General features: G+C 43.0%; 5 protein-coding genes, 1 non-coding gene and 6 pseudogenes across 16 annotated transcripts; 6 read left to right on the forward strand and 6 right to left on the reverse strand.

Annotated features, from left to right (window-relative positions):
* Nucleotides 1-204: 204 nt before the first annotated feature.
* TRAF5 (TNF receptor associated factor 5) lies at nucleotides 205-47884 on the reverse strand. Of its 3 annotated transcripts, none has more exons than XM_072733336.1 (11): nucleotides 47770-47884; nucleotides 20602-20820; nucleotides 19277-19334; nucleotides 16542-16643; nucleotides 13513-13677; nucleotides 12796-12873; nucleotides 12400-12474; nucleotides 9668-9760; nucleotides 5501-5641; nucleotides 3640-3808; nucleotides 205-2606 (listed from the first exon to the last, which is right to left on the reverse strand). In XM_072733336.1, the coding sequence occupies exons 2-11, from the start codon at nucleotides 20817-20819 to the stop codon at nucleotides 2029-2031; spliced, it is 1677 nt and encodes a 558-aa protein (XP_072589437.1). In that variant the 5' UTR covers nucleotide 20820; nucleotides 47770-47884; the 3' UTR covers nucleotides 205-2028. The 3 variants fall into 3 exon arrangements, with proteins under 3 accessions (XP_072589437.1, XP_025838093.1, XP_072589438.1); XM_025982308.2 differs by lacking the exon at nucleotides 47770-47884 and adding an exon at nucleotides 38221-38475; XM_072733337.1 differs by lacking the exon at nucleotides 19277-19334 and having other exon boundaries at nucleotides 47770-47878.
* A 10538-nt stretch (nucleotides 47885-58422) lies between these two features.
* On the reverse strand, nucleotides 58423-111936 carry RCOR3 (REST corepressor 3). 4 transcript variants are annotated; one of them, XM_072733339.1, is made up of 12 exons: nucleotides 111505-111936; nucleotides 110981-111037; nucleotides 102888-102965; nucleotides 100052-100104; nucleotides 98080-98241; nucleotides 96581-96705; nucleotides 95741-95819; nucleotides 85264-85482; nucleotides 78397-78474; nucleotides 70173-70230; nucleotides 61529-61770; nucleotides 58423-61054 (listed from the first exon to the last, which is right to left on the reverse strand). In XM_072733339.1, exons 1-12 carry the CDS (start codon nucleotides 111665-111667, stop codon nucleotides 60710-60712), a joined length of 1659 nt encoding a protein of 552 aa, XP_072589440.1. In that variant the 5' UTR covers nucleotides 111668-111936; the 3' UTR covers nucleotides 58423-60709. The 4 variants fall into 4 exon arrangements, with proteins under 4 accessions (XP_072589440.1, XP_072589439.1, XP_072589441.1 ...); XM_072733338.1 differs by having other exon boundaries at nucleotides 111502-111932; XM_072733340.1 differs by lacking the exon at nucleotides 61529-61770 and having other exon boundaries at nucleotides 111505-111918.
* Nucleotides 81970-82414, reverse strand: LOC112907170 (vesicle transport protein GOT1B pseudogene; annotated as a pseudogene).
* Nucleotides 111937-166425: 54489 nt separating the features above from the next.
* Nucleotides 166426-169261, forward strand: LOC112907172 (dnaJ homolog subfamily C member 2 pseudogene; annotated as a pseudogene).
* A 23305-nt stretch (nucleotides 169262-192566) lies between these two features.
* LOC112907174 (small ribosomal subunit protein eS4, X isoform-like) lies at nucleotides 192567-193353 on the forward strand (annotated as a pseudogene).
* Nucleotides 193354-199104: 5751 nt separating this feature from the next.
* On the forward strand, nucleotides 199105-566380 carry KCNH1 (potassium voltage-gated channel subfamily H member 1). 2 transcript variants are annotated; one of them, XM_072733343.1, is made up of 11 exons: nucleotides 199105-199346; nucleotides 226584-226707; nucleotides 230249-230355; nucleotides 243009-243137; nucleotides 250882-251000; nucleotides 285267-285740; nucleotides 350454-350883; nucleotides 457829-458028; nucleotides 463689-463941; nucleotides 481644-481840; nucleotides 560556-566380. In XM_072733343.1, exons 1-11 carry the CDS (start codon nucleotides 199268-199270, stop codon nucleotides 561387-561389), a joined length of 2946 nt encoding a protein of 981 aa, XP_072589444.1. In that variant the 5' UTR covers nucleotides 199105-199267; the 3' UTR covers nucleotides 561390-566380. The 2 variants fall into 2 exon arrangements, with proteins under 2 accessions (XP_072589444.1, XP_072589445.1); XM_072733344.1 differs by having other exon boundaries at nucleotides 285267-285659.
* Nucleotides 433620-439745, forward strand: LOC140595037 (acidic leucine-rich nuclear phosphoprotein 32 family member B pseudogene; annotated as a pseudogene).
* LOC112907145 (methyltransferase-like 26 pseudogene) lies at nucleotides 538822-542922 on the reverse strand (annotated as a pseudogene).
* A 2726-nt stretch (nucleotides 566381-569106) lies between the features above and the next one.
* Nucleotides 569107-877975, reverse strand: HHAT (hedgehog acyltransferase). 4 transcript variants are annotated; one of them, XM_072733345.1, is made up of 12 exons: nucleotides 877795-877975; nucleotides 864083-864216; nucleotides 850748-850815; nucleotides 827962-828075; nucleotides 813382-813576; nucleotides 810932-811147; nucleotides 802701-802872; nucleotides 754600-754750; nucleotides 708980-709015; nucleotides 647202-647403; nucleotides 620266-620410; nucleotides 569107-570120 (listed from the first exon to the last, which is right to left on the reverse strand). In XM_072733345.1, the coding sequence occupies exons 2-12, from the start codon at nucleotides 864171-864173 to the stop codon at nucleotides 570029-570031; spliced, it is 1482 nt and encodes a 493-aa protein (XP_072589446.1). In that variant the 5' UTR covers nucleotides 864174-864216; nucleotides 877795-877975; the 3' UTR covers nucleotides 569107-570028. The 4 variants fall into 4 exon arrangements, with proteins under 4 accessions (XP_072589446.1, XP_025838069.2, XP_025838068.2 ...); XM_025982284.2 differs by lacking the exon at nucleotides 877795-877975 and adding an exon at nucleotides 868248-868338; XM_025982283.2 differs by lacking the exon at nucleotides 877795-877975 and adding an exon at nucleotides 868238-868301.
* LOC112907177 (U5 spliceosomal RNA) lies at nucleotides 842499-842613 on the forward strand. Its single transcript, XR_003232732.1, has one exon. It is a non-coding gene; the product is annotated as a U5 spliceosomal RNA (small nuclear RNA).
* Nucleotides 859772-860116, forward strand: LOC112907134 (mitochondrial import receptor subunit TOM5 homolog; annotated as a pseudogene).
* A 71930-nt stretch (nucleotides 877976-949905) lies between the features above and the next one.
* SERTAD4 (SERTA domain containing 4) lies at nucleotides 949906-960747 on the reverse strand. Of its 2 annotated transcripts, XM_072733342.1 has the most exons (4): nucleotides 960653-960747; nucleotides 955720-955911; nucleotides 954388-954503; nucleotides 949906-952442 (listed from the first exon to the last, which is right to left on the reverse strand). In XM_072733342.1, exons 2-4 carry the CDS (start codon nucleotides 955892-955894, stop codon nucleotides 951666-951668), a joined length of 1068 nt encoding a protein of 355 aa, XP_072589443.1. In that variant the 5' UTR covers nucleotides 955895-955911; nucleotides 960653-960747; the 3' UTR covers nucleotides 949906-951665. The 2 variants fall into 2 exon arrangements, with proteins under 2 accessions (XP_072589443.1, XP_025838089.2); XM_025982304.2 differs by lacking the exon at nucleotides 960653-960747 and having other exon boundaries at nucleotides 955720-957636.
* Between the last annotated feature and the right edge of the window lie 57135 nt (nucleotides 960748-1017882).

A 1017882-nucleotide genomic window follows, 5' to 3' on the forward strand; every position in this document is an offset into this window, starting at 1 on the left:
AAATGTTTAAATATTTCTGATATAGAATAAAAATAACTGCTCAGATCATGAAAGAGGAAGAACAGTTCCACGGATGTACTTCTTTAAAGCAAAAATCACAGCTCTTATTTTTGAGAAAGGAGTGCTTTTTACTCTGGAATACCTTGTTCCGAGATCACTGTATCAATGATGAAGGGATGCTGAGCTAGTAAGCAAACCATGCCGTGAGTTAAGCTTTTTATGTAGAGAAGTTGGTTAGAACAGAAAACCAGTATTTTGATAAATTCATTTAAGAATATTTACCATACCAACTGCTTCAAACTAGTTACAACAATATGATCTTCTACTCCCAATGGGTTGAGCTGCATTAAAAACAATGAAAACAAACATGAGGAACCACCAACTCTGGCTGTGTGAGGGGAACCTATTGACCATTAGTTGGATTCACCAGCAGCTACGGTATGGTTCTTTAGTGTGTTTCCACTGGGAGCTTACTTCTTTGAATTTAAGCCTTTGGGGTGATTTCTGCAATATGAGCCTTTGGCCCTTGAAAATTTTCACAGAAGAGATTCAGAAAGTTCCGATTATGCCAGAAGCCACTGGTATAAAAATCATGTTTCTTCCATCAAATTAAAGTGTTCAGAAGTTGTAAGGTACATGGTCATCACCTGAATGAGCTGCTTTAAGTGGTCCTCAGCCCATGGCACTTTGCCCTTACACTCAAGGGAACCAGCTCAAGTGTGAGTGAACACTCAGGTGCACAACAGTGAAGGAGGGCTCAGGAAAACTGGCTATATTTTTTTTATAAGCTCAGATTTATCAACAGTCATTAGGACTCCTTTTGACTTTAGATATACGTCCTCGTATAGAGATCCACATAGATAGATGCATAAGAATACAGTCACTTCTGTTCTTCACAAAGTACAACTTCAATAAGAAAAGTCACAAGCTTATATAAATGCCCATTTTCATACCAGTTTGTGAATTCAAAAGTTCTCTCAAAAAAGAATGGGAGATCCTGCTTTCAGCAATCAGTTTGGGAGGGGAATACTTCTGATACCATAGGAATAATAATGGTGTTTTCCCTAGCTTTTAAATTTCTCTTACCCATTTATGACATTTTCTCCATCATATGCTAATTCCTGCCCATCCGCACATTAACTTACTATTATTACCAAAATACCTTTAAACTTACCAAATTGAACCTTATGAAACTGTTAATAGTTGACCTTTTCTGATGTATGAAAATAGTCTTTTCACATGGTTGAGCCTAATAAAATATGAACTTTAGTTGGATGGCTATAGCTCTCTCTATATATACACACACACATATATATATACTCTCTCTCTACACACACACACACACACACACACACACACACACACTATGCAGTACTTTCTGTTTACTTCAACGGGGAGAAGGAAAATCTCCCTACATTTCACCAGTTCTAATGCAGCCTTGCAAGACTGTACTTGCTGACTATTGGTGATGTTTAATGAAAATATTTAGAGGTGCAGTAATTTCCACAAATTTAGTATCTGACCAAATAAAGTCTGGTCCAAACTGGACACACTGTCTTTGAAAGTACATGATCCAACTATTTAATCGGGACAGCCTACCGTGAAAGATGGCTTTTGCAGGCTTATGGTTAGGTCTAGAATCAGCAGGCCAAATAATATAATGCTGAAGCATTTTCAATTCTTCCTCTGTGTCCTCAAGAACATTTTGCACAGTGCCTACCCTGAGACATTATGCCAAGCACCAGTAAAACAGATAGGACCCAGACCTTGCTTTCCAGAAACTTAACATCTTTTAAGAGATATAAAAATATAAATAATGAGAGGCTAGTCTAAGTGTCTTAAGTTTCAAACTGGGACCGAGTAAAATATAAAAAGAAGATAGCACTTGAGAAGCTTGAAACTGACTTCAAACACCAGGGGGGCAAACAGCAAAATACCAATGTATACTGAGTTCAAAGTCATCAGGCCATAGGATAATCACAGGTGTCTTCATCCACGGTTCTGGGCCCAACAAGCCAGAAACAGGGACTAGAGGTCCTCCAGGTCAGTTAAATCCACAGCCACTTTTAGGAACACGGTGTCATCTTTAATGTAGGTGTTCTTGGCATTCTCCAAAGTGGAATGAGCCACGAAGCGGGGGCAGCCAGACGCAATATTCATCTCTCCATCGGGTCTTTTAAAGCTACTGCTGCTGGGGTCGGCCTTGAAGGTCTCCATAATATGGTTCTTTTTGCCACTCTGGTCCAAAAGCATCAGGGTCACCCTCTGCCTGAATGGCCACTGCAACAGTGAGTCAAACTCCCCTCGCATCACTACAAAGTAGAGCGACAGGTGTGTCCCTTTCCCGGACCCATCCCCGTTCAGGTACGCTCTGGCACAGAGCCGGTAGCCGCAGCGGCTGGTGTAGAAGGGCTGGCTGAAGATGGACACTGTGTGCCCATCCAGGGCCTCCCTCTTCTTCATCTTATAGTCTGTCACCTTCCAGATGAGCTTTCCGTTATAGCAAGCACCTTCCAGGAGCTTAAAGCGCTCTTCATTTTTATTCAGTTGTGCTTTATGAATATTAATGTGGGCATCGTGTTTATTAGTCTCCCCTTCCAAAACAACTGCAAAGAGAAAAGATTCCATAGGCCTTAAAGTTGTCTTTTGAATTTGCCCAGAGTGGAATTTTGTTATCTGAAGAAAACCAATAAAATTCTGACATCCTAAAGATGAGCTGAATTCATTGTCCACCAATGGACCATTTATATTGTTTTTTTAAAGATTTTATTTATTTATTTGAGACAGCATGAGTAAGCACAAGCAGGGGGAGTGGCAGGGGGAGAAGCAGGCTCTCCACTGAGCAGGAAGCCGGATTTGAGGTTAGATCCCAGGACCTTGGAATCATGACCTGTGTTGAAGGCAGACGCTTAACTGACTGAGCCACCCAGGCGCCCGACCATTTGTATTATTAACTCAATGAATCTCAAGTCTTGGCAAGAGTAGCACCAAAATGTGGCCCCTGGGTGGCTCATCCTGGGATGAAGCCCTGCATCCTGTTCAGCGGGGAGTCTGCTTCTCCCCCTGCTCATGCTCTCCTGCCCACATGTGCTCTCTCTAAGATAAACAAATAAAATCTTAAAAAAAAAAAAAAAAAAGAGTAGTAACAAGAAAACCCAAATGAACTCTTGAACTGAAGCTCCCCGAAGTGTAGTGAAGACACAAAACATTTCACTAGTGTGCATTAGCATGGTGAGCCCCATTATTTAATATCTGGAATGCTTTAAACAGCCAAACCCTTTTCTATTTTTTCTGTACTTAAAACGGTGTTTCCACCACATCTCTCTCTTAGCTTTTTCATTATTTTCCACTCTCCTTAAAAACCACCACTCCCTGTTTCTGGAATCTCTTGGCCCATTTCCACACCTTGCCTGTTCCAGGCCCCGCTCATTGCCCTCCATCACTTTTCCCCCAAGTGGCCAGAATCTCATGCTGTTCTGATTCACAAATACCAGATTCAACCACTGTTTTTTTTTTTTTTTTTTTTTCAACCACTGTTTATCCTGGACGGCTGCTACTCTTTTTGGCCAGGTGTTTTGCTTGTTCCATAAACATGCAGACAGCAGAGTCACCAAAAGAGAAGCAAAATATGAGACATACCTAGTCTTTGATCATTGGTTTCTAGCAGAGTAATTTTCTGTTTCACTGTATCAATCGCTTCCACCAGAGGCCTCAGATCAAATTTATTTTGTTGCTGGTTAGCCATTTGTAATAACTGGCGCACTTGAGCTTCTAGCCAAGCCGACTTGTCAATGTGATTGGCAAGAACCTTTCAGTACGACATGGATCATAGTTTCAAAAAACAATTGTTACTATCTTAGTAATTCACTGAGAGTAAATTTTTTCAACTCAAACATTGCACATTTAATTAGTCAATTAATGAAATGAAATGAAAAATGCACGATCCGGAAGAGAAAATTCAGTGAGGATGAGAGAGAGATGAGCCACCAAATATCCTTCTCCTCCTCCCAATCCCAGCTCCTGTTCCAAATCTTTGAATTTCTCTTCATTTGACTTTTACTCCACCCTCACCTTCTCTCCATTTGGTTCTCTATCCTCATACCCATCTTTATATCTCTATTCTCCTGTTGTCTCTCCTCTTGCCTTATAACTTCCTTCTCAGAGGCTACTCTCCTGATCCACTCCTGCTCTGCTAGAAAGCACAGAATGAGCTGGAAGTGGACCCACCCGTTCCGGCCTGAGCACTACAGGTGGTACAGAAGTGCCCTGAGGCAAGGCCTAAATTTTGATTGCTCTCCTTAGATGGAAGAGATTAAATAAAACCAGACCTATATTTCTCCTCCATCCTTGCCACTCAGTACCTCTGACGAGTTTCTGTGTTAGGAAAAGATCAGAATTGAGATAGTAACATATGATGGATTTCTTTTTTTTTTCTACACACACACAGACACACACACGCAGCGTGCTAACAAAGTACGGAAATTATATGGCCTCCATTTTTCTGGGAGAGTCTACATTTCAAAAATACTACCCATGCCACATTTCTTAAAATCTTTTTCACAATAAATTTTATTTTATTTTTTTCACAATAAATTTTTTTAAAGTAAGCAAATTCAAAAAAAAAAAGAAAAAGAAATAAAGTAAGCAAATTCAGCAAGATCACATGGCACAAGGGCCATATAAAACCCAGCTGTATTTTTTTTTAATTTTTTTTTTTATTTATTTATGATAGTCACAGAGAGAGAGAGAGAGGCAGAGATACAGGCAGAGGGAGAAGCAGGCTCCATGCACCGGGAGCCCGACGTGGGACTCGATCCCGGGTCTCCAGGATCGCGCCCTGGGCCAAAGGCAGGCGCCAAACCGCTGCGCCACCCAGGGATCCCCTACAATAAATTTTATAATCACAATAAAGACTTCATTAGAAATGTGTTTATGGTTGTTTAACATTCATGATTTGCAAAGTAACTTTTGCTATATTTCAGTGTTGTTTAAAGCATCTGCTTCAGGGAATTAATAGTTTCACTTTGTTGACTGCAAAATGCAGAACTATGGATACTCTCAATGAATCCGACATCAAGGGACTAATATTGATCCAACATTAATTACAACCCTAATTGCCATAAATCATGTAAAAGTATTAGATCAATGTTACATGTACTGATCGTTAAATGTTGGGGTTCGGTAAAAGAAGATCTTCATTCTTATGAAACACATACCAAAGTGTGTAGGGGTAAAGGGCCCTAATATATACAGCTTACTCTCAAATGGTTCAGAAAGAACACCCACGCACATACAGCAACAGAGAGAGAGAGAGAGATGGGACAAAATACTGACAATGAGTGAATCTGGGTGGAGAATGCATAGGTATTTTAAAGCACTATCTTGTTCTTTTAGCTTTTGTTTACATTTGAAATTATCTCCACTTAACAAGTTGTAAGAAAAACCCTGGCCGCCAGTTGAAAGCTAAATCTTGGCTATGAGTAGAGACGCCATTTCTCACCTGGATGTTTGAGAGGAAGCTTCCATTTTTGCCAAACAGCTGTGCAAACTGCTTGAACTCCTTTTCGAATTTCTTTACAGTTTCTGCTAGCTGCTGGATTTTACTTTCTTTCTGCTCTAGGCTCTTATATAAATCAGAAATCTAGTAACAGGAATGCGAATGAGATCATTTAAATGCATGTATACACGTTAAAATAATTTAAATATAGGTCTAGGAAAATATGGTGTTTCCAGAAAAATATATACACACATATACATTTACCAGTGGGTTCCTATATAATATTTACCAGTGGGTTCCTATATAATATTTGCAGGGGTTTCCGAAAACAAAACAAAACAAAAACCAGAGCCACAGATTTCTCATCAGCCTTTTCTATACTTAACCTGCCTTATGATGGTTCAGCTAATGATAGTGGACATCACTTGACTAAATTCACTGAACTGGTTCTCTTCATTCATTCAGCACGCACTTAGTAACCACAGAGTACTGATCAGCGCACCACAACAGATGCTATCTGCACACTATCGATAGTAATAGCTGAAATTTGCTGAATGTGTCATACCCTTCTACTCATTAGCTCTTTTAATCCTCAAAGAACCCTATGAGTTGGGTATGACTATCAGCCCATTTTACAGATAAGGAGGCAGAGAGTTTAAGTAACCTGCCAGCGTACAGTTAGCTCAGCAAGTGGCACGCAAAACTTGTTATGCTCTTAGAATCTGTAACGTATTTGAAGGAAATAACCAGAAACCCTAATGTGAGCCTAGATGGCTCTTCTCTTATGATCCATACTTACCAACTTTAAATTCTAATATACAACAAAACAACTCATATCCACTTTTCATTTCATCTCATTTCATTTCAACACTTTGTTTTAGCCTTCATTACGTCTCACCTGGACTGTGACAACAGCTTCCCTACTGGTCCTACACCATCCCTCACACTCCCACCAGAACTGAAGCTCTATGGGACCTGGGATGCGGGTCCCACAGGCCACTGTAACCCCAGGAACTGGTCTGGTGCCTGGCATCAGCAGGTGTTTGATAAATATTTGTTGGATGACTGTATGAATGAATGATGCTCTTTCTTTGTCTTGTTTGCCCCTAATTCATCCTCCATGCTGTACCCAGAGTAATATGAAGACACAAATCTGGTCTTATCACGCCCCCCCCTTACTTAACCATCCTTAGTGGACTCCTTTTTACAAACCCCACTGGGCCCTACATGATCTTCCCCTGGCTACCTTTTTAGCCTCCTGGCCACTGACATCCCACGTGTGCCCTGCCCAGCAAGACCACACTTTTCTTGTCCGCTGGGACCTGCTTTCTGAGACACTTCCTCCTCTATTGAGAAACCACCACTTTCTTTCTCTCAGAAATATTTCCTCACCAGTACTACCTACCTAGGTCGTCTCTCAAGTTCCAAGACCCTCCTGACCCCACTTGAGTGTTTAACTTACCCTCATTATTCCTAAAGCTTTTGGGGGGTTGTTTGGGTCTTTTTCCTCTACTAACTTTTTGAGGCCACATCTCACTTATTTCTGCAGCCCCAAAGCCCAGCACAGTGTCTGGCACCCAAAGGGCATTTGATACATGTCATATAAATGAATATACAAATGCCTGCAACAACCATGTGATCTCTGGGCCCAGAAACTTCCATTTAGACCCTGAGAGAGCTGACTTCCCCCTACAGGGCAGACCCATCTCCCTGATGGAAAGCAAACCTTGGTGTCTCCTCTCCCCACCCTCTCCTCTCCCCTGTTCCTGTTCCGGCAGTGCCTAGCTCAGGTCATAACTACCATGTTCTTTGCCTTCTAGACTTGTAGCTTGCATCCCGACCTCTGAGTGTCTCTCGATGCCCTCTCCATCCCCACAGATACGGCCTTGGCTGAGCTTCACCATCACCTCCAGCACCACCAGCCCCCAGTACCTTGCCTACTTCACCTAATACTCAACTGCTTAGTATGTTGGCTCCAGCTAACAGCTTAAGTATATTAGCTCACGTAACCCTCACCACAACCCCATTTTATGAATGAGGAAACAGGGAAGAGAGAGGTTAAGTATCTTGTCCAAACCCATACGGAGAGTGTAGAGCCAGGTCTCGAAACCAGGCATTCTGGCTCTGGAGCTCTCACTCATCAATTGCGAGGCCCTCCTGCCACCTTGTCTAGTTAAGTACAACGTCCTTCTGCCTGGTTCCCCCGTCCTCATGCTCTTCTCTCCCTCTATCCATCTTCCATGCTGCCACCAGCTGTCTTATCTTTTTTTTAAAGATTGCATTTATTTATTTGAGAAATGGGGGAGGGACAGAAGGAGAAGGAGAAGCAGACTCCCCACTGAGCAGGGGGCCCAACGTGAGGCTCGATCCCAGGACCCTGGGATCCTGACCTGAGCCAGTCAGATGCTTAACTGACTGAGCCACCCAGGTGCCTTGCAGCTGTCTTACTTTTTAAAGCCAAACAATTAGTTGGCCACGTACTGGTCCTTGCCCACCCCTAGTGTCCAAAAGTTCACCTTATGCCACCTTGCATTTATGAAAGACCTTTGTTGGGACCTGTTTTCACTAACCAAAAGAAATCAAAGAGGAGTTTCACTTTTATGGAATGGTAACTGCTCCTTTGCTTTACACCACTTCGGCTTCTGAAAAGTTTCATAGGGTTGCTCTACTTTCCCCTAGTGGAGGGGGAAACTTGTGTTTTCCTATTTCAAAACCTCCATGAGCTCCCTTTTACTGACAAACAGTAATTCAAACTTTGGCTCTTAAATCCTTTCTGAAACAAGGGAGAATATGAATGAATAAAATTAAATAATTGAATGTATAGCATCTGCAGCTCCTTAGCTTACATGGAGGGCCACTGCAATGTGGATCGAGCATAGCAGTCTCCAGCACTCCCCTGTCACACTCAGGAGCCCCACCATCCCCAAGCCCCTGTTCCTTGAACCATTGGCCTTCCTCGTTACCTCCCTGTCTTGGCACAAGTTTTCCTTTTCTGCAACGTCCTCTTTCCACAACATTTAAGCTGACACATCTTCTCTTCCTTCAATGCAAAGCTCGAATGTGCTCCCTTGGAGAACCTTCCCCAACATCCACTGCCTCTGCACCCCAGACTGAGCCATAGCATGTTCTATAGCACAGTTAACTTCTTGATTTGCATTTTCGTGAAATCTTCAAGGGCAGAAGCTGTGTCTTCCTCCACTCAGAGCCCCTAGCAACGAACCTCATATCTAACATACAGCAGGTGTTTGTGAATGAACAAATGGATAGATGGGTGAGGTGAGTGGTACAGAAAGAACTCGGGAATCGTTACGAGGCAGTGTGCCCTCTACCAACGTTACAGTTTAATTGGTCTTCCCAATTTTCTTCAGGGTCTGCCCTTGGAACTCACACATCTCCTTTAATATGGAATCAGATGTCATAAAATAATTGGCAATAATCGCATTCAGCTCCCTCTCTTCCTGACATGCGCTTGAGAAGTCTGATCCTCTGAGATGTTCTAATAAAATAATTAACTTTCATAATAATTACTCAACAGAATCAGCATTTATTGAGGTCCATTATGAATATTCCAGGGATTATGGCAGGCATCTGTACACACAATTTGAGTCACTTGATAATCACAACTCAGTGAAATAAATACATATGTATGCATTTATCAGGCTGCAAATTTTCTCACAGGCAGGAGTTAAGACTTACAACAAAATATGTAAAACCCACAGTGCCTAGAACAGATAGTCAACTATTGTTTCAGAGTAACATTAGTCTAATTCAAAAACATCGAACACCTACTTGTCACCTGCCAGGTGCCAAATATTAACCAGAAGGTGTGTGGCTAGGCTGCAGAGAGGCAGTGTGGTATTTTGTGGGGAGCACTGGGCTGAGAATCAGGGGACATGTGTTTGAGATTAAATCCTGCCACTTACAAACATCAAAATTTCTTTGAGCTTAGTCAACTTCATCTGTGGAAGGAGAGGGTTGGACCCCAAAATCTCAAAGACACCTTCTGGTTCTAATGTTCTATAATCCTATGAATCTGCCTGGCTGCTTAGTAGAAAAACATCTACCTCCACTCGACTTGTACTGAAACAGAGGAGAATATAAAACTACCAACAATTACCAATCCCAGCAATTGTGCTGCCTCCCTTTACATTGGAAACCATGAATACTTACCTGTTCTTCTAATTGTAAGTTCTTCTCTAAAACCAGAAGCATGTGGTCCCGTAATGCTGAATGTTCATGCTCCTGCAGGCTCCCCCGTTTATCCTTCAATATGAAGACAAAAGCAAGTCAGGTTTTTTTTGAAAGGCTCCAAAAATAAGGGTGGTGGTGAGATGTTCTGCTAACGCAGAACTGTAACAACTCTGCTTACTCGTCTAAAGGCGGGTTGCAGGAAAAATAGCCCTCCCAGTCCACAAGACAATTTTAAACTTACAGTAACAGAGAATCGGGCCACTGTCAAAATTCTCAACACAGATTTCTGTGTGCTGGGAATCTAGGACTGTGGGGTAAGTGCAGTTATCATCTCTCAGCTATTCTCACATAAAATCTATCTCCTCAGTGGATTAGCTTCAGATCAATGTCAAGCCTAGGTTAGTTCTCTCTCCTACTGAGCACACATCTCCATGCTGCCTTCTATCGAAGGCCAAAGGTATACAACCTGATGGTAATTCCAGCCAATGCATATTTGTTGCCCTCAAAATCAAAGAATATGTTTGCAAGAATAAAGGGTAACTACCTTCTCTAGTAATTAAAATATTGTGCACTGAAAAAGTAAATACTATCCATTTTGCAGCCAAGATGATCACTGGTTTGATACTGAAATACTATGTACTCTTCACTGACTTTTTAAAAAGGCTTCTCACAATATAAATTATTTTTTCAAATATGTTTTTAAAATAAGATAAATATATGCTTCCCCTTTTCTCCATCACTACCCCTAATTCCCTAGTCTCACCAGAATCAGTGAAGATATATATATACATTTTTAATCACTGAGATAATAACAATATTCAATTTTGAAAAATATTCTTATTCTTTTTATCAGATGTATGATATTCCAAAATATAAATATATACAATTATATAGTCAGCACTTTAGTGATGGGCTTACAGGCTTTTAGTTTTTTGTTTTCTTTTGCTATATAAACATCTTTGAGTTTATTTGTATATGTATATGTGTAAAATAATAAACATCTTTGAGTGTACTTGTATATGTATATAATCATTGAATACTTATGAAAGAATTTTTTGAAAATAAAGACATTTTTATTTAATTTAATTTTTTTCAGTAAGCAATATGCCAAACATGGAGCTTGAGCTCCACAACCCTGACTGGGCCAGCCAAGCACCCCTCACTTTTCATAGATATAACCAAACTGCCTGCAAAAAAAAAAAAAAAAAAGGATATTATAAATTGTTTTAATCTAGTCAAATTGATGGTGAAAGTTACATTTCTTGTTATAATTTACGATTATTTAGGAGTTAGATGGAGTGTCTTTTTTTTACATCTATTAGCCAACTGAATTTTTTCTGGACTACTCATATATTCCTTTGCCTATTTTTCTCTTGAGTTGGATAAGCTATTTACATTCTTTGTATATTAAGGAAAATACCTTTTTTATCTTGTCATATGTTGGAGATAATTACCTCCAGTTTGTGGTTTGCCATTTGACTTTATTTATGGTATTTTTAGAAATCATATAAAAGTTTCAAATATTTGTGGTTAAACATCAAAATCATAACTCTGGTTTTGTGTTAGTTATCTAAGAAAGACCTTTCTTTCAAGAATAAAAAAAAAACACTCTTTCTTCTAGTATTTTTATGATTTAAAAAAAACTTATTTGAAGTAATTTTAGATGTACATAAAGTGTGAAATAACACAGTGCATGATAAATCTTAATGCCTAAAACTTTGATCCATCTGGAATCTGTTAAAATGAGGTAGGAATCAAACTTTCCTTTTCTTTTTTTTTTTTTAATTATTTATTTATGATAGTCACAGAGAGAGAGAGAGAGAGAGGCAGAGACACAGGCAGAGGGAGAATCAGGCTCCATGCACCAGGAGCCCGACGTGGGATTCGATCCCGGTTCTCCAGGATCGCGCCCTGGCCAAAGGCAGGCGCCAAACCGCTGCACCACCCAGGGATCCCCAAACTTTCCTTTTCTTTTAAATTTATTTTATACAATTTATTGAATAATATTTTTAAAGGTAAAATACACTTTAAAACATGATTTCAAATCAATTCTGTTTCAAAATACTTGGTGATAGACCAGGGCATCATAAAACCAAGATTTATAATCATCAGAAGAATAACTCCGGAAAGTCTCAAAATCTGATAGAGGCAGTGGAATCTGAATTAGAAAAACCACCATGATGGTTAATTGTATGTGTCAGCTCGGCTGGGCTACGGCACCCAGTTGTTTAGTCAAAACAAATCTAGATGTTGCTGTGAAGGTATTTTGTAGATGTGATTAACATTTACAATGAGTTGACCGAGGAAAGCAGGTTACTCCCTACATAATTTGGTAGAGCCTCATTCAACCAGCTAAAGGCCTCAAGAGCAAAGAAGGTTTCCTAAAGAAGAAGCACTTTTCCCTTTTCCCCAGGATTATAACCTAGGAGCTCCAGCCTGCTGGCCTGCCCTGCAAAGAATCCGATTCGCCAGCCCCCTCAATCACGAAAGCTAATTTCTTAAAATAAATTTCTATCTATCTCCCTGTAGGTATAGATCTCCTATTGATTCTGCGTCTCTGGAGAACCCTGACTGATAACATTGCCAGTCTTAAAGTTCCCCAAAGTGAATGTTCTTCTGCATCGTGAAGAATGGACTCAATGTAGTAAAATAAACCTGCCGAATGAATAATACAGTGGAACGTGGAGGTAGAAACAAAAGGCATTCCCTACCTTGACAGTACAGCCATAGTGCTTAAAAGGACAGTCTTGTTCAGCCTCGGGACACACTGTGAGATGTTCATCCACCTACAAAACAAAAAAGACAAAAATTCATCACCAATTCTCTCCAGTTGCCTGATAGACCTGCAGCATGCAGGGAACCCAGGGGGGCTTGGAGACAAAGGGTGGGAGCAGACAGGGAAAAGCCATGCTGAGGCCTGGCGGAGGAAGAGCTACGTAAAAACGGAGAATTCTCAGGGAAGAGGAGAGGGGACGCAGAGACGTGGTTATCGTGGGTGTTATTCAAACCTTGGGCCTCAGCCTGTGGGAGTTTATCAAACACACACCACCGTGGTTACTGAAACTTTATCTTACATAAAATCTACTAAGAGAATCATTTACAGTTACCTCAGTTCTTGGAATAATCTGCGAGCACTTGTTAGGACAAGGTACCGGGTACTCAGGACACAAGTTTTCCTCATGATTCTGAGACAGAGAAAGTATGATGAAACAGAGCCAAACCCTGCCTCCAAAGGCTCCCTTCTATGGTCTCTGGGGATCTATGTTATGTGGCTTGCCCTCTACAGGAAGGGACAGCCTAGTTCCAAGGACAAAAGATGGCTGCTTTCTTCACATCGATTCAATTCGATTTTCCAATCATTCCAAAAGAAGGTCAGAGGGCCCAGGACTCACAGAGGGCCGACTCTGGGAGTTATCAGTATGGCTCCTTCGGTACACGCAAAGGGTACCCCGTAGTCTCTTTGTCTGCCTACGTCCTCCCACTCCAGTTAGATCATAGCACCCCGAGGACACAGGATCATCACCCCCTAGTGACCCAGCACCTAGCATCGCTCCTTGCACACTCACACTTAGTGGGCCCTCAAACAATGCTTTCGCCAATGGTAAACGAGTAGAGAAGATGAGTTTTTTTTTTTTTTTTTTTTTTTTTTTTGAAGATTAGCTTTTGACAGAACTCTCAGATAATTCTTTAGACCTATTTCTGGGCAAAATAAAATCAGTCATGGCCTGATTCCTGTGACCACTTGGGTAGAATTTAGCCCCATTAAGATGATTCGCCTCTCATTCTTTCAATCTCTCTTTTTTTTTTTTTTTTTTTTTTTTTACCTGTAGATGGATTACCACCACATCTTTTTTGCAATAAAGGCATCTTTCCTCCCGGAACTGGCAAGATGTGCTCACATGTTCTTTCAAATCTTTCCGCAGGACTGGCTCCTGACAGTCCTCGTTAGAACACTGCACAGCTTGAAAGGGGCAGTGCTGGAGGTGGTCCTGCAACGGAAGAAAACAGGCCAGTGGGCCCCACTGACCAGGGCGGGAGGGGGAGCCAGCGGGAAGCCTAGAAGGTGGGGGGGCCCTGGGAGTAGCTGGGGGGACGGGGCTGCACAGACAGACCTGCGTGACCAGAGTTAGGAGGACAGGAAGACGGCTGAAGGAGGAAGCATGCTGCGTCTCTTTCAGATCATCCAGGACCCTGCTCCCATTCGCACATTAGTTCCTCAATATTGCCCTTCGGCTGGCTGAGGGATCTACCAGTTCTCCAAGGGCATTTGGGATTTCTTTTTTGCATCCCCGGTGCCAAGTCCTGATCTCTGCATGACAGGCAGCAAAAGCCAGGGCAGAGGGGGCTGAGGGAAGAGCAGGGCATGTCCCAAGTAGAGGAAGGAAGGGAAAGGGTTAAACAGAGAAAGGGGACAGAATGGGAACTGTTCCAGAAGTAGCCGAGGAAAGCAGACAGAAATAAATACAGGATCCCAGGCCACAGGGAAGCTGGGAATGGTCAGACCTGTAGTCAGAACATGTTCTTCACCAGAATATGAGACAATGATGACATGGACAGTGCTCATTCTGGTATTGTTCATGGTATAGATTTTTATTTTTTAAAAAAGATTTGAGAGAAAGAGTGCAGAATGAGAGAGAGAGGACGCGCACGTACACACACACATACACACATGAGTAGGGGAAGCAGCAGAAGAGGGAGAAGCAGACTCCCCACTGTGCAGGGAGCCCCATGTAGGGCTTGTTCCCCAGGACCCCGAGATCACGACCTGAGTCGAAGATGGACACTTAACTGGCTGAGCCACCCAGGCGCCCCCATGTATAGATTCTTAAAAGCAGGAGATATATCTTTTTGGGTTTTTTTTTTAACTGATTTTATTTATTTATTTATTTATTTATTTTTAATAATAAATTTATTTTTTATTGGTGTTCAATTTGCCAACATACAGAATAACACCCAGTGCTCATCCCGTCAAGTGCTCCCCTCAGTGCCTGTCACCCATTCACCCCCACCCCCCGCCCTCCTCCCCTTCCACCACCCCTAGTTCGTTTCCCAGAGTTAGGAGTCTTTATGTTCTGTCTCCCTTTCTGATATTTCCCACACATTTCTTCTCCCTTCCCTTCTATTCCCTTTCACTATTATTTATATTCCCCAAATGAATGAGAACATATAATGTTTGTCCTTCTCCGACTGACTCATTTCACGCAGCAGCAGGAGACATATCTTAATAAAACCTCTGGATCACTGCAAGTTTTTGTGATGCTAACAAGTCATCAAAACCCTAGTGAGTCTGTCCCCTGCGAGATCCCCTAAAACACAGCTGGTCTGTTGTTTTTGTAAATAAGGTTTTTCTGGAGAACAGCCACATCCACTTGTTTACACACTGCTGGGAGGAGGGGGGGGATGCGCTGCTTTCCCTCTGAAAGGGAAGAGCTGGGTTGAGTGGCTGATACAGAGACTGTATGGCCTGCAAAACCTAAACATTTTACTAACTGGCTTTTGGCAGAAACAGTTTGCTGATCCCGTCCTGAAGGGGAGAAGATGCAACCAGTTTTGCTGTAGGAGATAAATAAACATTTTTGCTACTCTCCTTTGCTTCTAATAATAAGAAACAAAGAGCGACTACTGAAATCCTCATTTTCTCCAAAATTCGCTGCTCCTGCTACCTCTCCACTGTCACTGAAACAGTCACCACTCATCACAATTCCGATATCTTGGAGAACCTACACCTCACCTGCAAGCCAGGGTGCAGGTAGGAGACAGGAGCGAGGGAAACACAGAAGAAACAGGTGAAAAGAAACCAGCCACTGTTCTCTAGAAGCTAATGATCTGGTCACAAAAGCTGACGGCTGGATGGTCAATTGGAGCCTCATTTCTTGCTCAGCCTTAATGACCACAAAGCTGGAAAAGATGCCCCCGCTCTAGGGCCTGACTATCAAAACACGAGAAAGTTCAGTGAACCTCCAGAAAAATCTTGGGGTTAATGAGGAAACCATATACATGTTTAGAAGCTCAGTGTCTGGGAGGTTTGGAGGCAAGGTGGAGAAAAGGCTGAATCACCTGAAATGTGCTCCAAAATGTGTGGGTAGAAGAAGAACATTTCAGCAGCCTCCAAGCCATTCTCTGGAAGCCAGAGATGCCTGCTTCTTATTCCTACACAGTGTGATCATACCTGATATGGGCCTGCTGTGGCAAAGCCCCGTTGCTCCATTTCCAGTTTGGCACCGACCAAGCTTCCTGCTTCCCCAGCAGGATGGAAGAACCAGGTAGGGCAGTTTCATGTGAAAGTAACTCCCCTTCACTCCCCCTACACACACATCGTGTGTTTGCAGCTCGTACCAATGCTTCGCCTTTAAACCACATCCTAGCTCTGTGTTGGTCTGCAATTATATGCCTCAGATCATAAACTAAGAGGCCAGGACCCATAGCTGCTGGGAAACACCCACCCACCACCCACCAATACTTTCGGGCAGAGACCCTTGCAATCGTGTCTTTCTGCAGCCTGCCCTGGCTCCCACCCTAGGGATCCCAAATACTTCACAGTTCCCCACAAATGACATGTCCTTTTGCCCCGCATGTCCCACATCTTCTCTTTTGGATCACTGACCCCTAACCCACAATTTAGGTCTAATACATATAGTATGGCCTTCATGCGTTCGATACGAAATGGACCTGTTCACGCGCACCTTAGCCCTTGGTGTGCTGTACTGCAGCCAAATATATTGCTAGACAGGAGTTCTCTGAGGGCAACCCAATGAACCCATCACGCCTAGCCCAGTAATTGTCCCATAAAGGTGTTCAATACACGTCACTGGAAAAATGGCAAAGGGAAATATTGGTTATGAGTAATACCGACCTGGTATCGTCCCAAAATAATCTTGGCATTACATCCAGGAGCATTTTTGCAATACACATATAAATTGAGGACTTCCCTTTTGCAGCAATTGTCTTTAAACACCTAAAAGAGAAACAAAATAGGTCTCCTACATGCCACAGCTTCAGAGCGATGTCAATAAACTATTACCGATTTCGTCTTCAAATATAATCTCAAAAGTCAGGTGGAAACTTCCAGACAGTGGTTGGAATGGAAACATCAGATTCAGCACCATAAAAGAAAAGGCCTTCTCAGATACAAATTTCCGACAGGCCACTAAACACACAAGTCAGGAAATTCAGTGCTCAGTGCTGTAGGCTGCAGGAGAATCTCGTGGTGCACTTGACCTCATAGGCTCAAAAGGTCAGAAGGGAGGCTGTGGATGAAGGTGACGCTTTCAGCTTCCTGTCATAGTGTAAAGTTTGTATTAGTCATCAGGTAGTGTCACTGAAGCTGTGCTGACCTGCTATTTCAGCACACACCAGGGGTTGGCAAACTTTCTCCATAAAGGGTCAGACAGTATTTTCAGCTTTGCAGGCTACTGTGCAACCTTTTCTTTTGCAACTTACTCAGCTCTGCTGTACACCATACTTAAACCAACGTACATGGCTACGTTCCAATAAAATGTTATTTACAGACACTGAAAGGTAAATTTCACGTAATTTTTGCTTGTCACAAAACATTATTCCCTTCTTGATTTTTAAAATAAGGGTCTTTTTTTTTGTTTTGAAATGGTTTAAAGACTCAACAAGAAGTTGCAAAAATAGTACAGAGTTCCTATGCACCCTTCTTTGTATTTTTTTCCAATGATTTGTAAGAAAACCATTCTTAGCTCACAGGCCATAAAAAAACAGGTGGCGGGCTGGATTTGTCCCTCCAAATCTCATGTTGTAGTACGCCAACCCCTGATCTAGTGGGTGAGGCACATACAAACACACCACTGTCCTCTGCGAGGTGTTTGCAAAACACAACACAAGAGCATAGAGAAGGAGCATGTACATCAGACCAGGTGCTCAGGGAGCTTCCTGGAGGAGGTGACGCTTGAACATCCTGTAATAGAATTGTAAAGGAAGAAAACTGAGCTTAAAAGGAAGTTTTAAGGGAGGGGTGCTCGAGTGGCTCAGTCAGCTGTGTCTGGCTTTTGATTTTGGCTCAGGTCTTGATCTCAGGCTCATGAAATCAAGCCTCATGTCGGGCTTATGCTTAGCGTGGAGCCTGCTTAAGATTCTCTCTCTGCCTCTGTTCCTCCCCCATCGCTAAAAAGAGAAGAAAAAAAACCCTACAGAAGTTTTAAGGGAGAAAATCTTCAGGTTAGATAACAGTTTCTTAGATGCAACATTAAAAGAACAAGGAACCTAAACAAACAGACAAGTAAGACCTCATCAAAACAGAAAGCTTTCATGCTTCAAAGGACACCATCAAGAGAGAGAAAAGACAACCCACAGGAGGTGCCTGGGTGGCTCAGTTGGTTAAGCGTCAGCTTTCAGCTCAGGTCATGATCCTGGGATCCTGGGATCAAGCCCTGGCTCAGGCTCTCGGCTCAGTGGGGACCTGCTTCTCCCTCTCCCTCTGCATCTCCCTGCTCCTTCTCTCTCTCTTGCTGATACACTCTCTCAAATAAATGAAATCTTAAAAAAAAAAAAAAGAACCCACAGAATGGGAAGAAAAATATTTGTAAATCATATATCTGGTAAGAGTCTTGTATCTAGACTATATAAAGAACTCTTAAAACTCAAGAATAAGAAACCAATAATACACTTAAAAATGGGCAAAGAAACTGAATAGGCATGTCTACCAGAAGATATACAAATGCACAAACACATGAAAAGATGCTCCATATCATTAATCATTAGGGAAACGCAAATCGAAACAGGTGCCCACTGGAAAGAGTATAATAAAAAAGATGGACAGTAACAGCTTTTGACAAGGATCTAAAGACATTAGAACTCTCATACCCTGCTGGTTGGAATGTAAAAGGGTGCAGCTGCTTTGGAAAACAGTCTGACAGTTCCTCAGAATGTTACACCTAGAGTTCCCATTATGACCCTAAATAGAATTATGTGACCCAGTAATCCCACTCCTAGGTGTATACCCAAGAAATACGTACACTATACAAATAAAATTTATGGCATATGAATTATATATCAATAAAGCTATTGTTAGACATAATAATGATAGAAGGAAGTTTTAGGAATTGACTAGAGGAGAAAGTGAATTCCAAGAAATAGGGTGTTTCAATTCTCCAAGCAATTCAGTGTACCTGGAGCCAGTGTAGTAAGGGGGTAAGAAGAGAGCAGAGTAAAAATTTAGGGGGTGGGGGTCAATAAAGACCCAAACGAGACTCTGAAACAGTGGTAGGAGTGGGATTTGACCTGACCCCACAGCAGAGAAGTGTGGACTCTAAGAAAGGCCCCCTCTCCCACTCTACTGCTCCAACCTCTATGTCCAATTCAATTCAGGCACTGGCTTCTCCATCACCCAGACAGCTGCTAAACAAAGGGGTGATTTTCTTTTTTCTTTTTTTTTTTTTAAAGATTTTATTTATTTATTCATGAGGGATACAGAGAGAGGCAGAGACATAGGCAGAGGGAAAGGCAGGCTCCTCACAGGGAGCCTGATGCAGGACTCGATCCCAGGACCCCAGGATCACACCCTGAGCCGAAGGCCGATGCTCAACCATGGAGCCACCCAGGCGCCCCAAGTGGTGACTTTCTTACCTCCTGAGATTTGATAACCTCCTTATCTACAGGGCAGAGTGGGACTGCATTTAATTCTCTGGAGAGAAAAATAAAAATAGAGCCAAATTAAGAGTTGACCTTAACAGCTCTTCAAGAGCAGCCCCAGGGCCCCAGCCATGCTTGACCCTTTGGAGTTACCTTCCCCACATGCACACCTCAACAGTCCAGACTCTGTCTTCCCTCCTTCTGCTCCCTCCTCCAAGAAGAGCTGTCACCTCCTCCTGCTGCTGAAATACTCCCACTCATTCCCCAGGATGCAGGTCCAACAGTAAGTCCCCCAGACAGAGTCCAATGTCCTCCGGCCGCCTTCTGCTAATCGCACTGTACCAGAACCTGTCTCCTCCACTAGACTGGAGTGTTCTAGAGGGCAGAGGCTGGGTCCTGTTCCACCCTGGACCTCTGGCTCTTCCTCTCTGTGCACGAGAGCTCAGTGTTAGCCAAGTGCCTGGAACACACAGGTGCTGAATGGACAAACCCACGAATGAATGAGAACGTGCTGTCATAACCCCCCTTCCAAGCTTGGTGGGAAATGGCTTCTTGCTGCGCTACATCAGCCCCCCAGAGCCTGCTTCCACGACTCTCCTGGGCTCCTCCTTCCGAACGGCATGACCCAGGCGCTGCCCCGGCAGCACACAGCACCCATTGCGGGTGAGGTCCCTCTCCCGACGTGATGCCACCTGTGCCTCAAGGCAAGGCAAAGTCAGAGCGACCACCACAAGGCCCCCTCTGACTGCAGGCCCTTCCCAACACAGACTCGGCACCCACGTGGGGTCTACATTTTAAGCAAAGGTGTGACCCTCAGGAGCAACGAGCAACCAGCATTCCTGGCTCAGCACACTGCACTCCTGGAGCCCACAGAACGCTGCACGTTCAGGACACTCTGATCGTTTGTATTTATTATTTTTTTAAAGTTACTTTTTTTTAAAAGATTTTATTTATTCATGAGACACAGAGAGAGAGAGGCAGAGACACAGGCAGAGGGAGAAGCAGGCTCCCTGTAGGGAGCCCGACATGGGCCTTGATCCCAGGTCTCCAGGATCACGCCCTGGGCCAAATGCGGTGCTAACCTGCTGGGCCACCCGGGCTGCCCCTCCAATCGTTTTATAAAAAGGAGGTGAAAGGCGACTGCGGGCAAGCAGTGGCGAGACATAAAAACTGAAGGTGATTTCTGGGGCTCCGGGAGAAGGGCTCTGGGGGAGCCCCTGCGCGCCTCTGTGGTTCCGTGGCCAGCCACAGCAATTCCAACAGCTGCCTGGACACCCAGGTCCCTGGGATGCCCCCCCACCGCAGGCCCCGCCCCTCACCTCAAGGACAGGATGCAGTGTTGGCAGAAGCGGTGCCCGCACCCTGTCTGGTGGGGGTTGTGAAGCACCGAGTGGCACAAGGCACATTTGTAGCGCTCTTCCAGGGGCTCCACGAACCGGTACTCCGTGTGGGGCTCAAAGTCCAAGGAGATGGAGTTGCTGGAGTTCTGGCGGATGAAACCACAGGGGACGCCTCCTTGGTCCTCGGAATAAGCCATTCTGGGGGGTGGGTAGGAAAGGAAAATTCAGTGTGCAGATACCCAAACCACCACAGCCATCAGGGGCTCTAAGGATCTGCATCCCGATTAGGGAGCATCACCCACCTGGTCATTCTGCTAGGACGTTGTAACGACCTCTGGCCACTGGAGGGCGCCCGCCCAGGGGAGTTAGTTTTGGGTGCTCGGCCAGAGGCCAGAGAAGGCTTCTAGCAAGAATTTATGAGGCTTCGGACCTTTGTCCATCAGCCTTTTACAGGATGCTAGGTAATCCTGGGAGTTTGGCCACATGCTTGGAGCAAACACAGCCACGTGTTAAGTGCATTCTAAGCAGACCCTGGTGAGGAAGTTTCCTTCCACTCAGTTGCAAGAACCGAAACAAACACTTGTTAACGTTTTCCAGAAGCAAGCACCTTGCATATCATTTCTTGCAATATAGGTACATACTTCACTGCCACCGAGCTGCATCGTTTCTCACCCAACCTAAATAAGTGCATTAAACTGTGTTCCCCTCCGATCCATTCTCCTTATTCTAGCCGGGGTAACATTTTTCAAAACACAAATGTGATTGAAGGTTACCTCCTCGCATCGTTCAGTGGCTTCCCAGGCTCTTAGGGGAGAGTCCACAGTGCCAAGAGAGCTCCAAGGCTGCATCCTATCCACCCAGCAGCATCCTGGACCTCTCCTCCCCTTGCTTTCTGCACTCGAGCAATACAGGCTTTTCATGCATCTAATACATCAAGCTGTCTCCTGCCACAGGGCCTTTGCATAAGCTATTGCCTCTACCAAGAATGCTTCCCCTCTCCCAGGCTTCTTCACCTCACATTCATGCTTCAAATTTCAAGTGTCATATCCTCAGGTAAGTCTTTATTCTCCACTCCACTTCCTCTTCCCCTGCTGAACAGCAGAACACCCACTCATGTCTATGAAGCACGTATGGCGTCCGGGGAGTGGCTGAGGGATAATGGGCCACCCAAGGAAGTGGGGGGTAGGGGAGTGACGTTTCACTCTACTATCATCCTTTCGAATTTTTGAACATGAATATATTACCTAACTCAAAAATAAACAAGTGTACAAAACCAAACACTAAACATCCACTGTTTTATCTATCATAGAACCAGGTTCTGAAATTCAGAGCAACATTTAATTTTAAATTAGACATGCATTTGTGTGAGTAGCTGATTTATATCAGTGCTCTTCAAAAACACACAGATCACATCCGGCCTTACTCATCGGTGCAGCTCTAGCCCTGAGCACTGAGCCAGACGTGGAGAACAAATCAACTACTTGTTGAATTAATATTGTTGAATGGACTCTGACAAACCTTCAACAGGACGGCCCTAACTAGTGTTGCCTTCTAACACAGTGATCCTTCAACTTTATAAGGAAGGACTTCCCCCGGGGCACCTGGGTGGCTCAGTGGTTGAGCATCTGCCTTCAGCTCAGGTTGGGATCCTGGGGTCCTTGGATCGAGTCCTGCATCAGGCTCCCTGTGGGGCACCTGCTTTTCTCTCTGCCTATGTCTCTGCTTCTCTCTATGTGTCTCTCATGATAAACAAATAAAATCTTTTTTTTAAAAAAAAAGGAAGGTCTTTCTCCATCTTTGAAGTCTGATGACAAGTCTAGACTTTCTTGCACAAACACCTGATCGCTGGACCCTTATGGACCCGCTGAACCCAGCCCTGCCTCCCCAGGAGGAATGCTCTGACTTTTGGCACAGTGCCAGCAGTGGTGCTTTGAGGGTGTCTGGCAAGTGGCTAAAGGCTGGGAGGCAATCAAGGGTGGCCCCTGGGGGTGACATCTTTCCACGTGGCGAGGGAACAGGAAGGCTTGGCCTTCAGGCTTGCTTGCTCTGGCTTGCTCTTGGGATCCCTCAAGACTGTCCTGCAGCTGATGAGGTCAACTGGGCCAGAGAGCAGCTGCGTGGCCTGACAGTGAAGGCCAGAGATGGGCGCCATCCGGCAGCCAGCCCTGCTCAAGTCAGCTGCTGGCCTCACCCAGAGCTGGAGCCAGCTCAGTCTGGGGTGTGCCCTGCGAGAATGGAGCAGAGAAAGCAACTGGCCTCTCTCAGTAAATAAGGCTGTTCTCTCAACAGAGAGAACTGTGGAGGAGCCCTGCAGAACAGGGCTTTTTGTTTTTGTTTTAATCCTGGGGTTTGAGACCAAAGCCCCACCTCTTCCTCTCTGCATATGCTTCCTGCAGAGCTTCAAGGGTGGTAGGTGAACTGTAGGAGATGTGACTGTTCCCCTTTTTACTAGGTTTACTCTTGAGATTTAACAAGTCTTAATTATGATGATGAAACTATTAAACTCCCAGAAGACAACATGGGAGAAAATCTAGATGACCTGGGGTACGGCAATAACTTATTAGAGATAACAACCAAAGGCACAAACCATAAAAGAAAGAATTCATAAACTGGACTTCATTAAAATTAAAAATTTCAGCTATGCAAAAGACATGGTCAAGAGAAGGAGAAAATAAGCCACAGAGTGGGGGAAAATATTTTCAAAAGACACATCTGATAAAGGACTGTTATTCAAAATACACCTCACCAGAGGAGACAGGCAGAGGACACACAAGCACATGAAAAGGTCCTCCACATCATATGTTGTCAGGAAAATACAAATAAGAACAACGAGATACCACGATTCACCTACTAGAATGGCCCAGATCCCCAACCCTGACGATCCCAGATACTGGTAAGGATGTGAAGGGGCAGGAGTCCTCACTCACCGTGGGTGTGGGGGGGGTGGGGGGTGGGAATACAACACGTGGGAAGCCAGCCTGGCAGTTTCTTATTAGACATTTCTTACCGTCTGGCAATCCTTCCTCGGTATTTACCCATGGGAGACCTATGTCCACATAAAACCCCGCACACAGATGTTTATAGGAGCTTTATTCATAACTGCCCAAACTTAGAAGCCACTGAGATGTCCAACAGTGGGTGAATGGATAAACTGTGGGTACATCCAGACAGTAGGATATCCTTCAGCACTAATAAGAAATGAGCTATCAAGCCACGAAAAGGCGTGGAGGGATCTGAAATGCATAGTAGTTGTGAAAGAAGCCAATCTGAAGACCCTGCATACTGTACGGTTCCAACTAGAAGACATTCTGGAAAAGACAAAATTATGGAGGCAGCCAAAAGATTAGTGGTTGCCAGGAGTCAGGATGGAGGTGAGGAGAGATGAATAGGCGGCGCACAGAGGACTTTTAGGGCAGTGAAAATACCTGGTATGACACTCTAATGGTAGGTACATGTCATTACACATTTGTCCTAAAACAACACCTTATCTGTCTAAAGACAGATCCTCCAAAACGAACTCAACTATTATCAACCACCTCTCCAGGAGTCTCATCAACCAGAAAAGAGTGACTCATCACAGAAGAAACTAGAAGGTGACACCCAGACAAACTTGGTTACAAACTATCACATCTCCCACCTAATCTACTAGGGGCCCATTTATCTCTCCTGAAAATAATTCAGTCTCCCCTAAGAGGCCTACTTCCCTCTCCCCTTCTCCCCTTTGCCTCTTAGCACGGTGTTCAAGCCTGAATCCCAAGCCACCTCAGAGAGCTACTCATTTTTCCCTGGGTATCTCCCATGCATACACGAGTTACATATGTTAATAACTTTCTGTTTGTTTTTCCTCTTGCTAATCTGTCATTTATCACAGGGGTCTCAGCGAAGAACTCAGAAGAGTAGAGGGGAAATTCTTTGTCCTCCCCTATGCAATGTAGGTTCATCAACTGGGACAAACATACCTCTCTGGAGGTGGGGGATGTTGATCGTGGCAGAGGCCGTGCATGTGTGAGGGTCTGTGGGAAATCTCTGTACCTTCTGCTCAATTCTGCTGTGAATCTAAAACCACTCTAAAAAATAAAAAAAATTGAGGACACGATTTTTGCTTATGTGGGTTATAGCATCAGTATTTACCAATTTGAGATTAACACTGAGGAGTTTAGGGGCACCTGGGTGGCACAGTTGGTTAAGCATTCTACTTTGGTTTTGGCTCAGGTCATGATCTCAGGGTTGTGGGATCACAGCGGGCTTTGTGCTCAGCATGGAGTCTGCTTGGGATTCTCTCCCTCTGCTCCTTTTGCTCATGCGCATGCTCTCTCTCTTCCTCTCTCTCAAATAAATAAATAAATCCCTTAAAAATCTGAGGGCTTTAATAAATATATTTCTTTATTGATTCATTTTAAGATAATAAGGAGCCAGGGATCCCTGGGTGGCTCAGCGGTTTAGCGCCTGCCTTTGGCCCAGGGCGTGATCCTGGAGTCCCGGGATCGAATCCCACATCGGGCTCCCTGCATGGAGCCTGCTTCTCCCTCTGCCTGTGTCTCTGCCTCTCTCTCTCTCTCTATCATGAATAAATAAATAAATAAATAAATAAATCTTTAAAAAAAGATAATAAGGAGCCAATTATATGTTAACATAAATAGCATTTTTATAAAAAAAAAAATAGCCATTTTCCAAAATGAAAAAAATGAATGAGAAGAGTAGCATCGTTTTTACATTTTCACACACCTTCTTGGGCTTAATAGAAGATAGGCAGGTTCTCGTAGCTGATACTACCGCCCCCCCCCCCCCCCCCCCCCCGCACAGAATTTGTTACAGTATCACACATCACATAACTTTCGGGAAGCACCACTGTCTGCTCAGGAAAGGAGAGCAAAAAGGGCAAAGGAGATCTTAGGAGTATTATGAAAATAGTTTGCCCATGCAGGTCCCCTGAAAGGGCTTCAGGGAAGCCAATTTGTACAATTTGCCAACTTCTGTGCCTGAACATACCTGAACTAAGTAAGAGCCTATTAGCTGCCTTCCTGGTAAGAGCTGCTCCAGCCCCCCGGCCCTCCAGCAGCACACTCTGGGAACCACTGGGCGGGGGGTTCCAGCATGCTTGTGACCCCCATGGCCTCCTTACACCGCTGAATGGCCTGCAGAGGCCTGAGGACCCGATGCTCCCTGCCCCCCAACCTTTGTGTCTAGCCCAGCTGTGGGCAGCATGCACAAGTCATCTACTGACCTTGTTCACTCTCTTATCTGCTGTCTTGCCCAGTATTTGTTTTTATGAAATTGAGTTTTTATCTCATTGGATTTTTTTTTAACAAAATAAGCACTTATGTTCTGCAACACAATATGTACTTTAGATGTTTCAGGACAGTGTTCTTGTGTATAAACTTAACTGTGATCTCTCTCTCCCAGGGCAGGATCTGTGTCTTTCCTCTGAAGCTTCTTTGGGCCCATGATGAGCCCCCCCAAATGGAATCAACTCAATATGTTCACGGACATGAGAGAGTCCCAGTAATACGACCATAAAGGCTGCTGTTTCTTGGTCGAACAAACATATTTCTCTAATTAATTGAACATTTCCAGCTAGTACTCTGACATTCCCAGGCAGCTATTTAGTGGAAATAAATGAGTTCCATTTTATTGAAATTTTTCCCCTTTGGGTATAATAGCTTATGTAACAGGAAGAGCAAAAAGAGTTCAGTTCTTGCAAATAAGAAAAGAAAGTCATCAAAATTACTACGAGAGCTTGTATTTCTCCCTACTGCAATGAACAGTGCCTTATTCCTGCCATTGATGGAACTCACAGTGAGGTCCTCTTGCGGAAAAGTTACGGACTTGAACCTAAAAAGATAAAAGAAAATCACATACAATATGCTCTTCAAGCACTCTTACTGAGTTTCTTATCAACATCATTTTTTAGCTTTTAAATTGCTGCCTCTTTTCCTTGAGAATTTTCTAGGAATTCCAAAGGAAAGCTGTGGATGTCAGGATTTAAGTTCTTTCCTGACAAATTCCTTTGGATTCATTTTTGGGGAATACATAATGAACTGTCTAACATTCTGAAGCGACAAGAGTTTAGGCTTTAGTTACAGTAAAAAGGACACCCATCTAGCAGAATTCAGTTTCAGGTTTAAAAAAGAAAGACAGGAAAAAAGAAAAAGAAAGAAAGAAAGGTAGATTGTCCGTATGTCCATACTACTTCCATAAGATCCCAAATACCTTGTTTAGATTAATGAAGATCTGGAGAACTTGGGAATGTTTTTATAAATGATTTTAAACTTTGGGCATTTTGGGGAAAGATTTATTTATTTATTTTGAGAAAGAGAGAGACAGAGCAAGCAAGATGGGGGAGGGGGAGCAGAGGGAGTGAGAATCTCAAGGAGACTCCTTTGTCAAGTGTGGAGCCTGATCCTACAACCCTGATATCATGACCCAAGCCAAAAACCAAGAGTAGGAGGTTCAGCTGACTGAGCCACCTAGGCACCCCAATCACTTTATACTTTGTAAGACATAAGCCCAGGAACTACGCTTCCAGAGTTTTCAAGATCTGATTCTTGGGAGTTATGAGTTACTGTGGATGAAACTCCTGAGTGAAAAGGCATGGTGGTGGTGGGGCGGGGGCTGGGTGGCTCAGTCGGTTAAGCATCTGCCTTGGGCTCCGATCCTGATCTCAGGGTCCTGGGATGGAGCCCCATGTCAGGCTCCCTGCTGAGCAGGGAGTCTCCTTCTCCTTCTCCCTCTACCCCTCCCTTCCCCTCCCCTCTTCTCGTGTGCTCTTTTTCTCTCTCAAGGAAAGAAAGAAAGAAAGAAAGAAAGAAAGAAAGAAAGAGAAAATGGCACAGGGCCAGAGACCTGAGCTCCATCCATCCCTGCTCTGCAGCTCACCAGCCATGTAACCCTAAACAAGACGCCCCCACACTTCCCTCATTTGTCTATCCCCGCACGGACTCAGCATGTGCATGTCCTGGACTGGGTCCCAAGACTGCAGAGATCTATGATACTACATCTGCCACAGAGGGTCCCCAAGTCACGCAGCGGCAATCAGATCCAAGAATGAGGCATTATAATGCCCTGGTTGCAAGCAGTACAAAAGAACTAAGCCCAGGTGAGGGGTAGCTAATGCTTTCCGAGGTGTCTGTGTTGACTTCCCAGAGAAGAAAACATCTCAGCTGGTCACGAAGAAAGTACCCCTTGTCCTTTCGAGATGAAAGAGATACAAGAATTTCCCCGAGAATATCACGAAAGTTCTGGAATGGTTAGTAATTAACTCTAGCTCAAGTGGAATGATGGGAACATGCCAGTCATTTGCCCGTTTGTTCTCAGATCCACTGTCTGCTCTCCTGCTCTGGTCTACATCACGAGGTGGGGTGAGGGTGGACCCCCACAAACTCTGTTTCCTGGGCTCCGTGGCTTCTGGCTGGGTTCAGCCAACAAGAGAACTGTCAAGAGACTGAAGGGTGGGCTGAAGGGAGAAGCCAGAGTATTTGTCTCCCATGGATCTCCTCCATGGCTTCCCTCACCACCAGATGGCCCCTGGCTGTGTGGCCTAGCTCCTGCCAGGCCAGCTGAGGGTAATCCCCAGCCCCTAAGCTCTAGGGGGGTGGAGGTGGGCCGCCTCCTGCCAGGACTCATCTCTGAGTTGCTTCACCCCGAATCTTCCTCTCAGCTTCCCAGCTTTGCCATCACCTGCGTAAGCCGATTTCTGTTTAAGGAATTCCTGTCAGAAACCACTAGAAAGGTCTCTGTGAGATGTAATGTGGAGAGAGGGGAGGAGCATCGCATGAAGAGCCCCGAATGAATGCCACAGTTGGAAGTTCTAAATATTGCCCCATGGTTTTGGTAGTTTTAGGGATGCTAAACATTCAGGACAGGTCCACGCAGGGAGTTTAGGGAAGAGGCTAGTACCTGGACCCCATCCAGACCGAAGGAGGATGACAGTGGCCTGAGTCAAGGCAGGGGCAGAGAGAAGCCATGTTTGTGAGGCATTTCTGAGGTAAAATGCAGAGATTTAGAAATGGGTTCAGTGCAAGGGCTGAAGGACAGGACAGTGGAGGATGAATCCGAGGTTCGTCTGGAAGACTGATAATCGATGGCACCAATGGGAGAGGATGAAGGAGAGAAGGAAAGCAGCAAGGATGTGGGTAGGGGACATATAGAGGTTGGGGGTCCCTTAGTCTTGAGCGGGTGGAGGTGGGCCAGGCAAGTGGACATCTAACATCTCTTCCAGAATAAATGATGTGGTTTCTAGGAGTGGCCACACTTGCTTTGTGGGATCAATAATTGTTTTTAAATTGCTCAGGGCATTATTATTATTATTATTATTTTTTACTTTACAAATAATTCAGATGTCATTTTAGTGATGGCATTTGACATAATAGGTTTAGATCTGTGCTAATGAAATAAGATCTGGAGAGAGAAGACATCCCAGAGAGACAGCGATGGGAAAATTCTCTGACGCCCGTATTGACGTCCGCCCTTCCCACGCACACCTGTGGCTACAGAGCAGCCCTTCCTTGCTTCCTACTTGGGATTTAACAGGTGCTGCTTCCCCCTCAGCCTTGTGTGACCCTGCACCCCTCACTAGGTCCTGGATCCCTCCTGCTAATGACTTCTAGGGTCCAGGGGCTCTTGGTAAGGGTACAGAGGGGAGGGTTTGAGAGGCTTGCAGTGTTCCCTGGGGCTCCTTTGTGAGCGAGGATCCTGAGAGCGGCAGAGTCAGGAGAGACCGCTTCGTCTGACAGGTGGGACTTACAGGGCCGGGTGACAAGTCAGGGGCACAAAGGCTGGCCAGGAGCCCCAGGATGGTCCTTGCACTGTGGGCAATGGAGGGGCAGCCCTGCACTGGCCAATGAAAGTTACCAATCATAGGCTGGGCTTCTAGAAGGCAAACTTCCCATTTCTCAGCTCCATTCAGGCCTCGCCAGAAGCATAAGGAGCCAACTCCCTGACTGACGTTCACATTCAGCAACAGGGGGGCAGGTGCTAGTAGGTTCTTCCCCAGACCCTCCCGAGAGCCCACAACTGGTTCTGGCCTGAAATCAAAGGGGGGAGGGGGACACGGTTAGTGATGAGGAGAAGTTAAAATGTTAACTCCAAGATGCAGTGACTCAAGAAGACTCTGGAATCTGTGCATGAGCTCAGCCAACCCCTCAGCATGTGCTCACCAGCTGGCCCTTGAATTCTGAGATTCTGCTCTTCTAGGGAGAACAGTTACTACCAGGAAAGAGGAGGAGGAGGAGGAGGAGGAGGAGGAGAAGGAGAAGAAGAAGAAAGAGGAGGAGGAGGAGGAGGAAGAAGAGGAAGAAGAAAGACACTCTAGGAGGTTATCCACATGGCCTGAGGGAGAAGGGACTTGCATTGAAAGTGGTCACCAGAGCCTCTGTCTGCAATGGCCCAAAGAGCTTTCCTTGGAAGACGCAACCTCTCACGACAACAGCTAGGCCTCTGCTCCAACCCTTGACCTTCTCTTCCTCTCTAACGTTTCCAGAGCTTAACACAACAACAATACGTCAATATGTGACTTCTGAGCGAAACTGGTTTTATTTTCAATAACCTTTAACCATGTAGGTTAGACAAAGAGGAAGGGCCTTGGAAAAACGCAGAAGTAACGAGGCCATTTTCTATCAGGCGTAACGTGGGAGGGAGACCATGCAAAGGCCAGGTGACACCACGACAGCCAAGACAGTAGGTGACGACAGCCTCCCGACCTGCTGCCTGTCCACGGGATGGCTGGCTTTGGCGTTGCACAGGCAAAGGTCTGGGGGTATTTTCTTCGTTCTTTCTTTTCCTTATCCTTTCCCGGGAGAGGGTTTTCTTGGATGCAGGACAAAAATGATGGGCGTAAGATTTTAATTCCTTTGAAGAGAAGTGTGATTTCTCTCCAAGCTGTCAGGAAACCCCTGGTTCCTCATTTTACTGGGAGGGCAGCAAACCATGGCTGGTGAAAAACAGGGGGTTCCGGGGCGGAAGGGCATCCCTGCCCGCCCCCCCCTCCCCCCCGCAGTGCCTGACCCACATGTACCCTGTGCCAGCTGCTTCCTCAACATCAATTGTGCTCACAGGGAAGCCTCAGAACCCAGCCTGAATCCACCTGGCTCCAAGTGATGCTGCAGCAGACCTTTCAGATTTGCTCTCTGCATTTAAACCCCCCATCCCCCCCCCAAAAAATTAGAAGGCTACTGATCTTCCCACATGAAAGCTTCCCCTGGAGGAAGCTTTGACTCCAGTCTCTCCCCTCCAGCCTCAGTGCCAATCCTTTTCCAGCCCTCCCTGCTGTCCTGGGCCAGCTCCTCGGGGAGGGGCTGTCCTCATCAGTATCCAGGTCCTCAGAGCCAGCCCCAGAGCACTGTCGGTGTTTCCTTAAATAGGGGAACTCTAGGATTACTGGGAGACCTCACTGGAAGGAGGGCCGTGAAGACACACTAGGGTAAATCTGAAGGAGGCGGGCAGATGCCAAGGGGACGATACGGAAAGATGTGAATGGCACCTACGGGTTGGAATTGGCTATAGGTCAGGATTACACTCAGTGAGGCTATGTCTAGGCTCAGAGCCAGGTAATTTACCTACATGGTCTTGATTTTTTTTTTTTTTGAAAGATTTTATTTATTCATGAGAGACACAGAGAGAGAGGCAGAGACACAGGCAGACGGAGAAGCACGCTCCCTGGGGGAGCCCAATGTGGGACTCGATCCCAGGACCCTGGGATCACACGCTGAACCAAAGGCAGATGCTCAACCACTGAGCCACCCAGTCGTCCCTACATGGTCTCGTTTCAATCCCGACAGCAACCTTATGATGTACGTATCTCCAACTTGTTGAACGAGGAAACGTGGAGAGGTCCCACAGCCAGAAAGCAGTGGGGCCCACAGGTGATAAGGAGGTGCTGGGGTCCCTCTCTGCTTCTCCAAAGCCTGCTCAGAGGCAGTGTGGTACGGTGCCCACCCCCATGGACTCTGGAATCCACCTGCCTGGGCACAAATCCTGATTATATCCCTGAAGAGCTGTATTATATCCCTGAAGAGCTCAGTCTCTACGCTTCTCAGTTTTTTTCAGCTAAAAAATACTGATAATGATAATCGTAGCTATCTCACAGAATCTCTGAAGATTAACTAAGCTAATACTATATGTCACAAGTCAGCCGGCCCTGCCACTTGCTTTTGTAAATAAAGTTCTACCAGAACACAGCCACGTTCATTTGTTTACATATCATCTATGGTTGGGGTTGGCTTTTTGTGTTTGTTGTTGTTGTTGTTGTTATTTGTTTTTTGCCACCACAGCCAATTTGAGCAGTTGTGCCACAGACCATACGGCCCAAAGCCTAAAATACTTCTTACTTGGTTCTTTACAGAACAAGTTTGCTCACCCTCCCTATGCATGAAGAGCTTCTAATGGGGGTACACAGGAAGTGCTATGAGGGCAATTATTATTATTAAGCATCTGCCCCAGAGCCCCTTCATCAATATCCTCCCACCCCAAGGATAACCTGACTGACGGTGGGGGCGGGGCACTGTATCAGGCTCTGGGAGCCAGGGAAGAACAAGAGAGAGAGGGCTCAAGCCTACTCCCGTGAGGCTTGTACAGTCTCACGGAGGAGACAAGGGAGTGACAACAAAGGAGGCCGTTACAAACCGTGACAAGTCCTCTAAAGGAAACGAACAGGGTGTGAAGGTAGAGAAACAGAAGCAGCCTCTGCAGACAGGAAGGCCTCATGGAGGGGGTGATACTTGAACAGCGAGGGGAGGATGAGAAGGAGCAAGGGTGAGGAGTAGCAGGACCGACGCTGCAGGCAGAGGGCAGCAAGGGTAGCGGCCAGTTCTGGGAAAGGCCTTGGCGTGTTTGAGAAACAGAGAGGAGGCCCGTGTTGCCTAATGTCAGGGACAAGAGGAAGGACTGGGGGAGATAGGGAAGAAGCCAGATCACATGGGCCTGGTCGCCCACAGGAAAGTCTGGGTTTGTTCTGAGATCAAAGGAACGGGAAGCAGCATGGGTATTCAGGGAGCTAATGGCAGTGTCTGCCTTGGGGCTGGAGAGACCACACCGGATGCGGCACAGAGAGCCGACGGTCAGGGCCGGGGTGCGGGGGCGCGCAGGGGAGAGCAGGCAGGACACAGTGCAGCCGTCGGGGAAGACAGCTTGGACCTGGACTAAGGTGGTGGCAGGGAAATGGAGCATCAGGTGACTGCATATGAGGCTTGGAGGCAGGGAGGACCGGAGGCTGATGCCCTGATGTCAGGATCGGGCCTCAACACCTACATGGAGGTGCTGCTGTCCACTGAGATGGGGAAGAATGAGGGCAACGAGGGGGGGAGGCTGGGAGCCATTTGGGACCATAGGGAGAGAGCCCAGGCCCTTTTCCTGAAGACACCCCTTCACGTAGGAGACCATGACCTTGGTCCCCTCTCCACCTCAGTGCAACCTCCCTAAATATTCCCCTTTAGCTTCCTGTGTCCTTTTTTTTTTTTCTCCAGATTTTATTTATTTATTCATGAAAGACACACAGAGAGAGAGGCAGAGACACAGGCAGAGGGAGGAGCAGGCTTCCGGAGGGGACCCGGATGTGGGATTCCATCCCAGGACCCCAGGATCACGCCCGGAGCCGAAGGCAGGCAGACCTCCAACCGCAGAGCCACCCAGGTGCCCCTTCCTCTGTCTTTTTCACGCTTGTATGTGTTTCCTCGCTCACTCGTTTGCTGGGAACGCACTTTGCTCTTTCTGCATCCCTATATTCCTACCCGCCATCCCTGAAGTGATGGCGATGAGTGGCAGTTCTGATCACTGAGTGGAGCCCTGGGAGCCCGCCTGCTGTCCCCTCCCCTACAGTCAGCACCCCCATTAAGGCTCGAGTCACACGACAGCCTTGTGGGTGGGCTCGGCGCTGGCCGACTCATCTTCACTCCTTATGCAGAAGTTGCACCTATTTCCATGAATTCCCCAGATACCAGCCAGCCCCTCCCCAACACTGGGTGCTGCTCCCCCTTGTCAGGGACCCTTAACTAAGCTAACTGCTCTTCCTCCCCCTACAGCTGCCTTTCTCCTCTCTCGTTCTCCTCCTTACCTCACCCGATGCCTTATTCCGAATTCAGGGTTACACCGGACTCACCCCCACCAAAAGTTCATCCACTCAGGATGTCTGGTGGCCCAGCAGTTGGGCGTCTGCCTTCCTCTCAGGGCGTGATCCCGCGGTCCCAGGATCGAGTCCCATATCAGGCTCCTTGCATGGGGCCTGCTTCTCCCTCTGACTACGTCTCTGCCTCTCTCTGTGTGTTTCTCATGAATACATAAATAAAATCTTAAAAAAAAAAAAAAAGTTCATTCACTCAATCACTTTTTGTAAATCCATCCTTTGCTGAGGGCCTGCTGTACGCAGACACTGATGGGGAAAAGAGTGATGCAGCACTGAGGGGCTGGGGGTCTTCACGCCACCCCCTGCACCCCCCCATCACACTTCCTCCCACCAGCACCCCCACGGGCCCCCTTCCCTCTCCCCCTCCCCTATCTTCCCTTCCTGGGTCCAGGTCAGTGCCTGCAGGCCTGCGTCCCCCTTAGGATCCCACAGGCACCTCCCTGCAGCCTTGCCTCCTCCCCCAGTTCTCTGTACACTGCCCTTGAATAAGCTGGGGGGCCCGAATCATCTGGGTGTTGGGGGGGAGGGGGGTGCCCTAGGGAGTTTGGAAAAGCGTATTATATTAGTTCAACGACCTAAACTGTAATCACACAAGCAGACTTGCCAATTAGCCTGCCCTAAATCACGGCCCTCCTGCCCTTTATGTGGCATTTAGTACTTCCTCCTTGAAACCCCCTGAGCCCTTGGCCGTGGGGACACTGTGCTGTGTGGTCTTCTCCCCGCTCCGACCACGCTTCTGCAGGGCTCCCTGCGGGACTCCCCTGAGCCTGGGTCAGCCTCTGTCCCTCATTCCTGCCAAACTCCCACCACTCCTCCTGGGAAAGGCCACCGCATCCCAACCAGACTTCTTTCCAAATGTAGGTGGGGGTCCCTACTTCATGGCATCCTGGGGCATCATTGCAGCCTTACAGTCTTCTCACCCTCTCCCTTCCCAACCATCCTGTCTTCTCCCATACGCAGGGAGACGAGGAGCCCAGGGGCCCGGCTGGTGGAGCCATGTGGCAGCTTGGACAAGGGGTTGAGACCAGGCTCGGAATTCAAAAGCCTTGGCCCGGGCCCACCCTCCCTGGCCTATGGGTGCTCCGGGGAAAGGGGAGAGGCCTGAGACTTCCCTAGACAGGATACAGAACAAACGTGCCAGGTGGATTCAGAAGTCTCGGCCTGACCTTTCGGTGGCTTTTAGCTACCAAAGGCCAACATCACTCTAGCCATGCCCCATCTCTCCCACAGGCTCATGCACAGCTGCCTCTGTGCTAGGGTCACAGCTCCAAAGCTGACCACAGACGTGGACACACTGCTGCCCACTGCCTCAGAGCCAGGAGAGGCTGTGGCTGGGCCACGGGTCAATGTGTGAGAGGCAGACAGAACAATCCACTCCTGACCAGCGGCGAGGCCAGCTCTGGCCCCGGGCCCAGGGAGGAAGTGGATGGGACCCGAGGTGACCCTCTCATGCCAGCTCTGTACTGTGGCAGTATACAGCCTAGAAGCTTCCTGAGGTCTGCTACTCCAGGTGTACTGCAGACGCCCAGGCCACACCTGGGTGGGCATCCTAGAGTCCCCCTCACCCAACGCTGTAGCCCCTCACACAACCCTGGACGTCGGGTTCTTGGGATCAGGACGGCAGAAGAGGGAGAGAAGGAAGGGAGCGTGTGGGGGGGGGGGGTTCCCAAGAGAAAGAGAAAGAATTTGAAAAAATGGCTTTCCCCCCCAACAACTGAGCCAGTCAACTGTGAGAGGGCTTAGGGGATCGGCTAGCCAAGGGTGTCGCAGCTTTTTAAAAACTGAAACTCATCAAACCAAATCTCACGCAGAAACATCAGTAAATAAAAATGTGTACGGGGGCACTATTTTGGTTGCAGCAAGGCCTGTTGGGTTTCCTCCGATCTACAGCCCTCCGACAACTTTTTTGGGTAATCTTAGGGGTTCCACGGTTTGATGTTTTTCAAGATAATCATAATAACACTACCACTTACACACACCAGTACTTAGCAGTTTCTATTTTTACATACAACATCGTACCCAGTCCTCACACGAACCCTGTGGCAATATTAGCATCGTCACCTCTGGGATGAAGTACCCGGGGCCCGAGCTGTCAAGCAACTTGCCCCAAATCACGCACGGATGGCACGTGGTGGAGCAGGAATGTCACTCCAGGCTTCCTGACTCCAAATCCAGTGCTCTTCACCCTGTGTCATGGCCAGAGGAAAATGTACCAACACCCCACCCGACCCCAAGACGGAGGTCTGGGTGAGAGGCAGCACAGCCGGGAGACCAGCTCCGGAGTCAGGCACCGCCGGTTCAGTCCCTTACCTGTGTCATCTCGTCCTCATCCAGAACATTGGACAATAATAGTACCTGCCTCCAAGGCTTGGAGTGAAGATCAAATGTGTTAATTCACACAGTGCCTGACACATCAATAACCACTTAATATCCACGCATGTCCACCCTTCACTCCTTAGTCAGCATTAATTCAGCACCTGCTGTATGCAGAGCCCTGTGCCTCATTCTACTGTGTGTATGTGGTGGGGGGGGGGGATCCCAAATTGCCAGACACTTCCCGTCCCCAGACAGTTCAGTCCAGGTGGGGACCATACCTATCTACAAAATACAACAACCGTATGCCCTCGAGTGTGCCCTGGAGCATGATAAAGGTGCTGGCTGGGACACCTTACCCCAGAGAAACAGACCTCTGTTTGGGGAGCCTACTTGTTGCAATATCGTAGCCCACCCTATGAGGTATTTCAGAATTGGGATCTCTTGGTATAGGTAGAAGTCGGCTTGGGTTTTTTTTTTTTTTTTTAATTTATTTATTCATGAGAGTAATAACGTGTGAGAGAGAGAGGCAGAGACCAGAAGGAAAAGCAGGCTCCATGCATGGAGCCTGACGTGGGACTCAATCCGGGGTCTCAAGAATCAGGCCCTGGGCTGAAGGCAGCGCTAAACCACTGAGCCACCTGGGCTGCCCCTAGAAGTCTGCTTGTTGAGCAAGTTTCTGGGCGGGATTCTATAGCAGGTTACCATGTGAGACGCACAGAGCTAGACCACTGGGCCAGCTCTCAGATCCCTCCTCCTCCTCCCCCTCCCTCCTCCTCCTCCCCACCAGTTGCTCCTCAAGTTTCCCCATGGCTCAGAGGCCCCAGGCTGGTGCTGGACCTCTTTTGTGTGTCTCCATTCTCATTCTCCTGGTGCGCTCACCTTGGCTCCTGCCTTAGCTGCCATCCGTGGCTGACAGCGCCCTGACGTCTATCTGCAGTCTGGACCTCTCTTCATCCCAACTGCCTGGCCCACACCTCCGTGTTCGTTCACCAGGCACCTCAACAGCAACAGCCAACCCTGCCCGACCTGCTCCTCCCACAGCCTTCCTCCACTTCAGGAAAATGGTGCCACCAATCACCCTACTGCTTGGACCAGAACTTTGGAGTCACCCTTGGCTCTGCTTACTGTGCACCCCACAACACAAATCCTCCCAGCTCTTCTTCCACACATCTCAAACTGCTGCTCCCCACTTTCAGCACAGCCACTCTGCTCTAAGCTGGCATCATCCCCCCACTGGAAACAGTGTGAATCTCTTAGCTGGCCTCCTGCCTCTGCCCTTCCCTGTACGGCCCACCCACCCCAGCAGCCAGAGCCATCCTTTTAAAAACAGAAGTCAGATATGCCACTCGTCTGCTCCAAAGGCCTCATCCCTCAGGGTTAAAGCCACTGTCCTTGGGAGTCCTACAGGGTCTGGCCTGTCCTCATTTTCCAGCACTCTCCTCCTGGTCACACATCCCAGCCACACTGGCCTCGCTTCTTCTTGACGAGTGCAAGCGCCTTTACCTGCTGTCTGTTCCCCTGATGCCTGAACGGCTTGTTCCCACCCTTCAGGTATCTGCTCAAACGCTACGTCACAAGTGAGGCCTTCACCGACCGCCCCACTTGGAAGCACAACATCCCCGACTGAGGTGTTTTCCTCCAAAGCAGCCGCCACCATCAGGCATGTTATAGGTTGACCTCTTTACTGCCTACTTCCCCGGCCAGAACACAAGCTCCGGGAGGGCAGAGGGGTTCCTTCTGTTTCCTGGGGTACCGACACTTGGAACCGTGCACATGAGAAGTACACCATAGAGGCTTACAGAAAGACTGAAGGGCTCCCTTACACTCTTCTGCAGAAAGTGGGGAAGCTTCTTTCCCACCTAGCCTGCTTCCCGGGGCCTAAACCTTCTCACCTCAACTGTTAAGTCCTGAAATCCCACCAGGTCCAGCTGGACAGGGTGGCTGCCTCAGGGAGGGGTAGTCAGCATCAGGAGGGGAGGGTCTAGCCACACAGGGCTGGCAACGCCAAGTTTGAGCCCCGCTCCTTACTCCCCCATAACGCGAACTAGCCCATGGTGAGGTGTCACGGGGGGACCCAGGTACCTGGGAAGGAGGGGAGAATGCTGAGAAGGATTTGGAAAGGTAGACAGGCCGACAATTCAATCAATTAACATGCATGAGTCCCTCACCCATGAGCCTCACAAGGTGCTAGAGAGCCGAAATCACGTTTGCCGGGGTTCCTTTTCTGGAGGCTTCATCATGCAGACAGGTAACAGAGTTTGAGGCCAGGTTTTCCTTTTCAGCTCCTTCTCTTGTTTTCAGTATCTCTTTCAAACCTTTCTCTTCTCCACAAACCTTGATCATGCCCCAGCTCCCCCCCTCCAACCCCCCTCATCAACCACTCCCCCCCTCCGCCGTCTCACCCAGAAACTTCACTTCCTACTGCACAGAAAAAAATAGAAATCTTCAGACCAGAACGACCTCCACTTCCTGCCACCAGACCTATGTGTCTCCCTGTACGGGGCCCTGCTCTGCTCTCTCCCTCCCAGGGCGTGTTAGAGGGGACCTGAATCAGGCCAACCTCTCCACCTGCCCTGAGCTCCTGCCTTCTGGGGGGCTTCCCATCCCTCGTCACTCACCCCACCATCCTCATCGCCAACCTCTCCCTGTCAGCTGGCTCCTTCCCACTGAGCTTTCACACAGGTCCCTCCAGAGATGAAAGCAAAGCTAAAAATCCTCGCTCTCACGTTTCTCGAAAGTTCGAGCTCTCTCCTTCCTCTCACGGCCCCTTCTTCATTCACCCTCACCCTCACGCAGTGGAGGGAGTGTCTCCATGGGCGGCTGTGCAACCCAGTCCTTAGCCCGCACAGGCCTGGCTCACCCCCCACCCCTTCCCCACACCACCCAAAGCAGCGATGGCTGGGTCACAAGGCCAAAGGCCCATTTTCAACCTTCATCCTACCTGGCTTCTCAGCAACATCTGACATTGTTGCCCACCAAACCCCCATCCCCCAACACACTACTCTCCCTTTAGCTTCCCTGAAACCACACTGTCCACCATCAGAGACAGCGTGTGAACTAACGACTCCCCACTCTGGGCCTCCTCTGCACCCAGACTCGCATTTGGGCTGCCTACCCGCTGCCTCCTTCTGACTGACTCGCAGGCCCTCCGAAGCCAACACATCCCAAGCTGAACCAATTTCCCCTCTCCTCAGTTGCTCTCCCCAGAGCTCCCTCTTGGTGAAGACCCACCCCTTCTCTTCCTGCGTCTCCAGTCACCTGGCCTCATGGGGCCAAGGCTTCCTTCTCCTCCCCCTCCCGCCCCCTCCCCTCACCTACCCCCCATCCTATCAGTCACGGAGGCCCCCTGAGAGGACCTGATGGGTACATTCCGTCTCCTTCTCTCCACCCCCACAACCAACACCCCGGTGCAAGCCACCACCCCTGTCACCCGGGCCACGGCGCAGCCTCCTACAAGCAGCCTCCCTCACCCACTCGCTCCTCCAGAGCATTTTTCACACAGAGCCTAACAGAGCTTCTGAAACACCGAGCTACGTCACTCACACCATCTTTTCACGGCCTCCTCATCCTCTTAACGTCCCAAAACCCTCACACATGCTGCAGCGGTCCTGCCCACATCTCCAGTGTCCTCTGCGCGCGCCCCCTCCTTCCCCACCCCTTCTTCTCCGTCCTCCCCGGTCTCCCTGCCACTCTTCATTCAAACCAGCGGCCAACCTGCCCCCCTGAGGGCCTTCACCCCTATGCTGCTCTCCCTTTGCTCAAGCTGTGGTCTCTGCTGGAAACAACCTCCCTGAGGCCCAGCCTCAGCCTCACACACGCAGCTAAGCCTTCACACGCCTCCGCAGTCAGGTTAGGTCCCCTCCTCACCTATCTATCACCACACTGTACCTCTCCTTTGTAGCACTATGATCATAATTCATTTTGTATGTATTTATCTTTATGTAATCATCTGTTCGCTATTAGTCTACACCAGCAAACAGAAAGCAGGGCCGGGGCAGTATCTTTTTCAAGGTGCTGGGCATAGAGCAGGTGCTCTGATATCTGAGTGAATTAATAGCTGCTTTGGGTGCCTACAATGTGCTAGAAGCTTCACGTGGGTTGTTCCACTTTGCACAGCCGCCCAATGAGGTATGAGCACTAGTTATAATATTCATGTGCACATTCTACCGATTAGGATTATATAAACCTGTTCAGGGTAACATGGGTGCTAAGTGCTGGCTTCACCTCCCGCTGGTCTCCTCATGGCCACTACGCTATACCTCCCTGTACTCCCACAGGCTCACTCAGTGCCTGACACATGGTAGGAGCTCAACCAAGAGGGGTAGATGGAGTACCTACTATTCACCTCCTTGGCCCTCACAGTTGCCCTTGAGGTCTACAAAGAAGAATTATAATTCCCCTCTTCCAAGTGAGAGAAGATGGGAGCCTAGGGGTTCAAAGGGTCACTCAGCAGTAGATGGCCATGCCAGGTTGGTCCTAGGTCTCCTGGCTCCTCTCTCGAGTCATTATCTCCACAGCTTGGCATAGATGGGTGGAATTCTGTAGGAAAACTCAGCAGAAAACAGGTAACATAGCAGACCTGAGACTGCCATCTTAGAAAGTTCTGCTTCCAAGGATGGCCCCTGGTTAACATCTCAGAAGACAGATTTGCGGCAGGTTCTCCTGACTGAGGAGGGTGGCTCACTGAGCCCAAACTGTTTTTCGTGGTTTGTGGTTTTTGCTAAGCATCTGTTCTTCATCTGAAAGTCTGGAATTTTGGTATACGTTAGGCAGAGGATGCCTACCTGACTGGTCCTCAATAAAAACCCAGGGCACTGAGTCTCTAATGAGCTTCCCTGCTGGACAACATGTCACATGTTGTCACAATTCAGTGCTGGAGGAATTATGTGATTCTATGTGATGTTGCTGGGTGGGGGCGTGTGGGGGAGGACTTGGAGCTTGCTCCTGGCTTCCCCTGGTCTTTGCCCCATATGCCTTTTTCCTTTGCTGATTTTGCTTTCTATCCTTCCACTGTAATGAGTCGTAGCTGTGTCCTGTATGCTGAATCCCGTGAGTCCTCGGAGACTATCATGGAACCTGGGTATGGTCTTGGGGAAGCACTCCTGACACGAGATGAATCTGAGTTTTCTTTAAGAAGGTGAGGGGCATGAACTAGTAGATTAAAGCAGGAGGCATTCTAGGCAGAGGAAACGATATGAAGAAAATTAGGAATGGATAAGTCAGCTGGAAGAGACCATTTAACACAGCCAAGCAGAGCTGACGTGGACAGAATCAAGCATTACGGCTGCGGGGTGGGAGACACGGCTGCTGGAGGAGTCACGCTTGTTTGCACGATCCAGCATCGGTGAAGTGAACCAGTTGAAGTCCCACATATGGGGATCCCTGGGTGGTTCAGCGGTTTAATACCTGCCTTTGGCCCAGGGTGTGATCCTGGAGACCCGGGATCGAGTCCCACATCAGGCTCCCTGCATGGAGCCTGCTTCTCCCTCTGCCTGTGTCTCTGCCTCTCTTTCTCTCTCTGTCTCTCTGTCTCTCACACATACATAAATAAGATCTTAAAAAAAAAAATCCCACATATGGAATCAGTGTCAAGGAAGGGTTGAAAAAAATTAGTGTCTGGCTGTCCAGAGCTAATATCCGTGGCATCGGACACTTCTCCAAAAGGTCTCCAGAAAGTGCCACAGAGCAGTGGAAGAAGCAACATCCCAAATTACTGGCTTTTCCAAACAAACCACCTCGATATGAGGCAATCAGTCCGCTCCAGAATAACCTCCTTCCCATCCATGAGGGGCAACCATTCGCTGCTTCCTTTATCCCTCTGACATGCCTCTGCCCATCGCACGATACCTCGATACCTCCGATACCTCCGCCTCTCCTTGCTCCTCAGTAGGGCTTCCTGGCACAACCCCACCCAACTGCTGAATCACTGCTTTTATTCTGCAACTACGTAGCACTTACGCCTTCGCCTTATGTTAACTTATTTGCCTTGAACCCAGGGAAGCATGGTAAATTTTCCCAGGTTGTATCATAGGTATCTGCCCAGCCTCTTCCTCAGAATCTTAATGTCAGGAAGGCAGAAGAGGGACTTTCATGACCGTTTGCCTTCACCCCACCCACTTATCCTCCAGCCTCCAGCGCCAAGGGCCCCTCTAACGGAGGGCTCAGCACGCAGCCTGGCTGTTCCAAGCCCCCAGCCCCGGGAAGGGAGCACCGAAAGGGCTCCTCCGGCTGCAGCTTTGCACCCAGTCACCTTCGCTCCACATCCTGCTCTGACTGCGTAGCTGGATCCCACAAAAGGGATGGCCCTGAGCCGGGTAATCAAGCCAGTGCCTGCATGTTGCTTTCCAAATCCATCCTAGCTCTCCTGCTGGGTCCCTGATTCACCTCTACCCAGCACTCTTTTCCCTACCCAGCTGCTCTGCCCACAGATTATTCTAGAGACTGGAATCCTGCCCCTGAAACCTACTCCCTGGGGGGCCGGGCCTCCATTATCTGCTGCTGTCTGCCCTCTTCTCTGCCCTCTGCCTGCCAAGGGCTTGTCCCAGCTTATCCCCCCCTATGGCCCACCCCGTCCCAGCTCACCTCCCCCTGTCCCCCACCCCCACCCCCCAGGCCCGCCTGGTCTAGTGAGCAAAGAGGCAGCAACAGGCTAGTTTGAATGATGGTCTGCCCAGGCACTTGGCCATTCTTTTGTTTGTCTGTTTTTAATCTAAATTCGAATGCCTTTAGGCTGGACACACATTTTCCACCTCCCCAGAGACCCCGCAACTCCCTACTGCCCTCAAACACGGGGAAGGAGAAAACCAGCTTTCCTGAGGCTCTGCGTACCTACAGGCTCATTTAGTCTTCCACCAACCTCAAGTGAGTGACATGACTATGTCTCTGCAGAAACCCTGAGGCTCAGGGAAGCAGGACAACTGGCCCCAGTCCTACAACTACAGCCAGCAAGCCCTAAATTCAGATGTGAACCCAGGCCTCCCAGCTTCCGAAAGTCCCCACTATCTCCACTACGCGCGAAGGTGGCCAGGCCAGGCAGGCCCACAGGAGGCCAGGAGAGCACGTGCGTGCTCAATTAAGGTAGGAGAGGAGAGAGGTAGAGGCAATGCGAACCCAGGGAGCAGCCCCGGTGACCAGAAGTGGCTGCGGGAGGCAGCCCAGAGGCCACTGCGGGGGAACAGTGGCGTCTACGCGGGCTAGGGAGAACCCAGAGGAAGAGACGGCTTGGCAGGAGTGCATTAAGGGGCTCCTGAAACATCATGAAGATTCTGCGTGTCAAACCGAACTGGCCAGGAAGAGAGCGGGGAGAGGGAGAGAAAGCCTTCCTTGAGAGCGTCGGGTTAGGCCTGGGGAGAGAGGGGCACAGGGCGGAGAGGCCTGGCCCGGGGACGCAGCCCGGGCTCACACTGCAGGGATGAGAAGCTCGAGGTCAAGGAAGGGAACGTCCGTGGGGACAGTGGGGCACCCTCCAAGGAGAGGGGCAACAGCTGCAGAGCAGGCTGGCGACCGAGGATTACCGGGCCCCAGAAATCCTCGGGCCACCCGAGCAGGTGTGCGGTGCTGAGTGAGGGATCCGGCGTAAGTGCAAGGGCTGGCCGCTCTTTCCAGAGGCTTCTCAGTGAGAGGGAGAGTAGAGGAGCGGCAGATGAGCGGGGTCTTCCTGTTTAACAGAGGCTGAGCCAGTGGGACAGGGAAGGGGTCAGCGCTAGGGGGACAGTGCAGGGAACCGGTCGGGGGGGGGGGTGCTGACTCAGGTGTGTAGGTGGAGAAGGTGTTCTCCTGTGGGCCAGGAGAGTACCTTATCCCTGAGAGAAAACAGACCCTGGGGGAAGCCCCACGGATGTTCTGAACCGGTGAGTAGAGAAGCCGGTGGGGCGCGTGTCCAGCCATGAGGCACGGGTCACTGCCGAAAGTGAGGTGGGCCCCCCTCCCTGCTCACATCCCCCCAGAAGGGGCACTCCCCGGGCCCCGTGATCCAATGCAAGGGGGCCCCCAGACCCTGCAGGTACGTGCAGGCGCCCCCTGCTCTTGCTACGGCCTGACCGAAGCCTGTACCCGCCACCCGCCTCCAGATAACAACGTGCAGACTCATCACTGTCGCTGCAAATGGATTTTGAATTTTTCTGTCAGGACTGATGAGTATTTTCACTTTTATTTCCTCTCTGGACCTCCAGCTCACTTCCTCACAAGACAGGGCCCGCCGGGGGCCATGTGGATCACTGGCCCTGTGACCCTCCAAATAAAGCCTTCCTCTGGCAAAGCAACAAATGCAGTGGGGCCTAACCCCGGCCTCAGTGGCGGCAGGAACCCTCCAACCCCGGGGATCACTTGTGCCCTGGGGCATGTTCCCCTCTACCCCCAGCACACACCCAGATACACACCCAGCTCTGCTGGGGTGATGACTCCTGCCCCAGAGGAACCTCAGTAAGAGCTACCATCTGGGCAGAGAAAGCCCCGCGGACACTGGTTGCCACCACTCCCCCCGACCCCCACCCCGTCTAGCAGCTCTTGAAGACCCTGGCTCAGTGACCAAGGCGTCAGGCAGCCTCTGATGAATACCTCTCTGGGTCCCTGCCGCCCCTCCTCCCCAGGATCCTGGCTTCCTCTAGCTGAAGTAACCGAGGGGCACAGGATTTAGAGTCAAAAGATTTGGGCTGGGGGTCCCGGCTGGTCCCTACATTCTGCAAGATCTTGCCATCATGTCTGAGCCCCGTTTTGCAACCAGCTCAGTGGAAGCCACGGCACCTGCCTCTCCCTTCTCTCAGGGAGGCAGTAAGAGGTTAGTCAGGTAAGAAAGGCTATTTTTGAGGAGCCCAGGGCCCTCCAGATTTCTGGGGCCTAAGCAAGTCCTGCTGGCAGCCCAGCCTCTCTAGAGCCCCACCCAGCGCACGCTCCCCAGCCTTCAGCTGCTGGCAGCTCAGGGCCCAGGGGGGACAGCTCAAAGGAGCTCCATGCAAGCATTTGTTTAGGCCTACTCTATGCCAGATTCCAGAATACAAACCAGAATAGACACGGGTCTTACCCAAGTTCACTCAGCTAGGGCAGAGCTAACAGAGCGAGCGTCTGTTTGCAAGGTGGTGGTGGTGGGGGGGGCAGTCTCCCGGAGAACCCGCTCCATGTCATTGGGAAAAGACCAGACATGCCTCATGGGCGTCCAGGCTGAGGAGGAGGTGGGCACACTTAGCTCCCTGAGAAACCAGGGTGGGGGGCCTGGAGCCGAGGAACCAGACCCTCTAGAGCCCCCGGCCTGGCCCAGCACTAGAGCCTAAAGGGTTTGTTTTATTTTTTAAGATTTTATTTATTCATGAGAGACACAGAGAGACAGAGAGAGAAAGAGGCAGAAACACAGGCAGAGGGAGAAGCAGGCTCCCTGCAAGGAGCCTAATGCAGGACTTGATCCCAGGACCCAAGGAACACATCCTGAGCCGAAGGCAGACGCTCAACCGCTGAGCCACCCAGGTGTCCCCAAAAGGTTATTTATACTCAGTGCTTCACGCTTACCATCTGGGAGATGTGGAGAATAATCCTGCTTTGGCCTGACTCACTAGGAGATCATGGAGGACAAAACGAGAACAACAATGAGAAAATGCTTTAAAAAGGAAAGAGCTTTATAAACACGGAATTATTATTTTTTTCAGGGTCCTCCACAGTGAAAGCTGAGATAATAAGGTCTGTTTGTCTAAATGCTGCCGAGCCTCTCCCGTGGCTACCCTAACGGCACTGACTCAGAGGCAGCCAGCCCCGTCGCTCTGCAAATCACCCTCACCGGAATATCCCAGCTGCTACGCTTGGTACTTCCAGTGGATGGGGCCTCCTCTCCAGACCCTGCCATCCAGGGCCAATGGGTCTCAGGTGACAGCTTGCTGACAGATGGAAACACTGCGTATCATCCTACTCCCACTGCCACAGACCTCAGCTCAGAGACCTGAAAAGGCCAGCTCCTCCACCACTGCCCCTCCGGCAGGACATCCAGAGGCTGCCTGGGGTAGGAGACTTCCTTCTGTGTCCAGGACCTGGGGAGGGAGATTCCAGGACCCTAGTGCCTACCCATTCCACGCTGTTCAACACAAAACAGTAACAAAACAAAAAACAAAACAAAACAAAACAAAACAAAAAACAAGAAAAAGGGGCAGCCTGGGTGGCTCAGGGGTTTAGCGCTGCCTTCAACCCAGGGCGTGATCCTGGAGACCAGGGATCGAGTCCCACGTCGGGCTGCCTGCTTGGAGCCTGCTTCTCCCTCTGCCTGTGTTTCTGCCTCTCTCTCTCTCTCTCTCTGTCTCATGAATAAATAAATCAAATCTTTAAAAAATAAAAAACAAAGAAGTCTACAAGGGCTGGGGACTTTCTGTTTCCATCTCACATCCATCTTTCCTGCAGCAATGCCCATCCTGTGCAAAGTGGAATAGAATGGGGGGCGTGGGAGCGTTCAGATGATAACGTTTTCACCCAAACCGTCATCCACTGTGCTAACACCCTTTCATCCGCTTCGTGAGAGGGCAGAGAGGCCAGCTGCACTCTGGATTTGAGAGGTGTCTTACCCGGCCTTTCTGGGCCTAAAACTCTCTCTCACACACACACTGAAAGACACGGTCTAGGCCCAGAAGTTCCTTCACGTCTTTTGCATTTTTGTCTTCCGGGGCCCTTTTAAAAATGCAAACCGTCCCCGGAGGAACAAACCATATTTCAGTGGCCCCAGCTCCACGGCACCTGTGCCCAATGTATATTTACTGAATTAAGCTGGTGACCAGATGCCTGTCCTCCCAGGCCAGGGGGTGGGACCCGGGGCGGGGGCGGCCGGCTGCAGGGAGCCACGCCTCCCCATCTACCTCACCGCTCGCCTCCCGCGGCCCCACCAGCCACAGCGAGATAACTGTGTTCAGGGAAAGTAAATCTGAAATAGCCAAATATGGAAACTCTGCAGGAGAGGGCAGGGGCAGCCGAGAAAGTCGGCGGCGGCAGAGCGGCCCGGGGGGGTCAGCCACAAGGGCAGGGCCCCAGCGTTCCCTTGAAGTTCTCGGAACTGCCAGACCCTGCAGGCTCAGGGGGAGGCGACCTGGTCAGGAAAGCCCAGATTCCCCCGCCTATCCGGGTGTCCCTGGGCACCTCAGTCACCTCCCCGAACCCCGGTCTCCTCCAAGAGCCCCGTGAGCTCAGCTTGGGGGGGGTGGTGCTGGGTTGGGCTGGGCTGTTTCTACACGAGCACGCTCAGCCGAGCAGTTCGTGGAGGTTTGCTCTCATTCCGACATTCCAGTTTCACCCCGGGGGGCTCTGGCTGGAGAAGTCCTGCAGGAGTGGGCGGGGGGGGCCGGGGGCCGGGGGGAGAGCCCGGGGTCTGCAGGGCGCGAACCGGGCTCGCCCGACCCCCCCCCCACCCCTCCTGCGTCCCCGGCCTGAACCTGCGGCTCCCCCGCTCGGGACCCCCAGTCCGCGTCCACACCACACCCGCTCGGAGCCCCCGCCCCGGCCCCCGCCCCGGCCCCGCCGCCCCGCGCGCACCCCCGCGCCCTCCCCGGGCCGCTCGGGGCGCAGGGACTCGCCGGACTCGGCGGGCGGGGCGGGCGGGGCGGGCGGCCAGGCCCGGGGAGGGGGCTGCGGGGCTCGTGCCGCTGCGGCGCTTTCGGTTTCAAAGCAAACGGGACCGGCCGAAAAGCGCTCCCGGGTCCCCTCACTGCGGCCTGCGCCGCGGGGCTGATCCGCGGGCGGCGACCTCCGGGACTCACGTGTGGCTCCGCGCGAGCGCTCGGGCGGCTCCAGGCGGCGGCCGGCGACCAGGCGGGGGCGAGGCTCTCAGCCCCGGGGCCCTGCGCGCCGACCCGGGCCGGGGAAGACGGAGGGCGGGCCGGGCCCCCGGGGGCGGGGCCGGGGCGGGGCCGGCGGGCGGTCGGGGCGCGGGGGCGAGGGGCGCGGGGCGAGGGGCGCGGGGGCGAGGGGCGCGGGGTGCGGGGCGAGGGGCGCGGGGGGCGGGGACGAGGGGCGCGGGGGCGAGGGGCGCGGGGCGAGGGGCGCGGGGCGAGGGGCGCGGGGGCGAGGGGCGCGGGGGGCGGGGCGAGGGGCGCGGGGGGCGGGGACGAGGGGCGCGGGGGCGAGGGGCGCGGGGGCGAGGGGCGCGGGGCGCGGGGACGAGGGGCGCGGGGACGAGGGGCGCGGGGCGCGGGGCGAGGGGCGCGGGGACGAGGGGCGCGGGGCGCGGGGCGCGGGGGGCGGGGACGAGGGGCGCGGGGGGCGGGGACGAGGGGCGCGGGGGCGAGGGGCGCGGGGCGAGGGGCGCGGGGGCGAGGGGCGAGGGGCGCGGGGACGAGGGGCGCGGGGCGAGGGGCGAGGGGCGAGGGGCGCGGGGCGAGGGGCGCGGGGACGAGGGGCGCGGGGTGCGGGGCGAGGGGCGCGGGGACGAGGGGCGCGGGGTGCGGGGCGCGGGGTGCGGGGCGCGGGGCGCGGGGACGAGGGGCGCGGGGGGCGGGGACGAGGGGCGCGGGGGCGAGGGGCGCGGGGGCGAGGGGCGCGGGGGCGAGGGGCGCGGGGCGAGGGGCGCGGGGACGAGGGGCGCGGGGTGCGGGGCGAGGGGCGCGGGGACGAGGGGCGCGGGGTGCGGGGCGCGGGGCGCGGGGACGAGGGGCGCGGGGGGCGGGGACGAGGGGCGCGGGGGCGAGGGGCGCGGGGGCGAGGGGCGCGGGGCGAGGGGCGCGGGGACGAGGGGCGAGGGGTGCGGGGCGAGGGGCGCGGGGGCGAGGGGCGCGGGGTGCGGGGCGAGGGGCGCAGAGACGAGGGGTGCGGGGCGAGGGGTGCGGGGCGAGGGGCGCGGGGCCCGGGGCGCGGGGTGCGGGGCGAGGGGCGCAGGGACGAGGGGTGCGGGACGAGGGGCGAGGGGTGCGGGACGAGGGGCGAGGGGTGCGGGGCGAGGGGCGCAGGGACGAGGGGTGCGGGGCGAGGGGCGCGGGGTGCGGGGCGAGGGGCGCAGGGACGAGGGGTGCGGGACGAGGGGCGAGGGGTGCGGGGCGAGGGGCGCAGGGACGAGGGGTGCGGGGCCCGGGGCGCGGGGTGCGGGGCGAGGGGCGAGGGGTGCGGGGCGCGGGGCGAGGTGCGCGGGGCAAAGGGGCGCGGAGTCGTGGGGCGAGGGGCAAAGGGGCGCGGGGCGCAGGGACGAGAAGCGCGGGGGGGCGGGGGGGGGCGCGGGGGTCCGGGGCGAGGTGCACAAGGGGCGCGGGGCCCGGGGCGCAGGCGGGGGGCGGGGGGAGGAGGAGGGTGGGCGCGCGGGAAGGTGCGGGGTGGGACGCCGAGAGTCAGTAACGGAGCAGCTAGAAACCCAGCCCACCCTCTCTAGAATCACAGATACTTACAAATAAAAAGCATCAGATTTTCCCCTACGCGCCCTTACCCTTCACCCCGGGACGGGACGACGGAGCTCAGCCAACCCTTTCGTGCTTTGACCCCATGAGCTCAAGGTCTGTCTCCTTCCAATCAGCGCTTGGCGATCGGGTAGCGCAGACCCGCCGGCCCTCCTCGCTGCTGGTCTAACCACCCCGTAGAGGTGTCCAGGTTGCCCTAGGACCAAGGGCTTCCCCAACACAACCTTGCCAAGTGGGCCTGGTCCTCCTCATTTCACTTAGGAGCCATCTGAGGTCCAGAGAGGTGACCTGAAGTGATGTCCCGGAACCTGGACACCCCCTACCTACAACCTGAATCCCGCTCTCCCACTCCTAAACCCAGGCTCTTGCTTACAGTCCCTGTCTCCGTGAGCATCTGCTCTGAATGCTATTTGTAGCCTATATAAATCTCTGTGAAGGTTGATGGGACATGGAGAGCATGGACTTTGGGATGAAATGGGCCAGAACCCCAATTCTAGCCTCCTCACTTTCAGCTGGGCAACGGTGGGCCCGTAATGTGAACGCCCTGAGCTTTAATTACTCATCAGCGAAAGGGGAGAATTAGTGAAATGCACAACCCAGATATGCACCGAAGCCAGGCAGGAAACAGGAGGGAGGCAGACGTTGGAGTCATGGGGAGGGGGACGGACTCGGGTGCCCTATGGAGCATGTGCAGGATCTGCAACAGCAGCCAGGCTCTGGTGCCAGCCTGTCCTTCCCACCATCTCTATTTTTCCACAAAAGCCAGAAATCCAGATTCCAACTTTTTGGGTGGTGAGCTAGATTAAACACTCCATGGAGAGATGAGGCCAGTGGGCATTGCTTTGGGGCTCTAGATCCACCCCACAATCTTGTGTGAACTAAAGGAGACCGCATTTCCATGCTCCGGACACAAAGTAGGTGCTCTATGAACCTTACTTTCCCTCCCTGTCCCTTTATACATCTTTTCTTATGGTTGCCTACTTCCTGCCCCCCCCCCCCCCCAGAAACTCAACATCTAGTATGCACATTTGCAGGTATGCTCTGGGCTCCTGGTACTGTCACTGACTGTGATTCTATGACCTGTCCCCAACTCTCTTCCCCATCAATTGAATAAAGCAAACAGTTTGTCCCTAGAATCATATCAGAGTTTTAGATACAATGAAATCAGATTCTGGGACAAATAGTGAATCTTTAATTGTGGGAAGTGGGAGCTGCATGACTTCAGGGCTAGGAATCTAGCCTGGAATTTTCGGCAGGTGTTAGTTAGAACTAAAATACATGTTTCCAGCTCCCTGTGTTGACTGCAGAATCCTGGGTAAGGTGTCTGAAAACATAGAGAAGACAGATCCTGGGAATAGACCAGTTTGATGGAAGAGACATGATCCCTTTCCTCAGAGATCTTGAAGATGGATGGGAAGGACAGGACATAAATGTACATATAAAAGCAATATTAAATACTTGCAGATGATAGCTAACATTTACTGTCTTATTATGTACCAGGTACTGTGCTCAGTGCTTTATTCATATTAGCCCATTTAATCATCAGCCCTATTTCGTAGATGTGAAAACTTATCTCTTGAACAATTTGCCCCAAATTGCAAAATTCTTGGTTTGGGAAGGGTGGGATTTCAACCTGGGAAGTCTGGTTCCGGTGCTCTTAGCCACTACACACTGTGCTCCTCAAAGAAGTGGTTCTTGTAAATCCAAACAAAACAACTTTAAGGGGATCCCTGGGTGGCACAGCGGTTTGGCGCCTGCCTTTGGCCCAGGGCGCGATCCTGGAGACCCGGGATCGAATCCCACATTGGGCTCCTGGTGCATGGAGCCTGCTTCTCCCTCTGCCTATGTCTCTGCCTCTTTCTCTCTCTCTGTGACTATCATAAATAAATAAAGATTAAAAAAAATGTTTAAAAAAAAAAAACAACTTTAAGAAGGAGAGAAATTTTAGCAATTGTAGGGTTCGGAAAATAGTTGCAATGTTATGAACAGAATCCAGTCGTCAAGCTAAATTCATCTATAAAGATAAGGGCATGCTTGGACTATATGCTCAATTTTCACCCAAAAGAAAAGGGCTAAACTTTTTATCTGTCTCTTATAAACACCCTAAGTTTACTCCCGAATTTCAAGAAGACAGGGCTCTCAGCTGTTTCATTTGGTGGATAAATTAATAGGGTCAGAGATTGCAGCCCTGGCCGACAAAGGAAAGAGTGCGCTGATGGAGAGGGGAGGGCGCCACCTACTGGAATAGCAGATGGATGTGTTACCTTCTCATGCTCCCTTCTGTGACAAGACTGATCAATATGGGCGGTTAGAGCGGGGTAAAAGGTCATACCTTCCATCACCTAGAGATCAGTGAGATCAGACAAAAAGGAAAAATATTCTTCTTGGGCCTTAGATTGCACTTTTAGCCTCCATTGTAAGTTACAATGGAAAGTCTTTGCAATGGAACCACACATGGAAAGTATGATGAAGACCTCAGGGTGCTGAGCACATAGACTGCTCACTTGCTCGCAATGTATGTCCTGCTTTGAAGCAATAAATGAATGAATACCTGTGGGTTTTCCGTATTTAAATTCTTGACCCAGCGATATGCGGACCCTTTGCTTTCATCAAATAACCAGCCCAGCTCTGCCTGTTAGTGGGCTGACCACCACCAGAAGAGAGGCAAGGAGTGCTGGAGGCAGGGAGATTCTCCCAGGACAGATGTAATTGAAAAAAAAAAAAAAACGACTCATTTTTTCCCCAAAGACTCTTTTTCCGAAGGTGTATCTATTGTCTGGAAGTACCACAGCTTATTTATCTATTCACCTAATGAAGGACATCTTGGTGGTTCCCAATTATGAATTGGAATTAATTGGCAATTATGAAATAAGGCTGCTACTAATTTGTATGCAGGTTTTTTTTATTTTTTTTATATTTATTTATGATGGTCAGAGAGAGAGAGAGAGAGAGAGAGGCAGAGACACAGGCAGAGGGAGAAGCAAGCTCCATGCACCGGGAGCCCGACGTGGGACTCAATCCCGGGTCTCCAGGATCGCGCCCTGGGCCAAAGGCAGGCGCTAAACCGCTGCACCACCCAGGAATCCCTGTATGCAGGTTTTGGTGGGTGGGATATACATCTCCATAGAGTCTGTATTTGTTCCAGAGAATTCCTCACTAAATATACATGCGTCCCCCTCCCCTTCTCTGTTCATGGTTGATTGTGTGATCATCAGCCTTTTTGTTGGAGAAATTCAATTTTTATTGTTTTAAAATAAAGTCTGCTGTCTTCACTGCATGCTTGGCTAAATGTGGATTTTGTCCATTTCGACAGTTCTGTTAATAAGATTCACACTTGCAAGTCCCGCCAGTGCTTAGAAAAAACATTTTAACATGTTAACTCAGCACAGTCACCATAGGCATTAAAAATATATTTTAAGGTTATTATCATTTAGCCTTAGGAACCATGAAGTAAGAGCATGGGTTTGATTGCCACAAACTGATTTTGTTAGACTTTGTAATAGGTCAGTAACAAGGGAACCATTTATTCACTATTTCTTTCTTTTCTTTCTTTCTTTCTTTCTTTCTTTCTTTCTTTCTTTCTTTCTTTCTTTTTCTTTCTTTCTTCCTTTCTTTTTTTAATGGTGCCTAGTGTATATGGAGAGATTTTATTTATTTTGTTAAAGATTTATTTATTTTAGAAAGAGAGAGAGAGAGCGGGGAGGGGGGACAGAGGGAGAGAAACTCAAGCAGACTCTTCGCTGAGTGAGGGGCCCAATCTCAGGACCTTGAGGTCATCACCCCGAGAGATCATGACCTGAGCTAAAATCAAGAATCGGATGCTTAACCAACTAAGCCACCCAGGAGCTTATGGAGACATTTTAAACAACAGTCTTAGAACCCTGGTTAGTCGTATCCCCTGTTTCATAGAAAACAGAACAGAAGCATTAAGAAGGAAAGGCATAAGCTCAGGAAGGGCTTATCCTGGGAAAAACTGACAAAGTTCAAATGTCTTTGACTCCAACAACACCTCCATAGTCCATGATCTTGCCCCTCTCTCCTGAGAAACTGCATACAATTCTCAGCAGGCACACCGAGGGCCTCTCATTATGGTACATCATCCTGGGGCTGCTGCATCCATTGCACACACTTTGGTTATATATTTTTCCCCTCTTTTAAACATTTTTACTGTTTGTTTTTTTTTTAAGATTTTATTTACTCATGAGAGTCAGAGACATAGGCAGAGGGAGAAGCAGGCTCCCTGCGAGGTCATCCCAGACCCCAGGATCACGACCTGAGCCAAAGGCAGGCGCTCAACCACTAAGTCACCCAGGTGCCCCTTATTAATATTTTTTACGTGCAAGATCATGCCATCCGCAAATAAAGACAATTTTTGTTCTTCCTTTCCAATCTGTATACCTTTTTCTCACCATTTTGCATTGCTAGAACATCCAGTAAAATGTTGAAGTGATGAGGACAGACACCCTTTCCTTGGTTTCAATCCTTGGGAAGAGCCTTCAGTTGAGTATGACATTACTTATGATCTTCCCGTGGATGCCCTTTATCAGGTTGAGGAAGTTCTCTTATTTTTAGTTTTCTGAGTTTTTTTTTTTTTTTTTTTTAGTCATGAACAGGTGTGGGATTTTGTCAAATGTCATTATGTGTCTATTGGCTTGATCAGATGGTCTTTTCCTTTTATTTTTTTAATATGATATGCTGCAATGATTCTCAGCAGAGGGTGACTTTCCTCCCTGGGGGACATTAGGTAATGCCTGGAGACATTTATGATTGTTAAATTGGGGCAGGGGAAGAGATTGCTACTGTCATCTTGTGGATAGAGGCTGAGGATTCTGCTATATACCCCACAAAGCATAATAAAGAATTGTCTCGTCCAAAATGTCAATAGTGCTGAGGTTGAGAAACCGTGGTTGTATTATACTAATTGATTTCTGACTGTTAAACCAAACTTGCATTCCTGGAAAAAGCACCACTGAATTATGTTCTGCAATTCTTTTTAGATGAGGCTGATATCTTCCTAAGAATTTTTGCATCTCTGTTCACTAGAGATATCAGTCTGAAGTTTTCTTATCTTCATTTGGCTTTGAGTCAGAGTAGTAATGCTTTTATGGCATGATTAGGAAAGTGTTCTTTTCTCTAGTATTTTCTGAGTTTGTGTAGATTTGGTATTATTTCTTTAAGGATTTGATAGAATTCACCAGTAAAGCTATCTGGGATAAGACTCCTGTGTGTGTGAAGATTTTAAGTTACAAATTCAGTTTCTTTACTTGACTCAGATTTTCTGTTTCTTTCTGAGACAGTTTTGGTAAGAATTTGTCCATTTCATAAACATTTCCCAATTGGCTGGCATAAATTTTTCATCATATTCCTTTACAAATTCTTTTAATTTCTATAGGTTACACAATTATGACCCCCTCTTCCTGTTTAGAGTTTGGTAACTTTTGCAGTTTTTATTCTTGATCTATCAAATTCTCTGTATAATAATTTTTCAATTTTTTTGATCTTTTTGAGAAGCAACTATTGGTTTCAGAGATTTTCCTCTATTTTCTTATCTATTTCATTTATTTTTCAACTATCTTTATTTCCTCTCTTCTGTTTGCACTTGATCTTAGCCAAAAGGCCGAGAAGCGATCCTCCTCTCTTCTGTTTGAGTTTACGCTTTCCCCTGCTAGCTTTTAAGGAAGAAAGCTTAGATGATTTAGATCTCTCTTTCTAATATATTTAAAGCTATGAATTTCCTTCTAGTCACAACTTTGCTGTATCCAATAGATTTTTATATACTGTGTTTTTACTTATTTTCAGTTCAAGGTATTTTCTAATTCCTCTTGTAACATATTTTCTGACCTATAGTTTACTTAGCAATGTGTTTAATATTTGGCATTTTTTGCAGATTTCTGTTGCTGATTTCTAATTCCATTATACTCAGAGGGTTGAATCCTTTTTCAACTTATTCAAGTTGAAGATTTGAATCCTTTTCCACTTATTAAAACTTACGGCACAGAATATGGTCTGTCTTGGAAATATTTCATGTGTATTTTGTTGTTGGGTGGAATGATCTATGAATTTCACTTAGAGGTGATCAATAGTTTCGTTCAAGTCTTCTATATTCTTATTTCTGGTTTTCATGTATCAATATTTGAGACATAGGTCATGGACTTTTATTTTATTTTTATTTATTTATTTATTTATTTATTTTATTTATTTATGATAGGCACACAGTGAGAGAGAGAGAGAGAGAGGCAGAGACATGGGCAGAGGGAGAAGCAGGCTCCATGCACTGGGAGCCCGATGTGGGATTCGATCCCGGGTTTCCAGGATCGCGCCCTGGGCCAAAGGCGGGCGCTAAACCGCTGCGCCACCCAGGGATCCCCCAAGTCATGGACTTTAATGGTGGATTTGCCTATTTATTCTTTTTTTAAAGATTTAATTTATTCATGAGACACACACACACACACACACACACACAGGCACAGACACAGGCAGAGGGAGAAGCAGGCCTCATGCAAGGAGCCTGATGTGGGACTCAATCCCCGGGGTCTCCAGAATCACATCCTGGGCCAAAGGCAGGTGTTAAACCACTGAGCCACCCAGGGATCCCCTTGCCTATTTATTCTTGCAGCTCTCACAGGGATCCTCTTGAATTGGCACCTTTACCATTATCAAATGACCATCTGTATTTTTTATAATATTCTTTGCTTTGAAATCTTTGATATCTAGTCACTCCAATTTTTTTTTAAGACTTTATTTATTTATTCATAAGAGACACACAGAGAGAGGCAGAGGGAGAAGCAGGCTCCATGCAGGAAGCCGGATGTGGGACTCAATACCAGGACTCCGGGGATCACTCCCTGAGCCAAAGGCAGATGCTCAACCACTGAGCCATCCAGGCGTCCCCTATTTTGTTAGATGGTATACATTCATCTATTGTATTAGTTTCCTATTGCTGCATAACAAGTATTACCCCTAAACTTAGCAGCTCAAAACAACACTCACTAGTTCAGTTTCTGTAGTAAGAAATCAGGGCACAGCTTGGCTGAGTTCTCTGCTTCACGGTCTCTCATAGGCTGCAAATGCAACCAGAGAATGCAATAGTGTAGTAAGCAGGAAAGAAGTCACAATCTTTTAACCTGACTACAGACGTGACATCATCACCTTTGCCATATCCCACTGGTCAGAAGCAAGTCACTACATGTGGCTCAAACACAGGGGCATGAATACCAGGAAGTAGGAATCTTTGGGGGGCTGCTCCATACCTCTGCAGCTAATCTGAGGTTATTATGGGGCACTTCTGAGAATGTTTTCCTGTGCTTTTGTTTTCATGGAGGTTCCTCAATTGTTAGTTTTTTTGTTTTATCATAAATCAGTCTCCATCTGCTGGTGGCACCTCCCCTGGCTTTCCTGCACTGCTAAGGGCTATTCCAATTTTCATTATTTGTCATCATTTCAGTAAGATTTGGAAGGGAAGAAAATAACCTAGGCTCATGATGTGAAGTACCTTGTTCAATGGAGCTGGCCAAGTGTCACCATAGTACAGGGAAGACTCTTTTATATATAAGCCAAGTGACAAGCCTCTCAGCGACTGATCGTTTTCAAACTCTTGGAAAAGCAAGAGCATATGAACAAAATTGGTCTTGGGAATAAAGACCTCTTGAAGCCAAATCCTACCAATCATGAAAGCTGTTCTGGGGGCAATAAGCTAGATAGCTCAAGAGAGAACTTCTGTTGTGATATTATTCAAGATCTCCTTAGTTATGGTAACTGTACCTGGTATGTTTAAATAAGATTAAATAATACAGAATAAAAAATTAACCTTCCTTAAAATAACCCAGGGCGGGGGCATTATATAAAGCATTCTGGGAGGCTATCCTTTATGCCATTTACATTGTGAAGACTGCTCCTAGATCTCTGTAGTTCATATTCCCAACCTTTTTTCCTTAGAGACCCTGCTCACCCAAATTCCAGTTTTAGGATTCTGAAGTGTAACTTACCACATTGCTACATGGCCTTTTAGGTATAAACTCACACATGCAGGAGGATTCCTTTTACTATTTTACTCCCAAACTATATTGCTACTAAAATTCATTGCTGCAGAACATTCCTTCCTTAAGGTAAAGTTATAATCAGATTAAGTTGGGAGGGGTTGTGACCTACTTTGTCCTAAGACAGGTTATGTGCCCCCATTAAATGCTGTCAGAAAATGAGGTCGTTTCTTACATTTTATATCAAATGTTTCCTCAAACTTGATTATCGGATTCTTACTGTATTCACTTACTCTATTAACATCTTACAAATATTTATGATGAATGCCTCTGTTAAAAAACTAACACATACATGTTAGTTTATTTTTGTGTTTTCCTATAGTCAGAATGTATTTCTCATTTATTTTGGGGAAGCAAAAGGAGAAAGACAGATCCTGCTTTGAGTTCTAAGTCAGATTATTAGTTGTTTTGAGGAGATCTTGATACCCTAGTGTTAAGTGATCAGCCATTATTAACATGTCTGAGTTAATACTTTTGAAAATAGTACAACATATTTACTAACTAAACTCAATACTTTAACCAAAAAACTTGCCAATATTCTTAATATTTTTTAAAATCACAACTGACTTTTTTTTTTGCTTATTTCCTACATCTATTTCTAAAAAGAATGTTGGCCTATATTAAGACAGAAGTTTCCATTCATCTTTATTCTACATTTTATTTTACTCACTTAGCTGTAGAATTACTGAGGAAAAGTACTGATCCAAACTTACCTTTACCTCCATCCATATTACATACTGGAATTAGAGAATATAGAAAAAATATCTTTTCATTAATATTACCAGGCGTATCAACAGTGTGATTTATTTTTAGTTATGTAATGAAAAATAGTTGGGTGTAGATTTTTCAAAAATGATAACCTTGACATTATGAAATGGTCATTAAAATATTTCTAGATTTTGCTTTCTTATAAAAAATCAATATTTAGAATTTCACAGTGAAGAGGTCCTAAATTCTTCATACAACATGAAATTATATAAAAATAGAAGACATAGACATCTTTAACTCTTTAATCCTTTGATTAAGCAGCAAGCATATCACTCTTCCAGGCCAAACACTGCTTAAACAAAAAAGAAAATTAATGACGTGCAAAATATTTACAAAATATGCAAAGCACACAATAAGACATCTCACTATATACATGTGTCATATTACTAATGAAGCTCAGATTTTTCTACTGTGTGCTCTAGTGTACGTAAATCAAATCACAGCACATCCCTCAGATACAGCATCTTGGCCCATGGCTGGGATAGAACAGATTTTTAAGTGAATCATAATATACTTAACAGCTGGACAGATGCTGGTGCTGACCAACTTGACTGACATGTCTCACACATTGTATACTGGTCTACTGACAAGAGACAAGACAATAAAAGCCATATAGTATGCACATATGCAAGACAATCTAAGTACTGTAAAAAAATGCTTTAGATACTTTCTTTTTAAGATATATAACTGCCCCCCCACCGTGGCTTTTAAAGTAAAAATAAGTATAAATTCCTGAATATTAAGAATTTTAAATCAGATTTTTATCTAGTTACAATCCAGGGGTAGGAACTATTTAAGATGATCCAGTGAGAAAGAAAAGACACACCCTGGAGGAAGTTTGTGCCAGAACTTAAGGTCCATATGAGAAGTGATCTAAACTTGAAAATTAAAACTAATCAATGAATTTAAAATCTAATAGCTCCTTAAGGCTTTAGAGCCAATAGGAGGGACTATTTTTCCAACACTGGGAATATATGACTTCTCAAAAACATAAATCAAGGGCCTTAGGTGTTGACTATTTCGTGACATAGTTCTAAATATGATGAGAATATAAATGTGCAAACATTTAGCCTTAAGTTCCACTAGTAATCTAAGTGATCTGTCCCTTTCCACAAGTCAGGATTCCAATATGAAATCACTGTATCAAAAATATTAGTAACACATTGTTGAAATACTATTACTTGTAAAATATTATTTGTAGGTGCTTAATGATTTATGTGTCAATTAAGACTTGAAATGTTTTTGCTTCTTTATAAAAAGGGGTCTGAGCATTTTAAGTTAACAGCACAACTGTGACAATATACTGATACATCTTTAGATAACACAGAACAAATTCTTAAATTTATTTTATGAAATAATGCTGATGATTTAACCCTAAACCAAACCCACAAGCACAGGTCGGCTGCAAGGAATACACAAATGTATCCAAATAGTACAATAGAGATTTATCAAGAAAACATCCTTTATATTAAATGTAGACCATATTAATAAGTATGAGGGCAATTTTAAGTCAGAACCTAAACACAAAAAGGGTATTGTAAATAAATGCTTCCATAACCACTATCTTCACGTAACTGACAAAATATAATTCTCTTCTAAACTCCCCAAATATAGGCAACTACTAGTTAAAAGCAGATAGCATTTAGAAACATTTAAAAAAAAAATCAAAATTAACTCCATTTTCAAGGAACTTAAAGACATTGTACTTCAACAAATTAAGTTCTCATTTGTATGTAAAATTATTATTCCAATCCTCTTATTACTGACAGATGACGGGTCAATGACCTTTAAGCAAGGACTTTGCACTAGGATCCTAAAGTGTATGTTAAAGGGTTAGTAGGTTCAGTACATTCTTTGTGGTTTCATATAATTGCTTTGCAATTGATTAAATTGCTTTCTTTTAAAGGAATATATTAAAAATTCCTTTAGAAAAAAAAGCAAGATTTTTTTTGAAAAAAGGGATATGTACTATAATTTCTTAAATATGCATTAAATGAACATATGTCAAAATCTGAAATGCAGGCTATTTATTCTTGCACTCCTAACATAGGAAAATGTTAAAAATTAAATTAAGGAAGAAAGAAAAAAGTCAAACATCCTTAAGAAACTTAAGGAGTTTTCACAATTCCTAAGTCAGTATTTCTGTACTAAGAGTCTTGACTATGAAGAGGCAGAAATATAAAGAATCTCAATAAAATAAATACAGTAAAAACAAAACAAAAAAACCTTGGTATATAGAATACTTAGTCTTTTTTTTTCTTTTATGAGATCATGTCACTGAACGTATACTCTAGAAAGGAGGCTAACTATAGGCTTTTTGTTGTATTAACATTTAGTTCGGTTGTATGAACCAAAAAATTTCCTAGACACCCACTTATGCTAGCCCACTGCCACAGAACTAGTTCGCAGCCTCAGTATCTAGGAGGGATTGCTCTCTCCTCTTTTGCATCAGTCTGATGAGCATTGGTATAATGATGGGGTGAAGAGTTACTGTAGATCTGTCCAATTTAATTTTAGTGCAGTGAGGACTGTGAATCTGTCTGAATTCCAATAAGTGACGGTGGCTGTTGACCACCAACCGTGGACAACACTGGTCTTGGGTTTAGACGGGGTGGCATAGAATTAGCAGGGCGAATGAGAGGTGGTGGAGGCTGATTTAAAGTTGGCCGGGGCTGGATGAACCGAGCCTGCTGCTGGAGTGGAGGAGGCTGCCGGTGAAGAGCAGGGGCAGCAGGCAGTGTTGGACGAAGAAGTGGTGGAGGCTGGTTCAGAGTGGCAATGGGGGCTGTTGGTGTTGGAGTGGATGATGGGGCAGGAGGTGATGGACCCAGAGTCCGAGGAGCCTGTGGGGTCTGTGCCTAGAGGTGAGGAAACAAAAATACATGTATGAGATGAGAGTTCCTAACGAACTTAATACAATATAGTTTGGGCTGTCACAGGAAAAACAAAACAAATCAAAACAAAACAAAAACATAACACCAGTGTTTTTTGGAAGCACAAGCTTCTTTTATTTTAAACAAAACAAAACAAAAAACCAAAAACCGAAAAAGCAACGAAGCTACCAAACAGGCATCTTTATTAGTAAACAGCTTAACACTGGAAATAAAAATAAGACTATGAAAGAACAATACACTCTCCATTCTTCTAGGATCAGAACTTAGCATGTCATTAGGACTTAGGAGTCACCACCAGAGGGGCACCACTGGGTAAGTGTATTGTCAACCTTTCATGCTCATTTAGCTAGTCCTCTGACAGATTAACCTTACAGAACACACCACACAAAATGATGATTCCTCAACTCATATTAGCTCAAATTCCATACACAAACACACCTCCTCTTCTTCATCAGTGCTCTTCCCTGATGGCACATTAGAAGCACTTTTTGTCTCCTCCCCTAAAGTAGAAGCATCACCATTAGAAGCCTGGGTTCCTTGTTCTGCTTCCCACTCCTGCAATACCTCCTCTAAGTTAAACCGACGCCTGTAGTTTACAAAGAAGTTCTTCACTTGGCCAACAGTCTTGTTGCCAATTACATCTGCAATAGCTTGAAAATCTTTACCATATTTGCGGACACCTGGAAAGCAAAGTAAATAATACACCTGTGAAGGATCAATAAGGAGAGCTGTGTGTACTAAACATCATGCACACACAAAAGATACCAGCAATGAAAATCCTTTCTCATTAACTCTGCTCATGTCTCAATTCTGAGAGAGAGACTAAGATATCAGGGTCACAGATGAAAACTATCAATTATGTCATTTCAGCGAGCCAGCCACTTGCCTTCAACTGAACAATCAGAAACTTACCATTTTTTACATACTCAGTTATTTTCTCCAATCCTCTCTTGAACTCTCAAATACAGTCCATTTATTGTAAAGCATTGAATTCTTTGTTCCATCCTCAATTCCACATTCATTTATTTCCCTAGTAGCCAGTCACCTAAATTTGAGCAACACCGTTTGTAAACAAAACTGGATGGGAATGAGCCATCTCTTTTATCCCCTCAATGGACTGAGTGAGTAGTCTTAGAGTTCCCCCATTAAGAAAAGCATTATAATTTTGGTTGTAATACCAGCTTCAACAGGATTACTTGCCTAATCTCACCAGGGTACCAATGAACAGAAATGAGATAAGAATTTAAACACAAAAAAGAATCATCATGTGATGGGCAAAAAAAGGGGAAGCTATTTTTCAGAGTTGGTTGGATTTCAACTTATCTAATAGTCCCCAGACTGTGTATGAGGAAGATTCCTAGCTGTACTTTATAGCCTAAAGAATAGGGTTACAGTAGTGACTACTGTGTAGAGTACTTGTGCTCATCATCACTACCTTAAATTTAAGAAGGACTGTGCATTCAGTTGAGAACCTAAAAGTTTGTAATGGAAACTTTACTGTAGTGAAAGATTCGATTTATGAACTTGAGACAGTTATTCATACTACAGAATTTGGAATGACTTTATATAATCAGATAGATAATAAGGTGTTCTTAAGGGAATTCTAAAAGGACGTTCACTGGCTCATTCTAGAAAGATGCGCTTAACTCAAAATATAAAAGCTATCAAAATTTTTGATTTGACTTGATAACTACTGTTTAAAATATCAGAAAACAGTAACTCATTACAGAGATGACAAAGGAGAAAGAAATGATACTTATGATAGTAAAGTCCATAATGTAACCTAAGCAACCAGAATCATGGGAATTTAAAGAAATTCAACATGTATACAATCACAGATGAGACAATAATATAAGGCTATGTTAACACTTCAGGAGAAATGCTAGATACATTCTTACAGATCCCTATTGGTATCATTTATCCAATTACCTTAAAGCACCATCATGACAAAATTCTTGTTTTTAATTTCTGCCTTTATTTTATAGAGAACTTGACTGTGAGTATCTTTTGCTTATACTCAACTAGGTAGGCTTGACTCTATCTATGGGCAGTCTTCTACCTTAAAGAAGAGCATTTTGAGCAGGAGGTTTGACATTATTAAGCTATAATGATTTTTAATACGGAGTTTGAGGTTTGTAAACTGCTCACTTGCTCTGTTCTCAAAGGGAAAGATATGTATGCCAATAAATTATGACACTTAACATTATTTATAGTATTTAGCAACATAAGTTCTCTTTAAATCCATGAGTTTATTTCCAGTTCAGACTCTGTAACTGAGTATATCTATCCTAAGGGTGACTAGGTTACAGTGAGGGTTTATTGGGCAATAGAATCTAAGGTTATTTAATATTAGGAATTATTGCTATATACTCAAGTACTTCTCTATCATTTATACTTTGGAAAATAACAACTCATTTGAGATTGCTGTACTGAAAAACAACTCCTAATTTGAAATCAGACACAGTGTTCTATCGATGTACTAATTTTTACAAGAGATATTTAATTTATATTCTAGAAATGACCAAAGCTACTGAATATGAGTTTGGAAATGAAAACTTTAAATAAATCTAAGATAATTTTCCTGTATTGTAGCAAGAAGTCACATTAAGACTAACTCTGACTTCCAAGTATGAAGAGATATTACAATCCTCAGAATACCCATTTGTTTAGCAAAATATATTCCAAAATCCACCAGGAAGTTATCCCCATGTACATTCCATTTTACAACTGTCCTCCTTTTTTTGGATCTTGTTTTATTTTCTCTTACTCAATGGACTTTACCTTGTCACCAACATTGTTGTACTTCCAGAATTATAGACCCACAAACCAAAACTACTTCCTATAGGAGCCTTAGTTTTCCCAGATACTTTGGATGTCAAGGACTTTTTCCAAGTCGCCTAGGTTCTAAGTGACCCAGATATGTTTAACTCATGTATGCCAGTTTCATATAAACTACTTTACAAAATCTTAAGGCTCAGACCATACTGCAGACTTTTATAGTCTGATTGAGGATCCCACTCATGTCCTGAGAACAAATGGGCCTTCAGGAATATTAATGCCCTCAACTTGCAGGATGGCTGGGCAGAGACTGGAATAACTAGAGCTCCTTGGCAGTCCTCTCTGGACAACAGCAGCCTCGTCCTTTTGCCCCAGAGTGTTGTGACAAATTTCATTAATTTTTTTTCTGTATACCATGATGTGAGAAAGGTTGGAAAGTACTGTCCTATGAAATATAATGCTGGGTACATAGGGTACTCAGGGAATAGGACTGATTTTTCTCCCCCACACCACAAGGGTCACATATAGCTAACTTCTTTACCACCTTCACACTTCCCATGAAGCTGGTTCAATAGCATATTTTGGTTAGAAGGTGGAATTCTTAAAGTCCATACTGTGGCTGATAACTAGTTAAATTCTAATGAAACACCAACTTAAGATTTACTAGGGCAGCTCCTTCAAAAGAATCCGCAGCTAGGCTTCTGGAAGAAAACCTAGCAGGTGTAGCAATGCAGAGCAATGAACTTTAACTTCCCAAGGTATCAGAGCCACTTTAGTTTCAATTTGTACCTAGAAGAAGGGTGGTCCATTCTTTTTTCACAATTTTATAATAAGGCCATCCGATTGCTTTATCAGCATGGGAATTAAATTGTGACTAAATCTCTCTTCCTGAAGATGTAAAAGGATTAGGTCCATCTGAACCATGGTTTTAAATTAAACTTCTCACCTTTAGGGCCAAAGGTCAGTTTTTAAAGGTTAGTAGAATAAAATTTTAGAAAATCCTGGAACAGGTATATTGTAAATTTCCCAGGAAGAGAAAAAAAAGTGTTTTCAGTCAAATTTTGAAAGTTATAGTGAAACAACCTGGCTTCCTATGCTGGCAGATGATACCTTATAATCTTTAACATACACTTTTACAGTTTTGCTTGGAAATTAATATAGAAGTATAACTCTCGTCACATTTTATAAAAGCCCACATTCTCCAAACAGTATTCTTCACTCTGCTCCACAAAAAAACATATATTCATATTTTTAAAAATTTGGCTAGTAAGACTGTAACTTCAGGGGCATTTGCAGTGTAGTGTTTCTCAACTGTGGACACAGAATTATAGGCTCTCCCCTCCTCTATCTCTCCTGAGATAGAAGGGATATCATGAATCTGCTTTTGGTATATTTAAAATGTTATTTTTAAAATCTGATCTTGGGCTACCAAAAAAGTCAAAATGTTAAGAGTAGCAAGCTGCTTCCAGGTAGTACAACTTGTGTGTGTTTGGGGGTGGTGGTGGTATTATTTCTTGCTTCTTTATAACAATATTTCTTAAGTGAGCATGTACTTAGTATATAACCAGGAAACCTATTTCTGAAATAAGAACATAGTGATATCTAGAAATCCCAGGGATGTGGTTCTTTCCTATCAATAAAATATTAATTTTAAACTCAAACCATTTGGCAACATGCATTTCTTTCTACCACCTATAAATCTTTTCAAGAATTCATAGTAAAGAAAAGATACCAACAGCAGTGGGACAGTGAATGGTGCATCTATCTAGGTGAGGTCTAAAAGTCAGAATCAATTCTCTTTCTAATATCTAGCCTTTCTCTTCTGAGTCTTGTGTTCCCATCATCCTTGTTTTAAGTTAAATCCCATCACAAAGATGCTGGAAATTTTGAATCATTAATTCTTTGAAGCAAGTGCATCAGAGGGCTGACAATTATACTTTTGGGTCTCCATTCTTGTGATACCTGTTATAATAGAAGAAACTCTCTAAAGCAAATGAGTGTCTTTTAGATGAAAAAATATGAATCTCCTGATCTCCCTTTCCTTTTGATTATTCACGTAATGGGTTACAATCTCTGTTTTAATCAAGCACCAAAACCATTCTCTCCTCCTTTAAGAAACATACTTTTTTTTTTTTTAATGTACAAGATAAAATTAGAAGAAAATTTCGAGGCTTACAACCTAAAAACAAATAAAATGTATAAACTACAGGAAGAGAAGCTAACATTTAACTGTGAAAGCATAACTGACGTGAACATAGTTCCATCATTTCCTGTTTTATAAGAAGACAGGTAATATGAAAAGGGGGAAAAAAAAACCTAAAAATTAAAGCTGATATCCTGATAAAACTGGGAAAGTTTCTTGTTGTTTACCCCAAAATAGCACTAACATTTTGGTTGCGGAGTATATTATTTTTTAGCACTAATGATTATGAAATGAATACATTTAAGGGAAGGCCTAAAATAAATACTGTATATACTAGGTTCTGCCCTTCTATACTTTAAAGAGTCAATGTTTTGTCCTATCATTTAAATGTATTATTTTTTGAAAACAGTTAAAAATTGTTCCATTTTACATGAAAAAAATACACCCAAATCTAGTTCCTTTCTTAATTCTTGCTAAATAAGAAATGCTTATCATATGAATATCAAGACTGATTTTAGGATAACTTCTAAGAGCACTACAGATTAGAAAAAATCATTTATATATATATGAAACAAGCTATAAATAGGGATATTTCCACTAACATGAACTGTGAAGACTATAATTAATCTGTTAACTAGTTTGTTGTAATAGAGAACTCAGATACTTGGGGCACCTGGGTGGCTCAGTGGCTGAGCATCTGCCTTTGGCTCAGGGTGTGATCCTGGGGTCCTGGGATCGAGTCCCACATTGGGCTCCTTGCAGGGAGCCTGCCTTTCTCTCTGCCTATGTCTCTGTCCCTTCCGCTGTGTCTCTCATGAATAAATAAAATATTGAAAGAAAGAAAGAAAGAAAGAAAGAAAGAAAGAAAGAAAGAAAGAAAGAAAGAAAGAAAGAAAAGATAGAAAAAGAAAAAAAAAAGAAAACTCAGAAACTTAAAGGCTGAAACAGATTATAGAAAGTATAGAAATACATTCTTAACAAGTACTTTTTAGAGGTTTAAATTAGCCACACTTATAATAATAACCTATCTGGGGACTCTTGAAGAATGTTAATGAAGTTATAAGATACCTAGAGCTAACATTAACAATTATAAACAGACATTCTTGTTTGGTCTGAGCAGGACTCCCTGCCCTTCCAAATAGGGGAGAAAGAAGGAAAAATAGCTTAATATTTATTTACTTATTCACCATATAAATAAATAAAATTTATTTATTTAAATAGTTATTATTTAAATGGTAGTATTTAGTTAACAACAATGTGAGTAGATAGGGAAAAAGTGGGAAATATATATTTAAGCCCTAGGAAATAATCCTAATATATGTATGTTGTTTTAAAAGTTACAACAAAAAAGTTTATTTAATAGTAGAATTATAAGTCTATGACACTATAGAGTTTATATTTCTCTCTCCAGGTCACTCTAATAGTCAACTATGAGCAAGATTTAAAAAGGCATTTAATAAATGAGTGTCAAATCAGAATATATACAAAATGTCTTAAATATAAAATGCTTTAAAACTAAAATGTTAATATCAAAACAAATGATTTATATTTTATAAAACTGAAAGTCATAATAATATATAAAGGTTTATCAAACATGAAGATTAAAGAGAAGAAAAACAAAACAATTGCCCACTAAGATGGGTACTTATGGACAGCAAACTACATGTTAAAATAAAACCTGTGGTTATGTACCTTAACCACAGAGATTCAGGTACAGGTGACATTACTATAAGATTACACTGTTTATAAGACACACATCTGAGCATTATATGAACATGTGGGCTCATTAGCAAAAATAGCACTTTTTGTTTTCCCTAAGATAACTATTTTGGACACAAAGAGCTCCATATTGTTTTATTTTATATAATGAACCCTTTTCCCCCCAAAAAGCCTAAAAAACTCAAAGTGAAACAAAAATTCCCTAGAGTTAAGATAAAGACATTAACATATTAAGAAAGTGGCTTCAAAATCCTAAGAACATGTATATTTTTGTACAAATTGCTGCATTAGTGTAATTTATTTAGGAATTACTTTTTAAATATATAAGAATATAATACTGAATATCTCAGCAGAGATGAAATGTTTGATTATATACAAATTCTTTTAATACTTATAAACTGAGATAATATCCACATATACAGCTCAAACTATACATGTAAATCTTGCCATTGCTCATTCTCTTGAATGCAGCTCTACATATTTGATCTAGCCATAAGATTCCATGGTAGTACTGCACAACAATATCAAATCTTGAATCCTCTAGAAACATTAACCCAGATTTTCCTCAAAAGTCTCTCCAGAGGGATCCCTGGGTGGCGCAGCAGTTTAGCGCCTGCCTTTGGCCCAGGGCGTGATCCTGGAGACCCAGGATCGAATCCCACGTCGGGCTCCCGGTGCATGGAGCCTGCTTCTCCATCTGCCTATGTCTCTGCCCCTCTCTCTCTCTGTGACTATCACAAATAAATAAAAACATTAAAAAAAAAAAAAAAAAAAAGTCTCTCCAGAAAATCCTTTCACTGGGATATTTTCTTATAGTAGAGTACAATTTTTAATACTAACCTTTAAGCAACTGAAATACCGGAAATCAGGGTTAAATTCTATGGGCTACCCACAAACACACACACACGCTAAGATGGATAGAAACACGGGCTTTACATCAACAAAAGCAATGTCTCCTCAAATAACTATATTAGAGCTATAAGTCATAGATCTAAATCAATAGGAAGCAGCCTCTTAAAATACTAGGTTTCTTTGTTTGTTTTTTAAGTAACACAGAGCTTGCACTCATGACCCTGAGATCTAGCAGCATGCTCTATGGAGTAGGCCAAGCCAGGCGCCCCTACCCATTTTTTTTTCCTACTCATTTTTAAATCTAAATTTTAAACAGTTTCTAATTTAAACATAGCTATTATTGAACATTATAAACTAATTAAACTTTGTTCTGACTCATTTAGAAACTTAGTTCCCCAACTATAGATGTGCTCCATGCACATACCTCACTCTGTCTCCATAGGATCAAGTGTTTATTCTGTTTATAAAATGACTGTCTTGTGCTGTACAAGCCAAAGAGAAGGCTGACATCATCCCGATGGCACCCTCCTGTGACATTTTCTAATCACACTGGCAGGGTAATTCTTACTTACTCTAGTCCAAACTGCAGTCATCTATTAACCAATCTTTAATTACATTACTCTCACATCCAAATGATACCTGCACAACCTTTTTGAGTAAAATATGTTTTCTGTGTTTGAATACTTAGAAATATTTTTTAAAGTATACTTATATGTTTTGTTTCTCTTACAGTAGTTAACCTAGATAAAAAAAGCTATTAGTATTCAACACAAAGAGGGTTCAACCACAAAAAAACAAATTGGAGACCAAATTTATAATTACACAATCAGTCCTACAGAAGTTTATCTTGAACAAAAAAGAAACAAAAAACAAAAAACTACAACACTGAATAAAAAATACACAGTTTGTCCTTCCTTAAGTAATTCAAACATGGGAAAAATCCAATTTAATAATGCTACTAATTTGCCCATGGGATTCATAATACAAAAAGTGCTCTTCCATATAATTTAACAAAGCATTCTTATAAATAGTATGTTTAAAATGCTATATATATATTTTAATGTATCTTTTAACTCTATATATATGTTTTAAAGTCAGCCTTCTAAGCATTCAGTGGCTTCATATCTCTTAAGTTACGATACACTGAAAATTAAGTATATCATTAATATTTTCAGTACCTGACATTTATCAAATAGAGAAACACTATTATACAGAGTAATTAGAAAAACCAGAAACATATAATAGTTTATGCTTTTAATGATGAGTTACCAATGACTAATATAGTAAGAATGAACCCAACTGCAGGAAAACTGAAGCAAAGGCACAGAGACCATATGACTTGTTCAAGCTTATCATCACCATCATTGTTAAGGTTGAGAATGTGCTACATGCGGTACAGGACCCAAAATGCATATAAGCTCAGTAAAGTCACATCCACAAGAACAAAACAGAATTCCTGGTTATCAGGACTTTGTGGTAAACACAAGAGCCCTTTCTTGATCCATTTCTAAAGGAAGGGAAGAACTATGGTAGTCACCTTTCATGACAAGTTAAATAATTAACAACAATAACTGCTTATCTTTAATATACCTTGCACTGCTAGAAGCTGCTCCTCTGTGGTCCAACGGGCATTAATTTTCTGATTTGACTACAAAATTAAAGAGAAGTTTCCTAATGAGGATATGAAGACAGACATTTTTCCAAAGTGCTTATTTTTGTTTAACTTTTCACCAAATCATAGACACGAGATTACTAAAACTCTGATTTATGAAGATTCTGTTTTTAAAAGAATTAAAAAATATATTCTGAGTTACCTTTTACCCACACAAAAAATATGAAAGGGAAATGTACCAATTTGGGAGAATGAACAACATTCACATTTATACTCTAGTCAGAGGCATTAAAACTGAGAAAATCTATTAGTCATCCATTTTCCAACTACAATGTTCCTATCACACATGGCAAGTATTAATTTTAGCCTAGTTTTAAACATTTAAGAGATTTATCTTTAGAGAGGATCTGTAACTTGCTCTAAAATTTTTTCTCTCCACATTTATTTATTTATTTTCTCTTCACATTTAGATTAAACCTAACCTTACTCCAACAAAACCAGTGTTATAAATTAATACAGAATTGTACATTAGGCCCAATTCCTAAAATATTTCTTAAATTTCTGAAGTAGAAAGTGACCCACTATAAGAATTGATTTTTCCCCCCAAGACCTCCCCAGATTTCTCCCACAATTTTTGTTTAAAAAAAATCCCAAGTTTAGGATTTTTACTATGGCAAAACTACAATATTAAATACATAATCAAATTTCATTAGTGTATACCCACTGATTAGTACAAGGACTTTGGCAGTCAAAGGAGAGACAGAAATTAAGTACACCAGCCTACAGAGGTTTACAGAAGAAACTGCCCAGATAAACTGGCCTGGTGTACTACATGGCTAGGCTGGACAAAATAGAAAGAAAGGCTTCCTTTGAGAACAAGTGTTTAGGCCTTATCTCACTCATGATCTTAACAATAAAAGTTTCTTCAGCACATAGAGGTTCTAGGGTATATCTACTTTCTCACCATGAGTGAAGAGTTGTAAAAAGTAAGCATTCAGAAGAAAGAATAAAACAAAAATTCAAAATTAGAAAAAAATTATTTGAGATTAAAAAAAAAAAACAAAACAAAACACAGAGTAAAAGAGGGAAAAACCTAAAGCAGAAAGCAATGATAATACCAGATGAGGAGATTAAGAAGAGATAGTAAGGCAAGGCCAGGCAGATAGTGGATAAGTCTCAAGATGAGGATACTGGCAAAGAAGCAAAAGAATATTAAAAGGTAAAGAAAAAAAAAAGAAATAAAAAGGTAAAGAAAAAGAGGGGGCTATAGGCTGTAAAGAAGCAGTAATAAAAGAAGGGTGAACCAAGGTTTAGAAAGTGAAAAAAAGGAATGAAAAAAAAAGGAGATCAACGAGAATGGAAAGGAGCTAATATGTTGAGTTGAAACCCAGCAGTCTGATGCCACCTGTACTGTGAAAAGGTAGATAAAAGAGGTCCTTGGTACCCAAGGATAATTGGTACTAGAACCTTTTTTAAAACAGGTCCACATATTTCAGAATAAACGGTAAAAAAGGGTTGACTTCAACTTCATCTGAAATATGAAACTAAAACTTACGAAATTAAAAAAATGATTAAATACACTTTAATTAAAGCTCCCATCTTTGCTGACCATACAATGGTGTAACATTCACTGGCTTTGAGAGCACAGAGTGGGTCATTTCTGTTTTGAAGACCTCAACAATTCTTTCAAGGGCCTCCCTTAATTCTTTGTTACTCAAATTCTTTTTTGAAGTTCCTCTGAGTCATCATCCTTTTCTCTTCAATGGTTAACTGCTAAATACCCATCTGTCAACAATTTTGCAAGAGATTAAAGTCATTCTCTTGTACTTTCATAGACTTGAAGAAAATCTTTTGCAAGGTTTAAAATTTCATTTTGGTTTGTGCTGTATTTGCATTACATTAGCAAGAAAGTAAGAGAGAAGGATGTTGATGAGATGGGTAGGAAAGTAACAGCTAGAGTTAATTAGGGATAGCTGGTGAGCACAGCCTAATTTTATAAGTGCTTAGTTCATTAGTGAATATTCTCTTGTATGGCAACTTGTGCTTCTCTATGAATCCTTTAGATTAATGAGCATTTGGATACAGAGATCTCCTGTAATACTACAATGCAAGTTATTCTGAGGACTAAAGTTAGAATAAATGTAAAATATATATTAAGCTATGTTTAGGACATATGTAAAAAACACTGTCACAGCACCTGAACAGAAGCTAAAGTTGATCAAGTGGTGTTTGTTAAACCTGAAAGGCAGAAACTGGAAGAAAATGTATCATTAATGGAAAAGAACAAAAAAATGAAAGTAACATGCACTATGAAAACTTATTTTGCCTTATAAGCAAATCAGGAGATAGGATAAACACAAATAGCTACTAATAAAATTAGTTCAGAGTATGCTAGGGATTCAAAGATGAGAGGAAGAAGTCACAATGACTAGAACAGAGAAGAAAGCCAGTTGGAGGGGGTGGACACTGCGGTGGGTTACAGAACAGAATAAGTTTCTGAAAGGCAAAGATGAGAACACACACCATGTATAAACAACAACAGGATCAACAATTAGGAAGAAGTGATAAATAAGCCTGGAAGTTGGTGATATTTAAAATATAGTAGGGGCCACTTTTTGGAAAGGCAGTAAATACCAAGGTTAATGAGCTCACACTAAATTTAATATGCAATAGTTTTTTGTGGGGAGGGAACAGGGGGAGAGGAGCAGGATTCTAACCAGAGGAAGATTTGAAGCCTGGACAGCTGGGTAGAGGATAGTGCTGTTTAGGACCTAAGAAGTTATGAAATGCTGAGTGGGGAGGTGTGGGAAGGCAAGACTGAGATGAGGACTGTAACTTGGGGTTCACTGACAATGAGTTTTAAGCAGGACATCCAGGTGGAGCTCAGGTTCACTTGAGGCTAAAATAGATTCATCTATGCAAACACAGCTTTTAAAGGTCTGGAAAATGTTTATGAGGGAAAACAATGGAGTCATATTCAGATGTAAGATTCTAAAATCAACCTATGAATTAAAAAAAAAAGATTTTTTTGCTTCTAATTCCAAATTACTATTGAAATGTTCCTATAAAGGTAGTCATGGAGATAGGCACATAATCTCTCAATAAGTCCACATGGCCAGGTATTCCTCCAACACCGAAATGAACCACTAGTTTTTCAGTTAATCCAAGATGAAGCCTTTGACTGAAATTTAGGGTAGCAGTGAATGAAAAAAAAACATAAATACATATTTAAATACTACAATTTCAAGAAAAGGAGACTGCTTACCCAGGAGGCATGAGGAAGCTAAAGCCTTCTAAAGATATAGTGGATTCAGAGTTCCAGCCCCTAACTGCTGACTCTACGGGAGACACTTGATAAAAAGGAATTCAGGCAGGATTGCCAGCTCTCCTCTACTTGCTATTACTAGACATACTCATATCTGTGGTTGAGTTTGTGTCATTTAAATGTATATATGACGTAATTTTAATATAGTGAAGTGATGAGTTGGTATGATGTTTCCGAAGAGAAGTGAGTTTTGAGGAGAAAAACTTGGGAGAATGCTTATATTTATGTATAGAAAGGAAAATTACTCTGAGAAAGGAACATAATTACAAAAGGCAACATCACCTCTCAAAAGTTAAAGGAAGAGAGAGATTGTCATCTCTGTCAAGGTTCAGAAGAAGGCAAGAGAAATGAATTAGAGCTATGGAATTTTTGATCAGTAGCAGTGTTAGCCTTTAAGCAGTAGCTTCAGTGAAAAATGTAGGGAAGAGGATTGAAATTGCATTGAATTATAGAATCTGTGTATGACAAAACAGAAGCAGTGGAAGAAAGGGAAGAGTGAAGAAGAAACAGGGTCAAAATTTTTTAAATACATAAGATTCCTTCCAGTTACTGATTTTTCTATTCTCTTTTAAACTTTGGTAAAGATTTGTTTAATTTACAGAAAGGACAACTAAAATATATCTAGGAATCTAAAATTGTGTAGTAGTTATGGTTAGCTAGGCAATACCATTGAGAACATTCTTCTACAGCAAACCGCAGCCTGAAATACTGTTGTCTATAAAATAATAAAATATTAATCTCAACTAAAATAATACAACATATAATAGTTATAAAACTAAAAATATGAAAAGCCCCAAAGAGCCTTCAAGAACAACCTATGACTTCCTTTGTGAATTCAGCGTCTTTACTGCATCCTTTCCCTGCTAAATTAGTCTTCACATCTTTCCCATTTTTGTCAGGAGTAGATTCATACTATCTCTGAATTGAAAGAATCAGAAAAGGGCACCATGTTAAACTTTCCATCCAATCCTGAAAATTTCATCCAACATCCATAATGAAAGGATGTCACCCACCTATGCATGAAAACATCCACAGGTGGGAAAATGCCTAGCTTCAAAAAGCACTCCTGTTTTAGCTTCTTCCTTCCTGGATTCATTAATTTCCTTTTCCCCATATACCTACCTCCAACCAAAACAGATCAAAGCATAAGCCCACAGGCTACCACTCCCCCCAACATTCTTACATACTATCAAATAGATATATTAATTTCTATTTTGCAATGTTCTTTGCCTTTATCATTTGCTGTCCACTCCTACAACTAATATCTGACCTTACCCCAAAACCCCTTTTTACCATTTATCACTCACATGCCTAGTATTTCAACAGCTGTAACACTTCCAACTTAGCCTGTATAATACTGCCAGGATAACCTTCCAAAAGTTAAAAATTCCCATTACATCCTTTCTATATCAAAGAAACTACAAGGTCTTCCCATTTGACCTAATTTCAAAGGCAAACTTCTCTTCTTAGCTCCCACAGACTTTTATACCCTGGCCCTTACCCAGTGATCTCTATCATAAAGAAGCCCCGGTTGAACTCAATTCTGTTAACATCTCTCTACACCGCGTTTACTCGTCCTCTGCATCCAAGTTGGCTTTCCAAAGTAGACAATATGCTTCATGAGAGAAAACTGTTTTACACTTCCACTAAATTCTCCATAGTAATTGGCACAGTGAGCACATGGTAAGTGCTCAGGGAATACTCGTTGACTGGTGTTCTCCCCCACTGGATTTATACATATTTTGAATGTACTGTTCAACATCAAACCAGTGTTCCTATTACTCCCTCTGCCTGCCCATTTTGTATGTGCAAAACTCCTACTCATCCTTCAAACCTCAGCTGAAACATCCCCTTTACAAAGTCTTCCCCGATTAACCTAGTGAGAATAACTACTTATTTTCCTGTAGCATTTTACTTATAAACCTATCACACAACTTTAATGTTTGTCTTATAACATCTAGACTGTTTTTCTTTTAGATAGAAAAATCCATCTCTTCCTCATTTAAATTTGTCCTCTCTTACCCACACACACTTTCCACAGTGCCTAAAACAGTGCCTTATATGAAATAAATGATTAATAAATACTTATGGGAAGAAATAGACTTTCTTCACCAAATTTTTTCCTAAGTGAAAATAACAAATACAACCAAATGAGTAAGTAAAGCATCTTAGTAAATGTTTATTTCCAGTTGAGTTACATCACTTAGTAGCTTATTATTCTAATGGTTAATGAAATTTTTATTACCTATTAAGGTAGAATTTCTATTACCTAACCAAAAGAAAAGGGGATACATTACATGATTTTTCAAGGTCTTTACTATGACTGTTAATCTAGTATTTTGAAACAGATCTATTCAGATTGTTCTTCCCTGCAAAGCAATAGAAATAATATGATAAATATAAATACATCCTGAGCATTTTCTAGGTAATAAAACCTACATACATTTTCAATTTATATGAGTTCAATAAATTAACCTCAAAGTAATATTCAAACTTCACTCTATGGATGGTAGAGTCTTAAGATTTTGGTTGTTTCGTTTTGATCATTATTTTTACAAAAACCCAAAAGATGTAATAAATGTCTGATAACCTCTAACCTCAAAACTGCCTTCAAAGGTGAGAGTCAATATATAGTTTTGCTATTAAATGAAAACTTTTGGGACGCCTGGGTGGCTCAGCAGTTAAGCGTCTGCATTTGCCTCAGGGCACGATCCTAGAGTCTGGGGATTGAGTCCCACATGGGGCTCCCTGCATGGAGCCTGCTCTTCCCTCTGCCTGTGTCTCTGCCCCCCTCTCTCTGTGTGTCTCATGAATAAATAAATAAAATCTTTAAAAAAACCAAAAAAACGAAAATGTTCAAAGGCAAGAGGGAGAATGATACAAATCTAGGACTCCAACTAGAGTCTAAGATTGTGAAATATAGCCAAAATTTCACTATTGACTAGATGTGTGACATGATCAATCCAGTTACCCTTTCTGAGGCCCAGTTTTGTCATGTAAAATAGTATTTGCTTCATCTACTTCTTGGGATTTATGTGAGCATCAAATCAAATAGCATAAAGTTATAAATGCTATTATTGCATTTTAACGTTTTACTTTATTCATACTAATGAGAGAGGCTATCCTTCAATTTTCTGAAAAAATTGAGGTTAGAATCATCATTTTCTTGAAAACTTGGTAGGCTTTTTCTGTAAAACTGTCTGGACCTGGCATTTTCTTATGAAAAACTGCTAACTGTTCCTTCATTTTATTTAATGACAATAAACCTATCAGGTTTTCTTTCTTTCTTTCTTTTAATTTTTTTTTAATTTATTTATGATAGTCACAGAGAGAGAGAGAGAGAGAGAGAGAGAGAGGCAGAGACATAGGCAGAGGGAGAAGCAGGCTCCATGCACCGGGAGCCCGACGTGGGATTCGATCCCGGGTCTCCAGAATCGCGCCCTGGGCCAAAGGCAGGCGCTAAACCGCTGCGCCACCCAGGGATCTCGGTTTTCTTTCTTTTTAAGACAATTTTGGTAAGATATATTTTCCTGTGAATTTCTAAGTTTTCTTTAAAAATTTGAACTTATTGACATAAAGTTCTTTATAGTATTCCCCTATTTTTAATATCTACTGTAATTTATTAAGTTTAGTTTTTAAGTTATAAAATTACAGACACTTAAAGCTTTTGGCTTTTATGCATTTTAATGCATAAATATGAAATTAAAATAATTTCAATATAAAATTTAAGATAATTTTTGTTACAATACTATAAAGTAGTATTCTTTGTATCACTATCTTTAAATAAGTGGAAATGTCACTAGAATGTTTGTCAGTTTATTTACCTGTGGGTTTGAAATGAGATGTCACATTAGTCTATGTATATTTCATTCTTTCCCATCACCTAACCTTATTGAAAGAGACCATTTAAAACAAAACAAAAAAACAAGAACAGTCTTATTCCTAATGATTATTCCTTTCTGATTCTAATGAGTGAGACAAAATATGGTGCATTTGTTCTGAAGTACTCTCCCCTACACTTCTGCCCCCCCCTCAAGCCCCTCACACATATTTCATTTTTAGATATTTCAGGCAACTTGTGATGGCGGGGGGGGACAGGGGGCATCCCATTAGGACCAAATAAGATTATTTGATTATTAAATACATAGAAAGGCCAGTCCAGGATATGAAGCACAGAAGAGGAGTCTTTAAAAAAAAAAAGAGAGAAATAAGAGAAAAGATTTATAATAGAGGTTTCTATTAAAAGACTTGATTGGACTTTATGGGCATTTAAGTATTCCTATAATTATCACACATATCAAATATATATTACGTTTCAGAGGAAACAGGAGAAAGACTTGAGAAAAGTTAATCTACATCTTGTTTTTCAACTTCACATTTTCAAGTAGTACAAGAATGTTATTAATTAACTCACATACTAAAATCCTAGTTGAAAATCTGAGTCACAAAAGACAAGTATATTAAAATAAAAAATTATTAAAATTGCTAAGTAAGCTCCTTTTCTTGTGTTTTTTTTTCTTGTTGTGTTACCAATTCACACAGTTAGGAAAAGGCTTTGAGCAAACATTGCTGCAGACCCAGAAATGTACTGGTTTGCTCTTCAATTACTTTCTATTTTCATGTGCCCTGGGCCTACCTGTATAGCTGTTTTTCCCTACTTACTTTGCTTGATATGAATTGCTATGGGTAGGAAAGAAATGACTTCACTTAAATCATTAGCCAAGTCTCAAAAGTCTAAATAAGAAAATAGAGACATGACAAATCACCCACACTATGCATCTTCAAAGTATTAGCACCACATGGGACCAAAATAGTAAATACTAGTTCAGAGAATAAGATTTCACATACTTAGTCACATATATTCTTCAATAACATACCTCAGGAGGTTTGAATTCTTCAATTCCACCTTCCATTTTCTGTTTAAGTGCACTGTTTACTTGCTTAGCATTCTGAACCTTTAACAAAATAAATCAGATCACATACTTAGGTAAATGTATGATTACTCAATAAATGAAAAGGATATGAGATATATACCAAAATCTTAAATTTCAGGAGGACAGACACTACATTTTATCACACTTGAGGCCATTCAACTAATATCCACATCAACTACTATATATCCACTAACCAATCAACTAATTATATATAAAACTAATATGTCTCTAATAGGCTAATAAACAGTCTACAAATCATAGTATCTGAGTATCTTTTAACAATGTCTCTTAAGACAAATGGTATATAGAGGAATTACATTCCATCAATATTTCTCATTACCATAATGTTTTGATAAAAATGATTATTCCAATAAAAATAATAATGATGAGAATGGATAATATTAGGTGTTTATTAGGTTAAGCATCATTGTTGGTGCTTCACATATAATAATTCTCACAACTATTTTGTGAAGTAAGTATAATCAGTTCTGCTATAACCTGACATATGCATTCTCCAAAATCACCCTACTAGGCAAAATTGTACAACTTATAGGGAAACAGATTCTGGGACCCAACACTGGAAAACATTGTCAATGACACATAAAACAAGATAGGAACCTCATAAAAATGATAGCAGATTTATGCACTCTAAATAATAAAGAAATTTACAAATGCTACAATAAAGATGGTACTTTACCTTGGAAAAGATCTGAGGTTGCTTATAGAAGGGTCAAATATTTGCAGCTTGTGAGTTACTGGGAGGTGGTAGAAGGAGGGTTATTTGAAATCGGATGAAAAATTTTAACACCGGATATGAATGTGTATGGTTCGTAACATACAATGAATTGAGGGAGCTGGTACACAACTGAAGTGTTTGGACATGTATTCAGCTAGGTGCCATTTTTCACTGACAAAAATCAAATATAAGCAAATGCAAAATTCACATTATACTCAAATTGCTCCCTAATATATCAGTCGTGTTGGAACAAATTCATGTTTTCAAAATAAGCATTATAGCAGAACTGACGCTACTTTTACTGTAACCATTTTACAGATGTAGAAGGCAGGGCACAGAGAAGTCAAGAAACTTTCCCTAGGCTACAGATACTGGAGGAAGAACCTGAATCTGAACTATGCCAAGTTTTTAGTATATGTGCTGTTGAAGCGAGCACCCATGCCAAGTTTTTAACTACTATTCAACTAGCAATATTATTAATCTTTACCTAGAATATTAAGGGGTATGATTTTTATTTGTTCATTTGTTTACTTTTTCTTGGTTTGCCTTTTTTTTTTTTTTCAGTATGAACAATCAAATACTTATAAAGAGATTTGTGAAATTTTTTCCTCAGAGATTTTAACACAGCTAAAATGTAAAAATCTACATTGGTTCAAATGTGGTTAGTTAGTCAGCCATACAAAGGTAAAATGTAAATTCTCAGTCTTTAAGGATTTCATAAATTAATGAGGAAATAAAGAAATATAAAGGATAAATGCTGAAACACCTAACTTATACTTGGAGGAAGAGAGAGAAGAAGAGAGCATGTGTCTAGTATTCATAGGTTAGCAGGCATGGGTAATGGAGAAAACAGGGTCAGTTTTCCAAAGGAGATGACACCTAAATTTAGTTTTAAAGGATTAACAAGGGGGCACCTGGGTGGCTCAGTGGTTGAGCATCTGCCTTTGGCTGAGGTTGTGATCCTGGGGTCCTGGGATCAAGTCCTGCATCAGGAGCCTGCTCCCTCTGCCTATGTCTCTGCCTCTCTCTATATATCTCTCATGAATAAATAAATGAAATCTTTATTTTTTTTTTATTTTTATTTTTTTAATGAAATCTTTAAAGATAAAAATAAAGGATTAACAAGAACTAAGCAGGTAGGCATGGTTGGGGCAGGAAATGCCTTTCCAGACAGAACAGCATGTAGGAAGATAGGAAAGCAGTTAGGCTGGGCCAGAACAGAGAATTTTGTTTTGTTTATTAAAAAAAAATTTTTTTTTTAAATATTTTATTTCTTTATTTGGCAGAGAGAGGAAGAAGCAGGCTTCTCACTGAACAGGAAACCCAATGCAGGGCTTGATCCCAGGACCCACCCTGGGATGACCTGAGAGGAAGGCAGACACTTAACCAACTGAGCCATCCAAGTACCCATGGAGTAGAGAATTTGAATTCTGCCTAAAGACATTTTTTTAAAAAAAGATTTTATTTATTTATTTATTTATTTGAGAGAGGGGGGTAGAGAGAGAGAAAACGTGTGTGTGCACGCAGGGAGGAGCAGAGGGAGAGGGACAAGTAGACTTGGTGCTGAGCTCGGAACTAACGTGGGCCTCAATCTCACAACCCTGAGATCATGACCTGAGCTGAAATTAAGAGTCAGATGCTTAACTGACTGAGCCACCCAGGTGCCTCAACCTAAAGAATTTTTAAGCAAGGGAGCAACATAACCATTATTTGCCTTTTAGAATGATAATTCTACTAGTAATTTGGAAAATGGGATAGAATGAAAAAATGAAAATTAATTTAACAATCCAGATGAGGACTTCAATTAAAAACAGTAGGAATGAAGTAATCATGGTGGTGGCACACAGACATATAAAAGAAATAACATGGAAGCAAAATTAAGATGTGTTTGTAAACACTTGATGGGCAGAATTAGGGAGAAGGAGGAATCATGGATAACTCTCACCACTGGTTGAGTAACTGAGTGTATGTGGTGCCAATCACTGCAACAGAGAGTGCAAAGGAAGAACAGATAACTAGAGTGGGTATAGGAGAAGTCAGTTTGGACACTGTCTATGAAATGTGTCTGGGATATAAAAGTAGTAGAATTTGTAAACCCAAGAGTGAGAACTTTTACTATGTCACACATCAAATGACTAACCAAGAAAGGAGTTTAAAGCTTTAAAGAAGATCCTTTATAATAAAAATAGGCTATAAGTAAGGTAGTAGTGTAAAGGATAAAGTAAGACTACAGATGCCTGGGCACATTTTATTCCCATGTTATTTAATTAGACTGAGCAATTAAAAAAATTTTAACCCTATGTTTCAAAAAAAAAAAAAGTCATTCATACATCAACACTGGGTTTTCCTTGGTTTTAATGCATTAAAATAACATAATCCAATCTAACTCATGTATCACTTTCAGAGACAATGCAAATGGAAATATTTTTGCCATTCTAGTGGATATTTCTAAAAAGCAAATGCCTACAGATGCTCCTGCATCTTTAAGAGAAAAAAGAGGAGAAACAGACAACCACAGTTTTCCCACACTGCAGAAAAGCAATTAAAAATCGCCTTCAAGAGTTTCAATGTGTATTGTAACACAGATTTCTCTCCTTCAGTTTGCTCACTGACTTCTTAGATTACTTGATTAGAAGACTGTTCTCACTGCTGGTTAACTGCTATTGGTACTTGGTAGGCTCTACATTTTAAAATTCTGTAAACAACATTACAAACTATTCCATGTCATTTAATTTTGTGCTGAATAGTCTTCAATGGACTTTTAAAAATAATACAGTATTTTAAATGAGTCTCCAATTCACTTGTCTTTCTACCATAATGTTGCTTTCTCCAACTTTATCTACAAATGATCTAATTCCAAATAGATTCAAGAAGAACCCAAAGACTGGGACTCTTCCTATAACACCAATGACCATATAAAAAGAAGCCCTTAAACATAATAAAGAATCCATAAATTTCAAAGATTATGCGTATCAAAGGCCAACCAACAAGGACTACAAATACACCACCCAAGAAAAACCCTGTAACTTTCATTTTAGGTTTCTGGAAGAAGAATCTGAATGTTCTTTGTAAACCAATTACAAAAGCCAAGCCAGCTACAAATCAAACATTTCCAATAGCCAGCAGTGCTTTGTCAAATAAGAAAATCACTCCAAAGGACAGGAAAGACACTCCATATTCTGTTAATCCCATTCCAATTTTCTGGGTGTCCATTAAGAAGATCATGGTTGCAGTGGTGAGGGCAGTAGAGACAGAACCTCAGGGTGCCCAGGCCATTAAGCAAAGTCAGGAGAAAAGAAGCTAGGAAGTAGACCAAGCAAGAGACACCACATCTCCTAGAAAGACACAGCCATCTCTACCTCCACTTCAAGACCACTCGAGCACCCTCCTTTTTTCAAATATATGTTCCCTTTTTAAAAATATTACAGGCAAAGCGTTTTATAAGTTCTCTAAAAAGAAGGAGTGCTGTAGTTTGAAAGACGGGAGTTGTGCACACATTCACTGTTCAACTAAAGGTCAAGCATTCAGTCAAAAACATACTACATATATTAGAGAGCCTGGTGTCCTAAAAGTCAAAGGAAAGGAATTTCAAGAAGGAAGAAGGGTTGTCAATGTCAACTATTACTGAGCAGTAAGAGATTCAAGAGAAATAAGAAGAGGGCATGAAATCTGCCAATTTGTTAATAAACTTAATGATAGTTTTTTCCAGGGGTAGAATTGGGATGCTGTGTGGGGCAGAAATTAGATTGGAAATGTAAGAAAGCAGAGGAAGCTAATATGGTAGATATTTATTCAAGAAGTTTGTTGAAGGGACACCTGGGTGGCTCAGTGGTTGAGCGTCTGCTTTTGGCTGAGGGCATGTCTCTGTGTCTCTCATGAACAAATAAATAAAATCTGAAAGAAAGAAAGAAAGAAAGAAAGAAAGAAAGAAAGAAAGAAAGAAAGAAAGAAAGAAAGAAAAGAAAAGAAAAGAAAAGAAAGAAAAAAGAAAGAGAGAGCAAGTAAGCAAGCAAGCAAGCAAGCTTGTTGGAGAATAAAAGAGAAATATAGGAGCAGTTTGGGTGAGTAACCAGGGTCAAGAAATAGAGAAATCTGAATGTTTCGGATAGAGAAAAACTACCTTGCTCCCACACTATACTGCTGCAAGATTCTTACATTTTATATATAGTGGTATAATATTAACTCTTAAGGACACAAATTGTAATACCTAAGCAAGCATGATATGCTAGGCTGAGGATGCACAGTGTAATTCCTAGAGCAACTACCAAAATGAAAAATGCAAAAAGATACAGTTGAAAAATATAAATAAGATGATGCTACATCTCTCTTTAAAACCCTTCAGTGACTTCCTAACTCATGATGAATTTTAAATTTCTTAGCATGGCCTTCTTATCAATTCCTGCCTATCCTTGCTGTAACCTGCTAAAGGCAAGCAGAACTTAACGAAGAACTTCAAGATGAATACTGATATTTTAAGAAGGTAACATGGACAACAACGTGTGGCATGGAGCTGCAGCGAATGTGGATAGCAAGGAGACTCAACAAGACAGTTATTGTCAAAGAAGAGGTTATTTGACAGAGTTATTGTCAAATAAGGAGCTGAATGAACAAAGGTAGTAGTGATGGGATTAAAAATGAGGAGACTGATTTAAAGAAAATTTCTCAGATAACCTTACACAACTAGGTTACCACTTAGGTTTGTGTGTACTGGGGGATGTAATAATGGCAAGGGATAAATCAAAGAGGATTCTCATGTTTCAACAAGGAACAGAGGAAAATAATCTTTCAGGGGTTAAGTGAGATGCCTAGCAGGGAGATAGAAATACAGCAATACAGAGCTTGAGAGGAAAAAGTCACAGGCTGAGAAGTAGATTCAGAAGTCACAGGACACCCGGGTGGCTCAACAGTTGAGCATTTATCTTTGGCTTAGGGCGTGATCCCGGGGTTCTGGGATCAAGTCCTGCATCAGGCTCCCTGTGAGGCCTGCTTCTCCCTCTGCCTGTGTCTCTGCCTCTCCCTCTGTCTCTCATGAATAAATAAAATCTTTTAAAAAAAAAGACAGAAGTCACTGCATATAATGTAAAACTGGTTGATGCATACCAAGAAAGTACAGACATAGAAGAGTAGCTAGGTCTAAGGGATAGGAAAAACCAAAAGAAACCGAGAGAGGAAAAGATGACCAAGAAAGGCCAGAGACCAAGAACAACCATTAATGAGTATTTTCTGTGTGCTAGGCACTGTTGTAAGCACTTCTCATATACTACCCTGTTTGATTCCTCCCAAGCATATTATTATCCATACTTCAAGATGAGGAAGCTAAGAAGAGTTAACTAGCTCCCCCAAAGTAATACAGGAACTAGATGATGTAGTTTGAGTTAAAATTATGTTCACTGACCCTAGATATTGACTCTTAACCATGATTAATCTGTTTATTATGATGATATATTTATAATACCACAGCAGCTACTATTGGCAATAATGATGAGGATGAAGAGAGCAGCCATTATTCCCTGTGCACTCAAAATGTGCCACACACTGCTCAACAATCTGCAAGTAACATCTCAACCACTTCCTAACAACCTGCAGGAGAAGGATGATTATTTTATCCTCAATTTCATAGATATAAAATTGAATATCAGAGAAATTCCATTATTTCCCAATATCATAGAGCTAATCGGTAGCAATACTGGGATTCAAATTTAGAATAGACAAAGGAATCTCTGAATTTGGAAACAAGGTAAATTTTAAAGAATGAAGCTTACAGAAGTGGGTGGCTGAGAAAAATCTGTAAAAAAACTCATTTACTGGGCAGCCCAGGTGGCTTGGCGGTTTAGCGCCGCATTCAGCTCAGGGTGTGATCCTGGAGACCTGTGATCGAGTCCATGTCCAGCTCCCTGGATGGAGCCTGCTTCTCCCTCTTGCCTGTGTCTCTGCCTCTGTGTGTGTGTGTCTCATGAATAAATAAATAAATAATTTTTTTAAAAACCCTTAAAAAAAAAACTCGTTTACTAAGGTTTTAAAAGTGGATAAACAGAATAGACAGAATCATTAAAAATATGATTTTTATAGAATACCTGACGTTTTAAAGAGATCAGCTCCATGTCCAGTTGCCGCAGGATGGTGTTGGCTGCATTGGGACTACAGGACACAGCTACCACATCTTCCTGGGTTAAGTACATGCCCTTAGGTGGACGGCACTTAGATCGCTGAGAATGATGGCGATGTTGTAAACTCTGATATTCTCTCCTTCCAAGTCCAATCTTGCTAGTTTGGACAGGTTGTTCAGTATTACCCTAAAATAATAAAGATACATGGTTTTCAGGCATGTATAAACTGAAGACAGTCTATAACTGGAAGCATCTGCTACACTAAGTACACCTAAAAAATACTTCTAACCAATGACATTGTGTACAAGTACACACATACCCACACACTGCGCTTATCAACTGGGGGAAAATAAGCACACAACATAATGTATCCTTGATTAATCCACTCAAAATGTTTGGTTTCTATCCCAGAGGACTACAACAAATGAAAAAATAAGTTGGACTCTAAACTATTCTTGTTTGCTTTAATATGGAATATATTTTCCCTCAGCAATAAAGAGTAAAAAAAAAAAAAGCTGTAACTTATTAAGTGCAGATTTTCAGGAAAATTAAAAAGGGGCAAATTAGGAATTATAGCAAGTGGCAGATAACACTTCATTCTCACTTCAGAGATGCCTCTAAAGATTAAAAAGGACACAGAATTATCTTAATCTTGACATTTCTAAACTCTAAATCTATCTGTGAATAAAATGTGAATTTGTATTTTGAAAGAGGTTAGGACAGTTTGAATAGTAATCACCATGAACTCTTAAGTAGGATTTCATTATTATTTGCAATATTCTTAAAGTGTGATATAAAAATACAATGTCATTCTGTTTCTGAGACAGGAATCCATTTGAAATGGTGCCCATTAGGTTGAATGGCAATCTAATTTCAACTGATTAGATTTAATGCTCCAATTCTTTAGAAAAGGAGCTCTGAGTAAAAGTCATAAAACAACTGTATAATGAAGCATAATCCACTTCACTGCTTAACACCTAACTCAAAGCAACACATGGCAAACCTGATGTTCAAAGAAATTCCTCCCAGTGTAGCACTCCTAAAATTGCCAGACCATGTATTTTTCTTTAAAACATCTTTAAAAATTTAATTCTGAAGTGGAAGTGAGAAAATTTCTGAGACCAGAAATAATGAGAAAGCAGGAATCCAAGGACCTAAGTGAGTATGCAGGAGCTGGCATTTGCCAAAGGCCCAGGCTTCAATGAACAACAGGTGTAGGTCACAGGAGACAAAGCCAGACCTTTAGAAGGATAGCTATCATTGTGCAAAGTAGAAAAAAATGCTCCTGTCCTGTTGAGAAAGAGGATGATTTTTAAAAAAGATTTTATTTATTTTAAGATTTTATTTATTTATTTGACAAGAGAGAGAACACAAGCAGAGGGAGCAGCAGGCAGAGGGAGAGGCAGAAGCTGGCCCCCCACAGAGCAGGGAGCCCAATGGGGGACTCAATCCCAGGACCCTGGGATCATGACCTGAGCCAAAGGCAGATGCTTAACCAACTGAGCCACCCAGGTGCCCAAGAAAGAAGATGATTAAAGAGAGACATGGCTATCTCATCCTTACCTGAATGCAAAGGAAGAGAAACCCCCCAAATTCTTCCCTGAGAATCTGTCATCACAGGCCTACATTAAAGCTGGTTTGGGGACTAAATTTATATGAACTGTCTGGCCTGAAAAACTCCAAATCAGAAATTTAAAGTGTCTCAGGCTTAGGGCCTTCAAACACTTAGCAAAAGCAAATGCAAAGAGTCTCTAGAAGAATGCATTTTAAATCCAGGTCTCAAAAATTTTCCACGAGTATGTTCCAAGGAAAATGAGTTCCCAACCACAAATTGCTAAACAAGTCCCATGAGTGAGAGACAGCAGAAGCAAACAATAGAATTAGATCTGCAAAGACTGCAGATACTAGAATTACTGGATAAAGAGAATACAATAAATGTGTTACATGTGCATAAAAAGATAAATGACACAATTGAAAATATGGAATATTCTTTTAGGAGTCTATCAAAACTGACCAAGCAGACATGCAAAAGAACCAAACGGAACAACTAGAAATAAAAAAAAATTATACATAAGATTAAAAACTCAGTGGATGGGTTACTTGGCAGATGAGACAGAGCTCAAAAGAACAGCAGTGACTGGGATCCCTGGGTGGCGCAGCGGTTTGGCGCCTGCCTTTGGCCCAGGGCGCAATCCTGGAGACCCGGGATCGAGTCCCACGTCCGGCTCCCGGTGCATGGAGTCTGCTTCTCCCTCTGCCTGTGTCTCTGCCTCTCTCTCTCCCTGTGTGTGACTATCATAAATAAATAAAAAATTTAAAAAAAGATTAAAAAAAAAAAACAGCAGTGACTTAGAATGTATATATGATAAAAATGACCACAATGCAGTACAGAAATATGGGAAGACAAAAAAAATGGAAAATGAGTGGTTAAGAGACATGTGAAACTCCATTAGACTTTTAAAAGCATTCCCAAAAGAAAGAATAGAGAGAATGAGGAAGACACAATATTCAAAGAGGCAACAAGTGAGAATTTTATAGAACTTAAGACATAGGATTCAAGAAGTTCAATGAATGCAAAATTAGTTTACAAAACAAAACAACAAAAACAACTCCACACTCAGGTACATTAGTTATACTCACTAAAGACAAAGAAGAGACCATAAAAGCAGAGAAAGAGAAAAGACAAACTGCCTGTAAAGGAATAATAATTAGCCCGGCAGCAGACCTCTCTGCATGCAGCAATGACAGAAATCAGAAGCAGCAGAATATCATCTTCAAATAACTGTCAACCTAGGATTCTAATACCAGCAAACCAGGGTTTCAAGAACAAGTGAGAGACATTTTGGATATACCAAAACTATTTATCAGTGACAGGCTCTCACTAAATTAACTTGTACAATATATACTTCAGGAAAAGGGGGTGATTTTTGAAGAAAGGTCTAAGATTCAAGAAAGATGAGTGAATTTTAAACATGTATGTAAACACAAATAAACAATGACTATACCTCTGAGCGATTTTAAAAAACAAGATGTAACTAAAACTGGACAAAAATACCATATAAATCAGGAGAGTAGTGACTGAAGTCAAAGCATTCTAAGGGCCAATATTAATCAGAAAGTCATTAAAACTAAACAAACAATATTAGACTTTAAGTTAAGCAAGTGGGAAAAAGGGGTGCCCAGCTGGCTCAGTCGGTTACATGTCTGCCTTCAGCTCAGGTCATGATCCCAGAGTCCTGGGATTGAACCCTGCATCGGGGTCCCTACTTAGTGGGGAGCTTGCTTCTCCCTCTGCCTCTGTCCGCATGTGTGCTCTCTGTCAAATAAATAAATAAAATCTTAAAAAATAATAATAAAAACAGGAAAAACTTCCAGGGTACACAATAAGAAGACAAATATAGAAATATTCCAACAAAAAAAAAAAAAAAAAGAAATATTCCAACTACAACTAGTAGAGAATAAAAATGGAACGGGAGATAAAGTCTTAATGCAAAAAAAAAAAAAGAGAGAGAGAGGAAAGAAAAGAAAAAAACAAGCCATTAAGGAGGGGAAAACTAGAAAAGGCAAAAATATAAGGGACTAAAGTCTCCAGGTAAATTATAAAATCCTACCTTTTCCTCCTTATAAAGACACACACTTAAATTGGGAGGTCATAGAAATGTTGAAAGAAAATAACAAAGATATGCCAGGCAAAAATTTAATAATAAAAAAAGATGGCAGTTACATCAGACAAAATGATTTTTAAAGCAGAAGACATTACAAAATATGTTAAAAAATTTTGAAACCTCGGTTTAAAATGCATTCTTCTAGAGACACATATTGATAAAAGGTTCAATTGAATAGCAAAATAAAAAGTTCTAGACTTCTATGCATCTAATAACAACAGCTTTGAAACAGAGTATCACTTCTCCATTAATTGATCAGATAAACAACAAAAACCATATCAGCAAGGCAAGCAATAAGAGAAAACAGATTTCAAATACAGAGCTGACAAGCTCTAATTAACAGACACATGCAGAATCCTGTAACTGAAAGAGTATATATTCTTCTCAAACACACATGGAAAAACATTTATGGAAATTCTGTATCCCAGGCTTGTAGGTTTTAAAACATGTTATCAAAATCCTCAACATTCCAGCAACTGAGAAGCGAGGATTTACATCCCCTCCCCTTGATTCTGGACCAACTTCAGAACTCACTTATAACCCACAGAATGCAACAGAAGTGATGTTGAATAACTTCCAAGGCTAGGCCAGAAGTGGCTGGGTAGTTTCCACTTAGTACATTCAGAATGAATGCTTTGGAGAAAACCAACCCGTGGTAAGAAGCCAGATTACTCATGGACCACCAGGCTAGAGAGGAGTGCCAGCTGACAGTTAGCATATCAACTACTACCAGTCATGTGAGTGAGCTGAAAAGCTTCAATTACCTTCCAGCTGATACTGAAACATAAAAAAAAACCTCTCTAAAATTAGGAATAAGGTAAAAATATTTGTTATCATAACTTCTTCTCAACATTATAAAGATGAATTTAATTAGTTAAGTAGGGGAAGAAATAAAAGGTATGTAAGAATGAAAAGAAATAAAACTATTATTTTCAGATAACATTAATTTCTTCACAGAAAATGCAAACTTACCTACAAATAAATTACACAAAGGTTTCTTTTATCCCTAGTATCTCCACTTTTCTTGTATATGTAGATTCAATAGAATATCTATTAGGGCTTTTTTCTTCTAGGAATGGATAAGCTTTAAGAGCAAAGGTCCAAGAACAGCCAACTACTTACTCTTTAAAAACCACCACCAAGCAGGGGGAATTAACCTAGCAGCTATCAAGATTTATTATAAAGCTACACTAATTAAGACTTTGTGGGACTGACGAGGGATATTTAACTGATGAGGAGCAGAATAGACAGTCAGGTGTATATAAAAACCTCATAGATGATAAAGCTGACATTGTAGACCAGCTGAAAGAGATGAACTCACTTCCGTATTAGAAAACAAAAATAAAAATGGATTTCTACCTCACAACATAAACAAACCTTAATCACTGAGAGATCAAGGACTTAAGTATAAAAAGCAAAATTTAAAGCTTAAATTAGAAAATATAAAAACACTGAAATTTAAATCTGTACAAGCTTCTGATGTAGCTATTCATCATAAGCATATAAAGAGAGTAAAAAGATAAACCACAAACTGCTAAAAGATATTGCAACACATTTAACTAAGGGATTAGTATCCAGAATGCATAAAGAATTCAATAAGAGAAAAAACTTTTATACATTCTGTCTTTAAGACAAAAAACAATCTTATAAGAAAGGAGGTAAAAAACAAGCAAACAAATACAAATAGCATTTTTTTAAAAGACACAATAGACAATAAACAGAATCTAATGAAATTGAGAAAACGATAGTACCATTTCATATTACCAAATTTGTAATCTATTAAAAGTCTGATTTTTAAAAAAAGCGATTATATCAAGTATTAAAAAGAAGTAGATAATAACTACTCTCATGGCCCAACAGAAGTACAACTGACCCTTGAACAATGCAGGGGATGGAGGCATTGACTTTCCCTGCAATCAAAAATCTGTTTATAACTTTTCACTCCTCAGAAACTTAATTATTACTAAAAGCCTACTGTTACCAGACACCTTACTGACAACACATATCAGCACATTTTTTGTAGCCTGTATATACTACATACTGTATTCTTATAATAAACTTAGCTACAATAAAGAAAATGTTGTGAAGAAAATCTTAAGGAAAAGAAAATAACTATGCAGTACTGTACTTACTGAAAATATCTGCACGTAAGCAGTTCAAATCTGTGTTAAGGGTCAACTTTACCAGGTAATGGCAAAGGTGAACATAGTTATAACCCTATAGTAATTCCATTCCAAACACTCCCAGTGCATTATTTACTCAATAAGTCACTGTTCCATTTTGGTGGAACAAATCTTTTGCCATACATTTCAGGAGAGTTGGTCTACCTTTCCCACCATATGCCAGTGGTGCCCTACAATCATGTAATAATGAAAAGACCCCCTCCTTAATTTCTAAATGCCTCTTATGGGGGCAATACTAAACCTACTAAACCTGAGAAGCATTATTCCAAAGGAATTCATATATAGGTGTACTCAGAGTATATTTTTATCAGTATTGTGCACAATAATAAAAAACTGGAAATGATGTCCATTGATTAGAAATGGTTGTGGCATATGCATACAATAGAATACTGTAATACAGCGATGAAAATGAACTGCAAGAAACACGTTAGACAACATGCAACAAAATGCAGGTAGCTGAAAAACATACAATAGGATTCCATTTAAATAAAGTTTGAAATGGACAAAACTCAATGACAGTTGGTCAGAAACACATACATATGTGATAAAACTATAAAAAAAATTGATACAGTTCAGGACAGGGTTCCCTTTTCAGGACAGAGGTTCTCTCTGGAGAGAAGGGTACAATTAAGGAAACATACACACAGCCCTTCTGTTTCTTAAGCTCAGAGATAAGAGAAGCTGGTTGTTTTATTCTTCTTTAAACTCTACATACTCTATGATAATACATAATTAACAATTTTTAAAAGTTCATAAAAAACCTTCTACATAATGAGTCAATAATGTGCAGAAGCAGGTATGCAAATCTGTGTTAAAGGCAATAACAGCATCATTTCTGCCTGTGTCCCTATCATTTGCGAAAGAGCAGAGGAATGAATGTAGCTGCGGACATACAGTGCCTGCCCTAGACCACCACCTGGAGGATTCCTTCTAACATTTTTTAACAGACTTTCCTCATGCTAATAGCATAAGATTACAGGCAAACAAAAGACCAAATGCATATGTATCAACTCACATAGTTGGACAGAACAGTATTACACATACATAGGTTCTCTAGATAACTAGATTCAAATCCCTAATGTCTTTCATTTGTACAGTAAATAACATGTTTATGATGTGTATTCTCATTTACTAAATAAAATACATCTGACTGAATGCTTGCTTTGCTTCCGTTTTTGCAGGTAGACAGGATTCCTGCTCTTCAAGAGCTTACCACAAATGGACAGGCAGGCAGAAGGGAGGAGACTCTAAGTAAATGAGTACCGCTCACCTCAATGAGCATTGCAATAGATTTAAAGAAAAATAAGGTGGTGGTCAATTCAAGATAAAGCACAGGAGAGATCTCATGAAGAAGTTACATCTTACAGAGCTTTGAGGAAATTTCCTAGGCAGATTTGAGAAGAAAGAGAATACCAGAAAAAAAGAACCACATAACCACAGGACAAAGGCCAGGAACTAAAAGACTTATCTAAAACACTGTTAGTAATTTGAAATATGTGGGGTGGGGTGGGGAATGCTTCACTAGAGAGCTTTGTGTTTTATCCTTATCCTACAGACAAAGCCATGGGAGGGTTGCAAGCAGTAAATTTGGTCTTAAGAAGATTGCTTTGGCAACAGGGTTAAAGAACAGACTGGAAGGGGTGGTGTGGAGTCTGAAGGCCAGAAGGGGAGACAGAAAATTCCAATAATTCAGAGAAGAGATGAAATCCTAAAAATAAGGCAGTTGCACAGAACATAAATGACAAAATTTATAGTTGAGAGAGAAAATTAAAAACAATGACAAAATAAACAGAATCGAGAAAGTATAGAATAGTATAGTATAAAATAATAATTAAGAAAAAAGTTGGGCAGCCTGGGTGGCTCTGCGGTTCAGCACCTGCCTTCAGCCTAAGGCGTGATCCTGGAGACCTGGGATCCCACATCAGGCTCCCTGTGTGGAGCCTACTTCTCCCTCTGCCTGTGTCTCTGCCTCTCTCTCTCTCTGTGTCTCTCATGAATAAATAAATAAAATCTTAAAAAAAAGTCACTAAAATTGAGACATAGCAGTTAAAAAAGTAGACAAGCATCACAGAATCACCTGAAACTAATATTGTACTATATATCAATTAACTAGAATTTAAATAAATCTGAAAAATAAACTAGGCCACTGGAGTGAAAAAAAAAATCACAGAATTGTGTTACAAAGTCAAAGAAGAGATTTTCAGGAAGAAGGGAGGGGCCAGTAACTTGAGAAGATACAGAAAGCACAAGCAGCATACAATAAACAATCAATCACTGGCTGTGGCAGTAGGTCACTATTGACCTCTGTCAGCAGTTTCGGTAAAGTGAAAACAAGAGGCTGATAAAGCCAAGTCAAGAGTGAAGTAGTAGGAAGGGGGTAGATTTCTTTCCAGACTGGTAAAGAGCCAATTACGCTTCTACACAGAAGACGTGAGCACAATTTGGGCTGCAATGAAAAGGTCAAAAATAAGGAGTAGAGAGGGATAGATGATGGGACAAGACCTAGACGCGACATGAGGGGATAGACAGGATCAAACAAGGGAAGGGATCTTTGTTACTGTGAGAGAGGCATTCAGGCAGACTTCATTCCGTTAAATGTTCCTGAGTACCATTTCATATTAATAGATTTATAACATTTTTAAAAGTCTGATCGTATCGAATATTGGCAAGCAAGTAGACAATGAGTACTACACAAAGTGCCAGGAGATAAAAGATGTACATTGTAACTCACTCCCCAATTTCAAGAAGTGTATAGCCCAGGGGGCAAAAGACAGTAATTCTAATGTTCTAAGTAGAAACACACTCAGATGGAAAGGGTAGTAGAATAGCACAGATGTTAGAAGGTATTTTCTGTGAAGTTACCTGCCAAGTTTCCAGAAGGAGTGAAGAGATGGTAGGTGATGTGCAGAAAGGGATGCATGTTCAAAATACTTGCTCAAATAATGAATAAAACAACAGTACTGTTTAATCAAGATTTACTACATACTGGGTATTGTAAGAAGTGCTTCTATACATATTACCTCTTTGATTCCCAAACAATCCTATTATTTTCATTTTACCAAGGGAAAACACTGAGGCTTAGAGGTTAAACACTGGGAGGCGTAAGGACTACACTGAGATCTGACACCATTTTTTCTAAGTAGCAGCAATTTACATGATTGTGCCATTTTCTCTTGCTGCGCCTCTTAGACCAAGAATAGCAAGCAATGGACCCAGCACTGTGGGCCTACAGGGTCAGGGAAGGTATAGCAGGATAGGGAAATGGGAAGTTAGAGAACCTGGGAAAAGAACAATTTAAGTAGTGAATCACTTTGTCTATAGCTCAGGGAACAAGATAGATTGGGGGGGGAGGGGGAAGGGATGAAGGAATCAAGTAATTTAAGAACATTCAGCAGTAATAAGAAAATCAGTAAAATAACAAATTGAGGTAGGAGTAGGATCCTTAAAATGTCATTGATGAAAGAGTTAAGATCATGACAAGGGCCAGAATGGGCCAATGGCACTGAGGAATGGGGGTCAGTAGTCACATTCTGTGTCCCAACCTGATCTCCAGATTCCACACCTGTTTATACTCAAAAGCCTTTACCCTTCAATATTTGGTCTATTTTTTACAATTATGTAATTATTTGCCTTTGTTAATGAGTATGTATATCAATTTAGTCTTTTCCTAGTGATTCTAAGTCATCATTATCATCATTTTGAGGAATGGCTTTTTATTTTAACTGCTGTCAGTGTATCGCTACTATATATCATCCCCAACTTATGATGTCCCCAGTTACAATTTTTCAACTTTACGATGGTGTGAAAGCCACAGGCAGGCACTGAACAGAAATCATACTTCGAGTTTTCTTTTCCGAGCTGGCAATATGCGATACAATGCTCTCTCATGATGCTGGGCAGTGAAAGTGAGCTGTAGCTCCCAGTCAGCCATGGGATCACGAGAACAACGGGTACACTGACAACCATTGTATACATTTACAACATTCTGTGTTTCACTTTCAGTACAGTGTTCAATTACATGAAATATTCAGCACTTGATTATAAAACAAGTTCTGTGTTAGATGATTTTGCCCAACGGTAGGCTAATGAGTACGTTTAAGGCAGATGAGGCTAAGTGATGACATTTGCTAGATCAGGCATATTGAGTTTCTGACACAATATTTTCGGTTAACAATGAGTTTATTGAGATGTAACCTGATCGTAAGTTGAGGAAGATCTGTAATTTCTAATTTGCTAAAATATGGAATAAGTGTTTTTAAGAAAAATTGGGTAACAAAACCAGAAAACTTAAATTTATACTATACTATAACTCCTACTATATCATCTGAGGGTGGTTTTATTTCTTTTCTCTGGATTAAAGACTAGAGATTGTGGCAGGGCTTTTATACTTCTGAGTAGAGGAGATAACCCAATTATTCCAACTACTGGTTAACTGGGAGTTCTAGATATTACTTTTTTCCCAAAAAACCTCTAACATTGAAATTTACTTCTTCCTACACCATTATATAAAAACATCTTTCTTAACATGAAGTACGATTCATTCTTTTTGGCATGGATTTGTAGAACAATTATAAGCACTCTAATGATCATCATTACCTCTTTCTTGGCTTCTTTTTTTGGATCATAATCACTATCATTTCCATCCATTGGGTGTGTTTCTTCCACATCATCATCACTGGGAAGAAACAAAGATTAGTAAACTTAATTCTCTTCTTTTTATTCTATTCCACGGCTCTTATCAAATTGCAATATACTTTGCTAATAATTTCACTAAATAAGAGCTGTCCTTGGGAAGATGACCTTCTATAATTTAGATTTCTGTAGCATTTAGAAACAAGTATCTTTTTGGGCATATAGACTCGTGTTAGCAAACATGTCTACTTAAAAAATAGAGACCCAGTAGGGAAGATATTTAGAAACAGTATCATTTGAGAAAGAGAACACATATATTAATTTGATATAATACTTATTATTTCATCTCTCCAGTTGTGAGAATAAAGACAAACACCAGGAAGCAAAATGATTTTATACCACCAGAAAGATACAGCTACGATAATATGGACTTCAGTTATTCAGGTAATTATACTCAGGCAATTATGGAAAGAGCATGTTCTAGAGAATCTATTCCTTAATGTATTCTAAATATATGTATTGAATATATCAATACTAAAAGGAAGCACTTGCAAGTACAATTAAACACAACTCAAATGTAACTCAATTGCAGTGTTTGCTGGCTATGATTAACTGTTAAAGATTTAAAGAAAGTCCTTACTAGTACGATTTCTGATCACTCAACTCTTCCTGTCAGAGCCAAAACATGAATGTAAGGGTAAGAAGTATGTACAATGTCTTGTGATAATTTTTTTGCCTTAGGAAATGTAAGCAATCCAATACAGTGTCTCTAACAATATAACTATATGAAGGCATCCAACTTACCTGTCACCCTGATTATGTCTATTGGCTAGTTTACGAGCCTGGCGATCCATCAAGCTGGTCCTGGATCGAGTTTTTTTCCAGGAATAGTAATATTTTACAAGGCTAGCAATTGTCTTATCTGGAAGCTTGAAAAAAAGGAGTCATGTTAATATCAGCAAGTTTAATTCGTAAACTTTGATTAATAGAAGAATAATATTTCTGATATTATTCTTTGATACTTAAAGGCATAGATGAAAAAATTTTTCATGGGTACATTTTGATGAATTATAGAATTAAAAAGTACTGTTACAGGCATAGTAACCCACCACACCTATGTCACTGACATTTCCAAATGAATATTCCTATTTGTTCTGAGAGGAGAAGGGGAGAGAAGAATGTCACAAACATGGTAACAAGCACCCAGATGTCCCTAGTACAAGTAGCATTAGATACTTATTTTTCAAGAGTTACTCTTTTCTTCCTACCTCTATAAATTAGAATTTTAAAATTGATACATAATTTACATACCAGAAAATTCACCAAAGTGTACAATTCAGTAGTTTCTAGCATATTCACTAAATTATGCAACCATCACTATTTAATTCCAGACATTTTCATAACTTCAAAACAAAATATTAGTAGTCATCACCTGGTCTTCCCTTACTCCATCCTCTGGCAACAAGTAATCTACTTTCTATCTCTATGGATTTGTCTATTCTGGACATTTCATATAAATGGGATCATACAGTATGTGACCTTTTATGTCTGGCTTTTTGTCACTTAGCATCATGTTTTCAAGAAAAGCTATTCAATTTTTGACAATGAATTTTTAAAAACATTTTGTCTTAAATCCAGGTTTTAAGATGATAAATAATACAATCAGACTTTAGCTACCAAATAAAGTCTCTGGGTATTAAAATGACTAATCATCATGCACTGATTTGTCATGCTAGCAAACAAGGACATATACTCCCAATCAAAAAGGCTCTCTTCAATTACCGAGAACACTTAGAAATATTTGCAAACATAATCTAATTTTCATCCATTGAGGTTAAAAGATTCTAATACAGCAACTTCTCAGGTTTATTCTTTTGACACAATGCTAAAAATTTAAAAACTAGAAATAGACTGTTTCTCCTTAAAAGCAACAGTGCCTCTGTACAATATTGAAATACAGAGTTTTTAAAAATTGATTTTCATATCCAAAGGAATATAAATTAAAAAATAAAATCCTAATATTAAAAATGAAACGTTTAAAAATAAAATTAAAATTTTGCTTTGTTTTCCTAGAACACATTTAATACATATATACTTAAGTCATAATGAAACATAATCTATTACAATGAAACAGCTCATAACTGTCATGCAGTAGTTATCAAAAATAGGATATATGCAAATATATAGGTATTTTAAACATCAAATATTTTAACAAATTAAATTAGACTGAAAACTTCCTTGTATGTGTTTAATAACAGCATATCTTTCAGGTATGAATTACAGTAAAACCAAAATTACCATACCATTTGCTGAATCCTGTGAAAGCTCTTCCCATGAAAACTAAAGGCTTGTTCAAACAGGACTTTATCTTCCACTGTCCACTCATCCGGAAAGGGAGTGAAATTAGGGAGATCAGCAAGGGACTTCTCAATGTTATGTTTATGCCAGAACAACATGCCAAGTGCCTTTGAAGAGAAATCATTCCCCTTTGGTTTTAATGGACTTATGTTCCATCACACTTAAGAGAGTTAAACACAAATTAGGTTAAAATCTTAAGCCTATGACTTCAACTGAAAATACACTCACAGTTTAGGGCTTTTAATCAGGGATGCCCAGGTAGTAGACCTCATTTATTTATTTCTTTTACATCAGGGCCTCAGAACAGTGAATGTTCTTATATAGCACATTTGCTGCATAATCTAGGAAAAAGTGAGCTGAGGAGAGTGACTATAATTACTAAAGCAGGTTTGTAGACTCATATCAAGACTGACCCACAATTACTCATTTGTCAGTGTGTAGAGAAAAACATGCTAAAAGAAAAAATATCCAGTAAATATTTGAATGAAACTATCAATCAAAGCACCAAACCAGAATGCTCAGTTGAAACACAGTAGAGAACTATTTAAGTTTTAACCTTTTAGAAGTACATACCATGGGCTGAACAGTTCCAAGGAATACCTCAACTGCAACCTTAATAATATTTACCACATATATTTTTTCAAAGTTTTTTTCTTTAAGATTTTATTTATTTATTCATGAGTGACACACAGAAAGAGGCAGAGACATAGGCAGAGGGAGAAGCAGACTCCCTATGGGGAGACGGAAGCAGGACTCGACCCCAGGAACCCAACCAGAGCCAAAGACAGAGGCTCAACCACTGAGCCACCCAGACATCCCTCAAAGTTCTTTATTATCAGAGTGCACACAAAAAATTATCATGAGGCATATTAATAACTTCAATGACTGTATTACCAAACTACAGGAAAGCCATTCCACAACTTTCCCTTCTATTGTTAAGTCGTAGAAGGTAGTCTTTACTACCAGATACTAAAAATCACATCTCACTTTTAAAAATGCATTTTAAAATTAAGTTCTATACTTTAGTAATACTCCTGTAAAATGAGCATGAAAATGAACATATGTGCAGTCACATTTCAAGGGATTAATGTCTCAAACAAATATTAAACAGAAAGTCAGGAATTAAAGGCTTCAAAATTCACAAAAAAAGTTAGATATTTTAGATAAGCATCTCAATTTCATAGATATGGCTTTGTATTATTTAACCATGTTACTGACTATAGCTATTTCTTAATAATGCAGATACAGATAATTCACTTATTTTCCTACTAATTCTGATAAAAATTGATCTAATCATTAGTTGAAAACAGATTTAAGATTCTCTATTTCATTTTCATTTTATGTTCTTCATTCCCTCATTACAAGGGATAATGAACCATATGTCCTATTTAGATCTTTCAAAGTTACTAAAAAAAAGCCCCTCAAAAAAATAAATTTAAAAAATTAAATTTTTAAAAAGCCCTTTCTAAATTATTTCATTCAAAATTGAAAGACTTAAATATTCCTTAAATAAAAAGTTTAACTTCTAGGTCTTTCATTTCCTATTAAAAGATCACAAAGAATTACCTGTACTCAAAAAAAAAAAAAAAAAAAAAAATTCCCTTGTTTGGTAAGCATTTGTCAGAGTAATCCTGAAGGCTTTCAGATACTTTTATAAGTCAAAGCAGAGTAAGAAACAGAGGTATTGAGAGAAATGTTCAAGCCCTTGAGATGAACAATGTTTATAAAAGCAAAATCCATAATTTTGAAAGGTCAGATTCTGCTTTTGTGGTATCTATAAAATTGGTTGAACTGCACTTTCTTAGAATAGAAACAACCAAGAAATGTTCTTTGGATTTGGTAAATAGGGAGGGGCAAGCTTTAATATTAAAATGTTTGGGGGGGGAATAAAATAAAATAAAATGTTTCTCTACATACCTGTTCCACATTGTAGCCATGTTTCTCCTTTGCAATTGCAATATATTCATCCACTGCAATGAAACAATGTTATATAATTAATTATTCTTATTTACTTTGTGTGCTCAAGTCTATGTTTTTTTAAACAAAGCAGAATAAAAACATTATATTCCAGGCCTTTCCCAGGGAAAACTTTTCATGAAATGTTACAAAAAAAGACTTTTACTTCAATGAATAGGATCAGAAGCTTCCCTGATTTAAAATTTTACTTAGGATGATTAATCTCTAAGATTACATAGCATATACTTATTAAATTCAATGATGTTAATTATTTTTGTATACAAAATAGATCAATCTGTATGTAGCCAATAGAACCTAATTACAGTGTAAAATATTAGACAATTTCTTCATTTTTTTGTTGCAATCTTTATTTGAAGAGACTTAGTTGTTTCAGAGCCCATCTCATACTAAGAGTTGGCTCAAAGCCTTTGCCTTCCCACTTCTGACTGCTGTACAAAGGATGGTTTGTCTATAGTTTTGCCAGCTATATGTAATAACAACATGTTTAAGTATGCTTTGGTAGCCCTAAATTTTCTTAAGCTCTTCCTGCAGCTATACAGAAGGTGTCTAAATATTCCATTTTCATTCATTCTACATATGTAATCAAGTCAATAGAATTATTTGGATAAGCACAGCTTCAATGATAAAGGTACTAGGTGTTCTAAGGCCTCACTGCTAAGATGTCTACCATTTCAGTCAGCAGGCCTGGTTTATGTGAAATACATGTAGTCATACTCCTGTTTGAGCCTTCTTTAAGTGTATGTATGTGTGTATATATGATATATAAAATTCTCTTTGAGCATATTTGGAGAAGCAGTGGTTAAGAATTCTGATCCCACTAGTCTACCAGGGCTTGATTCTCAGCCTTATTGCTAGTTTGACCATACACAATTAACATGACCTTTTTGTACCTTAATTTCCTCACTCTAAAAACAGTACCTTCTTCCTAGGATTAAAGGAGCTAATATATATATCAAGTGTTTGGAATAACACTTGGCAGATTTTAGGTACTTTATAGGAATCTGCTATTATTATTAATCAATTTAAGATAATTGAATATATAAAAAATGCTATTATAACAATAATGTTGCTAGGATAACTATTTTTTATGGATGTTATTATAGTTCCCTAAGACTGTAAACATTTGCAGAAAATCCAAACATTACATTTTGTTTACAGCTTAAACACACAGCACTTAAGCACAAGACAGGTCTAAATATATGCTGCTTAACAAAAATGTCCTACAGTCCTATAAATAGAAGGCTAAACAATACCAGTCAACCTGTGGTTTCCAATCTTGGCTATGTAGTAAAATCAGTGGGAGATCTTTTAAAAAGTAAGTCTGGGGCACCTGGCTGGCTCCACTGGAAGAGAGTGCAACTCTTGATCTTGGAGTCAAGAGTTTGAGCCCCAAGGAGGGCACAGAATCAGATGTTTAACCGACTTTATTTATTTAAAAATAAAATCTTTAAAAATAAATTAATTAAAATAAAGTCAGTCCAGACTCCACCCCTAAAGATTCTGATTTAATTGGTTAGAGATAGAGACCAGACATCAGCACAGTTTTTTTAAAAGTTCCCCCACATGATTCCAATGTACAGCCAAGGTTGAAAACCACTACCTGAGATCTTTGGTCTAGGATATTCTACATGGAGACCGCACAATCAGGATATGATGGCTTTCTGAATTTTGTTTTCTACTTTGTTAAATGCACCACTGTACAAAGCAGTGCTAGGAGAGCAAAAGCCAGTGATACCCCGATGCTCAGTTTATGAATGAAAACCTTTGCTTGTAATGAGAACTGAACCAGAGAAACCCGATAATCTCCTTCAGGTTTCTCAGTATACAGTCCCAGGCCAAATGTACAATTTTGTGTTTTTTGTTAAGAATGCCTCAAGGGCATGTAATTCTAGATTACCAGCTAGACCTTTTGCTGGTATTCCAAAACTCTCAAATAGGAAGAATTATCAGGTATGCAGCATAATAGTCAATTGTCAATTTTTAGTTCTCTTATTGCATCAATAAATATGCTTAGACTTACTATGCACATTATATATAGGACATCATTAATTTTCATGGAACTAAATAAACCGTCATGGGACATCTTTAAGATTTTAGTAAATATTTTTAAAAGACAAGCTTATTTTACAGCTGCAAGAATAGCTGTGCAGTGGTTTTGTTTGTCTGTTTTAACAAATTCAATGATAACTGAATGGAGGGGTGGGAATCTTAGTTTTGTTACCTGCACGTTTCCTATATCTGATGTGCCGCAAAGGATCAGGTCCGCTACATCACATTGAAGTCTAAAGCCACACCATGATTCAAGAAGTGCATGGTCAATGATCCAGAAGGTCTCCGTCCAGAAATGGAGAGCTCAAAGATGACCTGATTGATGGCTGCTGAAGTCAGTTCTTTCCCCTTTCCTCTTTAAAATGGTAATGATAGTGGGCTCTTTGAAGTTTGAAGGCATTTCTTTACAGCTCCATATACTGAGGAAAAGCCTGTGCAGATGTCTACATAGTAACTCCCTCCCCTGCTTGAGGATTTAAGCAGCAATGCCATCAGATCCTAGGTATTTTCAGTCTTCCTGGGCCTGACACAAATTGGAATGATCAACCCACTATCTTTCAAAAGGAAAAACATTCTAATATAACAACCTCCATCAAAAAAAACAAAACAAAACAAAGACAAACTGTTTTCTTATGAGAATCTAAGCAACCCAAAACAAATATAAGTTGCATTTTGAATTGGCTGATAGATCCCTACTGACACAAATATTCAATTTCAGAAAACTTACATTTGGCATCTGGGATACTGTGATACGGAGACCACACAAGCATTCCTCCATTGTCTTTATCTGTGTACTTTGTAGCACCTGGAGAAAAAAAAAAATCATTGCTTTAAATATGATGAATTTTATGTACATTTAAAATAAGTATAAACAAAGCAAGCTTTCTTTCTATTTTAGTACAGTATCTGCAAGAGGACAAAGAAAGTCAGGAAAACACAGAGAAGGAAAACAGATTTACATTAAATATACTAAATATTTCATTTACAGAATTGAAGAAAATTTCACAAACACTGAAGTTAACCCCCTTTAAATTTAAAAGAATAATTTTCTTAAGTACGTTGTATAGCTCTACTTGACAGGTAATGAACCTGGTTTAACCTTCTAAACATTATTTAGGAGTCATTAAAAGTTCTTTTAAAACTAGAAAATAGTTCAGGTATTATTTGTTTTGTCTCATATCTAAATGGGCCAAGATTATCATCATTTAAAAATAATTGTATCTGTTTTATGGATTTAATCTTACTCCTTGTCTGTAGGTTATTCCTTCTTAGCGTTAATCTCATTTATTACAGTTTAAAAAACTATGCTCTGTGTAAGAGGAAAACAAAGTAAAAAAATGTAAAAGTCAATAATGCTGTTTCTTCTTGATGTAATCTGAGTCTACCTCTAATGTAGAAGCATACCATTACATTAGTGTTGCTTATTTCTAATGTTTTCTGACTAAAAAGTCAGAAAAATCAAGCTCTATTAAAACTGCATTAAGGACAGAATGAGTGAAAGCCTGACACAGCTACCTCAGTGCCAAATACATGCCTGTGGGTTCTGTCTTTTAATTACTTGGTGGTCTTTTTCTGGATTCTTTCTAATTCCTAGGTGCATTCAAGTTAATTAAAATTATCAAGAAATGAAGCATTGTTGCCACCTACTTTAAGACTTATCTATGAATATGTCATAATTGACTTTTATGAGGTATTGATAGCTACCACCAACTAATGGCAAGAATTCCAAAATTATTCACATATTATCAGAATTCTGAGTTTAAACTGTAATCATTCATAATGTTATAAGATATTTGGAATTAAGAACATTCACTTCCAGGGGTAAAGGAACTACTAGTGTAATCCCAATCTAGAAGTTATCTATCCAGCAAAAATTTAATATAGTTCAGTCGTTTTTAATTTTTAGAGAATCATTACACTTTACTACTGCATATTCAATCAACAAATTATAGTTACAGAACGATATATTTTTAGTGAAAATATGAAGCTAAAATTGTTTAAAACTTGTAGGTTTTACTTATAAAGAAAAATTAAGGATAGAGAAATGAGAAAACAATACCAAAGTATCACAAAAACCGTAATAACAAAATGAATCTAACAGCAAGACCTACTACATTTTTTGTAACTTTAATAAAAGAGGACAAAAATAAAAGCTGAGAATTTAAGAAAATGCAAATTAGAAGTACATTATCTAAAATTAATATTCAGGGCGGCCAGGGTGGCTCAGAGGTTTAGCGCAGCCTTCAGCCCAGGGTGTGATCCTGGGGACCTGGGGACCTGGGGACGAGTCCCATGTCAGGCTTCCTGCATGGAGCCTGCTTCTGCTTCTCCCTCTGCCTGTGTCTCTGCCCCCCTCTCTCTCTCTCTCTGTTTCTCTCTCTCTCTCCGTTTCCCTCATGAATAAATAAAATCTTTAAAAAAATTTAATATTCAATGAAAACAAATGTCAAGTTCTTAAAAAACTTCAAAAATAAGATATATATTAAATTTCTAATCACATAAAATACAAACACAAAAGCAAAATTGGCTGCCACTCAATGGAAATAAAATAGACAAGCTATCCAAGTTGGTCAGAAGTCTTTATCTACTGCTATTTCTAGTGAGTATTCTAAACTTCAATGCTTCAACATGGACTAATTCTTTTTCACGATGGATTATAACAATAAGATAATTTAAATCCTACTTAATAGAATGAGGAATGCAACAAAGAAAGGTTTCCATTAACTCTCAAGTCTTAAGAGCCTATCATGCTTAATATTTAAACATATTTCCTGCATCTGATTTCTGCATTACAGAAAATCTTAATTAAAATACCTTTACAAAATGTCTCTTCTTAGACAGGCATGAACTATTTTTTTGTATTTTTCCCCATGAAGAATAACAGTTAAATTTCCCAAAAAATTCTTAGGACTATAATTAAGGGACTCATCTGATAAAAACTGACACCCAAGCTGTGAGGACTAACAGCTCTTCTAATATGGGGGTGGGGGTGGGGTAACAGGGAGAGTAATCACGTCTGGTAGCAGAGAATGCCTAATTAGACATTTCACAATGTTCTTTTGCTAATCTTGAACTAAACTCCACCATTTTCAATCATGTATGTGTCAACTAGGCCCAAGAGATGACTGATGTTCACAGGAAATGAGATATTTTAATATAATGGTTAAGAGTGTAACCATTACAGAGCCAGACTCTAAGTCTGAATCCAAACTCTGCGATTTCCTAGCTTTGTCATCTTAAGGAAATTGACCTATGTGGTCTGTGCCTCAGTTTAGTTATTTAAAAACACAGATGAGGGGGTGCCTGGGTGGCTCAGTCAGTTAAGCGGCTGACTATGGATTTCAGCTCAGATCACAATCTCAGGGTCCTGGGATTGAGCTCCTCCCTCCCCCAGCCCCCCTGTCTGGCTTCCCACTCAGTGGGGAGTCTGCTTGAGGATTTTCTCTGCTCCTTTATCCCTTCCTGCTTTATGTGCTCTAAAATAAATATTTTTTAAAAAGGGATGAGAGTACCTACTTCACAGAATCAAAAAATTATATGAATGTATGCAGAGTACCTGGCATAGAGTAAGCATTACCTAAGACATTATTTTTGCTAGTATATGCTCAGTGAAAGCAGTTATCTTTATTCTGAAAAGCTTGTCACTTTATCAAATAATAACACAAATGAATAAAACCTCATGGGTCTCTAACACAAACAGCTGATGCCTTCTTTCATCAACCCCTTGAAAATGAGACTAGATAGCTAAAATGACTTTTTGTTTTTCTAACAACTCAGATCTGACTCCTTTCCTATAAAGTAAGAGAAAGTACCTTGTATTATTAAAAACAATGTACCTCTTAGGATGCTTTGCATCCAATGAAGTCTTATCCTTTCCATTATAAAAGCTGAAGAAAAATATTTAAAGGGCAGAATCTCAATGTTTATTTTGCTTTTATGTGTAACAATATTTAACACTGTATCTCAAAACTATCTGATACACAGAAGTAACACTGAAAATCAAGCTAGTTTCACCAACAAAATAACAAGTCTCAGAAATATCCTATCTTCTGGACTGGGCTAAGTGGTTGAGCATCTGCCTTTGGCTGAGTTGGTGATCCTAGGGTCCTGGAATCGAGTCCTGCATCAGGCTCCCAACAGGGAGCATGCTTCTCCCTCTGCCTATGTCTCTGCCTCTCCCTCTGTGTCTCTCATGAATAAATAAAATCTTTTTAAAAAAATTCTATCTTCTAAATAGGTTAAAAAACAAACCAAAACCTAGATAGCAAGCTACTATCATTTTAAAAGAGTACATAGTAGCATGACAGTTCTGAAAACAAATTAAACAATTTTTAAAAGCATGAAACACTTAAAAGTTTAATCCTTTTGAAATCTTTTAGATATCCTTAACTGCAGATGGTAAAGTTCATTTATGAGACTAACTGGGGGAAAACCAACAACTAAAAAACAAAAGTATAATTTTGATAAGCTAGGATTTTACTCCAATAGCAAATTTCAAAATAAGGACAAAAATAAAAATCTATTTCTTCTTAGATTTAAGACATTTAGAATAAGGATTTTGATGGAAATCATGGGATGAATATTTTACATAAAGAACTTAAGTACTGAGTATATTAAGACACACAAAACATTTTTAAAAATTCTATTTATGAACTAGGTTCTCACATATTTAATTCACTACCTTCAAACTGGGATAAGTAAACGACTTTTCAGGGGATACATAAGCCTAAGTAAGTTTTATAGAAACCAATTTTCAGAACTTTAGCTTCCCTATGTGCTCTTTCCCAAGACAATCTGCCTGCAAACTCACCACATTCTAAGCAATATGCTCATTCTACTTCTGATCTTCTTTACAAATGTCCTTCTCTCACCACCACCCCCCAAAAAAGGCATCTTTCTCACCTCATCCCACATTTGACAGAGTACATTGCACAAAATTTTAAGACCTCCACAGTGCCAAACAAAGAGTGTCGGCAAGGCTCTCCTTTACTCAAGGCACCGCTATTAGAATTTCAATCAATTATACATTAATTGTAATAACTCAAACCAGAAGAGACTTAACACTTAGAACCTTATGTTCACAAGAATACATAATACAGTGATAGAGAAATTGAATAAGTGATCAATAAAGTACTTTCAAGCACAAAACTACAAAAGTCTGTGGGGGGGGGGGAATGCATGGAATGATTTCAAAAATAAAAAGGAAAAATGTTAACTTTCAGACTATTTGCCTATTTAGACTTTTTATAAAACAGATACTATCATATTACCCTAGTATTTGTATTTAACTGAATGCATTTAAAATAAGAATATAATGGCTATATTTCAAAATGTTAATATTTTCAATAAACTGGAGATTATATTTTTCAACTATTTAAACACAGCAACAAGTGATAGATGTCAGAAATATGCGAGAAAATATTTTTTTGAAAATTCTTTTATGGATACACAAAACATTTTGAAGACCATTGCTTTATAGACATTATTTTTCACCAAATCTTATGATACAGTTAGCATATCCCTCTCACAAATGAGAAAACAAAGGCATGGATACATCAGGTAGTTCATCAAGGTCACTATGCCACATTAGCTAAAAGGCATATGGGAAGAGGTGAAACTCTTAATCTCCACAGGAAACTGCTCCTCCTTGATATACAGTCAGGAGGCAATAAATAAAAGTTGGGAAGCGAAAAATCTGAAAAAAAAAGGCACCTAAGAAAATAATCAAATCCAGTTAGTAAATTTTTATAGAGGCGTTCTTAGCAATGATGTTAACATACACTGTTCTTAAACTTTTATTCAGTAATTCTAATTTAAATCACAATTCTTCTCACATTTTCTAAAATACTCATTTTAGTATGTCATTCTGTATTTTCTATCATCACCATCAACTCCTCCAATAAAAATATCCTACACACACACACACACACACACACACATCCTCTTTAATTTTCCTATATTTTGATCATAATAATCTTGGTATCTAAGGAATTTTTCTTCCAAATAACTTGGTTATAGGTAAATAATCTCCATGAAGGTAGACTGAATGGTTTATGAGACTAAAGAGAATGGTATGACAAAGAGAAAAGGAGAGAGGAACTGATTATTTCTTAATTTGTATCATTAATTAATAAATCTCATTTCCTTTTATCTTTTCTAAGGAAAATATGTTTAATTTTTCACCAAGTTATACTGGATTAATGTGAAGTAGAAACTTCACACAACAGCACAACACTTAGAATAAAATAGACCAGTGGCACTATACTGAAAGGCATAGAGGTTCAATATCTACCTTTTAAAAGTGTGTTAACAACTGATAATCTACAAATGCTTGACAAGATTTGCTTACAATGGCCACAGAAAAGCCCTAGGCTTAAGTGATAACTGGTTTTAGTTGTGTCCTTGGGTTCAGTATTCTGCATACTATTAAGCAAAAAATTTATAGATGAATTTTTAAAATGTGACATATACCCTTAACCTGATGAAGAGTATCAATTATGAGTAAAAATACTGAAAATATGACTTTTTTTTCAGTGATTTTTTTCCTACAAATATTCTGTTTAGGCTTAAAATAATAATTTAAAAATGATGATCAAGTAACTGGATAACCCAAATAGTGGCCATGTAAAACTACCGGAAGTGGTCTGCATTTTTAATGATTATTTTTCAAATTTTGAAATTTATTCCAGTATTTAGTCTATCATGAAATGAAAACCAAAAAACCCAAACCAAACCAAAACCAAAAAAGTGATCTAGACTAAGGCCATATATTTGTTCCAGCAAAAAGTCTGTTTTTTTAGACACAAGACCTCCTAATCAACCTGTGCATACTTGTCTATGAAATATAAACCTACCTAATGGAGCATAAAGATAAATGTTTATTAACTTAGGAAATAGCTCTGGCTATTGGATTATAATTTGTAAATCAATTTATCATTTACCAAAAAAAGCAGAGTATCCCAAATCAGAAAGGTAAAAATGTATGCAGGATCATTCCTTCTAATCAGGAAATTTAACCTTTGCTGAATAACTGCCATATGCCCAGTCATGTATTCCTGACAAGAATTCCATGAAGCATTTTTTATTTCCATTTCACAGCTAAGGAAATTAAGGATCAGGGGAGGCCGCGAACTTGGTTCAGAGCACAAAAATAAAAGAAGAGCTAGGAACTGAATTCAGCCTATCTCAAGTCAAAGTATGTCAAATGTCAAGTTAATTCCCGAAGCAGCACGATAATGTGAAGAGTGTTACTCCCCTACTAGCTACTCCAACAAAATTAGTCTCATAGATCATTTAAAATTATTTGAAGGCCACCAGCAGTACAGACACTGGATAGCTTTTGAATAAAATGTATTAACAGCTATGTCCTTTAGAAGGCAACCCACATCTAGTGAGCACCCTCACCATTGCTTTTACCTACTGAAAACAGGCTGCACGGACGATCCTTTTAACACTCATTATTTTACCCTCCCCCTTGGGACAGGAGGGGCTGCCACCTAACCCCCCCCTTTTATTTTTGCATTGCCTTAATGGGCAGGGGATGAATGATGATATCCATCTATACCCCATAATGAAGGAAAGAAGCTATCCCTCCCCGCCAAAAAAAAAAAACAAAAACAAAACAAACAAACAAAAAAAAAAAACAAGGAAGCCCTATCAATAACTAATACAGAATTCAAAAGTACGATACAATGTTATTACATGAGTTGGCAATGGGCAGAAAAACTGACCAACTGTAAGGAGGAAGGAGGGGGAGAGAAGAGGAAAAAGGGAAAAAAAAGAAAAAAAAAAAAAAAGAGCTCCTCCAAAGTCCGTGCAAAGCCTGAACTGGAGAAGGGTCTGGGGTGGGGAGAAGGAAACACGCTCCACTCCGGGAGGCTCCTGCAAGGGCGCCTCCATATGCGGAACTCTCGCCCAATCCCCGTCCAGGCTGAAATCCCGTGACCGCCAGGGAGCCTGTTTGGAGAAAAGTAGACAGGGAGCCCGCAAGCTGGGTTGGCAGAGGACGCTGGAACCTGGCTGCTCGGGGAGAAAATGTCTCCTTGGCAGCTGCAGCCACTGTCCTGTGGTCGGACTTCCTAGGGCTGGCTGCAGGGCGAGGTGTGCCTCTGGCTTCTCCCCACCCCCTTCCCCCATCCCTTTCTCTCCGCGGCTCCTACACTCCGCAGAGCTGTCGCGGCCAGGGCCACACCACCTAGCTCAAAAGAAAGAGAAAAGAAAACCCCGTGGACGCGCGGGTCGGGCAGGGCAGGGCAGGGCTCGCCCTGGGCTGGGGCCGATGACAGCAGCCCCGGCATCCGCCGCCCCTGCGGAGCGCGGGCCTCCCTCCGCTCCCGGGGGTCGGTGCTGTGCGACTGACATTTGCAGGGTTCTCGTACACGCAGCCCGCACGCCCTCCTGCAGCCTCGGCCCAGCAGCCGCTCCTTCCCCAGCCTCGGACCCCCCGAATCCGCCGAGGGCCGCCTCCCTCTGCTCCTCCCCGACCTCGCCCGGGGCTCCCGGGGGCAGAAAGGCGATGCCACCGGCGGGCAAGTGGCCTCCAAAAGGAACCATGTTAACCTTGCAATGCACACATCTGCCCACACGCCCTGTGTCACAGCCCTGCCAAGCCTGACAGCCTCCCCGCCAGATGCCTGCCCATCCCAGCCCCGCATCCCCTCCCAACCGCACCCCCGGACCCCTACACCTCGGCCGCCCCTCTACCCCTTCCACCCTAAATCATTCCCAGAAAGGGGGGTGGGGGGTGGAGGGGGGGGGGTGAGGTGGGGAGGGGAGGTGGGTTGGAAGAGACAGGATTTTTGCTTAAGCAAATATATCTACCTGGATCAAATTCAGGGATCCGAGCTTGGTATTCAGCTCCGACTCTCATCCCAACATCTGCAAAGCAATGCCAAAAAAGAAAAAAAAAAAAGAAAAGAAAAGAAAGAAAGAAAAAGAAAAGAGAAGAGAGAGAGAGAGAGAGAAAAAAAAAAGAAAGAGTAGGGAGGGGGGAAAAAAGAAAAAGGAAGAGACACTTAATAAAATATAAAAATTGCTGGAGGGAGGAAAGAAGCGGCGGGTGGATGGGAAGATATTAACTCCGGGCACTCCGGGAGATGGCAGCGGATGGGGGCGGGGAGCAGGGGGGGCGGAGGGAGGGCGGAGGATTGGAGGAGGGCGGAGGGCGGAGGGCGGAGGGACGGGGGTCGCGGGGGTGCTGCTGCACTGCACCGGGAGTTCGAGGCTACCGCAGCGCCCGGGCTCCGAGGGGAGGGCGGGCGGGAGCGCGGCGAGGGGAGGGGGCTGGGGGAGGGGAGGAGGGAGGGGGGCAGGCGGGCTGGCGGGGAGGAGTTCGAGGCTACCACCGTGCTCGTCGTCGCTGCTGCAGCCGCTCTCGGGCTCCGAGTAGTGCAGCCCGCCGTTGGTGGACGAGGCGCCGCCGCCGCCGCCCGCCGGGCTCTTGGCGCTGCCGTTGGCCGATCGGTTCTTCCCCAGTAACTCGGGCCCTTTCTCCATCATGCCGGGCATGGTAGAAGAGGGGAGGGGGAGCGGCGAGGGGAAGCGGCAGGCGTCAGGGTGAAGGGGGAGATGGCTCACGAGTGCGGGCGGGCGGGAGAGGAGCAGGAGGAGGAGGAGGAGGAGGAGGAGACGGCGGCGGCGGCGGCGGCGGAGGAGGAGGAGGAGGAGGGTGTTAATATGGAGCCGCCATAACCGCCCCGGTCCGGCGGTAGCGCAGTCGCCTCACAACAACCCGCCCCGGCCCCGCCTCTCCCCTCCCCTCCTCCCTCCGCCCGCCCCGCGCGGTCCCGGGCGCCCCTGTCGGCCGCGCCGCGCTCTACGCCGCCGCCGGTATCACTCCGCCCCGCAGGGAGGTTCCGGCCGCCGGGCGGGGAGGGGCGCGCGGGGGGGGCGCAGGGGGGAGGGGGGAGGGGCGGGGAAGCCCCGCTCGCCGGCAGCCCGGGCAACCCCGGCCGAGCTCCGACGATCGCCGCGGAGGCGCCGCCGCCGCTCCGGCCGGCTTCCTAGGGGGCGCTCGGGCGCAGGCGAGCTCGGCGGCCCGGGGACTCTTTGCCCGCTCTGGGCGGAAGGAACGCGCCCAGCCCGGGGAAGGGCCGGCGCGGCCCGAGGCGCGGGGTCCGGGCGGGGGCTGCGGGTCGCGGCGGGTCGCGGCGGGTCGCGGCCGCCTCCCTGCCCCGCGGAGAGCCTGCGGCCGCCCGGCTGCTCCGTCTCGCGCTCCTGCGCCGGCGTCGAGCGGGTGTGGCGGCCGTGCCCGCCGAGCAGCCGGGGGCCGGAGCGGGGCGCCCGCAGGGCTCGGGGCCGCTGCGCTCTGGGTTTCTGGATCCCGGAGCTGGGCCCCGACCCCCTAGAGGCACTGAGGCCGCCGAGGTGATTTCCAGGGCTCAGCGGTGCAGCTGTATTTTGCTAAAAGGTGGTTTGTTGTTTCATTAAAAAAAAAAAAAAAAAAGAAAAGAAAAAAAATTGTAAAAAAGACACCTTTCCCGTTTTCTCACCTTTGCTTTATTTGTATCCATCTTTTTCGCTTTGACTGTCTCATTAGGAAGTGGGTGCTGCCCGTGGTGAAATTAAACTACCACCGGGGCCTTGTCCAAGGCGGGGGGTGCTTACTCAGTCCGCGCTGACCCGTGGTCAGGGCTTGGAGCCGAGCTGTAGGGAGGGCGGGGTCCCCGCGCAGAGGTGAGGCGCGAGCTGCAGCCTGGCAGGGTTTCCAGCCTGGCAGGCTGTGTGCTCTGTAATGCTTTGCCGAATTGCATTAGGCAGAAGGGGTAGGGAACTGCATATTTTGTTCACCAGATTTGAGGGTGTTTGCTATGTGCCAGCCTGCCTGGCATTGGGAGCTATTTATGATTTTCTTTCTTTTCTTTCTTTTTTTTTTTTTTAAGTACTTCTTGTTTTGGCTCAGCAGTTAAGAATTGAGGACTTCTGGTGAAGATATAGTATGCAAGATGTATGCAAAGCAGTATTTGTGGTCCGTAGGTCAGGTACTCTCCAAACACTTAAAGATTGTCCTGTATGAATTCTATTAACAGGTCAATGCAGAATGGATCAAAGCAGAAAATAAGCCTGTCTGGCCAAAGCAAGACTCGACTGAAAGCAGTAACAAACTTAAAGCAGGAATGTCTCAATCAGGAATTGAGCCAAAAAAAAAAAAAAAAAAAAAAAAGCCTGGGAAGTAAATATCTGGCAGGATCCCTGTTTAAAGGGGAAAGTCTTCCGAGCAGGTACAAAACCTATTTTGTTCTGACCGTGGATGTAATTTGATCTATCAGAGCTTGATATGATTCCATTAAATCATACAAGTAAAAACCTCTTACTCTTTAGCTTCTCTCAGCAAATACAGTTTTGAATATTATTTTAATTCCCCTACAGTTTTTCTACAGTGAGAAAGTGTCCTGGCCAAATGAAATGAATAGCCATTTCCTATAACAGATACATTTTTCATTGCAAATTAATACATTGATATTTTCGTTTTTATACACGAGCTCCTAATGAACGTGATTCAGCATCTCTGGCTCTGTAATGCAAAGGCCAGACCCTGAACTAAGTGAATTCACAAAAAATAAATGTTTGCTCTGAGGCCTCCTGGCCAGCATGCTTTCTAACTCCCCAACTTTGCCATACCGTCCAGCCTCTTCTACTGAAAGAATTTCTGTGTGTAGATCAAGGATTAAAACATTGTGAAGATTTGGGGGCTTCTGTAACTTATTTCTAATTATTAGTAAAACCCTTAAAGAGGATTCACACTTTTCTTTGAGTACAATAAAGAGGACAAAACAAGGGAGAATGCATTCCACTCTTGGGAGAAGAACCTCAGAGATTGGGGGACTTTTCTTTCTGTTTTGCCCCAGAAGAAAAGGAAAACACCTGGAGCTGGCTTGGCTCTGAAGAATAATCATAGGCCTTAAGATGATTTCCCAACAGTTAATAAGAACGGCATAAAAAAAGGAAAAACCTAAAAAAAATACTTAGGGATATCTATAAGGAGTTAGAGGAAGAGAATCTAGCCAAGGAAGAAGAAAGGTTTAAGAAAGTTAATAAATAATGGCCAGTGATGCAGAATCATGAGAAGGGTTTAAGAAAAGGCCTCTGGATTTGTTACTTAGAACAGTGTTTGTTTTGTTTGACTGTTTTTATACTGTATTATTATTATTATTTTTACTATATCCACTGTAGTTTAAATTTGGAATAGATGATACATTATAAAATCAAAAGATAAAAGGAAATGCTTTACTATTGTACTGGACATCCCAGCAACAAAAAGGCAAGGAGGGCAGCCCTGGTGGCTCAGCGGTTTAGCGCCTGCCTTCAGCCCAGGGCGTGATCCTGGAGACCCAGAATGGAGTCCCACGTCAGGCTCCCTGCATGGAGGAAAAGGCAAGGAAAAAATGTATAAGGATTGGAAAGAAATACATGAATCTTTTTTTTGGAGAAAGCATGATCGTCTGTATATAAATTATAATCTATAAACCTTCAGTAGTCATAATGAATATAGCAAGCTGCTGGATACAGTCAGTATGTAAAGATCAATTATATTTTGAAATACTAGCACTAAACAATTAGAAAATGAATTTTTTAAAGTGATAAATGTGAATGTGTCAAAAATTTCAAATACCTCGTATATTAGCTTTCTACAATAGCTATCACAGATTACCATAAACTCAGTGGCTTGAAACAAACTCCTGTCATACTTCTGGAGATCGCAAGTCTGAAATCAAGGGGTCAGCTGGGCTGTGCTCCCTCCAGAGGCTTTACAGAGAATCTATTCCCTCCCCCCGCCCCTTTTTTTTTTTTAAGATTTTATTTATTTATTCATGAGACACACAGAGAGAAAGAGAGGCAGAGACACAGGCAGAGGGGGAAGCAGGCTCCATGCAGGGAGCCCGACATGGGACTCTATCCCGGGTCTCCAGGATCAGGCCCCCGGCTGAAGGCCGCACTAAACTGCGCGGAGCCACCAGGGCTGCCCTGTTCCCTCCCTTTTCTAGTTTTCTGGTGTCTGCTAGCATTCCTTGGTTTGAAGCCACATCATCACCCCAACCTCTGCCTCCACCTTCACATTGTCATCTCCTCTCTATATCATGAATTTTCCTCTTCCTCTCTATATAAAGACACTGATAGCATTAGGATCCATCTGGATAATCTAGGATTATCTCCTTGTCTCAAGAGCCTTAATCACATTTGCAAAGATACATCTTCCAAATAGGGTAACAGTTATAGGTTCCAGGAATTAGGACCTGTTATTTTGAGGGACACATGGCACCTAGGAATAAATCTTAATGAAAGGTGTATAAGAACTCTATATTATATACATATATATATACACACATATGTATATACACACATAATATAATTATAATATATATATTTGGTTGAGAGAAATTAGAGGAGACCCAAATAACTGGTCAGATACAGTATGCTCATGGATTGGAAGACTCAATATTGTAAAAGATGTCAGTCTCCCCAGTTGATCAGTAGGTTTAGTCTAATCCCTGTTAGAATCCCAGCAGATTCCCAAACTGATATTTATATGGAAATTCAGAAGATGATAAGAGAATGGTTTAGTTCAATTGGTATTTTATTTTTTTAAAGATTTTATTTGTTTATTCATGAGAACCACACAGAGAGGCAGAGGGAGAAGCAGGCTCCCTGCAGGGATCCCTATGCAAGACTCAATACCGAGACCCCCATCACACCCTGAGCCAAAGGCAGACCCTCCACCACGGAGCCACCCAGGTGTCCTGTGTTCTGTTGGTATTTTAGATGAAAATTGAATGTGGCTAAGAAATCATTTTGAATTAGTTAAGAAATTATGAGGTTTATATTATGGGACTGGTAACAGGAATACAATTGGGGACAGATGCAAATATTTAGGAGGTAAGATTAGCAAAATTTGGGGATTGGTTGAATATGGGAAGGAAAGGGGAATGGAGGAGTCTAAGCTGATGCCAGGATTTTGGCTTGAGTGGGTGGATTATGTCAACAACAGAGTTGGTGAATACTGAAGGGTTTTCAATTTGAGGAACAAGGAGAATAAATTAATTTCCATACATGTTGGGTTCTCAATAGGGAAATATCCAGCATACAGTTGGATATATAATCAAGATCAAGAGCACAGAGAGGGTGGGACGCCTGGGTGGCTCAATGGTTAAGTGCCTGCCTTAACTCAGGGCATGATCCTGGAGTCCCAGGATCGAGTCCCAGATGGGGCTCCCTGCAAGGAGCCTGCTTCTCCCTCTGCCTGTGTCTCTGCCTCTCTCTCCCCCTCTCTGTGTCGCTCATGAATAAATAAATAAAATCTTAAAAAAATAATAATAAAGTTTAAAAATAAAAAACAGTGCAGAGAGGAATTTGTTACCAATTGACCATAGCTAAAGTCATGAGACCTAAGTAGATCACTCAAGAAGAGGATGTAAAATGAGAAGTATAATGAGCTGAGAATGAAAAGCAGATGAGCACCAACATTGAAGGGCCATACAGAGAAAATAAATCCATAAAAGAGACTGAGCATAAATAGAAAAGAACTAAGGAGAGTGTAACTTCCTGAAGTCAAAAGTGTAGAGAGATCTAAGAGAAAGAGGGTTACCAGGACAGCATAGAAGTCAGTAAATTAAAGATAAGGCTACGGTATGTACGATGCTTTGGCAAGTAAGAGAACATGAATGATCTTGGAAAGACCAGTGTTCTGTTTAAAAAAGAAAAAAAAAAGATTTTATTTATATGAGAGAGCACACAAGCGCGGGGGTGGGAGGGTGGGGAATGGCAGAGGGAGACAGAGAAGCAGACATCCCTCTCCCCCCTTGCTGAGCGGGAAGCCCAATTCAGGACTTGATCCCAGGACTCTGGGATCATGACCTGAGCCAAAGACAGATGCTTAACTGAGCCACCCAGGCACCCAGAAAGACCTGTGTTACTGGGATCATGGGCCAAAAAACAAACTGCAGTGGGTTGAGAAGTGAAGTCCTTTAAGGAAATGGGAACAATATGAACCTACTCCAGAAAAGTACTCCATGGATTAAAAAAAAAAAAAAAGCCAAAAATGGAACTAAGTGTCTTAGAGTAGCTATAGGGTTAGAGGCAAGACTATGTGTATATGTAATATTTCAAAAGTTGAAGTACCAAGTGTGGTTATATCTCCCGTATTTTCAGATGAATACATACAGCTGGAACTTGATGTTACAGAAAAGAGATTTAAAGTTATTTAGGTCTGTGTATATAGTAGATGTTTAATGAACATTTGTTGAATTGAACAAAACCAACATCCAGGCCATCGCAGAATGTATGAATCTCCTTTCTAACATACACACATAAATAACTATAGCTGCCTGCACATGCTAAGAATATATCTGACAGAGTATATAAGAAACTGTTTACTGCTGGGGAGGGGGGGTGTCCCCATCTGAGATGAAAGGTGGATTTTATCTCTTATGTATTACATTCCCAATTGGTCTCTTTTGCCATGTGAATGTATTACTGTTTTGAGGAAGTAAACATTTAAATCAACAGACAAAACACAGATAAGTATAATTTTAAAAATAATGTAAAAGTTCCACCTACTCGAAGTTGAGAAGTAGAACAGAAGAAGAAAGGTGGAAAAGGTAGGGGTATTATCCTTGTTTTCCAAAAGAAAAAAAAATTTAAGTAGGGCAATAATTCACCAACTACACTAGGTACACAGGAGGATCAACAAATGTCCTAATTTATCCATATTATCCAGGCTCATATGGTTTTCTTTATGACAACACGTTTGCTAAAAATTTATTGATTTGCTTTTTGATTCTCCTTCATTATCACTTTAGAAGTGCCTGTCCCAGTAGTTTAACTCCAAAACAGTCAGTTGATGCTGTGTGTTGTGCCCCAGATTGCGAATCTGAGAAACCACCAAGGAGCCGACACCAGTGCAAACACACGAGGGTTTATTTACAAGCTCGAGCTTGGGCCCAAGTGTACCAGACACAGAGGAGCAGGGACTTGGACCCTGAGACTAAGAGGGGTAGCAGCTTTATAGGGGCCAGTGGCCAATGGGATGCACAGAAAGTTGCACAGTAATGTCGGTCCACACGCAGGTGGCCAATCGAATTACACCTTACCCTATAGTATCCATTTGAGCTGGCCTATTACTTTGGTCAGAATTGGCGCGCAGTTTTGGTGGGGACAAAGCAGGGTTACATTGTTATGAGCCAATTTCCGATTAGGGTGTGCCCAGCAGCTTGACTAGGGTGGGGCAGTGCCTTAAGCAATAAGCAGGTTATGTGGGGGTCATACAGGAGGTGGCAGGTGTAGCACAAAATGGAATCAGTCCTGCTCTGCTTGTCCAGGGGCAGGGGATTTTTGTTAAATTTCCTGGGTCCCACACTGTGCAGCATTGAGCCCCGTCTAGTGGGAAGAACCCAAACATGTTTACAACAGGGAGGAGCTCCATGTTTTTGTTTGTCTTTTTTTTTTTTTTTTTAAGAACCACTGATCCCCAAGGTGGGGTGGGGGTGGGATCATATAATCTTAAGAGCTGAAAGGACATTTAGAGGTCTGGCAGTGACCTCCCCCTCCCCCAATAGTTACCATTTCTGAAGCTTGTCATATAACCCCCATTTAAACAGATCTAGAGATAGGAGACAGCAACACAAAGTAGATCATGTTATTTTTTAAGATGTTTAAGTCTTAGAAAATCTCCTTTTTCTTTTTTTCTTTTTTCTTTTGTACCCAAAGTTCAACTACGTCTAAAAGAAACACCAAATAACTGTCTAAAACAAAAAGAAAATTGACTTTTCATGTAAAAGTTATCCAGAGGTAGGTAGTCCTGGACTGAAAAGGACAACTACGATGAAAACGATCCAGGCTCCTTTTATCTCAGTTCTCCACTGTTCCTAGAGTGTCACTTTTGCCCTTGTGATCCAAGATGGCGGTGAGAGTTCCAGTCGTCATGACCACACTCCAGGATAGAGGAAGAAAGGCTGAAGGGCACACCCTTTCTCTTTAAGGAGATTTTCTAGAAATATTGCAAACCATTTATGCTGATATATCAATGTTCAGAACTTAGTCGCATGGCCCACTAACTTCAGAGGAAGCTGAGAAATGTCCAAATGCTCCATTAAAAATCAAGGTTGCATTGCTAGGGAATGAGTGCTGAAAGGCAGCTAGCAAGCTCTGTCACACTGGTCCTTTAAATATTTGAAAAGAACAGGGGCAAGGGGCACCGGGTGGCTAAGCATCTGACTTCAGCTCAGGTCCTGACCCCAGGATCCTGAGGTCAAGCCCCACCTGGAGCCCCAGGTCTAACCCCTCCCCTCCTAAGCTAATGAATATAAATGTATTGTTATTTAATTTTACCTGGTTTATTTTAGCTTATCTGAACCTTTTGAGAACTTTTTGAATTTCAGCCTTCCTACTTAGCATATGACTTGGCTGTGGGCTTTTACACCTCTGATAAGAAGAATTCCTCTTCCAGAATTTATATTCTCAGCATTGGGTACAACCCCTTTGCATGGTAGATTCTCAATATTTGTTTAGTGAATGAATTCTGCAGTTAGAAGCAAAGGACATTTTCTTGAAGAGTTGTCTTTTTGTTAGGTGTGGTTTTTTGTTTTTGTTTTTGTTTTTAATTCTGGAATTGTTTATAAAAGCAGATTATAAAACACCCTGTCTTTTAAAATAATATAGACCTTTAGTGTCTGGGAGAGTTATGTTTTAACACATATCCTGACTTTTAAAAGGGGGGAAGGTGATTTAAGCAATTTTCTAAATTTCTGGATCATACAAATATGATTCTGTGTTGATTTACTTGGGCAAATTTTTAAAAAGGAAAAGACTAGACAGTAACAGGTTTAAAGATTACATCTTAACTCTGCCCTTATACATTAATATCCTTTCTAACTCACTTCCTTCCCTCAGTTTCACAAATTACAAAATAGAATTCATAAATCAAAATTTTATTTTAGTTGAAAAAGGCATTTAAAGAACATATTCATTAAAATCAGTCCAGGATCCAAATTCTGAGGAAATCTGAAGATTTGGGGATAAGATTAGATATGTCAGCTTCTGAAACAGAAACAAACTAACATTAAATCTGTTTGTGGAAATAATCCTAGAAAGTAACTTGAAAATGTTTACAAAGAAGTACTGCTCGTGCATTTAAGGGCTCCTAATATTCTTGCAAATTCTTGCAGTCTGGAGATAGTAATCAAAATATAATGTGTAGAATGATCTATAAACTTGGCACTTACACATTAATGACACACATATACATTCCCCAGTCACTGACATATTTTAAATATTTGGATATTAATTATTATTAAATGCATAGGTTAGAAATAAAGAACTTTTTCCAGGAAGAGACCAAGGAGATGGCACCCCAAATCTATACATTAGTCCTTCACTTAGAATAAATTTTTCCTAGAGATAACAATACAAAGAAACAGGTTTCCTGAAGAAACTATTTACTGGATATATACAGAATTTTTTAAAAAGTAACTGTTACCACCTGTACTATGTTTTGTTCCCCTTTCCCTCTGGCTACAGGGTCTCTTAGCTACATCTTGATCTAATTTCATTAGTGTTGGTTATAAGAATAATGTGTTTCTATTTAGCATGGACAAAATCTTTGGCTCTTGGGGCTTGCAAGTGGATATAGGGCCCTTATGGCTATTAAGTTTCTCTCTGTCTCTCATATGCTCATACACACATCTCATTTCTCATCTCTCAGCTCTGTTTTCTCTGGGTTTACCTTCATTATTACTGCAAGAAGCTACACCTAGAGAGAAGCTTCCTTTAAACCTTATTAAAGCTAAAAAAATAAATAAATAAAAAATAAACCTTATTAAATAACAAGGAATGAAGGAGAAACCTGGTGCTTTACTAGACCAGTGGCTTTTCAAAGCTTTTCTAACCTGATAAAGTACACATTATATTGTTATATACGATATGTCATATACTTATATACATAAATGTGTATCAGTCAGCTATTTCTGCATAATAACAACCAGAACATCTCAGGGGCATACAAAACTAAGTATTTATTTTTAAAAAATTTTTAAAAATATTTTATTTATTTATTCATGAGAGACACACACAGAGAGAGGCAGAGACACAGGCAGAGGGAGAAGCAGTCCCCATGCAGGGAGCCCAACATGGGACTTGATCCAGGTCTCAAGGATCACACCCTGGGCCGAAGGTGGCACCAAACCGCTGAGCCACCCGGGCTGCCCTGAGCATTTATTTTCACTCACTGGTGGAAAAAGTCAGCTGATCTATGCTGGATTCCCCTGGGTTTCATGGCTGATCTTGGCAGGGCTAGCTTATGTGTCTGGATAGGTTGGTGGTTAGCTGACATAGGCGTCATTTAACTCAGGAGAGGGGCCTTTTTGTCCTATTAGATTTTCAACTGACTGGACAAGGTCCACCCACATTAGAAAGAGAGCAATCTGATTAACTCACCTAGGATTTAAATGTTAACTTCATCCAAAAACACCTTCAAAGAAACACTTAAAATAATATTTGACCAAATATCTGGATACCCTATGGATTAATCAAGTTGATACATAAAATTAACCATCACAGCCTCTTTATGCTTTGCTTTCCTAGAAGAGTAGTCATCCCCAATCTACCTCTCGAGTTACTCCTTCCCCACCGACCCCCCAGGAAGAAATGCATTGTAACACTCTTATTTCTGGAAGATAGACCATATTTGTCTTGTACTTCTGTGAACAACCAGTCTGCCACTGAATACCCCCTTCGGGGTTTAATTCCTCATAGTACTGTTGTATACAAAAGTCTTATATAATTGTATATATATTTTTTCTACAAACACACATAAAGCTATTTCAAATCCCTGTGGAAAAGAATGGGATATAAATATACATACATTGTTTTTACCAACCTAAAGTTTTACATATTTAATTTTCTTATGAAGTGAAAGCTATCTTTTAAGGTCTGAAGTTGTTGGATTTTCAGAATAACAAAGTCATATCTTTTTCTTTTTCTTCCCATTTTATTAATAAACCAGAAAAGGCTGCCCTTGTTCTTAAGTTTTTTGTTTTTTTTTTTTCACAATTTCTCAGTTTGAAGGGGCAAAGTAGTCTCAGACTATATGAAATGAATCCAGAGGCTTTAAAATTCATTCTAACATTTACGCATCATAATTTTGAGATTATTTGGAACACAAAGATGCATAATACATAGTCTCTGGCTTTAAGGGGCTCATAACCATTTGAGAGAAAAAGAGACTTATCAAAAACAATTCTGGAGTTTAGAAGTTCTCTTTGTCTAGTAACATGCTCCATGATTCTCCATTTTACAGGTGGAGAAATAGATGCAAAAATCTATGACCAGTTGGGCAAATTATAATGAGTGGTATAACCCAGTAAGAGAGAAAACACCGAGGCAGCACCCACTGTTATAAATCTGTGCTTGGGTCTGAGTCTGACTCAGGAGAATCAAGCCATTGGGCAAATTGCCACCCTAGTGACTGACTTGCACCAACTCAAAATGACTTGCCATGTCTCCCAACAATCCTGTCTTTTAAAGTCAGCTCATTTTCTCATTCTTAACAAGGGCTATTTCAGATATTCTCTTTTGTTTTCATTTCTCCAATCCTACTACTTACCTCTCTTTATTTTCACAGATGATCTTTCTTCTGACCTCAACCCTCTCCCCCAAACCATAAGCCATTAAACACTCTGCCACCAAATTGTAGTCTAAGCCTCTGCCTTCTTTGCCTTCCAGAGGTCAATATAGAGATTATGGGGAAGTTCAGTTCTCCCATTTCCCTTAAACTGGTCCACTCAGTTCTCTTCTAGGCACCTGGTCAGCTGTGTGTCACTATTCTTTGTACTGCTGGTCACTGAGAGGAAACCTGGGATATGGTGATATCCTTCAGGGAAGATATGGGCCTGGGATAGACTACTACTCCAGTTTACCTAGGATCACCAGTTAGACTGTGCAAACACACATGAATCTCTTCACTGATGCTTTGGGCCAATTTAAACAGTGGAATTACAATATGAAAGAGAAAAGGCTAAAATTCTGCACCGAATGGGTTTCTTCCTGAATCCAAAGGAAAACTATGTGTAGCAAACACCATCAATATTCTACTTTATATCCCCCTGGCTTTCTTAACTTCTCTGTGAAGGTGGTTTCCACACACTGAGAGCTTCTTACCTCAAGCCCCCATGTCTCTTTCCTTTGCCTGAAGGCTCTCTCCAGCCCCACAGGAGCTTGTTCTGCTATAGGCAGGTGCAACACAAGTTTGGAGGGGGTGTTATACCAATGGGGGCAATCTTCAACCAATAAGGATTGGGTTTGGTGAATAAATGCCCCAGCTTCCTCACCACCACTGGGACAATTCTTTGGTGTTGTACATGGTTTCTCAGAATATCCTTAGTGGGATTGAACCCTAGTCACCTACTCACTGACAATGGAAAACCACTCATAACTAACCTACTCATTAACCCCACTCAATATGCATGCTTGCTGGCTTTACTCCCTTTTCTCTCTCACTTTTCCCATGTCCTCCTCTGTGCTTCTTAGAATCACTTCATAAATAAACTTTTTGCACCCAAAGCCTTGCACTCAAAGTCTGCTTTCTTTTTTTTTAAGATTTTATTTATTCATGAGAGACACACACATAGAGAGAGAGAGAGGCAAAGACACAGGCAGAGGGAGAAGCAGGTGCCTCGCAAGGAGCCCGATGTGGGACTTCATCCCAGGACTCCAGGATCATTCCCTGAGCCAAAGGCGGACACTCAACCGCTGAGCCCCCCAGGTGTTGGTGTCCCAAAGTCTGCTTTTTGAAGAAGCCCAAACTAAGATACTGAACAACTTAGGTTTTTTTAAAAAAGGAGTACCATATCTGGAATTATCCTCAGTCTCTCCACTGACTATGCAGCTTTCAGATTTGTTTCTGTATCAGATACCTCCTTTGAACCATTTCAGTGTGTCTTGGACTCACTTATCTTTTACTCCAACTACTGCTGTGGCAACCAGTTCTCTGTATATTCTTGTAGCTTCCTCTAGGTGCAATCTGGCAACACTTCATATCAGGCCCATGGAACTTGCCTTTCACTCTCCACCTGGGGTTTGTCTGTTGACTCCATAGCAAAGAACACTGTGGAAACTAACTGTAGTGCTGATACTTATGCAACTCAGGAGTACTGAGGTTCATGCTTTTGGGGGGAACCTTCGAGCAGTGGGAGATAGGATCCAACTGATAAATACTTTCCCCTTTTTGTTTCTAATTAACAGTCTGGAGATGTATTTCAAGCAACTCCTTGGCGTTCCCCTGGGTCCCACAGCCAGTCACCCACAGTAGTGTCCAACTTGGTAATGCATCTTTGTGGTGCTCTTTCATCTTTCTTGCTCCCTCACATCCCTTGATCCTGCTTCCTGGTTCACACTCCTCAGTGTACTTAAGTATACTTAAGCCTTTGTTTCAGGCTCTGTTTCCTGATAAACTAGCCTAAGATAATAACTTTCTTCTTCTCAGCTTCATTTTTAAATTCTTCCCTGTGAAAGTTTTATCAACCTTTTGGTAAACCAAGGGTTGGGATGACTTCCTGGATCCATACTTTTTGCCTCATTAGTACAATTCTGTAAATTTGCATCATTCAATCTAAAAAATGCCCTGTAGTTTTAGAGGCTGGTCAGGGATGTCAAGTAACACAGATTTTTTTCTTTCTTTTTTTCTTTTTGTTTTGGTGTATAGCTATGGGGAGATTTGACACACCTGCTCTCATAGTGGGTCCAAAATAGGTTAGGACTTCTGAGTTGGGCCCTAACTATCAATGTAAACTACACAACTGTTGCTCTACTTCTGTAACTGATGAGACAAACATGAATACACTGTTGTATTTGGCACCATCTAAAGTGGCTCCTGGTGATCTGTGCTCCTGATATTAATTCCTTTGTATAATCCCCTCCACTTGAGTGTTAGGAGGACTCAGTGACTTGGTTCTAACAAATAGAATATAGCAAAGGTGATGGGCTGTCACTTTCAAGATTATGTTAGAAAGGACTGTGACTTCCACCTTCCTCAAACATTCCCTCTGGTTCTTATTACTTGTTCAATCTGATGAAGCCACCTGCCATGTTGTGAGAGATACTCTATAGAAAAGCCCATATGGCAAGGAACTGAGGGACGCCTCTAGGCAACAGTGGGAAAAGAACTGAGGCCTTTAGTGCAATAGCCCATGAGAAGCCAAATCCTGCTGACAACCAGGTGAGTGAGCTTGGAAACACATTCTTCCTTCTGCTGATCTTTGAGATGACTACAGACGGTCTCCAACTTATGACACTTTACAATGGCTTGAAGCCATACACATACATTCAGTAGAAACTATACTTTGAATTTTGAATTTTAATATTTTCCGGGGCTAGCAATATGCAGTACGATGCCATTTCATGATGTAGGGCCGTGGCAGTGAGCCGAAGCTCTCAGTCAACCAGGCAATCATGAGGGTGGACAACCAATAAATATACTTATAACCATTCCTACCCACACAATCATGCTGTTTTTCACTGTCAGTACAGTACTCGATAAATTACATGATATATTCAACACTTTATTATAAAATAGGCTTTGTGCCAGATGACATTACCCAAGTAGGGTTCTGTAAGTATTCTGAGCACATTTAGGTAGGCTAAGCTATGATGTTTGGTAGATTGGGTGTATTAAATGCATGTTTGACTTAATGATATTTTTAATTTACAATGGATTTATTGATCCCGATGCAAGGCTCAATCCCAGGACCTGGGGATCATAACCTGAGCCAAAAGCAGATGCTTAACCAACTGAGCCACATAGGTGCCCTGCCCCATCCAACATCTTGATTGTAGCCTTGTGAGAGAACCTGATCCAGAGAACTCAGGAGCTAAGCCATGCTGTGATTCCTGATCCACATGAACTGTAAGATAATAATAATTAAATTAATAACATATTTTCCAAAGCAAACATTAATTCTCTGGGACAGTAAATCTAAAGCCATAAAGAAGAAGAGCATATTTTCTGATTATATGTGATTTGAAATGGGCTGCCTTCCACAACCCACTTGCCTTGGAATCAACTAGTTATTTTAAATTGTAGAGTATTTAGTTCCTTTTATACTTTCTCTTTGGTCTTTTAGATATAATAAAGGAGCTATAAGGGATCTTACCTTTGTTAAGTCGAGAACACTGAAATGATGGCTTAAAGTATTTTCCTTCAAAAAAGAGATGATTCCATCCTATTTTTATGGTTGCATGACCACCTCTCTCTCTTTAAAACATTTATTCAGCAAGCATTAATTGAGAAACTAACTTCTACTATGTGCATCAAGTCCTCTGTCTGGGTTGGTGTTACAAGGATTAACTAGACTTGGTCTTTAGTGAGGGAGTTTAACAAATCCACAAAGCCATTAAATACAGTAGGATAATTCTCAGTTGATTTTCAAGCACAGAATGGGAATTCTGTAAGATTTTTTTGTAGGACATGGTTTCTGATTTGAGATCTGAACAAATGGTAGATGATCAGAGGAGTAAATGGGAGGGAGTCTGTGGTAAGAAAGGAACAGTATGTGCAAAGGCTTGGAGCCTTAATAATTGAGTTATTCTACTTTTTTGGTATTTTTAATATCTCCCTTTTCATTTGGCATCTTCTTCATGGCCTTTAAACATCTTAATATTTAAAGAACCATGGAAAAGGGGGGTGCCTGAGTGGCTCAGTGGTTGAGTGTCTGCCTTTGACTCATGTGGTGATCCTAGGGTCCTGGGATCAAGTCACACATTAGGCTCCCTGTAGAAAGCCTGCTTCTCCCTCTGCCTATGTCTCTGCTCTCTCTCTCTCTCTGTCTCTCATGAATAAATAAATCTTTTTTTAAAAAAATGAAAAAGAAGATGGCAGAGTAGGAAGACCCTAAACTCATTTTGTTCCACAGATAGCAACTAGATAACACTCACATACCAGAAAATAACCTAGAAAATAACCCAAAGACAAGCAGAATAAAGTTCACAACTAAATGTAGAGAAGATGTTACATTGAAGAGGGCAGAAAGGGCAGAGACACAACTGAAAGCTAAATGGATCCGCAGGACTGTCAGTGGGAGGGAGACCATGGGCATGAAAAGGGGAGAGAAATAGACCCTTATGTGGGCAAGCCCATTACAAAGATGAACCTTCATAACACTTCGCTTTGAAAACCAGAGGGGCTGAATATTGTGAGTTCTTACAATCATCAGGACTTTAAATTTGGAATTTTAAAAATCAACTTGGCTCTGGGAGAGCTAGAAGGTCAAATGGAAACTAGTCTCCACCCTTAAAGAGACAACACAAAAAACAGCAACAGAGATACAGCATGGAAGAGGCAGTTTGAAAAATAGCCCAGTGCCTACAGGAGGGACCACGTCCCAAAGAGATAGAAATCCTTGGGAGACTTCTTCAGAAATAAAGGAGCTGGCAGGCACCATTTCCCTCCCTTGCCTACCGCCTTCCCCCCCAGCATAAACTACACAGCCACCTGCAGAAATGAGCCTGGTGCTGATACTACCTAACTCACTAACACTGTCCCTTTCCTGCGAGGTACCTCCCCCTGCACTATATTTCAGTGGACCCACCCTCTCCAGCTGAGCCTGCCTCATTTCCTGAGCTGCAGGGCCACTCCTGCAGGGGATCAGTGGACCAAACCTTGCTAACACCACTGCACTGCTATCCTGCCCAACATTCCCCTTCCCCACACATTGCAGATCTGCTCCTTCCAATACACTTTGACTGGAGCTCATCCAGGGTGGTGCCACAGGCCTGGCAATGTGCAAGCTGCCTCTTTATTGGGGGCACCACTCCTGCTGGTGACTCCTGCCCTGGAGAGAGGGGAGGATCATCACACATACCAACAGAGACACCAGCAGTGAACTGAAGGCAGACAACTAGTATGACCGCAGGCCTCACCCACCAGCGAAAGCTTTTTAGGGAACAGCACAGGGAAAGTATCCTGCAGTTTGGTGCTACTGTATCTTTGGCAAACAGCTAGTCTGACTTAACTCATACCTAAGACAGCCCTGGACTGGCCCATTAACACCACAGGACCAAATCCTGCCCACAACAGGCAGAGAGTAACTGCAGACAACTTGACTGAAGGAAAAAGTGGCTCAGCCACAATAGCAGGACACAGGCAACACACATAGGAAATAGTCTTGAAGCACTAGATTCCAGTGAATAGGGGATATTGCACTGCAGGCCATCACAGGGCGTCTTCTTAATAAGGCCATTATTTTCAAGAGCAGAAGACATACTGACTTTCCTTACACAGAGAAACAGAGAGTGAGACAAAAGGAGGAGACATGGAATATGTCCAAAATGAAAGAATAGGACAAAAATCAGAGCAAGAGACTAAAGCAAAATGGAGTTAAGTAATATGCCTGATACAGAATTTAAAATTATGATCATAAAATACTCACTGGACTCAAGAAAACAGTGGAGGACATTAGTGAGACCCTTAACAAAGAGATAAAAAAAAGAACCAATCAGAGATGAAAAACACATTAAGTGAAATTGAAAATACACTACGGGACACCTGGGTGGCTCAGCGGCTTAGCATCTGCCTTCAGCTCAGGGCATGATCCCAGGGTTCCAGGATCGAGTCTCACATTAGGCTCCCTGCATGGATCCTGCTTCTCCTTCTGCCTATGTCTCTTCCTTCTCTCTGTCCCTGATGAATAAATAAATAAAATCTTTAAAAAAAGAAAAAAATAACTAAATGGAATAAATAGTAGACTAGAGGAAGCAGAAGAACAAACCAGAGACCTGGAGTCAGAGTAATGGAAAGTAATCAAACTGAGCAGAGGAGAAAAAAATTATTAAAAATGAGAATAGACTTATAGCAATACCTAGCAATACCATCAAGTGTAATAATATTCACATTACAGGGATCCCAGGAGAAGAGAGAGAGAAAAGGTGGCAGAAAATGTATTTGAAGAAATAATAGCTGAAAAGTTCCTGATTCTGGGGAAGGAAAATCCAGATCCAGGAGGACAAAGATGCCCCAACAAAATCAACTAAAGGAGGTCCACATTGAGACACATAGTAATTAAAATGGCAAAAAGTATGATAGAGAATTTTAGAAGCAGCAAGAGAAAAGAAAACAGTTACCTATAAGGAAAACCCCATAAGGCTATCAGCCGATTTTTCAGCAGAAATGATGCAGGCCAGAAGAAAGTGGCATGAAATATTCAAAGCGCTGAAAGGAAAAAATCTGTAGTGAAGAATAATCTATCCATTAAGGCTTCATTCAGGATAGAGGGAGAGGTAAACAGTTTCCCGGACAAACAAAAGTTAAAGGAATTCATGACCTCTAAACCAGCCCTACAAGAAAGGGCAGAGGGGCTCTGAGCAGAAAGGAAAGGCCATAAGCAGAAGTAAGGAAAGTAGGAAGCATGAAAGCAGGAAAAATTAGTATACCTGTGAAAATCAGTCAAGGGACTCATAAAATAAAAGAATGTAAGGTATGACATCATATACCTAAAACATGGGGAGGAGAGACATAAAGAATGGGTTCAAACTTAAGCAGCCATCAACTTAAGATAGACTGTTGTATGCAGAATAGTAACCACAAATCAAAAACTAGTAATAGGGATCCCTGGGTGGCTCAGAGGTTTAGTGTCTGCCTTCCACCCAGGGCATGATCCTGGAGACCTGGGATCAAGTCCCGCATCAGGCTCCCTGCATGGAGCCTGATTCTCCCTCTGCCTGTGTCTCTGCCTTTCTCTCTCTCTCTCTCTCTCTCTCTCTCTCTCTCTGTGTGTGTCTCTCATGAATAAATAAATAAAATCTTAAAAAAAAAAAAACTAGTAATAGGCAAAAAATAATGAGAAAGGGATCCAAGTATATGACTAAAGAAACCCAACTAATCCTGAGAGAAAAGAGCAAGGGAAGAAAAAAACAGAGACAAACTATTAAACAATCATAAAACAAATAATGAAATGGCAATAAATACATAACTATCAATAATTATTTTGAATGTAAATGGACTAAATGCTCCAATCAAAAGACACAGGATGACAGAATGGATAAGAAACAAGACCCCCGGAGCACCTGGGTGGCTCAGTCGGGTTAGTGTCTGCTCTTGGTTTTGGCTCAGGTCATGATCTCATGGCTATGAGATTGAGCCCCGCATTGGGCTCTGTGCTCGGTGCAGAGTCTGCTTCAGATCCTCTCTCCCTCTCTGTCTCTCTCTCACTCACTCTCTCAAATACATAAACAAAATCTTTAAAACAAAAAACAAGATCCATTTACATGCTGCCTACAAGAGACACATTCCAGACCCAAAGACACATGCAGATTGAAAGTGAAGGAATGGGGGCATCTGAGTGGCTGGCAGTTGGGTGTCTGCCTCTGGCTCAGGGTGAGATCCAGGCATCTGGGATTGAGTCCCACATCGGGCTCCTTGAGGGGCACCTACTTCTCCCTCTGCCTGTGTCTCTGCCTCTCTCTTTGTGTCTCTCATGAATAAATAAATACAATCTTAAAAAAAAAAAAGAAAGTGAAGGATGATCCATTTATCATGCAAATGGATGTGAAAAGAATTGGGGTAGCAATGCTTATATCGGAGAAAATAGACTTTAACACAAAGTAATACAGGCCTACTCAAGAAGTGAGAAAAACCTCAAACAACCTAACCTTATGCCTAAAGGAGCTAGGCAAAGAACTAACAAAACCCTAACCCAGCAAAAGGCAGGAAATACTAAAGATTAGAGCAGAAATAAATGATATAGAAATGAAAAAGAAAATAAATTTAAAAAGAAACTAAAAACCACAATAGAATAGATCAATGAAACCAGGAGCTGGTTCTTTGAAAAAAATTCAACAAAATTGGTAGATTTTTAGCCAGCCTCATCAGAAGAGAAAGAAAGAGAAAGAGAGTGACAGAGGACTTAAAGAAACAAAATCAGAATTGAAAAAGGAAAAATAAAAACCAACACCACAGAAATGCAAAGGATTGTAAGAGAATATTATGAAAAATTATATACCAACAAATTGAGCAACCTAGAAGAAATGGATAAATTCCTAGAAACATATAGCCTAGAAACATATAACCTCCCAAAACTGAATCAGGAAGAAATAAAAAATTTGAACACACTGCTTACCAGCAATGAAATTGAATCAGTAATCAAAATCTTCCAACGAACAAAAGTCCAGGACCAGACAGCTTCACAGGTGAATTCTACCAAAGATTTATTTTTCATTTATTTACTTTTTAATTATTTTTAAAATTAATTAATTAATTAATTTGAGAGAAAGAGAATGAGCAGAAAGAGGGGTAGCACACTCCCTGCTGAGCATGCAGAGCCCAATGTGGGGCTTGGTCCCAGAGCCCTGAGATCGTGCCCTGAGCTGAGGTCAGATGTTTAACTGACTGAGCCACCCAGGTGCCCCTCTATCAAACATTTAAAGAAGAGTCAATACCTAATCTCGAACTATTCCAAAAATTAGAAGAGGAAGAAATACTTCCAAATTCATTCTATGAGGCCAAATTATGGAAGCAGCTCAAGTGTCCATCAATAGATGAATGGATAAAGAAGATGTGAGACATATATAATGGAATCTTACACATCTATAAAAAAATTACGAGGGATGCCTGGGTGGCTCAGTGGTTGAGTGTCTGCCTTTGGTCCAGGGCATGATTACAGCATCCTGGGATGAAGTCCCCTATCAGGTTCCCTGCAGGGTGTCTGCTTCTCCTTCTGCCTATGTCCCTGCCTCTCTCTCTGTGTCTCTCCTGAATAACTAAATAAAATATTAAAAAAAAAAAAAAACCCACAAATGAAATCCTACCATTTGAAACAACATGGGTGGAGCTAGAGAGTATAATGCTTAGGGAAGTAAGTCAGAGAAGGACAGATACTACATGATTTCACTCATACGTGGAATTTAAGAAGCAAAACAAAGGGGAAAATAATAGAGAGAGAGAGAGACAAATCAAGAAACAGACTTTTAACTATAGAGAACAAACTGATGGTTACCAAAGGGAAGGAGGGTGGTGGGATGGGTGAAATAGGGGATAGAGATTAAGGAGTGCATGTGTCAAGATGAGCACTGAATGATGAATGAAAATGTTAAATCACTATACTGTACACTTGAAACTAATATAACACTGCATATTAACTAACCAGAATAAAAACTAAAGCTTAGAAAAAATGGAAAAATTTATTTTTATTATGTTCTTCTTTTCTAACCTGTTTGGTGAACGGCTTAGTCATGATCAAATTAGATAATGCATATGGAAGCAACATGTAAGCTGCAAAATACTACACAAAAGAATTTAAGAGCTATAGTTAAAGGCATGATATTTCTTCTTCTCTTCCCCAAAAGGGAATAATCCTAAATCCTTAATAGGATTTCATTTCCAACCACATGAATTCTTGAGAATGTTTTTGGAAAATCCACTAAACTGCAGGCAGAGACAGAGTCCCATGCTTAGCCTTTACATCTAATGTGTCTGTATATTAAACCAGAACAGAGTTCCTAGGCCTTTGTCATGCTGCCCTACATCTAATAAAGATTTCTAGTTTTTAGAGAGGTGGAGTTTTCTTTGCTGATTGGCATTTTCCTCATGGTAGCATTAAGCTCAATCATGCAAACTTTCTCTGTAGCTTTTCCTTGAAAGCATCAAAAAAAATTAGCTTCAAAATTATTTTAAATAATAGAGAATATTTGGCCTTTCCCTCTCACCACCAAGAAAAATGTGGCAAGTTTTAAGTTTAGGAAAAACTACCTTTTCTTATTTATTTTTTTTGTAAGATTTTATTTATTTATTCATGAGAGACACAGAGAGGCAGAGATATAGACAGAGGGAGAAGTAGCTCCACGCGCAGAGCCTGATGTGGGACTTGATCCTGGAACTCTGGGATTGGGATTACACCCTGAGCAGATGCTCAGACGCTCAACCACTGAGCCACTCGGGCATCCCCTACCTATTCTTATTTATATCCAAATGTGAATGACTGCTTTACTCTCACCAGCAAAAATTATTTCCAGTTCTTGGTAACGCACTAGCTATAGACTTTTATTTTGTCTGATTTTTAAAGATGTTATTTATTTATTTGACACAGGCAGTAAGAGAACACAAGCAGGGGGTGCAGCAGAGGGAGAGGGAGAAGCAGGCTTCTTGCCTAGCAGGGAGCCTGATGCAGAGTTTGATTCCAGGACCCTGGGATCATGATGTGAGCTGAAGGCAGATGCTCAGCTGACTGAGCCACCCAGGTGCCACATCTATAGACTTCTAGGTAGCTTATTCATAGTTAGAACTTAAAAAGATTATGTTATACTTACTTAGTTGCTTCAAAATTCCTTTCCTATACTATATATGATGGTACAAAACTTTTAGCAACAATAAATTTTATTTTTTCTATAGGAAGCTAGGCAAAACTACCAAGGGAGTATTAAAACCACAAAATTGTTATTACTGAGAACAGTCTCTTGATATTATGTGCCAACAAAGACATTGAGTCATATTCCACATTTGTGAAAAGTCCCCCGAAGTATGGCACAGTCCTATAATCAATCTTATATGAGTAAATGTACTTTAAAATCTTGATGGATTTGGAGCACAAAAAATAATAAAACATTTTAAATGAAGGCAGGAGAAGATTTTCCTGTTTTCCCCAAATTTTTGGAGGGTAACTTTCTTGGCCAATATCAAAAATTTAGGAGGCTCTGATAATTTGTCTTAAAAAAAAAATTTGTCTTAAAATAATATTTTATAAAAAAAATTAGGCTCTTTAGAAAGGGAAATTGCTTTGAAATGCTAATTACCCCCACTCCTCCTTGGTTTCTATTGCATTTGTCATGATATTATCTTAAGACATGTTGGTAAGAGGCTGATATGGAAGGGCTGTGAAACAAGAAGAAAGTCTTCCCAACCTTGAATTAAGGTAATTTTAAGTATCAAATCTGCAGACATCCAGGGGTTGTTCAAGAACAAAGCTTCATCTGTTGCCTGTTCTTATGCATTTTAATGTACTGTACACTAAGACTCAAGAAAAAAAAAAAAGATTTAACAAGCTTCTGACTTTTGATTGAAACTCTTTTGCAAGGTTTTTCACAAAACATTTTATAACTCAGAAAGTTAGGATTTTTAAATTTTATATTATTATTATTATTTTTTAGAAGAATAAGCCAAGCTTTGAAAAGCATTCTTCTAGAAACCTAAAGCTTTGCTGATTGCTTCCAGGTTTTGATATATTTCTGTGGTTAACAGGATACCACAGTAGGGGGCATCAAAGAGATGGTAGGTTTGCACCTAGAAAATAATTCTATTTTTGTATTGAAATTGAATTTGCCTTTATAGATGGAATAAATTTACATTTCAAATAGCAAAGAAAATTCTGCAAAGGACTCCTACAACAACCAGACCCAAGTTATCTATAGTCTTCCACCTTCAGTAACTTCTTTGCCAATTATCCTGGATCTGCAGAGAAATTCTTATAAGGGCATTTTAAGCACCATGAGGAATGCGTGATTAACTTTCATAGAAAAGCAATCCAGAGTATTAGAACTATAGGTTATGTCCAAAATGCCTTTTTCTCTGAAGAGCAGGGACTGTGAGGTCATCAGGGTGAATAGAAATCTAGTAAACCAAAATGGGAGCTGCTGGGAGTGGCAGGAGATCAGGTTGAGTGAGGTGTGCCCAAAGCCCAGGTGGTACGCCATGGCCTGGTTCAGGGTGGGGTGTGCCCTTTTCTCCAATCCAGGTAAGCCAGGTGCCTGTCATCCTCAAAAAGCCTGTCAGGATTAAATTCATCTTGTCACTCATCCATGTCTTCGTTAATCAACACCTAGGTTTCTTGTCCTTGACCTGGGCTTAAACTTTACTTCCTACCTCTTTCCAAATGATTTCACTGCATTTCTAGGAACTTCTAGTCCACAGATTAAACAAACTTTCTAATTATCTCAAGCTATGACTGAGAACTCACTTTCCAAGTCTTGCCTTAACTGAAACCTGGCTCTCTCCTGGAGATACCCTCCTCTGTGGACATTTCCAATAGTGGCTATTCTTAGAGGAATAAGTGTTTCATTGAAACACCTTCTTCTTGCAAATATTTAAATGTCGCCTCTTCCCTTTCTGATTATTTTAGTATACATAGCCTGACCCTGCTCAGCACTATCTTTGAGGTTCAACCAGCCTACCAGAAGGATGTGTTCCCTCCATTCTCCTCCTCCCTTCCCCTTCTCTTCCTTCTCCTCCTCCTTCTTCTTTTCCATTCTTCTTGTTTTGCTTCTGCTTTTTCTTCTGAGTCTTCTGTTTCTTCTTCACTTTGGCTGCCAAGAGGCATGTAGTTCTTGATGAGTACATTTAATTGGTAAAGTTTTAGAAAGTTTAAATGATAAGTTTAATAGGAAAGCTTCATATTTTGATCTTCACATCTTTTCATTTTTGACGATATAAAAAGTTTTTAATATTAAACTGTGAGTATGTAGGAGAAAAGAACCAATTTTTTTAAATGTTTCTTTTTGTATGTTAATTAACTACCTTATAGATTTTTCTCTTTTTATTTTTTGGTTTATATATTATTTGCCTGGAGTTACTTAATTATTTACTTACGTACTATTCAGTGAAGCCACATAGAATAATCTTAATAATAATTTAGGCTGTCTTTTCCAAGTTTTGCTCGCTCCCTAAATTAGACTCTTTAACCCCTGTGAGTTGCCAAACTACCATGCTTATGTGATAGTTACTTAAAGAAATATTCTCAGGTCCTGTGGAGATTCTAATCAAAGCTTTCTCTGAAATCTTGTAGAAGTAATATACTTCTACTATTTTTTACTTTTGCAACACAGATGTAATGTTTTTTATAATAAGTTTGGAAAGATTCCTTGAATGGAGGCTGCCTGTTCTCACATTTTCATAGGGAAAGGTCCTGGAGCAATCAACATTCCTTTTTCAACATTCCTTTTCCATCTTTACATTAATAATACTACTCTCTTTGGAATAGATACTATCTATCTTCATTTCTGATGTCTTCATATCTTAAGGTTATTACTCTCATTCCTAAAGATTTTGGCTCCTATCTTCTCTCCCTAACACCTGCTATCATCCTAGATGCTATCCAACACCAAAGCCTCAAAGTTCTTTGATAGCTTTGATCCCATTAACCCATCCGTCCAATTTATTTAACAAGTTACTTGCCACTTGGAATGATTTCACATTTATCACAGTTGTGGGAAAGAAGGAAAGTATAGTAGACTGAAACTGTGGTGGGTCCTAATGAACCGTGCTAGTATTTACAACCCGTATATCTTCTTGCCTTGACTCTGAGCTGGCTGTGTGACCTCCATGGAGAGGCCATATTGAGGAGAATTAAGGCCCTTGGAAACAGCCCCAGCTCAGCTAATAGCTAGCACCAACTTGATGGTCATGTGAGCCTTGCTATTTTGGACCTTTTAGCACTCCAGCACCCCAGGAGACACCTGTGAAGTAGAATAACTACCTAGTCAACCTATACCTTGTGAGAAATAATAATTTGTTATGGTTTTAAGCCTCTAAGTTTTGTGAGTAATTTGTTTCGAAGCACTAGATAATGGAAACACAAAGTATTTTCTCTCCCCACATTCCTGTCCCAGGTTATACAGGAGAAACATATATGACCTCTCTTCTACTCTAGTAATTCCTAAGAGTAGCTAACATTGTTATGAAGAATTTTCCCATAGTTGATTGAATAGTGTCCCTCCCCCAAATTTGTGCCCATCCAAAAACCTCAGAATGAGACCTTATTTGGGCATAAGGTAATTAGTTAAGGATCTTGAGAGGAAATCATCTTGGATTTAGGGTAGGATCTTCCAATGACTAATATTTTTATATGAGAAAGGAGAGGAAGATTTGGACACACAGAGACACAAAAGAGACAATGTGAAGATCTGGAGACAGAGATTAGAATAATGGATCTACAAGACAAGGACTGCTAGGAACCACAAGAAGCTGAAAGAAGCAAGGGAGTTTCCCCCCTAGAAATGTTGGTATCTTGATTTTGGATTTCTATCTTTTAGTACTATGAGACAATAGATTTCTGTTGTTTTAAGCCATCCAGTTTGTGGCAATTTGTTACAGTAGGACTAGGAAATGACTACATTAACATTCTCTGTTGTATGAAATCATTGCATTAAAAAGAAATGGGTAACCACAATTCTTGGATCCATCTGTACGTGGATGGGTGCAGCAGGCCTGAGCCTCTAATCATGCACCTGTTTAGAAAAGTGGACTTAGAGTGTCTTCTGCAGACCCTGACATATCTCTGGCTCTCAGGAACTTTTTTTTCCCAAAACTACTTCAGATGATTAAGTGTATCTACCTGTCCTCTGCTAATCCAGGATCCTCTTGTCTCTTCTGCTATAAGACAGTTTGGTTTCACTGTAGTGTTTCCAGTTAGCACCAAAACCAGTAACTAAGTTATTTTTTAAAAATGTTAATGCTGCCAAGGGACATAATTATGGACAAGGGACATATGTTAAGGAACATAATTTAGGAGTTTGAGGGCAGGTTACACAGATAAATCCAACATATTTGTATTCACCCCACACTCAGCAACTTGCTTTGCCAATGAACTATGAGCTGAAGAAACATGTATCCCTTCAGTAGAAGCTTTGAGAACTACATGTGATTCATCATAATTTTTTTCCTGCTTTTGCATTCATGGAATCACATGTCAAGGTGACCTCCATTAGTACTGCTCCTTGAATGTCTATAATGAGTAAATTCCCCCTACTGTTCTATAGTAAATATGTAGTTTGAACAAGAAGTAATATTTGTTCTTTTAAATTACTGAGATTTTTAGGTTGTTCGTTGCTTTAGCATAACCCGGCCTATCCTGTCTATTTCAATACCAATATCAATAAATTCAGTGAGTATCAAATATTGTACCTTTCCTTTCTTGTTCTAACACCTTTAGAATTCATTTTCACACTTACTCTCCAGATTTCTGCACAGAATAAGACAGCAAAATCTTACAATATTATTAGGAACTGTAATCCCTCTCTTCTTGTTTTATTTTATTTTATTTTTAAAATATTTTATTTATTTACTGTGAGAGACACAAAGAGGCAGAGACACAGGCAGAGGGAGAAGCAGGCTCCATGCAGGGAGCCCGACGCGGGACCCAATCCCAGGTCTCCAGGATCATGCCCTGGACTAAAGGCGTCACTAAACCGCTGAGCCACCCGGGCTACCCCCTCTCTTCTTGTTTTAAATTTGCAATTAGCTCTCAGGGGATCCCTGGGGGTGCTAGATATTGTCTGATATGAAGCTGTTGGTATATATCAGTATTATTCCTGCACTTTTAAGCATTCCCCTATAACACAGTGGCCACAAGTCTGGAAACTGCATTTCCCAGGCTCCATTGTGGTCAGGGTTTTGGTTTTGATTCTTCCAATAAGTGTTATTCATGCTAGATTTTAGAAGGTGAAAACAGCAGAAATCATTATTGCTCAATCTTAGCAGACAGTCACGTGGTCTTCAGTGACATCAGATGTGAGATTTTGCAGTGGTTTCTAGGCTTTCTACTGAGCACCATCTGTTTCGGTGCAACAGGCTGTTGAGATCATTGGTGGCAGTTTCCTGTGATTCCTGAAACTTTCTGATTTCCAAATATGACTTTCCCTGTCCATTGCCCTCTTCAGCAGCTCCAAAAGTTTTACAAACATCTAATCTCTTTTATTAAATATTTTCCTGCCTGAAAAGCAGTGGTTTCTGTTTTCCTGACCACAGACTGAATAGACTATAGTCTGACTCTAGGGTTTTTTGTTGTTGTTGTTTTGTTTTGTTTTCTGACTCTAGTTATTACTTAGGCATAAACACCAATAAATCAGAACAGATCCTACGCTAACCAAAACAGATTCCAGTTACAAACAACCACTACAGCTTCCCTGATGGTACCAGCTGAATATTAGCTCTGGTTAAGGAATTGGAGAAATGTATATATTGGAGAAGCAAGAACATTGCTCTCCCTTTGGATAAATCTTCATGGCTTAAAGTAATAGCTTCATCTGATAGGTAAGAGGTAATGCATTGCTAGAGTGGTGTAACAAATCTATATATGATCTTTGTCCTGAGTTTCTGGCATAGTTCCTAAGACCCTTGGAATTTCCTGTGTGATAAAATGGTCTTTTGTTATGCATTAAAAGTCCTTTTGAGCACACTGGAGTTTATGCTAATGAGACAATTTAAGGTGGGGGCCCCAGAGAATCTTAGGATAGAGCTAGTCACCAGAAAGATCAAGTGATTAGAGTATTAGAACTTTCACACCCACCCGATGTCCTCTGGGAAAGAAAGGGGAAGAGCAGCTAAGAATAAAGTGCTGTAAAAAATCTTGGAGAGAGACACCTGGGTGGCTCAGCGGTTGAGTATCTGCCTTTGTCTCAGGGAGTGAACCTGGAGTCCCAGGACCGAGTCCCACATTGGGCTCCCTGCATGGAGCCTGCTTCTCTCTCTGCCTGTCTCTTTCTGTGTCTCTCATGAATAAATAAAATCTTTTTTAAAAAACCCAAAAAGCTCTTGAAGAATAAGAGTTGGTGAACTTCTGGGTTGACCTTAAATACATGGAAATGGGAGAAAGCAGAGCATCCAAACAGCAAGGAAGCTCTGCACCCTTCCCACAAACCTTGCTCTATCTATGCATCTCTTTATCTGGCTGTTCCTGGATTATATCCTTTTATTATAACTGGTAATTTAGTAAGTAAAATGTTTCTCTGAGTTCTTTGAGCCATTCTAGTAAATTAATCAAACCAAAAGCGAGGGTTGTAGGAAACTCCAATCTATAGCTGATTGGTCAGAAGTATAGGTAACAACCTGGACTTCCAATTAGCATCTGAAGTGGGGGCACTCTTGTGGAATTCAGCACTTAATCTGTAGGATCTGATTGAGTTAAATTTGTAGGACATCAATTAATTAAGAATTGGAGATTACTTGCTGTTGGAAAAAAACACATTTCAGCTAGTAAGAGCAATTTGATGGGAGTGGGAATTGAAGGTGTTCCAAATCATTTTATATATCCAATTCTAATTACTGGGTCCCAGTCTTTCTTGATCAGTGCACTTTCTTGCACACCAGACAGATAAAAAGAAGACAGTAGATTTAATGGCCCTGTAATTGATTAAATTTGGAGGTCAGACTTTGAATCTATTCTCCAGCTATCTCAATGTTGTACTATTAGAAAAGCAGTTACATTAGCAAAATCTAGAAAGTCCACAGTTTTCAGACTGTGACATAAGTAAAAAATTTGGGAATCTGAACATTTTCTTACTTTAAGCTTTCCAGGGCCATTAGAAAAGCTACTTCATGTCACAGTCCTTGAATTCGTCATAATCTTCATGTGCCCTATGGCAATAGCCATTAAAGTTGCCAATGCCTTCAAAAAGCACTTTATGCCAGATAGTTGCCATAAGTGGTAATTTAATTAGCTCTTTGGAGACTATGTTCTACAGACTATCAGGTCACATCACTTAATACTAACTAAATTTTCTACACCTTCAGTTTCATTCGTACCTTATAACTAGCCCATGTACTTCTTTTCCCTGAAGGTCTATTGCTTACAATCATGTCTTTCCAATATCTCTATCATACCCTCAGTTGCAAATTTCAGAAACTGGAAGTTCTAAGAAAAGGAATATATTGCAAATATGTCAGGTGGTTCACAACATCTCTAGATATGTTAGAGAACCAGGCTGAAGAGATTGGTACAAGGCATCCCAGACAGCTATATCCAGGACCACATTTGCCATCACTGACCACTGGGTACTTCAGCTTATACCACCACCAAACATGCATCTTGTGGTCCAAGATGACTCTTCCAGCTCATTTCATCATGTGTACATTTAGATCAGCAGGAAGGATACAAGGAAGTAGTGGGATACTCCTTTCCTTTAAGGCAAGGTCTGGAAATGGAACACATTATTTTGTTCCAATCCCATTCATCAGAATGTCACATGACCATACCCAGCTATATAAAAAACAAAACAAAACAAAACAAAGCAAAACAAAAAACCCCCTGGAAAAGTGATTTCTTTTTTTTTTTTTTAATTTTATTATTTATGATAGTCACAGAGAGAGAGAGAGAGAGAGAGAGGCAGAGACATAGGCAGAGGGAGAAGCAGGCTCCATGCACCGGGAGCCCGACGTGGGATTCGATCCCGGGTCTCCAGGATCGCGCCCTGGGCCAAAGGCAGGCGCTAAACCGCTGTGCCACCCAGGGATCCCTGGAAAAGTGATTTCGTCTAGGAAACCATAATTCCAGCTAAAAAATTTGAGTTCTTATTACTCTAGAAAGAAGGGAAGAACAGATAGCAGAGGACAATTTTCTCTACCAAGGTAACTGTGTGGAAATGAAAGTACTCAAGAAAGTATTGTAGCCAAATGAAATTTCTAAATAAAGTCTCAAGATCAAAAAGATCAAAAAGACATGAAACATAAGAAATAAAGGCTAGTATTGAATTCAATAAAGCATGTGTATAAGTCAAAAAGATGCTGGTTATATGGCTAAGAGCTGTAATGACATTGTTAAGGAAGGACTCTTTATTTTATTAATATTATTACTAATTATTATCATTTTAGGGAGAGAATGAGAGCATGGGTGCAAACGTGAGAGGGGCAGGAAGGACAGGGGGTGAGGAAGGAGAGGAAGACAGAGAATCTTAAGCAGGCTCTATGCTCAGCTCAACACAGGGCTCAATCTCACAACCCTGAGTTCATGACCTGAGCCAAAAATCAAGAGTTGGACATTTAACCAACTGAGCTACCTAACATCTCAAAAAGGACTCTTTTTAAAAAAATATTTTATTTATTTATTTATGAGAGACACACAGAGAGAGAAGCAGAGACACAGGCAGAGGGAGAAGCAAGCTCCCTGCAGGGAGCCTGATGCAGGACTCAATCCCAGGACTCCGGGATCATGCCCTTAGCCAAAGGCAGATGTTCAAACACTGAGCCACTCAGGCATCCCCAAAAAGGACTCTTTAATTAGAAAAGCTATATTCCTGAGGCATCTGGACAGTGTTATGTCAACTGCCCCCTTCCCCTGGGTGAGGAAGGGAGGACCCATGCTGAGCAAGATTGCTGCCTTCTGTTGTCACTGCTCCTCTGGTGATGTGAACTGGCTGTGCTTCATGTCCTCTGTATGCAGATGTTCAAAAGCTGGCCTTTTCATGGAACATGAGTGATTTCTTCAGGGTGCCCAAAGGAAGAGCCACAAACCACATCCCATGGCATATCCCCTGACAGCAAGATCTGGCTCAGGTTTGACTTCTTTTCCCTCCCTCATTTCTACAAAGTTGCCCCACAGCCACCTTCCCCTGGGTTCCCCTAGCCCAGAGATGAGAAAATGTGCAGAACAGATAGTTCAAGCTGACCCATTTCTGGCTATTTCCACTGATTTTATTTTGTTTTACATTTATTCTTGAAAAATAGTGTTGTCAACTCTATTTCTCCCTCACAGGTATTTTTGTTACCAGTATCATTTTAATTCTCTCTATATTTTAACTTCAACAAGATATTTTCATTGTTTAACCAATCAACATTCATTTAGTTTTAACCCATATCTTCCATTTCTTCTTTCTCTATACCTTGTGTTACTGAGCTTAAATCAGGGATCAGTGTCTTTGCCTGAGGAACTATTTCAGTGTTGCATTTGATGTAGTTCTAATGGCATTAAATTCCCCCAAATGTTTGTATGCCTGAAATTGTCTTTATTTCACCATCACTTTTGGAAGATATTTTATTTTGGGCAGGCTGGGTGGCTTAGCGGGTTAGCACTGCCTTCAGCCCAGGGTATGATCCTGAAGTCCCGGGATCGAGTCCCACATTGGGCTCCCTGCATGGAGCCTGCTTCTCCCTCTGCCTGTGTCTCTGCCTCTCTCTCCCTCTCTGTGTCTCTCATGAATAAATAAATAAAATATTTTTTTAAAAAAAGGAAGATATTTTATTTTATTTGTTTTTTTTTTAAAGATTTTATTTATTTATTTGAGAGAGAGAGAGAGAGAGAGATCACAAACAGGTGGAGAGGGGTAGAGGGAAAAGTAGACTTCCCACTGAGCAGGGAGCCAGACTCAGGACTCAATCTCAGGACCCTGAGATCATGACCAGAGCTGACGGGAGACACTTAACTGACTGAGCCACCCAAGTGCCTGGAAGATATTTTAACCAGATATCACTTTCTGGGTTGACTGATACTCTTTATCTAAATTTGAAAATTTTCTTCCATTGTCTTCTGACTTCCATATATTTTTTTGATTCCTCAAAAAGCCATCAGTTTTTATTGTTACTCTTTTAAAATTATGCATTTCTCCCTCTTCCTCTCCTTTTAAGATTTCTTCCTTTTTCTTTAAAAATTTTTTAAAGAATTTTACTCTGATGTGTCTAGGTATTATTTTCCTCATATTTGCTCTACTTGAGGTTTTAAAATTTTTTTGAATTAGTGACTTACTGTCTTTCACCAGTTTTGGAAAATACTCAGAGAGCACCTTTTCAAATACAATTTTTTTCCATTCTCTTTCTCCTCTCCTTTGGGATTGCATATGTTGGTCATTTTACTATGACCTAAAAGTCCATTTTACAATTCTCTTTATTTTTATATTTTTAAATCTGCTTTAATCTGTATAATTTCATCTGATCTATTTTACAATTCACTAATCATCTCTTCTGTTGTGTCTAATTCATTTTTAATTCTTTATTTAAGTGCTTTATTTCTGAAATTTTATTTTTAATTTCTAGGATTTCTACCTGATTTATTTTTACATGTCTTTAGGTCTCTAATAAAATTTTCCATATTTTCACCTATTTTCTGCATCATTCCCTTGATGCTTTGAATATATTAATCAAGTTATTTTTAACTTGGGTGGAGGGATGGGGTAACTGGATGCTAAGGAGGACACATGCTGAGACGAGCACTGGGTTGGCAAATTGAATTTAAATAAAATATTTTAAAAAGTTATTTTAACTTAGACTGAGAACTTCAAAACAGGAGTCATCTGAGTGTCTATTTCTCTTTTTCTTTTGTTTTTTAATCACTTGTTCCAGTACATTTTTTATTTAATGGTGGACATTGTATATGAAACTTTTAGATATTATCTTCTTCCAAAAAGGACCAAATTTTCTTCTTGCTCCCATTTAAGTACAGATTGATCATAGATCCCATCAAGTTTTGAGATGGTTGGAGGCTGGGCTTAAAGATTTGTGAGGGATGATATATTAATGCTATAGCCTTTTTTTTTTTTAAGGTTTTATTTATTTATTCATGAGAAACACAGAAAGAGGCAGGGACATAGGCAGAGGGAGAAGCAGGCTCCCTGCAGGGAGCCTGATGTGGGACTTGACCCTGGGATTACAGGAATCTCGCCCTGAGCCAAAGGCAGATGCTCAACCGCTAAGCCACCCAGGCATCCCTTGATGTAGCCTTTAAACTAGTGTATAGTCATTCAGAAATCTCTACTTGGAAAGTGACATATTGTCCAGAATTCATTCTCCATTTCAGACTCTGAACTCCTATTTTTGTCTGTTTAGCTACATATGACTGCCCAAATCTCTGTATATCCTTTAAATACCTTAACAAATTTGTGTGTGTGTATGTGTGTGTGTGTGTGTGTGTGTGTGTGTGTGTGTGTTTTGGTTTGTTTTTTGTTCACGTTTGTTTGTTTGTTTTTTACTGTTACTATTCTTTCTCCTTACCCCATTCCCCAAAGACTTAGGATTCAGAAAAATTCTTTGAGACAAAATCCCTGTGGAATGCTATACTCCTCTCTCTGTGATTCTCCTCTCTCTGAGATTCCTGGCTGCTATACTTGTCTTGAATCCTAATTCTTGCCTTCCTAGCCTCATGAGATTGGTAAAAGCTCTTGGACACTGCTTTATGCTGTGCCCCTATCTCCTAGCTAGGAAATGGCAAATTCCCTGAGAGGAATATTGGTGAAGAATATCTGGTTTATTCCAGTTTGTTTCCATCTCCTCCAGCATCTTGATTTTCCTGGCCTGGCTACTTGGCTGCTCTTCAGTATCTTCAGATAAGTGGGTTGTTTTTTTTTTTAAGATTTTATTTATTTATTCATGATAGATAGAGAGAGAGAGTGTGTGTGTGTGTGTGTGTGTGTGAGAGAGAGAGAGAGAGAGAGGCAGAGACACAGGCAGAGGGAGAAGCAGGCTCCATGCAGGAGCCCGACGTGGGACTCGATCCTGGGACTCCAGGATCATGCCCTGGGCCAAAGGCAGGCGCTTAAACCACTGAGCCACTGAGGCTGCCCTGGCTTTTTGTTTTTGTATTTTATCTAGCTTTATAGTTGTTCTTGATGTGTGTTAATTAGTAAGGGCTTCTCTTAAAAATCTTAATGTTAGGCTTAAAAGGTAAAAGTCTAAAGCCTCTGCAGCTTTTTAAAGTAAAAGAACCATAACATTTCCAGGTGCTACTTATTGGACTCTTAAGGTTTTAGTATCCTCTGATTACACCAAATGAGAGATGGCTTTCGAAGTTTTTCTTAAAGCATCTCTTCTGTTCTCTTCACTTGTGACATAATCATATAAGTGTCCATTATGTATCTATTTTTTTCCACTACATACATCCCACCAGAAGAGTCTTTGAATAGCAACAAAGCAAAAGCTGCCAAATTGATTAGTTGAGAGGGAGAAATACAACTCTTCCTTAAATAAATGATGTTGAGCAAAATTCTCACTTTTTGCTTATTGAGAATCAGGGTAGTAGTCTGCATCCGTGTGTTTTTTAAAAAATATTTTATTTATTTACTTGACATGCAGAAGGAGCAGCAGATAGAGGGAAAGGGAGAAGCAGGCTCCCCACTGAGCAGAGAGCCTGATGTGGGCTCAATCCCAGGATCCTGGGATCACTACCTGAGCTGAAAGCAGACACTTAACCAACTGAGCCACCCAGGCACCCCTACATCAGTGCATTTTTGTTCTTGAAGTAAATAACTCTCTTTGCTCCTACTTTCTTTTTTTTTAATTTTTTTTTAATTTTTTTTAATTTTTATTTATTTATGATAGTCATACAGAGAGAAAGAGTGAGGCAGAGACACAGGCGGAGGGAGAAGCAGGCTCCATGCACCGGGAGCCCGACGTGGGACTCGATCCCGGGTCTCCAGGATTGCGCCCTGGGCCAAAGGCAGGCGCCAAACCGCTGCGCCACCCAGGGATCCCTTTTTTTAAATTTTTTAAAGATTTTATTTATTTATTCATGAGAGACAGAGAGAGAGAGAGAGAGAGAGGCAGAGACACAGTCAGAGGGAGAAGCAGGCTCCATGCAGGGAGCCTGATGTAGGACCCGATCCTGGGACTCCAGGATCACGCCCTGGGCTAAAGGCAGGTGCTAAACCACTGACCACCTGGGCTTCCCTGCTCCTACTTTCTATAGCCCTCAGGTAGTAGCTTATCATAATAGTGACTTTTTGAAAAGCAATTGATATATCTCTGCATTGGCCACTAGAAAAAAAATTGTCCTAATTTTTAACACTTGTTTTTGTTGTTGTTATTTGGCATCAACATGGTTAATCATGATTCACTGACTGAATGCTTGCCTAGTTCCAGGCACTGAGCTGGCAGTGGTAAGCACACAGACACACGGTTATTCTAGTCTGTGGTCAAAACGACATGCCTCAAAGGGATGATGCAGGTAGTACTTAACGATTCTTTTTCCTGAATATTGCCAAGCTGCTGCACTGTCTTGATTCACAGTTGGGCTATCTTCTCCTTCACTGATGCTTCTGAAATTGTGTGGTTTGTAGGGCTTCCACACTGCATGCCGTTATTCTGTATTTGGTGGTGATAATGTTGTCTTCCTTCTTGTTGCATCTACCTTCTCCATGGTAACTTCTTGAAGCTGCCAGAATGATGTAACTTTTTTCCTCTTCCTTTTTTCAGCCACTCCTGCATAGTTGCCAGGGAAAACTAGATAAGTATTAAGTGTAATATTAATTTAAATAATTTCTGTTTGAATAGGGATAAAGTGCATGGCTTTAATGATATCTATTTCAAACTAGCCTCAGGCTTTTGCTGCATTTACCTTAGGTTTTTTGTTAGGCTCACAGGTGTCCTAGAATTGAGGTTCCTGGTAGTCTACCAGGTAAATAGGGTAATGTCTATGAGGAGAAAGTCTAGACAATGTTGTTGGGGAAATGTGGGGAGGGGTAAGCATTATGACCTGTTTGAGATGGTCCTAATTAAAAAAAACAGACTCTAATGTGAATGAGTAAGGGATGGTCTATAGGTATATTTAACTCATTCTTATATCTCCTGATCTTGGTTCTTAACTGGTAACTAGTGGGAAAGAAAGGCCACTCCTTGGATAAAGTTGGCTAACATTATCCCACCCATTTTTCCTCTTCAATAAGCTAGTCAGTCTATGCTCAGCTTCTCAGATTCTTACATTGTGATAGTTATGAGCTAGTTTATTCCCCAAACCAATCATTCTATTCTCTGCTTTGTGTTGCTAGACGTTGCAAATCAGTTTCTGCTTTGCCATCTACCCCCTGTAGGCTTTGACAATAATGATTCATTACATTGACAATGTCAAGTGATTGCACGTTTGGTTTCTGTTTGCAGTTTTCACATAACTTAGACCAGTACCAGTCTTACCTTAAACCCAGAGATACAACCACCTGACCAGTGTCCTTCCTCAAAGGATTAAGCATCAGCTCCGCAGGGCTCTTCCTCCAAGACTCTATGTTTTAGTAATACCAATGTCTACATTTTTGATCTTCCCCCAGTTCTAAGACTGGTACTTGCTTCCTTAGGTTATTGTCTTTATGATACCTTACCTTCTATGCTTGCCTTTTCAGCTCCCTACCCATGACCAACAATTGTTTAGATTAAATTCTTTCTGTTGAAATAATTTATGTAGTTTTTCTTTTTTGAAGTTGACCCTGACTGATATGTGGCATTTTATTTCTTTCAAAGGAGTACCATAGATTTATGACACACTAAAACTATATAGAGGATGGCCAACATTAATATTAATCAGCCCATAGTTCTTAGATTCCAGGTGAAGAAAATATGCTGTAGCAAAAGGCTGTTCAGGTAGGAACAGGGTGGTGAGTAGTCACTGATTTTTAAAACACAGAAATTTCTAGTAAGAAAATCAGTACAATGCAGAAAACTGACAAAAGCATGAGGAATGAGATATGTTACCACTCAATCAAGCTTTCTTTTTGGTTCTGGAAGATAATTGAGTGTTCCCAATGAATGAGGCTTGTGATCTCTGCTGAGGTAATCTGCAGCCTACACACATGGTAATTTTTACATAATACTTGTCATAAGGATTTTTAAGTAATTATTTAAATATTTTAAAAAATATTTATTTACCCATTTGGGCTGCTTCTTAAGGACTGGGACTATATCTGTTTTGTCCCTTTCTCTATTTCCAACTTATAGCACAATGCCTGGCAGAAAAGTACTCAAAAATTTTGTCAAACAGGAGGAAAAAAGATAATTTAAATCTAAAGATCACATGCACAGAGTATATAAGATGTCCCTTTTTTGGAAGTCACCAGCTGGTCTAGATGTCCACGACATCATTTTCCTCTAAAATTCCTCTTATTTTATTGTCAAAGGCTGTCCATCAACCAGGGATAGAATTTAGTTGGTGGATATCAGCTGTTGTCATTCTACTTCCCTTTCTAGTAAACTCACAGTGAAAGAGGACATCAAGATTTCTGGTTCAGAAAAATAATAGACCTGAAAACCTTTCTGCTAAAAACACTTAGAAATGCTGGCTAAAAGTTAACAAGCATCATTTTAAATACATTTCTGAGTTGGGTCCTGCTTTTTTCTGAGATTATCTATTCTGATATTCCCTGCTCTGTCTTTTTAAAAATGTTTAGTCCATTAACATTTAATGTAATGAGGGGCGTGGTTTGATATGTGATTTTTCATTATTTTTTTTCTGTTTGTCTCCTCTGTTTTTTGTTTTTGTTTTGTTTTGCTCTTTCTTCCCTTTCTACATCCTTCAGAATTTTGTTTTTATTTATTGGATTTTTATTTATTTATTTATATATTTTTATTTTTATTTATTTATTTTTTTTTTAATTTTTATTTATTTATGATAGTCACAGAGAGACAGAGAGAGAGGCAGAGACATAGGCAGAGGGAGAAACAGGCTCCATGCACCGGGAGCCTGATGTGGGATTCGATCCCGGGTCTCCAGGATCGTGCCCTGGGCCAAAGGCAAGCGCCAAACCACTGCGCCACCCAGGGATCCCATATTTATATATTTTTAAAGATTTTATTTATTTATTCATGATAGAGAGACAGAGAGAGAGAGAGAGAGAGAGAGAAAGAGAAAGAGAGAGAGAGAGGCAGAGACACAGGCAGAGGGAGAAGCAGGCTCCATGCAGGGAGCTCGACATGGGACTCGATCCCGGGTCTCCAGGATCACACCCTGGGCAGAAGGCAGGCGCTAAACCACTGAGCCACCCAGGGATCCCCTATTTATTGGATTTTTAGTATTATTTTCTAATTGTTTACTCCAGAGGTTATAATATACATCATTAACTTTTCAGTATATTTGGATTTACTGTTTCATTTCTCAAATGTACAAATCTTCCTTTGTATAGGTCCATTTAACCCTCTATCTGCCATTGTTTATGCTTTGTTATCATATGTATTACATGTACATTCATTATAATTTCCAAAAGCATTTCTATAATTTTTTGCTTCAAACAGTTATGTTTGTTTTAAATATAATAGGTCATCTATACTTATCCAGTATTTACCATTTCTGATGACTCTAATTCATTCCTGAAGATCTGAGCTTCTCTTTTGTGTTATTTCCCTGTTCTTTGATAAATTCCCTTCAGTATTTCTTATAGTCCACTCCTGGTAGTCATGAAATATCCTAGTTTACTATCATTTGGATAGTAAAATATCAATATCAATAGGATATTTGAGTAAGTAGTTACTAGTTTACCTTTATATAAAAACATTTTTAGTTTTCTTTCATTCCCATGAGATATTTGCTAGATATAGCATGTGGAAATGACAGTCTCATTCTTTAAGAACTTGAAAAATATCATTCACTCTTTTCTGGCCCCCATAGCTTTTGATGAAAAGTCCAAAGCCATTGAATAATTTTTCCTCTGGTATGTAACATTTCTTCTGGCTGCTTTCACTTTTTTCTCTTTATTTTTGGTTCAACAGTATATTGGTTATCTATTGCTGTGTAACAAATTATTCTAAAACTTAGCAGAAAAACAATACACATTTATTCTCTTACAATTTCTGTGGGTCAGGATTTCAGAATCTGGGCACAACAATCTGGGCTCTAGTATTGGTCTCTCATCAGTTCATTACAGTTTTCTCAGGCTTGATTGTGAAGAACATGCACATAACTCATGTGCGTGATTGTTGCCAACATTCAGTTCCTTATGGGCTGTGGCATAGCTCAGTTTCTCATGAGCTATGGGCCAGAGGTTTCCCTCAGTTCCTTGCCACAAAGTCCTCTCCAAAGAGCATTTCACAGCATGGTAATCTGCTTAATGAAAGTAAGCAAGCAAGTATGGCAGTGGAGAGAAAGAGAGAGAGAGTATACTACCTAGAGGAAAGTCACAATTTTGTCATCTAATCATGAAAGTTACCACAAATATTCTGTATTTTATTCACCAAAAAACAAGTCACAAAGTTCAGCTTGCACTCAAGGAAAGGGATTTTACAAGGGTATGAATACCATGGGGAGTTATTTGGAGCCATTCCAGAAACTGTCTACCAGTTTGACTACACCATATCCGGACAAGACCTACCATGGGGCTTGAACTCAACCCTGAGATGATGAATCACATGCTCTATGGACTGAGCCAGCCAGGAGCCCCTGTATTTATTCTTATTGGGGTTTGCTAGGCTTTGTGAATCTGTAAATACATATATTTCATCAACTTCCCAAATTTGGGAAGTTTTGTTCCCATCATTTCCTTGCATATTTTTTTCTACCTCATTCTCTCTCTTCTCTTTTTTTTTGGGACCCTGGTTGTCTGTATGTCATCCCTTTTGATATTGTCCCTCAGATTCCTAAGGTTCTGTTAATTTTTTCAACATTTTCTTTCTGTTTTTTCAGATTGAACAATTTCTATTGATCTAACTTGAGATTAACTGACTCTGATCTCAACTTTGTTTCACTATTAGATCCATCCAGGGAATTTTTTATTTCTGATATTTTATTTTTAGTTTTAAAATTCCCATTTAAACTATTTAAGTGTTGTAACTCTTATTAGAAATTTCTTGAAATTTTTAGTATAATAATAACCTCAAAAAATGGAAGTAGTCAGGCCTCTCACAACCTTTGAAAAGACAGTTTCCTAGAAGATCCTTAACAAATGTTTGCTGATTTGGATTTAATTGCAGCAAAGCTACAGAACGCATGGAGCCATAGAAAGTCCAGGAAAGGAGCAAGAAATATCAGGTATCTTTGCTGACTTGTTTTGGGAAGTCAGGCACAATGACTTCAGATAAGTTTGACTAGTAGAGTACCAAGAAAAAGGAGTGTATAATTCCCTTAACTCACGGACAAGGAAGGTTTTAAATCCGTGTGGCAGACAGATTATAAAATGGCTCCCATGATTTCTGTTAATTGGTGTTTACATCTTTGTGTAATCTCTTCCCCTTGAGAATAGACAGGGTTTGTGACTTTCTTCTAACCAGTTAAATGTGATAAAGGTGATGGAATGCCACTCCTGTGATTATGTTGTATAAGATTCCGTCTCGAAAGCCAACTCACTTTACAGGCGATTTGCTGGCTTGATGAAGGAAATGGCATAGTTGGGGAAATCTCCATGACAAGGCACCACAGGTGGCCTCCAGTCTCCAGCCAGTAAGAAGCTAGTTTTACAACCACAAAGAACTCAATTCTGCCAACAGCCCAAAATAATTTAGAAGCAGCTTTTCCTGCCTGTACATGGGAACACAGCATAGCTAACACCTTGACTTCAGCTTTGCAGAGGACCCAGCCAAGCCATCCCTAGCCTCCCGACCCACAGAAACTGTGAAATAATAAATAGGTGTTGCCTTAAGCCACTGAATTGGTGGTAATCTGTTCTGCAGCAATAGAAAATGAATACAAACTGCATTGTATAGCACAGAGTTGTGCTACCTTTTATTTTGTTGACGGTGATTTTCCTAAGTGATTTTCATATTTAATATGCTGCTTGAGTTTTAGGAAATGAAATATTTTGAGAGCAGCAATTTTATAGAGTAATCGTAGGAACAATAGGACTCTGGGGAACCCACAAGAAAAGCTTTTTTTTTTTTTTTTTTTTAAATGATCTGATGCCAGCATTTCCACTCTTATGTCCATAGACATAAAGGCTTATTCAGTGAGGATAAATGCATGTATATATATATATATATATATATATATATATATATATATATATATAATTTTATTTATTTATTCATGAGAGACACAGAGAGAGAGAGAGAAAGAGAGAGAGAGAGAGAGAGAGAGAGAGAGAGAGAGAGGCACAGACACAAGCAGAGGGAGAAGCAGGCTCCTTTCCATTCAGAGAGCCTGACATGGGACTCGATCCGGGTCCCCAGGACCACTCCCGGGACTAAAGGTGGTGCTAAGCCACTGAGCCACCCAGGCCGCCCGCATGTATATATTTTTAATTGCATTGTTGTAGTGGCAAAAGAACTAGAAACAAATTTTTAATAGCTAAATTGCTTTCCAAAAAAGCTGTTAGAATTCACATTAAAAAAAAAAATCATGTTTCCACCAGCAATATATAAGTACCCTTTTTCCTATGTCTTTTAATGGATTTCTCCTATCCATCTGTGTTAGTTTGCTAAGGTTGTCATAACAAAGTACCAGGTGGCTTAAACAACTGAAATTTATTATCTCACAGTTCTGGAGACTAGAAATCTGAAATCAAGATATTGGCAGGGTGGTTTTTTTCTGGGCCTCTCACCTGGGTTTGTGGATGAATGTCTTCCACCTATGCTCTTTCATAGTCTTCCCTCTGTGTGTTTGTATCCAAATTTTCTCCTTTTTTTTTTTTAAGATTTTATTTATTTATTCATGAGACCGAGAGAGAGAGAGAGAGAGAGAGAGAGAGAGAGAGAGAGAGAATGGCAGAGACACAGGCAGAGGGAGAAGCAGGCTCCTTGCATAGAGCCTGATGCAGGACTGATCCCGGCACTCCAGGATCACGCCCCGGGCTGCAGGCAGTGCTAAACCGCTGCGCCACCGGGGCCGCCCTATAAATTTATTATTTAAAAAAATGTTTTTCATTACCTATAAATAGTTGTATAACAGAGTTCCAAACTCTTATTGACATAGAGCAATAAGCACTTGCTTTTATAGCTAAGCTGGACTGGACCGGCAGAGGTTTTGCACAAAGTGGAATTAGTGGGAAGGTTAGGGCAGGCTTTTCTTATAGAACAGCAGAATCTCAAGAGGTCAGTAGGAGTTAGAGAAGCATCTGCAGGCCTAGGCTTGAAACAGGTGCATTGTCATTTATTGGCCAAAGAGAGCGACAAAGTAAAGGGATTGGGAAGTATACTCTACACATTGAAGTGGGGTTAGGACAGAGAGTTAACATTTCTAATCAATAATCTAGTCTATAGCAGTTGTATGCATATATACTTAGAGTTATACATTTCTATGTGTACATAAAGAGTTTTATGAAAGGATAGATCCAAAATGAATGGGTGTTATCCAAACATGGTAGAGTTTGAAATCACGTTTACTTTTTGTTCTTTTTACTTGATGTGTTTAGATTTTTTGCCATGCATGTACTTTTTGTATAATCTAGGAATAACAATACATGTATTTTATTGGGGAATAAAGTAATTTACTCAAGAGAAGGGGCTGGTAGGGAGAGGGAAGAGCAGCCTAGAGAAAGCCCTTCAGAGTCAGGCTAGCTTTATATACAGCCGCGAGTCCTTAAATAACTTAAGTAAAAACCCCTGACTTTGGAAACATTATTTTGGTCATTATGCAAAACCACTGAGTTTACTCATGTAGATACTCAGTTATAATTTGGTATATGATCATCCTAATTTAATTTAATAATTTTTTTATACTATATAAAAAAAGAAATTAAAGCAATGGTTCTCAAAAACCTAGCTGATCACTAATCAACCAGAGCACTTTTCAAATTATATAAATTTCAAAGCCTTACTGCTGACGCAGATCTATGAGGTGAGGCTTAGGAAGCATTTTCATAAAGCTCACAGATAATTTTTATGATCACTCACATTTTGAAACTCTGAGATAAGGCTAATTTTGTAGACTTTGTCCAGCGTCCTCTCTCTTACAAAGATGATGAAAAAGAAAAGAATTAAATTAATGTGGTTGCCTATGGGTCTTTCAGATGTCCTGACCATCCACATTAGCTGTTTATATTGCTCCTACATCACTAGTACAAACAACAGTTGCCATGTACTCCATGTTTCTTGATTATGTAGACTCATGTTATAAATAGCCATTAGATATGTGAACTTGATCTTACTTTGAATTTATATACCTGTTGGGGAGACTAATTTCTTTTTAAGTGAAATTTAACAGTTTCCAGAAATTCTTGATTAGACTGACTTCATTGCAGAGGGTTTTCTAATAGGATTGAAAAACCTCCATATATATAACTAGGATCATTCTTCTTTAACCTAAAAATGCAAGTTTTCCCTCAGACATCCAGATACTGGCTTAGTGAACCTGGAAATACACGCCCTAGAAAGTGTATAGAATAGTTTCCTGGGGTTTGGTTTTTTAACATGATTTGGTTCCCTTTACACCTTGTATTTAACAGCCAGGCTTTGAGGCTACTTTATTCCCCAAGTGGGCAGAGCTCAGGCCCATTGGAACTAGAGGCAGTAAGCCTATTCTTTAAATTCTCGCTAAGAAAACAGAGAAAAAAAAAAAAAGGTCCCCTGATGTCCAGAATTTGGGGTGAGGAGAGATAGAAAAGATTTAGGATGTTTGGGTATTCAGAAAGGGAAATCTTTGAGAGAAGTAGAAGAAGATCAAGGACTCTACAGGTTCTCTGACAAGTTTGTCAAGTTTATCTGAATGTGGAGAGCAAAATCAAATTGACAGGCAATTAACAACCTGGACCTGTTTTCAAAATTTCTCTTCATTACACCCAGAGGAATTTGGAATTTACAGAGATCCAAGGTAAAGTAATTTCCCTCTCATATTTCGTGTGGGTAAAATGTGCTAAGAAAAATAAATAAACCTAAACTAAATGTACAAGAATACAAATTTCTTGTTCTCTTGTTCTCTTTCCTAGCTGGAAAATTCCATCTCTCCCCAATGCATCTTAAAATTGTCACTTGCTTGATTTTGTTTTGTTTTAAGATTCTATTTATTCATGAGAGACAGAGAGAGAGAGAGAGGCAGAGACAGAGGAAGAGGGAGAAACAGGCTCCAAGGAGAGAGCCCAATGCGGGGCTCCATCCCAGGACTCCAGGATCACACCCTGAGCCAAAGGTAGAAGCGCAACCACTGAGCCACCCAGGCGTCCCTCACTTGCTTGATTTTGGATGGAGTCTTACACTCCAGGGTGTAGAAGGTAAACACAAAGTCCCTTAGGTACGAGGTATCCCAATTTTGGCCACAAATTTGACCAATTTGTCCCTCATGTCAATAATTAGGATTGCCAAGAAAAAAATATAGAACAAATAAAAAATGTGTCTAGAATTATAAATGAAATACAAGTCACTAAATTCAGATTTAGAATTTGGTTCTTTTGAAATGTGCTGACTCTGGTCTGGGGGAATGCCATCACACTGTGGGTAGTCCTCAGGCATTCCAACGTGGCCCTTTCTCTCACTCAATTTTTCCACGTGTTATTTTTCCCCTCACAGCATACCATTCACCACTATATTAAAGGTAGTGATGTCTGCAAAAAACCAAAACCAAACTTCCAGTTCTCCTAAAGATTTTCTATGTAATGCTCCAGGTAAAAACACCCCTTCCCTTTTCAAAGGGTAGAACTTAAAAACAAATGGCTATTACTTTACTTTAGATTGTTTTGGAGAATATTTTTGTGGGCTGGATTTACTCAATAGTTTTATAAAAACAGGTACACATTCCCTTCAATTTGAACTGGTAAAGTGATTTCACTTTACTTGAAGTAATAGCTAAAAAATAACTTGAAAGTTTACTTGAAGTATAGCTAAAATACACTATTGAAATTCGTTATATGGATGCAATTTGTTTTCAGATACACTGTTTTAATTTTGTTCCAGTGTCAGCCTGGGCTAACACTGTTAAATCAGTCCTGGAAATAAAAGGAATCCCAGTTAAATAAATGTTTAATATTAACTTTGGCTCGTGATACGAGAAGAATTTTTTTCTTTTAAATAAAGGAAGAGAAGATTGGGTAGTACGAGGTCAATAATTCTTAAAATATGTTAATACAACCTATCATCTGAGGATTTGAAGGGGTGCAGGGAATAGCAGAATGTTTTATTTATTTATTTATTTTTGCAGAATTTTTTAGATGGAAACTTTCCTTCTCCTTCCACGATCATTTGAACAATATGTTAAACCATATTCTAACTCTCAAGATAGTGATCCAGGTATAGATAAAAGAAGGAAAAGGAAATGGTTCTCAGTCAGAGAACCATTCTGGAATGTTTGACAGCTGTCTAAAAGTCCTGAGTTAGATGTCAGCCATCCTCACACCACTGTTCCTCAATTCAAGTATCTTGTTTCTCAAATGAACAAACGCAATTCAATGCATCTTATTTCTCAAATGAACAAATAAAGAAAGACAAAATTTAGTAGTTTGCCTTAAGAGAAGTCTAAGGAGTTTATTTTTTAAATGCTAGAGACTTAACCAAAACTTGATGAAAAGTAGCAGAGCAATTAATTGATTTTCTTGCTTTAAGAGGGCCAATGATAGTGTTGGGGATTGAATGTTTGTGTCCCTCCAAAATACCCATGTGGTGGTATTTGGAGGTGTGATCTTTGGGAGGTAATTAGGTTTAGATGAGGTCATGAAAGTGGGCCCTCATGATGGAATTAGTATCTTTATAAAAAGAGGAAGAGGGACTAGAGTTCTTTTTCTCCCCACCATATGAGGACATAGCAAGAAGACAGACATCTATAAGCCAGGCAGAAAGCTCTTGCTGGGAACTGAATCTGCTAGCACCTTGATCTTAGACTTCCCAGCTTCCAGAACTGTGAGAAATAATAAACAGTTGTTTGAAAAAAGGGGAGGGGGGTGGCTGGGTAACTCAGTTGGTTAAGTGTCTGCTTTCTGCTAAGGTCATGATCCCAGGGTCATGGGATCAAGCCCCACATCGGGCTCCTTGCTTAATGAGGAGCCTGCATCTCCCTCTCCCCCTGCCGACTTGTGCTCTCTCTCTGTTAAATAAGTAAATAAAATCTTAAAACAAAACAAAACAAAACCACCCAGTCTGTGGCATTTTGTTATATCAACCTGAGCTGACCAATTGAGTTAGGTTCAAATGGAGTAGTAGTAGTAGTAGTAGTAGTAGTAGTAGGACATGTGGGTGACTCAGATGATTGAGTACCTGACTCTTGATGTGGGCTCATGTTGTGGTCTCAAGGTTGTGAGATCAAGCCCTGTGTTGTCAGCTCTCTTTTCAAACACAGAGTCTGCTTGAAATTCTCTCTCTGCCCCTCCCCATGCTCTCTTCCTCTCTCTCTCTCAAATACATAAATACACCTTAAAAAAAAAAAAAAAAGAGTAGTAGCTGTAGAATGTAAGAGCAGTCCTAAAAGTAAGTAATGGGACATGTAGAGCATAACAAAAATAAAGGTAGATTGGAAACAAGGAGAACCAAACTTAAAATGAATGTATAGCACTTCTCTTTTTCAACCATTACCAGAGTAATTGGTCTTGGATTTCCTCTCCTATTACCTACAAAAATGACACCAGATAAAATTTATGTTTTTGAGATTTTTCTTTATTTTTGGTTTTTGGCAGTTTTAAACATTAATAATTAATTAATTAATTAATTAATTAATTAAATTCCAGTATAATTAACATACAGTGTTAGTGGGTTTTTTTTTTTTTAAGACTTTATTTATTTATTTTGAAAGAGTTGAGAATGAGAGAGAGATGGGACGCCTGGGTGGCTCAGCGGTTGAGCGTCTGCCTTCGGCTCAGATCATGATCCTGGAGTCCAGGGATCCAGTCCCATGTCGGGCTCCCTGCATGGAGCCTGCTTCTCCCTCTTCCTGTGTCTCTGCCTCTCTGTCTCTGTGTCTTTCATAAATAAATAAATTAAATCTTTAAAAAAAAAGGAAAGAATGAGAGAGAGAGAACATGTACATGTGCAGGGGGGAAGAGGCTGAGGGAGAGGAAGGAGCAGACTCCCTGCTGAGCAGGGAGCCTGATGCAACACAGGATACCAGGACCCCGGGATCATGATATGAGCCAAAGGCAGATTTTTAACCAACTGAGCCACCCAGGCACACAGCGTGAGTGGTTTTTAACAGTTTGATCCTGATGTGCTAACTAGCTGTGGTTTTCATTGCATTTATCCTGTATGGGAGTTTGTTGAGCTTATTGAATATGCAAATTAATATTTTCCAACAAAGTTTGGGAAAATTTCAGCCATCACTCATCAAATATTTTTCCTGTCCTACACCATCTTATTTTGGGACTTCAGTGACATTGCCTGATAGGTTTTAGAAAATGCTTCAATCTTTTTTCTCATTGTTCTTCATATTGAATAATTTTTTTGGCCTCTTTAAAGTTCACTGATTTTGCTTTCTGCCATATCAAATGTGAAGTTGAGTCCATGCAGTGAACTTTCCATTTCTATCATTTTACTTTTCATTCTAGAATTTATATTTGCTCTTTATTAAAAAATATTATCTATATGTCTATTGAAGTTCTGTATCTGTTTGAATATTGAGACTACTCCATCCTTTAGTTCTTTGAATGCATTTTAATTCTTTATATAGCTGCTTTGACTTCTCTTGTTTTAAAAGATTTTATTTACTTATTCATGAGAGACACAGAGAAAGATAGAAAGGCAGAGACATAGGCAGAGGAAGAAGCAGGCTCCTCACAGGGAGCCTGATGTGGGACTTGATCCATGCCCTGAGCTGAAGGCAGATGATTAACTGCTGAGCCACCCAAGCGTCCCGAAATCTTTGACTTCTATATACAACACTGAGCCCTCTTGGAATCACTATATTTTGACTTCCTTTCTCCCCGAATGTGTTATGCTTTCTTCTTTTTTTGTATGGCTAGTAATTTTTTATTGAAAACAATATTACAGATAGTGCATTGTGCCAACACTGCATATTCTTTTTTTTTTTTTTTTTTTAAGATTTATGTATTTATTTTAGAGAGAGACTGAGTGAGCAAGAGTCAGGGGAAGGGCAAAGGGAGAGAATCTCAAGCGGACTCCCCACTGAGTGTAGAGCCTGACATGGGGGCTTCATCTCATGACCCATGAGATCATGACCTGAACCGAAACCAAAAGTTGGATGCTCAACTGACTGAGCCACCCAGTCACCTGAGACTGGATATTCTGATACTCTTCTAAGGATTGTTGGTTTTTTATTTTAAACAGTTGACTTGATTGGACTAACATTGTTTTAAAACATCCCATTGGTATGTCTCATGTGATCATAAGCTAGCGGTCGGCCAGGGATATGGGCACATTTATACTCAGGATTTTTCTTTTTTAAAGATTTTATTTATTTATTCATGAAAGACACAGAGACATAGGCAGAGGGAGAAGCAGGATCAGGCTCTCCTCAGGGAGCTTGATGCAAGACTCAATCCCAGGACCCCAGGATCACAACCTCAACCACTGAGCCACCCCTAGGATTACATTGCTCTTTCAGTCTTGAACTCTGTCTCCTGTCACAGTGAATGAGTAAGGCTTTAGTTTTCTGCTTCTGGATATATGGAGTTTGGGAGACTATTTTAAGACAAAAACATCACCGACACAATTCTTACCTATTTCAGTTGTGGATTTTCAAGTGGAAACTCTCCTGTAATTTCTTTTGAATGCCTTTAAATGGTTGTTTTTAAAAAACATTTTGTCCAGATTTTGTCATTGTTATCTGTGGAAGGATTTGCTTGAATACTTCACCCTGTAAATATGGGAAACTAGACTTTCACTCTTAATTTTGAAAGATATTTTTACTGCACTTAGAGTTCTGTGCTAAAAGCTTTTTCTTGTTTCTGTTCAGCTCTTTAAGAGGTATTCATTGTGTTCTGCGCTCCTTTGTTTCTAATGAGAATTTAGCTGTCATGCTTTTCATGTTCCTCTGTATGTAATGTATCTCTTTTTCTCCAGCTTGTGTGTGTGTGTGTGTGTGTGTACTTGTTGTCAGACTAGGGGTTCACTAAGCTTCTTGAATAAATATGTGCCTAAGTACATGTATTTTTTGCAAAATGTGGAAAATTTTGAAATTTTTAGTTATTATTTCTTCAAATATATTTTCTAGTCCATTCACTCTCTTCTTTCCTTCTGTGATTCTAATTATAAACATTAAACTGCTTAATTTCTTTTTTTTAATAAAGATTTTATTTATTTGAAAGAGAGAGAACGTGAGAGAGAGAGAGAGAGAGCACAAGCAGGGGGCAGAAAGAGAGGGAAAAGCAGACTTCCCACTGAGCAGAAGCCCAATGGAGGACTCAATCCAAGGACACTGTGATCATGACCCGAGCCGAAGGCAGACACCCAATCGACTGAGCCACCCAGGCACCCCTTAACTTCTTTTAAAAACATATTATTTAAAGCAAAAATAGTGACACTTCATAGTGGGATTTATAAAATAACAATGAAATATATCACAAAAAAGTACAAAATATGGAGGGCTAGGAATGGAATTGTACAGTATACTCTCTTAATTTTATGTGTACAATATTACCCCTACTTAAACTTTAGTAAGTTAAAGGTACATATTGTAATTCCTAGAGCAACCACTAAAAATAATGCAAAGATAAAAATAAATAAATAAATAAATAAATATAATGCAAAGATGTGTTGCTGAAAAACCAATAGAAGAATTGAAATGCAATATTAAAACTTTTATGATTAAACCAAAATAAAAAAGAAAGGAGGGACAGAAGAAATAATAAATGGGACATATAGAAAACTAAAAGCAAGATTGTAAACCCAGTCCCAACAGTATCAATAATTATATTCACTGTAAATGGATTAAATACTGCAATTAGAAGAATAAGGTGGTCAGAATGGATTTAAGAAAAAAGAAAGAGATCCTTCTGTCTACAGAAGATTGAACTTTAAAAATAAACACAGTTCAAAGTAAAAGAATGAGAAAAGGTAGATCATGCAGATAATAAGCATAAGAAAGTAGTTGTTATTATATTAATATCATGCAAAAGTGACTTCAAGGAACATTGCTGGAGATAAAAGGGAACATTTTATAATGATGAAAGGATTGATTTGTCAAGAAGATATAAAATTCTTAAGTATCTATAAACCTAATAATAGAACTTCAAAATATGTGAAGCAAAACTGACAGAACAAAAGGGAGAAATAGACAAATGCACAATTTTTAACATGACTCTTTCAGTAATTAATGTAACAAGTGGATAATACAAGTAGATAAAAATCAATAGGGATATAGAAAATAGTTTAATCAACTTGACTTAATTGAAATTTACAAAATATTTCACCCAGCAACTGCAGAATATGAATTCTTTCAAAGTGAATATGGAATGGTTGCCAAGTTAGACCATATGCTAGCTCATAAAATAATTTTCTTTTTTTATTTTTTTTATTTTTTTTATAAAATAATTTTCTATAAATTTCAAAAGGTTGAAATCTTATAGACTATATTCTCAGAACATAATGAAATTATTTATTTATTTATTTATTTATTTATTTATTTATTTATTTATTACAGATTTTATGTATTTATTCATGAGACACAGAGAGAGAGAGGCAGAGGGAGAAGCAGGCTTCATGCAGGGAGCTCAATGTGGGACTCGAGCCCAGGACTCCAGGATCACGCCCTGAGCCGAAGGCAGATGCTCAACTGCTGAGCCACCCAGGTGTTCCAAACATAATGAAATTAAATTAAAAGTTAATTGCAAATAAAATACCTAAAGAAACTCCAGATATTTGGAAATTAAACAACTTATTTCTCTATAAGTCATATGTCAGAACCATCATAGAGGAAAGTAGAAAATATTTCAAACTGAATGACAATAACAAATGTATCAAAACTTATGGGGAAGTGTTTTACCTTCTTAAATGCTTATATCAGAAAATGGCGAATACTCAAACCAATGACCTCAGTTTCTACCTTAGGAAGCTAGAAAAAGAGGAGCAAATTAAAGTAAAAAAAAAAAAACACAAGGAAAAAAAAAAAAGAGCAGAAATCAGTAAAACAGAAAATATACAAACAAGAGAGAATAAGTAATAGTTAAAAGTTGGCTTTTTGAAATAAATAATAAAATTGACCAAGAAAAAAGGTGGGAAAATACAAATCACTAAAATCAGGGATGAAAAAGGGGCTATCACTATATAAGATCTTACTGATGTTAATTGGGTATGTGGGGTGATGGAAATACTCTATCATAATTGCTATTTTGTTACACGAGTATTGTACATTTGTTAAAACTCATTGAATCGTTCTCTTAAAATCTACGCATTTCACTGTAAGTAAATTTTCCCTTAATTTAAAAAAGTTAAGTCAAATGTATCACACTCTCAGTTGGCTTCTTTCTTTGCTATTGTGTATGCTTTTGTGCAAACCAGCATTTTGGTAAGACTTGAATTTATTCAACCCATTCTCTAAGTTGGAAATACAGTCTTTGACCTATTCATTTTGTAGTTACTGTAATTGTATGTTCTTATTTCCTTTCTTCTTAGATTATATGCTCTTAAAGAATAGGATTGTCTCCTCTGTACACTATGTTCTGAGGACCTCATATGGTACCATGAACTTTGTGGGTGCTTGACAAATACCTGGGTTATTTCTCAACTTTCAGCTTTTGATCATAATTAAAGCAAGCAGAGCTAACCAAGATAGGATCAAATATCAGGCATTTAAGACAGTGAATTAATGCATGCTTGTGAGTGTTTGTGTGAGTGATGGTGTGTATGTAGCTCTGTTCTACAACAGATGAAGAATAATTTGGATTCATTCCACATTAGCTATTTCTTTTCTCTTAGTTACTGAGCATGATTAAGACCTCCTTTTTTTTTTTTTTTAAGATTTCATTTATTTATTAATGAGAGGCACAGAGAGAGAAAGAGAGGCAGAGACACAGGCAGAGGGAGAAGCAGGCTCCATGCAGGGAGCCTGACGTAGATAGGACTCAATCCGGGATCTCCAGGATCAGGCCCTGAGCTGAAGGCGGCAATAAACTGCTGAGCCACCTGGGCTGTGCAAGACTTCCCATTTTTAACGGGTCTGGAAAATCATCTCAAGAATCCTACTTTGTTGTCAAAACATCTCTAACAAGGTTAAGGATTACTGTGCCTCACTTCCTTGTCAGAATCTTCATTAACAGAAATGAAATCACATAGGACACATAGGAAAAAAAAATTCCCTAAAGTCAGTTAAATTGTCAAATGTGTATACTCTTATGTGGTAAATATCAATTGCAAGAAAGTCAAATGGGAAGGACAATATCAAACATGCATTGGGGTCTTAAACCTAGGAAAATACATAAGCTTAACTTCTAAGGGTATGCCTTTGAGGGGATAAAGAAGTAGAGGGCAGGTGGGAGAAAGAAAGACGTGGAGGACAAATTAAGGGTGAGGAGAACTTATTTTTAAGGCATTAGAAGCTTGAGTTCATCAATTCAGGAGCCCTATGCTCCTTTCTTTCATCCTCAACATTTATTGTGCATGGATTGTGTAGCTCCCTCACTATTGAGACAGTCCCTGCCCTTGGGACAGTCTGGGACTTATGGAGATTCAATGGGTAATATGTACAAAGTGCCTTATATTTCTGGACACATGGGGAACTTCAATCTTACTGTGTTGGTTCACTTTATGGATTTTAGTACTCCTCGCCTTCCTCTGGCCACTCCCATTTAGATTCAAACAGAAGAGATAGGCCACGTCTTAAAACTTCATCTGTTATTTTTATACTGTACTTAAACACCCTATAAGCAGCATAGCATTACTGTCCTTATACTCCAGCAAAGGGGCCATTGCTATGCCTCAGAGGGCTCCGTTTATCACACACACAAATATAGATGCGTGGACTGAGTGTCACACATGAGAAGAGCTCAGCTGTGGCACAGCATGACCTGTAATCCTAAACAGCCCCTCTTGAGACCAACGGCATTCACCTCTTGATCCCTTGCTCCATGTCCTCAAAATAAAAAGTGACTGTGTCTGAGTGGTAATGATGATAGATTATGCCACTGCCAACATTAGAAACAAATATTTCTGAGCAGTAGAAGCACTTAGGTCAGAGAAAAAAAAATTACTTAACTCGCCAATTTCTTCCTCTCGGATGATATGAATACAATAGTGTTCGCATAATGAATTATCATTTTCCAATAATGCCTAGCATCCATTTTCTTACTTGCTTGCAACAATTGAGCATGACATCTGGGAAAGACTATAATATTAAATGATTCATATTACTCTTATGTTGATACATATGTAGGTCTAGATACAACATGTGTAGTAACCAATTCTTTATATAAAAGCTCAGATATAGGGACGCCTGGGTGGGTCAGTGGTTGAGCATCTGCCTTTGGCTCAGGTTGTGATCCCGAGGTCCAGAACTGAGTCCCACATCTGGCTCCCTGCAAGGAGAGCCTATGTCTCTGCCTCTTTCTCTATGTCTCTCATGAATAAATAAATAAAATCTTTAAAGAAAGAAAAAAAAAATAAAAGCTCAGATATAGCTATTGATTTAAGAGATGATAAAATTATTAAATTATAATGATTTTTATGATGAAATTAAAATATTTTGTAATATTTAACAATTATAATAATCTTGCATATAACAGCTTTATTACAATGTTTGAGTATGATACAAAAAGTTCATGATTTGTTTCTGAATCTAAATAATGCTTTAGAGATATTACTTTAGTTGCTGTTGTTTCAGCAAAGTTTCTCCAAATTGTAATTAGTAACAAACAAACAAAAACTTATATAGGAACTTCTCTGGTTCAAGAAAAGTCATCTAATTTGGAATGACTCAGAGTAGAAACAAACTATGTGAAAAATCTTGATTATAACCACATAATTAGTGATTTTGCTAGAATGAAAACTAGAAAAGTAAATTTCATGGACTAAATGTGATTAATGAATGTTTTGTTACTAATCAGTTATCACTGACTCATCATCAGAACACTCAAGATGTGCAGTAGTAATTAAATTCAGTTATTTTTGATAACTAGCTGCCTTTTGATCAAATAAAAACATAGTTACATACATTTAAAATTTTTTGTTATGAAAGATAATTTGTCAAGATAAGAGGATAGAACATATTTTATTGGAACATTTATTAATGTGATTTAGAGCTTCCAAATATTTCTTCTGTTAGATGGGAGTCTAGATTTGTATTATTGCAGCGGGTCATGTATCTGTTAGGGGAAGTTTCACAAAGTAGTAAATGATGAATACATTTTTGTTCATTGGTTGATATGAGATCTTCACGGGAAATAAGCATTCTCTTCGTGGTTAGAGTTCATTAATAAATAATACTTTATTTTGCAGAAAATCTTTTTCTAGCAGTTTCAAATGAAAGTTTCTGATGATTTCTTATTCTCTGGAAGAATTCTCATGTTTTAAAAGAGTATTTGAGGGCAGCCCCAGTGGCCCAGCGGTTTAGCGCCACCTTCAGCCCAGGGTGTGATCCTGGAGATTTGAGATGGAGTCCCAAGTCAGGCACCCTGCCTGGAGCCTGCTTCTCCCTCTGCTTGTGTCTCTGCCTCTCACTCTCTCTGTGTCTGTCATGAATAAATAAATAAAATCTTTAAAAAAAAAGTATTTGATAATTTTTATCAATTTTTTTCCTTTCTCCTTTCTGAAAAGCTCAGATATTAAAGTCAGACTAAGGTGGGCATTGTTGTTGTTTTTTTTTTTTTTAAGGTGGGCATTGTGAGGTGGGTGGTGTGTGGAGGGCGACTAGAGCCCTCCAAACAAATCAAGAGCATGTTGCTAGGCTCAATTTGGTGTGGGGTCAGAGCCCCAGTGGGAGGAAAAGGCAGCCTATGTTGGGGGCAGTGTAGTGTAGGGTGTTAGACCCAAGCTGGGTAGGGAGAGCATTCACATGGTGGGGAACCCTAGAGCAGTGTAGAGCCCAAATTCGGTGAAAAGAGCACCCATGTGTATAGAGAAGCCTGGCCATGAAGTTTCAGAGCCTGAACAGAATAGACATTGTCTATATATGGGAAGCATGGTGGCAATAATGGGAAATGGATTACAAACAAGGTAGGGAATGTAATTGCAAAGATAAAGATATCAAAAGAAGAGGGAGTCATGATTTCACTATCTAATGGAAAGGGAGAAAAGTAGAATGAACACTGTCATGTTAGGTTGGAATTGGTTGTATCTGCATGAACTTATGATTTCAATAAATATAATAATTTAGATTAATAAAATAAATAAATAGATATCAATGTGCAATGTGTATGTATGATGGCCTTGCAGTAGCATCCTTTTCCCACCCCAGCAGCAATGAGCACACTTTTTACCCAGGCTTCTAAATGTCATTTTCTATTAAAAAGTATCAGAGCTTTCTAGAGATGACATTCCAGGGCTCAGTCAAAACTTTTGGGACATCCTATTGAGCCAGAGAATAAGTGTCTAGGAATGAAGGACCGTGTCAAAGGGATACAGGCACAGCAAAGGAAACCATCAACAAAATGAAAAGGAAACCTACTGAATGGGAGAAAATATTTGCAAATCATGTATCTGGTAAGCAGCTAATATCCAAAATATGTAAAGAGCTCATACAGCTCAATAGCAAAAAACAATCTGATAAAAAAAAAAATGGGCAGAAGATCTGAATATACATTTCTCTAAAAAAAGACATACAGATGGCAAATATATAATGTACCCATACCTGTTGCTTAACATCACTAATTATCAGGAAAATGCAGATCAAAATCCCAATGATATCACCTCACACCTGTTAGAATGGCTATTATGAAAGAGACAGGAAATAACAAACGTTGGTAAGGATATGGAGAATAGGCAACTCTTGTATACTGTTGGTGGGAATATAAATTGGTGCAGCCACTATGGAAAACAGTATGAAGTTTCTGCAAAAAAAAAAAAAAATAAATAAATAAATAGAGCTACCATATGATCCAACAATTCCATTTCTGGGTATTTACCTAAAGAAAATGAAAACACTAACTTGAAAAGATATTCACCCCCAAATTCATGGCAGCATGAAAAGAATCTAAGTGTCCATCTATGGAAGAATGGATAAAGAAAATGTGGTGTAGCTTGGTGCCCTCGTGCTGCTCCTGCCTAGTGCTGCAGATAGCCACAGCACCACCGTCCCCCACACTCTGACCTCTGCCTCAACACCTCATCAGGTTGAACCTCTGGGAACATGGTTTGAAGCTTTTGTTAAGAGGAGAGACAGAAATGTTCCTGCCTCTTTTCAGGAACTGGAGGATAAAGAAGAGTTATCAGAAGAATCAAAAGATGAAGAATTGCAGTTAGAGAGTTTCCCTTGTTGAAAACACTTGATCTCAAAGACTGGAAGATAAAGCAATGGTTTTAAAACATCACCCAGACAAATGGAAAGCAGCTGGCAAACCAATAAAGAAAGAGATAAGGCTGACTTCACTTGCATAACTAAGGCTTATGAAATGCTATCTGATCCAGTGAAAAGATAAGCATTCCACAGTGTAGATCCTACTTTTGATAACTGGGTTCCTTCCAAAAGTGAAGCAAAGGACACTTTCTTTGATATGTTTTCACCAGTATTTGAAAGGAATTCCAGATGGTTAATTAAAAAAAATAAAATAATAATAAAATCCCTAAATTTGGTGTTATGAATTCATCATTTGAAGATATAGATGCATTTTATTTTTTCTTGTATAAATTTGATTCTTGGAGAGAGTTTTCGTTATTTTATTGAAGAAGAAAAAGCAGAATATTGCAGAGCAATAAGGGCTCAGAAGAAAAAAGAAATGAACAGAAAAAAGAGCATTAATTGATAATGCATGTAGCTGTGATCCAAGGATAAAAGAAAAAAAAAATAAGGAAGAAGAAGCCACAGGAGAAGCAGAAAAGAAAGCCAAAGCAGAAGCAAAATGGAAGGAGCAAAAAGCTAAAGAAAAACAAGGACAAGCTGAACTAGAAGCTGTCTGGTTAGCTAAAGAGAAAGAGGGGGAGAAAGATAACAAGAATTACTGACTAAGAAGGAAAAAGATATCCAGAAAAAAAGCCACTAAAAAGGAAAGGCAAAAACTTCGAAATTCATGTAAGACCCGGAATCACTTTTCTGACAATGAGGCAGAGCAGCTTATAATGATGCAAGAAGTGGAAAAAATTTGTGATTGGCTTGAACTAGGAAGCTTACAGCATTTGAAAGAAACACTCACACCATCTACTAAAGAAGTAGGAAAGTTTGCTCCAGAAAAAAAACAGAAGAAATAAATGAACAAGTTAGAACAGAGAAAGAGGAACCTGAAGCTCATATGCGACTGCATCTAAGAACGCAGACAAAGCAACTGGCAAAGTGGAAATGGTAAAAATTAGCCAAAAGTTGATACGCAATTACTAATTCATTGAACCTCTTTCCTGCTAGAAGAGATTCAGGATGGGAAGGTATTGCTAATTACATTAACCTATGTTCTTCTGGAGTTAGGAGACCTTCCAAAGATGGTAGAGTCTTCAAAAATGTGACCTTCATCCGAAAGATGAGATAGAGAAAAAGGCTTTTGATAAATATTAAAAGGAACACGGTATAGTGCCTCAAGCAGACAGTGCAACACCTTCTGAACTATTGGAGGTCTACACCCAGGTCTCACCCCTTGGACAAGAGTAGAACAGAAGCTTTTGGAACAAGCTTTGAAAACATACCCAGTAAATACACCTGAGAGATAGGAAAAACATAGCAGAGACAGTGCCTGATAGGACAAAGAACTGCATGGAACGATATAAGCATTGTTGAGATGGTAAAAGCAAAGAAAGCTACTCAAATGCAAGTGCTGAATGCAAGTAGAGCCAAGAAATGGCTTACAATTTTTGTTGTGTGTGCATTTTTATAATAAAGCTGAAAATACTGTAAAAAAAAAAGAGAGAGAAAATGTGGTGTATATATACAATGGATTATTATTCAGCCATTAAAAAAAAATACAAAGGCTTGCGGCACCTGGGGGGCTCAGTTGGTTAAAGGTCTGACTCTTGGTTTTAGCTCAGGTTGTGAACTTGGGTGGTGAGATGGAGCTGTGCCTCAGACTCTGCACTCGGTGCAGAGTCTGCTTAAGACTCTCTCTCTCTCTACCCCTCACTGCCACTCTCTGTCTCTTTTTCTTTGTCTCCTGTCAAATAAATAAGTCTTAAAAAAATAAAAGAATGAAGTCTTGTCATTTGTGACAACATGAATGGAATTTGAGGGCATTATGCTAAGTGAAGTAAGTCAGAGAAATAGAAATGATCTCACTTATGATCTCACTTATATGTGGAATCTATAAAGCCCCCACACCAAATGAAAAACCAAGCTCATGGATGCAGAGAAGAAGACATGGGCAGTTGTCAGAGGTGAGGGGTGGAGATAGGTGAAGTGGGTGAAGGAGGTCAAAAGGTACAAAAGGTACCAACCTCCAGTTATAAAATAAGTAAGTCATGGGGCTGTAATGTAGCATGGTGGCTATAGTTAATCATACTGTATTGAAATTTGCTAAGAGAGTAGATCTTAAAAGTTCTCATCACACACAATTTTCATGGTAACTATGCATGGTGATGGATGTTAAACTAGACTTATTGTGATTATTTCACAGTGTAGATGAATTTCAAATCATTATGTTGTACACCTGAAATTAACACATTGCTACATGTTAATCATACCTCAATTTTATTTATATATAAAATGTAAATAAGAAGTAATGCAGCAACAAAAGGACACAGAAGCCAGCTTGAAAGAGATCCCACTGATCAGTTTGAGTCTCAGAAAGATATTGTCTATTATCTGAGATAGTAACCCACTGAATATGATAGAAAATCATAGTCCATGCTGATATAAATTAATAAGTGAAGGATCTGATGAAGAATGGGATATTTACATTGTTTTAAAGTGCTCCCCCCAAATAAATAAAATATAGTGCCCCTAAGCAAAATATTTATTAATTATAAAGAGAAGAGCAAGCTTGCAGTGGAGAAGCTTGGCAGACACCGTGGAAATCAAATAGTTAAAGCACACATTCTCCATAAAGGAACAAATGAAAATCTGCACCACTTAAGAATGCAATAAGAAGATGGCAATATTGTTTCTGCAATATTCCTACCAAAGATACATAACCTGAATTTAATCAGGAGAAAACATCAGACAACTCTAAATGAGACATTCTATAAAATAACTGGCCTATCATTTTCAAATGTGTCAAGGCCATGAAAGTAAAAGTAAGACAGAAGGAGACTAGAAACAGGACATCTTGATGCAATGTGTAATTGGGGATTGGATCTATAAGGCACGTCATGGGACAATTGGGATCTGAGGATTAAATTGCAATGTGGTGTCAGTGTTAACTTTCGATCATGATGGTTATTTTGTGGACTGTAGGGGGATGTTCTTGTTTGTAGGAAACAAAGCATTTACAGGGTGATGGGGCATCAGGTTGGCAACTTATTCTCAAATGGTTCAGGAAGAAAACATCTTTGGATTCTTTTTTTTTTTTTTTAAAGATTTTATTTATTTATTCATGAGAGACACACACACACAGAGAGAGAGAGAGGCAGAGACATAGGCAGAGGGAGAAGCAGGCTCCATGCAGGGAGCCTGATGCGGGATTCGATCCTGGGACTCCAGGATCACGCCCTGAGCTGAAGGCAGGCGCTAAACTGCTGAACCACCCAGGGATCCCACATCTTTGGATTCCACTTGCAACTTTTCTGTAAGTTTGAGATTGTTCCAGGACTAAAATACTTATGCCAAATATAAAAATTAAAAATAATTCTTAAAATCACTAATTATAATTCTGAAAATGAAAAGAAAATAACAAATCAGAAAGAAAAGAAAAAAAGAAAAGAGCAAATCAGTTTTGGTCAACTAACCTAAAGACACTTTAAAAGAGTACAGTTTACGTAAGACATCCCAGGTTGTTTTAATGAAATGGCAGATAAAATCCAAGAAATGTTGTGCCTTGTAAGTGATATATAAGTACAAAATGCCACTTAGCAAGGGGAGAAGCCTACATCCCATATGAGTACTGAGTACTCAATACTGAAGTCTGAAGTCGACCGTTGAGTGTAGAGTATATTTTTACATTTAGAGTAGAAAAAAGCGTGTGTTTCTGCCTGCTAAGACAGAACATCACAAGTGGTTGGATTGTCAATTAGTCGATTGATAGATTCATCCTGGCTCTGTCATTTATTAGCTGTAAGACCTGGACAAGTCACTTAATCTCTCTGTGCCTCATTGTCCTCATACATAAAACAAGGATAATTATGGTGCCTATCTCATAGGTGCTCACAGGGTAAACTTTAAATGAGTTAGTATGTACAGTGCTTAGAATACTGCCTGGCACAAAACAAGTGCTACCTGAAAGTATTAGCTGTTGTTATTAATTCATTCAACAGTACGATTTGCATTTTTCAATGTTAAGGATGGTAATGCCATGGTGCAACTCCCTGCCAGGTGTTGAGAGAAACCTTCCCTGCTATGACAATTTCTTTTTTTTTCTAAAAAGGAAAATTTATGTATTTGAGAGAGAGCATGCACATGGTGGGGGAGGGGCAGAGGGATAGAGAGAAGCAGACTCCCCACTGAGCAGGGACACTAACACTGGGCTCCATCCCAGGACTCCCAGATCATGACCCGAGCCAAAGACAGATTAACTGTCTTTAACTGACTGAGTCCCTCAGGTACCCTCTATGGAAATTTCTTATATTATTCCCCTCACCCCACTCCCCACCTCGTACCCCCATCCAGCCTGTGTCCATCTGGACCCTCCTTAATAGCAGAATGTCAGTACCCACCATGGCCTGACCCCAACTTTTTACCCTAACCCTAGAACCTCCCCTTGCTGAGCTGGGAGCCCTTAGCCAGCATATCTAGAACATACCTTATATTTTCTGGTAAATGGTTCATTGCTTCCCTTCATGCCATTCTGCCATTAGGATGTTTGCCTCTTTACATCCTTGCAGAGCTAATCAAACTGTCTGGGACCACTGACTAAAAACTCCATCTTCTCCAACAGAGCTCCTCTGTTCACCTTGTTCCATTGTGAAGTCAACACATTTTCTTCAACACATCTGAAACTGAAATACTGCTTACATTTTTTATGATTTATATTTTCAATACCCATTCAATGCTTAGGCTCCAAAAGTCTGATTATGAGCAGATTGAACACTGACAGAGGAGGGCTTACATAATCTTTTTAGGATGATGCGCAAAATTTTAAGCTTTAATTATTGTTATCGATCAATAGTTAGACTTCCAGTTCTTATTTGTTTGCAAATGTTTTGGGGAATTATTTAGGCAACTCTCTTATGGTCTGTGAGTCATTTATTTATGCATTTTATTGCTGTGTCACTGTGAAGAGCAGATGGCAGTAAATATATCTCGACTTGATTTAAGGACTTGAATTTCCCCTGCATTTACAGATTGCCACTTTTAATGATGCTGTTCTCTAAAGTTGCTTGCTTGAGAGCATCTGAGGATATACGTAACAACCTGTGTGCCCTTTACCTCAGCTAGCACATATGCCTAAATTTGCACACCAGTGAATAGAATGGGAATTTCAGAGTCAGTCACAGCTGCCTTTAACACTTTGCTCTTCAAGAAAGTTCGTGATAGCTGATGAGTTTGGGCAAATTTCTTCATCGAAGAATAGTGATATTGACTGTTGCTCCCCAAAAGGCCACTGGAAAAACAAAACAAAACAAGACCTATTGATCACACAAATCTGTGTGGTTTGGATTTGCCATAAGGGTGTGAACATCATCTTGACAGTCATATCTCAGAAGGGAGAAGTCAGGGGAGGATTTATTTATAGAATTTAGATAGGCTGGAGAGCATTTCAGGTGGAGAAGTAGTTGAGGGGGTCAGAAATTATGACAGTCACTTTGGATTGGTGGGCCTGGTGAGGCAAGCATGCAGTTAATGTTGGAATTAACCCATTTTAGTTGGTTCACAGTCTTACCTTCTAGGGGCAAGCAGTTAGGTCATTTTTGTTCTTTTCAATATTGTCTAACACAGGGGCAGGAAGATATGTCCAGTTCTAAGACTGTTTAACACAGGTTTAGGAAATTTGCTGCTTTTGATTCTAAGTGATCAAATTATGTCATCAGATTGCTGTATTAAATAGAATACTGTATATAAGTGAGACTGGCACTGAATAATTGCTCATTAAAATGTTAGTTTCTTTTCTCTCCTAGTCTAGCTGCCTCCCAACTTTCCATCTCTTTTTATGTGGCGACCTCCTCTTTATATTAGCACCATCCAAATCAGTGGTATGCCATAGTAAGAGTACTAAAAAAAAGCTTATTGAATAAATAAATGAAAATCAAAAGATAAAACTTTAAAAGTCAAAATCAAAGTATTTGTGGAGTTTTAATAATGGTTTAAGCCCATGATACTGGATTTCTTCTAAGCCTTTTTTGTTGTCATACTGAATGCAACTTTCTTGTTAATTCATTAAAATTCTGGAAACTTGAAAACCTAAAAGAAAGCACTTAGATTTTGATTCCAAGTATTTAAATTATTCAACTTTATTAACTCTCACGGGAAAAAGGCTATCCAAATTAGTTAAGAGTCATTCTATAAAGATCTTCTAAAAATGCTACAACATCAGAATAAAGTGAGAGGTCTAAAGATCAGATTTTGTTTAACATTTTTTTTTCTTCTTTGAACTGGGAGTCTGCTTTTGATCACCTTTGTTAGAAAACAATTTCAGTTACTTCTGAATCCGTTTGCACCTACTTGTATTGATAAAGTGCGATAAACTGTACAATTGTAAAGGTCTGACATCCTATAATGCTGTTTTCCCACAGTGCTTACCTGCTTTCTCTTTATTCCTCTCCCTAGCTATCTCTCTGTCTCTGTCTCTGTCTCTCTCTCTCTGTCTCTCTCTCTCTCTCTTTCTCTCTCACACACACACACACACACACAGATTCCAAACCTCAGATGAGAAAGAGATTATATCAGCAGTTCTGACCACTGGAGCACCTCAGAACTTTTAAAGGTATATGTATCAGAATCCCTTTCTTTCATCAACCCCTAGGAGATCCTGACTCAGTCAAGTCTAAACTGAACACATAGGGATCTATTCTTTTTCAAAGCACCTCAGAAGATTCTGGTGATGAACCAGGTTTGGGAACCAACCCCTGAGGAATATGGCCACGAGGGCATTCACAGCTCCTGGAGTTTCGGAGGAGCCTGGCAGCTTCTGACAGTCATTCACACACAGGGTGCAATTGCTTGTTTTCCTTTCTTTGCCACCATTCTAGTTTCTGGGCAGGCATGCAGGCTGCATCTGGTTACAGGCATGCTTCGTTAGCTGCAAGGTTAATACAACTGTGACTTTGTTTTGTTTTGTTTTGCAGGGCCATCCGAGGGGCGAGATGAACAGGAAAAGGGAATTGAATACAGTGAAATTCTATTCTTCTATTAAGAGACTGGAGTCCCCTTTATTCCTTCATGTGTGCTAGGTGTAAGGAGTTGGTGTGTCAGCTGACAACCGTTCATGGAAACCTCACCAAGAAATGTCTGATTTTCTATAGAATTTAAAGCCCCAGACTGATCTATTTTAGTTTCCAGGCAGGTGCTAATTCTTATGGCTACAGCAGGCATCTCTCACTCTTTCATGTGGCGTTTGGCTAATAATAGCTACCATTTATTGGCAGCTGCTATGTTCTGAGAACAAGTTCAGCACTTTCTCTAATTTGTTTCATTTAATCCTAACAGCAACACTGAAACTTGTTCTCCTCATATTATAAAAGAAACTGAGGGCAGATTTGGGCAGATTAAATAATTTACTTGGGGTTAGATATCACCTACACTGCACAGCCAGCCCGGAGACCCAGGTTTTTTAGCTCCAAACGTGTACCCTGAAGGCATTACAGAATAGTGATTATGACTGTGGGCTCTAAGCCCTCCTGACTGGGCTCAAATGCCCACCGTTGTAAGCCTGGGCAACTTGTGGAACCTTTCTGTGCCTTGGTTTCCTCATCTGAAAATGGAGTTCTTAACCCAGTTAACAAATAGGCGAAAGATCTGGACGGATGGCAAATAAGCGTATAAAACGATGCTCAACGACATACATCATTAGGAAATTGCAAGTGAAAACAACGACATACCACCACGCCCCTATTGGAATAGCTAAAATCCAAAACATCGATAACCCCAAATACTGGGGAGGATGTGGAGCGCCAGGAACTCTCATTTATTGCTTATGGAAACGCAAAAGGGTACAGCCACTTTGGAAGACAGTTTGGTGATTTCTTATAAAGGTACACATTCTTAGCATATGGTCTAGCAACCGTACTCTTCAACGTGGACTCGAATAAGTGGAAAACTTATGTCCACACAAAAACTTGTGCATGAGTGTTTAGGGCAGCTTTATTCATAATTGCCAACACGTGGAAGCAACCAAAGATGTTCAATAATGGGCAAGTAAGCACACTGGCACATCATTACAATGGAAGAGTATTCAGCAACATGAAGAAATGAGCTATCGAACCACACAGGACGTGGGAGACCCTAAATGCATACTGCTGAGTGAAAGAAGCCATCTCGAAACATCTAGACGTTGTGTGATTCCAACCATAGCATATTCTGGAAAAGACAAACTATGAAGAAAGCAAACATAGCAGTAGTTGTCAGGGGTCCAGGGATAGGAAGAGAGGGATGAATAGGTGAAACATAGGGGAATTATGGGGCAGTGAAACTCCTCTGTATGATACTGTGATGGTGGATACGTGTCATGACACGTTTGTTAAAACTCATTTTACTTAATAGTAATGTATCAGCATTGGCTCATCTATTGCATTTTTTGTTTTTTGTTTTGTTTTTTTTTTAAAGATTTTTATTCATCCTTTTGAGAGAGAGAGAGAGAGAGAAACAAGCAGGGGGAGTGGCAGAGGGAGAGAAATAAGCAGACTCCTCGCTGAGCAGGAACCCTCACCCCTACCTCCCCCCCCTCTGCCCCAATTCGAGGCTTGATTCTTGGACCCTGGGATCCTGACCTGAGCTGAAGGCAGACACTTAACCAACTGAGCCACCAGGTGCCCCTTGGCTCATCAGTTATAAAAAGAAAAAAAAAATACTATATTAATGCAAGATGTTGGTAATAGGGAAAACTGTGTGCATGGTGAGGTGGAGGGAAGAGGGAAAACAGGGTCTATGGGAACTCCCTATGCTTTCTGCATAATTTTTCTGTGAACCTCAAATTGCTCTAAAAAATAGTCTATTAATTTAAAAAGAATATCCAAAAACAGTGTTATTGTGAGGATTAATGAGTATAAATAAACCACTTAGAAAAAATGCCTGGCACTGAGTAAATATTGATATTATTACTATTATTACTAATCTCTATCACTTCCTTGGAGGTGATCCAGACATTTGTCTGGAAGCAGCCTAAAGTTTTTGTGGGGAATTTAATGTGACCTTGGGCAGATAACATAAACCTCTGTACCTCCATTTCCTCCTCTATAAAGTGGGGGTGAAAATTGTGCCTCCTTATTAGGTTGTGAAGAATTAATGGGTCAGTGCATATTAAAGGTTCAGAACAGTGCCTCACATGAAAGTGTACACTGCATAGAGCTACTTTTACTACTGTTTCTATATGACCTCCCAGCCCTTAGTACTCCATGGAACTCTGCTCAAACCTACCACCTAATTTTTGTTTTCTTTGCTTGTCTCCGTTTTAGCACATGAACTTACTATGTTTGGCCTCAGGATGAGATGCAGCACACTGACATGCTCAATATCTGCTGAACAGATGGACGGAGATATAAAACCAAAACCTGGGCACCTCACCTGCAAGGAGACCTTCAGCCTTCAAGGTTGTGAGAACACTTGGGTTATATAGGTCTAACATGCAGTCTGAATGATGGGGAGTACACTCCTTTTCTTGGGGGGACTTCCTCCTTCACTATCTAATGCGTCTTGGGCTCTTCTTGTTATTCTAACATTTGGGCACTATTTCTACAATCTCTACCTCCCACCTTTCTTCAGATTTACTGCTCTGACTATACTGCAATGAATTTCAACTGATATCCCAGTGATCACAGGGTTCACTATGGTTGGCTTTGAAATTGGAAGGTATCCTTTCTTGTGTATCAAACTTCATCAAGTTTATAACTAAATTTCACAGTCTGATATACATTCTAGATGTCAAATAATCTTTCATCTCTTAGGGGGCAGAATTACAAATATTCCGCCAAAGTTAATTTCTTTTTCTAGAATAGTATACATATATATGTGTGTGTATGTGCATGTGCATGCGCGTGTATGTGTATGAAAAATATTTATAGTTTTATGTTTCTTATGAATTCTACAGGTATTTTTTTTTTCTACAGGTATTTAATTAAAATATATAGCCACTGAATGTTCTTAAAACAGGCTCACATTTTTATGAGTGCTTAAAAGATTGTTTAGGTACAGCTCTTCTGGAGAAAGAATGAACAAAGAGTTTTAACAACAGCCGAGAATCTGTTGCCTTCCATTTTTAGATATGATAATTGTGATAATACTAATTCATAAAAATTGGGACTAAGTTATTTCAAACTAAAAACAATCTAAGGAAAATGTACACACAAAATATGCTTGAATTCAAGTGATTTTTCTTTTCTTTTCTTTTTTTAAAAAAGATTTTATTTATTTATTTATGAGAGATGAGACACACACACACACACAGAGAGGCAGAGACAGAAGCAGGCTCCATGCAAGGAGCCCGACATGGGACTCGATTCCGGGTCCCCAGGATCAGGCCCTGGACTGAAGGCAGTGCCAAACCGCTGAGCCATCCAGGCTGCCACCAAGTGATTTTACTAATAATTGGCTGAAAACACCTATATACTTTTGACAAAAAAACTAAATCATAGTTGTTTACTGGTCTTGATTTATGGATCCTTAGAGTTCTTAAATATGAATCTTAATCTTACAAGGTGGCCTAGAGGATGCATTTGATTTATCAATGTTGATCGTGTGGAAAATTCTCAAAGGAAAGAACTCTATCTCACTAGATAGTTTATCAATAAGCCAGTGAATGCTTGACCTTTTTATTGAGTTGATCAGTTGTGTTTGTTGATTATTCCAGCTTCACAGGGAACCAAAAGGCTCACGAGACAGTATTAACATTAAGCTTTTGTCCCTTAGAAGAGAGGCACTTCACAAAAATGAAATTATTTCTGGGATACTAGAAGTTTACATTACTCTGAGTACATTGCACACAAAATGGGCTCTGTATCGTTGTGATAAGGGAGGGAGGACTCCAAAGGGTCACGTATGATGCCATTTTCAAAAAGGAGAAAAATTAAGATCCCAGGTAGTCAAGTGACTTTTCGATAGCTGACATGAAACTTGTCTTTTTGCCTGATTGACTTGCTCCCACTCTGCCTTCTATAAAGGCATAAATATCCCCTATCTTCCCTAATTTTTCATTACCATCACCAGCTGGTCTCACTGCCCTCAGGCTTAGCCCATTCTAATATATTCTTTTCATTGCAGCTGAAATGATCTTTCTAAAATGCACATCTATTCCTATGACTCTGCTCTTTAAAATCCTTCAGTGGCTTTCTGTTGCTTTTTTGATAGAGTAAACCTTTCACAGTGTTACTCAAATGTTGTCTGCTAACCCATCGCATTATTATTGCCTGACATCAGTTTGCAAATGAAGATCCTTGGGTACTACCCAGAACTCTTGAAACATGGTCTGCATTTTGACCACATCCCGAGCTACAATGCACAATACACTTTGAGAAGCACTGATGGGCTGAGTATAGGCTTGAAGTTAAGCAAGTCAGACTCCAGAACAATACAGATATGGGAACTTTCTGTGATGATGGAAATGTCCCATATCTGTACTCCTCAAAACATTTGCTGTTAACCACATGGGGCTATTGAGCGCATGAAATGTGACTAGGGCCTGAGGCAGGTCCCCTTGAGTATTCAGCAAAGTAATGGAGTGGCACATGTGTTTGAGGCAATTCAGATCGGGAAAGAACCATCTAAGAAGATCAAAGAGAAGAGTGCTTACCACTAGGAGAGCCAGGAATGGTGCTTGTTCCCTATAAATCCAGTGCTTTATACAGTGTAGCAAATATTAAGTGCTTAGCTATTATCATTGTTGGAGGTGTTGTTCAATCTTTATACTCTTAAGAAAGTTACTGTTATTAACCCTCATTTATAGATGAAAACAGAAGTGCAGAGAGGTTAAATGACTTGCCCAAGATTACACAGCCAGTAAAGGGTAGAGATGAGTCTCAAGTTGATTCTATTTGACTTCAAAGCTCATACTTTCAACCACAATGCTGATCTAACTCCAACAGGAGATTATTATTATTTTTTCCTTTGTTCTTCAGTACTGAACTAGCTCCAAGTCAACTGGATCTCAGTGTACGTTGATCCTCAAAAGTGTGTGTGGTTGATAAGAAAGATGGTCCTTCCACAAACCATTTCTGGAAAGTGTCAATACTTCCTAGGAAGCAACTCACACGTCGTTTCCCATTTTCCCCTGCGTAGCTGCTAACATGATTTCTTAAATGCTGACAATATGTGGGTAGGTCATTAGAGACTTACCTTCTCTGATAGAAACTAGAAGTATGAGACAATGAATTGGGGATCTGAACAGCTGTCTGGCCTTCTTCCCATTACTTTGTCAATCATGGCATGGCTCTCTGCCCTGGGTTTCATGAGTTTATTTTTATTATTTTTATTTTAATTTTATTTTTTATTTTTTATTTTTTTAATTTTAATTTTTATTTTTAAAGATTTATTTATTTATTTATTTATTTATTTATTTATTTATTTATTCAGAGAGAGAGAGAGAGAGAGAAAGAGAGGCAGAGACACACACAGAGAGAGAAGCAGGCTCCATGTAGGAAGCCTGATGTGGGACTCGATCCCAGGTCTCCAGGATCACACCCTGGGCTGCAGGCGGTGCTAAACCGCTGTGCCACCCGGGCTGCCCTCATGAGTTTATTTTTAATGTCGTCATGTAAAATAATTTTCCTCATTCACAAACTAAAATGCTCTGTGATTTGTAACCCTTCTCTAGTTGCCTTCCCAACCCCGAAAACACTTGCCTTGCCTTTTTTATGTCACTCCCTAACCTCTGAGCACAGCTATCTTGCCATGCAGTCACCTCAGGGGCTATCATCTCCAAAAACAAGTAGAAACTCAAGTTTTTGGTTTATATAACCCATATGTCCACTGTAGACCTATTACTCACTGAGTCCTAATTTGATCACCTCAGTCCTAGGAAATTCACTTTTCTCTCCAAGATTTCTGTGTCTTTGCATCTTTTGCATGAATACTCCTACTTCTGGGCTCAGGTTTTAGTGGGTAGTTCTTCTGCAGCAACTCAGATATGTAATTCTGCTTCTTTGTAAGTTCTAAATGCATTTAAGGACTACCCCTCACTGCCCCCTTGCCCATAGAATTTGGCTTTGAAATTAGCTGACACAAAGCTAATTTTGGAAAGATGTATATTGCTTCAGTTCAAATGACTTCATATTGAACATTAGATATTTCTTTTTTGAAATGCCTTTTAGATACTCCAATATTATTGGCTTTTTACCCTACAAGGTCTCCAACTGCACATCATAACTCTGATTCTCCTTTTACCCTCCCTGTTTAGAAGCTAAAATATATTTCTTTCTTTGCTTTAGGAAGACCACACAACCACTTTCTAAAATATTTACCATGGTGCCTGCTGACATTCACACTCTTTGATCTGTCAATAAGCCACAGTCTAAGTATTGGCTCAGAAAATTACAGTAACCTCTGTAAGAGAAATTCTGGTGCCAACTGTTAAGATAATATATTTTTTCATTTCTAGTGACCTAATTTTTGCTTACATTTCCAGCCTCATCTCCCCACTAGTACACGTGCTATTTCTGCTACCAATAGACAATGTTTCCCCTCATTTCCATGTTTTAAAAAGATGTTACAACATCTTTGGCCTGAAGTCCCTTCTACCCTCCTGTAAAAAGGGAATATATATTTTATTTTATTTTGTATTTATTAAAAAAAAAGATTTTTTTTTAATTCATGAGAGACACACAGAGACAGAGAGACAGAGACACAGGCAGAGGGAGAAGCAGGCTCCCTGCAGGGAGCCCAGTATGGGACTCTATCCCCGGTCTCCAGGATCAGGCCCTGGGCCGAAGGCAGTGCTAAACTGCTAAGCCACCCGGGGTTGCCCGGAATATATATTTTAAAGGGAAAGTCATGTCTCTTGTACAATATAAAAAAAAAATAAATCAAAGATTTTATTTAACTCACTAATTAACGTGGGAACTAATAAGATGCTACAACAGATTTAAAGGACAGCCCAGAGAGCAGAGATATAAATGGGCCATACAGGCCATCAATAATACTGAGATGAATTTGCTTCAAAAATGCAAAACTGGTTTATTCCACATTGTGGAATGGGGAGGTCAATTGAAGCTCCATCAGAAAAAAAATGCGTTTGTACATCTCTGGACAAAATTAATTTGCACTGTTCTAAATTATCTACAAATTATAGAGTTATAAGTAGTTCAAAGGCCTTGAAAGGCACAAAGACCCCTAGAACTTGTTATCTTTGGAGGATGTGGTAGACAATAATTGGTTTTCATTAAAAACATACAGTAAATTTTTTAGTGCATTTCCAAGGCTTTCAAATTTTTCTCTGTACTCTCTTCCTCTACCATCTTTTCTGTTCCTCTCTTTCCCCCCATTTCTGGCTCTCAGTGGTTGACTCATTCCTTTCTAGATGCTCTCAATCTGTGTACTTAATAACCTATCTATGGTCTGTGCAGAATTTGCATCATTAGCTTGCTAAATAGTGTTTTTTTTTTTTTAATTTTTTCTTTCTCCTTTTGAACAGAATCAGGAAACCATTCATTTGTGTACTTAAGTTTCTGGTTACTCTGATGTTTCATCTAGCTGGATTTGGAGGCTTGAACTAACTTGAACTAGCTGTATGGTTTCTTAATACATTTTTTCCCCTATACCTTAGACTTCAATTTCTCTATGATGTTGGGAGGTTGAACACAATTCAAGTATTATTCTATTATTCTTACAAAGAAGGTAAGAGCAAAAAGGACCTTGAGGAATTCCATATTTTCTGTCATTTGTTATATTTTTATGCATACATAATCTATAAATTGTGGTCTTCTGCTTTTACTGGCTCTAGGAATAAGTTTTGGTTGCCCGCAGCATTTATCACAGTTTTCAGAATTTTGAGGGAGTTGGTCTCTGGCATTTGGCTCACAGGTTAATACAACTCTTTGTCATTTCTGTATTTCTGTTCTAAATATGAACTATTTGAAAAAAAAAATATGAACTATTTGCGGAGCTGTAGTGCTCTGGTTTCTTTGTGTTCTTCTTCACTTTTCTTCCTTCTTCAGATGATAGATAATAGTACTTTTAGAACTGTATTGTAATAGTCAATACTTTATAGAGGTAAATTGTATTTTTAAAAAAGATTTTATTTATTTGACAGAGAGAGAGAGAGAGAGAGGGAGCACAAGCGGGGGGAGTGGCAGAGAGAGAGGGAGAAGAGGGCTCCCCACCAAGCAAGGAGCTCTATCCCAGAACCCTGGGATCATGACCTGAGCTGAAGGCAGACACTAATTTAGGGGTGCCACCCAGATACCCCTAGAGATAAATTGTGTTAAGGCTCCTGATAATTCATTCTAAATAGTTTTTACTGGAAGACACTTTATAAAGTGACTTATTAGGTGGCCTCAGGAGGGGCCTGTTGATGCTGAGACAGTATTTTTCAGACAGGATGGTCAATGAGTAAACAAAGTGGCATTTGAAGAGCGGAGATAAGTAGGATCCATGCTGGTGAAGAGTGAAATCTTGTGATAACGAGATCATGTATAATGTAAACAAACCAAAGCTATCCAAACAGTGTCACAATGATTCCCCAGTGACTTAAAAGCACAAATAGGAGTTATTATTCCACTGGATTTTCAATTCTGAATTTTGCTCAATGTTAATTAAGCACAGAGAGGAAAATCTTACGCTGTTTTCCTGGATACTCTGGGTGCAGTTGGACAGTCATTTGTGTGGTTGAGGCTATAAAAACTGCTGCTCACAAAGCTGTGAGGATTGAGGATCCCTGGCTTAGGTTGGAGAAGAAGACTCTGGCTGCAGTAGGCCTTGTAGTGGGTAGAAAGTCAGGCTGTGGTAGGCGAGGCCCCCCCTTACTGTGAGATCAGGCAGGCAACCAGCACCCTCAAGGCCTCTGCCCACCACTTCTCGTAAGAGACCTCTGCTATTTATATGTCTTCTTTGGAGAAATGTCTGTTCATGTCTTCTGCCCATTTCTTGACTGGATTTTTTTTGTTTGTTTTTTAGGTTTTGAGCTTGATAAATTCTTTATAGATTTTGGATACTAGCCCTTTCTCTGACATGTCATTTGCAAGTAACTTCTCCCATTCCGTAGGTTGCCTTTTAGTTTTGTTGACTATTTCCTTTGCTGTGCAAAAGCTTATTATCTTGATGAAGTCTTAATAGTTCCATTTATGCTTTTGTTTCTCTTGCCTTTGGAGATGGTCTAGCAAGATGTCCCTGCGGTTGAGGTCAGAGGTTCCTGCCTGTGTTCTTCTGTAGGATTTTGATGCATTTCTGTCTCATCCTTGGGTTTTTCATCCATTTTGAGTTAATTTTGTGTATGGTGTGAGGAAATAGTCCAGTTTCATTCATTTGCATGTGGCTGTCCCATTTTCCCAACACCATTTTTTAAAGAAACTGTCTATTTCATTGGATATTCTTTCCTGATTTGTTGAAGATTAGTTAACCACAGAGATGAGGGTCCATTTCTGGGTTCTCTATTCTGTTTCATTGATTTATGTGTCTATTTTTGTGCCCGTACCATACTGTCTTGATGATTGCAACTTTGTATTGTGGTGCCTCTGGTTTTGGTTTTCTTTTTCAACATTTCTTTAGCTATTTGGGGTCTTCTCAGTTTACACAAATTTTAGGATTGATTGTTCCAGTTCTATGAAAAATGCTGATGTATTTTGAAATGGATTGCATTGAATGTGTAGATTGCTTTGGCTAGCATAGACATTTTAATGGTATTTGTTTTTCCAATCAGACATTTTTCTCAAAGGAAACATACACAAATGGCCAACAGACACATGAAAAAATGCTCAACATCACTTGGCATCAGGAAAATACAAATCAAAACCACAATGAGATGCCACCTCACATCTGTCAGAATGACTAAAATTAACAACTCAGGAAATAACATATGTTTGTGAGGATGCAGGGAAAGAGGAACTCTCTTACACTGTTGGTGGGAATGCAAACTGGTGCAGCCACTCTGGAAAACAATATGGAGATTTCTCAAAAAGTTAAAAAAGAGAGTTATCCTACAACCCAACAATTGCACTACTAGGTATTTATCCAAAGGCTATAAATATAGTGATTCAAAGATGGCAAATGCACCCCAATGTTTATAGCAGAAATATCCATAATAGCTTAATTATGGAAAGAGCCCAGATGTCCATCAAGAGATGAATGGATAAAGAAGATGTGAGATATATTTATATCCAGCCATCAAAAAGAACGAAATCTTGCCATTTGCAATGACATGGATGGAACTAGAAGTATTGTGCTCAGCGAAATAAGTCAATCAGAGAGACACAAATTCCACATGATTTCACTCATATTTGGAATTTAAGAAAGAAAACAGATGAACATAGGGGAAGGGAAAGAAAAATAAGAGATGCAAATTGGGAGGGAAGCAAACGATGAGAGACACTGAACTCTAGGAAACTGAGGGTTGCTGGAGGGGAGATGGGTAGGGGGAAGGGATAATTGGGTGATGGGCATTGAGGAAGGAGCTTGATGTAATGAGCACTGGGTGTTATATGCAACTAATGAATCACTAAATTTTACCCTGAAACTAAAAAAAACACAAAATAAAATATAGGAGAAATAAATACACCACCAGCTCAGATGGGGGTGATTTAAAAAGAAAAAAGAGAGACCTCTGATAGTTTCTTGGAAAGTTAGTGGGGAGGGGGATTTTAGCTTCAAAGATAAATTCCTAGAATTCATGGTTTTTCTTCCTTTTCTTCGTGTGCAGTGTCTCTCCTGTCACAAGCTCCTGAGCTACAGACAGTTTGGTTGCATCAACCAGTTTTAAACAGTAAAAGGGAATGGCAGGGCATAATGTATAGCCAAAACAAACAAGCAAACAATGGTGTGCCAGACATTTTTCTCATTGCTTTACATTATTAATTTGTTTATTCCTCATCACAACTAAGTGAAGCAGATAATATATGACATTTTACAGACATGTAGATTATATAAAATTATGTATTTATTGTTCTATATTATTTAGCTTTGTAAAGCAACAATCCATTAAAAAAGGCCTCTTCCTATTTTATACAATTTATAGTTATAGCTAATCCCCAGCCTTGGTGGGTTTAGGGTGATGTGAAGGACGGGAGTCCTTGTCTCGGGTTAATTGAGTTAATTTCTGCCCTCTAGTCCAAAGTGTCTCCCTCATTCCCACCCCTTTCTCTTTTAATTTCTGAGGGACTAAATTCCACGTGTGAAGGTTGGCCATGTCCTTTTGCAGCTGGCCATACCCAGAAATATTGGTTTGGCATTTGATACCATGACTGAAATCACACTGAAGCTTCCAACTTCCTATAATTCATGCTAAACATCTTGGTCTGCTTCTTTATCAGTTGATCTATCTGTGATTTTCACCAGCAATATGGCCAAGGTAGCAGGTCCTCAGATGGCTTAGTGTGTCTTATGTTTGATGAAAATCATTGGTTGATAGTGATAATAGGACTCTTAAAAAGTTGTTTTTTTGTTTTTCGTTTTTTGGAGGGGGTGCCTGGGTGGCTCAGTCAGTTAACTGACTTTTGACCTCAGTTCAGGTCTTGATTTCAGGGTCTTGAATTCAAGCCCCGCATTGGGCTCCATGATGGGTGCAGAGCCTACTTAAAATAAGTAAGTAAGTAAGTAAGTAAGTAAGTAAATAAATAAATAAATAACTGAAATTTTTTGGGTTATTTGAAACTATACAATAGAGTAATGATGCCCAACTCTGTTTTTTATGATAACTAAGGACATTTACTGTACGCCAAAAGATTGCCAAAACCTGCCAGTGTTCCTTTAAGAATAATAAAACTTAACACTTACATAGTGCTTGCACTGTGCCAGATCCTGTTTTAATTAATTAATTAACTTTAATTTTAAAAAGATTTTATTTATTTATTCACGAGAGACATAGAGAGAGAGGCAGAGACACAGGCAGAGGGAGATGTAAGCTCCCTGCAGGGAGCCTCATGCAGGACTCGATTCCAGGACCCTGGGATCACGACCTGAGCTGAAGGCAGGTGCTCAACTGCTGAGCCACCCAGCCATCCCCAGGCGCTGTTTTAATTACTGAATGCATATTACCAAATTTTAATCTTCACAATAACCTTTGGAAGCAATTTTAGTTTGACTTGTATCTTTTCTTCTATAATTTTCTTCCAACTCTAAGTCTCATGTGGTTGCAGTAAGTAGTAGGACTTAATATCACATGCTTACCCTTGATTGCAAGGGAGGCTAACAAGGCAGGCCTTGATCTTTGCCTTGGGAGTTGGACTTCTCATGAAGAAAGTGAACACAATATGTAAATGTGTTTAAAAGATTCCAGGATAACATAAATATAAATCATGCCACTATAGAAACAGAAGAGGAAAATTAGAAATGTGACATCACAGAAGCCAAAGGAAAGTGCATTTCAAATGCCACCAAGAGGTCCAGTATTGTGAAGAGTGAAAAATATTCATTGGCTCTAAATATTTAAAAAAAATGTAGAAAATATTCATTGGAGATCACCAATGACCTTAGTGAATATCATTGCAGCAGAGTGTTGGGAGGGGAAAGAGATGGATTGGACTGAGGAGAGAATAGGACTTGAGGAAATGAAAATAATTAGTTTAGGCAATTCTTTAAAGATCAGCAGTGAAAAAGGGGAGAAATATAGGATAGCAGTTGATAGAGTAGGAAGTGGAATCAGGAATTTAAAAAAAATTCAATGTGAAGGATTTCATAAAGAGAAGATGATGAAGATATAGGATAGCAAAGGTACAATTAATAATGGTAAGCTTCTGAGAAGGAGGCCAGGGATATTCAGAGCACACTACTGTTTCAAAAGGTGGAATAGATGAGAGAATGGTAGCAATAGTAAACAAGTCTTTGTGGTAAAAAGTAAAAAGAACTCCCATAATTGACTTTGCATTTTGGGAAGTGGGGCATAAAATTGAAATTGGGAGAGTGAGAGTGTGCTGGCTGAAGGAAAAATGTTTTAAATGGTAAAGCATAGGGGATCCCTGGGTGGCTCAGCAGTTTAGCACCTGCCTTCAGCCCAGGGCATGATCCTGGAGACCTGGGATCGAGTCCCATGTCGGGCTCCCTGCGTGGAGCCTGCTGCTCTCTCTGCCTCTCTCTCTCTCTCTGTGTCTCTCATAAATAAATAAAATCTTAAAAAAAAAAAAAGGTAAAGCATAGCAAGCGAGCTGACTTGAGCGGTATACCATGACTTCCAGGTAGCATTGAGGGCTCTGGTAGGGTAGGAAATCGTGAAGGTATAAATAGCAATGCCGATCTGGCCTATCTCACAATTTCCTCCTACATGGTTTACCTGCCAAGATACAGGCACAGAGGGAACAGATAGTGTATTTACCCAGGGTTGGGTTTATGAAAAGATAGCGGGTAGAGGGGTAAGGGAGCTTAAGATGTTGGTGAGAGACTTACTAAACTGATAGACAATGTAACCTAAACTGAATAACATGGGAAGTAAACATCATGGTGGTGGTGGTGGTGGTAGTATACACTAGTAGGAAGTTCAGTGACCTGGATGTCCCAAAGATACAGAAGAATGTCTGTGGTGGACAATGGTTGAATAATCAAACTGGAAAGAGAAGTTTAGGGTCAAAAGCAGGTGTGGTAAGCAGCCTCTAAGAAACTTCACAGAGATCTCTGCCTCCTGATACTCTTGTGTAATCCCCTGCCTTTGAATGTGGGGTTAATTTGGAATAAACAGAATATGGTAGAAGTGATGGGGATGGGATGACACTTCTGAAATCAGGTCACAAAGAGACTATGGTTTCCACCTTGAGCATCCACTCTTGTGCTCTCTCACTTCCTCACTCCGAGGGTCTTTGCCCACATGGCAAAGACAGCAGGATGCTTCTGGCCAACAGCCTGTGGAATTAAATCTTGCCCAAAACCATGAGAGGGGGCTTAGAAGCAGATCCTCTGCCAGTTGAATTTCCATATTAAACTGCAGTCCTAGATAACAGCTTGATTGCAGTCTCATGAGAAACCTTGTAAGACACCCAGCTAAGCTCCCTAGATTGCTGACCCAAGTAAATGGTGAGATAATAAATATTAGCTGCTTTATGCTACTAAATTGTGAGGTAATTTGTTATGCAGCAGTGAGTAACTAAGCAGGATTATCAAAGTACTAATTAGATGCTACGGTCTTTTGTTTAAAGGAAAAATAAGATCTTTTTCATAAAAGTCATGTTAGAATGGGATTAGAGTAACATTTTGTAGGTTCCAATACCAGTGCTGAACTGGAGAAATCAAATGGAAATAAAATGCCAAAGAATCTTTTGAGAAGGCTGAAAACAACAGAAATATCTCTTTAACTTAACAGCACCCTTCTCCAAGGTCCCCTGCTGGAAAGTAATACTGACAGTTCATATATTTCCTATAATGATTATACCTGCTCTAAATCATTTTTCTTTAGCTCCACAAGGAAATAAAAGTGAGTAAAAAAAAAAAATCTATGTTTTAACATGCAAAATAAAGTATGTATTATTTTTTTTGCTAATCTTACCTAATCAGAATTTAGCTCCTTAAGGGATATTTATTGTTTCTTCACTACTGTATCCCCAGAAGGTAGAGCAATTCATGCACCTGTTTAAACTTTTGCTCCTTCAGACTGTCCACAGAATAAAATTGACTTGGCCTTGGTCTGGTTTTCCACCCTCCCACCCCCACTTTGCTTGGGTGACCACAGTGTAAAATCATTGTGCTCATTGCTTGGTTTTTAGTTCTGTCTTTGCTTTTAGTCCCTGAGCATTTATTTACATTTCACTTGATAGCTACTCACTTAAAAAGATATATATATATATATATATATATATATATATATATATATATAATCATTTATTTGTTTTATTCAATATTTTTTGATATATGTAGAAGGGTTTTAAAATTTCTAATTTGAAATATTGCCCAAATCCAAAGTCCTACTATATCCATTTCCATCTCTCTCTGTATTAAACATTTCTGTGTAATTGTGCTCCAAGTGAGATTCTTTTAAACCACCAAAAGAGGGATATTGTTTTGTTTTTATCTGATTTAAAAGTTTAATAAGCAAATTTAATCCATTTGCATTTATTGTGATTACTGATATTTTTGGGTAATATATTTTTCATGTCTACTGTATTTATTCTTTTTTTTAAAAAAGATTTTATTTATTTATTCACGAGAGACATAGAGAAAGAGGGAGAGACAGGCAGAGGGAGAAGCAGAATCCCTCTGGGGACCCCGATGTGGGACTCAATCCCAGGACCCCTGTGAGGATCATGCCCTGAGCGAAAGGCAGTTGCTCAACCACTGAGCTACCCAGATGTCCCACCATATTTATTCTTTACATCTTCCCCCCCGCCTTTTCGTGGCATATTTTAGTTTGATTGTATTTTCTTTATCCCCATTCCCATTTCCCTTTGCTGGTTTTTCTTTTTTTTTTTTAATTTATTTTTTATTGGTGTTCAATTTGCGAACATATAGAATGACACCCAGTGCTCATCCCATCAAGTGCCCCCCTCAGTGCCCGTCACCCAGTCACCCCACCCCCCGCCCACCTCCCCTTCCACCACCCCTAGTTCGTTTCCCAGAGTTAGGAGTCTCTCATGTTCTGTCTTCCTTTCTGATATTTCCCACTCATTTTTCTCCTTTCCCCTTTATTCCCTTTCACTATTTTTTATATTCCCCAAATGAATGAGACCATATAATGTTTGTCCTTCTCCGATTGACTTATTTCACTCAGCATAATACCCTCCAGTTCCATCCACGTTGAAGCAAATGGTGGGTATTTGTCGTTTCTAATGGCTGAGGAATATTCCATTGTATACATAGACCACATCTTCTTTATCCATTCATCTTTCGATGGACACGAGGCTCCTTCCACAGTTCGGCTATTGTGGACATTGCTGCTATAAACATCGGGGTGCAGGTGTCCCGGCGTTTCACTGCATCTGTATCTTTGGGGTAAATCCCCAGCAGTGCAATTGCTGGGTTGTAGGGCAGGTCTATTTTTGACTCTTTGAGGAACCTCCACACAGTTTTCCAGAGTGGCTGCACCAGTTCACATTCCCACCAGAAGTGCAAGAGGGTTCCCCTTTCTCCACATCCTCTCCAACATTTGATATTTCCTTCTTGTCTTGTTAATTTTCCCGATTCTCACTGGTGTGAGGTGGGATCTCATTGTGGTTTTGATTTGTATTTCCCTGATGGCAAGTGATGCAGAGCATTTTCTCATGTGCATGTTGGCCATGTCCATGTCTTCCTCTGTGAGATTTCTCTTCATGTCTTTTGCCCATTTCATGATTGGATTGTTTGTTTCTTTGGTGTTGAGTTTAAGAAGTTCTTTATAGATCTTGGAAACTAGCCCTTTATCTGATACGTCATTTGCAAATATCTTCTCCCATTCTGTAAGTTGTCTTTTAGTTTTGTTGACTGTTTCTTTTGCTGCGCAAAAGCTTCTTATCTTGATGAAGTCCCAATAGTTCATTTTTGCTTTTGTTTCTCTTGCTTTCATGGATGTATCTTGCAAGAAGTTACTGTAGCCAAGTTCAAAAAGGGTGTTGCCTGTGTTCTTCTCTAGGATTTTGATGGAATCTTGTCTCACATTAAGATCTTTTATCCATTTTGAGTTTATCTTTGTGTATGGTGTAAGAGAGTGGTCTAGTTTCATTCTTCTGCATGTGGATGTCCAATTTTCCCTTTGCTTGTTTTTCTAACAGACTCTAAAATTTCACAGATCCTTGCTATGTTAAAATAAGGACTTTAGAATACTTCAATTTCCAATATTCATTTCACTGTTGTCAGGTATTTCAGTGTCACTATATTGTTAACATTCTTCCAATCTATCTGTTATTGGCCTCATTATTTTTAGGAGCCAGTATTTATTGAGGTTAACTAACAGTTTTTACAAGTTTCTCTGTTTACCATTGTATCTTGTACTCTCTTTTCAGCACATTTTGTTTTCTGCTGTAGTACATTCTTAATCATTTCAGCAACTGTCTGTCAGTTTTATCCTTTCTGTATCTGAAAATGCCATTTTTATACTCCTCTTCAAATTAATAGTTCAGATGTATATGAAAATAATTCAAATATATAGAGCATTTGAAAGACCTTTACAGTGAACACCTATATCCTAACCACCTAGATTTTATAGTTATTAACATTGTGCTGTATTTGTTTTATCCTACATTCATTTATCTATTTCTCCATCTTTCTTTTTGATGCATTTCAAAATAAGTTGTAGACATCCATATACTTCACCCTTAAACACTTAAGACTGAGTATGATTAGCTGTGGTTCAATATGTGTTTAGATTTTCTTTTTTGAAATAAAATATACATGATGCATGAAACTCAAATGTATCATTTTATGAATTGTGACAAATACATGTACCTGTATATCCTATACTCTCATTAAGATGTAGGATGGTGCCATACGCCAGGAAGTTCCATCATGTCCCTTCCCAGGTAATCCCTAGAATCCCCCTTGAGAGGCAAACACTATTCTGATTTTTTTTCACCATAATTTCATCTGCTTATTCTAGAATTTTGTATGAATGAAATCATACACCATGTTCTTTTTTTGTCTAAAGCTTTTTCATTCAGCATAGTGTTTTTGAGACTCATCCATTTATCTGAAGTTTGTTTTTATTTTTGAGTAGTATTCTATTGTTTGAGTGGACTTATTCTGGTAGTGATGGACATGGGGTATTTTTAGGTTTTAACTATTATGAATGAAGCTGATGTGAACAAATCTTTTCATGGACGTATGTGGAATTTTTGGGTTGTAGGGGAGGTGAATGTTTAGTTTGATAAGAAACTGTCAAGCTAGGCAGTCCTCTTTTTGTGCCTAGAGCAGCCATGGCTCGTGATCCCAAGAAGCATCTGAAGCATGTAGCCGATTCGAAGCATTGGAAGCTGGATAAACTGGCCAGTGTGTTTGCCCTCATTCATCTACTAACCTCCCTAAGCTGAGAGAATGTCTCCCTCTCATCTTTTTCTGAGGAACAGACTTAAGTATGTCCTAACAGGAGGTGAAGTAAAGATCTGTATTGCACCATTTTATTAAGATTGATGGCAAAGTCTGAACTGATATAACCTACCCTGCTGGTTTTATGGATGTCGTCAGCATTGACAAGACTGGGGAGAATTTCCAACTGATCTATGATACCAACGGTTGCTTTGCTCCTCATCAGATTACACCTGAGGAAGTTAAGTATAAATTGTGCAAAGTGAGAAAGATCTTTGTGGGAACAAAAGAAATTCCCCATATGGTGACCCATGATGCTCACACTGTCTGCTATCCTGAGCCCCTCATTAAAGTGAATGACACCATTCAGATTGATTTGGAAACTGGAAAGATTACTGACTTCATCAAGTTTGACACCGGTAATCTGTGCATGGTGACCAGAGGTGCTTACCTGGGAAGAATTGGTGCGATCACCAATTGAGAGAGACAGCCTTGTTCTTTTGATGTAGTTCACATGAAAGATGCCAATGACAACAATGACCTTTGCCACCTGGCTCTCTCTCTGGTATTGGCAAAGGCTACAAACCATGGATTTCTCTTCCCTGTGGAAAGGGTATCCACCTCACCATTGCTGAAGAGAGAGAAGAGAGACTGGTGGCCAAACAGAGCAGTGGGTAAAATAGTCTTTAGGTGATGTGTTTGGAAATCTTTAATTAAAGATAATATAGCATGATAACAACAACAAAAAAGAAACTGCCAGCCTATTTTCCCAAGTGGCTTTTATTATTTCACATTTCCACAACGTATGAGAGTTCTGGAGGCTCTACACCCTTGCCAACATATGATATTATCCATCTTTTTAATTTTAGCCATTCCATTGGGCATATATAGGAATTCATCATGTATTCCATTGTTTCTCTCTTATTCATGTTGAGATCCCAATGGCAGTTTCATTTTCATCTCTTTGTAGCTAATCTATCCTTTCCTATGATAGTTTTTAAGATTACCTTTTCCTTTTATGTTCTGAGGTTTCACTGCAATATGTCTGGATTTGTTTGTTTTCCTTTATGCTGCCTTTTCAGTTTGAGTATTTAATTTTGGAAAACTCAATTTGGAGTAATTCATAATTATGGCTGTATGTTCACTGTTGGGGGGAATTTTTATCAGTTGGACCTTAAGGTGTACTGGTTGGTTGGTATAAGTTTTTTTTCTATGTGGGTAGTTTCTTACTGGATTCTGACAGGGTTATGTGAGATTTCTATATAAATTTCTTGGCACAGAGTTGATACACTGTGAGGGCACCTGGGAAAATTCTACCTCAAATATGTGGAATGCTTTGTCTAGAGGTTCTGATTTCTGAAGGTCAACCGTTTCTACCCATATTCTGGGCAAGCTGAGAAATAGGGCTGGTAGGTCCTAATTTTCCATGCTCTTGACTTCACCAAAAATCCAGTGCCAGTTTCCCCACTATGAAAGGAGCCCGTGTTCTTGGCTTATACCATCACACAAATACTAAAACTCCAGCCTGTAGGGTGTGTTTCCTTTCAGGTTATAAGCCTCCCCCGCCCGTTAGATTCCCACTAATGTTAGTGGTTTCCTCCCAATTTTTGACATCTGAAATTTCCCCCATTTTGCTCTTGAGCTTGGCAATCTATTAATTATGTTTAAAAACATTTTTTTCCCTGTCATTTCTATGTTTTGTGTGGAAAGGCAGTACTCATTACTCCTTAGCTCAGTCTGCCATCTTGATTGTAAGTTTCTCCTTACTCTTTAAACCCATTGTAATTTGGCTTCTTCCCCAGTACTCTATTGAAAATGTATCTACCAAGGTCTCAAATCACCAATGAATCACTAGATTCAGTGGACATTTTCCAGTGCTCACAGCATAATGCTATTATGATGGTGTCTTCATTTCTCCTACTTCAAGACTTTCTCCCTCTGGGCTTCTATAAAACTGCTTCTTGCAGTTGTCTCTGCTTCCAAACTGTTCCTTCTCAGCCTCCTCTGAAGGCTATAAATTGGTGATTTCCAATCTCTGGCTCTACCCAGATGTGTCTTTTGGGTTTTAACCTGTGTGTATCTCCCTGGCCTCTCAATATTTCTTTGCAATGTCCCACAACATCTCGACTTTTTCAAAATGGAATAAAAATATTCCTAAATCTATTTTAAGATATGAAGAAGAGTAGATAGAGTGTTATTTCTCTTGATCGTGGTCTTCAAAGGAGAAAGGTTACCTGAATGTAGAAGAGTAGTGGTTTGGATATGGTAGTGAAGAATTAGATGATTCTCACCACAGCCTCTGGCTTTTAGGTACGGAGGCCATAGCAGATGAATATCCTCCAAAGGAGGGGGATCTGTGGAATTTTGAGACCTTAGAAGAAAGCCAAGTCTCAGTTAAGAGGAGATGGAAAAATCTTCAGGGTTGAGATCAAGCTGAGCTGTAATTTATTGACAAAACGAGATTTAGAATGTACATCTGAGAGAGTAAAGTAGCTAAAAGGAGAGAAATTATAAAGAAGCAAAGCACTCACAGAGCGTTTATTGAGCTTCTCGAGGGCAAGTACCAATCATCTGCATCTTTCCATCCTTAGAATCTATCCCAGTGTCTGGTATATGCTAGTCTCTGAGCAAATGTTTGTTATGATAAAATGAGACTGTTGTAAATGGCTTTTAATTATTTTCCACGAGAGGGAGTGCAGTAACAGATCCTGTTCTCTGATGGTAAGAGGAAATGAGAAAGAAGGATATTAACTTTGGGCATTTAGAAGGACATAACCCAATTCTACAAACATTTATAAATGCCTGTTGAGTTAACCACAGTTGAATGCAACACCCACATCTGTGCATGCTTCCCACCCCCCAGTCGCATAGATTCTAATTGCGGCAGATTTTCTCCCTTCTCCCAACAGATCTGGGGTGGAGGGGGTGGGGGTGGGGGAGTTGGGGCGGGGTGGGGAGGTATCTATAATAAAGAACAGGTCCTTCCAGTGTATATGGCCCTCACAACTCTCTTCCTTTAAGTTTATTAGAAAGTAATTTTTACTAACAGAAATTAAATATAACAAATAATACACTAGTCACTGGGTTATAGGAGCTGAAATGTCTTTTGCTGCAAATTCCCCGTTTTAGATACTTCACTCTTGATGGCAGAGCAGGTAAGTTACCTCCACGTTCAAATTCTCCTACTGGTGCTAATGGTTTGGTAACCATGAGGCGTCCCTGTTCGGCCATTCTGTCTCCCAGGCTTTCTAGGACTCAAAGGTGACTCTCCCATGTTTGAGGGGTTCTTCGCTTTCTGAAATGTGTCACCTATACCTGATGGTCTTAATAAAAGGAAAAAAAGTAATTTCTGTCTTTGCATGATGCCACCCCCCCCCCCCCCCCCCCGCCACGTGTGGCATTGTCTTCCTTTGTATTTGATAGGTTTGTTGTTGTTGTTGTTGGGCATAAAGATTTTTTTCTGTTATCTCCTGGACTCTTCCCAGCCAGTCTATCTGTCCTGGTATACTCCCATCACTATCAGTCCCTCTGTGAACTCACTAATTACACCCAGCTCAATTACATTCGTTAGACCAAAGATTGGCAAAGTCCATCTTTGTTTCACGGAGCTCTCCATCCATTGTGTGAATACAGATATGAACTCATAATTGAGGGGTAAACAAAAACACTGGAAAGTACAGGAGGAGAACTGCTGAGAAGGGTAGAGGAGAGACATCGGAGTAAAAGTTTACAAGTTTTAGACTTTTTATCTTAGACTCTGTATCCTTCTTGGTACAAGTCCTAGACAGTGGTAGCCTGCTTTCTGCAGGGAGGGACAGAGGCAGCTTAATTGGAATTCTGGCCACAGTTATTTAATTGTCCCTTTAAATAAGAAGTGGCTTTTCCTGTTATATAAAAACACAGGAAAGCTCAACTGCCTTGCCAGCGCACATTGGTATATTGTGAATCCTTTACAAATGTGTTACCAAATTTTGACAAATTTGTAAGACTAGAGCTTGCTCCAACTACGATTCCTACATTTCAGTGACAGAGCTCAGAATTTTAAGCTGAGCAGATCCTGGAACTGAATGTAGAGTCGGGAACAGACGGTGTCAAGAAAGAGGTAAGAAGCATAGTGTATTGTGAGACCAGCCCCCAAAAGCCGGTATATTTACTGAACACGTGCAACCTTGGCCTGTAAATTATTCAAGGAGAATGTGGACAGAGTAGAAGAGTAGAGTCTCTTCCCACAGTCAGATAGTGTTGAGGGTTGGGCATGAGAATGTTTTGCTTCCTCTTTGAGACACGCTTTCATGGACTCGCTGTGATACACAGTCACACTGAGTAGTGATGGTGGTTAAAGATTGCTGACTTTTTAGTGTTCTTTTAGGTCCTTTAATCTCTTCAAGTGTGCTACTAAACTCTGCAGTTTTCAAAATGGTGCCCCCCTTCCACACACATACAATATTGTGCACGGTGAGAATCACTGTGGTAGTACATTTAAAATTAAAATAGAAGAGATCTCCTGGTTCTTTTTTCTTATCAGGTAAAAGGCTTTAACATCGCTCACCTCAAATGAATATCATCTGTTTCCTTTTTATCTGAGCCACAGAACATGAAAGCTCATTAAAATCCGAGAAGTTTTATGAACTCAGCTTTCCCCCATTCTCTTCTTTATCTTCCTTGCACAAGCAGGATTATGAGGTTGCTTGATGGGTTTTTAATATTGTCATGAAAAATCTCCCTGTGGGCATGTTTGTGCAGTAGATAACATAACCTTAAGAGTCTTATTCAAATGAACTTATTCAAATGAAGTGGGCAGACGCCACCGAGCCAGCTCAGCACCACATACATTTCAGATAAGTTCTTGTCAACCACCATTTGTTATCTCATTTGTAATAGAACAAAGAACCACTAGACGGAGCTAGGGCTTAAGAAATCACAGCTCGACACTGGGCGTCTGAGTGATGGGTTATCTTCTGGAAAAAGTATATCATTACTTTGATTTCAAAGCCTATGCAAGGGTTACCCAACTCGGCTAGCAGCCGCCATCTATTTGCTTTGTGCCCGCACAAGGTGATGTCCCTAACGGCCCAATTTATTTAGTCACTCATATGATGACATCTCACCTTGGTATGGCACTTTACAGTTTAGAGTGCTGCCCTTGGCATAATTATGTTTGATCTTCACAGTAACTCTGAGGCATTGCTGGGCAAGGATCGGTTCCTGTATTTTGAGACTAATAAATGGAGACGGGGTGTCTGCAATACAATAGGCCGCACCAGGGTGGTGAACCTGGACAGTTGAGGTGGTGGGTCTGTTCTTCCCTCATAAATATTTTGGTGCCGGCCATTAATCTAGCCTGGAACTAACTAGAAAACTATCACCTCCTTTTGTGGTCTCTGGCCACACCCACTGGGGGACGTCTAGTAAAAAGACAGGTAAAGAGTCCTGTGCAGGTGGAAATTGCCCAACACAAGGGAGCACGGGGAAAAGGAGCAAAAGTGAGCTCCTGCCCAGAAAACCCTTGGTGTATATGATTCTTCATATCAGAGGCAAAAGTGTGGAAGACCAGCACCTCATCCTGTGTGTAGACAGTCCTTCAAGCCAAGGTTGTGCTTATTACTGAACGTTAAGTGTTGGGGACCCCATTCCTTCACCCGCACCATTTGGCCTCAGAGGCAAGCCCACCCTTTTGATGCCTGTCAGTTTGCTCCTGTTCCCTAAGCTCACACATTGCATTGATCCTAACAGGTTGTGCTTCAGCCGAAAAAGAAGTCGTGCATATGTACAGATGTTTTCTTGGCCTTGGGTTAAAGCAGACGCTGGATCAGAGTGGAAATCAGGTCAGTCACTCAGCAAACCTGTGAAACGTCCAGAGCCTGCATCTGTCCTGCCTTGGGTTATCTTTAACGACACGAGACAGCGCTTCTGGAGCTCCGTCGCTTGGTCACTCTGCGAGTCTGACCTCTTAGGATTCAACTTCTTTACTCGGGAAAACACGGGCAGCTCTCACGGACACTCACGGACGAGGCTCGCAGCCCCCAGGGGTCCCCGAGCTCCCAGAGGCTCCGGCCTGCAGCGGAGCGCAGGAGGAGGCTTCCAGGGTCATGTGCCCCCAGGACTCGCGGTGCCCTTGTGGCAGGTGGACGCACCGCGGACGGGGCTCCGCCCCGCGAGCCGCTGCAGGGCTGTGCCAGGGGGTGGCGCTGCCGCCCCAGCCTCGGCCGCCCGCCCGCCGCTTCCCGGCCGCTGCGGGAGCCCCCCGCTCGCTCTCCCGCAGGCCGGCGGGGGGGGCCGGGGGGGCGGGGGCGGGGGGGGGCAGCGCCCGGTAGGGGGCGCCCCGGGCCAGGCGCCGCGGCTCCCTCCGCCCACCCGGAAGGGCTGCGGCGAGGCGAGCCCCGCGCGAGTGCTCCGCGAGGCGGGCGGCGGGGAGGGAGGCGCGAAGAGGGCGCGAGGGCGGCAGCCGGAGGGAGCGCCGCGCCTGGCCGCCCGGGTCCCCGCGGGGCGCATGGGGCGCCCGGAGCCGCGATCGCGCCAGGGCCCGGCGCCCAGCTCGCCGCTGGCGTGAGCAGCCGCGCCGGGACGCCCTGGACCGCGAGCCGCCGGGAGGATGACCATGGCCGGGGGCAGGAGAGGACTGGTGGCCCCGCAGAACACGTTCCTGGAGAACATCGTGCGGCGCTCCAGTGGTAAGCGGCGCCTGCGGCTTTCGGGGACCCGGGCTCTCCCTCCCGCCGCTCGGCGCCCGCGGATGCAGCGGAGCCCGCAGCTCTGCCGGGAGCCGCGGCGCGGGGCCGCCTGCCCGGGGCTGGCGAGGTGCGCAGGGCGGGGCGAGGTCCGCGCGCCCCAGCGCCCGGGGACAGCCCCTCTCGCGCCTTCCCCGTCCCCCCTCCAGACGGCGGGACCGCGGATGGGCAAAGTCCTGGGAAAAGTGATGGGGAGCCGGGCGCGGCGGGAGCGGCAGCGCGCTCCCCGCAGCACCGCCCGCCCCCCGCTAGGCTCGCGGGGCTCCCCGGCTGCACCCCGGGCGCCGCCTCTCCCCGCGGGGAGCCTGCAGCCCGGAGGCCGGCGGGGCCGGGCCCCCCCACGCCGAGGGCTGGGAAGTCCGAGGCGTGGGACGCGGGGGTCCAGGGACGCGCTGCACCTTGCCCGGGTCCACCTCTCCCCCGCCCCCCACCCATCCCACCCCTTTGGAGGTTAAGGCTCGTGAGGGGCAGAGTTTCCCGGACTTGGGTGGCAAGTGGAGCGCACAGGGGCAGAGCTGGCCGGGCGGGCGCAGGGCAAAGCTGTCACAGGTCCTCTCTCCCACACCTCAGCAGGTTCATGCCCGCACACCTTGCTCACCTCTAAATTCCCCACCTCGCCAAGCCTGTCAATCTGTCCAGCACCCAGTCACCCGGTGCTCCCCGCTCCTCTCTTTCTTTCTCTGTGGCATTAAGGTGGACAGTGCATGGCAGGGAGCGCTGGGCGGGATGCTCCCCAGGGAGCAGGGATGCCAAGGGAAGGGAGCGCTGGGCGGGATGCTCCCCAGGGAGCAGGGATGCCAAGGGAAGGGAGCGCTGGGCGGGATGCTCCCCAGGGAGCAGGGATGCCAAGGGAAGGGAGCGCTGGCGATCCCTTCTGGACCCACACGCAGCAAAGCATCCTGGCTCCAGCTCGCAGGGCAGAGAGGAGGTGGGCGTCTGGCCCCGGTCATCACGGGGCCCAAATGAACGGGGCCAAGCCTGGAGATGCTCTTTACAGGTTCCGGGACTCCTCTCCTCCCAGGAACCGAAGACACGAAGAGCTAACTTAGGAAATAGGTTTTAAAAAGGCGCAAATGTCACAGTTTCGGAGCCTTAAGGAGGAGCCCGTGTTTAAAATCATGGGCTTCTGTTTGGATTTAGTTAGGGATTCGGGGGAGGGGGGGGGGGGCGGAAGAGCGTGAGCAGTGACTTGTGCTCCCAAGAAATACTCTTTAATCGAAAAGTGATGGAAGTTGATCTTAACAACAAAAAGCTTATCAACCAGGATAGCCTATTCTTGGGTCTTATTTAAATATCTTAGAAATGATCATTTATTGTGTGTCTCTTAAGAGCACCGAAGAGTTTCTGTTTAGTCACCTTTTCCTTCAAGGTCTCTCTCACTCAAACTCACGAAGGGGGCTTTTAGAACAAGGTGACCCCATTACCTGGGGATTGGAGGGGATGAGAATTACTTGGTGAGTAGTCCCCACGAACTCTTCTGTCCTGAAGAAGCTGGAGGCGTTCATGGATTTTTAAATAAAATCACTAGTTAAGAGTTCACGTGCTGTGATTGCTGTGGTTATTGCCCTGTTAGGGGGTGTGGAGACAGTCTGGCAGATTTGGGGGATCTCAGTGACATCAATTTTCTCATGAATCTCCAGGACAATTCCTTTTTTTCTTATTATTTATTTATTTATTTAGTTATTTAGTTAGTTAGTTTTTTTTGGTGAAGAGGCAGTGTCCATTAAGTTATAAGGGAAACCTTGTGTCTCATGTGTATCATACTGTTTTTGAATGGAGAAGGAGATAACAGATCTTGCATGTAACAGTCCTAAGGTTCCCTGGGCTTGTAGGAGGACCTTAAGAAGGGTGGGGCTAGGGGTCCCTGGGTGACTCAGTGGGTTGAGTGTCTGATTGTTGATTTTGGCTCAGGCCAAAATCAGGGTCCTGGGATGGACCCTGTGTCAGGCTCCCTGCTTGTGGGGGCGGGGGTGGGAGTCTGCTTGAGAATTCTCTCTTTCCCTCTGCCCCTCCTCAGCTTGTAGTTTCTCTCTCTTTCTTTCTCCAATAAATAAACAAATCTTAAAAAGAAATAAGAGTGGTGAAACTAATGCCCCACAACCACAAAATCAATCTGGAGCTGGGAATGCAGAATAAATACTCTAGTTGATTTTCTTAGAGCCACTTCTCCTTTATAAGCATATATAGAATGTCAATAGACTAAGTAGCTGGGAATATTTTTAGCATTGGCATTTTAATTTCAGCACCAATCCCAACAGCTTGACTTCAGTTAACCAACCAACCAAATGACATCAACCACACAAACAAAACATCCTTAGGAGAGTTGGATGAAGTCTTAACATGATCTATTGTTTCAGAAGAAAGTATTCTGGTCTTGAAATGTGGGATTTAAGCTTCTCGTGATCCCTTTCATCACATTTCCTAGAGACAAACAGAAGAAAAATATGTGGACTCTTGGAAATATCACAATATCTACATGCATTGTTTTATTTTACAGTGATGGAAAAAGTCTATTTAAAAATATTGATTGTCTCCTCCTGAAATCCACCAGCCTTTTTTGGACGTGACAGTGTTTAAATAGCAGCTTACCTTTAATAGCAGTACTTTTTGGATCATCTTTATTAAGCATTTTCTCCCAGTGGTCTTATGCAGTATTGTGGTTCCTGTTTTACAGATCAGAAAACTGAGCCCTTGGAATATTAAGTGACTTATTCAAAGTGACAGGCACACATTGCCTGACACAGGAAGTCTTTGGAGGGTATCATTCATTTCCTCCTGTAGCATCATTGTTTCTCCAGCCATATAACTTAGCCTGTCTTTAAAACACACACACACACACACACACACACACACACAAAAACTACTCTCATTATATGCTTATGGATAATAAAAGTGACTTTGTCTTGGGGCATTAGAATATCTGGTGTCTGGAGTATCATGACCTGTAGGATTAGGTGCTGCATCGTCTGCCTCTGCTTCCCCATCCTTGTGTAGATGAAGAAGGTGAAGGAAGCACATTTCCTCAAATATTTAAGGGCAGAGCTGATGAGACCTGAAGTCCCTTGACCCCAGTGTCATGTTCCTTATGGTACACTATGCAGCGGCCTTCCTTGTATTACCAGTATGTTCTCTAGAGAAGCTTAATTTCCCAGGGGAGATTAAATAAAATGTTATAACAACAAGAACAACATCCATTTTGGCTAACAGCCATACTACCACATCCAAACAGAATAACAGGGCAAAGGAGAAGCTAATTCTGTTTTAAGCAAGGGCAGTATTTTCATCTTTGTCAGTGGTTTAGCTGAAGTCACTGGTGGGGTAACAGCCACTTACTTATTCATGCACCTGCTTATAGTTATAAAGTTTTAAATAACTTTTCAGAGAATATCACATTTGATCCTCATATGCCAGCAGAGGAGGTGCAGTGTCTCCATTTTAGAGTTTCAGGAGCTGAGAATCTCGGGGCGCCTGGGTGGCTCAGTTGGCGAAGCGTCTGCCTTTGGCTCAGGTCATGATCCCGGGGTCCTGGGATCGAGCCCTGCCTTGGGCTGCCTGCTCAGCGGGGTGTCTGCTTCTCCCTCTGCCTCTGCTGCTCCCCCTGGCTCCGCCCTGCGTGTCTTCTTTCCGTCTCTCTTTCTCTCTCTCAAATAAATAAATCAAAATCTTAAAAAAAAAATCCTTAGGTTAAGTAATGTACTTACAGTTAGTAAAAGGCAGTTGGAGGCACGTCAGGTACTAGTCAGCAGCTGTGACAGGTTTGTTCATTCAAAAAGGATTTATCGAGCACAGTTATTGAATGCTGAGGATATAGTGGGAATCAAGGAACCCTCCTTGCCCTCAGAAATTTGCATTCTAGTGAATCTTAGTCCAAGCATCTTGACCCTTCCCACGATGCTTTCTGGCTGTAGCTCTTATACAGGCTTGACATTGTGTTTAAAAAGATTTTTTTTTAAAAGGTATTTCTTGGTTTTGATGGGACTAAAATCTAGTTTAACTTTCTCTGATACATTCCGAATACCATTTGAAGGAGAGATTTTTTTAAAAAAGATTTTATTTACTTATTCATGAGAGAGAGAGAGAGAGAGAGGGGTAGAGACACAGGCAGAGGGAGAAGCAGGCTCCAAGCAGGGAGCCCGATGTGGGACTCGATCCCAGGTCTCCAGGATCACGCCCTAGGCCGAAGGCAGGCACTAAACCACTGAGCCACCGGGGCTGCCCTGAAGGAGGGATTTAATAATTATCTGTTTTTTTTTTTTTTTTTTTTTTTTGGAGAGTTGCGAGTAATTAGCAGGAATAATTAAGTATTCTCCAGATTTTGCTTATGGTCATGTCAGTGATCATGTCAAATCCTTCTATTGACTTTGTTACCACATAGGCAAAGCCAGCCTGTTTCTCTTTATTTTCATGATTGGAAAGTGTTATTCCAGAATATTTTTTGATGGTTGCTTAAATCTGCAGGCACTTACTGTCATGGGAAGGCTGGCAGACCTTAGTGCCAGGAAACTACAAAAATATTACCCTAAATGGTCCCATTCTAGGCAGAACATATGTTTCAGTGTTCGGAAACCTATATCAAACAATTGTAGGTGCCAGTAAGAATCCATGCACATTAGCAGGAGCGAAACATAGCACATTTTGGTACAGATTTATGTACATGTATAATTTACAGATTGCTAAATCAGCTGTGTTTTTGTATAGTGTTAAGTTGGTTCAGGTTGTTGATATAATTAGTACACAAACAGGATGAAAGCCGCGGGTAATGTTGTGTCTCCTCATAGATGTGTTGAGCCACGGTAATATTTATAAAACAGAAAACTGGTTAAAATCCATTGTTGCTCCGAAAGGGGAATAGATGGTAATCTGGATTATTACCAGCTCCACGGAGCTTGTTTTTTCCCTTGTAATATGTTCCGAGATAACCTTCAGCCAAGGCTCAGCTGTCTTGCTCTGAAAGTGTCAAAAAGTAAAATCTAGTGACTGATATTGCTCGGAGATAGGGAAGATGCAGGCCTCTGATTTAACGGGAGACAATAACATTTCCAAACTCCATGGGCTTTTTTTTTTTTTTTTTTAATCCCTCTATTTTAATCATCGATCGTGAAAGAAGAAATGCATTTGAGGAGCACTGTGGGCGAGTTGAATCTTTGCCTTCATTCTTTCTCACACCAGCTCTTCATTTATGATTGGGCTTTGTTTGGCCCTGGCTTCTCCAGCATTACCTCGAAGTGCCCCACTCCTTCTCCTTCCCTTTATTTTTGGTTAGTTAATGGCTTGTAGGCAAACACTTAAAAAAAAATATTTGTTACTTATTCAAAGGCATCACTTTCCTAATGTGAGTGTCTGCTTGATACATTTTGGGTATTTGGACCAAGGTTTGTTTTTGTTTGTTTCTTTAGGTGGCCACACCTGTAACTGGTGAGAAAGAGAAATAGAATCACAGAACCTTAGGTCCAAAGGGACATTTTCTACTATTCGTTTTCCAGTGTTCAAATGTCTCCAGAATTTCCCTCTCAGTTGTTATCCAGCCCATGCTTGAATAGTGATGGGGTGCTCACTTTTTTTTTACAAGGAATGTTCTGTTTTCAAGTAACTAGTAATTGTGAACTAGTTTCTCTTGTGTTGCCTTGTCTTGTTTTGCCTTCCCTTCTCTTCCCTCTCCTCCCCACCCCTCTTCTCCCCTTCTTTTTTCTTCTCTCCTCCTTCTCCTACTCTTTTCTTGTTGTTATTCTTTGGTCTTACCCAAATCTCTCCTCTTACAGCTACCAGCCACTCATTTGAGGTCTGGCCCATGGAACAAAACTGACCTAGTTCACTCCTTTTTCCTATCAGAAAACCTTTCTTTTTTTTTTTTTTTTTTTTTCCAGTGGTGGTTATTTGATAATAATTGTCCCGCCTTGATTCTTCTTCCTTTTTATTTTTAAAAAAATTTTTTGATTGTATAATACCACAATAGAAAGCATATAAAATAATTTTGTGTAGCTCAACACATTTGTATAAAGTGAATATGGTCCTGTCACCATCTATGCCAAGAAATAGAATCTTGCCAGCTCTCCAGAAGCGCCCCGGACCCTTCCTGATCGCAGCTCCCTTACTCTCAAAGGGAACCATCTTCTGATTTTATGGTGATCACTTTCTTGCTTCTTCCTCCTAATTTTGCCACCTTGTTTTGTATTTCTGAACACCTGCAGTTTAATTTTTTATCTGTTTTTGAGCTCCAGATGCATGGGGCCATACAGCATGTGTTCTTTTGTCAGTTGGAAATTCACCCATGTTGTCCCATGTGCTGTTGGGTCATATTTACTGTGGTGTGATGCTTTATGGCATGACCATACCACACATTTTATGTATCTTTTCTGCTGTTGATGATGGACTTGTGTCGGTTCACAAACTGGTTTCTGCACACGGAAGGCAAGGATATACCAAAGAAAGAGCCAGGCCACTCCAGATGGGTAGGTGGCAGGTTTATTTGTAAGCAAGGGAACTTACTTAGGAGGCTTGTCTTGGGCTGCCAAAAGACAAGTAGATCTCTGCACCTACTACTAGAATCTTACAAGTTGATACACAGGCCTTGACTGGGGCCAGCCATGTATTCAGTCCTCATGAAACCACCCCTGACTCTTTCACGGCTGCATGCTTGGAATGGCTCCCACTGTGGGAGCAGTGAGCAGAATGTACATTCCAAGGGCAGAGGAGGGGGTGAGGAGCCTCCGATTGCCTGGGCCCAGCTGGCAGGTCAACCAGTGGTCACATCGTCTCGGTGACCTCCTCCAGCAACATGTGAGCTGTTTTCAGTTTTTTTGCTATTCGTGCTGGTCCAGACATTCTTGTACATGTCTTTTTGGACATGTGGGGACCTATTTCTCTTGCATGTTTACCTGGGATGTGTTAACTGGTTAACTACGGTAGATGATGCCAAGCAATTGTCCCAAGGGTTTGTGTCAATTTGCCATCCCATCAGGGGTGAAGGAGAGTTCTCATCACTCCACATCCTGGCCAAAACTTGGCATTTTTTCCTTTTTTTCTCTTTAATGGGGACATTGCCCAAACAGTCTAGTAACTAATAAAATAGGGTCATTTAGAGTTCTGTTAATAGTGAGCACATGAACAAAATGAAATGAAAACAAAACTTGCTCTTGTCCTTTGGGAGGCATCAGTGTCTAGTGTGTGTTGAAATGTTCTCACAGTCTGAACTGCCTCACACACGCTGATAAATGACATGAAAGACTTGCCCAGTTAGAATTGTGTGCAAAGGGTTCATGCAGGGGTGTACACGTGCGTATGCGCGTGTGAGTGTGTGTATTTAGGAGACCCATTTTCTTAAGCTGAGAAGCACTAAACCCCAGGGATAGAGATTATGTAAGAATCAGAGCTGGAAGTGAGAAGGAAATAGGAAGTGGATGATTTATGTTTATTTTAGTGAAAGACGGAAAATGGCTGTTGGAAGGAAGGGCACAGATGAAAGAGGCCTGAAAAATAAAAAGACAAAGTAAAATGGAAAGTAAGGTCTAGCTTATGGGTTCAGCTTCACAAACACAATGGACCTCCTTTGTGCCTGATGCTGAGCCAGAGGCCGAGCAGAGCACAATGAGGGAGAATTCTGTGATATGGGGTCTGGTCGGGGGATTTATGTTGAAGACCAGCAGGCACTGTAGACCTCGAGAGATCTAAGCGATGTTGTGTTGGTTGAACACACATGACACGTATTTCCCTTATAAATGCCTTACCCCCAAATTATTCTTAGATTTTACAGCCATTTCTTTTCCTGTGAGATAGAACGTGGGATGACTAGATCCCTGAAGTCAATTTAAAGAAGATTGCAGAATGTGTGAATCTTTGTTTTGGTGGGTGGAAGTTTTCCTAAAAAAAAAAAAAAAAAAAGAAAAAAAAAAGAAAAAATCTCACTCCTCGGGGATATCTCACCACTCTGACTTCTTTGGCATGCTGTCTTGGGTTGTTCACCCATTGTGAGCTTTCAGCTGTTGACTTTAAAAATAAAACAGTCATTTATTTTACCAGCAAAAGTGGGTTGATTCAGGAATAGCAGAGAATTATAATTTGGGACAAGCAGGCTCTGGCAGAAAGGACGGGGTGTCCAACAAAGGAGGGGAACGTTTTATGGAGAAGAAGGAGGAAGTTGGGGGTGGGGGCTTGTTTTGAATAAGTGTCCATGGGAGAAAGGCAGGAATTCAGGGTGATGATGGCTTCTCGTTGGCTGAGTTGCTGAGGTGGTCAATTCTTACAGGAGATGCGCAGTGTACATCTTTCCCTCTTTGGGCCTGTAGCTGCTGCTGATTCTTTCCTGTTGAGGATTCTTCTGTTGGGGGCCTGTAGGTGATGGACAGTTCTTGACATCGCGTGGTGCTGCGTGAGAGCTCCCCTTTCTGGCCTCTCTACTCCCATTTTAGTCAGTCCCTTTACGTTTCCACGCAGCATGTTCTGGATGCTGGGATTTGTTTGGTGCTCTGTTGTCCACGCGCATGCGGTCGTGGCAAGCACACTGCGGTCTGAGCAGCTTTAGCATCTCACTTCTCATGGTCTCTGCTCCGACAGTCACGCGCTGCTGCTAATGAGCAACTACCAAAAACTCTTCCGATTGGGTGTCCGAGAGTTATGCCAATAATCAGAATGTTTGCTTCCTCATCCTAAGATTGCTCATGTTGTAAATTGAAATGACATTCTTTTGATTAGCTCTAGGTTGCATAAAACTGAGTTTGCAAATTAACTGAGTCAGTTCTTTCTTTTCCTTTTTTTTTTTTTTTTTTTTGGTTTTATTTATTTATTTGAGAGCGAGCGAGCAAGAGAGAGCATGAGTGGGAGAGGGAGAGAGAGGAGCACAGAGACACAGGGCTCGATCCCAGGACCCTGAGATCATGACCTGAGCCAAAGGCAGATGCTTAACCAACTGAGCCAATTCTATAATTATTAATGTAATTATTAACCAAGAGTGCCCCCAAACCGTCATTTCTCATATATTTTTACAAATTCTTTTTTTTTTTTTTTTACGATAGTCACACAGAGAGAGAGAGAGGCAGAGACACAGGCGGAGGGAGAAGCAGGCTCCATGCACTGGAAGCCCGACGTGGGATTCGATCCCGGGTCTCCAGGATCGTGCCCTGGGCCAAAGGCAAGAGCTAAACCGCTGTGCCGCCCAGGGATCCAATTTTTACAAAATTTTTAATTTATTTATTCATGAGAGACACAGAGAGAGGCAGAAACACAGGGAGAGGGAGAAGCAGGCTCCCTGTGGGGAGCCCAATGCAGGACTCAATCCCAGGACCCCAGGATCACACCCTGAGCCAAAGTCACACCCTCTATCTCTGAACTACCCCAGGTGTCCCTCTCATATCTTTTTAAAGGTCTTGAGGTGACATCAGGTGCTTCTGTGAAGAAGAAAGTCCTCTCCTTCCTCTCTTGTTCCTCCTTCTCTGAAAGAAACACACACAGCGTGGGCCCCCCAGTCCTCACATTCCCACCCTGGGGCCTGCGTCTGAGAGATGCTACTGTACTGGCACATTTTACTGATGCTTTGCCCCTGCTTAAGTGTGGTCTTCATTTTAGACTACACAACCGTGGCAAGGAAAATGAGTTCATTTGAGTGCTAAGTCTGTATTTACTTTATCTAAATGGATTTTTTTAAAGTTTTAATTTTGTTTCTTCTCAGCATTATTGGTATCAAATTGATCAGGATTCTATGCTGCTGTCGTGAATGTTGTGCTTTGGGTGGGTCAGGGTGCTGCCTATCTTCTCTTTGCCTCCCTAGAGCCATTCTCTTTTCTTTCTTTCTTTCTTTCTTTTTTTTTTTTTAAAGATTTTATTTATTTATTCATGAGAGAGAGAGAGAGAGATTGAGAGGGGCAGAGGGAGAAGCAGGCTCCATGCAGGGAGCCCCATTCTCTTTTCTTCTCTAACCTGCTCTGTGTCTGGGAGGCTGCCCTGTATGGGTGATGTCCACGGGCTCCCTTGCTTCCTGGCTTCTGGCTGGCTCCAGCCCTCGAGGGGCATACCCCCCACGAGATGGAGGGAGAATTTATTTACTCTGTGCTGTTTCTTCTCCCAGTTTCCTCCCTCCCTCCCTCCCTCCCTTCCTCCCTCCCTCCCTCCCTCCACCCTAGCCTAGCTGTTTTCCCTTGATTGAAGACTATACATCTAGCTCACTCTCTTCGGGTCTGAGTAGGGCTGAGTGTCCTAAAGTTTCCAAGCATTACTAACCCTGGGGGTGCTGCCTGTGGCTGAAGTTTCTCTTGGGGGTGTCCTGGGGTCACCCTGGGGGTGCTACCTGTTGCTGAAGTTTCTCTCGGGGGTGTCCCGGGAGCAGGCTGCAGCTGGCTGGTACTGCCTCTCAAGATCTGATTATGTGCATCTCTTCCCTATTCTATGTTCTGAGACTTCACCTTGGTGGCTTTACATCTGCCATGCTGGGGTATGTGCACCCCCAGAAGCTGGCAAATGGTGTATATCACCTGCCATGATTTACCAGCACGCTACTGCCGATACCTCCCCACCTGCGCCTTTGTAGATAGTTCTGTTATTTCCCACTCGTCTAACTCTGAGTGTGCCATTATTTCCCTGCCAGGACTAACTGATAGAACCAGTTACTTGTTCTCTGGATCAAGTACTTTCTCAACCTTTTGTCCAGACCAGCTGTAATCATGGGGGGCGGGAGGGGGGACCCAATGAGGGGCAGGGGTGTTTGTTCCAGGTTGTTCTTTCAACTGAATGAAAAACACCTGTGTTCTGCGTGCCACAGGCAGCTGTCCTTGCTTTTCCACTCAGTGAGGTGGTCCCCTCCAGGCTGGGGGGCTACTTTCACATTCCTTCTCCATCTTCTTTCACTGTCGTGATTTCAGAGGTGAGGAAAGACCATGAATAAATTGTGAGTTTATCAGAGACAGCGGAAGCCAGGTACTTACTCCAATCTATAAGCGCCGATTGTAATCATTGGGGACAGTCATGACCTTGGACGAAGGGCCTTTCTCACATGTGTCCCTGGCAGCCTTGCCTCTCCTGATCTTCACTGGGACCCTTATCCTGTGGGTGCTTTTGTCATTCTCATTCTACAGATGCAGACACATGGGTGTCACAGTTGGGGGACTGCTGCTTTTGAGACCCACCCCGTGTGGTTTTTTTTAACTCGAGAGGTAAATGGTTGGCTGCTAAGGTGTGTGGATGGAGGAGGGTGCATGTTGGACCGAGTGGACTTTTTCTCTATAGCCTTTCAAGTAGTTTTCTGGTTGTTCTCACGTGCCATTCTTGCCTCGGGTAGCAGCTAGCGGGTCAGTGGTTCCAAGGACCTACTGGGCCCTGTTAAACCCCCTTTTTGGCCAAATCGCTCGGAAGTTTGAAGTTGTGGTTTCCTCTGCTGCACATTTACCCACCATCCACTTTTCGTCTTTCAGAAACTGAGCTCATGCCTTCTCCTTGTTTTGGTGTATATCCCTTTTCCTTTTTCCGTCATCCTTCCAGAACGAGGAAATACTAGTGTGTGATCAATCTGCCATCTTGAAGTGATAACTGATATCTCCTGAAGACAGAGGAGGCCCTCAATTCTAGCCTTCTCCCTCTGTCAGATAAAATTACACCTCATGCTTCCCCCCCAGCGAGCGTGTCCAGGGATTGTGCTCTGGCCCGACTTCCATGGAGTGTGCCATTTTTCTCTGTTGTTCTTGACAATGACAAAACTAAAACCATTTAGTAATGAGTTTGATGTCCTTTGTTTGAGGGAAAAACAATCCATGGACTGGGGGAATGTGGTGCCTCACAAGCAGCGGAGGCTCCTCCAGGGGGATTGGGACAAGAGCGGGTTCTATATGGTGTTAGAAGGGGCGATGTGGAAACATGGCGTCGTGACTGGTTAGGACGTCAGGATTTCCTTACCAGGCCAGCAGGTCTTGTTTTCTAGGTAAGGTCGGCTAGCTAAAGGTGAGCTGAGGGTTGGGATTGGTGTGCATGAGGTGTTCCTGACAGTGAGGCGTTTCCCGTAAGTGTGAGCTGATTTAGGTTTAGATTCGTGACATAGGCCGGGCCACTGGGGCGGCCACCATTTCGTGAATCCCAGAGAACGAATTAGCTGTCACTCTCTGCCCTAACTTCCCAATCCCTGCCTTCCAGCTGTCTCTAGGTGCGCCTTCGCTTTGAATTTCCTGCTTTTCTTCTCTTTCTCTCTCTCCCTCTGGCTCCTGGTCTCCATCTGTTTCCTCAGGCTCTCCTGCATGCTCTTCCCATGGGCTCATGTTCTCTGCTTACTCGCTCTCTAGGTCTTGCTATGGGTCTCTTGGTCTTGGGTGCCCATTCTCCAGCTCTGCCTCGTGCTCTTGTACTCCTTGTTGGCCATCCCTCCTCCTCCCGTGCTCCTTGTCCTTCCATTCCCTCCCCCTCACATCTCTCCGTCTGTCTTCCTGTCCATCTCTGCCTCCTGCTGCCCGCCGTGGATTGTCTCTGTGGCTCTCTGCCTTTTGTCTGTACCCCTGTCCGTCTGTGTTGCTGTTTGCCACTTGTCTCCATCACTATCTGCCTGTCATCTCTATCTGTTTGTTGTCTCTCTTTGTAGTCTCTGCCTCCACCTTTCCTTCGTTTGTCCATCTCTTTTCATCCAGTTCTCCCTTCACCTGCCTCAATAGATGCTCTTGCATGGATCCATCAGATGGCCTTATTTCTCTCCCAAGACCTCCTTTCTCCACTTACTCAGCAGCATGCACAAGCTCAGCTCTACAGACCTCTTGGTCCTAGCATCTTGGTTTTTGTTCTGAGAGAATCTAATTGGCCCAGCTCTAACTATGAGTTGTTGGCTGGTTGTTTGTTCCTGGCCCAGTCTGCTGTGACTGGGGCCTGGATGGGCCGTCGGGAGGGCAAGGAGTTATGTGATATGTAGACTATGGCAGGTACAACTAGACAGGGAGGTGGGTAGAACTTTCAAGCAGACAGATGTATCCCCTGCACTCCTGCCATGCCTGGGACAAAGTAGTTACTCAAATATTTGTTATTTTGAACTGAGCTGCTCTGAGATTCTTTCCATCCACCTTGGTGCTATACTCTAGCCTCACTGAGCCATTTACCCAGAAAGTTGTGAAGTAACATAGGAGAGGGACACCTGTGTGGCATCTGTGGTTGAGCGTCTGTCTTCTTCTCAGGTCATGATCCTAGGGTCCTGGGATGGAGTCCTGCATCAGGCTCCCCACAGGGAGCCTGTTTCTCCATCTGCCTATGTCTCTGCCTCTCTCTGTGTCTCTCATAAATAAATAAAATATTAAAAAAATAACACAGGAGACAAATGTAAAACGAATTAAAAAAATTTTTTCCTAGCACTATTTAATAGTCTATACTGCTTAGTGAGTCACCTTTTTTTTTTTTTTTTTTACTTCCAGGAATGAAATTTTTGCATGTTATTATTCAATGATGGTCAGAGAGTTTTTTTTTAAATAAATTTATTTTTTATTGGTGTTCTATTTGCCAACATATAGAATAACACCCAGTGCTCATCCCATCAAGTGCCCACCTCAGTGCCTATCACCCAGTTACCCCCACCCCCCGCCCACCTCCCCTTCCACCACCCCTTCCACCACCCCTAGTTCATTTCCCAGAGTTAGGAGTCTCTCATGTTCTATCTCCCTTTCTGATATTTCCCACTCATTTTTTCTCCTTTCCCATTTATTCCCTTTCACTATTTTTTTATATCCCCCAAATGAATGAGACCATATAATGTTTGTCCTTCTCTGACTGACTTATTTCACTCAGCATAGTACCCTCCAGTTCCATCCACGTCGAAGCAAATGGTGAGTATTTGTCATTTCTAATGGCTGAGTAATATTCCATTGTATATGGTTAGAGAGTTTTGTTCAAAAATATGTATATATGTGCATTAAGAAATGATTATGACTCTAAAAATGAGAATAAAACACTTGATTAATCTATCGCACCACTTGTTAGCAACTGATGACACCAAGTATTTCTTTTTTTTTTTTTTTTTTTGACACCAAGTATTTCTTCACAGTAATTCAACATGTCACTGACCTCTTATTTATTAAGTAAACTATCACTGAATCATAGAAAGTCTACATTTCTAAGTTTCGTGTGTTTTTGTTCCCTTCCATAGTGCTGATTCATCTGTTTTGTTTTATTTTATATAAAATTCTGATTCATCTGTTTTGTTTTATTTTATATAAAATTAAAAAAAATTTTTATTTAAATTCAATTAATTAACATTTAATGTATTATTGGTTTCAGAGGTAGAATTTAGTGATTCATCGGTCCTGTGTAACACTCAGTTCTCATTACATCACGTGCCCTCCTTAATGCCCATCACCCAGTTAGTTACCTGCCCTCCAGCGACCCTCAGTTTCCTATGATTAAGAGTCTCTTATGGGGGATGCCTGGGTGACTCAGCAGTTGAGTGTCTGCCTTTGGCTCAGGGACCCCAGGATAGAGTCCCACACTGGGCTCCCTGTGAGGAGCCTGCCTTTCCCTCTGCCTCTCTCTCTGCCTCTCTCTCTGTGTCTCTCATGAATAAATAAAATCTTAAAAAAAAAAGTCTCTAACGGTTTGTCTCCCTCTCTGTTTCATCTTGTTTTATTTTTTCCTCTCTTCCCCTATGGTCTTCTGTTTTGTTTCTTAAATTCCCCATATAAGTGAGATCTAATGATAATTGTCTTTCTCTGATTGACTTCTTTCACTTAGCTTAATATCCTATAGTTCCATTCACTGTTTTTATTGTTTTAAAATCCTTTAATTTGATGTTGAATGAAGGTGGAGGTCATGCTAATGAAACTATGTATTTAAGGGTAACTACCCAGTAAACAGTGTTTGAGTTTGCTCTTGAAATTGAAGGCTCTCTTTCCATTGTAATTTACTGACTTAATCAAAACGTATTTATTTAGGATATTAAAATTAGAGGCAAAGCAAGTGATTATGGAATCTCTTGGGAGGATTATCAGATCTCTTGCCAGGATTGGGCCCGTGACAATTTAGAAGAGTCATTTTCATGGAATTTTATTGTTGAAAAACAATCAAGACACAACATGACTTCTGCCGATCTTAAGATTTTAGATGTTTTATTTAGGTGCATTGTACTGACTGGGCTCCTGGTTTCTCTCATCCCATCCTCTCCATTCTTCCAAATTTTGTCAAATCTCGATTTTTTTTCCCTAAAGATTGATTTCTAGCATGGATTTTATGTAGGTTTGGGCAAGTTGAATTATTGTTTTCTTGTCTTTGTCTAGTGCTTATGTATGTACTTCTTGTTTTCGTCGTTTATCTCAGTGATGTTTTTTCTATTGTTTCCCTATTGTTTTAAAATAAAGGAAAAGATAATTTTAGTCAAACTTGCTTTTTGTAGGTTTGATATCCTTAGTAATCTGTCAGAGTGAAAATATCCCAAAGGTGTGTTCCCTTCCAAGAAAATATTTCTAGTTCTTAGAAGCATGTTGTGAAATACATATTGTTGTCTTCTAACTAATTAGTGTGCACGGGGAATAATACATTTGCATGAATTGCTTGCTGGATGTAGCTTTTATCTCTGTGATGGCCCACACTGAGTCACTTGCCAAGTCATTGCTTTGGTTAATCTCTCCTTTGTTGTTTGTGGTCATTACGATGTAAAGGAATTTTCTAATAATTTCTTTTTAGAATATCTCTGTGACATGGTAGGTTGGAATGATTTTGACCCATCTCACTTTCTGTGGTGTGACTTGGCTCATGCCCCACCAGCTGAAGAAACTTTACATGCTGAGGTGGGGGAGTCTTTCCAATTTTAAGAGAGTGTTTAATTCTACAAACCGGAGGAAAACTGTGTGGGCTGAGGAAGGTTGAATTTGGGAAGTCTTACATTTCATTGGATGCACTCTTACAGCTGAAGACATTCAGAGGGTAAAAAGGCATCAGAGGGAGGCAGTAGAATCTATCTAATTTGCATCAAAGACCTGGAGGCATAGGGAACTTTCAGATGAGAGCCAATGAATAAATCATGGCAAGGGCAGCCAAGTTGAACCTACATATTTTACTGAATAATCGAGGAGGGACTTGATCAGTTCAGAGAATATGAATTTGAAGGCAGGCTTGGTGCTTAAGAATGGGCCACTGGCTGATTGGAAGTTATACATGCTACCTGCAAAAGCTACATGTACGGGGCTGCTTGGGTGGCTCAGTTGGTTAAGCATCCGACTCTTGATTTCAACTCAGGTCATGATCTCAGGGTCGTGGGATTAAGCCCTGTATCGGGCTCTAGGCTCAGCATGGAATCTTCTGGTCCCTCTCTATCTGTTCTCCCCTCCGTGTTCTTTTTCTCAAATAAATAAATAAATAAATAAATAAATAAATAAATAAATATCTGAAAAAAAAAAAAGCCATATGTATAGTCAAGAGCATATGTCTTATTTGGATTTTACAGATTCCAAAGACACATTTGGGCATTTTCTGTATACATAAACTGACCCACCAATATGTAATTTATTTTGACTGCAGACTCCTTTGACAACATGGTACACTTTTACATTAATATGGCATATCATATCATGTGTCCAAATCCAGACAGTTCCACTGAGCAAAAGCCAGGTATGCCATGGTTCGCCTGGAGTGTATCACTTCCCACTGAGTTAAGTTTAGAAGGTGTTTCTGCTCTTTTTAAAGTGACCTAGATTCTACGGAGTCTAGCATTTAGGGAAGTGACATTTTAGAGTTATGACTGGTTGATTACTCCTCAAGGGTGGGTAGTTGTAGATTGCAGAGGCATCATCTGATTTGTTCTTTGTTTTGAATCTAGTTATTTAGAGAGTCAGATTTTGTTGTTACCAGAAGTATAGAAAACTTCTAGTTCACTTCTACCGAGACCCACAGAGCTAAAAGAACATACCCACACAGCTCATTAGACCCAACTTGTTGTCCCCATGGCAGTTCTTTTGGATGGTGCTCTGGGGACCCTAGGGATTGCTGGGGACGGGTGGATTAATAGGGTCTCTCTTACCCCTTATTCTCCCATTGGTTTCCATTGTTGACTAGATTCCTTGGTACTTCTCCGTAGAATCTCATGGCCTCTATCTGACCAGGTACCCTCTGCTTGTAGAATGTCCATGTGGTATATCCAGTAGTATAGCTCCAGGCTTACCAGGAAGCTCAGGGCTCCCAAGGGTGCAGAAGTAGACACTTCCAGACCTTCAGTGCTTAGGCCTGGGATTGGCATAGCATCCATTCTTCTGCCATCTGTTGGTCAGACAAATCACAGAGCCACCCAGATTCCCAGAGAGGAAACTAAACAGAGCATGAGTGTGAGGCACAGTTTATTGGGAGCTACCAGTGTAATCTGTTTATAGTGATGCTTTGGGCCAGCTCTCATAGGCATGGGCCTGAGACATGTGAAGGGCTGGTCTCTACTAAAAATATATTTTTTTCAAAGAGAAGATAGAAAGTAAAAAGGACTTAAAGCACCAAAAGTGTTCTGGAGGGGATCATATTGCTTCTTCCTTTGTAGGTATTTTATGAAGACTCTCACCAGTGCGAAGAGGCAGGAAAACAGATGACCTCTGAATACCCTTTGGGATCTTGGAGCTTTGATCCATGTTAATGTGTTGGAGCCTGTTTAACCTTGATCCCTCCAGGTTTTTACTGAAGTGAAGCCTGAAGGAGCCACTTGAAAGTCAAAATACAGTATCAGCTTTATTACTGTTAAACGAGATTGGACAACATGCAGTACCACCTGTCTCCCTCTTCAAGACTAGACTTTGACTTCTAGACCATAAGTCACTGACCTACTCCTAGACCAAGAAGCTGGAGGTGACAGGGCAGAGAGCTGGCAGGACTGTCCCAGTGGGTTCTTTTCTTTTTTCTTTCTTTCTTTCTTTCTTTCTTTCTTTCTTTCTTTCTTTCTTTCTTTCTTTTTTTAAGATTTTATTTATTTATTCATGAGAGACACACACACAGAGAGAGAGAGAGACAGAGGCACAGACACAGGCAGAGGGAGAAGCAGGCTCCATGCAGGGAGCCTGACGTGGGACTCGATCGTGGGTCTCCAGGATCATGCCCTGGGCCGAAGGCAGGCACTAAACCACTGAGCCACCCAGGGATCCCTTTTCTTTCTTTTTTTAAAGTAAGTTTCACACCCAGCTGGAGCTTCACAACCCTGAGATTAAGACTTGAGTTGAGATCAAAAGTTGGATGCTTAACAACTGAGCCACCCAGGTGCCCTCAAGTGGATTTTTTTATTTTTAAAGATTTTATTTTATTTATTCATGAGAGACACACAGAGAGAGGCAGAGACATAGGCAGAGAGAGAAGCAGGCTCCGTGTAGGGAGCCTCAGGGGGACTTGATCCCAGGATCCTGGGGTCGTGACTTGAGACAAAGGCAGTCACTCAACCACTGAGCCACCCAGGTGCCCCCCAAGTGGGTTCTGAAGCAAGTGACTCAGGTCCTCTCTTCCCCCACCACACCTGGCACAGGCAAGTCTGAGAGGTCAGTACACACAGTGGATTCTCCTTGCTTTTGAGATACCTACTAAGAGCTTGATCAATCTACTTAGGTGGGTAGAAGTGAGGGGGGCAGTGAAGAAAACTGTTGAAAGTGTTCAGTCTAATGCTTCCTTCTGGGGATGGATAGATACTCCTTCCTCTCAGTGAAAGCCCCAGATGTGGAAAGATAAGTGTTGCCTTCATAAAAGCTATTTATCAAAATAGAGCTTTATAGAGCTACTGTTTTCTGCCAAAACCTGGAGTCCTGGAGCACTACCAAGGATTTTGAGGGAACTGCAGAATTTGTGAGCTGTGGTTCTGCTGAATCTTTAAGGATTACTGTAGAACATCATAGAGTTAAGAGCATTGGCTTTGGTGTTTGTGATGGTTAATTTTATGTGTCAACTTGATTCGGTTATTGAGTGTGGAGATATTTGGTCAGATATTATTCTGAGTGTTTCTGTGAGGGTGTTTTTGGATGAGTGGAACATTTAAATCAGTGGATTGAATAAAGCAGATTGCTCTCCCTAAGGTAAGGGGGCTTCATCTAATCAGTTGAAGGGCTGGATAAGACAAAAAGCTGACTTTCCCCTGAATAAGAGGGAATTCCTTCTGCCTGACTGCTTGTATGCTGGGGCATTGGTCTTCCTGCCTTTGGGTTTGAAATGAAACACTGGCTCTTCTTCAGTCTACACCATGAGCTCTCCTGGTTCTTAGGCCTTTAGATTTGAACTAGAACTACACCATTGGCTCTCTTGGGTCTTTAGCTTGCCAACTGCAGATCTTGGGATTTGTCATCCTTCATCATCACATGAGCCAATTCCTTGTAATAAATCTCTCTTTCTTTCTCTGGACACACACACACACACACACACACACACACACACACACACACACACCTTACCTCCTATTGGTTCTGTTTCTGTCAACCCTGATTCAAGTGTTAGTTTTGTCAATTTACTAAGCCTTTTTTGCAATATCTATAAAAATAGATGAACACTAGTGTCTGCCTACCTCGAGGAGTAATGAATGACCCAATAACTATTAATACATGCAGTTGTGATGATGTCGATGCCCTTTTCACCAATGAAGAATGGCAGGTATCCTAACATTTCTCAGTTTAAAAATCTCCAAGTCTCTTGTATTCAGATCAGGCCAATTCTGCTGCAGCCTTAGGAGATTATGTCTTCTTGGTGTTTTAGGAGATTCCCACTTTCTGTGCCTGTCTCTTCTTATGCAGACCTATCTCTGGAGGCATGGTAGCAAATTGACTTAGACCCACTTAGGTTCACTTCTTTATTTTATTTACCAGAGCTTATCTCCCTCAGAAGCTTCCCCTCCACTGAACAGCAAAGGGAGACTATGAATGTCCCAGTTAGTAGGATCTCAAGTTCTTCCCTTTTAATTATTCTTTTTTGGGTAACTCAGTCTCTTATGTTGAGAATCCAATTCTGCCCATCCCATTGCTTTCCCCTACGATGATGTGTGGGGTAGAGGCAAGCACTTGCACCACCTTGGGGGCCTCAGATCCCCAGTGCAAGGCCTTATTTCCCCTCCTCTAGTTTCTGGCAGTGGCCTCTGTTCTAGTCACTAGGTGACTAGCAGCTGAACTTATATTCTGTTCTTTGGTTTGAACAGAACTTGATGCCCTGCCTCGACCTGACACATACTCCCTTGTGTGTGTGTGTGTGTGTGTGTGTGTGTGTAGTATGTGTATGCATGTGTGTGTTATGTATGTATGTGTGTATGTGTATACATAATTTGATCCTATCTAGGCCCCCACTAGCTGTGCTGGTCACCTCTGATATTTGCCTGAACCCCCAAGTCAGGCAGTTTGACACACAGCCTTTGGCTACAGGGTCACTTTGCTCCACTGTGATAACCATCTGCTTATGCAACGTCAGCACCAGTGGCGTAGTTGGGAGCGTCTGGATCCTTTCCAGAATCTTTGGGAGCTGAGGGGGTGCTCAGGAGGCTAATACAGCCAAGTTTGCTCTACAGTGATGTAGCTGGAAGCTTCTGGATCCTTTTCAGAATCCATAGGAGCTGAGGGGGTGGGGGCTCAGGAGGCTAATATGACCAGGTTTGCTCTGCAGCATCTTTAGGTCATCAGTATGGCATCCTCTCTCACCCTTGAGTGTCAGATGGGGATCCGGGCACGAAGTTTCCCCTCCTCTCCTGTCCTCTTCTGTCGCCATGTGGGAGCAGGACTGTTAGAGAATAGGTCAACACACCAAGTTTTAAGAAGTGGGAAGCGACAATTTACAAGTGAAGCAAGAGGCCAAACATTGAAAATCTAGACAGGAGGGCAGCCCCTGTGGCTCAATGGTTTAGCACCACCTTCAGTCCAGGGCATGATCCTGGAGACCAGGGATCAAGTCCCACGTCAGGGTCCCTGCAGGGAGTCTGCTCCTCCCTCTGCCTGTGTCTCTGCTTCTCTCTCTCTCTCTCTCTCTCTCTCTCTGTCTCTCATGAATAAATAAATAAAATCTTAAAAAAAAAAGAAAATCTAGACAGGAGAACCCAATCATTTAGATGAGGAACAATTACTTCTGCACACATCAATATTTCCTAAGGACGTCTTTGTAGATCACAAAGTAGAATCATAATATATGGTGGCAATAATGGTAATGTTGACTCATCAGTTGAAGATCTCATTATACTTAGTATTTTTATAGGAAAGCACATAAACCTATGTGTCACAAAGATTTTCATAGAAGTGGTCCGATTTTGGTACTTAATGGAATAAGAGTGAGATGATATAATATGATGATTTAAAGAATGGATTTTGAAGTCAGATAGACCTAGATTCAAATCCTGACTCTGACCTGCCATGACTGACTATGTCCTCAGAGGCTCAGTGTAAAATGATGAAATCCGTGATGATTCATCTCGTAAAGGCATACCACCTCACAAAGATTATTTTGAAGGTTAAAAAACCCTCCCCTTAATATATGGTAAAGTCTTAGTACAGAGCCTGGCACAGAGTAAATTTTGATAAATGGCATGCATTCTTATTAATATCTGGAATATTGATTATGTGGAATCCCTTAGTTTCTTATATATGTAACATTATGGTATTTTTATGGGTAGCTCACAATTTATAAACAGACTGCATTTTGGAAGGTAACTTGCAGGTCAATTATTTGTAGCTTAGGAACTGAAGAGAATCTAGAATATACCCTCTTTCCAGCCAACCGTAATAGGGTACACAGGTGTGTGCAAAGGATGGAGCAAGGGATGGGGGAAGAGTTTCCTTCCTGTTGGAGGCTTTGTGACTGGGACTAAAGTTTTTCCTTCCACGCCACATCTTTGGGTAAAGAGGGAGCTCCTAGATCTTCCATCATATAGTGGCAAGGGAATCGTGCTCCCTGGCAACTGTAATTTCTTGCTTGGGTTAACAGTAGTTAACTATTTTAGAATTTTATATTCTATGATGAGAAATCCTCTGAGTAGCTGATCAGTAGGCTGATGTTTCTATTCCTACAGCACTTCCTATTTTTCTATTTCCTTTCTAAAGTCAAAGAAGATACTAAGAGACTTACTGTTTCCCAGATAAGACTGCAATCTGCACCCTACTGACAATGAGAATGCTTGAGGAAGGGTGGGCACCTTTAAAGGATGACCAGAATATGTTTGTGGGAAATTGCAGTGATATCTGTAGCTTGAAATGTATCCTGTTCTCATTTTTTAGCAAAAAAAAAATTAATCAATAAGTTAATTTTTTCTGATTAAATTCATTAAAAATTAAGAATATACTTATTTTTATCAAAGTAATATATGTTCTTGGTTAAAAAAATCAAACTGAAGAGGTTGTAAAGAAAAATAACCGTCCTGAGCCTTGTCCCTTTGCCCTGCTCACCAGAGGTCACATGTTCTAATTTTAGCTGTTTCTTCTTATAGTTTCTGCCATGTTTCCAAATAATATGCATTGTAGCTATTTCTAGATTTATCAGTTTTAGCTATTAGCTGTTGACTTCTGTTAATTTAGCTGAGTTCTTATCTCGGTTTACTTTCTACCCCCTTCTTTTAATATAATTATATTACTCCCTTATTGGTATGTTTGCAACTTTAAAATATTTGTACCCTTATTATTATATCAATTAGAGATATCATCTCATCATTTGAGAACACTTTTCTCTCTAAACTTATCATTTTATTTTTACGATGTTGGAATCGATAAGATTATATTGAGATATGTATAGTTAAATATTTCATGCTTTGACTATATGTTGGTTTTAAAAATTGTAGATTAATAAGGTGTTTTCATTGTCATGACAGTGATGAGACATGATGTGATTTGTTCTCCCTTCTTGCACAGCTTTTGTTTTCTTTGGTACTACTTTCTTTTTCTGCCCCCTCCCCACCCCCAAATTATATACCTATATTGACTTATTTTTTGAAAAGATTTTTATTTATTTGAGAGAGAGAGAGAGAGAGAGAGAGAGAGAGCACGAGCCAGGGGGTGGGAGGTGGGCAGAGGGAGAGGGAGAAGCAGGCTCTCCACTGAGTAGGGGACCCGATGTGGGGCTCGATCCCAGGACCCAGGGATCATGACCTGAGCTGAAGGCAGACACTTAACCACCTGAGCCACCCAGGTGCCCCATATATTGACTTTTCATGTTGTTTCAAAAGATCAGTAATATCCTCAGATCCTGATCTTTATCTTCTAGAACTTCTGTTCTTGGAATCATTCTATGATGAATGCTTTCTGTTAGCTTCCTTCCTGCTTTCTATATTTGGAGCTACTTTCCCCCTTGGTTCTCATGTTATCTTCTTCTCTTACTCCTTCACTTTGCTGATACACATACCCAAGTAACTTCCCAAGAAAAAATATGTGGTAGGGGAATGCCTGGGTGGCTCAGTGGTTGAGCGTCTGCCTTGGGCTCAGGGTGTGATCCCGGGGTCCAGGATGGAGTCCCACATCAGTCTCCTTGCAGGAAGCCTGCTTTTCCCTCTGCCTCTCCCTATCTCTCTCTCTCTCATGAATATATAAATAAAATCTTAAAAAAAAAAAAAGGATATGTGGTAGGGCACCTGGCTGGCTCAGTCGGTTAAGCAACCGACTCTTGCTTTTGGCCCAGGTCATGATCTCAGGGTCCTGGGATTGAGCCCTGTACTGAGCTCTGCACTCAGCAGGGAGTCTGCTTGAGGAGTTTCTCTTCCCCTTCCCCTCCTGCCACTCACACTTGTTCTCAAATAAATAAATAAATCTTAAAAAGAAAGAATGTGTGGGAAATAACTTTCCTAGGTCTTTGCACATCTGGATATCTTTATTCTAGCCTCCCATTTGATTGTTTTAATTTTTAAAAAATGTCTCTGGCTTTTTCTCATGTTGTTCTTTATGCTGTTGCTACTAAGATGCATGTTGTTTCTCTTGAATTGATTCTCTGTGTCTTATTTTTAAAAATGCTCCTATCTCTTTCTGTCTTATCTATGAGACTTTATCTTCTAATATTTATGTTGAATTTTTAATTACTCACTTTTACTTTATTGAGGGTCTTACCTGTAATCTTATTTTTTTCATAGCATCCTGTTCTTGTTTTATGGTTATAATAGCTCTTAAATCTCTATGAGGATACTAAATGAGGATTTTGTTAAAGTTATTTTTTGTTTTTTATATTATTTCTACTTCTTCAATAGTCATTTTTTTCTGTTCTTTTTTACTCTAATTTTTGTGGATTTTTATTTTTATTTTAGAGGTTCCTAGGATAGGAGAGAAAATAAACACATGCAGTCAAATCATTATGGATAACTGGCTGTTATTCCTTCTTAGCATCTAACTTTTTGGGCATTAGCTATGAAAGAGCTCACTCAGTTTTTCCCAACTATTTGAGGTCTTTGAGGAAAATTGCTTGTACTTTTAGGAATCAACAGGAGAGTTAAACTGATCGGACTTCATGTATACTTAGGGGTGATTTAGTGAATTTTTTTCATTATCTTTTTTTTAGGGAAAGCCATGTGCATGAGTGGGGTGGCAGTAGAGGGAGAGGGGGAGAGAGATTCCCACATGGGGCTTGATCTCATGACCCTGAGATCACACCTGAGCCAAAATCAAGAGTAAGACACTTAATTGACTGAGTGACCCAGGTGCTCCTGACTTAGTGAATTTTGTACTTCTTTTAAGGCTTAGTTGTTCTGTTCAAGAATAATTCAGGAAAAGAAGGTCAACATGAAGGGTTATCCCTTTTTTAAAAATAACATCTTTATTGAGATATAATTCACATTCCATAAATTTCACACTTTTTAAAAAATGTATGATTTAGTGTGTTCAGAGAGTTATGCATCCATCACCATGATCACATTCAAGAACATTTTCACCACCCCAAAAAGAAACTCCATACCCATTGGCAGTCACTGCATCTTCCCACCCCTCCCTTCCAGGCCCCTGGCAATGATGAATCTACTTTCTGTGTCTATGGATTTGCTACCTCTGAACTTTTCATGTAAACGGAACCAAAAAATATGTGACTTTTTGTGTCTGGCTTCTTTCACTTAGCAATATATTTTTAAGGTTCATCCATGTTGCAATATGTATCAGTATTTTGTTTCTTTTTATTGCCAAATAGATACCACATTTTGTCTACCCATCAGTTTAAGGATATTTTGGATTGTTTCCACATTTTGGCTATTATGAATAATGTTGCTATGAACATTCACCTACAAGTTTTTATGTAGACATATGTTTCCATTTCTCTTGAGCATGTATTTAGGAATAGAACTGCTGAGTCATGTGGTAACTTTGTGTGTAACTTTTGAAGAATTGCCAAACTCTTTGTCAAATTGCACCATTTTACATTCCCAGAAGCAGTGCACAAGGGTTCCAGTATGAGGGTTCTAATTTCTCCACATCCTCATCAACACTTGCTGTTGTCTTTTTTATTATAGCCATCCTAGTGGTATAGCTGAAGGGTTATTCTATCTCCAGAACATAGTCAGAGACCTTTGACAGTCAAGCCCATCCTAGGCTGGTCTTCAGGCTTATCTCCTCCGAATCTTCCTGGCTACCCTTTGTCTATCCAGTCTTTATGTGTTCCATGCTGCCAGACCTTTGCTCATGCTGGTCTTCAGTCTGGAATGTTCCCTTCCTCTCACAACCTCTTGAGTTCACCAAAGGCAGACAATATGTTTTCATTTCTCTAAGTATTGTTTTTGTATCATATGTGGTAGTTACATATTAGGCATTCAGAATGTTTGAGTGAGGCTTACTCATCCTTCCAGGGTAGAGCAAGTTCAAATGTGACCCCTCTGAGACACAGTTTTTCTTACCTCCCTCGGAGTTAATCATTTTATTACTGGTTTCTTTAGTTAGTTGTACACATGTCTTTTTGTCCTGATAAGTTCCTGGAATGCATGGATCATATCTCAGGCTTGTTATCTCCAGGGTCTCATCATGGGCTTGGTACCTAGTGGGTACTCAAGGACTATATGGGAGAAATGGAGGGAAAGACTGGTTGCAGATTTTCAGGAAAAGCATATTTATAAAATTAACAGGTGTATTCTTTAACTTAATGAAAGTTGTGTTTTATGTTCCTTTTAAATAGCTGAAAGCATTTCCAAGAAGAGATGACCATATTTAGTTATTTCTCCTCCCTTTGGTTCCTCTATTTCTTCCCACATAAATAAGAAGGCATGATTACCCATATTGTGAATATATTGTAGATGCTGTACTAGAACAAAATTAGCCTCCCAATTAAATGAGGACATTATATGTCACTTTGCACAGTATGCATTTCATTTTGCACAGTGTGCATATGTAAACAAACCCCCCTCAGTTTACAACAAAAGAAGGGTTGTGTGTGTGTGTGTGTGTGTGTGTGGATCCCCCCCCCCCCCTTGGGGAAGTATTCCGTGGAGAGGAGAGAGCCAAGCTAAAATAATGATGATACTTAAGTTCTGGATGCTATTTGCTTACTTTGAGGTCTTATTATTTTATTTTTTTTTAATTTGAGGTCTTAAAGAGAAAAAGATGGACAGTTGATTACCTGAGCAAAAAAAGTACTGAAGACTTTTGATCTTGAAAAATGTGGGAAGTGGTGAGAACACACCGAGCAGCCATACGTCTCTGGCCCACTTAATCTGCATCCGAAGTGCATGTGGGCTGGTAGTCAGTGAAAAGAGATCTGAAATGTGGCTTCTGTGGCTACAAAATCTGAGAATCAGCAAGAAGGTTTTTGCCATTGTGAGCATCTGGATCAGGTTGTATAGGCTCTATATTAGGAGGGTCTAGTCACTTCCTAACTAAGAGGAGGGCTGTCTGGTGTGTGTGTTCCATGAGGTGATCCTCCGTCTTCCTTCCTCTGTCTCTCTAAGAAGGCTGTCAAAAGACAGACAAGGCTGAGATGCCAGATGGAGCCCAGAAGAAATTCCTTTTGCATTCTCTCTTGCTCCAGAGTACTATGTACTTTCATTGAGATGAGTTAGTACTTGCACGTGTCTCTTAGGAATCACTGGATTTCTGCAGGATTCATTGGTTGGTTGGTTAGGTATGTTTCCATTGCTAAATTCCTCTTAGAGGACAATAACCTTAGCATTTGAATTCAAAATACTCAACTCTAAAGGACTGTTCTTTTGTATTCCTCACAGGGCCATTTCCTGTTCAAGAGACTGTTTTAGAGGGAAGCCAAGATACCTGGATTGGTTGACATTATTTGTATCCTCATTGAATCTCAACTAATGTCTTGCCTCCTATACCCTTTTCTTTTCTTTTCTCCTTCTCCTTCTTCTTCTTTTTTTTTTTTTTTTAACAGATACTAATTTTGTATTGGGGAATGCCCAGATAGTGGACTGGCCTATCGTGTACAGCAATGACGGATTTTGCAAGCTGTCTGGCTATCACAGGGCGGAAGTGATGCAAAAAAGCAGTACCTGCAGGTATTTATGTTTGGGGCTGTTTTGTTGAACAATCTATCACCGTATCTTTGGGAAAAATAAAACGGCTGACTCGGTGTGGGGATTGCCTTTCTCTCATTTAGTGTTAATTCATATTCATAGTAACATCATCTCTCGTTCATGTGCTGTACTGAGAAATTGAAGAAGCCTTAAAACATGGTCTCTGCTACCTGATGGACTTGCAGTCACTGAGACGGAGGCACCTAGAAAAACTCAGGAAAGTCATTTTATCTAGAAAATGGGGACTCAGAAGTTTATGAGGTATTAGATGAAATGATATGAAAGTTAGATGTTGAAATGAAATGAACATGAAACAAAATTTTAGGTGATTAATCTCTGAAAATACATGACTGAGAAGAATCACTATGACGTTGGCCACAAGAGCCTTGTTCATAGGGCTTTTCACCAGAGAAAGAAGAGAGCTGGGATTGGGTTGCCTTCTAATTCATGCTGTCACATCTCTGGTAGCTAACTCAAAGGCAGAGGCAAATGGTGCTAACAGCGCATGCGGCCTATGCACTTGACAGTGCATAGTGGCCGCCTATGTGCTTACCAAGAAGTACCCTTGGGCCCGGGCACTAGAAATCCTCCTTTAAAGCATCCACAAGGTGTGGAGCAGAGCAGAGCTGGCAGAGCAAGCAGTGCACGTGCCTGGCCCTCCTACACCCCCAGCCCTGCGGTGCCCTGGCAAGGTCTCAGCTCAGTCCAGCCTTCAACTCCTCTCCCTCACCTTCTTCAGAGTCTTCTGTCTTCAGTGGTGTTTGCATGAAGTGAAATCATCTTCCCAGACCTGGCAAATCCAGAAATAAAGTCAGCTCCGGAGGGTGGAAAAACCTGTCTGACACAGGCATAGTTTTCGGTTGTCAGAAGTTGCATTTTGAGGGTATGAAATCAGGCATGTAACGAGTTATGGTGAAAAGTATTACATGCTTTGAAAATATCATTTCCTTAAATTGTAGGTGTTTTGGAGCTGGGAAATCTGAGATTCCCCTTCTTCCCTGAAAGGTTTAGAAGTTATGACTCTTACGTACTGTAGTTGAATTCTCTAATGTTTGTGGTGTGCTCTTACCCTCGTTTCTGTCTCTGTATCTGCATCTCTGTCAGTATGTGCACATATACCATCAAAACAAATCGGGAGAGTCAGCCTCACTTTTTGATGTGACCTGAGCAACCTTTCCTTCCCTTTCTTGCTTCTTATTGGCTCTAATCAGACACGTGAAGAAGATCAGATAACTTGCAAATTTAGTCACTTTCCCTTTTATGCACCATGGTAGGAAAGTTCTTTAATTCCCTGAACGTGTCCCTTTTCCTAAAGATGAAGCAAGCCTGCCTTGTTTGTGCTGGCTCCGTTCCCAGGAGCTCAGGAGCCCCTTTGTGCTTATTTATTGCATTGCAGGTATTTGAAATCCAATGTCCGGGTAAAGGAAACTTATAGCTGCCAGTAAATTACAGTTTGAGGAAGTACATTAGACTAATGAAAGCTGGGTGTGATTATGGCACCTCACTCATTTCAAGCCTTCATTTTACAGGGATTTGTTTTTCCTTGTGAAGGAAACGGCCAGCATATACACCATCATGTCACTTAAATGGAAGGTGCTTATATAGCAAATTAACTCAGAAAGAAAATGTGGGAGGAAGCTAGAAAGGCAACTGGCTAAATAAGATGATCACAGAGCCTAGTTTTTACGTCCTAGGAGTTGTCCTCTTGTTCTCAGGCAGGGCTAATTTAGTCTTGACCTAGCCGTCTTTTAAAAGATAATTCAACAAGATCAGTTATCTGTTTTCCTGATTTATAGATGAAAAGCAGAGTGCTACATGAGAGAAGCACAAGGGCAACCATAGATAATAATGTCGCTCAGTGAGCTGGGAAGGGACATAATAACAAAAGTGACACAGAATTCATAAAGTCAACAGTGAGGGCACTTTTTTTTTTTTTTTAAAATACAGTCCTGGCAGTGGGAAGCCTGCAGTAAAGCTCAAGGCTTCCAATATCAAGCCAAGCAAGGCTCTTGAGTTGGTGGTAGACTCTGAGGTTCTTTGTGGCTCTGAAATTCTGTGATTCAAGTGATCAAGAGAAAGTTAGATTGCATTCGGGATGCACAGTTTCTGAAGATGGAGATTATAGTGTTTAGGAACATACACCACTGCTTCCATGTCATCCTAGGCTCGGGGGCTGCACATTGGTGTCCTTCTTGTTCTGGTCACAAGAAGGCCTGAGGTGGACAGGGGAAGTGCTCGCTGGGTCCATGGGGAGCCTGAGTCCTGTCCCATTGAGAGATGGCTTTTCCCCTCTTCCATGTCATTAGTGTCCTGTGCCATTGTTTATTCCACCCAGTTGGGGGTGTATCTTATTCCCAGAGGGACAAACCTTATTCACAGTGGGATTCAGGAAAATGGGCAGTCCTGGCAATTTTCCTGCCTCTGCTGAGAACCGGAATTAGTTGGTAGGAACATCTATCTAGAGGTTTTCTTTAATTTTCCTTCATGCTACTTATTTCCCCCCTTAGTATACTTTCCTCCAAATGTGAGCAGTAGGGAGGTATACTGGTAAGAACTGTAGGATTTCATCATTTCTATTTTTTAAACCCAGTGCTTTTTTGGGGGTGGGGTGGGTAGGAAACAGAGCTGCACAGACAGTGGCTGAATCTTCTGTTTATTTCCTTAGCTCTGCCTTAATGTTTAGAGCATCAAATTGTACCCTTTGGTGCAATTCTTTGGTTGATGAATTTTTGTGATTTTTCCTATTCTTTTGTTTATTTGAATGGGAATTAGGAGAGGAAAAAAAATCTGTCTCCCAGATTTGCTCCGCCATCTTCCCCGGGAAATTTCCCAGAGTTGTATTTTAAAATGCACATCGGATTATGTAACTCTTTTGCTTAAAACCTTCCAATGTCTCTCCCCAAGCCCCCTGCCCACCCCGTTGCTTTCAAGATAAGGCTGAACTTACTTCACATGGCTTATATGCCGTGTACGCCTTCATGACCTGGTCTGTGCTTGTCTTTCTATGTTATCTCTTGTGAAATCTCCCTTCATTGTGTATATTCCAGTCACACTGAACTGAACGACATTTAGGTTCTAGAATTAACCTTACTCTCACGTCTCTGTCTTTGCACATACTTTTCTTTCACCTGGAATGTTCTTTTCCCTCCTTTGCCTTCACATTTCCACCTGCTTTTTAGATTTCCTCTATCTTTACCTCTGGGAAGCCTTCACTGAGCCCTCAGGGCTCTGTGCCCATGTCCTGTGTTCTGTAATTCCACATGCACTGGTCACACTGTTTTCTGATCCACTCTTTTCTATGTTTCTCCCTTATTATACTGTTCATTTCTGGGGGGTGGAGTGCTGATGAATCAGTACATTTTTTTTGATTGAATGAATGTTGTGTGTGTGTGTGTGTGTGTGTGTGTGTGTGTGTGCGTTCATTCCACACAGCACAGTGCTAGGTATAGAAAAGATGCTTAACATATGCTGGTACAATCATCAATATTTTTTAACTAACTTGAGTTTTTTGGTTGATTTGCAGTTTTATGTATGGGGAGCTGACTGATAAAGACACAATTGAAAAGGTGCGGCAAACGTTTGAGAACTATGAGATGAATTCCTTTGAAATTTTGATGTACAAGAAGAACAGTGAGTATCCAGACCATCCTGAACCATACCTTCACGTGCTCGGAATAGTAAAAGAGATCCTCTAACTCGGTTGACGTCTTGGGTTTTCTTCTCCTCATCAGCTAAATGTTACTTGAGGCTATCATGTATGTTGGGATTAATGGTATAGATTGCAGAGTTACGCGGTGCCTAATGGAACACTTGAACTTGTCCACCGAACAGTTAAGACTTCTTGATCTCAGGGCACCTGGCTGGGTCAGTTTGTAAAGCATGTGACTCTTGATCTTGAGGTTGTAAGCTTGAGCCTGATGTTGGGTGTAGAGATTACTTAAAAATAAAATCTTATTAAAAAAAAAAAAAAGATTTCTTGATCTCTTTTTCTGCCAAGCTAGTGTTTTTCTTTTTTTTCTTTTTTTTTTTTCAAGCTAGTGTTTTTCCTATTGGTTTACTTATGGTGAGCTGCTAGCTGAAGACACTTGTAGGCTTTAAGCCTTCTAGGGGGAGGGGAAGGCATGGGAGAGTGACTCTGGCCAGGTTATCTTTGAATCTACCCTCCACAGTGCCTAGGGACAGCAGGTAACACCAGTAGATGTCCTGTTAGGTGAAGGGGAGATTAAGAGTACACTTACCTTGATGAGCACTGAGTAAAATATAGAATTGTCAAGTCACTCTGTTGTGCACTTGAAACTAATATAACACTGTATTTTAACTACACTGGAATTAAAACAAAAAGCTTCTGAAGAAAATTGTCTTCTCCTGATAACTAGTTTTCATCAGAAACAGTATTAATATTCAGAGTGGATTGTGAGTGAATTAGTATTTGTTTTGGATAGTTACTTCCACAAAGTATGTTAACAAAGAATTTAGCTCAATAGCCATACACAGGTATAGCACTTGCTTTTCTCTTCTGAGGTTTCCTGTTGAATGGAGATTAGCTATGTTAGAAGTATGGAAAAGTGGGGCATGTGGCCATAGCAGGGCTGCAGAGATGTCAAATAGTGCTGTATTGTTGGTTTGAAAAAATGATTTTGTTTGTAAAGTATTCTGTTCTTTATATGTTGGATGGAATGGTAGATCATAGGTTCAATAGAACATTTCCAGAGCAGCCCAGATGGCACATGAGGATAAGTGTTTATCTTGGTGGCATTCACAGTGATGCATTTTGCTCTGGAAAGCAAAGGCCACTTGTTTTTCTTTGGAAGGAAGTGGGTCTTTTCTTCAGTCTGGAGGTTGGGGCAGGCAGATGAGGGGACCATTTGCTTGCTCAGTGGCCTGTGCTGATGCTGATCTGAGAACCTTACTCGGGGCATCAACTAATCTAAGAGAGTTGGTCCTGTAGCTTTCATACTAGCATGGTGACTTGTTCTGTCTTCCTCCTTAGCTGGTAGGTTTAGTTCCTACCCAGGAGAGGAACAGGGTGAAAGACTGTTCTGTGCTGAACAGTTATGAATGGCTCTGTGCTGGTCCTCCATTATGGGTAGTACAACCCAAAGCACCAGCTCTTACCAGGAGCACACTGGCCTTTTCATGGGGAGGAGATGCTCTGCCCATGTGCCCCCAGCTAATGGAGTAAGTTCAAGGTTTTCCACACTGGGAGCTTTGCGTACTGAACAGCATGGATTTCCCCTTGACGCAGAATACTAATTGGGTAGGTGTATCACAAAAATAATGCTTTGCATTTATATTTTGCTTCAGAGTTTTCAAGCTTCATTAGACTATGCATTTAACTTGCTCAAATTATATGTGTTTGGCACAAAAGGGAGATAAGGGGAAACTTAATTTAAGTTGAGTCAGTGATTTCACTTGCTATTCCCTTCAGGGAGCATGTACCCCAGAGGAAGTGCGTGATGAGGGAGGGGAAGCTACTCTTCTCTCTACTGCTTCTGGGGCTGAAGGCCTTGTGTTGTGAGCATCTCATGGCACTGAAGGTGATTCTGGTATCTGAGGTTCTGTACTTTAGGTAGACATGACCCCCACACATAAGCCAATTGGTTCAACTAATGTTCTACCAAGGAATGAGCCTCTCTTCCCTCCTTTGAGGTTGTGGTAGGCGTATTGACAGATGCATGCCAGTCTTCATGGGGGCTACATCAGCCTTCGCATGGGACTCTGCTTCCTGGGTGGTGGCAAAAAAATTTTCAAGAGTAATTGTGGTCCTATGCAATTTTTACCTTACCCTTTGACTTGAGAAAATAAACTCTGTGGAAGACATGACTCCACTCTTATTTTATCTTATTTTTATTTTTAAAGATTTTATTTATCCATCATGAGAGACACAGAGAGAGGCAGAGACATAAGCAGAGGGAGAAGCAGGCTCCCTGTGGGGAGCCTGATGTGAGACTCGATCCTGGGTCCCCAGGACCATGCCCTGAGCCAAAGGCAGAGGCTCAACCACTGAGCCACCCAAGTGTCCTGACTCCACTCTATTTTACAATGTTGATTCTCAAAGCCCCAAGAAGTAGGCATGGCTGATGTTATTTATGTCCAGTGTATAAAAGTTAAATTCCTTACTCAAGGTCATGCAGAGCCAGGACCTGGTTTCCAGTGGTTACTCCATGGCTATTCTTCAAAGATTGGGACAGTCTAACTGTGGGTACAAGGCAGGGCCACCATATATGGTTGTGGAGGCCATTCCCTGAATAGACAGCAACTGGACCACTTATGATTTACTTGCTGGATCTTCCATGCACCATAGCCTGGCATTACATCTGTGCTGAGGGAGGAGCTTCTCTTTCTAATTTATACAAAGATGTCTAGAAGGCTTGTGGGAGTTGCTTACAAGGCTAAGCTTGTACATAAAACATGAAGCATGAAACTGATGTGGATGGTGTTGGCTTCTTCCTAGGAACCTGTTCACTGCCCCCCAATTCCTCCAAATCCCATCCTCTCCTAAGGAATTTAGAAACTAAATTATTTATTAAGCCTGGGAATTTTACATTTGCACTGAATTCTATACCTTAAGAAATATTTTATTTATTTATTTGAGAGAGGGGGTACAAGCGGGGAAAAGGGCAGAGGGAGAAGGAGAAGCAGACTCCCCACTGAGCAGGGAGTCCAGTGTTGAGACTCGATCCCAGGACCCTGAGATCATGACCTGAGCCGAAGCCAGGTGCTTAACCAGCTGAGCCACCCAGGTGCCCCTATGCTTGCTTTTTTTTTTTTAAACTGCTTTTTATTGACCCACTACCCTATGTCAGATGCAGGCTTATGCTAGGGATGTGGTTATGAGAAGAGACACAGCCTCTGCCTGTACTGCAGGAGTGGGGCTGCATCCACGGTGCACAACCATAAGTGTTTTCATGGTGACACCATTTGGAGAGGGTCACTGAGCCCTAACTTAGGAGGTCAGGGAAGGAAGTCTTCCTAGCAGAGAGGAAATCCATGCAGAAACTGAAGATGATGGGAGTTAGGTAGAGGGAAGGGCAAAAAGTAGCCCAGGCTGATGAAATGCATGGAAGTTTCAAAAGACCCAAAGGGCTTCTCAGACTTTGACATGCCTAGGGAATCACCTGCAAATGGCAATACTAGTTCCTTTCAGTAGGTCTGGGGAAGGGTCTAGAACTTCCGCTCCCAGGTGATCCCATGTTGATGCATGTATCCCACTGAGCAGCAAGGACAGAAAGCAGCAGACTGAAGACTGATTTCCACGTCTACAGTGTGTGTCTCCTTCCTGCCAGATCCCCCACACCGGGCACCATGCCTGACACATCACAAATACTACCCCACAAACTCATGGAGTAAATTATATCAATATGCAAATCGACAAGGGTTGACCATTGAAGCTGGAGAGGTTAGGAAGGGCCAGGAATGCAGCCACATTAAAGACTTGGCTTGAGTCATGGCCTCAGGGTCTGGGATCGAGCCCCACGTTGGACTCCCTGCTCAGTGGGGTTTCTACTCGGCCTCTCTCTCAAAATAAATAAATAAAATCTTAAAAAAAAAAAAAAAGAGCAGTGTTTGGGAAAGAGGGTGGGGGTGAGGGGTGTTCAATATATCATCAGATTTACATTTTAGAAAGATATCTCCAGTAGAGTGGGGAGATGGAACAAAGCATAGGAGACTAGAGGTTGGGGCCCACTTAGGAATGACCCCAGTGACAAGATGGTTGCGGCCTGCTGGCCCAGGGTGGGGGGTCAAGGCAGGTGAGAAAGAGAGATATCCAGGGATGTCTCCTCCAATGACTGAGTGTGGGGACTTTGTCAGTGGTGCCTGCTGACCGGCTCTGCCCTCAGTCTACCCAGCCCTGGGCAGCGTCCAGGAAGCCAGAAGCATAGCGTTTCCTGTCAGGAGCTTCTCATCTGGCCTGAAGTAACACATGCCGAGTGTCTAACACGGAGCCCCATGTAGAAGAGGTGCTCAGTGCATGTTTGTTGAGTGACTTTGGAAGGAACTTGGCAGCTACCGAGAGACAGATGAGTGCAAGAGAAGCACGTGATTCAGAGCGAGGGCAGGAGGGCCGAGGTGGGAGCAGCGTGGGGCCAGACTGGCTGCCGATGCCTCCGAGGAGCAGACTGAGCAGACATGGGTGGGAGGAGAGGGGGAGGGAGGCAGAGTTGGCTTCTACTTTCAAAATGTCTAGTTCAATAGACTAGAATGTTCAGCATTTTGAAGCAGTATAGAGTCCCATGAAGGGAAGGCACCCCTGTTGAGATTTCAGAATGTGAAATGTCATCATCTAAAGGAATTTTTATTTTTTTTCTCTGATTTTTAAATTGAATCACTTCTACTCTGGAGAATACATGAAGATATGAAGGAAAACAATCACCCCAAAGACTCAGACAAATAATACTATGCAACTAGCTTTTTTGATGTGTTTCCTTTTAGGTTTCGTCTTGCACGTGTTAAATAATTGAGATTTTGATGTGTATGCAACTTGAAGTCATATATTTGAAGTCAAAATATAAACATATAATTAATCTTTGATCATAAAAATATCCTCCTCATTTAAAATTCCCCATAAATATAATTTAGAAATAATTCATTAATCCTTCCTCTGCTGTTGGATATTTATGAGGCTCTAAACTTTATTAAACACAATGCTGAGGGGAGTATCTTAGGTAAAGATATTTATTGACATTCTGAGGTAGTTCCTAGAAGTTGAAAACTACCATGTCAGAGATGTGAACTGAGGTTCCTGAGACGTTTTTGCCAAACAGTGTTTCAGAATTGAACCCATTCCCAAGTTCACTTGCAGGTTTTGAGCGTCTGACTCATTGTACTACACCAACACTGAACAATATAGCTTTCAAATTATCAAATTGCCTACAATTAAACTTTTTTCTTGTTTAATGAATATTTTTAATGCTAGTGAGACTTAAGTACTTTTTCCTATTCACTATCCATTTAAAGTTACCCTTTTTATATTAATTGTTCAGATTCTTTGCTCATACATTCTACTTAATTCTGGTGATTTTCTTACTGATTTTTAAAAATAACCCCTTAATAAATTGGCTCCCCCCCCATTCTTTAGTAGTGTTTGCGAGGACAGCTTTTAGAAAGAATTTTCTATTGATAAGCATCAATGTTTGTCCTACTTTGGGGACTTGGGAGTGATTAGCAGAAGACTTCCTGGTGTGCTTTGGAATGAGTGTGTGGAATACTATTATGTATCTTGAGGATGGATAATTTGAAAGATTTCTTTCTATTGGCCTGTCTGATGAATAAACCTGGGCATTTTAGTAGTGTCATGTGTTTCATATTGTTACTTAACTCATTGTCAGTGTGTTAGATGTTATTCATACATCAATGATAGTCATCATTAGTGAACGCGTTCAGTAAATATTTAGGTGGTCACTCTTGTGCTAGTCAATTCGTTTTTCTATTTTTCAAACAAGAAAATCATGAAGTATCAGCTCTGAGTTGAAAGCAGGATACTGAGCAACCCGGGTGGCTCAGCAGTTTAGCGCCGCCTTTGGCCCAGGGGGTGATCCTGGAGACCTAGGATCGAGTCCCACGTCAGGCTCCCTGCATGGAGCCTGCTTCTCCCCCTGCCTGTGTCTCTGCCTCCTTCTGCTTAAAAAAAAACAAAAAAAACAAAAAACAAGAAAGCAAGCAAGCAGGATACTTTCTAGGTAGCACTCTGCAGCATGTGACTGACCCCACAATTTGTGGCATGGCGGTGGCCTCCTGTTTGGGACCTCTGGATCAGCTTCTACATCAGAGAAGCCCAGGAAAAGGCTTCTTACTGCATTTGTGCCAAGCCAGCATGGAGAAGCTGCCAGCCAAATACTTATTGATTACCTACTGTAGGCCTGTGGGTTTGAGCCAAAGAGATCCAGGTATAAGAAACTGACTCTGCCTTTGAGGAGCTTACAATCTAGTTGTAGAGACAAGTCTAATAGGAAAACCATCAAATTTTGCCCTAAAGAATTGTCTTTTACTTATTCAGTGCAAGGAGCTATTTATATGTAAGGGATATTGATTCTACATTAAAAAATATTTTCTTATTTAAAATTTTTTCTTTAATTAGACTTTTTTATACTTTTTTTTTTTTTAAGATTTTTACCCATTTATTCATGAGAGACACAGGGAGAGAGAGGCAGAGACATAGGCAGAGAGAGAAGCAGGCTCCACACAGGGAGCCCAATGTGAGACTTGATCCCAGGACTCCAGGATCACGCCCTGCGCCAAAGGCAGGTGCTTAACTGCTGAGCCACCCAGGCATCCCTTTTATACCATTTATAAGTCATAAATTTATGGCAGTGTTTTCTTTTATCGTTTGAGCTTTATATAATGTTTAGGAAGTTCTTCTCTTTACCTGTACTAATGAAAATATTCTTCCATTTTTCTTTCTAGTACCTTTATAGCTGTGTTAGAATATTTAAAACATTAAACCATTTGGAATTTATTGTTATGTATTACATGACATAGCAATCTAACTTAATTTATTTTCCACATTGCTTATTTAATTATCTCAGTATGATGTATTAAAGAATCCAGCCCTTCCCTTCTAGTTTGAAATGTCTTTTTCTTTTATGCTAGATTCTCACACGTTCATGAGCTTGTTTTTCTCCTCTCCTTTTCCAGAAGTCCTTTTGTAGCCTGTTAGCTATGTGAGTTTGATTAAAATGCTCTCTCACTTGGATTTTCCATATTTAAAGTAAGGAATAATTCCAGTCACAATTCCATTTCATGGAGTTGCTGTGAGAATTAACCATAATGTGTTAGTACTGGACCCCATTGTAAGCACTTAATAAATGATATTACTATTTTCATTGTTGTTTGTTTTAGGGCCAGTGCCAACGGCTCTTAGTTACTGTACCGTTAGTTGATATTTGAACAAGACAAGGTGAGGGGTATCACCCCCCTTGTGGTTGAAAGTCTTGGTTTAACTTTTGATTCTTCCAAAACTTAACCACTAATAGGCTACAGTTGACTAGAAACCTCACCAATAACCTGAAGAGTTAACACATATTTTGTTTGTTATAAGTGTTATATACATTGTGTTCTTAAAGTCCTGTAGAGAAAAGAAAATGTTACAAAAAAATCATAAGGAAGAGAAAATACATTTACAGTATAATATTTATTGAAAAAAATCCGTATTCCCTAGAGGAAGTGGGTGGGACAGGCTATCTATTTTCATTCCAAATAAAATTCTCTTTCTAAAAAAAAAAAAATCTGTGTATAAGTGGACATGCACCACTCAAACTTGTTTTGTGCAAGGGTCAACTGTGGTAAATAGTTTTGTTGTTATTTTTCCTTTCAAAGAATTTCAAAGCTTTCTTTGCTGTTCTTCTACCTTTATTTTTCTGCTTGAGTTGAATTTCAATTCATCAAACTCTGAGAAAAACAAACAAAAAAGAACCATTGAGATTCTGATTGAAATTGCATTAAATTTATATATTAAATGGGGAGATTTGACATCTTACAAAATTGAATCTTCTCATCTACAAACAATGTAACTCTCTCCATTTATTTAGGTTTTGTGTTTTGGTCTTCAATCAGATTTTAATTAAGTTGAGGCTTAGGCATTGATTTTTCTAGCTTTTCCCCCATGTTTGAGACTGGCCGTCTTCCTCAAAACAGGTAGAGGCAGCTTTGGAATTTCATTAAACACCATGAGATACATTCTCTTTTAGGTCATCCAGACAGCCCTGTGAGGTAAGATCAAACCTTTCCATCTTACAGATGAGTAATTTAAAAGGAAGGGAGGAATCTAACAGACATTCCTATATTGGATATAAAAATATACCCAATATATTTTTATTGAATCTAAAGTAGGCCTATTATCCCTACTTTGAAAATGAGGAAACTGAGTCCAAGAGGTTAGGTGACATGGCCATGGCATACAGTAAACTAAGACATAGGGCTCAAACCCAGGACTTGGGATTCCCAGTCAGATATTCTAATGGCCAGTGGCCGCTTCTTCCCCCTGGTGCTCTCTCATACTCTCTGTGCTTGTCATTTGTCTCAGGGAAGGTGACCTGAGACCAACTGGTCTATTTCTTAGGGCAGGCCGCCATCCCCTAGTCTAGTTTCTGGACCTGTCTGAGTGGCTCTGCACAATGCGGCCATTTCCATACGCCAGTGATAGTGGCTTGGTTAATTCTGTTGCTGTCGAATATGGCCTGGCTGCCTGGCTGCCTGGTTATAGAGAGTGCCTGGGAGGATGTCCAGGAGAGGAGGAAGCCTAGCAGAAGCCAAACAAATCTGTTGTATACCCAAGCCTTGCTGTTTTGTTATCTGACTGCTAGGGTTGAGAAACCCCATCGCCAAGTCAAGGTGTCAGATTCATTACTACGTGACCCAAGGCAGCTAGTAAGGGATAAGAATCAGAGTGAGCAAGAGGAGGAGCCTGACCCGGAGCTGCCCCTCCACTGGTACTCTCAGCCAGAAAAGACCTGCTCTCCCAGCAGCAGCCGCCTTTGCCATCAGCCTTTGCTATATTTTTCTTGGATTTGTGCATCGATCTTCCTTTATTTATCATTCACCCCTTGTCCTTTTGCAGAAACAGGACATCAAATACTTGCTTTTCTTGTTTTTCCACTGTAGCCACTTGGGTGCAGAGGCAGAACTTTAACCTTATCTTCCTGATTTTGTGTCTGTATATGTGAATATATGTGCACGCATTGCCTCTCTTGTATCTTGGTGGGATGAATTGTAGTCCAGAATCTGGGCTCTTGGAGAGATCCCTGGAGGCCAACTACCCCGGCCTCTGCTTCTGGGCAGGTTTATATCTGAATGGAGCCAAGGCACTCCTGAATATCCTTGGGGGCATCCAGAGGGTTGGAAGAGAAACCGAGTGAATAGGGGCTCCAGGTGCTGGGCAGTCTGTGTTCACTTGAAGCACCTGTTACATATAGTGAGACTTTGAGTTATATTTCACTGGTTAGAAATGCTTTGCTCTTAAGAGTAAAAGACTGAAATTACTGGTCTGTGCCACATAGATGGGACTCATGTTCTCTTTTGAAAGAATATCAGAAATGAAAATTTAAGCCCATTTTGCTTGCTTTCCTAGATTGTGTAGGGCACAATAATTTGGAAAAGAGGCAGGTCTGAGTGTGAAGATACTGGAAGTAAGATTTATTTCTTTGAAACTCAGCAGGTACCTATCCCATCAGGGTGTTGCATTTCCCAACCCCACAATGGTACCTCTGGAGTTGAGCTATGAAGTGGCCTCATGTGGCCCTATGCATGACCTTGCACTAAACAGGGATGCAGGGTGATAAGACAGAGAAAGTTCAGATCTCCTGCCCCAGAGTGAATTACAGTCTATTTAAGGAAAGAGTCGTCAATTGTGAAGGATTGAAGGGAGCCATTACATAGCCCTTTGCCAATGCCTGTGATCAGAACCAGTTGGAAGAGATAGAGGAATCAGGCAAATGGAGTTAAAATATCCTCTTTATGACCAGTGAAGTTGGTCCTAGAAATTGTTGTTTATGTCCATTGGCAAGTGAAATTTCTAAAAGTGAATCCTAGAATCAGACAGATTTCCCCACCCAACACAGGTAGCCCTGGAGAACTGCAGGCTTCTCCTCCAATTGGTCATCCCCCTGCCCTCTGACTTCTCCCCTAACACCTATAGAACAGAGAAGCAGAGCAAGATGCAAATTCATCTCCAAGAAAGCAGATAAAGAGAGGTGCTTGAGCTACACATGTCCAATTCTTGACTCCCAAATTACCAATCCAGGGAAAAGACCTGAGAGTTCCTTTGAAATATGTCTCTCCATGAGGACACAGCAGATCAGGCAACAGGAGATTTTCTCCCTCAATAAGCCCACCTGATTAGCTAGAGATGTACTATAAGGCAATGCATACTGACTCTGAGTTTTTGCTAGAAGATTCATATATATTTACTGAAAAGAGATGATCAGAATAACATGTGTTTAATCAGGGAACATCTCTGGAAGAAGCATTGGGCTCAGTTTGGTGGAGAGGAGAACACAGCTTTAAATACTGACCTGTAGGAGTGGGGGGGGGGGAGTTCAAGATGAGTTTGAGCTGTAGTAAAACCTAGAAGGCCTCCCCACACGATAAATACAGTAGGCTATCATGATCTGGGAGATGTGGGTTAGCGTCATCAATCCCAGGCGTCATAAATAGAATATAAAGATTAGATGGCACAGTCCCAACTGGGAAAGTTCACAGGCCTTGGGCCCAGCTGATACAGTGTGTGGGTAGCCCATAGGTGGCAACTGGGAAGGTTATGGTTCCAGGGATTCCAGCAAGATGAGGCTCCTGGGGTTAGACCTCATGAGTCGGGTTGCGGGCGGGGGGGAAGCTCTCTGATTTCTTAACTGGTTTGATAAATTAGTGGTGTTTTCTGGTGTACTATCTGAAAAAAAAATTGCTTACTTTTTTTTTTAAAGCAGAAAGAAAATGTTTTTTTTTTTTATTTGTTTGCTTTTTGTCTTAACATCTAGAATATAAGGGAGAGCTGTGGTATGTAGGCTCAATGGGTGTGACACTTTATTTTGAGTTTTCTGTTGCTTGATTGAAAATGGTTTAAAATCCCACAGATTCTGAGCAGGGAACTGGGACGAATCATAGCACAGACCTTTCAGAAACAGTAGGTGATTCAAAGGCCATATTCTTCTTGATTTTGGAATGCGATGTGTGATTTTTGTATGGTGGATTTTTCTTTCAAAACACATTTTTCTTAGGGTGACATTAAAATCTGTTTGTCTTCTGGGAGTACCCAGGAACTGGCAGCTGAAAATTATGGAACAGGAAAGTCGACAGAGGATCAAAGTTATAACTATGGATGAATGTATAGATAATGAAGATTTAAGAATATATTCCCATCTGGTCTATTTGCTGCTGTTTGACTATATATTTTATACTTGTTTATGCTTCCATGTGAATACGTGGCTATACCTGGTTATTGTTAAGTTGGATTGGCTAATCCTAATGTCGATCAGAGATGTCTGTCCATGTTGTAGTATGATATAGAGTTTGCTGTGATTGCCTTCAGAGAGACCCAGGTACCTCTTGAGGATTTATTTCCATCTCCCAAGATTCAGTGAGTTGTTTGCTGGCTATCTTAAAATAATATGTGTAAAATGCTGAACACAGTGCCTGGCATACAGGAAGCTTCTCTCATTCTTAACATGGAGAAATACTTATTGTATTTTAACTTGGAAATGGGTATAAAATAGCATGTAAAGTATTATCCCAGTATTATCTCAGTTCTGCAAAATTAAGCAAATAGTTAAGTTCTTATATCCCAGATGCTGTTAAGGACCTTGGCTATGAGATAGGGAAGAACTTACCACTTTCTTGTGTTTCATTTAATTTTGCCTCACAGAGTTGATTGGTGTGGCTTGCTAGGGTGACCTCTATAGATAGAAAACATTTGTTTTCCCTAATTCTGTTTTAGAAGCTAGACGCTGACTTTGTATAGATATTTGGCCATAGAAACCTGATTGGGTGCCCTCTCTGAGAAGTTAGTCAGAAGTCTTGCCCACCTTTTCCTTGTGTTGATGAGGCAGTGCTTTGGAAGAGCTCATTTGTCCCTTGTTTTTGCTCAGCAATAAGGATTGGAAGTTGAAACACATTGGATGAGTTTCCTAGAGCACTGATGTCAACACAGCCCAAAGCCACCTGGAAACCTTCCTTTTCAAGGGAACCTTTGCTGGGAGAATGATTGTGGTGATTCTCTCTTCCTTCTTCAGCATGTTATCATCTGCCCCCTTGCACTGGACCTTTTGAATTTTTATTTTGGGGAGAGATACTTAGAAATATGGCTTTTGGCCCATGGTTGATTGAGCGTGTGAGTCAAACTGATGGGTGCCCAAACTGGATTTTGACACTGGGGCCCTTTAGCAATGGAAATTTGAGTTTGCAATGGTCTGCTGGATATGATTGGCAATGTCCACCCTGGCCCTTATTCTTTACTTGTCTACTGCATGGTCTAAGGTAAGTATTTAGGTACCTTAGTGACTTCCATAAGATCAGGAGGGATTTTCAACCCATTTCTAATCATTTTGCAAGAGTTAAGAGATCTACACTTAACAAAATTATTTGAACCGAAGCAAATCCCTGCCAAACAGTCACTGTGAACGTTTTTTATTTCAGCAAGAAGAGGAATTCATGATATGATATTCCAGCACCTAAAGGAATGAAACCATTTAAAAATGAAATAGTATTTGTACCTATTCATTCCCCAGTCTTTATTCCAGAGCACCTCACATGAGAATGCAAATTACTGACCAACCTTTTGATATTTCTTTCAGGGACACCTGTGTGGTTCTTTGTGAAAATTGCTCCAATTCGAAATGAACAGGATAAAGTGGTTTTATTTCTTTGCACTTTCAGTGACATAACAGCTTTCAAACAGCCAATTGAGGATGATTCATGTAAAGGTTTGTAATTCTGATTTGTACAAATACATTTATGTGGGGTTTTTTTGTTGTTGTTTCCTGTGGTGTGACTCCCATTCCAGAGAATTTGAGGTTGCCAAGGCAATCTCTACACAAAGATCAAGATTTAAACTTTAATTTGTGTTGGGTAAAGCATTGTATCATTCTGGAATGTATTAAGGGGTCAAAGGGGAGGGGAAAAAAAGCTTTGTTTAGGAAACCATTTGAACTCAATTTTATACCTTTTTAGAGTAACCCTTTCCAGTAATGATTAGACAGAAGAAGGTAGTTGGGCACCTTTGGTATCAACAGAATCTTTTCTGGTGTCCCCATGACAGATGGGGGTCACCCAAATTAGTTAGTCCATGGCCACATTCATCGTATTTGTATATAGACTTTGTTAGATTTGACTGAGGTCTTGCATTTCAAGATTGTTACAGTTGATTTTAACACAGCTCTACCTCTGTGGTTGTTAGGTCTACAGCTGGTGAATTCATTGGAAACATGGTATTAATGAGGCCATGGTCTTGAGTAACATTTCCATTTGGGTCATTTAATCAGCTTGTGACCACAGATTTTAGCACTCACTTCAGCCATGTATCATGTGCATGTATTCTCTGAATCACACTGCGGGCCAGTGAAGGAAAGGACTCAGGATTTCTAGAACAACTGTACTCTTGAAGAGGTCAAGGTAATCAGATATACAATAGATGGCATGTTATCCTCAGAGGTTTGGGATTAGGGGGTGTCACAGCACTCTCTTCCATCCCCCTTCCATTGCGTGCGTGCAAGATAACCGAGAGGCCATAGCTCTTTCTTGTTGCAGTGCTTCTTGGCTCTGTGGTTGATTTTCTAGCTCTCTCTGAGAACTCTGCTCTTTGCCGTTTCCTGAGATGCAGCAGAGAGATGGGAGTAGAGTCCAGGGAAAAGTCAAATTGGGGAGTATTCTTGATGTGATAAAATTGTGATTGTTAAATGTATCTTATAGGAGGAAATAAAAAGCATCATGGTCTTTTCATTTTGTGACTTTTCTCTGGGGGTGTGTCCTCTAGCACATTTGGATGCTCACATTTATAAATTCAGAGCACGATGCTGTATATACCAGTGCATCGTATTATTTTTCTTTTTTTTTAATTATCTGATAACCCAGTAAATCAATTTCAGCCTGCCTTTTGGTTTCAAGACTACAGCAGATGTAAAGTTTCTCAACCAGTGCCTCAGCTCCCGCAGTCTCCTCTTTTTCCTGCAGGTCTGTGACTCCCTGATTTCTGGTTTCTGACTTGAGGATTTCTCAGCGCAATAGTGATTACACGGAGATAGACTCACTCATGATTAAGTATCATCCTGCTATCATCCAGAAAGGCCATTTGCTTTTTTAACTGAATAAACTCATAAAATATTAAAGGCAGTCAGATATTTTGACATTTGCTTTTGTAAGTTTTGTCTTAAAAACGTAAATAGTCAGAATGTTGGTTGAGTCAGCCTGTTTGCCTTTTACCATCCCTGGAATATTTTTGGGTGACATGCAAGCATTTAGTAGGAGAGGCATGCTCGACAGAGAGGGTGCCTCACATTGCCACGTAGGTATATGCATTTGGCTCTCATGAAGTGTAACACAAGAGATAAATCAGAGTGATGCAGTGAGATTCGCCTAGCTGTTTATTTTCCAGGAAAAAAAAAGTCCTACTTCATTTAACCTGACTCAATGATGCATTTCCTTGCTGATGAGAGTTTTGGTACACACACACACACACACACACACATCGCACACCCGCACACTTCAGTGTTCCCTGTAGGAATGCTGCTAAGTGATCATGATTAGTGTCTTCTCCAAGACATGACTGTGTAAGCCTGTCCCTTTCAGATGGCCATGACAGATATGTCTGGACCCTCCCACTTGTTATGTCACTGTGCCCCTGGCCTACTTTGATTTGGTAGTCTACTTAGGACAAGGTCAGATTTTATATCACTCTGTTTGTGATGGAAGAGCATGATAGTTCTCCAGGCCTTGTTAGTTGTAAGTCTATAAACTGCGGTTCTGGCTGCAAGGATCAAATCCAGGAAGATACGTTGCCACGTGGCTGGAATGTTCTCCTGACTTGACATTTCTTCTTGGATGTGTTGTCACAGTGGGAGATTCTGGCAAATACAGCTGGGTTTTCAGTACAGCACCTCACTCAGCAGTACAAGTCTTGTGACCCAGGCTTATTTAGGATTCACTTTTGAGATGGAATTATCTAAAGACCCCAGAAATCCGCAGATAATTGTTCTTTGGCAGAGCAGCACAAGGTGTTTCCCACCATCAAATTCGTCCTTTGTTTTAGTCAGTTGTGCTCAAATTGTCTTTAAAATGACATTGTTTTCCTTGCTCGTGCAATGTTTGACTCTGGGCCTTGGGACCGGGGTAAGTGCCTTCAGGAAGTGATACGAGAAGCCAGTCGGTGCCTCAGATTTTCCCACAAACACTCCACGAAGTGGTGAACACATGGGATAATCTAGAGTCCACTATTTTAGTGTCTGACACAAAGTAACTCCCCTTTGGCAGGTGCTTGGATGGCCCTGAGGCCCCTCTTACATTTAGTGTATTGGTTCTCAAGCTCCTTTTTAGAAATGATCCAGGCCCCTGACTCCCTCATCCTCTCTTTTCTGTCTTTTGACTTCTTCCTTAGCTCTCTGACAAAAGGTGTCCACAGATGGTGTGGACCAGGCAATGCAAGTCAAGCTAGATTTGCTGTTTGGTAGCAGCTCTGGGTGTGTGCATGCGTGGGTGCATGCATGGGTGCATGCGTGCGTGCGTGCGTGTGTGTATCTGAAGTCAGAATGAGAGAGTAGCTGGGAATTCTTGGCTGAAATGAGAATCTGTGATGTTTCAGGGGTTTCCTTTGTTTCTAATCTCTTACTTGTCTGTTATTATGGATAATTGGTAGTGGCTACAGGATATTTTTCTCTGTCTTGTTCTCCCTTTTGAGCTAGGAAGCCTGGACAAAAAGGGTAGAGAAGAATTAGATGGTAAGGCCCAGAGTTGCTCTCCACCTTGTTTCCTAAAGGATGAGGATGAGTCATCCCTCTTGTTTTGTCTCTTACCCAACCAAATAATCTCACATTGAAGGAGTGAATTCATTTTCAAAACTTGAGCCAGATTCCGATAACAAAAGGAATGTAGAACCTCAGAGGAGATTTTTAAAGTGAGGGATTGAGAATATGCAGGGATAAGGGCTCTGGCAAGCCATTGTAACTGCAGACCCTTCTCCAAATGTCTTCCTGTGTGATATTTGCGAGGCACTCTTGGGAAAGAAACCAAGCAGTGGATACAAGCCACAGGTCCCCTCTTGTCCCCTGGATATTGACATTTTATCTCTCTGCTGTTAGGATAATGGAAAGGTGATGATTTTGTGACTGCTCCTTGAAGAAGCCACCCTAGAGTTTTGGTTATTTCTACACTGACAGGGAAAAGATCAGAGGAGGAAGACTTGAGGGTGCTTAGGCAGTGTCCACACTGTCCATCTCGGTCATCAGTGTCCTCTATTCTCTTGTGTATGCTGGGTTGTGGCACCAGCTCCTCTAAGAGAATCTGTGACTGCAGATTAGGACAAGCTGGCCTCACAGCCTCCCTACAAGGTCAGGGCACCTTACAGCCATCCTCTGCAACTTCTACTCAAAGTGACGTGGCATGATTTCCCAGAGCGGGGACCATAGGTTTGTCTTTTCTCCTATCCCTGGACTTATCCTTGGAGGAGCTGGAATTTCATCGCAACCCAGGATCCTCTCCTGACCTAGGGAGGATACAGGGTTGTGTGGGCTAAAGTAGCCTGGGGAGGGGGGCCTTGCCCCGGTTGAAGCCAGCAGCTGTTGTGTGGTCAAGGAAGGGGGAAGTGATTGTCCTTACTGAGAATGGAGAAGGGATCCAGCGAGTACTGCTTAGCCGACTGCTGGATTGCACGTTGTGTTTCCTTCCTTCTGGCCTTCTTCTCCTTTCATGCCTCCTCTTCCCTTCCTGACCAACCCCTCTCACTCCAAGATACCCAGTACATGCGTGTTAGCTGAACAGAGAGAAGTCTGCCTAAGGCCAAGGGGAGCATACAGAAGAGGGAGCGGACAGTTTTGCTGGTGATAGGGCAATACCTGGGAAACGCTCCCTTGGAGGAGGAGCTGCTTTATTTTCCTTGTGGAAAACGTCCACTGGGCTTCCCCTAAGGCATATCATCCTGAGCTAGGTTCTCATTGGGTTGTGTCCTCCCATTTGGCCTTTTGGACAACAGAAGATTCATTGTTTTCAGGAGTGTTTCTCCTGATAGCTCTGGTCCACATTGTACCTGTTATCTTCCACCACATACATTTGCTTCTCTTCTGTGTTTTTAATCTCGTTGGTGGCCGTTACCCCAGTCCCCCAAACCTGGAACCCAGAGGCCACCTGGATGCCTTGTCTCTCTTTCTACAGCTGCTGTTCACCGAGTTCTGTGGATCCTACCTCTGTAGTTGTTCTCCAGCTCTCATCGCCTGGCTCAGGCCACAGTACTGTCTAGGCGTGCAGGATCTCTTGCCTGGGGTCCTGACTGATCTTTTATCTGTCGACCTTGTTTTTTAAAATTGACCACGCACATTACCATTCTGTCTTTTTTTTTTTTAAAGCTTTTATTTATTTATTTATGAGAGACACAGCGAGGCAGAGACATAGGCAGAGGGAGAAGCAGGGTCCATGCAGGGAGCCCGATGTGGGCCTCGATCCTGGGACTCCAGAATCACGCCCTGGACTGAAGGCAGGCGCTAAACCGCCGTGCCACCCAAGGATCCCCCCATTCTGTCTTTCTAAAATGAAATCAATGTGTTTCCTCCTCCTCATGCCTATTTAAACTCCTCCCTGGTTCCCCGTGGGTTTCAGGATGAAGTTCAAATTTCTTGCGATCTCGGTTCTTACCACCAAAGTTCTTCTCCATCTGGCCCCTGGCAACGACTGTAACATCACTTTAGGCTATGGTCTACATCCTCCTCCCCTCTACCAGCCGTGCCTCACTCATCCAGCCATTTAGGGTGTCTTACTCTTTATTGACATATTACCCTGTTTTATGATTTTTGCCTTTGTGGGTGCTGTTCCTTCTGTGTACAATGTCTATCTTTTCCTTCTTGTGTTTTTGACTCCTACTCATCTTTCAAAATTTTGCTCTAGTATATGACCTCCTCTGGGACGCTCTCCCTGAATCCCTACCCTGGATTAACTTACCGCCCCCCCTCTTTTTTAGCTTGCCTTCTTTGGACAGCCTTGACTCCTAGCATCCTATATTCACGTCTGTCACATAACTTAGCTCACTATGTCATAGATTTTAAAATTTATCTGTCCATCTTCCCTACTGGGATGCATGCTTTTTGAAGCCAGAGTCTGTGTCTTATTTATCTCAGTATCCCTAGTACCTAGTGTGATGCTTGGCATGTAGTAATTATGTTTATAGAGTTAATACATGAATGAAGTTCTTTCATCTGGCCAGGTAATGGTTCCTATTAGAAAGTATTTCCTTCCTACAGAAGACACAGAGCTTGGCCCTCCCAGTAGAGGTGTGATGGAGAATTTCACACTGCCTGTCCATTTTCCCATCTAACACCCACTCATCTTCCTATGCCTTCCACTCAGGCAGCTCCTTTGACAGCCACATTCTTGGAAAGGTTTCAGGGCTAGCCCAGAGAGTGAGAGGCTAGTTTGGGCCTGGGGAAATGCCCAGAGGTCCAGGGATCTTTCTTTTCATCCCTTGTGTTAGATCAGCTTTGGACCAGGACCCTGAACTCCCTGCCGGGTAGGTTCTGTGACCTTCCTCTTATCATTTGTCTCAGGGTGTGGATCTTGGTGGTGGTAGTAGTGGTGGTAGCCAAGGGGTGGGTTGGATCAGGGGGTTTCAGAACCTTGTTGGTGTTTGCATGCATGGCTATGTTTTACCTGATTGAAAAACACCCTTTTTGTTCTTGAACAGCTCTGTAGAACTCAGTTCCAGTTTTATTTTGAGCTGAAAGAGAGCCTAACTCTGAAAGAGACTTTAGAAATTTCTAGCCTGCAATTCACAAAAGCAGATTTCAGTGAGCATCTTCATAAATGGCACATTTGGGGAAGATGTCAAAGACCCCTGTAGAGTCTGGACTGTCTCTTCCTGTTAACATTAATGCGACCCCTACAATCTGATGATCACCATGTACCTCTTTTCAAGCTGATTCCGTTGGTCTGCTTAATGGTATCAGGATGGATGAAAATGCCACTATCTTTTATTAAAGCCTAGAACTTCTGGAATGAGATAATAAATAACCGATTTGCTATTCTTGCTATGTTGACAAAAATTTATCCAGATCATGATTCTTAAAGGTTGTGCAAGAAGAGGGCCATTTGGCTGCTTAAGTTCATTGTCCTCTGGATTCCAAGTCTGTCTTGGAAAAGGTGCTCCAGGGTAAAATTTGGCAGAAGAGATGTCTGCTGCAAGATGTTGGATACTGCTAAACACGAAAGGACCACAAAACAAACAAACAAACAAACAAACAAACAAACAAACACAACCAAAAAATAAATCGTCTAGTCTTGCTTTTAACTGTCATCTTAAAAGAGTCAGATGCTCTATCATGTGAAAGGAGTCGGATGCTCTGTTTACTTAGACCCCACAGCTAAGTCTTTGGAGCCCCAAAGACTCTCAAGCTTGGGCTTGAGAACCCTGACAGGTGTTCAGGAGTCTCACGAGGCAATTGCCATAGTCATAACTTTGATGCAGATAGGTTGGGTTGTTGGGCGTTGGAAAGGACAGTTGTCTTTGGGGACCTTTAAATGCAGTAAAGATCACTCATATGTCTTAGCTTCTGCAGTGCAGATGGGGCTGGATTGGAAAAGGACCAGCATTTTACTTTTCCTGGAGGAGCTAGTCCAGGGCGCCAAGGAGGCCTCCAGACAGCCTCTGTTTTAGTCTACTAACCGGAGCCCACTAAATCTAGCCTTGTTGTCTTACCAGGCAAATGTACCGTACCTTTAGGCACCTAGAGTATTTTAATCTCCACTTTACTGATAAGGCTTAAACAACATAAAAGACTTGTTGGGGATCACAAAGCAAGCTGGAGGCAGAGATCGGACTGTGAGGAGATTTCTTTGTTCCAGGTTCAGTACCAGGCTCTTTGGGATTCTTGGTACTTGGGGAACCTGTCACCAACCATCCTTCCTCCCATCCCAGAGCAGACTAAAATATGCCCATGCTTTCCCCCACCTACCCAGGGATTAGATTCATTTCTCATTCCCCTGGCTTTGGAGAATGTAGTGCATGGAATGGCCATTTAACTGGCTTGTCCATGCAACCCAGACTCTGTGGGGGTTAGGAACATCCTGAGCCCAGTCACAAAGTCAGAGAAATATCTTGACTGCCTGGTATTATCTGGCAGGAAAGCTTTGGGCCAGAGTGGAAAGATCTGGGTTCTGGATTCTTTGTAGTTCTCTAGGCACTCTGCCTCTGTTTCCTTATTTGTAAAACAGTACTGAGACCTGCCCTACGTATGTCACAAAGCTATGACTAGGATAGAGTGAAAGTGCAGGGAAAACTAAATTGCTACACAAATTTGAGTGTGTCTCGGTGCTTTTCTGAGCAGCAAGTCTGGGCTGGGAGGAATGCAGAGTGACTCACAGGAGCCCAGGAGGACAATGGGTGTATGTACTTCGACAGTGTAACTGGTGGTGTGAATGTCCATGACCTTCAGGATATGATTGAAACTGTCTCTTCTCTCCTCTGCATTGCTCTAGGCTGGGGGAAGTTTGCTCGGCTGACTAGAGCACTGACAAGCAGCAGGGGTGTCCTGCAGCAGCTGGCTCCCAGTGTGCAAAAAGGCGAGAATGTCCACAAGCACTCCCGCCTGGCTGAGGTAAGGGCGACGGGCTAGCTCCTCTTAAACCTCACTTCTCTGGGGTGCAGGGCTGAGAAAATGCTACAAAGCAAGGGTGTGGTTTGGAAGAGACCTTCAGGACCCTCATACTCCTGTCTTGGCTGGGCTATGCACCATGACATGTGACTTTGGGAAAATGACCTAACTCCTTTGAGCTTTGTGCTTTCCTGGATGTAAAAGGGGCCTGCAGACAGCACTGTTCCAGATTATTGAGGTGATAGGTGTCAATTCACTTTCTTGAGGGAGTAGAGAAGAGGCTAGAAGTCCTATATCCACAAAGGGGTTTATACTTATAAACCATAAACAATTTTTTAAATTTAAATTCAATTTGCTAACATATAGTATAACACCCATTGCTCATCCCATCAAGTGACCTCCTTGGTGTCCGTCACCAATCCCCCCACCCACCTCCCCTTCCGCAACCTTTTGTTTGTTTCCCAGAGTTAGGAGCCTCTCATGGTTTTTCTCCCTCTCTAATTTTTTCCTACTCAGTTTCCCTCCTTTCCTTTATAATCCATTTCACTATTTCTTATATTCCATGTATGAGTGAAACCATATGATGATTGTCCTTCTCTGATTGACTTATTTCACTCAGCATAATACCCTGCAGTTCCATCCATGTCAAAGCAAATGGTAGGTATTCATCCTTTCTGATGGCTGAGTAATATTCCATTGTATATAGAGACCACATCTTCTTTATCCATTCATCTGTTGAAGGACATCAAGGCTCCTTCCACAGTTTGGCTATTGTGGACATTGCTGCTATGAACTTTGGGGTGATGTCCTGGTGTTTCACTACATCTATCTTTGGGGTAAATACCCAGTAGTGCAATTGCTGGGTCATAAGGTAGCTCTATTTTTAACTTCTTGAGGAACCTCCACACAGTTTTCCAGAGTGGCTGCACCAGTTTGCATTCCCACCAACAGTGCAAGAGGGTTCCCCTTTCTCCACATCCTCTCCAACACTTGTTGTTTCCTGTCTTGTTAATTTTAGCCATTCTCACTGGTGTGAGGTGGTATCTCATTGTGGTTTTGATTTGTATTTCCCTGATGGCCAGCATGTGGAGCATTTTTTCATGTGCTCATTGGCCATATGTAGGTCTTTGGAGAAATGTCTGTTCATGTCTTCTGTCCATTTCATGACTGGATTGTTTGTTTCTTGGGTGTTGAGTTTGATAAGTTCTTTATAGATCTTGGATACTTGCCCTTTATCTGATACATCATTTACAAATGTCTTCTCCCATTCTGTTGGTTGTCTTTTAGTTTTGTTTCCTTCGCTGTGCAGAAGGTTTTTTATCTTGATGAAGCCCCAATAGTTCATTTTTGCTTTTGTTTCCCTTGCCTTCATAGATGTGTCTAGAAGTTGCTGTAGCCAAGTTCACAAAGGTTGTTGCCCGTGGTCTCCTCTAGTATTTTGGTGGATTCTTGTCTCACATTAAGATCTTTCAACTATTTTGAGTTTATCTTTGTGTATGGTATAAGAGATTGGTCCAGTTTCATTCTTCTGCATGTGGCTGTCCAGTTTTCCCAATACCACTTACTGAAGAGACTGTCCTTTTTCCAGTGGATCTTCTTTCCTGCTTTGTCAAAGATGAGTTGACCATAGAGGTGAGGGTCCATTTCTGGGTTGTCTATTCTGTTCCATTGATCTATGTGTTGGTTTTTGCGCCAGTATCATACTGTCTTGATGATCACAACTTTGTAATACAGCTTGAAATCAGGCATTGTGATGCTCCCAGCATTGGTTTCCTTGTTCAATAATCCTCTGTCTATTTGGGGTCTTTTCTGATTCTATACAAATCTTAAGATTATTTGTTCCAACTCTATGAAGGAAGTCCATGGTATTTTGGTAGGGATTGCACTGAATGTGTAAATTGCTCTAGGTGGCATAGACATTTTCAAAATATTTATTCTTCCAGTTCATGAGCATGGAATGTTTTTCCATCTCTTTACATCTTCCTCAATTTCTTTCAGAAGTGTTCTGTAGTTTTTAGGGTATAGATCCTTTACCTCTTTAGTTAGGTTTATTCCTAGGTATCATATGGCTTTGGGTGCAGTTGTTAATGCAATTAATTCCTTAATTTCTCTTTCTTCAGTCTCATTGATAGTGTACAGAAATGCCACTGATTTCTGGGCATTGATTTTGTATCCTGCCACATAGCTGAACTGCTGTATGAGTTCTAGCAATTTTGGGGTGAAGTCTTTTGGGTTTTCTATATACAATATCATGTCATCTGCAAAGAGGGAGAGTTTGACTTCTTCTTTGCCAATTTGAATGCCTTTTATTTCTTTTTGTTGTCTGATTGCTGAGACTAGGACTTCTAGTACTGTGTTGAATAACAGTGGTGAGAGCGGACATCCTTGTTGTGTTCCTGATCTTAGGGGAAAAGATTTCAGTTTTTCCCCATTGAGAATGTTATTTGTTGTGGGCTTTTCATAAATGGCTTTTAAGATATTGAGAAATGTTCCCTCTATCCATACACTTTGTAGAGTTTTGATCAGGAATGGATGCTGTATTTTGTCAAATGCTATCTCTGCATCTATTGAGAAGATCATATGGTTCTTGTTTTTTCTCTTATTAATGCGATCTGTCATGTTGATTGTTTTAGGAATGTTGAACCACCCTTGCATCCTGGAGATAAATACTATTTGGTCAGGGTGAATAATCCTCTTAATGTACTGTTGGATCCTATTGGCTAGTATCTTGGTGAGAATTTTTGCAACCATGTTCATCAGGGATATTGGTCCATAATTCTCCTTTTTGATGGGGTCTTTGTCTGGTTTTGGGATCAAGGTAATGCTGGCTTCATAGAAAGAGTTAGGAAGTATTCCATCTTTTTATATCCTTTGAAATAGCTTTAGTAGAACAGGTATTATTTCTTCTTTAAATGTTTGTTAGAATTCCCCTGGGAAGCCATCTGGCCCTGGACTTTTGTGTCTTGGGAGGTTTTTGATGACTGCTTCAATTTCCTCACTGTTTATTGGCCTGTTCAGGTTTTCTATGTCTTCCTGTTCCAGTTTTGGTAATTTGTAGGTTTCCAGAAATGCATCCATTTCTTCTACATTGCCTAATTTGTTGGCATAAAGCTGCGCATAATACGTTTTTTAAAATCGTTTGTATTTCCTTGGTATTGGTTGTGATCTCTGTTCTTTCATTCATGGTTTTATTAATTTGAGTCTTTTCTCTTTTCTTTTTAATAAGGCTGGCTAGGAGTTTATCTATCTTACTAATTCTTTCAAGGAACCAGCTCCTGATTTTGTTGATCTGTTCTACAGTTCTTCTGGTCTCTATTTCATTGAGTTCTGCTCTAATCTTTATTATATCTCTTCTTCAACTTGGTTTAGGCTTTATTTGCTGTTCTTTCTCCAATTCCTTTAGATGTGAGGTTAGGGATCCCTGGGTAGCGCAGCGGTTTGGCGCCTGCCTCCAGCCCAGGGTGCGATCCTGGAGACCCGGGGTCGAATCCCACGTCAGGCTCCCAGTGCATGGAGCCTGCTTCTCCCTCTGCCTATGTCTCTGCCTCTCTCTCTCTCTCTCTGTGTGACTATCATAAATAAATGAAAATTTAAAAAAATAGATGTGAGGTTAGATTGCATATTTGAGTTTTCCAATTTATTTTTTAAAGATTTTATTTATTTATTCATGAGAGAGAGAGAGAGAGAGAGAGAGAGAGAGAGAGGCAGAGACACAGGCAGAGGGAGAAGCAGGCTCCATGCAGGGAGCCCGATGTGGGATTTGATCCCAGGGCTCCAGGATCATGCCCTGGGCAGAAGGCAGGTGCTAAACCACTGAGCCACCCAGGAATCCCCAAGTTTTTTCCAAATTTTTGAGGAAAGCTTGTATTACAATGTGTTTCCTTCTTAAGACTGATTTTGCTGTATCACAAAGATTTTGAACAGTTGTATTTTCATTTTCATTAATTTCCATGAATCTTTTTAATTCTTCTCTAATTTCCTGGTTGACCTATTCATCTTTTAATAGGATGCTCCTTAACCTCCATGTGTTTGATTTTCTTCCAAATTTCTTCTTGTGATTGAATTCTAGTTTCAAAGCATTGTGGCCTGAAAATATGCAGGGGACAATCCCAATCTTTTGGTATCAGTTGAGACCTGATTTGTGACCCAGTATGTGGTCTATTCTGGAGAAAATTCTGTGTGAACTTGAGAAGAATGTGTATTCAGTTGCATTAGGATGGAAAGTTCTGTATATATCTGTGAAATCTATTCAGTCCAGTGTATTATTCAAGGCCCTTGTTTCTTTGGTGATGTTCTGCTTAGAATATCTGTCTTTTTTTTTTTTTAAAGAATATCTGTCTTTTGCTAAGAGTGCTGTGTTGAAGCCTCCTATTAATATATTTATTATCTATGTATCTCTTTACTTTGGTTATTAATTCATTGATATATTTGGCTGCTCCCAGATTAGGGGCATAAATATTCATAATTGTTAGGTCTTCTTGTTGGATAAACCCTTTAAGTATGATAGAGTGTCCCTCTTCATCTCTTATTACATTCTTTTGTATAAACTCTAATTTATCTAATATGAAGATTGCTACCTCAGCTTTCTTTTGAGGATCATTTGAATGGTAAATGGTTCTCCACCCCTTCATTTTCAGTCTGGAGGTGTCTTTATATCCAAAATGAGTCTCTTGTAGACAACATATAGATGGGTCTTGCTTTTTTATCCAGTCCATTACCTTGTGTCTTTTGTTGGGATAATTTAGCCCATTCACGTTCAGAGTAACTATTGAAAGATATGAATAGTGTCATCGTATTACCTATACAGTTCCTGTTTTTGTGGATTGTTTCTTTGGGCTCCCTCTTTCTTTTACAGGGTCCCTCTTAATATTTCTTGCAGAGCCAGTTTGGTGGTCACATATTCTTTCAGTTTCTGTCTATCCTGGAAGCTCTTTATGTCTCCTTCTATTATGAATGACAGCCTTGCTGGATAAAGTATTCTTGGCTGCATTTTTTCTCATTTAGTACCCTGTGTATATCATGCCAGCCCTTTCTGGCCTGCCAGGTCTCTGTGGATAGGTCTGTTGTTAATCTGATATTTCTCCTCACATAAGTTAAGTATATCTTTTCCTGAGCTGCTTTAAGAATTTTCTCTTTATCTTTGAAATTTGCAAGTTTCACTATTAAATGTCAAGGTATTGAACAGTTTTGGTTGATTTGGGGGGGGGGGGGCTCCTCTCTATCTCTTGGATCTAAATGCCTATTTCCTTCCACAGATTAGGGAAGTTGTCAACTATGATTTGTTCAAATATACTTTGTGGTCCTCTCTCTCTCTCTCTCTCTACCTCTTCTGGAATCCCAGTAAGATGAATATTATTCCTTCTCAAGCTATCATTTATTTCCCTAAGCCTTTCCTCATGGGTTCTTAATTGTTTTTCTCTTTTTTCCTCAGCTTCCTTCCTTTCCATCAACTTGTCTTCTATGTCATTCACTCTGTCTTCCATCTCATTAACCCTAGCAGTTAGAGCATCCAGTTTAGACTGCATCTCTGTTAAAGTATTTTTAATTTTGGCCTGATTAGATCTTAATAAGAGAATCTCTAGAGTCCTTTATGCTTTTGTTCAGAGCCACCAGTAATTTTTTAATTGTACTTTTGAATTGTATCTCTGACATGTTATTTAAATCCAGGTCCAGAAATTCTGTGGCAGACAGTATTACTTTTGGCTCTTTCTTTTGTCCAGTTCAGAGTGGTTGTATGAGCAAGCAGAGTCAAAAATATCAACCACAACCTAAGTAAAATACACCATAGACCATTCTGAAGAGGTCAGAGACCAGAAAATAAAAGAAAAAGAAGAACAGAAAAAAATAAAACAAAGAGACCACTGAAGTGAAAAACAAATTTTAAAACAAAATAGTAAAAAAACAAAAACAAAAGGGTTGGTGAGGAAGTGGTGATGGAGAGAGAATATAGTCTCTCTGAGGGGACCTAGAGGGTGATCCTCTAGGTTCTGAGTGTATTTTGTTCTGTATGTTAGCAGATGCTCAATTCCAAATTTATATAAACCAGAAAAACTTATATAGAGACCTAACATCAACCACAAAAACAGAAACAAGATAAAAGAGAGGGGCAGAATGGGAAGGAAGAATGAATATAATCTCACAGAATGAACCAACACATTGTTTCGCTTGGTTCTGGGTGTATTTTGGTCTGTGTGTTAGAAGGTACTAACTTCCACCATTATAAAACAAAATGAGACAGAAAAAACAAAGAACAAAAAACAAAAACCCATAACTCGTATATCTACCAAAATTAAGTTGAATACATTGAAGGGAATCAAAAAATGAAGAATATATCTAAACATGTAAATGTAGAAATATGAAAGTCAAAAAGGAAAAAGCTTTAAAACAAAGAGTTGGTAAAGTATTGTAGTTAAGGAAGGAAAAAAGAAACAATATGGGAAAATTTTTAACCTGAAATATAAATAAACTGTAATGAGAAAATCTCTAGTTCTATATACTATTTTCCCTCAGTCTTGGAGCTTTCCAGTGCTGCTTGGTCAGTAAACTTGCTCTTCCCTTGTTCTTCTAGCAGTTCTTCTGGGGTAGGGGTCTACTGCACTGGTTCTCAGGTGTCTGTGCCTGGGCAGAGATGCCCTTCCCCTTGCCAGGTGGCCTGGCTCAGTGTCAGCTGTTTATCCTGTGAGGCCTTTGTTCCCTAGAGGCCCCCACCTCTCCCAGGTGAACTGTGAAAAGAAGAAAAAAGGCAAAAAATGGGAGCGGCCAGATCTCCAGCTCCGGACCCAAGAGCTCCCCATGAGTACCAAACTGCAGTCTCCCAGTCCATACTGGCCTAGATGCTTCTGGGGGCAGGTGCAGGTTCACTGATCTGCAGAAATTGCAGGGTGCCCAGTGGCAGGAGAGTTCTTGCTGTCCTGTGCTCTCCTGGGGTCTGCTTCTCCCAAAAGGGAATGGAGGATAGCCAGCTTTGTCCAATTTGCTGCCCTTGGATTGAGGGCCCTGCACTGCTGGACCTGCTCCCGGGTCTGCCTCTTCAAAGGGGAACATAGGACAGCTGCCTCTGTCTGTTGGCAGGCTCTAGGGTAAGGGGAGGTCCGGTGCTGACCTGCGTATGGGCTGGCTTCTCCCAAATGACCCCGAGGGTTGCGGAGTTCTAGCCCTTTACTCTGATCCGACAGCGGTTTGCAGTGAGCTTTCTCCCAGGTGCCTCTATTCTTATTGTGTCTCTGGGAATGTTGAAGCTTCACTGCCCCTCCTGTGATTCTGTCCTATTTCCTGCTGAGCACTTTTTTGGGGGGTGAGGGGGGCTGACATTATTTTATTTTATTTTATTAAAAAAATTTTTTTTTGTTGGAGTTCAACTTGCCAACATATAGTGTAACACCCAGTGCTCATCCCACCAAGTGCCCCCTTCAGTGCCCGTCACCTAGTCACCCCAACCCCCCACCCACCTCCCCTTCCACTACCCCTTGTTCATATCCCAGTGTTAGGTGTCTCTCATGTTTTGTCACCCTCACTGACATTTTCACTCATTTTCTCTCCTTTCCCTTTATTCCCTTTCACTATTTTTTATATTCTCCAAATGAATGAGACCATATAATGTTTGTCCTTCTCCGATTGACTTATTTCACTCCCCTGCTGAGCACTTTTCAGTCAGGAAAGACTCAGGTGCAGATTTTGAAAGTTCCGGCTTATCGTGCCCTGGCTTGTTGTGGCCCCCCCCTTTTTTCTTTGCCTTCCTCCCTTGTCAGAAGCGATCACTTTTCTCTCTGTAGCATTCCAGCTGTTCTCTCTTTACATCTCAGGTTGAATTCGTAGGTGTTCAGGATGTTTTGAAAGCTATCTAGGTAAGTTTGTGCAACCAGATGAATTGAGGACCCCTGTTCTTTTGCCATCTTGTCTCCCATAAAATTTTTTTTTATTTGAGCAATTCATATTATTAGAGGAAAAAAAGATAATAGGAAACAAAAATCACCTGTAATCCCACTAATCAGATGGCTGTTATAATTCTTATATGCATTCTTTAACTCTTTTTGTTGAGTGTATCCATTTCTTAAAGCTTAGTAAGTACTTTTTTTCATAATTAATATTTATGAGGTTCAGAGGTATCTATGAGTCAACAGGTACATGTAATGTGGTTGTGTCACCATTTCTTCACTTTATATAATCATGAACATCTTTCTAGGCTAACGAATGTACTTGAAATAATTGTTGTTCTGGTAAGCTTTGTAGTAAGGAAAACCTGTCGTGGTGTTTTTGCTGGGACAAATGAGAGGCTGGGAAGCCTGGATGAGGTGGTTCACTAGGCTTCACGTGCTCGAATTACCCTTACCGTAATGGCTCTGGTGGCTCTGCATCAGGATCACTTATTATCTGCCTTTGATGGTGCCTGATCTTCATTTTTTCAACTCTGCCTGGGTGGACCAGGAAAGAGCATCATACCTTGCACACGGCCAACTTCCTTCTTACCCAGAGATGACAAGTAAGCTGTCTCTCTACTTGGTGTTGGCCACTCAGTTCTTGACCTGTGCTCAGATGACACGGTCCTCTCTGGCCTGACTCCTGACTCCTGGACCTCTAGGAGAAGAGTGGTGCAGCTCATGGGGGCAGCTGTGCCCTAGTGCACTGAATGTCAGATGAGTCAACTACAGAAGATCGACTTGTGGCATCCTGGCTCCTGGACCTCTAGGAGAGGAGTGGTCGGTGTAGTGCAGCTCACAGGGGCTGTTGTGCACTAGTGCACTGAATGTCAGATGAGTCAACTAGAGATGATTGACTTGTGGCACCCCAGAGTGTGTGCCACTAATGGGGATGCGAGCATTCACCTGTGTCATCTTAGAGACAGGCACTCGGAAGCCTAGTTTTTGGTTCTGATTTGGGCTCAGTATATCACTGAAAGAAGACTAAAGAAAACCTATTGGCATACAGCCTGCACTTTTCCCTGTCCCTGTTGCTGCTTTTGGTTACTAAATCAGCTTCCTTTCCTGCTGCTCTGTGCCTTGCTTGCTCTCACTCAGCCACACTCCTGGTGTATGTTCCTCATACACACCTGGCTCATTCTTCTCTTAGATATCTGCGTGGTAGCTCTTTCACCAGCTGCAAGTCTTTACTCAAATGTCATTTTCTCTGGGTGGTTACCTGCATCAGTCAGGGTTCTACCAGAGAATCAGAAACACTAGGATACTTATATATTAAGAGATTTATTGCAAGGAGTTGCTTTATGTGATTCTGGGCGCTGGCTAGGCAAGTCCAAAATTCATAGGACAGCTTGGCCACCTGGAAACTTTTGGAAGTACCCAATGCCAAAGTCCACAGGTGGACTTTGTTCTGCTCTTAAAGGCTTTCAACTTATTGGATGGGGCCATCCAGGTTATAAGCTATAGTCTGCTTTCTTGAAAGTCAGCTGATTGTAGATATTAATCACATTTACAGAATTCCTTCACAGGAAAGCTTAGTGTTTGATCGAATAACTGGGTACCACAGTCTAGCCGAGTTGACACAAGAAACTATTATAGTTCACCACTTGTCAGCCTGTCATACACATTCGCTTAAACCATTCTTGATCTCCAAATAAAGACAGCAACAAAGTCATACTTCCCATGTAACATGATCCAGTTATCCTGCATTTAACCAAAAATGTGCCAACTCTTCCCACAGGAGTGTATACAATATTCTTGGGTAATGTTTACTCTTCACCTTGATATTCTATCACTTAAACACTGAGATGTAAACTATTATTAATACATCTTATGTTTGATAAGGGGGATATGAGAGAGAAGAAAAAGTATTTGCTTAATATATATGCATATATTTGTTATATATATATGCATTATTAATAGGAAAGTAAAAATACTCATAACTCCTAGTTCTCTCCTCTTTTTCTCCACTTAGTACCTTCTAATGTCCTATATAGCTTGTTTATTTGTTATTTTATTTATTTATTTTTAATTTATTTATGATAGGCACACAGTGAGAGAGAGAGAGAAAGAGGCAGAGACACAGGCAGAGGGAGAAGCAGGCTCCATGCACTGGGAGCCCGACGTGGGACTCGATCCCGGGTCTCCAGGATCGTGCCCTGGGCCAAAGGCAGGCGCCAAACCGCTGTGCCACCCAGGGATCCCCGCTTGTTTATTTTTTAAAAGATATTTTACTTATTTGAGAAAGAAAGTGAGAGAAAGAGCATGAGCAGGGGGAGGGACAGAGGGAGAAGCAGACTCCCCGCTGAGCAGGGAGCCTGACTTGGGGCTCGATCCTGGGACTCCAGGGTCAGGACCTGAGCCTAAGACAGACACTTCACAGACTGAGCCACCCCGATGCCCCTATAGCTTATTTATTTATTCTGTTCATTGTTCATTGATACATCCCAGACACTTAAAACAGTGTCTGACACATAGTAGATGCTCATTGGTAGTGTTTGTTTTTTTTTTTTAACTGATTGAATAGATGAAAAAAGGAAATGATGTTAGTGTTTTTGTTGACCTCATCTGGCATAAATAGTTGCTCATTGATTGGCAATATGAGGCAGGCATTTGGGCCCCATCCCAGGGACTAGTTAGCCTGATTAGAGGCTTATGGATTTTTAAAAAAGATTTTATTTATTTATTCATGAGAGACACGTAGAGGCAGAGACATAGGCAGAGGGAGAAGCAGGCTCCCTGCGGGGAGCCCAAGGCAGGACTCAATCCCAGGACCCTGGGATCATGCCCTGAGCTGAGGGCAGACACTCAACCACTGAGCCAACCAGGTGCCCCCCGATAGCTTTTCTTGCCCTGAAGTCTGGTCTGCCAAGAATTAACATAGCTACTTCTGCTTTCTTTCGAGTAATGTTGTCTTTTTTCATCCTTTTATTTAATCTACCTGTGCCTTTCTATTTAAAGTATGTTTCTTGTAGACAGCATATAGTTGGATCTTATTTTTTGATCCATTTTGACAGTCTCTTAGTTGGCATATTTAGACTGTTGATGTTTAAAATGATTATTGACATAGTTGGATTAATAATATCTGCCATATTTATTACTGTTTTTTTTTGTTTTTTTCCCTTGACCTTTGTTCCTATCTTGTCTACTTTTTCCACTTTTTGTGGTTTTAATTGAGTGTTTTATATGATTCTATTTTCTCTCCTTTCTTAGCATCTTAATTGTATTTCTTTTTTTTTTTTTTACTTTCTTTTTTAGTGGTTACCTTAGAGTTTGCAATATATATTTACAACTAATTTGAGTCTACTTTGAAATAACACCATACTGCTTCATGGGTAATGCAAGTACCTTATAATAAAATAATCCTAATTCTCCTGATTCCTCCCCTCTGTTCCTTGTATCATTGCTGTCATTATCCATAAGCACACATAAGCATATAGACATACCCAGACAGAATCAAATACATCGTTGCTATTATTTTGAACAAAGTGTTATCTTCTATATTAGTTAAGAATATGAAAAAAAGAGTTTTTGTTTATCTTCACTTAATTCTTCCCTGATGCTCTTTCTTTACATAGATCTGAGTTTCTGACCTGTATTATCTTCCTTCTCTCTGAACAACTTCTTCTTTAAAGATTTTATTTATTTATTCATGAGAGACAGAGAGAGAGGTAGAGACACAGGCAGAGGGAGAAGCAAGCTCCCTGTGGGGAGCCTGATCAGGACATGATCCCAAGGCCTCAGGATCATGACTTGAGCTGAAGGCAGGCACTCAACCTCTGAGCCACCTGGGGGTCCCTCTCTGAATGACTTCTTTTAACATTTCCTGCAAGCCAGTTCCACTGGTAACAAATTCCCTAAATTTTTGTCAGAGAAAATCCTTTACTTTTGAAAGATAATTTCATGGGGTAGAGAATTCTAGGTTTTTTTTTTTTTTTTTCCTTTTCTTAACTCTTTAAATATTCCAGTCTGCTGGTTTTTTTGCTTATGATTCTGAGAAGTTAGATGTAGTTCTTATCTTAGTTCCATATAGGTTATGTGTTTTTTTCCCCCTCTGGCTTCTTTCAGGATTTCTTTCTTGATCTTTGATTTCCTGCAGTTTGGAGATGATACGTCTAGGTGTGTTTTGTTTGCTTGTTTGTTTGTGTTTTGGTCTTATAGCCCACATGGTGTTTTGTGAGCTTCCTGGACCTGGGATTTGGTGCCTGGCATGAATTTGGGGGAAATTCCCAGTCATTGTTGCTTTAAATATTTTTTCTGTTTCTCTCTTTCTTCCCCTTCTGGTATTCTCATTACATGCATGTTACACCTTTTGCAGTTGTCCCACAGTCCCTGGATATTCTGTTATTATTTATTTATTTTATTGGTCCTTCTGTTACAGGATTTATATTCTTCAGTGCCCGTGGCTCTTGGTCATGACACTTTGAAGAATGAAGAGTTAGACCAGATGAAGCATGGTGGGCAGCAAGGCAAGGCTTATTTATCGAGCGATAGTACAAAGCTCCCGAAGAGGGAGGGGACCTGAGACGGTTGCCGTTGGGAGTTTCTAAATGTGGGGGTTTAGTGAGCTCTTTTGCAGAATTATCTTAAGCAGCCAGAGTGTGCAGAGTCATGCCAATCAGGACTTTGGTCACATTATCTGTCTACCTATTAGGTTAATGTCCATGGGCTGATGGTCTTTTTGGCTGACATCTGGGGGCTTATGTCTTAGCTGCCCCTTGCCTGTGATAGTGACAAATGCTTTGTGGTTAATTGTTTTATCTGAGGATGTTTTGCAGAAGTCATTTCTGCAAAGGCTGCAAAACAGAATGAGAGGGCAGTCCTGTCTAAGCTGAGAACAGGAATAGCACTCCTGTTAGTGCTGTTATATCTTAGCTGTCCGGACTCCATATTTTCTTGTTGGGGACTCTGGCCCTGACTACCCAACTGTCCAACTAACTCCTAACACTTTTTGTCTTTGCTTTTCGGTTTTGAAGGCTTCCATTAACATATCCTCAAGCTCAGAGATTCTTCCCTCAGCTGTGTTCGGTCTGGTAATGAGCTCATCAAAGGCATTCTTCGTATCTGTCACAGTGTTTTTGATCTCTAGTATTTCCTTTTGGTTCTTTCCTAGAATTTCCATCTCTTTGCTTACATAACCCATCTGTTCTTGAATGTTACATTTTGCGTTAGAGCCCTTCACATATTAATCATAGTTGTTTTAGTTCCTGGTCTGGTAATTCCAATACCCCTGCCATTTCTGGGCCTGGTTCTGATGCTAGTTCTGTGTCTTCAGACTGTGCTTTTGGCTTTTAGTATGTTTTTCCATGTTTTGAAAGCTGAACTTGATGTGCTGGGTAAATAGGCCCTTAGTGGTGTGGAGGTGAAGTGTCAGGGGAGAAGCAGCTTTGGTCCTGTGATTAGATGTTTTAGTGAGCCTATTCCTCTGGGATGTGAATTTTACAAATGCCTCTAGGTATTTCCCCTACTTGGGCCAGACAGAATGTGCTGAGGGGCCCAGAATTGAGTATTTTCCTTCCTCCATGTCAAAGGCCAGAGGAGGCCAGAATTGGGTATGTTCCTCCTGCCAGCTCAGGTAGGCTCCATGAAACCCAAAACATTGGGCTCTGGTTATACAGTTTCTCCTGAGGGCAGGCGTTTCTGAAAAAGGACAGAATTCTCTGGTGTATTTCAATATTCAATATTCTAGAATATTCCCTTACAGAAGCAGGAGGAGATTTTTCTCTGATTTTCACTGTGAGGATCTGGTACAGCTCCTAGAGGTAAAACTCACAAAACCATGACTGGTTCTCCCTGGGCTTTGTAACTCTCAGACTTGGCCATCCTGAGCCTCTAAGAGATTTGCCAGTTATAGGTTAGTTTTTCCTCTCTCGTGCTCTTCATTCTTCTGGAGGCTTCTGCTCATGGGTTTCTTCTCTGGCAGGCTGTAATTTTTTTGTTCACCTGTCTGCCTCTCCAGTTTTTGGTGAACAATTTGCCCTACAGTTTCACTTCTCCAGTGGATCCAAGAATTGATTTTTTTTTTTTTTTGGTTTGTTCAGACTTTTTACTTGTTGTTAGGATGGAGTGACAGTTTTGAAGCTCCTTACAACCTGGACTGGAAATTGGAAGTATTAGAGAAAAATCTCTGTTCCCTGGCTGTAGCCTACTGCTGATTTCCTGCTCAGTTTTGTCACTGTAGGTGCCACTGGTCAAGTGGAGATTGAGTAAGAGTGTGGATTCCTCAAACCTCTCCCACTTCTAGGAAAAATTTGACACAGAGCACAAGTGGACTGGAAGTAGCAGTTTTGCTTTTAAATGGATTGCACATGGTATTTTCAAGGCCAACTCATTTCCCTGTGTGACTCTTCTTTCCTGAGCTCGAGCAATCTGGCTTTAGTCCTTGCTTTACTCCTCATGTCTCCCTCCTGGACTGATTGTAGGAAAGGAGGAGGCCCTTACTGTGTGCTAGGTCTGTGCTTCTCATCTTTAATACTCTGGACAACTCCAAGCAGTTTTAGAAACTGGGGCTTAGGGAGGGTCACTAACTTGTTCATGGTCTACTTGGCAGGACGTGGTAGACTCTGTATTGAGAACCAGGTTTCTGTGACTTTAAACCCAACCCGTTTGGACCAGTTCCTTCTGTGCACAGTCTCTTCTTCCCAGTCCTGTCAGTTACTCATACCAGGATTACTAGACTTTCTGGCTTTAGACCTGGTAGGGGTCCCTGATCTTCCTTATCACTAGAGGAGTCCTACACAAGGTGGAAGGACCAGGCCTCTCAGCCACCTTCCTGCTCAGCCGTGGGTAGGTGCCTCAGCAGAAAGTTGGAGTTTCATTCCTTAGGAAGTGAACAGAAGGCTGTCAGCTACCTGCACCTGCAGCTGGGTAGAGAATCCTTTCCTGAAGTGGGATTTGAGGGGGCTGATTTTTGAGTTTACTACCATGCTCTAATGCTTTCTGCCTTTGTAGAGGGCAAGGTCGTGGCTGGTGTATGAGAGAGAGCATCACTTCTGCCCAGTGGGATTTCACTGTGGTTTTCATGTAGGGGTGACCCTGCTGGGGTTTGGTCTGTCTGGGAGCACTCTGCTGCCATGCCAGCCCCTTTCTCTCTCTCTGGAACCACTGTGGGGAAGCCATGGACGGGAAACCACCTTTCCCCATCACATCGTCTTTCAGTTCTTTATGAGGGAGCCAGGTCAAGATGTAATCTGAGATATGCCACTGTGGTGGCCGGAGCACGGGCACATCATTCAGCCAGGTCACGCAGGGGGTGTGTTCCAGCTCACGAGGCTTTCCATCTTACCATAAGGAGATAAAAGCTGTATGTTCTTCATATGTTCTGATACTGTGCCTCATGCAGGTGATTGGAGTGGTGGGCTGAAACAGTGCTGTGTGTTATAACCCACTTCTCAACTTACTCAGTTGTTTGATTTCATCTATGTCATTTCACCTTGAAGAGCTTCCATTTCCTTCTCTTCAAGTAGAGGTTGTGAGTTCAAATGAGGATAATATGTACCCACAGATTTGTTCAGGGCAGGGAAGGTTATGAATGTAAACACTTTGGCATATAGCAAATTAAATGCTCAACAATATTAGCTTAATATTAAGTCTTGATTTTTGGTTCATTAACTCCTTTTTAAAAAAGTTCTCAAAAGGGGCACCTGGGTGGCTCAGTCGGCTAAATATCTGCTAAGCATCTGCTTTCAGCTCAGGTCATGATCCCAGGGTCCTGGGATTTAGCCCCACCTAGAGCTCCTTGCTCTACCAGGAGTCTGCTTCTCCCTCTTCCTCTCCCTCTGCTACTCCCCCCACCCCATGTTTCTCCCCTTGCCCCCATCCTCCCCCACCCCCGCCTCTATGCTCCTCCCTGTGCTCCCATGCTCACTAGCTCACTCTCTCTCTCAAATAAATAAAATCTGAAAAAAATTTTTTTTAAATTAAAAAGAGTCCTCATAAAAGGAAATACTGCCATTTGGGATAAGATGGCTGGACATTGAGGACAGTGCTAAATGAAACAAGTCAGACAGAGAAAGGCAAATACTCTGTAATCTTCCTTATCCATGGAATCTAAAAGCAAACAGGCAAACAAAAAACCTGAGCTCTTAGATACAGAGAATAGACTCAGAGAAGAGATTGGTAGCTGCCATGTTGGGGGTAGGAGAAATGGGTGAAGAGGTACAAATTTCCACTTATGAGAGAAGTAAGTCCTGGGAATGTAACGTAGAGCATGGCGGCTGTCATTAACAATACTCTATCAGGTATTTGAAAGTTGCTAAGACAGTAGATCTTAAAAGTTCTCAAAATAAAAAAAGATTCATAACTATGTGTGGTGATCATTTCACAATTGATAACATGTATCAAATCACCATTTGTACACCTGAGACTAGTATAATGGTATAGGTCGATTGTACCTCAATAAGAAAAACTTTTCAGGTTTTGGAAATAAAGCATGCTCTTCTTTATCAGATATTAAAGCAGAGGCATATAAAGTTAGAAGTGAAATGCCCGCTGTTTCTTGGAAATAACCATTATTAAACAGTGTGTGAGTTTTATTATGTGTTTATATATGTTTATATTGTGTTTTTAAACAAAAAATGAGCTCATACAGTAGATATTATTTTCCAGTTTGCTTTTTTTTTTTTCACTTGCTAGTGTATTCAGGGTTTTGCCTTAAGAGTGCATATTCCCTTCATTCTTTTTAATGGTTGCTTTGTATTCCCTTGCGTTACTACATCCAAATCCATTTAGTTCTCCCCTGTTGACGGATATGTAACTTACCAATCTTTGGCTATTACAGATTATGTTTCGGTGAAGCTCTTTGTATGTGTATTTTTGGTTTTAATTTAGAAATCTTTTAAACATTCAGAGCAGTAGAGAGTAATTAACCAGCATTCCTTTATTTATAACATCTAGATAGTGATTTCTTACTTCAAATCCTTTCGTAACAATTAAAATATTAAAGATAAAGTTGAGGTGCTCTTTGAACTTATCCCTAGAGGTAAATCTCTATCCTGAAGTTGTGTGTCTCCTTGCTATTGATTTTATAATATTTGCATTATTTATGCATTTATCCAGAAAACGCCTGTAGTATAATTGTGCATTTAAAAAATATATGTGCACAAATGATATCATATTGTGATATTTTATAACATGCATTTTACACCCAATATTGATTTTTGAAAGCTTTTTATTTAGAAAGAATTACAGATTGGTGGGAGGTCGCAAAACTAGTACAGAGAATGTCTGCCCTTCATCCAGCTCCCCTCAATGATAGCGTCTTAAATGGCTAAGCCAAATGAGGAAAGTGACATGTGTAGAATAGTGTTAATTAAAGATCGTAGCTGGGCTCCACCAGTCCTTGCATGCATTCACTTGTGTTTGTGCGTGTGTGTGCAATGCAGGGAAGGGTATATTTAGTTTTGTCAGAAGCTCTTAAACTACTTGCCAGTTGCAGTTGATTATATCACTTTATCTTCCTACCAGTAATCTAGGAAACATCCGGTTTTCTGCGTCCTTGCCAGCGTTGGCTCTGGCTGCTCTTTTCCATTTTTCATACTAATGAGCATGTCGTGATATTTCATCATGGTCTTAGTTTGCCTTTTAGTAAAGGGCTCAAGATGCTGAGCATCTTTTCAGGAGTTTGTTTCCAAGGACATGTTTCCTGTGGTGAAAAGCGTATTCGTGTCTCTTGCCCATTTTAAAATTCAGCCCTGCTAACATTTTTTTTTTTTTTATTGCTGTAAACACATAGGCATACTTTAAATCTTCATTCTTGGTGGCTAGTTTCCTCTTGTGGTGAGCTTATCTATAGCTAGAGGCTTTGGTGGGAGTCCACTGGGTTCCCAGTCGCAGAGGCATCTGGATGGGGTAGTTGAGATTGCCTGTGCCATGTATCATAAAGTTTCACCTGGTGCAGACCAGCGCTTTTAGCCCTAAAAGTTTTAGCCCTGGGGCTCCCCACCATGTGAGCAGTGTGAAATCTGTCTCCGCACTTGTGTGTGGCACAGGTTTGGGGTTCTGATTTCTCACAGGTAACCCTTTTTCTACCCGGAGTTCCAGACAGGTGTCACGTTTCCTTTTTATGTCTCTGATACTTGTGATAGATGTCTTTTGTTTTGTGTTTGTGGATCAGTGCAGCCCTTTGTCACCCTGGGCAGAGCATGTGTGTTCCGCTCCTGTCCTCTGCAGTGTATACCCTGTTCCAATAACCCTTGTTTTTGAAAAATGCCTGGACTCTTTGGTTTCAGCTCCTTACTGGTTGCTTTAGTTTTGTGTTCCTGGTTTTTGTTTTTGTTTTTTGGTACCTGGGGTTTGGAATTTTTCTATTTCTTTCTAAATCTTGAATGTTTATTTTATTGTTTTTTTGTTTAAAGATCTTGATTGATTGATTGAGAGAGTATGTGAGCAGGGGGAGGCAGAGGGAGAGGGAGAGGGGGAGACCCAAGCAGACTTCTCGCTGAGCTCAGAGCCCAACATGGAACTTGATCTCATGCACCTGAGATCATGACCTGAGTTGAAACCCAAGAGTTGGACACTCAACTGACTGAGCCACCCAGGCACCCCTTAAATGTATAATTTTTAGATAGCATCTCAATGTGTTTGGTATACCTGGAAGTTTTCCATATTAGAGCTTAGTTCGCTTTATTGATGTTGGCTCTCTAAATACTTGTGCTTGTGTGAATATGGTAGGGTGCTGGCAGTGACATTAAGGAGACAGAGGGTACACACATTTAAAACTTGGTAGAAAGTGCCAGAGTTCACATGACAAGGTAGTACCAGTCTACACTGCCTGTCCCATCACATGTGCCATTTTCTTCTCTCCCTGTTATTGATAATTGGTGCTAGCAATTGTTTTACTCAACCTAAAGTTTTTAAATTTTATTTTTATTTTTTAAATATTTTATTTATTTATTCATGAGAGACATGGAGAGGGAGAGAGAGAGGCAGAGACACAGGCAGAGGGAGAAGCAGTCTCCATGCAGGGAGCCTGATGTGGGACTGGATCCCGGGACTCCAGGATCATACCCTGGGCAGATGGTGGCTAAACCACTGAGCCACCCAGACTGCCCTCAACTTAAAGTTTTAACATTTTCTTTAGTTTTTAAAGGAAGAGCACTTAGTTTTTATGCATTGTGCAGAGATTTGATGTAACATAGGGATGCCTCCCTTACCCACATGAGCATGCTGCCACAGCTGCCCATCAGGGCGACACGCATGAAGCACGTGGGGTGGTGCTGAGCTGGGCACCTCCCCAGGCAGCAGGACAGAGATGCAGAGAACTGAAGTTTGCTTACGTGCACGGCCACGCTTACTATGTGCATTGGCAAGTGATGTGTGGAGGCGCTGTCTGCTGCCGAGGGAGAGCAGAAGGCAGGTACCAGGTTCCCGATGAGTCTGTGTCACAGTCCCTGACTTTCCAGTCTCAAGGGCCAGAATCGCTGGTGGAGGCTGCCAGTATGTATGGGAGCAAAGGTGTTATCCTTTTTTTTTTTTTCTAGAAACAGACTCTATATGCCTTGAAATTGAGATTTCCTCCTCCACTCTTTTTTTGCTTTCTGGATGTTGACTTCATTTGACACCTTTAGACTCGGAAAAGTGACAACACTCCAGGATGCCTCACTGCGATGTGGTTTTCTCCTGCTTTGGAGAGGAATCAGCTTTGACAATAGGAACTTCTGCCACATGCATCTGGGTTTTGAGCTAATTTTACTTCTTATAATGAATCTTTTTAAATACTCTGAACTGTCTCAGTGCGGGATAGGCTGTGCTTGTAGGTAGGAAGTTTGTCATTTCCAGAGGTGTTTGGAGGACCACTTGATGGTAGGCTGAACATGAGCTTGGAAAGTGTGGCTGGGCCCATGGCCTTGTCCTTGCTTTCCAGCCCTGAAGGCCAGTCTGTCCCTGTTTGCTCCTTGTGCGCTCACAGTCTGTGGGGCTCCTTCTGGCCAGCACTCTCTTGTTTGAGGCCTGGGGTCTTGTGGTGGGGGGAGGATTCTCGGCTTTTCTCCGAGGAGAACCATTTTGTGTATGTTTATTATATTTTAATAAGCTATTTATTCAAGACAGGCAGGGCAAAACCCAAATGTTTGGTGATGCCAGAGATCAACTCTATATTTGATTTTGGTAAAAAGTTATAAATAATCAGGTGAAATGAAGTTTCAGGATCTCTGCTTTGCTTTGGTCTTTTTCTTTCTCTCTCTCTCTTTTTTCTTTTCTTTCTTTCTTTCTTTCTTTCTTTCTTTCTTTCTCTCTCTCTCTCTTTCTTTCTTTCTTTCTTTCTTTCCTTCTTTCCTTCTTCTTTCTTTTTCTTACGAGACAGGATGATGTAGTGGAAAGAAAAGGGGATTTGGAGTCAGACTGACCCGAGTTCTCATCCAAAACTCTACTGCATTCCAGCTGTGTGGCTTTCTGAAAGTTCTTAAACCTCATTCCTCTTTCCTCATCCTCATGAAATAGGATATGACCTACCCCAAAGGATGCTAGTGAGGATTTATGATGCTTTAAGACAAGTATGATCTTATTACTCCCTGCTTAAGAATCCTTTAATGTCATCTTGCTACTTCTTTGGATGAACTTAAAATTTATGTCATGATTTACAAGACTCAGCTCATGTCTCCAGTCTTATCTGGCTGTTCCCCACTCACTCCAAGCCACAAACTCTCTCTTGCCTGTGGGCCTTGCAATGGGCTCTTCCTCTGCCTGCAGATTCTTGTTCCTTCTCTCGGCTGGGGTAGTTCCTACCCATTCTTCAACTCTCAGTGTAGACATCACACCTTTCCCAGTGTCCCTGGCCCACCCCAGGCCAGTTCAACTTCCTCAGACACTCTCCTCACTGTGTGCAATTTCCATGTTGAGCACTCATGCCACTGGGAATGCTCTTGTTGAATATTTGCCCCCTCTGGTAGATGGAAGGTCTGTGAAGGCAGGGGCAGTGTCTGTCTTATTTATTCTACATCTCTGGGGTGCCTGGGTGACTCGGTGGTTGAGCGCCTGCCTTCAGTTCATGTTATGATCCCAGGATCATATGATCCCAGGTCCTGGGATCAAGTCCCGTATCAGGTTCCTCTCAGGGAGCCTGCTCTCCCTCTGCCTGTGTCTCTGCCTTTCTCTCTGTGTCTTTCATGAATGAGTAAATAAAATCATAAAAAAAATGTTAATCTACATCTCTGCCATTGAGCACAATGCTGGCACATAGTCAGTACTTGGTAAAATGTTCATTAAATGAATGAAGCAGGAAAGAAGCAAGAACCTTGGTTGGTGCCTGACACTTAGTAGGTCCTCACTAAATGTTGGTTCCCATTCACATTAACCCCTTCTTCCCCTCCTGATGGCTGTCTGCCTTGGTCATGGCTAGCAGAGTGCTCTTTGTTTCTGATTTGGTAATGATGGTGACACTTTCATAACTCAACTTCATCACTTCTTCTCAACTCTTGAATTTAAAAAAATATAGCTGAAGATTTCAAAATAAAATGTTGAAAGAATTTCCCGGCAAAATAAGAAGAGACTGAGATCGTTACCCTATTGCATTTCAATATGGGCTTTTAATTGTGAAGGTGTCATGTGGGTTGGTACTCAACTGTGACATAAAGTATATGGGTTCATACTTCTAATTGCTTCCCACTGCCTTTATCTCTTCCTTTAAAGAACAAGTGCATCATGGAAAAAGTTCTAAAAATAGCGCCTGCCTGGTTTACGGAGAAGGGTGTTTATGACAGGAATTAAGCCATTGTTTAGCTCGGGATGTCTGAAACCCCAAATCAGGCTTTATTTTGTGGCTGGAGCTTCATTCTCAGCCTCGTTAACATCCTGCTGTCCCTTCTCCTTTGAATGTGCTTTTTCTGGCAGACACTGGATTTGTTCTCACTCTGTAGTCATAAAAACCAAAGTAGTTTCTCAACAGAAACGGGAGCTGTACTAGGGAAGAGGGAGGGGTACCCCTGGAGTAAGGGGTGCAGAAAACCAGGGTTTCTCTTCACCCATAGGTGGAGGGTGTTTGAGGCAGCTGTGGTGGATGGTGGGACAGTGGTGTTTGTGAGGTCCCCCCATCTGTGTCCCAAAATGATCAGTGAGGCCAGTTTTCTGGGTGAAGTGTCGAGTACCTGGAGGCCACTCTCAGAGAGGAAGTTGATTCTGGGCCCTTGTGCTGTTACCATCCTGGGAGATGACGTCTGGTACTCCCTGTAAGGTGGCCATCGTGAGGCTGTTGGCTCCGTTGACCCCTGTTAGGACCCATCCTGTCCATGGCAGATTGGCCAGGTCTTCAGCTTCCCAGGAAGGCTTTTGTGTGTGTGTGTGTGTGTGTGTGTGTGTGTGTGTGTGTGTTTTATTGGAGTTTGATTTGCCAACATATAGCGTAACACCCAGGAAGGCCTTCGAGTCTGCCCGTCGTCTCGTCCATTGCAACTCCCCAGTTCAAGGCCGCATCCTCTCTTAACTGGAGTTCTGTGGTAGCTTGTAGCCAGCCTCCCTGTGCTTTCAGGCCTGCCTCTTCTGCTCCTTCTGTCACACGGATGCCTGAGTACCTTCGCACACAGTGATTGATTATGAACCTCTCTTTCTTAAAATTCTTACCTCTACATAAAGGACATGTCAAGACTTGCTCTCCCCTTTCCTTATATTTAAGTGTCACTTTCCAATTTTTTGTCTTCTACAGACCCTACCCCTCCAAACAAAACAACAGCAAAAAGCAAACCACTGCTAGGTTCAGCCATACCAGGCTCCTCCCACACTGAGCTCTTATCCTACCTCCCTTACACATCTAAGCCCTGTGCACCCTGTGTGCTGAAAATGCCCTGTCCGAGATTTGTTTGTGGCCCATCCTTCAAGGGAGGTCTTGACAGTCACCTCACATCTAAGCTTCTCCTGATTACCTAAGTCAGTTCATTGTCTCTTGTCCTCTGCCCTTGAAGCACTTTTCTACATGCATCTCTTACTACTTTGTATTATGTTTTAGTAGTTGGGTTGCACATCTTTCTTCTGTTCTAAATATGGGATCTTTGGATCCCTGTGGGTAACTTTTGGTGTCCAGATGTTCGTGGTTGCTTTTATAAGGGTCCATAGAATTGATGGGATCTGTGAGGTCATATTATTTTGTCTTTTTTCAACCCTCTAAATAAATGTACTTTATCAGTCTTCCTTTCTTCCCAGGCCATTCAATTCTGTCATTCTTGGTCTCTGATCTTTGAGGAAGCCAAGGCCTTTAGGCAAGCAGGATGTACTCCATGAGTGGACTGCTGGAGCCTTCCTGATTCTCATCCAGAATCTCCTGAGTGGGAGAAGATGTTTGCAAATGACCTATCCAATAGGGAGTTAATATCCAAAAAATATTTAAAAATTATATAAGTCAACACCAAACCCCCCCCCAAGTAATCCCATTAAAAATGGGCAAAGAATCTAATAGACATTTTTCCAAAGACATACAGATGGCCACCAGACACTTGAAAAGGTCCTGAAACAATCATTTTCTTTATTTGCACAAAAATACTCATGTTTGGATACTGTTTACCTATTTACAAGAAAAATTTATAGATTTGTATATACATGTATACACATATCAACATTTGTATTTTTATTTGACCTTCACAGTATTGCTCTGGTATAAGTGGTATTAGCTTCATTTTTCAGTTGAGGCAGCTGAGGCATGGGGACTTGGCTTTGCTTGAGGTTGATGGGCTCTGAAGCGATGATTGACTCCATCAGGCCAAGGGTCTGGCAGGGTCAGCCTGCCACTGTCTTTGCAGCCCCCCTCCTTTTAAAAAAAATTATTACTTATTTATTTATTTATTTTTGTATATTTTTTACTGGAGTTCAACTTGCCAACATATAGTATAACACCCAGTGCTCATCCCATCAAGTGCCCTCCTCAGTGCCCATCACCCATTCACCCCATCCCCCTGCCCACATGCCTTTCCACCACCCCTTGTTTGTTTCCCAGAGTTAGGAGTCTCTCATGTTTTGTCTCCCTCTCTGATATTTCCCACTCATTTTCACTCCTTTCCCCTATAATCCCTTTCACTATTTTTTATATTCCCCATATGAATGAAACCATGTAATGATTGTCCTCCGATTGACTTACTTCACTCAGCATAATACCCTCCAGTTCTATCCACGTTGAAGCAAATGGTGGGTATTTGTCGTTTCTAATGGCGAGTAATATTCCATTGTAGACCATTCATCTTTTGGTGGACACCGAGGCTCCTTCCACAGTTTGGCTATTGTGGACATTGCTGCCATAAACATTTGCATCCCCTCTCCTTAATGGTTTTCTTAGCCATCCTTTTGTTTTCTGACATGTCCTCCCTTCCCTACCTCCTTGTCTTGCACACATTTACATGTACATGTTTGTGGGTCACATATTTATTTATTTAGTTTTAAAGATTTTATTTATTTATTTGAGAGAGAGAGAGAGAAAGAGAGAGCACAGAGGGAGAGTGAGAAGGGAGAAGGAGAAGCAGACTCCCTGCTGAGCAGGGAGCACAATGCAGGACTTGATCCCAGGATCCTGAGATCATGACCTGAGCCTAAGGTAGACGCTTAACAGACTGAGCCACCCAGATGCTCCTGTTTAAGTTGGTTCATGATATTATTATGGCTTAGTAAAAAGTCATAGTTTAGGCTTGTGCTGTCTGGTATGGTGACAGCTGGCCGCATGTGGCTCTTGAGCAATTAGGATGTGATTCATCTGAATGGAGAAGTGCAGTAAGCTACATTACACACATTGACTTTGAAACTGAGTATGAAAAAAGAAATGTAGAAAGTGTTGCATTAATAGCTTTATATACTGATTACATCTTAAAGTTGTAGTATTTGGATATATTGGGTTAAATTATTGGGTTAAAATATTAAAATTAATTTGACCAGTTTCCTTTTACTTCTTTTATGAGGCTACTAGAAAATTTAAATTACATATAAGAGTCACATTGTGGCTTGCATCCTATTTCCATTGGTTAGTGCTCATTTGGACTGTGGGCTATTGAATCAGATTTGGGTTTGAATCTCAGGTTCACCACTTAATTAGCTTTGAGGTTTTGGGCAGCTTAGCATCCTCAAAATAATTTCTCTTATTTATAAAATAAAAACCAGCTTCTACCTTGCATGATTGTTATAAAGATTAAATTATATTTTTTGTGTGTAAAGTGCTCAACCCAGAGCATGGCATGGGAGCCTAGGGGTTAAAAATATGAATCTTGGCGTTAAACTTGATAAGATTGGCAACACTGGCTGCACCACTTAAAACCTTTCTGTGCTTGGACAAGTTACTTTAATTCCCCAAGCCTCAGTTTCTTCAGCGTGAAATGGAACTATGAGTATTAAAATCACTCCCTATGTAAAGTGCTTACTAGCCCAGGGTAGGGCATAAACGATAACCAATATTGTAGTATCTGGGGAAGGGCATCTATTGGAAAACTTCATGCTGTTAAGTGGTGTATGTGGACTTTGGTTTTTATTTTTATTTCTTCATGATTGTACATATAATTAAAATAAGGCCATAAGAAATAGCATACTCTCTATTGTCTTTATCATGGTTACTATAGAACATTCTTGATATTATATTTTTGTCAAGAATTATATTATTATTTAGGTCTACTTTTATAGCCTCTAATTTTATTCATTTAGCTAGTCATTCATGTATTCAAGTGGCTTTTGTGAAGCACTGACTGTGTGCCAGACACTGTGCTAAAGACTGAGTATGTGGAAGAGAGAAGACAAATACCCTGCCCTCATGGAGCTTATAGTCTAGTGGGAGAGACTTATGTAAACAAGTAAATAGGGGCACCTGGGTGGCTCAGTCAGTTGAGCATCTGCCTTCGGCTCAGATCATGATCCTGGAGTCCTGGGATCAAGCCCCACATCAGGCTCGCTGCTCAGTGGGGAGTCTGCTTCTCCTTCTCCCTCTGTCCCTCCTCCTGCTTATACTCTCTCTCTAAAATAGATAAATAAAAGTCTTTAAAGTAAACAAGTAAATAGATAAGGTATTACTATGATTCCCAATAAATGCTATAAAAGGAACAAATCTGGTGATGTGACAGAGAGTAATAGAGGAAGGGGCTGGTGGGAGTCTGTTTCAGATAGGGTGGTCGGGGAGGGCCTCTGTGAGGAGATGGTGCTTACACCAAGACTCAAAGATTGGGAAGACCTCTTCCATGTTGGGGAAGAGCAGTTTGAGCTGCTCCAAGGTGGGAAAAGAGCTTCAGCATTTTTGTAGAAAGCCAGTAGGGTGGAGTGGTAGGTGAGGGGGTGAAGGGCTTAGGTGAGGTTGGAAAGATAGACAGGGATTTGCATGTCACAGGAAGAATGTACACCTTGTTTGAAGTTCAGTGTCATGAGCTGGAGGATTTTGACTAGGTGACATGGTTTAATACAAGTTGCTATACAGCATACAGATTCGAAGAGGACCAGAGTGGAAGTAGGGAAAGGTTGGGAAGCTATCTCCATGCTGCAGTGGGAGGGGATGGTGCACTGGATTGGATGGAGTTGTAGAAGTAAGTTGGAGAATAGTGAATGGATCCTGAGTTGTGTGCTTTTAGTAGTAGAAGCAACAGAACTCCCCGGTGGATTAGTTCTGAAGGGTTTCCTGGAGGGAGATCTGAGCCGCACCCTTTTGTGGCACCACAGCAGGAGTGGCATGGAGAGAGCCAAGTGAAGAGAGTGTTTCAAGAGGAAGAAGTGTAAAAATCTGTAGAGAGCTGCCAAGAGAGTGAGTTATATCAGGATGGGGAATCCACTGGATTTAGCAACATTGAGATCTTTGTCATCTTGCAAAAGCTATTTCATTAGTTAGTGGAGGCCTTAGTCAGATTGGGGTATGTGGGGTGTGGTGGCTGGGGGAAAAGTGGAGACACTGTGATTACATGAATTTTTCAAAAAGTCTGGCCATGTAGGGGAACAGCAGAAGGAGCTTACTTAGCAAGAAAGGGGAGTTGGTTGATGTCTAAAGATGCTGATAGAATGATCCTGTGTCCAAGGAGAGATTGATGGAATGAAAACAAGAGAATCATGGCAGGCGGTGGGCATAAAGCACTTGAGGTAGGGGAGAGTAGGGGTGAGATTCAGAGCACGTGGGAGGAATTGGCCTTTGACAGAAGTTGAGCACTTTATTGAAACAAGAAAAAGGAAGGTAAGGGTGGAGGCCGATTTGTAGACATTGACCATTGGGAGATGCAGGAGCCTTTCTCTGTTCTATTTTCTCAGTGATTCACAAGGGAAAAACATGAGCTAAGAGTGAGGTGTAGTAGATAGAGAGCAGCACTTAGAGTCATTTGTTATAATCTTTGATCTACTTCAGCAGAAATCACTTGTATGATGATTATCTCTTGACACAGAAGGGTTTCTGGATAAGGTAGTTGGGTCCTGCTTCTTAATCTAGCTAGGTGTGGCCTGGGGTCTCAGGTAGTTACTCTTCAGGAAGACAGGCTCTGGCCAGTGTGGCTGGTTTGGGACTTTAACTGGGATGCCTTTGAGAAGGTCCACACTGAGAGATGCTGCTTCTGACCAGCAGCTGACTTCCTAAGATGACAGGGTGGCATGTTGCCATCACGCAGAGGTCTTACGGAAAAGCTGTGGTTTTTCAAGAGTCATTGAATCAGGAAGCTGGGCTTAGGCTTACGGTCCTGTTTGGTCATCTGTACTATGACTGAGCAAGCCATTTTCTCTCTGGGCTTATTTTCCCAATTTGTAATATAAGAAAAACACTAGTCTTCCCATCTCAGGAGGTTATGTGAGATGTGATGACGTATGTCACTGTGCTGTGAGAGGTATTTGAGACTGTACAAGTAGATTGGTGAAAACCTTGAAGGGTTGGAGCTGGCAGCCTGGCTCGTGCTCCCGGCTCTCTGCTTACTCAGCCCTGGTATGACTCAGGGTGAGTCACTGCTCCTCTCTGAGCCTCCGTCTTACCATCTGTAGAGCTCCCTCACAGGGTGATTGTGGGGATTCAGAAATACAATAGAGGGCTTTGGGAGGAAAGGTGCTAGAGAAATGTGACAGACTAATGTCCCTACTCTTCATCCAGGGAGAAGCCCTATCTTCATTTCCCCTCCAGAATCAGTCTCCAAGATGAGAATTCTTTGGTGTCATCCTTAATGGTTTGGAATGAGCACTTCCTGTGGGCAGAGCCTGGGAGTGGGTATTGTTAGGGGGCAGACAGGGAGAGGGTGAACTAGTGACATTACACTGGTGAAGTCCTATCTGCATTTGGGGGACTCCCATCCCCTTCTGATTGGGCATATAGGACAGACTCAAGCCCGCTCTAGGAAGTGCATTTTGGGAAGGGCTGCCAGCCAGAGGCCTTTGGAAGCATCCACTGTACAAGACTAATCAAATGGAAGAAACGAGAAGCACATGTCATACTGACAGGTGCAGAAAAGAGGTGGGGGAGGGGACTGACCGCTCTGGTCCCCAGGACCACCGCACCAGGTCATTGTGTCTCCATGTCTGGTGAAGCTGTTCCTCGGCAGAGCTTTTGAGGTGTCATTGAACATCTAACGTAAGACAAGCTCCTTGTGGCTGTACACAAGGTTGGCATTCCGTGTCTTTCAATTCTGTACCCAGAGACTTCCTCCTTTTGGAGGACACTAACCCCTTTCCAAATGGATATTCTGAATGACTCTGAGAAAGCTTTTTTCTCCTGAGGATGACAGTCCTGGAGCTCATCAGAGTGGTATCCTGGTCTGAATCCATTCTCACACAGACTTCTGAGAAGGAAGGTAGGTCAGTCTCACAGGAATCTTTGTGATTAACATGTGTAATTAGTCATTTGTCACTGTACTCTGAAAAGACTACTGGATTCAGATAGTTAACTGGATGCAAAATATCCTTTTGATCAGATAATTTTTTTAAAAGATTTTTATTTACTTATTCATGAGAGACACACAGAGAGAGAGGGAGAAGCAGGCTCCATGCAAGGAGCCAATGTAGGACTTGAACCCAAGAATCTGGGATCATGCCCTGAGCCAAAGGCAGGCGTTCAACTGCTGAGCCATTCAGGGGTCCCGGGATCAGAGCATTTTTCCTGAGAATATTGATTATCTGTAATGAAGAACTTCATGGATATTCCATTTCCTCTAGATAATAGCTAAAGAGTTAACAGGAGAGTAAAATATGGAGAATCTCAAGTCAAACTGCCAAAGCTCAGCCTTCTGGGAATCATTTGTAGCCTTTTTTTTTTTTTTTAAGATTTTTAAAAACTTATTTATTTGAGAGAGAGAGAGTGTGTGTGTGTGAGTATGAGCAAGGAGGAGGGGCAGAGGGAGAGGGAGAAGCAGACTCCGCACTGAGCAGAGAGACAGACGCAGGGCTCCATCCCAGGGCCCTGAGATCATGATCTGAGCTGAAGGCAGATGCTTTACCCACTGAGCCACCCAGGCTCCCCGCTTTTGGCCTTTAACATAAAGAATTGGAAAGACAGTGTGTCACATTTATTCTGATCAAATATCCTGGCATCCCAGCCTACTCCCAGAATGCAGATACCCTGTGGTTTCAGTATAAAAGGCTGCATCTCAGAGATGGGAAGAGAGAAACTGAATACAAGTCCTCAGCAGCCCTCCCAGGCCAGCTTCACACTTCTGTCAACCGCCTTTGAACACATGATGTAGGAGAAGCAGCAGGAGGAGAGTCAGTGGCCAGCCTGGCAGTTCTAGGGGTATGAAGGCACCATTTACTCAGGCCTCATTCAAAGCAGGGCTTTACAGTGTCCTGGAAAGCATGGGAATCCACTTAGGAACAATTATGGATTATACTAAACTGTCACAGGAACAGCTATGTTTCTCTAAAAAGGCGTTTCGTCTCGGGGGCTTGTTACCAAGAATCATGGAACTCCAGGCGACTTTGGTGTGTGGTCAGCGGGTGGCTGCTTACTTGTGGATTCTTTTGAGTTCCGGCTGAATAGTCTTATCACTCAGACTGTATTTTGCAAACATACAATAAACCCTGAAGTAACTCACCTCCTTCTTCCCCTGCCTTTCCCTTAGCTGAATGCCCACGACCCCTTCCTTACAAGGGTTATAATTCATATATAGTCGTTGACTTTTAAAAATTAAACTTCTTAGTTTGAGATAACTATAGATTCACATGGAAGAGATAATCCATAGAAATCCCATGGGCTCTACTCTGTTTCCCCTGATGGTACCTTCCTGCAAAACTAAAGTACAATATCCCACCCAAGATACTGACATCGGTATAGTCAAGACACAGAATATTCCATCATCACAAGAATACCTCATGTTGCCTTTGTATAGTCACACCCACTTCTTTCCGGCCCTCATCTCCTCCTTAAACCCCTGGCAACCATTAACTTGTTCTCGATTTGTACCGTTTTGTCATTTCAAGGATCTTGTATGAATAGAGTCATGCAGTGCATTATTTTTGGGAATTGTTGATTCAGTCTCTGGAGATTCATCCAGCTTGCTGCGTGTGTCAATAGTTTGTACCTTTTTATTGTCGAGTATTTTCCATGGTGTGGATGCACCATAGTGTGTTTAACCGGCTACCTGTTGAAGGACATCTGGGTCATGTCCAGTTTGGGGATGTTATGAATAAAGCTCTGTGAACATTCATGTACAGGTTTTTGTGTGAATGTAAAGTTTTCATTTGTCGTGATAAATGCCCGGGAGTGCAACTACTGGGTCAGGCTGTGGGTGCATATTTGGTTGTTTAACTGCAAAACTCCTTCCTGGAGTGGCTGTACCATTTTACATCTCTGCTAACAATATGAGTGCTCTGGTTTATCTGCATCATCACCGGCATTTGGTATTTGTCACTATTTTGTCTTGTAGCCATTCTGATAGGTGTGTGGTGATAGCTCGTTGTCTTTTTATTTATTTATTTATTTATTTATTTATTTATTTATTTATTCATTTATTTATTTATTTATTTATTTTTGTCTTTTTAATGTGCATTTCCCTAAAGGGTGATGATGTTGCACATCTTTTCATGGGCTTATGTATCATCTGTCTCTGCTCTTTGGGGAAATCTCCCTTCATGCTTTTTCCTCATTTTCTGATCGGATTGTTTGGTTTTTGTTGTTGTTGAGTTTGGAGATTATATATTGTAAATTATGTATTCTAGATACTGTTTCTTTGTGGGATAGGAAGTTTGGGAATATCTTCTCCAAGTCATCATATGTCTTTTCATTTTCCTAACAGAGCATTCTGCTCTTGGTGGGAGGAGTGTTTTATAAATGTCGACTAACTCCTGTTGGTTGACAATGTTGTTGAGTCCAGCTATATCCTTGCTAATTTTGTTCCAACAGGTCTTGAGAGAGGACAGGGTGGATTTGTCTGCTTTTCCTTTCAGTTCCATCAGTTTTTGCTTTGATTGCATTTAGAGCTCTCCGGAGTACATGCGTCAGGAATTCTGTCTTAATGAATTGACCCTTTCCCATTATGTCAGATGCCTTTCTGTTTCTGTCATTTAGTTTGGGTAATTTCTACAGATTCCTCTGTCCTCTCCATTCTGCTGTTGAACCTATCCACTGAAATGCCTAAATTGGTGATTGTATTTTTGGTTCTAAAATTTACATTTGTTTCATCTTTATATCTTCTCTTCTTTTGCGGAGACGTTCTACTTCTTTGCTATTTCTGAGACTTTCTATTTTTTTCCCATTTGTTTTAAGCATATCCATAAATGTCTGTTCAAGCATTTTTAGGATGGCCGTTTAAAAATCTTCATCAGATATTTCTGACATCTCTGTCATCTTGGTGTTGGTATCTACTAATTGTTTTACATTCATTTGAGATTTGCCTGTTTTTTTTGGTAGAATGAGTGATTTTTGATAGAAGCATGGGCATTTTGGATATTAAGTAATGAGACTCTGGATCTTATCTAAACCTTTTGTTGTAGGTGGCTTCCTTTGACCTGGGTATGGGAGAGGAAGGCATAGGCATCCCCTCATTCCTCCAGAGTGGGGGTAGAAGTCCAAGTTTTAAACTCAGCCTCTATTGATACCTGAGGGGCACTCCTTGTTATCTCTGGGTGAGCATGAGAGTTCTAGTGGCCTGTTGAGCTTATACTGATCCCTCCCTGCCTTGTGGGCAGATGGGCCTTCATTATTGCTGAGTGGACATGGAAGTCCAGGCTCCATACTGGGCCTTCTCCAATGCTAGCCTTCTAAGGAGGAGGAGGAAGAGGAGGAGGCTGGGTGATTCATTACCGCCTAAGATGGGAGAAATCTAACTTCCTAGAAGCCTTTGCCAGCCTGGGTGGGAATGGGGCCATGGCTTTTACTGTGCTGCTTAGCTGTGGTAGAGTGGTCATTATCTAAAAGTTTTCAGTCTTTTGAGGCTTTTCCCAGTCCCTTTGCTACAGAGGGTGGGCTTTTGTTGGGACTTTTTTGGTCTGCATTCCTTGGTCATTTCAGGTCTCTGGCTTCTTCAGCTGTAAGTCGGGGAATGTCTGAGGCACAGACAACATCCAGAGAATTCCTCATTACGTTATTCCCAGGCAGTTTGCTTTTTCCCTCCATCTTTGAGAGTCTTAAGTTTGTGTTATTTGTAATGCTCAAGACATTTAGTTGTTCTTAGAGAAAGAATAGAGAAAAGTATGTCTATTTTATCTTTCTGGAAGTGGAAGTCCCATTCAGTTTACTTTTATTTTCTTCTAGGTCCGTCTCTTTTCCTGCCTTGAGATCTCAGGGCCCAAGCTTCTTTAATCAGACTTGTATAAATTCCTTTTCATGGGGGAGAGAAAATAAAATCCCAAGCCTAGAAGATCTCTCTGTGCATTGGTGGGAGGGGTAGAAACAGTTCCTATACCCAAAGATGCACACTGGGCATTCTGTGGATTTCAGGCTTTCTTTTAGTCGCCTTATAAGGCCCAGGGCCAACCATAGAGGAGATGGGGATATTTAGATCAGTTTATATTCACTAAGGGGTCTTTATCCTCTGGAGGAAAGAAGAAGTTCCCATGATACAAGAGAAAGTTTCACCCAGAGATTTATAAGAACCTGTAAGTGTTCTTATAAAGGAGGAGCAGCTCGGGGTCAGGGGTGAGGGTCCCTGCCAGCTTGGCTGGGCTTCTGAAAGTGTGGCTTTTTTGCTTTTGACTACTGAGGATAAAATCCATCTGTGATATTTTCTTGGAGCCAAGCTTCTCTGAACTTTACCCTTCATGAGTTTGGTTCTTTAAAAACCTGTTACTTAGGGAAATGCAACCTTGATGTGGAATAGCATCTGTTTCTAATCCAGCTAGACCTACTTTGGGATCTGGTTCCATCTTTTGCTAGCTGTATGACCTTGCAGTTCATTCATCCATGTAAAACCATCCTATAGTGCCTCCTCTGGGCCAGCCACCATGCTGGGTGTGGAGATAAAGTAGGTACCTTTCATTGCTCGCTTTGCTTTAGTTTCTGGCCATGAGCAAGTTATCTGCTGGTTTTACTTCAAAAATATATAAAAAATTGAATTACTTTCCTCTATCCCCTCATCTCTTTCCAAGGCTGTTTGAGTAAGTTCCTTGATTCTGTTCTTCCCTCTAATCCTTTGCCTCAATTCATTATCTACACAGCAGCCAGGGTAATCTTTTAACAACAGGCACCAGTTTAATAGTCTTTTGTTAAACTGCTCCAATTATGCTAAGAGAATGAAGTTCAACCCCTCCTCATGGTGCACTCGGTCCTGCGAGGTCTGGTTGCCACTTCTCTGAGCTCATCTGGCATCCTTTCCCCTCATCCAGTGGGCTTCAGCCACATCCGACTTCTCTCTTGGCCTGAGAGCATCGAGCTTGTCCCACCCTGGACTCATTACACCAACTGTGCTCTCTGCCTCAGATAATTTTCCATACAAGTTTGAATGGGTGGTTTCTTGTTGTCATTCAGGTTTCAGTTCAAATGCTGTCCCTCCCCTGTTCCTCATGTCACATTCTCTCCAGTCACCGGGTCCCCACCCTTGCTTTTAGTTGTCTCTTACCACAATTTGAAATTATCTTGATTCGTCTACTAGACTGAGTTCCATGAGAGCAGGCTTCATTGCTGCACATATACCCAGTGTCTAGAAAAGTTCCCGACATAGAACAGTAAATATTTGTTGAGTAAAGTTGCTTAATTACCTGGGGCCTCAGTTTCTCCCTTGTCACCATGGAATAATAATTGGCTAACAGTACAAGGTTGTATTTAGAATTAAGTGAGGTAATAAATGTGTGTGAAGTATGTAGTACAATGCTTGGCTCACAATAAACCAAATAATAGTTAGTCATTGTTTCCTTATGGTTATTTATATTATAATGTTCATCTCCATTCTCCCATACTCCTCTAGTACCTGTTCTTGCTCCTTGTGATCCATCTGGAGTGTCGCGAGCATTTGTCAGTGACAGATGCTGACTGGTTAGATGCTTGCAGTGGAATCCTGACTTAATTCTCTCTTAACCGTGTTTTTCTATACAGGTTCTGCAGCTGGGCTCAGACATCCTCCCCCAGTACAAGCAAGAGGCACCAAAGACTCCCCCTCACATCATCTTACATTACTGTGTTTTTAAGACCACGTGGGATTGGATCATCTTGATTTTAACCTTCTACACAGCCATCCTGGTCCCTTACAATGTCTCCTTTAAAACCAGGCAGAACAATGTGGCCTGGCTGGTCGTGGATAGCATTGTGGATGTCATCTTTTTGGTGGACATTGTGCTGAATTTTCATACTACCTTTGTTGGACCAGCTGGGGAGGTGATTTCTGACCCCAAACTCATCCGCATGAACTACCTGAAGACGTGGTTTGTGATTGACCTTCTGTCCTGTTTGCCATATGATGTCATCAACGCTTTTGAGAACGTGGATGAGGTTAGTGCCTTTATGGGTGATCCAGGGAAGATTGGTTTTGCTGATCAGATTCCACCACCCCTGGAGGGGAGAGAGAGTCAGGTACATGCCTCAAATCTCAGACCTTGTTGTCATGTCTTGAAAGCTGAATAAATGTGGGTGGTCAACAGAAGAGTAACCATCTGGGTGGGAACTAGCATGGCTGATGTCTGGAACAGAGGGAGCATGCTTGATAGATATTCTCGCCTGCTGGGTTTGTCCTTTGGAGGTTTGGAGGCCCTGCATGTCCGTGAATGGATGTGGAAGAGACCAGAGGCTTCCCTCTTACATTATGTAGAGCGCAAGCCACTGGCTCAGGGGTGGTGGGGCTGCAGAAGCAGGCATGCATCGCCACTGCATTGGTGAATCTTTCACTTGATATGCACTTGTTGAATGTCTGGCCTATTGATTATTCTAATTATGGGGATTTTTCTCTCATCTGCTGCTGACCTTTGGCTGTTTCATAACTAATTAACTCCTGGTAACAGTGATGCTATTTCCTCCCCAAGTTTGCTTGCCTTTTTTTTTTTTTTTGGTAAATGTTGGAAAAGAAGGAGTTGTTTCTTTGTTAAAGTTTTGGCTGTGACCAATGGCATTCTGTGGTCCATATTCTCCCTTGCATAAATTTGCTGAGGTAGTCAGGCCATGGTCAAGTGGTGAAGTCCGGCCCTGTGCCTAGGAGGAGTGAGTAGTACTATTGCTGGATTATACTGCTTCAGACTGTTAGTCCTGCAGGTAACGGAAGGAATGAAAAGAAGGCAAATGTTCTGTAGGTGTGTTGGAATTAGGACATGCTCAAACAGTGAATGGGTGCCTGCAACATGTTGCCTAAGGCAGGAACTGCTGGTCTGGTTCGGGTGATTTTCTCCCTTGAAAAAGCAAGGACATCAAGTCATCGCAAAGGACAGTGTCAGATTCATATTCAGCTTAAGTGTTCCATGGGAGTTGTTCTTCCTTTTTCCTACTGCCTAGTTGATGCTTCAGATGGATGAAGATAAGGTAGTTCATCTGGTAAATCTTCAGCCTCATATAGAGGATTCTGGAAATCTCAGCCTGGCTGGGGTGTTAACTGGGTGAGTAATTCAGAAAGCCATCTGGAAGTTGAGATTAGGCAAGATTCACTCTCAGGGCTAACAGGCTAGTGGGACTAGCCTTGAGGTAATTGGAAGGAACAGCCAGCTCCCTGCCAAGACAAGACCTGGCCAATGACTTTGTGACTTTCTGGGCATAATGATGCCTCTTGGACGTCAGATCAGTATCAGTAGTGGGTGAGGACTCCAGGCCCTTCCTCTGTGAGAACCTAGCTACCTACCACTTGCCTCTTCAGAGAAGAGGAGCTGATGTTCAGGTGCTCTAAACTCAGAACAACCCCCACTTTTATCTGTGTGGTGTGTTTTAATATACTTTGAAATCCCAGGGAATAATGCTCTGGGTGGCTTGGCTTATATGGATTTTGTAGAGGGATTAAATGAGTGAGACTGATCATTTACAAGAACAAAACATCCCTAAAGTGAATGTTGGGATTCTTTAGTGTGAATTTGAGTACACACTGGGAATGATATTTTTCTCTGTGAGCACATTTCTAGAAGATTTTATGTTAGTTGGTGAGGAAAATATGATCATTTTGGCTTAGATAACTCAACTGAATTATTTCAACCTAAAAGAGCTTCTTATACACATATGGGAGATGAAATTTGACTTTAAAAAAAACCTCTCGAGTTTTTAAAATAAACCATTTGCTATTTAGAGCAATAACATTGACAATTTGGAGATAAATAGAACAGTTCTTCAGCTTCCACAGGTTCCCGTTAAACATTGGCAGAGCCATAAACACGTTTGTAAATGTGTCAAGATTACCTTGTCCATTAGCAAAGCAGAGAGCTTCCCCTCAAGCACCTTGTATGTCACATTGGAACTCCTTTGCCATCAATTGTGAGTATCCCTGATGTGATTTCTGACTTCCACCATCATTAAATAGATGGGCGGATAGGAAAAACGCCAGGTATCTGTAGCTTTCCTGTTGGAAAGGGTTTAGCATCAAAGTTCTCACTACCATCTCTTGGTCATAAATAATAATATGAGGGGCACCTGGGTGGCTCAGTATTTGAGTATCTGCCTTTGGCTCAGGTCGTGATCCCAGGGTTCTGGGATCAAGTCCCATATCCGGTTCCCAGCAGGGAGTCTGCCTCTCCCTCTGCCTATGTCTCTGCCTCTCTCTGTGTCTCTCATGAATACATAAATAAAATCTTTTAAAAAACGAGTATTAAGAGGCTATTGTTATGATTTGCTTCTGTAAAGACTTGATTTTAAATTTATTAATTTCTTTTTTTTTAAATTTTTTTTTCTTTTATTTATTTATGATAGTCACACACACACACAGAGAGAGAGAGAGAGAGAGAGAGGCAGAGACATAGGCAGAGGGAGAAGCAGGCTCCATGCACCGGGAGCCCGACGTGGGATTCGATCCTGGATCTCCAGGATCGCGCCCTGGGCCAAAGGCAGGCGCCAAACCGCTGCGCCAACCAGGGATCCCAAATTTATTAATTTCTTTTCAAGCTTTGGCAGATACCCAACATAATGCCTGTTGGTAACATTTGTTGTGGTGTGGGGGAGTCAGTGCCAGGAAACTGAAGACTTGGCTTCTGGCCCTCTTGGTATCACGTGTTTGGACACCTGGGACTTTGTGCACGCCATTTAGCCTCTGTGGATCAATTTTCTTGTCTACCCCTTGGGGGTCATGCTACCTTACCTGTCTGAAGGCATGGCATTTGGGCAGTAGATTATTTGAGTTTCCTGCTAGCTGCAAAGTAACTTTGGTGAGTTCTAAAATTTCATCTGCATTTGTCTTACCTCCAGGAGTTGATGATAAAAACAAGAAGCCTAGCACTTTGACCTCCTCCCTACAGTGAGGGTGGGAGGGAAGTGAGATGGAATGAAAGTTCAGAGCCCAGGAGGACCAGAAGGTCATGCAGTTCAACCCTTTTAGTTCACAAATAAGGGAATAGACTCAGGGGGATTATGACTCACTCAAGATGACACAGCAAATCATAGGGCTATGGCAATAATGAGTCCCTTTCTGAGTCCCCTCTATTCTTAATGGTGACAGAGTGGATAAAATAGGGACAAAAACACTGATGGACAGAGTTGAGTCAAAACTGACCAAGAAGCTTCCAAAGTCTGTGGCTCACCCCTTGGCTTGGTTGTTGTGGTGGGGAAGTTGGGCACTGTGTACAGGGAAGTGAGTATCTGCATTCTCCCCAAAGCAGCTGTGTTGGTGATGAGATTGGCAGTTTAGGATGCTCATGGAGGGTCAGACCCAGCATGGCTTTCCAGACATAGGCCTTTTGTTGAAAGGCACTATTAAATTAGAAAAGAAGATTGGTGGGGCTTAGAGGAGGTTGGAGAGGCCTGGAAGGGTGCCCCATTTGCCAAACCTGGATTTAGATGGGTAAGAGAATTCCGATTAATGGTTTCCCATCCACCGCCTGTTGTCTTCTTGCCCACATTGTTGTGGAGTTGCTAATCTAAGATTGCAACTCCCTCTGCTCTAATCCCTTTCTTTGGGAGAGTGTGGGGAGAAAAAAAACGTTATTGACTCATTTCTCATAAAAAATACATGGAGCTGAATTCTCTCTGGTGTCCTCCTAATTATGCCAATGGAATTGTATCCCAGTGGAGACCACCAAAGAAGAGAGGAATGTGCGGTGGTGGCTTGGCCATCTGTGTGTATGTCGGGGGTGTGTGTGCGTGGGGCTGAGGGTGGGTGTGGAGTGGGGGCTCTTGAAGTGGAAGGACTAGATCCCCCTGAGGCTTGGGTCAAGAACGAACCAGGTTCAATTGCTAATGCCAGCCATTGTGACTTCAGGCCTGTGGATGTCGCCCACCTCCATGATTTAAACCACGCAAATGATCCCTTTTGACCCAACTTGTTTCACTTATGTAGATGGTCTACATTTGCGTCATTCTCCAGTCTGTTGGTCATAATCTGTTTTGGAGGCTTTTTGGGAATATGTTTGCACATTAGTTAAGCTGGTGAGAGGACAAAAGGTCTGGAAACTGAGTGAACTGAAGCTTACAGTGGGTATGCGGAAGCAAAAGCCAGATGAGTCTTTCTCAAGCATTTAGTGGATTACTGGCCTCATGTGCTTCATGGATTAAAGATGAAATTATTATTCACAAAACATCTTCCCTTTCCCCAGGAAGCCTCATTGCCTACTGCCATTGGGGTGTGGAAGTGCACAGGGGAGAATGGAGCCAATCAGGCTACCTCCCAGGTCACAATTCTGGGGCTAAGAGCTTCCTCCAGTCCCTGGCTCAATAACTTCGGACAGTGGGACTACCAGCTGGTGCTGGGGACACAGCTGACCCTTGCCAAGAACCCACTCTCAAGGAGATGATCCTCTTAGAGAGAACAGGAGCAAGTAGTGAAAAGATGAATAGTTTTGACAACAGCTTCCCTTTAGCTAGTGTGTTGAACTTTCCAAAACATTTCAGGCCACCTGGGTGGCTCAGTGGTTGAGCATCTGTCTTTGGCTCAGGTTGTGATTCCAGGGTCCTGGGATCAAGTCCTGCATTGGGCTCCCAACAGGGAGCCTGCTTCTCCCTCTGCCTATGTCTCTGCCTCTCTCTCTGTGTCCCTCATAAATAAATAAATGAAACCTTAAAAAAAACCCATTTCACAGAAATTATCTTTCCTCCCAGGCAAGATGGGCCCATCTCAGCTCTAACCTCAATGCCCTCAGGCAGCTATTATTCCAGCTCTGTTGATGAGGGGAAAGGGCCTGGCTGTCCAGGTCCTGGGCTTCAGGCTTCTGACTTCTAGGCCTGCACTTTTCCCCAGGCAGGTCATGCTGCCTTGTCACAGAATCTGGAGCCAGAGTGAACCAAACTGTGCATTTTAGTCCCTGAGTCCCCCTTTCTGAATCGTTTGCCAGCTGGGCCACTTCTGTTCCCCTCTTACATAGCTGACAGGTGAGAAGTGTGAGCAGTCATTGTGGTCAACCCTAAGCAGAGGTCACAGAGCTCTGGTGTACAGAGCTGGATGGTGAGTGTCAAGGTCAGAAGTGACTCCAGTGGCAGGTCACCCATCCTGCTTTTCTTTCCTTGGCAGATAGGCTGCCCTTTAGGTTCTTTTAGATTCACTGTTCTGGACTCTTCCAGGCTTTCAATGATGCTGAAAGAAATTGGACTTCTATGTGTTGCTCATCCTGTTAATTGGTGGTCATCAGTCCTAATCTGTGGTTTTTATTTCGATGGATGGACACCGGTTTAATTTTCACACAGGTGACTCCTCTGCTATCGCCACTGAAGGTCATAAGATGACCTGGAATTTGCTTTCCTAGTGTCCCAGCCATAGAGGCCATATCTGTGGCTTGTAGTAGCAATTAAAATTAAGACTTTTTTCAGAGCAATTTTAGGTACATAGAAAAATGGAACACCAAGTGCAGAGACCACAGTTTCCCTGTCATTACCATCTTGCATTAAGGTAATACATTGATTATAGACAATATTGATACATTATCATTAGCTAAAGTTCATAGTTAACATTAGAATTAGCTCTTTGTAGAATACATCCTAAGGATTTTAACAAATATTTAATGACATGGCTCCATCATTATGTGTCATTCATAATGTTCCATTGCTCTAAACATCTCTGTGCTCCACCTGTTCATCCCACCCTCCTCCCCAACCCCTGGCAACCACTGATCTTTTTACTGTCTCCATAATTTTGCCTTTTTGAGAATGTCTTGTATTTGGAAAAATACAGTATGTAGCCTTTCCAGATTGGCTGCTTTCACTTAGAGATAAATATTTAAGGTTTCTGCATGTCTTTTTGTGGCTTGATAGTTCATTTCTTTTCATTGCTCAGCAATATTCTGTTGAGTAGATGTACCGTAATTGGCTTATCTATTACAAAAAATTCCTGAAAGCCATTGGTTATTCAAGCCTGATCAGTATAGGCCTTGTCCTGGGATTTCCTCCTCCTGTGGGTTCCTTGGACACAGAGAATGGACAGAGCTGACACACTGGCATGCAGACTGGTGTGTCTGAGCAGCCTGTGGCATCTCCTGGATAAAAACTAGCAACGTTTAGCACAAGTTGTCATGTCTGATACTATGATGGACAGGAAAGCAAACTTGTATTACAGTTTTCTCACATTTCATACTCTTTTCCTTGGCATTTCTCTCTTTTATTTTGGTGCTATTTCTACATCTGATTTGGGCAAACAAAAGAGGACACAAGTGGACACACTATAGTTTTCATCCCCGTGTCTTGTTAAGGGCAGGCAGTGCTGCTAATGGGCATGTTTCTCTTTTGCCGACTTGCCTCCATGGCCAGGGGCCGAAGTGTGAATGCAATAATCTTCCCAATGTTGCTGATGTCCCCATGCTGGCAACGTTGTTCCGCTCTTACCTCCGAGGGAAATACAGCCTAGATCATTCCCTCTTATTTTTATGTATTTTAAAAATCATTCTTCTTCCGAACTTGTACTCACAACCCATGAAGGACTGTGGAGGTCTGTGGAACAAAATAGGCCTAGTGTTTCCCTGCTGTCTTTCACTCTCAGACTCCATTCTAGCTGACCCAAGTTCTGCTTCTGTCTTGATTCTCCACCAGCTTTTCTTGGTACCTCTTTAAAGTTCTTCTTTTTTAAAGAAATCTTACTGACTTGGGTGCCAGGAGATGGGAAAACAACTTTTCAAAGCTTACAGTCTAGTGGGGGGTCACAGGTGATGGACGCTGTAAGAGAGTGTGAGAAATGCTATTCCTAGGGTCAGCTCAGAGTGTTTGGGCTTACTAATAGGGAGTACCTAGCCTGGTGAGAGAATTCAGGAAGGCTTCCTGGAGAAAATGACTGGAGTTAGTTTGGTGAGGAATGAGAAGGATATTCTTGGAAGAGGAGAGAGCATATGCAGAGGAGTTTGCTCTCAGGGCTGAGGAAGGCATTCACTGGGTCCAAGGCAGTGTCAGCATTGGAGGAGGGAGGCATGGTGAGAGAAGGAGGCAAGATCTAGTGATAGAATCTCAGAGTCTTGCCAAAGAGTTTATATTTTATCATACATGGAGGCTAAAAAGCATGGAGGCCAAAAAGAAACCATTAAGGATTTCCATTAGATGTGTGCCATGATCTGACTTTGACTTTGATTTTGTATATAAGCAGCAGTGGTTAAGAATGAGTGGAAAATGTCACATGTCTCTCCTCCTCTACCTCCCTTGAACCCACAGCACTCAGGCTGTTACCTCAACCACTGCACTGAAACAACACTACCTCCCTGTCCCAGATCTCCTATTCTTCTGGCCCTCACCCTTAATGCTTAGCCAACCCCCAAGCCCTGATTGGACCCAGTTCTCTGACTCCTCTGGGCTGTGGTCCAGTGTCTCAGTATCTGTGGAGGGCTCCATCACCATGTAGACCCACTTGTAGTACCGTTGAGATGCCTACTGTGTTTCTCCAGGCACCGCCCTCCAAGGTAAGTCCTTCATTCCCCGGACCCATTCAAGTCTGGCTGTTACCTCGACCCCTGCTCTGAGCTTTGCTCATAAATCAAGTGACCATGCATGTGGGGGTTTATTATTGGGCTCTGTTATTATGTTCCATTAGTCTGTTCTTATGCCAGTACCACACTGTGTTAATTAGCATAGCATGATAGTGAGTATTAGAATCAGTTATCTGTGTTCTTTTTTAAAAAATTTATTTATTTATTCATGAGAGATACAGGCACACACACACAGAGAGGCAGAGATACAGGCAGAAGGAGAAGCAGGCTCCATGCAGGGAGCCCAACGCGGCACTCAATCCTGAGTCTCCAGGATCATGCCCTGGGCTGAAGGCGGCGCTAAACCACTGAGCCACCGGGGCCGCCCAGTTACCTGTGTTCTTTTGTTTCAAGACTGCCATGTCTATTTTAGATCCTTTGTGATTCCTTATAAATGTTAGAGTTGGCTTGCCAGTTTCCGCCCAAACTCCAAAAACCTGTTGGGATTTTGGGTGGAATTACATTAAATCTAAAAACCAATTGGGAGAGGGGTGCCTGGGTAGCTTAGTCAGTTAAGCATCTGACTATTGGTTTCGGCTTAGGTCCTGATCTCATGGGTTGTAAGATTGAGCCTGTGCTCAGTGAGAATCTGCTTGGATATTCTCTCCCTCTGCCCCTTCCCCCACTTTCTTTCTCTCTCTCTCTCTCTCTCTCAAATAAATAAAGAAAATCTTAAAACAATTTGGAGAGAATGGAAGTCTTAATATTGAGTTTTCCAAACGTTGACCATAGAATATTCATTTTTTTAAGGTCTTCTTTAATTAGCAATATATGAGTGAAAATGTCGGCCTCCCAGTCTCCAGCCAAAAACTTGGAGTCCCACTCCTCAGTGGGCCTTTAGGAAAAAGCAGTCAATCGCTCCTGTCTTCCTGGTCTCTGGGCAGTAGACCTGTTCACAGAGATCTGGCAGGCCAGAAAGGACAGGCATGATATATTCAGGGTGCTAAATGAGAAAAATATGCAGCCAAGAATACTTTATCCAGCAAGACTGTCATTCAAAATAGGAGGAGAGATAAAAAGCTTCTAGGACAAAGAGAAACTAAAAGAATTTGTGATCACCAAGGCAGGCCTATGAGAAATAATAAAAGGGATCCTTTAAGCAAAGAGACAGCCCAAAAGTAACATTGATCATAAAGGAACAGAGACACTATACAGAAACAGTGACTTTACAGGTAATGCAGTGACATTAAATTCATATCTTTCAGTAGTTACTCTGAATGTAAATGGGCTAAATACCCTAATCAAAAGACACAGGATAACAGATTGGATAAGAAAGCAAGAGCCATCAATATGCTGCCTGCAAGAGACTCATTTTAGATCTAAAGACACCTCCAGATTTAAGCATTTATCGTGCTGATAGACATCAAAAGAAAAAAATCTTTATATTAGACAAATTAGATTTTAACCCAAAAACTATAATAAGATGAGGAAGGATACTAAACCATAATTAAAGTGTCTATCCAACAGGGAGATCTAACAGTTGTAAATATTTATGCCCCTAACATGGGAACAGCCAATTATATGAGCCAATTAATAACAAAATTAAAGAAACACATTAATAATAATACTATAATAGTAGGAAACTTTAACACCCCCCCCCCTCACTGCAATGGACAGATCATCTAAGCATAAGATCAACAAGGAAACAAGGGCTTTGAATGATACACTGGACCAGAGGGACTTCACAGATATATTCAGAGCATTTCATCCTAAGGCAGCAGAATACACATTCTTCTTAAGTACACATGGAACTTTCTCCAGGATATATCGCATACTGGATCACAAATCAGGTCTCAACTGGTACCAAAAGACTAGGATGATTCCCTGCATATTTTCAGACCACAATACTTTGAAACTGGAACTCAATCACAAGAGGAAGTTTGGAAAGGACTCAAATACATGGAGGCTAAAAAGCATCATACTAAAGAATGAATGGGTCAACCAAGAAATTAAAGAAGAATTTAAAAATTCATGGAAACAAATGGAAAATGAAAACATAACTGTTCAAAACCTTTGGGATGCAGCAAAGGCAGTCCTAAGAGGGACGTATATAGCAATACAAGCCTTTCTCAAGGAACAAGAAATGTCTCGAATACACAACCTAGCCTTACCCCTATAGGAGCTGGAGAAAGAGCAGCAAATAAAGCCTAAACCCAGCAGGAGAAAAGAATTAATAAAAATAGAGCAGAAATCCATGAAATAGAAACCAAAAGAGCAGTAGAACAGATCAACGAAACTAAGAGCTTGTTCTTTGAAAGAATGAATAAGATCAATAAACCTCTGGCCAGACTTTTCAAAAAGAAAAGAGAAAGGACCCAAATAATTAAAATCATGAGTGAAAGAGGAGAGAACACAACCAAAGCTGAAGAAATACAATTATGAGACATATTATGAGCAACTATATACCAACAAATTAGGCAATCTGGAAGAAATTGATGCATTCCTAGAGATATATAAACTACCAAAACTGGAACAGGAAGAAATAAAAACCTGAACAGACCTATAACCAGCAAGGAAATTGAAGCAGTAACCAAAAATATCCCAATAAAAAAGAGTTCAAGGCCAGATGACTTCCTAGGGAAATTCTACCAAACATTTAAAGAAGAATTAATACTAGGTGCCTGGGTTGCTCAGTCAGGTAAGCATCTGCCTTTGGCTCAATTTATGATCCCAGAATCCTGGGATCCAGTCCTGTGTTAGGGCTCCCTGCTGAGCAGAGAGTCTTCTTTGACCTCTGCCCTTCCTGCCCCACCCTCCACTTGTGGTGTCTCTCTTGCTCTATCTCTCTCAAATAAATAAATAAAACCTTTACAAATTAAAAAAAAAATACCTGTTCTTCTAAAGCTGTTTCAAAAAATAGAAATGGAAGGAAAACTTCCAAACTCTTTCTATGAGGCCAGCATTACCTTGATCCCAAAACCAGACAAAGACCCCAGCAAAAAAGGAGAGTTACAGACCAATATCCCTGATGAACATGGGTGCAGAAATTCTCACCAGAATACTAGCCATTAGGATCCAATAGTACTTTAAAAGGATTATTCACCATGACTAAGTGGGATTTATTCCTGGGCTGCAAGAGTGGTTCAACATTCACAAATCAATGTGGTACACTACATTAGTAAAAGAAAGGACAAGAACTATATGATCCTTTCAATAGATGCAAAAAAAGGATTTGGCAAAGTACAGCATTCTTTTTTGATAAAAACCCTTCACAGTGTAGGGGCAGAGGGAAATATCTCAATATCATAAAAGCCATATACAAGAAGTCCACAGTGAATATCATTCTCAGTGGGGAAAAACTGAGAGCTTTTTCTCTAAGGTCAGGAACATGGCAGGATGTCCACTATCACCACTGCTGTTCAACATAGTACTAGAAGTTCTAGCCTCAGCTATCAGACAAGAAAAAGAAATAAAGGCAACTGAGTTAGCAAAGAAGAAGTCTTTGTAGATTTCATGATGCTCTATATGGAAAACTCAAAAGACCCACCCCAAAATTGCTAGAATTCACACAGGAATTCAGCGATGTGGCAAGATATAAAATCAATGCATAGAAATCAGTTGCATTTCTATACACTATGAATGAGATATAAGAAAGAAAAATTAAGATATCAACCCCATTTACAATTGCATGCAAAACCGCAAAATACCTAGAAATAAACCTAACCAAAGAGGCAAAGGATCTGTACTCAGAAAACTATAGAACACTCATGAAAGAAATTGAGGAAGACACAAAGAAATGGAAAAATCCATTCTATGCCCATGGATTAGAAGAACAAATATTGTTAAAATGTCTATGCTACCTAGAGCAATCTATACATTCAATGCAATTCCTATTAATTCCTATTAATTCAACTTCTTTCACAGAGTTGGAACAAATAATCCTAAAATCTGTATGGAACCAGAAAAGATCTCAAATATCCAAAAGAATATTGAAAAAAAAAAAAACCCCAAAACCCATGGCATCACAATCCTGGACTTCAAGCCCTACTACGGAGCTGTAATCATCAAGACAGTATGGCACTGGCACAAAAATAGACACATAGATCAATGGAACACATAGATCAGACACATTTCCAGAGAATCTAGCAATGGACCCTCAACTCTATGGTTAACTAATCTTTGACAAGGCAGGAAAGAATATCCAATGGAAAAGATAGTCTCTTCAACAAATGGTGTTGGGAAAATTGGACAACGACATGCAGGAGAATGAAACTGGACCATTTCCTCACACCATACACAAAAATAGACTCAAAATGGTTGAAAGACCTAAATGTGAGACAGGAATCCATCAAAATCCTAGAGGAGAATACAGACAGCAATGTTTGTGACCTCAGCCACAGCAACTTCTTACCAAACACATCTCCAATGGCAAGGGAAACAAAGGCAAAAATGAACTATTGGGTGATAAAAAGATAAAAAGCTTTTGCACAGTAAAGGAAACAGTTGAGAAAACCAAAGACAACCAACAGAATGGGAGAAGATTTGCAAATGACGTATCAGGTAAAGGGCTAGTATCCAAATGCTGTAAAGAACTTACTAAACTCAAAACCTAAAAAACAAAAAATCCAGTCAAGAAATGGGCAGAAGACATGAACAGACATTTCTCCAAAGAAGACATACACATGGACAACAGATATGTAAAAAAATGCTCAACGTCACTTAGCATCAGGGAAATACAAATCAAAACTACAATGAGATACCACCTCACACCATGTCAGAACGGCTAAAATGAACAAGTCAGGAAATGACAGATGTTGGTGAGGATGTGAAGAAAGAGGAACCTTTGTACGTGGTTGGTGGGAATGCAAGCTGGTTCGGTCACTCTGGAAAACAGTATGGAAGTTCCTCAAAAAAATTAAAAATAGAGCTACCCTATGACCTAGCAATTGTACTATTGGGCATTTACCTCAAAGATACAAATGCAGCGATCCAAAGGGGCACTTGCTCCCCAATGTTTATAGCAACAATGTCCACAATGGCCAACTATGGAAAGAGCCCAAATGTCCATTGACAGATGAATGGATAAAGAAGATGTGGTCTATATATATACACACATGGATGGAACTAGAGGATATTATGGTAAGCAAAATAAGTCAATCAGAAAAAGACAATTATCATATGATCTCATTCATATGTGGAATTTAAGAAACAAAACAGGATCATAGGAGAAGAGAATGAAAGATAAAATAAGATGACATCTGAGAGGGAGACAAATCCTAAGAGATTCTTAATCATAGGAAACAAATTGAGGGTTGCTGGAGGGAGGGCAGGTGAAGGAATGGGGTAACTGGGTGATGGGCACTAGGAGGGCATGTGATATAATGACATTGGATATTATATAAGATTGATAAATCACTGACCTCTACCTCTGAAACCAATGATACACCATGTTAATTAATTGAATTTGAATAAAATAAAAATATTTAAAAATAATTAGCAATATATTAGCAAAATATTCTTGACAATATTTTCTGCTATTCTTTTTTGTTCTTGCTATTAAAATTATTCCTAGACACCTGCTATTTTTGGCACTCTGTAAATGAGATTTTAACATATTTCATTTCCTAATTGTTTTGCTGATATAAAGTGTTTTTTGTTTATTGACTTTGCTTCAAAGTTGCCAAATTTGCTTATTCATTTGAATATTTTGTAGGTTACTTAGAATTTTTTTACATGTGCAATCATGTCTTTGTGAATAAAAACTATTTTACTTTTTTTTCTCTGCAAAATATGTACCTTTCCTTCTTTCTTTCTTTTTTTTACTTACCCCTGGCTGGGATCTACAATATAATGTTGGATAGAAGTGAATATAGTAGACATCCTTCTCTTATTTCTAATCTCAGGGGGAACATATTCAGTGTTTCACTATTAAGTATATTGTTAACTTTAGTTGTTTGTAAATACTCTCTGTAGATTAAGAAGAGCTCTTATATTCCTGATTTTCTGAGAATTTAACGGGTTTTGAATTTTACCAACTACTTTTTCTGCATTTATTGAGATAAAATGTTTTTTCCTTCTTTAATTTATTGATGTGGTGAGTTATATTGATTGACTTTTTTTAAAAAAGATTTTATTTATTTTTTCATGACAGACACACAGAGAGGGAAAGAGAGGCAGAGACACAGGCAGAGGGAGAAGCAGGCTCCATGCAGGGAGCCCGATGCGGGACTCGATCCTGGGTCTCCAGGATCAGGCCCTGGGCTGAAGCCAGCACTAAACCGCTGAGCCACCCGGGCTGCCCTATTGATTGACTTTTGAATATTGAATTAACCCTGCATTCCTGAAATAAACCCTAGTTGGTCATGATCTCTTGCACTTTTTTACGTAACTGTAAGTGATTTTCTAATATTTTATTTAGGAATTTTGCATTTATGTTAATGAGAGGTGTTGGCTATTAATAATTTTTTCCTTGTGATATCCTTGTCAGGTGTACACAGAGAAGTGTATCTTCTACTATTCACTGAAAGAATTTGGGTAAGATGGGGCTATTCAGATATATAGGAATATAGGACCACTCAATTTTTTTTTCTTGTGTCAATTTTGCGTTGTTAAAGATTTGGCCATTTCATCTAGTGTATGAAATGTATTGGCAAAAAGTTACATATAATATATGGTTATTTTTTTTAAAGATGTTTGTTGGATCTATAATGTTTTCTCTCTTTATCCTTCATTGGTCATTTGTCTCTTAGTTCATCTTGTTTTCTCCAGTGATCTTTTCGAAGAACCAACTTTTGGCTTTGTTAATTGTTAATTGTCTGTTTTCTATTTTTTGCTCCTGTTTGTATATAATTCTTTGTTCTACTTTTCTAGGGGCATTGAGTTTACTAGGATTCTACCTCCCTAGCTTATTTGGATGGAATTTTTAATATATATATATTTAAAGATTTATTTATTTATTTATTCATGAGAGACACAGAGAGAGAGGCAGAGACACAGGCAGAGGGAGAAGCAGGCTCCATGCAGGGAGCCCGATGCGGGACTTGATCCTGAGTCTCCAGGATCACGCCCTGTGCTAAAGGCAGGCGCTAAACCGCTGAGCCACCCAGGCATCCCTGGATGGAAATTTTGATTGTTCAAGCAAAGATTTAATGTGAATTTATAGCTATTTTACTCTCTAGGGACTTTTTAAGAACATTCCAGAAGTTTTGATGTGTCATAATCTCGTTATTTTGTGGTTCAAAATACATTATTTCCACTATGATTTCTTCTATTTAAAAGTGTGTTGCTTAATTTTCAAACTTTTGATAATTTCCCACTTACCATTTTATACTGATTTCTAGGTAATTTCTTAGTGGTAAGAAAGTATACTATATGATTTCAATCCTTGAATTTGTTGAGACTGCTTTATGGTTCAGTATCTGATCTATTTTGGTAAATATTCTATATGAAATTACAAAAAATATGTATTTTGAAGTTGTTAAGTGTTTATTCTCTATAGGCTAATTAGGTCAAGTAGATAGTTTTTAAAATTATTTGTATTACTAATTATTTTGTCTACTTGTTCTATCAGTTACTGAGAAAGGGATATATTCAACTTTGATTATGGAATCATTTATTTACATTAATTTTCGCTTTGTATATTTTGGAGTTATGTTACTAGATTAACATCTTACATGTTACATAGGTAGGATTGCTTTGTCATCCTGTTGAATGAGTTCTTTTGTTGTTATGAAATATTCCTGTTTTTATTTAATAATACTTATTGCTTTTAAGCCTGCTTTGTTTGATGTTAACATAGGCATCCAGCTTTTCTTTGCATAGTATTTGCATGGCATGCCTTTTTCCATTTCTTTTATTTAAATTTCTTGTGTCTTCCTAATTGAAGTATAGTTGATACACAATTTTACATTAGTTTCAGGTGTACAACACGGTGATTGGACACCTCCATATGCTATGCTCACCCCAAGTTTAGCTAGCATACAATGCTACTGCAATACCATTGACTACATTCCCCATTCTGTATCTTTCATTCCCATGATTTATTCATTCTATAACTGGAAGCCTGTACCTCCCACTCCCCTTCACTCATTTTTGCCTGTATCCCCAACCCCTTACCTCTGGCAACCATCAGTTAGTTCCCTGTATCTCTTGGTGCTCTTCTTTTTTTTTTTTTGTCATTTGTTTTGTTTTATAGATTCAACATATAAGTGAATTCATTGTCTTTTTTTTTGTCAGACTTATTTCACTTAGCATAATACCCTCTAGGTCTATCTGTATTGTCCCAAATGGCAAGATCTCATCTTTTTTTTTATGGCTGAGTAATACTCCATCATGTGCATTTGTATGTGTATGCATATGCATGTATAACATCTTCTTTATCCATTCATCTATGGACAGATATGATACTTGAGTTGCTTCCATATCCTGGCTATTGTAAATAATGCTGCAGTTTACTGCATGTTATGCAGTTACTGCATAGGGATGCACATATCTTTTCAAATTAATGTTTTTGTTTTCCTTGGGTACGTACCCATTAGTAGAATTAGTGGATCATATGATATTTCTATTTCTATTTTTAAGTTTTTGAGGAACCTCTATATTGTTTGCCACAGTGGCTGCACCACTTTACATTCCTGCCAAGAGTGCACAAATGTACCTTTTTCTCCACATCCTTAACATTTGTTATTTATTTTTGATAGTAGCCATTCTAATACATGTAAGGTGATATCTCATTGGGGTTTTAATTTGCATTTCCCTGGTTAGTGATGTTGAGCATCTTTTCATGTGTCTGTTGGCCATCAATATGTCTTCTTTAGAATAATGTCTATTCAGGCTCTGTGCCTATTTTTAATTGAATTATTTGGGTTGTTTTTTTTTTTTTGGTGTTGAGTTGTAGAAGTTCTTTATATATTTTAGCTATTAACTCCTTGTTGGATATATCATTCGTATTTATCTTCTCTATTCAGTAGGTAGCTTTCATTTTGTTAATGGTTTTTTTCACTGTGCAAAAGCTTTTTCTTTTGAAGTAGTCCCAATAGTTTATTTTTGCTTTTTTTCCCTTTTGACTGAAGAGACATATCTAGAAAAATATTGCTAAGGCTGATGTCAAAGAGATTACTGCCTATGTTTTCTTCTAGGAATTTTATGGTTTCATGTCTCACACTTAGGTCTTTAATCCATTTTGAGTTTATTTTTGTGTATCGTGTAAAAACATGGTACATTTCTTTTTTTTTAAATTTTTATTATTATTATTTTTTATTGGAGTTCAATTTGCCAACATTTAGCATAACAGTCTACATACATTTCTTTTGCATGTAGCTGTCCAGTTTTCCTAGCACCATATATTGAAGAGACTGTCTTTTGCCCATTGTATATTATTGCTTTCTTTGTCATAGATTGACCTTATAAGCATAGGTTTATTTATGGTGCTCTCTATTCTGATGCATTGATCTATGTGTCTATTTTTGTGCCAGTACTATATTGTTTTGATTAGTCTAGATAGCTTTGTAGTATATCTTGAAATCTAGGATTGTGATGTCTCCAGCTTTATTGTTCTTTCTCAAAATTGCTTTAGCTATTCAGGGTCTTTTGTGGTTCCATACAAATTTTAGGATTATTTGTTCTAGTTTTGTGAAAATGCTATTGGTATTTTGATAGGGGTTGCATTGAATCTGTAGATTGCTTTGGGTAGTATAGACATTTTAACAATTATTCCAGTCCATGAGCATGGAATATTTTTTACTTGTTTGTGTTATCTTTAATTTGCTTCATCAAAGTTTTATACTTTTCAGAGTACATGTCTTTCCCCTTCTTGGTTAAGTTTGTTCCTAGTATTTTACTCTTTTTGGTGCAGTTGTAAGTGGAATTGTTTTCTTTTTCTTTTTTTTTTTAAGATTTCATTTATTTATTCATGAGAGACACACAGAGAGAGGCAGAGACACAGGCAGAGGGAGAAGCAGGCTCCATGCAGGGAGCCCAACACGGGACTCAATCCTGGGTCTCCAGGATCACACCCTGGGCTGAAGGCAGCACTAAACCGCTGAGCCACCCAGGCGGCCCTGGAATTGTTTTCTTAATTTCACTTTCTGCTACTTCATTATTAGTATGTAGAAAAACAATAAATTGCTGTATATTAATTTTGTATCCTACAACCTTACTGAATTCATTCATCAGTGTTAATATTTTTTTAATGGAATCTTTAGGGTTTTTATGTATAATCTTCTGGCCTTATTTTTTTATTTTTTAAAAGATTTTATTTATTTATTCATGACAGACACAGAGAGAGAGGCAAAGACACAGGCAGAGGGAGAAGCAGGCTCCATGTAGGGAGCCCGACGTGGGACTTGATCCCGGGTCTCCAGGATCACACCCCCTGGCCTTATTTTTAAAGAATTTTCCTTGTAAATAAAAAGCAAAGAATTGTGTCTTTTTTAGTTTTTGAAAATCTGGTCCATTGATAGTTGTCTTATAACTGGAATACTTAGCGCACTTTTGTCATCGTGTTTGCCATCATTGGGTTTTAGTCTGTCATCTTGCTCTTTATTTTCTCTTTCCCATACTTGCTTTTTGGTTCCTATATCCTTTCTCCCCACCTTCTTTGGATTAATTATTTGTTTATTATTCCTTTTAATTGCCCAACTTAGCTTTTTCTTGTATGTATTTTTATTATTCTTTTAGTACTCACCCTGGAGATTACAGTTGCATTCTCTGCATATTAAAAGCTAGTTAAATTAGCACTTTTTTTTTAAATTAGCACTTTTACCCCTTTTCAAACTACGTAAGATTTTTACTGTAGTTTAATTCTATTTAACCTCCTTCTTTCCCTTTGTGCTATTTTTGTTATAAACCTACAGGTCTTTGTTATCATTATTGCTTTAAATTGCCAGTATTCTTTTATATTTATTCATATGTTTTTCACTCTTCTTTTTAGTTTCATATTTTTAGGAGGGGGATCAATTGCTTTCAGCTTGAGCATCTGCTTTCATTTTTTTTTTTTCGCAGTACAGTTCTTTTGGTGGTGAATTTTTAAATCATTTATTTGAAAACATCTTTATTTGGATTATTTTTTCAAGGTGTAAAATTATAGGTTTGCTTTTTTCTTTTTAAGCCTGTTAGCAGTTTAAATATGTTACTGCTTCTGACAAAAATTCAGATGCCCTTCTACTGCTATTCTCCTGAATGTGATGCCTTGTTTTCTTCTGCTTTGCTTATTTATTTTTTTTCTTCAAATTTTTATTTAAATTCTGGTTAGTTAACATATAGTGTAATATTGATTTCAGGAGTAGAATTCAGTGATTCTTCACTTACATATAACAGCCAGTGCTCATTTTAACAAGTACCCTCCTTAGTATCCATCGCCCGTTTAACCCATCCCCCACCACTTCTATTTTCCCTCAGTTTATTCTCTATCATTAGGAGTCTTATGGTTTGTTTCTCTCTCTCTCTCTCTCTCTCTCTCTCTCCCTCTTTTTTCCTTCCTATATGTTCATCTGTTTTGTTTCTCAAATTCCACATATGAATGAAATCATATAATATTTGTCTTTCTCTGACTGATTCATTTCACTTAGCATAACACACTAGTTCTAAGTTCTATCCACGTCATTGTGGATGGCAAGATTTCATTATTTTTGATGGCTCAGTAATATTCCATTGTGTATATATGCCACGTCTTCTTTATCCATTTATCAGTCAATGGATGTTAGGGCTCTCTCCATAGTTTGGCTTTGTTGATAGTACTGCTATAAATATCAGGGTGCATATACCCCTTCGGACCTATATTTTTGTGTCCTTTGGGTAAATTCCTCTGCTTATTTTAAAATTTCTTCTATATTTTTTGTTTTTAACATTTTGACTATTAAGTTCTGGGTCAGGTTTTGTTGTTGGCTGTATTTCATATGTCTCTTGTGTTCTGTTCTTCATTCTCTTTTCCATCTATGATTCAGGCTGACTAATTTTTATTGACCTATTTTTGAATTCACTAGTCCTATTTCTGTTGTAACCAGTTTACTGTAAATCTATCTGATTAATTTAAGATAGTTTTTATCCTCCCCCGAATACCCATTTGATTCTTTTTTTTCTCCCCTTTTTTAACAAGTTGAGATATAATTCCCGTAACATATCATTTACCTATTTAAAGTGTAGGAGTCAGCGATTTTTAGTGTCTTCCCAGAGTTGTGCAACCATCACCAAAATCAATTTTAGCATATTAAAAAATGTTTAATCATGTTAAAATACATATAATGTAAACTTTACCACCTGAACCACTTTTAAGTGTACAGCCCAGTGGCATTCAGACATTCTCGTTGTCTTGCTACCATTACTACCATTCATCTGCAGAACTCTTTCTACTTTGTAAGACTAAAACTCTGTACCTATTAAACAATTATTCCCCATGCCTCCCCCCATAAATACAGGTTTTTTTTTTTAAGATTTTATTTATTTATTCATGAGAGACACAGAGAGAAAGAGAGGCAGAGACACAGGCAGAGGGAGAAGCAGGCTCCATGCAGGGAGCCCAACGTAGGACTCGATCCCGGGTTTCCAGGATCAGGCCCTGGGCTGAAGGTGGCGCTAAACTGCTGAGCCACCCCAGCTGCCCAATACAGGTTTATGTGTATTATCTTCTGACTTTTGATGGAATCTGAGACACAGAGGGGTTGGTGCTATTACTGGAAAGCACATAGCTAGTGAGAGGCAGAACAAATCTTGTCTTCCCAGTGGAGGTTCCAGAATTATTGACATGCTTGGATGGTAACTTGTTTCACCTTGAGTTCACTGTAGCCTAGGTGCCCAATTTAGCTGAGATGATTGTGGCTTCTATTAGAACTACCCAGCCCATACCAACAACAGCATCTGTGGACACATGTGTAGGAAAGGGAGTCTGAAGGATGTGGAGACTGTACTAAAGGGTTTTGAGAATTAAACCTTCTTGGAGAATTAGCGTCCAATGTTTTTCTCCAAGAACAGGAAAGGTCTGTGGTAAGACATAAGGTTTGAGGATTATTAGCTCAAGTGTGTCTCAGGGTGTTGGTTAGGAGGCAAGAGAGCATTGCTGTTTGATGGCTGAGGCCTCTGTAAGAACGCAAGACTAAGCCTTCCTTTAAGAACTACTAGTTTCTAAAAAAAAAAAAGAAAAAAAGAACTACTAGTTTCTGTATGTGTGTGCTCTTACCTTCCTGATATGTTGAAAGTTTTTGAAGGCAAGAATGATCCTCGGTGGTTATTAATCGATGCCATGAGTGTGTGTGTCCCTGTATTTGAGTTAGAGCATAAGAGAAGCACTTGTTTTAGGTTGAATGAGAAACTCCCCAGTAGAGTGATAAGAGATGGTCAGGAAAAGTCTCTTACAAATATCATCTCTCCCACATAACCTGCTTATTAAAATTCTTAGACTTTTTTTTTGCTCCTTGCTATTTGTTACATGTTCTCATAGTAAGCAGAGTAATAAATCAAAACGGTTGTAATTATGAGAGTAGTGGTAGGGGGCTGGCCTCTCACTGACCTTTGGGGAACATAACAGGAGTGTGTGCTCTGCTGTCAGTCCATGCCCGTGGGTGAGGGCCTGGTGTGTAGTCTCTGCAAGCATGGCCTGCACCCGTATACATGGATGGTGGTGCCAGCAATGGGTGGTCTTCTTCCCAATAGTCCAAAGATGAACCTGTGGAAGTAGTGCAAATAGTGTAGGTAGATTTGGGTGTGCTGTAAACAGATTGTCAGATCCATGCGGGGCTGTGTAGGAAAGAGAGATGAAACCTCATTGAAAAGAAACATAAAAAAAAAAAAAAGGAAATAAAGAGTACTAAGCAACAGAAAAGACTTGCCTTTTTTAGTGACATTTTTATATAACTGGATTTCTTTGAAAGGGATGTATATAAATGAAAGGCTTCTATTTGAATAGAGAAAGCAACAAAAAGCATGGCAACACTTAGAGGAAAGAATGGGACCTTGTAAATAATGTCATTTTAAGTCTTTTACAGAACCCCGTATGTCTTATTCCAATAAAATGTTTTGTTTTGTTTTGCTTTTTTAAAGCAGGCACTAGATCAGATGAGAGAGTCGATGTGAATGTGTTTTGTGCTCTTTGGGAAAAGGTATGACAGAAACATAACTTCTATTTATTCACCAGTTATTGATTGAACAGCACCAGAAATAGTTCTGTGTTTGGTGCTTTGGGAATTTTAGAGGAAATAAAATGGCTTCAGGTTGAGAGTTTTGAGCCAGGTTTGCACAAAAGGTAGAGCCGAGGCCTGGCCAGTAGAACTGTCAGTTGGCCGAACAGTGTAGCTTCATGATGAAATAACCAGCTGCCTGTTTGACTCTGTGTCTGACTAGCCGTGTGACCTTGAACACATTAGTTATCCTCTCTACACCTTGAGGTTCTCATCTTTAATGAGGGCAGTGTCTATCTTGCACGGTGTTGTGGGGATTAAAATAGGTCACCTGGATAGATTAGTGCAGTGCCTGGCACATTGCTAGCACTTAGTAACTATTTCTGTTATTGTTGTTGGCTCAGGAAATGATCTAAAAGAGTAATAATTACTTCTCTCATGAAGATCCTTGGCCCTGGAAATTGTTGCTGTGGGGAAGCTCATCTTTATTACTGAGCACATAGGCTTGAACCACCTGATGACCATTCACACCCCACCCTTCATGGAGCCTTGGCTAAAAGTGAGAGGCCTCAATCACAAGAGAGATTTTGCATAGAGGTCTAAAGGCCTGGACCACAACAGCCATGCTGAGGGCTCACTCTGCTTTCTGGTTCTGGGTATAATCTGATGGCACATTAAATCATCTAGGTTGCCTGTTGAAAATACATATTCTCAGGCTCTACTCCAGTCTGTTGATTCTGAGTTCCTAAAACTCGTATTTTTAATTCTCCTCTGCTGGTTCTTCTGTGGCTATCCCAGCATCTAACTAGCATGTGGAGTCACCTTAGACCATTTGGAAACATTCCTAATGGGCTGGTAGTGGCATCAGTGATATTCCAGATCTTACCTGCACGTTTCTATTTTCCTGGATCTTGGGATGTCTTTGCACATTGACCTACTGGCTCCTTGGCTGTCCTCCTTTCTCATAGCCCTACCTTCTCTGAGTTCTCAAAACCTATACCATCCCCCCGTACTGGAATCAACAAACATTTACTAAGCTTTGGAGAGGCAAGGTGTGCAAACAAAGCAGAATGAATTCTTATTTCCTTTGCTTTTTGCACATTGCTCTGGGACACACACCTCTTTGTACTGTGGTGATAATAATAATTATACCATAAAAAGTAGCTCCCATTTATTGGGCACTAATCACATGCTGGACATGTACCAGGCTAAGTGCTTGATACTTATCATCTAGTTTTGTTTTATGATGATGATACTTATCATCACCATTCAATGAAGAAGACTAACGCCCACTTTATAGGAGAGGGGATTGAAGCTTAGAGTGGCAGTCTGCTAGGGAACAGAGCGGACATTCTCATTGTGGGACTTGGAAGTCTTCTCTTCACCAGTTTGTTGATCCACTGGTTGCTATTTGCAGCAAGCTGTACAGATCCATTAGGGAGGACTTGAAACTTTAGTCCATCAGTTCTCCCCAACACCCCCCAGCTTCTTACATATAATAAATGCACCCTGCCAAGTTGGGTTAGTGAATGAAGGGGTGCAGAAGTGCCTGCCAAGTGCTCTGAAAGCCCAAGGAAGGAATTGCTAAATGGTCACAACGTGAGAATTCATGGAAGAAGTGGCAGATGGGCCATGCCTTAAGGGAATAGGCTTGTTTTGACAGATGACACTGTGACCAAGCAGATTTTCTCCACTGCCACAGCTGTAATGATTCAGGACTTCAGTGTCATAACATATCTGGGTGGTTTGGGTGGGGCCTAGCCTATTTTTGGTACTTGTTGATATCATTGTGCTAAGATTGATAATAGTCTTCCTTGAGCCATAGTTTACAAAGTGGAGCTTAAAATGTGGGAAACATATAAAGATGTTTAGATTTTACAGCTCTTCAGAGGAAATAGAGGTGGAAACAGAAGGCTCCCAGTATAAAAGACGGTTATTTTGAAAGACTGCCTTGTGCTTGGTGAGGATCACCTGAAGAAGCATATCTTGGAGCTGATCCCTCTGCAAGAGGAGTCAGGGATGCCAAAGACTAGGAAGTTTTAACCAGGGAAAAAATAGTATCAAGAGGGTGGAGTGAAGAGGGACCCTCTAGTCTGTGCAAATAGGATAGCCAAGGGCTGGAGGTATGAACCTGCATGGTGTGTTCAGGGCACAGGGAACTGCCCTGTAGGAGGCTGGAGCATAGTGTGTGAGGAAGGATGTGAGAGATGAGCCTTGAAAGGTGGGACTGTGGAGGGCTTTGAAGTCAGGGTACCCTTTTGATGGAGGTATACACAATATTCATCCTAGACTTTAACTCCAGCATGGGGGGTTGATTTTTTCTTATCTAGTAGGGGTCAAAGGAAGGGCCTTTGGGGAGCATCCCATGTAGTTATCTTGCCTGTTTTTCCATAATCCCTGTTGGTATAACAAAGTATAGGTTGTCCAGGTTATCATGGAATTCTAAAGAAGCTCCATAGGGACACCTGGGTGGCTCAGTGGTTGAGTGTCTGCCTTTGGCTCAGGGTGTGATCCTGGGGTCCCAGGATTGAGTCCCACATCGGGCTTCCTGCATGGAGCCTGCTTCTCTTTTTGCCTGTGTCTCTGCCTCTCTCTCTCTCTCTGTGTCTCTCATGAATAAATAAATAAAATATTAAAAAAAATAATCTCCATAAACACCATATTATAATCCTTTAGCACTTGACCTTGCTTCCATATGAAATTTCATTTTTGATTCTCATCATCAAAACTTATAGAATATTGCTCCTGGATCCAATAACAGTTATCACTTACTGAGTTCCTAATGTGCTTCACAGACATTATCACTGAATCCCCATAATTGTGCAAGGTAATTGTCATTTTTTATGTTTGCCTGATGAAGCCAAAATTTAGAAAGCTTAAGTAACTTACTCTTTCATAGAGCCCCCATCCCTGGGTTTAGAAACCAAACTTGGCTTACTGCTGAGTCCATGTTCTTTCCACCCAGCTCTGCTATTACCTTTGTCTTACTGCGGGGGGATCTGAGGTCCAGAGAGGATATCTTTTCTTTTCATTTTTTTTTTTTTTAAGATTTATTTGGTTAAAAGAGAGAGAGAATCAGAGTGAGCTTGCACACGAGTCAGAGGAGGGACAAGGTCAAGGGATGAGAGGAAATCCACAAGCAGACTCCCCACTCAGTGTGGAGCCTAACAAGGGGCTTGGTCACAGGACCCTGAGGTCATGACCTAAGTCGAAACCATGCCCAACTGACTGAGCCACCCAGATGCCCTGAGAGGGTATCTTGCTGAGGGTATACTTGCTGAGGGTGAGACAGCAGCCTGTCCAGGTTACTATGAATCTTTTCTTGAGCTGTGAGCACCCTGTTGTCTACCAGATACCCCTAGTGATACAGTTAGTATCACATGGCCAGGTGGCCCCTCTGGAATCTGTAACATTTATTCTTTGTTATTTGTCCAAGGGTCTTATGGTCTTCCCTCCCTTAGTAGGTAGGACTCAAAGCTCCCTCCTAGTGTTGACAGCTTAGTCATTAACGGTCTTCTCATATTTCCAATGTATTCACCTGTACTCGCTGTGTAAATCTCCAGAAACAGCCTGTTTTTAAATAGTCCTTTGACAAGGCTGTAACTCCATCCTGATTTGAGGATGCTGCTGTAATTAGTTACAGGTTGGCATTAGCTAAATTGAATATAATCCATCATGCTTATTAGATGTGGTGGGGGAGATTGCACCTGGAAGGATCAGTAGTAGGAAAGACACATTAAATATAGATAAGCTGAGTATTTTCCCAGGCAGCTGGATTTACAGAGAGGGCCGTGTGTTCATAACACAGCAGCTCTTTTGCCATGGCACAGAAAAAATAGTGGGGACTGGGGAAGAGCAGGCACTTAGAAGCTTTAAAAGTAAATCGAGCAAGTTACAAAGTACCTCTTATAAAATTTAAACAGTAATATGTGAGAGTGGAAAACAGGATAAGTGATTCTTCAGGTAATTACCAAAGATTTCTCAGGTAGGATGGGTTTTTCTCCAGGCACAGGTATCTTGACACCCTATATAGACTATCCTAGTAACCCATTGGTTTTTACATCATTTGGGAACTTCGGCTGTTCTCAGTTGCCCAAAGTGCTAAATGTAACATACTTTAGACCCAAGTTACTTTGCAGCACTTTCATTTTTGGTCCTCAACATCAAAATAAACCTTCATTAACAGCCTGGTTTTAAGAGGCACTAGAGCATATGAGGTATATGGCTCGGTTCACTCCATGTTTTGGAGGATGTGCCCTTGGAGGAAGGGCAGTACTGTTGTAGCTGGTTACCTGGATGTCAGAATGAACCCAGATAGAGAGGCTCTAATACTAGGTTTGTTTGTATATTTCCCAGCTGGGCAGCAAATCTCAGCTCACAGCTATAATAAGAAAATTCACAGACTGCTTTTGATGTGTATTTCTGATCAGAAAATTAGTATGTGGCTTTTACTGTTATTTTTGTTTCATAAACGTATTGGAAGTCCGTCAAAAAATTCCCCCAACAACACGTTAACATCTGTAAGAGTCCCAAGCTTAGTAGGGTGTGGCCCCCGTGGGGGGCAGGTGCATTGAAAAAACAAAGCTTGGTCCCAACTGCATTTTTTTTTTTTTTTTTTTTTTTTTTTTTATCATTTGTAAGCTGGCCCATGATCACAGGGGCACTGACAGAGGATGTCAAAATGCCACTCCCTGGTCCATCTTATTCCTGGAAAAGCAACCGATAAGGTGTGATATTAATACCAACCTCTTAAAAAAGAGAAAAAAGAAGGAAACAGAGCTACCCAGTTTTCATTTCCTCTTGGACACCTGCCACATTTATTCCACCTCCCCCCTGGTTGTAGCTAAAAGCTACATTGACCATCTCTTATTTTCATCCTACTAAGGCATGTCCATCTTCAGGGCCCAATGGAGACACACACAGCTAGTTGGACAGCACTGCCATTGGGGTGAAGGAAATTTCCTTCAGCTTTATTGAATGCTGTCAAGTCTAATCTCAAGCAGGCAGCATAACATAAAGCATAGCTTCCACATTGTTTTGTTTTTCTTCTAGAGTAAGAATGTGATTTTCTTGGTTTTTACTCTCTTAGAACGTGGGCATGGCTTCCCTGCTAAGATTCATATATTAAACAGAAATATTTGTATAGAGGGCTTATAGGTCTTCTGTTTTCACAGAATCCAATCCCATTTTCTGGTTCCCCAAATTAATCATTATGACCATTTATTATGTCTTGGGGGCAGCACTTTCGAATGTGTTACTTCTAAATATGTATCCTCTGATCAGGAGGTGGATTTCCCAGCTGATAGCTTATTAGGATGAAGCTGGCTTGTGTTGTTGGGCTTAGTTTATTTTAATTTCATCTGAATTTTTCAACAGTCCTCAGCTTATCTTGCAATAATAAAGCTTTTATTAGTTTTCACATCCTTTTCCTGTCTGTTATTTAATTCTATTCTCAACATCCCTGTGTGGATGTTGAGAAATTTATGAAAAAGGGAGACAGAGGTTGGGAGTTATGGACTTATTCAAAGTCTTATGGCTAAGGAACTAAAGATCAGATTTCCTTATCCCTAGCGCAGTTTTCTAATTCTTGCTTGATTGGTTCCTGGGCTTTTCTTTGTGATTAATATGAACTTTGTTTTTGACGTCTTTTAAGCTGGATCTCCTCTCCAACCTACGCACCAGACTTCAGCACACGTTTGCACATGTATGGGTCCACGCAAGTGGATTCCCCTCTCCTTTGCTCCCCTATCAAACCTTGAAAATTTGAGTTCTTTACTGTGTCTCCAAACAGTCTTCACTTCTAGAGCTAAGTGGGAAATGGAGGAGGAAGTTGAAGCAAAGGGACCATTCTGGTACAGAGGGGAAAACTCAGAAGTTTCCCAGCATGTTTTGTCTGAGTCACTGGAAAGCTGGCCCCATTTCTGCCTCATTTTGACAGTACAGATGGACTTTGGGCAATTTGAAAATAATTATAGAGAAGGGAAGCCTGGTTTTAGATGATGCCATTCCTAACTGAGATAGTATTTATAGCTAAGGAGCTGAGAGACTTTTATATTGAAAACATTTCCCCTGTATTAAGGACCTGATTCACTTGGGATGGCCACACAGTCACTCCTTCTTGATCCTTAAGAAAGCCCAACATTGGCTCTTTTTTTTTTTTTTATATGCTGGCGATTTTCTTCGTATAGCCATGGTGTGATAGGGGTGATTCATATTTTGTTGTTGTTGTTGTTTCTTCTGTGACTCACTCATGGACTGAGGAGTCCTTCGAACTAGATGTAGTTCCTGCAGAGAACTCAGCTTTCTTTTCGGCAATCAGTTCTCTGGCATGTCAGCCTAACATGGTCTATGTGTAGAATAAGACATGGGTTAGACTCCTGCCTGTTTCCATCTGCCTAAATATGCTGTAAGCACTATCTGCCTGGACAGGGAGCAGTCTTGAGTGGCTCTATCTGAGTGATTCTAGCATATGTTACCTCATTCTTGAAAAGGACTTTTCCAGAAAGCTAAAAGATTCCTTAGAAGGCTATAAGAATTCCTATTATGAGATATTCATGGAACTTTCTCCCCAGTTTCAAGATACCTAATGAAGATTTTAGAAGTTGTCATAGTGGAAAATGCATAGGTTCTGGAGCTTGTGAACCAGAGTAACATCTGTAACTAAGCCTCTGTATCTTCATATGTAAAATGTAAGTAGCAATGTCTGCTGTGCCTTGTCATACATACACATACACATATACTGTACATGAGTGTGTGTATACACAGTTACCTAATACATTGTGATGCCTCTTCTCAAGCATCTTATCTTGTAAGCTTCTCAATATATATTGGGTGCCATCACCCCACATAATACTTAGGACCAGTATAGAGAACTGGATAGACTCTCTGCCTATTACTGCTTATACCTGTCTCAAAACTAGACAATTCAGCTATAACAGACAATTTCTTTTAGCCTTGAATTGTATCATAACACAATCCACATTGTTCTTTCCTTTTCTCTGAGCTTCCTGCTGACCCATCAATTTGTAGCAGCTATTTCTGTATTATCTTTTGTCAATATGCTTTTTTAGGGACATTGGGCTCTCAACAACATGCTGCCTGTAGATTCTTGTGAGCACCCATTATAGAAGATGATATTCTCTGACCGATAGCACTCATGCAGTCCTGTCCATCATGGCTGCTTTGGCAGGCCTTGACCTGCATCTGGGGATCAGGTTTACATTTAAGCTCATGTGCCTTGTCCAGCTTCCAACTTCATGTTGTACTTATTTAGCAGTTGTTTCAGACAAAGCCTGGATTAAAGCTTGTCAACCATGAAGGAAGCCATCTTAAGCGTAATTGAGATAAAAGAGATGGACAGAGGAGGGCAGAGCATATTTAATCCAAATTCTTGAAATAATTAAGTGTTTTGTGATATGTTAACATTGGTGCCAAATTAATAATGTCTTTGTTTCTTAATAAGTGTTCTTCTAGAACCTCTTGGTGCTATTTTGTCAGAAGCTAAAGATAGTGCAATAAATATGATAGAACTGCATTATATTATTTAATTAGGATTTCACTAATTAATATTGCCTCCTGTTTGCATTAATTTTCTGTTAAAATAATTTAATTCATTAAACACTCAATGAATGGCTTGTTTACTAAGGAAAGTACTATGTATAGTGTGGGCTGGAAATAGGAGATGGAGCCATTAATTGAGAAGCCACTAAAATTGGTTTTAGTAGAGTGTAACCGGGGAACTTTCTCAGGCTTAAGCACTAGAAAATACTCTAAAACTTGAAAGCTTCTGAGGAAAAATTATAAAAATAATATAAGAAAAATAATTGAGATTAAAATATTAAATATAGAGGCAAAAGTTTAATATCTATAATGTTCACAGAGATGAGAGAACTATCAAAATGAGTGGGAACAAAACAGAAGAATAGAAAATTCACTCAGTGGGAAATAAACAAACAAGGAAATGTTCCAATTTCTAATAATTAAAAATGGTAAATGAAACAATAGTGAGAAATTTAAAATATGGGCTAGCAATAGCTAGATGAGGAGGTTGTCATATCTTCTTTCTAAAAAAGTAACTCTAAAATTGATGAACTTGGTGAAAATAACAATTTCAGTGCACTAAAAATCAACCTAAGTTATATAATCATCTGAGAGACATTTATACATAAATAAACCACCCAGAACTTCAGGTAAGACCAGTGGCAGTATGTGGACTTGCTTGCGGTACCTGTTGTTTCCCTTCCTTCCCCCATTGCTCTGTTGATATGGAGGTTCTGCAGGGGCAAGACAGACTTGAGCACCAGTAGCTATGCTGCTGTGGTCACAGGGGATTTACTTCATTTGGAATGGCTGGTGATGCTTGCAGCCACCAGCACTGTCAGTGGAAGTGACAACCTCCATGGAAGGGTAAATGGGGAAGGCCATGATCTCTAGCTTGAGGTTGCAGTTGTAATAAGGGCAAAATGTTCCTGACTGAGGTGCTGCAAAGATTGGAGAGGGCCCAAACTATCTGCATACTTCTGCATAACCTTGAGGCTGTTTTCATGTGTTGAGAAGGCACTAAAAGTCCTGATAGCAAGCAAAGTACTAGGCAGACTTAAAACAACTCGACTTTTTAATGTATTCTCTGACTTACATATAGATTCATTGGCAGAGGTGGAAGCCCTATGGGCAAGAGGTGTTTGATCTCATCCTCTGATTGACTGCCAAGCTACATCGACAAAAGGGGTGAACATTAAGAGTCCAGGCTTAAAAATAAAAACAGAATAATAGTTAAGAAATACAACTCAGCAGAGACATCATGACCATATGCAGTGAGGGAGACAGATTTCACAGATTTGCTTGAGGCAGGTTACTAAACAAACAAACAGAAGCAAACAACAGTAACTTACTGTGAATATAATGTCCTGTTTTCAGCAAAACGTGGTGAGGCATACAAAGAAAGTGAAGTGTGCTCCATACTCATAAAAATAAAAGCAATTAGTAGAAGCTGCCTCTCAATGTTCTCAGACACTGGGTTTAGCAGACCAAGACCTCAGAGTAGTTATATACATGTTCATAGAAGTAAATGAAGCTATATTTGAAGCATTAAAAGACAATATGACAACAATGACTCGACAAGTAAAGAGCCAATAATTATAAAACAGAATTGAATCAGAAATCTGGAGTTGAAAAGGGTAATAACTGAAATTAAAAATTCACTGGAATCAGGGAGGCCTCTGGCTGGCTCAGTTAGAAAAGCATGGGACTCTCAGTCTCAGGATCCTGAGTTCAAGCCCCACATTGGGTATAGAGATAACTTAAAAAATAAACTTAAAAAAAATTTACCGGAGGGACTGAGCAGCAGATTGTAGATGACAGAAGAAATAAGTGAATTCGAAGATATGTTGAGAGAAATGAGTGAGAGAACAGAGTGAAAAAGATGAAAATGGATGTGGCAAGTGACAGAGTGAAAATCATGCAAGCTGCAAAAGAAAATTACTAGTGGGCTTATTGATGTAGCCAAAGGCTGACTTCTCATCTGAAACAGTGAAGGCCAGAAAACGATGAAATGACCTATTTGAACTGCTAAACTTAAAAACAAAACCAAAATTCTGTTCAACCAAAAATCCTGCATCCATCAAAACTATCCTTCACAAATGAAACTAAAATAAAGATGTTCCCAATAAACAAAGACGGGGAGAATTGGTTGCTAGCAGACATGTCTTTCAAGACGTACTGAATGAAGTCCTTCACAATGAAAGGAAATGACATTAGATTTAACTTGAATCCCCAGGAAGAAAAGAAGGACATCAGAAATGGCAAAGATGTGTATGAAAAAACTTCCAAATATATCTTATCATTTCTTCTCTTAACTTCCTTAAAAGACAAGATTGTATAAAGCAATAATTATTCTGTATTGTTGAATGTGTAACATATAAAGATGTGACATGACAATAATGGCACAAACTCTTAAAAATTGAAGAGGGAATACATCAAACAGAGAAACTTTATCTCTGGGACTGGTAGTATTCTGATAACAAAGACAGATGTTACAAGAAAAGAAAACAATAGACTAATATCTTAGGAATGTAGACACAAAACTTCTTAACACAATATTAGCAAGCCAAATCTGGCAGCATATAAAAAGAATTATTCACCATGAGAAAATGAGATTTATCCCTAGAATGCATGGTTGTTATAACACCCCAAAATTAATTAGTATAATATGCCATATTAATAGAATAAAGACAAAGACCACACAACCATCTTTAACACAGAAAAAACATTAATAAAAGCCCAACACCCATCCATGTTAAAAACTCCCAGGACACCAGGAATAGAAAGGAGCTCCCTCAACCTGATAAAGAGCATCTATGAAATACCTATAGCTAACATCATAATGGTAAAAGACTGGCTGTTTTATCCGTAAGATTTGGAAGAAGAAAACAAAAGGAGGAGGAAGGAAAGAAGGAAAAAAGGAAAGGAAAAGGAGTTTCCTTTCCATCTAAATTGAGAGAAAGAAGTAATGTCATTTTTGTTTTTTTTTTAAGGCTTTATTTGCTTTTTTGGAATAGAGAGAAAGAGTGAGAGCACACAAGAGAGCGCAAGCAGGGTGAATGCCAAAGAGAGAGGGGGAAGCAGATTCCCTGCTCAGCAGGGAACCCAATGATGACATGGGGCTCAATCCCAAGACCCTGGGATCATGACATGAGCTGAAGGCAGACTCTCAGCTGACTGAGCCACCCAGGTACCCCTGAAGTTGTCTTTATTTATATAAAGAAAGAAATGATTCTTTCTTTATATGGGATATTCCAAGGAATTTACAAATGACCAGAACTACTAAGGAACTTTAACAAGATAACAGAGTATAAGATCAGTATACAAAACTCAATTTTATTCCCAATTCTGTTTTCTATTCCTATTAAGAAAAACACAAAACACCCAAAAAATGAAATTAAGGAAAAGATTCTACTTACAATAGCATCAAAAAGAATACAAGTTGGAAGACTGACACTAATTGATTTCAAAACTTACTATAATGACACAATAACCAGGAAAGTATGGAATTAGCATAAGGATAAACATATAACTCATTAGAACAGAATTGGGAATCTAGAAATAAATGTTTATATTTATGATCAGCTGACTTTCTACAAAAATGCTGAAACAATTCACTGGGGGAAAATATAGTGTTTTCCACAAGTGGTGCCAAGACAATTAGGTACCTTGATCCATTCCTCGCATCATACACCAAAATTAACTCAAAATGAATCATGGATCTAAATGTAAAAGCTAAAAGTTCTAGAAGAAGACATAAAAGAAAATCTTAGTTATTTTGGGTTAGGCAAAGAATTCTTAGATACAATACCTAAAGCACAATACAACAAAGGAAAAAAAATGGGTAAATTTAACTTTATTGAAATAAAAAACATTTGCGTTTCAAAACATACCACTAAGAAACTAAAAATATAAGCCACAGACTGGGAGAAAATATTTGCAGATCATATAACCAGTAAAATATTTAAGAACTCTTAAAATTTGGTAAGAGCTAAACCATTCAATTAAAAATGGGCAAAAGAACCTCCTCAGGCCCTAGAAAACGTCTCCAGCTTGGAAACCCAGCCTGAAATCCCCAGGTCATGGAGATGACTTCTTCCATATCACATTTCTCCCCTTCTCAAAGAAGAGCCTTCAGCCCTGCCGGAAGTCTCCTCCACCAGGGGGTGAGTGTGTGGACACCCCCCCCCAACAACAACAACAAAGGCAGAGGCAAAGTAGTAAGAGTTGCTGTTTACTCAGTGCTAACTATGTGTCAGACACTTGACCTATGTGGTCAGCTGAATAACGGCCCCAAAGGTATCCCCGTTCTAATTCCTGGAACCTATGAATGTGACCTTATATGGCAAAAGGAGCTTTGCAGATGTGACTGGATTAAAGATCTTGAGATGCAGGAATTATCCTGATTGTCCTGGGAGTCCTTAAGTGTGATCATGTGTGCCCTTCTGAGAGGAGGCAGAGGGATATGGGATGTCAGGAGAGAAGAAGGCGAGGTGATGACAAATAGAGCCTGGAGCGGTGTGTTGTGAAAATGGAAGAAGGAGCCACAAGCCAAGGAATGGGACAACCACTAGAAGCTGGAAAGTCAAGGTACTGGCTTCTCCCCTGGAGCCTCAGAAGGAACCAGCCCTGCCAACACCTTGACTATTGAGCGGTGAGACTGACTTCAGATTTCTGGCTTCCAGAAGTGTAAAGGAATAAATATGTGTTGTTTAAAGTTTCACCCCAAAAATGAGCAAAAGATTTGAATATACTTTTCACTATTACAAATAGCTATTAAGCATGAGTGTAAAGATCCTTTTTTTTTGGTCTTGTGATTTAATTTGTCTTTTAAAATTTTTCTTTTTTGCATTTGACTAAAGGTGCTTAATATCATTAATCATTTATGGAAATACATATTAAAACCATAATGAGATATGTCTATTTACCCACCATAATAAAAAAGGCAGTATCAAATATTGATGGTGATGTTGTGAAACTAGAACTCTCATACATTGCTGGAAAGGAATATAAAATGGTGGAGCCACTTTAAAACATAGTTGGGTGGGGATACTGGGTTGGCTTAGTTGGCAGAACATTCGACTCTTGGTTTCAGCTCAGATCAGATCATGATCTCAGGGGTGTGGGATCAAGGCCCAGGGCCCCATGCTGGGCTCCACACTTAGCGGGGTGTCTGCTTGAGACTCTCTCTCTCCCTCTCCTGTTGCCTCTCCCCCTGTGTTCTCTCTCTCTCTCACAAATAAAATTTCACTCTTAGGTATCTACCTATGGCATGTGAAAGTGTATGTCCACACAAAGACATGTATGTAAATGTTTATAACAGCATTTTTCATCATAACTGAAAATCTGGAAACCATCCAGACGTCTAACTGATGAATGAATACATTTTTTGGAGGATATTGGAAATGTACTAATGCTATAAGTTTGCATAGCCTTATACATGTACGAGTAATCATTAAACTGCACACGTACCCCCAAAAGGTGCTGATTTCTTAGGAGATTGTGGTGAAACTGACAAACTCATGCTTTAAAAATTGTTATGAACCTTTGGGAAAATAATGCAGCAATAGATGATATGAAAAAATATAGCAATGTAACTGTTTTGATTTCATTCACTCTTAGAAATGTTTATTTGGAAATAATTCAAAGGAAGAAAGAAACCTCATGTGCATGGAATCTTCCTTGCAACATTCTCTCTAAACATGTAACACTAGAGACAACCTAGTTGTCTAATAATAGTGAAATGGTTAATACATCATTTAGATGAAGTATGTTTTCATTTAAAAATAGCTACAACAGACATGAGCAGATATGTATTGTCATAATCGAAGAAAAAGAGTCTTTAAAATTATATGTTTGCTATAATTACATTGTGTAAGATTATGTATACTGGGCCCACAGTGGAAGGGAATATTAACTGTGTGTAGTTGACTCTTTTTACCTTTTTAAAAATTCCATTACTCTTGCTAAAAAATTATCGAAATAAGACAAATATGGGAAAAAGTAGTGACAAGTGATATTGGCAGTATTTAAATTTGAATAGAAAAGAAGAGATGAAAAAAAAAAAAGAAAAGAAGAGATGGATGGATGAATAGGAGTTTTGATCTGTAGATTCAAGTGGCATGATTTGGTAGTTGGTTAGGCTGTGGAGCTGGGAGAGAAAAGCGTCTCTGTAGCCAGCGAATTTCTGTCCTCCTCAGAGATGGTGATTCCATTACTAGAAAAAGAAGATAGGTCTGGGGCCACAGGCAGAGACAGCAGTCCCATTTTTTATGTTCCTGAGTATGTACCTGAAATCAGGGTATTCTGTTTGTATTATTTCCCTCCTGAGTGTTGAGTTTGAAGTGCCACTGTGATTTCCAGGTCAAGATGTCCAAAGGTCAGAATGCAATGGGTCTCTAGAGGTTTATTTTATTTATTTATTTATTTATTTATTTATTTATTTATTTATTTATTTATTTTCTATAGAGGTTTAGAGAGAAGTTGCAGTAACAGGATAGAGGTGTAGACCTTATGCATGTGGGTGCAAGAGCCTGAGGAAGTCATAGAAAGTGAGGGTTTGGCAGCATTGTGACATGGGAGAGGACATGGTCAGTAGATGATGGGTGCGATGTGTGAAGGGGTAGAGGGCTAATTAGATGGGAGGCAGGCAGCTAGGGTGACTGTCCTAGGAGACTTTCAGCAGTGATTGGAAGGAAAGAGGTGAGACAAAACTCAAGCCACAGCAAGACTGTAGAAAGGATTTGTGGCAGAGGTCTTCCTGAAGATTTTATGGTGAAATTCTCCTTTGCTTTAAGAACCAGCCAGACCCTTGACTGCTATGACCGCACTTCAGCCTTCTGTTAACTTTAACACACTTGCCCAGCAGATACAGACCTTTCCCAGTGAAACAGACCCAATTTCATGGTGTTCTGTAACTGAAATGATTGTTGCCTTAGAATCTTCTAGCACAGTGAGAAGAGAATTTTGAAAATCAATTTCTCATTTTACTGACTCTTACAATGACTGTCTCCATCAGAAAACAAACTAGCTTGCCAATTTTGACAGTTTTCTTGTGAGAAACAGGGTTTTATCTTTTCTCCCAGTGTATAAATAAGTCTTTTTAAAAAGTAATTTTAGGGCAGCTGCAAATCATTAGAGAGATGGAGGGGTTTCCAGATGAGGACCAACAAAAAGATCACAGGGCCTTAGTCTGAAATTACAGAGGGAGCTGGACAGAACTGGAGTCTCAATTGACAGAAGCCACAAGGAAACACAGCCTGGTCCATACGTCTCTCAAAATGGGAGACAGTCTTCTGGATGGTAATACCTACCCCATGGGCTCTTTGCTAGTAATAAGATATGCTGTATATAAAAATGCTTTGTAATCCATCAAGCACTATTCAGATATATGATGTTATTATTAGAACTTGGTGGGTGGTGTTTTGGAAAAATAGAAGGAAGAAACCCCTTGCTTTGTAGTAGGGTAGGGAGCATGAGCCAATAGAATATAAACAGAATGCCTACATAAGGTCACAGGCATTTGCACCTGAGTGGATTTTTAGGGCCCGGTGGGTCTTTTCTGTACATTCCCTTCACCCCGAAGTCGAACTACCATATACTCCATATCACATCTATTTGGTAATGGCCTAATAATGGATTGGATGGATACTAAGCCCATCATTTCCCTCAATAGATAGAATTTTAAACTCCTTTAAATAATAAAATATTATATACTAGAAAATAAATGTAATATAAAATGTATAAATATTGTGCAACTTACTCTCCAAAAGAAAAAATATCCTAATTTGTAGAGCTTACTTATCTCTATGGTACAAATACTTCCTCCATAGCTGATTTCAGGCTACCCACATGAGGTCACTGAATGTCACTTGTATCATATCATTGTTTAATATTTTCACCATTCTGACATAATAAAAGTAAATGACTTCAGGAGCATGAATAATAATAAAGTGAAATAAAATAGTAATATATTTTGAGTATTTATTACCTTTTCTTTTAATATAATTTATTTAATTTTAAGTTTGCATAACTTTATTTTTAATAATAGCACTGTTTAAGAACTTGCTTTCAAAAGTCCTAAAAATTTAATAATTGCTCACTTGAGCTGCTGTGAGCTGTCTCAAGTATACAATATTCTGGATAACTTATGGGTCATAGATCAGAAAATATTTAGGCCTATTAGATAATAAATACTACATATCAAAACTTGTAGGATGAAGCTAAGATATTGCTTTGATGGCAATTTAAAATATTAAGTGATTGTATTAGTAAATAGGAAAGATTAAAAATTATGGAGGTAAGCACTCAACTCAAGATAGTGAAAAACAGGGCAGCCCCAGTGGCTTAGCGGTTTAGCGCCACCTTCAGCCCAGGGTGTGATCCTGGAGACCCTGGATAGAGTCCCACGTCAGGCTCCCTGCATGGAGCCTGCTTTTCCCTCTGCCTGTCTCTCTCTCTCTCTCTCTCTCTCTCTCTCTCATAAATAAATAAAATCTTAAAAAAAAAAGATAGTAAAAAACAACTGAATAAATCTTCAAAAAGTAGAAGGAAGATAATAGAGATGAAATCAGAAATATTAATAAAAATACAAAGGCAAATCATCAGTGTCAAAATTTGGATCTTTGAAGAGATACACAAAATTGACAAAACTTTGCTGACATTAATCCAGAAAATAAGAGAAGACACAAAAGAGCAAAAATAAGACATGTCTACAGATACAACAGAAATTGAGAGAAGAGTAAGAGAAACTTAAGGACTTATAGCAATATGTTTGAAAACTTGGATAAAATAATGAAATTCTGCAGGGGGTAGGGGGAAGGACTTAAAATTGACCCAATAAAAAAATACATTCTCTTATAACCATTCTTGTATTCTCTTATGACCATTAATAATTGAAGAAGTACTTAATAAACTTCTAATAAAACACTAACATCAGGTGATTTTATAGATTAATCCTACCAAATTTTCAAAACAGACCTCATGATAATATAGTTGTCCTCTTATATAAGGTTGTCCAGAGTATAGAAAAAAAAAGAATACTCCTAAATCATTCTGTAAACCCAGTAAATACACAATACCGAAGCACACAAGGATGGTGTAATTATAAGCCAAACTCATTCATGAATATGGATGCAAAATTCATAACCAAACAAAGTAAATAGGGTTCTACATTATAGAGAAAAGGCAATATGTCATAACTAAGTTGTTTTTTTTAAGAATGCATAGGAAGTCTAATATTAGAAAATTTATAAATTTGATTAATTACATGAACAGATAAATGGAGATAACCATTATGATTATCTTCAAGATATAGAAATGGCAATTTATTAGAAGCCAGTACTCATTTATGATAATGTCCTAATCTGGCAAGGAATATTTACTAACAACCTCTGAAAACAATCATTTTAATGGGGATATTTTAGAAGCATTTTCCTTCAAATCAGGAACAAGACAATAATGCTCACGATCACAGCTTCAAATCAACATTGTACTAAAACTCCTTACCAGCATGGTAAGGGAAAAAGAAGAAATAAACAATGTAAGGATTGGGAGGACGGAAGTAGAAAAATTAAGTGGGAGGATATCTTGTAAGAGATATGAAGACTTTCTTTATAACAACATAGTGGTTGGGACAGTGTTGTTTGATACAGGTTAGGCTAATTGATGGAACCAAATAGATGCAGGCTCACGCAAATGGGAATCTGGTAATGAACAAAGGTGGCATTTCATGGTACTGGGGAAATAAATAGTTTTTGGATATTTGATTATTTGTATGGGTAAGATGATACTGTTTCTTGTCCTCATACCACATGTAAACTCCAGATAAATTGTTGACTTAAATGTGAAACACAAAACTTTAGAACATTCAGAAGAGAATCTAGAAAAAACCCCTGTCCTTAGATAGCAAAGGGTTTCTTAAAGCAGTTACCAAAAAGGCTAACCATAAGAGTTTGACCATATTAAAATGAAGAATTTTGTTTTGTTGTTTTTTAAAATTTTATTTGAATTCAATTAATTAACCTATGGTGTATTATTAGTTTCAGAGGTAGAGTTCAGTGATTCATCAGTTGCATATGACACCCAGGGCTCATTACATCATGTGCCATCCTTAATGCCCATCACCTAGTTACTCCATCCCCCTACCCACCTCCCCTCCAGAGATCCTCAATTTATTTCCTATAGTTAAGAATCCTCTTATGGTTTGCCTTCCTCTCTGATTTCATCTTGTTTCATATTTCCCTCCCTTCCCCTATGATCCTCTGTTTTGTTTCTTAAATTCCACATATGAGTGAAATCATATGATAATTGTCATTCTCTGATTGACTTATTTCGCTTAGCATAATATCCTCTAGTTCCATCCATGTTGTTGTAAATGGCAAGATATCATTCTTTTTGATGGCCAAGTAATATTCCATTGTGTGAGTTTGTGTGTGTGTGTGTGTGTGTGTGTGTGTGTGTGTATACACACACGCCACATCTTCTTTATCCATTTATCTGTCAGTGGGTAGGTATCTGGGCTCTTTCCATATTTTGGCTATTGTGGACATCGGTGCTATAAACACTGGGGTGCAGGTGCTCCTTTGAATCACTATGTTTGTATCCTTTGGATAAATACCCAGTAGTGCAATTGCTAGATAGTAGGGTTAAAATTAATAATTTTTGTTTGGCAAAGACAACATGAGGAAAATGAAAAGATAGATTATTCATAGAGAGAAGATATTTCCAAAACTTATAATCATTAAATATAAATACCCAGAATATGTATTTTTAAAAGCTTGGCAAAGCAATAAGAAGAAGATAAAATTAATCTTCTAAAATTAATCCAAAAAAATTAATCCAGTTAAATTAATAGGAAAAGCATATAAATAAGCATTATGCAGAAGAAGAAACGTAAATGGTCAACAGCATAGGAAGGGATGCTCTGCCTCATTTGTAAGTGGAGAAATAGAAATAAGACTGCAAGTAGATGCTCTTAGTAGCTCACAGAATTTAAGTTTTACAACATCAAGTTGCAATAATATGATGGGACAGTATAAAAGCCAGCAGTCCTACTCCTAGAATCCTAGAATCCCAGAATCCCTGGAATCTTGTGCAAAGATGCATTAAGGGACATGTTTAAGAATGTTTATAGGGGCATTGTTTCTAAGATAAAAACCTGGAGACAATCCAAATCTCTGTCAATGGAAAAATAAACATATTGTGCTACATTTACCCAATGCAATGTCATTAGGTGGTAAAAATGAATAAACTTCAGTTATTTGCAGTAACATGCCTGAATCTTAAAAATGTAATGTTTAGTAAAATCAGATAAAAACCCAGGAAGAATGCATAAGGTGTACTTATTATGTTTATAAAGCTCAAGAACAAGCAAAACTAAGTAACATATTATTTAGGGCTCCATTTACTCGTTAAAAGTGGAGAGAGAGAGAGAGAAAAAATTAGCGCTAGCATAAACACTGCTCTGGTCTTGTCTAACAAATCTTAAAAGCAAGACCTGAAGAGATCAAAGAATACGTAAGTAATGGTGTCCTAGAACAAAGCTCAGTAATATTTATATGTAGGAATACAAAAATATCCAGCACCCAGTGAGGTGACTTCACAATGTCTGGCATCAAATAAAAAATTACTAGTCATGCAAAGAAATAGGAAACTATGATGCACAATGAGGAGAAAATCCAATCAATCAAAACTAATCCAGAAATAATACAGAGGATAAAATTAGCAGATATAAAAGCAATTATAATTGTATTTGTGTCTTCAAGGAACAAGAGAAAAGACTGAGCACCATAGATAGGAAAGTCACAGAGTTCCCTGACTTGGGGAATACAGAGCAGAGTGGGAGGACTCAGCCTTGAAATGAAGAAGGCTCACTTATTTCTCTAAACCTCTAGGATAAAGAGGCAAAGATGGCTCCAGGTATAGATGTGAGTATAGGTGTGAGAGAAGGAATTTGAGGGAGTTGGTAATTGTTGGAGTTTGATAATTTTGATTATATGGCTCAAACAAGAGCTGGGGTAACTTTTGAAATTGGGTACAGAAGTTTAGAATAGCTATTACAGCATATTAAAGAAGGAGCTGACCAAAAAACAGACAAACAAAACCACCTAAAATTACTGCTGCAGGGCAGCCCAGGTGGCTCAGCGGTTTAGAGCCGCCTTCGGCCCAGGGTGTGATCCTGAAGACCCGGGATCGAGTCCCATGTCGGGCTCCCTGAATGGAGCCTGTTTCTCACTCTACCTGTGTCTCTGCCTCTCTCTCTCTCTCATGAATAAATAAAGAAAATATTAAAAAAATTACTGCTGCAGTTAGGGCCATTGCATATCGTCACGTGGCTTATATATTGCACAAGACTAGAAACACCAACATTCTCATTATAGTCCATGTGAATGATACTCTGGAGGATTGTGACATAGGCGACCTAAACAACTGTACATGGTGACCTCAGCTATAAGCTAGTTGAGATTGAAAGCCATACATTTGCAGTAAGAAAAATTGGTCCTGAGATTAGAAACCATAAGTTTTCAGTAAGAACAGTCAGCATGTTTGTATCATTTTTCTCTAAGAGTGAATCTTTGGATTGATCCCGAATATCCAAGGTTAATGGACTTTTGGGAACATGGAGGAGAAAGACAAAGGACTGAATATTAAAGATGATTGTTCAAGGGTGATGGGAATGCTGAACTTGAATCTGTGTTCTAGTTCACATGTCTTGTGTCCTCTCATCCCCTCCCTGTGGATATTATCAGTTTGTCTCCTCTACAAAGCTGTAAGCTCTGTGAAGATGTGACCGGTCTCAATGTCCTCCCTGTTGCCATGCCTAGGCTACACCTGCATATAGTAAGGACTCCATGGATATCTGTTGGATGGACAGATGGATGAATGAGGTCTAGGCTGCATGGGGAAGGAAGTTATATTCAAAGACTGTGGACCAGGAGAAAAGGAAAGAGGTAGGGTGTATTTGATGCATTTCAAATGAAGCAGGAGTGAAGGTGTGAAGGAGCTGGAAGGGGTCTGTGGTTGGAGGTGAGAATTAGTCCAACCCTGAGAAATGACAAATTCTCAGATACGGCTCTGGGAGTGGGTGCTGGGGGTGAGAGGAGATATAGGCATGAGGAGGAAGACCAAGGCATAGGTGTATGGCATATAGCTGATTCCAGTTAAGAGAGCGCAGGATGTGTGTGTGTGTGGGGGGGTGGGGGCGGGGTGGTGGTGGGGGGGGCCGACTTCCAACTTCCGTTAGGAGTTGATCTGCCCACACTGAGTAGCTGTGCTACTTTTGCTTTTTCCCTGAACAGCCAGTCTCTTTTTATATACAATAATTAGTCGATAGTTACAATAATGCTTTGATATTTTAATGAAATTATACCATTACAGAAAAAGCATAATCTACTGGATTTTATCCTATTACTGAGACATTTTTTTTTTCCTGTGGCTGAGGAGAGCTTATCCCATTCACCCCTAGAACCGTGACCAGCAGAATAGCTGGAAAGAAGCTGCTTCTGCCAAGAAGCTTAAACCAACGAGTTACTAGATGGAGCCCCACCCTGTCCTATAAATCACGTGTGCAGAAGGTTCAAATGCTCTTCAAGTACAGAGAACATTCTCTCCGACAGACATGAACAGGGATGTCTCTGTTTCAATTTTTCCACTGGGTCCTTTGCTTCATAAACCCTATCTGTACTTTCCTTTGTGTGTTTTTCCAGTTTCCTGGGTGCACACAGACCTCTGTGTCTTCCCCTTTACACATTGCACCCCTGCGTAGGCTGGGGCGGGGGTGGGGTCAGCCCCTTGTGGGGTTTGTGTAACAGCCCTGAGAATAGAACAGCCTAGTTCCTGCCCCCCCTGAGTGTGCCGTTGGAGTGCAGAGAATCCCCCACACGTTTAGGGGGAGGCTCTCTGGGGTAACTGCTCTTCTTCCCACTTTTCATTAAAAATGATTCTTTACCCATTTAACCAATTTATGTCCCTTATAGCACTTTACACAGTCAGATAGTATCTTCGTAAGCTATTTGTTTTTTCTTATTTTTTGTCTCTCACTAGAAGAGTAAGGTCCATGAAGGTAGAACTTAATGTGATTTGCTTAACATGGAGCCCCCAGTGCTTGGCACAGTGCCTGGCATCTGGGGCCACCCAGTAAGTAGGTCTCTCCAACCAGGGTTTGTCGGTGGTTCCTACATTTCTGTCAAGATGAGGATAAAAGTATCTGGCTCATGGAGGCATGGTGAAGATGAAATGAACCGGTGCATCTGAAGCACTTAGCATGATATTTGGCACATGAGTTGTGAGTCTCAACAAATGGCGGCCAACATGAGGACTGGACACATTCTGGGGCACATGTGTGGAAATCCGCTGCTTGTCACTTGCCCTCCCTGCTGCTGAGCACTAGGTGGTGCTCTGGAGGGAGGACAACGAGGAGTTCTGTTATCTGGAACAAGGAGAAAGTCCCCTCCTACCTGTACATCTGTTCTTATTCTTGTTCTCTTGTGTCTACGTGGCTTGATAATCTTTTCCTTCACTGACTTCTGGTTTCAGAAGAATATTGTGTTTGATTAAAGCAGGCTTCACATGGTTGGCTTGCCATTCTTCCTTTTAAAAATCTTCCCTATACCCGAGTGATTGATTCATGGCATCTTTATATCATGTTACCGCGTAATGTCGTTGCTAAGGCCTGTAATTGCGGTGAGTGGTTCTGTGCACAGAATATAATTACTCTTGCAGCAGCTTGGAATGTGTCAAAATAATGACCAGATGAACAATTATAATAGGCAATATGGCTCATGGTGGCAGATCTGCAGAGAGCACTAACCATATCATTACTAAAATCAACAGCAGAAACCTGGACCATCTGCTAGTGCCTCCCGCCCCATTCATTGGCTGGGTCTCTTCTAACCACTTATGCTCAGCTAGCATTTGTGAAGTTCTGTTGTGTGTACGGTGCTCTAGAAGGTGCTGTGGGAGGTAGAAAAGTAGCAGGCATTGGTCCTGACCTTAATCTCTCCATCTTGTTAGAAGACAGAACATATATTGTGATGTAACAACTGGAAACAGTATTAAAAAATTAGCATTCACATTGCTTAATGAAGCAAAGGAGTGAACTATTTGGGTTGAGATCTGTGAGGGGAGACTCCTTGGAGCAGCTGAGCCTAGAAGTGGGTCTTCAAGAAAGTGGTCAGATTTGGGCTGTCAGGGTTAAGACATTAGAAGGGAACTTAAAATGTTGAAGCTGAGGAATCAGCAAGTCATGTCCTGGCATCTCTAAGGAGAGATGAGGCTGGACTCTTGGGGTTGTGGCAGCTTGTAGGGGACATGAGTTTGCAGAGGAGGTAAGGGCCAGCAGGCTTGTGTGAATCTGAGCTTGGTCAGTTTTAAATGGCTCTGGTCGATCCCAGGGAATGCATGGCATCTTTTTTTTCCCCCTTTAAATATAAAAATCATGTGACAACATTAAAGGCAATGATAATGAAAGAAAATAGTAACATCATCGTAATCCAGGGGTCAGTAAACTGTGGGCCAAATCCAGCCCACCATCTGTTTTTGTACGGCCCAGGAACTAATAGTAGTTTTTACATTTTTAAATGGTTGAAAACATTCAACAGAGAAAAATAGTTTTGTGATGTATAAAAATGACATGAAATTCACATTACATATTGTATGTGGCTGCTTTGGGCTGCAGCGGGCAGAACCGAGTAGTTGTGACAGAGGCTGTCTGGCTCACAAAACCTAAAGTACTTACTATGTGGCCCTTGTCTGCTGACCCCTGCCCTAGCCCAGTAACCCAGAAATTTCATTTCTGCCTTGTTCCTTTCAATCTTTACCTAAATGTATACATGATTTATAGTTGAACAATTTCATATATGGGTTTTCTTGCTTTGCATCCTAAACATTTCCCTGTAATAGTCATCATAATCGTAATTTGAATTCGTGTGGTGCTTTAAAATGTAAAAAATACCTTATATCCTTTGTCTTTTTTTTTTTTTTTAAGATCTTATTTATTTATTCATGAGAGACACAGAGAGAGAGGCAGAGACACAGGCAGAGGGAGAAGCAGGCTCCACTCAGGGAGCCCGATGCGGGACTTGATCCCGGGACCCCGGGATCACGCACTGAGTTGAAGACAGGCGCTCAACTGCTGAGCCACCCAGGTGTCCCGGTTGTCTTGTTTATTATCACAGCAACCCATGTGATAAGAGGGAATGCTCCCATTTCATGGAACTGTCATAGTGATTAAGTGATCAGGGTCACACAGATGCAAGCAAGTAAAGCCAGGATTTCTGACTCCAAATACCTTGTTCGTGTCACTTTACAATATTGTTTACTGATAATTATGTAATTTTCCCCAAGTTATTATAAATCATTTTTAAGGAATAATTCTTCTATTGGTGGTTATATACATTGTCCTCAGTTCTTCCCCTTACCAGTAATCTCTTAGTGAACATCATGTATATGACTTGTTTTGTCTTTATGTACTTTAAGGGGAAGAATTTAGATTGTCTAAACATCTGCTTTTCAGCAGAGAGCACCCATGGTATGAATGAGGCAGGGATTGAGCTGTAAGTAGGGGGTACAAAAGATGGTCTTACCCTGTTCAGAACCTGCCTTCTCAGAGGCTGAACTAATTTCCAAAGTTATTTAGCAGTTATTTGTGGGGTGCCTGTTAGTGCTGGTAGGTTCCGGGCATTTGGTGTTGAAGTTGATGGTGTCAGTGCCTTCAAGAAACTAAGTCTTGTATGGGACAGAGAGGGGATGGGGAAGCTGGCCATGATGTTGCACGGTGCTGGCTACAGGGGGGATTCTGGGAGCTCAGAGAGTCTTTTTGTTTGTTTGTTTGTTTGTTTTTCAGAAAATAATCTTAAAATGAAGGATAAATGGGGAGTTGGCCAGGTAGAAAAGGGAGTAGAGGGGGGACAATGGGAGGGGATGTTGTTTGAGGTGTGGGGACCAGCCTATGTGAAGGACAGGCACACCTGACATGTGAAGCACATCTGACATGTCTAAGGAATTCACACTGTTCACATTGTGTAGGTGTGTGAGAAGGTGGGGAGACAGAAGGTAGGGGAACAGACTGAGGCCCTATCATGAGGACCTCGTGTGCCCAACTTGGGAGCATAAGCTATATCACGAGGGCATTGAAGAATCTGAACAGGAGGAGATTGCCATCAGAACTGCCTTTTTGGAGGTAATGATTGAGTCGCAGCACAGAAGGATAAATTAGGTGAGGGTAGGCCAGAGGCAAGGGGCCAGTTGGGGCAGCTGGTGTAGCAATCCAAGTGAGAGACGAGTGTGTCAGTGTGGATGGAAAAAGGTGTGCTGGTTCCAGAAACCACTGGAGGCAAAATGAATAGAACTCCCTTGTTGCCTGTATGTAGGGGGATCAGTGAGAAGGAAGAACCAAATCAGGTTCCTGAAATTAGTGTTTTGTCTTTTAGATTTTTTTTAAAAGATTTTATTTTTAAGCAATTTCCACACCTAACATGGGGCTTGAACTCACAACCCTGATATCAAGAACCACATGTCCTACTGACTGAGCCAGCCAGGCGCCCCTCTTTTAGATTTTTTTTTTTTCCAACTGTTGAGATCCAGTGAAAGGATTACTGGACAAAGGATATGAATCTTTAAAGATCCTTTTTTTTTTTTTTTTGAAGATTTTATTTATTTATTCATGAGAGACACAGAGAGAGGAGGCAGAGACACAGGCAGAGGGAGAAGTGGGGACCTCCGGAGAAGCAGGACCCAAGGATCACACCCTGACCCAAAGGCAGACACTCAACTGGTAAACCACCCAGGTGCCCCAGATCTTTGAAGATTCTTGATATGCCTTGAGGATATTATATTCTCAAAGAGGCAGTTTATAATACCAACAAATGGGTTTTTGTGTAGGAGAGTGATTTGATTAAAAAAAAAATAGTGTAAGATGATAGAAACAGGTAGGTCACATTTAATCAGAGAGCCCTGGAGGGGTAGCTCCTATGGAAATCGAAGTCTGAAGATAAAGGAGGGTATTAGCCAAAGCTTGTCATGTTCCTGTCAATAGTTGATCACTTGTTTGTTCATTCAGGAATCAATTCCTGGATGCATGTGCTAGGACTGCCTGGATGCCTCAGGGATGTATCAAGGAGAAAGAGACTTGTTCTTTTGCTTAGAAGGGTGTTCTATGTGTAGTAAGAGATCAGGATACACGGCAAAACGTCAAAGGTAGGACAAGATGAATGTAATAATAAGGTACAAAATGCTATGGGACTTCAATGCGAAGAGAGTAATTCTAGAGTGGGAGTGGGTGCAAGGTGGGGTGGAAGGGGCAGATTCAGGCCAGGCTTCTTTGAAGAGCTATTGTTTGAGCTGGTGTTTATTGGTCATAAGTGGAAGTTTCAGGCAGGTGAATGGGAATAGTCTGGAGGAAGCATAAGACACAGATTTGGGGACGTGCTGCTTCCCTGTTTATTGTGAGATCTGTCTTCGGGCTGTAGCTGATGCCACAGAGAAGGCACCACAATGTATTTCTGCATCTAAAGCTGGGTGAGTAATACAGGAGTTTCTAAAACCAGGGGTGTCTCAGTATTTCTCTGCCTCACAAAACAGTGCCCTAGATTTGGTCACAGAGTGAAGCAGTGGAAAAGGATTTCTGACTCTGGAACAGGATTTTGCCTCCCGGCTTTGACCGTGGAGGGGCCAGGCATCTTGGCCTCCATGAGGCAGGCTAGGGTGCTTCCAGGCTTCCAGGACTGGACTGGGCATCCTCTGGTTATTTTTCTGGCCCTGTGTTCCCTAAATCCCCTCCGGAAAGTACAAGTCATGCCTCAGACCACCAGGAATATGCTTCTAGACCAGGGGGACATAGAAAGCCTGACCTTCCTGGTATGATTGCACGAAGACATTTTCAGTTATTTTATGTAAACCAAGTGGGCTAAGATTCGTGGAAGAGCTTTGTAAGCTGTAAAGCCCTGGCTGGGTGCTATGTATTCGTTCATTGAACGAATCATTACTGAGGGTCTGCTCTAACGTTCTAGGTGCTGAGGATACAGCAGTGCCCCTCAGCTTGGTGTTTATATTTTAGTACGTGGGACAGTCAACAAACCAAATGTAAAGCCTACAGTATACTAACTCTGATAAGTGCTCTGGGGAAAAACGAAATAGGGAAGGTATGTAGGATGGGTATGCTGGGCTGGGTGTTGTGATTTTGCAGGGGTGTCAGAGAAAGCCTGTTTGAGAAGATAACATTTGGGAAATGGCCCCTGGATGAATGAGAGTTACTGGGGATGTTGGGGTACAGGAGTTCTGAGCAGAGGAAAAGCATGTGCGGGGGCTCTGAGGTGGGAGCCTACCTGACTTGCCTGAGGAACAACAAAAGTTCTCTGTGACCAGAACGGCCTGGTTTGAATCTAGCTAGGACAGCCTAGCCCACTTTGCAATCTTATGCAAGTTACTTAACTTTTCTGTGCCTCAGTTTCTCCTCTGTAAAATGAGGATGATAGTGGTTCCTTCCTTATAGGAGTTAGGAGAATTAAATGAGCTCATGTTTATAACCTGCAATGCCTGGCACATGCTAAATGCTGTGCAAGCGTTTGTTAAAAACAAACAAACAAAAAATTAAATTACTGCAGCCTTGGTGCACTTGGGTGGCTCAGTTGGTGAAGCATCTGATTCTTGATTTTTGGTTCAGGTCATGGGATTGAGCCCCACATCAGGCTCTGTGCTCCATGTGGAGTCTACTTGTCCCTCTCCCTCTGCTCCTCCCCTTGCTCACATGCACGTAGCACGTGTTCTCTCTCATAAATAAATAAATAAATAAATAAATAAATAAATAACTTTAAAAATTGCTGCAACCTTGGGGACTCAAAACAGACATTTGTGCACTGATTCATAGCAGCAATATTTATAGTGGCTCAGGGGAAATATCTCAAGTGTCTATCAACAGGGGAATGGATAAGCAAAACGTAGTATAACACGGGTGCAACCACTATGGAAAACAGTATGGAGGTTCCTCAAAAAATTAAAAATAGAACTACTCTACACTCAGGGCACCTGGGTGACTCAGTGATTGAGTGTCTGCCTTTGGCTCAAGGCATGATCCCGGGGTTCCGAGATTGAGTCCCGCATTGGGCTCCCTGTGGGGAGTCTATTTCTCCCTTTGCCTGTGTCTCCCTCTCTCTCTGTGTCTCATGAATAAATAAATAAAATCTTAAAAAAAAAAAAAAAGAACTACTCTTATGATCCAGCAGTTCCACTCCTGGGTATATATCCAGAGGAAATGAAAATACTAACTTGAAAAGACACCTGCACCTCCATGATCATAACAGCATTATTTACGATAGCCCAGACATGGAAACAGCCTCAGTGTCCATAAAGACAAATGGATAGATTGTGGGGTGTGTGTGTGTGTGTGTGTGTGTGTACACAAATACAGTGAAAATTGAGCCATAAAATACAGCCATGAAACAACCAGGAGATCTTATCCCTTGTGACAACATGAATGGATCCTGAGGGCATTATGATAAGTGAAATAAGTCAGAGAAAAAGAAGTATTGTATGATATCACTTATATGTGGAATTTTTTTAAAAAGGTGTAAAAACCTAAACTCATAGAAAAAGAGATTAGATTTGGCACACCTGGGTGGCCCAGTGGTTGAGCATCTGCCTTTGGCTCAGGGCATGTTCCCGGGTCCGGGAATCGAGCCCCACATCGGGCTCCCTGAGTGGAGCCTGCTTCTCTCTCTGCCTATGTCTCTGCTTCTCTCTCTCTCTCTCATGAATAAATAAGTAAATCTTTAAAAAAAAAAAAAAAAAGAGAGAGAGAGAGATTAGATTTGTGGATACTAGCGGGGAGAAGGAATGGGAGGAAAGTGATCAAAAGGCACAAACTTCCAGTTACGAGATAGTAAGTGCTGGGGGTCTGTTGTAACACATGATGACTACAGCTACCACTGCTGCGTAATGTATGGAGAGCTGCTGAGGGAGTGAATCCGGTTTTTATCACAAGGAAAAAACATTTTTGCAATCTATATGAGGTGATGGATATTAACTAAACTTATTGTGGTCACGATACCAAAGTAAGTCAGATCATCATGCTGTGCATCCAAAACTTACCTGGTGCAGAGTGCCAATTATGTCTTGGTAAAATTGGGAAAATGCACTATGGGGTAATAAGCACTACGGAATATTGTTCATCCAGAAAAAGGAATGAAGTTCTGACACATGTTACAACATAGATGAATCCCAAAGACAGTGTCAGCTCCACGATCCCCGGGGTCACCTCCTGACCCAGAGTTCTGTGATGCCAGGACGCCTGAGCCGAGGCTGGTGTCCTCAGCCCTCCACTGACATCTGGGCCATTCGGCAGAGTCCCACCCTTTGGCAGGCTCCTTTGGCCATCTGCTTTGTGGTCTGGGGAACTGCGGCTCTGTCTGCTTGCCTGGAGGGCTTTGCAGCTGAGAGCTCTGTTCTGGACAAAGATGGGATTGTGTCCTAGTACCACCAGGAAGGGATTTAAATTATTGTCTGTACATGCATCGTGACTTTAAAAATCATTTGTACGTAATACCACCACCGCTGCCAGCAGCACCCATGTGTAAAGCTTTTGATTTTAACTCTCCAAAAGATGTCCCCATGAATTATTTTGCTGTAGCCTCATTGTAGTTCTGTGAGTCAGGTGGAGTGGGCAGCCTTATGGAGCAGCCCCCAGGTTGACCACTGGCCCTTGGGTCAGCCTCTTCCCCCTTCTGGTTCTCAGAGGCCTCGTCTGGGGTGGGGCTGAGAGTCTTGGGAGTCTGTTAGTGCCCATTTTGTTTCACATCTGAGGTGCAGTGAGTTGAATAATCAACAGCACGTAAAGAGCTGAAGCCAGCTGGCTGTCACTGCACCTGTTATGTGTGGGAAACCCACGTCAATGGAGTCCCCGTGAGACGTACCCGAGGTCTGCCCTGGGTGGTCCTAGGATGCCATCCTGCCTGTCCGTGGGTCACCGAGTAAGAGTCCAGGATCTTTAATCTGTCCAAATGCAGCATGGCCCAAGCCTAGGCTTTTTCATGCATTAATCTTTAGGCAGTGGAAGGAGCATCATCTCTTTATCCTAGCGCTGCTTTTGTTTTTTCACTTTTTCATTCTGCTACGTGCTGTCTATACACCCCACCTGCTCTGCTTGAAGAGAAGATAGAAATCATCAGTCTCTCCTCCTGTGGTCAGGTTGGCTTAGGTGGAGGACTTCCTGAGTGAATGCAGGAGAGGCCTAGGCTGGCTTCTGTCTTTGGAATAGCCATGGAAGAGTCTGATTTCATTGCTGGTTTTTAAAAATCAGATCGCAGTCAACACATCCATCATCCTTCATGGCTGCTTGTCTGTTAGTTAGTTCATAAAAAAAAATCCAAACATTCTGACAAAACAGGGAGAATTATATTATTTATCTATACTCTAGAATAGTTATGAGAAGTGAATTAATGCATAGAAGAGTAAAAGTTAGACTTCCTTGCCCTCTTGCGAGTGCTTAGTAAATTATGGCTGGGATTGTTTGCTGCTACTCAGCAGGATGGGGTTGACAGGTCAGGGTCTGCATATAACTTTTCCATTCAAATAAACTTGTATGTGGCCTGTGTGTTTCTTCAGTAATTTCTAGTCATGGTAGCCAGAGAAGTGCTGGATCTTTTAAAGTGAGTTGAGAAATAGAAATACCTGGGTATAGATTGTATTCTCTTAGTTTTGCAGGTATCCTGGGTCTCTCTTGTCCTTATCAGGTGAGCCCGGCTCTCACTTACCCCAGGGGGGCTCTATGTGTCCAGGAGCACCAGGCCCCCTTTCCTGTTTTCCTTTACCTAACATGGCAGTTTTGGCCAAATGTCCTTGACTGGTTGTTCTCAGCTTTTCAGGGAGGAGGCATTATTTTCCCTCTCTATGAATCCTCACTTAAAGGTGACTTCTTTCTGACATTTCAGATCTTTTCTTTTTACTGAGAGTCCCCTTTGTGACTCTCTCTCTTCTTTTTTTTTTTTTTTGGCTGGATTTTTATAGCTGAAGGACAGTGAGGTGACCACCTCCTAAATAACAACTGATATTTTTGTGAACATTAATCCTGTGTAAGTGCATTTTTCCCACTTGACAGATGAAGAAATGAAGCTCAGAGAGTGGGCGATAGGCTAGGGTCATAGAGGTAGTCAGAAGTGAGCCAGGGACAAGGGCCTGGTTCCAAACCTGAGTCCTACAGGTGGCTTTGGGTGTGCATGGGACTTCTCACAAGTGGCCTTTTTATTTATTTGTCTAATGAGAAGACAAGTTTCTTTTCTCTAGGGCTTCTCTTAAGTTTGGTTGTAGTTCCTGATTATTTTAACCACACAAAATGGTGACTATGCTTACTTCCGCCGGCTTCCAGAAAGTTTAGAACTCTGTATTTACCAGAAGTTTCTTACAGGAGCCATAATTTTTCCTTAGAACATTCCTACAGAGGCTTGTCCTCAGAGGGCCAGATGGCAGCAGAGTAGAACTCGGTCTGTGTCTGTCAGTTGCTTCACGGAATGAAAAGTCTAGAATGATTAGTGGTCCCATCACCACCCACTGCTGAGGCTGCAAGGAGGAATAGCCCCTGAGGGCTTTCAATCTATTTGTGAAGATGGGGCAGAGATAAAACCATGAATAATATTAGAGGCGAAGCACTGACAACTCCTGGCTGTAGGGGCTTCTTATTACCTCTAACCTATGGGGCCTTTAAGTTACTTAAGTTATGGTCACTGGTTCTTCCTGAGTCTCCTGTTTCTCCCCTGTTCCTTCCTCGGTGTCCACTGTGTTAAGTCACACATTGTCCTGGGGCTAAGCCAACCCCCGCGGCCTGCTCCAGGGTCCCTGCTCTGACTTCCCCGTGGGTGGCCGTCACAAGTGCACCCAGGGGCCTGTCTAGCTCTTGTCCTGGAGCTGCTCTGCCCCTGGGGGTTTTTGTTTGCCCGGGGCAGTGAGCTAGTCTGAGCACGGGGGATTCTTTGCACCCGCCCCAGCTCTCACAGATACAACCCAGGTGGCTGGGCTGTGGGCCTGCGGCTTGCTGTACCAGGCTCCCCGGATTCTGGGCAGCTTTTCACACATCCAAACCAGCTGCTCGAGGCTTCCCTCCTCACCACCCCGGTGGAGACCTCAGGGCCATACCACAGATTCCTGGTGCTGGTCAGGAGGGCAACACATTTGTGGGGAAGGACTCCCACCTTCTGACTGGAAGCTTAATTTTGGTTGACAATGAGGCCAAAGTGGATCATGTCTGAAGAGGGAGGGAGTGTGCTTCTTAAAGCCAAATTAGACTGCCTTAGGGAATGATCTCCACCTCCCTCACCATTAAATAGAGTGTTATCCCATGATGTGGTCAAGGAGGTCCCAGCTGCGTGCTCCTTTGCTCCTCATTGAGGGGAGACTTTCATAATGTCCTACTGTTCTGTATCAAGAGCCCTGGCCGAGCAGTGATAAGTGGACCAAAGCCCTCCTCAGGCCCCAGTGCTGAAAACTCCCATGTACACAGCCCTCCCGAACGTCCCTGGGATTTTCACCTACACCAGGCCCTGTCATGCTGTCTCTGAGAATTTAAATCAGATTAGCTTAAAGCAAATTAAGGGCATGGCTAATTCTGCAGAAATGTCACAGCTGCAGGCACAACATGTATTTACTGCTTCCGTTAGTATAGGAGACAAAGTACAATCTAGGCTGCTTGGATTCATTTCACTTCCCGGGAAGAAGAAAACCTGAGCTGAGTATTCTGTGAAAGACAAAGGCATGGCTCGACTGAACCAGATTCTCTGTTCTGTAGACCTAAGATCTTATTTGGCCACTGATAGATTTCAATTTTCGGTGCCTCTAGAAAGAAAAAAGAGCCTGATGGTTCAATATTGCAACTGAATACAGTTTATTTCAAGGTTTGAATTGTCAACAGAAAGAAAATGGATGGTTTTAAGGGATATTTCTAAACTTCCTTTGATGATTGTTTTCTGTGGAGTCTGCAGATGTGTCCTTTGGATACATTATTGGTTTAAACAAATGCAGGGTTGCAGGCTATCCCATTTCTGGTTGGAAAGCTCCCCTTAAACTCAGTAACCACATCCACCTCTTGAATACGGTCAACAGCCCTGTTAAGTGACGTAGAGAACAATTCCCTTTATATACAGTCGCAGGCCTTGTGGGAATTCAGCCTCGATGGTGGCAGCTGACTGCTCCCTGCCTTCATCTGCAGGCTGTGTTGTCTCTGTGGCCTCATTGTAGGCATCCTGAGGGCAGGGCGTTGCATGTTTGTTTTTGTACCCTTGGTAGCTCTTGGCTGTGTCTTCCTGCACTAGGTTTTCAGGAAATGATTGTGGAATTGAATTGAGCAAGCCTAAAGTAAAATGTTGGAACGATGGAAGGGACGCAGATTGTGTTTAAGCTTCAGCGAGTAACTGCCAATTAGATCTGGTAAGCCAGGTTATTGCATTAGGGAGGTGAGATGGATCCTCAGTTCGCAGAGTGGTGGGATCATCATGGAACGTTTATTCTTTGAGGTCATCTCTGTGTTAAAGACAAACAACCCAAGCTCTATTAATAAAGTAGTAAATCCTCACACCAGACCAGTAGGTTTGCGACCGTCACAAGTTCTCCTTGAGAGCGTCAGTGGAGGTTTCCACTCAATAAACAAGTATTGAGCAACTGTGAGGAGCCAGAACAATGGAAAATGAGAGAAAGGAGTTAAGGGAATACACTTGGGAGTCAGTTGATCAGGGTTTGAATTCTAGGTCCTCCACTTTCTACCTGTGGGATTCTGGACAATGAAGACATCAGTTTCTTCATCTGTGGATTGGATGTATAATATACTTACCTCCCAAGGCTATGAGGATTAAGTGAGGTAATGCTTGTGGAGTCCTTGCTGTGCCTAGCACTTAGTGAGTACTCCACAAATGCTAATTATTACTCTTACTAAAGATGAGCTTCCCGACCTCAGGGGGTTGTGTCAGCCTAATATAAAGACATTGTGACATTCCTGCCTCAGGACATTTGTACTTGCTGATTGCTCTGTCTGGAACATGCTTCCCTTCGATACTAGTGGGTCCACATTCTCATTTCCATTGGGCCTCTACTTAAATGCCAAGATCTCAGGGAAGTTTTCCTTCACAACCCTGTTTAATGTTGAACACCACCCCCTCTTCCTGTCACTTTTTATATTCATTTTCCTGCTTAATTTTTCATCTTTTTGCCTTGTACCATTTATTCAACTTATTTTTTTTTTTAAAGATTTTATTTATTCATGAGAAACACAGAGAGAGAGAGGCAGAGACACAGGCACAGGGAGAAGCAGGCTCCCCACAGCGAGCATGATGTGGGACTCAATCCCAGGATCGTAGGATCCTGACCTGAGCCAAAGGCAGATGTTCAACTACTGAGCCACCAGGTGCCCCTTTTACTTACTTATTCTATTTATTGTCTATCTTTTCCAATTTAAAGAAAATTCCAGAAGGGTGAGGATTTTGGTCTGGTTTGTCGCTGATCCATCATCAGTGCCCCATATTAAAGTGCTCAATAATTGTTTGTTGAAGGAATGAATCAAGGACCAGTCTTGGGAATCTAGTGGGAGGCATGTGGAGCTTTGTGGCTGTCAGAGAGATGACCCTGTGTTGAGTCTTAGGTTAGCCATTCTTGACCTTTCTTCTGTTAACACTGTTAAGATTATGGAGGCCGAGAAGTCCTGTAATCTGCCACCTGCAGGCTAGAGACCCAGGAGAGGTAGTTGGTATAAATTCCGGTCTGAGTGCAGGTGAGGACTGATGTCCCAACTTGAAAACAGGCAGAGAGTGTGAATTTTCCCTTACCTGACTTTTTGTTTTATTTAGGCTGCAGTGGATTGGAGGAGGCCCACCCATACTAGGGTCTTTTAGTCTGTTTTATTGAGTCTATGGATTCAAATGTTATTTCACTTCAGAAACATCCTCACAGACACACCCAGGATAATGTTTAACCAAATGTGTGGACATCCTGTGTCCCAGTCACATTGAGACATAACATTAACCATCAGAGCCATACACAGAGGATTTGGTTTCTGTGGGTTGATGAAGTTTTGGAATATAGGTGAAGGTCCTGAGGTGATGACCAAGAAAGAATTCTTGACACATCTTTGGTGCAAAATGTGGTTTTATTAAAGCCCAGGGACAGGACCGGTGGGCCGGAAGAGCTGCTGCCCTGGCCCTGTGAGGTGTGGCTGATTATATACCTGGGAGTTGGGGGAGGTAAGCAAAAGGGAGATTTCATATGCTAAGGAGGACCATACTAGATACTGCTGGCCTTGCCCTTGTCAAGTTAAAGATGTTTTTTCTCTCTAGCAAGACATTAACATTAAGACAACTGGAAGCTTCCTGAGGAATGTCACACATATCCCACCCTGGGCGGGGGGTCATTTGTGGGATATCAGCTGTGCTTTGTCCTCAGATAGCCCTGTGCCCCCATCAGGTGACATCTGATTCACAGCTTTGAGGGTGTTATTGTATCTACACTCCTTTTTCTACAGGTCAAGAAAGCAGATTGAAATTCAGATGCGAGAGTAGTACTATTATTAGAATAAGTTTGAATTCTCTTTAATACTTATTTTTTATTATACTTCCTTTTTCTTTTCTTTTTCTTTTTTAATTTTATTGAGAGAGAGAGAGAGAGAGAGCAGGGGAGGAGGGGCTAAGGGTGAGGGAGAGAGAATCCTAAGTAGGCTCCATCTCACAACCCTGAGATCATGACCTGAGTAGAAATCAAGAGTTGGATGCTTAACCAACTGAGCCACCCAGGCACCCCCACTCTAATACTTATTTTAATACTTATTTTAAAAGGCAAACTTCTTGTATACTTGCTGAGGATATGGGACTTATCCTACCACTGGAGCGTTGAGAAATGTCTTTAAGGATGGGTCAGGATTTCCCAGGCAGACAACCAGGGAAATAGTGTTTGAGGCAGGGGGCATGGCATATGCGGAGGCATAAAGGTGCAGTGTGATTGTTGACTCACAAATGATTTGATATGACTAAAGCATATCTTCGTACCTGGAAGGGAGGCAGTGAGAGGGGAGGCTGTTGGGGACCACATTACAAAGGATTTTGTTTGCTAAAGGAATGGAATTTTATCTAGAAGGTAATGGAAGCCATTGAGTGGTTCTAAGCAGAGTTGTGTCACATTTTAAAGCTTATATTTGATTATATTTGTAGCTTGATTTTTTTTTTAATTTGGAAAAACAATAATTCACATGGTACAACACCCAAAAGGGTATATACAGTGAAGAGCCTCTCTCCGTGGGACAGTGTCTTTAGTATCTTACCTATACTTCTAGGGATATTATGTGCATAGACAAGAAAACTTGCTTGTTTTCTATTTTTATCCAAATGGCAGTGAAAGTAGGCATTGGAATACTGATGGACCTTATCATCACTCTTCGAGAAAGAACGTTCAGTTAAGAAAAGTTTGTATAGCCAACTGAGATGATGACACCTTTTTTTTCACTTGGGAGACTGTAGATCTGAGGCATGTTCTCCATGTTGGGGAGTAGAAGATGGGCTGAAGGTTACATGTGGCAAACTCCAGAACTCATGGGATATCCCACTGACAAGCTCATAGGGATCTTAAGGTCAGGAGAAATGTCTAGTTTGGAAAGATGGATTTATAGGTTATTAATGTGGAGATAGGGTGGTTGAAGCCACATTACTGGATGCAGCTGCCAGAGAAAGGGTTATATGGAGAAGAGATAAAGGCCAAGAATAATGCCTTTATAATAATAATAATTAAATATTTAGTTAGGAATAATTAGAGTTATTGTGGGAACCAAAGGAGGACAGTCCATTTCACATTGTTACAGTAGCCAGGGTTCAAGTCTGGCAAATATAAGGAAGAGAAAGTTTATTAAAAGGTTGTTAGGTACTCAGAGAGTGTTTGGAAAGGCCAGGAAAATATTTGGAGGCTATCTGGCAAAATCGTATTGCAGAACTGGTCCTATGAATAAGTCACTGCTGCTGCTTGACATGGACTTGCAATGTGCAGGGCTGATACCACCGTCAGTGGATCTTGGGTATCAATTCTAGAACAACCACCTGCTATCTCTAGGAACTGGGTGATGCTGCCATGCTCTTGCAAAAGGGGTTGTATACAGTAGATACTATTCAGTGACTGGGGTGGGTGTCTCTAGTAGCAGATTCTGGGTCATGTGCTCACATTTTAGCTGTAGCCAGGATTGGAGAAAGAAGATTTGTGGTTATCTTCAGCTTCTGGGGTGGGAAACAAGTTCTATTTTCTAAGGTGGTAATTCCTCAAATGCAGAACGACAGTTTAGATGCCGTGTAGCTGTGAAGAATATTAAATGTCCATTACAGGTGTCAAATGCTGAAGGTATAACAATTAGAAGTCAATTGTTGACCTTCAAGGTAGTAGATTCTGGGAAGTGGTGGGAATGGACATCTGAATGCAATGGGTTGAGAAATGAGTGGGAAATGAAGAAACTGTTTGTTGATTATGGTTTTAGGAAGAAATATTAGGAAGAAGAGGGAAGTTGATATATTTGGAAAGGTGCATAGATCTTGTAACAGTAGTGTGATTATAGATAAGGGAAATTAGTCCCTGAAAGGGAGGTTTGAAGACAAAGGCAGCGAAGAGAGAGGAGGGTGGATAGTTGATGGAGTGATGTCCATGAGTGGGTGGAGGAATGAGTTTTGGTGCAGTGTGGAAGGATGGTGCAAATGCACATACTTCACATACTTGAATTAGTAGAAGTGTGATGTAGAGGGCGTGTTGATTCTAACAACCTCTACTTTCTCTGTAAATTGGGAGATATGTTGGCTGAGAATGAGAATGGCACAGGTCAGGTGAGATCCTGAAAAGCGTAGTGAGGATTTGGAATATCTACTGACATGAAGAGGAGAGAGGGTTGTTCAAGGAAGAGAAAAAGGATGGGTGAGAAACATCCAGGGACCCAGCTGAGAATGGAAATGACAGCTCCGTCCCTGCTGTTAGATCCCACGCAGGGCTGGCTGGGTTTGGCAGGAGGGCAAGGAGAGGGGTTGTTGGTTGGTAAGAGGAGAGTACTGAAGTGATGTAACAGGGTCTAGTATGATGGGAAAGGAAGTGAAATCTGGAGAGTTGATGGTTGGAAAAGAAAAGATAGCAAAAAGAAGCCAAAGAATAGATTGGGTTGGATGGGGATAAAGGAGAGGGCGGAGAAGCAGAAGCCTGTAATCACTGTGTGGAATGCTGGTGTGTAAGATGTCCGAGAGGGGGTGGTTTCCAATGATGACCAGGCTCAGGATGTGGAGAGGGGGTGAAGGTCGCTGGGAATAGGGAGGCTAGAATTTTGAATGAGTTTTCCCCGTGGATGTTGAATGTTCCCATGTCAATAGCAGGAGATGGGCTGGAAATCCAGGTGCAAAGATTTTAAAGGATGAAAGGAAGAAGTTGATAAGTGGGATAATTAGTGAAAGATTAAGTTAAATTCTGGCATATTTGTCAGTATTCAATGGTGTTAGCTGTCAATAATCAGATGGCTGTAATGAGGAGGTATTTTTGCTGGGTGGCATGAATCTTAAAGGAAGGGATTTTTTTTTTGTTTTTGTTTTTTTGGAGTGCCAGCCAGCTCTTGTTTGGAAGATGAAAGTGTGGAGGTTGAAATCTCCTTTCCATTTGAGGAAATACCTTACAAACTCCAGGATGTATGGGAGAAGCACAGGGAAAAACAGAGTGCTCGGTGGCAGGGGGATGAAGGGGAGGTACTGGCTTCAACTAAAGCAAGAAGATGGTGGGAACAATCCAGAAGGATGTTGAGGCTGGGAATTTCTTTACACATGAAGGTGGGTTCCAGAAGACTCACAGGGAAGCATGTGAAGGTGACCTTTAGCTGCAGGAAGATGCAGGCGTAGAGTAATCATGTGAGGTCAAATGCAATGAAAATGGTTTACCTGCAGAATCTGCTATGGACGCCATCATGTCCCCACCTGGGGGAACTATTCAAGGACCAGAAAGACTGAATGGTTTTTTTCAGTAGCACATTGTCATTAGTCTGTCAGTGTTATCTCCATGCATATGACAAAAGAAGAAAATATGAACCAAAAGTTGATGAATCTGGCTAATCGAGAAAGTAAGGGATAGTCCAAGTTAATGAAATGATATATGTCGTCTGGGTGAATAGGCAAAACTTGATAGTTCACATACACAGGAATTTGCTGATTGCCAGATGTCCACTTCCGGTTTGAATGGCATCAGTATCGCTGCAGCTGAGGTTACTGAGACTTTAGAAGGGCTTCCTCGCAGTCATACCTGTTGGCGTCAGTGATAAGGCTCACGGGCACAGCACAGGTTCTCACCATCCCTTCATCCGCATTGATTCATCTTGAAAGTCTTGCTTCTTCATAATTTTAAGGTTGTGAGGAGCTTTCTGGAACAATTTGGAATGTGAGATAGGTTTACTGATACAAGAAGTCCCTGGGGAAATGTGATTCTTTACCATATGGTGCTGTCATGTTTTTAGCATACCAAGATAAAAAAAGAAAAAGTTTGGAGTATTCTGTTTATTTGTCTCATCTACTGAACTTCAGGCAAATAAGAAAAAAATGCAAATTAATAGCTTGAAATGATTTTAAATAGCTAGAATTCCAGCTGTTAGTGCAATAGGCGAGAACTTAGACAAAACCGTGTAATAGAGTATCAGTGTACACAGATAAATAACACAGTGAGGAAGTGCCTATTTTATGTTGTTCCAGAGGCTTCTTACAACGAGAAAGAATTCTCTAATAATCCAAACTCTCAATTCTGTTAAGAAAACGTTTCAGACTCTTTTTGAGGAGGTGCTCGCTTTAGATTCTGTGTAGGTATATTAGTTTCCCAGGGTGCCTGTGACAAATTACCACAAACTGAGTGGCTCAATACAGTAGAATTTTTTTCTCTCACAGTTCTGGAAGTTAGAAATCTGAAGTCAAAGTGTCAGTAGGGCCATGTTCTCTCTGAAGGCTGTAGGAGAGAATCTGTTCCCTGCCTTTCTCTTAGCTTCTACTGTCGCTGGTAATTCTTGGCATTCCTTGGCTTGAAGACACATCCCTTCAATATCTGAAACCAATATCTGGTTTCTCTCTGTGTGCCTGGCTCTTCTCTTTTTTATAAGGACATCCGTCATACTGGATTAAGTGTGACCTCACATCTTAAGTAACTATACCCACAACAACCCCGTTTCCAACTAAGGTCAGTTTCTGACGTTCTGGGAAAGATGTGAATTTGGAGGAGACACCGTTCAACCCAGTTCAGGAGGCTTCTAAAATGGATAACAAATGGCTTCTGTCTTCAGGAAGATGTAGCACCTGCTATAGTTGGGGAAACTATAGTGTAAAGCAATGTGTTCAGTTAGTAATGGATACAGAATACCATGGGCATATGGAGGGGTGGGTGATTGGTTGTGACTCCAGAGGGGCCGTGGAAGGCTTTAGGGCAGAGGTGGTAGCAGACCTGAAGGACAACAGTATACCGGCTGGTAGAAAGGGAGAAAGCTGGGCATTCTGGGCTGAGGGTCTTGTCTGAGCAGGCACAGAGATGCAAGTGGTGTTGCAAGATGTCTGGAGTGTATGGCTATAGGATAGCAGGCCTTTGGGTAGTGATTGCATTGCATGTGTTGTGTGGCCACTGGGAGGGGATGGAGAAGGGAGGAGGGATGAAGTGCAGGTGGAGCAGAGGGAAGTAGGAAAGGTCCTGGGAGCCCAATCATTCATGTCCACACGAATTGACTGCCAGAATGGAATCTTAGAGATGCAGTGGTTAAAGGGGGAGTTGAAGGAGAAGCTGAATGAATGTTCTTAAGGAAGCCCTGGAAGGCATCACTAGACTCAGCGGCTAGACTAGATGACATCTGTGCTCTCAGCAATCTGCTTCGGTGGCAATTAGGTAGAAGTATCCTTCACTAATCACATCTTGCCCCTTTCACTGGTTATCATGCTCTTCCTTGCTCTCTCCTTTCTTCCTATCAGGCCCCTTCCCCAGGCCAGGCACTGAAGCCGCAACAGTGAACAAGAAGTCACAGACCGCATCGTTTTAATCTCTTCCCTGGGGCATTAGCACAAGGAGTACATAGTAGGTTCTCCTTAAATGTTGCTTTGAATTAAAAAGGAGAGAGGAAAAATGACAAGGCAGTTTTGCCCTGGGTAATAAGTTCTGCTTCGGAGTCGAACTGCTTTGAAAGATGATCTCAGGAACCTCCTTGTGAGCAGGTGGAGAGTAGGTGGCTGCTTACATGTGTTTGATTTCTGAGTCATCAAAAAGGCTCCTTTGCCTCCCAAAATATCTCCTTCATCCAGGCTGTGGGTATTTTTAATTCCACTATTGGAGGTTGATTTCTCTGTTGAAAAGCAGATGCCCTCTGGAGAGAGGATATCCATTTACCCTCATCAATCTTTTGCCCCTTATTATGGGCAGGGGTAGGGGAGGAGGGTTCTTAGCCTTTCCTGCATGGCAGGTTTTTAAGAAAAGCATATGGAGGGAAAAGAGGACCCAGGAGCAGTGTACTGCACATGGCAAAGACAAACTTTGTCAGGGTCAGCAGTTTGGATAAGCTGAGCTGACCCTGGAAATGTAGTCAGTTGGCCTAGAAGAATCCACTATTATTGATTTGCTGGTGTATGTTGGACAAGAAGTGATTATTTCTGTTGTAAGTTTTATGGCTACAGAACTGTTGTTTATTTGTTTTATTTTTCAAAAGGTGCAACAAACCCCACCTCCCCCACCCTCATCTCAACAGAAACAATTTGTGTGGCAGCTGGATCTGTGGTCTTTAATGTCAAGGCTATGCTACATATGGTCATTGTGTTCACATGTCAGGGAAGGCTAATAATAGCTACTGTCACCAGATATCCTCCAAAGTTTCAGTGGCTTATTTCAGGTTTCATTTTTCATTCATCTCATAATATGATTCAAAATGATGGGTGGGGAGAGGGTATTCCACGTTGTCTTTCAGGGACCCAGGCTTCTTCCGTGCTGTATGTCCACCATCTTTAACACTTGGTCTCAGGGTCTCACTAGCCTCATCTGGAAGGCATGCCAAGGGGAAGAGAGCACATTTACTTTTAACTGCCTTGGCTTAGGAATGACACACTTTTCACCTTACATCCATTGGTGAGAACCAGTCTCAGGGACCCACCCAGATGGGAAGAGTCTGGGAGATGTAATTTATCTGAGTATCTTTAGTGAGTCTTTGACACAGGCTCATCAGAAAGTGTTTATATATTTTCCTTCTGTCTGTGACATAAACTGACCCTCGGGCGTTGTTATTAAGGGAATAGGGGACAAGAGACACTAGCAATGACCTGGAAACTGTTCAGTGTTTAGAGTAGTGTAAAGTCATTCATTCTAGTTGGTGAAGGGCATCATCCTGCCGTTGGGATTATTGCTGTGTGAGGGAGACCGAAGTTGTGGTACAAAGAAACGTCTCTATTTTGTTTGCTTGTTTATTTGCTTTTTAATGGAAGTAGGAAAAGCAAATGGAAATCTCTCTTCCCTACACCTGGGAACCACTTTGAAATAGGAATTTTAGGACTTTGAATGCAGTGGATTCTGTGATGTTAGTATTTCCTCTAGTCTACTTCCCTCATTGTCTGGATGAGACAATCGAATTGTCCAAATTCACATAGCAAGTTAGTGGTTTACTTGGGTCTCAAACCTTGTTATCCAGATTTCTACTCTGATGTTCTTTTTACTACTACTATTCCCTGAGAGAAGCACTATTTGGAGAAGAGATCTGCCCTGGCAGGGTTTGCAGGATGGCAAGAGGCTTTGACTCACTGAAATCAAAAGCTTCCTTCTATCCCTGAGGTTCCTTGATTGATTGTGTTTAAAAATATGGTGTCTGATTGTATAATCCCTGGGCTGACAGGAGTGATGTAGCTTCAAAGAATTTGCAACTTTCCTGAGAAAACAGAATCTTAGTTCTTTATTCTTCTCAGCTGTCTCTTTAGTTCATTTTTATCCTTTTTAAAAAAACTGTGTTTTTTACAAATATATATATTTTTCTAACTATAAAAGTAATACGTTTAATTATAGAAATTAAGTTAATATATTCAGTGTAACAAAAATACAAATATAACAAAAAAATTGGCTGTAATTCTGTAACTCTATAATGCATTGCTAACCGCTGTCAGTATTTCACATTTCTCTCCATGTGTTTCCTAGCCATTTTTTGAACACATAAATACCTGTATACTTATGTACAATACAATTAGAATAAAATATTATACGATATGAAATAAATATTATACAACTCTTAAAATATTTCATATTACTTAATATGAAATATTACATAACCCTTAAAATTGTTTTAAAATAGTAACGATATGAAAAACGCTCATATATATTTGTATACTCATCACAATTGGAATAAAATTCTAATTTTGCTTTCTTTGTTTTGTCATCTACTTTATAATGGAAGTAGGAAAAAGCAAGCGGAAGTCTTCCCTTCATATACCTTGGAGTAAAATTCTAATTATATTGTAACTATACAAATATGTATGAGCACTTCTCCATATCATGATTTATTTTAAAACATTTTTAAAGGGTTGCATAATATTGCATCTTGTGGAAATGCCCTATATTGAAGGAAACGGCTCAGGTGGGGAGGAGGCAAGGAGTGGTAGTATCTTTGGTTCTTGGCCCTGACGCTCTGCTCCTCTTTCTCCCAGGGCATCAGCAGCTTGTTTAGCTCACTGAAGGTCGTTCGGCTGCTTCGTCTGGGGCGAGTGGCCCGTAAGCTGGACCACTACATTGAATACGGAGCTGCTGTGCTGGTCCTGCTGGTGTGTGTGTTTGGGCTAGCTGCTCACTGGATGGCCTGCATTTGGTACAGTATCGGGGACTACGAGATCTTTGATGAGGACACCAAGACCATCCGCAACAACAGCTGGCTCTACCAACTGGCGATGGACATTGGCACCCCTTACCAGTTTAACGGGTCTGGCTCAGGGAAGTGGGAAGGTGGTCCCAGCAAGAATTCCGTCTATATCTCCTCGTTGTATTTCACTATGACCAGCCTTACCAGCGTGGGCTTTGGCAACATTGCCCCATCCACAGACATCGAGAAAATCTTTGCGGTGGCCATCATGATGATTGGCTGTAAGTATGGCAGTTGCTGGGGCTGTGTGGGTGATGGGCAAGAGGCTAACTGGACATCCCTTCCCTTGGCTGGGAGTAGGGTGATGGTTGCAATGCTAGCAGGATCAGGGGGTATAATAACTTAGAATAAGAAGGGCTTTTTTTTTTTTTTTTAAGATGAGCTTTATAGTTTTCCTGATAATTAAAGCATTATCTGTTTACTGCAAAGAAATTTAGAAAATACAAAAGAGCACAAAGTAGAAAATCAAGACCAACCATAAGTCTGTCTACTCAGAATAACTACTTATTACCCTTGGCCTCTCCCTTATAGGTTACTTTCTATCCATATCTGGACGCATAGATACAGATTTTTACAAAGTTGGAATGAGATGCTGCATATACAATTTGATAAACCTGCTTGCTTTTAGAACAGTGACTTGTGAAAGTCTTTTGGTGTCAATTTGAACACAGCTCTAGATCTGCGCAGTCTCATATGGTACCAGAAAAAGAATATAAGAAAAAGAAGCGTGTGTGATATCTCATTTATTATCTTTTATATTGATTATATGTTGAAATGATAATATTTTTATATAGTGGGTGAAGTGAAATATTTTAATGAATTTCATGTTTCTTTTTAATTTCTTAATGTGGCTCCCAGGAATATTTTTAAGGCATTTTCTATTTTTCATACATTTTTGATATCTGCTTTATGATTAAGAAATTTCCCAAATCCTAAAAAACAATACAAACCCTCCCCCTGCCAAACCCACACAGGATAAAAAGGCTCTTGTTCAGTTGAGAAGTAATGAGTTATTGGATTAATTCGACTGGACTGAAAAACAAAAATAACCTTAGTTTTTGAGGAAGGTGCCTAAATCTGTCACTTACCCATTGACCATCGTGTAGCTGTTGCTAATGCTGGGACTGGGGACAGCCTTGGGCTGGGAACAGTGAACTCTCTTCACTGAAGGGAGTTGTAGGGAGAAGTAGACCTAACTGGGCTGGGGAAAGCATAGGAATTCAAATGGCTTGGGCTCATGGTGAACCCGCCAAGTGTACCCTCTTGGCACTTCAATGACAAATGGTGACATGGGTGAGGACAGTTCTCCCATGAAGCATCAGTGTGGACAGGAGTCTGGTCACACGACGAAGCTGGGCTCTGGTTACAGCAGCCAGAGACTGTTACGCTCCATGTGCTCCTTCAGAGTGGAGCTGGCACATCAGTTGTTATACCGACCAGGGAATTCTAAGACCAGGAAACCTGAGGTGTCAGTTTCTCTTGCTTGGTCCGACCCACCAGGGATCCATCGGCCCCCTCTGCAAATGGGCTTTGTGACCCCAAATGGTCACATTTGCTGCTTGCCTCCTTTTCTGCAACTATCTCATCGTGTCTGGTGTGGTTCTTCCATAGCCCATGTCCTCTTTGCAAGGTGCAGAGCTTGCCTCTGAATATTTACTCAATGTGTCTAGGTATAATTGATTTGTGGCAAGCGTGCGCCCATGGAGCTTTTGGGTTTGCTTCTTACTTTAAAATGGGTCTTAATAGAGATGATTGCCTGACCATGGGAAGCAGTGTTAAGTATCTGTGGGTGGCTAATTGCTTCAGCTTAATTAGAACTTGAGGTGCTTTCTCCTGTCTTGTAAAAGGATTTAAGACCTTGGCTCTTCTAGGACTATTTTAGCCTTAACAGCACTAGTTTTCTAGGTGGTGCTTGCAGCATTTTTGAGAGCCTTGGGGTACCAGGTAAGCAACCAGGTGTGTCGTGCTCTGGGCCCAAGTTCTGCCTCTAAAAGGGGGAGATGAGACGTTCTTTCTGCCAATCGAAATACCTCCTTATATCCATGACAGGAAATTTGCTAAGAGTGGGCAGTTAAAAGATGGGCCCCATGTCACGGGTCCTCCAAAGGCTCGTAGATATAAGGAGACTGTGTTGCAACTTTTTAACTTGGAAGAAAAGAAGAAAGAGAATGGTTCTGGTGGCATATGATAAAGCTAAGCAGGGTGCTTGGGTGGTTCAGTCGATTGAACATCTGACCCTTGATTTAGGCTCAGGTCACAATTTCAGGGTTGTGGGATCAAGCCCTACGTTAGGCTCTGTGCTCAGCAGGATCTGCTTGTCCTTCTCCCTCTGCCCTTCCCCCACTCGTGCTCTCACCTCCTTTCCCTCTTTCTCTCAAATAGATAAATAAAATCTTAAAAAAGAAAAAAAAAAGATAAGCAGTTTGTTTTTTCCAAAATCGTTCTTCTATGAAGAGTATGATTTCCTGGGTATAGTCTCCAAGGAAAACCTCAAACAATTATTATCACCTCTTTTCTCTTTCCATCTTCTCAGAGCTTTATGATAGTTCCATTTCTTTTTTAAAAAAGTGTAATGATACACAGGCAGTCACCTCTCCATTATGCAACCAAGTGTGATGTTTGTGTAGGCAAGTCTCCTCAACTGTAACCCCATTTCCCGAACACTTGTTATGTGCCAGGTGCTGTGATGAACGCTCCATACGTGATTTCTGCTGCTCATAACAACTCTGTACTTTAGAGATTATTATCTGCATCTTGTAAGGAAATGGACTCAGGAAAGGCAAATTCCTTCCCAAGAACGTGGGGCTGGTAAGTGGGAGAGACAGGATCTGGATCCAGGTCCCCCTCAGTTAAAAGCCAGGCCCTTCCCATGGAGCCCACCTGTGGTCCAGTGGTCTGAGAACACACACTGCCAGCCTCTGGCCCTGACTCATTGACACCTTGAAAATCCTCTCCGTAAATCTTAACAAGCCAACAGTTTCTGCAGTGGAAAGTTTTGTATGCTTGTTGTTGTTTTAATTTAAGAACAAGATTACGATACAGACTCGGGGGACCAGGTGCTTTGGAAATCAGCCATTTTTCATCAATCTGTCACTTGCAGTTACAGCTGTTCTACTTTCTGGGTGACATGTCTGACAAATTGTTGTGCTAACAACAAAGTTATTGCGCTCTGTGTAATGTGGTGGCAATTATCCTTGTAAACTCACATTCGGAACAACCTTTGTTCAGGACAACTGCTGATGTCTTATTGGATTTATGGGATTCTCTTTTATCTTGCTTTGCCTTGTGTGTGCTCGTGTGTGTGCTTACATCTTTACTGCATGGCGCACGGGGGTGGGCCGATGCCAGAACTGGGATCTCTGGTGGTGGGGGATGTTGACCAAAGCCTGCATTTGCTGTGGTCAACATCAAATGACCCCTTTGTGGACAAGAGGTCATGCTGCTCCCTTTCCAGTCACCCTGGCACTCGGGCCGAGCAGTCCTTAAAGAGTAGAGAGAGACACAAAAGCCAATGAGCTTTTGAAATAATGGTTACTTTGTGAAGTTTCTTCTTTGCTTTGAGTTTTACATGTGTTGGTAATAATATTTCTTGGCTATTCTATGGCATCGTATTAACCATAATATAGATGATCTAGAAGCCTTCTGTTGCTTCTCATCTCTACTCTCTGGCATTGAGTATCTCATTATGATCTGGTCAGGTCCCCAGAGAATGCCAGGAAACAGAAAAACTGTTTTCAAGCTTACACACCTTTCTTGGTTCTGATAAAAAGTTGCAGAGGTCCTGGGGGCTCAGTCAGTTAAGCGTCTGAGTCTTGGTTTCAGCTTATGTCCTGATCTCAGGGTTGTGAGATTGAGCCCTGTGCTGGGCTCTTAGCTCAGTACTTGAGATTCTCTCTCTCTCTCTCTCTCTCTCTCTCTCTGTCTCTCTCTCTGTGCCCCCTCTCAAATAAATAAAAATCTTTAAAAAAAATAGGAAGAGGTGAAAACTATTGGCTAGAATGAATTTTTGTGATTAGTTGTAGATGTGGGCAATCTATGATGTCTCATTTCAATTCTGGCATCTGACCCGGGCCAGGGCAAGGCACCTCCACCCTGATCTCCCTGCCTTCCTCATATGTGGGTCTTTGGTTTCATGCAGGGGCTCACCATGAGGTGTGGTGAATGGGCTCCTTACGTCTTTTTGTACATCTCCTATGTGCTGGTGGTGCTGAGAGGAGCACAAGGCCACCCTAGCCCCCTGCATGAGACCTGGGAGACGATGTCCCCCATTCAGCAAGCACATACTGAGTGCCTGCCTAATACACCCCCCAGCTGTGTGCTAGGGACACGAGTGCTGTGAGTGGCATTTTCAGGGAATCCAAGGTCCGAAGGGGATAGGGGCAGTGGGAAGGACAGAGACAGCTCCCATCGCCCATAAGCCACTGACCAAGGCCTAGAGATAGAGCTGCCACTGGGGGCCAAACCTTGCCCAGGCGTCTGAGGGATCCCTCAAAGAAGGAGGGGTTGTCAGGAGGAAAGAGTCTCTTTATCTGGGATGTCTCACACTAGGGACATGACCCTGTCTTGGGGAGCTCTCCAGGGAGAATTTGTCAGTGAGGAGACAGTTCCCATTCTCCTAATATGGGCTTTGTGCTTTTCTGATTCTTTCCTTATAATGTCATTGCTGTCATCCTGTCATTATAATTAAGCCACATTCATTTCCTTTCCCTCTGATAATGGCAGGGGGTCTAGACATTGTACTCCTACTCCAGACACTCTCTACCCCACAAGCTGAACTTTGGTCTCCCACCTCAGCACCGCACACCTGCCTCTTTGGATTCATTTCTCTCTTGCCAGTCTTCCCCTACCTCAAGTCCTTGAAACAACAGCAAAATGTTAGTGCTGAAGGGACCCTCTGAGCCTCTATTAAGCCCACAACAGCCCTTCTTCTAGTTCTTCTGCTGGTGCAGATCTCATCCTGGTCACTGCTTCTGTAAAGCTCCCCCTGAGCCCAGGAGTAACTGGGCTCACTGCTGGTGGCTTCCATACATCACCTTCTCTCCTGGGGAAGGGACACCAGACACCTGCACACCTGGACATTCGACTCCACTACCTCACTCACCTGCGGCATGCTTTGTGGCTTCCTTTCAGGTTAAATTGGTATCTGCAAGCAAATAGGGACTTTCTCTGCCTCCTTCATGATCTTTTTCAAACATTTCTTACTTCTTTCCGTTACACCTTTGTTGAAGGTGCTTTTCTGCATTCTATACCAATATTGTGTTTTTTTTTTTTTTTCAGAAATAATATGGTACACGTCTCCCAGGAGGCTGTAAGTACACTCTTAGGAGACTTTAAACACACAGTAGACTCTTAATAAATATTTATGGATTTGTTGATTCCGAACAGTCGAGGAGGCTGTAGAGTTTTGGAAGTGGTCTTTAGTGCCATTGACAAAGCTTTATTAGTTAGGATATGGGTTCTGCTGCTGGACAGAAACAGAGAGTAATAGCAGCATCAACAAGGGATATATTTCCTCCAAGTTTAGGGGGGGTCTGGCTGCTTTGCAATCACCAGAGACCCAGGCTTCCCTGGTGTCTTTAGCACATGACTTCCATATCGGGATCCCATATGGTTGTTCTGGCTTCAGCCATATGTTCTTTTTCCAGAAAGTGAAAAGAAGGGAAGAGGAAAGACTAGGAAGTTGAACTGTATTATCCGGGTTCCTCTCTCATTGGCTGGAACTAGTAATCTGGCCACACCTAGCTGCAAAGGAGGTTGGGAAATCTGGTCTTTATTCTGGGTGGTCATGTGCTCAGGTGGCAAAATACCATAATATAGACAAAGAGAGCAGCTGTTGGAGAGTGAAGCCACGAAGTCTGTCTGCCTCACCTTTCTTCCCTCTTCTCATTCTCCCTTCAGTAGATACCAGCAAACATCAGAGGCATCCCCGGTTGGAGCTTTATCCCCCAATTGCTAGTCGAGAGACCTTGGTCCAAGTCCTGGATCAGCTCCGTGCTTTGGGTCGTACCCTTTAATTTCTGCAGATTGGGAGTAAGAGAGACTTCTTATATCTCCTTAGAACTAAATGAGGTCGTGATGTAGGATAGCTCTTTGGAAGAGCTGAAAATTTTACATTCAAATGTGGTGATTTTGTTGTTGTTAGTAACAGCAATTGTTTCTTGCTTTTCCCAGTGAATTTTTTTCTTTCCTTTTCTTAGGTAAAAAAATAAATAATTGTTCCTCCCTTCTCAGGAGCTGCTTAGTTTTGTCTTTGGTTTATGTTGATCTGGGAAATAAGGCATTGTCCAGAATACTATGGGAGAGGGAACTAGTCTTTTTTTATTCTCTGAGGTTTTTTCCTAGCCAGCAAAACATTATTATTTTTTTTAAAGATTTTATTTATTTATTCATGAGAGAGAGAGAGAGAGAGAGAGAGGGAGGGAGGGAGAAGCAGGCTTCATGCTGCGAGCCCGATGTGGGACTCGATCCCAGGTCTGGATCCCAGCCAGGATCACGCCCTGGGCTGAAGGCGGCGCTAAACCACTGAGCCACCTGGGCTGCCCCCAAAACATTATTTTTTTCTCTAGAGCCTGATTAAAAAAAAATATCTGCCTGCTGCTGTGCAGTTCACATGGGTATCCCATCTCTGGCATGACCTAAAGCTATTGTCTATCTTCTATATCCCCTTCTCCCCTCTTCTAGAAAACTCTCTTTGGTTACTCCCTCCTGGTTTTCAACCCTTAGCTATCTTTATACTCTGAAGGCTAATGGACTCTGCTTTGGGTTTATTCACCTGCACTTAGACCTTACACTGCTTTTTAAATGTTCTTAGGACTTCCCAGTAATCTTTCCGGCCTCGTGTATATTTTGTTACCTCCCCTGAAACTCTAGGCTTCTGGAAGGCAGGGCCTGTGTCTCTCCATGCCCTTCCTCTTCTCCTATGTGCCTGGGTATATGCTTTGAACATGGGAAAGAATATGAGCTTTGGAGTTGAGCAGTTCTGGTTTTCAGACCCACCTCTACTCCTCATTAGTGCTTTCACCTTTGCAGGTTCCTTACCTGAAAATGGAGGCCCCAGGTCCTCCCCTAACCAAGTTGGGAGATGAGAAAATGAAATGATGCCTCCTCATCCCTAGCACAGCGCTTCCCACACAGGGTGCTCAAACACTGGTTGTTCTCTGCCTGGCACCTCTGGTCCTTCTCTTTCTGCACATTTCTTGGGCTCACCAAACAGTGATGTTTCTCAACCATTGGTTAGTTCCTTGGGTGTGTTCTACTTTGAGAATTTGAACTAGCTCAGAGTATCAGGTGCATTGCACTGTTTAAGTGCAGGTCACTAAAATCTGTGTGTCTGGAAGTGAGTTTCTTTAGCTATAAAACTTCTTTTAAAAAAAAATTTGTTCTGGCTTCAGAACAAGTTAGAGGAAGCTCTTTAAAAAGGAGAAAGTGATTGATTTTGTGTGACTGGAGGGCCTCCTGGGCATTCTATCCAGACCAGACTGGAAGGGTCTTCACTGGGCAAGAAACAGTACCCTGAGGAGTGAGTACCCCCTGGAGAAGGAGAGAAGAGGCTAGAAACACTGGTGCCCTGAGCACCTGAAGTGTGCCAGGTGTCATGCTGGGAACTTTCTCTCTCTCTCTCTTTTTAAAAGATTTATTTATTTATTTGTTCATGAGAGACACAAAAAGAGGCAGAGACATAGGCAGAGGGAGAAGCAGACTCCCTGTGGGGAGCTTGATGGGGAACTCGATCCCAGGACCCTTGGATCATGACCTGAGCCGAAGGCAGATGCCCAACCACTGAGCCACCCAGGCATCCCTGGGAACTTTCTCTTATTTTTTTTTTAAGATTTTTATTTATTTATTCATAACACACACACACACACACACACACACAGAGAGAGAGAGAGAGAGAGAGGCAGAGACACAGGCAGAGGGAGAAGCATGCACCACGCGGGGAGCCCGATGTGGGACTCGATCCAGGGTCTCCAGGATCACACCCTGGGCTGCAGGCGGCGCTAAACCACTGCACCACCGGGGCTCCCCGGGAACTTTCTCTCAATTAGTAACTTCATAAATAGGTTTTATTATCCCTGTTTTGCAGCTAAGAATATTAAGCTCAGAGACAGGAAGTAATGAGATCACAGGTTAAGAGGGGCCGCACTGAGTTTTGAACCCAGTTTTATCTAACATCAAAGTTTCACTTTGTTTTGTTGCTTCTGTTGCTGATTATTTTGGAATATGGGAGCAGAAAATGTTCCCTGTGGTGTGTGTGGTGTTGGGAGGCAGGGAAAAAAGAGCTGGGGGGGGGGGGGCCATGGAAGGATTGCAGAGAGGGGGTGCTTTCCCTGGATTCCTTCTCTGTTATTTTGAATTATAATTATAGTGACAAGATATCTGATTACGTGTGTTGTGGGAAGATATTATCCTTGTTTGTAGCTGGATTATTGCACTGGGCAGAATTTAAGCAGAAGTCCTAGGGACTGCTGCCAGTGGGAAGCCAACCGGGGGAGGGATATTGTTTCAGACCTTATAGATACCCACATCATTTGCAAAATTTCTTTCTTTTTAAAAATACAGTTTCCATCCAAGTGAAAATTGTCAAGTGGAGCTGTTTCTATAATCTAGTTTGTTTGTTTTTTTAGAGAAGGAGAGAGAGAGAAGAAGAAGAAGATGGGGGCAAGGGCAGAGGGAGAGGGAAAGAGAGAATCCATGCTGAGCATGGAGCCAGACTTGGGACTTGATCCCACATCCCTGAGATCACAATTTGAGTCTGAAATCAAGAGTTGGACACTTAACCAGTTGAGCCAGCTGGCTGCCCTTCTGATCAAGTCTTTTGCTTCTACGTCTGTCGTGGCCTTTGCAATGCTCTATGTTCCACGGGACAGATAGCATTTCCTCCACTTTTTGGATAAGGAAATCGTAGAGTCACTTGCTGGTGGTCACACAGCCAGTTAGAAGCAGAGCCGGGCTCCAGCCGGGGTGATCGCTCTCGGCTCATTGCCTCCCCTTCTACATGCTAACTGCTGGTATTGGTAGACACGGGTCACAAGTTAGAGCAGCTGGGCCCTTGACGGGAAGTCCTCAAAGCTTGATGAGAAGAGGTGTAGGTGGGTGAAGAATGGGTAAGGCTACCATTGCGTTTTCAGCAAAGGAACTTGATTCACCACATTTCACAACTCTGGCTGCTTTTTATCAAGCCTTTATTGTGGCTCTTAACTGCTGGGCTGATGACTCCACTTCAGGCAGCTAGAGAGAAATCATACAGAGGAGCACATGATTTTCCTTTCATTCTCTAAAGCCGGTGAGAGGAGGAACGCCCAGCAGGGAAATATGAACTGTGGTCCCCAAGAAAACAAATGTTAGAGTGACCTGGAACCCCAATCCATCAGCAGTTTACCTGGGTACCCCTTTGTTCATCGAACAGACAATTTTTTGGCATCTGCTGTGTGCCAGGCATTTCGTAAGTGCTGAGGATGGAGCAGTGAATGGACTGATGCAGGCTCTGCCCTCACCTTGCTTATGGTCTGCTGGGGGAGCCGGATGAGAAGTAAGAAGTTGCTGTGAAGTGAACGGAGTCTCTGCTGAGGAAGGGTTGTTATGGGAACATGGGTTGGGGCCTGTCACCTGGGAGAAGGACAGGGAGTTCATATCCCATTTATTTGGGAAGAGCCCTGGGGAGACAGGCCTTCCTCAATTTGCTTATAATCTAGTTTGGGAAATACACATGCAAGCAGGAGAGTCCACGTGAAGCTGGAAAGTAATATAGTAGTTCCCCCTTCTTCCCCCCTGTTACCGCAGAAGATGCCTTCCAAGACCCCTAGCGGATGCCTTAAACCACAGATGGTACCAAGCCCTATGTGTACTGTATTTTTTTCCCACAAAAACTTATGATAAAGCTTAATTTCTAAATTAGGCACAGTAAGAGATTGACAACAACTAATAATAAAATAGAACAATTATAGCAACATGTTGGAATAAAAGTTACGTGAATGTGGTCTCTCTCCGTCTCTCTCAGAGTATCTTACTGTACTGCGCTCACATTACCCTTCTTGTGATGACATGAGTTGATAAAATGCCTCTGTGATGAGACGAAGTGAGGGGACTATCCATACAACGCCATAGACGAGGACTGTGACCTAGTGCTAGGCTGCTGGGGACCTTCTGATGATAGTCCGAGGAAGGATCATCAACTTCTAGACTGTGACTGTCACGGAAACCACAGATGAGGAGGGAGGGGTGGGATTGTGACCACTGTAGATGTTCACGGAAGAGCAGCAGAGCCAGTTCCTGCTTCCAGGCTTCTGGGGAGGGCAGTGATCTTGTTTGTAAAGCGGAGAGGAGAGTGGCATTGAAGAAGAGAATCTTCCTGGCCGGTGACTAGTCGGTAGGATACGCAGGGCTCACAAAGATGGACAGGTAAGAAGGGTACTAACAATTAGCTGAGCAGCATGTTCTGTGTGTAGGTCACTGTGGACACTCTCCATGAACTGTCCGAGCACTCTTGCACCACCAGTGTTACCGCCCCAGTTTTAGGGGTGAGGAAGCTGAAGCTCAGAGAGGTCAGTGGTGTTTCCCTGGCTCAGCCTCTTGTGATGGGTGGAGTCAGAATTCAAACCCAGATCTCTGGCTCCCAACTCACTGTCCTCCACCTGTGCTGCCAACCTGGTCACCGTCAGTGGGGGAAGATGGCCCTGAGGACAGCAGTGACGTAACCTGGAGCAGAAGGCTCCCGAGAAAGCAGCCACCATCCCTTCCTGCCAAACAGGACAGCAGAAAGAAAGATGTGCTAATCCCAGAGGGGCCGAGTGCCCGCTCTGTGCCTCCTGGCTCCTCAGCGTCTCAGTCCCCTTCCTGTGAGTGCTCTGGGACCGTCTCCCACCATCCATCATGTGCCAAGAGACAGGGATGGTGACAAGTCGCAGTGAGGCTAATTTACTGAATTTCTTGAACACCCAGATCTCAATCTTTCAGTCTGCCATTTATTTTATTTTATTTTATTTTATTTTATTTTATTTTATTTTATTTTATTTTATTTTATTATTTTATTTTATTTTATTTTATTTATTTTTACTCTATATGATTTTTATTTATTTATTTATTTATTTTTAAATATATTTATTTTTTATTGGTATTCAATTTGCCAACATATAGAATAACACCCAGTGCTCATCCCGTCAAGTGCCCACCTCAGTGCCCGTCACCCAGTCACCCCCACCCCCTGCCCTCCTCCCCTTCCACCCCCCCCAGTCCGTTTCCCAGAGTTAGGAGTCTCTCATGTTCTGTCTCCCTTTCTGATATTTCCCACTCATTTTTTCTCCTTTCCCTTTTTTCCCTTTCACTATTTTTTTAATATTCCCCAAATGAATGAGACCATATAATGTTTGTCCTTCTCCGATTGACTTATTTCACTCAGTCTGCCATTTAGAAAAATTGTGGCGGGGGCGCCTTGGTGGCACAGTTGGGTAAGCATCTGCCTTTGGCTCAGGTCCTGATCTGACCTGACCTCAGGGTCCTGGGATCAGAGCCCCGCATCAGGCTCCCTTCTGGTTGGGGAGTCTGCTTCTCCCTTTACCTCTCTCCCTCCGCTCATGGTCTGTCTTTTGCTTTCTCTCTCAAATAAATAAATTAAATCTTTAAAAAAAAAAAAAAAGAAAAATCATTGCAATGCAGACTTTATTTTTTTTACTTGGGGAACATTGTCAGTGATTTCTGGATTAAATTGCTCACTTTGTTAAGCTAAAGATGCTATAGCCATGATATGGGTCAGCTTATTTCCATCCAAGCCTGTGCCCTTTTCCTGGATAGCCCCCTTTTCAATCTAGGTCCCCAGGAAGGAGACTAACTCAGAACTGAGGATGGTTTCTGAGAGGCATCTCCACTGCTTAATGAGACCAGTTAAGCTGCACGTGCATCTGACATTGGGTCAGGAAGATCATTTTCATTTCTAGGATCATTATAACGTAGGCAGGCCGTGGGAGCAGAAGAGATAAGCATGGGTATGAGTCCTGCCTCTCTTACTTAATAGTCGAGTGACCAAGCTACTTAATTCCCGAGCCCGTTTCTTCCTCTACAAAATACCAATGCAGTGGCGTCCACGAAAGCAAAAGGTCTCCCCTTTCAGAGCCTTTGTTCATGCCTGGTGCCAAGCCCGGAGCCACAGATGGCCTGTTGGTGGATGTTGACATCATTCTTGCAGCACCCTTGGTCTGTGCCGTTTGTGGGGCAGCTCAGCAAGGGACTCCGGTGGGCGTGGGCTGGGGCTTTAGAGGCAGGAGGAGGTGTGCAAAGGTGCTGATGGAGTAGGGACAGCACAACGCCCTGCGTACGGGAGAGCTTGATTAAGGGTTTGCTTGTGGAACTAAATATCAAGATGAAAATTTTCTAGTGAGGATGCCACGCACGAGGAGCTGTCAGGGCCAACTCTGCAAATCCTCACTGGATAGTGACTTTGCAGACTCGAAAAATGTTTCCATTTTCACTTTTCCCCCTTGTGGTCCTCTGTGTGTATGCGAGAGAGAATAATTTTAGCTCTCATCAGCTAGAGGTCTGGCTCTGAATCATAGCTACATGGTGATAAAAACCCACTGTTGCCACAAGAAAGCTTGGCAGGGAGAGAGGTCTTGGTACGAAGAGCAAAATGAAAGGGCTAGGGGCTTAAAAAGAAAATCAAATATATGAAGAGTCGGCAGCGAGTTGTGCAGAGCTGTAGGTGCCCTGCTTGTAGGGCTAACTGTGTCCGGAGGGTACCCCTTTGTTCTTCCCCGGGGATGGGCTGGAACAGGGGTGGTGGCAAAGCCGGAGCAGGGGAGAGGTCCCTCGTCCTGATCATGACTGATGAAGCAGAACTGAGGGCCAGGGCCCCCTCTTAAGGCTCCCTGGGTCAGGTAGGAAGGAAGCAGAATGCATGTGTTGGAAAACCACCAGTAAGCTCTAACGGGTCCTTACACAGCAGGGCACAGACGTGCGTCTAAACAGAACAGCAGACCCATGGCAGCTCTGCAGGGACAGGACGCAGTGACGGGTCTCTCGGGCTGTGGGACTGCCTGTCCGATGAGCCTTGCCAAGCAGCAATCAGGAAGGTGGGGAAGCGCAAAAGCCACAGGTTCTCTCCTGGTTGTCATTTCGATTCAGTCCCTCCTGGGAACTCAGGTGTTTAATTACACTGAAATGTGCCTGCATGGGAGGCCTTGGCTGCAATCCAGCGCCCTGGGTGGAGGGGAGGCAGGATTTCTTAGCAAGGGCTTTTCTGGACACACGGTGGAACCTGTGATTGGAACCTTCCATCTTTGCTTCTTTCTCTCCTTTCCTTCCACAGGTATTTATTCGCCCCCTACTGTGTGCCAACCACTTAGAAATGGTGTATTGACAGGTGAAGAATTGGCCATTCTTTGTGATAATTAACTAGATCTCCAATTCTGTTATGGGCTTTCGTGGAAATTTGGAATGGAGAAGGACCTCAAGATGTCCTCAAGGTCACCTACCTGTTAGATCCTTGGATCCTTTCCCTGAAGTTTGCAAAGCCCCTGGAATGAGACCATTCCATTTCCAGATAAGTTCAAGGAAGAAGATTTCCCTTTTATATAAAGCTCAATTCTATCCCTCCCTGTGGATTCCTTCCCCTTTTCTTGCTTTTTTACTCCTGGGACTTCATGGGACAAATCTAGCTTTTCTTTTACATGACAGTGCTTCAAATATTTGAGAACCATTGTATCTGCCTGGAGGCTTCACCTCTCCAAGATGGATAAAACCAACTTCTTCCATGTGGTTCTGAGAACTTTTTGGTGATGATCTCTTTTCTCTCCCTTTATCCCTGGGTCTCTCATGAGGGGCCCAGGACTAAACTCCTTTTTCCATCTGTGGTTTGGTCAGAGCAGAACTGAATAGGAATCTTGCTTCTCTCACCTTGAAATCACATGTTTAGACTGAAAGAGCGTCAGAATGAGAAGGGGTCTTAGAGACCACCTGTCCTAACAGCATCCTTATGAAGGTGAGGAGATGAGGTCTGGAGGGAAGTGGCTCAGCTAGCTCATGGCAGAGCAAGAAAAGGACTTAAGTCTCCCCCAAACCCCAGTTCTTTTTTTTTTAAGATTTTATTTATTTATTCATGAGAGACACACAGAGAGAGGCAGAGACCTAGGCAGAGGGAGAAGCAGGCTCCCTACAAGGAGCCCCATGTGGGACTCCATCCTGGACCCCGGGATCACGCCCTGAGCCCAAGGCAGACGCTCAACCACTGAGCCACCCAGGCATCCCTCAAACCCCAGTTCTTTAGGGTTTGAGTACTTTCCACTACTCATCACATCTCTACACCTCTCTAGATTGCTCTTACTTCAAATTTGTATTTTTGACTACTACATCATACTGTTGATTAAAATTCACTGGCACCCAGCTAGAGTCTTAAGTTATTTCATAGACTCTACTATGAACCATGTTTTTTTGCTTTTCCAGTTGGCTCTTTGGATCTAAGTCTATGATTTGACATTTCTCCAGATATGTTTCCCCATTTCCCTTGGCTGCTCCAATCTGGGAATATAGTCATGGAACAAAGTCACTGTAGTAGGAAGAGAGCAGTGACTCCTCTTTCTGTTGCTTTAAGCAAGATCATTAGGACCCAGCTTATGGTTTAAGGGATGCTAGTGGTATCTCATGTTGACTCAGGAGTGACCACAGATGCCTTCTTCTTCCATCTGGTGGTATCCACTTTCCTTCCCTGTCCAGTCCTGCCATCAAGTGGTTCCCCAATTGTGAACTCCACACTGCTGGGCTATGGACCTTTCTCTTTACCAAAGTGCTGATGTTACTCCTTCTGTGTCACCCACAATGACATGTGGAAGCTCTAGACTTTGTTCAGTGTGGGTGAAATGCCCTCCTCCTACCTGTGCTAAACTCTGGCATCACCACAGAATAGGATCACATCGTGCTGCTGGTTATCACTTGACTCTTGGGTCAGACTCTTGAGTTTGGGCTGGAAGACACTGTGTACTGCTGTACTTATCCCTCTCCTGCTCTTACAGAATCTCGCCCTATGCTGGTGTTGATGGACAAAGCTTGTTCTTGGTAAGCATCTATACGTGAAGAAACCATATTTCTACCATTCTTTGCTTTTGCCATTGGCTTTTTGGACTCAACTCCATGACTGCCAGTAGGGTGAGCCTTTCCCCATTGGCTACGACTTCTGGGCATTCGGAAGGCTATTGCTCGCTAGCTGTCTTAGAGGTCTTATCTGGGAAGTGGCCATTAGTTCTCTGCACCACTATCATGTACGTGGTTCCTGGGCCTTGTGTGTAAAATTCCAGCCTTTCATCTCCATGTGCGTAGATGTAGCTTTGGCCAAGTTACAGTTTTAGATTTATTTTTATGATTTTTTATTATCATATATATGATTTGCAAATATTTTCTTCTATCCTATAAGTTGCCTTTCATTTTTTTTTTTTAAAGATTTTGTGTATTTATTTAGAGTGAGCAGGAGGAGGGGCAGAGGGAGAGGGAGAGAGAACCACAAGCAGACTCCTCATTGAATGTGGAGCCTAACTCGGGGTTGATCTCATGACCCTGAGATCCTGATCTGAGCTGAAATAAAGAGTTGGGTGCTTAAGTGACTTGGCTACCCAGGCACCTCTGCCTTTTCATTTTCTTGATAGTGTCCTTTGCACAAAGTTATAAATTTTGAGGAAGTCTGAATTACCTGGTTTGTTATTGTTGCTGTTGTGGCTTGTACTTTTACCGTGTTGAAGGATGGCAGTCTTTAATCTACTCTCTTGGTTATTACCTCCCTCGCCTCAAGTTATCATGAATTTGATCAACACATCATCCATCTGAGGTGTTCTGGCCCATTTCATCATTCCTTCATGGTGTGTGAAAGCAGTGCATGCTCTAGAACCACTCCTCTTTTCCCACCACTTCAGAAACTTGCAGGGCAACTTAATAATCTATCAGTGAGGGGATCAAAGCAAATATGAGGAAGGCATGAAATTAAAAGCAAGGTATGTAGCTCATAAATCCACAGCTTTATTATAGATAAGAAATGCTTTTCTGTGAATTTCACTTGATGTGAAAGGAGTGTAGTGAAGGGAGTCATGGGAAATGGTTATGAAAATCTCTTATTTTTCTGAGACTCTGCTAAGAACTAGAGCCAAAACTGTCATTGTGGAGAATGACAATCAGCACTGTGCTCCAGTGGGTGTTCCTGAGTGTTACCTGAGTCTGGGAGGAGGCTGTGGTGTTTGAACAGTGACATCTGATCCAGCAGCATCTAGTTATCTGGGCCCCCATCACCGTGACCTCCATGATGCTCTGGCAGCCAAAAATGGTTGCTGCTCACCCCGTATTAAACCAGCAACCTGCTTTTCACAGTCAGCTCAGCCCTAGAGACCTGACTGTTTCTAATCCCCAGGCTTAGAAGCTGAGCATGAGGCTTGGGGCAGGGAAAGGACTCACATGAGGTCACCTTTCCACAACCAGCCAGCTGAAAATAACACCCATGACTTCTATCTTTGGGAGTTCAGACCTGACTGTGCATTTGTCACCCACGTTGCCCCTCTCAACCAGCTGCTCCCTCGAGACCTTGAAACCAACCAAGAGAAAAAGAGTGCTCAAAAACGTGAGCAAGAGTGTGCAGGTGAGGTCAGATTGGAGGGAAGTAAGAGCTTACATTGAAGCAGGTGCCTTTGATTTAAGGAGAATGAAAATAATAATTCTAGTTCCCTCCATTGCTATGATGCTTTGCAGCAAATGGAGTGTATTGTGCACATGATGTACAATCCTCATAATAATCCTCATAGTAACACAGGTGAGGAAATGAGGCTCGGGATGGCTGACTGGTTTTCTGGATGTGGCATGGCTACTCGGTAGAAGAATCAGAGCTCACACTTAAGTCTTCTGAGGCATTCCTCAGCACCCCACAGCCGCCCCTTTGGGAACCCCACTGAGAACAAGGCTAGGCTGGGTCAGTTCCACCTTGTTCTTTTTTCACTGTGATGAAAGACATGAGTCTCACACAGAGCTCTCTTGCTCGTACCAGTCCGTGTGGATAGTTTATTATTAGTGGAAGTCTCTGTTCTGAGGACTCTGGGCCACATGTCATGAACTGAAGGCTGAATAACTGACTGTGGAGAGGAGCCAGTGCTATGCTTTGGGGAGGTATCTGCATTGGACATTTAGATCGTGGTCAGTGTCGGGGAGTAGTCAGTCTCATGGTGCTCTGAGTGTGGAAGCTCATCATACAGGATGTCTTGTCTTGTCTTTCCTTTTTTCTCTTTTTCTTTTCTTTTCATTTTTGTTTTCTTTGAGAGAGAGAGGGGAGCAGGGAGAGAGAGAGGCAGAGGGAGAGGGAGAGGGAGAGAGAGAATCTTAAGCAGGCTCCATACCCAGCACTTGAGCTTGATGCAGGGCTTGATCTCACAACCCTGAGATCATGATCTGAGCCAAAATCAAGAGTTAGACACTTAACCGTCTGAGCCACCTGGGCACCTCAGATGTCTTGCTTTTCCATGTTTGGATCAACCAGGATAATGGCAGTGTTGCTGACAATATTAAGAGCTAAAGTTTATTGAACACTTATTATGGGCCAGGTCTTAACTCATTTTGACTCATTTAATCATCACAGCATTCTGAGATGGGACTATTACCATCATTCTTATTTTATAGGTATGAAAACAGAGGCACAGAAAATCAGCCTCAAATCAGCTAGGAAGTGGAGGAGCTGGGATTCACAGATCCAACTGCAGATACTCATCTAACTCAGTGTGTGTTGAAGGAAGACCTACCTACACCCATATCCCTGGGGCACAGGCAGCTTTCAGAGCATGGTTCTTTCTTCCTGCTCTGCTGGTTCTGGTTCTTTACCCCTGCTTGTGCCTCTCTAAGGGGCTGAAGGTGTGGGGAGTTGGGAGGGAGGGTCGGGTGGGGTAGACCCTCGGATGAAAATAGGCAGTAGAGGTATTCTCCTGTTCACCTTGCCTTCCCTTAGCTACTCATTCCCTGTGTGGCTTTGAGATGTTCTCAAAGCCAGGGTTTACCTTCCGAGCTTGTTTCCTCATCTGCAAAAGGGAGATGATGAGGTCTACTTGGCAGGGTGGTGGAGAGGACATAGTGTCTGTGAGATCTCTGACCCAGGGCCTGGCACGTCATAAACTCCAAATAAATAAGTACTGGAATTATTAATCACTATAATCATTTTGCCTTCTTCTCTTTCCTATCTCCATCCCAGCTAGAGATGTGGATGCTGCCCAGCGAGCACTGTCTGGAGGTTATCTGACCCCAGCCCCTCTTTCAAAATTGGTGCAGAGGCCTGTGAAGTGGGAAAAGGTGGCCCAGTCTCACCCAGGCTGGTTCCAGAGCCTTCTTTTGTTATAAAAAGGCAGGCATTGTTCTCTTGTTCAAGCCATCGACCTTTGGGATAAATTAAATAATAATGCACCAAAGAAAATTTCCCCACACCTTCCTCTGAGTTTACCAGAACCTCCCTCCCTGGCTGCCAGTGCCACTAGAGACGGAAGCCCTGGGTGATGGGATGGGAAGAGGGGAGGCCCGGGGAGAGGAAAGATGCTCCCCTTCAGCCTTGTGTGCTAGCTTCTGTGACGTCACCTTTGTGCTAGGCTCACTCAGCTGCTGCTCTCCCCTCTAATCAGGCTTCTTGCAAAGCTGTTATCTCATTATTCAAATATCCTCTAGTCGAATGTTCTCACATTCATAATTTAATGACCTTAATTATGCATATTAGCTGCCTGCTGACATTCCAGGCTTCCTCAGAAGCCAGGAGTTGTGCTTGGAAGCGCTTGCTCCCTGGTCAGGTACATAAAGAGATCAGAGAACAAGAGAACTGCTAACATGCCAGACCCCAACCTCCACCCCTACCTTGGCCCCAGACAGCAGCTCACTGTCCTCAGAGGTGTGGTGTCTTGGCTCAGCCCTGCTCCCTCTTTGGGGTGGGGATGAGGAGAGAACAAGCATTTGGAGGGGCCAGTTCGATCTCTGCCCCCAAGGAGCAGTTTTGTGTTTCTGTGCCTGGAGACAGGAAAAGTAACCCTCCTGTCTCCCTTCCTGAGAGTAGATGCATGGGGCACCTTTGAGATCTGCTGTGTAACTTTAGGCCAGATCTTTCCAGAAAGGACTAAATTGAAAACATTAAGGGTTGACTTAAGGTCCGTTATTTTAGTATAGAGGGTGAACAGGGCTTAATCTCTTAATTATGGCATTCCATTTTTTCTTAAACTTTAATTTAATGCCTATTGTGTGCAAGGCACATCATAGCTATTTCCAGGTAGTAGATAGACCTTTCTTTGCTCGATAAAAATTTTTGCTATTTGCTGATGAAATGAAATAAGTACTGTGTCCACCATCCGTGCACAGGGTGGGTAGTGGCAGTATTTCTGACCTGTCCAAATAAAGACAAGTCCTAGTTATGCGTCCAACAACGGCTTGAAATCACTCTGTGATGCCATCAGCCCTCCGAATCCTCCCAGACAGGGTGCTGATTTACTGTCCATGGTTGGCAAGCATATTTTATTCCTTGATTTGAGAAAAGATTGAGTAGCTAGATGCCGATAAAAAATAAAACAATAAAAAAGTTGTAACGAGGTGACAGTAGCAGGGGGACAGACAATTCTAATGCAGCTTGAGAAGTTCCAAGATTGTTGGTGAGTATGGAGTTCTAAGAGAAGACTTGGGTAGAGGTTTCCTAATCTGGTCTTTGGGGTCAGGGAGAAATGGATGTTTACTATTCCCTGAAGGCTGATTAGAGTTAGCCCAGTTAAAAAAAAAAAAAGAAAAGAAAAAAGAAAGAAAAAGAAAAAAAAAATTGGAGATGGGAGAGCATGGGGGCAGTCCAAGGAACACTGCGCATTGGAAGGGAATGAAATGAGTTCACATAGCTGGACCTTAGGGGGAAAGAGCAACTAGCAAGCCTCAAGCCTCCAGCAGAAAGTAGAGGCTAATTTTGCAAGGTCACATGTGGGAAGAGCTTGTATTTTTGCCAGAGGGCAGGGGGGGCCATCCAGAGATTTTCAGCAAGGACTTTTACCATTAGGGAATAGATTGGAGGGGAGGCCTGGAGGTGGAAACAACAAATAGGAAGCGTTGGTGTTATTTGAGTGGAGAAATAATGATGATCTGAACTCAGGCAGTGGTAGTGAGGATGGGGGAAGGATGGAGGGCTTCCAGAAGTATTACGGAAGTCAACGGACAGCTCTTGGCAATGTCCCTGCCTGGGGTTGGGGACAGAGTGTGCCACCGCACTGCTGCTTCACCATGGGCTTCCTTCCCAGCCAGGCAGGTAGATAGATGTGGCATTTTCACAATGCCCGAAAGCACCACTTTGAGCCATATGGAGGGTCTGTGGGCGGCTGGGCAGCGCCAGTGGGGAACAGACGGGCTGGCCGGCAGCGATGATGAATGAGCACGTCTCCTGGAGCCAAGACTTCCCTGTAAGCCTCCCTCCCACAACCGCGGTGCTCCAGGGCCCCGGGGGCACCCGGTGGCAGAGATGCCATGGGCAGCAGCAGAACTGCATCTTTGTCTCTTCCCTTGTTCCTGCAGGGCTCTGCTTGAGCTCCTCTGGGGCACAGCTGAAGAATTGCTCTGTCTTTATGAGATTATGTTACCAAAGAAACAACTGGTCAGCGTGGATGTCTGCTCTAGAGACCTGGCGACCAGCCGCTCCTGGTTGAGGGGGTTGCGGGTGGGGGTGAGCGCCCTCTTCCCCTCCCCTCCTCTTATGGGTTCATTCCCCCCTGGTTGATGTTTCCTCAGGGTCCTCCGTTCATTGCAGTCTTGCTAGACCCCCCCACCCCTGACCCCACCCCCCACCCCGCTGGGCCACCCAGATGTGGGAAGGGCCCAACATCCTTAGGGAGGCCAGCCCTCTGCGCTCCTGAGACATGGTAGTGTGTGGAAGACGGAAGGCTCCCCTCTGTCCTCTGAAGGCCTGAGGTTTGGAGGTCTACGTGTTTGATGTTTGTTCTTCTAAAATCACTACCCGTGTTTTTCTCATTTGGGGTCATAGGACTTTGCTGCAGGTGATCCAGGCTGAGCCCACATACATATCTGTCCTTTACCCACTTCCTCCTCCCTCGCCAGGCTCCTCTCCTGCCTTGTGGGAATGACCATGCTCTTACCCCCACCCCCTACCCCTTAGCACCACAGTCTTTCCCTTCTGGCTCCCTACTTTCCTTCCCCACTGCTGTCTCACATTCACTTCTTCCTAGACCGAGTCTAGGGCTTCCATTCTGGGCTGCAGAAATGTTTCCCAGCAGCTTCACTGTCTTTGCAAGGAGACTCTTGCCCTTCCTGCGGCCAGGTCTTGGGCTCTGCTGCTTTGCTCACAGTGGACGGGTGTGCTGTAGTTGGCCGCGAGCTCCAAAACCACCACCGGGGTTCTCACCTTGAGACCCTTGAGGCCTCTCACCTGGGAAGCCTCTCCTAGCGGCCTTCAAATCCTTGGCTCTGAAACCAGCCTGCCAGCAGGGCTCCTTCCCCTCTGTTGTGAAAAAACAAAAACAAAAACAAAACAAAACAAAAACAAAACACTTCTGGGGGTGGGGGGCTTCCCTGCCAATCTCCTTTATATAACACAGGGGCTGTTGTGGATTAAAGTGCGCAGTGTGGATGCATTTTTTTCTGAAAGTCCTCATTTGTCCCTCCCCACTCTAACCCATTCCTAACCCACCTGCCCCAAACTGGGAGCTTCCTTGGAGTCACTAGAAATAGGAACGGTTAGGTCTGTTTTGGAATTGTCTCTTCCGGTGTGAGGAGAAGGGGACGACGGAGAGGGCTGTGTGTTGGCCTGCTGCTGAGGCTCAGTAGCCTTGGTGAATGCCCTCCTGGCGCTCTGAGGCCAGGGAACCCATGGAGGGAAGAGCTGGTTAGATTTATTTGTTCTGGCTTTGGCTGTTTCTCACGGGCTGCTGAGATCCAGCTGCTGTGAGCCAGGCAGGAGCAGTGGTGTTCCTTGGCCTAACTGGGAACTCACAGGTGGTGGAAGCAGCGGCTCCTGAGGGCCTGGTGGGGTTCCCTGCCTCCTGCCACCCCAGACATCCTGCTCGGTCCCTTCCTCTTTGTTTCTTCTTGTCAGGTCCTTGTTGGTGTTTGTTTTGGAGCTGGGTCCACCCCAATATATAGGAGGTCCAACTAGCGCCCTTCTCTCCTTAGATTGGAGTTGGGGGGCGGGACCCTGGCTCCTGGATGACTTGGTGCGTCTTCTCTGTGCAGCCACCCAGCCGTGCTGGTGTGATCAGCAAGGGCAATAAATAAGGGAGCCTCGAGTAATCACCCTGTGGTGTGCTCATGTTAAGGATTTTTATTCGTATTATAGTGTCATTTCATCCTTACATGGCAGCATTGGTTCAAACCCTCAAAGCATTACTCAGATTTAGTTTTGTTTTGTTTTGCTTTTTTTGTTTTGTTCTGTTTTTCATTATTTTTTTTTCATTACTCAGATTTAAAGTTTACATGGACAAGTGTCAATGTGGACTGTGCTTTTTTCATTTCTTTGTCAATCGTATATGCATGGAGTTCTGTGTTCTAGGCGTTGGGGATCCTGGAGATAGATCATTCTCAGAGCCTGCCTTCGAGGAGTTTTTAATCTGGTGGTCTATCAAGCAATGCTGAATCAAAGTGGGTGTGATAAATGCTGCAAAAAGATCTCGGGGGCACCTGCATGGCTGAGTTGGTTAAGTGTCTGCCTTCGGCTCAGGTCATGATCCCAGGGTCCTAGGATGGAGCCTCACATCAGGCTCCCTGCTCAGCAGGGAGTCTGCTTCTCCCTCTCCCACTGCCCCTCCCCTCGGCTTGTGCACTCACTCTCTCTTTCTCTCTCTCTTTCAAATAAATAAGTAAAATCTTTAAAAATAAAATAAAATAAACTCTCTGGAGAAAGGGCTAGAGTTTAGAGAATGAGAAATGACTTTCAGGAAGACACATCTACAGCTGCAAGAGCAGGCCTATGAGAATACCACGTTCATGCTAACGTGCTTCTCAGAGGTCTGTTACTATTGTTACTGGGGAAGCAGAGATTGATTTGTGGACCATGTCGTATTTGATGTGAGCCTGAAAGAAGGCTCTGTATGATTTGAATACGGGGATGGACATTTCTTGTGTGTCCATCTGGCCAATGTAGATGTGCCGCGGACATCAGGGGGCCAGAAGAGGAAGAGTCAGGAGTCCTGCCTACTTGGGAAGACCTCACTTATGCACTTAGAAGACATTTAAACTATGCAGCTAGCAGGTATGGATAGCTCACAGCCAAGGAATGCCAATATGAGAAGCATGGGTCCAGAAGATTTGAGCTAGAATATTCCACATATGAAGCTGTGCAAAAGGAGCAGGAAAAAATATTTTAAAAATAAGCACTAGCCGGGATCCCTGGGTGGCGCAGCGGTTTGGCGCCTGCCTTTGGCCCAGGGCGTGATCCTGGAGACCCGGGATCGAATCCCACGTCAGGCTCCTGGTGCATGGAGCCTGCTTCTCCCTCTGCCTGTGTCTCTGCCTCTCTCTCTCTCTCTCTGTGACTATCATAAATAAATAAATAAAAAAAATAAGCACTAGCCTTCAGAGGTCAGGGATTCCAAGTCCTAGGAGATGCGGTCCTGGTCCCAGGCAGCTCATTGTCCATAAGGTGGGTTAGATAACTTTCACATAAAACACATAAATGGGATATAAGACACTGTGTGAAACCGTTCTCTACTATCTCAGATCACGGCAGGGTTTGCCCCAAACCCACAAAGCACAAAGCAGCTTTTCCTCCTGACTACCTTAGCTTTCTTAATAGTACCCTGTATTCCCAGCAACCAACTGCCTGTCCCTGGGCCTTTTCCTTCCTTTCCTATATTATCTCCTCCCTGGAGAGCCTCGAGAGTTGCATTCTCTAGAACTTGGTGTCCATCTACTCCTTTAGGGTCTCATTACCACACCCTGATCCGGCCCCCTTCACATCTCCTAGGAATATCAGAAGAGCCTCTTGATTTGGCCCCTACTTCTTGCTTTTCCCTCTTCCAATCGTCCCAGAGCTGGCCACCCAACCCGACCACCTGCTGCCATGCAGGGATTGGATTGGAGGCTGAAGATGGAATGAAGGCAGAGTCCTGTAAGGAGGGCACTGTAGTTGTCCAGGTGGAGTGGAGGTGGTCTCTGATGATGGCAGTGGAGATGAAGAGAAGTGGGAAGACTCTGGATAGACTTTGAAGATGCAACCAACAGGAACAGGTGATGGATTGGCTGTGAAAGGATTGGGAATAGACGTTGTAAGACTAGTTAGACTAGTTGGGAGACTAGTGCTTTTCCTGGGGCTGGGTTCATGGAGATGGCCCAGGTCTTAAAGTGAGGATGGGGTGTTATTTAATGGTGGATCATGAGTTTGGGTTCAAATACGTTGAGTTTGATCTATCCAGAACTATAGTAGAGAGTTGTTGTATGGGTCTAGGGTTGAAGAAGGAAGTTTGGCCCAGAGATATAAAGCTGGGAGCCACTCGCATGTAGCATCCCAGTAAGATCAGGGTGTTAACTGAGCATATACTGTTACACACAGCTTCCCAACCAAAGGTCTGGGAGGTGGCATGTGTGTTTTATTTTTACATAGGTAATGTGAGCCACGTATGACAGGGTACTGAAGCTGGGCCTCTCTCTGTCTGGCCAGGTTCAGGAGAAGGAGGATGGGAATAGCAAAGAAAGAGCCATCTGTGGTTAAGCGCATCAGCGAGGAAACCCCGTTGTTCTTTAATCATTGCCTGTGAAGATGACCATGGCCCTTCCATTAGTCTCACGGAAATATAGCTTGTGTGAGCCATTCACACCTCTCCTCACTCCACTGTGACCCTGGCCCCATGTTTGCACACCAGAGCTAGGAGTGTGGCTAATTGCATCAAACCCACCTCAATACCACCCACCGGCCTAGTTATTATTCCTGCTTCTGCCCAGAGTCCTGTTCCAGAAATTCTCTAAACAGACCAAACATACCCGAGTGCTTCACACCTCCCACAGACTTCCCTAGCCCACCAGGCCTCACAAAACATATTTGTCCTTTCAAATGAAACAGTAATCTTGGCTTATCCAGATTCAATAGCCCAGAGATGTCTGTAGCTGAAAAATAAAGAAGGAAGCAGGAGAACTTGTAAATGCGCTTGTGCTCAGACTCACTGTGTCAACAGCCCCAGCCAGGCTCTGACAGGAGTACCAGGGGTGGCTTATGCCAGCTGGGTGCCTGGCATCCCATTGTGCCCTCCCCACTCTTGCCCTCCCGGCTTCTCAGTATGTCATGAATGGGGACTGCTCTGGGCAAGCTCAGTTCCCATCCAGATGTTGCTGCGCTTTTGAACTGCTTTATATTTGTGTCATTATTTGTTTAAAGTCGCCCCCCTGCTCTGTAAGCTCCTTAAAGGGAAGGAAGAGTCTGTCTTGTTTAGGGCTTCTTCTCAAGGCACCAGACAGCACCTGGCAGACAGTACATGTTTAGGGTTAAAGAATTATACTCATTTACCTATCGATTATTCATTATATGCGCATTAGTTACTGCTCCTTTATCCTAAAGTTTCCTCCTTCACAGTGGATCTGCTCTATTTCTACTATTATGTCTATGGTGGTTGTTTTGTTTTGTTTTAAACTAGTTTTTCTTGCCTTTTTTAAAAAAAACTATCTTTAACATGTAACCTTTTTGCAGTATTGGTTTTGTAAGAGCAGGATAGCCATTAGTAACTTGGACTTTAGCATTTGGCAGACACGGGCTTGAATTCTGTTCTGCTCGCTGAATAGCTCACCTTGGGCAAGTGGCTCAACCTCTCTGTGCCTTATTTTCCTGATCTGCAAAATGGGGAGACAAGTTTCTAACCCTAACACGTTGTCGTGAGGAACCGATGAGATCGCAAATGTAAACTGCTCAGGGCAATGTCTGGCCTGCCCATTAGTAGATGGTTAAACATATATTTTAAGAGTCTGTCTTTACCTTTATTATTTATTTATTTATTTATTTATTTATTTATTTATTTATTTAAATTTTTATTTTATTTTATTTTTATAAATTTATTTTTTATTGGTGTTCAATTTGCCAACATATAGAATAACACCCAGTGCTCATCCCGTCAAGTGCCCCCCTCAGTGCCCGTCACCCAGTCACCCCCCACCCCCCGCCCACCTCCACTTCCACCACCCCTAGTTCATTTCCCAGAGTTAGGAGTCTCTCATGTTCTGTCTCCTTTTCTGATACCATTATTCTTTTAGACCCATGGTTGTCAAAGTTTGGGTCTCAGGACTCCTTTATAATCTTAAAAATTACCAAAAATCCCAAAGAGCTTTTGTTTGTATCACCTGGATCTATTAATACTTATTGTTTTAGAAATTAAAACTGAGAGATTTTATTTACTTATTAAGTCATTTAAAGATAGGAATAATGAACCCGTTGCATGTTGACTATAGCTATATTTTCCAAAACAAAAAAGAAAAAATTTAATGTCAAAAGTGGTATTGTGGGGCGCCTGGGTGGCTCAGTTGGTTAAGCACCTGATTCTTGATTTCAGCTCATGTCATGATCTCAAGGTCATGAGATGGAGCCCTGCATTGGACTCTGTGCTGAGCAGGGAGCAGGCTTGAGATTCTTTCTATCCCCCTGCTCCTCCCCCCGTGCTGGCTCTCTCTCAAATAAATAATCTAAAATAAATAAATAATCTTAAAAAAAAAGAGCGGCATTGTTTTACATCTTTGCAAATCTATTTAATCCTGCCTTAACAGACGATAGTTAGAATGTGCTATGTGCCTCTGCGTTCAGTCTACTACATGATTACAGACCATGTAATGTCTGGAAACTTTACTCACTGGACACTTGTGAGAGATCCAGGGTAAAAAAAGAAAGTAATGGCTTAGTATTACTATGAGAATAATTCTGATCTTGAGGACCTTCTAGAAGGGTCTAAGGAATTCTTGGGGGTCTCTGGTCACATTTTGAGAACTGCTGTTCTAGGGATTGGGTTCTAAAAATTAGGATCACAGTCAGATATTTGGAGCTAATCTGAGCAAGGAAATCAAGGAGACTGAAAACCTCTGTGAGCTGAGCCCCATAAGGCACTGTGAGAATTTCAAAGTCTAAGCATCTTCAATTCATTCTATCTTCGCTTTCCAGGATCCAGGCAGGTGGATAGCTTTCTGAAGAGCTTTCTCTCACTTTGGTCTTCTCCATTCCTTCTGTCTCCACTCCAGTCCAGGCTCTAATTACCCACTCCTGGATGTCAACCCCAGGATTCTCTCCTGGGTGTGACCATGTGATGTTGGATTCCGACCTGGCTAAAATTCTAAGTTCATTTACCATGAGGCACTGGTTGCCCCATCTGTTAAAAAAAAAAAAAAAAAAAAAAAAAAAAAAAAGGTGGTTGCCAGGACTCTCGTCAGGGAGTCATGTAGTTCTAAATGAGATTATGATGCCACACACCTGGCACAGGGCATGGCTCTCAGTGGGTACTCCGTGAGTTTTGCCAACTCACTCCCGGAGCATCACTGAACCCCCCCTCCTCTGAACCCCACAGGCCCTAAAGCCACTACTGTTTACATCTACCACTCACTTGCAAGTTGTGTTGTTTCTTCACAAGTTTCTCAAGATTGTTAGACATGGGGCCCCTGGGTGGCTCAGTCGATTAAGCATCCAACTCTTGGTTTTGACTCAGGTCATGACTCGGCAGGGGGTCTATTTGAGATTCTCTCCCTCTGCCACTCCCCCGCTCATGTGCTGTCTCCCTCTCTCTCTTTCAAATAAATAAATCTTTTTAAAAAGAGGTTGTTAAACACAAGAGGCAAAACCATGCCTATAAATGTTTCTGTACCTTCCATGGGGCTGAGGCCTATAAATATTTATTGCTTTGTGTGAAAGAAGTAAGCACATGCCCTTGCCAGAAGAATGGTTTGGTGGGAGGACATATTCTGTTTGTACAAGGAAATATTGTCATATTTAGAAACTGATGTTATCAACAAGTGACAATCAGCAGACAGGTCAGATCCATGGGCAAGAAATGGCTACTACAGACACATCTGTTTAACAAAGGAGATTGCCAAAGTCCTTGCCAATTTGGTGGACATATTTTGGGTGTTTTTCAGTATGATGCAATTCACAGAGAGAAAAAAATGTAGTGTCTTAGAGTTATTTAGAAAGGCATTAATCTAAGCTAGATGTTACTAGAAGAAGCAGCTGAAAGGTGGTCCTGGCCAGTTACCACCTAGCAACTTCCATCTGCCCTTCCAGGGGCTTCCACCATCTCCCCAGCTCTGTGAGGAAACCCTCTCTTCTTAGAGCCACAGATCTGTGTTCACTTCTGGTCTTGGAGCATTAGCTCTCTCTCCCTGCTTCTCTTCTTGGCTCCTCCTCTGTAGCGCGACCTTCCAAAAGTACTCAGAATGTCAGGAAACAAAAGCTCAGGAAAGAAGATGAAGGTGCATTTTGCATTTGTCCTTCCAAGCACAGTACCCTCTCCCACAGACCTACAAAGACAGGTGCATGCAATGCCCCACACCTACTTGGAGCAGGGAAGGAAGAAAAAAACCATGACAAGAGCAAGGCAAAAATCCAAAGTAGTATCTCAGTAAATTATCTGAGGAAAATATCTCGGGAATCCTAGTAGGGCTCTTGCCTGATTTCCTTCCCCCCTAGGAGCCTGTGGGAGTCCTGGGTTGGAGACTGGGGTGTCATCATCACATGTCTGGGAGAGAACTGTTGACGTCCTTGCCCACTGTGCAGGGTCCCACAGAGTGTTCCTGATGGGGGCAGTCCCTGAAGTGGATCCTGTCTAATCTCTAATCTCCCATCTCTGGATGAGAGGGTAACTAGCCCACTCAGAAGGGCTAATTATTTGTCTTGGTTTTAAAGATTTTTAAGCCACACATCACAATCTTTCTTACTTCCCACATCTTGTGTGCTGTGTCCTGCTCCCGGGGCCAAGGCGGTCCACCTCTCTTTGCTGCTGCAGGAAACACACATGGTTGACCTTTTGGAAATGGCCCATCCCTCACTTAAGGACCCCTCCCACCCTGTCATCTGTGCTTAGATTGCCATTGAGCCATCTAGCTGTTAACCCGCCTGCTGTTGGCTTAGGGAGAGCTCATCTCAGATCCTGTTGTGATGGGGCGAAGCCCGGGGACCATGGGATGCTCCTTTCCAAAGACGACCATCCCATTTTCAGGTGTGGACTGGTCACAGGCAAGGGTTTGTTTGCCAAAAGCAAATAAACTTGTTTAGAAATGCTGTGGGGACATTCTGTCGGGGGAGCCTATTCTACCACTGTGTGTTTGCTGGAAAAACCCAGAAAAAGGTAGGATTTTATCATTGTGCAGTTACCCACAATGCTCCCCAACTTGCGGTAACAGGAAAAGGAAAGCAAAGCCTCAATTTTTCCTTCTTCTGTTCCTTTCTTTCCCTCTTTTGTTCCTGTTCTTTCCTCCTCCCCCCTTCCCTGTTCTCCTCATTCCCTTCTGTCCTTCATTCTTATCTTTCTTTGAGTATCAGGTCAGCATGAATTGTCCTAGAGAAAATGGAACTATACCCTGGGATGCTGGATGCCAGGAATCCAGAATGTCCCTGCTTCAGGTTGCGAGGCAGGTTCCACACAGCTCTCGGGAAAAGGCCCTAATTTTTAGCCATATATCCTTGGTTTATATGTAATCCAAACTCTGTTCTTTAGAGATTTATTTAGCTGAGGTTTAGGGTGTAGGACCCTATCCTTTCCTTACTCTGTTTGCTCGCTGACTGGACTCAGCTCCTTGGCCAGTCTGTCCATGGCAAGGACAAGAAAAACAAGAGGAGAATACCTGTAGTCTTTCTTTCTTTTTTTTTTTTTTTTTTGAGGGGGGCGGTTAGTCTTTGAGCTTACGTCTATCACCACTTTACTCTGTACTGCTTAGAAGGGTTTGAAGGTAACTGCACACAGCCAGTAACTGACCAGCTTTTCTCTAGGGCTTATGTTTTTGATGATAGAGATTTGTCAGGTAACATTTTAAAAAGATCCCATACATCGATGACACCATTCATCAGTTACATATGACCTAGGATGGTTGAGGCTAAGATCTTAGAATTAAGGACAAGGAAAAACCATTTCTAGATTTTGTCCTTCAATCATTTTGTATTTTAGTTCCTATATTTAAAATGAGGGAACATGGTCCTGTCTTAACCAAGGTCCAGGGATGAAGAGGATTCATGGAGATTGTTGGTGTCCAAGTTCCTCATAGTAGCTCACATGAACTTTTATGAACTTTCTTCCTACATATACTCGTCACGATAGGCAACACAATAACAATTGTTGACGTCCTACATCACCCAGAACTTCTGGTGGCTGTCTGCTGTATTACATAAGATTGCTTGTTGGGCAATCTATGTTCATCTTAGTCGCATGATGTGGTTTAGGGTGTGTGTGTGTGTGTGTGTGTGTGTGTGCATATGCCTGCACGTGACTTGACTGTGTTGGAAAAATGAAGGCTGAAAGATAATATCCTGCTAAGTTAGCACAATGTGAGAGCCAAGGAAGAAGAGGAAACCAGGGAATGAGGAGCCCCTGCCCTTCTTCCTTATCAATAGTCTCCTCCCAGGAGCCTTTGTTTTCTGTTTGGGGCCTATTTCTTCTCTGATACCATCTCTACCCTGTTTTCTGCTCTTAACTTTTATCCCTTCCCTATGTTTGGTGGTCATGATGTCTTTGTCTCCAGATGCATGCTGGAAGTGGAATGTAGGGAGGGTATTATGAGCCAAAGAGACCTTCTATTACAAAACATTCTACATTCAGATGAGACACAGTACCTCATCTCTTGTCATCTCTCCCCACCTAAACACCATACTTCCTTCTGATGCTTTCTTAGGGATGTTTTGCAGAACTTCATGTTTTTTAAAGGGATTATTAAATGTAGGGCCTGCATGTTCTCTTTCAACCCCAAGATGCTGTAATTATACAGTAGATCCTTTTGCAAGCACTCCCGTTGTGGTCAAAGTGATGGCAAAAGGCAGCATTTATCCGTGATACTGAATTAACCTTAGCCAATTATTATTGCACCTTCACTGTGTGCCAGGCATGTATAAAGGTTTGAAGGTGAATATAGCACAGACCCTACATTGAAGGAGCTCCAATGAAGATAGACACATAAACCCAGTTATTAAAATACTGTGTGATTGATTGGGCCAAGACAGAGTAACAGAGACTGGATTTAGCCTCCTGCCTCAAAACAAAATAAAACAAAAACAAATCAGACAAAGCATACTAAGCGATGCTTTCCAAGACCCTGGGCATCAAGCAATGAAGGACAGTGATCTCTGAGACACAGGAAATAAAGGAGCTTAGCCCTGCGATTGCCCCAAATTACTGCCTTACAAGAATTTCCAAGCTGTGAATCCAGAGAAGAGCAACCCAGGCCTGAGGAGATGGAGGCGAGAGTCTGGCACAGACTAAAGCAGTCAGATTTTACAGGATAGAGGAGCAAACAGGAGATACTGTGCAGAGAGAGAACTCTGGGGATGTGTGGAGAGTCTCCCCTTGAGTGTTCAGTAGACCGCTTATCACTGCATGTGAATGAAGAGACTACCCAAGTCTAGGGAAAGAACCACCCAAAAGGATGAAGAAAGTAGTGCTTGGTGCTCACAGGGAGCAGAGAGTAATGCCTATTCCCACCAGCCAGTCTGGATTCAGAGGCGTTGGGTTGAGTTCTCAGAAAGGTCTTTGTCCTCAGAAGAGGAATAATCAACTTTAGACTAAACACTTCTCTAGACTTGTGACTAAACTGTAACAAATCTTTGAGATTTGCAAGACCTCTAAGGATCAAACTGTTTCTAGGTAACTTAACCATTTCCTAGAACAAAGCTCAAAAATATTCATAGGAATACAAAAATATCCAGCACCCAAAAAGGTCAAATTCACAAAGACCAACATTCAATAAAATATTACCAGTCATATAAAAAAGGAGGAAAGTACAATGCACGATGGAGAAAAATCAGCCTATCGATACTAATCCAGAACTAATCTAGATGTTAGAATTATAACTAACAAAGAAATTAAATTAGTTATTATAATTGTATTCCATATGTTCCAAAAATTAAATAGATACATGGGAGTTTTTTGTTGTTGTTGTTCCAAATCAAGCTTCTAGATGTGAAAAGAATAATAATAGGAGGTTAAACAAATGCACTGGATAGGATTAATGGTAGAAGTAGACCTAGACATTGCAGAAGGAAAGATTAATGCACTTGAAGACATAGCAATAAAAGCTGCCCAAAATGAAACTCAGAGAAAGAAAAGAGTTTTTAAAAAATGAACAGGACATCAGTGAACTATGACACAACTTCAAGGAGCTAATTGGAGTCCTTGAGAGAGAGGAGGAAACAGAAACAATATTTGGAGAAATAATGTCTGAAAAAATACCAAACTTGATAAAAACTGCATTTACCAATCCAAGAACCCAACACAAACACATGAAACATGCATGAGGGGAAAAAAAGCCCTATACCAAGGCACATCATAATCAAATTGTTCAAAATCAGTGATACGAAGAAATTCTTTAAAGCAACCAGGGTGAGGAGAAACATGTTCTATACCGAGGAATAAAAATAGAAGATTTCTCACTGGGAATAATGCAAACAGAAGACAATGGAGCACCATCTTTAAAGTACTGAAAAAAGAAAGGAAAGAAGAAACCCTGTCCAGCTAAAATTCTTTATTCTGCAAAAATATCCTTCAAAAATAAAAGTGAAGACATTAAATACATACAAAGTCTCAAAATATTTATTACCAATAAACCAGCACTATAAAAAAAAAATGTACACCGAGGTCCTTCAGACAAAAAAGAAAATGGTACTGGGAGGAAGTATGGATCTACATAAAGAACACAAAGCACCGGAAACGGTTGCCTCTCAGCCTGAACTTTCTTTTCTTCTTTTGCTGACCAATCTCTACCAGTCTTTCAAGACTCAGCTCAGATGACCACCATCTTTCCCCAAACTCCGAGGCTGGAGACTGTGCCCTTCCCAGAGCCCTCTGTGCTGAGCCCTGATACTGTATTCATCAGATTGTCCTATTGTATAATCTGTTTGGTCTGTTTGCTTACCGAGCTCCTCCAGGGACTTAGGAGCTCCTCGAAGGCTGAGGCTGTGTGCTGGTAACTGGCAGGCACTCAGTGGCCAACAAATGCTTATTTGGTGGATCAGAGTTCTGAATAAGACTTGGTAGTGGTGACTAGACAGAAAGGATTTTTTGGAGATACTTCTGAGCAAAACCAATGTGACTTGGTTGGTGACCAAGGAGTAGCGGAATCCACTTTTGTGGGTTTGAACATTAGTGTCCCAGAACATTAGTCCTCTGTGGACTTCTTTTTGTCGTATCCAAGTTCAGCATGTTACTATTATTGATTGAACATTTTTCAATTGACTCACACATTTTTATAGACTCAATGTATTTTTTTAAAGAAAACAAACAAAAGAAAATAAAGAAGAAACATGCCAGTGCTGGGATGGAGGCATGTACAGGGGAGCCATTGGTGAGGGTGGAGAGCCTCTGTGAGCCAGGGAAGGCTCTGCTATTGTTTGCATGAGTTGGTGCCTGAAAGAGGAATGAGGTGTCATTTGAGCATTTCTAAAAGAAGGAATAAACAAATCCTCAAGCAGAAAAGTGGAGAAAGCTTGCACTTTGCAGAGGGTATGGCATCTGCAAAAGCAGTGAGCCTGGTTTGCAGACGAATTTCAGGCATTCAGGGAACGGCAGGTGACTTGCGGTGAGAGCCAGGATCTATGGTGAGATTTTTATTTTTGGCTTCAAGCTGGTCCTGGAAGAATGAAGCTCACTCACAATAGGCCAGTGACTGACCTTTGCCCCTCTGCCTAGTATCTTCTTTGGAAGAGAAGGAAGGCATCTAAAATGGCATTAAGTCTCAGCTCAGAAGCTGTGGTACAAACTGGCATGCATGCCTGGCCGAGAGCAGGGCAGTCTGTGAGCAGACACCCTGCAGCTCTTACCAGGCGCAGTGTGGGGGTGGGGGTGATGACCTCCCTGAGGCTGCCTGCTGTGGCTCCAGGCCAGGCCACTGGAGTGGGGACAGGGGTGGAGGGTGGCAGGCAGGTTTCCTGGTGCTGGTGCTTTTCTCCCACCAATAGTGAGAGTGCCCCTGAGGTTGAGGAGAGAGGAATCCAGGGTCTGAAGGCAGGTCTGGGTTTGAGGGCCCAGGTCCATGACTTACAAGTTGTGTGCCCTTGGGCAAAGACACTCCATCTCTCTGAACTTGGGGTTCTTTGCCCCTATAGTAGCACTAGGAAGAGCTCTTCTGCCTACCTTGGGATCCTCAAGGCTCATGAGACGTAGGAGTGCTTCGTAAACTGATGCTCTGCAGGTGCTGATTGTTTACGTGGGGAAGAGAAGCTCTCTCAAGTGGCCTTGGAAAAGGAGGCTGCCTTTGGTGCAGACACCGTATTATTGGACTTGCTGTTGGAACCAAGGATGGCCGTGCACGGTCCTTGCCCGGAGTTAGGGTGAGGCTTACTGAGGGCTCTTTCCTTTTCAAATGGTCATGGCCCTGGCCCTGTGCGTGCCAGTGCCTGTGGGTGCAACAGTTCCTCTGCCCTCTCTTTGTTGCTCTTGGTTCCTTTCCTGTCCCTCCCTCCCCCTTTATCTGAGCATCCAGGAGCATGGCTACGAGCTCTCAGTGAGTGGCCGCAGAGCTGAAGAGGCTAATGAATCACTGTCCAGAGCTTGGGCTGGGAGGAAGAGGCTCGCATCAGACCGTGTCCAACCCAGGCCCTTGGTCTAACCATTCGTGTTTAATCCTTTGATGATGACCCTTGCTCATTTGCCTTTGTCAGTGAGCTACATTTCTGTTGAACCTCTTGTGTTCCAGGCCCCGTGCTAGGTTCTTCCTCTTTCCTTGTCCTCCATGGGCCAGCCTCTACCAAACCCGCTTGGAATTGATGAACCTGGGCTGCCCCAGATGGAACATCTTAGGCCTGTGGTCCATACAGCTCCCTGTGTGTATACGTATATGGATCACAGAGGCTTTCACCTGGTCCTCTCTAATGCTCTCTACGGCACTGCCCAGAATGCAGTATAATTTATGTGCCCTTGGGATCGGGCTGGCTGGGATGAAAAGTCATTAAGCAGCGTGTTCAAGATCGCACAGCTGGTACGTGGCAAACTCGGGATTCAAAGTTCTTCTGATTCTAGAATCCCAGTGCCATCCAGCACAGGACATGAAGCCCATTGTGCCTTGTCCGTGAGGAAGGCCAAACATTTTTAGGATGTGCACTTTGTGTTATTCTAGTGCCGGCTTTGGGTTTGTGGGGAAACTCCCCAGCTCCCGGATCTGGTGCGGTCCCTGCAGGGATCCACTGCCAACATGCAGGCCGGGGAGCCTCACACGTGCTGGCCAGGGGGGGAAGAGCTTTTCTCTTTTGGAAGCAAATCCCTGATGGCACCCTTTGTCTTCAGGAGCACGCATTCACTTCTCCAAGGCGGGGAGCTTATGCCTCTGTCTGAATTCATTTACATTCATTTCTCTGAAACGACCCCTCCCCCTAACTTCATACCTAAGCGCTTGTTTCTGGTCTATTAGATTTGTGATTTAGGAAGAAAATGAGGCAGCTTCATTTTTTAGGGCAGGATTTATTCATTCTAACCCCACCATTGCTCCTGGAGCTTATTACTTATTCTTCAGAAACGTGTTCCTGCTAAATGCTGGTGGCTGTGAACTTAGCAGACTTTTTTTTTTTTTTTTTCACAGTTTCTATGTTTTATGGGGTATTAATGACTCCATTCTGCAGAGTGATAATGTGGTGGTGTTTTTTTTTTTTTTTTTTTCTTTTCAGGGCTGAAAAGGTTTAGAGATTCTTCTTGGTGTGGCTTCTCATTAGAGTGGAGTTTAAATGCAAGCACTGATTTCTTCTTTCCAAACAAAGGGAAACACCTCGGCAGCCTTTCAGCAAAGCACATTCAGCCTGAAATGGGAATTATGTTTTCCCTCCTACTCCTCATCCTTCTTATGTTTGTATTTTCTTCCTTCTCGCGACTGCTCACACGTACACGGAAAACTTCTCTGACTCATACCATGGGAGCTGGCAAGTTCCTCTTCTAATCTTGAATGTTCCACACTTTGGAATAACAGAGGGGCCAGTGGGTTTGCCATTTGAGCCTGTTCAGCATCTGCAGGCGTGGGTCTGAGTGCTTGAGATTCTTGAGGGCTTTTTTATTTTTGTTTTTTGGCTTTTTAAGTTTTAAGTTTAATTCCGGTTAGTTAACATACAGTGTTATGTTGGTTTCAGGTGTACAAGGTAGTGATTCAACACCTGAGAGATCCGTAGATCACCCAATGCTCATCATGGCAAGTGCACTCCTTGAGGGCTGTTTTTGATCTTGAGATCTGGGGAATGAGGTTAGAAGTGTTCATAGGTGGTGGGGTAAGGAGGTTCCTTCAGGAGCCAACTTTCTCTAATTTCTCCTCCCTTGTTTGGAATTCAGCTTTTTTCTCTTAGACCCACATGAGAATCACTGTTTTCTTTTTTTTTTTTTTTTTAAGATTTTATTTATTTATTCATGAGAGACACACACAGAGAGAGGCAGAGACATAGGCAGAGGGATAAGCAGGCTCCATACAGGGAGCCTGATGCAGCACTTGATCCCGCGTCATCAGGATCAAGCCCGGGCTGAAGGCAGATGCTCAACTGCTAAGCCACCCAGGTGTCCCAAGAATCACTGTTTTCTAGGAATATTACTTACCTGCTTGATGTGTGCATACATCTGTGAAAACTAGCCCTGCTAGGCACCTTTCTAAAAAAACAATATCTAAAGGGGTTCTTTTAGCTGGAGGCTTTGTTAAATCCAAAGATGGCCAGCACATAGAAATTATTTAGTTCAGCATTGAATTCATATGCCAGATTTATAATTTAGGAAGAGGATTAAGTGATTTTATTATTTATGCATTTAATTAATTTCTGTGTGTTTCTATGTTTGGCTTGTATTGCCAATGACAGAGGAAAAAGATCATTCATTCATTCATTCATTCATTTGATACCACCTGTGTTCCAGATAAGACTCTTGTTGGAAATTCATTGATGAGTAGGATAGACAAGATCCCTACCATCTCAGAGCTTTGGTCTAGTGGAGAAAACAGAAAATTAATTAAGTAGTAACTAAGTCCCACCCATAGGGGCGATGAGTACTCAAGCTGCAGATATCTTTTATATTTTCCTCAGAAGGTAATACAGAGATACACACAGAGGAGTTGTTCAGCTTTTGCAGAATGGAAGGATTGAAGAATTTATATGGAATCATCATACGGTGAGAAAATGGGGGCAGATTTAGGGAGGAACTTTTGGGTGGTAGTGGGTGAACTTTTGGGGGTTATCAGTACTGTTGCTGATGGAGCCAGTGGGCCCTGACGCAGGTGTGGGAAATGGGCCATCACATGCTCTGCTAAGCAGAGATTTCCATGGCCCACCCAATCCCCAGGTCACAGGTTCATTCCTTCCCATCTGGGAGCTGTGTCTCAGAGCCACTTTCCTGGCTGGTTTATGCACCAGTGAGACTCCCTACTAGGCTGCACTCAGTGTCTTGCTTCAGACTCTGTAGCTCCATCATCTACCCCTCCCCATGTCCCTGCTCCACTCCTGCTCCCCTCTCTGCCACACAGATGACTAGATCAATATACCTTTAATTAGAGATGTTTCTAAACTCCTAGAAACAGCCCTCCAATAGGAGTGCCCTCCAAGGAGATGGCACTTTCCACAAGCAAATTGTTTATCCTGACTGGTGAATCATGAAAATCAGGCTTGCTTGTACTGGTCATGGTGCCTTTTTGTTGCTGTTGTTGGGATAAAAACCACAGCCTAAGTTGACTTATATTTTCCTCAAGAAAGAAAAAATCACCAAATTATCTGGGAGCTGGTTAACTCAGGCTGAGAGCTAAAGTTAAATGGTGAGGAAGGAGGGGGTGGAGAGGGCAAGCTGATGCACTTAATCCATTTTGAGTTGATCTTTACTGTGACTGTCTGGAGGCAGAGCAAATTATGGTTGCATTTGGCCATGGTCTTAGATGGGTATAATGGTCTAAGTGACACTAAGGACAGCAATGGATTCCATGGGAAAACCAGATGTCCTTCACAGCGCCCTATAGAACCGGGTACTTTGTGCTCCTTATTGCTTTAGCACTCCTTGAAAGAATAGGGATTGCTCTGGTCACCCTCTTTAATTTGTGGGCATTGAATGCTGCAGCATTTTTATGGCCCTTGAGGGAAGCTCATAAAACCAAAGGCTCCACAGAGATGGAGGAGCCTCAGGGGACCTCTGTACATACTGGGAGATGAGCAATGAAGAGATTTCTATTTTTCCCGTAGTCTCACCTGGCCATTTCACTCTGGTTTCTGTGAACATATCATGGTATATCCCCATTGATGGAGGAGGGAAGAATTGAATCCTAGGGAAATGGACAGAAACACTTTTCCTCCTGTGTTAATCAACCAGATTTCCAGAGAGTATATGTCAACTGAAAGGGAAATATGGGAAAAGAATAGGTTTAGGATGGAGGCAGGGAGGGGAGAGATTGATGAGGGGTTCAGTTTTGGACTTGTTAAGTTTGAGATGTCAAACAAGATGTTTCCGGGGTTCTTTAATCTGATCTACTAATCTCTACCACTATATTGACTTCTGCTTTAATATAGATGTTTAATACATTTTAACCAGTAGGTCAGTTTTTCTTCTAGAAAACTATTTTAATTCTTCATATACTGTTATTCTTGCATTGAAATCTTAAAATCAGATGAAGCACTCTGAAACCTCTTGGGAGTTTACTTGGAATCACCTTTATGGCAATTTGGGAAGAATTATCATCTTAATAATGTTGAGTCTTATACGTAATGATTTATTTCTCCATTTATTCAAGCATTTAAAAATTTCTTATGACATAGGTTGGGTAATTTTCTCTGTTAATGTTCTGCATGTTTTTGTTAGGTTTATTCCTAGATGTTTTGTACTGTTTGTTTTTATCATGAATGGTCTCTCTTTTTTAAAAATATAGTTTTCTAATTGATTATTGCTTCTTCAATAATATTGTCAGTTCAGTTTAAAAAAATTTTAATTCCTGTGTAGTTAACATGTGATATTATCTTAGTTTCAAGTGTACAGTATAGTGATTCAACACTTGCATATATTACTTATCAGCAATAAGTGTACTCTTAATCCCCTGTTGAGTTTTGCATGCAGATTTTATATCCAGTGACCTTACTGAACTCTCCTATCAGTTCTAATCATTTTTTTCTGATGATTCTTTTGTATTTTCTACATAGATAAATACATAACGTACACCTGCAATTTTAACTCTTATTTTTTAATCATTACCACTCTTTGTTTTCTTTGTGAAATTTTAGGGCATTCGGCATAATAGCCAATAGTAGTTATCATAGTAAGATTGCTTTCTTTGTTCTTGACTTTAAAGGGAAAACTTTTAAAGTTTCACCACTGAGAATGAATGTTGACTCTTGGTTTCTGATAGATGCTCTTTATAGGTTAAACTAGTGCTTCTCTAATCTTGGCTTCTTAAAAGTAATTTAAGGTATGTTTTATTAATTCATCAGTATCTCTTGAAAAGAATATATACTTTATTTCAATCTATTAGAGTGATGAATTACATTGACAGATGTCTGTCTCCTTTCTTCATTCCTTTCTTCTTCCCTTGTTCCCCCTCCTTCTTCCTTTCCTCCCCATATCTCAAGTGTAGTGAAATGAGTTGCTCACAGTCCCCAGAGTATGGAACACTCACAGCCTTGGCCTATCAAGATACTCTTTTTTATTATTATTATAATTATTATTATTGTTATTACTGTTATGATTTTCCTTTTACTATTTTAACTTCTATTTGTATATTTAGAGATATGTGCTGATTAAGAAATATACAGTGAGATATTGTGTGTATGCAGAGGTATATATATGTGTGTTTAACTTACATAAAAGATACTGTGCTGTGAATATTCTGGTTTCTTTTTGTCTTATTCAACTCTGTGGTCCTTGGCATTATATTTATGGTGCTATATATAAATATATAGAAATCTTTTTGAATTCATTAATTTTTGTAGTACTATGATAGAAATAGAATACAGAAATAGAATATAGGAATAGAAATAGAGTAAAATCACTGATATGATTCTGCACAGTATGCAATGTTATATAAGACTACATTTTACTTATCCTCTGGTGATGGACTTAGGTTACCTCCTATGGCTTGGTATTACAAACAGTTGTTCATGTTTCCATGGGACCTATGGGAGAGTTTTTCTGGAGTATAAATGGATGAAAGTGTGGCATGTTTGCTAGGTTTTCTAATATTGATCAATTCTTACATTTCTAGCACAATTCCTACTTGGTTATTAGATTGGATGCTTTCAGCTATAAATAGAAATATCTAACTCCAGTTGGCTTAAATAAACATTAGGAAAACTTATTATCACATATTATAAGATGTCCTAATGTAGAACTTCTTCAACACTGCTTAATTCAGTGGCTGAAAGGCAGCATCAAATTTCTCCCATCTTTCCGCTCTATCATCTTCCACATTGGTGTTACTCTCTGCCAGAGTTCCAGGGCTCACATTCATGTGCTACAGTGCCCAGCAGAAGTAGGAGACAACTTCTTTTCTTTGAGTCTTTTTAAAAGTGAGGAAACTTCCCAGAAGCTTCTACTTTTACCCTGAAGACTCTTCTGTGCCTCATTGGCCAGAATTGTATTACATGCTGAGGCCTAATCTGCTCCCCAGCCAGGAGAATAAAACCATCACAAGTTATTTAGACCAGTGATTCTTAAACCTGGCTACACATTAGAATCACCTGGAAGCTTTAAAAAATGAAGCAGAGGCTCTCAATTTCACTTATCTGTGTTATATTGACTAATATTTTATCTGAGATTTTGACTACTATCTAGTGTCTCTTATATTTATTGGTCTATTTGAATATTTTAAATTCTTTGCTTTGGGCTCCATGCTGAGTGCAGAGCTTGCTGAGATTTCTCTCTCCCTTTCCTTCTGCCTCTCCCTGTCTCACATACTAGCAATCTCTCTCTCTCTTTCAAATAAACAAATAAATAAATAAATAAATAAATAAATAAATAAATAAATTTTTTAAATAATACAAAACATTTTATTATATATAAATATATAATAAAAGAGAGAGAGAGAGCGAGCCATCAGACCTAAACCAAGTCTTGAATATTGAATAACAGTTTTAGGGGTAGGGTGGGGGGAAGGAGGAATAACACTGGATCTTTTCAAGGCATCAGTTACTTCTACTTCCATATATGAAGAGTAACTGGGACTAAACTTGCTCTCCTACTGTAAACAAATAGAAAACCAGACAAAACCTATGAAACAACTCTTCTAGATACTAGGCAACAAGAAGTACAGTTCTGTGACACCTTAAAGAAGAGAAACAAATGTGGTTAACCCTATGAAAGTGCTAGCTTTCTGTCTGGGCACTTTCTGGACAACCAAGCAGAATGTGGTGGTACTGCTGAGAAGAGGAACTAGAAATAGGAATTTGGAGAGACTAGGGTGGCTGGAATGTGCTATGTGGAAAATGCTTAGGATCTGTACAGAGGTCCCCTTGTATCTATAGCTAAGTACTAACTATAGGGTGAAACTACATGAGCAGGCAAAGGATGACCTGTAAGGTGAATAATTCCTAGACGTAATACAGAGTTAGTAGAAATTTGAGTTCTAACCAGCCAGAGTGGAGGATCTTGGATGAACATCAAGGTCATTCCAAAAGAGACCCCAAAAATGTCACTGCATAGTAGTTGGACTAAACGAGTCTGAGGGTAAACTCTACTTAGTAATGTTTTAATAAAGCTTAGAAAAGGATCAAGTTGATATGCAAGTAAATTAACTGCTTGACAGAACATGGTCCCAACCTTATTAAGGAAGAAAACAAAAACCCAACATTCAATAACATAAAAAGGACAATTTCTAGCATTGAATTCAAAATTACTAGGCATGCATTGAAGCAAAAAAAAAAAAAAAAAAAAAAAAAAAAAGTGACCTATAATTAGGAGAAAGACCAGTTAATAGAAATAGAGAAAGAGACCCAAAATAACAGAGAAGAAAGAATTAACACACAGGCCTTTAAAACAGCTGTAATATGCATGTGATTGGAGTCTCAGAAAGGAGGGAGGTTAAAAAAAAGGAATCAAAGCTAAAAGCTTTCTTTCTATAAAAAAGCTTTTATAATTTTATGAAAATTATAAACTCACATATCCAAGCAGCTCAACAGTCCCCAAGCCGGATAAACACAAAAGAAAAGCACACCAATGGGATTCAGATCAAATTACTGAAAACAATTTATAAGGAGAAATTTTCAGAATGTCTGAAAAAATATTGCATACAGACAGAGATGCATTACATATGGAGGAACGAAGATAACAGTGACCACATGCTTCTTGTCAGAAACTTTTGAGCCAGAAGCAGACGAAATGGTACCTGTGTTGAAACAAAACCAACAACAAAATAAGCTATTCATCTTGGGCTCTATATACAGTAAAGATATCCTTCAAAAATAAATATGAAATAAAAACTTTTTCAGGGGGCAGCCGGGTGACTCAGCAGTTTAGCACCACCTTCAGCCCAGGGCATGGTCCTGGATGCCCAGGATCGAGTCCCACGTCAGTGGTCCCTGCATGGAGCCTGCTTCTCCCTCTGCCTATGTCTCTGCGCCCCCCCCCCATGTGTCTCTCATGAATAAATAAATAAAATCTTTTTTAAAAAAGAGAATCATTCGTGTTGAAGATGACTATAAAAATGGTTATAAGTGATTGCTTTTAAAAAAATCTTTTTCAAAGAAACAAAAATTGCCAGAAGTTTTCACTGGCAGATCTGAAATGCAAGGTGGATAATATCAATGAAACTTAGATCTACACAAATGAAAGAGGAGCATCATGTGTAGATAAATACAAAAGAATAAAAAGCCAACCTCAAGAGGGTGTGTACTTTATATGACTCTATTTATGTAGCATTCCTGAAATGACAAAATTATAGAAATGGAGAATAGACCAGTGGTTGCCAGTGCTTAAGGGAGGGAGGATGGGAGGAGAGTGTGAAGGAAGTGGGTGTGGCTATAGAAAGGGGAGCAGGAAGAATCCTTGTTGGTGGGAAAGGTGCTAAGAGTATTTCAATGGGAAAATGGTCTCTTCAACAAATGGTGCTAGAAAACTTATTTATATTCAAAAATGAACTTCAACCCGTGCTTCACACCAGGCACAAAAATTAACTTGAAATAGATAAAAAGTAAAATGTCTAGAAATCAACATTTTTGCAGCCTTCCAGTAGGCAAAGATTTCTTAGGACACAAAGTCTGAAACATAAAAGAAACAAATGGATACATGGGACTTCATCAAAAAGACCATTAAGAAAGACACCATTAAGAAAATGAAATTTCTAGCCACAGACTAGGATAAAAATCTGATAAAGGATTTGAATCCAGAATTTATAAAGAACTCATACAACTCAGTAATAAAAAAAAAAAATCAATCAAAAAAAATCAATTCAGTTTTTTAAATAGGCAAGAGATTCAGACAGAAGCTTCACAAAAGCAGATATCCAAGTGGACAGAAAGCACACGAAAAGATGCTCGATTTAATTAGTCATCAAGGAAATGCAATTTAAAACCACAATGAGGTACCCACTAGGCTAAAATTAAAAAGGCTTCAGTCCTGCTAGTGGGTGTGCAAAAATGGTATTAACATTTTGGAAATCGGTTTGGCAGTTTCTTATAAAGTTCAGTATGCACTTAGAGTAAGACACAGTGTTTCCACTTCTGTGCATTTACCAAAGAGTGATGAGAACATATGTCCCACCAAAAACTTATACATTAATGTTTAGAATAAATCAAGTTAGGAAAATCCCAAATGTTCATAAGCAGATGAACGTATAAACAAAATGTAGTATCTTCATATGATGTGTGATACTATCAACAATAGAAAAGCAATGAACTAGAGATACATATAATAATGTGGATGAAGATCAAATATATTAGACTGAGTTTTTTTTAAAAAGCCAGATCCAAAATCATGCACATTGTGTGATTTTTTTTTTAAATATATTTTTTAAATTTTTATTTATGATAGTCACACAGAGAGAGAGGGGGCGGGGGCAGAGACACAGGGAGAGGGAGAAGCAGGCTCCATGCACCGGGAGCCCGACGTGGGATTCGATCCCGGGTCTCCAGGATCGCGCCCTGGGCCAAAGGCAGGCGCCAAACCGCTGTGCCACCCAGGGATCCCAATGTGTGATTTAATTTATATGAAATTATAGAAAAGGCAAAAACTAACTTACAATGAAGTTAACACAGATAACCAGTTGCCTGGGGCTGGGCACTGGGGCATAGATAAAGATGTTCCAGGGAACTTTTTGGGGTAATTAAAATGTTCTGTATCCTGATTGTGTTGGTGGTTACATTTGTCAAAACTCATCAAGCTGTAAACTTCAAGTGGGAACATTTTGTCACACATAAATTATACCTTGATAAAGTTGTTTTTAAAAAATTAGCATCATCTAGTTGCTTTTCAGTCTACCTCTGCCACACAACCTCAAATGCCAGCCTGAGGCAGAGCACCTGTAAGTGGTTCATTTCTTTCTTGACATTACCTAGGTTTTCTATGAAACTTTCATACATATGCACGTATATGTATGTGTATGATGTATATGCATAGATGTACGTGTAGGTATATATACTTTATTGAAATAGAATTCACATATATACAACTCATACATTTAAATGTTACTGTTCCACGGTTTTTAGTATATTCCCTAAGATGTGAAACCATCTCCACTGTCAATTTTAGAACATTTTCGTAATCTCAAAAAGAAACCCAAGACCAATTTGCAGTCACTTCCTGTTTGTCCCCACATCCCTTAGCCCTAAGTAGATTAACAGTACTGCTGATAATACATTTTTTCTCTCTCTATATATAGATTTGCCTGTTCTGGACACTGCGTAAATTAAATCATACAATATGTGGTTTTTCTGACTTGTGTCACTTAGAATAATATTCCCAAAGTTCATGTATATTGTAGCATATCAGTACTTCACCTTTTTTTTTTTTACTGCTGAATAATATTCCATTGTGTGGGTAGGCCATATCTTATTTATCTGTTTATTATTGGATGGACATACAAGTTGTTTCTATTTTTTTGGCTCTTCAGAATAATGCTAGGAACATTCATGTACAAGTTTTTGAATGGACATGTTTCCATTGCTCTTGGGTATCTACCTAGGAGTGAAATTGCTTGGTCCTGTGCTAACTCTATATTTTAACATTTTGAGAAACTGCCAATCTGTTTCCCGAAGCATTTGCACCATTTTATATTCCTACCAGCAGTTTACAAGGGTTCCAGTGTTTCCATATCAACACCAATACTTGTCTTTTTGGTTATCACCTTGTGGTGTGAAGTGGTATATCTCATTGTGGTTTTGAGTTGCATTTCCCTAATGACCAGTGATGTTGAGCAACTTTTCATGTGCTTGTTGACTGTATATCTTCTTCAGAGAAATGTCTATACGTTTCCTTTGCTTGTTTTATAATTAAGTTGTCTTTTTATTATTGAGTTTTAAGAGCTCCTAATAGTCTGGATACAAATCCCTTATGAGATATATAATTTGCAAATGTTTTCTTCCATTCTGTGGTTGTGTTTTCACTTGTTTGATGGTATCTTTTGCAGCACAAAAGTTTTTTTTCCCCATATAAGCCAATTTACTTCTTGTGCTTAATTAGGCATAATTAAGAAGGCTTTGCCTAACCCAACACCATGAAGGTATACTCCTATATATTTTTTTAGCTCTTGTAATTAGGTCTCTGATCCATTGAGTGATTTTTATATGTGGTGTGAGGAAAGGGTTTAACTTCATTCTTTTGTATGTGGATATCTAGTAGTCTTAGCACTGTTTGTTGAAAATACAGTTCTTTCCCCTAATGAATTTTATTTGGTATAAATGCATTTTTAAAAAAACTAAAGCTGGCCTTTATACTTTTTGATGGATATTTAGCCTACCCATCCGTCAGCTGCCTGAGAGGGAGAATAACAATGAGGATCAAAATGGGAATTCCTTCATCTCATTTGGTTGTGCTTTGCCCCACAATCTAGATTAAATTTCAAAACAAAAAGTATCTATTTTAAGGGTTTGGGGAAAAGTAAGAGAGGGGCCTTGCTCCACTTTGAAAAACAGATTTTGAGCTGTGCCTTTCTTTTCCCACTCTGGAAAATGTGATGGGGGCGGAGGGGACCCGGGAGGGACCAGCAGGGCAGCCCACACACGTAGCTTCTAGCCCATCTGGAGATATACCATTTTTCCAAATCTTCCTTTATTACATAAAATGCATTTATCAGCAAGAGAAATAGCCTTTACAGGTTACAAGGCTTAACTATGGCATTGTGTGTATGCTGTAAACATTTAGCATCAAAGGAACAATTTTTGGTGAATAAAAGGCTGCCTTTTTAAAAAAAAAAAAACCAAAACTTTGTTCCCACCACCCTAGAACCCAAGATCATTTTGTTTGCAGCACAACGTCCTGGAAAGATTAGCAGCTTTGAGTTTGAGTAAGTTGTTAACAGATTTAGATCTGGACTTGATGATGTTTCTGTGCTTCAAAACTGCATGACCAGGGTACCTGGGTGGCTCAGTCCATTAAGCGTCTGCTTTGGCTCAGGTCATGATCCTGGGGTCCTGGGATTGAACCCCCCATTGGGTTCCCTTCTCAGGGGGAAGTCTGATTCTCCCTCTCCCTCTGCTCCTCCCCCCTGCTTGTGCTCTCTCTCTCTCTCTCTCACTCTCAAATAAATAAGTAAAATCTTTAAAAAAAAAAACCTCAAAAACCAAAAAACTTCATGACCTTGGGAAAGTGGTCCGAAATCTTTGAGTTTGGTTTTGGGTACAAAATGGGATAATAAACTACCTTACAGTATTATTGTGAAGACTAAATTAGTGAGCTGCCATATGAAAGTACTTGGTCTTGACCTGGCACATACAGCCCTTCAGGAGGAGAGTATATGCCCAGGGCTCTGCTAGGTAAAAAGCATGTGCTCAGTGGATGCACTGATAGGCTCACCACATAAATCAGACCAAGCTTCTCTGTCCCTTGGCAGATCCAAACTTAGAAGTTTCCTTTTTGGAAGCTCTTCATGGATTCAAGAAAGTTCTCTTGGCCACTTTTTACATTTGTAGGAAATAAGTAATGCCGGCTGCTCCCTTTGTGATTCTTCCAACTTAAGTCCGCACAGGATAATGCAACCCACATGCCCTGGAAGTTCCTTCTCCCGCCTACCAGGACAGGGCAGGTTCCAGTTAGCATTGGGTTTTCTTGCCCATTGGCTCCAGTGAATCCCTGTGGAGGAAGGAGATACTCCTATCAGGTTATATGTTTTTGAGGTTCGGCCAAACAGCAGTGAACAGAAGCCTCCCCAGGTTGGGGTAAGGACCTCTCTTCCATGTTCCCTGAGTGTTTCTTTAATGTTGCACTTCCCACAAGAGCAGGGAGTAGGTCTTATTTCTATTTGTGTGCCCAATGCCTAGCACAGTAACTGTCACATAAATGAGTGCTCATGGATGTTTGTTTTGAGTAAAGCATGAAGGAACACCCATCAGTCCTCTCTCTATTGAAAATATCCAGGCAAACCTTCTTGATCGGAGGCTCAATGCTCTGGGAAGTCTGGCTTGATTTCATCCAAAGGTGTGGCCTCACGCATAAACGAAAAAGGCATCCATCCTCATGGTGTGATTTCTGGACTGCTCATAAGGCCTCAGGCCCCTCATTTGTTCCTCTTTTCTGCTTCTACATGCTAGAAATTCTTTTACTAGAAGTAAAGCCTTTCATTACAAACAATATTAAACATAGGTATTGGTGTGAATAGTTACCTATTGATCCAAATGTGCTGTAAACCAGTGCTTCTCAGATGTTAATGCTATGCACAGATCATCTGGGGATCTTGTTGACATGCAGATTCTAATATGGTAGGTTTGGCATGAAGTTCCTGGCTCTACATTTTTAGAGCGCTCCCAGGTGATGCTGCCGCTCGCTCCTGGCCTGTGAACCATACTTTGAATAGAAGCCTCTGTTACTGGCTGAATTGTGTCTCCTTAAAAGTCATATGTTGAATCCCAACACCTAGTATTTCAGGATGTGACTATATTTGGAGACCAAGTCTTTAAGGAGGTAATGAATTAAAGTGAGGTCGTTCAGATGGGCCCTAATCTATTATGACAGGTTTCCTCATAAGAGGAAATTAGGACACCCACACAGAGGGACAACCATGGGGAGACACATGTTGATCCATCTACAAGCCAAGGAAAGAGGCTTCAGAAGGGACAACCCTGCTGGCACCTTAATCTCAGAGTGTGACCTCTAGGCCTGTGAAGAAATAAGTGTTTGTTGCTTAGACCACCCAGTCTGTGGTACTTTGTTATGGCAGCCGTAGCAAAGTAGTACAGGCTCTAAGCCAGGGTTTCTCAACTGAGGGTACATCCAAATTATCTTTGATGCATAGTTTAGACTTAAGACCTTCATTTTTAGATGTACTGGGTGAGCATCTCCAGAGTGAACACCAGGCATGACCTACCCAGGATTCTGATGTGCTTCCCTGGGTGAGAACAATGCCAAAGGGCAGTTTCTCTTTGTGGGAAGTTCTAGCAGGGGGTTGGCTGAAGGGTGACTGTCTTTAACAGAGAGAAGTTAGAATCCTGTAGTGATTCAGCAAGAGAATCCAGATGGCTGGCAGAGTTGGGGAAGCAGGAAGAGGCCAGGCAAATCTTTTCCTCTGTCCAGGATGTTTCATCCTGCTTGGGTTTTTCTCATCACCTCACATCCCTAAAGTCGGCCTCTGCAGAGGTCAGTGGGGAAAGCAGGTCTGGGATGGAGGATGGGCAGTATGGTTCTTCTCTGAATATGCATCCAAAGACCAAAGAAGCAACGGGCATTCAGTTCCTTAGAGAGGGTGTTTCTGGCTCTCCTAGAGAAATAAGGATGGGGTCACTCCATTTGGGCTCGGTTTGTGAAAGGTACACGAAACACTCCTCACAGCTAGTCTCTCTCAAGAGTGGTTGGTACTCATGCGAAGAATGAGTTCAATGAGAAATTTTGATTCTAGCTAAATATGAAAAATAGGGTTTTTAGATGGTAGCTCCCCCCAAAGGGTTTGGAACTCTTGCTCTATAACAAAGCTCGGTTGAGAACTCAAGATTCAGTAAGGAGGAAGATTTGAAAGGGTCTTGATGAGAAGGGTAAAAGGATGCCTTCAGAACACTAGCACCGTTGCCTGGAGCATGAGATCACCTGCCAACCAAATGGCAGTCAAGAGTAAGTGAATTGCTTGATTTTTTTTTTAAAAGCCTGTGAACTTATTCTTTGAAAATAAATGAGCTATCTAACTACAGTTCAAGTACTGGCAGGTGGAATGAATCATGGAGGGAGAAAGTGCTAAGGGGAAAAGTAGATTACAGCAGAGCCCAGCCCCTTAGACCATGTGTGAAAGCATTGCCAGCATTCCCCGCTGAGTCCCGAGGTTCTGTTATAAAAGAGCAGCAGGAAGGTGGGGAGGGCTGGGGACCCTGAATATCCCACAAAGTTCACTGAGACTAGACTTGCTCTCCATGGTGCTAATGGAGCAGCTTTCAGCTTTCTGGCTAAACAATATTCTTGATAATTTTACCTGCTCTGTGTCTTATGTTTAGTTTCTAACGAGGGAGAATATGGTCAAATCTAACAAGGGAGAATATGGTCAAGGTCATATCTTTAAAAATCGGCAGATTTTCAGAATCTGGGCTTGCTTCTTCTCCCCAGGTGCTGCCTGTGGCCATGGCCTCAGTGCTCACACCTTTGATGGAGCCATTGGCCACCACAGGGGAGGTATTATTTTGGGGAGAAATGGACTCTGCTTAGAAGCTCACAAGAGATAGTGAGGTTTGAGAAAGAGTGAGTTCACATTTCTTTTCTTTTAAAATCTTTGTTTCAAACATCATGTGAGAAAGTCAGAGTCTGTCACTCTGCTGTAATTTCTATCCTTCTTTACTCTGGCTCCTGCCTCTGGCTCAGGGGGTGCCTTTGCCCGTGGCTGGTGCTGTCACTGGCCTGGGCCGTGGACCAGTTTGAGGTGGATAAAGTTTTAGATGATGCTCTGGAGAGGAGACCTCCAGAACTTCCCCACATTGGTACTTTTACCTTTGTCCTTCATCACTAGACATTTGTATCCAGGCAGCGTCAGGTCAGAATGAATAAGGTGTGGGCAGCCTTTTCGAGAGAAAGAATTCCAAAGTTGAGGGGTGAGCCCCAGGCATTTTTAGCACCAGCTAAAAATCTCCTAGGGGTTATCATGATATTAAAGCCACAGCTAAGGACAATTGCTTGACTCCCTGTGCTCATACTTGTTTAGGCTGATGTGAGTTGCATCGTGCATCTTGATGGGCCAGCTGCAGGTGGATGATGTACTCAGCTGTCACCAGTTGTGACTGGTGGACAGCTACCAGTTGACAGCCTGGTCTCCAGGCCTCTCTGACGTAAGCTCTACCGTATTCCTTTTCAATCTGCAGTGGTTGTGAATTGTCTAGGTCTCTTTCTTTTTCATTGCTTTTGACTGTTGTGGAATCTGGCACTGACCATTCTTCCCTCCTCTTGGACAGGATGAATTATCTGAGGCAAATTGTTCTCTGAGCCTTGATTTCTTCATTTTTAAATGGCAGGGATCCTTCTTCTATTCTTGTTATTCTGTGAAATGAAGTAAAACCATTCTCATTATGACTTGATAATAAATTGAGATTAGGAGGAGAATCCATTATTATATCATATAAAATAAGATTTGTGGATTTTAAATTAATGCACAGATTCTAGATATAAAGGCTCCTCTCTTCTAATAATCATTTGCTGATTTTTTCCTACTTCACATAGTCATAAAAATGAGAGGCAACATGTTTTCGGAATGACATTGATCTTTGGTTATTTTATCCATATGATAAAACATCAATAATGCCAAATACATTATATCAATAGATAAGACTTTAGTCTAATTTTTTAACTTGATAGGCCCTTTTATTTCTAGGGATATCAAACTGTTGCCTGATTCGGATTCATCAGTGACCTAGTAAAAGAATTGAAATGCTAGACAAAGAATTCACAAGAGGCAAAAGACAGCTGGGCTGACCTTAACCAGGATGGTTGGGTCTGTAGACAGAATTTGACGAAGGTATTGATCAGAAAGACAGGAAAAACAAAGAGTGGGTTCATCTGGAAAAGCCTAAGAAATCTCTCCCAAATTGTGTTTCTCTAATGCGGGGCTAGGGCAGTGACAAATTCACGCTCTTAAGCGTGAATACTTCTCGGTGTAGTTCTTCCCAGTTAGGGTGAGTCTGGGCTCTCTGGGATGCCCTGGTCCCTTGGTGCCCTTGCCCACCTAGGAGCCCCTGGTCCTCTTGTTCTATTGTAGACTCCTGTGGAACAGAGTGCCCTGGGGGATTTGGGGTCCATTGGAGGATTTCTGACACTCGTGGGCTCAATGGAGTAGGTCTCTCATGGCGAGCTCTACCTCTTTCTGTTCATCATCTGTCTCTGTGGCCAGGCCTCTGGGGAGCAGTCCTGCCAGTGAGGGCTTTGGACCCCCTTCCAAACTTGCATTTTGTATTTTGTGCCTACTAGGTGCCATACACCAAGCAAGGGCCTTTCTTTCTTTATTTTATTTTATTTTATTTTTAGTTTTTAAAAGATTTTATTTATTTATTTATTTATTTATTTATTTATTTATTTATTTATGAGAGACACAGAAAGAGAGAGAGAGAGAGAGGCAGAGACACAGGCAGAGGGAGAAGCAGGCTCCATGCAAGGAGCCTGACGTGGGACTCAATCCTGGGGCTCCAGGATCCGGCCCTGGGCTGAAGGCGGTGCTAAACCACCGAGCTACCCGGGCTGCCCAAGGGCCTTTCTTTAGTTGTGATCTCTTTTAGACCACAAAGCCCCTGCCAGCTGCATGTTGTCCCTGTCTGGCAGAAAAGGAAACTGGCTCAGAAAGGGACAAAAGTTCATGTGGCCAGTGGGCAGCAGAGCCAGGGGTTGCGTCCATCTCTGTTTCACTCCAAACTTTGTATTGTAACTGAGTGACATTTTGGCCAGTTTCTCTGGCCAAAGAAACATCTTAGTGGTGCTTGATCCTGCCCTTTCAGTGGCCCTGTATTCACGCCTGACGGGCACTTGGAGAGCCACTGAATGATGGATATGTTGGAACCAGAGAAAGACGAGAAGACACGGATTCCCAGAAGAGGAATCTCACTCACATGAGATGTGGTTGTGAAACCTAATTTTTTTTTTAAGTGTAAACAAGTGGTATAGTTGTGCCCAGGATGTTCTAAATTGCTTTGGACTGTGTGGGTCTTTTTCATGGGACACCTAAGAAATTCCAGCATTTTTTTTTTCTTGATAGGTGAGGCTAATGTTTATTTATGAAAGAAAGGGAACCATAAAATGATGTTGACCTTGCCGGATGTTTGTAGCTGTGGAAGTATTTGTTGCCTCCCCTGGGCTGAACATGTTTGCCTGAATTGCATTTAAATAGTGCGGCCTTCCTTTGGGATGAGACAGTAGATGAGGATGCTAAGGTTAGAATTCCCTTTCCGCAAAGGTTCTGTTAATTTTGTGGCTCACAAAGGATAAGGGACTCTTGTAGATTTTCTTCTTTCCTTAGCAATTTGTGGACCAGAATCATCGAAAGAGAAGGGGGCTTATCAATCACTTCGCTTCTAAATTAAAATGGGTGACGGGCACTGAGGGGGGCACTTGACGGGATGAGCACTGAGTGTTATTCTGTATGTTGGCAAATTGAACACCAGTAAAAAATAAATTTACTATTATTAAAATAAATAAATAAATAAACAAATAAACAAATAAATAAATAAATAAATGGACTCTCCCAGCCAAACAAAGCATTTGTATGGAGCCCCTGTTAATTGAGGGCCTACTGTGTGCTCAGTGCAATACCTCCCTTGGTGGGCTATTCTCCCGCTCTGTCTCACAGTCTCCTCTTGCTCCCCATGGTCCCAGCTCCAAACACCTGAGCCTTTTGAATTCTCCAGCATCTTGAGCCCTTCTTTCCCTCTGGGCCTTTGGCTGTGGTATTCCTTTGGCCTGGAATCCCCCTTCTCTATTTTCCTGGGCTGGCTTTTCCTTATTCCTCATACATGCCTCCCCTTAGAGATGCTTTCTTACTCCCCAGCTGGAAGAAAGTCCACCCCCCACACCCCAATCCCATCTTGCTTTCCTCCTAAACACACTGTTTTTATTCTTTGAACACTTCAAATTTGTAATTATATATTTGTTTGCTTACTGATTTAGTTTCTTTCTCCCCCACTTGTCCTTAAGCGGTGTGAGGGCAAGGGCCAAGTTTGTTCACCAGGACATCCTTAGCATTTAGCATGCTTCCTGGCACATAGCAGGCAGGCACTCAATAAATATTTACTGATTCGGGAGTAGGTATTATAATCCCCAGTTGATGCAGCTGAAGGGCAGGGAGGTGATGGGATTGTTCAAAGTCACCCACCTGGTAAGTATCAGAGCTAGAATTCTCTTCTGGTTCCTTATTCTCAAATCCAGCACTGACTTCACTTTACAGTTCAGTGTGAAGTTTATTTAGAAATGTAGCTTTCTTGCATCACTGTTGTGCTGACAGAAACAGACTCTTTTAGCCTTTACAGCTATATCATAGTTCAGGATTAGAGAAAGTACTGGACGAAGTACCTGTGTACATCAGACTGCGAAGACAGAGTGTCTGTCTTCTGTTAATTGGGAACTGCTTAGGCTCCAAGAGTCACAAGTTAAAATATTTTATTTATTTATTTATTTATTTATTTATTTATTTATTTATTTATTCATGAGAGACACAGAAAGAGAGAGAGAGAGAGAGACAGAGAGGCAGAGACACAGGCAGAGGGAGAAGCAGGCTCCATGCAAGGAGCCTGATGTGGGACTCAATCCTGGGTCCAATTAACAGAAACTCTGTCTTCTGTTAATTGGGAACTGCTTAGGCTCCAAGAGTCACAACTGTCCAAATTATGGGCAGCCCTGTGACCAGAGAGAGGTCTGGATTGACTCCTTTTTCTGTGTCCCAGAGCAGACAGCACTGGCTTTGTCTTATGGGAATGCATAGGCCAGGAAGACTGATTTTGAACAGCCCTTTATGTGAGTAAGAGGGTTGATTTGGTAGGTTTTGGAGGCAGAGAGCTGCCTCTTCCTGGTCTGAAATGACCTCTTTGTACATGAAAGGAGAGACACTAGGGATGTGGCTATTGGAGGCCAGTGCTCTCAGTGGAGATGGAAGAGACCTCTGAAACAAGTTCTGGAAAGTGGGCTTTTGATGCTGACAAGCAGAGCCCATTTTCTCTTTCCTTCCATGAAAGGCTGTTGTTGTGGTTTGACTCATTGTAAATCACTGATATTAGAGTGGCATTGTTCTGCCTCTTGGCTTGCTGTTGGGGCTGCTGCGTCAGGCCTGAGCTGGTGCCCTGAAACCCCTCAGGAGTCCTTGCTTTGCCAGGGCCGAGCTAGCAGAGCTGTAAGGAGAGGCGAGATGCCTGCCCGTCTCTGGATTCTACTTTGAATTCAGCACTTTATCTCTGGGTTCTGCATTAACACCGATCCAAATGCTTTTAGATAAAAATTAATGATTTGCTTTGCCCCCTTGCTACTAATGGTCTTCCTTGACATTTCTTCCTTTTCTGAAAGCCCTTCTTCATTGGAAGGACACTTCAACAAATAGTTTGCTTTCCTTCTTCCACATGTGTTTGGCTTCCTTCGTCACCTATGAAAGAGTACTCCCAGGGAGGACTCCAGGTCTCAGACCGCATGCTCTTCTCTCTAGACCACACCCTGTTCCACAGAGACTAACACTTGAATCACAGACAGTGACAGCAGGAAAGGACTTGGGGATCATCTCAGGGGGTTTCCATCTTGGGGTACATTTTGCCCAAGGGTCTTTGGCAGTTGGAGGGAAGGTGCAGGGCAGGAGGAGCTCCTTTTCCTTCCCATCCAATCAGCCATTCTCTACCTGTTTTACATATTGAACTTCCATCTAAAATGTTGCTTGATCAAAGGACTCATGACTTAAAACCATGGGTTGAGGAACTGTTCTAGCTCAAATCCTCTAAAGAGGCAATGGTGATCAGAATAAATCCTCAGAAATTCTTCACCTAAATGGAGTTGTCAAACTTTCAGCAGGTGCCATATTATTTCTAATTCTATTATATTTTAATTCTGAATTGTATCCATGTGATAGAATGTTTCTAGAATTCTGTACAAGTATAAGTGTATTTTTTAAAAAAGATTTTACTTATTTATTCATGAGAGACATACACAGAGAGAGAGAGAGAGAGAGAGAGAGAGAGAGAGGCAGAGACATAGGCAGAGGGAGAAGTAGGCTCCCTGCAGGAGCCCGATGTGAGACTCAATCCTGGGACCCCAGGATCACACCCTGGGCCAAAGGCAGATGTTCAACCACTGAGCCACCCAGGTGCCCCCAAGTATAAGTGTATTTTAATGTGTGCACATAATACACACACACAATACACACGTATAGGTATGTTTATATATAAAACAAGGCGGGAGCTGTCCACATCTCTGAAGAAGCAGTTGGTATCCTTACATTTGGAAGTAATCTTGCATTCCCTTTTAACATGCTACTTAAACATTTTTTTTCTCTTAATTTCCCTTTGCCTTGAATTGTAATTACCTGTGTGCAAACTCTAAGTTCTTTAAGTTTGAAACTCTGAACTGCTTATCTTTGTAATCTCTGTAACACTTAGCAATGTGCTTTGCACATGCAATGAAGGAATCAGTATTTTATAGTATAGTATTTTATTGCAAAGTCGGAATTTCGTGCTTGGGCCTCATAAGGACCTAGTTAACTTTTCATAGGGAAAAAATGCCATGTGGCTACAGACTTACCCTAGCCATCCACCTCACAGATGTATGCTGTTATTCATAGGTGGGGCAGAAAAGATGGCCGTGTCTGCTCAATTCAAAATAATTTCCATCACTGCAAAAACAACTCTAGCTATGGGGCTTATTATAGGAGGCCAAGAATGTTAGCGCTATAAGGGAATTCATGGAAGTGGATATGATGGTGCAATTGTATGCATCAGTTTGACTTGGCTACTGAAGTGGCCATGTATTAGGTCAGACAACATTCTAGGTGTGTCTCTGGGGGTGATTTTGGATGAAGATAACATTTGAATCAGTAGACTGTAAAGCAGATTGCCCTCCTCAGTGTGAATGACCTGAGTAGAACAAAAAGGTTGACTCTCCCATGAGTAAGGGCTTCTTCTCCATCTGACTGTTGAGCTGGGGCACTGGTCTTCTCTTCTTTCTTTTTTCCCCCATTGATCTCTTTTTGCCTTTGGACTAGAACTGAAAAAATTGGTGCTTCATGGTCTTGAGCTTGCCAGCTTCTCCAGCTTGCTGACTGCAGATCTTGGGACTTCTTAGCCTCCATAATTGTGTGAGCTAATTCCTTATAATAAAACTGTTTATCTCTACCTCCTGTTGGTTCTGTTTCTCTTGAGAACCCTGATCAATTCAGACTTTGGTACTGGGGAATGGACTGTTGCTGTAACAAAAGCCTAAAAATGTGGAAGTAAAAAAAAATAAAAATAAAAATAAATAAATGAAAATGTGGAAGTAGTTTTACAGCCAGATGGAGGCTGGAAGAGTTTTGAGGTGCTTTTAGAAATATGGATGTTGGGACACCTGGGTGGTTCAGGGGTTGAGTGTCTGCCTTTGGCTCTGAGCGTGATCCCAAGGTCCTGGGATCAAATCCCACATCAGACTCCCCTTGAGGAACCTGCTTCTCCCTCTGCCTGTGTCTCTGCCTCTCTCTCTGTGTCTCTCATGAATAAATAAATAGTATCTTAAAAAAAAAAAGAAATATTAATGTTAAGGGCATTTTTTGGTGAGGTCTCAGATGGAAATGGGAAACAGGTTATTCGAAATTGGAGAAAAGGCATTCCTTGCCATATATGGCAACACTTGACTGAACTGTTTTCTAGTGTTTTGCGGTAGTTAGAACTTCCAAGCAATGACATTGGATGTCTGAGATTTCTAAGCAAAGTGTGGAAGAAGTTGCTTTGTTCCTCCCACCTGCTTATAGTAAAATGCGAAAGGAGAGAAATGAATTAAGGAATAAATTGTTATTCTAAGAGGAATCAGAACTTGACAATTTGGAAAATGCTTGGCCTATTCATATTGCAAAAAATGAGATTAGTATGTTCTAAGCAGAACATCAAGGGTGTGGCTGGACTATGACTCAGTAAAGAATTTATGGGATTATATGAACGGAAACACTGCCAGTTTGAACCAATGGAAACAGAAATGGGGGCAAAATGATGGAAGGCTTTCAGACTTCTTGGATTTGACAGGACAAGAGAGCTATTTGTCAGCAAAGGTATGCTATTCTTCAAGAAGAGGGAAAATTACCCCAAATGCAATGCGGAGATCATCAGGGTCACTACCTGAATTTTACCAGGCCAGACAGCCTCTGTCTGAAGCCTTGGGGGTAGGACTGCCCTACAGAACCATGGTGGCGGGACCCTAGCTTGACAAAAAAGCCTGAGGAGTGGAAACCCCATCTAGACCTATGAGGTTGATGCTGCCATCCCACTGGGCCTAGGGGCAGAGTATTTAATCAAAGGATTACTTGTGTACCTAAAAACTAACTTATCTTGTCAGGTCTTACAACTACATGATGTTTAGACAAGACTTTGGGCTTAGGTAGGACTTTTAGAATTGATGCTGGAATGAGTTAAGACTTTAGGGACTTTGGGGATGGAATTAATATATTTTGTGTGCAAGAAGGACATGGATTTTGGGGGGTCTGGAGATGGAATGCTATGGACATAATTGCATCCTTCTGAAATTTGCATGTTGAAATCCTAACCTCCAGTGTGACTGTATTTGGGGATTGGGCTTTCAGGAAGTAATTGGGATTAAATGAAGTTGTAAGGATGGGGTTCTTATATAATATGATTGGTGGCCAATCTCTTGTCCTCTCTCTCCACACACATGCACTAAGGAAAGGTCGTGTAAGCACACAGCAGGAAGGTAGCCATCTGAAAGCTGGGAAGAGAGATCTCTCCTAAAACTGAGGTTACTGGACTTAGATTTTGGACTTTCCAACTTTTCAACAATTGTGAGAAAATTCATTTCTGTTGTTTAAGCCATCCAATCTTTTTTTTTTTTTTTTTTCTTTTTGGCAGCATGAGCTAATAGGTGGAATGCCCGGAGATCACTCTTGCGTTAATGGTCTAGGATCTGGGTGGTTAATATGGATTATTGAGTCTTGACAGAGCTCAACTCAAATGCTTGTCATATTGAACTGAATTTATTACGACAAGGGTCATGAGAAGGCAGCCATATGACCAACTAACCAATAAGAGATATGAGCCTTGGAATATTTGTATTATTTATGCCCCACATTCTCTATGTTAAATCATCTTCTAAGGTGTAGAATAGGCCAGAGAAATCATGCATTGAGTAATGTAATTCAACAGATACTTATTGAATCTCTACTATTTATAAAGGTACCTTGCTAAATCTGAGTAAAAGGTATTAAGATTCCTAAGATGTGGCCTCTGCCTTCCAAGAACCTATAACTTTGTGGCATTCCTGCCTCACTAATTCTCAAACACCATAGGTGAACAGTATCAACTTCTAATGTACTTCAGGTTGAGTTTACCCATCAGTTGTAACTGTTGTTCATGGACAGCTGTCACCCAGAGTCCAGCCCAGCCTGTTATTCCTTCTTCCACTCTTCATCCTTGACCTGTACTGTTGGGTCTTGAGGAATTGCTACTTTCCATCTAGCTTTGTTCCTGGTCATCTTAATCACCAGGCAGATGCTAAAAAACTTCTAAATAAGTGGAAAAAGGCGGTGTAGGTTCATGGGTTACAAGACTATTTGCATGGAAACTTGACATAATTTAGGTCCCTATGGGAGACGTTGAAAGATAAAATTTAAATGTAAGTATATTATAATTTCCTGATAGACACTAATGATCATAATGAAACCATTTCTAATCAGTGATTATGATTTGCAGTGGGAGTACCTTGACCCCACTTAATGGAGATGTTCATTGTGCTGCTTTGCTATAGCTCACATTTGCTCATTAGCCATGACATGAACGGTAGGCCATTTTAGATTTTGGATTGAGTGCTATTCATAAATGTTGAGATTTCATCATTTTACTTTGAAATCTAGTACCAATCTCATAGGGGGATTATGATGGGCAGGCTTATCTTTTGACTTTCCCTTGTAAAAATAGGGAAAGAACTTGTCTGTCTTTCTTTCTTTCTTTCTTTCTTTCTTTCTTTCTTTCTTTTTTCTTTCTTTTTGTAGATTTTATTTTTTAAGTAATCTCTACACCCAATATGGGGCTCAGACTTACAACTTTGAGAGTCACGTGGTCCACTGACTGAGCCAGCCAGGCGCCCCCAAACTTGCCTTTCTTGTCGACACTGTCTGCCTTTCTTCCATAGTGGAAAAGGCTGTAATTTTTAAATTTGTGGGAAAATTGGACATTTGTGGGTTAATTGGCAATATTTACATGCTACAATTAGTCTCATTATGCTTCAATTATATTAATTAAACTCTTGTCCTGGAGAGTAGGCATTCACTCATTTTTCTTCCCTGCATCCCTCCAAATGTGCATCTGGAAGCTGCTTCCCTGTGGTTTTGTGAGCACATGAGGCAGAGTCCACGTTTTTTAGCCTTATATTCCCTAGCACAGTACTGGCATATAAAAGCTTATAAATGTTTGCTGAGCTGAATCAAACATGTAGAGACATAGTTTGGAAAATCAATGCTGGTAACTCCAGTGGCTTTTCAACTCATTCTCCATGTTCTCCAGTGCCTAAATTTGCTAGCCCACACACATGCTTTGTAAGTCTTTCCATTCCCATTTATTTTATTAATTAGCAAAATAAATAAGACAACAATCTACGTGCAAGGTGAAATATGGGAGAAAGAAGGGAATTTGTATTTCAAAACCAATTTTATGCGAGGAACAGGGTTAGAAATTTTCAAATACATTGTCTTAGTTTATCAGAAAAATGTTTTTTCCCTTGGTCCAGCAGGCTGATTTTAACAAAAAGCCACCCGAAGCAAAAAAGAAATTGCAACTTGGCTTGCTGGAAATCCCTATAGGCATCAAATGCTGCTGAAGGGGTTGATAAAAATGGGTTTAACAGAAGTCCTTCTTTGTGGTCTCTCATCACTAAATCATTACCTGTTGGAAAAACAGTTTTCTAGATGATATACTTACAGTAAGCCATACTGAACTACCAAATCCTATTATTCCTTACTCTGAGTCAATTGCTCTTCACGTGGACAAGGTCATGGTTTCTGAAGCAGGATGTGAGGTAGAGGTGGGAGGCGAGTTGCCTCCTTAATATGTCTATGCTTTTAAAAGGGGATAAAATATGGAACATTTGGGGGGCTCAGTCAGTTAGGCATCCAACTCTCGATTTCAGCCCAGGTCTTAATTCCAGAGTTGTGAGTTTGAGTCCTGCTTTGGGCTACTTAAAAAGAAAAAAGAAAGAGAATAAAAGAGGTAATATTGTAGTAAACGTGCTCCTAAAACAAAATGTGATTATAGATAGTAAACAATTGCCTTCCATCCCTGATAGTAAATGTGACTATTAATGCAGAGCTTTATCATTCAGACATGCAGTAAATGAATGTGATCTTGCGATTCTCTGGTAAACAATGTCTATCACTTTGTTATTTTCAATTAGCCATGGCCTCCCCAGGACTACCCTAGCGTGGGCCAAGATAAGAACACATAGAGGTCAAGTAATATCCACTTAAGGATATTCATCCCCGGTATGTCAGATGCTGGGAGACTTTACTGCAGAGACATAAGAATTCCAGCCCAATATTTGCTGATAACAGTTACTGGAAAAGAGTTACAGAATAGAAAGATCAGTGTTCAGCAAGAATGGGAGGAGTGTAAACATTTGTCAAATGGTTTGCTTGGTCTTTCCACCTTCTAAAGAGGTAAGCATATTAGTGGTTGGTTTCCTGATAAATTATACAACAGGATCCTTCAGGGGGTCCATTTCCTGAAGGTGATTGCTCAGCATCATGGAGCACTGAACACTGTTAGCACCAGTAATGGTCTATCAGAATGGTCCAGTGGTCTAGAAATGCCACTCACATGTTTCTTGAAAGTACATTAATTCAGCCTGAGAAGAAGAGCTTTGCCCCAGACAATTGATGCACTGTTACATCATCCCTTTTTCTCTCTTCTTCCAAGAGCTCTTCCTACCTTCTCAGGTCTGGTGAGATGTAGGCCTATATTGGATGATTTTGAATATTTTGCAGGCTACATTCCTTATTTGTTTCTCTATGGCATTTTAGAGAAAAAACAACTTTCTCCTTAACTTGTTATTGACTTGTTAATACCTATAATGAATGAGGGAATGTGGGTGGGGGGGCAGTCATCCCCAGCTGGGAAACAGCAGCTCCTTAGGGTTCCTGCAAGCTACCAGAGTTATCACTGAGGGTTTTTCTGTCTTGTCTTACTCCAGCTATTTTGTCACCTGAAATATGAAAATAGTAACACCACACAAGGGTGGCGTGAGTAATAAATATCCTGATTAAAGGTGCTAGCCCTGCACCCCACACCTTAGTAACCACTCAGTAAGTGTTAGTTGAGTCTGAATTCCCCCACCATCCCTGAAGAATCACCTCATTAAAGCATTGTACCTTTGGTTAGAGTATAAAAGGTATTTTTCATCATGTCCATTTGTTAGCTCAGTCCCTTGCCATCTGTGTTCTTTGTCCATCTGCCAACCTAGAAAATTCCTCTTCTTGTTTCTAAACTATGAGTTCAGTTTTTTTTTTTTTTTTAAGATAACACTTTTTATATTTTGGGCTTTACTAAGGTGGAATGTGGTAGAGAATTATTATTTCCAAGGAATACTTTAGCGTCTTATCTAGATAATTAAGATCTTATGTGTTCTATAGGTGAGCTCCCTGGTCAAGGGAGGAGAGAAAGCAACATGCTCTTGTGCCTTCACGCTATTTTTGGCTAACGGAGCAATTGGGAAATCCAGAGCTGGTGGGGACAAAGCCAAAGTTGCAAGTATGTTAGATTTACTGAGTAGGCACATGTTGGGTCAGTGTCCCTAGCCAGCCTGCAGTGAGTGGAATTAGAACACTCAGCAGGGAGAAGTTTGTTCTTTGGAGAAATTTGTTAAAGAAGGAGCTCATGTTGTATCCAATTTAAACCCTATTTTCAGAAGTTTGCAGGATTCTCTTGCATCGTGTCATCTCACATATATTTTTTTAATCCCAAATAGAATGTGTGCATAGGGATTTGAAAATCCTTGTCCAAGCACCTCTCCCCACCTCACCCCACTCCATGGTGCTTATTATTGTAGTGTTTACAATATACTAGGGTTGCTTGCACTTGGAGATTCATTGGTTCTTAGAAAAAAAAGCCTCTTGATACATATAGGAAAAAAGCCTACTAGTGGGCAGTTTTCCCCCTATTAAAATAAAAGAAGACATAATAGAAGCCTTGGGGTATAACATGTTAGCACCTGCTGTTCCAACATAGATTCAAGATTCTGGATGTTCATGGCCCTGTTACCTTTTCCCTATGCCCAAGAAGGTTGGTTAGGTTGTCACAGTAGGTTGTGGAAAGAAATAGGCAAGTTTCTTCAGTGGTTTTAAGAACATCAACATTTTATCTAGCTTTATAGGGGAGTAAAAGTCACCATCTCACAATTTATTATTATTTTTCCCAGCCTGACTCATATTCTAAAAGTCAGCTTCACTGTGCAGGGAGTAAACTACATTCCCTGTTCCCTGGTGGCTCTTTTTACAGTGCAGAGGATCCCAGAAGCTTTATGCTGGAAGAAACCAGCTGTGCGCATCTAGTCTCTGGGTCTTACAGGGGACCTTGGAGGCTGGTCTGTTACAGTGTTAAAATGGTATCGAAGCACCATGGCTCCCTCCTAGAAGAGGGCAGTCGGACATGCAGTAAGTAGTGGAGATGAGCGTAGCTGGGAGGAGGATGAGGCATAAGCAATGAATCTCTTCGATACTTAAGTAGTACTGAACAGGGAAGTAGTCCTATGTGTTGGCCCATTGGACCAATGGACCATTTGGGGGGTCCAGATTTTGAACCTTTTTTTTTTAAAGTATCAAGGACAGATTTTTGCAGATGCTCATGTTGTTTTGCCTGAACTCCTTTTTATTTACTGGCCCACATTTGCAGGACAGCTGGCCGGGGGTCCATTTATGGGGACAAAGGTAACAGGCCAACAGAGGATTCAAAACCACAAGTTTGTCCTCATTAGGAGAAGCTTGCTTTCCAGTGGTGTAAACCATGGCATCTTTCCTCCTGATGGTTTTGGTGAGCTTGTAATTTGTTTGAGTTTTGTTATTTAAACTGTAGCAGGGAGGCTGCTGTAAGTTTAGGAGACCTAAGGGGCCTTTTGTGTCTGAAATGATAGCTCCACAGAAAACTTTGGATATTGGCCAGGACCGTCCCCTGGCCTCTACAGTATCTCTTGAAAACAGAGCCTTATCTTTCTCTTCAGCATCTCTGGAGAAGACTCCAAACTTGACTTTGCAAAATGCTAGAAGCAAGTTCTTCCCGATGTCTCATCCCCAGCCACCTGGTATGATGTTATCATTTCCATTTTGTCCTTTCCTGATGGGGCACAGGGGAGAGCCTCATTACCCCTAGCATCCCTCCAGCCTTCCCTGGGGCATGTATGCAAACGGTAGTGTGAAACAGCCCCAGCCTGGTTTAGTTCTCAATGTTCGGAATTGGATTTTTCCCTTCTTTTCTCTTGTCCTTTATAATATATTTTCTTTTCCTGCCCCTTCATTTACGCCACTCAAAGCTTGGAACACCTGCTGGGTATTTTGTTTCTTATTTTTTTGTTTTTGATCTCAGCTGCTTTTTGTGAAGGAAAAGCTCCAGAGCCACTAGCTAAGGTGTGTGCATTGCCTTGACCGAAAGAAAAGTGCCCCAATGCAGTTAATGCTACGGAGGAGAGACATCTAGTCTATGTCCCATGTTGTTGCAGACTGAGAAAAATAGATACGTGTTCAAATATTTCCTGGAGAAGCTTTTCAGAAAACATCAGTATACACACACGCACGCACGCACACACACACCCTTCTCGCTCCCAGCTCTGGTTAGCTTATTCATGGGTGCTGAGGCCTTTCCTTTATTCGAGGTCGATCCTCCTTTAGACAGGCTGTCAAGCGATTCTTCACTTGGACCAGGAACGAGAGAAGCCAGCCTACAAGTGCCAAGGCAATTCCTTCCACTATGAGTACAAAATATTTCCTTTGAAGTCTATCTTCTGAGTTTTAAAAGATACTAGAATATTTCTAAATGAAGCTAAGTAGAATATTACTTTAAAACTGGAGTCTAATTTGACATAAAGTTATTCTCTTATAGCTTTCAAGGGACTTTTCCTGCTGTCAACCTAAAAAGACTTCTGAAAAACGCTGTTTTATTTTTAAGATCACAGGCATTTGTTTAGCTCTTTACAAAGCCTTTTCCAAAAGCAATAACAGCAACAACATTTGGCGTTTACTAATTGCTGACAGCGTGAAAGATGCTCTCCTAAATGTTTTCCAGGCACTAGCTCATTTAATCCTCTCAATAACTGTATTGATTACATGCTATGTTGTCCTCATTTTCAGGCATGGAAACTGAGGCATTTGAGGGGGCTTATTCACTTTCCCTAAATTGCCTGGTTGGCCAGGACTAAGGCAAGGGATTTCTTTCTAGGTATGAGTGATTCCAAGGTTCTTGAACTTCCCATCACCCTGTGTGGCCTCTTAATCAATGTCATGTGAGAATCCTGAGTGTTAGAGCAATTAAGTGACTTGATTCTGGTTGCCCAGCCTGAAGTGGTGGAATAAAATTTAACTCTTTTTTCCTTTTCCTTTCATTGGTTTTCCTTCCTATGTCATGGGGCTCTAGGTCGGTATCTTAGTGAACTGAAAGCATCCATTGAGTCCCTACTGTGCTCCAGGTACCCAGGTAACCTTTGATGTTACAAAGAGAACTTTCTGTTCTTTAAGAATTCACAATCTAAGTTTAGGGGGTTATACAGATAAAAATACAGTGACAAATGCAAGTGATATAATTAAATGCTCTACTATGGTGTTACCTGGGTGGCTTAGTGGTTGAGCATGTGCCTTTAGCTGAGGTTGTGATCCCAGGATCCTGGGATCGAGTCCCACATCAGGCTCCCCACAGGGAGCCTGCTTCTCCCTCTTCCTATGTCTCTGCCTCTCTCTCTGTGTCTATCGTGAATAAATAAAATCTTAAAAAAATGTTCTACTAGGGCTAAGGATGGGGTGTTTGGGGGACATAAGGGATGGGTGGCTATCCCAACCTAGGGACTGTCTAGAAAAACTTTGTAGGGGGACTGAGTCTCTAGGAATGAATGGGAATTAATCAGATTGAGACAAGGGAGACGTTCTGGAGAAGAAGGAACACCTTATACAAAAGCCCAGATATATTTGAGAGCATGGAGTCTTTGGGGACCTCCAAGAACTTCTGTGTGACCTTGGGTTTAGAAGAAAAGAAGCCAGAGAGATGGATGAGATTTAAATCATAAAGAACACTATAGGTCATGGTAAGCAGTGTTAGCTTCTGCAGTTGGTTGGGTGTCATTGAAGGATTTTAAGCAGGTGTTGTAGAAAATGGGCTAGAATAGATGAAGTAAGCTTGGAGGCAGGGAGACCCAGTTAGGAGGCTATTAGAAGTGTCTGGATAAGAAATGATGAGGGTCCTGATTTCAGGCACAGACAGTGAGTCAAGCTTTTCCTGCCTCTCCAGGATACACTTAGTTGATTTGTTTGCTGCTTTCAGCAGCCAGCATGTCTACTGGCTGTCTGTGTTACCACCAAGTCTTCACCCCTTGTCTTTGTAGTATCTGCCTTTCTTTGTCTTTCTGTACTGTGAGTCATGTACTGTCGCTCCTCTGAGACCTCGGCTCCTCGGGGGCAGCAGTGTATCTTTCTCATCTTTGTTCTCTCTGTCCAAGTACTGTGCCTGGTACGTGGGCTTCAGGATTAGCATGGCTATAGTCTACAGTCCTTTTTGAGAAGTAGTAGGAAGAAGGGACTGTTGGAAAGAAAGGGTGAGGGAGGAGAATTCTTTTGCGCTACGGTAAATTGAAGAGTACTGGCAGATGAGAATTTTCTCTGACTCCACTTGGACTCTGCCAGAGGGCATCAGCCTTCTTCTGGGACTGAAGGTAATTTCCTGGCAGGCTTATTGTTTACTCTCAGTAATGTTACACAACTTCTGTGCCGTCTCTTCGATATAGATGAGACTTCAACATAAATAATGAGAGTCAAGAACAGCATCTGTCGTTCTTTCCTTTTTAACCTTTATTCTTTTTAAATTAAGTTTTCCATTTTAATTCCAGTATAGTTAACATACAGTGTTATATAGGTTCAGGTGTACAATGTAGTGATTCAACAATTCCATACCTCAGTACTCCGTGCTCATCATGATAAAGGTACCACATTTGTTGTTCCATTACCTATGTTCCTAAATACACACCTGCCCTCTACACTGGAAGTGAAACCCTGCACTCTTCCCTATAAATTCTGTGGGAGAGGGGCACCTGGGTGGCTCAGCAGTTGAGCGTCTGCCTTTGGCTCAGGGTGTAATCCCAGGGGGGTCCTGGGATTGAGTCCCATATCTGATTCCCTGCAGAGAGCCTGCTTCTCCCTCTGCCTATGTCTCTGCCTCTCTCCCTGTGTCTCTCATGAATGAACAGATAAAATCTTAAAAAAAAAAAAAGGCTTCTTATAGTTCTATGAATTCTGTGGGAGATGGTCATTTAGTTCATGGGCTTTCAAAATTTCTTTATCCTATTGAATACAAAAGTCTACATGGAAGCCCAGTATAGAAATCACATTTTTACAAGGAACTGCTCTTGTTGAAGCCAGAGCCAGTTTGGGAGACCTGATGCCTTGTCCATGGGCTCTTTGTCATCAGATTCCTGCCTCCAAATAAAGAGACTGTGAAAATCACTACTTAAGAACATCAACATTTTCCTTTTACCTGTTCACTTGGCTCAGTTTCTCTTAAGTTACATATGGCTTTTCACAGGTACTTGGTAGTTTTGTTTTTATGGTCTTAATTGCTCCACCACTTTTTGGGCTCTAGTGTCTTCCAAAAAGAGGGGATTTGGACATTCTTCTGCCTAACCTCCCAGCTTCTTGTTGTTCTTTTTCTTTTTTTTAAGATTTTATTTATTTATTTTATATAGAGAGAGTGCAAGCTAGGGGGAGGGGCGGAGGGAGAAGGAGAGAGAATGTTAAGTAGACTCACTGCTGAGCATGGAGCCTGACATGGGGTTTGAACTCACCACCCTGAGATCATGACCTGAGCCGAAACCAAGACTCAGACACTTAAGCAACTGAACCGTGTAGACACCCCCTCTCAGGTTCTTATATACCATTCTTCATCAGTGACTGGTAGATGGTTTTGCACCTAGGAGTAAATGCCTCCAGAGATCCAAAGTCAGAGGTAATCATCATTTAGATAAAAGATTTCTTTGAAATGATAAGTGTTAAGGAGGTAGTGCTTCACTTGAATTCATGCAATTTATGGTTCTGGTTAAAAACTTAATTATACTCATGGAGTTTGGCACACCTGAGTATCTTTCATGGCCTTCATGTTCTTACCAACTGTGTTAAAATTACTACTTGGCCTTATGGAATAAGAGGCTGAATTCTGTCCTGAAGATTTTTCGGGGTTACTGATAGGCTTAGAAAGGAAAGAGACCCTAACTTGTTTGTGCCTACATGTGAAAATGTAATCATTTATTTGTCTCGAGCACACACAAGAAGCATCTGTTCACATGAAATTTGGTAAAGAATGCCATAATTAGAAGAAATGAAGGGGGTTCTTTGGGCATGAGTTGTTAGGTGCTCTTTTGGAGATAATCAGTCATTCCTCCTCTTCTGTTCTCAGAAGGCTTTACCATTCATGTACAGAAGGTTATCAGGAGGTGAGGCAAGGGGCTCCCAAGTCAGCCCTGCAAGGTGGCTTTGCAATGAATTCTTTCTGTCCAGTAAAATAATTGTGAGGTTGTGCCTCACTTGAGAAATTGGATTCATAAACACGACATAGTTAGTAGTTGTCAGCTCTGTGAAGGGTGATTATTCACTTTGGAAAAGGTCTTTGTGAGTATGTGTATTTATCCAAATTCTTAAAAATAGCCCTCACTTAGTGCTTCCCAGGGATTGTTTATAGATCATTAACAATCTAGAGTAAGAAGAGAAACTTTAAAACCAAGATGTTTAGGAATCTTCTGGCTCTTTGAAGAACAGTCTGCAAAGATGATTAAGACTCTCAGAAATGAGGCTCACCTGGGTGGCTCAGTGGGTTAAGTATCTGCCTTTGACTAAGGTCATGATCCTGGAGTCTTGGGATCCAGCCTGCTTCTCACTCTCCCTCTGCTGCCCCCCCTCCTCTCCTCCCCTCCCCCCCTGTGCTCTCTTGCTCTTTCCAAAAAACAAAAAAACCCAGAGGAATCTCTAAGATCATTTAACTTCCTCAAATTCAACTTATACATACCTTTTTTTTTTTTGGAAATGTAACACCCATTGAATGATTTGTCTAAAGAATACAGCAACTATAATTTGCTGATACTTGATTTTCTGTATTATATATAAGAAATTGTCATTTATTTCTGAAATTCCATTTCAGTCAATGGAATGAAATCTGCAGCCCCTTCTGAGATGGCTTCCAGGCTGAAGGAGTGAGACGAAAAGCTTCTCCCCTACCAAGCAGAGAGGACTTGACTTTCTCTCACTTTGATTAATGTCACTTGTAGTCTCTGAAGGGAAGTGTTTACTTGGAAATGTTATTCTCCTCCAGATAATGATTATTATCTTTTCAAGGTTACATTTTTTTATCTACTTCTAGAGGGAGACCAAATAACCCTTGTTGTCCTTAAATGTGTTTATAGTTGAGTTTTTACACAATGTGTTTTTACACAATTTTAATGTAGGAATATCTGATGTCAGTAACAGCCACAAATCCTCAGAACCAATGAAACAGATTGTGACAGAGGGAGGAAAAAAAGTAGAAGATTTGAGAAGACTCTGGATTGGGAAAATTAGCTTATCAGATTACACCAAGATACCTGGAATGTTTATTTTGAGCTCTAAATATTTATTGAGTGTCTGGCATATGCCAAAAATTTACAGGCTAAGTTAGGTTTAAGGAGAGGATTATCAAACATCTGAGCAGGACCAGATAAGAGGCCATGGTCTTCTTTGGCAGGCCTTAGCAGGAATTCCCTGTTTTAGTACACTGGGATTTTGGCAAATTGGGACATATCCAGAGAGGACCGGCTGCATGGAGAAGGCTTTGGAAGCCATTTTGTTTGAGAAACTGTTGAGCAAATAGGGGCAGTTTACATAAAGAAGAGAAAATTTTTGGTAGAGATCATAAAAGTTTTAAAAAAATCTTTACTGATATGATCACCACCAGCCACATGTAGCCTTTTCAATTTAAATTAATGAAAATTGAGTAAAAATTTAATGACTAGTTTCTCAGTTATACCTGCACATTTGGCCAATGCACAGATATAGTAATTTCCATCATTGCAGAAAATTTTATTAGATGGTGCTGGTCTAAATAACTGAAGAATTTCACATGAGAGAAAGAATAGGTTCATCCTGCATATTTCTGGAAGGTATAGTTATGCCCAGTGGAGAACTACAGAGAAAATTTTTCCAACCTTTGAGTTTGGTCAGAAACCAAAGAAGCAGAGTATAAAGTTCTCTAAGAGGGGAAATACTGACTCTTGTTGACCTTTGTCAAAGACGCTGTAGCAGGAAGGATGAGTAGATGGGTGCCACAGTTTACCCAGCCCACTCCCACATCTGTCGGGGCTCTTTCCAGCTCCTTTGTTGTTTGGTTATAGAAAGTACCTGGTAGTCTGGTTGAGACTAATCTCAGTCCCCTCTCTCAATTCTGTTTTAGTCTGATTTGAACCCTTCTTGGGAAGGCTGGTAATTCATAAGGTTTATCAAAAGCTTATTTCTCATTGAAATTATGCCTAGAAAGTACTTATTTCTAGAAATCTGAAAATGGAGATATCTTTTCTGAATATAAATTTGGATGGGTGATGGATGGAGATAATGGAAAGGCATTGTTTCCTAACCCTGTGTAGGCTTGAATTATCCAAGGTCCTGTATATTTAAATACTTGAACATAAGCAGAGTGGAACATCAATTTAAGTTGGCAACAAGGGACGCCTGGGTAGCTCCATGGTTGAGGGTCTGCCTTTGGCTCAGGGCATGATCTGAGGTCCCGGGATTGAGTCCTGCATCAGGCTCCCCTTTGGGGAGCCTACTTCTCCTTCTGCGTGTGTCTCTGCATCTCTCATGAATAAATAAATAAAATCTTAAAAAAAAGAAGTTGGCAACAATATTTTCTTTGGATAAGCTGCAAAGTAAATAGTTGGCCTATGTGTTTGGTGGAGTGTGTGTTTGCAGGGAATCTTTATAGCACAGTCATGCTTCCTCAAATGCTTGGTTGAACTTACAGAGAAGTAAGGGACCATGACTAATAGGTATTTATAAAGCTCTTTAGTAGCTTTTAAGGAGACTGTGCCTGATAACTCAAAAAAATTGTTTCTGGAAATCTAAGACCAGGGTTGGTTACCTAAGCACATTTCTTAACTGAAACTTGATGGTGTTGCCTTACATAAGAATCTCCCCTCTGGTGAAGCCTGGGCAGTTTTATTGGTCTTTTGTAGTTCTGAAATGACACTCTCAAACTGACTGAGAGTAGCTGAGGAAGAAAATGACACACATCAAATACATTAGGATCATCTCTCCAAGAGGTCAAGAGAGAAAGAGTGGCAGAGTCTTGGAGAGACAGATTGTCGTTGGAATACCTCAGTTATCTTGGATTGACTTTGTTATTTTCCAAACTCTCAATGGGAAATCATTGTCTACTTTTTTTTGTTTAAACTTTTGTCTTTAAATGTCTTTTAATTTGTTCCTTTGAATGGCATAAACAGCTGGTCTCCCTTCTTTCTTTCTTTTTCTTCTCTTATTCAGTGCAGAACCTGGTTTACTCTCATCCAATGGTTGGAGTTAAAATATACTCTAGATGAGTGTTTTATCATTGACATAATTCCAACTCACCCTGTCCTTGAAGTTCAGGTACTTTTTCTGTGCCCTGACCCGCCAAAGAAATTTCTCCTTGAGGCAAACACAGATGCATTTACCTGCCGGAACTAAGTTTCTTCAGGAAAGTATCCTTGGTTTGATGGGACTATACTGAGAAAGGAGCTCTTCCCTATCCCTGAACATGGGAAGTTCTCATGGAGAGTGAGGCTTAAATCACGCTAAAGGATGAGGAGGTGTTTGTGGCATGGATGAGGGAGGGAAAGCATTCCAGGCAGTGGGAGTGGCCCATACAAAAGAAGAGAAACCCCAGAGCTTAAGATGTTTAAAGGAAATTCCAAGGTGGTTCTGTGAAAAGAACTAGTGGGAGAAGTATTCATTTATTTACAAATATTTATTAAACGCCCATGATGTGCTAGGCACTGTTCTAAACAACGAAGATATATTAGTGGATAAAACAAAGATTCCTGCCCTTATGGAACTGATATGTCAGAAAATAATCAATACATACAAAATGACAGTGTTAAAGTAGTTATTTCTAAAGAGCTTAGAACATGATAAGGGCTACATGAGTGTTTGGTTGATAAACCAGATAATTTTATGTATTTGCTTGAAGTCAGTAAGTGCTGTGGAAGTTAAGGGGTGGGGATCATAGAGTTTGGTAAGGGAAGTGGGAAGCACCAAAGGGAGGCATTAGGAGTGGGTTGTAATGTTACATCCTCTTTGAGAAATCTTTTGGAAAAAGTACCATTGAGCGAAGACTTAAAAGAGAACGGAGTTCATTATGTAGTTATTTTAGTAAAGAGCCTTCCAGTGTAGGTAATAGCCCTTGCAAAGGTCCTAAGGCAGGAGAATGTCCTTGGGAAACAGCAGGGAAGCCATGGTGGAGAAATGAGGTTGGAGAGACAGAAGGGACAGACAGAAGGTCATCCTCAGGACTTCTGGGTCATCCTAAGGATGAGTTTTTATTCTGAGTAAGATGGAGAGTCATAAGAATATGATCTGACTTAAGTTTTAGGAGGTTGGTCTGGTTGCTCTATTGAAAATAGATATTAGGGGGACAATATTAATGGCCACATGAAGTCACTTAAGGTACCATCCTAAGTAAAGGGCATTGTAATAACCCTAGGAATTTTATAAGAAAGAGATTGTTCCTACCGGAACTCACATTAGGGAGAGTACTGTACATAGAAGTGAAACTTAACACTGGACATGTTTGATTAGGTAACAAAGATATCCACTAAATGCCTTCTGAGAACCATGTGTCCAGTTAACTGCAGGCCTTTTGTTTTGCTGAGTGGGAACTGCAGTTTGCTGCTAGAGCTGAGTTGTCAGAACCATGGAAGAGAGGCTAAGTGGGCCTTCCTTCCCAACTTCCCTCCACTAGAGCTCATTTCCAGCTTAGACTAGGATTCTTACTAAATCAGACTACCCAGAGAGCCCTGTGTTTCAGTCCCTCCATCCTAAGGAGAAATGCAGGGCGGGGGGCGGGGGGCGTATCCTAAATGACCTTGGGCATCCTTCAAAATATACCTAGTTACATAAACTATACACACTTCCATGATGGCCTTCTTTTTCCACCTCCAGACCCCCTAGGCGAATGTTCTCTTCCTTCATTCTGGGAGCAGTTTTATTCCATTCTTTAGTAATAATGATTAATTGTTATTCAGAAAGTCATTGCAAATCATAGGTGAAAGGGTCTGCTCTTGAACAATGGGGTTTAGCTGGAGCTGTCTCAGAGGATTAACTGCCACTGTCCTAGAAGATATGGACCCTACCTGGGTATGGAGCCCCTGGGGTCTTTGACATAGATGAGTAGCTTTCAAAACCCCTGTTTAGAAAGGACAGTCTTGGGCATTACATAATGTTAAAGAGGTCCATTCTCCAAGAAGCTATAACAACTGTAATGTATATGTGTCTAAAAATAGAGCATCAAACTGGAGGAGGCAGGGGCACCTGAGTGGCTCAGTCCGTTGAGTGTCTGACTCTTGGTTTCTGTCCGCTTAGGTCATTATTCGGGGTCCTGAGATCGAGCTCTGAGTCAGGCTCTGTGCTCAGCGTGGAGTCTGCTTTTCCTCTCTTTGCCCCTCCTCCCACTAACCCTCTCTCTCAAATAAATAAATAGTTAAGTTTAAAAAAAAAAGACCTATATGAAGCAAAAACTGAGAACTGCAAGGAGAAAGAGATGAACCCACTATCATAATTGGCAATTTCAACAACCCTCTATCAGAAATGGACAGATCCAGCAGGCAGAAAATGAGTAAGGACAAAGTTGAACTCAACAATACCATCAGTCAACTGGACATAATTGACATCTATGGACTACTTCATCCAACAGTAGCAGAATACACATTCTTCTCAAGCTCACATGGAGCATTTACCAAGAGAGACCATATTCTGGGCCATAAAACACACCTAAACAAATTTAAAAGAATAGACATCACATAGTATCTGCTGTCAGACCACAGTGCAATTAAATTAGAAATCAGCAGAAGAAAGATAACTGGAAAATTTCCGAAAGAACAATCTGACAACCTACTTTAAGTCAGCATGCTTTGTTGAGTGCCTGCTTCATGGCAGGTCCCCAAGGGCAAGCACCATGGCTGTGTCCTTGGTGCACTCATTCCCTGACTCCATGGTCTGTCAGTACTTGTATAGTAAATAACTGAGGATTTGGCAAAATAGTAAAACTTACCTGGACTTTGTAATCTACTGGTGAGAGGTAGGAGTAGGGTGGCCAGAGACTCTGACAATGATAGCATATTCCATAAGTGCTCTGAGATCTATATGTTACTATGGACACATTGAGGATGCAGACCTTATCAATGCCTCATCGATTGTTTTTGTTTTATTATGTTCCATCCTTTGCCTGTTTCTTCTTGTACTGCATGGTAAGTTCCTGTGTCTGTTATTCTCTGCACACTGTAGTACATACAAGAGGGGGCTTTTAAAAAAATATTTTATTTATTTATTCACGAGAGACACAGAGAGAGAGGGAGGCAGAGACATAGACAGAGGGAGAAGCAGGCTCTGTGCTCTATGCAGGGAGCCCAATGTGGGACTTGATCCTCAGACTCTGGGATCACACCCTGAGCTGAAGGCAGACGCTCAACCACTGAGCCACCCAGGCATCCCAGAGGAGGAGGCTTATTAAAGGATTCTTGAAGAAATGATGATAGTTACCATCACTTACTGAGCTCCCTCACAAACATTTTCAATTAGTCCTTCAATAGCCTATTGAGGCACATATAATTTATCTATTTAGTATTTATCTCCATTTTGTAGATAAGAAAATGGAATGGACTAATACGTCTAAAATAACCAGCTGAGGCGGTGACCATTGGAGCTGATTTGTGAGCGCAGATACATCTGATCCGAAAGCCATGCTCTTAGCCACCACTCTGTTCTAGATCATACCCTTGTGGTGTGAATGTAAGAAGATAATTTAATAAGTCCTACTTTCCAGTTCCTCTTTGGGAAAATGGCAATAATTCTTCTCTGCCTATTTCAGTTAAGACATTCAAATGTGAGTTGTAATGTACACATAGAAAGTACTGAAATAATGACCTGTTTGCTTTATAGCAAAAGCACCTGTAAGCATAGCAATTGCCTTATTCATCTTTGATCTTCCAGGGGGGGGGGGGATTTGGGGATTTGCTCCCCAAATCCTTGAGAAGTAGTAGTACTTGTTAACGTCTGTTGCAGTATAAAATTACAAGTTAAGGAGAGATTACATAGTCAAGAAGGGTTTTGCGCACTGATATTTTTAAAAGGTTGGAATTGTATTTATGAAATTGAAGAAGGTTAAATCTATATTCTCTCCAGGTTTAAGAAACTAGCTCTCTACGGCGAATGTGCTTTTCCACCAGGCTCTGAGTTGCCACGTGCCAACTCTGTGGGCCCCGGGCAGACTTGGCAAAGGTGCCGCGTAGGCTCTGTGCCTACACAGCGTGGTCAGGAGGGGTAGGTAATTGCTCACTGGGCTCTGCAGACAAAGGCACATTTTGCAACGCTGCTTTTTGCACGTCGTCCATTGGATGGAAATGTAACTTTCAGAGTATAAGTCATTTTAGTTTGTATGTATTCAGAGTGACTGTAGAATTGCTGTAGCAGATAATTTCATGGTGAGAGGAAAAATGCTTCTTAGATGTTCTCAACTGCAATCCTGAAATCCTGAACTGGAGGTTGTCAGCTTTCTTTCCATGATTGTGCTCCCTTTAAAAAAAGAAGGAAAAGAAAAAATAATCTTATAGTTCTTCCCAGGAGGGTTAAGGTGCCATGACCCTTTTATTGTTTGACCTTTTCAGTGGACTCTTTTCTAGTTGGTTTTATTGTCCAAAATGAGTTGGGCTGATGTGAGGTTGCATGTTTATTATTTTCACTTTATTCTTTGTGACCAGCATGACTAACTCCATACGGAGCCACCTTGGGAAGTCATGAACATAGGGACCTGGGTGTTGGGGAATGGGTATAAGTGGCTCCCCAGAAACCCATTGCTGCAGGTAGAAAACAGTTCAGAGCACACCTACTAATAATGGGTCTGGAGAGTCTCTGCAAATAAAACATAAAAATAACACATGCACTCTTGTCAGTTTGCTAGTTCAGTGCATCTCAAGCTGTCTGTGGTAAAGAACTAGTTTTTTGATTTCTTAAAATATCCATTCCATCTCAGACTAATACTTTTGTCAAAACATAATGAGTTAAATTTGGAAAAATTGAATTTTAAATAGATGAATAAAATACAAGCCAATTTTTAAATTAGATTCAACAGACATAAACTTTTATTTCAGTAAACATACTCAGAACAAACAGAGAAAAAGGATTACAAAGACTGCGCATATTTTTTTATTTGACATTCACACACTGGTGATTAATATAGAAAATTCCTATTACATTTGTACTTTTGTCATTCCTCAATCATAACTAAACAAAGTTATGAGTGAAAAAGCAATTCCTCCTATTAAATGCCTATATGCACACTTTGAATGAACACCATGCATAGGTGAGCTTGCTTCTTGCTTGCTAATTTATTGAGTCTAGGTTGGATTGACAAAAATGCTGTTCTCGGGGGATAGATGATGAAACCCAACCTGAGTGCATCAAGGACACAAGCCATAGTTTAGACACTTAGCAAAAGCATGCTGAATGGAAGTAGTTGTTGGCAACTCGATGGTCTTTTCTGATATGTGGTTCTGGGAACTACACATCCATCTCAAAAAACTGCAGGGCTCCACTCCCAGGTAGAGTCCACATCTTTTAGGATGGTGACAGCTAATCCTCTGAGCCATCCTCATCTAAACCCCTTTATTCAAGAGCAAGTGCTTTCAGAAATGATTTGCAACGACTTTCTGAATAACAGTGAACAAGAATAATTATTACGGAAGAGTGGACTACTCCCAGCATGAAGGAATAGAACATTCTCCTACAGGGTCTGGAGACAGGAAAGAAAGACCTTCCTGGAAGTTTATGTGGCTTATGTTCCAAGGTGTGTTATGAAGGGCATTCAAGGTCATTTAGGATCTGCCCCTGCATTTCTCCTTACGGTGGTGGGATTAACATCCAGGTGCTCTGGGTGGCCTCATATAAATGTTCACTGGAATAAAAAAGCGACTCTAGCTAATTTAGCCTCGCTCAGAATATTCATTTGTAATTTTTATCTAAAATGAGGCAAGTGGTGTTGTGTTTCCAAATTCATCTTCAGTTCTTCATCAGTAGCCAGTTCCAAAAATGCTAGTTAAATTTAAATGATCTTTTGATGAAAAAAAGGAATCCATAGAATTGTCTATGCATACACTTAAAAAATAAATTCCAAACATTTTCTCAAATTCCAAAAATATTTGGTAATAACTTTTTTCAGACATGCTATATCAATATCACCCCATCCTTCAGTGATGCTTGTTAAATCTGGAACATGTTATAAACTATGGAAACTGTATTCTTAAATTGCTAGCTTTTGTTCTGGGTTCTCAGTCTAATCTGTCATTGAAAAACATGTTCCTCAGGGCACCTGGGTGGCTCAGTGGTTGATTGTCTGCCTTTGGCTCAGGGAGTGATTCTGGGGTCCTGGGATCGAGTCCCACATCAGGCTCAGTGAGTCTGCTTCTCCTTCTGCCTATGTCTCTGCCTCTCTCTCTGTATCTCTCATGAATGAATGAATGAATGAATGAATGAATGAATAAATAAATAAATAAATAGATAAATAAATAAAATCTTTAAAAAAATATGTTCCTCCCTTACATGGAAGTATTAATATCATTAAAATAACAAGGACGGATAAAGAAACAAGTTTCGAGCTCTAATTTACATCTTTGTAAATTGGGGACAAAGTTGATAGAACACTAAGCATTTCAGACATTCTTGACACAACTTTTCCTCTTGATAACCATCAAATGTCAACGTATAATATGCTTGTTTATTCTTGGCTTCCCTCTCAATAATTTATTCAGAGTAATCATGAATTTAATTCATTTACCTTTACAGAATTTTTGTACAATTTTTACTACATCACTAAATGTAGTAAATGTAGTGTTTCGTTGAGCTGACTTGTTTTTGAAGCAAGTCTTTCTCAACAAAGGCAGCAATGCGTTAATTTACACTCTGGTGCGAAGTTTATTAATCTGTATAATTCCAGAATGTTTTCTTGTCTTTGCAGCTGTGCTCTCAGAACATACTCTACACAAAACTTAAACTCCAAACCACATCTGTTGACAATGTAATTTTTTTTAGCTTTATACGTTGGAGAGTTAGCTGTGTCTTTTGGCGGTGAACATGTGGAAAAGGGTGGGATTCTTCATATCACTATCATGTTTGAGTCTTATATGTACTGAAAGATTATTGCCATGTTAGTAGTATTGGTGCACTTGGCAAGTTGCAATGAGAAATCCTTTGCTTGTTTTATTTGGCCTGTGAGTTGGTCTTCCGTATCATTAGCCTGGCATATTACTCTGTGATATCATTTGAAAGTGGTACTGGAGCTACCCTCTTTGCCACAGATTCACCCAACATTTCTAAGCAAATACCTCTGATGCAGATTTTCACCATTTTATTGATTGCATGAGGGTTTTTTTTTTCTTTAGCAACCCAAAGTGCTATTTTATTAGAAGCTTGCAAAGTGTTAATAGGTAAAATTTTGAACATTTGCTTCTGTGGCTTTCTAATGCAGTCCTCTTATTTCAAATAATTCTTTTGGTTTTTGAGCTTATTTTTTAAAAAAACATGTGTGAGTAAATTCTGCCCGAGTAGTTTTAGAGGTATCATTACTTGAACATATCTGCCAATAACACACTTTTGGGTTTAGCATGCCTCCCTCAAACACCTGCAAATCCAAACTTTGTTATTGTTGTTTTTTTTAAAGATTTTATTTATTTATTCATGAGAGACAGAGAGAGAGAGAGGCGGAGACACAGGCAGAGGGAGAAGCAGGCTCCCTGCGGGGAGCCCGATGTGGGACTCGATCCCGGGACTCTAGGATCATGCCTTGGGCCAAAGGCGGATGCTCAACTGCTGAGCCACCCAGGCACCCCCAAATCCAAACTTTGTATATGAGGAATGGTACTTCCAAATAAAACTAGCACAAGCTCCTTGGTCTCCATTTTTTTGGAATAACTTCCACTAACATTATTCAGTTTATGTCTATTGATGCATTCAGCCGAGGTAGATCTTTTCTTGACTAACAAATCCCATGAAATTTCTTTTATGGTTTTAAATTAGAGCTAAAAATACATAATACGATTTTTGCTTTCTTAATTTAGCTAATAATGTTGAGCTATAAATAAAGCAAGGTTGCTTAAAAATGGAAACAATCACAAAAATAGCAAGTTATGTAAGTAATACATGCCAACATTTTCTTCATCTGCCTTGTCTTCTCTGGCATCCCTTGTCTGACTTCCTAACTGGCTACCTCATGCTTCTCATCTGAGCTGGCAAGCAGCTAGGTAGACAGACATTTGTCTAGTAACGACTATTTAAAATCCTTCTGTAGCTTAATTCATGGGGAAAAATAGGGAGACCAGGGTTTTATGGCTTGTGTTTTACATTTCATGTCATTTCCTAATGGGCATGGTAGTATTTAATTGTGTCCTGGGAAATGAGACATTTCCCTGTGTAGGATCCATGATTATATTGATTATATTTAACTGGATATGTGGCTTGTGTTTTACATTTCATGTCATTTCCTAATGGGCATGGTAGTATTTAATTGTGTCCTGGGAAATGAGACATTTCCCTGTGTAGGATCCATGATTATATTGATTATATTTAACTGGATATGTGGCATCCAAAACAAGCACCGACTTAAGTCAACATATACATTTTGAGTACTTACAATGTGTCCAGCCCTATGCTAGATGTGGGAGAGAATACTGGAGTAAGTATATCATAGTTTCTTTTTCCTATGATCTGGCAGTTTGGTAGGGAGTGTAACTCAAATATAAAGTTTATAGAATACCTGTTGCTGCATAACAAATTACCCCAAAATGTAGTGATTTAAAAACAGTAGCATTTTTTTATTTAGCTTGTAAATCTGCAACTGGTCATTGGTTCATCATGATGTCTGCTTTCTGTCCCACCCGCTGTCAGTGGCTCAGCTTAACTGGACACTGGATGATCTTTTTTAAGATGGCTCACTCACCTGGGTAGTACCTGAGTGTAGGCTGGGAACCCAACTGGGACTTTGAGCCAGGGACCCAGGTTGCTTTCCATGTAGGCCTCTCCAGAGGCTGTTTGGACTTTCTCCTGGTATAATGGCTGGGTTCCAAGTGTGACTGTCCCCAAGGATGAAGGCAGAAATGCATGCACTTTAAAGACCTAGCCTTAGAAGTCACATGGCATCTCTTCTACCATGCTCTGAAGGCTGATGCAGTCACAAAAGCCTACCACGTTAAAAGAGAGGGGACTAACCTGGTATGTGGCAAGAATATAGAAGAGTAAGTGTGATGGGACATATTGTCATAACCAGCTTTAGAAAACACAATCTACCATACAAATTATTCACTCATTCAACAGTATTTATCAAGCACTTACCAGGTGCTTGACACTGTTAAAGGTTTGGTATTCAGAGATTAAATAAGATGTGGTTTCTGCCTAGAGAAACTTCCAGTTGTAGATGAGAAAGATGATATAATTAACTATGCATCATAAAATGTTATAACTATGCCAGAAGTTTGTGCAAATCACAGTGGTGGCTCAGAAGGGCGGGGGGAGGGGGGGTGGTAAGATTCCTCGGGGAAACAGCATTCAAAATGACACTAAAGAGGTGTGTAAAGGCAACAGTTCTCAAAGCAGGATCTTTGTATTCCCAGGGTTCCCAAGACCTTCCCAAAGAGATTGCAAAGCTATTTATACAATACTGCAAAGACTTTATCTGCCTCTTTTACTGTGTTGATGTGTGCATTGATGGTACAAAAGCAGTGGTGTGTAAGTAGCCAGACCTTAGCATGAATCAAGGCAGTCCCAGACTGTATTAGTTGTCATTATATTCTTCAGTACCAAGCACTTGTTAAAACAAAACAAAACAAAACAAGAAAAAAACACAAAAAACCCCACAGTTTTACTGAAGAATGCCCTTGATGAAGTGATAAGAATAGTTAAATTTAGTCAATCTTGACCCTTGAGTATATATTTTAACATTCTGTGTGACAAAATTGGAAGCATATGTAAAGCACTTCTGCGTTCTGAAATACGGCTGCTTCAAGGAAAAGCATTTGTGCAATTGGATTCCACGCAGCAACAGGGTTTCCTTTCCTGCTGTTTTCACTGCCATTTTTACTCGAAAGAATAAATGACACATAAAGTATTGCTTTCCAGTCTTGGGTATTTGGACGACATTTTCATGAAAAATCACTGCGGTGAGCCCATCATGTCAAGGAAAATGACTGACAGTATTTGTTACCAATTATAAAATTAAAGCTTTCCAGCAAAAGTTAGAATTATGGAAAACTGGTAACTGCCATCACGAATGTGACAGTTTCTAATACAAAAGACTGTGTGGATTCAATTGATGGCAATATTAACGAGTATGGTTTTTGGTATTGTTTGATGGAATGTGTTGACTTTTGGAAGATCTGCATCACTTAATGAACTCATATTTTCCATATGACCAATGCGTGATGTCACAAAATCATATGTGGGTAAAAGACCCATTCGAAGTGCAAAGTAGACCAGTGTATTCATATAACAGAATATGAAGAGTTCATTGATATGATTTCATATCCCACATTAAACTCTAAGAAGCTACCACTTGTTGAGTTTTAGGGTAGTATCAGAGAAGAATGTCCTTAGTTGTCTGAAAGGGCTATTAAAATATTCTTCCCTTTTCCAACTACATACCTCTGTCAGACTGGATTTTCTTCATATACTTCAACCAGAACACATGCCACCTCAGGTTGAGGGCAGAAGCAGGTACAAAAAATTTAGCTGTCATCTCTTAAACCAGGCATTAAAAAGATTTATATAAATGTAAAGCAGTAGCACTCTTTTTACTAATTTTTTAATGTTTTGGATAGTGTTGCTATTTTTTTTTTCAAAGATTTATTTATTTATTTATTCATGATAGACAGAGAGAGAGAGAGAGGCAGAGACACAGGAGGAGGGACAAGCAGGCTCCACCCCGGGAGCCCGACGCGGGACTCGATCCCGGGACTCCAGGATCGTGCCCTGGGCCAAAGGCAGGTGCCAAACCACTGAGCCACCCAGGGATCCCAGTGTTGCTATTTTTGTAACATACACAATGTCTGTTAACCTCTAATGAACATGTTATTATTTTTAAGTGGATAAATAAATATTTTTAAGTTTTCTCAGATTGACATTGTAACATGGTAAGTAGTGACAGATATAATCTGCATAAACAAAAGTTCTTTGTTGTCCTCAGGGTTTTAAGAGTGGAAAGCAGTCCTAAGGCTCAAATTTGAGACCCCAGTTGAGAGGGTCACATTCATCAGAATAATGGACTTTCTGGCAACAAAGGTCCAGGGGCTGACTGAGGGAACTGGGCATAATCTGGGTACTGAACAAAGAAAGCCAAGACAGGCTTAGGGAGGACAAGGGACAGAGGATCACTATGAGAGACGGAGCCACCCCAGTTGGCAAGGGCCAGTGCCGGGATAGAGTGCTCAGGCCACAGACTGCCTAGTTCAAGTCTTGATTCTACCATTGGTTCCTGTGTGATTTGGGCCAAGTTATGTAACCTCACTGTATCTCAGTTTTCAGATATTTAAAATAGGTACTAAAATAGTGCCTGTTATATAGGTCGCTAGGATTCAATGAAATAAGCTCTGTAAAATACTTGACCTAGTACTTGGCATAAAGCTAGCACTCAATAAATGTTAGCTTTTTTTTTTTTTTTCTTTTACTAAGGTGTTTGGACTCTGTTCTCCAGTAAGGAGAGTGTTGGAAGGCTTTTAAGCAGGAAAAAGACATGACCAGATTAAGATGTGCTGTAAAAAAAAAAAATGCAGGGAGAGTACATGTCATCGTTGGGTCTTTTCTTGATGCAATATCGTCCTTAGGGGAAAAATGTTTAAACTGAGCTCTACTGGCCACTCTTCTGGCAGAAGTCTTCAACCTCAGGAAGCCTCTCGGGCATACCAGTTACTTTTGGAACAATTTTATGCACAACTGGGAATCAGTTCTCTTTTGTGGAAAATATTGCTGGCCTATGAACTTTCAAATTTGGATTTTTTTTTTCTCCTTTTCACTCAAACTGCATTACTAAGTTATAGAATCTTTTTGCTGTCCTCAAGTAATTGACTGCCTGGTGCCCATTCTCACATTACCATAGTTTCTGAGATGGCCATTTGTTACCATGGGTACCATCCGGGCTAGGCTGGGAGGAGCTCACAGGAAGAAAAAGAAGCACTGGTGGCCAAGAACTCACTGGGTTCTTCTGGAGAGTGAAATTCAGCTCATCAGTAATGTGTTGAGAGTTTACTCTGTGCCAGGTGCAGAAGAGCAACAGAGGTGAGGAAATATACCTGTCACCCCTACCCTTACAGAACTTGCCTTCCCCGTGGAGAGGAGGCATGTCTAAAGACAACGACATTGTGAGTTATGTGTGACAAGTGCTAAAACAGAAGTAAAAGTGAAGCACTGGGCGAGCCCAGCTGCGTGAGCATGAGTAGTGAAGATAAGTGTGGATAGGCATGTTGGAACCCCCGCCTGGGCACCGACCCAAGGAGGATAGACCAGATGCTGAGTTCAGTGGGGAATTTCTGAAATTTGGAGCCAGGAATGATATGATCCAAAGAATGTCTTCAGATTGTGGCTACCACTGTGTAGAAGCAAGATTTGAGGTGGTTTGGGAGGGACTGGAGAGAGGATGAGGGCTTGGGGGCCTTTGAGGAGGGATGGCTGTGCACATCAGAAGCAGAAGCAGGAGTGGAACCTGGGAAATGGTCAGATGGGTAACTAAAATGAGGAGGGTGATGGAAGGAGTCTGCAGAAATGATACCAAAATATCATTGAGCCTGTTGAGCCTGCGTGATAGGACTGAAAAGAAAAAAGCAAAGGAGAGGCTGGTAGTTGCAGAGGTCAGGCATTCGATCCATGTTCTTTACTGATTGGCTGATTTAGCTGCAGTGACTTCATGACTCTGTTAGGGTTTAACCAGAGCACTGAGACTTAAATGGTGGAAATAACTGAATACCTGTAAATTCTTCAGCAAAGGGCAGTGCCTGTCCCCTCATTATATTTAATGAAGCTCTGGAAACATCCACTGGTTCAGAGGTGGGTTTGGTGAGCAAGTCTTGATTTGTGCAAATCCCAGCATCTTACTTAGCCTGACATAGGGCTTCAGGCCTAGTCCCTGTGCACCGTCCAGCCTCCTCTCTCACTGTCCTCCCCATCCATACCCTGTGCCCAAGGGCTGGACCGTGTGCTTTTGCTTGGAAGTCTTCCTTTCCCATTCCACTGCCATACTCCCAACTCTGTTTATCCTTCAAAACTGTTCTCTGGGGATGCTGTACACCCTGCCCACTCCTACGCCTTAACTCCCACCCCTAAGTCTAGATTGTGCTGACCACACTGTGTCTCATTTGTCTATTCATATAGACACTGCTCTCATCAGACATTGTACCTCAGTGCTAGTACCACGCCTAACACAAGGGAGATGCTCAGTAAATGTTTGTGGAATAAGAGAATAAATAAAGAGATCAAGTTTGGCTATTAGACTGAAGTGATTATCTGAAAACCCATTCATTTCTACATTAATAGTTGAACTGTTTTTAGTTCTAAAGAGGGTACATGGCCTGCAGTTCCTAAGCAGCTGAGCATATACTGCTGCTGATTAAACAACCATGTGCCAAATGGGGCTCACTTTTATCATTCTGACACCCCAGTCCATCTGTTGTAATCAGAGACCAGGGAGGAGCAGGAGCCACCCAAGGGCGGGATACGGGTGGGAGTGGTCCACACTAATGCATTGTTGGTAGAGAATTTAGAGCTATTATAATATCGACTGAAAGTTGGACAATTTTTGTTAGAGTCCCTGAGAGTCATACTGGGGAACAGCCCAAGGTTTCAATCATACCTCTCAGGGCAGAGTAGAGACTATTGTCTGCTCTTTCTGTAGTAAGTGTGGGCCCCTCAGAACTTCCATTTTCCTCCTCTTATTGATGGCGATGTCTAGCTTCCCAGGGTCACCCAAGCCTGCCCCTGCTCAGGTTCTCTGCCTCCTTCCTTTTAGATTTAGGGGGCAATGAGAGGGTTGACTGGCTCAGAAGAGCCTCTCTGAGTGGAGCTGAAATCTAAGTTTTATTTATTTATTTATGGATTATTTATTTATTTTTTATTTTTAAATAAACTTATTTTTTATTGGTGTTCAATAAATAAACTTATTTTTTAAATAAATAAACTTATAAACTTATAAATAAACTTATTTTTTATTGGTGTTCAATTTGCCAACATGTAGAATAGCACCCAGTGCTCATCCCGTCAAGTGCCCACCTCAGTGCCCGTCACCCAGTCACCCCCACCCCCCGCCCACCTCCCCTTCCACCACCCCTAGTTCGTTCCCAGAGTTAGGAGTCTTTCATGTTCTGTCTCCCTTTCTGATATTTCCCACTCATTTTTTCTTCTTTCCTCTTTATTCCCTTTCACTATTTTTTTATATTCCCCAAATGAAATCTAAGTTTTAGAAGAGAAATAGAGCGCTGTCATGGAATCGGGATCTCTGCCCCTGTGTATATGCTGGATGAGAGTCTACTTCTGGTCTTCCATTTACTAGCCCATGTGTAGACTATAGACTTGACTCAGTGAAAACACCTTTCTGAAACTTCTCCCTGGGTGCTGAATTAAGTTGGAAAACATTTCAAAAGCTACAGAAGCTATGGCATTTTGAAAATTTGACTAGCCAACATCTGTATCAGAATGAATGTAATATCAATATGATGGCCCATCTTGCAAACCAAATTAGAAGTTTAAAACGTATGGTGATACCAGTGGATCACTCATAAATATTGAGATGGCTAGTGTCCCCCTTGGCCTGAAGCCAGCTGTTAGAGTGACCCAGGTGGTGGGCTGCTCTGATTCTTCCCCTGGAATCTGCAAATGCAGCAAATTCTGCATCTCAGGATGCTGGTTGAGTTTGCCATGTCTGTGCTGAGCCCAAGAGTGGAGATACCAGGTGTAAATAAGGATTTCCACTGCTTATAAGATAAAACCTAAGGATGCCTTTCATGCTGTGTGTCTTGTCACATGACATCTTAGAGTCACCCCATCACCATTCTTGAATTCTAAGAATTAGCTATGCTGAGAGACTTGCAGTTCCTCAACAAGATTTGTTCTTTCAACCATCTGGGCTTGGTCATACTGTTCCCTTTGCCCAGAATTTTCCATTTACCCTCACTTTCTCATTTACCAGAATAATTCAAGACACCGTTCTGGCATCCTCTTATGCAGAGAGCTTTCTTCACTCATTTCCCCAAATGGGGTCAGTTAAATACAGACTTTGTTTCCATGTACTTAATATCACGGCTAAATAACCTCGCCTGTCCCCTAGCCCACATTGTCATTGTCCCTGCCTTTTGCACTTTTGGAGATGTTCTTTCCATTGTCTGGAACACCTTCCCACATGCTTCCTTCTATCCTGAGTGTTGCCTCTCCAGGAGCATTTCCTAGGGATGGTTTCTTCTGCTTACCTCAAGGCTGATCATATTTTTATATGCACCATTCTTACAGTCCCTGGTAGCTACCCCCAAGGCAACTATTGAGTGGTATTGGTATGGTAAAACTGAATCAGAAATCTGGAGGAATTTACCAGTTGGGCCTTTTCTATTAGCAACAATACTGTCAACAGAATAGAATATAATAATTTCTGGTTGCTATTTTTTGGACAGATTTATCAAGATATGTACATATCTTATCAAACAGCTAAATACAAGTAGAATGTTGGGTTTTTTTCCTCCCTAAGCTCAACACATCCACCACTGCTTAGCTTAATTTTTCTTTTGCTTTCTTCCCTCAGGGTAACCTTGACTGTCTTGCAGGCCCAGTGATTCAGGGCTGGAAGCCCAGGGCCCTTGACTTGTCCAAAGTGTCATGGCAGACACTCAAGACTTGGCTGCTCAAAGCCCTGGTGAAGGTTCTGTTCCTTCCTCCTGACATTTGGCCAGCCCCTCTTCGCCATCTCTCTTCATGAAAAATATTGACCTTGCTAATTTCAAGACCTAAAATTACCTTTTTCTCTCCATACTATTCCTTAATCTTTCCTCTTTCAAGTGAGAAAAGAGGAGAAAAAGTAAAGGTTGCAATTTTTTTCTGGTTTCTGTAAAATCTGAACCTAGCCTATGATTATTTCTTCTTAACTAGCAGAAAGTTCAAAAGTTACTAGTTTCTTCAATTAACTACACCCCCTCTTTTATTTTTTTTTTAATCATCAGTACCCAGTTAGCGTTAAGTGCTTCTTGGCTAAGCCTGTTCTTTTATAATCTGTTTCATAAAGGCATCATATTCTTTTCCTTAAACATTTTTAGAATAGTTGAACATAACCAGACTTTTTCAAAACAAGGCATCCAGTGGTTACTCACGGATAATTTAGAGGCTCACAGAAGTGGATGAGATAATGGTGCCTGTAAGAATCATGGGGAGTTTTAAAAAAATCTACTTGCTCACCCTCTTCTCACCTCAGTTCACCCCTGACTATAACTAAACCTAGGAAAATATAATCTTAAAAAAACTGTTTTCATGACTCTGCTATGCCCCCTGATTGACAGTCATGGTCATGATGGTTCCAGGTAGGCAGGACTCATCTGAGGATTGTTGATTTTGCACATGAGTTACACTGGGGAGCAGAAGGGGGGTAGTTAGACGTGATGGTTCCTGAAGGCTTCTGAAAGAGTTAGGTTTTGTTTTGAGTTGGATGTTGAATAATAATAACATAGCAACATGTGCTGAGCATGTACTGCGTGGAGCATTTCATAGATTTCATCATGTTTAGTCCTCACCAAGGATGGTATTATTCTCTATTTGTGCTGATGGGGAAAATGGAGTTCAGAGAGATCAAGTGCTTTGCTCAAAGTCACACAGCAAGTAAGTAGCAGAGCTACTATTTAACTCTTCAGTCAGTGTGACTGCAGAGCTCTGACTGCTCTGATGTGTCAGATTTAGGGGGAGGAAAGCAACAGAGGCTCATGGTACAGGTTATGGCAGGAAAATTATTTCTACCTCATCAAAATCTTTGCAGGAGACAGATATCTGGGCTTATAAGAAGTCCTCAGAGTCAATTACGGACATCACCATTAGGCTGAAAATTGTCTTTCTGTCTCTAAGAAGATGAGAAAGGCCAAGTTTTTATCATCTTGAATAGACCTGGTGTATTATCATCCACTTCAATTTTTCTATCCAATTCCACAATTGTAATTCATAATCATAGTCATTTCTTGGAGATCAGAGGGACTTTAGATTCCCTGCAGCCCTGTTTCTTGTCTGACTCCCTCCTTTGGTTGGTTTATTTATTCAAGGGGCCAAGTCAAGCCAAGCTGAGCTGCCCCCACCCACCCCCCTGCATCTCAGTGCAGTGTGGCTGGTGGCTGGGAGGGGTGCGGTAGTGAGACCAGCGCCGCGCTCCCGCCCCCTTCCCTGGGCGCCCCCGGGGAGTCACTTGGGTCCCGGGGGGCTCCAGTGCCCGACCGTCTGGGGGCCCTCCCCGCACAGGCCCGGATGCCTGTCATCCCTCCACCCCTATGTGGAAAGTGAAGTTTGAAGAGTGAGGAAGAGACACCGTGGACTTGAAGAGAAGGCTCCCCTTGGAGCTGAGGAACCAGACCCCGCAGGTGTTGGAAAACTTGTCTCGGACAACTGCAGATCAGATGACAGGAAAATTGTGGGCTGAACACTGACTTTGTGAGCGTAGAGTTGCTCAGTTCCATAAATGCAGGCTTGATTTCAGTTTCAAATCTCCCCTAGATACCTAAATTGAAAAAGCTTGAGCTGGATGACAGTAGCCTCTTTAGAGGTCTGGACAGGTTAGCAGAAAGCCTTTCAAATTCACACATCTGAACTTCAGTGCAATCTACCGCAAAATATCAGCACCTCGGATCCTCTGAAAAAGTGGGAATGTCTGAAAAGCCTGAATCTGTTTCTAACCGTGGGGTTACTAGTCTGAATAGCTAGCGAGAGAGCATCTTCCCCAGCTTGACCTACCTGGGTGGCTAGGACGGAGAGGATCCAGAAGTCCAGGTGGATGGTGTGCATGAAGAAGAGCCAGCTGTAGGAGAAGATGAGGAGGATGAGAATGGTGAGGAGGAGGAGGAGTTTGATAACCAATAAGATGAAAAGGAAGAAGTGTAAATGGGGGAGGGGTAGGATAAAGTTGAAGTCAGTGAGGAGGAAGAATTTGGACCTGATGGGCAAGGTGATGAAGATTAAGGGGATGAGGAGGAAGAAAGGGGGAAGGTAAAAGAGGAAAAGAGAAATTGATGAAGAAGATAATTAAGACCAAAATAACCTGCAAAGAAAGAACTGTTTAGTATTGGTTGGACTGCTCTTCTGTAGCAGTTTAGATAATAATAGTAATAAAGGGCATCTGTGATACCAACCACAGGACACCACCCACCCAAAGAGCCAAAGAATAGTCCCTGTTACCTTCTTTCACCATTTGGTCCCTCTTCAAAATCCACCATCAACTTGGGAACTTCACCCCAACAAAATTGTAAGTGCTGTTAGGTTCTGGAGTGAGGCTTGCTGTAGCATGGGTGGTTGGTGAGTGAGTGGTTGGCGCGTCAACCGCCAGTGGCTACTAGTCACATCAAGACTATAACAGCATTTTTTTTAAATTTTTATTTATTTATGATAGTCACAGAGAGAGAGAGAGAGAGGCAGAGACATAGGCAGAGGGAGAAGCAAGCTCCATGCACCAGGAGCCCGACGTGGGATTCGATCCTGGGTCTCCAGGATCGCGCCCTGGGCCAAAGGCAGGCGCCAAACCGCTGCGCCACCCAGGGATCCCTATAACAGCATTTTTACTTTCTGTACAACAACAGAGGCTTGTAAATAAAATCTTAACATAAAGAAAATTTCCCACAGCAAAGAATGAGCCGGTCCAAAGTATCAATGGTGTGGAGGCTGAGAAACCCTCCATAAATGTTTCAGGCATGGGACTGGGGTTGAATCTAGCTCCATGCTTACTAGGTGTGACCTTAGCCAAGTTACTTAACCTCTCTGTGGCCCGTCTGCAAATAAGGCTAATGACAGTCCCTTCCTCATAGGGCTCTTAAGAGATTTCAGTGAGCCAGTGGTGAATCTGCAGCACCGGAGCAGTATCTGGTACACAGTAGACATGTGTTTAAGAGAGGCGCCTGGTGCCGTGGTGGAGTGGGCTCCCAAGCCAGCCTGCCTGCGTGTGAATCCTCCATCTGCCGTTTACCAGCTGTGTGACTTTGGGCAAATCACTTAGACATTCTGGACTCAGCTTTCATCTATAAAATGAAGATACTAGTAGTAGCTACCAGGACATAAATCACGTATGCAAAATGATTGGAATAGTGATTTGTACATCATAAAAAGCATATAAATTCCAGTTGTGATTATTACTGTTATTATTCCTTTTTGAAACAAATATTTGGGTCTCTTTGCACAAAGAGGTGAAGTCACTTGGCTTACAGCTATGAGACAGCAGAGCCAGAATGAGGACCACTGACTCATGAAAGAATGAAAGGTATGTCCAAGATGCGAGTTTCGGTTCTCTCCACTCCTCGGCATGCCGTGGAGTAGGAAGCTGGGTGGGTCATGGTCACTCGAGGCAGTGTGGACAGAGGTGCTGGGATCTACAATGTCACTTAGCAACCAAATAATTCCAGGACTGCCTTTGAGAAACTAAGAGACTGCTGGTCATTCAAGTAGGAAAATCAGCAGATTCTGAAGTGCCAAGATCAGAGTTGTCAACAATGGATAAAGTGATTTTAATTTCTTTCTGTTACTATTATTGGAAGAGGTATTTCTTTGAGACGTTTAGAGCATTGTGCTGTTCCAATTTAATTCACCATGGTGATAGTAATGTCTTTTGAAAAAAAAAAAACTTTTTTTCTTTTTTTGTCGTTGTTTAGAGAGGGAGAAGAAAAATTTGAACTTTCTGAGAGCTCATAACTTTAGGAGTAGACATAACTACTATTGGAAAATGAGCCCCCTTCAGGTTAACACGCCTGTTTAAATGGCTTTAAAAATTATGTATTATTTTAAATGGCTTTGCTAATTAGATTCTCTTTGATGACTCATATTGGCCAGATATAAACTTAGGGCTCTCATTATGAAGTCAAGCAAGACCTGGGTTTGAAAACCTGCAAGCCACTCTATCTTTTTAGCCAGGTGGACTGTAACTAAGTGGTTGTCTCTTTGCAATCAGGAACTCAGCAAGCACAAAATAAGTAAAAGTAGCAAATTATTTGGAGACCTTTCCAACCTGTGTCTGACCTTCTTGATTCATTTGCAGAAGTAATTGCCTGTGGAAATTGCTGTGCTTTTATCTGTGGTGCTATTAAAACACTGGTTGAAATGAGATGGCACAGACTGCATGGTTAATGGGTTACTGTGGAGTGGGAGCTGTTGTTTTATTCGACAGATGAGAAATAGCTGAAAATAACCTTCTGTCTCCCCTGTAAGAATTTTGCTTGTTAAGTGACATTCACCAACACAGCAGAGTTTCAGCGTGGTTATAGGAATTTGTGCTATTCTTAGCAAGATATTAAGTGAGAGTTTTCAGGCTTTTCTTGTTATAAAGTACAGAATGTATGAGTGTTTTAAATTCCCTGATTTCAGGGACACTTTCTGTGCTCAGAGGAATAAGGGTCCAGCTTGAGGAGGAATGAGGACATAGTCTTGGTAGGACACTGAGAAGAGAGTTTAGTCATTTGTATTCCCTGCATGCAGGTACCACTGACCTGTGGGATCATTCCCTCATTCTCTCCTGGCTTCACTGTCGTTATTCTGTCTAGAGGGGTAAGGCTAGCTGCCTTCTGGGCCTCATCCTGCTTCCTCAATATGGCCCAGTATTTTTTCCCCTCTGACCATTCTCCTCCTTTAAAGTAGAGCATTATACTGACAATTTATTAGAGAAATAGTGGGGATCCCTGGGGTATAAAGCAGTGTGTCTCAAACATGAAGATGCCACAAAATCACCTGCAGGGTTCGAAGAGCTACAAATTCCTGGGTCTCACCTCTGGAGATTTGGATTCAGTAGATTTGGAGTGGGCATGAGAATTTGCATTTCTGACTGCCCAAGCAAGTGATTGATCCTGGTTTGAGACCACTTCGTGAAGCCTTTGTGTGATGTTATGATTTATAAGACTAAATACATATTTGCTTTTCCTCCCTGTTTCTGGCACAGAGCTCCTAAAACCCTTGGAATTTCCTCTGCTGACAGCAATAAACGTGTCTCTTGTTGTATTAATGAGGTGACTTTTGGAGGCGCCTAAGGATCTGGGCTGGTTGCCAGGAAAGCCAATCACATGATTAGAGGGTTGGAACTTTCAACCCCCACCCCATTTCTGCTCCCCCACTAACCTCCTGGGAGGGAAGAGGGGATGAATATGGACTTTAGTCACCAATAGCCAATGATTTAATCAATCATGCCTATGTAATGAATCCTCCATAAGAAACCAAGGGAAGAGGATTTGAAGAGCTTCAGGTTGGTGAACCAGAACGCTTCCAAGTGCCATGCCAGGCCCCAAACTCCAGGAGGACAGACACTCCTTTGTTCAGGGCCTGCCCTGTGTATCTCTTCATCTGGCTATTGGCTCCTTTCCTTTAATATCTTTTGTAATAAACCATTAATCTAGTGAGTACACAGGTTTCCCAAGTTCAGTGAGCTGCTCTAGCGAATTAATCGAACCTATGGAGGAGTTCATGGGAACCATTGTCAGAAGTACAAGTAGCAATCTGGACTTGCAAATGGCATCTTAAGTGGAGGCAGTCTTTGGGGCTGAGCCCTTAATCTGTGGAATCTGATGCTGCCTCTGGCAGATAGCCTCAGAATGGAGTTGAATTGTAGGATACCCAGCTGGTGTCAGAGAAGTGGTTGTGGGGCGTAGAAAAAGCCCACCCACGTTGTAAACCTTGTACCATTAAACCTGAGGGAACTCACCTCTCTGGGACAGTCTCTTCCAGTAGTCAGCCAACAGCACTTTCTGAGCACCCCCTGAGGCAGAGGAAGAAAGATATCCCTGGAATGACCACCATAACTCCTGCACTCCAGAAAGTCTTCTGTTTAAAGAAAAGCACAAGCCTACATATCACAATAGAACTGAGGGAACCTGAGTCTCGGGGTGATGAATGGAGGGATATTAACATTGAGTGGGTCAAGAAAGAAAACTAAGATTTTTTTTGGATCCCCCCATGCCAGCACCGTGGCGGATATTTATCCTGTGAATTCGGTGAATCTTCACAGAAATCCCGACACGGGCAGATTATGCTCTCTCTTTCATAAATGAGGAAAGTGAGGCTTTTAGGACATAAATCTGTGGTGTAGGGGCCAAGGGCAGGATGCCCCAAGATGAGTCACTTTGTCATGAAGATTATTTTGACCTGAGGGCAATCAACGCCCTGTGGGTTGAAGAGAAACTTTTGTCCTTCTATTAACCACATAGAAGAATCTAAATTGGGGATCATTCTCAGAATAAGGGTTATTAGCAGAGATAAATTTGATCTGAGAGACCCATCTGTATGGCAGGACAAACCTCTAATTACCAAGTACCTGCTCTTCTTATCGCCTTGTGAAGTGCATTCCTTTCTTCTGAAGTCCCAGACCCCTAACCCCTTCTCCTTAGTTCAGGGTGACATGTAGACCTCATTTTGCCTGACTGCCTTTGGAATTGCCATGTCTGGGTGGATTCCCTGTATGAATGCTATTACTTTTTATTTTCTCTTGTTAATCTGTCTCATGTCAATTTGATTCTTAGTCCAGCTAGAAGGACCCTTGAAGGGGAAAGAAATCCTTGCTCCCCGACAGTGGCAGGGCCAATAACATTCTTTCTTTTCAGACACCAAGTAATTTTCACTACACCATGTTGCTTCCCACCATAGCACCTGACACGCCTGAGTATTCAGTTAATGTTTGTTGAATTAAGACATCAGATGATTTAGTGAAGGAATGTTTCCAGGAAATGATGACTCTGGAGATGGTCCTTAACCATCTTGCTATTAATTATCATTATATTTATTGGGCATTTATTATATACCAGGTGCTGTGGTAAGCAGTTTGCATACATGATCCCACTTATTAAAAAATAAACTATAGGTAACTATTCTATATAAAGATATTTAGGGGAAAAAAAGATATTTAGAGAGGAAGAATGATTTTCCTGGGGTTGGTAGTGAAACCAGGTTTCCAAATTGTAACTTTTTGTCTACAAAGTACAGAGTTCTCCTAGGCTGAGTTGATCTGCTAACATGGCACTACTTTTTTTTTATCTCCCCCCCCCCCCCCGTTACTACTCATTTCTTCCCAGACAGTGAGATAGACCCATAGCTATGGATTTCAAGAAATAAGATTTTAAAAGTTAGTTGCCAGTTACCATGCCAATATAAACATTATCCTCACACCCACTCATCATCACATTAGGATAAGCACGCGCAATAACAGCAGCAAAGACCAAAAATACTACATTAACAAAATGAGATGTGTTGCTGTCATGTGGGCCAATTTGACATGGAATGAGGACTTAAATTGGGTTCCCAGGCCCTCCTCCCTGTCCCTGCTTCCTTCCTGCATGCTTCCATGTATCCTTCAGTCCTTCCTAATCAATGAATAGCTTCATTCAGAATCACCACATAGTCAGTATTTCAACTATTGTGTCAAAGTTCTTTTTTTTTTTTAAGTAAATTTTATTTACTTATTCATAAGACACACAGAAAGAAAGTCAGAGACACAGGCAGAGGGAGAAGCAGGGTCCCCATGGGGAGCCTGATGTGAAACTCGATCCCAGGACCCCAGGATCACAACCTGAGCCGAAGGCAGACACTCAACCACTGAGCCACACAGGTGCCCCCAATGTGTCAAAGTCCTTAACATGTATGGATTTGAGAAGCTCCTTTGCAGTCCTCTTTGCAGGATGAGCTTGGTGTGAAACCTCTCTCTGGATTCCAGTGTTTTCCCGTTATGATAAATTTTAAGTCTGTCTGTGCAAGTAAAAGATAATAGTTCCCATTCAGGCTAGTGTTCCAGGCTACTGTCTTAGCGAATTGCCCTCTGATGTGTGTGTTCTGACACTGGACTTGCGGACTAGCTGCAAGAGACGGTAACATCGAAGGTCTCTTTGTTCCAACTCAGTACTCTGGGTACTTTCACAGTGTCTCATTCTCCCAACATCCCAGGGAAGTGAGCAGGTGATATTTCTTTTGTTGAGCTGACGGAAATGAAGGGAATTAACAGCAAAATAATTTGCGTCTGGCCACACAGCTCTAAGTGGCTGAGCTGGAATTTGAACCCAAGAAGGTGTAAGTCAGAAGACACCATCTTCCTGTCTTTATCAGATAATATTGTGAGTGCAGAAGTCACTGGGTTCACCTCTTTAGGATTTGCTGGGCTGTGCTTAACCGAGAAAGCAGAAGATTCCATTTCTGAGCTCCTTCTCTGGCTATTTAGATTCTACTTGCTGTATCTCATTAATGTCTTGGAAGTGAAAGGATGTCTCTGGACTGCTTTGAGCTCTCAGTGCCAATGTTGTGTGTGTTAATGACTTTTACCCCCAACCCACCAGTGCAGCTACATGACTTAATGAGCAGTTCATCCTAATCATATGGCTGGCTAATGGGGAATTGAGGATCATAAGACTGGCGATTTTCTTCTAAGGGAAACTCATCTAACAAGAGTCTTTTTTTTTTTCTTCAAAAAATGAAGAAATTAAATCTCATTAAAATAAGCAGCAGTAAGGCATAATCTTAATAGATATTGAATATGAGGCACTATCTGGTTCACAAGCAGGAATTGGAAAGGGCTTCTGTTTCCTTGGTTTTTCTTTTTGGCATCTGTGAGGTCTGGGGTGAAAGGATAGCTAGGGTGGGAGTAGAGTTGAAGCGGGGAACAGGGTGGAGAGAAGGAAGGGGGGAGGAGGGGAAAGGGGGGATATTATAGTCTATATCCCAGAAATGGGCTTTTTATAGAAAAGCAGCTCTCTCCTTTTGATCTGTATAAACCTACTCTAAAGAAAGAAATTGGTGAATAATGTAACATGCCTTGACCATGAAGAACTAATCAAAAGCAACATTTATGTCCATAGAGTTTGACAACATAATCTGAAATAAACAAACGGTGGAAGAGGAGAGAGAATGATAGTGCCGTGCTGCTCATTGTTCCCAGCAGTAACAGTATGACCTGGGAATTTGTTAGAGGTATATATTCTCTAGGGCCCACCCACCCTACGGAATCAGGAACTGTGGGGTCAAGTGTCCAGAACTGTGTCAGATGCCCTCCAGGTGATTCTGACACACACTGAAGCTTAGGAGGGGGTGGTTTAGTGGAGTATGGCCTTGGGGTCAGAGAGACCCTGGGTTCTGGCCTCCCTGCATGCTGTTTCACTGATACTAAACTTCGTTTTCCTTTTCTGCCAAGTAGTGATGGTATCCACTCTTAGGTGGCTTTATTTTGTATGATTGCTACATTGCTCTGAGCTCTTGGCTTTAAAGATTTGAAAACTACTTTTCAGTTTTGTGGGGGGTCACCTTGGGCCACAGCCAGCAGTTCCTAATTGCCTTTGCAAACCATTAGTATGGCTGTCAGAAAACATGGTTGACTGAACACACACATTTACGCCCGATCACTCCCAAAACACCATTAAAGCAACAACAAAGGAAACGTCCTTTTAGCACATTAACACATTAGGACAAAGAGCACGAGAGGAGAGTAACAAAAATTGGAAAGCTAAAAAGCAGTGATTGACTTGGCAGACCAAAAAAAGCTGAATCCTAAGATGATAGAGGGGAAATCTAGACAATAATTTGATTTACAGCAGAATTTCCTGAAAGACCCAGGCATTAGTGGCAATAGTGTCATTAGAAGTGAGGATGAAGGGGGAGCTAAAAATAGGGCTGGTTGAAAGTTTAAGAAGCATTTAGATCCCTGTAGGGGCGTGTGGGTGGCTGTCAGTTAAGCATCTGACTCTTGATTTCAGCTCAGGTCATGATTTCAGGGTCATGGGATGGAGCCCCGCATTGGGCTCCGCACTGGGCATGGAGTCTGCTTATGATTCTCTCTCTGCCTTTCCCTCTGTCCTCCCTCCACCCACTCACCCCTGCTTGCTTGTGCATGTGCTCTCTCACTCTCTCTCAAAAAAAGAAGCAGCATTTAGACCCCCAAATATCCTTCTCCTTCTATGAAGCTGAGTCAGTGCCCCTTCCCCACTCACAGAAGCCATGTGTATTCTTGAGAGAGTCTCTAGACTGGAAGAGACAAGGGACAGTGAAAGGAAGAGGTACCATATGACAGAAGAGCCTAAGGCAAAGTTTATATACTGAATGTTGAGACCTTCAACCTCCCTACTTGATTGCTATGCTGCAAGCATTCTCCAGCCAGGAGACTGAGGACTTCTCTAGGAACTCAGCAAAATCCAAAAGGACAATCCTAAAGTTGATGACACCGTACATTCTTCAACACAAACTCCAACCAGGTCCCCAACAACGACTTCTCCCACCACTCATACACACAAGGGTCCCACTCTTAATTATGAGCAGGCACCTAAGGATTGCCATATGTTTGTAATCTGAAAGGCAGGCAAACACAAATAAATGAGGAAACAAAGACCAAGCAGGGATAAGAAAACTTAAAAATATATCTATTATTAATATCTTCAGAAGACAAAAGATATTAACATCAATGAAACAACAGAATGCTATTAAAAAGCAACATTTAGAGAATAAGAAATTGATGGGAATGCAAAGTATAACATCAAATGAAAATTAAATAAAAGGTAAAGAAAACAGGGCATCCAAGTGGCTCAGTTGGTTGAGCATCCAACTCTTGATTTCCGCTCAGGTCACTGTCTCAGGGTCATAAGATTGAGCCCCACGTTGGGCTTCATGCTGGGCATGGAACCTGCTTAAGATTCTCTCTCTCTCTCTCTCTCCCTCTGCCCCCACCATACCCCCTCATGCAATCTCTCTCTCTCTCTCTCTCTCTCTCCCTCTCTCTAAAAAATAAGTAAAAGAAATAGGAGATAAAAATTGAAGAAATTTCCCATGAAGTGATAGGAAACTGGAGAGAAAAATAAGAATATTAGATTAGTCCAGGAGTCCAGCACCTGATTAACAGGAGATCTGGGAAAAAAAGAATAGAAAAACGAAGGGAAAGAAACTATCAAAGAACTCAATTAACTATGTAACTAAACTTATTGTGGTAACATTTCTCAGTCTATACATATATCAAATCATTTTGTGATATACCTTAAACTAATACAATGTTCTCTCTCAGTAAAACTGGATGAAACAAAAGGTGGAACCAAGAGAATTTTTTACCAATATGACTTTGAAAGCCTACCTTCACTTTTAAGGATTCTCTTTTCAGAATTACTGTGTTTTTACCTGATTTGTCTCTTGCATCAATACTTATTCCCTCAGTGTATTCACTCAACCCATGCTTTTTTAGTCTTTTTCTGTATTTGACATAAAAGAGGAAAAGAAAGATGTCAGAGATGTCAATGTGGCTATATCCATATCAATTCACATTCCAGGACCAGCATGTCCCCATCATTGCCAAATGGAGTGGCCAGATGGTAAGGGCTAGCAAAGGCTTGATGACCCTCTGCTGGGAATTAAGAGTACAGAAAAAAGCACAGGTGAGAGAGTAGTGTCTTCTTTAAATTCTGTTTTAATGTATCACTTGGAATTTTGTATAGAACAAAGTCAGTTTGTATAAACCCATAAACTACCCACAGAGGGCAATGATTTTGAAATTATTACAAAAAGAAAGAAGACTCATTAGTCCTTATCTCTAAGCTTTGATACATCTATAGAAATAGCTCTTTTTACTTAAAATCTTTTTTTTAAAGATTAAAAAAAAATATTCATTTGAAAAAGAGAGACATAGAGAATGCCAGTGAGAGGACGAGCAGGAGAGGGAGAAGCAGACTCCCTGATGAGCAGGGAGCCCAGTGTGGGTCTGGAACTCAGGACCCTGAGATCCACAAACTGAGCCGAAAGCAGACACTTAACTAACTGAGCCACCCAGGTACCCCTCCCCGACCTTTAAAAACTTTTTTAGCCTTCTTGAGTTTAGGAGTAAATTATGTTCTGCATTAGAAGTTGAGGTGCATTTTTCAACAGGAGTAATTTTGTAAATAATGACCAACTTCCTAAAGAAGCCCACAAGTCTGTTTGACCCACTGATTATTAAAAGTACGAGGGTGAGGTCCTAATAGTTTTGTAGAAGCCAGTCACCCAGAATGCTTGAGAGGCCCTGCTAACACAGGGACGGGGTCTTCCTGTCTTTACTCCCCTTTGTTAGCAGGCAGATAAGGTGCCCATCCCACTTCCAGAAGATACCCCAAAGAGACAGAGATGAGAGATGGGGCAGTGGTATGGCCACTGGCTCTAGACTAGGGTGCTAAGGCAGTCAGGAGCTGGAGAGCAGGGTAAGCATAAACAAAGAATAAGCCAAGGGCTTCGGAGCTGTGACCTGCTAAACACACTTCTTCTTTCCAGACTCACTCCTGCAATGTCTCTTTTCTGTTCCACCCAAGATCCTTGAGGTTGAGCTACCTTCTTACTTCCTTTTCCACTGCCCTTACTTTGTTGTTTCTCACGAGGGTTTCCTTCCATCTTGGGTTCATAAAATAGAACAGTCTCTCAATTTTCCTTCTCCCTTTTTTGAGAAACTGTGAGGAATTTTATTTTAAGTGATTTTTAAAAAGCTGACGAGAAATAAAGTGTCCTTATTATGCTTATCCTTCCATCACCTCATCCACCACTGTCACCACTCTGCATGTTTTCTTTCTTTACTCTTCCCTCCCCTTCCCTGCCCTCTCCCCTCCCCACCCTTCCCCTCCCACCCCTCCTCTCCTTCCTTCTCCCCTCTTCTTTTATTTTCACTTTGATCTGCTGGAGGCAAGTTTTTAAAAAAAAGAGAAAGAAGGAAAGAAAAGAAAAGAAGAAAAGAAAGAAAAGAAACAAGAAAGGAAGGAAGAAAACGAAATAACCCAAGAAAATTTCCTAGAAATGAAGGCCATAAATTTCCAGGTTGAAAGGGCCTACTAAAAGCCTAGCACAACGAATGAGAACTGAGCCACAGCAAAAGGCGCACTGTCATGAATTTTCAGAACATGTGGAAAAAGTTTCTCGAGAGGAAAAAACAGGTTCAGTCTGTAGGGTGAAGGATCTTGAATGCTTTTTTCTTCTCAACACAGGGAAGCCAGTGGAGAAATGCTTCTATTGAGGAAAGAGAGAAATGATTTCACATCTAGAATTCAACACCCAGTTTAGCTATTAATTGAGTGTAAGAGTAAACATTAGGTCTCAAAGTTTTGCTCCCATATACCCTCTCTCAGAAAACTATAAAAGCGTGTCTTTACCAACATACACTGGTAAACCAAGAGGGTGAAAGACATGGGATACAGGAATCAGGGGATCTGACTCAAATAAGTGAAGCTACTTCCCAGGACGCTGGGGCAGAGGCACCCGCATAGCTGGCACCATAATGGTTCAGAAACCTCTAGGAGAAATTTCTTTTTTCTCTTTTTTTCTCTTGTTTCCTCTCTCTCTCTCTTTTCTTTTCTTTTTTTTTTCTTTCTTCTTTCTTTCCTTCTTTCCGTAGGAACTCACAACCCTGAGATTAAGACCTGAGCTGAGATCAAGAATTGGATGCTTGAAGACATGAAGAGACATGTCTCCAAAGAAAGACCTACACATGGCCAACAGACACATAAAAAATGCTCAACATCACTCAACATTAAGGATATACAAATCAAAACCACAATGAGATACCTCACACCAATCAGAATGGCTAGAATTAACAAGTCAGGAAAGGACAGATGTTAGTAAGGATGCAGAGAAAGGGGAACCCTCCTACACTGTTGGTAGGAATGCAAGCTGGTGCAGCCATTCTGGAAAATAGTATAGAGATTCCTCAAAAAGTTGAAAATAGAGCTATGCTACAACCCAGCAATTGCACTACTGGGTGTTTATCCCAAAGATACAAAAGTAGTGATCTGAAGGGGCACTTGCACCTCAAATGTTTATAGCAGCAATATCCACAATAGCCAAACTATGGAAAAGGTCTAAGATATCCACCGACAGATGAATGGATAAAGAAGAAGATGGTATACACACGCACACACACACAATGGAATACAACTCAGCCGTCAAAAATGAAATCTTGCCATTTGCAATAACGTGTATAGAACTAGAGGGTATTATGCTAAGCAAAATAAGTTAATCAGAGAAAGACAATTATCAGGTGATCTCATATGAATATATGTGGAATTTAAGAAACAAAACAGGATCATGTGGGAAAGAGGGAAAAATAAAACAAGATAAAATCAGAGAAGAAGACAAACCATAAGAGGCTCTTTAAAAAAAAAAAAAAGATTTTATTTATTTATTCATGAGAAACACAGAAAGAGAGAGGCAGAGACACAGGCAGAGGGAGAAGCAGGCTCCATGCAGGGAGCCTGACATGGGACTCAATCCCGGGTCTCCAGGATCACGCCCTGGGCCGAAGGCAGGTGCCAAACCACTGAGCCACACAGGAATCCCCACTATAGGAGACTCTTAATCATAGGAAGCAGACTGAGGGTCGCTGGAGGAGAGGGTGGGGGGATGGGGTAACCGGATGATGGGCATTATTAAAGAGAGTATGTGATGTAATGAGTACTGGGTATTCAGTAAGACTGATGAATCACTGAACTCTGCCTCTGAAACTAAGAATACACTATATATTAATTAATTGAATTTAAATTTAAAAAGGAGAAAAGAAAGAAAAAAAAGAAAAAAAGAAAAAAAAAGAAAAGAAGAAAAGAAGAAAAAGAAAAGAAAAGAAGAAAAGAAAAAGTGACCCGAGTATCCTGTGTGGTTTAGCTGTGAATATTTCTCACCCAGTTACAATAATATCCGCATAGATAATTATCTAACCAAGATGATGCTATAACCATGTCTGAGGATGGGGCAAGGGGAAGAGGAGAAGGAAACATGTATGAGATTGGAGAGGAGGAAGGGAGCTAAATTCTCAGAGGCCAGCAGATAATTCCTAAACCTGAAATATCAGGATATGGTGATTTGAGAATGGCATTCAACTAGGAAGATCAACAGCAAACCAAATTAGCTAATACAATGGAAAATGGGTGCTTCTGCAGAAGGGGAACTGGGGGAAAAGAAAGAAGATCTAAGGGAGTAAAGACCAAAAAAAGCTTTGGCTATTTAATTCTTTATGTGTATGTGTAGACAAATAAATGTGAAAATTTATTTATTTTTTATTTTTATTTATTTATTTTTAAATGACAATTTAAAAAGGGAAACAAAAGCTTTTGCTCCCCTTCCCCTAAATTCCATACGTCAACTTTTAATTAAGGGCCAGAGAATATACCATGATTATTTTTCTTTGAGTGGTGCCCAGGGCCCTTGCTATGATACAGTGTTAACTCTAAACTGCTCACAGAGAGAAAGACCAGCCCTCACCCAAATCAGCATCTTGCCTTGGGATTGAGAAAGGTCTTTCCCAGTGTGGGGGGACCTAACTAATTCGCATTTAGGGTCATCCGGGGCATCCTCTGCACTGTGAGGCTCTTATGCAGGGAACATACCAATCTCCCTCTCTTCCTCCCCATGTCACACTCAGATAGCTGTGCAAGTGGCAGCTGGACGTATGTGCAATCTCTCCCAGTTAGGTTGTGAGTATGTAAGGCATAATGCTTTATAGAGATATCAATAGATAAAATGTATGCATGAAAAATGTATAATCTCACTTCATATAAAATTAGAGAAAGAGCATTGAGAGAATTACCCATTTTTAATAGTAATAATGTTTCTAATAGTAATAGTAATTAAATAAAGCCCTTGTGAGGACTTTTAGCCTTCTAGAATGTCTCAGAAGCAGACTGGCATGAGAGCAGCCCTGGGCTGTAAATGATAGATGTGGCATCGTCGCCTTAATTGTCTGACCAGCACACCAGTGCTTCAGATCTGCACCTAGTTCTCAAATCATGGACAAGAGAGCTATTCTTACTGTATTGATTTGGCATAACTATATTTTTAAGCTCAAAATTAAATTAATTTTCTGGCAGCCATCCGAGAAAGGCACCTCTTACTCTTCATTCATGACCTCTGGTTCATTATGGCCCAGGAAACAGAGCTGAGCCAAGCCTGCCCTACAGGCTTATTGAGTTAGAGTCAGACTCACTGGGAACAAGGGAGCCAGCCCAGGCCCTGGGAGGCTGGTCCCGAGTACACTTGGTGATGTAGGAGGCAGGAAGCAGGAGATTGGACCTCTTTGTGTATGAGGTTATTTATGAGCTGGTAAGGGCTGTGTCTGGCATTATTCAGGCTTTGGCTACTTTTGTTTTTATCTGGTTTCTTTTGTTCAGATTGATACCACTCCATGGTACCTTTCTAGAGTTGGCAGCACTCTTTCCAGTCCTCATTTCTAATTCTTCTCAGGTGGAATTTTGGGCTCAGTGACTTGGGGAGCCATATCCAGCCCTGGTGGACAGACTACTGAAGATTTCCTTTCCTTAGGGGAAAGGAGAGAAAATGAGGGGGAAATATCAGAGAGGGAGACCGAACATGAGAGGCTCCTAACAGTGGGAAATGAATAAGGGGTAGTGGAAAGGGAGGTGGGCGGGGGATAGGGTGACTGGGTGATGGGCACTGAGGGGGGCACTTGGCGGGATGAGCACTGGGTGTTATGCTATATGTTGACAAATCGAACTCCAATAAAAAAATATACAAAAAAAAAAAAGGAAAAAGATTTCCTTTCCTTACATCTAGATCCATGTCTTTCTCTCTTATTTTTCCCTCTCTTAGTCTTCAGCTAAGCCTGAGTAAGATCATTTGAGAGAATTATTGTGGCCTCTCCATATAATGGGACAGTATTCATCAATAAAATGGAATGAACCATTGATACATGCAACAACATGGATGCATCTCAAGGGCATTTTGCTAAGTGTAAAAGGCCAATCTCAAAAGGTCACATACTGCATGATACCATTTATATAATGTTTTTGAAATGGCATAATTATAAGAAAAGGAGAAGAAATTAGTGGTTCCCTGGGGGAATGTGCATATAAAGAGAGATTTCTGCAGTGATGAGACAGTTTTATCTTATGAGTGTGAAGCTGGTTTCATGAAACTACATGTGTGATAAAACGACACAGAGTTATATACATACTTTGTAGATGTTGTAAATCTTCTGGTTTTGACATTATGTTCTAATTGTATAAGATGTAACCAGTGGGGAAATAGGGCAAGGGGTATACAGTATCTATAGTATTTTTACAGATTTTGTTAATTTATAATTATTTCAAAATGAAAGGTTTTTTTCTTAAAAAAAGGGAATGAACTATTCATAATGCACCAACATGGATGACTCTCAAAATAATTATGCTGAGTATAAGAAACTAGTCAATATTTGCACGTGTCCTGATGCATTCTTGTACATGTATATCCATTCTTTATAACACTCAAGATGATTAAAATCGTTGTATTATAAACTGAAAAAAAAAGAAGCCAGTCAAAACAAAGTACAAAAGAAAAATATAGATGATTTGGACTACCTCAAAACCAAAAATGTTTACGTGTAAACAATGCCATCAAGTAAGTGAAAAGACAAAAAAAAAAAAAAAAAAAAAAAGAAAGAAAAAGAAAGAAAAGAAAGAAAAGGAAAAGAAAGTGAGAAGACAATCCACGTGGCATGAGAAGGTATTTGCAAATCATATATCTGATAGAGGGTTTGTATCCAGAATATATAAAGAACACTTACAACTCAATAAAAGACAAACCCAACTGAGAAATAGGCAAGATTTAAATGGACATTTCTCCAAAGAATAGAGAAGAATGACCAATAAGCACATGAAAAGATGCTCAGTGTCACTGGCCATCAGAGAAATGCACATTCAAACTAGGATAAGATAGCAGTTCTCACTCACTAGGACAGCAGTAATCAAAAAGACAGATGATAGCAAGTGTTGACAGGGTGTTGGAGACATTTGGAGCTCTCATACACTGTTGATGGGAATGGAACATGCTCCATCTGCTCCAGTTCCTCAAATTGTTCACCATAGTTACTGGATGACCCAGAAATTCCACACCTAGTTATCTGCCCAAGAGAACTGAAAACATGTTCATGCAAAAACTTGTTCTTGAGTGTTCCTAACAGCGTTACTCATAATAGCCAAGAAGCAAATAACCCAAATGCCCATGAACGGCTGAAGGGATAAATGAAATGTGGATTGTCAATATTGTTGAATATTTCTTCAACAATAAAGAGGAATGAAGTACCAAAATGTGCTGCAGCAAGGATGAACCTTGAAAACATTGTGTTACAGAGAAGAGCCAGCTGTTGAAGTTTACATATTGTATGATTTAATTTATATGTCCAGAGTAGGCAAATCTATAGAGATAGAAAGCAGATTACTGGTTGCCGAGGGCTAGGGGTGTGGGGGTAGGGTGGGGAATGCTAGTGGTTAAGGGGTTTCTTTGGGAGGAGTATGGAAATATTCTAACCCTAGACTTAGTGATGGCTGCTCGACTCTGGAAAATATAACAGAAGCTATTGGATTGGATACTATATGTGGATATATTTCATGGCGTATGAATTATATCTAAGTAAAACATTAAAAAAAGAGTATATACTGTATGATTACATTTATAGAACATTCTTGAAAATGCAAGCTAATCTATGGTGACAGAAAATATTAGCAATCACTTGGAAACAGGAAAGACTATAAAGGGACATGACAAAACTTTTTGGAAAGTGGTAGAAGTGTTCACTGACTTGATTGGGATGGTTTTGTGAGTGTATACATATTTCAAAGCTTATCAGGTTGTATATTTTAAGTGTGCAGTTTATTATATATCAACAATAACGCAGTTAAAAAAACTGAAGCAAAAACATGTGTGAACTTCACATATAATATGCAATTTATTTATTTATTTTATTTTTTAATAAAAATTTATTTTTTATTGGTGTTCAATTTGCCAACATACAGAATAACACCCAGTGCTCATCCCATCAAGTGCCCCCCTCAGTGCCCGTCACCCAGTCACCCCCACCCCCTGTCCTCCTCCCCTTCCACCACCCCTAGTTCATTTCCCAGAGTTAGGAGTCTTCCATGTTCTGTCTCCCTTTCTGATATATCCTACCCATTTCTTCTCCATTCCCCTCTATTCCCTTTCACTATTATTTATATTCCCCAAATGAATGAGAACATATAATGTTTGTCCTTCTCTGATTGACTTATTTCACTCAGCATAATACCCTCCAGTTCCATCCATGTCAAAGCAAATGATGGGTATTTGTCGTTTCTAATAGCTAAGTAATATTCCATTGTATTATTTATTAAAAATAACTTGACAAATATTTATTGGCCACTGGTATAGTGTTAGCTCCCAGGGATACCATGGCCAGGAAAAGATGGGTCCAGCCTTCAAGCAATTCATACAGGCACAAGCAGAGTAAGAAGCATATGGCTTGCAAAATGGTTTATATACCATTTCAAGCCTGGGGAGTCATGGTCAGCTTCTTTCTGGAAGTGGTAGCCCTGGAGCTCAGCCTTCAAGGGCAAAGAGGACTTAGAGGTAGAACATGGGGTTTTGTGATGATGTAATGGTCCTCCTTCCTGATGCTAATGTAGGGGAAGCAGTAGGAGCACAAAGTATGTACCTGTTATATCTCCAAGGTGACCTTGGAGATTTTATTTTTGCCCTATTGCAATCATGCTTTTCTCTTAGGAGCCCCCCACAGTGGAGTAGATTGTTGTATTTACATGTACCTTAACAATAAGTGAAGCAAAGTTATAAATAACATCCTTCATTGCTCTTGGCAGCCTTGCTATTATTTAGTTACTTGTGATGAGGTATTCAGAGTTTGTTCTTCCACTCCGTTGTTTGCTGTGTGAGAGAGCCAGGCCTGAATGTCTCATTCCCCATCCTGTCCTCGGCAGGTAGCATAGTCCTTGGCATGTTGGCAGGGCTTGAGAAAGATAACTTGCTGATGGGCTAGGAATTGGGTTGATACACAACAACACATTTGACTTTGACAGGTAGCCTCAGGCATGGCTCAAACTTTGTGGCAAGAAGTGGAGAGTAGTCTCACTGTTCCTGCCCCCACTGTCTCTCTCCGCCTCTTAGCTCCATCCCCAGTCATGCCAGCAACCATCTATGCTAGCCCTGCCTACCACATGTTTGTCCTAGTGGCCTCCTGTCAGGAGACTCTTTAATGGAGTCTACTCCCAGAGGCTGCTGGGTGAGGTTCTTCTCAAGAGGTCAGGACAGTCTGTCCTGGAGAAGGCAGCTCTAGCCATTGGCCTACTCTGGGCAAGTTGGGCATTCTTGGGCCCCAGTTGAAGGACCACTCATGTCTTGTCTCTTTTCCTCTTCCTGCCTCAGCACTTCTGTATGCCACCATCTTTGGGAACGTGACGACCATTTTCCAACAGATGTATGCCAACACCAACCGGTACCATGAGATGCTCAACAGCGTTCGGGACTTCCTGAAGCTCTACCAGGTGCCAAAGGGCTTGAGTGAGCGAGTCATGGATTATATCGTGTCCACCTGGTCCATGTCCAGGGGCATCGATACAGAGAAGGTAAGGAGGGTGACAAACTCAGGTGAGCCCTGTGTGTCGGCTTTCTCAGACCCGAGGCTCTCCTGGGGCAGGGGTTCTCAAACCTGGCTGTGCATCAGAATTCATTTGGATAGTTTCGGGTTCCCATGTCCTACCTCCAGAGGTTTTGATGGCTTCTAGATCAGCTTTGCTCAAGGACCAGCAATTAAGAGATCAGGAGCCATTATTTAAGAAACTCAAAAGAAAGTGTGTGTCTCCTAGAGAAGAGAGGCATTGGAAGCCTAGCTGTCTGGTGCAGAACTTCCTAGACTTTTACGATGATAAAGCTCAGGGCCATCCAGGGGGAGGTTATCATTGTGACTGATTTTCCTTCCGCCTCAGGCTCTGAGATGGCACAGCACTGCCAATGACTTTGTCTTTCTTCAAATTTTTGATATTTTGTTCATTGGGGATTTTTTTGCATGAATTTTGACATTTTAAAATACAATATTAAACTGTAATTTATCTTGATTACTGAGTTTTTAACCCAAGGCTGTTGCCTCACTGTAGTCTCAGCTCTGATAAGAATCCCACGATTTGTGGTCTTTATTCCCATGGAGATTCCCAACCTCTATCCCAGAGGTATGGAATCTGGGTTTAGAGGAGGGGAAGGTGGGAGGAGAGATCTGCATTTGTAAGAAGTGCCCAGGTGATCCTATTCTTCAGATAAGTCTGGTCAATACCCATAGAGGGCTTGTGTGTTAGTCATCTTGGGCTTGAGGAAAACCCCAGTTAGACATCTTTCTAAGGCTAAGGGTATCGGTTTCCCCATCTGCAAAATGGAAACAAAAATAAATCCCTATTGTTCTTTAAGAGTCGCATATATGCATTTCAATAAAGTGAAGAAATTTTGTTGGCTGGGAAGAGTAGAGAAAAGGTACAGTGGACTTTCTGTTCTCTTAGGAATTATCTCCTGTGTATATTTCTATAAGCAGACATGTAATCCTGGGTCCATTTTTCTCTGCTTCTCGGTGTTTTCAGCCACACTTCTCCTTTTACTGCCAATCTTGAAGTACTTGGGGAATTCTGATTCCTTTTGCTGTTAGAATAAGAAAAACAGAAAGATAACGTTGCTGCAGAAATATAACACATTCCAAGCCAAATTCAACCGACTTTGGATCAGCTATCCTTGCTCCTACCCTTGCATTAGAATAGTTAGTTGAGAGTTGACAGTTTAAAAGGAAAAACTTGAACTCAATTTAATTGCTTCCACCTTAAAAGGAATGATAATTCGGTTTTGTTGAAGATCTGCCATAATCACAACAGTAATATAATAAGCTCACCACTGTAGCACCAGCTACCATGCCTTGAACGTGCTTAAAAACAAATATTTACTGCCCTCTGCACGTGCCTGGCCCCACGTTCACGCCTCAGCTATGCTCTACAGCAACTCTGAGAGGGAGCCACCGTTGTTTCTACCCAAGAGACTGAGAACACAGAGGCCTGATTAGATTTGTTAACTGCAAAAAAAAAAAAAAAAAAAAAAAAAAAGATTTGTTAACTGCCTCTGGTCATAGAGTTAAGAATGGCAAAGTCAGGATTTGAATCTAGTTTTGTCTGACTTGGAAGCTTATGCTTTTCCTACTATTACTGTTTTTTTTTTTTTTTTTTTTTGTCTTGTTTTGTTTTGTTTTTAAAACATGTACTGAAGGGAAGGAGGAGAAGAGTCCAGATGGAGTTGCCCTCATTTCTCACTCGGGCAGGGTGTCATTTGGGTGGGTCCTAGTCCCTGGCTTTGCCAACCACCTGCCCTAACTGCGTCTGTTGCTTTTGCTTCATTCAGCGAGGCACGTAGGTTCTGTGGGTGCCTGGCAGCTGATGGAGCAGAAAGGAGCTTTGATCTCTCAGCCCTGGGGCTCCTTTTCCGAGGGGCCAAGATGGCTTTGTGAATCTGGTTGTCTGGAAAGAAGCCATTCCCCACCCCAGTGCAGGGCTGGGCTGGGCGGCTGCCCCTGAGAGACAGCACCGTCAGCGTTTGCCCTCTCTGCCCCTCCCTTGCTGTCTCACTTTCCTGGGAGGCTTTGGGGGTGTGCCCCAGGTCCTGGCCTGGGTGGCAGACGGAATACTATGGTAACTCATTGCAGAGCCCAGCCTGGCCTGGGTGGCTCCTCTCCTAGCCCCTGCCCCTGGTGCGTGGTCCCATGCCTCTCCCTGGTTCCCCTACCCTCTATGTTGGATCAAAGTCGTCAGCGATGACTATGGGAGCCTAGGGGTATGTGTGTGGGGGAGGAGGGAGGGTGACCATGAGCATGTCACCTGTCCCTCTGAGCCTCAGTTTCTATGTCTGTAACACATGGAAACTAGATGCCTTTTAATATTAAGGCCTACCTCTAAGGCCCCTTCACCTATGACCTGGACTTTAAAACTTCCCTCAACCTGAGCCACTGCTCTGCTGTGCCAACAACCTCAGAAAGGAAAGGCCGCATGCACTGAGCACATGTGTGTGCCAGGGCTTTGCACACACCAGCTCATGGAATCCCCCGAAGAAGTCTATACTCAAAGTTCAAAACTGAAGACTTGGGAAAGAGGCTAAGTATGGCTTCAAGTTCACATGAATAGTAAGTGTTCATGTCAGGACTTGAATCCAAGTCTGCTTGGTCTTAAAGCCCATTCTCTCAACCATGTTCCATCCTGTCCAGCCTGGGGAGGTTCCACGAGCCTTCATGGTGACATTTCCCAGTGGCCTTGGGGGCCTTCAGGAAGCAGCAGGGAGGGTCTCTCCTCAGGTCCAAAGAGAAGGGAAGGTGCCCAGGAAGGGGTCTTCAGCTGAGAAGCATTCAGCTCCGAGGGAAGTAGTCAGGACCCCCTCACCCGCCCAGTATGGAACCAACAGAAGAATGACGGAGGTGCCCGAGGGCCATGGCAGTCCGGATTTCTCTACCCCTAGATTCCCTCTCCTCCTCCCCCATGCTTTCCAGTGGATTTGGAAACAGTGCCCAGGAATAAAACATTGTCTCCGTGCCAAGGCCTCGTTCACTAGCAGCCTCTGCCAGCAAAGCTCAGCCCAGGGGAAAGCAAATATTTAAAGGTGAACTTACCTGGAGAATAAATCTTGGTTTTGAACTGCCGGGCACAGGTTTGACATGACATGTGAGTGTTCTCCACTCCCTGGTTGTTCTGCTTGGGGAGAAGAAGATCCAAATTAAATCTGCATTTCTGCAGGAGTCTTGTTTTTAATGAGCCGTAAGGAGGGAAACACTTAGCAAGCGCTCCATCTAAGCCTTGGCAGGCTGAATTGTCCTCTGCCTCGCCAATGCTCCGCTCCCCTCTTCTGGGGGTCCTGCTTACTTCCTCAGCGTCCTGCCACCCCGGAATGAGAAGGAAGAGGTGCACAGAGCATGGGGACCAGCATGTATGGAGTCTGTTCCTGGGTCCTGCGCTGTCCTTGGGGCCATGTGCTGAGAGATGTCATTTCATTTAATCTCCATAAGCCAATATGGATTTTAACTACTGGACCACCTCTGTCCACTGCCTCCTCTGTCCATGCAGAGCATGGGGGCTCTTGAGAGGGTGGGGTATGAGCAAAACTGCCACCGGCAAGGTGAGAGTTTTTTTTTTTTTAATTTTTTTTTTAATTTTTATTTATTTATGATAGTCACAGAGAGAGAGAGAGAGAGGCAGAGATACAGGCAGAGGGAGAAGCAGGCTCCATGCACCGGGAGCCTGACGTGGGATTCGATCCCGGGTCTCCAGGATCGCGCCCTGGGCCAAAGGCAGGCGCCAAACCGCTGCGCCACCCAGGGATCCCAAGGTGAGAGTTTTGAAGGAGGCTGAGAAACTTCCAGATTTCAAGATGAGCTCCAGGCGTGGAGGCAAATGGCCTGCGGTGAAGGCAGAGAAGCAGGGGTGCAGGAGTAACTGGCACCCAAAGGCAATGTCTTCACTGAACATGTTTGACTCTTTTTTTAAAAATTTTATTTATTTATTCATGAGAGACACAGAGAGAGAGGCAGAGACACAGGCAGAGGGAGAAGCAGGCTCCGTGCAGGGAGCCCGATGTGGGACTTGATCCCAGGACCCCAGGATCATGCCCTGAGCTGAAGGCAGACGCTCAACCACTGAGCCACCCAGACGTCCCAACATGTTTGACATCAGGCCCCCAGCTTTGTTTGCTAGGCTAGGATGGGAGAAAGGATTATTTTAAGAACACTCCTAATTTCTCTGGAAAAGTCCACCTGATGCTTGCTAGGGAAGGTACCATGCAGTGGTTTCTTGTAAAAATTTAGTCCAGGGAACTTTCTCCCCCTAGAAAAGGCTGAGAAATTTTTCCTTTCTCGAAAGACAAGACCCCCCCCACCCAATGACCTCTTACAGTTCCCACTTTGCCCTGAATTTCTAGATGCTGAGAGTGGCACGACAGGTGCATTTGTTTTGGGCAGTGACGTAATTTAGGAAGTGGTTAGTATCTCAACCAGGCCCCGGACTCAGACTACCTAGTTTGAGAGCCCAGCTCTGCCGTTTTCTGGCTGTGCAACTTTGGGGAAGTGATTTGTCTTCCCTGTGCCTCGGTTTCCTTATCTGTAGGATGGTGTAGTACTAGCACTGAACATCATAGAGTTGTGTTGTGTGAGGATTAGATGAGCTATTAAATGCACATAACACTTAATAATGTAAAATCATTGCTAAGTTTCACTTCTTTTGCCTATTATTTGTCTCCTCCCCCCACGAGATGGTAAGTTTCACAAGGGCAAGGACTTTGGTCTGTATTGTTCACCGCTACATTCTCAGAGCCTAGGATGATTCCTGGTGTCTAATAAGTGCTCAATAAATAAGTATGAAATGAATGAATGACTTTAAAGCACTTAGCAATGCCTGGCACAGAGTAGATGCTCACTAAATACTACTTTATCTCTCTCTTTAAGCCACACACATATTCAGTCCCTGAGCAGCATCAGCTCCACCTTCAGAACACATTCTGAATCTGACCGCTGCTCACTGGCTCCCCTGCCAGCCTCCCAGTTAGGGTCCCCTCACTCATCACCGGGACGCCTGCAGGAGTGACCTAACTCAATTCCTTGGCTCCATCCTTGGCACCCTACAGTCAGAGCCCTCTAACTCCACTCTCTCGCTGCAGTGATCCTCTTAAAATATAGTCTGGTCTTGTCGCTCCCCTGCTCCCAAGCCTCCAGTATGTCCCCATGACACTCAGAATAAAATCAAAGCCTTTTCAAAACCCAAAGTCTCTACATGCATGTGTACTTGGCATTCTCTCGAAACTTCATCTCCTACCCCTTGACCCCTTTCACTTTGGTTCTTGCTTGGGTCTCCTCACAGCATTTGCCTTGCTGCTGGAATGTCCTCTTTCATATGGTTCCCTCTGACACATTTGGTAGGTGTCAGCTTACATGTCACCTCCTCAGATAAGCCTTCCCCAGCTGTCAATCTAAAGAGTCCCGCGTACTCTTAGCCCTGACTCCCTGGCCCTTCTGAGCATCTAGCATGGATTTTTGTGGTCGCTGCTTATCTGTCCCACAAGAGTGTAAGCTCCACAATTGACAGATGCTGTGGCTGTCCTGTCCACCAGTGCCTTGAGGAGTGCAGTCTAGCCCGGTGGGGCTACTTCCACCCCTGGGGTCGCAAGGGGCAATGGGCTGGAGACCGCAGTGAGGACCCTGACGCCGTTTCTTCCTGTGCCCGGCCAGGTTCTGCAGATCTGCCCCAAGGACATGAGAGCCGACATCTGCGTGCACCTGAACCGCAAGGTGTTCAAGGAACACCCAGCCTTCCGGTTGGCCAGCGATGGCTGCCTGCGGGCTCTGGCCATGGAGTTTCAGACAGTGCACTGCGCCCCGGGGGACCTTATCTACCATGCGGGAGAGAGCGTTGACAGCCTCTGCTTTGTGGTCTCCGGCTCCCTGGAGGTGATCCAGGATGATGAGGTGGTGGCCATCCTAGGTAGGTGTGTTGCCCTTGCTCGACATACACCTCTGATGCCCAGGGTTGGTTTAGCTACTGGGCAGCTCGGTGCCACTGCTGCCTTTGGCCAGAGAGAGAGATTGCTCCTCAGGTCAAGGCCAATCGCTTGCCTCTGTCCAGCAAACAAATATTTGAGTGCCCGTGTTGTGCCAGTCGCTGTATTAGGCACTTGAAGTATTTCAATGACAAAAAATGGGTCTTGTCTTCAAGGGGCTCCCAGGCTACTGGGGAAGATGAGCCATAAGTAGACACTTGCATACAGGGGACGAAGTATCTAACTCAGTATTCAAATGTCAAGAAGGTTTCCTGGAAGAAATGACCGATACCTAAGTTGAAACCTAAAGATTGGAGAAGAGAAGGGACAGGTGGGTGTCCTCAGCAGAGGGGAAAGCACATGCGAAATCCCTGCAGAGAGAGAGCCTGATTCATTTGTAGAACTGCAAGTGCGTCCCCTTGGCATGACTGGAGCGACAAAACAAGAAGGGACACGAGGAGAGATGGGGCTGGGAGGGTGCTAAGTGCTGGGCAGATCATGGCAGGCTCTGGGAGTCATGTTAAGGGACTTGGACTTTATTTCTGGGAGCCAGTGAAGGGTTTAAAGCAGGAGAGAGCACAGTCAGATTTGAACTTGAGAAAGATGACAGTAGTTGCTGCTTGGGGAGTGATTGCAGGGGGACTGGGAGCTTGCAGCTAGGGCCGGGAGATGAGGTTAGAGATATGCTATCCACGGGCAGGTTGATGGTGCCCCGAACTGACACTGTGATGGGCAGATGGAGTTGACTCCTTTAAGAAGCAGAATCAGCAGATGGTAGATTTGCCGGGGGTGGGGAGGGGGAGGTGGGGACAGTTAAGAGTCGATGAGCATTGCAGGATTTCTCACTTGGGTAACAAGGAAGCACTGTGTGTGCCACACAGTGACCTGGGGGTTGTGGGAGGAGGAACAGGGCCATGGGGGCACATGTTGATACTTCAGCATTTTGAGCATCAGTGGCCTTTGAGAGATTCATCTGATTGCCTGAGGTGGCGACAGAACAACTCTTGATGGGGGCCACGTCTACCTCTCTGAAGGGACCAACCATCAAGTAATAGCCATCATTTACGGCCATCTAGTCTGTGCCAGGCATTTTACATACATATTCTTATTTAAGCCTTATGGTAACCCTATGAAGTGCTTTTATCTCCATTTTGTAGGTGAGACAGTGAAAGCTCAGAGAGGTTAGGGAACTTTTCCCAAGGCCTCACAATCGATGAAGTCCATGGGGCCAGCACCCTGGAGTCCCTCTGAGTCCAAAACCTCTACTCTGATCCATTTTGCAATACTGCCACCCTAATGATAGCTTATGTCGTTTGCTGGCCCATTAAATTTCACTGCTAGACATTGTGGACATATTTTATCCTTTACATATGATTTAAGAAACAGACAGGGAGAGGATAAGTCATATGGGAATTAGAAGTGAGATTCAAACCAAGTATCTAAGCATGCATAGTATTTGTGTGTGTGTGTGTGTGTGTGTGTGTGTACACATATATGTTTATAAAAGTCCAAGCTTTGTTCCCGCTTGACTTTGGAGTGCATGATCTGCAGCCTTCCTGTTGCTCCCCTGGCCCCAGGCCAACTTGCCCTCTTGATTACATTCTGCTCAGGTTAACCCAGGAATGATTTATATTCCCTCAACATGCGTTGGCAGATGGTCAGAGGGAGCCTGGGATAAAGACTGGGTGCGGGGTGGAGGCCCAAACTGTTTTTCGCTAAAATGACTGTGTGGATTCCTGCTCTCCACTGAACTCTGCAGACAGGGTTATTCTGTTCCTTGCCATCTTCCACCTTTAATCCTCATCGGTGTCCTTGGTAAAGACGACTATCCGGGGATAATCACTATTGAGATATTCACCTGGCTAAGAAAAAGTAACCAGTGACTAGTGAGCTCTTCTTTGTGTTGGAATTGGAGTTGAGTTTGAACGGATCCTTTGGTTAGGGGCATCTTCCACCCATCCCCCTTACTGATAACTCCAAATGCCTTTCCAAGGACTCTGCCTGTGACCAACACCATCCCTCTCACGTACGCGTACGCAGGGCGTCCTTAATGATGCACCTCACACAGCTGCATGTTAGGAGTTGGGGTTGGACCGTGAGGCATGAATATAGGACAGAGCTGCCGAGGGGTCGAGGAAGGCAAATGACCACTTCCCAGCCGGGTCTCCACTCTCCACCGCCTGGGCTTCTTGTAGGGAAGCCAACCACGGCTTGATCCACTATTGATTTACTTGGTCACTTGGCTGCTTCTCCAAATCCAGCTCTCTGTCTCTGGCCCCCCTGGGCATCCTGCCGGCTCCAGTTAGCGATGGCCGGAATAACTCAGCCGCCTCAGATTCGGAGTGGTTATTGCCCTCAAGCTGTCCCCACTAGAAAAGGCATCTTTGTTGTGTCTCCAGGAGCCAGATTAGGTCTGAAAGAAGTAGGTCCAAGCTTGATATCCTAAAAAGCCTGTAACATTTTAAGAGGCTCTTACTCTATAAAAGGACGAGAAACAAGGCCTTTGAACTAACTTGACCTCTCGGCCAAGATGCATCAGATTCTTAGCTATTTGCCCCCTGGAAACTTACACTTAGAATTTTTGTTGTTGTTGTTGTTTTCCTAAATAGAATATCTTTTGCTCAGTTTACTGAAACCAGTTGTTCTTGCCAAGGGGGTTCAGGTGACAAATGGTTGTTAGAACTTGATCTCTACTGGCTTTTGATGCATATCAGTTCAGTCCAACAAAATTTCTTGAACACCTACTATTTACCAGGCACCATCATAGAATTGAGATTATCAGTGGACCACACATAAGCCTCCCCGCCTTCTAGGAGCTATGGTAACCCTATGAAGTGATTTTTATCCCTAAAATAAAAAAGTGCAGGAGACTGACATTATGCAAAAGGCAACATTCACACTGCTTCATTAAGTGTTACCGCTTCCCCGGGGTCATGGGACAAGTGATTTTTGAGCCGGTACTGTATCGAGTGCTCCAATGTGGGGAAAAAATAGCCAGAGAATGTTTAGTTATCATGAAGTGGGAGCCTTTAGGATAAAGGACAGAGCTTGTCTGTCTCATTCGGTTGTCTCTACTGTCTTGTTATCAGTTCCCTCATTTACATTCTGCTAATTTGTTTCTTCCTCCCAATTTTAATATTCTCTGTTTAATTTTAGCACAAGGACGAGGAAAAGAGTCTGTATTCATAACTGAATGTGTTTAACAAGTGTTAAAAATAGAACGCTTTATAAAAAAGTTTTCTAGAAGAGTGTTTGTCAAACGTTCTTGACTCCACTCGTCATATGAAATGGTATGTTGTCTCAGGAATGAATAATCTCATGTGCACACACAGTTACACCCCAAGCTCAGTGCTTACTCTTGCCGCATGAGATGCAACCTGGTGTTTTCTATTCGATTCCATTCTCTTTCGTTTAAAAAGAAATTGACGTCATGACTCACTAAATTGCTTTCTTGTCTGACGCAAGGCCTGCACTTTAAAACATGGGGTTCTACAAACGTCAACAACCTCTCTTGGACTAAAAGCCTTGCTGTCCCCTGAGGGCAGAGAACACAGCTGGATAATCTCTTAGGATCTCCTTTTCCTCTGTCGTTCTCTGCCTTCCCTTTGAGAGGACGCCTTCCCAATCTCCTTTTCGGAATTCTCTTAGAATGCACTAATGTCTTCTCAAATTTAGTTTCTTGGTTCTTTGAAGTAAATTCAAGCCTTTAGCGTGTACATTTTATTCTTGATATTTTTAAAGTAATTTTCTCCCAATTTTTCATAGCTATCAGAATACAAGGGCATGGGTGCTCATTTTGCCGGTGCCCAAATGGTGGAGGTGCCCAAACGCCTGCAAGTTAAGTTGTTATCTTAGTTCTGTTACTTGACCAAAGTAGGTGACTCATGTATTTTCATCGGGGTTCTGCTTGAGTGTGATCCAACTCCCAGTGTTTCCATCTTATAAATGCAGTGTTTAAATGATCTTGTTTCACTGTGATTTAGTATCCCTATAGTAACTTCTATGGGTTTTGCATTTTAATACTTAATTTGTATTTTAAGCATGGATCCTCTTGTGTCCTTTCTTTTTGATTTGTCTTTTTTTTTTTTTTTTCCATTCCCTTGGGCAAAGCAGAATCTTTTTAGCCAGACTGCATTGAGTTGTGGAAAGATCCCTGGGCCTGGAGCTAGAGATTTAACCATAGCCCTGGTACTGCACTAACTCCCTACAGGAGTTCCACCACTGACTCATGAAATCTCCAAGGTCTTCTGGGTTTCTCAAGCCCATCGCGCTGCATCAATTGCATATTTACTCATTTGTCCCTCCTGTGAGCTGAGATCCTTTGGTTTCATGTCTCCAGCTTGGCCCAGCATATGGAAGGCACTGGGGCTATTTATGGAATTGAACTGAATTGAGTTGAATTGAATTGAATTGAATTGAATTGAATTGAATTGAAAGCAGGGAGAGATGGGGCTGTGAAGGGCCCCATGGTCCAGAATAAGGGTCTGGACTTTATCTTGAGAGAATGAGGAGCTCAGAGAGAGTTTATGAGCAACAGAAGAGTTTCATGAGCAACACGAAGATCTGAGTTCCACAGATACAGAGGTGTGGAGGCTAGCTCGGAGACTCAGATGAGAAATGATGAGAACCTACGCATGGTGGTGGAAGGGACATGTGGAGAGCTGGAGCCCAGAGATATTATGGGAGGGAGAACCTCTGGGTTGTGGGAGGTAAGGGGAGGGAATACATGGCAGCTCAGGGACAGGCAGGAGAGCCAGAGGAGGATGAAGCATTAAGGGTTTATTCTACTGAGTTTGCAGCCTCTTTTTGGAACAGATCTAAGCATGTCTCTCAACTAGTGGAAATTCTTCTCCACTTATGGACAGGCCAGGGCTTGCCCAATGAAAGGGAGCAGCCATGGGGAAGATTGACAGGCCCTGGCTCATCACACTGAGTTAACTTACTACTTGTGATCCTGTCACATTGTACTGGGATTTACATGTAGATTCCCCTTAAATGTACATGTTCATTTCCTCTGTTCATAGAGGAAATCTTTTTTTTAATGAACACCCCCTTCTCATGGTTTCTAATTTGGAAGACACTTTCATCTTTGGTTAGTTCGTTTCTTTGTGTCCATTGACCTTGGTTGGATATGAATATGGCACTTATTTACTTAGTAACTATCACAGCATAACAGGGTGATAGTCTCTTTGCAAGGATGGCTGGTGTAGAGAAAATTCTTGTTTTGGATGAATGTTCTAATCCATTTGGGAGAGACAAATGCACGATTAGTGACAATAAGTTAATAGGTACTTCTTTCGCTAGACGTCCTGGCATGAACAAAGGGCATATTTATGGAGGAGGCAGGAGTTGACTGGGCTCGGAAGGATCAGTAATAGTGTTTGGTAGGCTGAGTCTTGAAGTGGGAAGAGCAGTGTAAGTCCATAGAGCCATTAGAGTATGTGTAGCCATATTCAGGGACCAGTGTGAGTACAGTAGACTGAGAAGACTTTCCATGTGGGCAGTGGTTCTCAATTTTAGTGAACATAAGGCTCAGCTGGAACGCTTGTTCACAGTGCAAATTCTCAGGCCCCTCCATAGCTCTAGGATGGAGTCTTGGAATCTGCATTGTTAACATGCCTTCCCCTCCCCTGGGCAGTTCTGTTGCATGTGGTTAGAGGAGTATACCTTAAGAAACACTGCTTTAGGCAGTTACTATTACTTGATGTTTTGGTAGAAAAGGGTGAGATGATGATGTTGTAGAAAGTGTAAGGCACATGGTAGGGCACCTTTTATTACGTTAGCCTAAAGCATATGAAATTGCCAATTTCCAACTATTTTTTTACTGCCAAAATTGTGGAATAGACATCTTGTGATCTGTATTCAAGGGGAGGAGGGCCTAACCTAGGATGGTGGCTCTGTGAAGGTGGTGTCAGGATTTAGACATAGAGGTAGGGCCTGCTAGATGGAAGGAATAATGCAAGCTGAGGCCTGGGGAGGAAAGTGCAGAATTTATTTTGTAACCACAGGACCAACACTTGAGCTAGAGCTGAGAGCCCCAAGGGGCAGCAGTATGACATGGTGCCAGGGCGGCAGGTCAGAGCTAGTCTGTGGACATTTCTAAATGTCAGCATGAGGAACTAGGCAACGGGGAATCACTGAAGGTGATGGGTAAAGTATGACACCATTAGAGCTGTGATTTTTAAAGATTAATGGACTGGACACAGAGCAAGGAGAGGGGGCATTGAGTGACTCTGGTTTCTAGTAGAGATGAGAGGTGGTAAGGTATGGGTAGTAGACACTGAGACAGAAGGAGGGTTACCAGATTCAGCCAGTTAAACTTGGATTTCATATTAATGAGTAATTTTTGGCTCATTACATGGGATGGGATGTACTTATACTAACAAATTATTCATTTACCTGAAATTCAGATTTAACAGGGTGTCTTGTATTTTTGCTCGCTAAGTCTGGCAACCTATGATGGGAGGGACATATTGATGAGACATTCTGGAAGAAGCATCTGAAAGGTTGTATAAAAAGATGTAGGGAGCAGCCAGAGGGAGGTGAGAGGAGTGATCTGACATCCCAGTGAGTGGGGAGATGGAGACGCTGGAACAGACGAGGCTAAGACAGGAGGAAGACATGGTAAGAGAGAAAGGTAATGAGCTTGGTTTTGACTTGCTGCATTTAAAGACCAGTGGGGTATCCAAGTGGAGTGCTCAGAAAAGTGGGTCTGAAACTACCTGAAAAGATTCCAGGGCTCAAGACAGAGATTTAGGATTCAGAGGAAGGAATAGAAAATAGGAAAAACAGACAAACAAACAAGAGGGGCGCAGAGAGAACACAGGGAGTCATATTCATCTAAATGACCAAGTATTTCAGAGCATTTTAAATGGAGTGGGAGTGTAGCCATTCAAAATGCTCATGAGGAATTTTAAACAGTGTTAGAAACTCTTAAGATAAGTAAAGTAAGTAAAATATAAATTTTAAATGCAATATGATCTCAGCCATGTGGGGGGAACACATTTGTAGATAAAAACTCACAAACATTGTGCGTTTTTATCTGCAAATGTCTCTACTCACATGTCATAGTTGATGTCTTTAGTCTGTGAGGCTATAAGAGATTGTTGTTTTCCTTTTATATATGTATATATATATATATATATTTTCTTTCAAGTCTTCCTTGAAAGAACATATGCTACTTTCAAAATTAGGGAATTTTTTTTTTAAGTGGATCTTGAGAAAGCGTTGTTTCATATATTCTTTTAGTTCTTAAGATACAGTTTGAGAGAATAACATTTTTTTTCAAAAAGAAGCCTCAACAGCATTTCTTCTGTTTTTTATCGGTTCAGTCAGAAAAAAAAAATGACATTTATTTAGTGGCTACTACCCAACCTCTCCCTCAAATGCTCCTTGAAATGGAGGAGGGCTAGGTAGTGAGGACAGAGTGGCTATCTCACCAGGATTTTAAAAAGAGCAACAACCTCATGCAAAACCCTCATCATTTTAGAGATGGAGGAGCCAAATCCTTCACAGAGATGCTCCCTGAGATGCTTGTGAGGTGGAGGGGACGAGTGGGAGGTCCCTACTTCCTGCACTACCATATTCTGGAGTGCCTTGTTCCACATTGCCCTGGGGACCTGGCGTAGCTGCCGGGAGAATGTGACTGCCAGGACCATCTAATAACGTCGCTTGCTCATGCTCCATGCGAGGGGAGGAGGCTATGTTTAAGTGTCTCTCTAAACACTCCAACCAAGCATTAATATTCATATAGCTGTTCCATCAACCGAAGCAATTATATTAAATCCACACTCCCAGCAAGAAGCTATCATATGAATAATCTAGAACTTCAGAAATGCAAAACATTTGTGTCAGGTAGTGCACACAGTACTTGATTGAGGCAGGGTGGGGTGGGGACCAGGTTCTACTTCCTAATTATGTTTTTGTTTAAGCAATTTAAAAAATTGGTTTGCAGTCTCTGAAGACACCAGTCATTAGGAGAGTCAATAGATCTTTCTAAAGGAAATTCTTATAACTTTAGTGCCCAGAGGGGAATGGTTCAATAAAAAATTATGATAAGTCAAGGCAGCTGTAGTGATGAAGATATACCAAATTTTATCGGCACCCAAAATGTTTTAAATATGATGTTAAGTGGAGGGAAAAAGCAGAGTATATAGCTATATGTGCCATGGCCTCAACTGCATAAAAATGCATGTGTGAGCAGGAGACAGACGGAAAGCATACCAAAATGTTTGCATCAGGGATGCCTGGGTGGTTCAGTGGTTAAGCACCTGCGTTCAGCTCAGGGCTTGATCCTGGAGTCCCAGGACTGAGTCCCACGTCAGGCTCCCTGCATGGAGCCTGCTTCTCCCACTGCCTGTGTCTCTGCCTCCCTTTCCCTGTGTCTCTCATGAATAAATAAATAAAATCTTAAAAAAAAATGTTTGCATCAGAGTTTTCTAAGTGGTGGCCTGCAGAGCCAATATTTTCAATTTCTCAGTATATTTCAGGCATTTTCTGTAGTGCACCTAGAATCTTTTATAAACAGGAAGGGGGAAAAATCAAGTCAACTTGTAATTCTTATCTCTAGTGGTCTTGGAAATTATCACCTGCCTTCAGTGAAAGATTTGTGGTCTGTTTACTTAGCAGAGACACATTGGGCTAATTTAATTTTATCTGATTGCAGTTGTGAAGAACAGAAGGAGAGTGTCGTGATGTTTCCAAGCCATTGCTTTAACGTAACCATTACTAAGCCAGCCCCCTTTCAAACAGAGATGCCAGTGTTATTTGCTCCTGTTCGGTGTAGTCTCAACAAGAAAGGCTGGTGACCCATATTTGGGTGAAATTTTAATTCTTTTAAGGGGAGCATTTGCATGATAGGGTTATTTCTAACATTTATCATCTTTACATCTTCTTTTTAAATTTGTCTATACATTTTCAGCTTAGCATGAAGCTGGATCAGAGTGAATTATGGGACTGTTTCTGAACAGGTCAGCAAATTCCTTTTTGAGCCAGGCTGACAAGGTAGCTCTCGGAGGACACCGGGCTCTTGCACTCAGGCTGGAGACCAGTCCTCTCCTCAAAGCCTCATCCTGAGACATTCTCCGTCTTTCATTATTTTGGCCCACCTTATGGTCTCCCACTCAGACCCAATGAAAAGAGGGCTTTTCATTGATGTATTGATTTATTCATTCCATAAACATGCCAAGTGTAGTCTAGGGACTGAAGCAGACAGACACACCTGGGATAGAGCTATTCATCTCATCACGGACACAGATAAGCAAATACACCATTTTATGATATAGTATGCCGAGAGTAATAGGAGTAAGAACAGGATGCTAAGGAAGCTTATAAGACAGGCATCTAATCCAGCCTGACCAAGAGAAATCAAGAAGGGCTTCCTGGCCAAAGTGGTATCTGAGCTGAGATTTGCATGATCAACTGAATTCCACTGGATACAGCAGAGGTAGTGGGGTGTAGAATAGAGGATTAAAGAGAAAGTGTTCCAGGCAGAGGGAACAGCATCTTCAAAGGCTTTTTTTTTTTTTTTTTTTTAAGATTTATCTATTTATTTTAGAGGGGGGCAAATGTGGAGAGGCAGAGGAATAGGGAGAGAGAGAACCTCAAGCAGACTCCCCACTGAGCACAGAACCCAACTTGGAGCTCGATCTCATGACCCTGAAATCATGACCTGAGTGTAAATCAAGAGTCGGACAATCAACTGACTGAGCCGCCCAGGCACCCGCAGCATCTTCAAAGACTTTAAAGCAGAAGAGTGACATTTGTGTTTAGAAAGGTCATCCTGGATGCTGCAAAGAGAATGGATTGCAGGCAGGAAGACCAGTGAGGACGATGTTGAGAGATGAGCGTAGCTTGAACCAACTTAATGTCAGTGGAAATGGAGAAAAGTAGACCAACTTATGAGATCCTTAATGGATAAAATTATCAGAGCTTGGTCTTTTATTGGATATGGAAATGAGCAAAAGGAGGAGTCTGGAATGACTCGGACAACTTTCACTGGGACAGGAAACACTGGAGGGTGGATAGGCTTACCTGGGGGTGGGAAGTTCCATTTGGGGATTTGTGATTTTTGAGCTAAGTGAAAGTGTCCAGTGTGAGATTCTACACTCAGAAGAGAGACCCTGAGGTTTATGCTTGAGGCACAAACATGGGGACGGACCATCATGATCCAGGTGGCAGCTAAAGCCAGGTGAGAGGCTGGGAAAAACCCAAGGAGAGGAGAGAGGGCAAAAAGCCGTAAGGTCTACTAGAGCAGAGCCCAGCGGGTTTCCAGTTTATAGGGGATGGATAGAGGAGGCGGAGATGAACTGCCAGCGCAGGACAGTGGGCTATCACAGATGGCAGGGAGAGAGGGAAGGGACATTTTTAACTGATACAGAACCAAATTTCACTGACTTGGAGATGCTCCGGGTTGTAAGACACTCCAATATTTAATGGCTTACTAAGACACAACACTGCCAGTTAAATGGTGATAGATTGTTGATTGTAAAACACATTCTGATTTCAGAGATAAAAAACGCTCGACAACCTAAGTATATATTAGAATCAAAGAGCTAGAATAAGTTGAGGACTAAAATATATCATTTAGATATATTAGAAAAAGAGCTGTTGTTGACAGTGAGAGTAGTGTTAGCGGGACCTGCAGGGTGGAGGCAAGATTAGAGAAGCTTGAGAAATGGGGAGAGGGGGCTATTAGCTCCAGGGTGCTTGATAAATTGCAAAGATCTTCCATAGTTCTTTTTTTTTTTTAAGATTTTATTTATTCATGAGAGACAGAGAGAGAGAGAGAGGCAGAGACACAGGCAGAGGGAGAAGCAGGCTTCCTGCAGGGAGCCCGATGCGGGACTCGATCCCAGGACCCCAGGATCAGATGAGCCAAAGGCAGATGCTCAACCACTGAGCCACCCAGGTGCCTCTCTTCTGGAGTTCTGAAACAAGAGAGAAATAAGTAAGCGAGATAACAGTCAAAATATCACCTTTTTTTCCTTTCTGATTAAGCTAATATTGGAGAATATGCTTTGTATCTGTGTCCAAGAAGACTTCCCAGTATGGGGCCCCAGAATTAGGCCTACCTGGTAGTGCCGACCAGCACAGGCTGGCCTCTGAGGGTCTGGCTGGCAGATATTACAGCGTGGAGGGACAGAGAGAACATGCTTCTCGCAGGCCGGCAGATCCTGAAGAGAGCAAGGGGCCGGGCCTACCCATGTGCAGGTTCTCCTTCCAAACTCCTCCCGCAGAGGAGGGCATCAGGGAGGCCAAGGGTGTGATGCAGCCAGAACTGCCTTCACAGAAGGGAACATCAGGGAAATGGGGGTAAATCACCCCTTAACAATAGTGTAGAGACACCGTAAATAGTATTCTCAAGAATTTGAGCCATAAAAGGAAGGAGAGCACCCCAGAGCAGCAAACTTCACTTCCAGCCATCCAGCTTCCCTGCCCCGCCCTTGCTGTTTGGAAAAATTATCCGTCTTTCCCATGTGTCTCAATTCTCCTGGCTCACCATAGAAGGCCAGATCCATTCTCATTTTTCTCTATGAAATCTCCATAGTCCTGCCTGAGACAGCTTATGACGTATCTTGATATTATGTTTTTTTTAAAGATATTTATTTATTTATTTATTTATTTATTTATTTATTTATTTATTCATGAGAGACACACAGAGAGAGAGAGAGGCAGAGACAGAGGCAGAGGGAGAAGCAGGCTCACTGCAGGGAGCCCGACATGGGACTCGATCCCATGTCTCTAGGATCATGCCCTGGGCCGAAGGTGATGCTAAGCCGCTGAGCCCCCTGGGCTGCCCGATATTATGTTTTTATTTGTCTTATACCTCACTGTTACGCACATGTAGGTTTGTCTCCTCCCAGTCTAAGCCCCTTGAATGTGGAGACAATGCGTTTTCCGTGTTAGATGGCCCTTGGCCTCTGGAACACCGCCTGGTCCATGATAGGTAGGGCCAAACTGTTGAACTGGTTTGAATTATGTGCCAAGAGAACTGGGAACTCCCAGTCCAACAGCTGCCCGAGAGAGAGAGGGTGAGAGGCAGTCCCCATCCGAGCTGGCATGTGACATTACCGGGCCTGTGTGGGTTTCACCGACCAGGTACGTGGCTGCCCCACGCCAGTGTCCCATCTCTAATACAGAGATGGTTTGCTGAAGAGCGTAACAATTGCTCTTTTGTACTAACTTCGAAAGAAGGCAAATGTTTCTTGAACATCGCTGAGCTCCCCTATGAAACCTAAAGTGAGACCACACCTCCCTAGAAGGCGATGCCCTTCTGAGAGGCCTGAGAGCCCAGGCCTCCTGAACATCTGCAGGCCCTGCTTTCTTTGTTGGCAAAAGAAATCCAATAAAATGTGTTGGCTCGGCACCCAACACCACAACACAATCAGATAAGACCTGGCACTTAACGCTAAGGCTTTATTCCTAGTAGTATGTTTTCACCACTTGGACAGGAAAGCGAATTGTTGAGATCTCCACTATGTCTGTCTGCATTTGATGTACCTTCTCATGTCTCGAAACTGTAGCAGATAAAGCAGAGGTCACAGACTGCCAGGAGCATTTATTTTTTTCAGTAAGTGAAAAAAAAAAAAATGAAGGGGCTTTGTAGTTTCATTTCAGATAAAAGAAGGCAAAATTTACAAAGTGTCACAACTTTGCTTATCTACTCTTCCCCGTGGTCTCCCGTAGATGCATGTGGGAGGGTTAAGTATTCCAAAATAGGGGCGCAGCCTGGGTGGCTCAGCGGATTGGCACCTGCCTTCAGCCCAGGGCCTGATCCTGGAGACCGGGGATCGAGCCTCACGTCAGGCCCCCTGCATGGAGCCTGCTTCTCCCTCTGCCTGTGTCTCTGCCTCTCTCTCTCTGTGTGTATCTCATAAATAAATAAATAAAAAATCTTTAAAAAATTATTTAAGTATTCAAAAATAAGCTGGAAAGCCTGGACTTCATCATCTTTGGGGGAAGGTGCGCGGTGGGTGCCTGTGGTAGGGTCTCTGGCTGCTGTCTGGCCCCCAGCAAGGCCTTTTCTGACGGGTTCCAGTTCAGAGCAGAATCACTTCCCTGTGACTTCTTAACATTCGGGTAGGCTGTTTGATCCTCCCAGAGACCCAGTTCCAGCACCTCAAGAGTTTGCCCTTATCACCCCTCCCAGCCCCCCACTCCCACCTTCCACACCCCCTCAAGCCTCCTCATGTGGGTAATCCAGCCTCTGCCTGTCGTTAAATTGAATTATCCACAGGGCCTTGGTTTTCTCCTGTGCTCCTTGCAGAGATCTGTCCTCCCTCTCCCTGGGCGACCTCAGCCCTGAGTCCCACCTCCCACCTATGCTTTGTGAACATTCTTCAGCCCCACGTCTGTACCCCGTGGGGTTGTTTGTGTCCACTGCAGAAGTGGAGGTGCAGTAAAGATAGCTGCATTCAAGTGGAGGGGGAAGAGGGAGGAGGATTAATTATCACGGGGATGTTTGCTCGCAGTTTTAATTAGACTGCGGTTCCATACTTCCCCTTTTCATTCTTTTTTTCTTTTCCCCACCTCAGAACATCCACTTAGAATGTATTTTAGAAACTTGAAACGTTGGGTTTTAACATTCTGCACCTAGCACCTCAGGGTAATAAATAAATCAATAAGCTGATTGCCTCAAGTCATTTGATTGCCAAGTGCATTGGGGTAACTTTTGTTCTTCAGTGAATGATCATCTCATGTGAGGGAACAAGGGATAAATGTGGGTGTAGGGCTTGTCCTAGCCCCTGATTCCTCACCCTGACCTGGGAAGTCATTATTCCCAGAGCTGTGTGTAACTTAGACGCAGCCTGCCAAATGCTCTGTATCCTCCCCTCTGACAGTTTCCCCAAGTTATTGGGGTCATAAATACATTCTTCGTTTGCCAGAATAGTCCTGGGTTTGTTTTGCATCTGACAGGCCCTCTGACACCACATTCTTAAATCTCACTAACAGATCGTTTATACCAAAAATGGTGCCTTGACAGGAAGAAAGATTGTATGGTTTTCAATTTGGGTTGAAAATCAAATCCAAGTTATAACAACACTGAGACTTCCTGGACCCTACAGATTAATCATGATTATCTTACCGTGAAATACTTTGTGTAGTAGGAAGTACTCTCTCTATTTATTGTTTCTGTCAAAACCTTTGAGTGGAAGACTTTTTACACTGGGCATGTTGTCATTTCTAAAGATGCACTTATTAATTTCATGGTATGTTGTGACTATAATATGGTTGTTCTTTGTTTTATGCAATGGGTATGGCCCTGAAGAGTTGTTTATAAGCTGAATTTCTACAGATAAATTCGTATGTTAAGTACACATTAGGAACTTTTATTTTCTGGGTTCCTTTATAGATGGAAAAAAAATGGCTCCAAATTTGTTTGAGAAGTATAATGCTTATTCATTAGGTTTTGTTTAAATGAAGGAGAATTCACCCTTGAAGAATGTATAATTAGGGGTGCTGACCCTCTGTGCAGTGGAAAATCCACATATAACTTTTGACTCCCCCAACACTTAACGACTAATGCCTACTGTTGACCAGAAGACTTACTGACAAAATAAATAATAAATTAACATGAATTTTGTATGTCACTACAGTCTTACAATAAAGCTAAAGAAAAGAAAATATTAAGAAAATCATCAGGAAGAGAAAATACCTTTATAGTGGTGTACTGTATTTATCAAAAAAAATCCACGTTCAAGTGGATGCGCATAATTCAAACCCATGTTATTCAAGGGTCAGCTCTAACCTTGAGGAGAATCAGGCAGGATTATCCCATGGTCTTGCACTCTTAGTAGTTGTGGTTTGGTTAGACTACATTTCATCCCAATAGGAGACCACGGGATTTGTAATTTCTACATTTTCTCACTGATATTCAAAACACTCAGGATAATCTGCTCCCATTAGAGCCACTCATTGCTCTTCCTTGTCCCATTCTTTCAGGGCCAGAAGTGGGGTGCCAGCTCAGAGCTGGGATAATTTGTGATATTCTACTGGAATATCAGATAAGTTACTAAGTAACTTCTCATGGGCTTCTCAGCCCAGAGTTCCATGATTCTGTGTGTTCTGGGTTATTTATTTCTGCATAATACACCTCCCCTAAATTTAGTGGCCTAAGAAATTTATTATTGTTCCTCACCATTCCATGGGTTGTTTAGCTCAGTTGGTTGTTTCAGACTTGGGCTTTCCACATGTGGCTGGCACACCAGCATTGGCTAGGGCTGTGGGCATCTGAAGGCTTGACTGGGGTGCCCTACTGGCCAAGATCGCTCACGTAATGACTAGCAGAGGCTGGCTGTCAGCCAAGAGTTCAGCTGGGCTGCCCACCAGAGCACTGGTCTATGGCCTTTGGTGTGGCTTGTTCTTCTCAAAGGATGGTAGTTGGATTCTAAGAAGGAGCATCCTAGGATAGCCCGGTTTAGTGCTGCCCTTCAGCCCAGGGCATGATCCTAGGGACCTGGAATCGAGTCCCATGAGCCCATCCTAGGCTCAGCGGTTTAGTGCTGCCCTTCAGCCCAGGGCATGATCCTAGGGACCTGGAATCGAGTCCCATGTCGGGCTCCCTGCAGGGAGCCTGCTTCTCCCTCTGCCTGTGTCTCTGCCTCTCTCTCTCTCATGAATAAATAAATAAAATCTTAAAAAAAAAAAAAAAAAGAAGGAGCATCTTAACAGTAAGTGTTCCAAGAGACCCATGCTGGAGCTGCAAGATTTTTTATGGTCTTGCTTCAAAATCTCAGAACATCACATCTGCCAAACTCCAGAGAAGGGACTAGATGAGTCCAGATCCAAGGGGAAGGAAACTAGGCTTTGCCTCTTGATTCCTCTTGACTATCTACCATTCTATGCGTCGGAAGAGCTTTTTCTAGATTACATAAAAATGAAAGGCATGGGAGGCATTGCAGTGCAGTGTAGGGAAGGTATGGAATGCTTGCTATGTATGAATGAATGGCCAAGCCTTGTTGCTTAGAACTCAGTACCAGGGAGCACACGTTGAATGAGCCCATCTCCGTGGAAGCTGGTAACATCCCACAGAGGGAAGCACTCCCATCCAGTGGCCCCAGCCCTAAAGTAACCCACTCCTAGTGCAGATGATTGAAAAACACCTGGGAAGGGAATTTAACTAGCATAGTTTTAAAGGCCTTTTTATCTAAAAGCTCCCTCCCCTCTACGCATGCATCTTGCTCATACTGAGTCAATAAAACTATCTTCATAAATCAGAACTGTATACTAATTACCTCATAACCATATGGGAAACTGTGGAGTAATGTGTCCATAGTACACTTGGTTTCTAGCTCATCCTGTGGAGGTGCTTGGAGAAAGCTATGCCCATGGATTACCCGTATACTTAGAATGGATTCTTTTTTGAGAAAAGATCAAGTTCTGTCCAGGTGCTTGGATGTCTAATCGCCTCCTTAGCCTGAATGAGGAAAACACCTGCCCTGTTCATCCTACTGAGTCAGGGGCACCTGGGGTCCTGCAGTGGCGTGCAGCTGGTCTGGATGCAGGGGCCGACTACTCTCCTGAGGGTTATAAGGGTTACTGTCCACTCTTTGTAGCATTGTTCATTGCTCACTGCATACTCCTCTCCGGCTCCCTATGGATTCAGATTTGTGTTTATCTGTGCTGAAAATTTAGAGGCAAGATAAACAACGTTTCAAGCTATTTATAACCAGAGGCTGTGCCAGGAATGAATTAGACTTTGCATTAGACATATGTTAAAATGTTGGACTCGGGGAAAGATAGGGGGAATATCCCTAGATTTGAAAAGCAGATATTCAGAGGAGATTGATAGAATTTTGACTCAGGATATGCTTATGTTACTCAATTGGCTTATTACATGTATAGAGAGGCTTGGAGATGTGTAGGGCCCCCCTGCCATGTGTAAGGGGCCTATGTTTTTTTATACCACAAGGAGGACCTTTGGCAGGGGTGAGGAGCATGGAAGGAGGAATGGGGTGAGGGGGAGGAGTGAGGCACCATACAAACATAAACCTTAGGGCAGTGGAAAGAGTATGGAAGGTAATGAACTCCACCCCTCCATGCCTTTTTCCATGTGGATCATCCTAAACAGAGGAGGCCTCTCTTGGTCTTCAGCTCCTGATGGAGAATCCACACCTTCTCCATACTATTCACCCCTCAGCCAGTCCCTTTAATGGAGATCCACAGTTTGCCCTCCTTCCTTGCTTCTCTTTTGCCTGCACTTACAGAATTCCTACTAAGTTCCAGACACTGTGTGACGTGGACAGAGCTCTCAGGCTGGGAGTTACACAACAAACAAGGAAACAAAGAATGTGATTATAGGTTATGATTGGCATTTGGGGAAAATGGGGGAGGTACAAGGAATAACAGAGGGTTCCCACTTTGGATAGGATGTTCAGGAGGTGACATCCATGACCCCAAAGTCATTGGTTAAACTTCGACGTGTATTCTATGGTATCTTAAAGTTTCTTGAATCACATGTTGTTAAGGTTCAAAATAGAACCTGTTTTCTGTTTTTTTTTGGGGGGGGGGTTTGTTTTTTTCCTTTTCTGAGCCCACGTTGCAGAATGTCAAAGGCACAGCAATTCTGGGAGACACAGGGAAGCCAACCTGGGTGGCCAGACTCCGTCTGGCTGGCACTCTCTTCACCAGCACTTTCTCTCCCTAGGGAAAGGAGACGTGTTTGGAGATGTGTTCTGGAAGGAAGCCACCCTTGCCCAATCCTGTGCCAACGTGAGGGCCCTGACCTACTGCGATCTGCATGTGATCAAACGGGACGCCCTGCAGAAAGTGCTGGAATTCTACACGGCCTTTTCTCACTCCTTCTCCAGGAACCTCATTCTGACCTACAACTTGAGGAAGAGGGTAAGCTGGCAGTTTCATTTTCTTTTCCACCAAGCACAATCTCTGCGCACGTAGGATAACTGCACGGGCCAGGAAAGTCCTTTCGCGGTTTCTGTAAGTGGAGCAGTTGTTTCTATAGAGGTTCTGTGCGTGGCTTGCTCTTCGGAGCTTTTGCTATGAAATACGGGCAAGAGGAATGTCGCTAGATTAAAAGATGGATTAATTTTGCTGCGGAAGGGTTTTGTTCATGAGTGTGTCCGTGAGCTTTTCCCAGCAATAGCTAGACCTTCTAGCATTTTGAAAAGATGAGTAAAAAATGAGGTCATTAGTCAGTAAAATGCCTGAGCGGGGCTACTTAATTACAGTAAACTGAATTCTCCCTGGTGACGAGGACTCACTAACTGGTGGGAAGCCATTCGTCAGCTGGTAATAATCATTTTTTTGGGTAATAATCATTTAAAAAGCCATGAAGATGATTCAGGTGGGTCCAGAAAACCAGAAAGGTATGGAGTCTGATGGCCTAGACATCATGTTGTATACACCTGCCAATTTAATGGGTTGAGAAATGATGAGTAGTTCTAAGAACCAGAGAAAATTTCTTGTCTGAAATTGTTTCCTTCACCCTCACATCATCAGGATCACACCATCTGTCTCTGTGAGGGTTAAACTATTCGTTCGTCTTGTACTCTTTAGGTTTTTCATGACTGATTTCTTGCACTTCATCTATCTCTTTTTTTAGTTAAGGTAGCTCTGACCTATAGAAACCATCTGGAAGGATTATCATAGGAATCTTTCTGAAAATGATCTCATACTCTTTCCTCCAAAACTGTTGTTCTTCTCATGGTCCTTTCTCTGTTGACTGTGTGTCGCCCTGGTGTTCCAGGTTAGAAACGCTGGCATCATGGTTGATGCTTCTCCCCCCTCTCCCATACTCAGGTTACTAATCAAATCCTTTTGGTTCCACCTAAAGTCTCAAACCTGGGCCCACACTTTACTTCCATCCTTGGGGCTCACCCCGAGCTCTTGGGACACAGCACCCCGATACGGACCTTCCCTGTGTCCTGCACCATACAGTAGGTTCCTGCCTTGGTGGCCAGTACTCAATGTAGTACTTCCTCCTTTGGCCAATTGTGTGACCTTAAAAACTAATTGGATCATGTTACTTCCTTGTACAGACTTTTGCCCTCCCCCCATCCCCCACCCAACTTTAAGATAATGTCTATACACTTATACACTTCAGGGTGGCTTATGTGGCTTTTCACCTCGACCCTCACTTAATCCCCAAGCCCCGACCTCAGCCACTCTTCCCATCCCCCTCTCTGGCACCCTGAACACCCCCACCATGAGAGCTCTGCACAGCTCTGCAAGCACACCACACCCTCAGAGCCCTGGGCCTCTGCATCAGGCTTCCTCAGCCTAGCATCCTTCTTTTTTCCTTCTGTGTATGACAAACACCTGTTAACCCTTAAGTCTGCTGAGATGTTTATTTGTTCATTCATCAAACCCAGTATGCACCAGCTGAATGAGACAGACATATAGAGCTGAATAACACTCAGGTCCCTATCTCCTGCAACCTAAAATCTAACAGAGAAGATCAACACAAGAAAGATAGATGCAGTACATGATGCTAAGTACAGTGAGTGTGATTTGTACAAGATATTGTGGGAGCCTGAAAGAGGAGGGCAGCTAAAGGGGGAGTTGGGAAGAAAGCGTTGTGGGGGGCGGGTATTTGAGCTGAATCTTATAGGATTGGGTTGGCCAAACAAAGAGAGGAGGCAGGTGTTTGATTTGGAGGGACAGTTTAAGCCAAGGCACAGAGGAAGGAAATAGCTTTTTGTCTTTCAAGTTCCTTGTACAAAGCTTCAAATGCCTATCATTAAGTTGCCCCAACAATATGCTTCCACATATTTTATTTTGAGAAAAAGAGAGAGAGAGAGAGAGAGAGAGAGAGCCCATCCATGCACAAGTGTGGGGAGGGGCAGAGGGAGAGGGAGAGAGAGAATCTTAAGCAGGCTCTACACTCAGTGCATGCATGGAGCCCTACACAGGGCTTGATTTCACACGACCCTGAGATCATGACCTGAGCCGAAATCAAGAGTTGGAGGCTCAACAAACTGAGCCACCCAGGTGCCCCTGCTTCTACCTATTTAAATAACCTTGAGATGCCTGGGTGGCTGAGCGGTTAAGCATCTGCCTTCAGCCCAGGACATGATCTTGAAGTCTCAGGATCGAGTCCCACATTGGACTCCCTGCATGGCCTGCTTCTCTGTCTGCCTATGTCTCTGCCTCTCTGTGTCTCTCATGAGTAAATAAATAAAATCTTAAATAAAATAAAATAAATCCCTTAATTGAGCCACCTGTGTGGCTCAGTCGGTTAAGCATCTGCCTTCAGCTCAGGCCATGATCCCAGGGTCCTGAGATCAAGCCCCATGTTGGGCTCCTTGCTGAGCTAGGAGCCTGCTTCTCCCTCTCTCCTCTGCTTGTGCTCTCTCTCACATGCACTCTCTCTCAAATAAATAAAATAAAATCTTAAATAAATCCCTTAATTGTATTGTTGTGTGTGAGTCCCTGCTCAGAGACCTGAGAGGGCAAGGCCTCACTACCTTGGCATCCCCAGTGTCTAACCCAGTACAGAGGATTGATAAACATTCGAGGATGCCAAGGAGAAAGAGATGGGATCTCTGGGTCTCAGTTTCCACATTGTAAACTGTGAGGTTGTGGCTGGATCATTTTTATGCGTCTGTGATTTGAAAGGGGGTCATTTAGATTTGAGTGGGGATTGGGCAGTAGTGGGGAAGTGGTGCATCCATGGTTTTTCCTTGTTTATTTGGGAACATGGAATGCTTTCTGGCTGTCCTTTTAGCCATGTGGATTCTTCTAAAATCTTTTTTTTTTTCCTTCTTTTTATGAAAGCAAGTTGATTATAATCAGCTTTCAGTGTTGGATAATATAGGTTGAAAAAAAGCACAGTTTGGGTTATTTGGAGTAGTAATCATTTTGGAATAATTGTAGATCAAATAAATCTGTCTTTAAAAAAAAAAAGAAACAAGGACAACAACAAACACGGCAGCACCTCAGTGGTCAGATTGTTTTTGTAAGTACAGAATGATTGACAACTCTTGCAGAAAGAAAGCCTCAGGGGGTGGCATTTTTGAAGGAATGATGTGGAGGGGGGTTGGGTCTGTATGGCCACAAGGTGTAGAGGAAGCATCCAAGCTGTAAAAAGCGTGAGAAAGAATTTGGGAAGGATCAGAGGTGTCCAAGTAGGCAGTGCCGAGTGGTCCTTAAGGTATTTCAACACTCCTTAGGTACCCTCGGAGATGGAGAGTCAAATCAGTTGACCTTCACATGTTCTTCCAGTTACAAATGCCTATGAGTCTGGTATGGATCCAAGACAATTGTAGTGAGATCCTTTATAGGAAGAGGTAGTCATTCTTTTTCTTGGAAAAAGGAGGCTTGTCATTTTGGTGTTGCCATTGTAATCTCTCATTGTGTCCTTCTGAGAATTAATTCGTAGTTACATAGGGCATAGAAGACAAGAACATTACATGCATGAATTATTCTTGGAGCTATTTTTTTTTTCTGGCAAAGTGAAGTGTATTCTTGTGGCTGTTTCTATCTTGGCAAAATCGAGTGTTATTTGCAAAGATTCCTGAGAACATAGTGCCTTTGACATCTGTTTGGAGAGTTGGGTGGTTCTGTAGACGTTCTCTAGTGCACAGCAAAAACTCGGAGTTGGAAGGTGCGTGTGTGGCCATCCAGTCTCTTCTCCATTTTCCCACCGCCCACATTTCACAAGCATGACCTTTTAGAGAAAGGTCCCAGAGCTGGGTTAGTAATGAAAGAAATGGAGCTGGAAACGACTCAGACCTCTTGCTGGTTCTCCCAAGCTTCGTGGCCTCTGCATTCTTTTTTTTTTTTAATTTTTATTTATTTTATGATAGTCACAGGGAGAGAGAGAGAGGCAGAGACATAGGCAGAGGGAGAAGCAGGCTCCATGCATCAGGAGCCCGACGTGGGATTCGATCCCGGGTCTCCAGGATCGCTCCCTGGGCCAAAGGCAGGTGCTAAACCGCTGCGCCACCCAGGGATCCCCTGGCCTCTGCATTCTGAGCCTCACCCCTATATCCCCAAATCTGTGCGTGTGAGCACCACCCTGCTCATGGCACTGCTCTTGGGACCCAACTCAGGAAGGGACCTGTCAGCTTCCTCTGTTTCCTCCAAAGACTTACCTGAAGTCACAGGCAAGGAGAGAGGCAGGACCCAGAAGCCAATCCAGCATTTTGACTTTGGTTTTCCTTGTCTGTGGACACTGAACCAGGTGAGACCCGGGTCTGTGTCCTGCCTCTGCCACTTAGTGCTTCTGCAAATTGTCAGTGCTTCCGCATCTGTGAAATGAGGGTGATGAGAAGTCCTACCTTGTAGCATCATGGTGAGGATTAAATAAGATCGTACTGGCAAAGTGCTCACACAAAGGGTCTCACACACAGTACGTGCTCAATTGCGTTGTGACTTATTATTATTTTGTTTTATCCACTTGACACCTTACTCCACTCTGTTCTTTATTATCATGTGCCTTTTCGAAAAGAAAGAGAAGACATTTCTTCTGCTTTTGCTTATATAGGGTACTCGCTCTACAGAACATTCTGTGGGGCGGATGTTGTTTCTGTCACTCTTGCAGTAGAGGAGGTGCCAGCTGCTCTGGGATGCTGGTGGGCTGCTGGCCCCACTGTCTCTTCGGCTCCCACCAGGTGAGAGGTCAGCACTCACTATTTTGGCTAGTTTCGCTCATGGAGGGAAAAACTAGGCTGTTCCGACATCTTAGGTCAGTCACCAGGGAGTCAGGGTTTTGCCAAGAGGAAAGCATAGCATCCTTGTTTCTTCTTCTAAGGGATGTGGCATGTGGTTGTCCATGAAAAGTAAAGGAAAGGGGCACCTGGGTGGCTCAGTAGGTTAGGTGTCTGCCTTTGGCTCGGGTCATGGTTTGAGTCCTGGGATCAAACTCCGAGTCGGGCTCCCTGCCCTGTGGGGATCCTGTTTCTCTCTCCCCTCCTTACTCATGCTCTCTCTCTCTCTCTCTCAAATAAATAAATAAATAAATAAATAAATAAATAAATAAATAACATCTTAAAAAAAAAAGAAAAGGGAAATATGAAGCCTTCCTCATCCTAGACCCTAGGCATTCTAGGGTGCAAGGCTCTCTGGGCATTTCCCTCCAGGCCCTGAGTGGTCTTTTATCTGTACTCAGTGCTTTGCAAAAATACTAATAATACAATTATCAACTCCTGATAATTGTGCAAGAGGCAACCTACAGCGCAAAGTTAGGATGTGTTTTAGGTCAGCTCATCCAGTCCTGAGAACAGCCTCGTGGCGTTATAGTGTCAGTCCCATTTCTCAAGGAAGTAAACCTGGACCCTGTGGAGAAGAAAATCACTTCTCCAAGGTCACACAGCCAGTAAGTGGCAGATTCCAAACCCTGCTGGAGCCCCTGATGCTAAGCAGCATTGCATCGTGCAGTAAAGCCTGAATGATTCTCTGCTTTTCCCATATTGGTGTTCTTTGCCTTCTGCTTTCTCCCAATTTATTGACTTTCCAGGGATGGCACAAATTATTTCCAAAGTATCTTCACTATCTCCCAGCACACTCAGGCACTTGTACGGAAGGAAGGAAGGAAGGAAGGAAGGAAGGAAGGAAGGAAGGAAGGAAGAAGGAAGATCAGGAAGGAAGAAGGGAGGAAAGGAGGGACAGAGGGACGGATGGACTTCTATAGTAAATCATAGGTCATATCCCAGTTTGGGACATGAGAAGTTTCTCCCTCAGAGTGACAGCCACACCACAGCCAGGGAGAGGCATAGCAGTAGGCTAACCATGATATTGGTACCTTGCTAAACAGGGCACCAGCCTTAGGGCTAGGGACCTGGGCTTGAATCCTGGTTTTGACTACTGACTAGCTGTGCGCCCTTCGTAAAATTTATATGGATGAGTTCTCAGCTCATCTGTATAAAGTGTCTAATAAAAGTCTCTCCTACTTAGAAGATCATAATGCATTAAAAAAAGCAACAGAGGTCCTGGAGGAACCACTCGGTACCTGTTTGCACCCTGTCTCCACCGCCCCTTCTCTCCTTCCACCTACCGACTGAGAAGTTCTGAGTTCATGCTTTGCTCCCCTTTGTTTAGAACCAGACCCTTCCTTTAATCAGTGTCTCACTGGCTTCTTTAGTCAGGGGCTCTACTGGCCTTTTAACCTGGGCTGAGGGTTCCCTTCCCAGGCGCTAGCTAGGAGTTCGGGTCCTCCTGCTCATCGTTAGGACAGTAGAGAAAATGCACCACAATTACATGATGTATTGTAGACAAGTAATTAGGTAATTAATGACACTCAGCGCCTGGGATAATTGGCATGTAGGTAATTGGTCGGGTGGTTCTCATTCTGTGCGTGGGGCTTTAGTTTTAAAGCCAGTGTTGTGGTTTTGAGTATGCTTCGTGTAGCTCATGCTTATGGCAATTTGTTCCAGGATGGATTTTTCTTAGCTTGATAAGGCCCCAACCTAGTGAGTTTGGGAGCCAGTTGAGACATAAGTTACTGGTGGCTTCAAAGCAGGGGCCTCCTAATGCCTCCTAATTTTCGGCAACTGAGGTTGCCATAGTGAGCTCCCTTGAATACTGTACATACATTTCTAGCCACCGCCCTCCCCGGTAACCAAAGGGCATTTTCTTCTGAGAGGAGAAGGTGAGAGCACTGGAGTCTTGGAAAAAGAGCTTTGCTCTGGAAAGCCTCTCAGTTTTCTTTCTGCACAAATTCTTGTGGAAGTTGGTAAATGGAAAGAAAGATCACAAGGCCGGGTGCTTGGAAATGTATCCCCTTCCCCGCTGAATCATCACACCCAAGGTTTAAAAATGATCTCTACATAGCCCATATCTTTTTTGTCAGCCTTCCATAGTGAGGGTTTCTGTGGAATTAAAATCATCTATTAGACTGTCAAGTTATAAAGATAATAAAATCAGGGTGTTGGAATTAGGGGTGGGGGAAGGGGACAGATGATGTGAGTGGTAGGACCATAATTCTTTCAGGACAGCAGCATAAAAATCAAAGCCAGGCTCCTTTTCTCTCAAGAGGATCAAGGGATGATGTTAGGAACCTGTGTCGACTTCCATGGATCCTTAGGGATCCTCCCTAGTACCCTAAAAACATATAGCAGGGCCCCATCATGATCCCTGAGGGGTGGGAGACAATGAAAGCACTCCATGATTGGTAATGAATCAGCTTGAACTGCAGGTGACTAGGGTATATGTGGTGATTCCCAAGGAAGCAATAAAGTTCTGGAATGGGTGGGGGCTTTGAAGCTAGATCTCGGCGTCTGGGCTCAGCCACACGATTGCTGAGAGTGAGGGTGCAGGGGGAGAGTGAACACGCCATTCCTCTTCTGTGGAGTCATGCTGTTTACTCCAGAAGGTAGCTATGGGAAGGATAATCATGGGCCAGGCACAGTGCCTTGCACATAGCGGGTGCACAGTCAAGTTACCTTCCTTCCATTATCCATAGGAATGGGAGTAGCAGAGTGAAGAAAGTAGCCCTAAAAGTGTGGCTCATGAAATAAGGAGAGTGACGGTTACAAATATGGACTCTGGAATCAGACTCCTTGGGTTCAAATCTTGACTCTCCCTAGTGACCTTGGGCCAGTTACCTAAACTCCCTGGGCCCCAATTCATTCGTTTATAATATAGGGACAGTAATAATACCTTAGAAGGGTACTTTGTCATAGCAAGTTCACCAACATATGTGTTGCTCTCACTATTGTTATGGATGAGCTCAGCTTTTCTGGAAATGAAGAGGCCCCACCAGGTGCTAAAAAGTTTTAAAAGGAGAGTAGGGGCTGAAATTTAACACCTAGAACTCTCTCAGACTGATGATTCTCAGCTCTGGGCCTGGGCCTCCCAGGTAGCATCAAAAGCACAGGCGATTCATGAGTGGGGTTTGGTAAAGGATGACTGTGTTGGGCTCATCACAGAGCTTGCTTTCTTCCTGTGACAGAATGGGGAGAGGGAGTGGTAGGTAGAGTCCAATGTGGAGGAGGTGCTGGGGGAGGGCGGTTGTAATTGATCTTACCCCTTATCAACCTAGATGCCCTATTACATAGAGTGTCTCCCACAAGGTAGAAAAGATCTATCCAGGTTTAGAGCAACATGGGGCCAGTGCGGTCCTTTGGAGAGTAACGCACCTGCCTAACATTTTCTTAGAAGTACGCGATTGAGTCATATTAAGTCGTGTAGTGCTAATGAGTTTCAGATCACAAGTTCTGTCCCCCGGTGAGCAAGCTGGCTTGCCGAGGTCTCAGATGTTGAGTCCAGCAGTGTGCACATTAATCTGCCCCCTGAACCCTTTTTTGATTTACACCGGCAAGTTTCTACTGTCTACTCTGGTATAGCCATTAACATCCGTCCGAGCTGGTGTGTTGCAGAACCTCTTTAGGAAACAGGGACGAGATGCTCTTCAGTGTCTCTTCTGGCTTAAATGGTCAGTGACCTGCAGAATGGACGGCTCATGTCTGTGAAAACCAGACACCCAGAAGCCAATGATAACTCTAGCAATGGGAATCCTACTCGCTCGGTCCCCAGGGAAGTCCTGAGCTGAGACTGCTGGCAAAGTCTCCCTGCTTTCTGAGCATCCTCCTGAACTGAGCTTTCTCCCCACCTCCCCTCCAGTGCCCAGTGGCCCATTCATTTCTAGTGAGCAGTGGCCTCATGTTACCAATGCGAAGTTTGTCATGCTGGCGACATAGGTGCTAGTAAAAGGCTGCTAAGGGATGTGTTCACCCTGGCTCCACCAGTTCCTTATTGGCCCGGTCAAATTCCTGTCCTACCCCATCTGCCATGTTTCCGTGCTCCCTTGTTCCCATCTAAGTGCTCCTTCCACTCTTAAAAATTTGCTCTTTGGCTTTGAACATGTTCTCATGAATTTTGCCAGTGAGTCATGGAAGTTTTTATTCTAGCCTGTGCTTTCAGGAAGTGGAGAGTTAGGATTTCAACCCAGGAGACCTGTCATAAATAATGACTACCTTCTAAGATGTTAGATTAATGGAAGCAAATGTTAGTTCAGCCCCACAAAAGGGGCTTTGAACACCTGCCTCAGGAGTTCACACGCAAAATCTATTCCAGCCCAGTGTCCATGTGGATGTTTTCTGGTATGATGTGTGTCATACCAGACCAATGTGTGTCATTGGGCCCACCCAATTTTGGTGCTTCTCATTGCAAACTTGGTTGGTTGCAAATTACTCATTACTAGTGTCTCTTAATGGCTTTGTCCTGCCTGTATTTAACTTAGGCTCCTAAAGTGAATCTGAATCCACAATGGGGCCCTGACTGCATATAGCATCTCTTTAATCTCTCTAGTGTAGGTGAGGCCCCCTGGCTTTTGGTTCCATAAGTACCAGTCACTTTCTCTTTGTAGCTCTTGTCATACTTCCAATGAACTGCTCACTGGAGGTCTTTTTTTTTTTTTTTTTTTTTTTTCCAGTCTAGAAGGTCTGTAAGGGCTGGGCCTTGTCTGCCTGATTCACCTCTCTTTCCTGATCAGCTCTTTTAGAGCTTGGTACAAAGTAAGCATTCATTCACTGAAATGAATGAATGAACAAGTGAGGCAACCAACCATCCATCCAACCAGCAAACGAACATACAAGTACACCAACCGATATTGGGAGTGTGCCCCCTTCTTGTTATTGCTGTAGGTACCACTGATGTCAGCGTAAGGTAATAATAATCACCCCCATTTATTGAGTATCTCCCAGGCCAAGTATGTACTAAAGCCTTTATATGCATCATTATCTCACTAAGATGCTAAAGAAACTAAGGCTCAATTAGGTGAAATAATTTGCCCCAGGTCCAATAAGCTAAATGGAGCTGGAGTTTGAGCCCAAGTCTGGCAATTGCCAAGACCATACGATTGCTTTTGTGCCCCTCCTCTAAATGGGGATCCCACTTCATTGTTCTGGGTTAGCAGCCCTGGTTAATAAGCCTCAGTTCCCTGGGAGGAGGCTGTCAACCAAAGGATGGCTTTGGAAGCCATATCATGCCCTGCCTGTCTCCTGTATGATTTTATTAGAGAGCAGACCGTTGACTGGCACACCTAAGGGCATCTGGGCCTCATGGAGGCACCACAGGGCTAGATGGCTGATGGCTTTTGAATGTTTGCTATTTGTCCAGAGAAAGGAGAAGGGGAATGCTGTTGAGTCACATAATCCAATGAGGGAGCAGAAAGAGGCAGAGTGATCCTCCTGACAAGTTTCTCTTTGGCATGTGGGTCAGCTCTGTTACCACAGAAGAAGAGTAATCTTGTGATCTGTGGCCAAGCTGCAATTTGTTCCAGTCCATCATGAGAGACCACAGGAGTGACCTTCAGCTCTCATTTGGGTGCCACTCGACTGGAGATGTGCAGCTGGACATGCCCCTGAAGATCAGGCCGTGGCTCCCATGTTGGTCAGGGCTGGGGGGAGGCCTTGACGTCAGAGTGCAGATGTGGTGGCCTTGAGTCTAAGGCCTCTTCTAGCCCAGGAGTAGTTAGCAAAGGCTGTGAGGAGGTGGTTTTGAGATGGATATTGGTGGGGGGTTTTACCTGACTGGGAGAGATACAGTCTTTTGTAGGTACTCCTGTGCCTCATGGTGGACAGGCACAGATGGTTGGTTAAATGACCGATACTCAATGAGGAAGATGTCTTTGCATGGATCATGGAGAACAGTGAATCTAAATCACTGATCCGTAAGAATCTGGGAAGAGAGGACCTCCCGAGGGAAGCTACTGCTCAGTTTCCTCACCCCCAAGGTTTGTTCTTGCTCTTTACTCACCTGGTCTTGAAGACTCCAGTTGGGGGCTATCCCAGACTTACAGGGTAGGGCAGCTTCAGCTATAGGGTTTGACTTTCCTGGAGGTGCCTAGAGACCCCAACGAGAAGGAGACTGACATGGAGGAAGGACATGATGCTTTCAGGGACCCAAGCGAGCTTGACACCTTTTCCACCCTCTTCCCACTGTACCCGCTGATGTCATAAGACCCCAGCAGCCCCTCAAACCTCTTGCTTTCCAGGCTTCAAAATCCACCTGACTGTCTCCGAGCGGCCTGAAGTAGCAAGAGCCAGCATATTTTCCATGACAGATTTAATTTTTAAAAAGCCCCTTGCTCCAGGCGGCATGCGGAAGATGGTGCTTTATCCCTGGGAGAGCAATTTGCAGACAGCTCCTGCGTTCACTCTGCTGCGTTTCCCAGCACACTTCTTGCAAATGCTTAAACCAGACATGAAAACAGCCTCTGGTTCACAGGGTATGAATTTCTAAAAGAGGCTACTTATTCAGAGTACAGCACCTAAAATCCTGCCCTCCTCGGACTGGAGACATTCAGCACTTCCTGTAGGTGAGGTGTGAGAGTGTATCCTAACCCTGTGGGACCTCTGTAACCACCTGGATGAAGAGAGAAGTGAAGCTGGGTCCCAGTGAGGGACTTCCCCAGGCTTGGGACAAATCTACGGCAGGTGACAGGAAGATGGCAAAATAACATGGAATACCTGTAGGCATAAGAAATGGTTTAAAATGCTACAAATCCTGGGTGATGGGTGTTAACTGGACTTATGATCATTTTGCAATATATACAAATACAGAATCATGGTATCATATGCTTAAAATGAATAGAACGTGGCATGTCGATTATATTGCAACTAAAAACATACTGCCAAGCCTGACAAAGCGAAGCGCATCGCTGAGGAGTGCAGCTAGCGGGTGAATTATGCTGTGCAGGTAAACTGACCACTTTCCTTCCCGAAAGTCCCTCACTCAAGCGCTTGGAGGAATTCTGCTGTAGGAATTTGACTGAACTTGCTTTCATAAAAGAGATGATGACATGATTACATAAGGCTCAGGCAGTGCGAAGGGTGCCGCCTTTCTCTCGTGTCCTCCCCACTTGATTTACACTTGGCTTGGGAGGACTCGGGAAATCTGGGCTACGCTCCTCTCTTTTGCCCCAGGACAGCGAGGAGCTAGGGCAAGAGCCGGGCTAAGGGAAAGAAAGGGGATGGAGAAGTCAGGGCCAAGGACACCTGTGCCTGGAGAGTATCAGGAGGCTGAGTAGATTTCGCAAATGGCATTTACAGAAGAGGGGAACCTGGCACCTGCTCTGCGCAGCCGACCTTGGCCTGGGAGGCACATGCCTTTGCTGACCCCAGACTGCGGGCTGGGCTGGAAGGAAACCCCAGGGAAGAGCTGCTCTGCCAAACCCAGTTTTCCCGGATCCTTCCACCCCAGGGCCAGATGAATGTCACAGCAGCGTGGCTTTGTTTCGCGATTAGGCTGCATGTTGAGGCAGCTGGGAAGCTGCCAGGATTATCATCCTGGACTTTCTGCTGAAGCTTTTCCTAATTCCGCTCTGATGTTGGTCTCAGGTTAGAACCTGAACAGGGACGCTTTGGGCTCAAGGGCTTGCTAACTGGCGCTGGTGGCAGCTCCTAATTCCCTGTGGTCACGGGCAACAAAGCTGCTCGGAATCTATAACCAACCATTTCAAGCAGCGCCTCCCCATCCAGGGGTCCCAGCGCCCCTGATGGCAGAGCGAAATCCGTACCCTGCGCTCTGCGCTTCGTCCTTCCCTTTCTCCCACGGCTCGTTCCTGCTCTGTGCACTCCGGGCCCACACGGGAGGCCAGAGCACAAGTGGTTGTCCCTGTGTCCCTGTGCGGAGCTCTGGCTACCGTCTCCTTCTGCAGAGCCAGACACTGTTTGCATGGGAGCATGCACGCCCCTCGGGCACCCTTGCCCAGAAGTTTGCAGGCTTCCCAGGGGACTGGTCCGTCTGCCAGCGCTGCTGCTGCTGCTGTGTGTGTGCATGCACATGCCTAGTCCTAAAGGACACTGGATGATACACCAACCAGTTGCTGGATCCAGTCACCCCCAGCATCCCATTGGGGTTGTGGGGTCAGCTCTGCTTGGCTAGGGAAGTTTTTTTTCTCCTTTGGGTTAGAGGTAAAGATGGGCCTGACATCTGTAAGTGTGATAGCCCTGTAGACTGCCATGTGTAGCTGGTTGTTACTTGTCCATGTGTGTGCTTTACAGAAGGTAAATGCCCCCTTTTGGGGCTACTGGCCGGAGCCCCAGATCCTTAGTAATTACCGTGGGCAGAGCATAGCGTGGTGGAAGGAGAAGGGAGACTGTTCATGTTATATACTCTAAGTGCAGGACCTTGTAGGCCAGGGACCTCTGATGAGATGTACAAATAACTCACGGCTACAACCCCCCAGTGAGTTTATTATAGGTAATTTAGGATCCTGGGCTTTGGTTCAAGAGACAAAAGGTACTCCTCCACGGATGCAGTGGGAAGCAGTCCATCCAGGACCCCAGCCTGAAGCTTGGGAACAAATGTCCGGGGCGGATGCTACTCCCCACTCCCCTCAGGCCAGGAGCAGCCCCCCAGAGGAGCTGGCCTCGAGCTCTCTTAGGCTAGCAGTGGCGTCAAGTCTCCCAAGTTTCGGTTGTTGACTTCGCCTCCACCTTATCTGCCTGTCTTTCCTATTGTCTGCATGTGTCTGGTGTGGTACGAGTCTCAGATTTTCCTCATCAGTCTTGAGCTTGCCAAGGAAAAGAAAACCATCTGATCGGAAGCTTCTGGAGAGTGGCACTGTGCTGTCTCCCTTCCACCTCCTGACATGCACTCAGCCAGGGCATCCCCAAGTGTCTTACTTCCCTGTGGCTGCTGTCACAGATTACCGCACACTGGGTGGCTTAACCGAAATGTACTCCCTTACGTTTCTGGAGGCTGGAGATCCAAAGTCAAGATGTCAGCAGGGCCATGCTCCCTCTGAAGGCTCTAGGACAGAATCCTTCCTTGCTTCTCCCCACTTCAGGTGGCTCCTGGCATTTGCTGGTTTGTGGAAACATAACTCCGGTCTCTGCCTCTGTATGCAGATGGCCTTCATCCCTCTCCTCTGTGTGTCAAACCAACCTCGCTTACCTCTTACAAAGACACTGGTTGTTGCATTCAGGGCTGATTCTAATTCCAGGACGATCTCATCTCCAGATTCCTACGTTAATTACATCTGCAAACCACCTATTTCCAAATAAGGTCACATGTACAGGTACTGGGATTTAGGACTTGCACATATATTTTGGGAAGGTGCCTTTTTTTCCCCAGCTTTATTTAAATAAATAAATATTTATTTAAAATTTAAATAAATAAATATTTATTTAAAGATTTCATTTATTCATAAGAGACACAAGAGAGAGAGGCAGAGATATAGGTGGAGGGAGAATCAGACTCCCTGAGGAGAGGCCGATACGGGACTCGGTCCCCAGACCCCAGGGTCACGACTTGAACCAAGGACACTCCACTACTGAGCCACCCAGGTGCCCCGGGGGGGTGCCTTTTAACTCATGATATCACTCTTTTCCTCCCCCTCTTCTCTCTCTTCTTCTTCCTCCTCCTCCTTGAGTCCCCTCCAAGCAATTTTTTTTTTCCTCCCATAAGGAATATTCTTGTATAAGCCATGCTCCTTCTCCTGGATGGTTCTTGGAATAAGGTCCAAGCATTTGGTTAATCTCAGTTCCTTTGAATCTTAGACTGAACTATTTTCCTGTGCTTTTCTCATGAGTAGTCTACTTAGAACCCAATGGAACTCTATTGAAAGAGATTGACAAAATACAGAAAGCACCAGGATCTCAGGAAAGAGCCTTGTGTTGACATTAGAGAGAGGTTCCTGCTGGCAGACGGCAGGTTGTGAGATGTTGGTTAGTAATACCCACTGCAGATGGTTAAGGACAACCTCTGGTCAACCTTCCAGCTCTGATCTCTTATATTCTCATTCTAGAAACCTCTGATGGTTCCTTACAACCTCAGAATAAAGTCCAGACCCAGTGATCTCGTGTCAGCACATACTTCCAGCTGCAGAGCAGATTGCACCTTCATGCTTGTGTTGGACGCCCAGACACACTGACAGTTCCAGAATGTTTTGTGTCCTGTGGCTTGGAGAACCACTCACCCTACCTCACCTCCCCCCATAGATCCCAACCCAGTCATCAAGACCCCTACCCAGATTCTACTTCCAGATCAAAGCCTCCCCCAGTCTAGTTCCAGCTGGAAATCTCTCTCTTCTCTAATTCATCATTCCATGGTATTTTGTTTGGTTCTTTAGAGGCTGTAGCACTCATGGTTTCCTGTATGATTGGGCACATATCCAATGTTTCCTGGGGTTTTGGGGGTCTTATTCATATTTTTATTCCTTGCATGTCTTCATGCAGCGCCTGCCACTGAGTAGATGATAATCGAAACTACTAGAATCACAACTCAGTTGCCACTCACCTGCCTTTGCACTTCAAGTCCAGAAGTGGGGATTCTAGCCCCACGCTCTCAGCCAGCCTGTCTTTCTCGTGTCTCTCCAGCAGGTACCGTTGGGCCAGGCTACTCCCTCGGTGTCCCACACCCTCCACACCAGGGTGACAGGTTATCCCAATTTGGCTGAGACTGTCCTGGTTACAGCATCTAATGCTCTACATCCTGAGAAACTCCTCAGTCCTGGGCAAACTGGTTACCCTACTGCACACTCGGCCTCTCCTGGCTCTTGTTGAAAATTCCTATGAGTTGAATCGTATGTCTGGCTCCACCTTTCTCTGGTCATCTGTTGTGTAACTACCTAACTGCTTTCTTCACCTGTAAGTAGGCATCTGGCCCTGGCCTGGCACAGCCCTCCTGAGGCTTCCCCCAAAGACGGTCTCATAAATGTGACTTCTGAACTTTCCACCAGCTCATGGGTGTCCTGGTTGGGTCTTCTCCACACCAGCCCAAATCCTAACCTGTAAGCTGACCCTCCCAGGTAACCTTTCCCACCACTCTCCTCCCAATTCCTTGCCTTTACCACATCAAAGAGGGCCTGGGAGGATCTGATCCCAGACCAAACTTTCCCCCTCTGTAGAGCCACAGCTCAAAGATGCCTCCTCCATGAAGCCCTCCCCAGGAAACCCTTCCCCACTAGCTCATCACCACTCCATCCTTCTTCCTCTGGGGGTTCCCAAGTTACTGAATGAATCATGACCTTTAAGGGAAACTCCCTGGTGTCCTGGGCTAGTTGTTAGGACTTGAGTTCTACCCCAAGTTTGCTATAAGGTCAAGTACTTAACTTCAATTTCATTGATTGTAAAATGCAAAAGTTAGGTGAGCTCTAGTATTTTTACCAGCCTTGCCAAACTTGGGTTCTGCTCACTGTGTGTGCTCTGGAAAGCCTCAAATACAAACGTCTTAACCAAGACAGCAGTGCAAAGAGGCCTCTGGAATCTCATCTCCTGTTGGCACATTCCCTTCCGCAGGCCCTGCTTGATTTATAATTCCCATCTTTATCCTTTGACTCCCCAGAATAATCCCATCCTGGCCCAGCTGTAATAGGACAAAAAAGCCACCACCTACAGCTTAAGAGATCTTAAAGTACAATTAGAAGATCCATTCCTTTGCCATGACTTGACTTACAGAATTCAAGATTGGGGAGGAGAGATTAGATTCCTGAGCCTTGTCCTGGGCTTGCCCCAGGTTGAACTTGTCAGGCCCCACATGTTGCTGCCCTTGGATGTTTTCAGTGTAACCAAGTCTATTGAAGAAAACAGGCTGGGTGACCTTCAGCTTCGAACTCTCTAATGTGTGCACATCATGTATGTGCACCTGTATTTTTAACATCCACGCCCCACTTTACTTTGGATAAGGCATTTTCACATATTTTGTCTCATCTGATCCTTGCAGCGAATTTATGAGGAACCTGAGGTTATGGGGAACCTGAGGATCAGAGAGGCGAGATGTAGGGTATGTGGCAAAACTAGAACTTAAACTCACACTGTTCAACTCCACATTCCACATCCTTTCCACTGTGCACCTGCAGGGAGATGATGAATAGCCTTGGCTCTCCCCAAACAGGGGCTCTGAGAACATTCCACTGACAGAGGCAGGTGGTCAAGGGAGCTACCTCATCCCTAGATTTAGTTCTATAAACTAGTGTCTTTCCATCTTCAGTGCACATACAAATCATCTTCAGTCTTGTTAAGATGTGGATTCTTAATTCAGTAGCTCTGGGGAGGAGTCAAAATTGAGCATTTCTAATAAGCTCCCAGGTGCTGCTGGTGTTGCTGGTTAATGGCGTTTTGAGGAGCACCCTTGAGCAGGGCTGTCAATAGCTCCGGGTGACACAGGCAGACAGGGACAGGGAATCTGTATGTTCCCAGGCCTGTCCCCAGGAGTCCACTGTTCTTCCCCAGTGAAGAGGCCCAAGAATGTTAAATACCCATGCTTCCATCCCATCCCCACAGAGTCTGTCTGCACTCAGGAGCATAGCACATTGGTTCCTGTTGACCCCCTGTATCTCACACACGATGTGTCACCCTGGGCCATGGCCTTCATGCCCTCACACTGTGGCCCCGTGGCAGAGTGGAATCAGCTCTGTCCTGGAGCTGAGCCAAGTCATGCTGTAGCATGACACCTGCCTTGCACTGTGTTATGCCAGATGGATGGCTTTAAAGTCTGGTCACCACCATTTCTCAGCTGGCATATACAGTCTAGAAAAGGCCTCTTCACCTATTTTCAGGAGCAAATAGATATCCGGAAATACAGTTTTACATACACCAAATACCAAAATCTCCAGGTTAAAAAAAAAAATGGACTGACTCAGGCCAGTGGATAGACCTATTCTGTCTGACCCAGGGCCACCCAGGTAGAGGCAATGAGTAAGAGTATTTCTTTCTACCCGAATGGAGTTGCCTGCTAAAGGCCTGGCCCCCAAAGCTTTCCCTGAGGTATGCTGGCCCTCCTGGGAAAGCCAACCTTGCCTTGTTCCTGCCATCTACCTGCGAGCCTCTCTCTAGGGCCCTCTGATTGACTTTCATTGTTCAATTAGCAGTCTCTGAACAACTCGGAAAGCAATTACACAGCGCCTTCCTGACACCCCCAGGAAGTGACAGGGGCTTCCTTGTCGTGCAGGCCCCCAACCCCAGGCTCTTTCTTCTGTTCTCCATGCCTTTTGCTTTGGCTAGAGGCTCACATTTCTCCCCAATCTTTTGTGAAGTAATCTCTTTATCACAGGAATCATTTACAAACAGTCCCCTTCCTTGACTCTTAATCTCTGTCCCCTTTCTTAATCTCCTCTGTACTTCTGTACATTTTCTGGACTACATTTTCTGGATAATACCATGGACAATGCTTTGAAGTAGTTTTGTAGTGTTTTCCACCCCTGAAAACACACACACGCACACACACACGTGCGCACACACACCATAAACTGAGCCTCCTCTGTTTTCAAAACTTGACTCTCTCGGTACATTATTCTTCCTCTCTCTCTGCATTAGGCTCCTCCAGCTTGTTAAACTGCTCTGGGTGTGATTACCTTCTAGACAGCTTCTCTGTGAGTCCTCCTCTGGAGATGACAGCTGGGAGGTTGGGAGCATTAGGGACATAATCAGGACCCTTACCCACAATGTTCTTACTCAAACCCAGCCCTGTCCCACAAGCCCTGCTGTGTGCCCAGCTCTGAGCCAGGAACAGTGCAAAGGAGGGGGGGTTCTGAGTGCCTCCTCAGAGCATTGAGGGCTCTGGAATTCTCAAACCAGGGCTCTCACTCAACTCCCCATCTGCTGTGCCCCAGCATGTTTCCCCTGGAGACTTAGAGAAAAAAACCCATGGGTGGTAGTGCATCAGGACTTCTGGTCTACTGAAGGGAATCTTTTTATGACAATGCTCTTTAGCTAAAGGTCACCTTGAGCCAATGAGCCCCCGTTTTGCTAAGAGTGACTCCAGCCAAATTTTTGAGAATAGAATAATTCCTTCTGACTTCATTGTGATGAGATTTGATCCATTGTCATCTTCTTTATTATTTTTGTTTTTGTTGTTGTTGTTGTTGTTTTCTTGGCCTTTCTCTGACCTAACATGGTGCTTTTGAGAAGGCCTACATTTGTGCAGTGCCTCGGCTCCAGCAGGTGACTGCCTGACTCAGCCCTGGCAGCTCACCCAGTTGTCTTCCTTCCAGGAGTTATGGGAGCATTATATCTAATCAATTTACTTCAGGCAAATTAAGCAAGATCTCACCTGCCAGGAATCCTGTCCACTCCTTTTAATCTAGCTGCGTTCTCCAGCCCACCCCCAGAACATTTCCTTTATGTAGTTCTTTCGAATACTCCCACACTGGTGTCCAGTTAATTAATGCAGACTGCCATTGCAGGGATCAGCAAGTGCCCTGGGCTGTCCTTTTTGGTTGGGGGGCTGTTGACTCTGCATGGTCACTAAGGCCAGTCCTGGATGCAGAGAACACTGACTGTCTGTGCAGTTTGGGATGTATAACCTGTGTAGGGTTGTCGGTGAGGGCTTTCCATTTGTCACTGTGCCTCCATCCTCCTCATGCCTGCTTCCTTGCAGCCAGGCTTGGGTAGAACCACTGCTCACGTGCAGCTTGGTGTCAAGATCCCAAGACTGGGAGCCCCAGAAAGGAAAATGCCTTTACTTCTCCATTTCTTCCTGGCCTTTCTTACAGCTGCAGTGTTTTCAGTGTCCTTATTCCTTCCTCTTTCTGCTTCTCCCTCCTGTACAATCAGAACTGAGGAGTGAGATTGCCAACCTGAGTCGAGTTGGCCCAGATCCATCTGTGCTCTTCTTGCCTTTTGGGATTTTCCTGTGCCGTGTATATGAAACATGTCATATTTACTAGCACATTTCAGTTTAGTAAATATGAATTCATTCATCCCATTGGTGATAAACTGTATATGTTTACAGAAGCCAAAATGAAGAGGAAGTTTGGTGATATTCTATGATTTTTTTATGTCTTCATTATCATAGATCATGTAGTGTCATGATTCAGAAAGCCCTCATGGTCATAGCTCAGCACCACATTCTCCAGCCATTTGAAGGATCCTGAGAACCAGTTTACCAAAGCCTGCATTGAGTCAATTTAAATGAGCATGTGTCTCCTCAGGAGAAAGTTATTTGTCTTTTTAGGGATGATTTTATATGAAGGGAAAGCAGGCACCTTGGTCCCTCTGACGAGCAATGACTGAAGGCATTGCCCCCAGTCTTGGTTTTGGACTAAGCCCACCTTCACCTTTTGGACTAAGCCTGAGTGTGCTCAGTATGTTGTGGTTCTCACTAGCCTGAGTTGGTTCTTCAAAATGCTCTTTAATAAAGAAAAAATATTTTTAATCATAAAATTTAATCAGAAACTTTGTCTCAAGGCAGGGAGGAAGGGAAAATTAGACAGCTACCCTAAGGAGAGGACTGTGTCAAATCCATCTAATTAAACCTCAACAGGTAAATAACCAAGAGCAAGGGAACTAAAAAAGTGGCAGCCTGTAAGTAAAATTCTGAAAGCTTTCCAGAAGAGAACAGCTTCTGGCAGAGGAAGAATAAAACAAGGGAAAATACACCCAGAAACAATAGAATTGGGTAACCAGAGGAGGAAGAGCAGAATTAAATGTGGGAAGCCTCCTAGCAGGGCTAACATTTCACCAGTTCTAAATATAGTCACCATTCTTCGAAGGTAAAAGTTCATTTTTAAAAAGATAGGAGGGAATGAAAAGAGCTTTATTAGAAGTTGAATTGCAAGTCTATATGAAGAATGTATTTGAATATAATTAGAAGAAGACAGAATGGGGCATTCTTTGTCAAAGATGGTATTTCCTGGTGTGTTGGGAAACACTGAATGTATTGACGGAACAAGTAGGTCGGACTTCATTGTCTCGTTCATCTTTATCTTTCTATGCTCTCCTGCCTTGTGCACCCTTCTATCACATCAGGTCTCTCCCTTCCTTCCCATCCCTGGGTAGGTCTCGATTTTTCAAGGAAGCTCTACTATCTTTACTTAGTTCCTATCCCTTCCTCACCATTCCCATATTTACACTAGGGAGCTGCTACAGATTATTTTTGTTGTTTGCTTTTTTTTTATGTTCACAGATTTGCTTTTCCTCCTGGTACCTTGGGATGATCTTTAGGACAGAGACTAAGATGGGCGTTTCCACCTGCAAAGTGTAGGTGTCCTGGAGCTAGCTAGGCTCGGGATGCCCTCAGAGGTCCTTCTTCCTCTGGCTCACAGAGGACACCCTGTCCAGGGTGCTGATCAACTGTCTGTCATGCGGTTAAGGTGACTTCTACACTTGCAGATATCTTGGACTGAAAATTCATTTTGGCTAAAGTCCTGTGGCTGATATCCAAACAAAACTACACACATTTTTACTTAGAGTTGAAAAAGGCTGCCAGTGGTACTCATGCCAGACAGTTAAGGAGCTTTTATCTGCATTTCTTTCTCTCTTATCCCTGCTTGGTCTCCTTTCAGTGAAAACAAGCCTGTTGATGGCAGAGAAATTGAGTAGCATCAGCTCACCAGACAGATCTCATGGTGGGTTTGGGTCTGCCAGGTTGGCATAATCTCTGAGGATTTCCTATGGCCAGCCATTGCCTTTCAAAGGCAAGAAAGCAAACGATACTGCCTAGTGGAGGCCTCTAGCTGTCGCTTGGGAGAAGGAGAGGCTGTCTTATCCTGGCAACTATGATTTGGGATGAAGAGTTCAATCCTAGACACTATGTCAGAAGATGACTGACACTACTGTTCTAGCCCTTGCCAGCAGAGAAAATGACCATTTTTTGAGCACACCATTGGCCAATCCCTCTGAATTCTGTGTTCTTTCTTTGACAATCAAGCTTTATATTCTGGATTCTTTTCACATGATTTTCCACATCAACTTCTTGGGCTTCCATTTTCTTTTCAGTCCAAGAATGGAATTAACCCACATTTTGGAGCTTTAAGGAATATAGTGGAAGGATAGAATGTCAGAATGAGATAAGTACTTAGTAGCAAGACAGCTAGACTAACTGACTAACTGTCCTTTCATGGAGCGTGTAACATTTCTGCTCAGGGGCTGAGGAAACAAGAATAAGAGAGTACAAAGGTTGGGAAAGGAGATGGTCTAAGAGCCAGAGTTATGCTTCAGGCAACAGGGAAGAGAAATTTTTCTCAAATTACTGGCTAATTTGAGAAAAAGAGAGTTTATTGGAAGGAGATGGAATAGTTCACATGTCTTGCTGAAGAACTGGGCAGAGAAAAAATAAGACCCAGGACAGGAAAGACTGCTGACAAGGCTGTAAGGGCATCACTGATGGATGGATTCATTCCATTTAAGTTTTCTCTCTTCCCATCCCTTGGGATTCACAGACCTAGGAGAGAAAGTCTGATTGTCCTAGCTTGGATCAAATGCCCAGATTTAGCTAGATTTCCTCATAGTTAAAACTATGTGAGTGTCTCTGATGTATTAGGCTGTGTTGTATATCAGGGATATATCAGTGAACAAAGTTACTGCTTTCATGGGTCACTTGATGTAGAGTCAGAGAAGTCTTCACAGATTAGAAAACATGTGAGCAAAGACTCAAAGTATGGGAGGGAACAGGCTATGTGGCTATCTGGGGAAAAGGGTCCACACAGAGGAAACAGCACATGCAAAAGCCTTGAGATGTGTAAAAGAAAGCAAAGGGGCCAATATGGTTGAGGTGAAATGAGTGAGGGGAAGTGGTGAGAGATGATATCAGAGAGATGGAGGTAGGGAACTCACCCGTATAGGACAGTATGTGGATGTTGATTCCTACACCAAGGCAGATGGAACTGTTCGAGGATTTTGAGCAGGAAAGTGATGTGCTCTGACTTAGATTTTGAAAGACTGATCTGATAGCTGGATTGAGTGGGCAAGGGTGGAAGTGGGGGGATCAGTTAGGAAAACACTGTAAAAATCTAGATAAGAAATAATGGTGATAGTAACAGTGGAGGTGTTGGGGGAGAGCGATAAGATGCCGTAAATAGAGTTTCCTGTGGGAGTATAAGAGAGTGGAGGATGATCGCAAGGCCTTTGGCCTGACTGACCAGAAGGATGAGATTGTTGCTAAGCTGATGAAGACTTTTAGAGGATCAGTTGTGGGGGATGTGTATGGGAAGGGGCAGGGGGGAATCAGGAATTCAGACTCAGATTCTGGGCTGTACAAATTTGGGAGTCATCAGTGCATATATATATTAAAGCCACAAGAGAGACCTGAAGAGTAAGTTCTGTTAGGAAGTAGATGAGGCCAGAGGTGTGAATCCTGGGTATAGGAACATAATTATTAATTGGCCTAATCATATTAATTGAATGAAGTACTAAGATCTATACTTCCAAATACCAGCAGGTAGGATAGCAGACAAGCAGATAGTCTTCTGCTCCTGAAGAAGAAGGCTAAAACATACACCAAGCCTACATAACCCCACCTTCTTGTCATGTGCCAGGTGAGTTGACCTGACTTTTCTTTTCTCTTCTCTTCTCTTCTATTTTCTTTTCTCTGGACTCTTCCCTTTGGTTGTCTTTCTGCATGGTTGCTCTCACTGTGGGATCACTTAACTGGGATCACTTCCACCAACATCTTGAGAACAGATCCTTGTTGCTATGGCCTGTGGCTGCCCAGTGACCACTCTTCCTCTCTCCCCACTTCCCAAAGTCTGGTGGAAACCCAGGTGTTAGGGCCTGGAGACACGAAATAGAAGATCTGATCACCACTTGGCTTTGGCCACTCTTTGGTCCTGTACCAGAAAGCAGCTACAGCCTCCTTTAGGAAGAGCTGAATTGTGTAATTCAGCATAAATGGTGACATTTCTGAGGGAGGAGCGGGGGAGGGTGGTGAAGGTTCTCATGTGAGCAAGCAGTCCAGGCGCCCACCTCATAATCATACTAGCAGTCCACCATGTTGTGCCAAAAACCCATGGAGGAGGCATGAGTCCTTTGAGGGTTATAGCCTTGTGATGTGGGAGGTAGTCACACCTGCCTGAGAAGCCACTCTCACCCCTTCCAGCCCCTCTAACCTCCTCCTTCACTCAGCCTCCTGCAACATGGGTATTGAGGTGCTTGAGGCTATTTTCAGCCCATCTTTGTGTGCCTTTCAAGATCCAATGTCTTCTTTTTCAGGTTTTTTTCCCCCTCCTGTCTTTACCATTAATCTGGGAACTTCCAAGGGCAGGAACTGTATGGAACTTCTGTGTCCTGCTCATGGACAGTCTCATAGCTGCTCCCTTTCCCCAGGATAATCTCATTTTTAAAAATCTAAGGTTAGAAAAGTAGATAAAACAATGATGACTGGGTGATGGGTACTGAAGAGGGCACTTGACGGATATGCACTGGGTGTTATATGTTGGCAAATTGAACTCCAATAAGAAATATACAAAAATTGCAAAAGACAAGACGTTAAAAATGCAGCCTACAGAAAACAAAGTGGATAAGATAATGAAAATGACTATAATTAAAAAATACAAAGTTTTGAACAAAACACCCATCCATGAGTAAAGAAATTGTTTTTGCAAAGCTGAAGTGGCAGGAAATAACAAATGGTGTGTGTGTGTGTGTGTGTGTGTGTGTGTGTGTATGTGTGTGTGTGTGTGTGTGTATGGTCAGAGCACAGTATCCTGGACCTGTATGCTCAGCTGGTGGGGAGAGGATGGTATAGTTTGACTCATAGGCACATAAAAACCCTGTTCCCCTTGTGGTAAATATCTCGAAAACTTTTTGGCTGCCCTCTCATCTTGCAGCACTGGGTTGAGGACTGACCAGCAGATGTTTGTAGGTGAGGTCCCTACCCTCTGGGCCATCGCAGTCCATTTTTTAAATTTTATTTATTTATTTTGGCAGTCCATTTTTATAGGCTCTAGTGCTGAGCAAGTATATCTTCTGCCTTCCTTAGCACCCATCATCCCCTCCAGCATTATAAACACCTCCCAACATGCCCACATACACATATTTGTTCACCACACATTTGTTGAATGTCCTATGTGTGGATGAGACATACAGAGATGAAGTCTCACTCCCCAAAAAGCTGGACTTCTGAAGGATGAAATGGACAAATGACAAGTGATGGAGATAGTATATGATGAGTGCTACCTCAAGGATGCACACTAGGTCCATGGAGGCAAGGAGGGCTGAGAAGTGTCACAGATGAGGTGCTGCCTTCTTCTGGGTTCCATCAGGCAAAGGGAAGTTCACTGGTGAAATGGGGGGCATTCCAGGTAGTGGTCAGCACACACAATACTTCCAAGGTGTGGAAGAGTATGGGACTCTAGATCATTCTAGACTAAATGATGGAGTCTGAGCCCTGAGTGACTGGAAAGAAGAGGAAGAAAATAAGGCTAGAGAGTCAGGCAGTGGCCAAGTGGAGAGTACCTTGTGGAGTCTCCAGAGGGCTGTGAGCAGGAAAAGATATGGTCATTATTTCAACTAAATAGAAGGAGGCAGAAGAGATATATTAATATTAATACTAACATTTCTTGAGTACTTGAAGCATTTCACATTTATTATTCCCTTTAATACTTCAAACAACCTTGTGGGATAGGTACCATGAAGGTTTTAAATGGGCACCCTTTCCAGTTCCTAAGAAGCTCCATGAACAAGTTGGCCATCACAGAGTCAGGGCCTGCAGCTCTCACTGTCCTCCTACTGCCAGAGGGCTTGGCATCTGTCCACACATGGTCCAGATTACAGGAGAGAAAGCTGAGCCAGCCACCTGGGGAGGTCCTTGCCTCTGCTCTAAAAGCTGCTTCCTGGAGCATCCATTGTACCCAGAAATTTAGAGGGAGATTATGTGAGAATAAAAGCAGATGCTTTGTGGAATAGAATGAAAACTATAACTGTAAGATAATGGTAAGACTTAGAGAAAATAATGTTGCCTTTTTGATGGGCCTTGAGTTGGGCCTCTGTTTTCCCTCCTGCTCTCTGCTCCTTCTGGAACATTTTGGTGGGAAGGCTTAAGAAGCACAGAATACTAGTGTTCTGACCTCCAAAGAAGAAACCGCTTCTTAGTGAGGTCTCTACAGAGGGCTACTGCCTAAGAGTAAGAGGACTGGCTGGTGGGAGGGGGGGGGGTCCTATTTAAAGAGGCTCAACAGTATATCTTCACATGTAATCAGTTGCCATGATTCCCCCAATTCATCTGCTTTATAAGGTCATCATTTTTTGGAGTTGGATGCAGGATAAATGATGACAGACACGTATATTTGGAGTTTGAAGTCTGATTCCTTTGCACAAGATGTCAGAACCTTGCCTAGTAGCACCATGGACAGAGCCATCTGAGCCAGGACTGATTTATCTGCTCTAGGGAAGCTGAGTGTAACTTCTGAAATGTGAGAAATGGAAAAACTAGTTGTAGATGCTCCAGGCATTAACTTGTGGAGATAAAAGGTTAAAGAGTACATACCACTAGACCTTGCACGGGGCAGAATAATGAAGCAGCTAAGACATTGTCCTCCTGCCTCTGCTCCCATGATCTTCCCCTCTTTGTTGTACACTGCGGATGAATTGTATCCTCCATCCCGGCCTCTGCCTTCACAAGCCTTCCCAAATCTGCTCTCTTCAGAACTATCTGCATCTCTTCTCCTGACTGTCAGTCCTATAACGTAGTCAACAAAGTTTAAAATTTCAGGAGTACCTGGTACATGACCACAGCTGCTATGACTCACCCTTCTCAAAAGGCAATGCAATTTTAATAACTATAGTGATGTCTTGAGTTTGCCCGAAGGAAAAAATAAATGTTAAAGCAGAACCCTATCAGTTAATTGTTAATGGTGTAATTTTAAGTGTTGTGACAGGCTGGTATAGAAAGTAATTGAGGGGAGACGGGCTTCCTGGGGGGTCTCAGATCCCCTACTTGGTACATAAACAGAGAAACGTTGTGCTACTTTGTGGTCCCCCATCATATTCTATTTTGATCCTCGGGTAAACCCTAACCCTTAGTTAAATTCCCATGAGCTTTGCTTCCTCTTTCTCAAGTCAGAACATTTTCCAAACTTAAGCTCATTTGACGTGAGCTCCACTTAGAAAAAGTTTGCTCAGTTTGAACAGCTCTCTAAGAAGGGAAAGAAATGCATTCTATGAATATGAGGCAAGAAAGAAAAAAAATTAGGCTATGCCAGAGTACTTTGTTTTCCATTTAGCTTGCTTCATTTGATTGATCATATGATCCCCAGTTTCTTCAGTCACCAAAAGCAAGGAGAAAGGAGTTTATCTTTTCAACTGACAGACTGAGGGGCCCTGGGCTTCTGAAGGATTCACCCCAGAGAGCTATTGTACCCTGGGTTCTGAGTGACCTGTCACTGAATCCAGAAAGTATTGGGGCCTCCTGTGTGCTGAAGAGTGAGTGAGGTTCTGTCCTAGAAGGCAGATAGAGGGAACGTCAAGCCATGAACACACAATAGATGAGTTGGCTGGCCTTGCGGCAGAGTGCAGAATGGAGATGCTCTGCAGTAGCGTTTCTGCAAGGACCAAAGGTGGTATAGACTCCAGTCCTTGGGAAGAACTCTGAGGCTTGGGCTCTTTTTTTGTCTGACCCATTGTCCCTCGGCCTATTCATGTTCTTTCTGTGAACCACTCAGGTTTTGAAAGTGAGGCTGCTGAGTCAATACCTGAGCTGGAAATGCATCCCGGAGGAGCCCACACAGGGTTACTTGGTTAGGCCTGGCAGGGTTGGGGCTTGGGAGGCATTTTCTGCAAGAGGAATTCATCCTCCATCAGCTAACCTCTCTCAGAGTTGGCCTGATGGTGGGGGCTGCAACCCCCCTACTTTGGATGTCCTCATGGTCCCAGCTGACCTGACTTCCTTTGATCTGACGAGTTCCTGAATGACTTCAGAAATGTTCAAGGGCCTGTATGCCTCCACCGTACATTGGGCCTCAGGCTACGGGAGAGTGCTTATTTGTTTCATTTGCTCCAACCTGACACAAGTCCATCTGCAAAAAATCAGAAGTGGTTGAGATAAAAGGTGTGATCTCTCCTTCTCGGCGTGGGTGGTGAAGCATCCTGCTGAACAGGGAAGAGGAATCCAGCAGAGCATACTTTTCACATATTGATCCTCATACTTGTCCCAAGTTTGCTCAAGTAATGATTTGTGAGCTTAATAAAGGTACCTAAAGCTCTGTTGCTTTACCTGAGAACTCCATCAGAGCCTCCCTAAGACAGCTGTGTATTTAAATAGCAACACATGTGTTTTTAAAGAAGTGGTTTCACCAGAATTTATACCATGCGTTATTTTTTAAAGGACTTGCAGTATTTCTTGAAATCCCAAGCTTTTCATAAAATATCCCCAGTAACTGGAAACAAGGCCTTGAGTTCCTCCCCTTCCTGTTACATGCCCATGTCTACTTTATTAAATTCACTTATTTAAGCCTCTGTAAATAAATTGTCTATGAAGAGAGAGGGTCCAGCGATAAAAAGAGAGAGACTGTGTGGTGGTGGTTAAGGGGGCAGGCTCTGAAGCCGTACTGCCCAGATCTGGCCCTGGCCCCTCCCATCTGGTAATACGGGCAAGTGTCTTACCATCTCTGGGATCAGGGGCTGAAAGGATTTTTCCTTTGAGTGTAAGAGCATTTCATAAAACATCAAGAGCTATGTCTACATTATTACTGTAACTATAAATAACATTTCATAGGAAGTTAGGGAAGGTGATGGGGGAGCCAGAAATATTTCAGAATCATTTCTGCTCTTAAAAAGCTTGCAACCCAGCTGGGAAGATAAAACACAAGAAAATAACAGGGTGGAGACAACTCTCAAGTCTTTTCTCCTTATTTAATCAGTTTGGCTTCTTCCGTGTCATCAGTTCAGCTGTCTTGTAAACAACAGAGTCCTCATTTTTAATAAGGAAAAGGAGAGTTAAAAAGACAGGACGAGGAAGGTGAAGGCCCAGGTGCCTGCCTGGATGCTGTCCACAGGAGAGGGTTATAATGGCCATTGAGTATATTGCAGTTCACAGTTGAAAACATGAGAGCCACTTGGTTTGATTACGATTGAGTCTGAGTAGGCAATATGAGTATTCCAAATTGTTTTAAGAGTCATTTGAAAGGACAAAGCTAAAGACGAGGGTTTGCTAGGCTTTGGACTTAGTAAGGAGCTTGCTGCAGAGCGAGGCAGTCCTCAAAGCCAAGTTAGAAATGCAGACTGAGTTCACTCTGCTTGCTGCTTCATCTGCCCTCCTGCCCTCCAGAAGGGCATCCCACCCCCACCGACCCCTGACTCTCAGTTAGAAGATACCAGAAGAACTGCACTGGGATGGAAAGCATGGGAAAATTGAAAGTTTCATCATTGCTTAGTAGAGACACTCACAACTGGGGTGGGGGTAGGGGTTCGGGGTAGAAATGAGACTGGGTTATCACTCATCTGCTTCTTGGCTCAAAGCCATTTGCTGCCCTTGAGAGAGGTGACTTCTGAAGAAGCCATAGTGGTACCCGAGGCCACCTGGTGAGAGGCATGGGACACTCCACTCCTTTTTTCTCACTTCCCTGTCAAGAGCTCTTTCTGACTTAGATATGCCATGCTTTGACACCCAGGAATTTAGCCCTGAACTTGTCCCTTTGGAAACTGATACCAGCTGCCTTTTAGAAAGGAGAAAATTTGGGCAGTGAACCTAACTTTCTTGCCTAGCCTCAGGCAGTGATAGTTCTCAGTTGCAGCTTTGAGAGGCCGTCATCCTTGTAATGGCAAACACGTACAGCATTTACTATGGGCCAGGTTCTGTCCCTAGCACTTTGTGGATGTCACCATTTTAATCTCACCCCTGAGTCCCAATTGCTCTGGAAAACAAGACCACTGACCCTTAGGCTAGAGCAAGCCTTTGGTCTTCACTGAGGATGGTCTGCTGGCTTCTTCTCTCCAGATTCTCTTCCTTCACTGACCTCACCAGGCCTGGGTGGTTTGCATCCATGAAGGAGGGTGGGGCAAGTGAAAAAGACAATGGATATTCTTTAGACAGAGTAAGTCTCCAAGCAGGGTGATTTGGCAAAGCTACAGCATTACATGGCTCTGGTGTTGACTTAACTCTGCATTTGCACACGCTGAGGGCTATTTGTGGAGTACTGATAACATGTTTGTGAAAGGAGTCCCCCTCTTCATCCAGAGGCAAGGGTCTTATCAGTGTGCTGGGGCTTTTCATTTTTTTCTGACAGCCTGAAGAATACGTACTCTGTTGTTGAGTGAGATAGATTGATTTCTTTTTCACAATTATCTGAGAGGTGTTTCACAAGTAATTTATTACTAATGGCAGTAAACTACAGTGTTTTCAGGTGATTTACTTTAAAAAAATTACATGACATTCAAAGTTATACCTCTACTAATGCTATTCTCACTCATGACGTTTCAATATGCTTTCTTGAGTGGAGAAAAATGTGGAGTTATGACTTGCCAGCTGGGAGGGCCATGATCAATGCACAGTGTGCTTGAACATCCTCTGCCATGTGTCAGGGTGACACTATTGTCCTAAGTATTTAATGCTAGACTTGGACTATTTCCACCAGAACCTTCTGCTTGATTTTGAAGCATGGGGGAATGACAGTTGAATTCTTTATCTCTCTCTCTCTCTCTCTCTTTTAATTTATTTATGATAGTCACACAGAGAGAGAGAGAGAGGCAGAAACATAGGCAGAGGGAGAAGCAGGCTCCATGCACCAGGAGCCCGACGTGGAATTCGATCCCAGGTCTCCAGGATTGTGCCCTGGGCCAAAGGCAGGCGCCAAACCGCTGCGCCACCCAGGGATCCCTATCTCTCTCTTTTTTAAGCCAGACTTTTAAAAAAGACTTTATTTATTTATTTATTTATTTATTTATTTATTTATTTATTTGAGAGAGCAGGCATGAGTGAGAGAGCACAAGCAGGGGGAATGACAGAAGGCCCAAAGTGGAGCTTGATCCCAGGACACTGGGATCATGACCTGAGCTGTAGGCAGATGCTTAACCAACTGAGCCACCCAGGTACCCTGAGGACAACTCAATTTTTTTCTTGATGTTAACAAGTAATGTTAAGTTCAGGCCAACAGCAGGAGGAATAAGGAATACAAAATGAAAGAAAACCTAAAGAACCAACTTGTTATCATCGACTTGGTCCCTTAATTCATACATGTACTCCATGCTCTAAATGCTCTTCCCCTTCCCACCTACATGCAGGGGAATTTTAAAAAACAGAATGGATTGAAGGGAAATGGTTACTTCTAATCCTTGTCTGCCCATTCTTCACAGTCTCATCAATAATACAACCTTAGCCACATTATAGTCTATTTGGAGCTTTCTTTTAAAATGTGGAAGCCAAAAAAAAAAAAAAAATGTGGAAGCCATTGTGTTCCTACCTGCCAGTATTTGCTTCAGCTCTTGAGTCTCCCAGGGTCGGGGACCACATCTGAATAGCTCTGTACAATGTCTTTTACAAGAAAGTTACCAATGAAGGCCCTTTGGCAGTTTGGGATGCAGATGACTAGGGACTCGAGAAGAGCATCAGCCCAGCCCAGCCAATTGCCAATAAGACATTGGCTGGCTCTGTTTATGCCTCCGTGTTAAGTGGCAAGACCATCAGAATGTAGCACTTTCTACTGAAGGGGCTATGCCAGGCTGAGCTTTTCCTTGGTAAACACATTTGAAGCTGGTCCCTCCTGCTGAGCTGATTGGTAGTGAGGGTGGCAGCTAGATCCCTGGGGGCTGTGTGTGTGTGTGTACATGCATGTCATATATGCTGGCACATGGACCTCAAGCCAGTAGTCTTCACTATTTCTTTTCCTGTTTCAAATGTGTGATATGGAATAACCAGAAAGAAATTTATTTAGAATTTTCATGTCATCAAGGCAGGAAATTCACTCCAAGTTCATGTTTTGTAATTGCTATATTGAAATCAATCCTTTTTCATTAGCCTTCATTATTCCCTCCATTCTCAATCACCTGTCCTCCTCTTTGAGCTCTCCACATAGTCTATTCCCCCATCCACCATCCCCAGCACTCATTATGCGTCAGGCATTGGAAAGGAGAGATACTCACATCCTCTTTCATGTGGACTCAGTCTCTGGGGTTATCACTAAAGAGGGCACAAAGACAGTCTAGAAACACAGAACCCATCAGAACTAGGGCAGAGGGGCCAAGAGTTTTTTAGGCTCCTAGGCCTCAGTTCATTATGGCTTAGAGCAGTTGTCTGCCAATCTAGTTCCCAAAGAGCTTATTTAAAAATTTAGGCTCTGGTGCCAATCCCCTGAGATTAAAAGTCAGTAGATACTGGGTGTTCTTTAAGAGTGTGCATTTGAACAAGTCCCAGGTGATTCTCCTGCAGGTGGTCTCTGACCACAGAGAACACAAATTTAAAACCCCCCAAGTCTCATCATCCTGCTTTAGTGTTCCATCGTAGCTGCTTCACTTTGCTTTGTGGTTGAGATCAATTTCTTGTTTAGAAGATTGTCGAGATCCTTGTGGAATTAGCAGTGTAAACCCCTAGAGACAGGAGACAGGCTTCAGAGGTATTTTGTTTTTAATTTTTCTTGCTGCTTTCTATCCCATGACAGTATTTTGGACTATTTTGAATATTGAAGAGAGAGAGGCTGAAACTGCACTCAGCTTTTGCATGTTAGCAGAAGCTGGACTCCAGAGAAGGGTTGCCAAGTCATTTCCAAAGAATCAAACTCTCTTATGCCTTGATTAAAAGGAATTTATTTGAGGTGAGGATAATTCCTTGTGTGTCTAATGGTAAAACATCTAGACACATGTTTTTTTCTAAGATTTTATTTATTTATTCATGAGAACACACAGAGAGGATTGAGAGAGAGAGGCAGAGACACAGGCAGAGGGAGAAGCAGGCTCCATGCAGGGAGCCCGACGTGGGACTCGATCCCGGGTCTCCAGGATCACGACCTGGGCTGAAGGTGGTGCTAAACCGCTGAGCCACCTGGGCTGCCCTAGAACATGTTTTTGAGATTATCTATATCCCACCTTGTCTCTTTGCCTAGAGTTGTACACATCCTTTTACCATTTCCTTCTAGACAATGACAAGTTCACCAGAGACCTTGCATCTGTGTCCTATGGGCTTCTTGAGTAATGGAAACCTCTGTATGCATTTTGGAACTGTCACACACTTAGCATGAAGGCATCTGCTTTAGTCTTGCAGATCAAAAATAGGGCTTTAGTACTGAAGTACATACTGCCCCTCCAACACACTTTGAAATACACATCTCTCCTGTCTCTCTTTTGTTTCTCTCTCTCTCTCTTGCTCTCTCTCTCTCTCTTCTCTCTCTCTCCCCTGGTGGACAGAATAGTTTGTTCTGAAGTATAGACTTACAATAGAACATGAAGGACCTTGTGCTCTTCCTAATCACAAACAGCATCAAGATCTAGATAACCACTCATCATAATTAATAATTGTTGACCCTTTAACACATGCCAAGTAGTGACTAGGGCCAGACTGAAATGTGGTAATAAATGGCCTCAGGCTCCTTGAGCTCATTTTGTTTCCTCTCCTCATTTGTGTTTAAAAAAATAATAATAATAAAAAATATATATATATGTGTGTGTGTGTGTATTTGCATAGAGGCATCAAAATATATATATTTTTGTATATATACAAATATATATATATTATATCCCTCTTTCCTGAGGGTTGAGTAGGGATTTCTGGGTTGCAACCTGCACTTTGGAAGAATAGTGAGCAACTCGGCCTCTCCTGGGCACTGTCCAGGGTGCTGAAATATTGGGCAAGTCTATCACTGACTCACGTTGTTTGGGGGTTCACTTCAATACATAAACAGCAGAAATTCTTGTCAGATCTATCTCATTAATCACTTCATCTGCTTGTAAAAGTGCTGTCCTTAAAATGAGACAAATTCTGGGTGACTGGCTTGGATAAGGGTATAGGCTCTGGTCACAGAAAAATATGCCTCATTGTGCTGCAAACTGGCCCAAGAAAACTTGAACCTGACCTTGGCCCTGTCATGTCTGAGGAGTCTAGCGGGCCTGCTTGGGATGATTCACCACACACTGGTCCAAGCTTCCTGACACTTCAAGGTTCAGATGCCAACCTGGCAGGGTTCCCTCTGTCTTCTGCATGAATTATTACAGGCATCTGAAAGGGACGTTTCTTGAGCTGTTAGTTGTAATTGGATTCATGAGTAATCAGTTTGCTCCCAAATCTCTCCATTATTTTCTGCTTGTTGTGGTGCAATTGTGCATGTGCAAATCACCAAATGAGCCTTCCTTTCAGAAGGTAGGAAAGTGCTGCTGCCAGGCATGTTGGGAGCTGGTACCAGGATCCTATTTTTTTACTCCTATTTATAGCCTGCACTGGAGGGACTCTGGCTTGTGCCTTGGAATGGATGAAAACAATCCATGTGAATTTTTGATATGTTGCTTTTTTCTTTCATTCTTTTGTCAACATTGGGAGTGTGATAATGATTAAGAGGCAGTTTCTGTACTCCAGAAGCTTGCAACCTAGAGAGGCAAATACATAACTCTAATACAATGCCACAAGTGCTGTGATTGTCCAGAGGTAGGGAAATAGTCACAGAAAAAGTGTCATTTGTATTGGACCTTGAAGGGTGGGTAGGAGCTCAGTGGTCAGAGGGGAAGTGATGGGCATTCCTGACAAAGAATACAGGCCCAGCAAGAATGAAAATGTATGAATGTGCAAGGCCTGGCTAGGGAACAGTGTGTAGTGGTGTGGGACTCAGCATAGGAGACTGGGAAGGAGAGGGAACCAGAAAGCCATTTGGGGAAGGGCCTTCAAGGAGACCAAAAACTTTTGAATGAGGCAAATATAGTCTTGGCTGCCACGCAGAAGTGAGCTTCCACAGCTGGTCATTAAGGTACTGATGGTCCTTGATGCCTCTCTGCAGATTTCCTCCATTTGTAGTTCCTTTTGTTTAGGAGATCTTCCCTGTTCACCTTCCACTTTCTCCCCTCAGACCGAGTTAAGTGATCCACGGGCAAGTCCATCATTTAGCCATTACACTGGGTTGTATTTACCTTTCATGTTTCAAAGCTTCCCTGACCAAACTGGAAGCTTTCTCAGGGCAGGGGCTGGACCTGATTTGGTGTTCCCTGTCCAGCTCCTAGAGTGGCATGTAGCATAGAGAGGATGCTCAGTAAATGTATCTTGGATGAATGTGTGAAAAACTGAATGAATGCTCTAAAATGTCCTGTAAGGTAGAGCCTAAGATTTACATTTAAGGTTTCAAAAGTACTTTCATAACTAATTCAGACACTAAAATGTATCTGTGTGGTGTGGCTATGGGCTGTGAACAGCAGGAAGCCATTGGGAACAGACATTTCATGAAAGAGACTGTTAGCCAGTGATGCCTTCAGGCTGTTCTAAGCTATAATCTGGCCTACAGGAAAGGGTTAATTGGGTGACAGTGACAGGCTGATGGCTCCAATTAGCCCAGCCTTTATTATACAGCCCAACCTAGATGTCTTGGCTAACATGGCTGTGGCAGCTCTCATCCTCAGGAAAGCAGACATTTTAATATGGAAAATTATTTTCCATCATTTCCTCATGACAGAAAAAGTCAGGGAGATGGGATGTTCCATTCCACATGGCAGTCAGTAGAAGATGCTTCAGTTCTGATGATTTTGCTCTAGAAAATGAGGACTATTAACTAAAGCATTCATTGGAATTGGCAGGCAGGACCCATCTGTCTGAACAGATGAGGTATGAGTGTGATGTTGGCCATGGGTCCTTAGTGAGTCAGTGCACTCACTGTGGGCCCCAGAAGGTAGCATGGGACCCTAAAGTCAAAGTCCAATTCTGCCCTCCAGCACATGGATGGAACTGGATGGCAAAATAAAAAGATTGTGAATGTCTGAAAATCCTGTTCACAAAGCCCATGCACTCTTCTGTATAGGAAAGACACTTAGCCTCTGCCCTGCTTATTATCCTATTTATAAGGAAAGTAGATACTGTGCCAATCGGACTTCCTTTTTCTGAATCCCAAGTCTTTCCATATGTCTGACAGGAAAGCCATTTGATGATTTCTTTAAATCAATGGAGTGTTCCTTTGTGATGGGCAGTATCACAGAGAAAACTGAGCAGAGGGTTAGAATCAGATTCAAATCTAAAGTTTACTGTTTACTGGTTCAGTGGCTATTCAGCCATCACTACACATTGAAACCATTTGAGGAGCTTGAACAATACTCCACTCCAGAGAGATTCTAATTTAATCAGCCAACAGTGCAGCCTGAGGACTATGATTTGGGGTTCTAAGGTGCAGCCTGATTGAGAACTGCTATATTAAAAGAATCACCTTGGAAACATCACCTAGCCTCCCCAAGTCTCTTATTTTTTCTTGCCTGCAAATTGGGGATTATAATATGAACCTCACAGAACTGTGAGGAGGAAATCAGCTCTGTTCAATAAATGGTCTGTTCAGTAAATGACAGCTGCTGTTCTTAATCACAGTGCTGAAGGTGGGATCAGGAATGGGCCATGTAAGCTAGTGACCTTGAGTCTCCCATGTAAATGACACAGACCACACACTTTCCCAGCCTAGCTGGGGACTAGTGAGAGACTGTAGATGGCTTAGTGAGGTCCGTGTCTGGTGCATGGTGAGGAGCACTCAGCACCCTACAGGGACAGACCACAGGCTTTTTTCCCACATGAGGATGTCCAGTGCTGCCCAACAACCAGACTTTGGTTCACAGGTGTCCCTTTGTTAACCTTCTGAGGGCTGGACTTTTCCACTCCCATGGTTAGCTTGTTTGGTTTCTTTGTTCTAAAATTATTGATTTCCTGTTTGTTTTTTCTTTTTAATCTTAAAGAAATCAGGACCTGAAGCCAGAGGAATGGAGAGAACAAAAATACCTTGCTTTTATTTTTCACTTTGTTGCTCAGCGCATTGGCTGACAGTCCCCAGACTGTCATCAGGAGGCCTCTTTGTTTGGATGAGGTCATCAAGCCAACTAGCTTTATTTTAAAGGAAAAATTAAGAAAGTGTTCTCAGTTTTTTCCTGGAGAGGACTTCCTGGGAGCCAGGGTGGACCCTTCTCTCCTTCTTTTCCTCCACCTCTGCAGAGTGGCTACCCATGAGGGAGGGCTCCTCTCCCGAGAGGCCACAGTCACTCCTAAGGCAGAGATGTTCAACATTGACCACCATGATTGGCCATGACCTTCCTGATAAAAGAACATTTCTCTGATGGTTGAAGGATGAGAGAGGCTCAATTTTACTCTATATAAGATAGTTTTTAAATGTTAAGTTTAAAAATGTAAGATTTTTTTTCAGGCAAGAAAAGGATTTGACAGGTTTTCAGACACCCAATATGAGTGGGGCCAGATGGGTTTCCTATTTGATCTGCCCCGCTTATTTAAGTACTTTGGTGAAACATCTCTACTGGTTAATTTACTCCTTAAAGTCGCATGCCCTTCGGAAGTCTGTTTGCATTTCCATAAATCGGTGCTGATTTTATCAGGTTAAGTTATCTCCTCTGAGGCCTGTCAGCAACAGGAAGCACATTAACCCCAGCAAGACAAGTGTGGGATTTTTCCAGAAATGCCTCGGTTCTCCTACACTGATGGGGTTAAAACAGTGAAATTACTAGGAGGCTGTGTTTTGCTCATTATGAAACCTAGACTTCTCTTCTTCCATCCTTTAGGCTTTAGATTATTATATTTTACTGGACTGAATTCTAGGGTATCTCAGAAACCCATAGAGAAGGATAGTCATTAATTCCATGAACTCCTCTTGAGTCCATACACTGTGCCAAGCTAAGAGATGGAAGATGTATCAGAACCCAAGGAGCTCAGTTGGCTAAGAGAAGAGACAGACATGTAAATTATCTATTACAATTCCAAGGGGTAAGGGTGATGAGCATGGGGCAGAGGCCCACAGAGGCAGGGGTGACTGCAGAATCCAGCTGTACCATCAACACCACCCGACACTCCTCTGCTGTCTACTTCCTGGGGCACAGGGGGACTGATACTTTCTCAAGGAACTCTGGCTTTCCTTCATCCCCTGGTTGATTTTCCAGTGTGCTCCTGCTATGTGTCAGGCATTGTTCTCAGCACTAACAATATAGCGATTAACAAGACAGCCACAGTTTATCTGTGATAGTCAGAATAATGGGGGAGGTGGTCCCTCCCTGAAAAATAGGAGTGTAAAATATGAAACTGTATGCCTGTGTCTAAGTGTCTAAAGCCAAATCAGCCCTTGGAGCCTCAGGTAAACTCTTGAGCACGAATCAATAGTTCTTTCTACCTGTAGAGCTTCATCTTTTGCAATTGTCTTAGCATCCTGGCCTTTGAGCTCCACTCTAGCCCCTCGTTGCAGCACAGCCTAGACCGCTGTTCTTGTTCATATAGGACAGAGAGGAAGCCACTTGGGTTTAAAGTGCAGTCTCTTGTCCTTAGAGCAAAATTTCCTTTTTATGTCTTGGTGAAGTTCATGGTCTCTTGTGAGGCTCCAGCTCGGGCCTTGGCCTCTTTACAGCATCTGGAGCCCATTGGAACTTGCTCACTGTTTAGTCATGGGTTTATGGGCAGGCAGGGAAGTATGAGGGGATGTGGGACAGAGGCTCATTCTCAGTAGACCATGAGTCAGTTTAGAAACATAAGGACAGAAAGCTGGGCCAGGGCTGTGGTCCCTTCTTGGAGCCACAGAGAAAAAGACAGCTCAGATGTAGCAATTGGCTTCTGACAGCTTCCCTCTGCAGCTGCTGACAAGTCTCAGAAAAGCAGTGAAGAGCTGAGGCAGAGTCTACTCTGTGCCTCGTTGCCTGGGAGCAATTATATGCCTCCATTGAGGGAGAAACTAAATTTTATTTCATCCATCCACTTCTACGTGGTCTTCCATTAAGTCTTGGAGTCATATCAGGGATCTCATTACTCTAAATACAACACAGAAATACCTCAAGAGAAAATGCATTTTATGAGATCTAAAAATTTTATTAACCCAAACTACCAAGTGCTTATACAGCTGGTGGCAGCCCTTGTGAGCCAGAACTTTTGCACTGAAGAATTTTCATTAGAATTAAAACCACCCTGGTTATTAGATGAGGTTGGCTAAGAGTCAGGGCAGCAGGGCCTGGGTCAGGCAGGTTAAATGTAGGTGCTTTTAGTCCCCAGAGCATCAAGCACCTGTTACATGAGCAAATTCAGCACCAAGTGAAGAGGTCACAAGATACAGTGGAGAGAGCTCTAAACGGAAGCCAGAGGCCTGGCCTGGGTTCCTCACCTTGGCTCCCAGTTGCTCAGGGCTCCTGTGCATGGCACTTCCCTCCTGCTCTCTGGGTCAGTGAATTTTCTCTATAAAAAATGAGGAGATTGAACTTTGGTCCTTTAGAGTCCTCCTAGCACCAAAGCCCCAGGAGAAGTGATATGGGTTGCAAAAACTATAAAGGAAGGAGATGCAGAAGGGTGAAATGACATCAGCTCCCCCTCATCTTATGACAGTAGTTTTGTTGACTCTGTTCCCATCCCCCTGCCCTGCCCCCCACCCCCAGCCCTGAGGAGGCCCAGCTTTTCTTAGACAACCATGAGGAGCAAGGAGAACAATCTAAGCTGCTACAATGGCTCCTATCCCCAGTCAGGAGAAAGATCTGCCACCTTCTCCTGGGCCAGGGTCCCTCCAGACAGGGGTTCGGCCAAGAATAACAGGTGAGACAATGTGGAGATAGCCCTGTGTGATTTATTAGACACCATTTTCGGCCGGGGTCTTTGAGAGCAACAATAGGTCTGTATTGTTCCCAACTCTTTTGAGCGAGCAAGGTTCAAGTTAACCCACTTAGATATAATTAAAATTCTATCCCATATGACTTACCCTTTGTCTTTGGCACAGATGATTCTGTATTCTTCTGCACACCGTCCCTGAGCCAAACTGCCCTTGAGCGACTCTGTCTTATTTACTATTGACTTGAACTGCATGTGGCTATTCTCACATTGATGTCATTGCCATGAGATAGAGGTTTCATGGCCTGGACAAGCCAGTGCAGTGTTGGTCTTCATGAACTTTTATTTGTTTAAACTCTCCTGTCTTCTTGTCTCATTTCTCCTCCTCCTCCTTTCCCCTCTTTCTTCTTCTTCTTCTTTCTAGAAGACTAAAAAGAATTCGTCAATTCGCTCCACCCCTTACTTCCCATACACCTTTGCTTTCTTTTTCTCTCTCCATAGGGCATGGCTGACCATACTAATTATTATTTTTTTATAAATTTATTTTTATTGGTGTTCAATTTGCCAACATATAGAATAATACCCAGTGCTCATCCCGTCAAGTGCCCTGAGGTGGGCACTTGACCATACTAATTATATTGCTCCTACAAATCCCAGTGCTCTTTTTAGCTTTGATAAAGTGGTTCGTTCCTTTTAATTTTGACCACTTGGGAGTTTAAAGCTTGCTTTTCACAAGTCCTCTTTGGCCATATTATGCCCTTCCTGCTGTGGATGTGCGGGGGGAGTGGGTCCCCAGTGCAGTGCAGGAACGTCGCCCTTGTTTTCAGAGAGGTGAAAATCTGTCTGCACCCCCGGGTTAAGAGGAGTGGAGGTACACACAGACACATAAGCACACAAGCCCTAGAAGAGGGAGGGAAGGGAGCCAAAATGTCAGACCTTGGGTTGGGTGTCTGGCCTTCTTTTGTCTCTTTTAATCCTTGTACCCCCTGTGAGGTGGTATGGCTTGTTTTTCCAAGTTTACAAACAGAGAAACATGTGCCAAGAGTTAAAAAGAATGTCTATTAAAAGTTAAATTATTAATCCCATTCCACAGATTCAATTATACAAGAGAATCGCCTTATTTTTCTATAAGTCAGTGCAGGTTTTGTTACAAGCTCCCATGCCTACAAGTAGCAGTACCTGCATCTCAGAAAATTTGGGGTTACTCTCTCCATTTCTCAAGGGTTGATCCAAGTTCTGTCTGTTAGAACTTCCTGTGATGACGGAAATATATTTGCACTGCCTCATTAAGGAGCCCTTAGCCATATGTGGCTATTGAGCATTTGAAATGGGGCTAATGCAATTGAGCTAATGATTTTTAAATTAATTTAAATTAAAAGAGCCTTATGTGGCTAATGTCTATAGTATTGGACGATGCAGTTGTGGGCAAACTTATATGATGCATAGGCATTTAGTTGGCCTTGGTTGAGGGCATATGTTGAATATCATCATTTACCACATTGAGAACCCTGAGAATGATTTTGTTCCCATTGGGATGTCCAAGTCATTGGTCCCTGCAGACACCTGGGTCACCTCTATCCTCGACCCCATATCTCTTTAGGACTAGCTTCCTCTTAGTCACCTCTTCACACTACATTGGCTCTAGAGCTACAGTGTTTAATATGAAAGACACTAGCTACGTGCACCTGTGAGCGCTTGAAATAAATGTCGCTTGTGAGGATTGAGGTGTGCTGTAATTGTAAAATATACAATGAATTTTGAAGACTTCCGTATAAAAAGCATATCTCCTTATAGCTTTTTATATTGATTACATGTTGAAGTGTAAATGAATTTTGGACACATTAGGTTAAATAAAACATTATTAAAATTAAATTTCAGGGTGCCTGGATGGCTCAGTGGTTCAGTGTCTACCTTTGGCTCAGGTTGTGATTCTGGAGTCCTGGGATCAAGTCCTGCATTGGGCTCCTTTCAGGGAGCCCGCTTCTCCCTCTCTGTGTCTCTCATGAGTAAATAGAATATTTTTAAAAATTAAATTTTATCTATTTCTTTTTACTTTTTAAAATGTAGCAGCAGAATGTCCACTCTGTGTCCCTCATGAGTAAATAGAATATTTTTAAAAATTAAATTTTATCTATTTCTTTTTACTTTTTAAAATGTAGCAGCAGAAAGTCCACGTATGTGACTTATGTCTGTGGCTTGCTTATATTTCTATGGGACAGCACTGCTCAAGGGAGTCACTGTGCTTTCCTAAGACCCCCATAGGGCAATAGAAATCCATTTCCTGAGAGTCTGGCTTACAGGATGGAGGAAATGTTAAGGGGTAACACTTTGGAAGTGGTGGTACTACTTTAGCACCCTAGCAACTGGATTCTCCAATGAAGAGGAAAGAGTTCCTAGCCTTTGGATCTACGAACCAGGGACTGGGCCCCCTTAGAGATAGCGAGTCTGTCCAAGAGCAAAGTGAGGCCCAGGGAAGGAGAGAAGAAGCACCAGCCAGCCTCTGCCTTAGGGTAGGACCTGTCTCATGGGTCAAAAGCTAAATCCCCAAAGGTTAAGAAGTGGAGGGGCCATGCTGAGGTACAGTCTGGGGACCAAAGTACATTTGTATCTTGATCCACAGTGGCTTGACTGATGGATCCCATCACAGCCTCTACATGTCCCATTGGGGGCACCAGTTAGTACATTCTATCCCCAGGTCAGGAATTGGATTTTTCTTGCCACCCCAAACTGTAGCTCAGGGCCTGGCCCTCCAGAATCCTTTGGGAAATGATTGTTTAATTAAAGTCAGGCAAATGAGGGCTGTTTTTTCTTCCCACAATGACTCACCTGATCCCAGAGGCTCTCTGGGAGGCAAAGAGAGGCTACTTGTAAAGCAAAGTGTTTTCAGGAATTCATTAGTATGTGGTCAGACAGAAGATGTAACTCAAGCAGAAGATGTAAACTCACCCCTATTTTTGGTCAATTAACAGTGTGCCCAGCACCTACTCTTGGCAGAGCCCTGGTGATCTCCAGAGCTGGAGTAGAGAGAACAGGAGTTCTCAGGGAGCCTGATTGGAGAGGCAGGACATGCAACCAGGGTCAACCTGGTCATCATGCCCAGTAGGCCATGTCAATAATCAAAGATGAGCAAAGGAGGCATCAACCATGTTGGGGGAGGGTAAAGTTCCATGCAAGTTAAAGTTCATAAATCATTTTCCATTCCAAATGCCTGTAAAGGAGATCCTATTTGAATAATTCTGCAAGGTAAATGATAGAATATGATTGTTGAGGGCTTTCTGAAAAGTCTGGATTTTTGTGTCATACATTCCCCTAATGCAAGATCTACCTGAGTGTTGCCAAGAGAACATCCTTGAGCAGGGATGAGGTGTGCTTAGAAAATGCGATGGCTGGAAATGTGACATATAAATGCGCTGATTGCCTTCTATGAGAGACCATTGCCATCGTCTCAGCATCTGCTTCCCTTTGGAGCTCTGAGGCCGGGCAGGGCCCCTGGTGCTTCTCCTGAAGCTTCTGTTCTTCTGCGCAGCTACTCTGATCTCAAAGCCTGTTCTAGGGCCAGAAAGATTCCCCTGAGTATTCCTCTGTCCCAGACTCCCCAAAAGGCTATGTTGGTAGAGCTACATACCTTGGAGAGCCACTCTCCTTTGGGTCTTACAGAGGGTCACATGAGAGCTTGTTTTTATGATTATTGTTGCTGATGTTGGGTTTGAAATACACCTCCACTTTCTCAGCCCTGAAGAATCACAGCTACTCATTCATGGCTGTCTATAACAATTAGCTCTTGATAGGAAAATTATGCCCTGGTGATAATGGTGCAAAATCCTGGAGGTGGGGGGTGGGTATGAGCAAGATTAGTAATGCACAGTTGAACCAAACCAAACTAATCCCTTTCAGATTTATATTGTGTGTTGTATAAATCTGACTGTTGACAGCTGAGGCTCAGCGAAAGAGAATTGGGCTCCTTGCCCCTCCCATCCTTGTCCTCATCTTCATTCCGGGAGTGGCCAGAGGCACACTCAGTGCCTGGGTGTGAGTCATCTGGTGCAGGCAACACATTGATTCTTCCAGAAATGGTCCCCAGGCCTGTCAGAGTGGGTGGAGGCCTGTCCTTGCCCCTAATGGAGAAGAGCTGGGGGTTTCTATTTCCAGAACCTTCCCTGAATCATCGTCTGTCTTGACTGCTTCCAGCCTCCCCATGGAAGCAGATCCTTCATGGAGACTTGACCTGAAGGCTTCTCTGATGTCTGGCTGCCCCCATGCCCTCCCTCTAGGACCCACACAGGCCTCCAACAGAGAGTCTGTGCTGGTCAGACATCGGCATGGACCATCCTTTGAGGAAGCAGCCCTCTATCCCAGAATATTCCAGGGGACTCCCCTCAGAGCAATGGCCAGGGACGAGTGAGGTTATAATCAACCTCACTTAGGCACTGTATAAATTAGGTACCCAAGCTTGTTGCTTATCTTCTGTGTTGTTCCGCCCAGAGGAGACACCCCTAGAGAGACAAAGGGTGTACAGATGAGGTTGGAATGCACAAAATATAAAGACAAAGAGGATAGGGACCTCATCCTCTTTGAGGACAGGGGTGGTGTCATGATCTTCTGCATCTCCTGTGCACAGCACAGTGCCAGAGGAAGGAAGAAAATATTTAACAAGCACAATCCCAGGCCAAGTTTTATGATAAGCCCTTTTATAATATTGATATTTTATAAGGTTGAACAAGGTAGGTTTTATTCTCCTTATGGACAGTTGTAGCAATTTAGGTGCAGAGAGGTGAAGTGATGTGCCCTGGGCCATCAGCCACATACACAGCCACACACATGGCCACATACTCGGCCACACACACAGCCACACACAGAATTACAGCCAGAGCTCTTTCCGGGACCTCCATAACCCCTCCCACACCTTAGACAAGACAAGGCCTCTTTGTCACTTGCTTCTCCCAATGGTTGGTGGGGTTAGAGAAGAATATTGATATTCACACCCTTTTGGTTGGGACAATCATGAGAAGCCACCCTCCTGAGTGGCAGGAGAATGTGTGAGCCCTTTCTAGGCTGTGGACACGGGTCTGATTTGTTGGCACTGAATTCCTGCTAGCTTCACTCAGAGCTGCCTTGGTCCTGGGTGAAATGAACTCCTGTGTGTCTGACCTCTGAATGTCCCATTTATGAGATGATCTTTAATGTAACACAAGCAGATCTATATTGGCCTATGTGCCAGGGCCTGGGCTGTACCCTGAAAATACAGACATAAACAAGGTAGTCCCAGGGACAAAACAGAAGAGTCTATGCTGGGAGGAAAAATGAAATAAGTGCTAAGTTGAATCGCTTGTCAAGTGCTGTAGGAACCATCGGTTCAGCCTGGGAATATATGGGAAGGCTTCCTGCAGGAGGTGGCATTTGAATTGCATTGTGAAGGATGAGGACTTAACTTATCTGGGCAGCAAATGAAGAGTTGGGCATTGCAGGCTGAGAAAAGAGAAAAGCTAAGACAGAAGATCTATTCTTCCCCAGAGCCACTTCCCTAACCCCCCACACCTCCAAATACTCACCACCCAAAGCTGAGCACAAATTAGGAAGGCAGATGTATTTCTTTATGGAGAGCAAGGGAAACGATCACAGCTTGACACATATTTTACCCCCAGAGCCTACAGGCCTGGCAATTAGAAGATGCTCATTTAATATTTATGGAAGAAATGAGAGAGCGGACCACATTCCTCAAAGCCAGAGCAGAAGTGCCTCTTTAGTGCTGAATGCATTATTGGGACACTTGATGATCTCTTTGTGACGTCCTGGACACTCCCAATTGTTTTTGATCGTATTGCCATCTTTGCTTTGGCCTCTAGGAGACTCAGAACCTGATTGGGTGGCAGGTTAAAACCTTGCTGTTGGCTTGTAACTATATCTCATTTACTACCTTTATTTTCCGGTTCTCATTTTCTTGCTAATATTATCTTTTTGTTGTTGTTGTTGGTTCTATGCATCTAAAAAAAAAAAAAAAGAAAGAAAGAAAGCACATTTGAATCAGTTGGTTTTTGAACTGAAGTGGAGAAATCATTTTTAAAGGTGAATAAAATAAATTGGCAAACACAGGAGCAAACCCAAACTAAAGCAATATTGCCCGCATACTAGTGCCCCTCCTGATGGAGACAGTAGGGTGAAAAGGATGCATAAATAGTTATCTGAACAAGTGTCAGGGGAACCAGGCCAAAGGAAGACCACTGGCTTTGCTGCAGGATGGGAGGGAGAAAACAACTCTTCACAGCCTCTTCAAGCCATTGGCACTGGGCCTAGGGCCCACGGGCTAGAATCCCAAGGCTCTGTGAGGGTCAGAGGCATTAATTAGGAGCCAGTGCTTCAGGAAAGCAAAGAGAAGTCTACTGCAAAGATATGAAACTGTGTGAGCTCTGCAGCAGTTTTGGCATCACCTCCTGCTTTCTTAAGCATTGGTTTTGGAGGAATGGACAGCCACGTTGGCCAAGGGAAAAATCAAAACAAAATAGGTCCAGCATCAAAATTTCCCTTGTATACTGCAAAGGGTGGAGTCTGGGGCAAACCGATCTGGAAATAGCAGTAAGACATGTTCTCTCTCTCTCTCTCTCTCTCTCTCTCTTCTCTCTTCTCTCTTCTCTCTTTTCCTTCTTCTCCTTCTCCTCCTTCCCCTTCCCTCCCCCTGTCCCTCCTTCTCTCCCCCATCCTATCCTTTTCCTTCCCCTATCCCCCCTCTTCGTCTCCTCCTCCTTCTTCGTCTCCATTCCCCACTCCTCTTCCTCCCCTCCTCTTCTTTCTCCTTCTCTCCTCCTTCTTCGTCTTCCTCTGCCTCCCCGCCCCCTTCTCTTCCTCCTGCTGCTGTGAGGTTCCAGGCAGTCCTGGGCTCTCTATGCCCACTCTCACTCTCAGCCCTTAGCCAGTCACACTTCTGCTTTCAAGTGTCAGGAAGTATCAGGAAGCAGCCCTGAGGAGGTGTTGATTTAGTGTGAAAATTCCACACGGGCTGAACGACCCTGGACTTGGTTTTATATTTAGCTCATAGAAATTCTATTTTTATCTTTGAGTTGTATTTTTTTAAGGTTTTATTTATTTATTTTAGAGAGAGAGAGAGCATGAGCAGGAGGGGCAGACAGAAGAACCTCAAGCAGACTCCCCACTGAGTGTGGAGTCTGACCTGGGGCTCTATCTCACAACCCCTGAGATCATGACCTGAGCCAGAATCATGAGTCAGATGCTTAACCAACTGCACCACCTGGTTACACCACGTGAGTTGTACCCAGTTGTACTTTTAGGGACAAGCAAATATCACTCATGATTGGCATAACATGACCACATTCCTTTCATGGACCCTGGAGACTTAACATCACTGGTTTGAATGGTAGAGCTTTTTTGTGCCTGCTTCATGCTGGTCTGTGCTCTTCAGTAGACATGGTGTTCCAGGGCCGAGCTCTGAGCTCAGAGAGTAGACTCCGGGCTCACTTGTCAGGAGTAAGTATGATGGACTATGAATCCTTTTGGGACCCAAGGTGGTCCCAAGAAGTTGCCCTTCTGCCCTGATGGACAACAACATATGTGGGGATACCTACTAGGCCTGGGGCCCAGGGGCTTTCTCTGAAGAAACATAACTGGCCTCTGAAAGCCACAAATGCCCCGTTGTGGCCTTGGCCATGTGCTCCTTCATAATTGTTTATCCTTCCACTGCTGTGTGCAGAGGTATGGCGTTAGCGAGGCAGGCAAAGGTCCTGCCTGTCCAGATCACAGCTGGTGAGGACCTCAGACCAGGACATAGCCACAGAGCTTAAGGAGTACCCTGATGAGTACTACTAGATGGTAAAGAGATATAACAGAGAGACACCCAACCCAAGTGTGGGATGAGTCCAGAGGAGATGCCATCTGAGTTGGGCCCTGAAGGAAGAGGAGGGGCTGGCTAGGCAAAGAGGAAAAGGAAAGGCCACTCAGCCAGAGGAACAGCATGAAGGCATCTCAGAGGCTGCAGTGTCTGGTGTGGTTGGAAATCTCTGAGAACTTCACAGAAAGGACCACGTGAGATATAAGCCAGGTTCTACAAGCCCAGGGCTACAGCTAATGTGCCTCTGTCAGGCCAAGTCCTGGGAGCAGGATTGTAATTTGAGGACATTAGAGGGGACCAGGGAGCCTGGGCCCCTGAATAGGGTACCTCCACCAGCCCCTCAAGGCTCCCCAAGACTCTTAAGACATTTACATACATTTTAGCAGGGCCCCAGTGTGATTGCCCAGCAAATATGATTGCATTTGTATCAGCTGTTGTGTTTAGCCTCCTCTCCCAATCCCGGGGAGGAGCTGGGGCTGCCCAGCCCCCAAACCAATGCTTAAGGCTAGCTTGGCTAAGAGTGGACCACTAGCGGTGGTGAGTTCTATGGGCCAGGAACTAGAGAGGCTGAAACAAAGGGAGATTCTGGGACCAGAAAGGCAAACTGAGCCAGAACCCTGAGGAGGAAGCAGAATCCAGGAGAGGCCACACATGCAACATGAGGCTGGTGTTTAAAGCCACTACTTTGAGGGGAAGCAGGTTGGAATCATGGAGCAGAGGGCAGGGGCCTCACGATGATAATCGATCAGTGAGGATGGGCTGGCCTGAATCACAGGTTTGAAGACACAACACTTCCCCCTCTAAGCAGGTCTGGCTCATGGTCGGGTCTACTGAGCCCCTTTATTTGAACACGGGCTCATTCAGAGCGGCATTTGTGTAAAGCAGCAGGTGTGACAAAAGGACCCCGTGTTTGAGGCTAGGCAGGGATGAATATGAATCCCAGTCCTGCTACTTACTAGCCCTGTGGCGTTAGACAAATGACTTAACCTCTCTGAGCTTCATCTTCCTATTTTGTAAAGTGGGGCTAAGGATATCTTTACCGCGAGGTTTTCAGGAGGACATATTGCCATAGTGATTGTGGCATGTAGAGCCTGGCGTCTCCTTGTGGGATGATTCTCCAATGTTCAGCCACCCACACGGGGAGGTTTCTCTCCAACTCTGCATGGGAGAGCTGCTGGGCTGGGGAGAGCCCAGGCACCTTGTCTGCATGGTAGTTAGATTCGTCTATTTACCTATCATCTATCCATCTGTCTGTCTGTATATCTGTCTATCATCTGTCCATCCATCCATCCATCCATCCATCCATCCATCCATCCATCATCTGGGTATCTATCTACTATCCATCCATCTATCCATCCATCTTCTAGCTATCATCTATCTGTTCATCTATCTCTCCATCCATCCATCTATGGTTACCTATCCACCTACCCACCCATCCATCCATCCACCTCTAACTTTCAGTATATACATTTCTTTAATAGGATTATGAGTCTGACCCTTAGTTAACTTAGCTTCACGTTATCACCGTCAGCACAAGTAGTCTGCCTCAGGCCTCTATATTAGTTTGCTCAGGCTGCCGTTACAAAGTACCACAGCCAAGGTGATTTAAGTAACAGAAATTTATGATCTCACAGTCTCCGAAGGTAGAAGTTGAAGATTAGGGTGTCAGCAGGGTTGGTTCCTTCTGAGGTCTGTGAGGGAGGACCAGGCCTCTGCCCTGGTTCTGGGGGTTTGTGGAATTCTTTAGTGTTCTTTGGCTTCGGCTGCATCACCCTGATCTCTGCCTTCATTCATCCTCATGTGGCAGTCTCCCTAGGTGCGTATCCGTCTCTATATCCAAATGTCCCCTTTTTATAAGGACGCCTGTCATATTGGATTAGGGGCTGACTCTACTCCAGCATGATCTCATCCTAACTAATTATATCTGCTGCTATCCTGCTCCCAAAGAAGGCCACCTTCCGAGGTATGAGAGGTTAGAACTTTATCGGATGAATTTTTGAGGACACAATTCAACCCGTCATAGTCTCCCCCTCTCTTCTCCAGCTGCCTGTGCACTTGAGAGATGGCTGCGTAGGATCACGGCTACCATGAGGTGGGGTTTGGGAGATCTGAGCCAAGTAAGCTCCTAGAGCTTGAATCCACAACCTTGACTTGTCAGGACTTGACCAGGTGGATGGGCCTTACCATTTTGAGTCATTTCTGCCTTTCTTCCCCGTGTATAAAAGCATGAGAAGTACCGGAGTATCTTTAGTCTGCACATCCCTGCCGGGCACTACTCCAGGCCCTGGCCGTGGGCCTCAAACACAAATTCCTCCTCCACCCTCATCCTCCCTCCGGGGGAACCAAGAATCGTGCTGGTGGTGGGAGGCACTTGGAGACTAACATAACCAGCCAGAGACTTTCCATTTTGGAATTGGGAATCTTGAGCATTGCAATCAGACCAGAGGTTTCTAACCTTGCAGGAAACATTCACAGACTCACCTGACCCCATTCAAATCCCCCCTGATTTCAGCCTGTGTCTGAATGGGTGAGTGCCTGGGGCAATGGGTGGGTGATCCTTCCCCCTCCGTGCAGCAGTCTAGTAACTCTGCCAGAGCGAAAGCACTGAACGTGGCCCGAGAGTGATCCGCGGATTTTGACGGTCAGTTCATGGAGGCTGTAACCATTAACTAAGCTGTTAATGAGCTATAAGATCTGGTGACGGTCCCTGTGTCATTCAACATCCAGGCACAGGAAGGGTGCGTTCCACCTCAGAGGCTCAGGATTCCTGGTGGTAGTTTCTTTCTTTTTTTTTCTTTTTTATAAATTTATTTTTTATTGGTGTTCAATTTGCCAACATATAGAATAACACCCAGTGCTCATCCCATCAAGTGCCCCCCTCAGTGCCCATCACCCAGTCAGAAAGGGAGACAGAACATGAGCGACTCCTAACTCTGGGAAACGAACTAGGGGCGGTGGAAGGGGAGGTGGGCTGGTGGTAGTTTCTGAGTGGAGGAAGCGTCTCAGGTCCTCCCATGGGCTGTGTGCTCTGCCCTGGGTGCTGGGGGCAGAGGGCCCAGGATGGGGCCTCGTGGCAGGGACCCGGCTCTGCGGCTCCCATGTGCAGTGTCGGTGTCCGCTCGTGGAGCACACAGCAGGCCCAGCGCCTTCTCCCGTCCTGCGCAGGCCGGGCCCCCTCCAGGTGCTGTGCTGGCCGGGGAGGCCCTGCAGTCCAGCCAGCCAGCCCCACTCCCAGCCTCCTCCAACCCCACCCTCCTCCCAGGAGTCCCAGCCCTTTCCCCAAGGGCCCGCAATGAACCTGTGGGTCCTTTGAAGGGAGCAGTCACCAGATTTTTCCAGTCTTGAGAAGAGAACATCTGACTCTTAGACAACGATCTTTGTTTTTGCTGATGCCCCCTCCCACCCATCGCACACATTTGATATCAATGATTCACTGAGGGGGGAAAACAAAAACTTCCACCCAGGGGAGCAGGAAAAGGAGTGGAATGAGTGAGGGCACCCCAGGAAACCTGCCCGGCACCCTCGTGTGTCTTTCACGTGTGTGGGCAAGAATGTTGTGTTCGTTCACTCAGGGGATGTTTGCTGGGCTCCTGCTGTGTGCCAAGGCCTGCGCTTAGCCCTGTGGGGGATGCTGAAATGAATTGGACACGAATCCTGCCCCGGCGGGTGGCGGTGTGTGGGGGGTAGCTAATGAATTTGGGGGGAAAATTCAGATTTTTTTTTAAGATTTTATTTATTTATTCATGAGAGACACACACAGAGAGAGAGAGAGAGAGAGGCAGAGACACAGGCGGAGGGAGAAGTAGGCTCCATGCAGGGAGCCCGACGTGGGACTCGATCCCGGGACCCCAGGATCACGCCCTGGGCTGAAGGCAGTGCTAAACTGCTAAGCCACCTGGGCTGCCCGAAATTCAGATATTCACATAAAAGAATAATGTCAGGGCAGAAAGCACTGTTGATTAGGAGAGCAGGATGGAGATCATGTTTGGAAAAGGGCAAGTGCCTCTGGCTGGGAGGCTCAAGGAAGGCTTCCTGGAAGAAGTGGCATTGCTCAGGCCTTTGCCCAACAGGTGGGATTTGCATCAATGGAAATGGGCACTGGAGGGGGGTGGAGAGCAGTCCAGCGTGAAGGCAGCCTGAAGGGCTCTGGAGTGGGGAGTGTGGAGAACCGGCACGAGGCACCAGAGTCCTTCTCTGTCCCGAGCAACAAGGCAGCAAAGGGCGGCCGCAGACACGGTGCTGCTACCGGCGCTGCGTGCTCTTGTGCGCGTGTTCACGTTCCATGTCCCGTGTCATCATGTACCTGAATCACACGCCTGTCTCTTAGCTCGTGCACACGTCCCAGGCAGGCCGGGAAGGGAGGCCTTGCTGGTAGTTCTGTGAAAACCGTATGTCCCCGCGTAGATCGCTGTGACATTTCCAGGGAGCCAGGGAAGGCCCCTTCGATTCCTGTTCTGGGGCCAGACGCACTGACCTAGCTCTTTCATGGGCTCCACAGGGGAGGGAAAGGCCTGGTTCTAGGAGTTTCCTTTGTTAGCTTGGAGGGGTTTTGTGGGAAATGCCCCTGCACACAGGCCACCTCTCGAGCCGGGGCTGGGGCATTGCACCTGCAACCGGGCGGAGGCAGTTCCTCTCCCCCGTGCGGCCAGCTGGTTTCCCGGCCGAACACTCACACCTGAACTCGGCTGCCAAGAACGCGAATCAGGCAGCCGCTTTATTGACCATATAAAACACAGAGTGGGGGAGTGGAGCGGAGCCGGGCTTGGGTTGGGCTGCCAGTAATTGCTTGTGCTGTCCCCGTCCTTGAACAGTTCTTGATGTAAATAGCTCTCTCTGGGAGCGGAGTCTGGGTCAAGCCAGGGTAAATGCCCACCTGCCTCATCCCGGGCCCACCCTCTGTGTGCCCGGCAGGGGCAGAGGCCTGGTACTTCTCAGTGCTGGGGGTGCGGGGACAGACACCTCACTTCTGAGCTGGGGGGGGACCCTTGCCCAGCCACTGATCACCTAGCACCCCCTCCCACCCGTCTGGGCATGGCTGCCCTTGCCCACACCTCCCAGACTCCTCCCAGACCTTGGTTAAGAAACAATGTACATGCGGGTTGGACCTCAGTGCCTTCTTGTGCCTGTCCCAGCAGGACCCCTGTTCTCCACCCCAACACCTGCTGTTTGCCTGGACCAGAATTTCCAGGGAGAAGGGACTGTGCTTCCCTTCCTCCCCATCCCTCTGTGCGGTGCCCACCATAAGCTGGGTGCAGTACATGTTCTTCAAATAGAGGAGAGAGGGAGGAACTAGGAAATGCCAGCCAGGGACCTACCTCCTCAAGGCCCAGATTCTTCCACTGAGCGCTGACATGTGTTTGAGCCTGTTTCCTCATCCATAAAATGGAAATCAAGCATTGACCTGGGTGGCATGGTGAGAAGGGGCCGCTCTGCCGAGTAAGACTTGTCAGTGCCTTTATTTCCTCCGAATCTACTTGTTAAGAGGCGTGGTCTGAGCTCAGAAGAGCTGCTGGTTCCCCGCTCAGGCCTCCGTTTCCTGGCTGTAAGGCCCAAGGGAAACCCCCATCCCCCGCCGTGGGCCTCAGTTTCCTCATCTGTAACATCGAGAAGTTGAACAAAGTGGTATATGAAGTCCTTTCCAGCCCTGACTGTGCTTCTAATTAAGTCATTAGGCACCTGTCACCCACATTCTGAGTCACCAGTCACGATGCACTTAATTCCAAATAGTGGCTAAAGCAAAGGTCATTTTTATTTGATTTTCAAATGCTTTGCTTATTTTGTAGTAGATTGTACTCTCCACGCTGCGTTTTGCTTCTGCAAATACTAAAAGTTGTTTGCATCTCTTGTGCACAGCAGTGGCTGTGGATGGGGAAGGGGTGACAGCCTGCCCTCAGAGGACTGCTCCTCACCCCACACGTTCAGTCCTTCCGGCTGAGTGAGTCTGGAAGAGGCCCTCCTGCCTTCTGTTTGCTTCTGGAAGAGGGGAGATTCCAGGGTGAATGATAATAGTGACAGTGAGGAGTGGAACTAATTGACAAAAGGGCGGGATCTGCAGTCCAACTTTCTAGATCTGGACCTCAGTTACACCACTTGCCAATCCACCCGTTGCTCATCCATAAAATGGGACTGGTGATGGTACGCACCTCCGAGTTGTAAGGATTGAATATAACGCAATTTGGGAAGAGTGGTAGCCCGTCACCTGGCTCTTCCTAAGCATTCAGTAATGCTGCTGCTGATTGTGGTTATGGTGGGGTGTGTGATTTAGGGGTAGCATGGCGCATGTGCAGACTGGGATTGAATGGGGAGACCCAGACACTGGATAGAATTGCAGTATGACCTGGGAGGGAGAAAGGAAGGAGGGAAGGATGGCTGACCATAATGGGCAAGTGTGGGTCAAGAGGAGGACCCTGGCTGGGAACTACAGGCAAGGGGATCCCCAGGAGGAAGAGGACCAAGCAGGGGAGACCCTGAGGCCTCCAAGATCTGTCTTCTAAACACTTTCCTTCTAGTCTATCTTCTGAGCAGTCGTAGCAGTTGGTTTTAGTCTTTTGTTGTTGCTGTTATGGAAACTGCAGCTCATTGGGGTCTGTGTCTGGGCCAGCCAGGGCCCCCCAGGAACACCACTGGCCTAAGTGGGACTAGAACTCAGCTCTCCAGCCACAGACCTCCATGCATTTCTTGAGGTCAAGTTTAAACCCCCAGGGAAGAGAGACTCGAGAGGCCTGTAATTCTCCTCTAGCTTCGTCAGCTCCTCAGGTGCAAGGTGCAGGAGAGCTCAGATCTGAAGTCTCCGAAGAAAGTGTGTTTCCACCCAGGGCTTGAGCTGACAATTCTTTCCCCTGGAGAGGCTGGCAGGCCTGGCCTATTTCAGGTACCTCTCAGCAGGCACCTTCTCCTTGTCTCTCCACCCTGGCCTGGCAGGGAGGCTGTAGAGGGGAGGAGAGGTAATGAAGTCCTCCGCTTTCTCCAACATTCTCAATGCCAGCGAAATGAACGCCCATCTCCAGGGCACACGCTCCCCCAGCTCCCTGCCTTCCCACCTCCTTCCCGCCTGCCTGGGAATCCTCAGACCAAGCCCCACCTGACCCACTTACAACCCCACCCACTCCTGCTGACCAGAGAGGGAAGGAGGGAGCTTGAATTTGTAGCTTGCAGGGAGGAGGCTTCTGGATGAGTCATTCGCTGTCCTTGACTTTGCAGAGTATGTACAGGAAGAACAGGCAGTGATCGACTGCTCTCCATGTATATGAAGGAATGAGCAAGTGGAATTCGGTTTGCGTAAAAGCAGACACAACTGTGTATGTGTGTGTGTGTGTATATAAAATTGACCATCAGATGATTAAATGCAGAATTGACACTCTGGACCTTCTAGAAAGAGAATAGCATTTGGGTTGGAAGAGCCAGGGACCTTGCCTCTCCCAACCTATCTCCTCGTCTATACAAAATAAGAATACTTGCCCCATATATACTACAGGGCTGCTGTGATCCCAAAGGAGACAGCCTGTGTGCCAGCTTTCTGTCAACCAGAAACAGAACAAATGTCCATTGTCATATTGTTGTAATGCCAGGCATAATGGCAGCTTGTGTTGGGAACGGTTTAGAAGGTCACTGGCCTGAAAACAGCAGACTGGACCAGGTGACCTCCCGACATCCCTCTGATTCTAGCATCACTCTCTGCCTCCCTGTGCCTTTGTTATCAGAGGAGCCAGGGCTGCTGGGAAACAAAGGAAGAGAAATGGGGGTGAGTCTGGTGGAAAGGGCCTGAGGTCTCTAATCTTTGAGGCTTAGAGATTGTTATTGGAAATGGAATCCTAACCTAGATATGAAATGGCCAGGGCATCTAGAGTCCTCCTATCAAGACACCAGGCATTGTTCTGCTCCTCGGCTCCTCCTTTCCCTTGGATTCCCCAGCAGGAGGCAGGAAGGGCCCCTGCTATTGAGACATGTTCTCAGGTAGCACTAGAAGCTTCCCTCCACCCTTGATCTGGGGAGATTGCATTGTGATGCCTGCCCTGTCCTGGCCCATGCACCCCTTCCTGACTAGGCGTTCCTTCCTTGAGCTGACAGCTGGGCATCAGTGATTGGAAGCGTCGGTGATCACAGGGTAATGTGCCTCATCCATCACAGGGCTGTCTGCTGACGGGTGCACTCTGCAGTTCAACCCTGGAGCACCAGCTCTGCACACGGGCCTGGTGCCCGGATTCCTGTTGTTCATCTTCGCTGCTGGCCTGTGCCCTCCATACTTGGAGGCAAAATAAGAAACTCTGGGCACAAGCCCAAGATTACAGATGTAGCCTAAGAATGGACCATTATATTTCAAAATCAGGTGTTTAGTGAGCACATGCTATGTCCTGTCCTGTGTCTGGAACTGAGAGCGACACAGAAATGCCACTCAGGGTCTCTGTCCTTGGAGATCTCACAGGAGAGGAGGAAGGCAGCATTTATTCTCGTCTTCTGTAGATGCTTCAGTGAAGAAAAGCATAATGATGTGGTCAAACATATGCTAGCAAGGTTAATAAGCAGTATTAAGTGTGCACTAGGTCTGTGGTAGGCACTCCACATGCATTATTTCTTTTCATCCTTCTAATAATCCTAAAAAGGACGGAGGCACTATTATTAGCTCTATTTTACAGATAAGGAAACTGATATTCAAAGGCATTACAAAAACTTGCCAGAGATATAGGAGAATGCTTGTTTCCCCCATATCCTTATCAGCAAAGCGGATGCCAAACTTTTGGGTTTTCACCTATCTGATAGATGAAAAAAATGGTATCTCAGAATAGTTTAAATTTGCACTTCTCTTAGTATAAGAGAGATTTGGCTGTTTTTCATATGCTTAATAGTCATTTAAATTTCCTTTTCTGTGACCTCTCCCCATATCCTTATCCATTCCAAAAATTGGAATGTTGGGGTTTTCTCTTATCAATTTCTAGAAGCTACTTTTGTAACAATATCAATACAAATAAATATCTTCCCATTTTTGTCATTTGTCTTTTAATTTTGCATATGTTGTCTTTTGTCATGCAGAATGTTGGTTGTTTTTTTTATGTAACCAAATTTATTATTTTAATGTTACAGCTTCTGGGCTCTAGATTAATTAGCAAGGACTTCCTATGGTTTCTTTAAACATTAAGATAATAAAATCATGGGGATCCCTGGGTGGCTCAGCGGTTTAGTGCCTGCCTTCAGCCCAGAGCGTGATCCTCGGGTCCCGGGATCGAGTCCCGCATCGGGCTCCCTGCATGGAGCCTGCTTCTCCCTCTGCCTGTGTCTCTGCCTCTCTCTCTCTCTCTCTCTCTCTCTCTCTGTCTCTCTGTTTCTCTCATGAATAAATAAATAAAATCTTTAAAAAAAAAAGATAATAGGGGATCCCTGGGTGGCGCAGCGGTTTGGCGCCTGCCTTTGGCCCAGGGCGCGATCCTGGAGACCCGGGATCGAATCCCACGTCGGGCTCCCGGTGCATGGAGCCTGCTTCTCCCTCTGCCTATGTCTCTGCCTCTCTCTCTCTCTCTGTGTGACTATCATAAATAAATAAAAATTTTTTTAAAAAAGCTAATAAAATCATGTTAAATATGGGGGATTGGACATTGGTATCTATTTCTCATTTCTCCTGAAAATCCAAAAACCCAATGAAATGATAAGAGAAATGTCTTTGTTTTTGACAGCAGGAAACATATTTTATTCCCAGGTGCTAAGCAGGCCTGTGACCACCAGCCAAGAGCCGCCAGACTGGGCAAGGCCAGTCCTCATGGTCAGCTCTGAGAGGCCGGGCCTGGCAGTCTGGGTTTGTTCCCGCAGGGGTTTTGATGGAGACACAAGCATGTGGCAGAAGGAGGTAGTTAGTCTTTCCGGAATATGAAGTACTTGTTGGCTGGCATATCCATCATTCTCTCCAGGAGCAGGCCACTGGCTTGGCCCAGGTCCTCTAGGAGCGCTCTTTCCCACAGCCCCCACTTCCAGAGACTACTTCTAAGGGTTAGGTCAAAATCTATATTACTCTGTGGAGTGATCTCCCATTGATTTTATAGGGCCCAGCAGTGATCAGCGGTGTCTTGGGTGAGAGCAGGTGCCCTTCTGCTCTCTAGAGCCTCTCAGTGCATTTCAGGGGGTTGATGCAGATCATGTTGATGATGAGCAGCAAGTCCAGCGACCGTGGCAGGATCCTGCCCCACTGCTCCCAATCCCAGATCATGTCCAGCTACAATGGAGCCTTCACATTGGACAGCCCCTGAGCCTGACTGGTGGCTGAGATGCTATCCACAAAGCGCTGGTCCACGTCCACAGCTGGTTTTTTGGCACGGGGGAAGGTCCACACAAAGTGGGTGGTGCACTGGCTGGAACCTGAGGTCACCTTGCACCCGTGGCCACTGCACCGGGCCTGGTCCAGGTACTGACTGCCCCAGCAAGTGCAGGATGGGCTCCTTGTTCCCTCGGTGGTAGGTGCTGGCCTACAGCGGTCATCTGACCCAGAGGAAAAAAAATTTTTTAAGATGGAAGCCCACAAGGATAAAAAAAAATGAGGGAAGAGAAATAGCAGAGAAGTAGTTTCAACAAATTTTTTGCAGATGGTAGGTGGATGGAGGAATGGTAAGTGCTTTAGTAAAGTGAAGGACCCTGCAGCCCAGATGCAAGCATGCAAAGATGAGAAAGGAACCTTTGTTCTGTCTCCTGTAAAACTCAAGGAGAGCTCTGGCCTTGGGTGAGTGGGTGGAGGACACTGCAGCTGAAACCGGGGGTGGGGTGTTGGTTTAAAGTTTTTATCTGGTGTGGTAAGAGCTCTACCTCAGGCAGCCTGGTGGACTGTAGAGCTAATGCGGGGATCAAAAGGAGGACATAAAATGTATGTATCCCTGAAATAACATAGGATGCTCTAAAAGAAGTAATCAAAATGTAAGCAAGAACTTTTGCGTCTTAAAAAAGAGGGTAGCAGAAAATTTAAAACATGGTAAGTTTGGAAGATAAAGTCAAAGAAATCTTTCAGAAGGTAAAATAAAAAGACAAGGAGTAAGAAAAAAGGGGATGGGGTGATAAAATTGAATCATCCCTCCTACATTTTGACTCATAGGAGTTCCAGAAAAAAAAGAAGATAAAAGCAGAGAAGATGATAATGTAATAACACTTTTTGGGGCCAAAGAGTAAAAATCCTCAGGTTGCCAGGTCATCAGGTGTCTGGCTCTTTGAGTAAAGAAGACCCACATCAAAGCATATCATTGGGAAATCCTGGAACTTCTAGGGTTAAAAAAAATCCTACAAATTTTTATAGTGATGTAATAGTTTACATGCAAAAGATTCGTAGTCAGAGTGCCTATCTCAATGGCAATGCTGACATATAGAATCTCGCGGAGCAGTGCTTGCAAAATTCTGATGGAAGACTATTTCATCCCAGAGTTCTGTATCCAAACTGTTAGTGAAGGGTGAAGGGAAAGACATTTTTAGGATGGGACGCCTGAGTGGCTCAATGGTTGAGCATCTGCCTTTGGCTCAGGTTATGATCCTGGGATCGGGGATGGAGTTCCCACATCAGGCTCCCCTCAGGGAACCTGCTTCTCCCTCTGCTTGTGTCTCGCCTCGCTCTGTGTCTCTCATGAATAAATAGATAAAAGCTTTTTTAAAAGGACATTTTTAAGAATGCAGGGATTCAAATGACTTTCAGGGAATCCTTTTCTTGGGGAGCCCCTACAGGATTTGTTCCTATGAAATTAGGAGGAAACTAAGAAAGAGAAAATACCAGCTTCAGGACAACAGTGGAAACAGCCAGAACAGACTGGAGCGAGGGCACAGACCAGAAATGGTAATGCTGGGAGAGAAGAAATGTAACTAATTACTTAGAAGTATAGAATATATTATTAATGGGCATATTGTAGAGGTATCAGAGCATATGAGATAAATTAGTGAGGGGTTCATGGACAACCAGGCAGATTTTTTAAAAATTGAGGAATAATTAACTTCAAGAAAAAGAAGTGTGTGTGTGTGTGTGTGTGTGTGTGTGTGTGTCTTGTCCAAGCATAAGTGATAGACCAAAACTCAAAGCTGAGGCTGTCTAATCTCAAAATTGGTCTTGTGATCTTATAAGAGAACAAAGCTGCTGCTACAGAGTACCTGTGGGACCTTAGTAAGCCACTCTCCCTCCTGGGCCTCAGTCTCTTCCCCTATAGAATAGGTGGGCTGCACAAAAAGCACAAACCATACATGAAAAGAGAGGAAAATTGGATCATGCCAATGTGAAAAGTGTCGGTATGATAAAAGAGCACAAAAAAAAAAAAATTTAAAAATGAACCTATGGACTAGGGCAGCAGTTAGCAAACTGGCCTGACCCAAATTCGGCCCAGAGCTCACTTCTGTAAATAAAGTTTTATCGGGACACATCCACTCCGATTCATTTATGTTTTGTCTGGCTGTTTTTGCGCTGCAGAGGTGGAATTGAGTAATTTTGACAGAGAAGTTTTGCATCATGGCCTGCAAAGTAGAAAATGTTTATGATATGTCCCCTTAGAGCAAAAAAAAAAAAAAAAAAAAAAAATTTCCAACCCCTGAACTAGGAGATTTTTATAATGTATGTAAATAGCAACAAATTATAAAGTCATGTAAAGCAAAAATATGGAAAGTAAGTTGACTAATCATTATTTAAAAAGGAAAAGAAAGAAAGAGAACACAGGTGAAGGTGGGAAGAAAGACACTGAATGGTGATGTTGAAACCCAGGCGGAGTGCCTTTGAAGGGACCAGGGGCTCCTGGGCACAGCTAGGCTCTGGACCCCAACCTGGGACCCCATGCACATGTGGCCAGAGAACTCTGGTGAGGGTGTGAGGCCGACCCTGGACACTCCCAACCTGCTGCGGGGAATGTGGCAGGAATCTGTGAGCTGTGCCAGCGGGCAGTGAAGTGTCTGCTCCTCATGCCGAGGACAGCACGCTTCATCCCCTGCTCAGAGCTCCTGCAAGCCTCTCACTTGTCACCCCCAGCGCTCTTGGACAGTCTGATTGTTGCAACCATTGAGCATAAGAAGAAATGTGCCGAGGGCAGTACCTCTGGTGGCTTGTTACTCTCCAATTTGTCTTAATTGGTTCACGTGTTGGCTGGCTGATTTTCAAGGGGCAGCACAAAGGGGACTCTTCCTGAGTAGGGTGGGGTGTGGGGGGCGGAGACCTGGGACCATCAGCTCCTTGCTCCTGTTCTCTCAGCCAATTTAGCTTAACCCTGGGAGCCAACCACCGAGGAGGGGCTGAGTCCTTGGCAGCTGGGCGGGAGGGAAGCAAAATAAGCCTGGGTTTGTGGGCTCACACCTTAGGTTCAAATCTGCTCTATTTATCAGCCAGATCCCACTCTGAGCACCGGTGTCCACGCTTCACAAAATGAATGGTAATAGTTGTAACCCCAACATCAAGTATATTCATCTGGTAAGGTTGGCTTTTCTCTTTCATCCAGGAAAAAAGAGCATATATAAAATGTCTGTTGCACTTTTGAAAGATCAGTGCAAGCTGGGGATGGGGCGAGAGGAGCACAGGGCAGCACGCGGGAGCTTGCGGGTCCTGCTGGCGCTGGCAATGAAACGTCTGCCACCTCCGGGGAGACCCCTCTGATTCCTGCTTCCCTCCTTCCATTAGGCAGAGTGACTTCCCTGGATGCCTGGGGACCAGCCTACCCAGGCCTGTGGGGTCCCATTCCTGCCCCCAAAGACGGCTTGTTGACGCTTCTCCTGTGCAGAGTGGGGCTCTCCTGGCCATTCTTGAGCTCACGGGACAGAGATACTCACCTGCCTGCCTTGGTCTGAGCTGCTGTGTCCACACGGGGCCCAGGTCTGAGCAGACGCAGCTCCTCTGGCCTGGGTGGCAGGACTGCCCCTCCCGCTGCATCGTGACCTGGGAGGGCCACATTCGCAGTATGGGGAGGGCGAGACGGGCCGGCCAGGGCGGGAAGGGGCAGAAAGCACGTTTCCTGGTCATCAGGGGGCACTGCGTGCCGGGTCCACAGCAAACCTCTAGTCCCAGGCCCCCTGGAGAGCTCACTGTTCTGCTTAGACCAGGTACAAGAATGGCACAAGAAGAGACCCACTTTGGGGAGGAGAAGGTAGAAAACGGAGAGGTGGGACACGCAGGCGGAGGTCGGGCCTGGAGACTGGAGAGTCGCTCCCGTGGGTCTGTTACATAGCCTGGGAGGCGAGACTGGGGAAGGGAGAAAGGGTCCCATTTCCAAGTAAAGGTGGGGAGTCCCTGTTTTCTCCTCCCAGTGAGAATCCAGGAGGACAAGGGGCCTCGAGGGGCCGCAGGCTGGCCGGCCGGCAGGTGCTCCAGCGCCACGCAAGCCCGAGCTCAGCCCCTCACTCACTGTGTCCTCTCCCTCGGCCTCAGCTTCCCCATCTATGTAACGGGATCCCAAGAGTGGCCACCCCGAGGGCTGTTGGGATTGACTGGAATAAAGTACGCAAAGTGTTTGGAGCAGCATCTGACGGACAGGGAGGGAGAGCACAGTGCCTGGTGGCCCCTGCCGTCTTCGGATGACTCTGGGCCCCCCTTCCCGTCCGTGCTCCGGGTAGAGTGCTCACTTCTCTGCCGTTCTCTTGCTGTGTCTTGTCGCGCCCTCCCCGGAGGCTCGCCTGCAAGGGCTGCTTCTCTTTCTCTCCTGCCTTCTATCCTTCTCGCTCTGTTCTCTTCCGTCTGTTTCTCCTTTAGGGCCTCTGTCCCCCTCAGATCCCTGGTTCCCCCGGAACAGAGCATCCTCAGGTCCACTTCCCCAGCTCCCTGCCAGGCCCCATGGCCCTCTTCTTGCTCCCTGGCGATATCCCACAGCCTTTGGGGGGCAGAGCAGACAAGTGGGACAGTTTGCCGCACTTATGCTACCCCCTCCCTGCCTTCCCTTCCCCGAGAAAGTGGGGGGCACTGCAGCATTCCTGCTTCGGGTCCGTGGGCCAAGGAGAGGCGTGGGATGGAAGGACAAATGACCCAGATGCCCAGCTTCCAGGTCAACCCCAGTGCCAAGTGCTGAGAAACCGAAGGCCAGGTTCCGCAGCGCAACACATCAGCCTTCCTTGGCCGTCCTGGATTCAAGACCGGCTCCTGCCATCTGTATACTGAAGGGAGGGGAGGAGTGCAAGCCACGAGCCGCCTCTCCGGGTGCCATGCACGACGACGGTATCATGTGAAAAAATTACAGAGTAAAGGAAGTGGAGATGGTGCAGACACTGGACGCGTGCCACAAAGCCCCAAAGGGGAATATTGTCACTTTCTCGGATGCCCTGATGCGGTTGACTCTGCCTGGCATCGGGCGGGAGGGCTGGTGGCTGATGGGGACAAGAAGGGGGTCCTTGGCCTGTGGCAGATTGCGTGGCCAGGCCCCTGAGCCAGAGGAGGGCACAGTCCCTCCCTCGGGGGGAATGGCAGCGGCGTGAGTGTGCCATCTGCTTGGTGCTGGGATTTTGTGTGAACGTGCAGCTGGGGAGACAAGTTAATGGCCTTGCTCCCTGGGAGTGAGGAGTCGTCTGGGATGGGAAAAACACATCCCATGTCTGCACTTGGCCAAAGCGGTTGCAACAGAGGCGGGTGCACAGTCCTGAGGGCTGAACTGACCTCTCAGCCCCCCCAGGCCTGGAGTCTGGCCCCAGTTCAGGAGGCAGCACTGGGTCTGGGCCACTGACATTGGTCATACCTTACCATCATCTCATTAATCCTGAGGGGTGCTCAGTGCTGATCCCAGGATAAGCTCAGAGCCCAGGGCAAGTAGGTGTCCTGCCCATATTTCTAGTGTTAGAGTCTTCCAGGAAGGCCCTCTTAGGCCTCAGGTGCTCAGCTCTCTCCCAGGGCCGCTTCCTGAGCAGAGGAGCTTCAATGTCTCCCCTTCCCACGGCCCCTGGGCTCTGTGATTACAGATTTGCAAGAGTCCCAGTGTCAGTGGCAGAGCTTGAGGATCAGCCAACTTGGGCTCTGGCCATCGATCTGTAGACTAACTGACTGAGTCAACACTCAACAAAGGACTTAACCCCTGTGAGCCTGAGTCCTTTATCTTTGGACCTCTGAGCCTGAGTCCCTCATCATTGGAGGAGGGGTAATAATAGTCCCAACTTCCCAGGCTCGTGGTTGAGAGTTAAGAGAAGGCATGTAAACGCTTAGCATCGGCCCTGACTCAGTAGATGGCTGTGAGTCACACAGGCCACAGCTGGGCAGCGGATGAGTCAGCCAAAGACGGGGTATTTCTAAGACAGACTTGGGTGAAAATCGGCCTCCTCCTCCCCTGCACAGGCCTTGTGCCTACAGTTTTCTGGAAGCTTTAGGAACAACAGATCCTCTGAATGATGGGAATAGACTGAGCAGAGAGGAGGAAGGAGGAGGACCCTCAGTCGTTGTAGCCAAGAGAACCAAGAGAAAGTCAAGGCCTTGACTGGAGCCCTCATAGGCTCCAGAGAGAGAAGCTAAGGTGCTAGTGACATCAGCAAGGGTGGCATGAGCCGGGGCCGTCGCCCAGCCCCCACAGGCGGCCTGTGGTGAATAAAACAGGGGCTGTGGACACCAGGTGAGGTTGAGTCCTCTCCTTCTCCTGCTCTATGTTTCAACTTAAACTTTTCCCCCTCGGCTCCTCCCTCGGCTGCAGTGAGTGCCTGGTCAGGAAAACAGAAATTGAAACCACACTAATTTGTAAGAGATTCAAATCAGGGAATTGGTGTCAGAAAGCTGAAAGAGGGAAAAGCAGATGTTGACGATGCCCAGAGATTAAGAACTAAAAGCGGCAGCAACTCCCCCACCGACGTGAGCACAAGAGAGTGGCATTATTGCATCCAAGGGCCCGGGGGAGGGCCCCAGTTCCTGGGAGGGGTGCTCCGAGGTGCTGCTGTTCAGACCTCCTGGAAGGGGCACCGTGTGGCTGGTGCCAGGACATCTGAGGAGACTCCCCAGGGCCTGCTGCCCAGCTCTGGGGACAGGGCCTGGCTTGGGGGTGCCCAGGAGGTGAGGGGTGCCATGGGGCTGCTGCCGGTGCCCCAGGGGAGCATGGCAGACCTGGCTAGGGGAGCACCAGCAGAAGCTGCCAGAGGGTGGGCGTGGAGCAGACCCCTGCTGCTGGCACAGGAACTACAGGAGCCAAAAGCAGGGAGGAAGATTCTTCTCTCCTCCCCGCTGCCCATCAGTCCTGCCAGGGCCTGCCACGGGCAGAGCCGAGCTGGAAGCCGGCTGCCCAGGGAGCCTGGGAAACGTGGGTGGCCGGCTCTCAGCTCCGGCATCTCCAAGCAGAGCATGGAGGGTGGATCGATCGGCAGTACACAAATAGCTGGTGTGCACATGCACCCCCACGCGTGCACGCACACCCCCCCTGGGGTGCGCTGTGTCCTCTGAGCCTCATGGCGTACCTCTAGTGGAGGGTATAACCCCCAACTTCTAAAGACAAAGCCAAAGACCAGAGAAGTTCATTGATTTGCCCAAGTCAGACAGTCAATCAGCAAACACTCCTGCAAAGTCTACACTGGGCCAGGCACTGTCCGAGCTGTGGGGCCACCGCACTGAGCAAGCAGCCTGTCCGGGCCAGGGTGCTAGTATTGTGGCCTGGGGGAGTGGGGACAGTGGGAGCGGGTCGGGGGACAATCCCAGATCACTCGGAGACAAGGGAACACATTCATAGTCTCGGGGATGGGAAACGAGCGCTGAACGGCATGAACACGTCAGGTGGTGTGGGGGGCAGAGAACCCGGGTGCATGGCCAGGGGCCAGTCCGAGTCACCCTCACATCTGCGACCTGGGAGCCACGCTCCCTGGGGTGGAAAAGCTCTTCATCAAAGATCAGCTCGGGCCAGGAAAGCCATTGGACCGTCGGGCCCCAAAGGGAAGGCCCTTTCTGCTTTCGTCCCGTGTGGACCAAGCACCTCAGATGCCTTGTTCCTCCGTCTGTATTCAGTAGGCACCGAATGGCTGAGCAGAGCTGCCTCCTGGTGCAGTGAGGCCTTGGAGCGCGTGTCCTCTCTGCCTGTGGCAGAGCATGAGGCTTAGGCCACGGCGTGGAGTTCAGGGGGGTTCTCGGGGAGGGAGTTCTGACCACGGGAGCTCCCCATCTCCAGGGCTGATTCACTGGGTCTGTCCGGTGTCAGGGGAATGGGCCCCTTTCCGGCCCTGGGATCTGGGGTGCCTCCAGCTGCAGACCCCTAGCGGAGTCCCTCCCCCATAGGGAGACAGGCTGTGGCTCTGCTCCCCCTGCACGTGTCCTGCAGGCAGAGGACTCAGTACAGACACACATACTGGGCCCCAGGCAGAGCTGTCTGTCTTCACATCCACTGCCTCAAGGCCTCTGCCCTGGATGGGGCTCGGGACGTGGGGGTGAGGGGACAGCAATGCCTGGTGCCCAGGAGGGGAGCACTGAGCGAGAGAGAGCTGGTGAAGCTGGTAAGGGGGAAGGGGGTTGCAGCCGGTCCACTGGCACTGAGCAGGGCATGTTGTCCCCTGAGCATGGGCACAGGCGTGTCCTATAAACACAAGTGTGAATTCTGTGCCCATGTGGCAATCTTGATGAGGCACAGGAAGTTCCCCAGGTGACTCTGCCCCACTCCCTGATTGACAAGCACAGCTGGGGGAGGGGAGGCAGGGGACTCCAGGCTTCTTCCCATAGGGTCCTGCCCAAGTGAGGAGCCCTGAGTCACACAGCTGGGCCGTGAGCTTCATGAAGGATGGAGCTTTGATGACAAGTGGGAAGAAGTTTAAAGTTCTCCAGTCTCTAAGAGGTACCATTTAGGATTGGTCTCCCCAAGAATTCCTTTTGAATTATTTCTCCCAAGAAGGGGACCACTGTACCCCTTCCCTGGACAACCAGGGGGACCAGAGGGACCAGAGTGGGGCCCCCTGAGAGTGGAGGCACGGACGAGCAGGCTACTAAAACTGCCTCTGGAAGGGCTAAGGGCAGCTCCATGGTTTACAGATGGTTCCATTGGCTTCCTAGGGCACCAAAGCCCTGTAGGAATTGGTGGTGTGTGTTTCCTCTAGAGATGCCGGTGAGGCTGCAAATGCTCCTCAGGAACCTGGGACAGGCGAGGCCCCAGGTGGAGGTTCAGGATTTTCAGCTCACATCCATTTCTCTCACACCACGGCCTGGTGTGCATGAGCAGAAGCAGGCCACGCTGCCCCTCATGGGGCCACTCCTCTTCCTCCCCGGGCCACCCCTTCCGAATCTGCCGCTAGCTGCCCTCACGGCCATCTGCCTGGCCTTCCACCTGCACCCCAGCCAGTGCTCACACCTTGCTGCCCTCCATGCTCTGTGTGCATAGAAGGGCTCGTGTGGCAAAGCCCCTCCTGCCGGGAGACTACCTGGGCACACCGCCAGCATCGCTCACATGCACAGCACCTGCCTGGTACGAGCACCCCCTGAGAGCCCAAGCCAGCGTCGTTGCTCCCAGCTTCCAGGTGAGGAAGACCAGGCTCAGGGAGGCAAGCGAGTGGCTGGGCATGCAGGTGGCTGTGGCTGGGGCCCGGCCCAGGGGCGGTTCGCCGGCTCCAGGGACGGTGCTGAACGAGCATTCCGAGCTGGAGTGGCCTGCCCTGCTGCTGCAGGTGCGTGCAGACACGGCGGCCTGAGCCCACAGGTGAGCTGGGGCCTCCTTCCTCCTCCTGGCCCATACGTTACCACACAGCCCAGGGCTGCTCGTCTGTGTGCCCCTCCTGCACGCAGCCCTGAGTCTCGGCCGCCAGTGTGGGGCCAGGCACGACTCTGGACCTGGGGTACGGTCCCCACGCTTTAGCAAGGACGGGGAGACCTCTGCGTGGCCCGGGAAGGCAGCAAAACCTCCTCTCTGAAGTAGCATGGGCACGGGCAGAGAATGGAAGAGACCCCCCTCCCCGCCGCCCCACTCACCCATGTGCCCCATACTCCACAGGGAAGGAGACCAAGGCCCCACAGGGAAAAGCTCAGGGAGCCAGTCACCTTCTCCTTTGTCATTGAAGGAGCCTCTCCCCATCGAGGAGCCCTTCTCCAGACCTGCCAGGCACTCCCGATTCTGCATGGCCCTGCGGGGGATACAGGATTCCTCCCCGGCCACCCTGTGCCTGTGACCGAAACACCCAGGCAGACCCAGGCAGGGCCAGGAGTGAGTGGGACCAGCTGTCCGGGTAGGGCTGCACCCTTGGTCCAGGCTGCTGGGCTGGCAGCTCGGGAGGAGACGCAGCTCCCCGGGGGCCCGTCAGGGAACTGGCCCACGCCCCGAGATCCCCCCAGAGCATCTCTCACCTCTGCACCCCCTGCTGTGAGAGCTGTCACTGCATAGACAATTTGGATCGTTAAGTCAGTAGTGTAGGCGTGACTGAGACAGCAGTGGACACCTTCCCAGGGAGGACGGAACCTGGCAAGCTTCCTTGACGGCAGGAGCACTGTGCCCGAGGGAGCAGAGGAGTCCGCCTGAGAGCTTTGAGACCCGGCATCCTAAAATGGAGGTTTTAACAGCACAGCAGAAAATGACTTATTGGGACAGTCAAACCCTTGAATAAAATCCAGTGAAATTGTTACAACCGTTATTTTCAAAATGAGACGATTGCATGAATCAAAGTTATTTGCTCTAGAGCTTTGTGCGTGGGATGGGACAGTCTGTGGGATGAAATGGTGAGTGTCCCAGCAACCCGAATCACAGGCCACAGACTGGGGCGGGGGGGGGGGGCACAGATCGTGAAAGATGACAGTGATGTCAGAGCCAACGCTCTAGGAGTGGACAAGTTGTCAGGATTCAAAGTTATTTGTGCATTTGTGTAGAAAACATCTATTTATTTTGAATGCATCTTTTTTTTTTTATTAGTTTCAGAGGTAGAATGTAGTGATTCATCGGTTGCATATAACACCTAGTGCTCGTTATATCCCGTGCCCTCCTAACCCCATCCCCCCATCCTCCTCCCCTCCAGCAATCTTCAGTTTGTTTCCTAGGATTAGGAGTCTCTTATGGTTTACCCCCTCTTTGTTTTTATCTTATTTTTCCTTCCCTTCTCCTGTGTTCATCTGTTTTGATGGCTGAGTACTATTCCATTGTGTGTGTGTGTGTGTTTGTGTACACACTACATCTTCTTTATTCATCTGTCGATGGACATCTGGGCTCTCTCCGTATTTTGGTACATTACTGCTATAAACATTGGGGTGCATGAGAAAACCCCTATTTCTAAGAGTGGGAGAACAATTATGCACATAAATGCTTTGCATCAGATTTTTTCAGAAAAAAAGGGAAGAGAATGCAACCAACCAGAAGACATTGAGGATGGTTGACTCTATCTTTAATTCTTGTCCTTCCGGGTGGTAAGAAGCACACGGTGCAGAGACATGAACGCAGAGGACACCAGGTGCAGACTTGCCTGGCGGATGACTTGTGCATTTACCTCGGCTGGTTGTGAGGGTCATTGACATGGACAAAGCACTCAGCCCGATATCTGGTCCTGCACTGAATGGCTGGTTGGCATTAGCCGCTATTGGGGCTGAAGGCTCAGATGAGGAAGTGGGGAGAAGCACTGCAGAGGGACTCAGATGTAGGATGGTGGGAGTGAAATGTTGACCTCCCCCTCAGGGCCTGCCCTGAGCTTTCCACCCCCGCTCATGGTCTCCTCTAGTTGCAGACCCCAGGGCAGACCCCTTCTCCTATTTTCCACTTCCCTTTGTCTCAGGCCAGAAGGCAAAGGGAATATTCACCGTGTGCCTAGGGTAGAGGGATAGGTGATCCCAGTTCTCTGGAGACAACGTGAGCGGGGTTGTGTGCAATCATCAGGCTGAAGGGGGAATGGGGAGCGAGCCGGCCACTCAGAGAAGTATTTGGTGGGTTTGATGACTGCAAATCCCAAGTCACCTTCCACTTTCTTAAGTTGTCCCGTGGAATCATGAGAATCATGAGACCGCATGGTGTTAACACGATTTCACAAATCACGATCAGAGCATCCCCAGACAGAGGGAAGCATTATTGAGGGCATGTTGGAGCTGCCCGCTGGTTCGCCTCTCTCTGCCCCTGGGTATCTCTGATGAGAGAGGAAGGGCGTGACCAGCTCTACATCTTGGCCCCATTTCATCCTGCCCCATTGGACACTTGGTGCACACCAAGGAAGGGCTGGGTAGGAAGAGAAGCTGCTCTGGCCAGGAGGAGAGCAGAGGCTGGGGGATCTACGAGACACTGATGTGGCCGTGCTCAGCGTGGGAAGTTTCAGGTTTAGGGCTGAACTAGGGAGAGAAGTGGGACTGGTTTATGGACTGGAGGGAGGGAGGGGCTTCTCGCATGTGCCATTCACTGCATCACCACAGCAAGGCTGCAAGTAGGAGTTCTGTAGATGAGACATCTGGGGGCTTAGAAAGATCAAGAACTGTCCCCCGAGGACTCAGCCCCCAGCAGATGGGCATTTGCACTGGGTCTGGCAGCCCACCTGTGAGCTCTCAGCCGTGTGCTGTGTGCAGTGAGGCCCCAGGGCCCTGGGAGGACAGCCGGTGAGCCCGAGAGCAAAGGGCAGCGCTCACGCGGGATGGGAAGAAGCAGTGGCAGGAAAGGGAGCGGAGTCCGAGTTGCCAAGGGCCACTGTAGCAGATTGCCACAGACTGGGGCTTGGGGGGTGCGGTGCTTATAACAAGGGAAGTGCCTCCTTCCACCGTTCTGGAGGCCAGAAGTCTGAAACCAGGGCGCCTCTAGGGTGGGTTCCTGCTGGAAGCTCCGGGAGAGATTCCATGCTTCTCTCCCAGCTTCTGGGCGCTCTCCGCAGTCCCTGGTATTTCTTGGCCTGTGGCCGCATCGCTCCAGTATTTACCTCCATGTCCACATGGCCTTTTGCTCGTGTCTTCTCCTTCTGTCTCTTACAAAAACATTCATCATTGCATTCAAGGTCCACCCTCAGGCCGTATGCTCGCATCTCAGGATCCTTACCTGGTAGCACCTGCAAAGACCCAGACTCCAAAGGAGGTGACGTTCTGAGGTTCCGGGTGGACATATCCCTCGGTGGCCATAAACTCCATCCACTACACTGAGGGAGCGTGAAGCGAGGAGAAGAGTGACAGAGACGGCCCCGGTGAAATGCCAGAGGCCAGCAGCTCCCCTGCGGCAATACCATCTCTTCCCCAAACAGCAACCAAGGGATGCGATTCTTTCACTGGGGAGCACTGAGAAGGAAGGCCCCTCCTCCCTCTTGGCCTTATACCATCCTCAAGGCAGGAACAGGTGCATCTGTAGGAGACTTTCATGCCTTAGGTTAGTTTGTCCAAAGAAGACCTTGCTGACTCACCTGCCCTTGGTGTAGGGGCCAAGGATGGATGAGATGAGGCTAGTCTTGATGGGGTGTCTTCTGTCTTAATGGCAGAAGAAAGTGCAGGTGTTGCCCGATGATGGGAGAGATGGGCCGAGACAAGCTCTCCGAGAGGCACTGGACCAGGCCACCTGAGAGCAGAGCATCTCTAGTTTCTAGATGCTTCCTGGAGAAGGTCCTCTGGGACTTCTGTGCATTCCTGCTCCTCCCTCCCAGTGCCCCGCCTCGAGCGAGTCACTCACGGCGAGGAGGGTCACTGGTACCCTTAGCACCTTCCAGGGAAGCATGACGTTCCCCGTAACCAAGACCCCCAGCTCATGTGCTACACAGCCCCGGCTGCTTCTCCCGACCACTCAAAGTCTGGGTTTCACCTTCACTTATTCTTCCATCCTGAGGCATGAAAGGGCCACCCAGCCCAATGTGCCTGAGCAGTTGTCCCCCCCGACACACACAACCTTGAAGGCTCCGGGAGCCTCGGCTTCGTGGCCAGATCTCTGTGCTTCAGAGCAGGTGCCCTTGACTTCTTTGGAGAAGTTGCCCGAGGACGGGGAGGGAGAGAAGCTAGGGGAGATGGCTGGCCGGGCAGGGTCAGAGGTTATCAGCAGACACTGGGGAAAAAAATTGTCCTTTTCCCTAAAACCCAAGGCCTCTTAACCTTCGCAGGATGGCTCAGAGCTCAGGCAGGGGCGGGGACCCAGGCGGCCAGGCTCTGAGTCCCACGTCCACCGCCTGTGGGCCCTTGGCTGGTCACTTAGCTCATCGGACAGTGAGGATAGTGATAGGACCGAGCTGCTGGGGCTGCTGTAAGGATGGGGTGAGATGGCCACGTCCAACGTGGGACCCCAGTGCCTGGCACCCGGCGAGATCTCCGTCCCCGTCAGCGCGTCCCGCGGGGACTCCTACCGCAAACACTTCGGTGGCATTTCTGCCTCGTGTCACTGCCTGCGCTGTTGCCTGTCTGGATACCTCCGCCCAAATTCCTCACCTTTTATACCTGCCTACTTCCAGCTCCTCCTTCCAGAACTGTCTCACGGGTCGCCCCCTGCCCCCCCGAGAATGATACATCATACACTTCTTCAGCAACTGCTGCGTGTCAGACACTCCGTAAGGGCCTCCTGATACTGCCCACCTCCCCCCAGGCCCGAGCCCTGAGAAATCAGCCCTGTTACCTGCTTGTGCAGGTGAGGAAGGCAAGGCTTGGGGAACACGATCCCAAGGCTGTCCCATCTCCAGAGCCTGTGTGCCCCCTGTGTGTCACTCTGTGCCACTGCCACCTGCGCCCGCCCACCCCAGGCCCCTGCGCCTTCTGCTGAAGCTCTGTCCCCCAGGCTGTCTCCAAAGGAGACAAGCCCCCCAGGAGACAAGCCTGGCATATCCAGGAGGGAGGGGGAAGAGGAGGGAGAGGGAGGAGGGAAGGGGGAGGGAGAAGGAGGAAGGAGAGGGAGAAGGGGGAGGAGGAGAGAGGGAGAAAAGGAGGAAAGGGGAGAAGGGGAGGAGGAGAGAGGGAGGGAGGGAGGGAGAGGGGAGGAGGGAGGGCAGAGCTGTGCTTCATCCCCTCCAGCCGCAGGCTCTGGCGACACATGGTCTTAGCTCCATGAGTGATGACTGACCTGGACTGGCCTGGGTCCTTCTGGAAGCCTCCACCCCTCCCTGGGCCATCTGCATGAGCTCGATTCCATAATGAACCACTCTGAGGGGGTTAAGAACTGGCCTTTTCCAAAAGCAACACCCACCCCACTGCCTTATCAAATCCGTCCGTCTCCACTTTTGTTGTTTGGCGTTTTCAGTTTCGTAAATGGCCCAGTCTGTTCATCTTCAGGTTTTATGCTCTGCTGTAAAGCCAGGCAGGGCTCCTGGTGGAGGGGGCTGGTGGGACAGGGAACGAGGAGGAAGAGGCCACGTCACCAGAGTCTGTAGGGACATGAGGCTGGGGACCTGCCCCTCCCCCGGTGCTGCTCTGTCCCTCAGAGTGGCTTGAGTCTATGCCAGCCTGGACCCCAGCTCTGGGGGGAGAAGAGGCCTGGCTCCCCCTCTCACCCTCCTCCATGAAGCGGCCGCCTGTGGAGCCCGCTGGGGGCCCCTGCATACAGGAAGTGCTCCATAAATGTTTGCTTGGCTTTGTGTCCTCCATACCAGACAGCAAACCACTTTTTGTCAGATCAAAGGAAGGAGCCAGAAGTGATGGCAGGCCTGTCAGGCCTCCTGTGGTCATCCTTCAGGGGCCAGAGGCTTGTGAGGTCTCCCTGGGGTCAGCCCCCTACTTCCCCCCACCCCATGCGCGCGCACACACACACACACACCCCACTCAGTCCCGGGGAGCACACAGGAAGGCCGAGCCTGGCTGGAAGCATGGGCTCCAGCAGAGGGTGCAGAGGGTGCCGGGTGGTGTGTGGCCACACTCCTGGGTGAGCGTGCGTGTATGAACGGAGGGCAGCAGAGTGGCTGCGACCTCGCTAGTCATCAGTCCAGGGGTTCTGAGACCCCAGTCAGCAGATCTGGCTCAGGCCGCCTGCATCAGAATCACCTGGGAGCTTGTTGCCAACGCCAGCCTGACCCTGCTCCCTGCTGCAGGAAATTCTCAGTAGGTGGAGCCTCTCCCAGAGGTTTGGATTACAGCCAGATTTGAAAACTGTTGATCTGGTCCAGCCAAGGAAGGACATGACTTATCTAAGGTCACACAGAGTCTGGTCAGTGAGAAAGAAAAGAAAGAGCCTGTGCTCTTTCTACTGCTTCTGCGTGTTTGGGATTGGGGGCATGTGTCTAAATCTAATAAAAACCGAAATAAATTCCTTTTGGTTTATCTACGGTTTTCGATGATTCATGCTCAGTCTCTGTTCATTTATGTAAACCACTGAGAGCTCACATTATGTATATATTTTTGCTTCCAACCTGAGCTCTTTCAAGCAACGGGGCTCCCACTCGGCTGCCCTCCCCTCACCCTCTGTGCCGTCAGGACTGCAGTGGTCCATTCCCTTCCCCGTCCTGTCTTTCCTCTACTCGTGTGGCTGGGACCCTCTTGCTCAGTGACCCGGAGGGGGCCCCTGCCCCTCCGAGGTCTGGTCTGGGGCTTGGAAAGGGCTCAGGCTTGAGAGGGGCCAGGCCCTCCGTGGATGGAACCCAGAAGGGCGTCGATGGGCCTGACTCACCTCAGGTTCCAGGGGGAATTGCTTTTTCAAACAAACTTGAAGTAGCTGCTCAGAAAGCCCTGCAGCTCGACCAGCCGGGTGTCAGTTCAGTTCAGCTCAACAGCCATCTAGGAGAGGCCTCCCGGGCTCGAGGCTGTTGCTTGGTGAACCCCCAGAGGGATGCGGAGATGGATGAGTGGGGCACAGTGGCCATCCTGGCCTGGGCCCTCCTCTGTCTCCCCACGCTGCAGTAAGTCAGGAGCCGCTCAGCATCCCCAACACGTCAGACAAGGGAAAATATATGCCCCTGCGGGCCGGCAGGACGCTGGCTGGCCAGGAGCGATCCAGACTTGTCCCGTCATTGGTGACTGGACCCATGCCAGCCTGTCGCCAGGTTGTGCCCTTTCTGGTGGGTCATTAGAGTCCCTGGTAACAGTGTCTCCAGACTGACCCCTGGCGCTGTGGCCCCATCCACCAGTCGCCAGTGTGAAGAAAGGTGATGGCAAGGCGACCAGCCCGCCCCCCAAGTTCTGTTTTCACCTAGCCTGTGTGACCTTCATCTAACACCAAGCCTATTGAACATCTCAAGTGATTTATTGAGTCCTGAACTGGAAGGGGGGAAGGAAACAGCATGGCCGTGTGGGCAAGAGTGGTCGTAAGTGTGTCAGGCGTCCACCCTCGTGATCGCCTGGCTGGCTGGGAGCTGTGGCTCGCTGCCTCCGCCCAGCATCACGGAGAGCCCCCAACTGCATAGCGCTAGCCCCAGAAAAGATCCAAATGCACAATTCAAAGTACGGCTTCTAGGGAATGTGTATCCTGTTAGCACCGTCGTAAAGTAGAAATACCATCAATCGGGGCACATAGGCGGTGCATAGAGAAGTCCACTTGTGATCTCCATTGGACCACGAACATCAGAAACAGGTTTGTCCGTGTGTGTGTGTTGGGGGGCAGCATACACATCATTTCTTTCGCCCTGGCATGGGCTCGCCAACAGGGAAATGGCCATAATTCGTTCACTGACATAGTGAGTCACTGACCATCGAGTAAGCGCTATATATGTCAGACGTGACACCCAAGATGGAAAGAAACCAACCCCGAATACAGCATCGTGCCTGCCTTCAGGGAGCTTGCCCCCCAAGGAAAAGAGGAATAAGCAGGACACTGATGCCACTGATGGTGGCAGTGATCTGTGCCCGGGCTGGGTGGGGCTGCCCCATGCTTGATCCCTGCAGCAAGGGTCTTCGACCCCCTGGGGGGTGGGGGAGGGTGGGCAGGGGGAGTCAGGGGAGCCTGTTGGAGTACATGACCTCTAAGCCGAGGTCATGTAGGAGCCAGGGTGAAAGGATGGGCCCGGAGATGAGATGGAATGGAGCTTGGGGCAGGTGAAAGGGCCTTTTCAGGACCTGAAATGGCCCAGCAAGGTGGGCCCTGACCCGGTGACTGAGGGGTGGGAGGCTGGAGAACTGAATGCGCAGCTTCTTCCATCCACTAGGGGGAGATGGAAACCCAGAATCACGCACCTTGGGTCAGAGGTAGAGGTAGGTGCATCCTCTGGGAAGAGGCCCAGCGAATGGCCTTCCCATCCCTCAGGGCGATGCACAGATACAGAGAGCACCCCACTTCCCCACATGGATATAATTTCAGTGTTTCCCAAAGGGGTTTCTAGGGATCACTACCCTTTCAAAAGAGGGGGTCTAGGGAAAAGGATTTAAGAAACGCTACGCACATTATGAACGTAGACGTTCATAAAAGACACATTGACATGGTGAGACTCTGAGAAGTCCCGCAGTAAAGCGACCAGTTTAACATTATAGTGCGGCTCACATTTATTTTATCTTGAAATTTCTTCCCCCTCAAGATCCCCACTTAAACCCCTCGCCCACTCAGCTGTGAAACAGTTGGCCAAACGTGTGGTCGTGGCCGCCTCTGAGACGAAGACCCTAAGGCCAGTGTCTCTAAAGACGCAGGTGAAGTTAGTAAGCAGAACCCCAGACCCCAGGTCAGCACAGCTGATGTCTTTAGAGACACTTGGGCGTTGCTGGCTTTGCTCACTGATTCTCAAAGGAGGGCTCAGACATTAGTGCAGGCAGGGCAGGAAGCTCTTTCCAGGTTCATCCACCCATCGGGTGAGCCGGTGATGTTCAGGTGGGGCTGCCTCCAGCACACAGGGTGGCTGATGGCACTCTGGGATAAGCCAAGAGGCTCCAGAAGAGTCAGCACCGAGCCAGACATCCCTGCCTCCTTCTATGGAGAGCCCCAGCCCATCAGTGCTGAACTGCCCTCGTGACGTGGCGACGATATCTGAAAACATTGCCTGGTCAGGGGATGGGGTCCATGGGGCATCTGGTTGAAGAGCAGAGGATATCCTGCCTCTCACGAGCGTCCACCACGTCTCTACGAAGGGATGTGACTGGGGGAGGAAACAGCTCTACTACAAGTGGACCCAGGATAGAGAGGAATTAGGGCAGAAGAGAAGTGTGAGCACAGAAAAGGCTGTTGGTGTTGTGAGGCCGCAGGTAACTTAGAGCTCCGTGGAATCAGGGAAGGCTTTCTGGAGGAGGTGCTATTTGAGCTGGGCCTTGGTGTCAGGGGGATGTGAATGCCTGGTGGAGAGTGGGGGCCATTCCCAGAATAGAGCCCTTGGAGCAGAGGGAGGAAGGGAGGTGGGAGACGGCTCAGAGCACTGGGGCAGGGGCAGAGAGGGTTCTGGCCCATCTGCTTATCATCCCTCCATCCCTGTGATGCCTTTGCTCTGGTTTGTCTTCAAGACATGTGGGATTCTCCTGAGTCCCACGGCTGGATCTGCTGTCTGGACCCTAGGAGTAGAGGAGGTGAGGGTGAAGGGGATCAAGGAGGGTCATTAAATCACTGCTGGAAAGGGTGGGCCTGGGAGAAATGCCGCCAGTGCAGGCCAGAAAGCCATGGCCTGGGGCCCAAGTGATGCGGTTTGAAGATTTAACCAGGTGGCAAGAGGAGCGGCAGCTGTGTCCAATGCATCTGTTAATGACCCGAGTGTCAAGTCATCCAGCTTCAGGGGCTTTGCTGGAGAAATCGGGTGACGCGGTGAGCCTCCAGTCTACCAACGATTTGCTGGTTGCATCAAGCAACTCAGTGTGTGCTGGGGTCGTCCCTATTTCCACCTGCCAGTGACCATCTTGCCAGTCATATATGAGACCTAACGAGCAGCGCCATCAGAGAACTCTGGGCAGGGGAGCTTTATTTTAAGGAGGAAACCGAGACTCAGAAGTTAAGGTGCCTGGGGGAGGTCACACAGCAAAGCGGGCGAGCTGGGATTCAATTCTTTGTGACCCCAAAGCCCCGTGTTCCTGGCCTGCCACCCCGTGTGCCCATCCCCGCCCCCCCCCCCCCCCCCCCCCCCCGCCAAGAGCTGAGAGTCCTGTGGCAGGTCCTCGGGCTGGGTTCTGGGGTGGTCCGAGGCTGCCTGCCCAGGGCACAGGGGTTTGTGCGATGATGGGAACGCTACTGCCCTCCCTTACCCAGGCCTCCTCTCCTGTTTCTCAGAGATCTCAGGATCGGTCGTCGAACCAGTGATTTCTCTAACAATAGAACAATAGATGGCAGGTGGCTTCCCACAAGATCAGATGTGGGACAAGTCACACATGTCTCAGAGTGCACCTGCCACATGCCATATAAGCCAGAAATTATATGGTTTTCCCATAATCGGAGGTGGGCCCAGGGGCAAGCCCTGTAATTTGTGGCTCCTGGGGCACTTGGGGCCGGATTCACAGACTGGTCCATTCTCTGCATGAAGCATTGTTATCATCAGTAAGTACTTGCTGCATGTCTGATGGGTTTGGGGTTTGATGGCTCAGGCAAGAGTCACTTACAGCAAACTTGTCTTTTGTGTGACATTTTGCTACCTGAACCTCGGTTTTCCTCTTCTCTAAAATGGGAAGATGCGTCCCCGTGGCCTTACAGTGCTGCTGCAAGAAACACAGGAAGTAACATTAGAGCGCCTTACGAGCCACCCAGGTGGTTGTGTTAGGACAAGCCTGTGTGCCAGGCTGTGGGCTGTTGCCCTGTGAGCAGCCTGAGGACCGGGAGGGCTTCCGTGTGAGGCTTGCTTCTGCTTTCACAGCCAGCCCGATTCCCTTGGGGTCCAGATCTGCAGATGCCAGGTGCAGTCTTAGCTGTGGCCCTGGCTGGGGGAATGGGGGGACTCATGTGAGCTTTCCTACCCTGCAACGTGGTGTAGACCAGGGGTGCTCAAACTTTCACGCGTGAGTCACCTGGGGAAGCTTGTTAGAGATTCCAGGGCTTCCTGTCTGGAGGTCCTAATGTGACAGGTCTGAGGCTGGGTCGGAAGAATGATTTTTTTTTTTAAAGATGTATTTATTTATGATAGACATAGAGAGAGAGAGAGAGGCAGAGACACAGGAGGAGGGAGAAGCAGGCTCCATGCCGGGAGCCCGATGTGGGAGTCGATCCGGGACTCCAGGATTGCGCCCTGGGCCAAAGACAGGCGCTAAACCGCTGAGCCACCAGGGATCCCCGGAAGAATGATTTTTGAAAAGTGGGACTGCAGGGGGACCCCTGGGTGGCTCAGCGGTTGAGCGCCTGCCTTTGGCCGAGGGCCCGATCCTGGAGTCTGGGGACCGAGTCCCACGTTGGGCTCCCTGCATGGAGCCTGCTTCTGCCTCTCTCTCTCTCTCTCTCTCTGTGTGTGTCTCATGAATAAATAAATAAAATCTTAAAAAAAAAAAAAAAAAGAGGGTAGCCCCCGTGGCGCAGCGGTTTAGCGCCGCCTGCAGCCTAGGGCGTGATCCTGGAGACCCTGGATCGAGTCACGCGTCGGGCTCTCTGCTTGGAGCCTGCTCCTCCCTCTGCCTGGGTCTCTGCCTCTGTGTGTGTGTGTGTGTGTGTGTATGAATAAATAAAAAATCTTAAAGAAAAGAAAAGAGAAAGAAAGAAGAAAGAAAGAAAAGCGGGACTGCAGGCAAGGGCTGATCAAGGGGCGCCCAGCCCAGCCCAGGCCCGCCGGTCTCCGGGGAGGAGGCCCGCGGGGATGGCGAGGGAGGGCTTTGCCCTGAAGACCTCGGGGGGCACAGTGGCTTCCTGGGGAGGGGTCTGGAAGGTCGGGGGGGGGGGTGCAGGCCCCGGGCCTGAGCTGTGCTGTCCTTCTGTCCCGCTCCAGATCGTGTTCCGGAAGATCAGCGACGTGAAGCGGGAGGAGGAGGAGCGCATGAAGCGCAAGAACGAGGCGCCGCTGATCCTGCCCCCGGACCACCCGGTGCGCAGGCTCTTCCAGCGGTTCCGGCAGCAGAAGGAGGCGCGGCTGGCGGCCGAGCGCGGCCGCGACCCCGACGACCTGGACGTGGAGAGGGGCGGCGGCCCCGAGCGCGCGGCGGCCCCCCACGGCGCGCCCAGGGCCAGCGTGGTCACCGTGCGCGAGAGCCCCGCCACGCCCGTGGCCTTCCCGGCGGCCTGCCCGGCGGCGGCGGCGGCGGCGGTGGCCGAGCTCGGCCGGCTGCACGCGCCCGGGGCCGACTGCGCGCGGCGCAAGGGCTGGGCCCGGCTCAGGGACGCGGGCGGCAGGCCCGAGGACTGGAGCCAGGTGGCCAAGGCCGAGTCCATGGAGACGCTGCCCGACAGGACCAAGGCGCCCGGAGAGGCCACGCTCAAGAAGACGGACTCGTGCGACAGCGGCATCACCAAGAGCGACCTGCGCCTGGACAACGCGGGCGAGGCGCGCAGCCCCCAGGACCGCAGCCCCGTCCTGGCCGAGGTCAAGCATTCCTTCTACCCCATCCCGGAGCAGACGCTGCAGGCCGCCGTCCTGGAGGTGAAGCACGAGCTCAAGGAGGACATCCAGGCCCTCAACGCCAAGATGACCAGCATCGAGAAGCAGCTCTCCGAGATCCTCAGGATATTGACTTCCAGAAGAGCCTCCCAGTCTCCCCAGGAGCTCTTCGAAATATCGAGGCCCCAGTCCCCTGAATCAGAGAGAGACATCTTTGGAGCAAGCTGAGGGGGCTCTTTGGAAAAAAAAGAAACAAAACAGAAACAAAAGCAAACCCCGAGAAAAAAAGAAGAGAGTCCAAGACAACCCCCCAGCACCCCCATCCCCGGCCTAGGCACCCCCCACCCCGCCACCACACACACCCGCGTGACCAACAACTTCCAACTTCTCAACCGAAGACCAGAGTGGGACAGTCGCTCCGGCTCCCGCTCCCCCTCTCCTTCCCTGGGAGCCCCCCGGCCTGCGAGACGGCAGCGCTCGCCAGCTGCACGCCTTTGGAAGAGGGGGCATGCTGTCTAAAGGGTATCTTCCTTCGTTTTTAATTTTTTTACTGCCGTGATATTTGTAAAAGATGAAAACCACTAGAAAAGAGGAGCAGCTACGTGGGGATTGGTGGGAGCGCGCCAGGGAACCCCTCTGGTAGCCCCCAGGCCGCGCTCCCTCACCAGGACCCCAAAGACTGCAGTGGGCACAGGGACTTCCCAGCATTCCCTGTCCTGGTACAGCCCCTACCTGTCCTCACCTTCTATTTTCCGACAGCTGTCATTTGTCACAAGCCTGGGACAAGGGGAGCTTGAGGGTCAGGGAGGGTAGAGCCTTGCACCTCTCTGTCTCTACTGGCTAAGGCCACAAAGCAGAGAGGGGCCCGGGGCGCCTCCCACTGACACTCGGAGCCGGAATCCTCAGGTCGCCTTTCCCAAGTGGAAGAGCCGGAGAGGGGCCTTCAGGAAGCAGAGACCCTGGGCTGTGGTCTCAGCCTGCTGTCGTGGGAGAGCCGACAGGGACGGCCCCAGAGGCCTCAGACGAACCTCTGGCCCCGCTCCATGCCACTGTCCTCCTCGCATGGGCCCCTTTGCTTCTTTTCCTTCTCGACCTCTCCCCTAGTGTTCCTGTGGCATTCCTCAGGGTGTGCAGCGTCAGCAGGAAGGGCGATGAGCCCAGAGTTGCTTTATTAGCAAAGACACAGACACACACACACACACACACACACACACACAACCTCAGAAAAACGATTGTAGCAAGTCCTATGTTTCTATTAGGATTCTCACTGGGATTGATTGCCCTTCAGAAGTTTGTATTTTGTCCACTGCATGGGGTCATTATGGGACACTTGGGATCCATGCTTGGCCTTATTTTAAAATTCACCTCTTTTTCTCTTACTAAAGTCGGTAGGACCTCAAGAGAAACCACCAAGACTGCAGGGCCACGCTTGTACTTGCTCCGGGAACGGCAGACAGAGAATGAGGCAGCAGGTTCTCAAGCTGTCTCTGTAAGGTGACGGGCAGAGGTGGCCCGGGGGAGGTCTGAGCTCAGAGTGACTGTCACAGAGCCACGTGTGGGCCATCAGGCCCCTATGCCGTGATGCTTGGGGACACTCCACTGCCTCCTAGTCACCTGGGGTCAGATTATCCATGTGTTTGAGTTCCTTTCAATGGCATCTGAGAAAGGAGAGAGGTCTCTCCAGGCCAAGGGGAACTAGCTCAGGTGTGTGCCCCCTGAAGAGCGTCAGGACCCGAAAAATCGACACGCAAGGTTGGAAGTTTTACTCTAAAAATTAGCTTTGGGGGAGAATCAGGAGTGCAGGGGGTCTGGACTGTGGGTGACAGCAGGGACCCATCTAGGGCGCTGGCTTTCCGCATGTGCACGCTGCAGCGCCTCACCCCTGGCACCCGGCATTGCTTTGTGCACAGCCTGGGTTAAGCGCCCCAGGACTGAAGGGGACCTGCCAGGATGGGACTTGCCCTACCAAAGATACTCAGCATTTCTGAAGGCCTCCCCTCTGGGCCCAGCTACCCGCCCGCCCCTTTAGTCCTGCTCGGCGGCCACGACAGGCCCCAGGACTGGGCCTTCAGTTGGGTGTGTGCAGAGTGGGGCTGTCCTCTCCTGGCTCCCAGCATCGGGAACAGGGCCCAGGAGGTCAAGGGAAGACTCCTTCCCCGGGGCCCCGTGCGCTGGGCGGCTTCTCACGGGACGCTTACCGGAGTGGCTCCTGGCTTCCCAAGGCTGCAGCAGGATTAGATTCAGCCTCGGAGGGCAGCACGCAAAGAGGAGGAAGTATAATGTCCCAAGGCCGAGTGATGACTCTGGATAAAGCTTTGAGAGTTTCAGTCTCCTTGAAAAGCTGCCAGCTAGTCCAGAGGCTATAAAAATCTAGAACACCATCTGCCCCAGAATGTTCTAGCTTGCCATTCCTTAAATATGTCCGTTAGCCCGCTTCTGAAGTTCAGTACTCACTACCTTTAAGTCGGGACAAGGGCCCTACTGACTGATGCCATCGTCCGGCTTTAGAAGCACCTGCCCGGCTCTCTGCAGGCTTGATGACAGGCTCCCGTCCAGGCCCCTCCGGGCCAGCTTGGAGGGGCCCCTGTCCCCGCCAGCTCTGCCGGAGGGTACAGGTGTTTATTAAGAAATGCCTCCCCATTGGGGTCTGAGGGGCAAAGACGCTGATGTGCCAGGCTCGAAAGTCCACACTTGTTTGGGGGGAGAAAGTAAAGCTTCATGGACGTACTCACGGACTGACTCCTAGGATTGAAGCCTGGATGCCCCGATGGGAACGCGCTCATCTCGGGGTCGCAGGCCCCACGTGTGCCTGTGGTGACAGACCACAACGTGGCTGTGTGCGCTTTTCGACTTCTCCACTTAAGGATTTTAGTGACTTGTGCTTTATTTCCTCTGGAAAAAAAATGTTTTTAATGAGCCAAACCTTCTCTCCTTTCATCTTTATGACATGCACTTGGCCGTGGGCTGCTTTGTGCTAACTACCTACTCTTGCCTGGATGCTGCTCTGGCTTCCCGAGCAAGGGCCACAAGCTTCAGATGCTGACCGAACCTTCCACTGGTGGCTGAAGAGAGGTTAGGGAACCTCGGAGTCACTAGGTGTTGGACCCAACACTGAGACTTTAGAAGTTATGCTGAGATATTTACCCGAGTTATTTTTTTCCTTTTTGAGGGACGGGGACATGATGTATTATACCATTGCCCAGTACTTGCTGGTTACTTGATCTCGTACTTCAAAAGTCTTTACCTCGAATGTTCCTCGTAGGGAGGCCCCGCTTCCCAGAGAGTGTCCCGCCAGGCTGCCTTGGAGCCGAAGGCCTTGCCCCAGCGCTTGGCTGCTTGTTGAACACGCTCTCCTCTCCCCCACCGATGGGAAGCGTGGGAGTGAGGGTTGAGTCTGTGAAATAAGATGGCCCACGAGATGGTGCGCTCGTTCTCCGTGGAGGACGAGGACTCGAGCACGGAGTGCTGCCGGCCCGTGTGCCTGCAAGGGCTCCTCCACCGAGTGTGACAAGGTTCCCCCAGGAAGGGAAGGGTGGCAGCTGCCTGGTTGAGAAGCCCTTGTGTTGATGCCTGCACCTTCATCCATCCCATTCTCTCATGCTCAGCCCCCCTGGCTTGTTTCTGAGACCATTCCTTATGCTCACAACCTCAGACTACATCTGTGTGCAGAATTTGTGGCCCGTGGTGGGCAACCAGTGGCTTAACACATCTCTGTTGCTACAACAGCATGGGCCCCAGTGTTTCAAAGCAGCTCCCATTTCTTCTTATCCGATTCCTGGGCCCCTTCTACTCTCAGCCTTCGAGATCCTGTGTGCTGTTGCTGGCTGACATCAGGCCCTGTTCTGGAATCTTCTTTCAGAAGTGGAGCCAGCATGGCTCAGAGTAAAAATGCACTGCACCACTACACCCCACCCCACAAGCCTCCCTTCTCGAATCCTTCGGTGGTGGGTGAAAGTAACAAGTTAGAATTCTTATCCAAGCCTTTGTGGGGACTAAAAGAATGCCTTTAGATCCCAGGTGTAGGGAGAGCCTCCTCTCCCCTTGCTGCACTGACCACCATATGGCACATCACTCTCCAGACAATTTTAGGAGCCCTGGTGGAGATACAAGTTGCTGATGTGCATTTGATGAATAGATTGTACAATGTTTTGCAATAAAGATGTTTAGCCTTAAGACCCTTGAATGGAACTCCAGCTGTGATGGAGCTGCCAACACTCCCCCTCCTCCCTCCTCACGTCGTGTTGCTTAAAGAGGAACCCACTGAGGGCACTCTCAGACCCCAGGGTAGCCTTTCCTGTGTCACTAAATTGTTGTACTGCCTTCTTGCTCGCTTCAATACAAATACTTTCACCAGCTCTTGTGCCCTTCAGCTGGGGGGGGATTTCACTGTCCCCTCAACACCAACCGCAGCCATCAGAGAAAGCACCATTTTCTCACAGGAGGTATTCATGTTGAGAAGTTCTGATTTCTACTCACACAGATCAAAAGAATCAATGTGAATTTGCAGCTTAGTTTCAAATGAAACTTCTCATGCGAGCAAATCAGACTTACTCTGGAACCTCTAGAACTGGACTCAGATGCCCCGCAGGTGCCAGACCCGGTGGGTGCCCTCCCCGCCCCACCATTAAACTTTTCTTAGAGCCATTGTCTCTGTATCTGTGACTTTGGAGTCAGTCGACGGATCTACTAGTTGTTCAATGAGAAGTTCACGGATCTTCTATCAGGATATGAACAATGAGAAAGATCTTAAGGAAGATGCAACCCCCCCGCCCCAATGAATGTATTCTCTTAATATTCAGACGTTGTATTTGTGCATCATTTGGAGACTGCCCACATCTGACGTTTCACCAACGCCGTAAGGACACTTCTACTCCTGAGCAGTTTGTCAATCTGGGGCTTCTCCTTATATTGACACTCTTTCCATTGGGTCCCGCCAAATCCTTTATCGGGTTTTTCTTTTTCCTTCGCCTCTGCCACTTTGTCCAAATGAGCATGAATAGACAGAAGTACAAATGAGCTGATAGTATTTTTATGGTCAGCTGAGGATGCTGCCGGAAACGCCACTGTATGTGTGCAGCTTGGGAATGTTAAGAGGAATATGCGGGCCCCTCCATTGATGATATACCCTTCTCAACATTTTTAAACAAGCACAAATGATATTTGTAAAAAAAAAAAAGTTTAATTTTATTTATTATGGTAATAAACTATTTTATACATGATACTTGCTTTTGCCTTTTCTTATATAATTTTAAGGCATCGAGTTGGGTGCTCTGAACTAAGATGACAGAATAAAGATGGTACTTTCTTTTCCTTTTCAAGAGCTTGGAGGCTCTAATTTGGATAGTACCTGTTAAGTGTGGTTTTGGACAACTTAGGACCCCCAAATTGGGTGTCTCAGTACAGCCTAGCAAGATAATGGTTGTAAAAGTGCTTTGTCATGATCTAGCAATAGGGCTGGATCTGCTACACAAGCTTACCGAGATGCCTTCAAAACCTGGCATCGCCGGAACACTGTGGTACAACACATTGACAATAGGTGTCTGAAGGTGACTTCCCGATTAGAAATGAACTTTTAAACAATTTGGGTTGAAATATATTGAAGATATATTAATGCTTCCCTGCCTTTTAAAATAATAGTGTAAAAAACAAACTTTTGGGGATGAGTCCATATCAACAATATGAGTTCTGATCTGTTCTTTAATTCATTGATGGTCTCAGAAGCTAGAAAGGTAGAGGACTGCTTGCCTCCAAACTAGTCCTATATAACAACACTCTTAGTTTTGCTGTGGTTTTAATAGGTATTGCTTCCTGCTCGTGGTGAGATTCTCCACGGCACTGTCAATCTGAGTTATTTAATACCAATGGCCCACATTTTTTAAAGGGCACTTTTCTTTTTGCAGTCAGTAGAACTTAACTCAGGATGAGGAATCTGTGATCTGCAGGCCATATTCAGGCCTCCACTTGATCTCATAGAGCCACAGTATGAATACAGCATTCATTGTTAATGGTGTCCTCTACAACCTATTATTTCATTACATTGCAGAAGAGAATAAAAATTAAGGTGATAATTTTTTAAATTCCAGGTGATTGATATTCATTTAAAAATCTTACCTAAAAAAAAGTCTCACCTATGAAAAGCACTGAACGTTATGTTCTTTATATATCCTCAGTGGTGAAAAAAACCTCTCTTTGTGAATATTATTTTTGTAATTAGTCAAAAGGACTAGTAATACAGAACTAAATAATAGATACTACATTCTGGGTGGCAAAGGGGTGTCAACTACTAGAGAGGGGGATTTTGTGGGTTTGTTTTAAAAATAGAACTATTTCCCTGAAGGGGGGAGGGAGCCTCTGGTTTCTCCATGCCCACTGAGAAAAGCCAGCACCAATAAGATAATCTGGCTTCTCAATAGTTGGTCCAATTGTGTGTGTGTTTGTTAGGAAACAAACTCATTCTATTATGGTTAATTTCTTATACTCAGTCAACAATTATATGATTATTTTAAATAAGTGAGCAGTCACAATTTCTTTAAGGGGAACCCCCACCCCACTAAATTACTATCCTCCTAATACAGAGATTATGCAACTTTATATGTGATTGATACATTTTCTTTCTAGCCAGCAGTCTTTAATAGAACAAAAGGCTTTCTGTTGTCACTTCAAACAAATTAATTTGAAGGAATAAAAAAATACTTTTAGGTCTTCTTGCACAGTCCCAAGAATTACTCAAAATGACCAAGTGTTGGCTGTCCTTCAGATGTCTTGCTTGCCTCCTTGGGGATCATCTTGGCAATCATGCTTGGAGCTCTCTGGCTTGCCCACAGAGCTCAGTTGAGGTCAGAGGATCCTGGGGCTAGAAGTGACCTTGGGACCTTGTCTAGTTGTTTTCCAGCTGCATGCCTGAAGCTGCCCAGGGCTGATGGCTGTGGAAAGTGACATGTCAGATGCTCCTCAGCTGGAACTGCTGTCTTCCCAGGCACTTCAAGACTCTTTCATTTAAAGCAACTCCCAAGATTTTACTTCACATGCACAAGGAAAGATATGTTAGCATTTTCATATTACAGTTGGAGAATAGCAAGAGGTTAAAGAAAGAAAACAATGGTCCTAGATAATCCACATGTTGGTTAATCAGGCCTCAAATAGTAGCTCATCATATACTAATTCCTGAGAAGCACTCTAAGTCGTGTAATAGCTTAAAAGAAGTTCAGGATTATCACTTTCAAATATATTCACCAGTTCTTCGAGTATAAGTCGAATGAATGAATAAGCCGTTTTGTTTTTACATAAATGGTGTCTCTAAAGAGTTCAAAATTCTTTGTATTGTTTACACACGTACATTACATCAGCCGCTGGCCGACAATCATCTTCACGTTCCTGTGTTCCCTTAGCCAGCCCCTTCCTTCCATGGGAACTTCAGCCAGACTCTCTGTGGCTGACCACAGTTCCCGAACTCGTGTTAGTCCATGATCCTGTACCATATTCATTGGAGTGCTCATCTTCCCAGCCCCATTCCCTCCTTGAAACTTCCCAGCACCTTGGAATCACCTGCCTGGGCCTCCCTCACCTTTACCTCACCTGCTGAGGCCACTGCTGTCAGCCCGACTACCCCGCTGGTCTGTTCTGTGCAGTGGCCAACACAGGCTGTGCCCAACACAGGCTGTGCCCACCCCATGCCATCGGCTCCATCATGGTCTGCTCTTCCAGGCAGAATGGGCAGGAAGAAAGGATGTCAGCAAGATGGCCAGTCCTGCATACTAGGAGTATAAATCTCATTGGGTTAAAAACCACAGCCAGGACACATGACCACATCAGGTAGAAGATGTGAGATACGTGGCCAGATCAGGTCCAAGGAAATTATTTCATTGTTATGTGTGTTTAGATTTTAAGCATTTTCCTCACATAAAAAAAATTCGAAGTGATTCTACAAAAATGTGAATTACCAATGTGACAGAAAAGGCTCCATTTTATTTGAAACAAAACAAAACAATGTAAACCACTGAGTGTAAATCACTGAGCAGGAAGTCGGCTGCTGGGACTTACTTCAATGGAAAGGAAAAAAGACCGCAGGAAACCATCCTTACCCTTTGTCACTTGCCTGATAACACCTGTCTATGGACGTGCTATGCCCTGGTTCCTTAATTCTGCTTCTTTATTGGGAAAGGACGATTAACTGACTGGCAGAGGGACTGGCGTGTTTATACTTCTCGGCAAATCTAGGGAACGAGCATCCAAATGTGGATCACCATGGTGGTATTCCAGTAACAGATCTCCTTAGCCACTGACCCCTTGGAACACTATAGGATATGTTGGATCTTCTTTAACTGGGTAATGAGAAACTCGACTGTGGCTTTGTCCCTTCCCTGTTGGGGAGCTAAAGTGTGAAGCTTAGACCCCAGTGCTGGTTCTAGAGACCACATTGTAGGACATAGGCAAGAGGTCACTTAAATGTTACCAAAATGTTTCAGAAATACGCCCAGTGGAGGACAGGCCTTATCACTAATCAAGACTTCTGCACTCCAATTGAGAAATGTCTATTGTATTTAATTCTTGATAAAGTGGAAGAAACCCCAAGGGCCTTTAGGACTGGGTTCTAGACCACACTGTCATCATGTGCAGCTGGGTAAGATACTCAACAGGAGAATGACAGGGCTGAGGGGGATGAACTCTGGGTTCCCAAAGTTAGAAGACTCTCTGGTTGCCAATTTTCTATGAGAGCTCAAGCTCCCACTCTTGGAGTGAGGTAACTTCAATAAAAGATGAGCAGATCAAACAGTGGTTCCTTGGAGGTTATCTTGGTATGCGAGGTCAGGGTGAAGCACCATTTGCCTTGAAGGCCAGCAGGAAGGGCTGCCATGGGCCGGGCAGCATTAATCCACTGAGTATGTCTGGGACCAGGCAATGCCCACATGGGAGTAGCAGTACAGGAATCCCAGGACAGAGAGGGTCACATATGGCCAGCCTGCAGGGGGAGGACAGAGATGGAAAAGCAGTTAGAAATGCCTGTGGCAGGACCTTCCACAGGTGTAAACTTTCCCCCCTTTGGAGAAGGCAACCCAAGAAACAACATGGGCCTCAGTTGATGCATTAAGACACGTACCTCCTGGAAAGTGTGCTCTAACTGGAACACCAACAACTTGAACCCTACATTCCCACTGGGGTCTGCGTAAAATGAAGCATGTGCTATCTCTTTTTTTTTTTTTTTTTTTATTTATGATAGTCACAGAGAGAGAGAGAGAGAGGCAGAGACACAGGCAGAGGGAGAAGCAGGCTCCATGCACCGGGAGCCTGATGTGGGATTTGATCCCGGGTCTTCAGGATCGCGCCCTGGGCCAAAGGCAGGCGCCAAACCGCTGCGCCACCCAGGGATCCCGCATGTGCTATCTCAAATGGAAATTAGGTTTAGCAATAGGACAAGCTTTTAAAGAATACATACTTAGAAAACTAAAGTAGTTAATAATCAAAAAAGAAGAAAAGTCCATAAGACCCACAGTAAGTCTCAAAATATAGATTGGCCGTTATAATGAATCGGGTGCCATCTGTAAGCACACAGAAGGGAGAGCCTAAATTAAACATTTGCTTTCAAAACTCAAAGCTTTTAGTGGTTCCTTCTATAAGTACTTGTCTTAGAATATCTGATGTTCTTTTCTTTCTCCTCCTCTCCCTCCTCCTCCTCAATTAACAGCCCTTTCTGCTGAGTATTTGTTACTTAATGACTTCCATGTCTTCTACATGCTTCCCTTTCTCAAACATTTACTAGAAGCTTCGGAGAGCTAGAGATGCTGTGGAAGGTGCCAGATGCCAAAATAGGTGATCCCACTCCAGCTTGGGAAAGGTACACACACACTACTGAGATTTATGAGCCATGTAATATGTGCTAGATAATGTTGTGTACAGAGCACATTTAAACTGGGTCACGTGGGGTGAGCAAGAGTTTGTCATATGGAAAGGGACAGGGAGAAGCTTACAGAAAGACCAACTGAAGTGTGAACATCATGGGCCACCTCTGGAACAGGGATCATGTGATTGTGGCTACTACTCAGGGAGACGCAGGCAGGGTAGGGCCCAAGGTAGGGAGGAGGCAGTGGGGAGCCACTGAGGGTATGTACCTCTGCAGACTCTCTTCTTGCTATGTCAACAACCTGCTGCTATTGTTGTTAATAGAAGTTCAATTAATAGAGCATAGTGGTTAAGTGTGCAGGCTCTGAAGTGAAACTAGACAGTTCAAACCCTGGCTCTGCCATTTGCCAGCTCTGTGACCTTGAGCAGCTTAATGAATCTCAAATGTAAAACTAGGAAAGGGACACAGCAACTTTGTTAATAGTCTTTATAGGATGCTGTGGACTGTGTCCCCCCAAATTCATGTGTGGATGCCCTAGCCGCCAGTGCATATTTGGAGGTGGGGCCTTTGGGCGGTAAATGCATTGAGATCAGATCACGAGAGAGGGGCCATCATGATGGGATTAGTGCCCTCCTAAGAAGGGACACTGAAAGCTTGCTGCTTCTCTCTCTGCCACATAAAGACACAGTGAGGTGGCCACCTAGAAGTTAGGACGGGGTCCTCACCAGGTACCAAGTCAGATCGCATCTTGATCTTGGACTTTCCAATCCTGGAACTGTGAGGAATAAATGGCTGTTGTTCAAGCCATCCTGTCTGCGAGTTGACTAAGGCATAAGGAAGGAATGTGTGAAATGATGGGAAGGGCTGCAGGGTGTCTGTCCTATGAGAAAAGGTAGTAATAACCCTGGGGAGAGGACACAGCAGTCTTGCCCCACTGAGATTAGAGTGATAACAGGGGAGTTCAGCTCTGGTCTGCCCCTGAACTCCTGTTTTCAACTTGCTCTATAGACTGGCTTGGCACAAGAATTCTCGTAGGCCCTGAAGGCCACAGAAACAAGAGGAACAGAGGATTCCCAAGAGCCTGGCTCTAGGACCAGCCCTATAGTCCTTCCTATCTCCTGTCTGCTAGTCAGCCAGTGTATTAGCTTTCTGTGGCTGCTGGAGCAAATTACCACAAATTTAGTGGCTTCAAACAACAGAAATGCATTCTCTCACACTTCCAGATGCCAGAAGTCTGAAATCTAGGTGTTGGCAGGGTCATCGTCTCTCGAAAGGCTCTAAGGGAGACTCCTCCCTTGCCTCTTCCATTGTTGGATGACCTCAGACAGCCCTTGACTTATGGCAACATACCTCCAACCCCTGACTCTGTCTTCAAATGGCCTTCCTCTCAAAAAAAAAAAAAAAAAAAGCCTTCCTCTCTGTGTACCTCTGTGTCCTTTCCTCTCCTAAGAACACCAGTCATTGGATTTAGGGCCTACTCTATATCCAGGAAGAATTCTTCTCAAGACACTTACCTAATTACATCAGCAAAAAACCCTATCTCCAAATGAAGTCACATTCTGAGGTTCCAGATAGACATGAATTTGGGGGGAGGCACCATTCAGCCCAGTATAGCCAGGTATTTTTCAAGCTTCAAAATGGATCCATCCTGCCTGGAGGCCCTCAGATGTCTATCCTCTGTGGCTCAGACACAGATGCCAGGGGACCTGTCAACATCTGCTCCCCAGTAGGCTCAGGAAGCAGGAATTAGGGAGAGGGCTTCAGGCATGGGGAGCAGTCCCAGACTTCAGCTGTGTTTAGGATGATGTGCTGGCAGGTGTTTGGTAAACACAGAACCCAAAGGCTGGCTATGGAGGTGGGAGAATGGGGATGTTTTATTTACACAAACCTGGGCCTGGGTCATTGGACAGCTGTGCTTGGCCTGTGGGGGACATCCTTGTGAAAGCTTCTAGCCAGCACACAGAACTATAGGGGGGGAATATCCCCAATACCGCCTGGAAGTGTGGCATGTACATGTTCAATTTGGACCACAGTTAGGCCCTGAAAATTCCTTCCACCATTAACTGTCTGCCAGGCACAGAGGCAGGTAGACCGCAGTGTGGGGACTTGTAATCCTGATTCTACTATGAGACCCTAAGAGGGCCTTGGTTTCTCCATCTACACAATGGGAGGCCAAAAATAAACAGAAGCACATGAAATAAAAAAAGATCACAGATTTGGTTGTGCTTTTAAAAAGTGTTTCAGAAATGCTATAGGACCACCTGAGAAGTCCATGTACATAGTTTATGTGTGAAGCTGTTCTGTCTACCTGGCTCACTGGCCCTTTGAACAGGAGCGTTCCTATAGATAGTAGCCCCCGTGTGTACTGGATGGCTGCCAAGGACCCCTTAACTTTTCCCGACCTCAGGAATAAGATCTATGATGACGAGGAAAAAACAGTTTCCACAAGTCACCCTTCCACAGTCTTCAATCAGCATTTCATGAGCATCTGCTGTGTGCCTGGCCCTGTCCTGGGCATCAGACATCAACATCCCCCTGTGTGGGTTGCCTATAGGCCTGGGGTCTTTGACTGTGGCAGCTGCTACCCAAGTGCTGAGGAGGTCCAAGTGCTGAGCAGTGCTTAGGGGCAGGGCCTGCTCTTCATCAGGCCTCAGATGAGCACAGAAAAAGAAACTGGGATGGGCAACATCCCAATGTTCTGGCAACATTCGGGGGTTGCCATGATGCAGTCATCCAGGCTTGTCAGCCATTAACAAGAGATGGCATCCAAAAAGAGTTCTGTCCTGCCAAGTGAACACCGGCCTCATCCTGTAGCCCTTACTTCCCCTGGCCTCTCCCCTCTGTGTTCTCCTCCCAGGCTCTCCTTTTGCACCAGGATTTCAATCCACAGTGTGTCATTTCCCATATCCTGGCATCCCTGACCCCATTCACGCACACACACACACACACACACACACACACACACACACACACACACCATTAATGTGGCTCATAAAGCCTGGTGGGAAGTATGGTATTGATCAAAGGAAAAGATCCCTCTTAAGCGAGTACTTTAAGGCCAAAGCCCTCTGCACACTCGGTATATTCATGGCTAAGCCCCCAGATTCAATGATGCATCCTGGTGGGCTTTTGATACGTAGACCTATTAAGATCTAAACAGTTGAGCATCTTAACAGATGACAACTAGGCAGCACTGAAGATATTACAAACAGGATGCTAACAGGTTGGACAACAGTTGCAAAAGATTGGGTAATACGGTTACCAGGAAGATTATTTGACAGATATAGGTAAATGCATAATAAGTAGGATGTATAGCACAGTAGATTCAATTAAGAAGATCAATGTAGGTGGTATAATAGACGGAGTTAATAGGATGTAGGTGTTGTATCATGATATTGTTAATAGGACACTGGTGAGCTGTATAATAACTACAGCTAATAAGAACAGGTAGGACACAGAGGGAAATGTCTATTGCTAAAAGAAAGCAAGCAGTGTAATTTACTTGAGGTTATTATGGCTGAGCAATTTTCTGAGCAATTACATTAATCTGGAAAAGACTGGAAAGGCTGAGGCTCAGGATAGTGAAGGAAAAGACCATCATCGACATGCAGGGCCATGAGGAGTCAAAGGATGTATTAAATTGGTTTTCTGGAATGTGATGGGACAATCAGAACAAGCAGCAAATCTAATGAAAACCGCTGTTTAAAAGGGAACATGCTAGAATGTTTGCAGCCACTGTGGAACACAGCTTGGAGGTTCCTCAAAAACTTAAGACATAGAATCATCCCACATATATATCCAAAAGAACTGAAAGAACTAGAAGAGATATTTGTGTGCCCATGTTCACAGCAGCATTATGTACAATAACCTAAAAGGGGAAACAACCCAAGTGTCCACTCACAGATGAATGGAAAAACAAGATGTACCCTACACATACAATGGAGCGTTAGCCTTAAAAGGAAGGAAATCCTGACACAGGCTACAACATGGATGAAGCTTGAAGACATTATGCTAAATGAAATAAGCCAGACACAAAAGGACAAAGGCTACATACGAGGTCCCTAGAGTAGCTGAATTCATAGGGACACGAAGTAGAATGGCAGCTGCTAGGGGCTGGGGAGAGTAACGGTACAAGAGTTTCAGTTTTGCAGGATCAGAAAGGTTCTGAAGATGGATGGTGGTGATGGTTGCAAAGCAGTGTGAATGTGCTTAATGCCACTGAACTGTGCACTTAAAAATGGTTAAAATGGCAAATTTTATGTTATATGTATTTTGCAATAAAAAATTCTATGCTGAACAAAAGAAGGCATTGACAAAATTATATGTACATTATTGCATTTATGTAAAATGAAAATTGACTTACAGTAACCAAAAGCTTGTCAGTGGTTGCCAGGGGCTGGAGCAGAGGGAGGGACAGATTATGCAGGGGACACCAGGAATCTTTGGGGTTGGTGAAAATGTTTTGTATCTTGATTATGGGAATGTTTTCAAGGGTATGTACAACTGGATATATTTATATATATTTTGACGGATATATTTTACTGTGGATATGTTTTACTGTGCATAAATTACTTCTCGATAAAGTTGTAAAACAATATAAGAATTGGGAAAAAACCCCAAAAACACATTTTTAAAGTAACAGTGGAACATTAGCGAATCACAGACTTGCAGTATTCCACTGCGATGTCCTAGGTTATATAGGGTCTAAGGTATTCAAAGAAAAGATGCACATGCAAGAAGATACAATTCACATTTTAAATGATGACAGGTGTTCAGTCTTCCATCTCCCGAGGGGTAGGAGGACCTGCCGTTTGTGGGGCTGAACAGCGGGCTCACTCATGCTCGCTTCCACTGGGGCCTCTGAGCAGGACGACGCTAAGGGCTTTCCTAACTATGCAGATACTCGCAGCAGCTGAATCAGCACAAATCCCTCCCCCAGGGAAGAATCAATCCTTCCTAATGGGAGAGGAGTTAATCGAGTTGCTGGACTCCCCCATCCAGGCTCACTCAGCTGTCAGTTTGGGCCCCGCTCCTGAGCCCGTGACTGCCATTTTGGCTCTAACGGGGATTTTTCAAAGGCCACATCCTACTGCCAACCAGCTACCTAGAGAAAGTAGCTGGTGACCACCATATGAACAGCTTTGCTGGGAAGACTTTTTCCTGCCCTTCCTCCCAGTGAGCCAGCACCATCACCTTTGTCCACACGCAAGTACTTTATGAGGCGTACGCAATCTACTGTGCAGTTTACGAAGGATACACAGTCTTAGTGGATCCTTACAACACTCTTAAAAATCATTAACATATACCAATACCCTTGCTTGAAGCCACACTGCCTCCAAAGGACCCAGGGCCCACATTCCAAGCCCAGAGTATCAGGTTCAATCCTATTTGGAGAAAGGTCTGAAGGACTTCAGTCTGTCTCTTAGTTTTTACCTACACTTATCTACTTACCTATCTTTTACCACTAACAATGCTCTAGCCTCCTCCTTCCACCCACCCAGACAAGTTTTCTAGCCAGAGGCTCTGATGTCCTGTCGCCCACTGATCCTCGCGCTCATCTACTGCTCAGTTGTCACCTCGCTGCATCACAGCCCTCCTTGGGATTAAGGAACACTCACTCTCAGGTTGGCTCTTGGATCCCTAGAGCTGAACGGATGGACTCTGGCTTTCTGGTCCCATAGAGCAGCAATGTCACTCAGTGACTCAAACCCATTCTAAGGGAGAAGAAGAGGTTCCCGTTATTCCTGAGAGCCATTAGGCTACAAAGGAAAGACGTCTCACCTCCACAGATAAACTCCTCAGTTGAAACCAAAGCCCGCAAACGTGAAGGATGTATTATAACTATCAAATGCCATCAACATAGCCACCCATATCCCTGGGGATGCAGGTGCATGTGGAACGGCCCACTTGGCATCTTGATGATGAGGCTGATGAATTTCAACCTCCATGGACATCCTTTGTGAAGCGGTAGGCTCAGAGAAGGATAGCCAATGGGGAAGTGGAACGAAGAGGTGATTCCAGGAGATGCTGCAGAAAAGAGAGTCATAGGACTTGGTGACTTTTGGATTTGGGGGCCAATGAATACATTCCCTCTCACGACCCTGAGCATTGCCTCACAGAGTACCCTTGGGGCTGACATTTGGCGTCTGCACGTCAGAGGAACTCTACCCAAGGTCAACAGGCTGATTCACTAGCCTACCAGTTAGTAAAAGCCAGGATCCCAGCCTTTCCCTCATGACCTGTTCTCTGATTTCACATCAAAAGGGGTAAACCCCTGGTTCTGTAGGGGCTTCCAGGACTTGCTCCAGCACATGGCTGCCGTCTCTTTGGATTGACGGGTCTGTGCCCGTGCCTTACATTTGTTAGGTAGGCTCAGGCTCCGAGAAGCACCACTACCCGTGTGCCCTGGCACTCTCTGCACCATCTCACCAGCTTTGCTACTGTCATTTCATTAATTATTCAGAATAACTTTATGCACTGTTGCCTCTGTTAAAAGAGCTAGCTCCTGACAGCGCTTTATTTTTAACAATATTCAGGCCTGATGGGGGGAAATGATAAGGTGCCTTGGTAGCTTTATTTAAATCTTATTTACTCCAGTACTCCCAGCCTGGAGATAATGTGGAGCCATTCATCAAACAGTCCTGAGCCTGCAGACCTTCCTCCAGAGCTAAATTTAGAGCTGTAACCTTAATAAAGCTATAGGGCAGGAGCCTCTTCCCATCAGAGAGCTACGTTATGGAAGGATACACAGCAAAAGCAAAGCTGCCCCAGTTTGAAGCCTGTAAACTGCTGGGTCTATTTCCAAACACATGGGGAGAGGGACAGGAGGTGTTAAGAACATATTCTTGCCACTTTAGGGTTAAATAACAATTTCTTACCTTCATATAGTTTATAAACATAGGGTTTGAGGCCTTAGTGCTTTTCCCAAAAATGCTCAGCTGCCTCTTTTGTGTCTTTTCATGAGAAAGAAGGACTAGATGGTTCTAATTTGTCCATGATATTAAAGCACGAAATCCTATGGCACTGGTTTCCCAACATGAGCCCACATCAGAACCACCTGGAGGCCACATCGAAAGAGAATGCCAGACTCCCAACCCACAGTTTCTGATCCAGGGGGCCCAGGCCAGGCCTGAGATGTGCACTTCTAACACATTCCCAGATGGCGTAGATACTGCTGGTCCAAGAACCACACTTTGGGAAGCACTGTTCTAGGGGAACTCCACGGAAAATCGAGGGAAGAACTTTCTGTTGACAGAGTTGTTCACAATGACCGAGCTCTTTCATGGAGCAGAGAAGACAGACGGTTACAGAGCTTATGTGTACCCAGGTGCATGGCTGGGCACATTCCACATTCTCGCAGCTGCCTTATGGGGGGGTAGGGGAGATCATTAATCCCATTTCACAGAAAAAGGAAACTAGGTCTCAGAGAAGTAGAGTAACTTTCCCATGGCTTAACAGCCAATTGTTCATCAGGCCAAACTAGAACTCAGGGCTGTATGACTCCAAGTGCCCTGGGCCACCCAAGCTCCCAAAGCAGTAGCTCGGGCCACCAGAGGGAAAAGCCCACATTGGGCCCTTACCGCCCATCTCGCCCCCTTCCTTAGCAACTCTACCAATGGTGCCTAAGGTAAGAGCAGGAAGGGGGAAACAGCAAGTCTGGATTTTCAGGCATCATCCACCACTAAATCACTAGGTCACATGCCTCTAGAAGCCTCGATTTCTCCATTTTTGTAAGGGAGGACAAAGAAAGCATTGATGAGCACATCTATATCCCTTGTTATATAGACTGAGGGCCCAACTTAGGCTGTATCCATTAAAGAGCACGCTCCCAGGGCCTCCATAAGGAGGAGGGACACACGGAGGAGGGGGTGTCTCCAGGCCCCCACGGGAGCTTCCTGGCGTCCGAGCAGGAGTGGTTTGCGGGGCCCGTGTGCACGTGCTAGCCGGCACGAACAGCGGCCGTAAGTAAATCACGCCGTTCACGGGCAATTTCGTGTCCTGATGCAGCCAAGCCAGGCTGCATTTTTCATCCTCTCTTACCTCCCGGCACAAGCCTCATGGGCAGAAGCCTGACGGAGGCGCTCACTTCCATAAAGTAAAATCATTTCGTGTGAAATTGAGGAAGTGCGGAGAACAAGCCAGAGCCGCTTTTTCTCACTCTGACAGCATAGCCGGCAGCGCTGAGAACACGTGCATTTTCTCTCTCTGGAGCCAAATGGGTGGGGACTCGCTTCCCAGGACGCTGTCCCCGCAGTTGGTGCCACAGTCCCAGCTCCTGTCACTGGGACCAGAGGCTACACCGTCAGAACACGCCTCCCAGCTGTTGCTCTTCCTTCACCTGTGTCTAATTAGGGCTGCTCTTCATTGCTCACTCATGACCACGCTGCTCAGCACAGCGGATGCCACCTCGCAAGTGAGCTCATGGAAGGCACGTCCCTCAAACAAAGGGACATGCACCGTGTGGGTCAGGCTCCCTGCCACACAGCCCCGGTGACCGCTCACCCACGCTGGTATTTGTGAGGCACCTGCTGTGTGCCCGGCATTTAGACAGGCAGCCTCGATCCCTGCCATGTACAGTCTGCACCTTCGTCTGAGGCCCGGGAGCAGGTGCCACTGACGGCTGAGAGGGTGCTCGGGGGCCCCGACTCTTCACCTACGCTTTCAGGTTCGGCTCCTCGGCCCCGTTACCTAAAGGTGCAGACAATGAAAGACTTGGGGCAAACAGCAGAGACGAGACTCTCAAACCACTGCGTAGGCTGGGCTGATGGGCTGACCCTAGTAAGCTGAAATTTCACTATGATGAAAACAGCTGAGCTTCACAGTATTTTTTTTTTTAAGATTTTATTTATTTATTCATGAGAGACACACAGAGAGAGAGAGAGGCGGAGACACAGGCAGAGGGAGAAGCAGGCTCCATGCAGGGAGCCCGACGTGGGACTCGATCCCGGGTCCCCAGGATCACGCCCTGGGCGGAAGGTGGTGTTAAACCGCTGAGCCACCCGGGCTGCCCAGTTTTTGTGTCCTAATCCAACTATGCAAATATGGAATGGAGGGGGTCCAGGCGCACGTCCCGGGAGGAGCGGCTGATAGACCAGGCAATATCCATCCAGGAACACGGAGAAGGGAAAAGTGCTGCCTGCTTATATATAAAAATCTACCCTCGGGCAGCCCGGGTGGCTCAGCAGTTTAGTGCCACCTTCAGCCCAGGGTGTGATCCTGGAGACCCAGGATCGAGTCCCATGTCAGTCTCCTTGCATGGGGCCTGCTTCTCCCTCTGCCTGTGTCTCTGCCTCTCTGTCTCTCTCTCTCTCTCTCTCTCTTTGTGTCTCTCATGAATAAATAAATAAAAAACATTTTAGAAAATCTACCCTTAGAAGAGGTTTGAGGGGACACTTGCATGAGGAGGGGGAGGAGAAACTGAGGGCGGGGGCAGAGGCACACTTCAGCAGCGGGAGCCCAACCCAGCACAGGCTCGGGAGACACTGGGCTTCCTCCCGCGGGGAATGCAGGGAACGCAGCCGAGGGGGGACAGGAGGCCCGAGCACAGTGCAGGAGGTCCCTCTTTCAGAACAGAGGCAGAATCAGGTCTGAGAGTCCATGAACCTGCTTGTCTCCCCACAGGGCACTGGGGCCAGGGCACACGCCGTAAATGGGCAATGAAGAATGGGGAGCTGGAAGCAGCACAGACACAGACACAGTGGCGGGCCTTGGTGTCCTCCTTCACCAGACTCCCAAGTCCCTACTACAGGTGATTAAAAAGATGACTTGTTGCAAAATCCCTGAACAAGCAACCATATGGATGTACCCCTGGCCCCCACTTCCCCAGCTCGGGCCTCTGAAGCCACCTGACTGGAGTGCCCCTGGCTGTGGGTGTGCCTGGGACAAGAGGCTCATGGGCACCTAGGCTTGGCCAGGGGACAGCAGAGCAGGAAAGCCACTCCAGGCCAGCCCGGCTTTCTAACTCCCCATGGAACGTACAGGGCGAGCTGCAAGGGGAGAGAGAGAGCCACGCCTGAGCCACGTCGAGGTCCGAGAGGTGATGTCAAGCGACGTGCCTGACACCCTCTTTTCCTATAGCAGTTGTTAGATAAGGGACTGCAAATTACTTGACTTAAATTTCTCAGCAAAGAACAGAAGGATAATAAAACCAGGCTCCAGTGGTCGTGGTGGCAGCTCTTCCTGGAGCTCTCGCAGGCGACAGTGGGCCCGGAAGGCCATCGGCCCCTGGGGAAGAGCAAGGAACCGTCCGCCTGTCAGAGACGGTTCTCACCTGTCCCCACGCGCGGCCTCTGCAAAACCCAGTTTGCTCCCCTCGGTGCTGAGCAGGGGGTGGGTTTGAGCCCTGGAGGCGCCACGGCCCTAAGAGCCCGTCTGTGCCCCATCTTCCAGCAGCTGCTGCTTGGAAAGTGGCTCCTGCCCCCCCTGCCCCGCCCCGTGCCCGGGACCAGGCCGCAGGTGGCCACCTGTGTCTCAGGGGGGAGCGTGGGGGCGCAGGGCAGCTCCTCTCTGCGGGTCCTGAGCCCACAGGCCTGGTCTCACTCGCAGGGACCCCAGCGCCCCGGGCTGCCTGGTGCCTTCCCGAGAAGGAAGCCGACAGGAGCACAGAACAGCTCGGAAATCAGTTCAGGAAGGCGTGGCCCCAACGTGGACGAGTGGGACATGGGGACAGCAGCTCGCTTCTGGGGAGCAGGCAAGAGGGGCTCGGGGTGCCCTGGCAGCCACAGTGTCACCCTCCGGCCAGCAGCTGGGCGCCGTGTTCAGAGCAGCTCAGCCCTCTGGTGGCCCGGGCCCGGGGGAGGCAGCCGCGGGGCCTCGGGGAGCCCCGGCTGCTTTGGGGACGGAGGAGGGGGGCAGGAGCCCCCTCAGGGCCCTACATCAAGCCCCCAGGGCTCTGGGGGCCAGCGGGGAGGCACAGGGCCGCCCCCAGCACGGCCGCTGCTCCAGGACGGCGGCCACCGTCACTGCCACCGGGCCAGGGGGCGCAGGTGGGACGGAGCACGCGCCCGTGAAGCCCGGGTGAGGCCGGCCCCTCCAGCCCCAGGCTGTACCACAGCCACCGCCACCGGGGTCACCCCACGGAGGGCCTGGACGGGCCCCGCAGCGCGGGAGGCTGCCAGGGCAAGGTGTCGTCTGCAAAGAGACACAAGGTCACGCGAGAGGGGAATTAGACTTATCCCACGTCACGTGGGGAGACAGGAGCAGGGGCCACAGCCGAAGTGACAGGAGCAGCTGCCAGGCGGCGGCCCGGGCTCCCAGGCCCGAGAGCACCACGCGGAGTCCCGGGGGACGCGGCCTGGGGAAGGCTTCCTCTGAGGCGAGCGGGACAGCGGCCCCCAGGTCCCTGCCACCTCTTAGAGGTGACAGCCCTATAGAAGGAAAGCCCCCCGACCGTCCTGCCCTGCCCTGGCCCCGGGAGAGGCATCCCCTGCACCGGGAGCAGAAGGCCACGTCCCAACAGGCTGCGGAAATGTCACAAGGTCCAACAGATTGTTAGTGAAGCGCTTATGAGCATATTTACCTGACGTGGAAAGTGACTCACACACTTCTGTGGAACTCGGGTTACAGAAAAAGACATTTTGGTGCCTTGGAAGATCCCGTTCTGAAGGAACACTGTGTCCCCCCCTTCAGGCTCCCAACTCTGGCTGGTGGCCTCGGTGGCGGGTCCGTGTGGGAGAGGGGGCAGCCCTGCCAGAGGCTCCGGACCCACCCCGGGCTGTGTCCCCCCCGGGTCCCTCCCGGCGACCCTGCTCACGGGGACACTGGCCAGCCTTCGCAGGGGGCGACTTCACAGGGCCGCTCGGGGGGCCTCTTCCGCAGCCGCACGCACCCTCCACAGGGGCAGGGAGACGGGCCTGTGAAGAGCGGCTGAGAGGCCAGGCCCAGGCAGCCCGGCGTTCTCGGGGGTGAGGCCTTCGTGGTAGCTGTGGCGAGGACGCAGGCGCTGGCGCCCTTCCACCGGCAGGAGGGTCCCGGGGGCTGACCTAAGACGTGGCCGCCGCTCACCCTCCTCCCGGGGTTAACAGTCAGCTGCCAGCAGCCGCGGTTTCTGGCTGGGTTTTGTTTGTGACCTCAGAGCACAGGACTTACACTCTGGGCTCCTCGTAGAGTTCCCAGACGCCCCCTCGGTGCAGGTCACGTCAGGGCGTGGAAGCAGGCCTCAGTGTGCCTTCTCGGATTCCTCTACAGTGACAGGGCAAGTGTCTACCCGACTGCCCCAGGGCCTGTCTCTTCTGTCCAGCTCCGCCTGTGTCCAGGAACGAGCCTTGAGGTGGTGGAGGAAGAAGGAACTGTGACAGCCCCTCACCCCGCGCCGGCTGGTGTCATCTCCAACGACACCCAGAGTGTGGTGCTGACCAAAGCCACTGGCACCTTTGGCATGAGAGAGCCTCCCACCCCTTTCTTGGGGCCGCTGTGTGTTCCACCTGGGAGGACCTGGCTCCGTTCTGGTTCTGAAGGCTGGGAAGGACCTGACCTGAAGAAAAACTCATCATCCTTGTGACTCATCATTCAACACTCATCGAGCTCCTACTATGCACAGGGCACTGGGCTAAGTGTTGGGGATACCAGAGAGACTGGAAGTCCGGCTTGGGGGCACCTGGGTGGCAGTTAGGTGTCCAACTCTTGGTTTTAGCTCAGGTCATGATCTCAGGGTCCTGGGATCGAGCCCCATGTTGGGCTCCATGCTCAGCGGGGAGTCAGCTTGAGGATTCTCTCTCCTTCTCCCTCTGCCCCTCTCCCTACTCATGAACTCTCTAAATCTTTTTTTTTTTTAAAGGAAAGAAAAAAATGAAGAGCTAGCTTGCAGTTAGACGGGAATTAGGGTGCAAAAAGATACATCATCATCTCAGGGTGTTTCCCGATGTAGGTGAATAAATGAATGAGCCGGCATTGGTTCAGCATTTATTTAAGCTTGTTCTCGTGTGCTGGGCATAATGTGAAGGGCTGAGGAAGATGGCATAGGAAGGACTGGCCCCTGGCCCCTGGCCTCGGAGCGCGCCACCTGGAGAAGCAGGGAGGCACCTGTGCGGCAGGGCCCAGGCCCAGAGCGCCGAGAGCCAGTGTGGAGAACGCAGGGGCGGACGGGGCCAAGGAGATGCGGGCTACGTCTGGGCACTGCCGGCCTTGCCGAGCTGTTGCCCTCTCTAGGCACGCACCTTCCAGTGGTCTCTATCCTCTGGGTAGACCCTCCCTCGATGGGGGAAGGCCTGCCCTCCAGGAAGACTGTCCATCTCATGTGCCCCCGGCAGGTAGCGGGTCGTGCCCTCCATAGCAGCTCACCGTTTCACTGTTTCTGGATTTCTATGAAGTGAAGAGATCAACACAAACTTCTTCACTCCTGGCATCGTGATCTCTGCCAGGAGTTCACCGGACAGCTAGGCCGGAAAGGCTGCACACTTTGCACTCTTTGGACCCTTCAGCCAGAGAGCCAGAGGCAAGGTTGTGTTTGCCCTGAGTTCTCTCCCTCCCCCGCACCCTTGCTTCTTCCCTGCTCGCTCCCCTTCATCTCTCCCCTCCCACCCACCCGCACATTTAATATCTCTGGTTGGGGCAGGCAAGGCTCTGCTGCGTCAGCGTCAGCGTCGTCTCATGGAAATCTCCCAGCGTGGCTGAGCCCCTGGTGTGTAGCTAACATCGGCTCCAATGACTTCCCCCGGCTCTTGACTGTTAGGTTCTCCTTCAACTCTGAGCCAATCATGAGGGTGAAAGCGAGGATCATGTCAACTGTCTCAGCCGCACCGGTCATGGGCCTCCGGGCCAGGGCTCAGGGCTGTTGTGAGGTTCCCACCTCCTGATCCACTGGCTCCTTCTTGGAGTGTCCCTTGTCACCAACCAACTCCTGGCCTAGAGCTCCCGCTCTCTCCCATGAAGCTAGGTTTTCTATGCTTCTTTCTCTCCGGGATGGTCCAGGCCCATCACTAAGCTTGTGTTGCTCCTCACTTCTGAGCAGTTCCTAAAGGACGAGGCAGAGAGGAGGAGGGGAGGGAAGGGTTCTTCTCAGTTTCCAGTTCTGGTCAGTATCCCTGCGGCAGCAGAAAGCAGCCCTGGCTTCCACGGACATGTTCGACCTCAGCAGAAGTCGCCTCCCTGGCGGCCCGAGAACCAACCATGTAGCACCCCCGGATCTGAGGTGCGAGCAGAGGCCAGGAGGCAGCTACCCAGGACTTCCCAACGTGGCACTTCAGCAGTAAAATTTCATATGGTGGATTATCTCCTCTTTCTCCAATTTTAGTATATGTGCTGCCGAAGCAAGCACTCCTCTTTCTCTTCATGATTTTATAACATGAGAATATGTAAGACAAAACCAAAACCACTGTATTTGGCTCTCCTGGACGAACCAGAGGAGGAGGTGCCATGAAGCAATACTTCAGTAAAGGACAGACCTGCCCAGTGCCCACACACCTCACTCATTTCCCTACCTTCCCCACCACCTTCGAAGGACAGAAGGGTCCAAGAGCTTGAAGGGCACACGGGGCATCCAGCTGATCTAGCAAGAGCTAAAGAGAGAAGAGCTTCCGAATATTCTGATGAAGAGTTTGAGTCATAACTCTGAATGAATCCCTTTAAATGTTTACAGGTGGATAAATTCCAAGGCTGCAAATATGGAATTATGTTTGCCCTTTTCTTAAAAACACAAAATAATCAGACTTCCCCCTTTGTTAAACTCAAGAATGCACCAATAGTACAACCCTTTAAACGGAACTTTCAAAAATAAATTTTTATATGGTTATTTTTCTTTCTCTGACTTATTTTGCTTCACATAATACACTCTAGCTCCATCCAGGTCATTGCAAATGGCAAGACTTTGTTCTTTTTGATGGCTGAGTAATATTCCAGTGTGTGTGTGTGTGTGTGTGTGTGTGTGTGTGTGTGTGTGTGTCCTTCACAACTTCTTTGAACCATTCATCAGTCAATGGACATTGGGGCTCTTTCCACAATTTGGCTATTGTTGACAATGCTGCTATAGACACTGGGGAGCATGGGGTGCATGTGTCCCTTTGAATTAGTATTTTTGTATTCCTTAAGTAAATAAATGCCCAGCAGTACAATTGCCAAAACTAATATTACACTGCATGTTAACTCACTGGAACTTAAATAAAACTTTTAAGGGCACCTGAGTGGCTCAGACGGTTAAGTGTCTGACTCTTGATCTGAGCTCAGGTCTTGATCTCAGAGTTATGAGTTCAAGCCCCACGTTGGTCTCCATATTAGGGGAAAACACTTTTAAAAAATAGAAATATTTTTTAAAAATACTCTTCACTTCAGCACTATCTCTAGGATGAGGGACCATAAAGCAGAATGGAATAATATTGCCTGCCTTCACAGCTGGGGCCAGTTTCAGGAGCCAGAACGCTCAGCCCCAGAAGAGAGCATTGCCCTTGCACTCAGGAATCCTGAGATCCACCACTTGTTAGCTACATACACTAACTTCTCTAAAATTCTGATTTTCTTTTCTTTAAAAACCAAGATCAAGCCCTACTCACAAAATCATTATGAGGAGTGGATCTGCCTCATTTCCTACCCCAACCCCCATTCATTCAGCAAGATGCCTGAAGAGGGCAAAGCTCTGGCAAGAACGTACTCAGACACCTCACAACTCTAAGTTCACTGCTGTTGAGCGAGCCCACTTCTGGCTTACGGAGGTACAGACACCCAAGCACTGGATGTACTATTTTGTCTTTCTAACACCAAACTTGCTGCTATATTTAAAACCAGCATCCCTCCAGTATGGCTGGTTGTCAGTAGCATGATTTCTGTACCACCAGCTTGCATCTCCACGCCAATATTCCAATGTGCTGCTTTCTCTTTCCCCAGAAGCTAGACAAGTTGGTTGACACCATATATGATAGGTCAAGACCTTTCATGACACTGTCCCCCACGTGGCCACTGCTAGAGTCAACACGGGACCTGAGGCAGCCACCTCTCAGACACACTGTGGATGGCTCCAAGCAGCCCATCCTCCCAAATGGAAAAATGCTGCATTACCTCTATCCCACTATCTGAGAATCATGTTTGTACACAAAGGTCTACCATGGCCATAGCAAGGTTTGCCTCCAGCATTACCAACCACTGCTATATTCAATGTGACCAGTTGTGTGTGCCAATCACCTTGGTCTGACCCACTCAGACCTATCTAAATTACTGTTTAGGAACTGATGTGAGTCCATATCTCGTTTCATGAATCTCTTTGCAATTATGCTATGCTTAGGCTCCTGAAAATGCCTCTACATTCCCAAGTTTACTTAGATAAAGGAGAAAAAGGGCTCCTGTGTATGCTGTGTGGTCAGAGGGGACTCAGAATGTGATTCCAAACACTAGCTGAAGACAGCCATATATTTGAGGATAATCCCTAAGTATTACATACTAGAGTTGAATATATACCCAAATACATGCTAAATATCCCTTCTGCCCTCCTCAAGTATTTAGCTGAATCCAAGATTATACAGTTGGGCTGATTCTAAGGATTTGAATTACTGGAAGCTGTTTTCATATACACCAATTGGGTTATTTAACACAAAATTCAACAGTGCTGGATTCTGAGTCTGAATAAATTATAGAATCATTATGCTGGGAATGGTCTGTTTTTAAAAGGCTCAATTCTGGTGTCACTTTAACTAAACCACAAATTCCCTGAATATTTCTGCATGCAGGCATGTTAATTCAAACATTCATAATACAACCAGTTTTTGCATTTTGCATAATGGACGTTCAGACCTCTGTGTAATTTTACAATTAATCCTGTATTTTGTATTAATGCACATGCAATACATACAGCCACTATTTGTTCTCTATAGAACAAATAAATCCTCACTTGAGGGGAAAAACTGCTGGAGAATGCATATGGTATTGTGCATAATCAATCAGCTTGTAGGGCTTTAACACTAAGTGTATATGGATTTAGGTCTTGGGGATAATAACTAAATAGCACTGAATAAGCAGACTGGCTATTGAGGACAAGACTGCAAACCTCTACTGATGAATAATGAACGTAGACCAGTGTAACATCAGAAAGAAAAATAAAATACTGCCAAGAGTGCGGAGACCTTTCCCCCCCTCCACTAGCCCTACCAAGTGCACTGCCATGGGAGGAAGGGCTGAATAATAAGTGCACAGCTTCAAGTCTCTTTCAGCCAAACATATGTTGACTATATATTCATAGTAGTCCTCTGAGGATCAGGACAACAGCATTTGATTTACTTGAGGACCGCCCCCCATGCAAAAGTAGTTCAGCTGTTGAGACTGATGATGCCACACATGTGCCAAGAGAGTATGAAATGTGCCATTATTACTCATATAATGAGGACTTCTGGGGAGAGCAGGCATCCAAACCATTTCAAAATGGCTTGAGCAAAGGGAGGGGCAAGGGGCTTTGGTTTGCACTATGGTTCAGGGTAGGGTCAGGGTGAGCAGTGGCTGGGTTTGCATAGTTTGAACTTTCCACCAGCACCCAGGGAAAGAGCCAGTTCATTTTCTTGTTAGCTTGCCCAGAAATGGGACACAAGGGGATGAAAGAGGGCTGGGGTTGGAATGCTGTCAATAGTCAAACATCAAAAATGGAGGGCCTTTATTACAATTTTCCTACCTTCAAGCTGCCATTTAGGGATTTAAAACCCTATTCTGAAATTTACCTACCGTGTGACTCTCTTCTCATCAGTAAAAGTAGTATAACGTTTAAAATAAACGATGTCACACATATCAAAGGAAACTGGCCCAGTGCCAGTATGTAACAGATGTTTAATAATTGTTTCTGAATCTCAATCTGGAAATTTAAGGAAAAAGAATCTGTTTCCTCCACGTAGTTCCATCTTTACCCTTAGTTGGTATTCTTAATGGAAACCAGAGAAGTCACCAGCTCTACTAAGACTCTTGAAACTATTTACCAGATATTGGGATAAGGGTGGGCCAGGAAGAGTAGAAGAGGCTATAAGCCTGGTGGTGGGAGTGGGGGGCCCAGGGAGAGTGGTGGTCAGGGCACTGCAGAGGACAACTTCTCCAAGATGCGTCACAGAACATGTCTGCCTAAGGCATCTCTTCTGGTCACAGGGGACAGGTAGCTACAGAAAGGATGGCCCCAGTGGGGTGCAGGAAAAGACAGGAAATGGTAAGTGTTATGGACTGAATTGTAAGTCAACTCCCACCACTACACTACTTCAGAATGTGACCTTATTTGGAAATACAGTCTTTGCAGATGTAATCAAGTTAAGATAAGGTCATTTGTCAACTAGAGTGGGTTCTAAATCCATCATGACTGATGTTCTTGTACATAAAGAGACACACACACACACACATACACAGAGTCAGGTAGAGTGCCATGGGATGACAGAGGGGGAGGCTGCAGTGCTATTATGGCTGCAAGCCAAGGCCACCATCAGAAGTTGGAAAAGGAAGAAAGGATTCTCCTCTGAGTCTCAAAAGAGCACAGCCCTGCTGATACCTTGACTGTGGACGTTTCTTCTCCTGAACTGTGAGAGAATAAATTCCGTTGTTTAAGCCATTCTTGGTGGTATCCTTGTTACAGCAGCTATAGAGAACTAATATCGTATAGAAGAGATCATCCCTTACTTTTGTTATTTTTCTTCATTGAAGATTTGAGTGTGTGATTTTACTTAAAATCGGAATAACTGGGGATGCTAGAGTTCTTTACTTTAGCATGACAAACAAATCCAGATCTTTATATACTGCCAGTTAGCCTTTAATTCCTCAAAATTATTTTAAATATACAATGAGAAGATATTTTAGGTATAATATCTATAGTTTTGGCTCATAATAATTTTTACACCACATGATTAGTATCACAACAAATTTGCAACTGGAAGGTAAAGATAATTCTTCACAAGATTCGCAGCTAAGACAAAATGTTAACAGTGGTTATCTCTGAGTTATGAGATAATAGGTAATTTCTCTTTCCTTTTTATAACTTTCAAGTTGTCCTCACTGTAATAAAGTTTTTTTTTTTTCAAAAGAAACACATTTTTACTTTCCAAGAGGCATTGTTATTTTCATAAAAGCAAGAAACAGGATTCAATGCCTTGTCATACGGGCTTTTGTCTTGACTTTCAATCCGGGGGCTCAGAGATCTGTTCATAGCCTCCTGATTAGGCCTAAAAGGATTAGAATGGGGCATGCAGTGGCAGGAACATCCATTTGTTCCTTTAGAAATTGGAAAAAAATGAACTTATCCTGCCAGCACAAGAGGCTCAGGCCAGGGAGCTTGTGGGTAATATTTTCTGATTTAGTATGATACAGATAGTTCTTTTACTCTCAGGAGTTTTTACAAATTGGCCTTAAAGTCCAGCTGCTTATAAGTCTCTTTGTAACAAAAACCAAGCATATTTAAGAGTAAATAGAGTGTTCGGATTCTGCTATGACTGCACAAACCTAATAGAGCTTCTGTCTCCTGCTACTTACAACTAAACACTGCAAAAATACGTGGGGCAACTACCTATGGACTCAAGAAAGCAAAGGAGAGCAGCAGATTTTAGAGGAGTCAAAAACTGATGAAGTACGAGGGTAAGATTCCCACTATTTTTCCCCTCTTTTATCTCTTGTGTGCTCAGACAGTGGGTCCCAACTGTGGGGTTGCAGGGCGGAGCAGGAAGATGGAAGGCACTAAAATGGACAGAAACCTTGTCTTTCTCCCCAGAGCAATGAAGAAGAAGGTCCCTATGGGCTGGAGTATATAAGGAGAATCTTGGAGAAGAGCAAGAATGAACTGAGAATGGAGGCAACGAACTTGCAGTTTGAACCCAATCAGAGTAATTGTTTTGAATCATGATCATGTCAACACAGGTGTATAAACTTGTCAAAATTCATTGATGACTATATGGTACTTTATGGGTTACATTTTATTGTATGTAAGTTACGCCTAAATAAAATTGATTTAAACATTTTTTTTTTAAAGAGAGCCCAGAAATAAACCCACAGTGAGCACTCCAGGCCCAGCACTTGCCTGGCCCATCACCCATGAACTCTCTGCCATGCCCGCAGTGCCCCACACTGCCCACCATCCAGGCCTCTACCAGGCCTGACACAGGTGAGGTCCTGCAGCAGATCATGGCCATCACTAACCAGAGCCTGGAGAAGGCACAGGCCAGTAGGCTCCATGCTCATTATGGGGCTTGAATAAAGCTAAACTGATTAAGCCAGGTGTCCCAAGATCTGTCTACTTTTTATGTCTATTACCATAACTCTAAGCCAGCAGGATTTCTGGACTATTCCAGCTGTGTAGTCTCATGACTGGTATTCCTGGTTCCACCCCTTGCCTTCCATTCCAGTCTCAAAGCAGCAACAGTGATCTTTTAAAAATGCAATTCACTTAAGGACAGGCAAACAGGTCAATGGAATAGAGTTGAAAATGCAGAAATAAACCCATACACCTATGGCCAATTGATTTTCTACAAGGTTACCAAGACTTTGGGGAAATAGTTTCTTCAACCAATGGACTGAGAAAATTGGATCTCAACATGTAGAACCCTTACCTAACACCGTAACAAAAATTAACTCAAATGGATCAAATACCAAAGTGTAAGAGCTAACCCTGTAAAACCTGTAGAAGAAAGCATGGGCATTAATCTCCATAACCTTGAATTAAGCAACGATTTCTTAGATATGATGCCTAAAGCACAGGAAACAAAAGAAAGAATAGATAGACTGGACTTCATTATGATAAAAAAAAACTTTTATGTTTCAAAGGACACTAGAAAGAAAGAAAAAAACAACACACAGAATGGGAGAAAAGGATTTATGAATTATATATTGGATAAGGGTCTAGTATCCAGAATATATAAAGAACTCTTATAACTCAGGGATAAAAAGACAGCCCAATTAAAGAATGAGCAAAAGATTTGAGTAGACATTTCCCCAAAGAAGAATGGTTGGCAAACACATGAAAAGATGTTCAATGTCATTAGTCTTTAGAGAAATGCAAATAAAAACCACCATGAGATACTACTTCATACCCGCTGGTGTGGCTATAAGAAAAGGCAAAAGCAAGTGTTAGTGAGGATGTGGAGACATTGGAACCTTACAAGTTGCTGATGGGGATGGAAAACAGTGCAGCCACTTTATGAAAGTTTGGTATTTCCTCAAAAAGCTAAACATAAAGTTACCATATGACTCTGTAACTCTCTCTAGATATATGCTCCCACGAAAAATTCAACATGAATATTCATAGCAGCATTTTTCATTCACCAAAAGTGGAAATAACTCAAATGCCCATCAACTGATAATGGATAAACAAAATATATTCATACAATGGAATATTATTTGGCCTTAAAAAGGGATGAGGTGCTGATACACAGCTTGGAAGAACCATGAAAACATGCTTTGGGTGGGGCACCTGGGTGGCTCAGTGGTTTAAGCATCTGATTCATGATTTTGGTTCAGGATATGGTCTCAGGGTTGTGAGATTGAGCCCCTTGTCGGGCTCCGTGCTGGGTGTCGAGCCTGCTTAAGATTCTCTTTCTCTTGCTCCCTATGCCCACCCCCCTCTCTTTCCCTCTCTTAAAAAAAAAGAAAAGAGAGAGAGAAAACACTATGGGAAAGGTGCCAGTCACAGAGGTCCCATACTGTGTGATTCCATTTATATGAAATTTCTAGGAGAGACAAACCTGTAGACACAGAAATATTAGTGGTTGTTGGGAGGGAGGAGGGGAGAATGGGGGAATGACTGCTAATGGGAACAGGGTTTTTTTTCTGGAGGTGATGAGAGTGTTGTGGAAACAGTGATGATGGCTGTACATTGTGAATTTACTAAAAGTCGCTGAATTGTATGTATACTTTTATGGGTGAACTTTATGGTATGTGAATTACCTCTCAAAAAAACCAAACAAATAAAACATGCAATTCATGTCAAAAAAAAGAGAAAGAAACCCACACATATAAGGTTAATTAATTTATAACTTAATTAATTTATAAGGAGCCAAGAATATGCAATGGGAAGGGCAGTCTCCACAAAAAAATGGTGCTGGGAAAACTGAACAGCCACATGCAAAAGAGTGAAACTGGATCACTATCTTCCACCACACAGAAACATCAGCTCAAAATGGATTAAGGACTTGGACATAAAACCTGAAACTATACAACTTATAGAAGAGAATATAGGCAGTAAATCCTTGATGCAGGTCTTGGAGACGATTTTTAAAATTTGACCCCAACAGCAAAAATAAGTAAATGAAACTACATCCAACTAAAAAGCTTCTGCACAGTAAAGGAAACCATCAATAAAATAAAAAAGCATCCAACTGAATGGGAGAAAATACTTGCAAATCATATATCTGATAAGGGGATAATACCTAAAATATATAAGGAACTCAGACATACAACTCATGGCAAAAAAAAAAAAAAAAAAAAAACCCAAACAATCTAATTTTAAAATGGACAGAAGATCTGAATAGATGTTTCTCCAAATAAAACATGCAGATGGCCAACAAGCACATGAAAAGATGCAATATATCATTAATCATCAGGGAAATGCAAATCAAAGTCACAATGAGAGGGGCACCTAGGTGGCTCAGTCAGTTATGCATCTGATTCTTGGTTTTGGCTCAGATCATGATCACAGAGTTGTGAGATGCAGCCTAGCATCAGGTTCCACGCTCAGCAGAATATCTGCTTGGGATTCTCTTCCTCTTTCCCTCTGCCTCTCCCCTGCTCTCCCTCAAATCAATCAATCAATCAATCAATCAATCAATCATTTTTAAAAAGCTGCAATGAGATATAACCTCCCACTTTTTAGAATGGCTATTAACAAAAAGGCAAGAAACAAGTGTTGAGGATGTGGAGGAAAGGGAACTCTTAGACACTATCAGTGGGAATATAAACTGGTGCGGCCATTATGGAGATTAGTATGGAAGCTACTCAAAAAATTAAAAACCATATGATCCAACGATTCTACTTCTGGATATTTACCTGAAGAAAACAAAAACAACTGGAAAAGATGTACCCCCATGTTCACTGCGGCATTATTTACAATAGCCAAGACATAGAGACAATCTAAGTGTCCATCGGTGGGGAAATGGATTAAAAAAAAATCTATGGGGTGTATGTGTTGTGTGTGTAATGGAACGTTATTCACCAACATGGGTTTACCTCAAGGGCATTATGCTAAGTGAAATAAGTCAGACAGATAAAGGAAAATACTGTATGAACTCTCTAATATATAGAATCTAAAAGAAGAAACACATGTATAAAGAGAAGAGATAGGTGGTTGCCAAAGGAGAGGGTGCGATGAGAGAAATGGGTGAGTTGTTTTTTTTTTTTAGTTTAATAAGTTGAATTATTCTTTATTTAAAAATATTAAAAATCTTTTTTAGGGCAGCCCCGGTGGCGCAGCGGTTTAGCACTGCCTGCAGCCCTGCATGTGATCCTGGAGACCAGGTATCAAGTCCCGCATCGGACTCCCTGCATGGAGCCTGCTTCTCCCTCTGCCTGTGTCTCTGCCTCTCTCTCTTTCTCTCTCTCTTTCTCTCTCTCTCTCTCTCTCTTAATAAATAAATATATAAATGTTTAAAAAAATTTTTAAGTTAAAAAAAAAAGAACAGTGACACCTGATATTATCTCCATAATAATGAGAAAATCTGGTAAGGAGGCAGCTAGGTGTGATGGATCCTGTTGGCTAAGCCAGATGGCCTTGAACAGCCATTCAACCTCTTAAGATTCTTCATTTCTTCATCTGTAAAATAGGGATTATAATCACTAACCTTCTAAAGAATTTCATGAGGATTAAATAGGACAACATAATCAAGGACCTAGGCAAATGCAATTAGTAGATGTTAGAGGACTTTTACGGTCCAGATGACCACTCGGAGGGTGTGGCAATGGGTGACAAGCGAAAGTGACAAGGAGGGGCCTTACTAGTGGCAAAGGCTGTTGGATTCATATTGCCTACTGCCCTAGAACAACCTGTTCTAAACAAAAAATGTTCCATGGTTAAATGTTTACAGGAAATGCTGAATTAAAGTTTAAATAAATGTCCTTACTTTATGGTAAAATTGCAAAAGAGGACATGCTATGCAAAAGTTTTCAAACTGATTTTGCCAAGAATCCCTTTTCAGATATAACATTTCACTCTCCCAAGAATATTAAAAATTAAACTTTAGCAATACTTTAGGAAATGCTGATCTTTTGAAATGAGCATGGAACTGAGAGCCAGGAGACCAGGTCTCTGGTTCTGGTCTGATGCAAGTAGTTTTACCTCTCTGGGCCTCAGTGTCCTCTTCTCCAAAAGGGAGACTTAGGCCAGAATCTCCTCCAAGATCTTTTTAGATCTAACTTTCTACCTATGGTGTTTGCAAAATACACTAGATTGGAGGGAAGGTCAACCAGAGGCCTCTGAATTCCCAAATAAGTCCTCAAAAATGCCCATATTTTCAGCTTCAAATCTCAAAAACAAAAAAAAAATTAGTTTCTCCATAGTATGAGCACTTCCAGAAGTATTAAAACTCATTCTTGGCATATGAATATATCATTTTCCACTAGCTCTAAACACCACAGGCTCATCAGTCTAATGTCTCCAGATGCTTCTGCAATTAGCTCTGTTGTATTTAAATTCTGTCCACTAAATTGAATAAGATGTTCCCTCTTCCCCTCCCAAAAAGCTGTCTAGAGCAAAAAAGCAAAAAAAATAATGGAGCTAACAAGGGACAACAGGAAAGCTGCACTCTGCAAGCAGGCGGCTCACGAAAAATCCTTACATAATTCATTTTCAAGGGCTAAATCATGATCAACTCCACCTCTGCATCTCCAACTTCAACTAGCATGTTACATTGATGCCTTACAAAAGATGAGATAATGATTCCCCCTCCATGTAAGCAACATATTCTAGAATGTTTATACATAATGATTTCATTTGTGATTTATCAAAGACTAGCACTAACTATAAGATTTATTTATTTTATTTTCTAGGTAAATCAAGGGATATACCAATATTGTAGATATGTCAGTTCTCACCAAATTTATACACATATTCAATGCAATTCCAATCAAAAGTCAAAGTGTTTTGTTTTTGTTTTATTTTTGCAGAAATTGGCAAGACGTTTCTAAATTTTTTATGGAAAGTGAAAGATCTAAGAGTACCTAAGACAATCTGAGAGAATGAGGGTGGAAGAATTACATTACAAGCAAAAAGAATTATAAAACATCCTTAATTAAGACAGTAAAATACTGGCCCAGGAGGCAAATAAACCATTGGACATCTGATTTCTGATAGAGATAGTCCTGTACATCAGTGGGGAACTGATGGTCTTTTAAATGAATGTTGCTGGGTCAATTAAGATACTCAGACAGATGAAAGACAGATCTTGATCCTTATATCATACACAAAATTAATTTCAAACGGAATATAGATCTAAATGGGAAAGATAAGGCTTTCAGAAGGTAATATAGAGTGATATATTCATGATCCTGAGGTAAACAAACATTTCTTAATAAGGGCACAGAAACCACTAATAATAAGGGAAAAGACTGATAACAGGACCTACTGAAAATGTAAAATGACTACGTATTAGAAATATCATTAAAAGAGTAAAATATGGAAGCCACAGAGTAGGAGAGAACATCTCTGCAATACACACAACCAATGAGAGATTTACCTGGAATATATAAAGAATGTTTATAAATCAAGAATAAAGCATCTGACTCATTTTTTTCATTGACCAAAAGACTTCTTAAAGGTATTTCCCAAAAGAGAAAAAGAATTAGTCAATAAATATATGCAAATATACTTAAAACTTTAGTCATCAAAGACATGCAAATTAAAATCATGATGAAATACCAAGCAGAGCTACAGACCCACACACTTACACACCTACACACACTCACACACACCTACATACACACATGCATACACCTATACACACACACACTAGAAGAACTAAAGTTAAGAAAGTGGACAATTCCAAGTCTTAGGGTACATGGCCACTGGAAGCTTCATGTTAGAGAATAAATTGGTGAAACCATATTAGAAAACTGTGACCTCTACTGAAACTGATCATACACATATACTAAGACCCAGTAATTCCATTCCTGCATTTGTACCTAATAGAAGCGTGGGTGTGTGTGCACTAAAAGATATGTACAAGATTTTTCAGAGCAGCATTATTTTAAGAGCATCAGTCTAAAAGCAATCAAAAAGTCCATCAATAGCTGGACAGATATATGACTTGTGGTATTATGGTATATTATACAATGAAATATAATATAGCAATGAAAATTAATAAACTATTACTATACATAATGATATTGATGAATCTCTCAAATATTATGGTGGGAGAAGCAAGACACCAAAAAGAAATGTCAGTTTTGCCAAAATGTGATGCATGTGTTCCTAAAGATCACACTATACAAAAATCATGCAATTAAAATCATAGGGCTTAGAAGATACTTGCAAATGGTATATCTAATATAGGGCTAATATATAAAATATATAAAGAACTCATACAACTCAACACACATAAACCCAAATAACCCAATTTAAAAATGGGCAGTAGGGACGCCTGGGTGGCTCAGTGGTTAAGTGTCTGCCTTTGGCTCAGGGCGTGACCCTAGAGTCCTGAGATTGAGTTTCACATCAGGCTCCCTCCATAGAGCCTGCTTCTCCCTCTGCCTATGTCTCTGCCTCTCTCTCTCTCTCTGTATCTCTCATGAATTAAATAAAATCTTTTAAAAATGCGCAGTAGACATGAATAAACATTTCTCCAAAGAAGACGCAGATGGCCAGCAGATACATGAAAAGATACTAAACATCACTCAACATCAGGGAAATACAAATTAAAACCACAATGAGATATCACCTGACACCCATCAGAATGCCTAAAATCTAAAACACAAGAAACAAGTATTGGTGAGAATGTGGAAAAAAGAACCCTGTGCAGTGTTGATGGGAATGCAACCTGGTGTAACCATTGTGGAAAACAGTATGGAGGTTTGTCAAAAAATTAAAAATAGAATTATCATATGATCCAGTAATCCCACTATGGGGTATTTACCAAAAGAACACAAAAACACTAATTTGAAAAGATATATGCAACCCTATGCTTATTGCAGCATTATCTACAATAGCCAAATTATGGAAGCAGCCCAAGTATCCACTGATAGATGAATGGATAAAGAAGTGTGTCTACACACACACACACACACACACACACACACACACTGGAGTATTACTCAGCCATAAAAAGAATGAAATCTTGCCATTTGCCATCCAACATAGATGGATCTAGAGATACCACTAAGTGAAATCAGTCAGAGAAAGACAAATAGTATATGTTTTCACTCATATATGGAATTTAAGAAATAAAACAAAGACAAAAGAGATAAACCAAAAACAGATTTTTAACTACAGAAGACAAACTGATGGTTACTAAAGGGAGGTAGGGGGATGGGTGAAATAGGTGAAGGGGATTAAGAGGACACTTATGATGAGCACTGAGTAATATATGGAAGTGCTGAGTCACCAAACTGTACACCTATAACTAATATAACACTGTTATATTATACACTGTTAACTATATTGGAATTAAAATCTAAAAAACCATAGGGCTTAAGGGATAAAAACACTGTTAAGGGCATAATTTTCAAAACTTTGTCATTGACCACGTAAAAATTTATTTTTAAAGACTTCATTTTTTTTTTTTTCAGGAGAGATATACAGACAGAGGCAGAGACATAGGCAGAGGGAGAAACAGGCTCCCTGTGGGGAGACCAATTTTGGACTTGATTATGGGATCACACCCTAAGCTGAAGGCAGACGCTGAACCACTGAGCCACCCAGGCATCCTGACACATAAAATTAAAAAAAAAATCTAATAAAAATAGTAGCATGGATTTACACATGTAAAATTAAGAAATGAATTAGGTCCTAAAATAGTATCTATGGGGGCACTTGGATGGCTGTTAGTTAAGTTTCTGCCTTTGGCTAGGGTCCTGATCTCATGGGTCCTGGGATGGAGCCCCACGTTGGGCTCCCTGCTCAGTGGGGAGCCAGCTTCTCCCTCTCCCTCTGCCTGCTGCTCCGCCTACTTGTGTTCTCTGTCAAATAAAATCTTTAAACAAAATGGTATATGTGTTTACAGAGATCTGAAATTTGCTTATGGAAGTGGCCACTGGAGAGCTGCAGCTCATGAGTTAAGAAGTGATGTAAGGAGGGTTATCTGAAAACAGACAGTGTTTTAATACTACATGTGGGTGTGGTTCATAATGTGCTCAATGAGCTAAAGTGTCTGGCAGATGTTTGGGGTGTGAGAATGGGACCATGTTCTATACTTCTGCTGGGCTCAGTTCAGCTGCACACAGTTCCCTGCATTCACTTTCTTGAAGACAGAACTGCAGGTAAGCAAATACTAAATTGCATTATGCTCAAATTTCTCCCTCCGTATCAATCATGATGGAAATCCACACTTTTAAAATAAGCAATACTGCTGAACTGATAGTACATTATTATTCTATTTAAATAAAGTTCACAGGCAAAATTCATCTATGACATTAGGTATCAGGATGCTGGTTACCCTAGAGGGTGTTGTAAGTAGAAAGGATCACAAAGAGAAACTTCCATAGTGCTGGGTACTTGCAAAACAGATGTGTCTACTTTGTAAAAATTCATCATGCCACATACATAAGATTTGTGCACTTCACATTTAAATAAAAGTTTTTTTTAAATGTTACATTAAAAATGGAAAAACAAGATATACCCCTTTTAGAAAGGCTTCCAGAGCCTTTAAGATAAATGATGAGGTTTTCCTACCATGCTGGATAGACATCAAGTGCCTCCCCCAACAAACACACTAATCATCCATACCCATGTCACAAACATTTATAAGCTCTTTTCAAGCAATGCTCAGTGGTCCATCATCCATACTGTAAAGAATAACAAAGTAGGATTCCTAAGTTATCAACTCCAGACAGGTTCTTAGCTGAAACTCCTGCATTTTCCTAGTCCTGAAGAAGGAACTGGATGACTCAGCTTCAAGTCTCAGCTCTGTCCTTTCCTGGCTAAGTGGGTTTGCCATCACTTAACCAAGTCCTAGCTCCTTCAGTTATCGCTCAATCTATATTAAGGGACTGTGATGCCAATGACAGTGCTTTTCAAAATGTAAACAGAGATACATATCGTAAGATGCAATTCAGTATCTCCTCTTCCTGTTCAACTGAAATTTTCGTTTCAGTCTGTCCTCCCATGTTGGGGTACGTCAGGGAGGTCTTAGACATCAAGGTCCCGAATAACAAAGATGGGTGGCATCAGCGAAAGTTCTTGTTTTTAAATACAGCCCCATGAGTGATGAGGGCTTCCACAAAGGCATTTGGATGGGGACAGTTGTGCATAATTCAGTGCTCTGATGGATTCATTGTGTTCATGAGGCAAACATGCCTCTACACAGCATTTTAAAGTATGTGTAGATCTAGAGGCATTTTAAAACTTCTCCACCTCGCTGGAGGCGGCACTCAGTTTTCCATGTTCCATCTTAATCTAAAGTTCTGCTTTCCCTATCGAATCAAGCAAATTGAAAAGGGTGCAAAAACCTGATATCGAACAATATGCCTCTAAACCCAGATGCTGGTTACGTGGAGATGCTACAGATTGGATTATCTATATCACTGGACATATGAGAGCTACCTAGAGCTCTTTGGTCCTTGTCTCCCTCAAGAACCTCAAAGCACATTATAGATTCTACCCACTAAACTCAGTGGGAGAGGCTCACACAGAGAATAATGTTTGCTCCTTCTTAGCCATGTTGTAACAACTCCAAGCTTGAAGAGACTGGCACTAGGAGGGCACTAGAAGGGAAACTAGAAGTTTTCCATATTGTTAAGTAATGCTGGCACTGAAAGAACAATTATGGGAGAGGATCTTGAGGTCATAAAAGGAGCATTTCAATCAGATTCACTTACGATGTTTATTGAAACACAGATTCCTGTGTGCCACCCTAGACCTCTGAAGGGAATCAGAATCCCTTCAAGGTAGGGGCTCAGGATTTGCATTTTAAGTAAGATTTTCCAGTGATCCTGATGAGCATCAATTGTGGACATTGTACTAGAGGTGGGGCCAGGGAAGAGCTGACATCATCCTGATTAATGATGACACACAGGGGAGCAATCTCATTAACTAAGCTGTGTTAGACCAGGTCAACCTTGAAATCACTCAACATTGTGTTAATAATGAGAAATGCAGCTACGAGGCATCAAACCCACACCCAGCCACAGACTTTTTCTCTTGCCTCCTGCATGCATATTAACATAGTTAACATATTTAACATTGAGTTGTCATAGCAAATAAACAAAATCAGAAAATTTCCTACACACCATTCTGAGGACTTATCAGAAGTGAGGTGTGACCCAGGCATTCCTGCTATTTCAGTATGCCTCTGGTTACATAACAAACTTCCCACTTTTGTGCATCAAGCCATTTCCTGGATGGATTGATAAAGAGCATTTCCTCTGGAGAGCTTGGAAAAGTCACCTTATGCTAGGTAGCTGCAACTCATAAGGGCACTAGAAATGCCAAACTAGCATGAGGATGAAAGGCAAGGAGGAGCATGGTTCCTGATGACCACTGAATGTTTTTTGGATTTATAGAGTGAAATAGGAAAGAGAAAATGAGATGGAATGTTATGGGAGGATGGAAAGAAGAGTAAACTGAGAGAAGGAAGGTCAAGTGGATAAATGAATGGATGGATGAACAGACAGACAGATTGAGGAACAGATAAAATACCTATGCCAGACCAATCACCCTTTAGCCCCAAACTAATTTTAAACAAATTTATTGAGACATAATTAAAATCCTATACATTAGCCCATGTAACGTGTATAATTCAATGGCTTTTATACTCACAGTTGTGTGACCATCACCAGAGTCAATTTTAGAATATTGAATCAGCCCCTCCCCCAAAAAGGAACCCCATGCTCATTAGCCATTATCCTCTAAACTCCCATCCCTTCCAGCCTTAAAGCAGGCTTTTATTTCCATAGATTTGCCATTCTGGACACTTGATAGAAGTGGAATATGGTCCTTTGTGATTGGCTTCTTTCACTTACAATAATGTTTTCAACATTCATTTATGTTGTAGCATGCATCAGTATTTCATTCCTTTTTATTACTGAATAATACTCTGCTATATAAATTTTACCACATCTTATTCACCTATTCATCAATTCATAGACATATGGGCTATTTCCACCTTTTTCACTATTATAAATAATGCTATGAACATTAATGTACAAGTTTTTTTGTGGATATTTTATCTGGGGTATATGCCTGGGAGTAGAACTGCTGGGTCACAGGGTAACTGTTTAACTTTTAGAAGAAGTTCCAGATTATATTCCAAAATGTCTATTTTCTATTTTACAGTTCCACTGGTAGTGCATGAGCATTCAAATTTCTCTCACACTTATTTTTCATTTTGGGTTTGTTTGTTCACTTCTTATTACAGCAATCCTAGTGGTTGTGAAGTGGTATCTCATTATAGTTTTGACTCTCATTTTCCTGATGACTAATGATGTTGAATATCTTTTCATGTGCCTATTGGGTTTTTTATATACTTTCCTTGGATAAATGTCTATTCAGGTCCTTTGCCCATTTTAAATTGAGTTATGCGCCATTTTCTTATTGAGTTGTAATAATTCTTCATGTATTCCAGATACAAATGATCAGACATATGGTTTGCAAAATTTTCTCATTCTAGTTGCGTTTTCACTTTCTTGATGATGCCCTTAGAATCACACGCAAAAAATTTTGATGATGTCCAACTGATCTACTATTTTTTCTTCTGTTACTTGTGTGTTTTTTAAATTTATTTATTTATTCATGAGAGACAGAGAGAGAGAGGCAGAGACACAGGCAGAGAGAGAAGCAGGCTCCCTGCAGGGAGCCCGACATGGGACTTGATCCTGGGTCTCCAGGGTCAGGTGGGCTGAAGGCGGCGCTAAACTACTGAGCCACCCGGGCTGCCCTGTTTCTTGTGTTTTTGATGCTATGTATAAGAAGCCACTGGCTAACCAAGGTCACAAAGATTTTCCCCAAAAAGAATACTGCAGCTTTAGTTCTTACACTTAGGTCTTGATGTATTTCTAGTTAATTTTGGAAAATTGTTTTCCAAACAATTGTGAGGTAGAGACCCAACTTGATTCTTTTGTGAGTTGAATATCCACCAAACTATTTTTGACAGAAGAAAAAGGTGCCACATGGGTGGAATAGTGTTAATGATATTACCGATAATAAGGTACCATTAATACGAGCTGTGCAACGTTTTATATTCATTATCTTATTGAATCTCCACAGTTACCTATGAGGTACATATTTTTCTCAATTTACAGGTGAGAAGCCGTGTTTAGACAGGGTAGGTATCTTATCCAAGGTCTCAAAGCTAGTAAATGACTCAATTGTGTTTGACTTCAGAGTCCCTTACCACTATTCTACACTTCCACTGAAACACAACCTTCAGAAATTAGGGGATTCCTCAAACACAACTACATTATTTTAGTAATCCAACATGAATTCATTTATCAAGAATTTACACGATGCCTTCTGTTTATATTTGAAGCATATTATCATTTCTTGGATGTTTCAAATGGTATGCTTGACTCAAAGGAAAAACCAGTATTTCTACAGAATCTAAGGAAGACTTCTGTTTCTGGCAATGGCAGATAAATTATTTGGATCAATTCTCCCTGGAATTGGAAAGAAAAAAAATTCTCACCAGAAGAAAAAAAACTAAAATTGCTAGATAAATATTTTAATTTTTCTTCAAAAGGCTGGCAATGATCTACACAACAGTAAGGAATTTCCTGGCCAAAATCTAAGAGAAAATGAGAACCAGGGGAGACAAGGGAAGTTCTTAAAAATGTTTTTGTCATGAGGACATTTGTCTTTCCAGACTGGGCTACAATATTTGGGGTAAGATAACAGAAAAATAAATTCCTGCTAAAAGTAGTGAGTCTAATAGGCAAACCACGAAAGCACATTAAGTTGGGGCCTAAAAAGGAATCAAATTACCTACAGGTTAGTGGTGAACCAGATGTAAACATAGCTTTCTTCTTCTTCCAAAAAAGAGGAAGAAAGAAGTGAATCCCTCCCTAAGAGGATATAACCACAAAGCAGTCCTATCTGGTATCTATTAGATACAAGCACAAATTTTGCCTGGAGGAAGGTACCTTCATAGTAGGCCTTGAACCCACATAGAATTACAGAAGACAATGAGCAGCACACAGTCAAAGATAACCAAGTATATAAGGAAAGAGGTGCTATGGGTAAGACCCAGCATGAAAAGAAGATAATAGATGTAAATACAGATTTAATATATCAAGCACAGATTATAAAGCAACTGTACTCACTATGTTTAATTACTAAAGACAAACCTGAAAATATCTGCAAAGAACAAGAAACTATGTCCATGTCCCATGACCCTTCCAGAATGAATTTGGCCTTGGAAAAAGTATTAATCCAGGCAGCCTATTGAGCAAGCTGCTTATCTCCATAAAGACTACCTCTTTGCCTTGGCATTTTCCCCAGCACAGCTGCATATTCCCTCAAACTCTAGAGACAGAAGTAAGGAAACAGAGAAGTCTGTAGTGGCCATTTTTTCTTTAAAATTCAGAAATTAATTGATGTGATCTACAAAAACAGGAGATAAACCTCAAGTATTTTTGTTCATCTCAGGTACTAAAACCATTAAACTACACAAATTATGAAGACTTAAGTAACTTCCCTAAAATCTTCCCTGGGAAAATTCTGAAGACTTTTTCTTCTGTCTTTCCTGTCCTTTCACAGCCAGCATCCCTTGTCATCCCTCACATAGCCTCCTGACTGGCCTCTCTGCTCTATGTACTGCTCCTCTATAAATCAGCCTCCATATCATCACTGCACAGATCTTTCAATAATAAGAATCACATTACTCTCTTGCAAAAATCTGTTACCCACCCCTCCTCCAGCCTATTAAAGATATTTGTCACTTTCCCGTGTGACAAATATGACCTTCATACCTTTTTGGAGTCCTCTGGTGCAACCAGCCTATTCACCAACGTCACACCTTGCCTTTTTCCTGCCATGGTCCTGAGATGCTTACAGTTTCTACAGTGTGCAATTTTATGCCTTCATGGCTTTGTGTAGGCTGTATCTATCCCTCAAGTCTGGTACTTACTCATCTTTTAAGCTCACCTCTGATGTCACCTCCTCCACAATGACCTTCTCACCCAGAATATAAAGTTAAGCATTCACCTTTTTGTTCCCATAGCACTTAGTAAAGTGCTATGTCCCAAAGCACTGGGGCACATTTTGCCATGTTTGATTATCACCGTATCCTAAGCACTCAGTATAATGACTGGGAGAGCACAGGGAGGCCTTCTCCTTCAAGCAATTTTCTCTGTAAAAAAGATCTTAGCCTCATCCAGACTCACCTGACCACTATACCTCTTTTTTCCTGAATCAGATAGGCTGAGAAGCTTCCCAATTTCTTATTTCCTTACTCTGTACTTTTACTTCTTTTAGTAAAATCTTCACTGATGATAGCAATTTTTCATAGCAGTGCAAAAAGTATGACCCAACCCAGTAAGCCTGTTGGGGCAGCCATGAAGTGAAAAAAGCAATCAAGAAGCAAGCTTCAAATATGAGAAAAGTGATAGGTAACTGTGGACACGAATAGAATGTTAAAACAGGACTGGAAGCAATTTGTTTTTTATGTTAAAAGTTACTTGGTTTCTTCTAGCTTAGTAAAAAATGATGACTTTCCTAGGAAAGGCATGGCTCCCAGACAGGCCTTGTGAACACGGATTGGCTACTTGTCATTTGAAAGTCAGCACACAACAGTGCCCATTATGTTGTCTGATATCTTTTTGATTTTGTGTGACTGGCCACCCTCAGAATGCAAATGATCTGCTCTTGTATATTATAACAAACGTGCTCGAAGACCTTTTCCACTAGGAGACTCAAGTTAGAACAAAGACTATGAAAATGGTTCCTTCTACCCAATATGTAAACAGACAATTGAGGAAAGGGCATTCTAGCAAACCCATGTTTCTGTGTCATGAACTGGCTGTCCTGGCCTCCCTGCAGCAGGCCAGATACATCTTTCTAAGGCTCTCTGCAACCGTGTTCTATCCCCTGCCTCAGCCTTCAGTTAGACAACTGTTTTCTTCTCCCTCTAAAAGCCACAGGTTTTAGGTAACTCCCTCTGGTACATACTCCTAGTGCCTTAAAGACTTCTAACAGCACAGCAAGACAATCACCTTAAAAACCAAATATCAGATTTCTCTTTTTACTTTAGTGATAGAAGGGAAGTCTGCTCAGTTTTTCACCCCCAAGCTCACATGAAAATACCACCAGAAAAATAAAGAGAAGTCCTGAGACATGCTGCCTAGAGACCTAAATAGGGCTGAAATTAGTAGCTGCCTCCTTCTCTGGGCAAGGGCTGGCAGCAGCTGGAGTGTGACAATACCCAGAGGAGAAGAGAGGGGAGCAAAGGGGCCTCGTGGGCACGCTGCTCAGCCTGCATGGGGGACAAAGGCTTCAAGCCTCGGGTTGGCTGGATGCTGGGCCATTTCCAAGTGGGGGCTGGTCCTGCTTGACCTCCCAGGAGGCCTCAGTGTGCCAGTGTGACATGGAGTGACATATAATTCCAGATCAGCTATTTCTGTCTGCTGCTTCCTGCATAATCAATGTCATGGGTTAGAGAAGGATACATGAGGAGGAGATGAATATTAGGCATGGGTTTGACTTGAACTTAACTTGAAGAGGGTGTTCTGACCTTCCAGTTCTGGACTCCTGCTCTGAACTGCTCTGTTTCTCTGAGTGGGGAAGAAGTCACTGCCAGCCCATCTCGGTCCCTTATCCCACCCCGCCACCTTCCTGCATTGCACAACCTGTATGAGTTTCCTAGGGCTGCCATAACAAAGCACCATAAATGGAATGGCTTAAACAGCAGAAATTTATTGTCATAGTTCTGGAGGCCAGAAGTCTGAAGGCAAGGTGTCGGCTGGACCATGCTTCCTCTGAGGTTCTTAGGGGAGGTTCCTTCCTTGCCTCTTGCAGCGTCTGGTGCTTCCAGGCTTCCAAGCCATGCAGCAGCACAGCTGCAACCTCTCTGTCTTCACATGGCCCTCCTTTCCCCTCAGCCTCACATCATCTCCCCTGTCTGTCTCTGTGCCTAAATCTCCCTATTTTATAAGAACACAAGTCATATGGATTAGGGCCCACCCTAATGGTCTCATTTTAATAGGATTCTCTCTGTAAAGACCCTATATCCAAATAAAGTCACATTTTGAGATACTGGGTTTAGGACTTCATATCTTTTGGGGGCACACAATTCAATCCATTGTACGCCCTTTGCCATGTCTTACTGTCTTAGGTTTCCCTTGCAAAGAATACTTCACAGTAGCAGGTAATGTGGACAGATGGCAGCTGGTAGATTGCAAATTAGTACAGGGAAAAAGGCCCAGGTGAGACTCAAATGCCTGTTGACACCAACCTCTGACCCTTTAACTATTCTGCGTGGTACTAAACAGGTGCTCACAAAACAGGATTCATTTTTGTCTTGTCTTTATTTATTTCAAGACAACGAACAGTTTTTTTCTGTGGTTTTCATTCTCATTCACTGAATATTCATTGAAATACTTGACAGCCTTAACTACACTCAGGAGAGATGACCACAGTGCTGGATAGAACTCCTGAGGCAACGAAAGTCCCTCTGGATTCCACTTTCTGATCTTTACTGCAAACAAAAGAGCCACAACCAGCACACGTTGCTGCCTTGTGCTGTGTTTTCAGCACAGTGCAAGGTAGCACAGGCCTTTGGCTCTTATGACAGCTATCCTGAGGTCAGTTTGTCTCTCTGGCCATTCAGATAGTGTGCTCAAACAAAACGATCTTCTCTCCCTGCTCTTCTGGCCTGAGCAGGGGTGCTAAATTCTAGAAACAGGCTCATGAGCAAGCTAGTACAACGCCTAAGCCTAACGGAGGGAAGATCAACACCTGAGTGCTGATGTGTCAGGTAAGCAAGAGTCCCTCACCAACTGAGCAGGCTCAGAATACAAACAGTTTAGGGGTGCAGACCAGCTACCAGCCAACCCAGCTACAGCCATGCGCTGGCCTATCAGCCCAAGAACCTGGAAGCCTGTTCCTGCCGCCTTCGTCCGACTCCCTAAGTAGCAGTAATAGAACAATGAGCCAGGCACCACAGACTGTGTCCCTGACAGTGGCACTCGGAGATAATTCTGTGGTGAAAACAGTGGTTGCCTGTCTTGCTGCAAGCCTCATAGAGCAAAAGGCCAGGGTATAGTATAACATAAAGAATGTGAGATCTGGAGTCAAAAGGCCTGTGACTCACATGGTCTCTCTGTTTACTGACTATAAAAATGAACAGGTTTCCTAGCCTCTCCAAGCCTCAGAGTTCTTAGTAACACTGAGTTAACATTTGCCTAAACTGGTGATATAAATACTGATTAACAATAAAGTTAGGACAGTAATTGTGGATGCTACTGGCAGGCACTGAGTGACATTTAGTAGGAGCGCTCAGGAAAATCTGAATGCCAAGCAGCCTACACATTTATGCAAAGCAAAGGAATACTTGCTTATTAGCTGGGCTCTGGCTTGACACCCCATGCAGAACTCCACATGGCTCAGGCTGGACCACAGAGAAGCTCCTTTAAGTCAGATCAGCTTCATGTCCCGATGCTCCAGATTTTAACAATATGGATACCACACATGTGTGCAAGAGTGATTGCGATTACTTCTCTGCAAGGTAGGGCTGGCCTAGCCTTAGTCCTTCTCCTGACCTTTACCAGCCAAACACCACAAAGATAGGAGTTACTATATGGGGAGGCAGAGAAAGCTTCCTCAGGGGAAAAAAGGGAGAAATGTCCACAAGAGGAGTAAAGGCCAAGGGGAAAGATGGCAAAATGGGACTAGAATGATTCTTGTTATCTCTCCAGCCTCATGGGATCACCTAAATGGTCACACTTGTGCCAACTCTCTGTCTCCTCTGAGCATGCAACTGAGATAGATTGCAAAAATGCTCACACTCCTTGATATTCCTGTGTCAACACCTTTGCTATGTGAGTGTACAGCTCCTCCTACCAGGAGATGGAGTCCATTTCTCCTCCAGTAAGTCTGGACTAGCTTTATGACATGCTTTGGCCAAAAGAATGCAGAAGTGATAGTATGCCAGTTCTGAGCCTAAGCCTGAAAGTCCTCGCATACTTTCGCTCTGCCCCTTGAACTGTGATGACTGCTATGTGAACAAGCCTGGACCAGTCACCAGTCTGCTGGAGGATGAGAAGTCAACATGAAGCAGACCTGACTCAGTCAATTCATCCCAGCCAAGGCCGTAGAAATGTGAAAGCCCAGCTAAATCCAACCCTTGGCTGACCCATGGATATATATATCTGAGGCTGTCCAAGACCAGCCAGTCCTCAACTGACACAAATTCATGAGCTAAATAATTATTCCTTCTTTTAAATTATTAAGTTTTGTTCTGCAGCAGTGGCTAAATGATACATGCTAACCCCAACAACCATGGTCCAGTCCAGATCAATATTCCTTTCCTTTGGGCGGGAATAAGGACTATGGAGTGGGAACCAGAACAGTGACATTCTTTCCCCTATGGGGCACTACTCTTCAAACTGAGTTATGCATGCCATAGGGTTATAGCAGGATACTTTCCAAAGTATCAACAACATGGATAAGTTTAGAAGAACTGATTCCCAGAGTCTCAATTCCATGTGTGTGTGTCTACAAAAGCAGAATGTATGTATAGCGTGTGATACAGCAAACCCAAAAAAATGCATACATAGTTTCACCACAGGTCATATTCCTGATCATAGGAGCTGCTGTGTCCATCAACAACAGAATGGCTAAATGAAGTGTAACATGTTCGCACAACAGAATGAATGCTTTACAGTACTAAGCAGGAAACCTCTATAACCGCACTCAAAAATATGCATGAATCTCTCAACATGATATGGAGCAAAAGAAGCTAGACACAAAGGAATACATAGCATGTGATTCTATTTATATACATATTTAAAAAAAAAAAAAAAAGCTCCCTAACAAAAAGCTATGCATTTAGAAGCCAGAATAGAGGTTGTTACCTAAGGGCAGGTAGCAATTGGTAGAGTCATAAGAATAGGTACCGGACCGGTTACACATGTGTGTTCACTTAGAGAAAATTCTTATGATATGTGCTTGTTTCTGGGCTTTGTTATATTTGTTATATCTGAGATATTTGTTATACAAACATTCTTAATAAAAATCTTGAAAACAAGGACAAAATAAAGGGATATTTACATAATTCCTTTACTCAAATAACCACAAATTCCTACATTATCCATCTCAAGAGAAATACATTTTAATTTTACACTTTATGTTTAATAATTTTACACTTTATGTTTAATAATTACTTATCATTGGTATCATCTTTGTACTACTTTGAGTTATGCACTAATAATGGTTGTGATGATGACTCAACCTAGGAGAAATGTTTACGTTTTCAGCCTGATGTAATCGCAAACAAACAACACAACAATGCTGCGGAGAAGCAGGATAGCTGACAAAGGAAGTAACTTTTAAACATGACAAAATTCTGTGGGAGAAATGAAATACAAGTAGATCAAGGAAATATCACTGTGAAAGAAGATCTTGCCCATATGCATTTTCAAAAGGATGATGGTGGGTAGCAAATCACTAAATCATTTATAATCGATACTATTTAAAGGTACCAGTTTTATTTTTAAATATCGATATTCATATATTATGGCAAAAATGAGATCTTTTATATTTATTTAAATTTACAATAGAAGAACTTATTTTTTATTTTTTTTCAGTAGAGTCTTGTTTTTACTTAGGGAAAGAATATAGAAGGTACACATTGGGAATTGAAATACACTATGCTTTTTCTTTCTAGAGGTATGATATGTCTTTTCTGGTCAGTAATTTCTCTGAAACATTGTGCTACGTCAATAGAAGAATTTAGACGCCCACTTTAAAAAGTATAACAGGGTACACAATTTTTCAAACTTTATTAGGGAGAACAGAAGCCAAAAAATGGTTATATGAAAAAAATGAATCTCTCCAAGTACCCTCCCTTAAAAACCTGTCAGAGTGGTATGTTCTACCTATAGTTTTTAGGTTAATCTACATTAATCAGGCTGCTTTTGGTTACAAGTGACAGAAACCCAGCCAAACTGGATTGTCAGTCAGTGAAGGATCTAAGATGCAAACAACAAATTAGCTTATCGCAATATCGTGGATGTGAGCAGAAGACATGAGACCCTCAGGTCAGAGACAAAGGACTTTGTTACTCACACCAAAAACAGTAGCCAGAGCATTTGTGCCATTTCCCTGAGCCCCTTGGCCCAAAATGCAATGCAAAGAGGGCCAGGTGATGCCTGCACAGGCAGTGAGTTATGATGAGTAAACCCAGGCTTAGGAAACCCAAATATTTTATAATAAGCAGTAAGCATGCCTGACTTTTGTCCCAGAGCAGGATATTACCTTTATTATGCTGAATTGTTATATTACCTTTATCATACTGAATAAACAAATTCCCTTTACTTTAGAGAAAGATACGATCTCCATCTTCTAGAGGTATTTGTTATACAAACATTCTTACCAATATGGTCTGAAAGAGAATCAAAAGATACACACAAACACAAGAGAACCCTGGAGAACTGTCAACTGTCTCCCATCATGAGTTGAAATAAATAAATACAAACATACATACATTCCTGTAACTGGAAAGTACACAGATATGTTAGCTTCAAGAACTCCTGGATTTAGGGGCTTAAAAATATGTGGCAGTGGGTTGTCTAAAAAATATGGCATCCAACATGCAGCTCTGCCTTCCTCGGAGTTGGCTTTCCTTGCCACTAGGCTCTCACCAGTGGTGGTGAGAGGGCTGCCAGCAGCTCCAGCCCAGTGTGCTGACACCTCTACAACAGCAAAGGAAAGAATGTTTTTCCTGATAGTTCCACCAGATAATCTGGAATTTCTCCGCATGGGGAGATGGGCCATACTGACCAGTCAGCCCTGGTCACATGCTGAACCCTAGATGTCAGGTGTACGGTGTGTCCCACCAGAATGGCACAGGCTGAGAGTGGGGTGGGAGAGCTTTGATCCCAAAGAGTGGGGAACTGAGCTGAGTAGGCAAAGTTGCAGCTTTCCCCTATATTACTAACTCTCAAGATAACAAAGCTCACAGGTATACTTCTGTGAGATTCAAGTACCATTTCTTTTTACGGGCTGATTCTCATTTTAGTGAAGCTAGTGGCATATCCAATTTGCTATTTTATAATCAAAGCTCTCTAGGAAGAATCTATCACAGAGGTGCCACAGAAGGGTGTTCTGTTTGATAGCTGTTGTTACCTTATTGTGCTATTCCAGGCTAAATGATGGCTCCTCCAAAGACGACCACATCCTCATCTCTGAAACCCATGAAGGTTACCTTACCTGGCAAAAGGGACTTTGCAGACCTGACCAAGTTAAGGGTCTTGATATGGGAAGATTATCCTGGATTATCCAGGTGGGCCTGATGTAACCATAAGTTCCTTAGGAGAGAGACACAAGGAAATCAGACAGAAGGTATGGTAATGACAGAAGTAGAGGGACATAGAGAGAGATTTGAAGAGGAGGAGGGTCAGCCATGAGCCAAGGGATGCAGGTGGCCTCTGGACACTGGAAAAGACAAAGAAACAGATTCTACCCTAGAACCTCCAGAAGAAACCAGTCTTGCCAACACTTTGCCTTTGGTCCAGCAAGACTGATTTTAGACTTCTGGCCTCCAGAACAGTAAGAGATAAATACGTATTGCTTTAAGCCATCGAATGATTTGTTACAGCAACCAGAGGAAACAAATGCAGGTGGTGGCATAGGGCAGGTGGTCAGTGCCCAGTGCGATGGTAAATGGAAACAAACCCAACAATGGGTCCTGCTGCACAAATGAATTTGTCCGGAAGCTGAGACACCTGATGATAGTTCTTGCTGAATTTCCTTCTGTTACAAAATGTTACTGAATTGCATATTATATACCTTTCATTTTTAATACTTTTAACAAATGCTCAGTAGTGACTGGTGGAGACTGTATGGTAAAAAGGGTGTGGCTTGGCTCTTGGCTACTGGCACATGTGATAAAAACTAAAATAGCTACCATTTTAGCCCTTCTCCTTGCAGGAGGTACTACCTTCCAGAAGCAGTGGGTAAAGATCAGAGGCACTCCCCTTTCATCCTCACCTGGCATGTGCTCGCACAGCTGGTGCTGAACTCCCCCTGCACCCATAGCAGAAGGTATAATAGTGACTGCCGTAAGCAGTCATATAAACTAATAATAACATAAATTCTAGGATGTGTGCTTCATTTCAGAAACCACACATGCACTAAAATCCCAAGTGATTTTCTGGTGTGAGTCTTAGAGTACAGGTCTGGGAATCCTTTTGCAATTATTCTTGTATAAAGTGAATATACATCATGTGGTGAGCAGCTAGACAGAAAACAAAGGGGACTTAACTTAAATTTTTAAAGTTATTTTAGTTTGATTTTTCTTTTTTTTAAGATTTTATTTACTTATCATTCATTCATGAGGGACAGAGAGAGAGAGAGAGAGAGAGAGAGAGAGGCAGAAACACAGGCAGAGGGAGAAGCAGGCTCCATGGAGGGAGCCCGATGTGGGACTCAATCCCAGGACTCCAGGATCACATCCTAGGCTGAAGGCAGGCGCTAAACTGCTGAGCCACCCAGGGATCCCCTGATTTTTCTATTAACATATTTGTAATATACTTCCCCCCCTTTCTCCCCAGTTTTAATGCGATATGACTGGCATATAACATAGTATTATTTTCAGGTGTATAACATAAGGACTTCATTGTAAAATACTCTTGAATATTACCTTGTACATCTATGGTTGGGGGCAGTGAGAAGTAAAGACTTCAAAAATTACATGCTAATAGTAAAAATCAAAATTGTTTTTATTTGATTAACTGAATCTAAGTTCTACTAGTATTTATATGATATTCTATTTAAAGACCAATTTAAAATATTCCATAAAACTCTTTTTCCAATGAATTCACAGAAACTCCTAGTTAACAGGAAAAAGTTTCTCACAACCTCACAAAAAGTAGTATTTAAATGTACTATGATTCAAATTCCTTTCTAGATATTTTAGAAATTCTTTCAGCTTTAACATAACCCCAGGCACACTGCTGAATAAGAAATCCTACTCACTATTGTCTTGTGTCCTAGTGACTTGGCCTGAAGTACTTTTTTAAAAACCCATGCCATCTGAGTGAGCATGTGGCATAGAGTAAAGAAGAGCAGGGATCGATAGACGTTGACCTCTGAAGTTCGAAAATTCAGATTCCAAGAATGGCCATAAATGGACCAATAGGTAACCATGGATCAACCATATAACCTAAATCTACAAATCAACTTTACCACTAGAGTATGATGGGTGGGAAGCTCCTGTTCCTCGAACTCTTCTAGAACTTGCAAGGGATCCAGTCAGGCAGAAGCAGAATCAATAGGAGTAACAGAAACTCCCTTTGAAGAAAAAGACTAGTGAAGAGAGTGAGACAAAGTAATCACAACGGAAGGCCCCTGAGACACTGACCACTGCCCTCTGTCTTCTCTCATCAAAAATGAAATTTTAGTCCCAAGAACTTAACAAGATATGAGGGGAATGAGCTTCTATTTAACCACAGCCTTCCTGAATTTCCAGTGTGAAACTCAGCTCAGCTTTAAATAAAATGCCTGTCCAGAACCATTTGAGTCAGGAGACAAATAAACTGCCTGGACAAGCCAGTAATCATGAAGAAAATATATTTTCTTCTCTTTCAGCTAGAAATAGTAAGCGAATATAGGGAGTGTAAAGGTTCTGACCTGCATTTAAAAATTACTAGTTCCTCTCTCATTGCAATCTGGAGGGAAAAGAACCAAATTCTCATTGCCTTAGCACAGGGCCACCCCAGAAGCTAAGTGCTGAGATGGGGTTTGCAAACTAGATCAGGCAACAAGAGGAGGGAAACAGGTGTGTGTGTGTGTGTGTGTGTGTGTGTGTGTGTGTGTGTGTGGAGAAGTTAGGCAGGGGATGGTCTGGTGGATGCCATGTCTCTGCCAAACTCCTGGCATTGCAAAGCCCCAGATACAAGATCGAGGGTCCTACTCCTTGGGAAATGATTAAGCCCTTTTATTTTTTATAGAGCCCCTGCCTACTAACAAAAGTGGATGGTTTTTCCAGAAGGAACACCATCCTGCACCAAACAACACTAACAAAGTCCTCGGCCTCCTCAAGGCCAGATCCCAACATCTATGGATCCCTGCTGAATACCTTTTCTCCCCAGCTGTCACAGGACTGCAGGGCACTGCAGACACTGAGACACAGCTGGTTTATGGAGCCTGGTCTTGTAGACTTGGGAGTTATAACTCACTGATATTTCTGAGTTACAGAACAGTCATCATCTGCTTGTTCAAGAAATGAACTTATACTTCAATGTCAAGGATTTAAGGCAGACATGAGAAAGCTCTTTCCATCAACAAATGCTTTTGAAAGCCAAAGAGTTATGTATGAAGCAGCCTGAGTTTGCCTCTGCAAAGCACGCACCGCAGGGTCCCTCTGAGAGCAGGCCGGGGACTGATCCCCGGACCACATTCTTCTCAAATCCCTGGATTCAGCTAAGCTCCTTAAATATCTGAGGCACAAAGGCCCAAACATTCACATTCCTCAAGCTGCTGGAGGTAAATTTCAATACCCCAGGTCTGGGGACTCCCCCCCTTTTTTTGTATATTTTTAAAATTGGAGTTCGATTTGCCAACACACAGTATATCAACACCCAGTGCTCATCCCATCAAGTGCCCCCCTCGGTGCCCGTCACCCAGTCACCCCATCTCACCCACCTCCCCTTCCACCACACCTTGTTTGTTCCCCAGAGTTAGGAGTTTCTTATGTTCTGTCTCCCTCTCTGATATTTCCCACTCATTTTCTCTCCTTTTTAAAAGGCAAAGATATAGATTCTTATTTTTGACAATTGATTGAACATTACTTCTTCAATCTCTATGGCGGAGAAAACACTTTCTAAAAATGGTTTGTATGTGACGCATACCAGAGCCCTCGGAGGGCCACTTAGCATTCCCACCCTAGGCTGCCATGGTCCACTTTTCTGGGCAGTGGGGTAGTGTGCACAGCAGAAAGGGAAGGGTCTGGTTCTACAGCCTGGTATCACCAACCCCAGAGAGACCGGTCTAGAGATTTTTACGTACGCTACTAAAATAAGCTTTGTGGATTAAAGCAAACAAATCCGTGCGGAGATGGGAGAGACAGTGACATTAAGACAACTTCTCCAAGCTCATCATGAGATACTTCTAGGGATATCAATGATGCAGCGAGGAGGCTCCCTGAGAACTAGTGAGGCTGTATCCTCTCAGCCCCTCAACCTTGGGGGGACTGGCAATCTCCTCTGTGATCCCTATCCTCAGACACCTGGCTGCCCCCTCTCTGCTCTTCCAGGACTCACTGAGGCAAGATCTGGTAGGGGGACCTGCTACAGCTCCTGTCATTGCAGCAGGACCCAGCCCATCAAGGATCAAGGTGCACAGGGGCCAGGCTGGTTCCCCCCAGGGAAGGGCCGCCTTCCCATTAAACTGGGGAATCTAAGTACTGAGCTTGAACTCTCCATCCCATCGCTCACTCGCTTGCTGCACGCTCTTCAGTGAGCAGAGATGGGTCTTGGAATGGCAGGTTCCAGGAGACTGAAGGAAGAGGCCAGAGATAACCAGGGTGTTACAGTCTTGGTTCATCTGCCAGCAGCTACATGTACAAGTCAGCAGTCCCAAATCTGAAACCACTGGGGCCAGAGGAGTTTCAGAACTCTGATTTTTTTTTTTAATTTTAGAAAGCTAATAGAACACCCCCAGCAGAGTATGAGGAAGCATCCTATAAACTCATTAGTATTTTTTTGTACCCAATCATGAATATTCATACTAATCTTCTATCAAGTCAATCAAATTAGTTATGAAGAGAAATCCAGAGTTTTCAAGGATGGGGGATTTGGCACCATCTGGTTTATTTTCCTCCGGGAGATACTGAGATTCACTCAGAGACAAAGACCCACAGTGGGGAAGAGACAAACGAGGCAACTGCCAAATCCCCACTAGACACTCCCTGACTCAGGAGGCCCATGGGACAGATCGACAGAGATGGGACCAGGCTGATTTAAAGAACCTCCGACACAGTAAATGCCTCGTAAGCTGAGCTTCCCTGGCCTCAGAACCCAGAGAAGACCGCTTCCATAGAGCCTTCCCTATTTGGAGACTTGGTCTCTGGGACTCGGGCACCTGGCTCCAAGGACACAACATATATCTAGTCATAGGCCATAGCAGGACCCGTGTGGCAGAAACAGACCGGTTTTCTCAGAGCCCCAACCCCTGCATGCCAGATGTTAACCCCACAGGGTGCCGGGCAAACCATGCTTTGATCTTTATGCCTCTGAGAAACAGAATGAACATAGCTGCTATCTTTCCTCTGCCCACCCCCCCACCCAGCTTTTTTTCCCAAGGAAGAAGTGGAGGGTTTTTATTTTTTCCCCCTCTGACCCTTTAAATGCATGCCTAGGTGCCCCCCCCCGCCCCCGTTCTCTTCTCACCTGGTGCCTATTTCCTGGCTAACTGTAGCTACTCCTGTGACATCACCTGCCTGTATGCCCTTGACTCCCATAGCTCTTAGTTCCATCTTCCCCAACTCAACTCATATTAAAAAAAAAAAAATCATATAATTGAATTACAGTTGACATACAATGTTATATTAGTTTCAGATGCACAACATAGTCATCCAACAATTCTATACATTATGCCATGCCCACCACAATAAGTACTGTTACCATCCATCACCATATAACATTATCATCATATATATTAGTGATATTCCCTGCGCTGTACTTTTCATCTCTGTGATTTCCTTATTTTATAACTGAAGGTTTGTACCTCTTGATCCCCAACACCTTTTTTGCCCATCCCCCCAACCCCTATCTCCTGTGACAACCACCAGTTTGTTCTCTGTATTTACAAGTCTGTTTGGTGTTTTGTATATTTTGGTTTTTTCAGATTCTATATATAAGTGAAATCATATGGCATTTGCCTTTCTTTGACTTATTTCACTTCTCCAGGTCCATTTATGTTGCAAATAGCAAGATGACTTTTGATGGCCACATAACATTCCATTGTGTATATGCCACATCTTCTTTATTCATTCATCTACTGACGGACACTTAGGTTGCTTCCATATCTTGGGACTGTAAATAATGCCACAATGAATATAGGGGTGCACATATCTTTTTGAGTTAGTGTTTTCATTTTCTTTAAATTTCCAGTAGTGGAATTTCTGAATCATATGGTATCTCTATTTTAATTTGTTGATGAAACTCTGTATTGTTTTTCATAGTCTGACCCACATTTTTAACTGATTTTTGGGCCCTCTCCTACTGTGCCATAACCTACTAATACCTGTGTACTTCGCCACATCTCCCTACCTTGCACATGGGTTGGTCACATGATTTGTTTTGGCCAATGGAATGTGAGCAGAAATACTGCGCATCACTACTGGCCCGAGTATTTAGTACTTGTGCACCATCCTCATGTTCTCTTCTCCTTCATGATCACCAGGATAAGACAGCAGAGAATCAAAATAGGAACATTCTAGGTCCTGGCATCACAGTCTAGAAAAAGCCACTGGACCCACATTAAACTGTGAGAACTATGGGGAAAGATTACTAAGACTTTAGAGTTATCTGACATCGCAGCTAGTGTTAAATACACCCCTAAATCCATACCTTCTCCACCTGGCAAGTTCCTACTTACTGCTTGAAACTCCAATGCAAATGCTATCTCTTCTGTGAAATCTAACTTTCAGGAAGAGGTAAGCCACTCCATCCTGTGACCTCTAGAAATTCATTCATGCATCTGGCACCATGGTTGCCTCAGTCTGTGGACACATTTCTGTTTGCATGTTTGGCTCCTACATTTGAGTGGGCTTCTTTTTTTAATCCTATATTCTCGGTGACTCGGAAGTAGCAAACACCTGATGTTTGATTTCCTGAAGCAAAGATGGGAGCCTTCTTGCTCATGTGACCAGCAAACCCCAAGTCAGCATTTCCCCCGAGTCACAGTGTTCTTGGCATCATGCTACATACTGTGGTTGGAGCAAGAAAAGTAGGACACTATCGCCTACCACAAGGAGTGTTTTTATCTTTAGATCCTCTGCACCCCATTAGCTTCCATCTTTATTAAAGGACAGCTGCCACTTAAAAATGGCATTGTCTTTTCAGAAACCATCAGCTAAGACATTTCTCAGAAAGCAAGATCAAAGAGGGGTTTTGTAATGATGAAGGGAAAGCAGAGCAGGGCTCTTTCATGACCCCTTTGAGCCTGGCTCCCCGAAACTGCCATCCTATAGACCTGTGACCTGGCATTCTGGGATCACGCAGCTGTACCAACGTTATTTCTGGTATGAAAATAGCTGCAGTGAAAGCATTGCCAGCTCCTCAGGGACCCAGATGTAGAGATGATGGCCTGGGCGTGCAGTCATGTCACAACTGCTTGGCACAACTGCTTGGTAAGCAGCTCCCACTCTCCCAGTTCTCTTAAGGCTACGATAGAACTCTTAGTTCCAGCCCGTGGGAAATGGGGACCATAAACAAATGTTGACTGATTATAAATGTAATGTTTTCACAGTAATTCCCACAGACTAGCATTTTACCTGCTGCAGGTGTGGCTTTGCTGCGGACACTGGGACATGACACATAATGCACATTAAACATAAGGCTAGCCACTAGTGTCGGCATCCCGGCATTCAGACAGAAACATCCACAACAAAGAGCTGTGGCAAAGCCAGGTGCCATGCCCACAGCTGTGGGGGAGCATAGTGGGGCTTCTAGGACCTTCCCTAGCAAGATGCTCAGAGTGGTAAATGAAACAACGTCCGACTTTGCAGTATCCCCAAGGCTGGGATGGTTAGGAAGGAAGATCAGGAAAAAGTTTAAAAATTAGAGCAGTAACAATAGCAGGTAAAGGTAGAGTTTAGAAGAGTTAGGATAGTACCTTTGAATGTTAAGTGCCACGTGTGATAGATAAGAGGTATATCAATTAGGGGACCCTGAAAGTCACGGCTAAACACAGGGAACTGTTTCTGGTTCGCATTTCACGGGTCTCATACCATGAACAGAACAATGAATGCCTCCCCCTAAATCCATTCGAGGTACCAACGGCATTCGTGGAAAACAAGATGAAAACAGCACTGCTGGGCAACTCACCTTGTATGAAGATCCTGTTCCAGTAGATTTTCCCAACTTGACTGCCCCCGAGAAACACCAGGTTGGACAAGATCAGCATGGAGGTGGAACAAGATGCGAGGGCAGCGTGGAATCGACGGCGGGCTTGTGGGGAGAGGAACTGAATCTGCGGGGAAAGACAGGCAGTGTTCATCACAGGGGCAGAAAAATAGTGCTGGGGTGCCCCCTGGCCCCTGTCTGGTACCAGCCCAGGGTGCCCACCCGAGCCTGGGCTCGGATGTCACCTAACAGCTCTCAAAAGTTCTGTTCCAGCGACATGCTCACTCTGGTCTAAGGAAAGAAGCGATGCACCCCCCCCCCCACCAACCTGTTCCTTCCTACTGCTGAATGGGCTTCTCCCTGACATGTGCAACACAAGAACTGAGGCTAGTTCGGATTTGGCTGGAATGTGTCCACACGTTCTCTGCGTGTAAACCTACACGTACAAGAACTACCCTGATAACCAACACAACTCCATGTAATGAGATCACGATCAAGGTGATCCTCTGGGCCAGTTAACTTGACTCTGGGAAGCCACCCTGTCAATCCAACCCACTATTAGGAAGAATCCCATTAAGAGGGTGCAGGAGAATCAGCACAAGCTGACCTCCTTCCTGGAATCAGAGCTCAGGGTACATACCCCACTGAGGGTGAGCCTGCAGCAGCGTCAGAAAATGGTCACCTGCCCCAGCACCCGAATACACAGGAAATGGAGAGGGGTTTTTCAGAACTGATGGTAAAGAATTCTGCTCATCCTTCTGAGGTCTTCATTGCACTTTTTACTCCCCTTTTAATGTCTTCTTCGGGATTGCATAAAGCAAGCAAGCCTTTATTGCTTGGCACTGGCTGTTCTGGTGGCCCTACCAAGTGAGATCACAGTGCTGTGCCTGGAGTGTGTGAACACCTTCAGTATATCCACAGGGACTGTCCTTAGGGACTGCATGTATGGAATGAGGACCAGGTATAGTGCATCAGCCAGGCCACAGGGCCCCAAGGTTTCTGACCATACATTAGTCTAATTCAAAGACACAGAAAAAAGAAGGAGCCAAGGGTCTGGAGACTCTTCCTGAATATATTCCTGAAGCCTACACATCTCTGGGGTCACTTGCATTCTGATTTCAGCTTGCTCCAATTACAAATAGAAATCTGGGGGTGCCTGCTGGTTCAGTCAGTTAAGGGTCTGACTCTTGATTTCGGCGCAGGTCATGATCTCAGAGTTGTGAGATCCAGTCCCTTGTCAGACGCCATGCTCAGCAGGGACTCTGCTTGGATTCTCTCTCCCTTTGCCCTTCCCCCAGCACAAGGACACAACTCACTCTCTCTCTCTCTCTCTCTCTCTCTCCCCCTCTAATAAATAAATAAGTAAATAAGTAAACAAACAAATATTAAAAAAAAACAAATCTGAATTACCTAAATTCCTAATAGGCAGAAGGAAGAAGCTAGAGGGTGTCTCCAGTAGGGGGCTTACTTAGTTCTGGCAACCGTGCGATGGATCATCTGGGGCCATTGTATTGTGTAAGCCTTGGCCATTGTCCTCTGGAAACCTAGAGAAATGAATTTCTGACCCCTTCTCCTTTTCCTCTCCTGCCAGCCCGTTTCTGTTCTATATGCTCAGATCCAGTTGCTATCATAGAACTCCCCATCCATGGCATTCTCCTCCATCATCACCTCGGAGAATGGTTTTACTGCCCTCATCTGTGAAAATGTGGCCTTCTCATGGATAAGTTATATAATAGGTACTGACTGAGTCATTTTCTTGGACCCGATTGTTCTGGAAAGCTCTCAGATGATGCTGACATGTCCCTGGCTAGTGGCTACCAGGCAGGATGACCTCTAGTTTCTCCCCTGTTCTAAGAGTCCACAAGCATGTTCAGGGGACACTGTCAAGCAAGACCAGATAAGAGATAACTATACAGTATAAAAACTGGTAATGAAAGAGAAATAGGGACAAAGCAGGCTTGTAACTCAGCACTCTTCACCTCTCAGAATAAGGAGATGTTAATCTATTGGTTTCCACATTTTAGAGCAGGAGAAGATATTTTCTGGGTATTACTGACTCAATTAGCAGTAACTGGGGAGGCAGGGTGAAAGGAAGCAGGGGGGTGGGGGAAAATCCAATAATAAATCATGAAAATATAAATTGCTGTAATTGGCATAAACGTGTCCAAATAATTCTCGCCAGGTACAAGGCCACTGATAATACATTTGATTTCTAAAGGACCGGATGAATCAGATGTTCTCCGACTTCTGTTCTGACCCCATCCGTGTCCTCCAGGCTTACATCCAGCTAGGGGAATTCAAAGGCCCCATGTAATCTTTTCCATATTAATGTCAATGACAGAGAATGCACATAGCTTGGTTAAGCTCAGAGTGGTTCTCCTTTTACAGGAAATGATTACAATTATTAAATAATTGACTGAGAAACACTGAGAGTGGAAAATGCTCTTTGCATTGTATCATTGTATTTCTAAGCAGGGCTATGTCGCTGGGTGACCTGGTAGGGGGCAAGGGCCAGGCTAGTCAGAAGCAGAGCTGAGGGGCAAGGGGCAGAGCAAGGGAGGAGGCGAAGGGGAGAGTGAGTGCCTGAGACATAGGGCTCCTCTTTCCAGCACCTGAGGCCCTAGTTCCAATGATCTTCCTTCGCTTCTGTGATTACTTGGCTACGTGGTTCAATAGTTCCCAATTCTACTTAGGCAAAGAAAAGTCAAAATACCAAATATGAAGGAGCCTCTGATCTTAGAGACAAGGGAGGATGTCTAAAATTAGAAATGAAGGACTACAATTCAATTTTTATAGAGTTAATTTTGTAAAAACTAAGCAAGAACATTAAAGGTGTAGGCTGTTGTAATCAATGAACTAGAAAGATGGAAAGGAGAAATCAAGATGCTCACAGGCAGTTCTTTATTACCCCCCAGGGGGAGCAGGTGGGAGACAAAGTAGGCGATGAAGAAGAAAATCCAAAAACCTGATTTAACTAACAGCCCCATCCTCTGAACTGACAAAATTAGCCTTGCCAAGAACGAGCAAACTTGACTGAGCATCACTTCTTTTCATTGTGAATCAGTGGGAGAGAAGAATGATAGGCCAAGTAGCAAAAAAGGGGCCTGTGTGGTTAACAGCGAAGGGGATGTGAATCTCAGCTGTAATTCGTCTCTCCTCTTCAGAGTCCCTGAAGACACCATAGAAGGTGACAGTTTTGACACTGGGGCTCTCTCTCTACCTTGGGAACCATCTGGCTTCAGCAACCGGTTTACATGATAGACGTATGTTCCATACTTAGGGGTCCTAAGTGAGAAGAAGTCACCTGGGCAAGGCCAGCTCCATCAATAAATCCAGTTTCCTGAATCTCTAGGGCTATAGGGCCAAGGTTCTCACTTTCAACTCTTGATTTCTTTTATATACTCTCCTCTGTATCCTATAACAAGTGTTGTCATCACCCCTGTCCTGCACATCTAGGAGACAGGCTGTCCGTCCATGTGTAGGGACCATGCCTCATATGTTAGTCATGGTTGAGGTGCTTAACCACCCCCCCCACCTCATCCCTTGGTAGGAAAATTTATGTGAGAGACTGAACCAAATGGGGATAGAAGTTAGCGTACAATGAAGAGTCATGAGGCATAAAAATAAGAATTGCCAATTGGTCAGATTAGGCAATGATCAGTAAATAGAATTTGATTTTAACACAAATATAACAGGATAAAAAAGAGGTCTGGTCTAATCATGGTCCCTTCTCAGAGGATACATGAGGCAGGTGATGGTAATCCAATATCCTGGCAGCAAAAAACTGGGAATGGCATGATCCTCAGGGGACGCTTAAAAATTGCTGACCACTTTTGGTCATCTCAAGGACAAAATTATGGCATATGATGGGCAGGGTCCAGGGATAGTATACATACTATATCATACTGACAATGTGTGAGATAGAATTGTCCTGCCCAGAATGTCAATAGTGCTTCTTGAGCATGGGTAAAATGTTTTCTTCTATATTCATTATAAAGCCAACTTCCCTCTTGGCTTATGGGTGGGGGCACAGAACCTCCCTTCCTCCCTCATAGGGAGAAAGGCATCCCAGGTCAGGGAAAGTGCTCTTTACAGTGCCCCAGCATGAACACCACCCCTCAACACACCTGCCACCCCCTGGCATCAAACTTGAGAAAGGAGGAGCCTCCTGGGCTTCCAATCACAGATGGGCATAGTTTACCACCAGTTCCAAGGCTCCTCTCCTTCTCACCACTCAGACCCAGAGGAAAGAAGAAGAATAGGAGGCAGAGCAGGTCAGAAAATATCGCTTCCTACACTGGGGTGACCAGTTCTCCCTCAGGGACTCTAACTTTAATGACACTCTTCAGGCCCAAGAGTAGGTACTGGACTTTGGGTCTGGATACAGCAAGCCCTTTAGAACACCTGGAAGTGCAGGCCCAGGGTAGAACTCTAATTCCTCTGTTTGAGGTCAGGGTCTTTGATGCAAGAAACAAGAGGTGCTGTGTAGAAATGCTGTATAAGGACAGTCTAGCAATGCTTTAAACTTCCCTCTGCAACAATGGCTTCCAAAGACAAGGAACTAACCCAAACAAAGTAAACCTTAGGGCAGAACTAAATTGTCAAACCAGTTTGCATTTCCTGCTGTGAAGTGTCAGCTCCTATGTTTATTCTTATCTCTATGGAAACTCTTTTCTCTTTTCCAGTCGGCATCCTGTCCCTGGAAATCAGAGGACCTGGGCTGGGGCAAACAAGTGGGGTGCTGGTTTGGTGCAGTCCATGGAATCTGGGTCAGAAGTTACTCTCAGAATGTCTGCGAGGGTGGGAGGCAGATGGAGCTGTGAGGCTGCAGGCTGCTGTGTGCAGTGGGTCCCCACCCTCGTCCACAGAGGGACTGCATGTGGGGCCAAGCTGGGAGGAGGGGACAGGCTGAGCATCTGGGGGAGCAGATGGGCCGGAGGAATGGCTGCTGGAGACTGACAAAGGCTTGGCAAGTGGGACCTGATACTGTTTATTTTTAAATGGGGAGAAGCTAAAAAAAGACATCGGGTGGGTTTGAGCAGCTGGACACAGTTCTCCCATATAATCACTGAAGTCTTTCATTTTCTAATAAAAATGGTAACCGGAGGGTAAGAGACGATGAACAAGGAAATGGCAAGGGGGATATCAGTGGAGACCAGGGAGAGCAAATGAGGGTGGACACCCCATAGGCTGTAAAGATGAGACCAAAGACAACCAAAGAAATAATTATAGCTCTTTTGAAAGAGAAAGGTGGCCAGAGCAAAACATTCAGGAGGACTTGAACTCCTGTCCCATCTTATAGCAACCCGCCAGGACACTGCTCCCCCTGCTTCTTTTGCCAGGGCATTTTGGTCATTTACATTTAGAAGTTTCATGAATAACCCCTCTCTTTCTCATGCTCCTCCCACCATGGTTAGTTCTGTCCTTCAATCTGCATCACCTAAGATCCATGCATACTCTGCGTGTGATCAGCAATTATTTGACACCTGTGTCTCTCTCTCCTTATGCTAAAGAAGTTACAGGATGTCCTAACTTCTTAAGTTCCATTCCATCCTGTATCCACGCCAAATGAATAGGTGAAGATGCTCAAAAGCATCAGCTCCTTCCTTCTTGTAAGCATACAAAAGCTTCACAATATATTTGGTCAATGAAGTTAAATTTTCCAATCTCTATTCTTGAGATCTAAGCAATGCACGCTCCTGAAAGAATCAAAAATTGTAGTGATAAAGACAAGGCCAGTTTTGTTTAAACAGACAAGTCGCCTGCTTCAAAATTTAGATATCCCACTTAATTAAAAACAGTGGAGGCTACAGTTAAGCATCCAAATCCACACAGCATATGAAGGAATATCAGAGGACTTTCAAATAACTAAGCAAATAACTAACTGGCTCTTGGTATAATCAGAGAACTCAAGTGATATTTGAGGAGCCAGGGTCCTGCTAAAAGTTCTGGAATGGCTAATAGTCTCACTCTGCATTCTTGTTCTTCTACTAATAAGCCCTCATTTCTAGTCCTCATGTCTCTGCTCTGGATTTTGCAGAAGCTTCTTTCTTAACTGGCATGTGATATTCTGGCCTTGTCCCCTCTGGCTCATCAAGCACACTAATATGTCCCTCCACTACACAAAATATTTTGGTGGTTCTTCATTGCTTGCAGACTAAAATCCAAAGAAGGCCCTTGACAATCAGACCTCATTTTACTTTCCAGGCGTAACTCCTACTACTCTACGAACGGCACAGTTCTATTCACTGTTCTTCCAACATGGCACATACTTTTACATCTCTGTGCCTTTGCAGAAGCTGTTTTCTCTGCTGAGAATGTGTCCTCCTGATTCTTTCCTCAAGCTCTAGCTCCATGTCAGCTCAGGAGACCAACAGCTTTGGACCAGTCCAAATGGTGCTCAGATTCTGGTCCCACTTTTGAACTGTGCTGCCCAGGGTAAGCTCAGACTTCTCATCACAATTCATATTTGACTGATGTAGGCTACTCTAACCCTGACAGAGTCAGTCACTCATTTTCTGTGTTTCTGTAACCCACGATCTAGACAGTATCAATCTATATGTTTTAAGATATCCAATTTTTGGTGCAAAAAAAAAATTCACTATGTGAGGAGCTTAACCTATATTGCTAAATAGGAAAAATTCTTCCCATTTTACAAAGGAGGAACCAAAGAGCAGAGACATTAGGTAACTGGTCCTAGGCACACACTGGTAAGTATAGTAGTAAATATAGTGCAGGGATTCACACATTCCTCTAGCTTAATGTCTTCATGCTCTCTGATACATGACACAAATTCATGTCTGCATAGCAGTGGGTGTCCCCATCTCTAGAATGAAATCTTCAAGATTTTTGTCTCTTCAGTGCCAGATACAAAGTAGATCTTCAAGAAATGTTTCTTTTTTCTTCAAATATTTCAAAAACTAGTACTTCATGCATGTACTCCTTTAGTAATGGTTGATAGAAATTGACCAAGTGTCAATTTCAGGAGCTCAATATTTTCAAGAACAAGATGGCTTAAAATGACACTATAATTTAAAAAAATAATTAGAATTCACTATTACAGTAGAGATTTAACATATATGCCCAGAAAACTACACCTGAAAGATCAAAAGTAAGAATATAATATAGCTGAATAAAAGTTAATAGGTGTAGCATCCAAATTGAAAACTCATCTCCGATTACAAATGAAATGATGTTATATGTAGAAAGCACAAAAGATTCTACAAAAATAAACCCAAAAAGCTATTACAACTAATGAAAAAGTTCAGCGAAGTTTCAAGATAAAAAATCAACATGCAAAAATCAGTTGCACTTCTATACACTAACAGTGAACAATCTGAAAAGCAGATTAGAAAAGCAATTCCATTTACAATAGCATCAAAAAGAATAAAATACTTAGGAATATATTTAACTGAGGTGGGAAAAGACTTACATACTGAAAACTACAAAACATTGTTTAAAGAAGAAACAGAAAGACAGCCATATTCATAGACTGGAATACTTAATATTACTAAGATGACAATACCATCCAAAGCTATCTACAGATTCAATGCAATCCCTATTAAAATCTCAATGACTTTTTTTCAAAAATAGAAAAACTTATCTTAAAATTATTATGGAATCTTAAGGGAACCTAAATGGGCAAAACAATCTTAGAACAGGCTATCAAGACAGTAACAGAAGAGGCTCCTACACTACCCTCCTCCTATGGCTATGCTGGATGTACAGCTATCCATGGAGTGATTTACACTGAGAGAAATCCAGAAACTAGCTGAGCAATTCTGACACATCAGGCAGATGAGAAAATACCCACATCTTAAAGAGGTGGGCAAGGCTGAGACACACTCTTGCCATAAACCTCAACCCCAGCATAGCATCATACAATTGGGAGATAATCCCCAACTCGCAGGTCGAACACCACATCTAGCACCCCAAATTTTAAGACCCCCACCACAGGAGCAGGCAGTTAACACTGAAAACAAAAGGTTCTTGTGTTCACCAGACCTGTAAGACTAGCAGACAAAGCAGCAGCTTATAAGGGACACATGAGCACTTTTTACAGCTTTCCCCCCAGAGCTCACTATTGAGGGGGCAAGCAAAACTCTCAGTCTTTGTCTGAAAGAGGTCTATCTGCATACTTGCTGCCTGAGGGGTGCCTAGGTGGTTCCATCTATGGAGCACCAGACTCTTGATTTTGGCTAAGGTCATGATCTCAGGGCTGTGAGATCAATCCCATGTCCAGCTTCGTGCTCAGCAGGGATTCTGCTTGAGATCCTCTCTCCCTCTCCCTCTGCCCATCCCCTTGCTCCTGCATACTCTCTCTCACTCTCTCTCTAAAATAAATAAATCTTTTAAAAAATGCTTCCTGAGAATCAGGCTTCTAATTTGGTACACACCTGAAGGATGACTGTGACCCTTCTAGGACACTGGGAGCTAATGGGACCTCCCCTACCTTTTCCCTCCAGCTTACTCTAAGTTGTATCTCCTTAGAAGGAGCTTGTAATCACACCTGCATGCCAGCTTTTGTAGTTTTGCCCAAGGAACAGGTCCCCCAGTGGCCTGGATCTGAGAACCAATGAGGCTTCTATTCACAAGTCCCACAGGATTGTGATAAACAAAGAAGCAATTCCTAAGGGGGCACAGGAGCACTCTACTGAGACCATAAAACAAGTCCTGGCACAGAGTGAGCAGGCAAAAATTCCCATCTCCCAGTTTTTCCCAGGAACATACTCTCCCAGCTGCTGTTTGAAGGTCTGGATTCTAATTATACTGCATCAAGGTGCTGTAAGCCTCCCCTAGAGGATACTAATAGGTCTTAGCTTCACCTAAGGGAGCCACTAAGAACAAAGAAGGTAACTTGAACTTGGGTAATTACAGGGGTTTGAGATAAAATTAGAAGCTCAGGGCAGGCTGACTGATATGGTTCATCTTCTACACAAGACCACTCTGGCAAGAATGGGAGAGATGACATTTTTATATAATGCAAAAAAAAAAAATTACAGGGAGTCAAAAAATATGATGAAACAGAGGAATATGTTCCAAACAAACAAGAAGATAAATTTCCATAAACAGATCTTAATGAAATAGAGATAAGTGATTTTTACCTAATTGACAGTTTAAAGTAATAGTCATTAAGATGCTCACCAAAGCCAGGAGAGTAATGTATGAACAAAGTGAGAATTTCAACAAAGAGATAGAAAGTACAAAACAGAAATCACAGAACTTAAGAATACAATAACTGGGGGCAGCTGGGTGGCTCAGCCAGTTAAGCAGCAGCCTTTGGCTCAGGTCATGATCCCTGGGGTCCTGGGATCGAGACCCATGTTGGGTTTCCCACTCAATAGGGAGTCTACTCTCCCTCTGCCTCTGCCCCTCCTCACCACCATGTGCTCTCTCTCTCTTCTCTCTCTCAAATAAATAAATAAAATCGTTAAAAAATATAATAGTGAGCTGAAAATTTAATAGAGGAATTCATATACAGACTAGATCAAGTGGAATAAATAATCAGCAAAGTCAAAGACAGGTCAGTGGAATTTATCAGATCAGAGGAGAAAATGAAAAAAGAATGAAAAGAGTAAAGATAAGGAAGTAAGGAGTTAAGGAGACTTATGGATACCATCAAGCAGTAAATATACATATTACAGGGGTCTCAGAAGAAAAAGAGACTGAAAGGGGAAAAAAGCTTAGTAAAAAAATAATGGCCCAAAACTTCCCTAACCTGGAGAAAGAAACAGACATCTAGATCTAGGAAGCCTAGAAAGTACCAAGTAAAAAAATCTAAAGAGACCTGCAAAGAGTCAGATTAGAATTAAATTGCCAAAAGTTGGAGACAAGGAGAGAATCTTAAAAGCAGCATAAGAAGAACAATTTGTTACATACAAGAGAGTCCCCATAGGACTATCACAAATTTTTCAGCAGGAACTTTACAAGCCAGAAGGGAGTGGCACAATGTATTTAAAATGCTTAAAGAAAAACATAGCCAACCAAGAATACTCCACCTAGTAGAGCTGTCCCTCAGAATGAAGGAATGATAATCAGTTTTCCAAACAAAACCTAAAGGAGTTCATCACCACTAAACCAGCCTTATAAGAAATTCTAAAGGGATTTTTTTTAGCAAAAACAAAAGGATACTAATAGTAATAAGTAAACATATAAAAGTCACTGGAAAAGGTAAATATATAAATTCAGAATATTCTAATGTTGTAATGGCAGTGGTAAACAATGTATAAATCTAATATAAAGATTCAAAAAAAGTACTAAAAATAACTATAACTACAAAAATTTGTTAATGGATACACAATGTAAAAGATGTAAATTGTAACAACAAAAACATAAAACAGGGGGATGTAAAAATGTTGAGTTTTGCATACAATGGAAGTTCTCAGTCTATAAAATAGATTAAAATAAATTGTTAAAACAGATTGTTACAAGATGTTTTATGTAAGCATCATGGTAACCACAAAGCAAAAACCTAACGTAGATACATGAAAGATAAAGGAATCAAAGCATACCACTACAGAAAATTATCATATCTCAAAGAGAGAAACAGAGGAATAAAAAACAACCAGAAACAATTAACAAAATAGAAACAGTAAGTCCATCTTTATCAATAATTACTCTAAATGTTCTATGGGAGTGTGGAATGACTATCTTGTACACCTGAAAATAATATTACACTGTATGTTAACTGAAATTTAAATAAAAACTTTAAAAAGTGTAAATGGACTAAATTTTCCAATCGAAAGACACAGGTATTTGTATACCAGTGTTCACTCCAATATTATTCAGAATAGGCAAAGGTGGAAACCAAATGTCTGTCAATGGATGAATGGATAAACAAAATGAAATATACATAGAATGGAATAATATTCAGCCTTTAAAAGGCAAAAAATATGATGGATACTACAACATGGATGAATCATGAAGAACATTATGCTAAGTGAAACAAATCAGAAGGGAAAAAAAATTACATGACTCCACTGACTTATGGTACCTAGAATTGTCAAATTCATAGAGAAAGAAAGTAAAATAATGGTTTCTGGGAGCCAAGGGAAGAAGTATTACCTTAAAGTTATTATTGAATATATATAGTGTTTCTATTTGGGATGATTAAAATATTCTGGAGATTGATGGTGGTAATGACTGCACAACATTATGAATAAATTTAATGTCTCTGAATTGTCTCTGAACATTCAAAAATAGTTAAAACAGTAAATTTTATGTCATGTATAATTTATCACAATGAACGAATTATTAGACATATACACAGAATAATGAATACATGTAATTTTCATACACAAGTGGACCATAATCAAATTGAATACAAACTAAGCCAGGAAAGGAAGAGAGATATATCTTAAGAGGTTACCATGAAGTCTATGCTCACCGACAATGGAATAAAATAAATCAGCAACAACAAAAATTTGTAAAACTTAACACACCAGTAAAATTTTAAAAATTTCATTGATTTAAACCAAAAATGTTTATTGAAGGAACAATAAAATGAACAAATGCTGGCAAGTATGATCAATTAAGAAAACAAGGCCAAATTAACAAGAGATAATAATAACATATACGAGATTTAAAACTTGTTGGAGATTACATAGCAATCTATTTGACAATGTACCTGAAAAACAAAATATCTAGAAAATATAAATTACCCAAAATTCACCTGAAAAAGCATAACCATACAACTGAAACATTGGTCAAAACTCTATGCTCAAAGAAAAATTGCCCAGACAATCTTAATGAGCAAGTTCTACCAGATGGTGAAGGAACACATAATTTCCATGGAAACTGTTTCAGAGATTAAAAACCATGGGAAACTTCCACTGATTTCATGATGTTAGTATAACCCTGACACTAAAGTCATAAAAAGCCAACACAAGGGAAGAAAACCATAAGTTAATCTTCCTTCTTCTACACATTACCTTAAAAATTCTAAATTAAATCGCTGTAAATTGACTATAGGAGTGATTAAAAGAATTCTCTCAATCAAGTAAGACTCACCCCAGGAATGGGAGGAGGATCTAACATTAAAAATATTAGAAATTCATGTAAATCATGAGGTTAATTCATTACAGAAGAATAATCTTACGATCACTCAATAGATGTCTATAAACCATCACGTAAAATTGCACGCTTATTCATTAAAAAAAAAAAACTAGTAAAAGATAAGAGTAAGCTTCTTTAAGTTGGTAAAGAATATATGTCAAAATCTAGAGTTAGTATTCCCACTAGCCTCAAGAAAAAAGATATTTTCACCTCTATTACTCAAAACCATACTGGGAGACCCAGTAAATACAAGACAATTAAATGCAGCAAGGGTTAAATTTGTTGGCAAGGACAAAATTGTCAGTATTTGTAGATGATATGACCATCAATCTAGACAATTCATAAGAAACAAATGACAAATTACTAGAGCCAACAAAAGATTCAAACAACATAAATGCAAAATGATCAACCCAAAACAAAAATCAGTATCTTTCCTATACAAAAACAATAATAAAAAAAAAAAGTGTCCAAAACTTCTAAGGAGAAATGATAAATCATTATGTAATAACATAAGGGAAGACTTGAACAAATAACTATTCATGACTGGAAAGACTCAGCATCACAGACATATTAACTCTAACCAAATTAAGCTGCAATTTAATGCAAATCTAACAAATTCCAATATAAATACCAAAGGGAGTTTTGAGGAACTTCACCAATTCTAAGACTCATATGGAAGAGTCACTATACAAAAATAGCTAATGTAATTTAGAAAAAGAACCAAAAGGGGCATGGAACTTTCCATATCAGGAATCAAGTCATACCATAGAGCTCTAGTATTTAAAATAGGAAGAATCAAGTTGATTGATAGAACAGAATAGAGCCTAAAAATGAACTCCTGTATATTTGGATATTTACTATATACTAAAGACGATCTTTCAAATCAGTAGGGAAAATATGGACCACTGAATAAAACAGTTTGAAGATATAAAAACCATTCTTAGTCACAGGCCATACAAAAAAAGGCAGTAGACCAAATTTGGCCCATGGGCCATAGTTTTGCCAACTCCTGTTCTATTCTATTCTTGGTATCTGTCCTAAAGAAATACTTACACATATGTACAAGGAAGCATAAATAGGCATCTCCACAGCAGCTGCATTTCCAAAAGAAAAAAATTAGAAGCAACCTAAAATTTCAACAACAGAAGAATGGCCAAATACATTATATATCCATACCACGTCCAATTATGCAGATCTACATACACTAATATAGAAACATCCTCAAAACATACCACGAGGTGGAAAAAAGCACAATTTTTAGAATATTTATATATTTATTATAACACACACACAGTAGTAAAGGTATGCGTGGAAGGCTAATAAGTTAACGCTCATGGAAGAAAAGAGAACAAGGTGTGTTTGTTGGGGTTGGGGAGGGGGTGACTGCCTTAAAGGAGTCCAGTCTTCTTGTTTTTTTCAAGAACATATTATCATGAATGACTTCATAAATTAAAAAATAAAAAAAGGAAATCTAGGGATCTTTCCACTTAATGACCTTAGACCCTGGCTATATCCCCTAAGTAAGGAGTAAAGGCATATGGGTGGGAAGATAGAAGCTGGATGACCATCACACCCAGTGTTCATGGCACTGGGAGCCTCCTTATCTAAGTAGTACTGAGGCCCCTTGAGACTATTAAATAAGCCTAAAATGTGACAGTGCCCTCAGCTACATCTTGGTCAAACACAAAACCAAGAGCTTAGGGCAAGGCCTGTTTCTAAGCAAACCTGATATTTAAAAATTTGAAAGTGACATGGGGCATCTGCCTGGCTCAGTCAGTTAAGCATCTGCCTTTGGCTCAGGTCATGATCCCAGGGTCCTGGGATCCAGCCTCAAGCCAGCCTCCTTGTTCAGCTGGAGGTTGGCTTCTCCCTCTCCTTCTGCCCCTCCCTTCCCCTGCTCGTGCTCTCACGCACTCTCTCTCTTGTTCTCTCTCTCTCTCACTCTCTCTCAAATAAACAATAAAGAAATAAAATGAAATCTTTAAAACTGACGAACAGGTAAAGCATTCCAAAATGATTTGGCCAACAGCAAAGAAAACGGTTCTTGACATCCAGTTAAACACAGTAGATTACCTATCTCTGCTCCCTTCAAAACCCCATTAAAAAGCAAGTAAACATTTGAAAAGGTATAAATCCACAGGCAAGGAATGGAATAGAAGTGAAAAGCAAGTGAGTAAAAGCAATCCATTTTTGTCAAATAGAAAGCAGATGAAGGAATTAGCAGCACGGAGACACTTGGATAGTAGATATCAAAGAGAGGAGAGTCATTCATTCACCAGATCCCCAGAAGGCCTAGCCATTAGAGGCACCATATACCACAGATGGCAACAGTAAACCATGGAGAAAGAAACCAGGAGGGTCGATTAAAAATCTAGGTAATGAGGGTGGGGGAGGGGGTAACTGGATGATGGACATTTAAGGAGGGCATGTGACATAATGAGCACTGGGTATAAGAAAAAATTTTTTTTTAAAATCTGGGTAATGGGCATACAGACCCTGGGGTTTCCCCTTTCTCTGTCCCCCATCCCTCCATGATAAATAAAGGTGACAACAGGAGTTTTTTTAATCAATAAACTGCATTAGAGTGATTCTAAACTTGGGGACAGCAGGTACAGTGGCATTTCATACTACCAGAGATGTTTTCATTAACTTTTTGGAGAGAAAAACAGATTACAAAATGGCATTTCTCAAGAGTAAAACAAAAAACTAGAAGGCAAATTAGAGCTGCAAACTTTTCAGGAGGAATTACCTTTCAACCTTAAAATTCAATGCTCAGATAAGCAATCAAATGTAAGGGTAGAATAAAGACAGTTTGGGAAACACAAGGTCTGTACCGCATTTCTAAAGGGAAATGATCCAGATGGGACAGGAGGATGGAAGGGTTTCAGGAGAGGTTCTCCAGGAAAAGAAGAGATAGACATACTACGAAACACATCTGACTACATGGAAAACACTCTTGAGGGATTTTTCAATTTTACTGGGGAATTTGGAAAGAAGAGGTGATAGTAAACTATGAGTCAAAGAGAAAGAGGCAAGGTGATTCTTAATCTGAGGTGGGGAAACAGTTGACTGAAAAGGAAATTCAATTATAGTATATTTACTGGCTTGGCAGTGAGCCACACTTAACATGGTGGTAATAAGGTAAACATCAAGTGTTGATTTAAGCCAAAAATAGAGATGCTATTATATTAGAACAGGAAGTCGGGAGTGGGTCTCAGATGCGAAAACCTCAGGGAGGAGGCAGTTAATATTTACAATTCATAAGTGAGGAAATAAGAGAATATACTTTAGAAAGGCAGAGGCAGGTGTCAGAAACAACTAAGAGAATTAGAAGCTGTTGCTGAGGAGAAGGACGTATGTGCACGAGGAATGGAGACCAAAGATTCATTTATCTCAAGGAAGCTTTGCAGTAAGATCTGACTTCTGACCCATGAACACATATTTCTTAAAGTTTCTGGGTTTCCATTCTTTCCCACTGAAAAGCAGGGATGATGATAGTACTTACCTACAAAGCTACTATTGAAACCACATGACATAATTGGGTAGTGCTTTTGTGAGCATCCCCACTTCACTTGGACCAATTTTTCCATAGACAGGATAGAGGAGTGAAGCCACAACTGAAACACAAGCTGTCCAAGAACTCAGAGCTGGAATGTCAGTCTAATGTCAAATGGTTTTGCCGTAGCTTACTTGTCTTGAATTGCAACTCTGTTATTCCCAAAGAAACCCATTTTTGCTGGTTAAAAAAAAAAAATCTAATGCCAAATGTACACAAGCAGCAAGAAGAGCAGAAGTGAATGAATAAGTGCATAAGGCTTATCAAAGCAGACGTCTCTTATCTGATAACAAGAGAGCTTAGAATAAATTATGTATAACTCCTTTCTAATTGAACTAACCATGTGTTTCTGCACAAACCACACACCCTCATCTGTAAAAATGGAGACAAGGAACACCTGGCCTGCATGGTTGTTGTGATGCTTAAATAAAATAACAAATGTGAAAGATCCTGGTGCAGGATCTGGTACAGTTTCCTCCCTGGCGAAGAGTGGCAGCTACCACAGCCCCATGTGAGTCTAGTCCTTCCATTTCTAACACGAATCAAGCATTTGCTGTCAGCTAAGCAAAGCCTCCTGAGGATGGATCCATCCTGTTCCCTTTTCTCTCAAGAACTTTTAATTGGAAAACAACACATATTTGCTGTAGAAAAGGCTGAAGTTATAAATTAGTAAACCCAAGAAAATAGTATCGCAAATCAGTAAAAAGCTAATAACCATCATTAGCATTTTAGTGTGTAACCTTCTATGCACTTCTCTGTATCTGAACATATCTTCAAATAAAAATAAATTTTTGTTATGTCTATTATTCTTTATTCCTTTCCATCTTTCTTCACAGTGAAATTATTTCAAAATCATTACTTTCCATGGTGGCATAGTCAACTTGATAGATGTCCTGCACTTTTATCATACTCTTTCCTGCCACCCCTTCAGGGGATAGACAGTGGCCATTCCAGCACTTACTCTAGCCTCCGGGAGTGGACTATAGGGTTGAGACCAGAGGAAAAATCAAAAGCTCCCTTAAACTGTGTGTTTCAATACATCCTGGCAATCACAAGTACATTGATACCAACTCAGCTCATCTCAAATGAGGCCAGCAGCTGCTCCATAGGCTTTTTAAAGCAGTGTTTATTTCTAGGCCTTGGGAGGAATGTGAGATATTTTGAAAGTCCTGAACATCTCTGACTTCTCAGAGCTTTAAAAAATGAACACACACAAACATATATATACACATATATATGTATATATCACATATACATATATACATATACTACATATATATGCCATGCACAGTTACAGCATATGTACATAATATTCATTGTACACGATACATAAATACACATTGTAAATAAATACATATTGTAAAAATATGTTGCACTAAGTATGCACATATTATTTTGGAGAAAGGGGGGCTAATTTCATCTTTCTATTGATAGATACCAATTCTATTGATAATAGGAACACTGGAAACTCAAGCTCTGCTACCCCCAGTAGTGGGTTTTCTGGGAGGAAAAGAGAGCCAGATTTGGAAAGACACATGCAAAGCTTCAGCATGGACACAGTAAGATTTTGCTGTTTCCTAAGCTCATCTACAGAGAGCTGCTGGGCTCTAGGCTGTGAGTGGAGTAGCCACCACTCATCTGTGCTATAGAGGCGGGAATTGAGGACCCTCGAGGAATAAATCTAATCCCACAAGCCACCTGAAAAAGCCCGTTTCAACCACTGACATTCAAGTGATCAATCTCATCTTTGGCTTCACATCCCTTCCCGAGGTTACAATTCCCAAGGTGGAGACACTGCACTGTGCACTTGGCAGGAAGAAAGATCAGGAGGGCCGTGACAGCAGTGATGATGAGAGGACAGCTCTCTCCTTGCTTGAGCCTGACAGGGGCGAGGAAGGCCACAGAAGTCCAAGAGCAGGCCAGACCACGGGGTGGGGGTGAGGGGAAGCTCACCAGGCCATGAATAACTGGAAACTGGCTCTAAGTCAAAGCCTTCTCTCTCCCAGACAGCAGACTCACTAATGGCAAGTTTAAAAGAACCTGTGAAAATGCTGAACGTATTTGACTAAAAGATGGAATTATTTGCCACATTCCACCTCGCAGACCAGAGGGGTTAAGGCTTAGGTTCAGATTCCCACAGAGAAGAAAATGTGTAAGCAGTGAATTGCACAGTGTGCTTCCTGCATCGTTAATGATCCTTCGGAGTGGGAGACAGTGGAGGGGGCACCAACAGGTTGTCATCCACCAAGGAACACACTGTTCACAACAACATGCATTGCTTTTTCCAGACAGAGAGACTCGGGTGAGTGCTAACAAGCTGGCACAACAGGCTAATTTGATGTGTGGGATTAATACGTTAATTTAATGCTCTCCTGTTTGGTTAAATGGTTTGCATTTCTATATTTCTAAGTTTGGCATTCAAATCCCTTTTATGGGAAACCATTTGGCTTCTCTAGCTTCCTTTTCTCCATTCTCCTGAATGATAACCCCTCGCTATCATGTCTGCCTCCTCACCTCCATGGCAACCCTATTCCTGACTTCAGGCTGTATGTGTTCTATTCTCCCAACCTGGAATGCCTGTCTTCTCTCTACTGACCTATCCAAGCCCCACTCTTCATTCTTCAGAGTCCTACTCAAGCCCAGCTCTTTAAATAAACCATTCCTAAAAGCTTAGCTCACACTCACCACCACCCCTCATGAACATCGGCTGCCTCCGTCACTCATTCTGGTCTCTCTGTACATAATGCCTTACACTGGTCCTCAGTTGATATGCACATGTCTTGCATCTCCAGCTGAGCCATGGTCTCCTATGGCACAGGGAAGATGCCTCACGGCTCCTTCCTCCTACTGTTAGCACCCCGGCCTGGAGACATAACCATTCTTTAACCTCACCTTACCTTATCCATGGCATTACCACCATTGACCACTCCCTCCGTGAAATACCCTCTTTTTCTTGGTTTCTGTGAAATCACTGTCTAGATTTTCCTCCTCCTTTTGGCCCCTTCTCTTCCATCCAACTTTTAAATGTTGGTGTTCCTCAGAGTCAGTCCTGGGCTGCCACCTTTTCTTCTCTTTCTACAGTCTCTCTGGAAAGTCTCAAACACATCCAGGGCCCCAAAATACATACATGCTCCCACATATCTATCTCTACCCTGGACCTTTCTTCTAAGCAATGCCTAGGAAGGTTAGACCAATCAGTATTCATGAAGTTTATGAAGAAAAAGACTGGTTTTTAAAAATACAGATCACTTAACTATTCATAGAGAAAAAGCTCTCATTCCATGCTTTTATTGCCTCTTTATTCCCAAGCAGATACCACAAAGATGATTATCCTGAGAAGCTACACAAAATACCTTGTTCTTGGAGGGAACTGACTAATAATAGCCTCTACCATTATACAATGATAGACTAGTACACTACCGGCACTGAAGCAATGAGAGAGAGAGAGAGAGAGAGAGAGAGAGAGAGAAAAGAAGGTAAGAAAGGAAGGGAGGGAAGGGAAGGGAAAAGGAATTAGGAAGGAGGAAGGGAAAAGGAATTAGGAGGTAAGGGAAGGGAAAAGGAATCAGGAGGGAATTAGGAGGGAGGGACCATGTCTTTCACTCAGAGTTCCCCAGGGCTCTGCAATGTGTCTCCCACATAGGGTACTGAAAATGTTTTTTCCCTAAGTGAGCAAATTAAGAAATGAAGAACCAGACTGATTCTGCCTAAATAGCCAATTCTAGGAAGGCTTCCAGTCTTGAGAAAATGGCTTATCTAAAATAAGTACTTGATCTCCATTTGTTGAATCAAGCCAAGCAGTAGAGAAATAGATCATGAGTCATTGTCAAACAGAACTACTCTTCTTAGACTAGTTTGCTTTGTAATCCTTCAGTGAGTTAGCTGGGGCTGGAGTCACTGACCTCAAGTGAAAGCTTTTCTTATCAGGCCAACTGACATGCATATCCTACTAACTGGTGGGTTAGGATTCCAGAGAACTAAGTAAGCATTGGTTGGATCATGTCGATAACTCTTAACAATTGACTGATCAATTTTAAATTGACTGATCTCTCAAACTCATGGGATTTTTGTACCTATGTCTTCAAAGTCAAACTGACCAATATAGCAGATAAACTGAATGGATGTCGCCACAGAGCCATGGTCTTTGCACTCTTTCTGACACACCAAGAGCCTCAGATCCCTCCCAGAACCATTGGACTGACCCTGCCTGATTGTCACTGAGGTACCTTTCCTCAATAAGTCTATAAATAGAAATTTTACTGCTTCAGAAACGATATAAATCAGCTCAACAGGATACTTTCAGGGGCAAAGAGAGGAGACAAGGGCTGGGGGAGGAGGACATATTGAAATTATTCAATGAAAAGAATATCAGCGGTGGGGGTGGGTGAACTGCTTGGGATGTCGATTCTCCTTTTTGTAGCAATAACTGACAAGCAGCCTGAAGGTATCTTCCTTCAAAGGAGAGAACACATAGAGAATTGGCAAGAAGTAATGTCATTCTACCAATGCTTCAAAATGTTTCCATTTATTAAAAGATTTCAATGCTGAACACAAATTCTAGCCCCCCGAGAGAGTGCTCATAGAAAAAGCGTGTTGCTTCAGAAGTCACTCCTCTTTCCTCTTTGCCCACCTGGCTTGGGAACTTCATGAAAGTACCTTTTGTCAGCTTCCTACAGCTCTGCCCCAGTGAGCCACAAGGAATAATCCCCGCCCCTTCTCATAAAGCAGCAGGGTACCAGATAGGTTAATTCCTCCCCATCCCTTTCTTTCCTATGTATGTTTTGTTCACTGAGCATTAAAATAGCATTTTGCCATCACTAGATCAATTACTATCTATGTTGCTATGGGGAAAAAAATTGATCTCCCTGTGTAATGCTCAACAAGCCTCAGCCTTAGGAAGTTCTTCCAAGAGTCAATCTATAGTCTTCATGCAGCTATATGAGCCAACTTCCTCTTATACTGCCCTCAGTGAAGTCAGAAAATCTTCATTCATTCATTTAACAAGTATTTACTGCCCGCTGACTCTGTGCCAGGCATTGTGATACATGCAAAGGAAACATCTCTGACTTCATGAGGCTTACAGCTCAGTGAAAGAGATAAGGATTAAGCAAATCATTGCATAAAACTATTTCACTGCAACTATGGTAAGTACAACAGAAGAGATCACCTACAAGGTGCCCAAGATGAGTTATTAATCAGGACCTGACTGACTTGGGGGGGTGCGGGGCAGCAGGGTCAACACGAGACACACAAACAAGGCGTCACTCAAACTGCCATCTGAAGGATGAACAGAGGTGGAGGGAGAAGAGAGAGAGCATCCTAGGAGATGGGCGAGCCTGTGTGTGTGTGTGGCGGGGGGGTTCAGAGGCTAGAGGGGCCAAGTATGCAAATGAAGAGAAGGAAAAACAGAGTGTGAAGTGTGTGTGTGGGGGGGGAGCAGAGAGGACAGGGAGACGTTTCAAGACCAGGCAGAGAGCCTCATGGGTCCTCTTAAATATTGTGGGCTTAATTTGACAAAATACAGCATCCATTCCTGATCAAAACTCTTCAGAGTGTAGGGGTAGAGGGAACATTCCTCAACATCTTAAAAGCCATCTATGAAAAGCCCACAGCAAATATCATTCTCAATGGGGAAGCACTGGGAGCCTTTCCCCTAAGATCAGGAACAAGACAGGGATGTCCACTCTCACCACTACTATTCAACATAGTACTGGAAGTCCTCGCCTCAGCAATCAGACAACAAAAAGACATTAAAGGCATTCAAATTGGCAAAGAAGTCAAAGTCTCCCTCTTCGCCGATGACATGATACTCTACATAGAACACCCAAAAGCCTCCACCCCAAGATTGCTAGAACTCATACAGCAATTTGGTAGCGTGGCAGGATACAAAATCAATGCCCAGAAATCAATGGCATTTCTATACACTAAAAATGAGACTGAAGAAAGAGAAATTAAGGAGTCAATCCCATTTACAATTGCACCCAAACGCATAAGATACCTAGGAATAAACCTAACCAAAGAGGTAAAGGATCTATACCCTAAAAACTATAGAACACTTCTGAAAGAAATTGAGGAAGACACAAAGAGATGGAAAAATATTCCATGCTCATGGATTGGCAGAATTAATATTGTGAAAATGTCAATGTTACCCAGGGCAATTTACACGTTTAATGCAATCCCTATCAAAATACCATGGACTTTCTTCAGAGAGTTAGAACAAATTATTTTAAGATTTGTGTGGAATCAGAAAAGACCCCAAATAGCCAGGGGAATTTTAAAAAAGAAAACCATAGCTGGGGGCATCACAATGCCAGATTTCAGGTTGTACTACAAAGCTGTGGTCATCAAGACAGTGTGGTACTGGCACAAAAACAGACACATAGATCAATGGAACAGAATAGAGAACCCAGAAGTAGACCCTGAACTTTATGGTCCACTAATATTCAATAAAGGAGGAAAGACTATCCATTGGAAGAAAGACAGTCTCTTCAATAAATGGTGCTGGGAAAATTGGACATCCACATGCAGAAGAATGAAACTAGACCACTCTCTTACACCATACACAAAGATAAACTCAAAATGGATGAAAGATCTAAATGTGAGACAAGATTCCATCAAAATCCTAGAGGAGAACACAGGCAACACCCTTTTTGAACTCGGCCACAGTAACTTCTTGCAAGATACATCCACGAAGGCAAAAGAAACAAAAGCAAAAATGAACTATTGGGACTTCATCAAGATGAGAAGCTTTTGCACAGCAAAGAATACAGTCAACAAAACTAAAAGACAACCTACAGAATGGGAGAGGATATTTGCAAATGACGTATCAGATAAAGGGCTAGTTTCCAAGATCTATAAAGAACTTCTTAAACTCAACAGCAAAGAAACAAACAATCCAATCATGAAATGGGCAAAAGACATGAAGAGAAATCTCACAGAGGAAGACATAGACATGGCCAACATGCACATGAGAAAATGCTCTGCATCACTTGCCATTAGGGAAATACAAATCAAAACCACAATGAGATACCACCTCACACCAGTGAGAATGGGGAAAATTAACAAGGCAGGAAACAACAAATGTTGGCGAAGATGCGGAGAAAAGGGAACCCTCTTACACTGTTGGTGGGAATGTGAACTGGTGCAGCCACTCTGGAAAACTGTGTGGAGGTTCCTCAAAGAGTTAAAAATAGACCTGCCCTGACCCAGCAATTGCACTGTTGGGGATTTACCCCAAAGATTCAGATGCAGTGAAACTCCGGGACACCTGCACCCCGATGTTTCTAGCAGCAATGTCCACAATAGCCAAACTGTGGAAGGAGCCTCGGTGTCCATCGAAAGATGAATGGATAAAGAAGATGTGGTTTATGTATACAATGGAATATTACTCAGCAATTAGAAACGACAAATACCCACCATTTGCTTCAACGTGGATGGAACTGGAGGGCATTATGCTGAGTGAAGTAAGTCAATCGGAGAAGGACAAACAGTGTATGTTCTCATTAATTTGGGGAATATAAATAATAGTGAAAGGGAATATAAGGGAAGGGAGAAGAAATGTGTGGGAAATATCAGGAAGGGAGACAGAACATAAAGACTCCTAACTCAAAAAAAAAAAGACTCCTAACTCTGGGAAACGAACTAGGGGTGGTGGAAGGGGAGGAGGGCGGGGGGTGGGGGTGAATGGGTGAAGGGCACTGAGGGGGGCACTTGACGGGATGAGCACTGGGTGTTATTCTGTATGTTGGTAAATTGAACACCAATAAAAAATTTATTAAAAAAATATTGTGGGCTTAGTCCTAAAATAATGGGATACCACTGAGGATTTTAAGAAGGATAACAATATGGTTAGGTTTTTATTGAGAAACATCACTCAGCCCTATGAGGATAATGATCGAAGAAGGCAAACATGGAGGCAGGGAGACTAGTTAGTAACTATTGGGTAGACCAGACAAGAAATAAGAAGAGTTAGATTAGGGGGAGTTAGCATAAATGGAAACAATTTTTATTTTTTTTTAAATTTTTATTTATTTATGATAGTCACAGAGAGAGAGAGAGAGAGGCAGAGATACAGGCAGAGGGAGAAGCAGGCTCCATGCACCAGGAGCCTGACGTGGGATTCGATCCCGGGTCTCCAGGATCGCGCCCTGGGCCAAAGGCAGGCGCCAAACCGCTGCGCCACCCAGGGATCCCGGAAACAATTTTTAAAAATTAAGAACTACCTAGGAAATAAAATATAGACCATACAGGTAGAACTGAGGAGGAGAGAGTACAAAGGGAAACTTGATGGTTTTGGCCTTGAGTAGATAGAGGATGACTTTTCTAGAAATAGAGAATGCTAGAGGAAATCAGGAGCTAGGTGGAATTATTCAGGGAGGGGTACATGAGCTCAGTCTGAGATATCTGTGACATACACAAGAGGAACAGTTCAGTAGCCATTGGATATACAAGGTACCGCATTATTAATGAACATCACTTAAAATTATAGTCACACTCTACATTCTTTTAATTTTTTTCTAGATGGAGGTATGTTCTAGAATTGCACTGCTCAAAATGGAAGCCCCTGGCCACATGGCAACTGCTTAGATTCAAATTAATTAAAGCTACATAAATTTAAAAAGTTTCTTGGTGACACTAGCCACATTTCAAGGGCTCAGTGTGGTTTGTGACTCCTGTATTGGTCATTTCCATTCCTGCAGAAGGTTCGATTGGACAGCCCTGCCTAGAACACCAGAAGGCCTCCTACAACACTTGGCTCTGATTAATCTTCTGATGAATGTTCAACTGCCATTCTATCAACACTGAGACATCCTAGTGTACTTTGTGCTTGAGACAAAGCTTTGAGGATGAAGATGAAAAAGACACAGGAAAAGATATGACCATCCTCAGGTATCTTCCAATCTATCTTTAAAAAAAAAAAAAAAAAACAGATGAAGGATGAATGCCATGGAGAGAGTGTATGAGCAGCCAGTGGGTAAACTCATATTGTAAACTCATACTATCAGATCAATTGTGGAAATTAACATCAGAGGAATTTAGGTGCTAAGGAGGCACTAAGTCTTCATTTGGATTTTGACAAAAGAATGGGGACTGGATTCATGAAAAGAGGGGGAAGGAGAGTAACCAAGGTGGGGAAACAGTTTATTCAAAAGGTCCCACAAATCTGAAATGCCAGTCCTATTTTTCTGAAGGAAACCAGGATCTATGCTGAACTGTGTAAGAAACAGAGTAATTGGGTGGGGTCGGGGGGGGGGGGGGTAGTCTCTGGGTGGACAAGTGGAAGAACAACTAAAGAATCAACCCAACTGTGCACTGACTTAACACTGTGGCTAACTCAGACACTGAGCTAACCATTGGGGATAGAAATAGCAACGGAATCCTGATCTCATACTTAAGGAGCTCTTCATCTACGCAGCCATAACCAACGCCCAAGCTGTCAGGATGGAAGGTGATATAACAGGTTTTACAAAATATGTTCTTGCGCAGTAAATATGCCTACTACATACCACATTCATAATATACACAAGGCATACATCTTACCAAAAACTGCATACTCAAAAATTACCACACACTTAGGTGTCTGACTTGTGGATGGGAGCTCAAATGAGGTAAACATGTGAGGGGCCTAGAATGAGCTGTGAAAAAGCAGAGTAGACATTCAAGTGCTTCATCCTGTAAGTGTCTTCATTTTTAACCAAAATTAACAAGCCATAGGCTGCTACACAGCACGGTTTGGGTTACTCCTTTAACATTTTGGACTTTTAAAATTCATCAATAACATAAGCCAGGGCTCACCAATCTACAGAGCGGTGTGTAGCATTAAGTTCAAGGTTAATTTTAGACCCTTCGTGAAGGAGCAGGGAGATGTGTTACAGGGCCTTAGCCTACGCTGGCAAGAATTCTCTGGCTTTCACAGATCATAATTGGGTTTCAGTCTGAAAGACTTTCAGATTTGAAGACAGAGATTGAAACCTTGATGATACCACCTTTTATGGTTTTTCTTTGGGTTCCAACACCATGACTTTCATTGAAATTCCATTCTCTATTAGGACTCACTGACATTTCTTTCCTGCTGATTGCTGGGTACTACTACTGAATAAAATATTTATCTTTAAACATACATGAGCATATTTAAATTCCTTTAGATGTGTTATTTTTCTATGTGCTTTGTGTCCGTTTTTATTGAAATAACTGTCCACTTTTGCTATAACTATATGAGAAAAAACCCAAACGTATTCTATTTGGTGGTGTTGGGTTTCTGAGATATATTTGCGTTAGTTCCATATACTGGGGGAGTTTAGGCATATTAATCACTGCTCAGTAGATTTCTTGTGTTTTATTGCCTGCCGTGAACACTGATGACAGCATATTTCTTTTTAGCCACTTTTTTCGGGGTTATCAGAATACTGCTGCATATTCAGAACTGATGATTTCCTACAAGATTCTAATACACTGTATATCACTTTTTCTATGTTAAACATCTGTGTAAAATATGTGTGTAAAGTGCCTCATTTTCCAAATCATTTTCCTGTGGAATTGGAATGTGTCTTAAGCACTTAGCTGTTTTTTATGCGATAGTAACAATCCCTATAAAATTAGCCAATATTAAAAATACAGTAGTGCTGACTACTCAGTATTGGCAAGGGCATCCTCATGCACTTGTTGGTAGGAATGTAAATTTGCACACCTTGTCTGCACGGCAGTTAAGGAAGAGTTAAGCAGTATGCCCGCAAAAAAAGGTGAGAAAAACCTTTAAGTTAGCAATTTTACATACGAGAATTCATCCTGGTTATGATACTCATCTCAATTTTGATTGACAACTGCAAAAAATTTGAATGACATGATTGCCAATAGCAGGAGATTAATGAAATAAATGATGGCATAGCCACATAATAGAATTCTACGTAGCCATTAAAAAGGGTTGTTAGAAATGGGTTTGGTGACATAGAAAGGCGGTCCTGATATAATTATATCTCTGGAATAATAGCATTTGTTTTAAATGTTATACATGTGTGCATAAAGAAAAAAAAGTTAGAATAGTTGTGAGTAATGGCTTTTGTTGAAGAGGTATTTTTCTTTTCCTCTTGGGTGAATCTTCTTAGTTTTATATGATAGGCATGCATTGCTTTTAGAGTTAAAACACTTATGTGAAAAAAAAAAAAACCTGCTACCTCTGGGCACATGCTCTTTGAATCAATCTGGCAGGAATGGCCCATATTGGGGGTGAAATCTGATGACCACTTTCCTTCCCAAACCTAACCCACCTAGCTCAGCTGTCCCCCACCAAAGGAGCAAGGACCCTGCTCACCACGCTGTCCTGGATGCACGGGGTTCGCACAAGCCTCTGGACTACATTCTCCACGGTGACTCCCAGCCAGTTGAGTGCTGCCCAGCACCAGAGGTAGTCATAGCCACCATGCCAGAAGCTCACAAATGCAAACGTCACAGCGGTGGAAAACAGTGTCCCCAGCAGGCCATGCTGGGACCCGCCTACCGGAATGTACACATACCTAGAGAAAGAAGAAGCTATTAGCCATGCAGCGGGCTGTCCCTTCACTACCACCTGCTCCTGCCCTTGATCTTCCTGTCACACATTGCGAGTGACCACGTGAAGATCCTACCCTAACTCCAGGAGGCCAAAGAGCACTCCTTGAATTCTCCAACACATGAGGAACGAGCAGAAACACAAGCCTCGGTTCTGAGGGGCTTTGGGTCACAGGAGCACACACAGGCTCCACAGCTCTCATTACCAGAGCAAAATAACACTTACGCGAGGCAGGGTGAGGAGTCATGAATTTACAGTTGCTAAAAGGGGTGTTCCCAACCCTGGGAACCCAAGCACAGAACAGCAATTAAGCTTCCAGTTACGTGGGGACACCAACCTTCAAGACAGGTATATATTTTACAGCTCAAACTATTATGTTTATGGTAAGCCCAATATTTGAGCACAATCAAGCTCCTAAATAACAGGAGCTGGGTGCAGAACAGGGTTGCCAAGACCCGTTGCTCCAGCAGCTTTCCAGGCAAGGTGCCCAGAAGGAGTAGTGACTTCACAAGTGAAGAGAAGAGATTCTGGGTTCACAGGTCAACCAGATTATTAACCAAAATGCACAGCGTCCCGGGGGCATGCTCTCCACTGCTGAGGCAGCCATCTGACTACATATAAGTGGGACCATCTTCTTCGATGGGTATTTCCCAGCTGGGGTTGGACAAAATTCACACCTTGGCCCGGTAGAATCTGGAGAGGTAGGAGCATATCCTCCTGGCAGCAGCCTTTTAAAAAACTCCATAGGCTGCTGGTCTATGGTGAGTGCTTTTTTGTCCAACCTTCTTCCAGGAAGGAAAAATGTAATCATCATTTCCTGGATACGCAGTGTGTTCCAGGCACAGCACTACACACTTTACACACATTGCTTGGTTTGATTCCTTGAAGCACCATATGGTTTACACCTGCTGTTCCAGCGTGCCAACCAGTTTACAATCTGTCCTGTTTATATATTATCTTACTATTTTGTAGGGAATGTTATTTTGAGAACCATTTTTGAATAGACTAATTTTATAGACAAGTCAAAAAAATAAAAATGAAAACCACTCCTCAGTCAACAAATATTAAAAAAAAAAACTATAGGATAGGTATTTTTAAATATCCTCCTTCACTCTCAAATGTGCCCCAGTTTAGGTAAAATTATATGATCAGCTTAAACAGGCCCATTTCGTAGGTGAGAAAACCGAGGCTGGGGAGTGAACTTGAGCAAGGCACATGACCAGGAAGGGGAAGAGCCTCGATGCACACCTGCAACTGTGGCACCGAAGTTAATGCTTTCCACTACACCTACATCTTACGCTCCCATCTAAAACAAACCAGAAAGCACGTGGCAAGGTAGCCATTTCAGAAATAGGTGAAGCAAATCAAATGCCTTCTCTTGTGCAAGAACAAGACCATCTTGACAACTAAATTAGCAAAAATGTATCAAGCACTCACTACAGATTACCGGATTCTCCATCTGCTGTCAAGCATTTACTGCGGCCTCCGGGGCAGGCCTGGCATTATGGGAAACACAGAGACATAAAAACATTGTTCCTGCCAAAAAGGACAGGTATGGCTGTTTGTGCAACAATAGCAAATGTGTCCTGGCATTAAGCTCGATGACATGGTACAAAGTAGACGAGGAGAGTGTAAGAGTCTGGAGGAGAAGGAAATGAGGGGAGGCAAGCGGACCCCAGCAGGGCAAGCCCAAGAGGATTCATTCTGCTGGGAAAGCGGGGAGGAGGTTGGCTGCTGCATCCTGGACCTAGAAGCGCCTGGACAAGGAGCCAGAAAAGCCTGACAACCCCAGGCACGGTAGTTTTCGTTGATGTTCTGCTGCCCCCTAGAGGCGGCTTGGTTATTGGTGCAGAACACTCAGCAGAAGCAAAAACTGGGCCCCAATTCTCTACAGCCTCCCACCTGCGTGGAGGGAGCTGCTGCCCCACCACGGCACTCCAGGAGGCTGCACTTCACTTCGTACAATGGTGTGTGTAAGAAGGTCGCATGCAGATGCAGATATAGATATAGATGGATATAAATACAGATGCATATATATGTAAATATGTAGGGGGGTAGAGGGAGAGAGAGGGAAACAGGTGTTCAAATTCAGAAGTAGGAGGAATGGCTACTGTTGACAGAAACTGTGCAGATAATTTTATAAAACCAGGTAACATTAATGCCAACACTCTTCTCACCCAACATAACTATTTCATGTTGACCTTTTGATTGCATCTCACTATGTGAAGGTGAGCTGCGCTCTGCATGTCAGGAAATCCAGCGTAGAATAAAAGCCTCTCACCATCCACACCAATGGTCCTTCATACTGGATTCAACTCAAAGGACACGTTCTCACGCTTCTGACAAGGCAGTGTCTAGCCCCATAATTACATGCACGGCTATTTTAGGGACTCTTGGCAATAGTGGGCTTTGTAACTTTGCCTTCCAAATGACAGCCGACACAAATCTGAGAATTCCTTTTATTCCTGAAATTCAGATACAGCAGGTCTCCAAGGACATGAGGCTGCTTATTTTAAGCCTAAAGAGGGTATGGCTTCTGGACTGGGAGATCAAAAAAAAAAAATCCCTTCTTCACTCCTAACTTCTGGAAGGCAGAGGGTGCATCAAAAAGGAGAGTAAACAAGTTATTTTCTTTTACAAATCCTACCAGTCTTGTGTCAGCTCCATGATTAATAAAAACAGAAAATGTCTCTCTTTTAGAAAAGCAGTAGTATGACCCCACTTCCCGAGATCCACAGCACAGTGGAATTGATTTCCCAAAGGAAGAAAGCTTTCAGTATCACCTTCTCAGCAAAGTAAAAAATAAAAAGATTTTTCTTGTCAGTGACTGTGAGCTTGAGTCTGCACAGGGCCTGCCCCTGCCAGGCAGCCTCATGTGGTCACTGCTTGCAGAGAATGCTGCTTGAAGGAGTTAGCATCCACCCGCAGCCGCCTTCTTAATTTAAAACCATCTCACGGAATCAGCACAACATAGCAAACCCCCAACTCAGGAGGAGGAACTTCTATAAAATGGAGATGTTATTAATAACATCTGCCCTTTACTGAGTGTCCGTGAGCCAGATGCTTTATGTATACTACTTCTAATCATTACAACAACCTAGCAAGGAACTAATGACTAGGCCGGGTATACATGCAGGAGAGGTGAAATCTGAACCTAGAATGTTCTGGTTTCAGAACTCCAAGACCTATGACTTATTATGCCTTTTTGGGGGGGGGGGTGGGTAAAAGAAGCATTTCTTGGTGATATGTTCCTCTTATTTAACCAAATCTTCAAAGGTGTCTCCACAAAAACATTCACCAGCATTTTACTAACCGAAGAAATGTCCTTTGTAGGGAAGGAATCTTGCTGGGGAGAAAGATGCTTAGTATTTACAAAGGAGCTTGGGCCAAGGAGCACTGGGCCAGAACTCCAGAGGTCTAAGTACAAATTTTAAACAGACTAACGAGTTTCCTTCTGTCCCACAAGCAGATAATACGTGCTATCCTGACCAGGCTGGCATCCTGCAGATGTCTGACTACAAAAGAAGTGTGGCGTAAGAAGTCAATGGTTGGTGGGGGCTGTGGGGGCTGTTGCTGAGTAGGTGTATGTGAAAGGAGAAGAAGATGTGCATCTCTCTCAGATCCACCGTGAAATAGCATCCTACAGATGGGGGGAGGGATGCGGAGAATCCATGTGGTAAAGACATTCATCCTAAAACCACAACACTCCCTTTTCCCAGGACCTACACAACAGCTCCCCAGCTTGGCATGTTACCTTCAAACTCTTTGCTGAGGCCTAATCCCAGACCCCCTAGGGGTAAGAGGATGAGGGACCTAGGATAACGAATGCCTTGGTGTTACTCATCCGTGGAATGAGGCGAGGTGGGTTTGCAGGGTCCCAGTCTTCAATTACCTATTGCTTGGCAGGGCTGGGGCAGGCAGTGGCTCACATCCTTTCCAGCTCTGCAATATTTTTCCATCTTTACTTCCCACTGGTTCTCTTGGCAAATCATGAAATCCTGAACAAATGGGGCTTTCGCACCTCCACGCCTTTGGTCCTACCATGTTCACACCCTCCAGCCTCTCTGGTTTTCCAACTCCTATTCAGCCTAAAAATTTAGCTGATTTTCTATCTCCTTGCAGAAGTCTCTTTTGAATATTCCCTCTCTCGATTTAACCCAGAGCACCTACTGTTTGTACCCCTGACTGAACAGTTACTCATCAAAAGATGTCTTCTCTATTACATTGTCATTTCGACTAAGTTGTCAGCATCTTTCTGGAAGTGCTAGATGTGTGATGTGTGTGCACACATGTGCATATGTTATTACATAGTTCCTATTCAACAGTATCTATGTACCTAGCAACATAATTTTCATAGCCTCCAACAGCTTTTAAACCTGTGATAAATTGTTACCATGCCACAGACCCATTATGAGTAATTAGGAACTAAAGGGGGATTGTAGGGTCCTGCCCCAGTTACTGGGAGAAACTTCAGAGGACACCCGTTCCTAAAGAATATAGACACTTGAAGGACCCTGAAGTCTCTGTACACTTTGGAATCCCCCTTCCCCTATCAGAATCAAAACCATGTGACTCCAAACCACTAGTCCTGTCTTAACTTCAGGAGACTTCACAGATGACAAGTACTAACTTGTAAAGACTAGACCCTTTAGTAGTGGGGAAGGGCAAGACTTCTGGTTGTGTTACCTTGTTGGTGAGGTGACCTCACCTTGGCTTCACCTGGGCTCTAAGAGGGGCTCCTGCTTAGAGATTTTTGCAGAGCTGGCCAGGCTCTCCTAAACTCAGCTCCAGGGCAATAATCCCTGACCTGATCCTGGTCTGACCTTGGCCCATATTTGTGTTTTCTCTCCCACAGCCCAATCCAGGTAGTGGACAAGGACCTCGTGTTTAGCTCTCACAAAGGAAGCTACAGATCTGCTTATAAAAAAAGCTTTCTAAAGAAGATGCACGCAGTAAAGATATCACTCTGTCCAGTACAGATCATAATGGAATTTTAATAAGTAAAAACCAGCAGTTGGTTAATGGGCAACTCTAGACTTTATCATCTCCAGAAGGCTAAAAGAGGTCCACTTTCAAAGCAGAGGGCACATTTTGAGATGGGCTAATTCTCAGCTCTTTTACCGAGAGATGCTGGCTGTAAGTTTTATATGCAACTCTGAAAAAATTGCTTATTAAAAATGCTATGTCCTATTTGGCAACAGAACATTGCAGAATTTATAAAATAGAGATTAAACTCTGGCTATATTTAGTCTACATTTAAACTTCCAGGTTCATGTAATTAGATGCCAACATTTTTTTTTAAATTAATCTTTTCGTTCCACAAAGTCAGTAGCTGAGTGGGCTGGGGTGCTGTGCTGATAAACTCAAGCTCTAGTGTCTATCCTAGAGAAGGATTCAGCTCTACCTTCACAGACTAAAACCCAAACTCTAGGTCCCCCATATTCTACCTTCCTCCTTGTGGAAGAGGTTGACAAGAGAATGAATGGCTCAGCCCAGCCTTCCTCATCAGAACACAGTCCAAGTACCTACCGCAGCAAACTGGGTTTAGACCTGTGCTGGACATCTGGAGATGTGTCCTTGGTCCTGCTCTGCCACTTACCAATCTCTATAACCTTGAGCTTGTCAGTCTGGCCTGCTAAGCATAAGTGTGTACATTGACCATATGCTGGAAGCACTAAAACCTTCTTTGGGTGTGAGCTGCTATGAAGATCAGAGGAAACAATCTATGTGTAAGGAGTTTGGAGATGTCAACACCCCATATGCATAGGAGGATGCATGCTTACTAATAATGAGCCAGCAGCACCGCACTTGCATTCAGGAAAAAACGAAATGCCATTGTCATAATAATCAGATGCCTTTCCTCTATCTTCTATAAGTATTTGAAGGTGCCAACACCTCTGTCCTGCTTGCTCAGAGATGTTCTTTACTTAAAACCATTAGCCTAAAATATGCCATGATCAGAACCAAGTTGCTTGGTGCTTGAGGGTCTAAACTGTAGATTCAACACCCTCCCCCCACCATGCAGACCTGTTGCTTATAGCTAGCCCAGACGGAGGTCGCCTGTTCTGCAAACATCTGACATTGGCTACAGAGGAACCTGTAGAGGGTATGTGGGTGTGTCAGGGTACAGTGGCCCCTAAAACTTTGTCCATCACCAACATTTCACTTTCAAATCACTGCTGGCCTTCCACTCAGCTCCCCCTTGACCTACCAAGAACAAGAGCCACCTGACCAAATTCTTTCCCTATAATGGGTGACTACTGGGTGGGCAGGGCCTAAAGAAAGTGGCTTTTATAGTTTACTTATTCAACCAGTTTAAGCAGCCTGGTAACGCTCCAGAAAGTTCAAGCCTCTGTACTACAGGAGTCTTTGCAGCACTACAATTCTCAGACTGGAACTAAAACAAACAAACAAACAACTCTTTAATATGCAATACTTCAAAACTAACTTCCAGTCACAAATGGAGGAAGTAAAGGCCCAGGTGGAAGTGACCACAGACAGGGGTACATGCTATTTCCCTCCATGGAGTTTCCACTCCTCTTCTGCTTATAAGCACATCGAAGCCTTGGCTCTGGGGCCTATGTCTATTTTGGGTTATAAATAAACACAATATAAAACAGATTCTTTGGAGATTTGAGCAGAGGAGACAGAGCGGGATTTTATACTCTTTAGTGCTATGGAGCTGAGTCTAATCACTAATAAAAAGGTTCTTGAGCCTCAGTTTAATAACCACCAAGATTTCCTGGCTGCCTGCCTGTCTCCCCACCTTCCTCCCAAGAGGATGCTAAAAGCATCTATAAGCTTCCCTGGGCCAGATGAAAAGGAGGGGTGTATGGAAAGTCAGACGAGAAGGGGCAAACCCAGACGTCTGCATGGTGTGGGTCTGTAGGATTCTCCATCTCACAGTTGCAGGGAAAGGGTTGAGGGGAAAGATGCCATCCTCCCCCGCTCCTAACACATTTCCCCACTTTTGCTTCATCAGCGTATCTCAAGCCCTGGATCAAAATTACAACAGTGCCGGGAACATGACTCCTCTCATAAGCAATTGCTCTAGTTCTCTCATATGCTTCCTTTTGGTCTCTGCCTCTCACCTACATCCTATCCAGTGCCACCCTGCTGGTGTAATCTTCTAACTTATGGATCATGACTGTTAGGGTAATGTTCACTATAAAAATGAACTTGTACAACCCAAAAGTTGCTACGTTGGTACAATGCCTTGAGGGTCTCTAGAACAAAGTGCTCTGAAGACAAGTGCAATAAAGAAATGCCTAACGGATGGATGAAGCATTTCATTCTCCATCTGGGTTTATGGTGTAACGATTTGGAGACAGTCATGTTAGACAGGGCCCCACAGAGGCAGGGCCCACGGCCCTGGCCGGTACATAGTCTATATTCCCATAGCAACACGGTATATCTTACACATAAAGTCCAGTTGGTTGGTTATTCAGGCCAAAACAAAAATTAACAGCTAAGGAAAAGAAGTTGCAACTTCTGTGTCCTTGGGGAGCATAGTGTCTGACAATGGCAGCCAAGTCCTTGTCTTCAAGGAGTCCTGCCTACAATGGATTCTCATCGTATTATGTCCTAAACTAAAACCTACCTGCTTGGATTTTACAAAGTCATTCTCCAATTGGCTCTCTCCTCTGCCACCAACGCCACCTTCTGAGTTTCCAAAATAGATTTCCCAGTCCAGCCAGTGAACTTCATTCTTATATAAGTCTGGGCCCTCTGACCATGCCAGCCCTCCCCCCCCCCCCACGGAAGACCCCTGGCTATCACTGCCACCCATTTTCAAAATGGGTTCAACATTCACATCAAGGGAAATTTCCCCTGCCAATCTCACAGAATGCTGGTGGCCCTCGGATTCTCCATCTCTTCAGAATTCATGTATTCACCGTGGCCTAATTTCCCTAGATTTGTTGACTCTGAATTCAGGGGTGCTCAGTAAGTCCTGACCAACTAACTTCCTTCTTTCCCTCATCCTCCTCATTTCCCTGGTTCACCTTCCTTCCATTTCTTCTTTTCTTTGACTGTACTCTCTAAACAAAAGATGATTCTCCAGCTAGAACGTATGGCTTCATAAGTAAATGTCATCATTCACGTCTGCTGCCACACTGTCCTCTAAGGTGCTGTGGGTTTTGCAGAGTAACATTTAAAAAGTCAGACTAAATCACAGATACCAACAGGAGGTGGCCTGAGCCAGGGGACAGCTGGCAGGGACTGAGAAGTGGAATGTGTGCCAACTCCAACTTCCCCAGGAAGCTGCCAGAGCTACCCAAAAGAAAAGGGAGATTTAACCAAGAAGCAAAACTTCAGTGTTAAATGGTTTTTTAAAAAAGATTTTTAGAGGGGGGTGCAGAGGGACAGGGAGAGAGAAACTCAAGCAGACTCCACACTGAGCTTAGAGCCCAATGCTGGGCTCGATCTCACAACCCTGAGATGGTGACCTGAGCCGAAACCAAGAGTTGGACACTTAACCAGTTGAGCAACCCAAGTGCCCCAATGTGTTGAATGTTTTTAAAATTAAAGCACCTAAATTGGGAGGTTTAAGGTTTGTGGTGCTAACTTTAAAAGCTTCAAATAAAACCAAGGACATGGCCATCAGTGTTAGGTATCTGTGAGAGGAGGGTGTTCTCGAGGCCAACAGGAGTGTGGCTTTAATCCTTCAACTTTTTGATAATATCTCTTCCTCTGTCATGAATGCCACTTCCAAGTCCAATGCATATTTTGGTTGTAAGAGAAGTACTGAGCTGAAGGGTCAAGACCACTGTAGGAAGTAGATTAATGAACGAGCCCACACACACTACCTTAGAGCATGGAGAAGGGTGGGAGTCTGGATAGGTAAGTCACAGTCATGGACTTCAGTGCTGGTTCCTTCCCTGGGCCTTGGTTTACAATTAAGAAAAGATCAAGGGCTAAGGGAGAACTAGGGGGTGAGGTCTCTATAGCTTGGAACATGAATGTTCTAGAATGATCAATCAAAATGGCATGCTGTTTTGCTACTGGTTTCTGTTAAAAAGAGAGGATCTATCTTTTCTAATGGATTTTCAAGACATGGAATGCCTGAATTATGAGCTTATGCTTCTGAGGTTCCCATTTCTCCACCTCCCTGCTGCCATAAAGCTAACTTGCGAATTAATGTGAAATGCATGAGGAAAGGGTTATCTCTGAAGGAAGCCTGCAGGGAATCCTGACTCAAGGTGATGAATCCTTTCCTGGTAGCAAATTTCCACCCACCAATCTATCTTCTTTGCCAATTCAGACATTTATATTCTTGACCTTCTTAAAGAGTAACAGCCCACTGGTAATAAAAATGCTCATCTGGGGTGGCCATACATGGGGCTTAATGCTCAGAAAGGAGAAAAGTGGAAGAAAAAACGCCAGCGGATATCACACAGGCACCATTTTAAAAACAATGTGATTTGAGACTGTTTTCAGGAAGAAGAAAAAGGAAGGTCTCAGGCACCGGAGTGATTTTCAAAAAATAATCAAAGCAAAATGGCTGCTGGTAGTAATAATGAGGCTACCCCCTCTCTGGACTGAAGTCAGCACTCTGACAAATCAGCTCTGACAGAACTGTTTCAACTGTCACTCATTTATCATAATTATGATCCATAATCCCTATCAGGCATGATACCTTTTAAGGCTGGGCTCTGGAAAGGAAAGCTGATAATGCTTGGGTTTGGGTATGAATGGCAATAAATCTGTAGCAGCATCCAACACAACCATGCTAGCACAACATTTACGGAAACAAAGCAAGAACATCGTCTCATGCCCGGAAAACAATGCCCCAATAAGCATTTTTCCCTTAATGCAGTGAGAGGCTGCCCAGATGACACTGCTTATTCGAAAGATCCCATGGTAATTGAATGAACTCTTGAGTGCACATTAGAGATTAATATTTTAAGAGCTGGCATTTCACAGAGACGGTCTAAGAGTGACATTCAATGTGTGTTACAAAAGGCAGAGTGTTCTGTAGATTAAAAACGCCACCATTCATGCAGTAAAATCATAAGAAATCCACAGATGTCAGGCGTGGACCTGGATATCAACACGGTAATCCGTGTTGCAAAGCAGCCCCATCCTGGGGACTGAGGAAAGAAGTGGACCGTAAGAACGGCATTTTACTTGCTCCCCGGGCTCCTTTTCAGTGTGGTCAAGATGAGGAAAGAAGTTATATGGGTTGGAGACTACTGTGCTTGACTTTTACCTTCCTCCTGAGAAAGGTGGGCAGAGAAAATGAGGAGTAATCAAGTAGTACTCAGCCACAAGGGGCTAATGTGGCTGCAGAGAGAAACCAGGTCTTGAGTCTGGAAAAGCAGAGAGGCAGCTGGGGTGCAAATGAAAGGAGGTGCTGTTCTCAGATCTTCCCTCCCACATCACGGACGGTCCTACCATCCAACACTATGGCCAGTGAAACTATAGATAAGAGCAGCTCCCAAGAGGAGCCATTTCGTGGGAGCCAAGGAGCAAGAGTATCCCCTTGGAGCTCCTATGTGCCTATGGAGCCTCATCTGTCCAGGCTACATCCACTAACACAAATCTAAGGCCCAGTAACCAGTCCAGAAAGCCTGGGCTTCCAACACCATCAGCCTTCCTGATAAGAAAGGAAAGAGCATGGAAGAAGCACAAATCGATCTGAGTCATGTGCCCAAACACAAGGTGTAGGGCAGAAAGTAGCTGACTGAGTTCATGATCTTTACCTTAGGTGGCATAGATGAGGTTTATTTTGAGAGCCCAACAGAAAGACCCTTTTTCCATTTCATGGACAAGGCTAGAAGACAGGGAACCTACTTCCAGAACATTCTCTCTTCTCCTAGAAGGAATTTCTGGAACCTCACAGGAGAGAGGGTTTGCTGCCCATACTGTAGAGCATGGAGATGCTAAGATGAGCCATGGGCTTTAAGTACCAATGCCTCTTATGAAGACTGGAGCCAAGAACCATCTAGGGGGATGTGAGAGTGGGCTAGTATAGGGGGCAACCAATCTATTCTTGAGTTCAACTGTGGGATCAATATTCCTGCCCATCTGGATGTCATCATGTCTGCCACACTTTCCCACTGTGTCGGTCACAACAAGACCCCTGGATTCAGGTTGAACTCAAAGGCTTTGTCTTAGTGACCTCCACTTGGAGTCCCAGTACTGCGATTCTCAGTCACGTCAGCGCACCGTGTTCTAGCTCTTGAGTGACGAGTTTGCTGGAGCGATGGAAATCTCAACAACACATTGGATATCAAAGAGGACTCCCAACTCACACTGGCTAAAAGGTCTCCCCAGCCTGAGGTCCCTTCTGCTCCTCTCACTAACATACAGCCCTGGCTGGTGGGTTGGTGGCTGGTTCTCTTCCTCAGCACCAGTAGCTGCACATGTGGCTGCCTCTGGCACAGCTGCAGAACTTTTGGTGTTCTCTCCAGCATCTCTTGCACTCTCTAGGAACCTCTCAGTCTCTGGAACTACATGCAGTGTCGTGTGCCCAACATCACTCTCGATGGGAGCCTGCATCAGGGTCTCTGCTGAGTCTCATGAAGCTCTCACCCGAAGTTCCCCTGGGAGTGAGACACCCCACAGCGTCACACCCTGAGCAGGGTACTGGACTCCATAAAGGACTGAGCTCCCTCCATGGCTCTGGGGGTGCTCAAATACTTCTGACAAGGATATTCCCAAGGCAGTAGGAAGTGCTCAACATAAAATGTCACTGTTTAAGGCCCAGGTTTCCAGAAATGCAGCATTCTAATGGTGACCTGAGTTGCACCTGTGTAACCTGGCATCTCCTTAACTGCTCCCAAATCATGCATGCATTTATGTGTGTTTGTGAAGGGAATGTGTCTATTAAAAATATGCCGAGTACCAACTATGGGCAAGGCCCTGCGACAGAAGCTGAAATAACAAACAGGTGAACAGCACCACCCTGGGCCTGTCTGGAGCAGACAGACTGAGGTACAGTTAGAAATTGCAAGTAAAAGCAATCAATCAATCAATCAATGCAGCCCAGAGATCTAAATGACATGCACATGCTGGGGGTGTATAGGGGAGGACCCACAGAGAAGCCCACATCTGAAGTACAATAAGAAGGGACACTGAGAGAAGGCTCTATTTTGTCTGCACTGACCAGTAGACACAATTCCCACATAATCCTCACAACACTGACAAACTCTTACCAAAGCCAATGTCAGAGAACAGTCATCACTGCCTGCTCAAATCTTTCAAAGAAAAATACTCTTTTGACAATTTGGGGGGTACCTGTGTGGCTCAGTCAGTTAGGCATCTGCCTTCAACCCAGGTTATGATCCTGGGGTCCTGGGATTGAGCCTCACATTGGGCTCCCTGCACAGTGGGGAGTCTGCTTCTCCCTCTGCCTCTACCCCTTCCCCTCACTTGTGCTGTCTCTTTCTCTCAAATAAATAACTAAAATCTTTAAAAAAAAAAAGTTGATAGTTTTTTTTTAAGTAATCTTACATTTCACTTTGGAAAATCAAAATGGTAGGCCAGAAGGTGACATTTGGGCACATGAGACACAAAATGAAATGAAGCTTTCTTAACGAGTTACCTAGGGACCAAGTGCACCTAGACATCACACCTCAATGTTGGTGTTGCTGCCCCAGGAATGAGCCTGGCTCAGCAGGCAGGCCCCTCCATCACCCTGAACAGTTATGACCCACGCAAGGCTACAGAGTCTCCATCTAGGAGACACAATTATAATCCATGTCCAGCTCACCTCATAGGATTGTAGATGATGATCAAATAAAACAAAAGGGATGAAAGGGAACTGAAAGTTAATGTAAAAAATGATTATTATACTAGCAGTATATGGATAATAGTATATTAGGGATACAATCATCTATAATAATCAGGGAAGGAATTTCCATTAAGTTCAATATTTTGCTTAATAAAGAGGAGAGAGCAAAACCAGACTGCTTGCTTAAGCCAGGCACTGTGCGAAACATTTTACAGGTATTAATTCCATTTTCAAAACCACCGTGGGAATTCCCCTGCCCCCTCCCCACTCCAATTTATAGATGAGGAAAATGAAGCCTAAAGAGGTTTTTACTTCCCCAATCAAAAAGTGAGCAGAGCCTGAACCAGTTGGTGAAATTATAAGGAAGCTTTTTCTCTTCAATCTGAGCTGTCTGAAGGTAGAAAAGGCAATAAAGCTAATGGTAGAAGAGAGATTGAGATTCAGATCTCATTCCAAAATGCATGTTTTCACTAAATCAAGTGGTTTAACTTGAGATAACCTGAGATAACTATGGATGTTAGGCATAGATGACTTATATGCTTAACACTAAAAAGACAGTTAATATTTAATCCAATATTTTAGTTTTTAAAAATATCTTTTGGGCTCCTATTAGGTGTCAATCACAATGCTCAGTGCTTTATACAGTATTTTACATGATTTAGATGGTACTTTAGCATTTTTTTAGTGCCTCAAAGTAATTTTTGTGCACCTAAATTATCATTGTACCAGCAAAGCATAACAGTTCTAGATTAGAATGCCCAAACTCCGTACGAGATGACAAAAAATCCAATGCATTTCCACTCCAATCCAGTGGAAAGTTATTATACCACCTCCAAGTCCAGAGGGAACAAGAAGGGATCTTGGAGGCCATCTGGGGTATGGCTCCCCTGTACCATACCCACAGCCAGAAGTCATTGAGCCTGTATCTCAACACTCTCAGTGACCAAGAATTCTCCATTTCTTGAAAAAGTCTTTTCTACTTTTTTTTTTTGGTAGGACAACTTAGATTGAAAAGAAGATGCTTTCTTGTACTTTTCACCAATTAATCCTGGTTCTCCTTTCTAAAGTAACATAGAATAAATGTAGCAGGTCTTCAACCAGCAAGCAGCCTGTCAAATATCTGAAGAAAGTTCTCATCTCTCTCCAAAGTCTTTTTTTTTAAATTAATTTTTATTGGTGTTCAATTTACCAACATACAGAAAAACACCCAGTGCTCATCCCGTCAAGTGTCCGCCTCAGTGCCCGTCTTAAATGTACAACTGACATATCCTCAGTTTCCTTATCTTTTTTATCTGGTTCCAAATGTATCATAGTCCCCCCTTATCTAGATATTTCCTCATTTGTCTGGGTTCCTCTGAGATTGTGGTACCTGAAGTGATTGAAAATTTATGGAATGACATGAAAAATGAAGAACAGACTAGGAATATCAGCTCTTTTTCTAAGCATGTATTCATATAACTAACAAATATCTTCTAAGCACTTACTATGTGCAAGTGCTAAGTACTAGAGACACACAGGAATGTGCCATGTAAGACTGACTCACAGAGCACATATCCAACCTATTACACTGACGAAACCCATGGGGACAACCAAAGCTTGCTCCCACTGCTTTCCTTAGAAAGTCAAGACCATCATATAAGAGGGTCTTCATCTTCTTTCCTAACTAACCACTGGCACCTATCCACTCATTCACTTGTGTTCCCATAGTGGAAGAAATGGCCCTCCCATGTCAAAATTAACTCTGCTCTTTGGTTCTCTCCCTTTCAGCCTCCTGAGAGACCATGCCCCTCTCATCCTGCATCCTCATCCAGTTTATCTGAACTGGTTCTCTCCTTAGCATAAAGACCTATACCAACTCCTCCCATTTTATAAACACCTTTCTTTCATCCCACAACTTCTACATCTTCAGCTTTGATCCTAACTTCTTTTCTTCATGGTCAAGTACTTCCAGATCCTTGAAAGAACAGTCCACATCCAATCTCTTAGTCCTGCCATCCCACCACTCCCTACCCTATTGCAGTCTGACTCCTGTTCCTCCCTATTCCAGTTAAATAACTTTTGCCAAGATCATTAATGTCCTCCAGATTGTCAAAGTCAATGGATATATTTAGATCATTCTCTTACATGTCTTGTCTGTCACATTTGGCATTAACTATATGCCTTCCATGTCTTACCATTATGGGACTACTTATATTCATTGTAGAAAATTTACGAATAGATACATTAAAAAATCCAAAGATAACTACTGATAACCTTTTTTATATCTTCTGTGACATTTTTCTATAAATACATATAGACACATACTTCTTGCAAGACTAGGATCACACATGTACCACTTTAGGAAAGTGCTGTTCCCCTAATCTACTCTGAGCATACTCCCATAACTCCATATTTTTCCCCCTATTGGCTCCAGTGAAACCACTCTCTTCATTTTCCTTTGACCTCTAGAGCCATCATTTCTCAGTCTCCATTCTCTTCTCATCTTCTGTCTAGTTCTAGAAACGTCAGCAACTTCTCGGGGCTCCCTCCCCAGACCTCTCTGTGTTCACTCCAGGAGACTGTATCGGCTCATTAACAAAGCAATTACTGAAGTGCGGTTCATCTACCACATTAGCCAGCAAGTCAGCTACACACAGAATAGGTAAACAGTGATGCTAATATACACAAAGTGCTCAAGGCATCTCTGCTACACTAATCAGAAGGCAAGAAGAAGGGGGAGGGCACCTGGGTGGCTCAGTGGTAGAGCATCTGCCTTTGGCTCAGGTCGTGATCCCAGGGTCCTGGGATCGAGTTCTGAATTAGGCTTTCTGCAGGGAGTCTGCTGCTCCCTCTGCCTATGTCTCTGCCTCTCTCTGTGTGTCTCGCATGAATAAATAAAATCTTTTTTTAAAAAAAAAAGGCAAAAAAAAAAAAAGGCAAGAAGAAGGGGGAGGAAGAGCTCTAGTGAAGAGTGCTTTTGGGGAAGTGACTTTGACCAATATGAGGGCAAGGAAAAGAAGAAGAAAAAAAGGATGAAGGAAAAATGACAGAGAAGCATCAAAACCAAACTCCCTCCTTCAAACCTTTGCTGAGAGCTGGATGTGTCATGCAAGTGCTGAAATGCAGTACCTAATGGGCATGAAGGAGCTCCTAACTACCTCCTTGCAATCAGCCTCCAATAATCACTGTACATGGGAACCCTCGTGAGGTGACCCTGAAGCAGCTCTCCCTGGATTTCACTCTGCTAAGAGTTGACCCTCCCCACCATGCTTCCCAACCACCACTTCACATTGCCTTCCACTGCCCCCCAACCCCAATTTTGCCTTTCAGCCCCTTTCCACGTTAACATCATAAATCTGCCAAACCCAAATGATCACCCTGACCTCTAACACAATTTTTTATGCTATTCTTAAATTCTTACAGTTTTCATAACTATACAAGTTTTCAGTTGTTTTATTTTCTGGACTACACAGGAATGCCATAGGGCTGACTCCTAGTATGTTACTTGAATCCATACCCCAAAATGTCCACTACATTTCTGTATTCCTCTGGGTACTTGCCACAGGCAGAACCACCTGATCCAGGGCACTAAGATAAGGAGAGGCCTTAAAGCACAGTGGTTATAACAGAGCATGAGTTCCCCCCAGGGCTCTGATCTCATCTTCACTTATTAGTTGTGAGGCTGTGGCAGTTTATGCTCACTGCACCTCGGGTCCCTAATTGATAAGAGTATAAAACACATAGAGATGTAAAGATTACCTGAGATATTGAAGGAAAACAGCTCAAACAATGTTTGGCATACAGCAAGCACTCAACAGACATCAGATGTCACTGTGACAAAGACAACACATTTAGAAGCGGCCACATGAAGAGACAGCAAGGGCTCCTGCTCTTCTATCAAAGCACTGATGTCCTCAGGTCCATAGCAACTTCAAGTTCCTTACCTACACCCACCTCTTGACCCTGATAACTGGATTAAAAAGAATTTCTACAAAGCACTCTTTTCTTTAGGAACATCACATTCCTTAATAAACTGGGTAAGTGGAAGCTCCGAATGTCATCAATTCAGATTAGAAAAATACACATTATTAAGTATCTTCTCTAATTCGTGTTTGTCTGATTTGCATAGCTAATATATTTTACACTAGAGTGTTCTAGAAATATCAGTATATTTTCTGTCTCCTAGGTGTTCAACAGCTACCGAAAATTGAACTGGCTTATTGCATGATATTTGTGAACTGTAATCCTGTAATTAAGGCTTCACTAGTCCCCACAATGCCAGTGTTCTGGAATGGTTGATATAATATGAGGAAGTTTATGTCATGTTCATTTAATCTTTGTCATTTTCACTCATTCATTTATTACTTCAATACCTACTATGGGCCCCCACTATACACCAGGCACTGGGCTATGTGCTGGGGGTACACACACTTCAGTAATGTGTCTGTGAAAATTTCATGCCACTGGGCAGCTCTTGTTTCACCTCTCTAAATGAACTCTCATTAAGGATTTTATGAAGTGGCTCATGGTCTTCAGGCATTATACTGGGCATGATGGGGAATATAAAGATGCTAGAAATATAATCCCTACCCTAAGTTTATAATCTGGTTGACAGACAAACATTGAAAAAGACAGCAGTGTAAGACAGCATAAGTAGCACCAAAACAAGGATTTGAATTAACATTTACCCAGTACTTTCTATATGCAGCCACTTGGCTGGGCACCTGCCATATTTAAGCGTAGGAGGTAGGCTAAAAACTCCTAGTTTTCCAGATTTGACTTTTAGACTCAAATATGTCTCTGAAACTGGCATCTTGTCACCATATCATGCCAACTCTTAGCTCTTCTTCACCTAGACTTATTTATGCATTTATACAGATTTAAGCAATAAAGTGTAGAATGGTTAAGTGTCTTGCTCATATTTTAAAATTATGAATAGGTTTATTTTTTTAAAGAGTTCTTAACCTTCAAATCCTACAAACTCCATAATTAAACCAAATACCCTTCTATCTGCCCACCAAAAGTAGCCCACAATCTTGCCTGGAAGCCAAGAAAAAAAAAAAAAGTCAAGAATTGCATAGGCCAGGAAGGAATTTACCCAGTCCCAAGGGCTCAGACTAAACTTCAGCTAGGGACTGGAATGTGGCAATGGATTTAATGTTTAAACCAGGAAAGAAGGTAGCCACTATCATCACAGCTCCCAGTTCTTTCTCTGAGAAAAGGTATACATACAAAAGAACATTGCAGACTACCTGGCCCTCAGTAATCATCAACTTCTGCAATAGACTGAATTGTGTCTCTCTCAGATTAGTACACTGAATCCCAACCCCCAGTGTGATGGTATTAGGAGGTGGGGCCTTTGGGACCTAATCAGATCCTGAGGGTGGAGTCTTGGGAATGAGATTAGTGCCCCTGCAAAAGCAACCCCACAGAGCTCTTTTGCTTCTTCCACCATGTGAGGATTACAGTGAGAAGTCAGCAGTCTGCAACCAAAAGAGAATTTTCACTAGAAACTGACCATGCTGAAAACCTTTACTTCCAGCTTCCAGAACTGTGAGAAATAAATCTCCGTTGTTTATAATCCACCCAGTCTATTACATTCTGTGACAGCAGCCTCCTTCTATCCCATGGGCAGTGAAGCTCAAGGTCTGGCATTTCTTTTTTCTAAGATTTATTTATTTATTTGCGAGACAGCGTGTGTGTGTATGTGAGTGCGGCAAGAGGGTTGGGGGCAGAAGGAGAAGGAGAGAGAAACTCAAGCAGCCTTCACTGCTGATCACAGAGCCCAATGCGGGGCTTGGATGCAGGGCTCGATCTCATGACTCTAAGATCATAACGTGAGCCAAAACCCAGAGTTGGATGCTTAACCGACTGAGCCACCAGGTGCCCCAAGGTTTGGTATATCTTAACCCGCAAAGCCTTCAAAGTCAAAAAGAAGAGGAAAAAGCAGATCCACCACGCTCTCCTCTGCTCATCTTGACTGACAATGTCGGTACTGTCCCTCTCCACTGGCTCTTTCCAAACTGCAGTTAAGTGCTCTGTACCACAAACATGGCTCAGAATAATCCAATTTTGAGAAAACCAGCAAAGCATGAGAGAGACAAGATATGCCATTCTCATGTCTTTCTTAAAACAAAACAAAAACAAAAGGAAAAAAAATCCTTTGAGGAAGTCAGATATGCTCTCAACCTGTTCTTTTTCTTCCTTTTTCACAATTCTAAAAGAGAATAAGCAAAATAATAATAATAAAAGACCACTTTTAGAAACTAAACATCAGCTCAAAGGTGGGTCTTTAAATGGTACACGAGAGAAAATGGGAGGACCCAATGCCTTAGTACTAACGGTTTCCAAGTCATTTTAAGATTTTGTGGGAAAGGAAAGCACAGGGAACATTACAGAGTGGCAGTGCCAGAAGGTGGTCAAACCAGAAGAAACACAAATAGTGGATTGCAGAGTAAAAAACCTGTAGGGCCTTCTGATGTCATAGTGGACTGAAGCCCTCAACGGGCCTGATTGCCACCAGATAGGGTTACTCCCAAGTTATTTCAGACTAATCAGGTTCTTGGCCTCATCAGAAATGTTCCTGGGTGGAAATGCAGTTAATTTCTCAGATAATGTTATGGAGACTGGTACACATTTTTCACTAATGTCACATACCCAAAAATACCTTAATTTTCCTGGGTATCACAATGACTGGACAGCCAAGAGAAGGGACCAGTCACTGCAGAGCTGCCAGTGTAGCATCATAATCAGATTAAATCCTGGCCAGGCACCTGCAGACCAGATCTAGATCTCCATCTCTAATGTGTGGTCCCTGGGACATTCAGTGGGAAGGTGGGGCCATTTTTGTGGATGGCAGCATTGCATAGTGGAAAGATGTAGGTTGAGGAGCCAGCCAGGCCTGAATCCAAATCCTAGCTCCACTGCTTAAATCATCCGCATGACTATCCAAAGGGAGCTAAAGTCTGTCTGAATAGTAATATAATGAATGAATTAAAAATCAAATCTATTACTAAAATCTGCTTCACGTTAACCTCTACTGACAAACCCCTCTTCTAGCACTTAGAATCTACTCCAATGATTTAACAGGTTTTTACCAAGTACCTAATAGGGGCCAAGCAGAGATTAAGTTATTTTCGATTGTAAATAGAATAGACAAGGTCTCTGCTCTTATGGAGCATTCTACTGGAAGAGACTCAAACAAGTAAACAAATGAGTAGGTGATATACTTTCATTAATAGTTTCTGTGAAGAAATAAAGCAAGATAAAGGGCTAGAGTCAAAGCACATAATTTAGAATCCCACCATAGATGGCATTGTGTCACTCACTACTTGTTTCTGCGTGTTTATCTACATCCTGAACCAGGAGATAAACCTCTTGGACATACAAAGCAAGCCTTGTAAGTCTTTTTTCCCTATGACATACATTAGCATGCCAAGTATACAGCAAATGCTCAGCAAATTCCCATCAACTAAGAATGAACTTACTAAAGAGTATTCTGCAAGTCAGACATCATCTAATCCCATGAACTACCTGATATTATAAAATAGAAACTTTGGAAATGCAGTCTCCTCACTACTTCCAGATGAAGAATTCCTATATACTTCTCATCCTTGCAATGTATCTGACCCCAAGAAAGTCCCAATCCTTCCATTTCTATTTCTTTAGGCACCCTTCCCAAGGATGCCCCATCATACCATATACCAGCCATCTGACCCCCATCTATGGATACATGGCCGCAAGAATAACTGACAAAACTCTAAGTGGATCAACAGCTGCTTTCCTCTAGAGATATTTTGGAAGTTTGAAAAGGGCAGGGATTGTTTATCCATTTGAAAATGAAAGTATTTTCCTTCCCCACTTTTTCAAAAGTGGTAAGCCCTTTCAACCAGGACCCCTCAAAACTGACCAGGAACGCAGAAAGAAAAAAGTTACCAAATCTATTTCCTAACACTAGAAAGTTAATTTTTCCTTTCCTGTCTCTTCTCCCTATCAATTCTCCCACTAGAATCCCTAAATACCAGAAACCACCAAAGCCAACAAAAACAGATATGTAAGACCCAAAGTTAAGTCCTGGCAGGTGGCAAACATCTGCCCTTCAGGACAACTGCATTCTTTATTTCCAAGTAAAGTAATGAAAGAAACATAGGGCCAGCCAGGTAGGAGTCACTACCTTCACTTAAAGCTCCACCATCCTGATTCCTTCTGTAATAGGGACCACTATGCTTTGTGAATAACATTTCATATTCACTTGGCTTTTATCCAACTACCATTTGTTGGATACCTTTTAGTAGAAGGGCCTGTGCTAGGTGTTATAAGAAATTCAATTGTAAGAAGAAAAATCTTTGCCACCAAGTAACCTGCGATATAGTATTACTTCCAAATACAAAAGGTAGGATCAACCATTATCACCACCCAAGCTAAAGAACAGATCCTAGGGATCCAGGTCCACATAAGGTGTACCCATCTGCCCAAGACACATACTGAAGGTCAACTAGGAAGACTGTTCTTCTGGCCATCTAAAAAATGTGTCCAAAAAAAAAAAGAAAAAAATAAAAATAAAAAATAAAAAAAAAATGTGTCCAAATGCCCATGTGGACAGTATCATCTGACCTGTTCCACCCACATATTCCTGGTCACCTAGATAATCAGGCAATAACCTTGCCCATTCCATTCCTGACAACAGCCAACAAATAACTACTACCCAGGCAGGAGAAATTCATGCAGAAATGTGACTTGGGCTATTATCTTTAGGCCAAGGAGGTTCCAACTTTTGAATGCTGAACCAGGGATTTATGGAGTTGGAAAGGTGGGAGGAGGCTGGCTAGTCTGAGATTCACCTGTTGTCTGAAGAAACGGACATCTGTGAGGGTATTTCCTGTAACAAACCAGCCCTTGACATAATAAAGGTTTTCTGTTTATTTATCTAGAAATTTACTGTCAATTAATAACATAATGCATGTAATTCCTTATATAAGCTATATACTGAAAAGTTGGCCCCAGAAACACATGGCCTCTCTTCCTAACATCTCTTTCTCATCCATTAGTCTTTGGTCCCACGGGCCCTTATCCATGTTCCTTTAGCCTCTTGGGGATAAGGACTGCGTATGGGTGACAACCAGCACAATCTATAGGAAGTTTTGGGTCCTATGCCCCTAAACCCATAATGCTATATACCCTTCCTCATATAAAAGGACAAAATGTGTAAGCCCTTCAGGAGGTCACTGGCTTTGAGCTGCTTTTCCAGTGGTACTGAATTATACTGAATCTGATATACTTTCCCTCCCAGAACAAGTCATACCCATTTGTGAGTGGCTGCTCAGATTAGGAGTGAAATCTGTGGTCGATGTATTGTTATTTTGGGCAAATTATACGAAGTTAAATTCCATAATCTGGATCTCATCAGTACTGGTCTCCAACTCAAAGAGCTAATCAACTACATTTGCCAAACTACAATCAATCAAAATGTGGCAAAAAGCAGAGCTGTGGTGTTGGGCTTCAGACTGCTTCTAGGTGTCCAAGATAATATACATGTGTGTGCATCGGTGGAAAGAGAGGCCATGCAGGTGTAGGATGGTGATGTCGTGCTGGCATGATGGCAGGGAGAGCCGCCCCCAGTGCCTGTCGAGCAGCAGGGAGCAGTGGGGACCAGGATGGTTGTGTCTGCTTTTAATCATGCACTTAGCAATGCCTGGGGACTGAACACAGCTAGGACATCTAGTGATAAGCAAAAAGAAACAGTACTCGCCCAAGTAGAATTGACATTTTAGCAAGGATAGAGTCAAATTATAGGAGGTTTGGGGTTTTTTATTCTTTGTTTAAGAAAACCCGAGGAAAGATACCTCTGCAAGGTCAGGCAACATGAAACAGCGCTGGAGGTGGCAGGTGGGACAGTGACACAGCCCACCGCGCCACCTCCCAACCCCCCCTCAACCACCACATGGTAAAGACAAGCTGAGAGAAAGATGGGGGTGGGGAGAAGGAATTGCAGCAGGGGAGCAGACCATAGTTCTGATTCTTCACAAAATACTCTTTCAAATGAAAACTGTCACTGAAAACAAAAAAAAAAAAATCGAGGAGGAGGAAAAGATGAAAGAGAAAAGAATAAAGATGGCTGCTCTTATGAAAGCAGGACTCCAAACATCGACATTAATAAGCAAATTTATTGGTGGCAAGAAATTCCAATCAATACTAATCAGGCTCAGCTGGCCCACTCTTCCTTGCCGGGTTTAATGACACTTCCTAGCCCTTATCGGATTGGGACTCCACACACATGCATGCTAATGAGGCCACCAGTGTAGAATTTATCGCTTGGCTTCCAAGGGGACCTGATAGGTACCATTTCTGTCCCAGAGTGTCTGTCAACCAAGATACGAGGCTCGGGCCATTAGTTCAGTTGGTTTAGTGGTTAGCCCCTAAAGGTTTCAACCTGCGTGCCTGATTGCTACTGATCCTGTCACCTAATGGTTAGAGGGAGAGCCTGCAAAAGACCGGCTGGTTGAAAAACTGGGCTCACTCCCCTCGGAAATAGGAAACCAGGGCAGCCCGGGTGGCTCAGCGGCTTAGTGCTGCCTTCAGCCCAGGGCATGACCCTGGAGACCCGGGATCAGGTCCCACTTCAGGCTCCCTGCATGGAGCCTGCTTCTCCCTCTGCCTGTGTCTCTGCCTCTCTCTCTCTCTCACTGTGTCTCTCATAAATAAAATAAAATCCTTAAAAAAAAAAAAAAAAGGGAAATAGAAAACCAGAGAATTCCTGCTTCTGACAGTGATTTAATGATGGCTTCTTCCCATATTTCCATAACTGCCCAGCTGGTCCATGGCATCTCTACCCTCCCACAGACCCCTCCACCTTGGGTGCCATGTCCTTAACAGGATCTCAGCCCAATTCCAGTACTTCTCTGGCCCTTTGTCCCACACCTCCAGTCCCATGCAGATTCTAATTCTCGTCCTTCCTGCCCACCCATCCCCTCCCCACCCCCGGCACAAGCAGGAACTGTTGTGTGTTCCACTAGCTTGGAGAGAAAGACAAGCCTTTAAACAAATATCTCTCCTTCCCTTATATGTGCTTCACCTCTAGTGTCAGGGTGGGGGGTGGGGAGGAACAGGCAGAAACAAGTCTTCTCGAGTGAATGCTTAGAACAAAAAGGCAGCCCCTCCTTCTGTGGGCTGTCCCTGCTTCTTCAAACTGGCTGGTGGTCAGTTCTCCCTTGTGGCAGTATGTCCAACTGTCAGTCTTCCTTGGGAAGCGTTTGTTGGTTCCTTGGAGGGAACTCCTCCCCCAGAACTGGGTGTGAGAGGCCCATCTCAAGCTCACCATACTCCCCTGACCTCGGGTCCTTCTCAGATGAGGCCCAATCCACATCCTCTTGCTTCTGGGACTCCTCATCTAGTGGGCAGCCTTCTTGGCAGGTGGGGGAATTGGAAAAAGAGAAGATTCCAGCAAGAAGGTCCCAGCCCAGCCACTTTCAAAGGGGCCCACACAACAGACATGAACCCCATGTACTCTAGCCTAGCCAGACGACTCACAATGGACTGCTTGATGACACCCCCTTCAGACTCTCCACCTCGCTCTTACCCTGTCTTCAAACCATAGCAGCTTGTAAACCTAGTGACTTGATGACTTTCAAAGGTGGGGTAATTGCTAGTCCCAATTTCACTGAGGAAGAGTTTGGGGCACCTCCAACCTTTACGAGTTATTCTCTTGGGCTCTTCTTCTCTCAGCTTTAGAGACAAGAACCCTTCCTTTTCCTTCCCCCAAGACATGGGGAATAGAGGACATGAATAGCCTTTCTTTATAAACATCTCTTTATAAATCCAAATTCCCTTTCTTTTTTCCAGTCCCTTACTATTGGCAGGCAAGTGGTGGGAAGGGGCCTGTGAGGCTGCTTCTTGACTCAGGACTTTCAATAAGCCCTGGGAGCACACTCCAAACTTAGAATGTGGAGTTAATTAGCTCTTATCCTATCTTTGGGTCTTCATCAGCTCCCCAGAATAAAAAGAAAACTCTCTCAACATCATGTTCCAGAAGTTACCCCCTCTTAGCTCAGATCTCCACTGACCACATGGGGCACCTTTAAAAAGACCAGATGGAGTATTCCATACAAATCCATTCCTAAAGACAGGCATCCCGGAAAACCCCACTCTCTGACTGTGGTTAGGGATGGCAACTTCCCTTTTAAAGGACCTTAGCACCTTTATAGGCTCAAGCTGAAAACTACCCCCCTTTCTTCCCAGCATCTCCCCCAATACACACACCACACCTGCCTGTACTCTCACACATGCTTGTGGCACCTCCACATGACTCACACACGGGGCGAGGTAGAGAATGAGGCTTTTGTCCCTAAACTCAAATCTCAACCTTCAGTAGCCAAACCCTACACTGACCTCTGACCAACACTACACTGAAATCACCTCCTTGGCCCTCAGAGTTACCACAGTGTCTCTGAAGCACCACACCAAACCAAAGCTTGTTTTCTGAAGCCAAGAGGACCAAGCAGCAAACTGACGTTATGCCCCTAGTTGAATTAGGGTAGAAAACTATGGTTTTTCTGGAGACAATTAATAAGTAATTAATTCGACAAGTATTTTTGAACCCCTGCATATCACAGACACTCTAGAGGGCACTGATGGTGCAGCTGTGAACAAAACTCTAATTACACAATTATAACAGTGGGTGCCCTCATCTTAGAATTATTAACCTATCTTCTTTATTGCTATTATTATTATTATTATTATTATTATTATTGCTGCTGCTTTATCTTTCTGAAGATGGCTGCTAGAAAAATCATGGGCATTCACTGCCCCCCTCCCTGTCTTTCCACACACAGTGTTCATAAACCCTGTCAACCCTTGATTCCGCTCGCTCATGCAAGGCTTCACATGCCTATGATGTATGACAACATAAACGGAGCCTGCTCCACTTGAAATTTTCAATAAAAATACAGATCTAAGTGATGAATATTTTATCCAGTGAAGAAAACAATTTCAGGGCCATTTCTAATAACACATCAACCCAACAGGAGTGGGAGGGAGCTGGAGAGTAATGAGGTGGATAAGCACCAACACCGGGAGGAGCCAAGGCCCCAGGCGAACCAGAGAGAGAGAAAGAGAGAGAGAGAGAGAGAGCACGACAGAGAGAGAGTGAGAGGCAGAGCGTGGACTGAACAGCTCTGAGCCTAGCCCTGTTTGCAGCGGAGGAGACCCAGGCCCACAGGGAAGTGATGAGGGACGCTCACATCGCAGAGACCTAACCCAGCCTATTCTGAAGGCCAGAAGTGTAACTCTGGCATCATGAAGGGTACTTTGGGATGATCAGTGAGTGTTTGGAAGGGATACAGATGAAATTTGAAAGACACTGTGAAACCCCACTGCTCAGTGTGCTCTGACTCCAAAATGCACATGGGTTTGGGCCTTATTACTCTGCATTTATTCATGTTCCTGAGGTCTCTCTCTCTCTTGCTTTCAAGGGTATATGTCTGTCCTCACCATGATCCCAGAAGTGCCTACACGGAAGAAATAGTGTCCCCCTCCTCTGTCCAGCAGATTTGTGAGAAAAGGGAAGCTATTTGCCTCTCTCAGCCCCAGCTCCTGGGGGAGCCTCTAAAGAGCAAGGGCTCAGGGGCACCTGTGTGGCTCAATCGGTTAAGCGTCTGCCTTTGGCTCAGGTCAGGATCCCAGGGTCCTGGGATTGGGCCTGAGTGGGGCTCCCCTGCTTCTCCCTCTCCCGCTGCCTCTGCCTACCAATCCCCCTGCTTGTGCTTGCTCTCTGTCAAATAAAGAAAAAAAATATTTAAAAAAAAAACTTTTAAAAAGAGCAAGGGCTCAGGTTGAGAGCAAGGGAAAGGCAGCAGGGCTTCGGCACTCTGAAACTTCAGCGTGGGGTCCAACATCACAGAGCTTGGTCCTCTCTGTTGTAAGCCAAGAAGCCCACCTTGGTCCCCTCCTTCTGGTCAGTGATGGAGCCACTGGGGGCAAGAAGCTTCCATAGCCACCTCTGGAAACCTATCTTCTGCTCCCCTCCGCAGCCTGCCATGGCTTTAGCAAGATGCTGAAGCTTTAGTGCAGCCCCTTCCTGCAAGCAGCTACATCCAAAACTTGTTAAGAAGGAGAGGGCTATTAAGGTCCAGGCTCCTGGTGGCAGGGCGGGACAACTGTGAAGGGCATCCTCGCTCCGCAGCTACCCATGGGGCCTGGCAGGAGAGGCCTCTCTGCAACTGACAGTGGTTCAGCCCTCCCTTTGCTCGCTCCCTCACAGGTGTCCATCCCAAGAGCATCTCCCAGAGAAGAATCTGCACTCAGGTTTCATCTCAGGGTCTGTTTTCCAGAAAATCCACTCTCTGAGTCAGGCACAGGGCCCAGACAGAGCTTTTCGAGACAGGCATCTGGGAAGGAGATAAATCTGATGCATAAGTTACTTACGTTTTAAGCAAGCAAGCAAGGCACTGATCATTTGCCAAACAGGCCAACTTCCCCCCACCCCCCACCCCAAAGCACTCTGAAAGTCGTGAGAGGTCTAGAGGAATCTCCATGGAAAATTACAATGCCCCAAGGAATCCAGAATGTTCTCCTGCCACCTGCCTCCCTCTGCATCTTCCTCATTATTCACAACTTTGTTTATCCATTGAAACAAAATGTTAGAGCTGTCACCGGGAATACAAATGGGAAGCAAGCCACTCTCAAGGCAATCAATAATGCTGAGGAAACAATGGGACTGCAAACTTTTCTTATTTTTCTTTAACTGCTGGTCATGGATTATGAAGCAGAAGGAAAGGAAATTCAACTCTTCACATTATAGTCGACTGCCAGTAAGAACAGCTCGTTTCTCTATCTATTTTAGCCACTTTGCAGAAAAATCAGAGCTCAGGCATAATTGAAATGGCCTTGAGAGTGAATAAAAATATTAGGTTCACTTTCCAAAACCTCAACATCACAAAACTTTTAGTATCTCCTCCTTTCTGCAAAGCTTACATGTCTGTTTACGAAGGCAAAGGCATCTCCAAAGTACCTTGGTTACCAATGCAGCCCGGGAGCTGATAAACCAATTTGTTTTGCCCTCAATAAATCGTTCATTAATGCTGCTATGACATTTAAAGTTTAAAATGGTTTTATGACTTGAGATTAAAAAAGAATCATTCCAATAAATTTCTTATAACCGAGAGGATCCTGGCATTTTGATTAAGTAGCTCCTTGTGACGATAAAGTTTTATCTTGAATAATGAAGGGGGAAAGCATTAATCACCTTAAAGTCACTGGTAGCTGGTCTCAAGAGCCAACAGCCCAGCTGCCTCTGCTAGGGAATGACTCAGAAACACAATTTAAAAAAGACAAAAAGCAAACTAGCAATCTTCGAGCAGGGTTAGAATTTTCAGAATCATTTAAATCTGAGCTGTCTCTAAAATGGTGCAGCAGCATCAGGACAGTGACAAGTGGTGCTGGGCTTGTCTCCTTCCAGCTGCTCGGGCAGTAGGCTGATGGGAGGAGGACTAAGAAGCTCTGGCCTTTATCTCACGGCTAGCCCTTCCTCTAGGCATTACGGCAGGGCAGTGCCAGGGACCTCTGCAGCCACTCGGATTTGGTGGCTGGAGCACACACGGTGTCACACAAGGAACCCAAGACTTCTGAGATGAGCTCGACGTTGCTGCCGGGAGCTGAACTGTGGCCCGTGTCAGGGTTCTTACCACCACAGAGCATCAGCTCTGTATCAGCCTGTGGAAGTTGTCATTCCTGTTTGAGAAATCATTTCTGAAGATTAGATAAGCCAATGCGAATGAAATGCTGGGTTTCAGCAGGGGTTTGAAAAATCTCTTTCCCACCTTGCCCCTACCCATAATCTTCCTCTGCAGGGGGGAGGGGACTTGAACCAACATCTACTGAGTGGCTGCCCCATGTCGTCACCGCACCTTTAGCTTCCACCTTTCAAGCTGCACAGCGATGCTGAAGTAGGTAGTAATATCAGCCAGTCTCACCAGGTGAGAGAGCTGAGGTTCAGAGAACTTCGGAAACTTACCCAAAGGCACACAGACTGTAGGAGGCGGAGGTAAGATTCGAAGCTCAAGCTGCCAGGTGCTGCTCTTGCTACACGGCAGATGTCTCTTCTCCAGAGCACTTTAGGATGTGCACACAGTAATCTCAGGGCACCTCCAAGGTACTGAGAAACCCAAACCAATTTGGGTTGAAGAATTAGTCAATGCCAATTTGTGGATTTTAGAAAGGACAGAACCCATGTGGCTGGAATCAATCACCCAGGCTGGTGGGAGAGCCCCACTGAGATGACGGGAGGCGGGGGGACTAAGCACTCCGGGAGCCAGCGCGAAGGCCTGTGGTTGGGAATCGGTGTAGTGCCTGGACGGGTGGTGGGCGGGGGATGGGTGCAGACAGTAAATGTCCTCATCGCTGGCCCCGATGAGCCTTTGGTACATGTGCCTCAGGACAGATGATGATTCACAATGTTATTTTGAAAGGCAGAGTGCAAGGGAGCAGTGGGGTCCAATTTAACAATAATCACTTATTGCAGTTACGGTATCTGAATCTTTGCAAACTATTCCCTTCGACATTTTTATCCTGTAATAATGCCATAGGTTAAGCAAGGTACGTGTTGTTCTGCTCACCTTAAAGAGGAGGAAATGAGGCCTACCTTCCCTACAGCTCCTCCGAGTTAGCGAGGAACCTGCAACTCAGGTCCGTGAGCACCAGACCCTTCGAGAGGAGGGATGTCCTGCGTTCCACGGCCGTGAAGAACTGACTGGTGCTATGGATTCCCACTCCTCCCCACACTCTTCTCTGTATGGTTTCATGAGTCAGGGAGCCCTGCTCGCTTCCCCTGGACTCCCCAGAGGACCAGGGACTCCACCATGAACCCCTACCCAAGCCCACTCTCAGCCAGTCGATGCTTCGCAGCATATCCTCAACAAAATGTACTCCCTGCCAACAGCTCAGTGCAACGCTTCGTTCTAAGGACTGGAGCCCACATTGAGAACAAGGATGGGCAATGTCTGACCCCTCCTCCTTTACTCCCCCTTCCAACAGTAAAATAACAACAACAGTAATATCTAACTCAGTGCTTTAAATGTATTACGCCATGTGATCCTCACAATAACGTTGAGGCAGGTACTACCATTATCCCTGTTTTACAGATGAGCAAACTGAGGCCCAGAGAGATTAGACTCACCTAACTGAGTGGCACAGCCGAGAGTGAAACCCGGGAGCTGGACTCCAGGGCCCATGTTCATAGCTACCTCATGGCACTGCCACCTGCCATCAGGGAAGCCATGCCTAGGCCCTCCACCCGGTGGGTAAGCACAGAATACCTTCCCGTTAGTGCATGTGTGGGGTGTAGGACGTCCTGCTGCCTGACTGCCAGTGCACCAAGGGCAAGCGGAGCCCTGGGTAGGGCATGTGCATCAAGCCGCAGCCAGGGCCCCTCACCAACCCTCAGTGCCCACCTGCCACACTAGCTCCACCAAGTTCCTTGGTTCCTACTCAAGGTCCATCAGTTAGACTCAGATTCATTCATTTGTTCTTCATTCATTCAGCTTATAATTATTAAAGATTTACTATTTTCCAGGCCTTGTAGACTTGATGGATACAGTCTTTCAAAGCTGCTACTGTCTCTGTTAACTGCATCCCTGTAAATGAGCCCCCTTGAAGCACCGTAGCCCTCTTGTCTGCCGCAGCAGCCACCATCACACATGCTACCATCAGGCCTGAGTTCACAGCTGCCTGCTTGGCCTTGGTAATGGGGTCACAGACGTTCCCTGGGTGTCTGGGGAAACTTTCCCCAGGTTTTCTTTGCCTGCACTGAGGGCAAAGCAGAATATTCAATAAGGCAGTGGTGGGTTCCCAAGGAGGGCCCGTTGCTACTGGGGACAGTGAGGACAGGAGGTATGAAACAAGAGTACAAATGCAGCTGTCCCATCAGAGTCTTCCTCGAGGACCCTCTGGACTCTGCTTCATGTAAACACCCCTTATCACACAGTTGTTTATGCCCACCCCATAAAATATACATAGTTTCATATTTTGACTTTTTAAAGCCACTGGCACCTACAAGCCAATCTGCTGTACCTTCGACACACATTTGGGAACTACCACTTGTGTGGTGTGACACGCCTGTTCAAATAGCCCAAGTTTGGTACAGGCAGAGGGAAATGGTCCTAGAATGGGGTTCTGGAATTACTAGAGGACTTGGCCAAATTTACAAATCAAAGCTATTGGCGGTGGGGGCAGGGGGGGGGGGGCGGGGCGGGGTGGAGAAATGGGAGCCTGAATTACCAGAGGCCTTAGAGGAGGTGAGATATTCATGACTTACTCAATCACATTCCTTACAGTGCCCAACCCGACATCACGTGCACAACGGGTGCCCAGTTTAGAGAACAGAAATAGTAACTAGACTACTGGAATATTGCCAAATAGAGCTCCTTCGGGGACCTGCCTTAGTGAGCAGATCAAACCAATGTGCCCTCATCACCACCAGCCAGAGTGCCACGCAGGGGCCAGGGATATATTTTCTTAATGGGATCACGGTGCAAACTTCTGTTAATACTATCAACAAGTCCAGCAATTTCCTTTCTCACAGAAAACAAATGCAAATTTCTGCTCAGGGTTTACTCAAATTGTGGATCAGAAGTTTTTTCTCTTATAGTCTATTAAATTTATTTCTTTGTATTACATTCCAACCCACCCTGCCATCTACTGACCACTGAAGCCACCTGGACTGTCTGAATCCCAAGGAGTCTTAGGAACTGCCAGCACTCAAGGTGTCATTAATTGTCACTTCACTCCAATGAAAATCCCTAAGCCATCCTTTCTCTACTCTCCCCTCACTCATACCATCAAGATTCATTCTCAAGTCTTGTCTCTTCCACTTTCATGATGTCTCTCCAATCATTCAATCCTGCCCACTCCCACTCCCATGGTGAAGGTTCAAGCCCTCCTTGCTCACTTCTCAGATCCCTTCAATGACTTGTCTACCTCTATGCCTCCATGCTTGCCACCACCAGCTGCCACATGCTCCCATGCTGACGTTTTCAATTAAAAAATGTGAATCTGATCCTGTTAATCCTGTGTTTAAAGCCATGCAGAGGCTCCTCATTGAATGAGTAGGATTAAGTCCCAGCACCGTGTCCCGTCTGTCCTTCAAGGCTCTCCTCTCACCACGGTCCCCTGCATGGGTCTGATGGTTCTGCCCCAGCCACACTGGACCTCATTCTTTCTAAACTCATGCTCATCTTCCCACTCTGCATCTCTGCTCTGTTTCCCCTCCAAAAATGCCCTCCTCCCCCACCTGCCATGATCACAAATCTACGCAAATCTTCAAGCGCAGCCCCTGTGTCATCGTCTGTGAAATGCTCCCTGGCCTCCCTGGTCGAGTTGATGCTTCCTCTTCTGTATTTCACAATTACTTCATTCATAGCCCTCATAGAGCCCTCAACCATACCACATTCTGGAAGCTGTGGGCCACTCTGTGTCAGGGGCCACGTCCTTCCATCGTTATATCCCCCATAGCACAATGTATTGCCCAGTACAGCAGCCACGGAGAGAATGTTAACGAACTGATCAGTTGAATTACTGAGTAACCCACGCTACTGATGACCAACACTGTAATCTAAAATGGGGCATCTAGACTGAACCTTAAGTAAGAGGAGGAAAAGAGGAGCTTCAGTGAGAAAAGAGTATGCACTAAGTGTATGGTAAATGCCATACCCTTCAACAAATACTTATCAAGGATGCTAGTAAGTGCTAGGTATTGAGCTAAGTGTTGGTGGTACAATAATGAGCAAACCCAGACATAATTCCTGCCTTAATAGAGCTTAAGACCCAACAGAGAAGAAAAACCAAATCATGGCATGAATTTAAAGAAAAAAAAACTGTAATGAGGCCCCAAAGAGGTAGCACATATTGTTTAGAGAGAAATAATAGGATGATCTGACTCAGAGATCAGAAGAGCCTCTCCTGAAGAAGTGATGACTAAGTTGAGTTCTAAAAGGAAAGTTTATTAAGGAATTGAGAGAGGAATAGTATTCTATGCAGACAGAATAGCTTATGTAAATGCCCTGTGGCAGGAAGGGAAAATGCTCCTGCAAGGAACAAAAGGGAATTTATGAGTGAGGAACACATACATAATCCTGGATGGAGCTGGAGAGATAAGAAAGAGAAGAGGCTAGACCCAAGGGAGTCACACAGGTCAGTTCAAGAATTTTGTCTTCATTCTCAAAGCAGTGGAACCCACTAGAGTATTTTAAGCAAAGGGTTCCATGAACAGAATTGTGTTTCAAAAAAGCTCATTTTCAATACAATATGGAGAATGGATTAGGGGTAGGGTGGGAGAATGACTGGGTATTGACTAGATAGGAAACTATTTCAGTTGTTCAGATAAGAGGCGAGCATAGCAATGGAGATTTAAAGACAGTGAGAAAATTTGGGAGCTATAAAGTATGTAGAACCAAACGACATGGTTATGGATTGATATAGGATTGGAGGGAGTGAGGAGGTACAGAGAGATACCAGAGAGGACACCTGTGGTCTGGTACATGTAGCAGGAGAGGTGATGGCATCGTGTGCTTATAACAACTCTTTGAAGAATTCAGTTCTTGGGGGAAGACATGAGTTGTGGTTAACAAGTGTGTTTCAGATAAACTGGGAGGAGTCACACCTATAAGAGAACTGAACCCAGGCAAAAGCTGGATCATGAGTTACTGGCATTGTATTCTTTGAAAAACACCCTGGAATCTTTTTTTTTTTTTTTAATTTTTTTATTTATTTATGATAGTCACAGAGAGAGAGAGAGAGGCAGAGACACAGGCGGAGGGAGAAGCAGGCTCCATGCACCGGGAGCCTGATGTGGGATTCGATCCCGGGTCTCCAGGATCGCGCCCTGGGCCAAAGGCAGGCGCCAAACCGCTGCGCCACCCAGGGATCCCTGGAATCTTTTTTAAGAAAATATTTTTTAAAATTTAAATTCAACTAATTAACATATAATGTATTATTAGTTTTAGAGGTAGAGGTCAGTGATTTACCCTGGAACCTTATTAGACCTTTCTGACTGTCCCTAAATAAAAATATATGACAAGGTCACCTGACAAGAAGTCATACAGTCAAATTCACTAAGACTGTATGCATTGCCAGTTACATTCATCCCTGTGAGGATGCCTAAAGCTTGAGAAGATCTGACCCCAGGTCCAATGGAAGGAGAATAGAGGGGATGGGAAGTGCACACCATTTCCTTCTCTGTCCTTTTATTGAAGTCTGGTATTTGAAGACCAAAGGCCATGGAATAGATATCTCAGATCTGACGGATGGCCCACAGTCCATCTGTAGCTCAAAGGCACAGAGGGAAGAAACGTCAACAATGCATTCTAGGACTAAGGACTGGTTCGGTTGCCTAGGATAAGTAGAAGGTGGAGAATACAAGAGCAGAAAAATAAGGTTGGGAATAAAACTAAGGTTGGGAGGGTGAGCTAGGTGGAGTCCAATAAGAAGGCCTCTAATTAGATTGCCTCTGACCCTCACTCTGTGGGCAGAGGGGAGCTTTCAAAGTTTCTCAGGAGATGATGAAACTCCGATCCATGCTCTGAGAAGGTAGTAAGGCAGTGAGAGGATGGACTAAAAGGGCAAAAGAATGCAGGCCACAGTACAGAACACAGCGAGAAGGCTATTGGAAGGGTCAGATGAAGAAATGCCAAGAGGCTAACAATGAATTAAAAGAAAGGAAAAAAAAATACAAAAGGTAAAAATACATAAAATCTGAGTTTAGAAGAGTCAAGAGAGATTATCTGAGCAACTCCTTCAGTTCTACAGGTAAAGCATGCAGAATCATCCCAGTTTTGCAGTTAACCCTTCCTGCCACCTTCTCCCCTATCTTCCTAGTTATCCTACACTTATTAAACTTCTTTTCCCTCAAAACACATCTGTTTTTAAAAAGGCTACTCTGTCATTTCCTGATCATGGACTCACTAAATATGCCTTGCCTTTCTCAGAAGGTCCCAGAGGCTTTGGGATAAGAAAATTAAAACCTTTGTTTAACTCTGGTCATTCTGGAGATCTAATGAAATATGACAACATTTACCTGCAAGCAACAGTGTCATATTAACCCACCTTTGTTGGCACCAGCTCCCAGAGCAGCCTCCAACCCTTTTGCAAACGTAGAACAAAACAACCAAATGAAAAGTACACACACACAAATCATATGTATATTTAATCGATTTAGGATAATATTGATTATTTTAAATAAAAACACTGAAACAGCAAAGACAACTTCAGAATTGTATTAATTTCCTAAACCTGACACTGGTACAGCAAAAACAGGAAAAGAAACTAATGCATCTGCTGGATTAGAGAGGAATCAAGATGTGTTTTTCAAATACAATGACACCAGTGGGATAGCCATGACTCTGTAATGTAGGGATAACAGTTTAGTGACAGCAAGAAGTCCAGGCAAGCTGGGGAGGCCAACCTCCAACCTCCATCTGTTTATTCTCTACCTGGAGGTGGGAAAAGGCTGGAAGATGGATGGGTAAGCAGAATAATCAAGGTCTGTAAGGATGCAAAGATAGCATTTCTGTCAAAAGTGACAACTTCCTCTCATATCAATCTTGCAAGAGTTTGAATCTCACCCTCCTTTGTCACCCAAAAAAAGCAGGGTGGAGGCAGAGAAAACAGCCTCCACAAGCCTCCAAAAACAAGAGGATATCAAGAGGAGAGAAGAAAGAGAAAGCAGGGGAAGAGACAGCTGAATCCACCAACTGGTTAATTCTCCCATTTAGACACCAGGGTTCTGGGAACCACTGGAATAAACCCTGTTGGGCTCCTCAGCCAACCCAGAAGACATTCACCACGAGAGGCACATGGGTGGCCTAGAACTCTGAGTGGACCTCAGGCTCTCATTCAGATCAGGATGCAGACAGTTCCACCTCAGCTCTCCAAAGTTCCCTGAGTAAGTAGATGCTCTTTTCTAGGAGAGCCAACCTTTATGCATACATGTTTCCAGAGGGTGCCTTCACGGATTTTGCACATACACCAATTTCAGGAGATCACTCTAAACCATCTTCAGAGCAGAGACCTACTCCTGCAGCTCTTTCCCCCTAGCCATGTATGCACTGCTATCCAGGGGCCCTTATGCTTCCCCCACATGGGTTCAATATTAATTAGCACAGTGGCCAAGAACTCAGGTCCTGGAGCTGAACTGCCTGAGTGAATGTTTGGCTGTTCAACCTTGAGCAGTTATTTAAAGTCTTTGAGATTTCTAACGTTAGATGGAGTAATAATAGTACTTCCCGACTTCAAAAGGTTTACAGAACACTTAGTAAGTGCCTCAAACATGATAAGTACTCAATAAAGGTTGCCTCTTATTGTCATCCTTTCTGTGTATTTTGTTAGTTGAGAGGAGTCAGGAGCTCTTAAAAAGTCTGGAAAAAATAGTCTGTAGACTAGAGCATTAAGTGTTGGAATGGGCATAATTCAACTCATCTTATCTAGAAAACTGAGGTCCAAGGGGTGAAATAACTTGTCCAGTTTTTTACAGATAGATAGGAGCGGTCTTCTGGCTCCTATGCTACTGTTTTCGCTAATAAAATGACTTATTCACAATTAGTATGTAAATATGTCTGTAAGTTGTGTCATTAAGGAAAGTACTGGAACATGTGTTATGGTCTCCGACAGGAATGAAAAAAATCAGTATTTTCCATGAAAATGTACAATTCAGATGAAGAAGTAGTCCCATGTTTCCAAATCACTGTTCAATCCATATTATGTATTGCATAATTATGACTGCTTTCCGGGGGCCTTAACCACAGGGCTCTCTAATTAGGCTTTACCGTGCTTTACAACTTTGCTCATTCATTTTTCATTCCCAACTCAAATCCCTGCTAAAGCAAAAACAAAAACAAAAACAACAAAGAAAGAAAGCCAATTCCTCTTGGCTTGTTTGCTTAGCTGGGTCCAAGAGCTTAGGAGTGACAAGATGCCAGGACTGGGTAGTCAAAGCTCTGAGTTTCACAAAGAAACCAAAGCATAAAAGGGGACAGAGGGGAAGACTTGTTCCATATCATAAAACTAGTGGTTTTTCTAAATTATCCTTCTTCAAATACATAAAGAGAATTCCTGAATTCTCCCCAATGTCTACTCTCTTTCACTGTGATTAGTCCCAGTGCTGTGACACCAGCTTTTAAGTCTCATCTCAATCCCTGGCTTATTCCGAAGAGGCAGGACAACAGGGTAGAGACAGGGCTCTTGGTGGTGCAACAGACCCAGATTCAAAGCCCCAGATGTGCCACTTACTGCCTGAGAGACTGTCACGTCTTTAACCTCAAAGAGCTTGAGTTTCTTTATTTAGAAAATGGCAATAACCCACACTCTCTCTATTGGATTCACAAAGAGATTTGGAGAGACACAGAGCCTGAGCATGGTACCCAAGGCATGGGAGATTCTTAGTGGGTCATTACTGTGGTTTTATTTGGAAATGTGTCTCAGTGTTGTGTTTAATTTTTTAACATTTAAAAAACAATACTCATCGAGGCAAGCATACACACACATGCTTTGTGCATGCACGTGTATGCATATGGATGCATGTATGTGCACATGTATGTGACAGAGGAGGGGGGAGAGAGAAAACATATAAATAGATCACCTATCGTCCTACCGTCAGAGAAAATCATGTCAATATTTTGGGCAAGTTTTCTCCTGGTTTTCTTCCTAGGCAACATTGTAGATGTTTGCATGTTCGCTGCCTCGTTGTAGCTATACGTGGAGGCAATTATAATTCTGATGATAAATGCTACCTGGGAGAGAGGCTGTTTCAGAACATCTTTTAAGTCAGATTACAGGACTATTACCTAAATTAGGAATAATGATTCTGAACATTCTCTACTCTTAAGTTCTGTCTAGATGCCACTGTGAAAAGTAGCAGCAAACCCACCACCATCTTCTGTGTCATGCGTGTGGCTCAAGTAAGAGGGTAGTTCACTAGGTGAAGAGTCTCCTCAAGATTTTAGTGATAAATTGAGCCTTAAGACTAATGAGGGTCCTACCGAGCAATCCAATCTTTTCATACTTATTACAAGACTTGTCATTTTTATTCTTCTTTAAACAACTGTTTCAATGAAATGTTGCAAGGTGTTATACTTTGTAAGTCCTTGATTATCTGAAAATGTCCTTTTATTAAGAACTTTTCTTCACTGGAACAAAAATATTACATGCTCATGCCAAAAACAATTTATTGTAAGCAAACTGGACAAAACTCAGAGGGTGAAAAGGGGTTCCTGGGAACAAGAAAGGAACAGAGACCATTACTCTGCCTCCTTCCATGGCTTCTATGCTTCTCTCTGACCCTCCTCACTTCTTCTTTCTCTCTCCCCCCAATCCACTTCTCTACCTCCTCGCAGTTTCTGTCTTTCTCAGGATGTTAGCCTGCACATCATAGGACCTGCCATGGCACTAACAATATCCTCATCTCCATGACTTCTGAGCTCCAGTCCTCAATGCCAACCACAATAGTTCATTTTTCCAAAATCCCTGAGGAAGGATTTCGTTGACCCAGCTCATCTCTATTTGCCAGATCTGATGTCACAGGTTATTTCCCAGAGATTTGCACTCCTAGTCCAATCAGGTCAGCTGAAAATGGCAAGGCACCCAGCTCAGGTGTCCACCTACACCACAGGTCCTTTCAGGTGAAGGCCATTCTCTGAGGAGAGGGCTTGACCACACCAGGCACTCCCTACAAAGCATTTTTATTTATTTATTTGAGAGAAAGAGTATGAGGGGGTGGGACAGAGGGAGAGGGAGAAGCAGACTCCTCGCTGAGGAGGGACCCCGACAGGGGACTTGCGATCCCAGGACTACGGGATCATGACCTGAGTGGAAGGCAGACACTGAACTGACTGAGACACCCAGGTGCCCCCTACAGAACATTTTAGAAAGCACTTGTTTTTTGACTTTAGACAGGAAAACAACTCTACTGGGTATAAAATTCTGGAATGACCATCTTTTGCTCTCAGGACCCAGTAGACAGTGTTTCACAGTGCCCAGCATGAAGGCTTTCCAAGCAGATGTCTGACATCTTCTTACTCCTTACCCAGTAATCCTGTTTTCCTGCTTATATCCTTGTATGGTTTCTTCCTTTGTTCAGAGATTTTAATATGGCAGATTATGTCTCCATATGGTTCCCTTTCTGGTATTTTATCTTTAATATGGTTAACCTTTCAAGTCCAGAAGAGTTTTCTTTTGAATTTTATTGTTTTCAATTGCTTCTGCTCTCACTGCTCTGGTTTCATTTTCAGGAACCTCAACACTTATATGGTTAACTTCACATTTATCATTTTCTCTCATCATACCATCTCTTGTTTTTTCTTCTACAGTATGGAAGAGCATCTCAAGACTGCCTTCCACATATGAGTCATCATTCTAAAGTACCAGTGCTGAGCTCCAAAGTAGATTTTAATTATGTGACTCTATCCTCATTTTTCCTCAATAACTCTTTTTTCTTATTTCACCTAGCTCCATTCCTTTTCCTCCTTATCCTCAATTTATGTCTTGGCACTCCTATTTCTTTTACACCACATCATCTTTATATCACAATGAGCAGAGTAAAAAAATTTTAAAAAATATTTCTCCTGTTTCTTATAATAAATCACCTTATAGATCTGCTCTTCCTCTGAGATTTGGGACGATGTGCCCTTTACTTGATATAGAATTTTTTTTCAGTGACTACAACCTACTTCTTTCTCTACATAAACCACTAGATGAAGTAAAATGTATTTCAGACTTAGCATCTATCAACAACTTGATATCTATCAACAAAGAGTTTATTGCTCTTGGCTTTCTTTTTTATATTACACTGGACATTAGATTTAAATGATGGAAATAATTCACACTCATGATGCACTGTAATAGTAAATTATGGTGCACAATCCATTCTGATTAAAGCCTATATGAGTAAAGCAAAGTATCTAAAATATATAGGAAAAATGTCAGGTAATATAAAAGATACTCTAATCACTACTTCTAATTATGAAGAAAAGAAAATCACTAAAATTTTTTAGAGCATCTAAAATACATCTTTTAAAAAAAGACTTTATTTATTTATTCATGAGACACACACAGAGAGAAAGGCAGAGATGCAGACAGAGGGAGAAGTAGGCTCCACGCAGGGAGCCTGATGTGGGACTCGATCCCAGGACCCCAGGATCACACCCTGAGCCAAAGGCAGGTGCCAAACTGCTGAGCCACCCAGGGATCCCTAAAATACATCTTTTTACAAAAAAAAAACACTCAGAACCACCAAGTATCTCTCTGTAAAATTAATAATGAAGGAGGACTTCAAATGACTATAATTTCTCAAAATTATTCTTCAATTGAAAAAGGCAAAGGAAATACTCTGTTGCTTTTCACGTTGCTCTCTGACTTTTTTGTGGCTTTTCATTTTGTTCTCTGACTTCTTTAGCGACAGCCAAATCTCATTCTCAGGCAATACACATGAAGACAAAGTGAGGTGCCAGCACCTAGCACAATTCCAAGTTTCTGACAGGAGTTCTGTGATGTGGTTCATCTTTCCTGGGGACAGGGTGGGGGGGATGGGGAGCACTTTCTTCTACCCATTTCCCTGCCCATCTGATTAAGTAACTGACATGATGCAACAAAACAACCCCCCCCCCCATGTTGGCAGGGGCCCTTCTGTGGGCATCCTCACTTCCAGCAGCACGTGGTGGAGGACGTAGTGCAGACATGCACCACTGACAGCCGACCCTGCATCTCCTACTTCCTGTCCCCATACTTTGTTACCTTGGGGGGTCCACGTTGGTGCAGAACGAGGGGTGCTTATGAACGGAGGAAGAGCACAGTAGCTGTGCTGGGACAAAACACAGCTATGTACTGGAGGGGGGAAGTTTGCTTTTCTGGTGGGCACAGACCAAGCGCTTCTGAACTGGCAAGGCAGACAGGAGGGATGGGGGGCTTTGGGGCACTGGTGCCTTTCTCAGACCACTTCCATGCTTTGTGTTAAACGAAACTTCTCACTGACCCTGACAACAGGCCGAAATCTAGTCCTTACCAGTGTTTATCGTGTTCCTCTCTTTCACTGTTTTCTAGACATTATCATGGGCAATTGGGTGAGGCTGTATCAGAGGCCACAGACAGACATCATTGTAAACTTGAAGCCCTGTGGCCGCCTTTTTCACACCCTCCTTTATGTACAGTTGAAAGCCAGGCATGGTATTTTGTTTCAGCGCTGCGCTGCTATTCTTACCCCTTCCCCCGCCCAGGCCAGTCTCCACTGTCCAGAGACATTTTTGGTTGTCACCGCTGAGGGTACTACTACCATTTGGTGACTGGAAGCCAGAGATGCTGCACAGGGCAGCAAGTCACTTCCATGACAAAGAAGTGTCTTGTCCATCACGTCCATAGCATCAAGGTTGAGAACTCCTGCTTTACAGCCAAGGTCCAACTCAAACAGTAGTCCATGGAGGAATGACTTGACAGGTGGCTTTACTACTCTCCTCATCACCTGTATTAGCGCCACACCTGTTACCTGAATGCCACAGTTACATTAACTCCCTTCTTATGAGAATATACAAATCCTTACGTGAGAAAGGACACTTCTACCCTCTTTGAGGCAGATAATACAGTACAGACACGATATAGCCATTAATAGGCAGATGCTGTAAAGCTCCCAGTCCAGCAGCAGGACTGTGGTGCTGAACCCAGCATGACAGGGATGGCCACACATGAAACCTGCAGACAGCTGTGTCCCCTAGTGGGAAACTGGGGTGTGTTGGGTGCATCCTCTCTGAACAGACAAACGGTGTTGAAGGAGCACCAGGAAGATGCTCTGAGACTCATTCTCATGATACCAGCAGGCACTGTGAACCACCAGGAAACAAGAGAAATCAGGGGCTCTGGGATTCATGAGTGAAGGATGATTGTCGGGGGGGATGGTCTGTGTCCTGGAATGGGCTAAGTTTACATAAACATCCCAGAGCATGCATATGGTTATTTATATACTTTATAGCAGTGGCTTCAGCGATTAGCTCACTAAAGCTCTGAAAGTGTTTGTTTCTTGTAGGAAATATATATATTTATTTAGTAGGGGGAGAAAGAAATTATATTTGGGCCATAGCTCGTTATTTTTCAGACCAAACTTTTTTCATGAGGTTTCCCTGGACTTCCCAGGTTGAAATAATCTCTCCTATATAGGCTCCCAAAACGAATTAATTTTACTTCTGGCTTTTAACTTCCACATACCACTTGCCACATCATGTTAAGGGAATTCCATACACATTGCATCTTGTTATGCTAATCGACATCTGTCTGTCTTCGAATTGCCAATATCTATCCTATGGTTTGACTATGTCAGTTGTTCAAAAGTACTTTTTTAAAGTGAGGCATGGTTGACATCCAATGTTAGATTAGTTTCAGGTATATAATACAGGGATTCAACGATTCTACACATTATGCAGTGTTCGCCACAATAAGTATTCTCTCCAATTAAAAGGAAGAAAACACTTCTTAAAGAAAACGTATCCCCACTTTAAGAAGGCCAAGCCAGTTAGTGACCAGCACTCTGATAGCTAAGGACAAGAAGCGGCTGGACCTGACGTGCATATGCTCCAAGTCACTCTGGAGCAGCTCTCTGACTTAGGCTGCTGGCTGCGTAATTGCTAGGATCACCCTTGACCATACCCAGGCTGCTCCTCCAGCCTCTGTAATTCAGAACTGAGAGGGTCCCACTATCGGTGTTTAATGCTTTTAGCACATTTGCATGTTTTCTGTTGTTATTTTTGTTCGGTCTGGAATGTTGTTTACTTTGCTTTTTGGCTCTTGGAAATTCATCCATGGGTGTGCTATCCACAAGGATTCTCCCCCACTGCAAAAAAGCTTTCAGCCAAAATCTTTGCTGTGTTTTTCATCCAGATACAGAAAAAAGAGACGCACACACACATGCGCGTGCACACATACACACAAACAGGAAGTGCGCCCCTCAAAGCGGTTTCTGTTATAAAAGGCCAGTCCATGTTTGATGTCTGACGTGGAGACAGAGCTATCTGTATACCAAGCTGACTGGCCTCCCCTCTCCTACTGTTCTCCCTCCCCCAATCACAGGGATTCCAGCCAATACCCAGAGAATCATCAACTACAAGACTTTTTTTTTTTAATCTATTAGGTCTCTTCTACATCCTTGAAAACAGGGCCTATTTTTCCCACCTAAGAAATCCGCAAAAAAGATCACCCCATTTTTGGATCCCCCACCCCTACAGAATTACAGCACAGCGGGTTAGAGCAACATGCCTGTAACCAGCGATACAGTACTTTACAAGGAACTCAGTTCTCCCACATAGATCGTTTAACCTATTCCTCAGAAAGCCCTGTGATTTAGGCACTGTCTTCCTTTGGCAGATGGGGGGATAGAGACTGACATAGGGACAGTCACATGGCCAGGTAGCAGAGGTGCTGGCATCTGAGGCCAGGTCCTCTAGCCCAGAGCTCTACACACAGAAGCAGCCCTCCCAAGGGCTAGGATTCCCGGTCTCCCTTGGTTTTGCCCCCAGAGAGGCCACTGTACCCCTCCCTGGCACACCAATGCAAGTAGGCAATCTTACAAAAAGCAGTCAGCTAGTTAGGAAGACTAGTTAAGAAAATATGGATGCAAAGCCAAACCTCTACCAAGGGGTGACATCCAACAGTACATTCTACTCTCAGTATATCATGGAAAGCAAAGAGGGATTTAACTCAATCTAGAGTCCTTGTCAATGGCCAGATAGGCGGTACAATTCAGCGCACAGGTTGGCCCTGATGTGATCGGTAGATCTAAATCCTATATATCTGGGTTTTCTCTAGGAATTCTCTTATTGCTTATGTGCACAGGAAGTAGGAGGTTTATGAGGTGGAGGACTGCTTTATAAGAAGAGCATGCAAGTAGGAGACAACAAGACCTTATTTAAAAATGCATGTATCTCTACTCTGTGTAGTGTGAATAGCCATCACTCGGTGTCCTCAGGCAACAAAGTTAAATATGACAGAGGTGCACAAATCCACCAGGGCACCGGTACAGTGACACAGTATGAAGTCTGAAAAGAAAAACCACTGGGCTCTACATGAGCCATCAGAGAGGCAGGAAGGAGTCGACGCCAGGCTGGGCCCACAGGTGTCTGCTCAGCAGGACCAGGAAGAGCAGCTAGGAGAGCAGTCAGCAAATCACGGCATATTTAGCTTAGTGCTGGGGCAGCCAGCAGGTGTGAGAGGGACTTCCTCCCACTTTGTACCACAGCCCGACACTCCCAGTTCTCCCACCGGCTCTATGGGGTTGACAAGCAGCAATGGTTTTCCCATCCCCGTCTCCCACAGTGATGTGAGGAACCGGTGAGCATTCCTCACTGTAACACCACACCAACCAGCCAGGGGCCAACACAGACTCATTTATGCTAGGCCCATTTGCAGCTCTTAGAGTCAGGGCCCATTTGCAGCTCTTAGAGTCAGGGCTGATTTCTCAGAAGTTTAACAAATTTTAATGACACTAAATTACCAGGCTCTTACTACTTATTAGAGAAAGTAAAGGTTATCAAAATCAGAGAAAATCTCTAAACTTCATTTTATCCAAGTAGCTTCATTGGCAGGATGACACAACCCCTCTAAAGAGGCCCAGGTGACAGCAGCGATGGCATAGTTGGATTCCGTTGCTCTCAAAAACACACCTATGGGTACACTTGAAACACACGATCAGTGGGCTGCTGCTCACCTGCCTGCCCAGCAAGATGCATCAGCAACAGGACTGTGAGGCTCTTAGCAGGTGGAAGCTTTAGGTTGGCTATCAATCTCAGATCTCAGAGGTAACTGAAAACGTATTTAAACAGTGCGAAGACTATCTCCAGACATAAGCCGAAGAGCTACCTCCAGTGAGAGCTATTTCATCCACACTGGCTTCCCCCGGTTGGCTATTGCCACAGATGCTGTCTTCTGAAGCAACCAGCAGAGCTGCCCACCAGACACAGCCAAGCTCCTCTATGCCATTTACCTCCATCTCATCTATCTCCCCTAGTCATGTTCAAGTTCAGGTGCCCAGGAACACTGGTCGGGCCAACCAGGGAGAATGGGGGGTGGGGGGTTACGCGATTCAAGGTGTTTACCTTAAACAAAATGCTATCCTAGATGTCATGGGATTTTCAAACTCAAAGCAAAAAGAGAAGTGTCCAAGGCGCTCATAAATTGAGTGAGGGAGAAAAATGCATCCAACTATATTAAAAAAAAAAAAAACAGGATGAAAGATAAATAGTCCACATTAGGCTCACCAAATACAGTACAATCCCAGTTCCATTATTCAATTATAAATATTATCTTTGGGACTGTGTCTCACTCTCCAGACTCTCTGGTATGACCCTTCCTTCCTTCCATATTCCACAATTACAGAAAGCTTGAACTCTGGCATTTCTGACTGGCTTGATCTTATACGTATCATATACGTCCTAAGTGTTTGCTTTCCCTCTCCAGCTAGACCACGAAAAATTAAACAGCTGCTTATGCTTATGTTCCCTCACTGGCTTTAATATATCCTGTGCATAGTAGGAGCTCTGTGCATGGCGCTGAGTGAAACATAAAATCTAATATTTAAAACTTGGATATGGGGCCCCAGGAACACCAGGATTCATGGATTGTTCAGCTATTTACAGGAATCCATCCACTTTCATCAAGTCATAGAATTCCGCCATTATATAGGTTCAGCACTAGAAGAGACCTTTTAAATCATAAGGTGTTTTACAGATAAGTGACTAATGCCCAGAAACTTCTAGTGACTTTCTCAAGGCCCTGAAATAAGTGAAAAGGCCAGGACTAGAATCACGGCTATCTGAAGAACCAGATGAGAGTAAAGATGTCACAGAACCTAGAGACAAAGTAAGGAACCATCCTTCAATAGAGCAGAAGGAGACAATATAGATTGCATCTCATCCCAGCTAAATAATTTGCTGATGTAATCAGATGCACATCCTCAGCTAAATGCTTTCTAGTTCATGATTTTGCTTAAAAGTGATTAAAAGGTTCAAAAATAATTATCTATTTCCATTTACAAAATGGATTTCACTGCAATTGACTCAGGGTATTAATAAACACAAATGTCACACTATGAAAAGCATATTGTCTGCAAATAACCTTTCAATTAGAAGCAGACGCTGTGGGCTTTCAGATTCTAAAGTGTTTTTATTTTAAATGGCCTGGTCACAACTGAAACCAGGCAGGCAGCAAGCTGTTCTTCCTTTCTCCTCAGGATCTGTTTCCAAGGTCTGACCTTTCATGTTACTCCAAAGCACCCGGGATTCACAGGCTGCCAGTCCAGAATGTGCTTTTGAATCTGTCCTCTCAATAAAGATCATCCCGCCTCTGCCACAAAGCGGTTTCCACACTGACTTAGTAGGATGGATGGAAAGGGTGTTGGTTGCAGTCCATGTGGGCATTTCTCACCAGATTAAAATTCAGGGTTTTTGTTTTGTTTTGTTTTGTTTTTCTCTAATTTTTTAATTTAAATTCAATTTGCCAACATATAATTCGACAAATATGGACTGAGCACCTGTTAGACCCCATGCGAGGTTCTACTTCTGAGTTAGTTGTCTCTCCTTGTCCTTGAGCAGATGGTATTACAGACAAATGGATGAGAAGTCAACAACAAAAGTCCTCCCTTGCGAAGCTATGTATTTTGCATGCATTATACGTGTCATTATTTTTTTTTTAATTTTTAAATTTTTTTTAATTAAATAAATTTTAAGACAGGACCATTATTATCTCCACTTTACAAATGACAAAACCAAGGCTCAGACCTAGTATGAAATAGAGTAGGAATTCAGACCCAGTGGTCTAGTCCACAGCCTGTGCTTCTAACTGCTATGCTAGTCCACCTCTCTGTAGTCTCCTGTGGTAACAGTCTACTCTTCTACGGGCGCTCCTCCTCTGAATCAGTGCTGGGGATCATTTTCCCACAGTCCTTCTACCTACAGGCCAAGGGTCCTGCACCTTTTCAAGTTTACAGAACACTTTAAATACAGTCTGGTCTATAATAACACACACTTCTTTATTTATCATGGTTCACATGGAATTGGTAAATAGGAGAACAATGTCCACATAAAACAGAAATTATATCAGTTTATATGTATTTTTTTCATAGCCCCCAAGTAAAAGCATCCAAACACAAAGGTCACGAACAGAGCTAACTACATTACTGTAACAGATTCCCACTCATCCCGCCCCTTTCTCCCACTGGCCCACTAGTTGAGCCACATGCTCTTGGAAGCACAGAGGACACTTCCCTAAGATCCTGTGGGAAAGACCACCACAAAACAAGGACTCAGAGCCACCTGTCTCAGTCATGGCTCAAGTTGTATACTGCCTGCCAAGTGCCCCCCCACCCCGTGCCCACCTCCCTCTGCCCTTGCCTCCAGCACTCAGCAGCCTGGGCCCCTCCTACCATAAAGGTAGAATCTTTATTAGATACTTAACAGAATATTTATTTCCTAGGAATTCCAGGTGACTTCCCAGCTGTGCTGAGAGTCTCATTAGGATTGCTATTGTTTTCCTTAGTGCCCTGGACAGCGTTACATAGGTTTCGAGTAATCTACCCAACTCTATTTTTCCATAAAGCCTGTTGTTTTTGTGTGTGCAATTTTATATAACCTGAGGTTTTTCAAGTTTTTTGGCCTCACATTTTAGCAGAAACATCTGAATTGATGGCACAACCCAAAAAAAATTGAACTTTATCCAGTGACCTTGAGATTCCCGGGGTCCCTTCTCAGCGCTGAGTTGCTGAGAGAACAGAGCTACTCACTGCCCTGACCACACTCATCTGCATCGTGTGACAGTTTTTTTTAGTTGCAATCAACAGAATCCACTCTAGCTAATTTACACAGAAGAGGCTTTTATACATATATATATATTTCTTTTATATATGTAATATATATAAATTTATTTTTATTGGTGTTCAATTTGCCAACATATAGAATAACACCCAGTGCTCATCCCATCAAGTGCCCCCCTCAGTGCCCGTCACCCAGTCACCCCCACCCCCACCCACCTCCCCTTCCACCACCCCTAGTTCGTTTAGAAGAGGCATTTCTTAAAGGACATTAGATCACAGGATATCTGGGTGGGCCAGTGAATCAGGCCAGACTAGGAAACGATTAGTCCACCAGACTTCTCTGGAGATGCCACTGCCAGCAGGGCTGTGGCCGGCACTGCAGATCCGGGAACCCTGGTCTAGGCTGCATCTAGAAGCCGCACATCTCTCTACCACCCCTGGCCAGAAACACTTCTGTGGGATCCCTCATGTTCTGTCTTGTGAATTAAAGTTACCTCTTAGATGCACCTAAAAGGCAGGGCCTGGGATACATTCTGACCCTAGATGGAAGGGAGATCCAGAAAGTAACTTTTTGACTTGTACTCGGAGGAAATAGATACTTAGGAAGCAAATCTTATAAAACTCTTAGCACACACCAACCACCTGGTACTAGGCTGGTGCCCGAGTAAGCTCCTGCCCCATAGCAGGTTGACCCCATTCCTCACAGCTTGCTTTAGTGTTTTGTTTGATCCACACCAGCTTCACAGTGTGTATCCTCACCGCAACAGAACTTGGCCTTAAACATTGACTAATATTTGAAACCAATACCAAGGTTCCAAGGCTGTACTTCTTCATAAGTAATGTTTGAAGTATAACATCCACAAGCGCACTGGGATTTTGACAATTCTTCAAAGCAAATGATGGAGAAATAAATCACTACACTGACTCACGGCATCATACTTATTCTCCAGTACATCAGCAGCTCCTTATTCCTATAGAGCTCAGGGTATACCCAGCTCCCCGCTCACTGAGTATACCGTCATCGGTTTTTTTCATTTGGGTAAGAGTTTCTGGATGCAAATAAATCTGCTCTAATTAATGCAAAAATGCACATCATTGCAAAGGTTGGTATTATTAACTGGTGATAATATTCCTCACAACAGATCCTTCCACTCTAGTTAATTAACAGGCTATACTACACATTTTCTATTGAAAGTTTCTTCCCTTCAGTATGTCGACTCCATCGTCCCAGTGAGGACTTGGAACGTGCCAGGATACACACGCATATGTCGGTTCTAACGACAGCTACTTTCCCAGCCAACTGCTCAGTCACACATTCCCAGGTTACTGCTTAGAATCTAGGCCTGGAAGGCCTTGCATGGCCTGGCCCAGGACAACTTCCCAGCCTCACTCTGTGCTCCAACCACAAGGACTTTGTTTCTGTTCTTTCTCCTGGAAAACACTCTGCTTCTCCACCTGAGGGCTTCGTGTATGCTCTTCCTTCTACCTTCAACCCAAGCATTGCCCCCTGGGGGAACCTTCCCCATGGCTGGCTCCTGCCACACCCCTGAATTGGGTGCCTTATGACACACACTTGTAGGACCATGTGTTTCTCTTTTTGGCACTACTGGCTACTCTACTTTTCTAGACATGCATATGGTATCTGACAAACTCTCCTCTGCTCCTAAACCGTAAGTTCCAGTGGAGTAGGAATTATGCCCCTTCTGCTAACTACTGGGTTCCAAGCACTGAGTAGGGGTCAGTAGATACTAAGACTGTTTGAGAAATAAGTTAATGGACCCACACATTTAGAGTGATTGATCTCACCCATCTGGTGTTTACTTATTTACTTGGTTTAACTCAGATTTTGAAGTACCTGTCTTCCTAAGGCAGCATTTCACAGAGGGGAAACTGAGGCAGTAATATTAAATAACTGGCTGGTAAAGCCACGTAACTAGTAAGGGCCAGAGCTGATTTGGGTTTGGGCTACAGCCATTTCCAACCTATGGGCACACCATCTATTCCCTGGTGCTCAAAGGAAAATGCAGAAGAAACCAAGCCCATGGTTCTGGTCCTCAGGGGTGGGAGGCATAATGATAATGATGATGATAGCTAATAATTATCAAGTGTTCAGTCTGTGCTGAGCATTATTTTAAGCACTTGATGTATATTATTCCATTTAAACCCATGAAGTAGGTATTACTACTACTACTACCCATTTATAGATGAGAAAAGTCAAGCACAGAGCTGCTGGGTTGGTCATAGAGTCAATAGTGATGCAACCGCTCTCAAACCCAGGCTGCCTAAGCCTGAGCCCCAAGCCACTGACTGTGGTGGACAAGACTGAGAGTGCTAGGGGATCGGGGGCATCTAGCTCTTTCAGGGGAGGCAGCAGCGCTTTGCAAAAGAGGTATCCTCTGAACCCAGGTGTTAAGAGGGCCTCTGCAAGAAGAGGGAGCCAACATGCAGAAAAAGAAGAGAATGAAAGAGTGAATTGTGTTCAGGCAACAGAAAGAAGTTGAAGGAGCCTGCTCATGGCGCTGTTAGGTCTAGAAAAGCCCTGAACAGACGACTGAGGGAGGAGAGGGCTAATTAAAACCGCCTTATGTTTCTAAGCTATTTTGATTCAATACCCTTGGGGGTGGGCTGAGATGATAGACTGGAAGGAGGAAGAAAATAAGGGTGAGGTTCATAATAGAAGATAAGTGAAAGATGAGGGGGGGAGCCTCAGTTATGGGGTACAGAGTAGGAATGAGGGAAACAAGACATGTGCAGTTAATATTTATAGGAGGAACTAATGGAATTTAGGAGCCAAAATGGATGTGGGGTCTGAGGAAGAAGGACATTTTCAAAATAATCCCAAAGCTTCAACCCTGGTTGGTGTGGGTAGAGCAGCACTCTCTAAGATGGAGTAGGGCAGGGGCAGGGAGAAGAGTAGGGTTGGGTCATGGGGAAGGATAGATAAATAAGGAGTCCCACTTGAGGCAAGCTGAATGCTAATAAGGTGAATATTAATCATTCAAGTAGGCAGGCAGAAATACAATGGAACACCCAGTGTTTCTACAAAGGAAGTAGACAAATGGCATTTTCATCTAGACCAGTGTTAGCCACGAGAATGTTCTGTGAAGATGGAGATGTTCTATCTCTGCTCTGCACTACCCAATATGGTAGCCAGTAGCTACATGTGGCTAGAGAGCCCTTAAAATGTGGTTCATGCAACTAAGGGGGTGAGCTTGTAATTCTGTTGACTTTTAATCAATTTATATTTTATTTACAATAAATAATGTGGCCAGTAGCTACTAGAGTGGGCAGTGCATATCTGGACAACAGAAGTGGCCCCCCAATGTTGAACACACCAAAGCTGCTTATCAAAGACTGTTGAGATAGGAAGGGACGTTGGAGTTCATCGCGTATAATTCTCTCATTTCACAAATAAGGACACTGAGGTCCAAATAGAAGACACTTGCATGAAGCTAATGCAGCAAGACAGCACTAAGGTGGACGACAGCCGTGGTCCTCTACACCCGATCCAGTGTCCTGGCCGCTTCACACACTGCTTCTGTCCTGATGCAAAGACAGCTGCAGTGGTGACCCTGGTGTGCGGAACTAAGGCGGCCTGTGGACAAAGCCCTCCCCCTGCCGCTCTACACATCACAAACATCACTGGATAAGTAACTCTACCGGGTGTTTTAGCTGCAAATAACAGAACTCACTCTAATTCGTTTTACTATGAAAGGGATTTATTAGAGAAGCATCGGCAGTTTGCACAATCTCTGAGGGAGGGCCTCAAGGCCAGCCTCGGAGGTGATGCAGTCAGGAACTGCTGACAAATCACACTACCCCCGCCGCAATGGGGATCCTACTGTGCCCACCACTAGACTCCTAGACTAGGGGGAGCAGCTCCCAATCACCAGGGCTGCGGCAGGGGCCCCAAGCCTGGACCTCTGCCTCTCAGAGCTGGATGTCACTGCTGCCAGGCTCACAAGAACGCATTCCAGGTCCTACCTGCACACACCTCTTCTCATCAGAATCTAAATAAAGGGGAAGGGGAATCTGAATCTGGAATCTAAAGCCGGTTTCTGGCTTCCCCCTAGTGTGGAAGGAATTAGAGAAATCCCAGGAATTAGAGAAAGAATTCAAAGAAAGGCACTACCCCCATCATTACTTAACAAATGTCCTGTCAAGTAAATAACCCATCTGCACTAGTTTTAGACCATGGATCTTACAGCCTGTCTTGCTCAGTAGCATCCCTGACTCAGAGCTTTTTACACTTACCATAATGTCTCTACGTTGCAAATCTTCTCAATTAGTTCACCAGTGGCTCTTTTTAATTTTTTTAAAAGAGACATTTATTTGCTGGAACATCTGTATTGATAGAAGCTATGTATGGTAGGAAGTAAATTATGCATTTCAACTCTCAGAGCATGAAGGATTTCTTTTACTTGTGTTTTTTTTTTTAAATCTGGGTTTTCTAATTTGCAAACTTAATATAGCACAGCCATGAAAATGAGTAATTCTAAAAAGCTTTTTCTTCAAAAGTGGTAGCAGGACAGAAGCAAGAGTAGATCTGAGAAATATTCTAAGAACTGAAAATCACCGTCATGTGGACACCACCGTCGAGGTCATTCCAAACCCAAAATTCTACCAAGGAGAGAAAGTGACTATAAAGTGCTCCGAGTGTTTCAGTCTGGCGAATAAATAAGAAAAACTGTCTTGGACGGCGACCGTGTTGGGGGACACCGGGAAGGGAGGCTCAGTTTCTGACAACAAAGGAGAGAATACACCAACACATCCTGCAGGAGCTGTCGCGAGCAAAGCAGTCAGGGTTCCGCTGCGGGCAGCCCCAGAGCGGGAGCCAGCGCTGTGGGTGCGGGAGGGCTCCCGTCCTAAGGGCCCTAAGGGCCACTCGTGGGCAAGGGGAGCAGCAGCGAACAGGGGCTCTGAGGGCGGAGACGAAGTACCAGGGAAGGTGCGAGAGGCCCGGCTTGTGGGGAGCTCCCAAGACCAGACGATGACTTGTCACCAGGAGAAGGCTGCAGACCCCCATCCTGAGGGCAGTTCCCAGTGCCAGACCCATGCTCTCAGTGGCCCAGGCTTCTAGAGTGTTCCACCGGGGTTTTACATCCACGTGCATAGCTGCACCTTTTACAATACAAGGAAACACAAACAGAGGGAGGCTAAAGGAGAGTTTAGGGTTATTGTTATTCAACAGAGCAGCTTTCACAGCAGCTGGGCTCAGAGAATCCTCCCCGCGGAGCAAGGACTGGCCTGTCACCCAGCTCCAGCTTGTGGTGGCGCCACATGGCGATGGCTGAGGTTCAAAACTCTCAATTTCACTAACTGCCCAGCTAAGCCTGTCACAGTGAGTTTTGAAAAATATAAGTCAAATCATGTTATTCCCCTCCTTCAAAACCTCCAGTGGCTCTGATGACATTTAAAAGGGAATCCGATCCTCCTGTCAGTGTGGCTGTGGCTTCTGCCTCCAGACCTCCTTGGCCTCCACTGGCCCGCAGCCCCGCGGGCTTCCTTCCCTTCTGGTCCCCACCGGATCCTCCCACCGCAGGCCATGGCGTGTGCCCTTCCCTCTGGCCAGAACAGCCGAGCCCAGACCCTGCTCCAGCTGCCTCCTTGTCCTCGCTCACATCTCCGCTCAGTGTCCCCAGCTGCCTCAAGGAGGCCCTTCCCACCCTACCTGCGCTGTCACAAGTGGCTCTCGGCCCTTGCCCTCCGTCACCTCATGGGAGTCCCCACACCCACTTACTTGTTTGCTTGTCTACCCCGTCTCCGTCCCGTGCAACGGAAGCCAAGTGAGGGCAGAGGGCAGGGCACTACCTACCTTCTCTCACTCATTTTCTCCCAGCTTCTGGAAGAGTGCTTAGGTCACTTGCAGAAATGGGATTACATGAAAAGATAAGGAGATGGTTACTAGGTCCCACTACCTGTTTGAGTTACAATTCATTCATTCAGACACACACACACAAAAACAACAGGAATGGTGCCAAGTCCTCAGGCAGCGCTCCTACCCTACACTCTCTGTCCTTAGGTCACTCACTGACTTCAGCCCTGTCATGAAGGAAAGAAACTTTCTCAATCTGTTGCTTTATTTCTTTTTTAATGGGAAAAGCATTACATTTTTAAAAACTGAGATATAATTGATATATAACATACTAGAAACAAGACAACAGGCCCAAAATGGAGTTGCTAATGCTAAGACCCGCAATGAGACTTAACCAGAGAGTTAATTGCAGTTTCTGCTCTTCCAGAAATGGAATCTCAAACCGGTCAGTCAGGAATCGCCTGATCAGCGCAAGTTAGGTAACGTGCCCCATAGACCCCTGCCATCCCCTAAAGCAAAATAAGCAAAGTAATCCTGCAAAACCAACATTTTCTTTCTTTTTTTCTTTTTCTTTTCTTTCTTTCTCTTCCTTTCCTTTCCTTCCCTTCCCTTCCCTTCCCTTTCTTTCTTTCTTTCTTTCTTTCTTTCTTTCTTTCTTTCTTGCCTAGTTTAACTTCCTTGTTCCCGCTCTCTCCTGCCTATGCAAGTCTCATTTTGTACAGCTCCTCAGGGCTCCTTTCTCTCTGGCTAGGTTGCATACTGTCCTGTTGGTTCCATTTTTGCTCAAATAAACTCTTCAAATTTTCATGCCTCTGTATCTTTTAACAAACGTTATATTAAATTTCAAGCATACAACATAAAAGGTCTGATACACGTGTATGTTGCAAATAACCGCCATGGTAAATCTGGTTAACAATCATCACCTCATCTCATTACAAATTTCTGTGTGATGAGAACTTTTAAGCTCTACTCTCTTAACTTTCAAATTTGCAATACAGTGTTATTGACTATAGTCACTGTGCTGTGCATACATCCCCAGGACTTATGGAGTTTGGGCCTCTCAGAGGGCCCTCTGTACATTAGACACTATGGGGTGTTGTGAGGAATACACGCATGAACTGGACCTGCCCTCGAAGAGCAAAGTATGACACGCACAAAAAGAACTCTGTTTAAAGCTTTGGGTTTCAAACTTCCCTGAGCCTAAGGGTCACCGGGGGCATGCAGTAATGACACTGATTCCTGGTGCCCACCCATGTCAAAGGACCCTGCAGATTCCCGAGGTCCGGGAAGCTTGGAAAACCATTCTGTGGAGGGAGCAAGAGGAAGGCTGCCTGGAGGAGGCAGCAATGAGCTGGACTGGACAGGGCCAGAAGGTGGCTGTGGAGGGGGCGGGGACAACTCAGGCATGGAACACAGGAGCAAAGGAAAGGAGCCCCTAACCTCAGGGAGGGACGGGAGGCCACATCTGTTCCCAGTTGGCGGTGGCACAAAGGGGAGTATGATGAGATGAGGTGGAAAGGCAGCCGGAGGACCAAATGCGGTAGGCCCAGAACAACAGGGTATGGTGTGGCTTTGACAGAAGGGAACAGAAGCACAGGCTCGTCCTGGGGAGGGAGTGACAGCATCAGGTAAGCGGTCACTTTACAGATGAGGAAGGGAGGGCTTGGAAAGGGTTGCTGAGCTCTCTGGAGTCACACGGGGGGAAGAGATGGGCCAGGACGCTGCTTCCAGAGGTGAGGTGGGGAGGAGAAGGGACAAATGGGCCCTCACTGGGTCCCCACTGTCTCCGGGCCCAGAGCCAAGCTACTCATACCACCACACCTCACTACAGCTCTAGGAGGTGAGAAGCTGGAGTACAGACCGAAGTGCAGGACCCTTCTCTAGACACAGGGAGGAAAGGGTCATGTGAAAGATGTTAAGGAGACAGACTGACCAGGATTTGGAAACTGGGCACAGGAGCAATGATGGAAGTAAGGAAGCATCACAGGAGAGGGGACAGCCCCGTGGAAGAGGGGACAACTTTGTGGGATGGAGGACAGCTCCATGGAAGGGAAGGGAGAGCCCCATGGAAGCAGGATAGCTTCTCTTCAGCTCCCTGCCTGCATTTTCACCAACTACCTCTGTGGGGCCTGCTTTGGAATCTGGCTTTCTTCACTCACATGTTCTTCACTTTTTATTTGGAGCACTTTGTTACCAGAACACCACCCGGCTCATTAGCCACCGGTTTTTCACATAACCACAACTGGAATGAAAGGATTGTTTAAAAAGAATGCTGTGCTACTGCAGTGGCCTCAGAGAAGATGAGCTTGCAGCAGGCAGGGACAGAAGAGGCTCGGTGGCTCCCCCAAGGTGCCACATCTCCTCCCCTCCCCACCGAGTGCCACTCAGAGAAGATCAGCAGGGCCTCAACAGGACTGCAAAGACACAGAGCTCAGGCCCACCTCCGGTGGGAGCAGCTTTTAATCAATGCATTTGCTTTTCATACCACTATTAAAAAGCATCTCCTTGGACAAACAAAAGTTGACTTCCGTGTTACATTTACAAAATTAAAAATCCTATGTTACAAATCAGGTAGTCTGCCTCTGAGTTATTGTGTGTGTGTGTGTGTGTGTGTGTGTATGTGTGTGTGTTTAGAAAGACACACATAATAGTTGTATCTTTCTTTTATATTTATCTATAAAAATATGTATATATATTGTGTGTTTATATATGTTTCATGCATGCACTACCAGACTGAATCGGATGCTAATCATCTTTCTATTACCATCTGGTTCTTACTCCCAGGACCAAATGCCCACACACACCCCTTAACCTCTCTGTTTCCAGAGCAGCTCAGAGCCTAAACAGGTACCAACTATCCTAAGGAGACACAGGAAAGAGGGAGGCCTCTCCCCAGCTCTCTTCCTTCTTCTGAAAAGGAGTCCTTTAGCCTAAATTAATCCTGCATTTGACTACTTGCCTTCTTCAAGATGCAAGGCAGTCTCTTTTGAACATTTCACACATCACAGAATCCAAGACATATTTCAAATGATGGTGAGCAGACTTCTTTATCAACACCATGAAGGCTACAATTAACTACAGCAAATGTGGTGGTAGACTTTGTGGTACTCAAAATAAAGGAGGTTAAAAACTACCCTGTGATTCATGGAGCTCCAAACACCAACGTTTTTTAGCCCAAACAACCCTTCCCTTCCGCTATGGGGCTAGTTTTATGAATGGGTCGGGTAAAGGGTGCCACCAAGGGAAAGCCAAAAGCAGCTCTGCTCATTTCCGAATTCCCTGGACCGTTATCTCACACGTTGCTGCCGTTTGCTGCCCTCTGGCAATTCGAAGACACCCAGACCATGGTGGAACCTCGGGATCAACCTCTGGAACAAGATGCACTACAAGAAGTGAACAGTTTTCCCAGTCTACCTTCCTCTGGCCAGAACAAAATGCTTCAAGTGGGCATACGCTGTTTTATATAAACTTCAGCGTTTCTATGGGATTGCAGCTACACTACAGAGAACCACATTCTATAAGCAGAATCTGTTTACTTAGAGAAAGGAATTTCTCACGGCCATTATCAACTCTGGAGATCTCAGATAGCTTTGGGGCCACGTCAGGGGCTCAGGGACGTTTTCTATTTGCCTGAGAAGTATCATTGGCAGGACCCCACCCTCTGCGTTTTCTGCTAGTCCTGACAGGACAGCAAGACGCTATCCTCCTTAGGACAAAAGTAGTGGCTCTGATGCACTTACACCTGGTCTTTAGGACAAAAATGGAAAATAATGGTGAAAAAACTGGTTTTGCTATTTAGGAAAAAAAAATCCTTATTTGAAATGGATTAGGTAGCTAGATAGAAAAATCCAGAGAAGATGAAAATTGCTATTTTTCTGATTTTTAGATGTATAAGCATAAGGGCAACGCAAAGATTGCTAAAGGAAAACAGACAAATTGAATCTTTCAGACAACAGAGAAGAGGGATGGCTCCAGGTTCCCTTTTTGAAGTCACGACGACATTCTGTATCACTTAAAACGATTCCCCAACACGAGGAGCTCCGAGAGGGGCAGATGGGCAGGTACAAAGCCTCTACTGTGTATCCCATAGGAGGGCTGGGGCTGGCCACAACTCTGGGTGAAAATGAAAGATGCCTTGGTCAGCAAGGACCAAACCAAACATCACTAATCATTTTGACTTTCTTGTCAAAACTCAACTAAGCTAAAACTTAAACACACTACCCTCTTTTTACAAGTGAAACAGCTGTTTTCTTCCATAATCTCTCTTCCCAGATTGGACGCTTGTCCCCTTTTTCTTTTGCAGGACCCCAAACCGAGAGTCTTCTTCTGAGGCTTTCCTTAAGTGAGCGTTTCCTCAAAATCTTCCCTTTGATTTTGGTGAGATTTGGAAGGACTGAGGTCCCTGGATTTTCCCACAGTCATCATAAAACACCAATACCCAAGGTGCTCACGTCTCATCAAACCGGACAGCCCCTTCCTGCCCCCACAGCTCAGAGAAACACTCCAACCACGTAACAAGGAGGCATGCCCCTGCTTGCAGCTGCCCAGGCGGGGAGTGCAGACAGGGCTCCCGGCTTCGCAGAAATTTATGCCATTCCAGAAAAGTCGACGTTACTTCCATCAACATAAAAGATGCGGCTGATTAATTTCAGGCACGCTGCAGTTTCTCATACGCCGAAAGCTAAATATTCAATACAGCCTGATGACCCAGAGCACATGTTAAGAGCTCGTTGGAGCCAATAAATGTAGTTAATTAAGAAAAAAATCGATGCCAATTTCTCCAATGCCTCCTCTTTGACGAAGGGAATATATTTTCTTCTCTTGGCCAACACAGGGTGAGGAGGAGGATGCACGCCGCTCTGCCTCACTCTTCCAGCCCTCTACGGTTCTCTGCAGTGACAGGGTCACAGGAAAGGGCCACCTCTGCTTCCCTGCTCCCCGGGCAATCACATGCTGCTTCTCTGCTCGCAACTGAAACCACTTTCCCTAAGCCAAAAGGGCACTTGACACCTTCTGGTGGCTAAATACAAGAGTTCCTCCAATTAAAAAGGAAAAAAAAAAAAAATCCCCACTCAAACCACCCTCTCCACCAGCTGCCTGGCCTGTCTTTGGTCCCCTTCACAGCTTACCTTCTCGAAGGAGGTGTAGCTGTCATGCCGTCATCCGCCCCTCACGGACCCTGCTTCAACCTGGTGTCAGGGTCACCGTGCAGGTGCAGCAGTTCTCACTAAGGTGCCCGGGGGACACAGCACGCAGTCCCCATCAGGCTTCACTGCCCACATTGGGGACCAAAAGGACCCATTTCCTAAAGGCAGCTACAAATAAAGAGGTGATACCCCCTAAGGGATGGAGAACCGACTGCTCCCAGAAACTGCCTCCCCCACACACCACCAGCCCCCCACCTGCCAAATTGGGAGGAGGGCAGAGGAAGGCACTCAGAGCCTTCCCGTTCTTGGCTAAGGGCAGAGTGTTGTCATGTATGGGGGCGGGGGTGGGGAGTACGGAGAGACCTTGTCACAGAGACTGGGGCACGCCTGCGTCAAGGGGAGCTGACCCTCATTCCCCAACCGGATACACAGCAAACACGCTGATTTGCTCTGTCCCTACCAGACCAAAGAAGGACAATTGCAGAGAGATGTCAGGGCAGAAGGAAGCCTTAACCCCCAGTTGTACTTGGTTCACAGAACACTGACTAAGTGACTAGTTAGAGCAGCTCACCAGTACCCACCCAAAAGGGCCTCCTGCCAGAACAAGGGCATTTCCTGCACCACTTACATTAAAGGCACCCAGCCACCCCCTTTCCTCCATCCCTACCCCACAAAGGAGATATGGCTGGAACCCAGAATACGGGGGGCTCCAACCACAAAGGGAGGAGGAGTCCCAGAGGCAGACCACCTCTACTCCCCACTTCAGGTCTCTCACACCACAAGCCTGGCAAGTGATAAGCTCAGGGAAAGCTTTATTTTTTTAATTTATTTTTTAAAGATTTTATTTATTCATGAGACACACAGAGAGAAAAGCTGAGATATAGGCAGAGAGAGAAGCAGGCTCCTTGCAGGGAACCCGATGCAGACCTGGATCCCAGGACCCCAGGATCACGACCTGAGCTGAAGGCAGACGCACAGCCACTGAGCCACCAGGTGCCCCCTCACAGAAAGCTTTAAATGAAATGCCTGTTTTTCTCACAGTGGTATTCCCAGACATATCCAAGTAAGCGGCACATGACAGGCTTCATAATTATTTGTTGAATAAGTGACCGAACAGCTTATGAATCCTTGCCCTCCTTGTCTTTTCAGCCTCATTTTGTTCATTCACTCCAACCACAAATGTTTGTTGAAGGTTGATTCCATACAATTTAATCACCGTAAGGTGATTAAGATGTGTTCCCTGCCCTCAAGAAAGTTGCTAGAAAAAATAAATACAGACTTGGATCTGCCACAAGTAATTGTGTGAACAGTGGCGTGGAAGCAGTACAATGTACCAGATTACATTACATTAACTCAAAAATCCAAACCACTCGCTGAGCTATAGACACCCAGTTTTCTCTCATCAGTTTACATAAGGAATCCTCATGTCTGCCTCTTTGGTGAACGCTGGTCTTTTATCCGTCCTGCTAAAATGCATTTACCCTTAATGTGTCAAGGGCAGCGGTTAACACACTACCATTTATGTGTGACATCCTGGAGAAAGCCAGGAAAATCCCTATTCCTTGGGTCTAGGGTAAGCCAAAAAGATTTCAGGGCAGAGCCTTGGATGAGGCCCTGGAGAAATGACAAGGTATGCATGGCCTTTCCTGGAACACCACTGTATGTGATGCAGCTCAGAAGAATTGTGGGTTTGGGATAAAGGTGAGGCCAGTGATGTACATTTCCCTTCACACAGCATCTTACCCACAGAAAGATGGTCATGCATTGTATAGAGCTGAACCACACTACCAGAAGTTACACGTGCTTTACAGGTGGTTGTTGTTTTTTTTTAAGATTTTATTCATTTATTCATGAGAGACAGAGAGAGAGAGAGAGAGAGAGAGAGAGAGGCAGAGAGAAGCAGGCTCCCTGAAGGCAACTTGATGTGGGTGCGACTTGATCCTGGGATTCCAGGATCACACTCTGGGAGGTAGATGCTCAACCACCGAGCCACCCAGACATCCCTACAGGTTGTTTATTAGCAGAGTCTTAGAATTAGCATTTCAAGTTTCATATTTGCAGAAAGCAAATCACTCTATTTAACTTCTAGCTTCCTTGTAATCATTAACTTACAGTCCTTCAGCAACTGTTATTGCTTCTCACATATATTTTTGACAAAGGCTTTTTTAGCCAGTTCTCACTGTTATTAGAATAGTACAGGCTCATAAGAAAAAAAAAATCCAAAAAATTCAGCAAAGTTGACAGCAGAAAAAATACCATGCAAGTTTTTACCAACCCTGTTAATATTTTGGTATATTTTCATTTAACCTCTGTTTGATTTAATAGATATTTGGAATTAATATGCCCCATAAGCCAACTCTGGTAAAATCACCAATAAACTAGGATATAAACTGCCATCTGTAATCTCTTCCAATTATGAACAAGGTTGGAGCTGCATGACTATAAAACAACCAGTAGATTCAACTTTAAAAGCTGAAATTCAGGGCAGCCCCAGTGGCCCAGCGGTTTAGTGCCTGCCTTTGGCCGAGGGCATGATCCTGGAGTCCCGGGATCGAGTCCCGCATTGGGCTCCCTGCATGGACCCTGTTTCTGTCTCTGCCTGTCTCTGCCTGTCTCTCTCTCTCTCTCCCTGTGCTTCTAATGAATAAATTAAAAAAAATAAAAATAAAAATAAAAATAAAAGCTGAAACTCAATGAAGGGAAAATTGGTCAAGTGGGTTGTTTAATGTACGAATATATGCTGACACTCTTCACTTTTCTATTTGTCTTTCCAGTAGCCCAGCACTTGGAGTAAGTTTGTCCAAGCTTTTGAGAAACTACTATTTCAGATATAAACACCTTTAAACAGAAATTCCTCTGATTGTTTAAAAAGGGTCATTTCACGTGCAATTCTTGAAGGCCCAAAAAATCGTAGTGTTAGCAGTGGGTTTTTGATAAGTATACAACTGCCATTATTTATCAAGATATTTAAAAAGGAATTTAGTTTCATCCCAGTCTTCCATAACAGACATATTCTTCAATAATATAGAATAAAAATTATGGGCTTACCTGATTAAGAAATCATGCAGTCCAACATCAAAATACCTGTTCAAAGAAGACATAGACAAGTATATCAGTAAAAGAAATATACAGCAGTGGTGGACTTGACCAAATATATGTAATTTACACTCATGGTGAATAAATCAATCACTTTATAAGAGCAGTTCTCAAGGTATGACCCCTGGAGCAGCCACAGCAGCATTACCTGGGAACTTGCCAGAAATGCAAATTCTCAGGCCCTACCTCTGACATACTAAGTCAGAAATTCTGAAGGCCCAGCCATTAGATCTGACAAGTCCTCCAGGCGATTCTGATGCAGAACCACTGCTCTATGACAGCAAAAGCGTCTCAGCAAGTCTATGCGCTCTCTCTAGGAAGAAAAAGGGGGGGGGGGGGAGGCCATAAGCGTAGATTTCACCATTTTGCCAACAGGTGAATCCTGTCTCAGATGTTCGCTTGCTCAAAAATAAATGTTTTACAAGTACAAAACCATGCTGGCCAAAGGAAAAATAGAAGTGTCCTTCCATGTTCCTCCCAGCCGTGGTCCCTGGAACTTTGTACCAGAGAGCAACCTTGTCCATGGCTGGGTCTGCCTTGGAAGGGAAGGCAGGAAAGTAGCTCCATGCACATGCTGCTGAGCCTGCCATTGTGCTTGGGCCTCACAGTGGGCATCCAGTAAGTCGTGGGCAGTCGTGGACCCTTTCAGAGACATCTTCCCCCTGACACCACCAAACTGGGTTAATCCATATGAATGGCACACGGCCTTGGTTTCTCTAATTAGCACATTTGTTCCCCCTAAACCTCTGACCCACTTAGCCAGTGTCCTTTTCTCACCTTTGGGTCTGTGAGTAAAAAGACTGGGTGGCTGGAACCATGATGCTGTCAACCATGCATGGCCACATCTCCTAGATGGTGGTCACTGTGTCCCGCCCAACAGACTGGCCTCCCAGGTTAGCCATCTGCCTGAATAAAGCCTGAGTTCATTCTGTCCCTACAAACAATGAGCAACAGACACATAAATTCGCCTAGAGCAAGGTCCAACCCCTGAGGCTCTGACTGTCCCTAGCTCCCAGCTCCATCCCTGGAACATCCCAGCATGCCTGGCACCTCACCTTACCTGACATAGAACAGATGATTACTGACATTAAAATAAGATTACTCTGGATACCTTTAAACAGCAGGCTTCCTTTATGTACTCAAACATCTGTTTACCAGTCATGGACATGGGGTAGAAGAGAACAGAGCAGCAAAGCCAAAATATAAAATACCTCATTCACTACATCACTTACCTGAAGTCATTACATGATTCAGGAAAATGGAATTCAAGATAAATAAGTTCCACTTACTCATTAGTCTGCTGAAAAGAGCTCTAAAGGGAGATGTACCTGCAGGGTTAGCTGATTTGTTTCAATTGATAATACATTGACCTGAGGAGATGTTAAGTTCTTCCTCCAATCATATTTTACACAGATTTTTTTTAAAAATCAATAACAGAAACGAGCCCTCCTCTCAACCAAAACCAAGACTATGTTATGTTCCTCAGCTACATAAGTATATGTGCACATGACAGATAGCAATTGCAAGTTCACCAGGACCTGTAGCATGGGAGATACACGTATAGATTAGAACAAAGATTTCAGCTTCCTTCACTCATCCAAAACCTATTTAGCCATTTCAATTATATCAGCGGCAGAAAGCATCAGATTCTGTTGCAGGAATCATAGCATAAAATAGACACAGAAAGAATCACAGAGAACCTGGGGGAAGGGGAGGGAGAAGACGACCCGGAGGGAGTAATGGAAAACCTAACAATATTCGTAGAAATGACTATTTAATATCTAAGAGGCGGCAATGCCTATGTTCGGTGCATACATACAGAAGCCACTGCCGGTGAGGCTGGTATTGGCACCTCCATTCATCAGTGCAGGAACTAAAGCTCAGAGGCTAAGTAACTTGCAGAGCTCACAGCTAGTAGAGGACAAATCTGGGAGTCAAACTGGGCCCTAAAAGCCATGAATTGCTTGTTCTTCCCACTAAAAGCACAGGCTCTCACTGCCTCTCATTATTACTAATTGAAAATGACTGTACATTTTAAGAACTGGTCCCTTTCCACCTGCCTTGATTTCTGCTTCTTCCAATGTGGCTGCCCTGCCCCAGGCAAGCCCACCTGCTCTGCATCCTTGAGCATACCTGCCCCGCAGGTGCCATCTAGCTCCTTGGGTCTTAGAATCAGCTCAGACTCTGGCAAGTTATGTAACTGGGCTTCAGCCTCTCCATGGGAAAATGGAAATCCCTTATTCACAGGTTATGAGAATTAGGTGATATAACACAAATACAGGGCTTAGCACAGTGCTTGGTAAACCCGTGAGTACTCAATAAATAGTCATCTCCTTCCCTCCAACTTTTAAGAGTTGTTTTAATGGAAGCCCAATCCCCAATAACTCAGTAGGAGAAAGAAGCCACATATAAAGGAAATAATAGGTCTCACTATGCAGCCCACAAAGAGAGGTCACTTAATCCAGGACACAGGCAGGACTTGTGCAGTGGGGTAAAGGGTAGTACAGCTGGAAAGCTGAGGGACAGAGCTCACACAACAGGCAGGAGAGCAGGAAGATCGATTATACCACGGAGGCCTCATAGAGAGTCTTGAAGCTACAGGTGAGAGCCAGCAGGGAACACAGGAGAGCAGGACCATCATCCTGTCTGCCCTGGCCCCAACTGGCACCTCAGGAAGGACCAGTACACACTAATGCATGCCCAGCTTCACCTGTCACCACAGTGTCCCCTAAAGTTTAGGGTCTAAATATACAGAAGTAAGGGATGGTGACACACAGTGATCATTTCTTCTTGTGCAAACATGACTGGTCATGGATGGAATCTGGGGCTGGACAAGTGAGGGTCTTTAAGCATCCCCCATTAGGCAAGCTTTCGATGAGAATACTATAAGAAGCTAACAGTCACTTGGAAACAGGTGGATTGGAGAAGGTCAAGGATAGGGATCAGCATCAGAAAATGTACCAGGAAAAATGTAAGGGGAAGAAAACGGAACTTCCTCACAGGTTTCGCGTCTTACTCCTTTGTGTGTCAATGCATCCGTGTGTATAACTCATTCATTTAATAGATATTTTGTCAGAGCCTCCTAAGTGCCAGGCACTGATCTAGCCCTGAAGAGGGGGGTGGGGGGGAGTAACATAACAAGAGCCCTACTTCTCATGGCACCCCCAGTCTAGGTGGGAGAGGTGAACAACAAATAAGCACTTACATAAAGAAGGTAACATCAGGGATCCCTGGGTGGCGCAGCGGTTTGGCGCCTGCCTTTGGCGAGGGCGCGATCCTGGAGACCCAGGATCGAATCCCACATCGGGCTCCCGGTGCATGGAGCCTGCTTCTCCCTCTGCCTGTGTCTCTGCCTTTCTCTCTCTCTCTCTCTCTCTCTCTCTCTCTCTCTCTCTCTCTGTATGACTATCATAAATAAATAAAAATTAAAAAAAAAAGAAGGTAACATCAGAGAGCAGAGAATGCACACAAGGTGACAGGACAGAGGGGGGCCACACAGCCGCTCAGGGAAGTCCACTCTGATGAGGCGACACTTGGGTGCAGATCTGCATGGTCAGAAAGGACGAGCTATGCAAAGACCAGAGGGAGAGTGTTCCAGGCAGCAGGACATCTGGGTAAAGCCCCAAGGTGGGAAGGAATGTGTCATGCTGGAGCAAAGGAGGAAGGCCCAGAGGACTGGGACAAGCCAAGGTAGGAGAGGGGACGGGGACCAGATCTGAAAAGGCTGTAGATAAGGAGTTTGGGCTTCATTTTAACATCGATGGGAAGCACTAAAGGGTCTTTAACAGGGGAATGGTATTTCTTTTCATTTGTTTAAATTTCATTCATTTAGGGGGAGAGGGTGTGGTATGCTTTGATTTATGTCTCAGAAGGAATACTCTGAGTATCTTAAAGGGAAAGGATGAGACAGAAGCAGGGCAGGGAGCCACTGCAGTCCAGGCGAGAGGTGACCGGGACTCACCCCAGGACAGAAAACACTGGAAATGAGAGAGAGAGAGAGAGAGAGAGAGAGAGAGAGAGAGAGAAAGAGGCATGGATTCAGGTATGATTCTGTGATCGAGTACAAAGACGTGCTCCCAGACTCCTGCAGGATGGGGGAGAGGGAGGGATGGAGGGAGAGGAAAAATAATCTGCAAAAGAGCCGAGTGCCTCACATCACACAGCTTCACACCAGGCAACCCCGAGGTTCAGCCAGGCCTCGGCTGCTTTCTGGAGGCTCCACAGTACTGCTTGGTGGCCCACATCCAGACTGAGGGAACGACGATGTTCTGTGACTGGCTTAACTCGGAGAATGGCTCACCCGCTGGGAGAACTGTAAGTCAGGGCAACGGTTTGGGTCCTTTTAATGAATTTATTGTGGTAAAATACACAAAACTTCCACTTGAACCATTTCTTTTTTTTAAAAGATTTTATTTGTTTATTCATGACAGACAGAGAGAGAAAAAGAGAGAGACAGAGACACAGGCAGGGGGAGAAGCAGGCCCCATGCAGGGAGCCCGATGTGGGACTCGATCCTGGGTCCCCAGGATCACACCGGGCTGAAGGCGGCGCTAAACTGCTGGGCCACCCGGGCTGCCCCCTTGAACCATTTGTCACACGTATAGCTCAGTGGCATCAAGAGCACCCACTCACACCGCCGTGCAGCCATCACTACTGTCCATCTCCAGAACTTTTTCAACCTTCCACACTTGAAATACTGGGTTTCCTCTTTCCCATGGTAAAGCTGATTTGGGCTCCTTCCAAAGGATTCAGGGGTGCCCCCCTTACATAGGGCTGGGCCTTTCATTTCAAAACAGAAGCCAAGCAATGAAGTCTAGAAATATCTTCTCATTTAATTTTCCTGTATGGATGTAAAGGTGCCTTAGGGGACTACAGGAGAAAGGGAATATGCTTTTTTTTTTTTTTTTTTTTTTTAGAACTGTAGAAGGACACCTGGGTGGCTCAGCAGTTGAGCATCTGCCTTCAGCCCAGGGCGTGATCCTGGTCCAGGGATCGAATCCCACATCGGGCTCCCTGTGAGGAGCCTGCTTCTCCCTCTGTCTGTGTCTCTCTGCCTCTCTCAGTCTTCCATGAACAAATAAATAAAATCTTAAAAAAAAAAAAACTCTATGCCAGGCACTGGGCTAGGCTCTCTGGATATGATCTCTTTTGGCCCTTGCCACCTGCCAGAACAGATCCCTGTTTTATAAAGCCTCAGGCCCTTATCCTCTATCACATAGCTAGTAAGCTGCTGAGTCAGGATCGAGCTCCGAGTACCAAACACCAAAGCCGGTGCTCTTTCCTTTTGTATGCTCAGCCACTGACGCATTTAACAAATATTTCCCATGTGCCAGGTAGTGGGAATTCGGTGATGCACAGCACGGAACCCCCGCTTCAAGGAGAGCAGAGCCTAGTAAAGAGGCGGCGGAGTCAACAATAGGTTCAACACAGTGTGATGGACAACAAACGACTATCCCTCGGTGGGTTGCAGGCTCCAGGAGGGCCAGAATCAGAGCCAGCCACCAAGCAGATTCTCAGTGAATGTCCAAAGTGTGACCGGTGTGCCGTAACGCGACACCAGCGTCTCTGTCCACCCTGGCACCTGGCACAGCACGCTGCAGATACAAGACGCCCAAGCACTTATTTCACACACCAGCTGCTATGCGTAGATCTGTAGAATACATACCCACGGATAGAAACGGGGCTTCTCTTCTGAAATAGGAGGCCTGACAAACTGTAGCACAGTATTTCTCAGCCGCTCCTAAGACAATAATCTCTCATAGGCACCAGCTCACGGCGAGCCAGGATTTCCTTAAGACACATGAGAAACAGTGACTTGCACGCATTTACCCTTGGTTCCTTGCAGAAATCGACAATAGGAAGTCTTCTGCATGCGGATGTGACATGCAAGTTTTTGTCGCCCGCATGTCCCCTGGGCTCAGCCGCGGGAGGCAGCCTGCTACGTGCCCGGGAAGTTTCCAACAAGCTGCAGTGTCCTAGGCACGGCCGCGAACCTCCCACCCCGGGCAGGTGGGAGCATGGGGTAGAGGGACCACCCGTCACGCAGAGAGCTGGACTGGATGACCTTAACGGCGTGCCAAGCCCTGGCTGCCGAGCGTCAGCTGTGCTCGGGCCAACCTCCCAGGGCGCTGGCTCGGGGCGCGCTGCACCTGACACCGCGCTGCGCGTGCGTCTATCCCAGAGCACCCTCCCTTGGCAGAGGAGCCCCCCACGGCGTGTCCAGGGCACAACTCAGAGCAGACCTCACACGTGGCTCGAGCAGGTGCTCGGCCCTGCCAGGATGCCCACCTTCCAGGCCCTTCCTCCCAGGCTCGCGGGCTGCTTGGGAGCCGCCAGGCCGTCTCCCTGGTGAGGTGCGTTTTAGGGGCGCAGTTGCCGTGGCCACTTGGCGCGCCACGTGCAGGGCAGTGTTCGTATCAAGTGCCACGTGCAGGGACAGTCCTCGCTCTGTCTTCAGCCTACAGTCCTCAGTTTCTCACCCCCAGCTGTGTTCATCCTGTTAGGGGGCCACCGGAGCCTAGCTCTCACATTTTCCCACCTGCGAGGTGTGAAAACTGACTTAGACACTTGGAAATCAAAACCAAATCCCATCGCTAGGAGAGTCAAGTTTATACGCAGACTCAAGAAGCCCTGATCCCCTGAGGGGGGCACCTGATGGGATGAGCACTGGGTGTTATTCTATATGTTGGCAAATTGAACACCAATAAAAAATAAATTTATTACAAAAAAAAGAAGCAGCCCTGATCCCTTCGGGCTGGGCTACCTAACTTAATTTCAGAGAATGGAAAAGGCCTTCAAGTCTGTCTGCGCTGACCTCCTCACTGGACAGATTAGGAAACAGGATGAAAGCAAGGAAATAATTTGAAACAGAGCTCCAGAACAGAGCCACAGCAAGCAGTCCCTGAGACTCCACCTTGTATTCAACGGGTCACAACACAGCCCTCCTCCCAGTCTCAACTGGCATCTGAATTTTCAGAGAATGCCCCAGATCGGCAACAGGTGTCCTGATGACATCACGTAACAAGCGGCACCATGTTATACCATGTCCATCTCCATCTGTGGAAGCCATGCAAATACAGAGCCTGCAGGATGCCTCTGCAGGAGCCCGCACTCTCTTACATTTCTTCCACTGTCTGGTCCTGTCTGGATCTAACTTGCATGTCAATTTGAGATTCAGAGCCTGCTGACATTCAAGAATAAAACGTGATACTGGGAGTTATCTAGAATAGCCAAATTATGGAAACAGCCCAAGTGTCTGTCCATCGATTGATAAATGCATCAGGAAGATGTGTGTGTGTGGGGGGGGGTGTATATACACACACACAAATGGAATATCACTCAGCCATAAAAAAAAATAATGAAATCTCAGGCACCTGGTGGTGAAATGGCTGAGTGTCTGCCTTTGGTTCAGGTCATAATCCCGGGGTCCTGGGATTGAGTCCACATCAGGCTCCCCGCAGGGAGCCTGCTACTCCCTCTGCCTTTGTCTCTGCCTCTGTGTGTCTCTCATGGATAAATAAATAAAATCTTTTTTAAAAAATAATGAAATCTTGCCATTTGCAGTGATGTGGTTGGAGCTCGAGTATTATGTCAAACAAAATAGTTCGATCAGAGAAAATAGATACCATATGATTTCACTCACATGTGGATTTAAGAAGCAAAACAAATAAGCAAAGAAGGGGAAAAAAGGAGAGAGATAAAGAGACAAATCAAGAAACAGACTTTTAACTATAGAGAACATGGGCAGAAAAATCTCCTCTCCACGTCTCAGTGTTTATAACTTTAGCACAGAGATAATATGGCGCAAAAAGGAACAAATGTATTGGGTACAAGTGGTTTGTAAACCTTCTACGAATGTTCAAGATTATTTTCTTTCCTCCTCAGACATTATGAAGTTCCTAAAGGCTCTTCTCCAAACTGCATTAATGTCATATGCATTCATTCATCCAGCAAACATTTATTGAGCACCTTCTAGATGTGGACACTGCAAGAGATGCCTGGGATACAAGAGTGAGCAAGATGCCTGAATTCCTATCCTCGTGTATATTCCAGAAACAACTCCTTTATCTGAGAGGTGACTTGAAAATGTTTTGTCTCAGTGTGTAGCTTGTCTTTGTATTTTTTTTAAATAAAAGCACAGAAGTTTTGAATTTTTAAAAATCCATTCATCATTTTTTAAAAGATTTTATTTATTTATTCATGAGAAACAGAGAGAGAGACAGAGAGAGGCAGAGACACAGGCAGAGGGAGAAACAGGCTCCATGCAGGGAGCCCGACGTGGGACTCAATCCCGGGTCTCCGGGATCACGCCCTGGGCTGAAGGCAGGCACTAAACTGCTGGGCCACCCCGGCTGCCCTCATTTTTTTTTCTATTGTGGATCATGTATTTGGTATCATTGCATAAGACATCTTTGCCTAACCCATGGTCCTAAAGATTTTTCTATGTTTCCTACTAAAAGTTTTAAGCTTAGTTTACATTTAAGTCTTTATTTTTTAAAGATTATTTATTTATTTATTCATGAGAGACAGAGAGAGAGAGAGAGAGAGAGAGAGAGAGAGAGGCAGAGACACAGGCAGAGGGACAAGCAGGCCTCATGCGGGGAGCCCGATGTACCCGAAACCGGGATCATGTTCTGGGCCGAAGGCAGGCACTAAACCACTGAGCCACCCGGGCTGCCGTAAGTCTTTAAGTTAATTTTTGTGCACACTGTAAGGTAAAAGTTCATCTTGTTTTTCATCTCTTCATGTAAGAACATCCCCTGGACACGTCTGTCAACATGGAGATCACTGGCAGCTTTGACAAGTGCGGTCGCATTGAATGGTGGAAATGGAAGCCAGACCAGAGCTGGGAGCAGAGTGAATAAAAAGGACAGGAAGCAGAGACAGTGGGATATAAATAACTCTTATGATGAGTTTGGTTCTGGAGAAGAGGGGGAAGGGTAGTAGTTGCAGAAGGATGAGACAAATGAGGTTGCTTCTTGTTTACCTGGGGGGAAATCTTCCTCTCTGACAGGTGATGGGTACAGATGCCAGCACATGTAGTGAAAGCAAGAATTTTAACAGAATATGAGGCAAAGCTATCATGAGAGAAAAATGCATAGTGCTTAGACTCCTCCCCCTGGAAGTCAACGGTCAGTGACTCCCATAGAACATCACTTGGGTTGTAAAGTGTTACTGAGATGAAGGGGGGCTGGTCTAGAGCCATAGGAGATGGTGACGGATGTGCTCTTCTTTCTTCCAGGCAGCATTTATGCCTATAAGGCAACCAGAAGCAGCAAGACAAAAGGAGAGAAATCCATATGCCTTGATTGCACTACTGATACGGCCCTGCTGATCCTGCCTCCCAAGCTGCCTTTGACAACCCAACTACTGAATTATCTCCAAATGGAGAGTAATATTTGACTTTTGCCTTTTATTCCCCCTTCAGGAAAGATTATGTAGAGACATGGGCTTCAGCTTCTATTTATAAAGTAAACTGGGCCCAAGACACCCAGTGCTTCAGGAACCACGATAAAGTCAGTCAGTCTTCAAAAGGTTGGAGACTGGGAACGGAGAAATAAGCCAATGCTCATTCAAAAAATGCCACCAGGTCACAAAAATTTAATGCAAAGCGAACGTTAACACAATCTTAAAAGTTGATAGTGTCTTCTCTGTACATACATGTTTCTAGTCAGTCATGTTATTAAAATCTCATTAGAAGGCACAACTTTTCTCTCGCAGATACATTATAATGAGGGATCCCACATGACACGTTTGATGGAGCTGCCCACTGTGATTTGAAAAAAATGGCAGTCACAAGATCATGTCAATGATCTAGTTTTGCCTCTTGGAATAGTAGAGAATTTAGTTCTTCCACTGTCAGTAGTTCAAGGCCAACCAGTTTGAAAAGATTGATATGAAATTCAAGTGTGTTTAACTGGGGTGAGGTACACGGGTTTTTCCTCCATTTTATAAGAAAACAAAAGATTCTTTACTATAACTAGAATTCAAAAATAATGGTCATTATATCTAAAAGTGATACTTAATAACAAATTTTAAAATAAATCCAATATTAGTATCATTCCCATAAAATTATATCCTTTCCCTCCCCAGTTTTATTTTCATTCTGGTTATATACAGAAGCACTGACAAGAATGCCCTTTTGGTATTCACCCCCTACTTGACTGTCTAGGATATAATCAGATTCCAGAGTTTAAAACAACCACATCCCCAAATCTTTGCAGCCTCTCCTATACCCCCCAATTACTAGCAAAACTTCTTAGTCTCTCCTTGGGTATCTGTTTCACCTAGGTGACTCCTTCTAATCAAAGTGAATATGAGTTTTTTTCCTTCTATAAATTTCTATCAAGTTCTCTTTATTGAAATCCAGAAGAATAAAATAAAGGGGGTCGTACAGCAACAATCTGTTGAAGGGGAAATAATCCATATCGCAATCCAGCAGATGCAGGAGCAGAGACCACAGGGACATGGATGAGGAGGGAGTTATGCAGTGTTGTGTCATGGTACAAGGCTTGATGCCTGAAGCAGCTTGACACAAATGCTCTCACCAGGACTGAACAGGACATACTGCATGAGGATGACCAGCACAGCCGAGCCAGCAAAGAAAAATCAAGAGACAGCAAGGCAGAGAGCTTACACACACAAAAGCTCTTGGCTTTTCACAAACCACCATGTAAACATTTGCTTTTGTTTTTCATAGTTATAATACGAGAGCCAGGTCAGGAAGCCATGCCTACAGCAACTTCACCAGAGGTTCCTTGTTCAGACCGCATTCTAGACAGAGAGGAAGTCCTTTCATGCAGCTGATTGGTGCTGCTGCTTGGTCTACTAGGAATCTGGCCTTCAGGGACGTGTGGGTTGGAACCTAAAGGGATCTTCAAAGTTCTCTAGCTTGCAGTCGTCAACTTGTTCACTCACACTGTCAGTGGTCAGCATCTGTGGTTAAGAAAATTAAACCCCTCTCCCTTTGGATGTTACCAAAAATGAGATGGGCTTCAAAGGCAAAAGAGATCTTACTTCAAAAAAAATAGGAATTACAGTGTAAATGGTCTCCTACAATTTCAGGTTCACAAATTTCAAGGAAAATTAAAATATACTACTTTTATTAGAAACACCAAGGAAAAGTAGAATCCTACGCATCCTATACCACAAACCTTGTTCTTCTGAACATAAATCCTTTCAAGAGAATAAAGAATTTAATTCCCTCCTCTCCCCAACAAATGCTCATCCAGCCCCTACCTCGGGCCACATACTGCCAGGTGCTGCAAACAGTCTCTGTTTGCAAGAGCATACAGCTTAGGAAGACAACTGACACATACCTACAAACTTCAGTAAGGCCAGCATGCTGGGGGAGCACCTCTTCAAGAACATAAAGGCCTCTATCCCTGGGAGCCTGCTGAGAGTGACAATCCTCCAGTCTTCCATGACTAGCAGATGAGGAAAATCCCTCAGTCACAAGATTTTAACTAGTCCAAACAGACCGAAGTCCCCTGGGCTGATAAGCACAAGCATTCCCAAGCACGAACAGTAAACAGCACACCAGAAGGCTGCCAATTATTTGGTAGCACTCACTTCATCCCAAGAAACTACTCCATTTTGAAACTCCCACAGTTTTAAGTGAAGAGCCGGTGGCCATATGTTTCTACTAAGTGTTGTGCTTTCTACTGGTCTCTTAACTGTTTAACTAGAAACTTCTAGCCGGCTTAGAGCCTATTAGTACCTCAAAGATGGTTTGTTCTTTTTCAGTCACTCATGCGTGTAAAAAACTAAAACCAAAACCAAAAATACCAGCTAGGAGAGCTAAAACAGATTTCTTTTTCATAGCAGGGTATATCAAATTATACAAAAAGTCATGTTGGTAATTATTCTAAGATTAATTAATTAATTAATTAATTAATTAATTAATTAATCTTAAGGAGCTGAGCCCTTAAGATTCCTTTAAGCAGAGCACACCTTTATACACGGAATAACCCCTCTTCACAGGAGTTTCAGTTCACTCCATTTACCTACAGGTAGAGTTTTCTACAAGCTCATTACCTAGACGACGCTCAGATGCCAATAAGCAGGTGTGGGGCGGGGGGGGGGGGGGGGGGGGGGAGAAAAGGCAGAAAGTATAACTTCTATCACAAGCCTGTATCTATGAGAAACTTGAGTCAAGCCATCCAGTTGTGCAAAGCCTACAGCCACAGATTTGAAGTGGGAGCTCACAGACAGAAGATGTACTTGTCAGACAGGTAAAAGGTACAAAACTACAGAAATCAGACGGGGGAACTATGAAAGGACACTAGTGCGGGTTCATTTTATTTGGGGACAAGCAGTCCCACACAGCTCCTTCAGACTTCAGTTGGATTGTTTCACTGTAGGCCTCATGGTGTTAAGATTCATGATCTGGAAGTCAGTGGTAAGTAGCCACGGAGAAGAAGAGAATCCAAGGCAGGGCTCTGAAACCAGCTTCTGCCAGCTGATGGACACTTCGGCCCCGTGGTGCACAGTATTAGATGCCATAGAGCCGTGTTTCTCACGTGTTTTCTGCGCGACCCACATTAACACACGTATGTCATTTCTCAACCCAGCCTTCGCAAATACAGAGGCTGGGGTAGCCGGGCGCCCGGCCGGCCCTCGGTGGGCCCCACCTCCGACATCCACACCCGTGTGTCATTCCCACTGGACCGGGATGGTCTGTGTGAAGTCGTGGCTGAAGTGATGACATGTCAGCGTGGACAGTAGGTCCTAAAAGGGACCGTGGCTTCAGTCTTGGGGATGCTCTCTTGTTCTCTTGCTCTGCTCATGTGCTCTGGGGAAAGCCAGCTACGATGTTATGAGTAGCCCTAAGAAAGACCCAGGTGGCCAGGAGCTGAGCCCCCTGCCAACAGCCACGGAGTGACTTGGAAGGACCCAGTGACTGCAGCCCTGGAGAACAGCTTGTCTTCAACCTGAGCCAAACCAAGCAGCCCAGGCAGTCCCCGACCCCCAGAAATAATGGAGGCTTGTTGTCCTAAACTGCCACGTCTGGGGGTAGTTGTTACACAGAAATAGAGAACTACTACAGGTTTGGCGCTGAAATAAAAAGTTTCAAGAAGCCGTACTTACTTTTACTCTGAGCAATTTATAGTGATATTTTCTCTTTTTTTAAATAAATGTATTTTTTATTGGTGTTCAATTTGTCAACATACAGAATAACACCCAGTGCTCATCCCGTCAATAGTGATATTTTCTATTCTCCATTTTTCAGAAAGCTGTTTGCAACCCCCTAAAATGAGTATAACCAAGGTCATAACCTATGTGATTCACGAGACATTAACAGTATACCAATTACCGGGACGCCTGCGTGGCTCAGCAGTTCGGCGGCTGCCTTTGGCTCAGGTCATGACTCCGGGATCGAGTCCCACATCGGACTCCTGTGAAGAGCCTGCTTCTCCCTCTGTGTCTCTTATGAATAAATAAAAAAAAATCTTTAAAAAATACCAATTATCTTGAGTCTCATGTATACATATATACATGTATGTAGACATATACACACTTGTAAATATGCATATATACAGATAGAGTGCATACTAACAGACCATCTATGTCTATTATTTCAACTGATTCTCACAATAACTCAGAGTGAGGCAAGGATTAAAATCTCCATTTTCCAGATGAGTAAAATATGCTCAAAAGAGGATATTTAACTTTCCTGAAGCCCAAAAAGCAAGAACAACAGAACTGAGTCCAGCACTCAGGCCTCCAAACTCCTGGTATATCTTCAGATGCGATTCATTATATATTTTTCACTGTATAACTATATAAAGATATGTGTATATTAAATATTTACTATATATTTGTCTTGATATAAATATGTATAATAGATGACATTTTAAGTTTGTAATCAATTATGTAAATATCCTCCTAGACTTGCATGCAGTCATCCAGGACATCACTCCTGGTTTCCTTCATACTGTGCTGGCTGCTCCTTCTCAGATGGCTTTTTTTTAAGGATTTGAGAGCATCTTTTTTTTTTTTAAGATTTATTTACTTGACAGAGATAGAGAGCATGCACACACAAATAGGGGGTAGCGCAGAGGGAGAGGGAAAAGCAGGCTCTCCGCTGAGTAGGGAGCCTGATGTGGGGAGGGGTCCGTCACAGGACCCCAGGATCATGACCGAAGCCGAAGGCAGACATTTAACCGACTGAGCCACCCAGGCACCCCCCCTTCTCAGATGACTTTGCTGATTCCAAACTGTCACTGTCAGAGAGACAGGGCTCCTTAGTCCTGGATCCTCTTCTCTATACAATTATTCCTGTGGTCATCTCACCACCTAGTCTCAGAGTTTTAAATGCTATCTATAGGCTTAAAACTCCCAAATTGGCATTTCCAATTCAGACCTCTCTCCTGCACTCCAGATCCATATATCTCCTTGCCTTTTTAAATATCTCCCCTTGGATGTCTAAAAGAAATTTCAAAATTAGCACATCCAAAATTAAACTCCTGATGGTCCCCTTGCATCTGCTCCTCCCATAGCCATCCCTGTCAGTTGATGGCAACTCCATGCTTCCAGCTGCTCAGGCCAAAAACACTGCAGTCATCCTATACAGTGAGCTCATGAATCAACAGAATTGTGAGACAAAACAAACAAACCAACCAACCAAACCTAGCATCTGTCTGCTTTAGCAGAGGAACAAAAGAATTAATAACCTATCTTTGTGCTCACTAGACCATACCGGGAGGGTCAATTTCAAGTGTCTACTTTAAAGAGAGATTGGCAGAGAGGAGTAAGCCTAGAGGGTACCAATCAGGAGGAGGAGGGGATGGCACAGGGAACCAGATAAAATTAATATGGGCAAGTAATGGATCAGAAAACACGATGGAGTGATAGTATGTTCAGGAAGATTTAGTGCAATTGTGATTATGGCCAAATGGACTGTCTTGAGAGGTTCCCTGTCACTAAATCACACTGCCTCAGGACCTTTGTCCAGCCAACCATCCATGAGCACACAATATGTAGACGGTGAATGCATAGAAATGACTGATAACCCTCTTTCACAGGAGTAAGGAAAGTAGGGAAAGATCTACTGTACTGTATGATAAATGACAGGATAGAAGGCAGAATGGGAGCTCTGGAAACATGTATAATACAGAATGACATCTGGGTAGGCTGCTCAGAGTAAAGGAGCTCTGATCTGAGCTTTGAAGGTTGAGGAAGAGTTAACCAGAGGATGTAGTAGGTGAATGCAGTACATACAGATAGATATGAAAGAGAGAGAGAGAACATTGCAGCCAGAGGAAACAGTTTATAAGAAACAGAGACAAAAAGAGATGATATGTCCCATTAGGAGAATGGCAGGGAAGATATTTGCAAATACTTTGTATGACATAGGGCAAAGGTATAGGGGCAGAGGCAAACAGAAAGCAGAAAATAAATAATAGTGAACGTTTAGTATTAGAACCTATTTAATCCTCACAACCACCTGTCAGGATTGTACTATCATCATCATCCTCTCCATTATATGCTTGAGACAGCTGAAGCCAAAGACATAAATAACTTGCCTAAGGGTTCTCAGCTGCTAGGTGGCTGAGGCAACATCCTAAACTCGGAAGCGTGGCTCAGAGCCCACAGTGGTAAGCACCGCCTTCATGCTGCCTCTCTGAACATGCCTGTACATCACAGGAGTTTATAGCTTATCCGAAGGGCACTAGGGAGCCATTAAACAGTTTTAAGCAAAGGAATGACTGGATAGAGATTTGCCTTCTAGAAAGATTCCACTCTCACCTAAGGGGAGGAGGAAAAAGGGGCAGGAGTACAGTGAGGAGGTGGGTTCTGGGAGATGGTGGTGGTCCTGCTGAGATCGGGCCTGCACCAGGCCTGAACCAGCATGGACTAAGCCCACAGAAGACTTAGCACATAAAGAAATTGCTCCTCCTTCCCATTTCTTCTCACTTTCATCAAGGACTATATTTAACCTCATAAAAATGGTGTCTTTGGGCAGGTTTTATGAGATGGCTGCATAATGAAGAAGCTTAAACACATAATGTCTGTTTTTAATGTTTTCTATATGGAGCTGCCCCCCCACCCCCCACATCGGTGCTCTTTACAATGTGCTATTTCTATCTTCTGGTGTGAAAAAAATAGTTTTGTAATTTCATATTTTAAGTATTTTTCTAGGTTGAAAGTAAAATTCTCTACAATGGAATGCTTTTCTTAGATGAGTTCTCCATAATCTTTCTCTATTACGGAGTTTACCCTTGACAAAAATTAAGACAGGACACTCAGGTTAAATGCCATAGACCTCATTTAAATTTCTGGTGTAATGCCACTATCAAGACCCCTTTGTAAGAACATTGGTTTTGTGTAAGAGTCTCATTAAGGATTTTTGCCTGAGGACATGCAGGAATGTCAAACCTGGGAAATTTTCTGAGGTGTTTGATTGGGCTGGAATACCACCTCTTGGGTGAATATGAAAATTCTTAGGTTTGGTATTCAAGTCTCAGTGTTCACATCCAGGGGTCCCTCCCCTAGAGAATTATCCTGGGAACCAAGTCTAAGAAAGAGTGTTTCAACTCCAACTGGAGATGTCCATGACATTGGTAGAAACATGTTTCTACTCATTTCAACTTGTGCTCATTGTATCTGGCAGACTGCCTGATGGTGACTGTAATTTCTCAGAGATGCTCAAAGATGCCTTTTCTTTCTTTCAAATGTGAAAGGCCAGAGTGTTACCCTGGCTTAACAAGCAAGTCTCTCTTTCTCTTTTCTTGTAAACCATTACTTGGTTGCACCACTCCCTTTAGGCCCAAACTAACATGAAGGCCTGTTGTAGCCTATGTGCTGGGAGTCCAGATCCCTTCATCAGACATCAGGGAACAAAGCTCAAATACCAAACCTGGGCTGATCCAGAGGCCACAGTACTGGTTACCAGATCACAAAACAGTATGTTTCAGATACACAGTGGACTTTTGTAGGTTACTGTTCTTACTAAAATGGACTCCTAACGTTCTTTGCTCCCTTTTCTATATCTCAGTGGTTAGTAGAGCCTTTATGTTAGGACACAGAAAAATCTTCAAGGATTATGCCCCCTACAGATAAGACCACTTAGCTAATTTGAAAGTAACAGTGAGTAATGCAAATGGTCTTCTCCAAAGAGTGGCACTATAGACCCCTGGGGACAAAGACTTGGAAGTAATATGGGAGGAACATCCAGAACTTTCTGCTGAGCCCCTCTCAAACTAAGGGCATCCATTCAAGAGGTATGCGCTATGTATATGGCCATGGGAAGTTTTCCTGGATTTACAGATAATCAGCATGTATGCTGCCTGGCCCACAATCTCAGCTTTATAAGTTCCATATACAAAATGGAAACACAGGAGTCGATAGTCACCACGACTACACTGAATGTCAGTTGCTATGGAGTAGAGAAAGAACATTACAGAAAGAGGCCCTGGTCAGGAGAAACTGAGAAAACACTTGGGGGAGGCTAAAAGACAAAATAATGATGTGGGGACAGTTGGAAACACTGTGAGTCATGAAGCACAAAATAAGATCCTCCAATTAGGCGTGCTTCTCTCGCAGGAAGCCTTTAATCGCTGTTTCCTCAACATTTATGTATTTAATTATGTAGAGCAATTATGAAGTTAAACCGACAGGCACTCAGAAGGACTTTTCAGTCATTGCTTCTAACGAATCCCAGTTGAGTCCTGGCCCCTGATTTATTTTCCTTTCCTCTTTCACTCCCTGCCCTTTTCTTGGCTAATCTCCCTACTTCCCACTCAGCCCTTCAAAGCCAGCAGAATACTATTCACCAACAATAACACAACCTTTTGCAAACCATCATATTTTAAATAACCTACACAACTTAAATCCAGCTGTACCAAAAGCAAATAATACCAAAATAATGACTTTTTTTAAATCAAAGAGATGGAATCTCAAAAGAACAAACACTGGTGGAAAACCCATTACTTAGGATTTTCCAGTTGACAAAATTTATCATAAACCATTCAGGAAAGCACTACTTCTGTTGTCCACTCGTAATATAGAAATTTCCTTTTTCTCTTACACCAAAGTTGACAATGGATTCCTCCAAGACCCTATTTTGGCTTATTTGCCATCTGTGATTGTTTCATAATTTACTCATTTCTTTCATTTGTTGAATAATTGAACACTTACCATGTGCTAGGCATTGTTTTGGCTCTCAGAAAACAAAAGAGAGACAAACATGGAGCTTCCATTCCAACAGGGATCAGGAGAAAGAAACAGGAAGAGAAAGAAAAATTAAAAATATACATTATCGGTAAGTAGGGCCACAAGGTGTATTAGAGGATAGGAAGTGATAGAGGAAAAAGGAAAAATAGTGTAGGGTAAGGGGGACAAGCAGGATGTGGGCTACAATTTTAAACAGAACAGTTAGGGTAAGCCTCATTTTGAAGGTGATAATGGAGTCGAGACTTGAGAGAGAAGAAGAATTTGTAATATAGACACGTGATAGAAAGGCATTCACCCAGAAGAAAGACAGGAAGAGCCATATGGCCTTCATGCAGGTGTCCCATCTGTATTATGAACTACTGTGCAGATCTGTCAGGTTCTCCAGCAACCCTTGACCTCTCTCCCAGGCCATTCACTATCCATTGCTCAGGTCTCAGCACAAGGAAACACATGTCTTTCCTGTCAAAATGAATGTGGAAGAGGACCAGGCTCTGTGGCGACCACCATGAACCCCACCTTTGAACACTCCTGATCCTTGCCTTTCAACTGGATACTCCTGAAGACCATTTCCTTTGAAGTCCAGGAAGAAACTAAAATAGATGTCATGTGGCTCTGCAGGAAACTCTGCTTGTCTTCCCCTTTTTCTTTTTTTAAGGATTTTATTCATTTATTCATGAAAGACACAGAGAGAGAGAGGCAGATACACAGACAGAGGGAGAAGCAGGCTCCATGCAGGGAGCCCGATGTGGGACTCGATCCCAGGTCTCCAGGATCACACCCTGAGCCGAAGGCAGGTGCACAACTGCTGAGCCATCAAGGTGTCCTATGCTTGTCCTCTTCTATTGCTAAAAAGCCCTCTTGGTTGCTTTTCATTATTTTTAAGTATTAACTAATTCTAGGCATAGCATCCCTTACCACATCCTTAAAGTTATATAACTCCCTTTGTTCTCTCCCTTGGTCCTGAGCCCCTCTCTCTACCCACAGACCTTCTGCTTTGCCATCTGAGCTCACCCTCGAGCTATTCCCCAGCCACCCAGATGCATGGCATGGCAGTCCCATTCATTCCCTTCCATCCTCTCCCACCCCGCTCCTCTGCACCAAGACATGAACTTCTTGGGAGTGAATCCTGAAAAATTAAATCACAGGTATGAAGAACAGCCAAGGAAACAACACAAAATAATGATATGTCTTTAGGTTAATAGAGACCAGGGACTTCATTATTCCTCTTTTTCACATTCTCCAGAGGCAGACTTTTTCCTCCTTGTTGAAGAAAGCTGAAGAGGCTTTCAAGCTATGGTATAATCAGCAAATCAAGCTCTCCTTTAGGCCAGCAGCCTATACAGGATTTAATGACATGGGGGAGGGAACACTTGACTGCCTGTAGCTCCAGCCAGCTGGAAGACAACCACGAGGCTTGACCTGAGACAGTGATTCCTAAGCTGAATGCTCTTGAGTTTGCAGAATCTCCTAATTTTCTAAGTACACAAACTATAGAAAAGATATTATTATAAATGAATTATAAATACTGGGAGCAAATCCCCTATAATTAATAACCTCAGTGGTTGGTGTCACTGTATAGGAAACATTGTTTTTGCCCCATAATAAAGGTCTGTGTGTGGATCCTGACGGTCCACTCAAATGGACACACACTCAGGGTTGCAGATGGTTAGAGTACTTATAAAAGCACCCAGTTCCTTGATAAAAGCTTTAATTATTAATAGCGTGAATAGCACTTTCAACATCTCCAAAACAATCCTTCAAAATGAGTGAAGAAGAAATGAGAGACTAATTGGAGTGGCTTCATTACGGGTAAGCATTAACTTAATATTGTCCTAGGAAGAATTCAGAAATATGGCCTTAAACAGGCTATTATAGAAATTCATTTCCCTTACTGTGAGAACACTTTGTGTCTCCACATCTCTATGTTATAGCTAGCAAGTGTATTAATTAACATCCTGATTAGACTTCTATCATTAGGGATAATTCGAGAGGATAAGAAATTATTAAAGAAGACAACCCATGCAAAATGCTATTTTCCTTGACTCAAGGGCAGAATCCGTAGGGTTGATGGGTAAGGACAAATCTGTGAGAATACTAATTCAAGTACATACAAGTCCCACCTCAACTTTCACAACTAGAAAATTTTAAAGCTGAAGAGGATCTTAAAGATCCTATTTCTTTCCCTCATTTAGCATTAAAAGAAACTGAAGTACAATAGTACAGCTTATTAGATGCCCTCTAGAGACCCACGATGACACAGAGCATTGCAGTCTGAGATCCCACAGTCCGAGTAGCTCTGGAACCCAAAGCATTGCTGGTGGAGGAGGTCGACATGTGAGGTCTGCTGGGAGCACCCACAGGGGAGAACAAATGGGCCTTGCTCTTAAGCATCTCTAAAGACAAGGATGAAGATATAGCTCTGACCAAAAGCAAACTGGTGAACAAGTATCTGGGCCCTGATCCTGAGCCCACGGAGAAAATGACTGCCTTGGAATGGGCAGATTCTGAGACTCTATGTCCCATGTCCTAGCACAGGTGCATTTTCCATTCTCAGCCCCACTAGGTCCTGGGCTCACTCTTCCATGCAAGGAGGTCTGGCCTCTTTGTTCTTTCTCCATCTTCATCCATATCCTCACGTACACTCTTCTGCTGTCCCTTTGAGAGCCACTTGATATAAGGCAAGATACTGAGGTTCAAGTTTGGGCTCAATGAGGAACAAAGAAACTCCAAATACCTCATCTTACTGGTACTTTTCACATAGCCATGATCCTGGACTTATTTACAGACACTTCAGAGGTCACAAAGGAGAGAGGGGACATTGGCAGGGCAGGGTCTGCACATATGGAGTATCCTTCCCAAATATCATTTGAGCATGTCCAAGTCAAGTTGATGGGGCTTCCCTTGGCTAAGACTGGAGCAAATTGAACACAGTTATGAATTTGAACCTCTGAAAAATATGAAATGGTAATAGACCAATTTAACCATATAGGTAATAGACCAATTTTTTAAACGGGAGAAAGGCTCTTATTTACAATAGAATGCCAACTGGTAAGTACCAACGTTGGAAAATCGTCATTTGCAACCATCACAGTAAAGACTGGATAAGACAAGGAGCAACCATAATGCTAAATCGGAGGTCAGGGTGGGGCGATGCTGGCAAAGAGCAGAATATTTGCCTGTCTTAAAGTGCCTCCCACAGAACACTTATTAGTTGCAAAGGGGGAAAAAAAGGTAACTGTACAGTAGATGAGTCAGACAACAGGATGATGAAAATTAGCATCACTAATGAGAATTGTTGGACATAGTATGCTTTAATGTGATACCATAACGTTTCTTATGTAGTACTCCTACTCTTCAAATGCACAATCTAAATCTAATCACAAGGAAACATCAAAATAAAAATATAGAATGTCCTATTAACTAAGGGAGAACTGTACTCTTCAGTGTCATAAAAGACATAGAATGGCTGTGGGAATATTCTAGATTAAAAGAAACTCCAGAGCACTTTTCCATTCTCTCTTTGAGAGAAACCAGGTCTAGGGTTAATAATAGGGTTTATCATTCCTTAAGTGCACAATGTACAGGTGGAAAATCAGAAGTTGTTTTGTTTTGTTTTTAATTTACTGACTTCTTATACAACCTAGTTCAAGCTGAGCCTCACAAAAATAAATTAAAATTAGCCCTCTCCTTGAAGATGAGCCTACCATTCAGCCACAATCCTATTTTGTTACTGGGCTTTGCTTAATTAATATTTTATTCTAAATTAACTAATATTTTATTCTAAATTGTGAATTCATGGCATTCTGAACACAGCTTTTGCTCTGTAGAAAAATGAATTTGTGCCTTTACTATAGAAATAGATTTACATTAGGGCGCCTAGGTATGCAGTCAGTTGGGCATGCAACTCGGTTTTGGCTTGGGTTGTGGTCTCAGAGTCATGGGATGGAGCCCTGTGTGGGGCTCCACGCTCAGCAAGGAATTTGCTTGTCTCTCTCTCCCCATTCTCTCCCCACCCTAAGATAACTAAAAAAAAAAACTTTTTAAAAGATTTACATTAGAGAAATGGATTTATATTATCCTACTTAGGTTGCTATGTCCTTAATCCCGTTTCTAACTGAACTTTCAAAATACGGTACATTTGGAGATATAAAGTACATATAGTAAAAATAACTTCCTTCATGGAGCTGGTCATAGCAGACTTTAATCTGAGGCCCTACTTAATTTAGAAAGTAAAAATATATCTAATATATTTTAATATATTTAATATATTTAATAATATCACTTCTTCCACTTTGTGTTATGGAAATTATTTATCTAGATCACATATCTATGCCACACATAATCAGACATGGCTCTGTTGTTCACACCACTTCCCCTTGCCCCACCAACACACACATACACACACACACACACATAGCCTAAAGGTGGAAAGAGTCACTAGAAATCAAGCAGACTTCTCTGCCTTAGGATAACAAGATATCAAGAGCCCAGATGAGGCCATGAAAGCTCAGAGGTCGAACAAGAGACTTAAATTCATGCAGGTAGACAACAATAATACTGGATTAAGATCCTCCAGGGGCTCAAGGCAACATTCCCTCTACTCTTCTAAACAAATGTGGAACATCACTAATTTATTGCATTTTATGGTCTAGCTCTCCAGCTCATCTTGAGAATCACTAATATGGTTTGATTCATTACATTTAATTTCCCACCATCTGAAGAGTCCCAATGCTCTCCTCATCGCAGTAAAAATAAAGGTTTGTGGAAGTTGTGCCAAAATAACAGTAGAAAGATTCAGAGTGATAAAGGGCCACCCAAACAGAAGATAGTGCTTTACTGTGCATTAGTTAAATTTACTGGTGGTAAATCTAGAAGAGGTACATTCATGTCAGACAATATGGATAAAAACATAACCCTCCCATGGCCCCAGTGTCTCCAAGAACAAAAGCAGCTACATTTATACAGCACAATAGCTCTGGAAAATAACCTCTGGCTTTGAATCCAAGACAGAAGCTGAGATCTTGGGTGCATGAGGAAATGAGAAGAGAGTGTTGGGGAAAAGCTACTGTCATGAGCATATTACACCTTTTAAGCAGTGAGAAATTCATTTAGTAAATCGATTGAAGTCTGAAATCTAATTAAATCTAAAAGAGGTAGTAACCTAAAATGCAAATAAGTTCACACTTCGATTGTATACAAGGAAGCTCTGCCGTGCATGCCCTTAATAATGCATTACCTAAAGTGCTTTCCGTATTCATTAAAGCAGTGCGGCATCGTGCCATGAATTATTTCTACATTCTACCTCGGATACAAATATCTTCATGCAGGCAATCTGTTTAGCCGCTTTCCCCTGCCCGGCCAAGGTGAATGAGATGTGGTTCTCAAGGGCTGTGATCATGGCTGTAAAGCAAAGCCAAAACTTAGTAAGGCAATATGCGTGCCTTTTATTCAGAAAGCCAGTGTTTTTCTAATTACTGGTACCCTATATTTAAAATAATTTGAATGTGCACGACTAATAACACAGAATGACAAATTGCTTTATAGAAACCAGAGCTCCAATTAGTCTGATTTCAGGCTGAAGCACATCTTCAGATAGGCACCAGCGGCCCTGGGTCCTGCAATGTCAAGGTTCAGTTCTCTCTGAGAAGCAGTGAGCAAAGCAGCCAAATCCCAGGAGCTGGGCTCCTTTTGAGAAATGAGAATGTTTCAGGGTCAAAGAAGGTGCCGGAAAGTTCTTTGAAGTTGTCAGCAAATGACTGCATCAAGGCTTAGCTCTGGATTACTGAAACATCCCCGTCACTGGCTTACTGCTTTTGCCTTTGACCCTAAAGACCAGTCTCATAATTCAGTACAGTGTCACTCGTCAACTCAAATCCCTTCCATGTCTCTCAATCTATGGTGGTTAATTATTTTTAAGTTTTTATTTAAATTCCAGTTGACTACCATACAGTGTTATATTAATTTTAGATGTACAACATAGAGCTTCAACACTTCCATACAACATGAGTGCTCATCACAGCAAGTGGACTCCTTATTCTCTATCCCCTATTTCACCATCCCCCACCCACCGCCCTCTGGTAACCATCAATGGGTTCTCTATAGTTAAGAGTCTGTTTCTTGGCTTGCCTCTCTCTCTCCCCCATCCCCTTTGCTCATTTGTTTTGTTCCTCAAATTCCACATGAGTGAAATCATGTGGTATTTGTCTTTCTCTGATTTCACTTAGGATAGCACATTCTAGCACCATCTGTCACATCACAAATGGCCAAAATTCTCTTTTTATGGCCGAGTAATATTCTATGTATGTAGATACCATACATGGTATCTTCCTTATCCATTCCATCAATCAATGGACACTTGGGCTATTTCCATAATTCAGCTATTGTAGACAATGCTGCTATAAACACTAGGGTGCATGTATCCTTCTGAATTAGTATTTTTCATATTCTTTGGGTAAATACCCAATAGTGCAATTGCTGGCTCATAGTGTAGTTCTATTTTTAACTTCTTGAGGACCTTCCATACTGTTTTCCAAAGTGACTGCACCAGTTTTCATTCCTACCAACAGTGCAAGAGGGTTCCCCTTTCTCCACATCCTCACCAATATCAATGGTTTCCTATGTTATTAATTTTAGCCATTCTAACTGGCATGAGGGGATATTTCACCGTAGTTCTGACTTGCATTTCTCTGATGGTAAGTGATGATGAGCATCTTTTTCATGTGTCTGTCGGCCATCTGGATGTCCTCTTTGGAGACCTATCTGTTCATGTATTCTGCCTATTTTAAATTGGATTGTTTTGGGGTGTTTTCTGTTTTTTGGTTTTTAAATATTTTACTTATTTATTCATGAGAGTCACACAGAGAGAGGCAGAGACACAGGCAGAGGGAGAAGCAGGCTCTATGCAGGGAGTCCGACACGGAACTCAATCCCAGGGCCCCAGGATCACGACCTGAGCCACAGACAGACGCTCAACCACTGAGCCACCCAGGTGTGAACTTGAGTTTTGTAAGTTCTTTATGTATTTTAGATACTTACCCTTTATTGGATATGTCATTAGCAAATATCTTCTCCCATTCTGTAGGTTGTCTTTTCATTTTGTTGACTGTTTCCTTCATTGTGTAGAATCTTTTTATTTTGATGTAGTCTCAATTATTCATTTTTGCTCGTTTCCCTTGCCTCAGGAGACGTATCTAGGAAAAAGTTGCCACAGCTGATGTCAAAGCTACTGCTGTGTTCCTTTCTAAGATCTTTATGCTTTTCTGTCTCACATTTAGGTGTTCAATCCATTTTGAATTTATTTTTCTGTATACTTGAAGAAAGTGGTCCCGTTTTCCCAAAGCCATTTAAGAGACATTCTTTTTTCCTTTGCATATTCTTTTGCCAAAGATTGACCATATGATTGTGGGTTTATTTCTGGGTTTTCCATTCTGTTCCACTGACCTGTGTGCCTATTTTTGTGCCAGTACCATACTGTTATGATTACTATAGTTTTATAATTTGAAGCCTAGAAATGTGATGCCTCCAGCTTTGCTTTTCAAGATTGCTTTGGTCATGTGGGGTATTTTGTGGTTCCACACAAATTTGAGGATTGCTTGTTCTAGCTCTATGAAAAATGCTACTGGGATTTTGATAGAGATTGCATTAAATATGTACAATGCTTGGTGACTATAGACATTTTAACAATATTTGTTCTTCCAGTCCATGAGCATGGAATGTCTTTTCATTTCTTTGTGTCCTCTTCAGTTTCTTTCATCAGTGTTTTATAGTTTTCAGAGTACAGGTCGCTCATCTCTTTGGTTAGGTTTGTTCCGATATATCGTATCATTTTGATGCAATTGTAAATGAGATGGATTCCTTAATTTCTCTTTCTGCTGTTTCATTATTGGTGTATAAAAATACAACAGATTTCTTTGCATTGATTCTGTATTCTGGGACTTTACTAAACTCATTTATCAGTTCTAGCAGTTTTTTGGTGGAGTCTTTTCAGGGTATTTCATCGGCAAATAGTGAAAGTTTGACTTCCTCTTTGCCAATTTGGATGCCTTTTATTTCTTTTTGTTGTCTGTTTGCTGTGGTTAGGACTTCCAGTACTATGTTGAGTAAAATGGTGAGAAGGGACATCCTTGTCTCATTCATGACCACAAAGGAAAAGCTCTCAGTTTTTCCCCATTATATTAGCTGTGGACTTTTCATATATGATCTTTATTACATTGAAGTATGTTACTTCTAAATCTACTTTGTTGAGGGTTCTTATCATGAATAGATGTTATACTTTGTCAAATACTTTTTCTTCATCTACGGAAATGATATGGCTCTTATCTTTTATTAACATATCATGTTGATTGATTTGCGATTATTGAATATGGTGGTTAATTTTATGCGTCAACTTAATGGCTAAGAGATGCCCAGATAGCTGGTAAAACATTATTTCTGGGTGTGTCTGTAAAGGTGTTTCCAGAAGAGACTAGCATTTGAATCGCTAAAGTGAGTAAAGAAGATCACCCTCACCAATGTGGGTGGGCGTATCCAGTCCACTGAAGGCCTGATTAGAACAAAAAGGCAGAGAAAGGACACATTTGCTCTCTGTTTGAGCTGGACATCCATATTCTCTTGTCCTCAGACATCAGTGTTCCTGACTCTCAAGCCTTCAGGCTTAGGTTCAGACTTAATATCATTAGCCATTCAATTTTTGGGCCTTTGGACTGGGATTTATACCATCAGCTTTTTGGTTCTCAGGCCTTCTGACTCAGACTGAATCATACCACTGGCTTTTCTGGTCTCACAGGTGACAGATTATAAGATTTCTTCATAATCGTGTAAACCAATTTCTGTACAAAATCTCTCTCAATGGATCAATCAATCTCTCTCCCTCCCTCCCACATATATGCAAACATATATACATGAATCTATGTGTGTATCTCCTTCTGGTTCTGTTTCTCTGGAGAATCTAAAACTATCTCAGATTTAGGGAAAAAATGCCAATAGCTTATAACACTCTTACCCAACCTGCATCCCTTCTGCTTCCATCTCCCACCACTCTCGTCTGATCATTCCACACTCCACTGCAACCACATTGGCCTCCTTGCTATTCCTTGCACACTTCAGCACACTCCCAGCCCAGAGCCTTTGCACTCACTAGCATCCTCTTCCTGGAACATTTCTCCAAGAACCCATGTGACTCACATCCTCCTCCAAGTCTTCATCAAATGTCACCTTCTCACTGAGGCCCACCCTCATCACTCCATTTGCAGTTGGTCCCATAGCTTGCTGATTACATATTTGTAAATTTATCTACTCACTAAAATCTGTAACCCCAAAATAAATACTTGAGGCACTTCTACAGTCATTCACAGCCAAGCTCAGTGTGGCCACCCAATGCCACATGCCCATCTTGGGTAGAACAACATGACACTCCGACATCTTATTTCAGCCCACATCGCAGACAAGGTCCTTTTCACAGTGTGCCTAGTTTATTTTTATGCTTCTTATTGGTGATTTCACTTTTGGGAAAGGCCCCCAAGGACAGTGCTGAAGGGCTGTCTCGTGCTTCTAGGCATAGGAAGGCTGTGATGTGCCTTACAGAAAAAAGATATGTGTTACATAAGATTTACTCAGACATAAGTTCTACTGCTGTGGGCCAGAGTTCAATGTTAATGAATCAACGATATATATCAAATGTCTTTAAACAGAAACACACATTAAAACAAGGTTATGTATTGACTGGTTGTCAAATGTTGTGATTAAAGGCTCACAGGAACCTAACCCTACATCTCCCTTAGGAGCAATGGTTTAGGTATTTGCCAATTCAGTGTTCATTGAATTAGCAAATTCAGTGAACTTTATAAATAAAGTAAACTTTATTGACTGAGTATTACAACCCCTAACCTGGTTTTATTTTTTCCACAGCATTTATTAGGCCCTAGTACACCGTATTACTTACTATTTATTATTATCTGTCTCACCAGCTACAGTAAACTCTGTGACAGTGCATGCTTTCGCTGGTTTTGTTCACTACTCTGTCCCCAGCACCTAGCACAGTTTCTGGCATGTATCAGACAATCAGCAAATATTTGTTGGATCAATGAATGAAGAGGTAGATGGAGACTCAGAAATTCCCCTGGAGCAGAGGTCTGGACAAATACACTCCTGAAGGATAAGTCACACAGGAAGGCATCCAAGTGCTTTGATGGGGTGCCTGGGTGGCTCAGTTGGTTAAGCATCTGCCTTCAGCTCAGGTCATAATCTCAGGGTCCTGGGATAGTCTGCTTCTCCCTCTTCCTCTACCCATCCCCTCCCCATTGCTTGTGTTCTCTCACTCACTCTCTCTCAAATAAAATCTTTTTAAAAATAAAAGAAAGAAAGTGCTTTGATAGATAAGAGAGAGCTCTCCCCACTTCACCTCACACCTTCCCTCTCCTCTGACTTTTCAGCCAGGAGACCCTCAGGACACTTAAGGATTTTCCCAGGTTCCAAGAGGCAGCCCTAACCCTCCTCTTTTGCCATTCCGGGAGACAAGGTCACAGCCATATCCCACAGGTAACCCAAGTTGAGGGCTCCACTCAACCCCAGGAGAGGTGCTGGTAGTTTCTTGGCTTTACTTACGGGACCTGGGTGACCAACGAACGACCTTGAGGAAGCAAAGCACACAGACCACATTTTAGTTGCCAATGATTTTGAGTCAGATGATACTGTTACTAACTTTTAGGAAATTGAATCTGCTGTCAAATAGGAAATATAACAGAGAAAACATACACATATAAAACTAGTTCCTCCGATTTCTCTATGGATCAGTTTCATGGGACTGAGTGACCACACAACTATTTAAAGGAAAGATAACCTGTCTCAAGTACATGCATCAAACCCTGTTGCAAAATAGTCAATTTCTCCCTTGAGAAATCCTGGGGAACCTAAAATTTCAGCTCTCAGTTTTTACAGTAAAATGACAGACCACAAGAGGGGTACCTAATTGGGGCACCTGGGTGGCTCAGCGGTTGAGCATCTGCTTTGGCTCAGGTTGTGATCCTAGGGCCCTGGGATCGGGTCCTGCACCAGGCTCCCCAGGGGAAGGATGCTTCTCCCTCTGCCTAGGTCTCTGCCTCTCAGAAATAAATAAGTAAAATCTTTTTAAAAATTTAAAAAAGAAGGGTTCTTAATCCCTACTGCAACAAAAAGAAAGTCCGGGAAATATATTGCTATGACAATTACTGCTACCAATTAGGTCAGCTGCCAACTAGACAAGTAATATTATTACCTGCAAATCGACATCATGATGGCAATGTGTCATAACAGGACTTGGGCTGCTGCCACTGTCAAGCCTCTGTGACTCCATTTTGCTCAGTCCCCTGATACAGGGCCGCTTCCCACTCCCAGCTGAAGAAGCTCGGCTATAATAACACGGCAAGCAGCTCGCCCGAGTGCCGCGCACACTCACTTACTAATCATAACCCAACTGGCACCGTAGGATACCCATGATGTATATTTTAATTAGCTTCTTAGCAAATCTTCTGCGGCTAGCAACATTTCCCAGAAATGTGATGACTACTTGTATCTATCATCCCTGCTTCACCAGGAAGGTCATGTCCACAAGCATTGCTTTCTAAAGTCTGGTGGGCTGAGTCTCCCATGTACATAGTCTCACTGGGAACGACATCCCTCCCTCCAGTGGGGCAGCCTTCCAAAATTCAAAGAAGGTTGTCTGCAGGTCACAGTCAGCTCCCAGGAGAAACTGGGCTTTCCTTCCTGGATGGTAGAGGCCCTTATCTTTGGGCTTCTCACACACAAGGAACAATTCTAGGGGGACAGAAGGAAGAGGGCAGAGAAGGGGAGAAATCTACATGTAGGAAAACAAGCTGGAGGACAAATGCCTTCTGGAGACAACAGATAGGGGGATTCATTTTTCCTAGGTTTTTGTGACTATAGACCGGTGGCCTCTCCATCTGGTTTGTGTACCTCTAAGTCTGCCTTTCAAGATTGCTTCTTTATCAAAAAGCCACCTGCCAGTCCCCTCCATACCCTGAGGCTGGTTGAGCTTATCCTACCTGCCACCTCTTCAGTCATTCTGTGGTCCTACCCCCTGGGAACACCAGTAAAAGCTCCCAGCAAAGTTCTCCTGGGGCCCAGTCCCTTTACAGCCACTCAAGGCCATTACCCAGGTAGTCTACAGAGTTGTGGCAAATCAGGAAGGAGGAATCCTTAGGATTCATCTAGCCCAGCCCAGTGCCTCCTAAATTTTAATGTGTGTACAATGTCCCCAAGAGATCTTGTTAAAAAAGCAGATTCTAATTCAGTAGGTCTTGGGTGAGGCTCAGGATCCTGCATTTCTAACAAGCTCCCAGGAGAGTCTGATGCTGCAGTCCTTCAGACCGTACTTGGAATAGCAAGGATCTAACGCAAGGCTCTTGCCAAATATAGACATTTACTATACAAAGTAAAATACCTTATAGAAAATAAATAAGCAGTGGTAGGCTCCGGCCTCCATAAGCTAGACACAATGAGTGTACTAACAAATAGAAGCATTAGAATACATGAACTTAGTACAAAGTAATATAGAGCAAAGATGAATGAACAATCCCTCTGCCAGGGGGTGGGAGTAGAGCATAGCTCCAAAAAAAAGGTGACACTGAAGCTGGCACTGAATTGTAGAGTGAGTGGCGTCTTGTCTGATAGAAGGAAGAGGGGCATGGTGAACCCTACAGCACCAGGAACCCAGCACCAAAGTCATGGGGGTATGTGGGTGAACTGGGTGGGCTGGACTGAAGAACAAGGCCTACCTCTTACTGTTGCTATATAAGGTGAGTGAGAAGAACTTGAAATAGAAGGTTGGAGCCAGGTATGCATGTCATGCTTAAGAATAAAACATTATTTCCAAGCATAACAGGAAGAGAATTAGTCCTAACTTTTACCCTGCAGGCCTACAATAATTTACAGTACTTAGCAGAAGACAGAGTACCCATCGTGTTCAATAGGTAAGCAGTTGGACCGTATCAGATCATTTTGTTAGCATGTCAAGAGAAAAGCTTAAAATGTCTACTATAGTCAGGTGGATCACAAAGAAGGTGACAGGTAATGAACCTGTAGCTAGAGCGGACTGAAGTCTCAGGACTTACAAAATGATGACACCAAATATTTTTGCCTTTCTTCTTGGTATAATAGGAAATCTATTCACTTGTGGTGCTTTGAATATATGAATTTTCACATAGTCATCTACAAGCAAACACATTTATGCCTCTAAACCTGTCTTACTGAAAGGATTAGGATTTAGATTTTAATACCATAAGAATGCGCTAGCTGCATGATCTTGGACAACTTACTGCTCTGGTTCTTAGGCAGTGGTGATAACATCTAAATCCTTACTAAACAGTACTATTACAAGAATAACTAATTCTAACAGGGACTTTTTAAAAACTAAAACAATGTATTCTGTTCCCAGAAATCCCTAGTTCCTCATCCAAGTACTCATGAATTCAGAACTATGTCTAACTGAATCAGATCTTAAAGTATTTTTCTCTGTATTACAGAAATAATACCTCCCTTTTACCTACAAAAGCTAGGCTATAACATTACCTGCCCTAGAGAAAGATGTCAAAAGAGAAGGGAGGAGGAGGAAGTAGAAAAGCTATCTCTTGTGACACAGTGAACTGTGGCAAGAGATGGAAGAGGACATAACTCAGAAACATGTCCTAAAAGGGAAGGTTATTATTTAGGTGGAGGTGAAAGCCCAAGCAGAGAAGCTTTGGCTTTCCTTTCTGGTTGAACTTTGATAGACGAGCTTGCAGGATGCTCTTTACAACAAAGGGTGGCCAGGGACACCTGGGTGGCTTAGTGGTTTGGTGCCTGCTTTTCAGCCCAGGGCATGATCCTGGAGTCCTAGGATCAAGTCCCACATCGGGCTCTCTGCATAGAGTCTGCTTCTCCCTCTGCCTATGTCTGTCTCTGTCTCTCTCTCTCTCTCCCTGTCCCTCATGAATAAATAAATAAAATCTTAAAACAACAACAAAGGATGGCCATATTGGAGTAAATATAGTTAGGCAGAGTGAAGGAAAGAGCCTAGTTAGCATTGCTGAGCCTCCTTCAGCAACCGTTGACAAGGAGATATTCAGAAGTTCCTGCACTGAAGGTAGTAAGATGTGGGTCCATAGATCTGATTTAGGTGGTTTAGGGACACCTGTGATGAATGGCAAGTGAGGTCACTGCAAAGTGTAGTGCACAGCCTTGCCAGGGCCTGGCTAAGACTCAAAGGGGTCTGCTTAGTCAAGAAGAACTATGGTGAGGCCCAGTCAGGAAGACAGGAAGTCTGGACCCTAACCACACCATGTGCACCAGCTTCCCCTCATTAGACCCTGGGGTTCCTGGGGTCAAATCAGAACCATTATCCTCTGAGCCCACTTTAGTGGGGCTTTTGCCCCCACCACTTCACTGAGACTGTCACTGTCAAGGTCACCATGACCTCCATGAAAGCCCAACTCCAATGTCAATCCTCATCTTCCTTTACAACTTTAGGTTGGGATCTAAAGAAGAAGACTGGACATGACAGAAGAAAGGAGCAATGAACTTAAAGATAAGCCAACAGAAGGTATCCAAATTGAAACACAAAGAGAAAAAAAAAGAGTTGGGGGCAGGGAGGCAAAAATCAGAACCAAGCATCAAAGAGCTGTGAGATAACATCACTCTAACATACAGGTCATTGAAGTTGCAAAATAAAAAGGGAATGGTAAGAAAGAAATATTTAAAGACCTAGTATCCACAAACTTTCCAAAATTAATGATAATAAACCACAGATCTAAGAACCTCAGAGAACTCCAAACTATACAAACACAAAGAAAAATATACCTAGGCACATCACAGTCAAATTGCTGAAGCCAAAGATAAAATCTTGAAAGCAGCCAGAGGAAAAAAGAAACAATATAAGAGGACTTACATAAGGCCTCTTGTCTGAAACTATGCAAGCCAGAAGATAATGGAGAGAGACCTTGAAGATACTGAAAAACAAAACCTGTCAACAAAGAATTCTATATCCAGTAAAGATGTCTTTTAAAATTAAAGGCGATATAAAGACATTTTCAGAAAAAAGAAATAAAAGTTTAGCCAGCAGACCAGAAGGCTAAGGAAATTCTCCAGGCAGAAGGGAGCATAATGTCAAATGGTATATTTAGATCTACACAAAGAAATTAGTAGTACCAGAAATGGGCAGGGGAGAAGAGGGAATAAAGAGTTATTTAATGAGTATGGAGTTTCTGTTGGGAAAGATGAAAAAATTTTAGAGATGGGTAGTGGTAATGATTGCAGAACAATGTAAATACACTTAGTATCACTGACCTGTGCACTTAAAAATGGTTAAAGTAGTAAACTTTATATTATATGCTACCACAATGGATGGATGGATGGATAGATGGATAGATAAGTAGGAAGCCATTAAAAAAATGGGGTTTAAAAAATAACTTTCAAGATGATAGCTTTAAATGCAACCAATACCAATAATTACATTAACTCTAACTGGTTTAAATGCCCCAATGGCAGAAATTGTCAATTTAGATAAAAAAGCAAAATCTAACTCTATGGTGTCTACAAAAACCTCATTTAATTTTAATGTTATTTTTTTCATTGTAAATGTCATTTTGCATTTTTTAAAATATTTTTTATTTAAATTCAATTTCCTAAAATATAGTATAATAGTGCTCCTCCCATCAAGTGCCCTCCTCAGTGCCCATCACCAGTTACCCCATCCCTCCGCCCACCTCCCCTTCTGCAACCCTTTGTTTGTTTCCCAGAGTTAGGAGTCTCTCATGGTTTGTCTCCCTCTCTAATTTAATGATAAGGTTAAAAGTAAGAAGATGAAACAATATATGCCATGAAAGCATATCAAAAGAAAGCTGAAGTCACTATATTAACATCAGACAAAATAAACCTCAGACAAGGAATATTAATAACAATAAAGAGAGTCATCATAAAATGATAAAGTAGTTACTTTTCATGAAGAAGACATAATACTCCTGAGTACCCTGTAAAGAGAACTTAAAAAGCATAAAGCAAAAATAAAAGGCAAAGGCCTTAAAGTGGCCCCCTGTTCTCTTGACCCCCATCTGCTGTCACACTTTACTCTTGCTCATTCTGTCCCACCATACTGGCAACTTTGTTGGTCCTTAAACACCGCAGGCTCACTCTCCTGCCTTGTGCTTTTGCACTCAAGAGAACCTTGTGCTGGGAAACTCTTCACTCAGCCACCAACATGGCCACTCCTTCATCCCATTGAGGTCTCTGCTCCAATGGCACCTTCTCAGTGAACCTCCCCTGGCCACTCCATTGACAACTAAAACTCCTGCCATTCCCTATCCCTTTCACCTGATTTATTTTTCTCTATAATGGTTATGTGTTTCTAACATGCTATATAGTTTACTTGTTTTGCTTATTGTCTTATTATTATTATACGGAAGCTATTCAAGCAGACTATTCTTGTTATTATGGAAGTTCTATTATTTGTTTTAATGGAACTCTAGTCCTATTATTACGGAAATTCTATGAGGGCAGGATGTTTTTCAGTTTTCTTACTACTTTATATGTAAACATAGGACCTAAAACAGTGCCTGGTGCATAGTTAGGCACTCAGTAAATAAATATCCATTGGCTTTTAAAATTCAAATGCCCCTTTCTGAGCCCATTCCCAGCTATCTCAATGAGGAAGAGTAGATCAGCTGTTTAAAATGGAGAAGTAACATTTATTTCATGCATTAGAGGGATAGTGCGTACACTGCATCCGTGACGTGATGTATAGGAAAATGCCTAGCAGGATACTTAGCATTATGTGGCCATTTCCATAGTCTTCTTGCTCCACTCCTTGCCCATTCCTCTGACAGTTTAGGGACTTTATCTTTATCACAGACACTTTTGTGTTGCCCAAAGAGTGTCTGGTTCGTAGGAGACATTATAATAAGTGAAGAAATGAGCCTAATGTGATGCCAACTCCTTCAGAACATCTTGCTTGATGAGCCCAGCTGGAGGTATCTCACTGGCTCTGAACTCACCGCACCCTTACTATCTAAATTAGTCATTTGAGCCTCATCATATTCCACCACATATCTGATGTGTTAAGCACATGTCTCCTAGGAGCAAAGGAAACTAACATTTTTTTCTATTCCTCTGTTCTTCACACCCGGGATAAGAGGGGGGCAATGATATGTGTTACCTCTACAGAGAAGAATCCTGCATGGCTAAGAGCATGTGTTATCAGCTACTTAACAGTAATATTTTGTCATATAATCAGGAACAATGTATGGTATGTATGAGTGAGGCATACGTGACCGTGGTCCTACCATAGGCATCATTATAGCCATTGTTGAATTTTATGCTCATCCATTCTCTCACCGTTCACTCCACATATACCGAATGCCTATTAACTGCTCAGTATTGTGACAGGCATGAACAAGGTAACAGGAATGGTGCAAGCCCTGTCTTCAAGGGGCTCAGAGCCCAGTAAAAGAAAGAGGCAAGTTGAAAAGAGATGACAATGCCACTTCGTACATGCCATGGTAATAGTGAAAAGTAGAGGGCACGGTGGAAGCACGGCAGGAGGATACCTAACCCAACCTTACAGAGCCAGGGCAGGCGCCCCAAGAAAGATGCAGTGTGAGGTGAAACGTAGAGGTAGAACAATCAGAGCATGCGTGGAAGAGGAGCACAAGTGAAGAAGCAGCTGACGTCCTTGGAGGACAGCAAACAGTCCACAAGGGCTAGAACATTGCATGGAGGAAGGGAATGTAAGAGGCAGGGGTTTTCTTACCTCTCACACTGGAAACCCCTCACATGTGTCTCCCAGCCCCTTTACTCCACGGAAACAAGCACTCTTTTTAATGTTAGTAATAACTTCTGGTTGACCAAACCGAAAAGCATTTTCCAGTCTTCCCTTCCCTTTAGCTCTCAGAAGCACTGGACTCTCTCTGGTGACCAGTTTATCCTTTCCTGAAATACTCTCTTTATTCTTCTTTTTAAAATATACTCCTGGGGCGCCTGGGTGGCTCAGTTGGTTAAGCTTCTGACTCTTGATTTTGGCTCAGGTCTTGATCTCAGGGTCATGAGATCAAACCCCACATGGAGCTCCATGGTTAGCAGAGAGTCTGCTTAAAAGTTTCTCCCCCCATCCCACTCTTCCCCTGCTTGAGCACACACATTCTCTCTCTCTTTCTCTCTCTCTCTAAAATGAATAAGTAAATAAAATCCTTTTAAAAAATACAGAGAATGACATGAGAGACACCTAACTCTGGGAAATGAACAAAGGGTAGTAGAAAGGGAGGTGGGCAGGGGGTTGAAGTGACTGGGTGATGGGCACTGAAGGGGGCACTTGATGGGATGAGCACTGGGTGTTATGCTATATGTTAGCAAATTGAACTCCAACAAAAAGAAATTTTAAAAAATACAGAGAATCAAAGAAAGTAGCAGGGACCAGATCAGGGAGGGCCTTAAAGGCTAGGTCAAGATTTCTGGCCTCCGTTAGAAAGCCAACAATAGCAGTCGCAAATGTTTCTTGAAATGTGGTCTGTGGACTACAGAATCATGTTAGCTGCTTAATAAAATTCAGATTAGTGAACCCTATCCCAAACTACTCAGTCACAATCTAGATGTGGGTTCATAGTTTGCCATTCAACAACATTCAAAGATGATTCGATTACACACTAATTGAGTCCCACTCTTCAGGCCAGTTGTAATAATAATATGGAATCCGGCCATGGTTTAGAACAACTTTCCTAGGAAATATGCACTGAGAATGGCAATCTGGGATACCAGGAGCATCCTTCACTCAAGGCAACAGAAGCAAGGGCCTCCCTTGCTCTCATGCGATAAGTAAAGGAGGTGGTCCTGCTCCTCCTAATCCTGGGCCAAACTGACTCCCATGGCCAGGGCTACAGACATTATATAGTATGAAACAGAGAGAGACAAAGACAGAACAGAGAGGGCAGCCCAGGTGGCTCAGCGGTTTAGCGCCTGCCTTCAGTCCAGGGCGTGATCCCCGAGATCCAGGATCGACTCCCATGTCAGGCTCCCTGCATGGAGCCTGCTTCTCCCTCTGCCTGTGTCTCTGCCTGCCTGCCCGCCTGCCTCTCTCTTTCTCTCTCTCTCTCTCTGAATAAATAAATAAAATCTTTATATAAAAAAAAAAAAAAGACAGAACAGAGAGGAGAAGCAGTAAATGGGAAGTTCCAGTATGAAAATCTGTGGGTTCAGTTTTTCAGAATTGCCTTGGGCATAGTTTTCCCATTCCAGGTGACACCTACCTAACCCTGTTACTTTCTTCAGAGGACTCTGAATGCGAGCCTTATTGTTTCTTTTTGCACAAGCACCACTGACTGTTCATGGTTGGGGGTTCACTCCTTCCCAGCCCACTGAGAACAGAGAATAATCTCTGCCTTTTCCCCCATCCCTAAAACAATGAAGGTCCTTTAAATTTTACCTCGTTGCTTTTGTGATGGTGGTAGTGGTGGTTTATTGGTTGCCTTTTAGCCTCTAACAAAAAAAATAAAACTGATTTCTTTACTCATCCCCTTCTTTTTTTTCACCAGACCCCATAAAGTAACACAAATCCCCTCTGGGATTCCAATGTTAAGTCATTCAATACAAAAAAAGATTAAAATATTCACACTGGGTGAAAAAAATAAATAAATAAAATAAAATAAAATATTCACACTGTAAAGAAACACAGAACCTAGAATGCATGCTGTCACAAGGTGGACCCAGAGAAACCCTCAGGTACCACATAGGAAATAGATAATATGGCAAAAGGTGGCTTTTGGTATCACCATAAATGCAGTTAGGATGGCAACTTAACCACTGGAAATAAGTTAGACCTACACTTCACATGTAAGTCATTTTTTAAACTGAACTTCAATAAAAACAAAAACTAAATAAATAGGGGGGAAATGCAAGTCAATTTTTATCTTTTCTTCAAGGATATGAGGGCACAGGGGATCATTCATCTTTGACTCAGGAAATATCTGTTTGTTGAGTGCCTACTATGTGCCAGGCACTATGTTAGATGATGTGGAGTCTGTGATAAGCAGGTTTTTGAGATTCTAAGAAAAATCGTTTTAGTAGCTTGTGAATCCCCAAAGGAGGAATTCCTGCCTTACGTAAAAATAAATAAATTTCAAATGGACTTCCTCAGCTCATCACCAAAGTCAGAAACTATGCAGAGAAAGATCTGACTGCATACAAATATAAAACTAATACATCAAAATATCTAGAAGCATTTAAGAGTAAAAGCAGGCTGCACTTTGATTTTAATCCTCCGATCTGAGGTGGAGCAAAAAGCAACACTAGTTTGCTGAAGGGAAGGTGTAAATTAGAAATTAATAGTGCTGAGGTCCTGGATGTTTAAAGACTGACAGATGTGGGGCAATTCTCCATTCTTATTGGCAAATGGGATCTGACCCAGCCTAACGTGAGATCTAGAAACAGAGGAGGAGGAGGACAGCCATCAAGGAGGGCCAGCAGCCAAGCTCCACATAGAAGGAGACACTGGCAAGAGAAATGGAACCAAGTTTCTATGTCGGCACCAGGTGAACCCCCCTCCCATCTCCACTCGAGCAGCTGTTTCTGGATTGTTGTTTATAACATAAGAGATGTTAACAGGAGAGCGGACCCTCCACTACTCCAGAGCACTCAGTTACTCAGGGTCAAATGCCCTCCCGTTCTCCTCACCCCTTGGTACATGGAGGCCAAACCACTGCCTGGCTCCACCCTCCCTGCGCCATCCCCCTCCCTAGGGGGTCGTCCATCAGTGATCATCATTCTCAGATACCCCCAAGTCCCAGATCCTGTCACACAAGCCTCATGCTCCAGGCCCTGGAAGAGAAATTCACTACAGGTCCCTTTAGCTGGAGAGACAGGCGAAGGTAGTGATTACGAGCACTTGGGTTCAAACCCCAGCTCTACCACTTACTAGCTGCTGTGTGATTTCAGGAGAGTTACTCAACCTCTCTCTGTCTCAGTTTCACCATTTATAACGTGGGGATACTGGTAGCTACATAGAGTTTTGGGAGGATTAAATAAATATATAAAAGCACTTAGAAGTATGCCTGGCTCGATGTGTTTGCCGCTTGCAGATGTCAGGGCTGCTGTTACTACCATCACTATTATTAGTCTTACTATTACTCATTGTGAGAACAGGTTCCAGAAAGGCTTCACCCCCAGTCCTACCCCCAGGTTCTCATCTCCCACCCAAGCGATCAGGATCTCTACTTTTCAGGCCTGCCTCAGAAAACTCCTGTCCTCAAAGACAAACAGCTGTCAAACTCCTCTCTCGTGTCAGAGTCTGGATGGAATCTCTTTTCTTCCTTGTACTTTGCCACTTTCTCCTCCATCCGCTCTCGGGGATGTGGCATGATGTCTGATATGATAATGAGAGTAATTAAGCTAAAAAGGTGTGCACCCTTCATTCCTTTCAAGGAAGATTCGCTCGCAAGAAACCTGCAAGCCAACACAAAATCTCAGCACACCGACTACTGAGACTTACTGAGAAACACACGGAGATAAAGGAGGCAGAGCACCAGCAGTGGTCACGGCAGGGACCGTCCCCAGCAACCACACGACAGTGCGTGCTACAGGGAGGACCTGCACAGCTCCCGAATCAAAACGTCTGAAAATTTTGCTCTTATGACCGGGTGGTAAAGAAAAGTGACCATTCCTCCCCGTGGCTTAGACTTCCTGAGAACCCACTAAATGCTGGAGGGTGCCGGGGACATGGGGCTAGCCAAGGGCAAGGTCTGATCACTGCCCTCCAAGAGCTTACGGGATGCTGGGATGTGAGCAAGTAGAGGCCTCCTGTGCAGTGGGACTCAGAGCGTCAGCTCCCAGAGTTGGGCACTGGAACATCACCATTTTCCAGAGAAGGAAACTGAGGCACAGAGTGGTCATTGGATAATAAGTAGTAGAGCCAGGATTCAAACCCCGTGCAGACAGGCTCCAGATCTGGACTCTCGAAGGCTGTGCTCCAGTCACAGGTGACCAACTGAAGAGTCCTCTATTAAAAGACACTCGGGTGTTTCTTCTTTTTTTTTTTTATAGATTTTATTTTTATTTATATTCATGAGAGACACCCAGAGAGAGGCAGAGACACAGGCTCCCCATAAGGAGCCTGATGTGGGACTTGATCCCAAGACCCTGGGATCATGACCTGAGCCGAAGGCAGGCGCTCAACCACTGAGCCACCAGGTGTCCCCACGGTGTTTCTTGTGCCAGACTGCTGCTTATTCTAAAAGCCTCCAGGCTGAGAGTTTGCCCAGTAATGCACTGAAAACACCCGCCACACAGGGAGGAAATGGAGAGGAGAGCAGGGTATCTATCTTTGAAGTCAAAATAAATCCAGGAACCAAAATGTAATAATGGTTCATAAAATTTGCTTCAACTTGGTATTTCCTTTTCACTCTGATTTATGGGAGTCTGTGTGTGGAGGAAAAGGTAAAGGGATTTTGAAACACAACTGTCAGAAGAAGGAAGATATGTTTTCTGCGTCTGTTGAGATAGGATAAGACAAAGATAAAATATGAGGTGATTCCAGCAGCTGGAAACCAACTAGTAGAAGATCTCCCCCTAAAGGTGAGGGAGAGGTCAAATCGGTGCAGATTACGGGGACCCTGTGCTTTACTTTTGAAATCTGTGCCTTCCACATATTGCCACCTATTCTGCTACGTTCCACCACCTTCCACCTCCTTCCACTGCCCGTGCTCTCAGGCCTGTCTTTCCTGGGAAATTAAAAAGCGACCGGTGTAAAGTTCATTAGCACATCTGTAATTCTGATTATCGGCTAATATCTTGGTGTCTCCCATGTGCCTGCCCTGTGTTCCTACATTAGCAGTGGTCTCACTGAACCCTCACAACAACCCAGGGAGGCAAGTCCTATGATGAGCTTTATTTTAAATAAATAAAGTCAGAAAACTAAGGCATTAGGAAGTTAAGTGACTTTTTACCCAATTACATGGGTAGTGAGGGAGACAGTACTCCACCACCAGGGACTGGTGGTTACCCCCATCCAGTGTGGCTGGGGCTCACCTAAAGACAGAACCGGAAGAGAACATAGACATCACCTAATGATAAGAGTCCTTTTTTTTTTTTTTTCATTCAACAGTAGAGAGAACTGAGGCACAAACAACTGGATCGAGCTCTCTCCTCTGAGGACAGAGAGCCCATGACTTCTTCACCATGGCCTTTATCTCTGAGCTGTCACATCTCAGGCCCAGAGCTGGACTGAAGCCTTTCCCCAACCAGTCCCATCACTCCCCAGCCTGGCCCACCCACAGGCTGATTTCTCGGTCACCTCTGGGTTTTGCTAGGTTTTCAAGCGCAAAACAACGAAGAAGCTATCCCTTTCCAAGGACCCACTAAACACCAGGCTCAGTCAACCCTCACATGGCCCCTATGCAGCAAGTACTATTATCTCCATTTTAGAAATGAAAAGCTTAGCCCAGAGCATTTTAATTATTTGCCCAAGTCACACAACTAGTAAGTAGCAAGCTCCTGGTTATTAGGCATGGTGTGTACTTCACCAGCTCCATGCTTGCCATCCTGTCCTGCAACCCGAGGTCAGACATGATTCAAAGGCAGGACTAAACGTAAAGCTAGCAGTCCGTAGAGCTAGTTTTCACCATCTACCACATGCCTGGACCAACTCTCCATCTAGGAACCTAAATTCTTCTATTGACCTAAAAGTTCATGCAATCAATTCCCCACTGAAAGAAGGGGCTCAGGCTCCTCCCCAGCCCCAGCCCCAACATGTCCCCACACATTAAGGTCTAGCAGTGCCCAAATCTCTCGGGGTTAAGCTGTGATGCATGAGTTTGCCTATGAAGACCTGAGAGCATCATAATTCAAGAAAGGCAGAGGGCAAGCTGTGCGAGATTCCTGAGATAATTGAAATTGACCCATAACTCACCAGCCGCCATGGGAAATTCTATCACTTTGCACACTTTGCTTCCATAGCTAAAAATCAAATCAGGGGAACATGATCAGACTCCTAATTTGAAACCTCAGACATGCAATGTCATCTTTAATGACTCCCGGCAAAAGATGCTCATTACAGATCTCAGCCTACCTAAATTAAAACATGAAGCCTAAAAATTAAGCAGAAAATTCTCAATTTCCCAGGTCTGTAAGGCCACAGAGAAATCACACAAGGGGGAATACACATACTCCTCGGGGTTTTGTTATGCCTGCAAGTATCTGAACAGGAATTATATGAAAGAAAAGAGCTAGAAAGGAAAAATAAATAAGCAAACCCATTGGCTCCTAACTCTCAGGTCAGGGCTGTCTGGGTGAACAGCAATTTTTCATGACCAATTGGAACTAGCATGTCAAGGAACATTATCTCTTTGCTGATGGCCAATTTCATCTGTTCTATGATGTAGAGCTCAGCTTCCTCCGATACAGCGGGCTGCTGGCTTCAAGTCTTCTCTCACTGTTAAGTGGACTGAAATATGGTGCAATCAGTCAGCATGGTGTTCAGGTGTGTAAGCTGCTTTTAAAATGGGAGGCTAAAAATTCACCTCTCATCATTGGCTCTACAACTCATTCAGTGTGGACTTTCTAGAAGGTCAGGTAACCACAAGTCAATCTGCAAAGACTGTTTTTAAATTGCTTCCCTCCACTGCCCATCCACCCTTCCGTTTGTGCCACCGTGTGAATGGCTGCCACTGCCCAGAATAATCTGCATGGCCAGCTTTCACAGTTACTCCTGACTCAGTTTTTCCCAGACCTACATTCAGGAACAGAAAGCAATTCCCTATCTGCCTCAAGGCCTCAATAGATGGCCCAGAAATATTAAGGTAAAGCTAGATGTAAGTAGAAACTAGAAATTAAAAACTTTATTTTCCCTCAATGTGCATTTTATAGATAAAAGTTAGAGTGGGGACCAGGGCCACTGTAAGGTTAGGCTACCAGCCCCTGAACACCACATGGTAAACTTCCTCTGATGGGCAGAGGAATATCCATAAATGGTGTAAAAAAGAAGCTATAATTTTTATTGGTTTTTTTTTTCAATTCAAAACTACTTCTTCTGAGCCTTAAATTGTTCACTATAGCACAGAGTTGACCTCCTTTCCTAAATTCAACTACTAAATGTGGAATGGTCATTGTGTGTAAAGAACAAAGACCAAGGCATTTCTAAGTACAACTGGCAATCTAGAAAACCCTTCACCAAACTGAAAAATACTAAGGGGAAAATCTAGACCCATGTATATGCTTAAAATTTAAAAAGCCAGGATAAGGGACGCCTGGGTGACTCAGCAGTTTAGCACCTGCCTTTGGCCAAGCACGTGATCCTGGAGTCCCGGGATCAAGCCTCACATCGGGCTCCCTGCATGGACCCTACTTCTCCCTCTGCCTGTGTCTCTGCCTCTCTCTCTCTGTGTCTCTCATGAATAAATAAATAAAGTCTTTTTTTTTTAATTAAAAATTAAATTAAAAGCCAGGATAAAAGTCCAGGTCACTCCCAGGAAAGATCATGTTTGTTATTCCATCACAAGCTCTTGTAAACACTTCTGCCTAAGACCACATCACTCTCAGGGCTCACCCCTGAGCTTCCACCTCACAGCAACTTTTATTACTCTCTCACCCACATCTGTCTTAAAACTTTGACTGGAAAAAAAAAAAAAAAAACTTTGACTGGGAGGGATGGTGGAGTGTTTCGACAACCTGGAGTCTACACGATTTGAGGTTAGTTCTAATGGAAAATGACAAAGGTCTTGGCAAATATGCTCTCTCTGCCTTTATTGTAGAGAGACAACAGAGGGTATTGGACAAAAAGTAATTAATTAAAATAATAAAGGACAAGAAGACAACTACTCTGAATGTGAAATACAGTCAACAGTCTAAACGGCCTCTTGTGACAATCAATGGGTTGAGATCTATGGACAAGGAGCCTGGAGCTAGCATGCCTGCCCAGGAGTCATGGTTTTCATTACACCAACCAACCCTGGAGAAGCCCTTTAGGAGAATATGCTTCCCAAGAAATGCATTAGGGCAAACATTCACAAAGAGACAGAGAAACCATGCTAAGTACACACCAGTCACTGGTAACGTGACCCTAAATCATGCTGGGTCCCGACCCATTTGTTCAGTGAATTAATTTTATCAGTAGGTCAAAAGTTAACAGAGCCTCCCAAACAGGCTCACCTTTTAACCAAGAACCACTCTGTGTCCCCATGGCTTGAGAGAACCCCTTTGGTAGCACTCTCCGACCCTGCCAATAAAACTGGGCAACCTTTGATATTTGATGAAGTAATTAAGGACAAATCAAAGCAATTATTTAACATTACTTGCAATAACCATAGGAAATCTCTAATCCTAAGAAGCAAACTGAACCAATAATAAAATGCATTTACAGAGGCTTAAAAAAACTCAGCATCTACAATCATTTACTATGGTGAATGAGCCAGACAAGCAACTCTGAGCAGGGCCAAAGCTAGGGTGGGGGAAATGGAGATGCCTAAAAAGTGCTGACCCTATGATGGTGCAGGTCCCCAGTCTCAGCTTCCTACATTAAATTTGAAATCACAAAGCAAGCCCTGTCACTTGTTACATACAGGAAGTGATAAGAAACACACAACAGTAGGCAAGCCCATCTGGAGGGCAACAATCAGAAACAGCAGGGGGGCTGAGGGATCTTTCAGGACAAAAGCTTCAGGCTGACCCTACCTTTCTGGGGCAAAATCAAGAAGAGTAAGAAAACTCAGAAAATGCATCTGTCTATCCATGTGCACCAAGCAGAGGAATAACACAAGGATAAAAGCTAACATTTGTGGCAAATTTAACTCCAATTAAAAAAATTTTTTTTAAAAAGCTAACATTTGTAAATATCTACCATGTGCCAAATGCCTTAAATGCATTAGCTTATCTGATATTCAAAACAACTCTTGACTATGGGTATTATCACCCTCACTATTATTATTGTCATTTAAGAGAGAAGAAAGCTGAAACTTAGAGAAATTTAGTAAATTGTCCCAGGTCTGAGAGCCAGTAAATGCCAACTGTGACCTATGCTATTATCCTAATTCTATTGTTTTTAATTGACAGTTTCACGTACACAGAGTCATTTTCACAAAAAACAGGGAGCAATAAAATAATATATTGTAGCATGTCCCAAGTTAGTAAGAAACCACTTAAACATAACCCTTTGTGCATCTGTACATAGCCTGGAGAGAATTTTCTTATCTCACATATCTTCATAGCCTGACAGTATTTTTGAGCAGTTCAGAAAGCAGAGATTGTCATCCTATTAGATGAAGAAACCCAAATGCCAAATGTGCCTTGAGTGGGGAACAGAGAAAGGACAGCGGTCCAAACTCTTTGAAGTCTGCCAAGCCACGGCTCTTTCCACTGGACATCCCCAGACGGCTTTCATAAACCAAATTACTGACCTCCACATGCCTGTGAAACTGAACATGGTGCTCACACAGCGAGGGAGGGGTGGCGGCGTGAGTCCATCCAGGCGCATGAGCAGAGCTGGGACACCAAAGAGCACCAAGTACTTCAGGTAGAAAAAGAGCACGTGGGCCAATGCCAGTCCTCCTGAAAGACAGAGGGAGCCATCAGACACAGAGATAAGCAATGGAGCAATCTCCTGGGAAAGATGTAACATATCTGAAAATATACCACCTGCTCCCACTTTTCCACCCTTCCTGTTTCTTCCCCTTACCTCACACATTACAAAAAGTTTCCCTCATTGGTTTTGAGCAATAAGAATTTTGGATTAGCAAATATTGACATCTCCTTCATTATTGTGATAGACAACAGGACATCTTAGCAGTCATGCTTTTACAGATACCACACCTAAAAGTGTTTTTACATATATATTCATACATTTAAATTAGGTCTATATAAAATGGATTTAGAAAATATTAGAAAGGGAAAATCCTCCCCCAAATCCTTCTAAAACTTCATGAGTTCACACACACTTTTAGGGTGTTCACACCCCATTTTAGGCTGGCTAAAATCAAAAGGTCAGACCAACAAGGGTTAATGAAAATGTGGAGAAATTGGAACTGTCATACACAGCTGGCAAGAATGTGAAATGCTGCACTCACTTTGGAAAACAGCTTGACATTTCCTGAAATGACTAAACAAAGTTACCATAGAACCCAGCATTTCTACTTTTGGCATATACTCAAGAGAAATGAGAACAGATACCCACACAGAAACTTATACCCAAATTTTGTAGTGGCATTATCAACAACAGCCAAAAGATGGAGACAACCCAAATATCTATCAATAGATGAATAAACAAAATGTGGCATTTCTATACAGTGGAATATTATGCTGCCATGAAAAGGAATGAAATACTGACCTGCTACAATGTGGATGAATCTTGAAACATCATGCTAAGTGAAGTACACCAATCATGAAAGACCACATATTATATTCCATTCATATGAAAATCCAGAATAAGGTAACAAAGACAGAAATAGAAAATTGACTAGAGGGTTCCTAGCACTAGAGAAGTAGAGGGTGAGATTATGACAGAGATGGTAGCTAAAGCGTAGGGCGATGAAAATACTATAAAACTGGCAGTGGTAATAGTTGAAAGTATCTGTGAATATACTAAAAGCCATTGAATTGTATACTTCAAGTGGGTGAATTCTATGGGAGGTGAACTATATATCACAACAAAGCTGTTAATAAAAACAAAAAACAAACTAAAAACTTCATGAGGGCCCCAAGCTACAATGGCCTCTTGGCCTGAACTGTGCCTTTCCAGGATAAGAACAGAAGATGTGGACACTAGGCAAGATGTGAGGTCTGAGACAGGCCTCTGACTGTCCCCACTGAGAATGCCCTGCTTCTGCAGCTAGGGATCAGGGTGCTCTACCAACTACCTTCTCTCCTTGGGCTTCCTGGCTGGTCACTTTGACCCCTGCACCCTGTGCCCAATGGGGCACCAGAGACCTGGGCCAGATATTGGCCCATTCAACACTGGCTTCAGCAGGCAGGTGAGGAGGTGTGGTGAGTTTGCCAGAGCAATATTCACAAGGAGAAGTCGAGGACAAAGTACGTGTGGAAGCCCTTGAGAAGATGACCAGTAACCACATGCTGTCCAACCTCAAGGGCCTTTCCCAGTCTGTTGGAAATACTGCAGGACAGGTTGGAGCAGCTGAGCAGGTGATCTATGGGATGTTCAAAAGGAAATAACTAAGCCTTAAGAAGTACTAGGGGAAAATAGTAATGTCTGGCCCTTGCCATATTATACAAGGATCTTGGAAAGGACATCACTACAATGGAGAGTGTAGCTGTAAATAGTAACTCTGTGCCAGAAGAAACACAGAGCCATTTTCTGAATATATAGTTTGGGTAAAGGCAAATGGTGGTTCAAATTTGAAAGCCGCATGTCCTACAAGGAAAATAACCCAGGAATCGCTGGGTCTCAATCCCAATCAGGAGGGGTCAAACTGATTCCTCAGACTTATGGAAATTAGATTACAATCACATGTATTGAAACAGCTAGGTATAAAATTGTAGCATTCTTAGATGACAGCAGTCAATAAAAAAAGCTGATGTGTGTGTATGTGTGTGTATAAGAATATATATGTATATAAGTGTATGTATGTATATACACATTCATCAAGAAGTGGGATATACATGCTAGCAATACCATCTAAAAAGTATTTCGGGGCATATAATCACACTGACTGGTGAAGAAATCCATCCCACTGGCCAAGATGGCAATGGGGGTGGGACAGGACTCCCACTGTTTCAAAGTGAACCACCAGACTTTGGTCAGAAAAATCCCAGAGTTAGTAGAAGCAGGACATAAGTAAGGATGCCTGATTAAAGAGCACAAAGCTTCCAGGGCTAAAAATGACCAGCCTGAAGAGTGAAGGCATCAGAGAACCCAGGGAAAATCATTCAAGGTTAAGGCTACCTGGAGCTCTTTTACATATGAAGCATCAGAGACTTCCTTTCCCTGTTAACAGGATGCAAAATCAGGGAGAATGAGCTGCTTCCTTCTCAAACACTGCCTTTAATGTGACACTATTTTTATACAGTTATCACAGAGGAGGCATATAAATTAAAATCCATAAGACTTTTAAACTGGTCTATTTCACTTAAATATTTTAGAATTTCAATTCTAGTATTCTATCATCTATATTATGTATCAGGAAATAGCATTAACACCTCTATTACACATTACCTTACAGGTGTTTTTGTCCTTGTGTGTATCTTCTACCAGATTACAGGATGCTCAAAGCCCATGCCGACATGGTTGAACATCAGGACTTTCAACAGTAGGTGCCCAATAAAGAAGAGTGAATGTTGCTAATTGTGGGAAGTTCTTCCCAGGGATAAACACGAGGGTCTGAATTTTATTAGATCCTATTAAATTGTTAGATCTGCTACAGACTTGAACAACTTAGCATCTGCCTAATTAAAAGTCTTCATGAACCCAGGATAGATCAGAATTTGCCAAAGATTGGGGAGAGTTTGCCAAGGATTTGCCAGAGTTTGCCAAGGACTGGGGAGAGTTGCTACAGGATGGAAAGAGGCCCCTTGACTCTATTGGCCAGCTGCAGAACTACCATCTTTGTATAGTTGAGCTCTGCCCTTAAGATTCCCATAGTCAGTATAAGACACTGATACCAGTTTCACTCTGTTTCCAGAAGCATGTTGTCTCTGCACTGTTACCTGTCCCCACCAGCTTGTGTGCCCTGACTCGCTGCTACACTCCCATCTCCAGCCTAGGCTGGGCTCTTGCTTTTGTCCATGGCTTAACTTCATCTCAGAACTTTTTCTGCTCCAAGGAAAAGGACTCCAGCCACTTTTACCTCGTCTATACCTAACCTACTCTCGATTTTGCTTACATGCTCTGTGACTAAGTCGGTTCAGATTCAGGAAGCCTAGACATTTTATAAAAGTTTCTTCTTAGAGCACCTGGGTGGTGCTGTTGGTTAAGCATCTGATTCTTGGTTTCAGCCCAGGTCACTATCTCAGGGTCATGAGACTGAGCCCCATATAGGGCTCCAGGCTCAGAGGGGAGTTTGCTTCAGATTTTCTCTCTCCCTCACTGCTGTGCCCATGTGTTTCTCTCTCTCTCTCTCTCTAGTAAATAACTAAATCTTTATGAAAAGTTTCTTCTTTTGGGGCACCTGGGTGGCTCAGCCAATTAAACATCTGCCTTCAGCTCAGGTCATGATCCCAGGATTCTGGGTTCCAACCTCACATCAGGCTTCCTGCTCATCAGGGAGCCTGCTTCTCTCTCTCCCTCTGTTCTTCTCTGCCCTTGCTTATGTTCTTGCAAATAAATAAAATATTTTTTTTAATTTCTTCTCATAAAGTTCTTTATAAGAATGTTTCATGCCTATAGTTAACAATAGTACTGTACATTTAAAAAATTTGTTAATAGATCTCATAATAAGTCTTCTACCCACAGTTGTTTTTTTAAAGAACCTTTCCTATATAAGATCTAGAATAAGAAATAGAGATATAAAAATTAATCATGAAAAATTGAACAGACCAATTACCAGCAAAGAAATTGATTCAGTGATTTAAAAACTCCCAACAAATAAAAGCCCAGGACTAGACAGCTTCACAGGCAAATTCCACCAAACATTTAAAGAAGATTTAATATTTTTTTCAAACTATTCCACAAAAATAGAAAAAACTTTCAAATGCATTCAATGAGACAAGCATGACCCTGATACCAAAACCAGATAAAGACACCACAAAAAAAAAAAAAAAAAAAGAACTACAGGCCAATATCTCCAATGAACATATATGTAAAAATCCTCAACAAAATACTAGCAAACCAAATCCAACGGTATATTTAAAAAATCATTCACCATGATCGAGTGGGATTTACTGCTAGGTTGCAAAAATGGTTCAATATTTGCAAATCAATAGGATATATCACATCAATAAGAGAAAGGATAAGAACCATATGATGATTTCAATAGATGAAGAAAAAGCATTTGACAAATATAACATCTATTCATGATAAAAATCATCAACAAAGTAGGTTTAAAAGGAATATACTTCATTATAATAAAGGTCATTTATGAAAAACCCACAGCTAACATCATCTTTAATGGGGAAAAACTAAGAGCTTTACCACTAAGGTCAAGAACAAGACAAAGATGTCCACTCTCGCTGCTTCTATTCAACACAGTACTGGAAGTCCTTGTTGCAGCAACCAAATGACAAAAGAAAAGGCATCTAAATCAGCATGGAAGAAGTCAAACTTTCACTATTTGCAGATGACATGATACACTATATAGAAACTGAAAGATTCCACCGAAAAACAAAACTAATAAACAAATTCAGTAAAGTCCCAGAATAAAAAAAAAATCCACATATGGGAATCTATGGAATCTGCCACATTTCTATACACCAATATAAGGCATCACAAAGAGAATTAAGAAAACAATCCCATTTATAATCACGCCAAAAACAATAAGATACCTAGGAATAAATTTAACCAAAGAGGTGAAGACCTGTACTCTGAAAACTAGAAAACACTGATGAAAGACATTGAAGTTGACACAAAGAAATGGAAAGACATTCCATGTTCATGGGACAGAAGAACAAATATTGTTAAAATGTCTATACTCTCCAAAGCAATGTACAGATTTATTGCAATCACTATCAAAATACCAGCAAGCATTTTTCACAGAGCTAGAACCAACGATCCTAAAATTTATGTGGAAACACAAAGGATCCCAAATAGCCAAAGCAATCTTAAAAAAGAAAAGCAAAGCTGGAAGCATCACAATTCTTGACTTCAAGTTATATTATAAAGCTGTAGCAATAAACAGTATAGTACTGGTACAAACGTAGACACATTGGTCAGTGGAACAGAATAGAAAATCCAGAAGTGAACCCACAATTAATATGGTCAATTAATCTTCAACAAAGCAAAAATGGAAAAAAATGTCTCTTCAACAAATATGCTGGGAAAATTGGACTTTGTTACACCATACACAAAATAAGTTCAAAATGAGAGTGCCTGGGGCACCCAGGTGGCTCAGCAGTTGAGATCTGCCTTTGGCTCAGGTCATCATCCCAGGGTCCTGGGATGGAGCCCCACATTGGGCTCCCTGTGAGGAGCCTGCTTCTCCCTCTGCCTATGTCGCTGCCCCTCTCTGTGTCTCATGAATAGACAAAATCTTAAAAAACAAAATGAGGATGCCTGAGTGGCTCAACAAGTCAGTTAAGCATCTGACTGTTGATGTCAGCTCAGGTCTTGACCTCAGTGTCATGAGTTCAAGCCCCACAGTGGGCTCCACACTGGGCATGAAGCCGAATGAATGCATGAATGCTCAAAATGGATTAAACATCTAAATGTGAGACATGAAACCATAGAAATCCTAGAACACAGGCAGTAACTTCTTTGACATTGCCCATAGCAACTTCTTTCTAGATAGGTCCCCTGAGGAAACCATTGGCACTATACCAAAATAAAATGTCTCTGCACAACAAAGTAAACAATCAACAAAATAAAAGGCAAACTACTGAATGGGAGAAAATATTTGTAAGTGACATAACCAATAAAGGGGTAGTACACAAAATATATAAAGAACTTCTAAAACTCAACACCCATAAAACAAATAATCCAATTAAAAAATAGGCAGAAGAGGGGATCCCTAGGTGGCTCAGCGGTTTGGCGCCTGCCTTTGGCCCAGGGTGTGATCCTGGAGTCCTAGGATCGGGCTCCTGGCATGGAGCCTGATTCTCCCTCCTCCTGTGTCTCTGCCTCTCTCTCTCTCTCTCTCTCTCTCTCTCTCTCTCTCTAAGTCTATCATGAATAAATAAATAAATCTTAAAAAAAAAATAGGCAGAAGACAACATAGACATTTCTCCAAAGAAGACACCCAGATGGCCAACAGATACATGAGAAGAAGCTCATCATCACTATCAGAGAAATGCAAATCAAAACTACCATGAGCTATCACCTCACACCTGTCAAAAGGTTAAAATCAACAAAATAAAAAACAACAAGTGTTGACCAGGATGTGGAGAAAAGGGAGCCATCCTTCTATGTTGGTAGGAATGCAAACTAGAGCAGCCACTCTTGAAAACAGTATGCAAGTCCTTCAAAAGGTTAAAACTTATGAGCCAGCAATTGTACTACTAGGTATTTACCTAGAGAATACAAAAATACTCATTCAGAGGGACATATGCACCCCTATGTTTATAGCAGTAATATCTACAGTAACTGTAGAAGCAGACCAAGTGTCCACTGAGTGATGGATATAGATGTGGTGTATATATACATACACACACAATGGAATATTACTCAGCCATAAAAAGAATGAATCTTGCCATCTGCAAAGACATTGATGGAGCTAGAGAATATAATGCTAAGTAGATAATCAAGCAGTCAGAGAAAGACATATACTACATGATTTCACTCATATGTAGAATTTGAGAAACAAAACAAATGAGCAAAGGGAAAAGAGAGAAACCAAGAAACTGACTCTTAACTTAGAGAACAAACTGATGGTTACCAGAAGGGAGGTGGGTGAGGGGTATGAGGACTAGGTGATGGGGACTAAGTGCATTTAGTCCCCTATGATAAGCACCTGTGATGAGCACCAGATGATATATGGAAGTGCTGAATTACTAAACTGTACACCTGAAACTAATACAACATTTTGTGTTAACTACCTGGAATTAAAATTAAAACTTAAAAAAAAAAGATTAATCAAGAAGAACAGAGAGTAGGAACCACAACACAAGATAGAAGCGGTGTCATGACAGACTTGGAGATTTTCCCTGCAGCTAAGGGTACAGCTCACGTGCTGAGAAGGTTAACACCAGTGGTCAGAGTTACCATGATGGTCAGTTTCCTGCAGAGACACTGAAGAAAAAGTGGCTATTGCTTTACAGTAGTTATGTAAGTAAGATTCTGTGTCAGGGGGAGGACATGGATCAGGACCAGAAAATGAAGTGAGTAAATTGACAGGGGAAGTGAGTGAAAGAATGAGCAGAACCAAAGAACTGCTGCCAGGAGCTCCAGAAGGACAAGCACTTGAGTCAAGAAGGGAAGGATAGAATCCTGGTGAGGGGCCAGCAACAGCTCCTGGAAAGCTTGTCCAGCCTGAAGAGGCCGAGGTCAAAAGAAGTCAATCATTTCTAGTCATTGAGTTCTAGGAATAAATGACTACAGCAAATGCTCCAGTTTCAACCTAAATCTAAGGATTTTGAGATTGAACCTATGGCTGTACCAGGTAGAAGCCAGGGTCCCCACCTGCTGGACTCTGCAGGAAAAATGACATGCTAAAGGAGAAACTAGTTGGAACCCAGTAGGTCATTCACACTCATCCAGAGCACCATCCCAAGTTGAATCTCCAACTGAGATTGAGGCGCATACCTGTCCGTTACTTATCTGGGTGGTTTGTATCACAAGACTCTCTACTGATACTAGAGTAATTACATGCTCTAAACAACCGGTTGTATGTGCTGATGACAAGGCCACCCATAGCCAGCAGTTGATCCTTCAGGACTCAAAAATGAGGGTGGTCCCAGGGATCCAGGCTGCCTCTGCCCATAAACAGTTCCCAGTGGAAGGTTTAAAGGCTGTTTCTAAGAAGTACAGAGTATCCAGTGCAAGGACACCAAACCAAAGAGTGAAGGGTAGACAAAAAGGAGACAAAGGGACAATGAATTGGAGAGGCTAGAGAAGCAATAATTCCAGGGTCCAGACTCCCTGAACTGGAGATGAGCAAAGGGGGTGGATAGCACACAAAGCAAGAACAGACGCAGTCGGTTCAAGAGTGATCTCAGGGATATAAGATTCTGGCTGCCTGACTTCTTTCTGAGTGATGGCACAGGAGAGGACAAAGAGGCCAGGCTGCAGTCCTCAGATGGGTCTCCATTTCAGGAGAGGGAGCAGCCAAACAGCCAAACAAGGGGATGTCAACTGGTCCCCTCTGATGCGAGGTGTCAGAACTTCATCCTTTCTGCACAATTCACGATCGTGAGGCTGGGGATCTACAACACCCTTCATACGTGCTTCTCAAACAGTTCTAGCTCAGCTCCCATGGATCTTCTTAACCACTGAAAACAACAGTCACAAACATAGTACAAGTATAAAACACGTGAGAGCAAAAATCACCAAACTCGGGATAGTGGTTCCTATTGAGGGGGAGTGTGGGAAATGTAAATGGGATGGGTAACCGAGGAGGATTCAATGATGTCAGTAATATTTTATTTTTTTAAACTAAGTGATGTGGGGCACCTGGGTGGCTCAGTCAGTTAAGCATCTGCCTTTAGCTCAGGTCATGATCCCAGGGTCCTGGGAGGAGCCCCGCCCTCAGGCTCTCTGCTCAGAGGGGGTCTGCTTCCCCCTCTCCCTCTGCCCCTCTCCCCGCTCATGTTCTCAGTGATGTGATCTCTCTCTCAGAGTAAATAAGTAAATTAAATCTTTAAAAAAAATAAACTAAGTGATGGATAACCACATGTTCACTATATTCTCTTCTAACTTTCAAAACATCCTGTGTGTGTGTGTGTGTGTGTGTGTGTGTGTGTGTGTGTGTAAAATACAGTCTCAACTGCCAGGGCAAGTTCACGAACAAACTAGCTTCTGAGAGTTCACTAGGGCATAGTAACAGCAGTTACTGACCACTAAGCACCTACTATGTCCATACGCTAGCAGTTTGTGACATCCGTCCTCATTCTCAGAACATACTTTTCTGTGGATATTCTTACCACCCACATTGCACAGATAGGACCCTGGGCACACAAAGGGGACAGAACTTACCTAAGAGCACACATTAATAAGTAGCAGAGTCAAGACCTGAATTTGGGTCTGCTGCCTCAATGCACTGTATTTATTAGATTTGCATTCTCTCAGAGCAGACTCGATGGAAGAGAGTTTATGTGAGGCAGACCAGATGGCAAGACAACGAGGGGGCTGTTAGAGGCAGTCGAAGGATATATTCCCAGCAGGAAAGAACTGCAAAGAAGAGCTCTGAAGATCCTCAGGAAAGCCAGCCTCAGGGAGCACACTGAAAAGCAAAGATGTCCAAGAAACAAATACACAGGGCAGTCCAACTCCAGATTCACAGATTTGAAAATTCTGACCCTCTTAGCATCAAAATGAGTAGTTATTAACTCAGAAACCCGAAGAAGAGTTTACCTCCCCAAATGCTTAATCTTTGAACATATTGGAAAACCTAGTTTGGAAAGCTCTCTTCTTATTAGGTTTAAATCTAGTTTAAAGTCTTCAAAAAAAAAAAAAGATATGTTTCTGGAGAGGGAAACAGAATATTAAATTCTATTTGCCCATCCTCTTCAATTATGAATTGTTAAATCTCAGGAGGAAAAGCTGTAAGTCACAATAAATCACACTTAAGATCAAAATAATTGTCCAAAAAAAAAAAAAATTGTCCAGCAAAAATACTGAATACTTCACAAAACAAAGTAAATCAAGGTGTTCCAGGAGCATTTTCATATGGCAAAATAAATTTTAAATCTCTTTTTTAAAAACTGACTATAGCAAAATAAAATTTTTTAAAAACTGACTGTAAAAAAATTTTTTTTAAATTAAAAAAAAATTTAAAAACTGACTATAGCAGCATAACAGAACAGGCCCTTCTCCATTCCCAAACTGTGAGTGAAGAAAACCCCATACAACGGGATCTGCACAGGGCCAAATGACCTGAAAATTCTATAAAACAAATTTTCTGGTAAAGACCAGATGTAGATTGATGCTTCACTATGACTCACTTTGCCCAGCAGAAGTGCTCTGTAAAATCTACATGCAAAAAGAACTAGAAATTAACTACTAATTATTCTACTGCAAATCCTTCAAGGAGCAAAGAATCCCTCTAGAAAGCAAATAATTGCCTCCCTCAAGTATTCAACAAATTCCAATTTCCATACACCAACTTAGCTTAAAAGAAAGAGACACCTATTTTATGGCATCTAAGAAGGTACCTGTACGCTAAGTTACCTGGGCATAACAATGGGCCAGGCAGGGATTGGCAAAGATCACCGTGTTCTGAGGGATGCTGGGCGTGGAAAGAAAGGGAATAGCTGGTGTTGCAAATAATAACTGTGGTGCAACTTGCTACCCTTTATAATGCTACATCAAGCGGGCATCTCTTCCATTCTTCAAGCAGGCACCATGAAATTACCCTCACACCACACGAAGTATCTGTAATTGAACAGTCAAGTTCCACAGTAGTAAATCCCAGAGAAGCTCCGGGTTCACACTGCATTAATTTCAAATAACCTCGGGATTCTAATCCAAGGAGAGAATGTATAAAAATTAATTTTTTCTACTGAATCTTAAACCTTAGAAAGTTTAATGCTTCCAAAAGGTGGGAGGAGAAGAGAATCTTATGCTATCTGACATATGTTTGTGTCCCCAGTTTTCAAAACAGACATCAGATGTCAAGTGTCTTATCCCTCTCCCCTCGTTGTGATGTTACAGAAGGAGAAAAAGCAAATAAATGACTTGGTTAGCATTTCATTACCATTTAGATAGGTGCATACACATTATTTCAACAACAGCTGGTACTTATGCGATGTTCTAAAAAAAAAAAAAGTCGCTGACTACACACACTCAGGAGATGGGTCCCTAAACTCCAACCACTGAGCAGTTAAGATTGCAAACAGGACTCTAATGTACACTCCACGGAGCTTTATGATATCTTTGCCGTGAAAAAACAACTAACTTTGAACCACTGTCACCTCCTCACTTCTTGGCTCACTCTCAAATCCCCTTGCAAAGCTCTTTTCTATCCCCTCAATTTACTATTGTGAAGCACCATTCTATAATGAACTCAAGAAATGGGGCCTTTTTGAGTTCTTTTAAAGAAAAACCATAAATCACCACCTTTACTCCCCTTATTCTTAGACTGTCATGGTAAACTTACAGCCTGTCATGTTCTGTCTCCATGTGAGATTCTGATGTTCAAAAGGATATGGCCAAACATTTGGCCAAACCCCTAGAACTTAAAACACCAGGAGAGAAGCCTATTGTAAACTACAGACCTTGTGTGATTATCATGTGCCAGAGTGGGTTCATCAATTGTAACTAACGGATTCCCTCTGATGGAGGATGCTGATAGTGGGGGAGGCTGTGCATGTGTGGGGTTGGGGGCTACAGGAAATCTCCGGATCTTCCCCTCAATTTCACTGTAAACCTTAAACTGCTACCAAAAAAAAAATAGTCTTCTTTAAAAAAGAAAGGAAGAAAACAACACTTATTACCCTTTAAAGATACTATTGAAATATTTATGAATAATGATAAGATGTCTGGGATTTGCTTCAAAACAATATGCGGGAGAGTACAGATTAAAGAAAATTGGCTGTAAGTTGATAATTATCGAACCAGAATGATGAATACAAGGAGGTTAATTATATGTCTACGCCTTTAATTTTCTAAAATACAAAGTTTTAAAAGTCCTGAGTCCCCACCTGAACCCTGAATTTTAACCAGGAATATTCAACTTCCTCCTCACCCCAGCCAAATGGATTTGCAGGGGACAATGAGTAAAATAGGACTTAGCACAATTCCATCTCCATGCTCACCCTATGAGCATAGAAAAAATGGAAAGCATAAAAGACAGGCAAATTAGAGGAAGGAGAAGCGGGAGAATGCCAGGAAGCAGAATAATGAACTTGCTTATTATCAGTCCTTGAACCTCAGGGAATTGGTGGCCTTTGAGGTAGGTCTGCTCAGAGCAAGATGTCCCACCACGATCTTTATCAATTACAACAGTGTTTCTCAAATTTATCTGCTCCTAAGAATCCCACGGGGTAACAGTTCATCACAGGGATTCCCAGGCTTCTCCTTGACAGATTGTGATTTAATAAAAGTTGGGTCAGGGTCCTGAAATCTGAATGCAAAAGAAGTACAGATCTTCCTTGAAATGCAGTGGGATTACATCCTGATAAATCCATCATAAGTCAAAAATATCACATGTCCAGGGACACCTGGGTGGCTCAGCAGCAGAGCATCTGTGTTTAGCCCAGGGCGTGGTCCTAAAGTCCCGGGATCGAGTCCCATGTCGGGCTCCCTGCAAGGAGCCTGCTTCTCCCTCTGCCTATGTCTCTGCCCCCCCCACTCTCTCTGTGTGTCTCATGAATAAAATCCTTAGTTTTAAAAAATCACATGTCCAAAATGCATTTAATGCACCTAACCTATGATGTTCACATCTTACCTTAGCCCAGCCTATCTTAAATGTGCTCAGAACACTGATATTAGCTTACAACTTAGCAAAATCATCTAACACAAAGCTTATAATAAAGTGTTGAATGTTTCATGGGGCTGATCGGGTACTTTCCTCCAAGTGAAAAACAGCATGGCTGCATGGGTACAGAATGGCTGTACTGTGTTGGTTGTCTACCCTCATGATCACATGGCAGAAAGCTTCGGTTAACTGCTGCTGCCCAGCACCACGAGAGCACAGCCTATGGGATATTGCTAGCCCAGGATAAAACTGAAATTCATAAATCAAAGTATGGTTTCTACTGAATGCCCATTGCTTTTGCATCATCCTAAAGTCAGAAAGCTTTAAGTTGACCCACTGTAAGTCAGGAACCATCTGTAGTAGGAAGCTATGGTCAGTCAAGCCTGAGAAATTCTAAGGTTGAGGATGCACACCCTACTTCCTTCTCTCCACCTATAAAAATATGCATCAAGGTGTAACATAGCAATTTTCTTGGGGAAGGTGAGGTTACTTGTTCATTTTTTTTTTCTGACTTTCATGGATGAAAAAGAAAAAGACACCTCCCCTATTCAATCTGTTTGTTATATGCCAGAACTTCAAAGGCAATGTTCCAAACTCACTCTGACATTTATCTCTGAGTTATCCAAAAAGAGAACATGCAGGGAATTTCAAAGGAAAATCTTGTGCCACAGGATTGACCTTTAATTTTATTAACTAAAGATTGCTATAATTTTGACAACTACAACTTAACTGTGAAGAAACAATGTTCTGCTAGCCTGAGGGGAGATGAGCAGTCACTCAGGCACAATCAATGCTCTTGTTAGAGGAGAAAGCCCCAAGCTTTTCTGCAGAGTTCTGCTAAGATAAATAACCTCCACAAAAAGTTGTGCTACAGTAGACAACTCTTGGCAAAACTTAACTCAATTCCACAATGTAAGAAGTAGTATAAGAGGAAAAAACTAAAATCACTGCCAGTTATCAAAGCCTTCTCAAAGGGTAAATCCTCAGGTAATTCTCCAATCTGCTAGCATTTGGGGGGGAAACTGTCAAAGTAACAAAGCTATGTTTATATATTTTATCTATATATTTAATCTATAGATTCATGACAATATATTCTCTCTACTATGATATTCCTTGAGGTATGCAAAAGTGATTTAAAATGTACCAGTAATAAAAGATATTAAATGTTTTTTTTTAACCCTTCAAAAAAGGAAAGTGATGCTCTGAGCACCTTCCCTTTGACAGGAGAAATATTGGAAAAGCAAGATTTGTCCAAGTCCCCAGCAATCTGTGGACCTTCTACACATCCCCTGCCCCAATGGCTTTAATAACCACCCATTCACTGTTGAGCTCCTATTGCTAACACTGATGTATCCCCTAAATCCCACAATAGTAGGTGCCATCACCTCTGGACATCCCCACGTCATTTCACACCTCTGGCCCTCACGTGGTTATCTGGCACCCACGTGTGCCTGCTGAAGGTTTGGAGAATGAATGAGTGGGTAATGATTTCCTTCTGGAGGCTTAATGAAACTTTGTTGAATTGATTTGCATTAAATGACCATCATTTTTTCGTTGATCACAATTAGATTTGAGGAAGGTTCATATTTAAATAACACTTCCCAATCATCCAGCCCATCTAAACTCCCTTAATATGCTTGGTGATACAAAGTTAGTGACAATTCAGGACGAGAACACTCAATTTCTCTCTCCTAATCAAAAGTAATGCATTACAGTAGTGAGAGGTGGAGGAAGGCATCATCTAAATCTGAGGGAGCAGGGGAAGTAGCCCAGAAGGGAGCTGTTTTGAAGGAAGAATCAGCAGGATGAAGGAAACTTCAAGCAATGAGGCATGCACAGCAGGCAGATATGAGAGAGCCCAGCACTGGGGCAGGGAGCAATGTGGCTTCAGCAGCAAAACAGGCATGATCAGAAAGGGTCACGCTGGTCGGCTGAGAAGTACAACTTTATAGTAAAAGATCTGAGAAACCAAGTGAGAATGTGACATGGATCTGTTTTGTGTTGTAGGAAGATTGGTCTGTAAGAAAACAGGAGATGGTTTTTGTTCATGAGGGGAGAAGGGCAGAAAGAGGATGGAGCAGCGCGACTGGAGAACAGAGTCGGAGCTTCAGGCCTGGCAGAGGAACCCCGGAGCTCCAACTGTCAATTAAGTTTTCTACCAAACCTTTATTAAAGTGCCCACCACACACAAATGCTTCATCTGAACAGACCTGTGTGTGTGTGTGTGTGTGTGTGTGTGTGTGTGTCTCTACAAGAACCAGGTACCATGTGATAATCAGGGCAACGCAGAGCAAGGACAGCAATGGCCCTTAAACAGAACTAACTCCACAGAAGCGAGGGAGGAGAGGCAGAGGCGGCCACGAATGGGAAGTCTCAGGAGAGCACTGGGCTCGGCTCAGTTCAGAGACAGCAAGTCCACCTTTCCTAGAAAACTAAGGACCTGGGAGACTCTCACTGCTGAAATCCAGGGACAATCTGATCTACAGCCTATACACAAAAATATGTCCTACATAAAATCTGGAAACTATAATAAGTTAAGAATTTTTAATTTTGCAGGAGAATTTCATGAAAAGAACTTAAAGTGATAAGACTCAGGGATATTATGAAAACTGGGATGAGAATGGCTACTTGGGTAGACCTCCGCTTTCTGGTCAAGGAGCACCACTGCCTCACCACCACCTCAATATATTGTAAATTGCCTGGGAGGCTGAATATTAGGCTAATAAAATTTTGTCTAATTTGCATTGCTCAAATGACTACCTAGCTTTTACTGCCACCTCCTGGCTCTCTCCAGTATGTCTGCCCTGAACTCCCACTACTGATCATGATCGCGTGCGCAGACACACACACACACACACACAAATCGATTGCTACATTCAAGAATCTCCAGAGAGAGCATCAAATTAAACCACAATCATATTGCAAATGGAAAGCTGTGATACCTAGTGGAAGCCCCTGGACAAGGCAGCTGTGCACTGATGCAGTCACCCCAGCCAGGCTGATCTCCCCCAGAAAGCTGATCTGTGTCAAGAGGCATTTGCATATTAACCAAGCTCACGGAGAAAATGTGTAATACCAGAATGCCAACCATCAAATAAGAGTGAGAAATATCACCTTCAAGGTAACAGGGGCCTCACATTTTCCTTTGCAAGCCTCTTTTCTCTCTGGGCCAACTACACAGGAAATCAAATTATGCACTCAAGTTGCTTGGTGAGGAAGAATTCAGAGCCAGGGCACTGGCCAGAGAAAATGAGCATTTAAAGGCATCCAGCTCTTAGAGATGAAGGCATCTGCCCCACAACAGGGATGCTCTGCCCCTGGACACGACAAAGCACATGGTTGGAACAGGGTATCCCTCCCAGTCAGTGTTTGAATGGGAATTATCAGGACTTGCCTTTTAGATGTTTCTCTGTCTAGTTCTGACCAAACCAACAATCTTTCTGGTTGGCAGACTCTTTCCACGGGTATATAAAGCTTCCAATGAAGCAGTCATCAGTAAAGACAAAACCCAAATCTCGGATTCATGGTGCACTGATACGGTAATCTGCTCTTTGTACTGGGTTGTATTTTCCCCTATTCCCAAGCTTTTGGAGGCCCCATCCCCATGCCTGGCAGTCCCATGGACTTCCAATAAACAAGTAATGACAATTCCCATTCATGACGGATTACAAGTTTACGAAGAGCTTGCACATCCATCACCATAGCTATTCCTCTCAAGCACCTTTTGGAGTTCTTTGGGTAAGTGCTATGATTCTTATTTTTTAAGATAAAGACAATGCGACACAGAGATAGTGTTTTTTCCAAAGTCACAGAATTAGTGAATATAAAGACTAAAACTCAGATCTTCAAAACCCAAATGAGTCAACTGAGGACACCTGCTCTTAACAGTAAACAGTGCCTGATGGACTGCACCATATGCAACAAATAGTGTCAATTATTAGCTACCTACTATTCTAGGCACTGGGAACGCCATGATGACCAGTTTAAATAAGGCTCTTACTTCCATCATCAGAAATATATTCAGTGGTGAGAAGACGAAAAGGAAAAATCCAGATGGTGATCAGCCCAGGGCAGAGAGCAGGGTGATGTAAAATGCTGGTTGGCTATTTCTTTTTGGGAAATAGCTTCTCTTTGCAGGGGAAAGCCTCTCTTAGGAAGCAACATTTCAGCTGAGACAAGAACAGGGAGAAGTCCCACAATGATGCAGGGGAAGAACATTCTAGCCTGAAGGGTCAGTTGATAAAAATGCCCTACAGTGGGACCGTGCCTGTCTAGGAGTCCGTGTGGTGGAGGGCAAAGGGCAAACAGAAAGTGATAGGAGACAAATTGGAGATGTGGCTAGGAGCCAAACCACATGGCGTGCTGTTAAGAAGAAACAGTCTGGTTTTAGTCAATGCACAATGGGAAGCCACCACACAACTAAAGAAATGTGCAGCTTTACAGTGGAGTCACACCATTCTAGAACAGGTTTTACACCCCCAGAATCCCAAAGTCTCATAGTCTTGCTATTCCTAGTACTCAATGATTAAGATCTTCTATTAATACAGAATGTTTTCCATAAACCTTCCATAGGAGGTATTTGAAAGACTCTGAAAACAACTTATCTTGCAGGAAGGAAAAAGGTTTGTCCCCATCTAAGAACCTATATTTATAAGCAGTGGGTTTACAACTTCAACATTCAGGCAAATCAATCTCCGTGAAGCGCAGCAAAGCTCCCACAGGGCACTGGCTGTCTAGCAGAGCTCAGTTCAGAAACAGCCAGACTCCATGCCTCACCCACCCTGACAGAGGCATCTCCCTGAGGCTCAAGCCCAGCCTGCTCTCCTATAGTTCACTGCTCAGATGGCAGCCTGACAGCTGTGCTCTCTGGAACTCAAAGATAAAACCTGTAACTGTCCTATAGCAAGGGAATGCTTGAAACACCCCAAGAAGGTGAGCAGGGAAGGAGAATCAGGAAGGGAGGGAAGGGGCTGGGAGAGATGCCCTCTGCCTCTAAACAGAAACTCACTGTACAAAACAATCACAGTCCTCCACAACCACAACCACAACCACGGTTAAAACACTGCTGATGCTGGGAGAGAAAAATGGCCCCATCTAAAGGCCAGTGTGGCAAGGAGTAGCCTAGACCTTGACCTAGGAAATCACCCTCACGAAATCATCAGGGATGATCAAAAGGGCTTATGTAACTATGTTCGCTGAGGCATTATTTATAACAGGGCAAAACTCAAGCCAATGATCAACAGCAGAGAATTGTTTGGCTAAATTATAGCAAAGCCATGGGAAGGAAGACCATAAAACTGACAAAAATCATACTCTAAAAGAAGAGAATATGCATGAATATTTCATTGCATAAGGAAAAATTCAGAATATATTGAGCTTAAAAAGTCAGTTGTAAGGAAAACAGGGCAATAAGCAAATCCTTGTAAATAATCTAGACAAGAAACCAAAGGTAAATGGGACAAGTAGATGGCATCTGGGGAAAGAGACTCACTTTGATTCCCCACTCCACGAGCACTGCTAATATGCGCACTGGTGAGCAAGCTACTCATTAAAAACTCATTTGGAAAAATAAAAAAATAAAAAAATGAAAACTCATTTGGGTAACAGTCTGGCATCAGGAGAGTGCTGAGAAAGATCCATCGGAAAAGGGAGCAAGGAGCCTTTTGGTGAAGACATCGGGCTGGTCCCTCTGTAAAAAACAGTGAGTTGAATGGGAAAAATTAGAGAAGGAGAAAAACAACAAGAGAGAGACTCCTAACTCTGGGAAACAAAGGGTTGAGGAAGGGGAGGTGGGTGGGGGGAGGGGGTAACTGGGTGACAACGGGCGCTGAGGGGAGCACTTGATGGGAGGAGCACTGGGTGTTATATGCTGGCAAATTGAATTTAAATTAAAAAATGTAAAGATCAAATTTTTTTTTAAAAAAAAGTGAGTGTGCTTCCTGCCTGCAGGAGGCTCAGCAGGCTTCAAATCTCCCTCTTCCCCACCCCTCCCTGCCCTGGCCCAGGAGGCCTCCTTGGCAACTCCTAGATGTTTAGGCCACTTAACAGCAAGTGGCTGTGGTCTAACATCAACACTGCACTTGTGAGACTCACTACAGTCCCCCTCCTGTTTCCCATTCTGTACCCTTTATCCGTGTCACGCGCCCTCCCCGCTCCCTGCGGCAGTCGTGGAGACACTGCCAAGCATCGGCTGAAGCACCAGAGCCAAGTGAGAGCAGTGAAGGCAGCAGAAAGAATAGGGCCTGGACAGCAACACAGTTGGCTCCCCCCTAGGCTTGGCCACCAACCAGCTGAGATGCTGAAAAAGCTACTGGGCCTCTCTGAGCTTTCATTTCCCAATCCGTGAAATAAATGAGAGGGTTAAATCTGTGAGATCTAATTTGGCTCTAAGATTCCAAAGTTCAAAATCTCTCAAATGTCTTACCTCCAAAGAAATACCTGGACCACAGACAGAAGATCTTCTCAAACTGTCTGCATGTTACAATCACTTTCATTGTACAAGTCTGGACCCTGAAGAAACAATTTAGGTGCCGCCTTTAGGGGAAGCCATTCCCTATGACGCTTCTCTTGGTATTACCTGATCATGCAAAAGCACCACTTCCATTTTCTCTAAACTCAATTTTGAGTCCTCATATAGGCAGACCAATCATCAAATTTTGTTGAGGACTGCGGGGGTTTCCCAGGATGAGACTTGCAGTACCAAATCCAGGCAGTCCCTGGCAAACCGGGACAACTGGTCACTCCATCTCTCAAGAGACTCAACTGTTCGGTTTATTTCTCCCAAAACACTCCCAACACTCCACAACAAAACAAAACACAACACCTTTTTCACCTGTACATACATTGCTGCTCAAATCAACACCATCCACAGATGGTCAACAATGGATTCCTTGGGTTCCTTCAAGGACACTTCTGTCTGCAGGAAAGAGTATCTTCATTTGTTTCATCTTATTAGGTGCTCTGAAGTTGGCAGGTTTTTTTTATAACCAATAAAAGAAAAAACACACACAGGAATTCTTGCCAGTATTCAACAAAAAGCATATGAATAAAAGAAATCCCTTATTTTAGTGCTGAATCATACATTATTTCACTGCATTGTTGATGCCCTTAAAGAAGAGAGCAACTAAAAAACAAAACATATGACTGACAACAGAAGACTCAACAAAAGAATTCTTTTGTTCACTCATTGATTCTTTGGACAAATACGAGCAGAGCACCTATTCATGCCAGCAAACAATGGTGAAAGAGAGACATAGTCACATAGTTTATAATCTATGTCTGACCATCAATGCATATTAATTAAAGCATTTAAACACATTTCCCAAAATGGCTCCAATCTGGTTACCTATAATAAAAGTTAAAACATTAACTGTTGTACCCTTAAGGTCACAGAAAAATCGGAGTATGGACCGAATATCCACCTTTTGGTCTCTTCCAAACCATTTCATATTCCTAAAAGACACACATTGTGTCTTCTTTTTGTGACCCTTCAGAGAACCTAACACCATTTATGAAACTGGCCTGAAAATTCTAAAAAGCAGCAGCAAAGAGCAAAGGATGAGAATGTTTGAAGCAAGAAGATGAAAAGGAAGCTGTGATAAACCAACTATACTCAGCACCCCTTAGGAAACAGCATGTTAGGGGTGCCTGGGGGGCTCAGTCAGCAAAGCCTCTGACTCTTGGTTTTGGCTCAGGTCTGACCTCAGGGTTGTGGGATCTAGCCCCAGGTCAGGCTCTGTGCTTTGCAGGGAGTCTGCTTGAGTTTTTCTCCCTCTTCCTCTGGCCCTCCCCTCCCCTTCTCTCTATCCATGTGCACGTGTTCTCTCTCTCTCTCTCTCTCTCTCTCTCTCTCTCCACCCCCCCTCAAATAAATAAATCTAAAAAAAAAATCAGCACACTAGAATCCAGGAGCACAGGAGTAACTGAAAGCTCATACCGAATCTCAACAGAAATCTTGGAACAGGGAGCAAAGTGTGCTGTACTCAATTTGCAGAAGTCTTCTACATACTCGGGAGAGGAGGATGACCCAGCAATGGCTAGTTTAACCCCAGGCTGAGGTCTTTAGAAACCAGCACACACATTCATGTAGTCCAGCAGCTCAAGCAAAGTTGTCAGTTGTTGTTTTCAACCATCAAGTGGTCAAAGGAGTGTAGGGATGACACCTAGAGTTGCAAAAATGCCTGGGCAGAGAGCCCCAGAAAGAGTGGGTCTGAAGGCTGATGGTATCTTATCCACCAGGTGCCCAAAGCAGAATCCCAAGGGATGCCTGGGTGGCTCAGCGGTTAAGCATCTGCCTTTGGTTCAGGGCCTGATCCTGGAATTCCAGGATTAAGTCCCATATCGGGCTCCCTACATGGAGCCTGCTTCTCCCTCTGCCTATGTCTCTGCCTCTCTCTCTCTCTTTCTCTCTCTCTCTCTTATGAATAAATAAAATCTAAAAAAAAACAAAAAACAAAAAAACAAAACACAAAGCAGAATCCCAGCCTCTACCTCAACCCCTCCCCTCTGGCCCTCAGCCATTACAAGCCAACTGTTTAGTAGTGTTGATTGGCCCTACCGCACGAATGTTCCAGATTTGCTTTGCTGTCCATTATCATAGATCTTGAAACACTAATTAAACTGGTTCAGATCTCCATCATCTCTTTTTTGGGAGGGGGGTGCATTTTTTGGTTTTGAATTTTGGTGGGGTTTGTTTTTTTGCCTAAACAACTTTTTAAGTTACACATTCTGCTGAACTTTACATCTTTGTCACCTAAACCAAAGAAGGTACGAGTCAGTCCGTTTGTTTGTGAATGTGTAGGACACAATTCTTTCACTACCCGCATCTGCCTGGACTCCCCGTGTTGCCACACGGCTCTACCTCTTGGCCAGACGTTCTGACCCAATGGAGCTGTGACCTGCTCTCACTCTGCCTCTGAAGCTGGATCTAGCCAAACGAACAGGGTGCTAATAGGTAGCACACCTTGAGAGGAGGCAGCGTTATATAAAGGGGCAAAGATGGCCACCTTGCATTGGCTTCTAGGTTGCTTATTTCTGCACACCGGGCTGAGACCTGTTAATTCAAAGCCCTGTTTTTGCCAAACTCAAATTTTTAGGCATCCAATTGTTTTAAACATAGCCCAAATCAACAGACTTTTTATATCCACAGCCTGCCTGCTTGTATACCCTGTGAAACTGTGCCCTAAATCTGCTAGCCATAGATAAGCCCAGCCTCAGAGCTGTAAAGACCCCAAGCCCCTCAGAGCTCTCTAACTCAGAGATGCCCCACCAAGCTCCCCATCACATCACCTAGACAGACCTCTCCTCTCCAATTCCACCCCCTCCCCCGGAAGTCCCCTTGTCCCACTCCTCTTCTGAGTGCCCATTCTCCCATGGTGTAGACTCAGAAGACCTCATTGTGAGGGACATCCCCCAATGCACACCTGTCAAAGTATCACCCCAATAATTCTGTGTGTGCTTTGCTCTCCTCCTGCTCATGTCTTTTTCCTTGATCGAACTTGGACTCCCTCCAACCTCCAACAGGCAGAAATCTGGGCAATTCTACATACTCAAAAGTTATTTGTAGTCCCGGTTTTGGTAACTTTTAATCTGTCTTATAACCCTAGCTTTATCATCTGGCTTAGTCAGTATTGTTTTCAAAATCTAATCTTCACCTGCAAAGTTCTGTTCCAACAGTTCAGGTCAGCCTCCTAATTTCTCATGACCCTGGCTACCTATCTCAAATCTTATTGGACTTTTCTGGTCCCTATACTCCTGTCTTGAACAACACTTTGGAGCACTGGTTATCTCTGTCCCCATCCGTGTTCCTAGCCCATGCTCTTGGCAAATAGCCCTAGAGGTATAGCTCAATGAGTTCTGTAAGAAATTCCTGAACTGAGTATTCGATGAAATTTCTAGTTTACATCCATATGATTTCATGGTTCAGAATATTTGCAACAGAGCTTACACTAATGTGGCTGAAAAGAGAACTGAGAATAATAAGCACAGCAGCAAATGATATTTAAGGCCTTGTTTGTAGATGTACAGAAAAGCAAAGAGGTTTGTTAGCTTAATAGGATCCTGTGCCTTGATTTTTTTTAAAGTTATTTATTATGACATTGAGTGAGCCTGAGATCTTACTAAGAAATGCTGGAAGGAAATAATTAATCATACATGCTTCTGAAGGCCAAGTACAAGTTCTTACTAAAGTTATAACTATCCAGGAATATCCAAAAATGAGGTCTCACTTCACACAAAACAAGTAAGTACAGTGGATAAGAAATGTTGACACACTTTAATAACTTTTCCCTTATGCATATTAGCTCAAATCAGGCTTTAACCACATACAACACTTGGCTAGGAAGAATGACCAAGAATCTGAATGGAACGCCAAGGAGAGGAGACTGTCAGACAAATAGAACTATAAAGGCTAGAAGCGAGTGGTCTCGCTGTATTTTAGGGGCCTGTTGATTTGAGGGGTTCTGTCTACCTGTCCTCTAGGCTACATACTGACTTTTTGCTAAGTTACTCTAATCTTTGCATCTTGCCCTGGCTTCAGAAGCATCGACATGTGACAAATATGTGCACAAAATTGCTTGCTGCTGGGGAAAAGTCTCAGGTGCTGTGTAGGATGTCTATCATGGCTGGCAATGAACATCTGGCCTCTGCTTTTCAGGAGGGACTTGTTTCTCTTTTCTCAAATATCTGGGACCTAAAATAAGGTGTATAGCTCAGAGCAAAGGGGAATGCCACAAAAAAAAAAGAAAAAGAAAAAGAAACAACAGCCTCAGAAAATAATAGGGGATATTTTCTTAGCACCAGTAATTTTATTATATTATCTCTCCTGTCTCACAAAGAAAGCCTCAGATAGACACCCAGGTCACATGGTGCTATGTTCAAGACCTAGAGAAGATGTTTCCAGCTTCTCTCAGGTTTGCTCACGATAGATACACTGGGACAAACATATAGGGCTGAAATATTCACATAGCCCATGTACACACATATGTCCACATACACTCCTCAACTTAGAAGAAAGCAATGGGCCATATCATCCATCATGGATAAGCTAGGTCAAGGGAGTAGAGAAAGGGCAAGAAAGCATAAGACTGGAAATAAGATTTTAGAAAAAGGAAAACAAGAGAGTCATATGAAGACTGGCTCTTATAGTTCAGAGAAAATCAGCAGTCCTCCCATTTAGTTACTGGGACAGAATGTTGTATACCAGCAATGCCAGACCACTTCACTAATGATTAGGGACTTCTGATTTAATGGAAAAACTGGCCCCATTTGCCTTTGGTTATGGCATTTTTCCGAGAGAATCCACTCTTATTCATGTTTATAGTGGCAAAAACACAAAGAATTCTTAATTTTTCACAGCAGTGTTGCACTATTAACCCCACCTGTCAATTTTTAAATGTCTCCTTCCTGGCATATGGGTACTGCTACTCTGTAGATTGGCCTTTCTTCATTCATCCATTCAACAGATATTAATGTGCCAGATGTTGTGCTTGGGCTGGCAGACATTGCCATTCACCTATCTTGTTTGCCTTTCTTCCTAAAGAATCTTTGTTTTGCTCAAAATGTGCCCTCTTATAAGTAGTCACCCTCCCAGAATGCTATGCACCTAAGAGCAACCCTGACCCTGTATTTGTCCTATAAAAATGTAAGCAATGTTCTATTCCATGGGGTTTCTGGGAAAACTACTATTTTTCCAGTAAAAAGGTAAAGAATGATTTGAAACTTAGCTTTCACCTTTTTGTCTCCCCTCCTAGAATGAGTATGTGAATGTCTAAAGGTGAAGCCATCTAGAGACCACAAGCTATAACGAGCTGGAAGGAGCCTAAGTCACTGATAACTTCCTGGAGCACCTATACCAACACTGAACTGCTTGTCTTTCCCTTTTTATTCTGAGAAAAATAAAAGCTGGGACTCCTGGGTGACTGGTTGAGCGTCTGTCTTTGGCTCAGGTCATGATCCTGGGGTCCTGGAATTGAAGCCTGCTTCTCCCCTCTGCCTATGTCTCTGCCTCTCTCTGTGTGTCTCTCATGAATAACTAAAATCTGGAAGGAAGGAAGGAAGGAAGGAAGGAAGGAAGGAAGGAAGGAAGGAAGGAAGGAAGGAAGGAAGGGAGGGAAAGAAGAAAAAGAAAAGAAAGAGAAGAGAAGAGAAGAGAAGAGAAGAGAAGAGAAGAGAAAAGAGAAGAGAAGAGAGAAGAGAAGAGAAGAGAAGAGAAGAGAAGAGAAGAGAAGAGAAGAGAAGAGAAGAGCTTACATGGTTACACTATTGCAGTCAGGCTGCTTTTATGTGCAGCCTAACTGGGGATACGACAGCAGAAACAGTCTGCTCCTATCTTTCAGAACCTCACTCTCAAAAATGAATGGTCAAGAGTCACCAGTAATTTACTGACCTGAGAACACCAAAGAAACAAAGGAGAAAACAGGAACCTGGAGGAAGGAGCAATGCAAAGAGAAGAGAACCTCCCTCCAAATGTGTCATATCGGGATCCCTGGGTGGCGCAGCGGTTTGGCGCCTGCCTTTGGCCCAGGGCGCGATCCTGGAGACCCGGGATCGAATCCCACATCGGGCTCCCGGTGCATGGAGCCTGCTTCTCCCTCTGCCTGTGTCTCTGCCTCTCTCTCTCTCTCTGTGACTATCATAAATAAATAAAAAAAAATTAAAAAAAAAACAAAAAAAAAAAAAACAAATGTGTCATATCAGTGAAAGAAGATACCATGACTCACGATAAGAGAATGCTATACAAGACCAACATGTGAAAACCAAAAAAAGAGCTTCTGAAAATTAAAACTATTAAAGCTGAATTAAAAAAAAAAATAGGCTAAGAGACAGGTTAGAAGAGAAAGTTAGAAAAAATAGTCCAGAGAAACAGCCAAAAAACCAAAAAGATGAAAAATAGGAGAGAAAACACTAGAAAATTAAAAGCCCTTTCTAGGAGCTCCAACTAAATGCAAGGCATGGGTGGGGGGAGAGGAAAGTGAGGGTAGTGAAATCATTTGCAAATAATTCAAGAACATTACCCAGAATTGAAGAAAATCTGTTCCCTTTTTGAGGGTGCATTTTTAAATCTTAGAACATTCTGGACAAAGACTTAAAATCTCCCCCAAAAGAAGGATCAAAAGTCAAGTTTCATACACAAGATCAAGAAAAAGAGTGACGCTGGCCTCAGCTGTAGCAGCACAAGCCAAAAGATCATGGAGCAACGTTCTCAAAGATCGAATGAGGGCAAATGAATTCTCTCTCTAGCCACCCGATACAGCATCCAGTGGACAGAATAAAGACAGTTCATCAGTTTGATACCCTATGTATGTAGGATACAAAAAATTGACCTCCTCCTGCATCCTTTTTCAGAAAGCTACTCAAAAATCTGCTTTGCCAAAATGGGGGAGTAATCCAAAGAACAATGTTCCAGAAAACAAGAAAAGAAGCAAAGCAAATCCCCAGGTTAACAGAGAAAAGAACTTTCCTGGACAACAGTCATGCAGCAGGCCTGGAGATCAACAAATCCAGACAGAGACAGGACAAACGGCTCCAGAAAAGACTTGACGATAAAACAGGTAGATTATGTGAATACATTCAAAGGAGATGTACGTAGCTGGGGAAGAAGCTGGGGATGACTTGATGATGAATACACAGCAAAGCAAGCAAAGATGATTATTAACTTCAAGGAAAACTAAAAAGCTATTCAGTAAATAAAAATAATCATGGTAAATACATAACTCAGACTGTCATATAAGGAAAGCATTACTTACTAATCTAAGCAGAATTGAAAATAACCGTGTTAAAAAAAAGAAAAAGAGAAGAAAAGAAAAGAAAAGAAAAGAAAGGAAAAGAAAGAAAAGAAAAGAACAGAACAGAACCGTGTTGCAAGGATGGGAGGATGAGAAGCATGCATGTATCGTAAGGGGGGATATAAAAAGTTAAATTACTATCTTCTAGAGTGAAAACGTAAGCAGTAGCGTGATACTGTTGTGTTGGGGAAAAAAGGAGATCAGGTGGTGACTAAGGTACACAGTGAGTGGTCAAGTCTGTTTTCTAATGATACAATGGACATTTTTAAATTACTTTTGGTTGCCTGGCATCTACTCTCCCCCCCTGTGTTCAGGGAATTCCCCATCTTATGAGTCCTTGCAGTAGGTGCAGCCTTCCTCCTACTATAGAATGGAAATGGAAATACCAGACACTTGTTTCCCCAGCGGGGAAGGGACTGCACTTCACCTAATTTCTGCTAATCACACAGGGACACTGGTGGCAGTGGCATTAATGATGGCACCCAGTGGCAGGTGCTGGTGTTGATGGTGTGGGCCAACAGTAGCTGTGGTGGGGGCAGTAGCATCCTCCCAGAATCAGCTGTGTAACATAAAATGGGGTTTGATCCTCCAGCTACACAGTCGGGAGCTCAGTTTCCAGCCCTCCCTGTGGTTCCAAGAACTACCCATATTTCATTTAATGCATTTGGCTTTGTACATTAATCATCCAAAGTTCCTTTGTTGGTGTTTTTTGTTGTTCTACTTCCAAGGAAGAAACTGTCTGGTTCAGAAACTGATACTTGAGTAACTATAGGCATCACACCCTTAGGGAAATCTAGGGAATCTGGATTTGGTTATCTGGATTCTTTGGGGCTGAAGGCAGTGAAAATCCAGCTAATAAGAGTAAGGCTCTGGAAGCTTCAGGAGCACAGTACTGCCTGCAGTCATCTGGAAAACAGCTACAATTAAAGGCAAGTCTCTGAATGACCAATGTACACTATTATGGTAGATATTATGATAAGCCGCTCAGATCTTTCTCCAGAAATGAAGGGCTTATCATCCCAGCTGATGAAGGACCGTGACCAGTAGAAACTCTCAGCTGTTAGCCAGTTTGGGGATTGCCTTGACTTAAGAAATAAGAAAGCTGCCTCATCATCACACCTTTGCTGGGGCAGCTGCATCCAGTGACTAATTGACATGTGGGTCTATAGGCTTGTCCCCTCACTCCTCCTAGGACAACAGTCCAGGATCATCTCACCTTCAGCACTTTCTATAGGAATAACTAAAATTCCCACTGCATCACAACTCAATTTTCCCTTCTCCCAGTCCTGCTTCTGTCCCTTTCCTTCCGCAGGTGTTCATTCCAAGAGAACCCCTAACATACACCTGCAGTCTAGGCTCCGTGGGGAGCCCAAACTGCAGTGATTAAGATCATGGTGTCCTTTAATTCAAGAAATGTGATGCAGGCTGCTTGCTTCCAACTTCCACAGACAGCTTTAACAGGACAGTAAGAAGAGAATGACAGGCCTAAATTCCTAAATTCTCAGTTCAAGCAATGGATTGAAACTCAGGGATCTTTTAACACTCTGCTTAAAAACTCTTATCTCCTGTGACCATAGGGCTCAGAAAGCCAAAACCAGTCAAAAAGTTTGTCCTTAGGTTTATCAAATTACCATGTCAACTGAATTCTCAATCTTGCAAAGTATCTAACACAAAAGTTAGGGTCCCAATATATAAAGAGTAGGACCCTCTAAGGACTAAAGTAGAGATCCATGGTTAAACAGAATATTCTGAACCCCTAAACCTCCATGAGCATCCCTTGCCAGCAGAAGCAGTCCTCCTTTCCATGTGAGATAAGGCTGATCCGGCCTTGAATAGGACTCCCTACCGAAATCCCTTAAGGATGTCAAGAGAAGTCAATTTTCCTCATCTCTCGGCCTCCTTCTCCTCAGTATCTAGGATGGATCCCAGCATGCCCCTTCACTCCAAGACTTTCTTCACTCCAAAAGAACTGCAAGACTTTGTTATGGTACACTGGGTGGAATTATCTACATCTACTTACCAGCAACCAAGGATTCCATAGGCCAGCCGCAGCAGCTAGCAATGGTGCTAGTTTAGAGTTTGGAAACCCAGCCACCACTGGTGCCCATGTTTATGGGACTGAGATGCCAGAAATTCTTTAGGAAATCATAAGAGGAAGTAATAGAATCATTTCAAGGAATAGGAATGTCAGGGCAGATTTATCATATGTGACCTGCTAAACCCACTCCCTAATTATTTCCCCAAGAGAACCCCAATGGCATTCCCCTCACCAAGACTTTGAGAAATACATGGGTGAGGGGAGTACAAGAATCTCTGAAATGTGCTGCCAAGGCCATTCTGTGAGTTAGAGATGCTGTTAGGGCACAATAAAATTCTCCATTTCAACGTGGATATCAGACTCCTTACGTGATAAAGATTAAGTAGTGGCATCCCTCCCAACGCACAGCGAGGCAAACTGGGCATGTTACCACAGTAAGCCATGTGGCCATCTCAGTGGTCACAATGCTCTGAACCACAGGCGTCTCTGGTGAAAGGTGATTATGAAATTCCTAGACCTTAAGTAGATGAGGAATCATATCACTTACCCTGGACAAGTTACTGAATTTTGTGTCTGTTTCCCCACCCCTAGTATAGAGATTAAAGTACCACCTGCTCATAGGATTGCTAGGAAGATTACATGTTGATACGTGTTCTTAAGGTAATGTCTGGCACACAGTAAGCGCTCAATAAATGTTAGCTATCGTTATTATTACTATTATTATAAATACATATATGGGGGGGAATCAAGTCTTAGTAAACACAGACCTGACTTAAGCCACCATGAGAGTTTTAGCCCTTCAGCCAAATCCAAGATCTGAGTCAATTCACAGATCTAGAGCTTCTTGAATAAATGAAGAGGAGGCTAAGTAACTGTGAGAGAAAAAAAACAACAATTCCAGAAGTACACAATATGATTCCCCTCTTCCTAGAGCTCCCTAAAGATACTTAGATCATTTCTTAGGATGGTTGTGTTCCTAGAGAAAGTAAAATACCCAGAACTTGGTTGGGGGAATCATTGAACACTGACTCTAAGTTAACTCTAACATATAGAAACCCTAAACACCATTCTGGTCCCTGAATCAGAGAGAGAACATATGAGGGCAGTGCTAAATAGACTTTTGACCTGAATTTGTTTCACAGTAGGCCCAGTGGGACCCCAAATCCATCTGTGATTATTTTCTGAGTTCTTGAGGAAAGAACTTGCTCCCAGATCTGTGAACTAAAGACTATCACTATAGGAAACAGAGCTACAGGCACTACTCTCCCTATCAAAATAGTAACCCAAGAGCATCACAACATCTCTGATAAAATTACAGGGATGAAGACTATCAAAAGACCCAAAGGAGCCTGGGTGACTCAGTGGCTAAGTGTCTACCTTCGGCTCAGGGCATGATCCTGGGGTCCTGGAATCAAGTCCCGCGTCAGGCTCCTGGCAGGGAGCCTGCCTCTCCCTACGTCTCTGCCTCTCTTGCTGCATCTCTCATGAATAAATAAATAAAAAGACCCAAAAGATATAAGTAAAATGATTCTAGTCAAATCCCCATTAACCTTGTCAATCTGGCAGGTGCAGGAGATGGATGAGCCTTGGAGAATGAGTTTGCATCATTGTATATTTAATACACTTAGGGACTCCAATTAGAGTTGCTCTTCCAAATGTGATATATATTAGGGCATATTTACAGAGGCCCTAACACCTGATTTTTTAGCTCTTAACCTGGAAATTTCTTTCTCTTTCCTAATAATTAGTGAATATTGAAAACAGTATACTTCAACCTTGTTAAGACAGAAGTATACCTCTACAGGATTACCTTAGGATAATATTACCTTTCCAGTTCTGAGTCCCTAACTCACCTACAAAACAAATTTGTTTCATTCTCAAAGAAGACCTACAGTTGGTTGGGAACATTAATTGCACTATGCTAACAAAGCCTATAAAACTAGAAATGCCAAGTATACCAAATGTCTTAGTAAGATACTAACACCCAGAAATTGAATAGAATATAGATTGAGTTATCTCAGAGAAGTTTCTGTGGGGTCAAGACCCAAATGAAAAACAAGTAGATCCACCTTATGCCACTTAGTCCTAAGAACGAGGTGCAATTGTTGGACAAATCTTCAGAATTTGGAGACAACGTATACAGAGTTGGGCATGCTGCTTCAACTCATTTGCCAGGTGAGCTATGCCTAACCATAGGCTGATGACCATGCTACCTGAGATGTCCTTATTCCACTTGGAGTTATCTGATCCACCCAGCCATAAAATTCCACCATCGACGGATGATTACATACATATATATGCACAAACACATGCACACAGAGGACTCTGAAGTCACATATACACTGCAGGAAAAGGGACCTCACTTTCCCAATTAGCTGACTCCTTCTAACAGTCATCCTTCTCTCATCCACACCTAAGGCCCCATGAGGACTTGATTAAAGAGCTCTGTTCATTGATGGCTATCCCTAGTATGCTTGGAGGAGTATTGATGAGATATGGGGAAGAAATATCTAAGTAAACACTTCAGAATGAGATCAATGAGAATATTTGTGACCCATGTAAATACTCAACCCAAGGGCCTCTGCTGTCCTCAATAACATGGTGACACCTTGTGCATATCAGCTAGCCTCTTTCCAAAGCCATTCTAATGATTTTAAACAGACTCATGACCAAAGTGGCCACAGTGAGAGTCTTGTTTGGGATCAACAACACGGACTGCCCCTCACCAAATTAATCACCACTGCTGAGTTCTAACTTGCCAGCCTCTCTACTCTGGTATCAGGTTGATTACTGGACCCCTTCCATCTTGGATGTGCCAAAGAGTTATCCTTATTCTGGATATGGATTTGCTTTCCATGCCCACCATGCTACTTTCACCACCGACGTCTCATTCACTGTCATATTATCAGACATAACTTGGCTTCTATCTAGTGACTCACTTTATGCAAATGGAGTAAAACAATGGGCTATTCCCACAGGATTTTCTGGACTTATGCCATTATCCAGAAGCAGCTGGCCTTACAGAAGGGTCTATCAATAGTTCCAAATGGCACCAGATGAAAGTCATTGTCTTATGATGTTGGAATGCTGTCTTCGCCTGTGATGTTCAAATGCTGTCCCACAGAGTATAGAAAGTGCTCTGAACCAGTAAACTACCTATGGTGCTCTTACCCATAGCTTAAATACGTAGTCCATATCCAAGGTGCAGAAGCGGGAGTGGCATCTCACACTATTATACCTTTAATCCACTCCTGAAATAGCTGCCTCTCATCCCTGCAAATCAGTGATCTAGTTGCTTAGAGGTAATTACCACCCAGCAAAGAAATGCTTTTATATGGGGACACACAAAGACTCCATTGAATCAAGTCTACTATTACCCAGCTATTTGGAACTTCTCATGGATTTAGGTGAACAGGTAAAGAGGGATAATGGTGTTAGCTGGGAAGATGAATACTCACCATCAAGGGGAAACAGAGTTACTACCCCTATGCAATGGAAACAGGAAGGAGTACCCGTGGAACTTAGGGGACCTTGTTGGCCTCCCAGCGTTGCTATGTCTACTGGCTAACGGGAGAACACATTAGCTGAACATACACAGGACTACCAAGAGTTTAGAGTCCTCAGGAATGAAGATTAGGATCACACCACTGGGTAAAGGACTTAAAACAAAGGTACTAGTTGAAGGTGAGAAGAACATGAAATGGGAAGTAGAGGGGGAAAGTCAGTTCTCTGATCAGAATGAGCTCTGAAACATTTGCCTGTTTTTCTTATTTGCTGTCTGCTGCATTTACATATAAATTTTCATTAACATTCCTCTTCATACCCATCCCTTTCTCCTACTATTTCATAGAAAGCGTGTCGGTGGTGGCTAACTCTACAGCTGAGCCTGCAGTTACAGGATGTTAACATCACGGCAGAACTCCAGGAGGCATGGGCTTCCCTCAGAGTCTGCACTTGGAGCCAGGTGCACTGACTGAGGAGTTTTCTCCTCTGGGGAAGAAGATACACATGTTTTCAGCTATATGCGGGCCAGTAGTGTACCCCCTTGAAGATGTTCAGTGTGTGGCAAACTGTGTGAGGACTATATCCAATCAAGTCTCCTTTGTTCCACTGAAATCTTGTTTGAATTCAACAGACACAGCACCCTCTTCCTGTAAACTCCTGTGTAATAGAATTTATCCTCCTGCGGGCCTTCAGAAAGCTACAATTATGATCACTTTTCCCACTAGGGCCTGCCCTTCGATTGCTTTCCATTGGTTTCAGCAGAAGCATTTCAAAGTTTCCCTAAAATTGCTTCTATTTTTCTCACTGCTGCCCTATCCTATGACCCCGGTTTATACTCCTGCAAGACAACCAACGTCGACAATGGCTTCTTGTTTGCCAAACAAAATAGAGTCTCTTCAGTCCCTTCTTACCTGGCCTCTCTTTGAATTCTGATCAACTGAGAACTGCTTTCTTCTTGAAACCTTTACAAAACCATCCACTTCCTCCTGCACTGGTTACTATTCCTCTTCATTGGCTGCTGACTCCTCCCTTTCTCCCTGCCTCTTAAATGCTGGTGTTCTTTCTTGAACGTTCTATCCTTTCAGTAAGAATGTCTGATGGAGGTGTCACCACAGTCCCTCAGGGGGCAGAGGCAGCTCCATTTAGGGCTAAATGACCCTGACATGGTGCCATTCACAGCCCCTAAAGCCCTACCAACCCGGCACTCATGCAGCAAATCTTCCTGGAGCCTGGCTCAACCTGAGAAGCTGGTGATAGCAGCTCTAAGCCTCACTGGAAACTGAAGTAGAAGGGACAAGAAATCAACATCTCCCTGGGCAAAGGATAAAATAAATAGGAAGGAAATTCTATTTTGACATCTCCAGGAGGGCATTAAAGGGGATGGAAGAAAAACAAATGTCACCCTGTTGCCATGGAGTCTCTAATGTCCTCTTAATTACAGTTGAGTAGCACTTGAGCTCTGACAGCCCAGCCAGCCACCACTGCTTTTTCCATCTCCAGCAGGAGAGGATCTAATACCTTCCACTGAGTTCGTGAATGTCCTCCTTGTTTGATTAACCACATCAAATGAATCCCACAGTAAACAATCTCTATTTACATCCCTATTCCTGTTAACCTTGAAGTCCTCACTCTGTGGAATAATAACATAAGGTACATGATTCCCCTTCAGCACTTTATGCAAAATCTTAGTTCAGTCACTGGCTTGGATGTTTGGTCACATTAACACCGATATAATGACACTCACTAGGCAGAGTCCCTATAAAATGTATTTTCTCCACCCAAACATGCACAGGAAGGGTCCGTTATACACTTATGTGGCACACTGCTCTGTAGGGACCACCAAGGGGGACAGACACCAAAGGTGGGGCCACAGTTCCTTTGCTAAAGTGGCTTTTGCTTTACTTAGTGGTGCTTGCAGGGGGAGGGGAGGTGTCATTTCTGGGCAGAGTGGAACATTACTTAGTCCTGAGATCCTTGGAGATGAAAGCTCAGTTGTGTATCTTCTGGCACGTAAGACAGAGAGGCAGCTTTACCTCTGTTTGGGCTGCTGCCTCACATTCTACTACAACTTCAGGATGGAGGAAAAGGCATTATAGGAGAAAAAAGAATAAAAATTACAATACAGAAATTAAAATATCTTTACCAGTTCAGTTCAGAAGGAAATCGGAAACTGCACACCAAAGCCCAAGGCCCCATGGCCTTTGCAAGCCTTTCCAACTACCTAATGCTTATTTTCTTCTTCTCTCTAAACATCTTAAGAGACACTGGTCCCCAAACCCTAAAGCTAGGGAAAGCCTGTGCCCTAGAAAGAAAGGGGATGCTTGTCAGGCTGTACCCCAACCCCAGGGGAGCCTGTAGGAAGGAACCCCTGAGGAAAGTCATGGGGATGGCAGTTCTGCCACAGGAAAGTGAGGAGAAGGTGACACTCGCTGGGCTGGCCCACAGCAAGGCCACCTGAGTTTCCTTGAGAGGGACAAACATATCAGCCATTATCACTGAACACCATTAAAGCAGCATATTAGCTACTGTATCTTCTCATTTCTGATTATTCTACAACCCTGGTTCAATTTTCTCTAAAACTGAGTCAACAATGGAAAAAGCCAACCATGGCCAAAGTCCACAGCCACTTTCAAAATGAAACAGACTCTCTTCAGTCCCTTCTTTCCTGGCCTCTCTTCAATTTCTGATAAATTGAACACTCTTTTCTTCTTGAAACCTTCACAAAGCCATTTGCTTTCTCCTGCACTGATTACTACTCCTTCCCATTTACTGCTGGCTCCTCCTCTTCTGCTTGCCTCTTAAATGTTGGCATTCCCTCAAGTTCTATCCATGACTCTCCTTTATTCTCACTCTACACATTTACTAGGAAATTCCTTTGCTCCAATGGACTTTAACTATCACATATATGTGATGGCTTTCAAGAGTCTGTCCCATCCCCAATCCTTCTCCCAAAATCCAGTGCCATCTACCTAACTGTAGGAAAGATATCTCCACCTCGATGTACCATTTTAAACTTAACATGTCAAAAAGGACTCTATTCTTCCCTAAAACCTGTTCCTAGTCCTCCTATATTCCCCATTCCTAGTGAATGGAAGTGTCAATCATCACCTCAACTCTGCTTAAACACTTTATGATTTTCCCCTTCGGGGTATTTAAAACACTTGCATGGTATTAAATACTTGCATGGGACTCTATCATCTAAAAGGTAGAGTAAATCATCCTTAGCATGATCAGAGCTATCCAAAATAAAACCCCCTGTCTTTCTGAAGAATCTCTCACTAGATCTTAGATTCTGCATCCAGCTCCACTTAGAGTTTACAGTCCCAAGTGTACCAGAGTAACCCATACCAAGAAGGACCTTTGTGATGCTGTAGCCCCAATCCCTCCCCTTCAGCCATGTTCACCCATTTTAAGAATCACCTGAACCATCAGCTCCTCTACAAAACCTTTGTAACCCGCCCCTCTTTCCAGAGGTACCAGGAAGGTGAAGAGTAACCCCATCCTCTTTTGTACCCTCTGCCAATGAATCTATACAGACACCTATCTCAGTATTATAAAACTATATATATGCAGCAAGAAAACAATGTTCTTCGTGTATGACTTCTCTAGAATAAGCTTTTGGAGTACAAAACCTGTATCTCATTCATCTTTGCCTCCCTCCAGCCATGTCTAGTGCATGGCACTTGGTAAATACTTACTGAATGGATCAATGAATAGGACATTATACAGCTCAAATCATAAATACCAAGTACTACGAGAATTCAGAGTAAAGGCACTTTCAAGTTTGGAAAGGGTTGATATGAAAGCTTTCCTGTTTTAAGTCAAAATTTGAATAAAAATAGAGTCAGAATATGGCTTGGCCATGAAAAGGTTATCACTAAGGTAACTATATAATGACACTTTAGAGAATGAAAGAGGTTGTTACTGATAATTACAGTAAGACTAGTGGTGTGAAACAGAAATGTAAAATGGGATATATGCTACTCTGCAAATCATAAGAACTAAATTAAGAGTGGTATGAAATATTAATTACCAAAAAAATTGAGATCTTCTATTTTCCTAGGTGTCTCACACTGATTTTCTGCACTTTCTGTATGAAAAGAAATTTCCAAGATGCCATTCTCTACTTTCTATTCAGAAGCAAATGTCAATGCTTGCCCACCAAATGCATCTTTCCCACAATCCTTGTCATTGGAAATACAATTTTGTATCAGTATTCAAACTCCTCCCTACCTCCCCTCTCACATTGACCTGGAAGAAATTCCTAATTATAAACTAATCATGATATGCTCATTCCCTTTGCATGAGGCTGATTACAATGTGGCCATATGACCCCCATTAAAGCCATTAGACAGGCTGAGAGGAAGAAGGTTCCTGGGTGTGTTTCTGCAATGCACATGTACTATTTCTATAATAAATGAAAGGTTTTACAGGCAAATATGTCTTTATGACCTTAGGGTTGGAAAGAGAAAAATTTTGAATACCCAAAGTGTAACAATTATAAAGTTTATAAATTTAACTACATTAAAATAAATTCTGCTCATCAAAAAATAAAAAAAAAAAAAAAATAGGGCAGCCCAGGTGGCTCAGCAGTTTAGCACCGCCTTTGGCCCAGGGCATGATCCTGGAGACCTGGGATCAAGTCCCATGTCAGGCTCCCTGCATGGAGCCTGCTTCTCCCTCTTCCTGTGTCTCTGAGCCTCTCTCTCTCTGTGTGTGTCTCTCATGAATAAATAAATGAAATCTTTAAAAAAAAGATAAAAAAATTTATGAGACTAATGCACTGCCTACTGTGCTAAGGAGGCACCTAAAAGATAAAAAAAATTAAAAGTCAAACCTCAGAGACAGAACATGAGAGACTCCTAACTCTGGGAAACTAACAAGGGGTGGTGGAAAGGGAGGGGGGGTGAGGGGTGGGGATGACTGGGTGACGGGCACTGAGGGGGACACTTGATGGGATGAGCACTGGGTGTTATGCTATATGTTGGCAAATTCAACTCCAAAAAAAAAATTTTTTTTTAATTTAAAAATCTTAAAAAAGTCAAACCTCAAACCAGAAGATATTAGTACTTCCAAAAACACATATAACTGGGAAAAGATAGTAATAAATAAGTCCTCTGAATTCATGAGAAAAAGACAAAAATCCCAAGTAGAAAAATGGGCAAAAGGTATCAATAGGTATTTCACTGAAAATGATATACTAAAGTCCTATAAATTATGAAAATATACTCAAATTCATTAGTCAAGGAAATGCAAATTAAAACTATGAGAAGCAATTCACACATTTTCAAAATTAAATATTAATACCATATAATTCAGCAATTCCACTACTACTTAGTATTTATCCAAAGAAAATGAAAACACTAATTCAAAAAGACATAGGCGAAAAAAAAAAAAAAGACATAGGCGGGTGACAGGCACTGAGGGGGGCACTTGACGGGATGAGCCCTGGGTGTTACGCTATATGTTGGCAAATCGAATTCCAATAAAAAAATATACAAAAATCAAAAACAAAAAGACATAGGCACCCCCTAGGTTCACTGTAGATTTATTTACAATACCCAAAATATGAAAGCAACCTAAGTGTCCATCAATAGATGAGTAGATAAGGATGTGGTATACATACATACATACATACATACACATACTCACAATGAAATGACTCAGCCATAAAAAAGAAACACCTTGCCATTTGTGACATGGATGGATCTAGAGGGTATTATGCAAGTGAAATATGTGAGACAGAGAAAGATAAATACCACATGATTTTACTTATATGTGGAATCTAAAAACAAATGAAATAGAAACGCTCTCTGATACAGAAAACCATCTGGGAGTGGCCAGAGAGATGGGAGAAGGAAGTGGGAGAAGGGGGTATGAAAAGGGGGTAGGAGAGTGAACATGCAAAAAGGGAAGGGATTAAAAGGTAAAAAATTCCAATTATAAAATAAATAAGACATGAGAATAGAATGTACAGTATAGGGAATATAGTAAAAAAAAAAGTGACTTTGTACAGTGAAAGGTGGTAGCTAGGTTTATCATGGTGATCACTTCCTAATGTACATAAATGTTGAATCACTAATATATATTGAAACTAATATAATACTGCATGTCAACTATACTTCCATAAAAATGAATGAATACCAAGTGTTGATAAGAATTTTGAGTTACAGGAACTCCCATCCACTGCTGAAAGTAGTATAAATTGGTTTAATAAATTTAAAAAATAATTTGGCATAATCTTGTGGATCAAAATATATATTGACCATAATCCAGCAATTCTATTTACAGGTATATGTATTAGAGCAGTGTTTTATAAGCTTAGGATAGTGACACACCCAATTTGGTAGTTTGTAACCATCCTTATTAAATAAAATAGTATAGAACATAAAAATTATCACAGTACATTTTAAGTGGTAAAAGGTTAAGTATTAACCTTGTGAAAATTTACACACACACACACACACACACACACACACACACACACATGCATCTTAACTATGGGCCATGAGCCAAAGAACTTGAAAACTATTTTCTTTGCACAGTTATCCAAGAGATCTGCAGAAACAGCATTACACGTAATAGCAAAATCCTGGGAAAAACTCAAAAATTCTTCTATAAATAGAGTAGACAAATAACTTGTAGTATATACATACCCTGGCATGCTATACAACAGTGAAAAAGCCAATTATGGTAAAATGTATCATATATTCTCAAAAACGTACATTTAAACAAAGAAATCAAGTCACAGAATAACATACCAAATATGAATCTTTATATAAAGATTTCTTAAAGTATGCAACTTTAGGAATTTAATTATGGTAAAACTATAATGAAAAAGAAAGGAATGGATTTCTGGTTTCCAGTCCAGCATACAAAGAGCTTACAAGTCATTACTGCATCCTAATAAAAAGCAAAAAGCTAAACAAAGGGAAAATTAACAACTCTTCTTAGATCCATCAGAGAAGTAAGAACACAGAGCAAACTGCTGCCCCAACACTTGGAGAACCACAACTTAGTGGAGCAGAAATCTTTGTGGGAACAAGTACAAGGGTATGAAAATCTGGACCATAAAGGATGCTGCTAGAGGCTCAGTGTAGGAAAGTCTGAGAGTTAAAAATGGTGAGGGAGGGAATGCCTGGGTGGCTCCGTGGTTGAGCATCTGCCTTCGGCTCAGGGCATGATCCCAGTCTAGGGATCAAGTCCCACATCAGGCTCCCTGCAAGGAGCCTCTTCTCCCTCTGTCTGTGTCTCTGCCTCTCTCTGCATGTCTCTCATGAATAAATAAAATCTTTAAAAAACAAAAAGGCTAGGGAATAGTCATGGGGGGCCCTGCACTTTTATGAGCTTTACTTCCAGGAGCTCTAGCATATCCTCAGGATGAAGACAGGAGAAAAATCCCCTCATGCTTCTGCCAGAGAGAGAGGAAAAGTAACCATTTGGAAATACACCAAGGCATTCTGCTCTTCTTACTTATTTATTTATTTATTTATTTATTTATTTATTTATTTATTTATTTATTTATTTATGATCGTCACAGAGAGAGAGAGAGAGAGGCAGAGACACAGGCAGAGGGAGAAGCAGGCTCCATGCACCGGGAGCCCGATGTAGGACTCGATCCCGGGTCCCCAGGATCGCGCCCTGGGCCAAAGGCAGGCGCTAAACCGCTGCGCCACCCAGGGATCCCCATTCTGCTCTTCTTAAGAAGGTCTGCCCTCCATATAAACTATTTGACTAGAACCTAACCTATTGGGGTTTTATCAGAGCCTAACCAACCCAGGAGAAGGAAAATACCCAATTCTAATTTGTTCTTGCCTTCTACATGAAGGGAAGAGACATACCCAACTCCAATTCCCTCTAACTATCCTATACTATCTAAATGGGGTGAAAGGGGAAAAACAAAAAAATCACTTGTGAAGTTCATAGCAGAGGGACAAGGCTCATAAAAGACTGAGACCTAATCATAGGACTATAGAACACTCCCCCTCCCCCAACACCTTACTACTCCATTACCAAAGACCCATATACTGAAGTTCTTTTTAATTAGTACATCATGTCCACCTTTCAAAAAAATTACAAGGCACACTACAAGGCAATCAATCAATCCACCACAGTTTAAAGAGACAAACAAAGCATCAGAACCAGACCCAGATATGACAAGGATGATGGAATTATCAGATCAGGAATTTAATCTAAACTATGATTAATATGCGAAGATCTCTAGTGGAAAAAGTAGACAGTATGCAAGAACAGATGGGTAATGTAAGCAGAGAGATGAAAATGCTAAGAAAGAATCAAAAAGAAAAGCCAGAGATCAAAAATGCTAACAGAAATGAAGAATGCCTTGGATGGGCGTATTAGCAGACTGGATACACCTGACGAAAGCATCTCTGTGCTTGAGGATATGTCAATAGAAACTTCTAAACTAGAAAAGCAACAAGAAAAGGACTGAAAAAAAGAAAACATGAAAGAAAGCACCCAACAACTATGAGACAACTACAAAAAGTGCAACTTACATGTAATGGGATTACCAGAAAAAGAAAGAAAGGAACAGAAGCAATATTTGAAGCAATAACAACTTAGAATTTCCCCTAAAATTAAAGTCAGACACCAAACCAAAGATCCAGGATAATAACCAAACAGGATAAATGTCCCAAAATTGCACATAGGTACATCATATTCCAACTGCAGAAAATTAAAAATAAAGAAAAAATACTGAAAGAAGCCAGCAAGGGTTGGGGAACCTAACCTATAGAGGAACAAAGATAAGAGTGACACCCAACCTCTCCTTGGAAATCACACAAGCAAGAAGAGAGTATAATATTTAAAGTGTTGAGAAGAAAAAAAATACCAACCTAGAATTCTGTATCCTGCAAAATGATCCTTCAAAAGTGAATAAAAAATAAAGACTTCTCAGATAATCAAAAATAATGGAATTTGTTTCTGCTAGATTTCCCTTGTAATAAATGTTTTAAAAGTTCTTCAGAGATAAGAAAAATAATATAGGTCAGAAACTCAGATACATTTTAAAAAATTAAGTATCAGATAGAAAAAGTAAAGGTAAAATAAAAACTTATTAATTGATCTAAGCGATAAAAGTCTATTCAAAACAATAAAAGCAACAATGTTTAGAGCTGCAATTTACATAGGTGGAATGAATGACAGCAATTATTCAAGTGATGGGAGGGAGGAATTAGGAAAATTTTGTCATGAGGTACTTGCAGTACCATAAAGTGAATATAGTATTATCAGAAAGTGGTCTTGGATTAGTTGTAACTGTATACTGCAGACTCTAGGGCAACTACTAAAAAAGCTTAAAAAGAAGTATATTTGATATGCTAAGAAAAAGAGAAAATGGAATGATAAAAATTCTCAATTAAAACCACAAAAGGCAGACAAATAGTGAAATACAAAAATAGGAAAAACAAGACAACAATAGCAATGAATAGACAACATTAAAAACATGGAAGATATCAATCCAATTATACCAGTAATAATTTTAAATGTTAATGGTCTAAATATACCAATTAAAATACAAAGACTGTCAGAGTGAATCAAAAAATAAGACCTAACTATACATTTACTGTCTAATAGAAACACATTCTAAATGTAAAGACGCAGATTAAAAGCAAAGGGATAGAGAAAGATATATCATGCTACCATGAATTAAAAGAAAGCTAGAGTATCTATGTTAATTTTCAGACACATAAGACCTCCAAATGAAGAAAACTATCAAGGATAAAGAGGGACACCACAAAATAATAAAAGAGTCACTTCTTTAATAAGATATAATAATCCTTAATGTGCATATACCTAACAACAGAGGGTCAAAAGACATGAGGCAAAAATTGACAGAACTGCAAAGAGAAACAGATGAATCCATGATTATAGCTAGAGATTTCAATGCCCCTCTATCAGAAATGGTCAGATCCAGCAGGCAGAAAATCAATAAGGACATAGATGAACTAAACAGTACCATCAGTCAACTGGACAGAATAAATATCTATAGACTAACTCATCCAATGACAGCAGAATACGCATTCTTCCCAAACTCACATGAAACATTCATCAAGATAGACCATATTCTGGGCCATAAAATATACCTAAACACATTTAAAATAACAGAAATCATACAATGTCCACCCTCAGACCATAGTGGAACTAAACTAGAAATCCATACTAAATAACTGGGAAAAATCTCAAAATACTTGGGAGATTTAATGCACTTCTAAATAACACATGGTTCAAAGCAGAAATCTCAAGAAAATTAAAACATACTTTGAACTAAACAAAAAGGAAAAAACTTCTCAAAATTCATGGGATGCAGCAAACATAGTGCTTAAAAGTAAATTTATAACATTCGATGTATATATTAGAAGAGAAGAAAGATCTCAAATCAATAATCTAAGTGTCCATCTTAGAAAACTAGAAAAAAAGAGCAAATTAAATACAAAGTAAGCAGAAGAGATAATAAAAATTAGAGCAGACATCAATGAAATTAAAAATAGGAAATCTATACAAAAATGTCAACAAAACCAAAAGCTGGTTCTTTGAAAAGATCAATTAAATCAGTAAGTCTCTAGCTAGGTTAAGAAAAAAAAATCAGGGATCCCTGGGTGGCGCAGCGGTTTGGCGCCTGCCTTTGGCCCAGGGCGCGATCCTGGAGACCCGGGATCGAATCCCACGTCGGGCTCCCGGTGCATGGAGCCTGCTTCTCCCTCTGCCTGTGTCTCTGCCTCTCTCTCTCTCTCTCTCTCTCTCTCTGTGACTATCATAAATAAATAAAAATTTTTAAAAAAATCAAATTTCTCATATTACTAACATGAAAATGAACATGAAGACATCACTACAGAACCAATGAACATCAAAAGGATGATATAGCAATGTTATGAAAAACTCTTTGCCCACAAATTTGATAACTTGGATAAAAAGAACCAATTTCTTGAAAGATACAATGTGCCAATTTACAGAGGATTATATAATATGAATAGGCTTACATCTATAAAAATTGACCCACTAATTAATAACCTTCCAAAACAGAAAACATTTAAGGAAAACATTAAGGAAGAAACTATGCCAGTACTCTACAATCTCTTCCAGAAGACAGAAATAGAGGAAATATTTCCTAACTCACTCTATGAGGCCAGCATTATCCTAACACAAAATCAGACAAAGATATTACAATGTTCAATACCATTAATGAACATAGATGCACAAATCCTCAACAATATATTAGCAAATCAGGGAATCAAGAGGTACAAAATTTCAGTTACTAAATATGTCACAGGTAAAATACCGCATAGGGAATATAGTCAATAATATTATAATAAAAAGAATTAGCAAATCAAATCCAATAAAGTATAAAAACAATTATACACCATGACAAGATTTATCCCACATATGCAAGTTGGTTCAACATCTGAATATCAGTTAATGTAATCCACCACATCAACAGACCAAAAAAGAAAAAAACACATAATCACATCAACATATGCAAAAAAAAAAAAAAGCATCTGACGAAATCTAAAACCCATTCATGATAAAAACTCTCAGCAAACTAGGAATAGAGGGGAATTTCCTCAACTTGATAAAAAAGCATCTGCAAAAAACCTACAGCTACCATCATACTTAATGGTGAGAAACTAGAAGCTTTCCCACTAAGATCAGTAAAAAGGCAATCATGTCCTCTCTGATCACTCCTTTCCAATATCATACTGGAAGTCCTAGCTAATATAATAAGAGAAGAAAATGAAACAAAAGCTATACACTTTGGGAAGGAGGAAATTTTTATTTGCAGATGACAGGATTGTCTATGTAGAAAATTCCAAAGAGTCAACAACTACAACAAAACCTCCTGGAACTGGCCAGCCCAGGTGGCCCAGCGGTTTGATGCCGCCTTCGGCCTACGGCGTGATCCTGGAGACCTGGGATCAAGTCCTATATCAGGCTCCCTACATGGAGCTTGCTTCTCCCTCTGCCTATGTCTCTGCCTCTCTCTGTGTGTGTCTTTCATGAATAAATAAATAAGATATTTTTTAAAAAACCCTCCTGGAACTAATATAACAATAGTAGCAAGGTTGCATGATACAAGGTTAATATACCAAAGTCAATCACTTTCCAATATACCAACAGTGAACACGTGGGATTTGGTATTAAAAACAGGGGCACCTGGGTGGCTCTGTCAGTTAAGTGCTGGCCTTTGGCTCAGGTCAAGATCCCGGGGTCTTGGATCAAGGCCCACATTGGGTTCCCTGTTCAGTGAGGAGTCAGCTTCTCCCTCTTCCTCTGACTTTCACCCCTGCTCATGCTCTCTTTTTCTCTTTCTCTCAAATGAATAAATAAAAATCTTTTTTAAAAAACTTGAAATCAAAAACAATATTATATGAATTAGCACTCAAAAAATTTAGGTATAATTTAACAAAATACATACAAGTTATATATAAGGAAAACTAAAACTCTGTTGAAACAAAGAAGAACTAATTAAAGGGAAAGGTATCTCACGCTCATAGACTCATATTGTCAAAATATCAGTTCTTCCTTAATTGATCTATAGATTCAGTGCAATCCAAACCAAAATCCTAGCAAGTTATTTTGTAGATATCAACAAACTGTTTCTAAAGTTTATACGAAGAGGTAAAAGACCCAGAATAAAGTGAATAATATTGAAGGAGAAAAGCAAAGTCAGAGGACTGACACTATCTGACTTAAAGACTTACTATAAAGCTACAGTAATCAAGACAGTGTGACACTGATAAAAGAATAAGCAAAAAGATCAATAGCACAGAATAGAGTGCCCGGAAGTAGACCCCCATAGATACAGTCAATCCATCTTTGACAAAGGATCAAAGGCAATACAATGTGAGCAAAGATATTCTCAATAAATGGTGCTACAAAAACTGAACATCCATATGCAAAAAAAAAAAAAAAATCTAAACACAGACTTTCCAGCCTTAACAAAAACTAACTGAAAATGGAGTAGAAATCTAACTGTAAAGTTCAAAACTATGAAACTCCTGGAAGAGGACATAGGAGAAAATCTAGGTGACCTTGGATGTGGCAATGACTTTTTAGATACAACCCCAAGGGTGTAATCCATGACAGAAATAATTGATAAGCTGGACTTGCAAAATTTTTTAACTTTTGTTCTGTGAAAGACACTGTCAATAGAGTGAGAAGACAAGCCACAGGCTAGGAGAAAATGTTCGCAAAAGATACATCTGATAAAGGACTTTTATCTAAAATACACAAAGAATCATTAAAACTCAATAATTAAAAAAATGAAAAATCCAATTTAAAAATGAGCAAAAGACCTGAACAGACACTATGCAAAGATAGAGAGATGGCAAAAAAGCATATGAAAAGATGCTTCACATCAAATGTCACTAGAGAATTGCAAATTAAAACAACAGTGAGATACTACTCTATAGCTACTAGAATAGCTGAAATCCTAAACACTGACAACAACAAAAGCTGACAAAAATGCAGAGCAACAGAACTCATTCATTGCTGGTGGGAATGCAAAATGATACAGCCACTTTGGAAAACAGTAGGGCAGTTTCTTTTTTTTTTTAATTTATTTATTCATGAGAGACAGAGAGAAAAAGAGAGAGAGAGAGGCAGAGACACAGGCAGGCTCCATGCAGGGAGCCCGACGTGGGACTCCATCCCGGGTCTCCAGCATCATGCCCTGGGCTGATGGCGGCACTAAACCACTGAGCCACCCGGGCTGAGTAGGGCAGTTTCTTACACAAATAAACATACCCTTACCATCCAATCCAGCAACTGTACTCCGTGGTACCTATTCAAAGGAGTTTTAAATTCCTGTCCCCACAAAAACCTGCACACAGATGTTTGCAGCATCTTTATTCATAATTGTACAACTCAGAAACAACTAAGATGTCCTTCAGGGACAAACTCTGGTACATTCTAGGCAATGGATTATTCAGTGCTAAAAATAAATGAGTGATCAAGCCATGAAGAGACATGGAGAAACCTTAAATGCATAAGAGTACTAAGCTTTTCAATCTGGAAAAGCTACATATTGTATCATTCCAATTATATAACATTCTGGATAAGACAAAACTATGGAGATGGTAAAGGGATCAGTGGTTGTCAGGGGTTAGACGGGAGGGAGGGATAAAAACAAAGGGCACCAAGGATTTTCAGGGCTATGAGACTACTTTGTGACATTAAAGTGGCAGATACGTGTCATTATACATCTGTCAAAACCCACAGACTGTACGACAAACACCAAGAGTAAATTCTAACATAAATGATGGACTTGAGGTGATAATGATGTGTTGATGTAGGTTCATCAGTTACAACAAACACACTGCCCTGGTGGGGATGTTGCTCGTGCAGGTAGCTGTGCATATGAGGGTCAGGGAGTACATGGAAAATCTCTACACTCTCCTCCCCATTTCTCTGTAAAACCTAGAAGTGTTTAAAACTCTAAAAATAAAGTCTGTATTTTTAAGTTAAAAAAAAAAAAGGAATGACTAAACCAAAACTCAGGAGAGGAGGGTGACAGAAAGTAATGGGTTACAGAAATAAACAAAGGGCTTCTAGGATTCTGGTTAGTTCTTAAACTGAGTGACAGATCCCCAAATGGATCATTAATGACTCTTCTGAGTCACTGAATTTACTACCACTGGTGCTGACCTTAGAGATAACGGTTTTTCTGTATCGTTTGAACCGCATTTTGAGTTGTGCTGTGTTACTTATAGTTAAAATCACATGAACTGATAGTTTAATTTGGGTGCAGTACAACAGGGATCTGATTTAGCATGTCATCGTTTCCTCCTATTCTGTTTGTCTAAGCATTTCATTAAAACCTTGTATTAGTTACCCTCAACTATTAAAAAAAAAAAAAGTACTTGTTGGGGGGAAAAAAAGAGACTTTAATTAAAACAACTCAGTATTTTTCCAATCCTAAAAGGTATCTTCCTTGAAAACATTCTGATTAAGCATGTGTGATATCAAGGACAATCAAGACTTGAAAAAAATCTATAAATCACCAAACAGATAAGGAGTCAGGCTTGTACTCTTGCCCTCCATAGGGAGCAGCTTAATCTGACTGGAAGATCACACATTTCCCAGCGGAGCTACAGGCTGGAGGTCAGACCACAAGGCTGAATTCAGCTACCACGGGAGTTCTTAAAAGGAGAGCAAACAAGGAAATAGGAGATTTTTGTCCAGAAAGGGGCATGGTCTCTGCTGTTTTGGCCAGAGAAATAAAAAGCAGTGGTTTCTCCACAGACCAGTCCTATACTGGAGACTGTGTCCTGCTAAGGAGATTACTCCCATCCCACCTTCTTGCAGATATAAAGAAATGCGCAGACCAAAAAAGGGGGCAGGCAACAGAGGGATATACACTAGCACACACCGTTTATTCTATCTACCAGACACTATGAGCTAAGCCCTTCACCTGCAGGGTTCCATTTAGCCCTCAAAACAGCCCTGCAAAATCAAGGCTGTTCCCCTCACAGGATAAAGATGCAGAGAGGTTTAGTAACCCGTCAAAGGCAGCCCACTAGTGGTAGGTGGAGCTGAGACTCAAGCCCAGGTCTGTCCCGCCCTAAAGCTCATATTCTCTTCTTTAGTATCATGCACGAGAACCACAATGAATACCACAGCCCAACTCAGTCCTGGAGCATCGCCTCTTTGTAGGGACTCGAAGGCTGTCCCCTACATCTCTTGCCCTCTGCTGTCAACTACAGTGCTGGCCACACCATAAAGATGCAGACCCCAGTAAGCTTAGTAGGATTCCATTATGAAAAGGGATTCCTACCACCCTTAGCTCCCAGACCACAAAGCCTGGCCCTCACATCCATCATCCACCTCACACATGCATCAGCTTGGCCACAGAGGAACAAGGTCAGTTAAAAAAAAAAAAAAGAGGGACTACTCAAGACAACTACACCCTGTCTGCCACCCAGCCCAGCCTTACTCTGAAGCTAACTCTTGATGCTTGTTCCACTGACAGTAATTTCCACAATTACCTAAGGTCCAACAAGAGACAGCCTTCAGGAGAGAGGCACTGCTGTAGATGGCGTGCATGTACATGAGGTGAACCATCAGCTCTGCCAACCACCAATAGCAGAGGAGGCGACCCAGCCCCACGGCAAAGGCGGAAAGGTTGGACTTCAGCGAGCAGTACTCTTGCTGCTGCACCTAAAGGAGAAACAAAAGAAGTCATTGGATTGTGCCTTGACTTTTTAAATCTTCCAAACAGTCCCCTAGACAGTATTTCTAGTCAACTTCTCACAAACATCATTGCCACTTATACCAACAGAGGGTCGGTGTAGTTATTCATTGTTCTTGGGTGAAAAAGTCACATCCAAGCTTGGGTGGGATCTACGAGCTAGCTTAGCGTCAAGAACCAAGGTAGGTTCTGCATCCCTTCACCGCAGCAACGGCCTAGCAAAAACCCAGCGTGGAGGGCGGTACCCGAAGTACTCCCCCTCAGGACTTTGGGGTCTCTTTAGGCTCAGGTGTCACACTGCCTGTCTTCATCCATCACCCACCCACCTGTAAGGCTGGTAAAGGTAGGGCCACGTCAGGAAGGGGTACAGGACTGGTAAGAGAAAGGGAGGAGAAACAGAGCCTGAGAACAAGGGAAAATTTAGATGTGGGTGTGTTCTCTTAACTGAAGTTGTTTTTGAAATAAAGCAGAATAAACACAAGGACAGTACACAGGACAAGTCTCTTAATCAGCACACAGTGCAATGTAAGTTAAGAACATGAACTTTACAGTCAGAATTGGGATCAGATTCTAGCACAAACCACCCAGCCGTGTGATCCTTAGCAGGTCACTTAATCTCTCTGAGGTTTGGTTCTCTTATACATAAGGTGAAAAAAATGGTCATGACTAAATATGATGATATATATGAAGTACTCAGCACAGCACCCGCATATAAATAGCACAGGCTAATTGGTAGTTGGTATCTGGCAACCTGGGTGCCTCCTACTGCGCCTTCTTCACATTCTTCCCTCATGGCATCCCAGAGGCATACCAGTTTCAGGGCAGAATTAGGACATAGGACAGGACCAAATGCCAAAGGTGAGAGAAGGACGTTTCTATTATTCACGGACAAGGACAGACTACTGAGAGTTCACTCAACATATGAACAACACAGAACCAATTTTATCACAGTAGCTGAGTTCTGGGTCTTGCCTCACTGCCTGCTGTCTAGGGATACACAATACTTTAGGGGCATCTGGGTGTCTACCTTGGCTCAGGTCATGGTCCCGGGGTCCTGGGATCGAGTCCCACATCAGGCTTTTCACAAGAAGCCTGCTTCTCTCTCTGCCTATGTCTCTGTCTCTGTCTCTGTCTCTCTCTGTCATGAATAAATAAAATCTTTTTTTTTAAAGTACTTTAAAACACATAGATGCTGAAATGCATAAGCACCTTATAAAATTTGTGTGAATTCAATTTCAGCCTTACATCACTAGGCAAACACACAAAAATGAGCAAGCATATAAGTGGTCTGGATCTTACTCTGACAAGATTTTATTAGACTGAAGCCTGCCTTGTAATGTAGAGGTGAAGCTAATGCATAAATGATGAAGTTGGATCAGCAAACATTCGCTGGCAGAAGAAATGGACTTGATTTAGCTTTTGACAACTTGGGCTCAAGACGCTACACGAACAGGAAAGGCTCATTCTTAGGGCCTCTTGGGCTCCCACACTCCTTGAACACCAAAGGTGCAGGGGGTCCCACTGCAGCCAGGAATGATAGGCGCTGCCCTCAGGGAGGAAGGGAAATCTGCACGCCAGGGGATTTACATTTACTCCATTTTGACCGAACATTCTACTACTTTCTCAAACTGTCCTCTCACGGCAAGACACCAGCTTAAGAAATTCTGGCTGGTTCAGAGGCATCGCAGTCATCTGCACGAATGGCTTCCTCCCTTTTGCCATCTGCTTAGGTAGCTATACCAAGGGAAGTGTATTGGTTTAATATTTTCAATGTAAATTGATCAAACTAACAGGAATTTCCTTCTTCCATTAGCTTTCCACAGTTGGCCTCGGGGAGGTATTTTGCTCAGCCATAGCCACCTGCCTTGTTAGAAGCAACCATAACTGTTGGGAGAGATCTGCCAAGTTATCTGGGAAGGGTTTTCCCAGAAGGAAGACTGGGCTTATCAGGGCTTTGTGCAACCACAGCTGGACTACATGACCCAATGCACATCCCTTTCCAGGCATAAAGTGAGGGTGGCTTTCATCTGCATGCATACCTGAGGTGTGTGTGCTCTGCAAGACCAGACAACGACTACAGCAATGGATCTGTAGGCCAATGGATGGACAAAGCCTCAATGCAGAGATGACTACCTGCCCAATCACTCACATCTGCTAGTGAATTGGGAAGAAAAGGAAATACCCCAAATGTCCAACAGTGGGAGGTTGGTCAAATGCATGAGCGCACCTCAATATTATGTGGACATGAAAACTACTTTTTCCAACGTGCATTAAATAATTAAAGACTAGAAAAACACACACCAAAATGGTAACAGTGATTGTACCCCTTTTGGTCAGATTTTTAGACTGCTTTTAACAGTTGTTTATTTTTATAATCAAAGGGAAAAATAATGGAACTTCACAATATTGTGAAGACTTTAGTGTTCCCTATGAGGCAAGGTCCTCTATTTCTTCACCCTTCTAAAAAATATCTAGCTTCAGGACAGCCCCCGCCCCCCTGGGCAGCCTAGCATCTTCTACACGTAAGATGCTCATTCTCCTACACTGGACCCATCTTTACTTCTCCTCAACTTCCCACCTCACCTGTTGATTTTCTTATCAACAAGGAGCTGAGTTCCTCTTTGTTCATTCTTTCCCAGTTCTCTAAAGCAAATTCATTTGGACCTCACTGCCATCAGCAAATGAGGAAACGATTATGAACATAGTGTCCATTGGTCTGCGGAGGCCAGAAGAGTTCACCCCAAGGCAGTCAGCTAAGCTGAGACTCGAAGAGGCAACTAAACCATTCCAGACCACAGGCGGCCCCTTCCTTGGTGCCACACTCTTGGAGGGAAGCAGGCCCCTGGCTGAATGTGATAGTGGCCTCAAAAGCAGCGTAGACAGAACACAATCTTCACACAACAAAATGTCCCCACTTTCTAAATAAGCAACTGTGCACATGGCCTGTAGGACCCTGAGCATAAGCCCACCCCAGGCTCAGGTCTCCTGAAGACCAAATCTGTACCTGAGGCCTCAGAGCATCACTGGGGTGTGCAGCCCCAAGCCAGGAAATAGAGAAGCAGCTGGATGGGAAGACAGCGACATGAGGCAATCAGGAAAACATGCCTACCCAATCCCTTCTTAGCTCCAGGCAATTGCCATTCAGAGGCCTGCCTTAGCTTCCCCCAAACAATGTGCAGTCTAAAATGACACAAATATCTATAATTAAGGAGAAACATGAGGTACATTTTGTGGTTGATTGGCTTCCCAATAATGGCTCACCTACTCTCCCCAGGGCAAAACCTCTCTACCCGGTTTAATAAGGTATGATTATGTGTCACCACTGGACCAGAAGGGCTGAACTTTCCGCTGCAATGCCTACCTTTTGATGTTGGATGCCTCCTCATTCAGAGTAACAGAATTGTCTATTCCTTAATCATACAAATGAATACAGGAGAAGGAAAACAATCCAGTTTTTTACTCTATTTGCTTGTACTTAAAAAAGTTTTTTCATCTTTCCTTAGTGTCATATGATTACAGTCCATTTATACCTTCAATCTAGTTGATTCCCTTTTATTTAAAAAATTCAGCATTTGTCCCTTGTCAATCCAGCAGGAATAAAAGATATGCCATACACAGCTCACCTAATGAGCTCTCTTGTCTGCATGCAAGCATTTCATTTGAGATATCTCAAACCTCGGGGAGTGCCAACCTTAAGACCATTGGAAACTGCCATCAATGGGAATTTTTAGTTAAGACTCCACTAAAAAATACACATTAACTCATCTGCAAAGTGCATTTTAAAACACATTATATTTTAAAACCTCATTTCATGCAAATTGCATAAAAAGGAATACTGAAGCCTTTCAAAGATAGTCTGATGATTAAAGATGACAGTTCTAAAAGATGAAAGGTTCTTTTCCTTCACACGCTAATAATACATATATTTAAGAGCGCCAAACAAAAGCCTTCCCTGGAGCCAGCGTTTGACTCTGCCAACTCTGCTCCAACCTCTACGCCTGGGTCAAGGGCATTGCAGCCAGGAGTCTTATCCTTTGTGACAGATAAACTTCTCTCCAGTCCATGGTCTCAGATCATACCCGACTCCCAGCGGAGTGTTCTGTAATCAGCCCTCACCTCCCTCTCCCCAGGCATCCAGACCAAGGCCGATGGTACTCAGTGGTCTCTGCCACAACAACAAGCACTGCCACTGCTCTAGCCAGCCTGAGCCTCCAGATCCAGATATCCACCAGGCCACACTGCAGCCTCTAACTCCTGTGGGGCTGGCTGCCCAGCTGGCAGCAAGGCTCGCATCTGGATTCCTTCCACCCCCAATGTGCATTCAATTAGCCTCTCTTTGCCTCTGTGTTACCATCTGTAAAGTGGTGGTAACAATCGTATCTCTCTTCTCCAGTGGCTGTGAGGATGAAGGAGTTAGCACATGCCACAGCTGGCTCGGAGCAAGCGCTCAGTTGGTGTTCTTTATTACAGTCTGTATTATTCCAGCTGGCCTCTAGAGCCAGAGCCCACCCCAAATGCTGAGTGACACATGTGGGACATTGTCTGCCTGCCCAGCTCTTACCAGCCCTAGCCATTTAAGTCTGAGCCCACCAAGGGGTAAGCTGTGAAACTGGCCCCTCTACATGGAGGACAAGGAGGGAATGAAGAGGTAAAGCACTCCAGATTGGTAGGCGGCAGATGAAATAAACAGAGGAACTTAAACACAAGACTAGTCTCGAGTTGCTGCAAGATCTCCACACCCGCCTACCAAATCTTAAAAGTTTAGATAGAGGCCTTAACCCAGTTCAGTCACATATTCGAGTCCAAGGGTCTCAATGACACCTTACTCTTTCAAGGCTGTGTGTCCTTGGAATAGCTCCTAGTGGGGAATGGCAGGTGGGATGTACATTCTAAGGATGGGGCCAGGTGTGAGGAGCCTCTGATTGCCTGGGTGCAGCTTATGGGTCAACCAGCAGTCATATCCTCTCCATGACCTCCTCCAATAACCTCTCCCAAAACTGCCACATGCTTTTGGCTACCAACAACAATAACAGTAATCATTAACACTTCAGGGTGTTCACATGTCAAGCCATGTTACCTATACAAAATCCTTTAATCCTTATAACAATCCTATGAGGGAGGTACTATTATTCTTCCCGTTTCACCACTGAGGTAAGTAATTCACTAAATGCTCTCAAAAGCTAAAGCGAAGTAGGAATTCAAACCCTGTTAACAATAGGGCTGGGCTCCCGGGCCTTTGCTCGTAGCCACCGTGCAAGCTAACCATTTGAGCACGGGCCCTGTAAGGAAAAGCCCCCTGGTCCTACCACATTCAGACTCACCATCCTTCCCCACGCCAGCCTCTACTGCACAATTCAACCTGCTTGGGCTCCAAGCTAAGTGAATGAGCAAGCCTTGTGGGTAAGTGCCTCTGCTTGTTAAACCTGCCCCGTCCTCTAGCATCACCCCTCCTCGCTCAGTATCTGAGCTCCACAGACCATGGGAGAAAAATAAACGGGGCACATGTTCCTGAAACTCCAAATGCCATCTGAGATGGCCTCCAAGTTCAGGCACTATGGCCTTTTAACAGGCAAACGTTTACCTGCTCAGGATGGGAGTGCAAACTGCACATGGCTGACTTCACAGAGGACACCTCCTCTATGCTTCCCTCATCCTGTGTATGCGATGTACACATTAAAAAAAAGCTGCATGGGGTGAAAGATAACATTCCCCCCACGGTGTGCCCAACACTGTCTTTTATCAACCAGAGTTCCCCCTTCTGGTTGGTTTCCACGGTGGGGCTCTGCTGCCCCCTGGCGGCAGAGCCTCGTTCTCTGGCTCTCGTTGACCCCATCACCGTAGAACCATGAATTTCACTACTGCCATTTCATGTTACTTTTATGTTCATTCACTCACATCCTCCTTCAGAGCAAACGTTGCTTACAAGTTCTTCCAGTTGGCCTTCTTCCTCCCCCAGCAGCCTCTTCCTTCTTGGCCTCCCTGAAGGAACTCTTTCACTACTGGCTTAGCTTCCTAGCTAACTGCTTCCTTTTTAAGACCCACTTTTCTCAAAGGGGGTCAGTGCCCCATAAGACCTTCTGTAATGTGGAAGCCTCGTGGCTGTTTTTACTTGCCCTGCAGCTTACTAAACATTTGCCTTCTCTAGACCAACTTTCCTATGACTCTTCCCAGACAAAGACAGGTCTCGGTTTACCTTCCCAGTTCCCTGTTTTAGCACATGCTTCCATTTTGAAAGGATTGAAAAAAAGAGGGAGTAAGACAGAGATGCAGCCAGTCTCCACACCTGACTCCCTTACAGGAAGAAACCTGTAGGGCCTGACCTACACTTGGACACCCCCAGCCCCCAGCTCTGCTGAGGAACTCAGGACAATGGTTCTCCACCTCTAGCAGGCTGCAGGATCACCTGGAAGGCCTAATAAATCACATTGCTGGACCCTACCCCTGGAGTGTCTGAATCAGATCTGAGGTGGGGCCCAAGAATTTGCATTTCTTTTAAGATTTATTTATTTATTCATGAGAGACACACAGAGAGAGGGGGAGAGGCAGAGACATAGGCAGAGGGAGAAGCAGGCCCCATGCAGGGAGCCCCATATGGGACTCGATCCCAGGAATCCCAGGACAGCGGGATCATGCCCTGAGCTGAAGGCAGATGCTCAATTGCTGAGCCACCAGGCATCCCAAGAATTTGCATTTCTAACAAGTTCCCAGATAGTCCTGTTGCTGGTGGTACAAAGACCTCACTTTGAGAACCACTAAATTAGATCAGTTGCCATCACTAACCACCTGTCTTTTACACAATAATTTTAAATACAATTCCCAAACACAAACTTCAAATTACTTCATGACAGAAGAATGACCCTATGTAACCCAAACTGAGGTATGAGAAACCATATGCTAAACATATATCTGCCTAGAATATCAATCTCACTTGAAGATCTATGGAGGAAAAAAAATTAAATTAATTTTATTGGCAATTTTAAAACTACATTATTGTTATAATGCAGAAATATACTTTTAAGTATAATGTATAATTCACAGGATCTTTAAGATAGACTATGGGATTTCTAAGAAACCTGCTACTTTTCCAGGGGGCGCCGTACACATTGCCCTTAGGAAATAATGCAACACGGCTGCTGGCCCTGCACTTTGAACTCATTTCCAGGCGTGTGTATGCATATGTGTGTATGTGCTTGTGTGTGCTGTGCACAGGCGTGTGTTGTGTTCTATGTGTACATATGCTGTGTTGTGTGCGCATGTATGTGTGTGCATATGTGTCATCCCCATCTCCATCAAGATTGTTTTGTTCTGGTGGTAGGAGGTAGGACTACCTGTAGAGAAACACAGGTTTTAGGTATTATCGATTACTAAACCTTGACTGACCTCATAAACACGTTCCATGAGGCCAGCTGTGGAATGAGAACAAAAATTTGAAGTAGGAGGGAAGATGAGGTGGGAATGACAAAGGTAGCTTTACAGGAACTTCAGACAAGGCTGTAGGGAAGCTGGGTCCTGGGCAGAAACTCTTTTGGACCCCAAAACACATTATTACGTTCAAACTCCCTCCAACTCCACTCTGCTGTCTCATCTAGGTCACCCTGAACAATTCCCAGATGACGACAGAGGTATTTCACAAGCAGTGATATCACAAAGTGATATTTGCCAACCAACAGCCTTAGACAGTTTCCCTTTCTACTTTTCCAAGTAATACCATCAGAATCCAATTTTTTCTTTCCCTGGGACTTCTTGCTGCGCCCAGTTACTAATTGGGCCTAGTTGCCAGAGCCCATCGAGGAGTCAGGGTGTGGGGTTCCTCGAGCGAACATGTGCAAGAGACAAGTTAACCTTTATTTCAAATACTTATTTTCCCTTAAGTACTTCATTTATCACGTAGGAAGTCACAACAATAACACGTTTTAAATTTGAGGGCGCCCCTGAATGAAGAGCCTCGGGAGTCTCATGGATGGCCATGACCAGTAAGGATGGAGCCTTAATCCACAGAATACCAATCCAGTCCCCAATGGGCTCTACCTTTGCGATGAACTCCGGGAAGCTGAGGATAGGCCCGTTGTGGAAGACGGGGTAATAGAAGACATAGGCCACCAGCCAGGGAAAGGAGTAGAAGCTGTGCCCGTTCGGCATCTGCTGCCAGCAGAACTCAAGGCTGAAGCTGGTGTAGTACAGGCAACGCACGGTCAACGTGAACTGCAGTAAGTAGTACTCATTTTCTGTCTGGTACCACCCTCTCTGCAAAGTGACAAGAAGAGAACAACTCTTGGGTGTCAAGGAAGGACGCCACCCAGTCCCCTGGGAAGGACTCCCCTTCCATGGGTAGAGCAGCTACTGTAAAGGGAGTTGAGAACCATGGGGCAGCAGGTAAATCTCACCGGTAATAGAAACAAGCAGTGGGCAGAAGAGTGGCTCTACCACCACCCATCAACTTCACATTAGGCCTGATGGGCTGTAATGAAAGTTTTCCAAGATACGCATCTATCAGATTCATCCCGACATGGAGATTAACTACAGCCAGTGGGTACTTTGACAGTTCCCCCAGCAATCCAGAAAGCAAAGAGAGGCTTATAAATGTCACATGGGATTCCTGCCTTCAAACGTATTTCTCCTTTTGCTTTTCTGTTATTAATTTGGCTCCACATGTTGTGGAGGAGGATTTGCCAAATAAGCTTTAGAAACAGTCAAGAAAAATAGTCCCTGCCCTCGATGTGTCTAAATCCTCGTACAGGAGATAGGTCATGTGAGTATATGATTACAATGCAAGCTGAAATAAGAAATAACAAGTATACATGAAAATAGGTATGTGGTAAAATCTTAACAGTGCTAAGAGACGTAAAATTATGGATCATTTTATTCTTCAATATTTTCCATAACCCGTATGTACTGCTTTTTTTTTAAGATTTTATTATTTATTTATTCATGAGAGACACAAAGAGAGGCAGAGACAGAGGGAGAAGCAGGCTCCACACAGGGAGCCCGACGTGGGACTTGATCCCAGGTCTCCAGGATCAGGCCCTGGGCCAAAGGCGGCACCAAACTGCCGAGCCACCTGGGCTGCCCCTGCTTTTTTAATGAGAAGAACAATTAATGGGAATAAAAGATAGAAAACTGGGACAAAGGAAGGAACAGTGAATGTGATCTGTGGGGGTGTTTTAACAGCTTTCCACAGAAAAACTAAGCAGTGAAGAGTTTCTGTTCCATGCCCAGGACTTCAACAGCCACCAAGAAAGACCGAGAGAACTACTCATGCAAAAGCATGAAAACCCAAAGCAACTAGTTTCTGGTCATTTGTTCCCCTTGGGCAGTATTTTTCAAATTTCTAGTCTGCATAATAAATGGAATGTTTATTCCCTACCAACATCCATAACTGATGCTAACTATTCCCAAACAAATGATAATTATAATTGGAGTCTGTTTTTTACATTTGCCAGGTCCCGAAAAAGTTAGCTATGAATTCCTTTTTATTTTTAGTGCACATCTATTTTTAAGCACATGTACTTAGATGATCACCTAGTTCATCACTGTGGGAAGTGTCTTTTGTCAAGATGAAGCTATTACCCTACTTTCTCTCTTAAGTCCAGATTTGGACATATGTGCTTCAAGTGTTAGCCCCAGTCTGTCGGTGAGAGTGAAGAAAAATTAAGAATAGTGTAACAGAAAAAAATAACTGAATTTTCAAAAGGCTACAATTTTTACAAAATCACTTAACAGATATCATCTTATTAGAGCCTCAGAACGACTCCATGAGGAAGACAGAGCACCTATTGATTTCATTTTCAAAATGATGAAATTGAGATTCAGGCTGAATGACTGCCTCCAGTTTCAAAAGTAGGAAAGACAGTTACCAGAAGAGCCAAGGAATCAGCTCACCCTCTGGTTCATCTTTCCCATCATGTTCTTTGCCCCAACCTTGCTCATCCGAGTGCTGTCACTTGTATCAATGAATGAGGGAATGAACAAGTGCATAAAAATAAAGACACCCCAGAAGTTTCAGTTCCATGACGACTAAAGAAAGAATATCAAAACTTCCTAAGATTTTCTGGGCAAGGAAAACACCTGCCTTATCTGTCTCAAGGGCTATCATGTGCCTCGGATGAGATAAGGAATGTGAGTTTTTCCTGTAACTTGTAGAGCACTCTACAGATGATTTTTTTATTAAATGCACAGGAGACCATTGCTTTCTTTTCCCATTGTTCCTTACCCACTGCTCCTGCGACATCTTGCACCATCCATGCCTACCAAACCGGGAAAAGAGGTACAGGGTCAACCCTGGGCAACCAGAGGGCTAAGGCATACGTAGTCAGATACAAAAGACAAGTGTGCAGAACGCAACACACCAGGATCCACATGCATCAACCCCACTTGGCCACTGGAGGGACCCCCACCACGGTTCTTCAACTGACTCTTGGCTGAAAATGAAGGCGTCTGCCCAAAGGAAGCACTGCCAAGGGTAAAACGGCTACACTTACCTTAACTTCCTCCACATCTTGCAGCCTCAGTGTGGAGAGCAGGAAGAGAGAACAGAGCCATGTGAGGGCCAGTGACCGGAGCTGGGCTACACAGAAGGAGATGAGGGTGTGGAGAAAAATAATGGCCGTGCCGTGGGCCCCCAGCACACACCAGGAGGCCCACATTCCATAAGCCCCCAGGATCCAGGGTCTGTGCTGCAGACAGGGAGGAATCCAGGGAGAGAGAAAAAGAGGGAGGGGGCAGGGAAGAAAAGAGAAAGGAGTGAGCTACTGGGTATTGCTATTAAACATTCTATAGAGAAGAGCATAATGCTTAGCGATCCATTAACCAGACTATTCTCACCGCCCTGGGGATTTAGTGCAACACAGGATTCAGAAGGACCTTCCACACGATCCCCAGAATGTTGGCTGCCTACCCCAGAACTCCCCCCAGATCCCCCCAGAAGCAAGGAGCCACTCTCCAGCCTTCTGCCAAAGCCACCCACCACTGGATCCCCTCCAACAAGATATTTAGCTGATTTCTCAACAGACTCTATGGAAGCCAAAAAACAGCTGGAAAAACTACCAATCTGAAATACTAGCCCCTACATACACTATCCTGCAGAAGTGAAGGTGAAAGTATTAGTGTCTCTTTGAGACAAGTGGGACATTCAAAACACAAACAGCTTTCAAAGTCTAACCAGAGATTTAAATGAAAATATCACTCTACATTTTTACTAGCATATCGTTTACAGTCAAATTTATGTCGCAGAAAAAGTATCTTATGTGCTTTATAGAGTATCGAGGCCTTTGCATAGTCAATCTGATTGGCATGTTCATCCCCATTTTAGAAGAATCAGAATATTTTTCTATCCAATTAAGTTTTATAGCTATTTGACATTGAATAACTAAACATGTCTTTGCTTTTATTATCTATACTTGGTCATATCTGGCTGGTAAATCCTTACTTAAAAACCACAATAATGTTTTGACATTATTTGAGAGGCAACATATTATGGTGGTTTAATCACTCAAGCTTTAAAGTCCAACTGCCTAAAATAAATCCCTTTGTCCCCATTAACTAGCCATGTGACTCCAGGCAAGGTACTTAATCTCTCCCTACCTCAGTTTTCTCATATGTAAAATTAGGATAATGGTATCTATTTCATGAGCTTGCTGTGAGGATTGTTAATGCAGGTGAAATGTTTACAACGGTCTCTGCGTACATAGTAAGGGCAATACAAATACTAGTTATTATTCCTATAGGGAATACGATGGGTCCTTTTTGGTGTGTACTTTAAAATATGGTTTCCAGGAATATATGGAGTTTAAAGTGGGGGATACTTGAATTTAGGTCTTGTGAAAACAATTCTTTTTTTTTTTTTTTTAAGTTTTCAGTAGCTTTTCTTTTGTATATTTTTTACTGGAATTCAATTTGCCAACATGTAGTATAACACCCACTGCTCATCCCATCAAGTGCCCCCGTCAGTACCTGTCACCCAGTCACCCCATCCCTCCCACCCACCTCCCCTTCCACTACCCCTTGTTCGTTTCCCAGAGTTAGGAGTTTCTCATGTTTTGTCTCCCTCTCTGATTTTTCCCACTCATTTTTTCTCCTTTCCCCTTTATTCCCTTTCACTATTTTTTATATTCTCCGTATGAGTGAAACCATATAATGTTTGTCCTTCTCCGATTGACTTACTTCACTCAGCATACTACTCTCCAGTTCCATCCATGTCGAAGCAAATGGTGGGTATTCATTGTGAAAACAAGAATTCTTTAAGGCAAAGACCAATGTGGACCATAGACTATAAATCCTAGCTTTAGATGCTAACTCTTCCAAAATATTGTCTAAGTACAATTCTTTCCCAAACCTACACTCCAAGAGAGAACATTTTAACTGAGCAACTAGGTCAGGCACTTTTAAGTCCCTAGAAGAATCAGAGAAATCTGCAATTCAGTTTTACTGTTTTTCCATCCTATTGCCCGCAGAAAACAGTCACATAAATTTGCTTCAAATTTTCCCCCAAACACTCACCTCTGGGTAGAGTCCAATGATAAGAAACAAGGTTGCCAAAGACCATTTTAAGAACTGGTTTTAACAAAGAAAAATAAAGGTTTTCCAACATGATCTACAGCTTTTACCACCAAGAATCCTTTTCCAGGCACACATGGCTACATACATAGACACGACTACATTTTTATTAAGTGTTATTTGATCCATGTGGAAGAAGGCTGTTTGTTCGGCTTCCACTTGGGAATTTAACCACAGACTAAGGGGCTCTGATTTGGAAAAAGCCGAACCAGATTCTCTGACGAATGAATTTAATCAAACTCACCAAAGCTACCGTCCAGGCACACAACTCTGCCCCCAATTTTCATCCCCTACGGTCTTCCTCCTGCCAAACAAGACAGGCAGGCGACATGCAGTGCTGTGCCGAGACAGCACAGAAAAGGCTCTCACGATACCTTCATGTTCTCCACTATCTCTCATATCACCTACTCATTCTCCCCAGTGGGGAGAGGCAGCTCTACTATACACGTCCATGGCAGACAGGTGATGTAAAAGAAAAGGTGCAAAATATGCAAAAAATAATCACTGGTTTAGAAATAAAAAAGAACTATTATATAAATTAGAACTCCACTAAACTCCTGACAGCATGGTCACCATCCACGCCTTACTCTCTAACTGGCATCAGAGGATAGTCCCCACTATCGATACAGCCCTCAGGACACCCCTCCTCCAAGCACTGTCCATCCGCACACCTGTCTGGACCTGACGGAATCAGTATGGTGAGGGACTGGAAACAGAAGAGCAACACTGCCCACCAGCAAGCAGTGTCGTGGATGGTCTGCTCCTCCGAGGAGGAGGAGGAAGAGGAAGAGGAGGGCTCTACCCAAGTGTTGCAAAGATCATTTTCATATGTAAAGGCCTCATGCAACCCTGTTCCATCTACTTCTACTGCAAAAGTGCTTATATATTTTTCAAACTTTTGTCTACCTAAGGGAAAATGCTTAAGAATCAGATATTAAGCCTCTCACATCAAATATGTCAGGAACTATTTAACTTTTCAAAAATAAAAAAAAAAATGTGTTATGGGGCACATGGGCAGCTCAGTCAGTTGAGCATCTGACTCTTGGTTTCAGCTCGGGTGGTGATCTCACAGTTGTATGATCAAGCCCCGGGTCAGGCTCTGTGCTTGCCGTGAAATCTGCTTCAGATTCTCTCTCCCTCTCCTTCCACTCCCACACACACTCTCCCTCTCAATCAGTAAAATCTTTTTAAAAGTAAAATGTGTTAGATCTTATTCTAAAACAATACTTATGATTGCTCGCTAAAAGGACTAAGACTTTATCTCCAAGTTCTCAGGGCAATCTGGACAGATACACAGGTTTTTTTTAAAAAAAAAGATTTATTTAAACTGTTTATTTATGATAGACAGAGAGAGAGAGAGAGGCAGAGACACAGGCAGAGGGAGAAGCAGGCTCCATGCTGGGAGCCCGACGTGGGACTCAATCCCGGGACTCCAGGATCGCGCCCTGGGCCAAAGGCAGGTGCCAAACCGCTGAGCCACCCGGGGATCCCCAGATACACAGTTTTGATCACACACATGATCCAGGTCAAGCTCCAGTTTTAAAGATTCATTTAAATGAAGTGAAATGAAGTGATGTTCCTGACTGGGAACTATTAGTCCCTTGAAAAGAAGGCATAGAGAATTCTGTTGATCAAGTGTACGAATAAAACATGAGCTTAGGGATCCCTGGGTGGCGCAGCGGTTTGGCGCCTGCCTTTGGCCCAGGGCGCGATCCTGGAGACCCGGGATCGAATCCCACATCAGGCTCCCGGCGCATGGAGCCTGCTTCTCCCTCTGCCTGTGTCTCTGCCTCTCTCTCTTTCTCTCTGTATGACTATCATAAATAAATAAAATTAAATTAAATTAAAAAAAAAACATGAGCTTAATTTAGTGATGGGCTGTGATGTTTCCTCTAATCTAAAAATTTGAATTCTAATTTTATAAATGTTTTTGAGATTTTTGAGATAGTTGTAGACTCAGGGCAATTATAATAATATATAGAGCAATCCCATGCACACTTTACCCAGTTTTTTCCCAATGGTAACAGTTCACAAAACTGTAATACACCACAACCAGGATACTGGCATTGCTACAATCTACCAAATTTATCCAGGTTTCCTCAGTTTTGCTTATATTTCTGTGTGTGTGTTTGGTTTTCTACAACTTTATCACATGTAGAGGTTCAGTATCCACCACAGTAAAGACAGCCGACAGGTCCATCACCATAAGGATCTTGCCTTTTCTAACTACCTCCTTCCTACCCCCTTTATCCCACATCCTTAACTCCTGGAAACCACTGATATTTTACCCATTTCTAAAATTTTATTTTGAAAATTGTATGTAAGCTTTGGAATTGGCTCTTTTCACTCAGCATAATTCCCTGGAGATTCATCCAACTTGCTGAAGATATTGAAAGTTGTTCCTTTTCACTGCTACATAGTATTCCATGACCTGGCCGTACCATGTTTAGCATTCAGCTGTTGAAGGGCATCTGAGTTTCCAGTCTTTTGTTATTATGAACAAAACTGATAGGAACATATGTGTATGGTTTTTGTGTAAAAAAATAAGTTTTCATTTCTCCAGGATAAATGTGCAAGGGTATATTTGCTGGATTAGCATGGGAGTTGCACATTTAATTCTCGAAGAATCTGCCAAATAGCATTCCCACCAGCAAGGTATGAGTGATCCAGTTTATCCCCATCCTTGACAGCATTAGGTGCTATCACTGTTTCATCTGAGGCAACCTGGTCAGTGTGGGGTAATATCTCTCGGTGGCTTTAATTTGCATTCACAAAGCCCTTTTAAACGGTAAGATTGTCAGGGCTGACCTGGTGGTTCAGTCTGTTAAACATCTGACTCTTGGTTTTGGCTCAGGTCATGATCTCAGGGTTGTGAGATCAAGCCCCCGTGGTGGGCTCTAGGTAGTGCAGTCTGCTTCTCACTCTCTCCCTCCTTCTGCCCCTCCCCACACTCCTATGTGCTAAGATAAATAAATCTTTTAAAGAATAATAAAAATAAGGATATCAAAGTGTGAGCAACCCAAAGCTTGAGAACAAGACAGGCCAGATGAACTTAGCTAAGGCACAGGACTGTCCTGACCCCCTTCACTCGCCTTATTCCAGGCTCTTCAGTTTCTAGTAGAAGATGAAAAGGCAGATGAGGGAAGAGAAGAAATTTTTAGAAGTCTAACAAACAAGGACACCTGGGTGGCTCAGCAGTTGGGCATCTGCCTTTGGCTCAGGGCATGATCCTGTGGTCCCGGGATCAAGTGCCACATTGGGCTCTCTGCATGGAGCCTGCTTCTCCCTCTGCCTACAATCTCTGCCTCTGTGTGTGTGTGTGTGTGTATGTCTCTCATGAATAAATAAGTAAAATCTTTTTAAAAATTAAAAAATAAATTAAAATCTAACAAACAGTAAGAAAGAAACTAGATTTTGTGGCGGTTGAGATAAAGCCAAAGTGGGGATGCAGCAGCCTTCTGAATGCGACACAGTGCTTCCCGCCCAGGCTGCAGGAGGACGGCCCCCTGCCCCCTGCTTGCTGTGTTTATGCTGAACTGACCTTCTGCTCCATAGGCCCCCTCCACAGGTACCACCCTGTCTTGCTCAAGTTATAATGTAAGCCCAGAACCTATCATGGTACCCAGCTTACAGCAAGTGTCCCGTGAACACTGGATAAACGAACAAATGTTAGAATAGTGAAGTGGGTAGATATGTGTGATGGGTATGCTTCCCCAAGTCTCTGGACTTTACAAGAAGTTTACACCAAAATTTAGGGCTTTTTAGTCCACTGACATGAAAACCTGCTGTCTCCCAAGGTCTCTACTTGACCCGCTCACCTCCTTATAAACGAAGGCTGCTTTGCTGATGCAGATGGAACGAAGTCCTTTTACATCTCACTGCCTACTGCTTGCTTTCCACTCACAGGGGTCTCTTACAACCCTATTGTGTTGGGGAAAATCTCAACATTCTTACCACTGACAGGGACGGAACATCTGTATTAGAACCTGCTGCCTCTCACCCCAGGGAGGGGCTCGGGGACACTAACCAATTGAACTGGTGTGTTTGCAAGGCTGAAACCAGCACCCCAGAGGAAGAACTGTGGACTCGCCCTCCTTCCCTTCTCAACCTCTTCACTGGGAGTCAGGAGCCAGCCACAGGAACAGCTGGCTGGCAATGCGCCTCTCACTCCATCCTCCTCTCCCACTTCAGCTTGCTCTGTGCTGGGGGCTCCACGCGATAAGAGGATGTGCCTGCGTGGCTCTCTCAGAGCTAATGTCCGAGGGGGGAAAGGGGAGAGGGTAAAAGCCTCAGTGAGGACTCCTGTTGGCAATGATACCAGACTTTGCTGTCTACGAATTTTTTGTACGTCTGCCCAGAAACCACTCAGTGGGGGCATTGTTTGAGAAATAAATAAAAAGCCAATCAATAATCCTTAGACATGGCATAATTGATTACGTACCATATAATCAATTGCAGCTGCTACTGAAAAAAAATATATTTACGTACATCTCCCCAAACAAAGAGGGAAAAATCAAAACCATCCAGTATCCAAACGACCACATTCTAGCCTGCTTCTCCTGGGAGCGAAGGCCCACACAAAGCAAATTTCATCCCTCCTTAAATATGCATTGATGGAGGTGGAGAAGTCTGGTTAGCACATGAGATTCCTATTAGGTGTGTGGTTTCAATAAGACGCTGGCAGGGAACGCTGCTCACCACAGCCTTCCAGAGGTTAGTTTACTCACTTCAGCCAACACCACGGGACCACACTTTTCAGGCCTGTGGCGGATGAGCTCAGCTGCTCAGGGCCCAATGCTAATGATGTGGGCTCTGCTCCTCGGAGGTAGGCTCAAAACTGCTCTGTGGTCAGCAACAGCAGCCGCCCTCAGCCCCCACACCAGGCCAGCCTTCTCAAAAGGTTCACACAGGGGTATTTTTAGTTCCAAGGGCAGAGAACACAATGTCTCAGGTGGTGGCAAGGCCACAGGGGTGTTCAAGAAAGGAGGCAACTGTCTGACCCACCCAACACACAATCCAATCATAACAAACCCACAGCCAAAGCTCAGAGCCCTTACTCAGCCTCCCCTCCCAGGGCACCGGCCTCTGATGCAGTCTCGCCAGAACCCAGAGAGAGCCCTACCCAGAGAAAAGGCGTTTAACCTTGGCCAAGGAGCCCAATGGAAAATTTTATTATTTATCATGGTGAGAGGAGAAGGGAAGGGAAGAGAAAAAAAGAATAGAAAAAGAAAAGCAATCACACTTCTGAACATAACCTGCCGCTCTCTGGGAGGAGGCAGGACCAGCAAAGGAAAAGACGAGATTAGGTAATAGATGGCGATGGGAAGGATCCTTCAGGACTGAAGGGTTGGAACAGCAAGAATAGCTAAGATGCTAACACACTATCCCTGCAGGCCCTGTCTGTCCACAGCTCCTGACATCTCTGAGAATGGGAAAATGGACAACTGCAGCCCAAATCGTCCACCTTCAGTAAGTCCCAAAAACATCCACCATCTGGAACACTTAGTCCAGGTGGTGAAAGCACGAAGCTAATGGGGCCAAAGTTGTGGTTCATACTTACATATCAGGGCCAAACAGACTCAGACAAAGAAAGCACTATGCCCCGGCCACAAGCAGAACCCTGCCCACCAGCTGTCACACAAATCGGGCCTGTGGTTGGGATGAGGGGATGGGAAAGACACACACACAGAGGTGACTCAGTGCAAACTCTGCAAAGAACACCCTCTCTTGACTTTGCAGAAGATGTGCTTTGCAGATATAAAGTCCACCTGTCCACCCATGCCTGGTAATGAGATGCAGGAAGTCCAAGCAGCAAATACTTTTACATCCTTCAAACCACAGCTCAAAAGCACCTCCTCAGAAGCTTTCCCTGACACTCCAAGGTAGATGCGGCCCACTCTGCCTCCCAGGCATCCAACCCACCACTGCGTCAGGTCCAGAATCAAGATCAGTATTTGGTTTCCTCTGTATTCTCACCCAACTTCCTGAGGGGAAGGGATGTGTCTCTCAATCCTTCCCCTTCTCCCCCCTACAATCCAACACAAGCTTGAAAGAGGGTCAGAGAAAGACATGCATGGGAGGAGTGTAGGTGTGGTTGAACAGACAGCCTCTGCCTTCAGGGAGTTTTAGAATCTCAAGACAGTTGCCTCCTTTCTTGAACACGGTAGAGGTAACTGCTCCCAGAAGCACACACACAGACCACAAGCCCAGCACACTGCAAATGCCAGCAGACCACAGCAGCAACCACATTTGGCTTTCATCTTATACAAACATAACCTTGAAAAACATCAGACCCTCACTACTACCCCGAGAAGCAAGCAGTACCGTCCCTACTGCACAAATCACGAACAGGCTCAGAGGTATTAACTAACTTGCTTAAGACTGCATAGTTTGAAAGCGGCAAAGCTGGGATTCACCCAATAGCTCTTAAGCACTCTGAATACTGCCGAAGATCAAAAGAGCATTAACTCAAAGTACCAAGCAAATTAAATGGAGGAACATCTACATCCTAAACTAAATAGATATATGATGCTGGTACATGCAAAATAGGAGCTGAAAACAGAGGAAGTTTGGAAAGGAGGAGGAGCATCCCAGTCAAGAGCAGAGCATCCGGAAAGTTAATCTACATCTGGCATTATCCAAGGGTCCAGATCTGGCATTATCCAAGGGTCCAGATCTCTTAGGCGGTTGGGGGGGCAGGAGGCTGGTTCTTGGAGACAGGAAAATCTCACTCTTTATGCACAAAACACAGGCAAGCTTATATATATAGACAGTATACATGTGGCATTCAAATTTCATGGTAAGGAAGTCACAACTAGGAAAAATCGTATCTAAAAAGGTTCAGGGAAGTAGGGTGACAATGGAGGGGAAAAAGATAGAGAAATACTGATCTGTAGGAAGCAAATAAGAACTAGCAGGAGAGGCAAAGGAGACCAGTCAGACGTGCCCATGTCAGTCCCAATGCACGTGAAAGAGTCACAGGAAGGACAGAAAATGAAAAACTCAGTGCGTATGGGGCACCTTCAGCTTTTCTTCTGCCCCATGTCATTCTACCACATGTTCAGTTACAAATATATCAAAAATCAAACACAGAGAAAGGAACATTTAGAAAGTTTGTAAAGTACAGAGAACAGCAAAATAACACCCCATATACCCGCCACCAGTTAATACAGACAAGCCTCTATCAAGGCTTTAGAGGGTCCTGGGCATAGGTCAATTAGACCTCAATTAAAATAAATAATAAACAAACTGTCAAAGGAAAAAAAGGGGGCCTGCGTCTTCCCCAATTCTATACACTGCCCATCCCAACCAGACATAACTACTCTCCAGATTTTTAATATTTAATATTTCACCTTTGTAAGCATGCATGTGAATGTATCATTTAGTTTTGCACAATTCTGAGATATATTTATATATAGGACTATATCTGATGGATTCTTCTGCAACTTGCCTTATTAGCTCAATGTCATGATCCAAAAAATCATCCAAGTTGACAATTATAGCTATTATTCATTCCTTTCCATGGAATAGATTTAGTATAATTCATCCATTTCCCTACAATGGACCCTTGGATTGCTTCTGGTTCTTCATTATTTTAAGTATCACTGCAATGAGTGTCCTGACTTGTCCCCTGATTGGCAAAAAAAGAGTTTCTCCAGGGAATATGTCAGAATTAGTACTGGTAGCTGTGGGCTATGCACCTCTTTGAGGTAATATATTACAAAGAAGCTGTACCAATACATATGCACAACCTCTCTGTATGAGTTCGGGTAGACGTTACTTGATACAATCAGGATTTTTGTTTTGACTTTGCTACACTGGAAAGTATGAAGTGATATCTTAGAGTTTTAAGATGCATTTGCTTGATTACTAATAAAATTGAAAATCTGTTCTAAGTTTATTGGTCATTTGCTTTTCCTCTTCTGCAAATTCCTTTCCACATCTTGCACCATTTTTCTGCTTGGATGATTTGTCTTTTTCTTAGGAAATTTCTTTACATATTCCAAATACAAATTCTCTGTCAGCTTGCAAACAACCTATTAGTGACTTGCTTCTTCACTTTCTCCTTGTGTCTTTAGATACACTCAAAGATGTACACTAATGTACACTGATGATTACACATGATTATACATTGGTAAGTTTAACTACATTAAAATAAGAACTTATCCATTTTTTTCATGTACAACTAGTACTTTTTATGTCTTGTTTAAGAAATCTTTCTCGATCCTAACATTAGCAGATATTCTACATCACACTTTTTAACATATTTTTTATTTAAGTTCGATTTGCCAACATACAGTATAACACCCAGCGCTCGTCCCGTCAAGTGCCTTCCTCAGTGCCCATCACCCAGTCACCCCATCCCCCCATCCTACATCACTTTCTAAAAATGATAAATTTTCTCATACTGTAAGTTCTTAATCTACTTTGAAAAGGATAAATGTTTGTTTCTTTTTAACACAGCTAAACAATTGCATCAGCACTGTTTACTGAACAATTAGTTCATCTTTTCACACAGATCTGAAATGCTAGTTCTGTCAGCAAACAAGTTCCCATCTATGGACAGGTGTTCTCTAAACTTTATTCTTTTTTATTGGTCTGTTTGTCTATATCAGCGCCAAAACAACAATGTCCTAATTATCGTATCTTTCTAAGTCATTATATCTGGTGGGCATAGCCTCTGATTTTGGCATCAATTTTATACTAGCTTCATAAAATGTGTGTTCCTTCTTTTTATCTTTTCTGAAAAATCCTGGGAAAGATTTAAGTCATTTGTGTCTTAGATGTTTAGCAGAATTGATAAATTACTAGTGTTTTCTTTACAAATAGATTTTTGACTAGTGATTCCATTTCATTTCACAGTCATAGTACAACTTGGTCTTTCTATTTCTTCATGAGTCAGTTTTGATAAGTAGTATTTTCTAGAAATGTGCTTGCTTTGCCAAAGTTTTCAAGGTTTTTGTGTAAAGTAGTGCAAAATTTCCTCTTACTATATTTTTTCATCAGCTTTTCCATACCTAATATTGGTTATTTGTGCACTTTCTTTTCCTTGACCAATCTTGCCATTGATTATTAATTTCTGCTCTTATTTTTATTATTTTCTTCCATCCTTTCTTCTATTCTCTCCCAACTTCTTAAATTGTATGCTTAGCTCATTATGCTTTTTAGCCTTTCTTCTTTTTTAATATGAGTAAGATTATAGCTTCCAATCAAGTATCAGTCTAGCCACACCATACAAGATTTGATATGTAAGAGCTTTTTCATTTATTTCTATTGTCTAATTTCTAGTACGATCTCTTTTTAGATCTACAAATTATTTAAAAGTATGTTCTCTTTAATGTCTAAGTGAATTAGAGTTTTCAGGTCATCTTGTGTTATTGGTTTCCAAACTTAATTGCACTGGGATTAAAAACACTTTAAAAATACTTTGAAATTTATGGTCCATATGTGGTTAATTTAAGATTTTATCTATTTGAGACAGAGAGAGAGGGAGAAAGAAAGAAAGAACATAAGCAGGGGGAGAGGGGCAGATGGAGGGGAAGAGCAAGGAGCAGACTTCCCACTAAGCAGAGAGCCTTGATGCAGGACACGATCCCAGAACCCGAAGGGTCATGACCTGAGCCAAAGGCAGATGCTTAACCAACTGAGCCACCCAGGTGCCCCTATATGTGGTTAATTTTTAGAAATATTCTGTGTTCTTTAAAAGAATATGAATTCTCTAATTGTTATGCAACAGTTGACATGTATTTCTTATATCAAGCTTATTAATTATATTGTTTTTTTCTACATATCAATTAGTCATGAAATTATGTTAAAATCTCTCCCCATAATCATAAATTTATCCATATTTGTGGTACTGATCAACTTTTGCCTTATAGATCTTATAGCAAACAAACTTAGAATTCTAACACCCTCCTAATGAAATTAACTATCATTAAACAATAATCCTCTTCATCATTAATGCTCTTTGCCAGCTACTGATAAAATTGCACCCATACTTGGGTGGACAGGGGAGAAGAGAGTCTTAAATTTGCTTGAAACATCTTTTCCCATCCTTTTACTGTCACTCTTTCCATGTCTCTTCATTTTAAGTAGTTCTTGTTAAGAAACACATCTCACAACTCTGTTTTTGTTTATTTTCCTTTATTTCTGTTTTTTCCTTTTATCTAGTCTAACAATGTTCTTCTGGGGGGTATGACTAGGGATTAGGCCCATTTATAGTGATTGTGATAGATATATTTGCGTTTACCTGCCATTTCTTTTGTGCTTTCTCTTTGTCCTATTTTTTCCATGTTTCACCCTTCCTTTTTAATGACATTTCAGGTTTCTTAAATTTATTTTTTATTCATGAGAGACAGAGATTGAGAGGCAGAGACACAGGCAGAGAGAGAAGCAGACTCCATGAAGGGATCCTGACGTGGGACTCGATCCTGGGACCCCAGGATCAGGCCCTGGGCTGAAGGCGGCACTAAACCGCTGAGCCACCCCGGCTGCCCCTTTAATGACATTTCTAACAGATGAACCTCACCATTTTTTAAGGGGGTAAAAAAAAAAAAGAATAGTATTGTCTTACCACCTCCTACTTCACAGACAATGATGAATTAAAATTCAGTGGTGAGGAGCACCTGGGTGGTTCAGTCGGTTAAGCGACTGCCTTCTGCTCAAGTCATGATCTTAGGGTCCTGAAGCCCCACATCAGGCTTCCCTGCTCAGCACGGAGTCTGCTTCTCCCTCTCCCTCTGCTGCTCCTCCCTGGTGTCTCTCTCTCAAATAAATAAAATCTTTAATAAAATCTTTATATTCCTATATAAATAAAATTCAGTGATGAAAAGCTTTCCTAAAGTTATAAAGCTAATCAGTGAGAAAGCCTAGGACCTAATACACTATCTAGTACTCTTCTGCTACACTGCAGTTGACCCTTACCTATGGCAGTAGTATTAAGATCGGACACATTTCACAGATCCTCAACATATTTCACTTTCCAGTCACAGAAGTAAAAGTGACAGGTATTAAGCCATTCACTTTACAGATGGGAAAACTGAGACCTAGGGGCAGAGTGAGTCATTCACATAAGGGCAGAGAAACTTTGGTTAAACACAAAAATGTTAAATTTCTAGAAAACTTGAACTCTTAAAAAATATATCAAACAGAAATTTGCAGAAGAAACCCATTAATGAGGGTTTGGGTACCTACAAAATCCCTACTAGCATTGGGATACCCCAAACATGTATTATTACTGGGTCTACTCAGAAAGTCCTACAAAATGTTTTAATATACAAAAGATCTGACAGCCTGTAATGATTTTAGTTTTTGCCATTTTGGAAGATAGAGACAACTTTAGTACAAAAAGTAATCAATACCGTATTTAAAACAAAGAAAGTTAATGTGCCATTGGGATATCCTATCTTCCAGAATGAGAAAAGTGAGCTTAAAAAGTACCAATTTTCAAAAAAACAGCTAAAAAATAGCCCAAGTCCGGTGCACATCTCTAACCACCTGGTACCCTCTTTTCTCAGTCTCACATTCCAGTCTCTCTCACTCAGAGGCTCCTGCTGCTTCTGCTTCTTCACATCCAGGAGCCTCTAAGAATCAAACATCTTTTGTACACTGACTTCAAAGTCAGTTTTGGGTTATATCATCTTTACTACATAGATTTCCAAGCACGGACTCGTTTTCTTTTTTTTCACATTAGGAATCTATGGAGTCAAGAAGCATATATCAGAGGACACTGGATAAAGGTTGGCCCCTCTGCTACAGAAAGATCCTCTTGGTAGTATCTCAGATCCCTTGGTAGGTAATCGATCAAGTCCAGAGGCTCTCAATCCTCCTGCATGCAAAAGCACTTCTCATATATCCCCTTTGAAGTAGCCCTCGTTCTCCACTCCTGGCCAGGGCAAGAATAAAAAATACTACTGGAATTCTGATCCATAACAGCTACCATGGCATAAATTACTTGACATTAATATTATTACCATTTAATGATACCATTCACTCTACTTTCTTCAACTCCTATGAGAAATCACAGGTCCTCGACAAGCACTTTTTTTAAGTAAGATCATTTGCTTATGTATAATCTTAACACCATTTGAAGTTAGTTTTATTCTAAAACTTTCATATTCAGTGACTTTAAGATTTTATTTATTTATTCATGAGAGACAGAGAGAGAGAGGCAGAGACACAGGGAGAGAGAGAAGCAGGATCCCCACCAGGAGCCCGATATGGAACCCAATCCCAAGACCTCAGGATCACAACCTAAGCCAAAGGCAGATGCTCAACCGCTGAGCCACCCAGGCACCCCATATTCAATGATTTTAAAAATAACTTGGAGGAAGCAAGTGCAGGATAAGAATGCATGAAACCTTTATCATAAATGTCTTATTGATCATCAGCAAGTCTTTCTCATCTTTTCCAGGCTTCTGAGGCTAATATCCACATCTTCTGATTCCCAGTTCAGGATTCTTTCCTCTCAAAAGAGACTTAAAAGGAAACAAGGCACATAATCATACCTTTCTTGCAAGCACATTGGCCATCTGAGACACAACCACGTGGCCAAACAGAAACCGCACCAGCCGCTGTTTTCCCCATTCCATCCAGAAGCTCCATTCGAAGTCATTTGGGTCCTAAAGAGCCCAAAAGAGGAGTTAATCAGGGGGATTTTTATACATCTTAGGCAGAACAAACACTCCAGTCAATAAAACAACTAGAAAGAAGGCCAATGTGAGTCCAGACTCCATAAAATAGCATTTATACACTTTCAGCCCAAATGCCACCACGGTCCCACCCATCTATGTTCTTCCCTCCAGCTTGTCTGGTCTCACTGCTGTTCTCCAAATAAGTGTCTTGTCAAAGCTGATCCCCCAGGACCCTCCATGGAACAGAACCCATTATTATCCCCCATTCTATAAAAGATGAAATAGAGGCTTAAAGAATTCAATTCTTGTACCCAGTGTCACACAGATAGCACAAGCAATGAATTGAGGTTGTCTCAGGTTAGCCACTCGAACAAGAGAAATGCAAATTGGACGCTAATAAAATTGCTTAAGGTCAATCGTGTTAATTCTTGCTGCCATTTCAAGAAGGAGGATAATTTGATAGAGAAATTAACCAATTCCCCATAGGATTATGATGAAAGAATGAAAGATATACTTCCCCCTTCCCTTCAGGAAGCCCTGTGTCCATTAGCACCCCATGTCTGGACCTATACCAGGCACAGTGTCTCTGTAGCTCCTTGGCAGGGGCAGGTGAAAACTCCTGGCAAGACTGGATGAACAGCTGGGAACTAACACCCAAAAGCCTTGGTTTGGCCTCAGGAGCCCCAGAGAGATCGTGGTGGCCAAGTTGAGTATGGAGGGAACAAACAGTGATTGGCTACTCTAAAATGGGCAATGCAGGGTTGGCCAATGAGCATCTCAGCACCACCATGATAAAGTGGGGATGTGAGATCCTCGGGATTTCCTAGCCACATTGCATGGGTGGGGAAGGAATCCTCTAGTGACTACTGATACTAAACAAATCACCAGTCTCTGCCAATAGAACTTTAATGGGATCTAGAAGGAAATATGATTTTTTTTAATATCTGAGGATTGAGGGGCAATTTCATACCATTACTCATATTATAAAACTTTTTCCATAAAGTAAAATATAGATAGAATTTATCTTGATTCATATCAGACTATGAATACAGAGGTAGGAAACCTAGCAGCCAAGGTTGCAAACTGGTTTTGGTTTAGATCCCAGATCTACCCATGTACTGGTTATGATCTTGAGCGAGATGCTTTACCTTTCCATTCTATCTGCTCATATGATAACATTACTGAGCATCTAGGGGTTTGTGAGGGCTTTTAGTTGGTTGTTTTTTAAAAATTGATTTATTGGACACAGAGAAAGAGAGAGTGCGTGGGGGTGAGGGAGCAGGAGAGAGAATCTCAAGCTTGCTCCATGAGATCATAACCTGAGCCAAAGTTGAGAGTTGAATGCTTAACTGCTTAATTGACTGAGTCACCCAGGCACTCCAGGGTTTGTAAAGTTTAAATGAAAACATTTATACCAAAAGCTTATTTTTTTTAATATTTTATTTATTTATTCATGAGAGACACAGAGAGAGGTAGGCAGACACACAGGCAGAGGGAGAAACAGGCTCCACGCCGGGAGCCTGATGTGGGACTCGATCCCGGGACCGTGGGATCACGCCCTGAGCTGAAGGCAGATGCTCAACCGCTGAGCCACCCAGGCATCCCACATTTATACCAAAAGTTTAAAAAAGCACCTGGCATGCTGCACTCACTACAAATTATCACTCGCCACTAACTGCTAGTCTCAGTACTTCCTATCCTTTGTTAACCAGCCAGATTGTGTCATGCTTTACATTGTAGTACTTGTTAAAACTTTGGTTCCATTTTCCAAATAAATATGGTATTGTACATTATCAAATAACACATGTTCTCCACATTCAAGATTCCAATACACACACAATCTGCTCATAGAGCCCTCATTCCCATAAAAATCATGGATCTGATCCAGTTCCTTCTATTCAAAAATGATGACATCAGAGCCCAGGACATGCCCACGCCACATAGCCAGGCAGCAGCAGAGTGGAGAACTCAAACCTTTAACCTGGCTCTTGACCCTGGTCTAAAGCTTGTTTCTCCATCTCAAAAATTTCAAACTAGTGGAGAATAAATTAACTGAATAAAGGCAAACAAGGGGGCACCCAGGTGGCTCAGTCAGTTAAGCATCTGACTTCGGCTCAGGTCATGATCCCAAGGTCCTGGGATTGAACTCTACATCAGGCTCCCTGCTCAGCGGAGAGCCTGCTTCTCCCTCTCCCCACTCATGGTCTCTCTTGCTATCTCTCTAATAAGTAAATAACAAATAAATAAAACCGTAAAAAAGTGGGGGGGGGGGCAAACACGCTCAGAGGTCTTCTGATGATGTCAATGCTAAGAAAATGCCATTTTTGTAACAAAGATAAAGGTAAAAAGACACTAAAAGCCAAGCCTGAATTTTTTTTAATTCCCCCTCAAAAATATCTCAACATTTTACCTTTTTATTTTTTTTTAAGATTTTATTTATTTATTCATGAGAGACACAGAGAGAGAGAGAGGCAGAGACACAGGCAGAGGGAGAAGCAGGCTCCATGCAGGGAGCCCCAATGTGAGACTCGATCCTGGGACTCCAGAATCATGCCCTGGGCCAAAGGCAGGCGCTAATCCACTGAGCCACCCAGGGATCCCCAGAGCCACCCAGGGATCCCCCATTTTACCTTTTTAAATATAAAAAATGTTCTTAAACACTAAGAATTACACTTAAAATTCACAATCCCAGGGATACCTGGGTGGCTCAGTGGTTGAGCATCTGCCTTTGGCTCAGGGCATGATCCGGGGATCTAGGATCGAGTCCCACATCGTGCTCCCTGCCGGGAGCCTGCTTCTCTCTCTGCCTGTGTCTCTGCCTCTCTGTGTGTCTCCCATGAATAAATAAATAAATCTTAAAAAAATTTTTCACAACCCCAAGCTTACCTATGCTTCAAAACTTTTCCCACTTTATTTTTATTTTAGCAGGAAAATGATATAAAATATAAGAAACTAAAAAGACCCTGATGTTCCACCAAAAGGCCCAGGACTGAAAACCCTGTGCTGGTAAAACCCCATCAACAAAAATTACACAGTCTTTCATCATTAATTCCTTTTCAGAAAAGATCCATTTAAAGGAAATAAAAACATTTCTCTCATGTCTGTCTGTCCTCCATTTAAAATATTTACCTACAGGAAAGAACCGGACAGAAAGGCTGAGCCAGTGAACAGAACAAGATGGCCAATAACTAGCGGTTAATGATTCGGGTAAGAAAAATGTTGACTCGTCTGCTTTTATAGGCAAAAACTTTTCAGACACTGAATTCAATCACACAATTCAAGGCAAATGTTAGGGCCTCAAATCAAGAACAAATTTTTTCAGATTCTGTTCCTTCCCCATTTCCTTTCTGAACCATGCAATTCTTAGTCAATTAGAAAACTATTCTTCAGTTCTTGAAGTGAATCAGACATCTACTGGGGATACATTTTAGCCAGACAGAACCAGGAAGGCTCCTCCGCAGAGAAAGGGGAGACTGAGCTCCAAGGGACAGTCATCCACATGCCATCTTCTGTGTCTGAGCTCCTCAGCCTTCAGAGTGCACACAAATCATCCATAGATCTTGCTAAAATGCAGATTCTGGCCCAGATTTTCATCTCTGGGATGGGGCCTGGAATTCTAGATGCCTAACAAGCTCCCAGGTGATGACAACTGCTGGCCTAGGGGCCACGTGGAGAGTAGCAAAGCCCTATCACTGATTAGGCCTCCCTACAGCTGAATATCCATCAGCCCAGAGGATGCTTAACAGCTCACCCCACCTCATACGATTCCCAGGCAGGGACACACTAAAGTGCACCACCTAATATTCACAAACTGAACAGCCATCATCCTGCTCACTACGGAAAGCTCTAAGCACCTATATTCAAGAATTTTAACTTTTTTAAGATTTTTATTTACTTATTTATTTGACAGAGAGAGAGCGAGAGAGAGCGCATGCAAGTAGGCAGAGCTGTAGGCAGAGGGAGAAAAGCAGGCTCCCTGCTCAGCAGGGAGCCCAACGCAGGGCTCGATCCAGGGACTCTGGGATCATGACTTGAACTGCAGGCAGATGCTTAACTTACTGAGCCACCCAGGTGCCCCTCAAGAACTGCTTAAATGAGTTAAGTTAATATGCACAGTTATTCATTCTGATGCTTTTAATCTGCAACCAGGCAAAACCGAGAAGTCTAAAGCACATGATAGTTCAAAAGAAAGGGCCTGGACTTGGTATTCTTAACTGCCTCTTTCCCCAAATAAAGAGCAGAGTTCTGTTCCAGGCAGTGTGGGAAACCCTACAAGTATTCCTCATCCTGGAGGACTCACAACACCAACCCCCCACTTCAAGGCACTTAAAATCTACTGCAATGCAAGAGAGGTCACAGTGATGTAATTCAGCCTCATGTAAAGTGAGACCTCTCCTTCTCATATAAATCACTAATATTCTGGGTATGTGTTTTCTAATGATAACCTCCCAACAACCCCTCTAGTCGTTTTGTTGTTGTTGTTGTTTTGTTTTAAACTCTGTGTGATAGATGAGTTAACTGGAGATTGAAATAGCCAAATTATTTGCTCAAAACTCATAGGGGAGAGAGTAGGATCTCAAACACAGGCCTACCTATTCCAAGAAGGATGTCCTCAGAGAGGCTAAACATCATGCCCCAGGACCAACGTCCAATATATAACAAAGCCTGATTTTAAAGCTCCAGGTCCTAGTGTGCAAAGTCCGTATTTCATCTGGTAAATACATATAAGAATAGTTAAGATGATCAATTTTAAGGTACATCCCAGTTGCATTAGGTCCATTTATAATGTTATACAGCCATAACCACAATCCATTTCCAGAATTTTCAGCTAGAATATTCAACTGCTTGACTCAATAACATTAAATCTGACATTATTTCTACACTTCTCTGGAGCCCGGGAGGGAGGATAGGTGGAGAATCCCATAGAATGATAGTAATTACTATGTATATATTCGTACTATGGATATATTTGATAATACATAAACAATAAACTATTTTACTGATAGCCCTGGAAACACAAAGCCAAGAGTTTTTAAGTTGCATACTCTGAAACAGACAGATGCTTATAGATAAAATCTGAAAGAGCTCACCTGCTCAAGATCCCCCAAACCCAGTCAAAAGGAAGAAGAAAGATTCTAGGAACTGGACTGAAAAGGAATGAATCCATGTTTAACAAAATGGAAACATGAACATTCAGAAAAGCTGCAACATCTAAAATGCTATGGGAGGGGTACAGTGGTGCAGTGGGCTAAGCATCCAACTCTTGGTTTCAGCTCAGGTCATGATCTCAGGGTGCTGATCTCAGGGTCATGAGATGGATGGAGCCCAACATCGGGCTCTGCACTCAGTGCAGAGTCCACTTAGAGTTTCCCTCTCCCTCTACCCCTCCCCACCATGCTTGCTCACTCTCTCTCAAATAAAATGAAATAAGGTAAAATAAAGTAAAATGCCATGGGAAAGCAATCATCCTAACCTTCTTCGCAAAATAAAGTATTGGCTATGTATGGCAGATTCTCCCACTGGCTCAGTCAACACTCTCCCAACTCTTCTAACATGACTTCCAAAACATCAGAGGTCAGAAGGCAAAAAACTACATTTCCCAAAATTCCCCTGCAGCTGGCAAGCACATCTGCATGTGCCCCAGCTTCTGATGAACAAATACAAAATGACTCTGAAGGTGTTAGAACATAAAGATGCACAGGCCGTGAGACTCTTCTGGTAAGAACAGCGGTAGAGGCCCTAGTTTGACAGCAGCAGCAGCAGCAGTGGAGACTCCAGGGTCCAGTCAGTCCAGAGGGGCAGCAGCTACCCCATGTGGCAGTGTGGCTAGCACCCCACAGCACTATCTGGTCAAGCTGGGACCTGTGCAGCAGCCACAGTTTTGCTCTAGAAATTGCTCCCGGGAGTTCACTTCGTGCCTATCCCTACAGTCCTTTTGACTATTCTAAAATCTCCATACATCCCTGCAATAAATTTCTTAAGTTGACTAGTGTGGCTTCTATTGTCTGCAATGGAATCTTGATCGACATGATATCGACACAGAGAATTTTTCTTCTGATTGCAGTCCAGCCTCAGCTGTATAGCAGAACCCACTACAAAAATAATTCACTTTGAAGAATACTATCCTGAAAAAGTCTATTCTGTGAAGGAAAATAAAATGAAGCAAAACACCAGCTAGGTCGGTCCAAGGAGATTCTAGAACTGGATAATGAAGGCAGTGAATGTCACATTCACAAATGCATCAATTTATAACATTTCAAAACCAAACAGAAAATAATCTACCTTACCAACCAACCTGTATTTTTCATCACATAACTTTTTTCCTCAGATAAACAGCATAGAGTTGAATATACTGTATATTACTGTTTTCCTTACCGTCATATCCAGCATTTTGCAAAAAAAAAAAGGCATAACAGACATACTAGACACTTCTATATATCTATTTCCTAAACAGCATCACATTTATATTATTTACTTCAAAACCATACCTAAGTCCTCATCACATTGAGCAAAAATTATCTTTGAGCAGAGAAAATCTTTGTAAGGTCCTTGAATCCGGAAATGTTTCCCTGCATGTTCAAAGGCAGCAAGCTCACCTTAATGGCCTATAAATCTCCAAAGGAGAAAGAAGAGAGAGAGAGAGAGAGAGAGAGAGAGAGAGAGAGAGAGAGAGAGAGAACACTCATTTGTAAGGGCTCTATACAGGAGAAACACTGCTCTCTGGATGAACTCATGCTAATGATTCATTCAGCAATTGTTGAAATAGTTTTATCTTTCAACCGATGCTTTGCTCTAAAATAATTTGAACTAAATTATTTTATTGCTCACAGTTTCCAGAGACAACACTCTTCCACCAATCAACATTGCTTCAAAGATAAAATGTTTTTGGGGTGCCTGGCTGGTTTAGTTGGTAGAGCATCCAACTCTTGATCTCAGGGTCATGAGCTCAAGCCCTATGTTGGGTGTGGAGCCTACTTATAAAAAAATGATAAAATTCTTCACTAACACAACTTTTCTATAAATAATAAAGTCTCTGCTCACATGTCTTTGCCAGCCTGCACAGGTAAAGAAGATGCTCATAAGGGTGGGAATGCCATCAATAGGGCTAGCACAAGTGTTCTACTGTATATCATTCCTAGTCTCTTAACTGACCCTCATGATCTAAGCCTCACAAATCCATCCAGGGAAGTGCTCCACGGGAGAAAAGAGAAAGCCTCTCAAGATTACTTAATTAAATCAAGAAGACCTAAATTCTTTGAATCCCTTCAACCCAACTAACAACCTAAATGCAGCAGCATTCTCTGGCTAACTCTCTACCTACTTACTTCCTAGAATTTGCTCCAGATTATTCAAGATTTATGCTTATACTTGATCAAACTTGTATAGATTCTGTCTCCCTTCCTTGTCTATTCTACATTTCTCCTTTTCTTCCTGAAGTTAACAAAGAGAATCAAGTTTTTAAAAAATATATATTACATTCTAGTATGAAGCCAAAGGCACAAAAACCACATTCTATTCCCCACACCTCTCAAATTTGAAAAATACTATTATTTTCCATGAAGTACGTGGAGAAATGAGTTGTAAACAAGTAGTAAGGCTGATAAATAAGTTAGGAATCACAACAAAAAAAGTAATAGAACAGGATGGCTAGACAGCAAATTATTTACATAAGATTTCCCAGCTACAAGCTCTGCTAATAAATCATGCATCCCACTGGTGTCACTACTCCCAAATACCAAAAAGACCAAGCGTGTCACAGTAACATGAAAGAAAACAATGATCCTCCACAACTCTGGGGGCCTTCGCCCCTAACATGGCCCTCCCATTCAGAAAATGTGCTTTCTGCTTAGGAAGTCTGCACACATTCAAGAAAACTTATACACAACATCTCTGCAGTGGCCAAGCACTAGCAAACTGAAACTCTGGGTGGAATCCCCAAACATCAAAGGTCTCCAGGGCAGAAGGCAGAGTAAGAAAGATATGAGTGATAAAAGAGAGAAAAAAGAAAAACAGGCATTTTTGTCATCTATCCAGGGGGACAAGAGGGGAAGTCTTCATAACCCCAGATACCATTTCTCCCCTTGAATTGTGCACCCTGCATGAAAGGTCAGGAAAGCGGACAGAGTATGTGAAGTATTCTCGCCCACACCTTTTCCTTCTGTCGCCTTTGCTCATCAGCCGCCCAAGCTCTCAAAGAGAGACCTCCCTGTGAAACAGAAAATACCATATTGGTCTATGCCCCCAGTGCCTGCACAGAGCTCCTAAAACCCTTATAATTTCTTGTGATAAGAACATTGCAGGGGGTAGGGGGGGAAGAACATTGGGAGAATTTTTTGTTCCAATACTTGGTCTTTGAGTCTGGTTTCTAACACAGGGCTCCTAATTCTATCATCTGGGTTGAGAGGAGCATCTTTTGTTGTAATAAGGTGACTCTTGGTGGGCTCCTGGATGAGGGCCACTCACCAGAAAGACCAAGTCAGGATTAGAAGCTGAGAATTTTCTGCCCACCCTGCCATTCTCCAGAGAGGGGAGATGGGCTGGAAATCAAGTGAATGATCATGCCTATGTGAGGAAGCCTCCATAAAAATTCCAAAAGTACCAGTTTTGCAAAACTTTTGGGTTGGTGAACTCATGGTGGTGCTGGGAGAGGGGTGCTCCTGGAAAGGGCATGGAAGCCCCATACATCCCCCCTTCCCACAGCCCTTGCCTGTGCACTTCTTCCATCTGGATGTTCATGTGTATCTTTTACAATACCCTTCTATAATAAACTCATTCCTCCCTAACCCTCCCATGAAGAATAGCTAAAAACCCTGGATGTCAATATAGAATAAACATAAGAAGACTCTGAAAGATGGAAATAAGAAAATAACCTAACTAGGAAACTCAGGATTTGAGGAATGACATAAACAAAATAACTCACAGACGGGCTTCATAGTGGAGGTTGAGGACATGGGAAAGAATAATCAAACCTAAAGATAGGTCAATAGAAATTATACATTCTGAATAACAGAGAAACATAGGCTGAGAAAATAAACAGAGCCTCAGGGACCTGTGGTACAATTATAAAAGATATAACTTTCATGGCGCTGAAATCCTAGAAGGAAAGCACGGAAAAAAACGTGGGGCTAAAAAAAAATAAAAATAAGAAATAAAAACTTAAAAGAAGTAATGACTACACATTGAACAAATTTGGCAAAAAGTATAATAAGCCTACAGATTCAAGATGCTGAATGAACCCCAATTAAATTAAATACATCAATTAAAAGACAATGGCAGAATGAATTTTTAGGAAATAATCCATATCAATGCTATCTGTAAAAAAGTTCACTTCAAATGTAACAATATAGGTAGGCTGAAAGTAAAAGGTAACGGATACACTATACAAAAGAAGCAATAGTCACTATATTAATATCACATCAAGTGAACTTTGGTGAAAGAAACTCACCAAAATCGTTAAATAATCATAAAAAGGTCAACCCAACAAGTAAATATAACAGCTCTAAATGTGTATGTACCAAACAACAGAGCTGTAAAATCCAGGAAAAACTGACAGAAAAGGAGAAACAGACAAATCCACAATTATAGTTGAAGACATCAGTACCCCTCTCTCAACAGTTAATAAAACCACTAGACAAGTAAGAAAGGTGGTAGGTAAGAAAGCTTACCACCAACCCACAGGATCTAATTAACATTTATAGAACATTCCATCCAACAGCACCAGAACACACATTCTTTTTAAGAACCCATGGAACATTCACTAAGATAGACTATATTCTGGGTCATAGAACAAATCAACAAATTTTATTTATTATTTTTAAAAATTTAGTTATTTATTTACTCATTAGAGACAGACAGACAGACAGAGAGAGAGAGAGAGAGGCAGAGACACAGGCAGAGGGAGAAGCAGGCCCCATGCAGGGAGTCCAACATGGGACCCGATCCCAGGTCTCCAGGATCACACTCTGGGCTGAAGGCAGCGCTAAACCGCTGAGCCACCTGGTTCAGGGCTGCCCCCAGGCACCCGATTGGGCTGCCCCAAAATCAACAAATTTTAAAGAATTTCATCATACAGAGTGTATTCTCTGACACAATGGAATCAACCCAGAAATTACTACCAGAAAGATAACAGGAAAATCTCCAAATACCTAGAAATTAGTATCAGAAAGATAACAGGAAAATCCCCAAACACCTAGAATTTAAGCAACATACTTCTAAATAACCCATGAGTCAAACAGGAAGTATTGAGGGGAATAAAAAAACAGAACCGAATAAAAATGAAAGTACAATTATCAAAATATGTAGGATGCAGCTAATGCAGTGCTGAAAAAACACTTATAACACCACATATTTATATTAGAGTCAAAGTCTCAAAACTCTAAGCCACCATCTCAAGAAACTAGAAAATAAGCAAAATAAACTCAGAGCAAGTAGGAAGAAGGGAATATAGATAAACAGAAAAATAGAGAAAAATCAGTGGAACAAAAAGCTGGTTCTTTGTAAAAATCAAGTTCACAAATCTCTAGCAAATGGACAAAGATTAAAAGAGAAGACAGCACAAAATATAGATATAAGGAATGAAACAGGATATTTACCAAGCTCCATAGACATTGAGGCTAAAAAGGGATACCATGAACAGCTCTCTCTATACATAAACTTGACAACTTAGATAAAATGGACTAATTCCTTGAAAAACACAAACTACCAAAACTCATCCACTACAAAATACACAATTTTGTATTTTAAAATAATAATGTATTTTTTAAAAAATAATTTTAACCACCAAAAAATAAAATAAATTCATAGCTTAAAACTCCCTAAAAATGGGATCCTTGGGTGGCGCAGCGGTTTGGCGCCTGCCTTTGGCCCAGGGCGCGATCCTGAAGACCCGGGATCGAATCCCACATCGGGCTCCCGGTGCATGGAGCCTGCTTCTCCCTCTGCCTGTGTCTCTGCCTCTCTCTCTCTCTCTCTCTCTCTCTCTCTGTGACTATCATAAATAAATAAAAATTTTTTTAAAAACTCCCTAAAAATAAATCTCCAGTCCCAAGTGGTTTCACTGAAGAATTCTATTAGACATCTAAAGATGTTCTCTTTGAGAAGAGGTAAATACTAACTCATTGTATAAGTCTAGCAATAAAGACATAATATCTAAAGTTAAAAATACAAGACTGCATATAACTGCTCAAAATCAGTACCAAAAAAAGAGGGAGAGAAAGAACTACAGTTCACTATGCCTTATGAACAGACACAAAAATTGCCAACAGAATATCAACAAATGGACTCCAGCAGTGTGAGAAAAAATTATACACCACAACCATATGAGTTTATCCCAGGCATAGAGGCTGGTTCGATATTGAGAAGTTAATCCAAAGTAACCTACCATATTAATATATTGTTAATAAAGAAGAAAAGTCCATTATCCTATCAATTAATACAGAAAAAAGTATCTAGGATCCCTGGGTGGCACAGCGGTTTGGCGCCTGCCTTTGGCCCAGGGTGCGATCCTGGAGACCCGGGATCGAGTCCCACGTCGGGCTCCCGATGCATGGAGCCTGCTTCTCCCTCTGCCTGTGTCTCTGCCTCTCTCTCTCTCTGTGACTATCATAAATAAATATTAAAATTTAAAAAAAAAGAAAAAAATATCTAACAAAATTCAATATTCAATTATAAAAACTCTCAAAAGACTACAAGTAGAGAGGAACATCAAGATCTTAAAGAACATCTATAAAAAATATGCCGAAATATCAAACTTAATGGTGAAGCCTGAATGGTTAAGGATAAGAAAGAGATAAGGATGTACACTCTCATCACTCTTATTCAATATAAAACTGGGAAGTCCTAGCCAGTGCAATACGAAAACGCAACTTATACAGATTAAAAAATAAAACTGTCCTGATTTGCAAATGACACGGTTGTCTATATAGAAAATTTCAACAAGTCAAAAAAGGGGAACAAATACTTCCTATAATAAATGAGTTCAGAAAATTCATAGGATACAAGATCAAAATATAGAAGTCAATTATACTTCTATATACTAGCAATTAACATGTAGAAATTGAAATGAAAATTGTAAGACCATTTATAATTGCTCAAAAAATAAAATACTTAGGGGTGCCTAGCTGGCTCAGTTGGTAGAGCATGCAAGTCTTGATCTTGAAGGCGTGAGTTCAAGCCCCACATGTGGCATAGAGTTTGCTTAAAATAAAAATATAAAAGTAAATTTAGGTGTTAATAAAAATAAAACAAAATAAAATACTTAGGCATAAATCTTGCAAAACATGTATGAAATCTGTATGCTAAAAATTACAAAATGCTAATGAAAGAAATCAAGAGGTAAATAGATCCAGCTGCCTTCATGGGCTGGAAGACTCAACACAATAAAGACATCATATTCCCAAACTGATTTATGTTTTAACAGAATTCATATCAAAATCCCAGCAAAATGTTTTGTAGATATAGAAAAAAGCTTGCTCTAAAATGTATACAGAAAGGCAAAGGAACTGAATGAGCTAAAACAATTTTGAAAAAGAATAAAATTAGAAAAATTACCTGATTTTAAGACTCATCCATAATCAAGGGAATGTGGCATTTGTGGGAAGACAGATACACAGATCAATGGAACAGAAATGAAAACCGAAAAACAGACCCATACTAGTCTGGCCAGTTGATTCTTTAGAAAGGTACAAAAACAATTCAATGGAGGAAGAATAGTCTTTTCAATAAATGGTGATGCAGCATCTGGATATCCACAGCAAAAAAAATAATAATAAATAAACCTCTACCCAAGCTAACATAAAAATCAATTTATGTTAGCTCTGTTGGTGTCTAGCTGGCTCTGTTGGTAGAGTATGCGACTCTTGATCTTAGGGTTGTAAGTTCGAGCCCCACATTGGGTGAAAAGAGTACTTTAAAATAAAATGTTTTTTAAAAAATAATAACAAATAAATTAAAATGGAACATGGATTTAGATGTAAAATGCAAAACTATACTTTTGGAGGGAAAAATGGAAAATCTGTGAGCCATACAACTAGGCCATAGTTCTTAGAAATGACACCAAAAGCACAGAGAAAAAAAAATTCAATAAACTGGACTTCTGGGAAAGACTCTAAGAGGATGAAAAGCAAGCAACAAAAAACAAACAAAAAAAAAAAACTGCAAATCACCTGACAAAGGTCTAGTACCTAGACTATATAAAGAATTCCCTAAACTCAACAGGAAAAAAAATAAATCAATCCTGGGAGAAAACTGGCAAAAGACATGAACAGTATTTTACCAAAGGGAATATATGGGTGACCAATAAGCATGTGAAAAGATGCTCAGCATCACTGTCAGAGAAATGCAAATTAAACCATGAGCTATCACTGCACTTCTATCAGAACAACTAATATTTAGAGTGTTGGTAATACCAGCTGCTGGGAGATATGTGAACAAACTAAGCATCTCAGCATTACTAATGGGAATGTAAAATGGTAGAGACATTCCGAAGAGCAGTTTGGGCAGCACTTTGTAAAAGTAAACATAGATTTATCATAGAATCCAGCAATCGAGTACCTGGGTATTTATCCCTGAGAAATGAAAACTTACGTCCACACAAATACTTCTACACAAATGTTCACATCAGACCTATCCATAACAGCCAGAAACTAGAAACAACCAAAATGCCCTTCAACAAGGGAATGGTTAAACAAGCCATGGTCCATCTGTGTCATAGACTAAGACCCTGCAATGTAAAAGGAATGAACTACTGATACACACAGCTCAGATGGCTCTCAGGGGTGTTATGCTGAGTGGGGAATAATTAAAAAAAAAAAAAAAACAGCCAGTCTCAAAAGGTTACATACTACATGATTCTATTTGCATAACACTCTTCAAATGACAAAATGATGAGATAAGACACATAACAAGTGGCTTCCATGGGTTAGGGATGGGAGAGCAGCATAGGCATGACTAGAAAGCAGCAGCAAGAGGGAGTTCTTTGTGGTTCTGTGTCTTGCTTGCGTTGGTGGTTAGGGGGTAGCAAAAGAAAGCAATGGGACCATACTCCAAGTCCCAATAAGAAACTGGAATTTCTGTGGTTGAACCAGAACAAGAGACAGAGACAGACAGACTTCTGCTTCGCCCCCTAATGGTGGCTCCAGAAGCAGCTGCGAATACAAAGATATTGGAAGAAACTTCAAGTTGGATGACTCAGACTTCTCATTTGCATACCCATGGTACCCTGCTTACAGGACAATTCTTCAAATTCAAAAGATTCTTTCTTCCAACTGGACATTTCTGACTATGAGAAGTTGACTTACAGAATATCTTGTGCAAAACCTAAGGTAGGGAGTAGCTCTCATGGATCAAGAGCCACCATCAGTGAACTAGGAGTTGCAGTTACTGGAGTAGTGAGATTGGGAGGACCAAAACTCATACTCTGGTTTCTCTTCAGATCGAATAAATCTTTCGCCTTTTACTAAAGATTTCCGTGGAGAGAAACAAGTGAGTCTTTCACTAATTTTTTGAGGCCTCGCTTTGCGTGAGGCTGCACTACTGGTTTGAATGAAAGATCTGGCCCTTTTAGGAAAATGCCAGATATCTGTGCTGTGTTTTTGCTTTTTTGCTCTTGTTTCCATGAAATCTGGGAGCAAAATTCTGATGAACTAGCCCTCACCCACCTGGAGCACATTCGGTCTTTTGAACAGAGACTTATCAACTGTCCTGTCATGATTTTATTTTTTTTTTTTTTATTTTTAGTTTTTATTTATCTATCATAGTCATACAGAGAGAGAGAGAGACACAGGCAGAGGGAGAAGCAGGCTCCATGCACCGGGAGCCCGACGTGGGATTCGATCCCGGGTCTCCAGGATCGCGCCCTGGGCCAAAGGCAGGCGCCAAACCGCTGCGCCACCCAGGGATCCCCTCGTGTCATGATTTTAAAAGGCAACAGCCTTCTAACAAATGCTGAGAGACACTACTTTCAGGGGATGTGCTGAAAGAAGGAAGTATCTCCTCTCCTCCCCACATCTCTCCCCAAATTTCAGCCTCAAGCCACAGTTCAAACTGCCTGGGCTGGAATGATCTCTGCTGCTTCTCTCTGAATCCTCTAAGAGCGTTCATAGAAGACGCGCTGTGTAAATTAAGGAAGGAGTTAGCATTTGAATGTCCTAATCCGAAGTCCAGTCCCAGAGGGCTGCAATCTGAATAATTCCCATATTGGTATCTAGAGCAGCACCTGATAGTTTATTAGCATAAGCAATGTTAGAAATAAACAATTTACAAATGAGAGAAGTGGTGTTCAATGTAGGTTGGGGGGTTTAGCGATTTTCTCAGGCACTAATACTCTCGTGTAAGGATGAGGCCTGGGTCCCCTGAGCCGGAGCCCAGGGCTTGGGGAAGAATCGCCCCAAGTCTAGTCCTCCTTTGGTTCTGTGTCCCTTCGCTTCCTACGATGATCCCCTGATCCGACTAGCAGTCTGCTCTCATCCACAGAGTAGGACTGCCTCAGCCTCAGATGAATCCTTCCTGCTAAGTGCTCGCTGGAGTACCTGAAGACAGAGAACAGAGGCTTCTTGAGCTTTCCAAAAACAGGTTTGATGGTAAATTTTGTATTCGGCTACTAATAAATGTTGCACACATGACACACTTCAGATCTAGAGTCTTTCCCTATAAAATACCACTTGGCAGCAAGGTTGTGGGACAGGAAGACATTTAATTCCTACATATCTCCAACTGTTGGGACCCACCAAGAATAAAACCAAAGAATTTGATTTTTGTTGAGCCACCAAACAGGCCTGAGTCAGTTCAAAACATGACCCTTCTGTTCAAAGCTCAACTCAAATCCACCTCCTCTGGGGAGGCTTCCCTAGTCATTTCAAGGCTAGAGCCTCCCAGCAGTTTTTGGCTATATTAACAAGAGACACTCGTGCATGTGGAAACACTTTGACAAGAGACAGTCACACACATGGAAATGCTTTGTTCAGTGTAATGCCAGGGCTAATTTTCAGGCAGGACACACAAATTGGGCCATTTGTCCTGGTTGTATACCATTGGTGTCTGCTTGCCTTGACTGATGCCCCTCCCCTTTGTTAAACACACAGAGCATCATCCCTATTTATTTTTTTATTTTTTTTTAATATTTTATTTATTTATTCATGATAGTCACAGAGAGAGAGGCAGAGACATAGGCAGAGGGAGAAGCAGGCTCCATGCAGGGAGCCCGATGTGGGATTCGATCCCAGGTCTCCAGGATCGCGCCCTGGGCCAATGGCAGGCGCTAAACCACTGCGCCACCCAGGGTTCCCTACATCATCCCTATTTAAAGCTGTATGTTAGCCGGGTATTCTCTGAGGATAAGCAACTTGAGAAAGAAACCACACCTGTTCCTTCCCTTAACCCCTAGTACCTGCCACACTGCAGCCCGGGCTGCAAAGCAGTTGGTAAGCAAACAGTCACGTGTAAACTGACTGGTTTGTGGCTGAGAAATTTCGCATTCAAAACCTATATCCCCACCACATGATCTAAGTATTCATGGGGAATACCCACCCTGTCTCTATTCATCCCTCCCCCAACCTCCCACACACACACACACACACACACACACACACACACACACACACACAAGATCTCTTCATTTTGCACAGCTCTAAACTCTTGGTTCTAACTTCACCTTATTTTCCCTGGCTCCTTCAAGTGCTTTTATAATGAAATAATATTTTCTATGAACTAGTAGATATAAAAGAGAGGAAGGCAGAGCAGGGACTTGGTGGCTAAGGGTTAATAAGCAAATTTCATGTGTATCCATGTGCATTGCAGATCCTATTTTTACATAAGGCAGAGAGTGACACTTGTTTCTATCCTCTCCAGGAAATCATCACCACGTATTTTTTTTTCCTGCCTCCCTGCAAATCTTCCACACATCAGTGAGAAAATCCAGCAGGGATGAGACTAGATCAGAGTGTACAGACAGGTAAAGAGCAGGAGTTCTTCACATTAAGAGGGAATTAAGCCCAACGTGTGCTCACGAACCTTCCTTCCACCACTAGTCTGTGCGTTTCTTGCCCCTGCCATTTGGAGATTCTTCAGCCCACACTCTCTTTGCCTGGAGGGGCCGGCAGAGGGTACAAGAATATGCCTCTGCTGAGCAGCCCCCCTGTGAAGGGGCAAAGCTGCATAAAATCCAATTTTCTGTTAATAAGGACAGGCTGAAAGTTCTCACGCACAGCCAAACTGCTTATTAATCTGCACCCATCAGATGGAAGGAGGCAGAGATATAATAGGAACACTGGGATCATCTCTGAGGGGGTATGGCTTAATGAAAATGAGGTAAAACCTAAACTCTCTAAACCTGCCAGAATTTAGACACATGCAACAAAGCCGGTGTTGCTGAGGGACCAATATTCCTTTAAAATAGGCCCCCAATGAGACAGGCACGTTCACCCTAATCCAATGAACGTTACTGGATACCTGCTAAGTGTCAGGCAGGGAGGGGCAGAGATGAAAGATCCTCTTACATCTAAAACAGATAACTGTTAGATAACATAGGTTCAGGAAGGAGTCCTGGGAATGGAACTCATAGAAGAAAGAATTGCCAACTGGGAGAGGAGTCAGGGAAGGTTCCCTGTGGGCTGCTCAAGCAGAGGGGAAGCGCACACCAGCCTGCAGGAACTGTCCCATGTAGGAAACATCAAGGCATCTTCAGGGGACGGCAGACAATCCTGTTACTTAGCAGCCAAGGTGAGCACCAGGATCTGGGGTAGGGTCAGTGGCCAAACAGGGCTGCGGGTCAGCTATGGAGTCTGCACCTTCCACTACAAAAATGGGGAGCACCAATGGCTTCTGCGGCACATTAGGAGACACACATCTCAGGACATTAACTCCAGGGACGCACAGATCCTGGGGAACAGAAGGAGGTTAGGTCAGGTAAGGGGAGGTTCAGGGTAGGCAGGGCAGGAAAATCACAAGGCCCCTGAAACAGGCCACAGAAGAAAAGACGATGGCCTGAATCCCTTCAGTAACTGTCCACTGCCTTCTGAATAAAGTCCAGACTCCACACAAGGTGCCCAACAGCCTTTGAGGTCAGCCTCTATGTTGTGCCATCCTCCTCCCGACACCGGCCTCCCAGCCTCACTTTCTCCTGCAGGTGCAAATACATGCTGTGCTTCTCCTCCACCTCTCCCCACTGTCTCCCGAGACCTCAGCTGGAATTGCCATGAGTCCAAGTCATACGCGCCTTCAGCTCCTGCACGCCCCACGGTCCAGTCATCACCTTCCCCCAAACCCAGGGCCCAGCGAGGAGAGAGACCGAGCCCAGAACGTCCCGGCCTCCCAGCACCAAGCGCACCCCCCAGAAGCCTCTTACACGGTAGACGCTCAGGGAATATTCTTTCAGTGAACCAAACAGAGCTTGTTGCTTTTTTAAAGTGTTGAAATACAGAGGAATTAAAAAATGAGCTGAATCTTAAAATCTGTATAGGTAAAACATGAGTGCTAAAAACTGTGTCTGTACTTTAGAAAAGCACCTCTTTTCTCTCCATATTCAAAGACTCCAGTGATCAAGCTTCCCTTCTCTGATCTTGTCTTTTCTTCCTAGCCCTTCTGACAGATGCTGCAAATTCCTCTCTGATTCCACTTCTGAAAGAACTTCTTATCTACAAGGATGCCCCAGTTCCAGAACCTGCCACGGGAAGGGGGGTCCTCAGGAAAGGAGGAATTGATTACATGTAAAGTTTTTCATTAATACATTAGGCTTCTGGGAACTCCCTGCAGTAGCAACCCCCATCTAGATGTGAATGCTTCTCTGTAGAACATCACTTGCTTGCCAGAGAAGGGGAACCAGCAAATCTTAACTCTGAACCAAAGAGGTTTCCCATGGAAGGAAGAAACCACCACCACCACCGCAAAAACATGTACTGGGCATCTATTCTGCACCAGGCACACCCAGGCTGGGTGTAATCTATCCAGCATCTCTTTCCCCCACAGCCTTCCCTTCCCATGCTCCAGATAATAAAACTAAGGCATGGAGAAGGTAAAAGATTTTCCAAAATGCGGTAGACCGCATCGTGAACTCAAGTCCATCCAACTCCACACTTGTGTTCCTTCCACTATGCCAACTGCCTTGAATCCGAAATAATAAAAGGGAAAAAAAATCATGATAGTACAACCCGACACAGAGCTTCACTGGTATCAGTTCGATTCAGACTGTCCAGAAGACTGTTTACTACCACAAGCAAGGAACACAGGCCCTGAAAAGTTTCCTTTCTCTTAGGACCATGAGCCGGAAAAGTCGCAGCAAGAGAAGACAAGGAGATCACCACACACCAAGACAGAGAATGGCCAGAACTGGAAAAGCACCCGGCGGCGGGGCCCATCCCTGGCCACCCACAGGCTCCCGGCACGCAACTGCTCCAGGAAGCCACTGGAGCCTTCGAGAAGGGGAACTTCCAAGCCAGGAAGAGCAGACACTGCAAAGGAGAATGCAAATGTCTCAGCATATGGGATGTGAGCAGTCGCTGACAGCTGCATCTACACAAGCTCCCCCACCACATCTGGCCTCTCAGCAAGTGCAATCAACTTTATGCCAAAGAAATTACCAGGCCCAAAGGCCTTCCTGACTTGGGCTGTAACGCTCCAGCTCTAACATCATCAAAAACTGGAGGACTGGGGTCAGCCCCAGATGCCCTTCACTATCCTCAGCATCTTCACCTCCATCAGCATCTCCCTAATACCTCCTTCCCTTTCCCAATCACGGCAAGCCCCTTCGGAGCAATATCTCCTCCAAGGATGACCTTGCCCAATGCTAGCAGTCTGTGGACCTCCGCTGTATGGCAGCTTCCTCCTCCCAAAAGCAGTTTTGTGATCACCTGGGTCACAGTGGTGTCTCGCTGCTCTGACTATACACGCCGTCCCACTCAGCGTTTACTTCTGTGTCTCTCCACATGCAGTTCGAACTGATGCATTTTACTCCAATGTTGCAACCTGGCACAGTGTTATTCACTCTTCCCTGCAGTTACATTCAATAGAATACTTACCTTTTCTATTCTAGGCACTAAAGATATAAGATTGATGAAATCTCAGCCTGGTCCTTGTGGGACTCACAGTCTGGTGGAGGATGGGTAATACAAAATACAACTGTACAAATATATCACTGTAGGACACAAAAACACAATCCAAAGCATTATGGCCTATGACCCTATCTATTTTATTCATATCATTGAGCGTGATTTACTTACCTCGATCTGTCCCCATTAAGAGACAATGGGACAGGAACCTTGTCTGTCTGGTTCACTATGTATAGACTTGTACAGTCTGTACAGAGTTGGGCAGACTGTACACTCTGTACAGACTTGGGCACAGACACACCCTCATTAAAAGTAGCATGTGTGCAAGGGGATAGAGAGAGAGGCAGGGAAGTGTCGAGAATGATGAGCAGTAAGCCCAGCTCAGAGGTCCAGGCAATGCTTCTATGGCAGGGAGCAGATGTAAGGAGCAAAAAAGGACCAGACAGGGAAGGGGAGAGATACAATCCCGAAGAGGAATCAGGCCGAACAAAAGAAATGGCAAATCAGAAATGGCAAAGGCTGTTTGAGGAAAGCCCCTTAATACTGCCATAGACCAGCACTTCTTTAAGACACATGTCAATGCCTGGAGACGTTTCTGATTGGCATGACTTGGGTCAGTAGTTGCTGCCGGCATACATTAGGCAGAGCCCAAGGAATGCTGCTACACATCCTACAATGTCCAGAACAGCTCCCCCACAACAATGGTCTAAAATGTCAATAGTGCTGAGTTTAGCAGCCATAACATTTGAGGGATGGACTGGTCAGAGAACATTAAAACTTTTTTTCTAAAGTTCACAATTCCTACTCTCCCCAAATATCTTCTTTTGATTAGAGTTTAGAACAGGGTTGCATTTGTTTCCCACTTCCCATAACCTCAAAGGAGGGAAATACTCATCAAGGAGTGTCCAGAGCCTGGCAGGCCTCTCTATTTGCTGAAACAAGATGGTCAGCAGACATCTGTGAACTCCCTAGTGCTACAGATGGCCCCAGGGTCTTTTAGGATCTTCACGAAGGACACAGTATCAATTGCCCTCATCTACTGACTATCCACCAGGACTCCTCATTTTCCCCCTAAATTCTTAGGCTCCAAACTACCCGCCCCATTTACAAAGGGAGATGTAGAAAGATGAGGACAGCAAGAGGTGCTCAACAGCACCAGACAGGTGGATGGATGGTCAGATAAACAGAGGCACGGACAGAGATTTTTCAGAATGGAAAAGGACTGAGTCCTTGAGCTCCAAGGGCGTGTATCTATGCTTGTGCACCTTTCCACAAAGGCAGGGTTGTCCTGAAGATTGACATCCCCTGACCCCACGCCCTGTTATGGAGGGTGGGGATTGGGGGTGCGGGAGGCGGTCTGTCATGGAAAATGCTTAGCAAAGGTCATCTCCCTGGACTCTACAGCCTTGGCGGGGAACCAAGCAGCTAGATTTGAAGGAGTGGTGACAGGAGCTGGGAAGTCAGCAAAGACAAAGCCCCTTTGTCTGGAAGTGGCACACACAGCAGGACGGCGCCTGCCCCCTGACAATGAAATCTGCTGCGGTAGCTCCAGAACCTGCTGGGGCCTGACCCTCTGTTCAGCTGCTCATACTGCCTTGCAATTGCTTCTCTTCTCAAGAGCTTAAAGTCTCTTAGTCTAAAATGGGTTTGCTTATTTTTCCCCTGGCAAACAATTCAGTATTGTCTGAAATGCCTGAACTGTAACTGTAAGAGGGGGGAAAAACAGAGTGTGAGAGAGAGAGATCACCATTTTTTTCTGTTGTAGGAGATCCAATAGTGAAATATTTCTAAAGAGCAGATCTCAGACACCCACAAGGGCTATCTCCTGCTCCGTCTCAAATTCCACTATGACCAAAGTTTCCCAGATTTCCTCATCTCTGAAGTGGGCACAATACCATAGGCCTTACAGTCTTACCAATAATAACCTAACAGTCTCACCAATAAGAACCTAAAAGGGCTTATTTAAATCAAAAACACATACAAATGGATGCAATGAATGAAAGCTCAATTTGCATCCAACTTTTCAGGGAAACTTCTGTTGGGCAGAACAACAAAAGCCAGGAATGGCACCCCGTGCAGGAATGGCTTCCCAATCCCAGAAAAACCTGGGCCTTCCATCTAATACAGTGGCTCCATAGAGAGCCAGAGCTGGAAAGAAAGGACAGATTACCCTAGAAAATCAAAATGGAAATTGAAGTAAATGTGCTACAATTCTAAGCAAAACCTGCAACTCTCACAGTAGAAAAATACCAGCATGGGCAGTGCCCAGTTTCCAAAACCCAGTTTGGAAATGAATTGTCTTCCAAAAGCTCATTTGTAAGATGTTCGGGACTTAGAATGCAAGCATTATTTTATGTCCCAAGCCAGCCCACAAACACAGATTGAACTTAAAATATATCTGGCACACTACATACTTAGAGGGAAAACAGTCAAAAGCAATGGTTTTTTTAATATCATTTTTAAAATCAAAATAAAGGAATATAAATAAAAACCTATCAAAACCTATCAAAATGCTTAGAAAAACAAATACACAGCTCATCACCAGCCAAATACAAAAGTAATGCAAAATACTGAAACCAGGTTTGAAAATTGAGAAGCTTTATCATTTATCCACTGAGTACCTTCTTTAATCCTCCAAATAAAGTGCCAATCTCCAGGTCAAACTGTCGGTCCAGCTCCTCTTCATGTTCTGACAAGAAAAACAGTGTTTCATTAGTCAGCCTGATTTAACACTGGGTTGGTTTTATAGGAGAGACACTAAGAGAATTTGGAATATGTCCTGGAAAAGCTGCCTGTGCACTGAGCTACAGGCATGGAGACATGTCAGATTCGTTGACCTTCCGCTCTAGTTTTCTAGACCTAAGTTCCTGGAGATACGTAGTGGGGCTGATGGAAATGTCCCCTTCAACTTGTAATAAGGGTCACAAATGGAGAGGGATCAAGAGAGAAAGCTTCCAGCACCAGGAAGGAACCAAGGAAAGAACTGGTGCAAATGCCTCTCTTGTGATAGGTGGTAAAAAATTATTTTAAACAGATCACACCACAAAATGATGGTGATCATAGCTCCATGACATGGATGTAATGCTAACAAGATTATAAAATGAAACTATATGGTAGTAATAAGTACACAAATGGTTTAAAACAAAAAAGTATAACAAAATAGTCACTCAAATACTTTTTAAGGGTGTACAATAATCCGGCACATGTCATGATATACCAGGAATGAAACAAGATTGGCATGGCCTTTGCCCTCCTGGGTCTCATCGTATCCCAGGGAAGAGAGATGAACCAGTAACAATAAATTCCAACAGTGCTGACGAATGCCATGTAAGGAAGTAAGGAATGCTCAGGTGCCTATGCACTGTCCCGTAGGCAGCCCAACGGGAATGGATGGAGCTCAAGAGTACCCTAAACTGGAGACGAAGACTAGGGATTCCTCAGCATAAAGGTAGTGATGAAGCCACCAGAATGTCCAAAGGTCAACCCCAAAGGCACAGAGTGCACAAACAAGGAAAAACCAATACTTATCAGACCAATAAACCTACAAAAACCACAGAAGCACCAAAAAGGAACTACACAGAAAGACTGCAGGAAAACCAGGAGTGTAGCCATTCAAACATAATCCTGACAAGCTGATTTCACAGCAGGATCCAGACACAGAATCCCACACACACCAGAGGCAAACAACAGCCCCAGCCTCCAGCCACGGGCAACACTGCCCCTAGGAACAACCGAAAAGGCGGGGTGGTGAGCACTGGCTCAGGGCGCCACAGGGCACAACTCCAGGACACGCTCACACTGCATCCCACGTGGTCCAGGGGCTGCTGTGGAGGAGTGTGGTTGCAGCAGGGCTCCGGTCCTTTCTGTCACAGCTGCACACACGTCACGTTGTGGGTGGGCCCCATGAACTGTGCACACACTCGGGTCCCAGAGAAGAGCCCACAAACAAACAGCAAGCTACTGCAATCCAACAAAGAAGTTAACAGGGACCTCCTAAAATCCATTAACGCAAAGAGGGTGGAAAATCTCTCTGCCTCTTGCCTCTTGTGTTTTGGCTTCTCTTACCTACAAAGAGCAACCTCCAGAAACATCAGAATTGGGCAGAACTGAAACAAAGAAGACACTTGTTTGGGTTTCGTTTTTGTTTGCCTCTTTTTTTAAGAGTACAGTCAGAAGCAGCGGATTTCACATGCTAAAAGCACCAGACTTCCTCAAACTGGAACGCAGCTCCCTCTAGTGGGAAAAAGGAATCTTCCACAGGTAGGAGAATAATGAAATCCTGTCCAGTGCGGTCCAATTGGAATACTGAGACACAATTTTAAAAAGTTAAAAAAAAAAAAAGGACGAAATTCAGTTTAGTATATTTTATTGATGCCAACATGGAATCAGTATCAAAAAAATTATGAATGAGTCATTTTACATTCCTTTTTCTTACTAATTCTTCAAAATCCAACATACAGGTTATCTTTACAACAGCACAGCTCAATTTGAAATGGCCACATTTTGAGTGTTTGTACGGCTAATGGCTACAGTATTGGACAGCATAGCCCTAGACCAAAAATCCCTTCTCAGGACTGGAGAATTTCTACAACTCACTCTGGTTTGATGCCTTGACACAGACAGACGCTATACAACATACACTCACAACCTGTTTGGAATTCACGGTCTTCAAACTGTCTTGAGTTAGTTGAAAATGTGTTGCTACAGAATTTGGTCGATATAGGAGAATGGGAGCTGAGAACCTGCCCCGGGAAATCTTTCCCTAAAGAGCTTCAGCCCTCAGGATTTCTCTGATGAGACCATCCGGCTAAAGATCCCGTGTTCCCACTGGGGCAAGAGTTTTCTCCCTACCTCACATACCCTCAAGCAAAATGACCCTACGAATGGAGAGAAGCCCTCTCTGCCTGAGGAATTTTCTCCACACCACACAGGCCTGACCTTTGGGCAGAGCCAGCTCTTTCTTTGAGGTGCCCTGGTTCTATTTCCCAAAATTCAGCGCTCCACGAAACTGCCTCAGAGCATAGAAAAGAAGCAATTTCTGTTGATGAGCCCCCATTACTAAATCAGCTGTTGATTCTCCCCACTCCAACCACCACCCAACAAGAGGATACATCAAAGCCCCATTCTACCTACTGAGTGAGAGGATTTGCATTTTAATCGATGCCAATGAGCTGTGGTGGTAAACCATTTACTTAAAAGCGCTAACTAACCTACCCCTTTCACCCTCAACATTTTGATAGGAAACCATTTCTGGGGTGGGGTGGGGGTAATTAGAGGGCAATAATCAGGAAGAGGAAGACACACACACACACACACACACACACACACACACACATGCTCGTCTGACACAAGCCACTGCCAGGGACCAGCACACCCAATCATGGCTTAACATGTCCTGCTGTTTCTATGCATTTGAAAAATTCCAATCAGCTCCTACTGATTCTTTATTTCTCTAGAAAGCCTCTGGGTACAGCAGACTGTGGCAGTAAATGAGTAGAGAAAGGGAGCAGAAAAGATGGGCTTCTCAAGATAAGAGAATTTAATGGTAAGCAACTCTCAAATATTCATACAAAATGTCATATAGAAGGATGATAAGGTGCTAGTTTTTCCCATGACAACTCTTGAGAAGTGGGGGCCCCTCTCTTTCCCTCTCCGGGAATGTAAAGTTGATTTAGAAATAGCCTAAGCAAAAGCAACTCATATATACAAATAGGATATGAAGCAATATACAACATAAATGGCCTTCAAATCTCCCTAATAAGGCTGCTCCTATGCTACTCACCTGAAAGAATTCTGGGGCCTCTTAAATCAAGCCACCATGTGATTTGCATAAGAATCCTTAGGGCTCCCCAAGAGAAGTAGAAGCAGCCCCAGACTGAAATGGAAACATTCCAGAAAGGAAGAAGCTGTAAGCTCTGTGCATGTCCTTTTGTGTTTGACAGAACAGCAGGGAGCACCGGCTGGAGGAGTGAGGAGCTGTGGAGTCTAACACTGAGGGTTGACTTCAAATGTCCTCCAGCCCAGGCCCTGTCCCAAGTCACTGTGACAAGTTTACTACAGGTGTTAAGAAAGTCAACTCTCAGGACACCTGGGTGGCTCAGCTGGTCAAGCATCTGCCTTCCACTCTCAGGTCATGATCCCAGGCTCCTGAGATGGAGTGGGGAACCTGCTTTTCCCTCTCCCCGCCCCCCATTTGTGCTCCCTCTCACTATCTCTATCTCTCTCTCTTTCAAATAAATAAAACCTTAAAAAAAAAAAAAAGTTGGCTCTCTGGAAGCCAACACTGCCCTCCTCTCCCTTGAGGAGGAGGCCAGGGCAAGCCTGAAAGAGGAAGGGGTGGGCCAGCAAGCCTGGATTCCCAGCAGGAAAGCAGGAACTCTAATGTTTCCTACAACCCTGGCCACAGGTGACAGGGGAAACAGGGTGAACCACAACATGAAGCACTGCCAGATCCCGTGGAGCCTGAACTGTGACACACGCTATTGATGCTGGCCATCAAGACAGACTCTCCAGTCCTTGGCTCCAGCAGGGGCTATTATGCACTTGGGTCCTTTCACAAAAGACCTGTTAACTGAAGGGCCCCTGGTGGCCCCTTCCATGGTTCCAAGGGCACGGCCACCTGTTCAAAGACAGGACCAGAGATAGCCTCCATTTCCCCTCCCTGAACTGGGCTCTCCAGAGTTGCCAGCTGTCTTGCAACCAAATTCTTCTAGTCACAAAAGCAAGTGGGAAAAATTACCTGATTACAAAGCCCGTCCCTCATGAGAGGGAAGTGTGTTGTATGAACACAAAAAAACAATCTGTAATTAGGATATAGTAAAAAACTACATCCTTTCCTTATAAACAGACTAGTGATGATAAGAACAGGCAAGTTTAGGAATAAACAAAAGGTAGAAGGTGAAAATGCTCACATATAACTGTATTCCACTTTCAGAATACCTACTAAAGAAACAAAGAAATTGGGCGTGGCAATTCAAATAAATCATTTGTTCCATACTTGCTTAAATATTGGGACTTCCTGGTCCTTGCTTAAATATTGGGACTTCCTGGTCCTACAGAATTTACTTAGAGAAACATTAACCTCTGCCCACTGAAGATTTTTTAAAACGAAAACAAAATGTCTCGGAAATGGAAATGTAAATTTATGGAAAATACCATTCTGTTTATAAAAATGTCCCCAATATGCAAGTTTTCAGGAAGAGAGTCACAGCATAAAAGTTGAGCGTGGGCTCTGTAAAGCCAAAAGGATCTAGGGTAGCCTACTATTCATTAGAGAGTAATTGTTACAGAAAAAAATGGTAACATTTATAAATAAATCCAAGAGATTATTTTTTGAAAAAGAGAACAAATCCGCTAAGTAGACAAAACCTCTGGTAAATTACCTATAGAAAAAAAATGATATGTGTATTTCAAAACATATAATCTACAACTGGATATTAATATATTTGAAAATTCCAATAAAATGGAAAAATGTAGGGGTGCCTGGCTGGCTCAGTTGGTGGGAGCACTCAACTCTTGATCTCATTCCCCATTCATTTTATAACAATAACAGAATGCGGATATTAAAATGATGAAATGAAAAATAAAACTACAGGCCAATGAATCTCACTTAGAAACTAATAATTAAAACAAACAACAAAAATAAATAAATAAATAAATAAATAAATAAATAAATAAATAAATAAAACAAAAATGAAAAAAAAAAGAGGGGACCCCTGGGTGGCTCAGTGGTTTAGCATCTGCCTTTGGCCCAGGGGGTGATCCTGGGGTCCTAGGATCAAGTCCCACATCGGGCTCCCCACAGGGGGCCTGCTTCTCCCTCTGCCTGTGTCTCGACCTCTCTGTGTATCTTTCATGAATAAATAAATAAAATATTTTTTAAATAATTTTTAAAAATTAAAAAAAAAAAAAACACTCGGAAACAAGCAGTATACTTAAAAATACCACAGCCATAGGTTTGTTGTAGGAAACCATATAAGCCATCCTGGAAAATACATGACTTTAAAATATGTTGACCGCTTGAAAGGGAAAAACCATGTAATCATCTGAGCAGGTGCTTTAAAAATGAATTCAAGATTTATTGATTTTAAAAATTTAGTAAAAGGGAGCTAGCCAGACTCCTTAGCATGATAAAAAAAAAAAAGCAGAAAAAGCAAAGCTTATTCAACTTTTCAGTAATGGTAAAAACAGTACAGGGATTTCCATTAAAATTTCCATTAAAATTAGAATTAAAGGGAACGCCTAGCTGGCTCAGTGGTTGAGCATCTGCTTTCAGCCCAGGGCCTGATCCTGGAGTCCCAGGATCAAGTTCCACATCAGGCTCCCTACATAGAGCTTGCTTCTCCCTCTGCCTGTGTCTCTGCCTCTCTCTGTGTGTGTCTCTCATGAAAAAATAAACAAAATCTTTTTTAAAAAATTAGAATTAAAATAAAAATAGCATTCTTTCCCAACTACCATATTGTTCAGAAGTCCCAGCTAAGCAATAATAGAAGAATGAAAACCATTAGCATGATCTGCAGATATTACCTATACACAAAAAAATTAGGAAAAATCTAAGGTAAGCTAATGGAACATTAAGTCAATAAATTGTTGGAATATAACATCCATAAACCAAAATAAATACCTTTATAGCTGAATCAGCTACAAATTGTAGGAAATATAATCAGAAAATTTTCCAATTATAAAAAAAAAAAGACTCCAATAATCTGAATAGGAATTTTAGCAGGATCTGTTATGAAGAAGATCAGGAACTTTTACTAAGGGAAAGAACGGAAGACCTAGAAAAAACACCAAATCCGCGGGTGGAAAAATACAATATTATAAGAATATTAATTATTAACAAATTAATTTCTAGGCTTCCTGTAATTCTAATTAAAACCATAATGAGATTTTTTTTAGAACGGTTTCAAATATGTATACGAAAGAATAAACCAGTTAGAACAGCCAAGTGTGGAAATGAAGAACGATGAGTGGCTAAGCGATTCCACAAGATACTCAAATATTTTACAAAGCATTTTTAATTAAAACAGTGCAGTAATGATGTATGAATTGATTGAAAAATCAATGAAACAGAAAAGACAGCTCACCCACCCACCCCTTTAGCAATAAGGGCGCCCGAGTGGCTCAGTCGGTTGAGCTAAAACTCTTGGTTTCCACTCAGGTCATGATCTCCCAGTAGAGGGATTGAGCCCCACCCTCAGGCTCTGCACTGCAATGTCTGCTTCAGATTCTCTACCTCTCTGCCCCTTCTTCCACTCACACTCATGTGCATTTACATATATGCATGCACCCTCTCTCTCTCAAATCTTTAAAAAAAAAAAAGAATTTAGCAGTGATCAAGATTGCATCATAATTCAATATGGAAAGAAAGAGTTAATCATGTTTGGTTATCTATTTGGGAAAAAATAATTTAACTTTTCACTTTATATCATATACCAAATACATGTGAGATGAGTGAAAGAAGAAAGGCTCAATTTGCTGAAATACAAGAAGAAGGACACTCTCCAAAAGAAGAAATATTATTGACACAACCTTCCTGGAGAACAGTCTAGGGAAGTCTATTACGAAACTTAAAAATATTCATGTAGTTTGACTCTGCAATGCCTCTTCTGGAAATCCTTCCGGAAATCCTTCTGAGAAAAACTATCAGGTGTGATACAACAATACAAATAGGTTCCTTAGAAAAGAAGTGAGCTAAGCATTCGACTCATACAGTTGGAATGAAAAGGAACAGAGCAAACCCAAAGAAACAATAAGGAATGATAAAATAAGAGCATAAATCAGTGAATTGGAGAACAAAAGGAAACAATTGAGAAACCAAACAAAGCCACAAGCTGGAAAGATCCCCAAGCTCTCTGGCACAACTGATCAAAGGAAAAAAATAAGAAGGAAGGAAGGGAGGGAGAGGTAGACAGACTAGCAAGGGAGGAAGTTAGGGAGGGCAGGAAGAAGATATAAAACAATATACACAGTATTTTATGTATTTTGGAGGAAAGCAAAACTACAGAAAAAAATTTTAAGTATGAGTATTATGAATCATTACTAATCAAATTGAAAACCGACATAGGGATGCCTGGGTAGCTCAGTGTTGAGCATCTGCCTTCGGCCCAGGGCATGATCCTCAGGTCCCAGGTTCGAGTCCCACATCAGGCTCCCTGTGAGGCGCCTGCTTCACCCTCTGCCTGTGTCTCTGCCTCTCTGTGTCTCTCATGAATAAATAAATAAAATATTTAAAAAAAGAAAACCGACAAAAATGCATAGATCTCTGGACAGCTATAAAATGTCAAAATAGCTACAAGAAGAAATAAATTTGAATATAAACTAATAAATAAATTGAAACAGTAGTCTAAGACTTCCGCTCAAAGCTGCTTTCCCAGGTGACCACCTATCACTCAGGTTTTTACTGATGACAATTTGGCTCTTTTCATCTCAAGAACTGTATCAACCTGATATGAACACAATACACGGCCCTCTTTTAGGTAGAAGCATTAACTCCTTCAAGACTACTGTATGGCATATCTCATCTCTCCTCATGTTAACTGTACACAGAGAGACATAAAAGTGTTTCTACATCTACTGAACCACAAGGGCATAAACTTAATGCAGTAGGTCTGGATTAGCCACAATGCTGCAGAGCTACAGGGGAGAAGTCACCAAGCATAGCAGATCACCATCACCCCATCACAAGTATTTCCATATGACTTAGAGATGCTTTACGGCTGGTAGAGTCAGGAGGAGGAGTGGGGGGTGTTCTGTTCAGTCCCTGCTGTGAATTTACCAAAAGATTCCATTTGACTAAGGCCATTAAAATCAGTCTGCTGTCCCTAATGGCCTGACAACCCTGCTCCCCCAGACAGAGTGCAGTGAACAAGATGCCTGCTCCGTGCGCAGACAAAGCAGCTGTTGCAGATGCCCACTGGTGGCATTTCACTTAATGGGTAAGTTTTGAGCCTGTAATGTGTTCTAGGCACTATATTTGTTCCAGATACAAACATCCCAAAAAAGTTTACAGAAGAGACAGTTTTCCCAGTGACCTACTTCTATCATGCGGGTAAGTAGCACTTTTTCCCGAATTAGACAGTAAGACATGGAGCCAAGAAGACTTAACATTGCACCATTAAACACATTTTGGCAAGACAGGGGGATCCGGTTTCCATGAGCTGAACTGGCAAAAGTATTAGAGAAAGAAGACATTTCTTGGGAGTAACCTGAGAAACACTTTGGCACCGATATTTAAAGGAAAAACACAGAGGATAAAAGAAGCTTCAGGCTAGGGAGTGGTCACTAATAAGTCAAACAGCATGACAGCCTCTGGATCAGCTGAAGTGCAGGAAAGCTTCGTACTATCCACAGAAGGATCCCCTCCCACCCGCATCCCAGCAGCCCCCTTGATGCAAAAAGGAAATATTTTGTTCCAGTGCGATAAAAACTTAAAATTTAATAGTAGTAGAATAGACAAAAGGGCTTCCCCTTTTAAAGCAAGGTGCTTTAGGAATTAAATTATCACTAAGTATGAGTGACAGAAAAGAACAAAATACTGGGTCTAGAGTTGAACACACCCGAGTTTAAACCCAGTTCCCCAGGTACCAGGCAGCCCCTGAGGAGAGCAGAGCGTGGCCGCTGCAAGGCTGAGAAGCAAAGCAGTGATGTTCCGGATTGAGGGCCTTGCGCCAAAGCTGGACCCGGAGGAGATGAAACAGAGGATGCGCAAGGATGTGATCTCGTCCATACGGAACTTTCTTATCTATGTGTCCCTGTTGTGACACTTTTTATCCTAAAGAAATTGGACAGCATATGAAGATGGGCATCACATGTGAATGCGAGATATGAGGAACCCAGTTGCAATTTCTACTCAATCTGCAAATGAATAGGCCCAGAAAGATGTAAGAGACTCTTTGAATGGACATAAAAATTCTACTTGTTAAGAACAAGTGTGGCTCTGGTAACTGACCTTCATAGCTAAAGTTTTAAAATACTTGGGAAGTAAAGACATCTTGTGGTGATAGTTCAGCCTCTGTGAATGTTGATATAATTGTAAGTAATGTCAAACTCTATTTTCTAACAAGTATTAATTATAAGGGAATTCTGTCTACAATTTAAAAAAAAACAGTTCCATTAGAACCTATTAGATGTGTAACCTTGGATAAGTTGTATTTTTCAGCCTCTGTGGCCTCATCCGGGTAAAAACATACAATATGCATTGTGATAGGCTCCAAAGATGATGGCCATAAGTTCTGTGCACATGCACGCTGCTCCAGCCATAAAGAGGTATAGTCTTTACTCCCCTTGAGTCTGGACTGGAGCTGTGATTTGTTTTGACCAATAAATAAGGCAGAAGTGAATTACACAACTTCCCAGACTGAGCTTCAAGAGATCTGTAGCTTCTGCTTTTGTGTACTTGCAATACTCCCTCTTTAACCCAAGTTGTCTTGTCATGAGAAATATAAGCCAAGTGAAGAGCCATGCAGAGAGAACCTTTGCACACTAGCTGATAGCCCTCCACTGAGGTCTTGGCCAGCCAAGTGAGTAAGCCACCAGAAGACTGCAACCCCAGCTAACACCACACAGAGCAGAAGACCTGCCTGCTGAGTCCAACAGAGGCTCATTAAAAACAAGCTCACGGACAAAAACACAAAAATGAAGTAGTGCAATCCATAACATCAACAAGCCAAAAAAGAAAAACCACATGGTCATATCAAGAGATGCACAAAAAGCATCTGACAAAATCCAACACCCATTTACAATTACAAACTCCACAAACCAGAAATAGAGGGGAACTTTCTCAACTGGATTAAGAGCATTTACAAAAACCATACAGTGAACATCGTATCTAATGGTCAGAAAGCTTCCCTGCTAAGATCAGAAAAAAGGCAAAAGTGTCCCCTCTCACCACTCCTTTTCAATATCATAATGGGAGCCCTAGCTAGTACAACAAGAAAAACGAAATAAAGGGTATACAGAATGGAAAGGAACAAATAAAACTGTCTTTGTATGCGGATAATATGAATACCTATGTAGAAAATCCAAAGAATCTACAAAAAAAACCTCCTGGAACCAACAAGCTATTATAGCAAGGTTGCAAGATATAAGATTAATACACAAAAGTCAATTACTTTCCTCAGATCAGCACTGAACAAGTGAAATTTAAATTAAGAACACAACACCATGTACATTACCTCAAAAAAGTGAAATACTTAGCTATAAATCTAACAAGATACATACAAGTTAGAGGTTAGGAGAACTAGAAAACTCTAAAGAAAAATAAACAGAAAAAATTGAGAGATATTCCATGTTCATAGATAGGAAGACTCAATATTGTTAAGAGGTCAGTTCTACTTAACTTCATCTATAGATTCAATGCAATCCAAATCAAAATCCCGGCAAGTTCCCATGTGGATATAGACAACATGATTCTAAAGTTTATATGGAGAGGCAAAAGATCTAGAATAACCAACACAATATTGAAGGAGAAGAACAAAGTTAGAGGACTAATACCACCGAATATCAAGACTTATAAATATCAAGACTTATAAAGCCTAGCATTCAAGAGACTGACATTAGTGAAAGAACAAATAGATGAATGGAACAAGATGGAAAGCCCAAAAAAGACCCACAAAAATACAGTAAACTGACCTTTGACAAAGGAGGAAAGGTAACACAACACAAAAAAGATGGTCTTTCCACAAATGCTGGACCTGGACATCCACATGCAAAAAAAAAAAAAAAAAGAAAAGAAAGAAAGAAAGAATCTAGACGCAGGCTTTACACCCTTCACAAAAATTAACTGAAAATGCATATTATTGATCTAAATATAAAATGCAACACTACTGAACTCTTAGAAAGTAACATAGGAGGAAATCTAGATGACTTTAGCTCTGGGAAGTACTTTTTAGATACCCAAGACACAATGCATAAAAGAAACAACTGGTAAACTGGACTTAACCAAAATTTAAAATATCTGCTCTGTAAAATACACTGTCAAGAGAATAAGAGGAAAAGTCACAGACTGGAAGAAAATATTTGCAAGAATCCAAATATATTGTATATTATCCAAAATATACAAAGGACAATTAAAACTCAAGAATAAGAAAATAAACAACCCAATTTAAAAATGGGCAAAAGACCTGAACAAACACCTCACCAAAGATTAGATATATATGGCAATGAGCATAGGAAAAGATACTCCACATCACGTCATCAGGGAATTGTAAATTATAACAGTAAGATACCGCTACACACCTACTAGAATGGTGAAAATCTACTGACATCCACTTATGGAAAAGACTACTGACTAATTGCCAGTGTCCATTCTTTCCTCCTGTAAAACAGAACAGTTTAACTGGATAAATGGACTTCCAACCAAAGATTACATTTACTTACTCTCCTCACAGTGATGTGGCTACAGGACTAGGTTCTAGCAAATGGCATTTCAATGGATATAATGTAAGCAACTTTCAAGTCACACTCAGAAAAGGAGAGGGCCTGTTCTCCCCCCTCCCTTCCATCTTCCCTTCTGGGAGAAAAGTGAATATGACAGCTGGCACTGAGGCAGCCACCTGACATTATGAGGTGAAGCCTCATGATGAAGATGGCAGAGGGACATGGTAGGAGGAGCCAGACTCTCTGATGCTCTCTGGACACAACATGAGCCTTGTTGGAAGGCTCATGAATTATGTTGGAAGCTGTGTTTCTGCTGCCAAGCCTGTCTTCAAAGTAATATGCCATCTCATAGGGCTGTTCTAATGACTGAGTGAGACAAGGTACATGACGTATCTAATACGGTGCCTGACATAGAGCCAAGTTAGTTTCCCTACATGGGTCTTGGGAGCTCAGAGGCTCCAGCAAGGGAATGCAACCACTTGGCCGGCCTTGACAAAAGAACAGCCCTCATCTACTGTAGATGGTCTGTCTCTGCAACCAAGCCTATGGCTTTGAGTGGGACATATGTCGAATGCTGGGGATGCATAACCAAATCAATCCCAGTGATACATAAGGAGGTAGGTGTTCAGAGCAGAGCACTGTCAACTGTGCTTCCTGAAACCCACCTTGATCATTTTAAGTGATTTTTCAGCATATTCCCCTGATCTAAGCTCAACTCCTACCACTGTCCCCTCGCACTCTACATTCCAGTACCACCGAGTGGTTTATAGTCACCAGACCACGCTAAGCTTCCTCACACCCCAAAGGCTTGTCCACTTGCCTGCAAACTCATCTCTTTCCACAGATCCTCTGTGGTCTTCTCTATCTAGCTGGCTCCTGCTCTGCCTTACAACAAAGCCCAGTAATCATCATCATCTCTAGGAAACTGCCCCTGACTACAGAAGAGACCATCATGGTCCCTCCACATTTCTTTCTCCCATTCCTCCATAGCATGGGAAGTCTGAGTGGTGCATGGCCACCAAGCTAAAGATGATGATTCCCAGCCTCTCAGCTGTGTTCATAAGACCTGGTACTGGCCAACTATGAGTCAGCAGAAGTGACCAAGTTAACTCGCTGAGCTCCCCTTAAAGGACAGGAGGGTTCCCCTTCTCCTTCCTGGGGGCTGGAATGTGGATTTAGTGACGATTCTTCTTCAAGTATACAAAGCACTGAACACAGGAGAACAAAAAGACAAAAGGAGTCTGGGCCTCCAACACCATGAACTGCCTCCACATGTCTGAGAACAATGATGATGGAAGGGATATGTAAGAGGTTACTGCATATCACCTCCACAGCCTTCAACAGCCATTGAAGCAAAGCCTCCTCTTACAGAAAACCAGCCACAGGATCCCCCCCCCCCAAGATCCAGGATTAGGGTGGAAAATTGCACTGACTCAGGTCATGGACTCAAAGTGTCCCAGACAGGGGAAAGCAAAGCAGATTCCAAGTCATCCTAAGCCCATGAGACAATCTTCCTGAATCTTCTATCTCTGAGAGCTTCTTTTCGTGAAAGAAGATCAGGAAAATTGGGACCTTACCTCTGGAAGCTTTGTAAACTTCATAGAAAGAATAGAGGTGGAAGCCTAGTGAAGCGCACAGGTAAAAAGACAGTTCCCACCAGGGCAGCATTGTTCCTCGTGACAAAGGGTCCAAGCAGATACACGGAGAGTTTCTAGGAAGAGAAACAGAAATAAAAACATTAAGCCACAGACATGACAGCAGGGAACAGCATCTTATCCGTTCACTTGCTCTTTCAGGGACCCGGCACTATTTACAGTGATACGGATATAACCCCAGTATAATCTACTTCCTGCTGCCAGTGACCCTGTGCATCCTGCATCCAAAATGCACACATGCACACACACAGAGACACGCACATGCCCTGCCTTCCCGGGGATGGGCACGTCTTCCCTATGAGCTCCCACAGCGCCCCCATCTGCCTCCCATCAGAGTGTACACCAGACAGTCATGTGCTCATTGCCTGACATGCCTACCTCCCCCTGCGGAGGGGGGGGTGGGTGTGCTTTGGAGAACAGAGGCCATGATCTCTGAGTCCCCAGGACCCAACACAGGGTGTGGAATAGAGCGGGAAGGAACTAGTGCTCCATGAATAATAAATGGCTTCAAACCCTGAGTAGAAGTACAGATCATCTCCAAACATGTTTTTTTTTTTAAGATTTTATTTATTCATGAGAGAAGTGGGGGGGGAGGGCAGAGACACAGGCAGAGGGAGAAGCAGGCTCCCTGCAAGGAGCCTGATGTATGTGGGACTCCATCCCAGATCCCAAGATCATGCCCTGAGCCAAAGGCAGACACTTAACCGCTGAGCCACCCAGGCAGCCCTAGGTAAACTTCTTAAAGGAAAGTGAATAACGTGACCCCCAGCAGCAGTGGTGGACACTGCTAGTAGCCCACCCCACGATATTTGGTTTCCTTCATTACACAGAAATGGAATTACCTGAATGCATAGGATGCTAAGCTCAACTGGGCATTTGGCTGCAAGGCTGTGGTCATGCCCCTCCTGCTGGCCAGAGCCCGAACAGCCCACCTTGGGCCAAGGGGTGAGAGCCACGTGAGAAAACAAGATCCAGGAGCCTCAGTCCCTGACTCCACGTCCCACCTCACCCCCACAACTGCCCCCGAGCATTTATATCTGTGCTTTTACATGAAAGAGAAATGCACTTCCAGGCTGTTTAAGCTTCTCTTACTCTTGATCCCTGTCTTAGGGCAGCTATGTCTATATTCTAAGTATTACAGCAGGTGATAGGAGGTCCTAAAATTCTGCAAATTAGATGATCAGCTCCCATGTAACCAAGAGTTAGTTAAATGGCTCTCACTGTTTTACTTAAGCCTCTCAGATATGTCTCACTATGGATGCCAAACTAAAATAGGAGCAAATTTTTAAGCCCCAAGCAAGCGCTTCTCATACAGGACAGTAATGCCATAAATCAGAATTCACACATGATCTCACTTTATTTTCACCTAGTGAAGAAGGTGGGGCAAGAGAGAGGGGCATTTTACAGAGGACAAATGTGAAGCATAATAAGGTCACATGGTCTGAAATAACTGAGCCAGGGCTCAAATCCAGGTCTTGGGAACCACTGGGCCCCCATGCCTCTCCTCAGCCACAGCCAGCCCCATTAATGCCAGTCCACAAAGTTACTTGTCCCTAGAGCCTGGCTTAAAATCTACCATGCACAAACTCCTTTCTTCAGGCTAAGAGAGAGCAGAAAAAGATACAAACGTTGGCTTTCATAAAATAAGAGGTCAGAAGTCAGGGGTCCTCCAACCAGGGTGCCCACTGGTACTGACCTAAAAGTTGCTAAGGCAGTTTGGTCACAGGCAACAGGAGGGATCCAGAAGCAAGCACATATGCTTTCGAACCCAAACATTCTCAGCCCTCAACACCACCTTCTTAGGTCTTCCTGTGATTTTTCAGAACCACTTCTAGCTTTACACATTTCCTCCCATACTTTATTTTTAAATATCTGGCATCTCCTAGAATACCTTAGAATTTCTTTGTGGAACTTTGTGGGAATACGGTAGTCTTCTCTTTAGTGAAAAGTTCCCTTTAACCTCTGGGTTTTATGTGTCTCCTTTCAAAGGATGTACGTATTATATTGGATGGCCTCCTCACCTCATTAAGAATACGTGATTAGCAAAGGCTGAACCTCTAAAAAAATAAATAAAATAAAATAAACACTGCTGAAATGTGAACATAAAGAATCTTAGAGATTAAATGGAAGTTCTAGAAGGCCTGCTGTTTAAAAGCTTTTCAGGGACATTCTCTTCTAGGACAATTCCTCTGCATTAATGATTTAACTGTGGGAAAGCAGAAAATTCAGTATTAAAATGTTTCCCCTTTTGGTGCTCTCAGCTATATTGTGTATGTTTTGCAGACACCTACACAGATACATAGTAATGAGCAACAAAGCTGCAGGGCTATATCTTCACGTTTAAAATTTAAGGACTAGACCAAATAGCCTCCACTTGACAGGATGCTGGAAAATTCTACAAGCAGACCCTGGGGTGGGGGAGTCCCAGCTCTGGGACTTACTGGTCAAGAAACTTGAGTGGGCCACAACCACTTAGGCCTGTTTCCTCAGGGCTGTTGAATGAATTTAAATGTAAAATGTTCATCAAAGGCCTGACACAGAGTAAGTGCCCCCAAAATATTAGCTATAATCTGACCAGTTAGTGAATTTAATTCATCAGAAGCCTACCTCACCAGAGCTCTGGTTTTCTTCTCCATCTGATGAAGTTTCACTCACCCTCCAAGTGGCATGGCCATCCCACCTGCTAGGCTTCCATTCAGTCCAAGGGCATCCCCAGAGCTCTCACTCAGCTCTCACAGGTTGTCCACACCCCAGTCCAACCCCAGGCCACCCCGACAGCAAACAAACCGTCCTTGGGGGCCACCTGGACATCTTTCTACCCAGAGTCTCTTCTTCACCACGTCTTTGCTTATCCCCAAGGCAATTAAATGCATACTCCCACTTGTCTTGTTTCATCACTCACAATTCCAGGAATGCCACCTCAAAACACCACGACCCACAAACCCACATGTCCTTCTTACCACCTCTTTCTTCCCTACACCTGTCTTTTCAGCCCTTGCCTGCCTATCTCAAGAAGATGCCTCTCCCTAGTGTTTTCTTCGTATTCATTTCAGCTGTGCCCTCAGAAAGCCAGAGTAGATACGTTTTAAAGGATTTAATGACCCAACAGTATCAAAGAAAGAAAAGGCAGGTTGAATATTGGGGAATATAACGAGAACTTTAAATGTCCAAACCCGTGAAGGCTCCCAAACACTCCCAGAAAATTCTCACGTTCCTATTCCTCATTCTCTAAACAAGCATGCTCTTTAGGGATAGGCTAACATGATGAAATCATAGGAGGTCCTTGCTCAAATGTGTAAGTAAATGCTTCTTTTCTGTTGTTCATGCACAGATCCAGTCCTGCAACAGCATGATCAGCTTAGTGGGCATCAGTGAAACAGCCTAGAAATCACCATTTCTAAGCTACTTCTATGGGAAAAGCCAACCTACAGCAGCAGAGGCTGTGCTGAAGTACAGGCCTACCTGACACAGAAGAGGCTGCAGCATGGATATGTGAGAGCTAAGGGGGGGGCGGGGAGGTGCGGGGTGTGTGATGGGAGAGGGGGCGTCTGATAAGGACTTTGAAGAAGTACAAATGTAGACAGGGGAGGTGGAGGGAGAGCAGGAGCCACGTGGCAGAGGGCCATGAACACACCGTAGTACAGGTCTGGATTCCATTTGCCAAAGAAACCTCAGGCTTTGAGCCAGTAAACTATTCGAGCGAAGCTTCAGGAAGTCGCCCTCTGACAGTGTGGCAGTCTAGAGGCAGGGAGGGCAGTGATTCAAGACGAAGGAGAGAGAAAGCACTAGAACCAAGCAACACAAATAGAGAAAAATTAAGTCGCACCTGGCATGAAACTAGTCCAGGAGGCAGTAGGATGAAAAAAGAGGAAAACAAAGAACATACAACGGCAAGTCCAAAGCTGTAAGATCACAGTATCTTAAAGCTAAATATTATTGATGAGAGTAAGATATTTGAGGTAAATGAAGACAAAGTGATAGAAAGTACATTTACTACTAGGCTTTGGATGGAAATCATAGCCGGTTTCTCTGGGATCAAAGGGAAAGAAGTCAGACTGGAGTAACAAGGAACTTTACCTTTACCTACATATTGGGGTGTAAGGGCTCCTGAGGCGGGATGCCTGGGTGGCTCAGTGGTTGAGCGTCTTCCTCCAGCTCAGGTCATGATCCTGGGGTCCTGGGATCGAGTCCCCACATCAGGTTCCCTGTGGGAAGCCTGCTTCTCCCTCTGCCTGTGTCTCTGCCTCTCTCTGCGTGTCTCATGAATGAATGAATGAATGAATGAATGAATGAATGAATGAAGATTCCCCTGAGGCTGGGTATTTCAAAAAAGTACTTATCCGGGGATTATAGAACTCAAGAGGCCCACAGAATAAAATCTGAGCTGTAAAATGGCAAGAATTCCTCAGCTAACAGTTTTTTCTATACTGAAGTAACTTAGATTTGCATTTACTTTGTAATTTAACACTCCACCTGCTTTCAAAGATACCATCTCCTCTACTCCTCACCAGGAGGGCTAACTGCTAGCTCTTTTTCAGGAATCAGAATCCTGCTCAGAGAAAAGCAGTGATCTGCCCAAGTACAGGGAAGCCAGTGATGGAGCAAAAACCAGAACCCAACTTCCCAGCTCCCACTCTTTCACAGGCAGAAATCTTGTTCCTTAATCTTGGCAGAGAAGCACAGCTCAGTTTGCCAAAGCCAAAAATGTGCATAAACATAACTTCTGTAAGATGCTTTCCCCCGGCAATTTCCAATATCACTTCAAATGTATCTTTATTTTTGATGCATGCTACAAATGGATTCCAACACTTCCATTTTGAATGTTTTCTCCTCCTCAGTCTTAATATATCTAGCATTGAATGAGCTATAACCACATCCCACATGCACCAGAGGACTTTTAAAACGACTCTCAACGTTCAGTTAACAATCCTTAGGTACCAGCATCACCATTGTCACTTCTACCCATTAACTATTGCTCAGTGTCCTAAACTGAAATGTTCCTCCACTGAGTTTCCTTTTTTTTTTTCCACTGAGTTTCCTTATGCTGTAGTAACAGCTGTACCATAATAAGTGCTATTTGCGATCTATGCCAAGCAAGCATTTAACAAGTATTATCTCATTTAATCTTCATAACAACTTTTTAAGGTCGGTACTTTGGGTACCCTCATTTAACACAAGAGAAAACCAAAGCTCAGAAAGGTCAAGGAACTTGCCCCAGATCACACAGCTAGCCAGCAGCAGAGCTCAGCTTCACTCCAGAGCCTTCCCTCAGCCACCTCCCTACTCTTACAGAGTGCACCAGATTCATTTTTTTCAACGTCTATGATGAAATCAATCCATCAGGAAATCTAGAAGGTGATACGAGCTACATACAAGCAAAAGACAATTTCAAAGTTACGTGTAATGTAGATAATCCTTAGGAAGAAAAGAAAATTTGTAAATTAACGAGATGTAACCAAAATACACATGAACTCATACTTTCCTTAACAGAGCGACTGAAGAAGACAAATTTACTCAGATATAAGAAGTCAGCACTTACATAGGGATAAGTGTTGAGTAAAATTGAAATAATTCTAAATTTAGGAACAAATGAGCACTCTCGAAATCACAAAGTAATAAAAGTAAAAAAGCACATGTGCACTGAAATGACAATGGCTTTGAAGAGAATGAAAGAACAGGGCAATATTCTAGCACATTTGAAGAAACTAAGAGACTTGCTCTTTTTCTAGGGTCCAATCTGATTAAACTTATTTTGCAAAATATAAGTTACAAGACTCTCACCAGGAAACCCAAATCCAGACACACTGTGTTCTCTCATATCAGTTTTCTCCAAACCCTACTTAAGAGTCTTATCCTTTTACTCATATAATACTAACAAAAAACACTTCTCCAAACCCAGAAGGGCTTCAATAACACAGAGGGATGACTGGGTGGATTGGAGGAGGTCTGCTGGACTGGGGAGAATGTCTAATTACACAATATTTTAAAATACATATGCTACTTCCAAACATGCACCAAAATATCTGCACCACTGCTCAATAAACCATCCCAACACATGGTGACTTAAAACAGCAAAGATCCAATTTTCATCATGATTCTGGGCCACTCTCCTGATCTTACCTGCCATCACTTATGTGACTGAGCCACTGCACAGCTCAACAGGGACTGGAGGGGCTGGGATGACCTCACCCGTGTCTAGCATTAGGGGCCATCAGCTGGGTGCAGGGCTTCTCCTCCACACAGACACGCATGCTCAGGTAGGCCTGACCCTTCACAGCATGGTGGCCTTGGCAGCTCAAAAGAACAAAGGCAAGAGGACCAAGGTCTCTTATGGACCAGGCTCCAGAATTCACAGAACATTTCCTTGGTCAGGAGAGCAGTCCAGATTCAAGAGGGAGGAGAAGACTGAGTCTATCTTGTTACCAGAGCACAGCAATGGCACCTTCAAAGGGGGCAGGGATACGACCTACCACTCCTGGATGTTAGTGACTAATACATAAATTCTGGAGAGTTAGTGGGAAAACCACAGTTCACAAGGGAGCTTTAGTACATGAAATGTCACAAAGGTTGATATGTGTATATAAAATGAAAAAAAATTATGTTCCCCAGATCAGAATCTCAAAACCAATAGGGACCTTACTGTCATCTGATTTAATCTCTAGCCAATTTGGGAATTCCTTTTACAATAACCTACCTGACCATTTCCAGGAACATCAAGAGGCAGGGAAACAACTTCTAACCAGTTCTGGTTATTATCCTGTTGTTTCCTCAAACGGAATCAAAAAGTGGTCCCTCTGTTTTTAAAAAAAACTTTCTGCCATTAGTCCGACTGAACCTTCTGGAACTAAAGGCCTGGAGGCAGGATAACATGATTTAGAGAAGGCTGTGGAGTCATAATGCCTCAAGTTCAAATCTCAGCTTTGCTACATCCTAGCTTATGCCCTAAGACAAGTTGCATAACCTCTCTATGCCTCGATTTCCTTATGTATCAACAGGGATCACAGCAACCCAGGATTAGATGAACTTACTTGGGCATAGTAAGTTCTAAAATACTATTCCTTTAGTTTTTAATGCTATTGCCATTATACTAAAAAGGCTTAATTATTCTCTCCAATAATACTCCTTCAAATATTTAAAGATAATTAATGCCACACACTCCATCCTGAGCCCTCTTCCAGGACAAACACATCCATGATTGCTTCAACCATTTCTTCAGTGACCTGGTTCCTATGCCCTTTACCCTTCAGTCACTTGTCTCTTTATAGTATAGGTACCTAGACTTGCACCTAAGGTCTGAACCTTAGGTTCGACCTCAGGTTCAACCTGAATCTTGGCAGAGAATAGGCCAAGACCATCACTTCTATTTTTCCAGAAACTGTACTTTAAATAATGAAATCTTAGGTGCACTTCTTCGTTCAACAAGTATCAGTGAGCTCCTGAGAGCCAGGGTACTGTGTTATTTGTGAAGACAAAATATAAAATCGCATCGGGGAAAGCCCCCAAATAGGGCTCTCCCAGAAATGTCCAAGTGCTGGTCCCTAGAACCTATAAACACAGTACCTTACAGAGCACAGGGATTTTGCAGCTGTCATTAAGTTAATGATGGGGATGTTACCCCTGATTATCCACGTAGGCCCAACATAGTCATGAGGGTCCTTCTGGGAGGAAGGACTCTTCTCTGTCAGACACAGAGAAAACGGGATAATGGAAGCAGAGGTGAGCATGATATGCTCGGAAGATGAAGGAAGGGACCACAAGCCAAGGAATGGAGGCAGCAACAAAAGGCAACAACAAAAAAGTCTGCCCTAGAGCCCCCAGAAGGAATGCAGCCCTGCCTGTGCATTGTGGACTCCTGACCCCCAGAATCCCAAGATAATAAACTTGTGTTGTTTTAAACCATTAAGTTTGTAGTAATTTGTTATGGGAACAATAGAAAACTAACATACCACACCTGCCTGTGAGAGGAAAGTAACTAAAAGGATTTACTTTTTTTTTTTTTAATCAGAATATTTTTAATCCAACTGCATAAGCAAATTGCAAGAAAATTAAATCTAAAACAAAATTTTGTACTCAGTTCTCACCTTGTCCTTTTTTGGCTTCCACCTCACACTGATAACAGTCTTAATATCAGCTCTAAGTCTTTTTATATGAACTGCCATTAAGCCAGACCTCTGCTTTAACAAGGCTGCCAGAAAGGAGTCACTTTTTAAGTCCCTCATTCACAAAATCTACTGATTTGCTATTATACCGTCTCCCACAAAAATTTAAGCCTTTTTCATCACCAGAAATCATGCCATCTCTATCTTATATTCCCCAGATGAGGGGCAACTGAATGAACCAAATATTTTATAATACACTATTTTAAGTAAACTTTGTATTAAAATATATTTCAATTTTTTTTAATTAAAACTTTCAAAAAACAGATTCACTCCAATCATTGCCACTCCGATTAAAAATTAAATGCCTCAAAAGTCCCATGTGTCCTTTCCTGTAACTGTACTCAAGGGGATCTCTAGCCTGTTTTTTTGTTTTGTTTTGTTTTAAGATTTATTTATTCTTGAGAGACACAGAGAGAGAGAGAGAGAGAGGGAGAAGCAGGCTCCCTGCGGGGAGCTCAGTGCAGGTCTCCATCTCAGCTCTCCAGGGTCACGCCCTGAGCCAAAGATTGAGGCTCAACCACTGAGCCACCCAGGTGTCCCTCTAGCCTGATTTCTATCATCTTATTCAGTCGTTCCTGTTTTCAAATTCCATATAGGTGGAATCACATTGCACTTACTCTGCTGTATGTACCTTCTTTTTGTTCAGCTATAGAGGCTCATCCATGTTGTAAATGAGACAATAATCTGTTCATTCTCATTACTAAAGAGTATTCCACTGGGGGGATCCCTGGGTGGCTCAGCGGTTTAGCACCTGCCTTCAGCCCAGGGAATGATCCTGAAGTCCCAGGATCGAGTCCCATGTCAGGCTCCCTGCATGGGGCCTGCTTCTCCCTCTGCCTGTGTCTCTCATGAATAAATAAATAAAATCTTTTCTTTTTTTTAAGAGTACTCTGCTGTATAAACTATGCAGTTATCCATTCTACTACTGATGAACAGAGGAGTTGTTCTCAACTTGAATAAATGAGAATAAGGCCACTTTGAATAAGTGTTCCGTATATTCTTTTACACATCCTTCATTGCACAGGTGCCTCTACTGCTGTGTTGATCCAGGAATGGAGTAGCTGGGTCATAGGAGATACATATGTCCAGCTTTAGTAAATGATACACCAAACAACTCCCAGAGCAGCTGCACTAAATTTTATTTTTTTAAAGATTTTATTTATTTTATTCATGAGAGACACAGGCAGAGGGAGAAGCAGGCTTCATGCAGGAGCCCGACATGGGACTCAATCCCGGGTCTCCAGGATCACGCCCTTGGCCAGAGGCAGTGCTAAACCGCTGAACCACCCAGGCTGCCCATGCACTAAATTTTATACCCATCAGCAATGTATGAGAGTTGCAGCTTGTCCATAACCCAACCAGGACAGGTATCCCCCCTACTTTTTGAAAGTTCAGGTTATAAGACTTCACTTTGATGAAAGACCTACGTTAGTACCTGTTTCTGTTAGCTGAAAGAAATCTGGAGATTTTAACTTTTACAAAAAGAAAAAAAAAAAAAAGGCAAGAATCAAAATGGCACTCAGTGTTTTTGCAGCCAGCCCTTGGAGAGGCAGCACACACACCCTGAGCAGCTAGAGTGGCCCACGCTCCTTCCTGGGGAACTACACTGAATATCTCAGCATCATGGTCACTGGAGCTCTGAACTGTGTCTGTGAGCACCTGTACCGAATCTTCATGGATATGGTGCATCTCCAAGTGGGATGTATCCTAAGGTATCAGAAAAGCTTAAGAGGGATTACTTTTGGGGCCTGGGAATGCCCAAAAAATTTTCCATGTAAATCAATGGTAATTGCTTCTTTGCTTCACACCATTTCAGCTTATGAAAGATTTCACAGGAACGCTCTGCTTTTGGATAGTGGGGGAAGCCTGTATATACTTAGCACTGACAGTCTGATTTAGCCACTCTGGTGAGTATATAGCGATAGCCCATTCTAATTTTTCATTTGCATTTTCCAGTTACTAACAAGGTTAATCATCTTTTCGTGTGTTTAAGAATTTGGATATCCTCTTTTAGGAAGTGACTTGCCCATTTTTCTATTGGGCTGTCCTTTTTTTTTTTTTTTCTTAATGATTTGTAGAATTTGTTTCTACATTCTGGGTAGGAGTTCTGTATTGGGTATATGTATTACAAATTATCTTTACCCATGCTGTAGCTTGCCTTCCCACTCTCCTTATGGAGTCTTTAAACGGACAGAAGTTCTTAGCAATCTTTTTCCTGTATAATTAGTTGGTTTTTGTGTCCTGTTCAATAAACCTTTGACTGTCCGTAGATAATAAAGATATTTTACTTTGCTTTCTTCCAGAGGCTTTATTATTTCAGCTTTCATATTTGGGTGTGTGACATATCTTGATTAATATTTGTATATGGGACAAAGTAGATGATCAAGATTCATTTTGTCTACATGGAGATCCAAATGACCCAGCATCATTTACTGAAAAAGTCATAGTTTCTCCACTGCAGTGTGATGTCACTTTTATCACAAATCACACAAATGTGTGAGCCTGATTATGAATTCTCTATTCAGTTCCATGGTCTGTCTAGCATTGTGCCAATACCATATTAGCATATTATGTATTGATCTAGTCGTCTAAATTTGCTTTTTCTTACATTATCTAGAATTTCCAAACAAATTTTCAAACAGGCTTGCCAACTTCATTTTTTGAGAAGAAATCTGCTGGAACTGTGATTGGGATTGCACTAAATCTATAGACTTATTTGCAGGGCAAAGACATACCTTCCATTGTTTAAATCTTTAATGTCTCTCAATAATGTTTTAACTTGCAAAAAGTTTTTATCATGAGCAGTGTTGAATTGTCAAGTAACTTTTCTCCTTTATGTGTATGTGGTTAAATTACATTTGACTTTCTAATGTTAGCCAAAGTTTCCATTCCTAGAATAAGTCCAAATTGGTCATGGTTTAGTATCCTTTTTATAGACTGTTAGATTTGATTTACCAATATATCATTGTTAAGATTTTTGCGAGACTATGGCCTGTAATTTCTTTGTAATACCCTCATCAAGCTTTAGTAACAAGGTTATGCTGGCCTCATAAAAGCATCCAGGGAGTGTTCCTTCATTTTTTTTAAATGTTTGGACTATTTCCCTTATGAAGCCATGTGGGCTTAGAAATTTTGCTTTGGAAAGGATTTTAACTACAAATTAAATTTCTTTAATAGATACAGGACTACTCTGCTTTTCTAGTTCCTGTGTTTTAGTTAAGGGAAATTTTTTTTTTTTTTAGCGTCCGTTTTATCTGAATTTTCAAGCATATTACCAAAATTATTCATGATAACATCTTAAAATCTTTTAAATGTCTATGGGATGTATAGTGATAACACCTTTTTCTTCTCTGGCACTGGTAATATCACACACCAGTAAGGTTCATACCCACTCTCAAAAACAAAAACACCACCACCAAAAACCTCTCCTGTACTGTGTGACACACATCCACTATCCCAAGAATATTCTCCAGCAGAATTATCCATAGAAGCAGAGCAAGGAGAGTATATAAACAATCCAGCAATTCCCTCTCAACAGCTTTTATCACTAGAAATAAGTGAACCTGAGTAAAAGGAGACACTAACTGAAAGAGAAGGAAATCGGTATTTGTAACGCGCTAGAGTGGCCAGCGAGCACTCAGAAGAAAACCAACCACTAAGTAGGGTTTGCAACCTGGGATACCCACTCCTCCACCCCCAAGGCTTCTGTAGGTAAATTCAGGGGGCCATGAACTTATAAATTCTCTCATATATCTTTATTTCCATGAACATCTAAAACAAATGCAGAATTTCATCTATTATGAATGTGGACCACAAACCATACTAGTAGGAGTTCTGGCAACTTTGTCACCAATAAAAATCAGATACTTTCATTACACAATACAGCTGCTGCAAATATTGGGAAATACAGATAAACATGGGCATCTCGACTTTGAAATTATGAGAGTTATTTGGTACTGCACTGAATTTTGTCACTTAATGCATTACTAAAGAAAATACCCGTTACATATCTGGGGATTCGTTACACTATTCTGACAATTGTGTTTCACTATAATTTGTAACTATTAATTTTTGTAATACCTTCTAAAAATTGGCTTTCCCCGGACTCCAAAGAGGTCCATGGCGCGCGCGCACACACACACACACACACACACACACACACACACACACAAAGTAAAAAAACCTACAAGGAATCAAAGATTTCACCCAAGGGAAGGAATTCCAATGTAGAAAGGAGCACCTCTCCTTGGCCAGGCCCTGAGCTGCAAGCCGCAAACAGGGACATGAGTAAGGCCTAGGCTGGCTCTTTCCTGATGTTACCTGCAGAGTTCAAACCAACATCAAACATCCCTCAATGATGACCGCTCTCTCCAGAGACTCAGCCTTGACCCTAAGTTAGTCTACCTAACCTGCTCCCCAAGGAGGGAGCAAAATAAATGGTAGATACAGCCCAGGCTTTGATCCAGAAAAGCGTAAAACTCAGCCTTGAGATTTACTATTTGCGTCTTTGGCATCTGCTCTCTTTCTTCCCCCGTGAAAAGGAATAACACCACCTACCCTCCCCAGTGACTGGAAGGTCTAGAAACAATGGGTTCAAAGCAACAGGGTCAAGCACATGATCCTTGTTAATATTAGTTGAATCTTTCAGGTCAGAACTGACCTTGTTCTATACTAATCACACTTAGGGACTGTCAAAGAGAAAAAAAGGGAGAATTATAGGAGAGAAGGAGCAAGAACGGAATGGGGGGAGGGGGGGCTGTACTTATTTTTCAAATTCCAAGGTAAAAACCACCGCCTCCTCGGTGAAGCCTTCCCTCTGCTCTCCTGTCCCCAAAGCACTTAACGGCCCCTAAGTGCCCAGCTCTGAAAATACACGAAGGAGTGAGGACTACAACACGGAGAGGGACAGGAACTGCGAGTCTCCTGCCCGTGAAATGCAAAGCACCAAGGACGCCGACCTCCAGGAGGGCTGCTCTGACCCGAGAGCCGCGAGCCAAGGAAGCAGCAGGTTCCTAACACCACGGCCGCCCCCGCCCCCACCCCGTACCCGGCCCGCCCACGTGGGGGGACCTCCAGGGATGGGGGAGGGGGGCCTTCCGTGGAAAGACCCGGGCCACGCGGAGGCTGGACTGAGAAGGGGGAAACTGAGTCTGAAGGCTAGAAAGCAAACTCAGCCTCTGACTTTGGGGGTCACCGGGGCCGCAGCGCTGGGGACCAAGGCCGGGGAGGGGTCGCGGGCGGGAGGCCCTCCCCGGCGCCGGGAGCCCGCAGCCCGCAGCCCGCAGCCCGGAGCCCGGAGCCCGGAGCCCGCCCGGCGCGCACGGCCCCGCCGCCTTTGTCTCGGCCCCGCCCCCGGGCGCGCGCAGGAGCCGGGCCGGGCCGGGCCGGGAGCGGGAGCCGGAGCCGGAGCCGGAGCGGGAGCGGGGAGCGCCGGCGCCGGGGGGCGTCCTGCCCGCGGCGGCCCCGGCTACCAACCTCCGGGCGGTCCCGGGACGCGCGCCACGAGTCCCCAACAACCCGCTCAGCGCTTCCGAGTCCAGGCGGCGGCGGCGACCCGCTTCCCGGGAGGGGCCGCCCTGTTCCCGGGAGCGGCGGTTGCAGGACCGGCCCCCGCGCGCGTGCTCGGAGCGCGGCCCCGCCGCCGCGTCCGCGCGCCCCGGGCTCCAGGCGGCCCCGCTCGGACACGCGCGGCGCTCGGGGAGCCGGGGAGCCGGGGAGCCGGGGCGGCGGGGCCGTGGGGAGGGGGAGGGGAGGGGAGGGCCCCCGGCGGGGGCGTGGGGAGGGGGAGGAGAGGGGAGGGCCCCCGGCGGGGGCGTGGGGGGAGGGGAGGGGAGGGCCCCCGGCGGGGGCGTGGGGGAAGGGGAGGGGAGGGGCCCCGGCGGGGGTGTGGGGAGGGGAGGGGAGGGCCTCCGGCGGGTGCGTGGGGAGAGGGGAGGGGAGGGCCCTCGGCGGGGGCGTGGGGGGAGGGGAGGGCCCTCGGCGGGGGCGTGGGGGAAGGGGAGGGGAGGGCCCTCGGCGGGGGCGTGGGGGAGGGGCCCGGCGGGGGTGTGGGGAGGGGCCCCGGCGGAGGCGTGGGAAGGGGGAGGGGAGGGCCCCCGCGGGGGCCTCCTCGCTCGCTGGGCCGCGGGCCTCTCCGTCCGCGGCCGGGTGCAGGCCCGGGGCGCCCTCAGGTTCGGAGCGGAGGCCACCTGGAGCTCCAGGTGGGCTCGGACCGCAGCCCCGCGGTGCCCGCCGCGCCGCCGGTGAGAGGAGGCGGCTTGAGCCGCTGGCCTGCGAGCTTGGCCCCTGGGAGCCTCCCGCCCTCCTGGGGCAAGCGGAAATCAGCCTCCCTGCTTTCCTGGAGGATGAGCGTGAAGACCGAGTGGGACGAACGTCATCACCTGCAAAGCAATTTACGGAAATTGTCATCGCCGCCAGGTGTATACCGGCGCTTCAGAACGGGTTGTAAAAAGTGCAAGTGGCTTCTGCTGCGCGCTGTGGGTCGGAGGGCGCCCGGGTTGCCAGAGTTGCGCAGACCTGCCTCTTGTTAAAACCACAGGCATCTGGATCCCTCTTCAAAGGCCTCAGACTCCCCAGGGGAAGGGTGTCCCAGGTGGTTCTGTGATCAAGTAAATGTGGGTAACTGCCTTAGGCAGCAGGAAAACACAGAGGCTCTCACTTGGCCATCGCTGAAATTGCCCAGGAGATTATCTTTCCGATTGCAAGAGTCTCTGAGAAACCAGAGTAAAAACTCTGAGAACAGGACCTTCTCTTTCACCACCCCCACTCCCACCGCCTGGTACGGGATGGTGCTAGATAAGCAGGTGTTAAGAAACTAGCTCCAAGCAGAAGTCCCCGATGTGTCCAATAAAAATACAACATGCCCAATTAAAATTGAATTTCAGATGAATGACCAACACTGTTGTACTATCAGTATGGCCCATGCAATATTTAGGATATACTTCTGCTTTAAAAGGTATTCATTGTTTCTCTGAAATTCAAATTAATTGAGCATCCTGTATTTCATCTGAGAACCCTCAATCTTGCAGAGGGAGCAATAGAGGAATAGCTCAGGTAGTGGCAGACTCAGGGACAGGAATGAAAACCGGTCCTACCTTATTTCTAAATGACACTAGTGGACAATAATGTAGGTTCACTGTCATTTACACTTAACCCTTTTCTACACAACATATTCACCTGAAGACACAAGAGGCAGATAAAATGATAGGCAAATTAAGAACATCAATTTAAAAAAGGTAAAAAGAAATAAACTAGGAAAAGTATGCAGGCAGTGTGATACAAATCATTATTTTATATGGATTATATAAGAGAACATTAGAAACCAACTGCAGCTGAGCAAGACAGTGAATAAAGAATCCAATAAAAAGCAATTGGGAGGGGCGCCTGGATGGCTCAGGTCATGATGTCCCAGCCCTGGGACTGAGTGCCCCCATTGAGCTCCCTCCATAGGGGGAACCTGCTTCTCCCTCTGCCTCTCTCTGTCTCTCATGAATAAATAAATAAAATCTTAAAAAAAAAAAAAAACAGGATACACAATTAGGAAATTAATATATTTCAGAAAGCTTAAAGAAGCGCAAAGTAATATAAGAATACATGATTTTCATATACAAAATTGGCAAAAGTTAATAAGTGACATTAAAGGGGCGCCTGAGTGGCCGTCAATTAGGCATCTGACTCTTGATCATGATCTCAGGGTAGTGGTATCAGCCTGGCGTTGGGCTCTGTGCTCAGAGAGGAGTCTGCTTGATATACTTCCTCCTCCCTTCCCCTCCCCTTCTGCTCCTCCCCCTGCTTACCCAGGTGCTCTCTCTCTAAAATAAAATATTTTGTTTTAAGTGAACTAACTTTGTTTTTAAAAAATTAAATAAATGACATTAAAGACTGGCAAGGGTGCCGTGTGATAGCACTCACACACAACTTTTTAGGTAGGTAAGCAATTTAGCAATATCAAAACCCTTCAAATGTATCCAAACTCCTCAAACCTTTGAACTATGTTTATGACAATAAATCCAAAGGAAATTCATGTAGAAAATACTCTTTATGAACAAAGATTTTAATTTTTAATTTGTATCATTTTAACTTCTTTAATAACAGGGAAAACATACTCTAATGTACCAAAATATACTATAATAAAGGAGAAAATATCCTGCAAACTTCTGAATTTTCAAAAAAAAGAAGTAGAAATTAAAAATGTATATGCTCTTCAATCTACTAGATACACAGCCTTTTAAAATAATGGTTACTATTCATATGTAATATCACCAAACCATATCTTTTTTAAACCTGGGTGTAGAAAAATGACTGGAAAGGAAATAAAGCTAAATTTGGGTGGTGGGACTTGCTTTATTTTTAATGTTTCCACATTTTTATTAAACACAAATTAATTTCATAATAAAAAGTGTGTTAGCCCCAAAACACACACACAAAAAAAAATTTTTTCTTACCTTAAAATTAGTTTTATGGACTCTAGAATCTCACTTTTGCATAATCACATACTGAATGCTGAGACTTTCTAGATATTAAAATCTCCTTAAAACATCTTCCCTAAATATACCTTAACAAACGCTGCACGTTACCTGTTAAACTAGGGACTATCCTTAGCAAATCCTTAGTCTTATGCTGAATTTATCAACTTAGTCAATCACATAAGTATAGGCTACTGAAAGTGCCCTAAATATTTCTTAAAATTCAACAAATCGGATGAGGCCTTAGATTTTTCTCCCATTGGATTACATTCTGAAAGAGGACAAGCTTAATAGCATAGATCTTTCTCTCTTTTTTTGTAGTAAAATACACAAAATATAACATTTGCCATCTTAACCACTTTTTTAAAGATTTATTTTATTTGAGAGAGCGTGCACGCGCATGGGGCAGGGGGTGGGTGTGGCAGAGAGTGAAGGAGAATCTCAAGCAGACTGCCCCCCCACCCCAGCAGACTCCCCGCCGAGATCGAGCCTGATCTCACAACCCTGAGACTGCAACCTGAGTGGAAACCAAGAATCTTAACCTACCAAGCCACCCAGGCACCCCCCCCACCCCAATCTTAACTATTTTTAAAGGTACAGTTCAGGAGCATTAAGTTCATTCACAGTGTCATGCAACTCCAGACTCTTCATCTTACAATGCTGAAACTCTGCACCCATTAAATAATAACCCTACTCAGCCCCTGGCAACTACCAGTCTACTTTCTCCAAGAATTTGACTTCTCTAGGTACCTCATACACATGGAATCATACAACGTTTGTCCTTTCGTGAATGGCTTACTCCACTTTGCCCTTGAGGTTTAGCCTTGTCATAGCCTATGTCAGAATTTCCTCCCCCTTTAGGTTGAATAATACTCCACTGTATGGATATACCACATTTTTTATCCATTCATCATCTGTCGATGGACACTCGGGCTCTTTCTACCTTATGAATAATGCTTCTATGAACATGAGTATACAAATATCTCTTTTGGGGGACTCTACTTCCAATTCTTTTGGATAAATACCCAGAAGCAGAATTGCTGGATCATATCGTGATTCTATTTTTAATCTTTTGATGAATCATCATACTGTTTTCCATAGCAGGGGCACCCTTTTACGGTTCCCACCACAGTGCACAAAGATTCCAATTTCTCCACATCCTCACCAATGCTGTTATTTTGGGTTTTGTTTGTTTTTTGACAGCAGCCATCCTAGTAGGTGTGAGGTAACGTCTCATTGTAGTTTTGATTTGCATTTCTCTAATAATGAGTGATGTTGATGATCTTTTTCTTGTGCTTATTGACCATTTACATATCTTCTTTGGAAAAATGTCTCTCCAAGTCCTTTGCTCACTTTTTAATCAAATTGTTTGTCTTTTTGTTGTTGAGCTATAGTTCTTTATATATTTGGGATATTAACCCCTTATCAGATATATAATTTACAAATATTTTCTCCTTTTCTGTGGGTTGCCCCTTCACTCTGTTGATTATGTCCTTTGATGCAAAGAAGTTTTTAATTTTGATGAAGTCCAATTTGTGTATTTTTTCCCTTCGTTTGTCCGTGCTTTTGGTGTCATAGCTAAGAAATCTTTGCCAAATCTAGTGTCATGAAGCTTTTCTCCTATGTTTTCTCCTAAGAGTTTTATAGTTTTAGTCCTTCCGTTGAGGTTGTAGATCCATTTTAAGTTAATCTTTGTATATGGCATAAGTAAGGGTCCAACTTTATTCCTTTACATATGAATACCCAGTTTTCTCAACACCATTTGTTGAAAAGCCTAGACACCTTTTAAAGGCCAGAGTTTAGAGTGGGGAGTGTTTTCTGGGGCTAAACACCAGGGGAAAATTTGAGGTTATTCAGAAGAAATGAGAAAAGAGGGGAAGATTTTTTCCCCTCTCTTTAATGCTTTACACAAAGGCAGAAATGTCTGGCTTTCAATGTCTGTGCCTGTCTTAGAGCAGAAGTATAGGGATTCTGGGACTTCCTGACTTGAACCTGGAGCAGCCAGCCCTGGGACCAGAAAGCCAGAGCTGCCTTCCTTCGGAAGGTTTCTGTGAAGCCAGGGAGAATCCTCCCTGGAGTTGAGAGGCAAACCAAGGCTAAAGAAAATTGACCAAAATTACTGATAATTGAGGTTTTAAAAAGGAAACTAACTTGTGCCTTGATGTTATATTTCTTGAAAAACAAATATATCAAAGTTAGTATATAAATGTGGGTAAGTAATGTCAGTCACTCTTTATGCCATTATTTTAATCCCAAATTATTAATCGGGTACCTGCACTGGGCATGTTTTCTCTCTGGTCCTGGAGGCCTGAATGTCTCAGCAGGTCTTCCTGTCCAGACACGCGACACGCAGCCCTGAGCACCTGGTAGCCACTCTCCCCACTGCAGGACTCCTGCTTAGAGAGGATTAAGCAGGCCACATCTTCTTTGTAAATTCAATGATGATTTAGCCATAGAAATAATATCCATTGAACAGAGGCACCAATAATTGTCAAGACTTAATTGATAAAGGCTTAAAGACAAAGGACAGAATTTCTAATTATGAAGTTTCAGGCACAGGCAATAATATGGAGCTATTCAGAAGCATTGAGGGCCTTCCCAACCCTCACCACTGGGCACAGACTCTCATCTGTTCCACCTAGGAAGATGTTGGCGCTGGTTGAGAGTGATCCTCAGTAGTCAACACTGAACTAGCATTTATTTGTCCAACATCTACTTTACACACAGCACAAAACTAAATAATAGGGGAGTTTTTATTTTTTTCAATGAGAAAAAAAAAAAAACTGGTCTTGCAGGAAGTTGCAGCCTGGCTGGGCATTCACCAAGTATATACAAAATAACTAGCAAATAATATGCACATTTGAAAGAAAATGGTTCAAACTACCCATGTATGTTTAAGAATGCAGTCATATAAAAAAAAAAAAATGCAGTCATATCAGTAGCCTAAATCATGCAGAGCACAATTCAATATCATCTGCTCCAAGAAGGCTTCCCTGACCACCCTGGCAAAGTTAACCCCTGCCCAGATACTTTCCATTCCATTGCATTATTCTTTTATATTTTCCTATAACACTACCATTCCATGAACTTTTGTTTTTTAAATAGATTTGTTGTCTAAGTCAGCATTACTCAGACTACTTGCAAGACATAATATACTAGTAGATTGTAAAATAAAGCTAACGGGTCACATCAGACTTAATTTTTTTAAGCGAAACATAACAGAGTGGAGAATAGAGGATAGAATATGATACAATAGAATAAAAAATAGGAGAGAACACCAGGGATTTTTACTAAGATTTGTGAACTTTGTCACAAATACTGTATCCAATTGCTCTGAACAGAATTTTTTTTTAAATGAGTTTTTTTTTTAACTTTTTTATTTATTTATGATAGTCACACACAGAGAGAGAGAGGCAGAGACATAGGCAGAGGGAGAAGCAGGCTCCATGCACCGGGAGCCAGACGTGGGATTTGATCCCAGGTCTCCAGGATCGCGCCCTGGGCCAAAGGCAGGCGCCAAACCGCTGTACCACCCAGGGATCCCTCTGAACAGAATTAAGAGAGATAATGGAAGACTATGACAAATACCAACTGACTAATATGATAAAATTCTATCTTCTAACAAACTCTCATTTGATTTTCTAATATATGATGTGAAGTTGACTATCACCATTATAGGATAATTAACAGAGTTTATATTTTATAGTAACACCAATCAGAACTCATTGTAAGGCATTTTTTTCTGAAAAGACATTATCAAGTAAGATATGTTTCAGGTTTGCGTCAAATGTATATTTCATGAAATTAGTATGAATTGTCCTTTCATGGGATTTCTTATTTTTAGAAAAGGGTAATGAAGTGGGAATTAGAGGGATGCCCAAGTTCAACTCCAAATATGTAGAACTAGGGGATGCCTGGGTGGCTCAGTGGTTGAGTGTCTGCCTTCAGCTCAGGGCATGATCCTGGAGTCTTGGGATCGAGTCCCACATCAGGCTTCCTGCATGGAGCCTGCTTTTCTCTCTGCCTGTGTCTCTGTCTCTCTCTGTCTCTCATGAATAAATAAATAAAATCTTTAAAAAAAAAAAACAAATATATAGAACTGTAAATAGTGACAATGTTGAGAAAATAGTAAGCTTCAACTTCATTGGAGGAGCATGCTAGAAAGAAAGAAGGGATGCAGGACTTTATAAGGCAGAACATTTAAAATGTTTTTTCAGGGGCACCTGAGTGGCTCAGTCAGTTAAGGGTCTGACTCTTGATCCCAGCTCAAGTCTTAATCTCAGAGTCATGAGTTCAAGCCCCACATTGGGCTCCATGCTGGGTGTAGCACCTACGTAAAAAAACAAGATGTTCTTTTATTGTGTAAAATCCAACAAACCTCATTATATTATTTTGTAATGACACCTTCAAAATTAGTAGGACACTGAGAAACATAGCCTGCTGGGCTTGTCAACAAGACCCTCAAACATTTTTGGACAAAAAAAAAAAAAATCACTGCTATAGTGGTTCTATAGACTGCTAATGAGATTTTGTTGCATATGGTTCAGCAAAAGAGAGAATGACTCATACAGATGTTGAAAAATTAGTCCTCTAATATGAGTAGATATTATACATCTGATTTTTAATCCTAAACTGGCTAGTACAATTTGCAACTCTTTGGTACAGTAATATTTCTAGTTAAATTTGTGCTACTGCAGAAACTACTAAAGCCATGCTTCCCATGTGGTTAAAATCCAGTATAGAACTTGTGAGCCAGCCCTGAAAGAGTCTAGGTCCTGTGAGTCATTCAACTTTTCTAGTTTCTGCAAGATGACAAGGGGTGTGTGTATGTGTATGTGTTTAAATTTAACCTCACACGCGCTGGATCAGATATATTTACAAAGCTGGAAAAAAATGCCTCATTGGTCAATATCTATTAAACTGGAAAATTAATAAAGGAATCATGAGTGACAGAGCCAGAAGATATGGCTAGAAAGCATAACAAAGCTATTAATATATTCTTAGAAGCTACTAAAAACCCTTATGCTTAGAAGTCAGCATCAATAGGAATTCAACTTGGCATCTTTAGACATAATTCTGAACTTCATGGAAGCATTATAAAAAACATGGCAAAGTGGTTACATTCATTAAAGAGAGCTCATTGAACAAAATATTGATGTGTTTTGTTCAGACTGGGGCAAACCAGACACTCATGCTGAAGCCTACCAAAGTTCATTGATTGTCTTAAGGGGACCTAAGGGGAAGCATTAAGCAGAGTGAATAAGCTCAGAAATGACAATAACATTTTTCTCGTTGAAAAGCACTCTCATTTGGCAAACAATCTCATTTTCAAAGATGATGTTTGGGATTTTAAATTAGTATATTTGACTGATGATATTGGTATTTTTAATGAACTTATATCTATAACCACAGGGAGAAAACAATGTAATTCAGCTAGTCAAATATCCAGGATTCCAAAAGACATTTTGTTCTGGCAAGTAAGACTCAAAAGCAATCACCCCAGCTCCTTTTTGTTCCCAATACTGTTGCAAGACATTGAGAAGATTTTATTAGTAAGGACAGGGACTGAAGTAAAGTTAAGGATATAGTTATATTAGGCTCCTCAGTTTTCAATTTGCAATTATTATTTTCCAGAAGAGAAATGATAAAATTAGGGAAAGTTGTTCAGATGAAAGAACCATTTTCTTTTCAAAACTCTGAAACAATAATTAACCAAACTTGGTGCCCCAACAACAAATGAATTATTGCTGCTGAGTTCTTCATTTGTACTAAAGAATGATCACAAGACATTAAATGCATCATTACTTTAGAGTAAGATTCAAGAATTTCCATTACTAGGTAAAAAGAATGCATCGCTATTATTACCACTAACAATAAACTATTTGTATGACCAAGGATTTCTAACCTTTGCAACTGATTAAAACAACAGAAATAGCCTCATGAGTTTATGCATGAAGAATTTGTCCTTGTGTGTCCTGGACTGTATTGCATTAAATAAAATCTTGCTTTACTCTTGATTTGCATTACTTATTTGGGATTTTTTTCTATGCTGCATCCAAGTATTGATAACAATATTTTAGGTTTTTAGTTTTTTATATGTAATAAGAGTAAGTGTTGTTCTACAATTCTTATGATTCTGTTGTATAGGGCAGGGGAGCTGGAGAAGGCATGTACTTCATTGCTGTGCCAAAAGTATTCCATACTGGAAGGTATGATTTAAAAGAAGGTTGAAAAGTACCAGTCAGTGTCTGCTTTCCCCTGAAAGCAGCCCCTCTAGAATGTAAACTCCAGAAGGGCAAAAGGTTTTTGTTTGGGGGGTTGGGACAGTTTGAAGAGGGGAGGGGCAGAAGGAGAGGGAGAATCTTTTTTTTTTTTAAGATTTTATTTATTTATTCATGAAAGACACAGAGAGAGAGAGAGGGCAGAGACATGGGCAGAGGGAGAATAAGGCTCCACGCAGGGAGCCCAACATGGGACTCGATCCCGGGTCACCAGGATCACATCCTGGGCTGAAGGTGGCGCTAAAACACTGAGCCACCCAGGGATCCCAGGGAGGGAGAATCTTAAGCAGGTTCCAGGTCCAGATCTAGAGCCAGACAAGGGTCTCCATCTCACTACCCTGAAATCATGACCTCAGCTGAAACCAAGAGTCGGGCACTTAACCGACTGAGCCACCCAGGTGCTGTGGGTGGGCACTATTCCATATACAACCAGTGGTGAACAAGAGAGATCAACCTCTTGCCCTTCTGGGCACCTGAGTGGCTCATTCTAGTCCCCTCGCTCATTTTATAGAGGCAGAGTAAGCATAAAGAAAGAAATGGACAAGAGAAACAATCTTCAGGTGGGCAGGGAGAGGACAGAGTCAAATTTAGATTAGCTTTTGTTTCCTTTTTATAAAATGGGGTTAATATTGGTACCATATCATAGATACGCTATAATGATTAACTGAAATAATAAATGTAAACTACTAAGCACAGTACTCTGATCCATAATATGCACTGAATCATTGCCAGCTATTACTATTACCAGTAGAACATATAATGTTTGTAAATATTCAATGAGGATTTATTTCCTTGTGCTTCTTTACACTCATTACTTCCTCTACCACTCTGTCATATTCTATACACATTGTTCTCAGACTGAGAGTAGATAAAGCTGAGAATAAAAAGTCTGTTGAATGTCTGAATGGATTTATTTTAAACTCATAGTAGAGACAACATCTTGAAAGACAGGACTTTCTTTTATTCTGAAAGCTGTGCATTTTGAGAAAGAACAAAAATGTGTGTGGAACTGTATCCTGATTTTTGGTTTGGGGCCCAACGCCCACCCCATGAGCCAAATCCCAAGGGAAGTGAACAATAGAAACCCACTATTAGGACAGTGTTTTTCAAATTGCAGATTGAGACTTACTCTTGGATCACAAAATTGGTTTATTAATTGGGTTAAAACTGGCATTAAAAGAAATGAAATGAAATGGGATAGAAAATACCAAAGTACCCTGCAAGGAGTAATGCAAAGTGTTATTTCATGAAGCTGTTGTTTCAGCTTCATGTTGTTTCGTTTGTGTTGTGTGCATGCACTTTGCCATCATGTAAACTATGTTTCCTATTGTAGTCACAGTCATTGAAATGTGTACATCACCAGGAATGTCAGAGCAGAAGGCACATGTGTCTCTCCTCTCAGAATGTCCCAGGAAGAACATCTGCTCCAGAGAGAATTGCTGCATCCAAAAAGGTGCTGGAAGAGCAAAGCAGCCATGGTCTACGGTGACTGCACAGAACCCGAGGCACCTGGGCGAAATAGGAAAAGGCCTAATAAGTACCCTCCTTAATCCCCATCACCTATTTCACCCAACCCTCTACCCACCTCCCCTCTGGTAGCCATGACTTTGCTCTCTATACTTAAGAGTCTATTTTTTGGTTTACCTCTCTTTTTTCCCTATGATCATCTGTTTTGTTTCTTAAATTCCTCATATGAGTGAAATCATATGTATTTGTCTTTCTCTGACTTATTTCACTTAGCATAATACTCTCTAGCTCCATTCATGTTACAAATGGCAAGATTTCATTCTTTTTTATGACTGAGTAATATATATATATATATATATATATATATATATATATATACCTCAACTTTACTCATTCATCAGTCAATGGACATCTGGGCTGTTTCCATAAGTTGGCTATTGTTGATAATGCTGCTATAAACATCAGGGTGCGTGTATCCTTTTGAATCAGTATTTCTGTATTCTTTGGGTAAATACCACGTAGTGCAATTGGTGGATCGAAGGGTACTTCTATTTTTAACTCTTTGAGGAGACTCCATTCTGATTCTGTTCACTGTCTCTTGGGGGTAGCTATTCAGGAATTTCCTTCTCCTTATTCTCTCTACTTCTTTCATTCTCTGTGGCTGCAGAGGACATGTGTCTGGGAGGTGAAGCTTATGCATCACTCTGGTTTGGGGAGGAAAGCAGTGTCTTGCCCAACGTGATGCTCTGTCCACACCAGCTTCTGATGATGGGCAACTCTTCCTACACGTCCCATTGTCCTGATATGCCAAGTTTCCACCATTACCTCCCTTTACCTTCATTCTTATGGTCCAGACTCCAGTTCTATCAGTTCACTTTGGCTAACACTTTTTGCCAAACAAGTGTCAGGGCCTCTTATCTATCTTCTTGGTGACCACAGTAACTTTTTAGGCCTTTTCCTACTGTGATGAGCACCAAGTGTTATATGTAAGTGCTGAGTCTCTAAATTGTACACCTGAAACTAATATTATGTTAGTTATTATGTTTTGTATGTATGTATGTTAACTGGAATTTAAATTTAAAAAAAAAAAAACTTTTAAAAAAGCATTTAAAACCATCATGTTATTCTTACCATAATACAAAGGACAAGCAGTATACAATTATGTAGAAAACAGACCTGCCCAGAGAACCAGAAGCTTATTTTTGAATTATAATCCCCCAGGGTTAGTCCTTGTACAGGGATCAAAAAAATAAAACAGAAGTGGCTGAGTTTATCTTGAATTAGGAAAGACTACATTTTCTGCTGCCAAGCAGACATTGGAGGTTGAGTCGCTGGTCTGAGGTCAGGTCTAAGAAAATAAAGTTACATCCTTGAACACCAGGGGCTGCGACTGTATAAAATATCTAAACCTGACATGTTATTAATAATGCGGCCTTTGGATTTGGCCATGAGAAAGTTATGAGCAATCTCTAAAAGAGCAGTTTCCATGGAATGGTTAGGACAGAAGCCAGATGGGAGTGGGGAAAGGACAGAGTGGTCAGCATAAGCTGCTCTTTGGAGACACGGACAATGGGAGTGGGTGTGGATGAGCAGGGACAGCCGGCTTGAGGACGAGTTCCGTTTAGGTGGAGAAACCTAGTGGGTTTTATAGGCAGACTGTAGGCACGTGCGAAAGGCCTACCCAGAGCTCTCCTGGGTAAAGACAGGAAAACAAGGGCTAAAGATAATTTCCAGCCTCGTGCACCTGGGATACTTTTTTTTTTTTTTTTTCAGGTGAACACATAAAATTAGCAAAGGCATGCATGTCACACCAGGGTACTCCTCCTTCGTGCACCTGCAAGATGCTGCATACAACTGTGAGCAGGTGTCAGTAATTGTGTGTGTCCCATCAGGGTCACCTGCTTCCTGGGGCCCAGAAGTCAGAGGTCTTTGAAGACTGGGGGCACCGGTGGGAAGGTTCCAGGGTGCTCCCCCTAGCACAGCCTCATGGGATGCTGGGGCCCGAACCCCACCGCCCGCTCCCCTGGCCAGCAGCGTGCTGCTCTCTCCTGCGTCCTCCACCGTCAGCGCCTGCGCCCAAGGGATGCTCCGTCCAGGGCTCCACTGGGGAGTTCACAACGGAGGCCTCCCAAGGGCTGACTGTCCTCCTCGGGGGACCGGGGCTGTGTGTCCGGCCCTGGCCCGCGTCCGCCTCCCCGGCCCCTCCCGCTGGTCCCTGGCGCTCGAAGGAGGAGGAGGCGGCCGTGACATCACGGCCCTGGTCAGGGCTCGGGACACCGGCCGAGCAGGGGCAGGGCAGGGACAGGGCAGGGGCAGCGCCGGGGCAGGGCCTGGGGCAGGGACGGAGCAGGGACGGGGCAGGGATGGGGCTGGGGCAGGGGTGGGGCTAGGGCAGGACCTGTGGCAGGGACGGGGCAGGGGTGGGGCTGGGACAGGGCTGGGGCAGGGACAGGGATGGGGCAGGGATGGGGCAGGGGTGGGGCAGGAACAGGGCTGGGGCCAGGCTGGGACAGGGCAGGGGCAGGGACAGGGCAGGGACGTGGTTGGGACGGGGCTGGAACAGGGCAGGGGTGGGGCAGGTACAGGGCTGGGGCAGGGCAGGGGCAGGGACCGGGCTGGGCAGGGCCAGGGCAGGGACGGGGCAGGGGTGGGGCAAGGCTGAGGCTGGGACGGGGCAGGGGCAGGGGCAGGGCAGGGGTGGGGCAGGGACAGGCTGGGGCAGGGCAGGGACAGGGCAAGGATGGGGCAGGGGTGGGGCAGGGACAGGGCTGGGGCAGGGGCAGGGCCGGGGCTGGGGCCTCCCGGCGCTCACCCGCCCCTCCGGCCCCCTCACCCCTCACCCCCCCACCCCCCCACCCCCACCCCGGCACGTCGCGGGGGCCGGGGTCGGGGTGCAGGGCCGCGGGCTCCTCCGGAGGCTCCGAGGGGCTGCGGTGCCGGGGCCGCCCCGCTAGGTGGCCGCACGAGACCTTGTTTGGTGGGTGTCGGTGCGGAGCTGCTGGCGGGGACGGGGTCTTCCCCAGCCAGCCACTGTGGGGGGCGCGGGTGTGAGATGGGGGGGCTGTGCACGCTTGGGGGGTGCCCAGTGGGCAGGACCGACAGGCAAAGACAGAAGTTTAAGAAAAACCACTATGGACACACCTACGTTTACAAAACAGCCCAGCCCTGGCTTGCTCATGCCTATTCATAGAAGGCTCTCAGGGTTCATAAGGAGCAGCATCGCCTTTAATACCTTTCATCACTTTTATTTTATTTATTTATTTTTTAATTTTATTTATTTATTCATGAGAGACAGAGAGAGCGGGGAGGCGGAGACATAGGCAGAGGGAGAAGCAGGCTCCATGCAGGGAGCTCGACATGGGACTCGATCCCGGGTCTCCAGGATCTCCCTCTGAGCCGAAGGCAGGTGCTAAACCACTGAGCCACCCGGCTGCCCTATTTATTTTATCTTAATTTAATTCATTCACTCATTCATTCATTCATTCATTCATTCATTCATTCATTCATTTGAGAGAGTGTGTGAGTGAGAGAGAGAGAGCACAAGCAGGGGGATAGAGGCAGAGAAGCAGGCCCCCCTGGCTGAGCAGGGAGCCTGATGTGGGTGGGATGGGGGACTGGATCCCAGGACCCTGAGATCAGACCTGAGCCAAAGGCACACGCTCAACCAACTGAGCCACCCAGGCATTTCCTCCCCACACGCACCTTTAATCATTTTTAGATCAGTGGTTGGCAGAGGAAGCGTTAGCCTACTAACATTTCTGCCCACCGAAAATGGACAGAGGGACGAGGATATTGCACGAGACCTGCACTCCTCTAAGAATCTGCTTTGTACAGTCATTTTCATCCATGATCAGAAATTTAATGAGTGCCCACTATGTGCCCCAGCCTGCCTCGGGCTGAGGATACAGCTGTGCCCAAGACTAACAAGACCTGGGACTCTCACATAACTTACATTTTTTAAAAATTCATATACATAATAAAGATTGCATATAATTCCTCTAGCTCTGTGATTCCATGACTCTACTTCCTTTGCCTGGCCCTCACACGTAGACGTATGGGATAATAAGATACAGTTAACCCACCAAAATTAGATGCATACATGTTTCCTGGAGTCAGGTTGTGATATAATTTCCAGTCCTTGGTCATTATGCCATCAGGGCTTCCATGAAGAGACGATGCTGTGGAATTTCCGAGCCTCTCCTCTTTATCTATCACATCCTGTTTAAATGATCTGCCAAGGCCAGGACAGACCATCCGAGATGTGGTCCACTCCTGGGGCAGAAAAAGTGGTAAGGATGCTGAAGAAGAAAGACTGGAATACTCAATTGGAAAATAAGCAAGAAAAGTGTCTCCAAATCCAGAATACCAAGAAGATTTTGGAAGCACTCAGAATACAAAGGTGTGGCATCGTTAAGCGCCATCAAATTTACTTCTCCGGCCAAGTCAAACACGACACAATGGAAGCTAGCTTCCAGACCCCCCCCCCTGGGAAAGTACAAATTCTAGACTCAGTGTAGAAATCACCAATGAGTCTAGGAGTTGTCTGGCTTGATCTGCAAGAGGGTGGAATATGCTTCGCGTGCATGTGTGTGTGCACAAGCACAGATGAGAGCTAGAGGAAACACTGCTCACATGGAGTCACAAAACCACAGAGCTGGAATAGCTCATTTAATCCATCTTCTCATTTTAGAGTTGTAGAAATTGGGTCTACAAAAGGGAAGATCATGCCCAAGATCACAAAAGTAAGACTACAACCCACTATCTTTTGTCTCCCAGTTCTCAACATGTCTATTTTCTCTGTTCCACAAGTGTGATAGAGGTGTGAGTTGCCTTTCTTATCCGGATTTACTTGATTTTCCTTTACACATTATATCGATTAATGGTGGTCTCCCTCCTCCCCAAAAGATATGTCACCTGGAACCTGTGAACGTGACCTTATTTGGAGAAAGGGTCTTTGTGGATGTAATTAAGTTACGGATCTTGAGATGAGATTATCCTTAATTAGGGTGGTCCCTGAATCTAATGACAAATGTCTTCATAGACATTTTAGAGGACAAGAAAGTGCTATGAAGACAAAGGCAGAGATTGGAGTGATGCATCTACAAGCCAAGGCCACCAGAAGCGAGGAGAGAGGCATGGAACCGTGCCTCTGGAACCAACTTTGCCAACACCTTGATTTTGGACCTCTGACTTCCAGATTTATGAGAGAATAAACTTCTATTGTTTTAAGCCACTAAGTTTGGGGTAATTTGTTACAGCAGCGGTAGCAAACTAATCCGTGTGTATCTCTCAGTTCCCTTCACTGCCTTTTCTCACCTCTTCTTGCCTTGGAAGGGAGTTCTTTTAGTATAATAACACTTATGTGAGGCCATTGGCAGAAGAACAATTGCTTAGGGATGGTGTTCTTAGAAGAATCTGGAAATGTTGGACACTAAAGAGCCACTAGCTGAAACCAGCCCGAGAAACCCTAACCCCCAGAGTGATGGTATTAGGCATTTAGGGCCTTTGGGAGGTTTTTAAGGTTTAGATGAGGTCAAAAATGTATGGCCTATGATGAGGGTAGTGTCCTTCTGAGAAGAGGAAGAGAGCAGAGGGTAAACTCACTGTCTTGTGAGGACTCAACAAGAAGGCAGCTGTATGTGTTCTGGAAAAGGAGCTCTTACTAGAACCCAAGTATGCTGGCACTCTGGTTTTGGACTTGCCAACCTCCAGAATTGTGAAAATAAGTGTCTGTTGTTTAAGCCACCGAGTCGGTGGTGTTTTGTTAGAGCAACCTGAACTGACTGAGATGGACCAAGATAGACACACAGATGCCTCAGCCCTTATATACAGATCCACACGAGGTCCACACCAGCTTGCAGTTAGGCGGCTCAAGAAACAGCAGAGCAGGCCTTCCAGTCCGATGAGCAGAATGAGGAAAGGAAGGCACTGTGATCCTTTGAGAAAATGGCTCAGGTCAACTATTGAGCACAGAAATGCTAGAGAGAGAGATGATGGCCAGTGGTGACCCTGAGTTCTTATTTTTTTTTAAGATTTTATTTATTTATTCATGAAAAAGACACACACACACGGGGGAGGGGGGAACAGAGGGAGAAGCAGTCTCCATGCAAGGAGCCTGACGTGGGACTCGATCCCGATCCGGGGACTCCAGGACCACGCCCTGGGCCGAAGGCAGGTGCTAAACCGCCGAGCCACCCAGGGATCCCCATGACCCTGAACTGAAGTTCTGAAGGAGTCCTGGGCAAGCAGCCTCACATTCCACAGGGACAGAGAGAGACACACAGCCAGGTCCTTGGTGTCTATCCCTGTCCTGTCCCCAATTTTCTCACTTGGGATCAGTTGAATTTCTTTTCCAGCTCTCTGAGGTCTGCTCCCAAGGTTGATGTGGTCACTGAAAACCAAAGAGTCACACAACTGAAAAGAATGTTCAGGGTCATTCAAAATTTCCTTCCCCTCCTCTAGGAAACTGACACTGAAGTCCTTCCAGTCCAGTAGGGCTTGCTGCCTTCAGGGTTCCAGTGCTCTCTTGCTGCTTTCTTTAGAAAGTGCTTTTATCCCAAGGAGATCTTGACCCTAAGATCTGGGATTGGCCACTGTGTACTGATGGGGGCAGGATCTCTTTCTGGGGAAACATGTGGACTAAGTGGCTTCCATTACCATCTGGTCTATGGTTAATCCCCTGGAAATCCCAGGGGCCACCCACCAGGAAGAATAGGGCAGTAACCTACAACTGGGTAGCACAGGCAAGGCTCAAAGACCTGGGGTATTGAAAGATTGAGTTTGTTGCTTCTTATCCCCTCACACAAACCAGCCTCCAGAGCTTAGGGAAGGAGGCTAAGTAGGAGACACTGACTGATTGAAATTGGTCTATGTATCTGGCCTGAGTATCAGCATGAAGACCAGGGCTAGGCGAGACCGGGCAAGGAAGCCATAGCCAGGGTTATCTGTCCCTGACAGTCTAGTGTCTGTGATAATAGCTCAGTTCAATTTGTATCACACGTAGTCTCAGAGAGACGGGGAAGAGCGTGACATTGGCCAAATAGAAGTCACCACAAGAAATCCCTTAGATTTGGAATGAATCACATAGACCTCAAGGGAAACCAGATACGTGTCACTTTGAGAACCCTAGACTGGGGAATTCTACCTAAGAGATATACTGGGTAAACAATGATTGCTCACTTTTTTGTGGGGGTGGGGAGTTGGGGTGTGTAATGACTTTTGGGGGAGGGGTGGGGAAGAATATACCTCAAGCGAATTTAAAATAGAAATGGAATTATAAATAATATTAAAGGGCAAATCTCTTGCATAATGCCTTCAAGTTTATTTTTCCTTTTCATGTGGTTGTTGGCAAATATCTGGAATGGGAAACAAGATCGTCCTTTTGGGAGGCTTTCTCTTTGCGTTTCTCAGTGTTGCAGAAATAAACACACAACTTTAATTTGTTCCCCAAAGAAAGGGATAATAAAAAAAACAACCACTCAAAACTAGTCAGAACTGCTAGAAGAGCCAGGAAACAGCTTTTGTGGTTGGTTCGTTTGTTCGTTTTTCTTCGTAGCTTTCCGGGAAGTATAACCAAGCCAGCCAGTAGCTGCCCTTTGGATAGTGCATTCATTCCAAGGGCCCAAGGATCGAATGCATTGGCTGAAACTATCTCTTTGACAGAGCTCATGGCTCCACCAGGGCTGGGCTCAGAGCTGGTGCTTGAACAGGTCAATGGCGTCCATCTGAGAGAAGCAGGACGGCTGCTATGGAACTTGGTTAGAAGTGTCAGTCTGATGAATTCCACCTTGAGCCCAAACTGAGGTTCACACATGTCAGAGAATGTACCCAAACTATGAGGGGACAGGAACAGTCAACTTGCAGATCTGTTGCGTGTGGCTGAAAGAGAAAGAAGAAAGTTTCATGACCACTGATGGGGTGAAAATGAAAGCCCAGCATGGGATTTGTTCCCTACCTGGCACCTGAGCCTGGTTTCTGAGCCCTACAGAAAAGGTTCTGAGCCAGAGCTATAGGATCGGTCTTCAGGAAGGGACTCTCTGTGAGGACGGAAGCAAGAGTAGCATTCTCACGTCCCTGTATGGACAGGAGACACTGGATAGAGCTGGAGTCAGAGAAAAGTGGATGAACCCGGGGGGATCTTTGTGTTAGCTGCAATAACATGACCTGCATTTTTTACATGGACATGTGAGACATCTCTGTGGAGACTGGGTGGGACTTGGTTGAATTTGGTAGGAGGGCTTCACTAAGCAGGCGACAAGAAAAATCAGTAAAATGTGGGTTACTGCTATTAAGGTGGCCACCTCTGTACTCAAGAAAGTCTAGAGTATTACCCTCACCTATCAGGGTACCGTTTTCAAACTGTGCTCCACTGTAGTCTAAACGTTCTAAGATCGGAGGAATAGCTCATGGCAGGTTCTGGGCCTTCCACCACCAACTCAACCAACAGTGGTCACTACTTCATCCATTTTTCCTGTGGTAAAAAAGATTTTGTAGCTTAACCAAGAGGTCTTTACAGCTTAACAGAAAGGTCTTGAACAGCCCTGCTTTAGGGTTCTCTTGACCAAGCCTGGTGACTTGTACACAGTAGATTTTCATCGGATTCAACACTTATTTGTATGTGCAATCCAGCCAAAGGAGGACTTGAAGTGATAATAACTTTTTATTAATGGACGAGACCAGAGTAAGTGATTTCTTTCTAAAATATATTGAAAAGAACAAAACAATTAAAATATTAAGTGTTGGGAATACTGTTTTATTTCTTCTCCACACACCAGAAATGAACAAACACGAATCTTAATGTGAGACATTTATACTGATTCTTATCATTGGAAATAAGCAAGATAGTGAAAAATCACGAATATGTTTGTTATTAACTATATTTCAAAGTTATTGCTGGTTGTGTGGGTCTGTTAAACAGTTGTTGGCTAATCTTCCACAGCAAGAGAGAATAATGACCACCTCATAAATTGTGTTTCTGTATGCATTTTGATGAACAGAGATTATTATCGATTTAAAAGTGGGAGTTTGAAAAGAATAAAACTCCATTAATAAATAAAAACTGTCTGAACGTTAACAGTTTTGAACATCACTAGCCTAACACTTCATAACCCACCGATCTAACAAGTATTTTCATCCAGGCAGAAGGTCTCAATGAAAATAGCTTTGAATATAGCCGAACACTGGAGCATGACTAAAGACTTGGCTGATTGTTTTTCTCTATGGTGAGTTGATAGACCATTTGCAAGAATTTACCCATTTGTGTAACTATGTCTGACCAGATGGACCTGCTCCAGGGCACAACATTCTTTTGAGGGCCAGTCAAAGCTAGCCAGATCAACAGATTTGAAAATGGCCCGGTCATAAATCTATCAAATCACCTCTGGCTTGAGCTAAGGTCCTGAGCAAATAAAACCATGTGATCTTCTAGAATATTCTCGGGAACTTTACTTGGAAGACTTTGAAAGGCAGATAAAGTTCTCTGAAAGTCTCCTCGCCTGATAAGATTTCTTTATTGTGTTTAGAACAGGTCAGAGCTGTCATGTACTGTTCTGTAAAGGGGGTTAGCATTACCTAGAATTCCAGATTAAAGATAGTTGCATCACAACCGGGGGGATACAGCGGGTAACTTGAATCAGAATATATGGACCAGACACAGCCTTTCCCTGTGTGCCACTAGACCAGTCCAAGAGACGTGGCACAACCACCGTCTGTTTCCAAGCAGGCAAAGTGATCCAGCAGGGTCTGATCAGAAGGGGCCAAATGGGAATCCAGTTTCATGAGTTCTTGGCAGCGGCACTGCTCACTGTTAGGGGTACACTGAGATGCTAACAGGAACCAGCCAGCTCCATGTGAGGCGTGAGACTGGGATTAGGCCCAAGTCCTGAGAAACTGAACTGCCAGCAACCAGCGAGGCGGCTGGAACACAGGCTGGGCCTACCTCGGTGCCAAAGACCAGGGCAGGAGGGACCGAGCAGACAGCCTGGCTACTCATATGCTTCTATTTTTTTCTATTTTTCAGCCAACTTCAAGGCTGTGTTCACGGCGCTCCAGCCACAGGCAAAAGGCAGCAGCAGAGGGTCTCTACATCCCCGTCTTAATGGGGGGAAAAAATGCAACCTCTAGGCTGGGCTTCCATGGGCTGTGGCCAGTGCAGGGTGGGATAGGGCTGGGGATTATTGCAAAACGCAGTGCCCCGCATCAGTCCTAGAAAACCCTGCTTTTGGAGTGGCCCCTCGAGCAGAACAACTCACAGATGAGGCGTACTTCTTGGTAGAAACCACCAAATTCTGCACCTACAACTTGAAAATGTGCTTTTACTGAGAAACCAACAGCAACTCTGCTCTGGCTGAATGCTTGCAGGTGAATTTTGCATTCAGCATACCTCAACAGCAAATCCTCGGAAGAATTTCTGAATCCTTTGGAGAAGCAAGAGGAGGTAGTGCTAGCTTTCCCATTATCCTCCATAAGCCGACCACAGCTTTGCCTTTCTGCGTTTTCCCAGAGGCTGGGAACCAGGCCCAAAAACTGTTGAAAGGAAGGGGTTTTCCAATGTAAAACAACTTCAGGTTCATGTTTAGATGATACAAAATGTAAATGTGCAAAACCGCGTCACAGTCTCGGCTCTTATTTTTTTATCAGCCCAAAAAAGCAAATATCCAGAAGCTGCTCCAAGTTACGAGTTGAAAGGCGAGTACCTTTTGCTATCTGGAACTAGCTTCCACCACGCCACAGAGCCCCCCTGGAAGATTAGCCAAAATTGCTTTCAACTTACTACTTGCAGCTGTTTGGAATTCCACATCGATTCTCTGCAGAGTTGCAGAGCCTGACTGGGCGAGCCGTACAGTAAACACATGAATCTCTGCCAGCGCTGGCATCTATAGCACCATGATTTGCAAACATGTTGAATTGCTATTTTATTCAATAAATGGAACGTACAATAGAAAATAGATTTGGAAGTTACATCAAACTTGTTTATCCTGCTACAGTGGGCTGGGTAAAGCTATTGTGCTTTGGTTATGAAGGAATCTCTGTCGGGAAGGAGGGGGTGGAGTGTTGCCATTCTTTCCTAGCCTAATACTAAGCCCTCAGGGTGTACCCAGTCCCCTCCCCCTTTAGGACCTCTTCTCCCAGCACCAACTCCAGAGTTTAGGGTAACCAATACTAATTATGCCTTGGTTTCCAAATCTCAGTCTTATTCGTTAATGCTACTTTTCTTTTTCTTTCTTTCTTTCTTTCTTTCTTTCTTTCTTTCTTTCTTTCTTTCTTTCCTTCTTTCTTTTTTCTTCCTTCCTTCCCTTGTTTCTTTCTTTCTTTTTAGAGAAAGAGAGAGAGAACATGCAAGAGAGAGAGAGAGAGAAGGGGGGACAGAGGGAAAGGGGAGAGAATCTTAAGCAGGCTCCATGCTCAATGTGGAGCACGAAGTGGGGCTGGACCTCATGACCCTGAGATCATGACCTGAGCGGAAATCAAGAGTTGGAGGCTTTGCCCTGAAACAACTATGGTGTGATATAGCCCAATCTACAGTCCTGAAGAGTGAATGAGAACAGACATACCTGAGCAGACAGCGGGTTGTAAGAATGAGGCTATCTTGGGCCATGTACTCCATTCATACTCCATCCACACCATTGGGAGTGTTTCAGTGTGAAACTAGGAGAAGGACCACACAGCTGAATCCAACCCACACTGCAGAATCGTTCAAATAAATTGCTTTTATGTTAAACCTTAAAAAAAAAAAAAGGTGTCAGAGGCTTGGAGAACCTGGGTGGCTCAGTCGGTTGAGCATCTGTCATGATCTCGGGGTCCTGGGATCGAGCCCCCACATTGGGTTTCCTGCTCTGTGGGGAGCCTGCTTCTCCCTCTCCCTTTGCCACTACCCCCTGTTTGTGTGCTCATTCTCTCTCTCTGTCAGATAAATAAGCAAAATCCTTTAAAAAGAAATGACACTATAAAAAAACAAGTCGGAGGCTTAACCAACTGAGCTACCCAAGCACCCCTCGATGCCACTTTTCTATACAAGCTCTAAACATATATGTATGTATATATATATAATTTATATTCATTATTAAACACAATATTTAGTGGGAAATGTATACTATATGTGCACATTTGTACGTATGTGTGTGTATGTGCCCGTGCGTGCCTACGTGTACGTATATATGTATGTATACATGTTTGTGATTGTCGGGGTTGTGCCTTCTCCATCAGCTAGGAGCTCTCCAAGGGCAGATGGCTAGGTTTCCTTCCTCAGTGGCAATTTCCTGGGATGATGCTCTGCGTCTCCCATCAATCAAGAGGCATCCTCTGCCCCAGGACTGGGAACTCCCTGACCCTTGTCAGACAGGGCTTAGGAGAGAAGACACGATACCTTCTGGATGTGCCCCCAGTGAAGAGGGGACAGTGAGCACACAGCAGAGCACACGTGGGGAGGAAGAAACTCAAAGATTTGCCCACATAATAGCTACAGTTACTTTGCCAGCTTTTTCTGTCTGAGTGAATGGGTGTGGTCATTATAAGAAGGTGACTATTCCCCCAAGTAAATAGGGTATGCTATTTGGTGGAAAGGAAATTGTAAGAGAAAGTGTCTCATTTCTGCAGTTTGAAAGCAGGTAATCTCTGTAGTCTGGGTGTCTATTTACACTGCTTTTCAGCAATAAAGAGTAACATTACCTTAATAACCCGCTCATCTGAGGCAGGGAGGGTACTTAAGGCATCAGAGAAAGAGGCATTTACTCTGATGAGCCACTTTCCCCAAACAGCATAAGATCGACATCATTCGCTGGGGAAGATTTTTTTTTTTTAATTTCTAAAAATATTTCCTGGTTATGACATGTGATCTAAAGCACAGGTACCCTGGGCTCACTTTCTGTGATGGCTAATGACACATGATTCCCACCCCTGTCAGAGAGGGGGAAAAGGGAAAATAGATGTAGCGCTAGACTTTGAAAGAAGAAAGTTTTACAAGTTAAAAACCCAACCAAGTAATTGTGAGGCAGAAAATGGCTTAGTAATTTGATCTTGGTACTTCCAGAAACACCTCTGGGAGAGAGTGCTCAGTCGATGGGAGAATTTCGGCTCTGCTCCCCAGACATGGAAGGGCAAGAAAGTTGATTTTCTTGCTTTTTTCTCTTCAAAAAGACCTGCAGACATTTCTGACCGAGGCACTGTTCTCTTTCAGGCAACAGGCGCATATATTACAAAATGGCCTTTTTTTGACACCTGTTCAGAAGCTGCCAGATGACAAGCCACACCCAGTCCCACACCCACGGCCACAGGGCATTGTTCTAGGTTCCAGCCAGCTTGGAAGCTTCGTCCCAACTTGCACTTTTAAAAAGATCTGAGGACAGATTCAGGGGAAGGGTTTTTTTGGTGTTTTTTTTTTTTTTTTTCCCCATAGCTATAGCCTAAGGCATACAGTTTTGTTGGGTTGTTTTTTTTTTTCAAGAGTTTTGGGTTTTTTATTTTTTTATTTTTATTTTTTTTGTCATCAACAACTAGTATAATGCAAGCAAATGCCTTTTCTTTGAAGAAGTTTTGCGGGACATTAGGGCAGTGGTGGTGGCTGGGGGTATGCACAGAGTGGACTCATTGATTCAGGCACAGCTAAATAAAAATCTGATCACTTCGACCTTTGAAGAAAGGGTTAGATCTTTTTACTTTTTTTTTTTTTTTAAGATTTGCTTATTTATTTATGATAGAGAGAGAGAGAGAGGCAGAGACACAGGAGGAGGGAGAAGCAGGCTCCATGCAGGGAGCCCGACCCGGGACTCGATCCTGGGACTCCAGGATTGCGCCCTAGGCCAAAGGCAGGTGCTAAACTGCTGAGCCACCCAGGGATCCCCATCTTTTTACTTTTTTAAAAAAAATCTACTTAGAAAGGTAATTGAAAGGGTAGGCAAGATCAGAGAAGACAAGTGCCATCTCCTTGGCATGCTTCTAAGTATCATAGGATATTGGTAGGATGGAAATGCATGTTGTTCAGTACAAAACAGTTTTATCTGTTCATTAACCAGGCTCCACAGAACCACAAAACCGCCTCTGGGAAACCTGAACAAGTTGATGCAAATATGATCATGAAACCAAAAATATTCAAAATGGACTCAACAGTCTATAAAATGATTTTGTAACACAGGTTGCAATGCGGTGGGAAAGTATCGGTTGTGGTTTTGGAATTTCCGGGTTCAAATCCTGACTTACTGTCTGAGAAATGTCAGGTAACTTTTCAGAACCCGAGGTGCCTTGCCCTTTGTAAGAAATTTCTCATTCACTAAGTGTAAATGAAATATTGGTTGTCAAAGTGCTTTATAAACTGTAAAGTCCTAGGCAAACGTACTTTGTTCTGAGAACTAGGTCATGAGATTATGACATCTTTGAGTCTGAATTTCTTCAGATGGAGTCCAGGAATCTTTATATTTAAATGTGATTTCCTTAAGTGTTGTGCCATTCAGCTTAGGAATCAGCTTGGTGTGGTCCCTGGACCAGCAGCAACTGTACCACCTGGGAGCGTCTTAGAAATGGCAGGTTCAAAGCCACCCAACCTCCTGGATCAGAAACTCTGATGGTAAAGTCCTTCGTCCAGGGTTTTAACGAGCCCTTCAGGGGCTTCTAAGCCAAGTAAAAAACTGGAAACCACTGGTGCAGTCTATTACTGCTCAAGCTTGAGTGCTTATACAGATGATCTGGAGGAGGTCTTGGTAAAACACCTGGGATGATTGTAGGGAGGAGCTAAGGGGAGCAAAGACCTGGAAGGCACCAGCACCCTCTGAAAGAAGGAGTTACCACCGTGCAGGGCCACCCCAGATAACACCCAAGACTGCAGAGAGAGAGAGAGAGAGAGAGAGAGAGAGAATTTCTTTTCTGGCACACATCCCTAAGACTGGGGAGTGGGGTAGGACTTGGAAGTCCCTTCTAAGTTGCCCTAAATCACTGTGTTCGGTGGAGAATGAAGCAGTATAGATTGGGAGGGCGATCAGATGCTGTGGCCCTACATGGATTACCCATTTATGTGGTTGGAAGAGTGGGTAACAACATCCCCTCGACACTGCTTATATCCCCATATTACAGAGATGGCCTTCTGGGGGGTCATCCCAGAAGAATCTAACTCAGTGTCTTCTCTAGAATCTTTTTACCGGGATGAGTTTTTGATAGGAGAGGAAGAGAAGAGCTGGTTCAGAAATCCCACAAGATAATTTTTTTAAACTCCACAACCCAACACCTCCTCCTGACTACTGACTCCTCAATGAGGGCCTGCCTCTGGAGAAAACGTGGCCAGAGAAGACTTTGATTTCAGACTCATGAAGATACTTCCAGGGATGGAAAAAATAGATACTGTATTCAAACAAGGAAAAGCATTTGGCAGAGCCTCTGCCCCTCCCATCCCAGGTTCCCTGGGTCCCAGCGCCAGCCTCACTGCCACGGCCCTTGTCAGGGAACAGGGTGCTGAAAGGAGGTTCTTCTTGATGGGGAGAAGCATCTTTCTGGGTTTTAATGAGATCATTTATTGTCTCTTTGCTCTGACGAAGATTGTAAATGTGACGGGTGAAATATAAAGAATAATTAGTCCCAGAGGTGAATCCATCCCCTACAATATGTCTTTTCTCCCTCTCAGCCTGTTGAAAAGTTTACTGCTTCCAGATGCGCCTGATTTCAACAGTTAAGAGGAGCCGGTTCCTTTTGAGCTGCAAACTTGTCAGGGAAAAGCTTGTTTCTGAGAAAAGGCTTAAGCCAGAGAGATGATTCCTGAGGAAACAGCTGACGTAGGAAGGAAATATGGCCGTGGTGAGGCATGGCTGGCCTCCCTGGGGGGCCTTGACCCCTGTGAGGAGGTGGAGGAAGGCCTAGGTCAGCCCCCATTACAGTAGCGACTTCTCACTAATTAGCTGTTAAGGAATCCGGCGGCTTCTGAAGGAGACATTTGTGAGGAATGCTCCAGCAAAGCCAGCAAGCCCCAGCCCAGCCGGGAACTTCCTGCTTCCACAGAGCTCGGGACAGGCCTCAGCCACCGTCTGCGAGGCCGAGGCCGAGGCCGGCGGGAGCCCACACATCAGTCTTTGATAAACACCAGCCACTCCCACTCTAGAAACATAAGCCCTTTAGTCCCTGCCAGTCGCCTGGTAGCTTGAAGAGACTCCTAAGAGCGAGGAGCCCCCAAGGACGCGGCATGATCCAGTCTTGGGACTTCAGACAGGAGAAAAGCCCTAAGAGCTGCCTTTTCTCTCATGTCCTCTCTCTTCCTGGGGCCGGTTGAGCTGAGGGGTCCCTTCGGGGGGCCTGCTGAGCCTGGAGTAGGGGGGGTTGAAAGGGTGTGAGGAGGGCATGGCCAGATATTCCAGATGTGGGCCTCACGAAGCTGGGGCAGTGAGGGCGTCTGGCTGAGGAGGCCCAGGGCCTGGGATTTCCCCTGGCAGGAGGAACAGGCATCTGGAAGACTAGAGGCCCATCTGTGAAGAGGGACCGAGGAGATGGGGCTCCAGGGGTAGGTGGGCCTCGTTCTGTTTGTGTGGGTATAAGCAGAGGGAGTGGAAATGACGGGGGGGGGGGGGGGGGGGGGTGTTGTCTAGCACAACTGATGTAGAGGAAGCACCTAGCCCTGCAAAGCCCACCCGAGGCAGTGGACGGGATGGGTGGGTGCTGAGCTGCGGAAGGCCATTCCGTGCCCTCCACACACGCGTTACCCTCTCCTCTCAATGATCTCTTTGCCGGGGTTCCTCAAACATAACTAGGTATGCCCCTGTGGCTCAGTCTGGGCTACCCCAAAAGCAGGCTGAGCTGGGGTACAAATAGGGCCAATGTATCCATTAGGATTATCCGTGCAGGCGACCCGCAGTACTTTCCAGGGCCCATGAAAATATTTCCTTTGTAGAAGCAAAAGAAGACAGGTGAAATTTTAGATTAAAAATGTTTGAATCTGGGGATCCCTGGGTGGCTAAACGGTTTAGCGCCTGCCTTTGGCCCAGGGCGTGATCCTGGAGTCCCAGGATCAAGTCCCACATCAGGCTCCCTGCATGGGGCCTGCTTCTCCCTCGGCCTGTGTCTCTGTCTCTCTTTCTCTCATAAATAAATAAAATCTTAAAATAAATAAATAAAATTTTTGAATCTATAGCACTAGTATATTCATCTTGAGAGATGAATAATGCAATCAGAAAATTATTTTTTCAATTTCTTATTTTTTTGAAGAAGGGACCCACAGCCACAAAGACGCAAGCACCTAGGACCCATGAAAGTCACAACATGGCCCTGGATCTGGCCCTAATATTACCCCAATGTAAGAAGTAAGAAATGGAGGTTTTAAAATGTATTTTTTCATGAGAGACACACAGAGAGAGGCAGAGACACAGGCAGAGGGAGAAGCAGGCTCCCCACAGGGCTCTATCCCAGGACCCCGGGGTCACGACCTGAGCCAAAGGCAGCCACTCAACCATTTAGCCACCAGGTGCCTCAGGAAGGCTAAGTTCTTGCTCACAGCCCCAGCTAACGGGCTGGGGAGTTAGGATTCCTGCCTGTCTCTTCACTCTCATAGCTCTTGCCCTCTTCATGATCTGTAGAAACTCGTGTGGGGTGGGTCACAGGAGGAAAAGTTTGGTAGGGAAGATGTGCCTTTTCTCTTGGCTGTTCTCATTTCTCAGAAACAGGACGGGGAAAGGCACCCAAGCCTCTGGCAGCTCAACATCTGCAAACAGCCGTCACAGTGCATCTCTGCAGACTCTTGGAGCTGCTCCGTCTGCCGCGGCCAGATGCGTATTTGTGGCTTTCCTCCTTGGCTTCTTTCCCCAGGTTTTCATTCCTTTTATTCTGAGATAGAGCTGAAATTTTTCCAGAATGGCCCATGGTGGACACCCAGAAGTCAGTAGGGACTCCAAAAGGAAGTTAAGGCCGGGAAAGGGGTCCAAGAAAAGGGGGACCAGCCTAAAGTACACAACACTCAATCCTTTATTGCTCACATGTGGCCTGACCGCTGGTGGACTGGCTCCAGGAAAATCTGAACCCTGGACTAAGCCTCACTCCGGGCTGTCCAGGCCAGGCCTGGATGTCTCCCCTCAAATCCCCCCCTGAGCCAGGCTGATTTTTTTTTTTTTTTCATATTATAGCTACAGAAAGCACTGAGCTGGAGCTCAACAAACCTGGTCCCTGTAGTCCTAGCCACACCACAAACTTGAGCTTTGACCTTGACAAAACCTCTCTGGTTCTCAGTTCCCTCATCTGGGAAATAAGAAGGCTGTTGGACCCGATGATCTTGGAGATTCCAGTAATTAAGCAAACAGAAAACCTGTGCTGCTGAGCTGGAGTCCAGAAAAATACTACGTCTGTTGCTTTTTAAAAATGTAGTCCCCCGAGCCCCACAGGCCACCGATGCCTGGTCTGTGCGTGTTGAGGATGATCCGGGCGCTGCCCCAGCTCCGGGGTGGCTGGGGGGCGGGGACGGGGCGGGGGAGACGGGCATCCCTGCCAGAGCATCTCCGGCCCTGGTGCCTGGCAGAAGCGGGGGCATTTCTGGGGAGACCAAGGCAGAGCCAGACGGCCCTGGCGTCTGCGCCCAGGTGGGCCGCTGGGAGGGACACCTGTGCCCGGCCCAGTCCGCAGGCCCAGGGCCTCCCGGCGACCCCCCCAAACCCATCCTCCCCACCCCAACCCCATCCCCCCAATCCCAACCCCAACCCTCCCATCCCAACCCCATCCCGTCCATCCCTCCAACCCATCCCCCATCCCAACCCCATCCCCTCCATCCCCCATCCCACTCCAACCCCATCCCCTCCCCTCCCACCCCATCCCCCCCACCCCAACCCCATCCCCACCCCATCCCCCAGCCCAACCCCATCCCCTCCCAGCCCTATCCCTCCAACCCATCCCCCCATCCCCTCCATCCCCCCATCCCCATCCCCTCCCCCCATCCTCCCCTCCCCCCTCCCCCCCCCCCCCCCCCGGCCCCCGCGCGGCTCCGGCTCGCGGAAGTCTCGCTCTTTCTTTCTTTTCCTCTCGTTAGTCGAGCTGAAATCTGATCGTGGAAAGTCTGGGGCGGGTCCGAGGCCGAGGCCGGGCGGCGCGGCCCCGAGCGCCTGGGGCGATTCCTGCCGGAGGAGCCGGGCCGGGCCCGCCGAGGGGCGGGAGGTCGGGCACCGCGGGGCGGCGGCTTTGTCTCTGGGCGAAGCCGAGAGGGACTTAATTGCAGGGGCGGGGCGGGGGGAGGAGACGGGGGAAGCCGAGTGACACCTGACAGCTCGGAGACAGCCCCCCCCGCCGCCGGGGGGTGGTCCTGCTAATCCCCTCGGCGAGAGCAAGCTAATTGCTGCAGCCCGAGAAGGCCGGATGAAAGCGCGCACGGACCCACACCCACAGGCCTCGAGTCATGCTATTTGCTGCTAAATTAATATAATTATATTACCTAATGCAAAAGCTACGTTAAGAACTCTGGCTTTTGGCTGCATCTAGGAGCTTCTGATGGGTTAAAGGCAACATCTTGGTCTAATTCCCCCTTTTTTCCCATCTCCCCCCACACACACACACACTACAAATGTCAGAAATAAATTATCGAAACCAGATGTAAGGTTTTGGGTGCACATTTTCGGGCAGTTCTGCGCTAACAGATGCCTTGTATTAATAATGTACAGTTGTGACAGGAAATATGGTTTAGAGTCCTGGAAAAACATGAAAGCTAATTCCATTACCCCTTTTCATGGTACCTACTTCTTCTCAAATGCTCAACTGGTTTGGATTACGGCGAAACTTTAGAGGAAAAAATGATTTGGTCTGAAACGGTAACTCAGCTCTGTTTTCCAGCCTCTCCCCTCAAGCACCCACCTTCCCACGCACCTGCAGACCTGCGTTCTGTGTGCAAATAACCAGAGATGGGAACATCTGGACCTGGTCACTCCTCAGGGGACACACTTCCAAATGTTCCCCCACTTTCCTGTTCATGGGGACTTCGTAGACAGGAAGGCAGGGCCAGTGATCCCAGCTTCACACTCTTGCCTGGGACAGTCCTTTAAAACCTGGCCTACCCCCCTCACACTTCACTTTAAGCAAAAGTAAAAACAATAAAACACTTTTATGCTCGAGGAACCGGATAAATCCTGGTAATTGATCTCGGGAGAGGGATTATTAAGGGGCTAAGTGCAATGCTTTCCAGAACTGGGGGTGTAATAAGCATGAAGCCAAACAAATGCACAATTTGTTATCTGAATTTCATCACTCGATGCATTGCAAGCAACTGGCTTGAAAATGGCTTTTCTCTAGGAAGGGAGAAGGCCCTAAAATAGCTGTAACACATCCATTGACAGTTCTACGCCGTGGCTGAGAAATGTCTGCACTCTCCATGTCTCACACCGGCAGGCACACTCGGAAAGGTCAGAATGTTCCTGCTTGCCTTTTTAAGGGACAGATTCCCCTCCGCTTTATGCCAATGTACAATGCAAAAAAGAGAAAAACTCTTTGGAGGTCTTCGCCTCTCTTACATTCCACCTATGAGGAAACAAGGAGACAAGCAGCCAGGGTATCCAGACTGTCCTGGATCTGTAGATGAGAAAGTCTTTTCCTATTCAGATAAAGAACAGTCAAGAAGGAGAGATATCTCCCAGTTCAGTGAAGTGGGACCAAAGCATCACAACATCCAAAATAATAGCTAACACACTCCCTGAGAGCTTAGTATGTGCCAGGGACTGTCCTGTCTGCACGCATGCCTTGTGTCATCCAATCCTAAGAATCCCCATTGAGGTAGGTGGATGTCCCCTAGTTTATAGATGAAAAAAACTGGGTTTCGGGGATGCCGAGTCACCTGCCAAAATTCAAAGTGGCAGAGCCAACGTTCAAAAAGTAAGCCTCTCTGATTCCAAAGACTGTTTTAAACAACCTCTTCCACTCGATCTTAGTCAAAAGGCCGAGAAGTGATCAACCTCTTGATTTACCTTCCTGGAACACAAAAGTGTGTCCTGAACCATGGCCAAATCCGAACTGTGTCATTCTTTCAGCAAGGCTTTTTTTCAAGCAGGGGGCACCGTCTTAAAGTCCAGAAGAAAGTAACAAAAGGCTGCCCTGTAGACGTTTTGTGTTGATGACACAGATAAAACTAGGAATGGAGGAAGCTACTGGGGACCAGGAATCAAGTCTTGGCTCTAAGCCCTGGCTTTCGCTCTCACTGGCCGTGACATCAAAGCAGTTAGGCTTGGCTTCAGTTTCTGTACCTTTAAGGTTGACATGACAATACTTGCCCTGTTTGTGAAGATGATGTGAAATATTGGCTATCCAAATTCTCATCACGGACTGAGTAAATTGCTGTGTGATCTTGGGCACCTTCCTTTACCTTTCTGATCCTCATTTGTCTCAACTGTGAAACTGTGAGATTGAATGAAACAACGCATAGCCTCACCTCCTGCTCTGAAACCAAGGGTGGGTGTTGTGGCATAGTTCAAAGGAACAAAAGCCAGGAAACAGAGGGAACGTCTTCCGAGAGAGAATAGTTAAATAAATCACTGCACATCCCCACCTTGAAACAGTATTGTAACCAATGAACAATGAAAAATCAGAGCTGTGCCAGATAACTTAGAGGGAATTTCTATGCGGTGTTGTTGAAGGAGAAGAATAAGATGTGGAAAAAGGTATATAAATGATGCCACATTCGTAAAACAGTGAATGGCACTCCCTCCAGTGTGTGTGTATGTATATATTCTACATAGAATTATATGAGCAAAGAGAAAAATGTGAGAAAATATACTGTTATTAAAGGGGGTAGAAAATGGGTGTAGGGATGACCATTAAAAAATGGGGGAAAAGATTGGATTTAAAAATAGCAAAAAACAAACAAAAAAAACAAAAACATATAGCAAAAGAGCTTGTATATGCTCAACACATGCATTTGTGTAAAGATACGTATTTGGAGATATGTGCTGTTTTTAAAAGATGAATCAGTCATAAGTTATTTGAAATAAATAAAACGTTTCATTTATTTTTTTTTATTTATTTTTATTTTTATTTTTATTTTTATTTTTTTTTATGATAGTCACAGAGAGAGAGAGGCAGAGACACAGGCAGAGGGAGAAGCAGGCTCCATGCACCGGGAGCCCGATGTGGGATTCGGTCCCAGGTCTCCAGGATCGCGCCCTGGGCCAAAGGCAGGCACCAAACCGCTGCGCCACCCAGGGATCCCTAAAACGTTTCATTTAGACTTGTAACAAGATGCAAGAGATTTCTCCCAAATCCCCAAAGTACCAACATAAGGTATTGCCAACACAAGTTGGTGGTATGTCAGTAGGTATATAAAACAGCAAGTTCTCTAAGGTAGTCTAAATTTTCCCCCGTCCATTAATCATGTTTATACTATATATTTGCATAATAAACCCTTTTTTCATATAAAGAAAACCTTCCCAGCTCTTCCCCCAGTGCTTCATCTGTGTTCAATGAAGACCCGTTGCGGTTCTGCTTGCGGGTGGTGGCAGAGGGGTGGTGATGCAGCAGAGAGCAAAGCCAAACCCCTTCCCCTATGGAGCTTACCTTCTAGCACAGGAGGCAGGGGATAAAAATGAGTCAATAAAATGCAGAACAGGGAATGATACAAACTACGAATAAAAACAAAGCAGGGAAGGAGAGCAAGAGCGAAAAGGGGTATCTGGCAACGAATGCAAGAAGACGTTGAGAAAAAACCTCTGAGGAGGTGATATTTGGGCAGAGATCTGAAAGAAATGAGGCAGTGAGTAAAGCACAGTCAGGCTCAAGGAAATAGACCGGGAGGGAGTCTCAGAAGGAGCAAGTTTGCAGGTGGAGGGGAGGCAGCATCCGATTTGTCTCATCCCCTCCACAACTACCAGCCTGGTCCAAGCCACCAGGTCTCCGAACTGCTCCACTAGTATAACCTCTATCTGGTCTCTGTCCCGGATTCTGTTTCTTATTTTCTATGGTCAATTTTCCACACTTGCAGCCTGAGTGATCCTGTTAAAATGCAAATCAGATCGTGTTACAACAATGTGCAAAACCCTCCAGGAGCTTCCCATCACTTAAAACAACACTCCAAGTCTTTAACTTGGCTTAAGAGCTCCCCAGGATCTGTTCCAGCTACCTCTCTGACCTCAGCTCACCATGTTCTCCTTTGCTCACTCACTGGCCTTCTTGTTTTTCCCTAACAGGCCAAGAACACACCTGCCTAGACCTGGAATTCCCGTAAACGGACCATGAATCATCCAATTGCTCCGGCCATGGGTTTAAGAGTCACTCTTGACTTCTTTCCTTTCTCACACTCCACAGACGATCCATTAGCAAGTTCTGACAGGTTTACATTCTAAAGAGATCCCAAATCAGACGACTTATTATCGCCTCCATCAACAAGCCCAATCCCAGCCACCACCACCACTCACCTGGATTACCACATCAACCTGCTAGCGGTTGCCTTTCTTCCCCATCTTGTTCCCCACAGCCTATTCTGTACCCGGGAACCAGGAGGATACGTTTCCAACATTTCTTCAACATTTAAAAAATATTTATTGAGCCCAGCTATGTGCTGGGTCTATTTTAGTTGCTGGAGCTATGGCAGTAAACAGAATTTAAAAGTTTCTACCTTCCAAGAGGGAAAGTTGGGAGAAGAAAATGGGAGAGTTTTGTTTTGTGGGCATGTTAAAGCAAGCAGTTGGTATAATTGGTCAATTTATCAAAAACATTTGGGTGTGTGGATACAGCATGGGCCAGTGGCACTTTCTTGTTGTTCCTTAAAAATTTCGCTTAACAAATTCAGCACTCAGGATGCTCTATCTTTCCCAGAATTGCAATATTCTGCACCCAGCTGGTGATAGATGCCTTGATATCACATTCCGAACTCCAGTGTATGTGTTGTACCTAAGATCTAGTTTGGAATGATAACATTTTCAGACCTTCAAAAAATGAAAAATAGACTTCTTTGCTAAAGCGTATGAACCCAAGCCCTCCATTTGGATAAGATACTCGGGAAGCCAGCTTTTCAATAAAACATACAGGCAAGGATATCCATCTACTGACTTGTGTCAGTTCCAAAGAGGATTTGAAGGAAACAATCGTACAGAATTGATTAATTTTAACTGTCATCAGTCACAACTTAAACTTGGTCTTATTCCCAAATTTTTATCAAAATGCTTCTTCCAAGTTACCTTTAATTAATTAATTTATGTATTTCTTTTTTACTTAGGGTGTTTGTCCCACATACCTATATGGCAAAGATAATGGTTTAGTTTTCCTTTGACCCCAGTGCCTGGTATCATCCTTGGCACAGAATACATGTTTGTTGAATGCATGAATTAAACTTTCCCAGGGCAAACTTTAAATCTAAGTCCTCTATCCAAATTGGAATAGATACTGGCATAAAAAAATACCTTTTTACTTTTTTATGAGCATTGAGCTAGAAGAATTTTATGACTGCCCCTTTCCACAGGCAAATACTAAAAAAAAAAAAAAAAAGGAATTTCCATGGTTTTCAGCTCTTTTTCTTCTAAAGCCCCTTGTTTTGAAAGATTTTAGTGGTAGAGGAAACAGAACCCACTGTAACTCTGTTAAACACAAATATTTACCATCAGGCATTGGGCACTGAAGGAGCAGACTGTAGGTTGCCTCCTGGAGTGACTCCCAGAACAACACCTGGAACTGGATGATGGGAGGGCTGCCAGGTGGATGAATCTGAAGATGATGAATTAAACAACACACATGGCCATGGGCCATAGCTGGATTTGGGGATCAAGAATTTGTCACCAAAACCACCACAGCTACTGCCTCTTGGTGTCTACAAGGCTGGTGACAAAACACTGTGGGCTGATGTAGAAAAACACAGTGTCTCCACAGCCATGCTTCTGCTGGCTCCAGGATTACTCTGGGCAAGACCCCCCAGTAGGACAAGCTGGGATGCTTTGTTCTCAGGTGGATGCTTGACAGCCAAGACTGTAGGAGGAGAGCCTTTGCCTACTTGCACCGAGCACCCCTAAATGGCAGAACCTAATCCTCATCCAGAACCTTAGCTGCAAGGGAGTCAGAAACAATTCACTTCACCAGTCTCTGTAATATGGGAAATCATACTGGGGAAGATGGAATAGATATTGAGTGCCAATCGACCATAACCAGTCTTTTCACCCATTTAGCAGAATAACAACACAGGTAAATTGAACACCAATAAAAATTAATTAAAAAAAAAAAAAAGAATAACAACACAGCTAACATATGGCATTTACTCTATGCCAGTCTAAAGAAGAAACAACTGGGACGCCTGGGTGGCTCAGCGGTTGAGCATCTGCCTTTGGCTCAGGGTGTGATCCTGGGGTCCTGGGATGGAGTCCCACGTTGGGCTCCCCATAAGGAGCCTGCCTCTCCCTCTGCCTGTGCCTCTGTCTCTCTCTCTATGTCTCTCATGAGTAAATAAATAAAATCTTTTAGAAAGAAAGAAACAACTATCAGAGGCATCTGTAGTTATGAGAGCATTAAACTCCATGAATAAACCACTGCCCACCTCCCACATGGGAGGAAGAATTACAACTCAATAAACATGAAGGCAAACACCATTCCTGCTGAAGTCGGAAGCAGGGAACAGAGAGACATTTTAGGTGGTGAAAGGAAGAATGAGAGGGGCAAACGAGTTTCCCATTTTGAATAGGCATCTTTTACTTCCGACTGACTTCTCTGTGGATATATCAAATGTCTTGCAGCGGGTCAGTGCTTGGGGGAGCAGGGGAGAGACACAGCTGTCCTCAGGCTGAGGGGAGAGACTCACTTCTTTCTCCTAGGGCCCTCTGGGGGTCTGGCTTGGTTCTAATGATATCAAAGCTTAATGTGGTTCTAATTAAACACAAAGCTTGACAAAGAAAATAATGAGATAAAATGGAGAGAGCCTGGGGGTAAGAATTGGTTGGATTCCGGGGGGACCACTGAGGAGAACAGCCATGGAAATGTGTGTTTGGGTGCCAAGGAGAGAAGGCAGTCCAGAGAGCTTGTCAATGACCAGAGGACCCTGACGGCAGTGGAGCAGCTCCTTGAGAACCAGAAGCAGAGGAGGAGGCCCCCAAAGCCACCCCAGTGAGGGTTCTACCCAGAGCCACCCCTGGCTCCAGAAGAAGAAGTTGGGCTCTGGATGACCCACCCTGGTTGGTGAGTCAAAGGCAGGACTCCCTTGTTGAGGTTAAACCCCCTTGCTGAACTAAGACCCACTCAAAGACATTGGCCAAACACTGAATGGTCCTTGGAGAGTCATTGACCAAATGAGGTCTAGTCAGGAGGAGCTATGGAGATGGTGATAAGAGAGAGAGTTGGTGGGCAGGTGGGACGGGGTCTAAGAAATGAAATGACATGTTTAGGAAAGTCTGTCTGGGGAATCCCTTCAGCTTGTCCTATAAAGCTCAGTAGCCTGGGAGAACAAGAAGAGCCAACCAGGACTCTGCTTCTTTACCTGACTCTGCCTACCTGACTCAGCAGCTTGGGCAAGAGGCTGCGCTCTACACGTGGGCTTGCAGGGCCATCAGAGAAGAGCCAGCAGCTGCCCCTGGAACCTTCTTGGTCACAGGCAGCCGGGCTCTCAAGCTCTTCAGTGACCTCAAGGACTTCTCTTTTCTTGCTGACCTCTGTTTAGGAATTCTAGAGTTAGGATCCCTGTCAGAGGAGTGAGTGGTAAGAACATTCCCTGGTCTCTCTGTACCTCAGATTCCTCATCTCTAAGACAGAGGAAATAAAACCACTTACCTCAAAGGGTTGTTGAAAGGTTAAAATGAGATGTAATTTGTTTAGACATTACATTAACGTGTAATTAGTTTAGAAGAGAAACTGGCTCATGAGAAGTGCTGAATAAATATTATCAGCATTTGTTGTTTTATTTCAATGGGTTCTTTGCAGAAGTTGGAGATGACAGATTGTTTAGAGACAGGCCCTGGCGGAGAAGCGAGAATGGGATGGGGTGGGGGTTGGGTGGGGGTTGATATAAGCCGTAGCAAGGGACAGCGACTGAAGAAATGCTGGCAGGGGATCAGAGATTGACCAATCCAGTGGGATGGAGCCGAGAAGAGGACACATGTCAACAGGAGCAGAGAGAAACATGGCTGGGACTGATACGGGTTAGAATACGGACGCGGCTGTCATACTAATGGCCAAAATAATGGTGTCTCTTACAAAGTATATTTCTTTTTTTGATTTAATTTTATTAATTTATTTGGAGACAGAGTGTGTGTGAGATCATATGCATGGGCTCATGAAGGCAGGGGGAGGGGCAGAGGGAGAGGGAGACACTCTCAAGCAGACTCTGAGCCAAGCTCAGAGCTGGCTGTGGGGCTCGACCCCATGACCCTGAGACCATGACCCATGTCAAAACCAAGAGTCGGATGCTTAACTGACTGAGCCAAGCAGGAACCACTAACAAAGTGTATTTCTTACATCAAAATGTATTTCTTACATCAAAAGTGTATTTCTTACATCAAAATCAGTAGATGGTTCAGGACTGAGAGTGCGGTTCTGGGGAGTTTGGAGAGCCAGGCATCTCCCTTTTTGGAGAGCCAAGTGTCTTCTATCTCGCTGCATGTGACTACCTCCTGCTCTAAGACAGCTGCTTTGGTTCCGGCTGTAACTTCTACTTTCCTGCCAGTGGGAAGGGGAGAAGAGGTGATGGTGGGCACATCCATTTCCTAAAGGAGTGATCTAGAAGAGTTACACATCACTTCTGCTTACATCTCATTTGCCAAGCCTCAGTCATCAGTCACGTGTCGATACAGAGATGAAGAGGCTAGAAATCTGGGCTTTTGCAGAGTAGTCACGTGCCCAGCTAAATTTTGGTGCAATTAGTCCTAAAGAAAAGGAGGGGCAAATGGATATTGGGGATCACCAATACTGTTTGCTACAGGACTCATGCCTGTCTTGAGATTTCAATGGAATTTTTATTTCTAATGACTACTGAAAACACCTGGCAAAGGTAGGTCATATTGTTTGTGACCCCTATTCAAAAGGCCAAACTGTACACGGAGTTCAAAGCTGGAAGCTTCCTACAATGGCACCGCTACCACCTGAGAATCAAAGCCACTTCTCTTACCATTGTTGATGGGAAAAGACTTGAATTGTCCATTTCCTTTCCAGGAAAATGTTTAGAAGACTAATTAAGTCAAATGAGTATTACATCAACTCTTCCTCTTGAGTGATTCCATCCATTGCCACCGAGATTTATTAAGCAGCTTACCTTTTCTGAGAGAGGATTATTAAAGGACAGTACATGCCAAGCTTTTTAAGTTTGACAAAAATACTCACTTAGATTATTATTAGATTCTGAGGTATGCTCTGAAGGTGATGAAGGAGCTTTTTGGAATAGAGCCAAATGCTAATGCTGATGTCAACAGCTGAGCAAGATCGGTGCAAGCGCTTCAAGATCACTCCCATGTTCTCGGTCCCGCTGTTAAATGCCTAAGACATAGTTTTGCATACATTCACCTGCTTTTATTTGCCCCGAGCCCTTTCTGGAGGGAGCTGAGATACAAATAAACCACACGATAGATACCTTCCCAACTAGAAAGTGAGAATGGGCCCGCTCCTTTGTTTCTCCCCATTCATCTCCTGATAGGAATGTATCATTTTTTAATAATCATATCAAAAGCATGTTAGTATTAGCATCAGAGGGCTTTTACTGTTGTCTTGCAATTGCCCTGCTATGAAAATGGCAAATGGAGAAAGGAGATAGAAGAGAAGACAAGAGGGATCCCTGGGTGGTGCAGTGGTCTGGCGCCTGCCTTTGGCCCAGGGCGCGATCTTGGAGACCCGGGATCGAATCCCACGTCGGGCTCCCGGTGCATGGAGCCTGCTTCTCCCTCTGCCTGTGTCTCTGCCTCTCTCTCTCTCTCTCTCTTTCTCTCTCTCTCTCTCTCTGTGTGTGTGTGTGTGACTGTCATAAATAAATAAAAAAATTAAAAAAAAAAAAAACAGACAAGAGAGGAGAGAGGGGCACTTAATCTTTTAATCTGTTTTCCTGTAATAGACCACTCTGACAGATAAGTGAAGCCTATGGACCCCTTATCCAAATAGTGTTTTCAAATACAAAAAAATAAATAAATCGGATTACCCAGGAAACCAATTATATTGTGATAGATAACTCTCATGGAGATCTACTGTGGAGGTCTGTGGACCTCAATGGAAGGACTCTCTTGGTTTTCTCCCATACCTAGATTATCAGCTTTTTCTTTCTTTCTTTCTTTCTTTCTTTCTTTCTTTCTTTCTTTCTTTCTTCCTTCCTTCCTTCCTTCCTTCCTTCCTTCCTTCCTTCCTTTCTTTCTTTTCTTTCTTTCTTTCTTTCTTTCTTTCTTTCTTTCTTTCTTTCTTTCTTTCTTCTTTCTTTCTTTCTTTCTTCTTTCTTTCTTTCTTCCTTTCTTATTTCTCTTTCTTTCTTTCAGATTTTATTTATTTATTCATGAGAGACACACAGAGAGAAGCAGAGACATAGGCAGAGGGAGAAGCAGGCTCCCTGCAGTGAGCCCAATGTGGGACTCGATCCCAGGACCCTGGGATCACAATCTGAGGCAAAGGCAGACGCTCAACCACCAAGACACACTGGTGCCCCTAGATTATCAACTTCCTTCAAATCAAGCCCAAGTTTCAATGATTCAGGCTGCCTTTACCTGAGAATTTGACAAACACACTCCCTCACATGAAGTTGCTGCAAAACATGCCCACACTCTTTCCCAGACACATAGTCTACACTTTTCTGTGGACATGTACCTGACATTTAAAGGCTGTAGCCGCGGATCCCTGGGTGGCCCAGTGGTTTAGCGCCTGCCTTTGGCCCAGGGTGCGATCCTGGAGACCCGGGGTTGAATCCCACGTTGGGCTCCCTGCATGGAGCCTGCTTCTCCCTCTGCCTGTGTCTCTGCCTCTCTCTCTCTCTCTCTCTCTCTCTATGTCTATCATGAATAAATAAATAAAATTTAAAAAAAATAAAATAAAGGCTGTAGCCATAAAGCTCAGATCACAGGTGTCTTTATTTCCTACAGGTCAGATTGGCCCACCAAACACAGATTGCTATGGGCTCTGCCCAGATGCCCTTTCCTGTCTTAGAGCACCGAGCACTGAGATTCAGTATTGGGATCCGTCATTCAAAAGTAAAAACTTCATGATAAATATATGAGTTCTCCTCTTGATAAAATATCCAGTGAGAGGGGGCTATTTTCATAGTAGCAGAAGCTTCTGGCCTTTGAAAGAACTCTTTGTTTTGGCAAAGAGAGGCCCAAGAGAGACAGGCAGATGGGGAAAGATGAGAGGGGTCAACATTTAATAACTTTATTAGGGAATCCCTAGGTGGCTCAGCGGTTTAGCACCTGCCTTCAGCCCAGGGCATGATCCTGGAGTCCTGGGGTCGAGTCCCACATCGGGCTCCCTGCATGGAGCCTGCTTCTCCCTCTGCCTGTGTCTCTGCCTCTCTCTGTGTCTCTCATAAATAAATAAATAAAATCTTTTAAAAATAAAAAAATAACTTTATTAATTCTGACTCAACAGATCTAGACTGGTTGGGGGGGGGGACCTACAAAGACTAGATGCATCTCAGCTTTGGTCTTTGGGTGCTTCCTCACATAGACAAGTTTGGAATAGGAAAGATGATACCAGGTAGGGCCCCAAGACTGCTGTCAGTTCAGGATCTCACCAACCTCACTGATAACTACCATAGTACCTTATCATGTGTCCTCAGGAATCCCCAGAGGATAATCGTTTCTTAGGTCACCTTCTTTGGGACCCCACCTTTGAGGAGAGCCATTTTACTGAGAGTCTGAGTAAAAAGAGAGGTTCAAGGGGATCCCTGGGTGGCTCAGCAGTTGAGCGCCTGCCTTTGGCCGAGGGCCTGATCCTGGAGTCCCGGGATTGAGTCCCACATCAGACTCCCTGCATGGAGCCTGCTTCTCCCTCTGCCTGTGTCTCTGCCTCTGTTCCAGGGTTTTCTCTTCCCTTCATGTGGGACTCCGGTAGGGAAGGAGCCATCTACAAATTCTACCCAAAGATGCAAGATCTCTCAACTACCAATCAGAACAGGGTTATTTGAATGATTTCCACAGTGGATGGAACCAAAACACTCTTTCATCTATTTTAACCCTGTATGAGACCCCACCATTGGACTGCATCTAGCATATGTCTGGCTACTGCCCACAAAGTGCTTGGGCCACTTCCCTAGTGAGAATGCTGCTACTTCCCTACTCTAGGAACAGTAAGCACTCAGTTGAACCCCTGTCCCACAAAAAGAGAGAGAGAACTCATCCCAGGAGTGCAATGTTTTCCAGAATTTCTCTTGTTGGGGTTCTCAGGCTCTCCTAGAATCATATACTACTAAAAAGTTCAGTTTTAGTATATGTACAGTTGAACAGTATTTATTATTATTATTTATGATTTGTTATTGTCCTGAATTACCATGAAACAAAATTAGAGCTAGCTAATTAATAGTGATTTTCTTCTGGGCAGTGTGGTAAATTTTAGTTTCTTCTTTAGGGTCCTCTGTATTTTCAAATTGTCTTCAATAAGCTGGTATTGCTATTGTAAACAGGAGATAAAGAAATCTTATGAGCAACTACTGCACTGAAGCCAGAGGCAGTTACTAAATCTTAACCACTTCAAGGCAAAGACAAAAGGAAAGATGTCTGCGATTGTTAAAATAAGAGGTCTGCCACAATTTAGGTGAAGTGGATGAAATTCATTGAAAGGACAGAAATTACAAAAGTAGATACAAGAAGGAATAGAAAAATCTTGGTAGTCTTATCTCTGTTGAAGAATTCAAATTAGTAATTTAAAATCTTTCCAAAAACAGCAACAACAAAACAAACCTCTAGGCCCAGATAGCTTCTTTAGGAAGTTCCATAAAACACTTAGGGAAGAAATAATGCCAGCCTTACAAATACTCTTCAAAAAGTAGATGATGAGCAAATATTTTCCAACTGATATTATAAAGCCACTTTATAACTAATACCCAAATTAGACAAAGACAGGACATTACAAGAAAAGAAAACTGTAGACAAAAACAAAGATACAAAAATCCTTAATGTGATATTGGTAAGTGGAATTCAGCAAAACATAGAAAAAGAAAAAAAATATTCCGGGCACTTGGGTGGCTCGGTGGCTGCGCATCTGCCTTTGACTCAGGTCACGATCCTGGAGTCCTGGGATCCAGTCCTGCATCGGGCTCCCCAGAGGGAGCCTGTTTCTCCCTCTGCCTGTGTCTCTGCCTCTCTCTGTGTGTCTCTCATGAATAAATGAATAAAATCTTTAACAAGAAAAATAAATGTTCTCCTTTTTCAGGACCATCTTAGCTATTCCAGGTCCTTGGCAAAGTTTATTAATCAAAAAATATGGTTAAGAAAGTGAATAAGCAAGCCATGAATTTGCAGAAATATTTGATATAAATATACGCACGTGCATGCACGCACGCATGCACACACGCACACTCTGGCAGACTACTAATGGCTCTCTCTCAAAGATGTCTACATCTTAATCCCCAGAACCTGTGAATTCATTACTTTACATGGCAGAAGGAATTTGCAGAAACAACTAAATTAAGAATCTTGAAATAGGGAGGTTATCTTGGATAATTTAAGTGGGTTCCATGTGATCACAATGGTCCTTGTAGGAGGAAGGCAGAGAAGGGGGAGAGTCACAGAGAGGAGCTGTGAGGACAAAAGCAGAGGATGGAGTGAAGCATTTCTAACATGGAGGAAGCAACTTTGGTGGCCTCTAGAAGCTAGGAAAGAGACACTCCCCTCTAGCCTTTGGAGGAAGCATTGGCCCTGCCAACATTCCGATTTCAGCCCAATGAAACCCATTTTGGATTTCTGACCTCCAGAACTGTAAGAAAATACATTTGTCTTGTTTTAAGCCACTAAGTTTCTGGTAATTTGTTACAGCAGCAATAAGAAACTAATACTATAGTCACACACGTGGAAACATATACCCCTATATCAACAAATAATCAAAGAATTATTATTTTAATCCTTGGAGAAATATCTATTCAAATCCTTTGCCCATTTTCAAATTGGATTACTTGTAACCTAAGTTCTAAGAATTCTTTTTGTATTCTGGATACAATTCCCTTTCAGATACAGGATTTGCAAGTATTTTTTCCCTAATCTGTGGGATGGTGTCATTTGAATCAGACAAGCTTTTCACTTTGATGGAGTCCAAATTATCTAGTTTTTATTTTGTTGCTGATGCTTTGGGTATCATACGTAAAAATCCTTTGCCAAATTCAAGGTTATGAAGGTTATTACCCCATTTTTTTTCTAAGTTTTATACTCTTAGGTCTTACACACAGATCTTTGATCCATTTTTAAAAATATTTCATTTATTTATTTGAGAGAGAGAGAGAGAAAGGACATGAACAAGGGAGGTACAGGGGGAGAGAGAGAAGGAAACAATCTCCAGCAGACTGCACTGAGCACTGAGCACAGAGCCCGACACAGGGCTCAATCCCAGGACCCTGAGATCACGACCTGAGTCAAAACCAAGAGTCAGATGCTTAACTGACTGAGCCACCCAGGCGCCCCAGATCTTTGATTCATTTTGAGTTAATTGTTGTATATATTATGAAGAACCCAGCTTCATTCTTTTGCATGCAGCTATTCATATTTCAACTATTTGTTGAAAAGACTATTCTGTCCTTAGTGAATAGTTTTGGCAACTTTGTCGAACGTTAGTTGACCATAGGCAGATGGTTTTGTTTCTGGACTCTCAATTGTATTCTATTGATTATATGACTTTCCTGTGCCACTACCACAGTGTTTACTGTTGCTTTTTAGTAAGTTTTTAAATTGGAAATTTGAGCCCTACTTATTTTTTTCTTTTTTTCAAGATTGTCTTGGTTGTTCTGGATCCACTGAAAATCTGTATGAAGTTTTGAAGCAGCTTGTCAATTTCCATGAAGTAGTGGTTCAAAGACCACACAGACTATCACTTTTCTTACTAAGTATTTGTAAGATTTACTTCAATAGATGTTTCTTTACGTGTTATATGTCCTTACACCCATTTCCAGAGCCTTTAAATATGGTAATTAAAAAAAATTTCCACCAATTTCACTGGTTCTATGGAGCTCCTCACACCATCATGCTGGAAGCCAACCGCCCAAACATAAGTTTTATATAAAAATTCCTAAAACTAAAAAAAAATAAAAAATAAAAAAATAAAAAATTCCTAAAACTCACTATCAAAAAGACAACCCAATATTGATGAAACTATTATACAACCAGACGTCTCATTCATTGCTGGTGGAATGTAAAATAGTACAAAAACTATTGGAAAATAGTAGGGCACTTTCTTATAAAGTTCGACATTCCACCTACCCTATTACCCATCAATTCTACTCTGCGGTATTTAGCAAAGAGAAATTGGAGCCTATGTCCACAAAAAGACTTGTATGAGAATGTTCATAGTGGATTTATTTGTAATAGCCTGGAGCCAACACAAATGTCCATCAATGAAAAAATGAGTAAGAAAACAATGATATAAATATACATATATATTTATATTCAATGGAATAGCATTCAATGGGATACTACTCAAGAATAGAAAGGAATAAACTATGGATTCATGCAGCAATGTGGTTGAGTCTCAAAAACATTAGGCTGAGCCAAAGACACCAGACAAACACAAATGTGTATTCCTTTTATATGAAATTATAGAAAAGGCAAAAAAAATGATGAAAATTGGTGAAAAAATTAGGACAGTGGTTGCCTCGGGTCAGGGTGGGGATGGAAGCAGGATTGGATGGAAAGAGCATGAAAGAACTTTCTAGGGTGATGGAAGTGCTCTGTATCTTGACAGAGTTGTGGTTTATACCAGCATATGTCAAAATTCATAGAACTTTTATTCTTAAAATCTGCACATTTCACTGAATGTTAAGTTACGCCAATATTAGAAAAATGAAGAAGAAACCAGACAAAATACATAATGCAAGGGAGGGCAGAAGAAAGCCTGGATCCTTTTACAGCAAGAGACTAGGAGAGGCAACCATGTCAGTGGGTTAAATATATACAAACAGCACAAGTAAAGAAAGACATGGACTTAGAAGGAAAAAAGGACCACGATAAGAGGAAGTATACTATTTTTGGAGGAGGGGGAGAATCTAATTAGGGTATCTGAAGACTGGATGGGGTATAGAGAATGCAAAAGAATTTTCTATAAAACTTAATGGAAGTCAAAGGGTTATGGGTGATTCTTTCTCATCTACAAAATGTGCTCAGCGAAACAACCCCTTGTATACTTACATCAGTGACTACAATTGCCCTGACTCTGCCCTGTGGCCACTGCAGACCTACAGATCGGTAGTCACTTCGTGAAGTTCGGTATTGGGCCTAATAGGGCAGAGTCTGTCCCTGTGGGGCTGTGGCTAAAGTGGTCTCTCAGCGGTTGTTCTCTTGAGACCTGCTGCCTTTCCTTGGGCCCTTAAGATGAAATCTGTACTCCTGGGAGGATGCTTAGGTGAGGGAGGGAGAGGACAAGGTGGGAGTGAGAGGGACAAGAAGAGGAGGAAGAGGTGATGTGCATAGGGCTACAGGACAATTCCTGAGTCCGTGGAGGAGATGGCTTCTTCCTTTTGCAAGTTATCACAATTTTAGTGTTACAAGTGGCCAAGTTAGTGTTTGGTTATTACTTTACAAAGCTATTAGAAAGCTCCCTGAAACTATAATCTTTGATTTTAAAAAAAATGCTGTTATTTTCCCATGATGAACAAACTACCTTCAAGAAATTAAGACCATGGGCTTTGAAAAAAAAAAAAAAAAGACCATGGGCTTTGGAGTTAGCCATTCAAATTACTGTGTGACCTTGGGCAGATTGCCTGGACCCTCAGAGTCTCTGTTATTTTAGTAAATAAGTAGAAATTTTTGTGGGCTGAGTTGTAGTCCCCAGAAATTCATGTGTTCAAGTCCTGAGCCCTAGCACCTCAGAATGTGGCTATTTGGAGACAGGGTCTTTGAAGAGGTAATGAAGGTAAAATGAGGTCATATGGGTGGGCCCTGATCCCATATGACTGGTGCCCTTACGAGAGGAGGAGACTAGGATAAAGACAGGCAGAGAGAGAAGACCATGAGGAGGGAGAAGGTGGCCATCCACAAGCCCAGGAGAGAGGCATCAGAAGAAATCTACTCTGCTAACACCGAGATCTTGGACTTCTAGCCTCAAGACCTGTGAGAAAATTAATTTCCATTGTTTAAGCCAGCCCATCTGTGGTAATTTGTTATGGTAGACCCAAAAAGCTAACACAGGGATCCTAATTCCTACTGATGGAATTATTGGAAGGGTGAATTGAGAAAATGTATAAAAAAAACATTGAGTACAGTGCTTGGGATTCAACGAATGCCCCGTAAATGGCCACTTAATACTACTCCTTCTGGAGATGTGAACTGCCAAACAATGTGTAAAAAAGACCCTTAGGTTGTTCAAATGGACCTAAGGCTAGGGAACACCGTGTGTGTGTGTGTGTGTGTGTGTGTGTGTGTGTGATCAACTAGATATAGATATAGTTTTGCACGTTCACAGGTGAACAGGTCAGTTACAACCATGTATCTCACAATGAAGCCTGGAGCAGAGTGTAAGTTTTCTGAGGATAGAACCCCTGTCTGTGTGATTAGATGCTTACAGAGCTAAGTAGGCCAGAGGGCCAGATCCAACCCTTTGCCTACTTGGCTAAATAAAGTTTTACTGAAGCATAACTACGCTCATTGACTCATATATTGTCTGTCAATGGCTATTTCCATGCTGTAACAGTAGAGTCGAGTGGCTGTAACAGAGATTGTACAGACCTCAAACCCAAACATATTTATTATCTAGCCCTGAAAGAAAGTTTACCAACTCTGTTACAGAGCCCAAGATAGGATGAACTCAAGAAATGCTTCTTTCTCCTTCCTTTTCCTCCTTCCTGGTATGAAAAGAGACCAATAAAAAGAAAAAAAAAATTGGAGATGAAAAGTACTTTATTATTTTTTTTTTGAAAGATACTTTAGAGTCATATTGTCTAATGCCTCTTTATTGGTATGAAGAAACAGCTGTTCAAAATGGGGAAGTGGGGCAGTCCGGGTGGCTCAGCGGTTTAGTGCCGCCTTCAGCCCAGGGCCTGATCCTGGAGACCTGGGATCGAGTCCCACGTCGGGCTCCCTGCATGGAGCCTGCTTCTCCCTCTGCCTGTGTCTCTGCCTCTCTCTCTCTCTCTCTCTCTCTCTCTCCCTGTGTCTCTCATGAATGAATAAATAAATAAATAAAAATCTTAAAAAAAAAAAAAAGCCAGATCTTCAGAGTTCTTGTATTTGATATACCATAAAATCCTTCATTTAAAAAAAAAAAATGGGGAGGTGCTGACATCCTGAAGGTCACAGAGTTCTGCCTCGGTTTCCTTACCTGTAAAATAGAGATATTAAGGAAATTAAATGTGCTAATGTGTGTGGAGCAATTATATCAGTTCCTGGCATATAGTTTGGCTACTATTACTATTACTGTTAATGTCTGTTCTTCCATGAACAATCCGTAAAACCCTTATTTTTATTAGTTTATGTGTATATAATCCGTTTCCTTCCCAGCAGAGACTGTGAGAGATGGGGGCAAAGGGAGATTTGAAGCTGGAAAGGCAAAGACAAGCACCGGAAGGTGCCTGCTTGGCACCAAAGGCTGCTGATGGTTCCCCCTTACTTCCCTTTACCCCCTCCTTATCCTGCATCCCACCCCAGCCAGCCTGCGCTAACCGAATTCAGAAGGTAATACAATCACCAGGCTCTGAATTCCTAGAGGATCCTGGCTGGGGGCTACCAGTCGCTGGCAGGAGGCCAGGAGGCAGAGAGGGTTCTGATAAAGATCAAGTACCCACAGCCCTCCCGTTTCACGGGCAGGGTGGGGGGAGATGGGAGGGGGTGGTGGCAGGGGTAGCGGTCTGCCTCCCTAAGCCTGGCTTCAGTAGAGGTTTGCAGATTTTCTTCAATTGGCTGCCTGGGGAGAAAGTGTTCAGCCCAGAGAGCCTCAGGAATGGGAGTCTAATCAGACCCAGGTGTAGAGTAAATCTTGCAGCTTCCCCTTGCCCTCGCTGCTTCTACCCCCACCTGGGAGGAGACAGCAGTGGCCTGATCAGCGAGGGCCTTTCCTACGGCGAGGAACCTGGTGGCCAGAGTCCCTCCACCCTCTCCACACGTCTTCCTCTAGGACTGATGCTTAGAGACATCCTCTCTGTCACCCAGCCAGGGTGCCAGGATCTAGACAAGGCTTTGATTGCTTTTTGCTTCCCGCAGGGTCAATGAAAGTGGAAGCAACAAGATACCAGCTAGTTGGGACAGAGAGAAAAGGAGGGTTGAAAACACTCAGGGAGGAGGAGACAAAGCCCCTTTCAGACCCCTCAGGCTGTGAGGAGACACAGGCTCTGCCTCCAACCCCCTCTCTGGGGGCAGAAACCTGAGGCACCCACAGGGTAGGAGAGGAGTAAAACAGAAAGGTATTAACAGGAACATAATGAGTGGCAGTGACTGAAGTGTAAGGGGTGGGTGGGTACAACCCATTGTTGTTATACTGTCTTTGACAGGAGGGAATGGTGCGAGATGTGTGACAATTCCTTTTTAACTCTTTTCAGAACCAAATTCCTGGCAAAGCATGAGCGACTATGGCAATAGACTGCCTGGAGTGCCTCCTGCCTTCTCCCTGGGATTCAGGATGAACTTGTCTTCACCACGCATTGTGTAGGTGCTTCGACATACAGCCCATTCTCATGATTCAGGGTAGTTATGTCCTATGAAGTCACTGCGATCCCTGAACCATTGTTTCTGGGGGAAATGCAAGGCTAGGTTCCTGGGAGCCCCTGGCTCCATTTTCATCAACCCGTCAATACATAACCTTGTTTTCTGTGTGCTTCTGTTTACTTCATATGCATTGTTGATCCCTTAACACTGAATTCACAGCTGACAGCTCTGTAACTCATCCTTGAACCAAGCTATCTTAGACATGTATTTTCTCTGTAAGGCACATCACACAGCATTGTTGTGCTCAGAACTGTAGACTGCACTCTGGCGCTATGGGCTTGGGTCCATTCTAAACAGCGAAATCATCGATTAAAAAAACCCACAAAATGTCAAAAACATGGCCATAGATAGGCCACCAAAAGGACACTGGTGTACAGTACGAGAGCTGAAAAAAGAAGGTGGGCCTCGTTTGACTTCCCCTGGAAACATGCCTGCTGGGTGACTCAAATTTTCCACCCGTTTGTATGCATCCAACAATGATCCCCAAAGCCCTGCAAATACTGTTGTGGGGTTTATAAATCAATTTTAGTGAGTAGGTGAATTTGTAAATGTGGAGTCTGCAAATAATATGAACCAACTGTACATTGTCTCGTTCACTGCTTCTGATAATCCATGGGGTGGGAATTATTATTCCCATTTTGAAGATTAGAAAACTGAGCTCCAGTGGGGTTATGCGATTTACACAAGGTGATACAGCTAACAAGTGATGCTTGCATTGCTCCCACATCAAATTTAAGACATTTCACTTACCAAAAAATATTGCCAGAGAGGAGAGGATCATCCTTCCTTCATCAATTCTTTATTCTGTATCTATCCGCTGTAACTATATGGACACGTTCAGCTGTTGCTGTGAGTTGGTGTGTCCTGCCTGCCTGATTTGGGCATGCTCCTGGGAATAAGGAACCGTGACCCCCTTCTGCCATCCCCAACCTGGAGCTTCCTGAGTATAGAGCAGGGCCTCTCCTGCTATTTATTTCCTAGAAGATTCTCAAGCAGACTCTTGAAAAAATGAATCCCATTCCTCTTCTGGAGGATGTGTAGGACATGTAGTCTGGGGTGAGTGTGGGAGGCCATGGAGAGGCTCTGCATCGATTCATTTGGTAAACGCAACAAATATTGGTCTCCTGCCAATGGCTCAGTCCAATGCTGAGCTCCACTCAGAGTCACTGTGAAGACCTAGAAACATCTCAATCCTGGTCCTCTTTAAGAAGGTTACATGTGATATGAGGAGACTAAATAGGACACATAGATTATGGATCCATCGCACCCATGCCAGGTGCAGGGCCAAGCTTGGGGCAGGATTTCAGTGGGTGAGGGGATCCTTGAGGACTGGAGTGGGTACTTCTGCATGGAGAAGGAGTCTTGAAGCAGGCTTCAAGTGGTAAGTGGGCTAGAAAGAAGGAAGGAAGTCCAGGCATCAGGAAGGTCAAAACAGACGTTAGACTGTAATAGACAAAATGGCTGCATTTGGAGGTTGGGGCTATGCAAGGCAACATATTCTCTTAGTTCCTCTCACACAACACTGAATGGAATCCAGGAAAAATTCATCCAGGTTCCTTACCAGTCACAGTGGGTTTCAGCCTCTTCCAACTTCTGAGAGTCTGGGCATGAAGAACCGACACAGACACCCACCCTGACAACAGGACATGCTCCACAGAAGACGAAATGTCCTGGTTGGGGTTCTGTGGCACCACCTTTACCTAGAGAAAAGCAGAGATATCTTTACCTCCTTGACCCATTTATTACATTCATTCCTCAGTCTATCCCAATCTGGACTCTCCCCCTCACCCTAAATAAAGTCATTTTTACGAAGGTCACCAATGACCTTCCTGTCATTACCCCCAGGGCACATTTTTGCAGTTCTCAACTGGATGGATATTTCTCTCTTAGAATGTAACAATCACGAAGTCAGGGAATTTTGCATTCACTTCTATATTGCCAACACTTAGTATAGTCTGGCATAGAAGGCGCTGAATGAATGAATGAATGAATGAACAAACTTTCTTCGTTCTGTGACACCATACTCTCCAGTTTTCCTCCTACCTCCTCGTGTGCTGCTTCTCTGCCTCATTTGTAGACTCATCTTCATCCTGCCATGTAGACTCTTTTCTTTAAATTCTCTTTCCTTGGGAGGTCTTATCCATCACTTTCAATTACCATCTGTGGCAGATTGTATTGCCCAAGAATAGTCACATCCATGTATTTATTTCATCCCATATACCCTCTCTACGATGTAACTGACACTATTCCACCCAAAAGTGGGGTCTGAGTTCTCTCCCCTTGTATCTGGGTGGCAGCTTATGACTTGGCCAATGAAGTACGGTGGAAGTGACACTATGAGACCTCTGAAGTTAGGTTGTGTAAAAAAAATAGTTTCCACCGGCTCTCTATCTTAAGATTTTCACTTTTGGAACCAATCCATCCTGTTGTGAGAAAGCCCAAGCCACATGGAGAGGCCACATGTGGGTGTCGCAGCCAACAGCTAAGCAGCTAAGCTAAGGTCTCAACCAACAGCCAACATCAACATCAGATCATTCCAGCTCCTAGCCACTGAGTCTTCCAGCTAAGACTCAGACATTGCAAAGCAGAGTTAAGTCATCTTCTCTGTACCCTGTCCAAAGTCCCAATACACCAAAACCATAAGAGATAATAAGTGATTGTTGTTTCAAGTCACTAAACATCGAGGTAATTGTTGCTCAGCATAGACAACCTCTACACCGTGTACACTGGTATCTCCAACATTTACATCTCCACCCATCTTCCTTTGATCGCTGGATCCGTATATCCAAATGCCTACTCATCACTTCCACTTGGATGTCTCAGTGGAACCACAATCTCACTGTGTCCAAAACTAAATTCTAATTTCTCCAGAACTCTGCTCCATTTCCAGTGTTTTCTTTCCCGGTAAATGGCTCTACCTTCCTACCATTTTCACAATCCAGAGTCGTACGACCCATCCGTAACACTTTCGTGTCTTCCCCGATCCACAACAAATCCATCAACAATTTCTGTCGGTTTTCTCTCTTCCGTGACTCTCTAATCTAACCACCTGTCTTCATCCTCACCACCATCCTGGCCCAAACTGCCATCACTTCTCACCTGCCTTCATCCCGGCAATGTTTCCCTGTCTTGCCAAATCTCACTTGACTTTCTCCCATTTGTGTATTGCAATCAATGTGTGCTTGTGTAGAGCACTGGAATGACTTCTTGTTCTAAAGATGGAGATCAAAATCCTTCCCATGCACTCCAGGGCCCTAGGAAATCTAGCCCTTGCCTAACCTCTCCATATCTGTGTCACCTCCCCCTAGACCTCTGCTTTGCACAAAAATGACCTTTATACTTCCTGGGTTGAGCCGGGCTCCTCCCAACAGAGGCAAGTGCATGTTGTCACCCTCCTAGAAAATCTCCTCTGCCCCCATCCTTCATCTAGTTAATTTTTTTTTCACTCTTCAGATCTTAGCTGAACCAAGGACACCTCCTTTGACTCTTGCACTCCCCAAGTAAGGTCCCCTATTGTAAGCTGGTACTTGTCAATCACGGCATATTTCTGTCTATAATGGCAGAGGTAAAGCCTACTGATACAGAGAACCTAACTCTTCAATGAGTGGACAAAATAACCAACTTGAAAGTGTTTATGATATGGGACAATAAACTGTTCCATACTGGTTTAAGCCAGGGTTTCTCAACATCACTGCTGACATTTTGGGTGGCATAATTCTTCGTTATGGGTGCTGTTCTGTGCATTGTAGGATATTGAGCAGGCTCCCTGGCCTCTATCCTCTAGATATGAGTGGCACCCCAAAGCCTAGTTTTGACAACTGAAATTGTCTCCCTTTATTGCCAATTGTCCCCTAGGGAATAAAGTCATCTCCTCTTGAGAACCATTAGTATAAGCCAAGTGAACTAAACTTTCAATTACTTGTAGCCAAAAGCATCTTAACTGATATAGTACCCCAGTGACCTTTGTTACCTATGGAGATTAATCTCTCTGTCCCTTGTCATACCCACATTGGCCTCTAACCCCAGACCTGTTTGCACACCTATTCACACAATTACACCTTTGCACCAGTGCTGTTCGTTCTTAGCCTTCCTAACTGCTGCACGAGCTCTCAATACTCACTGCCCCAGCCGCATCCCCAACCATCTCTGCCTTCACTACCTTCTGTCACTTGTTGTGGGGGCTGATGACTATACTTTCAGTTACATGCTCTTGCTCTGAGACATGTCCCTGCTACTCCTTCCAGTCATCAGGATAAGGCCAATAGAAGTTTCCTTTAACCACCCCTAACAAGGCTCTTTCCCCATCTGTCTACTCCTGTGTCACTCATGTCATCAATCTATCTCTCCATCCTTGCCTCCACCCATCTACTATTCAACTAGACTGTTGACTTACTATGTGCTAGGAATCAGAACAGGCATTGGATAGCAAAGTGATTAAGAGATGGAATGTGGGGCAGCCCCAGTGGCGCAGTGGTTTGGCGCCGCCTGCAGCCTGGGGTGTGATCCTGGAGACCCAGGATCAAGTCCCATATCGGGCTCCCTGCGTGGAGCCTGCTTCTCCCTCTGTCTGTGTCTCTGCCCCTCTCTCTCTGTATCTATGAATAAAAAAATAAAATCTTTAAAAAAAAAGAGAGAGAGAGAGAGAGATGGAATGTGTCCTTAAAGAACACACAGCCTGACTAAGAAGACAGGTCGCTAAGCCAAGAAGAGTTACTGAGGCTGAAGACATCTAACCTACTAAGGAAAAATGTGTTTTCCCACCGTAAGTGGCCCTCCCATTTCATTAGATGTTCAAGGTGACGCTAATAATGATGTTCGTCTACACGTGAAGCAGGCCCGGCATGACTATACCTGCAAATATGGTTAGTCCAGTTCCAGTGCCTGGATGAACTTGGGAGAAAGAAGAAGGCCTAAGTCTAAGCACATTCTGTTAAGTCAGACTTTTTTTCCCTTCTCTTCTGGACTTTTCTCCAACTGGTCTGAATTAGTGAGGTCCAACTGTTTCTATTTAAAGAAAAAGGCAACAAAATCTTCAGGGCGTGCCTCCAAAAATCATGCCAGAGGACACACACATGCACACATACACACACACCACCGCCACCGCCACCACCAACAACAACCCCATCATCCACACGCTCTGCCCTAGGGACAGACAGACACACTGACACACACTGTCAAGCAGTGAAGGGAAAAACAGAAATTGGGCATCAGCTCAAAGGCTTTGAAGCTAAGGAGGTGGAGGGACGGTGGCGGGAGGGGCGGGATGAGAGGGGAGCTGGTGAAGAAGAACCGGTTCCAAGCACAACAGAAAAGCTCTCGCCCGAAGATTCTGGATTTCCTCTTTGGTTCTTTCAAAGAATCAGTCTCTGGCTCTATTTGAAGGGGGGGACCAGCACTTGTGGGGTGTGGCCTTGGGTTTGCTTCCCTTCACAGTAACTCTATTGTTCAGAGACTGCGGCCAATTTATGGAGAGAGGTGGAATGTTTATGTAACTGACTCTGCTTTAGACAAGACGTTTGAAAGGGGGAAAAAAATGACAGATGGAAGGAGGCCAGTCCAAACAGGGTTTTTCTTCCTTTCTGGACACAGATGTTGGAAAAAGGAGGAGAGGGAAGGTGGGAGGGAGAGAAGAAAGTCGGGGACTGAGAAGGAATGCCAAAGTCCGAGCTGGCCAGAGACAGCCAGAGTCTGCCTTTGTGGCCAGGGGCAGAGCCTTGGAGCAGAGTCTCCATTTTTGGAAGCTGCTGTTTTAATTAAATAGGTCACCCCAGTCAGAGCAGCTCTGGTGTGAGGTCTGGATCTCATTAGGCTAAAATGGGTGGGGTAGGGCTGGCCGAGGGGGAGTGGATCCCCTGGTGAGTACGTGGGGGGTGGGGGCTGGGGATGAGGGAACTTCTTTACTGCTTTCCCCAAAGCCAGGCCCCAGGCAGCTGGAGCTGCCAGGAGGGCCAGACCACAGATGGAGAATGCGCTTCATTAAGCACAGAGTCTGCTCTGCAGCCTGGAGGCCCAGGCAGACTGGAAAAATCAGAACGGTTTGGGGGGGGGGGGTGGCGGAGAGGGAGAGAGGTGGGTTGCAGGGACAAATCTCATCGCTCCACCAGCCCAAGTGAGTGAGGAATTAGGAGAAAAAGCCTTATACCTATAACTTCCCTTGGACCTTGAGAGCTGACTTCGGGCATAGAAGGCAAAGGTGCGAGCCAAGAGGAGATGAAATCTTTGTCTTCCAAAGTATAGGATTCCTGTTCTTGGAAGCCCTTATCCAAAAGGGGAGATGATTCCCTGCCCTTAGGGAGCCCAGTCTGATGCAGGAGACTCAATCCTTCCTCTTGGGAACTCCTAGTAGATAGCCCTGACCCTGGGGGTCTCTAGTCTGATGGGGGAGGCAGGACTGTAGTAGTGAAATGGTATCAAATTCATAACAAAATTAGCACAAAAGAGGCTCCAGCAAATTTCATGCCAAGTGAGGACAAGGTGTATTAAAGGAATTGTATTTACAGTGGGATGAGGTTAGGGATGGTTCCTGGAGGAGGGCAGTTCTGAGCAGCAGGAGGGCCATAGCTTGACAAGAACAATAGGACAATAGCCTGCATGTGAGAGTCCCTGTTACACATTCTTCATTCTTGGGAGCAGGACTTAGAAGCCCAAAGGTCTCAGTTAGATTGGTTGGAAGTAGTGAGGCGGGCCCTGGATGTCCAACACCTGATAGTAGAATAAAGACCAGTCAACTGACTACTAAGTTTTCCCCAAGAGATTCAAACCCAGCCACAGTGTTTGCTGGGTCACACAGCAGTGACATCGCTGTCAGCGCATCCTAGAGGCCACAGACCTGTCAGGTTAGGGGTCCTCCCAAAAATAAGATGACCACCATATAAATTATTATGTAAATGGGGACACTTCGGAGGGGGATAGGAATGTTCTTAATAACTTTGCTGGACCCACAGGCATAAACCAGGACATTTCCCTAAAATCTTCCTGTGTGTGCAGCTGAGGTTTTAAGAAAGCAAAGGATGAGTTTTAAATATCTTCTTCAGTGCCTCAGCTGTACTTGAAGATTTTTAGAGAAATATGATTACTATGCTCAAATAACATACGTGTATACGTAGTACGTGCATACGTACGAAGAGTATGTATATATGTATGTGTAGACATACGTGTCTCTATCTACATAGCTAAGTAGAGAAATACACACATAAAGAGGTCTTGTGAATTTTCAGCAATTATTTATTTATTTATTATTATTTTTTAGAAATCTTTTATTTATTTATTCACGAGAAACACACACACACACACAGAGGCAGAGACACAGGCAGAGGGAGAAGCAGGCTCCATGTAGGGAGCCCCAAGTGGGACTCAATCCGGGGTCTCCAGGATCACACCCTGGGCTGAAGGCTGGCGCTAAACCACTGAGCCACCCAGGCTGCCCTCAGCAATTATTTAAATTAAAATGAGAGAGCTGGAAAATCTGCGTTCTTATAACAAAACTCCTGGGCTGATGTCCCCGGAATCCCAAGGGATGCTGTCATAGATATATGTTATTTGTGATTGCCCAAATCTTTTACATACCCTCTTGATATTTTAATAGTTCTTCAAGACATACATGCCACCTTCCCAAGGAAAAGTAAGACAAAATGAAACTGCCCACATCTTTCCAGTTTTCCTTGCTGTGAGGGGGCAGGTGATTCATTTCAGTTCCACCAGCCAGATGCACTCTGGGCTCAGAACAGAATTATCTGGGGACAGGGATGAGGTAGGGGTCATCCTCTTCGCTGGCACCGGGTCACAGCAGCGACGGTGTGGGCTGAACTAGCAGCTTCCTGCTCCTGACAGGCAGCAGCTCCCCTGGCAGCCAGATCTGCAGTGTGGCTCGGGGAGCTGTCCTAGAAACTCAGCCTGGAGTCTCATTTTTCCATCTTTCCTTCGTAAGTATCTTTATGCTTAAGCCCCATGGAGAAGGTTCCAGCTTTTCTTGTGCTGTGTTTTATGAAGAAAGATTCGGATTAGTTCAGATGGTTCAGGGGCAAAGTGTGAGGAGCTTTTGGCTACACACCAGGCAAGGGACGGAGCTCATGTTAGGGGAAATTTAGTCCCCAGGGGATGAAATGAGACTATAAACACAAACCATTCCATTTAACCAGTGCCCAGCCCTTCTTTCAACCTGGGTCTACACCCACGTGCTTCCCTCTGCCCTCCCCTCCTTCTCTGGAGCCTCATCACATTTCCAGTCCATGTACTCTCACACTGCCACTCAGAAGTAGAGAGTGAGGGAACATGACTCTCTATGGTTTGGGAGGGTAAAATGAAGTCCAGCGAGGGTTGACGTCTTGGCCATGGTCGTGCAGCTGGCTGAAGGTAGACCTGGGATGGCACCTTTGCTCTTAGCCTTCATCTCTATATTCAGGGGCCCAGTGCTTCCTGAACCAGGAATCCCCCGAGTCATGAGCCCCTCAGGCATCTGCGTTAGCTTGGTACACAGTGAAAAGAGCCCTCTGACTCAGATTTGGAGTCCTACCTCTGCCCTGAAGCAGAGCAATCCTGGATAAGTCACGGACCCTCTTTGGGCTTCAGTCCCCATACCTGTTAAAGGAAGAGGAGTTGGAACAGTCTACAAATTCTTAACATTTTGGATGTCATAGATTCTGTTAAAAATCTAATCCTCTTTCTCCTGTCCCTCCCCTAAGCCCCTAAAAAATGCACACAAGATATTTTCTGTGAAATTTCAAGTGGATTGTGCCCTCTGGCATAATACCTGCCTGAGCAACCATATAGGATTGTTAAGAGAATTAGAGTAAAATTGAACTAAAACGGTTTTATAAGCTACAAAGTATTTTATGATTTTGAGAGGTCAATTAGCCAGCTCGTTTTTTCCCCCTTTCCTAAACTCTGGGGGATGGTGGTGACATTAAGTCAGTTCCTGTCATGAGAACTGGACCCCACTGATGTTCTCTTACCAACAGGTGGCCGTCTCCCCACTTGTGGGGCCTCACCGAGGCTGTGCTATTCCACAGTCCAGGGCCCCGACCATCGGTTCCCTCAAAGCTTTCTGCTCCTTGCAGCCAACCCCCAGCTCAACACGCTGATGGTGGCATCTCTCAGACCCTGTCCCTTTGAGGACAATCATGTAGTCATTCATCCGCTTCTATTCTACAAGATGGCAGAGAGCAGCCAGGGAGAATGGATGGACTTGGCAAGCACGGTGCCATCTGTCCCAGCCTTGTGGTCCTCTCCATCACTCCTATTTCGCAGACCTCATGTCTAAATATGGGGCTCGGAACATATGAACCCAGGACTCATTTCTCTTTGGGATACTCTCAGATGGAAGGGATGTAGACAGACATGTGCAGCCCGATTAGAGCCTAGGGCATGCGTGCACATGCACACACACACACACGCACACACAGTCACATTCACTTGGGGAGGGCCATGCCTGTCACAGGCCTGACCTGGCCTGCATGGCACCAAGGCACTACATCAAAGGAGAGGAGTGGTGGAGCTGGTGGTTACTCTGGCATGTGGCTCACCTTCCTGCCAGTATTTTCCCCGACAAGACTTTACTTGCCACCCACATCCTCTCTGGTGGCAGAGAGATTAACGATCGCTCTGCTCCTAACAAAGGCCCTTGCCACCCTGAGAACACTGCTGTCACTCCCCTCCCATCACCTGCCCACCCAGTCCTGGTTCTACTCACTCTGGGATGGCCCCACATATTCCCTCCGAGGCAGCAGAGATGATGTGAGGAGGGAATGGACCAGAGCCAGGGCGCCCCAGGATATTGACCCTTCTGTGCCTGGAAGCTTTCTCTGGACAATTGCTACGAGTAGCAGCATTGTCCAATGCCCTCCTGTGGTCCCATGGCCTTGAACTGGAGGGCTGAGCCTCAGGGTCCCCGAGAAGCATGGTGCCCAGGCAGTAGGGAGGAGAAGGGGTGTTACTGTGAGCCGGGGGAGCTGTGTGTCTCCCTGTACAAGGGACCAAGGGGATCCAAAATCAGACTCACAGCCAGGCCTTTGCCTGGGCCAAGGGTCCAGACAGAACTATGTTGTCCAATATGGTAACCCCTAGACTTATGTGACTATTGAGCACCTGAAATGTGTCTTGTCCTAAGTGGTATCTGTTGTGAGTGCGAAATACACACCAGATTTCAAAGAATACCAAACAAAAAGGAATAGGAAATATCTTGTCCATAGTTCTAATATTGGTTAGATGTTAGCATGATCATGTTTTTAATATATTGGGTAAATAAAGAATGAATTGTATTACTAAAATAAATGTCTCTCACTACTTTGCATTTATTCTTTTTAAAGAATTTATTTATTTATTTATTTATTTATTTATTTATTTATTTATTTATGAGAGAGAGAGAGAGAGAGAGAGAGAGAGCATGAGCAGAGGGAGGGGTAGAAGGAAGGACAGAGGGAGAAACAGATTCCTGCTGACCCCAGGATCATGACCTGACCTGAAGGCAGACAAGTAACCCATGGATCCCCCCAGGTGCCCCTGAATGTAATGTGGTTACTAGAAAATTTAAAATTGCATATGTGGTTCACATTATATTTCTCCTGTGCAGTGCAGGTTCTGCAAAAGCAAAGGACCCACCCAGAGCAGTCCGCTTTGGAGAGAGTACCAGGAAGAGATGCCCTCCTCACAGTACTCACCAGGAACTTCAGCTGGGCTCAGGAGCTCCTGAAGACCTTGCCTGAGAATGAGCCAGGAGTCGACCTGGAAACCAGAACTCCTGATGCCTGTTCTAATGCTCAAAGCCCTCAAGACAAGCCTCACTCAGTCCCTCACTCTTGGGGCTTGTGCAGGAGCAAGAGGGAAGGTGCCCCCAGGACCCTGGGGCATCAGCCTAGTGGACCTTCCCTCCTGGGCCCACTGAGGTCTCAGGGACTGGGGCAGGGGTGGGGGGTGGGGGTGGTGGTCCGTGTTTTTCCCTGCCAGGAGGGCTTGTCACAGCCTCGGAGCTCAGGAAAGCCAGCTACCCCTTCCATCGCAGGGCATGTTCTATTATTTATTGACCCCGAGGAGGGCTGCCCACGCCGGCCTTCCAGCTGGTTAATTGGATTTCATGACAACTTTTTTAAAGGGAATTGTCTGAGGAGCAGTGTTGTGTCCTGCCCCAGGGGTCCTGTGAGCTTCCCTGCATCTCCTTGAAAACACAGCAACTGCTGTCGACCCTGGAGCTTTAATCATACGTGTCAGGGTAGCCCAGGCCCACCGGAAGCTGTGCTGTGGCTAACAGTCCGCTGATGCTCACAGATGGGAAATAAGGCCCTTTCCAGGCAGAGAGGAAGAAAATCCACCCTGTATGTGATGTGCAGGGGACTGCTGGTTAATTTGTGTGCCGTTTCTGCTTTGACTACAGACCCTGGTTGGTGACAGTGCGCTGCTTACAATCAGAGTGTCCGAGGTTCAAATTTCCTTCTGGTCAGGAGACTAATAATAATGGTTATTATCAAGGTGGAGGCCACTACTTAAACAATTACTTCGAGAATAGGCAGCTAAACGCTGTAGGTCATGGATCTGCTCATTGTCCTTTCTCTGCGGTCACTTCTGCTGTGGTTAAGGCCTCATCCGGGGGATGCGCAGGGGCGGACAGCAGGGGGCCCCTGCCGGTTCATGGCCTTTCACTGTCCCATGGCCTAAGCAACAGGTAAGGAGAGGCACAAGCCCTGCTGTGCACTAGCTCTATGTTCTCCGACCTGCACTTTCAAGGACAGGTGAGAATCCTTGGTGTCGTGGTAGGATCTACTGCAGGGCACTTTTCCTGCCAGAATGAGTTCATTTATTGGGAGGGTCGCTGAGGATAGCAAGGAGCTGAGCCGGGTGTCTTTGCTGGGCTGAGTTCTGATGCCAGACACTAGGGGCAAGTAGGTGCCCTACTATCCCATGCATGGCTGAGAAGAGTGCTGTCCTAGGGTGCAGAAGGGACCCTGTAGAGAGGGAATGCAGGGCCAGCAGGGAGGTTGAGGCTGGGGCAGAGCGGGCTCTCTCTTCCTCCTGGAAGTGCGCCCTGAATTGTACTCACATCAACAAAGACAACGATCCCAGAGCTATTAGGATTGCATGCCCATATTTCGTAAAGTGACTTACATCCATTATCTATTTACACATCCCAATAACCTAGTGGGGTAGCTTTTATCATTAGTCTCATTCTACTCACAAGGAAACCAGAGCTTAGGAAAGTCATTTGCTACACGTAAGACATTTACAGAAAGTATGTGCCCATAAACCACTGTCCTGTGGTCACAAATATACATGGAGCCAGGCCTATAACTAAGGTCTCTAATTCCAAAAGCCACGTTTAATTCCTGCTTTTAATGCTTTTCTAAAAACGACCCCCCCTCCCCCGCCAAGTCTATGATTCTCATTGAAAACTCTTTACAGAGAGGAAGGAATCTTCCATCTTACATATCATGGAACAGCCTATAATAGAGCCCAGGAAGGGGTCATACAAAATTGAACCTTGAAGGGCAGCCCAGGTGGCTCAGAGGTTTAGCGCTGCCTTTAGCCCCGGGCCTGATCCTGGAGACCCGGGATGGAGTCCCACGTCAGGCTCCTGCTTCTCCCTCTGCCTGTGTCTCTGTCTCTCTCTCTCTCATGAATAAAAATAAAATCTTAAAAAAAAAAAATTAGACCTTGAATTGGCCTGGAGGGAAAGCTACTCTATGGGACAGGGACGGGTCATCCCAGGCTAAGGGAAAAGCAGGAGTGAGGGCTGAGTGATGGGAAGGAGCAGGTCATCAGGAGAGGACATCAAGGAACTGAGGTGCCTGGAGCAGAAGATGGGGTTGGGCCAAGTTTGGAGTGTATTAAGAGTCAGGCCTGAAAGGTTAATAATAGGTTAATAATACCTGTTAGGCTGGTGAGTTAAGACAATTAGCCACAGAATGGATGGGAGGGAAGGAATGAGGTCTGGCACAGGTCAAGGCTGCAAGGTTAGTATATTTTCAAGGTAGAGCTAACTAGAGGGAGAGAAGTGACCAACTGCAGGAGCAGAGGGAAGTTCTGGTGACCAGGGGCACGGGGGAGGGGGGGGGGGAGCGGTGTTCAAGGACGGGAACAGACGATGGCTCCCTGTAGCTGCCCCCTGGAATGCTGGAGGCTGCTTCCCAATCTGGAACAGCCCACCCACTGGGCACCCCTGCCCGCAGGCCTGGCTTGGCGGGAGGCTTTCCCTTCAGGGCTCCTCCCCACCCCCTCTGCAGAAAGCCTGAGACATTCCTCATTTCTCCAGCTTCTTGTTTCTCTAATTTTATGATTGTATGAAAATAAGGTTCCCAAATTGCCTTTAATTAGCTTTAATAAGACAGCCTTTTTGCTAATTAAAATGATTATTAAGAAACCATTTATTGAGAATGAACACAGTTGTTAGAACCTAGGAGAATTCTGAACTCTTAATAATAACAGCAGCCATCAGCGGCCCCGAGGGCCACCCGTTCACCTGCCCCACTCCTGAATTCAGGTGGGGCGGCCCCTGGTTCTGGCCGTGGCCCAGGGTCTCCGTCTCCAGGTGCCTCCAGGACCAAATGCTGCCCGCACTGCTAGGGCTGCCCATGTCCCCAGCACCACCGGGGTTCTTGGTGGCACAGGGGCCGGGGAGGTAAATGAGCACCCGCGATCCCAGGTCAGGAGCCCCCCAAGGGCTGGGCCGACCCAGCCGAGGCCTGGGAAACCCCAAGATGCCCTTCATCCCCCTGGTGTCGGCCGCCCCGACTGTGAGCAGGGAGGGCGGCCCCGCTGGCCTCGGAGGTGCCTGCCCCTCGCGGAGCTTGGTGCTGCCAAGGCACCTGCTGGAGCCCGCGGGCCGGGCCTGCGCCCCTGGGGACGGCGGCCCCGCGCTGCTCTTCGCGGCTCTGCTCCCTCCGTGCTCGGAGGCGGAGGCTCCCGCAAGCAAGAAGCGGGGTGCGGCGTAGCCAGGAGACACCCAGGCGCTGGGGGAGGCGTGCAGGTGCAGGTCCCGGGTCTCCGGGTCTCCGGGTCTCGGGTCCCCGGGTCCCCCCCCCCCACACGTTCCCCGCGGTCGACAGCTCCTGGGTGACGGCGAACGGCTTGTGCTGCCCCTTTCCTGTAGGGAGCCTGGGAGCCAGAGTCGGGAGGGGGCGGGCCCGCGCCCCCTAAGATGCCCGGGCCCCCGAGGGAGGGGGGAGGGGCGACAACTCAGATCGAAGGGCACAGAAATCCGGGCCGGGGGCCTGGGGCGGTCCCTAGGGACGTCGTCTGGGCTGTGCCTGCCTCCTCCCGCTGTGCCCTGACCGCCCCCGCCCCGCCTTCTCCACGGTCCTCCGGAGTCCTCCGGGGTCCTCCTGTCCTCCGGGGTCCTCCCGGGGACCCGACTGGCAGCTGGTTCGTATGTTTGAAACGATGACAGTGGAAAGACCGCGGGCTTGGAGAGCCCCAGCCTGGGCTCCGGGTCGGCCGGCCGCGTCCCTAGCTGTGACCTTCGGTGACTCTGGCCTGGGCCTCAGGGTCGCCCCACGGGGCAACTGCACGGATCCGAGGTGGCCCGGCCGCAGACGCGGGCCCGGAGGGCTGTGCCCTCATCCGTGCACGGGAAGGACAAGCTTCGAGGCGCTAACCCGGGGCTCCCCCGCAGCCAGGACAGCAGCGCCCCAGGGCGCACCGGGGACCTCCGCGGGGGCTGGGGGGCGCGGTCTCGGCCGAGCTCCCCGGGGGCTGGGGGTGGGGGTGGGGGTGTGGGGGCTCCTCGGCGCGGCCCGAGGTGAGAACCAGCTTCGCATTAGGAATGAACAAAGAGGCCTCGGAGGGGAGGTCGGGGAGGTCGGGGAGGGAGCAGGTGGGTCCCCGCCGTCTGCAGGTGGCCCCTCCGCTCCACACTCACAAGCCCGCGTGCACACCCGTGCACACCCGTGCACCCACACCCACGCCCCTGCACGCCGTCGCCGACCCCCCCCCCCCCCCCGCCTGCCCTCTGCGGGCGAGCCCCGCGGCCGCGACCCCGCAGACCCCGGGCTGGCGTGGCCACCGCGGCGGGGCCCGGCCTTGCGCTCCGAGGCGCTCCGGCCCCGCGGCCCCGGGCGCTCCGCAGAGCCCCCGCCGGGCCGCGCCGCGCTCGCTCCGGCTCTTTGTTATGCTAATTCCCCTTCCCAGCTGGTGCCAGCTGCCTGCACAATGAGCGCCGGGAGCCCTCGCCAGCCCTCGCCAGCCAGGGAGTGGGGGCGGGGTGGGGGGGCTCCGCGCCCCGCACCCGGGATCCCGGCCGGGCGCAGCCTGGCGAGGCCGCGAGCGCCCAATGGGCTTGCTTCCCTGCGCGCTCCCCTCCCCCGCGCGCGCGGGGCCGCGCCCCCCGGGGCCTGCGGGGCATCCGCTGATTCATTCCAGTCGCCCCGGCTGCCCGCCCTCCAGGTGCCAGGGCTTGATGAAAAGTAAAAGGCTCCTCGGCGGCTCGAGAGCAGAGCGGATGAAAGCGAAGCAGCCGCCTCCCAGACCACACAGCTAATCCTCCCATAAACCTCGAGCAAATAAGGGGAGAGGAAGAACAGGCCGGCTACAGATGTGGAGTGCAGCCTCCGGGGATCCCCAAATTAAAACTCGTGCAGGGGAAGCACTTGGACCACCACCAAATGACACTAATTGGGTTATGGGACCATAATCTTGGCTCGTATGGAACAAAAAAAAAAACAACAACAACAACCCAACAACAGTTATAGTCACAGCTGCAAGGACTGTCTTCATAAAAAGAAGGGGGGAAAGTCCGCTATTTTATTACTCATAAACATGAGAGAGAAGAGGGTTCGCAGATCTCCTGCCTGCACAGGGCAGGCAGGCTGGTTGCTTGAAGGAGAGGATAACTCTGTGCCAGGAGGAGAAGCGAGGTGGCTGGCTGGCTAATGGGCTAATGTCTGTTGGGGGGTGGTGGGGAGGGTGGACTGCGGAGTACTGGGGGGGGGGGGGTGCTGTACTGAGACAGCGGGGGAGCATGGCCTATCTGGAGGAATGTACTTCAGACAATAGGTTAGCAGCCACATGCAGAAAATCATACTGGACCCGAAAACTATGAGATTTATTCTTTTTAAGAAACATCCAGAAGCAGTTTCTCCCTTTCATGGGGGTAGTGGGGATGGTGGGGAGGCATCCTGGAGAAGGAAAGGATGGGGTGACTTGTGGAAAATGCAGGTGAAAATCTTGGGAAAGACCCGTTGGTTGTTAGAATCACAAATGTTAGGGCCAGAAGAGACCAATCCTAGATGCTGTGTGAATCCAGCCTCATCATCTGACAGATGGGATATTAAGACCCAGAGATGTTAAGGGGCTTGTCACCTAGACAGCTGGTGGGTGGTAGGAATGGGCAAGGACCTATCTCCTAAGTCCGACTCTAGGGCTCACAACCTTAACTTGGTAATAATTTTGTTGTTAAGAAACAGCAGTCATTTGATCGGAAATCAATACAATAGACTGCAGGGGGAAAAAACGAAATTTTTTACAATGATTGATTGATTATAAACGTTTTTTGATCCGTCATGAGAATGAGAGTTGGAAATCAATCCTTACAAATCCCCTCCCAGGGTTCCTCCTAGCATGTGTCTATTCATTCATCCGTTAAGACAACCAGGTGGACTGATGGCCCCAGGATCTCTTTATGGGTCCTTTCAGGGCAGAGACCAATATTGTTTTCAGACAGACAGATGCCCTGACCCCCATCCCTCACTGCCCTTCTACATTAAGTCATCTCGGCTAAAACCAGCTGGATTAAGGCTGAACTGGTTGAGAATTGTAATCAGTCATCCTTTCTGCTCCGTATTCCACCGCAGGAAAATGAAGTATCTACTCTGGATGCTCGGTGTCCAAACACAGAGGGGACAAGGATCTGGAGATGGCCAGCCTAGATGTCCCTGGGTAAATTGAGGGTGTCCTGGCTTCCCAGTGCCTCTCTCAGCTGAAATGGCAATTCTTGGTGCCAGTCAGGAGATCCTAGAGCCTCTTAGGGTTGGAGGAGAACCTGTTGCAGAGAAGTCTTGGAAGGGTCATAGTGCAATAATATTGCATCTTCTTTTATTACATTTGGGTGCCAGTTTTTCAAACTGTGTGGTTCAGTTTGGTTCTCATTTCAAACCTACCAGTGAGCAAGCATCACTACAAGTGTGCCTCACCCTACGGAAAAACAGAAACTCTCGAAAAGTTAGGAGGAAAGGCAACGTCATTTGTTAAAGGGAATCCTATTTTGAAGCCATTAGTTGGGCTCTGAGTTTAAAGGCAACGTAGAAAAGGATGAAATCTTGAAGTAGGGATAACCACTCTCTAGCTAATCTGCTTTTTAAATTTAGATCTTATCGGTGAAAAGTGTATCCTAGTTATTTTATGATAGGACATGTCCTCAAAGTTATGAATATCCAGAAGATAATTCTTTTGGTCTCCATTACCAGATGTAGGAACACTAGATATCATTTTGGGTCTAAATTATCCATGTTCATTTACTCAATACTGCATTTTTTTTTCTGAGTGAAAACTAAATCTAAGAGAATAATGCCATAACTGAATAAACTTGAACTTTGACAAATCCTAGGAATGAGTCAGAGGTTAGTGGTTTTTCAACTTTTCACTTATAGGGATGCCTTTTATTCCCTTCAGGTAGTCAATGTTCTGAGAGATCCTATCTATGAAACCAGTTGTATTTATTGAGGGTAATGTCTGCGTTTTCCCAGAGTTTCTTCTTGTTTGGGCTGTGTTAACCCAGAGCTGGTTTAATTCCAAGCAACAGGAAAGCAATCTGCCGTGGGGTAGCCTATGCAACTGCTTTCAGGAAATTTTATGATTTCCAGTAAACCTTTTGAAATGTTAAAAATGCCTCAAGAACACCAATGACTACTTTACCAAAGTCTAAGGGTCCCCGGTCCCCAGGTTTCACATCACCTCTGTATTTGTTTCAAGTTTGTTGTACAGAACCCAAAAGGCTGAATGAACACTTTCCACAAAAGGAGGATCTGGGGATACTGTCAGGGTCCTGCCTTCGGGGCATCCAGGGACGTTAGTGGAGAGGTCTTGGAGGCTCACTGCATACCCATTAAGTGCATTCAGGCAAGGGTGGGTAATTTCCCTGATATTAAAGTCTTTAATCCTGGCAACTTTGCCAGGTGCGTACATTATGCCACCCTAGTTTATAGACCTGGAAATCGAGGCACCGGGAAGTCAAGGGGCTGCAGGCCAAGGTCAAGAGTGCACAGCTACAGTAGCAGAGCTGGGATGTGCATCCACAAGATTCCAAATCCCACTCTTAACCCTCAGCTTTATGCAGGTCTCATGAGAATCCCACAACCACTGAGCCGTTGAACTGAACAGGAGAGAGGTACCTCGGACTAATAACTGTACCTAGTCACAAAGGTCGTTTGCTGGGTTAATTGAAAAGCACAGCATCTAAGGACTTGGAAAACAACGAGGAACACTCCCAGCTTCCAGAAAAGGCAGACAAGCCATTGCTTTCTTCTTGCGAAAACATAAGGGAAATCCTTTAATCCCTAAAATGGTTTTTCTTTCTTAAAGAAGTTGACCAAAAAAAAAAAAAAAAAAAAAAAAAAGTCTTCTTTCCTTTTTATCTTTAGACTTTTCCCTAAAGAAAGTGAGTCCACTCTGCAATGCATGTGGGGCACTGTTCATCTCACTCAAACTTCTTGCCTCCACTTCTGAGAGCGACTCCTGACCTTTTTGCTGAAATCCTGTGCCTGAGAGCCTGTCACTCTCCACCTTTTCCTTATCATGCACACAGGTGTCTTGTGAGTTTTGGGGAAGTTATAGATGCCTGAGTGCTGGGCCAGGTGCACTGAGGAAGCTCTGCTTCTTGATTGCCAGGATACAGAGTTATGTCACATCTGATTGTAGCTTATTGCACTCCTCTCAGAAAACATCTGCAGAAGGAGTATCAGCAGGGGCAAGGAGCATCACCGCCCGATGCGTGGACCCAGCTGCTGCCACGGAATGACCTGGATGAGGGCAATGCCTGTTGAAAGCCAAGCCAGCCTGGGCGGCACAGGCCTTCGGGTGGCTTGGTTGTCTCCCCAATTTTGCTATTTGTCTATGGTCTTGGGATCTTGGCAGGAAGCAAGATCAAAACTTACGTCCCTGCAAGTTCTCTCTTTGCGTGTTCCATCCCCAAGATATGGCATTTTATAGGAGTTTATAATTTTAAATCAAGGGAACAGTTTTAAAAATGGGGTTGAGAAAAACGTGGGTACTTTCATAAGCAATGACTAATTCATCTCCATACGTTCTATCAGTTTCACTGCGGTCAAAAGCAGGTGTTTCCAGGCTATGAATAAGTAGTTTGCATTTTCAAAATTAACAAATTGGACCAACACCAAGGAAAAAAACAACAACCATCGACAGCCCACCAGAGAATTGTTTACCAAAGAAGACGAAGCTCATAGCAGTGGTTTGCAAACACCACCAGACGAGCTTGTGTAAATGCCCTTTGTGTAGTCATGGTTCTTCAGCCTGTCACAGATACTGAAGGGAAACGCAGAAACAGGAAATTACAGACTATTTTAAACAGCATGTTTTATTAAACTCACTTGCTGATGCACTTTATGGCAGGATGCGAGATTCAAGTGTTCCTAACTTACATCTTTTCAAGTGCTTTTCCTAAGTGAATTCTCCCAATTGAAATATGGCATGTACACAGGGCTGGAAACAATCTCTAAAGTAGGAAGTGTGTTTCACCCTTGGTCATGTAGCTCTCACATCCAATGGAGCAGTTTTCGCCATGTGTAGACAATCCACCTCTCTTACACACTGGAACTGTAGGCGAGCAATGACGGCATTGAGGAGTAACTTAAAAGATGCTGAATGCATTTTATTTTAAACCACAATCAAAACACAGCAATCTTATTAAAATGAATTACTAGAAACCATACATTGTCTCCCACTACTGAAATACTGATTTCACTCCTCTCTTCATGGGACAGTTCCGCATCTCCTTTAAACCATCATTGCGGGGATCCCTGGGTGGCGCAGCGGTTTGGCGCCTGCCTTTGGCCCAGGGCGCGATCCTGGAGACCCGGGATCGAATCCCACGTCGGGCTCCCGGTGCATGGGGCCTGCTTCTCCCTCTGCCTATGTCTCTGCCTTGTCTCTGCCTCTCTATCTCTCTCTCTGTATGACTATCATAAATAAATAATAAAAAAAAAAAAATTAAAAAAAAAAAAAATAAACCATCATTGCTCTGGGCACCTGGGTGGCTCAGCGGTTGAGCATCTGTCTGCCTTTGGCTCAGGGCTTGATCCCGGAGTCAGGGGATGGGGGGGGCCTGCTTCTCCCTTGGCCTATGTCTGCCTCTCTCTCTGTGTCTCTCATGAATGGATGAGTAAAAATCTTGAAAGAAAGGAAGAAATAAATCATCATCGCTCACGGCCTGTTGAATCCTTGATTTTGAAAAAAGCCCAGCAAAACTGCCAAGGATAACCTTAAGTACAAGTGAAATGACTTCAAATTTAAGGGGCTGTCATCAAAATGGATTTAAACAACTAATTATTTCCAAAAACGTTTTCTGCTCACAACTTGTTTGAGGAACACAAAAGCCTCGCTGCATTGCATAGGAATCCTTATATCCTTGTCTGATATTTATTGTGAGGTTGACATCTCTTAAACGCCCATGTCTGCTGCAAGTTGTTCCCAGCTCTTCTCTAGATACACCAAAAGGAAGTCATTAAGCGGAGCTGTAAAACAAGTTCATGATTGGAGGGGTGGGCAGGCCTGCTTTGATGGAGTTAACTATGATCTCTGAAAATAAAGGTACATTCACTTGCTTCAGGCCATATGAAACAAAATGCTCAAAATCTCTATTGTCTTAAAAGATCATGCCAAAGACGCATGGTTTACCCTAATTAGTGACTGGTCCTTAGATACTCACTTCCACCAGTTGAGTTTTTCTACCTTCTTTCCAAATCCTGGCCGCTTATAATCCTGTCTTTGGCACCCCCTTCAAGGTGAAGTAAGGAATAATAGGATTTTAGGAGTGGAAGCATATGATTGAGGATATCTGTGTTCTTTTAAAGTGCCTCTGCCAGACAGTCTTCTACAATCACCACTTTCAGAGGGGAAGGACCAGAGGCAAAGGTTAATGATTTGGTTAATGAGGTGCACCTAGATGCCTCAGGGAGCAGCAATTAAAGGCATTCTTGGGGGGAGCTGGGCCATTTTCTTAAGTGAAGATTTCCCCTCATTTAACTTTTAGAAGTCTGGAATCTGCCCTATCAGGTTTTCCTTAAAGCAAAGCACAGCAATGAGAAAAGGTGCTACTTCCAGGTGGGTAGACAGAGTGTGGGGTGAAGAGAGTCTTAGGTTTTACCAATCTCTGAGACAGAACTATGGAACCCAGTTAGTAGAATTATCATCTGTGCCTTGGCCACTCCGGAAAAATCTGATTATCTTCTGAGTAGAAATGGTGATGGAGGCACATAAAAGGCCCTAAAGCTCTCATACCAACAAAAGGAACATTTTTATTTGAATGGGTGCTTAGGGCTTTTTAAGGGGTGGGGGGAGGAGTATGTCTCTCGGTATGCTAGAAATGTCTTAGAGACAAAAACTTGATGGCTAAGAATTAAAAATGCAAATTCAAAGCCCCAGTTGTCCAGCTAGAAGCTCCAGTTGGTTCTGCTGAGCAGATGCCTGGGCCCACAGCTCAGGTGAGTGCTGTGGAAAATCATCAACTCCGTCATTTACAGCTTTGGCCATCAAGAGAAACATTACCTGATAATGCTAGGGACTTCTAAGAAGCAAAAGGATGTCATCTCTTTCATATTTAAAATCTCTAGGATGGGGATCCCTGGGTGGCTCAGCGGTTTAGTGCCTGCCTTTGGCCCAGGGCATGATCCTGGAGTCCTGGAGTCCCAGGATCAAGTCCCATATCAAGCTCCCTGCATGGGGCCTGCTTCTCCCTTTGCCTGTGTCTCATGAATAAATATAAATAAAATCTTAAAAAAAAAAAAATCTCCAGGGGATCCCTGGGTGGCGCAGTGGTTTGGCGCCTGCCTTTGGCCCAGGGCGCGATCCTGGAGACCCGGGATCGAATCCCACGTCGGGCTCCCGGTGCATGGAGCCTGCTTCTCCCTCTGCCTATGTCTCTGTCTATCTCTCTGTGTGTGTGTGACTATCATAAATAAATTAAAAAAAAAATCTCCAGGATGTATTACATTCATAGTAAGAATGCTACTTTTGACAAATTAAGCTTCCAAATAGCTTTCTCCCTTTATCAAATATTAGCCTCTAAGAATAACATTAATACAAAGTTGTTTGGAAAACCACCAGCCATAATCTATAGCTGTTTCAACCATTGACATTTGGGTCATCTTTTTTTTTTTTTTTTTTTTTTTTTTTTTTTTACATTTGGGTCATCTTTTTGACAATTTGACATTTCATAAAGCAATCAGCTAGGATGCATCCAGTATGTTACGCTATTTTTTTTGTCAGAAACTTTGCAAAAATGAATCTGTTCTTGAAGATAAAACCTTCTTGATAACCAACCACATCATTTATTAACATTGGCCTCCTAATCCACAGAAATCTAAACTCACACATTCGGATCATTCTAAAACACCTGTCAGATTGACCTCTTAAAGTAGTCTTTCATTTTGAAAACTCCTGTGTGGCCACTGCCCACCAGACCTCTTGAATTTTTTAAAGGAGAAAGAGCAACAGAAAAGAGAAACATTGCCGATAGTCATTAAAATAAAATCATAATGAATTTTGATCGTTTTAATAAATATATATCAAGAAAACCTCACTTTATTACAACACGTTCATATACAAGCATCTATCATCTAAGTTTTCAACATCAAATGTTTATCAAATATTGAAAATAAAGGACAAAACATTACTAGACTATTTAGCCATAACACAAGAACATGTTTTAAAAATTGGTCCTTGTGGACATTGTCCAAATGATGATCCTACTCATACACTGTATGAATGAGACCTATATTTAATATTAATAGCAATAATAAAAAAGCTTTATCTTGGAGAAACTGGGAGGACTTACTTATTTCCTCCGTTTGGCATTTGGTTCCCGTGAAGTATTGTTTGAGGAGGCCCTAGTCAATTAGCAACCTTGGAAATTGGAATACAGTTTAGCAGGAGGAGTTGGCTGGAGTGGAAGGAAGGACGGTCAGAGGGGCACTCTGAACACTCTTGCAAACGTACAAATTAAAGAAATCATTGAGAAAAACGTCGACCAAATACATGGTAGCTATTGCCAACTGAGTCCCATTTCTCCAAAATAACTTTCCAAAAACTAAAGTCTTTACATTCTTTAAGATAAAACCTCATTGATCACCACATCATTTATTAACATTGTGCTTCTTAATCAACAGCAAAAGTCATATATAAAAAACCACATGCTTTTTATAATCTAAACGAGTGAAATGATGCAAAACAGATTAAAGTATAATGCATGCCACTGGTTCATGAACTTCATTGGACAAGAAAACAAAACAAAACAAAAACCCAAAACCCAAAAAACCCAAACCCCAGCAACGGACCGTTGCCATAGAAAAGCTCAAGCAGCTTAGTGCTGGTTTCTAACAGCTCTATTGTTTCCCCCATCCCTTTCTAAAAATGCCAAATCCAAAAGCAATTGGGCATCAAAAACAAAGGAAGAATAGAGATGTTGAATCAAAAGTTGAACACAATAGTTTCGAAGTTAACGGTTTCCAAACAATATTGATCCACCCTGTGTATTTTTTTTCCTGTTTGTTAAATCCCTGCTGTAACTCTGATTTATCCTTAATTTTCACGTTGGCAAAAATTAAGATAAAGTAAGGCACCAAAAATCGCCCTGTATAACACCTCTCTAACTGCCTAATCACGCATCACAGGCAAGCCAGGAACTTGCAGGGATTACCCTTCTACACATATTGTTGATTGCCGCACCCAGACAGGTGTTTCATTATGTTACATCCTATTTTCATCTGTCACCCGAGACTGTTAAATACAAGTACTTAACGGCACGGTGAAGCCACTTCATCTAGCTCCCTGTCTTCGGTCTTTTATTCAGAAAGAAAATACTGTATCATAGAGAAGAAGCAGGCATCCTTTGCTGGTTATGTTGGTTTGCTTTCCAAATAACTACCTAATTAATTGGCAAACATGATGCAGTTTCTTAGCTAGTGACAGGCTCCTTGGGGGGGGGGTTATGGAAAGATCACAAGGGCACGTTGTCCCCCAGTCTAATCTACTGACCTTTTCTGTAGGACAACTAAGGTATACTTTTAAGCATTAAGTCAACTGTTTTCTTGGGAACATCACCACATTTATAAGTAGCTCGCTGATGCCTACTATACAGATGTTTTATGCAATCTGCTCTCCAGGCATTAAAACGACACGGCATGTTCATGGCATAATTTTATCAGTTGTACAAAACTATAAAATCCATTCAAAATAAAATTTATGAGAGCTAATTGATCATGCTGTGCATGCTTCAGAAGTTTCGGTGAAAAGATGGCTCATATTTTACTCCCTTTGCCACAGCACGGTTTGTTACTTGGTGAAGGCTCCTTTTTCCTTAAGGACTTTTTCCAAGACTCACTCACATTGCTTTTTTCATTATATCCAGTCTCAAAATAATCATAAAATTGGCCTTTGCACTCAAAAGCAAGGTCATTTCCCCCAGGTTCATGGCTTAGGGGGCCACCATCCCTGCTGGTGTCATTATTTGCTTTCTCATCACTTACTGGGGCCTTTTCCTGAACACCTAGTGACCTGACATTAGTGACAAAGATTTCATTGGCAGGTACCTGGCCATCACCTTTGTAAACAGGTGCGCTGCCTACATCGAAATCCACCTGGTGGGAACAACTTGGTAAAGGCAGAGGGGGGGAGGAGGAGGAGGAGGAGGTGGAGGAGGAGGAGGAGGAAGACGGGGCAGTGGTGGAGGCACTTCCGACGCTAGCATGGAGAGAAAGGGGTCCATTTAGGTAGTGACCACCACATTCTTGGTAAAAGCAGCAGGCATGAAACTTTTCACACTCCTCTTTGGCCATCCGTGGTCGTTTCCGGTAAGGACAGTCTTGAGCCATAAACCACTCTTGGGCGGAGGTGCCATTGAAAGAGCAGGCAGGAAAGCACCAGTTATTCTGCATGATGATTTCTCCATGGATCCTTTTCATCAAATTGTTTATAAGGACAGATCTTCGGAGGTACACTTCGGGATCATCGATAAACTTTAGCTTTTCTAAGGACATATAAAGGATGTGGGCTCGTTCCTCAAAAATCGAGATGGTCTGAAAAATCCAAAAAGGGAAGAGAATTCAGAGGACATAGACTATTACATGTCAACATGTCATCACTGTGTATTTCTTGGCAGTGTCTGGATCTGGGAATGCTGGGGTCTCGTTCCCCCAACTCCCGGGGTTCATTTAGGGAACCATAAAGATCCCTGATGTGGCTAACATCCACCCTTCCGGACTCCACGGTGTGGTCAAGCACCTGGGAATCTGGTCACGGTGCAGACCTCAGCGGGGACAGGTCAGGTTGTTGGCATTTAGAGGGTCCAACGGGGGAAATGTAGAAAGACAAAACACTCATCTACACTGCTGGAAGTCAGGGGAGCAATCTCTCCGGAGGACAGAGAGGTAGTAATGAGGGGTACAAGGAGGGGGTTCTCAGTCGCTGGTTCTGTTGTTGCTTGATTTGGATGCTAGTTACACGGATATGTTCATTTTGTGAAACCCATCAAGCTGTACTCTTAGGACGCTTGTGCTTTTCTGTGTATATACAAACCCATGCACATGTGCGCACGCGCGCACACACACACACACACACACACACACTCACATATTATGAGGTCAATAAATCTCTTTTGAAAGATGTCAAAATGCAGGTCACAGTAAGTCTACTTCAAATCCTGGCCAGGAGCATGAGAGTTGCTTTCAGGACTGTCTCTCTGAGAGACAAGGGTTTCACACTTGCAATTACCCTTACGTGATAGAGGGACAACAGGAACCGAGACTCAGCCCGACAGGATCTGGCAGTGAAGGGCCAAAGTAGGCCTCCTTCCAGAGCCAGGCAGGAGAAGAGAGGTGGGGAGGAAATGGGAAGACTCACTTCTGGGCAGTAGGATACTACCAGTGGGTGATGACTGGTACAAATCCAGCAGCCACTGGGAAAGGCTACAACCGTTAACACAGAAATGAAAAGAGGAAATAAACTGCTTGTGTCCTGGCAACCAGCTCTTCCAGATCATTAAATTAAAAAAAAAAAAAAAAAAAGCCACCTGGTAGCATGACCTGAGGGGCTGTGAAGGAAGCCAACCCAGGTTAACCAAAGGCAGGAACTTTACATTCAGGGAAAAGCCCAGCAGCACCTGCCAATGCCTGTCAGCGTCGTCATGAGCAAGGTCAAGGCAACATCTGAACGACAAGCCTATGGGGTGGTGAGGAGAGGGGGGAGGAGGAGACAGAGAGGAAGAAGAATTGAAAAATCCAAAATCCTCTCTGTACTTCAGACAACCATGGTCTGGGTTATATCCTCCCTGCTGAAATCTGTAGACAGTTTGCAAAGGAAGAGAACCATAAGGAAAAAGAACTGGTATCTGGAAAGCTTAGGTGGCCAGTTTCATACTTCCAGGCATTTCCTGGATCCCACTATTTTCTTCTTACACATGCAGAAGAGACAGCTGTGGTCTTTTCTAGGGAATGAATTACAGATTTTAACAAACTGAACAAACGTAATGAATGTACAACGAAGTGCGTGTTTCTACTTGTGTGCGCACACTCAAGGGCTAGTGAGGCCACCTCCAAGGGGTCAAGAGAAGCCCTGGGGGACCGCTCCCAGGTGGGCACACACAGAAGTGGCACTGGCCGTGGGACCTAGAGCTTGGGGAGGGGGAAGATGTCGGGAAAGAACACGCATTTCTGCACACGCGTGAAAACACGGGCTGCTCATAACCACTAATGCAACTTGAGAACAATCAAATCAGTTGTAAAAAAGATGTTGCTTGGATTATATAATTCTGTTATTTCTGGGTAGAGGAGCTCCTGCTGGCTCTTTCTTCAACTACTTGTGAAAATAACACAGGACCCAAAAAAGTGACAGCGATTAATATGGCTCTGCGGAGAAGTGGCTCGTTTTCATTGCTTGGGTGGAACAATTCTGGAAATGGATCAAGCAACTGTTACAAAGTATCTTTAACTCTTAATAAAAATAATGACTATTAAAAAAACATACTTTATGGCTACAGCTGCTGAGTGGTGGGTGAAAATCCTCTTCTTCCACATACTTCCTCTTAAAGTATGTGATCTTGGATGTTGTTATAGGATTTGAAATTCCCCTGTAATGTGATCCTGTGGTAATAAATCAGATATGACAAATGACATGCGGTTTGCCAGAGGTTCTCCAAACAAAATACTTTCCTTTAATTTCCTTATAGAAGATGACTTGGCTACGTATTTGTCTGTACATGTGGTGATTAAAAATAAACATTTGTCTTAACAGTTGCTATCACACAAAATTCTGCAACCCAGGTGAGGCAAGGATTTCTAAGTAATCATAAAGCAAAAGGGACCCATGTCAGCACTTGCTAAATAATCAGAATCTTAATTCTATGCACAAATAGCAAAACTGATAAAGGGGAGAATAGCATTTATTCAAACTGTTTAATTAAATCCACGATAATAGGACACCACTGCTCAAATTTATACATTGTTAACTGTAAGCACTAATGACCAAATAATTCTAAAATGTTACTGGCTGTAGATAAGGAAGGAGATGACTAACTGCACACTGGAGTTATAATATTCCTTCTGTCAAATTACGAAACTGAAAATCTCTTAATTTAAAATCAAAATTTGGGCTAACCAACGTCCTTTTTTTCTCTCGCAAGCATGTCACGTGTCAACCATGAACTAAAGGGGGGGTCTAATTTTTAAAGAACAGAGCTTTTAATTCAAAAGGAACTTCAAGGAGTACTTATTTTACATTTTAGGTTGTTGTTGTTGTTGTTTAAAGTAGCACCACAACACAAAAACCCAAGGAACTTACCTTAGAATACTAAGAGTAAAGAACCAGGAAGAACATATTTCTGTGTTTAAAAACATTTTTCTCCTGAATACGAAAGCCAACTGTGTGCTTAATAAAAAGAGGAGACACATAGCTTCTGGCCCAAAGTGCAGATTCCTTTATGTCTCATGGGATAAAGATTTCATTGTCAAGCTCACCAGGGCTTGTGTAGCTGGGAGAGAACCGTGCAGCTCCCCACGTGAAATACCAAAATCCCAACTCAAAATCTGGTTTGGTTCTTTTAAAAATATAGGTGGCAATGACTTACGCAGGAAGCAGCAGCACATGTGGACTCCTGTTTGAGTGCAATTTAACCATCACCCCTGGTCCTGTCCCTGGAGCCCTGGGCTCACTTAGGAGAGGTGCACAGGCAGCCTGCAGCCTGGGAAGTCTCTGGAGCAAGTGCTCTCTGAGCTCAGACGGGTGCTCCAGACACCACCCCCGCCCACTAGTCTGGCTGCAGAGCCGCAGAGGGCAGCAGGGGAAGGTCAAGGGCAGTACCTGCCAGTGGGGGACCGGCTCCCCGGTCTCCCTGCAGAGGAGCCTGTGCTGGCCCAGGGGGGCTCGGTCCTCCGTAGCTGTCAGCCTCCCATAGCGTCTGGTACCCAGCAATTTCAGCAGCTCCTTCCGAGACAATGGGCTCGCAGAATCTATTCATGGACAGAACCAGAGTCATCTCTGACAGCCTCAGATCTATAAAAAAAAAAAAAAAAAAAAAAAGAAAAAAGAAAAGGAGAAGAAGAGGAAGAAAAAAAGAAAAGGAAGGAAAAGAAAAGAAAAGAAAAAAAAAAAAGAAAACAGCCCTAATCAAGAGTAAGCCAGGGGATGGCCTTGGCATTTTCATTCCTTTGCTTTGGGAAACTTTTACTTCTCGGTCCTCCCCTTCACCCTGAAACATTTTATTATTTTTTCAAAGGAAACCTCAGCAAACTCTCTCACTGCTATTAGCTCAGCTTCTGTGTTCAGCAATCTGCATTTCATGGGCGGATCTTTAAAATCCCATTTCTTATTGTTCTCAGATTCCCCTCAGCCCTCTTGGAGACAGCTGCTTTTGCCTCCTAAACACATTTTCCCCCTGACCTTCCCGCAGAAAACGCACCGCTAAGAGGCAAGTCCAAAACCCTGGCGCTTCCTTTCTATTAATAAGGCAAAATCAATTTTCTGGTCAATCCCCCCCCCAGAGTCTCCTTTGATGAATTCTGCTAATCAATCAAAAGGATAGGGTGGGGAAGCAGAGATCTCGACCGTAATCCCTACTGATGCTCTCAGGGGTTCGGGCTGTGCGCCTGCCCCCTCTTCCTTTCCGCAGGGCCGGTTGCTCTACAACATTCTGGGGCTCCCTCCACTTTCTTCTCCCAAAACGAAGCAGACAGAGACACACTTGGTAGTTGTTTCCACCAGCCCTGATCGGCCTGAACTGGATCTGCCTCCAGTCAAAACACTGTAAGATGAAGACAGAAAATTGGCTCCAGTTTCAAGCCGGGAGTTGCAGCCCCACAGGAGCCAAGCACAACATCAACGGAGCAGAGAGAATATTAAACAGGAGCCAGGGCTTCGGGGCCAGAGGCAGCCGGCAACTCTTCCCTCGGCAAGGCCCAGACACAAGGCAGGAACTTTCCAGGAGGCACCACGCGGCTGCCCGGGGGGGCCCCAGTTCACGCCCTTGCCTGGGGCCTGCGGTGATGCCCGCGGGGCTCCTGCGGGGCTCGGGGCGCGAGCCACTCCTGCAGTGGGCCCTCGGGCTCCCCTGGGTCCCCACTGAGGCCCGAAGCAGGGTCAAGGGGGAGTTCAAGGGAGGGACAGGGGTTTGCTACTGAAAGCAAAAGGACCTACGGGGCCGGAGATCAGAGGTGACAGCAGAGAAGAGCCTCTGCGCCTTATTAACCGCCAGTTCCTTTGACAAGACCTGAACCCCCACTAGCTCACTTTGCCATTTAAAGAGCTGTCACGAAGAGTGATGTCAGGCCTGCTTCCTGAAGACTGTCTTTCAGATACACGCTAAGGGTCTAGTTCACGGCTTCTTCTCCCAATTACACAGCTCCTAACGTTTTGGGGAGAGGGCAAAGCGAGTGGGGTGTAGGGGGAGCCTGTGGTCACCTACCTGTCATCAACCAGGGTCCACTTCCAGGTAAAAGAAGGAAAACCACCAGGGGAGGGGGACATAGCTTCACGGAAGTGACAGTGTCCCTCTGGCTAACAGAGCAGCTCTTGGCAGCAAGGACTCTATCCTTTTCCACGCTTCCCTCAGATCCTCAATTCTGTCCCAACCTCACTGAGGAATGAAGCCAGGCCTTCCGTGTCAGTGGCTGGAATGAGGACCCCGCTGACTTGGGCCGCTGAACCACCTACCCCTTTCTCTTTTAAAATGCCCTCCAAGGAGGCAGCAGCCAAGGGCTTGTTAGAAAACCTTATTACAAGAAAAAAAAAGAGAGAGAGAGGTTCGAATATTCTCTAAAAGGAAATGGTGGGACATGCCATTTATTTTGCTCTTGAGTCATCAAGAAATTTACACTACATTGATTTGATAAACTAAGCTATTCCGTCTATCACCCCTCAAACCCGGCATCCAAACAAGGTATCAAACCTCATGATAATTTATTCCCTGGGAGACTCTCATAAATGGTCTGATTTCTTACCCTATTATAAAAAGACAGTTGTATGGGTAAGTGCTTTTGCCAGGAGCACATGAATTGCTGCTTTTTCTCAGTAGCCCTCCCTCATGGACTGCAACAGTATTTTCCAGCTTGAAATTCACACTCACTTTTGTGCTGGATTCTGGGACTAAAACGCAAGCTTTTGGTCTATGTCGAACTTTTATGACATAAAACTAGAGGTTGACAAATGCATGCCCCTTAGGAAAGTGAGGCGTGTGTAAGCCCCCTAGAAGCAATTACCTTTGTTTAATAGGACATTATATGGGCCCTGTGCTAGTTTGTGTTCCTAAGAGTTTATTTCCATTTTAATGACTTATCGTTTGTGGCTTTTTTGGCTGTTAAGGATTTCAAGCGTTTCTATTTGCTAGTATTGATTCCAGCATATGAAATCCTATCAGGATGCATTTGAATTTGAAACACAGCATAGTCCTTTTATCTTGGCTCTTTCTTTCCATTATGATATCTGATTTCTGTAAGTTTTTCTTGCTTTTGGACTTTGGATTATTGGGGAGGGGGGTTGGAAATTTTCCAGTTGAGTCCTCCTAGTCTGAAGAAGGCGAATTCCACATTCATGAAGAATTGGGAGTGTTCAGTGCTATGCACCAATGTCTCACAGGACTCCCTATTTGTATTATATGTGCAGATCCAAACTGTCATTATTCTCTGTATGATGAGACTTACATTTTGATCCTGCCACCTAGCTCAGAAGTTCAAATCCACAATTTCATGTGCTGTTACCATTAGGTACAACCACAAAGACAGACATTTATGGTAAAATTTGTTTGTTTTTAACATCAGGGGTTAAGTGGATTCAAAAGAAGGTTGTTAAAGTGTGTTTTGTCTACACGTGGGTTTAAAAAATAAATAAAAAGGCCCTAACCTCTTATGCCTTGGGCTCCTGCAGGTCTGTCTTGTCACCCAACTGGATGTAGTAGAATGACACCTCAAGCATTCCCAGAAGGCTGAGGGCTAAAATGTCATGGTTCTCCAGCAACCGTTCCCAGCAAAGTTACAAGGCGTGGCTATACAATTTGGTTTCTCCAGATGAGTTAGACTAGTTCTTTCCACGGAGCCCTTGTAATGCTAATAGGAGCGGCTGGCACGCGGGACAGGATGGCTATAGATTCAGCGGCACCTAGGGTTTAACAGGGGCTCCTGGTCATTCTTTGCCCACCCCTCCCCCATCTCTCATTGGAAAGGAGAGAACATTAGGAGCATGAAAGCAGCTCCAGATCTGATTCCACTACTGAAACGAAGAGAAGCAAAAGGCTGACATTTCCAATGCACCTTTGATGCTGCCAGCCCTACATGTGCTGCCCAGGTGGAATCAAGCCCTTGGCCTGGACGTTGTCCTCAGCAAGACCCAACAGCTTGTCCAGCTGCTGCTGCTGCTGCTGCAAGGGGCTGAATGGGTGGAATAAAATCCTTCAGCCCTTCTACTAAATAGACAGATGTCGCCTTTTCTGCTAGTCCCTGCAGTACACCTGTCTGCCCTGGGAAGTGCATTTCTCCGCTGTAGCTTGGAGAGGCCAGGAGCTTGAGGTCAGGTCCCCGGGCTAGGGCCAGGGCTAGGGCTAGGGCTAGGGCGGCGGGGGCCGGGTCAGGGAGGAGACGGGGTGTCCGGGCATCCGAGCTCTGCTGGCCGAGCTCCCCATCCCAGACTCCACACCGAGGTGGGGAGGCTCGGGGCGCCGACCCCCTGCAGGCAGCACGTCCCGGCTCCCGCACACACACACACCCCCCACCCCCGGGGTCGGTGCGGGGGGTGGGGGGGCCGAGCCCTGCCCGGGGAAGCGAGCGGAGCCCGAGAAAGTCAACACCCCCCGAGTGCTGGGAACAAAGGCAAGTTGTCCCCCCCCGTGCGGGAGCCGTGCGCCTCTCCCGAAGGATAAGACCCATTATTCCTCTTTCTTTCTTTTCTTTCTTTCCTCCTTCTTCTTCTTTTTCTTTTTCTTTTTTTTTTTTTTTTTTAAAACAAGTTTCCTTCTAAGGGAAACAAACACCAAAGGTAGGATTCCAAGGAAATGACTCACGGCGGCTGGCAGGGCTCTGGCGAGGCTGGCCCGGGCCCCGCGCTCCAGCCCGCAGCCGAGGCCCCGCCGCCCGCCGCCCTCGGGCCGAGCCCAGGAGCGCCCTGCACGGCCCGGGGCGGGGGCGGGGGCGCGGGCCGGGGCGCGGGGTCAGCGCCTGCACCTCCCGCGGGCGGCCGTCCCCTCCCCCCATCCCCCCCCCCCCCCGCAGCCGGGCGCTCGGGAAAGTTGCTGCGGCCCGGGAGGCGGGAGGGGAGGGGAGGGGAGCGGGGAGGGGGGCGAGGCGCAGGCGTGGGCCGGGCGGGCAGCGGCGAGCCCGCCGGGGAGGTGAGCTGAGGACAGAGCAGCCGCCGCCGCCGCCCGCCGCTCGGCTGCCGGGGAGGAGAGCGCGGGGGCGGAGGTGGCGGAGGACAGAAGGTGTCAGCTCCCGCAGCTCTTCCTCCTCCTCCTCCTCCTCCTCCTCCTCGCAGGCGCGCGCTCCTGACATCCACGCTCCCTCCCTGTCCACCTGCCCGGCGCCGCGGCGGCAGACCCGGGGCATCCCTCCCGCCCCCCCCCCCACCCCGCGTCCCCGGGGCACCGCCGCCCTGGACCCCTCCGCGGCTCACCCGCGCCGCATCCCCCCGCCCGCGGAGGCCGCTCGGCGGCGCCCGGCGCGGGGGGTGGGGGCGCGCGCCGCGCCCGCGGGGACCGGCCCGCGCCCTGCGGCCGCCCGCTGCCCTCCCCAGCCCGGCCCGGCCCGGCTCTTACCGCGGGGTCAGCCGGGAGGCGGCGGCCGGAGCGCTCGCGCCGCCGCGGGTCCGCTCGGGGCTCGGCGCCAGCCCGGCCGCCGCTGCACAGTCGCGCGGGGCCCGGCCCGGCGGCCCGGTGGGCGGAGGACGCTGGTGCGCGGCGGGCGAGGGTCCCGCAGGTCCCGCAGGTCCCGCCGCCGCCACTGGGGCGCCGCCGCCGCCGCCGCCGCCGCCGCCGCCGCCGCCGCCGCCGGTTATGGTAACGAGCGGCTCCGTCTGGCGCGGAGCGTGCGAGCCCCGGCAGCCCCGTGTGCCATCCCCGCGGGCCCCGGCGCGGAGCTGCAGGACGCCCGGGAGCGGGGGAGGTGACAGGCGCGCCCGCTCTCCCGCCCGCCCTCTGCTCAGGCACACGCGGGGCGCCTTCCCCTCGCCCCCACCCCAGCCCGCCCCCTGCCTCCCGCGCTCCTTCCCGCCCTCCTCCCTCCTCCCTCCCCGCCCCTCCCGGTGCCCGGGGACACGCGGGCGCAGCTCCAGCCCGCAGCCCGGACCCCACGCGCTCGGCTCCAGCCCGGGAACCTCTTCGCTCTGCAACCTCCGGAGCTGCCCCCCCCCCCCGCGCCCCTTTCTCTCTCAATCTTTTATTTATTTATTTTTTTTTTTTTTTAATTTGTTTTAGTTCTGTTGCTGTGTGTGCGTGTGATTTAAAAAAAAAAAAAGAAAGAAAGAAAAGAAAAGAAAAAGAAATCTGTGCCTTTCCCACCCTTTGCAAGAAAGACTTTCTTCTCCTTTGCCACAGCAAACGGAGATGAGAAACAGATGTCTTTGCAGGACCGAGCTCTTAGGCTCCCCCCGCCCGCCCGTTCCCCTCCCCGAGCTGCGTGTGTATAAAAAAGCAACATTGGTCCCACTGCAACTTGAATTGGCAACTCTTTCTGGGTGGGGAGCCTCCGGGGAAAACCTCCAGGAAATAAAAAAGTAATAAAGGAGGTTGTCCTTGGTCAAGGGAATGCAATTTGAGCCCCGGAATCACATTATTTTGCAAATAGTAATTTTCCCCTATATTAGGCTCAATTGGAGTTTGTTGTTGTTGTTTTTTTTTTTTTTGAGACATTAATTCATAACTTCTGTCTGGGGACTCCTCCATAGTCGAGATGGGTCATTTCAGGTGTAATGAGCACAGAGGTTTGGAAAGCATAGACCTAATAAAATCGGGGGTGAGGGTTGGGGGTGGGAGGAGAAGGCACCTGCACAAAAGTGTTACAAAGACTATAATGTTTGTTTACTGCTACTATGCCAGATGTGCTAAATATAACACTTCTTTAAAACAGTGATCCTCCGACTGTGAAAAACCAAACCTCTTGCTGCCTGGCTCCCTAGGAATCAAGGAGAGACACAGACTGAAAATCAGGGAGGAAAGGAATAAGATCAAGGATGAGGATTAGCATCTGCAAATTGAACTCTATCTAATTTGCATGTTTATTTCTTAGAATTGTAATTAAATTTGTGTAATAAATGTTTTCCATTTCATTTGTACACTTAAAATTTGGGTGACTGACGTGCAGTTAAGTGAATTTCTTTTCTTTTCTTAAGCCAATGTAGTTTATTCAATAAAGCGGCAAACAAATATTAGGCATAATTAGAACTAATCTACTTTGAAGGTATTTTTGTTGAACTTTGTACACTTAAAGACTCTCAGAGGTTTTAAGGGTATTAGGAAGCTGAGCGAAGGCAATTACGCTGAAAACAGACTAACTCAACAGACTTCCAGGAGAATTATTTCATTTTTTCCAAAAAGACATTTCAGGGTTGCATGCCTAAAACTGGGAGTTGGGCATCCATCTCGGCTTTATTCTGAACCATATTAAAACCATATTAAATTGCATTGGCTCATGTACGATATAGGCCATTACGATAATAACTTGAGAACTGTGACGATGCCATTTTGTGCAATCAGTGGGTGTTGCATGCCCCGGCTTATGGGCAAAACATCATTTTCACTTGGGGGGGGGTGGGGGGAAGAGGAGGGTAAGAAAGAGGAGGGCAAGGAGAAGCAAAGCACATAAGATGCAAGTACCTGAAAGTCTAAATCAGGACCTAAAACTGGTTAGTGTCTAACTCAAATGAAGAACTAAATGTGAGGGCTTGGAGGCATGGCTTATTATTGTTTTTATCTCCCCATATTAAAGTTTTATAGCATTTAAAGGACTATGGGGAAATCCCCACATACACTTGGCTGTGTCAAAATACATAAAACCAAAAGGAGCAAATTAAGCATAAAATTGAGAAATAACATGAGACTAAGTATCAGCATGGGTTGCTTTGGCATCTTTTGGAGCTTTGGCTCTGAGAAATGAGCCTTCTGGGAAATTGGCATCGCCCTTGGGTGGGGAGGACTCTTGGCTTTAACGTTACAACAAAATGACATCACGACACAAGTATGAAATCATTGCGCTTCACAGCACCCTTGTGGTTTGGGGTAGGAACTTGACCCTGTCCCGTTCAGATAAGTTAGGTTAGCATGTTTTACTAACATCTTTCCCTGCCCTACTTTTTAATCTCAAGCTTAAGAGATTCAGCGCCCAACTGTTGACAACATGAACTAATGTCTACAAGCAGAAGAGTTAGTCAAACCTCCATGGAACGAGAAATATCATTTAAAAGTTTAAAGTGACTTTCCGGTCGAAGAAGGCAACACGGGGAGATCCTGACCTCACCACCTCCCACAGACACGAGGAATCTACAGCTACGTGTGGAACAGTTTTCTCTGAAAAGAAATCTAAAAACTGGTGGAGCAACCTCTTCACCTGGGGCAAGCAGAGGAAGACCCCGCATGGGAGTGGGTACAAAGGGCTGAGATACGGTCTCATCCTAAACCCCATCCCTGGTACAGTGACCCATAGTCAGGAGGGAACTCAACCCAGAGCTTCTCCTGGAGGACTGAAGGGTTTGTACCACACATCAGGCATCCCAGCTTTTAAGGCTGGCGTCCGAGAGACGAGCCCCAAAACATCAGACTTTGAACACCAAGGGGCTCATCTTCTGCACACCTGCGGGGCCATAAGACTGAGAAAACGACTCCTAAAGCGTCCTTGCGGACATTCACTCCCCACCCCCCAGGGCCCAGTGCAGAAGCAGCCCTTTGAGCAAGTGTCCAGACTTTATGTGAATGGGACACATTTCCTAATTTCATTTAATTTTTTTAAAAAAGATTTATTCATTTATTGGAGAGAGAGAGAGGGAGAGAACATGAGGTGGGGGGGGCTAAGGGAGAGGGGGTGAGAGAGAGAGAGAGAGAAAAGCAGACTCCCAGCTGAGCAAGGAGTCCCACATGGGGCTGGATCTAAGGACTTGAGATGAAATCAAGAGCACTGAGGGGGCACTTGACGGGGTGAGCGCTGGGTGTTATTCTATATGTTGGCAAATTGAACACCAATAACAAATAAATTTATATATATATATATTAAAAAGAGTCCAAAGCTTAAGCCACTGAGTTACTCAGGTGCCCCACATTTCCTAATTTTAAAGTATTGGTGTATGGGGAAGAAGGGGCCTGCTGAGATATTGTCTAGGGTTGGAAGCTGGTGGGTGCCACCTTCTTGCTCTCCCTCTGCCTTGTTAAAGCCAGCAGCTGCCATTAGTTTTTTGCTTTCCTGCAGGCTCCATCTTTATGTTCCAGCTAGTGGGGGGCGGGGTGGGGGGGGGAGGGCATTTTGCATGATCTCCCTCTGCCCTGCTAAAGCTGGTGAGCACCATCACTTCTTTCTTTCTTCTTTTTCATTTGTCATTTTTCTTTCCCTTTTCATCCTTTTCCTTTTCTCATGTTCTTTTCCTTCTCTTCCTTTTCCTTAGCAGGTGCCTTCTTTCCATTCCCACAATGCTTCGCTCCAGCCAGCGAGCACCATCTTCACACTCTCCCTCTGCTGTGTTACAGAGAGCCAGCATCTCTCAGAGGGGAGCTCCTAAGCGCATCTGGTGCTCCGGTTTTCCATTTGGTAACCCAGTTTTTGTGGCTACCACCCAGAGGATGGCCCTTGATTGCCTGGTCCTGGAGGCCTCCGGGGCTTGCATTCTTGGGTCCCATGGGGCTGTAACAATTGCAGAGATAGCGCCGACAGACTGTCATTCCCAGCACACTGCACAGATAGCAGCAGACTGAAACTCATTCCCAGTTTTTCTGAGCAAGAGGCCTATTTGTTTGTTCAAGAGCTGTGGCCTGAAGGTCAGGCTTCTGGTCTGCATACCTACAGGAGCTCATGGAGGTGCCCTCAGGGAACAGAGGCCCGTGGACACAAACTTTGCCCTCTCCCTCTGCCTTGTTCCAGCCTGCTGGTATCTTCCAGAAAGAAGTTTATACCCTTGTCTGTTGTCCTGATTTTTGTGGCTTCTGCCCGAGGACACCTCTACATTGCCTGGTTCTCGAGACCAGTGCAGCTTATATTTGCTTTAGGTCCCAGTGCTGCAGCTATGATAAGTTAATCGGCCTCTTTTACAGAAAGATGCAACTCCTGGGTCTGTTGGATCTTGCTATGCTATGGCTGTGGTAGCTGTTTAAGAACTCTTGGTGCAGGACCTTTGCCCTCTCCCTTCTGCTGTACTCCAGAGCACTAGCACATCTTGGAAGGGGGTCTTTATATGTGTCTGGTACCCCAACTTTTATTGTTAGTGCCCTGGTTTTTATGACTGTTGCTCAGGGGATACCCATTATTTGTGTAGCTGTGGTAGCCAGGGGGTTTGCATTCCTGAGTCCCGTGGGACTAACAACCAGAGAGACAGTCCTTGGCAGACTCCCACCTCCAAGACACTGCACAGACAGCCGACTGAACCATATACCCAGTCTTTCTGCGAAGGAAGACAAATTGCTAGTCCTAGAGCTTTGGTCTTAGGGGCAGGCTGCAAGTTTGGCACACATCTAGAGACTTCGGAGGTGTTCTGTGGGCACAGAGGTCATGGGATGTCATCTTTATAATTCCCTTTTCCCTACAGCTCACTGGTATCTCCCAGCAAGGAGCTGGTACACTGGTTTCCTAAATTTTGCAACTGCTGACCAGGGAACACCTTCAGATTGCCTGGTTTTGGGAGCCTTTGGGGCTTATGCTTGTGGTCCTAAAGGCCTACATATATTAACATTGTTTAAAAGCTGCTGCCTGAGAGTCTAGCTTCCAGTCAGCCTGAATCTAGATGCTCTAACATGCTCCCCTTTGGGATACTGACTAGTCTTGGCACCCCCTCAACCACTGGGAGCTATTAAAAATAAAATAGGCTGCTTGGAAAATCACAAAGGTTTGAGAGACAACCAAGAGTTGGGGCAGAGTTGAACAATGTTTCATCTTCTATGCAAGGCCGATCCTACAAGACCAGGTGAAGTGACTATTTCCTCTAATGCATAGAAACCAACACTGTCAAACAAAATGAATAAACAGAAAAATATGTTCCAAAAGAAAGAAAAAGATAAAACCTCAGAAAACAACCTTAATGAAATGGAGATAAGTAATTTATCCAATAAGAACTTCAAAGTAATGGTAAATATGTTCACTGAACTCGAGAAGAATATATGAACACAGTGAGAACTTCAACAAAGGGACAGAAAATAAAGGAAAGTTCTAAACAGAAGTCACAGAACTGAAAATATATTAACTGAACTAAAAAAAAAATACACCAGAGGGATTCAACAGCAGACTATATGAAGCAGAAGAAAGGATCAGTGAATTCAAAGATGACAGAGGAATGCATCCAAATAGTGCAACAAAAATTAAAAAATAAAAAAAAAGTGAAGATAGCTTAAGGGACCTATGGGCTAATATTCACATTATAGGGGTCCTGGGAGAGAGAGAGAATGAGAGAGAGAAAGAGAGAGAAACAGAAAACTTATTTGAAGAGCTATTGGTGGAAATCTTTCTAACCTGGATAAGGAAACAGTTATCAAGATCCGGGAAGCCCGTAGAGTTCCAAAAAAGATGAAACCAAAGAGACCTGTACCGAGACACATTATAAGTAAAATGTCAAAGTTAAAGATGAGTGGGGATTCTTAGAAGCAGCAAAAGAAAAACATCTTGTTTTTTTGTTGTTTTTTTTTTTTTTAATTTTTATTTATTTATGATAGGAACACAGTGAGAGAGAGAGGCAGAGACACAGGCAGAGGGAGAAGCAAGCTCCATGCACCGGGAGCCCGACGTGGGATTCGATCCCGGATCTCCAGGATCGCGCCCTGGGCCAAAGGCAGGCGCCAAACCGCTGCGCCACCCAGGGATCCCAGAAAAACATCTTGTTATACACAAGGGAACCCCCATAGAACAATCAGCAGTTTTTTTTTTGTTTTGTTTTGTTTTTTTTTAGGATTTTTAAAATTTATTCATGAGAGACAGAGAGAGAGAGAGAGAGAGAGAGAGAATGAGAGGCAGAGACACCGGCAGAAGGAGAAGCAGGCTCCATGCAGAGAGCCTGACGTGGGACCCGATCCTGGGACTCCAGGATCACACCCTGGGCCGAAGGCAGGCACTAAACTGCTGAGCCACCCAGGTGTCCCAATCAGCAGGTTTTTTATCTATAACTTTACAGGCCAGAAGGGAGTGGCACTATATATTTAAAACACTGAAAGAAAAACATTTCCAACCAAAAATACACTACCCCTAAAAGTTATTCAAAATTGAAGAAGGGATAAAGAATTTTCCAGACAAGCAGAAGCTAAGGGATCTCATCACTCTAAATCAGACAAGAAATGTTAAGGGACTTCTTTAACCTGAAGTACAGGGGGTATTAATTAGTAACAAGAAACAATATGAAAGTATGAATTTCACTGGTAAAGGTAAATACATAGGAAAGGTGGTGGATTAAATCTTAAAAAGCTTGTTGGGGTTAAAATAAAAGACAAAAGTAGCAATAATTGTGGCTACAATAATTAAGGATATACAAGATAAAAAGATATAAGATATGGCATCAAAAACAAAACACATAAAAAAACAAAAAACAAACAAAAAAAACACATCGTGGGCTGGGTAATAAAAATGTAGGGCTTTAGGACACATCTGAGGCTAATGAGATGTTGTAGGATCCTTTCTCATGATGCTGGACAGCAAGCTGTAGCTCTCAGTCATGCAGCCACATGATCATGAGGGTAAACAACTGATATGCTTACAACCATTCTGTACCCACACAACCATGTTATTTTCCACTTTCACTACTGTGTTCAATTACATGAGATATTCAACATTTTATCATAAAATCCACTTTGTGGTAGATGGTTTTGTATAACTGTAGGCTAATGGGAGTGTTCTGAACATGTTTAAGGTAAGCTAAGCAAAGCTATGATATTTGGTAGTTTAGGTGTATGAAATGCATTTTAGTTAATGATATTTTCAACTTAATATTGGATTGAGAAGTAATCCTACCATAATTTGAGAAAGATCTGTATAGCATTAGGATCTAAGTTGTTATATGTAAATTTCATGTTAACCACCAAGCAAAAACCTATAGTAGATACACAAAAGACAATGGGAAAGGAATCTAAGTATAACACTAATATATATATATATATTCAAACCACAAAGGAAGAGAGCAAGAAAGAAGAAAGGAATAGAGAATCTCCAAAACAGCCAGAAAACAAAACAAAACAAAACAAAAATGGAAGTAAGAACCTGCCTTTCAAAAAGTACTTTAAATGTAAATGGACTAAATTCTCCAATCAAAAGACATGGAGTAGCTGAATGGATAGAAAACAAAACTCATATGATGCCTATAAAAGACTCACTTCAGATCTATGGACACACAGAGACTGAAAATGAATGGATGGAAAAATATATTCTATACAATGAAAACCAAAAGCAAACCAAAAGAAAGCTAGGGTAGCTATACTTATATCAGACAAAATAGACTTTAAAACAAAAACGAGAGACAAGGCCATTACGTAGTGATAAAAGGATCAATCCAACAAAAAGATGTAACAATTGTAAATATCTATGTACCCAACATAGGAGCACCTAAATATGTAAAACAAATCTTAACAGACCTAAAGGGAGAAGCAGACAGCAATACAATAATAGTAGGGTAATTTAATTCCCCACTTACATCAATGGATAGATTATCCACACAGAAATTCCACAAGGAAGCATTGGCTTTAAATGACACATTAGACCAGATGGACTTAACAGATATCTAAAGAATATTCTACCCAAAAATAAAAGAATACATGATCTTCTCAGGTGCACATAGAACATTGTCCATGACAGATCATATGTTAGGCCACAAAATAAGTCTGACAAATTTAAGAAGACTAAAATCACATCAAGTATCTTTTCTGACCAGAATGGTTTGAAACTAGGAAATCAGTTATAAGAAGCGAACTGGAAAATTCACAAATATGTAAAGATTACACAACATGCTACTAAAAAAAAATGGCTCGATAAAGATATCAAAAGCAAAACCAAAAAAATACCTTAGGATAAATGAAAATGGAAATACAACATACCAAAATGAATAGGATTCAGCAAAGGCAGTTCTGAGAGGCAATTTCACAGTGATAAATGTTTATCACACAAAAAAAGAAAAATATCAAATAAACAACCTAACTTTACACCTAAAAGAGCTAGAAAAAGAAGAATAAATGGAGCCCAAAGATGGTAGAAGAAAAGAAATAACAAAGATGAGAGCAAAACTAAACAGGGAAAAAGACAGTAAAAAAGATCAATGAAGCCAAGAGTTGGTTCTTTGAAAAGATAAGCAAAAATGACAAACCTTTTGCTAAATTCACCAGGAAAAATAAGGAGAGGGCCCAAATAAATAAAATTAGAAATGAAAAGGAAATGTTACAATTGATACCACAGAAATACTAAGGATCATAAAAGACTACCATGAAAAATGTATCCCAACAAATTGGACAACCTAGAAGAAATGGATGAATTCCTAGAAACTTACAGTCTTTCAAGACAAAAATCATGAAGAATTAGGAAATGTGAACATAGCAATTACTAGTAAGGAGATTGAATCAGTAATTTAAAAGCTCCCTACAAACAAAAATGTCCTGGACCAGATGGTTTCACTAGTGAATTGTACCAAACTTTCAAAGAATTAACATAAATCTTTCTCAAACTGTACTGAAAAATAAGAGGAGGGAACATTAACAAACTCATTTGACAAGGCCAGCATTACTCTGATACCAGACAAGGACAAGGACAAGGACACCACAAGAAGGAAAAATTACAAGTTAATATTCCAGATGAACATAGATGAAAAAATCCTCAATAAAATATTAGGAAACCAGGGACACCTGGGTGGCTCAGTGGTTGAGCGTCTGCCTTTGGCCCAGGGTGTGATCCTGGAGTTCGGGATCAAGGCCCACATTGGGCCCCCTATGGGGAGCCTACTTCTCTCTTTGCCTATGTCTCTGTCTTCTCTCTGTGTCTCTCATGAATAAATAAATAAAATCTTAAAAAAAAAACAAAAAAAAATATTAGGAAACCAAATCCAACAATCCATTAAGATGGATCATACTTCATGATCAAATGGGATTTATTCCAGCGATGTAAGGATGGATCAACATGATATACCATATTAACAAAATGAAGAATGAAATCATATGATCATCTCAATTGATGCAGCAAAGCATTCAAATTCAAGATCCGTTTATGACAAAAACTCTTAACAAAGTGAGTGTAGAGTGAACGTAGCTCAATATAATGAAGACCACATATGAGAAGCCCATAGTTAACATCATACTCTAAGATCAGGAACAAGACAAGGATGCTTATTCTTACCAATTTTATTCAACATAGAATTGGAAATCCTCTCCATAGCACTTAGGTAGGTAAAAGAAATAAAGGATATTCAAATTGGAAAGGGAGAAAACCTCACTATTTGCAGATGACATATTATATATAGGAAACCCTAAAGATGCCACCAAAAATTGTTGGAATTAATAAATTAATTCAGGAAAGTTGCAGGATACAAAATCAACATATAGAAATTGGTCACATTTCTATACACTAATAACAAACTATCAGAAACAAAAATAATCTGGTTTATAATTGCATCAAAAAGAATAAAATACTTAGGAATAAATTTAATCAGAGAGGTGAAAAGAAGTGAAAGACCACTAAAAAGAGGTGAAAGACCACTAAAAAGTATAAGACACTGATAAATTAAGGAAGATAGAAATAAATGGAAAGTTATTCTGTGCTCATGAAATGAAAGAATTAATATTGTTAAAATGTCTACAGTATCCAAAGGAACCTATAGATTCAATGCAATCCCTGTGACAATTCCAGTGACTATTTTTTTTTTTTACTGGAACTGAAACAAACAATTCTAAAATTTATATGGAACCACAGAAGAACTCCAATAGCCAAAACAATCTTGACAAAGAACAAAGCTGGAGGCACCATTCTCCCTGATTTCAAACTGTATTACAAAGCTATAGTAATCAAAGCAGTATGATATTGGTATAAAAACAGACACATGGCTCAGTGGAACAAAATAGAGAGCCTAGAAACAAACCCACACATATATAGTCAATTATTTTACAACAAAAGAGCCAAGAATATAGGATGTAGAAAGGACAGTCTCTTCAGTAAATGATATTCAGAAAACAGGGCAGCAACATGCAAGAGAATAAACTGGATCACTATTTTACACTGTACACAAAAATTAATTGAAAATGGATTAAAATCTTGAATGTAAGACCTGGTGGTTTCGATTTGCATTTCCCTGATAATTAGTAAAGATGAGGAGAATACCTGAAACCATAAAATTCTCAGAAGAAAACATAGGTAGTAATCTTCTTGACATTGGTCTTGGCAATGATTTTTTTGGATTTGATGCCAAAAGCAAAACTCAGTAAGTGGCTCTACATCAAACTACAAAGCTTCTGCAAAGCGTAAGAAAACCATCAACAAAATGAAAAAGCAACCTACTGAATGGAAGACATTATTTGTAAACCCTATGTCTGATAAGGGATTAATATCCAAAATATATAAAGAACTCATACAACACAATAGCAATAAATTTTTGATTAAAATATAGCAGAGATTCTGAGTAGAAATCTTTCCAAAGAAGACCTACAAATATAGGTACATGAAATGCTGCTCATCATTATTAATCAGGGAAATGCAAATCAAAACCACAATGAGATATCACTTCACACTTTTTAGAATGACTATTATCAAACAGATAAGAAATAATAATGTTGGCAACAATGTGGAGAGAAGGGAACCCTTGTACTCTGTTTGTGTGAACGTAAATTGGTACAGCCACTATGGAAAACACTATAGCTGATTCCTAAAAAAAAAAAAAAAAAAAGTGTAGGACTACTTCTGGGCATTTATCCAAAGAAAATGAAAACACTAACTCAAAAAAATATATTCACACCCATGTTCATTGCAGCATTATTTACAATAGCCAAGATGTGGAAACAACATAAGTGCACATGAATGGATAAATGGATCAAGAAATGGATATGGGATGCCTGACTGGCTCAGTGGGTAGAGCATGCAACTCTTGATCTTATGGGTCATGAGCTCAATACCCATGTAGAGGGTAACATGGTCTTGGGTAACTTAAGGGTAACTTAAGGATAACTTTAAATAAATAAATAAGTAAAGCTGCTATAGATCTCTACATCTATTTAAAAAAAAAAAACCTGCTTAAGTGACTCAGTTGGTTAAGTGTCTCCTCAGCTCAGGTCATGTTCTTGGGGTCCTGGGATGGAGCTCTATATCGGGCTTCCTGCTTAGTGGGGAGTCTGCTTCTCTCTCTATCTCACTTTTCCTCTGCCCCTCCCCACTGTTTGTTCTCTCTCTCAAAAAAACAAAATATTTTTAAAAAAAACTTGTGATACATGAAAACACACAATGGAATATTATACAGCCATTAAAATTAAAATCTTGCCATTCACAACAACATGGATGGATCTTGATGGTTTTATGCTAAGTGAAATGAACCAGAGTGAGAAAGACAAATACTGTTTCATCTCATTTGTATATGGAATTAGAAAAAAAAAACAAGTTCATAGATAAAGAGAACAGATTGGTGGTTGCCAGAGGTGAGTGTGGGTGAAATGGGTAAAGGGAGTCAAAGTGTGCAAATTTCCAGTTATAAGATAAAACTCATGGGGAAGTAAAGTACAGCATGGCAACTGTAATTAATAATAATGTACTGCATATTTGAAAATTGCTACAAAAGGAAATCTTAAAGGTTCTCATCTATAAGAAAAAAATTTCTGTAATTAGGTATGGTGACAGATATGAACTTGACTTATTGTGATGATCATTTTACAATATATTCAAATCTAGGATCACTATGTTGTATATTCCAAAGTAATATAATGTTGTATGTCAATAATACCTCGATAAAAATAAAAACTTGGGGCAGCCCGTGTGGCTCAGCGGTTTAGCACAGCCTTCAGTCCAGGGCCTGACCCTGGGGTCCCTGAATCGAATCCCACATCAGGCTCCCTGCATGGAGCCTGCTTCTCCCTCTGCCTGTGTCTCTGCCTCTCTCTCTCTCTCTGTGTTTCTCATGAATAAATAAATAAAATCTTTAAAAAAAATTTAAAGTAAGTGGCAGCTATGACACAAGAAATGAACTAACCATAAATCAATACTGAAATATTTGGAAGGAGTGAATGTAATTTATAAGTCACAATATTCTACCCAAAATCTATGATATCATGGGTTTTAGATATATATGTATGAAGTTACAAGACAGAGATTTGATTATAAAACTTAAGAAATCTTGAGTTGCAAATTCACCAAAGAGAGTGATGTTTCCTTCAGTCAACAAAGAGAGTGCCAGAATTAAAACTACTGAAACTCATTTCACAAAAACCTTTTGTCATTTGAAAGGGGGAGGCTTTTTGAGTAAAATTTGACTCATTCAGATTGCTGTTGACATGGCCCATTTGGATTAATAAAAAGTCAAAGTTACTGGCTTTTAAAAACAAGTGTAACTTTTCTACAACAAAAAGAGATGTCTATATTCAGTGTCTCCGGTTCTCCTTCTCCCATTCTCATACCTTCTCTAATTATGCTTTTTTATCCCATCACTCCATTGAAATTGTCACTGTCAATGTCACCAATGACCTCCATGTTGCTAAATCCAAAGCTCTTTTCATGGTTCTCATTTTCCTTGTCCTGTGTGCGGCCTTTGACCAAATTGGTCGCTCTCTTCCTTGAAACACCTTTTAACCCGCCTCCAGGACAATGTATGTATCTGGTTTGCATCCCACCTTACTGATTCCTCCCCTTCTCTATGACCTCTGAATGTTAGGGTGCCTCAAACTCAGTCCATTGAGACTTGTTGCTTCCTTTTAGCCACTCTCTTGTGGATCTCATTCAGTCTCATGGCTTCAAAAACTGTCTATATTCTGATGACTCCCAAATTTAGACCTCTAGTCTTAACCTCTCTCTTGATCACCAGACTCCATTTATTTTATTTCATTTTATTTTATTTTATTTTATTTTATTTTATTTTATTTTATTTATTTTTATTAAAAATTTTTTTTTTCATTTAGATGTTTAAAGGACATTACAAGATTTACAGATCCAGAACTGAACCCCTGATGGTCTCTGCTCCTTCAACTTTGCCAGGCTTAATATTCTCTATTCCAGTTAATAAACCACACTATTTTGTTTAACTCATTTTATCCTTTTACCCTACATCTAATACATCAAAAAATCCTTAAGGCTCTATCTTTATTTTTTATTATTTTAATTTTTTTATGGAGCAGGAGTTTGAGCTCTTTAAAGATTTACTTTTTAAAAATTTTAATTTAGATTCCAGTTAGTTAATATACAGTGTAATATTAGTTTCAGGTGTATAATATAGTGATTCAACACTTCATACGACACCTAGTGCTCATCACAGCAAGTATAGTCCTTTAATCCCCCTCCCCAGTTTTACACATTCCCTTACCTACCTCCCCTCTGGTAACCTTAACGTTTTTCTAGAATGTGATTATTTTGTATCATCTCTACTGGCACCACCCTGGTCCAATCCACCATTATCATCTCTTGCCTAGGATATTGCAATAGCCTCCTAGCTGGTCTCCCTGCCTCAGTCTTTGGCTCTTTCTATAGTTCAACAGCCAAATCTTAGCTCAACAGCCAAAGATATCAATTTTGCTAAGATTTTTCCTAAGACCTTCTTTTTCATTCAATGCAAAAGCCAAATCCTTGCAATGGCCTCCGTAGGCTGGAAGTCTCCCTTACTTTTCTAACCTCACTTTGTCTCCAGCTACTCTGGAGTGTGCCAGGCCTGTGCTTACCACAGGATGCTTGCACTGGCTAATCCCTCTGCCTGGAATGCTCTTTTCTCCAGATAGTTGCACAAATCAGTATTCCACCTTTTCCATGTCTTTGCTCAAATGTCACTTTCTTAACAAAACCTTAAAATTATTGCTTAAAATTCTAACATGTCACCTCCATATCTTATTTCATTTTTGTTCAAGAGATGTATCACCTTCTAATAGGCTCTGTATTTTATGCATTTATTCTATTTATCACTATCTCCTCCCACTAAAAATTAAGCCTCACAGAGGTAGGGGTTTTGTCTTTTTTTATTCAGCCCTGTGTATCCAGCACAAAGTCTGGCACATGGAAAACATTCAATAATTACATGCTGATCGACTGAGCAATCACTGACTGACAAGTTAATTTCACATATGTACAGAAACCCAAACAAGGCTAACATGGTTACTCTAGTCTATAATACGTAGAATGGTGAAGCATGCAGTTTGTTTTATCACCAACTCATTTACGTCTTCTAGAATCCTCTGGTTTCTTAACTGCCCTGCAGCACTCCAGGACCTGAAGACATTCCAAGATCTTTAAGCACCCAAATGGTTTTGCTCTAACTTGCCTGCCTGAGGGTCCTCAATACCATATCTCATCCAAATGGATGCTGGTGCTCTGGACCAGCCCTCCTTTCCCCTAGTGCAGATTTCCATTCATTGCCAAGATGATTGTCCTAAGCTATGGTCTTAAAATTACAAATTGTTGTAAATGATTGCTCCCCAGGATCCTGTAATGTCACCTCTGACAGAAAGGGCAAAGCCACCCTTTCAGAAGCCAGGAACTCCTCCACTGTCTTTTTAATCCTACTTCAAAACTTGCTCAGAAACACTTCAATAATTATGAGCATTTTATATACAAGCATTGAGCTAGGCACTGCAGGAGAAGTAGAAATGAATAAGACACTGTTCCTAGACTTTTAGAGTCATTGATATAATAAGTAGCAAAAGACAAGCAGAGAAATAATGGTACTATTTAGTAATTCAGGAACTGGTAGAATGGGAGTTCAGTGTGGGATATGGGAATTCAGTGGTGAGACAAACCACCAGAAGCCAGAAGACTTATTTAAGAAATTAAAATCTGAAGTTGACCTTGAAGGATAAATATGCTCTCAATGGGTGGACATGGGGAATAGATGAAAAGCGTTTCATTTGAGACACATAGGTTGGAAAGCAAAGGGCGTCTTTAACCAATGGTAAGTATTCCAGTTTTACTAGAATGACAAAGTATATGAAAGTTGAAGGTAGATGAAGCCATATGATAATAAACATTGAAAAGTAAGGTGAATTTGATTTTAATTCAATAAGCAATGGGGAAAATATTAGGTTTTTGAGCTCGGAAAAGACATGATCAAAGCCAAGTTTTAGGAAGAGTAATGTGCAGTGGAGAGCAGTGTTGGGAAGCTCTCCCAGCAGTTTAGCTGAGGGAAAATACCAGTTTGTAATTAAAGTGGTGGCCCCTGATGGGAAGGAGACAGGTGAGAGATATTAAAGAGTTGGAATCTTTAGGATATAATCTTTAGTTGGTTGTGGGCAAGGGAGGAGTGAAATTTGACTCTTAGGTTCCTCCTTGAGTCACCCTGTGGCTTAAGTGAACCCTTAACAAATGAGAAGAGGCAAGTTTGAAGGGAATATAATATGGTGGTTCTGGTTATGTTGAGAATGAGATGTTCATGGAATAGACAGATGGAGGTGGCTGAGCCAGCTTAAGGTTCTGGTCTAAATGAAGTCAGAGTTTAAGAGCAAATAATAAAAATTTAGGATTATTCCAATAACTAACTACTGAGGTTGAAGTCTTAGAACTTAATGAGATAATTGGAGACTTTACAGAGCATTTAAGAGTGAGGAGCTTAGGTCAGCACCTTGCAGAACATGGTAGATGCATTTATTCAGAGCTGAAAATATTATTTTGGCTTAGTATGGGTGATATTTGTATTAATGATATAAAAGACCCTTTTGGCTTAAATTTGAAAGAATAAATTTGGGATGGAATAGTAGGTTTGGGGTATCAACCAGTGTCTCCTAAGTATTCTGACAACACAATACAGTCATGTCTGTATGCTGTGCTACGGATCCACCATCACAGGTGGGAAGAGATTTGATAATTCATCAGAAAAGCCTGAAATAATCCCTGAAAAATAAATAAATCATTGATAATGAGCTTGGAGTCTTATATCTCTTAGGGATATTTGAATTTTAATAGGAGTCTCCTAAATGCCACACGAACTTTAATCAAAGTAATTAGTAATTAATGACATGGTTTCAGATATAATACAAGCCAATAAATATTATTTCTGAATGGAAATCATACAACATATATGGTCCCTTAATTCAGGGTACTGTTTTGGGGGACCTATATTAGTGGATAAGTAGGAACAGGTTACAGTAAACATACTGATTATTTGTAAAGAGAGGTTTTTCTAACATACTTGGTAATTTTTGCAATTAAGATATTTCTATTGAAATACTTGTAATGATTAGTACTGTATTATCTAAAAGAATGTACTAATTGTGTATATATCAACCCCAACATTCACCCCAAGTCTTCAGAGAAAAGATGACCCATAAGTTTGGTATAAAATTGGGTAGGAGTTGGATAAGCAGAGAGGAGAAGGGGAGAGCCCTCTATCTGAGCAGGAGATGGTCAAAGTGTGTTTAGGGGTGTGTGTGTGCGCATATGTATTGGGGGATGGGTTTAAACTTTTTACAAAATAAACTGAGATAATAAATAAAGAAAAATGAGGGATCCCTGGGTGGCGCAGCGGTTTGGCGCCTGCCTTTGGCCCAGGGCGCGATCCTGGAGACCCGGGATCGAATCCCACATCAGGCTCCCGGAGCATGGAGCCTGCTTCTCCCTCCGCCTGTGTCTCTGCCTCTCTCTCTCTCTCTGTGACTATCATAAATAAATAAAAAATTAAAAAAAATTTTTTTAAAAAAAGAAAAATGATGATGTGAATATTTTCTAGGGATAATATCACCTGTTTTTGTTCAGTTTTCCTTTTCTTCCAAAGAGATTTTTCCCACCCATTTCCTTTCTTTGGGAGAAAGGGCCTGTACAGTTTTTCTTGACCCCCAAACCTAAACACATAGGTTCACACTGTGCCAGAGCACTAGATCAGAAGTATGACTTACTGAGTAAAGAGAGGTAGTGTTTCATCTAAAACCTGAAGACAGATTTTGGTGAAGCCACAGAGAGGCTATGCAGGGTTGTATAGGAGATTACAGACCTAGAAAGCAGAGTGTATCTCAGCTAATCTTAAGCCTATTTATTTTTATTTTATTTTTTAAATGTTTTTTAAAGCAATCTCTATGCCCAACATGGGGTAGGCTCCAAAATTCATAAATCTGTCATCCTGTTCAAAAAGACACAAGCCAAGGAGAATGAGACCCAAAGAGGGACTGTGTGTGAAGAAACTAGAGCTACTTGTAATTTGATTTTAAATTCTCTTTCACTCCCTATTTGCCTTACTTGTACTTACCTGTATTGTTATAAAACAGGTAAGCTGAACATTTTATGAGGTTAGAAGAGCAGGATATACTTATGATACTATGTCATCATCCCAAGAAGCATTTATCAAGTGACTAATAGTTGCATTAGCACATGGACAATTAATCTAACATGGTTCTTTCCAGAGCTGGAAGATTTATAGGTATCGGCAGTATTTTCTTGGGCTCATCTTTTGCCTTCTATATGTGCAATTTCCAGAATTCTTTTCACCTTAGTATATAAATATTCCATTTTTGCTTTTTTTGTGTTTTTAGAAGATTAAAGCCTTAAAGAAGGGCTTTGGTAGCTGACAGAGGCAATAATAATCTAAGTAAGTAAAAACTTAAACTACATAAAAATTACAGAGATTTAAGTGTGATCCTAATTATATTTATTAAATACTGTTCAATTTAGATAGTATGCTGTCTCTATATTATCAGCAAATCAATACTGGGTGTAAGTGAAATGTGTGTACTTTTCATAAACATGTTTGATTTTTATAGGTCAAACATTTTATAAATAGAGACCTAGGATAAGCAAGTCAGTGTTATGAAGACATAAAGCTCTAATTAGGAGGAAAATATAAGGGAGATGTAGCACGTGATGATCATTCTTCCCATTTGTAGGCATTAGCCTTGATTTGATTTAGAGCTATTCATATACCGCCCGTGTATACAACGCTAATAGAATAAACAGACTGTGTCAGTAACCTGTCTCAGGAAAGGGGAATAAGGAATCATGTTCTAGCAGGGGGATACTTGAAGACAAAATCATCTTTGAGCCCTTCATTTTGTATTTCTATCTTCTGAGGGGTATAAAATGTGTAGGCACATCAAAGTTCATAACAAAAATTGCTCATGCCATTAGGAAGACGTATTTATTTTCAGCAATGTAAGGGGGAAAGCATACAATTGGGGTGGAGAGAGACGGGGACAGAGCGAGAGAGAGAGACACAGAGAGAGAGAGATCTGCTGCAGACATCACCTGAGTGGGAAATTACACATCCTGCACACACACGCACGCTCTGCACACACATGCACAGAATTCATCTCTGACAATTTAATTGTTTAATGGTAGGACTAACAAGGAATCCTTTCTAAAGTAATGGCATATAAAGGCTTCCTAGTGAAGTTAATATTCCTGCTGCATTTGATGGGTGTTTCCCATTTGTGCAGTTCTGCCCTAACAGACTCCTGGTGTTTGATGAGGGGAGGCAGGAGGGGCGGTGGCGTCTGTGTTCAACAGCAGAACCTGGTGTGTGCCTTAGCCTGTGACCTTAGCCATTAAAACAATACATCTGAGGCCACGACTGGCACCAGAGCAATTGCTCACGTTGGTTGTGATGTCTTGGCTTGCAGTCCAAGGATCTGGTCTTTTTGGACCCATGGCTGGGTGTTTTGAGCACAGAGCCCTTGCCTGCATAGTTGTACGTTTTCTCTTAGTTTCCTAGAACCAGGGTTTGGCAGCCATTTGTGCTGAGGTGTAAGGACTTCAGTTTGACCAGGCTTCTAGATAATGAAATGAATGATGTCTCAGCTGCTAGGATTTGAATCCTCATCTGGAGCCACAGTCTCTTCTCATATTTCCTTATGGTTCAGCCTTTGCTCATTTCTGTGCTCTAATTGGATCCCTGGGTGGCCTGCCTGTTATAGCCATATACACAGCAATGGAGGCTCTGTGGAGGAATAACTGTGTCTCAAGAAATATAAAGTTCCCAGAGCAGTCCCTCATTTGGTAGTTTCCATTCTTAAATCAATACATTTTGCATTCATTACTCTGGTTACTTGGCCTCGAAAACAAAAGTTTTGTTGCCTGTATCAGAGGAACCCAGTGGTAGTGGTGGAGATAGAGTTTGACCACAACAGAGAAGGCGGTTTGCTCTGGAGCGTGGTTTCCCGTTGGTTGTGGAACAGCTCCCATGCTGTCTGCTTCTCTCGCTGGAGCTCTATCTGTGTCTTTCAGTCTAGGAAAAGGCTTAGTAGGCAGAATTGAAAATGACAGACTATTTTTAACACAAGCTTTATACCCCACAGTTCTGGTTCTTACTTCTATTATCATTACTTATTCATAGACTTTTATTCCCAAATATCATTACCCTTTACAGTAATAGGATCAGCAAAGCAACCACTTAAAACAAAACAAACAAATGTAGGAATCCAAGTCCCACTCACGGCAACCATTTCCCCCCTCTTGCCAGTGCTCTGTCTCTCTCTGACTACCTGTGGGAAAAGGAGTACTTACCAGTTAGTAAGAAGCTCTGTTGCTTCAGAAATGCAGTAGGTAATGATATGAAGGCACTGAGAGTCTAAGGAAACAGAAAGGAGGTGATGAAATCTGAAAAGCAAACAAACAAAAGAAGGAAAATGGAATGGACGAAGGTGGGAAGTGGAAAGCAAACTAAGAATGCACAGTGTGTGTTGCTTAAATTCAGTTTTAGCAGAGGCCAACACCTATCTAAAACAGACCTTATTTGATTTACAGAGACTCTGAAGCAGGATTGTGTAATTATTCCCTATCCAGCAACAACAGCTACATGACCTGAGGGCCTACTATATGCCAGATGCTTTCTAAAGGTTATTTGATTGATACCACTTTTAATAGTGGGCATGACTATCTCCATTTCACAGTGAAGGGGACTGAGGCTTGGAAAGGCTAACTGGAGTGTCTAAAGTTGCATACCTCAATTGGATAGACCTGGAATGTCAACTTAGATGGTTTGAATCCAAATCCTATGTTCATAAACACTATAATTTTTTCAGACTGACTTCCACTGTGCCTTATGCCTTGCATCTCACTTGGTCATTTGTCTTTCCACTTGTATATTTGTTTATGTATACAACGTATTGTTCCAGAAATGATTTAAGATGGTATAAATGCCTTGGAGCTATGCGCGCATCTAAGCAGCTTGCACATGGTTAGGACATTCTATGTATTTGTAGATTGAGCCATGGAACATCAATTGTCAAGAGTTTAGAATTCTTTCACTGTGGAATTCTCTTCCTTTTTTATCTTTAAAAGTAGGCCAGCCAGAAATCCATCTGTGCAGGCTTGGATACAGGAACCAGAGTCTGGACTAGCTAATCTCCCCAAATCTTTTCTAGGCCTTCTCTATTACCATGCTTTATGGGAATTACTTCTCTTTGGTAATTAATTACAGAAATGTGAAAAGTGAATTGGCAGGAAGAAAAAAGGATAACTTTACCATGGAATAACCTGGCAAACACTACTTCAGGCAAGTGCTGAAGGTCAGCATCAACGGTAATAAGTCATGTTGATAGCATGTACTCTTGATCCAGTGTATTGAAGATAGCACTTTACCTCTGTGATCTTCCTCCCCAAAACCCATAACTTCAGTCTAATTGTGAGTTAAACATCAGAAAAATCCCAATTAAGAGACAAATTATACAAAATACCACACCAGTACTCCTTAAAACTGTCAAGGTCATCAAAAACAAGGAAAGCCTGAGAAACTGTCAGTCAAGAGGAGCCTATGGAGACGGGGTGGCTAAATGTAATGTGGTGTCCTGAAACAGAAAAAGGACATTAAGTGGAAACTAAGGAAATGTTAATAAAGAATGAACTCTAGTTAAGTATCATGTATCCTAATTAGTTCATTAATAGTAACAAAGGTACTATACTGAAGTAAGATAATAATAGGGGAAACTTAGTGCAGGGAATATGAAAACTCTGTACTATTTTCTCAATTTTTCTGCAAATCTAACAGTGTCTAGGGGTGGCTGAATGGCTCAGTCAGTTAAGTGTCCAAGTCTTGATCTTAGTTCAGGTCTTGATCTCAGGGTCATGAATTCAGGCCCTGAGTTGGGCTCCATGCTGGGTGTGGAGGTTACTAATTAATTAATTAAACTGTTCTAAAAAATAAAGTTTATAAAAGTATTTGCTTACACACACACACACACACACACACACACACACACACACTAATTGGCCAAGATTTTTGAGAGAACCAATGGGATGACTAGAAGTAGAATGTGTGTCCCTGTATTGAAAACCTAACCCAACAGTTGAGATGGATAGCTTTTCCTCGAGTTGATGCAGTTTTGCTTCCTGTTGATCTCTGGATTTTTATTATCAGCTTTTGAAGGGTCTACTGAGTTTCTGATGACCTTGAGTAACTAAATGCTGTTGCAACATATACTTACGGAGCTTTACTGGCTCTAGGATGCATATAATTCCACTCATGTTCCAGACCTCTCAATGATGTAATCCTGTACCCAGTTCACTATTGAGCTATTCCAATGCCTTTGTTTAGTTCTTCAGAACCTAGGAAGCATTCCTGAATCACTCCAAAAATTGATCCAATAATTATTTCAATCTGAAACTCTAATGCCACATCCTGTTTGGTTTACTTTTTATTGGAAACTCCCAATGTCTTATATGTAGCTGTACCCACTGCAATATCACCAATAGAAATCACAGATGTTTGCACATCACATTACAGTTGCTGTAGATATCGCAAAATATCATTTACACTCATGACTACTTTGAAATTATAGTAGTTATTAGATTTGCTACTGTATCTTGATATTTAATGCATTAATAAAGAAGTACATGTATTACTGTAGCAAACATTTAAAAATATTTTGATAATTGTATTTTAATATAATTGGTTTTCTCTGTAATCCTATGGAGCTTTTAAAATACAATTAAAAACATTTTTTTCTGAGAAAGGGTCCAAAAGCTTCTCAGACTCCCAAAGAGGCTCATGGTGTAAAAAAGATTAAGAATCTTTGATGTAGTGGAAAGAATACTGAACTGGGACTCATGAATCCTGAATTGTGTAATCTCCATAGAATTCCTTGACCTCTAGTTTCCTCATTTTTCTCACCCTTGTGCACCTTAAAAAAAAAAGTCAGAGCAGATCAAATCAGATAACACATAGGGGAATGCCCGTAAATTGCAAAACCATGGAACTGTAAGGAATCAGTGCTATTGTTATGTTTGGCCATTAGATAAAAATGACTTTTTTACCAGGGTTTTAAATGTAGTTAATTGCTAGGAATATTTCTCACTCAATGATTTAGACCATGCTTACATGAGCAAAAGGAAATGGAAAATTGAGTCAATTCTCTGGATAATAATTCATGTTAATAGGTTCCTACATTTGCTTGCAACATCCAGATAATCAAAGAAAATGTGTTTTATCTTGAATTATCAGCATAGCTCTATCACAATTCTCAACTCTATTTTGAATGTATAGACTCAAATGCCAACATTAAAGTTCTTAATATTAAGAGGAGTAGAGTTACTTTCAGACCCCTATTCTAGTGATGTTACCCCAAATGTGCACACTGAGATAGCTCATGTGTTCTAAGAGACATTGATGGTTGTACACCAGGACATGTGCGTATCATTGATTAGAGATTTCTTCTGTGCTGGGTAGACATTTTCAATTCCATTTGTATCCACAGACCCTAAACCACTTGGACTTCTGTATAATGCACATGTCTGAGGACAGTGTTGTCTAGTTAGACCCTCAGCAGTTTGCAAGTAGAGGACATTTTCAGTGAAAAGGCAGGCTTACCCTTGCTATATGGTGTCTAGATCCTAAGCAATCTATACATAACAATGGGCAGTCATGCTTTCAGGGAAGCTTACAAACCAAACTGTAAACTGAAAGGACTTGAATTAGTTAGAAGATCAAATAAGGAATTCAACTGGAAAATCTTAGTGAGCCTGATCCTTTCCACCCTCTGCTATAAAAGTAAGTTCATTCAGTCTAAAGAAATCGGTAATTGCATTTTCTTTCCCTGCTATCTCTTCCCACAACTTTTCATACCAATACAAATGTATGGGTTTAATTTGATTGAGGATACAATTACTTTGAGAAGATCTACTATATTGACTTGCAGGAAAATACTTCCAACAAAAAGAAAATCATCTGGGCAATAGACCATCACTTAATAGAGAAAGCACATTACACACCGTGATAGTTTGCCAAGGCCGCCATAACAAAGTTCCACCAACTGGGTGGCTCAAACAACAGAAATTAATTTTCTCACAGTTCTGGAGGCCAGATGTCCGAGATCAAGGTGTTGGCAGGGTTTGTTCCTTCTGAGGGCTGTGAGAGAGAATCTGCTTCATGCCAAGCCTTTAGCTTCTGGTGGTCGGTTAGTAATCATTAGCATTTCTTGGTTTGTTGAAACATCACCTGGATCTCTGCCTTCATTTTCACAAAACATTTTGCCTGTGTGGGTGTCTCTACAACCATATTTCCTCTTTTTATAAGGACATTAATTAAATTGGATGATGGCCCACCCTAATAATTTCATCTTAACGAATTATATCTGTAATGAGCCTATTTCCAAATTAGGTCACAGTCTGAGATACTGGGGTTAGTGATTTAACATATGAATTTGGGAGGGGCACACAACTCATAACACACACCAAGTGTTCAATATATATTTGAAACCCTGAACTAAAAGGTAACATACTTGAGAAGGGCTAGGAGGGCATGCACTTCTTGAGGAGACATATGGGCAAAGCTCTGATGACAGTATAACCATGTATATAACTCAGCAGCTAAATTAATACAGACTTCTACCCATCATTAGAGAAACTTTCGGCAGCAGTTTTTAATTTTTATTCTGAAGGATCTCTTAATGGTCTCCTGGGATTTTATCTAAAAAAGAAGCTTTACATGAGTTACCCAGGGGTAAATCTGACTTTCTACTGTAAAGACGGTCACGCTTATCCTATAGTTTGTCATTCTCTCTGGAACACATTGATTTTGTTTATCAAGCAGTTTGAGGAAGGCATCCCTACTGCCTAAGGACTTAGTGTTGCTGAGAGTATGTCCAAAGCAGGAAGATAGATATAAGGACCAGCCTTTAATTGAAATAAATTGAGGGAATATGGTTAAGCCCAGACTGAGGTTCCAGATCAAATTTTATTATTTTTATTTTTATTTAGTTATTTTTTTGATTTTTTTTTGTTGTTGTTGAAGATCAAATTTTAGAAAGAACTTTCCCTTTACTAACTTATTTTCCTGAGATCAAGACCTGAGCTGAGGTCAAGAGTCAAGACGCTCACCCTACTGAGCCACTCAGGTGCCCCTTCCTCTACTTTTTATGGAAGATACCAATATACATAGTTAAAAAAGTCAAAGTTCTATAAGACTTATAACTAAAACCAATGATTTCTATCCCACTTCTACCCATCTCCAACTATTACTACCTAGAAACAACTACTAAAGACATTTCTAGGTCTTTCTTTTGGTACTTACCTTCATATTTCTAAATACCATTTTTGAATATTCATTCCTTCTATTTTTCATTTTAGTTATATCTGTTCTTGACTTTCCACCATGTAAGGTGAGGGTTTGGTTCTCTCATGGGTCCCCTTAGTCTTCCCTCTTTTCACCTTATCTTTTTTTCCTTTTTAAGATTTTATTTATTCATGAGAGACACAGAGAGAGAGAGAGAGAGAGGCAGAGACACAGGCAGAGGGAGAGGCAGGCTCCATGCAGGGAGCCCGACGTGGGACTCGATCCCGGGTCTCCAGGATCAGGCCCTGGGCTGAAGGTGGCACTAAACTGCTGAGCCACCCGGGCTGCCCCTCAGCTCATCTTCTTAATATATCATGATTTTTGGCTAGTTGAATTCAGATTCTTAAGTAGGTAAATACTTTCCACAACTCTCCATGTAGTGAACTATGACTACATATCCTTTTTTGTAAAGTTTTTTTTTTTTTTTACCCTCTTGGATTAATAATTGCCTGTTGCTTTCTCTCCTTACTTTTCTACGCATCTATTGTTCATGCTCTTGCAAACTCACTGCCGGAGTATAAATCTCCTTTCAATAATTCTTCCTTCTCCTCCTCATGCCTCCTGCCCCCATCTCCCATCTAACCTTCCACCTCTCGCCCATACACCTTCTTTCTCCAGGCATCCTTCCTGGAGCCCTCCATTTTCTGATCCAATCAGAGACCCTGGTTGCTCCCTACGCTTGCTGCCTCCAGCTGTCATTCAGGGTCTTCCATTATCGTCTTGGGGTTCAATTTGCCTCATTCTTGTGGTCAGTCCCTTATCCCTTGTTTCTTAGATCTCATCTATTCTTCTTTCAAACTTCCTTTCTTTTGGTGGATTACATTTTTAAGTAGCTTCCCAAGAAAAGACACAAGGTGGTGGTGGTGGGGGGACATTTTCTAACGCATTGTGTGCCAATTGTCAGTTATGGACTGTCAGCTCTATTGTCCCACTTTTAGGGTCCCAGAGCTGGACCTTATAAATACTTTTCCTTTGCCAGCTGGAGCAGTGTAAAGTTTCATCAATGAAAGACTCTGGAAAGACATTGAAGGCAGAGCAAAGGGGCTTTTCTTCCTGGCTCCCATGGGGAGCTGCCAACAAATGTGTAGGGAACTCAGGGGCACTTGCCCTCCAGCAAGTTTCTCCTCTCACCTCCAGCAGGTAGGTAGCAAGTGTCTCCAGTTCACCTGCCCGTGACTCCTACTAAGCCAGCTCCACCTCACTCCTGTGGGTGGCATCCTACACATTGGTGTCAGTGTGCTGCACCCCAGTGGGCAGTTTCCCATGGACCAGCTTTGGCCCATGGCACCCTAGTGAACTTCTCCACCATCCCACAGGCTTCAGCTGTGCTTTCTATGAGGAGGTCTGGACTTCAGCCTTTGGGAGAGGAGGCTCTTCCAAGTTTATTCCTTCCTTGTTTTGGGGTACTTGCCCCAGAAGCAACTGCTCCCTACACTTAGTATTCCTGTATACTTTCGGGTTCTCTTTTACCATGTTAAGCATCTTCTACTAATTAATAATTTGTCATATTAAAATTTCCCTGTATCTGACTATATACTTTACATATCTGAAAATTTGTTTATCCTCTTATTTTTTAAAAATATTTTATTTATTTATTCATGAGAGACAGTGAGAGAGAGAGGCAGAGACACAGGTAGAGGGAGAAGCAGGCTCCATACAAGGATCCTGATATGGGACTTGATCCCGGTACTCCGGGATCGCGCCCTGAGCCAAAGGTAGATGCTCAACTGCTGAGCCTCCCAGGCGCCCCATCCTCTTATTTGATTGAACACTTGGTTAGGCAGAGAATTCTGGGTTGAAAATAATTTCCTTCAGATTTTTTGATACTGCTGCATTTATTTCTATTTTCCATTGTTATTATTGAGAAGTTTACTGTTGTGCTGGTTCCTATTCTGTTGTATATGACATTTAAAAAAATTTGGAAGTTTTCAGTGTCTTCTTTTTATTACTGGGATTCTGAAATTTCATGATGTGTCTTGGAATGGGCAAGGTGTTGGGAATACTCTAGAAACTCATGTCACTGAGTTCTAGGATATTTTCTTTGATTTATTTCTATAATGGCACCCTCCTCTTCATTTTCTCTACTTATTCCTTCTGGAATTCCTATTGCATGGATGTTGGATATTCTATACTGGTCTTCTAGTTTTCTAAATTTTCTCTCTCATTTTCCATCTGCGTTTTCCTTTCTTTTCTTTTCTTTTTTTTTCTGGAAGATTAAGTCAACCCTATTCCATAGTCTTTCTCTGCTGTGGTGTATGTATGTATGTATGAATGTATGTATGTATGTATGTATTTTTGCTATTGTGTACTTAAGAGCAAGGCACTAAGAAACTGTATGGAAGCCTTCTTGTGAATGGTGGGGTGGGGGTGATGCCTCTGGAATGGTGGCTTTCATTACAGGGTGGCAGGGCTGGACAATGTTATAAGTTCCCCCAGCGGTCGGTATTTGGGAGGCTCTTGAGTTGGTCAATTTTCCCAGAGGAGAATCTTTCAGTCTTCTGTTCAGAGGTGAGGGTGTGTGTGTGAGGGTCAATCAGCCTGGATGCCAGGATTCTAGGGAGCCAAGTTACAGAAGAGCAATGAAATTCTCACCTTTCATATGTAGACTTTGATCATTAGGGTGTATCCCTCCCCATGGCTTCCTGATATCCTTTGTCTGGAGCCACTTGATGGAGCTTCTTCCCAGAGCAAACCAGTCTTCCACCGGGATGGGAAGAGGTAGTCACTCTGTGGGGTGGAGGAGGGGATCTGTGAGTTCTAACCACTTCCTATACAGATTTACTCTATCCTTCCTTTGTAAGGTCTACCTGACCAGCTCTTTGAGGTCTGTAACACCCATAGTTTCTAGGCCACCCTGGGGTTCTGTACAGTTGATGGTCTTGCTCCTGGGTTACCCTACTTTGCTTTGTGCTGGTTTAAAAGTTTTAGTTTCTCTTAGCTAGGAAGGATTTTACACTCATCTATTCACTTTCTAAATTCTAACAGGTTACACTGTCTCCTCTTTTCTCCTCCTTGCATTTCCTGATTTGTGTCTTTCAGGAACTCTATTTCATGTTGTGAGGCCCTGGAAGGAACTAGAGGTACATATGTGTTCACTGTGTTGTGTTTGATCAGCAATCTCTTTTGCTTCTTACGGTTTTATTATAAGAGATAGGGGATAGGAAATAATTTCTCCCATTTGGCTTGTGGGGTTGAATTAGATGGAAGTGCTACATCTTCCAGAAGCAAAGCTTACTACTGAGAGAATAAAAGACTTGAATCAAGATATGAACATAGAATATATATGAATGAATATAGAATATAGACACTGAGGACCTCAAGCATCAACATTTATGGGAAATTAGAAATTCACTGAATGGCCAAAATCAAAAAGAATTTATATATTTCACGACAACATGCTTCTTGATATGGATGGACTAGTTAAATCTTTCAAATCTCAGAAGATAATAGTTGGAAACAGAAAGTTACTCCCTTGATGTATCTAAATAAGTTTGCTATTTAAATAATTTATAAAAGACACTGGGTTATGTTGGCAAATTGAATTTAGATAAAATATTTTAAAAATTATTTATAAAAGAGAAAATTGGCTCATTAATTTCTTTCTCAATATTTCCTATGTTTGGAGATTTCTATTTATTGTCACTCCTCTCAGATTTCAGAGGAAGAGAGGAAGAGTCAGAGAGAGATGAGCAGAGGGGAGCAGGTTACGTATGGTAGAAGACCTCCACTTGGACCCTTAGAGTAACTCAGCAGTAAATGTACACAGTCCCCAGCAACATGTAAAAACAGTGTATGAGGTCTGCTTCTCCTCACTCTACCAATAATCTCAAGTAATTTTAAATTCCTTAATTCTTTTTCTTTAAAATGGCTTTTTCTTTATGCATTTGTAACATATATAACAATTTTGAAAACTTTAAACCAACATACTTTTAAATTTCTCTTAAAAATGTGCTTAGTGAGTGATATCTTTATTCTCCGAGTCAATATTTCATTGCTTTAGAGGGAGAGCAGATACTAGCTAGAAAAACAAACTTACTGCTCAGTTCTGACTGTTAGATTTTTGTGTTTGGCTGGTTGGTTTTTGCATCTTGAATGAGAGAAAAGTCGTAAAAGCCAGACTTGGTTGAGACATTATTAAAATTTCTCTTCATTTATCAAAATCAAAGCTTGCACACCCGAACATAAAGTTTGGCATAAGAGAATGTGGACTGGGAAATAAAGCAGTGTGTGTCTCCTTGCCTGGAGACAAATGAAGGGTGAAGGATGGAGTGGAAGAAGGAGGAAGATTCGGGAGGTAGAAGACTAGGGTGGAGATACTACTAGATCCCTGAGAAAGGACCCAGCAATCCTACTCCTGTGGCTCCTTAAAGGTGACACATGCCCGTGAGGTCACAGAAACCCCAGGGCAGCCACAGATGGGGCAAGGAGACAGACTATCCAGGCTTGCACTTCCCCTTACAAAGGACAAAGGTCCACCTCTTCCCAGTTGAGAGTAAATAAGGCATACCATCACCAAATTAGTGGCACCTTGCAATTTTGTCTTCTGTTCACAAAATGTTATTTTAATAACTATAATAGGTAATATTTAAAGCTTTTCAAATGGACTCTGCTAAGCACTTTACACGGATTATCTCATTGTGAGTTTTTTTTTCTGCAGTAGCCCCCTATAAGAGGCAGCATTTCACAGAGGGAGTATGGAGATTTAAAGAGGTTAAATACCTTGCCCACGATGCTTGTCAGTGAGTGGTAGAGCCAGGACAGGAGTCAAGATGTAGATGTCCATGCTCTCACTCCTTCTGCAGAACTGCCTCTCTGGTACCCCTCTTCTTCTTTCCTCCCCTCACTCAGAGCCTTTCTTCTACCTTCCTCCTCCTCCCAAATCAACGAGGGTAAGCTCTGTAATTAACCATCCGTATTAGTTCAGAGTTTGAGTAATTGCAGTGTACAGAGAGTCCCGACTTAGGTTGGTTTGACCTACGATTTTTCGACTTTATGGTAGTGTACAAGCTATATGAATTCAGTAGAAACCATATGTCAAGTTTTGAAATTTGCTCTTTTCCCAGCTAGTGTTAGGCTACGCATTCCTCTCGTGTGATGCTGGGCAGCAGCAGTGAGCCACGGTGCCTAGTCAGCCTCATGATTCCAAGTGTTAACAACCAACACGCTTACAAGGGTTCTGTATGGCAGTGTTCAGGGTTCATTAAATTACACGAGAGAGTGAACACAGGCTTTGTGTTAGATGATTTTGCCCAAGTGCAGGCTAACGTAAGTGTCCTGAGCACGTTGAAGGTAGGCTAGACTGAGCTGTGATGTTCAGTAGGCTAGATGTATTAGATGTGTTTTCCACTACTGATATTTTTACCTCGTGGTGAGCTGATTGGGATACAACCCCACTGTAAGTAAAGGAAGACCTGTACTTGAACCTCATTCATACTAAACTGTTACTTCAGTCAGGCACTTAAATATTTTTTAGCTTCATTGAGATATAATCTACATATTGTAAAATTTGCCCATTTCAAGTGTCCAATTTTCAGAAATTTTGGAGCCCGGCAGCCATACTTGTAATCCAGTTTTAGAACATTTTCGTCACCTCTAAAATTCTCTCATATCTATATATAATATAGACTTGTAGACACCCTCAACTTCAGACAACCACTAATCTACTTTCTGTTTCTATAGATTTGATGTTTCAAGATACTTCATATAAATGAAAGCATACCTGATGTGATCTTCTGTGTCTAGCTTTCTTCGCTTCATGTGACATTTTTGAGATGTATCAAATTCATCCTTTTTTCTTGACGAACAGTATTTCATTGTGTGGATGTACTCCATTTTGTTTGTCTCCTCACTGGTTGGTGGAAACTTGGAGTTGTGTCCATTTCTTGGCTTTTGTGAATCATGCTGCTATGGATATTCATGTGTTCATTTTTATGTGGACAAATCTTTCATTTCTCTGGGAGTGGAATCACTGGCTCATATGGTAAGTTTGTGTTTGACTTTTTAAGAAACAGCAACTTGTATTTTATTTGCATCTCTGAATGTGGATTTAAAGACTTTTCTCTCAATTAAAGGAATTTCAACCATCAGTAAGCTAGGGAGAGACATAAAGTTGGAGAGATAGTGGACTCTCACTGTAGAGGACTCTGATTTCATTCTTTACCGATGCTTTGCAGAGTGCCTGAGGCCCTCACTGAAAATGGGCCCAGGCTATTCGTGCCACACAGTTCTTTTCTATTTTGGTAAGTTGGCATATGATGCTGAGATCAAGTCCCGCTTACCGTGAGGGCAAAAGAAGATTTCTAGAAGGGCTAGTACTCTACAAGTCATCCACCAAAAAGACTTCTCCCTCCGGACACAATGACGGTCCACGGATTGAATTCAGCCTGCAGGCATCGATTATTGGCCTTCACAAAGTTTTAAAATTTAAATTTGAATGTTTACGGATTGTTAATGTGTTCCCCATTGTACTCCTATTTCTCATTACTGTCTATTGACTAACACAAGAACAACATTGGAGAACTCATGCTACTTGATTGCAAAATTTACTATGAAGTTCAGGTGAGGCAGATTAAGGAGGGCATATGCTGTGATGAGCACCGAGTGATGTATGGACGTGTTGAGTCACTAAATTTTATACCTGAAACTAATATTACACTGTATATTAACCAACTGGAATTTAAATAAAAACTAAAGAAGAAGAAAAAAAGATTATAGCAATTGAGACAGTGTGTTATTTGGTGAAAGAAAGGACATACAGATCAATAGAACCAAACAGAGAGTCCAAAAATACACCTGCTTTTATGCGGGCAATTGGTATTTGACGAAGGTGGAAAGGCAACTCAGTGGAGAAAAGACAGTCTTTTCAAGAAATGGTGCTTAAACAGTTGGACACCCAGATGTAAGAAACCCACAAAAACCAAACCAAACAAAAACTGAATACCTCTGTTCTTCAAAAACACTGTTAAGAGAATGGCGAGAAAGCCAAGGACTAGAATAAAATATTTACAAAACACATTTCTTCTGAAGGATGGTGACCACATGACCACATGATGTATATAAAGAACTAAAAAAAAAACCAAAAAACAAAAAACCCTCAGTAATAAAGAAATAAATAACCTAAAAATTGGGCAAAAAATATGAACAGGCATCAAGATATCACATCAAAGAACATATGCAAATGCCAAATAAACACATTAAAAGATGCTTAACAACATTAGTCCTTAGGGAAATGCAAATTAGAATCACAACACATTATCACTATGTATCTATTAGAATGGGTAGCATTAACAAGCAAAACAGAAATACCCTTTTTCTTTTGGTGTGTGGGGGGATACAGAGAGGGGCCAAAGGGGAGGAGGGAGAGAGAATCCCAAGCAGCCTCCATGCTCAGCACAGAGCCTGTCGTGGGGCTCGGATTCAGGACCCTGAGATCATGACCTGAGTTGAAACCAGGAGTTGGTTGCTCAACTGACTGAGCCACCCAGGTGCCCCCCAAACACCTTTTAATATCAAGTGCTGGCAAGAACACAAAGCAAGTTGACCTTGCTGGTGGGAATGCAAAATATGACAGACCCTTTAAAAAACATTTGGTGGTTTCTTTTTTTTTTAAAGATTTTATTTATTTATTCATGAAAGACACACACACACACACACATGAGAGAGAGAGAGGCAGAGACACAAGCAGAGGGAGAAGCAGACTCCATGCAGGGAACCCGACGTGGGACTCGATCCTGGGACTCTAGGATCAAGCCCTGGGCTGAAGGTGGCACTAAACCGCTAGGCCACCAGGCCTGTCCACATTTGGTTTCTAATAAAGTTAAACATATAGTTATCGTATATGATCCAGAAATCCCCCCCGAGGTATTTACCCAAAAGCAATAAAAACTAATGTTCACATACAAGAAATTATAAATGCTTATAGTTATTTTATTTATAATTAGTCAACACTGGATGTGGGGGAATGTCCATCAGCTGGTGAGTGAAACCAGTACATGCACACTATGGAACACTACCCGGCAATAAAAAGGAACACACCAGTGAGAGACACAACAGCATGGATGACTCTCCAATGCGTTACACAAAACCAAAGAAGAAGACTCAGAAGGTTAAGTACCGTACAATTCCATTTATGTGACATTCTGAAGAAGGCAAAACCACAGAAAAAAGATTGGTAGCACAGGGGGTTTGAAAGTAGGGGAAAGACTGAATATAAAGAAACGTGAGGGAGCACCTGGGTGGCTCAGTGGTTGAGCATCTGCCTTCGACTCAGGTGGTGATCCCGGGGTCCTGGGATTAGGTTCCGCATGGGGCTCCCCATGGGGAGCCAGTTTCTCCCTCTGCCTATGTCTCTGCCTCTCTCTCTGTGTCTCCCATGAATGAATAAATAAAATCTTAAAAAAAAAAAATAAAGAAACATGAGGACACTTTTGAGAGGAAGGAGCTGCTCTGTATCTTGATTGTAGTGGTGCTTATGTGAGTGCGTCATAACTCATAGGACCGTTCACTGTACACTAAAGATGACAGATTCCATTGTATATATTCTGAAATTATTCTTTAATGAGCCTGAAAGAAAAGCCCATAGGACTACTCTCAGCTCTAGCATTTATAAGATAGTAAGTAACCCATCCGTTCCAGGTAACCTTACAATATGGAGACAGTATCTCTTTTTTTCACTATTATTAAGTATTCATCCTGAGAAAGGGAAGGTTACCAAACTGAGCTTGTATAGAAGATGTTCACAATCGCTGAGTATCTCCTTAGCATAAATCTCAATAAAGCTTTTCTGGTTATATTTATAGGCATGCTCACATTTTTACCTCCCTAATATAGCTGTTAGGAATATGAAATCTTTTCAGTTTCCACTTCAATGATGAGCATTTTTCATTTAAGTTTTCTAGTGCACATGCAACATAAAGTCTGTTGTATCACTTTATACCTTTTGCAGATCATGTTTAATTTTGTTTGCCCAGAACGTAACAATGAAATTCTAATATATATATAAAAAATATATATATATAATTAGATGTTCCATTATTATATATGTGTGTGTATATATATATATATATTCTATTCATACTTCACATTCTTAAAGTAACAGAAGAGACTTAATGCACTTCTGTCCTCTGAGGAAGCTTGTGGTAAAACAGGAGAAACATTATGAATAATTAAAAATATGATATTTACTCCAGGAGAAAGATAAATCTTTGAGAAATCTCTGCCAGAAGAAAGCTTCATAATCAGGTTCCATATCCTTATAAATAGATTGCTAGTCTTTTCAGGTGTCAAGGGATTTTACAGTCAGATATTAATGAGATAAAGATGCTCAGCTTGGTCATTAAGGGGGAGAAGTTACTTCTTGTTAATTCTTATCATGAGTTACTTCTTGTTAATTCTTATCATGCTTCAGTGTCAACTAACAAGTGGGTTCCGGAAGCTTAGTGTTGGGCCAAAACTAGAGTTATAAAAAAGATAAGGGGGACCTTAGGCTGAAGAATTAGTTTTGAGAGATTCCATTTCAAAAAAGTCAGACCTTAGGAAAAACTAATTAGGAAATTAGTTTTTCTTTAGGAAATTAATTTTTCTTCATCATAGAGATCTGATCTCTTTCATGTGTTTGGCCATTTGGCCTATCATTCTTTTACATATTATTACAGAAAAACCTCTCTCTTCTGTAAGGAATTATGGTGAATTTAAGAAAGTAGTCAATCAATCTGGCCAATCAATGGATACAATAATTAGCCAGGGTTCAGTAGATTTGGGATCCAGCTACACTGTGGCCTTAACTAGCTGTGCAGCCTTGGACAAGTGACTTCATCTATCTGGGCCCTCAGCTTTCTCCTGAGTATGATGATGTGATTGAATCTGATAATCCCTAAAATAAATTATAGTAATTTTTAATAAAGATTTTATTTATTTATTCATGAGAGACACAGAGAGAGAGAGAAAGGTAGAGACATGGACAGAGGGGGAAGCATGTTCCCTGTGGGGAGCCTGATGTAGGACTTGATTCCAGGACTCTGGGATCACGCCCTGAGCCAAAGGGAGATGCTCAACCACTGAGCCACCCAGGTGCCCCTATAGTTCTAAAATCATTGCTGAGCCACCCAGGTGCCCCTATAGTTCTAAAATCATTGCTGAGCCACCCAGGTGCCCCTATAGTTCTAAAATCATTTCATTGCATGACACATCAATTTTCAAATTATTTGAACATGATGTATAAACCTATATTAAATATAATTACGTCCCTCATAATTCAGAATGTGTTTCTAAACCAAGCACACTTTAGAGTCATTGCTATTAAGGCCTAGCAAAGTTCTGGTTAAACAGAAGTTTCAGACTAATGGAAACCTCATTAGACTAGCTTTCACAAGTGTCTCACACAAATATAAAATTTTAATTGTAATAAAAAATTTACCCTCATTTTTATAAAACAAAATCTAATTCTGCAATTAACCACAAGAGAAGGGGATGTGAATTCTTTATTCATAATTAGGAAGTTCACATACAACATTCTGACAATTGTCAACTAGTTCAGACTCTTTCACTAGTGTGAAATGTAGATTATCAGCTAGTGTTTATAAAAAATTTAAACGAGAGAATTTTCTGATAGGCTCCAGGTAGACTCTAGAATGTAATACATTCTATGCATTTTTTTTAGTTGACTGATTTAGAAGCCAACAAATTAATCATTAAAAAATACAGTTAACTTCTTTCAAGGGGGTTAAGCTAATTGAAATTGTGATATTTGATAAGGACTAAGTTGAGATTTACATGTCCTTCCCTCACGTTTTCCCTTCATTCTAGTCTTCCTTCACCAAACATTTATTGAGTGGTTACTATATCAGACTTTAATTTCGAGATAACTCAAAAGAATGGAAACCCAAATCCCTGACCTTAAGGAGAGACTCAATCTATCAGGCAAAGCATCTAATTTCATCATTATAAAATGATGTGACAATTTATACATAAGCTAGGAGGGGAGAATTTACTTACCTTGTGTGCTCTCTCTCTCTTTCACATATACACACACATACACACACAGTTTGTTTGAAATGACCATTTCATATTACACTTGATTTTACCCAAAAGGTCGAGAAGTGATGACCATTTCATATCAAAAGTTTTTTAAAGATTTTATTTATTTGAGAGAGAGAGAAAACATTTAAAAGATACTGGACCCGGAGATCCTGACCTTAGCTGAAGGCAGATGCTTAACGGACTGAGCCACCCAGGTGCCCCTCACATCAAATTTTAAAGAGTAATTTTAAACCACTGGAGCACTTTTGAAGCACAAAAGTTATATACATATAACATCATTCTCATTGTTTTTGAAAGCAGATATAAGAATCCTTACTTTTTTGAAAATCCATATGCTTTTATAGTTGGTATTACTAGGAGAAATTGAAAGTAATAAAAACATATTCAAAACCTATTTTAGGGGCGCCTGGGTGGCTCAGTTCGTTGAGCATCTGCCTGACTTTGGCTTATAAGGGCCATGATCCTGGGGTCCTGGGATCGAGTCCTGAATTAGCCCCTGGCCGGGCTCCCCCTTAGTGGGGAGTCTGCTTCTCCCTCTCCCTCTGCTCCTCCCTTTCCCCCTCATGCTGTCTCTCCCTTGAGTAAATAAATACAATCTTTTTTTTAAAAAAATTATTTTAGGTGAAATGATCATTTGTTTTTGGTGAAAATAAAGAGACAGGTGTTTTTCATATATTTCTGGCTAGGAGTAAAAATTGGTACAAGCTTTCTGGAGTGCTATATAATATGATTTATCAGAAGGTTTAAAATGTGCATACTGTGATCCAGCAAGTTTATCTTAATAACTGAAGATGAATGGAAAGATTCAGCTAGTAGCGCATACACATTTAGGATTTTATTTTTTGTGGTTGCTGTTGAATTGACCCTTTTATCAGTACGTAATTGCCCTGCTTTATTGCTAAGCATTTTGGGTGGGGTAAGATTCTGTTGGTCAATGGAGGGATACAAATAAATTCCTGTTATAAGAAATGGGAATCTAGAAAAATATATTCTTTAACTTAACTATTGGAAACAGTTGCTCCAATTCTGTTTGAGCCTGAGCAGGTACATGTTAGCAATGAACAAAGCTACAAAATAGCTTTCTATTATTAATAGTCTGAGACACATGACTTCTAATTAGGCACAAAACAAACAACAGTAAACTTCACACATTGTTTATAATCATATTAGGGATTTATTACCATATAAATGGTTTCTGTTAAATACATATGACTTATGCTATCCCGTTGGATAAATTTTATTGCTTTCCTGTGGTTCTGTGCTTTATCTTAATATTATTTTTGAGCACCCTTTTGAGTTTATACCATAGCATTTAAAAGTCATTGGTACTAAATGACTAAGCAGAATGCCTAACATAAAATAGAGAAACTAAGCTATGTTGCTGTCTTTAGATCAAATTTTCCCTCCCCAATTATCTGGTTATTTTGATGAGAATTAATTGAGCTCAAGGCTGTGCTGACACCTTGTGTCTAAATATATTTGAAAGAAATTTTGCAAAGTCAAAGAAATCTGAATACGAAGTAGCCACATCAGCTTCATCAATCTGATGGTTTTTGAGTTTCTTCTTAATTATATTGATTCACCATTTCACTTTCTGTTTGCTCCACCATATGTCCTATTGCCTGGTGTTGCAATATAGAAACATGTTCATGTCCCAAGTAACAAAATCATATTATAAAAGTAGATCTCTTTGGAGCACGTGGGTGGCTCAGTCAGTTAAGCATCTGAATTGGGCTCAGGTCATGATCGCAGGGTCCTGGGATCAAGCCTCACATCAGCTCCCTGCTCAGGGAGGAGCCTGCTCCTCTCTCCTGCTTGTGTTCTCTCTCACTCTCTCTCTCTCTCAAATAAATAAATAAAATCTTAAAAAAAAAAAAAAGTAGATCTCTTTAAAACAAAGTCAGCTGCAGAGTCTCTGCTATGCCTTCTATTAAGGGGTAGAGTCGAATATCACTCCCCTTGAATCTGGGCTGACTAGGTGGCTTGCCAGCTAACATTTTTTAGACCTCCAAAGACCACACCTTGATTGCAAGCCTGAAGATGCTTGAGAGTAGATTCCGCACCTGAAGTTTTTATGGATTTGGTCAGGATTTAGCCCTAGGTACCTGCTACTTCAGAAGAAACATCCTAAGTGTTTTCAGAGGATGGAACCAAGAAGGGTGGTGATTCTATCAGGTTGAGAGGGACCAGTGTATGGATCTGGTCAAGAGTTACTCAGTTGGTCCTAGAGGTAAATCTAATTCATCTTGGGGGCGGGGGGGGGGGGGGCGGGCTCAGAATGCATCCATGAGGATGAGGCCTGTAAGTCTGTATTTTTTTTAAAGATTTTATTTATTTATTCATGAGACAGAGAGAGAGAGAGAGAGAGAGAGAGAGAGAGAGAGAGAGAGGCAGAGACACAGGCAGAGGGAGAAGCAGGCTCCATGCAGGGATCCTGACGCGGGACTTGATCCCCAGTCTCCAGGATCACGCCCTGGGCCGAAGGTGGTGCTAAACCGCTGGGCCACCCGGGCTGCCCATGTCAGTCTGTATTTTTAACACTCCTCCCTCCCCAGGTGCTTCTTAAGCATGTGAACATTTGAGAGCCATTGATATTAAGAATTGAATTGAAGAGCCTGGGTCTTTTCCCTGTCCCTCCCTGCCCTACATAACTTCTCAAATGCCCGTCAAGACATTTCACTCTATTGCTGTGAATGAGAGACCCATGTAGAACAGAATCAAAATCAAGGAAAGAATCAGAAGGAATTTGACTAGGAGCAAAGTGATTATGTCTGTAGTGGCCATGAAAGGCAAGGACAACCATCCACTACTGGTTTTCAAGAAATAAAGATGAAAACTCTTTAAAGTAAGATGAATAATCAAATTCATTTTCACCTTTTAAGATTTCCTATAGCCAACCGATAATCTGTACAGTACTGAAGAAGGTTATTTGGAAAGTATTCTCAATAGCAAAGGAGGGTGAAATGAAGAATCAATCAAAAGAAGACCATATGACTTTGAAAAAATAGGTTAGTGGTTAAAGCTAGGAGAGAAAGCTGAGGAGCTGCAGCAATCTTCCTAAGGATGGCTCAGACCATGTAAACAGGAGTAGAATCTCTGTCCATTTTTCTCTAAAACCATACCTAAACTCTCTTCTGAAACAATAACCATGAACCTTTCTGTAATTATTTTGTAAGTCTGATACTCAAAGGTCATGTGTTTCCTTCCTTCAGCAGTTAAGGTGGAGCAACAGTAAGTGGCAGGAAGATCTTAGTTATATGGTCCCAACTGAATGACTACAGTCCCATTCTAGGCGTGCTTATCCAACATGTAAATATGAAACTTTCTTTTAAAATAGGTCTTAAGGGGATCCCTGGGTGGCTCAGTGGTTTAGCGCCTGCCTTAGGCCCAGGGCGTAATCCTGGAGTCCTGGGATCAAGTCCCACATCGGGCTCCCTGCATGGAGCCTGCTTCTCTCCCTTTGCCTTTGTCTCTACCTCTCTCTCTCTCTCTCTGTCTCTCATGAATAAATAAATAAAATCTTTAAAAAAATAAAAAAAATAAAATATGTCTTAAAGTTGAACTTGTAACTATCACTAACATGATTTAAAATGTTTTACCTATAAAGCAAGTATATACAGAAAAGCACTTCGGTAGAACCTGCTAATTTTTCATGAATGTGTTACTTATCTTTTACTAATCAACTTTGAGTTGTCACTCTCTTAATAAGTGATGTTCTTCTTCTCTGGCTGGTCCCGACTAATAAGACTAAACAATCACAACTGATATTTCCATATGTTCATTTTTTCTTGGCTTTCTCCCTTATATAAATGGCAGAGGGGTAACAAGAATGTATATACTCAGAATTGTTGGTTTATTCATACTTAGAAGTTTACAAGAGAGGAAGCATCTTCCCTGGACCTATAGAATATTCTCCATGCAGCTGGGTGTCTCAAATATAGCAGAAAGGTTTATATATTAAATACTTCCTAGGGATTTCCCTAAAAGTCTGTGCCAGTATGTTCTCCTTTGGATACAGAGTTTACCGAAAGATCCTACAACCAACTTTAAAAGGCTATCTTCTAGAAGAATTAAGCATACAATAAGATTGTTATATACTCTTGGGTTATATTCACAGAAAGTACACAGTAATTGATATTTTTCATAGAAATGTGCTAGTAGGAAAGAAAAACCAAGCATGCTAATAATTAACAATACTGAAATTCTCATTAAGTATTGGCAGATGTTGGGGCGTTAGTCTGAAATTAGCAGAAATTCGTCTGCCCCTTGCCAGCAAAATTTAATCCTCTTCTTGATGGTGACAATCTAACCTTTGTAACTGATAGTCAACATAGAGAGTGCATTCAATTACACATATAAACAATGTATTTTAAAAGATTGTGTTCGAATTATATATAGGTCCAAACTAGTTTTTCCAATTTGATGCCTTTGTTCAAAACATTTTAAAAACTCTTTTGGAATTTGCAGGCCTCCCCTGCAATCCTCAAAGTACGTCAATTATAGTTCCTTGAAAATGGGCTGAACCCTAGGGAAATCCCTAAAAATACTACTTGGTATCTAGAATTGTGAATAAGATACAAATTCAAATTGTAGGTTAAAGCTAAGTCATATCCCTTAACAGTAGGGAGCAGATTTTATTTCCCAGAGATGGTTGCCACCTTCTATCACATCTGCCACATCTTATTTATACCTGGATAGACCTTTATCACTGTGTTAATCGACAGAGAATGGAGGAAATGACACTCTGTGACTTCCAAGGCTAGGTCATACAAAGGCCACACACTTCCACCTTGGTTTCTCGGGACCTCACTCTTGGAACCCAGCTACCATGCCACTGAAAACCAGTGAGCGTAGCTGACAGCCCATTATTAACTACCAGGCATGTGAATGAGCCCTTGGATGATTTCAGCCCCCACCCATTGAACCATTTCCAGCTTGTGAGTTAGCTCAGCTGACACTGTGTGGAGCAGAGATGAGGTGTCTCTGCTAAGCTGTGCCCAAATGGCAAATTCATGAGCAAAATAAATGATTGTTGTTCTTTTACGCTGCTAAGTGTGGGGTGGTTTGTTACTCAGCAATGGAGATTTGGAACAGATTTTGGCACCTGGGAGTACAGAGTTGCTGAAACAAAGCCTGAAATGTGTAGCATTGGTTTTGGGACTGGGAAGTATGCAGAAGCTGGAAGGGTCTTGAGGAGGGGATTTGCAGGGACCTAAAGGACTCTAAGGCTGTCAGCAGGGGATGAAAAGAAATTGAGGAATGTGTTATTGGAAGTGGGGGTGGGGGTGGGAGGAGAAAGACCTTCATTTTGCAACGGTGGAGAGTTGTGCCTAAGGTCACCTGCTGTAATATGGAAAACTAGGAAATGTACCTAAGGCAGTCAATAATCTGGTTAGGGAGATTTGCAGACAGAGTATCGGAGGTGCCAGCTGACTTCTCACTGGCTCTGCATTAGAAAAGAAATAAAAGAAAGAACAGTAAATTTATAAGGAGCTAGGAATTGCTGGGTACGAAAATTAAACTGTTTCTCATTTTCAGCCTCTCCAGATGGTGAATGATGCTCAAATTAAGAAACAGCTTCTGGGCAAATTAATGGTGCTGCAAAAAAAATGTGGTCTAAATATGAAGCCAAGGGCATAACACGCTGGCAATCTTTGTTAAGACCTCGGACATACTGGGCACCTGGGTGGCTCAGCTGGGCTCTGTGCTCGGCCAAGAGTCTGCTTGAGATTCTCTTCCTCTGACTCTTCTCCCCACCCCCCTCTCAGGTTTTTTCTCAAATAAATAAACAAAATCTTAAAAAAAAAAAAAAAGACCTTGGACATACTTAAGATGGTGTTTTAGAAATCTTTTCAAATAGATAACAAGATCTTTTCAAGATCCTTGGGTGTTGTCTTATAGACCACAGAGGTGCCTAAATAGAGAAGGGCTTTTCTAAAGATATTTGTGGTGTGGCTTTTCCCTAAATGGGATGGATTGGAAATTAATACATAAAGAGCCCACAAAGTTGAAAAAAAATTACACTGCCTGGACTAAAAGGAAGAAAGATGGTACACAATGAAAAGAGGCCACTGGACCCATAACCGTGGTTGGGTAGGCAGCAAGTAGTCTGTTAAAACTCCTCGGCGGCAAGCTTGGGCTTACATCTAAAGGAGGGAACCTAAATAGACCTTTATGAATGATGGCCAGGAGTAGGAAGAAAGTGAGGCTCTGTGGCTGCTGAGGCCAGCTCATAAGAATGCCATACACCTCTGCCGTGTTCTCTCACAGTGCTTGATTTGGAGCCCTGCTGCCAGGTTGTCCGGAAGCCCAGGCCCCAGCTGAGGTCCCAGCTGACAGCACCAACCACCAGACATGTGGATGAGTCTTCAGATGATTCTAGCCTCTAGCCATCAAGTGACCTCCAGCCTTTGAGTCCCCCTAGTCAATGCCATGTAGACTAGGAAGCAGCTGTCCCTTCCATGCCACTCACAAAATGCAGACTCGTGAGCAAATTCACACAGTTTTCAAAGCCACTTAGTTTGTAGTGCTCTTTTATGCACAACAGGAAACTGGAACAAGGAGAATGGATACACACATTGTGGTATATCCATAGTATGGGATATTATTATTATCCAGCCATAAAAAGGAACAGATCACTGAGACATGCAACAACCCAGATGAATCTCAAAGAGCTGATAATGAACAAAAGGAGCTGGACATGCAGAGTATGTACTGTATGATTCCATTTATTTGAAATTCTAGAAAAAACAGAATTAATGTAAGATGAAAACATTGAGCAGTGGTTGCTTCGGGGTGCAACTAACAAGTGATACAAGACAACATTCTTGGTGGATGGAAATGGTCTATGTTGTGAGAGAGATGGAGGTTGTTAAGGTGCCTCCACAGTCAAAATCACACAGCTAACGTTTGTGTGTTTCAATGTATGTGAAATTTATCTTAAAAACTAAAAAATAATAAAAACTAAGTGGGAGTGGGGAACATGTGAAAATATAGAGGATGTAAGAATGACAAAATATTGTTAACTATTAAATCTGGGTGAGCAGTACATAAAATTTTATTTTTCTATTCTCTTTACTTTGCATATGTTTTAAATTTGCTGCCTATGTTCAACTGGCTACTTCTAAATCTCAATTTCCTTGAAAATGTGTACTTCCTTTTTGACATCACATTCATGTATTAGATCCTTATTGAATCCTTTCTGATGTGCTCTCATCCCAATGAAGAACCAACCACCATAGCATCTGAGTCCTTGGCACCATTTATAGGCTTCTATAATTGCATCTTTAACAATTATTTGCCTTGTGTGGTTTTCAGGTCAGTTTCCAACAGACCACATACTTCATTTGGGAAAGAACCATATATTATCTGTATGTATGTATGTATTTAAAGATTTTATTTATTCATGAGAGAGATAGATGGCATGTGAGCAAGTGGGGGGAGGGGCAGAGGGAAAAGGAGAAAATCTCAAGCAGACTCTGCTCTGAGCGTGGAGCCCAACATGGGGCTCAATTTCAGGACTCTGAGATCATGACCTGATCTGAAATCAAGAGTTGGATGCTCAGCTGACTGACAACTCAGGTGCCCCTTTATTTATATCTCTGAGATGAATACAGTCTTAAACTCATGGTAGATGTTTAACAACTATTTGTTGAGGTGCCTGGGAAGCACAGTCAATTAAGCCTCTGACTCTTGGTTTCAACTCAGATCATGGGATCGGGCCTGCCTGGGGCCCCGAGTCGGGTTCCAACTTCAGCGTGGAGTCTGCTTGAGATTCTTTCTCCCTCTCCCTTCCCCTTCTGCTTGTGCTCGCTCTCTCTCTAGAATAAATAAATCTTTTAAAAAATTATTTGTTAAATGAATCAGTCCAAGTAAAAATAGTTTTGATATTTTACTTTTATCAAATAATAAGAAAAAACTGATATCACAAAATCTATAGTATAGGTTCGGACTATAAATGGTTAAAGTCCTCTGTAAAGTATGAAAATGTCCACAAGAAGACTTTACACACACATACATTCTCTCAGACTCACACATCTAGTCTGAAATCCTATCACTTGTATCCATAATTAATAAATATTCTAGGGTACAGTTTTGGATTCATTTAAAACATATGTCCACTGAAGTTGAACATATTTTTCGCTGCTTTCAAATTCTCTGGATATCTACATGCATGTACGATAACTTTCAGTTAACCAAATGTGAAAGTACTTTGTTTTTTTTTTTATATAAATTTATTTTTTATTGGTGTTCAATTTAGTACTTTGGGTGAACACACATTGCATAGTTTTAGAGCAACTATGATACTACTCAGTAGTTAAAAATAATTCTGTTTTGTTTAAATATAACTTTTGCCTAAATGCCTGTAAATAATTAAATTTGAATCATCATAGTCATTTTGTGATTCAAAAATAAAAAGTAAGGGGATCCCTGGGTGGCGCAGCAGTTTAGCGCCTGCCTTTGGCCCAGGGCGCGATCCTGGAGACCCGGGATCGAATCCCACGTCGGGCTCCCGGTGCATGGAGCCTGCTTCTCCCTCTGCCTGTGTCTCTGCCTCTCTCTCTCTCTCTCTCTCTCTCTCTCTGTGTGACTATCATAAATAAATAAAAATTAAAAAAAAATAAAAATAAAAAGTAAGATAAGTGGTATAAAATGTAGAGTCATAAAGTAAGCCCTTATTATATTCTGACCCTCAATAGATAATTAAGTAGAAGCTCAGATGTCAAAGATTAAGAGGATGTTAAGATAGTTCAAAAGGATCTAGAGGATGGAAAAGCTGGAAAACAGGATTTATTGAATGTATTAGTATTATGTAGACTGAAGATTGCTGATTTAATAATGTCCCTCAAGCGTACGAAGTTATTGTGCTAAAGATCACAAATTTCCTTTCATTAAGCATGAAAAGATAGATAAAGAAATAAAACAGCATAAACACTAGGTTACAGCTTACTAGGTAAGTGCTAGATAACCCGAGTCAAGTCACTTAAATTCATAATTCTGTGTTGAGTAAGTAATATCTCCAGGTGGGAAAATAAGTCCAGGTGATTAAAAATCTTTCCAAGGACTTATGCTTTCAGCTCCAAAGTGTAGTGCTTGGACATTGTCACTCATATTCTTAAAGAAAAAAGGTGAAAAAACTGAAAATAAATTACTTTTCTTGTTTGGAAATTGAACATATTTCTAAATAACACCTGGGTCAAAGAAATGTCTCAAAAGAAAAGAAAGCTTTAAACTAAATGAAAATGAAAAATACAACTTATAAAAATTTGTGGGATACAGGAAAGCAGTGCTTAAAGGGAAATTTACCAATTTAAATGCATATACTAGAAAATAAAGAGGATCTAAAACCAATCATTTAAATTTCTACCTTAACAGACTAGAAAAAAAAGACCAATTTAAACCTAAAGCAAACAGAATAGAATAATAAAAATCTAACTGAAATCAATGGAATCGAAAATAGGAAATGAATACAGAAAATCAAAAAGCAACAGATGGCCTCAGAAAATCTCAGTAAAATTGAAAATCTTCTAGTTAGGCTAGCATAGGAATCAAAGAGGGAGAGAGAGAAAGAAAGAGAAAGAGGGGGAAAAGAAGGAGGGAGAGAAAAAAGTGGGGAGGGAGGGAAGACACAAATCACTAACATCAGAAATGAAAGAAGGGATATCACTACAGTTCCTACACACATGAAGCACATAACAATGGAATATTATTAACTGCTCTGTGCCCACAAATTGGATAACTTAGATGAAATGGACACATTTTTCGAAAGACACAAAGTACAAAAATTCATCTAAAAAAGAAATAAATAGGCCTAAATCTAAATAGGCCTTAATCTATTAACAAATGGAATAAATAATTAATAACTTTCAAAAAGAGAGCGCCAGGCCCAGATAGTTTCACAGATACCTTTCACCAAACATTTATGAGACCAGCATTAACCCCATACCAAAACCAGATGAGGATATTACAAAGAGGAAACTACAAACCAGTATTTCTCACAACAGATGTCAAAATCCTCAACAAAATATTAGCAAATTGAATATAACAATATATTACAAAAATTATACACCATGACCAATTGAGATTTGTTCCATGTATGCAAGGCTGGATCAACATTAGAAAAGCAACCAATGTAAGAAGAAAACCGTATGATCATTATCAATTGATGGAGGAAAAGCATTTGACAACATTCAACATGTATTCATGATAATAACTCTTGGCAAACTGAAAACAAAGGAAAACTTCCTCAACTTGATAAAGAACATCTACAAAAACCTACAGTGAACACACCTAATGGTGAGAGACTAGATACCATCCCCCTAAGTCTAGGACGAGGCAATGATGTTCTCTGTCAGCATTCTTATTCAGTGTTGTGTACTGGAAGTGCTAGCTAGTCCAATAAGTAAAGGAAATAAAATATACACATTGGGAAGGAAGACATAAAACAGTCTGTGTTTGCAGATGATGTAACTGTCTATGTAGAAAATTCCAAAGAATTAACAATAACAACAAAAAGACCTCAAAACTAATAAGCGAGTACACAAGGTCATAGGACCAAGATTAATATACAAGTAAATTGCTTTCTGACAAACCAGTGATGAACAACTGAAACTTGAAATATTTTTTATTTTTTAAAGAGTTATTATTATTATTTTTAAAGATTTATTTATTTATTTATTCATGATAGACATAGAGAGAGAGAGAGGCAGAGGCACAGGCAGAGGGAGAAGCAGGCTCCATGTAGGGAGCCCGACGCAGAACTCAATCCTGGGACTCCAGGATTGCGCCCTGGGCCAAAGGCAGGCGCCAAACCACTGAGCCACCCAGGAATCTCCTGAAACTTGAAATTTAAAAAGCTACCATTACCATTTACAATAGCACTAGAGAAATATGAGGTTATAAACATAGTAGGTATGGGATCTATATTTAGAAAGCTGCACAACTCAGATGAAGACATCACCCACAGGTTTAAATAAATGAAGAGATATATTGCTTCTTGGATTAAAGACTATTATTAAGATGTCAGTTCTTTCCCAGTTCATCTATAGATTCAACCCAATCCCAGTCAAAATTGCAACAAACTAGGGGGACCTGGGGGGCTCAATCAGGTAAGTACCCAACTCTTAATTTTGGCTCAGGTCATGATCTCAGGTCATGAGATTGAGCCCTGTGATGGAATCAGGTTATGAAATTGAGCCCCGCGATAGGATCAGATGAGCCCCATGATGGGATGGCATCAACACATGGAGCCTGCTTGAGATTCTCTCTCCTTTCCTCACCCTCTGTCCTTCCCCACTGTGTATGCTCGTTCCCTCTCTCTCTCTTTAACTGAAAAAAAAAAAAAAAAAAGCCTATATACTATAATCAACTCATCTTTGGCAAAGGAGTAAAGGTAATTCAATAGAGAAAAGAAGTAGTTGTGGAATAATTGTACACCCACATGCAAAAAATAAGCCTCGACACAGAGCTTTATATCTTTCCATTTTTCCCTTCAAAACAGATTCTAGGCATAAATATAAAATGCAAAACTATAAACTTCTAGAAAAAAGCAAAGCAAAACTAATAATCTACTCACAATGACAGGGATATGTCAAAAGGACACAGGAGCCAAATGAAAGGGTCGCCAAAAGCGACCTCTCTTTGTCCTAATCCCCAAAGCTGGAAAAATTTGAAAAATGAAATAAATACAGTGTTATATACCCAAAGCATAAAATATCTGTGAAGGGCACCTGGGCAGCTCTGTCAGTTAAGCTGCAGACTCTTGATATCGGCTCAGGTCATGATCTCAGGGTTGTGAGATCAAGCCCAGCCTGGGGCTTTGCCCTCAGCTGGGGAGCCTCCTTGTCCCTCTCCCTTTGCTCCTTCTGTTGCTCTCTATCTAAAATCAAACAATCAATCTTTTAAAAAATTTTGTGATATCGGATTTTTAAAATCAATAATCCCTTATTGATATTAAATAAGTAATTGAATAAATAAATAGAAGAGAATGGGAGGTTGGTTGGGTGGTTCAGTGGTTGAGTGTCTGCCTTGGGCTCAGGACGTGATCCTGGGGTCCTGGGGTTGGGTCCTGCATTGGACACCCCACAGGGAGCCTGCTTCTCTCCCTGCCTGTGTGTCTCTGCCTCTCTCTGTGTGTCTCTCATGAATAAAATCTTTTTAAAAAATGGGAGAGGAGACAAATCTTCTGTGCAGAATTCCAAATAATATACCTAGATATGCTGCCCTCAAGAAAGTAGAGCATAACTCCTTAAGTGTGGGCACACAGACACTTCCTTCCAAAGACTACAAAATACAAAAGGAGAAAAGAGTAACTTTATGTGGAGAAATCTGACAGACACCACCTCAGTCAGGTGGTCAAAGGTCAATGTCCACAGTGATAGCTGATGTTGCTAGTATGTATCTTTGATATGATGTATTGAAAATGACATTTTCTCTCAGTGGTGGTCTTCCATCCTAGAGTCCACAACCTCAGTCCAATCATAAGAGAAACATCAGACAGATTCCAATTGAGGGACATTCTACAAAATACGTCACCAAATATTCACTAAAATACTCTTCAAAATTGTCAAGGTCATCAAAAACAAGGAAAAGTGAGAAACTGTCAGTCAAGAGGAGCCTAAGGAGACAGGATAACTAAGTGTAATGTGATGTCCTGAAACAGAAAAAAGGACATGAAGTAAACTAATGAAATCTGATGAAGCAATGGATTTAGTTAATAACACGTCAATATTGTTTTATTAATTGTAACAAATGTGTCTGACTAATGTAAGGTGTCTAGAGGAAACTGGGTGCAGAGTATATGGGAACTCTGGGTTATCATCTTATTTTTTTCTGTAAATCTAAAATTGTTCTAAAATAAAGTTTATTTAAAATTAGTAAGTTTAGGGCACCTGGCTTAGTTAGTACACCATGTAATTCTTGATCTCAGAGTCGTGAGTTCAAGCCTCACATTGGGCATGGAGCCTACTTAAAAAAAGATAAAGAAAATCAATTTAGTTTTAGCTTAATATATTGTTTTATTAAAAATTATAGCTATATCAGACATAGAGTTTTCATGAATTAATGAACGAGCAGAAGTCACAGAGGCTATGGAGTTCCCTAAGTCAAATTTCATGGTTAAACAAGAAATCTTTTCATTTCGGGTGTTATGAAAATGTTTCAAAAATGTATTTGCATATTTTTCTTGCCTTGGTAAATAATGCACGTTAGACATAACCTTTTTTGGACGATTCTGTGCAATTAAAATAAATAACTACCAAAAATAAAGACAAAAAGCAAAACACCAAAAATCCCCCCCTTGCCCAAACTTTCCCAAGGTCTCAAACTCGATTGGAAACAGATTCGTTAATGTGGGTTATGCCTAGATACTGTGCCACCTCGCGGGTGTGAATGACACAGGTCAATGCATCGTACCGTCGGAGGGCTCACGCACAGCCCAGTGAGAGGTGGCGACCGCTCTCAGCTCCTGTGAGTTACTCATTCCAGTGCTTTGTGTGAAGCCCCAAACCCATTCTAGTTTTTACCTCTTTCCTCAGTTCCAACCCTTTGTTTCCAAATCATGGACATTTTCCACAAATGTCATTTGACTTGTTAACGACTCAGCTTCTTCTCTGGGCTCCTTTCTTGGGTGACCCCATTCCTCACTCACCTCCTCAAAACCACTCTATTTCATTCCATCCTCTCACAATGACCACCCCCACCCCCCCGGGTTCACTCAGTCATCACATCCCAGAAACCCCTCCTTTATAGTGTCACAAATATCACTTAAATAATAAAAAAAAAAGGTTGTATTTTTTAAAAGTAATCTCTACCCAATGTGGGGCTGGAACTCACCACTCTGAGATCAAGATTCGTATAACTGAACTAGCCAGGTGCCCCTCACAAATCTCACTTAAAAAAAAATTCTCTACCCACCTTACGGTTGTAAAGCTGCTGGCACTGTACTTCATATCTAGTTACATAAGATTTTAAAAATGCGTGGGTTTAAAGAAAACGGCTCCCCTAGTGACCCATTAGACTACCCTTCTTAAACTCACTCATTCATGGAGATAAGTCCAAAAGTCTCTGGACGGATTCAGTGTGGCCGTCACCTTGCCTTAATTCTGCTGAGTGATTTGTTTGCTGCTTGATTTCCTCCTCCCCTCAGTCTGGAGTTTTCTAACGTTCTTATTGCTTCACTTCTGTCTCTAGGGTTGATGCCTAGGTTTTAGCTGCTTCTCTGGCTTTCAACCCATCACCTTATCTCTTGGCTCACAGTTCAACTTGCTTCTCTTAGCTTGCTCAAAGTGGGGAGACAAGTACTTTGAATTACTCTTATAGCCTTAGAGTCGCTCCTAAAAATAACTTCTTCAGGGAGTGGGGGCAGACTGTGTTCCTGGGACCTACCTCGTTCTTTGGTTTTGGTCCTGCCCCCAAGTCAGGTGTCAGACTTGTCCTTCCTCAGACTGTATGGCAGTTTTGTGCTGTTGGCTATAGCACCGCCATATTTGCTTCACAAGCCAGCAAACCATGGAACCATGAACTCACGTATAGTGTTAAGGTAGGTGCTAAAAGCACAAAATAGACCTGAAATTGGTACCAGCTCAAGTACACAGTTTGTTTCTTGTCCACGTAGCACTTTAGAAGAAACTATTGGCTGTTGGGAAGGTGATGTCCAAGCCGTGACTCCAGGATGTAGGCTCTTCTTGTCTTATGGCTCCAATGTCCTGTTGGACATTCATCATCATCTGTAACCAGCTAATGATGGGGAAAGAGACCCTGAAGGAGGCATTTGGCCTAGAAACGAGGTGTCTCTCTCTCCCACTCATGGTCCATTTGGCTAGAACTTGGTCACATAGCTACAAACATCTGCAAGAAAGGCTGGCAAGTGTGGTCTAGTGTGTGTCCAGGGGGAGGAGAACAGAAATTTTGTTATATAGCTTACATTCTCCCTAAGGAAAACAACCTCAAGTCCCATCCAGTTATTACAAAGTTTTCCAAATCCCGTTATCTCTGGTGAGGCTCTCTCCTTTACATCATGCTCAGTGACCTGGGACTTTAAAGACAAATTATCTGCTCCCCAACCTCCACCAAATATACAATGTACAGCAGGAAGTTGCTAAGTGCCATTAAAGTTCTCATTTGAAAAAGGGAAGAATGAGAAACTTAATAGCCAAGGATTTGTAGTAGGGAATTGGGGGACCCCCTACTTCCCTCTTAGCAGAGGAGTTTGTTTTGTTTTTAGAAAGGAAGAAGGGGAGGGAAAGATGGAGAGAGGAGGAGCAGAGGGAGATGGAGAGCCCGTGGGGCTCCATCTCACGACCCTGAAATCGTGACCTGAGCCAAAATCGAGTCAGATACTTAACTGACTAAGCCACCCAGGGGCCCCAGCAGAGGAGTTTGGATTTACTCTGGATCTTTTCTCTGAGAGAAGCTCCCACATTCTCCATGGCCTTCTGCTCTGACCTCTGGGAAGGTTTACATGCGGTGGTTTCATCTGAAGCAGGTGCTAAGAACTGTTTCTTTCCTGGGGGTTATACAACTTTCATAGCTTGCTTCATGAGCATCCAAGTTTCCCTGAGATTGCTCTGAAATAAGAGGCAACACTTTATTTACTTATAAAGATTTTCTTTATTTTAGGGAGAGAGAGTGAGAAGTAGGCTCCATGCTGAGCACAGAGCTCAGTGCGGGGCTCAATCCCACGACCCTGACATCATGACCTGAGTCGAAATCAAGAGTGGGTCACTTGGCCGACTGTACCACGCAGTGCCCCAAGAGGCAACACTTTAAATAGATTCTGATCTTTGCCATATGGTGAGTCCCTTTGTTTAGCTGTGCAGTCTTGACGAGTCTTTCTTCCTGAAGACCTCTTTTGGGGTCTTAATATGTGAGGTTCAGAAGCAGGAGACTTTTCCAGCCCCTAAGGCACTTAACCTTGGGGCTCTCTCCATTCCCTTTGGTCTTTGCAAGAAAACCATTGATTTTCTGCCCGGGTTTATTTATATTTTTCAGCAGAAACCATCTCGAATACACTGTTATTCTGGCTCTTTCCGTTCATTTCTCCTGAACTACAGGTTCCTAGTCACACCGACCCCCTTCTTAGCACAACACACAACTGTTTCATCTCGTGTTTTGCCCCCCCAGGATACGGGTTACAGCTTTCTGCCTGCTGTAGCTATTCCCCACTGCTGGCTGCTTGGCTGCTAAGCCAGCCTAACATACTGTAAACATCCATTCTCACAGAACCCCCTGGAAGGTCCCAATATTTGTTTTGGTTTCGATTGTTTGTAGTAACAAGTGGACTCTAAAATGTGTAATGGCTCAAATACAATAGAAGTTATTCTTCTCACTTATGTTAACATTCCAAGGCAAATACATCTGGTTGTCTCTTTCCTGTGAAGTGACTCAGTGACCCAGAATCTTTCCAACTGGTGGCTCTGCTGTGTCCTGGGCTTTCATTTTCCTCTGTATCCAGCCAGTGGGAAGTAAAAGGAGGCATGCAAAAGGCACATTTATTTCTTAAAAAGCCTCTTCGAAATTGGTGTGCGTCATGTCTGCTCATACTCCGCTGGCCAGACCTCAGTCATATGGCCAGTCCTAATTTCAAGGGAGGCCAAGAAATGTAAAGTAGTCATAGGACATAAGAAAGGAAAACATGGATTTTGGTAAAGACTGGGCAGTTTCTATCACTGCCCAATTAAAAGGATTATTAAAAGGATTGCTTGGAAAGTTTTCCCTTAGATATGTTTTTCTTATGTCAATTTAATTTATGCCTTCATTTCCCCCCTCTTATTAATAATAAGTTTATGAGATTCTTAAAAAATTTGTCCCCGTTTATTTGGCTTTTAATTACATAGAAGCATTTAGTGTATTTTATTATAAGTCATTAAAAAAGTACTAATTAAACAAAATCTTTCACATATTTGCTGAGACTTTTTATTTTTATATTGAGAATTACTTTATTTTCAAATGGGAAACATCATGGAATATTCTGATAGTCTACGGAGAGAAAAAGTTGACTTAAATATTTTGCATACTGGAGATCGAAAGTTACAATCAATCTGCAATTAAAACATAATCATGAGTATATAATATATATATATGAAATAAGGTATGATGAATACCTAAATCTCTCCACAACAATAAAAACATGATGATTTAATGGTTTTCTAGTCAGAATGCAGATGTGCCTATTTTCTGCTGGAATTTCACTTTATATCAATTGCAATTCTGTGCAAGACAATAAGCCATGACCCAAATAAATATCATTGTTTTTGGAGTAAATGTGTAAGCAAGTCTATTATTTTTGCTTCTTCAACCTTAAATGTCTTAATGGTGGAAACCCAACCTGTTTTGTTTGTGGGGAGGGGAATGTATTCAGCAGCAAGTACTGGGAGGGGAAATACGTTCCTTAAACTTAGAGATTAAATTATGAACCCATTTATTTTAAGCAGAAGTGTTTTATGTTTTGTGTTTCAGTAGAGGCAACTCTACTGAAATTTAATTTTAATTAAAAAAATTAAACCAGAGAAATTGAGCTTTGGTGTTCTACTTTTTAAAAAAGTTAACTAAAAAAACGGCTACTGGTTAATTTTTGGAACTAAAGATTTAAAGACAATCAGAGGTTAGATAGTATTGCAGCAACTTTAATTTCTGTCAGTTTTAGAGCACCAAAAGTTTAAATTCTTTTCATTATGGAAAACAGTACATGTAAAGTCTGTTTTTATAAATCTCTGTTGCTGGAAATAAGATGGAAAAGGGAATAAAATATGAAAAATATATCTAAGCTCAAAGTCTTTAAGAAATAATGCAATAAATGTCTAATAAGAAAGAATTGAAAATCAACAAACTGCTATTACCAAATAAAAAGTGATTTTGTCAAATAGAATTGACAATACCAGTATGAATTACGACATGTTCACAGTAAATGGAAGAGCACGCTAGGTAACAGTGTACGCATATGCCTATTCCAGCTGAAGATGCTGAGATCATTTTGAAGCTACTTTCATTTTTGACTTCTTTGTGAACTTTATTATTTTTTAAAAATTCAATTAGCCGACATATAGCACATCATTAGTTTTAGATGTTGTGCTCAATAATTTATTAGTTGCATATATTTGTGAACTTCAAAGGAGATGATTTTAAAATGTTTAAATTTGCTGTAGTCTGTTTTCTTTGGAGGTCACATTTGACTTAGAATTAAAGAAAATAAAATGACCCAAACACTGTGATAGCAATGTTTTATAGCGTGTTGAAATGAGATTCCTTTCAAACTTGCCATCTTAACATTAACATGTATCCATCCGATATTTGCTTATGTGTTAGACATTATTTTGGGTAATGATCATCGTGACACTTACTTGTCAATGATAAGAATTTGGGCTGGTTTTTGTGTATCGTCATCGGAGAAGACAGATTCTTACCCATTCCAAGTGAGTGCTAAAATGTGAAGAGGTTTCTGACAGAAAGTTGAAGAAAAGTAACTTTTAACCCACACAAAAATTTATTCTCTGGAAAATCAAACTGCCATTAAAATCTCCTGGAATTAATATTTTTAACAGTTTTTATATTGTTTACAGAGAGGTCAGTGATTTCTTTACGTAATACAATTATACAAAAGGAAAAAGGCACCGAGACAATCGGTGTATAGATAGTAGAAAAGTAGATAGGAGAATAAAATGCCACATATAGCACATTTTCAATTACATGAAAATGATTAGATATATGCTCATTCTATAAAATGGGTCGTTTCACACACGCATCTGTTTTATTTTTTGACCCCAAATGCAAATGAATATGTGACGATAGTACAACACTTGTGATAACCATAAAGACACTTATATATATTAATAAGATCCATTAATGGTGTAGAGTCACTAGAAAATATGTTGGAGACAATTGAAGACCAAGGGAAATGTTAATCAGCAGTGCATTTCTTCAGGTTGTTTAATAGAGTTTTGCTCACAGAGCATTTAATCTTCATCACACTGTTATATCCATTATTAGAAAAATAAGTAAGAAAGCTCTGTAGAAACTATACTATTAAGGAAGCTTCTTTGCCTCCAAAAAAGAAAAAAAATAAAGAAAAAGAAAGAAAGAAAAACAAAGAAACAAGAAGAAAGGAGAGAAGCAAAGTAAGGGGATACTGAATATAAGATTCCACTAATTGACTTTTCCATAAAAAATTACATTATTTTGAGAACTAAAACACAATGCAAGAGTATTGAGCAGGGGTGAACATCATGAGTTTTAGAAAAAGAACAGATCCTAACATTTATTGAGAACCTCAAAGCTCACATAATAATTGGTTCTTCATCAAGACCAACTGAACTGAAAAGGAACATTGATAACACTTTCTCATTTCAAAATTCTAATAAAAATCCAGCCAAAGTTTGGCTGTCCTCTCTATGACAGTTTTAAAGATTCCTCAAAATTGTTGCCACTATAGTTTCACCACAAAAACAGAAATCATCTAATTAAAATTATGCAGAAACATTATAAATTAATTTTGTAATGCAAGCGACTACTGGAAACTTTCTCGTAGTAAATTTAAAGCAATATTTATGATTTCAAAGTACTGTTAGAAGTATCACCATTATTTTCTAGCTGTGCTTCACATAATTGTTTAAATAAACTTAAATACTAAGCGAGCCAATTTATATGCAAAAGCTACCCTGGTTTCCCCTCGCAAAACAAATGTGACATAATTATAGAATGCTGTAAATGTTCTCAGTATTTGTCCAGAAGGACTGCCCCAAACAAAAACAAACGCCATCTGCCCCCCTCCCTCCCAACACAAGCCTTCCTATGACTCTGTGGTCTGTATTTCAGTTTTCCCTTTTTGAAATTCTGCCCAGTGAAGTCAACATTTGACATTTTTTAAGACCATGGCTTTTTAAGGCTTCTTCCCAAAATTTAAAAAAAAAAAAAAAAGTGCAAGTGAGAAGGAGAAGAGAGAAGACCAAAAGGAGGGACAAGATGTCCTAAAACCTCATTTCTAAGAAGTTGGCTTCTACTCCTTCATGACTAGTATCACTTGTAGGTATTCCAGTTGTTCCTTTATGCTTTAGGGGTCTTTTTTTCCTATTGGTGTTTATGTGGTACCCTCATCCACATTAATGAAGGTTATGAACAGGAATTGGTGGTGAGGACCTACCCCCAGGGTATAAAAGGTTGGGTTGTTACTGAAAACACCACCACATGGAGGAGGTGAGCACACTCAGAAGCTCAAAGATGAAGTGCTGGTAAGAAAGAGGTTTCACAACCATCCCCCTTCGACCCGATGTGAGGCAAGACGAACAATAAATCTTAGAGGTATGGGAAAATTCTTATTTTCTCATTAAACAAAATAGTCGCGTTTAATATTAACTGCTTAATATTGCACTGGATGTTGACTAACTAGAATTTAAATAAAAATTTGAAGAAAAAAATAGTATTAACTGCTTAGATTTATGGAAATAAGCATTCCAGCAATAGCTGAATATATAAACGGATTTCAGAAAATTATTTTTTCAGTGTATAATGGAGTATTATATTCATCTATTGGGTATTCAATTTAAAAACAATGTGTCAGCTGAGAGATCCCATGTTAAAGGAATAAACAGAAAGGTAGTAAGGGGTTTTCTTTTTAAAGTAGTCTTGAATATTTAAAAGACAAGCTCAAACATCAAATACCAATCAGAATAATAAAGAAAAGGGTGAAGAAGGAAAGTAAAATAATAGGACAATTTAAGATACAGACTGTCAACCTGACATGGAAATAATGTCAAAAATTTTGCAAAACTATTGCCATAGCAGTGACTTTGTTTGCAGTTTAGACATTTTTAATGTGCAAAGGGTTGAGAGTCTATAATAAAATTGTGCCAAACCTTTGTTAGATTAATAATCAAGTTTCCTTCTCTGCTCCTGACCCACACAACGTATGAAGGTACTTCACACTAGCAGAGGTAATTGTACAACAACAACTATCACCAGAGCAACAGTTGACCTCTAGGGATCTAGGGACCTCCCTCTAGTTGTGGGGAAAACCCGACTGGCCCTCCCACTGTCTGGTTCTTGTGATTCAGAAAAAAAAAAAAAAAAGGCAGGGTATCACTTTTCAATAGGTATTATTCGGCTTTGATGTACTCTGGTATTTGGTGTGAAGGTACATGAATCCAGATGGGAAAAAAAGGCAGAGGAGAAGAA

The sequence above is a fragment of the Vulpes vulpes genome, chromosome 13 (assembly GCF_048418805.1).
Source record: "Vulpes vulpes isolate BD-2025 chromosome 13, VulVul3, whole genome shotgun sequence".
Classification (NCBI taxonomy): domain Eukaryota; kingdom Metazoa; phylum Chordata; class Mammalia; order Carnivora; family Canidae; genus Vulpes; species Vulpes vulpes.

What these genes read in the sequence shown, in the direction of transcription:
- TRAF5 (XM_072733336.1), bottom strand. Translation starts at nt 20,819, where the DNA reads ATGGCTTATTCCGAGGACCAAGGAGGCGTCCCCTGTGGTTTCATCCGC. An exon ending in AGGTTATCAAATCTCAGGAG is followed by an intron (nt 16,644 to 19,276) that starts GTAAGAAAGTCA and finishes TTTCTCTTTTAG; the next exon opens with GTGTTTAAAGACAATTGCTG. An exon ending in GCTTCCTCTCAAACATCCAG is followed by an intron (nt 3,809 to 5,500) that starts GTGAGAAATGGC and finishes TCGTACTGAAAG; the next exon opens with GTTCTTGCCAATCACATTGA.
- RCOR3 (XM_072733338.1), bottom strand. Translation starts at nt 111,667, where the DNA reads ATGCCCGGCATGATGGAGAAAGGGCCCGAGTTACTGGGGAAGAACCGA. An exon ending in ATGGCTACAATGTGGAACAG is followed by an intron (nt 98,242 to 100,051) that starts GTATGTAGAGAA and finishes TTCTCTTCAAAG; the next exon opens with GCACTTGGCATGTTGTTCTG. An exon ending in GCAGCTTCTAGCAGTGCAAG is followed by an intron (nt 61,771 to 70,172) that starts GTATATTAAAGA and finishes TTTGCTTTCCAG; the next exon opens with GTGTCCGCAAATATGGTAAA.
- KCNH1 (XM_072733343.1), top strand. Translation starts at nt 199,268, where the DNA reads ATGACCATGGCCGGGGGCAGGAGAGGACTGGTGGCCCCGCAGAACACG. An exon ending in TGAGGATGATTCATGTAAAG is followed by an intron (nt 243,138 to 250,881) that starts GTTTGTAATTCT and finishes GCATTGCTCTAG; the next exon opens with GCTGGGGGAAGTTTGCTCGG. An exon ending in TGGAGGGGAGAGAGAGTCAG is followed by an intron (nt 285,741 to 350,453) that starts GTACATGCCTCA and finishes TCTTTCTCCCAG; the next exon opens with GGCATCAGCAGCTTGTTTAG.
- HHAT (XM_072733345.1), bottom strand. Translation starts at nt 864,173, where the DNA reads ATGCTGCCCTGGTGGGAACTGTCTTTTTACCTGTGCGCTTCACTAGGC. An exon ending in AGTTTACAAAGCTTCCAGAG is followed by an intron (nt 850,816 to 864,082) that starts GTAAGGTCCCAA and finishes TTTTCTTGTCAG; the next exon opens with AACATGAAGAGGAGCTGGAC. An exon ending in AAGATGTGGAGGAAGTTAAG is followed by an intron (nt 811,148 to 813,381) that starts GTAAGTGTAGCC and finishes GTCACTTTGCAG; the next exon opens with AGAGGGTGGTACCAGACAGA.
- SERTAD4 (XM_025982304.2), bottom strand. Translation starts at nt 956,116, where the DNA reads ATGTTTCAGGGTGAAGGGGAGGACCGAGAAGTAAAAGTTTCCCAAAGC. An exon ending in AGCCGGTCCCCCACTGGCAG is followed by an intron (nt 954,504 to 955,719) that starts GTACTGCCCTTG and finishes TTATTACCACAG; the next exon opens with GATCACATTACAGGGGAATT. An exon ending in TCAGCAGCTGTAGCCATAAA is followed by an intron (nt 952,443 to 954,387) that starts GTATGTTTTTTT and finishes TGGATTTTTCAG; the next exon opens with ACCATCTCGATTTTTGAGGA.